This window comes from Balaenoptera borealis (assembly GCF_965194805.1).
Source record: "Balaenoptera borealis genome assembly, chromosome: 1".
Taxonomy (NCBI): domain Eukaryota; kingdom Metazoa; phylum Chordata; class Mammalia; order Artiodactyla; family Balaenopteridae; genus Balaenoptera; species Balaenoptera borealis.
This window is the reverse complement of record NC_138860.1, coordinates 48,949,493-49,911,242: the sequence shown is the minus strand read 5'-3', so window position 1 is coordinate 49,911,242 and position 961,750 is coordinate 48,949,493. Positions and strand designations below refer to the sequence as shown.

At 43.5% G+C, this 961,750-nt stretch overlaps 3 protein-coding genes, 2 long non-coding RNA genes and 1 pseudogene across 11 annotated transcripts; 5 read left to right on the top strand and 1 right to left on the bottom strand.

The window, feature by feature from the left end:
* Positions 1–5,439: 5,439 nt before the first annotated feature.
* IER5 (immediate early response 5) lies at positions 5,440–8,631 on the top strand. Its single transcript, XM_082396949.1, has one exon. It carries the CDS (start codon positions 6,688–6,690, stop codon positions 7,666–7,668), a length of 981 nt encoding a protein of 326 aa, XP_082253075.1. The 5' UTR covers positions 5,440–6,687; the 3' UTR covers positions 7,669–8,631.
* Positions 8,632–16,036: 7,405 nt separating this feature from the next.
* On the top strand, positions 16,037–41,229 carry LOC309628939. The gene is made up of 5 exons (XR_014244791.1): positions 16,037–21,915; positions 34,818–35,076; positions 36,793–36,875; positions 37,132–37,248; positions 40,692–41,229. It is a non-coding gene; the product is annotated as an uncharacterized lncRNA (long non-coding RNA).
* Positions 41,230–67,643: 26,414 nt separating this feature from the next.
* LOC309605006 lies at positions 67,644–147,549 on the top strand. 2 transcript variants are annotated; one of them, XR_014231209.1, is made up of 3 exons: positions 67,644–68,072; positions 122,482–123,636; positions 145,347–147,549. It is a non-coding gene; the product is annotated as an uncharacterized lncRNA (long non-coding RNA). The 2 variants fall into 2 exon arrangements; XR_014231210.1 differs by lacking the exon at positions 67,644–68,072 and having other exon boundaries at positions 122,086–122,621; positions 123,490–123,636.
* Positions 147,550–150,444: 2,895 nt separating this feature from the next.
* On the top strand, positions 150,445–686,508 carry CACNA1E (calcium voltage-gated channel subunit alpha1 E). Its single transcript, XM_082405753.1, has 49 exons — positions 150,445–155,229; positions 308,213–308,651; positions 375,289–375,555; positions 402,789–402,894; positions 403,749–403,888; positions 466,001–466,104; positions 467,223–467,375; positions 468,540–468,721; positions 531,043–531,146; positions 590,731–590,846; positions 595,313–595,366; positions 596,019–596,108; positions 597,057–597,266; positions 598,048–598,160; positions 599,796–599,908; positions 600,271–600,402; positions 600,880–600,952; positions 601,811–601,928; positions 603,981–604,048; positions 605,529–605,626; positions 609,743–609,799; positions 610,977–611,630; positions 612,045–612,358; positions 614,391–614,550; positions 615,721–615,850; positions 616,554–616,613; positions 617,387–617,493; positions 632,202–632,298; positions 634,716–634,876; positions 635,405–635,542; positions 636,786–636,987; positions 637,809–637,973; positions 638,587–638,697; positions 642,217–642,300; positions 643,066–643,191; positions 646,480–646,545; positions 650,821–650,912; positions 651,465–651,630; positions 656,364–656,491; positions 661,575–661,671; positions 663,742–663,847; positions 664,726–664,833; positions 666,070–666,170; positions 666,442–666,548; positions 670,547–670,658; positions 673,300–673,428; positions 674,453–674,633; positions 675,572–675,762; positions 677,304–686,508. Exons 2-49 carry the CDS (start codon positions 308,227–308,229, stop codon positions 677,844–677,846), a joined length of 7,359 nt encoding a protein of 2,452 aa, XP_082261879.1. The 5' UTR covers positions 150,445–155,229; positions 308,213–308,226; the 3' UTR covers positions 677,847–686,508.
* LOC309630064 (antizyme inhibitor 1 pseudogene) lies at positions 157,298–165,258 on the top strand (annotated as a pseudogene). Its single transcript has one exon. The product of its transcript is annotated as an antizyme inhibitor 1 pseudogene (transcript).
* Positions 686,509–908,273: 221,765 nt separating the features above from the next.
* Positions 908,274–957,513, bottom strand: ZNF648 (zinc finger protein 648). 5 transcript variants are annotated; one of them, XR_014243945.1, is made up of 4 exons: positions 953,890–957,513; positions 947,918–950,630; positions 940,804–940,962; positions 908,274–914,671 (listed from the first exon to the last, which is right to left on the bottom strand). XR_014243945.1 is itself a non-coding variant. In XM_082389945.1 (2 exons), exon 2 carries the CDS (start codon positions 950,569–950,571, stop codon positions 948,901–948,903), a length of 1,671 nt encoding a protein of 556 aa, XP_082246071.1. In that variant the 5' UTR covers positions 950,572–950,630; positions 953,890–957,513; the 3' UTR covers positions 947,418–948,900. The 5 variants fall into 5 exon arrangements, 1 of the variants encoding a protein (XP_082246071.1); XR_014243946.1 differs by having other exon boundaries at positions 908,274–914,082; XR_014243947.1 differs by lacking the exon at positions 940,804–940,962 and having other exon boundaries at positions 908,274–914,082; positions 947,970–950,630.
* Positions 957,514–961,750: the final 4,237 nt, after the last annotated feature.

The window sequence follows — 961,750 nt, the reverse complement described above, 5'->3', positions numbered from 1 at the left end:
TCAGCTAGGCCACTGGTTCTGAAACGTGGCTGCACATTGTAATCACCTACAGAGCTTTAAAAAATCCACTGCCTGGGTCTCACCCCAGAGATTCTGATTTTGAGTCATCTGGGGTGAGGTCTGGGAGACTCGATATTTAAGGCTCCCCAGGTGATTCTAATATGCAGCCATCTTCTGAGGACCACTGATTTAGTCCAACTGCCCAATTTTACAAGACAAGGACCACCTGCAAATCTGCCCATGCACAGCTGGTAAGAAGCCAGGCTCTGTTCCCCCATTCCATTCCAGGCTGTTTGTTTTTAACAATGTATGTAGTACTCTGAAGACCAGGCCAGAGGGTTGGATTTTTGCCATAAAGGTCATGGGGAACCACTGAAGGTTTTTGTGCAGGAAAATGGCCCATTGAAAACAAATGGTCCTGCAATTCCAGGTGGACTTCAGAATTGAAAAGAATCAATGCACCCTAAGAACGCCTGAGAATGAGGCTGTCCAAGTGAGTAGGCTTTCCTCTCTGAAATTTGTGTGCATGCTTGTATTTTGGATTTTAAAATAATATTGTGATAATTTATGTGTTATCACATTCAGATACGTAGAATTGGGCTTCTCTAACTTTGTGGCTACTTCTCAGTTCTAGAAAGAACTTTCTTCTGGCCAATTAGCTCTGTTTTTTACATTTTTCTTTGATTTTCTCCTCACCTCTACAACCATCTAAGTGTTTCATGTTTCACTTCCTTTTCACTCTGTCTTTCCTTTGCTCTCCCTCTTCACCAATCAAGGACATTTGTTAATTGCTCACAATATGCTCATACATATTTATATGTCCACACCTCCCTATCCCTTTATTATCCCTAGGGCAGTGCTGTCCAATAGAAATATAATTAGAGCCACATATGTAAAAAGAAACGGGTTAAATTAATTTTAATAATTTTATTTAACCCAACATATTCAAAATGTTATCATTTCAACATGTAACCATTCTTAAAAACATTAATGAGATATTTTACATTCTCTTTTTGATACTAAGTCTTTGAAATCTGCTATGTGTTTTACAACTACAGCATCAGTTTGGATGCTAACCATTCAAACCTCAAAAATATGACACAAGCTGGGTTTCAGTAAAAGGATTTTATGTTGTTTCAGTTTTTAGATTTGAATGAAATAAAATGTAAAATTCAGTTCAGTTGCACTAGCCACATTGGCCTAGGGGCTACAGTATTGAACAGTGCAGGTCTAGGGTCTTCTGTAGTGGTGTTTTTTCATTCTGTGGCTTGAGAGGGTACCATGCTCATTTTAATGAGTTTGAATGCTCTACTTATTGAGGGAATTTGTTTTTCTTCGGAGTATTAAAGGAGATGAGGTATGACAAAGATGATCATAAAAACATCCTAAGTTTCTCTGAACCAACATACAAACTTTAGGACAAGACAGAGGGTGGGGCTGTAACAGTTTTGGAAGGGAAACGGGGAGGAGAAAAAAAAGGCAGGTTTTGGTGCCCACCCCTAGTTGAACGCTATTTTTTTTTAAATTTGTTTTATTTTTTTTATTTTTGGCTGCTTTGGGTGACTTCGTTGCTGCGTGCGGGCTTTCTCTAGTTGTGGTGAGCAGGGGCTTCTGTGTGGGCTTATCATCGTGGTGGCTTCTCTTGTTGTGGAGCACGGGCTCTAGGCGCACGGGCTTCGGTAGTTATGGCACGTGGGCTCAGGAGGTGTGGCTCACGGGCTTAGTTGCTCGCTGGATGTGGCATGTGGGATCTTCCCAGACCAGGGCTCGAACCCGTGTCCCTTGCACTGGTAGGTGGATTCTTAACCACTGCGCCACCAGGGAAGCCCCAAATGCTCTTTGACGATAAAGAAATTCTATAGTTGTCAAGCCACCAAGAGAAAAAAAAAAGATGTAAAATATGGCAGAATAGCGAGAGAGAAAAATTTGAAAGGTGGATTTGCCTGTTCTCAGAAGAGCAAGAGGACTATTATTTACATAAAAGTGCTTATAATATATTTCTGTGGAGCTTTCCTCCTGAAGAACTCAGGATGCCATGCAAATGATTATTCACTTACATAAGCAACTTTGACCAAAATGAATTTCCAAATGTCCTAACATTGAAAGGTAGGACAGAACGTTATTTCACTCACCCACTTCTCACCCATGGTTACTTCTCACAGAGCTATTGTGTGCATGATCCATAGTGGGTTTGCATTGTTCTTACACAGACTAGACTCCATTTAAAGCAATATAAGCTCTGTAATCATCTGATAGTAATACTTAGTCTTCAATTCGTCATGCAAACGAGAAAGTCAACAGCAGTGGGCAGACAGGCCCTGTGTTAAAAGGAATCCTCAGGCCAGAGCCTAGACAGTGCCTGAGTGGGGACAGCCGTGGCCAGCACTCAGCGCGCTAATCTGCTCGTGCCCCAGGGGAGAAGATGGGGCGTGGAAGGGCAGGACAGACTTGATGGACATCCTCTGGCCACTTCTTCCAGAGCAGTTGCTTCCTCTGTCCTTCTGATACCCCCAGTGTGTCTCATCGTGCTACCAACTTTTTTTTTAACTGAGAGAATCCTAAAGATTGATGACGGCAAATTCTAACTCTGCTTTCTAAAGCTTAGAAGAGTACATTCTATACTTTCCCTTTTTTTTCCGATAGGTGGAGGTGAAGCTTGCTGATCATGAGAGCCTAGGTCCTCCAGAGATGAGTTCTCAAGGTTCTGTTTTGTTCTCAGGATTAGAGGAACTCCTGATAATAAGAGCAATCAGGCTCAGTTTCAAGTCAGCAAACATCTATTGACCATCTATTACTTGGTATAGTAGAAAAAGCATTCAAAATTCAACAAATGCTAACAGCACACCTACTATGTGCTTAGTACTGAGCTAGGCACTGGTATAATAATAACAGTCACGATAAATAAATGTTTTAATGGCACTAGGAACTGTACTAAACACTGTAGGTATTCTTATGATTCCCATTTTACACAATAGGTGACTGAGGCACAGAAAGATGAAATAACTTGCCCGTGTTACAAAACATAATTTTCTTTTTTTTTCCCCCCTAAAACACAGATTTTGTCTTTTTTTTTTAAATTTATTTTTGGCTGCGTTGAGTCTTTGCTGCTGCACACAGGCTTTCTCTAGTTGCAGCGAGTGGGGGCTACTCTTTGTTGCGGGTGCGGGCTTCTCATTGTGGTGGCTTCTCTTGTTGCGGAGCACAGGCTCTAGGCATGCGGGCTTCAGTACTTGCAGCACATGGGCTCAGTAGTTGTGGCTCACGGGTTCTAGAGTGCAGGCTCAGTAGTTGTGGCACACAGGCTTAGTTGCTCCGGGGCATGTGGGATCTTCCCGGACCAGGGCTCGAACCCGTGTCCCCTGCATTGGCAGGCAGATTCTTAACCACTGCGCCACCAGGGAAGCCCCATAATTTTCTTATTTCACCTAGATGTGAAATAACTTTCCAAAGGTCACACAACAGGTAAAAAGTGGAACAAGGCAATCTAGCCCCAGAACCCCACACTCGAGCTTTAGAGTTAAATAGGTTCGGAGTTGAAGCCCACCCTCTCCACCTACAGCTGTAAATTACTTAACCTTTCAGAGTCCTAGTTTCGTCACCTGTAGATGGAGATAATGACGTGGACTTTCAGAACTTTATAAGGATGATACATAATGCCTATATGTGATTAGCTCAGTGCCTGGTAGACAATATCATTATTAGGGATTCATTAGTTCAAGTGCATAACCACTCAGTATGCACCTGGTATGGCCATCCCAAGTGTTAAAACCTTGAAATGCTTCCATGCCAGCTGGCAGAATCTCTTGAGTGCCCCCCTTCCAGGCCACGCAGCCCCTCCTGTAGGAGCCTGCCCATAGCCCGCAGCACTGTAAAGGCCTCCAGGACTCTGTCCTGATGGTCAGTGCCTGTATCCTACAGTTGTTAAATATTTTCACTATCTCCTGGCTACAAATATGAGATGGGCTCCTGCCTTTGATGAGAGCACAGTTTGGGAGGGGCCCTGGGCATGACAGGAGAAAGTAATGAAGACAGTGATGAAGGAGTCTGCTTCCACCATGGAGGATGGAGCAATGCCCAGCTCAGGTGGGTCTGGAAGTCTTCCCCCGAGGCTTGCTCTATCAGTGACCTGTTTGGGTGGGTGAAGGCATCCCATATCATCACTAAAGTTCCTTTTGTCTCTCGGCTTTTTCATTCTTGCTACCTCCACCTGGTTCAGACCTTTATTACTCTTTGCCTAAACTCCCGCAAGAGCTTTATAATTAAGTGGTCCCCTTTATAATTAAGTGGTAATTAAGTGTACTGACCGTTCTAGAATGCATTCTGAGGTTCTCTTACTCAACAACTTTTAGTAGTTCCCTGTAGGAAGCCCCATCTCCTCACTGAGGCATCCACAACCCACTACCATGTAACCCCAGCTTCTATTCCCAGTCTTTTCCACTTACTATAGGTGCCTGGCATCTCTGCCAAATGAGGTGTTCCCTACAATGGACTCTGTTGCTCCTGCTGGTTGGAACTTGTGGAGCCCACCTCAGGGTTTTTCAACACCCACCTCAAATACAACTTCTTTCTCCCATCTATGTTCCTGCCTTCCCCAGCCTCTTTTTCCACCCCAAGTCATGTGAGGAGTGATGTGTTCTAATAGCTGGCGTCCATTGCTAGTTTATTATATGTCAGGCTGTTCTAAGAGCTTTGAATGTGTTACCTTGTTTTCTCCTCACAAAAGCTCTAAGAGGTAGACACTATTATTATCATCTCTATTTTAAGATAAAAAAGTCCAAGACAAGTGAAGTAATTTTCCAATTCAGAGAAGTGAAGTAATTTTCCAAAGGTCACACAGCAAGTAAAAAGTAAAGCTGGGATTCCAACTCAGGAAGCTTGTCTTCAGAGCCTGAGCTCTTAGTGTTTTATAGTGATGGCCAGCTCTCAAAGAAAGAGAAAACAGAAGAAAAAATTTCTCATGTTATTACTCAAAACACATGGCTTGCTTTTGTAATTACTTGTGTTGTTATTTTATCTCCTTCTTTACTCGAGCTGAAGATTCCTAGAGGGGAGAAATTCTGGGTCCCATGAACTGGTGTCTGTTATCGTCATTAAGTTGGGGGAATAGATAATTACTGAGCCATCACATCCTTTGGGGGCCTCCTGATTATGAATTAGCCATAATCAAGCCCACCTTTCACTAATATTTTTCCTAACTAAATACACTACTTGGCCAAACCCTGATACAAGATCAGGCCAGTGTTCCACGTGGACTCCAAGAAAACTGTGCTTAGTTTTATAACTCAGGTTGTTGCTGAGAGTTGTCATTCATCAGAAGATGCTGCATAATACAGCAGATGTGTATGTGATTTCTCCTTTTTAGAGTTGGATAAATTAAAGCATCCTAAGGTTATTTACCAGAGTCATCAGGCAGGTTTGTGGTGGAGCTTAGGTTGGACTAACTCAAACTGACTCTCCAGGAACCCAGTCTAGGACCCTGGACAACCCTGTGCTGTAAGGCTCAGTAAATAGACTAAGTTGTTGATTGACCAGAAAATTCCGGAACACTCTTCCCCTATATTTTTACCTTGACACAAAATAAAATTATGACATCATGATGGGAATACAGGACTTCTCTATTTGTATTTTTAGAACTTGTTAGATTTTTCCAAGGATGGACTGGTCAGTCCTGTTGAAGAAAAATCACTGTGGAGAACGTGTACCACCTTTCATTGTAACTGATCTGACAACTGTGTTGGTTCTAGAATCTGGAGAACAAAGTGATAGATGCTAGCTTTAGTGGAGAACCAAAAACTTTGTACATAGACACAAAGCTTTCATAAGCAGTCAGAAACTTTGGAACTTTTAGAACTCCCTTTTTCTTTCTTCGGTGTTAAAATTGACAGGTGCTAACGAGTGTATGTGACTCTAGAAGGCAAGGGATTTATCCAAAATTAATATCTGCTAAATATCTTGTAGTAACACTATTTGTTATCCAAGGGTATCCTGTGCCACGTTTTGCCATCATCTCCATTTCTGTCGGGTTGCCCCGGAGCTTACGGGTGTGTGACGCCTTGCAAACGGTGGCGGGGGAGGGGGGAGTGTTGATCAGAGAAGGATCAGGACTTTATTGCAGAGCAAAGTCCACCACCATACTCGGATGAAAGTTCGAATGGTTTAGTTCGCTTTGCTTGCGGCAAGTAGCGCACAGGCCAGCAAGTTTAAGTACAAACAACACCGTGGCCATCCGGTCCCCCGCCGCTCGGAGCACTGGCCGCGACCCGCCGGTCAGCGGTCGCGCGCGTCGCCCCCTTTAAGAGCCTGCTCCGCGGGACCAACGTTCGAATGGCCCTGGCGCCCCTCCTCGGTCTCCGATTGGCCGCGCGAGGCGCACGAGGGCGCGCCGATCGGCCCCGGAACGGTTGGCGGCCCTTCGCTATTGGCTGTCGGAAGGCCTTTATAAGGCGCCCGGAGGCCAGACTGCCCTCAGTTAGCGACCCGACCCCAACCTGGCTGCGAAGCTGAGGTGGGGAGGGCGCAAGAGCTACCGAGCGCGTCGCCGGAGCCGTTTCTATTCGGAGTCTTCAGAGATCCAGAGTCCACCGCCGGGGCGGACTCGTTGACGCCTATCGTTCCCGTCTCAGCCTCGGATCGTGGGTTGGGGCTCACTCTCTCACCTCCGCGCCAGCCCTGGGAAGGCGAGGCAGGATGGAGTTCAAACTGGAGGCTCACCGCATCGTCAGCATCTCCCTGGGCAAGATCTACAACTCGCGGGTCCAGCGCGGCGGCATCAAGCTGCACAAGAACCTCCTGGTCTCGTTGGTGCTCCGCAGCGCCCGCCAGGTCTACCTGAGCGACCCGTGCCCCGGCCTCTACCTGGCCGGTCACCCGGGGGCTCCGGCGCTGCCGCAGCAGCCTGGGGAGTCGGTGGCCGGGCCACCCGCCGGGTGGGGGGAGCCACCTCCGCCGGCCGCCTGTGCCGCCTGGCCGGAGCCCGAGCCCCAGATGGAGCTCCCTGCCGTCCCAGAAGTGCCACGGGAGGGTGACGCGGAGCCTGCGGCCACGGTGACGGGCGCCGGGGACACTCTTCAGGGCGGAGAGGCGGAGGCGGCGGAAGCTGCCTGGCGCCGCGTGGAGGGACCGCGAGAGACGGCGGTCGGAGGAGCCGGGGTTCCCGCCGGAGGCTCAGACGTCTTCCCCCAGGGACCTGGGGCAGCGCGCCGCCCCTGCGGCTGCCCCCCGGGGGACGAGGACAAGATGAGCGCATCTCCCCGCGTGGACGGCTGCCGCGCGCCGCGCCCCGCCGGGCCCGAGCCCCCTGTGCCGCCCCCCGTCTGCCCCAGGAAGCGCGGCGCGGAGGGGGTGGGCGGCGGCCCCGCGGACTGCCCGGCTCCCGGCTCGACCCCGCTCAAGAAACCCCGCCGGAACTCAGAAGAGCAGCCGGGCGGGGCGGCGGCGGGGGCGGCCGCGGAGGAGGAGGAGGAGATGGAGACCGGTAACGTGGCCAACCTCATTAGCATCTTCGGTTCCAGCTTTTCGGGACTTTTACGGAAAAGCCCCGGGGGCGGCCGGGAGGAAGCGGAGGGAGAGAAGAGCGGTCCGGAAGCCGCCGAGCCCGGGCAGATCTGCTGCGATAAGCCGGTGCTGAGAGACATCAACCCTTGGAGCACTGCCATCGTGGCCTTCTGAGCCCTCGGATCCCCGAGCGGGAAGAGGTTGAGCAGCGGGCGTCCCGACGTGAGGGCTGGGCCTCTCCGGCTGCGAGGACGCCCCAGAGGCCGTCGGCGCCGAGCGCGAGGAGGAGACCGGGTGCCGCCGGGCGGCACCGACTGCCCTCGGGCTTGGCGGCCGGCTGTGCGGAGCCTCTCGGGTCTCCTCTTGAGACTGGGGAGTGTGAGGCTTATCGGAAGAGCACGATCGTGGACTTTTGTGTCTGTGTGTGTCAGTTTGTGTCGTTGAATTAGGACTACTTTGTGTCTCTGGAGTGCATCCCCCCTTCCCCTGGGCTTGGGAGGTTGGGGGCAGACAGGGACTTTCCGCCGCCGGCAGCGCCGAGAAGGAAGCGGCGGGGAAGGCCGGGGCCGGGGAGTTCCCCGTTGGCTGGCGGGGGAGGAAGGGACTTCACACAGACCCCTCACGTGAAAGCTAGGACCGCGCCGGGGCCAGGAGCGGCGCTTCCTCGCAGGATTTCCTCGCACTAGAGGCATTTCGTCCGGACTAGGGGCTTGTGTGATTTCTCTCCCTCCCCACCTTTCTCTCTCCCTGAAGAAACGTTTATACTCGGTGATCGCTCTGGGAAAGGGGAACGTTAGCGGTCCTTGTCTTCCCGACAGGGAAGAAGCTTGATGAACTTCACGGCGGAGTTCAAGCTGGGAAATACGGAGTTTATAGATAAAAGATTTATTTTTTAAAAGCTCTAGATCAGACCTACTACACAGTGCTTTTAAAAACCGTTTAAGGAAACAAAGTTTACAGACAGCAGCCCTAAGTGGAAAGACCTTATGGGTTTGTAGATAGTGACTCCAGTCTTTGTTGTATAAAGGTTGGGGGAGCTGACAAGGTTTTTGTACAGTATTTTCTCCTTCGTTGTTTTGATTTTTGTATAAAAATGTAACTTTACGTGTCTGACACGTATTAAATATTTTGAAGCAACTTTACCGCCTCCTTGTCTGTAATCACCTGTCTGGGTTGGGAGGGAGGAAAGTGGGAGGAGGAGAAGTATGGTCCGAGTGGAAAATTGAAGGTGTGGTTCTTCATATCAGTTGTTCACAGACTGGGGACATTGTTTGCTGGCTTCACTAAGTATCCAGAGAGACACATTTAAGCTTTCTCCTGCACATCAAGAGGAGTGCTCTTAGATACTAATATCAGTGCTATGCCAGTTTCTTGAAACCTGCCACTGCAATTGCCTTTTCTAAAGTCTAGGCGATTTGATTTTTTACAGCCCAGTCTTACAGTGTCTAATATTAAATAACTTAAGTGCCAACTTCTGAAGCCCTTCCCATCCACGGAAGTGTTTTTCACTAAAATTTTTAGTTTTCTGTTAGGTAACGTGGGTCATCTTTCAACCTTGTTACTGAACAAAACCTGACATATGAAGGAAGCCTGATGAGATTGACATGCCCAGCTGATCAGGTCTACCTCTGCATTCCAGGGGATGTCAGGATGGAATTTTCAGTGCTTTAAAAAAAATCTTTTTTTAAAATTATATCTGTAGAAAGTAAATGCATCAGTGAAAGGAAATAGCTTGCGTCAAACTAGATGAGGACAGAGGCCAAGGAGGGCTAGACAAATTTATTTAGCAAAACCTCCTGATTTGCTTTTGTCACCCAAATGGTGACATCAGTGTTTGGGCCATGGTAAACACTTTGATGATGACAGCCAAGTCATCGATTGATTTTTTTTTTTAATACAATTACTGCATTTAAGAGCTTTTTGTCTAAGGCAAAATGTTCAATATTTGAAAGGTATTCAATAATCTATTTCAGAAGCAAATCAATTAGAGAATGGTGTCTTAAAATACGGTTGATAGGACTTTGAAAGATGGAATTGTTCTAAAATATCTTATGAATAAATTGGGTGTTTATGAGATGGGAGAAATTGAGGGAACATTAGACAAAGCTTTAAGAAAGGGTAATTTCCTTTGGGCAGAAGAAACATGAATGGTGCTTTGCCCTCCCTAGAGTCCTGACAGTATGAACTTCTGTCATAGCCGAGTAGGCCCATGTTTTGATATTTTTGCAAATTTATTAGTGATTCGTTAAGCCTAAGGAACTTTCTACTTTATGCTTCATCACCATAAATAATATATTCATAGAATTAAACATTCCCTAATCAGGGTCTTGTTAAAATTAGTTTGTTTTTTTTTCAGAGATTAGATAAGTTCTGTTATAGCCACAAGAGATCTGTTGAGTGCTGGCTGCTTAAACTGAAGTTGTCCAAGGCCTTAATTCTGCAAACATTTCCTGTTGCTAGAAAGTAATTATTATGCTTGAACAGCTGTCTCAGTGCATTTTTATATTTGAAAGCGGGTAACATTCGGTGTGTTTGAGTTGATGTGTTTTGGTTGAGATGAAAATCCCCATTGATCCTTGTTTTCACATTAAGATGAACCATGGGACCATGTGTCTGCTTAATTTAGAGAAGGTAAATGGACATATTTGGTAGTTAGGGAAATACAGCTTTGTAGGAAATCAGTAAAGATCATTATCTTTTTTACTATAGAAGCAGTATGTGTCATGCTTAGAGCTGGGATCTGGAGCCAGACTTCCTGGGTTCGTATCTTGGCTCTGCCCCTTATTAGCTGAGGGACCCTGGACAACTTACTTCATCTCTCTGTACCTCAGTTTTTTCGGATATGAAATTGAGATAATTGTGCCTACCTCATAGGGTTGTGAAAATTAATGTTAATGCCCCTAAAGTTTTTAGAAAAGTACCTCATACATAGTATAGTAAGCATGCAATTGTTAGTTGTTAACGTAAAAGTTCTATGTATAACTCAGATCTATTATGGTCAAAGAACTGTGTATATTTGTAAGAAAGGAGGGGAAAGGAGAGTCTGTTTTTAAATTAATCCTATCTTTGAATTCTGGGTTCTTTTATTCTTGTTTTTCTCTGGACACTTGGCAGTCCACAAAGCTTAGAATAGTTTTGCTGTTCTCTATGTCTCACACCAACCCTGTGACTTTCCTGATTGTCTCAAACAACTCTATTTTCAGGGAGGAGTAAGCTGGAGTGAAAACACTCAAGGAACAAAGATCTTGTTGACACACAAATGCTTTCTGTGGATGAGTAGAGAAAAAAATAGCCTACAGGGTTATTTTTAGCCTGAATTGCTTGAGTATAGAATGTTTCTTAGGCCCATTTATTGATAGGTCCTGGAAAAGAGCCTTCCCAGTGCCAGGATGGGGTTGTCAGATTCAGTGTGACTAGAAACCATAGTTTTAGTACCTAACCACTTCTTGGCAACTCTGGGAGGGAGTTTTTTGATCAATTTAACCTTAGGTGTGGTCCGGGAAAAAAATTTTTTCCCGATGTTTAAAGTGCTTTTTGACAAGTACTACAGGAAGATCACATCAATAGTGAATAAAGGTGATAAGTTTTAGTACAGTACTTCTCAACTGTGTCTCTTTAAGCCTGTCTTCCTTCTCAGAAACCACTGATTGTAGTTGGGGAAAGGAACTAATGATAGAAAGCTGGAAAGCTTGAACTGCCCCTTCGGAGTGACTGGCTTTGCTTTAAGGCACCTAACGGAGTAATAATAACTCTTGCGTTCCTACCATTCACCACTGATTAGATTTTGGGATGAGAAGTGGAAGGGAACGGGCCATCTAACAACTTTGGTAGAATGTGTCTCAGAATAAAGATAGAGTAAATATCGGGAACAGACTTCATGATGACAAAACTCTGTTTTATCACTGGATTAGTCTGAGCCTCTTCAACTTGCTAGGCATAACAACTCAGCTTAGAGCCTGTGAGATGAGGTCGAAAGGCTAATACCCACTGTGACATGCAGTCTGATGGACGTTTACTTCCTTATACTTTTTTAAAGTAGAGTTAGTTCAGTTCACTGAATAACCAAAGAACTTCTGATCTCTTGCCCTAAATATTTTATTCTTGTCCTATTTGTGAATTTTTTATTCTCCTAGGCTTGCTTTTATCCCAGCAGTTCCTGAAAGAAGACGAGAATGAAAAGAAACACTGATCTAACCCTCCCGTGACTATGAAAGAAGCCTTTCCGATTAGGTACAGAACTTTGGTGGGGAGTGAGGTCTGCCTCCCAGGATTCCTGGCACTCTTTCCAGTAATGAGCAGTTTGTCTCTCAGCCTTTGAACCATTGTTCAAATTTAAAACTCTACCCAGTGGAAAGCCTTGGGAGGAAAAATAGAGTAGAAGCAGAGTTGATGTTAGGAATCATTGTGATCTTAACTCATGGCCCTAGGAGTTTTTCAGTCACAATTCTTGAGGGTACACTGGAGAAGAGAATATGTAAGAACAAAAAGTGTAAAAGGATACGCACATCTAGCAGAATGCCCCCTTCCTGATCCAAGCACAGTTTTACCCAATGCCTACCACCACCCCCTGCCCCAAGTGGGAATGAGGGTTTTAAAAATAAAATCTCTGTCGAGCTGTTGCTCTCTCCCGGAGGAATATAGCCTGACTGGGATATTGCTGGACTGTATCCTGGGGTTTATCTCAGACCTTTGGAATTCTACAAGCTGGGAGGGAGAAGCCTCCAGGGACTGGATTCCTGACAGCGCCTCTCCCGCCCCCCACTCTGCTGACCAGCAGCAGTCTCCAATGCTGGATGCTGCCCGCTTCCCGGCAGGTGAGAAGGAGTCTTGGCTGTCAGCTTTGGGGAGCTGCAGAAAGAAGGGCTGGTCCCTGTCATCACCACCGAGCACCTCCAGCAGCAATTCTCTTAGGGGACTGGCATAAAATAGGCCTGTTGATATTTGTTGGTAGATCTACTTATTTTATATAATCAAGTTTTCTGGGACCTGGTCACACGAAGTCTCTGTGTGATAAGCCGCATCCCTAACTTAATAGGATGAAGGTGAGATGCAGCGTCCCCTTTTCGCCCCTTCTAGGCACCAAGTCAGCCCTGATCCCAGCCCTCTGCTTTCTCGCTGGGCTTTCTCCCTGGGCTTTCAGGACTGGGCTTCTGTCAGGCTGCTCCAGCCCAATCATTCCCCTAGATGCCAAGGCAAGGCTCCTTTCAGTTTTTCTAGAACTCAGGGCTGTGCCAAAGCTATGTGCTCCCACCTGCTTGTTCTTCAACTCATTTGATCTCTCAAGTCTTGGGGCAGGGCAGCTGCTGGCAACTTGCTTTCTCTGAGGTAGAAAACCATTCTGTTCCCTCTGCTCAACGCACTGAAGTTGTCTCTGAGGGCAGGATTTCCTTAGGCTACTCCCCACACTTGATGCCTTTCCTGAATCCGGGACACCACCCATTAAGAGTCTTTCTCCAAATTGATCCACAAGTGCATGGCTCTTTCCTTCTAGCCAATCACAGCATCATCCTGCCCTTTGTGGCATAGATACTTTCTTCAGTGCTGTAGTTGTTTTGTTTTTCTGTCTCTGCTGTGTCTTTCTAAGATTCCCCTCCCTCCATCCTCTTCCGAGGGCACTCACATTTATTGTTTGCCTGGGGAAGGGTCTGAGGCACAGGGAAGAGCTGTGATTGGGAATGCTACCACCAGCTAAGAAGGAGCAGAGTTGGATTTCTTGACCTTGAGACTTGCAGTCTCCAGAGACTCTGCCCCCCAGGGATCAAGCCACAGCTGTGATTGCTGGTGGTCCAATCCCAGTGCCTCACCAGACCCCAGATTCCAGCATAATAGCAGGGGGTGGGGTATGGGAGTATCCATCTTAGAGACAGGAGCAGCCACTGAAAACAGGCTTGGCTTGGACCAGATGGGGGAAAGGAGAGGCAAAGTCAGGGGAGTCCAAATGTGGGCCACACAGATCCCCCTTCCCTTTGCCGGAACTCCCAGTGCTGCTTTCTAGAACAGAAAATGGATCCCCAGGCCTCCTGTGATGGAGAAGTCCCAAAGTGCTTCTTTGCTTTGTCTTTCCTCTCTAGGCTTTGATTGATCAATAGAAACTTTTTACAGTCAGTTAACAGAAGTGGGAGTGGGGAGTAGTTATAACCCACTGGAATCATGCAACAGAGGTGATGGGCAGCAAGTGAGCTGGAGATCGTGAAGAGGGACGGTGGGGTGGGAACAGTCATGGGCCGGGGGGCGGGGCGGGAATCGCCGTGGAGTCACGTTCTGCCGCAGCAGGTCGGCCTTGGGCTGAGGGAATCCAGGGCAGGAGCGCCCCTCCCACTTTCTTCCCCCTGGCTTTTCTCAAGCTGCACCACAACCTCCTGTTTTCTTCAGACAATTTCCAAGTTTTTATTTTTGGCTTGGAAAAGGGTGAAAGTACCTTGACATCTGCATTTACCAGCACGAGCCTTCTCTCTCTCTCTAACTGCGTGACCTACTTTAGAGACTGGAGTTGCTTTTATTTTTATGGCCATGGGAGAAATCCCTGAACCCAAAGATTCAGTTTCAGAAGCTGAACTTAGACTACATGGGACGCTATGCTGAGGTCGTTATTACTCTGTGATTTCTGTGGTTTTCTCCCCACACGTCACTCACTCCCTCTTCAAAATGTCTTTTGAAAGGTGCTCCTAGTCTGCACTGCTGAGAGCAGCTGTAAAGATGCAGTGTGTGGACGATTCCGGAGCGTAGGCCGGCGCAGCTGTCTGCTTCTCAACCTTTTAGTCACCTCAGCATGAGGTGTCTGGCCTCCTAACATGGAGTTTGCCACTCCTTAAGGCTCCTGAGCTCCTCTATGAGAGGGGGAGACAGAGAGGGGAGGGTTTCCTACGGATCAGTCAGGAAAGAGGAAACAAGGTCCAGAGAGTGAGTGGGGCATCTTGCCTGGGCAGGTGAGAAGCCAGGCAGAGGCAGTGTTGGAATTCACCCTGGACTGAGATCTCTCTGAGCCAGGGACTTGTAGGCCAGAATCTGAAAATGTGACTCACTACTTGGAGAGTCATTCATCTTTCTTGGTTTCTATCCGTAGTAAAAAAAAAAAAAAAAAGTAGCCACTTGCCTCACGATTGTGATTTGAAGATAAGTTAGTGTTTGTAAAGCAAAGCCCGAAGATATAAACAACTCAGCCCTGGGTTCCATCAATTAAGTATTTACAGGAACACCCAGAAGGAGCTCAGAAGGAACTCATGTAGGGAATACAAAGATGCAAACAACAGGATCCTGGCCCTCAAGTTGGGTTACATTCCAGATGAGAGGCAAAAACAACACAGAACCCGCCCCCCTCCCCAGAAAATCTGACCATAGGTAGGTGTGATCTAGCCCCTTGCTCCTCAAAGTATGGTCCTTGGACCAGCAGCATGGGTCATTTGGGAGTCTACCAGAAATGCAAAATCTCAGGCCCCACCCCAGACCTAGTGAATCTGCATTTAACAAGATCCCCAGGTGATCTGCATGCACATTAAGTAAAAAGCAGTTATTTCCACTGATGGGGGGTGGTGGTGGTGGCAGGGGGTGAGGTGGTGTCTAGTGTGAGCTTCTCACCTTGAGGTCACTCAAGCCTGGCTCCCTCTGGCCATTCCTTTCCTCATACACTGCCTCCTGCCACGTGGGACTGGCTGCAGGCTTCTGCACCTTTTCATATGCTGCTCTCCAGGGGGAGCATGGCCGAGTTTAGGGATGATCCTTAAAGCTGACAGCATAAAGAAACTCTGCAGGCAAGAGAGAAGGGCAGACGCTAAGGACCTAGTGAAGGGGAAGCATGAAGTTAGGGGCTGGAGTAGGAAGAAGGCTCTGTCAGCAGGATCACAGTTTGTGGAAAGGTGGGAATCAGGCTTCTACACAGGGAGATGGGCAACATAAAAGTTACGAAAAACAGGAACATTGAACACAACATGGTCATTGGTGAATTTTGAGAGAGGTTCAGGTAGAAGATGGGAGAGAAAACTGGATCATAAAGGGACTGGAAAGAAGGATGTGGAGGCTCCGGCTGTAGCTTCCTCCCCAAGAAATTTGGCGTAAGAGGCAGAAGAGCACCAGGATGATAGCTAGAGAGGATGTTGCGTCAACTGAAAGGGCCTGTTGAAGTGAATGGGGTTTGAATATATAAACTACTAAGTAAGTGTCTCATCAGAAGGAATAAACAACTTTCGTTTCCTTCTCCTGTCAAATAAAAGGAGACTGGAGATGCTAATAAATCACTCCAGGGACCTTGTTAGTATCAGTCGCCTGCATTTTCTTCCTCACTCTCAGCCCAAGAAGACTCTTGCAGCTTCAACCCCAGCCTACCAGATGGCAAGGTAACAAAGTGCAAGAGGATCCCGGAGGATAAAGGATCGCTCCCCCAAACCCTAGCACCTGCCAGCTACTAATCTAAAGATGTATATTTCTAATGCTTCGTTCTCTTTATATTTTTGGAGTTTAAAACATCAGAATGCAGGCATGTGCTCTGAGGAAAGCAGGATTGGGGGTTTTGTCAGCAGAAAACACGCGCACACACACACACACACACACACACACACACACACACACACACACGTAGTCTGTTCTCATTTGGAAAGCCAGTTATGAATGAGCATGGTTTCCTGGGTAAGAAATTCGCCTTTCCTTCCCTCCCAAGCAAGTCTGACCTCATCTGTCATTCTCCGTGTTATGGAGGATTAGTCTGAGACTGAGAACAGGTTGAAACATGCCCAACAAAGAGGCCCTGGATGCTGAGAGGAGGGAGGGAAGCTGAGCAGTTTTAGGTCTCTTAAAGCAACTGATGAGAGGTTAAGGAGACGAGGGTAGGAGTGGGAGAGGAGAGAGGGGTGGACGGATGGTGAAGGCAGGAGCGACAGATGTCTGTGATGATTTCAAGAGAAACACAAGACTAAAATAAACTCAGTCAGAAAACAGGAAGAATGTGAGAAGGAGAAAAAAGGTAATGAACTGAGAACTGCTGTGTATTTGATATAGTGCCCTCCGGATGGAGAAACAGCATTATCCCCCAGCAAAGTCCTCTGGAACATGGGGGAAATGCAAAAGAATTAAATAGCTCTACTCGGTGTGGGATCATTTTGTGCTGAAGCTGGAGGAGAGATTTACCGAGCAGCACCATTCCTGAGCCTTCATCACAATTTTTGAAAGGACAAAAAGAAAAAAATAAAATGTAATTCCCTGGCGGTCCAGTGGTTAGGACTCCGTGCTATCACTGCTGAGGGCCCAGGGTTCAATCCCAGGTTAGGGAACTAAGATCCCACAAGCTGCGCAGCATGGCCAAAATAAATAAATAAATAAATAAAAAAGGACAAGATAAGGCCCTAGCTTGTTAGGCTTTCCATGCCTAGACCACCAAGAGACAAAAGCAACGCAGAGCTCAAAAGTCCTCCAGTCGGTTTGCTTTCTGTCCTAATTAGCTGAAGCTATTTCTAAAAACAAACAGGTCATCTCCTCTATCAGATTCCCGAGAAGCCCTCTTCCCACGGCTACCTGCATCCAGTGCCTTCTCATGACTTTGGTCTGCTTCCTGGTCTGCTTCCTCTATTCGAGTTCCTTCTCCGGCACCAGGGCTGCAGACCTTGGCCTCACCTCATCCCGCCTCCCCCTCTTAAACACATCCAAACATCTTGCTCAAGCTTCTAGCCCTACCTCCACCGTGAAGCTCATTTCCATCCCCTTTCCAGTCCCCACTGTAGCCTTCGTCATTCTCGACTTCCAGCCCTTAGTACTTCAGTCGTTCTCCCCTTTCCCTCAACCTCCCTCCCCCCAGCATTACTGAATAACTAATGGATTACTCAGCTTACAATATAGTTTTCGGGTATTATCAGCCTCTGACTCAAAAGCCTCTAATGACTTCCCATATTCTCTATGAGCTCCTCTGCCAGCTGGGCAGCCTTTCATCCAACTGTCATTTAGTGTCTACTCTGTGCCGGGCTCTAGGTACAAAGATGAGTAAGGAACTTGATGTTTACAGGGGAGAGGGATGGAAAACTCATTATAATTCAGACTTCATACTGTGGTGATAAGGGGATATTGATGAGGGTTGCTTAACTCAGAGTATCAGGGAAAGGTTCCTGGGAGGAGGAAGTTATTTCTGTGCTGAGTCCCCAAAGGCAAATTGGAGTTAGCCAAGTGGCCAGTAAGAGGAAAAGCATTCCAGGCAGATAGAGCTGCCTGTGCAAAGGCCCTGAGGCCAGAGAGACGGTAGTATCTGCACATCACAAATGCTTCATTCCTGTTGGAGTGTGAGTGTGGAGTGGGAATGGCTTCGTGGATTAGAAGAGGTCAGACTACAAAAGGCTAGGGTGCCATGTTAGGAGCTTTGGTTTCATCTTGGAAGACGTGGGGGAGCCAACAAGGACGGCTTCTAAGTAGGGGTGGGACCCAATCGGATTTGCGTTTAGCTCCATCACCAGGCTATAGTGTGGAGACAAGATGGGGAGTGGAAGAAGAGGAAAGCCTGGAGGCAGGGTGAGGCAGGGCCAGTTACAGGGCCGTTCAATAATTCAGGTGAGAAATGACGGGACTATTAGCTGCAGTGGTCCTTCTCCTAGGCACATATTATACGTTGCCTTGTATTGTTGTTTAGGTACATGTTTTTTTTTTTTAACATCCTGAAATTCATTCCTTCTCCCTTCCCCACAGGATTGTAAATTCTTTGAAGGTAAGTGCGGGACCTTAATCTTATCTATGTAGAGGCCTTTCAGTACCAGGATCTGAATTGATATCAGCTGAACCAGAGAAAGTGGGAAAAAAAAAAAAAGGGGGGGACTAGCCCAGCAGCAGTAGGCAGGGGGAAGCTCACAGCCAAACAGAGAAAGGAATGTGAGGTTTCTTTCACTCAGACCCCACACTTCCTGCAGCCCAGCTGGGCTCCCACTCCGGTTTCTGAGAAGAAAATTCTGAGTCACCTCTTTCTTCCTAAATTCTCTTCCCCCAAAGGGTTTGAAGGCTGTAGGGGTATTGGAGTAGGGAGGGTAGCAGCACCCTCTGATTCTTTCCCCTTTTCCCAATATAGACAAAGAGCAGTGATGTTGACAATGGCCAAACCAAGAAGAATGTAGCCAGAACTGAGCCCTCTGTCTCTGAGCCCTGAGCCCTGGGACCTTGCTTCCACTGAGGGTGGAATATCACTTGGAAAGTAGGCAGAGGGTGGTGAAATTAGCCTTGAGAAGCTGGGGAGGGGTGGGGTGCTTGAGGGAAGGCAGACATCCTCTCACAGAGTGAATAGAATCAAATCCTTTCGGCCGCTTCTCTGGTTACCAGTCTGTCTTGTAGGTAATTGCTTGTTTACTCACATCCAGATCTCAGAGGCCCGTCGGACCCTTGATGCTCTGGGAGTTGTGGTTTTACCGACCCCCCTTCTCCCCTCACCTTCTCCACTGTACTGAACCCACTGGGAAAGAACAAAGACCAGAGTTCAAGTTCTAATGAGATCTCCAGTGAGGCAGAGGTGATAGTCTTCATTTCGTCCCAGGCAGAGGGATGTTGAAATCCCAGAACCAGCCCTTAAATTGGCTGTTGGCCTGGTGTGCAGAATGAGCACCCTGGGGAGGTGGGCAGACCTGCGGAACCCAGTTTCTGGGAGAGGGGCTGGGAGTGCATATAGCCCTTCTGGGTTCATTTCTTCCCCAACCTACAGTCTCTCCCCCAGAGAGGGCCTTTGAGTGCTGCGATTTAATAAGTCCCTGAAAGTCAGATATCACAAGTCATACTTTTGATAAACACAAGTATGCAACTTGTAAAGAAAACAGTAGAAGGTAAGTGAATCCTCGTATCCAACTGGTAAGAACTTGGACTAATGCTCCCAAAACAGAGCAGACAGATGTTAGTCCCTTCATTAACTACGGTCCTTTTCTGCATTTCTATTGTGAGGGATGATCCTGTATTAGTTTAAGTAAGACTCTGTGCGTCTGGAAACCAGCCATTCTATATAAACATTGACACTTGCTAGTAAAAGGCATAGGTATGCAATTCATATCTTCTCTTAATTAAAGCACATTATCACTTATTTACAAATGGTTAGGGCTGTAATAAACTACCCTTAGGAGACACCCCCCAACTCAAACAATCAAACAAAGATAATTTACTATAGAATCTCAATGTGAACCTAATTGAAGAGTTTACTGCTGCATCTCCTTAGGGATATTAGGTCCCTTAAGGACTGCCTTGATCTCTGTTCAAGTTCAGTTCTCTCTTTTGGCCAGGGCCCTGGGGAGGCAATCAGAGTACTTGGGCAGGAAGAAGAGGAACAGTATCTTCAGTGGCCTGTGGAGCATCTCTGCCTCTTCCTTCCCTCCACTATACTCTGCTCTAAGCTGTACTTGTGGCTCCCCAAAAAGCCATGTTTTCCCAGGATTCCTCTGCCTGCAACGCTTTCCTCAAAAACCTGCTGGGCCAATTATCCTTGTAGACACTTTTCCTTGCTGTAATGATTTGTTTACATGTTTCTCTTCCTGACCAGACTGTGCCCTTCCCATCTCTAAATCACATTCATCTTTCTAGTCCCATAATCCAGATCAGAACCTAGCACATGGTAAGTACTTAGCGTTAGTTGACTAGATGTTGTCTGGGGAGACTCAAGTGTTGGTTTGGCCCATTCACAATCTGTGTGACTTTCAGCAAGTCACTTAATCATTCTGAGTTTTAGCTCTTTCATTTAAAAATAAATCCTGCCAATTCCAACTCACACAGTTAGGAATTAAAAATGAGACAACTGTGGAAGTGCTGAACAAAATGCCAGGTGGCAGAGGTGGTAGGAAGGGTGTTCAGCTCCAAGCAAAGACATATTTGTCTTAGTCTGCTCATGCTGCCATAACAAAATGCTACCGACTGGGTGGCTTAAACAACAGAAATTTATTTTCTCATAGTTTTGGAGGATGGAAGTCTGAGATTAGTGTGCCAGCATGGTTGGATTCCAGTGAGGGCTCTCTTCCTGGCTTGCAGACGGCTGCCTTCTCATTATATACACACTCTGGTGATGGTGATGGGGAGATCTCTCTTTTCCTTCTTCTTATAAGGCTACAATCCTTATGAACTCAATTTGAATTACCTCCTAAAGACCCTATCTCCAGATGCACATTGGGAGTTAGGGCTTCAACATATGAATGCAGGGGCTGGGAGCGCTATTCAGTCCATAGTAATATTAAAGGAGATTCAACAGCACATAGAGCCCTTCAGTCCTGCCCCCAACCCCCTCCCCCCCAGCTTGCACATCTGGCACCTCTCTGAGTCCATGCACCCTCTTGTCTTGTTCTCTGGACACAGATTGTCTTTCTGGTCCTGGGTCAACATTTATTCTTTTATAACTCCTTTGTCTTCTGGGCTGGGGTTTTGGTGCCTACACTTGGAGTGTGTAGTAGTTGAAGCTATCTTATAGGCTAAGATGTAAAAAGGGAGTCATCGGGCGTTTTGATGCCAAACGGAGCCAAAGATATAGGAGTGGCCCTGGAAAAACAACTGAATTTCTTCCCCGATTCAGAGGTGACTGGAAAGAGGTTGTCTGTGTCTTACTAGTATATCTGGAGAAATAACCAGTAAGGTCTTGGGAAAGTATTTTGCAGCTACAGTATATGAATTGTGACTTGTATACCAGTCCCAGTAACTGAAGCATTTATGTGGCATATCCTATGGCTTACGAAGAATACTTCATATTATCTCATCGTCACACTAATCATTTCTCAGACGAGGAAATTTAGGCCTAAATGGCCCAGCAAGTCTCATGCTTAGGTCCTCTGACTGTACATCCCCTAACTCTTTTGATCATACCAAGGTAACCCCACTATACCACTTCAAAGAAAACACAGGGCTTTAAGAATCAGCGAAGCTAACTTTTTATGCTCCTCCACTCTGACCATGGATAGCTGGAAACTTATTTGCCCCATATGAATCCTTTCTTCTGCTTTGGAATTTTATCCAACTTGAAGTAAAAAATATGTTTGGAATGAGGTAACATTCTTAGAGGAAAGGACTTTACAAATGCAGAGTATTAATTATTTTATTAGGTTCCTTTGATTTGGGGCCAAATTTCAAGGGACCCTGAACACTTTCTTAAGTGTATTTCCTTGGGATGCCCTGCCCCCCCGGGACAACTGAATGACGGAGGCACTACTGTATCTGGTTTTAATCATATCCCTTCATAAACGTTAATTTAGTTCAGAACCTTTTATGTGCCAGGGGCTCTGCCCTGCAGGAACTCACCTTCCAAGAAGTCAGGGGTAGACTCTGCCCCTGCAGAGGGATGGTGGAAGTGAAACTCTCTGGTCTGCCCCTTTCTTTCCTCCACGCCTCCCTCCCCCCATTTGGTCGGTCAAAGTCTCAGTTCTGACCCAATCACCCTGGGAGCTGAGACACTCTTTTGGAGATCCGCAACACTCCCTGCACACCACACCAGCAAACCAAAGCGCGAGGGTAACGCAGGGTGGAAATCTTCCTCTGGGAGGGGAGGTGTGGGGGCGTCAATCCCACCGAGGAGCTACAAGGACTTTTCACAGGGTGCAGTGCAGGGGCTTCCTGGAACGCACGACCCCGGCGCCCGAGGGCGATTCCCCCTCCAGCCCAGTGCCCCCTCGGCCCACACTTCCCGGTTTTTCCCGGCCCCCCGCCGTCGGGCGGGAGAGAGCTTTATTTTTCCGGCCCCCCCTTCCACGGGGCTGCGCAGGCCGGAGACCCTCCGCCAAGGCCTCCGCCCATCGCCGGAGGAAGGGTGGGGAGATTCGGGGAGGATTTCGAGGGGCGGGAGGTCAGGCGGGGCCGGAGGAGGCTCCGAGGAGACAACGCGGTCGGCGCGGTGCTCCCGCAGGCTCAGCCGCCACGGAGCTTCCTCCCCTGCTCCCGCCTTTCCGGGAGGGCAGGCGGCGGGGAGAGGAGATTTCCTGCGCCGGCTCCCGTGGCGCCTGAGGCCGGGCCCCTCGGCGGCCCCGCCCGAGAGCTGGCCGGGCCTGGGTTTGGGCCGCGGCGTCTGCGAGAGTCCGGGCCTAGCGCGCGGCGCCGCAGGCCGGAGGGAGGGGGCCGGCCGAGCGGCGTTCGGAGCTGCGCCCCGCCTCCTTCCTCTCCCTCCCCTCCTCTCCCTCCCCTCCCCTCTCCCCTGCCCCTCCCCTCCCTCCCCCGTTCCCTCCCACCATGCGCCGCGACCGCTGTTGCCAAGGTTACCGGGGGGGGCGCGCCCAGGTGGGAGGGAGTCGGCCTGGGCACTGGCCGGCGGACCTGCGCAGCGGGCGGGGCGGGGCGGGGAGGGCCTGGGGCGGGCGGCGGGGGCGGGAGTCGCTGCCTGGTCGCCATGGGAACGGCGCAGCTATTTCCAACCCGCGGGTGGTGCCAGTGGCGCGGTGCCAGGGTGCGAGGGTATTGCAGGACAGCGGCAATCTGCTGCGGCCTGGGACTTGACAATGCGCCCCTTCTGTAGCGCGGGGCCCGCCCCTCGCGCGTCGCGCCTCCTCCCCGGCGCTCCTCGGCGGGGAGCCCGGCCCCGGCGCTTCCCGGCTGCACGTGCTGACCCCGCCGCCGCCCTTGCCAGACAAAGCGGGACCCTCCCAGGAGAATTTCCTTGGTGCCCCCCTTCACTCGACGGACCCTTTGATTTCCTGCCACTCTCGTCGTCATCCCTCACTCGTCCCACCCCTCACAGCTGCCTCCTGGAGTGCCTTCTCTTTTGTGCTCGCCAGCTCAAGTTTGGCCCTCACTCCAGAGCTTTGCCTTAAAAAAGACTCCATTTGACCTTGCCCCTCCCGCACTCTGTCATCTCCTTTGCTAACTCAATGCTTTTGTTATGAGGGCGACTGCTCTCTTACCTTTTCTGTTGTCCGCTGGCTCCTCTACCTAACACAACCTACTTTCTGTCCTCAGCCTTTTCAAGACTTCCAGAAACCCTCTTGACATCTCTGCTTCTTTCCCAGTTTCCTTTCTGCCTTTTTCTCTCAGAGGACTGTGGACAGCAGAAGGGAGATTGCAGATGGCTACCTAGATTGAGCCCCCTTTGTATCTCGCTGACACCACCCTTTTTTCTGCGACCTGAAATCGCATTACTTGGGTACCATGGGTGACGCTCTGGTGGGATTGTGGGAGTTCTGCTGCTGCCGCCACAATTACCCGTCTCTTTGATTGTAAGCTTAAGTAAAGGAAACTTCTGGGAACTGGCCAAAGACCCTTGAAATGCAACTTGAGGAGTAAACGTCTCTGGCTTGGTCACTCTTTGCTTCAGGTCATACATCAACTGCCTCTTCCCACCTCTAGACTCCCTTCACCCCGTCCACGCCCCTGCCCCCCTCAACATAGCATTGTTCATCCTTTTGGCACCAGCCCTAGAAGAGGAAAGGGCAGGTCCTCCTCCCCAGGAAGGAAGGTGGGGCAGAGTAGCTCCTGCAGGAAGGGAAGGAAAAAGGAGGGAAGGAAGGAAGTGGCCAACAGAAGAAGGTGGAATCCGGTGGGAGGGCTTTGCATTGTTTTAACTCCTTTCCTTTTTAGCTCTGCAAAGTCAAGCCCAAGGTCATCCCAGAATCAAGGTTCTGCTGCCATCTCCCAGAACCCTAGCTGGGACTGCCTGCCTGAACCTGAAGGGGACCATCAGAAGCTTTGGGGAACATATTAAAGGGAGGTGGGCAGAGTTCAGTGTATGCTGCAGATTCTAAGCACTTACATTTTTTGTGTATCCATCTCCTTTTGTTTCTTTTCTGTCCAACAAAGTCAGCTTTTATTTTGCTTTTTGTCCCATAAAAAGCCCCAGGGTAGAACTATGCCTCAGGTGAGAAAAATGTATCTAACATTTTCTGAGGACCTTCTACCTGTGAATCTGCTCTTATAGTCTGTAATACTTCACGTTTACTATACCTGGGGCTTTATAGTTTATAAAGGTCTGCCACTTAACTCTACCTCATCTCAACCATTATTATTATCCTTACTTGGTCCCTTTCACCCACTAACTTTATAACTCAGCCTTTCAGGGCATAAATATTCATCAGTATTGCTCCCTAATATCCCCTCCTCTCCTTATCTGGCCAAGGCCCAAATTGCAGGCCCCAGGAACGCAGGTAAGGAAGAGCCTTGGTCCATTTTAGGCCTGTGGTCCAGAAACAGTTATAAACTAAAAGAGGTTTGTCATGTGACTATTATTTGCATAGTGTATCATCTTTGCATCTCCATTCACTTAACATCCAGATGCCTAGAAAACTGCCAGCCAGTTTTTTGGCTCTACAGGCATCTTGTTCTTTGAAAGCCTCAGAGTGAAAACAATTGATTTGTGTTTTGGAAGAGCTTGTCTGAAACCTAATCCAAAGTTATCCTGCTGTTTTCTTCCCATCTTCTGGATTAGTTAACAGTGTCCTGAACACTCAGCAGAAGGCAGAGGGAGTAGGTTTTGTTTTTCTCAGTCTGAGAAAGCCCATCCTTGCTCTCTCTGTTAAGCATATCCTTCTGAGAGGAAAGTGTTATCAATAACATTTCGATGTCCTGGGATGGGGCTGAGGGTCAGGAACAGAGCCTAACAACCTAGGATCCTTTTGTGTTTCTTCTGGTTTTAAGTTGCTGTCTCCTTGGTGGAGGAAACTATGAAGAGGGGTGGCGGCCTGGCTATATGGAGTTGGGACATGTATGGGCAGAGCCATGGGTCTTGGCTTCCTTTTCTTCTGTCTTACTTACCCAGTGCTCTAGAGAGAGTTTGCTACCGCCTTCAATTAGCAAGCCAATCTGCAAGCCAATCTGCCCTGGGCACTCCCTCCGGGAACTTACACTCTTGCAGAAAACACAAGCTCTGCAAACAGTTCATGTGTGGAGGGGTGTGGGACTCAGCAGTGGGGAGGGGAGATTTCTAGTAAATAGTAGAAAAGATTTTTCTCATAACTAGAGATCTCAACTATGACAGGGGCTGGGCTGCCTTAGGTATTCATGGTCATGGAGATGGTCAAGGAGTCTAGGCTAGATGTCCACCTGTCAGAAATCCTGCAGTACATATTCCTGTGCTGGGTGGAGGGTGAATGGATGACCCCTACGGGTCCCTTCTAACTCCAAGAGCCTGCCATTTTGAAATATATTAATGATCCTAGGCAGCGTTCAATGAATGACTTGAAATTTATAGGGATTCCATTCATCGATTATTTATTGAGTGTGTACTTTGTGCTGCTGCTCTGCTAGATGCCGTGGGAGATTCAGAGATATGAATGGTGGGGTTTAAGATCTTTGCAAAGGCCACTAACACTCAGAGCAAACTGAGGCAGGAAGGGTTCCAGGCCAGAGTGAGAGGTCCTGTCCCCCATTACTTCTTCTTTTTTTTTTTTTTTAATTTATTTATTTATTTATTTATTTTTGGCTGTGTTGGGTCTTCGTTTCTGTGCGAGGGCTTCCTCTAGTTGCGGCAAGCGGGGGCCACTCTTCATCGCGGTGCGCGGGCCTCTCACTATCACGGCCTCTCTTGTTGCGGAGCATAGGCTCCAGACACGCAGGCTCAGTAGTTGTGGCTCACGGGCCCAGTTGCTCCGCGGCATGTGGGATCTTCCCAGACCAGGGCTCGAACCCGTGTCCCCTGCATTGGCAGGTGGATTCTCAACCACTGCACCACCAGGGAAGCCCCCCTCATTATTTCTTAATCAAAGCCCAGAGGACAGCATCCTCTTACACCATTGCCTTGTGATTTGTTTCTTCCTGAGATGCTGGATTGAAAGATTTCCAGGGCTTTTGATCTGGAGGAGAGGGGCAGAAAAGAGAACCCGTCTTAATCCAGAGAGAAGTGCCAAGGGGGTGAGGCCATGTCTGGAAGGGTGAAAGCTGGGTGAAGATAGACAACACCCCCTGCCCCCCAGTCAGGATATGCTGGGATGGGGACAGGCATGAGAACTGGGAGGAAAATGAGGTGGAAACGAATGGGCCCCCGTAGGAGGAGGTAATGAGGTGAATCAGAAAAATCTGTCACTGAGATCCAAGAAGAGACTGGGAGCTTTCATCTCTCTCGGTCTTTTTAAAAGATGAGATGTGTCAGTGAGAGGGCCTGGATTTATGAAGACATCTGTTTTGTTGGCTCCTACCAGGAGCCTGGGGATGGAGCAGGTGGGGGCTTGCTATGGCTGTTGAGAAAGATGATGATATCCCAGCACTTGGGCAGCTTGGAATCAGCTCTGGGGTCCATCTTTCTTTTCCCTTCTTTGGCAAGAGGAGTCCTGCTAAGCCCCAAGAACTCCTTCCCTGGCCGGTGCTCAGCACCCCATCCTCCCTCTCCCTAGGCAGCCTCCTCAGGAAGAGTCCGGGCACCTGTAAGCCAGGGAGAGTGGTGGGGTGGCGGTGGAGGGGATCACTGCAGGATGGTGGATGTCTGGGGAAAGGGAAGCGTCCCTCGCAAAGATTCTGATTTGCTTCTCTATTCAGGGGAGCAACTGGGAGTCAGTTTAATTAGAGTCCTTGGCATCCTTGGGGATGGAAACCTCTGCTTTGTTGGTTTACATTTGTGTGTGTCCTAAGTAGCCTCCCTCCACCACTGCCCTGGATACTCTCAGAATCTTATGCCCAGAATGTCCTTTAGGGGGTCATGTCTTACAGCTCCAGAAGCACCTGGGTGTGTGATTACAAGGGCCTTTCCGGGGGGAAGGGGTGCAGCCTCATGCCCTTAACCACGACTCCTACTAGCCTGCAGCTTCTGTTGGAATATTGGTCTACTTTGAAGCACAAGCTTCAGTTCTCACTGAAATGCCAGTGCTGCCTCTGTGGGAATGATGTCGCCCTGGATCACCATCTGCTGTAAGGAGCAGACTGGCAAGCACAGGAGGGCCACCCAGCACGGACCAGGAACTTGCAGGAATGGGATCTAGGACCAGGGAATTTTGCCGGGGGTAGGGACAAGTCAAGGGAGAAAAAAAAAATCCCAAATACCAGCGCTACGGTTAGGAGCTGTTTTTGAGGTCTTCACTCCATCCCTGTGAGCGGAAGGACTCTGAAGCTGACCCCAGGTCCTGGCTGCAGGCTCAAGGTGTTCAACCACCTCTGAACTCTAGGTGGACCCTCGACTGTGGCCTAGGTCATCTCAGAACCTCTCTGGGTAGGAGGATGCTGGCATGGAATTTCATTCTGCTCTGAATTTGAGAACAGGAAGGCTGCTGCTGGGAGTTTTGCTCTTGTCTGCATGCAGATCATCGCAGTGTTCTTTGCTTTGAAGAATGAACGGAAACCAGGGGCTCAGTTTGACAAGGACTCTGCAGGGAGATTGCTGGATGCCGTTGTGGGCTTCAGGAAGCTCTTCTCCTGCCCAGATGATGGATGTGATGGGCCTCTGCAAAGGAGGCAGCCAGATGCTGGTTGCTTTTCTGGTTTTAGCCTTTGGTGGTGGGGTTCTGCTGGAAAGCCCTGGTAAGTATTTCATGCAAACCAAAGGAGGGCCAGAGGCACCACGCCTGAGCTCAAAGTCCTCAATGTCACAGACCTCTGGACGGCAGCCCTTGGATTTCTGCCTGCAATGGGCAAGGCTGAAGAGGGGAGAGGCTGAGTTGGCAGCTGAAAGAGATGGGGTAGAGGATGGACTCTTCAGCCCCAGAGGAACTGACCTTGAGGCTGGTGCATTCAAGGTGCACTTACGCAACGAACACTCTTCAAGTGTTGAGAGCTGAGTTGTTGACATGTAACCCAGGCAATGCAGATCAGCCATCCTCAGGTGCTCCAAGGTCACTGGGGTCTATTTCTGTGTTGACTGGTTTTATCTCCCTTTTTGGCTGAGATGTTTGAGAGCTAATTGGGCTTAGAGGACTAAAAGAAGTTTGCCTTCACTTTCAGAATTAAATCCAAATGCTTCAGGATTAGGTACTCAGGTCTTTGTGGTTCACCCCCTGCCTATCTTTTCTGCCTCATCTTTTGACACTATCCTGCATATATAGCACCGTCTAGTCACACTGAATTATTTGCAGAGCATGGCATCCTCTCATTCCTCTGTCTTTGCCCATGCTGTTCCCTCCCCCTGGAGCACACTCTTCCCTTCCCCAACTCCAGAGATGCCTGGCCTTCCAAAGAACTTGCATCTCATCTTTTTCCGGAGAGCCTTTCCTGATGCCCCCCACCCCTCCTCAGTCTGGAGTAAGATGCCCCTTCTGTGTGCTCCAGAGGGTGTGAGTAACCCTAACCCTAATCACAGCAGTTACCATATGAGATTGTGGTGCTTTGCTCCTGTGTCTCAGTGACAAGAAAACAATTTCTTCTGGGGTTTCCCAGTGCTCAGCACAGTGCCTGATATACAATCAGCACTTGTGTATTTGTTCAGTGGCTAATTGCCTGTGTCCCCTGTGCCCCCTCCCTTCCCCCACTAGAATTTAAGCTCCCTAAGAGCAAGGATCTTGCTTTCCTTGTTCACTGTTAAGCCCCTGTGTCCAGCACACAGTATGCCTGAGATAAATATTTGCTGAATGAATGGATGGGAGTCAGGGACTGTGATTCCCATTTTGGCTCTTCCCCTGAGTGCCCTGGAGATCGCGTGTAAGTTACTCAGTGTATCTAGGATGGTGTGGGGGGGATGTGCGGTGGACCAGAGCACTGCCCTTAGGCACCACTTCAAGCCTTCAGTGCCTGGGACCTTATTCCAGCCTTTGCTGCTGTGGCCAGTTCTGTGCAGAATTCCTAGCCTTGTGCATATGCAGCTCAGAAATACAGAGGAGTTAATCCTCTGTGGGACAACTCTTGGCCAATGGGGAACCATAGCCAATGGATAAATGCGCTCCCCCTTTCTTCTGGTGGATGATTTTTTTTTTAACACTTTTTGTTGGACTATAGCTGATTTACAATGTTGTGTTAGTTTCAGGTGTACAGCAAAGTGAATCAGTTATACAGATATATATATATTCACTCTTTTTTAGATTCTTTTCTCATATAGGTCATTACAGAGCACTGAGTAGAGTTCCCTATGGTATACAGTAGGTCTTTATTAGTTATCTAGTTTATGTATAGTAGTGTGTATATATCAATCCCAGTCTCCCAATTTATCCCTCCCCCCTTTCCCCCCTGGCAACCATAAGTCTGTTCTCTACACTGGTGGATGATTTTGAGATACATTTCAAAGTGTCCTTAGATGGTCCCATAGGACTGGTCAACCAGTTGACCCTTATGGACGGCTTCATAGTGTACCGTCTGTATTGGTGCTCTCTCATGCCCTGTTTCTGCCTCCTTGGATCACGTTCTCAAATATACTACTCACGTATAATCAGGCTCTGCTCTTGGGGGACCCAGGTGAAGACAGGTTCCGCTCCTGGCTCTGCTACTTACTAACTTTGTCTTTGGGTCAAACCACTTAACCTCTCTGCTTCTGTTGCCTCAGCTGAAAAATGGGTGTTGTGATGTCACCCAATGTTTGTAATATTGGATAACATATGCGAGAGTGTCTGCTTCAGTCCCTGCATATATTAGGCACTCACTACAGGTCCCTTTCTTGTCCTCCTGCCTGTGTTTGTAAAAAGGCCTCTTTGTGAAGAAATGTGGCTAAGCGTGATCCCTGCTCCAGTGGGAGCAAAGGGTGATGAGACCGGATGACCCAGGCATTTGGCAACGGGATCATTCTTCTCTGGAGCATTCTGTAAACATTGGTCAATGGAGTCTTGCAACATTCCTGACAGGTGTGAAGTGGGAAGAGGCCAGGGTGTGGAGGCAGGGAGGGGCCCAGCGTGTTGCTCACAGGGCCAGAGGTGGTGCGTCTGAGATGCTCCTCTGGCACAAGCGGAGGCCCCATGTGTGGGGTAGTGACTTTCAAGTTCTCTTTCTGTTCCCCATTTGCCTTCCTATCGACCCCCTCGCCCTCTCCCGGATGACGTCCTTCTGCTGCAGAGAAGAATCCCGGTGTTTTTCATCCTTCCTCTCTGCACCCACCCCCCATCCCATGTTTTCCCTCCAAAAGAGCTTGAGTCCCAAAGCAATGAAAACTCATTTCTGGCCCTACCATAGGTGATGGGAGTCAGTTTGGGAGACAGGAAATCTGCTTGGCTGCCCCTTAAATTATACACTATATGCCCCTTTGGCCTACAGGTGAGGCAGGTCCTGGGCACATTAAGCCCATTGGCTACTGGGAAGCTCTTTGGGAAATGACTCAGGAGGGCTGGGTCAGCCTTCTTGGCATTTAGTCCTTACCTCTTTGAGCCACAAGGCCTCTGCTTCCCACCCTCCCTGGCGCTCTTGTGCTCCGCGAGCAGCCATGTGCACTGATGTGCAGAGAGATTGTCTCCCTCCTCCCAGGCCTCCTGGCCCTAAGGGACCATGCGGGAGGGAGGCTGGGCCAGGGTGAGTGTCTGGATGTCACCCCACCACAGAGGGGGCCCCTTCCCTCAGAGCCACCCCCCACCACCTCCCAGGGGACTGGATTCCCGCTCTTCCGGAAATCTGGCACACATGCGGCTCTGGCCGGGTCCCCTGGAGGAGCCCAGGACGGGGAGGGCCAGTTGCCAGCAGAAGACAGGGGTGACTGGGGCTGCCCTGCCCCTGCCTCCTGCCTGTCCCGGACATTTGGAGCCCACTCCCAGCTGGCCAGCGAGTCCTGCCCTCTGAGCTGCTTACTGCGCGCAGCCTGTGCCCGGAGAGACCAGTGGCTCAGCTTCCTCTGCCTCCCCCCTCCCCCTTTCGCCACCCCCCCCCACCCCCCACCCCCCCGCCTATGAGTCACCAGGGAGCCGAAGCTCAGGGAACTTCCTCTGGAGGGAAGCCACTGAGAATGGAGAGGAGAGGGAGAGTGGTAACAGAGAGAGAACTGGCAACTAAGTTGCCAGGGCCTTTCACCCCTAGGCTCCCGATTCCGGAACTGCTACACTAATCCTGGCATGAGCATCTAAATCGTCACACCTGTGTACACCACTTGTATGTGCAAACTTCCAATGTAGGTAGCTGGTCCTCAGCCTAACTCCTTCCCAGCCCCAACCCTCCTTTCCGTGTTCTCCAGTCCTCTCCATACTCCAGACCCTCGTAGCTGATCAGATCGTGTGGGTCGTGACCTTTTCACGGGGGTTCTCAAAGTGTGGACCGACAGCATTGGCCTTGCTTGGGAACTTGAAATGCAAATTCCCAGGCTCACCCCAGACCTATTGAATAAGGAACTCTCGGGATGGGGCTCAGCAATCTGAATTTATCGCCCCCCCCACAAGCGATTCTGAAGTTTGAGAACCACTGATCACAATGGTGATCACAATGTCTGCAATAGTCCGAGCAGAGAAACCCTTGTCCAGAGCCGGGAGGCCAAGGCAGCAGCTGCCAACTGCTCTCACAAGCCAGGCTTCCTGGTGAACACCCTACAGCTCTCAGAAAGTGCTGGAGGCCCCCACCCACTGACAACAACCCCAGAGGCATGCAGAGATGCTGAGCAGGCACTTCTCCCTGATGTCTCTCCCGCTGGGAGTGGGAACCAAGAGAGAAGGAGACATGCTCTTCCCCCGAGGGCCTGAGGAAGCTGGGAGAGGGGCCGTGAAAGGAGCAAGGGGAGGTGGCTTCTCCTCGAGGATGACGTTTGGGGGACAGTGACTTGAGTGAGGCAGCATGTGAGCTCAGATTTAAAATACTGTGGCGGTTCTGACTGTCTCTGGAAGGGGCACCTGTGATAGTAGCGTTTGGCAAGTTTGGTGAGTTGGGTGGCAATGCCTGATTTATGGAGGAGGAGAGTATTGTGGAAGGAGCACTGGATGAAGAGTCAGGAAACATGAACCCTTCTTCCCACTTTAGATACATCTTTGTTGTAACTTAGGGTAACTCTTTCTGGCCTCAGTTTCCCAACCTAGACAACAAGAGTAATATTGTCAACTTTCATTTACCTGAAAACAATGCCTTGAGGAAAGGCTAAGAAAGACCTTTGTAAAATTTTTTTTGGAAAAAGTTCAGAGTGTTTAGTATCAAATCACACAATGCTAGGTTTAAAAAAATCTCTATTTTGTGATCTGAACCCAAAGTACAAGCAGAATCAAGGGGTAGTTTGGTATGCTGGAAAGAATAATTGTCAGGAAGCTTGGGCTCCAGTTTCAATTTTGCCATTAACCAGCTGTGTGATTGTGGGTCAGTCACTTTCTCTCTCTGGGCCTCAGTTTCCCCATCTGTAAAATGGGGATATTGGATTAGCTTATATCTATTGTCATGCCAAAATTTAACAGTCTATGAGTCCATGACTTTGATTAGTTAGTCCCCATGGTCTGGATTCCCAGGTGGGCGCCATGAGGTTCTGGCCTTTGCCTCATGGAGGGAGAAAAACCAAAGAAAAGAGGTGGGCCACATCAGGATGTCATTGCTAGAGCCAGGATTTTGGACCCAGGGCATGGAGGAAGGCAGAGTGGAAAGCTTTCTGGAAGGATGACATGTCATTCTCAGAGAGACAATTTGGTGAAAGCCTGGGTATTTTCTTTTCACCCATGAAGCCTAAGTCAGCAACTCATAAACAAGGCTTCCTGACATGGGATGGAATTTTCTTTTACTCTTCCCAACCACAGTTGACAAAGTTGACACATGGAGACCAGAAGGGGGAAGGGTGGGGGGTAGGGGGTGTGGCTTAACATCCTCAACTCTACAACTCTACAACTGTTCCTCATCTTTAGCCTGGCCTTGAGCGGGCCACTCAGAAAAGAGGGCAGAGAGCAGGCCACTGGCTTCAGGAAAGAAAAAGAGAGCCCAGCAACCCCTTAGCAAGACCAGCGCCCCTGCATCCCAAACATCACCTCTGGTTCTCTTGGCCATGGATGTTCCCTGCCCCGACCCAGGCCAAGGGGGTGTGCCCTGAGCCTCACTTCCAACTTTCCTCCTTCTTCTCTGGGGGCCACTCACAACTTTGGGGAACAGCATAAGGGGCAGGGCTGGTGTCAGAGCGCCCTGGGGCTCTCTCAGGCTATAGCTTCTACTCCTGGGAAGAGCCTGAGGCTATTTCTACTCCCTTAGTCAGCACTAGGCGGGAAGGGTGAGGGCCTGGGAAAGGCCAGTGGTGTGAGCTTCTGTGGCAATTGCTCCTCAGTAAACACAGTAATAGCAGGTTTGGGATTATGATTGTCACCCCTGATAATTATCAGCTGCAGCGCATTTCCTCCTATGCGGCCACACCAAGCTCATCACAGCATAGGGGGCTGTGGAGGAAGCTCCGGATTTCCCAGATCTCTTCCTACAGTTGCTAGGCAGCTGGGAGTCTGTGCTGGAACAGGGGGGATCTCATTTAGGAAAGTCTCCCCAGGTCTCCCAAATCTCTGAAATCTAAATCAGTTGTTCTCCAAGTGGAGACCTTGGATGACTGACTGCTCACCTGGCCAGGGGGGAGGACGTCAGAGGCTGTCAATGAATAAGAGACCCAGCCAGCCCGGGGGTAACATGGGGGAAAGGAGGCTGGTCGGGGAGCCACCCTTCTGCCGAAATGCCATAGCTGCTGTGCGGGGCATGGGGCTGAGTTCACGTGTGCTACCGCTGTAGCTAGTCGGGATGAGAAGCAGCTCTGCGGGGGCTGCCTGGTACTGGCTGGCCAGAGGGGTCTAAGAGGTGACCCAGCAGAAGAGAAGACAAAGATGGGGAGGAAGGTGGGTTCGTGTAACTTGGCTTGTTTTAGTGGCAAGTCCCTATGGGTGTGTTAGGTAGTAGGCCCTAGCGTCTTTTGCTCCATTCCAGTGCTCCATAGACCAGTTGTTTGTTTGTTTGTTTGTTTGTTTGTCCATGCCTCGCAGCATGTGGCATCTTAGTTCCCTGACCAGGGATCGAACCCGTGCCCCTTGCAGTGGAAGCACGGAGTCTTAATCACTGGACTGCCAGGGAATTCCCTCCATAGACCAGAGTCTGAGATCATAGGGGAGGAGAAAGCTCTTGGAGTTGCCTTAATTTCTTGCTAAAGGTGATGTAATTTGGTGGCCAGCCAACTGAATTTTCTATGTTAAAGGACCTAATGCATTGTCTTTGGCATGACTTAGGAATCTACCTCCGAGACCCTCAGCATCATAGGCTGAGACAGGTGCAGAGTGGGGAAGGAGGGGAAGAAGCAGCAGGGACTATTGGCTCCCAACCCCCGTAACTTTGACCCAGTGTGCATGACATTTTCCTGTTGAATTCTGTGGAGTGCGTGTAACTCTGCTTACCTGGAGGGAGCCCCTGGCTCAGAAGCAGAAACAAATCACAAAGGAATGAAAATTCAACAAACCTTCCTTGACCATGTGCTCAGATGGGAATGGTGCTGAGTACCAGGAGGAAATGGGGACCTGAGGGAGCCAGTTCCTTCCCCTCCGGGAGCTCACAGTCTAGCCAGGGAGGTGCCACTTGCAGACTGCAACTAGAGGTGATTTTTTCTTCCTGGGAATGAAACCTCCTACAGCAGCGAGAGGTTGGGGCTTTGTCCTAAGGTGGAGGTAATAAAAACCTGTTTGTCTTCCCAGGGCAAGATGTGCCTCAGGGCCCCTGCATGTCAGTTTACCTGAGTCAGACAGGAGCACCTCCCTGTCTCTGGAATCTCGTTGGGGCAGGGAGGCTGTCAGGACGCGAGAAGAGGCGAGGTGCATCCCTGGCGTGGGAGCTGATGAGGTAGATGCAAAGAGCTCCTCTCTCAGCAGCTGGTCTCCTGGAAACCCTGAACACGGTCCTCTCCACATAGCCAGAACTGCCCTGAGGAGACCATGATGAACACGTGCAGTAAAGGTATTCAAACAAAGAAACATCTATGGTCACCATCACCTCCAGGTTCAGCGAACATTCAAGGAATTCCCACTATGTGCCAGCTAGAGGGCTTGGCGCTTTCCCATGGCTATCTTATTTAGTGAACATTCTCTCAATAATTCTAGGAAGTAGGTATCAACCCCATTTTACAGATGAGAACACAGGACCTGGGAGACCTAGGAGTACTCACCAGACTCAGTGAACACAGTGTTGCTTACAAGTTCTATAGGACACCACCTAGATGTCCTTCAAGTATTTCAAACTCATTTTATCCAAAACCAAGTTCACTATTATCATCTCCTCCTGGGTTCCCTGCCTAAGTGAATTGCCACTGGTCTAGCTGCCTGAAATATGGAGGTTAGCCTAAATAACTCCCTTTCTCTCATCCCTAATGTCTGTATTCGTTTTTCTTACCATCTAAACATCTCTTGACTCCACTTCCTCTTTTTCATTCCTGGGTCCACTGTGCTCATCCAGGCTCTAATAATTCATCAGCCAGTTCATCACATTGGCCTCTGCCTGGAGCCATTCCCACCCTTTCCCGTCCAACCTTCTGCTGAAGTGTACCTCTCTGGAGCTTTCAGGATAAAGGCAAACCCATTATTTTGACTAAAAGGCCCTTTTGGACCGGACCTTGATCACCTGTGGTGCCACGTCTCCTCTCCAGGTCCCCAGGCCTGGGACCTGTTCGCAGTTCCCTCGTGTGCAACACGCTGTCCTGCCCGCAGGTTTTCTCAAGCTGGCCTTTCCCCCCGGACTGCCCTTTGTCTCTGCCATCTCCACTCACCGCCCCAACTCCCATTTACGTCTTCTGTCCTAACCCGAGCTTCCCCCGTTTTGGTTAGCGTTTCCGGATGCCCGGGGTGGAGACGGTTGCCCCTCCCTTGTGCTAACCTGTCCCCAGAATGGAGCTTGGGTCTCTGCTGCCCAGAAGCAGAACGATCTGGTGCTTGACCACTGTTATCTGACGAACGAACAGCCTTAGAAAATAATGCTTTAAGTGGGGGAGACGCTGCAACATACCAATTACACAAAGAAGTTGTATAAAACTATCTGGATAAATCGTGGAGTTCATTATTCAAAGGAACAGCGTTAGCACTTGTTGAAGCCCCCAGTGGATGGTGCCGGGCCTTTGCGTATGTCGTGTCGTCTAATCAGCCGGGCTGGGATGGGGCACGGACAGCCTAGATGGCACAGCACAGTCACTCAGCGGTTCCCTGCCAGACCTGGGGTTCAAATCCAGGCAAATACTCTGCTCCTTCCACTGCCTCCTGTGGCCTCTCCTGTTTGGAGGCAGGTTTTCCAGTGTGGGGATTGTCTTTTGGCCATTCGGGGGCCTATCAGGACTGTCGCAAGGGAGGCGATAGGGATAGCGGACCAGGGATGAGAGGATCAGCAATGCCTGAGGCCCCACCACTCAACCTTCTGATTTTTCTCGTGTGTATTCATCACACCTCACCGAGTCTCCCCAGAAGCACAGTTCCTACAGTGGGATTGTCACAGGTGGCCCTGAAGACTGAGGTTGCTGTGACTTACATGTCCGTATCAGGCACGTGGGGCACAGGCCTGAGTGGTGCATAATCAGCATGGAAAGAGGGAGAAATAGAGCGGAGCCCATGGGGGGTGGGGGGCGGGGGGAGGGCCTCCCGGAGCCCTGGGGGAGGGGCCTGCCACCCACCCCTCTCTCTTCACTCTCAGAAGAGTGCCTGGTGTCAGTGGGTGCTCAGCACAGGATTGTTGCATGAATGAAGGAATGATGGAGTGAGTTCCACGTTTGTCAGGTAGGAGGAGGAAGTATTTTCCCTCTTTCTTGGGCGTCTGCCCCTCAGCTGGGGGCATTTCTGCCATAAGCCATCCCAATGCTCCGCTGTTCTCCCCTTCTCCCCTCCCCCTCCCTCACTTCTCTCTTCTAGTCTCACTACCCGACCTGGGCGATAAGCATATTACTTTACCTTTGCTAGGCTTCAGGGTCTCCTCTAGAACAATTCCTTCAACCCTGATCCACCAGACATTCATTGTGTTCCTTCCCTTGCTCAGCAAGTGTGAGGCTCTGCCGGCGTAGAAAGGATGATGCGACGTGCCCGACCTTCTGGAACGCAGGCCGGTGCGGGGGCCGGCTGGTCAACAGGCGGTTGCAATGGAGTTTCATTAGAGGTGAGAACGGTGAGGGACATCCAAGAAGACTTGGATGATGGTGTTCAGGCAGGGCTTCTTGGGGGACGTGATATCTGAACTGAGCCAGGAATACTTGCACGACTCTGAGAGTGAGTCTCCTTAAATTTTGTACCCTAAGCCTCTATTTTGCCTTATTTTAGTCCCAGCTCCAGCCCTGAGGAGTTAGTAGGAAAGGGAAGATAGTGACTGTGAATAGAGCACCTTGCAAGTAAGGGAATCGCGCAGCAAGGGGCGGAGCCCTGAGGTGAGAGCCCCCCAGGATCCTCTCTGGAGGGGGCAGGGTATGGGGGGAAAGTTCCTGGTGCCTGCACCTCATGGGTCATGCCCAAGAGCCAGATGACTGTCCCACTCTCAATGTTGCCAGTGCTCTTGCTGGGGAGAGAAGGTACTTCGAGGTGGCATGGAATCAAGTGTCCTGGGCAGTGAAACAGCTGACACTTACCTAGTGCTTACCCTGTGCACTTCACGCACATGTCCTATGAAGTAGGTACCATTACTCTCAGCCCAGTTCCACAGATGGGGAACTGAGGCACAGAGAGGTTGAGTAACTTGTTCAAGGTCACACAGGCAGCACCTGGATGTGAACTCAGGCAGTCTGGTGCTAGAGCCTGTGCATTGAACCACTGACTGTTCTACACTTCCTAGTGATACCTCTGAACAACGGGAGAGAGTAGACACCCCTTGGGCTGTTCATAAAGATGGCTACAGGTATGACATTTTTGAAAGACTCCCATTTTATCTTAAACATTCACATACATCTTGTACCTATTGCAAAATAAAATCCCTATGTGTTTAATCAAGCAATGCCTCCCACCAAATAATCGAGTAAGATCAATGCTCCAGAGAGATGTGCCACATTTATCCCAAAGCACTGAGTATCCCCAGGGACACAGTCTGTAGTGGGAGAGGTACAGCCAGCACAAGTTTCAGAGCAGGAAGAGCTTGGCCCGGTTGGAGGAGCTGGACAAGGAGGAACTTGAGCATTTCCCAGCGGCGCTGCGCTGCTTCCCTCCCTCCACCTCTCACTGTCTGAAGTCAGGGCGCACCCTTGGACTTCCCCACGTGATCCTCACTGCCAAGGTCATCTGGGAACTGGCTACTCGCTCTTTGTGGTCACTGGGCTACCTTGTTTACAACTGCTGTTCCTCCTGTTCCTCCTCCTCCTCTTCCCCCTCCTCTTCCTCTCCCCCCCTCCTCCTCTCCCCCTCCTCCTCCTCCTCTCCCCCCTCCTGCTCCTCTTCCTCTCCCCCCTCCTCCTCCCCTCTCCTCCTCCTGCTCCTTCCTCTTCTTCTTTTTTCTTCTCTTCTGGAGGAGGCCTCCCTGAAGGTCACGTGAGCCCACGCACATGAGCACAAGCTCTGGGGAGTCTGTTCCATCTTAGCCCACAGCACTTAGTTCTCTCCATTCTCCCAGTTCCTTTCTTTTCTAGAAGTTTTCATGTTTGCTCATGGTGAACCACTGCAGGAACCCCCTTGTATGGCGTTAAAAAAAAAAATCACAGCTACCAGCACAAACCCAGCATTTCAATTCTCCTTTCTTTACCCTCCCAATTTCCAAAGAGTTCTCCCTCCTTGGCCAAACAGTTGGCTGCCTTCTTTATGTTTCGGACCTGATGTGCTTCTTGCATGGCCGACGGCGAGGCTCTGTATAGGGCCATTTCTATACTGTGGAGGAAACTGCCCCAGCCTCCTCCCCTCTGATGGCCTGCCCCGCTGCCTGTCACCTCTGTGGCCTCCTTGGCGTTCACCTACTCAACCAGTGGAGACTTACCGATGAGGACCTGCTGCTGTTCGGGCGCTGTTCCAGCATGGGGCATGCTGTGGCAACCCTTTCGAAGCTTACATTGTTGGGGAGGGTTGGGCAGTAGAGGTGGATAAAAACAAAACCAAAAATCCCCATGAAGCAAATAAATAATATACTTTCAAATAGTTATAAGTGCTATGAAGAAACTAAAATAGGATAATAGATAGAGTGACAAGAGGAGAGAGACAAGAAATGGCAAGTGCAAAGCCCCCAGGCCTTGGCAAAGGCTTGAGGACAGGAAAGGAGGCCAGTGTGGCTGGAAGGCAGAGTCCGAGGGGAAGGGGGCGGATGAGCCGGGAGCGGGTGGCAGGGCTGAGGTCACCGAGGGCCTCACGTGCCACAGTGAGGAGGTAGATTTTCTTTCACATGTGCTGGGGGAGTAACACGATCACTTCTTGAAAAGGACCACTCTACTCTGGCTGTTGTAGAAAGCGGATTTTAGGGACCAAGAATAGGAACGAGGAGACCAAGTTGGAGGCTGTTATCGTGACCCAGGTGAGCTGGGTTGGTGGGTTCAGTTGAGGGCAGCAAAGGGGGAGAAAAATCAATAGATTCAAGATAGATTGCAGAGAGGTAGCCAACAGTGGAGTGGAAGATGCTCTGATCTGGGACTCAGAAGTCCTGGAATTGAATCCTGAGCCCACTACCCACGAGCGGTGAGAGCTCATGTGAATGAGTCTCGTCTGTACAATGAGGAGAAAGGCAGCTGCCTCCCTCACTTCTCGGGTGGGAGGAGGAGAAGACGAATGCGCCCGGCCTGGCACCTGTGTGACAGGGCTCCTCCACGTGGCTTGCGATGCTGAAGGTTGGGTTGAGTAAAGTCTAGAGAGGTAGCTCGGTATCCCTGGGAGTTCTCCCCTGTTAAAAGGGTGAAAAGGACAGATTCTCACCCAGGCTGCTGGCAGTAGGCCCACCCTCAAGGTAAGTCACAGCTAGCTCAGTGTCGACAGTGAAGGGAGTATTTGGGGATCGTCGCCTTTCAAAGTGGGAAAGTGGGTCTGGGCAGGGGCTAGGAGGTGCCCAGGGCTGGCAGGAGAGAGTGGCCTGAGGGGCTGATGGTGGCAGGACAGGGTGGGAGGGCGGGACCTGGGGCGAGCCTGTCACTCTCCAGAGGGGGGCAGCCAGTGACGGTGGCTCTGGCCATATGTGCTTTGGTCGTTGAGAGAAGGAAGGCCGGGGAACACTTTGATGTTCTGACAGAAACTCTCAGCAAGGCTGGGTTTTGACCTTTCGCGGGTGGAGTAGGTCAGTTTTGAGCCCTTTCCGCGGAAGTTCTGAGAGCAGAGATCCCACCCTTGGAAATCACCTGTCCCACGCTGGCTTGTTGTCAAGACTGCCTGCGGCCCTGTGGGAGCTGGCTGACCCGGGAGCAGGGAGCACGGACCTTTATTAAGGCACAGATCAAAGGTCAGGGTAACATGAGCAATATTCATGGGCTTCGCCCCTTTCTCTTGAGCCTTCTGAAGTCTGGACTCTGGAACCTCAGGTTTCTGGAGGGAAGTGGAAGGGAGCTGACATCAACTGTTCATCTACGGTATGCCTGGCACCAGGCCAGGCACCATACGCTACTCACGAAGTGTTGGTGAAGTAAACATTATCTCTATGTTTTTTTATACCAGGAAACTGAGGCTCGGAGAGAGAAAAGCATCTTTTCCCAAAGTCACATGACTGGTAACAGGAACCCGAGGCTGCTTATTCCACAGCTCCTGCTCCTGCACAAGTGTCTCCCGGAGAGGCTGGGATCTGTCCCCGCCTCCGGAGGGGTCCTGGGATCTTGATTTTTTAAAAAAAGTCTCTTGGGCACTTGCCATGGCCAGCCAGGATTGGAAACTTCCGCCCTCCACCCCATGGCTTTCCTGAAGGCCTTAGTGGGGCAAATGGAGCAAAGAGAGAGAGTAGGTACCCATGTTTGGAACATTACCTTAGCAAGACTTACAGACTCTCAACTGGAAAAGAAACTAAGCGGTGTTAACTGGCTTTCTGGCTCTGCTTGGGAGGAGTCACTGAACTTCTCTGAGCCTCAGTTTCTTTGTCTGTAAAATGGGGATCCAAATACTTACCTTGCAGGACTACTGAAGGGCTTGGGATATTGCAGTAATGACTTAGCTTAATGCCTGGCTCAACTAACTATTGAATAAATGGTAGCCATTAACACTATTCACTGCATCATCAAAGCATTTTTGCGGGGGGCAGTGAGTTGGGGGACAGTTAGCTCCTCTGCGGCCCACTCAGCCGTCGCTGAGGCCCCTCCTTGGCACAGCCTGTTCCACAGAAAGAGCAGACTGCCAGGCTGTCTTCCTCCCTCCTGGGAAACCCCTGTGTCCCTACAGGCCATTGGGCCCTGGGCCCTGGTATTGAGGCTCAGACACGTGGGGACACTCTCTGCTTTTCAGCTGGTGAGGCTGCCCCCCTTCGCGGGCTGGCCCGGGGGCAGGCTGGGCAGAGGGAGCTGGCAGGAGGAGCTGGCCTCGTGCTGAGGAGGCTGGCCCTGGGCCCCGCTCCTCTGCCAGCTGGGTGGCTGGGCCGGGCGGCAGCTTGGACAAGCTCGCAGGCCCAGCGGGGACCTCTGTGGGGCAGCAGCTTCCCCGAGCCCCTCTGCTAGCACCAGGCCATCTGGTGCCTCTGTTTCCTTTTGTGTGCCTGGGGGGCAGGGAGGGAGGCAAAGGGGAGGAGCCAGATTTCTTTGGTCAGCTTTCTTCAGAACTGGGGAGAAATGAGCTGGCGTGGAGTGGAGGTGGAAGAAGGGGAAGAAGGGGACAGAGGGAGACAGAGGCCTGAAAGGGGGTGGGGGGAGGAGGGAAGAAGCGCGGAAGGAATGGGTGCTCTCAGGGTCTTGGTAGGAAAGCTGAAAGGGGAAGAGAGAGGAGGAGAGAGAAAACTGTGTGGAGAGGAAGACCCGAGTGGTATGGAAATGGGAATGAAAGTATGCAGAAAAGAATGAAGGCCGGGAGCAGGCAAAGGTGTACGGAATATCTCAATGTGTGAAGCTGTCGCCGTATTTCTGTTCTAGGAAAGAGGAAGTGAGAGTGTGTGGGCCGTAGGTGAAGGGAGGGGGTGGCTGAGAGAGCAGGCTGAGTTTCCGGTCACAGAAATCTGGGGTCCAGCCCAGCCCTGCCCAGCAGCTGTGAAGGTTGGGTCCCTGTCTGAACCGCCACCAACCGCAGACTTTTGGAAAGAAGTGTGATGGTTGGTCTCTAGAGCTGGGGAGAAAAGTTGTGTTGACAAATATGTGCTTTGACGTGGTGCACCTGGGGAGTACAAGTGTGCATTCCTGGGGCCATCATGGAAGTGAATTGAAAGAATCTCACGTTGGGGAATTTATAGTGGCTTTGCTAGAACTGTCCTGTGTCAGGTGGCAGAATATCCCTCCTCCTCCGTGCAGCAGGGCATAAGTAGAGCAGACAGAAATAACAGTGATGAGTGTGTGGCTTTGCGTTTCTCTGGTGTTCCTTTGGACTCACATTCTGCACTCGGTGAAGTCACGAAGGACACAGAGAATGGTCTGTTTTCTCTGCTGGGGACAATACAAGCTGGCCTTGGGTTGGAAGCATCTCTCCCCCTGGCACTTCTCCTGTCAGACTCCGTTCCGGGAGCCCTCTCAGAATTCAGCTCGCGTCCCCTCCTGGGCTTCTTCCAGGCTAACGCTGCCCCCTTCTCTGGACCCTGAGATGTGCATCCCCCGACTTGCTCTCCCAGAAATCTGTTCTGTCAGATTTCTGTGTAAGGCCTTATCAGCATCTGTCTTCCTGTCCCACCTGGAAAGTGGGACTAATTACCATTACCTCCTTGAAGTGGGAAATCTGCACGGAGCTAATTCCTGACTGAGGCACCGGGAGAGCATATTAGCTAAGTGTGATTGATTTAGTGCAAAGAGGTCCATTTAGCATCCACCAACGTGCCATGGTTTTTTTCTCCTTGCTAAAGTCACTTGAAGATCACCCGCTGGCGGCTCTGGAAGCACTTTGCAGCTCTGTGGGGGGGGGGGGGTACCCTGAGTGGATGTGTGTGTCACAGAGCTGGCCCTGCTGGGCTCCGATGGGCTCGGTGAGGGGCTGTGAGGAACAGGGAGGGAGTACTCAAGCCAGAGAGGTTGGTGCCCCTCGAGGAAGCCCCCGGCCAGGAAGTCACCGGACGCCGCCGATGGACAGCTGAAACGAGCGGAGTTCGACGGGAGATGCCTGTTCACGTGTATCTGCAGGCGGGCTCCCTCCCGCTGGCTCAGCTGAGCCCCCTGAAGAAAGAACAGAAGAGAGTTTGTATCCACTGCTATTTCCTGAGCGCTTATGATGTGCTGTCACAATTATGCTGTGCTGTCCTGGGCTCAGAGAGGCTAAGGGTCTCTCCCACCCTCACTCAGCTAGTACAGGGCAAAGCCACTGTTCAAGCTGTGGCCAGGGGACAGCAGAGGCCAAGGACCCACCCTCCCCACCGCCCCCTCGTCCCACTGCCCCCCTCTCAGGGGCAGAAGGGCTTCGTGGAGAAGGCTTTTGAAATGGCCCCAAAGAACGAGCAGGACTTGGACGTTTGGAAGGGTGATGCTTCTTCTAAATGGAGAAAATAGACAGAAGCACGCAGAAGTGTATTTGGAGATTTGGGCAGAGTGCAGACTATGGGGAGGCATTTGGAAGGACATCTGGCCAGGGAGGCAAGTTGGGGCCATGCTGTGGAGTCTTAATGCCACCGTGGAGGGTGTGTTTTCTCCAGTAGAGGGTGGAGTCCCGTGAGAGTTTTGATGGGGGGCGTCACAGTGTCAGGGTTGTCCTGGCAGTGGTCTAAGGGGGGTAACTGAGGGGAAGGGAGAGCGGCAGGGGCCAAAGTAGGAGGCCTCTGTGTGGGCAGCAGGGAGGCTGCGTCTACAGGGAGGCTGGGTGAGGGGAGGGGAGACGTGTGGGCCAGAGAGTTGTGGGCCTGGGAGGAATAAAAAATGACCGAAATGTCAGCCAGGAGGATGGTGGGGTTATTTATAGAAATGGGGAAGTCACAGAGAGAAGGCGCTTTGGGGGTTGGGGGAGCGGACCGAAAGGAGATTTCATTTTGAACCCGGTGAGGTCAGTGGTTGGCTGGACCTCCAGGTGGCCACCGTGAACAGCGGGGGGCTTCCAGATAATCAACCCTAAAACCTCATCTGGAACGTTTAGCTTCTTAATTCTCCCCGGAGGCGCTGAGCTCACAGATTGGCTTTACATTTTGTGCCCTCCCAGGGGCACCAAAACACTGATGGCCTGGGAACTGTGCAGCCCAGTTGCCAGCTGGTGCTTAGGGTCAAAGCTCTGCAGTTCCTGCCCCGGCTGTGACCCCTCAGACCTTCAAGGAAGTTACAAATGAAGAATTTCCCTGGAGGGGTGTTCCTGCAAGGCCTAATCCCTCTGTTTTTTCCAGGGAAGACCTTGCCCAGAAATACTTTTTTGCGGGAGCACGGAGCCTGGCAGCGTGGCAGGGGGCAGCACTTTGGCTCCGGGGCAATGACCCTGCCTGGATGAGGAGGGACGAGACGGCTTCCTTCTGCTGGCTTTACTTCTGCAGGAGCGGGAAAGGAGCAACCACACTGGCTGTTGACTCCTCCTTTTCCCTCATTTCAGCAATTCTTGGCCTTGTCTCAAACACTCCACCTGCGCGGGGGGCAGAAAACCTTCTGAACTCGAATTTTGGATTTGGGTTAATTCCAATTCTTAGTGAGAAGGTAGAGCTCTGCGAAGAGCAAATTATAATGTAAATAAGATCCGTTCATTCATTTTTTTTTTTTTTCATCCAATAAGTCTGTATCTAGCGTCTACTCTGAGTGAAATAAAGGATAGATGAGTTCAAGGCCCCACTCCTGAAGAGCTAAGAGTTGGGGGTATAGACGCACAAACGGGCAAGGACAGCACAGGAGGGGCCCACAACCCCGATTCAGGAGAATCAGGATGTCCTCACAGAGAAAGAACGTTTCATCTAAGACGGAGGTAAGCAGGAAACTGTCCAGTAAAGGGAGAAGGGAACCTGTTCTCTGAAATGGGAACAGCAGGAGCACCCCCAGAGTTTCTAATTTTGTGGGTCTGGAGATTGGCTTGGGCACTGGCATTTTAAAACCTCCCCAGGTGGTTCTAACTCGAAGTCAGGGCTGAAGGCCACTGACCCACCAACTGGTTTGTTTGCAGAGCAGTGTGGGAATGAGGACACCTCCTGCAACCACAGGCCTTTGCTCCTGTAGGAGAGGAAACACTCTTCTTTTTCCTCTACCTGGCTTAGGTGCATTGACTTGAGCCATGCAAATTTGACTGACAAAGACAAATTAACTAGACAAAAACAAACGGAAGCTCATTAGGCCTCCTGCAGACACAGGGAGCACTCAGTGTTGAGGAACTCAAAGGGTGGTTAGACCTTGGACTTACACAGCATTTTAACAAAAGAACAATGCCTTTGTAGAAAAGTGACAAGACAGAGGGAAGGGGTTGTAGGCTTCCCAAGATGGCAAACTGTGGGAATGTAAGTATATGGGGAAACCAATGGAAGATAAGGGCTGGTTAGTGAGTTTTTGATGGAGATTGCTCTGGTGTCTTCTCTGGGATGATAAGGGTCTAGAGTTGTCTCTGGTGATTAACTCCTGACCTTCCTGGTAGAGAGGGGAGGGGGAACATCTTTACAAATTTATGTCCTGCTTTTAGGTAAATAGGGGGAGGGCAGAGGGTTTTTCTTGTATTTTCTTCTCAGTTGCCTTCAGCTCAAAATAGTCCTTATGCTGAAGTGGCATATTTTGGGGTGGTATATTCTGCTACCCTTTACTCCCCAGGCCTAGTGGCCCCCAGCACACAGCAGGTGCTCAGAGAAGACGAAGGTGGGCCCACTGAGCAAAGTCCCGGTAAAGGTGATGGCCGTGGCCTCACAGCAGGCGGACATGCAACTTAGGTGGCTCTCCTAGTTTTAAATGAGGAAGTTGTGGTTCCCCCAGAAGATGTGAATCTTGTCAAAGGTCACTCTACACATGACAGAGTTGGCGTTTAACTCTCAGTTGGGGGAATGCTACCTCAGTGTTCTTCTGGCTTTGCATTGACAATGCTGGGCTTTCGTGGGGGAGGAACTGGGGAAGCTGCTGTGTCACCCCTGCCTTTCCTCTGCTCCTCCAAGTGTCCTTGTGCCCCCGGCTATTTTCTCCCATTTGCCTGATTTTATCAGAGATGATTTACCTTTGGCTTTCACCATCGATGGCTCCGAGGGCCCACTGCCAATTTCAGACACTCTCTGGAAAGCGCTCGCTTTATTTGCATCCGTGCCAGGAGCCAGTTTCTTCAGAGCCTTGGTCTCCCTGGCCTGGCAGCCTGGGGTTGGCACTCCTTGCGGGGGGGTTGGGGGGGGCAGCCAGGGACTGGGAAGAGCGGGGTTGCTAGTGGTGTGTATCTGCCCGTGTGTCCCTGGACCTCTGAGTTTGTGTGGCAGCAGCTCAGCCTGAGGCTGAGGGGGAGGCAGACATGCCTGGGCATGTCTGGTGGGGCAGGCTGGCCAAGAGCCCGATTGCGGGAAGACTGCAGAGATCCTAGGGAACCTAGACTGGACTCTGAGGCATGGTTAAACCAGGCCTGGAAAGAATGCCTTGGTCAGGGGAGGGGAGGGGAGATCCGCTCTTGGGGAGGAGAGATGGATACTGATGATGATGGTGTGATGATGGTGGTAGATGGAGGTGGGTGTCATTTTCTGAGCACTTCGTAGATGCTGGGTGCCGTGCTTTAGTCCTTTATAGGTATTAGATCATTTTCTCCTTAGAAATTACCTTGAGGCGAGAGTTACTCCCACTTTCAGATTTTACATTTTGCAGTTTACAGATGAGAACACCGAGGCTCAAACCTCCAGCCATCAGTGGAGCCCCCGTCTGTCTGAGCTCCTGACCACTGCCCTCCCTGGAGCCCTTCTAGAGACATCCAGGAATACTGGGTGGGGGGTCGCAGGGGAGCCCAGAGCAGGTGTGGCTCAGAACCAGCCCAATATGGGTTCCTCTTGTTCTTGCGTCTCAGACTGGCAGGGTCTGGGCAATCTTCAGTTACATTTATAGGTCTTCAAAAGCGGAATTATTTTCACCCTTGACTCTAAAATAATATACTTTCTCTAGCCTTTGCTCATAAGGAGGAATGGCTGTCTTTAAAAGACTCTTTTAAAAATGCTTCTTGCTATGACTCCTCTGGGCCATTTTACTATGAATTGGCACAAAAACTAACAGCTTAAACCCTTCTGGGCAAAACTACAGAAGAAAATAAATCCTGGAGTGTCACAGTTGGCCACAAACTGAGCATGAGTAAGCAGCAGAGATACTGATTGGTGAGAAAAACCTGATTTGTGGCAGTGTGATGTGTGTTACCCTCCCTCAGTAGGGCAACTTCCTTGTGAGCTGTGCTCCAGGGATCTATTTATAGGTCACTTTTAGGAACTCGGAACCGCTTCCCTCGCAGAACAACTGTTATGCACGGAGGCGCAGTTCTGAAGCTAGTTTAGAAAGGCCCACCTATGACTCGACACCTCCTTCTTATGATGGAACAACAGGAGAAAGCAATTTGGCTGGGACATGTAGTTGATTTTCACCATTCCTTTGTTATGACCGGTAAATACGCCATCGGATACTTTACGGGGGAAGCGATGATGTCACGGCCAGAAGCACAGCTTCTTTCAATTTTCAGGTTGTTAGTACTTGGTGCGCCTCCGCCTCTTCCTACCCCCACCCCACTGCATCTTTCTAGAAGGCTTTCAGCTCTCCCCCAAATCATTTGCAGGTGTGTGCCTGTGCACGCATGCGCGCTCACACAGGTAGCAGGCTGCCTCTCGCAGTCCGGCCAGTGATGCACGTGTGTCCCGCCTCACCACAGCCTGTGTCTCCGACTCCCAGTGTGAGATGCTTCCTCGTGCACTTTCCTAAAGTCTGACAACAACCACGTGACAAAGGTCAGTCCCGCCTCCAACACAGAGCTCCCTCCAGATTGTATCTCCATCCTTCTGTTGGCTCCATCCTCATTACCAACACCCTGGCCGTCGTTTCTCAGGGAGACAAGGGCGATGGCCCAACTGGCTTCTTTACTTCCCACTGCCTCCCCTGCCCCAATCCCCGCTTCCATTTTCCACACAGCAGCGAGAGCGATCTTTGAAAACTGTCATCAGTTCATGTCACCTCCCAGCGCGCTGAGTGAAATGCACCTCCTACCCTGACCCTGCCAGGCCTGCTGTTGCCTCCCTGCCTCTCGCCTCCTTTCTGTTTCCTCAGCCACCCCCGCCCACCCGATTGCCGGCAGACACCAGGCTTGCCCCTAGGCTCTGGGCTTTTGCTCTTGCTTTCCCCTCAGTCTGGAACGCTTTTCCTCCCCCTGCCTCTTCTCATCTGGCAGGTGTCAACATAAATATTAGCCCCCCTGCTCAGAGAAGCCTTCCTTGATCTCCCTTTCTAAAGGGCTTCCTTCTTCTGTGCTCTCTTGCTTGATTCTATTTATTTCCTTCGAATGAAGGCAGTCACAATCTGCCGTGCCCATTTGTTTATGTGTGTTCTTGTACACTGTGTGTCTCCTCAACCAGAATGTCATTTTGAAAGCCCAGCTTTGTCCAGCCTTTTGATCACCGTCGCTGCAGCACCCAGAACAGTGCCTGACAGTGAAGGTGTTCATAAATGTTTGATGAATGAATGAATGAATGAATCTAGAGTGCTTTAGAGAGGGCAAATGAAAAAATGTTCCCACAACAGGGAAATTTTACAGAAGGGATTTTGGAAGGTGGTCGCTGTGTAAACCCACAGAATCCTGCTGCTTGGGGACTGGCTCAAAGTCGAGGTCAAGGCAGAGTTGTGTGAGGCCTCAGTGGTTGGAGGGCATCTGCTGGGTTGGTGAGGATGAGGCTGAGAAGCACCGACCTGGGGTCAGTGCCGGACTGGAGTGGTATAGGGACTGATGCTTCCAGGAGGGTCATGTGGGGAGGGCGTATAGTAGCCGCTGGTTAGGACCTTGTTCCATCTATGCTTATAACAAATTGGGCTATGTGGTTACACAAACAAGCAGCCCCATCCTCCCATCCATGTTAAGTGGATTGAGAGTGATAAGGCTGGGGTGAACATAATCGCAGTTTAATTGGTTTTAAGTATGCTAATACCTGCGTTGGAAACACAGTGATGTGAGCACACCTTTGGGGGTGTGACCTTTATGCCACACAGTGGGATGACTGATGAGTGAGGCAGACACCGCATAGATAACTTAGGGATGTATTTATGAAGAGTCAAGTCCAGATTTGGGAGAAGAGAATTGGGGATGTGTGAAGAATTTGGTGGTGAGGAGAGCTGAATGTATGAATAGAGGAGGCAAAAGAAGTAAGTTCTTTTAGATATTTGTCTTGGGCCATGAGAGAGAAGTGAGATATTATTTTTGAGATATTAGAATAATGGATTGTCAGGCTCAGTAATCAAGATGCTCCTATCCACTGAATCAATGGGTTTGTGGCTTCAGGGCAGACTCACACATCCTAGGACAAAGAAGTCTTGCTCAGCTTTACATTTCTAATTAGAATATTACAAGTCCATAGGAAGCAAATAATCAATGATCTTGAAAGCCTCAGGAATTCCCTGGCAGTCCAGTGGTTTGGACTCCACACTTTCACTGCTGAGGGCCCAGGTTCAATCCCTGGTCGGGGAACTAAGATCCCACAAGCCACGAGGCACGATCAAAAGAAAAAAAAAAAAAGCCTGGTTGTTGAAAGGGAGACAGTTTTCTACTTTCCAAGAAGATGCCTTTTCTGTAACTAGAGCACCGTGTGGGACTCTAAGCATAGAGTGATGTGTTAAGCCGGGGTGCAGAGAACAGAGGGTTCAACACAAAGGAAGCTCTGGCCCCGCAGGATGGATGAGAAACCTATCTGGTGTTGGGAGAAGCTTGGAGTGAGACTCAGAGGGATGAGGACATAGGGTAAGATGCTGTGTGCCCTCCCACTACCCACAGATTCAGGGTGGAGTGGGCAAGATGGTAGAATCAGCCCAGGTTGGGTGACAGGAAGTGGGGAGGAGAGGGGCTTATGCCCACTTCACTTTTGGATCACTGGGAGGAGAATCCCTTGCAGATGTCTGTATAGGGCAGTCACAGTACGGTAGAAATACTGTCGTGTTGTGTTTCAGCAGAGGGAGGGCCTGAGACAGTGGCCCTTGCTTCCACGAGCCCTGCGTGAGGGTGTGTCCAGAACCTCCCAGATGACCCCTGGAGATACATCAGGAAGCTGGGAATTAAGAGCCAGCATGCCTGGGAATTGAGAGCCTCACCCAAGTGACTGGGTCAGTGGGACCCGTGGAGAGAGTCTTGGTGTGTACAACCAGAGCTGGGACCAGAGGGAGGATGCGGCTGAGCCCTAGTGGGTCAGTGGTGCCAGGGATTACAGAGTGGGGGTCCACGCAGCAGGAGGAGGGCCACACTGCCTGGGTACTTGTTAGGTCTAGCCTACTGGAGAGGGTAGGACATGAGCATCCCAAACCCAGCCAGTCAAGGGGCAGGAGAGGATGTGGCTTTGGGACAGCTCATGGGGAAAGCACTTACCGGTTTTCATTCATGATAAGATCAAAGTGAGTTCCCAGTGCGAAATAGTAAGACTCACGAAAAAAAATGAAGAGGTTATATAGTCTGGTCTCATTCTTCTCCCGGCTGGTCAGCTCACTTCTGGAGCACCGTAGTCACCCTGGTGTCCCACCTTGAAACTGAAGTGACAAAGCAGACCACCTTCCCAGGAGAGTGGCGAGGAACTGCCACGTGAGAGTAGGTTGAAAGGAATCAAGAATGTGTAGTTGGGAGAAAGACAATTCAGGGGTGACTCACTGCTTAGTTCCTCTGTGGTCCCAAGGGCAGCCTTGATGTGTGGACATTACAGGGAGAGAGATTCCAGCTCTAAACCCGAAACAACTGTCCAGTGATTCTCAGCTGGCATGGCCTGAATCAGGACATAATGCCTTTCCTGGAGCTGGTGTATCTAAACCAAAGCCAAGACATCATGCAGGAGATTCAGACAACTGTCTGGGTCATAGGCCTGGACAACCTTCAAAATGTCTCCCAACCTTAAGATTTTGTGGATTGCTGAATGAAATTCTAATTTTATAATTTCTGGCTCAGAAGAGGCTCTTACTTTGGGTCAGAGTATCTGAGTGGAAGGATCCCAGCTCCTTGGCGTCAGACAGACCTGGTTTCCAAGACTGGCTCTGTCACTCACTAGCTGTGTGACCCTGGAGGATTTCCTTCACCTTTCTCAATCTCAGTTTTTTCATCTATAAGATGGCGATACTTACCTGGCAGGGTTTTGTTGGCGTTAAGTGAAACAATATAGTAAAAGATGAAAATAAAAATCAAAGCAGACTGTGTGTGTACGTGCGTGCGTGCGCGTGTGTGTGTGTGTGTGTGTGTATTAGTGGGAGCAGGGAGACTATAGGACCTTTGCAGTGCTGTAAAATTGCATTACTGCCTACTGGTTAATTTTCTTCTTCATAAGACCAGCTTACAGAGCATCAGGTTTAATGCCAAGATGAAATAGACTCTGACGTGGTGTGGACAGATTCTGGCTTGAATCCTCTTAACAGGGAAGGGAAGGGTCGGCCAAGGGGAGGAGGGGAGGGCTGTGACTGCGCTGGGGGAGGGGCAAGAGAAAGTCATCCTCTGAGGGCTACAGACAGACACCCTCTGGCCCTGTTCCTGGCTTTCTGGCTACGGATGAGTCTGACTGTGTGGGTACCCACTCTCTTTTGAACAAGGAGTGGTCTTGGACAAGACCCCCTGACTGTCTGTGGTGTGGCACCATCTGTGGCAACCTTCAGCTGTGACGGGACACAGGGTTTCTTTTAACCCTCCCACCTCAGCTAGCCCCAACTCCCTCTTACTTAATCCGTCTTGATTCCTCTGTCACAGTGTTTCCCCTTCACAAGGAGCTGTAAGTGACCCACAGAGCTAAACATGCTACCTCTCCCAGGGACACTGCATTTCAGCTCTAAGCCAGGTGTGATGTTCCACTGGGGGCCCCTTTCCATGGCACGGGAGTACCGGTGGGAGTACAGCTGGCACCAGGCGGTGTGTCTTCTTGCAAAGCTGACCTCCTCTTGAGTCCCGGTGGACGGTGATGAAGGAACAGGCCCAGCTTTGCCGGGGGTGGGGGACTGCTCCCCCTCTGACTGGTTGCAGGAAGTGAGTGGTCCTGCCTGAGGCCCCAAGCTGAGTCAGCGATTCCTGGAAGGAGGTCGTCATTTCCTGGAAGGAGGTGATGTCATGGTGACATAGCGGTTCCCCTCCCCAGCAAAGGCAATAGGAGAGTGAGGGATGAGTGTGTCTCCTGGGCACCAAGGCCTGAGGCGCTCTTAGGAGTGATCATGTCCCCTCGCAGGCCACTTCATGCCGCCTACATTGGTAGGCATTTCCCTTCTCCAAACTCCCACAGCTTGGATCATCTGTCCCTACAGTGATCCCATATTCGGGGCAGTCTGGATTGATTTTAAACATTCTGCCTCTTTGTTTTCCCACGTAAACACATTCACAAATCATAGAAAATCATCCTAGGTCTGCGCATGCCTCCTGGGGCTTTGGGAACAGGAGCCACCAGGCTGGATCAAAATCAGAGCACGGGATCCTGGGTATCCTTGTGTCTTTCTCCGGTTTCACATCTGCATGTCTTTTCAACAATATTAATAGCTCCTAAGAGTCCGAGCTGTGTCCCTTTATTTCTTTTGTCTTCTCCGGACTCCCCCGGGGGGCGGAAGGTGTGGGGAACTAAAAAACGCTTGGCGGGGGAGGGGTGGTAAGCGCCCCATGTTGCCCTTGTCAGGCGCTCCCTCCCTTTACCTCATGGGGGTTGGAGGCATCCGCAGCAGGGCCCCTGTGGGTGGGTAAGAGGCCCACGTCTTGCTTCTCCGAGGTCAGACCAGCGCTAAATTGAAAGGTAACGGTACTCAGTCCTGGTGTGGGCTTGGGAAAAACCCGGCTGGATTTGTCGCGGGGCCGGGGATGCTTTCAGAAAAGCGCTGCCTGATCCCTTGTTCACCAAAGACCCGACTTTCCGGGAGGCCGCATGTCAGACCCACGTGGAATAACACGGGTCCTTTGTCAGCTGGAGTCTGAATTCAAAGCCTTCTCCGCGGTCCTTTCCCAGCATTTGACAAGGGAGCCCCCGGCGTGGCCGTACGCTGCCCGATGCTGCCCCCTGCAGGCGGTTAGGGGGCACAGCCCCTCACCACCGGGTTTGCAGGCTCTGAGCCTGTGCCGCCGGAAAGGTGGCTTTTCATCACCTAAAGTTGTCAGAGCAGCTAATAGCCCATGAACATGGAGAAAAATAGGCTTCTCTAAGTGAATTGGGTGTCGAAAGACACTGAGATAAATGGTGGCGGTAACGAGAATGATGGATGGAGTCGTGTCTACTGCAGCCATCTCATTTAAATCCAAGCTCACAACCACCCCAGAGGAGAGGCAGGTGTTCCGAGGCCCTGTCTAATGAATGACAGAATCAGTCTTAGAAAGGTTAAATGATGTGGCCAAGGTTATATATCCAGTAAGTGCTGGAACCAGGACTTGAACTCAGTGACCCCAGAGCTTCGTGACTGTCCATCACCCCATGCTAAGAGAACAGAATCCTGCCCAAGAGGAAGATCCCTTTATCTATGGTGTGAACAGGGTTCTGTGGAATGAAGGTGACATTTCAACAGCATTCTCTTCACTGAGAGTTTTAGCTGTAGCCTCTGTGATGTGATTTTAGGGATGCTGGGAAGATCTCCCTACCTGGAAATATGCCCCCAGCTTGCCCATCCCATTGCTTGGAATTTCACTATAGGAAAGCCATTCCCTTGATTAACATTGGCTAGGTGGTACTCTCTTGCTAACTAGCAATACGATTCCTAAGGGGAAGTCACATGTTTACCCTTACATTGTAATTCTACCTCAGTGGAGATGAGCTTGTTGGATTGCTTCATCCCTGTGATGGAGAATTAAGGATGTGGGGAAAGTGGCAGACTGGGGTGTCTCTGTTTGTGTTCCTGGATGTCCAGAGACTCCCCAAACTGAAACTGTCCCAAACTATATGCTTCATCTTCTCCCCCACACTGCTCTTTCTTGGACATCAAACAGGACTAGAAATCTTCAAGTTCTCCGTCACTCCTCCAGCTAATTGGTCATGAAGTCCCACCTGGCCCGCCTCTAAAGTGGTGCTTGAATCTTTCCCGTGCAAACCTCTGGTCTCTGGTCCTCTCAGGTCCTCATGAGCTGGCTTCTTTCTAACTCTGGGCCTTCACTGTTCAATCAAACCCCAGGGCAGCAGCAGAAGAAGACTTTCTAGAATGTAAACCAGATAATGCTGCATTTCCTCTTAAGATCTTCCTCATTGCTCAAGGAGTGCAGACTCCTTAGTATTTTATTACAGGTCCCTCAGGACCTCATTGCTACCCCTCTCTCTAGCTCCAACCCTGTCTCCCTCTGTACCTCCCTCCATCACCCTCCTCCATCCTATTCCCAGCCTGACTGGCAGACACTTTTCCTTTGTTATCTCAAATGTTCCTTCACATCTCCATGCCTTTGCCCATGTGTTGGTTTTGTCAGAAAAGCCCTTCCCTTCGGTGGTCAGTTGGCCACTCCTCGGTGAAGCCATTCCTGATTCCCACCTCCATCCTCCAAGGAGGAGGTAAAAATTTAAGTCTCTGTCTGCCCCGCTAAGCCTGGATGCATAAATGAATGAATGAAGGATGAGTAAATGAAGTCAGCTGATGAGTGGGCTATCTATTTCACAGGATGTGCTGCTGTTTTTTGAAATTAATGCAAACCAAACCGTGGCTGCATTTACAAATGGTGCTGTGATGCACCAAATGTGTATGTGTGTGCATTGGTGGGATATGCTGGCTCTGTTGTGATAAATAATTTGATGGGCCTTGAACTTACTCACACAAGCAGAATAGTTTTAGAATGTTGCCATGGAGACGAATGAGGAGTCAAGCAGCAGGGTACCACTTAGGCAGTGACAGATTTTACAGAAAAAGGGCTTAGACACACCCTGCTTGTCAAAAAATCCCCTAGCTAATAGGAAGAGTGCTTCAAGGCAGAATAAAACCTTGCACCCCCGATGAACAAAAAACCCTTGAAGTTAGGAAAACAGGAAGTAGCAGGTCAGGAAGAAGACAAATTCTTAGCGATGGACTGAAAGACAAAAGGAGAAAGAGGAGGCTGGAGCCCTGACATGATGTTGGATATTATCAGAAAATAAGCAGAGGATGAAGATGTTTCAAATATATCATTACATTAAATAATGTGAGGAGGGAATCCCGTTGTGTGAAGTGATGGAATATCAAAAGGAATGTTCAGGGCTGGAGGAAACTGGACCCTTGGACCTTAGCAACGTGTTCATCATTTATTGCAGAACTAGAACTAAAATTTTCCAATTCTAATCTGCAGAGAATGACCTTCCCTGCCTGCTGAAAACCTATCCTTTCAAGGGCCAGTTCAAATGGCTCCACCAAGTGAATGAAGTCTTTCTCGACTCTCCACACGGGGATAACAATTTCCCCTTCCCTCTGCTCGGTACATCAGTCAACCGATCCTGGCTGTTCTCATGTCGGCCACGGCTGCACTGTGACCCACGTGAGGCTAGCGCCCTTGTCTCGCCATCTTTAAACCTCGACACCCAGTGTGGTGTCTGGCATAGAGCATATTAGGAGCTGAGTTGTGTCTCCCAGATTCATATGTGGAAGCCCTAACCTCCAGCACCTCAGAATGTGATGGTATTAGAGACAGGCCTTTTTTTTTTTTTTTTTTTCATGGCTTGCGGGATCTTAGTTTCCCCACCAGAGATTGAACCTGGGTCCCTGGCAGTGAGAGTACTGAGTACTTACTATGGGATCGCCAGGGAATTCCTAGACAGGCCTTTTAAGAGGCGGTTAAGTTAAAAGGAGGCCGTTAGGGTGGGCCCTCATCCAACTTTACTGGTGTCCTTATAAAAAGAGGAAATCTGGACGCACGAGAGACATCAGGGATGTGCATGCACAGAGGAAAGACCCCATGAGGACTCGGTGAGGAGGTACCATCTGCAAGCCAAGGAGAGAGGCCTCAGGAGAAGCCAACCCTTCTGACACCTTGACCTGGGACTTCCAGCCTCCAGAACTGTGGGAAAATAGATGTCTGTTGTTCAAGCCTCCCAGCCTGTGGCATTTTGCTGTGACGGCCCTGGCAAACCAGTACAGCACACTTCCTCAATAACTCTGTCAGAGGAAGACAGAGACACTGATTAGGAGAAGAGGTGGGAGCAGGTTTTGGTTGAAGATGTTAGGAATAGAACCTTCAGGAAGCCAGAACAGCCATTCTCACTGCTGTAGAAAGAGCCACATGTCTGAATGGATGCCCCAGCCAGCTATAAAAGAGAGAGATGTGTGGCTTTATTATATATATTTATATATTTACATATATATATAACTTTTAATAATTTATTTTGAAATAATTTCAAACTTTTGGAAAAGTTGCAAGAACAGTATAATGAATTCCCATATCCCACACCCAAATTTCCCAATTCAACGTTTCACCGAATTTATCCTATTAACCTCTCTCTCTCAGTTTCTCTGTGTGTGCCTGCACATATATGTACATGTATATATATGTCTGAACCATTTATCTCTTTCTGAACCTTTTAAGAACAAGCTGTTGATACGATCCCCTACCATTTCTACATACTCCAGTGTATGTTTCCACCAAACAAGGGTTTATGTACCCGCCATACAACCCTCCAAATTAGGGAATGAACTTTGACACATCATTACTGCCCAGTTCACAGACCCTCCACCCCGCTTCAACATTTTCAAGACATCCCAACAATGTCTCTTTTTCCTTTCTGGTCCAAGATTATATCCAGGAATACGTGTTGCATTGTTCTCATGCTTCTTTAGTCTTCTTCAACCTGGAAGAGTTCCTTAGTCTTTCCTTGTCTTTCGTGTTCTCGGTTCTTTTTAATTAAAGAGTACAGACCCTTCATTCTGTAGGATGTTCCTGGGTCTGTCTGGTGTCTTCTCATGACCAGACTTGGGTCATGCTTTCTTGATAAGAATACCACAGAATTGTGTTTTCTCAGTGGATTATATGGGGGTGGGCTGGGGGAAACGTATGATGTCAGCCTATCCTACAACTGGTGATATTTATCTTTTTTTTTTTTTTTGGTACCTTTTGACCACCTTCACCCATTTGGTGATATTTATCTTGATTCCTAGTCATGTTGGTGTCTGTCAGGTTTCTCCCATATAAAGTTACCATTTCCCCCTTTTATACTGATTGGCATTTGAGGGGAGATATTCCTGTTCTTTATCAACCTTCCACCCATCAATCTTAGTCTCCACTGAAGTCTCCCGCTGGAAACAACCACCGCTCTGACAGTTGCCAAATGATTGTTTTCTGTTTTCATCATGCCTTCTTTTATTAGTTGGCAGGCTACTGAAATAAAGAGCTTTCCCATTTTCTGTGTTTGTTTATATATTTAGGTGGTTCCTTCAGGGTAGTCCCTGCATCCTTCTGACATGTCCCCTTCATTCTCGACCCTTTCTTACTTTCTGGCACAACAATTTGTCCCAGCTTCACCTTGTACTTTTTCTGCCCCAGCTTGGAATTAGCCCTTTCTCCAAGGAGCCCTGCTATTTTTTCAGTGGGGGATGGTATTTGGAGACCAAGATCTGGGCACTTAGTGTGTTTATTGTTGCTGGAGTTCTAGGCCCTTTCATTGGAGAGATTTAGGAAATACATATATATACACACACCCCTGCATATACACACACTTAAATCTATAACTATTTCTATATCTACTTGTGTTTATATATTTAAAAAACACATAAATTGGTACCTATAGCTCCAATCCCAATCCTCCTTCAAGGCCCATTATAGCTCTCTTCCTCTCCATATATGTAACTCCCTTCTCCAACCTGACTCTCATTATCCTCAATATATGTACCAATTTGCTCAATAAGTTTACTTATTTGTTTAATGTAACCAATTCCACTCTCCCAATCACCCCAGCTGTGCTTTTTACCTCCACTCCCTGTCCCCACCCTCCGGCGCCCTGTGTACCTGGACGCCAGCAGGTGCACCATCAAAGCACCTCCACATGGCAGCCCTCTCTCCCTGTCAGTACCCCATGAGCACCTGATGCCCACTCTTCCATGCCGGGAAGGAAAGGGAAAGAAAGAAGAAAGAAAGGGAAGAGGAAAAGAAGAAAGAAGAAGGCTGTGCAGATTGTTTTAATTAAAAGCTAAAAGGAAGGAAAAGGAGATGCCATTTCACCTAACCAGTAAGTGCTATATCAAGTATTGATTAATAAGAAAGTATAGATATATGCACACGCAGGTATGAATTGGTAATTAATATTGTTTTAATAAATTATCCAGTTATTTATGTTTAAAATATAATGCATTGTTGATGTCCCTCTCTTCGCAAATGCCATAAGGGGTAAGGTGGGAAATGTAAAATAGCAGTGATAGGGTCAAAGAAATGTCCAAAGGACAATTCACAGTTGATACATGCCTCACAATAGGGACACGTCTCAGAACTTTGCAAAGTTACAAAAAATTCATCCTTTGAAGTTGAAGCCAACAAAATCAGCCTCAAATGAATGAGATTAACCATTTGTGGGTGGAACCATCTTGAAAGATGACTTGTAATTGGCTACCGGATACAACCAGGGTGCTTTCCAGATTTCCATCAAGGCGACTGGCGAGCCTTCCAAAGCCTATCTATACAGTCATTCATTCATTCAACCCTAGTCATGTTGGTGCCTGCCAGGTTTTTCCCCAGCAAAGTTATCATTTCTCTCTTTGAAATTATGTGTTAGTCTTCTAAGCACTGGAGGGATATAATGGGGGAGAAAACACCGTCCTCATATTCAGAAAGTTCGTAGTCTGGTTGGAGGGACGGACCGGTGACCAGGCCGTTTCAATACACATGCTAAGTGCCTTCGAGTGGAGCGAGTGCCCGGCCCTGACCTGATGTAGTGTGCATGGAAAGGATTCCCAGAAGAGGTGACATCTAAGCTGAGGCCTCAAGGGCTAGTGGGAGTTAGCCAAGAGAAGAGGCATGGGAGAAAGGTAGAGAGGAGAGAATACTATAGGATGAGTGGCCACGTGTCCCAAGGTCTGGAAAAATGAGAGAGCCTGGAGCACTCAGGGAGTGGCAAGCGGCTCGGTGTGGCTGGAATGGCACATCGGAAGGGGCCTGGGAGGATATGAGACTGGAGGCCTATGCAGGCCTGGATCATCACAGGTCTTGGATGCCATATTTAGTCATTTGGACTTCATCCTAGGGAGAGTGTTTTAGGCAGATGTGTGATGTGACCACAGTCCCATTTTAGAAAACCCCTCTTGCTGTGTATAGTGAGTTAGCCAAAGTTGAGGTTAAGGGCACAGTATCCATAAGCCTGCCCTCACTTCAGACACCAGCCCCAAGTTTGGGGGTCCCCAGAATCACCCTCTCTTCAGAGCAGCTGGCTATAAATTCAGGGGTTCCCATGACTACCCTCAGACTTGATAATTTGCCAGAACAACCCATGGAATTCAGGAAAGTGTTACACTTAGGCGTAGAGTTTTATTATAATAAAAATATATAGACGGTATAAACTAGAATCAGTCAAAGATCAGTAGGGTGGAACCTGAGAAGGTTCCTAACAGGAAGCTTCTGTATCCCTAGGATGCATTTCCTCCCCAGCATCTCTATGTGACAATACACATGAGTCTTGCAACCAGGGAAGTTCATCCAAACTTCAGTGTCCAGAGTTTTTACTGAGGTTTCCTTACCCAGGCACAACTGATTGAATAACTGCCCACATGTTTGAATTCATCTCCAGGCCCCCTCCCCTCCCTGGTGGTCAGGCTGATATCATGTGGCCCAAAGCCCCAACCCCAGTCATATGTGTCGTGTTGGTCTTTTGGCATGGCAGCCCCCAGCCTGAATCATCTCATTAGCATAAGTGAAGGGCCCACCTTGAATAACAAAGGTACTCCTCTCAGTGCAGAAATTGTAAGAGTTTAGAGGTTACCCCAGGGGCCCACACAAAGGCTAGATCTCGCCCTACGTGAGGCCAAATTTCTTACTATGCACTGTGGTATAGCAATTACACTGAATGAGAGTAAGTCTGGAAGCAGGAAAACCAATTTGATCGGTGCTGCAGAAATCCAAGAAGAGAACATGGAAATGGCAGAGGGAATGGAAAGAAGTAGAGGGGTTTTAGATGCATTCAGGGTAGAAGGTCAGGACTTGGTGGTTGACTGGATAAGGGGGTTGAGGGATGGGCTGGAGTAAAGGATGATGGGCAGGTGTCTGGCCTGGACAAATAGCTGGTTTAGGCCTGCCATATGCCAGCACACATTGCTGAACTGGGGAAAATACTACAGAGTAGAAGGAGGGGCTTAAATATTTAAAACTACAAGATGTTGTCGAAATTTTTACTTTGATCTAGGCTTTAGAATTCATCGCACCTTATCCCATGGTACTGGCAGGCAATATAAGGTCTATATATCTCCAAAGAATTTGCCAGCCACTCTGGGCAGCACCCTCTCTACTGGAGGGCCACAGCCATGGAATGAGAGCCCCGTTACTAGTTACAGACAGCCTAGGTCTGTTCTGGGAGCCAGATATAAGGGAGATCTTAGCAGTGCCAGGTGATAGAAGCAAGAACGTGGACTCTGGAGCAGGTAGAACTTGGTTTGAATTCTGCCTCTGCTGTGTGACTTTAGGCATATACCTTAACCTCTCTGAGCTTCTCTGAGCCACTGTTTTCTTATCTGTAAAACAGGAATGATAACACCACACAATGCTGTGGTCAGGATCAAAGAAGATGGTGTTCTTCCACCTGTACGAGCCCACACATTGCCTTGTTGACATAACACCTGAGACCCTTTCTCAGACTATCCTGGTTGCACTGGATACTACCAGGACTGGTGCCCGCTTACCAATTATATTTATTTCCTCCACGAGGCCTGCTCTGACCTCCAGAACCCAGAGGAAACTCTCTTCCAAACTCTCTACCCTATCACCTGCATGGGCCATATCCTGCTTTGCTGAGTGAGCTTTCTATTTCTGTAACTGCAGTTTACTTCCTCAACTAGACTGTAATCTCTTTCAGAGCAGAGGCTTTCATCTTTTTTAATGTTCCATTTTGGAATCTTAGCATAGTGCCTTTTTGCACCTAGTACTTGCTCAAAAAATAGAGATCAGCTGATATTTTACCTACTTTCGTCTCCTAAAAATTGCTCCAGAGTCATAAGCTGAACTCAGCCTACGTAAGGTCATTACTACAAAGAAATATGTTTATTCATTTATCTATTTATCCAGCTGCCCTACATTGACACACATCCAAATGAGGACAGTGCCTTATAAGGGGGCTCTCTGAAGGATTCCAAGGAGCCTATCACCTCTCAAAGCATTTGTGGAATTCCTGCTTTGAGTTGGGTGGTGAATCCTCACACCTGGGAAGAGTTGTTTTTGGACACAGTGAAAGTCATTTTGGCCAAATTTGGTAGGTGTGGTCATTCAAGGGCAGGTGGGTGTGGAGCAGGAGGCATGATAATCAGTAAATATTTAACTGGGCATTTCCAGTGTATCAGGCACTTTATATTCACTGTTCTATTTTCATCTTAATATCATCTCTATGAGGCAGGTGCTATTATTATCCCCATTTTACAGACAAGGAGCCTGAGGCCCAAAGAGTGCAAAACACACTCTCTATAAGGGGCTCCCTTGCTCCTTCTTCCATTACTAAGCTACCGTTAGGGGCTGGGAAGTGCACAGGACAGACGTACCAAAGTGACCCTTCTGCACCCCAGCAGAGATGAGGGGCCTGGATGCTTTATCTAAAGACATCAAACCCAAGAACTGTGACACTTGAATTGATGGGGGTGGGGAGAGTATGAGGAACGCAGGAGCTGGGAAAACTGGTCCTTTCGTGCACCGTAGGCAAATGCAAGCACAGAGGAGGGCTCCTCCAAGAGAGACCAGAGAAGAGGGGAGGGGACTGGTCCATGATTGGGGGACCCATGAGCAGGGGAAAGATCCCCAACTGAAGGATTTCCTTCCGTGCCTCTCTGTTTTACTTTCTTTAAAATTGTATTCATATTTACTGACTATAAAAGGAGTTCAAGTTCACTGTAGAAAACTTGGAAAATAGAAGTATAAAAAAATTAAAATTGTCTATAAATGACCCTCCTCCTGAGATCCCAGGCCTTGCTAAGACAAGGCTGCTGAGCAGATCAGTAAACATGGGGTTATTTATAAGCTCCCTCATTCCCACCCAGCCACTCCCCTCTCTGCCTGGGCTAGAGAAGCCACTCCCCTCTCTGCCTGGGCTAGAGAAGGGCCTTCAGCCAGGACATTCCCTTGCAGCCTACTCAGGCTGCTATATAAAGCCCTGCCCTTCTAGGAGTCGGATCAGGCCGTTCCTTATCTCTTTGCAGCAGGGTTCTGATAATGTGCCCAGTTGGCAGGCGCTCGGACATGTGCCAGCGGGCTCTGGCTGTTGCTACCAGGGCCTCCAGCCCCCTTGGGGTCGTCTTCTCTTGTTCCCACTGAGACCTGGCCAATGACACTGAAACCTTCCCTATAGGAAATCGTTTGCTCATTTCATTAGAGGGCAGTTGCCAGACAGCTGAGGCAAACCTGATGGACCTGGCACGGTTGATGGCTGTGTGTGGCATGTGCAGGCGCCGCGGTCCGTGTTCCCCTCCTGAAGCAGCGCTGCCTGCCCCCCGCTCTCTCTGCCCCCACCCCGACTTCCCTCCCCTTTCTCTTTCTTAGCGCTTGGCTCAGTCTTCATCCATATGGCTTCAGCAGGCAAAGGCCTTCCCTGGCTGGTGGCCTGCTATGTCTCAGTTCCAGAATTCTGGGCTGGACTCCTCCTTAATCGACAGTGGACTGTAGCAGATGTATTCTCTCTGCCTGGAAAATAAGTTTTGCCAAGGGAGGCAGACCCACCTTATTGTTGCAAGTTAGGGCAGAGGAGAGACAAGAGAGGCATCCTGAAAACATGCAAAGGCTTAAATCAGGCAGAGCCACTGTGAAGTCCTAGCTCCTCCACTTAAAAAGAGGTGTGATCTTAGCAAGTTATGTAACCCCTATGAGACTTAGTTTTCTCATCTTTAAGATGTAAAGAATGATATCTCAGAACTCACGCAAAAATTACAAAAGATGAAATATGTAAAGCACTGAAAACATATTATGGTAGCTATTATAATTTTCGTTAGTAATATTATTATTTATGATCATTTGGATGGGAGAGGGATGGTAGCTTCTTTTTTCCCTCTTGGATTTGAGATTTAACAGGGGAACTCTTGACGTTGGTTGTTAAGAAGTTCGTCTAGGGAAGTAGGTGCATGTTCCATTGGTATTTAAATGCGAGGTTCTGAGAGAATCCTTTCAAAGCAACTTCTGGGCCCTGAGAAGGTCCTGGTTCACCTTCGCGTTGGCCTCAAGAGAATCAGATCAACATTATGTGAAAAGGCAACTGGTTGTACTTATTGCCTGGTCAAAATTTAGTAGTAAAACATTCCTTCTGTAAGCCACAAGGCACTTTCTAGACGGAATGATTACCTCTAAAGTAACAAAACATTTCTTATCAAAACTTAAGAGGTACGCTTAAAGCAGTGCCCAGAGAAAACAGTATAGTGAGATTTTATGTGTCAATTGGACTGGGCCACAGGGTGCCCAGATGCTTGGTCAAACATTATTCTGGGTGTGTCTGTGAAGGTGTTTCTGGACGGAATTAACATTTGGATTGGCAGACTGGGTAAAGCAGATTGCCCTCCCAGTGTGGGTGGGCCTCATCCAACCTGTTGAAGGCCTGACTAGGACAAAATCTGCGTAGGAAAGAATTCTTTCTCTCTGTCTTTGAGCTGGGACATTGGTCTTCTTCTGCCTTTGGACTTGGACTCAGACTAGAACTTACACCATTGACTCTCCTGGGTCTCCAGCCTGCTGTCTGCAGATCTTGGGGCCTCTCAGCATCCATAATCATGTGTGCCATTTCCTTATAATAAATTTCTTTTTATATCCTATTGATTCTGCTTCTCTGGAGAACCCTGACTAATATAGATAGTCTTATAATGAACTAATAAAACATTAAACAGGAATGACAGATGAGCTAAGCATCCAACTAAAGTAGTTAGAAAAAAGGTAATAAACATAAGAAAAGCAGGAGGAAGGAATTAATAAATGTTAAAGCAAAGGTGGATGACTTGTAAAACAAAAAGTTTTATAATTAATAAATTACAAGTAAATAGTAAATCTAATTCTTTGAAAACAGAATAAGATTAATAAATTGTCAACTAACCTTGTCAAGAGAAAAGAAGCAGGAGGCACAAATAAGAAATGCCAAGGGGAAAATAACCACAGATGGAGGGAATTAAGAGAATCCTTAGAGACAATTTGGTCAACTCCACGCAAATAAATTTAAAAACTTAGGTAGTAAAATAATTAACCTTACCCCAAGAGAGAGCTGGCCTTGGTCTTTGGCTCCTGGCAGGTAACTTCTAGGCCCTTGGATTTTCCTGCCTGGTAGGAGTGTCTTTGTTTACCTTGGGCAACACCCCACAGTCTAACAATATGGTTTCTGATGGGATCTTTGGGCCATACAGTATTTGCTCTATCTCTGGGGCACCTGGAGACTAAAAGTCAGCCATGTGGGCAGTCAGTGATGTCTATGTGATTGAACCCCCATAGAAACTCTGGACACTGAAGCTCAGGTGAGCTTCCCTGGTTGGCAATACTCTGTGCGTACCACTGCATATTGCTGTGGGGGATAGGAGCACTGTCTACGGCTCCACTGGGAGAGGACAAGTGAAACTCTGTGCTTGGACGCTCCCTGGACTCTGCCCTCTGCACCTCTTTCCTTGGCTGGTGCCAATCCATGTCCTTTCCCTGTAATAAACTGTAACCACAAATACAACAGCTTCTGGTGAGTTCTGTGAGTCCTTCTAGCAAATTTTTGAACCTGAGGGTGGTCTTGGGAACCCCCTAACTTTGCAAAACCTAATATATTGGATACTTCTCTGGGAAAATATAGTTCACCAAAAACTCACCCAACATCATATTCAATGTCAGCTTGCCTTAGTTAACTTCTAAAAGAAATCCCAATAAAACTAACAGCTCATATGGAAAAAGAAGCTGAAAAATGAATAGTAACTAGCCCTATAAGATGTAATGCATATTATAAAACTTGAATAATTAAAATAGTGTAGGACATCTTGTAGCTGGAATAAAATAGGAAGTCCGGAAATAGACCAAAATTTATTGGGAATTTAGCTTATGATAATGATGGCATTGCAAATCACTGGGAAAAAAGATGAACTATTCAATAAATGGTGTTGAGACAACTGGGTAGCTATCTGGAAAAAAATTAAGTTGGATCCATACCTCATTTTTTTATATCAGATACATACCAGGAGAAATAAGTGATTTAAAATTTTAAAAATGCTAGAAGAAACTATGGGAGATTAAAAACTAATCTAATGACTATTTTTTAAGGGGAAGAACTTTCAAAGATGACACAAAATACAGACACCATGAAGAAAAAAATAACTTCTATTGCATTAAAACTATGTATGGCAATGGGACTTCCCTGGTGGTCCAGCAGTTAAGACTCCATGCTCCCAATGCAGGGGGCCTGGGTTCGATCCCTGGTCAGTAGATCCCGCATGCCGCAATGAAGATCCCACATGCTGCAACTAAGACCTGGCGCAGCCAAATAAATATTTTAAAAAAAATTATGTATGGCAAAACTAGTAAAAGGAAATTCTAGAGTACCATCAAACCAGGAAAAATATGGTAATATTCCTAACAACACATAGAGACCTTTTATGGATCAACAAGAAAAATGACTATGATAAAATTGGCAAAAGATATGAACGGCGAGTTCACAAAACAGGAAACACAAATGATTTATAAACATACGAAGATGCTTCACATTGCTCATAATAAGAGAAATTGTAGAATAAAACTACAGAGAGATAGCATTTACCATTTTTCACTTACCAAATTGACAAAGATAAAAAATGTGTTTACAAACTGTTGGTAAACTATGGAGAACAGAAACTCTTACATATTGCCAATGGAGCACTGAATCTGTACAGCCTCTCTGGAGGGCAAAAAGTAACAAAGGCACATATCTGTTGACCAGCATTCTACTTCTAGGAATTTATCCTAGTCATTTTGGACAAAATATAGTATATCTGTTTGGGGAGATGTTATTTAAGGGTACAAACTTGCACCCAGTAGGTAAATAAGTCCTGGAGACCTAATGCACAGCATAGCAATCAGAGACAACAATATTGTATTATAAACTTCAAAGGTGCTAAGAGACTAGATCTTAATCATTCTTATCACAAAAAAGATAATTATGTGGCATGATAGGGGTGTAAAAATTATATAGTATGTACAAAGTTATTCATCGCAACATTGCTTGTAAAAGACTGGAAACTACCAAAATGTCTATTTAAAAAAGACTGGCTTAAATAAATTAGGTGCACTGAGGCAATGCAATACCATGCAGCTCTACAAGAGACTGAATGAGCTCCGAGATCCACTTGAAAGAGAAAGAAATTAGATGTAGAACAGTATGTGTGAAACAGTGTGATATCACTTCTATAAGACGGAAGAGAAAAGACCATCCATTACAGTGAGAGCTAATATGTGTTGTTTAGCCCTGTCCCCATCCTATGAGGTAGGTACTGTGATTATATCCTATTGTGCAGCTGGGAGGAACCGGGGCACAGAGCAATGCTCAAAGTCCCCAGCTGGAAACGGGCAGTACTGGGTCTTGAGCTCAGACAGACTGGCTCAGAGTTTGTACTCTTCCCACCATGCTGTGTTCCTTTGTTTGGTCACACATGCGTATTTGCTTGCAAATTCATAAACGATCTCTGGGTGGCTAAGGGAAAGGTATGGGAGAGCCTATTTCACTGCATTCCCTTTTGCACATTTGATTATGGACCATGTGAAGTATTATCTATTAATACATTTAAAACAAACATACATTTCTGACTGGGAGCAGGGTTCAGGAGAGGGGTATATGGCGCAGGATGCAGATTCCCTGAGGCAGGTGTAAAACTCCGTCCTGGGTACCAGGACCCAAGGGTCTCTGCCTACCATGCTGGGGAAACCGTGGCCTCACCACAGCTCTGATCCACTCATGGGGACCTTGTAAGAGTGATGGGTGGAGGTGAGCTAGGAGATGCCCAGGCCTTGCCCATTGGAGGGCTGACCCAGCCCCCTGGCTTCATGCTGACTCCGGGTCCAGGGTCAAGGAGGTGGGCATCAGGCCAGGCCCTCTGCTCGGGCCTCTGCTGTGATCTGTCTTCTCACCACGCCCCCCCCCACTGCTTCCAGTAGAAGCCTGCTTGCTCGTTGCCCCCCAGGCTATAAGCACTGTCTGTCTGGCTTGCTTGGAGCATCTCAGGGCAGTGGGATGGGCAGGGTCCATTTTGGGTGAAAGGGTTTCTGCACGGGAGAGTGTGCTTGCAAACAGAGGTTGTGCTGCGCGCAGGAGAACCTTCAGGGTTTCAAGCACTTGGACGTGGCTCCAGCTCCAGATAAGCGGCCTACGCGGCCGTGCTGGGGGGTCCCCGACAGCCAAAGAGAGAGGGCTGTGGGGCTGGGGAAGCTCGTGCGCCGTCATCTGCACCCCGGCGATGCCCCCTCTCTCTGCCTGCCCTTTGTCTGTTTGCCTGGGCACCGCCTGAGAGGACATGTGTCAGGAGGCCACCTCTCCCCAGCGGCTGGCCTGCTCCTCAGGCTGCGGTGCCGAAGGAGCTAGAATACCTGCAATCACCACACGAGCACAGCAAGCACAAGCGCAGCAACTGTAGCAACCTCATGCCCATAAAAACCACGCAATCGCAACGACCACAAACTCCACAACAAACACAGCTGTAACCACAGCAACCAGCACAGCCACAACGACCTGCAGCCGCCACAGCATCAGCTGCCCTTGATCCAACACGTGTTCTGCTCGGACCTCGTGAAACGGAGGTCTCCGAAGGCGGCGGGCACAGATCAGCCGAGGTCCGGAGGCTGGGTAACTTCTCTGGGCCGAGAGGTGGGAATGCGGGCGGGCCTTCAGATCGGGGGGGTTGGGCTCAGGACACTGCCTCCCCCTTCCCCGAGGGCAGGCGTGGTCTCTGAGGACGTGCGAGTGTCCTTGGCTCTAAGCCCCAGAGGACGGAGCGTCTTTCCAGCTTCCCTCCCGGGGGATGCCCTGTGATGCTCAGCGCGGGGCCCTGAGCCTAGATGACCCTCTCTGAGGATGGGACAGGCAGGCGGGCTTTCTTCTCATTCCAGCAGCCCACTTGCTCTGGCTCGTCTGGAAAGGGAGGCTCTGGCCCTCTGAAAACCGCTTTCCTAAAGGGGGCTGGGGGCAGCAATTTGTTGAACAGAAAACCCTAAGTACTGTCAGTACATTCCTGTAGAATAAGCCTCAGCTGCTGGCCTGTGATTTTGTTCACGTCAAAGGAAGAGAAATGTCCCCTCCTCCGCTCCGGGAGAATTATTACTTTTGCGGACAAGTACACTATGCTTCCTCTTTTCTGATTTCAGGGAAAGGGGAACCAGTTCCCAAAGCTGTCAGAACAGCTGCCTCTGAAGTTTGCCCAAGTGCTGGTGCTGGCTGTTGAGAGGGGCTACCAGGCCCCCGTCCCCAGATTCAGCCTGTTGGGGCAGAAAGAACGTTTTCCTTCATCTTACCCTGTTCTAGGACAGGGATTCTCAGCTGTGACTGAACAACAGTATTTCCCCAGGAGCTTTAAAAAATCCTGTTGCCCGGGTAGCAGCTGAGGTCAGCTGAACACAAATAGGACTGGGGGAAGGGCATCTGTGTGCTTGAAAGCTCCCCGGGAGATTCCTGGGTGAAGCTGGGCTTGGGAACCTCAGTTCATGTGTGTGGTTCCTGTAAATGCCTCTTTATTTACAGCTTGTAACCCAGTCTGGCTGAAAGCTGGGCAGGTGTTCCGGATGTTATAGTGTTTAATGCTGAGGCAAACTCAACGTGGGCCTAGGGGAAAGGTGAGTAGGGCAAAGGGTAATCACCAGCATGAACCGCTTCTGAGTAGATTGCCATCTACCTCCTCACTGTCGAACAGCTGTTTGTACCTGACATAGGCCCCCTATTCTTGTTCCCAAGGGTCAGTAAAACTCCACCCACACCTCCCTCCTTGCTTCATTGGCTCCCTATCTTGTACAGACCCAGACTACCATGCATGTGTCTTGGTTGTCTTGGGTTACTATGACTAGGTGGATTAAACAACAAATTTATTTCTCACAGTTCTGGAGGCTGGGAAGTCTGAGATTGGGGTGCCAGCATGGCGGGGTTCTGGTGAGAGCACTCTTCCTGGTTTGCAGATGGTCACCTTCTTATTATAATCTCACAGGGCAGAGAGAGGAGGCTCTGGTGGCTCTTCCTCTTCTTATAAAGGCACTAATCCCATCATGGGGGCTCCACCCTCAGAACTTCATCTAAATCTAATTATCCCTCAAAGGGCCCACCTCTCATACTATCACATTGGGGATTAGGCCTTCACCATGTGAATTTTGGGGGGACATAAACATTTAGTCCATAACAGCATGATTATCTTGTTCTACCAGAAAGTTTTCTCATCCTTACAAAAGAGTTAACAATGCCTAGGTCATAACCTGGCCTTGAGGGCTGAGAGATGTACTACTTATGAAATGTCTAATATAATTCCTGGCTTATTGCTGAAAGCAACATATCAAAGCTGTTATTGATATTACTGTTCAGATATGTTGTATTTTTGTTGCTTATTTCTTAATTTTTGTAATTTCCATTGTGATTTCACTCCTTTGTACTTTTTTTTAAAATTTATTTATTTATTTTTGGCTGCATTGGGTCTTTGTTGCTGTGCGCGGGCTTTCTCTAGTTGTGGCGAGTGGGGGCTACTCTTCATTGTGGTGCGCAGGCTTCTCATCGCAGTGGCTTCTCTTGTTTCAGAGCATGGGCTCTAGGCGTGCGGGCTTCAGTAGTTGTGGCATGCAGGCTCAGTACTTGTGGCGCATGGGCTTAGTTGCTCCATGGCATGTGGGATCTTCCCAGACTGGGGCTCGAACCTGTGTCCCCTGCATTGGCAGGCAGATTCTTAACCACTGTGCCACCAGGGAAGCCCCTTAGTACTTCTTTTACCTGGGGCCCATGGGCTGTTATTTCTTTTATTACAGCCCATGGGCCCTAGGGCTGTACTAAAAGAATTATTATTGTGTGCCTGAAAATGTACATATATATAATTTTTCTTCTCACTCTTGAATGAACAATGGTTAATCTGGGTATAGAATTCTATGTTGATTAGTAAGTTTCTCTCAGCACTTTTCAGGAGTTCCTCCCATGTCTTCTGGCATCTGTTGCTGACGTTGCTACCATCAGTTTTTCTTTCTTTTTTGTAGGTAGTCTTATTTTTTTGGTTATGAGTTATTTCTCTATCCTTACATGTGTTTCAGTTTCACTATGATGTATGGACACTTGGACACATCATTGTGAAAATACAAGTTCCTGTATATCCATATTTAGAGTTCTTAGTGAATTCTAACTTTAATACTGGAAAACTTCAGATGTTATCTCTTTGGACATCACTTTTCTCTCATTCCTTCTGTTCTTTTCTTCTAGAATCCCTATTAGCTGTATGTTGGTGCCTGTCGGTCCACCTTCCATGGCTGTTAACTGTTCTTTCATGTTTTTAAAAATACATTTTCTCTCTTTATGCTGTTTTATGGGTGATTTCTTCAGTACTGCCTTCTAATTAATCTCTCTTCCACTGTGACTTCATAGCATTTATCTACCGCTACTGAGTTTATGTATTTCAATGACTAAATTTTTCATTTTATTGGTTCTTTTTCCTAACTTGCTTTTGTTTAATTTTGCCTATTTGTTGTTTTATAATTTATGTTTTTATATATGGTTGTATGTTTATATATAGGATCTTTGAGGATCCTAAACATTTCTTCATAGCACTTGTTACTGCTTGGCATATTATGCAATTTTGAAAAATTGCCTGTCTCTTCCATTAGAATGTAGTCCATGAGGGCAGTTATTTTTTGTTTATTATTATATCTTCAACACTTAAAACAATATCTGAGAATTGTAGGTACTTAAAATATTTGCTGAATAAATAATGAATTCTTTTTTAAAAGTCAGTATCAGATTGCCCGACTATTTTCACTTCACCTGAAGTGAATTCACTTCCTGCTGTTGCATTTTTAAAAAATTTTATTGACATGTAGTTGATTTACAATGTCGTGTTAATTTCTGCTGTACAGCAAAGTGACTCAGTTATACACATATATATTCTTTTTCATATTCTTTTCCATTATGGTTTATCACAGGATATTGAATATAGTTCCCTGTGCCATATAGTAGGAGCTTGTTGTTTATCCATCCTATGTATAATAGTTTGCATCTGCTAATCCCAAACTCGCAATACTTCCCTCTTCCACTCCCCTCCTCCTTGGCAACCACAAGTCTGTTCTTTATGTCTTTGAGTCTGTTTCTGTTTCATAGATATGTTCATTTGTGTCATATTTTAGATTCCACATATAAGTGATATCATATGGTATTTGTCTTTCTCTTTCTGACTTATTTTGCTTAGTATGATATTCTCTAGGTCCCTCCATGTTGCTGCAAGTTGCATTATTTCATTCATTTTATGGCTGAGTAATATTCCATTGTATATATGTACCACATCTTCTTTAATTGCATTTTTTAATGCATTTTTTAATTGCAATTTTGGACTGCTTCTCTTAGTCTTTCTCTTGGGGGGACTTATTATTAGCAATTTTGATCTCTCTGGTGCTCACCCCTTCCCAACCTAGTGGTTTTGAAGTTACTTCCTCTTGGCCTCCATAGCCCCCAGTTCAGAACCAGATTTCTATCATCAGCTCAGATATCCATGCTGTCATGATTTGGGGATATTTCTGATCCTGTCACTGGGCCAGGGACCAGATTCCTCCTCATTTGGGGGTATGAAGCTTTGTATAAGCCTCAGCCCTGGAAGCAGTTTGTTATGTGTTTTATACCCCCGGTTGTTGGGTGTAGGAGCCCCACACAGTCCCTGATTTGGGGACCCCTCCTCATGTGGTATTCCCCGTCTCACCACAGGAGAAAAGCTCCTCACCACCTCTGCCTGCTCCCCGCCCTGGAGCCTCACAATCCCAAGCATCATCCCAGTTTACAGAGCTGTGTCTCTGCTGTAACCCTTGGAGATGCTGATCTTTTTGAATAATTCTTTGACTTATAATTTTTTGTATTTTATCTGTCATTGTTAAGTGTTTGGAGCAGAGGGGACCTTAAAGCATGAATTTACAGCACTATTGTGCCTGTGTGTAAGTCCTATAATTGCTACTCTTTTCACCAAGCCTGTGATAACACCAGGCCCACAGGGTTTACACTTGAAAGTATGGAATGAATGCTGAGGTTGGAGCTTGCCTTAAAGTTCACCTCTCTCTGCCTCCTCATTTCACAGAGGAAGAAACTGAGGCCCAATGCCTTGCTCTGGGCTCCAGACATTGTTAGTAGCAGAGCCAGGAAGGTAAACCTGACTCTACAGCTTGGGTCTTGGAACACCTGCCCTTGAACATGATTTCTCTCATACAGAATGGCTTTTCTGCTTTGCTGCTGTCTGAACCTCACTCACGGTTTAAGGGCCAACTCAAGCTCTACCCAGTCCTCTGCGGCCTCTCGCTTCTCTAGAGGTATATGGCACTTAAGAGCAAGGGAAAGAGGATCAGCTCTAATTACTGAGTGTCTCCCTTGTAATGGCTTTGCCTGCAGCGTCTTCTCAGGTAATGTTTATGCGGAAGTTCACATTTTGTATATGCTACTGCCCTCTAGTGGCCACAATGGGCATCAACTGTATAGTCTGGAACAGCAAGATTTTTTTTGTTTTTTTATAAATTTATTTATTTATTTTTGGCTGCGTTGGGTCTTCGTTGCTGCACGCGGGCCCCCTCTAGTTGTGGCGAGAGGGGGCCACTCTTCGTTGCGGTGCGCAGGCTTCTCATTGCGGTGGCCTCTCTTTGTCGCGGAGCGCGGGCCCTAGAGTGTGTGGGCTTCAGTAGTTGTGGCATGCGGGCTCAGTGGTTGTGGCTCGCAGGCTCTAGAGCGCAGGCTCAGTAGTTGTGGCGCATGGACTTAGTCGATCCGTGGCATGTGGGATCTTCCCGGACCAGGGCTCGAACCCATGTCCCCTGCATTGGCAGGTGGATTCCCAACCACTGCACCACCAGGGAAGTCCCCTGGAACAGCAAGTTTAAGTTGCCCCCAGACCAGTCAGTTCGTCTTGAACACATTAAGGTTCTCATAGTCATAACTTCCCTGCTCTGCATGGAAACATAAATTCAAGTCCTATTTATTTGGTATTTCAATGCCAAGTATATAAAATATATAAGAATATAATGAAAAGCTATAAACTACCTCGATGGCATCTAACATTTTCAGGTGGATACTGCTCATCTAAGCAGCACTGTCCAGTAGAAATACAATGTGAGTCACAAAGTAATTAAAAATTTCCTAGTAGCATCATTTTTCAAAAAGTAAAAAAACTCTTAAATTCATTTTAATGATATATTAATATATCCAGAATATTATCATTTTAACACACATTCAATATAAAAAGTACCAAGAGATATACTTTTTTTTTTTTCTTGTACCAAGTTTCTGAAATTTGGTGTGAATTTTACAATTACAGCACATCTAAGTTCAGACCAACCACATTGCAGGTGCTTAATAGCCACGTGTGACTAGTGGCCACTGAATTGGACAGCAAAGGTCTGGGGCAGTGGTTTCCACACTGTCTGTCCTTGTTATTGCACTGATGTTTGTACGTCCGTGAGGAACATTTCCACCAATGTGCAGCAGAATGAGACAAATATGAATCATGTTTTTTAATATATAAAATCAATGTCAGATTATCACCTATCTTGCTTGAGGGAATGCTTGGAGGTTGTCCTTCTGACTTTGTTGCTGTTAATATATTTATTCTTTTATGGAATGATGGTCATAGCAAATGATAGATTATTGATTAAGTGTTCCTATTTCGTAAATAAAAATTCTCAATCCTCTCCAGGAGCCCACACTTTGTGTGCACATTTTACTGGTGTGTGATGTATTAAATTCTGGGAACCACATGCCAGGCAACCCCTTACCCTGCCCTGCCCCAGCCTGGACAATTGATGGTTACAAGTGGGACACACGTCTGTGTGGCGAGGCTACTGGGCAATTCTCAGCGTGTCAACGCTACACCTTTCTCTCTGACTCACAAAAACATAAGGAAATGCAAGAGAGTGAGCGTGATGCGAATATAGGGGTGACCTTGAATTTACTCTAAAAACCACAACTAAAAGAGTAAGTCATTAGTCAAATCCGGACCTTAGCAATAATTAGCAACAGTTACTACTCAGTTGAGTCTACAGACTTGGTTGCCACACATCTGGAAGATGGCATTGCAATGTCACATGGCTGGTTTTAAATGCAGAGCAATGGAGGTAATGAAATGCTAAGAGAAGCCACTGTTTTATGGGAAAGGTCTTTAATATTCTCCCAGGCTTTCTAACAGGCAGTGTCTGAGGTGGTGCTGGGTAAATTTGTCTCACTGCGTGTGGCTGAGGGATGGAGGGGTAAGAGCTCCTTTTCCGGGAACCTGGGGCTTTACCATCTGTACACACATAAAGAGCTTCTAATTGCAGTAGCTCCAAACTGCAGTCTGGTCTCTGGGTCTCCTCTTCTCTGACTGATGTTCCCTCTTTGGTTCACCTGTCTGCCTTGTGTGTCCTAGCAGGTCAGAGCCCTATCCCAGGCTTTGAGACATCTTCAAGGTGTCCTTAAAATATGCCTTCTGGCCACCCTGTTTATAAATGCAAGTGTTTCTTTCTTGCTCAGCTGTCTCTAGGGTACTCATTAGCAATTGTGTTTCTTTTTCAAATACAGCCTCTACACTCGAGTTATAATATGGAAAAGATGCTGGCAAATTGAAAATTTGTAAATCAAAGAATTTTTATTGCTCTGGGAACTCACTATTTAAGAAATCCTATAGTGAATTCTCTTGTAAATTGAGTCATCACCCGCTGTTTTAAAAATTCAAGTTTTAATATATTATCTTGCCCGAGGGAGGTAAGTCCATTCGTATTAAAAAATTAAAAAGATGCAAAGATTAAGCCTCTAGTGCTCCTCCTCCATATTTAAATAGTGGTATGTAATCACAATCCTCCAGCTACAAGCAATTACGCTAGTATTAATGAAGGGACCCTAGTCAAAAACTGTGCCCAAGGGAAACTTCAGCCTCCAATCAGAACCCCTGGGTTTGCTTCCCACCTCTAGTGGCTGTGAGGCAAGTCACTGGGTCTTTCTGCAAGATCGGCCCCTCTAGGGCTGGTGAGGGATCCTCCGGGGCCCTCTGCCGTCCCTCATTGTGAATCCAAGTCTCTGAGCCCAGACTCTGGGCTAGACCTGCATTGACTCTACCCCTAGCGCTTCTGGGGACTCAAAATTTGCTCCCGACTTTTATTTCCTGGGCGGAATTCCCTCTTTCAGAAAGGCTGCACGAACCCTTTCTTTTTTTCTTATTTTGAGAATCTGTCTCCTAACTTAGGGGTTGGCAAACTATGGCCTGTGAGCCATGTCTGGCCCACTGCCTAGTTTGTTAATAAAGTTTTATTGGAACATAGCCATGCTCACTCATTTACCTATTGTCTGTGGCTGCTCTCCCGTGACAGTCTAAAACATTCACTATCTGGCCTTTTACTGAAAAAGTTTACTCTTCCTTGTCTGTATGGATTGAATTATGTCCTGTGAAGAAGATACGTTTAAGTCCTGACCCACAGTACCTCAGAATGTGGCCTTATTTGGAAATAGGGTCTTTATAGGTAATCAAGTTGTTAAAATGAGGTTATTAGGCTGAGCCCTAATCCAAGATAACTGTTGTCCTTATAAACGGGGGAAATTTGGACTCTGAGTATATTAACTCTATTTTCTTATTTTCTCTATTCTTTAATTTTTATTTTATATTGGAGTATAGTCGATTAACAATGTTGTGTTAGTTTCAGGTGTACAGCAAAGTGATTCAGTTATACATATACATGTATCTATTCTTTTTCAAATCCTTTTCCCATTTAGGTTATTACAGAATACTGAGCAGAGTTCCCCGTGCTATATACAGTAGGTCCTTGTTGGTTATTTATTTTCTGTATTCTTGATCCTCTGGTATCTGGGGCTTCAGTGACTGGAGTGAGACTGTCTCTCCCAGGGCTAAACGGTTCCCAGAAGTAGCAAAGGACCTGCACAGAAGCATGTCTTTTGTACGCAAACTAACCAATCCAGAGCCCACACTCCAAAGCATCTCCTCTATCTGGCTCTTCCACTCAGGAGGCAATATTCCTAATCAACGTAGGGCCACGTCCTGGACAACTAGGGACCACCCCACAGCCCAGAGCCTGCTGAAATTATTTGAACTATCCAGTCCTAAACCTACTCAGCTTGCTTACTATGCCTTCCTCATTCCTTCCCGTGAAAACCACAAGAAGGACCCCTGCCCACACTTTCTCCTCTCCTCTGCCTTCTGACCAATCCTGGTGCTTCCCTGTGTGGCCCTGTGTGATGTGGGCTGCCCCCTCCTCTTGAGAACTACGAGTAACAAACTCTCTTTTCAATGGCAATCATCTTCTGAGCTGTTGGTCTCACCATACCTGAAAAAAACGGAAATCCCAGGTGCGTTTTTTTTTTTAAACATCTTTATTGGAGTATCATTGCTTTGCATTGTTGTGTTAGTTTCTGCTGTATAACAAAGTGAATCAGCTATACGTATACATATATCCCCATATCCCCTCCCTCTTGTGTCTCCCTCCCACGATCCCTATCCCACCCCTCTAGGTAGTCACAAAGCACCAGGTGCATTTTAAAACACAGAGATAGACACACACAGAAGGAAAATAGTGTGAAGACATAGGGGAAGATGGAAGATTGGAGTGATGTATTTATAAGCCAAAGAACACCTGAGGCTACAGAAGGTAGAAGAAAGACTGGGAACAGTTCCCTCCCTGCTGACACCTCAATTTTGGACTTCGGGCTTTCAGAATGTAAGACAATAAATTTCTGTTGTTTTAAGTCACTCGGTTTGTGGGACTTTGTTATGACAGCCTAGGAAACTAATACACCACCTAGCCAATTATATTGTTTTGTTTCCTTTATTCCTCATTGTTCTTTTATGTAATGTATTTGTAGGTGTGTTCCAGTCATTTCAAGGTGACCCTCACACACATTACTGTGTTCGGGTCTCGTGAGGTAGTCAAGCCAGCGGGCAGCTCATTTAACCCGAGACTGAGGCTCAGAGACTTTGGGGGACCTGCACAAGGTCCCCCCACAAAGCAGTGAGGCGGGGGGTAGACTAGTGCTACCGAGGGCTTGTTGTGTGCTTTCCTCACATTACCTCAGGACAGCCCCCTACCCATAACTAACCTGAGGTTAGTTGCTGGACAGTTATTCTAATCAGATAACTCTGGATGTAGGAAGGACGCTCTCTTCTCACCTTTCCCTCCAGTCTTTACTTAGCTTCTCAAGGCAGAACCACATGAAGGATGTCAGACACCTACAGCTTTTCACGGCCCTGATTGGAACCAGCCTGCACTGACTGGACCGTCTGGGGAAGCTGTTTCCCCAAAGGACGAGGCTGGACTTACCGGTGTGTGGTGAAATGAGACGAGATTGCTCTAGAGACCCCTTCTGTTGCCCGTCTGGGCTGTATGGGGGCGAGGAGGGGAGGGCGGAGAGAGGCCTGGGACTGTTCAAGCATGTAGTAGTGTCACAACAGCTGGAGCCAGTTCTGGTCAAGGCTTGGCTGGACGCTGTGGATCCCCGTGACCTCTGACACCAGGTGCCTAGGGCACCTCCTGAGGTTCCTGCAGCCATGATCTCTGTTTCTTCCTTGTTCAATTGTTACAAAGATTCTTCCACATCAAGGATATTTTGTAAAGTTATGCCAGGATTTTGGGGACCACGAATGAGGGGCCATCCCAAGAGGGCTATTATACCCATTTTGTAGATGTGGACCTTGAGTGTCAGTGGGGTCAGGTCTCCCAGCCAGTCAGGGATGGCATTGGGGGCAGACCCTCCTGGTTCCATAGCTCCCGTCATCACACTGGGCTGAGGCGGGGCAGGGTCCATGCCCTTGCCTCTTTAGTCATTAAGCGTTGTTTAGAAGGTGACTCAGAATGCGATCCCTGTGTGTGAGAGAGAGACACCCAGCAAAGGCTCAGTGAACTCTCCTGGGTGCACTGAGTATGGCAGGTGTGCCTGATGCCACTGGATGTCACCAGCTGAGGTGGGAAGGATGGAGAATAAGAGGCAGAAAAGTCAGAGTGTGGCCCGGGGGAGAGAAGAAGCAGGTGAAAGAACGGAAGGAAGGAAAAGTGCAGAAGAGATGGAGGGACACCCCCCAACACACACACCCTGCCTGTCCCCTCTAGCCTCTTCTCTCCCCAAAAAACAATTCAAAGAAGGTACCACTGTCCTGGCCCCAGTGACACTGGTTCCCAGGACTGCCCGGCCTTGTTGTGCCTTTAACAGGAGAAAGCAGGCGTGACCAGGGGCCTGCAGCTAGTCAGGGACGGTGTGAAAGCCTGGGGTGGGAGTGAGGGCATCCGGTCACAGGTCCCAGAAGCTGGGCTTGGGGGAGGCTGATGGAAGGAGTCTGGGAGGCGGGGCTGCACCTCAGGGGGGTGGGGCAGGTGGCCTGGCACTGCCTACATGGCAGCCGATGGATGTCATGACAACAGATGAGGAGCAGGCCTGCCTCGCCTGCCTGTGGGAGGCTGAATAACGGCCTCCACATACGCCCCCGTCCTAGCACCCTGAGCCTGTGAACGCTGCCTTACACGCCAGAAGAGACTTCACAGAGGCGATTAAGTTAAGGATCTTGGCGATTATCCTGGCTTATCCAGGTGGGCCCCAGCTAATCACAGAGGTCCTCTCATTAGCTGCAAGTCTCCCCAAGCATGTAGTGTAGCAGAAGAAATTTCGTTCATCAGATGAAAAAAATTGTTTTTAATTTTTATTGGGGTATAATTGATTTACAATGTTGTGATAGTTTCTGCCATACAGCAAAGTGAGTCAGTTATACATATACATACATCCACTCGTTTTTAGATTCTTTTCCCATATAGGTCATTACAGAGTATTGAGTCGAGTTCCCTGTGCTATACAGTAGGTCCTTATTAGTTATCTTTTTTGCATATAGTAGTGTGTATGTGTCAATCCCAATCCTCCGATTTATCCCTCTCCACCCTCAACCCCCAGTAACCATGAGTTTATTTTTTACATCTGTAACTCGATTTCTGTTTTGTAGATAATTCCATTTGTAGCCTTTTTTAAGATTCTGCATATAAGGGATATAGCTGATGAAAACTTATTGAACGCCTAATGCCTGCCAGGGACTGCTCTGCAGACCCGGAATACAGCAGCGACTAACGCAGAACTCCCTGCCCTCATGGTGTTCATAGTCTAGCGGAGGAAGACAGGCAGGAAATAGGCCAATACTTGTGTATCAGGTGGCGGTGAGCACTGTGGGGAAAACTAGCAAAGTGAGGGCATAGAAAGTGCTGGGTGGAGTGGGGATGGGGTGCTCAGGGGGTGCCTGGTAAGATGCAGTTTGAGCCACAGAGCTCTCTGAAGGAAGGGAATAGCCAGACCCAGGCTGGGGCAGGAGCATGCCAGGCACTTTCAAGGGCAGCAAGGAGCCCAGGGTGGCAGAGGGAACAGTGGGGCAGCGACAGCACGTCGAGTGTGTGCAGAAGCAGAGGGTGGATGGTGTGGGCCCTCGGGACAAGGGAGCCCCTGGAGGATTTTCAGCAGAGGAGTGAGCTGGTGTGAGTGTTAAAAGATTCCCTCTAGGAGACCTGAGACACCTCCTTTCCCTGTTCTGCTACTGGGCCCGCTGAAGGGTTGGCCCTCAGCTACATCACTAGAAAGACAAAGAAACCACTCTTCATGGCTCCATCCTCCTCTTCCTTACCCCATTTCTCCTCATTAGTGGACCCACTGGTCCTCTCCTCTCCTCATTTGCACAACAGCTCCCTGCCCCCCAATACCTTATCAGTCATTTACACTTCAGTGAAATCAAGGATATGTATTCCGTTACCTTCTCCTAAGGCTGTGGATTGAATTGTATCCCCCAAAAGACATGTTGAAGTCCTCATCTTCGGTGCCTCAGAATGTGATGCTATTTGGAAATAAGGTCATTGCTGATGTGATTACTTAAGATGAGGTCATACTAGAGCAGGGAGGGCCCTTAGTTCAATATGACTGGTGTCATAAGAAATTGATGTGAAGATATGAGAAAAGAATGCCAAGTGAAGACAGAGGCAGAGATTGGAGGGATGCAGCTGTGAGCTAAAGACTGCCAAAGATTGCTGGAAACCACCCAAAGCTAGGAAGAGGCAAGGAAGGGTCCTTCCCTAGAAACTTCAGAGGGAGAGTGCCCCTGCCAACACCTTGATTTCAGACTTCTAGCCTACAGAATTGTGAGAGAATAAATTTCCGTTTCCACTGTTTTAAGCCACCCAGTTTGTAGTACTTTGTCATGGCAGCCCTAGGAAACCAATACAGGGGTATTATCTTTTTTAGGATCTTATTCCTAATTGTGAATTTAAGATTTTATCCTATCCAAAGAAAATTTCTTCATTCTATTAGCCTACTAATCAGACCTTCCCTGAAGGCAATAAGGCTTTGTTTTTTGGGGGGATCCCAGGGCTCCATGAGAATTCAGAAGGGCCCATTTTTCTCGACTTCCTGGAGGTGCTTATGTTTGGGGAGTGGGGCAGCTGGACCCCTGCCCCACTGCTGGGTAGAGTTTGGCTCCAGGACACTGAGAGTGTGGGTTTGGGAAGAGGAAGACATGGGGGTCTCAGTCCTGCGCTGTTGCAGAGGCTGGATGAAGGGGGCCTGTAGCCCAAGGACATTAGATATGCAAACCTTGACTACTATTTATTTGTCTGAGGATTAAACTATCCATAGCTGTTAATTACTGAGCCTTTCCCTGTGCAGGTCTGTTCACGGGCCAGAGATACAGAGTGATCAAAACAGGGTTCCCTTCAAACAAACACTCGTACGCAAATGTTCACTGCAGCATTATTCACGACAGCAAAAGGTACAAACAATCCAAATGTCCATCGGCTGACCAATGGACAAGCAAAACACGGCATATCCACACAATGGAATGTCATTCAGCCAGAAAAAAAAAAGAAGTACAGCTATCTGATGCGATGAGATGAACTGCAAAGACATCATGGTAAGTGAAAGCAGTCAGACACAAAAGGCCGCATATTGTACAATTGCATTTATATGAAACATTCAGAATAGGTAGATCCACGGTCACAGGCTGGAGGAGGGAAGAAAGGGAAGCAACTGCATAATGGGTATGGGCTTTCCTTTTGGGGTGATGTAAGTGTTCTGGAACTAGGTAGTGGTGATGGTTGCACAACATTGTGAATGTACTAAATGTCACTGAGTTGCACATTTTAAAACAGTAAATTTTGTTATTGTACTACACAGACACACAAAACCCAGAGTTCCTGCCCTTCTGCATTCAAGTGAGAGGAGACAGACAATTAACAAAGAAATATACATTTAACACAAGTGCTGTGAAGACAAGACAGGCTAAGGGGACAGAGAGTGACGGGGAGGTGTTGTTTTACAGGGTGTTCACTGTTGGCCTTTCTGAGCAGGATGTGAGGGAGAGAGCCCAGGAGATGGCTGAGAGGGGACCCTTCCAGGAAGCGGGAGCAGAAAAGACCAAGACACTGAGGCAGAAGCAGGCTGGAGTGTTGGGGAACCGGCAAGAGGCCAGCGGGATGGAGCTGCGGGAAGAGGGCCTGCAGGAGAAGAGGTCAGGGCAGAAGAGGCAGGAGGCTGCCCAGGGAGGCTCGGTGGACCAGGAGCCCTGGGAACCCCGAGGGGCGGGGCGGGGCGGAGGAGCGCAGGGGACGGGAGCATGCGCAGAGGCGCGACCAGGAGGCGGTGGTCACAGGGATTCACAGCTGCCTAATGAACAGGTCGAGGAGACTGGACAGCCCGGCTGGGGCTGTGTCAAGTAATACTAACGAGAATTATTCAGACGACTTACCTCTGGTCTCGGTTACCATGCAACACGGTCAAGATTAAGCAGATGTGTAACTAGGTGAGGATTTTTGTCTTGCTTTTTTTTTTTTTTAATTAATTAATTTATTTTTGGCTGTGTTGGGTCTTCGTTTCTGTGAGAGGGCTTTCTCTGGTTGGGGCAAGTGGGGGCCACTCTTCATCGCGGTGCGCGGGCCTCTCACTATCGCGGCCTCTCTTGTTGCGGAGCACAGGCTCCAGACGCGCAGGCTCAGTAATTGTGGCTCATGGGCCTAGTTGCTCCGCGGCATGTGGGATCTTCCCAGACCAGGGCTTGAACCCGTGTCCCCTGCATTGGCAGGCAGACTCTCAACCACTGCGCCACCAGGGAAACCCTGTCTTGCTTTTTGAGCGCAATGCCTAGGTATGTTCATTTATTTTTCATTTAGGTTGTATTGAATGACATACTGTATTTCACACAGGTGGGTCTCCTGTTGTTGTCCGCCTTCCACGGGGCTCCCTGATCCCCTCACCCTGCTTTCTTCTTTTCCATTGCGCTCACTTCTCACTACTCAGGCAGGTATATACCGCTGTGTGGTTAATTTCTGTGTCCTCTGGGCCAGGCTACAGTACCCAGTTATTCAATCACACACCAACTTTGTGCTGCTGTGAAGGTATTCTGAGGATATGGTAAACATCTACAATCAGTTGACTTTTAGGAAAGGAGCTTACTCTTGATAGCATCTAATCGGTGGAAAGGCCTTAACTGCAGAACTGAAGTTTCCCTGTGGAGGAAGAGATTCTGCCTCAAGACGGCAGCCTCGACTCCTGCCTGTTTCCAGGCTGCCTGCCAGCCCTGCAGACTTCAGACTTGCCAGTCCCCACAATCACATGCACCAATTCCTTGAAATAAATCTCTTTCTATATCTACTTCTATACATACACATATGTAGACACACACACACCCCCACCCACATATATATTTCCTACAGGTTCTGTTCGTCTATTTACCATCCCCTCCCCCAGATGCAGGATCTTGCCTGTTTCCTTCACAGCGGTGTCCCAGGGCCTAGAACAGTGCCTGGCAGTGGTAGGGGCTCAGTCAGTATTGCCCAATGGATAGTTCTTTATAATTCTTATTTATTTGTGTGGTTGTTGGCTCAGCTTGAAAATCAAGGGAAAAAAAAAAAGCCACAACAGTCTTATCTGAGCTGGGATTTCCCAGGGGAGCCCAGGGTTGTGGGTCCTACTCTTGAGTGTGTGTGTCAATTTGCAGCTGAGAAAAAGCTGTGGCAGTGAAGAAAGTTTGCAAATTTAAACTCAAGTTCAGGTTCTCCTAGCAACATGCCCAACCCCGGCTGCTGGCTCGTGTAATCCAAGCACCAAATACGCACAGCTGGGGCAGTTCGCGTTGCTAGGAGAACAGGGACTCCTGACTGCCGTGATACTACCAGGGGCATGGATTGGGCGGTGCCTTTTGTTTCCCCAGTAATTGTTTTACAGCAAGGTGTGCAGGAGGAGCCTGGTGAGTGGGAGAACGAGGGGGAAAAGCATAAACCCTGATGTTTGTTTGTTTGTTAGTATGTTTGTTTAGGAGCTAGTGGTTAGTGCAGAGCCTCTTGTTTCAGAAAATGTCCCAAATGGGTTTGCAATTAGGGACAGAGTCTGTAGGAGCTTATGAAGCAACCAATTCCCCGTGCTGGTTGGCTTTCAGCATCCGTAGGCCATCTGGATCAGAGCGGAAAGTGTGTGGGTGGATTGGGGGTGGGGTCTAAACACCAACGGATCAAACTGGCATTGGTTGGGGCCGAGAGGGATTTGGGTTTCCAGATTTTACATTCACTTAATTACATTCACAGACCATTCTGACCTCCATCTTCTATCCAGTTGTTAGGGCCGAGTCAGTCAGGTTGTCGTGGCCCTGACTCTCACTTTGTTGGCTTGGAGGAACGTTAATTAGCCTGGAGAGGATGGTGTGGTGTTGGTTGGGGGATGGGAGAACAAGAGCAGGGCCAAAGAAAATTCCACTCGTGGCCGCCCTTTATAAGTATCGTCTCCAATTGGTAACCACCCTGTGTTACCACTTCGACTTTGTAAAAAAGGAAGCTGACTCAGAGGGCTGAGCTGTCCTAGTCAGTGACAAAGCTGTGATTTAGGCCCAGCTCTGTCCCATTCTGAAGATCACCTTCTTTCTCCCATGTCTGCTGCCCAGGTGGAATAAGACATCATCTGCTATAGGATTTGAGGGGAAGCACGAAACTCAAGTTCCCTCCTAGAGAAGCCTCAGAAGGAGTAGGTAGCAGAAAAAATACTATGTGATCATTGAATTGATTTTATTTTCGTCTTGAACACATGGAAAGACTATTTCAGAGCTTCTACTACAGTAGGGTGGTGTCATGGGACTGAGCTCCTGGCTAATGGATGTGGCTAAAGGAATAAACTCCCCCACCCTGTATGGTCCCCAAACCTGCATGTGATCTCCATGTGCTTTCTTCCCACCTGCTGGTTGGATGCAGAGGACCCAGGGTGGGGGTCCATGGCCCTGCAAGATAGTGGAGCCAGTGTGAAGGAGCCTGGGTGCCTGAATGACTTTGTGGAGCAGAATATCTCCTACCCTTGATGATACTGGATCACGAGTGAGAAAAGTCTTTGTTGTGTCAAGCCCTTGGCTTTGGGGTTGTTTGTTACAGCAGTTAGGCTATGCTGACTTATACAGAGCATACATGAGGGTAGGTGATAAGATCCCTTTTGTTGGGGCTGAGAGAGGGATATTTGGCAGAGGTGTTTCCATGAGGAGGTGGGGAGGAGCCTCCTAGCGTCAGAGGGGTGAGGTTTCATTAGCCACCCTAAACTAGGAGAAAATGTGTAAAAACTGCAGTAAACACCCTCTAGTGGGGTCCTTCCTGAACTGTAGTTAAAGATAATAATAATAATGATAATAAAAATAAAAGTTAATTTTTATTGCAGACTCACTTTTCTAAGTGCTTTACATGGATTATCTCATCTACTCTTCATAATATCCCAATGAGGTAGGAACTACTAATGTCATCCTCACCTGATAGGTGAGGAAACTGAGACAAGGAAATTTCCCTGTCACCAGAAAGTCAATGGCAGAGCCGGGATTGGAGCGCAGTTATGTTGGCTATGAAGCCTGCCTCTTACCTACGATGTCTATCTCTGTGGAATGTGCATTGACCCTTTTTCATGAGGACAGGATTCAGCTCTCTTACTTTGTTGTCTGAAGCAAAGGCAGAAGTAATTTGGGTGGCTTAAATGTCCCAGATTGCTAAGGAAGCCATGCTATTTGAACTTCTCTGAAATGGTGCCAAATGTTCCTGGAAACATCCCGGAGGGAACAGGAGTGCTGGGGTGATGGGGAGGAAGACAGTGGGAAGCGGGGAGGCTGGCCTGTGTTCACTGTAGGTTTAAAGAGAGGGTCTTATGTAGACCTGTGCTCAGGCAGAGGGAGCCACAGGGGCTGGACATGTGTTCCTCTCGTCACCGAAAGTGGGGTCCAGCTGCTCGCCGTTCAAAAGCCATTAAAGAGGCAAGGTTGGTGGAAAGGAGTTTGTTTTATTTTGGATGCCGGCAACTGCGGGGGCGGGGAGGGGAGGGTGGATTCCTGTCCAAAGGCTGACTCCCCCCCTCCCCCCACTGATAATCAGTGGGCAAGAGCTTTTATAGACAGAGGGAGGGGGCTATATGCAGAAACAGCACAGTCAGCTCTGACAGTCATCTTGCAATTGGTCATGCAGTGGTCTGACCAGTGTCATCTTAATTGTTTTAGGTACAGTTAATCTTCAGTTCCAGGATCGGTTTGTTCCTGTTTCCTTGAGGCCAATTCTTGGAATTGTGGTAGCTTATGTCATGGCTACAGTCTGGTCATCATGTAGTTAACTTCTTCTACCTGGCGGGGGTTTCAGTGTCTGTAAGACAGCTCACAGGATACGGCTCAGAGTATTACCTATAGCCCTTGAGGAGGAACTAAAGGTCCTTGACTTTGCTTAATGACTAAACTATTATTTAGTCTTGTCGGACTGTTTTCTTTTGTTTCTGCATTTTCTCACTTCTCTCATTAAACTTAATCTTTGGCTAAAGTTTTTCCACAGACAAAAGGCAGGCAGAGGATGGGGGGGGGAAGGACCATAGGGTCCTGGTCCGTTTCACTCTGGCCCCGGGACCCCTCTGGAACATGCTGGCTCACCTGCAGAGGGGGCTCTTGGTGGGAAGAGCACTGGTCGCCCTTTCTACTCTGTGTCCTGAGAAGAAGGACAGGCCTGAAGGTACCTTACACAGGAGAGGTGCCTCACCAAAGTTTATCGAATCTACATAACAAATACTTATAAAGGGCCTACTGTGTGCTAGGCAATGTCCTAGACCTGGGGATGCACTAGTGAGCAGAGGGACACGGCCCTGCCCACGTGGAGCTTTCAGTCTGGATTCTAGATGATGGATGTTTCATTGGAGGACCAGCTGGAGGTCACAGGCACCACAGAGTTGGGGTGGGGTGGGGAAAAACTCAGGACGGGGAGTCCAGCAGCCTGCAAAGCTAAGTCATACAGTGTGACTGGGACAGGTTTGTTTACCTGCAAGTGTTTCCAGACAGCTAGAAGCCATTGGTAGCAGTCATTTGTCGGCAGGACTTGATACAGTGCATTTCAGAGGTAAGGGAGGGAGGGGGAAGGAGCCCTTAATGGGCTGGCTGCCCTCAGGGAGCCAGAAGGGGAGCTCTTGGGTGGCAATGTGGATAATTCTTTTTTAGGACCAGCAGAAACCATGCCCAGAACAGGCTCTTTCCATTTTTGATGGCACGTTGGGATCTACATTTGAGTTGCTCAGTGCCACAGGCATTCAGACGGAGCTGAAGGCTTGTGTCAGATGAGGAAAAACCTAATCATGGGTTGGTCTGGAGTCTGGGGACGTGACTTGCTGTCTGGGGCACTGCGCAGAGGAAGCCTCCCTTCTCCCCACTGACGCTGGCGCTTCCCTGAGTTAGGAGCATTCCACAGTGTAAGCGTTTTCTCTTTGATGGCTGTCTGGCCCTCCGGTGCAGGCGACCTCATGTCCCGCTTCCTTAAACGGGGTGAGTTCTGAGTGGGAGCAGCCTCCCTGGGCTCAAGGATGGGGCCCCTGTTAATCTAAGCTGTGTCAGGGGCGCAGAGCCTCCTCACTGTCTTCACGCTCCAGGTAAGCGCTTGGACCCCACATACTCTCCCCGTCAGGTTTAGTGAAGCTCGCGGTAACTTACAGGTGAGAGGGCAGAGCTCCAAAAATAGCCCTTTTCCGGTCATCTCTCCTGAGCTCCAGCCCCCCGCCACGCACACCCCGTTCCCAGCTGCTCTCTGGACGTCCTGCCACACTTCAAAGTCAACGTGTCTCCCTTCCCTCAACCATCATTTCCAGAGTCTTCTCTGTGCCAGGCCCACTAGGGGTGGAGATAAAGAGTCAGAGAAGAGATGACCCCCTATCACGTGGCCAGTCTCTGTTTTTTTTGTTATTTATTTATTTATTTATTTATTTATGGCTGTGTTGGGTCTTCGTTGCTGCGCGTGGGCTTTTCTTTAGTTGCGGCGAGCGGGGGCTATTCTTTGTTGCGGCACGCGGGCTTCTCATTGCAGTGGCTTCCCTTGTTGTGGAGCACGGGCTCTAGGCTCGCGGGCTTCAGTAGTTATGGCACACGGGCTCAGTAGTTGTGGCTCGCGGGCTCTAGAGCACAGGCTCAGTAGTTGTGGCGCATGGACTTGGTTGCTCCGTGGCATGTGGGATCTTCCCGGACCAGGGCTTGAACCCGTGTCCCCTGCATTGGCAGGAGGATTCTTAACCTCTGCGCCACCAGGGAAGCCCTAGTCTCTGTTGATCTGGTCTCCTTCTTCCTCCACTGGACCAAGCATTCCTTGAGAGCAGGCTCTGCTTTTGCTCCCCGGGGTGTTCTCAGCACCTGGGGGTTAGCACATAGTAGGTGCTCAATAAACATTTGTTGCCTACCTGTCGAATAAATGAAGCACCTGATGGGGGAAGCCAAGAAGGGAACCAGCAGTTGCAGTGCACCCCGCACATGTGTTAGGGTGGAGGGGAGCAGGAGGGGAGCACTTAACTATGTCCCTGGGGTGGCGCTCAGGGACAGCTTGCAGGGGGAGGCGATCTTGAGCTGAGGACTGAAGAATAAGTGGGAGAAAGGGGAAGCGGAGAGAGGAGAAGACACTGACAAAGCAGCGCAGGGCACCAGCTGATGGTATTCTGGGGCAGTGGAAGGCGGCAGGGTAGCAGGCCCGGGGCAGGCGGACAAGCTCGTCTTTCTGCACATCAGCCCCACCTGCCCTGACCTCCCAGTTTCCGTGGAGGCACCCGGAGACCTGTTCTCTCTGTTCTCCTGGAGACCTTTCCGGCAACCCTCCACAGCCCATCTTCTGTCTTCCTTGGGACTCTTGTTCTCTGGGTTCTGTGCTCGCCCTTCCCCCTGGGGCCTCCGTTCTGGTCCCACCGCCCTGCGTTTATGTTCTGCTTGCCTGGGTTACTGTGTAGGCCGCTGAACTGGTCCTCCTGCCCTTGTCTTGTTTGGCTCCAATCCACCCCCATACACTTCCGCCAAATTCTTCTTTCTAGAGCTCAGTCCTGACGGCAGTCCTCCCTGCTTAGTAGCTTTCCGTGGCTCCCAGGTGTCTACTAAATTAGGTGAAAACTTCTTGACTGAGCACGCCAGGACGCCAACCTGTAGGTCTACCTAACCTTCTAGAATCTTCTTCCATTGTCCACATTCATGCGGCCAGCACCACACTGGACTCTTTACTCTTCTCCAAATGTGCCTGAGTTCCTTCTGCCCGGACTGTCTGTCCCCACGTCCCCAAATGTCAGTGGGATCCTATACATCTTTCAAGGCCAGTCTCCAGCTCCGCTCTCCCCGTGAAGCCTTTCGTCGCTCCCCAGTAAACCTGATTGTCTAGCTCTTACCTTGTGTCACAGCACAGTTCTAAACTTCCTGCTGAACTGCTTCTCCTGGAGCGTGAGGGGTCGTCACCAAGGTTGGCAGCAGTGAGGGGCTAATACGTGCCTAATGGCCAGAGGACCCAGGGAGACCCCAAACCCTAGCAACCACTACCCACAAAGTCCCAGAGGGACAGTTAGAGGGAGAGCAGAGAAGACAGAAGAGTCAAATTGGACGCAGCTGGGTTTTGGTCCCCACGCCTCACACAGCAAACTGGGGTCAGCTGGGCTGAGCCTGGGGGCCTTGTTCTCCCCGAATCTCTGCTCCTCCTGTGCTCTGGGAAGCTGCATGGAAGGGCAGGGAGAGGGCATCAGCCTGGGCCAGTGAACTGATCTGCTGCAGGAACAGAGGAGAGGGATGGGCCAGTCACCGCCCCGCCCCAGCCCGTGTTCTGGGAACAGTGGCCACATCCACCTGCAAATATGGGCCAATCGGTGACCTGCAGTCTGACCAATCAGATGAGCATTCTCCCTCCTTGGGACAGAATGACGGGAGGTATGCAGAGATGGGGAGCCCTGAGATGTCTCCTCTTACCTCTGGAGTCCTCCCCCCCAACACCCAGCATAGCACTGGAGACAGAGTGGGAACAACAGGGACCTGTTGGATGAATTTGAAACCAGTGCTGCCAGAGTGAGTGATGGTCTGGGTCTGCCCTCCCGTCAGGGTCCAGACCTGGAATCTCTAGACAGGGTGGAACTGACATCAGAGTGAGCCCTCTCCCTGCCTCCCCACTAGTACCCATACAGTGGTGCACAATAAGTGCCAATGGCCCCCTGGGCTAGGAGGATTCAGAAGAGGTGTATGTGAAGGTTTACACCCAGAGATCCTGGCTCTCTTTGGGAGACCATCACAGAGGAAATAGATATTGCATGACAACATGGAGGCAAGAGTAAGGAAAGTCTAAGAAGCAGAACAAGTCAGGACAAAACCACTGGGCAGTGGAAATACATGGGCTGTGAGAGTGAATGTGACCCTCTCTGGTTAGGGAGAGAGGATGGAGGGGAGGAAGGGGCCATGGGGACCTGCATAGGGACCCTGTATCAGAGGGAACTTTTAAGAGGTGTGTCAACCAGGGAACTGAAATCCCAAACTCGTGTCTGCCCTGCCCGGTGCTGGGGCTCTGGTCAACTTGCCCCAATCCTCTCTCCTAAAGCAGGTCTTCCAGCTCTGCCTACTGTGTGCAGGCAGTGGGTGACGCTGGTTGGCTCACTGCTTCGCTTGCGGGTGGAATTTGGGGTCAGGGCTGCCTCTTATTTCTCTCCCTTACTCTGCTGTCCACTCCCATCCTGTCTAGAGGTTCCCAGTCCTGGACTCTGAGGTGGGAACAGCCTTGTTCTCATGATACTGGGCCAGTGGTTGGGGGGCCTGGACTCCACATCTAGGGAGATCAGAATGGGACCAGCACAAGGATTTGTTCTCCTACAAGGATGATGCGTCTGCAGGCAGACTAGTGGAGATGTTCACTCAAGTTCTGAATAGAGGTGCCTGCAGCTGCCAGGGATGTCCCAGGCCAAGGTGAAAGCCAGGGCTTCTGTGATTCTGCCTTTGTGGTGGTTCTGAGTAGGATCCTAGATAACTCTCTTGGCTGCTTCTTCATCCTCCAAATGTTTTGGGGGATCATAGTGTCTATTCCACAGGTTTCCTAAAGAGCAAGCTGCCTTCTAAATTCAATATGGAAAAATCCACCAGACATTCTTGATCATTTACATTTCCCATATGGAACTTTGTGGTTTTGGATCTCAACTGCATGCTCCTTTCCTGCACCTCCAAATAAAAATCTCTTGTTTGAGGAGTTTTTAATAGTGAGGACTTGAGGGTCTTACTTTTGAAGCAAGTGTATTTGTATTTGCCTCTCGTCACATGGCTGCTAAAGTTATTAAGGATCAGAAACTCCGAATAGTGATGGCTTTTGTTCTTCCAAATGCTTTCCCCAGTGTTCTCTTGTTTGAGTCTCACAACCCCTGTGTGAGGGAAGTTGGGTAGGCGTTTATTTTTATCATCTTCTCTCCAGGCACTGGCTGATGGGGGCCCGAAAGGAATCAGGGCAGAGCTGCGGTTGGAATCTGGACTCTCCCTGGGTCCTGTTCCCTAGATGCCACCCACAGGCCGAGGAGGCTGATCCTGGCCTCAGGGCTGCAGACGCCCTCTATCTTTGTTTCCTCATCAGCCCAGGGCAGTGCAGGGAGGTCAGCGATTTCATGGGATGGGAGCCTCCACCCCCAGCCAAATACTCTCTTATGGGAGGAGAAGCCTGGGGACCCCGGTACGGAACAGACAAGGGAGAAAAGAGCCCCTGCAGATGGCCCTGCTTTTCCAACTGAATTAATTTCCTGTGAGCTAGATCCTACCAGTCCTTTTGGTGATATTCTCTCCACCCAACAACCTTCCCTTTCTTTTGCCTTCTCTTCCCTTTGTCCCTGCAGAGGCCCAGGACAGCTAGACCCCGACGCTCTGGACCTTCAACTCCACTGGCCTCCCCACCGCCGATTCCTCAGGTCGCCACTGGGTGGCGCAGCCGCCCACGGTGTGCGGGCTCGGGTCACGGCTCTGGCTGCAGGTGGCGCATCCTGCCTTCCATCTCCTCCAACCCCAGCGGGGAACCTGGCTCCTAGGGGCCCTGGAGAGAGGAGGCAAAGGGAAGGGGGTGTCTTCCCGGAGCCTGGGCGCGGCTCCCAGGCTTTGGGGCCAGCTGGGGCTGAACAAGGCTCAGGGTCGTTTAAGGGGATGCCCAGGGCGGGGCAGGGTAGGGTAGGGAGGGGTAGGGAGAGGAGGACTTGCTGGAACTTCTTTTTCCCCAGGGAAGCCCTCTCAGGATTAGAATAGGCCAGAAAATTGCATTCCAAGAGCAGAGGAGAAAATATCAATGCACATGATTTGGGGAGGGGGGTTTCTTAACCTATTAACAAGCACACAGCACTTACTATATGCCAGGCGCTTTACAAATGTTAATGCCTTTAATTCTCAGAACAACCCCACGACCTCATTTTGCAGCTGAGGACACTGAGGCACAGCTTCCCCAGTTAGTAAGTGGCGTAACGGGGGTCCCACCCAGGCAGTCTGGCTCTCCTGCAGTCTCCTCTCAGGGCGGGGGTGGACATCAGACCCCCTTCTCCTTGCAGACTGTAAGGAGGCATGCCTGGGCTCTGTGTATAGTTTAGCTCTGATGCCCTCCTGCTTTATTAATTCATTCTTTCAACCAATGTGGATGTAGGGCTTCCTGCTTGCCAAGCGTGGTGCTTGGCACTTGGGCTACAGTGGTCAGCAAAACCAGCCACAATCCTTGTCCTCGTGGAGACCTTATCCTTGTGGAGCTAGTCGGGGAGACAGAGATTAATTAAATAATCACACCAATGACAGTTACGGAGATCAGTGTTCTAGAGAAAGCTCCTTTTTCCTCCTGGCCCCCCTCCTTGCCCTCCTACCTGAGGCCTGCTGGGCACGTCTGAGCCCCTATGTGTCTGCTCAGGAGCTAAGGGGACAGATGGTGACTAAACTTAGTTGTACAGCCCTTTGTGACTTAGACGGCAGCTCACATCCATTATCTTGTTTGGCCTTATCCAGGATTGCCTGGCGTGATTCTCTTGGGGAGCCAGGATTTTTGGAAAGGGATGCTTTAATCCAGAAAAAATTCTGGGCGAGACTGGAAAAAGTCTTTGGTTTCCGACTTGGGTTTGAATCCAGACTGTCACCTGATTTGTAGTGTTTGCCAATTTCTGTGGTCCATCTGTTAGTGGATTTCAAGTTACCAATGTGATGTCACTGAATAAGGAATTGGGAAGAGATGCACAAAACTGACTTTCACAGCCTGTGTGAGCATGCAGCAGCCCACTGGTCGTGGTGTCTCTCTCTTACTAGCTGTATGAACTGGGGCAAATGATTTAACCATTGTAACTTCAGTTTCCTCATCTGTAAAATGGGCTAGCAATACCTCTGCCAGAGTATTGGTGTGTAGATTAAGTGACTTACTGTTATCCCTACCTATCTCATCGAATCCTTATGATGCCCTTACTCATTCTACTTACTTGGGTCCATGTCTATTTTTCCAATAGACTATGAACTCCTTAAAAGTAGGGACCATGTCACACTCATTTTTTTGTTGTTGTTATTATAGTTGTTGTTTTGTCCTATTTTTTGCCTTTCAAAAAAAATCGAGGTATAATTGACTTACAATATTATATTAGTTTCAGGTGTACAACATAGTGAGTCAATAGTTTTTATGCATTACAAAATAATCACCATGATAAGTCTAGTTATCATCTATCATCATACAAGGTTATTACAATATTATTGACTATATTTCCTATGCTGTACTTTACATCCCTGTGACTTATTTATTTTGTAACTGGGAGTTTGTACTTAATCCCCTTCACCTATTTTGTCCACCCCTCCCCCCATGCCTCCCTTCTGGCAGCCACCTGTTTGTTCTATGTGTCCATGAGTCTGTTTCTGTTTTATGTTTGTTCATTTATTTTGTTTTTTAGATTCCACATGTAAGTGAAATCACGTGGTATTTGTCTTTCTTTGTCTGACTTATTTCACTTAACATAATTCCCTCTAGGTCCACCCTTGTTATTGCAAATGGCAAGATTCCATTCTTTTTTATGGTTGATTAATATTCTATTGTATATATATATACCACATTGTCTTTATCCATTTACCTATCTATGGACACTTAGGTTGCTTCCATATCTTGGCTATTGTAAATAATGCTGCAGTGAACATTGGGGTACATACATCTTTTTGACTTAGTGTTTTCATTTTCTTTGGAAAAATACCCAGAATTGGAATTGCTGAATCATATGGTAGTTCTATTTCCTTTTAATTTTATTTATTTATTTTTTTATACAGTAGGTTCTTATTAGTTACCTATTTTATACATATTAGTGTATACATGTCAATCCCAAACTCCCAATTCATACCCCCCCCCACCCCCGCCCTGCGCTTTCCCCTTTTGGTGTCCATACATTTGTTCTCTACATTTGTGTCTCTATTTCTGCCTTGCAAACCGGTTCATCTTTACCATTTTTCTAGGTTCCACATATATGCATTAATATGTGATATTTGTTTTTCTCTTTCTGACTTATTCACTCTGTATGACAGTCTCTAGGTCCATCCACGTCTCTACAAATGACCCAATTTCATTCCTTTTTATGGCTAAGTAATATTCCATTGTATATATGTACCACATCTTCTTTATCCATTTGTCTGTCGATAGGCGTTTAGGTTGCTTCTATGATCTGGCTATTGTAAATAGTGCTGCAATGAACATTGGGGTGCATGTGTCTTTTTGAATTATGGTTTTCTCTGGGTATATGCCCACTAGTGGGATTGCTGGGTCACATGGTAATTCTATTTTTAGTTTTTTAAGGAACCTCCAGACTGTTCTCCATGGTGGCTCTATCAGTTTACATTCCCACCAACAGTGCAAGAGGGTTCCCTTTTCTCTACACCCTCTCCAGCATCTGTTGTTTGTAGATTTTCTGATGATGCCCATTCTAACTGGTGTGAGATGATACCTCACTGTAGTTTTGATTTACATTTCTCTAATAATTAATGATGTTGAGCAGCTTTTCATGTGCCTCTTGGCCACCTGTATATCTTCTTTGGAGAAATGTCTATTTAGGTCTTTGGCCCATTTTTGGATTGGGTTGTTTGTTTTTTTAATATTGAGCTGCATGAGCTGTTTATATATTTTGGAGATTAATCCTTTGTCCGTTGATTCATTTGCAAATATTTTCTCCCATTCTGAGGGTTGTCTTTTCATCTTGTTTATAGTTTCCTTTGCTGTTCCAAAGCTTTTAAGTTTCATTAGGTCCCATTTGTTTATTTTTGCTTTTATTTCCATTACTCTAGGAGGTGGGTCATAAAAGACCTTGTTGTGATTTATGTCAAAGAGTGTTCTTCCTATGTTTTCCTCTAAGAGTTTTATAGTGTCTGGTCTTACATTTAGGTCTTTAATCCATTTTGAGTTTATTTTTGTGTATGGTGTTAGGGAGTGTTCTAATGTCATTCTTTTACATGTAGCTGCCCAGTTTTCCCAGCACCACTTATTGAAGAGACTGTCTTTTCCCCATTGTATATCCTTGCCTCCTTTGTTATAGATTAGTTGACTATTGGTGTGTGGGTTTATCCCTGGCCTTTCTATCCTGTTCCATTGATCTATATTTCTGTTTTTGTGCCAGTACCATATTGTCTTGATTACTGTAGCTTTGTAGTACAGTCTGAAGTCAGGGAGTCTGATTCCTCCAGCTCCATTTCTTTTCCCTCAAGATTGCTTTGGCTATTTGGGGTCTTTTGTGTCTCCATACAAATTTTAAGATTTTTTGCTTCTAGTTCTGTAAAAACTGCCATTGGTAATTTGATAGGGATTGCATTGAATCTGTAGATTGCTTTGGGTAGTATACTCATTTTCACAGTGTTGATTCTTCCAACCCAAGTACATGGTATATCTCTCCATCTGTTTGTGTCAAAGAAATCTTTGATTTCTTTCATCAGTGTCTTATAGTTTTCTGAGTACAGGTCTTTTACCTCCTTAGGTAGGTTTATTCCTAGGTATTTCATTCTTTTTGTTGCAGTGGTGAATGGGATTGTTTCCTTAATTTCTCTTTCTGATCTTTTGTTGTTAGTGTATAAGAATGCAAGAGATTTCTGTGCATTAATTTTGTATCCTGCAACTTTACCAAATTCATTGATTAGCTCTAGTAGTTTTCTGGTGGCATCTTTAGGATTATCTATGTATAGTATCATGTCATCTGCAAACAGTGACAGTCTTACTTCTTCTTTTCCAATTTGGATTCCATTTATTTCTTTTCCTTCTCTGATTGCCATGGCTAGGACTTCCAAAACTATGTTGAATAATAGTGGCGAGAGTGGACATCCTTGTCTTGTTCCTGATCTTAGAGGAGATGCTTTCAGTTTTTAAGCATTGAGAATGATGTTTGCTGTGGGTTTGTCATATATGGCCTTTATTATGTTGAGGTAGGTTCCCTCTATGCCCACATTCTGGAGAGTTTTTTATCATAAATGGGTATTGAATTTTGTCAAAAGCTTTTTATGCATCTATTGAGTTGATCATATGGTTTTTCTTCTTCAATTTGTTAATATGGTGTATCACATTGATTGATTTGTGTATATTGAAGGATCCTTGCATCCCTGGGATAAATCCCACTTGATCATGGTGTATGATCCGTTTAATGTGCTGTTGGATTCTGTTTGCTAGTATTTTGTTGAGGATTTTTGCATCTATATTCATGAGTGATATTGGTCTGTAATTTTCTTTTTTTGTAGTGTCTTTGTCTGGTTTTGGTATCAGGGTGATGGTGGCCTCATAGAATGAGTTTGGGAGTGTTCCTTCCTCTGCAATTTTTGGGAAAAGTTCGAGAAGGATGTCTGTTAGCTCTTCTCTAAATATTTCATAGAATTCACCTGTGAAGCCATCTGGTCCTGGACTTCTGTTTGTTGGAAGAGTTTTACTCTCAGTTTCAGTTTCATTACTTGTGATTGGTCTGTTCATATTTTCTATGTCTTCCTGGTTCAGTCTTGGAAGGTTATACCTTTCTAAGAATTTGTCCATTTCTTCCAGGTTGTCTATTTTATTGGCCTAGAGTTGCCTGTAGTAGTCTCTTACGATGCTTTGTATTTCTGTGGTGTCCATTGTAACTTCTCCTTTTTCATTTCTAATTTTACTGATTTGAGTCCTCTCCCTCTTTTTCTTGATGAGTCTGGCTAAAGGCTTATCAATTTTGTTTAGCTTCTCAAAGAACCAGCTTTTAGTTTTATTGATCTTTGCTATTGTTTTTTTTTGTTTCTATTTCATTTATTTCTGCTCTGATCTGTATGATTTCTTTCCTTCTGCTAACTTTGGGTTTTGTTTGTTCTTCTTTCTCGAGTTCCTTTAGTTGTAAGCTTAGGTTGTTTGAGATTTTTCTTGTTTCTTGAGGAAGGATTGTATTGCTATAAACTTCCCTCTTAGAACTGCTTTTGCCGCATCCCATAGGTTTTGGATTGTCGTGTTTTCATTGTCATTTGTCTCTAGGTATGTTCTGCTTTCTTGTTTGATTTCTTCAGTGATCTCTTGGTTATTTAGTAACGTATTGTTTAGCCTCCATATGTTTGTGTGTTTTATGTTTTTCTCCCTGTAATTTATTTCTAATCTCATAACGTGTGGTTGGAAAAGATGCTTGATATGATTTCAATTTTCTTAAATTTACTGAGGCTTGATTTGTGACCCAAGATGTGATCTATCCTGGAGAATGTTCTGTGTGCACTTGAGAAGAAAGTGTAGCCTGCTGTTTTTGGATAGAATGTCCTATAGATATCCATTAAATCTATCTGATCTGTTGTGTCATTTAATGCTTGTGTTTCCTCATAAGTTTTCTGTCTGGATGATCTGTCCATTGGTGTAAGTGAGGTGTTAAAATCCCCCACTATTATTGTGTTACTGTCGATTTCCTCTTTTATAGCTGTTAGCATTTGCCTAATGTATTGAGGTGCTCCTGTGTTGGGTACATATATATTTATAATTGTTATATCTTATTCTTGGATTGATCCCTTGATCATTATGTAGTGTCCTTTCTTGTCCCTTGTAACATTCTTTATTTTAAAGTCTATTTTATCTGTTATGAGTATTGCTACTCCAGCTTTCTTTTGATTTCCATTTGCATGGAATATCTTTTTCCATCCCCTCACTTTCAGTCTGTTGTGTCCCTAAGTCTGAAGTGGGTCTCTTGTAGACAGCATATAGATAGGTTTTGTTTTTGTATCCATTCAACCAGCCTGTGTCTTTTGTTTGGAACATTTAATTCATTCACATTTAAGGCAATTATCGATATGTATCTTCCTATTACCATTTTCTCAATTGTTTTGGGTTTGTTTTTGTAGGTCCTTTTCTTCTCTTGTGATTCCCACTTAGAGAAGTTCCTTTAGCATTTGTTGTAGAGCCAGTTTGGTGGTGCTGAATTCTCTTAGCTTTTGCTTGTCTGTAAAGCTTTTGATTTCTCCATCAAATCTGAATGAGATTCTTGCTGGGTAGAGTAATCTTGGTTGTAGGTTCTTCCTTTTCATCACTTTCAGTATATCGAGCCACTCCCTTCTGGCTTATAGAGTTTCTTTTGAGAACTCAGCTGTTAACCTTATGGGGTTCCCTTGTATGTTATTTGTCATTTTTCCCTTTTTGCTTTTAATAATTTTTCTTTGTCTTAATTTTTGTCAGTTTGATTACTATGTGTCTCGGCGTGTTTCTCCTTGGGTTTATCCTGCCTGGGACTCTCTGCGCTTCCTGGACTTGGGTGTATTTCCTTTCCCATTTTAGGGAAGTTTTCGACTATAATCTCTTCAGATATTTTCTCTGGTCCTTTCTCTCTCTCTTCTCCTTCTGAGACCCCTATAATGCGAATGTTGGTGTGTTGAATGTTGTCCCAGTGGTCTCTTAGGCTCTCTTCATTTCTTTTCATTCTTTTTTCTTTATTCTGCTCCACAGCAGTGATTTCTACCATTCTGTTTTCCAGGTCACTTATCCGTTCTTCTGCCTCAGTTATTCTGCTATTGATTCCTTCTAGTGTATTTTTTTTTAACACTTCATTTCTTTTTATTGGCAAATAATATACCATTGTATGGGTAATACCATATTTTGTTTATCTAATCATCAGTTGATGGACACTTGGGTTGTTTCTACTTTTTTCTTTTCACTGCTGAGCAGTATTCTGTGATCTAGATCAGCCACAGTTTATTTACCCATTCACTCATTGAAGGACATTGAGGTGGTTTCTAGCTATGGGCTATTACAAATAAAGCTGCAGTGAACATTTGTGTACAAGTTTCTTTGTGAAAATAAGTTTTCATTTCTCTGGGGTAAATGTCCAGTGATTCCTTCTAGTATATTTTTCATTTCAGTTATTGTATTGTTCATCTCTGTTTGTTTGTTCTTTAATTCTTCTAGGTGTTTGTTCTTTAATTCTTCTAAGTCTTTGTTAAACATTTCTTGCATCTTCTTGATCTTTGCCTCCATTCTTTTTTCTGAGGTCCTGGATCATCTTCACTATCATTATTCTGAATTCTTTTTCTGGAAGGGTGCCTATCTCCACTTCGTTTAGTTGTTTTTCTGGGGTTTTATCTTGTTCCTTCATCTGGTACATAGCCCTCTGCCTTTTCATCTTGTCTATCTTTCTGTGAATGTGGTTTTTGTTCCACAGGCTGCAGGATTGTAGTTCTTCTTGCTTCTGCTGTTTACCCTCTGGTGTATGAGGCTATCTAAGAGGCTTGTGCAAGCTTCCTGTTGGGAGTGACTGGTGGTGGGTAGAGCTGGGTGTTGCTTTGGTGGGAAGAGCTCAGTAAAACTTTACTCTGCTTGTCTGCTGATGGGTGGGGCTGAGTTCCCTCCCTATTGGTTGTTTGGCCTGAGGGGACTCAGCACTGGAGGCTACAGGGTCTTTGGTGGGGCTAAAGGCAGACTCTGGGAGGGCTCATCCCAAGGAGTATTTCCCAGAACTTCTGCTGCCATTGTCCTTGTCCCCATGGTGAAACAGAGCCACCCCCCGCCTCTGCAGGAGACCCTCCAACACTAGCAGATAGGTCTGGTCCAGTCTCCTATGGGGTCTGCTCCTTCCCCCTGGGTCCTGATGCGTACACTACTTTGTGTGTGCCCTCCAAGAGTGGAGTCACTGTTTCCCACAGTCCAGTTGAAGTTCTGCAATCAAATCCTGCTAGCCTTCAAAGTCTGATTCTGTGGGAATTCCTCCTCCTGTTGCCGGACCCCCAGGTTGGGAAGCCTGATATGGGGCTCAGAGCCTTCCTCCAGTGGGTGGACTTCTGTGGTATAATTGTTCTCCAGTTTGTGAGTCACCCACCCAGTGGTTATGGGATTTGATTTTATTGTGATTGTGCCCCTCCTACCATCTGATTGTGGCTTCTTCTTTGTCTTTGTATGTGGGGTATCTTTTTTGGTGAGTTCCAGTGTCTTCCTGTTGATGATTTTTCAGCAGTTAGTTGTGATTCTGGTGCTCTCCAGTAGTTCTAATTTTTTGAAGAATTTCCATACTCTTTTCCATCCTGGCTGCACCAATTTATATTCCTATCAACAGTGCTCCAGGGTTCCCGTTTCTCCACATCCTGACCAACACTTGTTACATGTTGTCTTCTTGGTAATAGCCATTCTGATAAGTGTCAGGTGATATCTCATTGTGGTTTTGATTTGTACTTCCCTGATTATTAGTGATGTTGAGCATCTTTTCATATACCTGTTAGCCATTTGTATGTCTTCTTTGGAGAAATGTCTATTCAGGTCCTTTGCCCATTTTTTAATCAGATATTATTTTTTGTTATTGAGATGTATGAGTTGTTTATATATTTTGGATATTAACCCCTTATTGAATATATGATTTGCAAATATCTCCTCCCATTCAGTAGGTTGCCTTTTCATTTTATTGATGGTTTCCTTCACTGTGCAAAAAATTTTTGGTTTGATTAGGTCCCATTTATTTTTGCTTTTGTTGTCCTTGCCTCAAAAGATAGATCCAAAAAAGTGTTGCTAAGACAAATGTCAAAGAGCATACTGCATTTGTTTTCTTCTAGGAGTTTTATGGTTTCAGGTCTTACATTTAAGTCTTTAGTCCAAGAAAGTAGTCTGTTTCATTCATTTGCATGTAACTGTTGAGTTTTCCTAATACCATTTTTGAGGAGACTCTCATTTCCCCATTGTATATTCTTGCCTCCTTTGTCATAGATTACCTGACCATATAAGCAAGGGTTTATTTCTGGGCTCCCTATTCTGTTCCATTGATCTATATGTCTGTTTTTGTACCAGTACCATACTCTTTTGATTACTGTAGCTTTGTAGTGTAATTTGAAACCAAAAAGTGTGATACCTCCAGCTTTTTCCTTCTTCCTCAAGATTGCTTTGGCTATTCAGGGCCTTTTGTAGTTCTGTACAAATTTTAAGATTATTTGTTCTTGTTCCATGAAAAACACCTTTGGTATTTTCATAAGGATTGCATTGAATCTGTAGATGGCTTTGTGTAGGATGGACAGTTTAAAAATATTAATTCTTCCAGTCTATGAGCATTGTATATTTTTCCATTTATTTGTGTTGTCTTCAATTTATTTTATCAGTGTCTTATGGTTTTCAGAGAATAGGTCTTTCACCTCCCTTGTTAGAGTTATTCCTAGGTATTTTATTCTTTTTGATGCAATTGTAAATGGGATTATTTTATTAATTTCTCTTTCTGATAATTCATTATTAGTGGATAGAAATGCAGTACATTTCTATATATTAATTTAGTATCCTGCAAATTTATTTTTTTTTTTATTTTTATTTTTTGGCTGCACTGCGTGGCTCAAGGGATCTTAGTTCCTGACCAGGGATTGAACCCATGCCCTTGGCAGTGAAAGCATGGAGTCCTAACCACTAGACTGCCAGGGAATTCCCTAGTGTCCTGAAATTTTATTGAATTATTCTAATTTTTTTTGATGGAGTCTTCAGGGTTTTCTTTATACAGTATCATGTCATCTGCAGATAGTGACAGTTTTACTTTTTCCTTTCCAATTTGGATGCCGTTTATTTCTTTTGCTTGTCTGATTGCTATGGCTAGGACTTTTGATATTGTACTGAATAAAAGTGGTGATAGTTGGTATCATTGTCTTGTTTCTGATCTTAGAGGAAAAGCTTTCAGCTTTTCACCACTGAGTATGAGGTTAGCTGTGGGTTTGGCATACATGGCCTTTATTATATGAGATATGCCCTCTATACCCACTGTGTTGAGAGTTTTTATCATAAATGAATGTTGAATTTTGTCAAATGCTTTTTCTGCATCTATTGAGATGATCATATGATTTCTATCTTCATTTTGTTAATGTGGTGTGTCGTGTTGATTGATTTGCAGATATTGAACAATCCTTGCATCCCTGGAATAAATTCCATTTGATCATGGTGTATGATCCTTTTAATGTGTATTGAATTCAGTTTGCTAATATTTTGTTGAGGACTTTTGCATCTATGTTCATCAGGGATATTGGGCTGTAATTTTCTTTTTTTGTAGTTGTCTGGTTTTAGTATCAGGGTAATGCTGGCCTCATAGAATGAGTTTGGAAGCGTGTCTTCCTCTTCAATTTTTTGGAATACTTTGAGAAGAGTAGGTATTAAGTCTTCTTTAAATGCTTGGTAGAATTCCCCTGTGAAGCCATCTGGTCCTGAACTTTGGTTTCTTGGGAAGTTTTTGATTACTGATTCAATTTTACTACTAGTAATAAGTCTGTTCAGATTTTCTATTTCTTCCTGATTCAGTCTTGGAAGATTGTATGTCTAGGAATTTATTTAGTCTAGGTTGTCCAATTTGTTGGCATATAATTTTCACAGTAGTCTCTTGTGAGTCTTTGTATTTCTCTGCTATTGGTCATAAGTTCTCCATTTCATTTCTGATTTTATTTATTTGGGTCTTCTCTCTTTTTTTCTTGATGATCTGGCTAAAGGTCTGTCAATTTTGTTTATCTTTTTAAAGAACCAGCTCTTAGTTAGTTTCATTGATCTTTTCAATTTTTTTTAAGTCTCTATTTCATTTATTTTTGCTCTGGTCTTTTTTATTTCCTTCTTTATGCTGACTTTGGACTTTGTTTACTTTTCTTTTTCTAATTCCTTTAGATGGTAGGTTAGATTGTTTGAGATTTTCTTTGCTTATTGAGGTAGGCCTGTATCACTATGAACTTCCCTCTTAGAATTGCTTTTACTGTGTCCCATAGATTTTGGAAAGTTGTGTTTACATTTTCATTTGTCTCAAGGTATTTTTTGATTTCCTCTTTGATTTCTTCATTCACGCATTGGTTGTTTACTAGCATGTTTTTAGCCTCCAGTGTTTGTGTGTTTTTCTTTTTTTTTCAGTTTTCTTCTTATAGTTGATTTCTAGTTGCTTGTGGTTGGAAAAGATGCTTGATATGATTTCAATCTTCTCAAATTTATTGAGACTTTTTTTGTGGCCTAGTTTGTGATCTATCCTGGAGAATGTTCCTTGTGTACTTGAGAAAAATGTGCATTCTGCAGATTTTGGTTAAAATGTTCTATACATATCTATTAAGTTCATCTCATCTAATATGTCCTTTAAGGCCAATGTTTCCTTATTGATTTTTGGTCTAGATGATCTGTCCACTGATGTTATTGAGGTATTAAAGTCCCCTATTATTGTATTACTGTCAATTTCTTCCTTTATGTCTGTTAAAATTTGCTTTATATATTTAGCTGCTCCTATGTTGGGTACATAAATATTTATGAATGTTATATCCTCTTTTTGGATTGATATCTTTATCATTATGTAATGCTCTTCTTTGTCTCTTGTTATAGTCTTTGTTTTAAAGTCTATTCTGTCTGGTATGAGTATTGCTACTCCAGCATTCTTTTTGTTTCAGTTTGCATGGAATGTGTTTTTCCATCCCTTCACTTTCAGTCTGTGTGTGTCTTTAAATCTGAAGTGATTCCCTTGTAGGCAGCATATAGATGGGACTTAAAAAAAAAAATCCATTCAGCTGCCCTGTGTCTTTTGATTAGAACATTTATTCCATTTACATTTAAAGTGATTATTCATACGTATGTACTTATTGCCATTTTATTCATTGTTTCCTGGTTGTTTTTGTAGTTCTTCTCTCTTCCTTTCTTCTTCTCTTGGTTTTTTCCCTTGTGGTTTGATAATATTCTTTAGTTTTATGTTTGGGTTCCTTTCTCTTTATTTATTGTCTATATATTATAGGGTTTTGGTTTGTGGTTATCATGAGACTCATGTATATCAATATCTATATCTATGTCTATATCTATATATATGGCAGTTTATTTTAGGCTGATAGTTACTTAAGTTTGAATGCATTCTAAAAGCACTACATTTTTACTTCCCACCCACATTTTATGTTTTTGATGTTATAATTTACATCTCTTATTTTGTGTATCCCTTAACTACTTATTGTAGTTATAGTTGAAATTTCTTATAAGTACCACACACTAATCAATTTCACCACTGGAGCTACAATAGTTGAAATTTCTATTTTTGTCTTTTAACCTTCATACTAGTTTTTCAAGTGGCTGATCCTCTGCCTTTACTATATATTAACCTTTACCAGTGAGATTTTTTTCTTTCATATATTTTCTTCTAGTTATGACATTTTCTTTTCTGCTTAAAGAAGACCATTAACATTTCTTGTAAGGCTGGTTTAGTGGTGATGAACTCCTTTAGTTTTTGCATGTCTGAAAAAGTCTTTATCTCTCCTTCACTCTAAATGTTAACCTTTCTAGGTAGAGTATACTTGGTTACAGATTTTTTCCTTTCAGAACTTTAAATATATCATGTGACTCCCTTCTGACCTGTGAAATTTCTGCTGAAAAATTAGCTGATAGTCTTATGAGAGGTCCTCTGTATGTGACTTGTTGTTTTTCTCTTGCTGCCTTTAAAATTCTCTCTTTGACTTTTGCCATTTTAGTTAGGATGTGTATTGGTGTAGATTTCTTTGGGTTCATCTAGTTTGGGATTCTGTGTTTATTGGACCTGAATATCTGTTTCCTTCTCCAGGTTAGGGAAGTTTTGAGCCATTATTTCTTCTCCCTTTCTCTCTCTCTTTTCCCTTTCTGGGACCCCTAAAATGTGAATGCTAGTATGCTTGTTGTTTTCCCAGAGGTCTCATAAACTATACTCATTTTAAAAAATTCTTTTTTATTTTTGTTGTCCTGTTTGGGTGATTTCCACTCTTCTGTCTTTCAGATCACTGATCTGTTCTTCTGTATCATCTAATCTGCTATTGATTGCCTCTAGAGTATTTTCTATTTCAGTTATTGTATTCTTCAGCTCTGATTGGTTCTTTCTTATATTTTCTAACTCTGCTGAAGTTCTCATAGTGTTCCTCCATTCTCTTCTGAGTTTGGTGAGCCTCTTTATGGCCATAACTTTGAACTCTTTATTGGGTAAATTATTTACCTCCATTTAATTTTTTTCTGGGGCTTTATGTTTTTCTTTAATTTGGAGCATGTTCCTTTGTCTCCTCATTTCATTTGACTTTCTGTCTTTGTTTCTATGAATTAGATGAAACAGCTACCTCTCTTGGTCTCGAAGACATGGCCTTGTATAGGAATGTTCCCTGTGTGGACTGCATGTACCAGCTGGCTTTGGCAGGCTGGCTGGAGCTGAAGCGGGTGTAGACCAGGGATGTCCTGAGGTATGCTGTGCTGTGGCTACCTTGGTGGGATGGCTGGAGTTGGGATGAGCACAGGCAGAGGTGGACCCAGGGCACACCATGCCAGGGCCACCTTGAGAGGACAGCTGTAGCTGGTGTGGGCCAGGGGCCTTGGGTTCAGTGGGTCAGCCCTGGCTGGCTGGCTAGAGCACCTGGACCATATTCCCACTCTTGCCATCGAGGTGGAGGGGGAATGCAAAAAATGAGCTGTGCAGCATCTTTCCCCTGGAGGGAGTTCCAGCAGTTCCCTGCCCATTTGGCATATGTGCTAAGGTTAGTAAATGGATTTCCTTCACATCTAGTCTAGGTGTTCTTTAAACTGCTGGGTTTTTTTTTTTTTTTTTGCTTCAGCACAGGGTGGGCAAATCTGCACACAGGTCCCTCAGAGATATCCCTCCATACTGCAGGTCGCCATGTTGGGAGTGGGGTTTCCATCAATACTGTGTCTCTGTCTCTACTACTCATATCTATGGGTCCTTCTATTGTTTTGTGTGTGTGTGTGTGTGTGTGTGTGTGTGTGTGTGTGTGTAGAAGCTGTTCAGTCAGCCGTCATTTCTTTAGAAGGAATTGTTCTATATATTGGTATAGCTTTGGTCTGTCTATAGGAGCAGGTGAGTTCAGAGTCTTCCTACACCACCATCTTGGACCCCAAGTAGCCACATTCACCTTTGTATCCTCAGTGTTCAGTACAGAGCCTGGAACATAGTAAGCTCAATAAATGTGTCCCTTTAAAACCCAAAGGTATGGTCCTGTGAGAGCAGATCTTATGGTGGGGATGTTTTATGAATAACAGCCATTCCTAGAGAGGACCCTTCCCTAGGGTTCATCTCTGGGCTCTTTAGCTCTTTCTGTGGATTCTGGGTGAGCCACCCACTCCTCAGCCTGGGCTTTCTCCATAAATTTGGGGAGGGCTGACCTGCTGACTCTGTGTGGATCTTTCTGGAGGAGCCAGCATTGCTGGATCAGAGTTTAGCTTTCTGAGGTTTGTGGACCACGTCTGAAAGACGGTTGTCAGAAGGATCACCCTGAATGTCTCTCTTGGGCTACCTGGAGCCTCTTGTCCAGGCCTGTAGACTTGGAGGCTGCTGGGGGCTGGGTCACAGCTATAAGAAGCTCTTTCCATGAGGCTCCCCTGGCTCCTCCCTGGCTCTCTCAAAGTTTATGGAACAGGGTGGAGGGAACATCAAGGTAATGACATTGCCACCCCAAACCTAAGAATCATGCCTATACATGGGAAAAGGAGCCACTCTGGCCTTCTCCCCAGGAAGCATCAAATCTATCATCAGTCCCGCCCACTCTAGCTCTGTTGCAGCTGGAAAGCCTCCCTGTGAACTTCCACTGGTATGAGCTGGGCTCTCCCTGAATCTCCTGTGTTCCCTGACACCTTGCTGCTGCCAGCAGTGCCCAGTTTGGCAGCACTCACTGCTGCCCACGAGCCTGAAACTCTCTTCCATCCCTGCTTCCCTTCCCACTTTGTAGCTGCCCCACTGTCTCCAGGGGTACGTTTCCAAGGTGAAGGGCTGGACAGCATGGTGATCAGGGAAAAGAGCCACAGGGAGACTGATCTCTGCATGTGGCTGCCATATAACTACATTCTTACTCTGGCTACTATGTACTTTTGCTCACCAGCTCTGGCTGCTCCCCGCACAGCAGCTTAGTGGAGCATGCAAATACTGTCCCCCAGGGTGGCCCCGGGGTGTCTTGCATCTCCAAGTCTGAAAGGTTTCTTCTCTCAGGAAGCCCATTGGGAAGAGCCCTCTCCCTCTTCTCTCTTCTTTATCAGGACACTTGGTCTGGTGGTTTTGAGGCCTCCTGCCCTTGGACACCATAGCCCATTGGTCGACAAGTCCCGTGGCGTCCGCCATCGCTGTTCACTGGCTGTGTCCTCTCCTCCCCACGCCCATCACCACTGATTTCCCTCATCAGTTCACACCTGGACTCTTGCTGTGAATTCCTAGCAGGGCCTCCTCTCTCCTCCTTCCCCATCCTCTACATACAGGTATGTTCTCCAATGTAAGTCTATTCATGTATTCATTCTTTGATTTCTTCTTGCAACAAATGTACATCAAACTCCAGCTCTGTGTACTGTTCCACGTACTGGGGGTATGGTACTCTTCCACGTACTGGGGTTATGGCCATGAGCAAGACAGACAGGTCTCCAGTGTCCTTGGGCAGCTCTGTCCTACGGCCTCCAGGGGGTTTCCAGGACCCCTGGGGTGAGGGACACACCCCTCAGTTTGGTGTTAGGAACACCTCAGTATCAGCACCAGACTATTTTGTAACCCCTTGATTTCCACCTCCTGCCTGTGCACTCAGCTCCAGCCTTGCCAGACCACTCTGCATTCTCCAAATACACCTTGCAATTTCTTTGTTCTGGAATGCCCTCCTTTGCTCCTTTGCCTTCTCCATCTACATCATAGCCCCCAGCTCCAAAGTAACAGCTTTGGCATCCTGCCCTGTGCCGCTCGTGTGGTTGGTGCTTCCTAAAATGTATGGAGTCAAATGGGATCCATCGATTGGGAAAACCAAAAAAGACCCTTTATTTGCAAAACTGAGCAGAGAGACCTTGATTTCAACCTTCTCAAACCACCTGAGGTTCTGGAGTAAATGCTTCACTTCCTTTGTCCGTGCTTTATTCTCAGTAGGATTCTGTTTACCAGAGGTTGTCTTGGTGAGTCCTGCATATGTGTTTGAAGCTTGTTAGAAGCCGACTCTGCTACATCCCAAAACCTCACAAAGGATTGAAAGTCCATGTTGTTAAAAGTATGAGATGAAAGTCCATAATTAGAAAAAATTTTTGCAATACCTCCTCTACCTACTAATTCCAATGAAAAACACAGAGAAAATAATATCAAAAACTATTATTGAAAGATAGGAACCAAAAAATTAAAAGTGAGGGAAGAAGAAAAAAATATTGGAAATGACCCATTGGCTGGGAAACTTCACCAGCTGCTCTCAGATGCCCAAGGTTAAATACCAGCTCCACCTCACTGGTGCTTGTCCTTGGGCCTGTTACTTACCCTTTATAGTTATTCTGAGAACCAAATGAGACAATTCATGTAAACTGGCTTAGAACAGTGCCCATGTGGTGAGTGCTCACCCAGCGTTGGTGAGACACAAACCAAGCTCTTCATAGCAGCTTGGGCTCCCTATTCACTACATGTCCGCAATCCCCTATCTGCCATCTGCCATCCAAAGGCTCTGAAAGCCCAAGGCCTTTCTATTTGTTTGCAAGAAACTGATTTGGTGGCGAAACCTGAGCTGAGCTGATGCTGACGTGCTCGTAGTGTTTATGTATTTACTAAATGTAAATGTTCGGTTCACATATACAGTTCTCTGCAGAACTATCAGGATGCTTGAGCATGAGGTGCCAGCCCACACCTCCAGGGGGAATCACATTGTACAAATCAGCTGCACTCTAGTATCTCTCAAAACTCTAGACATTCTCCGTTCTGAATTCATCTGTTCCAGGGGTTTCTGATATGGAATTCCAGATCTGTTTTAGGAATTTCTTGAGAAGAAATAAATTCCTTAAATTTTGAGATGAATTTATCATAGTCTTTGAATAAGGAGTCTTGAGTAATATGATAATCGATAACATTCATTCACCCAACAAACGTTTATAGCAGTTTAAGAATACGCACATCCATCTTTTTTTCAATCACTATGGAGTTTCTCCGAACTCCTGTGATAGCAAATGGTGAAACTGTGTATCGGTCTCTGAGGAAGCGAGGTCTCTGCCTTGTTTCATCACCTTTTAAAAGTTACCTAAAAAGCTATAGTTGAAAAATCTAGATCTTCCTTAAAATCTAGATCCTTACCACAACTGAAGAACGTTTGGCTAGACTTGGCTCAAATGTTCTTGCAGCCCCATGACTGAATAAAAGGGTTACCAACCATCAATATTGAAAGTGGCATGATTGGAGTAATTACAGAATAAGCATCATCTCCCTCCTTGGGCTTCTGGTTCCGCCTACAAAATGGGGATGACAATAGCAACGTTTATTGAGCACTTGCTAGGTGCTGGGCAAAGTTCCAAATGCCTTACACATTATTTTATTAACACATTTAATTCTCACAACAACCTTATGTTATAATAGCCCCATTTTACAGATGAGGAAACAGAGGCAGAGAGAGGTTAAATAACTAGCCCAAGGTTATCCAGCTAGCAAATGGTGGGTCTGAGATTTGAACCTGGGCAGTCTGGCTCTAGAGCACAGATTCTAATAATAGTAGTTCCTCCTCCTCCTGTCTCCCTTTTCTTTTTCTTGACTGCTGAAATGCTAATTACTAATCAATCTAATTCATTCTTTTAAACAGCCCCACTATTTCGTTAGGTTAACTGGGAAGTTGTGTGGTTTAGTTGCCTTTTCTTTCTGCTCTTCATCTGTGCATTCATCTGTCCATCCATCCATTTGCTTATCCATCTGTCCATCCATCTATCCATCTATCCGTCCATCCATCCATCTATCCGTCCAAGATCAACGCAATGTAAATAGTTACAGGGATACTACTCACCAGCTGTTAGCTTCTAACCTATTTGAACATCAGTTCATTCACCAGGGTAAAATGACATTATAATATTTTCAGGCCGCTTGTGAGTATTACATGAGCTGTTTTATGTCTAATGTCTAGCCTGGAGTTCATATTACTCTATGTAGTTGTAAGAGATATAATTACATTGAAAAATTGCTACAACTGGTAGAACTGAAGATTCACTAGTGCTCCCACCTTCATGTTTATTCTAAAGCAGTTATATTTTAGTTTTAAAAAATCTAATCATGCTGCACCCTGGGAGAAGGTAATCCTCCCAGTATTGAACTGATTAAGGAGCCAGGGTCCACCTTGGCCACCCATTCCCCTCCTGTGATGGTGGGAGCATCTGCCACAGCAGGGCCAGCATTTAGAAATTTCTAGTCTCCTGTGACTCTGATTCTGGATATGGTTTGGCAGTGGAAGTAGACAGTCTTTTGCCAGACAGAGCTTGGCACTCAGGCTCCTGCCATCTGGGTTGTGAATGCTGTGTGTGTGTGTGTCTTTGTGTGTTCCCATAGGCAGACTCTCTGACCAAATGTCAAAAGGTCTCAAACCAAGGGCAGGGGAGTCCTGGATTAGTTGTCTCCCCAACCATACCCCGTTCCTGCCACTTCTCGCAAGTTAAATGTAGAACAGATTACAATTCAAAGGAAGTTGAATTTTTATACATGTATTCCCTTACATATATTATCCAAGTAATAAGCTTTTAAAAGACAGTCCATATTATATAATAATCATCAATAGTAAAACAACGACACAAACCAAAACATAAGACAAACCAAGCAACCACAGGCTCAAGCTGTCTGCTCCAGGCACCTCCCTGGTGCCCTAGGAAGGAGGCTGACATTTCTGGGTCGGCCTCTGCAGTCCGGGAACAGGAGGGGATGCGGTGAGCTGCAGTGTTGGTCAAGAGTCCAGGATGCCCATATTGGGGACCACCACCCACAGCCAAGGCTGAGCTGAAATACTGTCCAGCTTTCACAGAAAGCCACGAAAGCCATACCCACGGGAGGGGTGGGAAGGAGGGGCTCAAGTTAGGAACACTGTTGGGGAAGTTTAAGGCCCTTTCAAGGACTCAGGGGCAGGGCTCTCCCAAGATTTTGTGTGGAGCCCATGTTGGAACATCTGGTCTGGACTATTAACTCAGCTGGAGGGGAGCAACCTGTTGCTTCTGGAATCAAAGAAGCAGAGAGCACACCCCAGGAATAAAAAGGCATGTGCCTACTCTTATGAACAGCAAGGCTCATGAAACCATTTGACCTTGAAAGTATAGCTGTAGGAGGAACTTGCAACTACTGAACAAGCACTTGCTGATTATCCAGGCCCCCTGCTCAACCCTAAAGATCTCATGATTCACTCATTCAACAAATACTTGTTGAGCCCTTACCTGTGGTGGGTGCTGTCTGCGTGCTGGAGTTACAGCAGTGCACCGACAGAATCAGTAACCCTGTCCTCACTGAGTCTACCTCCTGATGGGGTGACCTAGCTCATAAGTAAGTAAAATGCATGGCATGTTGGCTGGAGATAGGTGTCTGGAGAAAAACAAGGGACAGGAAAGGAATGTTGGGGGAAAGGCTGTACAGTTTTGAATGGAGTGGCAAATAAAGGCCTCACTGAGAAGCTGATAGTAAACTGAAGATTGGAAGGAGGTGAGGGAATGAGCCTTTTGGATGTGTGGAAAATGAATGGATCAGGCAGAGGGAATGGCAGATGCAAAGGCCCTGTGGCGGGGAGGCCAGTAGGGCCAGAGCAGGGGGTACAAAAGGGAGACTGGTTGGAGATGATATGGAGAGAGGGGAGGATCACACAGGACCTCGTGGGTCACTTCAGAGCCTCTGTTTTATTTTTTTATTTGTTTGTTTGAATTTCTTTATTTAATTATTTATTTTTGGCTGCGTTGGGTCTTCGTTGCTGTGCGCGGGCTTTCTCTAGTTGCAGCAAGCGGGGGCTACTCTTTGTTGTGGTGTGTGGGCTTCTCACTGCGGTGGCTTCTCTTTGTTGCAGAGCACGGTCTCTAGGTGTGCGGGCTTCAGTAGTTGTGGCATGCGGGCTCAGTGGTTGTGGCTCACAGGCTCTAGAGTGCAGGCTCAGTAGTTGTGGCACACGGGCTTAGCTGCTCCGCAGCATGTGGGATCTTCCTGGACCAGGGCTTAAACCTGTGTCCGCTGCATTGGCAGGCGGGTTCTTAACCACTGCGCCACCAGGGAAGTCCAGAGCCTTTGTTTTTATCTTGATGAGAGATGGGAAGCTGTTGGACCATTTCTAGCAGAGAAGTGACCTAGGGTTTTACAAGGTCACTTTCCCTGAGATGTTGAAGAGAGACTGAAATAGTGTTTGGCCCCAGCTGTGGGAGTGTGGTGAGATGGTTCCCCGGTGTAGGAGAGGATGCCTTCAAGTCAGATATGAGCGTGGGGACTTGCTCATATCTGAGCCTGGACGATAGGATGGGCTACTAACATTGGATACCTGGGCAGGGAGGTCAGGTGAGGAGATGGCAAGATAAACTCACAAACACACTGTGACAAAGAGAAAGAAAGAAAACTGCAGTGTGCATGAAACAGTTCCATCTATGGAAAATTGCACATGTATGTACGCAAGAAGTGTGAAAACTGCTCATTAAAAGCAGGCAGTGGTAACGTCTGAGTGGCAAGCGATCCTGACTTTGTTCCCCAACACATTTATGCACTGTTTAAATTTTTTTTTACAATAAGCAGGTATTATTTATATAACCATGAAAAAAATCCAGTAGAGCTATTTTCATCGTGGAAGAATAAAAGAGACTCAGTGTGATTACTGGAGATTCTGTGGTTTGTTCTGTTAGTACATTTTATGACTCAGGCCCTCAAAAACAGGCTGTAACTAATTGAATGGGGACAGTGACGATTTCTTCTTCAATTGATCACACGGCTAAATGCACATTGAAACCTGCAGTTGCTTTGCCCCAGGAGCATTCATGCCCGTCTGTTGCAGGTTCGGGCATTTCCTCCCTGTGCTGCAAGTTAACTAACAGCCCATCTGCATCATCCCAAGTTCATTACTGTGGAGAGGTGCAATGCTACATAAGGGGAATGAACCGGAGAGTTAGGGCCGAAATTTACCAGGCGCCTGATGGAAAGCAAAGAAGCAATAAGGAAGGAATAAACACCACTGAGAAAAATTCTGGGCCTCGGAGCAACACTTGGCCCCTTGCCCCCAGCCCCTTTCAAGGAAAAGGTATGAAGGTCTTCAAAAAGCAGAGTGAGGAGGAGAACAGGATAGACAAGGCCTACTCCTGTCTGACCCCTGGTCCCTGCAGAATCACCTTACAGGAATAATTAAACCCCCAACGAGCTGAGGAGCTGGTCTTTAGCAAGCAGAGATTTCATGAAAATTTAAAGACTGGAGCTGAGGCAGGCACTGCATGTTGTCTTCACTGTGGCTTGGACATCTTTGAAAACCCAAAGTCTCAGCGTCTCCCACGGAGGCCCCTGTGACGTCTGCATGGGTTTCCTGGATCCCGGAGCCATGGGGGCCCCATTCCCTGGGGACTCTGCACAGGGAAAGGAGGCCAGAGCCCGAATGTGAGGTTTCCCGGGTCCCTCTGCTGATACCTGTGGGCGGGTTCCAGGTGTCCCCAAAGCAGCAGATCCACGATGTGGTTACCAAGGCAACGCCCGCCCCTCCTGGGCCAGGGGAGGGAGAGAGTGCTGACAGAAGAGGATTTCATGAGATGCTTTTCCGGAGGGATCAGGGCTAAAAATACTCCCACAATTGGCACTTGCATGGTTTTGGGAGTCTCTGCCTTGTGTGTCTCGCTCCCCTACTGTGTTCTGATCCTCCGGGTGGGGGGCGGCCCTGCCTAGGGTGAGAGGGGCAGGCACCTGAGAAAACCCACAATGACCTTGCTGGCCCTGGTGCGGAGGCAGGCATGAGTTAGGGCTGGTGTGAAGAGGAGGGGGCAGCTGCTGCCCTGGCAGACACAGGGCCTGCCTTCTTTGACTGCACAAAAGTCATTAGCTTGGTCACCCCTGGGCAGCCTGCCTGGAATAATCAAACCATTGGTGGCTCCGGAGGGCACCGGAGACAGGCACAAATGCTCTGAGCCTGCCCACCCTCCCTGAGTGGCTGCCGAGGGTGGAGGAGGCCCTCCCAGTCACTGCTGGGCCTGGGCCCAGTCCAGCCTGGGATTTGCTGGCCCTGGGGCTTCCTGCTGTTTTGTTCCACGTGGCAGGGACACACACCGTAGCAGAGACATGAGCTCGAGGCCCTGCTACTCCCGGGCTTCCAGCCTGCGCTTCTGAGGGCAGCCCTGCTTCTGGGTCTACATATGGTGAAAGAGGAGGATTACTTAGGTCTGCACTGCGAACAAGGACCTCTGAGGCGGGCCACTGAGTACAACCTCTGCGCCCTGTAGGAGGGTGATGTGGAGACCTGAGGCTGTGACCAAAGGGCCACACACCTGGTGACGGGCCACCCCTGGCAGGTCTCAGACAGGAGTCTGCTTGGCTGTCAGAGGGCCTACCCGGCTCACACAGAGGCCACCTGGACGGCCTCTAGATTGGTGCTCCTCAAATGTTATGTGCCAAAGAATTCCCAGGGCATTTGTTAAAATGCAGGTTCTGACTCCACAGGGCTTCATGGGGCCTGAGACTCTGCATTTCTGACAAGCTCCTGGAAGGCTCAAGGGCAGTGGTTCTCAAACAGGGGAGTAAGTAAGAATCCCTGGGAGGCATTTTAAAACTCCAGATTCCTGGGCTCTGTCTGTAATCCCCTGAATCAGAGTCATCATATGGCCAAATGTCGTAAAAGCTAACGGGTGATTTGTAATCACCATCCTCAAGCTTTTCGTGGGTGGCTAGACACAGGGAGAAATGCTTCTCCAAGCCAGTGTGGTTCAAACGTTACTCTAGTTTTAGTAAGATTTGCCCCTTGCAAAGCTGGCCTACCATTGTTCATTCTTCAACAAATATTTATTAAGTCTCTTCTGTGTTTCCATAAGGGTCTATTCTTCCTCTTCTGGCTGGACAGACAGACGGCAGATGACTGTCCTGCTTCATGCCTCCAAGGCTGTGAAACTGAATTAGAGAAACCTCCAGTGGCTTAGGGTTCAGTGGGTTGGTTTCCTTACATGGATACAGAGCGACTAATGTGTTCTTAATGAGCTGCCATTTACTTGTGCAAATAGCAGGCTCCAGATGCCAGGGGGATGAGGGCTTAGTAGAGAGGCGTGCCTCTGCCTACCACTCATGTTTTAACACAGGAGCTGCCATCCTTTCGGACCTAACCCTGTTTTTCGTCTTTAATAGTCGCTGTGCGGCCAGCGTGTTTGTGAGTGTGGATGTGTGTGTATTTGGGGGGTCTCAGCAAGCCACCCTGTCATGAAGGCACCTATAGCAGCCAGAGGTCCTGTGGAAGTCACAGACCTCTCCCTGCCCACGTCTGCTTTGGGCCCGGCCTCACGGAGCTCTGTGAAGACCAGCCAGGGTGGGAGGCCAAGGGCTGTTGAACTACATGGTATCACAGGCTTGCTAGAGCCAAGCAATGCTGTGAATTTCATTTCTGGTGTTCATGAAAAACTTTTAGCAAAAGTTCTTTTGCATCTTGTCAAAGGACCAAAAAAAAAAAAAAAAAAAAGCAAAGCAAAGCAGTGTCTTCCTTTCTCTGCCGTTCTCGCAAGAAACTGCCCCATCAGACAAGGGAAGATTTTGCTTGGAGTGTGAGGGTGTGAGGTCTGGGTGTGTGTGGTTCTGGTATTGGCACGTTACCTTCGTTGGTGCAGAGGAGCCCCTTGCTGGGGCTGTTGACATTCAGTGCCATACCGGGCACTGTCCAAACAGAATGGAAAAGGCCTCTCTCCTCATTTCCCAGAGTTTTCAGAACGTGGATAGGAAAGCAAAAACCTGTCCAAACAGGGATGGCATTCTTGAGAGAGTCGGAGACACACTTCTGATGTGATTCCAGGCCTGTCCGCCCTGGCATCTCATTAGCACGGTTCTGCTGCCCCTCTCCTTCTCCCGCGGTAACTGGCTGGGGCTGCCGGGATGTCTGTGTGCTCACTGCTGAGAACAGCTCCCGCTGCCTCTCCAGCCTGCCCCATAACCTGGTGGGAAACACCTGCTGCTGGAGCATCACAGATGTTGCCAAGTAGATGTCACGCCTGTCAAATGCCCTTCCTGTCCAGTCTCCACCACCACCATCTCATGCCTGTCCAGGCCCCAACCCATCCCTTTCTCTCTCCGTGGCTGAGGACTTTGCTGTGAACACATATAACTTCTTGCTGGGAACCCAGACTGGCAGGAACCGCTGGGCACCATGACAGCTGGGACAATGAGGGCATTGTTTTGGTCTGTGCCCATTCCTCCAGCTCAGGAGTCAGCCCCTTTCGTGAGGGATGTGTATCTTGAGCAGGGCGAGCCGACGCCTGCTTCTCCGGTGGGGAGAGAAGGCAGTGGTGGGGCAGACGGCAGGGCTGCAGCACAGTAGATGGCAATGTGGGTTTCACCGCTGATTCTCACTTACGGCATAAATCACCTTGTCTCATGGGTCTCAGTTTCTTTATCTGCAGAATGGGGAGGTTGGTCTGAACTTCTCTGGCCTACACTGATTCCAAAAAGCAAAAACGAGAATGAAACAAACAAATGATTAAACCATTAGAGCGAACATTTGAAAGTTAGAAGTTTCATATAAAAGTATGGATTTTATTCCTTCTCTAGAAAAATTGGCATACTTGGCAACATCACTGCCTCTTGGCAGCAATTGGCTGGAACTGAGTAACTGACTGCTGCCCCATGCCGCAGGCGGTGCTCTGCAGTGGGGTCCACCTTGGGGCCCACTTCTGATTGCCACGCTGGCTCACTTCATTGCTTTATGTATTTGGTCTCTAGGTACCAGTTTAACTTCCCAGGGCTGCCGTAACACATTACCACAAACTGAGTGGTTTAGAACAACAGAAATTTATGCTCTGAACTCAGACGTCTGAAATCAAGTTGTCGGCTGGGCCACGCTCCCTCTGAAGGCTCTAAGGGAGAATCCTTCCTTGCCTCTTGCTAGCTGCTGGTGGGTGCCAGCAATCCTTGGCGGTCCTTGACTTGTAGATGCATCACTCCAATCTCCGCCTCTATTGTCACCTATTCATCCATGTGTTTCTTTATAAGGGCACTAGTCATTGGATTCGGGCCCACCCTAATCCAGTATGGCTGCATCTTAACTTGATTACATCTGCAAGGACCCTATTTCCAAATAAGTTCACAGCCTGAGGTTGCTGGTGGACATGAATCTGGGGTGGGGGGGGACACTACCCAGCCCAATGTAGCATGTGGACGGGCAACCCTGGACCAGTGGCTCTGTGTCCTAAGACTTGCTGCCTTCCTGACTTCTACCCTCAAGTTTCTTCCTCTTGGTGGCATTTCACTCCTCCTTCAGCTCTCTGGATGTGAACAGGAGGCACCACAGTTTTCTGGTCTTGGTTTGGCTACTTGAAGGGCCACTTTGGGGACAATCATTGTTCTTCTGGGTGTTTTGTTTCCATGTGTCACTGCAGGACAACTGATGCTGCCCTAGGCTGTGGTGGGCATAGGCTGCATATGGCATGCACTTTTCTTCTGGGTCTGACGCAGCCCTCAGTGGCACTGTCTCTGAGCAGCCCCTTCCCTGACTTACCCCAGAGGTCAATTGTCCTTCCTCTGGGCACCCACGGCACTTGAGACATACCTTTATTCTGTGATAGGGGGGAACAAATCTGACTCCATATTGGATCTGTTTCTTTTACTTTGACCTTTTTATTCTATTGCTTTTGCTACAAGTTAATCACTGAAGGGATGTTGTCTATAGCTTAAAGTATGCATGACGGCCCATCTCTGGGAACCCTGCTTCTCATGCCTGAATGTTAAGCTAAAATACCTTTGTTTAGCTCACAGGAAACAGCCTAACCAGGCCCACCTGTGAATGGTTGCAGGAAGGAAGAAATGAACACATCCCCCAGAGAGTCTGGCTGGAACTAGGAAATATTTGCAACAACTTACTGCCTTTTTTACTTTACCTCCTCACCTCCCCCTTTTTGTTCTATAAAGGAACTAGCATCCAAACTCAGGCAAGATGGTTCTTTGGGACACTAGTCCACCATCTTCTCGGTCTGATGGCTTTCTGAATAAAGTTGCCATTCCTTGCCCCATCAACTCGTCTCTCAGTTTATTGGCCTGTTGTGTGGGGAGCAGTATGAGCTTGGACTCGGTAACAATTCTAACGCTTAATTACTAAACTGTAGTGAAGTGTTTACAGATCTGTTTCTTCTCTAGACACAGAGCTCCATAAGGCTGTGCTTTCCATCCAGATATTCAGCGAGGAACGTGGTTGGCCCTTAGTAAATGTTTAATGAGCTGATGATGCTTGAGGGAGCCCGACCAACTTTATAACCGGGCTGGGGCTGCCCTCCTGCCTGCCTCCTCTGTGCCACTGGAGGCTCAAAGCTGCAGTTTTACTTTCTTGAATGCTACAGCTTCTGACCCTTCCTAGGTCTACTGAGCCTTAATTGGGTGGATAATTGAGAAGAAATGGAGAGCTGGGCCCTCCCTTGACAGCCATTCTCACCACTAGGCCTGATATTGTGTGTGTTTTGGAGTTTCCTTCCCTCAACTTTCAATCCTGTTCAATAGAAACATTTCACTTAATTTCAGGAGGGTATAATCCCCAGATATATCTCCAGGGGTTGGGTGATGCCCATGGCCTGCCTAATCCTGGCAGATTTCATGTCCTTGGTCAAGGGCCTTCATCTCAATGAGACTCCGTTTCCCCATCTACTGTGTCTGGGCTTCATTCATTAAAATTTTTCCCAGTAAACATCTACTGAGTTCTTATCATGTGCCAGGTGATGTTCTGGTTGCTAGGAATAAAGTAGCAACTGAATGAACACGGGCCATTGTCATGGAGTATGATTTGATTTAAATTGTGATAGGTGCTGGAAAAGCTAAACACGCAGTCCTATGACTGTGCCTGTCAGGAGGATCTGACCCAGCCACGAGGGCTGGGGAAGGCTGGTTTCCTTGGAACATGGCATTTGAGCTGAGCTTTGAAGGATAGCCAGGAATCTGGTCGGTAGAGATATGTGGGGACAGAGAATGGTGGGAACAGGACACATGGAGGCCCTGAGGTGGGAGAGATGGTAGCCTCAACAAGGAGCAGGGAGAAGGTCCGTGTGTCTGGAGGTTGGAGAGTGGAGGGGGGCGGTCGCAATGGAGAGGCCAGAAAGGCAGGCAGGTGCCTCACCAGGCCTCGTTGCCCATGTTGGTACAGTGGGAGTTACGGAAGCATTTTAAGCAGGGGAGTGACGTGTCCAAATTTGCATTTTCAAGTGCTCGTTCTGGCTGCAGTGTGGAGGAGAGATTGGAGGGCGCAAGAAGGAAAATGAGGAGAGCGGTGGGAAAATGCTGGAATCATCTCAAGCAAAACTTGATGATCGCTTGAACTGAGGTGCAGGGAGTGAGATGGGGCAAAGAAGGTGGAATGGGTAGTAGTTGGGAGGTCAGATGGCCTTGGCAGTGGATTGGATTTGGGGGGTGAGGGGAACGAGGTGTCAAGGATGACTTGAGGCTTCTGGTTTATAACATCGGGTGGTGGCATCTGTCATGTACGGGAGCCAGGTTTGGGGGAAGAGCATCGGGAGTTCAGTTTGGGATATGACTGCACCTATTTCCTGGGACTCATGGGAAGGACATTGCTCAGGAAAAACCTCGGGCTCTTTAGAGAAGCATCTGTGGTTAGATTCAGAGATGAGCCACTGTGCTTTCTTTCCTCTTTACCTTGGTCCACTTGAACCCTTGTAAGAAATGATCACTGAAAACATGCTCATTAGGGGGACTAATTGATCTGTCAGGTTAGCAGTTAGTGCCATGTGGCATTGAAAAATATGATGCTCTCGTTTCCTGGAAGAGTTAAATGTCCTTGCCACAATGAGCCACTCCCTCAGTCCTTATTACAACCATGAGTGGGCGGGAAGCAGTGGACCACAGAGCTGGGCTTCAAGCACTCATTTGCTTGGTGACCTTGAGAGATCACTTACCTTTTCTGAGCCTCTACTTTCCATGGCGAGGATCAGATAAGATGGTGTGGCTGAAAGGGCTTTAGAAAGTTAACTGCTGTATAGAAATAGATGGTGTTTTATTCTTACTGTGGCTGCAGCTTCCTCAAGTCGCTGTCTGCTGTCCCTTGCAGATCAGGAGGAGGATAACATTTGTGTCCGTGACCTTGACATCACTTGGAGGGTTTGGCTGTCAGCATCGCCCCCATCTGTGGTCCCACAGCCAGATTTTTCTTCCACGTGATGCTGTTCTTACGCAAGAATTTTGCAAATTCAGTTCCTTGAGACACTGTGCCACATCCTTCAGCAAAATTGAAATCTCCCACATCTGCTCTGTTCCTCTTAGTCACTAATTTTGGTAATTTGATTACAGGGAAAACCCTCTCTGTTGGAGCTTTTGTGCTCTTGCCGAGGAAACTGGTTCTGCTTAAGGTGCTATCTCCCCTCCTTCTGGAACAGGTTGTTTTTGCTCATGTTTTGTTCTAGAGTTTGGAAAATACAGACTTGCCATGAGCTACAGTGGGCAAACTGCCTCTAGTTCTTTTGAGAGTAGGGCAGGGAATAAACAAATAAATACATTCACATCTACATAAATACTTTGGGCAGCTGCTTCTGGAAAGGATCACTACCTGTGCATGTTTTCCTCGGGAAAAAAAGAGGGAGGGGCAGAGTGTTACAGATGACCTCACTTCTTGGCACCCGGAGCCCAGCCCGGCTGTTTGAGCTGTGAAAACGTGGGCAGGTCTTTGGTTTCTCTGGACCTCCATTTCTTCACTTGTAAAATGAAGGCATTTAAGGTGTCCTTTCCAGCTCAGAAGGTCATTCATTCATTCCACAAATATCTGTTCTAGGTGCTGGGGATGTAGCCTTGAATAAATTAGACACAAACTCCTGGTTTTGAGAAACCTAAATCCTAGTTCTGTAGTTGGATTGTTCATTCATGCAGGAATTAGTGGTTAAGCCCCTGCTATGTGCCAGGCACTGTGTGGGTACTGGGGAGACAGTGGTGGCCCATGTAGAAGTGGGTGCTGCTTTGGGGGAGCTTGCAGTCCGAGAGGGAAGAAGTGATCACTCTAAAGGGTCCTTATTGCCTTGTGATGGGGTGAAGAGCAGGAAGGCTAGGGTGCTGGAGGGCAGAGCTTGGGGGACCTGCTCCTGTCTGAGGGTCAGGGACGGTCTCCTGAGAGGAGAAGGCTGAGTTGAGAGGAAGGAGGAGGAGGAGGGAAGGAAGGGATATTCTGGGCCAGGGAAGAGCCTTTGAGAAGCTGTGAGGAACTGGGAAAGGTCTGAAGTGGCTGGAGCTGGGAAAGAGAGGGGCAGCAGGGCCGGGGATGTGGGGAAGCAGAAATCTAGGCAGGGGACAGCTTACCAGAGTCATAGGCCATGAAGTCTGGATGGGGACAGGGAGACCCAGGGCCTTTGGGACCCCTTAGAGAGTGAGGTGCCCCTCGAGCCAGACCCTAGCCTGGGGGTGGCACTCCCAAGTTCAGGGTCCTCATCAGCCAGCCCAGGTCCCCCCCTAGTTTATGCTCAGGCCCTCTTGCCTTCTGGGCCATTGGAGCACCCCTTTATATCTGGCCTCTGCTGAGAAACTGCTCACCCCTAATGTCTTTCTTTTAACCATTTTTTTCCTGAAGAGATGTTTATGGGATTTGAGGCATCTGAGGCATTTGATGATATGAACGGGGTCTTTTATAACTGCACAGTTTTATTTTCCCAGTAAGTTTGGATCTTTCCCTGCATGTTTTCTTTGGAAGTTTTGCTGAGGGTTTGGCTGGACCCTGAACTCTGGTGAGAAGGCTGTGTAGGAGCAGGGGGTACTGACCATGAACCACGTAGTGCCAACGCCAGGAAGGAGCCACAGACCCAAGAGCCGGTGCCAAACTCTAGCCACTCCGCACTGAAGCAATCTTGAAACAAAAATCTCATTTAAAAATAAAACACAGGGGCTTCCCTGGTGGCGCAGTGGTTGAGAGTCTACCTGCCAATGCAGGGGACACGGGTTCGAGCCCTGGTCTGGGAAGATCCCACATGCCGCGGAGCAACTAGGCCCATGAGCCACAACTACTGAGCCTGCGCGTCTGGAGCCTGTGCTCCACAACAGGAGAGGCCATGATAGTGAGAGGCCCGCGCACCGCGATGAAGAGAGGGCCCCGCTCACTGCAACTGGAAAAAGCCATCGCACAGAAACGAAGACCCAACACAGCCAAAACTAAATAAAACAAAAAAAAAAACACAAAAAATAAACAAACAAACAAACAAACCACATTTTTCCACATGAATTCTGTCCTCTGGGGTTGTGACACCCAGTGGCACTCCTGCCCTCTGAGCTTCAGCCACCCTGGCCACCCTGAAGCTCCTCAGACACTCCATGTTCCCTCCCTCCTTGGGGCCTTTGCACGTGCTGTGCCCTCACCCTTGGAACCCTTTTCCTTCACCTTGTACCTTTTGCCTCAGTTCCCCTTCCTCATCCTTCTTAGCTCAGCTTCAACATCACTTCGTCAGAGAAATCTTCCTTGACCCTCCCAGGCGAGATTGTATCCTACCATGGCTCCCTGTTCTCTTCCTTCAGAGCACACACTTCGGCTTACCGTCACGTTTGTGAAGTGATCTGATCGGTTCTCCACTAGACTCTAAGTTCTCTGCGAGCAGGAACCGTGTCTGTTGAGTCACTGCTATATCTCCAGCAGGGAGCACCATGCTTGGCACACAGTGAGTGTTCCATAAACATTTGTTGCATGAGCAAACTATCATGAGTCACAATTTTCTAGCCTTTTTGGATGTGCTGTTACCATGAGGGACCTCAGAAAGTAGAAGTCACGCTCTCCTTTGATGACTCTCTGGCTTGTGCTTTTGTGAAACCTGAGCTTACACAAGCCTGTCAGGACATGTGTTTTAGTCCGTGTTTGACAACAGCTCTGGCCCAAAGGGAAATGAATGGGATATTGAGGGGTAAGGAGCTCAAGGCCCTGGGTAAAAGATCAGACATTTCGGCAGAAGCTGGGAGTTCGATGTGGCTGAGATAGTTAGTGCTCATCAAATATCCATGTGTTGCCTACATGCACTGGCATCCCTTGTAATTATGCTGGGGCCATGTGCCTGGTTCTTTCCAATGGACCACATGGAAGTGATGGGAGCCATTTCCACAGGGAGGCAGTTAAGATGCATGTGACGTTTTCATCTCTCCCTTCTCTTATGTTGAAGAACATGTGTCCATAGGACATAGCTGCAAGAGGGAGAAGGGCCTCCTGACATGTGGCTGATTTTTTGTGAATGAGAAATAAATCTTTGTTATGGTAAACCTTTAGGACTGAGATTAATCTTATTAAAATTTCAGGATTTATTTGTTACTGGGGCATATCGTAGACTGTCCTGACTAATACTCTTTCACCACGTGAAAGCGTCCTCATGATTCAGTTTTCTCAAAAGCAAAATATTTATGTCGTTTTAAATTCATCCCTGTTAACCGGATGGCTTCAGACTTTCTGAAATTTGTATTAAGAATCCTAGGCATCCCACCAGTGATTTTCAGACACCATAGATCCTGTCAACATTTGGTTGCTTTGGTCTCTTGATACAGGTTCCTTCCCCTCCTCCAGGAGCAATGTATCATATTAAGTAAACATCTTCCAGCCCTTGGTGGCATTTCTGACAGCTTATGGAAGAGAGATTCTGCTTGGCCGATCCCTGGAGTGTCTTGCATACCCTTCAATCTGACCTCTTCCAGGTGAGTTGGGGCAGAAAACACGTCCCATTCAGCCCCTGATTGCCTCCAATTATTCAGAAGACTCAGAATTGAAAGGCTCAGACCCTGAGCAGACCAAAAAAAAATCCCTTAAACAGTCATTTAAAGCAGCAGTCCCCAACCTTTTTGGCACCAGGGACTAGTTTAGTGGAAGACGATTTTTCCATGGATGGCAGGGGGCAGGGGTTGGGGGATATGGGTGAAGTGGTATTGCAAGTGATGGGGAGCGATGGGGAGCGGCAGATGAAGCTTCACTCACTCGCCCGCCGCTCACCTGCTGTGTGGCCTGGCTCCTAACAGGCCGCCGACCGGCACCTGGGGCTGGGGACCCCTGATTTAAAGGGTAAAGGAGGCCCTTCTCTGTAGCAGCTGCTGAGGGGAGAGGGGCTTGTGCTGGGGTACGGGGGCTGCTGTCAAATGACAGATCCTGTTAGTGCTGAAGGGGACCTCTTGCTTTGCTCAGGGTCTGACTAGCTGGCTGACCTTGGGCAAGCCACTCCCATTTCCTCGTGTGTGAAATGAAGTGTGTGAGTGGGGGGTGGGTGATGTAACACTTAGTAGTTTTCAAACCACTGACCCTCAGGGATCATAGGGCTGGGTAATGGGGGCATAGGACACTGACTCTCTTTGCTAGAAAAGCCCTGCTTTTATTTATGTCGTTTGTGTGGTGGGATAATCCATCGATGCATTAACTACTGTATTTATTAATTCATACTTTGTTCTGGCTCTCATGAAAGATGCCAAAGAATGAGGTGAGGTTTCTTCCCCCCACCATCTGGAATTATGGTCTCCTGGCCCTAGGGGTTTGTTAACAGCATTTGAGATTCAGGACAAAAAATGTCGTGCACAAGGTGGATCACTCTTCCCCAACCTGTTTTATTTTTTTAATTTAATTAATTAATTTATTAACATCTTTATTGGAGTATAATTGTTTTACACTGGTGTGTTAGTTTCTGCTGTATAACAAAGTGAATCAGCTATACATATACATATATCCCCATATCCCCTCCCTCTTGCATCTCCCTCCCTCCCACCCTCCCTATCCCACCCCTCTAGGTGGTCACAAAGCACCGAGCTGATCTCCCTGTGCTATGTGGCTGCTTCCCACTAGCTATCTATTTTACATTTGGTATTATATATAAGTCCATGTTACTCTCTCACTTCATCCCAGCTTAACCTAAGTTTTGTTTGGAGGTGGGTTGTGTGGGAGGAGAGGAGAGGAGAGAGAGTCTGGGCTTGGGGAGGTCCTTCCTGGGAGAGCAGAGCTGGCAGGGGCCAGTGAGGGGTGGAGACCTGTCTCACCAGCCAAGGTAATGGTACTGGTGGTTGGATGGCTGCTGTGTGCTTTTGGAGGCCAGCGCTTTGGCCTTGAGAATAGCCATGGGTGGGTCTCTGTGGTCAAGTATGTCTTGATGAATGAACCTAGAAGAGAGTTGTGGAGGGTGGTCTTCTCTGTGCAAGGAGCAACGGTAGATGTGGAGATGAAGCCCCGGCTCCAGTGACCCAAGGGATGGGATGCAGGAGAGGGTGCTTCAGTAACTGGCTGTTATTCATACTGGACTCCTTGGCTACCATGATTAGACACTTGGTGCCCAATTTAGTGTACTCTAGAAGAATAAGGAATGTGAGTGATGTGGAGGGACTCCTTTGCCCTGCTTGTTTGGCCTTCTAGATAAAAGTCCTTTTAGAGAAAAGGTAACTAAACATTTACACCCCACTGTACTGAATGACCTCTGAGGTTCTTTCTAGAGCAGACAGTCTATGACACTGTACTTTTTTTTTTTTTTTTTTTTTTTGGCTGTGTTGGGTCTTCGTTTCTGTGCGAGGGCTTTCTCTAGTTGCGGCAAGTGGGGGCCACTCTTCATCGTGGTGCGCGGGCCTCTCACTATCGTGGCCTCTCTTGTTGCGGAGCATAGGCTCCAGACGCGCAGGCTCAGTAATTGTGGCTCACGGGCCTAGTTGCTCCGCAGCATGTGGGATCTTCCCAGACCAGGGCTCGAACCCGTGTCCCCTGCATTGGCAGGCAGACTCTCAACCACTGTGCCACCAGGGAAGCCTGACACTGTACTTTTAATGGTGACTTAAGGGTGGTAAGTGTCTCCAACTGGGGGAAATCCTCTTATATCCTCCCCAGCTCTGCTCTGTACCAGGGGGCACGTCTGTGGAAACTGTAGAGGTTCAGCCATGGTTGGGGAGTCTAAAAGGGTCCTCCTACAGATTTGGAACCCAGATCACAGACTGTACATGAGACTTTGGGAGCAGCAGAGCTGGATGTGTGGTTGGAGAACCTGGATCCTGGCTTGCTTGAACGAGCACTGATTCGCTGATAACTAGAAATGCTCAGGGAATTTATATGTTTGACCCGCCAGGCCAGCTGAACTCTCCAGCTTTGGTGCCTTTACTCAAAGGCACTGCTCCTGCAAATGAAATGAGCCACTGGCCCTACTGGGGGCTCAGGTGGGGTTCTTGTGAGGTCATACTCACAACATAAATGCATACGTGACCTAGAGGTGTTTATATGCCTGGTCACATCAGTGGCTGCCCTCTGTGCTTCACTGGCTGGCGGGGCACGAAGGTCTTCTCCAGGGCCTGCTCCACAGACTTGATGCTGCCTTTTCTCTCGAACTTGAATCCAAGTCAATCGCTGGCGGGTTTGCTTGTGCTCAGGGACAGATTTACCTGGAATACATGAGGCTGAGGCTCCAGGCTCTGGGAGGTACTGGGGTTTGAAGAATATTCTATGTGAGAGGGGAATTTCTATGGAAGCTTAAAGAGACTTTGGGAGAAAGGTCTTGAATCTCTAAGGCTCCAATAATAACTTGCTATTATTTCTTACCTTATTTGAAATAAATGTACTCTTTCATACCTAATTTTATATTAGTTATTGTGTGTCCTTTTTCTTGCAGAGGGCACAAAAATATTGTAAGCTTCAGATATCACAAAACCCAGATCTCTCCCTGCCTATGCTAACACACGTGTGTTTGGGATATGTTTGCAACCATCAGTGACTAGACAGGAGAGTGTACAGGATTCTCCCAAATACACCCTGTACTTTCCATTGTTGGTGCTTTGGTCCAGCCCATTCCCCCTCCGGAGTGCCTTTCCCATCCTTGTAGGGGCTCCAAAGCCCGCATCTGAGCCAGCCACACCAGGTGTGGCCAGATGTGATTTCTCCCCACCTCCAACAGTTCTGGACATTTTCTTTAAAGTCCATTTAGTGAGTTCTCATGTACAACTTTATGATATTTCTTTTGTTGTTTGTCTTGAATTGAAAGTCCAGTACCAGACTGTTATTTAATGTTCTATGTTATTTTGTCATATCTCCCCAAATCAGAGTGTAAGCTCCTTGAAGACAGGGGGCCGCCTTCACAAAAAGAACTGTATTTTCCACAGAGCTTGGCTCCGAGTAAACTTCTCAACACACACCTGTTAGTTTGTTTGAATAATAATGCCTACAATGTTTCCAAAATTTACTCTTACTTAATTAAAAGAGGCAGAATAGGTAGATATTTTCTGTTTTATATAATTGAAAAATTCAGCCGAGATACAGCTCATGTAGGAACTATTGTTCCAAGGTAAGACAATTTTAAATCATTTCAGATAGATGGTTCCATCTTATTTTTAAGTTTTTTCCAAAAAGTAGAAATTTCCAGCAAGTCCCTTTCCTGTTGGTCCTGTTTATCAGAGAGCCTTCTCTTCTGGCTACCTTAAACCTCCTCTGTTCTGATTCAGAATTTACCTGCATTTTCCCTACACCCCTGGAGAGATCTTTTCAAAACACTAACTGTGGGCTTCCCTGGTGGCACAGTGGTTGAGAATCTGCCTGCCAATGCAAGGGACATGGGTTCGAGCCCTGGTCTGGGAAGATCCCACATGCCGCGGAGCAACTGGGCCCGTGAGCCACAACTACTGAGCCTGCGCGTCTGGAGCCTGTGCTCTGCAACAAGAGAGGCCACGACAGTGAGAGGCCCGCGCACCGCGATGAAGAGTGGCCCCCGCTCGCCACAACTAGAGAAAGCCCTCGCACAGAAACGAAGACCCAACACAGCCAAAAAAAAAAAAAAAGTTAAAAAACAAAACAAAACACTAACTGTGTCAGCCCCCTGCTTAAAATCCTCCAATGAGTTGAAAGAAAACCAGCATGTAGTGGCTTTCCATCCTGAGTGAGTCAGCCTGGCCTGCCTCCCTGGCTCTTCCTGCCTCCCTTTTCCTTCTCTCTGCTCTAGTCACACGGCGCTTCTTACGCTTCCTCGGACACACCAAGAGCTTTGCACGTGCAGCCCCTCTGCCCGCTCTTCCTCCTGTTCCTTATCCTTCAGGTCTCTGCTTAAATATCAAAGGATCCTCCTTCAAAGGACCTTTTGACCACCCATCACGAAGACATCCCTGCTCTTCTAGACTCTATCACAGCACTGAATTTATTTCCTGGACAGAATTTTTCACAGTCTGAAATGATTTTGATTATTGCTTGCTTCAGCTGTTTATGATCTGTCTTTTTGTCTGTTTATGATCCCCAGGAGTGGATTCTGTGAGGGCAGGGACCCTGTCTGTTTTATTCACTGTTGCACTATCCCCAGTCCCACCTCTACTTGTCACATGGCAGGGGTTCAATATATATTTGTCAGCTGGAGGACAGAAGTATGTCATTTGTTGATCTTGGGGTAAAAGAGAGCACAGGACCCACCTCTCAGAGTTTGGTCACAGGAGGCTCAGTTGAGATCGAGAGGCCACCTGATGACAGGTGCCCATCTTTGGATGAAGGCCGTCAGTTGGCCTGGCTGGCAGGACAGTGGTCTCCTTCTCTCTCACTGCTCTAGCCCCTGTCTAGACTGAGTCATAGGCCTTCCTCTCACCCTCTCCGTGGCCTCATCCAGCAGGTCTGAGAAGGCCAGCGGGGAGTTGGTGAGCAGCAGGTGCTGCTTGTATGGCTGAAAAAAATGCGGTTCGGCACATGAAAGGATGCTCAACATCGCTAATCATTAGAGAAATGCAAATCAAAATGACAATGAGATATCACCTCACACCAGTCAGAATGGCCATCATCAAAAATCTACAAACAATAAACGCTGGAGAGGGTGTGGAGAAAAAGGACCCCTCTTGCACTGTTGGTGGGAATGTAAATTGATACAGCCACTATGGAGAACAGTATGGAGGTTCCTTAAAAACTAAAAATAGAACTACCACACGACCCAGCAATCCCACCACTGGGCATATACCCTGAGAAAACCATAATTCAAAAAGAATCACGTACCACAGTGTTCATTGCAGCTTTATTTACAATAGCCAGGACATGGAAGCAACCTAAGTGTCCATCGACAGATGAGTGGATAAAGAAGATGTGGCACATATATACAATGGAATATTACTCAGCCATAAAAAGAAACGAAATTGAGTTATTTGTAGTGAGGTGGATGGACCTAGAGTCTGTCCTACAGAGTGAAGTCAGAAAGAGAAAAACAAATACCATATGCTAACACATATATATGGAACCTGAAAAAAAAAAAAAAGTGTTCTGGAGAACCTAGGGGCAGGACAGGAATAAAGACGCAGACGTAGAGAATGGACTTGAGGACATGGGGAGGGGGATGGGTAAGCTGGGACGAATGAGAGAGTGGCATGGACATGTATACACTACCAAATGTAAAATAGATAGGTAGTGGGAAGCAGCCACATAGCACAGGGAGATCAGCTCGGTGCTTTGTGACCACCTAGAGGGGTGGGATAGGGAGGGTGGGAGGGAGACGCAAGAGGGAAGAGATATGGGAACATATGTATATGTATAGCTGACTCACTTTGTTGTAAAGCAGAAACTAACACCCCATTGTGAAGCAATTATACTCCAATAAAGATGTTAAAAAGAAAAAAGAAAGAAAGTGTGGTTTGGGAGACCCCCCCCTACTGCCCCTCGCAGCCCATCTTTTCCTGAGGCCTCCAAGTGTGAACGTTGTCACTTAGCGACAGAATGGATTTGGTGGTTTGTCGTCTTCAGGGAGGTGGGATCACTCAGGGAGATGAGTCCAGATGAGATTGTCAAAGATACTATTGTCTGAGGTGACAGAGAGCAGCCCGTTTTAGGGCCCGGGGTCTCACTTGGGAGTCCATGGATAAAAGAATGATTTAGTAGCTAGAGAAAGGGAAATCAGCTTCTGAGGCTTCCTCCAGCTGCTCAGTCATAATACCGTCCAAGAGCTGACCTTTAATGTGGGCGTGTGAGGCCAACCTGCTGGGACAGACTAGAAGAATCAAGCCAAGAGATACTGATGGCAAATCGAAACCAGCCAAGGGTGGAACAGCCAGGGGGCGCAGCCTGGTGGGGAGGGCGGCCTGAGAGCTGGGAAATAAAAAACAGCAATCAAATATTTGCAGTGGGACCAGTGAATGCAGAGGGCTTTTGCGGGGGGTTGAAACAGTGGGAGCCACACTAGGCCTGAAAGCCATGCCAGCAGAAAGAGAGCAGTGTCCAGGGAGGGGATGGAACATGTTACTCCCACCCCAGAGCTGGGTGGGCATGGATACCTAGGGCTGGTGCGGGAGGTGGGTGTCATGCGCCTTTGGAGGATATTTAGTGGTGCTTGGCAAAGTCCATTTCACGTAGACAGCCTCATTCAAGCTTAGGAGGAATGTATCATCTGCGTTTCCCAGTATATGCAAACAGGCCCTGGAGAGGCTGAATGGGTTACCTGAGGCCCCTGGCTAGTGAGTGGCAGAACCAGGATTGGAAGTTGGGTTTTCTGAGGCTGAGGTCAGGCTTTGGTCCTTTCTGCTAAGCCAGAGAGGTGTTCTGTGAGCTTTGGAGCCCCCCCTGGAGGGTATGGCCACCCTCCCTTGCTGGATCTTCCTCCTCCTCAGTTCCAAATCAAGTCCATCATCTTCATTTCCAATCAAGTCAGGTACCGAGAGGCTTCAAAGGACCCAAGCCTGAGCAGGTTCTGCTTCCCTGCTCCATCAGTCCCTGAGGTAACCCTCCTTACCCTGGACTCGGCACTCCAAGAGATCCAGACTGTGGGATTTGGGGCGGAGAAAGATGGCGGATTCTGGAGTCAAGCATTCTGTCTCAGGCTATGCCATCAGAAGGATGGAGAGCCTATATGTTTGTAAGAATTGGCTGATCCCACCAAAACCTCATTCAGGGTCAGGGTGGACCACTGACCTGACTTGGATGGCATTTCTCTTTTCCCAGAGAGGCTGTGGTCGATTGCATTAATGCTCCTATTCTTCGACTATAAGAATGGCCTCTATTCTTCCCTCTGTCTTTATCCATGCCCTTTACCATGTAACTTTGTGTATTTTATTTCCTTATTTCTTTTTTTTTTTGGCATGCTTCATTTTTTTAGAAGACAATTTTTTATAAATTTATTTATTTATTTATTTTTGGCTGTGTTGGGTCTTCGTTTCTGTGCGAGGGCTTTCTCCAGCTGCGGCGAGCGGGGGCCACTCTTCATCGCGGTACGCCGGCCTCTCACTGTCGCGGCCCCTCCCGTTGCGGAGCACAGGCTGCAGAAGCGCAGGCTCAGTAGTTGTGGCTCACGGGCCTAGTTGCTCCGCGGCGTGTGGGATCCTCCCAGACCAGGGCTCGAACCCGTGCCCCCTGCATTGACAGGTGGACTCCCAACCACTGCGCCACCAGGGAAGCCCTATTTCCTTATTTCTTGAATCTGGGATTAGTCATGTGACTTGCTTTGGCCAATAGCATAAGGCAGAAGTATAATTTCCAGCCTGGCCCTCAAGAGACCTTGCGTGTTTGGGCTTGCCCTCTCGCTCTCTCCCTGGGAAGATCATGCCTGGGCTCGTCTGCTGGTTGATGAGAGGAGGAGGATGAGAGACATGTGGAGCAGTGCTGCCCTAGCTAACGTACCAGCCAAGCATCCCGGAGAGAGCCCCCAGCAGATCTACAGACACCTGGGGAGTCAGCCTACACCAGCCACTCTGCAGCGCCATGTGAGCTAGAATTGTTTACTTTTGTGTGCCGCTGGGGTTTTGTGGCTGGTAAGCAGTAGCCTGCTGGTGGTAGCTTACAGATACAGAGGTACTTGAAGAGCTGATAAACTACCAGTACCTGAAAAACTAACTCAATATATTATGTAGAAGAAGAAAAAAAGTAAGAAATTTGGTTGAACAGACCTTTGCTCAGGAAGGGGCTCAGGGCTGCTGAGTCCCACCCCTTCGTCCTGCAGGTGAAGAATTGGAGTCCCAGAAAGGTGAAGTGACTTGTTCCAGGCCACACAGCTGTCTTGAGAATAAGAGTCCTGTTTCTCAGGCCCAGGCTCTTTCAGGCTCCTGCCTGCAGACCTGCCTGCCTCCTGGTTCAGACAGGCACACTGGGCAGGTGTGGGTCTGAGCATGTGGGTGAAGGTCAAGGGTGGGGTATGCTCCATAGCCATGCTCTTAACCTCTGAACCCTGTAGCCTCTTGGCCTCAGGGTCTGAGATTGAGTAAACAGCCTTAAAGCAGGAGGCCAGTCCCAGAGTGACCATTCCATCCTTCAGTAGGGCTCTCCTGGCTCCAGATGGCAGCTGGTTGCTGCCTTCAGCTGCTAAGCCCCAGAGGTCACTTTTGAGCTCTGTCATGCCTAATTGGTTCTGTTCCCAGAAAACTGTGACATGGCCTCAGGCAGTTGGATTACACTATAGGCACTGGCATTTCCCTGCCCTTGGAGGCCCAGAAGCGCTCCTTTGTATACCGGGCATGGTATAGAACCGTTGGCTGTGTCTTCCTATGCTGCTGCAACTGCACTCCTTCTCAGGTGGGACTCGAACCCACGATCCCTGACTAGGAGAGGCCTCCAACCCACTGTCTTTTCATTGAAACCACTCACCAGGGGTCAGGACTTACTGAAGCTCAGGTTCTTTTGTCTCATCGCAGAAGGAATTCAGTGTGAGGCAAAGCGGCAGGCAAAGAGTGAGTTTATTAGCATAGGACGCTTGTGAGAGGTACAAGCAGACAGGTGAGAAGGCTATGCCCCGAGGACTGAGAGGACTTTATTTTTATAAACAAAAGAAAAGTGGGGAGGGGGAGAAGACCATCTTCTTCCTCATTCTTGGGCAAATGTCAAGGCTTCCATCATTAGTTCCTCCTCTGACCCTATGTGGTTTAACCGGGACTGTCATGGTGCTATTTAAATCATGTGTATGTTAGCAGAAGGGTGGTAACATATACTAAAATATGGTAATTCATCTCAGGTTTCAGTATAATGTCGCTTTTCACCTATTTTTTTCCCCTTTCACTTATATTTCTGTCTTGGCTATATGCAGAAATGCTACTCTTCAAGGACTTTTAACTCCCTGACTTCATGTAACAAGATTCAGACCCCATATCTACTGTCTTGTGTTTTAACTATCAGGGTTTGTGGCTTGGGTGTGTTTGGCACTTGGATGCACCTGGTCTTCCTTCAAGGTGGTGTAGATTGTTGCTAGGTTACTGGATTCTTTTCTTGAATAGTCATTAGCTTACAACAGTCTCCCAAACACCCTTAAAATTCCCTTTGTGTCTTTAATCCCCTAGTGGGATTTTTAAACTATTTAATTACCCTACTCTAGCCCTCTCACTGCCAGCTTCATCACTTGTACACCTGTTCTCCCAGAGGTGGGCCAGGGGGCCAACCCCTGCCAGGAAGCCAGGGGTGAGTTTGCGCGTATGCGTACATGTGCGTGTGTAAATGTGGGCACTGAGACTGGGGTGGGACAGTTCCAGGGTGTATATGATCAGGGATCTGTGAAGCTCTCCTTCTTGGATAGACCACGATGGGTTTAATGATCCTTATGCTTTTCCATAATTCTTCTGTTCCGGGGTCTCCCACTGGTCTTGCCTCCTTTTCATTCCCTTCCTACTGGACGTGCATTAATTAGATCTGTGTTTGGGAGAATCAAGACTCCAGCCCAGTTCTGGGAGGAGGGCAGGTGTGGGGCTCCAGGCAGCTGGGTTGGAAAAGAACAAGTCCTACTGAGCCTCCTGCTTGGTCCCCACCTTCATCCAGGCTCTGGGGTTCTTGGGTCTGTTGATGGATCAGGACAAAGAGGCTGAGCTCAGGCTCTGAAAGGAGACCCAAGGCCGTCTTCCAGTTCCCCGAGGTATTTTGCACTGTGATTTCCAGTCTGGCTACACATTAGTATCACCTAGGAGTTTAAAAAATACCTATATGCCCAGACTTCACCTCAATAAGATCAGAATCTTTGGGGTTAGGTGAGCACCCAAGCAAGGTATTGTTTTGTTTTGTTTTGTTTTTTTAAAAGAAATTTACATTTAGATTTTCTTCCTCTTTTTAAAAAAAATTTATTTATTTATTTTTATGGCTGTGTTGGGTCTTCGTTTCTGTGCGAGGGCTTTCTCTAGTTGTGGCGAGCGGGCGCCACTCTTCATCGCGGGGTGCGGGCCTCTCACTGTCGCGGCCTCTCTTGTTGCGGAGCACAGGCTCCAGATGCGCAGGCTCAGTAGTTGTGGCTCACGGGCCCAGCTGCTCCGTGGCATGTGGGATCTTCCTGGACCAGGGCTCGAACCCGTGTCCCCTGCATTGGCAGGCAGATTCTCAACCACTGTGCCACCAGGGAAGCCCAGGTATTGTTATAAAACTCTCCAGGCGACTCTTATATGCAGCCAGAGTAGGAACCACAGTCTGGGCCTATGGATATTTTTTAAACTGAGCTCAGTAAATTCTTATTTTCATTAAAGTAATATGTATATATATATATATACACACACACACACACACACACACACACACACATATATATATATATATATACATTTACATGAATTTAAAAGTTAAAAAAAAAGTACTACAAGGATTATAATGACAATCATCAGTCCCCATCCTACTTCTTCCTATCTCAAATTCAGAGGCAACGTCTTTCAACTCTGTTAGCTATTTATTCTGGTTTTTAGCCTCCATGTTTCTAAATGACATGTGTGTACTGCTATTTCTTGATTTTTCAGTTTGAGACATTATCTATTGACTCTCCACTAAGGATAATGATTAACTTTTTTATCCCTGTCTCTATCCCTTTCAACAGACCCAGTTCTCTCCCTCCATCTTCTCCCAAGGGGGAAAGAAGGATTGGGAGTTTGGGATTAGCAGATGCAAACTATTATATATGGAATGGATAAACAACAAGGTCCTACTGTATAGTACAGGGAACTATTTTCAATATCCTGTGATAAACCATAATGGAAAAGAATCTGACAAAGAATATATATGTATAACGGAGTCACTCTGCTGTAAAGCAGAAATGAACACAACATTATAAATCAACTATTCTTCCAAAAAATAAGTGAAGGACTGATCCTGGCCCTCAAGAAGCCCACTGCCTAGTGCAGGGATGGAGCTGGGGGATGGAAATGAGGGGGGACAGGAGAAGACTTAAATCTGGGAAGCAATTATTGGGCTACATAAAAACTTCAGGATATACTTAACTGCTAAGTGAATGTTGTGGCACAGACTGTCACTGTTTTTGAAGGTCAGAGGTATATGAGATCAGTGGAGCATAGGCTTCCCGGAGAAGGTGGGATTTCCTCTAGGCCTTGAACAGTACATAATGTCCACACAACTGAGAGCATTTGGGGCTGAGAGGGGCCCAAACCCATTCATTCATTTAGCATATAAGTTCTGGGTGTTTACCATGTGGTAGGTCCTGTGCTTGGTGCCTGGGGTGCAGCAGTGAATGGAAGAGACCAGTACAGTGTTTGTCCTCATGGAGTTTAATTCTTGTGGGGAGAGATAGACAATAACAAAGAATAAATGTTTATGGTATGTTAGTAGGCATAGAGTGTTTTGAGAAGAATAAGGCAAAGAAGAGTGATATAGAGGGTCAGCAGGTGGAGTTGGTGAAAGGCTGGACTCCCTGAGAAGTGAGGTAGAGAGCCATGCAGATCTGTAGGGGAAGAACTTGTGGGCAGAAGGAACAGCAAGTGCAAAGACCCTGAGGTGCCTGTACACCTGGTCTATGCAGTTGGTTCATAGAGAACTAGGGCAAGAATAGTAGGAGATTGGGTTCAAGCTTTTTCTCTTACTCTGAGCAAGAGCGGAAGCATGGGAGGGTATATTAGTTTCCTATCGCTGTGTAACAAATGACTAGAAACCTAATGGCTTAAAGCGACATACATTTACTGTCTCACCATTTCCAAGGGTTAGGAGTCCGGCATGCTTTCACTGGGTCCCCTACTCAGGGTCTCCCCAAGCTGAATCAAGGTGTCAGCTGAAATTGCAGTCTCATTTGGGACATGGGACCCTTCTCCAAGCTCACTGAGTGTTGGCAGAACTCAGTTCTTTGCAGTTGTAGGACTGAGATTCGTGCTTTCTTGCTGGCTGTTCACCTGGCACCATTCTCAGCTCCCAGAGGCCACTATTCCCTGCCAGGTGGCCCTCTCCACAATGTGGCTGTTTTGGAGGGCATCTCTGCTGCTTCAAATCTCTCTGACTTCCTCTGTCTCTGACTTCTGGACCTTCTTTTATATAAATTTATTTATTTATTTATTTATTTTTGGCTGTGTTGGATCTTCGTTTCTGTGCAAGAGCTTTCTCCAGTTGCGGCGAGCAGGGCCCACTCTTCATCGCGGTGCGCGGGCCTCTCACTGTCGCGGCCTCTCCCGTTGCGGAGCACAGGCTCCAGACGCGCAGGCTCAGTAGTTGTGGCTCACGGGCCTAGCCGCTCCGCGGCATGTGGGATCTTCCCGGACTGGGGCACGAACCCGTGTCCCCTGCATTGGCAGGCGGATTCCTAACCACTGCGCCACCGGGGAAGCCCTGGACCTTCTTTTAAAGTGGCTCACCTGATTAAACCAGGCCCACCCATACCAGGGACAGGAATCTTGGGACCATCTTAGAATTCTGCCTACCAGAGAGGGCTTCGAGCAGGGGAGGGGTACGGTCTGGCCTACGTTTCAGCAGGATCACTCTGGTTCTGCACTGAGAATAGACTGAGGGGAGCATAAATGGACACAAGGTAACCAGTTAGGAGGCCTAGTGGGGTGTTGGGCTGGAGAGGGCTGAGAGTGCATGTTGAGACTGCCGCCTGGCCAGGGACTGCCTGGAAGCCTCGCTGGGGATCCTGGGCTTTGAAGGGGCCGTGGTAGCATCCTGAGTTGGGGAACAAGTGTAACTTTAGATTCACTAAAGCACAAGGGCTCTGATGCACATCTGCCTCATCCTGCGAAAGGATTTGCCAGGCATTAAAAGCACAGTGGTTAAGGTAAAATAGATAGCTAGTGGGAAGCAGCCGCGTAGCACAGGGAGATCAGCTCAGTGCTTTGTGACCACCTAGAGAGGTGGGATAGGGAGGGTGGGAGACGCAAGAGGGAGGGGATATGGGGATATATGTATACATATAGCTGATTCATTTTGTGATACAGCAGAAACTGACACACCATTGTAAAGCAATTATACTCCAATAAAGAGGTTAAAAAAACAAAAACAGCACAGTGGTTACCAGTGGGCAAGAGGCAGAGTGGGGGTGAGTGTGATGTGTCCGCGTTTGCTGAGGATGCTGGGGCCAGGCGGGGCAGGTGACACACCTGGAGAGCCTGCGAGCTCGGGCTTAGGCCAGCGCCTCCATTCCTCCCTCGTCTGAGCACCTCCTGTCACCCCTTCTTTCCCTGTCAAGAAAGACGTGTCACCGGCTCCCACAGAAGGGAAGGCAACAATGGCTCTGAGCCGTGGAAGACAGAAGCGGTGTGAAAAGCACAGCAGGGACGTACCTGTGAATATCCACTCATCTGTCTCTGAGGCTTGTCAGCGCTCCCTGAGGGAGACAGAAAGAGCACGAGGACGCGTGTGTGAGGCAGGGGTGGTGAGGACTAACGTGGAGCTCGGTGTGACAGCACCTAGCCCGGTGCCTGGCACGGAGCAGGCCCTCGAACCGGTGATGTTTATTGAGCGCTAGCTCTCTGTGCTGGGTGACTAGCACTCCATTTCTGCCTCAGGGAGTTCGCAGTTTTGTTGAATGTGAGTTTTCAAATAGCCCGTGTGCAACAAACACACATGTGTGCGTGTGTATGTGTGTGTGAGTGTGTGTGTGTGTGTGTACTCTCAAGTCAGACTCTCTGGGTTGAGATCTTGGCTCCAGCACTTACTTGCATGACATTGTGCAAACCACTGAACCCTCTGTGCCTGGGCTCCTTTTTGTAAATGGGGGCATAGTGAGAGTACCTGCCTCGGAAAATTGCTAGAAGGGTCGCATTAACGACACGAATTTGTGAAGTGTTTAGAGCAATGCCTGGGGTAGAGGTATGTCACGTAAGTGCTTGGCGCATGAAAAGCATGAAGCTTGAAATCTCCAATGATGTCTCCTCATCTTGTGAGGTTCTTTCTCAATTCTTGGAATCGCCTTGTACTGGGTGTGAATGGAACTGAAGGGCTGATGACCGAAGGAGAGAGGGGTCCCAAGTGCTCCTGGGGGGACACCGGTGGTCAGTGGTCATCTACACGTGGCCTCTGGCTCCACCCCAGACTTCTAAAGCCCAGTGTCTGGAGACAGGAACTGGGACTAAGCTTTTAAAAGGAGCCTGGGAGATTTTGGTATCTAACTAGCTATGGCACTCACTGCCAGTATTGACTTGTCTTTTCTGCCCGTGTTTAATTTTGACTTTTGTCTGTGGAGAGTGTGCATATGTGTATGAGGTAATCCTTTGTCATCCACCTGCTCTGACAGAGCTCTGGGAACAGCAGGCTTGGATGTGGGCTTTTGTACCAAAGCTCATTCCATTGTTAGGTTGGTGAATAAAGCTCGTTTCTGGTTCTGGTGCTCCTGTCAGGATGTAGAGAGCTTTCCTGCTCTGTGCTCCCAGGCCCCTCCGTGGGCAGCAGGTATGCGGGCCTGATGCGCCCTTCCTGACCATTGCCTGCATCCTTTTCTGAGTCACGTAGAAATATCTGAGGGCCAGCAGTACTGACAGTAGCTGCTCTGGGAGGTCAGAGAGGGAAGCAGAAAGATGAGGCCTGAGCTTGCTGTGGGGAGGGCAGGAGAGCTTCTGAGACGTGGAGAAAGGAGAGTCCCTCCTCTGAGGCCTACAACCTGCTGGTGCTGCTGAAAGGAGGGTCAAGCTGAAGAATTCAGAATCGCATCTCTAGGGGGTTCTGTTCATCACCCCCCATCCCACCCGCAGAACTAGAACAGGTCACTCGGAATGGCGCTGTCGGTCTTTCTGACCCTCCCTGATTGTTTTGTTATGGCTGATGGGCTGATTTCTAGTTACATAACCTCCTCTCTGCTAGATGAGGTCTTATTATCCCACAGCGTGGTGCACGTCAGGTTTGGGTTCCCGTGGAGCTACCTTAGGGAAGCTGGAATGTGCTGTTTCTCATCATTTCCACCCAGCAAGGGAATCGGAGAGAGAGAGAGCTACACCCAAGCCAATTATGGTGAATCCTTTGGGGCTGTTGTGTAATCTTCCACGCACAGTGGAGTGGAGCGGGCCTTGCCCCTCTGGTGGCTGCACTGGCCAAGGCACCGTCTCTTCCTTACTTGGCAGTAAGTCAGTTCTCTTTCAGACCCAGAAGTTTGTGTTTTTTGTTGGCTGTGCCCACGCCGCTTGTGGGATCTTAGTTCCCCAACAAGGGATTGAAACTGATGCCACAGCAGTGAAAGCGCCGAATCCAAACCACTGAACCACCAGAACTCCCTCAAACTGAGAAGATTTTGAAGTACCTTCATATGTGGTTTGGTGGGGACTCCTGAATTCACTTGAGATTTTCTTGCACACCAATAAACAAAAATAAGGAAATAAACAAAAGCAAAGAGAGGCCTTCCTTCCAGGCCTGGTAGCTGCTGTGTCTTAGGTCCTGAGTGAGCTTTGAACTAGGCAAATCAGGTCACCAGCACAAGAACCTTTGAATCCAAATATGAAAACCGTGACCCCCCAGGACAGGGACATGGTGCAGTGGAGAGCAGAAGCTTCGGTGAGATGCCAGGGCCTGGAGTCCTCTGAGGCAGTGAGGTGGCAGGACGGCATGGCAGGGGGAGCGCGGGGGCTTTGGGGTCAGCAGAACTGGTTTGACTCTGCTGCTTACCAGTCATGTGATCTTGGACAAGTCACTGTATCAGTCAGGGTCCAGTCAGGAAAACAGAAGTCACTCTTAATCTTTCAATAGAGGGTAACTAATTAAACAGGGAATGGAAGAGCCAAAGAGACAAGCAGTGGGTGGGGAACACGGGACCAGCACAGCAGGAAGCTGCCATTTCTGGGACCCAGGGAGCCAGTGGTCTTATCAGAGTTCAGAAGCCAAGGCTGCTGTTCCCAGGAGCTGGGACCACAGAGACAGGGAATGTCAGGGGGAGCGGGAATCATAGGGGAGGCAGAGCCGTGGTTGGACATGCCATTCATATCCAGAGAGATGATGAGGAGAGATGCCCCCATTGGCTGAGCCTGCTCGAGGGCAAAGGAACCTGCAAAATGAGTCTTCTGTGATGCAGAACAGAGCAGGGCATGGGTCTGAGAACAAACAGGTGCATGGCTCGCACGACCACTAATGTCTTTGAATAAATGGTGTCTAATATGAACCGCTACTGCTATCCTCCGGCTGAGGCTTGGAGCCGGACTGGCGGACGGACACTCTCAGTTGTCTGGGAGGGGAAGGAAATGCAGTGTCGCCCACTTAGGTACCTTCTGTGGACACAGCACCTCAGCCCTCCATGATAACCTCAATGGGGCCGAGTCAGAGTAAATGTGACCCCATGTGCTTCCATTTTACTGCTTCGTTTCTTTCTTTTAGAAGCCAGCTACCTCTTCCTTTTTTTTTTTTTTTTTTTAATTTATTTTTGGCTGTGTTGGGTCTTTGTTTCTGTGCAAGGGTTTTCTCCAGTTGCAGCGAGTGGGGGCCACTCTTCATCGCGGTGCGCGGGCCTCTCACTGTCGCGGCCTCTCTCGTTGCGGAGCACAGGCTCCAGACGCACAGGCTCAGTAGTTGTGGCTCACGGGCCCAGTTGCTCCGTGGCATGTGGGATCTTCCCGGACCGAGGCATGAACCCGTGTCTCCTGCATTGGCAGGTGGATTCCTAACCACTGCGCCACCAGGGAAGCCCCCCCTCTTCCTTTTTTTTAATGGCTAGTAATTTTTATTTAACTTTGCAAGCCTAAGGTGCCACCTACCTCTTCTAAGAAGACTTTTCAGGCAAAACCCAAATCTGCCTGAGTGACTGAAGAAAAAGAAGTTTTAGGGAGAATAGGAAGCTGATATCACATGGGATGTGGTTGGAAGCGTGTATCAGACAAACCTGCTCTGCAGTGTCCCCTCCAGCTGCTGGTTGGAAACCTCGGCCATCCTCATCCCCTCCTCCCCCTTTCTCTCCACGTGCTTTTCACCACCTGTCTTGATCAGCCCAGTTCCCAGTAGGAAAGAGATGGTTTAACTAAAGGAAGTTTAATAGAGGTTCTATTTCTGTGTGGACAGGGTTCAGGGAATCCACACGAATGGTGACCCATCAGGGACAAGTGAGATCTGGAAGCTGTTACCACCCACAGGCCTCCAAGGAGCCATAGTGCTGGAGCCCGTGGAAGAGCTGGAGCCCGGAGGAGGGATCACTGCTCAGAGGCTTATAGAAATGCAGCCGCTGCATTTCCCAAACTGTGGCAAGACGTGGAGGGAGCAGAGAAATGAATACCAAGCATCTCTCTCGCCTGCCCTCGCATCTCCTACTGGTGCCTTGTACTGGCTGAACCAGAAATGGGAGGGCAGGATGCCAAGTGTAGCAGCCCATGGAGGCCAGCCTCTGAGGTCAGAGCAGAGCAGAGACGGGGGGGAAGGGATTTGGGGGACAAATCAAGAATAATCAGCGCAGTGTAACCTGTTTGTCACTTGGCATCTTTCTTGTCCTTTATTTAGTGAAGAAATGTGTGTTTCTGCAACACAGGAAAAGCCCGAAGTCCCGTGAACCCCTCTATCATCATAGGGTGATGTTGATTCAATAACACTCCAATCTCGAAAGCTATCATGTTGGCCATTGCTCTTCATATAAAGCAGCAGGAAAAAGGTAGGGGAAAGAAACAACATAAAGCTTTTCTTTCTCCACCACTCATTTTGTGTTCCCCCAAGCCCCTGCCCGCACCTTGACTATAGGGCACCTGGTGGATGATCCAAACCTTCATTTTGGCAGGATGCACAATTGTAGTGGTCCCATCTTTACTGGGTTGCCATGGCTTCCCATTGGCCCTTATTACTGGCCGTGGGAGCACTGAGAGATGTCCCAGGGAATCCCCTCAATTGCAGTCTTAGTCCCTTTTGCCCCATGTAGCAGCAACCAACTTCCTCTTGTTTTAATTAAATCAATTCGTTAATCATCCCCTTCTCTGACCGTCCATGAAGAGCTCCAAATGGCCAAATGTAGCTCAGAGTGTGTTCTCTGGTGGCAGCCTTGCTCCAAATGCACTATCTTATTTTGGGTTCCTCCAAAAGCTGACCTTGGGACAAGGACTAGGGTGTAGGTAGTTTATCTGGGAGGTGATCTCAGAAAACATGAGTGAGGGTGTGGGGAAATGAGACAAGGAAGGGAGAAGAGCCAATGAAAGGTGAATTAATGATCAAATGACTGTGGCCACTGGGCTTGGTCCTGCTGGAGACTCTGAGAAATAGTGTGAAACACACTTCAGAGTCATCCTACCAGAGAACAGGGAGGCTGGGGCTGGGACTCCCATCCACCATTGGTAGAGGTTTCGACCTTGACTTCTAGGTGTGTCTGGGGTGGAACAAGCTCCCACAGTGCTGGAGAAAGCCCTTTGGCAGAGAAGAAGAGAGGTGTGCACCTGGCCCTTATGGCATGCTAGGATCTGCCTGCCCCACTTCGGGGTGTCTCAGGTGGGCCAAGGGAAGTGGGGCATAGCCTGAGTGGCGTGTGTCACCACCACTGAGCCCAAGGGAAGGAAAAAAATCCCTAAAGTGGGTTATTGGGCAGTAAGAGGAGTCATTCTTACCTTTGCCTCTTGGTTCAGGGACCTGGGTTATCTGACTTTAGGGGAATGAACACACATTGGCCACAGTACCTCATCTTGTAGGATAGCATCTGCACCTTGCAGAGTGTGGTCCCCCAGCTGGCACCATGGAAAAGGGACTGCCCTACTGAAGCTTTGGCCATGGATGAATACAACCTGCCAAGACCTCAGTGACATAGGGAAGAAGAGCAGGCATAGGGGGTGTGGAAAGACAGACCTCGACCTCTGTCCTCTATTTCTTCCTTCTACAGTCTCCTACTGGTGCCCCTCATTGGCTGAACTCAACTGGAAGCAGAAGGGAATGTGGCCTGGATGGTGCAGCCCACAGGGGTCAGTCTTCTGGAGAACAGCACAGGGCGAAGAGAGCCAGAGGGATGGGGGGAGGGGAGGGCAGCAATGGAGAATAACCAGTGTGCAGTCTGATCAATTGCCTCTAGAGCGCCTCCCCCCTTTCTATCCATCCCCACAGCCATCGTCTCTGTTCCAGCCTCATTATCCCAACCCTGGAATGTTGGGATAGTCTCTTAACACATCTCTGCATCTCCAATCCACCATTCCTAATGCCTGAGGCACAGACTGAGTCCCATCATTCCTCCTTTCAGAGAACTCTGGTGTTCCCCATTCTCTGGTCTTTACTGAAGATCCAGGTGCAAGGCATTTTAGGGCATAAAAAAAGATGATTCAGAGACTGCACTCCTTATTTCTAATAAGGAGGATAGGTATTAAGAAGCTAGAAATGGATAATTTCACCATAAAAGAGGTGTGGTTAAAAAGAGATGTAAATTTGGACTCTTAAATGTCTTAGCATCCTATTCAAGGCTCTTCACAGTTTAACTCCAAATTTTCCTTCCAGACTTGTTTTCTAAGACTTGTGTTCTACTGCATTCTCCCACATGCCCTGGGTCCCAGCTCTGCTGATTGCCTGGCATACTTTGCCCCACACACAGTCAGGATTCAATGCCTTAGCTCTTGCTGTACCTTCAGCCCAGAAAGCCCCTCCCGAGCTGGCCTTTGGGATGGTCTGATCAGTCACTCACAGCCGGGTGAGTCAGAGCACCAGAATTCTAGGGCCTCCTACTTGGAGTGTGGTCCTCAGAGCAGCAGCATGGCATCGCCAGGGGGCTTGTTAGAACTATGACACTCAGGCTCACCCGAACCTAGACCCAAAATCTGCACTTGGACCAGACCCCCAGGTGATTCCTATGCACTTGAAAGTCTGAGAAGCATCAGATGTTTTGTGAGCTACCTAAGTGAGGCTTGTAGTGTGAGCAGGGCAGCTTGGCCCCTTCCCAGTATTCCAGAATAAAGTGCAAGTGCTTAGTTCTAAGCTGTAAACTGTTTGTGTTCCTAGCTTTTAAGTTATGAGGATGAGAGGGGGTTAACAAAATGATTACGAGAATGGGCTCTTACATGATATAGCCACGGGTTCAAATCTCAGCTCTGCCACATATTATCTTAGGGCTTTAATAAAAACAATTAGGGAATTCCCTTGTGGTCCAGTGGTTAGGACTCCAAGCTTTCACTGCCAAGGGCACGGGTTCAAGCCCTGGTTGGGGACTAAGATCCCGCAAGCTGTGCAGCTAAAATAAATAAATAAATAAGGCAATGATCCTTTCTCAGCCTCAGTTTTCCAAAACAGAATGTATTAATGACGTCACAACACAGGTGCAAGGATCAAATGAGATAAAATATGTACATTGTTTTATAAATGTTAACTGCATTTGTTATTTTGCAAACACGTGAAGAAAAGCAAAAAGCAAGAAACCCTTGTGTGGGAAGGTCTGGGCCAGATAGCCAGTGATGCGAGGGGCAGGTCTTTGGTGCCAGAGCCCAAGGGCCTCAGAGTTACAAATCAGAGCCGACAAAGGCGCATCCTAGAGCAGCTGTGTTGACCTGGCTGAACAGATGCTCCCCCAGCAGAACAGTGTCCTTAGGCACTGTCTGGAAGGCAGGCGGTATCCTGGTGGGCTCCCTGGAGGTGGGGTTGTGACCCCTCCCCTGAGGTACGAAGTCAGCTGTGTCTGATCAGCCAGGACTAAAAAGGAGATGTGCGCCCTCTTCCTGGATGACTCGTCCCAAATAACCGCCACCATCTAACGTCTGACTAGTGTCCTACCACTTACACAACACGCATCTTCATCGTCTCGTTTCATTTGGGCAGTGACAGGGTTTAGCCTGTGGTTCAGGTCTCACACAACTGCCCACTTCTGCTGACTCACACAGGAGAAATGATCTAGTCAGGGTAAAAGACAACCTTGAACGTGTCTCCACAGACTTTGACATTTTGAGCAGGAGATAGAAGGACCTGAGGGCCCACGATGTGTTTTCATCCCTCCTTCCTGTCGAAGGTTGTGACCTTGGAAGAGAGAGGGGGCTGTGGGACGTGCGCAGCTGGCTCTGGGGAGGGTTTTGAAGTGTGAGATCCTTGGACTTAACACACTAGAGGGGTGGGTTGCTGGCAGGGACGGAGTGAAAACCCAGGAAGTGTGGGTTTTGGCCTGGATGCTTGCCAAACCCATCTCGAAGACTTTAAAGGGGTATCTGAGACTGTGGAGAAAAATGCCCAGAAAAAAACCCAGAAAGCTCAATATGATCAATGGCATATGCAGCGACATAGAAGCAGTTGATGAATTTTCAAATGAAAATCAGAAGGAAGGGGTTGGGAATGTGACTGTAGACTCTAGACCCAACTGCTCAGGGTTTGGGCCACGAACAGTTGAACTTGAATGTTAATGCAAGAAGGTAAATTCGTGTGCAGATTTATTTTCTCTATCTTGCAGGTTGATGTCAAACTGAGGACTCACCAGTGCTGTGGGTATGCTGTATACCCTGTTCCAAAGAGGCAGTTGCACAGTGGGTAAGTCTTGGCCTCAGGAGTTCAAATCCCGGCTTCTACCTCTTACTCTGTGGCTTTGGGCCAGAGCTCTGACTTTGCTTAGTGGTAGTTTTCTCATCTGTGAAGCAGAAGAATAATCAAGTCTATCTCATAAGGTTAGTCAGAGGATTCAGTGAAATGATGTAAGCCAAGAACTCCACTAGGTACACGGTAGATGTCCCATTTCACTCAGTGGAGCCTTTTCTGTTCTGGTGACGTAACCTGGCCCTTCCAGATGTTCTCTCCAGGCCCCCAACCTGGCCTGATCTGGATATCCAGAGGCACAAGGATGTCCCAAAGCCACGCAAAATACCACATGGGTAGAGAAGGAGACATCCAGGCAGGAGATGGGAGGGTGCTGACAGTCAAGTAGGAGGAAACCAGGAGCAAGTCGTGTCTCGAACGCCCCAGGAGGATGGATTTGATGAGAGAGGAGTGGTCACCAGCGTCAGGAACTAGTGTGCAGGGAGCTGTGCCATCCAGGGAGAGCAGAAGAGCACCTGTGGACCTGGGAGGTGAGCTGTGGTGGAAGGAGGGAGACCTGGAGACAGCCCCACCTGCTGTGAGGTCTTGGAGTCCGTGGACCTCTCTGTCTTGACCTTCCTAACTGTTATGATCGCCATAACAGTTAAATGCTTTAAATGATTCCATGCTTAAAGACTTGACTTTAAGCTGGACATGAAGTCTCAATACAATAAGCATTTACTGAGCACCCAGGAAACTTACTGTGTCCGAGGCACCTTTGGGAACACACACCTGGTTTGGAATCCTGGATCCGTCACCCCCTGTAGTTTGATCTGGGATGAATCATTCACCTTTCTTGAGCCTCAGTTTCCGCACCTGTTTTAACAGTTATTGAGCCCTGGCTGCCCTGTCAAAGTACCAGGTGTTTTCAATGAGATTATCTTATTAACTACTTGAAACCCTGTGAAGAGTTTGTGTGTGAATAGGACTTAGAGAAGCTGTGTAATTTACTCAGGGTCCCATGTCTGTGAGCCAGGGAGCTGGGAGGTGAGCAGAAGTCCGCCTCCCCCCACATGCTGCCTCTCGATGGCTGTTTGCCACTTTATGAGAAGGAGACGCACAGCCAGGACGATGTGTGTGTACCATAGAGCAAGCCTGGTGAATTACAGTTAGTTATTCATCCGTCTCTCCTGCAAGGTGTAAGATTCTCAAAAGCAGGGGGTGATTCTGAATGACCTTTTTGTATTCCTAGAGTCTAGTAGAACATCTGGTATATAACAGGGGCACAGGAGATGTTGGACCAGGGATTAGCACAGGTTCTGTGGACGGATTGAAATATATAGTCACTGCTCTCAAAGACTCACAATCTAATGGTGATATGGGAAATACAACTATGTAGAGACAACACAATGAGATACTTACTTTAATGGACATATGTATAATGTGCACATTTTCTTCTTATTAAATTTATCTACATGAATACATTTTTTAAATTAAAATTAAGGTAATTTTTATTATGGGATATTTCAAGCATACAAATATAAAGAATTTGATAAAGAACATCTGTGTATCTACCATCTAACTTTATCAAATCTTAACATTTGCCATGTTACCTGAAAACATACACCACAAATGCACTGCAGATCAGCTGAAAGAATCTATATATTTCTTCAGATCCCATTCCCTTGTTAATGTGAATTTGGGTTTATTATCCCCATGTATATTCTTATATACTATTGCTTTGTATACATGTATCCATAAACAATATATAATATAATTTTTTTGTTTTAACACTTTATGTAATTGTTTTCATAATGTAGGTATTATTCCTTAGCTTTGCTCTTTTGCTCAAAATTACTGTTTGAAATTTATTCATGTTGCTATAATATAGCTCTAGTTCATTCACTTTTAACTCATGTACAGTATTTCATATCATATTTTTTGTGCTTTAAAATGAGAAGTTAGGGGCTTCCCTGGTGGTGCAGTGGTTAAGAATCCACCTGCCAATGCAGGGGACACGGGTTCGAGCCCTGGCAGGAAGATCCCACATGGCGCGGAACAACTAAGCCCGTGAGCCACAACTACTGAGCCTGTGCTCTAGAGCCCGCGAGCCACAATTACTGAGCCCACGTGCCACAATTACTGAAGCCCACACGCCACAACTACTGAAGCCCACACGCCTAGAGCCCATGCTCCGCAGCAAGAGAAGCCGCTGCAATGAGAAGCCCGTGCACCACAATGAAGAGTAGGCCCCGCTCGCTGCAGCTAGAGAAAGCCCTTGTGCAGCAACAATGACCCAACACAGCCAAAAATAAAATAAATAAAATTAAAAAAATAAAATAACAAGTTAAAAGTAATACTTGCTACATTAATCTGGATAATACAGATGCACATAAAGAAAAGTTACCCTCCCCCCAGCCTGTTCTATTTCCTCAGGTAACCGAGGAGATTACCTGTTTGGTGGGTGTCCTTCCACAACTTTCTCTTGGCTCAGACAAGCATATATACAGCATATATAGATGACTTTCCTTCTTCCTTTCTTTCTTTCTCCCTCCCTCCCTCTTTCTTTCCTCCTTCCTTCCTTCCTTCCTTCCTTCCAACACATAGGATTCTACAGAGCACATTACACTGAGATGTGTTTTGTTCCACTTAATCTGTGCAGATTTATTGAATCAATGACTTACTTGCCTTTCATCCTGTGTTGGCAAAAGTGAGAGGTTAGATCGGGTCCTATGCCTGTCACCAGAGATGTCCTCTCTGTCCTTAAACTGGCAAGAGAAGGTCCCAAGAGAGGCAGGTGGGAAAGAGGCAGAAATGCTCTACTGGGGTGTGTAGGATCACCAGGCTTTGGGCAGGAAGGGCCTTAGCCATCATCTAGAACCATGGCCCTCCACAGACGTGGGTGTGTTCAAGTTGGAGTTAGGCTAGGCTACAAGAATTTTTTTCAATATTAACTGATAGAAGCTTTAGAATTTTTGGTTCGAAGTTATCCCTAGAGCAACATAATTTTTCAGGCAACCCTGGGTCATCCATGGGCTGAGTTACATATCACATACATCTGAGACTATGATCTCAAACCCAACTCCCACCTCCTGCATTACCTTTGTATCAGTTAGGATGCAGGTTTTGCTAGTCTGACAAAGACCTGAAGCTGGAGCTGGCACAAATTTTCAGAATTCTTACGAGCTGGTTGTTAAACATAGCCATCATTAAAAATTTAATTATATAAACTTAAAAAGGAATAAACTATCCTAAAAGCAAAGGCAATGAATACTCAAAATTCACCACTTCCTAATTACTTTACTCCACTTTACTATTTTCTGTGCTTTGCCAATGATATACATCTATCGCATGAGCGCGGTGGTACTGCTCTGCAGTGGTGTGGCACTGCAGCCCCACGGTTCTGACCATCCGGGCTCCTTTGATCTTGCTGCTCCGGCATCTCAACATCTGCATTCCATCCTGGGTCCAGGGAGGCTTGCCTAAGTTCTAACATCCTGCCTGTACCCCAGGCAGAGGAAAGAGGGGAAAGAGGAGGGGGAGGTTCACTCTTTTCCTTTTGAAGTCATGGTCTTAAATTTGCGTACATCACTTTTGCTGACAACCCATTAGCCACACCTCACTGCAAATGATCCTGGGAATATGGCCTTTATCTGGGCTGCCATGTGCCCAGCTAAAACTCTCTTCACTCAAGAAAGAGAGTAGATACTAGGGGGACAGCTGGCACTCTCTGTTATTACATTTCCTGGATTCTTCTCAGCTATCCCTAGGCCACTAAGCGTTCTATCCCACCTTTGCCCTACTTCTTCTGAAGGCCTGTTACAGGGCTCAGGAAAGTCTCTTGCCATGGCCACAGCTGGTATAGACGTGGCACCCTTCAGCCAATCTCACTCCTCAGCCTCCAGGCAGTGAGAAGAGACTCAGAGGCACGTGAGGCAGGACCATTTCTCCCAAAGACAGAGCTCCAACAGATGAACAATGGTGTAGGAGCCCTGCTCTGTTCAGGGCTGAGCTGGGCTCCAAGTGGGGAGGGGATAATGATACCAGGAAAAATGAGATAGTACCAGCCTCAAGGAGTTTCTAGTCCAGATGAAACGCTTATACCTGGAAGATCACTAACAATACAGGCAGTGCCTGGTAAAGACAAGGTAATTCCTCTCTAATTTTAAATTCTGGGCAGAGAACCAGTCTCCATGAGCAACCAACTCATGGATGGACTCAGCTCTTGTTTTTAGCTTTTACAGTTATAATCAAATAAAACTTCCAGGAAAGTTAGGTTGACATTAGTTAGAGATCTACATAATTGTTGTGCTGCGTGGTAATTAGGCAGAAATGGTAAGCAATTCACATAAATGAGTGTAATTAGCATTATTTTTACATAGCCAACATAGTTTTAATTTTCCCTGTTACCCTGTATAGTTTATCGGTTGTCACTCTTGGCTCCAGCAGTAACTAACACTTTGCAGTAGGTAGGCTGCCTGGCTCTCTCCAGTCTCTGGCCAGAATGGCTTCTCCTGCGCTTCCCCACCAAGCCCCCTTCATCCTGGGAAGTGGCAAAGTTGTCCCAGGCTTGGGCTCTGGAGTCAAAATGCCTTCACAACCCACTCCATGACTTAAGCCAGGTGACCTTAGCGAATTGTTTAATCTTTCGCTTCCTCAGAATCACCTAGACATCATTCCTGAGAATGTGTCTAGGACATAACTAATAATATATGTTAGTTGGGCTTCCCTGGTGGCGCAGTGGTTGAGAATCTGCCTGCCAATGCAGGGGACACGGGTTCGAGCCCTGGTCTGGGAGGATCCCACATGCCACGGAGCAACTGGGCCCGTGAGCCACAATTACTGAGCCTGCGCGTCTGGAGCCTGTGCTCCGCAACGAGAGAGGCCGCGATGGTGAGAGGCCCGCGCACCACGATGAAGAGTGGTCCCCACTTGCCGCAACTGGAGAAAGCCCTCGCACAGAAACGAAGACCCAACACAGTCATAAATAAATAAATAAATAAATAAAAGAACGTGAATTTCTTTAAAAAAAAAATAATATATGTTAGTCATTATGCGCTCGTTTATTCATTCACCTATTCGACAAAGAATTTTAGCATCTGCTGTCAACCAGGTGCTGCTCTAGGTGCTGAGAATTGGTAGCGAACCAAAGTCCTGCCCCCATGGTTTACATATGAGAGGAGGGAGATGGACAACTAATAAATACCGCAGTTTATCAGGCGGTGATCCATTGGATGAGGAAAGCAAGACAGAGGAAGGTATCATGGTGAGGCAGGTTGCTATTTCAGCAGAAGAAGTGGATCAGGATAAACTAGGTGAAAGTGCAATAACAGAACAGCTTCCAAATCTCAGGGGCTTCCTTTTGCTCATATGCTGCTTGTCTGCTGTGGGACAGCGGGGGATTCTACTCCACATCTTCATCACTCTGGAACCCAGGCTGACTGTCTTCATCCTCTGCACTGTCCCTGGTCATTATAGGAGGTGGAAGTGGGGAACATGAAGACTTATGTCTGGAAGTGACACTGGCCAAGGCAAGTTGCATGCTGTACTTGACTTCAAGGGTAGCAGGGAATGTGGGGACTTACCTTGTGCCTGGAAGGAGAGAATCCAGAAATACTGATGTGTTGAGTAACTTCATTTATCCCAGATCTGCCCTCTGTCCTTCTCTGCCCTGCTCCGTGCTCTTGTGCCTAAACTCCATGGACTGTATCACCAGGGCTCCCTGGCCCTCTGATGACCGCTTGGCTTTGGCCGAAAGGGTACACCGGCGGAGAGCTGAGGGTGGGGAAGGGCGGGCCCACGTTCTTTGTGCTCCCTGCTCTGCCAGAGCTCTGCAGTGACTGTTTTCCTATAGCCACAGCTCCACCAGGCACTCTCACACCCACGGCTCCAGCTCTCAGAAGGGCTCCGGTAGCACCATTTCCTTGCCTTGCTCCTTCAGGAGTAAGGGTGAGCAAGGGTGGTGTCAGCCTCCCAGCGTTGCTAGTCCTTGAGGCCTTAAAACCTATTCTTGGTTTCCTCTGTGAATACCATCACAAAAAGATCTTTTCAAAGATGGGTGTTCCATCTACATCTGGCTAGGACCCCTTGAGACAATAGGTAAAACTATCTATGCCACAGAAGTCCCTCTGAGGAGATGACATTTGACGGGAGGGAGAAAGTCAAGCAGGTATCCGGCAGAAGATGGTCGAGCAGACAGGGAAGACCTAGGGGAGGAGTGGAGAGTGGTGCTTGGCACATTCAGGGGAGAGGAGCCAGGCCTGTGTGGCTGGAGCCGTGAGTGTGGTGAGGTGTGGCTTGGGGGGAAGTGGGAGGAGTCCAGACCAGAGAGGTGGAGGCCCAGATTACATCAGACTCTTCTAGGGGATGGGAAGGATTTTGGATTTTATTCTGAGTGACATAGAAAACCACGGGGGGTTTTGAGCAGGTGAACGACGTGAATGACCTAACTTACAGTTTTAAAGGATCATTCTGATTTTGGGGACAAAGTGGAGGTGATGAGTTACGAGGCTAACGCAGGAGTCTCAGAGGGAGATGTGGTGGCCTGGACCAAGTTGAGAGCCGTGGAGGTGGTGAGAAGGGGCCAAATTACTGTTACATGTTTGAGGTAGAGATGATAAAAGATTTGCTGACTGCTTGAATGTTGGTGTGAGAGAAAAAGAGACCTAAAGAATGACTCCAGGTTTTGGCCTGAGAGGGAAAGATTGAGGAGGTATTTTGGGGGGAGGCGAAATTGTGATCAGTTTCCATCATATTAAGTTAAAGATACCTGTTAGGAAAGAGAGAAACAAATACCGTATGCTAACACATATATATGGAATCTTAAAAAAAAAAAAATGGTACTGATGAACCTAGTTTCAGGGCAGGAATAAAGAGGTAGACATAGAGAGTGGACCTGAGGACATGGGGTGGGAGGGCCAAGTGAGAGTAGCATCGACATGCATACACTACCGAATGTAAAATAGTTGGCTGGTGGGAAGCAGCCGCATAGCACACGGAGACCAGCTCGGTGCTTTGCGCTGACCTAGAGGGGTGGGATAGGGAGGGTGGGAGGGAGGCTCAAGAGGGAGGGGACACGGGGACATGTGTATGCATATGACTGATTCGCTTTGTTGTGCAACAGAAACTAACACGGTATTGTGAAGCAATTATACTCCAATAAAGATCTATTAAAAAAAAGAAAAAAAGGATACCTGTTAGATCATGAAGGTGAGCTGTTGAGTTAGTGGTGAGAGGGAGAGGTCAGAGCTAGAGACAAAAATTTGCTGGTCTCTAGTGGTAGGTGGTACTTAAAGCCAAGGTATGGAGGAGCTCTCCTAGGGAGTGAGAGCAGTAGAGAAGAGGAGAGGTCTCAGGATCAAGAGCAGGGCTTTCTAACATTTAAAAGTTCAGAAGATAAGGAGCCTCCAGCAAAGGAGATTCAGAAGGATTAGCTGAACAGGAGGAAAATTAAGTGAAGCAAGTGTTTCCAGTGGGAGACGGGGGTATTAAGTACATCAAATGCTGCTGAGAGACTGATTTAGATGAAGACACTCTTTCAGGTCTTAGCTTGACTGGCCCTCCTCTAAGAAGTCTGTTCTAACCCCCAGAGTGGGTTCAGGAGCTTGTGATGTGCTCTCATACACCACTGCCTGTCCTCTGCACTGTAATTACCTTCTGCCAGGTCGCTGTCCCTGACTGTACACAGTTCCTTGAGGGCTGGGCTGGTGTCTTACTCATTAATCACACTGAAGTCAATGCCAAGGACTTAGTAGAGTTAAATTAACATTAGTTCACACACAAAAAAAAACCCATGAATCAATCAAGATGATGTACACCCTCATTCCCCCAGCCGCCACCCCAAATACCTTCACTGTCCAGGGCTCCAAATTTTATTCCCAAGAGCTGAAGTTTCCTATTTTTTTCACCTTGCAGAGGACTGAAGATTTGTGGGCTCCTTTTAAGCATTTCCATTATAGTGGCTGGGGCCCCACCAATGTTCCTCCTCCTTATGACGCTGGGAACCTCTGGGACTCTTTTCACTGGTTGAGCAACCTAGGTACCCTGGGATGGAGCTGCAGAAACATGGAGATGTGGATTTACAAAGTGTCTTCCTTGGTGATAACTTACTGAATTCTAAGAGAGAGACAGAAGCGGGGAGGAGGAGGTGAGAGGAAGAGGGAGGAAGGGAGGGAGGTGGGGAGGAAAGGAGGGAGGGAGAAGGAGAGAGACCCAGGACAGGGGTAGTGGCACAGTAAGTATGAAAGAGGTGGCCTTGGGGAAATGAGCTTTTTCTCCTCTGGCATCTCAGAAATGCTTTAGCGTAACCCCCTCTTTTTACAAAAGGGAAGTTGAGGCTGAGAAGTGAATGACTTACTCAAGATTTTGGCATTGGTGGTGTGGCAGAGCTGGCCTAGACTGTGTTCCTTGTGTCTGTCAGTTCAGTGCACTTTTTATAACAGGGTGGTAACTTTAGAGACAGGAATAGTTGTCTCCTTTTCCAGGCAAGTATCTTCTACTTATTCAATGACAAATGGAGCTGCTTTAAAAGACAAGCTTCTTGCTCCACACATGAGAGGAGAAAGGCTGAAATTGCAAAGGATGGGCAGAGAACAGTGACGGGGGTGCCTCTCTGCTGAGGGATAAAGGATGGCAGTTCCTTAGGGGAGGCAGGGAAGGGGGAGCTATCCCAGTGCCTGCTGGGAAGAGAGCGCGGAAGGGATAGAAAGGAAAGGCTAGAGGTGTGGAATTCAAACTGAAATTGAATCCCTTGCCTGTTACTTGATGGGTAAGTGGAGACATCTGAAGAGCTCCTACATGAGAGGGAGGGGAACAAACTAGCTATCTAACTTCTGAGTGTGAATAGAACCATCTCACGATGGAGCAGCTAGGCTGAGCACATCGAGAAGGCGGAAGAAAGGGAGAGAGGCCCCGTTCTCAGCCAGCTAATGAGAGTGGGGTATGAGTCTTGAATCTTCTCCCATTAGGGGAACAAGTGGTCTGCTGAGGAGGGTTCTGGTTCGAGGAGTCAGGTGTGACCGAGCTGGGATGTTCTCCTTCTGGTGACGGCCTCAGTGCTCTCTTGGGTAGCATCTACCCTGTCCTGTGTACCACTGTGGGTGGGAGAGTGGGGTTGTGTTCCGGGCCTTATTGAGATCTGCAAAGCTGGGCGATCCTGGGGTTCAGCAGTGGGCTTGGTCCTCAGTCCCGTGAGCTGAGCGTTCCTGGGTTGCTGGAGTCTGGAGGCTTTGCCAGACTCTGTCTCACCTAGATCTTTCTAACAGTGCTAATTTCCAAACCCAATCATTTCCACAAAGAGCCTGGCAGCCTCACCTCCCTTCTCAGTGAAGGTTTAATAGCAGAGCGCTGAAACAGGTCTCGTTGCTAAGCCTTCATTATTTCCACAACATATACTACAGGACTCCTACTAATATACCGTGAAGTATTGTCCTAATTAAAACTAAACGACTCATGTCAAATTAAATAAGCGGAGTACATTGCGTTAGCCAGGGCTCTGGCTTGCAATTGCGTGTTTGTTTACTTGTTAATTGGCCAAGTTCAATAATCTACAGCAGCCTTTTCTTCTCATCAATACAAATTACTGATGCTTCAGACTTGGTCTGTTGGAGAGCCCTGGCCGGGGAGATGAGATACCTGACAATCTGTCCCACTATGTCATCTTGTAAAGCTGTTGAACTGAGGTTCTCCTGGAGCAAAGGGAGCACGATATTCACCAGCCTCCCACTTCTTGAGGTTGCTGCAAAGCTACTGTAAAGTGGAGACATCTGAAGAGCTCCTACGTGTGCTGCCCTTTGGAAGATCTTTGATCCAGCAGAGCTTCGAAGGTTAGTGTACCCAGAAACAGCCTCATGGGTCAGACATTTTTCCAATTCACAGATGAGAAAACTGTGGCTCAGAGAGATTGGGTATCTTGCCCAAGTTCACACAGCTAGTACTTCCCTGTGGTTTTGGTGTCCCTCCTCAAAGCACACACCCACCACCATGGCATCCGTCACAAGGTATGTCTACCGCCATTTTCCTACCTGCCTCTGGTACCAGCTCTGAGCTCTTGAGCACCTAGTGGCTTCATGGTGGGCAGATGTAGTTCATGTCATTAAATGATGGCCCTACGTGTAGATGGTCACCATGGGAGCCCACTGCTGTGAGAGCATATCCCTTGCCTGTCACTTGATGACTAAATTTCTACAATTTGGCATTTATTCTTTTGGTTTAAGGCTCATATTTTGTGTAAAAATGGTGAATACTGGTGGGCAGTGCATTTGCCAGGTGTTATCATTTTCACCTACTTGCGAATGAGTATACCAGGTTAGCACTTTCTCCAGAGATGCAGCCTTCTCTCACAGGGGAGGGAACTATGACTCAGAGAAGTCCCGCAGCTCCTAGGTGGCAACTCTTAGGTGGCAGCTCCTAGGTGGCAGAGCAGGGCTAGAACACACATCCTTTACATTCCAGCCAGGTCTTTTCCCCTTTGTGTGATGCACAGAGGGATGGCTTTGACTGGGCAGGTGAAGGAGGGCACCTGTCTTCCTGGGAGCCTGGGGTCAGGAGGATTGTAGGAAGCTCCTCGGGCAAGAACTCCCAGCCAATAGAGGAGGGGTCCCAGGGGAAGGGGCTCGGGCTATTCTGTCTGCACAGCGCACAGGGCAGGCCCTGGGGTTCCCTCCCTCACACCAAAGTGGGTTATTGTCAGAGCGAATACCCTAACCTCCTCCTGCCACTGGTGTTCAGAAAATAACCCAGGCTGTCACTAAACAGTTAGCATAATTTAGAACCAGCACGAAAAAGAGTGAAAGAAAAGGGGAGCAAGGGAGAGAGTTTACCCAGGCGGAAGACAGCACAGCTTCCAGATGGCTCTCCCTGAAGCTGTGCTGGCATCCAGGTCTGCCTGGAGCCCCAGGTTGCAGCCAGTGTTTTGGTAGCTGAGGAGACCCACGTGTGTGAGCTGGCCCTGACCTGACCACACAATGGTCAATGTGCCCTGCTCTGCACAGACCATTCGGGGAGATGTTAGCTACAATCCAGTGCACTTTGCACAAATGCAGAAAGATGTGTATGGGATCCTAGAACGTTCGTTGCTATAGCAACATCTGCCTTTATTATCACCTAAATCCATTCTCAGTATAAATATAGTAACTATTTAACTTCCCCACCCCCCGTCCACTTGGTAGAATTTTTTTAAATTGTGACAACCAAAAAAAAAAAAAAAGAGAGAAGAAAAGAAAACTCCAATAAACTGTAGTATCAGAGGTGTATGTGTAGAAGTGAATTTTGGAGGTGGTGAAAGTATGAGGACATTTGTGGTTGGGGCAAATTTTCACAGGTTGCAAGTTAGTGGAGAGACTAATCCTTATAACCAATTCAGGAAGGTGAATACCTAGAAGTAATGGGACAAATTTCCATTTGGAAAGTTGAAGAGGAATGAAGCGGTAGAGGTGCAGAAGAGGGGAATATTGTAGTGAAAAGGATGCTGATTTGTAGTCAGACAGACATGGACTCAAATCTTGACATCACTGCTTATCACCTAAGTAACACTGGGCTACTTGATCCCCTGAGCCTCAGTTTCCTCATCTGTAAAATGGGAAAACCATGCCCTGCAGCATGTTTCAGCAACTTGATCTCCTTGGGCCAGAACTTGACATCGGTTCACCAGCAGACATTTATTTCCTATGCACCAGCTCAGTCCTCTGCAGGGGAAGGTGAAAAGGGGCAGACCCAGCAGGGGTTGGGGAGAGTGATCATTGTGCCAGTTTTGGAGACCATCTGTGAAGTGAATGATGGTCCAAGGTGGAAGGGGAAATGGCATGGCAAGTACTGTGAGTACCCTTAGGATAAAACATTCTCCTTCCATCATATAATAAAGGTGACCTTAAAAATAAAGGGTAGAGGAGTTTGGGGAGGAAGGAAAGTCTAACACCTGAGCTACACGTGGATATGCCATTATTTATTTATTGAACCATTTCTCCTTTGTGAGACATTTGGTTTGTTTCAAGGTCCTTCGATTATATGACACTGCATGGACATTATTGCATATAAATCCCGGTCTGCATCTAGGATTATTTCCTTAGGATAAATTCCCAGGAGTAGAATTACTGGATCAGCAAAGGGAGGATTTTTAGGGCTCTTGACATATATTACTAACCACCTCCTAGAAAATTTGTACCAGATTATACTCTCATTAGCAGTGTACAAGATTGCTCACGTTCCCACGTGTCTGACAACATGGGGCATTTTAACTTAAAAAGAATTCTTGGTTCTCTTCTTACTTTTTCTTTGCTCTTTTTCTAGGTTATTCTTAGAAATAATTTTTTCCAGCTTTATTGAGATATTATTGACATATAACATCTGTAAGTTAAAGGTATACAATATGTTGATTTGTTACACTTATATATTGTGAAATGATTACCACGGTAGTGTTAGTTAACACCTCTAACATCTCACATAATTATCAGTTCTTTTTTTGTGGTGAGAACATTTAAGATCTGTTCTTTAATCACAATGCTGTGCATTAAGACCCCCAGAATTTACTTCTTATAACTGGAAGCTCATGTTCTTTGACCAACATCTCCCCATTTCCCCCACACTCTAGACCCTGGCCACAACCATTCTACTCTCTGTTTCTATAAGTTCAGCTTTTTAGGTTCCACATGTAAATTGGTATCATACAGTATTTGTCTTTGTCTTTCTGCCTATTTCACTTAGAATAATGCCGTCAAGATTCATCCATGTTGCTGCAGATGGCAGAATTTCCTTTGTTCTCATGTCTAAATAATATCCCATTGTGTGTATGAGTGTGTGTGCGTATGTGTGTGTGTATCTAAACTTTATCTATTCATCTGTAGGTGAGCACATAGGTTGTTTCCATATTTGGGCTGTTATGAATAGTGCTGCAATGAACATGGGAGTACAGATATACCTTCGAGATCCTGAATTCATTTCTTTTGGATATATACCCAGAAATGGGATTACTGGATCATATGGTAGTTCTTTTTTTAATATTTTGAGGAACCTCCAGACTGTTTTCCATAGTGGCTGCGCCAATTTACATTCTTACCCACAGTGTACAAGGTTTCCCTTTTCTCCACATCCTTGTCAGCACTTATCTCTTGTCTTTTTGATGATAGCCATTCTAACAGGTGTGAGGTGATAGCTCATTGTGGTTTTGATTGGCATTTTCCTGATGATCAGTGATGTTGAGCATCTTTTCATGTACGTGTTGGCCTTTTTGTGTCTTCTTTGGAAAAAGTCTCTATCCAGGTCCTCTGCCCATTTTTAAAATAGGATTGTTTGGTCTTTTGCTATTGAGTATGATTTTCTTATATATTTTGGATATTAACCTTTATCAGGTTAATTTGCAAATATTTTTCTCCCATTCTGTAGGTTGCCTTTTAATTTTATGGATTGTTTCTTCTGCAGTGCAGAACCTTTTTAGTTTGATGTAGTCCCACATATTTATTTTGGATTTTGTTGCTTGTGCTTTTGGTGTTATATCCAAAAATTGTTGCCAAGACCAATATTAAAGAGGTTTCGCCCTGTGTATTCTTTTAGGAGTTTCACATTTTCAGGTCTTATGTTTAAGTCTTTAATTCATTTGAGTTAATTTTTGTGAATAGTGTAACATAGGGGTCCAATTTCATTCTTCTACAAGTGATTATTCAATTTTCCCAGTACCATTTATTGAAGAGACTATCCTTTCCCCATTGAGTATTTTTAGCTCCCTTGTCAAATATTGGTTGACCATATACGTGAGGGTTTATTTCTGGGCTCTCAGTTCTGTTCCATTTGTCTATGTGTCTTTTTTTTAATGCCAATATCATACTATTTTGATTACTAAACATTTGTAATATAGTTTGAAATCAGGAAGCATGATGCCTCCTACTTTGTTCTTTCTCAGACTTGTGTTGGCTATTCAAGGTCTTCTGTGGTTCCAGACAAATTTTATGATCGTTTTTTCCTATTTCTGTGAAAAATTCCATTGGAATTTTGATAGAGATTGCACTGAATCTATAGATGGCTTTGGGTAGACTGGACATTTTAACTCTACTAATTCTTCCAACCCACGAACACGGGATATCTTTCTATTTAATTGTGTCTTCTTCAATTTCTTTCACAGAAGTCTTATAGGTTTTAGTGTACAGATCTTTCACCTCCTTGGTTAAATTTATTTCTAAGTATTTTGTTGTTTTTGAGGCTATTGCAAATGGGATTGTCTTCTTTATTTCTTTTTCAGATATTTTGTTGTTAGTGTATAGAAACACAACTGATTCTTAGAAAGTAACTTTTAATGGGCTAAATTAAAGAGTCGGTTTTCTCTTCAAAAAGTAAGATGGGAAATGTCACTTTGCTTTAGAAACATGACAATCAATTTTTTTCTTTTATCCATTCTCCTCAGTCAGAAGTAGAAAACTTTTAGGTTGCTAATAAAGAACAAGAAACCCCTTCTTTTTAATGGATATTGCAAATAGCAGATGGTCATATGAGATTTTCCTGAGCCTCTCCTTAGCAACGGCCCCCAATATGTCTCTGCAAGAGTCTCAAAATCTTACTTTGGAGAACTTGTCTTCAAGCTTGAACACGCCTCCTAAAATGAATTTTAAACAAGGGTTCTTGATAGAGATTTAAGTAAAGTCATGAGTTAGTTCTTTCTGTTTGTCCTTCCAATTGTTTGGATAAATTAATTATTGAATGCCAGCTAAGTGTCTTGCATTGTACAAGATGCTGTGAAGTATGGGCAAGCTTCCTTATTCATGGATTCCATATTTATGACTTTGCTTACTTGCTAAAATTTATTGTAATCGTAATCAATGGCTCTTTTATGGTTATTTGTGGACATATGTAGTACAGGGAATATTTGAGTTGCTCAAAATTCACATTCTCAGCTGAGGCAGAACAAGGTGTTGCTCTATTTTATCTCTCATACTCTAAATAAGCGTCCTTTGTGCAATGCATTTAATGCCATGTTTTTGCATTTTTCTTGGTGATTTCCCTATTTAAAATAGCCCCCAAGGGTAGTGCTGAAGTGCTGTCTAGTGTTCCAAAGCACAAGAAAGCTTTGATGTACATTAGGGAAAATATATGTGTGTTAGGTAAGCTTTATTCAGTCATGAGATATAGTGTTATTGGCTGAGTTCAGTGAATCAACAACATACATTAAATAAGGTGTCTTTAAACAGAAACACACATAAAACAAGCTTACGTATGGATTGGTTGATGAAAATGTTGTGACCAGGGTCTCACAGAAATCTAACCCTGTATTTTCCCTAGGAACAGTGCTTCGGTATTCGCTAATTCAGTGTTTACAGCAACTATGCGGAACATAGCCAGCAGGCATAACCAGAATTGACTGTATGTCAAAGGGTGACAGTTTGCCTTGGGAGATGAGAGGAACACACACAAAACAGATAATGAACAACGTAAACAGTACAAGTGGTATAAATACCAAAGAATCAAAAAAATCAGGGCAAGCTAGAGGAAGGCTTTGTGAAAGTGGTGGTCGTAAGTCTGGGCTCTGCAGAATGAAGAGGGTATATGTAGACCCAGGAAGCTAAAAGTAGGAGTGAGGAGTAGTCTTGTTTGGGGAGGAGAGGCTGAAAGCCAACTTGTTTGAATTTCAGGGTAATATTGAATCTGAGGCGTATGAGAAATAAGAGTAGAAAAGTAGTGCGGAGGGTCCTGAATATTCGTCTGAGAGAATCTGAGTTTGTTCTTTAGACCAGTTGTTTGAAAAAGAAATGAAATAACTTTACTGAAGTATAATTTGCATAAAGTAAAATGCACCCATTTTAACTGTGTAGTCTGATGAACTTTGACAAATGTAAACACCACCACAATCAAGGTATAAAACATTACTACAACCCTGAAATGTTCCCTCATATTCCTTTGCAACCAACACTCCTGTCATTCATAATACGAGGTAAAAGATCTGGCATAAATTTCCTCTTACAGAATTTTATATAAATGAAATAGTAAGTGTTCTTATGAGACTGGCTTCTTTTGCTCAGTATAATGTTTTTGAGGTTTATCCACTTTGTATATAGCATATAGTTTCTTAAAAAATGCTGAACAATATTCCATTTTATGGATATACCAAAATGTGCTTATCCATTTGCCTCTTGTTACAACATTTAGCTTGTTTCCAGTTTTGAGCTATTATAAATAAAATTGCTATGTCCATTTATGTACAACTCTTTTTGTGGAAATATGTTCTCATTTTTCTTGGATAAATATCTAAGAGTAATACTGCTGGGTCATAAGATAAGTGTATGTTTAACTTTTTAAGAAACTGCCAAACTATTTCCAAAGTGGTTGAAACATTCTATATAACCCTAGCCATGTATGAGAATTTCTGTTGCTACATATCCTAACAACTAATATAGTTGGTCTAATATAGTCAGTCTTTAAAATTTTTGCCATTCTAATGGATGTGTAGCGGTATCTCATTGTAGTTTTAAATTAAATTTTCTTTAAGATAAATGCTGTTAAATATATTTTCATGTATTTGAGATTTTATATCTTATTTTGTGAAGTATCTGTTCAAATATATTGCCATTTAAAATATTGGTTATTTGTCAGAAGACATTATTGGCCGGAAGACGTTCCTGAAATATTCTGTATATTGGCCCTTTGTCACACATATGTATTATGAATTTTTTTCTTGTGTGGCTTTTCATTTTTATGATGGTGTCTTTCGAAGAGCAGAAGTTTTGATTTTTGATGAAGGTCAGTTTATTTAATTTATTTTTTTAATGGTTCATGCTTTTTTGTTTCCTCTCTAAGAAATCTTTGCCTATCCCAAGGTCACAAAAATTCTCTCCTCTATCTTTTCCTCTAGAAGTTTCATAGTTTTAGCTCTTACATTTAAGTGTATGATCCAAATCAAGTTAGTTTTTGGTATATATGACGTGAGGGAAGGGTTGAGGTTCATTCTTTTCTGTATGGATATCCAGCTGTTTCAGTAGCACTTGTTGAAACAACTCTCTTTTCCCCACTGTATTCCCTTGACACGTCTGTCAATAGTGATAACTGACCCATGTAAGTATGGATCTATTTCTGGACCCTCAATTCCCTTCTGTTGGTTTATATGATTATCCTTATTCCCAAACCACAGTCTTGATTACTGTAGCTTTACAGTGAGTCTTGAAATCCCTTACTTTAAGTTTTCCAACCTAATTCTTTTTCCAAATTGTTTTGGATATTTTAAGTTCTCTGAAGTTACATATCAATTTTAAAGTCAACTTGTCAAGTTCTGCAAGAGAGCCTGCTGGCATTTTCATCAGAATCCCAATCTGGATCTACATATCAATTTAAGGAGAATTAACATCTTAAAAATAGTCAGTATTTTTAAGATGTTAATTCCAATCTATGGATATCTTTCCAATTATTTAGGTCTACTTTAATTTACTCAAAACTGTTTTGTATTCCCCACACTCTCTGGCTCTTTGCTCGGTTGCAGTGTTTCGTGTTTTCGCCTTCTCTGCCTTTTCTCATCCTTTCTCGCTCTCTGCTCTGCGGTGTGACGAGGCTGAATCCTCTCCGCACCCAGCCCTCGCCTTTCTTCTTCTGCCCGCGCTGTTGTTCTGTTTCTCTCCTTCGGCCGCTGCCACCACTGCTGCACAGCTGGTGTCGGTGCCGCGCTTTTCCCCCAACGTCATCCCCGCAGCCTATGGCCCAGGCCGCCTTGGGTATTTCTGCTCAAGGTAACCACATCCCCTCTTTTAAAATTCCGCCTAAAAAGAGAAGACGCTTTACCCGACTCTTTGGGCCGTTATCTCACGGCGAACTTTCTGACCAAGTATACAACTACTCAGAGGGCCTAGGAGAAGTGCTGTATAGAGAGCAGTTCGACTTCAACGCTGAGCCACCTTGGGAACCTAGATGATGATAGGGGGGTTCCATCTCCTAACTTGTCCATTTTGTTGCATATTCTAAGGACCCAGATGTAAGGCTTGGTGGCCCGTCTCTTGTTCTTCCTGGTTTATGACTTTCGGCTTTGTGGAATACGGCTGAGTTGAAAGGATTTATTGACGATGCAAGCTACTCCGTTGGCCTGTTGGATGAAGGAACAAACCTTGGAAATGTTGTTGATAACTATGTTTATGAACATACCCTGACAGGGAAAAATGCATTTTTTGTGGGAGATCTTGGAAAGATTGTGAAGAAACACAGTCAGTGGCAGAACATAGTGGCTCAGATAAAGCCATTCTACATGGTAAAGTGCAACTCCACTCCAGCTGTACTTGAGATTTTGGCAGCTCTTGGAACTGGATTTGCTTGTTCCAGTAAAACTGAAATGGCTTTAGTGCAAGAATTGGGTGTATCTCCAGAAAACATCATTTACATAAGTCCTTGCAAGCAAGTGTCTCAGATAAAGTATGCAGCAAAAGTTGGAGTGAATATCATGACATGTGACAATGAAGTCGAATTGAAGAAAATTGCACGTAATCAACCAAGTGCCAAGGTCTTACTACATATCACAACAGAAGATAATATTGGAGGTGAAGAGGGTAACATAAAGTTTGGCACTACCCTGAAGAACTGTAGGCATCTTTTGGAATGTGCTAAGGAACTTGATGTCCAAATTATTGGGGTTAAATTTCATGTTTCAAGTGCTTGCAAAGAGTCTCAAGTATATGTACATGCTCTATCTGATGCTCGATGTGTATTTGACATGGCTGGAGAATTTGGCTTCACAATGAATATGTTAGACATTGGTGGAGGCTTCACAGGAACCGAATTTCGATGGCAAGAGGTTAATCATGTTATCAGCCCTTTGTTGGATCTCTACTTTCCTGAAGGATCTGACGTTAAGATAATTTCTGAACCCGGAAGCTACTATGTGTCTTCTGCATTTACACTTGCAGTTAATATCAGTGCAAAGAAAGTTGTTGAAAATAAGTTTTCCTCTGGAGTAGGAAAAACTGGAAGTGATGAACCAACCTTCATGTATTATATGAATGATGGTGTTTATGGTTGTTTTGGAAGTAAACTGTCTGAGGACTTAAATACCATTCCAGAGGTTCACAAGAAATACAAGGAAGATGAGCCTCTGTTTACAAGCAGCCTTTGGGGTCCGTCCTGTGATGAGCTTGATCAAATTGTGGAAAACTGTCTTCTTCCTGAGCTGAATGTGGGAGATTGGCTTATCTTTGATAACATGGGAGCAGATTCTTTCCACGAACCATCTGCTTTTAATGATTTTCAGAGGCCAGCTATTTATTATATGATTTCATACGGTGATTGGTATGAGATGCAAGATTCTGGAATTACTTCAGACACAATGATGAAGAACTTCTTCTTTGTGCCTTCTTGCATTCAATTGAGCCAAGAAGACAACTTTTTCACTGAAGCTTAAGAAGGCATTAATGCTTTTTTAGATCTGAAGTTGAAGGTTAAGCTTGTCTGGTCTACATTCCAGTGTGGAAAAAATTTGAACAATCTTATTCAGTTAATTCTCTTGGAAACAAAAACTACTAGTAATAGCTATTTGGGACCAGACAAAATTAGCTCTCATCTATAATTCACTGGGGGTAATTGAGATGAAGATAATGTATCCACATTTAAACTTACCAGTTTGCCCTACCCCTTAAGCGTTTAAAATAAAATATGCAACAAAATGTATGACTTAGTGGAGATGGAAGCTCATTAATTGGATTCCTCATTAAAACATTTACATACAAGTACACAGTTTTTATACTAAGGATTCGCGTTAAAAAGTCTTGTAAAGTTAATGTCTTTCACCCAGATATATCAAATATCAGTGGAAGACCAGTGTGACTTCATTAGATATGTTTAGTGTATTTAGAATGTGTAAATTTGTGCTTTGAACTTTAGTTTAATAAATGTAAAATTGCATCATAGTATTTGTTGTATTTGACCTAATGTAACCCTTGTATGATTGCAATAAAATTTTGTGTAGATTTTGCTGTTTTTTCAGGCTAAAACTTTGGGAAAGGGGCTAGCTAGCAAAGGTAGTTTCGAAAGAGATGTGTATATGGACTGTTTAGAAGGTTATTTTCCTTTATAGCCCATTTAAGTTTAGTTTGGCTCAGTACATTTTTCAGTTATTTAATTAGTAATTTAAGTAAAATGTTTCGTAAATCATTGTGAAGTTGAGATTCATTATGGAGAGTTGATGTGCAGTAAGCATGATGTTTAACAATTTTAACACCAAAAATGTTAATCCTGCATAAACCAATTGTAATAATTAATAGCTGTTTCTGTACAGATAGAATGCATAGAGTACCTTAGTAAATCTTTGAATCACATATCTTTTGGCTGAAATGGAAGATTCTCTTAAGTACCTTGAATAAACTTCGGGGGAGGGAAATAAAATTGCAGAAAACTCTGCAGCTCACTAAATCTTAAAGAAGGGCTACATCTATGTCCAGAAACCTGATGCTCCTTTGCACGGAATATTATTTAAATTGAAAATTGTGAGATGGGGTGTGGTGAAGCACACCTATTTTCAATTTCTCAATTGCAGTGATTTCAAACTTAGGGTTTGTTTTGTTTTAGCTATTCACTTAGCTTCTTGTTATTTCCTATTTGTTCAGCTTAGTGTAGTTTTAATTCTTTTCATACTAAAATTTTATGGTGATTGGGGGAAGTGAGTCAGAGTCACTAACCTGACAGTTGTTGCCAGGAATTTGTGTTGTTCACTGCTAGTATATTAGTTATCCTAGATCTCAGAATCACCATAGTAATAAACAACAGGGGTCATTTTTTCCTAACTTACTCTATGTTCAGTTGTGGAATTTCTGTCTACCAAGAGGAAATGTGACTTCACTTTGGTGCCAATGGACAGAAAATTCTACCTGTGCTAATAGGAGAAGTTCAGAATGCACTTAATAGCTGGTTCTTACACCTTGATTTCAAGGTGGAAGGAAATTGGCCATGAATCTCTATTAAATTTTAATCTCTTAAACCAGTAGGTGCTTAATATTTTTGATTTGATTAATTCCCATTTGAATTTTGTGGGTTCTATTAATTTAAAAAGAAAAAGGACCCCAATCTGTTGTTCTAATTACCCTTGGACTTTTCCAAGGTGTAATGTGGGGTTTTATGCAAAATTCCAAGCTACCATGCAACTTTTTTTAATTGTAATAAGGAGGAGGAATTGTTCCTAACCTTCTTTACTTGTTGTGCTTTTTGGTCCAGAAATGCCACATCTTTTAAGAGATGGTACAACTTTGAGTCATTGGCCTGACTATACAACTTTGAGCCTCATGGCATGTCGATTTTGCCTTATGTATAGGAGAGCTATTCTGTGTATAACTACTCAGAGTTGCAAGTAAGATATGTAAATTACACAGTAACTTTAAGAAATATCTGCATTGCATTTGAAGACTGTTTGCCATAAATCTGAAGTTTGAACTTATGTATTTCAATTTGGTGTGCTTAAAATACTGAATTAATGTATCAATCTTTTTTTTAAAAAAAACAATATTGTAATCTCAGTTCAGAATTTAACTGAAACTATAAAACCCAAATGATTTCTATTTAGTAAATTGAACTGTAAAGGTAACTTGTGTGTGATTCTGAATACACAGATAAAATGTTTTTATTCCTCCTTAAAAAAAAAAGTTTTGTATTTTTCAGTGTACAGGTTTTGCACATATTTTGTTTAAATTCTCCCTGAATATTTCATGCTAATTGATGCTACTGCTAGTGATCTTTTAAAACAATCATTTTTTCATTGATTTTTCTCAATTTTATCCATTTTCTATGCCATTGGCTTCTGCTTTTATTTTTATTATTTCCCTTTTTTCCTTCTTAGTTTAGTTTTAATTTGCTCTTTTTCTAGCTCCTTAAGGTGAAAGTATAGATAATTTATTTTATACCTTTCTTCTTCTCTAATATGTGTTTAAAACTATGCATTTCCCAATTAGCACTGTTTTAGTTGCATGCCGTATATTTATATATGTGTTTGCATTGTCATTCATTTCAAGATATTTAAAAAATTGTTATGATTTTTATTTGATCCATGGATTATTTTCAAGCATTTTGTTTGATTTTAATACATTTTGAGATTTACTAATTAATTTTTTTTATTGTTGATTTATTCATTTTTTTGTGGTCAGAGAACATTATAAGTTCTCTGAGTACATGCTACTGAGTGGAGTGGAATGTTCTGTAAATGTCAGTTATTTCAAGTTTGTTTAAGTGTTGGTCAAGTCCTCTGTTATTTTTATTGAATTTTTTTTAGTCTACTTACTTTGTCAATTAAGACAAATTAAGAAGTTTGTCAAATTTCTTAATTTCTCAGATTAAGACAATTGAGAAACATATGTTGAAATTTCTACCTATAATTATGTGTTCATTTTTTCCTTTCAGTTCGTGTTCTGCTTCCTGTATTGTAAAACTCTGCTTTTAGGAATTGGGGCTATTATGTTTTCTTGAGAAAGTGACACTTTTATCATTATGAAATGTGGCTCTTTATCCTTCGCTATATTCCTTGTGATATTGACATAGGCATGCCAGTTTTCTTTTTGTTAGTATTTGCATCATATATCTTTTTAACATCATTTTAGTTTTAACTTATCTTTGATTGTATATTTAATGTTGCTTTCTTCTAGATGGTGTATGCTCTTTGATTATGCTTTTTTTTTTCCTAGAAACTCTTATTTTTTAATTTTTTAAAATTATTTATTTTATTTTATTTTTGGCTGCATTGGGTCTTCGTTGCTTTGGGCAGGATTTCTTTAGTTGCAGCAAGCAGGGGCTACTCTTCGTTGCGGTATGTGGGCTTCTCATTGCAGCGGCTTCCCTTGTTGCAGAGCACGGGCTCTAGGTGCATGGGCTTCAGTAGTTGTGGCATGCGGACTCAGTAGTTGTGGCGCACAGACTTAGTTGCTCCGTGGCATGTGGAATCTTCCTGGACCAGGGCTCGAACCTGTGTGCCCTGCAGATGTATTCTCAACCACAGCATCACCAGGGAAGTCCTGGGTTATGCTTTTTTATTCAGTCTGACAATCTCTGCCTTTTAATTGGACAATTTAGATCACTTGCATTTAATGTAATTATTTATATAGTTGGGTTTAAATCTACGTTTTGTTCTTTGTTTTCTCTTTATATTTTCTTTACTCTGTTCTTTTTTCATATTTTCCTCTTTCTCTACCTTTTTCTAATTGAATATTTTGTGGTATTCTCTTTTCTCCCCACTATTGGCTTACTAGCTATACCTCTTGTGTGGATGTATATGTGTGTGTGGGTGTTTGCTCTAGGGTTTACAATATGCATCTTTAACTTAACATAGTCTGCCTTTAAATAATATTATACTTCTTCATATATAAAACAAGAACTTTAGAGTAATATACTTCTGTGTTTCCCTTCCTGTCCTCCATGTTACTGTTGTCATATATTTACTTCAACATATATTATAAACTCCACAATATATTCTTGTTAGTTTTTAAAATAGTTATCTTAAAAATATGTGGAAAATGATTTTTACATTTTATCCTCATACTTATTATTTTCAACTTTCTTCATTCCTTTGGGTTGCTTAAAGTTTCTATCTGGTATTATTTTCCTTCTTCCTGAATAATTGGATTTACATTTCTTGGACTAAAGATCTCTGGCAACAAATTTTCTCAGCCTTTGTCTGAAAAATACTTACTTTCACTTCATTTTAAAATTTCATTTTGATATTTTCACTGGATTTAAAATTCTAGGCTGGCACTTTTAAAATGTCATTTTAGAGCAGAAGCAAGAAAAACTACAATCCTGCAGCCTGTGGAACAAAAACCACATTTACAGAAAGATAGACAAGATGAAAAGGCAGAGGGCTATATACCAGATGAAGGAACAAGAAAAGAACCCCAGAAAAACAACTAAATGAAGTGGAGATAGGCAACCTTCCAGAAAAAGAATTCAGAATAATGACAGTGAAGATGATCCAGGACCTCGGAATAAGAATGGAGGAAAAGATTGAGAAGATGCAAGAAATGATTAACAAAGACCTAGAAGAATTAAAGAACAAATAAACAGAGATGAACAATACAATAACTGAAATGAAAACTACACTAGAAGGAATCAATAGCAGAATAACTGAGGCAGAAGAACGGATAAGTGACCTGGAAGACAGAATGGTGGAATTCACTGCTGCAGAACAGACTAAATAAAAAAGAATGAAAAGAAATGAAGACAGCCTAAGAGACCTCTGAGACAACATTGGCATTATAGGGGTCCCAGAAGGAGAAGAGAGAGAGAAAGGACCCGAGAAAATATTTGAAGAGATTATAGTCGAAAACTTCTCTAACATGGGAAAGGAAATGGCCACCCAAGTCCAGGAAGCGCAGAGTCCCATACAGGATAAACCCAAGAAGAAACACGCCGAGACACATAGTAATCAAATTGGCAAAAATTAAGACAAAGAAAAATTATTGAAAGCAGCAAGGGAAAAACGACAAATAACATACAAGGGAACTCCCATCAGGTTAACAGCTGATTTCTCAGCAGAAACTCTACAAGCCAGAAGGGAGTGGCATGATATACTTAAAGTGATGAAAGGGAAGAACCTACAACCAAGATTACTCTACCCCGCAAAGATCTCATTTAGATTTGATGGAGAAATCAAAAGCTTTACAGACAAGCAAAAGCTAAGAGAATTCAGCACCACCAAACCAGTTCTACAACAAATGCTAAAGGAACTTCTCTAAGTGGGAAACACAAGAGAAGAAAAGGACCTACAAAAACAAACCCAAAACAATTAAGAAAATGGTCATAGGAACATACATATCGATAATTACCTTAAATGTGAATGGATTAAATGCTCCAACCAAAAGACACAGGCCTGCTGAATGGATACAAAAACAAAACTCATCTATATGCTGTCTACAAGAGACCCACTTCAGACCTAGGGACATACACAGACTGAAAGTGAGGGGATGGAAAAAGATATCCCATGCAAATGGAAATCAAAAGAAAGCTGGAGTAGCTATACTCATATCAGATAAAATAGGCTTTAAAATAAAGAATGTTACAAGAGACAAGGAAGGAGACTACATAAGGATCAAGGGATCAATCCAAGAAGAAGATATAACAATTATAAATATATATGCAGCCAACATAGGAGCACCTCAATACACAAGGCAACTGCTAACAGCTATAAAAGAGGAAATCGACAGTAACACAATAATAGTGGGGGACTTTAACACCTCACTTACACCAATGGACAGATCATCCAAAATGAAAATAAATAAGGAAACAGAAGCTTTAAATGACACAATAGACCAGATAGATTTAATTGATATTTATAGGACATTCCATCCAAAAACAGCAGATTACACTTTCTTCTCAAGTGCGCACAGAACATTCTCCAGGATAGATCACATCTTGGGTCACAAATCAAGCCTCAGTAAATTTAAGAAAATTGAAATCATATCAAACATCTTTTCTGACCACAACGCTATGAGATTAGAAAGGAACTACAGGGGAAAAAACATGAAAAGCACAAACACATGGAGGCTAAACAATACGTTACTAAATAACCAAGGGATCACTGAAGAAATCAAAGAGGAAATCAAAAAATACCTAGAGACAAATGACAATGAAAACACGACGATCCAAAACCTATGGGATGCAGCAAAAGCAGTTCTAAGAGGGAAGTTTATAGCTATACAAGCCTACCTAAACAAACAAGAAAAATCTCAAATAAACAATCTAACCTTACACCTAAAGGAACTAGAGAAAGAAGAACAAACAACACCCAAAGTTAGCAGAAGGAAAGAAATCATAAAGATCAGAGCAGAAATAAATGAAATAGAAACAAAGAAAACAATAGCAAAGATCAATAAAACTAAAAGCTGGTTCTTTGAGAAGATAAAAAAAATTGATAAGCCATTAGCCAGTCTCATCAAGAAAAAGAGGGAGAGGACTCAAATCAATAAAATTAGAAATGAAAAAGGAGAAGTTACAACAGACACTGCAGAAATACAAAGCATCCTAAGAGACTACTACAAGCAACTCTATGCCAATAAAATGGACGACCTGGAAGAAATGGACAAATTCTTAGAAAGGTATAACCTTCCAAGGCTGAACCAGGAAGAAACAGAAAATATGAACAGACCAATAACAAGTAATGAAATTGAAACTGTGATTAAACATCTTCCAACAAACAAAAGTCCAGGACCAGATGGCTTCACAGGTGAATTCTATCAAACATTTAGAGAAGAGTTAACACCTATCCTTCTCAAACTCTTCCAAAAAATTGCAGAGGAAGGAACACTCCCAAACTCATTCTATGAGGCCACCATCACCCTGATACCAAAACCAGACAAAGATACTACAAAAAAAGGAAATTACAGACCAATATCACTGATGAATATAGATGCAAAAATCCTCAACAAAATACTAGCAAACAGAATCCAACAACACATTAAAAGGATCATACACCACGATCAAGTGGGATTTATCCCAGGGATGCAAGGATTCTTCAATATATGCAAATCAATCAATGTGATACACCATATTAACAAATTGAAGAATAAAAACCATATGATCATCTCAATAGATGCAGAAAAAGCTTTTGACAAAATTCAACACTCATTTATGATAAAAACTTTCCAGAAAGTAAGAATAGAGGGAACCTACCTCAACGTTATAAAGGCCATATACGACAAACCCACAGCAAACATCATTCTCAACAGTGAAAAACTGAAAGCATTTCCTCTAAGATCAGGAATGAGACAAGGATGTCCACTCTCACCACTATTATTCAACATAGTTTTGGAAGTCTTAGCCACGGCAATCAGAGAAGAAAAAGAAATAAAAGGAATACAAATTGGAAAAGAAGAAGTAAAACTGTCACTGTTTGCAGATGACATGATACTATACATAGAGAATCCTAAAAATGCCACCAGAAAACTACTAGAGCTAATCAATGAATTTGGTAAAGTTGCAGGATACAAAATTAATGCACAGAAATCTCTTGCGTTCGTATACCCTAATGATGAAAAATCTGAAAGAGAAATTAAGGAAACACTCCCATTTACCATTGCAACAAAAAGAATAAAATACCTAGGAATAAACCTACCTAGGGAGACAAAAGACCTGTACTCAGAAAACTATAAGACACTGATGAAAGAAATTAAACATGATACCAACAGATGGAGAGATATACCATGTTCTTGGATTGGATGAATCAATATTGTGAAAATGCCTATACTACCCAAAGCAATCTACAGATTCAATGCAATCCCTATCAAATTACCAAGGGCATTTTTTATGGAACTAGATCAAATCATCTTAAAATTTGTATGGAGACACAAAAGACCCTGAATAGCCAAAGCAGTCTTGAGGGAAAAAAACGGAGCTGGAGGAATCAGACTCCCTGACTTCAGACTATACTACAAAGCTACAGTAATCAAGACAATATGGTACTGGCACAAAAACAGAAACATAGATCAGTGGAACAAGATAGAAAGTCAAGAGATAAACCCACGCACCTATGGTCAACTAATCTATGACAAAGGAGACAAAGATATACAATGGAGAAAAGACAGTCTCTTCAATAAGTGGTGCTGGGAAAACTGGACAGCTACATGTAAAAGAATGAAATTAGAATACTCCCTAACACCATACACAAAAATAAACTCAAAATGGATTCGAGACCTAAATGTAAGACCGGACACTATAAAACTCTTAGAGGAAAACATAGGAAGAACACTCTTCGACATAAATCACAGCAAGATCTTTTTTGATCCACCTTCTAGAGTAGTGGAAATAAAAACAAAAATAAACAAAGGGGATCTAATGAAACTTCAAAGCTTTTGCACAGCAAAGGAAACCATAAACAAGATGAAAAGACAACCCTCAGAATGGGAGAAAATATTTGCAAATGAATCAACGGACAAAGGATTAATCTCCAAAATATATAAACAGCTCATTCAGCTCAATATTAAAGAAACAAACAACCCAATCCAAAAATGGGCAGAAGACCTAAATAGACATTTCTCCAAAGAAGACATACAGATGGCCAAGAGGCACATGAAAAGCTGCTCAACATCACTAATTATTAGAGAAATGCAAATCAAAACTACGAGGTATCACCTCACACCAGTTAGAATGGGCATCATCAGAAAATCTACAAACAACAAATGCTGGAGAGGGTGTGGAGAAAAGGGAACCCTCTTGCACTGTTGGTGGGAATGTAAATTGATACAGCCACTATGGAGAACAGTATGGAGGTTCCTTAAAAAAGTAAAAATAGAATTACCATATGATCCAGCAATCCCACTACTGGGCATATACCCAGAGAAAACCGTAATTCAAAAAGACACATGCACCCGAATGTTCATTGCAGCACTATTTACAATAGCCAGGTCATGGAAGCAACCTAAATGCACATCAACAGACGAATGGATAAACAAGATGTGGTACATATATACAATGGAATATTGCTCAGCCATAAAAGGGAACGAAATTGAGTCATTTGTTGAGACGTGGATGGATCTAGAGACTGTCATACAGAGTGAAGTAAGTCAGAAAGAGAAAAATAAATATTGTATATTAACGCATGTATGTGGAACCTAGAAAAATGGTACAGATGAACCGGTTTGCAGGGCAGAAGATGAGACACAGATGTAGAGAACAAACGTATGGACACCAAGGGGGGAAAACCGCGGTGGGGTGGGGATGGTGATGTGCTGAATTGGGCGATTGGGATTGACATGTATACACTGATGTGTATAAAATTGATGACTGATTAAAAAAATATATATATACAAAAAAAATGTCATTTTATTGTCATCTAGCTTGCATTGTTTCTGATAAGAAGTCTGCATAGGGACTTCCCTGGCAGTCCAGTGGTTAAGACTTCACCTTCCAATGCAGGGGGTGCGGGTTCGATCCCTGGTCGGGGAGCTAAGATCCCATGTGCCTCGTGGCCAAAAAACCAAAACATAAAACAGAAGCAATATTGTAACAAATTCAATAAAGGCTTTAAAAATTGTCCACATCAAAAAAACTTAAAAAAAAAAAAGAAGTCTGCCTAAATCTTACCTTTGTTCCTCCATATGGCTTTTTTCTTTTCTCTATGCCTTTTTGAAAAGATATTCTCCTTGTCACTGGTTTTAAGAGATAGATTATGACAGTTCTCTGGTGTGTTTAGAGTGCTTTGACTATATGCTTAAACCATTTATTCAGTGTGTTTGATCTGTAGATTTATAATTTTTACAAAATTTGGAAAACATTCAGCCATTTATGTATTCAAATTTGTTTTTATTCTTCCCCTCCTCCTTTCTGGATCTCTAACTACACATATGTTAGACAGTGTGATATTGTCCTACTGGTTACTGAGGTATGGATATTTTGTTTTGTCTTATTTTTTTCTTCTTTTTGTACTTCATTAGGATAGTTTCAACTGTTACGTCTTCAAGTCCATTGATATTTTCTTTTGCAGTATTTAACCTGCTCTTAATGCCGTTCAGTGAACTTTTCATTTCAAATAATACATTTTAATCTCTAGATGATCTATGTTATTTTTAATTATATGTTCCACTCCTCTCTTCATATGTTCATGTTTTCTTTTAAATACTTATACATAGTTGTAACATTTATAATTGTTGTGTTACATCCTTGTCTGAAAATTCCCCATCAAATCTGTCATTTCTAGATCTGTGTCCATTGACTGATTTTCTTCATGGTTTTGAGTCACAATATTCTGCCTTTTTGCATTTCTTATAATTATTTTCTTTGGAAACTGAGCAGTGTGAATTTTCTTTGTTGAGTGCTTGATTTTGTTGTATTTCTTTAAAGAGTGATGGTTTTGTTTTGGCAGGCAGTTAAGTTGCTTGAAGATCAGATTGATCCTCTTGAGTTTTGTTTTAAAGGTTTTTTTAGGGCAGGTCTACAGCTCCAATATAGTAGGGTCTATTTGCCACATTACTAAGCTATGACCCTTCTAGTGACTTTACTGAATGATTCCTGAATTAAGTGAGATCTGTCCACTCTGGCTGATGCAAACTCAAATGATTTTCACATCTGTTGGAGCTGTGGGTATTTCTTGGCTTTCAGCTCTCTGCTAATTGTTCTTTCCTGGCATGTTGGAACTTGACCCTATGCGTGTACAGGTTAGTATTCAGACAAAGATTTGAGGGAACCCCTATGCAAATTTCTGGAGCTCTATCTTCATATAGCTCCCTTATTTTCAGTATTCTACTCTGCAACTTCTAGCTTCTTTGGCCTTCTCAAATTTCAATCTCTGTCACCTCAACTTGGCAAGACCAGCAAGCTTTGTTTGGATTCCCCCTCCTTGTGCTGCAATTTGGAATTTCCTTGCAGGTGGATAGTCAGGATGAATATAAAACTTTTATTATATTTAACTTCCTTTTTTCAAGGGTCATAATCTTGCATTGCTTATAGTCCAATATCTGAAAATAGTTGCTTAATATATTTTATCTAGGTTTTTATTTGTTTAAGTCAGGAGAGCAATTTCCATAGCAGTTATTTATTCATGGGTGGAACTGAAGTCTGGAACAGTATTTATCAATGTGTATTTGAGTTTGTGTAATGAGGTGTATGTGTGTATTGTGTGTGCCTTCATACAGTTAATATGGGTCATACATATTGTCTTAGTTGGCTTGGGCTACCATAACAAAATACCATAGACTAGATGCTTAAACAATATATTTTTCTCATTTCTGGAGGCTGGAAGTCCATTATCAGGGTGCCACAATGGTTGGGTTCTGTTGAGAGCTGTCTTCGTGGCTTGCAGATGGCCTCCTTTTTACTATGTTCTCACATGCGAGGGAGAGGGAGGGAGAGAGAGAGAGAGAGGGAGTGAGAGAGAGAGAGAGAGTGCTCTAGTGTCTTTCTTTATAAGGGCACTAATCCCATCATAAGGGCCTCACCCTCATGATCTCATCTAAACCTAATTGTCTCCCAGAGGCCCCATTTCCGAATACCATCTCATTGGGGGTTGGGGTTTCAACATATGAATTTGGGGGGATGCAATTCGGTCCATGGCACACATTCCTCAGAAATATGTCTCATTATTCACAATAAATTTTTCCAACTTATGTGGTAGACACTCTGCTAAGATGTGTTTTAGGATTTAAGTGACAAAACTCCCACCTTCTATTCTATTAGTGCTATGCAGATTGAGAATTACTGCATGCAATAGGGAGTCCTTACATCCAGGTTTTTGAGGAGGGAGTTGACATGATGAAATGGTGATTTAGGTGTTGAAGTATAGAGGACTAAATGTAGGAGGGTGACAGGGACAGCAGTTTATTTAATGATTATTATGGTCACCAGCTGATGAGTTCTCTCAGAGTTGGGGGTCAGCAGAATTTGTCACTAGTCATTTGCTTAGTTGGTTGTGCCCAAGCTTATCATTATCTCAGCACTAGAGCCTCAGACAGCTCTAGCAGTGAAGAAGTCTTCAAAGACTCATAAGCTGAAATGCATTATTCATTCAGTCATCTAGCATCTATTTTATTTAACTGTTGTTATCTAGCATTTTTAAGGAATACAAAATAAAGACTACTGCTCTTACCCTTAGGGAGCTTATGAACCCCCTGGGGAAGGGAGACAAACATATAAGTTAAAATATAATCATAATAATAATTCATTATTTTGGTATTACTCTTTTAAAGTGAATTCTTATACCTTCTTTGGTCAGAAGATAACCAACAGACTGTCTTACACATTGTCCATATGCTTTAGAGAAAGAAACAGGATAGTCAGTGTGGGATGGCACTAGCCAGAGAAGACTTTCAGAGGAGGTTTTTTGAGTGTTTTTCTTGAAAGATATGCTGAAGAAGAGGTGGAGATTCCTTTGGGCTACAGAAATCTCCTGGCAACCATCATAGGAGTTCAGGCTGACCCAACCATGGTAGAAGTCATATTTGGGAAATATGACTGGATAGAAGGAGGACCCCAGATAATAGAAATCTTTAAGGCCTGTCCGAGGCATGTGGACTTGATGCAACAACAATCAAAGAGAGGGTTGTGGGAGGTTCGCCTGCAGCAAAGTGATGGAAGATATTGTCCTATATATTCTGTCCCCTTCTTTTTCTTCCACTTTCATGTGAGCTTAATTTTAAATTTACTTTTGACACTAAAGAGCTTTTAAAATAAGTTTTATGCTTACATTTTATTTTTTAAACAAGCCATAAAATAGATCGTCACCACAAAAACCTGTAATAAAATTTTAAGACTGTAACCATTACACAAAGCTTCAGCATTTGTTCATTCACTTGTTCAGTCAATATCTTGTGATGCTTAACGTGTCCATGTCTTCAGTGTCTTACAATCTAGTGATCAGACAGGACTGAACTAAATAAGGCAGTATGGTACTGGCACAAAACCAGAAATATAGATTAATGGAACAGGATAGAAAGCCCAGAGATAAACCCACACACATATGGTCAACTTATCTTTGATAAAGGAGGCAAGCATATACAATGGAGAAAAGACAGCCTCTTCAACAAGTGGTGCTGGGAAAACTGGACAGCTACATGTAAAAGAATGAAATTAGAACACTCCCTAACACCATACACAAAAATAAACTCAAAATGGATTAAAGACCTAAATGTAAGGCCAGACACTATAAAACTCTTAGAGGAAAACATAGGCAGAACACTCTGACATAAATCACAGCAAGATCCTTTTGACCCACCTCCTAGAGAAGTGGAAATAAAAACAAAAATAAACAAATGGGACCTAATGAAATTTAAAAGCTTTTGCACAGCAAAGGAAACCATAAACAAGACGAAAAGACAACCCTCAGAATGCAAGAAAATATTTGCAAATGAAGCAACTGACAAAGGATTAATCTCCAAATATACAAGCAGCTCGTGCAGCTCAATATCAAAAAAAAAAACAACCCAGTCCAAAAATGGGCAGAAGACCTAAATAGACATTTCTCCAGAGAAGATATACAGATTGCCAACAAACACATGAAAGGACGCCCAACATCACTAATCATTAGAGAAATGCAAGTCAAAATTACAATGAGATATCACCTCACACAGGTCAGAATGGCCATTGTCAAAAAGTATACAAACAATAAATGCTGGAGAGGGTGTGGAGAAAAGACAACCCTCTTGCACTGTTGGTGGGAATGTAAATTGATACAGCCACTATGGAGAATAGTATGGAGGTTCCTTAAAAAACTAAAAATAGAACTACCATACGATCCAGCAATCCCACTACTGGGAATATACCCTGAGAAAACCGTAATTCAAAAAGAGACATGTACTACAATGTTCATTGCAGCACTATTTACAATAGCCAGGACGTGGAAGCAACCTGTGTCCATTGACAGATGAATGGATAAAGAAGATGTGGCACATATATACAATGGAATATTACTCAGCCAGAAAAAAGAAATGGAATTGAGTTATTTGTAGTGAGGTGGATGGACCTAGAGTCTGTCCTGCAGAGTGAAGTAAGTCAGAAAGAGAAAAACAAATACCATATGCTAACACATATATATGGAATCAAAAAAAGAAAAAAATGGTTTTGAAGAACCTAGGGGCAGGACAGGAATAAAGATGCAGATGTAGAGAATGGACTTGAGGACACAGGGAGGGGGGAGGGTAAGCTGAGACGAAGTGAGAGAGTGTCATGGACATATATGCACTACCAAATGTAAAACAGATAGCTAGTGGGAAGCAGCCGCATAGCACAGGGAGATCAGCTCAGTGCTTTGTGTCCACCTAGAGGGGTGGGATAGGGAAGGTGGGAGGGAGATGCAAGAGGGAGGAGATATGGGGATATATGTATATGTGTAGCTGATTCACTTTGTTATAAAGCAGAAACTAACACACTATTGTAAAGCAATTATACTCCAATAAAGACGTTAAAAAAAAAAAAAAAAACAACAAAAAAGAAGGGACTGAACTAAATGGCTGGTTGAATGCAGGTCCCCTCCCTTCTCCCTTGGCTATGGGAAAGGTTCACTCACGTCTCAGGGCCTCTCCTTAGGGCTTTCTGATTGGTTTAGGGACACTGGAAGGAAAGATTCAGAATGGAAATCAGGAACAGTTTTGGGGTCCTCTGAAGCTGCTGAATCTTTTATTTTCATATCTCAGAACTCCATGTTGACATCTTCCCAGGGAGATTTCTTGGGAGGAACAGTTTCTTTTCCTAGATTGTTGAAACAGTCATTTAAAATCTATAGTTGAGGGTCAAGTAGAAGGGGTGGAAAGAACATGAAAGATGTCAGTTTCTTACATAGTTTTGGGGATACCCAGCTGTGTGAGGGAGGCATAATCAATGAAAATCAATGATTTCATCCACAGGTGGGAAGCACTTGCAGCTAAAGGATTTTCGTCTACAATAAGCACATGCCATGCCATGTGACCACAACTTAGAGTTGAATGCAGTCTTAGTTTATATAAATTAGAGTATCTAAGAATCTAAAATAAAGAGTTTCCATTTTACTTTCATTGGCCAGTTTATGTCTAGAGTGTTTTATTCCTTTTTAGGGGCTAAGTTTAAAAAGAGAAATAGGCAAATTGATCTCTTAGAGTCTTAAGAAATTAAATGAGAAAATGAAAGGGTTTGAAACCAGGTGATATCTGGAATGGTTGAAGGAAGTCTCTATGTTGATCTAGTGGAAGAAAGGTCTCAAAAGGATCTGAGAGGTTTCAAATATCTGATGGGCTGTCTTGTGGAACAGGAATTAGACTGGATCTGGGTGAACCTAAGAGATGGGATTAGGAGCAACTCAAAGAAGTATCAGGGAAATTCAAGTAGGGGAGAAAAGTCAATTAGAACAGTTCCAATATGGGCTAGCTTGCCCATTGTGGATAGTAAGTTTGCTGATACACAGAGGTTTGATGTACATCTGGGGGAAATGTTGTGGAAGGACTCCAATATCTGAAAGACACTAAGATTTTTCACTTCTATGATTCTGTACTCTGTGATGAATCCCATCATACCTCAGTGCCTTCTGAATGGTGAGAGGTTGAGCTTATAGGAACCCAGGGGACTTTGGATAAGCGGGTAAAGAGGGTGACTACCAGATGCCCCAATTATGAGTCATATTTGAGCTACCTTTAGAGGCAGGGTGGAGGGAGGAAGAGAAAAAACTCCAAGAGGGAAAACACCTTCTGTTGCTCTTGGCAAACATTTGAAACAGCACCACCAGATTGATGCAGCCCTTCATCAGGGAGAATGGCCTCTGGTGCCCTGGTCCTTCTATCTGTCTGTACTTCCCAAGGCAGGAGGCTGATCTTGGACAACCTCTCTTCTGCATCTGGAGGGGGGCGTAATTAGCCCCTGGGGTGGTGGGTGAAGTGAGTATAGGTCTGTTGTGAATAACAGGAGACAGAGCTTACAGTAGCTCTGAAGCTGTATTTGATATTTCCTGATAGTCACAGTTGTTTTCTCCCCCTTTGGCTTGCGAGGACTTTCCTGGTCTCTAGAATGTAGGGCCTTATCACCAGTACAGGTGAGTTGCTTAGAGTTTGCTGCTGATGCTTTCACCCACTTGACATTAATGCAGCCCCTTTCACTGCCTTTGGTGGTTCTCTTTTCACATGTACCTGTCTTCTATCTCCAATAAATTGTAACAGTCCTGAGGTAAAGATTGGCTTATACTTATATGTGTTCCCCATGGCACCTAGCCCAGTGCCCTTGTGTAATGAAGGTGCTTACTCAAGTATTAAGGATAAATACCAATTTGTCAAAGTAGATCTTTTTGTAAAGGACAGGATGTTGGCTAGTTTTTATCTAGAGATGTTGTGGACTCTTCATTATGAACATTAATCTGTGAATATCATGTCTTTTCTTTATAAAAAATCCTTCAGGTGGCTTATATCATTTGAAAATTCTGGCCATTGGGGTAGGTATTGGACACCTTGAGGTCTCTTCTGGCCCAGCATTGGGGATCACCTTTGAGGTCTCTTTGGATCTGTTTGTTACAGTGAGTTTTGGGGATTCTACTGCTGATGACATGAGTCTACTCAAAGTCAACAATACACTACTCGCCGCCTCATGATTTGGGCTGTTACTTCTAGCACAACCAACAGAAAGTTTTCCAAGAAGCTATACATGCCTATTAAGTCCCTAAGTGTCCAAAAGGAAAAGTAGCCTAGAGGGGGGCAGCTAGAGCCATTATCAAGTGCTGGCTTTTGTGTGGGTTGCAGTGTGATGGCGACCTTGCACACTACATCCCTTTGGTCCTTTTCTTTTCCTCTTCCCATGAAGGGCAGAGAGTGTGGCACCCCTTGAAGGAGAGCCTTCTCAAGCAAAAGCAAGCCATCTCAAAGTGAGGCTGTTTTTACTGCCTGGATGAAAGTTCGTGTTTGGGGAAACCAAGGAAACCACCTTTGAAAGGCTGCATGTAGACCAAAGAATAGAATCCAAAACCATGTTGTTGTATTTTAAAAATAACAAAACTTGGCAGGTAATGGGAGCACGCCATGATTTAATTGCTTTGAGTATTAATTTAAAAAGATAGAACAGGCTTTCAGGGAGGGATTTTGATGACTGTAGGAGTGTTTGAACATTTTCTTTGTGTGTGTGTGTATATATATATATCCTATAAATCATCACGAAAACGAAAGCAGCAGCAACAGCAGCAGCAGCATGGCAAGCTCATTTTACTGCCAGAACAAAGATTGTCTGCAGTAAAGCGCCCAGGGTCCTTATGGGGGGCTGTGCTGGGCAGCATTCTCAAATGCTCAGTCTTAATTTTTCCTCTCTTGATTCAGCTTCTTCATCTCTGTTGCCCAATTATCTTCCCCTCGTGCCTCTCAAATTATTTTTCCTCCTTGATACATAACAACTGTGAAACACTGAACATTGTTTGTCCCACCTTTTTTTTTTTTAATTAATTAATTTATTTATTTTTGGCTGTGTTGGGTCTTCGTTTCTGTGCGAAGGCTTTCTCTAGTTGTGGCAAGCGGGGGCCACTCTTCATCGCGGTGCGCGGGCCCCTCACTGTCGCGGCCTCTCTTGTTGTGGGGCACAGGCTCCAGATGCGCAGGCTCAGTAGTTGTGGCTCACGGGCCTAGTTGCTCTGCGGCATGTGGGATCTTCCCAGACCAGGGCTCGAACCCGTGTCCCCTGCACTGGCAGGCAGACTCTCAACCACTGCGCCACCAGGGAAGCCCTGTCCCGCCCTTTTAAATCATGACTGACAGAGCTAACCTGGGCGATTTGATCCTGCCTTCAGTTGGCCCATGTACTCACCTAGTTATTATGGTTGTTCTTCTTTGGGAAACCTACAGGTTTTTATGGTAAAAGCTAAGATAGCTGTGAGGAAATTTCCTGTTGCTCCCAGTTCTCTCTTTCTCGGGAGTGTTGTGCAGCCTTACCTCATTTTCTTGTGTTTTTCAGATGAGAGGATGTAAAATAAAGTGCCTAATGCTGTCCCTAAGTAGCTGTGACTTTGAGAAAGTCATTTCTCAGGGTCACGATTTCTCTTCTCTTCCCTCCCTCCCTCCCTCCCTTCCTTCCTTTCCCTATACGTGTATCTATCCTTTTTCAAATTCTTTTCCCATTTAGGTTGTTACAGGATATTGAGCAGAGTTCCCTGTGCTATACAGTAGGTCTTTGTTGGTTATCTATTTTATTTATTTATTTATTTTTAATAGATCTTTACTGGAGTATAATTGCTTCACAATACTGTTAGTTTCTGTTGCACAACAAAGAGAATCAGCCATATGCATACACATGTCCCCATATCCCCTCCCTCTTGAGCCTCCCTCCCACCCTCCCTATCCCACCCCCTCTAGGTCATCGCAAAGCACGGAGCTGATCTCGCTGTGCTATGCGGCTGCTTCCCACCAGCCAACTATTTTACATTCGGTAGTGTATATATATCGATGCTACTCTCACTTCGCCCAGCTTCGCCTCCCCACCCCATGTCCTCAAGTCCATTCTCTATGTCTACCTCTTTATTCCTGCCCTGCAACTAGGTTCATCAGTACCATTTTTTTTTTTTTAGATTCCATATATGTGTGTTAGCATACGGTATTTGTTTTTCTTTTTCTGACTTACTTCACTCTGCATGACAGACTCGAGGTCCATCCACCTCACTACAAATAACTCAATTTCATTCCTTTTTATGGCTGAGTAATATTCTGTTGTATATATGTGCCACATCTTCTTTATCCATTCATCTGTTGATGGACACTTAGGTTGCTTCCACGTCCTGGCTATCGTAAATAGAGCTGCAATGAACATTGTGGTACATGACTCTTTTTGAATTATGGTTTTCTCAGGGTATATGCCCAGTAGTGGGATTGCTGGGTCATATGGTAGTTCTATTTTTAGTTTTTTAAGGAACCTCCATATTGTTTTCCATAGTAGTTGTATCAATTTACATTCCCACCAGCAGTGCAGGAGGGTTCCCTTTTCACCACACCCTTTCCAGCATTTATTGTTTCTAGATTTTTTGATAATGGCCATTCTGACCGGCCAGAATGGTTATCTGTTTTAAATATAGCAGTGTGTACATGTCAATCCCAAACTCCCAGTCTATTCCTCCCCCCCAACCCTTCCCCCCTGGTAACCATAAGTTTGTTCTCTAAGTCTGTGACTCTGTTTCTGTTTTGTAAATAAGTTCATTTGTTATCATTTTTTGGGGGTGAGGAGTGGATTGGATTGTCTCTAGAGGTTCCATCTGTGCTTCTGCTGCAGCCTGGCTTTCTCCACCCGTGCTCTGTACCACAGGGCACCCTGGGTGTGCAGTAGACAAGAAATGGTTGCATTTCAAGGGAGGGAGAACTCAGCCTGAGTGAGTGAAATGGCCTTTGCCAAGCCCTGAGAAGCTGAGCCCTGTAGCACTGAAGAAATCATACATTAATGCATGAAAATTTCTCAGTACAGTGCCCTGAGCATTTTAGAGGAAAGAAGCTACAGAAATCTAATATGGAAATGATTCTTCTCTCATTATAATTCATAGGATTTCTGTAGGCTAAAGTGAGATCTCATTGGTGTTCAAGCTTGGGGTGTAGTTTTTTCACACCCTTTTGGTTTTTGTGTTGCTCAAGGCTCCTTCTAATTGAAGTACAACAAGGAGGAGCAACTGAGGGCCAAAGCTGGTCTAGGGCTGTGTGGTGTCCCACGGGTAGGACAGTAGCCTGGCATTGGGCACACATTGCTGATGGAGCCTGCTTGCCTCACGGAAGCACCAGAGTTACCTGGGGCACCAGAGTTACCTGGGTCGCCAAAGTTACCTGGGGCGTGCAGTATTCCTCAGCCTCCACTGTAGCAATCCGGAGATGTGGAGAGGCCAAAGGAAACTTAATAAAAGCCCAGTAAGTCCTATGGTACAATGTGACATGTGACTAGGGAAACAAAGAATACTAAGAACCTTTAACTTGGAAAGGAGAAGCCTTGGGAATAGCACTGGAACAATTTCCCAATACTTAAAGGACTGTCATATGGAAGAAGAATTAGGCTTGTTTTTGTGCTTTCAGAGTACATTATTGATGGAAATTGGACCGATTTAAGTTCAATTCCAAGAAAAATATTCTCATAGCGTGTCAGAAATTGTAATAATAATATTTTACATCTTTATAGTGTTTTACATTTACAAAAGTGATTTTCCTGCCTAATTTAATGGCACCGTGAGGTAGGCAGAGCTAGTATTATTGTTTATATTATTATTAAGCATTATTACCACCAACACCATTGTTTTGAATCAGACATGAAAACAGAGAATATACTAAATGATTTATTTAAAACCATGAAACTATTAAGTGGGTAAGCCTAACTCTATATCCTAAGCTTCTCATTAAATTTACACACACACACACACACACACACACACACTCCCCAAACTACAAAATATGTGAGGAAAGAAGTTACCTGCTGCTAAATCTGTTATGATGGCCGGTGTGACCACACCGTGCTCCTCTTTAAGTGCTTCCCCAAATTCCTCTCTTGGAATATTAACTCTTGATTGCTAACTCCAGGGTCCTCTACTCATTCTCCTGGGCCTAGAAAGGTCTTTTTCTAACCTTGGCCAGGATCATCTAGAAAGGATTACCAGGTGGGTCTGGGAACCTGGGGCTCTAAATGGCTGATTCAGGGTCTAATTTGTGGGGCTCCGCAGAGCAGCTGAGCACATCCCAAGGTGCACAGCTGGTTTCTCAAAGTGTTGCTATTATAGGATTATTGGAAATGGCAAACGGACCTCAAGCATGGGGCCTCTTTTCTAGGGCTTTAAGGGAAGCTTAGCAGCAGTAGTCCACGCCCTTGACAGTCTTTGGCCTGAGGAAAGGGGAAATGAGCGGACAGTGGAGGAGAATGATACCAAACTCATTTTAGTGAGAAGACAATCCTCTTTTAAAAAGGTCTCCAAGGAATAATTCCATATTTTGCTCTAGTTCCTAGCCAATTTCTGAAGTTCTTCATTTTGCTGAATCCAAATATCTCTTGCTGGCATTTAGTGAGTTGATCAGCTGAGAGCACCTACTGAGCACTCCCTCTGGGGAGATGCAGGAGAGCACATGTGTGCATGCTGCCTGAATTCACAGTGCATTTATTTTCAATTTCCCAAAAGAACTCAGAATTATAATAGTTGATGCTATAATGGAAGTGTCAAAAGTAGGTGAAAAGAGCTATAAAAACTGGGTCACATAAACATGGTTCCATTTGCTATACAGGAATGTATGTTTTTTTAAATCATATTTTTAATATCAAGATAGAAAATAAAAACAGAAAAATTATGAGCATGTGAGAGATTGGACAGGAGGAAGGTTTGAGCAACAGGCTGGGGAGAGCCTTCCATCTCTCAGGTTTCTTATTCCTTTCCAACTCCTTTTGTAACCAAGCAGGACCCTACGGGGCCTTCCCTGGACAGACCTCTCCCTCATACCCTTTGCTTTATCTCCTCTCCGAAGCACCTAGATATTTAGTATCTGATGCACATATCCTGAGTTGTTTTTACAGATGCTAAGATCACCACCAAATGGAAGGAATTAACTACTTGGTGACCCTGAGCATGTAGCCCCCAGGCCTACTGGCGCCTAAGGATTGATAATGTTAACCCCTGTGGCTCTGCCCTGTTACCTCACCATCAACCAATCAGAGAATTGTACATGAGCTGATCACACACCCTGGGACTCCCCTCCCTCACCTGGCCTTTAAAATTGCCTTCCTGAAACCCATGGGGAGTTCGGGTATTTTGAGCACTAGCTGCCCTGAACTTCTAGCTTGGCGCCCTGCAATAAACACTGCACTTTCCTTCACCACAACCCGGTGTCAGTAGATCGGCTTTATTGTGCAGGGCGAGTGGACCCAAGTTTGGTACAGTAACACTTTTCCCCACCACAAATTGGAGTAGCCTAGCTCTCTCCTTCCTTTTTTCTTAAGTCTTCTCATATTGCTATGTTCAGAGGGCCTGTCAGTCCCAAAGCCTTCTTCTTTTCTATTTCTCTCAACTGGCTTAGGGGCCCGCAGGCAAACAGGGCACCTTGCAGCCTGCCTCAGATGTCCAGAGGCCCGAGATGGTTTTGCAGAGAAGCCCTGTCTGGACACGCCAAAACTGTGGGGAGGGCTGCTGACGTGAAGGGGTGACCAGGATGGGTAGTGTAGTCAGGGAAGGCTCCCTGGAGGAGGCGGGTTGTCAGCAATGTTCTGGAAGTGGTGCGTGTCTTGGCTTGGGGTAGAGGGGATTAGAGATAGAACCTCAGAGGGAACAGGATGGAGCCAGACTTGAGCATGAGAAGGGAGGGGCCAAAAGTGTTCTAGTGATGATTATAATAATTCAGGTATTCAGAATTTGAGTCCCTGCTTCCCATCCCCAAACTTCCTTTTCTCTTTCCTTCTCACTCACATTCAGAGTACACCGAGAGCTTTTATTACACTGTTCTCAGGGGGCAGATGGATGGAGCTAGAACAAAAAAGTCCATTGGATTTCTGATGAAACCTGAACTTGCCTGGCATGAACAAAAATCTTAAAAGCTGAGGCTTCACATTAAAAATGTTTGGTTTTGGGCTTCCCTGGTGGCGCAGTCGTTGAGAATCTGCCTGCCAATGCAGGGGACACGGGTTCGAGCCCTGGTCTGGGAAGATCCCACATGCCGCGGAGCAACTAGGCCCGTGAGCCACAACTACTGAGCCTGCGCGTCTGGAGCCTGTGCTCCGCAATGGGAGAGGCCGCGACAGTGAGAGGCCCGCGCACCGCGATGAAGAGCGGCCCCCGCTTGCCGCAACTGGAGAAAGCCCTCGCACAGAAACAAAGACCCAACACAGCCAAAAAAAAATAAAATAAATAAATTAAAATAAATAAACAAATAACAACAACAACAACAAAAATGTTTGGTTTTAAATATCAAGAGCCAAAGTCCAGAGAGGTGAAGTTTTAAAAGGCAGGATGACACAATTTATTTCCCATTCAAAAGGAGATGAAAATGTGACCAGCTGGGGGAAGGGAGGAGAATGGAAGCCAAATGGCTATTGCTGGGATGTAGATGATAGAACTTAGGAGTTTCTGTGAAGAAGGTCAGTGTCCCTGTCTCCTAGGCTGAATTATGGGAGGGATGGGCAATTTATTTTATTTTATTTTTATAAATAAATAAATAAATTTTTGGCTGCGTTGGGTCTTTGTTGCTGCATGTGGGCTTTCTTTAGTTGCGGCGAGCAGGGGCTACCCTTCATTGTGGTGTGTGGGCTTCTCATCGCGGTGGCTTCTCTTGTTGCAGAGTACGGGCTCTTGGCATGAGGGCTTCAGTAGTTGTGGCATGTGGGCTCAGTAGTTGTGGCTCATGGGCTCTAGAGCGCAGGCTCAGTTGTTATGGCACACGGGCTTAGTTGCTCCACAGCATGTGGGATCTTCCCGGACCAGGGCTCGAACCCGTGTCCCCTGCATTGGCAGGCAGATTCTTAACCACTGCGCCACCAGGGAAGCCCCAGGATGGGCAATTTAAATGGTAAATGGATTGAAAGGCGCTCCAAGAGCAGTAGACACTTGTACTCCAGAAGAAATTCTAAACAGATCAGAGATTTAAATATGAAAAATTAAACCATACAAGTATTTTTTTTAAATGGGTGAATTCCTCTATACTTTTTGGAGTAGCGAAAACCTTTCTAACAATGACTTACAACCCAGAAGCAATACAAAAAATTGATCAATTTTATTACATAAAAAATTAAAAAAACTTTTGCATGGCAAAAAATTACCATAAGAAAAATGACAAAGTAGAAAAAAATATTTGCAAGTTATTTGTAAACAAAGAGTTAAGGATATTTAACTCTTTAATATATCGAGACTTTCCCTCATCAACTTCCCTTCATCAGTTTGTATAGGAAAAGCAGAATAAATGCTTGACTCTTTCCTTTTATTACCCATTTTCAAAAGAATGAGTTGATTTACAAGTGTGATCAATAAAGGTTTATTTTTTTTAAGTATCATAATGAATTTGTGGATGTAAATTTATTTAATGTGTTTCAATTGACTGTAATTGTTCTTACTGGTAGTTGGATTGTCCCATCTTTGGCTAGTAGGAGCCTCTTCAAGTTGGCTTCTATGTCCATTTGACATGACTCTTGTAGTCTTTGACATCTTCCTCGGTTTCTGGAAATTTTGCTAGATGTTGTCAAATTCTTAACCATAGGGGTTATATTGTCTTGCCTTCCCACCAGATTTTCAACAGAATATGATGTCACACGAGATTTTTATCAACCCGACTGGTGGGAGATGGTATCTCAGTGTAGTTAAAAAACTTTTATTTTTATTTTTATTTATTTTTTTAACTGAAGTATAGTAGATTTACAATATTATATATGTTTCAGGTATACAACAGTGATTCACAATTTTTAAAGATTATACTCCATTTGTGGTTATTATAAAATATTGGCTCTATTCCCTGTGCTGTACAATATATCCTTGTACCATATTTATTTTCTACATAGTAGTTTGTACCTCTTAATCCCCTACCCCTAAATTGCCCCTCCCCACTCCCCTTTCCCCACTGGTAACCACTAATTTGTTTTCTATATCTGTGACTCTCTTTTTTGTTATACTCACTAGTTTGTTTTATTTTTTAAGTTTCCACCTATAAATGATAACATACAGCATCTGTCTTTCTCTGACTTATTTCACTAAGCATAATACCTTCCAAGTCCATCCATGTTGTTGCAAATGGCAAAATTTCATTCTTTTTTATGGCTGAGTAGTATCAGTGTAGTTTTAATTTGCTTTGCTCTTATTATGAGTGAGGGTAAACATTTTTTCATGTGGTTAGGAGCCATTTGCATTTTTTCCTATGAACTCTCAGTTCATATCTTTATCACATATTATATTTTTAAAAGTGTTGTTGGCCTCTTCTCTGTTTTTAGAAGGTCTCTAGATATTAAGGACATTAAGCCTTTGTTTATGAATAAGTTGCAAATAGTTTTTCCTACTTAGTCATTTGCCTTTGTTCTTTTCTTAGAGTAATTATTTTTACCATGCAAATGTTTTAAAAAAATTTCTTATGTAATAAAATTTATCAATATGTTTATTGCTTCTGGGTTTTAAGTCACAGTTAGAAAGGTTTTTCCTCCTCCAAGACTGTAGAGGAATTTACAAATATTTTTTTCGAATACCCACATGACAATTTTATATTTAAATCTCAGATCCATTTGGAATTTATTCTGGAATATAGAGTACGAACAATGTATCTGATGTTATCTTTTCCTATGTGGTTATACAGTAATTTTATACCATGTTTTCTCCACTTTGAAATGCTGTCATTACCATATACTTAATGTTCACGTAATAAATAAAATGTTTATATCTGGGTCATTTTTCGGATATGTATTTTCTGTTCATGTAACAATATCAAAATATTTTATTCTAGAGGTTTAGAGTAGGGTTGAATTCTGACATGACTAGCCCCTTTCCACCCACATAGGCATTGCTCTTCATTTTAATATTTTTCCTGGTGATTCTCCCTTGTTTATTCTTCCAAATGAACTTTATAATCAACTTGTCTGACTCAAGGTAAAAAAAATTATCTGATGGTATTTTTATTGAGATTGCATTACACTTACAAATTATCTTATAAAAAACTGACATCTTTAGGATGCTGAGTCATCTCATTTGTTCAAGTCTACTTTGTTTCTTTCTGATTATTTTATAGTTTTCCTCATATAGATTTTGGGCATTTCTTTTAGGTTTGTGCCTAGGTAGTTTATCTTCTTCTGTTACACTGAAATGGGTTTTTTCTCTCCCATTAGACTTCTAACTGGGTTTATTTCTATATGATAATTTTAGTACCTGCTACTTTACTAAATTTTCTTATTATGTGTAGTAGTTTTTCCATTGTTTCTTTTCAGTTTTCAAAATTATATCACATGCATATAGAGTTTTTCCTCTTTCATTCCAATTCTTATTCCTCTAGATGCTTTCTCTTATTTAATTGCATCAGTTCCAAGACAGTATTAAATAGAAGAAGAGATAGTGCTTGTCTTCTTGTGTGTGTGTGTGTTTGTGTGTGTGTGTGTGTGAAGGAAGAAGCTAGTTTGTTGTCTTAAGGTATATATCCCAGGGCTTTAGCAGGAAAGACAAGCAGGAAAGCCTTTGGTGTCTCCTCATTTGTAAAATGCTGGATTTGGAATTTTTGTCTCTTGGTTTCTTTCTCTATTGGCTCAACACTGAAATTATCTAATAATCTCTTCCTTCCCCTCCCCTTCCCTCCACTAAAGCTATTTTGAAGTACATCCTTTTACTCCCAGTTAATTCCCGTAAGGCATTCAGTGAGCTTGTTTTACTTTTCACATATTCTTTCCAGCCTCCCTCTGTTTTGTAATGGTTTTACTGCATGAGAATTGTCAGACTTCATATCACCTTACATATTCTTACATACTATCCTTTGTAACTATAATTTGGTCTAGATTTATCAATAAATATACACTTAATGTTTTTAAAAAATTCATTTTCAAATTGCTTGCTACTAGTGTATAAAAGTAGAATTTCTGTATATTAATTTTGTATCCTACAACCTTGCTATAATTCATTTATCAGTTCTAGGAGGTATTTTGTAGTTTCCCGAGGACTTTCTCTATAAACAATCACGTCTATTATAGATATTTCCTACTTTTTAACTAATTGCAAGTGAGTTTTCCTTTACCTTACTGAATATAGTTATACTAGTTGCTTTAAAGTCTTGGTCTGAGAATTCTAACATTTGGATCATCTCAGGGTTGGCATATGTTGATTATCTTTTTCTTTGAGAATGGGTCACATTTTCCTGAGTCTTCTCTTGTTGAATAAATTTGGATTGTACCCTGGACATTGTGAATGTTATATTGTAGAGACTCTGCATTCTGTTATATTTCTCCAAGGAGTGGCGATGTTTTGTTTTAGCAGACGATTAACTTGATCTAGACTCAGATGGCCAGTTGTCATGCCTGTGCTGGGTGGTGGTGCAGATCTCCAGTTCCTTAAGCCATACCTATAATCTGCTTTCGTCAGCCAGAGACTTAGGCTGGGCTTATATATAGAATTTGAGATTCTCCTTTGCTTGCTCTCTCCTTTCTAGAGCTCCCGCCTTACTTTCTGGCAGCCCTGGTTGTCCTGGCTCCTTTGCATGGTTCCTGTGGTCGGAAAGATGGGGGACTTTCCACCAGAATTTAAGCCACCCACACCAGCATTGCTGTAACCGTGGTCTCTCCCAGGGCAGAGCCACAGTAAGCAGGGAGCTCATTCCATACTGGTCACTTGCTCCAAGTTTTACTCCCCTCAAAATAGGTCTGCCTTTGCTCTGTCTTCAGAGTTTCCAGGTAGTTTTTTGTTGCACTTTTCTCCAGGGTTTAGAGCTGTTTATTTGGTTTGGTTAGTGATTACTCCTCCATACCAGAAGCAGAACTTCTTTTAGTACTTGAAAAGGCCCCGGAAATGTGAAGTTCATGGGGGAATCCAGCCTGGGGCAGGCCCAGTGGGGATTATTTTTGGTTGTAAGAGTCTTTCATCAGTGATTTCTCAACTCCATCTATGGCAAAGCTGGCCTTGTCTGGGTTGAGGCTCTGGTTGAGGCTTTCTGTTTAACAAGCATGTCCCTGAAGGAGTATTTCCTGCCCCTTTTGTTCCTTTGCATGCCACAGAGTTAGATGGAATCAGGACAGGGTCAGGTGTCACACCTCCCACCTCTGAGCACGCAGGTGTATAGCCGACATGAGCAACATCTCTTTAAATCTCCCATGTTAGAGGATGTCCCTCAGTCTGACGGTGAGATGACCACCTCATCTTCATCAGAGGAATACTGTGTCCACAAAAGCACAGAGAAGGGGGATCAGGGATGGAGTTCCATTTCTTGAATCCTGAGAAATGCAATCACTGAGTCCAACACATATCTTCTGCTTTTTGTATAACATTCGTGCTATATTATGGTGTCTTTCAATTCCGACTTTGTTCGTAAAGCCTTTTCTAAGTGTCACTAATGATATTCTCTTAAAATCTCTCGAGGAATGGAGAGTCTGTGAACTATATTGTCCCCTGTGTTGTCTTCTAATAATTTCACATGTACATGTCCGTCTTTTCTACTAGTCTGTAATCATTCTGAGGGTCTGAGTCCTATTTCTAACACGATTTATCTACCCAGCAGTGCTAGCACAAGACGTGTTGTCAAAGTAGAGTTGAGTTGAACTTGAAACCAGGAATGAATTTTGACAGCTCAGAGCTCTGGGTTTGCAGCAGAAAATAATGTCTGTAAATTTCACAGTCGGTAGTCTTAAAATCATGCTGAGGGCACACCAGAAAGGCCAGGGCAGTTTTACCAGTTCAAGGCTCCCAAGTATGCAGTGCCTGCAGTGCTGGATATTAGGAGTGAAGCTTTAAAAGAAAAAAGTAAATAATGGACCTGAGTATCTGAAGATTTCAACTTAGGTTGAAGGGCTTAAAGCCAAGATGAGAATTATTGAGAAAGTAAACATGGCTATTTCAACAGTTTAGGGATTTCACCAAGTTAAATCCTGGGGCATGATCCTGACACTTTAATTGAAATTAAAATTTAACATCAATAAAGTAAGCACACAATATTGACACTAAATGTCAACTTGACTTTTTTTTTTTTTTTACCCCAAAGGCTCTGTGACCCAAGGATTTTTCCAGCGGGGTACCTCTAACTCAGCAACTATAGTTACATTATTGTTATTTTAGTCACAAGTGGTTTTGGGACATTCTGTGTCCAAAATTTGCTTCCTGACCCAACAGGATATATTCTTTCAATTGTTTTGCCAGGAGTGCTACTGGCTGTGTTTTTCTCCATGTACTTTTTCTTCTGACCAGCTTGTGAATAAACCTCACTGATTTCTCCCTCCTCTGACATCCCAACACTTATTGTTCATACAGCCCACACACTCAAGTCATTCTGTCTTTGATGCTCACTTAGTTCAACTCACTCTCATTACTCGTGAGAAAACCAAGGTCCAGAGTGCCATAGTTAGTTTCCCAATGTCATGTAGTAATTTGATTGACAAAACCGTGATGAGAATCTGAGTCTTCACTGAAAGTTCAGTATACTTCTACCTACATGGCACTGCTCACACTTATTATTATAAACATATAATAATAACAATAACAACAACAATAATAATATGATACTTCTGTATAATGCTTTATGCTTTATTTCTATTCTTTTTAAGGCTGAATAATATTCCATTGTATGTACATACCACATTTTCTTTATCCATTCATACCTTGGAGGATTTTAAGCAGGGGTGTGACCTGGGCTGTGATTTAGAACAGTCACTCTGGGGGTGCAGTGTGGTTCTAGAATGGAGTGGAGGGCACAAAGTGGCAGCAGGGAGACCGGGGTGCAGTTGCCCAGGGAAGATGACAGTGGTCTGGCCTCAGGTGTGGCAGAGGGCTTGGATTCCAGACGTTCTAGAGGTAGAATCAGTGGGATTTGATAAAGGTGGTAAGATATTTGTCCTAACTTTAGAAATCCAGAGGTGGCTCAGGTCTTTATGCTTAGAGCTTATGCTTTATTTCTTCAATTATTATGTTTTTACTTTTACCAAGATAATACTGATTTGATTAGAGGACTAGCCCCTAAGATGGGTTATACTATGCCAATATGTGGTTCCTAGAATCGAGCTCTATTTTGGGATGGGAATACTTACAAGGATTTTCCACAGCGTGGATTAAAATGTACCAACCCTGTCCTCCTTCCTTTGTAATGATTCTGTGCTCACCAAGCAGCAGCCTCTGATGACTAATTTGGTCTTGCAGATATGCTGATAGCAAGAAGGAGGTATGCTGGCTACAGAATTTAAGTACATTACTCCAGGCCCCAGAAAGGACAACCTCCTGTGTGTAAATTAATAAACTGGCATTCCAGTTTTCCAGTCTCTAGACATTTTGGTTTATGTGACTTTCCCCCTGGTACTGGTTAATTTCAAGGAAACTAACAAAGCTGAGTTTCTGAAACTGCCCAGCTGAGGTCAGGTTCTAAAGAGCGATGACTCTCATGACTGCCTTGTGGGGTACATCTTAGGTAGCAGCCCGCCTCCCTCTTGGCCATTTATGAAGATTTCTTGAACTGCAACAGCTCCAACTAATCATAACCTTCCAAAGAGTTACCTAATCAGTGTTTTCTGTTTGGCACATTTTATGCCAAGCTAAAATTCTTTCACAGGCTGGGTTTGGTACTAACAAGGCTTGATGATAAGGTCAGGTAGAGAACAGACTAAGAAGGCCCCCAGGCAGTCCTAGAGAGCTGAGAGACAGAGGGGGTGCCTGGCTTTTAATTCAGGTTCGAGTGAATTTTAAAAAATCCTGGAGCCAATGAGATTTTGGTTTTTTTTTTTTGGCTGCCACACATAGCTTGCGAGATCTTAGTTCCCCGATCAGGAATCAAACCCGACCCACAGCAGTGAAAGCCCCGAGCCCTAACCACTGGACCGCCAGGGAATTCCCGCCAATGAGATTTTTATGCCAATTTATTTATTCTGCAGAAATTTCATTCTCACCTAGATTCAGGCTAAATAGTAAATGGGCCTGTCCCTGTACTGTCAACTGTTGCCACGATAACAGTCATAAGCCAGCCCCAAACTTAGAGGCTTAAAACAATCATCATTTCTTCTCAAGGAGAAGACCTTGACCTTCTCAAGTAGGTCAACTGGGGCAGCTTTGCTTCCAGTTGTAGTGGCCGGGCTGGTTCTGTGTCACGTGCCCCTCCTGTTTCTCCTGGGACCACCGGGCCAAGCAGGACATGTTCTCTTCATGCTGGTGGCAGAGGGACAGCCCTAATGTGTCATGTCTGTGGCGTCCCAGGGGCCAGAGCAAGTCACATGGCTGAGCCAACATCAAAGGCCTGGAAGAGTTCCCTGCCTTCTTGTGGGAGGGGCCATCAAGCTACACAGCAGAGGGCATGGGTGCAGGAGGGTGAAGGACCGAGGACATTAAGGCAATCCACCCCAGGCCCAATTTGGAATTCTTGGAAACATGGTGTTATTTATGTCCCTGGGAAGGTTCTGCAGATGAGGACTTTTTAAAAGAGAATGTGTTAACAGTTTGGTGGTTCTCAAAAAGTTAAACATAGAATTACCATATGATTCAGCAATTTCACTCCTAGGTAGACATCCAAAAGAACTGAAAGTAAACAGAAATAGACTCACAGATATGGAAAACAAATTTATGGATACCAAAGAGGAAAGGGTGGGAGGGATAAATTAGGAGTTTGGGATTAACATATACACACTACTATATATAAAATAGACAACCAACAAGGACCTACTGTATAGCACAGGGAACTATACTCAATATTTTGTAATATTGAGTAATCTATAAGGGAAAAGAATATGAAAATATATATATGTGAATATATAGATTATATATAAAACTGAATCACTTTGCTGTACACTTGAAACTAACACAACATTGTAAATTAACTATATTTCAATTAAAAAAAAGAATTGAAAGCAGGGACTCGATATTTTGTAGACCAACGTTCATAGAAGCATTTTTCATAACAAGCCAAAGGTGGGAACAACACAAATGTCCCTCAAGAGATGAATGGATAGACAAAATGTGCTATATACATACAATGGAGTGTTAGTCAATCTTAAGAAAGGATAGTCTGACACCAGCTACAAATGGATGAAGCTTGAGGACATTGTGCTAAGTTAAATGAACAGTCACAAAGGACAAATATTGTAGGACTCCACTTATATGAAGCACGTAGAGTAGTTAAATTCATAGATACAGAATGTAGAATAGAGGTTACTAGGAACCAGAGGTAGCGGGGAAGCAGAGTTATTGTTTAATGGGTACAGAGTTTCAGTTGGGGGAAGATTAAAAGTTCTGGAGATGGATAGTAGTGATGGCTTCCCAACAACATGAATGTACTTAAAGCCACTGAACTGTAGACTTAAAAATGATAAAAAGGGTTAAGTTTTAGGTTACGTATGTTTAACCACAATAAAAGAAGAGAGAGAGAGGATGCGGTTGCTAGGCTTGGTCATCAGATCTTTAGAAAGACCTGGGGGCGTCAGAGTTGCTGAGCTGATGCGGTCTCTCTGGCATGAAGTCCTCTGTATCTCAGTGACGGGGAGAGAAGGAAGCAGAAGTCTGGAATATTTGCATTTAATGTCCTAATGGAATTTTATTTGCAGAAGTAAATTCATTTGATCAGTTTAGAAGCTGGCTTACTTTGTGTAATTTGCCTCAATATTACATACAACAAGCCATGGGAACTAGAAGGATTCAGGACCAGGGGAAGTAAAGATTAGGATAATGTGGGGGCTGGTGAGAGTGTGGGTCTCTTTCCTCACTTTTTATTAAATGAACACGACAGAGCCAGCTGATGCAAGGGGGAAGGTGCTGGACACAGCAAAGCCAGTAAAGTGACACGGAAGCCCAAACAGGTGCTTTACAAGACTTGAAGAGACAGGGAGAAGCGAGGTAAAGATGCCATGGAAAGAAGTCCAAACCTTCCTATTATGATGATTGGGTTATTCCTTTTTTTTTTTTTTTTTTTTCTTGGAAGAAAAAGCTAATGGGTGCTTCAGGAACTCCCAGTTTCTAGTGGACAAGGAGCTAGAGTCACCTGTCCCAATATTTGCCCTTCCCTTTTCTTCCTTCCCCAAAAAGCTCTTTGAAAAGATGCCAATACCAGTGATATCTCAGCATGCAAGAGCAAGGTGGTGTTTGTCTTGTACACGAACAACTGAGGAGAGCTCCCCTTGCCCAAAGGTTTCATGCTTTTATTGTTTTTTCTTCCTCTCTCTCCTATTCTCAACCTCCATGGACTTGGAAAGCCACAGATTGAAAATTGTCATCTTTGCATGTAACTACATTTTAAGAGTGTCCACCTAGAAGGACAGGGTTGGCACACACTGGAGAAGCAGTGGGTTGTCTGATTAGACAGGCTCTAGGGAAGTGCATACTCTGGGCATGAGAAGAGAACATTTTAAACTCTTCCTCTGATAACACATTTGCTCTTTGCTCAAGGATGCTGGGCCTGGATAACTTGGGTACCACTGGTCTCTATGAATGGACAAACTGCCATTGTTGGCATTCCCTGGAGATGTGGAACTAAATGTTGCTTCTTTGGCCTTGGATTTCTCCATGGGCAAATATGGCTCATGGAAGTCTGTGTATTACCAGAGTCTCAAGAACTGTAGGTCTGGGTTTCCTGCCAGGGTTCCTGAGGGCAACAGAGGCTGAAGAGATTGCAGGGCAGAATCAGGAGCAACCAAATCAAAGGCCCCAAAGTGGACAACTGACTGGGCAGCCTGGGGTCTAGGTGATGGAAAGCGAGGGGGCGTTTGGTGAGTCATCGTCAGAGTGTCCATGAGACTCAGGCAGAGGCTGCTGGAAGTACCACCTACTGTTTCCTGGACCCTGTAGCTGCCATCTGTTCCCAATCAATGAAAATGAATTCCTGCTTGTGTTATTCTGGTGTCATTAGGTTAAATCCCTGGTCCTGCCTCCTCTGATTCTAATCCCACAGGGACAGAGTGGAGAACAAATCAGATCCAGTTGTCCTTGGAGTGAAGAGACCTGAGGGGCTTCCTTCAAAGAAAGATCTGTCAGGGATGATGTGGTCACAAGGGTGGAAAGTGAGAACCTGAGAAACCTCCAGTGGGCTATGGGGGAGGAACGAGAGCATCTGTGAGAAACAGTTCACAGACTGTGAAGGTTTTGAAAAATGATGGATACTCCTGGCTTACTGATCTTTTCTAAAATAATCAATATGTGTGGGATTGAAGGATGCAAATTTGCAGCTTTCCCTGAAAGGGAGCAAGGTGGTTCTCAGACATCTGCATAATTTCAGAGCCAGGTGGGTGCATGGGAAGTTATCTTACCCATTTCTTTATCGGCAGGCAGGACCAACCCAGACCCCTGACTCAATTCCAGCTGAAAAAAAAAAACTTCAATGACAAAAAAAATTGCTTGGCTTGTAATAATATTTACTGAGCATTTTCTATGTTCCAGGCACTGTTCTAAGTACTTGACAGGCATTATCTCCTTCAAGCCTCACAACTGCCCTATAAGAAAGGTACTGTTATTATCCAAATTATGCAGATTAGGAAACTGAGGCACAGAGAGCTTAAACAACTGGCCCAAGCTCACGTGTTATATAGCTGGAGGCTGAGAAGGTGGTGAACCCCAGGCAGTCTGACACCAGAGCCCACCCTCTGGGCCGCTGCATGGGTCTCACCCCTGTCTCATTTCAGGGCACCTCTTCAGTTTGCCCTCAGGCTGTGTTAGTCTGCTCAGGCTGTCATAACCAAGTACCATAGACTGGGTGGCTTAAACAACAGAAATGTATTTTCTCACAGTTCTGGGGGCTGGAACTCTGAGATCAAGGTGTTGGCAGGGTTGGTTTCTTTCTCCTGAGGCCTCTCTCCTTGGATCGTAGATGGCTGTCTTCTCCCCCTGTCTTCACATGGTCTTCCCTCTGTGTCTGTGTCCTACTCTCTTTTTATAAGGACACTGGTCATATTGGATTAGAGCCCACCCCAATGACCTCATTTAACCTGAATTGCCTCTCTAAAGACCCTATCTCCAAATACTGTCACATTCTGAGGTATTGGAGGTTATGACTTCAATATGTGAATTTTGGGAAGGGATACAATTTAGCCCATAACACAGGGTGATGGAGAATGTGGGTCCTATTGAAGTCCATAATGATTAGATTGCCTCTTGTTCTTCTCTTCTGTATGAGGAAATAGTCTCACCTCTGCTTTTTGCCTCCCAGGTCTTCTTTTCCAACTGGTCGATTATCTACATGGTTCTTTTGCCCATAGATGTGTCCAATTTCATGTTCTGCTTTGTAAATAGTTGGATCCAAATTGAAAGCACACTATGTTCATTTACATCTAATTTTTCTCTTTCCTCTTACTGGTTCATAGAAATATTGCCCATTCTGGGTTGGAGGAGAAAATTTAGTGTAGAGATTGAGGAGATAAAAGAGTAGAAAAGAGGATGAACATTTAAAAAATAATTCTGATTTCTATCTTAATCTACCATTCAGCTGCCCCCTTAGCACTTGAGCTGGTCCTTTTTGTCCTGTACCACGTGTTGAATTAACAGGCCAAAGGGTTACTCCTATATGTGGAAAACAATTTGGAACTTCTAGAAACCAAGAATCATAGAAACATAAGACGCTGAGGCTGAGGGAAGCTAAGAGTCTTGCTTGAGGCCTCCATGCTTCTATTTACTACTCAGTGCAATGAGTTTCCTTGGTCCCATCCCCTACCTGAGCCCCCAACCATATTGCTCTATTGATTCAATGAAATTATTTCATTTCTTTGCTCCTTTAGGTCAGCAAAGTGTGAAGAAGAGTCTGGCAATTACTTTCCGATAGACTCCCAGTTCTGTTTGTCTTTTTAGACTCATCAGAGGTAATGAGACATTAGCATGTAATGTGTGTTGAAGTATTTTATTTGACAAGCCAATTTGGGCAGTTTCTCATATATATAGATGGGGCTATCTCTGATGCTAACACTATCTTGAGCAATTACTTTGCTCTAAATTGATGTAAGATAACCATTTAGGGAGGCCTCCTGGGAAAGGCTGTGGAAAGGGGAGGAGACATGGGTGTTGGAGCCCTGCCCCCATCCCTGTGGTTTATGCTGGCCTGGGTCTTTAGATTTTATTCTCTTAGAGCTTTTTATGAACTAGTAAATATGATTTTTCTCACTCATTCTGGGGTGGTTGTCCTTTTTGCATAGGGGAGAAAGGGTGGGTCTATAGGACCATGGCCGCCCCCAGACCCTAGTTAGTCTGAGACTCTTCCAGGGTAATCCACATACTGAAGTCAGAGTTTTCAATACCCTCCTTCCAAGGTAAAGCCAGAGCCCTCAGAAGATTCCACTCTATTGCAGTGTACTCAACTTGAAACTGTAACTAAACACTGATGGTGATAAAATGCAGACAGAGCAAGCCAGTTAGCAAGTGAACATGCAGGAGTGAGCAAGCTGCATCTGTTGAATGGTGAACCCCAAGAGTTCAGTTACCCCAGTTCCCTCCACAGAAGGTAACCATGGAAACCTCATAATCCAAAGCATCATCAGTCTCTGAACAAAACACACACAGACACACACACACACACACACACATGCCCCGGGAGGGCAATGTGTATGTATGAGTATGTGTGCATGTGTATATGTTTCAGTTATTGTGTATGTGGGGTGTGTTTGTGTGATGCCTTGACAGTTTGTGTGTGTATGTATCAGATGGAACTAGCATGGGCGTTCACTACCACATGCTTTCTGGTTCTGCTCTCGGGGTGATGAAAGAGCGTAGGTTTGTCTTAATGTTTGGGTGCTGTACTCGGAGCCGGTTAGAGCACGTGGGAGAGGACGTGCATTTTCAATTCAGTGGAGGGTGATGTGGTGGCATGGTTTGGGCATACAAGACGGTTGTTAACTTATTTTTTCCTGTATCGGGTATCTATTGCACAAAGGTGTACAGGGGTTGGATTTCTCACCAGCTGGGAGGTATGATTCCCCAGGTTCGGGAAAAGTCAGTGTGGATCCGTACTGAGCTTCTCAAATGATCTAGTGTGGATGCAAATCAGGTTTAGGGGGTCTCATTTTTACAAAGAAGTGTCTTTTTTTTTCAGAGTATGTGCTGGTCTTTTCTTTCTTTCACTGCTAGCTTTCTGCTTTAAAGCTTTCCCTTTTTCTGAAGCCTGGGCTAGCCTGCCTGTGGCATGAGGGCTGTTGAGAATGGGGCACTTGCGGGGCGGTGGCGACAACTCATGGAAGTCTGCTGATGAGATCTGTCATTCAGTATGTGCATGATGTCAAGAAGATTGGGTGTCACTTGGCAGATCTTTGACAGTACAGCAGCTCCATCTGGATTAAGGATTACTCAGGGAAAAAACTATATGAAGGCTGGGGCTTCAGACCAGCAGGCCTAGATTTCTGGGTTATGAATGGGGACAGCACACTGGGCAGAGTCTGGCCCTGTACTTGAGTCTCAACTTAATGGGAGCTCCATGCACACGAGTACAAAGGCTTGTGTGTCTGTGTGTTTCTCAGCTCTGTTCCTCCCCCTCTGTGTAATGTATGAATAAAAGATAATTCATTAGGGAGCATCGGTAAGAAACCGTTGTCTTCCATTCATATTTATAGCTAAAGTTTCTTAAATGGGTAGATCTTGTTTGTCCATCAGAAGATGACTATCAAAAGAATATTTTCTTTTCTCTTTTTAAAGTAGCCACTTCCTGGATAACAGGAACCCACCCTGGTGTCTCCCAGCAGTGGCCTGAAACACTGCCCATATCCCCCCTGACTCCTCTGTTGCTGGCCCATGTGTCTCTGGCAGCACCATCCCAGCCTCTGTCTGCTTTCCTCATGGCCCTGCTCCCGGAAGAAAGCAGTTAGGCTAAAAGGCTGCAAGATATCTGGTGTCAGGTGGTTGCCTGAAGCTCTGACACCTTGAAGGGAGCTCCCATTTCTGCACAGGTACAGAACCTTTTGAGTTCACCCAAATGGTGCCTGAGCAACCTCAGAGATGGGCAGAAGGGAATCTCCCACTTGGAGGTGTTCACTTTCCCCATTCCCTCTGGAGTCTATTCTCAATCCCTCCAGGACCTATTTCCATTCTGGATCGTCCCACCAAAATGTCTGAAAGGGACCCTTGCTCTTGGCTCCCCATCTCATCAGAACAGTTTGGGGAGGAGGTCTCCTTCACCCCGTGCTCGTAGTATGGGGAAGGCTGGGACTCAAATGGGCTCCCACTGTGGCTTCCTCATGCCACTTCTGGGGTGCGCCTTGAGTCTTTAATGAGCAGTGATTCAGAAACCCTTGGTTTGAGGTGATTTACCCTTTCATTCAACCACTACTTCTTATGTGCCCCCCAAATGGCAGCCACTGGGGGTACAGCAATGAAGGAGGTGCTATTTTTGCCCCTAGTGAGCTCACACGGCAGCTGAGGTACCAACAATATGGTGAGAAAAGGTACAATGGGGTCAATCCAGGGCACTACGGGAGCTGATAAGGGGGGTGTGGAGGCTTCTTAGAGGAACTGATGTCTGATCTGCAACCTGAAAGATGAGGGGGAATTAGCTGGGTAAAGGGAGGTGATGGGATACTTTCCAGCAAGTGGGAATGGAATGTTATTTAAAAAAAACTGCCTCACAGGTGAAACCTGATGGCAAACGGTATTCATGAGGGGAGAGAGAGAGAGAGAGAGAGAGAGGGAGAGGGAATAAGCAGAGGAGAAGAAGATGGAGAAACCTAGGAAACAAAGAGGCAGAGAGAGAGAGAGACAGAGACAGCTGGACAGAGATGAAAGGCTGGAAGGTGGAGAGATGAGAGGAATAGAGAGAGGACCAGAGAATCGTGGATTGTCAGAGCTGGAAGAAGCCATAGAGAACATCTAAAATCCCCTCATTTTATAGATAAGGAAACGGAGACACAGAAAGGCATTGCCAGAGTCACAAATGTGTTTAGTTAAAATGCTGAGTAAGAAACCTAGATCTCATGGCTTCCAGTAGGTTTGAGAGAGAAAGAGCTAGAGATGGACAAGATGGGGAGAGAGAGGAGTCAGAAAAAAGGGACAAGAGCTAGGGAGAGGCGTAGACAGCTAGAGATTCCTGGGCGGTGCGCTGTCAGGATTACGGGCATGGAGTGAAAGCAAGGGAAGTTTAGATGAAATCTGAGCTGGGTTTCTTTCTTTTCCTTTCCCCTTTACATTTCCCTCTTTTTTCTCCCTTTCTTTCCCCCTTCTAACCACATCCTTCCTACAACTAGATGTCAGGGAACTGGTTGCCATGGCTACCAAATGGCATTCAAGCAGGCTGAATTATTAAACCAGGGTCTTTGAAGCCAGGGCCCCAGTACGAAGTCTCTCTAGGGGGCGCAGGGCGCAGTATGGAGCACAGGTCTGCGCCGGGGCAGGCCTAGGTGCTCCCTTGATGGTCTGGCTCAAGAGAGGAGAGTGGTGCCTTGAGCCCTTCCTGCCCCCCCCCCCCCCCCCCCCCCCCCCCGCTGAGTAGAGTAGAGGCCTGGGAGTGGGGAGGAGGTGCATCTGCTGGGGTGAAGAGTTGGAGAGACACAGGCCCTGTGTGCTGAACTGAATCCCTGCATCCCAGCCTACTCCCCCCACCTCCTCCAGCAAAAGGCACTGGACAACAGCCACAACTTATTCAAATGGAAGAAGAACCAAAACCAATGTTTTGTTATGTCTGAAAGGGCACCATATTGTTCGAATTAGTTGCTACTTGTAGCCAGAGAGGCAAGAAATAAAATGGCAGGTGTGTCAGTGGGGTTGTACTGGGGCATCTGGGATTGTGATGCCTCCTCGGATAGGTAAAGGGAATCTGTCGTGGGGTCATGCGGTTGGTAGGCATGGCCCGCTCCCAGCAATAAGAATGGTCTGTCAAGGAGAGTCTTGTTTGTGGGCACAATTGTTGTTTGTTTTGATGGTGGAGGGGAGTGAGTGTGGCTGCTCTTCTCTTAAGGAGATTCCAAGCCAGGAAAACCATCAGCCTTCTGGTATCCCAGCTCTTTAAACTTTTTCATTATAAAAAGAAACCCAAACATTGTAGTGTGACTGTTCCTGCTTATGGGCTGATGGAAGAAGGGCTTCAGCGGCTGGTAACTGCCTTGTGTCTGTGTGTACATATGTTGGGGTGCGGTGGGGGCATGAAGAGTCCACTTTGGGGTCAATGGAGTCATTCTCCTTCCCTCTAATAGATTCAATAGATTCTGAGGTTAGTTTTCTAAAGTGGGAAAATCTCTCCCTATGTCCTCCCCACTCTGTGTTTCTCCTCCCTTGAGGGGAGGGCTGTTAATTCCCCAGGCCCTAGGATTCTGACCCCGCTTTGTGCAGGGCCCATGATCTCCTCTATGAGAGCGGCTCCCACTGATGCTTGAACTGAAAAAAAAAAAAAAAATCTTCATAAGCGAAACCAGATCTGTAAGACTTCCCCAAAATCTGTCAGCCTCTGAAAAACTCATGTAAAGCCCTGATTTTTTTCCTCCTAATGCCCAGCTGGAGCAGTTTTCAATATCAGGGCTAAAGGCCTGGTTTTCCAAAGTCTATTTCATAGAGACCAGACTCACTTCTTTTCAGGGTTGATGATAATTTTTAGGACTTACCTGATGCTGAGGCTGAGGTTCTGGAATCTCCCAACCAGGCCTCTTGGGCGTGTGGTGAAGTAGGCACTAGCTAAGAAGGCTGCACAGCCCTTGGTCTTCACTTCCTTTCCCCATCCCAAGCTAAGAGGAAGGGGAGAGGAGCCTTTGGCCTTGTGATCATTTAGTTCCTGTCAATGCATGTTTTCTGAGATGTGCTAGGCCCTGGGTAGGTGGGTGTAGAGCGTACAAAGTTGACTAAAATCCCTGCTCTTAGCCATAGCTCACAGCTAAGTAGGAAAGGCTGAATGTTTTCAGTCAACTCTGGCAACCCCCAAAGGAAGTCTTCAGAAAACCTGCCCCATCTTTCTGTGCCAAGACCAGGCCTAAGGAACCAGAGCTACAGGGGAGAGAATGCTCTCCTTTCTCTTTCTCCTCCTTCCCTTCTTCCTTTCTGTTTCTCTTCTTGGCCCTTTCAGTCCTACTGCCTCCTCCTTTCTCTCTCTGGGGCCCTGAGTCCTCTGATTCTGAGTTTTTGGTGGAGGTTGGGCAGCTGAGTATAGCCACCTGGCAAAGCCCCTCTGGGGACCTGCTTGGATTGAAGAGATGGGCTGGTGGGACCCGAGGCCTTCACCAGCAAGGGTTCTGGGAGGCCTTTCTGCTACTATCCAGGAAAAGATATGCAAAGAGCCAGAGAAATGGGGGGAGAGGGAGCCGTCTGAGGGATTCAGGTCTAGAAAGCCTTGGAGATAGGCCAGTCCGACTGATTTTAGGGTTGTTAATTTTTTGTGCCCCTTAACTACCCCTGGGGAACAGAGTCTCGCTTCCAGCCCTCAGCTGGCCCCTGGCCACCCTCGGAGAGCCTTTACGTCCCTCCAGGGGCATCAGAGATGCTCCCCACTCGGGCTGGGGTCCCATTTCCTTGGGCAGCATCTGGCTCAGGTACTGGTCCTCCCACACTTCCCTCTCTCCCTCAACTTGATCCGTAAAGCCTCCATTCGCTTCTGTTTCCCGTCAGGGGGAATCACGCTCTTCCATCAGGGTTCCCGGGCCAGCGAGGCAAACGGCCAGGACCCTGGAGCCGGGGTGAGGTCCACCGGCGGAACCTTGGGAGGTGTCGCTCCTGCCCACAAACGGGGACGGTGTTCTCGAATGGAAGTCGCCCGTGGAAGTCTGAGGTCACTGAACTTTTCCACAGAAACCCCGACCGAAATTTCTCGCCTCCAGACCCTTTTACTACACCGAGCCCCGCCCGCCCGCGATCCAGCCCCCGGCCCCGCCCGCCGCCCGTGTGCGCGCTCCCGCCGGCGTCCCTCTCCGCACCCTCCCGCCTCGCGGTGCTGCCCGGCCCGACTGCTATTTCTTCCTCTGTTTGGATACAGCTCCAGTCTTCTCGTCTCCGTCTGACCCCTCTGGGGGGCATGTGTGCGAGTTCTCGTTCTGATTGTCAGACATTTCTTTTCCACTGTGTAGGCAGGAGACAGGTTTCCCCCCGCGAACTGTCTCCCGTCTCTTTTATTCATTTTATTCTCTGTTTCTCTCCTTTCCCTCCTCCTGCCTTCCCGCCCTCCTGCCCCCTTCTTTTTTCCTGATTCCTCCTTCTTCCCCCTTCAATTTCACCATCTCTCCTGCCCCCTCTCCCCGTGGCCCTTCCCCTACCCTTGTGCCCTTTGAAGATAATTCAGTGATGTCTCGGGAGTACTAGCACACTCTCCTCGTTCAGCCGAGCGCGGGACTCTGCGTTAATTCAAGGTAAGCCCCGGTTCCTGCTGCCCAGGAAATGGTCGTCTGCGCCCTGGCGCCCGCGGTCTTTGGGGCTGTGCTACCCTCCCCGGCGCCGGGCGCCCGGCTCCGCGTCCCCGGTGCTGCTACCTGTTGGCGGTGCATGGACCGTGGAGATTCCTAGTTTGCCCAAACCTTCCCCTGAGCCGGTTTTTCCTCTCCACGCGCTGCCCTTTTCTTTGCAACTTCCGTGTTCGTTTCCCGGGCGTGAGAAAGCCCCCGCGCGGTGGGCGTTTCGGGGTGTGAGTGGTGTGCTCCTTGCCAGGGCGCCCGGGGCTGGCACCTCGTTCGTGCTTGCGTGTTCGCTCAGCCGGCAGCGAGGGAGCCTCGTGCCGCCAGGGGAGCGCAGCCAAGCTCGGAGGAGGGGGTGCCGGCCGGCAGCCGGGGCTCTGCCACTCCCCGCCGCCGGGAAGTTCTCTGGGTTGGGCAGGGGGGGACGACCACTCCTGGGGAAGACTCGCTGAGCAGGGGCTAAGCTTCCAGCGAAGTTTCTGGGAAGGAAGCTGTGTGCGCCGTTGGAAGAGTCCCGGGATTGGTGCAGGTTAGGCTGGGGTGTTTCTGGAGCCTCGGGTCGATCAGGCGGGTGGGCGGGCGAGCGGACCCTATCCTGGGAGAGAGCTGGGAACTGGGCCTCGGAGGAGGAAGGGGAGTGCGGAGAAGAAGCCGGGCTATTTAGAGTGACTTGCTTTTTGACCGGCTTTGGGTCTCCCTGCGAGAGGGTGAGTTGCGTGTCATTTTCCAGGGATGAACACCCAGTTCTCTGAGCCTCTTTGCTTTGTGCCCGTGCCCAGGAGAGAATGATGGGGGACACTACCCCCTCCTCTGCCACATCCCCCTGAGATCGAGGCTTCCGCCGTCTCACTCTGGCGACTGAGGTGGCACTTTGGCCACTTGCCCAAGGAGGGATCCTCCCTCTCATCAGGTCTGACTCTGTGGCCGCTCCGAGCAGAGCAGGTGGTTCACGCTGCGTAGGTGGGTGAATGACCGAGATCTGGGGGATGGTAATGATTCACTCTCTCTTACCTTTGGAGGCCATGGTGTTGGAACATTAATTCTTTCTTACTCTTGGGGGCCAAGAACCACGCTGTGTCTCAGAGACATCATGGTCAGCGGAAAGGCTGGAGAAGCCAAGCAGTTTAGTCCAGACTAGAGACTGTGAGACCTGCACTCAGAGAAACGTTTTCATGAAAGGAAAGATGTTTCTGACGCTTAAATAAGAGCATCGCTTTAACTCCACTGACACCTGAGCTAGAAAAAAAGGGGGTTTTCTTTACTGGGACTGGGAGCTAGGGTAGACACTGGGGAAAACTTCCCCAGTTGACAGTTCCAAGAGGAATTACTAATGGAAAATAATAGAACTTCCCCTTCTGCAAATGTGTGGGTCTTGTCGGGTTGTGCAGCCATCTCTAGAGCCTGGAAGGAGGTGACCTTTTCTTGTTTGATTCCACTCTGCTGTTCTCTCACATGCTTTGTCTCTGACCAGCTAAGATGTATTTTTTTTTTAAATCACTTTGTAGTATTGGGTAATCATATAATTTATTGTCCAAGCTGGGACACTTTTGAGAGTAGATAGAGACATTAGTAATAATTAGACAGGGACAAGAGAGACTGTCTAGACAGATAGGGATGAATGATTGCCCTGAGAGTGACTATACAGTCAGAGAGAGGGACAGTTCATGAGGCAGCACGCGATGATTTCATGTCATTTGGATCTTGCACCTTCCTTATTGGCGTGGTTCTTCCCGACTCAAATTGCAAATGGACTTTATTTCGGTTGCCTCTGAGAAACCAGCGCTGAATACAAATCTCTTTCCTGTGACGACTCCTCTTTCCTCAATTCCACGAAACCCTTCAAAAATCCCACTTCCAGAGGGGAACTTCATGCTTTGATTGCAGGAGTTACAAGCAGAGGGTGATTTCCATGGAAATGATTTACATGTTTCTATCCCTCTGACTGCTTCCTTGTGATATTTATGAGCCTGGGCTCCCAGGAGGCCATCCTTCTGCCAGGACTTGTGAGTGTTATGGTGATGGCAGGATGATATACAGTGACCCTCAGAGTCCCACGGTTGAGTGATTGGATCACTGCTGTCATTAACTCCTCAGCTGTCCTGAGGCTGGGGGTGGGGTGTGTGTTGGGTGTGAGAGAGGAGAGGGGAGAGGAAAGAATCCTATATGTGTCTGGGTTTTGAACACATATAGGTTTCGAACATATATATGTTCAAGAAGCATCCTATTGCAGGGAAGTGCCCGGCTTTTACTTCCTGGGTTGTGTGAGGGAGCGATGAGGATTCTTAGGGGATGTGTCAGTTGCACTTCCAGCCCCCTAGGAGCCCAAGAGTCTGTCAGACATCCGAGTCCCTGCAGGGCTTCAACAGTTTAGTTATCATTTATTAAGTGCTTGTTATTTTCCAGATACTAGAGCGAAGAGTTTCCAGACTTTATCATAGTTAATCCCTATCCAATCCTATTAAGTAGGTATCCTCATTTTATAGGTGAGGCAACTGGAGCTCAGAACAGTTAAGTAACTTGCTTAAGTTCACCCAGAGGCTGGCTGACTCTCTCTATGCAATGGGTACCTTCTTGTACTGAAGTTGATGTGGTCAGTATTTGGCTCACACATGTGGTGCAACCTGTTTGGGGCCCTGGGGGCGATGGATGGTTTCAGAGTAGGGTGGATTAGACAATCCACTTGTCCGTCCCGCCTGGTTCTTGACTCACTTTGCCCCCGTTCTTTCTGTCCACATGGTCCTTTCTTGGTATCTGTGAAGTTTGTGTGCTCCACCCCCTGCCTTGCCACCTGGACCATCACTGGAGGACCCTCTCTCCTAGATCCCCCTCCAGTTTGCCTATGAATGCCTGTGGTGAGAGGATGGTCTCATGGATGCACAGAGCATGTGCCACCATCTGGTACTGAGGGGCTGTCTACACCGTAGTTATTGAAGCCTGCCTCTCTCAGGATCGCGGTTGACTGAGTCCAGTTGTCTCAGAGACTGACAATGGCCTAGACTTGGAGAAAGCCTCCCGACCCCTTGGTTTGCCCAGAAGTAACTCTATAGACTAGCAGGGGAACCTGACCGTTCCCAGCTGACAGTGTTTTGGTTCGGTCCTTTAGATCCTTTCTCTATCATTGAGGCAAAAATAGAGCCTTAAGTAGGTAATTCTAGACCTTGTTTCCACCTGCTCCTCCTTCCTATTTACCCCGTAGAATGTAATCAGACCAAGAACAGCATGCCTGGGGGAAACAGGGCGTTATCAGGTGAGGGTGGGGTGGATAAAGGAGAACTGGCCTGGGAGACTTGACTTCTAGCCCAACTGAGCCCCATTAAGGAGCCGTGTGACCCTGGGCAAGTCACGAACTGCCCTGGGCCTCATTTAACTTGCCTGAAAATGAAGATTGGGCAGATGCTCCACAGGTATTTCCCAGCTCCAGCAGTTGAAGATCCCACAGTTCAGGGTAGCTTTGGGCTCTGAGCTCTATAAATCCTAGGCAGAGCCACTCCTTGCTTCCCCTCCCTGGGTGGGGAAGCACAGGAGGCTGATAGATAGGAGTTAGGTGGAGGGACCATGAAAGAGACATCCTGGGGAGGGGCAGTGACTGCCCTTGGTCTCCTGTGGGCAGGCCTCAGCCCAGTTCTGGTCTGGAAAAATGGGGTGCCTTATCTGGCCTTCCCTCCTGTCTGCCTTGTGTTGTCTTGAATCCCCAAGAAGTTGTATTTCCTTGTACCCGCAGTAAGTGACAGAGGATTGGGAAGAGCAGGAAATACAACACTATGCTAACCAACATCTACAGTATTCTCTGAATGATGAGCTGAGCGCTGGGGGAAGGGCAGGGGTGGTAGGCAGGAGGATGGCAGAAGGTGGTCTACAAAAAGAAAAATAGAAAGGGGACATGGTCTTTGTCTTCATGGCACTTGCAGTATGGTAGGGAGCCTGGATCTAGGCCATTGTATAGTAACAAACTGTAAAGCCATTTGGAACCAAAAAGCCCATTACAAAGCTCTTTGTTGTAGTACAGAGTGGGTTACATGCAAATCAAGAAACTTCCTGGCAGAAGCAAAGAAGCGTGGTACCTCTTTCCCTGTAACCTGGAAAACGTGTTAGGGGTGTAATCCTCATCTCTGACATGAGGATCCTAAAGGGTTCTGTTGTCTGCTGTACATGTGTGGACTTGGGGGAATGGCAACGAATGAGATTCTAGAACAGAATTGGGCTTTACCAAGGAAAGGCCTTCCCTTCTGTGTTCACATAGTAGCACTTTGAAAGATACATCCTCTGGAATCACAGAGATTTTGCAACTACATTGACTTCACTTGAAAAAAAAAAAATCTTTCCCCCTATAAACGCTAGCCTGGGATTGGGGCAGAGAGAGAATGCTCCAGATTCTCACTGTAGGGTTAGGGGTGGCAGCAGCAGCTGAATGGGTGCTGGGGGAGGGCACAGAGCTGGGGCCCAAGAGGAAGGCTTGATGTTGTCTTGGATACGGGACAGGCACTGCGGCCTGTGGCGGGGCGGGGCATCCAGCCCGGTGGGCTTTTATGTAATTTCTAACCTGAGTAACAAAATCTAGGGCTACACTGATGGACGCAACTTTTAATGATGGAAATATCACTGTAGTTGCAGAAATGTAACTTGATGCAGCTTTCTGTATCTTCTCGGCAGAGGGTGTCTGTGTTTATGCCTCCTTTATGTATCTTTTGGGGTTCCCCCCATGAATCAGATGTGTGCAAGGCCTTTTGCTGGGAGAAATGGGAAAATAAAGATGAAAATGACATGGTTCTCACTCTCAAATAATTGGTTTCTAGCTCTAAGTACAGTCCTTTGAAGAAATTTTGATTTCTTTTACCAGATTATGTGTTATCTGGTCTTGCCCCAGTCCTTACTGCCTATAGACCATGGGCAAATCACTTAACCCCCTAGGCCTCAGCTACTTTATCAATACACAGGCCCGGTAGCCCATCTTGGAGAGAAGGGGCCTGGACCCAACAGTCATCTGAGACCCCTTTCCATTTTAAGAGCAATGACTGTTCTGTGATTTTGTTTTCCATCCCTTCTCTCTCTGCTTCTCTTTATTCTTTGTCTCTCCCTCTTACCTACTCATACAGTAGATTTTTTTTTTGTTTGCTATATTTACTGAATAGGAATTTTATTCTTTGTTCTCAATTTTAAAAGTACTGGAGAACATTTTATATTTCTACCTCTGAAAAGAAAGTAAATTGAATCTCTCTTGACTTCTTTGGTCCTTGATTGATGTTTTCTTGAGTGTAAGGTTCCTAAATACAGATGGAGTTCCAGGCCTTCTTTAGAGAAGGGATGTGTAATGACAGGTGAACACTTATCCCCGATTTTCTTTTTGTCAGATCTCTGACTCGGGGTTATGAGATCTTCAGTGCTGAAGTCTGAGAGTCCTGGGTACCTCTGCCTCTGTGCCCAGGCAAAGAAAGTCAGCCTGTCAACCTCAGAACCTGGGCACTGGCCCAGAGTGGCCCCCCAAGGTTCCCCAAGGATGGGAAGGAGCCTGGGCTGGGGGGGAGGGGCAGAGCCCCAGATGTGAGCCTCAGCTCTGCCACTTAGTTCTTCTCCCCTCCCTCCTCCGCTCCCACCTGCTCTCCCCACCCTCCTTCCTTCTGCACATGTGTCCTAAGTGCCTGTTCGGGCCAGGCACTGCTTTGGGTACTGGGAATACAGCAGTGACCAAGGCAGACAAATTTCCCACTTTTGTGAAATTTTTGTTCTATTGCAGGGAGAGAGAGACAATAACTAGACTAGTAAATTTATTTAAAAAAATCACACGGCGATACATGTCACTCAGAAAATTAATATAGGGTGACATGGCACTTGATTGGGTAGCTCTTTAGATTGGACGTCAGGAAGGCTTCTGAGGAGGTAATATTTAAGCTGAAGATCAGAATGGCAAAAAATGAAATAGGATCCATATCACCAGTTCTCATAATGTGGCCATTATGAGGAATAAGTACCATTGTATATGAAAGTGTTTTATACACTATGTAATAAATGTAGCACATTTTATATCTCATTAGGCAAAATTCCTTGAGGGCAAGCATTGTGATTAATTAATACTTGCAATCTCAGTGCCTAGCATGGTAGTAATTGCAGGTTGAAAAAATTATGTATCTAAAACTGGGAGTTCAGAGGGGATTTTTAAGAAATAAGATGATGTCTGTGACAGGCCTTTGTTGAAAGAAGACAATATTCCATCCACTCTTGCCACGCCACTACTGGGCTTTGCTGGTGATTTCCATCCATGATGCCCTGGGGAGAGCAGAGCAGGTTCCCTGGACATCACTAGGGCACAGAGGGATGGAGAAGAACGGGCAATACTGTGAGTGTAGACTTCCCGGGGAAATTCCAGATTGCTTTTCTTGCTTTTCAGGGTCTTCTTAACCCAGAGCAGAGGCTAACTTAACTGAAATTGTGAAGAGAGGCCATAGGCTCTCTCTCGCCCTCCACAGCTGGCTGGCAGGCTTCCCTTCCCATGCTTCCGAAACCTTTGCCTTCCTCCAGCCCCGCTGCATCTCTCCCTTCCCTCCAGTCTGGAACCTGGCCCATCGGGTGCCCAGGGGACCTCAGTCCACTCTGCTGACTGGTGGCTGTGACTCTACAGACCTGCTCCCCTCCCTGTCACCCTCCTCGGGGGTTGAGTCAATGCAGCCCACCTACTGAATCCTGTGAGTCATGGCTTTTCAAACATGCAGGTGTGAATCACTCAACTTGTAGCCCTTGAGATGTCTTGGATGACAGCTGAGGGAGAAGACTGGGTGCCTGTCCTTGTCCCTCACCTTCCCATTGCTTTGTCACGCTTCCTGCACTGAGGACCCAGAGCTCCCATCCCACAGCCCTTCTCTAGGGCCTCAAGACCAGTTTCTGAGGTACATATGAGTGGGCATTCACTCATGTGGTAGGAGTCCTTCAGGTAGAACATCCCGTCCCAAAGTGTGGTTCCTGGCCCAGCAGCATCAGCGTTATCCCAGACATCCTGAGTCAGAACCTGGGACTGGGTGAGTGTGACGCCCATTAAAGTTTGAGAACCACTGTTAGAGGCACAGATGAAGGGATGCGCCAGAAACTTGGTACATCTTATACCTTTTGAGACAGAGACATTGTTACTCCTGTTTTTATAGGAGCAAACAAAGGCCTCTAGAATCCAAGATCACAGTAGGTGGTAGAGCTCTGGATTAGAATCCAAGCATTGGCTCCAAAGCCAGAATCACTATGAAGTTTAGACTCCTAATTAAAATGCAAATATATCTGGAGACATCTATTACTAACCATTAACACCTTAGTGCTAATTGCTCCCCTGGCCATTTACAGTAGACTTCTGAGAAGAGAGCTGGAGCAGCTCAATAGGTGGTGGTATCTTGTGGGTGCTTCCACTGCTTTGGTAATCTCTCCTCTGGTTAGCTCTGGCTGGGTTCCTCCTCCAGATGGGAACTGAGTGACTGATCCTTAAATATAGGCGCTCCCTGGTCCCAGTACACTCTCCTAGAGGGACTTTAACCCCTCTCTTTGCTTCAGCCATCACCCATATGATGATGACTTCCAAATTTGTTTTCCAACCCAGGATTGTCTTTTGTGTGTTAGAATTTCTCTCCAGCTGACTATTGGGCATTTCTGTTTCAACACCTCATAGTATCTCAAACTTACCTTGTCCCAAACTAAACCCATCATCATTTACAAAATTTCATTTTCTTCTCATAGAGCCTCTTTCAGCAAGTGGTACCACCATCCAGTCAGTTGACCAGGCCAGAAATATGGATGTTATCTGTGACTCTTCTTCCTCCTTTTTTTTTTTTTCCTCCTTTTTGCCTTGTCTCCTCACCTACATCTTGTTAGTGAGGACATTCTGCTGACTGTTCCTCCTTAATGCCATGGAATTCCGGCCCTTCTCCCTTCTTCCACTACCACTGCACTCATCATTTCTCTCCTGATCTACTTCACCTGTCTTGTCTCCATATTCTGTACTGTGGCCACAACCATCTTTCTAATATGCAGATGTGAGTATGTCATTCTTCTTTTTGACACCACTCCATGGTTCCTTTTTTCAGAATAAAGTATGTATGGCATGATGTATAAAGCCTTTCATGGTCTAACCCCCTGCCTGCCTCTCCAGTCTTGTTTCTAGATATTTCCACTCATTTTCTCCCTGTACTCTGCCCCACTGGACTACTTCAGTTACCTAGACATGCCTTCCTCTGTTAAGCCTTAATACCTTCACCAATGCTAGTTCAACGTGACCTTTCCTAGCCCCTCCTCAAAGAGCCTGGCTCATCCTTGCCTATTCTACCAAACTCAGTTACTTATTTCAGGAAGGTTTCCTTGATTCTCTTCAAGCTGTGCCAGAATCTCTTCCTTTGTACTCTCTCAGTGTCTTGTGCTGTAGTGTTGTCATTGCCAGCCTCTTTCCTAGAGTGTGAAATCTTTGAGAGCAGGAATTGTTTCTTTTATCTATGTCTCCTCAAAGCTTTGCACTTAGCAGGTGACTGATAAATTTCTTGAATATATAAACAAGTAGAGAAGCCACTCTGGAACCTTCGACCAATCCTGATTCTCCTTCCCTCTGTTGTGTACCATCTTCCCTGTGATTGGGTCATTATACTCACCAACTGTGACTTTAACAGAGTCTTCATCATTTGTTGACTTTGAAATGACAGCAAGAACCCATCAACTTCTCTCAGAGAAAGTGGTGAGTTGACTGAAGGCTGTGATACCATGGAGTGTGTGTGAGTGTGTGTATGTGTGTGTGTGTGTGTGTCTGTGTGTGTGTGTGTGTTTGAACGTGGTCCCATGAAGCCTGAAGTAGAAGAATCCAGGTAGATTCTATAGTCCTGCTAACTTTGTATCCAGTAATTTTTAATATATAGAAAGTTGAAAAAGGGTTTTCTTCGGTTCCCCCATTTTTCTCCTTTAGGATAAAGAGTGTGTTTCAGTTATAACTGTATACCCCTGGCTCCTCAGTATGCTATCTGGAACATAGTAAGTGCTAAATAAACTTTCAGAAGGGACTTAGCCAATGGAAAGAGCACTATGAAAGATTTTGGATTGGGAGCCTGAGGACAGGATCCATGAGTCCATGATAGGACCAACTTATTCTCATGGCTTTGAGTACCATCTTAGGCCCCAGGCTCCTATGTAAGTTTACTTTTTCAGTATAATAAGTCATCTCCAAACTCAGTAGTCTAAAACAGCAAACATTTAGTATTTCTCACAATTCTCTGGGTTGGTTGGGTAGGTTTGTTTGTCCTGGGCCAACTTGGCTGGAGTTGGATTGTCTAGTTTGGCCTCACTTACATGTATGGGTCATCAGCTGAGGCAGTGAGACAGCTGGAATGGCTGGAGCCTCTCTCCTCTTGGTTACTGATCCTCAGAAAGGCTAGCCAAGGCTTGTTCACATGGTTGTGGAAGGGTTCCCAGAAGCAAGAGAGAAGGCAATCCCCAATGCATAAGCCTTTCTCAATACTCCGCTTGTATCACATTTGCTATCGTTTCACTGCCTAAAGCAAGTCACAGGGTCAAGGTGAGATTCATTGCGGGAAGGTCCTCCAACAAAGTAGACACCAAGATCAGATTAAATGTGCAAAGATTTTGTTGGGGGGAAACTCCTGTGAAAGGTAATGGGGAGGGAGCTGGGAAAGGCTGGAAGAACTATCAGAGCACCGTGCAAGTCTGACCCTGAGTGATGGGTAGAGGGAAGAAGGTTGGTACCAGGGTCTCAACCTGCTCTGCGATCTAAGGATGCTCGGCAAGGCTGTTGGGAAGCTCTCCAGCCCAAGTCAGCCATCAGAGGGGTCCCGTGTCTCCCAGGAGTGGGCCTGCCTTAGTGTCCCTGTCCTGCTCCCTCTGTGCAAATTCGGTGATGGATTTCAGAGCCCAGCAGCTGGGGTTTTTGGTCAATTAAGCACCCTGTAGTTAGACGTCTGCCAGGCACATTCTCACAGCCACCTACAGGGCCATTACTCAAACAATTTATTGCAAGTCTCTAATTTATGCCTCCAGCTCAGACTTCTCTTCTAATATCTGGGCCTCTAGATCCATCAGCTTTCTTAATGTCTCCACTTGGCTGTCTCAGAGCCATCTCAGACTTAATATTTTCAGACTGAACTCTTGATCTCTACAACCAAATCTACTCCTCCAGCTTGCTTGTCTTGATGAGTGGCACCTTCATCCAGTCACAAGTCCAGGGTCACTGTTGATACTTGCACCTCCACATGCCCTTAGGCAATCCATTATGAAATCCTGACAGTCTAACTGGCTGAATACCTCTTGATCCGTACTCTTATCTACACAGCACCTCCCCCGCTCCCCCACCTAGACCAAACCACCATCATCTCTTACTTCGATGACACAGCAGCCTCCTAACTCATCTCTCATTAGCCATACCTCGTCTTACGGCACTTCGCTTTATCACACTTTACAGATAGAGTGTTATTTACAATTTGAAGGTTTGTGGCAACCTTCTATGGAGCAAGTCTTTTGACACCATTTTTCCAACAGCATTTGCTTATTCGTGTCTCTGTGTCACGTTTTGGTATAATTCTTGCAATATTTCAAATTTTTCATTATTGTTAAATTTGTTATAGTGATCTGTGACCAGTGATTTTTGTTTTCTTATTAATTTTTATTGAAGTATAGTTGCTTTACAATGTTCTGTTAGTTTATACTGTACAGCAAAGTGAATTTGCCATACGTATACATATATCCCCTCTTTTTTGGATTTCCTTCCCATTTAGGTCACCACAGAGCTTTGAGTAGAGTTCCCTGTGCTATACAGTAGGTTCTTATTAGTTATCTATTTTATACAGAGTAGTGTATATATGTCAATCCCAATCTCCCAATTCATCCCACCTCCCCCCCCTTCCCTGGTATCCATATGTCCGTTCTCTACTTCTGTGTCTCTATTTCTGACCAGTGATATTTGATGTTACTGTTGCAAAAATGTTGCGATTCACTGAGGACTCAGATGATGGTTAGCATTCTTTTAGCAATAAAGTGTTTTTAAATTAAGGTGTGTACACTGTTTTTTAGACATAATGCTATTGCACACTTAATAGACTACAGTATAGTGTAAACATACCTTTTATATGCACCGGGAAACCAAAAAATTCGGGTGACTTGCTTTATTGCAAGTTGCTTTATTTTTTTCCCTTCATTTTTTAATTGAACTATAGTTGATTTACAATGTTGTGTTAGTTTCAGATGTACAGCAAAGTGATTCAGTTATACATATTATATAAATCTATTCTTTTTCAGATTCTTTTCCATTATAGGTAATTACAAGACATTGAATATAATTCCCTGTGCTATACAGTAAGCCCCTGTTGGTTGTCTATTTTATATATAGTAGTATGTATATGTTAATCCTAAACTCCTAATTTATCCCTCCCCTGCAATATTTGCTTTATTGCAGTGGTCTGGAACCAAGCCTGTAATATCTGGCTTTTGCCCGCCCCCTCTCCCTGCCATGGCCACCTCCTCCCAAGTCCTGTCCCTTTCCCTCTTCTCTGCCTGCCTCCAGCTCATTATGACTGAAATGAAAGGCGGAGGCATCTCAAACGAAATGTCACAACAGGCATTACTCATTGTGGTAAGGATGGCTGGCCAGGGAGTAAGCAGGGTGGAGTACCTGGCCAGGTCAGCCCGAGAAAGGTGCCTGGGGAACTGGGCGGACACAGCCCAAGTGTGATGCATGGCTGCAGCAGCTCTGGCCCCTGCTTCTGTCCTGCTCTCTCCCCTGTGGGGTGGGGCGGGGCTTGCTGGCATCCTAGAATTGTTGAAACTCTGCTGTTGAAACATAGAGCCGCCCAGGTCGCTGTGACAGGGTTTCCTTGTGGATGGATGAGTCCAGAGGGTGTCAGACAAGTAGTAACCAAGTGGAAGGGGACTCAGTTCTGTGGTAGAGGGCTTAGAGCACCAACCTGGGGTCAGGCAGCTTTCAGATCGGGTCCTGGCTCCCCCATTCATTCCTAAGCGGCTCTGAGCAGGTGAGTTACTTTCCCTGAATCTCAGCTTCCTTAAATGTATACAGGAGTAGTTCCCACCTCATAGGATTTGTGTGACGTTTGAATCAGTATAAGCAATCAACAAATACTAGCTAGAGATGATTGAGACTTGTTTAAGATCAGGGGATGGTGCTGAACTCTGTGGGGAGGGGAGAGAAGGCAGAACGGTAGGCAGAGATCTGGCTGGGCACTGCCAAGGTACCCGTGGCCCACCCTCTTCCTCTGCTATCCTATGGCATCTCAGAACCTCAAGCCCACTAGGCATCCATAAAAGTTGATTAAATGAGCATATAAAATATTTGAGGGAGGCAGAGAGTCAAGAGTGTCTTGGGTCCCATATCCTTTTAGTCATACCTTTGATGGGGATGTAAAGTTGTGAGGGTTTGGGGGATGCCAATTTGTAGAGGCTGTTCAAACCATTAAGACAAACACAATTCTGTGCAAAATACAAATTGCACTCCACTTTATTGTTTTACTCTGCTTTTTAAAATTTTCAGAGCAAAATTCTCAAAGTCCAAATATAAAGTACAAATGACGGGAATTCCCTAGTGGTCCAGTGGTTAGGACTTAACACTTTCACTGCCAAGGCCTGGGTTCGATCCCTAGTCAGGGAACTAAGATCCCGCATGGCGTGGCAAGTACCAATGAAATACTTGCTTTGTTTACTTGCTTTGTAAACCGTACGGCTTGAAATATGTATAATGTCAGCTATTATGTGGGAAGTAGCTCCTGATAGGGTTGCTATTTTGTTTGGCCTATAAAGGTAGAGGGTACTTGAGGTTTGCATTGCTATTAGCCTGCCATTGAAGAATTTTAATTCTTGTTTTCATTGATCCTGAAGCAATCTTCTATTTTGAGAGGTAGGAGGACCTTTGAAGGAGTCCCAACAGATGTAATTATACCTCAGACCTCACCCCAAATCTAGTACATCAAACAATTATTAAGCCTCTAGTCGTGTGATTCCTAACCTTTGGAGTCATAGAATCCCTTGAAAATTTGATGAAGGCTGTGGACTCGACCTGGTAAAATGGATACCTCAAATATTCATACAATATCAGGACCCCAGAGCCTCATGAAGCCCATCCTACTTGGAGTCTGAGTGGATCACGTCAGATGGAGAATATTCTCAGCATCATGAGTCATCCACGAGAGGACTGGGCGGAACTCAGAGGACAGAGATGCCAGGTGGAGAGGTCGGCCTGGGCCCCACCTTTGCCAGTGCATCTCTCTGGTGTCAGGACTCACCAGGGGCGTCTCCATTCTCATCGTGCAGACTTGCCGTCTCTGAGGATGCCTCCCGCCTCGCATAGGGACAGGGGCTCCCTTCCACAGCTGTGGGCCCTGATGCCCAGAAAGTTGGCTGTGGGTCACTGTGGCCCACGGGAAGTAATTCACAGGGACACATCAGAGGGCGGCGTGGAGGGTGGATGCCATCATTCCCAGTCCTTTCCAGTGTGAACTTTGTGGAAGGGGCTTCCCTTCTGGTCTCAGCCTTTGCTCGAGTTACTTTCCTTCCTAAAATGCACTGCTCTCTCCTCTTTGCCCATCTTCCAGCGTCTCATCTCCTCCAGCAAGTACTTGGCATCTTTCCCAGCCCTCGCCCCTACCCTCCTCATTCTTCTCTGAACCAGAGTACCCTTAAGGCCCTCACATCCTCTGAATTACACGTTCCCACACTCCTTGTCTTTTAGTTAACTTTTCAGCTGTAGTTAAACTTGACTGTGCAGTTAGAGGGCAGCTTCTCAAGATCAGAGACTCACCTTCTGACTGGCTACCTAGAGGCTCAGAGTGGGAAGTTGCAGAAGAAACCAAATATGTTATTTAGGAGAGCAGCCAGGGAGAGGCAAGAAAGCTCCAGTGAAAGCTGTGGGGACTGTGAAGGGAGAGGCTAGTGGAGATGACCGTGGGTTGTCTTTCTGTTTTTTGTTTTTTTATAATTGACACATAACATTTTATTAGTTTCAGGTGTACAACATAATGATTTGATATTTGTATACACTGAGAAATTACCACCACAATAAGTCTAGGAGAATTGTGTTCTTATCCCAGTCATGTCACTGTTTAAAAAAATTTTTTTTTGTCTTTATTATTTTTCCTTTTTTAAAATTGAAGTACAGTTGATTTACAGTGTTTCAGGGGTACAGTTTTATATATGTATGTGTGTGTGTGTATATATATATATATATATATATATATATATATATATACACACACACACATATATATATATTCTTTTTCAGATTCTTCACTATTAAAGATTATTACAAGATATTGAATTTAGTTCCCCGAGCTACACAGTAGGTCCTTGTTGTTTATCTATTTTACATATAATAGTATGTATCTGGCAATCCCAAATTCCCAACTTAAGGAGATGACCATGTTTTTAAAACTCTTCTTTCCTCCTCCAGAAATTGCTCCATTTTGCTTCTTAATGCAGTACAATTCCAAAAAAAAAAAAAACCAGTACAATTCCTCCAAAGAATTGCTTGTACTTGTTGGGTCCAAATTCTCTCCCTTTATTCTCTTCTTTTTAATACCTTTTTAATGTGGAAAATTTCAAACATATACTAAAGTAGAGAGAGTAGTGTAGTGAACCTACAAGTGACCACAACCCAGCTTCAATAATTATCAACTCATAACCAACTTTCTTTTACCTCAGTCTCCCTACTCTCCCTCCCCACTGGATTATTTTGAAGCAAATCCTAGTCATCATATAACTCCATCCATGAATATTTAAGTACTAGGCTCTAAAAGATAATGGATTAGAAAAAGACCATAATAGCATTACCACACTCCCCCAGATTAACAATAATTTCTTAGTATCTTCAGATACCTAGTTGGTGTTCAGATTTCTCCAACTGTATCATTTTTTAAGAAACAGTTTGTTTGTTTAAATCAGGATCCAAATAAGGGCCACACCTCATCTTTTGTTGAAAGGTTTCTTAAGTCATAATCTGTAGGTTACTTCACCCCACTTGTTTTTCAGCCTCATGGTTTATTTGTTGAAGAAACTTGGTCATATTTTCTGTAGATTTTCCCCCATTCTGGAGTTTGCTGGTTGCATCCCCATGGGGTTGTTGAATGTTTTTGTTCCCTGTAGTTCCTGTAAGCGGGCACTTAGTTCCATCTGGTTCAGATTTGCTTTTTTGTTACTTTGTAAAATTACTTCCTAGGGGGTGGTAGGTATTTCCATCAGAGGCACATAATGTCTGGTTGTTTCCCTTCACGTGACATCAGCAGTCACTGAGGATTATTGCCTGGGTTAGAGTTGGAAAACTTTCTCTATTAATGGTCAGTAAATATTTTAGTCTGTGGGCCATGCGGGCTCTATCACAACCACTCAACACTGAGATTGTAGTGTGGAAGCAGCCAGAGCCAATACATAAGTGAATGGCCACGGGTGAGTTCCAGTAAAACTTTACTTACAAAAACAAGCAGACCAGATATAGCCCAAGGGCTATAGTTTGCTGACCCCTGCCTGGATTGTTTATTTCTTTATGGGCTTGCACAATGCCGATATCCTAATCCTGTCATTCCTTCTTCATTTATTAGTTGGAATCACTTACAAAGAGAGATTTTTCCCTGCACTATTTGGCTATTCCGTTCTTTTTGATCCTTCTTTAATGAGGCTCCCTTCTGCCCCACTCCGTCAAAATTGTTCTAAGATCATCAGTGACCATTCTGTTGCTAAATCCGTTGTTCTGTTTGCAGTTCTCATCTTGAGATACTTGACCTACCGGCAGCATTTGACATAGCTGATCACTCGTTCCTCTGTGAAATGCTTCACCTGACTTCAGGACCCACCACCTCTCCTGGGTTCTTCCTTTGCCATTGGTAACTCCTTCTCAGTGGCTTTTGTTAATTTTTCCTAATCAATCAATCTGTGAGTCTTGGATCCTCTAGGCTTAGTCTTTAGACCTCTTCTCTTCTTTATCTGAATTGCTTCTCTGGGGTTCTAGACATAGATGACTTCTAAATATGTACATATTTAAGCTAAATATATATGTATATTAAATATTGTTTAATATGATATGAGATATGTAGCTCTTGCCTGGTCTTCTTTGTGAACCCTGCAAGTGTCTCTCCAAGTTGCCCATGAAACATTTCCCCGGGGATGTCTAAGAGAAATGTCAAACCTTACATGTCTAAATATGAAGGCTTGATCTTCCCCATAAAACCTGCTCCTTCTTCAGTCTTTCCTATCTCAGTTAATGGAAACTCCGTCCTTCCAGGATCTAGGCCAAAAAATCTGAGTGTCATCCTTAATACCACTTTTTCTTTCACTCCCCACGTCCAATCTGTCAGCAAATCCTCCTTCAAAATATATCTGCTTCTCACCACCTCCACTGCTACCAACCTGGTTCAAGCTATTGTCACCCCTCCCCAGGATTGTTGCAACCACCTGCTACTAACTGAAGCAGGTGGTCCTGCTGCCCTACTTGGAGTGCATTCTCAACCCAGCAGCCCAAGGAACCCTTTAAAAACCATAAATCAGGGTATCTTACTCTTCTGCTCAGAACCCTTCAATGGGCTTCCCATCTCATTTAGAGTAGAAGCCAGAATCCTTAAAGTGGCCTGCAGAACCCTACAGGGCCTGAACCCCACCTCCACCCCTTGCCTTTCTAACCTCATGTCCTATGACTCTTCCCATGTGTCTCCCTGCTCCAGTCACCCAGGCTCCCTGCTGTACCCATTATGCTAAGCACACTCACTGCCCCTGGTTCTTTGCCCTTGCTGCTTCTTCTGCCTGTGATGCTCTTCTGCAGATATCTGTGTGGCTTGCCCCTCACCACCTTCAGGTCTTTGCTCAGTGAGGCCTTCCTGATCACACTACTGTTCCCTCCACCCCTGCACTCCAGGAAAGAAGAAAGTCAAGATCTCAGCCAAGGGAAGGTGGATTGTCTTTCCTCTGAGACCCGAATAGGGAAGCTGACCAGCTGAGACCACACAGGAGCATTTCCCTGCCTGTCCTCTTCCTCCACCCCGACTCCCACTGCAGCTGGTCTGGACTGTAGGTGAAGCTCCAAGACGGTGAGGGGAGTCCTGCCTTTCCCTCTCCCTCCATGCAGGACACCCTCGAACCCCTCCACCCTCTGAGACAGACCTCTATTCCCTTTCTTTAAAAAATAAGCTCTCTGGGGGCTTCCCTGGTGGTGCAGTGGTTAAGAATCTGCCTGCCAATGCAGGGGACACGGGTTCGAGCCCTGGTCCAGGAAGATCCCACATGCTGTGGAGCAGCTAAGCCCGTGCACCACAACTACTGAGCCTGCGCTCTAGAGCCCGCGAGCCACAACTACTGAGCCGACGTGCCTAGAGCCCGTGCTCTGCAACAATAGAAGCCACCGCAATGAGAAGCCTGCGCACTGCAACGAAGACCCAATGCAGCCAAAAATAAAAAAATAAGCTGTCTGACTCCTCCGGGTTGCTAGACCAGCTGGGGTGTCTCAGAGCTGGGGGCTGGTGTGGGGACCCTCACTGGATTCTCAGCCAGCATTAGGGTGTTTTCTTCCACGTCTTCACTGATGAATCCTGCTTCAATGTTTTATTCTGGAGCTCGTGCTGGCCCAGAAAAAGGCCGCAGTGACCTCTTTGGGCCTTTCTTCCCTTCTGTCTGTCATCCGGGGATGAGCGTGCCTTGGTGCCTCTCCATTCATCTATGTGAAAATTGTGTCTGTCATTTTGAATTTGAATCCACACCTGCCATCTGGAGACTTCTGGTCCCTGCTGGGGGGGATTTGGATGATGTCATGAAGTGGTGATGTCTGCAAGGCTGATGCCCTGGGGCCTTTCCGCAGCCAGGCCACTCATCAGTCAGTCCTTGTCCTCACTTTGTAGCATCAGAGACTCTCTGAGCGAGACGGTGCCCCAGCGATCACCCAGTCTAACCCTCCAAGTCTCTTCTGCTACGTGTCTGAGAAGTGGCTATTCAGGCTGCCTCACTGCTTTTCAGGGTAGCTCATTCTACTTTCAGATAGGTCTAATTGGAACGTTCAGTCTAATTGAGTCTCTTGTTTCTCTTCTTGAAGGGTACTTCCATAGTGACTATTTCAACACTTACTCCTACAGTGAGGGCTGCGTGAAGGTAGAATCAGTTAAGGTCCCGTTTACCAAGTGGTGAAGTTCTTAAAGGCAGGAATCCATCCTATCCAGCTCTGTATTCCCTGCACTTGGCGTAATGTCTGAATCTAATAGATGCTCAATAAATGTCTAAGACAATTATGAATGAGGAACTACTGCTTGTTAAGCATTAACAGTGTGGCAGGCACTGCTCTAAGCCCTTTATGTGCCTCCAAATAGCCCAATATAGTAGGCAGTGCTTTTATTACCATGTTTTTGGATGAGGAAACTGACTCTTAGAAATGTTAAGTACCTTTCTAAGGTGACATAGCTATGAACGGAAGTAGTGAGGATTCACACCCAGAAGTGTGGACTCTAGAGTTCACTCTTCTTTGTATATTATTTAAGGTTTCTTTCTTTCTCTTTATTTTTTTATTGTGGTAAAATATGTATAACATAAAGTTTGCCATGTTAACCATTTCTTTTTTTTTTTTTTTTTTTTTTTAAGTGCTTACTGTTGCCAGACGCTGTTGAATTTGTATGTGCGTTGTCTTATCTAATCCAAACTACAACGCTGCGAACTAGGCACTTTTATTTTTTATTTTTATTTTTTTTAATATTAATTAATTTATTTATTTAGGCTGTGTTGGGTCTTCGTTTCTGTGCGAGGGCTTTCTCTAGTTGCGGCAAGTGGGGGCCACTCTTCATCACGGTGCGCGGGCCTCTCACTATCGCGGCCTCTCCCGTTGCGGAGCACAGGCTCCAGACGCGCAGGCTCAGCAGTTGTGGCTCACGGGCCTAATTGCTCCACGGCATGTGGTATCTTCCCAGACCAGGGCTCGAACCTGTGTCCCCTGCATTGGCAGGCAGATTCTCAACCACTGCGCCACCAGGGAAGCCCCATGTTAACCATTTCTAAGTGTACAGTTTAGTGGCATTAAATGCATTCATATTGTTGTTCAACCGTAATCACCTTCCATTTCTATAAATTTTTCATCTTCCCAAACTCTGGAACTCCATACCCATTAAACAATCACTCCTCATTCCTTCCTTCCCTAGCTCCTGGTAACTACCATCCTACTTTCTGTCTCTATGAATCTGACTACTTGAGGTACCTCATATAAGTGAAATCATATAATATTTGTCCTTTGGTCACTGGCTTGTTTCACTTAGCATAATTTCTTCAAGGTTCATTCATGTTAAAGCATGTGTCAGGATTTCTTTCTTTTTTAAGGCTGAATAATATTCTATTGTATGTATATATACCATATTTTGTTTATCCATTTATCCATCAATGGAAACGTGGATTGCTTACATCTTTTGGCTATTGTGAATAATACAGCTATGAACATGGGTATACAAATATCTGTTTGAGTCCCTATTTTCAGGAGTGGAATTGCTGGATCATATGGTAATTCTAAGTTTAATTTTTTTGAAGAACTTCCATACTGTTTCCCACAGTGGCTGCACCATTTTACATTCCCACCAGCAATGTACAAGGGTTCCAGTTTCTCCACATCCTTACCAGTACTTGTTATTTCCTGTTTTAAAAAATTTTTTTTATTAATAGCCATCCTAATGGGTATGAAGTGGTATCTCACTGTCGTTTTGATTCACATCTCCCTAATGATTAATGATGTTGAGCATCTTTTCATGCACTTATTCATCATTTTTGTATCTTTGGAGAAATGTCTATTCAATTACTTTGCCCATTAAAAAATGGAGTTGCTTGTTGTGTTGCTGGTGTTGAGTTGTATGTATTCTTTATATATTCTGGAGACTAAACTCTTATCAGATATATGATTTGCAAATATTTTCTACCATTTTGTAGATTGCCTTTTCACTCTGTTGACAGTGTCCCTTGATGCACAACAGTTTTAAACTTTGATGAAGTCCAATTTATCTATTTTTCTTTTGTTGCCTGTGCTTTTGGTGTCCCATTTAAGAAATCATTGCCAAATCCAATGTCATGAAGTTTTTTTCCTATGTTTTCTTCTAAGAGTTTTATGGTTTTAGCTCTTACATTTAGGTCTTTGATCCATTTTGAGTTAATATTTGTATATGGTGTAAGCTAAGGGTCCAAATTCATTTGTTGCATGTGGATATCCAGTTTTCCCTACACCATTTGTTGAAAATACTGTCTTCTCCCCATTGAATAGTCTTGGATCCCATGTTGAAAATCGTTTGACCGTATATGGGAGGGTTTATTTCTGGACTCTCTAGTCTATTTCATTGATCTATATGTCTGTCTTTATGCCAGTACCACATTGTTTTGGTTACTGTAGTTTTGTAGTATGTTTTGAAATTAGGAAGTGTGAGACCTCTAACTTTGCTTGTTTTCAAGATTGTTTGGCTATTCAAGACCTCTAGAATTTCTGTATAAATTTTAGGCTTGATTTTTCAGTTTATGCAAAAACTGTTGTTGGGATTTTGATAGGGAATGCATTAAATCTGTAGATCACTTTGGGCAGTATTGAGATCTTAAGACTCTTAAGTCTTCTAATCTATGGAATGAGATGTCTTTTCATTTATTAGTATCTTCTTTAATTTCTTTTAGTAGTGTTTTATAGTTTTCAGTGTATTTATTTAAAATTTTCTTCTTTATTTAAAATCTCCCCCAGCCACCTAGTTCCCCTCCTAGAAAGTAACCACTGTTACCATTTTCTCATGTACCCTTCCATTTCCATATATGTCTAAATAAAATTTTAACGTATAAGTTTCTCAGAACCAAATAGTAACATACATAACTTATTGTTCTGCACCTAGGTATTTTTCCACTTAAGAATTGATCTTGGAGATCCTTCCAGATCAGGACATTGAAATCTGCCTCTCTCTTTTTAAAGGGTATATACATTCCATAATTTATTGAGCTGATGCCCTTTTGAAGGACATATAGGTTTCTTTTTTTGGGTAATATTTTGCTATTAATGCTTCAATGAATAAACATATAAAGATGTCATTTGCACATATGCAAATATACATGAAGAAAATTTCCTAAAAGTAGAACTGTGGTGCCAAAGAGTGAGTTTAAAACTTTGCATTGTAGTCCCAAATTGCCTTCCATGGAAGTTGTACCAGTTTATCCATTTACCAACATGGTGCCTGTTTCCTTGCATCCTTGCCAACATAGTGTGTTATCAAACTTTTTTTGGTTCTAGACTATCTAAGATATTAGAAATGGTATCTCCTAGTTTAAATGTGTATTTCTCTTATTGTGATATTGAACATCTTTTCAAATATTAAGAGCCCTTTATATTTCCTCATTTGTGAATTGGTCATTCACATCCTTTGTACATTTTTCATGTTAATTTGTCATTATATGTTAAGAAAATTTGTCCTTTGCAGTATAGATGCAGAAAATAGTTTTCTAATTTGTCGTTTGGCTTTTGAAGTTGTTTATGTTTTTATGACAGTTTTTTTGTAGTTGAATGTATCAGCCTTTTTGTTACCGTGTTTTGGTTTTATATTGCTAACAAAGTCCTTCACAACTACAAAAATTAGACATTAAAAATGCTAGCACTTTTATGGTTTCATTTGTTACATTTAGCTCTTTGATTCATTGATAATTTATTTTGGCATAAGACTTGAGGGAAGGATCCTACTTAATTTTTTCCCATATGTCTACTCAGTTGTCTCAATACCATTTATCGACTATTCATACTTCCTCAGTGATCTGAAATATAATATTTCTCATAGATATTTGGGTCTCTTTCTACATTTTTAATTCTGTTCTGTTGAACCATTTGTCCATTCATATGCCAGAATGCATGTTTTAATTAATGCAGTTTTATAATGTGCCTCAATATGTGGGGACTAGTTATCTTTCATAACATTTCTTTGTTAGAATTTTCCTGGATATTCTTGCTTATTTATTGTTCCATGTGAACTTTAGATTAAACTTATCTAGCTGTCTCCCAAACTTATTGGTGATTATGTTGGGAATGCATTCAGTTCATAAGTGAACTTTAGGGGGAATTTACGTCTTCAGGATGTTAAATTTCTTTATCCATGAACGTGTTATGACTTTCCATTTGTTCAAGTTCTTTTTTGTCCTTAAGTAGTGTTTTAAATGAAACGTTTCTTCACACATCTTGCATATTTCTTATTAAATTTGTTCCTAGCATTTTAGTTGTGTTTTCATTTGTTATTATAAGGATCCTTCCTCTTTTACTACTAGAGATCTCATTTTGCTCTTAGAAATTTAGTCACTACAAGTTTCCCACCCTCCTGGCCTGGGGTGCTACAGTGTCCTGAAAGGAAAATATCCTCCCAGACGTTGCCACTTATTCCAAATCTGACCTATGATTTACTATCTGTTTTTACTTTCTGAGTAATGGGCCTATTTCAAGCCCATTATTATCATCTTACTAAAAAGCTCTTTTATATATGTGATTTCATTTGATCCTTACAATAACCTTGAGATGTTAACAAAGAGGGTATTTATTCATGTCCATTTTAAGGAGGAAGTAATTGTCAGTCAGGCAGATTGAGATGCTCTCCTGAGCTCACACGGGTGGGGCTGGACCTGGGCCCCCGTCCGTTCCGCCCCCCCGCCCCCTCCCCCCCGACTCCCTCCCCCCCCACCCCTGCACATTCTCATCGGGGTTCTTCCAATCCCTGTCCTTGCCTCGCAGCCCCACACTCCTGTCCCATCTCCAGGAGGAGTCTTTCTGTCTCTCCTTCAGGGTTGCTCTCCATCCCAGTCTTCCCTCCTGAAGCCCCAGACTGGCTGCTCTGGGTCTGTGCAGGGATGGACCCGAAACCACTCGGAGCATACCCCAGCGCCCAGCTGTGAGATACGGAGTCTGGTGCCGGCCTCTGGTGCTCACTGGATGTTTACTGAGGCAGTAGTTGGGAAAGTTTGTCATTTCCAGAGGTCATTCTGGCAGGTTGACAGCCCAAATCATCTCATTCTGCTGCCTTGACTTCTCAGAGAGAACAATGCAACACCCCCGCCTTCCTCTCCTGTCGTCTAGACACGGATTAAAGTCGGCCTTGCTTATTCGACTGCTTCAGCAGGGGTTGGCTTGTGCTCTGAAGGAGGTTCAGTGTTCCTTCCCTCACAGGGCATCTTTTCCTGGGCTCCAGGATCAGCGGGGCTGCAAGAGGCACGCAGCCCTCCAGCACACGTGAGACCAGGCCGCAGGGGCAAAGGGGAAGCCCTCGGCCCAGGGTGCAGAGCACAGAGTTTCAATTAGTGTTCACCTCCTGCCTCCCTTCCTTCCTTTTTTCTTCCTCCAGCGTTCTCAAAAATATTCACTCTTTTCTATCTGCCCATGTCCTTCAACTTCCACCAGACCAGTTATGCTGCCATCTTTCCTGGAGATTCATCCATTCATTTGTTCATTCAACAAGCTTTTATTGAATGCTTGCTCTGTGTCGGACACAGTTACTTACAGTTGCTGAGGACGTAGCAGCGAACAAGACAAAGTCCCTGAGCTCAGGGAAGTGGGAGGAGATAAACAATAAGCAAGCTACCAGACAGGTAAATAAGATGGCTTCCCATAGTGAAGAGTGCCATGAAGAAAACCAAACAGGGGGATGTGAAGGAGGGAGATTTGGACTCTCTCCCAAATTAGGTGGTCAAGGGAGTTGTCTAAGGAGGTGTTATTTGATTTGAAACTTAAATGATAAGAAGCTGACTATGCCAAGATCTGCAGTCTAGGGATAGGAGAGAGCAGTGCAAGGGCCCTGAGGTAGGTGTGAACATGGCATGTTCCAGCAACAGACAGACTGATGAGGTGGGAAAGTTGTGAGCAAAGGGAGGAAGATACAAGAGGAGGGATGAGAAGGAAGCAAGGGCCTTATAAGCCAAGGTAAGGAGTTTGGATTTTAAGTATGACAGGGAGATTTTGGAGAGTTTTAAGCAGAGGATAGACATGGTCTGATCCATATTTTAAGGCTATTCTGGCACCAAGAGACAAATATCAAAGGGCTCATAGCAACATTATTCATATTGGCTGAAAAACTAGAAGCAACCCAAATGCGCATCAACAGTAGAATGGACAAACAATGGACTGCCATAGAACAATCAAAATAAACAAACTAGAGCTATACACACAACACAGATGAATCCCATAAAGAAAATGCTGAGTGAAAGAAGTCCAATGTGAAATAATACATGCAGTGTGATCCCATTTATGTAGAGTTCGAATATCAGCCAAAATCAAAACAACAGCTTTTAGGGATTCGTGGTTAGGTGGTAAAATATAAGAGAAGTTGAAGAAGTGATTACCTTAAAAGCCAGGATAAGGGCTGTCTTTGGCAGGACAGGACGGGCAGTGATAGGGAGGGAGCACAAGGAGGGCTTTTGGGGTAGAACTGGGAATGTTTTACTTCTTGACATTGGGGGTGATTGCACGTATGCTCATGTTGTGACAAACCACAGAGTTACATATTTTTGTTTTTTGTACTTTTCTGCATATGTGTTACATTTTACAATAAAAATGTGTAAACACTGCACTTTGGCTGCCATGTGACAAATGGGTCGAAGGGAACCAAGAGTTGGGGGAGGACCAGCACTTTGCTGACTGCAGACATCCCGGCACTGGCAAGGGTGCTGGGGCTGTGGTGGTTTCGATGGAATGTGTTTGGGATGTGCTTTGGAGGTGAAGTCCATAGGACTTGCCAACAGGTTGGGTGATAAGTGGTGGTGATGAGGGAAATAGCCATCTGGATGCCCCCTGAGTATTTGGTTTGCATGTCTGGTACCATTTCCTGAGAAAGAAGACTTGGGGAGTGGGGTGGGCTTGAAGGGGAGATAAAGAATTCTGCATTGGTTCTGTCAAGTCTGAGATGCATATTATGTATTTAATGGAGAAATCAAGTAGGCAACAGTTTCCTAACTGGCTAGTCGACCTCCAGCCTGGTTCCCTTCATTGTATTCTTGACCCCGTGGTTCAAGCGATCTATCTAAAGAATGAATCTGGTGATGCTGCTTCTCTTCCCCAAATCCTCCCAGTGACTCTTGCCCAGTGGGTAGAGGCTAAATTCCTCATTGTCGCCGCAAGCCACCATGCCCAGTCGGGTCCTGCCTCTCCAACTTTGTCTCCAGTGGCTCCTCCATCATCCCATACTGGCCACATAAAAGGACGGCAGGCTTTTACATGTACTGTCCTCTTTGTCTCCAGCTTCTTCCCTAGCCCTCACCCTTCATCTTGTGCCCAGTCTTCAAGTCTCACCTTGGATACCTGTTCCCCCAGACAGCCTTTCCATGTTTCTTAGCCCCCAGGACCCAGTGGGGTGCCGTCCTGTGTACTCTCAAACCCCTCCTTCATTTAGCTCTCCTGTTAGCACTCACCCCACAGCCCTGAAGTAGCTCTTCATTTGCATCTCCTCTGGTCGACTGTAAGCTAGCTGAGGGCAATGGCCAGGTCCTATTCACAGCTGCACCCCACACAGCTGTGCCACACCTGTTAAGGCAAATGCTCAACTAACACCTCTTGATAAACTAGTATTTAATGCATACCCTCTCCCACACACGTTCCAGGCACTTGCTCTGTCTCTTCCACCCACAGAACTTCCTCCTGGACTCTGTCCATGCCAAGGCACACTTCGTATCGCTCCTTTCACAAGCATCCTGTCTCAGGCTACAGACGTACCCCCAAGTCTTCTGAGAGTGCAGATGCTTTTCTACCTGAGGGTTCGGCAGGTCACCAAGGAGGAGGCACAGATGTTACCGGAGCAGCTGTGAGAAAGAGAAGAGAGAACAGAAATCAGCTTTCCTGGTGCCTCCCAGACAAAATGATCCAAAAATTGCCTTGGGGGAAACACTGGGTCTAAATGGCTGCAAATGCTGTTTGTTCTACCAGACATCCGGCAAAGCCAATTGAATGACATTATGTATATCTTCCCTGCCCAGCACTCCCACTTCCATTCAGCATGAATTCTCAAGGAGTCATTAAGTGGAAGAAGAGCCCCACAAAGTGTGCGCTGGATGGTGGCCTTTGTGGGCCTAGGATAGGGGTGAGGTTTCTGCGCTGTTTGCATGGGAACCTTAAGTCTTTTTTTTTTTTTTTAGAATCTGTTGGCATACAACATTGTAAATCAACTATACTCCAATAAAAATTAATAAAAAAAGAAATGACCAAAGAATATGCAGCCAAAAATATAGGGAACAAGTATAAATGTTTGTCAAGTGGTTAATTAATAAAACTCTGTGATTTTTCTGGAAAAAAAAAAAAAATCTGTTGACGGAGCCCTGAATGCCTCTGCAGTTCACACGGGCCAGGTCAGCCTAAGGATTTAGCCACATCTGAGGTCATTCTTGCAATTTTGCTACTTCCTTCCTCCTGCTCCACTGATACCTGCCATCCCTAGGGATGACAGACTGAATTTCATCCCTGTAAGAAAAAAACGAGCCAACCCAGACCCTGGAATGAAAGACAGTGGCTTGAGGCTGGCGGAACTGGCCATAGTCCCAGCCAGCTCCCCGTTACCTGCCTCAGCAGAGGTGCCAGAGTAGGGAACCGTGTGGGTGCCCCGGCACAGACTGCAGACTCAGCCTGGGCTCCTGGTGAGCGGAGCTGGGGAGTGACCGCTTGCCATCCTGATTGAAGGCGGTCGCCTTGGAGGGCTGGTGGCTTATTTCCTTGTAAAGCCTTTTCATAAGAGCTCTGCGGACCCTGGGCTTGCGGTCTCTTGCAGTTGGTATGAGCCTGGGCAATAGAAAACACCACTGGTGGAGGGCCTGCAAGACACGCTTCATTCCTCCTCACTGTTGGGCGTGGTCCCATGCTGAGACAGCGGCCCAGGTGGCCGTACCTGGGGCGTGAGTGGGCCACTGAGAAGGTCTGAGGCCTAAAGTAGCACCTCAGGGTCTGCTGGCTACGGAGGCTCCCTAGGCATCTGGCTGTGTGCCTACAGGGCTACTGTTGGAACGTCAGCTCATGGTCTGAGAGGAGACACAAATGGACGCATGGGCAAGGCTTGTCTATCGGGAGAGCAGGGGCCTCACCAGGGGCTGGAAGAGATGTCAGAGAGGAGTTACCCAGTGTCCTCATTTAGGTCCAGGAACGTCGGATGACTTGCTCACATCTTCCTGATTCTTGAGTGGCCGAGCCAGGGCTGAGCCTAGATCTTCCTCCCAGCCAGGGGCCCTCTCATCACCTTCCGGGTTCCACTAGAGGGGAGGAGTGGGCTCTTGGGGCCACCAGGTGATACTGGGGGTGGGGGGGCGAGGTCACAGGAAGGAGGGGCTGCAGGGCTAGCTCCGCCTCCCCACACCTCACTCTTTTTTAAAAAAAAATTTTATTGGAGTGTAGTTGATTTACGATGTTGTGTTAGTTTCAGGTGTACAGCACAGTGAATCAGTTATACACATACATATATCTGTTCTTTTTCAGATTCTTTTCCCATAGAGGCCATTACAGAGTATGGAGTAGAGTTCCCTGTGCCATACAGTAGGTCCTTATTAGCTCACACCTCTCTTGAATGCAGAGCCAGGTGTTCCTGAGGGAAAGCCCATCTGACATTTTCCATGGGCGATTGGGCACGAAAGGGCTAAGCCCGGGGCTTTGCCCAAAGTAGGCAAGCTCTAGTAGGGTGTGTGATCGAGACTCCTGCATGGCTGAAGACTGAAGACTGAAGACAGCAGAGGTCGGCAAGGGCCATGAGCACCGTCACTCAGTTTACCCTGCCCTTCCCTCTGCTCCAGCCAGCGGTCTCCTGCTCTTCCCTCTCCCAGGCCTGCTCTCACCTCAGGGCACCTGCACTAGCTCTTCCCTTTGTCCGGAATGTACTTCCTCGCATATCTCCATAGTTCTATCCTCTACTCCCTTCAGAAGTTTACTCAAAAGTAACTTTCTCTGGAAGATCTTCCTTGGTCATTCTTTCTAAACTTTAGGCCACTACATCTCCCTGCCTTATTTTTCTTCCTTAGCCCTTATCACCATCTAAAATGTCATTTGTTACACCTAAAAAAATTTTTTTGATATTGTTTATATCCTCCATTAGAATGCAGATGATAGGAGGTCGGGGAGCTGTGTCTGATTTGTTACTTTATAGAAGCCCAAACTGCCTGTCAGCCTCTGGTCGAAGGGAGAGGGCCACCATGGGTGTCACCAACCTTGGCTGCTGCAGGTTGCTATTGTAGACCCTGTTCTTCCTAATTACTGCAGGTTACTTTAACTTTTTTTTTTTTTTTTGGCTGTGTGGCATGCGGGATCTCAGTTCCCCAACCAGGGATTGAACCCGTGCCCCTGCATTGAGAGCGTGGGGTCTTAACCCCTGGACCGCCAGGAAGTCTCTCCTCTAATCTTTCCTAAATCCCTTCTTGCAACTCTCCGGGCAGGGTTCCATTTGCTCAAGATGCTTCCCCCCTGGGGAGTCAGCCAGTCTGGGGTGTGCGTTAATGCCTTTACTTTCTATTGGCTTTTAATTGAAGACTCTTGGGACCATGTTCCCTCCATGCAAAGGGCTGGATCTCTAATGGTGGGAATCCCAGGCATAACAGCCAAGGATAGGGCCTTCCTGACTCCAGGCCTCCAGTGGTTGCCTCTCAGATGCCGGAAGGAAGTGGCCGCTGACCCCACCTGCCGCAGGGCCACTGCTTGGACTGTTCCATTCTGTGGAAGCAGACCTTGGGCAGTGCACTCTGAGGGCAGCCTGCCCTGCACCTGGGGTACAGAGCTCTTTACAGACTTCCTGAGAACAGAGCCGGGCACCCAAGACATGCTCGCGGACTGAATGTGGCCTAATCAAGGAGGACCACAGCTCTTAATGGGAACTTCCCAGTATTGCCTTATAGTTGAAAACAAGGAAATCTTTACTCTCCCAAATTTCTTTATTCAGTTCCCTTCTCCTCGACTTCGAAGAAAGGCCACTACGTTCCTGCACAGAAATAAGATATCCCTCAGGCTTGACTCACAGCCTTATTTATTTTAACTCTAACTTGCTTTCTCTTAGGATTGGTCTAATTATCTCTAAAGCATGCCTGTCCAGGAAGCCAGAAAGTTCCAAGCAACTTCCCAAGCTGAAGAGATACAGAATAAGGAATGAAAGAATACGAACGTATCTGAATATTCTTCCAACCCCACCTTTTCTTTCTTCCCATCCCCATATGGTTGTCTGGCACTTTGGCCCCCGAATCAACATGCGGCTTGTTTTTGTACGGGGAGGCAGACGGGTTCCTTCTCAAGAAGGCTCCCATCTAGAGAGCCTCAGAGACCTGCTTACATCTCCATCCCCAAACTAAAGACCCCACAGGTTCAGGGATGAGGGGCGGGGCTAAGAGGACCCATCGTCACCTCTGAACCTTTTCCTCCTCCATCCATGATTCCGGGTCTTTGGGCCTCAAGCCTTCATTTACTTTGCATGTTTTAGTCATTTGTGGGCTCATGAAGTCTAAACTCAGTGTGACTGTGTCCACTGTCCTGGGTGATGGAGTTGGTGACAGCAAGTGGCCGCAGCCTGCTGTGTGGGGCGGGGAGTGGCTGTTTCACCACAGGGGGCTTTCCTGGGTATTGTGCTCTGTGGGATTCTAGTCAGAAGTGTTCCATGACAGTAAATACTTCCCCTTCTTATCAAGAAACAACAAAATCCCAGCTGAAGGCAGAAAAGGCATTTTGCAGAGCGTTAATTATTGACGCTGCAGGACAGCAGCTCACCTCAGGGTGCTGGTCCAGAGAGACCTGCTCACTTTACAGCCAGGAGGAAAAAGGCAGCCCTCAGGGAGAACCTACTCAGGGCCAGGCTTGGGGCGGTGGGAATAGGAGCTTGGTTCTCACCTGCTCAGGTGACCAGCAGGTGATACTTGGCTATTATTGAGATGGGTTGACTTTTCTGCTGGACCACCTCTTTGGACTGGCACCTTCTGGTCACTGATACTTAAGTTAGTGGGGCTGGAGTGTGGGAGGGCGATGGGCAGGGTCACCTTCTCCAGGTGCCTTCCACCCCGGTGACCTGTGGCTCTAAAGTGAGCAGTGGCACTGATAGTTGCAATAATAGACTCAGTCCCACTCCTCGAAGTCATTGGTTTCGGGGAGGGAAGATGTGAACGCCAGTTGTGCCCAGCACTGAACTATCCTCTGAGCTTAGGTGAAGTCTAGATGGACAGGTCAGCCTTGCAATGGAGAGGAAGGGTCGCACTTGGGCATACTCGGACACCAGGGGAAAGAGAGGGGCATATATAACTTGGAGCTTCGGAACCCAAGGTCTGCCTATCCTGCGGGAGGTTGGATCTCATCTTCCCTGCCCCATGTCTCATCCGTCCCTCATTTACAGTTGAAGAAAACATCTGTGATCTGACTTAGAGAGTCATGTGGTTTGCTCAATGGCAGTTCTGTTTGTTATTATCTGAATGATGGGTCTTGATACAAGTTGCTGGGTCCCAGATATGCTTAACCATTGCCACGCTCCTGGGAAGCCATGCATGGTGGCAATGAGTGTGTATATGTGTCGGGTGGGTGTATTGTTGCCTCAGAGATTTTCATAGCTTCTAGCATTGACTGCACACTCTCTTCTGGGAAATACAAGTCAGATTTCCAAGAAAAGGGCTGATTTTCCTTCTTCTCCTCTTACGTGCCCAGGACATTTAAGGCCATGCTTTCAGCTGCTCTGCTTGTCGTTTGTGTATGGAAACACTGAGGTCTACTTAAAGACATCAAGAAGTACGGGGCACTGAGTCTTTAGGGAGCAGCAGTGAACCCCAGCATCCTCATTTAACAGACGTGAGCCTACAGAGAGTGGATGAGGGCATGTGGACAGGCAGTGGGTGGGGGGACAGGACCAGAACCCGGGATCCAACCCAGAGCTCCCGTCCAGTGCCTCCACCGGGTACGCGGCTCCTCCTCATCTCCCGTGCGAGTCCAGAGAGGACCCTGAAGGCGGGCAGGGAGGACAGAGCAGTTGGTGAACGTGCCCTCACAGAGTTCCGCAGACAGCAGCATCCTTTGGAGGCTTTTGGGAACCCGTGGGGAGAGCAGGGAGGTGGCAGGACTGGGCTGGATGCTGTTATGGGACAGAGAGAAGGTCAGAGAGACATCACAGTGTGGCATAAACTTGACCCTCGGTAGAGTTGATGCCCATGCTTGGGTGGGGAGGGAGGCGCAGGTGCACCGTGGGGTTTATCCAAGGCCATGAAAGTCAGCAAATCCTGGTCTGGACTTGGATCCCAGATTTCCAAGGAGTGGGGAGTGACGGAGCTCTCGCTGTGGGCTGGGCTGGGCTGGGCTGGGCTGGGGTAGGAGGCAGGGGTTACCGAGAGGAATCTGCAGGGAATTTGCAGTCTTCTTGGGAAGATGAGATCAGCACCATAGGATTCAGGGCTAAGATGTGTTGTATGAAAACTCCAAGTGCTGGAGTTGTTCAAACAAGGGAACAGAGCCCTGGCAGGTAATAGAAGAGAGGTCTTGAACTAAAGCTTCCCAGATGGGTGAAATTGGAGAGGGAGGGAAGGTGTGAGGGCTGCCGTGGGGGTGGGGGGCGCGGGGAGAGCATCTCGAACAAAAGCACAGAGTTACTGGTGACAACGAGGAGATAGGCCTGTGTAGAAAGGATGGATTCCTGTGTGTGTGCGTGTGTGTGCTTGTATACGTGTGTGTGTGTGTGTGTGTGCATATCGGTGTGTTGTGAATGAGGCTCCAAGAAATGTTTGATGGAACCAAGTTGGAAATGTATTATCCTGATATCAGGATATTGAATTCTTGATTCCACTCTTACTTACCAACAGCTGTGTGACCTCAAGCAAATCCTGTCCCTTCTCTGTTCCTCAGTTTTCTGGGGTGTAGTTAGTTGCCTTTCCAGACCTTATCCAGCCTTAACTCGTAAGAGAGGCATTTTGAGTAAAGACCCTCAACTCCTTGATTTTACTGCTTCTGAGATCTTCCCTGAGGATGACAGGCAGGGGACAGAGAGGAAGGGGGTCTTTTATGATCCTGCGCCCTGGCCGGGAGACTGCCTTGGAGCCGCCGACATTTATTTGGAGAAGAAATTCAGTGGCGCTCTCAGGCAAACCAGAGCCTGAATTAATGCCTTAATTATCCAGGCAGGCTTCCCTGAGGCCCTATTCTCCATTTTAATTTTGGGAAACTCAGGTATGTGATATTCTTCTCTTGATCTGTCATCATTCAGGCTGGAAACACTTCCCTGGAGCCTCAGTGGAGGATGTAAGTGATGGCTCCTGGTGCTGGGAGCCCCCCATCACCCGGTGCTGGGAGGGGGCGGGTCCCTGGTAGCTGCCTCCCAAGAACGGGGTGTCCTGTGGCAGAAAGAAGAGACACAGGGGAGCCCTGCTGTCTGGGGTTTTGAGCTCCCTTCTCTTTCCTCCCCCTCCTTCATCCCTCCCTTCACATCCAAGAGTGGGGGGACTCGATGTGCCCTCTGGTTCCATCTCTCTGATCTAACCTCACATGGGCTCGTAGATCTCAGCTCACCCAGGACGGAGAGAATCTAAGACCGAATGAGCCCTCACACATGTCATGTGTCTGCACTGACCCTGACCCCTGGGCATCAGAGTAGCTCTAGGACAACAGCCCTGTATAGAGGCACATTCAACCAGCTGAGGAGGAAGCAAGGATTACCATGAAGCAGTTAACCAATGAGAAGGCACAGCATTGCATCAAGTGGCCCAGAAGGTGTATGTGGAAAGAGATCAATGCAGAAGTGGCAGTGAAGTGTTAGGGGTTTTTCAGTTAAAAGACAGAAATTCAGCTCCAGCTGACTGAGAGTAAAAAAGGCAGGTTTTAGTTCAAGTAAATGGGAAGAAGAGGGATGGATCTAGATCGGGTTCAGCTGGACCAAGAGTTCAAACACTGCCGTTCTCCATTTTTCTCTTGATCGCTCACCCTCACTCATGTTTTCTCCTCTGCTTCTTTTTGGGTATTGACTTTCTTCCTCAGTATTACAAATACACTTTGAATGGGGAGCAGGATGGTATTTCCAGGCTCCTTAATCTGCGTGTAGCAAAAGAGAGAATTTTTCTCTTTCAGTACCCATAAATAAAATTTGAGGGAAGCACTCTGGCCCAGTATGAGAATGAGTGACTTTGGTTGGGCCTCCATCGCATGGCCAACCCTGTGACCCTGGTCAGGTAGGTTCTCTGATCGCCTTTCCCATCAGGATCACATGACTGAGGTGGGAGGAGCAGTGCCTCTAAAGAAGAGAGGGTGCTGGCCAGACAATAGCACCAGATGCCCACTGTGGGGTTTCACTGGCCCGGAGGTAATGATAGTGACTCAGCTCTGAGGTGCCCTGGGACCCAAGCAGAATCGGATGAGGGGAGGAGGGAAAACTGGGACTGGGTGATTTGGGCTGAAAGGAACTCCCCTGGTTCAGGTCCACATCACAGTGTCCAGAGGGGTCTGATGACCTCAATTCTGATCTGGGTCCAAGAGCATGTGATGAGTGTGCGGGCCTTGCAGCAAGAGTTTCTAGGCAGTGGCCTTGCTCCTCAGGTAGGGGGTGAGTGTGCACAGGTGCCGTGGTTCCTGTGCTCAGCTGTCTGGATTGGAGCAGGACAGGCACTAAAGTGCAAATCAGGAAATGGAGGTAGCCTTAAAAATTACACCAAAATCTAGCAAAGGAAGAGGGGACACTGCCAGTCCAGAGAGCCTGTGAGGCCAACCCTGGGTGTGTATATCCTTGGTCTTGCGATGACCCTGTTCCTTGAAGCTGCCCTGATCTTCTCTGTCATGTTGTAGTCCAGGCAGGGCTGAGACTATAGGAGACAGGCTGAAGGGGCTGGAGGAGCTGGGAGCTGATGGGCCTTGAAGGATGGTGGAGAGGATTTAGGGAAGGTGGAGAAAGGCACAGAGTTAGAACGGGCACGCAAGTGAGAGTCAGGGAGCACATACAACTTTAGCCTCCAGACTGGGTTCCTGTCTCAACAGAGGCATCCCCCGTGTCTCAGACTTGCAAATGGTCAGAAATATCTCCCCACCTCCTTTGCCTTATATGTCCCTATTTTTTCTATCCATAACCTCTACAGTTAAGGGATTAATTAATTCAACAATGTTTATTAAGTGCCTACCATTTACTAGGCACGTGTTGGTGCTGAGGATACAGGGGAGAACAAGACAAACGCAGTTCCTATACTTTGGGAGGGAAGCAACCAGACAATAAAAAAAGCAACTAAACAAACCAATAAATGAAATAACTATAATTGGTGGCAAGTCCTATGAAAAAAACAAACAAGGAGCTGGAAGAGAAAAACAGGAGGGGAATTCTTTTTTTTTTTTTAATTGAAGTACAGTTGATTTACAATATTGTGTTACTTTCAGGTGTACAGCAAAGTGATTCAGTTATTTGTATATTTTTTCACATTCTCTTCCATTATAGGTTATTACAAGATATTAAATATAGTTCCCTGTGCTATACAGTAAATCGTTGTTTATCTATTTATGGTAGTGTGCATCTGTTAATCCCATACTCCCAGTTTATCTCTCCCCACCACCCCCCCCCCCAACCTTCCCCTTTGGTAAGCGTAAGTTTGTTTTCTATGTCTGTGAGTCTGTTTCTGTTTTGTAAATAAGTTCATTTGTAGTATTTTTCAGACTTCACATATAAGTGATATTGTATGATATTTGTCTTTCTTTGTCTGACTTACTTCACTTAGTATGATAATCTCTAGGTCCATCCAGGAGGGGAACTCTTTTTGATGTTGTGTTAGGAAAGAATTCTCTAAGAGGTGACATTTAAGTTTAGATTTGAGGAGGGAGCCAGCCATTTGAAGAGCAGGACGAAGAGAATTTCAGATAGAGGGAGTGGCCGGGAACATTGGAATACCTGAAGGAGGACTGGTGTACCTGGGTTCCTCACTCATGAGCAGGGATGGAATTAAGGCAGGGTGGGTGGTTCATGCAGTAGGGAGGGAATGTACTGAGTGTCAGCCGGGACCACCTCTAGGGCTGACGTCCCAAGGCCCACAAGAAGTGCTCAGGGTCCACAGTGTATCATGGAACATGGCAGGTAAAGAATGGTCCCGTCCTGGACTCTCCAAGACTGAGGAAAATGGCCTCAGTCCTGGAGCTGCAGAACTTTGGATTTTACTATGGAGAAAAAGTGATTTGGATGTTGTGTCAGTTTTCTGCAGTGGCAGAACGCTTAGAGCAGCAGAAATCTATTGTGTCACAGTTCTGGAGGCCAGAAGTAAGAAATCGGAATCACTGAACTGAAATGAAGGTGTCCGTAGGGCTGAGCGCCCTCTGGAGGCTCTTGGTGGCGGCGGGGGGGGGGGTTCTGTTTCTTGTCTCTTCCAGCTTCTAGTGGCTGCTGGCATTCCTTGGCTTGTAGCCACTTCCCCCTCCCATCTCTGCTGCCTGGTCTCACTGTCTTCTTCTGTGTCAAATTTCCCTCCGCCTCTCTCTTATAAGGACACTTATCATTGCATTTAGGCCTACCAGGATAATCCAGGTGAATCTCCCTTTGTCACATCTGCAAAGTCCTTTTTGCCATATAAGGTAACATTCACAGGTTCTGGGATATTAGAATGTGGCCATTTTTGGAGGCTGCTATTTAGCCTACCCAAGATGTGACGGTGAAGGAGAAGGAGGAGGTTGGGGAGAGCGTGGGCAGGGTCCGTGCACCAGTGTCTGAAGTAGATATGCTTGGCGCCTTGTTTGAAGCCCCAGTGAGTACTGGTAAAAATACTTAATTATACCTCCAGCTATGATATTTTAATTTTTCATTATATCTTAATCCTGTCATTCCCAGGAGAGGATTTGGCCAGCAGGAAAGAGGGATGAGAAGTTAGGGGTGGCAGAAGCCTTGGGCCTCTCAGTTACATCAACTTTTTATGTTTTAAATAAAAAGCCTCCTGACATGGAATAAAAGGGCACAGAGCAGTGGGGAATGATGGTGTCCAGGCAAGTGGGGGTGATGAGGAGGGCGGTGGCGGGGGGGGACTTCCGCTGGCATTAACAGGGGTGTCCTTGTTGCCTTCAGTTCTGAGTTTTTATTGTTAGATTCTGAGAATTCATGGACTTGAACAATTATGTAAGATACGATTAAGTAAATAAGAACGCTGTATTTCCTAGGGCTGTCAAAGAAGCATTAAGGTCTCCTACCTAGACAGTCTTTCCAGAAATATTGAATTTCTTTTTATTATTTCTGAAGTTAAACAAGAATACATTTGAATAATTAATGCATTGGTCTCTCTCTTGGCTGCCTCCTCTGCCACTTGCTAGCATCTATATCATCTGAAGGTGCTTGAGCGGAAAGAGATAGAGACATGGCAGTGCAATTTGTAGACATCGGCTAAATTGCTCGTTTGGCTTGCAGGTCGAGGTGGTGGTTATGATTGGAGGGTGAGGGTCCTCGTCTCTAAGCTCCTGGGGGTCTGTGCCAATGTCTGCTCCCGTTAATCTGTCTCAGTGCAGGACTTAGGTTGGTGAGCCCTTTAAAATAAGGCATCTTTTCTGATTGGGAAGAAGGAGGGTGGGGTTAAGTGCAGGCTGGGGTTGTCCCCAGGCAGGACTAGTGAGCACTGCTCTGACCCGAGGGAGGGCAGGACAGGGACTTGGACTGACTCTCAATGCCCCTGTCAGAGTTGTCTCTGGGGCTTCAGTCATGCTGCCCTGGCTTCGGGACAGCAGCTTGTTACTGGCTGTGCCACTGTCTATTCTGTCTCATGCAGATCATTGCCAGCTACACATATTCGGAATTAATGGGACAGGTAGCTGTTTGGCTTCTGAAGAACTGAGGGCTTACTCTGCTAATCTAGAAGGGCCTGTAGGAGATCATCTCTCTGAGGTCCTGCGAGGGGTCTTCATTTATATACCCCACAAGCATTTAATGGCGTCTGCTCTGGGTCAGGTTCTGGCGGTACCACAAGGCATGGCACGAGCTTGGTCCCCAAGTAGCTTTTGTCTAATGGGAGAAACAGACAAGTAACAGGCAATCATAATAGAGTGGGATAAGGGCTGCTGCCGGCCTGAGTGCTGGGTGATCTGAGAGCACAGAGTCAAGGGTGGCTTTCTGGAGGCGGCCATGTCTACTGTGAAGTCTGAAAATTTGGGATTAGCCAAGTAAAAGGTGGAGGTGGACATTCCAGACAGAGGGAATAACATATGGCCAAGCTCTGGAGAGAGAGAGCATGATGTGTTTGGGGAACCATAAGCAGTTTGGCATGATTGTAGTGTTGGGTGAGGGATGGGGGTGGGAAGAGTTGAGGGTGAACCAGGTACAGACTCTTTGGATGGGGTGTTAGGGCAATGGAGCATAAAAGGGTTTAAACATGGGAGTGACATGATCAGACTCACGCTTACTATTATTTTAGAAAAATCACTCTGGCTGTAGTGTGCAGAATGGCTTGGGGAAGCGTTAGGATTCTTTAGTAGGGACACCAGTTCAGGGGCTGTTAGTCATCTGGACAAAAGACATTAGTGGGATAGAGTAAGGTCTTGGCAGGGGGGATGGTGGGAAGACAAGATATTTGAAATGTTAAAAGAGAAGGAGTGACAGGGCTTTGCAATTGTGGAGGGTGAGGGAGGAGGAATGGAGGATGGCACTCAGACTTCATTTTCTGAGCAACAGGCCTGAATGATGATCTCATTTGCTCAGAAAGGAAATACAAGAGGTGCAGCAGACTTTTAAGGAAAGATACTGGGCTTGAGATGCTTCAAGTGGAGATGACACTGGTCTCGAACACAGGAGACAGAGCAGGACATAAGAGGCAGACTCGGATCCTCAGCACGTAGATGGTAACTGAAGCCGATAGAGAGATGAGATCTTCCAGGAACAGCACTGAGTGAGAGGAGATGAGGTCATCTATTGCTGTATAAAAAAAAGAGAAACTTAAGGGCTTAACACAACAACGGTGATATCTCACTGTTTCGTGGGTCAGGAATTTGGGCAGGGCTTAGCTGGGAAGTTCTTCTGTTCCATGTGGGGTTGACACAGGTCACTGGTTGTATTCAGCTGGCAGATGGGCTGGTCTGGAGGTACAAGAGGCTTCACTCACACATCTGCCAATTTGGAGATGGCTGGAAGGTCAGGCTTGGCTGGGACTCTTCAGTAAGGGCACCTCAAGGTAGCTGAACTTCCTACATGGAAGCTCAGGATCCCCAGAGAGAGAGTATCCCATGAGAGGAATTAGAAACTGTCAGTTTCTCAAGGACTGGGCCCAAAAATTGGCAGAGAGTTTTTGCCCATGCATTTCATTGGTCAAAGCAGCCATAGAACCACCCACTGAGATTCAAGGTATGTGGTAAAAACTCTGCTTCTTGATTGGAGGAGTGTCAGATATTCAAATTTGTGGCCACCATACTGAGGATGGAAGGTGATGGCAGGGCTATCCTTATTTATGGGTAAGGAATTTGAAGAGACCGCCTGACTCCTAAAGTTGATAATTAGCTGGTAGGCACCAGTAATGCTATACTGGGTTGTTAAAAATGAAATATTTCCATACATATTTGGTAAAGAGCCACTTCCCTGAGCTCCTGAGTGCTGTCTAACTGCCCTGGCTGACTTGGTCCCACTCCGGTACACAGAAATTGCAATTTTACTTTATTTGTGTATTTGTCAAGTGTGATATTTATCTCCATATCAGACTGGAAGCTGAATAAGGACGCAAACTTTTTTTTTTTTTTTAAACCAATGTCTATTGTAATCACGTTTGCCACATAGTTGTTAATCAGTGTTGCTCAATGAAAGAAATGAGTAAGGGCTTCCCTGGTGGTGCAGTGCTTGAGAATCTGCCTGCCAATGCAGGGGACAGGGGTTCGAGCCCTGGTCCGGGAAGATCACACGTGCCATGGAGCAACTATGCCCGTGCGCCACGACTACTGAGCCTGCGCTCTAGAGCCCGTGAGCCACAACTACTGAGCCCGCGTGCCACATGTATTGAGGCCCACGCGCCTAGGGCCCGTGCTCCGCAACAAGAGAGGCCACTGCAATGAGAAGCCCGCGCACCGCAGGGAAGAGTGGCCCCTGCTCACCGCAACTAGAGAAAGCCCACACGCAGCAACAAAGACCCAACACAGCCGAAAGTAAAAATAAATAAAACAAGTTTATAAAAAAAAAAGAAAAAAGAAAAAAATGAGTGAAATCAATATCTATCATGGTAGATATACATATCTACCATGTGCCAGCCACATTATGGGCATCGAGAGAGACACATGATAGAATACATAAATAAAATCTGTAATATGTCAGATGCTGATAAGTGCTACGGAGAAAACCCAGGCAGGAGACCGGGGAGTGCCAAGGAAGAGTTGCTCTTTCAAATAGGTCCCTCAAGGAAGGCCTTGATGAGGAGGTGACTTTTGTGTGAAGATCTGAAGAAATGAATGAATGAGCTTACCTGGTTTGTTTGGGGCAGTGGGAACCCACCTCATCAAAATCCATACCTTCCTTGCCAGCTTCCCAGGGTCAGAAAAGTCACAATTAGAGATTCCCTCCTGCAGCTTGGGTTGTCTGTACCTTACCCTGTTCTTTTAGAGGGACACGGAGCTGTGATTGTGAGAGCTCAGTGTGGAAGATTCAGCCTATCCCACCCCAAGCGTAAGTTTTCCTAGAGGGAGAAGGGGCAAAGCCGCGAGGCCCTGGCTGCCCCAGAGTGTTCCGGTGAGGAGATAGCATTGCGGGCGTGACGTGGGAGGGCCGGGGGCTGAGTTCCTATGGAAAGAGGAAGGCGGGGGAGGGAGAGAAAGGAGGGTTTTGCCCACCAAGAAACCAAAACAGAAAAATTGAAACAGCCAACCCCAAGCCTAGTGAGTGGCATTAGTAAACGTGGTTCGGGATCTTAGGACCTCCTGCCCAAGACCTCCAGAAATCCCAGCTGTGTTCCATTGTGTGAGGAGATGGAAGAGGCCAGAGTCTGCTGGGACCCTGTGCCATGAGGAGAGATGAGCCCCACTTGGAGGAACCCCATAGAGGAAGGGGTGACTTTACTAAATAGAACAGTTCCTAGGGGAAATGGTCCAGCGAGGTGATTGAGCTGGGTGAGGCCGTGAGCTGATGGCCTGGGTTTGAATCCTGGCCCTGCTGTGCACTAGCTGGTGACACTGGGCAAAATCAGTATCCTTTCCACATCTGTTTCCTCACCTGGAAAATATGGAAAAATACATCACAGGTGGAGGTGAGGGTTACATGAGGCATTGTGTACCGAGTTCTTAGCCTGGGGCACCCCATGGACTAAGGGCTCATTTTACTAATAATTAGAACCCAAATCTGGAAAGGCTTCCTTTAAAAGAGAGCTCTCCCCCACCATGCTTGTTTTCAGATCAGTAACTAACTGATTGACAGTTGCTAGAGGACAGAGGATGTTAAAGCTAAGTTGACAGAAGGCATTGCCAAGTCTGGAGCATGAGAAATGAAGGTGCAGCACGTCTAAGACTGTGCGGCAAACCAGTGGGGCATTGAGGCCTGCTTCATAAGACAATTAATTTGCACACTACTTGGTGATCCAAAATTTCACATAAGATATGCCGAGTTGGTGTAAGGGGTTCATTTCCCCCCTTCCTTTTTTGCAGTACCCCTCTTTTACCTTTTTATTGGCACCATTGGGGCACCCTCCCTCCCCGTGTTTACAACCTGAAATGCATCTTTTGTGCTCTTCTCTCTGTGATGCTGTCATTTTTAAAACAGAGGCATGTGTAGATCGGGGATTGTTTTCGTCAGCATCTTATAAAAAGGTGATCATTGTATATACACTTTTCTGCTGCTCGTTTTTCTGGTTTAATAATACCTCCCACAGCTCATTTTTCAGGAACACATTTGTTGATGAACCGAGGCACCTGTGCAGGCAGGGGGTTCCTATGACATAACCGAACAGTGGTGAGGGCGAATGGGTGTTTCTCGTGAGAAGTGGGCTGAGCACCTGAGCTGACCCTACTCTGCTGAGGTCAAGGACGGCCCTAACCTGGCAACGCGCTGGCCTGTGAGCAAAAGCAGGGGCAGGCAAGCCTTCTCACCTTGTGCTCCCAGGGCTGTCGCGGCACCCGGTGGTAGCAGGCATGTTGAAAATGCGCGGAGGCTCTTGGCTCACTGACCGACCTGTGATTTCCTTCCCTCACGCAGGTGTGCACCTGCGGACAGATTTATCAAGAATGTCTGGGATGACTTGGAGGTGCTTGTGGCGGAGTTATGTTTCCTTGAACTGTTGGAAAGTGCAGCAGGAGGATGCAGGGGTGGAGGAGGCCAGCAGGACTCTCTAGTCATCTTATTCCCTGGCTGTTGCCTTCCAGTTGTGTGTGTGTGTGTGTGTGTGTGTGTGTGTGTGTCCAGGTTGATTGTGACATCACAGAAAGTGGTTCCTATATCATCTATTTGCTCTGTATCTAACCCGTAGCATCTCCCCTGCCCCTAGTTTAACGTATGACTTTGTGCCTGGTGCCTGGGGCACAAAGATGCACGATAGACTCTTGGTCTGATTTGGTCTCTTAGCGGCTGGACCCTCCCCAGAGCCCTGCTAGACCTAGAAGACATGCGTGCTCTGGCCTTTGCACCGCCTGGCACCAGGCCTTGCTGGGAGAGGATATCCAGGCCCTGCAGGCCTCAGCCTTGTTTAGACTCCTTCGCCCCTGGCTTCAGTCAGCACCGCGTTGGAGGCTATTCCAGGGTCCACCGCTGGGCTCTGTTCCTCCCAGGGCGACTCCTGCTACATCCTGGGGGTTTCCTCAACCCGGGGCTCCAGGTCGGGGGAGGCTGGCGTCTCGACCCCCTGTCCCCTCCTCCTCTCTACTCCCAAGCCCTGGTGGGAGCCCTTAGAGGCTTCTCTGGCTCCAGTGGACAGACTAACTGGTTGCTCAAATTGGTTCTAAATATAACCAGTGCAGCAAAGAGGCTCAGCTAGAGGGTATGGAGAAGTTGTACTTGGGTAAACGACTGTTTATTTCTGATTATTTTACCAATCATCGGAGCTGCCCTCTCCCAGGCTTCCTCTTTGCCTCTCTTTTAGCAGCAAATGTAATTGTTTCCACTGAAGCTGCTCCCCTCCTGCCTTCCCACCTGCTGCTGCCTCACCCGCCCACTGTTTGAAAGGAGTCTTTACTCTTGTTCTTGTTCCTGGATTAACCCCAAGAGCTCACTGAGCAGAAAGATGGGCAGGTCCCTGGGAGCCCTGGCTGACGGTGCTGGTGCCCACTCCTCCTTTGCTGGGCTCAGGGCCCCCAGGAATGGGCACGACCTCCCATTGCCATGCTCAGAAGTCCTCAGCGAGACACTCTGGGGACTTCTTAACGCCCAAACCATTATTTATTCCCATCTCCGTACGAGAAAACCAAAGGTGCATAATTCTGACTCTTCTCAGGGCCCCCGGTGATCAGAGCTTGTCCCTCCGGGGCCGTTAGCCTCTGTGGTGGGGACAGACTCCTGTTCTGGTTTTCCTATTTTTATTTGTTTCTCAATTTGAAATAAAGGACGCTGCCAGGCACCCTGTGTGAGCTCAGCTACAGTCGGCTGATGATGATAATTCACAGACAGGATTGCCTGTGTGTTACCCAGAAGACACCTCCCCCTGCTCTACTGGGAACTTCAGCCCTGCCTATCCCATCACTGTGCAATTTGAGGCAAATAAGAGGGTATTTGGTTTTTCCTGGATTTCGAAGCTATATAGATTAACCCCCAAACAGCTGAATGACATTTGCAACCTACATGCTATGAACGCCCAGCCCCTGAGGTGTCCCGGTTAGATACCATCCCTGGAATCTCTGCCCCTTGGCGTTGTCTCTCGCAGGGCAGAGAGGGTAGCAGAGAGGTCGATTGCACTCCAGTGAGGGGTATTTTCCTGCCATTCATTCATGGTGAGAGGAGGAAAGTGAGAGGTGGGCTATGGACATTTTGCCATGGAAGGGAGAGAGAGATTTGCTGGTAGAGGGCTCTCTCTGTCACAGGGTGGGAGGTCTGGTCATCTGCTGAGTGGAAGAGGAGGTGGAGTAGAGAGGGCTTGACATGACTTTCAGGAGGACAGGAAAGTGCTGGCTCTAAAAACAGACTGGACTGCATCTGTCCACAGCCGGCTCTCCATGTGGAGGGTCGGTGCCACGTCTTCTTCAGTGCATGACCCGAGCAATCTCACATTCCTCACATTTTGAGGGGACCAGGGAGAAGTAGCCTTTCTTTCATTTGGAATGGGTGAGTTCTACCCATTCCTCCTGTTCCTTGGTCAGGAGCTATTTCTTGAGATTTAGCTAAGATCTTGGAAGCATGCAAAATCATGCTAAAGGTCACACACTCAGTTTGGTTTTGCTGCAAGATGCAGCAGTGGGGTTTGTGATGATTTCTACTCTAGTGTATAAAGGGACATTTGAAAGAGTATTTGGTGAAATCTTATTCAATGTATAATCTTATGAAAGTTTACAAGGTTGCAGGGAGGATTTGTTTTAGATGTTTGAAAGAGCTTTCTTATTGTGGGCTGGTGATCCAGTGAACCAAGGAACACTAAGGCTAATCCTTCCGTGGTGGAGATTTCTTGGAAAAGCCTAGATAGTTGCTTTTTTGGAATGAGTTGAATGGCAATGTCCTGTTTTGCAAAAAGGAGTGTTGGTAAGTAGAGAATCTGGCCATTACAGAGCTGTGTGTTAGATCTGATTTATTCATAATGAGCTATCATTTCACATCAATGTAAAGTAGGCTTCTAGAAACGGTCCTCCCTCAGAGGTACACCTGGCACACTACATAATGTCCTTGTAACATTTCCCCCCATATATCTCTTCCTCAAATACCGGTCTGATGCATATGCCAGCAATGTTCCCCACTTATAACACTTCCTTACTTTTATCATTTTATCAGAAACTCAGGGAAGCAATTGTGGGACCAACCGGTATTTTGGTTGACACTAGAGTCTTTATTTGGATGCAATTTCTGGCCGTTTCCTTGGAAATCACCCTGAATGTGCTGGGTTCGAGCACTGGCTCAGCTACCCACTAACTGTTGGAATCCTTGATACGTCCCCTACCCTCCTTGGCCATAGTCCCCTATTTGTATAATAGAGGCTTGGCCTGATTAATTCACTCAACAGGTATTTATGGAACATCAGCTATGTGCTACATGCGTGGGATGCCCAGTCAAATAATACACTGCCCTTTAGCTGGGTGGGCGGGTGGTGGTGGTTGGAGGGGCTTTAGACAGAAGACAGAGACAAATGAACAAATAAATACAATGCCAAGTGTGCGACATGCTAAGGGGCATGAATGAAGGATGGATTAATTCTGCCTGAGTGGGACAGCAAATGAGTCACTGCAGGAAGTAACATTTCTACTTGGCCTTGAAGTAGGATTTTTTTTTTTTAGTATACAAGGGGGAAAGGCAGAAAGAACAGTGTGGGCAAAGACACAGAAGTTCAAACATACATCATGGATGTGGGGAACAGCGAGCAGTGCAGAGTGGTTGAAGGGGGACGTAATGCCAGACAGGAAGCTGGGTTGAATAGGCCAGTCTAAGGCATGTGGGCTTGCACTCCCACTAAGGGCCTTCTGGTTCTGATAGGCTATGGATCTGCGATTACTCTTCCCTTTTGGATAAATACCCAGAGGCTTGTGTGGTGGAGGGTTTTATAACTCCTCATGGGCTTCCCTGGCTTCCTCTCTGAGATGTTTCCAAGGTTCAGCTGTGTAGTAGTTACTTATCTCTATTCACCAATTTAGGTATGCAAGAAATGTAATTTTATTTCTCTGTAATTTAACTTAATTTCTATAATAAATTCCCATTCTGCTAGAGAGGAAAGTTAATCTTACTTAATTTGGAGCCCTCTCCTTTCTTTAGGGTTATAGCTAAATCTGGGGTGCATGGAGGGAGCTGGCATAAACATTCACCCTGGTAGTTGCTGAAATGTCAGCACTGCTGACCAGCCTTGCAAACCACTGCTGAGTGGTTTTGACTTTCCCTCTCTCAACGATAAGACCTCTTCCTGTCTGGCTCTCTCCCTTGGCAAATAGGAATCATAGTTATTTTGCTGCGTCCATGACTCATTAGGCCATGGGTAGCTCCACGGGCTGTCAAAAGCCCTATCTCTGGTGCAGCCTTTTGTGGAAAGGAGTCTTGGCAGTTCCCTGAAAAGGTAAACATAGAGCTATGACTCAGCAGTTCACTCCTAGGTATATAACCAATAGAATCTGTGTGTTTTGTGGGCACACAAAAACTTGTACATGAATGTTCATAGCAGCGTGATTCATAATAGCCGAAAAATGAAAACAACACAAATGTCAATCAGCTAATGACCATCAGCTAATGAATATATAAACAAGTGGTGGCCTATCCATACGATGGAATATTATTCAGCCGTAAAAAGGAATGAAGTACTCTTACCTGCTATAACTGGGTATAAACCTTGAAAACATTATGTTAAATGAAAGAAGCCAGGCATAAAGGTCGTATATTGTATGATTCCATTTTTATGAAATGTCCAGAATAGGCAAATCCATAGAGACAGAGAGTAGATGAGTGGTTGCTAGGGGCTGCGTGTACGGGGGGGCGGGAGGGATTGGGAGTGACTACTAACAGTATAACATTGTGAACATACTAAAAATCACTGAATTGTACATTTTTAAATGGTGAATTTTTTAAAGTGTGTGGACACATCGTTTTTACTGAGGTTATGATGAAAAAATCCCAGAGATGTTAATAACATTTTCTGATATCAGTGCATAATTGTGAGCAAAATAAATCTCTATGGAATAACAGGTAGCAATTTTTAATGGATCATTGATTGCCCTGAGCCATGTGTTTCTTGAGAAAAACCATCATTTTTAATGAAATGTCAAAACCCTTAAAGCAACTTTTTTCTACTTATTTCTTCATCCGTAACAAATGATCACAAGTCACTGCCTGAAGTCAAAAGATTTTTCTGTAGAGTCATCCTCACTTTCATTTTAACCACAGATCTCTCATATATTTCTTTTGGCCAAATAAGGTCAGGCTAAATGGTGAATCTTATGTGAATTATATCTTTATTTTGAAGATTAAAAAAAAAAGAGAGAGAGAGTGAAAAATCCACTCTCTCTGGATACCCTATGCAACTATTTCTTCTCTGAGATCTTGTAGCCTCTTTAGGACTCTACCTGGGTAAGGGGGCAAGGACCCCTGATGTTCTCAAATCCCGTAAACTCATGGGGAGGGTGGTACAAGGACCCTCAAGTGGTGGGAGCAGGGCACAGCGTTCCCCTTTCTCAGGGACCCACTGCATCTGTCCATCTTTGCTTCACCCCTGATGTCTCCCGGATCCCCCAGCATGGGAAGCTCTGAGCTGCTTCTTCGTGTAGTTCCCTTCTGTCTGTGGTCTAGCTGCTGAATCCTATCTGCTCCTTCCTGAGGGCTGGGCTTGGAAAACTCAAAAGCTGGAACTAACTCTTTCTTCCTCTGTGATTCTTCTGTTCTGTCCTTCCCGAGGCAGCGCACACGGACCGTCTCAGCGGACCCAGTGAGGGAAGGACAGAGCAGTGCAGGGAGATACGGAGCTGGGTTTGGAAACCTCGGTTGACATTTCAGAATATCATCCTACCACATGCCGCCTAGTCTTCTACTTTGTGTGAGGCCCCTGCCCGATGTAGCAGGGAAGGTCTCAGAGGTTCACAGGCCAGGCGATTCAGCTGCTAGATTTCCCCATGACCCCCCTGGAAGCCTCAAGGATTGTCATTAGGAGGGGCTGACTTGGGCAGAGGCAACATGAACAGAGGCCTTTTAATGCCCCTGAAACCAGCCCCATGGAGACAGCTGTTTACTCTCCTCCCCCCTCACCTGTAAATACATCTTCCTCAGCCACCTGCCCCCTCCTGCAGGTGTGGGCCTTGGTGGCCCACAGAGCAGCCTGTGACCGATCACTGCCCTGTACGTATCTGAGGATGTCATGGGGAAGGAAGGGGATTCGACTTGATCTTGAAGTCCTCAGGATGGCTTTGCTACCCACAAGCTGAGCTCCTTTGGGCAAATTTCTTGACAAGACTCAGTTTCCACATCTGGAAATGGTAATTCGATTACTTAATTCATTCAAGCCTCTCCAGCCTATGGATTAAGGATTATTAGAATTATTAAGTATCTTTATTACTCAGCACAGTGCCTGACACACAGCAAGTGTCAATAAATGGCTGATATGATATTGACTTATTACTAGCTGCATCATGAGCTTGAGCTACTCATTTACTCTCTCTGAGCCTGTTTCCTCATCTGTCACATGGGGCTAATATTACCTACTTCACAGGAGAGTTTTGAAGACTGGTTGCATGCCAGCATCTGGTGTTCAGTAGGTGTCAGATGAACCTTAATCCACCTTTTCCCACGTCTTCTCTAACAGCTTCTGGTCCTTTCTCATCAGAGACAGAAAGGGGAGGTTCCTTGTCCCCATCATGATCTCACAACTCTGGGTCCGTTTTACTCCAGACTCTTTTTTTCCCAGAGGCCCAGAGTCTCATGTGTTTTCCCAGTAGCTACAGAAATGGAGGAACGGACTCACTTGCTGTCCTGTCTGCCTTGGCTGACAGCAAGGCCTCCTCATTATGGGAACAATCTTTGCCTTTGTTGCTGTTCCTCACACGGTACATTCCTCACCTAGCCTTAGCTTTGTTGCTTGGTAGGTGTGCGTGGTCTTAGGTGAGGCTCCCAACCTCTCCAGACCTCAGTTTCTTTATCTGTAGAATGGGGTGATGATGCTCTTTGCCTTGCCCACCTTACAGGATTGTTACTGGCATCTAGTGGAACACTGAATGTGAAAATATTACATACTTTGTAAAATGCTGTACAGTTGTAAGGGATTATTGTTTTAGACACCCTGACTACCGAAGGTTTTGCCACCCCTCTTGAAACACAAATATCTCCCAGAGGCACCTCACCTGAAGCCTTATATCAGTAGGTTAGAGCAAGGCATGTTAGGAATAAGATTTAGAAGTGCACATCTAGGAAGGGAAACTGGGGAATTGGGAAGGACTCTTTTGACTGTATAGTTTGTCTCCGGGTGACCCAACCCCTGGCCTGAGGCCTCCTCAGGCACCCCATTATGAGTTTACCAGAGAAGCCAGGAGGAGACTGCAGGGGTTAAATCTTTTATCCCAGGTCTGGCATCAGACCTCTTACAGGCCCGCAAATGCCACAGTTTCCCTGGGGGGATGCAGCTGTATTTCTAAGACAGGTGAGCTGTGCAGATGGTCACCTCTTGCTGCTTTCTTTGAAACCAGATTGCTTCAAAGCAGCCATGAACAGGAGACAAATAGACCTGCATTCATTTCAAGTTTCATTCAGTAAGTTTCCAGGGCATATTTTGTGCCTGGTCTGGTACTGAAGGTTACAAGGAATGCTCTCAAGGCACTCACAATCTCTTTAGGAAGATAAGAGATCTATGAAAACTGTACCAAAACACACCCCTTTGTGAACACTTGCCAAAACGTGTGTGAGATGTCTATTGCTGTCATCCAGAGGGGAGAGATAGTACTGCCAGAATGGCTTAGGAAGGAAGGAGAGAATCCATGTTTGGAAGTAGTGGGAACTAAATTGGGACAGATTCTTTTTTTTTTTTTTTTTTTTTAATGCTTTTTTTTTTTTTAAAGATAGCATTCCTTTTTTTTTTGTAATTTTATTTATTTATTTATGGCTGTGTTGGGTCTTCGTTTCTGTGCGAGGGCTTTCTCTAGTTGCGGCAAGTGGGGGCCACTCTTCATCGCGGTGTGCGGGCCTCTCACTGTCGCGGCCTCTCTTGTTGCGGAGCACAGGCTCCAGACGCGCAGGCTCAGTAGTTGTGGCTCACGGGCCCAGTTGCTCCGTGGCATGTGGGATCTTCCGAGACCAGGGCTCAAACCCACGTCCCCTGCATTGGCAGGCAGATTCTCAACCACTGCGCCACCAGGGAAGCCCGGGACAGATTCTTAGGTCACTTTTACTTGTCTGGAGACAGACCCTGAGTTAAAGATTTGTACGCAAGTGACAATGAGATACCTCACACCTGTTAGAATGGCTGTCGTCAAAAAGACCACAAATAACAAGTGCTGGCAAGGATGTGGAGAAAAGGGAGCTCTCGTACACTGTTGGTGGGAATGTAAATTGGTGCATCCACTGTGAAAAACAGTATGGAGCTTCCTCAAAGAATCTAAAAATAGAGCCACCATATGATTCAGCAATCCCACTCCTGGATATATATCCAAAGAAAACGAAAACACTACTTTGAAAAGATACATGCACCCCAGTGTTCATGGCAGTATTATTTACAGTTGTCAAGATACGGAAGCAACCTCAGTGTCCGTCAACAGAGGACTGGATAAAGAAGATGTGAGATTCATACATACATATATGTGTATATGTGTGTGTGTGTGTGTGTGTGTACACACACAATGGAATACTACTCAGCCATAAAGAAGAATGAAATTTTGCCACTTGTAACAACATGGATGGACCTGGAGGGTATTATGTTTAGTGAGGAAGGTCAGATAGAGACATAAAAATACTGTACGTTATCACTTATATGTGGAATCTAAAAAATGAAACAAACTAGTGAACATAACAAAAAAGAAACAGACTTGTAGATATAGAGGACAAACTAGTGGTTACCAGTGGGGAGAGGGAAGGGGGGAGGGGCAAGGTAGGGGTAGGGGATTAAGAGGTACAAACTACTATGTATAAAATAAATAAGCTGAATACTGTATACTGCAGCACAGAGACTATATATAATATAGAGCCAATATTTTATAATAACTATAAATGGATCTTTAAAAATTGTGCATTGCTATGTTGTACACCTGAAACATATAATATTGTAAATCAACTATACCTGAATTAAAAAAAAAGTAAAAGAAAATACCTAAAAAAAAAAAAGAAAATGCTTCCAGGAGAAACTAGTAAGGGACCAGGGGGAGCAGGACAGGGCAGGGAAAGCACCAAGCAAGGATGCTATTCCAGGTGACATCCCAGCCTCTGCCTGGTCCCTCTGGGAGCTCTGGAGCATAAATGACACGGCTGACTCTGTCCAAGCTCTAGGCAGGGACCTGGCCCTTCACAGTCCCACTCAGTGTCTGTAAGCTGCTGCGGGGCAGGTGACTTGGACCCCAGGTACTTCTGACTTTCTGCGTGGTGGTGGCAGGGCTCTCCATAATATCGCAAGTAGCAGCCGTCAGAAACAAGACAAGGAGGGAGGTGCACAGTAGCAGTGACAGGAATCCGGGCAGAGCGCCAACAGCACCTACAGATAGTGGGGCGGGGCCAGGGTATGGGATGTCTTCAGAACCCGAGTAAGCAGTCCAGACCGGGTCCTCTGTTCAACTGGAAGCCCTTATAAATTCCTGAGCAGTTGGATGGCACAGGGAAACAGAAAGATTAACCCAACGGTGATGCTCAAGGAGTTGGAGGTGGCAGAGCCCAGAGGCCGGGCAAGGCCAGGCACGTGCTTCCCTTTAGGGCCTATGCACTGGCTGTTCCCCACCGCCTGGAATGTTCTTCCCCCATGGATTGGTGAATTCCCTGACCTCCTTCAGGTTTTTGTTGAGATTCCATCTTCTCACCGAGGTCTGCCTTGACCCCTCCCCTGATTTCTGCAAGGTGCTCTCCTGCACCCTATGCTCCCAGTTTCCTTTATTCTGCTCTGCAGTTGCCTTTTTCCATAGCACTTAGGAGCTTTCAACACACTTTGTAAACTTACCTATTTATCACATCTATTGTTAGTTGTCTCTCCTTGTGATGGGAGCTCTGTGTGGACAAGGACCTCTGTTTTGCTCACCAGAGGTAGGATGGAGGCTGCCAGGGAGGGAGCTAGATGGGAAGGCTTGGACCTCAGAGATATTTTGGGGAAGAAGTAACAGGGATGGAATGGGTCGACACAAGGGTTGAGTGGAAGGAGAATACGAGAAGGATCATGAAGATTTGGGCAAGGAAAGTAGAGTGATACTGTGTCATTGGTGCGTGGCTCTGCCCCGGGACAGGATTCTGGTGGAGCATGTTGGAGGAATACACAATGCAGTGACGGTCTAGGGAGCAGGTTTTCCCGGGAGTGGGCAGGGGAGTGGGGAAGGGGAAGTCTGCTCTCCGATGCACTGGGGCCTGAGTCTGACTCCTGTGCTGGGGAAAGCCAGGTGCACAGCAGGGCGGACAGAGGATTTTCCCACCCTCCTGCCTGTGGCCTCCTTCCTGCTGACAGGGCTGCTGGGATAATGAGTGGCCCCCGGGGCCTTTCCTCTGTACACAGCCCTTGGCACCGTCAGCCAAGCCCCCTGGCATGGTCGGGGAGCAGCACTGAGCATCGAGCCGGCTAGTAGCGAGTGCGTGTGAGTATGAGGGAAGGTGGGGGCAGCCCCTACTGGGACGGGGATACCCACCTGTGGAGCTACCTGGAGTTCAGAAGCCTCAAGTAAGTCTGAGGAGCTGGGGTGGGGCAGCTGCAGCCTGGTGGCACGGTTTGTTACTGTTCTCCTGAAAAATTAGCAAGGGGAGTCCTGCGCTGGGGTGGACAGTTCAGAGACTGCCTCAGTCACTGATCTTTCTTTCTACCCCAAACCCGGGACACGTGGTCTGGACAGCAGAGGGAAGGGTGCCTCAGGCAGAAGCTCCAGGAGCTGTATTTGCCTTGGTGGCAGGAGAGGGCTTTCCCCCCTGTGTCTGGGGGCCACGAGCCCCTGACATCTAGCAGGAAATGGCGCCCCAGGCACAGGGGAGAGTCTTTTGAGGCAGACACTGGAAGTGCTCGCAGCCATAAACATCGTCATGTGAGGAAGTGGTTGAGGGGGCCAGAGTGGGAGGGGAAGATCGGGACAGATGCCCTGTGGAAACTGGCTGGTGAGCATAGTCGAGATGGCTCTTGGAGCCTGTCCCCTGTGATTGGGAAGACCCTGTGAGGACCAGAGGCCTGCCAGAGCCTTTGAACTTGGGGTTATTGTTGTCACTCTGACTCCACATCCACGGGCTGGTGAGAGCTGGAGTAAAGGCTGTCACATGGAGCCTGGGATTGGTGTCCCCAGAGAATGAGCCTCCCCATTCCCTGCCCTGGACCATAGTCTCATTTGACTATCCTCTGTGGATGTTTTATTCCCGTCTTACACCTTTTGTTTTAGGGTCGGGGGAAAGGACTGATACCTTGCACATATTACAGCTGTTGTGTTGCATCTTCCCCTCCCCCTCCCCTTTTCTTACTACAGGGGCTCCGATGTTCTGTGATCCCTGTTATCAGACACTGGGCGATGCCCTGTGCTATAAGTTGATTAGATCCACTTGGGTTGCAGGTTGCATGAGACCCAGTTATCTCAAGGTAGGACTCAATATCTCCAATTGACTGATTTGACCTATGGTTCCCAGCATAATCTAGTCATTTTCTCTGCTTTCCCCAGTAATCTCCCCGCTTGTCTCCCACCTCTTGAGAGGTGAGCCACCACACTGCTGCCACAAATGTAATCCTGCAGGGACGGCATTCACGGGAGCTGCTGCAGGAGAAGAGGGCATCCTGCACATGGGTAGGCTAAGGGGCAGACTGCAAAGGCGGGGAGCAGCAGTGTGAGCCCTGACCCTGCCACCCATTTGCTGTGTGACCCCAGGCAACTTACCTCACTTCTCTGAACCGGAGACTTTTTCTCGCAAAAATGGAAGAGAAAACATAAGCCTTTAGGTTGGGTAACTGAAGAGATGATAGACTAATACTGATAATAGTAATTATATCTAACATCCCTTAAAGGCCTGTTTTGTGCCAGGTGCTTACCTGTATCCTCTATAATTCTCACAACAGCCAGTTGAAGTACTTTTAGCTCAAGTTTATAAATGAAAGGATGGTGGTTTGGAGGCTGGCATCCCTTAAAACTTCCTCCTCTTTCCATTACGTGATCCTGTGGCTGTATTGAAGGAGGTACCCCTCTGCCTAACACATCCTATTAGCTCCTTTTAGGGCTACCCCAGGGGTGAGCCCCACCTGGGCCCAGGACACCCCGACTTCCTGGGATGGATCTGCATCTCCTGCCTCCCCCATCCCTGGAGAGTTGTCGTTCAAAGGTATGGCGGTATCACCTTCAGCCTGTGGAGACCCTGTTGCTCCTCAGGATCGAAGCGGATTCATAGCAAAATTTAGAATTTGTCAAAGCTCTCTGGCCTGGTGCCCAATCCAAAGTGCTGCTTCAGAAACTCTGTTTTGAGTTGAACTGTCACCATCTCATCTCTCCTTTCACATTCTCTCTTTCCCATCTTGGGCTTCAAGAATTTTTCCCGTAGTTTGTTCCAGGGCCACCTGGACATTTGTTTTTGTTGTGCACTGCAACCTTGAAAACCATTTAGGAAGCTTGCCCCCTCAAAGGGGTACCGAATGTACAGTTGTAGAAAAATATGAATAAAAAATAAATCAAAGTTTGAAGCTCTCCAGATGAACTTGATTTGGCATAATAATTATGTTTGTACTAGTTAGAAGTGAAAATAACAGTCACTAGCTAACTACTTCAGAGATTGTTTCATAAGGGATGGGTAAGATATGGTAAATTAGCTTTTATATTTTAATTATTTTCAAATGCAACAAATATGATTCTGGTCCAGAACCATGAGAAATATGACCACTTATTTGTAATTTACTATGCTTTCCTTGAAAATGGGGCTTTATTTCTCATAGAGCTTTCAGAAATCCTTACCAGCGCTTTTGATAGACAGCCGTGTGAAGCTCTTGGCAAAGAGAAAATGCATCACAGATCTGCCAGAGTAACTGCAAAGGAGATATTTATAACTAGGTGACAAATGAAAACTATTTCCACAGACAACCTGGGGTACAAATTTTATTGTCAAAAAGATTTCTAAGAAGTTATTAAAGACATCTGAATTAGAAGTAATAAAAGCTAGCTGAAAATCACAATTAGCCTGCAATAAGAATATCAGTTTGAGCAAGAAAAAGGCGGTTCCGTTGTGTGACAGAAACAATTCAGACAACCTTATGGGGCCTTAATAAAAGCCACTTTTCAAAATTTACATCTGACGTTTTTCCTCTTGTGTCTTCTGAGGACAGAGAAAAGTCGATGGGGGCGGAGACAGGACCAGTGAGGAGAGTGGTAGTATTTTGCCCACAGTCATCATTAATACAAGAGGCTGTGAAACCAATTTTGTTTTTCTTCTTCTTTTTAAATTAATTTTTTTTCAGGTGTACAGCAAAGTGATTCAGTTATACATACACATGTATCTATTCTTTTTCTATTCTTTTTCAAATTCTTTTCCCATTTAGGTTGTTACATAATATTGAGCAGAGTTCCTTGTGCTATACAGTAGGTCCTTGTTGGTTATCCGTTTTAAATATAGCAGTGTGTACATGTCAATCCCAAACTCCCTAACTATCCCTTCCCTCCACCCTTCCCCCTTGGTATCTGTAAGTTTGCATGGAACCAATTTTGAAAAAGTTTTTGTATAAAGAAAGAAAAAAAATAGTTTTTTTGGTCGGTCTCTATTTACACTACATTTGTTTTCAACTTTCCAAGGGGGAGAGAATCGAAATATTTTGGAGGCAGTGGTGTGAATGTCATGGGCTTTGGAGTCAAATTGCTTAGTTCCACGTCCATAGAGTGGATCTCATAACACTGTCCCTGTGGATTCTTCAAGGAGTACAGATCATGTATGTAAAGTACTCAGCACACAGTAGGTTCGTTTTAAATTACCACCAGGATTTGTATTGATGCTGATTTGTCAGGATTCTGACTCTATACTAAAGGAAGCATCATGAAGACAGGTTGAAGCAGATGCTGTAGAAGAGAGTGGATCCTTTTGTCTAAGTGATTCTCTAGGTCAAGTTGTGACACTCCTCACTTAATTAGAAGGGCCTGCAAGTACACTGGTAAATAGTTGCATGTCAACATTTCAAAGCTAGTTGACTCCGAGATATTTCTAGCTTGGAGATTTCCACTAATTTAAACCTTGCACAAAATGCAGTGTGGCAGTTGAGAACTGGAGAAATTACGTGGCTTCTGACCGAGGCTTTTTAATGGCAGCATTCTCCAGTCTCTGTTTCCTGGTCTGACTGGGCCACAGGAGAAAACTGAAGCCTGTTATGTCACAAGCCTTGCTCTGACTGTCAATCAGAGATCCCCTAAGAAGAAATGGAATTCTCCACACATTAACTAAGGCATTCTGGGATGCAAAAGTCACATGAAGCTCAAAAAGCCACATCACAGAACTTTCTCTCCAGTGAATTTGTTGAATGAAAGTTGTCCTATAGTTCCAATACATAGGCCTCAAAGATGGGGCCCTCACTCCTGGAGGGACTCCCTCAGTAGCTGGTGTCAGCAGAAACATGACCCCAGAAGAGCCAAGAAGTTCCAGCTCCCCAGAGCCAGGCTGTAGCTGCCACATTGCACTGGAGACCTGTGAAGACCACGGGTCCCTTCTCTAAGGCCATCAAGATGCCTGAATGGCCTCCTCCATCTCAGACATCATCTGATCAGTAGAAATAGCCTTGGTAGGAAATTCAACTCTCAGCTGATTCAGATTTTGCCCCTAAAAGCCTGAGATAACCTGAAAGAAACGTTTTATGTCAGTGGAGTCTAACATAACTAGAAATGGCAAGTTAAAAATTTCCCCCACTATCCAAGGGGTTGGGGCTCAATAATAAAAATGAATTCAGTTTTAAAATTAAAAAGGTATATTTTTTTGCTGTGCACCTGAAACTATCACAACATTGTAATCAACTATACTCCAATATAAAATAAAGTTAAAAAAATTAAAAAGAAATACTTTTTACACATCTAGGATTTGTGTATAATTTTTGCACTTCTGGGTATATCAAGTAATAAAGGTAAAAGACATAAAAGAATGACTAGAGTGAAGGGAAAAATAATACAACATAGTTAAGACCGAACAGAAGGCTGGTACACTGCATACGCTAAATGCCTTCACAGTTAGAGAGTGGACTTCAAGTTTGGCTCTGACCTTCTCTGTAGCCGGAGTAAAAAGAGAAGCACAGTGAGTCATAGGTGTCACATTTTCATAAGGTGAAAGAAGAACAGCTGCTCTGGAGAAAGGTTTCCAAATACCAAAGATGGAGAGACCAGAAGGTGCTGAGTGATGTAGTGAATGAATAACAATATGATGGGCATTTGTTAGTTCATTCAACAAATATTTATAGGATGTGCACAACATGCTTACCATGCCAGGTGCTGGGGATGATACAAAGAATGAGAGTCAGGCCCTGCCCTCACAGAGCTCACAGTTGGATTGAGTTTCAGGGAGTTGTTTCCTATGGGTTTGTCCATGCAGACTGGGGGCACAAACCTTAAAAGCAGTTCTGGCAAAAGAGGTTTTATTAGGGGTCAAATTCATGTCGGTTGCATTTGTAGTTCTTTAATCATCTTGTCTGGTATTTAAATTTTTTTTTTTTAAAGAAACCCTGTACGAATTTTATTTTTATTTATTTATTTATTTTTTTGGCTGTGTTGGGTCTTCGTTGCTGTGCGTGGGCTTTCTCTAGTTGCGGCGAGAGGGGTTGCGGTGCGCGGGCTTCTCACTGCGGAGGCTTCTCTTGTTGCGGAGCACAGGCTCCAGACGCGCAGGCTCAGTAGTTGTGGCTCACGGGCCTAGTTGCTCCGCGGCATGTGGGATCTTCCCAGACCAGGGCTCGAACCCGTGTCCCCTGCATTGGCAGGCAGATTCTTAACCTCTGCGCCACCAGGGAAGTCCCTGGTATTTAAATTTGATAGGAGCAGCTATGAAACTGAAAAGGAATCCATTTATTCCTTAAATGTTTATGAGCCCTTATTTGTGTCATACTATGGGAGACCCTGAGAACATGAAGATAAATATCAGATGGAGTCAAGGCTTTCTAGAACCTCCCATGGCCGTGAAGGTAACACACATAGGCAAGTAAGTCAGAGTGGATTATGGTGGGTGCTGTTACAGAGGTACAAGCTGAGATTTCTGGAGATGTCTGATTCTCCCAGGGGGCGTCAAGGAGGGGTCTACCAAGAGGAGAAACTTGAACTGAAGGAACAGGAGCAACCCAAAGAACAACAGCAAACTTGGTACTTACTTTGTCAGGAACTACTCCAAACACTGTGTGCATATAAAATGTGTTGAATTAACTCACAGTCCTCACAACAGCTCTATGAAGTAAGTATGACCATGATCCCCACCCATTTCACAAATAAGGAGACCCAGGCACAGGGAAGCTAAGCAACGTGCCCTGGATTTCCTTGTTGGGAAGTGATGTCAAGCCTGGAGCCCCTCATCCTTCTTGTCTCCTCTGGGTGACTTCTCTTGAGACCCCAGGTGAGGCTGGGTTTCCTGGCTGCAGGCTCTAACTGCACTGTATACTTTTCCTTCTTAGAACTCATTACATAATTACACACTTATCCGTGAAATTATTTATTTAATGTCTGCTTCTCCCTGTAGACCACAATCTCCATTGCGGCAGAATTACTGTGTGTGCATCTTTTCTTACTATTTAATCTCTAGTGCAAGAGTTTGGCACATGTAAGGCACTCAACAAATATTCGTTGAGTGAGTGGAGCCTGGAAAGGGCCTGAGCTGCATGAAGAATGTGTGGTCAAAACCCAAGGTGGCAGGGAGGTGGGAGCAGGCTGTGCAGATACTTGGGACAAACCTACAAATCATGCCTGCCACCTATACGGATGCCTCTCTTTTTGTTGTTTGCTTTAAAATAAACCTCAGCCTGGATGACCAATCCAGGAAGGTAAGCTGTTTACTTTGCTGGGGCAGAGACGAGAAACAGGGAAGGAGCTTGGACAGGGCCAATTTGCATTCTTTGACAGCCTTGGCCTATCGGATGTTTCCTGAGCCAGGTTAGGGGTGCAGAACCTGCAGGGACAGGTTTTTGTATCTTTTATTTCTTAGATGTTTATTTAACTATAGTTGATTTACAATATTTTGTTAGTTTAAGGTGTACAGCAAAGTGATTCAGTTATATATATATATATATATATATATATATATTCAGATTATTTTCCATTATAGGTTATTACAAGATATTGAATATAGTTCCATGTGCTATACAGTAAGTCTTTATTGTTTATCTATTTTATGTATGGTGGTGTGTGTCTATCAATCCCATACTCCTAATTTATCCCTCCCCCTCCCATTTCCCCTTTGGTAACCACAAGTTTGTTTTATCTGTGAGTCTCTTTCTGTTTTGTAAATAAGTTGATTTGTATTATTTTTTTAGAATCCACATTTTGATATCTTAATTCTCTTTTCCTCCTTCAGTCTCTAGGAGACAGATGCAGAAAGGACCTCGTGCTGGGAGGTGGCTTGTGCCTTCCTTTGTTCCCTGCTTTCCCAACCTTTCGGGAAAGTCCCTCCAGCTTGAGGTGGGAGGGGATGGGGAGTGGTTTCCAGCCCTGGCTTCTCTCTTGCTGCTGCAGGGATGGCAGGAATGGGCCGGTTTCCTGTGCTGTGACACCATGTCACTTTTCCTTTGCGTCCTGAGCTTCTGCTGCCTCCTACTTTCTCTTTCCAGGGGAGGATGGCAGCAGTCTGTATTTGGTGGGATGTTCTGCTTCTCTTTGGCACATTTGACTCAGTGAGGCTGTGTTAATTAGACAAGTTCGAGAGCCGGGAAACTGGCAACTGAAGTTTTCTGGCCTTTGCTACTTCTGTACCCCCGGGGGCTGCCAGGGATAATGCGGCTATTTTGGGTTCAGTTCTTCCTGCCATTTGCATGATGAAGAGCTCAGCTTCTCTCAGGAAGAACTGGCTAAGGAAAGAATTGACTGTATAGTTCTTTGCCTTGAATGTCCCCATTAGTCCTCTGAGTCAAATTAATTTATTTGTTCAGTGAGTGGTTGTTTATTGAGTGCCTGCTAGGTGAATAGGTCTATAACAATTACTAAAAAAGGAAGTCAACAGGGGTCCTATGAAAATCATGGACAGTGTGGCCGAGGTTGTTGAGAGGACACAGAGATTGAATATTTTGAGAGTGATCAGGATAGGCTTTATAGGGAGATGGAGTTTGCGTTAGACTCTTAAGGATGGATAGGATCTCGATTAGAGTGGACTTGGGTGGAGGGAGCTATAGAATGAAATTCCAGGTGGAGGAGATTGTGTGAGCAAAGGTCAGGAGAAAGATGTATTTGGGGTCAGGCAGAAGGATCAATATTCTTGGAGCGAAGAGTTGATGTGGTAGTGGTGGTGGGGAGATGAATTTAGAGATGAGGGCTGGGGCTAGACAGTGGGAATACTTTGGGGGTTACATGGGGAGCCATAGAGGATTTTACAGCAGGGATGCATTGGAATAAAAGTTGGATTTTAGGAAGCATCTTCTATTAGAAGTATCTTCTGGAGGATAAATTAAAGGGAGGAGAAATTGAAAGCAAGGAGACCAATTCAATTCAAGTCAATAATACTAGCTAACACTTGCACAATGCTTATTGTGTACCAGGCATTGTTCTATGTATGTCACATATATTAAATCATTTAATCTTCACAACAATCCTCTGTGTTTGATTCTATTATCTTTGTGTTACAGGCAAGAACACGAATGCATAAGGAAGTTAAGTGACTTGTCTAAGGTCATATAGCTAGTGAGTTGTGGAGTCAGGATTTGAACACAGGCAGTTGGCCTCCAGTGTTATGTACTCTTAATACTGCACTATATATTCTCCCTAGATGTATTGAACCCCAACAATGTGCAAGGAGCTGCTAGCAACATATAAATGTAAATAAAATACACATACTTTTGTTCTTCATTACTTACTTAAGAGGTAAATATTTTGATAGTTCAGATGATAATTAAGTCTTAAACTATGATGACGGTAATTAAAAAAGGGAATAATTGACAGAACTTGGTGCTAGATTTGCTGGGAAGTTTAAGAACACTTAAAATTTGGAATCTTGGGCTGATCCTTTCTTCAATTTACTCATTCATAATATGGGTATAATAATAATGACAGAGATTTAGCTTCTGGTCAAGATGGAGTAAAAGGGATCATACTTAACTTACACTTGAAACACCAGAATTTAGAAACAACATATGAAATAATTATTTGTAAGAAATTAGACATCAGGCAGAAAAAGACAGTAATTCTTTTTTTTTTAAACAAGATATTGAGTACAGTTCTGTGTGTTATACAGTAGGTCCTTGTTGTTTACCTATCTTATATATAGTAGTGTGTATATGTTAACCCCAAAGTCCTAATTTATCTCTCCCCCTGTTTCCCCCACTATCCCCTTTGGTAACCATAAGTTTGTTTTCTGTGTTTGTGAGTCTATTTCTATTTTGTAAATAAATTCATTTGTATCATTTTTTTAGATTCCACATATAAGTTATATCATATGATATTTGTCTTTCTCTGTCTGACTTACTTCACCTAATGTGATAATCTCTAGGTCCATCCATGTTGCTGTAAATGGCATGATTTCATTCTTTTTTTATGACTGAGTAATATTCCATTGTGTGTGTGTGTGTGTGTGTGTGTGTGTATATACACACATATACCACATCTTCTTTATCCATTCATCTGTTGATGGACATTTACTTTGCTTCCATGAGAAAAAGACAGTAATTCCTGAGGGATGAGAAACACATGAGGTGAACTCTTATCATTGTCTAAGCTTACTGTCTTGAGAGAGTTTCCAGGCCACATACAGGGAAGGGAAACCCAGGTAGATCCCAGCTGACTCCCTGAATTGAAGAGACAAAGCTGAGAGTCCAGGGAAAGGAAGGCAGTTAGAGTTCTCACGACAGAGTAACAGAGAAGAGAAAGTTGCAAAGAGAGGACTCCAGGAGTTTGTAGAGAATCCCTTTTGAGCTTTCAGCTGAGTACTTATCAGTGCATGTGTGGGAGGAAACTACCCAAGGCTGGGGAAAGAATCACTGAAAGGATTAGAGGTAACAGTGCCCAGCACTCACACAGGTCCAGAAATAGTACCTGTTCTCAATAGCCCAGCTGGAAACCTCAAGATTCAAGGACAATTGCTCTGGTTCCTCATAACAAATTTTAAAAGCAAGACACAAAAGGATTGAACAGTTTCCAAGGTGCTGCATCCCAGGAAAAAATAATTATGGGGAAAATGTTTTCAACGTCCAATAAGGTAAAAGTGACAATATCAGCCATTCAATCAAAAATTACCAGGCATGCAAAGCAGCAGAAAAATACAACCCACAATGAGATAAATTTATGAACTGAAACTGACCCATAACTGACCCGGATGTTAGAATTAGCAAAGAAAGCCATTAAAAATAGTTATAACTGTATTCCATATGTTCAAAAATTTAATTAGAGACATGGAAGATATAAAAATCCATCTTCTAAAAATGAGAACTACAATGTGTGAGACGAAAAATACACTGGATGAAACTAATGGTAAGTTAGACTTTGCAGAAGGAAAGTTTTGTGAACTTGAAGTCCTAGCAATAGAAAATATCCGAAATGAAACACAGGAATAAGAGAGAATTTTTTAAAAAGAGCAGAGCATTCGTTAGCTGTGAACAACTTCAAGTGGCCTAATGTACACGTAACTGGAGTCCACAAAGGAGAGGAGAGGGAGAAGGGACAGAAAAAGTATTTGAAGAAATAATGGGTGAAATTTTCAAATTTGATGAAAATGATAAATTCAGAAATACAAGAAGCTCACAAACCTCAAGCACAAGGAACCTGAAGAAAACTATACCAAGGCACATCATAATCAAATGCTCAAAACCACTGGTAAAGAGAAAGTACTAAAAGGTACCAGAGGAAAAAGATATGTTATGTATAGAAGAACAAAGATAGGGATGACAGCAGATATCTTTTGGAAACAATGCAGATGAAAGGTTGTGGAACATCTTTGAAAGAAAATTATCCCTGTCAACTCAGAATTTTATGTCCAGAGAAAGTGTCTTTCAAAAATGAAGGAAAAATAAAGACTTTTTCAGACATACAAAAGCTGAAAGAATTCATCACCAGCAGAACCACACTATAGGAAGTGTTAAAGGGGGTTCTTCAGGCAGAAGGAGCAGGATACCAGGTGGAATTCTGGATCAACACGAAGGAATGAAGAACACCAGAAAAGATACCTACATTGATAAATATATAAGACTTTTTACTTATTATTTAAATCTCTTTAAAAGAAAAGAAAGTGTTTAAACAAAAGTAATAACAATGTAGTGTGACGTTTGTAATATATATAAAAATCTAAGTCATAACAACAACAAAAAAGATTGGGAGGGGAGAAATGGAAATGTACTATTGTAAGGTTCTTATATGTGAGTGGTAGCACTTGAAGGTAGACTGTCGTAAGGTAAATATGTATACTGTAAATCTTAAAGCGACCACTAGAATAACAAAACAAAGAGCTAGTAAACTAATCACAGAAGTAAAAAATCATACAAAATATTCAGTTTATCCAAAAGAAGGCAGAAAAAAAAGGAGTCAAAGAACAGATGGGATAAAAAGAAAAAGGAGTCAAAGAACAGATGGGACAAATAGAAAAAGAAAAACAAGATAATAGATTCAAACCCAGATACATCAATAAACACCCCAGTTAAAAGACAGAGACCATAAGACTGGATGAAAAGGCAAGACCTAACTCATTTTACATAGGAGAAATCCACTGAATATAAAGGCACAAACTTGATAGCCTTGAACGCCTATATGAGAAAATTAAGGTCTCAATTCAGTGACTTCAGCTTCCATCTTAAACTAGAAAAAGAAGAGCAAGGTAAACCCAAAGTAAGTAGAAGAAAATAAATCATAAAGATCAGAGCAGAAATTAATTACACAGAAAACAGGAAAATAAAGAAAAATTAATGAACCCAAACGCTAGTTCTTTGAGAAGGTCAATAAAATTGATAAACCTGTAGCCAGACTGATCAGGAAAAAAATGAGAAGGAAACAAAAATTACCAATATCAGGAATGAGAAAGGTGACATCACTACAGATTCAACAAATATTAAAAGGATAATAAGAATAATATTATGAACAACTTTCTGCCAATAAGTTCAACAACTTAGATAAAATCAACAAATTCCTTGAAAGGTAAAAACTACTAAAGCTAATTTAAAAAGAAATAGATAACCTGAATAGTTGCATAGGTATTAAAAATGTAATATTTGGTTAGAAACGTTTCCACAAAGATAACTCCAGGCCCAGATAATTTCACTGGTGAATTCTACCAAACATTTAAATAAGAATTCCATACAAACTCTTTCAGAAGATTGAGGAGGAAGGAATACTTCCCAACTAATCTTGTGAAGCCAGCATTACACTGATACCAAAACTAAAGACATCACAAGAGAAGAAAACTGTAGATCAATATCCTTCATAGACACAGTTGCAAAAATTCTGAAAGAATTTTTAGCAAACTGAATTCAAACAAGTGGCAAATGAGCACATGGAAGTATGCTGAACATCATGCATCATTGGAGAAAGGCAAATTAAAACCTCAGTGAGGCACTACTACATGTCTGTAACAATGGCTAAAATTAAAAAGACTGATGGTATGAAGCATTGGTGAGAATGGGGAAGAACTGGAATTCTAAAGTGCTGATGGTGGGAATGTAAAATGGTACGACATTAGAAAGGAGTTTAGTGTTTTTTAAAAAAACTAAACATATATCTACAATATGATACAGCCATTCCACCCCTAGTGATTTACGCAAGAGCAATGAAAGCATATATCTGTCAATGAAAATTCAACTAGCTATCAAGCTAAGAAGAAAAAAGGGGAATTTTATTCGACCCAAACTGAGGATTATAACCCAGGAAGCAGCTTCTCAGAAAACTCTGAGAACTCTTCCACCTGTTAGAAGTTGAAGGCACAGTCATATACATTTTTGAGACAGGATCGTACATCAAAGTGACATACTGATATTTTACATAAAGGTCACCAAGGATGCCTAATCCAGGTAAGCACATACAAGGTGAGTAGCAAGTCACCATGACCCCCCCTACAGAGCTGGGAAAGAACACTATTCTTTTAAGAAATTACATTGCTAGAGTACAAGAAAGGAAGAGAAATCTTTGTGGTTGAGCAGGCACTCCCGTCTTTGAGGAGCTCTGGTTAATGTGTAATGCAAATGCACATTGCACATTAGGGAGGGAGGAGGCCCAAACAAACACACAGAGAGAATTTTGTTTAATTTTTTCTTGTTGTGCCTTAAAATATACATTTTATTTCACCATATCCGTATAATGATTTGCATACAAATGTTCCTAGAAGCTTTATTTGTAATAGCCCCAAGGTGGAAACCCCAAATATTCATCAACAGATGATGGGCAAACTGGTACATCAATACAATGGAATACTACTCAGTAATAAAAAGGTAATATCGACACAAGTTACAACATGGGATGAATTTCAAAATAATCATGCTGAGTGAAAGAAGCCAGACAAAAATGAGTATATAAAGTATGATTCCATTTATGTAAAATTCTAGGAAATGAACACTAATGTAGGGACAGAAAACAGATCAGTGGTTTCCAGGAGAGGATGGAGAAGTGGGGTGGGATGAGTTAGAGATTACCAAGGGACCCAAGGCAGCATTTTGGGATAATGGATGTGTTCGTTATCTTGATTTTGGTAATGGTTTCATATTTATTCAATTCTGCTTCAATAAGCCTGTTAAAAATAATAATGACCACCTAAGTGATTAAGAAGATGACATGTGAAAGTCGTTTATATACTGTATAACACTACAGAAAAGTTAGTTTTTAATTATATATAAGGAATTAATTAAAGACGACCGTGTGATTATAAGCTTAGGAAATTGGAAGGGTGATGGTAGGAGTAGCAGAAATAAGGGAGAAAGGAATAGGAACTGGTTTGCAAACGACAGTGATTTCTGTTTTGCCAAACGTAATGTGGCGCTGCAGCTGCAGAGGTGAGTGCTGCCACATGTATGTGTAGATGGGCTCAGAGGTGAGAGCCGGAGACAGGAGAGTGGAGGAGATACCTGGAAGGACAGCAGGGAGCAAGGGAAGAGTAGAAGTCTGCGGACACTCCCAGCAAATTTTATAATAGTAATTGGGGACAGGGGCTGTTGGGATAGGGCAATTAGAGGTCGTCTGAAATGGTGACATTTGAGCTGAACCAGCCGTGTGGAGATCAAAAGGAACAGTGTCCATTCTCTACATCTGCGTCTTTATTCCTGTCCTGCCCCTAGGTTCTTCAGAACTGTTTTTTTTAGATTCCATATATATGTGTTAGCCACATAGCACAGAGAGATCAGCTCGGTGCTTTGTGACCACCTAGAGGGGTGGGATAGGGAGGGTGGGAGGGAGACACAAGAGGGAGGGGATATGGGGATATATGTATATGTATAGCTGATTCACTTTGTTATACAGCAGAAACTAACACACCGTTGTAAAGCAATTATACTCCAATAAAGGGGTTAAAAAAAAAGAAAAAAGGAACAGTGTTTCCAGGCTGAGGGGCAGCAACTGCAGAGGCCTGGAGATGGGAAAGACCTTGATGTGTTCTAGGAGCTGTTTTTGGAGACCAGTGTGGCTCACGTTGGTCAGGGAGGAGGAAGGTAGCATGACCTGGTTGGGCTGGAAGGCTGCAGTGAGTTTCGTTCAAGGACACCCCCAGGATTTATTTATCCTATGACTGGAAGTTTATACCTTTTGATCATCTTCACTCATTTTGCGCCCCTCCCAGCTCCCACCCCCTCTCCCACCTCCAGCAACCACCAATCTGTTCTCTGTATCTATGAGTGTTTTTTTGTTTTTGTTTTTTAACATTTCACATACAAGTGAGTTCATACAGTATTTGTCTTTCTGTCTTATTTCATTTAGCATAATGCTGTCAAGTTCCATCCATGTTGTTGTAAATGGCAGGATATCCTTTTTTCTGGCTGAATAATATTCCAGTGGATGTATATACCATATCCTATTTATCCATTCATCCATAGATGGACACAGGTTGTTTCCATGTCTTGACCAATGTAAATAATGCTGCAGTGAACATGGGGCTGTCCATATATTTTGGAAATAGTGATTTCATTTGCTTGGAATAAATACCCAGAAGTGGAATTGCTGGATCATATGGTAGCTCTATTTTAATTTTTTGAGGAAACTTTATATTGTTTTCCTTAGTGGCTGTACCAATTTATATTCCCACCAACAGTGTACAAGGGTTCTCTTTTTTCCACATCCTTGTCAACACTTGTTATTTATCTTTTGATTACAGCCATTTTCTAACAGATGTGAGCTGATATCTTATTGTGGTATTGATTTGCATTTCCCTGATGATTAGTGATATTGAGCACCTTTTCCTGAACCTGTTGACCATTTGTATGTTTCCTTTGAAAAAACGTCTATTCAGATCCTCTGCCTATTTTTAAATTGGATTTTGTTTTTTTTGCTATTGGTTGTATGAGTTCTTTATATATTTTGGATATTAATTCCTTATTGGATATATGATTAGCAAATATTTTCTCCCATTCAGTAGGTTGCTTTTTCATTCAGTTGATGGTTTATCTTGCTGTGCAGAATGAAGCTTCTTAGTTTGATGTAGTCTTGCTTGTTTATTTTTGAATTGTTGCCTCCCCTGTGAATGTTGATTCAAATATCTCCGTATCCAGTATAAATGGTGGGTTGGGAGTGGGGGGCACAAAGGAAATAGAGGGCACAAATGGAGCAGTTGGGAGTGCTTCGAATTAGGAAAGTATGTGTACTGAAATGCCTTTAGAGAATGACTCTGAGCATGAGCCTGACCACCAGCTTAACTCTAACTTGCTTAAAATTTAAAACAGCCTGTGGGGAGATATTCTCCTTTTAGGATCATCAGTCTGATTTTATTACAGAACCGTAGTGGGGAAGTGAGTTTTTATTTTAGGAATTTTTTAGAACGTATCTGTGGAGGAAGCTGGCAAATGCTCATTAAACCCATTTCCTCTTCCCCCTGGGCCCACAGCTTGACTGCATTTCCCTGGTCCCCTTGCAGTGATGTGTGGCAGTGTGACTGAGCTCTGGCCAGTGGAAGAGGGGCAGAAGTGCTGTGTGGCACCTTCTGGCCTGGCTGATAAAACTCCTGCATCATTATCCAAGCTCTTTTCTCTTCTTTGCCTGCTGGCTACATGCCAGGGCTCCAGTGGAGAGCAGCCCTATCCAGTGGAACCTTCTACGGTGATGAAACGTTCTAACTCTCTGCTGTCCAATGTGGTATCTGTGTGCTCACTGAGCATTTGAAATGTAGCTAGTCTGACTGAGGAACTGAATTTTTTAATTTTATTTACTTTTAATGAATTTAAATAGCCACAGAGGGCTATGGCTACCATACTGGATAGCCCAGCATTATTTAGAGGGAGTCTGGTCCTTGAGTGACTGTGTGGAGCAGAGTTCCAGCCTATCTGCATTGCCTGGTAAAGTGCATGAGAAATAAATATTTACTGTGTTAAGACACTGAGATACAGTATCTCTTCCATAAAGTGTGGGATACCTGCTGATTCAGCTACAGTAAAAACTCATATGGTTTCCATCTTTAGCTGCTCAGCAATGTGGCTGGACAAGCTCAATATCTAATATCAAACCCAGTTATCTAGTGTCATTCTTAAACGGGCAATCCCATCTCCTTTCTCCTCTCTTGAGCTCCCAATCTTGCCCCACCCTATCTTGCTGGGGGGAAAAATGGAGCTCAGGAGGCAAACACTACTTCCTTTCCCTGCACAGGGTAGCAGAGACTGCTCCATCCTGGCTCACCATGTGGGCTCGGGCAAGTCACATTTTTTCTCTGGTTTGACTTCTTCACCCATAAGATTGTGATTTCTGGGTGTGCTCACCCACCTTTTTTTTTTTTTTTTTTGTCCCTAAAATGCTTCTTTTAAATATCTGCTCTCTCATGGATGGATAAACAAAATGTGGTCCATCCAAACAACAGAACATTATTCAGCCTTAAAAAGGAAGGAAATTCTGACTCATGCTACAACATGGATGCACCCTGAAGGGTTAGGCTGCGTGAAATAAGCCTGACACGGAAGGTCAAATCCTGTGTGATTCCAGTTATGAGGTATCCCAGTTGTCCAATCATACGACAGAAAGTAGACTAGAGGTTCCCAGGGGCTGGGGAGGGGAGTTACCATTTATGTCTAGAGTTTCAGTTTGCGATGTTGGTGAAGTCTGGAAATAGACAGTATGATGGTTGCACGGCACTAAATGTACTTAATACCAATGATTTTTTTTTAAAGCCACAATTAAAAATAAACACACAGAAAGGAAAAAATGATAAGTATCTGCCCTCCTTCTGCCCCCTCTGTTTCTCCTCCTCCTTTGAAAGTGTTCTCACTCCCAGTGGCCCTGGCTCCAGCCACCCTGCGCCCACCCCACCACAGGCCCTTCCACATTCTGTTTTGTGCCCCTGTCTTCAGCCTTAGCACTTAGCCCTCTTGCCTGGTTCACTGCTTTTGTTTTCTTTACCAACGATTACGTCCATACCTGCGATCGCTACTGCCTCACGCCTTGCTCACCTTCAGCCTTTCCAGCCTAGCTTCCGCCTCAACTTCTCTGCTGAGGTGGCTTTTAGGAATATCGCTATAATGATTCTCTGTTCAGCTTCAAAAGGGTGGGCTCTGGGGACCAGGTGAGTCTCTTTTGTCTGGGCACCTTAATCCTGTCACATGGCTCTTCTTCCCCACCTCTACATTCTAGGCTGTCACCTCCTGCACTCCCTGGGTGTCAGGAGAATTAAAAGTTTGTAAATTGCCTTGAGTTCCTTGGGGATAACTAGCAAGTGTAAAGAATAGAAATCATTTCACATAAAGCTGTTGAAAAATAGGCAGTGAATTGATTCACAGTCTCCCCCACTGGGCTATGATTATGAGTGTCTTAGATGAAATATCACATTTCAGCAAGACAGGCGATGCCTGTGTTAGGCTGCTAATTGTAATAAAAAGCTTAATTTGCGGTTCTATTTCTCATTCCACTAGGTTGGGGAGTAGGGGTGGCAAGGATGGGGCTATTCAGGGAGGCTTTATAAGCCTGTCCTTTAGTCGGTGATGGGAAAATAATCGTTCCTGCATTGTATAGTCAAAGCTTAGTTGCTTGGTGCCATTAGCTTCCAGCTGTTCTGTTACTCAATAATGCCATCATTTTCCCTGTCTTCTAAGGCAGAAACTACATCCATCATTTATTCACCTACCTCTTCCTTTTGTTTTTCTTACTTTTATGTCCCTTTCTCCCTCCCTTCCTTCCTCCTCTCCATCCCTCTCTCCTTCTCTTGTTCCTTCCCTCCCTCCAGCCCTTCCTTTCTTATCAATAATTCTTTAATAATTTTGATCATTCACTATAATGAAGAGACTGGAGGTAAGGTGGTAAATGAAATAAACAAGGTCCCTTTTAATTGCAAACTACAGTGGTTGACAAACAATGAAACAAGGAATTCTAACAGAGTTATTCATTTGTTCATTCATTCAACAAATAATTACGTAGAGTTTGCTGTGAGCCAGGCAGTGTACTAGGCACTGGGATACATGCATGAACAACTGATAGTAGGGCCGTGATGAGCAAAGAACAGACTTCTCTGGGATTGCAAAGCAGGGGACTTTGTCTCATCTAAGGGTTCAGGAGGGACTCCAGAGAAAGGGTTCTTTGACTGAACCCTGCAGGTTGAGAAGAAATTAGGTTGGCAGAAGGGATCGTGGTTCAGCTAGCTGCTGCTGGAGGGAGCAGCTTGTGAGAAGGATGGAAAGGAGCTTGCTCAGCACGGCTGGTGCCTGTGGCCTGTGGGGCCAGAGTGGCAAAAATGAGTCTTGAGAGCCAGGCAGGGGCTGATCCCTAAGGGCCACCTAAGCCACGATAGTGAGTTTGGCGTTCATTCTAGGGCATCTGAAGGATGCTAGAGAGGGTCTGGGCAGTTTGGATCAGAGCTGTCCAATAGAACTTTCTCTGACGGTGGAAATTCTGCTCTGGCCAATATGGTAGCAGCTAGCCACAGTAACTGTTGCGTACTTGAAATGTGACTAGCGTGACCAAGGAACTGAGTTTTAATGTTAGTTTTATTTACATTTAAATAGCCACATGTGGCTAGAAGCTACCATATTGGACAGTACACATCTGTATTGTCTGCTCGTCATACCCAGAGATATAATGGAATTTCTTGTGCACAGGACCCCCATGCCGGCCCTTCTGCTCCTCTCAAGCCTTCCCCAGCCACTGAGGCCTGTTGTACCAGTCGAATCTCCTGGTTAACTGGGTAACCATTTTCTACCAGTTCTTATGTGTGTCTCCCTTCCTCTTCAATGAGTCTTTATATTCTCAAAGTAGGGACTGCTCTTGGCTTTTGTTTTCACCCCATGGCAGGCCACATAGCCTGTATTCACTGAATAATTTTTGTTTTACTGCTTGGCTCCTGTTTTCCTTCGTGAGCTAGTGGATAGAAAGCTCTAAGGATGCAGATACCGGCTTGTGTCCCAGCCCCAGAGGGTGCGTGGAAGACACCTGCCTTTGAACTGCAAGGCCTCTGGGACCCCCTCCGGGGAGCCCCAGACTCTCTCGCTTGCCCATCCCTGGGACACTTCAGTGCTGTGAGTACAGTGGGGTGGACGGATTCTCTGCTTCCTCAGGGAATGGCGAGGTGTCACCTCATGGGACCTTGTCGCCACCCCCCAAAGGACTGTTGGGCTGCTCTTCTGAAAGCCTTATGGTGACGGGGAGTTTGATTTCCATTCCTGCATTTTCTCTTGACAGTCAAATCACTTTCCCACTGAGATTTACAGTTTTAAAATGATTGGGAAATAGTCTCATTTCCACGCTTATGTTTTCGGCTCAGCTTGAGGCATAAAAGGAAACATTCTTGTGGTAATTGCTCTCAATCAATCTGGGGATAATCAATGATCTGCCACTTTTGTAGCCTCCCCCAACCATCAGAGCCAAAGATGGTAGAGCTCCTGCCCCAAGGGAGAGGCATTCCTGAGCGCAGGTCTCTGTGTGTCAGCAGGAGGCCCATGTGACCCGGTGGCCGGGGCTCGTCCTCCTCTCTCTGGTAGGGCAGATAGTGTCGCCCCCTTTTCAGAGTACACAGAGACTGGAGACGTGGTAATTTTAGTGATGGAACTGGGATTTTGCCCTGGCAGAGTCCTGATTCCCACTTGGGAAATTTATTTTCGTAGAATAACAGACTCTCAAATATCATTTTGTCAGTGCTTGCATTTTCTCAGGGTCCCCTCTGGTTCTTGTCACCTGCAATTGACAGAGACCTCATTACCGCACAAGGCTGCCCTCGTATCTGCAGGTCCTTCTGACGTTGGGAACACACTTCACGGGGCTGAGCTAAAATCCGCCCCTTTGTAGCTTTCACTCCTGGATCCTGACCTTCCCCAGGGGACCCTATAAACCCAGCCTGATCATCCCTCCTTCACATGAATACCGCCGGGCGTTTGATGATAGTATAAGTCTTCCTTCTCCAGATAGGCTCCCTATTTCTTGGAGGATAAGCAGTCAAGCCCCATGGTCATCTTGGCTGGCAGTCTTTCATTTCTCCCCATTCTTGGAGGATAAGCCATCAAGCCCCATGGTCATCTTGGCTGACAGTCTTTCATTTCTCCCCAGAGTGGAGCACCCAGAGCTAAAACTTCACAGACCACTGGTGGCCTCAGCAGACCATGTAGAGAAGAGCTACGTCCTCCCTTATTCTAGATGCTCTCCTTCGTTAACACACCCTGGGAGACTGTAGAACTCCAATTTCAGTCCCTCCTTGTTACCTGCAGTAGTTATGTTCTATAGAGTTGCTGAATTAGTGAATACTAGGGCACTGTTCCTAGGGGAAATACAGGGTTAGGGTTCCTGTGAGCACCTGGTCATGTGTTCATCAACCAATCAACACATAACCTTGTTCTATGTGCATTTCTACTCAAAGACACCTTATGTAATATATATTTTTGATTCATTAGCATTGAAGTGATACCCAACAGCGCTATAAAGTGATGCTTGAATACAGTTTATCTACCAAGCGTATTTCACATCACAGCCTGCTTGTGCTTAGGGACACCAGGTTACACGTCAGCATTAGGCTTGGGGGGCCATTTTAAACAGTGAAATCACCAACAGGAAGCACAGAAATGTAAAAACCATGGCCCTAAAGAGACAGTGAGGGGCTTCCCTGGTGGCGCAGTGGTTAAGAATGCACCTGCCAATGCAGGAGACATGGGTTCGAGCCCTGGTCTGGGAAGATCCCACATGCTGTAGAGCAACTAAGCCCGTGCGCCACAACTACTGAGCCTGCGCTCCAGAGCCCGTGAACTACAACTACTGAAGCCCGCGAGCCTAGAGCTCGTGCTCCACAGCAAGAGAAGCCACCGCGACGAGAGGCCCATGCACTGCAATGAAGAGTAGCCCCTGCTCTCCACAACTACAGAAAGCCCATGCACAGCAACAAAGACCCAACACAGCCGAAAATAATTAAAAGAAAATAAATTTATTAAAAAAAAAAAAGAGACAGTGAAAAGGACTTGTTTACAGTATGAGCTGAAATGAGAAGGCAGAGCCTCACCTTGTTTGACTTTGGCTGGGAAGTCTGCATTGGGTGACTCAAATTTTTTGTCAACCTGGGCATGTCTGTGGATGGTCGCCAAAGTGCCTCGAGTATTGATTTGGGGGTTACAGATAAATTTTAGTGAGTAGGTGAATTCATAAATATGGAATCTGTGAATAATGAGGATTGATTATATCGTAAACAAGAGGAGGAAGTAGAAAAATGGTTAGCTTTATGCAGAGATGTGGAGAGTGAATGCCCGGACAGAAATTGTATGACATCCTATGCAAGTGTGTATTGCAGGAAGGTCTAAAGTATTGGTCCTGACCGTATAGTGAGTGAGTCTTACTTTTTGTCCCATGTCCTTGGATGGACTCAGCTTGGGGAGAACATGCCTCTCATTTGCATCTTCACTATCTGGCCCAGAGTGGGCACTGGGTGACTCTTTGCTATGAGGGCTGTGGGGATATTGTCAGCGCTGGTTCAGAGCAGAGGGAGTGGAGGGAGAGAATGAAATGAGACAAGGGATGCACGGAGGACCCAAGGAGCTCTTAGAGTGAGTATACAAAGCTTAAGATTCATTCAGAAAATAAATGAAGAGGCAGTGGAAGGACCTGCAGGAGGAGACTAAAGTGGCTGCAGCCACAGAAGGATGATATGGGGAGAATCAGACTCTGTGTATTGGGATGGGGCTGGTGCGAGGCAGAGGCTTGTCGTTTTCCATTTCCCTGGGAGGACTTTCCTTCCTGAAAACATGAGGCCTCCCTTCCACATAAAGGATGGCTGCTCTTCGCGACAGCTCCCTGAGACGGCCGGGCTGTTATGCCCACTGTTCAGATGAGCAAAGGGCCTGGGGTGGGGAGGGGGGATTAAGCCATCTTCCCAAGGGAACAGGAACCTGGGCTTCCACCATCACTGACCTGACCATAGGGAACGGCTTCAGCTGAATTCTGTGATGGCCAGACAAGAGGACACCATTTTATTTATTTTAAATGAGAAGTTAGGAAAGTGGAGGAAGTTGAGAGCTTATAAAAGAAGACATACTGTTCGTGCTGTTCGGTGATGTCAGTTTGATTTAGTTCGGTAGTCACTTGTTGAGCCTCTGTATATCCTTCCTGCTGGAAAGGATGGAATCATAGGCTGGGCAGAGATAGAATCTGGTCAGGGACAGCTGCCCATCAACAGGGGAGTGGGCTTCATCTGTGAGTTGGGGAAGGACATCCAGGACTGTTAGCAAGGGCTCAAAGTGGTTGCTGAAATTCGTACCCTTTTGTATAGTAAGAGATGGAACTTGGGGCCTGCCGCCTAGGGGCGATTCTGTTCTGTTAGGTTGTCAGTTCAGTGCTTTGCCCTATGGCTGCACATCTGAGAGCCCTAGGTGCGAGGGAGGTCACAAAGATGAACTAGATACAGTGAGCTACAGCAAATTACAGTCTGGCAGGGGAAGGAAGTCAGATGGACATATAGCTATATAATTATAATATTTTCCCACCATCATGTGATTACAAATGAGGGAAAAATTACTCCCTACTGGAAGGGCTGTTGGATGCGTCCTGAAGAAGGAGTTGATTTGACATGGTATTCGACCCCCACGCCGCCCCTGCCCTTCTAGTCCCACCTCTGTGCTTCCCACCCATTTGGTCAAGCCAAAACTCTAGTGGATCCATCACAAATTCTTCTCTTTTCCTCATCTCCCACATCCAATCCTTCTCCAGTTTGCTTAGCGTCTATCTCTGGCATAGAGCTCGAGTCTATCCCTTGCACTCTTTATTTATTGCTACCACCGAAGCCCGGGGTACAACCACCCGTTGCTGGAGCTATTGAAAGAGCTTCCTGGGTGGTTTAAAATTCTACCCAACCTCCCCTCCTATCAGTAGTTTTTGCAGCAGCCAGAGTAATCTTTCCAAAAGATAATTCAAGACCCTGCCACTCCCCTCTTCAAAAACCTTTGTGGCTTCCTGTATTAGTCAGTGAAACAACTTTAGGTATTTCAGACAGGGAATATGAATACAAGGATTTTGTTGCATAGAAACAAACAGGATGGGAGGCAACCCAGAGCAGGAAGCCACTACCAACTCTAGGCTGGAGGGACCCAAGCCCAGAACCCAGAAGTTACTCAACTGTGGTGGGAACTGGGACCTCAGAGGGAGGGGCTGTCTGGTGGGAAGCTGCAGTGACAAAGGGGACGCTGCTGTTGCCATAAATGCCGGCCAGCGCCAAGAAGGAGAGGGAGAAATACTCTGGCTTCTCCCTTCTCGCTATCTGCGGTCTCTCTCTAGGGCCTCCCAATGGCTGAACTTTGCCAGAAGCTCGTTGTCAAAGGAGGCTGGGAAATGCTGAAGGCGAAGTGTGGAAGGGCGGAAGCAGATTGACAGCAAATAGGCAAAGACTGGCGCCCTCCCAGCTCTCTGCCTTTGCCTGTGGGGACTCGCGCCATCTGCCCCTGGCTAGCTGTCCGCCCTTGCCTCGTACCAACTTGCTTGCACGCTTCCTCCCAGCAGGCCTGCTCTGCTAGCCCTCTTTCTAGTCCTGGAGCTCCCCGGGCTCATCGTTCCCCACCCCTTTGCACAGTGCCCTCTCTTTCTGAAATATGCATCCCTTGGCTACCCTCCTGGCTGGCTCCTATCTTTGCATCCTCAGTCTTAGCTCAAATGGCACCTCCCAGAGGGGCCTTCCTGACCACCCCATGTAAAGGAGCTCCCCTCACCTTATTCTATAATATCACCCTCATATAATATCACCTACTCTTTAATATCACCCTGATAGTTCTTTTTTTTCTTTTTGATGAATTAATGTTTAGTTCTTTTGCACTGGCTTTGTGGATAAGATCTTTTTTTTCTTTTTAATTTTTTTTTAATTTTAATTTTATTTATTTATTTTTGGCTGCGTTGGGTCTTCGTTGCTGCACGCAGGCTTTCTCTAGTTGCGGCGAGTGGGGGCTACTCTTCATTGCGGTGTGTGGGCTTCTCACTGCAGTGGCTTCTCTTGCTGCGGAGCACGGGCTCTAGGTGCGCAGGCTTCAGTAGTTGTGGCACGTGGGCTCAGTAGTTGTGGCTCGCGGGCTCAGTAGTTGTGGCTCGTGGGCTTAGTTGCTCCAGGGCATGTGGGATCTTCCCAGACCAGGGATTGAACCCATGTCCCTGCATTGGCAGGCAGATTCTTATCCACTGCGCCCCCCAGGGAAGCCCACCCTGATAGTTTTTTATGGCACTTGTTTTCAGCAAAATTATTTTATTTGTTTGTTGTTTATTCTTGTCTACCCTCACTTCATTCAGGTGTCTGCTCAAATGTTGCCTCCACGGAGAGGCCTTCCACGACCACCCAAGCTAAGTATTGCCCCTCACCCATCGTGTTTTATTTCATTACACAGCTTTATTATTATTATTTTATAGAGCTAGTCATTACTTGCTGTGTGTGCACACACACACTTATTTATCTTCCCCACTAGACTATAAACTGCATGAAAGCAGCTTGCTTACCTTATTCATCTGAAAGGAAAGCTCCACGGGGGCAGGGGTTTTGTGTGCGCTGTTCAGCAGAGTGAACTGTTGTGAACATTCCCAGCACTTAGAATGATGCCAGACGTATTACACACTCAGTGAATATCTGTGGCATGAATAAATGAATAGTGCTGAAATTGAGTAGAATCTCAATAAGCAGTGATGGGAGAGAAGAAAGAACATTCTCAAACAGTGGAATAAAAATAAGAGCAGAGATATTGGAAAGTGTGTATTTCAGGAAAGATGAGAACTTTGGTTTGTTGGAGTGTAAAGAAAGTGATGGGTGGTAAGTAGGAATTAGGTCAAGAGAGGCAGATTGAGGCCAGATCATGGAGGACCTTAAAAGCTATGTTAATGGATTTATTCAGCTTGGTAATAGGGAACCATGGAAAGCTGTTGAGCAGGGTGTTCAGAACTGTACTTTGAAGGATGCATAAAAAGTGTCCAAAGAGTTACTACATTTTTAACTCCAGTGAAAATTTTGTAACTATCCTAGTCACTATTGGTTTAGACAGAGGGATACCATTAGCAATGACTAGTGAACTTAAGAGGAATTCTAGTGTGGTTAATTGATTGAATCATTTATTCATCAAGGATTGGCGTGCCTGGTAAGAACCGGGTTCTGCCAGTGTAAGGGGAGAGACATTTAAATGTAAAACAGGGTGTTAATGTAAATGTAAAAACCAGGGTCCTTTCCCTTGGGCTCACTGTCTAATATGGGAGATAAACCTGTAAACCAGTGATTACAGTGCAGTGTGATCTGTGCTAACAGAACTCTGTGCAAGGCACTGGGGCCAGAGCCGGGGATCCGCCAGCTCTTCCCAGGGTGTCACGAAGATTGCTCATATCCCATGGCCGGCTTGGAAGGTGAAGGGAAATGAAAGCCGAGGGACAGTATGCAATCCAGAGGGGTACAAGAGCATGGCTGTCTAGAGAACAGGAAGCAGTGGCTCTGGGGGCTGAGTGTATGGGGGTGGGGGGATGGGCAAGCGATCGGGACATGATGAAAGGTGAGAGGTCAATAAGCTGGGAGGGGCCAGGTGATGAAGGCACTTCCACACCACGTAAGGAGTTGTTTTTTTTTTTTTAACATCTTTATTGGAGTATAATTGCTTTACAGTGGTGTGTTAGTTTCTGCTTTATAACAAAGTGAATCAGTTATACATATACATATGTTCCCATATCTCTTCCCTCTTGCGTCTCCCTCCCTCCCACCCTCCCTATCTCACCCCTCTAGGTGGTCATAAAGCACCGGGCTGATCTCCCTGTGCTATGCGGCTGCTTCCCACTAGCTATCTATTTTACATTTGGTAGTGTATATATGTCCATGACACTCTCTCACCCTGTCACATCTTACCACTCCCCCTCCCCATATCCTCAAGTCCATTCTCTAGTAGGTCTGTGTCTTTATTCCCGTCTTGCCACTAGGTTCTTCATGACCTTTTTTTTTTTTTTTTTCCTTAGATTCCATATACATGTGTTAGCATACGGTATTTGTTTTTCTCTTTCTGACTTACTTCACTCTGTACGACAGACTCTAACTCCATCCACTCACTACAAATACCTCCATTTCATTTCTTTTTATGGCTGAGTAATATTCCATTGTATATATGTGCCACATCTTCTTTATCCATTCATCCGATGATGGACACTTAGGTTGCTTCCATGTCCTGGCTATTGTAAATAGAGCTGCAATGAACATTTTGGTACATGACCCTTTTTGAATTCTGGTTTTCTCAGGGTATATGCCCAGTAGTGGGATTGCTGGGTCATATGGTAGTTCTATTTTTAGTTTTTTAAGGAACCTCCATACTGTTCTCCATAGTGGCTGTATCAATTTACATTCCCACCAACAGTGCAAGAGTGTTCCCTTTTCTCCATACTCTCTCCAGCATTTATTGTTTCTAGATTTTTTGATGATGGCCATTCTGACTGGTGTGAGAAGATACCTCATTGTAGTTTTGATTTGCATTTCTCTAATGATTAATGATGTTGAGCATTCTTTCATGTGTCTGTTGGCCATCTGTATATCTTCTTTGGAGAAATGTCTATTTAGGTCTTCTGCCCATTTTTGGATTGGGTTGTTTGTTTTTTTGTTATTGAGCTTCATGAGCTGCTTGTAAATCTTGGAGATTAATCCTTTGTCAGTTGCTTCATTTGCAAATATTTTCTCCCATTCTGAGGGTTGTCTTTTGGTATTGTTTATGGTTTCCTTTGCTGTGCAAAAGCTTTTAAGTCTCATTAGGTCCCATTTGTTTATTTGTGTTTTTATTTCCATTTCTCTAGGAGTTGGGTCAAAAAGGATCTTGCTGTGATTTATGTCATAGAGTGTTCTGCCTATGTTTTCCTCTAAGAGTTTGATAGTGTCTGGCCTTACATTTAGGTCTTTAATCCATTTTGAGTTTATTTTTGTGTATGGTGTTAGGGAGTGTTCTAATTTCATTCTTTTACATGTACCTGTCCAGTTTTCCCAGCACCACTTATTGAAGAGGCTGTCTTTTCTCCACTGCATATGCTTGCCTCCTTTATCAAAGATAAGGTGACCATATGTGCGTGGGTTTATCTCTGGGCTTTCTATCCTGTTCCATTGATCTATGTTTCTGTTTTTGTGCCAGTACCATACTGTCTTGATTACTGTAGCTTTGTAATATAGTCTGAAGTCAGGGAGCCTGATTCCTCCAGCTCCATTTTTCGTTCTCAAGATTGCTTTGGCTATTCGGGGTCTTTTGTGTTTCCATACAAATTGTGAAATTTTTTGTTTTAGTTCTGTGAAAAATGCCAGTGGTAGTTTGATAGGGATTGCATTGAATCTGTAGATTGCTTTGGGTAGTAGAGTCATTTTCACAATGTTGATTCTTCCAATCCAAGAACATGGTCTATCTCTCCATCTATTTGTATCATCTTTAATTTCTTTCATCAGTGTCTTATAATTTTCTGCATACAGGTCTTTTGTCTCCTTAGGTAGGTTTATTCCTAGATATTTTATTCTTTTTGTTGCAATGGCAAACGGGAGTGTTTTCTTAATTTCACTTTCAGATTTTTCATCATTAGTGTATAGGAATGCAAGAGACTTCTGTGCATTAATTTTGTATCCTGCTACTTTACCAAATTCATTGATTAGCTCTAGTAGTTTTCTGGTAGCATCTTTAGGATTCTCTGTGTATAGTATCATGTCATCTGCAAACAGTGACAGCTTTACTTCTTCTTTTCCGATTTGGATTCCTTTTATTTCTTTTTCTTCTCTGATTGCTGTGGCTAACACTTCCAAAACTATGTTGAATAATAGTGGTGAGAGTGGGCAACCTTGTCTTGTTCCTGATCTTAGTGGAAATGGTTTCAATTTTTCACCATTGAGGACAATGTTGGCTGTGGGTTTGTCATATATGGCCTTTATTATGTTGAGGCAAGTTCCCTCTATGCCTACTTTCTGCAGGGCTTTTATCATAAATGGGTGTTGAATTTTGTCAAAAGCTTTCTCTGCATCTATTGAGATGATCATATGGTTTTTCTCCTTCAATTTGTTAATATGATGTATCACGTTGATTGATTTGCATATATTGAAGAATCCTTGCATTCCTGGAATAAACCCCACTTGATCATGGTGTATGATCCTTTTAATGTGCTGTTGGATTCTGTTTGCTAGTATTTTGTTGAGGATTTTTGCATCTATGTTCATCAGTGATATTGGCCTGTAGTTTTCTTTCTTTGTGAGATCTTTGTCTGGTTTTGGTATCAGGGTGATGGTGGCCTTGTAGAATGAGTTTGGGAGTGTTCCTCCCTCTGCAATATTTTGGAAGAGTTTGAGAAGGATAGGTGTTAGCTCTTCTCTAAATGTTTGATAGAATTCGCCTCTGAAGCCATCTGGTCCTGGGCTTTTGTTTGTTGGAAGATTTTTAATCAGTTTCAATTTCAGTGCTTGTGATTGGTCTGTTCATATTTTCTATTTCTTCCTGGTTCAGTCTCGGCAGGTTGTGCATTTCTAACAACGCTATGAGACTAGATATCAATTACAGGAAAAGATCTGTAAAAAATACAAACACATGGAGGCTAAACAATACACTACTTAATAACGAAGTGATCACTGAAGAAATCAAAGGGGAAATCAAAAAATACCTAGAAACAAATGACAATGGAGACACGACGACCCAAAACCTATGGGATGCAGCAAAAGCAGTGCTAAGCGGGAAGTTTATAGCAATACAAGCCTACATCAAGAAACAGGAAACATCTCGAATAAACAACCTAACCTTGCACCTAAAGCAATTAGAGAAAGAAGAACAAAAAAAACCCAAAGCTAGCAGAAGGAAAGAAATCATAAAGATCAGATCAGAAATAAATGAAAAAGAAATGAAGGAGACAGTAGCAAAGATCAATAAAACTAAAAGCTGGTTCTTTGAGAAGATAAACAAAATTGATAAACCATTAGCCAGACACATCAAGAGAAAAAGGGAGAAGACTCAAATCAATAAGATTAGAAATGAAAAAGGAGAAGTAACCACTGACACTGCAGAAATACAAACGATCATGAGAGATTACTACAAGCAACTCTATGCCAATAAAATGGACAACCTGGAAGAAATGGACAAATTCCACGTAAGGAGTTTGAAGAGGAGGACTATTTCCTACCATTCCCTGACTTCTGCTTTTAGCAGAAATGGTCTCTTTGTGGCCCTGACACACCCAATTTTCACCCATTTGTTCATTTTTTTCCAAAAAAATATTTAGTAAGATTCTATTATATGCCATACACTATTCTATGAATTGAAGATATGGTGGTAAATAAGGTAAACTCCTTGTGGAGTTTATAGTCTAGCAAGGAAGACACATGCCTGTATGTGTGTGTATATACACATATATATATATGTATACATACTATTTGTGTGTATTTATTTTTTGCCAAGTAATGATTAATTTCATGAAAACATACGTGTGTGTGTGTGTATGTGTATATATATATATATATATATATTTGTTTTTTGACAAGTTAATGATTAGTGCTATGAAAAATCAAACTTTGTAAGGAATTAAAATGTGATGCGAGAGGATTTCTATTTAGCTTAGGTAGTCATGGAAGGTCTTTCTGTGCTGTGGGAAGTGACATGTTGAAAAGACCTGAAGTGAGGAGCAAGCCATGTGAATATCGTGGGGAAGAGTGTTTTAGGCGGAGGGAACAGCAAGTGCAAAGGTCCTGAGACAGGAGATATTCCAGGAAGAGCAAGGAGGACAGGGAAGCTGGAGTACAATGTATGAAGGCAGAGGGGTGGGAATGGAGGGAGAAGTCAGGGAGCAATCATGGTAGGCTTGTAAGTAGCAGGCAAGGTTATGGATTTCATTCTAAATGTGATGAGGAGTCATTGGAGGGTTTTGAGCTGGGGATTGATGTAACGTGACCTACATTGTGTTAGAATCACGCTGACTGCTTCTGAGAAGTAGGCTCTTAATGGGCCAGGTGGCGGTCGAGGGATGAGTTGGGAGACAGTTGCTGTGGTACAGGTGAGAGATGATGGTGGCTTGGTACAGCTGAGCAGCAGTGCTGTTGGTGAGAAATGGTCCAATTCCACATATATTTTGCCTGTGGAATCAATACAATTTGTTGATGGAGTGAATGTGGGGTTTTAGGGAAAGGGAGAAGTCAAAAGTGGTTCCCAGTGTTTTTTACTTGAGTAACTGGGTGACTGGTGGTGCCATTTACTGAGACGAGAGACACTGACAGGAAAACCGAGCAGGGGGTAGAGAGCAGGGGAGTGAAGACTTTTCATCTGGAGAAGCCTGTCAGACCCCCAAGTGGAGATGCCATCTGGGCAGCTGGTTGCAGGAGCCAGGAGTTCCGGGGTGAAGTCAAAGGTGGGAGTAGACATTTGGGAGTGTCCAAATATAAATGGCAGTTAAATGCTGTCTCTGTCCTGACCACCTTTTCAGGACCAGAGTCAGTGCTACCTCTTCCATGAAGCCTTCCTTGACCATCCCAGGCCTTTCCTTTGCCTTCCTGTCATTTCCTTTAAGCTGAAGCCCTTTGTTTGGGTTGCTCGGGGAAGCTGTGGCTTTCGCCTCTGATTTAGATCTCTTGGGGCCTCGCAGGGCCTTGACTGGGTAGGTGGGCCTGGCTCTCCTTGGGGTGAGAGTGCTCACCTTCTACGTGCAGAGGCAGGTGGACCATGTTTCCCAAGGCTCTATATGGCTGGTGTCGTGGGTCCACCAGACAAGACCCTGTTCTCCTTGTCGTTAGAGCCTACTCCTACTGCTGTCCAGGTGAGAGATGATGGTGGCTTGAACTACGGTGGTAGCAGTGGTTGGTAAGAAGCAACTAGATCTTCTTATATTCTGGAAGGTAGAGTCAGTAGAGGTCACTGATGATCGGATGTGAGGACTAAGAGGAAGATAGGCATTAAGGACAGTCTGAGTAACTAGGAGGATGGAACTGCCATCAGTTCAGAAGAATGTGGAACAGGTTTGGATGGGAAAAATTATGAGTTCACGTTTGGTCATGTTGAATTTGAGCTGTGTATTAAATATCCAAATGGAGAAGTCATGTAAACAGCTGGCTACGTTCATTAGAAGTTTGGGAGAGAGATCTGGGTTGAGATATAAATTTGGGAGTTGACAATATATAGATGGTAATAATGCAAGCCATGAGACTGGATGAGGTCCCCAAGAGAGAGAGTGTAGACATACAAGAGAAGAGGACCAAGGACCAAGTTTTAGGGCCTCCAACTTTAAAAGAACCAACAGAAGAAGTTGAGGGGAAGTGAATCATGAGGTAGAAGGAAAACCAAGGGAGTGTGCTGTAATGGGAGCCAAATGAAGAAAGGTTTTCAAGGAGGAAGGAGTGATCAACTGTGTCAAATAATGTGATGGGCCAAGTATAGTAGTTATCTATCGTGTAACAGATCCCTCCAAAACTTAGTAGCTTAAAAAAACAAATGTTTATTATCCCATAAAGTTTCTGAGGGTCAGGAATCTGGGAGTGGCTAAGCTGAGTGGTTCTGACTCAAGATCTCTTGCAAGGTTACCATCAAGCTGTTAGCTGGGGCTGCAGTCATCTCAAGGCTCGACTGGGGCTGGAGAATCCTACTCCAGGCTCACACTTACAGTTCTTAGCAGTCCTCAGTTCCTCACTGGCTGTTGGCCAAACAACTCATTTCCTCACCATGTGGGCTTTTCTGTAGGCTGTCTGAGTGGCCTCATGATATGGCAGCAGCTTCTCGCAGAGCAAGTGATCCAAGGGAGAGAGAGAGAGCAAGCAAGAGAGCACCCAAGATGGTAGTCATAGCCTTTTATAACCTAATTTTGGAATGTCATACCATCACCTCTGGATGCTCTTGGTCACACAGACCAAACATGGCACAATGTGTAGGAGATTATACAAGGTGTGAATACCAGGAGGTGGGGGACATCATGGAAGTTGGCTACCACATCAAGTTTGACAAGAAGAATTGATCATTGGATTTAGCAATGTGGAGGTCATTGGTGACCTTAACAAAAGCCACAAAGAGAAATGTTTGATTACAGATGGTATAAGAAAGGATGGGAGGAGAGGAACTAAGACAATCAGTATACAGCTCTTTTTGAAGAGTTTGCTGAAGAGGGAAGCAAAGAAATGGGGTAACAGCTGGTGAAGAAAGTGTTTTTTATAAGGTGAGAGAAATAGCACTATGTTTGTATGTTGATGGGAATAGTCCAACAGAGAGTGAAAAATTGTTGATGTATTATAGAAGAGAAAGAATTACTGGAGCATTGCCCTTGAGTAGGAGAGAGAGATAAGAGCTTGTGTCAAGAAAGAGTGGACTTTAGCTAGAAGCATGCTGGGTTCAGGAAGACAAACCACATGGTAGGTGGGCAGATATGGTTATGGGAGTTTGTGGAGTTGTCTTTTTTTTTTTTAATTTAATTTTATTTATTTATTTTTATACATCAGGTTCTTATTAGTTATCTATTTTATACATATTAGTGTATATATGTCAATCCCAATCTTCCAATTCATCCCACCATGTGGAGTTGTCTTCTGATCATTCCTTTTTCTTCAGTGAAGTGGGAAGCAAGGTCATCAGCTAGGCTGGCTAGATGGTATATATTTTTAAAAATTGTGGCTTTGATACCTTTGATGACTTCGATGATGGTGGGTAACTATGGCTGCAGTTAAGGCACCTTCCTCACGATTCCTTTTGCTTGTGGTCAAAAAGTAGAACTTATGTTCTCATAACTTGTCCAGATGGTGGGGCATCTGCAAAGTCACGGTACTGTTTGCAAATTAACATAGAAACAAAGGTCTATTTAACTCCAAATAAATAGTTTATGCTAAAACAGATAAAATCACCTACACATTCTTACATAGACAAGAGGTACCAGATCTCAAGAGTTTAAGAAAAAAATTACAGGGGAGAAATCTTAATATTGAGGAAATTCTTTTCATTAACTAATTTTTTTTCTGGGAATCAGGAGAAGACTGGAGTCTCTTTATTTCAGGAGTAGAACATATCTGGTCAGCCTGCAGCCTGGTTGGAAAATCTCTGTAGTCAACCTAGCGAATGCCTGGCTGGGACTTCTAGGGTAGTTCAGAGCCCTGAAGATAGTCAGGCTTTCTGTTTCAAGATGAGGGAATTAGAGAGCTGACCAAATAGACTGCATAATGAAAAAGCACAGGGACTTGCTGGAGTTCTCAGAATGTCTCTGAAAGAAGCAGGAGCATCAACTAACCCCCACGCCCCCGCCCCAAGCTCCCAGCAGGGCTTACATTATCAGATCCTCTCCTCTTATTAGATCTCACTGGAATAAATAGTGGTTAGGACTCTGCCTTGGACCCCTAAGCAGCCCAGCCTCCGGCCTGGGCCAAGTGACTTGGTCTTCTCTTGAGTCCACTAGGAAGGCTCTAGGAAGAGGGAGGACAGTGAGAGAAGCTTTTGAATGGACCACACCCGTGATGCTTAGAATCCAGCTTTAAGACCTGGCATCCCTCCCTCTACCTTCTCCTCGTCCTCTTTTCCCCCTGCCTGGCTCCTCAGCCCTGCGACCTCCATGTGCAGACCTGAGCATGAGGTCAGTCCTTGCTCCCCTTGTCCTGTAGGCAATTCCCATGGGCGCTCTCCTGATTCCCCCAAAGCCCTCATCCCATTGGCTGGGGCAGAAAGTAACCTTGGAGATCCTGGATGCTCTCCTAGCAACCGTGCCAGAGCTGGTGGCCACCTCATTTTTGCAGAGACAGATGCTCCTGTAAGAGGAACAAATCAATTAGCCAGCCTGATGCTAATGTACTAATGCCACCTTATCAAGCTGGTACATGTCTCAGCAGAGCTGCCTCTTCCTTCTATCCCTGCTCTGGCGCTCAGTTTTCCATTGTTGCATCAACCCCCGGCTTCTGGAAGGCTCCACGGACCACAGGATTCCTGCAGTGGGCTGATTCTTGACCTCTGTCGATTCTGAGGTCAGTTGTAAAATGAAACTGCTGCCATCTCAACATCTGTGAAGACCACAGGCCCTACCCAGATGCTTCAGCTGGCAGAGGGCAGCTTAATTCCCATTTCTCATGCAGTCTTTGGAGTGTGAGGAACAGCTATTCTTTTCCTCCCTATTTCCTGAAAAATAGGACAAAGGTGTGCTGAAACTTTAAATTAGATGATAATAACAACAACATTTTCCTCCATAAGCTTAATAGCTTAGAAAGTGCTTTCTCACATTTTATCTTATTTAATCCTCATAATAAGTCTGTTGGAGGCCAGGACAATTATCTCCATTTTACAGGTGAGAAAACTGAGGCCGAAAGAGGCTGCTGACTTGCTCAGTGACATTAAGCTGGTAAATGACAAAGCTAGGAATAGAGGAAGGAGAAGATAAAAGGCCAGTAAAAGGTGATTCAAAGCAAAGGTAAACCCTGGAGGAAACCCTCCTGGCAGCTGGAGCCAGGCGGCTTGGAGAGTGCTTTCTCTCCACAGACCTCGCTGAAGGAGACTGGGGCTCCTGGAGCCCCAGCACCTCTGTGCCTCCCCCACGCCCCACCTGGATCACCTTTCACTGTGTCAGCTTTTCATTCTGTCTCATTTTCAGGAAGATGTCTTAGCAGCACTACTGGACCTACTCTAGTATGTTTCTAAGGGGTTTCACTTCATCACGCAAAACCAAGTACCTCTTTGAAATCTGTAGCCCCATCTTTAAAGATCAGCCTTTTAGCTTGATCAAAGGGCAAAAAGCAATGGAGAACCAACTAGAAACGAATCCCTTCCTCCCCTCCACGTGGTCCTGCTGTGCAAAAACAGCACTTCAGAAATTCTGTCTACACCAAGAGGACATAAATATTAGGAGAACCTCCTCTGCAGATTCTAGGTGAACCTTGATCCTTCAGTGAGCCCCCTCAGCCCACCTCCCAAATCCCTTAAAGATTCGTCCTCATATTGTGACCTTTCTGCCCTTCTGAAGTTGTGGGAGCTGACTCTTCCTGAAATAACCTGAATCAAAAAGTAATGGCTTTTTGGAAAGTTACAATTAGCTTTTCACTGGGAAGAAAGATCAAAGAGATGTATTTTTAAAGGAAAAGAAGTGGAAAAAGAAAAGAGGTGGAAAAAGAAAAAAGAAGCAACTGAAAAATCTTGTGGTCCTCTGAGTCAATTGAGAAAATTATGAATTATTTTAGTGGAGAGCTCTTCCAACAGGAGACACATTGATTTCTGGCTTCTCTTCATTGTTTTTTTTTTTTTTTAATTAATTAATTTATTTATTTGGCTGTGTTGGGTCTTCGTTTCTGTGCGAGGGCTTTCTCTAGTTGCGGCAAGCGGGGGCCACTCTTCATCGCGGTGCACGGGCCTCTCACCATCGCGGCCTCTCTTGTTGCGGAGCACAGGCTCCAGACGCGCAGGCTCAGTAGTTGTGGCGCACGGGCCTAGTTGCTCTGCAGCATGTGGGATCTTCCCAGACCAGGGCTCGAACCCGTGTCCCCTGCATTGGCAGGCGGATTCTCAACCACTGCGCCACCAGGGAAGCCCTCTTCATTGTTTTTTTGGCTGATTATATCCTCTTTTTCTAGATTGTCAGCATTGGATAGAGGTGAATGAATTACTCTTCCTCACAGTTTATTGATTTCTGTGTTGATACACATCGATTTCAGCTCAGAATAAGAGAGAGGATCCTAATAGAGCTGTCTGAAATTGGAAGAGTTGCCTTGGGAGCAGTGAGATCCCTGTCAATACAGGTGTTCAAATATAGGCTGAGTGACTGTGCAGGGAATATTTAGGGCCGTCTCAAGTGATGACTGGGAGGGTAGCTTGGGTAATCCTTAATGTCCTCTGTCTCGTGTTCAACATTAAAACCCTGGATGACAATCACTTTAGGTAGAGCCTGCATCTCGACCAGGACAATGTTTCCCACGTGGTGGTATGCTAGAGGATTTTCACTGGTGAAGAATTTACTATTAAAAACAGGAAAATATAAAACGGGATACCACTCCATTCCTATTAGAATGGCCAAAATCCAGAACACTGACAACACCAAATGCTGGCGAGGGTGTGGAGCAATAGGAACTCTTATTCACTGCAGATAGGAATACAAAATGGTACAGCCACTTTGGAAGACAGTTTGGCAGTTTCTTGCAAAACTAAACATACTATGTGAGCCCACCATCATGCTCACTGGTATTTACCCAAAGGAGTTGAAAACTTATCTCCATATAGAAACCTGCGCACAGAAGTTTCTAGCAGCTTTATTCGTAATTGCCAGAACTCGGAAGCAAGATGTCCTACAGTGGGTGAACTGATAAACTGGAACATCAGACAATGGGATATTATTCAGTACTAGAAAGAAATGAACTATCAAGGCATGAAGAGGCATGGAGGAAGCTTAAATGCATGTTACTAAGTGAAAGAAGCCAGTCTGAAAAGGCTACATACTATATGATTCCAACTATATGACATTCTGGAAAAGGCAAAACTGTGGCGACAGTAAAAAGATCCATGGTTGCCAGCGGTCAAAAGGGTAAGAAGGGGTGAATAGGCAGAGCACAGAGGATTTTTAAGGCAGCGAAAATACTCTTATGATACTATAATGCTGGATACCTGTCATTATACATTTTGTCCAAACCTATAGAATGCAGGACAACTAGAATAAATCCTAATGTAAACTCTAGACTTTGGGTGATAATGATGCATCAGTGTAGGTTCATCAGTAGTAACAAACGTACCGCTCTGGTGGGGAATGTTGACAATGAGGGAGGCGGTGCATGTGTGAGGGCGGGAGGTACATAGGAACTCTCTGTGCCTTCCTCTCAATTTTGCTTTGAACCTAAAACTGCTCTAAAAATTAAAGTCTTTTTAAAAAACTGAAAAAAAAGTAAAAATAGAATCAGCACATCAAATCAAGATTTTATGGATATCATTGCCTAGGATGAAGCAAAGACAATCAATGTCATGGTAACCCACATTAAGATTACACAAATTACAGGTGGGGTCCTAAGACATGACCTTGAACATTTAAAACCTTCATTGCTGAATTTCAGCTCTAACTAGTCCAAAGGGTGAATTGGACAGATGATCCGGATAAATAATACAGAATCATATGTACAGTATTTCTATGCTATATCTCAGTGCTCTTTTCAAGGGTACATTGTGACACGGATTTGAATTTGCACAGCCACAAAACTCAGAAATGGTTTTCATTATTTCTAGAACCTTATTTGATTTCTGAATCCCCAGTCAGTTTAATGGAGAACAACTTGAATTTTTCAAAGTCATGTTTTTCCTTGGTTCTAGCCAGAGATTTTCTAGTTAACTCAAGATTTATCATTCTTTTGATTAAATATAGAGTTAACTAATATTCTGTCTCCTACCCCTTCTTTCCTGGAGCTTACATGGCCTGACATTGGCGTGGGGTATGTGGCCTGCGGGGCTGGCTGCAGACTGGCCGTGACTGGAGTGTAGATGTCCTCTGGTGGGCGGGCACTGGTGTCACTGCATTAGCTGTTGGAGCCTCTGCGTGCCCTGCTATGCCTCTAGTCTCTTGTCTCTTCCTTGCCCGAACCTTGAGGCCCCTTCAGGACAGTGGCAAGATTCCCCCACTCCTCTCTGTGGGCAGGAGTGTGTGCTGAAGATGGGAAATCTTCAGAGATTCTCCTGCACCACTCGGAAGACACACGAGCTTTAGGGGTGGGCTGGGGCCATCCCAGGCCCTCCCTCTGCCTCTCCCCAGTCCTGCCTTGCCTCTTCTTTTCCTTGTGGCACGTTGAGCTCCTATTGATCAGGGAACTTCTAGTGGCTGTCTCTGCCCAGGGTTCGAGAGAGGAAGCAGGCACACTTACGGTATTATTGCTCTAATAGCTTCCAAGTAGTATAGTCTCCTGGTCTCTTTCCCTGCTCCCTAGAGTCTATTCTCAATACCAGCCAAGTAGGATAGTATCACAGCTCTGCTTAAGACCCTCCGATGCTTCCCATTTCACTCAGAGCAAAAGCAAAGTCCCTCCACGTTACCTCTCTGAGTTTATCTCTTGCTATTCCTGCTCTAGCCATACTGGTCTCCTTCCTGCTCCTGGAATGTTCTAGGCCTGCTCCCTCTTGAGGGCCTTTGCACTGCCTTTTCTGTCTCTTCAGAGATCTGAATTGCTCACTCTTTTCCTTCCTTCAAGTTTGCTCAAATGTCACCTCTCCCAGGAGGCCTACCCTGACCAGGCTATTGAAGTTGCAGCCCACCCCAACTCTCCCCACCCTGCACATGGCCCTCTCTTACCTAAGGTACAGTTCTCAGCTTAAATAAATATCCTGTCTTCCAAGCAGCCTCCCTGACTCCCCAGTGCCCTCTGTGGACTCCCAAAGCATGGTATTCTTTTTCTCATGTAAGCACTTACCATAGTGTTGTGTCAGAATCTATTTACTGGTCTGTTTTTATCCCTGATGCCTAGCCCAATGCTTGGCACGTACTAGGTGCTCATTATACATGTGTGGAAGAAATAAATGATTGGATGGATGAATGAATGACTCAGTTCATTAAAAAAAAAAAAAGATTGTTGCAATAACTAGAAGGCTTGTAAAGCCTTCAGCATGGTGCCTGGCTCAAAAAGAGGGAATTTATAATTTGTATGATAAGGGAGGGCTTCTTGCCATGGAACTTCTCTGTATTGTCTAGAATTCAACTAGTCCCAGAGAAAATGGCACTGATTTTTATACCGGAGAACTGTATAAAAATATCAGACTAAAATGTTTGGAAAATGTGCGTTGGATGGAAGGGGCAGTGCCACGTTTCTACAGCATCAAGTCTTTCTTACACACGACTAGCAGAGGCCCCTCTTCTTGCCTCACCTCCTGTTATCATTGACTGGCTGTCAGGCAGCCCAGCTCCCTGCAACACTGGCACCTGAGAATGTGCTAATGTATTTAAGTGATTTTCATTTTACCTCTAAGAGCCTGCTGCTGGGGGAACTCAAGTTTAAGGTGGGAAAAAGAGGTAGAAGAAAGGCAGGATAGACTATCTTGGAGCATGCGTCTGATTACTAGATGGTCCAGCCTTTCTGGTGCTTCCCAATTTTGTATAATTATATTTTTTCCAGTATAGGTAACTATATGAGATGTTTCTTATACATAATTTTTCAAGTGAAAAAATCTTTTTTTTCAGACCAGTTTTAATTTTTTGATTGAAAAGTAAGGTTGCCATAATCATAGTGGATTTTTTTGGACAAAATTATGGTGAAGACAGGAATTTGGCAACAGCCAGAGGGCAGTATAAGGACCCTGGCAGCCGGAGGATGGGGGTATAAGGTGGCAAGAGAGAGCCTTGGGACCAGGAAAGGAGGTGGGAAGATCCCAAGACTCATTTTGTCCATTTTTTCCTTGTTTCGTCCCAGAGCAGAGCTGTCACTTGATTTTTGCCAGGTGATGACACGATCACAGCTGATGACTCACTCCCTCTTTTCCGCACCTCTGGACAGTCCCAGAGCCTGCTCTGTGAAGATCCTGCCTGGTGCTGCCTGGGGAGGTCTGGGACATTTCTGCCAAGAGTGTGCTCTGCCCCCGTGCCATGCTGTGCTTACTTAGAAAGTGCCACTGCCCATAGCTCTGCTTCTTCTGCACAGTCCTGTGTAAAGACATAGAGCCAGACCCGGGTGAGGGGCCAGGGAGAATCTGGCACAAACATGCATGAAACTTAACAACCCACTACACATACATGTATATGCAGTCACTGAAACATGCAGATGGCCTAGGGATAGGACCATTTGAGGTCTCCTCCACTTGCAAAGTACAGCTTCCCAGAGAGACACTGGGGGAGGAATCTGATATTGAAGTCCAGATTCAGTGTTTACTAGTGATGTGACCTTGGGTGAGTTTCCATTATTAAATGAGAATAGTAATAATCCTTACCTTATAGGATGGTTAATAAACGTGCATTTCTGGCTCTACATAAGTGTTCAATAAGTGAAAGTTATTGTCATAAAACATTATTACTGTTGTATTATTACTGTCATTAGAGCCAGGGCAATGCAGTGGATGACGGCAGGGCATTTGGAGACAGTCAGACATGGGTTAGAGGCGGTACCACTTAATGACTATGTAACCCTAACCTTGTGGTATTACATAACCCTTTGAAGTCTCAGTTTTCTCACTTGTAAAACCGAGTTAATCATAAGAGTTGTTTCATAAGATTTTTTCAAAAATTAAATGAAATCTTAAAGGATCTATTGCATGAATGGCCCTTAATACAATATCTAGCATAAAATAAAAATCCAATAAATATTAACCATTGTATTTATTGATGATGATAATGATGACAGTGTCTGCTAGGACCAGTAAATATTTTTATACTACACTTAATTGCAATAAGTCCTTTCCATGTAATTCAGTTCCCTTCCCCACCTAAAACTTACTGCTTGCTCAGATGAATTTAACTTTATTCAGTTTAAGTTGAGTCATTTCCCCATTATACCAGGGAATCTTAGAATTAGAATCTCACTCTCAAGAATTTTATGCAAGACTGAAGTCCCAGTGTCTACGTATAAAAGATGAACCACAACCAGAAAACATGTAGAGGAGCATGAGGTGACGTTTGCCCTGCTGTGACCAAAACAATTCAGTGGTTTTGCAGGCTCGTGGAATAGTTAACGTCTTATCATTGTACAGGTGGCTATGGGGCTTCTACAGTTAGTAAGCTTTAGGATGCAAGTGACAGAAAAATCTAACTCAAACGCATGGGCTGCAGCCATCAGGCAGGAGCTGTGGTGCCTCATCTTGCTAGTGGTCTAGAGGTGGATGGCTTCCAGGCTGACAGAATCTGGTGACTCCATTCTTGTGGCCCGCCCTCCTCCATGTGGCAGCTTTGTCCTCAGTTTGGCAGTGAGGTGGTGGCAGCAGTTCCATGGTTCACATCTGTGTAGGACACTGTCCAGAGGCAATTCCGTTAAAAGCTTTCCTTAAAAGCCGGGAGAATTCTCTCCACAGTCCCAGTAAGCTTGACTTCTTCCTTCATCGGCCTTTAGTGAGTCACGTGCCCTACCCTTAACTAGTCACTGGCAAAGGGTTAGGGTTACCTTGACTGGCATAGACTAACTAGAACCCACCCTGGTGCTGGAGCCCATTGCCCAGATTGAATAGAGACTGCATGAGGGTGGGGCATGGAAGGATCTGGAAGATTAACCGTAATGCCCACTACGGTTTTTCTTTTTAGCCTGTTGCCGGTGTGCAGGCACTTTCAGCGTGGCTGTAATTGTTGGTCTAATCTGACAAGTGCTCTGTGTTCTAGTGCATAACTCCAGGGGCCACCAGTCTGAGCTGCACACCTGGTTTTGCTGACATTGTGCATTGTGCGTATGTATTGAGCATAAAATGCTTCAGGTCATGTTATCCCTGGAAATGCAAATTTTGTTCTCAATGAATTCTTTGGCTTAAAAAACAAGTTAATTATAATATCATTATTAATAATTATGTGGGAAAATATACAATAAATGACCGGAAGGAAAAAAGCATAAATGAACAGTGAGAGAGTGCAGAGATGAGGGTGGGATGAAGGAAAGAGTGTAAAAGCTCTCAGAGGCCAGATACGCTTGGAAGGCATCAGTTCATCCTTCTATTTCCGTCAGCGCCTAAGCATCCAGCTCAGAAGCCATGACTTTCCACTTGCTGGCAGGCTTCACTGCCACTTCCCATGTGTCTGATCACAGCTGAGTCGGTGGCCGGACAAAGGCTGGGTTCTGAGACAGGTCTGACGTTGGGGGGGCCTGACCCCTGGGACGGGCCCACACTGGTAGACAGGTGGGGCAGAGCTCAGCATCTGGAAGGGACGGCCACCACCACAGGGGCTCACAGCAGGCCAAAATGCAAGGCCTTGAGGGCTGTAGGCTTGTCCTTCTTCCTGGGGCCACACTGTGGAATCCTTGAATGCAGATTCGGGGCTCTGCGCTCATTTCTCTGGGTGGGTGGTGATTCAGACCGGCTCTCTCAGTGCAAACCATGCTCCCTGCTTAAATCCGCAGAGTGAGGGGCTGCTCCTGGGCTAGTGCCTCTGAGAGCCTGTAACGGAATCGGAATCCTGCTCAGAGAGGAGATGCCATTTGGCTGCACAAATAGTGCTGACTCCCACCCCAAACTCTGCTGTGGCAGTAACTTATTCCTCTTTTTTTTTTTTTTTTTTTTTTTACTTATTCCTCTTTGAAAGACAGCTTCCAGGGAAATCAGCTCAAGTCATCTTGGTCTCTGTGGGCAGGAGGGATATTATTAGGCACTAGCTGGAGACCCCCAGTGCTCCTGGGATTGACACTTGACAAGTATTTGATGGAAACAAGGGTACTGGAGGGGTTTTTGCTCACTGTGGATTCAGCTGTCCAAGCCTCATGCTGCAGTGGTTTGGCCACATACCTTTCAGGGAATACGTGTGGTCTCCTGGAAGCCCCCTAGCCCTTCTCTATCCCAGGCTAGACAACTGTGGCACCTCAACTCTGTTTCTGCAAGTCCAAGGGGTTGTGGCATTTGCTTTCTTTCCAGCTGTCATCATAACTGACTCCTTCCAGATCCTATCCAAAGAACAGTATTCTGTCCTTAGATTTCTACTTCCCTTAAAATCTTCAGAAAACGTATGCATTCCTTTTTAGCTTTGCGTGCCTGTCTGTTTATGTCTGGGTGCCTTAGGGAAGTAGAAGGAGTGACAGAAGTAACAAACCCTGGAAAAGTCACAAATGCTCAAGGAATTTCAAGATACTCTTGTGGAAGTAATTTTTGGTCTACATTCCAAAGTAGTTGTGTTTAAAAAAAAAAGTAAGAAAAAAAAAGTGCCTGTACTGGGCCTAACCCCTTGGGTTTCTTTCTGGATTCTTTCTATGGTACCGTAAAGAATTTTCAGTGCCTTTATCACTCCCCAACACATAGTAGCTGCTCAATAAATGTTTGTTGAATGAATCTATGGGCATTTCTGCACAGGAGTGTATTTAGTCTCCCCTCCCATGTTAAAGCATCTCCCTTCCCTCCTCCAAGTCAGGCAGGTCCTGTAGAGATTGTAAGCAGTTCTTAAAGCAGAACAGTAAAGGCGAATATTCAAGCAGATTGGAAAGTTGCAAGCAAAAGCCCCTTAAACCCACTCCTACACACTCAAATGTAGTTGTAAGGATCTCTGCATAAGCCAGCTCTTTAAGAGGACTAATTTACCACAATAGCAAAATTATGGTATGGGAAATTGTGGAGTATCTTTCATTCTCCCTACGTTCCTTCCCTCCTCTCCCCCCACCCCCGTTCCTTCCTTTTATAAATCTTTATTGAATGCTTACAGGGCTGGGTGCTAGGGATACAGCGGTGGATAAAGTCGTTGTGGCCTCTGCCTTCATGTAGCTTGAAGGCCAGCGTGTGTGTGAGGGGGGTGGTCATTCATCAAAGGACTGTAAAGGTAGATGTGTCTGTGGTATGAGCCCACTGCATAATTGATTAGGACCCACCAACCCTTTGCACTGTTGAGGTCTTGTTTTCCAAATCATCAGGATCCTTTGGTGAATTGATTGTCACACCACTTAGGGTTTCTCCTTTTTCTTTTGTGTAAAATATATCTGTTTATCTCTCTCTGTGCACATTATGATGTGGCTAATTTTCAGCAGTTGATTAATACTTCATTGGATTGGCCAATATTCCATGTATTTGACATATTTGTGAGTATTTGCATTTCGATTCGCTTGTGTGGTTATGTCACAATGCAAATAGCAATAGTGTGATGCAGACGATCAATACTGGTTTTCTCCTCCCTGTCCTTGGCACTCAGGTAGACAGCATTTCTGCTGTTCTTCGGTTAGGGAGGGCCAGGAGACAGTTCTGGCTAATGGAAGAGGGGAGAAGTGCTATCCATCGCTTCCAGGTCTGGCCTCAAGACCTTTTGCAATGTCCCCCAAGTGCTTTTTCTTTTTCTTTGTCTCCAGGCTGGAGAGAAAAAGTCTAGTGGAGGACTCTAAGGCTCTAGGCTCAGGTGTTAGCTGCCTGTTTTTGTAAATAAAGTTTTATTGAAACAGCCACATTCATTTGCCTATGTATCATCTATGGCTGCTTTTACACTACAAAGGCAGCAGTGAGTATTTGCAGCTGAAACTCATGACCTGCCAAGCCTAAAATATTTACTTTCCAGCCCTTTAAGAAAAAAATGCCATCCTTAGGGGATGACAGAGCCCCTGAATGAAATAAATCTGGGTCCCAGAATGACATCATGGAGCAGAGTCTCTCTTTTTCATCTTCTAGGCCAACTCGCATTATTAGACTATGACATGAGAGAGAAAGAAACCTTTACTGTATTGAACCACAGACATTTTGGTGTTGTTACTAGCATTACTTACTCTAATAAAATGTCATTTGCATAATAAAAAATGAGAGCTAACATTTATTGGGCGTTTCTGCCAGGTACTGTTCTACGTGTTTTTATATTCAGTTCTCAAACCAACCTTATGAAGTATCTACTCTTAGTGACATTTTAAAAATGAGGAAATGAAAGACTATGTCATTTTCCCAGGGATTCATTTGGTCAGAGGTGAGCTGGGATTCATACCCAGGCAGCTTGGCTTCAGCATGCTAACTCCTAGCCTCTCTTCTTTGCTCCATGTTTACATAATTCACATCTCCAAGTTCTTTCCCAGGGGCTATCTTATTTGATTCTCACCACAGACTTCTGTAAGACAGGTTATATTATTATCCATGACAATATAGTATATAATTATAGAATATATTTATTATTAAATGTTGTATAATGTAACATAAATTATATAATGATTATCATTATCATTGTTCAGGAGAGGAAACTGACCTAGAAAGGTGACTTGCCAAAGCTTGCTTGACTAGCAAATGACAGAACTATATCCCGAGCCCCGAGCTGCTGACACCAAATCAAGGCTCTTTTGCCTCCTTCACTCCAGCAGACGTAGCGATCACTCCACGTTTGAAGTCGTGTGTTTTCCTTGGGTCTTGGTTTCCATTCAAAATGCACCAGCTGTCAAATGCTGTTGGACATTAGCCCATCCTTGAACAGTCACCATAACAACACAGACATATGGAGAGGGATGTGGGAGGGGCAAAAACTGACGCCAGTCGAGGGGAGAATGGAGTTTTGCAGGGAGTGTGGGTGGGTCAAGGAACTCATCTTGGATGTTTTTTGGTACCTTCACTTCATGATGTAGATTGAAAATGGGTGAAAGGAACACTGTCCTACCTACGGGGCCTTTAACCTCCTAATTCATTACTTCTTACCAACTCAGCACAACGTCTCAGGACTATAGGCTGCTTTTAAGACACTGTTTCTCAAGACATGATTCCCGGGGGTGGAGGGGGTAGGGTGGTGCTTATTAAAATGGCAGATTCCTGAGCCCACCCAAGATCTATTGCATGAGAATCTCTGGAGGGAGGTCCCAGGAATCTTCTATTGTAAAACCAGCAATGGAGATGATTCTGAGGTTCACTAAAGCCTGAGAACCACAACCTTGGGAGGTTACAGCAAATAAACTAACCCAGCTTTCACTCCTCCTTTGTAGTCAGGTAGCAAGCTGGCTCAGATAAGAATCCCTAGATGAATATTTATCACTATACCAGGAATGTTCCTCTCTGAGCCGGTGGGTGAAGATGAAGAGTAGGGTTATTCCTTGCCTTTTCTTTCACTGGGCAGGAAGCCCATTAATTGTGTCAGTTCTCTTCTCTAGAGCATCATTTTTAGAAAAGAACTCAGAACGGTATCTCAGTTGTGTAGTATCTTATTTTTAAAAGTGTTCTCCTCTTGTGATTGTTCATTTCTTACAGTTGGGATAGGGACCTTTCTGCCCTCTTCCTGCCCAGGGCAGACAAAGGGCACATGGCTGGGATATATCAAGTCCAGCTCAGGCACATATGTGTGCCCACCACTCACCTTTTACTGCCTATCAGTCCCATTTCTTTTTTTTTTTTTAGTGCTTTTTTAAAAAAAATTAATTAATTAATTAATTAATTAATTAATTATTTTGGCTGTGTTGGGTCTTCGTTTCTGTGCGAGGGCTTTCTCTAGTTGTGGCAAGCGGGGGCCACTCTTAATCGCGGTGTGCGGGCCTCTCGCCATCGCGGCCTCTCTTGTTGCGGAGCACAGGCTTCAGACGCGCAGGCTCAGTAACTGTGGCTCACGGGCCTAGTTGCTCCGCGGCATGTGGGATCTTCCCAGACCAGGGCTCGAACCCGTGTCCCCTGCGTTGGCAGGCAGATTCTCAACCGCTGCGCCACGGGGGAAGCCCTATCAGTCCCATTTCTGTTCACTCTCTCCCAACCCATGCAGCTTGGTGGTGTATTCCATGGTGACTTCTTCCTCCTTGCTGAACTCAAAACTTTCAGGGTATAAAGGCAGTACATTCATAAGAACATTGTGACTTTGTTGACTTCCTAGTGTATCCATTTCTCAGACGGTGGCTGGAAGATGCACATGTTCTGGAAGAATTAGAAAGTGAGGGGTGAGAGTGGGATGGGCCTGAACCCAATGAGGGGAAGATGCATGTCTTCAACATGGCAGACTCACCTGCTGGGCCTGAGAGGCCAAGGGGATGCATGGGCCATTATTACTAAAGCAATCAAAAATAGATGAATAAAATTAAAACTCTTGATAGGATATAAAGGGAAAGATGGTGCAAAGAACATAATGTTCCTTTGTGGAGGAAGATCTCGACTTCGGCTCTGAGGGGAGAAGGTTTCAGAGGCGGGCCGGAGTGTGACTACTGGCTCTAGCATCTTTGGCAGTGCAGGGTACTTGGGGTACCTTGGAGTGGAAAGGAGAGCCCTTCCCTTGCTACCCCATGTGGCCTGACAAGCAAGGGAAGAGTTTTTAATGGAGCTGCTGGATTGTAAATGTGTCACTAAGCCCTCTTCCTCCTCAGGACCCCTATAATTTAAGATCCCATCCCCTACACATTAGCGAAAAAAAAGCAACAAAGAAAAAGAAGAGAGGTAAGTGGAAAGCAAAGTTAGAGGTATAAGACAGGTGCCCTCGGGGCCTTCATGAGCTCATTCTTAGGTCAGTATCTCAGAGCCGCAGGACCTGTTTTCCTTCCCCTAGGGACTGGGGGTGGGGCCCACAGGACAGCCACTTCGCCCTCAGGAAGCTTCTTACTTGGTGTGTCCACCCTTGATTCTGTTTTGTGGATCTCCATCCTCTCTTTTTGCCTGCTGCTCTGTAGAACCTGCTCCTGTGGGCACAGACTGAGTGACAATGATGGTGTCCAAGAGGTGCACTTGAAAGGGCAAAGTTTACAAAAGTTTATAAGTAAAGTTTTATCAGAACACAGTCAAACATTCATTTACATATTGTCTGGTTGCTTTCAGGCTACAACAGCAGAATTTGAGTATTTGCAACAAAGATTGCATGGCCTGTGAAGTCTAAAATATTTACTATCTGGTCCTTTACAAAGTTTGCCTGTCCCTCTAGATCTAGAGATCTCGCACTGGCTTTAAGTGCTTAGCCCTGAAGTGACATGCGCACTCCACTCACAACTCACTGGGCAGCACGATCACTTGACCCCGCTCAACCATAGGGGGCCGCAAGTGCATCCTATTATGTGCCCAGGAAGGGGATAATCAGACTCTTTGGCCAACAGTACCAGTGACCACCACAGCAATCTACTATGTGTTGAACTCAGTACTAGGGGCTGGATATAGAAAGATAAGACAAAATCCCTGATCCCAAGGAACTCAAGGAATGCCAGAATTTGGGGGCTGGGGGAAATCTAAGTATAGAGTAGATTCAAATGTCCTTCCCTGGAAGATGTAGACTCTGTCTTGTCTAAATTGCCTGAGATGAAAGATGTTTTCTCAGCTTGATGATAGCCAGACCTGGGGACTGGCCAGCTTGGCAGGCAGTGGGAGCGACAGATTCCCCTGATGAACATTTATATCAATAATAGAAGGGTTGTTTAACAGGAATTCTTAAAGGAAAGATGAGATAATTTCATGTTTTGATATTTGTAAAATTGATTCCGTTGAAGCGGGAGCGCTGTGGTGCATATTATTGCTGCTGTAATTTTGGCAAAGATGTGATTCAACTTGGCAGAGTGTCTGGGAAGGGGAAATCCAGGAGGGAGGGTGAGGGTGGGCCAGGAAGCGTAGACAAGGAGCCAGGTCCTGGTGGCCTGGTGGGAGCTGGGAGGGTGGCCCAGGAGCCTCTGCCACAGGGCGACATGAGGAAGAGGAGGCTGCAGGCAACAGAACCTGAGACTGCTTGGGTTTCTGGCGGTGCTGAAGCTTGCGGAGGGAGTGGGAGCAGCCCAGGAGGGGTGCGTGCGTGTGTGTGGTGGAGGAGAGACATTTAAACATTGTAGGAATGAAGGATAAATTTAAAATCCATCAAGCAGAGTTGAGACAGAATGACAACGTGAGGAACATGAATCACTCTTTCTAGGGACCCACCCAACTGCGTGCAGGATTGGAAATTATTTTCTCCTTCTCTCCTCCCTACCAAGCTTATCCTGGACCCTTTACCTCCCCTGGCCCTGTCCTCTTGACCCAGCTTGGTGGCTGAGTATCTAGCGCTGACCAGCACCTTCCCAGGGCCTCCAGCCCAGTATCCCCGAGATGCTTGCTGGTAGGGCTGGGACAACCAGTCCGGGTGCTAGAAATGCAGGAGGAGACAAATAAGGAAGATATCTCCCACCCTCTCTCCAGGGAGGTCAGGGTCTATTTAATGTTTGCATCAGGCTTGATCACCTATGCGCTAAGATCATCCTCCCTTTTTCTTTTCTACCTGCTTCCTTAGTGTAATGAGGAGGGGCCTGGAGAGGCATCTAGGGATTCTGCTTCATGGGGTAGAAGCAGTGTGATCAATACGGTGGAAAAACTATGAGCTAAATTTGAAACCTGGGCCCCCTCCCAGCTCTGACTTTTATTGCTAGTGTGACCCTGGGCAAGACTGTCTACCTCTTTGGACCTCAGTTCCCTCACCTGTAAAATGATATGGCTCAATCATTAAGATTCCTGCCCATTTTAATATTCTTTGTTTTTGTGACTTGTGATTTGATAGGCAGTCCAGACTGGGGAAGGTGGGGCAGGGTCTGGAGGGCAGCATTCTGGGACGGTACCTCCCCTGGGGGCCCAGCATAGCCCTCAATTCGTAGTGGGTGCTCACTAAGCCCTGTATGAGTGATTTGGATGCCAGGGCTCCTCCCAGCGTGTAGAGCAAATGGCACTTCTTGGAGCCAAGGGGGCATGTGTGTGCCACTTGTGTCACTAGGGGCGTGGTTTGGAACATGGATGGGGAGGAGGCTGGGAATTCAGGTGTTGGGCTCTTGGCTGGGAAGGAGACAGTAGGTAGAAATCTGGAAAAGGTGCTAAGTTCAGGTTCTCTCAAGTCAGGACTGTCCCCCAAGACCTCAGATTTGCTATGGGAACTCTTTCTGAATCCTTCAGTTTCCCAAAATCCTCTCTGCGCATGCTCTCCCTTTTGCCTGTAAGCCTCTCCCTTTCCTCACCGGGCAAGCTCTGCTTAAACCCAGCCTGAGGGTCCCTTCCTCCACAAAGCCTTCAAGTGGACTGGGGGCCCCTCCTATGAGCTCACGTAGCAATCAATCCTGGCACATCGCGTTGTGCGGTCAAATTCATGTTCTTCCTCTTTCTCCCACGAGGAGAATGTGGACTACATCCAGCTCATCTTGGCGTGCCCAGCGGCTGGCACGTGGTAAGCCCTCAGTCAATGCTGATTGAATGAGTACATCGTTCAGAGGCAAATCCGGCCACATCCTCCTTGGCACGGAAAAGGAGAATGAGACTCAAGGGAGCCCGCCGAGACACCTGATTCCACACATGCTCCCCAGATCCTGTGCGAATGAGCATAAGGAAAGGAGGAAGGAACCCATGTACGGGACCCAGTTCTTCCGAACAGCCTGCCTGTGGCGGTCCTGCGGGAGAGAGTGTGAGAGTTAGGGCAGCAGGTGGTGGGTAGGACTTCCCCAGAGGAGGTGGGGAGAGGGTTAGGGGGATTCTTTCACCACAGCGGGCCAGGACAGCCAGGTAGCTGTCGAGATAGGGGCTGAGAAGGACAGCCTTTGGCATTCTCCTCTCCCGATAGCAGCACCCTGAGACATTTATCACAGTAGCATACAGTTATTTCTTTAACGTCTGTCCTCTGCGCTAGACTGAAGTTCATGGGGCAAAAATCAAGTCTACGTTGTTTGACTCTAGACACCCAGCACCTACGTGGTTTGACTCTAGACACCCAGCACCTGGCACACAGCCTGGTCCACAATGGATGCTCCTGAGTTCAACGGTCATTTATTGAGTTCCTACTGTGTGCCAGTTTCTGGGCCAGGCTGGAAGCCTTGCCCTGGAGGACAAAGTCATTAACCTCTTTCTCTTCTCTATCTCCCTCGTGCCCACCCCTCCCCTCCCTGCCCTCCCACCCCTTATCTCTCGCCCACCTCCCCCGCGCAGAGCGATGTTCTGTGATGGTGCCCGAGATGCGTGGACTGAGCCCCGGCCGCAGGCTGCCCGAGCCCGCCCTCTGCCCGGCTGCGGGCGGGAGCCCTGAGCCCGGGGCCGAGGGCCGCCGCCGCCACCGCCACGTCCTGGCCCTGCCCGAGGAGGAGGCATGGCGGCCCCAGCAGTGCGCCCTGCTCGAGGCCGAAGCCTCGGACGAGGCGGCCATGCTGCCGGCCTCCCCGCGCGCCTCCGCCGCCGGCTTCGACAACTTCTTCCCGGTGCGGGAGGGCGAGGGCCCAGGCTGGGAGGGCGGCTCCAGCCCCTTCCTGCCGGTGAGCCCCGAGGTGATGAAGCGGCGGCGCGGGGGTCTCATCGAGCAGCGCGACATCATCAAGGCCCACGAGGCGCACAAGATGCAGAGCACCCCGCAGGCGCGGCGCAAGGAGTGGGAGTGAGTACCCGGCGGGCGGGATTGGGGAGCGCGGCGTCAGCCCGGCTGGTGGCCGGGGAGGAGCCGAGGGGGCGTGGGGACGGGGTCGGTGGTCCCGCGGGAACGGATGGGCCAGCGAGGCAGATGGATCCATCTCTGCTCCCGCCAAAGAGGGGCTTGACCCTGCGAGGTAGGTCCCTGAGGTCAGACCCGATTGATCTCACCGATCGGCCTTAGGCTGCATGGAACCTCACTGAGGGCTACAGCTGGTTCATTTGGAGCCCTCCCTCCCCATCCCCCCACGAAGTGCACCTAGTTTACTGAGAGCCTGGGCAGAAAGCACTGGGTTCTGATTCACACCCTGAACTTCCCTGAGAAGAGGAGCTCTATAAACCATGGAGAATCCACCAAAATGGGAAGCATCTATCTCGTTTTTCCCTCCGGAATTGCTGCTTACCCTCCTCTTTCTGGTGTCATCCTTGAGTGAATGATTACTTCTGGGGACAAGTCTTCAGTGGATAGAAGAGATTGACCAAGATTTCCCCACTGCCCCCATGGCTTTATTTCTGATCTTTTTGTGTAGAGCAAAAGGATCTCCGTTCTGTCTTGGGCCACCTTTACCCTGATTGATGCTTATTGAGGACTGGGATTTTATTCCTAGGAGTCATAAATTAAAGGAAGATAGTATTTCATTTAATTCTCAATCACTCCAGATTTACATCCCACCCAGGGACTTTGTCCTTCGGATGCCAGTGTTTATTCTGCATGTTTGCATGTCCTGTGATCTGTATGTCTTTATCGCTCTTGCCTTAGACTGAGTTGTTAGATGTTAGGCTAGCAACAGGTGTTTTTTGATGGTGCTGGTCATGGTGGAATTTACCTACCTGGTTTTGGTGGACATCCTGTATGGTGCAAATGGGGGTAGATTAACTGATCTCTGGTGGTCTGTTCCTATGGTTGTTAGTTCGTTTATTCAGTGACATGTACCAGGCTCCTGGGATTCAGAGAGGAGTTGGGCACTCAGCACTCAACAAACCTTCTCTCCTGTTGATCATCTTCTAATGCTGTTAGTTTTTAAAACCTTTCATAGCTCTTTAAGTGCCAGCAACATTCTAAGCACCTTACCTATATTAACTCATGTTACTCCTCATCATTACTATGAGGTAGGTACGATTATTGTCCGCATTTAACCAACGAGACACGGGGAAGTTAAGTGACTTTCCCAAGGTCACTCTGATAATTACTGCATTGTTAATGTGGTTTGAGGTTCGTTAGTGATTTGTATCCTGGAAGTCTGGTTCTAGAATCCATGCTTCTAACTATGAAGGCACAGTGACTTTTATTCTTGTTCTCGCGGTACTTCTTATCTCAACCACCCACTGAGATGCCATGGCAAGAGCACTGGCTTGGGGGTTGCGAGACATGGGGCTAATTCCCAGGGTGACCTTATAGGTGGTAAGTCATCTCATCATGGCTTTGAAAAATGAGTAGGAGAAAGTAGATGACCATTTGAATACGGTACAACTCTGATAGTTGGTATTTTTTCATATTCCAGAAGTACTATATTTTTATGCACCTCTGTCTTGTCTTCGTAAGAGGACGCTGAACAGCTTGAGGGCAGAGACTGTCTTGCACATTCTTCATGTCACTCAATGCCTGTCATACGACCTAACTCAAGAATTCCTCCAACGCTCACTGAAAAATTAGCTTCACCATGGCTAGCAATTTGTGAATAACTCTTAGGTCTTTCTCTAAGTTAAACTTTTGCTAGTTGGAGGATGGGGTGGCTGTGGGGATGGTGGGAGACTGTGCTTTCATCAGGGTGGGTCCATGAGGAGGTGAGCCAGGGCAGACACACCAATGGCTTGAGGTCATGTCAACCTCTAAGAGTAGCGGTAGAGGAGGAGCCCACAAAGGAGGTGAGAAGAAGTGGCTGGAGTGGTAGGAAGAAAACCAGAGGGCACAGGGACAAAGAATCAAAAAGAAGGGTGGGTCAGAAAGAACACCATCTGTGTAGGATGTTGCGGAAAGGTCAAATAAAATGAGGATGGAGAGGAATCACTGGGTTTTGGCAATATGGAGGTGACCTTAATGGGAACAATTTCAGTCGGGTGATGGGGCAAGGTCCCAGATGGAGTGGGTTGCGGAGAAAGTGGGGGTGACATGGCCACACCCTCCCTGCTCCCCAGCACTCACAGCCGTCACTACAGTCTGTTTGGAGATCTCTGTGGTCAATGCCACCAAGCCCTTTTCCTCACCACAAACTCCCTCCCCACAAGGCTCTGTGCATGCCTTAGTCTGATCTCCTTCCTCCTCCTCCCCAAATTCCCAAATTCCCTAATTCCCTGATATTGCACTGGCTAGGACTCAGGTTCCATCATCAGCAAGAGCCTTCTCTGGACAGTCCCTTCACCTCCTGTTCTAACTGGAACCTGCCTCTCCCCCAAGAATGCTGCTTGATCTGCAGCCGCGTCATGTGATGGCTGTCTTCCCTCCCCCGCTGCTTTGTACTCTTGAGCCTGAAGGCGGGGTAGGTGTCTCCTTGCTCCTCACTGTTGCTTCCAGACCATTATTCCTCATACCTGTCCTAAAATGCCAGTTTGGAGCTCATGGCATCAGACAACACCACCTGCTGTTCCTTCCTGCTGCAGCCATCTACAGACTCCCAGACCACTCTCCTTCATCCCAGGAAGATTTCAGCTTTTAGTTTACTGCCTCTCTCCCCATCTCTTCTCCTGCCAGCAGTTCTTAGTTATTTCCATATCCACTTAGATAACTCTTCTTGTACCCTGGCCTCTTGGTTCCTTAACCTCTTCTCCCCGATGAATCTGCTCCATGCTTCCAGCTGAGACCTCATTTCCTTGGCTAGCCTGGACCGTGTCGTAACTGCACTGCTCCACGGTCTCAGTTTCACTCATCCCACTGTCTGACCGTCACCTCTTTTCTGTCCAGTTCACTCCCTCTGGTGCTGCATTTCCAAGATTCTTTAATCTCACTGGCATCCACAAGACATTGATCCTATTACTTTGTCACTGCCCCCTCCCCAACCGTATCCTCACTTCCCATCTTGTCAAATTAAACTCCATTGTAAGCACCAAAAATACTTCCCAGAGAAAAATGGTGACATTTCACTTGAGGTCTCCTCCTACCCTCTCAACTCTTTCTCCTGCCACCTTCTAAGATAGAGCCAATCAGCAGCCAAGGGCCAGGATGCTGGATGACTCCCAAGTTGCTCAGTAGTCTACTTCATGCTTCACCGTCATGGTGGTCACTTCCTTGTTTTCACCCTCAACTTCCTTGCCCCTCTGGCGCTCCATTATACTGGTCTGGCAAAACTCCAACCCTGCTTAAATCCCACCTGCCCACCTGCACCTGGGCAGCTGAACATTGCTATAGCAAAATTCATAGCTGTGCTCATTGGTCTGGCTGTAACTTTGTGACCCCTACCTCAGGTCCACCCTTAGTCCTGCCCAGAAATCCCACTACTTTTCCTTTTTCATCCACCCTCACACTCTTTTAGAGATTATTTCACACACTTTTTCCTTCATTCTCAAACCCCAGCATCTCTTGCCATCCTATTCCTAGCTCATGACCACAATTGCTTTCCTACTTCACTGGGAAAATAGCAGCAATCAAAGAGGCTTGTATGAGCTCCGACCTGCATTGACCACCTGCTGCATCTGGACCCTGTTCCGGGCCATTCCTCCTGTTTCTGTGGACCAACCCCATATCACACTCCATGTGGAGGTCTGGTGGCCACGTAGAGCGTGATAAGCCTGTTTGTCTATTCGCTCTATCTCTAATTTTTCTCCTGCAATTCCCTCTGGAACCCATTCCAATCAGGCTTTTGTCCCAGTCAGACACACAACTCTCGCCATGCTTACATGGTCCTCCACTTTGCTAAATCCAGTGGATGATTCTCTGTGTCCATTTTCTTTAATGACAGTGGCGGCGGCAGCAGCAGCATTTGATCACTGCCACTCTCTCTTTCTTAAAACTCTTTTCTCTTCCCGCCCTGCCAATCACCCCTCAATCTCTTTGGCTAGTTTCCTCTTCCTTTTCCCAATTCCTAAACATTGGAGAGCCCAGGGCTCCATCCTGCCCCTCTTCTCTTCTCACCAACACTTACTTCCCAGTGATCTCATTCAGCCTCAGACCCTTAGTTACTGCAATATACTGGTGACTCCCAAACTTCTATCGCCAGCCAAGACCCCCTTCCCTGAATGTTAAGGACAACCCATTTAGTCAGCACCTTCTCTTGTGTGTCCATAAGCATCTCAAGCACAGTATGTCCAATGGCAAAATATCAACTTTCCCCTAAACCTATGGTCTTCCCTGTCTCCGTAAATGGAACTTACACTCTTTCTGTTGCTGGGGCCAGAAACGTTGGAATCATCCAGATTTCTCTCACACTGACACCCGATTCTTACCAATCCCCATTGGCTTTCCCTTCAAAATGTAGCAGATCACAATTCACCACTTCTGCCACCATCTCCCTGGTCCAAGCCACCTTTTATTTTAATTTTTTATTCCATAAACACTTATATGGTACTTACTAGATACCCAGCACTGTTCTAAACACTTTAACTCATTTAATCCTCTTAATCGAATGAGGCTGGCAATGTTATTATCCCCTGACTTGCAGTTGAGCCACAGAAAGTTTGAGTAACTCTCCCAAGACGATGACTGCAACCACCTCTTAACTAGCCTCCCTGCTGGAGCCTGTTGCCCTCACTGCAGTGAAGCGTCCTTTTTTGCCTTTCCTTTTTTTTCTTTTTTTTTTTTAAAAAAAGGATTTACAAAGGAGTTGGAAAGATAGTGCATAGAGTTTCCATGAAAGAGTCTTCAGAAACCCATCGCATCAGTCCTCTGCTCAGAACCCCCTAGTGGCGCTTACCCCACAGAACAAACCCCAGTCCTTAGCATGGTCTACAAGGCTCTGCGTGACCTCCCTCCTCGACTTTGACTGTGACTTCTCCCCCGCAAAGATGCACAGGCGTCTTCGACTTCATCTCTTTATCTTTCCCCCACTCATCTGCTCCAGCTCTGCTGGCCTCAGGCCATTCCTTGAGCCCACCTCACCGCAGGACCCTCGCCTTTGCTGTCCCCTCTGCCTGGAGTGCTCTTTCCCTCAGAGCACTCACCCCCCACTTCACTGAGGTCCCTGCTCGGAGAGACCTTCCTGACCCCTCTCTGTTGAGTAGCCTCCCCCCATTGTCACCCTGTCTCTTTATTGTGCTTTATTTTTCATCATAGCCTTACTATCATTTTCCCAACACACACATTACACACATACGTGCACATACAAACACAGAGATACATGCACACACACAGACACAGACGCAGACACACACACACGTATTTTATGTGTGTACATTTGTCTCCCTGCACTGAAATGTAAGCTTCTTGAAAGCAGGGACTTTGCTTACTTTCAGTGTATAGAATAACGTCCCATATGTAGTTGACTCGCAATAACTGTTTGTTGAATGAATGATGAAATAAACGCACTGAGGGGAATTGATACCTATTCCAATCAGCTAGCTTCCAGGGAAAGAGGTAACTGAGTTCTCTGGGTCAGCTGTGCAGTTGTGCAGGTTGCTGACTGCACAAGGCCCTCCAGTTGAACAATCAGCAGAGGAAGTGGGGAGTCTGTGTTCTGCCCTCCTTCAGGGCTGCTCAGGACCCCGTGTCTGTGGTGCACCTTGGAGAGGTGGAGCCTTCTTCTCTCTTCTGTCTTCCGCCTTCTGGCTTCTCCGAACTTACATTTTATAGACAGGCTCCTCGTGGCACTAGGACAGGGCAGCCTGGTCTTTCTGCAGAGCATGGATTTGCTGCAGTAGGAAATCAGGAAGGAGTCTCTGTCGGTGGCCCTGCCAGCTTCCTGCTCCTCCCTCAGCCCCAGCCCCTCCCTAGGCCCTGTCCACCGCCCACACAGCTGACAGCCTATGGCACACGCACACCACCCGCTTTACAAATCCTGCCTCCTTGGCACTGACTCAGGACTCTGGTGCTGCACGAAGCAGACTAGAAACCAACCTGGGCTGTTTCCAGCATTTTTGCTTTTGCCTGGGGGAGCTAAATTCTGGGAGGGGGAGTTGGGAGGGTAGAATGAGACTTCAAGGAAAGGGTCTCCGTTTTCCTGAAGACAGACTGTAGGTGATTTTGGATGAAGCAGATTTTCTTGTATGGAATGTTATTTCCCAAAGAACCTGTTAAAAGGTTTCCTCAGGCCCAATGTACTGGTTATGAGACCTTTTGTTTAACACTTAAGTTTTATAGTTCTAGCAAGTGGGCATGAAACCGTGTTTTACTAATGCTGTAATATAATTCCCTCAAGCTTCCAAAATATTTTCATATATACTATCTTATCTGACCCTCACTATGACTCTATGGACCAGCTACTATTATTTCTAATTTACAGAAAGGAAAAATGAGCTGCAAAGTTAGAGGTGGTGTTAGGTCAAAAAACCCAAGTCTTAATAACAGCTGCCGCTATCGATTGAGCACTGGCTATGTGCTAGACGCTTTGCATGTTATTTATTTTTCTAATGGATATCACAGGTACTATTATAAAGAATGGAAACATTTCATATGGGACTATTATTGCATATGGATTTGGAAGAAAGGAAAATATGTGTAACTTTAAAGTCTGCGTAGGTTGGTACAACTTACTCTATGAAGAGGGAAGCAGTATTTCCATAATCATAGTACTTATCATGCTATATTGTAATTGCCTGTTTACATGTCTGTCTCCCCCACTAGACTGTAGAGCAGAGAAGTTTGTCTGAATCACATTGTGTCTCCATCACTTAGCACAGTGCCCGGCACGTAATAGACTTTTAATAGATATTTGCAAAATGAAAAAAAAAAAAAAAAAAGATGTGATTTGACACATTAGGAAACTCAGGTTTGACGAGGTTACGTTGGTTGTCCAGAATCTCACAGCTAATGAGGATTCACACCAGGCCCTCTGACTTCAACGCCTGTCTTGTTGCACGGAGGCGTTCTGCCCACCTTAGTATCCCCTGCACTGACTACACAGCCCAGGCAAGGGACAGGAACCCAATTCAAACTAGTGGGGTTGATTCTAAACTTGTAAACTGTGGGACCTGGAGCTGATTGTAAGCTCTCTGCATTTTTAGAGTGGAGGAGAGTAATAATACTTGCCTTGCTGATCTGTTGTAAATATTGGCCATATTTATTATATCACATATGCTGGTGTGGGTCCTCAAAATGTTGGTGAGCCCCAGGGTTATTCTGGGCCTCTCCTCTGCCTACACAGTCTCCCTGGGTGACCTCAACCAGGTCCGCATATATAGAGATGACTCCAGAATGGAGATTTCCTAAGAACTCTTGACTTTTGTAGCCAAATGCTAGCCCCGCATCTCTACGCTGTGGTCTAACCAGCATCGAGAACCTAACGTGGCTAAAGCAGAACTCTTGACCCTCTTCTGACCCCACCTGCCTCCTCATTTCTGTAAGTGGCGTCACATCTGTGCATTGCCTCAAGCCAAAGATTCTCAGGATCCTTTATTGCTCTCCTGCCCTTTTCTCCCACTTCCAATCAGTTGGTAAGCCCTATCCACACATCTCCCAAACATATTCCAAGTCTGAGCACTTCTCCCTCCCCACGGCTGCCAGTCTCTTCTGTACCACTGTCACTCGGACCACTGCAATGGCCTCCCTGTTGGCCTCTCCCTCGTGTTGGCGTCTCAGTAATCAGGAATGTGTCTATTCACTCACCAGACAGGGATGTTTATAAAAGATGTAAATTTAACCGTGATTCTGTGACATAACTTTCCCTTGTACTCAGAGTAAAATCTGAGCTCCTTTCTCTGCCTCACGAAGTCCCACACCACCTGGTCTTTGGGTGGCTTCTGGCCTCATCCCGACCCCTCTCTCCCTTCCTCCCTATACTTTCGCCCACCTGCCTTCTTTCAGGCCAGGCCCGTGCCGGCTTACATCTCTGCCCTGGTTCCTCCCTCTGCCCAGAATGTTCTTTCTCCAGAACTTAACAAGATTGGTCCATTCTTGTCATTTTGACCCTCAGCTAAAATGACACCTCCTCAGAGAGGTTGCCCTTCACCACATAGTCTAAACTAGACATCTGGTAACTCTGGGTCACATCACCTAGGCAGTTGACTGCCTCCCCCCACAAGTGCCACGCAGCCTTGTCCCCTCCCTAGTGACAGTGCTGGGAGCAATGCCCGACACCCAGGCTCTTAGTGAATATATGTGAGTGAATGAATGAATGCATGATTGCTCAATGAACAGTTGATATGGTTATAATTATGGTCTCGATGCTCACCCGGCCTCTGACAGCCTCCAGACACGTTATGGGGTCCGAGGAGCTCAAGGTGCCAAGGGCTCTGAGTCTAGACCAGCGTCAGCCCTTGGGGTGTAAAGCCTCATGGGCTGTGAAGACCCAGGTTGGTTAAGTTGCAGGTCATTTGGGCACTCTCCTCCTTCACACCTTCCTTTGATCACACTGAACCATGTGTTATTTGACCTGGGGAAAAATATTCAAGCATGCAGAGTTTCATGTTCTTCCTTAGCTAGATTGTGGATGAGGACATTGACCTTTCTGAAGAACATGTCAAGTACTTAGTCCACTGTTTCGTTGTTTTCCCCCTAATGTCGGGTTCCTCACCTTCCAGGGCCGTGACTTGCCATCACTGTCTACAGCAGGGCGTAGAGGTTTGCTGAAGTCCGTGGCACAGAGGGTGCAGTCAGGGTTGGGATCAGCTGCATAAGTCAGTGGACCCCAGCAGCTCTCAGGTGATGAAACGAGGAAATGCACAGTGCCCAGCACGTGGTAAAGAGTCAGTGTGCATCAGCCATTTCCTTCTTCCCCTTCCCTTTCCCCTCCCCCTCCCCCTCCTCCTCCCCCTCCTCCTCCTCCTTCTTCTTCTTCTTATCATCATCATCATCATCATCGTCCCCCTCCTCCTCCTCATCCTTATCAACATTCCCATCTGGTCCAGCTGCCTCACTTACAGATGAGGAAACTGGGGTCCTGAGGGCTGGGTGACTGCTGCTGCTTTACATTAACCATTCTTCTGATGGCAAGGTCAGTGGACTGTGGTGAATGAAAAGGCTTGGAGGACCCAGCCCTGTAAATCCCACCCATCACTCCCACCCACAGCCCTACAGCTGTGCTATCTTGGGAGGTGGGACTGGGGCAGCCAGATTGGGAGAGACGATAACTCAAACACGCCACCAACATTCTTGCCAGCTTTCACACCACACTCAACATCCGTGACAAATTCTGTATTAAAAAAAAAAAAAAAAAAAACCCCAGACGTCTCAATCTTGAAGCTTTCTGGTTCAATTTTTAAAGCCACGTGACCAATTTTTCTCTGAACTCTTGAAAGGCAGCTACCCCCATGCAGAACGAGTCAGACTAAGTGGGGATGTCCTTCCACATGCTGTCACTTGCTGGCAAAATCAGGCTCCTCTGGGTTAGTTCTTAGAATACGAGAGTCTGTAAAAATGTCATTGCCAGAAGGGCACGGTGGGGGTGGGGGTGGGGGGTGGTGGGACAGGGTCTGCTCAGTTGAATGGAAGTGCTCTGTTGAATGATCCGGCATTTTAATACAATTTAAATTTGTATGCTTTGAGGAGGGTCAGGAAGGTCACTGCCATCCCCATCGCTCCCTACTGCCTCAGACAGGGCTGATTCATGCGTTTAGAGGACCAGCTTTGCCCTGAAGGCACTTGAGCAGGCAGCCCTGTAGAGTTCAACCCCCTCACTCACAGACAAGGCATTTCAGGCTCTTAGGGTTGTAGTATATATAACAGCCTTGCAAAAACCAGGACATGTGCCAGTGGAACACAGAAATCATGAGCCTTTAGCACACTGCGTTATCACTAGCCAACAGCACGTTTGGAAACCACGAGCCAAGCGGGGGCCTGCAGCACATGCCCTGCCTTCTTGGAGTTCTGAGCAACACAGGGCACCGCCCCCCAGCCCACCCTGGGAACCGACGCAGTTCTGGTGACCCCGAGAAACTGGCTTTATGATGGCCCTTTGGGGGAACTTCAGCACACATCCTTGAATTTTTTTTTTAACCTGTCCTCCAGGGATTTCAAAAAGATGGTCTCTTTCTAGGTCTGTTCTCTAATGACTTTCCTTTCCCTACTTTTTTTTCTCCTTCAAACCTTCTGGCAGTTCTGTGGAAGCTTCCCTCAGAGAGCAGGCTGTGGGGATACACAAGGTGGGGAGCGTGAGAAGTGGGGGTCCCTGTGCAGGTGCCCAGCCCCTCCCGCAGTGCCTGGTGACTTTCACCCCTCATACCCTCTCTGCTCCTTCGCTGAGCCACCGGCTGCCCTAAGGGAAAGCAGAATTTGTCACCTCCAGAGCATGGTGCCAGGAGCCAGCACTTAGTGGGGTCAGGTGCACTCCTGCACCTCTGTTGTCCTGGTTCGTCCCTTCAAGACCAGGTCAGGAAGGAGGAGGCAGGGGAGGAGAGTGTGTGAGCCTGCGGCCCAGCCCTCAGTCCTGATGTGCCCCAGGTGTCCAGTCCACGTCTGTGCTTCCCCTTCTGGCAGCATCAGTCTTGTCTGTTTTGAGGGACAGCTGAGCCAATCTCTCCTCCCCGCCACCCGGCCATCTCCTCTCTGCCAGCATGATCCATGCCTGGGTACCTTCAGAAGGAGACGTTCAGCCTTCTGAACACGTCAAGATAGGAAGCGATTGTATCCCCTGAGACACCTTTTTGAAGAAAATGGGAAAAGGGGCGCCCTCTACTGTCAGCCGCACAATTTGTCACACTTTCCCTGCTCCTTGAGATAATTATTCCTGTTTTATGGTGCCTCCAAGTGGTCATTTCTGTGTAGTGCAGCCATTGTCTCTCACTTGGAAGCTTTTCACAGAGTGCTGTGTAGCTGGAATGGGCTGGAGCAGCCTAGGGGTCACCCATCATATCACAGGTAAGGACACCAAAGCCAGAAGATGGAGGGCCTTGCAGAGCTGGGTGAGCACGCAGGGCTTCCGGCTTCAGTCCAGGGCTTCCCATCTCCCTCACTGCCTTGCCTTGCCCTTCCTTCGCTCACCTGGATGCATGGTTCCAGATGAGTCAGGGGTGTCTTTCTCTTGGAAGTGACAGAATGGATGAAGACACATGTAGAAAAGGAAATACTTGGTGCTGAAGATCACACACACATACAGACCACCTGCGGTATTCCAGGCATTGTGGTAAACAAGACGTTTAAAAACATTGCCTCACGTAATTTCTCTTTTAACGTTCAGATGAGAAAGCAGAGGTGGAGAGAAGGAAGTGCATCACCCTAGGCCCTGCGGCCAGTCTGTTGTGACCTTTGGCCTCTGTGCTGTTTTCAGGGGCTGCTCCCCCTCTCAGCACAGGACGCCCCTCAAGAGGTCTGCTCTCCCACCTGTACCGCCTTCCGCTTCTCTGTGCCATTGGCCCCTCTCACCACCTCTCTCTTCCTCATTTGTTCTTCAAAGCCCAATGTGGAAAGGAATGAGTAAATGTGGGGTTGGGTTCCTTTTTTGCTTCTCTCCCTTCCCTCCGTCTCTTACCTGGGAAGCCCTGTGCAGACCCCCTGCAGTGTGTCCACATCTCACTACCGGGCCACGCTGCACATCACCTGCCGATCTCAGTGATGGGAAAGCTGCATCCCTCCCCAAATTTATAAAGAATACAGGGAGGAGTTAGGTAAATTCTCTTTCTGTTCTTAGAGTACAGAAATACTTACTTGGGGGCGTGCTCTTTGGTGTGGGGTAGGGTGGCTGGACATACCTGGCCTGGGTGTGCTGAGGTCAAGTCCATCTTCATCCCCCTCCCCCCTCATCTCAGCACTCCCCAGCCATCATCCATTGTGGTGGCTCTCTTCCCCTTACTTCTATGCTGAAGCCGGGAACACTTGTCTCTCCCTTTCCTTCTGTCATGACAGTGCAATCATATTAGACATACAGGTCTGCATTTTGCTTTTAATTTTGCTTTTTAAAAGTTAACATTCTATCATGGATATCTTTCCTTGGCAGTTTCTAGAAAGATGACCACAATGTCTCTTTAAAGCTGCATAGTATTCCTTAGATGCAGTTCCCTTAGAACCACAATTTATTCACATAGTCCCTCTCCATGGGAGTTTCCGGTCGCTTGCAAATAACGAGCCGCGCTCCAGCGACCCTCTGTGATTGAGCCTCTGTGACACGCGCTTTCCTTCCTGTAGGATAGAGTTGAAGGAGGGGGTGGGTGGAGGAGGCTTTCCCACACTGTGCCCTCACACCCCCTGAGGACTGATGCTTCTTCCCAAACCCCTCCTCTCATCTTGGCTGCAGATTGAAATGTGAACTTTCGCAGTCTGTATTATCTCTCCAGCCGCACCGGAGAGGCACAATGAATTAATAATGTGCCAGCAGGAGACAGAGAGATGGAGTCATTAATTGTCAGTCAGTGTGCCCAACCTCTCCTCTCAATAATTAGCATGCTGACAGCTTCGGTTTTATCCAGAGCCAGGGCGATGCTTTGGGGACGTTTGTTGCTCAGCTTGTGGCATCCGGCGCAGAGTGGGGAGCCCTGGTGCCTTCCTGGGTGGGGTAGGGGCCTCCTTGCAAGGGGCTGGCTGAATTCAGAAGTTCCTCCAGGGAACCCCGTGTGCCTCCTTGGGTGCGGGGGGGGGGCGGAATGGAAACGGGCCGGGGGGGCGGGCAGGGTTGGGGGTTAACTGTCCAGGTGGTGCTGGCTGGTGTGTGCTGGCCCAGGTGGCAGCTTTGTGATTCTGGTTCTGCTGCAGGCGAGTGACACTTGCCAAATTGCGCTGGGTGTCGTTGTCTCAGGGAGGAGCCTTGCTTTCAAATCACAGGCTCCCTCTAGGGGGAGGTGGCCCAGGAAGATTGCCTCAACGTAAATACTGTTCTAACCCCACCGTCCTCCTTCACCACACGTACACTCCTATGCGGCGTAACATCTGGCCCGCGCATAGTGCCAGGCTTGTATAAAGTTGCTCAAGAAATGTTTCTATAAAGGAGACTGTCACCAAGAAGCTGTGTGACCCTGGCCAAGCCTCTTCACGTCTCTGGGCTCTGTTTGTAATATGGATTAGAGGTAGCCCTTGCTTGCTGTCTGAGGCAGTGTGGCCAGATGGCTCAGAGCGCCAATTACAGGTGTGACTGCCTGTTTTCAATCCGGGCTCTAGCACCTGGGAGCTGGGTGGCTTTGGGTAAGTCACTTCACCTCTCTGGGCCTCTGTTCCCTCCTCCTTTTATTATTTAGAGCTAATCTTGGTTTGATATTGACGTAAACTCCAATCTGATGAGAATAATTTTTTCCCACGTTTGTACGCTGTTTGACAGATGGACTCCAGGTAAAATTTCTTAGGCCGCCTGGCTGGGACTCGGCCCTGTTCCTTCCCCGTCTTCCCAAGTAGGCTGTGGAGCCAGTTGGGGGCCATGCGGCTAAGACAGAGCCACATCCTCTGGGCTGGGACGCAGGCATCGCCTCCTCCTGCGCTTGGCCCTGGCTTGGCTAAGGGCCAGGCTCTGTCAAGCCCATCCTTTACCCTCCGGTGCCTAGGACACCTGCCCTCCTTCCCGCATTGCTCTGGGGCCTCTGCTCCCACGCTGCTGCAGGGGTGGGAGGCTGCTTGTTGCAGACTGGGTTCCGGGAAACAGACTCTGAGACAAGGATTAATGTGCAGGATGTTTATGCAGGGTTGGGGGTGCCCTTCGGATCAGCTCTGGGGGAGAAGAAGGGAGGGAAGCAGGATTGGGCTGAGGGAGAAGTTGGGCTGCGATTCGTCTCAACAGAGGCCTCAGATGACCTCGTGGGGTGGAGGTGGAGGACTCTAGAGCTTGGATGGTCTTCCAGAGTTGTCCGGAGTTGGGGCAAAGAGGCCAGGCCTTTCTCTTCCCTCGTCGACTGGACACTGGAGGCAGCTCCGCCCCCCTCACTGGCCCCGAAGGTGTCCTGACCTTGGTCCAGGTGGGCAGCTGCAGCCAAGGCAATTCCTGAGGGGGCTGACGGTGCGGACTGTGTGCCAACAGCATCCCAGCAGCTGGGGGAAAGGACCTGCAGTCCTGAAGGGAGACAGGGCGTGTCACGGCATCCGCCACACTGCTTTAAGGACTCCTGCACCACATGGAAGGAGGGCGTCATGTCCCCCCGTCCACACAGTACAGACTTGCCTCTGAGCAGAGGCACAGGGGCTGGCCAGAACCTTCTGGAACACCAGCCAGGACCTGTTCTCCGAAGGGTGCTCCTCTGTTGTGAGCGCTTGCCTTTCTGCTCCGACGTGTCTGCACACCTATGGAGATGGTTGGAGCCTCTCGGTGGAGGGTCTGGGTCTTTCCTCACTTTCGCCAGCCAGGATCACCTGCCTGGCATCTGGGCTTGACTCTGCTGTCTCGGGCTCCTCTCAGATGCTTCTGGCAGCAGAGCTTAGTGGAGGCTGAAAATCCTTGGAATTAGGTAGACCTGAGCCTGTCACCCAGTAGCCTGACACGTCTCTTCATCTTTCTGGGATTAACAGCAGCAACATCTCAGGGTTGCTTTTGTCTATGTATTTACCTTTACCGATAAGCTTCATACTTTCTTATGCTCTCGTGATGTGTTTAATCTCATTTTCACTAATGTTTATTATTCATCTTTGGCTTGTCAGTTTGGGCTGCTGTAACAAAGTACCATAGCCTGGGTGTCTTTTAAACAACAGAAATTTATTTCTCGCAGTTCTGGAGGCTGGAAGTCGGAGATCAGGGTGCCGGCACGGTCAGGTTTTGGTGGGGCCCTTCTTCTGGGTTGCTGACGGCTGACTTCTCACTGTGTCTTCACAGGTAGAAAGAGAGCACCAAGCTCTCTGGCCTCTTCTTGTAAGGGCACTAACCCCATTCATGGGTGCTGCACCCTCATGACCTAATCACCTCCTGAAGGCCCCACCTCCAAATACCATCACATTAGGATTTCAAAGTGTGAATGTTAGCGGAACACAAACATTCAGTCCATTGCAGTCTTCCTCTGTCCCGCACTTTCCTTAAGCTGTAGCCAGGAAGCAGGACCATCATTTATACAGTGAGCTTCAGTGACCCACCTACACCATTCCCAGTTTGCTTTAAAAAATATGGGTGTCTAGATTCCAACTCTGAAAGATTCAGATGCAGATACTCTTAGGTGGAGTCTTGGCATTGATATGTGTGTATGTATGTATATGTATGTATGTATATATGTATATTGATATATATATTTTCTACAGCTCCCCAGGTGATTCTAAGGTGCAGCCAGGGTTGAGAGCTTTTGACCCAGACCTGTGGCTGCAGATGGGCAGGCACCCTGTGTCCAGCCTTTGTCAGGAGTCTGTCCCTCTATCATCTTTCCTGGGACATAGCAGATTATCTGAGGCTATCTCCTGAGACCCCCCACATTTTTTGGGGGTGTAGACCGCTCCTGTAGGCCTTTTAGAAGGCAATTAGAGCATCTCTGAGGGGTTCTGTATCTCTGTACATGTAAACTAAGGGGACAAGGCTCACTGGATGATAATTTATATCCTTTTGTCTGAGTCCTGGGATAATGGGAGGGGGAAGGCTTATCTGGATCTGAATACAGTTTGAATCCAGCAATTCTTAGTTGTCTGATCTTGGGTAAATTACTTAGTTCTCCTGCACCTCATTTTCCTCATCTGTAGGATATTATGTACCTTACAATACAACCCTACAATTCTAGGACATTATATAGTGGACAAAGCATGTTCATTATGTCATCTAATTTGAGCTTGTAATGACCTGGCCAGTTGTTATGGATAAAATGAAAGGCTTAGAGAGATTAAATGTTTTACCCAGAATCACACAGCTAGAGCTGGGATTGAACCCACATTTTCGTTTACATTACAACTCTGCTGAACATGGACCTTGCAATTTCATATGACTGTAAATAAGTAAGGTTCACAGAGGGCCCAGGGACTAACACTGTCACAAAGGAGCAAGGCCACTGACACTTAACTTTTCTATAAGTTCAGCCATTGTTAGATCTGGAACTGTGGTGACCTTTTCAGGGTTATGGGCTCCTCCAAGTATCCCAGGAAAGCTGTGGAACTCTCCCCACCCAGAAACACACTCATACACACACACCAGCCTGAACAATTTTGCCTACAAATTATTATAAGTGATTTATTTCACATACATAAAATAGAAAAATGGTATTCCAAAGGAGTATGCCTCTTCCTCAATTTTTCATGTAGAAATTAATGACCATTTGCTTAAAAAAAAATCAAACTGTACAAATAAAGCAAAAGATAAATTTAAGCTCTGCTTAAAAGTAAATTTGAATGGAAAATTGTTGTTTGCTTTGAATAAGGAGCTGAAATTGTGAAGTGATTTTTGATGTGGCAGGGGTACATCATCTTTGCTCTCCAGTTGCTTTTGACTTGGTTTTGATCACAACATACTGACCCTGAAACTCAGCAGTATGTCATTTCATCATTTTGAAGACATCATGACTCTTTTTTATAAATTGAAGTATAGTTGATTTACCATATTGTGTTAAGTTTCAAATGTATAGCAAGTGATTGTAATATATATATATTATTTTTTCAGATTACTTTCCATTATAGATTATTACTAGATACTGAATATAGTTCCCTGTGCTAGTATATCCTTGTTGCTTGTCTATTTTATATTTAGTAGTGTGTATCTGTTAATCCCATACTCCTAATTTATCCCCTCCCCCCTCTTTCCCCTTTGGTAACCATAAGTGTGTTTTCCATGTCTGTGGGTCTGTTTCTGTTTTGTAAATAGATTCATTTGTATTGTTTTTTAGATTCCACATGTAAGTGATATCATATGATATTTGTCTTTCTCTGTCTGACTTACTTCACTTAGTAAGATATTCTCTAGGTCCATCCATGTTGTTGAAAATGGCTAAATTTCATACCTTTTAATGAAGTACAGGTAGCAACCTGGGCTTGCAGTAGGCATCTGAAGTCCAAGGAGCAGGTGATGGGAACCTCCAATCTGTAGCAGGTTGGTCAGAAGCACAGGTAACAACCTGGGCTTGTGATTGGAGTCTGAAGTTGAGGCAGTGGGGGGCGGTCTTGTAGGACTGATCCCTTAACCTGTGGAATGTTAGGGTATCTCTGGGTCGATAGTGTCAGAATTGAATTGAATTGTAGGGGACACCCCACCCTGTATTGGAATTGGGTCCAGGAACCTAAAACTCTACCCTAACCTAGAACTTACCTCCCTCCGGTGTCGGGGAAGGGACCAACCCTCGAAGCCTAACCTACCCTGTCACCTTTCCTCACCATCCCCTCCCTGTCCTGTGCTTGCCTCCTTTGTGACCACTTCTTTTACTTCTGTTTCTCAGGTTAAGTACTTGAGGCCTCTCCCTGCAAGGCTTCTCTCAGCCTGGACCCGGAGAAACCATATTTGCAGTCTCCCAATCCTGCTTATCTGGGCTGTTTAACATTCTCTCAGTTTTGCATCCCATTTCCTTTAAAATCTTCAACCATTTAAAAAGAATGTAATGATATAGACTTTTTTCCTCTCATTACAAAAGACATATTCATTGGAAAACAATTGGGAAATAAGGAAGAATATAAAGAAGAATAAAAAAATCACACACAATCCAGTCACTCCAATCCAAACACTGCCAACATTTTGGTGTGTTTTTCCCTCTGGTCTTTTTCGAAGCATTTTATATACATACAAATGTGTTTTTAACTTCTAGCCCCCCCACCCCCAAATTGAGCTCCTACAGAATATATAGTTTTCTATCTTGCTTCTTTCACTTTTCATTATATTGTGAGTATTATAGTAATACCATTAAATATTATTTGAAAACCGGATTTGTAATGGCTAATGGCTGAAGTTCAGGGAGAGATTTGGGGGTTCTTATGCTGCTGTTGAGATAGAGACTCATGTAAACTTAGTTCCTGTCTTGCTTCTTATTCTTCCTCCCTAAAGAGCTCTTGCCCAAGAGAACTGCAAATGTGAAGAGCAGCAGCCAACTCTGAAATAAAAAACTATTTCAGTAATAGCTCAGCGAGCACTTGAAACTAGCACTTGGATGTTTCTGGGCTCATTGGTCTAAGTGAAGCCTCCTAACCCCCCTCCCTGGAATCTTAGATGATCTAGATAGGCCTGTGGAGCTGACTTGGGTTTGACTTACTTACTTGGCTCTGTGTAGCTTTGGGCAGATGACTTAACCTCTCTGGTTATTTCCTCATCTGTAAAATGGGGATAACAATAGTACTCACCCCATAGAGTTTTGTACATATTAAGTGAGGTGAACAAATAACATGTATCACAATACCTGGCAGATAATGATCAATAAATGTTAGTTTTACCATTTCCCTATCATTGGGCATTTATGTGTTTTAAAATTTTTTCACTATTAAAAACGAATCAATTTATCAATATTCAACAAATATTTATTGAGTACTTACTAGATGCCAAGTATTTTTCTAAATGCCAGAAATTACATGGGGTAACTAGACAGGTGTCATCTTACGGAGTTTAAATTTTACTGGAGAGACATGACCAGCAAGGTAAGTTCAGGTGGTGACAAAGACTATAAATGAAACAAGGTAATGTACTGAACTAAGAGGTGGCAACTTCAGATGGGGTGGTCAGGGAGGATCTTTCTGAATAGGAGATCCTATTGGAGAAGGACGTGGGAGAAGATGTGGGGAAAGGGCAAGCTGAAAAGCTTGAATGACAAGGAGAAGATGTGGGAAAGGGCAAGTTGAAAGGCTCTGAAGTAGGAGTGAACTTGGGGAGTTCAATCAAAATTCAGAAGCAGTACATATATGGAATCTAAAAAAAACGGTACTGATGAACCTAGTGGCAGGGCAGGAATAAAGATGCAGACGTAGAGAACGGACTTGAGGACACAGCGGGGGAAGGGGAAGCTGGGATGAAGTGAGAGAGTAGCACTGACATGTATACACTACCAAATGTAAAATGGATGGGCTAGTGGGAAGCTGCTGCATAGCACAGGGAGATCAGCTCAATGCGTTGTGATGACCTAGAGGGGTGGGTAGGGAGGGTGGGAGGGAGGCTCAAGAGGGGGGATATGGGGATATATATATACATATAGCTGATTCACTTTGTTGTACAGTAGAAACTAACACAACACTGTAAAGCAATTATACTCCAATGAAGATATAAAAAAAAAAAAATTCAGAATCCGTGAGTGACCGAAGGGGGGGTGGAGGAGGTGCCCGGGTGATGGGCAGGGGCCACTTCATCATGGAGCATTTTGGGGGACAGAGCAAGGAGTGTGGACTTTATTGCAAAATGTGAGGGACCCCCACTGGGGGGTTTTGTGCGGGGGAGAAACACACATTCAGTCATGTGAGCTGGACTTGGCTCACGTGGGCTTGTGAGAACCGATTATACCCATTTCTTCCCAACTAATTGTTTAGTGACATCATGTTGGTGACTTAAATGGCCATGGTGAGAGTGTTCACACTACAGAAATTTGTAGCAGTTGCTACAAGTCAGGGCTTTCATCCTCCAGAGTGTCCATTGTTAAGCGTTTACCAGCACACCACTGGAACACACTGATCTGGGTTTTTAAAAACACTTATTTAGCTGCTCTGTGGAGAATGAATTATATGGAGGTGATACTGTAATGAACATCCTTGAACGTATCATTTTGACTGTAGTTCTGAGTACTTCCTTAGGAGAAATTGCTAGAAGTAAAATTACTGCGTAAAATCATCTAATTGCTCCCTCCTTAAAGTTTTCACCAATTTATACTTCCACCAGCAGTAAGAGACACCTTTCCTGTAACTTTACTGATACTGATCATTAGCAAGTAAAGAAAGGGGGAAAAAAAGAAAAAACTAAATTTGTTAGATAAAAAATGGTGTCCTATTTGATTATTAATGATTGAATGTTTATCACTCATATGTTTATTTTCTTTATTGAATTATTTATTCATGTCCTACGCTCCTTTTAAAGATTGGGTGTTTGTATTTTTCTTATTGATTTGTCAGAACTCTTTATATATTAAAAGTTTTAATTTTTTGTCATTACGGTACAAATATGTTTTCTTCGTTTATTCTTTACTCTTTTAATTTTTAAAAATATATTGAAGTTTTTACATTTCTATGGAATAAGATCTATATTGTTTCTTCAGCCTGAGGAATATTCATTTATGTTTTAATTATGTTCTAAAAATACATTGTTAATCCATCTGGAATTTATTTTGGTTTAAGATTTTTAGTTACTATTCAATTTCATTTTATTCTAAATGGTTAACCAACTTTCCCAGCAGTATTTATTGAAGAAATCTTTCTCCACTGGTTTTTAATGTTATCTGTATCATCATCTACAATTTTAGGTATAGTAGAGTCTGTTTCTATTTTGCTTAGTTACATTGATCTAGTATTTCCTACTATCGTGCTGTTTTTATTTTGAGCTTTATAATATATTAGAATATCTGATAAGGTAAAGTCTTCTTTAGCATACTTTAGAATCACTTTGCAGTAATATAAAAAAGTTAGGATTTTGTTGGGAATTGCAACAGTCTTTAATTGGTTTGGATAAAAAGGACATTTATATTTTTTCCATCTTGGAATATGGTACTTATTCAAGGTTTCTCTTACCTTTTGCAGTAAAATATTATAATTTCCTTCCTTTATACAAATTCTGTTGTTAAGGTTTTTTTTTCTAGACATAGTTTTTATTGCTATTATGAACAAGATACTTTTTTCTAACATGTTATTGCTGGCATGTAAGCAAGCTGTAATTTTTTGTGTACATGTATGTTGACCGTTTATATTGGTGTCCCATTGAAATCTAAACTCCCAGGGCCTATAAAGCTCTGCCTGATCTGGCACCGCCTGCCCCTCCAGCTTCATCTCCTACACCTTCTCTCTTCTTTCTGTCCTCTGGGCCCTCTGGCTTTCTCTTACCTCCTCCAACATCCTGACCTTTTTGTTTTACCACTTTGCACAGTCTGTTCCTTTTATCTGGAACTTCCCATTCTCTTCTCTATGTAGCTGATTCCTTTTTATCCTTCAGGTCTGGGCTCACACATCCTCTCTTTCCAGAGGACTTTCCTAACCACCCTATCAATCTATAATTATTTATTTGCAAGAACCATGGCCATTTACTTATCAAGCTACGTCCACTGGCTAGGACAGTGTCTGTCACATAGCAGGCTCTTAATATATTGATATATTCTTGGAATGAACCGGTGCATCTGACTACCTTTCTGAACTCTTGAGTTAATTCTAATACAGTTGAATGAGTTCTCTTACTTGGAATGTCCAGGATTGGCTTATTCTAGTCTAATGATATTTCTGAGGTTGATGTGTCTTAAATCCAAAGAGCTCAGTGATTGATAACAAAATATTATGCAATAAAATGCAACTAAACATCTGTTACCCATTAAAACATGAACAACTAAGAACTCTCACAATGCATGATTCGAGTGAGACTGCCAGGACCTCCCTGTGTGCTCACCAACAGCGTCTCTGACTGGCTGTTGAAGGCCAGCAGACCACCCCATCACTGTGTGGCACGGGTAACCTCATACCACCACAGGCTTCCCTTCTCACCACAAGGCTGATGTGTGTAGTCTTGCTTCTGACAGTTTTACATTCTCTTTTAAAAATTTCCACATTTGCTTTCAATGTCATCTCTTCACCTTCCCACACTCTCTCTCTAGCAGATCATTTCCACCAGTGTAAATACATGCTATATAATCTCATATTAAAAAAAAAAGCAACCGTCCCTGAATGTTATACCCCTCTTTATCCTCTGTCCTGTTTTTCTGCTCTCCTTTACAGCAAAACCTCTTGAAAGAGTTGTCAATAGTCATCCCGACTTTTTCATCTGCTGTTCCCTCCTTAACCCACTCTAATAGGCTTCTGTCTGCTAAAACTGCTCTTGTAAAGTGGTGTCCTTGTTGCTGAGTCCCAAGGTTCCTTCTCTGCCTTTATTTTGTTTGACTTCTCAGAGTATTTGGTACAGCTGACGACTGTCATTCTTGAAACATTTACTTCTCTTGGCTTTTGTGATAGCATGCTCTCCTAGTTTCCTTCCTAACTCTGTGACTATTTGTTTTAGTCTCTTTGCTGGCTCTTCCTCTCTGCTGTATTCCTCATGTAGGTGTGCCTCAGGTCTGGGTTCTGGCCCTCTTCTCCTCTCTATCTATACTCATCCGCTAGGATCTCATCCATTCTTACAGGTTTCCAGAAATCCTTATGTGGATGACTTCCACATTTATAGATCCAGCCTTTATCTCTCCTCTGAGCTTCTGAGGCTTAATCCAACTGCATCCTTGACAACTTAACTCAGGGGTCTAGTAGCATCTTCAGCTTAATATGTCCAGACCAGAACTTTCAACTTACCCCATCCTCCAAGCTCCTCCTCCTCCATGTCTTCCCTGTTCTACAAAGGACACCACCATCTACACTGTGGCTCCAAACCCAGTTAATGCTGAAGAGTTAAGGAAGGTGTGTGGTGAGGTAACAGCTACATTTCCCAAGGGTGCTGTTTCCAGGACTGTCCTCTCTCTGATCTGACCTTCCTTATTTTGTAGCACATGTCCCAGAACCCAAAGTCTGTGGCCAGTTCTCCCTCCCCACTACTCCCACTTCCTGTTCCGTCTTAGGAAGTTTGGTCTTGTAATGACTCTAGAAACAGAGGTGCTGAAGGCTAGAGTGGGCAGTGGTATTCTGTCTTCTCACAAGTTATACCCAGGTAAGAGAAGGTTGGCTTACTGGTTCTCTGGGTAGTAGAACCCTTGCCTCCCTGTGATGTGGAGCAGGAATTACAGGTGAGGGATGGTGCATTTCTGGAAATTCTTTCAGGCTAGTAGGTTTGTTCTGTTCCAATTCCATTCTCAGTTGTTATTATTTTTTTTTTTTTTAATATTATTTGTTTTTGTCCATTTTTTCCTTTATCATCATGGGTATTTTGGTGGGGAGTGGGAGAGTCTAAATCAAACACTGTCAGTCAGATGGTGTTTTAAGCTAGAAATCCTCAAAGAAAGACAAATATAAACAATTAGGACAAACTTCTTTATACCCAGCAGAATGACAGAATTCAGAAAGCTGGATAATACCCACGTTGGCACTGATGTGGGGAGATGGGAACTTTCATGGACTGCTGGTGAGAGCGTAACTGGTACAACGACTCTGGAAAGTATCAATATAATAATTTGGCAGAATCTAGTGAAATGAAACATGTGTATGACCTATGACCCAGAAGTCCCACTCAGATATATAGATCCTAGAGAAATGCTTTGCATAGATCCGAAAGGCCATGTCCAAAGATTTCATTGTCGTGTTGCTTGTAATAGCAGGGAGTTAATGGCAACCTAGGTGCCCATTACAAAGGGAACAGTTAAGTCAAGTGCAGTGGAAGCAGTTACAGGACATGCAGGAGGAAAGCAAGAGCCTGCATACTGAAACACGGATAAGCTTTAAGAACAGTACTGAGTGAAAAAAACGAGGAACTGAATGAAATTCGTTAGCATAATATGACTTAGGTAAATTGAAAACATCCCTCCCTCCCGATATCTCATATTTTATAAAGATAAATGAACATTTAAGATTATATGCTAAATGTGTCAGGGAAGGTGTTGGTGCAGGGGGAGGGGTTTGAAGGTGGGAATTAGGGATGAAGATGTAAAAGCCCCGGTGCCTCCTGAGTCATTTCCGGGAGAGGGAAGAACAGCATGCATAAAATCAGACAGAAAGTTCAGATTTGAAACATTTCCCCCATGAATTTCAGAATGCTAGATTTACATTTCCCAAATGTCTTTTTTTTTTTTTTTTTAAGAACCACCTTTAAAACCCAGGTCCAGGACTAGCGTGAGTGGGTCAGGCCTTTGTCGATGGTGGTTAGGGGTGGACTTTTGCTCCTTTCTGTCCCCAAAGTGCTCCAAGTTGCAGATGATATGAAACCACTATGCACAGTCAGTCACCCTATTGTCTAGAGGATGAGCCCTAGGGACTGGGTCTGCACCACTCATCTTGGTGTCCCCAGCACCCAGTACAGTGATCGGCCATGAACAAGCTCTCAGCACTTGCTAGCTCCTTTCAATTGTATCACTTGGTTGGTGACTTTCCTGGTGTATATGCTTGCCTTGGCAAGAGGCTTATCTAGGCACTTCCCCACCAAAAAGACAGGTCTCACCCACAGAGATAGCCTGGTCTATCTACCAAGAGAATAACATGTCATCTGGTCACAGGAAATAGCATAAAAGCATGGGCTTTCCTGAATGATGGCCAAATCCATCCCTACAAGGAGACAGCATCTTCTCCGTTTAGGAAATACCCTTGTGGAGCTCTGTTCAAGTTCATCCAATCTCACAAAATGTATGTTGAATGCTAAGTGCAACAGGGTCGAAGCTTTGGGGGCAATTCCAATGAGATGACCAGAACGCTCTAGAATGAGTGGGAAATAGAGTGTGGTACATGGAGTACCATCCTTTATGCAATAATAGGAATAATAGGAAATAATAAGGACTTACATTTATAGAATGCTTTATACCTTTCAAAAGTACTTTCCTGTCAATTATCTCAGCATGGTTTGGCGACCATAGTTTCAGGCAGTCCTTGTGATCAGGTAGATGTTTTCTTTGGAAAATGGTCTCCAGCATTGGGCTACCTACTTTTTTGGGTTGCATGAGCGTGCGGGGGAAAGAGGCAATTGTGTGCTCCCATAGAAGGAGACTCAGGAGCCAAGGCTGTAAAGTTTCCCACCCCTAGCGGTGAAACCTTACATCAGTGATTCCCAACCCTGCTTAATGATTCCCCAGGGTTGTCTTGGAATTCTTCAAAGGAAATTAATTGCCATTAATTAATTAATTAATGAAATTAATTGTCATGAACTTAATTAATTGTCATAAAAACTTCAGTTTTTAAAATACATGTATGTGCTGTGTAGCACAATGCTTCTATTCAGGGGCGAACCAGGGGAGGTAGACTGGAAGTTGTATGTGTGTACAAGAAGCTGTCAATCAGCCATAGAACAATAGGCATCTGAAACTCCTCCAAATATGGGGGAGTGTTTGGTCTGTGTTCACACCTGCAGGCTAGGCAGAGGCAAAAGTGGGTGGTGTTACTGAAAAAGTTGACATAACTTGTTGGATGACTGGGTCAACTCCATACTCTCAACTCAAGATGGTCTGACTGTGGCCTCAGCTGGTAAGATGCCCAGGTCTTCCCAGAACCTGGAAAAGCTGGCTTCCTGGCCCCCAGGGCATATGTCAAATCTGCATTGCACAGTGGGTGGTGAGGCCTCAATTTATTATTTTTAATTGGCTAAGTTAATGATTCAATGCTTTTAGCATTTGTTTATTGATACCAAGGAAGTGCTGTCGGATGGCTGCTTGGTTTAAGAACACTATGGTGTTGGTCATACTTTTCCTTCCCTACCCAAGTTAGAAGTGCCGAGTTTGCTCTATCGTAGCATTTGGTTAATGCAAACACGTGGATCGCTGTGTGTTCTCAGAACTTAAAGTGCATCGTATTGGATAGGGAGGAACTCATTGCCGATGGGGCCTCAGAGGAATGTATCGAGTGCCGCCTCTGCTTTCTTCCCTCTGCCTTGCTGGGTTGCCTGGGAAGTGGGATTTGTGGGCAGCTGCGAGTGTGTCTCGGCTGGAGCCAAACTCCTGTGTGTTCTTAGCCTGTTTCTACAGAGCGCAGTAGGAAAGGAGCCATAGAGAGTGGCTGGAAGCAGGGGCACCTCGGTTTGGGGAATGTGAAGCAGCCTTGGAGAGGGTGATGGAAGACAGGATGGGGGAGAGTTAGGGAAGCCTTCGTTCACCTCATGTGACAGCTTAGGCACTGAAGTTGCCGCATCTACGCCTCACAGGTTGTGTAGTCAGTGCAGTTACAGCATTTTAGAGCCCACGTGGACCTTGGACTCTGGCATGCTCTGGAATTGGTTGTAAGAATAGCAGTGCTGTTTCCTGCTTCACTGGGGGATGTGGGAACAGGGATTGGGTTGTGAAGGGCATGGGGGTGAAGGGCATGGGTGTGAAGGGCACGGGTGTGAAGGGCACGGGTTGTGAAGCGCACAGGTGTGAAGGGCAGGGGCCTTCATCGTGGCTCCTCATTTTGTTCTTGAGCCTTCTCTTCCCAGCTGCTCCCAGAGAGCTTCCCAGTGGTCTGCCTTCCCACTTCCTCTGTTGAGAGCAGGCCAGCTGCCCATCACCCAGATGGCAGGGGTCCCCAAAGGTCTCTTCCAGCTTCCAAATGTCCTGGTTCTCTAAGATTCTAGAAAGAGTTTGAAGACATGATTATGTCCTGGTTGTTAGTCTTCAGATAGACTCAAATGCCCTTAATTCTCAGTCCTTCCACATCCTTCTGTCCCCTTGCTTTCTTCCACCCCCGGAAGGTGTTGGATGTTGGGGGCAATGGGCTCAGCGAATGATGTTTCACCCCATGGGAGAGCAAGTGTCTCAGTGCCACGGTGCCCAGCTGTCCCGTCTGAGGGTCACTCCCTCAGCGGAAGAGCTCTTCTGCAGACCCACTCTGCCCTGGGGGCACCCTCCTCAGCCTTCCCCTCTGGCTCAGGGTGACTTTGCTCCTTTCCCTCAGCCCAGAGGGGGAAGAACAGGATGTTCATAAACCAAGGAGAAGAAAAGCGCAGACAGAGATGCGCCCGCCACGCCCAAAGGGGCAGCCTGACGCGATAGGAAACACACTAGACTTGGGTCCGAGTGCTGCCTCTGGCTTTGCAAACTGTATAAGTTTGCATGAGTCACTTTGCTTTTTAAGACTTCTTTTCTTTCTTTGCAAAATGTCTCTACTTTCTTTCCCTCACAGCACTTAATATATAAAACGTGCAAAGGCTGTTTGCAAAATATTAAATACTAGATGAAAGTAAGGTTCTGGACAGGCTTGGACAGCCTGAGGATTCTCAATTGTTCTTCTATCACAGACATCATGGTGTTCGTCCCCATGGTCCTTGACCTCACACTTCAAGGTTTGTCTCTTCCCTGGATTTTCCCAATTGATGGGAAAATGCGCTCTTCTTGTTTCTAAGATACTGAAGACTACGAAAATGGCTTAAACACATTTTGAGTCCTGGCCTTTCCAGCCACAGTCAACTGCCGAGGAAAAGTACAAGGGGTGTCGCAGGTTCAAAAGGAGGCAGACAACCCATTGCAGGCAGGACCACCAGTCTTACCCTCTCACTACAAATTCATGAAGACAGCAGCTTCTGAGATGGGGTGTCCTGTAACAACTGTGCTGGCAGGATTCTTATTTCTCCGGTGGATGTGAGAAGGCTGAGGTTTTGTGAGCGGACAGAGCTACCGCAGTGGTAAGTGGTGGAGCCAGGATTTGATCCCAGGTCTGTCAAACGCCAGGATCCACCCTTTTCCCACTGCAGCACCATGTACTTGACTATGCATGAGATCTAGACATGGCAGCTCTCACCCTGCACCCACCTCAAAGCAGGACTTAGCACTTGGACGAATCTGCAGAATAAATCTAGCTTCACAGCACGTTGGTGAGAAATGGAGCTTTGACTGCAGATTTTCTGGGGCCGGATGAGGAAGACATTTTGCATTGCACATCACTTAGGAAAAGTTTCTTGAATTCCTTGAATTCTTTTTTAACATCTCTGTTCTTCTCCTTGATGCCTTTCCCTCAGCTCCATTTCAGGGTTGGTTCATTTGTTTTCTCTCACTCTCTTCCTTTAGCCCCTGGTACCCCCTCCATTGTTCCAAGCAGTTCGGCGCCCACCCTAGCAGCATACACAGGGCAACCAAGCAGAATCTCTGCAGCGCATTGAGCTGACTCCCTTTGATCACAGGCCAGTGAGCATTTGCAGTGATTCTGCCATCTCCCCACGTGGCTTATCAAAGTATTCACCCAACAGAGCTGGTGCCCTCCAAGGGTAGGGAAGATGATGCTTTAAAAAACCAGGATTTTCCTCTGTATTGTTTCATATGGGAGAGCATGAAGGAGAGAGAGTTAAAAGAGAGGGCTTAAGCTACGGAGAAGGCCACTGGGGAAAGAGAGGAGGAGATAGCTATGAGAGACCGAAAGGTGGAATTACAGGACGTGGGGATTGCCTGGAGAGACAGGGAAAGAAAAGGGAAGGATGACTCAGGATTTTGGCTACAGCAACAGGGTAGAATAAGATGGAGAATTCTGGAAGGGAAACAGACTTGAGATGGGGTTGGGGGGAAGAAGAGTTTAGGGAAGAGAATATATTTTCTGAACTCAGGGCTACCTTGCTATCTACTTGAGACACTGTCCACTAGGGCCCCACCTGTCTGGCCCTGGCAGATGTGTTCCTTGCTTTAGCCTTCGGTCATCTGCTGGGGGGCTCAGCACCAGTGGGGGAGATGGGAAGAGCTGGTCCCAGAGCTCGGAAGGCAGTTCCGCAGTTCACTACCTTCAGTACTCTTTGAAGTTGACTCCGCTTGGAGTTCCCTGGAATTGCTCCCACGTCTAGGGTCTCCTCTTTCAATTTTTCTGGCTGTGGTTCCTCTGTCTTCTCTCCCTGTCTGTTTGTACCCATGGCTTTTGATCTTTTAGAATTTTCTCACCCCTCTGGTTCACTGATGGCATTCTTGTTTTCCAGTCCTAGTTATAGATGTATTCTTTCTTTTTTTTTTTTAAATTAATTAATTTATTTATTTATTTTTGGTTGTGTTGGGTCTTCGTTTCTGTGCGAGGGCTTTCTCTAGTTGCGGCAAGCGGGGGCCACTTTTCATCGCAGTGCGCGGGCCTCTCACTATCGCGGCCTCTCTTGTTGCGGAGCACAGGCTCCAGACACGCAGGCTCAGTAGTTGTGGCTCACGGGCCTAGTTGCTCCGCGGCATGTGGGATCTTCCCAGACCAGGGCTCGAACCCGTGTCCCCTGCATTGGCAGGCAGATTCTCAACCGCTGCGCCACCAGGGAAGCCCTAGATGTATTCTTAAACAAAACAAAATGGAGGGGCTTCCCTGGTGGCGCAGTGGTTAGGAATCCGCCTGCCAATGCAGGGAACACGGGTTCGTGCCCCGGTCCGGGAAGATCCCACATGCCGCGGAGCGGCTAGGCCCGTGAGCCACAACTACTGAGCTGGCGCGTCTGGAGCCTGTGCTCCACAACGGGAGAGGCCGTGACAGTGAGAGGCCCGCGCACCGCGATGAAGAGTGGCCCCCGCTTGCCGCAACTGGAGAAAGCCCTTGCACAGAAACGAAGACCCAACACAGCCAAAAATAAATAAATAAATTTATAAACAAAAAACAAAACGAAACAAAAAAAACAAAATGGAGGGAAAGGAAAGGAGACAGGTACTTAGATTGTTCTCTTGATCAGTTCTATAATTTATATGTTTTTGCGTCCCATTCTCCTTCCTGACTTTGAATTCCTTGAGGGCAGGAAAACTGGCTTATTCATCCCTTTGTTCGTAAGCACTGAGTCTTCTTTTACATGCACTGGGGAAATTAGTGTTTGAGGAATTGTGTGTTTACTTCTTTTGTAAACTTATTAATAAAAGAAAAGATAAAAATACAATGCATCATCTTCCAACTCAAGATTTTTTCCCCTGTATTTTCATTTCAGCACTATTCCTGAGTGCCTCTTCTGTGTTTAGCATGGATTTAATCAAACATGAGGAAAATATGAACACACCAGAAGACCTGAAGCCTTGAAGCCATTTCCCCTGCTCCAGACTCTAGACTTCAGGGCTGGAGAGGATGAAGGATGGGTGTTGGGGATGAAGGATGGTGATGGGGATGAAGGGTGGTGGTGAGGATGAAGAGTGGCAGTGGTTCTCTGGCCTGGAGGAAGTTCCTGGTGTGGCTGTCTGAGTGGTGGGTGAGCTTTTCCCAGCCCACCCACATGTTTTTATTGCCTACTTGCCCTGTGCTTAGCATACACCAGGGGTGTGATGTATAATAGGCGATGCACCACACAGGGGTCCTGCCCTCAAAGCAGGGGGAAATAAGCCTGACACACAGCAGTTGGGGAACTTTCCAAGTTAGAGAGTTAAAAATTGCAGCATTTGACAAATCTGGTCCCAGCCTCACCTCACTTGCTAAATTAGTGGTTCATGCCGCCAGGATTATTCACGTTCCAAAAAGAGAGACATCGTTTTGGGGAAAGCATCTTTGCGTCTCTGTATATGGCTCCTGAGTTGGTTCAAAGAGAATCCTCAGCAACCCCACTTTTGGGAGATGATTGCTCTCTCAGCCCGCCACACTGAGCACCCAGCCCTGGCATTCATGGAAAAGGAGGAATGTAAGGATGCATGCTATTCTTCTTCCTGCAAATGACTGTCACGAAGTCATCTTGGAGCCCACCTGGCAGTTTGTTCTCAAGGTAAAATAGCATCATTTTTCTAGACTGTCTCCTTACATGCTCACCAACAGGGCTGACCTCAAAGTCTGGGGCAAGCTTATTTACTTTGCTAGACTGTGGTGTTCTTTGGAGGGACTTCCAGACCAGGAAAGGGATGTGGCAGCGGCTGCTGGACCACGGACCCGTCTGGGGTCTCCCAGCATCTGTGAGGTCGCCACACAGGTGCTATCCTGGCCTTGCAGCACAGCTTAGATTTTGCCTCTGCCTTTAATAGAGGATGAAATGAATCTCAGCCAAAGGGCCCAGGCTTGCTTGATGCCAAGCATTGCATTCTGAGCACGTCGGAATACAGTGGGCCTAATGGATGAAGCTATTATAGATGTGCTTATTAGTATGGCAGACTGCTGTTTCGTTATGCAGCTGTGGGCTCCCTCAGGACCTGTTGCTTGGAGTTACTGCCATCAGCGTCTTCTTGTTCCTGGCGTTTGGGTGGCTAATGCACTATACGAAGATTCAGAGGCATTTAATAAGATGATCAAATGCCATGCTGAATTAATGTTTACAGCTTCTTGGCTTGGGCTTTCTAAATCTAGAAGTCCTCGGGACTGAAAACTAAGAATTTATCTTGGTCTCCATGCTGTCTCTGCTCACCCCGATCATTCTTTTACAGCATGTGCCCTCGGGGACTCTTGCACACCTGTCATTTGGTTGCAGAGTGGATTGTAACCTGATGGGAGATGTGAAATGTGCCATACATGTCACCAGAAAAGCTTTTCTTGTGGCTGGTAGGGCTGTGGTTCCTCCTGGATCATTGTGTTATTTCCAGATACCATGTTTGGCATAAATGGCCAAACACACCATTGTTAAAAGTGTTCTTTAGAACTGCACCTGTTGGAGCCTTTCTTACTCCCAGAAGAATCTGGGCCATTGTGTTTTAGGCTTATGATGTAATCCTATGTCGTAGGGTGATTTGGTTAGACTATAATCCCAAGGCTCTTAAGTTCTTCCAAATGTTATGCCTCATTTTACTAGCGGACACCAGGAGGAAAGGACCTGGATGAGAGCCTCAGGGTTCAGATATCCAGAATATCCAAGCTTCTCTTAGGAGTCATTAACTGAGTAAAAGAAAACTTGACTGCTATTCCAGTTTGGGATTTTTTTTTTCCTATCAAAATAGAATTCTATTAAAAAGTTAAATCTATATATACGTAGTATAGTGCATTAGTTTTTCTACTGATGCCATAACAAATTACCATGAATTTAGCAGCTTAAAAACCCCACAGATTTATTACCTTCCAGTTCTGTGTGGAAGAAATCTGGTATGGGTCTCACTGGGCTAAAATCAAGGTGTCAGCAGAATGTTCCCTTCTGGAGGCTCTAGGTGAGTGTGTTTCCTGCTCATTCCGGTTGTTGGCAGAATTCATTTCTTTGCAGTTGTAGGATCTCGGTGTCCAGTCTCTTGCTGGCTGTAGCCTGAGGGCTGTCTCCTTCTAAAGGCTGCCGCCTTCTCTGGTTTGTGACCTTCTTCCTCTATCTTAAAAGCCAGCCAGTAGTGGGCTGAATCTTTCTCATGTCACATCTCTCTCATCCACGTTTTTTGCCTTCCTCTTCTGCTTTTAAGAGCTCGTGTAATTAGATTAGATGAGACTGTGATAATCCAGGTTAATCTCTCCATTTTAAGGTCAGCTGATTAGCAACCTTAATTCCATCTGCAGCCTTAATCCTCTTAATTTACATGTTCTGGGGATTAGGATGTGGATATCTTTGGGGGCTGGGTATTATTATGCTTATCATATATAGTTTCTTCAGAAAGCCCATAGTGCATTAAATTCTAGAGGTTACAATCAGGAGGAGGGGAACTAACATCTATTGAGCACCTATGGTATGCCAAGTACCATGCTAGACCTGCACGTGCATTATGTGCATTAATTAGGCAAGTACTATCCTCATTTGGGGGATGAGTTAACTGAGATTTGGGGAAATTAAGTAACTTGCCTAAGATCCAAAATTTAGTAAATGATAGAGCTAGGATTTGAGCCCAAGAGGTAAGACTCCAAAGTCTGAATGCTGTTCTTTCTATCATTCCATATTGTTTCTCCTGGGATCTCGACCAAGAGCTTCAGAATTAGACTTGTTTAAATATAAACGTTTCCTCTAGATTCATTAAAGTCTGTTTGAGATGTGAGCTGGAGGTGGAGTATAGATTACTCATTCTCCCAGACTCCTGTCTCTGATGAGCAGCAGAACAAATTTCATGTCACTTATATCACCTGGGACAAGAAAGACAATTGAGGAAGTGAGGAAACTCTGTCTCAGGGCCTTTGGCCAAGCTCCAAATCTTTTAAGAGTGGCTTAAAGTGGAACCAGGAATCTTATCCCTGTGGTATCCTATCCTGGGTGTTGGGAAGCTGGTTGAATTCCTTCCTCTGTTCTGCTCATCTCAGATGCCTGGGACCCTGCAGGAGGTTGGCCTTGGGCAAGCAGCGTCTGCCCTCCCCGTTGACTGAAACTGAGGGGTTGGGGTGTCTGTGCCAGCTGCATCAGAACTGGAGGAGCTCTGCAGGAATTGCAGGGACCAGAGAGACAGGGTGGGGCAGAAGGGCATGCCAGGTTTGGTGTGGCTGTCAGCGGGTCCGCACCTGGAGGCCACCAGTTCTGTAAAACACCCCAGTGTTATGATCATTGATTTCCTGCCGACGCAGTTGGTTTGGATCTGGGTAGACTGTTGATGCTGTGGCCTTTGGGAGCTCACAGTTCAAGCCAGAGATATCTGGTTTGTGCCTCAGTTAGAAAGCTCCCCAGAGACATGCAGTCCCATCCCTGAGATGCCTGCCACAGTAACAACTTGGGGAGGCTGTAGCTATTTCAGCCTCATATACACACACATACGTACACTCACGTACACACTTTAAATATGTGATTGGCTTATGTCCCGCTTCAGTGTTCTGGTTTTTACTTCCAATTTTGGTACTGCTCTGATGGGCTAGCAGGGCACCACGATTCTGTCTTTGCGTGTTGATTAAAAGGACTCTGACAGATCAGGATTGCAAGTTGCTAACTTGCTTTTGAGTTCCGACTGATGAGGAATTTCTAATGTCTATCCTAATCTCTTCTCCCTCTTAGCTTCTGCATCAAGAGTCCGGAGCATTGTAGGAAGTGGTGTTGGCACCTTTCTGTTTGCACCCAGGAGGGTGGGAGGCCCCAGGGAGGAGCCTGGGTGAGCAGACACCTGGGCTTCTTTCTGTTGATGACCAGTGCCTTCCCACAAACCACCTGTATGTGAAGGTGCTGGGCTGCGGGCTCCTCTGTTTCATTTCAGCAAACACTGATTGAACATCTACTTTGGATATTCAAAGGCAAACAATGACAAACCTCTCCCTCGATTAAAAAGGCAAATACAATAGAGTGTTGTAAATGCTGTATGGCAGGCAGGGAAGTATAGCGAGTTATGGGGACACACAGGAAGGTGCCAACCCAATCTGGGCAGCAGATGGGCAGGGAAGGCTTCCTAAAGGAACTGACATACAAGCTAGACCTAAAAGCAAACCGGAGCTTTTTTCTTCAGGTGACAGAGGATGTGTGTGTGTGTGTGTGTGTGTGTGTGTGTGTGTGTGTGTGTGTTTGTGTGTGTTTAGGGACCTCGAGACAAAGCGAAGAAGAGTTCTAGGCAGAATAAATGTCATGGGCAAAGGCCCAGAGGCCAGAGAGAATTAGGCAAATGAGAGAATTAGAAGCAGAGATGATGGGTGGGATTCAGAGTAGGATGATGGATGGAAAGTGGAGAAAGATTAGACTAGCGGGAACTGAAAAACTAGATAATCTATAGACCAAGTAAAGAAATTTGTGTTTCAACCTCAGGGAAATGGAGAGCTGCTGAACGAGTATAGAAGAGTAGTTACACAAACCAATTTGGCTTAAAGAAGATTATTTTAGCTGTGATGTGAAGAGTCGCTTGGAGGAGGCAGCACCATCAGGGAGGCTCGTTACAGGGGTCTTAAGTGGAAAAAGCAGTAGCCTGACTTAAATTTCGGGATGGAGAAAGTGGGTGAATTGGAGAAATATTTAGGAATTGCAAAGGACAGGACTTGGTCTTGATGACTGATTCAATAGGGTTCAGGGAGAGGAAGTGGTACTAAGAACTCACCTAGATTTCTGCCCTAGGCAACCGGATGGATAGTACCGCCTTCACTGCTACAAGGGCTAGAAAGGCAGAGCAGATGTAGGAGGCTGGGGTGGAGAAGATGAGTAAAGTGTGGACAGGTTCAATGTGAGGGGCTGTGGGATGGCCAAGATGGAGCTTTCATCGGTGTTGACTCATTGGGCCTGGTTGGTTACTGAAATATGAAATACTTCTGTGTTGCCAATAAAGAGCCACTGCCCAGAGCAGCCCCTCATCCCTGTTCCCCTTCCACCGCCTTGCTTGCCAGCCACTCGGACCTCCCCAAGATCTAGAAACTAAACCGATAATGTGGGTCACGTGCAGCATGACAGAAGTTCTCCTATTCTGACTCGTTAGTGCCCTTGCCAGGGCCGTTCAGTATTTTTAACATCTCTCCTTGAAGACAGCAAAGTGTCCTGAAGGCAGTTGGTTGTCAAAGGTCAAGAGCTCAGGGGAAAGAGAGGTCATGGTCAGGAATACAGTTGGCCCTCCATATCTGTGGGTTCCGCATTCTTGGATTCAACCAACTACGGGTTGAAAATATTCAAAAAATTTTTTTCCGGAAAGTCCCAAAAAGCAAAACTGGAATTTGCCTTGCTGGCAACTATTTACATAGCATTTATATTGTATTTACAAGTATTTACATAGCATTTACATTGTATTAAGTATTATAAGTAGTATAGAAATGATTTAAAGTGTACAGGTGGATGTGTGTAGGTTATATGCAAATACTATGCCATTTTTATACAAGGGATTTGAGCATCTGTGGCTTTTGGTATCCCTGGAGGTCCTGGAACCAATCTCCGCAGATACCGAGAGATGACTATACTCTATTTGAGGTCATCAGCCTAAAGGTTGAAGCCTTGGAGTGGATGAGAGTCTTCAAGAAGAGTGTACAGAATAAGAAGAGGGGCCCCCCAGGGCTAAGGAATTTGGACTCGACCCTACAGGAAGTAAGGAGCCAGTAAAGTATCTTAAGCAGAAGCATGGGGCAACTAATGGAACTCCCAGGGCCAAGAAGAGTGCCGAAGAAGTCTGATAAGATAGCTGCCCTCAAGGAGCTTATGCTCTAATTGGGGTAGGCAAGATAATACTGCCTCTTCAGAAGGAACCGGCTCACTGCATGTGATGATTAGCACCATCCTGCAGTAAGTAGTTCTGTCCCACAGCATAGTCCGGAGCCCCCAATGTGAAGGCTCTTCGTCCACCTGATGGTTAGGGTCAGCTGAGGGCTTAGTCAATCCATTTGCCTCTGCTGGAATGCTCAATAGTAGAGAGAGCGCCTCGGAACTAAACGACTTTTGAGTTCCCTTTCAAAGCCTAGATTCTTGAATAAGCGGAAAGGGTTCTTAGTAAAAGTAAAAGCCTTTGTATGCATTTAGCAGTTTACAAAACTCTTTGAGGTATATTACCTCATTTCATCCCTTCAGCAGGTAAGTTAGAGCAGGGGTCTCCAACCCCTGGGCCACCGACCAGCGCTGGCCCGTGACCTGTTAGGAACCGGGCCACACAGTAGGGGGTGAGCAGCTGGTGAGTGAGCGAAGCTTCATCTGTATTTACAGCCACTCCGCATCACTCACATTACCACCTGAGCTCCACCTCCCCGGCATTAGATTCTCATAGGAGTGTGAACTTCGCACGTGAGGGATCTAGGTTGCGTGCTCCTTATGAGAATCTAATGCCTGATGATCCGAGATGGAGCTGAGGTGGTCCCATCACCCCCAGATGGGACCATCTAGTTGCAGGAAAACAAGCTCAGGGCTCCCACTGATTCTGCATTATGGTGAGTTGTATAATTACTTCATTAGATATTACAATGTAATAATAATAGAAATAAAGTGCACAATAAATGTAATGCACTTGAATCATCCCGAAACCATCCCCCCAGTCTGTGGAAAGATTGTCTTCCATGAAACTGGTCCCTGGTGCCGAAAAGGTTGGGGACCGCTGAGTTAGAGGATATTGCAGAGATCAGGAATGGAGGCTCAGACACGTTTGAGGTTAATAAGTTACGGAGCCAGCCTGAAATCTGGGTCTTTAGATCCAAGGGTTGGCTCTTTCACACTTCTCCCATGGTTTGCAAACTGTGTTCCTTGGAGCCCTTCAGGGACTGCATTGGGTTACAGGTGTTGGGAAGCATCTAGGAGGCAGGGCTAGCTCCCAGCCTACCTCAGCCAGGCTCTCAGGCATTTGTCAGCCTTTTAGATCAGCCTTCTTTGGAAGTTTTCTCCCAGGGAAGCATTTCCCAGTGTGGGGAACCTACACCAGCCTGTCTTTAAGAGTTCTCAAGGCATGTCTATCTGCAAACCATCCCCCAAAGTTGGTGTTGGTCCTTTGTTTACCACACACAACACCTAGCAAGCCACTTGCTTTGTTCTAACCTTAACCCTTCGGCCTCAGCTCTGGCCTCTCCCCTCCGGACCTATGCTCTGTGGTGCCAGTTCTTCTCATCAGGATGTCTGTCTGCTTTCTGTCCCTCCACCTCCTCCTATAGACTCTTGGCACTCCAGACACTGGAAGAGTGAATGTAAAAATTTACCAGCTTGGATTCTTTCCTGGACATGCATTGTTCCTGACCCTGTGACCATCAGCAGGATAGTTTTAGTATCTTCAAATCTTGATGGGCTTGTGTTTGGACACTTAGTGGCAGTGTTTTCCTGAAACCACTGCATCTCACGTATATCAATTTACCAATTCCCTTGTCCTCAGAAACTGTACCTGAACTAAAACAATCCCTTTTCCATTAAAATATTTTTTTAAAAGGCTGCAGTTCGCCTTGATGCACCAGTAGGTATGCGTTAGAGGCTAACGAGAAAAGACCCAGAGGCAAAGACAATAATTTTACTTCCTGATTATACAGCAAAATTAAGAATTAGTATTTCTGTGTTTTCCATTTCTGAGGACTGCCTAGAACTAAGTGGCAACTTCCTGACTCACAATTTGTGAAATTCAGGCCTAAGCCTTTATTTTCTTCTCAAATACTTATTGAGCACCTCTTGAGGGGCAAAGCTTAGTTCTAGATTATGTAGAGGATACAAAGATGTTAAGAAATGGTTTCTGCCTTCAAGGGAGTTAATGGTCCTGGCATGGACTGAAATAATACAAGGAGGAGGTAGGGATGGATAGATGGAGTGAGTACTGAGGGTGACCTGAAAAATGGAAGTAATCAGATTATTTCAAGGTTCCGAGTGAGAACATTGGTGTTCTGACAGGTGACCCTTGTGTATCCTACTCCAGAAGTATGGGGGTTGATGGTAGAGTTTTGCTGGGGACAGAGGGCAGGAAAGGTCCAGCGAAAGAGAGCTGACACTGATAAATCAACTCCTAACTGCTGGCCTGGTTGATGGTGGAGAGTTCTGGACTCAAGTGGAATCCTCGTGCCAAGACAAACTCAAGATATTTCACTTGTGTGTTTTTGAAAATTTGATCACGAGTAGCTCTTGATTTCTTAGTCCCTGACAGGCTGGGGCTGTGGAAGACATTACCCTGGAGCAGCTCACCCACCAGATCTACCACTGGGAGAGCACAGGCTCTGGAATCAGATGCCCGGGTTCAAGTCCCTGCTGTTTTTTCCCACTCTGTTGTGTTGGTTGCTTAACTTCTCTTGGCCTCAGTTTCCTTACTGTACAAAGGAGAAATAATGCCTGCCTTGCTGGATTGTTGAGAAGACGGGGGACAGCACAAGGAAAGTGCTTGGTGTATAATAGGCACTCAAGTAAATAGTACTTCATTACTTTCACTATGATCCAAGAGCTTCATAAGGGGATCGAGGCCGCAGGTTGTGGTGGCCTAGCACAGATGTCACACGTTACTCTCACGAGTGTCAGGATAGCCATGCTGCATGGCGGAGTGAGGGTCTAGTGATCAGGTTTCCCCCCAAAGCCTCTGGGATAAGCCTCTGAACCTTCTCTGTGTGTTAGTCCTATTTGTACACTGATAAATGGAAGTGAAAAAAATCACAACGCTCAGAGTTGGAGAGGATTTTCCAATACAATGTAAAATAAAGGTATTTAACAGGAGAGGCAGCTGAGGCCTAGAAGAGGTGAAATGACACCCCAAAGGCAAAGCAGAAAGTGTGGCCCTTGCCTCCTAGTAGAATGCTCCTCCTTTACATAGTTGCTCTAAAAATTGGTGACAGCTCGGAGGCTTGGGAGGTTAGTTCATGCATCATGAACTAATGATCCCTTTGGCTGGACCACACACACTTGTCAGATTTATCATAGACAAATGCTGTTTTTATCAACATCATTCAAGGACTGGTAGCATTAAGGTAGCATAAAATGGGGGTGGAAAAGTGCTGTCTTCCCCTCTGTTTTTACAGCTTAGCTCCCTCTTTACCTTTGGTTTCTTTTTTTTTTTTTTTTTAATAAATTTATTTATTTATATATTTAGGCTGCATTGGGTCTTCGTTGCTGCACGCGGGCTTTCTCTAGTTGTGGCGAGCAGGGGCTACTCTTCGTTGCAGTGTGCGGGCTTTTCATTGTCGTGGCTTCTCTTGTTGCAGAGCACGGGCTGTAGGCACGCGGGCTTCAGTAGTTGTGGCACTCAGGCTCAGTAGTTGTGGCACGTGGGCTCTAGAGCGCAGGCTCAGTAGTTGTGGCGCACGGGCTTACTTGCTCCGCGGCATGTGGGATCTTCCCGGACCAGGGCTCGAACCCATGCCCCCTGCATTGGCAGGCGGATTCTTAACCACTGTGCCACCAGGGAAGTCCTACCTTTGGTTTCTTAAGTGTTTCCCTGCTCTGACCTGACATTCACTCACTCGGTATTTATCCCATGTGTACAAGGCTTTGTGAGTTGGTGGATACAAAGAAATATAAACAGAACTTGAGGGTCTTCCCATCTAGCATACAGATAAAACATGAACAGTTGAAAAGTTGGATAAACAATATGAGAGAAAATAAAACTAAGCAAAACTGCAATGCACTGTATGATCAAGTGTCAAATGAGACATCTCTATTTATGGTTCCAATGCTAATTTATGGGTTGGTGCCTGTTGATGACAAAACTTTCATTAGTTTGTTGTGAAATGAGAAAAACAAGGCAAGTAGTGATTATTTTATGAGGCTCAATTTACAGACGTACCTTGTATTATTGCACTTTACTTTTCTGCACTTTGCAAGTACTGCCTTTTTTATGTATTGAAGGTTTGCAGCAATCGCGCGTTGAGCAAATCTCTGGGCACCATTTTTTCCAACATTTGCTCACTTTGTGTCTCTGTGTCACATTTTGGTAGAAATTCTTGCCATATTTCAAACCCTACAGTAACAAAAAGAGTGTGACTTGCTAAGGCTCAGATGACAGTTCGCATTTTTTAGCAATAAAGTATTTTTTAAATTAAGGTATGTACATTGCTTTGTTGGACATAATGCTCTTGCACACTTAATAGACTACAGTGCAGTGTAAGCATAACTTTTATATGCACTGGGAAACCAACAAATTCGGGTGTCTTGCTTTACTGCAATATTTTTTTGCATCGCTTTGTTACGACGATCTGAAACTGAACCCACGATATCTCTGAGGTATTTGTCTTACAGGGTTTTCTGAGATTATATGCTTCTGAAATTTTAGTGTTAAAATGCTCTTTCTTTTATAAAATGATGGGGTCTAAATAGTGGTAGTTGTTTTTGAAAGCCCATACTTAGAAAAATAAAAAGTTGGCTACATAGTATGTTTCTTTTTGAAATTTTGCTCATCCTTGAAATTCAAAAGCAAGAGAATCTTTGGTATGCACACATGTCCAGAGCCAAGGGGAGGAGCAATTATTGAATACTGGAGTGTTCAGGGAAAGGACAGACATCGATTTTGTTTGACAAAGGATTTGATAAAGTGGAAGGCTGTGAGGAATCTTCCCCTTGAGGGAGTAACGTGAGAAGAACTTCGGGGGTAAGATTGGAGGGTTCATTTAGGGTAATAGGAAGAAGTTTGGAAGCCTTGTCCATTTACCTGCTGGGCCCAGAAAAAATTCACCCAGCTGTTACTACAATAACAACAGATCTCTGGCTTTCTTGAATTAACCAAGTCACTGTCTTTTTTTTTTTTTTTTAAATATTTATTTGTTTATTTACGGCTGTGTTGGGTCTTCGTTTCTGTGCGCGGGCTTTCTCTAGTTGCGGCAAGCGGGGGCCACTCTTCATCGCGGTGCGCGGGCCTCTCACCATCGCGGCCTCTCTTGTTGCGGAGCACGGGCTCCAGACGCGCAGGCTCAGTAACTGTGGCTCACGGGCCCACCTGCTCCGCGGCATGTGGGATCTTCCCAGACCAGAGCTCGAACCCGTGTTCCCTGCATTGGCAGGCAGATTCTCAACCACTGCGCCACCAGGGAAGCCCCAAGTCACTGTCTTGAACCCCTTACCCCCGTCACCGAATCAGTGACACAGTCTACCTGGTATTCTGGCTCTGGCCTGCCCTCTCACATGCTGATCTTTGACCTTGCCTTAACACTCACCTCTGGCCAGCAGTCACTCACCTCCAGTTCTGACCTCTTGCTTGCATCCCTGAGCACAATTTGGACTCGTTACTGGGTTGGACTGAACTCGTTCATTCTGGCCTTGTCCAGAGATATACACCCTAGGCCAGATATACACCCTTGAGGGTAGCACCCTTATGGAGTTAGCCCCAGCTCCTGAGGAGGGCCCAGTGAGCAGTAGTGTGTAGGATGCATCACAGGGCAGATTGAGGGAATGGAAGAAGTCTCAATAGGATACGTGACTGGGTGGAGAGGGAGGAACCAGTGGCCAAAGCCTGGGGGTCTGGGGCTGGGATGGTCACCGTTGATTAAAATAGGAAGAGAGCCTGATTGGAAGAGGAAAAGAATTTGATTTCAAAGTTGCTGAGCCCAGAAATGAGAAGGGAGATAAAGGGAGGCTGGAGGAGAAGGACAAGATCCATTTGGAGCCAAGAAGGATTCTTGATCGAGAGCTTCTAGAGAGAGAGTGCATCACTGCTGCAGGTCCGGAGAGCATGGAGGAGGAAGAAACTGGAGAGTGCAGCCTCACGTGAAGGCTGGAATTAGTGCAGGAAGGGCTGGGTAGACCATAGGGGGCTGGGTAGCCCCTGGTAGACAAGATGAGAGACTCCACTAACCAAGAGATCATATACTTGGTTTTGGCAAGAACCCATCCTTTCAGAACTAGAAGTCATCTTTCACTATAGGTGAGCAGCCTGAGGGTGAGGGAGAGGTGTGCTTGCTTTGTGAGCCTCTGTGTGATTTGAGGTATTCCCTTGACACAAACCTCCACCTCCTTTGCTTGGTGTCTTCACGCCTTTCCCTGCTTCCTACTCCTCCTCAGGGGAAAGCGGTCCTTGCTTCCAGGAACTGAGTGGCTGTAGGGTACAGAGAGGGTAGCAGCCAAGGGGGCCATCCTTCTTTAGGTCTCTGTCATGCGCTGCAAGCGGGGCATCTATTTGAGCTTATTTATGTGTGTGGAGTTGAGAGCCCATGTTTTGCTTATTCCACCAGCTTCCCACGCTGCCAAGAAAGTGCTAAGCAGCAGAAATTCACATGCCCCCTCCCCCCCCCACTCTCTTTCTGGTATTCTTCAACTCCAATGGGAGCTAATATTTACCTGCTGCATTAGCTGTGGGATGTGACAGCTGGAGATGGAGAGGACGTTTTTCTCTCTTCCTCCTCCACCTGTCTTTCCCTAGAAGTTTGAAAAGGGGAAAAATTGTAATTGTAATCTTCAGGACCGCCTAGTTGAGAATTCGGAGATAGCTGGGAAGAGTCGGGGGTCTTGTGTTAACTTCTCTACTGAAAAGCAAGGAGGGAAGATGAGTCTGCTGGGCAGATGGCTTTGGGGAGATGCCCTAAAGATTGGCTCAGCCCCTGGGTAGCCCGGAAGGGGAGTAGCTGCCAGCCAAGGGATACTTTTTTACAGGTGAGGGACTACAGAGTTGGGGACTGCAGGGCATGAATGACAGAATCTGAGGCGTTACTATGATGGTCTCAATTGGTGCTGGCCGGTGTGGACCACCCCTAAAGGGAAGGCCGAACAGATTTCCCATGGCTAGGTACATAACTGCTTCCTACCCCTGGGACTCTGCCAGATGCTGACTCAGCCTCCATATTTACCTGCTCACCTATCAGGAGTCGAACATATGTAGTAACTTGAACAAATGTCTGAGACCAGGAATAGGAGAAGTGTCTCAACTCAGCATGGCTTGTGAGTGATAGGAAGGTGAATAACTGGTGATGTTCTAAGACCTTGATACGTTCCTGCCATGGGAAAGGAGGTTTCCCAGGGATGCTGGAGGAAGGGACACGTAGGGGAGATGGAGTAGGGATGAAAAGAGGAATCTCAAAGTTGGGAGCAGGTGGGGCTGTCACCCCATATAAATTCTGGGCATGGTGTGGGTCCACCTGTGTGACTCCCCACAGCAGACCAGTGCCCCTCCTCCACTCACTCCTCTAGCTGCCTTTTCCTGCCTTTCTAGCAGTTTGCCAGAAAGCCTGTTTCTGTTCTTCAAACTGCTTTTTTGAGCTGTGTGTCATGATTTTCTCTTGCCCTAGTTTGTCCTCGCGTTGCTATGGTAGCTGGCTAGGGGTCTCCAGTGGCTGGGGGTGTCTTGCTGGCAAGACATGAAGACAGAAGACACAGGTGATCCTGGGATGGCACTTCCGGAACTCCTTGTACTACAAAGTCCCCTTTTGGCCTCCTCTGCCCCCATCGCCCTGCAGATCCCACAACCTATGCTTGCCGAAAGGCAAAAGCAAAAAAAGGAAGCAATAGTTACAGTTTTCTTTTATTCTGGCCATTTCAGAAACAGCCTGGCAAGGCATGGGCTGCCTCCTTCGGGGTAAAGCTATGGAAGAGCTGAGATGGGATGGCTGTTTGGGGGAAGAACCCCAAGGAAACACGTTGGATCTACTTGTCCCATCCACAACTAGGAAGAGAAAAGAAGGCAGTAGAGAGGGAGCCAGGATTTAGCCTGTGAAAAGCCACATCTAGGAAACATGCATAATTTGATGTGCTGTGGGCCCTTGGCCTCTGGGAGCTAAGCAGCCTCTAGCTGGGAATCTCAGAGCCCAGGAATATGCAAGTTTTTTTGAGGGCCCTGTATTTTTGGTGCATTTCATCACCACATTAGCCTTTTCATCTTTCACGTGGGTTTTCTATCACATCATGACTGTGTTTCACAAGATACATTTTAAATCACTTATTTACTCATCCATCTCTTCAACAAATATGGGAGAAATAATTATTGAGTACCTACTACAATTACTGAGTACCTATAATTACTGAGTACCTTCCAACTATGCAGATATAGCAGTGAACAAGATTGACAGTCTCTGCTCTCAAGTAGTTTACATTCTTCTGAGACAGGTCAACAATAAATAAATAAGAAAATACCAGATAGTAAAAAGTGGAAGATTAACATAGGGTGATGTCATAGAGGGTCTCTGGGTGGGTGGTCTAGGAAGGCCTCTAAGAAGGTGACATGTAAGCTGAGGTTGGAGCACCAGGAAGTAGTCACTATGGGCAGATGGGGGAAGAGCATTCCCAGCATGGAACAACTGGCTTAGATGCCCTAGCGCAGAAGCAAGCCTGTGTGCTTAGAAATGTCGAAGTCAGTGTGAGTGGATTAAGTGAAGGAGAAGGAGGTAGGAGATATGGTCAGATCTGAGGTCATCGTGTCAGACGCCTTAACATGGGCCATGTCAGAGACTCTTGGCTTCACCTGTTTCTGGGACCTTTGGCTGCTTGTTCCAGCCCAGCCACCACTGTAGTGATTGGCCAACTTTATGCATGTATAACTCGATAGCCCTTCACCTCATACTGTGCACTGCCTACCTCTTACCCTGGAGCTTCTCTGTTGATGCTGACCCATGAGACACTCGGGACTCTTCTGGGCAACTGCAAGTTGAAGAGAGAAATTAACTCTCTGAGTGATAACTTTTGACCAATAGGAGACCCAGCAGATGAATTCTTCCCCTCTGATGGACTGCCCCAATACACAGTTACCTGGGCTTTTAGCAGCAACCAGCTTGGTAATACACCCTTGTATTGGCTCTGTCTTTCCCTGCCTTCCTTCCCTGTTCCCTCACTCCTGCTTCCATGTGATTGTACCTAAATCCTTGCCTCAGGCTCTGCTTTCTGGGGAAGCTGAGACAGACAGGCAGGCATTAGCTGATGGAGGGCTTTGTAGGACATGGTAAGAAGTTTGCATTTCATTCTGAGAATTAGGAGAAGTAGTTAAAGAATATTGAACAGGGGAATGATGATCTGATTTTTTAAAAAGATGACTCTGATTGCAGTTGGGAGGATAAATTGAAGGGAGGCAGGAGTGGAAGCAGGCTGAGGAGTGTTGAGGTTATTGCCATAGTTCAGGTGAGAGATGGATGATGACCCAAACGAGAGTGGGGGCAGTGGGGGGCATGGGCATGTGTGTCTGCGATGAGGGCAATCATAAGGCAAGGCTGCACTGAGATGGGTGCTGGGTGGTGGGTCAGATTGCTTTTAGTAATGGACTCACCTCTGCACAGCAGCCTTTATGCTTGGAATTCAAATATGTGGTTCAGCAAGATGACAAATTACAAGGTCCATAGATGGACCTTCATCTATGTTGAGAGTAGAGAAGGCTCACCCTTGGGGAACACTGCTGGGGAGAACTGAAGACCTTTGCAGTCACCTCGGGATGGCATTATTCGAACTGCTCCCTGTTCAGGGGGAAGGAGTTTGGGTTTCCCACTCTTAACTGAATCAGAGTAGCCCTCCACTTTCATTTGTTTACACTTAGAGTGGTTATTTCTTTTGCAGAAAGGGATCCATGGCTAAAAGTGTAAGGAAATACTTCTTCCATTAAGGAGTAGTAATTTACCATAATAAGACCAGATTGAGTCTTAGATTCACAGAGCTCTCGGTTTCAAGTCCAGCTTGACCAGTTCCTAGTTATATGACCTCAGTCTAAGTTTCTCATCTTCAATATGGAGATTAATAACACCAACTGCCTGGAGTTGTTGTGAGGATGAAATGATTTAGGTGTATAACCTGCCTGATACATGCTCTTTTTCTCCCGTCACTGCACTCATGATAAATTAATCCCGTGGAAGATGCAGTTCAGTGGGGTTGAATTGAGATGGGTTCAGCCTTGACCCTCATCTGGCAGACCACTTTCCAGGGTTTAGTCTGGAGATTCTGGAGTTTGTGCCATTAAGGGAGGTAATAGATCCTTATAAAACATTCCTCTGGTGATATTTAGGAGGCTGGAATCTAGCCCATTCTTCTGAGAGACTCTAAGCAGAATCCATCTATGAATAACTGTGATGGTGCCCCTGTGAGATAATTTGAGACAAGTGTTTTCAATCCATTTTATAGATGGAAGATTGTAATACTTTAGGCAGTTGTGCCTTCCCAATTTGCAGTCAAACTCTAAGGCATTTCCCCCTCCATGCTCTCTTCTTCTCTTGCTCAACTAAAAATAATGCTGGCACTTGCAGGATAAATCATCAGTCACTAACAGTGGCTGATGTGAACAACTCATATGAACCTTAGACCCATCTTAGATATAATAATGTGGCTTTTTTGAAATTACAAAAGTACTTTATGTTTATTTTAGAAAGTATGGAAAAGCACAAGAAGAAAATTTAGGTTATCCACAATCCCATCGTGTACAGTTAATCACTCACATTGGATCAATATTCCTGCATATGTAATTAATCACTAACATTGGATCAGTTTCTCCCCTGCTTCCACACATTCATATGAACAGTCACATACACATACCTAAATACAGTTTATTATACTCAATGGGGATTATAGTGCATACATATTGCTTTTGTAACTTGCTTTCCTAATAATATACTGTGAGCAATTTCCTGTGTCATTAAATGTTATTTTACCATATGATTTATTTTAGCCTATGATCTTAAATAATTGGCAAATATTTCATTGTATGACTGTATCATAATATGTTAACCAGTTCCTTATTGTTATTTTGGATTGTAGCTTTTTATATTCGAATTAACAATCCCATGGGCAATTTTACAAATGCATATTTGTGTGCAAGTTCAATGATCTCATAAGGGTAAATTCTTAGAATTATTGGGGCATAGGCAATGCGTATATTTATGACGCTTGAGAAATATTGCCCAATCTCTCCCAGGAGAGTTTGTACTAATTACACCCCTGCTAGTAGTGGATAAGATTGCCCAGATCTTTGCCAGCTCTGTATTTTAATTAATTAATTAATTAATTAATTAATTAATGGCTGTGTTGGGTCTTCATTGCTGTGCGTGGGCTTTCTCTAGCTGCAACGAGCGGGGACCACTCTTCATTGTGGTGCCCGGGCTCCTCTTTGCAGTGGCTTCTCTTGTTGCGGAACACGGGCTCTAGGCACGCCAGCTTCAGTAGTTGTGGCTCGCAGGCTTTGGTAGTTGTGGCTCGCGGGCTCTAAAGTGCAGGCTCAGTAGTTGTGGCGCACGGGCTTAGTTGCTCCGCGGCATGTGGGATCCTCCTGGACCAGGGCTCGAACCCGTGTCCCTTGCAGGCGGATTCTTAACTACTGCACCACCAGGGAAGTCCCCTCTCTGTATTTTAATTAGTAAGAATATCTCCTGAACTTCTCTTAAACATTTATTTGAATTATGATATATTTCAGACATTTAGTATAGAAAATAATTAAGAAACATCCATATACTTAACACAAAGATTAAATGGATCATGGTATTTGCCATATTTACTTCCTGTCTCTCCCATTTTTAAAGAAATAAAATGTTACAGGTGCATGTATGTACCCTCATCCTTATCCATAGCTCCAGAAGTCACCACTTTTCTGAAATTGATATTTCATTACCATGTGCATTTGTGTAAGTTTACTACATATGTACGTTTTCATAAAATATGCATGTGAATTTTTGTGAGTTTTATATAAATGATGTATGGAATGTGCCCTTTTGCAGCAAAGTGAACATTTATTTTTAAGATTTACCAGTATTATTACACTTTCTGCCTACACCTGCACTGTATAAATAAATCACAGGTTGTTAATTTACTCCCCTTCTGAGGGGAGCTGGGTTGTTCTGATGCTTTTGCTATTATAAGCAATGTGAAAATGATCAACCTTGTCCATGTCTCCTTGGGCACATGTGAGATTTTTCTCTAGGGTAGGTGCCTGAAAGTTTAATTACTGAGGTTTGGAATGCACATTTCCAACTTTATCAGGTGTCACCACATTGCTTTCCAGAGTGACTGTGTCATCTACCCTCCCACCATGTGTAGGGTTCCCATTTCCATATATCTTCCACAACACTTGAGATGATCAGAATTATTAAAATTGGACAAATCTGATGGGTGTAAAATGAAATCCAATTACTGCATTAATTGCATTTCCTTCCCCCCCATTACTAATGAAATTGAGCATTTAACATATGTTTATTGGGCATTTGGATTTCTTCTTAGGTGAATTGTAGGTTCATATTCTTTTCCCATATTTCTATCATGTAGTTTGTGTTTTCTTCTTATGATTTGTGAGAGTTCTTACAAACAGATATGATTTGTGGGTTGTAAAATATCTTCTCCCTCACATGGCTTGTCTTTTTCACTTTGTTTATGGTGCTTTTTGTCACAGAGTTATTAATATTAGTGTGGTAAAATTTATCTGCTTTTTTCTTTGTGATTTTTGTTCATTTTGTCTTACTTAAAAATTCCTTCCACAAACTGAGATAAAAAGAAGTCATTTGTATTGTTTTTAAATAAATTTATTTATTTATTTATTTTTGGCTGCATTGGGTCTTCATTGCTGTGCACGTGCTTCTCATTGCAGTGGCCTCTCTTGCTGCAGAGCACGGGCTTTAGGCGTGCGGGCTTCAGTAGTTGTGGCACGTGGGCTCTAGAGTGCAGGCTCAACAGTCGTGGCACACGGACTTAGTTGCTTCACGGCATGTGGGATCCTCCTGTACCAGGGATCGAACCCGTGTCCCCTGCTTTGGCAGGTGGATTCTTTTTTTTTTAATATGTATTTATTTTATTTATTTATGGCTGCGTTGGGTTTTCGTTGCTGCGTGCAAGCTTTCTCTAGTTGCGGCGAGTGGGGGCTACTCTTTGTTGTGGTGCGCGGGCTTCTCATTGTGGTGGTTTCTCTTGTTGCAGAGCATGGGCTCTAGGTGCACGGGCTTCAGCAGTTGTGGCACGTGGGCTCAGTAGTTGTGGCTCGTGGGCTCTAGAGTGCAGGCTCAGTAGTTGTGGCACACGGGCTTAGTTGCTCCGCGGCATGTGGGATCTTCCCAGACCAGGGCTCGAACCCATGTCCCCTGCACTGGCGGGCGGATTCTTAACCACTGCACCATCAAGGAAATCCCTCATTTGTATTTTTTTAAACTACAATTTTTAGTTTTTCTTGTCACATTTGGCTCTTCTAATTCATCTGGAATTAATTTTTGTGTGTAGAGGTAGGCTCTAATTTTATCTTTAATCTCACTCCCACCCCCATGATTAGTCCTTTGTCCCATTAGTCACCATTTAGTGACTAGTCAATTTGTTTCCACTGTTTCTGGGCATCTTTTTTATTCCACTGGTCTAATGGTATGTCCCTTTCACCCCTATCTCACTAATTTAGTTTTTATAGCTTTGTGGTTTTCATATATTAGGGTAAATCCTTTCCACACCCTTGCCAAATTGTCTTGGATATTGGCCTTTATTCATTAATATGAGTTTTAGGATAAGCTTCTTGTATTTCATTTTTAAACTGGGATTCTGATTGAAACTGAATTTATAGTTTTATTTGAGGGAGGGTTGCAATCTTCAAGTTATTTTTCCAGCCCTGAACATGACATGTTTCTTCCTATGCTTGGATCTTCCTTAAAAGTCCCCCAAGAGAGTTAAAATTTTTTTCTCTACATCTTTTACTGCACATCTTGTTATTTGATTTGTTTTACAGTTTTGATGCTATTGCATGATGCCTTTTTATCATTGTATCTTCTGGTTCTTTGTTGTAGTGGTATCAGAATTTGTACTTTTGTGTGCTTATTTTATATCCAGCATTCTCGCAGAACTGTCTTATTACTTTGAATGGTTTTCCCCCTATAGGCTGTCATATTTTTTATGTAGACAGTATCAATTGTGAATAATGACAGCTTTGTTTTTTCCTTTACAATCCATATGCTGTTCTTTTCTTTTTCTTTACTTATTACACTGACAAGTACTTTAAGTACAACAATGAATAGAAACATTTTTAGTGGGTGTCCTAGTCACATACCTCACTTCAGATATATGGTTTGACTTCAAGTCTGTACTCCTTCTGAACAATACCTTACCTCTGGTCATCTTTCCTACCTTACAAGGCACTGTTGTGCCTTTGTCGTGTGTGTGTGTGTGTGTGTGTGTGTGTGTGTATTCACAAGTTAAACTATCTCTCTTATCTGTCATTTATCTGCCTATCTGTCTATCTATCTATATTTAGTTTACATTTGTCCTCATGTTTACCATTATTTTTTGCTCATCATGCCATTTTCTTGCATGGCAGTCTTTTCTTCCATTTAAATGTCCTTCTTGAGGAATATTGTTTAGTACTTATTTCACCTGAACTTGAGCGGTAAAATCTTCTTTATTATTCTGAGAAAGGCTTTATTTCAATCTCAGTTTTGAGTAACAATTTACTGAATATTTTTTGCACTTGACGGTATTATTCTATCATTTCTAGCCTCTAGTATTATAGCTGATTATCTAATTGTTGTTTCTTTAGGCAATCTGTATTTTCTCTCAGGATGCTTCTAAGATTTTTCTCTTCATAATTTTAGAACTTTTAATATTTCACTAAAATGTGTATAGGTTGGATTTATTTTTCATCCTGCTTAGAACTCATTGAAATTCTTGACTCTGAGGATTTATGTCTTTCATTAATACAGGAAAATTTAATCTTTAGTTCTTCAAATACTGTCTCCATTATCTCTCTCTAGAACTCCCATTAGATATATTTTGGATCTTTTTTATCTGTTCTCCCTTTCTCTTACCTTTAATCATATTTTCCATCTGTTTATCTCTCTGTGCCATATGCTCAGATTCCTCAAATGTGTCTACCTGTTCATTAACAGTGTCCCTAGTGTGTCTAACCTAATAATTAACTTATCTACTGCCTTTAATTTCAAAGATTAGCCTTTTCATTACAAAAAATTATATTTGTCACTTTAAACTTTTTTTCGTTGTATCCTATTAATGTTCTTCATATACCTTTTCTATTATTTCAAGCTCTAGTGCTCTAATTATCTTATTTATTATATCAACTAAATTTCCCTTATAGTAAATTGTTTCCTTGTGTGAGTGAAAAGTTTTGATTGCAAGCTCATGTCTAATGATGCTTGTTTTTCCTATGGAAATACAGTAGAATCTGGGTTGTGAGAGTAGCCTCATAGAATGGTTTTGTTTAGTTCTCTTATTTAACCCAGGAAAGTTACTAGGACTGGTTTTTACTTTGGCTTAAGGGTTCCTGAATCCTCCTGAACATGTGGTATGAATTCAGCTCATAAATTCATATAACATATACGATGTTGGGTTTTGATTTCTCAGGGTTTTGCTTTTTTCACTCACTCAGAGATAAAAGCTTCTTCACCATCTCCTTTTGCTATAGAGTTGACTTTTATGCAGTTTATTGTTTAACTGAGAGTGCAGTCCTTCAAGTGTCCCAGCTTAATGCAGAATCTTAGTTTTAACTTCTGTTCATAGGTGCTCTTAAGACCTTATCTCTTGCTCTTGAATGGGCATTAAAACCCATCCATTAAATCCTCTAGGTTACCAGGACTAATCACTGCCCATGGGACAGCTGCAGTCTCAGTTCACATGCTTAGTCCTGTGTTTTTCATTTCCTCCTAGGGAGTTCCTTTTATGTTTTGCAAGTTCAGCAATATATGTTTTAAAATATATTTGAAAATATATTTCTGTACTTCAGTTTTCTAGAAATTTTTAGCAAGAGGTTTTTCTTATTCTGCCATCTCGCTAGTACTGGATCCTTGAATGACTTTTACAAAGAGAATTCACTAAAATAGGAAAGCATAAGATATTTCCTGAGGGCATACACAGCATCCTTCAAGACTTGTAAGTGTGATGTTCCTAATGGAGAGGTTACTCAGTGCTGGACTGAGTGTAGAAGAAGATTTGAGGAAGGAAGTGGGGGAGGAACAGTAGTGCGTTAATGGACAATTACTTTCTGCCCCCTCAGATGGTACTTGAGTGTTTAGCTAATGGCAGTTCACTTAGAAAAGTGATCATTGACAAGTCCTGGTAAGCAGCTTCTAAAAATATTTTGCCTGAAGTGATTGAGTCTTTTTAGGGAATAAAAGATCAGAATCTGGAAGCAGGGAGATGGTTCTCAAGTTCTAGTGAAAGTAAATTCTAAAAGCAAAGTGGGAGCCACAGGAGGTGTTGGGGAAAGGAGAGATTGAAGGACTCAAGCTCTCCTCTAAATTTAAACATTAGAAGAGGAAGCAAACAGAAGGAGAAGCAGGGGTGAGGGTGTAAAGGACTGAGTCGAAAGCATGCGTGTAGGAGTTTTCACTGAAGACAAAGCCAATTTGTGGGGGAAAACCTATTCTCTGTGGGGCCTGGTAACCACATTTCTTAGCATCCGAAGTATTAGGAGAAATGCCACTTGCCTGAGATCCATTTGCTAAGCCTTAAGCAGATGATATTGGATTATGATCACTCTTATGCTTCAGCCTGAGTTCTCCCTTTGGTCTCTGCTAGGAATATGTCTCATATTGAGGTGTGGATCCCCATGTAGGGCTATGAGGCCATTAGAAAACCAGGTGTGCAGCTCTGAGTTCACTCTGGCCCCCAAAGGCTGTGTCTCATCAGATATGAGGGAGAGAAGTGAAAGACAGTGCTGGTGTGGCAAGAGCATTCTACTGGGAGTTACTGTGTTCCTGGTTACAATGCTGGTGAGTCGTGTGGTCTTGAGGAACTCATTTAATTATTCCATACCAGTGGTCTCAACCAGGGGCAGTTTTGCCCCTCAAGGGACATTTGGCAACTGGAAGCATTTTTGATTGTCACAACTGGGAGGTGCTTCTGGCATCTGTTGGTAAGAAGCCAGGAATACTGCTAAACATCCTACAGTGCACAGGCCCGCCCACCATGACAAAGAATTATCTGACTCAAAAATGTCGATAGTACTGTGGTTGACATGCCTGTGGTTGACAAAACCCTTCTCTACCTGCCTTTTCTCATACAAAAAGGACGGGTTAGAAGAGGAGGTTGATATGTGTGTGGCTAGACTAGGTAAGCTCTAATATTCAACTTGCACTCCTATCTAACACAGACCACTTCTATCCATGTCACGTCCATAGAAGCATGAATCAAATGAAATGGGCTAAAAACATTCCTCATTTTCTGCCAAAAGAAGAAAATTGTGTCCTCAAAATGCTGGGAGCTTTGCAGGTTCACAGCGACCACTGTGTTTGCCTCCACACTTGTCCCTGTGAAGTAAGAGCCAAGGACTGTCCTCTTTGAGCTGAACTGCTTGTCTGCAGAACAGGTTTATCACTTCTAGCTATTCCCACACAACCTTCCCAACATGGCACAGATCCTAAGAAGTCCATGTCCTGGTTGTGTCCATTTGGCTTCGCATATAGTTACCATTCATTCATTCAATCATTCAATAAAATATGTGTTTTGTACCCACCAGGCATAAGGCAGTGCATTAATTGGGTGGAAAATGAAAGGACGGATAAATGAAGCCCCTTGTAGTGTAGTGGGGAGAAGAGATCCATACACCACAGTGTCTGAGGCAGGAGGTCATAAAGTGCCCAAGGTTCTCAGAGGAGAAAGAGATCATGTTGTGTTATGATCACAAAATGCTTCGCAGAGGAGGTTTGGCACGAGCTGGGCTTTGAAGTCTAGTTTTTTGACAGGTAGGTACAAGAGAAGGGGGACAGAAGGGAGAGAGAAAATGAGAAATGATATGCAGGAGGATTTGCATTTGTGGAAGGTGTGTATTTATGTGTCTGTGGACTGGTGAGAGTCCTGCTTCATTGGAGCAGGCAGCGAGAGCTGCACAGTCGTAGGAGATATTGCTAGGAGCATAGATGTGGCAGGGCATTTTGTTCAGTTCTGGTCCTTGAAACAAGGACTTACATGGGATGACATTTAAGCTTGCTTACAACCCTAAGATTATAAGGTCTCGTGATTCCATAGTTATATTTGATAGGCACTAGAAAGTTCATCTCTTCATTCAATAAATAAATGTAATGAATTTTTTAGCAGACAGTGTGCTAGGCACGGGGGTGGGTGCAACATTGAACAAGTTCTTGGATTTTGCCGCACAGCAGGCTGGGGATAGGGTCAGAGTTGGGTTATGCAGTGAACACTTGTGGTAGAACCTGGAAGAGGAAGATGGACTGGGAGGCTCTTCCCAGGTTCTGAGAAGGAGGTATAAAAGTCTGACCTTGAGAGGTGGTGGTGCACATGGAATGAAAGGAAGCCTGTGAAAGTGGAATAGAAAAAAAAACTGACAGGACTTGGGGAAGGGTTGATGGAGGAGATGGGCAAGAGGAAGAATCAACTTTGATTCCAAAGTTTTGTGCCTGAGTTAGGGGGAGACTGTGGTGCTGCAGTCAGAATTAGAGACCCGGGAAGGGGCTGATTTGGAGGGAAAGATGATGAGTTGATTTTTTAAACCAGTTGATTCACGGCGCTTTCAGGCCATTCAGGTGGAGGAGCCTTTGAGCAGTTGTGAATGTGGTACCACACTTTAAACAGAACAGGCCAAAGGAAAAGATGTGGGAATCTTCCATATATTAGCTGTGGTTGAAGCCATCTGGATGGATGAAATCACCAAGAGAGAGGGTCTACATAGAGAAGAGGGTAGGGAACAGCCCGTGAGAGATGCGTACCTTTAGGAGGAAGAAGAAAGGGAAGAAAAGGAAGAAGAAAAGGTGAAGAAGATGAAGGGGCAGCGAGGGAGGTGGGGGGAGAACAGGAGATTGGAGATGCTCTCGGAGGGGGCGGGAAAGCAGGGAGGCGGGGAAGCCAGTTCCTGCTGAGCCCCGGATGCAGCAGAATGTGTACTCACCCTGACAGCCTCCAGGGAAACAGACTCTGGTTTTAAAAATCCCTTGGAACGTATTTAGCTGTAGAAGTGTTGAGCTACCTGATCATTTTATCACTTCTCAGGGCCTCAGCCAGAGGGGGAGGGGGGGAAAGGGGGAGGAGAAGGCTGTCCAGTGAGTCTTCCCTCCTGTGTGTGCAGAGTTGTGGTGAAGAGGTTTGCTGTGAGGGAAAAGCTGCTTGATTTGTTTTACGGTAGGTACCAGTGTGGCAACAAGGGGACTTTAGAAGCTACAGCCTTTGGCCTGAGAGGTGTCCCCCCACCGGGAAGACACAGGGGACTGTCTGTGATGGATTTGGTCCGTGCCATACTGTTCCCCACAGCCTGGATGGCTGTGTGGACATAGCTCACGCAAATCCTTCAGCTTTCCTCCAGGAACAGGGGCTTTCCATCTTTTTATTTTTGGTTGTGGAGGAGGCTACGTGCCCACTGCCTGACCCTCGCTGACTCTAGAGTGACCCTGAGCTCTTCCACTGTGGGTCCTTGAAACCATTCTTGCCCAGCCTCACCGTTCAGGCCACACTTGCTCCTTCCGTGTGGCTCTTGCAGTGAGGGGGAGGGGTGGGATGTCGTCACCTCTGGCATCAGGCAGGTCCAGCTCCAAGTCTAGCTCTGCCACATGCTCGCTGTGTGATCTTAGTTTAGGGACATCGTCTCTCTGATCTCCTCTGAAAAATGGTTGCAGCCTCTGAAGATTCTTATGCAGATCAAATGAGGTAACACATACACGCTGCTTATTAGTTAGACCTTCCACAAATGGTAGGTATCGTGAGGGCTTTGAAACTTTTTCTTTCATTTTTCTGCTTCACTCTCTTTTCGTTGAATTGTTTTCAGAATTTCTTTCCCTCTCTTCCAATGTTTTCCACTTTAGAAAAAAGCAATTAATTTGAAGAAAATTATAACCTAACACCCCTTAGCCGGCTCCTGTCTGGCTCCCTAGGTAAATGGAGGGCCTTGAATGCTTTGATTGTTCCGGTAGAATTCCCTTTTGGAAGTAGGGAGCTGTCTTTCGGCATCACCTATAACGCCTGGCCTGGTATCTGTCCTTGCAAATAGCACAGTAACACCACCTACCGTGTGAGACTCTAAGTTTACAAAGCATTTGCACACACATCATCTCAACAAGCTCAGCAGCATTTTGGGAGCTGGGTCTTTCACTCCAGAGAGCTGTGGACTGTCTTCAGTTTTTAGGGGGGTGTGTGTGTGTGTGTGTGTGTGTGTGTGTGTGTGTGTGCGCGCACACGCGTGAGCGTGAAGGATAGCTTCCTTTCTTTTAACACAAAAAGCTAAAGTTTCAAAGTAGGTGGGGTGTGGGTTAAACACTGTTCTAAATGGCAGGCCTGCTGGTTCGTGGGGAGGGAAAGTGGCCTGAAAGTTTAAAAATAACCTGAACATTATAGACTCCTGTGAATTCTACAGCCCGTAGCACCGCGAGTCTGTGGGTGTCTTACCTGCTGGAGGGTAGGCAGGGAAACAACAAGTTGAAAGGCAGGAGGATTTAAGTGTGCTGAATCCTTTAGTGGCACGCGTTGGCAGCAGAAGTATTCATAGAAAAAAAAAATTCAAGTCAAACTGAGTGATCAGGTTCCATCTTCCTGAATGCTCGGAACGGCACTAGCCTTGGATTTCCTGAACACAGAGCACTGGCTAATATTTGGGTCTGCAGTGCCGTGGACCCTCCTTCTCTGCTGCTGGGTGTCATCTCCTCTCCCTTCCTCCCTTCTCTCCCTCAGTGACCCCTCCAGAGTTGGGCTGAAAACTTTTCCAGACAGCTACCTAGAGTGACCCACCAGGGAGCTCAGGGGCTGGGGCATTTGGGGTAGATTTGGCCATTCATTGGATAACAAGTAAATGGGATAGAAAACCATGTTCATCATGAGTAAACTGTGCACACTAATATACACTTTGGATTTTGAGAAGTTTTGGAGAATTTGAACAGTTTTTGAAGGAGGACTCAGTTCTTGCATGGCTTGTGCCTGGGGACGTGGCAACGCAGAACTGAGGCAGGTCAGGCTAATAGTACCAGCATGGATTGGAATACAATGCACTTGACAGTCTGTTTTCACAGTTGGTCTGTCAATAGTCTCCTGAGATTCAGATGGCAGGCACTACTGCTGTCATTTCCGCAGGTGGGGCAATAAACCCAACCAGGACTGAGGGATAAGTCTGTCTTGTCTCACACACACATAACTCGCTTATTCTGGGGTCTATCAGAACCTGCTGTAGTGTCTGGACATTTTCTTGCCTCTTGGAATTGTAGGATCATCATGAAAGTAAGTGACCCCTCCAAATCTCTATTTATGATATCAGTGAGAGGCCGTACAGTGTGGTGGTGAAGATAATGGATTTTGGAGTCAAACAGACTTAGGGTTGATTTTCTGTGATGTCGTTCACCACCTATCTGACCTTAAGTGAAATTATTTAGTCTCTTTCAGCTTTTCTTTTCTTATGTGTAAAATGCAGATTATGATAATACCTACCACATAGAAATATTCTGAGAAATAAGGAAAGTAAAGGGCTTAGGACAGTGCCTTGCACATAATATGTATTTAATACCTATTGCAATTAGTATTATCACTAATTAGTACTTTTCTTTGTAATTATTGTTTGCTTGCTTGATGCATGTCCCTTTTTCTCTTTGTTTTTTATAGTCCTGGAATTTTTAATATGAAATTATGACTTATTGGAGAATAGAGATTATTTTAACAAGGGGAAAATAGCATCATAGGAAGCTTTGGGTGATTGTATTAATACGTGACCACTTTACATCTGGCAGAATTTCTTTGAAGAATGTGATTGAGTGATGGGGTGATTATGTGAAAAACAAAACAAAACAAAAACAAGTTTTTAATGGAAAGGGCTGTATAGTGAGTGTGTCTATGTGTGTGTGTCCAAGGGACTGGCTTGTTAAGGGTATTAGAGAGGACTATTTCACAGATTCTCTCTTTTGATTGAGAATTACATTTCCACCTTTCCCATTTTAAATGACACATTAGGAATATTTAGAAATCTTCAAAAGAACTTATAATTCTTCACCTTTGAATGTACTGTATTAGTAAGCCTGTCTGAAAGCTCTCGACAGCATAGGAAGATTCCTTGTATATGTTTGGACACGTGACTGGCAGAACTTGAGATCAGATCAGAAGCTAGTGCGTGTGTCTGCATACAGTCAAAAGTGTGTGTGTCTCTTTCACATGTCATTCTTCATAAGGGAAAGAGGTGTATGATGGTGACATTCGCCTTTTTTGTAGAGAGAAGAGATAGAACCAATTAATTCTGTAGTGGATTTTTTTTTTGAAGCAGAATTTTATTCTGCTATGTTTTATTTTCTGAGGAAAGGGATCTGAAAATATTCTCTATGTAGGGATCTGAATGTCTCTTTTTAATAACTGACGCCCCAAACCTTAATTCAACTACATTTTTAAAGAGCAGGAGCTATTCCTCATAGGGGAATGAACCCCGTAATTTATGATGGATAAAATGAGGGTGAGGCTGTAATTGTGCTGGAAAAGGTCCCTCTGAGTTAGAGTCACCTGATCTCCTACGCGAGAGGTAAGCACCCCTTCTTATTAAGGGGAGGATGAACACTCAGAAAGGCTAGCTGGAAACATCAGACAACAGAACAGAGACTCAAAGTCAGTGGCAGAATGTGTTAGGAGAAGGGCAGCCCCTCAGACAGGGACCAGCTACCTGGTTGATGCCAAAGCTCTTTTTCACCAAAAAGAGTTGCAGGAGACCCAATCATTCATTCGTTGACTGTGTATTTAGTAAAGGCCTGCTATGAGAATAACATCATGCAGGCACCTAGGTAATAATGAGGGGGAATATATGTCTTCCGTGCTTGAGAAGCTTATACCACAGTGGAGGAGACATGGCATACCTAACTGCAGACTTAAGTAGGAATGTACTGTTGAAGTTATATCCATGGCAACAATGACAGTGAGTAAACAAGGTACTACAGATGAGCAATACGAAAGCTCTGTGAGTTTATAGGAGGTAGAGATCACAGATTGACTTGGAGAGGTTATGGAAGTCTTCATGGCGGAGGCAGAATTGAACTGAACCACACACCTTGAGAGATACCTCGGAGTTGGGGAAGCAGAAAAGAGGAAGCATGTGCTTGGGTCAGTCCGAAGCAGGTGCTGTGAGTAAGAGTTTTGAGGTAGGCATGGGCACAACGTGTTATAACTATGTTAATGCTCTGGTACACGGGGGGATGGTGTTGGAAAGGTAGGTTGAATTCAGATTGTCTTGAGTTGTCAAGCTAAGGAGTTTGGCCATGTTTTAGGCAGCGAGGAGCCACTGAAGTCAAGTGATTGACAGGGAGAATGATGTCACCTGGGTAGAAAGTGGCATTTTTGGAGGGGGAGCTTGCTTTGAAGGAATTATGATGAATTCACTTTCAAATACATTGAGTTTGAGATGATGATGGGTAGCCCAGTCGGTACAGAGTTACCCATTACTTAGTTGTGCATTTGGCTATGGAAATGAGGTGAAAGGTAAGGGATAGAGGCTAGATGTGGAAGTAGAGGATAGTTGAAACTGTGGGTAAGGACATGACCCCAGAGGGAGAGAAGTCAGAGAGAGAAGGTCAAGGGGTTGAGGACAGACCCATGGGGGCTCCCACGATAAAGGGACAGGAATAAGAGGAGTTTGGAAGGACCGGGCAGGGAGGTGGGTCCTTCTCTTACTCTTATTCTGGGAGGGGCAGAGACTGGGATGCTGAGGGGCGGACCTCTGAGCAGAAGGGGAAGTCAGTGGTGCCAAACCCTGCGGGACGGTCCAGGAGAAGGAGGGGAAAACAAGGACCATACAAGGTCAGTGGGGTCTTCGTGCAATTTCTGGGGGTTGGAAGGGGCAGAAACCAGTACGGTCTGCCCGGATGCACGTTTCAAAGCTGGCCTCAAGTCCATATCATATGGGAATGCCTTATTCACTCTGATTATTTTATACCAGGTGGGTGTAACCAGCTGTTCAGCGGAGGAGAGAGTGGGAGAGAAAGGGTGTGGTGATGGGCAGGTGGTGGCTTAGTCTGCGATGATTCCAACCCGGAGTCCTGTGAGAGACAAGCCTGGTGGGCGGGGTGGGTGCGAGTTCTCTTCATTGGACCGGCAGGGCTCCTCTAGGCTCTGTTTGGGCTCTGAGCTGCTTTTTTCCCTGCTGGTGGGACATCTTCTTCAAGAGTGAAACGTGGGGAGTGAGTGGGTCAGGAGCGGCCAGTCAGTGCAGGATGCAGCCCAGCGCCCTCCGATCCTCGGCACGACGCCACGCCTGACACGTGGAAGGCTCCCATTTTCTGTCTGCTGAATGAATGCATCAGCCCAAGCCCACCCAGGCTGAGCAAGCTTTGCAATGTGTGGGCTGTATTTTGCTTTCCAAGTCAAGAGGCCAAGGGGGCAGATGAATGGGCTTGTTTCCGTCAGTTGTTCTTACCCTTAGATGGCGAGGCACCCTCGGCTCACCCCTGTCGGTCAGAGCTGGAGCTCTGCGGAGTGGTCCTGCCGTCCTCTGCCTCGGCCGGACAGCAGGGCTGGACACTGAGGGTGGGAGCTCAGGTGCACAGGGATGGGGCAGGCATCCTTGGCTGTCTGGGGCTAGACACGGAACCTCCAAAATGACTTTCCCAATAGGGGTTAATGTCTTTTAAGTTTGACTTTTGTCCAGGCCGAAAAGTGACCTCATCTTATGGAAAACAAAGGATTGAAGTGGTAATACTAGACTCGTTTATGATCCTAGATACACTGAAAGAAAATAAAGATGCTGACTGGTTAATGAATTCCCTACCTTTCATCCCCTGCACGCCCAGGCTCTTGTGTCCCCCAGCGCTTCTCCAGGTCTCCAATGCTGTCTCTTTCAGGGGGTGCCACTGATTCTTCTGTTTTCCCAGCTGCCTCCAGCCCCAGCCCGAGGGGATGCCTCCCTCCTCGGCTCTTCCTCCACCCCACACCCCGTGCTCTCTTAGGGTGCCCGCCACATTCTGCCTCCTCTTAGGGTTCTTCATAAGGACGTTTTCCCCTTCTCCTCTTTTAAACCGTAAGCTTTTAGGGGCCGTGACTGTGTCTAATTTATCCTTGACACTCAGAATCCCTGGGAACGATGCCAGGCACATTAAAAGGGGTTAGTGCTTATTTGTTCAATGGGTTTATGAATTAACGAAGAAGTAAACAAGCACGACTCTCCCAGGTATCAAGACCTTTGGGGTCTTCAGACTCTGGTCTCTAATATTTTGCTTTCTTTTCTCTTTTCCCTTGTCTTTCTAAGTCTCAGGCACTTACACGTCTCTCCACCTCCATCTATCCTGCACACACCACAGCCACCCGTGGGACGCACTTCTGAAGTCTGCTTTCAGAAGTAGAAAGCTGTCAGATGTGCGGTGTTTGTTGTGTGTACCGTGGTCACAGCTAAAACGTAGTTAACAAACACTTACGTGGCACTTATTGTGTGCCAGGTACTGATCTAAGAGCTTGATATGTATTAAGTAACTTAATCTTCATAACAGCCCTGTGGGACAGGTGATGGGCATTCTTAGAAATTTAACCCTCTGGGAGACTCTCTGGCTCAAGGTCATGGCTTACTTCTCCAAGGTCTAAGATCATGCCTGTGACCGGACTCTTAAGCAAGGAAAACATCACCCTGACATGCAGTATGTTGAGTGGTCACACATTGTAAGGAATCCTGACCTCATTACCAGGAGATGCAGCTCTGCTGTTTCCTGTGTCTGTGCACTTGGACACGTCCCTGACCTCTGGGCCCCAGGTAATAGAATGTGTCTCAACAGTCCTGCAGCAAAGATGCAGTGAGATAACATTACCACGGTTGGCACCCAGGAAATATTGAGTTGTCGTAAATGAATGGTTTAAAAAATATTTTTTAGCAAACTTTGCACATCTATAGTTAGCTGATAGAGGGTTGGAGCTGTGCGGTTTCTCAGTCATAGGTTTGAGAAATGCCAGTTCTAGGGACAGACATTACATAAGGATGTGAGGTTATGTTTTCACCCAAGTCAGGGCTGTAAGGTATTGTGGAAGCTGCCAGACTCCCAAGATGTCTGCATCACCATAATGCTCCTCTGCTCTGCTATGAATCTGCACATGGTCTCCTGCCAACTTTTCTTCTTAAAACCCAATCCCAAATCCTCTCTGCATTATGTTCCTTAGAGCAATGCTTTGCATAAGAGTCTATTTCTTGGAAAGGCTCAACAGGGGAAAAATAGAACAAAAGGGGCCCTGATCACTTAAGCATAAGCTATCTGAGTGGAACTGGCCAGGTAGGGGGAGATGAGGGAGTGGGGCTGGTGGGAGGGCACACACCTTTAGATGAGGCGAAGGTGTGCAGACACCCCAGTGGTGGGCTGAAATCTCCTGTGAAGATGGACTAAGACCTGACAGATCTGGGAAGAGCTTTATGAATGAGGGAAATAGGCTAAGTGCTTCTCCATCTTTGCCACTCACATCTCTCCATCTTGGTACAAACTCCCATGGCCTGCCTGGTCTGGGGGGAGCGTGGCAACCTTGTTTCCTTCCTTTTCCAGAGGATGCTGGAGGGAACCCCTACCAGTAAGCTTCTCTCTTGCTTGCACTTTGAATGGTGCCCTGGAGTAGAGGAGTTGCAGGGTTAATGCTTTGAAATTGAACTGTCTGCATGGGATTCATACTCCAGGAAAGTTTTTTCACTTGCTTCCTTGGATCCTTTTGGGTTTCTAGTTTGCAGGTCATTTCTTGCAGGAAAACATGTAGACCTTTTGGCTGCACCGTCTTAACTCGTGTGTGTGTGTGTGTGTGTGTGTGTGTACCTTGTACCCATGTGCCCAGTGTGTGGGGCTGCACGTTTCAAGTACTGTGAGATGGCTGATTGCATTGTTGGTGAACTTTGGGGCTTGGGCCTCAACAAAGTACCACAGGAGTAGAGGGCTGGTGACAAGAGCTCACGTCTAGGAATGTCTAGGCTCCGAGGTGTGGCGCCTGAGGTGCTAGGCTGCCAAGTACCTGAGCTCACAGGGATATGCTCACAAATGACCAGTAGATGGTGCTCTAACAACATGAAAATATGGCTGCTCTCCCTCCTGGGCTGGAAAGGGATTTTAGGAAACCGGTTTCCAATCAGAGTTATAACCAACTGCTGATTTTTTACATTTCCATTTGTGGGTCTTTAAGAGGACTCTGGAACTACGGACATGGGAAGGAGAATGCCCACCAAGTTCCCCTTACAAAGAGCATTACGGCAGTGACCTAATCTGAAGTTTTTTCTAAGGATCCTCCTGGATCTTGAGGGCAGTAGATGTGTTCCCAGTTAAGCATCTTCCCAGCGTGGTCCCAGGAGCATTTGGCCACTGATCAGATTCAATTTGAGGATGGTAAGCCCAGCATTCCCATAGGTTTAGCGTGATTGCAGAGTTTCTTCTCTTGATGTTGAACAATTTGGGATTACACTATCACTGCCCCTGAGAAATTAGCCTGGGTATTGGAAAAAGCCATCAAGTGAAAGATCTGTTAGAAGTCTAAAATCTGCCTCTTATCAGATGTGGACAAACTACTTAACATTTCTGAAACTCTAATTTGTCCACCAAATCAGGGTTGTAATACATGTGTTGCCAGGCTGACCTCAGAGGTTTGGAGTTAGATTTACATAAAGTGAAAATGATTGAAGACACATAAGATATTGTTCAGCCATTAAAATTGTAGCCCTCTGGGGACTGGCAGAATGGGGGCATCGGAAAGCAGGAAAGAAGTTCACAGATCTCAAAGGGCTCAAGAGCTGTGACAGCCAGGTGGAGGTGAATATGAGAGCGTGCCTCCTTCCCAGCATTACTGTCCTTAGGCCAAGTCCATTCCCAAAGCCATTTATGCCATCATGTTTGCCTTTGTCCTCTTGGGCTCCACCCTCTAGGAATTTCCAGTTTCTAACTCCCCTACAGAGGTGCTCACGCTCCCCAGCACACTTTACATCATCCCCAACATGTGCATTTGTGATCCCTGCCTCCTGAGAAGGTGGGAAGGTAAGCCTCAACTGCAGTGGGTCCTCACATTTCCGTGAATAATATCTTGTCTTGGGAATTCTAGGTCCCTAGAATTATAGCAGCAACAGAGAACACAGGACATTGTAGAGAGAGCAAAAGGAATTAGTACTGGATCTCTGCTTAGTAGGTGACATTGAAGACACAAGCCAAGGGTTCCTGATCTTCCAGGAACTTCTTCCAGGAGGTGATAGGTTGGTGAGCCCTGCTTCCTCTGAGAATTAACAGGCATGCCACCCTCTAGCCTGCAAAGGCCAGGACACGAAGTAGAGGGATGAAGTTGCAGCATGAGAATGAGGTCCATCCAGCATTCTAGCCAGTAAAGTTATACAATCTAATTTAACCCCAGAAGCGTATACTTTATTTTTATCATCATCTATTTTGTTCATGATTTTGCTCTCAGCTCCTAAAACAGTGCCTAGGGCTCAGAAATATTTGTCAAATGATTTGAATGAATTTTGTGCTATGGGTTATGGTCCTACCTCTGAAAGCATGGATTTGATCATTTCCAAAAGTCTTTTCTAATCCTGTATAGTTTACAGGGCTACTGAGACAGCCACTTGTGACTGGTTCTAAATGACTGACAGCTGACGGGACTTTGGGTTCATAGTATCGCCTTCCCTTTCACTCTGACTAGGTGTTCAGGCAGAAAAGGACCCTCCAATTGAGGTAGGTAGAAGGACTGAGTAAGGCAGTAATTGGAAAGCAAAATACTCTGACTCACCTCGAATAGTAATTTGGCTTAAAATGGGCCTTCCTGAATCAAAAGGTCAACACGCCATGCCCAAGGGCAGCAGTGCCTGCTGGGGGAGGACATGTTGAAACCATTCCTTTCGTTTTCCAGCACCAGACTTTCCCTTCACACAGACACACACTCACATACATTCTCACACAGCAGACCCGTGTCAGTGCTCACATGGCCTTGCCCAGCACACACACACATCCACGGAGGAACACACACTGCCTCTCACTCAGATGTCACCTCTCTTCTCACCAGTTAATCTCACACACCGACACTGCCTTCCGCACCCGCGAATCCACACTCACCCATGATTTCCAACCTCTGGTCAGTCTTTTGTTTCCTTTCTCTGTCCCCCGCCCCCTTCCATGGCTCAGGTGGGGAGGATTTGGATAGGGCTGTGCGTTCAGGCCAAAGCACGGGGGCAGCTGGTACCTATCTTCAGTGCAAACCACTGACTCACCTGTGCGTAAGGGCTTGGTTGCTAAACCCAGGGACTCGTTCTCTGGGGCGTGAAGTCCACCGTTCCCGCTTCTGCAGCTCAGACACTAATTCTATTTTTTCTTCATTATTGGGGTGGGTTTGAGGAAGTCAGTGGAGAGGACTTGGGGGTAAAAGATAGGGGTGGGAGGATCCCCCTGATTGAGAAGGTAGTTTTAGCCTAGAACTCACTACCTCGGAACTCAGTATCCCAGAGATACAGGGCTCTATTAGAGCCAAACCCAAGAGGTCGTCCCAGATCGCGTTTGGAGAGGGGCGGGGTGCAGAAGCTCCCGTCAGAGCTGGCTCCAGCACCGGAGTGGCGGAGCCCCCAGAGGTCCTAGCGCCCCTCGTGGGACCTCCAGGCTGCTAAGTGGGGACTTGGGCAGAAGAGGGTGCTGCCTTCTCTGCGGAAACCCTGGGGCAGCGCTCTCGGAGCCTGGGAGGTGCGGAGGCGCGGCGACCCGGCCCCGGCGCAGGGCGCGTAGAGCGCAAAGGCTTCGACTCCCGGTTAGGGCGGCGGCGCGCCGGTCACTGCGCGGGGCACAGCCCCGGCGGGCGCCTCTCGGCGGGGACGGGAGGCGCGAGAGCGTGCGCGCGTGCGTATGCGCCCCCGCCAGGCCTCGGCTCTCAGGCGGAGACTCCGCCGCGCCGCCAGCTGAGCCAGCCTGTTTCCTCTCTGCAGTACTTGGGGAAAGGCGATTCTTGCCTGGATCTTTGCAGAAGGGACCCGCTACCCTCTGGCTACATCGATCAGTAGCCCAAGCCAGCCTCGGGTCCCAGGAACCTCCTGCAGCGGTTGGCCGGGTCCTTCCGGCTCCATCCCCGCCCCGCCCTTGCTCGCCAGCCCCGCCCCCGCTTCTCCTGGCTCTTCAGTGCGCGCCTGGCTGCGCCTCTGCGCTCCGCTCGCTCTCCCCCTCCTGGCCTCTCCCTTCTCCTCTGCTCCTCGGAGTGGGGCTGCCAGGGTGGAAGAGGAAGACTGAGTTGGTAGTGAGCAAGTCCGGTCCTTGGATAACTCCCGTGCCAGGCTACCGCTGGGCTCGGCTGCAACCTGTTCCTCCCTCGCCCAAGTGCTCGCTCGCCCGCCCGCTCGCTCGCTCGCTCCCGCTCTCCCGCCCTCTCCCCGGCGCAGCCGCGGATCGCTGTTGCATGCTGATCCGGGGAGGCGGCGGCGGCGGCGGCGGCGAGCGCTCCGGGCGGATGCTGGCACTCGGGCTTCGCTGCTCTCTGGATGCTGCTCAACTTCTCTCCCAAGCGCAGGAGCTTTGAAGTCATTTGTCCCTCTCCGGTTGGATCGACTTCTTATTTTGATATTTTGGGCGTTGCGGTTTACGCAGCAACCTCAATACCGCTCTCCCCCCTCTCTCCCTTTCTCTCTCTCAACCTTTGGATGCGTCTGTGCTGGCAGATTTAAAGACCCAAGTCTTGGCTGTGGGATTTCTCAGATGGACTTGCGGGGGCTGGTGTTATAAAGCATGTCACCATAACCTCGTCCTTGTCTTTTTTTTTTTTTTTTTGAAAAGTTCTTTTGTTTTCATTTTTCCCCTCCCCCCACCAATAAATTACCAAACTGTTACCTAGCGGGCCGGTGCCTGCCTCTCTCCCAGAACTAGGTGGTGCGTCTGCCAGAAGAGGAGCTATGTTTGAAGAACAGCCTACTCCACCCGTCTCCTCTCCAGTCCCTGAACGCCACCACACACTGGCATTTTGAAAAAAAAAAAAAAACTTGCCTCCAGAAACTGAGCACACCCAAGCTCTTCCCCCCCTTTTTTCCTCCTTGAGGAATGGAGCTTCGCAGAGGTTGTATTTAGATTCAACAGTTCAGAGCGGCGGGGTTGCTGCTGCCGCCTTTCCGCAGAGCTCGCGAGGCTCCCCGGAGGCGGTGGTCCCCGTGTCCGTCTGGATGCGGCTCTGAGACTCCGTGTGTCTTTCTGCTTGTTGCTGTGTGCGGGTGTTCGGCCACGATCACCTTTGTGTGTATTCTGTCTGTTTAAACTTCAGGATGGCTCGCTTCGGGGAGGCGGTGGTCGGCAGGCCGGGGTCGGGAGATGGAGATTCGGACCAGAGCAGGAACCGGCAAGGAACCCCCGTGCCGGCCTCCGGGCCGGCGGCCGCCTACAAGCAGTCGAAAGCGCAGAGGGCGCGGACTATGGCTTTGTACAACCCTATTCCCGTCCGGCAGAACTGTTTCACCGTCAACAGATCCCTGTTCATCTTCGGAGAAGATAACATTGTCAGGAAATACGCCAAGAAGCTCATCGATTGGCCATATCCTTTCTTGCCCACCATCACTCCCCTCTCCCCCTTTGCATTTCTTCGGGTAAGGGGGGAAACCTAGCATGGAATTTGCACCCCCATTCCTTTCCTGGTGCCGATTTGCCTCTTTGCTGAAGTGCACTCTGTACTTTGGTGCACCTAAGAGGCAAGCTTGGTGCTGTAGAAACCGATGTGGGCACTAGTGTTTTGCAAGGTAAGACTTTTGGTTTTTGATATTTCCTACGTGGAAGTCTCCAGCATCCCTGGGTGCGTGGTGTTGTGGTGTCTGCCCCTTTCGCGGCTGGGCTTTATTCGATTCTCAGCCCCCTAGTCCCTTCACAAGCTGCATAGAATGGGTTGCCCCTAATCTCTGGGTTTTCTTTCATACTCAGCCCCCCCGTTTCCCTCCCTTTAAGCCATCCCCTTTGCCCCCATACCCACCAGCCAGGAAGACACCTACACTATCTGCTTGTAGGAAAGTCAAGACTCCATGAGGGGATTTATCAGTTCAGAAGCTTCAAGAGCTCTGAGCCAAAACCCTGTAGACAAGTTGACAAATGGATAAATAACGCAGGCGTTTGGCTTGGGACCCAGCTAACTCTGCTGGGGACTGAGTTTAAGTTCCACTGGAAGTGGAGTGAATGAGTGTGTCAGGGGAGGCAATCTCTAATGACACAGCCCAAACAACGCAGCGTTCGGGCTCTCTTCTCGGCCACGAAAGAGCAACTCATCAGGGCCCATCCTTTCCCTAGTCCTGGGTTGGGTACTCCTGCCTCTTAATGCTTCACCAGCTGAGTGCTCTCCTAGTGCCCAGGATCCAGGCAGATCTGCTGGGCCTGAATTCATCAGCAGGGTGCTGCATCAGCTGAGCCCAGAGGTGTGCAAGCAGTCTGTCTCTCCCTAGTTCCAGAGGAACTGCTCTCCACAAAGAGCTGGTGGGGGCCATCTCTGATGGTAATGGTGTCAGGGTGAACGGGCATAGAGGGAGGTTCTTTGCAGGTTTAATGAAGTGCACCAAATGCAGGCTGCTGATTAGGCATCTCACTGCCTCGTTCTTCACTAAGAATATGGGCATCTGGCAAGGTCTCTACGAATTGGGGGTTGCTGGATGGTGAGGGGGATGAGTAGGGAGCAAGCCCGTGGGATGGTGTTATATATGGGGGTAGACTTGGAGACATGGGACTTTGATGCTTGTGGAGAGAGATTTCTTGGGAGGGATGCACCTGCAAAAGAGGCCACTCCTCTTCTTCCCTATCCTCCCTCCTCCCCACCCCCACCCTCCAGGTGTGCAGCAGTGAGACAGCTGGAGCCACGTTGGGTCTCTAGTAGCAGCGAGGCTCATGGCTCACTCCCCTCGGGGCCTGGGCATCTCCCTGCTACCCCCACCCTAGTCTCTGGCCTTCCCCTCTTTCCTCCCTAGTTCCCTGCCTCAGCAGCATGGCGATTGGCTGGCTCGTGGTGCTTCTAGGCAGTACCCCTCATTAGAAACGGAGGAGCATCTCTAGGCAGATATCCTTCCTGCTGCTGCTGGAATCCTCCCACCGCCACCGCTGGCTGGGCTTCTTCTCTCCTTCTCCCTGCACTCCCCTCCTTCTCCTACCCGCACAGAGTGATCCTGGGGCCAAACAGTACCAGAGTTAAACCTACCTAGGGTGAGGGAGACTGGGGAGGGGGAAGGGTCCGGTCCCTGCAGTCCCGCCCGCCGGTGCGCTGCACAAAGCGACAGCTCTCATTGTGTTTTCGTGCTGCGGCTGCGAACACTGCTCTAATCAGGTCCCTACAGATTTCCTCAGCGGCACCCCCTTCCCCGCCCGCCCATCTTCTACAATTCTCTAAAATTTCCCACCCACCAGGTGCAGCTTTACAGTGCCCCTCTCTTAGGGGGCCTGTTTACCTAGACAGGCGCCCTCCCGTTTCCCGGCGGTAGACAAAGCCGCCCCAGCCGCCGCGCGGGTGGCAGAGTGTGCCCGCAGCCAGCGTTGGTACCTCGGACAGCGCCACCGAAACTGCCCCGCGGCCTGAGCTCCACCGTCCCCGGGGTTCAGCACCTCGGGCACTTCCGGCCGGGCCCAGGCTCCCGGGCGGGGAAATTAAGCACGTTTCCTACACCACGCGTTCGCCGCTTTTCACGTTTTCTCTTCCGCTGCAAAAACGCCGCTTTTCTAGCAGGAGTTGCGAGCGGCGCAAGGTGCGACTGTGGGTTTCACTGCGCTCTTTCCTTGTCTTCGGCCAGAATGCACCGAAGACACTCAAAGGAGAGACTAGGGAGTTGATTTCGGCATCCTACTCAGTGCCTTGGCCTTGAGCCCCGTCCCAGTGGTCTCTTCCATCCCCATAGTTGGAAGTTTCACAGTGCTTCTACAGCATGTAGGCTGTTAGTGTTTGGAGAGCATCTGCTAAGGTGTGTAGTGGAGCCCTGTTGGCAAATTTAAAATACACCGTGTTTGCTGTTTATTCCTGGCTGTACAATGTAATTGACTAATATATATTCCCTCTGGTGGTGACCATGTGGACACATTGCGCTTCTGTGGGTTCTGCATTTGCTCTAATACCGCATAGAAGTTCCTAGTCTCACGTCTCTTCCTTTCTAATTCCTTTCTGGGATTATATTCCTTTTTCTTACTGGGAGTCAGTGTGAGCACTGGTTACCAGTAAAGCTTGGGAGCTAAGCTGTCTGGGTTCAAATCTCAGTTCCTTCACCAGCTCTGTGACCTTGAAAAGTTACTTCATTTCTCTGTGACTCAGTTTCCTTATCTGTAAAATGAGGATGATAATAATGAGTTACTGGGAGAATTAAATGAATTAATATATGTCAGGTTCCTAGAACACTGCCTAATTCCCTGTAAACACTAGCTATTATTATTAATAGAGTCCTTCAGAAATTTCAGCATACCAGAAGGGAGGGATCTTAGTTCCAGGTGAACGAAGTCTTCCAGGCTTTTGTCTCCCACGGACAGCAAAGACCAGCATCACCTGGAGGCTTGTTAAAAATTCAGAATCCCAGATACAGAGAAGAAACCAGTGGTTTCCACAAGGGAGAGGGGCAGGGGGAGGGGCAAAATAGGTGAAGGGGCTTAAGAGGTCCAAACCAGCAGTTATAGTATAAATAAGTCACAGGGATGTAATGTACAGCACAGGGACTATAGTCTATGTTTTATAATAACTTTGTATGGCATGTAATCTATAAAAATATCGAATCACTATGTTGTGCACCTGAAACTAATGTAATATTGTAAATCAATTATACTTCAATTAAAAAAAATTCAGAATCCTGAGCCACACTTCAGATTTACTAAATCAGAATCTGCATTTAAATAAGATCCTCAGGTGATTAGTATGCCCGTTCAAGTCTGGCAAGTACTTCTGTGCTCTACGTAAGGGCCAGATTTTCACAGAAAGGAAGGTTCAGGACACATGTCAAGACCTGTTTTGAACTGTCATGTTCATATGCAACATGCTTGAGGATTTTGATTATTCATGTAGTACACTCTTTGAGATGTATACATCTTTTATTGGCTGCAAAAAGTCACTGTAGAACTAGGGGGATAATATGTACTTCTGTGTGCTGTGTTAGTGGTCTCTGAACACCACATAATACTGGTCTTTAATCAGATTAGCCTGAAAAGATCAGTTAAATAGAAGGAATGATTTAATTTATACTTGCCACTCTCTGACTTGGATGGGGGTGGTGATAACCTCGTCCAGTTATTAACAGGGAAGGTCTCGTTCTTATGGGAAGAAATGCATAGGATAACCTAGATTTGGCAAGAAAAATGGTGGCAAGTCAATAGCCCACTCTGAATGTGTTTCATTTTTCTTGGAAGCTACATCTGCACAGGGAGATAATTTTATTTTCTTATGGCACTCTCTTCTGCAGTGGATGCCATAACCTTTTTGAAAATGCTAATCTGATTTAAAATGTGGTATTACATTTTATATGATTCCTCTTTTTCTTTTTTGCTCATCTAATAGATCTAACAAAAGGGTTCTCTTTTTCTCAGGGAATTGGCTGCTGTGAACGTCACCCTGCATTCACTGTGTCATAAGCTTACTGGCTCTAACCCTTCTGTGCCCAGGCCCAGTTGCCCTGTGGATCTACAGGGTCTCCCTCATGGTTTGTGAGATATTCCCCACACGTTTGCACTTTTCCAGGTTAGAGGATGAAGGGAAGAAATGGCATGTCTGACTTTGTGCCATTGATGGGCAGTGGGAGATTTCTCCCCCACTGATGGTGTGGGTTATCTCAGCAGGGGAGCACATGTTTCATGTGGAAATGAACATGGTTTAAAGTCGGAAGATCAAATGTGTTTGTAGCCACTGAGCTGATGAAGCTCATTATAATGAACCTGTGGATATTCATTCGTGATTTCTTGTTGCAGAGAATTTCTTTATAGCCCCAAGGGACTCTGGCTTTGAGTCAGAGGTTATGTGCTTTATTGTGGAGAATTTCCCATTGCCAATTATCCATTATTTTTGGAGGATTTTGCTGAAGATTACTGAAAGCTTTAGTTCCCCCATCTCCCATTATGGCATATACTTTTCTCCTGTTTTGTTGCCTATAAATATATTGCACCGTGAAAGATAGTAGACTGTAATCCTGGCAAGAATTTCAGGTTTGATGTAACTCTAATGGCTCATGAGTCAGAGCACCTTGATTAGGGCAGAGGGTGGCAACTAACAAGAATGAAGTCTGTAATTATATCCTGTGATCAGATAATGCAGAAAGTCTTCACATCTTCTGTGTACCTGGGCACAGAGGCAGTGAAACAGATAGCAACTGTAACTGGTGTGGGATAAAGGTCTTCATTTTCTGAGTCTCCCAGGACAATCTCCATGTTGCCTAGTGGCTTTGCCCTTGAAATAAGGTGTGAGAAATGTTTCCTCCAGAAACCAGGCTAGGACTTGTCGTGGGGACCAGTTGTAATTGGGATGCAGCCTGGAATGCGAGTTGGAGTGAAGGAGTTTGACAGAAATGAAATGACTTGAGGATGGAGACAAAAGTATCTTGGATGTGATAGTTTTGTCTGTTGGTTTGCATGTCATTATTTCCCCACTTCTCTCCACTTGCTTTCCCTGCGCTAGGTGCAGGGCACACTATGAATTAAAGGAGGAGGAGGAAGAAAATAACGAGAACAGGCCTTCTTTTTATCTTCTTTTGCAAGATCCAGACTCTGGGATGAGTAGCTCGATCCAGAATTGCTTATCTCTTTTTCGCTGCTGCTGTACAAAATGTAGGTGTTTTTCTCTCCCCTCAAACTCTGCTGCATTTCCTCCTCTTTATAGGAACATCTGGTTTCTTTGCATTTTCATATTCTTAGTTGAAATAAAATGCAGTCAAGATGTGCAAAACTATCAGAACTCTTGCAGACTCTTTGGCTCTCTGTGTTCCATCGGTTCATCAGTAGCCTACCTCTTGTCATCCGCAGGGCTGCCTGGGAAGTTGCAGCTCCCCAAGGCCAGCATGTGGTCCAGCCCATCAGAGGCCACTGTGCTGATCTAATTTTGTTTATCACTGACCACTAAGACATAAAAGGGGGAACCTATACGTGACTGTAATTAATACCCTTTTATTCACGGAGAGAGAGACCAGGTCCTTTTCTTCACTTTCTCTTTCTGCCCAGTCCTCCGCCCTTTTCATCTTTCTATATTTCTCCCTCTCATTTTTAGGTTCAGCCTTTGTGAATAATTCATTATATGTGTGGGTTTTTCCTAGGCTTTTTAGAAAAGGAAGGTTATTCGTCTTCTTGGTTATGAGCAAGATCTCTTGCAGAGGGCCAACTTCACAAATCAACTTTTTTCTCTAAGTCCTCTGTATTTTTGCAGTGGGATTGGGACACATGAGAAAGGTAGCTGGGGGGAAAAAATCGTTTTAAATCGTTTTTTTTTTCTTGCTGCTTTTGTAATGATTGCCTCCTACCCAGTCCTGTTACATCTGGGTGCCCCATCAGTTTGCAGCCATTCCCCTCCTGTATTCAGAGAACGTGGTTAACTAGAAGATATTTATGTCCCCAAGCACTTGTCACTCTGAATCCTTTCATCCTCCTAGGTCTTCACGCTGATAAATGCTGAGCCACTGAGCTCAGAAGCAGGCTTCTGTAACGGCTTCATTTCAAATTCCAGTGTGAATTCACATAGGATTGGAGTGGGGAGCAGACACTTAAATCAGTGTATCACGCCCCCCCATCACCATGTGACTTCTAAAGCAGTCCTTTCAAAGAGGGATAAAAATGCCAGGGACCTCTATCAACGCTTCTCTTCCCAAACATTCTAAACCTACGCAGAGAGGGCCGGTGGAGGTTCACCAGCCCTGTTGCCAGCATTGGCCTTAATTAAGGACGGAAAGTACAGCACAAAGTTTTTAGGCTTCTCCGACCGAGCGGTCTCTTATGCGTTAAGCCTACTTCAGGGCGCTGTCTATGGTGTATTTTTGGTCACTGAGCACCCCAAGAATGTTTACTGAGTTTTTCATTCCCCACATCTTTGGCCAGTCTTTGGCTATAAACTCTTAACCCTATTTATGCGCCCCTATGTCCGCATCTCTGGAAAGCAAGGAGCAGCTAGAAGGTATATCCTTAAGAGGCAGAAATGGGCCAGATTAAGGAGAACGGCACTGAATGACTTTAAAAAGTGTCTGTTATCCAGTCCATCCCCCACCCTGTCCCTGGCAATGCAGTGGATTACCCTGTAGGGGTTTCTTTTCTTATTGTATTTTGAGTTCCAAGTTTGTAGGACTGAACAGTTCCACTCTCAGCCTTTTTGAATTTTTTGTTTTGTTTTGTTTTAAGGACTGCAGTGAATCCATTTGTAAAGTAGTTCATCCCAGAGGCAGGTGGGCGGGGCTTGGGGTTGTAACTAGGCTCCAGCTCTAGGCTCCTGTGGTCCAGCCAAGTGAGCGGCTTCAGGAGGGACCCTCCTGTGCCAAGTGTGGCCTTTGTGCCTGTAGGTGGCTGATTTGAATCTCTGTTGCAACTCTGCATAATTTTGAGGCTTTTTTGGGGGGCGGCTGCATTTGGTCCTGCTGCATTTCTGCTGCATCTGTTTCGCCCCATCTCTGGAGAATTTGGAAAGCCTGTTTCAGATGTATGCACTGGCTTTCTAAAGGCTTGTGTCATTAAAGCCAGAAGGTGGTGGTGGAGTGGGGTGTCTTTTTTTTTCCCTCTTCCCCTTTAGGGGAGATGAAAAGGATGTGGCCAAACAGTGGGTAACAGGTTAGAGGGGAGAAGTGCTCTGGTCAGTGTCAGGAACTGAGGTTTGCCAGTAATCAGAGTCTGGTATCATTTCCGTAGCCAAGATACAGGGGGCTGGGAGTGGCCTCAGGGACCCAGAGGAGAGCCTCTGCACACCAGCGTGAGGAAGAAGTTCATACTCTCAAGTCTTTCCCAGCCTTCAGCTCAGTTGGAGGTTTGAAGTGTTGCAAACTTTCTGTACCTCTTTCTCAATTTCCACGCCTCATGGTCATGGGGCTGGTCGGAGTCAAAAAGCATGAAATGGATTTTCAGCAGTCACTCACTGACGTCCTGGCAATTTCCAGCTGTGTGCTACTGGGAACTGTTTTGCTACTGCTCTGTCGGGGATGTTCCTTGCCAGCAGGTGATTTCTGTCAGCATCAAGGCTGATTCCTCATTTAGCTTCTTTGTGTTGAAGTCATACATATGCACTCTGTCTGTTTCATCTCTACTGTTAGTCTTCAAACTTCACTGTGTCTCAGAATCTCCTGAAGGGCTTGTTAAAATACAGATTACTGGACCTCAGTCCTGGAGTTTCTGACTTCATTGGTCTGAAGTAGAGCCTGAGAATTTGCACTTGTCACAGGTTCTCAGGGGACACTGATACTGCTGGCCCTGGAACCGTACTTTGAGAACCACTGCTATGTCTGGCAATGCCTCTAGAGAAGACCAGTCTTACAAAGCGCCCATCCTAAATCTCTCTCTCTCTCTCTCTCTCTCTCTCTCTCTCTCGCTCTCTCGCCTGGAGCCTTGCTGTTAACAGGGGTTCTTTGGGTTCAGGTAGTGAGTCTTTGAGATTTTCTTTACCAAAATACAGATGATCTTGGGAGCAGGGACATAGTAAGCTAGTATATGACATTATCAACTTAGAGTTAGTTCTTATTCTTTCTGGGCTTATAATTGAGAGCAGCCTGTTCTGAGAATAGGCAAAGGACATGCCCATTTTAGTCCAGCACCTAGCACAATGCTGGCACTTGGTGAGCATTCAGTAAACTGTTATTGAATTGATCGAATTAATCAGTTGCTATTGATTAAAACCACACGCATCAGTGAAGTGCCTGTTATGTGTCTAGTGTTGCACTGACTGGGACCTGTAGGACCAGGCATAGCCTTAGTAGGGGAAGAGAAGGATGCTGGGAGGTGGTGAGGGCACTGGATGGCTGGCAGGGGATTGAAAGGTCATTACCTGGGAATTTGGAGGTTGGAGAAGTAGCTTTACCTACTTTAGAACCTTGCTAAGGGTCGCCCTAGTTTCTGTAATATCCAACACAGGCTGTGCAGAAAGTACATGGTGTCTGCTGTTATCGGGCATTTGGTTGTACAAAACTCTTTATTAATTGGCACCCAGAGATCTATGGTTTAATGACAATTGACATTTATACCGATGGCCCCTAGGTACCACAAAATGCTGTAGTGCTTTCTGAATATGATGGCCAATGAAGCATTCGTTACATTATGTCAACCTGGTTTGAATGGTATGTGTACTTTATTGTATTCAGAGCTGCTGCAAATTATAATCCATATTGATTATATAAAGTAGCTCTTTATCACTTTTTTGTTAAATTAACCAAAATCTTCTCCAGCTATACCAGATAATAGAGGAATTGCTGCATTGTTCTAGAAATGAATCCTTTCAACTCTAATAATACTGTAGGACCTGGAGATGGATCCTGGTACAGTTGTCATAATGTCAGGTGGTGGTTAGAACAAAGTCATTATTTTTTAAAGAGCTCAGCAAGCTTTAGATTTAGTGGGCAAGTTCTCCAGCTGACAAGCTGGCATTGCATCTAACTGGGTGTGCTTGGTTCTGTGGGCTCACATTGAAAATGAACCACCAAGATTTCCAAGAGGATCTCCAATAGGCATCTCAGCAAGAGGTTGACAGGTGACACCTTCCCCAACTTGATTGAATTAGCCAACTTTTGTGCTTTGGACTGTTCCATGCTCTTTTATACTCCCATCTCATTTCTCCTTGATCAAGATCAGAGGATGTTTGGTTTGAAACTGTTCATTGCAGGGTGATGGTCTTTAGATGCTTAAGGCTATGGAACTTTAGAGTTGGGACTGACCCGAACAACTGTCTAGATGACATCTAGGTGACTGTTCTTGGAGTATGGGGACAGTTACGTCCTTCTGGTACAGTGTTTTCTTGCTTTCTATATCGGGATCACAAATCCTGTTGCAATCCAAGTGATGCTGTGGACCCCTCTTTGCTGAAAAATACATGTACAATTTTGCATTAAATTTCATGGAGGGGCGGTCCATGGATCACAATTTAAAAATGCTGACTGTGTTAGAAAATTCCCGCATTCTGGGATGTTGGGATGCTGGGCCATCAGGAATAGGGACTCCCAACCCAACAATGTATCCTTTAGGTACAAGTATGACAGGACTTCACGTGGAAGAGCTACAGATATTTGTTTGTGTGAGTGCATCAGCCATGCTACCATGATGAAGCATGAACATTCTAACCAAAGAGCATGAAGTCAATACTGGAACTCTTTCTCCATCACCCTGATAGATGGCCATCAAGCTTCTAGTGTCAGAGTGCTCTTCCATTATTAGAAAACTTGAAGTGTAGGAAGTTGAAATATTCCTCCTTATAGTTTCCACCCGTTTGTTTGTTTTTTTCCTGTTTCTGTTCTGTAAAGCAACACAGACCGAATCTACTTCTTGTTCACTTAATGGTACTGTGGTACTGAGCAGTGCTGTTGGCTAGAACTTTCTGTGATGATGGATATGTTTTTATCTGTGCTGTCCAATGCTGTAGCTGCTAGCCACATGTGACTCTTGAGCACTTGATATGTGGCTATCGTGACCGAGTGTTAAGTTTTAAATTTTATTTCATTTTAATTAATTCAAATTTAAATAGCCACATGTGGCTAGTAGCTACAGTACAGGGAGCAGAAGTAGAGAGGCTAGATAGAGTCAGAAAGTCTGAGTTCCTGTCTGGGTTCTGTCCTTCGTTTGCTTTGTAACTGGACAACGTTTCCCTAGCTTGTTGCGCAGGGCTTCTTGTGATCCCCTCTGCACATGGCACCAACCTGTCTCAACCGCCATGATGCCCTTCTTTCCAGCTGTTCCAATGGACCGCCTGAAGGGACCATCCTCTCCTAGGCCTCCATGCCTGCGTATTTGCTGCTCCCTCTGCCTGGAATGTTTTCTCTCTCCCCCCGACTTCCTGGCTTTAAGACTGTACTCAGAGGTCATTTCCTCCATGAAGCCTTCCTTGATTTATCTCAGCAGAGTAAGGCCAACTCCCTCCTTCTGGCTCCCATATGCCACCTAGTTTATTACTTTCTTATAACACTCACTTACCACATAGCTTTAGTATTGGTTTGAAATCCCTACAAGCGAAGGGCCATTATCTATAAGTTTTTAAATTACCGGAACTTAGAACAGTGCTTACTAACATTGGCATTTAACACACTTATCTATCTATCTATCTATTTATTTATTTATTTATATTATATTTTTGGCTGTGTTGGGTCTTTGTTGCTGCACTCGGGCTTTCTCTAGTTGCGGCGAGCAGGGGCTACTCTTCGTTGCGGTGTGTGGGCACTAGGCGCATGGGCTTCAGTAGTTGTGGCACATGGGCTCAGTAGTTGTGGCTCGCGGGCTCTAGAGCACAGGCTCAGTAGTTGTGGCGCACGGGCTTAGTCGCTTCGCGGCATGTGGGATCTTCCTGGACCAGGGCTCGAACCCGTGTCCCCTGCATTGGCAGGCGGACTCTTATCCACTGTGCCACCAGGGAAGTCCCCATTTATTTAAATTAAAATAATTTTTTAAAGTTTTTTTTTTTTCTGTGAAGAAATGGCATTGTGACTTGACTTGAGATTGTAGTCAGCTTAAAACCTTGGGTCTTTTACTATGAATTGATGACAGAGTTAATTTTCCCTCGAACTATTCTCATTCAATTTAATTTTTGAATGTTAATTCAGGACTGTGTGTTTATTTCAAGTACACTTTATCTCATTGCTTTTGGTCCAGCAGTCCATCCTGTAGAGATCCTGTTCAAGTGGGGACAGGGAACTAACATTCACTGAGCATCCATAAACTTCAGACTCCATACATGTTATTATCCACATTTTATATATGGGGAAACTGAGGCTAAAGAAGATTCATTTGGTTGCCCAAGGTCATCACCAGTGAACTTGAACCCTGGTGGTCTGACTCCAAAGCTTAGGTGGTTTCCATTGCACATTGTCTCTAGACCCTGCTGTTTAGTGGGCACGCTCTTTACCCTGAGGGCTACATCAACTGCAGACTGGATAGGCATGTGCTTTATGCTTTCATTTAAGTAATTGATAGAAATATGGTTAGAACTGGGGACCTCCCTTCTGCTTACTACTAGTGCATTGGTAAGTGCTCATCGACTGTTCAGCTTTTCTCACATTTCCTGAACGGTGCTTTAGCCAGGTGTTAGCCCTCTGTTTTGCCTGTAAGGATATTGTGCGAGATATCCTTGTCACATGCTTTGCTGAAATCAATACACACTTTTATGCCTATTTCACGCCTTTGTTAGGCCAGGATATAGCATCTTGCTTTCTCCAAAGTCCGCACTGTGTGTCATTTTCAGAGACTCACTTAGACAATATTTTATTTCTTTACTGGACAGTTGAAGTTGAAGTGATCGTAGGAGTTGAAGTGATATTAGACATCAGGTAGTCCAGTGCCCAGCTGATGAAAGCTTCACCTTAGGGTTTAGGATTTACCAGTCCCTGCTTGGAAGCATTAGAGTGTCATAGTTAAAACTGGCCTCTAGATTCAAATCTTGGTACCATCTCCACCACTTCCTTGCTCGTGCCTCTGGGAGTTACTTGACCCTGCTGTGCCTTAGAATCCTCAAACATAAAATGGAAATAGGAATTTTACCTATAAGGTGTATCTTATAGGATTTTTGTGATGATCAGATGAGATGACACACGTGAAATGTGAGAACGATGTCTGGCACATAGTAAGCCATGAATACATCTTAGTTGTTAGTATCTGGTTTATTTCAGTTGAATCAACATTAAATGTCTGCAGCTAAGTTTTCTCCTTCTAACAATACCATTTACTTTCTCCTGACTCTTGTCGGTTGTCTAACCCTGAGCACTGCCAGATGTTTATGTGACCTTGCGTTGGTTTTGTAACCTCTCTGAGCCTCAGTGTCTTCAGGTGTGAGGTAGAGGTCACCTGCCCTGCTTTGCCTACCTTGCAAGACTGTTGTGAGGCTAGCATCATCTAATATGTATGAAAACCCTTTGTGAACATGTGAGATATTAGCACTAGTGTCAATGTCAATAGGGTTAATAAATACCCAACATTTTATTGAGTATTTACTGTGTGCCAGATTCCTGTGCTAAGTGCGTCCCATGGATTGTTGCATTTATTCCCCATGACAGTTCTGCAGAGATGTGCATGCTTGTTTTCTACATTTCACAGCTGGGAAGATTACAGCATGGAGAGGTTAACTCATTTGCCCAAGATTACACAGCAGGTGAGACCTGGAGGCCTGGATCAGAGCCCGTGCTCTCAACCACTGCAACTAGGTGGTTCGCCCACCAGCCCTTTTTGTTTTTCTTCTCAAAGTTATTGGGTTTACATTTTTAAAGATACATTAAAAATATCTACATCCAAACCTGTCTTTCTTCATGGGTCTCTGATGCCAGTTTTACACCAACATTGTCCCTGAGGACACATTTGGATTTATAATCCAGAAAAAAAATATCTGTAGGAGCAATAATGATGCAGAATTTTTCCAGCAAACTTTTGATAAAAGCAGATGAGATATTCAAAACTATCAACCGTAGACAAAGTCACTCGATTTTGTTTTTGTTTGTACAGAAATGGTAGCCACAAGTTTCAGATGGCCTGATTGATGGTGTGTGGAAGTGTCCCTCCTAGAGCCCCAGCTTGGCCTATGGGCAGGTTTTCTTCTCAGAGGTTGCCAGCCTTCTAGCTAACTCCTCCTCATCTGTTTGGGTTTCTGGGTATTTAAAGTCTCCATCTTTGTTCTGTCAGAGAAGGGAGTCAGAATGGGATTCCATGAACTGTGGATGAAACTTCTGAAAGGGTCAGAGGCATGTGGCAGAGAGGGGGAGCCTCCATGGCTTGCAGCCCTTGGACATTTGCATAATGAGCTTAGGGAAGGTCATCTGACCAGGGTACTGGAGGGCATTTTACTTGAGGGAACTGGGCACGGATGTGGATGTGAATGGGGAACCAGGATGTACCACTTGGCTTCTGGAAACCAGGTGGAGGACTCAAAAGAAATTAGGGAGTGGGCCTAAAGAAAAATGAAAGGAACTGTCTCTTCTTTCTGCTAACTTTGGATTGTATTTGCAAGGGAGTTTGTGTTTATGAGATAAGTGAGCCATATGGATGTACAAGGATGCATGTGTTCTCTTGGTCTGCTGATATGAGGAGCAGTTGAAGGGTGTGGGCTTGTCTGGAGGTGGGGTGGGTAGGTGGATGTGGTAACATGAGGAGAGGCAGTTCTGGGGGATATGGGCCCATGTAAATTCAGAGGATCTGGGCATGTTGGCAACATGATAATCCCTTCTCATCGATAGTTATGTATTTATTTATTTTTGAGATCACCATCTGCCCCTCCTCCCCCAAAGTTCTATGGATAAAGGATGATACATCTTCTCTGGGTAACCTCTTTCCTTGGTGATGATTAGAGAGTAACAAACAAATGCCCACCCCTGAATGTGCAGGCTCAGAAAGACTGAGCTCACTTCTGTCACAAACAGCAGTAGACAGGCTCAAAGGAGCAAAGCAAGGGAATAGATTCTGGGCAGTGAGAACTGTCCAACAGCTTTCCACACTTGCACTGTGGAAGAGGCTGGGTTCAGAACAACCCTGCACAATTATAAGGTTTATCATCCCTTTCTCTTCTCTTACCTTCATTTATTTTTATTTTCATGTAATTATTTTCATTATCATTTTACCAACATGCTGTAGAGACCATGATCCAGACCTGGAGAGTCATGCATCCCTCAGTACACATCCCTGGGAGTGTTCAGAGGAACCTGACCTTTAATAAATGCCTGTTGTGTGGCAGACACTCTGCAGTGTGCTTTAGAGCCATATTATCGCTCTACCCAAAGCTGTGTGAAGTGGATATTATTGTTCTCATCTTGCAGATGATTAGCCCAGGGTCACAGGTAGATGTGGTCTGAACGACTCCGTTGGCTCCTCTCTTTCCACTGTACCACACTGCCTCAGGTCAGACCAGAAGAGTAGCAAGTACTCTTCCCTAACAGAGCATCTTTTAGGATGACACTGTGAACTGCTTGCCTGTATCAGTAGCACCCACTGGGTATGAGGCTAAACCCATGGAGGAGTAAAGGAGTGATAGATGGGAAAAGCACAAAGATCTCTTACCCATCATCATGAAATGGGTCTGAGGCAGCTTGCCCTGTGTCATTGGAATGCAAGCTTCATTTGGAACTGGGGCCCTTTGCTGTTTTGTCTTCTGTCTTCACCTGAAGCTCCGCTGTCAGACGTCATCACTCTGCAAAGGACTTTTGATTTGGAAGTGCCAATTCTCCTTTTCTTTTGAATATTAGCATATCAAGTCCATTTTCTTTTTTCCAGCCCTCAAAAGGTCTGTTCTCAGCCCTCCCTTTTCCAGGACACCCATAGTGTGAGTGGTAGTGTGGAGGAGACAACATTTATGACTTTTTTTGAACTTTCACCTTTTACTGAATGCTTCTACCTTTGCGGCTTGTTAAGGACATGGGGGCTGTGGGGACAGAGAGGCTGCAGAAAAGACTTTACTATCCCGACAGAGAGTGCAGAAAAGGCTTACAGTAGGTTTATGGAAAAGGAGCCTCAGGTTCACCTTCAGGCCACCATTTGGAGGATTCTGACTTTTTATTAACTATCTCTTAGAGGTGTTTCTAGCCAGTCCAGCTTGTCATGGAGCTCCTGCTATTGAAAATTTAGAAGTGTTTCCATTGACTTTAGACACTTGAAATGTATTCCTAGGTGTGGCAGGACTTCTGCTTTGGGTGTTATTGTTGGATGTACTCATTAGTAGCTTCGCGAAAAGTGGCTTCTCTCAGTTGTAATGATGGGCTCTCCCCCTTTCTGTCTCACTTCCCTTCCCATCATGTTGCTTATTAGCACCACAGACTAATAGAATGTTAGAGTTACGGGGACCTAAGAGAAACTCTAATCAAACCTTCCTTTATCTGTAAGAAAGCTGAGAGTCAGAGAGGTTAAGTGACTTGTCACTGGTCTCTCAGTAAGTGACAGAGTCAGGGCTGGAACCCAGGCCTCCTGACTCTCAGCCCGGGGCTCCTTTTTATCACATTTCCTCTGCGCTTTCTTCGGTACTGTTTCTCCACTCGGTCATTATCCTTCTATCCCCTCATCCTCTTTCTGGGATGTTTTCCTCCTGTTTTTCGTTAGCAGGTATATGTTTTTAGTGTTTCTCTGGGTTGGGGCATAGGTGGCTGGATCATGATTAATAAGAAAGGACTTAATTAAGAAAAAGTAGACAAGAGAAGGAATGGACAAGAGAAGGAAAATTTAAGAGACGCCAACCAGCACAGATCCAATGAGAATGGGAAGCAGTGATTCAGAACAATGGTCGATGTTTTCCTTTCCCAAAAATATTGCTGGAGAATGTTATGAAGTGGTGGTACTCAGTAGGCAATGGGCTTCTACCCAGCGTAAAACCAAGATCACATCTCAGCAGACGGGAGAATGGCTGCTGAGGCGAGCAGTCATCTCAGAATGTTTTCTGGACTCTTCAGTGGTCCTGACAAAGGTAACCTATCCACACCCTACCTTAAGAAATACGCTCTTGAGAACAGTCGAGTAGGGATGGGGCAGTAAACTCAATAAGAAGATAACTTTCTTTTAGAACTGTCCATTCAAGCCAAGAAGCTAGGGAGTTTTATTTGATTGCTCTGATAATCAGTTCCTAAGCTTTTAAGGAATCCATAGAGGTTTCTAGTCGTGGCTCTGGAAAAGTCTTATTCCTGCTCTGGTTTCAGTATCTACATCTATAAAATGAATGTGCTGGATCAGTTAAGAGAGCTCTAAGGCACCTTTCAGTTCTTACCGAGGTGCCTCTGGGATTATGTTTCCTCATTTGTTATCTCAGCTGAGTTGAGGACACCATTAGCTGTCACGGCCTCCAGCACTGAAGGCAATGTTCTTCTCCCTGGCTGCACATTGAAATCAGCCTAGGTCCTTCTAGAAATGCTGACGCCCAGATGGTAGCTGAGACAAATTAAATCAGGATTTCTACAGATGGGATACCTGTATCCTTAATTTTTAAAAGCTTCCCAGGTGATTCTACTGTGTAGCAAAGGCTGAGATCCGCTGATCTTCCAGAATAAGAGGTGAGCCTTTACCTGATTTGTTTCCTTGGATTGTGCTTTTAATCATGTGTCTTGGTAGGTTTCTCTCAGTTCTCTTATAGGCTACGGTGATATAGCAGGAGCCCTCTGGGTCTCCCAGAATTTAACCTGAGAGAATGGGATGATTAATTCTTATGTTTCATGGTGCTGGCCAACAATTCACCCGTGGCTGCTTCTGGCACACATCCCGCCACACAGGTACCAGCTTTCTGTGATACGGGTGATGCTTCAGACGTCATGAAGGCAGGTCCTGCTAAGAGAGCAACTTGAGTCTAAGGGACGGAGGGAGTCATGCTGACCCATGAGGCCCTTGAGCAAGAGACCGAAGACTCATTGACTTTCTTCCTTCCCATTTGTTAACTCCTTATGCATAGGAGGGTTGATCCAGCTCAACTGCTATCAAATACAGGAATCTCTTCCTCAGTATCCCTGATGGTCTCCCAGAGACATGGAACTTAGAGTAAGTGGTGTGTGGAACTGGCTAGTCCCAGCTTGTGGGTTTCAACTGTGTGTATCTCTTCCCAAATCCATGTGCATTGGTGTCAAGTTGGTAGCCTCAGTCGCCATGGAGACAGTCTTTACACTCCAGAAATTGACACATGCTACACATCAGGGCTTTTCTCTCTTCAGAGGGGCTGGTTGTTAAACATCTACTCGTACAACAGTTAGTTTACTACTTAACAAAATAGTCCATTCACTTGTGGAACAGTGGAACTTCTCTGTATTGCCGCAGATCTGCCTTTGGGTGGGCACTCCACCCAGTGGTCTCAGCCTTGCCCTTCGGAACAACTTAGACGACATCAAAGCCCCCCTCTGACGAGCTAGCCCTTCAGATATTTGAAAACAGCTGTGATGTCTCTCTCAAGTCTTCCCTTTCCAAGCTGAGTATCCTTAGTGTGTTCAACGTGTTCTCATGTGGTTTGGAGGCTCAGTAGGTGTCTTTGAATATTGGGGTGCAGTGGCAGGGTTTTTAGAGGAAAACGAGAACTTCTCCCAGAGATGATCTGTGGACTTCTTCACAAAAGGCTTTTCATTCTCTTTCTACATTCAGAGTACCGTCTGAGCCCCACGGAGTGAATGTGGATGTGGAGTAGGCTACAGTCTTGGGTGTGGCTGCTGATTGCAGCCCACATTCTTTCCCTAAAATGCACATTGCTGCCAGAATGCTTGATGGGCTTGAATTCATCAGAGTGTCATCAAAACACAGATTCTGGTTTCTGAAACAGGTAATTTTCCCACCGCTGTTTTGTTTTCCTTCCAGAGGCTTTTAATGTTCCCCCTTTCTTTCTTCCCTTTTCTGTAGCGTTCAATCATTTGTCTCCTGATCACCAAAACTCTGTGTCGAATGACAGCGTTTTGAGTCCAGGATTCAGTCAGACACACAAAAAGGGAAGTTGTTAAGACTTATCCAGCTGACTGTTAGTGAGACAAAAGAGAGAAGGAAGCCGGTGCTGTCTGAGTTCCACAGAATCGCCACTCCCCATCCTTTTGGAATTGGGGCTCAGCTGACTCTGGAACTGACCTCAGCACGGGTTAACCAAATTGGCAATCATGTGAACTTCCTTTTAGTCATCTTATATAGAGGGCAGGGACATGGGTGTCAGACGGGAGTTCTTTGGTCTAAAAGCAATGAAAAGTTCAATGCAGCTACACAGCCAACATTGCAAGGGTAATGCTAGGGATCTTTGTTTTGGGTAACTGAGTCCATTGACCTCCCTAGGAGAGCAGTGGGACTGTACCGGCAAACAGAAAGCCTCTTTCGGTGGGGTCGGGGGGGGGGGGGTCTCTGCCTCTTTGCTGTATTCTCAACATTGCTTCCTTTGTTTTTCATTCATTAGGATTTAAGTCTTTAGGAGTAGGTGTAATGGCATTTCCATCTTCTTGACAGAGAGAAAGGGAGAGAGGTGTGTTCAGGCCTGCCTGTCATATGGTGAATTTGAACAGAGGCAGCTGTTGTCATGGTGATGGCAGGTTGCATCCCACCACCATGGAAACCAAAGTTAAAAAACTAATGTTAGGGCTGGAAGTCACATGATACATTTTTGTTTTGTTTTGTTTTAAAAAAAGAAAAGGGGTTTGGTTTTTCAATCTGTTTTTTGTTGTTGTTTTTCTTTAAGACGAGTTGGGGTTTTTTTTGTTTTTTTAAGACGAGAAAAATTCTAGTGAGGAAAGCAATGAGATAATGAAATGGGACAACACGAAGTATGCAGAGCCTTCCACCCCATTTTTCTGCTTGTTAACAGTGCGTTTCTGCTGCCATGGGGGTGGGAAAGGAAGGAGAGATCCAGGATGGATTTCCAGATTTGCAGCCAGAATTTTGAACTGATTCTTCTGTCACATGAGGAAGCACAGGGGTTTAGCCCTCCTGCCCTTCGGTGGCAACATGTGGTCCACCCTCTGTTGACGAGCCCGGGACAGAGCCTGGAAACCTAAATATAAGGACTGAGAAAAGGGCTGGGAATGCAGTTGAGGGTGTGACTTGCCCCAGAGATGAGAGTGGTTCATACATTGATACGTTCAGATGCTTAACATTGTTTTTCAGGAAATTGAAAAATTTATCTGTAGCCCCTCAGAACCCCACAGAATACAGTGTCTCTATTTATTCCCTTTTCTGGATGAGTCTTCTTTGGACGCACTGTCCTCCTAGGTCAGCCACGGGAGCAAGTTCAGAGAAGTCCAGGAGGAGCCCATCCAGAAGCATATTAGCCACTGGGCCGAGGCTCCCTTGGACCGTGGCTAACCTCTGAACCTGGCCTCAGTGGGGCAGGGCTGCGAAGGCTTGCTGAGAGCTGTTAGAAAGCCCTCTTGGCTCAATCTTTTTATCTCATATTTCCTCCTACTTCATTCCACAATCTGGAGAAAAGGTGAAACATCCTTCCAGGAAGGAGAGCTGGCCCCAGGCCTAACAGGGCTGGTTTTAATTTTTTTTTCAGTCTGTGAGGCATTGAAGAACTGTACACACGACGTGTGTGGAAAGGCTAGGAGACAGCTATTCCTGTGAGAATGTCAGCCTCTAGGGAGGGGTGCAGACACTGCATGTGGAAACGATGGTGGTGGCTCTGGCCATGTCTGGGTTTTAGGCCTAAGTCTCATCTCTTCCCTATTACTGGTCCCTCCAGGGCAGATGTATTGTTCTCTGCAGGCCAGGCCGGGGGATATGATCTCACCAGCATGATCTCACTGCATTTCCATCAGGGTCTGTAGGAGCCAGAGCCGGACCTCTGTGGCGGTTCAACCCCTCCTGTTCTTAGCCCTGGCCTTGGGTGTGATGAATGTCCCTTCTAATCACTGTGCGAGATTGCATCAGAGCCAACAGCTTCATAAATCCTCCTCTGGGGACTGGTGTTTGGATGTGCTTTCCATATTCCCAGGAGGTTCTGGGCCACATGTCTTTGCTCTCTTCCCGGAGGCCCATTACCATAATTTTCTTTTAAATCCTTTATTGCGGTGGGTCTCTTCAATGTCAACCCGTGGCTGCAGCCAGCCAGCCCGCTTCCAGAGACTGTGACCCCTAACAGATGCTTCCCCCAAAGCTTAGAGCCAGAGCAGTGCTTAAAGATTGATTTAGTAGGAGAATAAAAACGACTGTGCATTTGTTTAGCACCTTGCAGTTTTCAAAGGGTTTTTAAAAAATTTTTATTTTATATTGGAGTATAGTTGATTTACAATGTTGTGTTAGTTTCAGGTGTACAGCAAAGTAATTCGGTTATACATATGCATGTATCTATTCTTTTTCAGATTCTTTGCCATTATAGATTATTACAGAGTATTGAGTAGAGTTTCCTGTGCTATACAGTAGGTCCTTGTTGATTATCTATTTTATATATAGTAGTGTGTACATATTCATGTATCATCTTAGACTTTGATCCTTTTGTTGTCCTCCTTTGGTTCTGGGGGAGTGGGTGGCGGTGGTTTTCTCTGACTCGAATATCATGTCAGGGTGACTTTTGCATGGAGAGCCTTGGCTCTGGTTTCCATTGCCAAGGTACGTTTTCTCCATTGCATTCCACGTCTCGAGGAAGATTCTAATTCTTCTCATATTAAAAAGGCAGCACGAAGGTCTTAGATAGCTGGATTTCACTATTGTTCATATTTAAAATATCCCTTTGGTGTTGTGTTTGAGGGAATCACAGACTGGGCAGCACCCCTCACCCCATGACTGTTTTTTTTTTTTTAAATTAATTAATTAATTAATTAATTTAGTTTTGGCTGTGTTGGGTCTTCGTTTCTGCACGAGGGCTTTTTCTAGTTGCAGTGAGCGGGGGCCACTCTTCATTGCGCTGCGCGGGCCTCTCACCATCGCGGCCTCTCTTGTTGCGGAGCACAAGCTCCAGACGCGCAGGCTCAGTAGTTGTGGCTCATGGGCCTAGTTGCTCCGCAGCATGTGGGATCTTCCCAGACCAGGGCTCGAACCCGTGTCCCCTGCATTGGTAGGCAGACTCTCAACCACTGCGCCACCAGGGAAGCCCCATGACTGTTTTTGAGTCAACAATCCACTGGTTAGAATGATATTTCTGTGCAGGTGAGGGAGGAGTGGAAGGGTGTGCACAACACTGCCCAGGCCGTCTTCTGAGACTCTTCCGTCTCTTAGAATTAGACATCCCCAAACAGGAGGCAGGGATGGACAGGAGGAAAGGAGACAGACCTGCCCTTAGGGGGCGTGCTCTCGGCCTGGGGTGAGGGGTGGCGATGGGTCCTGAGGCCTGCTGCCTCTCAGACTGTGCTGTTCTAGACTCCCCAGGAGTTTACAGGAAGTGCCTAGGTGGCCACAGGCTGCCCCCGACAAAAGCACATTCTCCATTAGGCCAGGAGTTGGAGAGAGGGCACAGAGTTCCATCTGACTGCCTGTCCCCCGTGGGCCCTCAGCCCTCTGAGCTCTTTCAGTCTCCTCCTTGGTATTCTAGCATCACAGCTCTGAGAGGAAGCAGCTGAGAGTATCAGGGTCTAGGATCAGCCTCCTGATGGTATAGAGATGCATGTTTCCCTGGGGACACCCCAGATTTGCTGCTCGGGCCCTAAGTCCTTCCCAGTCCTGTACCTGCACATCAGTCCCTGTGAGGTGTGGATGGGGAAGCCCTGCTGGGTGAGCAAAGGGAGGGCTCAGCTCCCAGGCCAGGCCCCCAGGGCTCTGTTGACAAGCAGAGCCAGTGCCACCATGGTAGCCAGTAGCTAGCTGGTAGGGCAGTCCTCTCTCTCCCCTGCCCCAGCTTTCTGGGCTTCAGGAAGGAGATGAACAAATAGCAGGTGTGCAGGCCAAGTCGTGCTGCTCAAATTAGCTGTGTTGCTAAGGAAACAAGTCAACCATTCGAAGGAAGGAGCATTGGGTAAAGGAGATAAATCAATAAGGGAACCTATTTTTATCATTTCCCTAATGATTGTCTTGAAGCTGCGAGATGGGAAAGGGAGTGTTGGAGTGACACAGGTCCTCATTAACGGGCTCAGAGCGAGAAAGGAGTGAAGGGGTGTTTGGGGAGATTGCCAAGGAAGTTTATAAAATGAGGCCCCTAGCGAGCAGACAGCGAGACTGATGCAGAGAAGAGGCGTCTTTGCAGGTTTCAAAGAATTTCCGTGGTCATTTCCTCATTCGGTCCAGTCCCTTTGTTCTCCTGTGTTTGATCCTCTCAGAAATCTTGTGCTGATTTCCATGACCCTCAGGTTGGCATGGGTTTTGGTGTTGGTTTGGTTTTTTCAGAATAGATATAGCTTTAATTGATTTTATAATTATAAATGAATACATGCTCATTATAACACAATGCGTAAAGGAGTAAAGAAGAAATCCTACTACCCCAAGACAACTCATTATCCTTCTAGCAAGACAGATTTTTTTCCTTTGCTCGTAAAAAAAAATTTGTTTTTACATTAAAGGGGTCTTTTATGCATGCTGGTTTCTTTTTCTGAAGAGCTAATGTGTGTACACGGCATACAGCATACAAAGTTCAAATGGGTGTACTGTGTAGAGAAAGTATGGGTAGCTTTTGTAAGGATAGCTCCGGCTCTGGTTTTCTTGTGCTATTCGCTTCTGAATTGATTGATTACATTATTAATTAGTTAAAAACCAGTCATGGGGTGACCACTGTGTGCTGGACACTGGGGTACAGAGGTCCCTGAGTCAAACAAAGCCCCTGCCCTCAGGCTCCCTCATTGCTCCATCAGCTCCATATGATCAAAATCTCAAGCCACAAACAGTGCAGACACCAGGGAGAGAGAGTGTTCTCCAAAATGCGTTTGGTGTCAGGCACAGGATGTCATGGGAGTCTCTGAATTCCTGGGCAGAAGGCATCAGAGTCCTGGACAGACTTCCATTCTGTTTCATGAAGGGCGTTGTTCTTTGAGGCCTTGGCAACACGGAGCTTCCTTTGACCTTTCCAAGCACGTCTTTGCCTAGCCTGCGAGGTGCATCCTTGTGCCCTGTGGGCTGTTACTTGCAGTTCAGGCTCTTCCCCTGGGAGATGTAGCAGAGCCCTTGGTAAGGGGCTTGAACTTCTGCTTCAGGAAGACGGGGAGCGGTGCCCCTGAGTCAGCTCCCAAGCTGGGGGCCCGAGCCCGTGGGAGTGACTACAACCTGGTCTTCGTGAGAGCTCCTCAGTGGGGCTACAGCTCACGGACGGGGATGCCCCCCTTTCATTCATGCCTGCGCTTAACACTGAGTGAGCCCCTACTGTGTGCCAGGAGCTCTGCCGAGAGCCACCAGTGGAGAGGTGAACAAAACACTGTCCCTGCTTTCTAGGCATAGTTTCTTGGGGGAGATCAGTATGAGGAGGGATGATAAAATTGTACCACGCAGAGAGCTGCGGGGCACAGGGAGAAGCCTTTAGAGACAAGGTGATATTTCACCTGCATCTTGATATATGACCAGAAAGGAGGAGAAAGTCCATTGCAGGAGGAAGCAAAATCACTGAGATGTAAGTGTCCATTCTTTGTGATTTCTTCAGAAAGGGAAGTGAACAAGATGTTAAAGGAAAGGGCCGTAAGGGGGGAGTGGCTGGGGCCTGGGCAGAGCTGGGTGTTCTCTCCTGCTCTCCTCTCCTAAAATTTCCCTGTCCCCCTTCTTTCTTTCACCTAGTCACAGGTACACAGAATTCCCATAGTTTCACCTTTACTTCTGCACCAAAATTTCACCTCAGATCCTTAATTGCCCCAGACGTGAATTCATCCTGAGGTCGAGATGCTTTATAAGGCCGAAAGGGACATCCCTCTCCAGGGTATGTGCATTTGAAGTTTTCAAAATTTGCCACGCGGCTTGTGGGATCTTAGTTCCCTGACCAGGGATCGAACCTGTGCCCCCTGCGGTGGAAGCTCGGAGTCCTAACCACTGGACCGCCAGGGAATTCCCTGAGGTTTTCAGAATTTCAAGCCAAAGGATCACTGCTCTGAATGGGTCCTTAGACATCAGACTGCAGGCAGAGGATTTGAGTCGGGAGGATGTGGGAATGGGGTCTTCTCAGAAACTGAATTACCAAACCCTCACTTTTAGATTTTAGCCTCCTGGGGCATAGGTGGTGCCACTTGTTGAGCCCTCATGAATTCTCGGCCATCCAGATACCTGTCTGGTCACAGGAAGTCTGGCTCGTCAGCCTTTCTCCCGCACTGAGCGCCCTTCATGGTAATGGCCAAGGAGCTAGCCCTGTGTCCCCCAGAAGCCTCATCTATCTGCACCTGGACGTTCTGGGCTAGGTGAGCTTACCGGTCCTAGCAGGGAGCTGTATGCTTAGACTGTCTGGCCAGGAGGATGCAGGTGTGGAAGTGGGCATGAGGAATGGGGCGACAGAGGGGCTGCGGCAGCCCAAGCGGGCATTGCTGGGTGGAAAGCCTTGGAGATGCACAGCCAACAGGAGCTGCCTTGCCTGAAAGTCAGCAACTAAGAGCTCCTTTACTTTTAAGTCTGTGCTTGTCCCTCGAAGGTGTTCAGGAGAAGAAGCCTGTCCCCCCAGTAGATCAATGAGAGTGCATGACATCTGCAGCTTGAATGTGAACATGCGTGTCACTGGTCCTGCTTCCCAGGTCACGTGCTGGGCCCCTTGGACCCACCGAGTAGCCTTCTGAACGTGTGTGGGGCCTTCCAGCCATGGCAAAGGGCTGGCCAAGCCTGACACTTTGTGAACATTTTTGTTAGAGACAAGGACAGGGCATGAAGTGGAAGAGGCATTAATTTCACTCCTGTCAGAGCCGCCATCCTCGCATCCCCCGGACCCTTGGGGACTGGCCATGAGCTCTGCCCTTTGTATCAGGGCTCCCCAGATGTGTTCCTATGAACAGCATCCCCAGGAGAGATGCTCTGACAGAAGGATTATATGGTGAAGAAGTTTGGGAGTGCTGTGTCCTGTTCCCAGCCCCCTTTGGGGGAGGGGGTGCATGCTGTGTACAAGAGTATTAAAGGCTCCAAGCATCCTGCTGGGAGGAAACTTGCTCACCTTGACCGAACCCAGGCTTTCCCTCATTCGTTTGATTGCAAGTTCCTGTAGCACTAGTATCCTGTGGCCTGCATCTTAGAAACATGCCCCAGGTGCCCTTCACTTCTTTTGCCATTTGTCATTGGCTTGTTGTTATGTTCTTGGTTCCCTATCTGTACCGATTCCCTGGGCTTGTTCTCAGGAAAGGGCATGGATTCCTGGGTCTCCACTTCTGCCATGTTCCCATCTTCATTTTACCATTCCGGTCTGGGGAATTCTGGGTGTCTGAACCAAGCCAAGGACAGGCTAGCCTATTCAGAGGGCTTATGGGACACCAGATCCTGGTGTGGTCCTGGTCATCCTGCACTTGTTCAGAGCTCTGGGTTAGAGCCCATGATGGGAAGGAGGAGAACTCCCCCTGTGATTTGTGGGCACTGGTACCCCTGGGTGAGCTGTGTGTGGGCACTTGTCACAAGAAAGTAGGCTTGTAAGTGCGGTGGGCATCTCTGGTGTGTATTTGCTGGCATGTTTAGCTCTCAGGGGCCATGCTCGGTGCCCAGAAGGACGGAAGGAGGAAGAGTGGCGAGGTGTGCTGGGGGGCTTTCCATGTGGTGAGGCTCCCCTCTGACTGAGAGGGTTTCAGCCAGCACAGTAGGGTATGGAGGCAGGAGGCTGGCTCTGAGGTCCTCTGAGCCCCATCCAACCAGTTTTCAGATCCGGTGGCTGGGTCCTAGAGGCCAGCAGAACTGTCCCCAGGGTGTGGGTCCTGTGTGAGTGTTGGGGTGTGTGGGAAGGGAGGATGGCCAGCTGCTGGAGAATGGGCTGTGACTCAGGGTTGCATGGGGGCAGGGGGCGGGGAGCGGTGCTGCTAAATGAGAATGAACAGTTCTGGAGGCTCGGATGCGGCCAGCCATCTCACCCCCTGCAGCCTCCCATTCCAGCTCCAGGACTAGAGCAGCCGCTGGGGCAGCTCACATCTTGCACATACCACCTCTGCCCTACCCGTCTCAGAGATGCCACGAGTGCTTCTTTGCCACTGATGTTCACCGACACACATATCCCGGTGGGGATGGGGAGGCATGGAGGCGTGTTTATGATTTGCCCTCCTTCTATACTCCCTAGGGAGGGCTCTGGGCCCTACATCCTACACAGCCAGCTTGAATGTGTGGGGAGACAAGATCCCTTCCCTTCCCTCCACTTTATCAGACTTACTACTCATCTCTCCCGCCTGGATTCCAGAAGCTGCCAGATCACAGGTTGCTCAGCAAGACCAGTGGCAACAGCTCACTTCTGTTTGTCACAACCGTAGTTATAGAATGAAATCCCACGTGCCGAGTGATCCTGGAGCCGGTGATTCCCTCTCTCTTTTCTAGAAGTGCCCCCCTCCTGCCTTCCCCTGGGCTTACAGCACAACCTTTCTGCGGGAGTCAAGGATGCTGGCACTAGAATCGTAGTCCTGTTTTTCAAAAAGTCGCAGGGAGCCCACTCACCCGTCTTCAGAAAAATGCAACAGAAAACGAAGCCTGAATTCATTATCCATTCATTTGTAGTTTGATTCCTAGAGGCCCCGACTTTGCTGCCCTGAATGCAGACTAATGATTTGTCTGTCTGTTTCCTATAGATGTAGATGCTTAGGAGAAAGTAAGGTGGGACAAAGCCAGTTTCTCCTGGCCTCATTATAGACTTTCCTGAATTGGATATTAAAATAAAAGGGAGCTCATGGAGAGAATCGTTCCTTTTCCAAGGGCTCTTCTTCTATTTATTCGAGCAGAGGTTCTAGAAGAGGGCACTACAGGTGTGATTCCCCGAGGCAGCAACGAACAGCCACAGCTGGATCCTTGCTGAAGCATCATTATACAGTCCAGTGGTTTGAAGACTGAGAAGAACGGGGAGCCTGCAACAGCATCAGTGTTTCTTCCTCCCTTCGTCCCACTTCCCTTTTTAGTCCTGGTTAATTCCTGGATATGTCACTGAATTCACTAAGTGTCTGGAGTGTCTACCATATGTCTAATATATTATTTAGTGGCTACACTCTTTCTTTTCTTGAGAAGATACTTTGTGTTCAGAGCCTAATCAGAAATGGTTACAGTTCCACATGCTAAGGACCATCCACTGTCCTACCTGCCTGTTTGCTCATATCAGTCATGCAGACTGCACAGACACAGTGTGGGTTGATAAAGTTTGTGTATTGATGTACACAGCCATCTTGGAGGCTGTGTCCCTCTCTCTTTGGTGAATCTGTTTCTTAACTCCTCCTTTCCCACGCCGTTTGAGTACATGATCTTGGCCACCATCATTGCCAACTGCATCGTCTTGGCCCTGGAGCAGCATCTTCCTGAGGATGACAAGACCCCAATGTCCCGCAGACTGGTAGGTGCCTCCCTCCTTCTCATCTTTCTTTCCCCCTGTTCTTCCTCTTGCCTGGTTCCCTTCTCCTTTGCTTCTTCACCTGGCTCCCTTCCCTTCTGTACGGTTCTGTGAGTTTGTTCTTTGCTGAGGGACAAGTTGGTAACAAGTCCCATTGGGATTCATAAAGACAAGAGGACTGACCTTTTAAATTCCTGCTCCCAGGAAGTTCTGTGTGTACACTGCATGGAAGCCAGGCAAGAAGAAAGGGAGGACACGGGGTCCACACACACTTCTCTCCTCTTTCTGAGGGACTTTGGGAGTGAGAGGAAGAGGGGGAGTAAGGGAGAGAGCATGAAGGATGCTCAAAGCCTATGTGCATTCACTGTTCCGAACTTCCTAAACGTTTGTCCGTATTCTCTATAAAGAAATCATCCATGTGTCTAAAGTATTCCCTCTAAAGAGAGCAAACAAAATGCTTAAAATCCAAATGTACGGGTAAGTGGCTCCAGCCTGATAACCCATGGATGAGAACGAACCCTTAAGCTTCCAACATAAGTGAAGGCCAGCAATGGGAAAGCTGACCCCTTCAAGGCAAAGCCAGCACCGTTGGTCATTGTCGTGGGAAGATGGCCGGTCCTGGGCATGAGACCCACATCCATCCATTTCTGCAGCTGGCTTCCCTTGTTCTTGTGCTCTCCCTGAGTCCCGCAGCACCCTCACCCGTACGTGGGGCTGGCTTAGTGCAGACGTCCAGGTGTCCTGTAGGAGAGAGGAAATGTCAGAGCAGAGAGGATAGCTAGCCAGGGTGTGCCTTGGCCTGTGTCTGATGAAGCACAGTCATTCTCTAACCAGCACCTCTGTTCTTCATCCCACAGGAGAAGACAGAACCGTATTTCATCGGGATCTTTTGCTTTGAAGCTGGGATCAAAATCGTAGCCCTGGGGTTCATCTTCCATAAGGGCTCGTACCTCCGCAATGGCTGGAATGTCATGGACTTCATCGTGGTCCTCAGTGGGTGAGTCCTCTTCCTGTCTCGTCTTTGTGTGTGGAGGGGCCTGTGGGGTAAAGAAGCGGCTGGTGCGAGGAACCTGGGGGTGGGAAGGCAGAATTCGGTGGAGGAACAAGTTCAAGGGTGAGATTCCCACGGGGCTGAGCCATAGACGAGCCGCCTGCAGGGGAGTGCGAGGACTCTGGAGATGCGCGTGACGTTCGGCAGAGGCCGTGGACCCAAGGTCTGGCGCTGCTGCTTCTGGTTTCCTATTCTGTGTTTGGCTAGGGATGCACAGACGTTTCCAAGTGAGCCTTTTCACTAAAGCAAGCGGCTTGCCCTAGCCTGAGGGCACCCCCCCCCCCGCCCCAAAATGGGCCAGAAGATGCCATTAGGTGCAGTTTTCTTCTGGAGGTTGGAAAAGACTCTAAGTATATTTTCTGAACTGATAATTGAGACTCGTGTCCTGACAACAGAATTTTTTTACGATTTACAGATTTATACCTATTTATTATCCGAGGAGGTATAAAACTGAATCACACGAAAATGTCTGATAACGCATCCCTCTGGAAATTAACATAGCAATACTGCGTTGTGTCATAAGCAGCATATATGATGGCAGTACATTTATTTAAATATTCGATAGTCGTTTTTTGTAAATGAATATAGTATACCTATACTGGGGTTGATCCAGCGCTGTTGGCAGCATATGCGATGGACCTTGGGACTGGCGATGATGGGCATTGCCTGCCTGGGCTTCTGTGGCTTCTTGTGTGTCTTTGTATCAGGTTGCTCTTGGTAACTGCAGGGGAGGGGAGCAATCCAGGCCAGGTGGGTCCTGTGTGGGTGTGGCAGCAAGGGGTGTGGCATGGAAATTCCCTTAGCCGGCTGCCCAGTTGTTCAAACCCGTGATGACAAGATGAGAGTGGAGTGGAAAAGTGAGGAGTGGGGAGATATGAGCTACCATTATGATTGACCAAAGGCAGAGGGGAGCAAAGAGGACCTTCCCCCCCACCCCAGGGAATAGCCAGAGGAGTGGGCGTAGGTAAAATCTGACAAGAGTGACAGTTTGAGACTATTTGCATCTCTTCATTATGTCTTCTGCAATAGACATAATCCTCATATGTTTAACCTTCATGTCAATTGTGATTAAGTGAAAGGGAAAAAGTTGAAGGGGCAATTGACTAGAATGTATAAATGGAAGCTCACGAGCATCGAACCCTTTAATATAGGGAACAGATGAGTAGATGGAAATGACTCTTTATGTTTTAAAACATCTGTTGCCTTACAAGAGGATTTTCTGAAGGTTATTTTTCTAAAAGAAAATTCTACTACTGCATTTAAAATGTGATTTAGTGTGTAAAGATAAACCTTCTGCATAGTGTTTCAGAAGTACATGGTCAAATACTGCAGTACACCTGGATGATGTTTTGTGGGGTTTTCTCCCCAGCTTAATTGAAGTATGATTGAAAAATAAAAATTGTATATATTTAAGGTGTACAATGTGATGATTTGATATATGTATACATTGTAAAATGATTACTGCAATCAAGCTAATTAACATATCCATCACCTCTCATAGTTACTTTTTTTGTTTGTTTTTTGGTGGTGAGAACACTTGACATCTACACTTTTAGCAAATTTCAAGTATGTTATACATTATTATTTACTATAGTCACCATGTGAATACTAGGTCTCCAGAACTTATTCATCTGTAGCTGAAAGTTTGTACCCTTTGATCAATATCTTCCCTTTTCCTGTACTCCCAGCCCCTGGTAACCACCATTCCTTCCTGTTACTATGACTTCGGCTTTTAAAAAAATTAGACCTCACATATAATTGAGATCATGCAGCATTTGTCTTTCTCTATTTCACTTCACATAATATCCTTCATGTTCATCCATGTTGTTGCAAATGGCAGGATTTACTTCTTTTCAAAGGCTGAATAATATTCCTCTGTGTGTGTGTGTGTACCTGTATCACGGTTTCTTTATCCATTCATTCATCGATGGAAATTTAGGTTGTGTCCATATCTGGCTATTGTGAATAATGCTGCAATGGACATGGGATTGTAGATATCTCTTCAAGATAATGATTTTATTGTCTTGGATATATATCCAGAAGTGAAATTGCTGGATTATATGGTAGTTCTATTTTTAATTCTTTTGAGGAAGTTCCATACAGTTTTCCGTAGTGGCTGCGCCAATTTACATTTCCACCAACAATGCGCAAGGGTTCCTTTTTCTCCACATCATCACCGATGATTGTTATCTTTTGACTTTTGCTAATAACTGGGTGATGTTTTAAATGTCCCTAAAATAAATAATATATACTATACAGGTAGTCCCCAACTTATGATGGTTTGACTTATGATTTTTTGACTTTCCGATGATGTGAAAGCAATGCGCATTCAGTAGAAACTGTACTTCGAATTTTGAATTTTGATCTCTTCCTGGGCTAGCGATAGGCAGTATGATACTCTCTTGTGATGCTGGGCAGCAGCAACTACAGCTCCCAGTCAGCCCTGAGGTCACGAGGATAAACAACCGATACACTGACAAGCATCGTGTACCCATACAACCATTGCGTTTTTCACTTTCAGTACAGTATTCAATAAATTACATGAGATATTCAACACTTTATTAAAAAATAAGCTTTGTGTTAGATGATTTTGCCTAACTGTAGGCTAATGCAAGTGTTCTAAGAACGTTTAAGGTAACTCGGCTCAGCTATGATGTTCAGTAGGTTAGGTGTATTAAATGTGTTTTCAGCTTATGATGGGTTTATCAGGGTGTAACCTCATTCTAAGTCAAGGAGGATATGTACAGTAAAAGGCCTAAATGAGTCTGCGTCATTTTAGAAATATGATTCTGTCTAAAAGAAGAGTACTGTAATGTATATGGATTATATGCTACAATTGCGTGAATTCTTGGTCTCATTGAGGCCTATACGTGTCAGTGGCCATTTGAAATTTCTCATCTAGTCTATTTATTTTTACTTTAAACTATTCTATGTTCATTAAGGAAAATTTGGAAAATACAGAAAAATCAAAAGAAAGAAAACAGTCACTGATTAAGAAAAATTCCTGATTATTTTGTGGTATTTCCTTCCAGCCCCTTTAATGCTAAGCAAGCTCTCCTTTCAATGCTTGTAATTGTGCTACCTTTTCTCAGTATAGTATGGGCATAGTACATATTACTCCATATTTTGGTAAAAATCTGTAAGGACTGATCAGCAGTTTGTTAAATAGATGTACCCAGCTTACTTTTCCAGTTTTGCAATTATCTGAGACTTAGATTGCTTTCTGGTTTTGGCTATTATAAATAATTATTAAAGATGCTCAATGTACATCTTTTGGATGTCACATTTTAAGAGACATTTTGACAGGTTGAAGTACTTCTAAAGGAGAATCTGCCTTTCTGGGGTGGGGCCTGGGAACTAGGATGGGTGAGGGAAGGTGGAGGAAATGGGCCAGCCATTTGATGGAACGAGAGAAGGCTGGTGGGAGCCATAAGCACTGCCTTCAAATGAAGGTTGCCAGGTTGTCGAAGGGGCAGATTTGTAGAGTCCTTCGTCAGCATGGCCAAGAAGGCCCTCTGTGTCCTCGCCTGCATGTGTGGGGTGCACACGAGTGGGCGCAGGTGCTGAGCCCTTGGCCAAGTCACTTGTCCTCTCCGCTCTCTCTGCCCCAAGCCTGGGCATCTCCCGTTCTTAGTGGCTCTTCAAACTTTGCTGAAAGGCAACTGCTGTCCATCTGAACCAATAGGACTTTGCCCCTGTTCTTCCTGCACCTACTCATTCTTTCTCTCCAGGGAGAGGGCTTGGCACTCTTGAGATCCGAGCTCAGGGTTGCGGTTCTACCCCGCAGGAATGGGTAACCAGATTTTGTCTTCTGTTCACATGGTGCTTTCATCTACAACATTGCATGGCTTCTAAAATGCATATTTCTTCTGCTGCAGCATCTCTAAAATCAGCCCGTGTCCTACGATAATGGCATGATACAGTTTAACTGACAGCATTTGTCTTTCATAGTGTTAAATAAAACCACGGGGCATCTTACAACTGTAATACCAGCCCAGGGAAGCCGGCAGATCAGGCTTTAGATAGGAGTCATCCAGTACTCAGAGAGGTTAAGTGCTCAGCCCAAGACCACCAGCTCCTTGACAGCAGATACAGGAGTTGGAACTGTGCCCTTTGACCCAAGGCTGGTGTTTTACCTCTGCCCAGTGCAGCCCCTCCTTTAGGCTTTCTGACACCCGCCCCTGCGGCAGCCCGTGCTGGCTGCTCTGACTTCTTACCTCAGCTCCAGGTGTCACCCCACATCTGCCTCCAGCGCACAGGAGGAGTGACAGGTACTAGAGCAGGACACTGCCTCAGGCTGAGGCTGTACAACTTCTCAGCTCTCAGTGTGTGATGGGAGGTGGAGGGGTGGGGGGCTGAGGTGCCAGACAGCTGGCTCAGCCAAAGACCTTCCATCACTGCCTTTTGCTCAGAGATGTGTGGTTGAGAGACCTGGGCCACCACATTCTGCCTGTACTCTCAACCTTGTATTCTTAGGTCTGTAAGCTGAGGAAGCTCCATGGTTCAGAAGGTTAATTTATGTACATTATTCATCTAATCCTCATAATCCCCAAAATGGGATCTCGTTATCCCTGTTTTATAGATGAAGAAACCAAGGTTTAGAGAAGGTACGTGATATATACTAGGAGGTACTAGAGCTGGGGCTTGAGCCCGTATCTTCTGGATCCAAGTTCCTTCTTCAATGCTCATTTCCCCACACCATCAGTGACCTCACAACCTCACAGGCTCCGTGGTTCTGTAGCTCTGTGATTGCATGTTCCTTTGGTCCCCTTGAAGCAATGTGGAATGGGCTCAGGGAGCGACATAATCAGGCAGATGTCCCTGACCCAGAGCTGAGGCTTCATGTATGACTTGAAGAGGACCAGAGCCCCATGTGTCCATCCTAAGACTTCTCTCTGTGGGCTTGGAATACAACCAACTCCCTGCTCTGTGGTTAAGAAGGCACGTTACTTAACTCTCATGGTTTAATACATAAAAACTAAACCCGAAGTTCCAGCTTGTTTCATTAATTGGCTTGTTCATTCATTCATTCATTCACCTATCCATCCATTCATTTATTCAACAAAACGTGTATTGTTGAATACTCAAGCAAATTCTGGGACTGAGAAACACCAAGGTTAATGTATTCTCATTTCTTCTAAAGACAGTGGAATTTGCTATTCTTTTAACAAATTATTACCTTACATAACTTGGGATCTCTCTTGTACTGGTAACAATTCAAGAGATGCTATTTCTAACCATTTGTTAGGCCACCTGGAGAATTCTAAATTACTTGAAGTCGTTATTATATATTAGTCTTAATAATAAGTCATAGTCTCAGGAATAGATGGGCAATGATAGGGGAGGATGAGAACTCAAAGGTACTCCTAACCCATGGGTAGGAACAGGGAAGTGAGGGCCAGGACTGTGTCTTTGAACCCTATTCATGTCTGTACCTGAACAGAGTAGGTACTTAATAAATGCTAGTAGAATGGAATCACTTGTTCCATCCCAGATTGCCTTGTCACCGATAGGATACAAAGGAGAGTGCTGGGGGCAGCCTGGGGCTGGCAGTGTGGAGGGGTTGCCTATTCCCAGTCCTGCCTCTTGGTCTGGCTGAGCCAGGCAGTAACGACATCTCTCTCATGTAGCTATGACTCAGCCTGGCTGCTCACATCGTGATCACTCCATTAGAGAAATGAAGGCTGGGAACTCAGCCTCTAGGTGAGTAAGATATTGAGCTTCATATCACTTGGGCCTATTTACTAGGTTTGCAGTGTTACCTTTTGGGAATTGCTTCCTGGGTGATGGGTGCAGGGTTGGGGTCAGGGCTGAATATTGAAGACCCAACTTCCTAGAGGTGGCTATGGGTTGGGGGAGGCGTATGGAGAAAGAAGCAGAAAGAGCAGAAGAATGCCTCACCTGGCATTTGCCATGTAATGAAAGCTTCCATCTATTGAGCCATATTGCAAAGACTACATTTCTCTCTATATCTGTATCTATATCTATATCTTTATCTATACCTATTGCTCAGAACATGCTTTACTATAAGTTTTGCCAGCTTTTCTGTGGGAGATGACCTGTTTTGACTGTTTTCTTAACTGCAAGAACATGGGTACATACTCTGAAGAGTGGGCAAGTGTATCTGAGCCTGGGGCTCTGCCTCCTTCCTCTACCAAGACCATTACCCCAGGGCCCAGGTGATCACCTGTGCCTCTGTCTTCCTTCAAGTCCTTCAAGGGACATTGTCTTCCTTCAAGTCCTTCAAGGGACATTGTTGACCACCCACAATGTGCCAGGCACTGTGCTAGATGTGGGTGGGGCAGGGCTGAGTGTCCCCACCAGGAGGCCACATGTCATGAAAACCAAAAAGGGCATCCAACCTAGCTCTGGAGACTGGGGCAAACTTCCTGGAGGAAGTAACATTGAAACTGGTATGTGAGGATAGGCCGTTAGGACTTAGACAAGGAAGGAGAAGAGCTTTTCTGGGAGAAAGAATGCTACACACAGATCCTTGAAGCTGAGAGAGGGCATGCAGGATGCTTCTGGGGAGTTGGCCAGTGGAATAGTGAGCGATGCTCCCAGAGAGGTCAGCGGGGGCCAGCCGAGGCCATGAGGAGGAGCTTGTACCGTAGCTAGAAGGCAGTGGGGAGCCACTGAAGGCATTGAGCAGGGGTGGAATGATTAGTTCTAACTCAGTGCTGGATGCTGCACAGGTCTTTGTCATCCTGGAATTAACTCTGAGGAAAGGGCATGGAAAGGAGAGGGAAGCCATGGCCATACCCTTAGTTGCAGTTTGGGAGGAGGTGCGTCGCCCAGCAGGGAGAGGAAGGATGAAAGGAAAAGGGAACGGGGAGGAGAAGAGCCCGAGGAGATGCTGCAGAAGAGCTGGGAGCTGCTATTGGATGTCCCCAGCTTCTCACCAGTGGCACAAGCAGAGCCTGTTGGTAGGAGGATGGTATCTGGAGCTAAATATACATCGGTAGGTATTTTTAGAGGGTTTCTGTAAGGAGGCTGCCCTAATACATGAATTTCCCAAGCAGCTAAAGATCGAGGAAAGCACAGTTTCCCTTCTCCAGTACCGTCTCTCCAGTGCTGAGAATGTGCGGGAGGTGTTGTAAACGCAGCCCTGGGGCCCCCAGCCCAATTTAAATCTCTGTGGTAATAGTATGATAACACTTGGTATTTATATAGCATGTCCGTGCCAGTGAGCCTGGTGAGATTTTACAGACCTGTCTTTTACTCATCCTCTCTGCTCTAAGTGGGCGAAGCAGGAAGGTGGGGAACAGGGAAGGGCTGGGTAGAGGGAGGAGGCATTGGAGCTTGTCCTTTCAGAGATGGGGAAACTGAGGCTGAGTGAGGTGATATGGGGGGCTGGGAGCTACTCAGAAGACCCGAGTCAGTAGAAGACCAGGTCTTCGGTGCCTTCATGCTGACGTTGGGGTGCTTCGCTAGTCCTTAAGCTCCGACTGCTTCTCAAGTTCTCTCTCCCAGCAGAGTTGGTGACTGCTTGTCTGAAAGACCTCCACCTCCTCACCAGTTCCTCGTTCATTTCTAGCTTCACTTTGGGGGAACACAGCTGCTACTTGCAGCATCTCCTTTTGTCAGAACATTAGTTCTCTTTTAATTGCACTTCCCTCCAGATGGGTGCATGATGGAAAAGATAGTTAGGATATGGAATTTGGATTCAGGGGAGAGGTAGGCAGAAGGCAAAATGTGGAGCTTGGAGGTCTCTCACTCTGTGCTAATGATAAATCCAATTCTTTCAGGGAGACCCCAGATGAGAGTCCCAGGTAGTAGTTGACAGGCAGTTGAGCTGGGGTTGCTCCTTGGGTGGGAGATCATTTCTTCTTACATATGTACTCTATCCTTATTCTGTATTGAGAGTCATCATTGATTCATTCTACAGGTATTTATTGACTACTTACTGTGTTCTGGGTGTAAGACATTGCTGTTGGGATGGTTTCTCTTTCCTGAAACATTGCTTCTTGTCACCTCCATTGACTGATAGAAGCTCAAACTGGAGAGAACTGAGTGGGGGCCTGAATTGGTCTTGGTGTCAACAAGGAGGAAGGAAAGCCAGAGAGAGTGGAGGAAGGTTCAGACCCCCCCGGGTGGTTTGGTTTCAGAGTATTTTTCTGGCTTTATATTCATTCAGGGTAACAAAGGGAAAGGAACGATGGCCAGATGCTTTCTAAGCCAGACCACCGCCCTGGGCCTGGAGCTGCCATTTGAAGGCTGTTAAGCGCATACAGTCTTAGGCACGTGCATGACTGTGTGTGGAAGAGAGCAGCAAGGGTGAAAATTCCAAGGCAGGATTGCAAAGCAGAGATGGCTATAGCATAAATGTTCATTCTCTAAATTTACAAGGGAGACTTGAGAATTAAAGGGAGTGTTTAAATTTCCATTCTGTGGGTGATATACGTTTCCTCCTTTGAATAGAGCTTTTGTGCACTTCTGTCTGTACTGTAAATATAGTCCACAGTTCAGTGTGAAACGCGAAATGCAACAGTACTATTCAATGTATGATTCCCTGAAGTCAGAAAATAGCAGACGTGAGGAGTGCAGAGTGGTTATCACAGGGAGCAGTGCAGATGCTGAAAGGAAAAAGAGGGTGTGCTGGGCTTAAGGAGAACATATAAAGGAAGGAAACCTTAAGGAAACCTTAAGTCTAAGGTTACTAAAACTTAACCACCGAATTTTAGACCTGGGGGAATGATAAATTTGTCCCACTTTCTGTATTTATTATTTTCCCAGAGGAGGAAACTGAGGCCCAAGTGGCTAAGCCACGTGTCCAGGGTCTTAGAGCTGGAACGTGGTGAGCGGGGACTTGGATACTGGTTTGTTAACTCCAAATCCAGGATTTGCTTGCAGCTATGCTCTACTCTCCCCGGCATTGAGAATCTGATGCTTCTTGATTGTGTTCAGGCCATTAAACCAGGGTGTTAAGAAATAAATGATTTCTGTAATTGGTTGGCTGGAATATATATATATATATATTGCAATATATATGTGTGTGTGTATATATATATATATATATATATATATTGCAATATATATGTGTGTGTATATATATATATATATATATATATATATATATATATATATATGCAACATATATGGAAACAGAGTTTAGTTTAGTGGACTAAATGATTTCAGGGGCCCTGAGTCCTGGTCCTGACCCTAATATACATTCTCTCTCTGATACCTCAGTGTGATACTAGGTGATACCTAAATCATCTCAGCTTTCCTGATGAAACCTCATTTATGAAATGAAGGTAGCGCCTGCACGAGCTACCTCACCAGGTCTTGTGACAAACAAATACAGTAATGATGATGCTGATACTGGTGATGATGGCTCGCATTTTACCAGCAGCTCACATGTCTTATTTTAAATGTGGAAGCCTTCATATACTATTCTCAGCACTTGCATATATCATTTTAAGTATAGAAGCATAAATCAAGGCAAATGTTATCTCCGATTTGAGGATGAGGAATTCAAAACTCAAAGAGGCTAAGTCACGTGCTCAGGGCCAAACACTAAGGGGAAGGATCGGCATTTTCATTGTATTATCAGCAGTTCTGAAGCCCATGTGGTGTCTACTGTACAACACAGCCGCCTCAGCAAAAGTGTTTGGGAAGACAATGAAGCAAAATACGAAATCAGTGAGCAGAAATACTTTCCCTCCCAGGTCAGAGATATTATGAAGATAAATGTTAAAATACACATAAAGCAGCTTGAGTGCCTTTTGAAAAAGATGTTTAAAAATATTCAAAATACTGTAGTTCTGTAGCTCATTCAGAATAGTCATTTACCTCCATAAATGTTGCAACTACAAAGACACGTTTCACTGCAACTTACTGCAAATTCCAAGGCTGTGGCTGATTTAAAAATTTCCCATTAGTTGTCATTTTGCTTCAAGGCAGAAGTTTACTCCAGACTGAACGTGAGATATATCTTATTTCCTCTTAGAAGTATCTAATTTTATCAGAACTAGTCAAATCCTTCTGCGGTTATTATCAACAACAGCAAAGAAATTCCAAGTAAAAGCGGAAACAAAGGCCTTCATTTTTAGCCTTATCATCAATGAAAATATTACATTTTTCCATATTCTTACTTGTATTTTTTTAATATTCCGTGTCTTTGTCTTCATCTTCTGGCCTCCCGCTTCACACAAACATACACAAGTCAGAAGGCTCTGAGTGCTACAGAGGAAGGCTGAAGAGAATGCCTTTTCCCCCCAAGGAGGAATGTCCCATCAGAAGGGTCGTGCACAGAACTCTAGTCCTCGCTCTGAGGAGAGTTGACAGGAAAGGCTGAGTTCTGATGTCCTTCCCCTTGTCTTTCATTTCCTTCCGTCTCGGCTGCCACTCTTCTGTCAGGAGCCTGGGCCTCGGTGCCGGAATGGTTAGGAGAGGGGCTCAAGGTCATGGCTTTTCTCCCTGGCCTCAAACTCTACAACAGTGACTGGGAGGCAGAGTGACAGGTGTGGCTGCTTCACACTTCAGATGACATTTGCGGTGAAGTCTCATGATTTACGTCACTGTGGGCAGTTCCATGCATCTCACCTCCTCCCCCATCAACCCTCTAGGGCCAAGCGGGTCCTTGAGGAGTCGTTCCTTAGTCCAGGACCACATGAGTGGCCTTGGAGAGCTGAAGCTGAAACAGAACTGGTTTGGGGTATCTTTGCTGTTGAATCTTAATCAAAACCCTGGGTGAGGGTGGGATAACCAGAATGACGTATCTTCTGGCCCCGGCCCACTCAGAGCTAAGCATCCCTAGCCCCCATATCTGAAACTTTGAATTATGGGGAAAGACATAGGAGGAGCCAGGAGAAGACAAAGGGGAGGGAAGGCTAGGGGCAGCCAGTATTAGCTGAGGACCTCTTATGTTCCAAACATCGTGCTGACTATAAGGGGTACAGCCCTGGATGGAGATAGAGTTTCTATTGTCTTAGAGCTTGCTGTCTAGCAGAGAAGACAGATAGTAAATTAAATTTAAATGCAATGGTGTATAAAGTGCTGCAAAGGAGAAGTGTTAACAGTGCCAGGAGGGTTTGAAATTGGGACTCTAACCTAATCTGAGGGGAAGGAGGTCCAGAAGTTGATGTTAACGTTGAAACCTGGAGATGGAGTAGCCTTTGGCTAGGAAAAGAAGACGAGAGGGAAGGGGGCAGGACGAGGAGGGTTTAGGTGGAGGGTAGGGCAGGTGTAAAGGGCTGGAGGTGGGAGAGGGCCTGGCAGCTCTGGGAAACAGAAAGAAGGCCAGTGGAGCCCAACGTGTAGTGTCTGAGGTGACAGTAACCTGAGGGGAGTTGGAGTTGGGGAGGAGCCACATCATTCAGGGTCTCATTGGCATCACCAAGGATGTTCAATGGGGGGCCATTGACTGGTTTGAAGCAGGGAAGTAGACATGTTTGCAGAAGATGACTGGGGATGGGTGATGTTCGCTGAGAAAATAGAACTTCCCTGTATGATTCCAAGTCTGCTCAGAACTAGGATAGAATTAATGTTTTCGAAGAGTCCCTCCCTCTCTCCTCTTGCCTCCTCCTTCCAACACTGGCCCTCAACTATAATTTTGTTTAACCTATTGGAACTGTACCAAAACCCAGTCTCTAGACCTTATAATCTAGCCCATCCTATGCTAAAAATCTGTTAACCCTGCCCAGAGTAAAGACATAGTCCTGCCTTCTGGGTTCACACTCTGAGCATCTCCTACTGATTCAAATAATGGGTAAGAATTGTTGAGTGTGTGGGCTTTTATTTTTGATGTGCAGCAGAGAAATTATTTTAAAAATGTTTTTCTGAGAACACTGCTATATGATTATTATGATTTTTATTTTTCTGATAGAACAATAGTCAAAAGATCAAGCCAACCCACATGCTTGTTTATGGGATGTTTCTCTTTTTCCTGCTTTCTAAGCCCATGACACATCATGATGCTGAATCTGGATCCAAGTTGAACTCTGGTTAATAACCACGATAAATACACCATTTTGTGATTTAGGGCCCCCTTCCGGGGGGAGCTCAAAGTGCTCTGTAATTCACCCTCTTCCCACTTCTCATTTGGAAAAAGGAAATAGAGGCCTCCCTCCCAGTTCCTTTTCTGAGTAAGTGTTGTGTTCTCTGTTTTAGAGACAGGTCACCCGGATGGAGGCTTCACAGCTGGGCTCTGGTGCTAGCGATGGGAGGTGTTCACTGCTTACCCCAGGCTTTCCCACTGAGTACTTAAATTCACATCCACTCTTCACATGAGTGCAGCCAGCTCTTTTAAAGTTCCAGCTTCCTCCTCCCTGCTCTTGCTTTGTTCTCTTCTTACTCTCCCTAACCTTTCTTTGTTTTCATTTTTCACCCTGGTTCAAAATAAAAGACTGGGTTAGTTGAGGACAGGTGCCATAGAGGGTGGTGTATTTGTGTGTGTGTGTCTGTATGTGATGCTAGTTCTGACAGACTCCTTCTTAGAGCTCTGTCTGTAGAGTGAGTCTGACGTTCAACCCCTCTTCTCCAGCAAACAAATCCATATGTGAGGAGGGTTCTCTCTACTGGGAATCTGATAGCTCAAAGTTTGAACAGCTACTACCAAAAATAAAGGAGGAGGAATTTCCATGAGTACTTCAACTCCCCCCAGCTGTGACTGATCTGAAACCAAACTAAAGCTAAGAACCTTTAAGTCACCCAGGAATTCAAATTTTAGGACCACAGGTAGAAAGTTAAAGCAGGAATATACCTTAAGAACACACCTTAAGAGACCCCTGGCATTATTGCAGTGGCCATGCAGGTCCATGGCTGCGCCTAGCATTGGCTGTTTCCTGAATAGTGTTTCCCACAAATATGTACCACAGTATCATTTTTCTAAAATGTGTGTGGGTGCCATTGTAATTTATTAGATATAAATAGATTTAGAAGCATTCTTGAAGAAATGGTGGCATTGATTTTCTCATTTAGTCAGTGTAGCATAGCGGTTAACAGTTTGGGCTCTGTAGGCAAGCAAACCTGAATTCCTGTTTCTGCTCTGCTGTTTACTAGCTCTGTGGTTGTGGGCAAATGATCCAGCTTATGTAAGTCTCAATGTCTTCATCTCTATAAAAAAGGGGAGGTGGTGATGGATAATAACATCTGTCTGACAGAGTTGTCATGGGGCTATATTAACGAAATAACTCCTCTGGGAGGGTCAAGTGGGTCTTGGACTCTTGACATTAAAAAAGGAGCCTCACACTTGAAAGGGTAAGAATGGCTGACCCAGTGTGACCCACTGTTACAGACGAAGGGGCTGAGGCCCAGAGAGGACTTTGAGAGCTTGAACTCTAGGGTATGCTAGTACTCTTGGCTCTGGTTGGGAGGTTACTTGCCTATAGCTAACACCTGATTTTGGTTAGGCTTATAATTTCTTGTATTCAGTCTGGCGGTATAGATATGGAAGGGAAGTAGGAGTGGAAGTTAGACCCAGTGCGTGCACTCATGAATGAAATGGTTTGATTGGAGTTGAATACATATATATGTATACCTGTACATAAGGCAGCTCAGCACAGTGTGATCAGGACACAGCCTAGTTCTGGTTGGGTGGTTCAGTCTCTAGGAGTGGCTAGAAGGGAAAGATGTAAGTTGGGCCAGTGATACCCAGATCTGTATCCAAGATTAGGTATTCCATAGTTAGCCTTTGGATTCTTTGTCCTTCACCGTTGATCCAAGGTAACTTGGATAGTTAAGTGTTTTTTGGTGGTTGCTTGCCCATCTTTTCTTGCCCCTGTGTGTATATACACCTTGTATTACTGTCCTAAAAGAAAATGTCTTTTTGCTCAAGCATTTTCAGGTTGACTACAGATCTTGATTTGATTACTGCTTGATAAAGGAGCACAATGTTAGCTCTTTAAATCTGTTCCCTGAAATTCACCAATGAAAATTTATGGATTCATAGCAAGGCTGAGAGAGACTTTGTGGGGAACTGAACAGGGAAAGAAGGTATAATAGAATATATAAGGACTCTCAGCATCCTTGGCTCTTGCTGCAAGAGGATGTGGGCTGGGGGGAAAGAGATTGTTAGTCCTTTTTTTCACCAGATTTCTCCTAGTGATACTTCTTCCCTACCCACCCACCCACCCATCCATCCATCCATCCATCCATCCATCCATCCATCCATCCATCCATCCATCCATCCATATATTTGTCTACCCATCCACTTACCCATCCACCCATCCATCCATCCACCCACCCACCTACCTACCCATCCACCTATGCACCTATCCATCCACTCATCCATCTAACAAACCATCATGCATTATTTATTAAGTAAATATGGAATGCCTTGCACTATATTGGATGCTGACTATATCAGTAATATAACTGTTATGGTCCATTCCCTCATGGAACTTACCTTCAATCCAGGCTTAGGGAGGAATAAGGAAGCTTAGCCTGATGTTGCCTCTACTGCACTTGGTAGTGGGGAGAAGTGGTTGTTTCGTAGATGTGTACCCATCCATTACCAACATCAAATCATACCTTAGTGGAAAGACTAAGGACTTTAGGTTTAGGTAGACCTGAACTTGAACTTCAGCTTTGCCATTCGGATGTGACTTTGGGCAAGTTATTTAGCCTGTTGGAACCTTGTTGTTGTTGTTGGTTTTTAAGTCTAAAATACCTCTGTTGCAAGATTTATTTGCTAGATTGAGTACCACTACTTGCTCTAAGAAACAACCCCCTATATTTCAGTGGATTAGCACAATAGATTTATCTCTGTCTCCTTGAATAGGTCAGTGTGTTCTTGGCTTTCACTCACTTGGTGATTTAGAGACCCAGTCTCCTTCTGTCTGGTGGCTCTGCCATCTTCCAGGTTCTCATGGTTTACATCTCAATAGAAACAGAAAGAGTATGAAGAAGGCACAGTCACTTTTTACATTCATTGGTATAGAAGAGACACACATAATTTCTACTAACACCTCATTGGCAAGGACCAGCCACGTGACTCAACCTAGGTGCAAAGGAGACTGGGAGATCTAATCTCTAACTGGGCAGCTGCTTCCTAGCAACAACGCCACACTGTGGAAAGGTGAGCATCAATTTTGGAGGACAGGTAGTGACCTCTTCATTGTCTATATGAAGGTTAAAAAGAAAATGTATGTAAATTGTTGGACAGATAGTGGTATATAATAAATGTTTTCTTCAAATTATTAGTAATACCCGTTGATTCAAGCAATATTTCCTACACATGTATAAAACATTTTACTAAGTATTCAGACGAAAAAGATAAGTAATAAGATATCTACCCTCAAGGAGTGTCAGTCTGATACAGAGATAGCATCTGTATACAGATAGTTTTAATTTGTGTTCAAACCATTTGATCAGGAGGAAAGTTTGCAAATAAATCTGTTCTGTCCATTCAGCTTTCCATCTCTCTGTCTACCCACCTTTTACTAAGTGCTTACTGTGTACACAGCATAGTTGTGAGTAGTAAGAGGGACAGTGATAGAGTTAAATCAGGAGGAGATGGAAGGTCATTGGGAATTTGGTTTCATTTTGCTCTAATGCTACTGTTGGCACCTATACTAGAAGCCGGTGTCAGCAGCCCTTGAACACTTTTTTGCCACCTCTTTTGATTAGGCTTTGAAGATAAGGATGAGAAGCAAGTAGTTTATTTCATTTTATTTTATTTCTGTGTTGTTTTTTTCTCTTCAAGATGACAAAACCCAGAGGTAGTCAGTCAGCTGAGGCTATTTATAAAATGTCCATGTTGGCCTGGATATCACTGCTGGTTAACATCTGTCAAACTCCAAACTCTGTGGCCAGTAGGACAGAGGATCAGGAGCCAGTGTCAGAGGGAAAACCAGCTTCTTAGTTTACTAATGTCTTTTCTATCCTTAGTTTGCACAAAGAAGGTTGAGAAGTCAGATGTTTACTAGTGAATTATGCATGACTACAACAAGTAAATTGGAGTCAGTATCTCACGATAGTTCTGTTTTTTTGTGTGCGTGTTGCTTTCTGATTATACAGCTGAGTTTTCCCCTTGTGAAAGAACACAAAACATTAACATTTATTATAATAAATGATGTATCTGCTTTCATTTATACAGTATTTGCTATTCATTAGACCTTATTCTTTTTCATGTTTCTTTTCCTTATTTTTTTCTGTATTGATCGGAATCTTATAATCAGTTTCTTATGATTGTCAACCAAATGATTAAGTCTTATGGTGGAGATACTACTTTTTATCTTTTTTGTTTTATTCCCTATCACTTCCCCCACTCCTTTGCAGGCTGTAAGCATGAATACACATACAGCACTAAACTTGATGCTGAGTTTATAGTTGATTTTTAAGACTTATTGTATCACTGACAATTTGACTGTCAAACTGAGTCAGTGCCGGTGAGGAATTGTTCGTTGCAGTGGAAAGCCTATCCAGGTCAAAACTGATCCGTTCCTAGTACCTGTCCTTAGTTTTGGTATGACGGTAGGGCTAGTTTGTAACCATCCTGAGTCTTAATCTTCTGCTCCACAAAGAGAGCAGTACTAGCCTTCCAGAAGTGTTGAGGAGATTAAATGCAATGACATATGTGAGAGTGTCTGGTACCTTCCTTGCTGCTGCCGCCTTTTCCTGTCTACCTTCCTCCTGACTTCCGTGCGTCAGTAGGAGGAGTCACGGAGGCCCCTTATGCGGTTTATCTATATTCAGGCCGTGGTGCTGCAGAGGAGGGAGCCCATTAAAGTTTGATGGTGCTCCTGGGCACCGCTGGACTGGAGAGGTGAAATGGAAGAGAAGAGAAGAATAAGAATAAGAATAAAACTGTACAGCTTTTGAAGAAGATAGGCACAGGCTCATGGTTTATGATCTGCCCATATGTGTGCCTGCTGACGTGTCGTATATATACTTGCCTGACATTGCATCAGAGTACATCTGCATCTGTACTTTCGTCTGTATCCACCATATCATGTATTATCCTAAGGGGAACTCTTGAATGCAAACAGCATGACAGTTGTGTTCTCTTAGTAGCTTTTTTTCTTTATCAGGGATTTTGTTAAAAGGATTTAAAAGCCTTTTCTTTCCTTTTTTAAAGAATTTATTTTTAATTGATGTAACATTGGTTTATAATATTACCATAGCTTGTTCTAGGGGTGGATTTCCCTGCCTTTCTGTAAACTGCTACAAGGCGATGTCTCTTTCCTTCTCTCCACCTCAGCAGCACCCTCAGCTCACAACCCTGACCGGTTTGGTCTTGTCTTTGCCAGGAGGACCCAAGCCTTAGAATTTCCTGGGAATAAACTCCCACAGGTCATCATTTCTGGAATGCAAATCCTAGGCTTAGATGGACATTTGAAAATGAATTTGTCACAGCAAGGACAGCGACTCAGTCTTTATTTCACTCATGATCTGCTATTTGAGGGCAGACCCATTTCCCAATGGGGTAAGCTGAGATTATCTTCCCTGTATTTATGTGAAAGGAGGGAGGAAGGAGAGCCTGTTTGATGATTTTTTTTTTTAAGCTGCTCTTTTTTTTTTTTTTAATTTTTAAAATTTATTTATTTATTTATGGCTGTGTTGGGTCTTTCGTTTCTGTGCGAGGGCTTTCTCTAGTTGTGGCAAGCGGGGGTCACTCTTCATGCGGTGCGCGGGCCTCTCACTATCGCGGCCTCTCTTGTTGCGGAGCACAGGCTCCAGACGCGCGGACTCAGTAATTGTGGCTCACGGGCCTAGTTGCTCCGCGGCATGTGGGATCTTCCCAGACCAGGGCTCGAACCCGTGTCCCCTGCATTGGCAGGCAGATTCTCAACCACTGTGCCACCAGGGAAGCCCCCTGTTTGATGATATTTGAAGGGCACATCTCCTCCAAATTTAATTGTGTATTAAAAACGAAAGCAAAAACAAACATCAAGGGATTTGAAAAAAGGGTGATTTTTTTTTTTTTTTAAACTGAGTTCGGAGACATTCCAGAAAGGTAACTTCTCACACCACAGTTTTTATTTATTTTTTTCTACCTCCTTGATTTTTCTCTTTGATTAAATTCTTTCCTACAAAATGACACTTTTTCCAACATCACCATTTCTATCAATGGTGTCAGTAGTCTGTGTGCTTACAAGGACAAAACGACCTTGACGCGTGTCAGGAATACTAGGATCTGCTCCAGGCGCCACCAGACCCTTCAGAGCCACAACCCCAGCTGCAGCCTGGAAAGTTTGGATGGATGGGCTTTAGGAAGCCTTGCATCACCTAAAATCATGTAATAAGTTAATATATATGAGCATTTTCCCCCAGGAAAAGGGTCCATAGCTTTTATCAAAGGAGCCTGTGACCCACATTTTAGGACCATTCCTTTAAATGATCTCTAAGGAACTTACAAGTTCGAGAATTTATTTGGGTTTTATTAGCCTTCCCATCATGTAGACATTTCTATTACGTTTGATGTCTTCATCAACCCAAGACCTTATTTTCCTCTTGCCTATTTCTGTCATCTCTCCCCTCATTGGGATTGTCATCAATGAGTCCCTGCCCTGCAAGGCCATCATAACTTGACTTCGGGCCACAGGTTTGCCCCAGCTCTCCTCTGTCATCACACGTGCAATTGAATCATTTCTTTCTGTATACCTCTCTCCTGATCAGGACCTTTTGACAAACTTTTCTTTCCTCTTTGGCATGGAAAAGAAGAAAAGAAACTCTTTAGCATTGCATCCCGGACACCCGTCAGCTGAATCTCCTCCCTGCCTCGTGCCCATTGCCCCTCTTGTGTCATTACTGTCACTGAAGGCTCCTTCACCCCAGCAGGGCCAGACTCGGAGGTGCCTTTCTCATCTCAAAGCTTCTTTCTGTATTCCTTCACTTGCTGTCACCCTGCTTTGTTTACATCCTGCGTACCTTTTAATAATCTGTGCCATGATGTTCTGTGGGAACCAGCTCAAGACCTGACTCCTCAGGAAGATAGACCCCCTTCTCCAGGCTCCCTAAGCACTTAGCTGCATTTTCGCTTCATCAGCAGGTGCTGTGTTTCCTCCTTCGTTATTCCTGTGGCCCTCTTGTCTGTGCATTGAGATTGAGGATGGGACATGTACTACTTCCTTCTTCCCTAGGGTGACTTGGGTTTTCTCAGACTCATAATAAATGCCCAACAAAGCTGGGATGAATAAGGAGGTGAAAAGCAAGGGTCTGTTGGTATCTGCCCATGGAGCTGAGTGGGGAGGGTGGGGAGGGAAACGGACCCAGCTTAAGCCTTGAACTCCAGTTTCATAGTCTGCCCTGGTGTGTTTTCTCTTCCTCAGCCCATGCAGCAGGGGGAATAATGCAGGCCGTGGCCGAACCTTAGGCCCAGTAGTGGTGTGTGTGGGTGCTGAGCTCCTCGTCCAGCTGCGGGTGGGGAGGCTAAAGGTGGAGAAGGGGTACCATGGGGTGGAGTGCTTTGATCGGGATTCTGGGGGGAGGGCCTCTTCTCTTTCAGCTTGTATCCCATATTAGTTATCCAGTTAACTTAGAGGAAGCTATTTTCTTTCTCTTTGTGCTTTGTTGTTGTTTCTTCTTTAAAATAAATGAAGTATTAATACTGCCAATTGTCAGATTGGCTCAGATTCCTTTTCCTTCCATCAGTCTCCCTTCCCCCTTCACCCCTCCTTCCTGGACAATTAGCAAAGTGTTTGGTCTTTGGTTTGGATGAATAATTGATTCAGAAGCTTTGTGAATGATTCATGGCCCATATGGTGGGGCAACAGGATGTGTGTGTGTGTGTGTGTGTGTGTGTGTGTGTGTGTGTGTGTGAGATCAGCACCTCCTACAAAAGGTCAGAGGCTTCTCCCTGGCTCTGTGGAGGGGATGGTATAGACCATCCCCCAGGGGCAGAACAGACTGCATGTGGTCTTCCTCTCTGTGTTCTAGCAAAGGTGAGAGGGTTGGAGCTTCTCCCGGGAAAGCAAGGTTCTCTGTGTGTGTATGCATTTCAGTCCTTCTAGATCGGTGGTTCTGGTTTTGGTCAGATTAATCAGGGAACTGGAGTTTATCCCCTTTAAATTTACCAGCTATTCACTCTTCCCAAGATGAATGGTTAATTTGATTTTCAAAGCATTTGAAAAAAGGGGGTATGTTGCCTTCCTCCCTTTGCGATACAGTATTTCAGACCTTCCTAGTCAAGGGACATTTTTTTTCTTAACCCAGAGTCTTAACCTAGTTACTTTCTGCTGCCACGCTAATTCAGTTTCCTCATATATCTCCTTCACTGAAGACAGAGAACACCTGGTTATCATTCATTTTATAGCTCTTCCTTATCTTTGAAAACTGTCATTAAATATTTGTGTGCTTGAGACAGTAGGACTGATGCCTAGCTTGTAGAAGAGCGACATTCTCTATCTACAAACCCTCTCAGTTTTAGTCATTTTATAGGGAAAAATTGGGACTTCTGAATATACCCTGATTTTTGGAAGCCAGCTAAGAAAAAATAATTTTGTTACCTAAACAGAGTTCATTTTTTTCTTAGGCAGTCAGACTCCACATTTTATTTTAGGGAGTTGAGACAGAGGCAGTGTATAAATAAAATGCAAGACTGATGAAGATATGGCAGTATGTTTATTGGTCATTTGGGCTTTTTTCAGGAAGGTTATAAAGATATTCCCCTATATTTTCTAGTATTATTTTAAAATTATGCTTGTCATATTTATGTTCTAATCCTTCTTGAATTTATTTTTGTGTTATTATGTGAAGTATGAATATACCTATATGTTTTTCCATAGGTTTCCAACTTCATTTAGTGAATAGTACATCTTTTGCCCACTGACTGCTGATGCCACTTCTGTTTATATGCCAGGTTCCTATATATGCATTGTTTGTTTTTAGGCTTTCTGTTCTAGCCCGTCAGTTATTATTTGTCTGTCCTATTAATGACTGTGTATTTATAATGCTCTTTGGTAACTGACAGTGCTAATCATCCCTTCTCCATTTGTCTTTAAAATTGGCTAATCTTGGACATTACAGTTTCATACAAATTTAGAATTAACATGTGAAAATCTTAAGATTTTGTTTGGAAATGCAGTGTATTTACTGACTAATTTGAGGAAAATTGACATTTTTATAATATTGAGTCTTACCAATATGTCTTTATTTATTTGGGATATATTTTAGGTCTTATAAGAGTTTTGGAGATTTCTCTATTTAGGACTTGTACATCTCTTATTAGAGTTATTTGTATGTACCTTATAATTTTACTGTTCTTGTGAATGAATTAATGTCTTTTTCATTCCTAATCAAACATTGCTAGTGTATAAGAATGTTACTATTTTTGTTTGTTGGTATTATACCCTCCAGTCATGTCATACCCTTTCTTTAATTGACATTCTCTTAGATTATCTATGTAGAACATTACATCAACTGCAAATAGGTGTTATTATATCTCTTTCTTTCCATTTCACGCACTCTATATATTTTTTCTTATCTTATTACACTAGCTGGAACTTCTAGGAAAATGTTGAATAATGGCAGTAATAGAAGGCTTTCATATCTTATTTCTGATATTAAAGAGAATATTTTTAAAGTTTCACCATCAAGACAGATATTTGTTATAACACTATATGTTATTGTAGATACCCTTTATAAAGTAAGTAAAGAGTAACAGTTAAATTAATTTCACCAATAGCTCAGTATTTTCATTTAATTTATAAACTCAAAGGATTTGGAAGTTCATTCTATAGAAGGTTAAACACTGAAATTATTGTGAATGCTATTGAAAATTCATTTTAAAAGTTTAGTATTAACAATAAACTTTTAGAGTACATATTGTTTTTTAAATTAATTTTTATTGGAGTATAGTAAAATGAAAAATTGCACCTTATTTTTAAATAATTAAAAAATTATAACTATTCGTCTTATTAAAAAATAATAAACATTTATTTTTGGAGTGATAATATGCATATGATTTTGGTATAATGTTGGTGTTATTGTAGAAATAAAGTTTTTACTAAATTAAGAAGCCTATGGAATGGAAATTCATGGAGTTGCGAGGTATGCATAATTCTTAATCACAGCCAGCAAGGTCTGGTATTCCCTAAGTTGAAATAGAAGCTGTAGACAAATAGAACCAGTAAAGAAAACAGGTAATAAAGAAAAGCCAGAAAGTCCATCAAGAAGCAAGAAAGGAGGGCTTCCCTGGTGGCGCAGTGGTTGAGAATCTGCCTGCCAATGCAGGGAACACGGGTTCGAGCCCTGGTCTGGGAAGATCCCACATGCCGCGGAGCAACTAGGCCCGTGAGCCACAATTACTGAGCCTGCGCGTCTGGAGCCTGTGCTCCACAACAAGAGAGGCCGCGATAATGAGAGGCCCGTGCACCGCGATGAAGAGTGGCCCCCACTTGCCACAACTAGAGAAAGCCCTCGCACAGAAACAAAAACCCAACACAGCCATAAATAAATAAATAAAATAAACCCAAAGTTTAAAAAAAAAAAAACCAAGAAAGGAGAGAAATGAAACAATAAGACAAACAGAAAATATGAATGTAGAAATAAGTCCTAGCTTAATAGCAATCAGAACAAATGTAAATAGATTAAACTTACTTTTTAAAATATAAACTCTGTGATTTAATTTAATTTTAACTTATGTTTAAAAGATTTAACTAAATAAAAATGATATTAGAAAATTGAAAATAGAAAGGGTGGTAAAAAATATGCTAGACAACGTCAAGAAAAAGAAAGTCTCAATAAAAAGAAATATAACGGTTTTTAAAAAATCATTAAGGTAAAAGCATTAAAGGGGACAGTGATGACTATTCCATTCTGATAAAAGGAAAATCATTCAAGAAGATGTAAAAGTTACATCTTTATATATCATCAGCATAAATATCTGTTAAATATTTAAATGTAGCTTAATATTAATATTAATTTAAGTGTATCCTTAATATTAAAGGGTAGCTACTAAAGAGATTTCCAACTGGTTTTGAACAAAATGCAACCAAAATTTCTTCTTTACAAAAAGGTTCAATTCCATTTCAACACACACACATACATGCATACATGCACACGCACACACACACGATTACCTTTAAAATTTTAAACCTTCCTACCATTGTCTTTTATCCCATGTAGTTGATGACAATTCTAATATCAACTTGATTATTTCTTTACACAATGTTAGCATTTTCCCCTTATTTTTGGTGGTGTAAAATTTCACTAATATGTGCTTTACATGATTGTTTTTATTTATTTATTTTTATCTTTCATGCCAGTTTTGGGGACCCTTTCAATCCAGAGATTCATATCTTTATTGTTTAATTCTGGGAAGTACTTTTGAATTGTTTTTTCCTTCCTTCAAATTGCTCCTTCCTTTTCTCTCTCTTTTTAATATTGCTTTCTCTCCATTTTATCTATTCTTTATTTCTAGCATTCATTATATATAACGTTGGGGCTTTTCTGTATATCCTCTATATCTCTTAACTTTGCTTTTTTCATCTTTTTATTGCTTTGTGTTGATTTCTGGGAACACTGCTCAGTTTTATTTTCCAGGTCTCTAATTCAACTGTCTATTTTGCCATTCAGTTTATTTAGCCACTTAAAAATTTTTCAGTCATTGAAATCTTTATTTGCCCTATCTCTAGCAATTTTTTTAAATGCTTGTAATGTTCTCACACTTTCCCCTAAGCTAGTAATTATATGTATTCATTCTCATTGAGTGTAAGTTCTTTGTTGAGTTTGTTTCCTCACTTTGTGGTATTGAATTTCCTCAAGTATTTTGTGGTTCTTGATTGTAACGTCACCTGTCATATCTGTTTGTGCAAACTGCTTGAAGGGACATTAGACTATGAGGCTAACAGGCTAACAGTCTAGTGAGAGTGTGGAGGGATGCAACCTGCTGCTGTGTGGGTCGCTCTGATGGCCAGTCGCCTGTTCCTTTCAGGCATGGAAAGGCACAAACGGCACTGCCCCACTTTCTCACCCAACTTCCATGCCCATTGCCCTGGCTTATAGGCAGACATTCTTTTATTGCTTCCTAGTCCAAGGAGGTAAGGAAGGGAAAGAAGGGTAAGGAGGAGAGAGTAAACTGTGTGCTTGATCTTACTGCTACTCTACCCACCATCACCCTGTTGGTCACCTCTGGATCCCTCCGGACTCTGGTGTCCACCATCTGCAGACAGGCGCAGTCACGGAGCGAGCCTGCATTTATGGCAGTGGCATCCTCCTCTGAGGTCTGGGAGCTGTGGTTTTCTTTTAAAAATCAAATTGCATCTATTTTCTGTCCTAAGGGCATTCATTACAATCTCTAGTTGACCAAAGGCCTATTTCCCTTCTTGCTTTGCAGTGTGGTTATTATATGTATTTGTAAAATGATTTCTAGGAATTGGAAAGAAGAAGAGGCCACAGTGTGTGCGCCGTCTGCCTGTCTGAGAGAGAGAAGCTGGGACAACTTATTCTAATCTCACCGATCCTCAGTTTTCTCATGGTCACAACCAGGTGGTGACACTTAGTTGATATTTGAAAGTATAGTATATGTCAGGCATTATTCTAAGTTCACACTTTACATGTGTAAACTCATCTACAACAACCCTATGATATATATTATTATTGCCATTTCATAGATGAAGAAACTGAGGCACAGAGAGGTTAAGTAATTTACCCAAATAAGTGGCTACCTACTTCATAGGGTTAGTGTGAGGATTATTGAATTAATACACATAAAGCACTTAACATGGTAGTTGAAATGTGTTAAATTCATAAAAAAATGGCAATTATCATTTTTGTCAGAGTTAACAACAGCTGGCTGATAACAGGCACAAAAAAATACATGGTGAATGAATGAAAAGACAGCAAAAAGTTACATTCCACTTGGTCTGCAGAAGGTCATGTAGCAATCTTTGGATAGAAACCTCTATCCTGGTGCTTTCTTTCTTTTTTTTTTTAATAAATTTATTTATTTATTTATTTATTTTTGGCTGTGTTGGGTCTTCGTTTCTGTGCGCAGGCTTTCTCTAGTTGCGGCGAGTGGGGCTACTCTTCTTCGTGGTGCGCGGGCTTCTCATTGTCGTGACCTCTCTTGTTGCGGAGCACAGGATCTACACGCGCAGGCTCAGTAGTTGTGGCTCACGGGCTTAGTTGCTTCGCGGTATGTGGGATCTTCCCAGACCAGGGCTCAAACCCGTGTCCTCTGCATTGGCAGGCAGATTCTTAACCACTGCGTCACCAGGGAAGTCCACTGGTGCTTTCTTTTGTAATTAAAAAAAATGTGGGTTTCTGGATGTTGGTCACTTGGTTCCCACCCGACCAGCTCAACATTTTAGATTTTTAGGTGTTGGTGCTCGAGACCATTTCAACTTTTTCTGCTTTGTCATAGGGTGTGATCACAAATATGTAACTTAGTTAATAAGTTTTAAAGAAAATCAGTTGTTTGTAATTTCTTATGTTCAGAGTACTGAAGAAGACATTAACTTTTGCTTTAAGGGAAGCAGTTTTTAATTTCCATATACATATACATCACAAACACATTTACATGTACTGCATGAGAAAATTTTCCTTCATTCAGTAGTACTGTATTAAAAACCAGTGTCCAGCACAGTGTTTGGCACAGAGCAAGTGTTCGATCAAGTACTGATGAGAAAACGAGCTTGTAGTATATGTAAATTAAATGCAAGTTTCTGCCTTCATGGGACCCAGAGGCTAGGAAGAGAGAGACTTGTAAGAAGTAACTGGAATGCATCAGAGCAGTCATGCTCTATAGAAGGTATCCTAGGAGCATGGAGGAAAGAGAAGATGACTGTGTTTGGGAGAAGAAAAAAATCACAGGAGAGATGATGTTTGCTTTGGGTTGTTGTTGAAGATGGATAAGGGGTTGCCATAGAGAATGTGGGGAAGGGTATTCAGTCAGGAAAGCGGAGGATATCACCCAATATAAAGCAAACTGAATTGCAAACCCCTAAGAATCTACAGAATGAAATCTGGTCAATAGTATCATGTTAATCTGAAAAGACTTCTGCTGAATTTTGAAAAAAGATCTTGCAGAAGAGGATCACCATGGATTTTCAAAATGCAATATGATTATGCAACTCTTTGCTTAAAGCCCTTCTTTAGTCGTTTGCTGTTATCTGTAGCAGAGTACAAGAGCCATTCAAGATCCTTCCTGACCTGACCATATGCAGCCTGCCCTCCAGTTATACTGGATTACTTACAGTTCCTTGAGTTTTGTGCATTTTGTGCCTCCTTCCTTTTGAACATGCTCTTTTGCCTGCTGTTACACCATGCTGGCCATGCCTTTGGCTAATTCCTCATTTCCCTCCATTCTTCCCTTCCTCCCTGGCTAGGCTCACTTGGAACTTAACTCCCACGATTGACATTAGTGTCTCCTCCACTAGATGGGTTGCTTGCTGAGGGTTTGAGGGCAGGGGTTATATCTTATCCTTCTCTGAACTCCTTGTGTCACTGGCACTTAGCAGTCATTCAGCAAATATTGCTGAAAAACAGATGAATGATGGAACAAGCTAATGAGTGAATTACTGAATGGCAGATAGGAGAGGGGGAAGAATTTAAGAAGGCAGGCAAATGTTTCAAGGATGCTCTTAAGGCCAAATGAAGAAATGCTGAGTTGATCCAATCTTTGTCCAAGGGTAACCTTCATGGGAGGAAGAATATATCATTCCCCATCTCCTTCTCCTTCTCCAATGGTCCTTTAACATTACTAATTCTGCATGAGCCGCTCAACTGCATGTGTCCTACGATGTCTGAGTCCCACTGAAGCTTTCCTTGAGCTGAATAAAAGCAACCTGAAAAAACTGTTAAGCTTTCTTCTTAGTTAACAGAAATCCTTCCTCAGGTCAATAACCTCTGAATATTAGATATAAAACCATTACATTTCTTAATGGATAAAACTCCTGTTAAAATTTACCTTTTCTCTGTAGAAGACTGATGGAGAGTCTAGACTTTGCTCTCAGTTGCCATATGTAAGAAGTGGTGTACGGTGAAGCTGTGTTATTTGACCAGGGGTCTTAAGTTCAAATAGGACAGAGGTGAAATTAGAAACCAAGATTTCTGATTTCAGGTCCCCAGTCTTACAATAAATAAAAGTGTTCTCTATTTAGTCCCTGTTTGGCCTCCATCTTCCTTATCACGACCACCAACAGATACTCACTGAATACCTGCTGTGTGGTTATGATGTGCTGGTGACACAATGCATAGTTGGAGACTGTTTATGATGAGGGAAATGGAGGATCTTCACAAAGCCCACCTTAACGTAAACACGTTTCCTACATACCTTGTGGAGTTGATCATAATTATGCACATACACACAATAAACATCAGAGGTCTTTGACTGGGTGCTCCATCATCAGGAATTTCCTGTCGCCTCATCTGATTTCCCCTATGTTCACCACCACGGTCTCCATACTCTATGGCACACGGTATGTTATATGATTTTATATAGGATTGTTTTTATTCCTTATGTGCATAGCACTTAGAAGTCATTCAGCAATATTTGATGAATATTGAACAAGCTGATGAATGAATGGCAGATATGAAAAGGGGGAGATTTTAGGAAGGCAGGCAAATATTTCAAGAATGTTTTTAAGGCCCTAGGGGTCCTAAGATTTAACATGGTTTTAGTCAAACATATTAACATTTCATTTTGAAAGGAGCTGAGGCTTTATACTCAACATTCCATTGCCATAATAGCAGTGAAAGATACAGCTAAAAAAAGACGGAGGGAATTTCTAAGAATAGGATTTTAGAAGCTAGAGGTTGTAGGAGTTATGAGTCTCCCAATTAGTCAGGTGGACAATGAAGGAGAAAAAAAGGGAGAGGGGCATGATTTCTAGTTTAGTAGTAACAGGATTGTTGCGAGCATAAACAGAAGTAAATTGATGCTCGTATCCCAGATTAGTTAAGAACAGCCTAATTAGCTAATGAACAGTTCCAGTCCTGTGTTCTGAAAAGCTCAGTTTCTGGGCAAGCTGCAGTGCTTAACAGCAGCTGCAAAAGCGTATGGACACGCTAACACCAAGCAGAGGAACCCATGCTGAGTTCTGACCTGCAAAGGCTGGTCTTTTTGAGTTACCCATTCTTAAAGGAATATCGGAGAACAGAGAGCATGTTGAGTAAGACTAACAGAGAGGCAGCAGGACACAGCATCCTGGACTCTGGAACCAGACTGCCTGGGGTCCATCTCAGCCCAGTCACTTACTAGCAGAGCGATCCTCAACTCCTGGTCCTCACCCCCTTGCGTAGTCATCTCCCACATTGTGTCGGTGTTGGTCTTCATGACCAAGAGAACATGGCAGAAGGGAGAGTGTAACTTTTGAGGCTCAGTCATAAAAGACATTGCCACTCTGCCTTGCTGTCTTGGATGACTTGCTCTGGGGAAAGCCAGCTGCCATATGATGAGGACTCTCAATGAGCCCTGTGGAAGGTCACGTGGTGAGGAACTCCTGCCAAAGCCAGGTGAGTGAGCCATCTTGGAAACCCAGAATAGTCAAGCCTCAGATAGCTGCAGCCCTTGCTGACATCTTGACTACAAGACCCTGAGAGATCCTGCTCCAGGACCAGGTACCTCAGTCACTCTCAGATTCCTGACCGCTGTGTGAGATAACACATGCTGTTGTTGTTGTAAGCCACTCTGTTTTGCTGTGCAGTGGGAGACAGCAGAAGCAAAAGACTTTGTAAAGAACTAGTTTAAAGGATACTGTTAACAGATTTTGATTTGACAAAGAAAATAGTGGCACAGGATACTTAAAAAAGAATATTTGCCCAAGTAACTTCTATGGAACACTAGTCCTGTAAGATGCTCCATATAAAAGGGGTTTGATGCTCATATAAGTTTGGGAAATGCTGTACACTGGATCTCCTTCTGTAGATTCACAATGCTCATAAACATGTTAAAGGGTCTGAGAAGTTCTGAGTAAAGAATTTTTTGTTTGGCCCAATGTTTCTCAAACTTATATTGCCAAGAAATGTCTTTATCAAACATCACTTGGTAAAATGCTGTGGAACACCCTGGAGGAAACATTATTCTATAGCATTGATTCTTAGACTTAAGCCTCCACTTAAGAGAGCTTAGAGGCACTTGGAGAGCTTGTTAAAACATAGATTGCTGAGCCCCACTTTTAGAATCTCTGATTCAGGTGACCTGGGGTAGGGCCTGAGAATTAGCATTTCTAATAAGATCTCTGGTGATGGTGATACTGCTGGTATGTGAGTGTGTGCAGGGGAGGGAAGAGACCACATTTTGAGAATCACTGTAAACAGTGGGTTCCAGGCTCCTTGGTAAAAGCTTTAAAGAAAGAGTATGGAAGTGGTCCATAAACACAGGAAAGAATGCTCAACATCATTAACCATTAAGGAAATGCAGATCACAACCACAGTGAGATACTCTTCACACCCGATAGGATGGTTATAGTAAAAAAGACAGACAGTAACAAGTGTTGGGCAGGAGTATGGAGAAATTGGCACCCTTAAACATTTGCTGGTGGGAATGTAAAATGATGCAGCCATGTTGGAAAGCAATGTGTCAGTTCCTCAAAATAAAGTTACCATATGACCCAGCTATTTCACTCCTAGATATATTCTTAAGAGAAATGAAGACATGTGCCCATACAAAAAAACTGTTCATTATTCATCATAGTCAAAAATGGTAGTCCCCAAGTGTCCAAGAGCTGATGAATGGATAGACAAAATGTGATCTACTATACAATGGAATACTATTTACCTACGAAAAGGATGTTTTGATTCATGCTACAACATGGGTGACCCTTGAAAACATATGCTAAGTGTAAGAAGTCCTTTACAAAAAGGCCATACATTGTATGATTCCATTTAGACGAAAAGTTCAGAATAGGCAAATCCATAGAAACAGAAAGTAGAATAGTGGTTACTGAAGGCTGGAGGGCAGGCTGTGGCAGAGAGGCTGCTAATGGGTCTTTTTGCAGTGAGGAAAATATCCTGGAATTAGCAGTGCAGATGGTCAGACAACTCTAAAACCACTGAATTGTACACTTTAAATGGGTGAGTTTTGTGATTGTAAATTATAACTCAAAGCAGCTGTAAAAAGGAATGTGTATAGCTTCTAAATTAACATAACAACAAAAATACAGATATCCAGTTGCGGCATACGTTGTAACTCTGTTATAATCTGTAAGGTGCCAGAGACTTGGAGGCAGTGGTGGGCTGATACAAAGGACATTTAGATATGGATGGTCCTTTAGCTCTCTTCTCTTCCTCCTTCCCCCAGGGAGATAATAAATGTTACTGTTGTTTCCTTGTGGCTTGGAGTGAGCTGAGGCAGTGATGGTGAAGCAGCAGGGTGACCTCAGACAGTTTGGAGAAAGTATAAAACCTGCCTCGGATCTGTCATTCAGATGGGGCAGTAAGTGACAGCAATTTCATACGTTACCGTTCCCGGGATTGGTTGGTTGGTTGGTTGGTTGGTTTTGGTCGTTGTTGTTTGTTTTGCACTTTAAAAAGCTTAAAGTTCTAAGCTAGAACAGTGGCTCTCAAAGCTTTGGTGTGCATTAAGATCACCTGGGGCTCTTGTTTAAAAAGCAGAACTTTGGCCTTAACCCTGAGAGGATCGAGAATCTGAAGCACCCAGGTAACCCTGATGCAGGTGGTTCCTGGACACCGTTGAAAACATCTGAGCGAGAAAAACACCTAAACTATGTTGGGAAAGTACATAATCTGTACGCGACTGATGTGAGCAACTCCACAGTAGTTACTCTAGGGAGGTGGGGGAGGAAACAGGTTGGGGTGGAGCCTGAGCTGTGTCTGAAATGTTCATCTGTTTTAAAAAAATGATTTGAAGCAAATAGCAGAAAATGGTAACCCCTGCTAAAGATGGGACCGTGTATCACTATGTACGTTTTCTTATGTCCTGAATACCTGACATATCTCATAATAAGAAATATATCAAAGGACGTTATCACCTTTGGAAGTTTAGATCGGGCTTCGTGTTTCCCATGGGGCTATAGGTGATGGCAGCCCTCAGCTTGGAAGCCCCCTGGTGAGCCCGGCCCTGCCCATCTCCTCCCACAGGCCCTCTGCCGGGAGGGTCCCCTGGTGACTACTCCTGGCTCCACACAGCCTCCATCAGGGCAGGACGCAGAAACTCTAGAAGCCCCAGGATAGAATTTCCACTGACAGAACAGGAAAGAGAGGAGGAATGAGGAAACCACAGCCTGCCTGCTTGGTCCCAGGAGACATCTGTTCTGAGAGTTTGGGGAGGATGCCGTGTTTGGATCATAATAGTTGTCACTTTTTTTTTTCTTTTCCCTCCTAGGTTTTAAGACCCCTGCCTTTTCCCCCTATCTCTAGGAGGGAGGAATTTTTGTTTCTTGGTCAAAAGCTACCTCAGCTCCCCACTGCCCCGCCCCGATCTAATTTCTCTCTTTGCTGTTTTCTTCAGGTGTATTCTTTCCTTGGTCCCCTTTACATGGCTGGGCATGGAGGTGCAGAGGAGGTCACCAAATAGACTCCAGGGTGGCCACCTGCTGGGCCGTGGGGCTCTGTCTCGGGCTGCCGGAGAGCTGGGCTGGCCAGCCTCGTGGAGAGGGAAGCTGAGGCTTTGAGTGAGGGGTACAGGTGATGGGAAGCAGCCGGCTGGCCTTTGACACTTTGGTAAACGGAGAGTCCACATCCAGCAGATGCAGAGCTTGGTTTCAAAGGGGACGAATGCCAAGTCATCAAGTTTTAAAGCAGTCTCAGGCCAGTTGAGAAGCCTGCCAGCGTGTGCCGTCCCCGAGGAGGAGGGAGGTGTGGCAGAGCGTGCTGGCCTGAGAGTTCAGAGACCTGGGCTCTTGCCAGCTTCCTCTTTCCCCGATCCTCTGCCCTCTTCTCTGAAAGCAGGCAGTGCCGCTCTCTGTCCACCGCACGGAGGTGCTGAGAACAACGTAGGGTGTTTGGAAGACGGCTGATGTATCATTTTAGAGTTGCTGCAACCGCCCTCCTTCCCTCCCTCCCTCCCAATTTCCTGCTACCCTTGGTCTCCCCACATCAGCCCCTGCTCGGGCTGGGCCCTCTCTTTTCTTTTTTCCTTTCTTTAAAAAAAATTTAATTTTATTTATTTATTTTTTATACAGCAGGTTCTTATTAGTTATCTATTTTATACATATTACTGTATACATGTCAATCCCAATCTCCCAATTCATCCCACCACCACCACCCCCCTTTGGTGTCCATATGTTTGTTCTCTACATCTGCGTCTCTATTTCTGCCTTGCAAACCAGTTCATCTGTACCATTTTTCTAGATTCCACATATATGCATTAATATATGATATTTGTTTTTCTCTTTCTGACTTACTTCACTCTGTATAACAGTCTCTAGGTCCATCCACGTCTCTACAAATGACCCAATTTTGTTCCTTTTTATGGCTGAGTAATATTCCATTGTGTATATGTACCATATCTTCTTTATCCATTTGTCTGTCGATGGGCATTTAGGTTGCTTCCACGACCTGGATATTGTAAATAGTGTGCAATGAACATTGGGGTGCATGTGTCTTCTTTTTTTTTTAACATCTTTACAATGGTGTGTTAGTTTCTGCTGTATAACAAAGTGAATCAGCTATATGTATACATATATCCCCATATCCCCTCCCTCTTGTGTCTCCCTCCCACGCTCCCTATCCCACCCCTCTAGGTGGTCACAAAGCACCAAGCTGCTCTCCCTGTGCAATGCAGCTGCTTCCCACTAGCTGTCTATTTTACATTTGGTAGTGTATATATGTCCATGCCACTCTCTCACTTTGTCCCAGCTTACCTCTCCCCCTCCCCATGTCCTTAAGTCCATTCTCTATGTCTACGTCTTTATTCCTGTCCTGCCCCTAGGTTTGTCAGAACCATTTTTTTTTTCTTAGATTCCATATATATGTGTTAGCATACGGTATTTGTTTTTCTTTTTCTGACTTACTTTACTCTGTATGACAGACTCTAGGTCCATCCACTTCACTACAAATAACTCAGTTTTGTTTCCTTTTTTGGCTGAGTGATATTCCATTGTATATATGTGCCACATCTTCTTTATCCATTGAACTGTCGATGGACACTTAGGTTGCTTCCATGTCCTGGCTATTGTAAATAGAGCTACAGTGAACATGGTGGTACATGACTCTTTTTGAATTATGGTTTTCTCAGGGTATATGCCCAGTAGTGGGATTGCTGGGTCATATGGTAGTTCTATTTTTAGTTTTTTAAGGAACCTCCATACTGTTCTCCATAGTGGCTGTATCAATTTACATTCCCACCAACAGTGCAAGAGGGTTCCCTTTTCTCCACACCCTCTCCAGCATTTGTTTTTTGTAGATTTTCTTTTCATTTTTTTTTAAAGGGGGTGTGGAGGCGGTTGTGGAAGTGGGATCAGTTTTTTGTTGTTGTTGTTTTTTGTTTATTTATTTATTTATTGCTGTGTTGGGTCTTCGTTTCTGTGCGAGGGCTTTCTCTAGTTGTGGCAAGCGGAGGCCACTCTTCATCGCGGTGCACGGGCCTCTCACTATCGCGGCCTCTCTTGTTGTGGAGCACAGGCTCCAGACGCGCAGGCTCAGTAGTTGTGGCTCATGGGCCTAGTTGCTCCGTGGCATGTGGGATCTTCCCAGACCAGGGCTCGAACCCATGTCCCCTGCATTAGCAGGCAGATTCTCAACCACTGCGCCACCAGGGAAGCCCTGTTTGTAGATTTTCTGATGTTGCCCATTCTAACCCGTGTGAGGTGATACCTCATGGTAGTTTTGATTTGCATTTCCCTAATAATTAGTGAGATTGAGCAGCTTTTCATGTGCTTCTTGTGTGCCCCCTCTTTTCTATCTCAAATGGTCCCCTCCCGGATCTGCTCTCATATAGGTTTGATGCCTCTTAATGTTTCTAAGGTTACGTGAGGGATTACTGAAGGTTCAGAGTGGCTCTCAGTGAATAAACAAGTGCTGATCGTCGTTCTGGGCCAAGCACTGTTCCAGCTGCCGTGGGAGATGCAGTGTTAAACAGGGCCTTCTTCTCCATAAGAAAGAGTCTGCGGGGTCAGTGCCCGCTCATCAATTCCTATTCTGCCTCTTCCTGTCAATGGCCCATCTTTTGGAGCATGAGATGTATAGGTGTTGGGCTATTTCAAACTGGGGGTCGGGTGTTTGCCTGGGGTCTGAAGTGGTGAGGTAGGTACTGGACTCATCCCTTTTCTGTATCCTTCATACCTGAGTTTTCCAAGTCTAACCTGTCCTTTCAAAATAAGCGATCTATTCTTCCATTCAATGTCATCCTCCCAGCCAGCAGCCCACATCCTCATCATCTCAATAACGTGGGTGATTTAATAGCTCACTCGTTGTCTCCTTGCCTTCGTTTTGTCCCCAGTTTCAGTCTGTTGACTGTTATGAGACTCTCCCTACAGGCCCTTCCACAGCAAGGCATGCCCCTGAACGGGAACCTAGGATGGCCACCTGTTTCCTATGGTCCCAGGTCTGACCTCTTCTGCATGGCTTGTGAAGCCTTCCTTGGTTGGTGATGCCGTCCCCATCCCTGCCCTGACACTGTAGCCACCTGCTCAGCCCTGTTCTTTTAAGCACACCTCCATCACTCTGTCACAGCTCTGCTCAGCATCTGCCCTCATTGGAAATCCCTTCTGTCGTCCCTCCTTCTTCATCTCCTATTCATCCTCAGTCTCTCCTCTCCTCAGCACCTTCCACCATGACGTCAGCTGGTTCCTCTGCCTTCAGAACCACACTTCACGCGAATTAGAAGGGATCTTCGAGAGCCTTGAGTCTTGCTTCTCTTCCGAGGCCTTGAGAGGGGAAATAACCTGCCTGTGATACACACCAGGCGATTCCAGGGCCAGACCTCCCGTTCCTGGTCCAGCGCTCCCATCGTAACATGCCGCCTAGAGATGTAGAGGAAGTGTTCTCACCCACAGCTAGCTGGGATGTTGTCATCACCAGCCACGGAGATGCAGTGGAAATAAATAACAATGTTTGTGGAGGATTTCTTATTCACTGCCTTCTCCATGCAGTTAGCACTTTATTATAGTCTGATCTCACTCTTGTTGTCAGTTCCACACATTGAGCCCTTTATTATATCAGAATATAACACTGCCTTGTTCACTTATTACTTTATGCCTGGTAGTCAAAACTGTCTTAACTATCTTTTGTAGCCTGGAACATCTCACACAGTTCCAGGCATGGAATGGAACTCACTCTCTATTTGGGGATTCACTGGATTTCAAGGCAATTCCAGGCAAGGCTCATGTTGGAGCTGTGAGGGGGACCCGCTCTGCCATTCCAGTGTTGGCTTTGCTTGAACTCTTCTCCTGAGGCTTCCCAGAACCACCTGGTTAGAATCAGGTAGCCCCCTCCCCTCTGTTCTCATAGCACTTGATTAGTACCTTGATTGTGGCTCAAAACATGTGGATAATTATGAACAAAGTCCTGCCTTCTCCTGGATTCTGAGTGTCCCAAGACATTAAGAAGTTGTGCCCCATGCATGGTTGTTGAATTGAATATCATGAATAATGATACAATTAACACCATCTTATCCACATGAGGTCTTTCTGCACAGCCCAGGGCCTCTTTCCACAATGCGGCCAAACCCCCAGGCTGGGATGCAGGCCAGGCTGGGAGGGTTTGGGCTGGTTTCCAGATGGGCAGAGGTAGTTGTATGTCTGTGAGCATGTCTTGAACCTCCTCTCAAAGTCAAATACACAATAAATTACTTTGGTTTTATCCATCATGGCTACTTGGCTAAGTCTCTTCCTCCCTCCGTCAGCCCAGATAATGAAGAGATGGCACTTTTATTGTTTACTCTGTGGCACAGAGAATAAAGCAAATTCCCGGTAACAGGACACAGGCAGCATTTTCCAAGCACCCAAACTGCAGTGGTCTGGGAAGGAAAGGTGTGTCTGGGGGAAACAGAAAGGGAAAGCTATGTAGAAAGAAGATTCCAACCCTGAGGGCTAGAAGGTCTAACCTCATTTTACAGATAAAGAAATGGAGGTCCAAAGAAGGGAGGCCAGCCCAAAGTCCCAGGGGAGGTGGAGAGGAGAGAGCTCAGCCTTTTGGGCCCCTGTCCTGGCTCTCAGGTATCGGTTCCCCTAATACCACAGCCCTGTCAGGTTGTTAGCAGAAATGTCACACAACTGGGTTGTTTTGTGCTTTGAGGGCATTAAGAGAGGAATAGAAGTGAATAGATTAGAATAGACTTGCAGGTGATCACGGAAGGGCCGGAGAGAAGGGAGGAGGAATAAGGAGTAAAGACAGAGGGGCGAGTGGTATTTACTTCTGATTCAGGATTCTCCCCTCCTCTGGAAAGAGGAACAAGTAAGAGAATGAGAGAAGGCAGAATCATGCCACAAGCATCAGGGCCAGGGAGGTGTAGATAAACAGCTCCCCACCAGACTGCTTCCAGATTCATCTCTTTCCCTTATAATGATATTGCCGCAACTGTAGAGCTTTCTGGAAACTTCTAGGGAGTGAATCTTTCCAAAGGGGTAGGAGGGAAGAGGAGGAATTACCCTTGGGTTCCCATCATACTTGCTGGAGCAAGGGGCATCGGCAGAAGGAGCTGTTGATGAGTGGAGCCCCACGGGGCTGGACGCGTATCTTCTGGTGGGGGAACGGAGTAGATAATAATGATTAGATTTCCCCAAATCCCTGATTAAGTAGACCCAAAGTCCTACATAAATGAAATAGAAATGGAGAATTGTAAAGTCCTGAATTAGGATTTCATAATGGAATAACTTAAGGACCAGATAGCAGAGCTATGGCTTTCCAGCAATGCATATGAGAAAGACTGGTGTTCTCCGGTTTAACTAATGTCATCTTAATTTGCATTAGTATTGTAGAAATACTGGGTCCTAAGGAAAGGCAGGAACAGTATGTGTGTTCTTTTGGCTTCACTCTCCATGTAAATGATGTGTTAATTCAAGGTACATACTGTTCAAGGTATATACTGTTTCCTGTATACTGTATAAGGGATGCAGACTGTCTGGAATCCCATCAGAGAAGTGTGGCAGCAGAGTGTGGAGCTCTGGAAACCAGAGTACCTTTCTAACAGGTGTTTTTAAGTGTTTAGTAAATGGCGAACCCTGTGATGCGTTCAGGGGACACAGGTGGAAGACACGGCCTCTTCCTGCAGGAGTCCAAGTAGCTTGGGAAGTTAGACCTGGACCCCAACCATTACCATAGGGTGGTAAGGCTGTCAGATGGGTAAGTACAAGGTGCTCGGGGAGCATGAAGGAGGGAGCATCTAGCTCTTCGTGGAAGAGTCAGGGAAAGAGGCCACACAGAAGAGCTGTTGCTTGAATGGAGACGTTCAGAAGGGGCTCCTCAGCTGCACACAGTGGGGCTGGGGAAGAAAGCCATACAGAGGGAACACAAGCAAAGGCACGGAGGCGAGAGCAAGCCTGCTGTATGTGGCGAATGGCATGCGTGGAGTGTGCAGGGGCTGGACCGTAGGGAGGTCAAGGATGGTGGTTCCAGAGGTAGACCAATAGGCAGGTGGGAACCTTAGGGTCTTGTGTTCCGTGATAACACATTTGGATTTTATTATGAAAGCAACAGAGGATCATTAAAGGGTTAAAGCAAGAGAGAAAGAATTCCTGGATAGATAAACCTTCCAACTCGCCAAGGCTTAGATTCTTGCCGTGGTACACGTGAGTGGGTGATGCTGGTTAGGGAGGAAGAAGTAAGACTCGAGCCCAGAGGACCAGTTAGGAGGCTCTCCTTTACGTGTGTTACTGTCTAGAAGAAAGTGGAGGTATGAATCTGGACTGTGTCAGTGAGACCAGAGAAGAGGGGACAGATATAATTTAGGGATCCTTCAATTGGGAGTATGAGGGAGAGGGAAGAATCAAAGATGAGTCCCAGGTTTGGCGAGGTGGGGGGTGGACTCCTTCCCTGAGAGAGAGGATGACACCCTAGATGAGGAGCACCCAGGAGTGGGGGAATGAGGACGATTCTGTCTTTGTTGGGTTGGATATGCCTTTTGGACCATTGGGTATGGCACCCTGGTCAAAAGGCTGGAGGTCAGTTCAGGGGTCTGTGTGGCCATCTGTGGTTCATCGGTGTGTGGTTGCCATATGCAACCATAGATGTGGATCAGGTTGTCCCCAGGAGAGCGGCAGAGAGAGAAGAGGCTGAGGATGGACTCCAGAGGACCCTGCATTAAACAGGTGCAGAAAACATGGGCAACCCGGAGGGGAGACTGAGAGGCAGCAGGCAGCAAGTGGGAGACAGATTAGCAGAGACCATTAGCAGGGAGGAGTTTACAGAAGAAGCAAATGGTTAACAGGGTGAAATGTGAGGAGGGAAATCACTGCTGGCATTTGCTTGAGAAACCCTGACCTTTTTCTGCTTCCTTGCTAGAGATAAGTGCCTTTTCTTTGCAGGAGGCAGTAATATACAGGGTACCTGCCCCTCTGGAATGAATTGTTATTGTTCCATGTCTTAGATTCCATAAGTAAAGTCCATTCTGGGTGTAGGCTTTCTTGAAAGAGCAGAGAAGTCACCCTTGGGAAGTTTGCACTGAGAGGCAGAGGGGGCCGGGTGCAGGGGGTTAGTGCCTTAATTTTACCAAGACTCTCTGAGCTCCTTGGAAGGCAAGCTTTATTTCTATATAAATAGAAAGTATTACTATTATTACATCCTTGTGCTGTATCAGAGCCAAACACTGGAGTCCTCAATACTGTTTATTTCTTTGGGCTTCTGGAGGGGTGGGGAAGAATGGGATGTTTAGGTTGCTACGTGATTGTGCTTCTAAAAATAATGAAATTCCCCAGTGGCTTTCTCTCCTGTTTCTTGGTTAGCGTGAGAGGATGCCAAGGTCAAGTTATAGTTGACGGGCTATGACTCAAGGTGGCCTCAGGGCAGCCTGTTGGGGGAGGACAGGAGAAACTCTCCCTCTCCAGTCCTCCTCCCTGCATCCCCTTAGGGCTCACTCTTTGGGGAACTGCAGAAAAAACTGGGCCTCCCTCTGCCTGAATTGAAATGCCTTGAGAGGTAGTCAGCCCCTGTGGTTGCTATGGTGATGGTGGGCGGTTGAGGGGAGGTAGTGATGCAGCGTTTGGCCTGTGTGGCTTAGGTCCCCAGAGCAGGCGGCTTGAAGCCCGGGCTCTGATGCTCTCCACAATTCATTTGGGATTCCAGAGGGTCACTTGCTGCAGTGTCGAAGTCTCCAGACAGGCCAGCTAAGTTCAGCCAGCTGAATCCGTCACTATTGAAAATGCATCTCGCAGGCCAAATTTTGGCAGGTGTTCATGGGATTAGGAGCTCCACAGTGACTTTGATGGAGGAAGGGGTGTGTGGAAAAGAGCTCTGAGCAGGGCAGAGGGGGTGGGGTTATAGCCTCTGAGAACTGGAAATGGCCTTTGAGATTATCTAGATTATCATTCAACAGCATCCCTGATGTCTGGTCATCAAGCCTCTGCTTGGACTCTCCCTGTGATGAAGAGCTTACTACTGGGCAAGGCACACTGTTCCATTGTTAGTTCCTAGGTACCCCTCTCCCCATCCTCCCTCCCTCCCTCCCTCCATTCCTTTCTGTCTGTCTGTCTTTCTATCTTTCTTGGCAAAATCTGGCCCCTTCTAATTTGATCCACTGGCTCAAGTAACACCAGGAAGAAAAGCAGTGTAAGTCTTCATCCAAGCGATAGCCACTTGCTACCAAACAAAACATTCATGCTTTTCTCAATTTCTTCTCACCTGACATTTCAAGGCAAGACTCCTTGTGCTACCCCACCCCCCATGTTTCCCAGTATTGCTCTTAAAATATGACACCTAGAACTGAACATCATACTCCACTGGTCTGACCCATGTGGCAAACTTGCGGATGGTACCACACATCTGTAAACACAGTCGTGGCTTACGTTTTAGTCCCCTCATCACACCATTGGCTGATTGTCTGTCATTCTCAGGTCTTTTACATATGAACAGCTGTCATTGTCCTCTAGTTTTCTACTTTTTTTTTTTGCTGTTCTCATCTAAGCTGTTGATGAATATGTTGAAATGGACAGAAATAATGATGATAGAACTCAGTGCACACCTCTGGAGACCTCCCTATAGGTTGAAATTGATAACATAATTACATTAACAGCTAATGTTTTCTGCTTATCTATCTATCTGTCTATCTATCTATCCATCCATCTAATCAACCTTCTGTGGTCTTCTGAGTTGGTTGCTATTATTTAATGATAATAATATTTTTCTGATGAGGATATGGAACCCCACAGAGAGGTTAAGTAAGTTACCTAAGGTCTCACAGGCTCTAAATAGCAAAGTCAGAATTTGAACTCCATATTTTATTCACTGATCAGTATAATTTGGGCAAGACTTTTCAAATGTCAGCAGCTCACCCAATGGTATTGTCCACAACTCTGATAGCATAAGAGATTTTGTCAGAGGGCTTACTGAAATACCGGGGTATGAAATTGTAAGCATTTTCCTGATTTATTCATGCAATAACCCTTTAAAAACAAGAAACAAGGTTAGCTTAGTTCAGTGTGTTCCAAGCAATCCCATGCTAATTCCTGGTAATAAGAAACAATGATAATAGTGATAGGAACAGTCCTCACATTTACTGAGCCCTCCTCACCTCTCCTAGAAACTGAGTTAAGCTTTCCCATGCATTATTTGATCATCTTGCTTTCTCATTGCTCACAAACTATTTACCAATGTATTGCTAAATTCCTCCGGGGTTGACTTGTTTACTTGTTACCATTCTACAATCTTCTCTTTGGCAATCAAGACATTTGTTCAGGTTTTTAAGGCCTCTGTTTTTATCGCCAATTTCTCACAAGCAGTTTGGATGTTCTTTTCAGTGCTGAGTCTAAACGAGCGTTGAACGTGGGAGCTGGAGACTGGGTTCAAGTCCAGTTCTACTGTAGCTTTTTATCTATGGGACTAATAGCAGATCACTCAATCTTCTCGAGCTCTGGTCTCCTCATCCTTAAAATGGGGACAGTAATCCTATGCAGAATATTTCTAGGGATTTTGAAATACTTGTGTTGGGAGAATGTTTATGCTTCTCAAACTTGAAAGTTCCAGACATATTTGAGCTATTGTTATTATCTAAAATGGTTAGGGATTCTCTCTTATATTATCTCCTACCTGGGTTTCACTTTTCTCTTAACAAAATTTGCCCTATCCTTTTTTATTTGTTTTATATGTTTGTAAAACACACAGAGGTATGGCTGAATATTAGTCGCCAGACCCAGAAAGAAGTACCCGCTAGCCATCTTCCCTACTGTTTTAGCTTGAGGTGCAAGAAATGGGGTTGCAGACTTAAGGAGTCCCTAACCGGCAGAAGTTCTCAAAGAAGCAAATCACATTGATCCCAGCAGGAGGGCACCATATGCATAGATTTTCATTTTTTTTTCTTTATTCTTCCACCCTCCCCGTGTCAGCAGGATAATCTGGTTACCCCTGCAGTTTCTTCTGGTGTTACTGTGGGAAGGTGGGCTGCATACAGAGAGCAACCAGCTTCTTCCCACTATGGCCAGCAGCCTCATTTTCTCATTGGGAAAACTAAGACACAAAAGAATGGGCTTACATGGTGTCATGACCTCAGCAGAGCTGCCGTGTTCTATCCCTGGTCTTAGCTCTCGGAAGATGCGCTCCATTAGATTGTAAGCCCTGATCTCGTGACCATCTTGCTTGCCCTTGCATCCTAGCTCCTCACATTGTCTGGTACCTGGTACACATGAAATGTCAGCGTACATTCACGCAGGAAGGAATGAACAAAGGAATGAAGGGAGAAATCTTTTTCATGGAAACTGTGGCTTCTGCCGTGACATGCAATCTTTCTTAAGCTTTGTGATGAGGAGTCCCAGAAAGGAGTTCATCAGAAAAGCTCCACCCATCTTTACTCTTTAAATCCTGTCCAAAAGAATGGAAATGTTCTGAGATTGTTGGAAACATGGGCCTAGATGAGCAAATGATTTTGGAGTGGTGTAGGAGTGCTTGGACCTCCAGCTGCTGTCATGGGCAAAGGGCACTGCAGGAGTAAGATGCAGGATGGATTTTCTGCTTCAAGTGTGGATATACTAGAGTTCCAGGGCATCTTCTTACTGGATGTCTTGCAGGGTGGCATCAACACCCCTCACCTCATCCCTCTGAGGCGGAAGGGGTGCGGTGTACCTTCATGCAGGGTTTGCACTAAACACTAAATTCCCAGGACGTTGCATTCTCATCCATTATCGTCCAGATATCGTCGATATCTCTGGGAGAGAGTCTTGCTTCCTCATGTCCGCATAATAGTCACCTCTAAGCAAGAATATAAATAAGAGGCAAAAAAATCAGGCTTCCTCCGTCATCACAGCAGATCCAAACTGTTGGAAGGGATGGGGTGTGGAGGGGGGCGGCGTGTGGGTGGAGTCGGCAGTTTGTCTCCCCTGGACAGCGCATCCCCAGAGAAGCCCTGCGGACACTGGTCTTCTGAATGCACTTCTTCCCGTAATAGTATCAGGACCTTCTCCCCCAAAGAGGGGTCACCCTGAAGTGCGAATCCACTTCCTGCGGATTCGCTTGGAGAGTGCATGGCCTCAGGCCACATTGTGGGGCTGATGGACAGCAGTCGGGTGGGGTGAGGAGACACTGTGGTCATATTGAGGAAACAAGACGCTAAAGCTTCCAGTTCTGACGGGCCTGCGTTCCTAATTACTGGGATGGAGATGGGAATGCGTGCAGTATCACTGCTGCAGCTGCTGCTACCAAGAGGTGTAAAACGAGACTTCGGAGGGAGAACCAGAGATAACTTGCTAGTTCACAGCCTTTCTCATAGTTCAAACAGAATTTTTAGTCCCCCTTCCCCATCCCCACGGCTTTTCTTTTAAATATGTCAGAGACAGTAGGATGAATGGGAGGAGCATCACGTGGTGTAAGGATGGGGGCTGTGGGGCCCCCCCTCAGCTCTGGGAGCAGGGGCTGTGGCGAGGGCTGGGGGTGTCAGGGATCAGCTCAGGGGGAACGTGAGGTCGGCATTCGCACAGCTCTCCTCCCTGGGACCCTGGTTCCTGGCCTCCAGAAGGCCCAGCCTGTCGGCCTTCAGCAGGGCTTCTCTTTGACAGCGTCATGGGGGCTCCTCTAGCAGTAAGGTTGCTGAGAGGAGCAAGGGGCAGGTGTGGAGGGGCCAGTAGAGAGGGATGTGCGGGAAGCCTCTGTATGTGGCTCAGGAGCACCTCCTGATTTTTCTCTAGAGCCTTCGTTTCCCCTCTGGAAAGTTACACCAGCAAGTCTAACCTTCCTGCGGTCACCCTTTGCCATACAGTGGCTGCCTCAATCCTTCTTGACAGCTTTGGGCATTTTAATAGTCCTTCTGCTGAGGACCATGTGGAGTAGGCGCGTCCTGTCAACATGCTGAGTGTCTGGGAAGATGGAGGTAATGAGCTTCCTTTTCACCCCAGTTACTGTCACCAAGTTCAGAGCCTCCTTGCTCCTCTGCCGAGGCGTCTCTCCTCTCTCTGGCCACTCTTTCAACCACTGCTGGATGACCTTCCAAAGCCTAGCTTTGCTCACATTGTCCCCCTGGTCAAGAACCATCCGTGGCTCCCCTCTCTCAGGGGAGGATGGCTTGGAGCTGGCTGAGCAATGGGTTGTGGGAAAGGACTCAGGATACCCTAAGGGAGTGAAATGGCTGCTGAGAAGGGGATAAGGCCATCCAGGCCTCTGTAGCCAGAATTTAAGGTCCCAAACAAGTGACAAAAAGGAGTGGTTACAGATAAAATTGTCCAGAATAACTAGAGTTTGGCCTAAAGAAAAGTTACAGGACATGAGAGAAGAAATAAGGATGTAAGCCTGGAGAAGACCAGGAGTGCTGACCTTTGAACACTTGAAGGACAGTCTTGCAGCTCCATTAAGAGGGGGTTCCTTTATATAACCTCAAGGTCAGGGGTGGGCTGCCTTGGAAGAACGTAGCTCCTCATCCCTGTGAGGGTCCAAACAGCGGCTGGAATGATCTTGGCCCAGGAACACTATATAGTGGCTTGGAGTTTGGGCTTGATGTTTTCCCAGATCGTTTCCAACTTGAGGTTGATCTAGTTCTCTTCCTTGCAACATACATTTATTGACTACTTACTGTGTTCCAGATACCTTGTCATAGGCAATGTTCATGTCCCCCCAAAATTCATATATTGAAACCTAATCCCCAGGTGATGATATTTGGAAGTGGGACTTTGGAGGTGATTGGTTAATGGGATTAGTGTCCTAATAAGAAGAGGCCCCAGAAAGCTCCCCTACCCCCTTCCTCCATGTGGGGACACAGCAAAAAGATGGTAGTCTATGAATCAGGAAACGTGTTTCACCAGATACCAGATAGGCCGCCACCTTGATCTTGGACTTCCCAGCCTCCAGAACTGTGAGAAGTAAATTTCTGTTGTTTTAGCCACCCAGTCTGGTATTATGTCATAGCAGCCCAAACAGACTAAGACATACTTTATTCCATATTGTACTGGAACTATGGCACAGGCCTTGCCCTCAGAGAACTCAGTCTAGTAGGGAAGACGGATAAGAAGAATGAGTTACTAGATAGAAGATGAGGGAAAGGGTGATTTGGGAAGACTTCCTAAAGGAAGTTCACGCTGAACAGACTTTTGAGGGAAATGGTTTGGAGGAGCAGGTTATACCCAGACAAGGCAAAGTACATGCAGAGGCATTGACATGTGAGAGCCTGACACCTGTAGGAAACCAAAATTAGTTCAGGTGATTGGAGGGTGGGGTGGGGGAGGTGTGGGAACAGGCTGGGCTAGATCATGGTGTTATTTGAAAGTCAACATGGAGGTATGGGAGGATTTAAAATGGGAAGTTGCATATCAGACTTGCATTTTAGAAAGATCATTCTAGTAATGGTCTGGAGATAGGATTGTGGAAGAAGAGGGCAGGAAAACAGAGAGAAACTACTAGGTAGTGACGTGAAAAATGATGAGGACATTGGCAGTGAGGATAGAGACACTAACGGAGACAAAGCTACAGGAATTACTGTAAGACAATATCTAGAGAAAGACAGAAGAGGTGACATTCCAGGTGACACCTGAATGATGAGAAGAAAGCAGCTATGTGAAAATGTGGAACGAAGAGAGTTCCAAACCAAAGGACCAGCAAAATCCTTGAAACAGAAATAAATCTGGAATGTTCGAGAAACAGAGTGGAGACTGGTATGGCTGGATCACAGAGGGTGGTGGAGAAAGTGGAGGGACACGAGGTGAGAGAGAGGCAGGGCCCAAATCATGCAGGACCTGATTCGTGGGAAGTCGTTGTTGTAAGGGTAGGGAGAAGCTAGAGCATTTTAGGCAAGTTGATGTGATCTACGCTTTAGGGAAGTTCACTCTGCCATGTGGAGAAAGCACTGTGGAGGGTGCATGTAGGCCTGAAGCCCTGTAGGAGGTGGTTGGACTGCAGAGTGGAAGTGCCCAACTGGGGACTGGAGATGCAAGGAGAGAGGTCTGCCCTGCAGATAAAGACAGGATGGGGGGTGGGGTGGGGGGGTGGGGTCATTAGTATCTAAGTGATAGAAGCCTGGTTTCACTGAGGCCACTGAGGGAGAATGTGTGAATTGAAAAAAAAGGGAGGAGGGTGCAAGTATGAAACCTTGGGAAACACTGCTTTTCAAGGAGGGTGGAGGAGGAGGAGTGGCCAGAGGAAAAAAGGTAACTCAGAAGGAAAAGGAGGAATTTCAAAGAGAGAGCACCAAAGCCTACAGATTTAGAAAGTGCTATAATAAGAATACCAACAAGTACATGTTGGATTTGGGGACGTGGAGGCCATTGATGACCTTTAATGAGAATCACTCTCATAGAGTGGTGAGGGAAGAGGCCAGAGGACAGTGGGCTGAGGAGGCAGAGCGGCTATGTTGACCAGCTTCAGAAGCTGGACAACGAAGTAAGGTGAAGAAGGGCACCTTGAGCACCCAGGGAAGAGCTGTGTCAACAGATAGAGATTAAGGAGTGGAAGAAACAGGAGAGGGGCACTCATAGCGCAGGACCCCTGAGGGTGAGGAACACAGGGCCTCAGATGAGAATTTGACGTGAGGAACAATGTCACCTCCGCCCAGTCCGTGTTGGTACTAGAAGGGTTGGATTGTTTTAAGTTAAGGATCCAATGACTATTGGAGAGTTTTTTTACATGTGTTATATTTTAGTCATATTTTCAAATTTATCAATCAAAACATGTCTTGATATGAATGTAAAAATCCCCACCCAGTTCAGTGGCCCTCCTGGATGGGGCCATGAAGAGTGCTTTTGTGGAAGCCTGTGAGTTGTTCTCTGTGATGCTGACTTCAGAAGGTTGGGGAGATACTCTAAGCAACCTTGCCTTTTTTTTTATAGTTATGTTTTTCTGATTATAGAAGGAATACATTCTCAGTAAAGAAAATTTGCAAAGTACAGATAAGCATAAAGAAAATATACGTAACCTGTAGTTCCCACCACCTAACGATGATCACTGCCCCCATTTGGGTGTATTTCCTTCCAGTCTTTTTTCTGCTCTTACACATTGCACATTGTTGAATTTATATTGTACATAAAATATTTTTCCTTTAAAATTACACTGTTTTTCCCTTTAAGACTATATGATGAATTTTCCCATATTTTTAAAAGTAATATAGAAATAGCATTTTAAAGGCTGCATACTATTTCACTGAGTGCACTATACTTTGCTCAACCATTCCCCTCTTGTTATAACACTAAAGACTCCCTGTGGAAAATGGTATGGTGGTTCCTCAAAAAATTAAACACAGAATCACTATATAACTCAGCAGTTCCACTTCTGGGTATATACCCAAAATAATTGAAAGAAGGGACTTGAACAGGTATTTGTACACCAGTGTTTGTAGCAGCATTATTTACAATTGCCAAAAGGTGGAAGCAACCCAGGTGTCCATTGACAGATGAGTGGATAAACAAAATGTGGTACAGACATACAATGGAATATCATGCAGCTTTAAAAAGAAAGAAAATCCTAATATGTGCAAAACACAGATGAATCTTGAAGACATTATGCTAAGTGAAACAAGACAGTCACAAAAGCACAAATATTGTGATTCCATTTACTTGAGGTACCTAGAGTAGTCAAATTTGTAGAAATAGAAAATAGAATGGTAGTTAGCAGGGGCTGGGAGAAGGAGAGAATGGGGACTTAGTGTTTAATGAGTACAGTTCCAGTTTTATGAGGTGAAAAGAGTTCTGAGGGTGGATGGTGGTGATGTTTGCACAGCAATATAAATGTACTTAATGACACAGAACTGTACACTTAAAAATGGTTAAGGTGGTAAATTTCATATTATGTATGTTTTACCACAATTAAAAAAAAAAACCCACTAAGGAGTCTGATATATTTTGAAGTCAAGTTTACTGAGGTATAATTTACATATAGTGAAATCCATCCTTTTTAGTATACCATTCTGTGTGTTTTGACAGATGTATATGGTCAGCTAACCACCACCACAATCAAGATATAGAATATTTCTTTCACTCTGAAAGTTCCCTCAAGCCTGTTTATTGTCCGTCCTCTCTTCCCGGCCTCAGCCCCTAGCAATTACTGCTCTGTTGTGTCCTTATGGTTTTGCCTTTTCCAGAATATCATATAAATGGAATCATTTAGCATGTCATCTTTTCACTCTTGCTTCTTGCATTTAAGATAATGCTTTTGAGATTCATCCATGTTGTTGCATATGCCAAAAATTCATTCTTTTTATTGCTGCCTAGTGTTCAATTGTATGAGTGTATCACAATTTGTTTATTCACCATTTGAGGGACATTTGTAATGTTTCCAGTTTGGGGCAATTATGAATCTAACTGTGATAAGTAACCATTCACTGCTGGGTTATATAGCAAGTGTATGTTTAACTCTAAGCAGCTGCCAAACTGTTTTCCAAAATTGCTGTACTGTTTTGTAGTCCCACTAGCAATATACAAGAGTTCCAGTTGCTCCACAATCTTACCAGCATTTGCTATTGTCAGGCTTTTTATTGTTTTGTTTCATTTCTATTTTAGCCTTCTAATAGGGGTGTAGTAATAACTATCGTGGTTTTAATTAGCATTTCCCTAGTGATTAATAATGGTGCATCTTTTCATGTGCTTATTTGCCATCCATATCTCTCTTTGGTGCAGCATCTATTCACTTCTTTTGACCATTTTTTAATTGGGTTATTTGTTTTCTTATTATTTAGTTGTGGGTAATTTTTAAATTTTTTACTATCATAAAAAGTGTTTCCATGAACAACATTATATGTAAAAGTTTGCCCTCAGTTTGGATCTTGTACTTAATATAATTTCCTAAAACCACCAGATCAAAGTGTGACCATCTTCAATGTCTTTATATACACATTGTTCAAGAATTTTTCAAAGTGGTTGTACCAATTTACTGTCTTTCTAGTGGTGGTAATTTGATAGGCAGAACAGGCTATCATGTTGTTTTAATTTGAATTTCTTTGACTCTAATGCTATGGAACTTTTTCATGTAATCACTAAACATTCTTTTTCTTCTTTTGTAAATCATCTCTAGCCTTGCTGGTTTTGATGCTAGAATAGCACAGAAATTTTTCATGGCTCTATCTTCACAGGCCCAGTTACAGAGTATGTGAAGCTCAGTGCTAGGAATGGTGGTTTACAGTATTTTCATTTTTCATAAAATATTAACCAATCTCAGCCTGCTCTCTTTCATGCTCGGAGGCCATGAGTTAATTTGCATAGCTGGCAAGGTAAAAATAACTTCAGAGCTGAAAAGAAAGAGCATTGCCATCGAGCTAAATTTGGACCCTGGGTGTCAGCACTTGTACAAGGGGCAGTAGTTCCTTCGTCTCGACTCCATTATTAATGAACACACTCCATTGTTCCTTATAAATAGAGAAAGGTGCTCTTTTAAATTCCTTTCTGAGAAAATGCCCATGATACTTAGTTCTTCAGCTGGAGGAGCAACCTCTTGATTCCTTTAACAACTCAGCATTGTATTCATTCACAATGAAAGTGCAATTAAAACCACTTACTTTGTTTGTGCTTACATACTCTATCAAATAGATTTGGGTAACAAAGGGTTCCTGTATATAAGCGCAATTCTTTTTAATCATTAAAATTGCTTGTTCTTTATTGTATTCCAAATAGGTGGTATGGGATGTGATATGACTCAGAAGTACTGGAATGAATTTTGGTTTAATGACTCTGAAAAGTAAAAAACACTTTGTTTTCTTGACAAATAGCTCTAGTTCATTTGGGTGCTCTACAGACAGTTGATATTTTAGAACAACTTTGTGTCTGCCTCTTCATCATGCACCATAATTGTAGGTTTGTCTTCTATGCAAGTCTGGGAAATTATCTAAGTATTTTTTTTTTAATACTTGTCATCCTAGAAGACAGAAAGCATATGCCTGTCATGCAAGTCAGTGTCTCAGGCATTGTAGGCAGAACTAGGAAAGTGGAACAATGGACAAATATATTTTTTTCTAACATTTATGGATCCATGATTTGTCTCAAAGAGTCATTGATTTGAGAATGTTTTATAAACTCGAACAGATTCTTTCAGCCAGGTATTTCCCAGACATCCAAAAAAAAAAGGGGGGAAGTGCTCCTTTCCTCAACATACTATGAGAAAGCAGAGTTTTATTACTTAGGCTTTTCTTTTCCTTCTACTTTTAAGGATCTCTTCAGTCAACCCTCCATCCAGGGTTAACCTGCACTCATCAGCATTTGACGTCTTGAGAAGAGGCCTCTGACTCTCCCCAGGATTATGAATGTGTGTAGTTTTTCAGTCTTTCTGAAACTGTAGAGAGACCAAAGTTTCAAATCTTAGGAATTAAGCCACTTGCTAAGGTGACATCAAGAAAAAGCTTGTACACCCTCTAATTGATATACTGGTACCATGCCAGAGTTATGTTTCTGAGTTTTTCCTTGTTTTTCATGAATCTCACTTAGCTCTTGTCTGACCATGCCAGTTATTTCAAGTTCTTCACTTTGGTTTCTTATCCAGATGGTATTATCTGGACAGAATAGGTGAGTAGGTCCTGTGAGTGACAGAAATTAAACTTGGACTAGTTTAAGCAAAGAGGGGCTTTTCAGGGTCCTGGTTTCACAGGACCACCAAGTGGCAGAAATGTTCGGAAGAGTAGGGCCTCAGGAACTGTAGGATCAGGGTGCCATCTCCAGCAGAATCCCTTCCTTCATTCTTCTTACCTCTGTGGGATCCGCTTTATTCTTCTCTTTCACTGCAGCGAGCTTTGTTCTGTGAGAGGAAACATGGACAATGACAGCCTTTTATTTTATGGCTTATATTTTATTTTATAGCTGCTTCAGAAGAGTTCAGCCAAACTCTGGTCCTAAGTCCAAACATCCCAGGGCACTCCCTGTCTCTGAACCTGTAAACTGACCAGCCATGTCACATAAGAACATTGTCATTTCTGAAAAGAACTGTAGGAGTAGAGTGGTGTTTTTGGAAGAAAGGCAGTACAAACCATAGGCGGCCACTCAGTAGGGGCGGTGCTGTACTATAAAGCTGGTGCCTGTAATCTGGTATTGGAGTTTGCTAGTGCATTCTTCTGCCGAGGCTGACATTAGGGCCTTGGCCCCCACATGGATAATTAGCTGCGTTCTGTTCCTTAGCTGGGCTCTCTCCCTGGCTAGCCGTCTCACAGATGCTTGTTCCTGGTCCTGTAGGAGACCTGGTGAGAGAAAGTGTGTGGGTGGTAGATCAACAGAAATCCCTCACCACTACTAGCAAAACAACTCAAAGAACATGTATTTATGTTAGCGAGTTCTTATAATGTGGGATTTCCCTCTCCAGCAGTTCTCCTTCTTTGCCAACTCTCTGAAGCACAGTTTTGATAACATGCATAGGATGCTGCAATCACAGGACACCATAAGGCTCTGCAAAGAGGCAGCTCTGTGGTTGTCCAAGAGAAGGCATTTGTCAAATATATGTGCCTTTGGGATATATTTGTAGCTATTAGCCATTATCTTTTGTAGCTACTGAAATCACTCCAAATTTGGAATCTAAATTTCTGGGTTTGAGTCTCAGTTTGACCATTTACTATCTCAAGTGACCTTGGGCTAGCCAATTTCTCTCTGTGAGCCTTAATTCTCACACTTATAAAATGGGGGATGATGGTATCGCTATGGAACAGGGTTATGTAAGCTGTGAAACAACATTGAGGCAGTTTTCTCTTATCATCATAGTCATCACCTGGTCCTGAATGACAGTCAGAGTTTCTACCCATTGCCTTGACATTTCTCTTTGCTGTGTCTGAGTGAATAATCAGGGACTTTCTAAAAAAAAAAAACGGAAAGAAAGGAAGGAAGGCAGGAAGGATGGAAGAAAGGGAGGGAGAGAGGAAGGAAAGAAAGAAGGAAGGAAGGAAAGAGAAAGAAAGAAACAGAAAGAAAGAAAGAAAGAAGAAAGGGAGGAAGGAAAAAAGAAAGAAGGAAGGAAAGAAAGAAAGAAGGAAGAATGGATGGAAGGAAAGAAAGAAAGAAGGAGAGGAAGGGAGGGAGGAAAGAAGGAAGGAAGGAAAGAGAGAGAGAAAGAAAGAAGGAAGGAAAGAAAGAAAGAAAGGAGGGAGGGAGGAAGGAAGGAAGGGAAGAAAGGGAAGAGAGAAAGAAACCAGGGGCCACTGGGAGGAACTTGACCTTTGTTTCCACTACACTGAGGTTAAGGAGCTAAAACCCTCCTTTACGTTTCCTTGTTCTTCACCTTGCATCATTTGGGGAAACTTTTCTTTTGGATTAAGGCTTCCTTTGGAGACACGGTGGGGTTAAGTTTTATGCATCCCCTAGGGGATGTTTAAAGAAGAAAGCAGAAGGGAATTTCATCAATGCTGGAGGTCCCTGAAAATTATGACTTGTGGCTGGGGGTCATCCTGGCAACCTCTTCATTTCTGCCTGAGAGAGGCTATGTGTACTTCTCCCAGAGTGGGTGGGGACTAGTTGTGAAGCACATTGCCTTTGGTCAGACTATTGCTCAGCTTGAGGGAATCACTGTCTGAGAGGTTCTCTTATGGCAGCGGTTCTCAACCAGGGGTGCCCTCAGAGGACATTTGATGATGTCTAGAGACATCCTTAGTTGTCATAACCTGGGGAGGGGGGAATGGAGGAGGGAACGCTATAGGCATCTAGTGGGTAGAGGCCAGGGATGCTGCTCCACATCCTACAATGCACAGCACAACTCCCTAAACATATGGTCTCAAATGTCAGTACAACTTCCTCTCCTTGGTGTGACATGGTTTGATTGTTGAACTTTTTTTTTTCATGTATATTATCCAACTTTATTATTAAATTGTCTTTACCCATTTTATTTTTTATTTTTATTTTAATTTAATTTAATTTTATTTTTTTAACATCTTTATTGGAGTATAATTGCTTTATAATGGTGTGTTAGTTTCTGCTTTATAACAGAGTGAATCAGCTATACATATACATATATCCCTATATCTCTTCCCTCTTGCGTCTCCCTCCCTCCCACCCTCCCTATCCCACCCCTCTAGGTGGTCACAAAGCACTGAGCTGATCTCCCTGTGCTATGTGGCTGCTTCCCACTAGCTATCTGTTTTACATTTGGTAGTGTATATATGTCCATGCCACTCTCTCACTTTGTCACAGCTTACCCTTCCCCCTCCCCATATCCTCAAGTCCATTCTCTAGTAGGTCTGTGTCTTTATTCCCATCTTACCCCTAGGTTCTTCATGACCTTTTTTTTTTTTTTCCTTAGATTCCATATATATGTGTTAGCATACTGTATTTGTTTTTCTCTTTCTGACTTACTTCACTCTGTATGACAGAATCTAGGTCCATCCACCTCACTACAAATAACTCAATTTTGTTTCCTTTTATGGCTGAGTAATATTCCATTGTACATATGTGCCATATCTTCTTTATCCATTCATCTGTTGATGGACAGTTAGGTTGCTTCCACGTCCTGGCTATTGTAGATAGAGCTGCAATGAACATTTTGGTACATGACTCTTTTTGAATTATGGTTTTCTCAGGGTATATGCCCAGTATTGGGATTGCTGGGTCGTATGGTAATTCTATTTTTAGTTTTTTAAGGAGCCTCCATACTCTTCTCCATAGTGGCTGTATCAATTTGCATTGAACTTTCTTTTGGTGGGAAAGGAAAGAGAGGAGTTTTAGGCTAAGATTTTACTGCTCATCAAAAGGCATATTTTGGGACTCCTTCATATCCACTAAGATTCTTATGAAACTTAATTAGAAACCCCATTTTAAAATCCAGAAAGGGTTGCCTTATCTTTATTAAATACAGAGCTACTTGTTTCCTCCTGGAAATAGATCTTCCCTATTGGAAAGGGGCAATTTGACCCTACCCTCCTCCCATCTTCCTAAGAAATATTAGGGCTTCTGGGTATGATTTATTATCTGTGGACTTATAAGAAAGTCCATATTCCACTCTTCTGACCCAAGCCAAATGCCAAAACAAACAAACAAAAACAACCAACCCCCCTCCCCCCCAAAAAAAAAAAAAAAACAGAAACAAGTGGCTGCCTCAGGATGATTTTGAAGTTAGCGTGTGTGTATGTGATCTCTTTAACATTGCCCATTCCCCGGGACAGCAAGATGCTAATGCTACTTCAGGTACCATAGGAGGGAACAGGGTCCCTCCTAGAATGCTGTGTCTGCAGTTCTTAGAAAATCACTAAACCTTTCAAGGCAGACTGTTTCATTGTTCTGGGAAAACACCAAGAATGGTACTATTAAAGCAGCAATTCATGTTGGTCCATCTCATCCTATCCTTAGAGAGAGTGAGCGTGTGTATTGGCTGGTTTCTATATCTGGGTTTTTCAAACTGTGGGCCAAACCCCATTAGAGGGTCATGAAAGCAATATAGTTGGTTGCAACCAGCATTAAACAAAAGGTAGAAAGGAAGAATTGAAGAGAAAATATGAATGTATTACACATAGAAAGAGTAGGTATTATTTTATAAAGCATTATACAATTATATATGTACATGCCCCCTGGCTTGTGATGTAAAATATGTTTTCTACTGTAGGCTGTGGTCAGAAAAGCTTTGAAAATCATTGCTGTTTATGCTTTTACGTTTGTTCTAAGAACGTGGGTCAGTTGAAGCCCCACAGCATGTTTTCCCTTACACCAAAGGCCTGAGTTCCATCCCCTGCCCATTCCTTAACCAGTCACTACTTGGGACAATGGACTTAGACTTTTGCTTAGACTAATTTGCTTAGACAATTTGCTTAGACTAATCTAGGTGCACCCTCTGGGCTGGAGAGGGGCCCAGCCTCTTTAGTTGGCATGACCAGAGGATACCTCTGTGACCTGAGAAGATTATTTCTAGTCTCTGCAGCCTCTCCACTCTCCATCCTTCCCTGGACCACTAGGTTCCAGCCACAAAAGCCCTTGTTTGGATTTTTCAAGTATGCCAATCTCCTTTCTGCCTCTGGGCCTTCTGCACGTGCCTTTTCCTGCATCTGGGATGTTCTCCCCACATTGCTTCCTCTGGCCACTCATACCTTACCTTTGAGCTCATGTGCTATTTCCACTTCCCTCACATGCCTTTCTTTCCTGACCTTCCACTTCCTATAATTGTGATCTATTTAGTGCCTGTCTTCTTCATTAAGTTTCATGAGGACAACCACCATCTCCATCTTGTTCTCCATTGTAATGCCAGCATCTCCTGCATGGCATACACTCAATACGTATCAGTAGATTATAGATGGGTTCTGGGCTCTGGGATGGAGCTAAGCCTGAATGGGATCAAGGAGCCCCCAGCATAAGGGCTGGGGAGGAAAAGGAGACAGCTTGCAGAGACTGGGGACTGGGCTGGGCCTGACCCCTGCTGTCTCTTTCCCAGCCTCACTCTCTTCCCTCAAGTATATTTTGGTCAAGTTGAATGTTGGAGAGGGGAGACTTGTCTCCATGTAAACAATTTAATATATGCTGACATTTTTGGTTTTGATTAGATGAAGTAAAGTGTTTAGAAATTGATTCCCAGATCAAATCACACTTTCAGTAATTCATTAAAAAGAAACGGAGAGCCAAACATAAGGTGTAATTCAGTAGATTTTTGATAGATCATCATTATGTGCACATGTGGTTTAAATGGATGTCCAGTTACAGGTACAGGTGCCTGTGGGCTCACTCACAGCTCCATGGACAAGTCCAGCCAATCCATCTCAATGGGGGGATGTATTAGTACTCATTTATCCCTGAGTCAAGGGTATTTCTTGGGCACCACTGTTGCATATTGTTAGGGAAGGGGCCGTGGTAGATGGAAATGTGAAAGGCAGTTCCTGCTATCAAGGAGCTGGCTTTGAACTGAGTTATGAGGATCCAGCTAATTATCATTAGTTATCAGACTTTTGTTCTAAGATGCAAGGACAGTATGCAATCAAGTGTTAAATGTTGTGCAGCCCTCTGGATGGTCAGAGAAAGGGGAGATTGGTGTGAGCTGCAGGGGTGTAGCACCATGTGGGTAGGCTTTGACTCACAGAGTTTGAGAGCGTGAAGGAGTCCAAGAGGGCTCTCTATCTGACCACCTCATTTTATAAATAAGAAAACAAATATATTCTTTCTCTTTTTCCTCCACAACACCTATTTATTACTTAATAGACATTGTTGTTTTTTTTAGTTATCCTACATCCAGCTTCTTCCATGGTCCCTGATCTCCATTTTGGGAGAATCTTTTATTGTTTGTGCTCTTGCTAGGGGTCTTGCTCTGCTTGGAAGTGGTGGAGGACTGTCCCAGTGCAGCCAGATGAGGTATAAGGGGACATGTGACTTAAGCTCAACCACATGGCTTTTTTCCACATGACTTTTAAGCTAGTGACATTATGACATTAGTTTTCATTGGCAGATATATTCCTAAGAATATCCACAGTGGCCTAAGAATCAGATGTCCTGGATTCTCTGACCTTTGCCAAGTGTATTAGTTTCCTATTGCTGCTGTAACAAATTACTGCAAACTTGGTGGCTTAAAGAAAATTAATTTTCTTACAGTTCCAGAGGTCAGAAATCCAAAATCCATTTTACTGGGCCAAAATCAAGGTGTCAGCAGGGCTGTGCTCCCACCAGAGGCTTTAGGAGAGAATTCATTCCTTTGTCTTTCTGAACTTCTCGAGCTGTATTTCCTGTGCTCTTTGACTGGTGGGCCCTTCTTCCATCTATCAAAGCCAGCAGCATAGCATCTTGCTTCACTCACCATATTGCCTTCTTTCTAGTCAAGTCTTCCTGTGCCTCCCTCCTATAAGGGCACTTGTGATTGCTTTTAGGACCTACTTAGATAATCCAGAATAATTTCCCCATCTCAAAATCCTTAATCACATCTGCAAAACTTCTTTTTGCCATATTAGGTAACATTCACAGGTTCCAGGGATTAGGACCTGGGTATCTTTAGGAAGCATTATTCAGCCAACTACACAAAGATTCCTGCTTTTCTGTTTTCCCAGCCTGGTCTTCCAATATACCTTCAGTTCTGTGAGATCCTGATATCTTCTCAATATACTTTTTTTTTGGTTTGTTTGCTTAAGAAGGCTAAAATTAGTTTCTGTCATTTTCAACCAGGAACCCTATGTGGTAAATCAGCGCTGTGTGAAGAACTTTACGAGCAACCTCTTTTAAACAACATCAACCCTCTTAGGGAGGCACTGTCCCCATTTTACAGATAAGAAAACTATAGCTCAGAGAGACAGTTGCATAAGACCACACAGCTAGTGTGAGTGATGGAACTGGTATTAAAACCAGCAGTATGACTGGAGAGCATGGGCTCAACTACTTTCTCAGAATCCTAGTTCAAGTCTCTCTTGATTGTGGACCTTTTTTCAAGGACAGGCAGGATTTCATCTGGGCCCTGAAGTCTGGATCATATTATTGAGGCAGGAGAGAGATGGCATAAGAAGGGCATTCCAGGCAAGAGCTAGGGAGGAGAGTAAAAGGTAAATCCAAGAGATGCAGTAGAGGAAAGATATGATGGACTTTGGTGCCTCACTGGAGATAAAATAGTAAAAGAGATGAAGGCGTCAACCTCCCAGGAAACAGTTTTAAGTGAACACAGCAACTCATTTCTGTTGACTACCCAAGGAAATGATATCCTGAGTCAACTCTGGGTTGGAATCCAACTTGAATTAGGTGCCTTCCTGCCTCCTCTGGGTCTCCTCATAACATGGGCTGGATAAATACCTAACACCTTTTGCTACTGTTAATCAGTCTTTTTGCACAGATATCAACAACTTGGCTTTCAAATGCTAATGAGGTTATCCCTGGGGATTTATATGGTCCGAGACAAAACAGGTCATTTCTGGAGCTCAGGAGGGAATTCTAGGCCTGATGCTAACAGTCCTGGGCTTGTGTCTCTTCTCAGAAGAAAAGTTGAATGTTCATTTAGGGCTGGGGCAACCACTGAGAGGGAGGCTCTTTACCTGGTCATTTCTGGTCACCACTGAAGTAGAGTTACCAGATTTAGCAAATTAAAATATGAGATGCCTAGTTAAGTTTGAATTTCAGATAAGCAACGAATCATTTTTAGTGTAATATTTGTACAATGCTTCCGGGCACCTTCAGCCATGGGAGTGTATAGTGAAATACATGTGTGCAAAGAGACTGTTAGATCTGGATCGACAAGGAGGTTATGGCAGAACCCCAAGGGCAGAAGGAATACAGCGCTGAAGAATTCTTTGAGTGACGACTTGGGAAGAGACCTCTGGTTATAATTGCCCAGAGCATCACTCCCATCATCTGCTGTGCCGTGCCACTGTGTGATGGTCAGGCCACACCCTCAGAATCATATCGGCCTCCATTCTCTTCTTACCTGCTGACATGACACCTACAAGCAAAAACGATAGAGGCAGGGCTGAGCCCTGACATCCATCAGGAAACGCTTTTTGAACGTTCACAGCGTATAGAACACAGTCTCTGTGCTGGTGCTGGTCAGAAGTTTGTTTGCTGTCCGACTGTCCTCTGCTTGGGGGATAAAGTAGTAATTAAGCCCCCCTCTGTGTCCAGAGCTCTCCACCAGGCTCTGTGCTCATGGTGACAAAAGGAATGGAGAACACAGCCTTCACTCCTGAAGAGCACATGCGTATGCCTCTTGGGACGGCGGAGAGCTTAGCTTTTATTAACTCAGAACTGAACTCCTCCTCAGTGGCCTCGCTCTGACCTTGTGGTGCACGTGTCCCTTCCTGTGTGTATATGTAGACACTGTGGCGGTCACCACCTGGGGTGCGAGGAGCCTCCTACCCTGCTGGTCCTGAGAATGATTGCTGTCAAGTCTGTAGGAGGTAGCAGTTTGTGGCCTTGGAATGAAGGAAGCCAAGTTCCCTGGCTTGTTTGACGACCACACTCTGCAACCTTGGTATTTTTAGCAACTCACTGGACTAAGGAAGAGTGGAGCTACCTGGGACCGAGAATACGCAGCCCGGCATCATGGCAGAGAGGGAAACGATGGGTTTTGATCTCACAGGAGAAGTAACTTTAATGCCTGTTCTTGCCATTTATTAGAAATTTAATTTTGTTCTGAGCTTCAGTTGCCTCCCCTATGAAGTGGAGTCGATAGTAATATCAGGATATTTTGGAGGATTTAATGAGATAACATACTGGAAAATGCTAGCAGATAGTAAGCTCTGTATTTGTCCACTGCGGTGTTTCCCATTCTCATAGCACTTTGTAAACACCTCTGTTCTGACACTCTTCACGGCGAATTATAATCATTTCACTTCCGTGTCTGTCTCCTTCCACTAGACTGAGGGCCAGGGCCTTTTCCTCTGGTTCACTTTCCCAGAGCCTCTCGCGCAGGCCTGCTCCGGACAAGGCTCGGAGTTGTGCTGAGCTGGGTACTCTTCAGTACTTGGGTTTTGCTAGGAGGCAAGTCTTTGAATTTTGAGTCTTCCTCTTTCCTCCCTCCCTCTCTAACTCTCCCACTGAGGGCTGGGTAGATCTTGCCCTGTGGGATCTGTTTGAGAGCAGGAGTCTTAGCGGTACATCAGAAGGTCCTCATTAGACCCTACAATGCTCGAGGCCAGATTTCCAGTGCACTCCTGTATGCTCACACAGGCGTGTGTTTGGGTAGCAAATCAGCCGTGCTATCCTAATCTTTTCATTGGTAAGTTCTAGGGTCTCTGCTTCAACACGTTTATTACTTTCATCAGTGCAGTTTCAAGCATTTATTGAGCACCTTTTACTTGCCAGACCCTGGGCTAGGTGTGGGGCCTGTCGAGATGAGGAAGACAGTGTCTCCAGGTGAGATGCTCTGGATCTCAGAGGGGAGACAGATGAGAACACAGAGACTTCCTTTGGAACGTGGTAAGGACAGTGATGGTGGTGGGCACGGAATTTTATGGGAGCTCAGAATAGGGCCCTTTTCCTTAATTATCTTTTCCTCTAAGGATCCCATTGCTCCTGTTTCTGACAGGTGGATCGGGGAGCCAAATTGTGATTCCTGCCCTCAAAGATGATTTGAATATTAGCAAGCAGCCAGTGGCCAATGTGCAGCAGCCAGAGGTTCAGTTGACAGCCCTCCTGCACTGGATGAAAGAGAAGAAAATTCTGAGGGCCAGGGGAGCACAGGGCCACAGGCGCACAGCCCTGCCTGAAGTGTGATGGGGCTTTGGAGGACTGGGGAGAGGTTGGTTTAGCTGAGGGTAAAAAGGGCCTGGACACATCTCGTGGCTGGCCACGCGAGGCCCCTGCACCATATTTTCGCTTCTCTCTTTGACGTTAACTTTACTTTTCTTCTCTTTCCCTTGTCATCATCCCTGTTTCTCTGACATTTGCTTCTCCACCAGCTTTCATTTCTTCTTATTTCCCTTATTGCTTTCATCTCCACATTTCCTTTGCTCACTGCCCATCCTCTCATTCTCCTTTCCCTCTACTGCTTTCTTTTTCTCTCTACACCTGTGCCTTCTTGCCCTTTAATGTCGTCCTTGGCCTCCTACCTCCATGTTCCGAAATGTACCTTGTTCATCTCTGGGCTGGGGAGGAGATTTTCATTTTCAACGGGCCTTCTTATGATATGAAAGAGCATCTCACGTGTATCTGGGTATCCTAGGAAACAGAACTCTGGTTTCTGAACGGGGCAGATTCTATCCACTGTGTTTGTAAGACAGCGAACCAGAGGGAAAGCAGCCTCCACACGTGCCCCTCCGAAGACTGAGAGTACAGTGCTCCTTCCCCTGTTAGCAGAATCAGGGGAGCAGTGACACCATTCTCCTGGGGTTCTGCTTCTCTATCACTGTACCTATCCTTGAAGCTTCTCTTTCTCTCTCTCTTTTTTCCTTTGTTTTTTTCTATTTCTGTCCTGTTTTTCACTCCTGTTTTCCATGTTTCTCCTTGTTCTCTCTTCTCTTCAGTTTTTTCCTACTTACTAGAAATTACATCCTTCCCCTCCCTAATGTTACTCTTTGGCCTTGGAAGATAGAGTCAAAAGCAGTGTCTCCTAAATTCCCTCCTTTTAAGATGAGAGGATGGAAGTTTGGGTTGGGAGAGACAAAGAAAACCTAGCTCCTGAGATGCTTTATGAGACTAAACTTTCTTTCTGGTTCTGATTTTGAGATTGGATCAATATAGAATTATAGAATCTTAAGGTTGAAAGAAATCTCTATTGGTCATTTAAATAACCTTCAACCCAATGTTGGAACCCTCTTACCTTCGTAAAAGAGAGTTCTTCTGTCTGTCCTTGAATACTTTGAATGTCGAGAAGTCACTACCACATAAAGCAGCCCACTTGGCTGTTGGCCAGCACTGCTTGTATCAAAGTTACTGCTCGTGATTATAATCTGGATCTGTGTAATTTGGCTCTGTTGATCCCGTATCTGCTTTCTAGAGATAATAGAGCATAAACCTTTCGTTCACGTATTAAAGGGACTTCAAGGTATCTTGAATGTCCAATGTCAGGGAAACAGGGTTGATGACATGGGAAAGAGAAGAAAAGTAAAGCTAACGTCAAAGAGGGAAGCAAAAATATGGTGCAGGGGCCTTGCGTGGCCAGCCATGAGATGTGTCCACGCCCTTTTTACCCTCAGCTGAACCAACCTCTCCCCAGTCCTCCAAAGCCCCTTAAAATAATTAAATGAAATAAATCATTCTTGCCACCCTTTGACCATATAGAAAACTCAGTTTTCTGAATGAGTCATTCCCCAATAGTTCCACATAGCTGAAATTGTCCTGGAAGTTGTAAGGAAGAAAAAGCACTACCCTACAGAAAGAAGACTAAAATTAGACAAAGTTGTAAAGGCAATATTATTAACATTTGTGTTAGATATAATGTCTGTTTTGCACGTTATAGTTTACAGAACACTCATAACATTCAATACCATGTCATTTTATTTTTGTAACTAGGCCATGGTACTCCCCCAGTTTGTAGATGAGGGTAGTGTGGCTCATAGAGGTTGACTGGCCTCAAGGCACCCAGTTCACAAGTGCATGAGTCAGGACTGAAACCCAGTTCTTCTGACTCTTAGTCTTCTGCTGTACCTGTCATAAATACTTAAGTGTCTTTGTTTCTCCAAAGTACCTGCAGTGTCATGGGATTATATGAAATAAATTGTCTCCTCAAGACAAGGTACTTGGTGTACACAATCTAATAGGATTGTTATGGATTTTTGTTGTGTGTGTGTGTGCTCCTGGATATGGCTGTGGAAGTAGACAAGTGGAAACAAAGAAACCAAATCCAGGTCACACAGTGATTTGGGGGCAATTATAAAAATACTGCATGGGGACCAGTGACGTTATTCCCTAAGTATAAGCATCAGAGTGATTGATTTTGTTTGGTAAAAATTCTAAGCGTCAAGGTAAAGAAGAGTGAGTTACTCCTTCTGCAGTTAATCCAGAGAAATTTCCTGAAGGCGATAGGAGACAGGGGAATCTAAGAAAATTTTAAAATAAAATATGTGAGGCCCTTGGTAGGTTGGAAAGAGGGGAAGGAAATTGGCAAGGGGCAGAGAGGAGGGCAGGGGACACGGTTTCGGGACAGGAATGAGACAGATGCTGGGGACCTTGTGTTTTACTAATGATTTGGAGCTAGGATTCCAATGTGATGATCAGTTTTCCTCCTTTTCGAAGTGAAACCCAGATGCGGCTAAATTTAATTCCACTCGGAATCACTGGTGATTCACCCAAGCTCAGGTGCGCCCACACGCAGCTGGCATCAGCTCTGTGTGCTTTCCAGGCTGATGATTCTTCTTTAACCCAGCTTCCCCCATGGAACAGGGGGAGAAAGGCAGACTGTGGTAACCTTGACCTTCTGTGTCTCCATCTGCAGCATCCTGGCCACTGCGGGAACCCACTTCAACACACATGTGGACCTGAGGACGCTCCGGGCTGTGCGTGTCCTAAGGCCCCTGAAGCTCGTGTCAGGGATACCTAGTGAGCACCTTTCTTCTTTCTCCTCTGCTGATAGCTTTACTGATGTGTCCTCAACCAGATCCAGGGTCGAAGAGAATTAGGGATAAACAAGAAATAATTTCTCCTGAGAGGAAGCCCCTGCAGTAATAAATAGAGGACCTGCAGCAATCTGGCATCACCTTCCACTTTAAAATTTAGCAGATTTTTTTCATATTTAAAAGATAATGAAAGATCTTTGTAAAAAATTTGGAAAGTAAAGGAAACAATACAAAATGAAAATGAAGAGCACCCATTATCCTATCACTCAGAAATAACTTTTGTTAACATTTTAGCATATTTTTTTCATTCATTTTTTCCTGTGCATTTTAATGTGATTGGGATTATGCTGTATTTTTGGTATTGGATCCCATCATAAACATTTGATATTCCTGACATTAAAAATTCTTCAGAAATATGATTTTTAAATCTGTATTATAGTCTGTCTTATACGGTCCCTGACTTGGGTAGTCATTGCTACACTGCTATTCATTTAGGTTATTTCCAGTTTTCTTTTTCTAACTAGAAATAGTGCTGCAACAAACATCTTTTTACTTAAATATTATTCAAATCTCTGATTATTTTCTTAGGCTAGAATCCTAGAAGGACAATTTCTGGGTCAAAGGATATGGTGTTTCATGAACAGTGGTTGTGCTAATCCTGCTTCCCCAACAGTGGGTGGGAGAGCTGGGTCTGAGATAGAGTTGTGGGGAAGATGAACTTTGTCCTTGTTCTTACAGATTTATAGCCTAGCAGGGCTGGGCCTAATTCCCTTTAGGAAAGAAGCGTATTCTAATAAGTTTCATTTATAAGAGGAATCCAGAAGACAGCATGGGTGCAATGAATAAGGGAAGGGTGATAGGCATGTAAATGATCAGGGAATGGTGAAGAAGAGGTAGGGATTGATCCCTAGGGGAGAGGGTGATGGCAGTCTTTGGCTTGACTTATCCTGGTTATCCCTTTGTGAATTGCTTTATCATCTCAGGATCAATGGTTCTTTTCCCTCAAAGACTTGCCCCTCTTCTCCCAGGAAGAAGTCAGCCTGCCGTATCAGGTGGTGCTAAGCGAGGGTTCCATTTATCATTCTCTTTCTTTCCTTCTAGGCTTGCAGATTGTGTTGAAGTCCATCATGAAGGCCATGGTGCCTCTTCTGCAGATTGGTCTTCTGCTCTTCTTTGCCATCCTGATGTTTGCTATCATTGGCTTGGAGTTCTATAGTGGGAAGTTGCACCGAGCTTGCTTCATGAACAATTCAGGTAGGGTCACTATTTTCTGACTTCTGCTTCTTCCTTCCTCTCTCCTCTGGTCATTGGGGTAATTTCAGGGCATTTGGAGGCTGGTTGGAAAAGTATGTCCTATCCCAACCCTAGAATTAGAATCGGAGACTTCCTAGTCAGCAGCTTTATGAGGCACAACCAGCCTAAAGATACCCATTGTGCATTGATATCGCAAAGCGAATAACCTCTTAGGTTTATAGTTTATTTCAATAGAAGGTCTCAGCTGCCCCATCCCTTGGTAGGAGGCTATCAGAATGCATGTCAAAAACCTTCTGCCTGAAGAATTACCCTTTGTATATGGCCCTTTGGCCCACAGCCAGAGAGACCAGGAGTCCAGAGTCAGATCTGGGGCCCTTCAGATCTTGGGGACATTTTCCATCCATGCTCAAGCTCATGACCTTCCCCCTCTCTGCTGTGACCCACACATAGTGTGGAAGAACTGAGGGAGTTCTGAGCATGACTTGGCAGGGGTGCTTGGGAGATTAGTAGGGTACACAGATCTGGCATTCTTGTCTCCCTGTATCTTCTTTGTTCTTTTCAAGTTCAGTAGAGTGCTTTAGGAGGAAAGGGAGCAGGGGAGAGGTTGAAGGAGCCCAATTAGGTACCATGTTTTTATGAAAAGAATCTTCAAAGGACACCTTCCACGTTGGATTTTTATTTTTTATTTTTGTCTTATTTAAGATGAGGAATTTAGGCCATAAAAACAAGGAGTTAAGATCCACGGAAAGGACTGTAGTTTATAATTGTTCCCAAGGAACCCAGAAAGAACTAAGGGTCTATCCTGGAGTCTAAAGTTAGAAAATCTGTAAGATTCTGCTTTCAGCTCAGACCTTTCTGGGTGACCCAGTGCTGTAAATTCCCGTGGGACTCAGGAGAAGGTAGAAGATGTGACCTGAGGAAAGAGCGGGGGGGGGGCATGTGGAGGAGGCTTCATTTTCACAGGAGGTTGGGAAACATTGGGTTGAACACATGGTATGTGAGCTGTGAGGTGTAGAGATGCCAGAGAAGGGTAGGAGCCAGAGACAAAGAAGGACAAACCTTTCTGTGGGAAATAGAATTGCATGCTTGTGGCCTCCTGGGATCATTTCCAGCTCATGCTAAGCATCATGTGGTTTATCCCCCACCCTCCAAATGTGTCTGCAGGTATTCTAGAAGGATTTGACCCCCCTCACCCATGTGGTGTGCAGGGCTGCCCAGCTGGTTATGAATGCCGGGACTGGATCGGCCCCAATGATGGGATCACCCAGTTTGATAACATCCTTTTTGCTGTGCTGACTGTCTTCCAGTGTATCACCATGGAAGGGTGGACCACTGTGCTGTACAATGTGAGTAGAGCTGGCGAGGGGCCGGAGCAGGAGGGAAGGATCATGGAATGGGGCTTCTGGCATGGTTTGGGCTGGTTAGTCTGAGAAAAGGGAGGGCTGGGGATGTGTGTGTGTGTGTGTGTGTGTGTGTGTGTGTAGACTCAACCATGGTTGCCCTCCCACGGGCTACCTTTACCTTTCCTTCTAACCTGATTCCGTCTGTATAAATAATGGCTGGAACACGGGGTGGCATACAAAAAGCCCCCTTTAGAAGGACTTCTGGACATAATCTATACTTAGTAGTTTATTGGCCTCTGTTTTTTGGCCTCTTGCTAAGTACACAGCTTCTTAATATAGTTAGGAAATTACATGCCATTTTGATGGGTGAACTGCTAGTTAAATCAGATCAACTCAGCCGTTGTGTTCTGCTACTGGTTCGACATGGTGGTGCGATTCAGTGGGGGGCACCAAGAGGTATAGATTTGTTGGTTGCTGTCTTCAAAGAGCTTACCACTGGTCTGGGAAGGTATTCCAGTAGTTCCCACCCCTGGCCACACATTAGAATCAGCTGGAAGGGGGCTTTAAAAATTTACACTGCCTGGGCTCTACTCCAGACAAGTTAAGTAGGAATAGCTAGGGGTAAAGAACTGTCATTTATTTTTTTTGTAAAGCTTCCTAGCTGATTCTAATATGTAGCTACCCTCAAGAACCATTGCATTACATGCACGTAAGTAACATGCTTAATTGTAAGACTCACTAGGGATGCTTGTTGAAAATTCTGATTCACAGGCCCTTGGAGATTTTGATTTCATGTGGCTTTGAATAGTTGGTGAGCTGAGCTACATTTTTTACACGTGCCCCTGGTGATTCATGTGATCAGGCACGTTGGGAAAGTTCTGAGTTGGTGTACAAGACAAGGCTATCTAACTGTCTGTGTGGGACGTTAGGGTGACCACTGAAGTGTCTTCCACCTCCCAGAGTCTGATCTCAACAAGTTATGAAAGGCATGGTGCAGAGTCTAAGTTCTAAAATGAAAGGGTGGGGAGGTGTGTGCTTTGATGCATAGGAGGCCTAGCGGGGCAAAGCAATTTGGGCAAATTGTCTTTGTAAACAGGTGCTCATAAAGGTCTGTACCCTCCTATGCATACAGCCAGCCCACCTCAAGGCAGATCCATTTGGAGCAATCATCCATCTTACTTGCCCTCCCATAGTCTACCTTTACCTTTCCTTCTAACCTGATTCCGTCTGTATAAATAATGGGTGGAACATGGGGTGGCTTACAAAAAGCCCCCTTTAGAAGGACTTCTGGACATAATCTATACTGGAAGGAAAGGAAATGCTGCCTCAGGAGAGACTCAACCAGATTGCCATGGAGGAAGAGCCAGGGTCTGCATAAAGCCTGTACAAGTAGGTACCTAGTAAATGTCCATCACTGACCTGGACCCATTCCCAAGCTCCCAGGCAGGTAGAGCTTTGCAGAAAAGAGCCACAGGCTATTATGCCGAAGCTCTACAGGGCAGTGAAGAAGTCCCAAGGACCAGCATATGCCCAGAAAGCCCAGGGGTTATGTGTGACCTAGAAAACCCTTGAGGACACTCTGGGATTCTCACCAGTTGTGGGGTGGCAGGAAGGAGGGAAGGGAGGCAAGGTTGATGAATCCAGTCGCTCCTCATTTGAGATGTGAAGGTTGTCTTGAAGCCGTGTCACTCAGATTAACCAAGCGCCTCTGGAAATGACAGCACTGACCCCACAGCGGCTGGTGTCATTTGTGGGGCTTTGGGAGGGATGTATTTCAATTATATGTGTAGACTCACCTAAGTGATGTGATAAATGCACTGAAAACCTGAAGGGAGAAGTGTTGCATTTGAAGATAAAGGCGAGATCTGTTGGTCCTCCGGAGCCAAGGCTCAGAAGGTACTGAGATAAACAGGAATCACTCATCACTTACATTAGTTCCTTTGTTCATTCATTCATCCATTCTTTCAACATATATTAGTGAGCATCTGTGATGTGTCAAGCAGTGTGCTAGGCACTGGGGAAACAGAGGGAGAAAAAAAGCGCCATGATCCCTGCTCTCCTGGTGCTCTCTTCAAATTCCAGTCTCTCTCAGGTTATCTATCCAACATAGGTATGGAGGTCACACAGAGACAGTGAACTTGCTCTCCTCTCTAGGTGTGCTCTACTGAGGAAGCAGGGAGAAGAGGTCAAGCTGCAGATCCTCTGAAACCTTTGATTGCATGGGCTCCCAGGGCCACAGACTCACAGTACCTCTGACAATGACATCAGTCATTGAACTTCAGTTTACTGAAGGCCTCCTGCTACCCCTGTGGCTGGATCCAGGCTTGAGGGAACTCATTGAGCTGTTGGGCTGGTTTCTGAAAAGTGGCTGGTTTCCAAAAAGTGGCTGCTTATGGGGCAGAATGAGCTCATGCCCACTTTGAAATGACATCACTTTCCAAAGCGTTGGATCTATGGGGAGGGCATGGAGCCAGGAGTCCACAGGCAGAGGTGATGGTCGTAGTTAGATGGATAACTACCCCTTGATTCAGGAGAAGTTGGATGAAAAAGGCATCCAATTTTCAGCCAGTGGAACAAGGACAAAGTCTGGCTCCTTAGGAAGAGAAGGAGCCATCAAAGTCTGGGCTTCCTTTGAGCAGGAAACTGGGGTGTAAAGCATGGCTCAGGCAGAGCTCTCTTGCAGGAGCTGGATGCACATCCTGGAGTTAGGGTTTTCTGCTACTGGAGGAAGGTTCAGAGCTGTAGACTCTTCAGTCTGGTGGGCGTAAGGCTTGCAATATATGGTGGAGTCACATCATACAAGCTTTTGTTAAAGAAACCAAAATTCAACTGAGTGAATTTCAAAGATGTTATTGACTTTATTCAACCATTCATGAATTGGGCAGCATCCCATCTAGCAGCTGGAAAGGAGCTCTGAGGAGCTGTACAAAAAATGAAAGACTTTTATAGGCAGAAGGGCGCTGGACCAGGAAGTTAGTAAAAAGTGGATTAGTTGTGGCAAGGTCACTTTCCTTTGGGGCGTGGCAGGGTTTTATCAGGAAGATGCTGGTGCAGATGACTCACCTGATCACTAGTGCTGAACAGGTGATTCCTGATTGACTAGTTTAAGAGCCCATTTGTGGGAGAGGCTGACACTGAAATGAAATTTTGGATTGGTGACATGGGGCTTAGCATAAGTGACTCTGTTTTGGACCTGTTCTCTTGTTTTAAACACTTTTAATTTACCCAAATTCAACCATTTAGCTTGGAAAGGAAAGAGGATCCAGGATGGGGGAAAATAACAATTTAAATAGTACAGACTGGGCTTCCCTGGTGGCGCAGTGGTTAAGAATCCGCCTGCCAATGCAGGGGACATGGGTTCGAGCTCTGGTCTGGGAAGATCCCACATGCTGCGGAGCAACTAAGCCCGTGCGCCACAACTACTGAGCCTGCGCTCTAGAGCCCGTGAGCCACAACTACTGAGCCTGTGTGCCACAACTACTGAGCCTGCGTGCTACAACTACTGAAGCCCGCGCACCTAGAGCTCATGCTCCACAACAAGAGAAGCCACTGCAATGAGAAGCCTGCACACCTCAACAAAGAGTAGCCCCCGCTCACCACAACTAGAGCAAGCCTGCACGCAGCAACGAAGACCCAACACAGCCAAAAATAAATAAATTAAAAAAAAATTTTTTTTAAATAGTACAGACTAATTCACTTACCACCCCTCTCCCGCTTATGCCCATTGAAAGTATGAGATTAGAGATGCCTAGTATCTTGGTTGAAAACGTGCAGATTCTGAAAGCCCATGTCAACGATACCTGAGTATTTATTTTTCTTCTCTTAATTTTAACTTAAGATTTTGTAATGACAAAACTTTACATATATATTAGAACTGGTTACACACCACTGAATTAACTATGAACAACTAGTCACCTGAGTACTCTAAATAGATGCATGTATATATGTATGTTTCTACATAGAGAAAAATTACCCACTGTGCCTTTTATTATTACCACTGCTAATAAGACGCAGATATAACTGTGTTGATTTCCCTTTCTACCTCTATTCCTGGAAGGCCCAATTCACCCAGCCACTGTATTTCTTCACGAAGACCACAAAGAAAAGGGAGTCCCTATTTCCCTTTCCAATGCCTCTTCTATTCAGTGGTTACAACAAATACGTAAGATTTATTGGCGCCAGTTATAACCAAACCATTAGGAGAACCTTCAGGCTTACGCTGTATGCAGAAGCTCTCTCAAACATGTGGACTCAGTTTAACCTTTTTCTATGTAACTTAAATGCTTCCTTGGTGTTTGCATCCCTTTTCTGCTGCACAGACCCTTCCTAAATGCCTCCTGTGACCTTGTATGGCTCTGCCATTGATTACCGTTGACTTCATTTGCATGTAGCTTTTCTCATGAGCATGCATGATTGTAAGGGTGGGGGAGAGTTCCCATCGTCAGGGCAACCTGGAGTCCTGCGTGCTGTGCTCAATTTAGTCTCTCCCAGAATTTCAACTCGGCTTGGTCACACTCCAACTGTATTCTTGGCTTCCCTCCCTCTTGTGGTAGAAAGATGCAAAGCAGTCTACGGTTCTGCTGGCTGCTTCTTCCTGTTTTGACTGTCTCTCCAAAGGTCTCCTCCATTTGCAGACTCTCCCCTCTTCTTACTAGTTTAATTCCTTTCATTGCTCCTAATCTGGATAGGTGTTTCTTCTCCAGGACAGCACCTTCTCCCTCAGTGCTGTTCACTCCGCAGATGCTACCGTGGCTCCGTTATTAACTTCTAACCTTCTCCACCTGGGTGAGATGTGGCTCTCAGATCTGGCTTTCTCCCGATTCTGGTCTGAGTATGATTTCCCTGTTGTCGTTCTGGTTTTATGTTCTCTGCTGTTTGTGGTACCAAGAATATAATATACAGATTGCAGGGGTTCCCAATCGCTGTCTGCAGTTCCTCCAATCTGTGCTCTTCAAGTCCAGTATTTTTGATCTGTATTTCTACATTGCATCTGTATTTTTCATCAAGCTATTTCTCTTCTCACCTGGTGTTGATAACTCATGCAGATGCGGACATTTCTTGGAAGCGTGCTGTTCTTCGGCTTTGCAGGTACGCCAGCTGTATCTGTTATGACTGCCTCGGTGCTCTGTGCTGCTGTGGGGAAGATTTTTATACTCTTTCCTGGCTTTTGGCAAGAAGAGGCCACCTGTGGTCTGATGCTTTCTGAGAGTCTTCCTCACTCTCAGAAGTCCTTTGGTCTGTGACAGTGCCTATGACGCTCCTTTAAGTTGCCTTCTCCCAGCTACACATAGTTAATATTTGCTAAATGGTTAACAGAGAATTCACTTTTTGCCTCGTTGCTGTTTTGCTTATGTATGTTGAAAGAATAATGCCATATCCGAGGGTTGGTGGAAAACTGCCATCTCCAGCTTCCTGAAGTTTCTCTGATTTTATAGTATCTGCAGGGAACGTGTTCGGTGCTGAGTTCCATGCGACTAGGGAATGTCGTCTACTCATCTCTGCTTTAGTTTTCATCACCACCTCCTCCACATGCTCTGGGAACAGAACATACTCAGAGCTCATTTGACAGATAGGGGCCAGGAACCTACCATCATCTTACGGTGTCGGAGTGATAAGGTGTACCAGCTGACCTAGGATAAGGTGTCTAGTTGGTAAAATTTGTAGACTCCTGTAACCGATCAGTCATGCTCTGGAATAGGCGGTTTTTTCCCCACATCCCTGTCTGCATGAGCCTGTTCCTGTGTCCTTGCTGTTGTCTGGGTCTCTGTAATACAGATGACACCTGGAATCTGATACCAGTGTCTGTTCACCTGTGACTTGTCTAATACACAAACGGATTGATAAGTGGATACCGGAAGTTAGTCTGCCCCTTTCCCATGAAGGCTGAGAGGTGAAGTAGATGGGGAGGAAGATAAAGAATTGAGTTTGGACATGAATGAAAAATTTGCGATGCTTATTTGATATGGTGGTGTAAGGAGAGAGTTGGGTAAATGAATTCAGGGTAGAAGCCTAGGCTGGAGATAATAAATTTGGGAGTTTTCTGTGTGTAGAATGGTATTTAAAGTCCAAAGACTGGATAAACCATCAAAGAACGGAATATCTAACTATAGAGAAGAGGTTCCAGAACTAAGTTCCAGTGTTAAGATGTGGGTGAGTTAAGGAGTTAGCAAGAAGACTGAGAAGGAGCAGTAGGGGGGCATGGTGTCCTGTAGGCCAAGGGAAGAGAGTGCTTCAGGAAGGAGGAAGTAGCAGTGATCAGCTGAGTCAAATGCTGCCTGGAGATGGGTCAAGGGAGATAAGGGTTAAGAATTAATCATCAGAGGCCAGGAGGGGAAAGTGGGAGGGGCAAAAACCCGACTGGAGAAGGTTTAAGAGAGGTTTGGAGACAGCCATACAGACCGTTGTGTTGAGTTTTGTTGAAAGAGAAGCAGAGAGAGTGGGGCAGGTAGAAGAAATACCATTTGCTTTTTGGTGAGAATGAGTCATTCAAGGTAAAAATCACTGCTGCTGGAGAGAGAGGACAGTTGGTGGAGCAGCCTTCTAAAGCAGGTGAGAGGGGGTGGGCTCCTAGCCCATAAGAGCACAGGTGGAGGGCCAGGCTTGGAGCCCAGCTTCATGGTTCATCCGTAGTCCTAGGAGGGAGGCTGCAGAGGCTGGGATGGGGGTAGACACGGTGACGGAAGCATGTAGAAATTCCCCTATTGCTTGTATTGTCTCGATGAAATAGAAGGTCAGGTCATCAGCAGAAGGTGGGAGGAGGGAAATGCTGGAAGTTTGAGGGAAGGTGGGAATAGTTTTCCAGGCGAGCGAGGGACTAAGTGCAGTGGGGATCTGCTCGCCGGGCAGCATTCAGGACCCACTCGGAGTTAATGGTGCTGGGGTGAAAGTGAGACCAGTGAATGTGTTGTGTTTTCCTGTGGTCACATTTGGCCCCTGAGGTTCGGGCAAGGAAGTAGGTGGAGAGTTGGCTTTCACCAGAGTAGTTCTAACTGGGGAGCACAATAAAATGAGAATCAAGAGAGGTGGAATTTGAGCTGGGTAGGGAAGAAAGAGGTGGGGAGGTGGGCGGAGACTGTGAAAAGGGAGTAAATGGATTATAGGCCTTTTTTCAAATGTTACTCTGGAATCTCCTGGACAAATTCAGTCTGTGGAATGAGTTTGAGAAACCTGTCTCATTGCATAGAAGAAGTAGGAAGTGAGCTTTAAAACCAGCTGTTCTGATTTCTAATTTGGCGCTTGAACTGCCCCCAGTAGAGGGAGAGTGAGTGAGTGAGGGGTGTGTGTCCCCATGAGCAGAGTAAGCTGTGACAGAAGGTGTGGCACACCTCCTGGGCCCTCCCAGACTTCACTCCTGGGCACCTCGACCTGCGTCAGCCCAATTCAGAGCACTGACTGGGGAAACTTTGGGGGACTGAAACCTACCAGGCCCGCCCACCTTCCTCACTAGCATTGTACTCTGTAATCCCGTTTTCCTCCTCGGAGTGTCTCTTTTTAAAAACACATTGAGGTGGATGGACCTAGAGTCTGTCCTACAGAGTGAAATAAGTCAGAAAGAGAAAAACAAATACCGTATGCTAACACATATATATGGAATCTAAAAAAAAAAAAATGGTTCTGAAGAACCTGGGGGCAGGACAGGAATAAAGACACAGACGTAGAGAATGGACTTGAGGACACGGGGAGGGGGAAGGGTAAGCTGAGACAAAGTGAGAGAGTGGCATGGACATATATACACTACCAAATGTAAAATCGATAGCTAGTGGGAAGCAGCTGCATAGCACAGGGAGATCAGCTCAGTGCTTTGTGACCACCTAGAGGGGTGGGATAGGGAGGGTGGGAGGGAGGGAGATGCAAGAGGGAAGAGATATGGGAACATGTGTATATGTATAGCTGATTCACTTTGTTATACAGCAGAAACTAACACACCATTATAAAGCAATTATACTCCAATAAAGATATCGGCTTTTCAGGTGGAAAAATAAAAACATTTATGTTTGTAGCTTCTGCTGCTGCCTTTGGCAGCCTGTTCTCCATGTGAATCACTTGTCCTCCCCCTAAACCCTGCAATGCCTTTCTCCTGCTCCCTGCCCGCTGGGCCGGAGCCCAGGGTCCACGTTTTCCAGTCCCTGGCTCCCTCCGTGGGATTAAAAAAAAAACTGTGGTTTGCTTTCTTTCTCCTTCCCATCCATAGCTGCTTCTACCCTGAAATTATTCCTACTCTTTCATATCCATTTTGATTTCTTAGTAACTTGTCAAACCAGAGATGTCATCGTGTTTAGGGTTGATTCCAAATATGCAAAGTTTGCCTCCTGATCAGGTGCCTGAATTTCACACCACGCACGCACCAGGCCAGTCTCCAGATCTTTCGTCTGTGCAGAACCATTAAGCTGGCTCAGGGCTCTTTGCCTTTCTTTTAGCCCACTCTAATACACAGTTTAATTTCTGATCCGTGGCCAGAGGCCTCAGGTGCCTGGTGTGTCACGCAGCCTTAGGCTATGATCTCTCTGTTCTGAGGCAACCCCAGGCCTTAGGACTAAGGGGCAGAAATTAACTGGGGGTGGTGTGTTGGTGACTCAATGGCTGTTTCAGGTGCTTTCCACTGGCTCACTCTGGAGGCCAAATCCTTACGGAATCCCAGCCAGACGGGATGGCACAGTGCCAGCCTCTGACACTAGGCAGCCAAAAGGTCTCTATTCATTTTTCCCTCAATTTATCATTCACTAGAAAAATATTTGTTGAGGACTTTCTTTCAGTGCCCCTCAGAGTGTGGGCCGGCTTAGAATTGCCTGGGGGCAATTAATGTAATTTCAGATTCCTGGGCTCTACCTGGGTCTGGCAGCTACAGAGCTAGGAAGAAGGAATCTGTATTTTTAACAAGCTCCCTTGTGATTCTGAGGCCACAGTGAAGTGTGACAGCGACAGTTCCATGTGGCTGTAATGACTGGGCTTGGGGAGGGTGAAGTGGGAGCGTACTAAAGAGAAAGCCTTCAGAAAGCCCGTCTCCCCCACTACATGGGTTTCTACGAGGTCCTACTTTAATCAAAATTTGTCTAATATAAAGTGATTGACACACAGTGAGCTCTCAGGAAAGAGGACCAGGACCAGTGGCATTTCCATCCTCCTGAGGGCACTTTGCTGGCTACCTCCCTCCCATGACTGCAGGGTCTCTTCTCCCTCTCCCATCCCGACACCTCTGCCCTTTGCCCTGGATCAGGGACTTGTCAGCTGAGATCCATAGGTGCACTTTGGTGGCTTTACAAAATTGTCTCAAAAAAAATTTTTTTTAACATCTTTATTGGAGTATAATTGCTTTACAATGGTGTGCTAGTTTCTGCTTTATAACAAAGTGAATCAGCTGTATGTATACATATATCCCCATATCCCCTCCCTCTTGCGTCTCCCTCCCACCCTCCCTATCCCACCCCTCTAGGTGGTCACAAAGCACCGAGCTGATCTCCCTGTGCTATGCGGCTGTTTCCCACTAGCTATCGATTTTACATTTGGTAGTGTATATATGTCTATGCCACTCTCTCACTTCGTCCCAGTTTACCCTTCCCCCTCCCAGTTTCCTCAAGTCCATTCTCTACATCTGCGTTGTTTTTAAAATATATCTTTTTTTTGACTTTTTGTATAATTGAAGTGTAGTTGATTTACAATATTTCAGGTGTACAGCAAAGTGATTCAGTTATATATATATATATGTATATATGTATTCTTTTTCAGATTCTTTTCCATTATAGCTTATTAGAAGATACTGAATATAGTTCCCTGTGCTGTCCAGTAGGTCCTTATCGTTTATCTGTTTTCTGTATGGTAGTGTGTATCTCTTAATCCCAAATTCCTTATTTATCCTTACCCCGCCCTTTTCCCTTTGGTAACTGTAAGTTTGTTTTCTATGTCTGTGAGTCTATTTCTGTTTTGTAAATAAGTTCATTTGTATCATTTTTCTTTTTTGATTCCACATGTAAGTGATATCATATATTTGTCTTTCTCTGTCTGACTTACTTCACTTAGTATGATAATCTCTAGCTCCATCCATGTTGCTGCAGATGGCATTATTTCATTCTTTTCTTTGGCTGAGCAATACTCCATTTTGTATATATATACATATGCACCACATCTTCTTTATCCATTCGTCTGTCGATGGACACTTAGGTTGCTTCCATGTCTTGACTATTAAATAGTGCTGCTATGAACACTGGGGTTCATGTATCTTTTCGAATTAGAGTTTTTGTCTTTTCTGGATATATGCCCTGGAGTGGAATTGCTGGATCATATGGTAACTCTATTTTTAGTTTTTTGAGCAACCTCCATACTGTTTTCCATAGTGGCTGTACCAGTTTGCATTCCCACCCACAGTGCAGAAGGGTTCCCTTTTCTCCACACCCTCTCCAGCATTTATTATTTGTAGACTTTTTGATGATGGCCATTCTGATTGGTGTGAGGTGGTACCTCACTGTAGGTTTGATTTGCATTTCTCTAATTATTATCGATGTTGAGCATCTTTTCACGTGCCTGTTGGCCATCTGTATGTCTTTTTTGAAAGAATGTCTATTTAGGTCTTTCACCCATTTTTTGACTGGGTTGTCTATAAGCTGTTTGTGTGTTTTGGAAATTAATCCCTTGTCAGTTGCATCATTTGCAAATATTTTCTCCCATCCGTGGTTTGTCTTTTCGTTTTGTTTATAGTTAAAATATATATTTTAACTGTCACACTTCCTTGAATACAAGATACATACCATTGATTATAAGATCTACTAAAAAGTTAATAATGGCATTTCGGGGGGGAAGCCCTACTACATTCTGTATGTTACATATTCGTATATTCTTAGTTCTAAAACCTTTGTCTGCAAAGAAAGGTGTATCTTAGAATTGAGGAAGTAGAAAATGATGAAAAAAAAAAACGAATTTAAAAAGCCACACGTAATCAGTATGTTTGAGACCAAATTTTCATACTTGGAGACTGCTCATGATCACCCTGGCTTATTTGTGCAGACCTTGGAGTAAAGCTCCCTTTGCCATCTCTGTGTTCGTTTGAACTTTGTGTAAATGTGCTATGAGAAGGCTGGTAGTTCTGTGTTAGTCTTTTTAAAAAATTCAGGCCTGAGCTTGTTTGCTCACAGACAGCGATATAAGTGAGCACACTACTACTTTTCTGTGTGATTCAGGATTTTCTCAGTACTATGAAACTAAAACAAAATACAGAAACAAACTGGATGTCAAAGCTGATTCAAGACTGCAGCAGTCATCCTACCCCCGGCCTCAGTGCTCATCTTCCCCAAAACCACCTTATGTTTTGGGTGATTGATTCTACATTACATACATGTTTTGTATTATAAATGCATATATATATATGTTAAATAGCAAAAATACATTTATGCCAAAGGTGTTCCTCCCTGTAAGTTTTCTGCATTGATGTTCTGATGATCTTGTTTGAAACAGTGATTTCTGTTACTAGACGTGGTATAACAGTGGTTAGGAATCCTGGTCCCACCCTTACTACCTGTGGGACCTGGACAACTTAACCTCTGTGCCTTATTGTCCTTATCTGTGATGTGAGGATAATTTTGGTACCCCCCTCACAGAGTTGTAGTAAGAATTAAATGAGATATCTTGGATAAAGCCCTTGACATGTGCCTAGCACGTAGGAAACACTAATGGTGTTAAATAATTATTTAGAACATTTTGTGAAAACCACTCATATAAGGGAGACAAGCAGAACATCTTCTTCCACTGCCCACTCGCTGTCCAGATCTTCTCCTCTCCGACGGGTCCTTTCCTGTCTCTCAGCCTAGCCACTTAGTACCTTTCCTATGCATCTTTGCCAATCTTACATTCATGTGTTTTGAATTAGTTTTTCCTCCAAAACATTGGCCACCTCCTGCACAGAGCCTTCTCCGACTATCCCTGAAAACTCAAAGGAAAAGAGATCTTTCCTCTAAGCCCTCTCCCCCGGACCTAAACGTCAGTAGCATTCATCTGGTGCTTTTCCCAGATTGCCCTATCAGGAGTTGTCTTCTAGGTGCCTCTGTCCCTTTTCCCTTTCAAAACACCATTCTGTCTTCTGGCATCAACCACAGTTTCCCAGACATGATTATGTATTCAGTAAATATCCATCAATAGGCTAATTTCACAGAGAGTCTCTGTGAACCCACCCAGGGTGCCCTGCCTTCCAGTCCGTCCGGCTGTCAGCGTATGCAGCACAGGGTCTAGGTTCAGATGAAGGAGCTGCTGTCGGGAAGGACACCGCTAATGCTGGACAGTGGGCTGTCCCCACTGTCACTGCAGTCTGCTTTCCCTGCTGTGCTCCAGCTCAGTGCCATGCTCCCTTCTCCTGTGACAGGTAGAGGCACACACAAAAAAACCCAACTAGTGAAAAGTAGGGGGACTGTAATTTATTGGAATGTTTACACAGGGTTTGTGTGTAATTAGTAGTTAATTTCTGTGACACAGTTGGCCTTCCTGGCTTGGAACCTGGCTCTGAAATGCTCTTAAAGAGACCCAGACCTAAGAGATGACAATCTGAGACATGGTTAGGGTTTGGGAACAGAACAAAGAGAAAGTATGCCCTGTTTTCTGTGATGAAACGTGACCAGGAACAGCCCCAAATTGAAGACTCCCTACACACACACACACACACACACACACACACACACACACTCTGTTTCTGGGATCACTTTCTGTGGCTGAATCCTCCTTTCACAAGTTCCATTTTTTACCTCTGTGAACATCAGCTTGGGATTTGATACTTACACTGAGGATAGGGGGACAGCCACTGGACCCCCTTCTGCCATGAGCCCTGTGATCCCAGGCAAAACACTTATGTCTCTTTGTAAGTGTCAGATGAATAAATAAACGTGCGTTAGTCTTCTCATTAGTCATACGCGGGTAATACCACCAGCTGTTCCTAACCTCAAGAGTCTTGTAGCAATTACATGAGATAAAACATATGAAAGTGCTTTGAAAAAGACCCTCATTCTTTGCTTTATGAGTGCTTTCTTTTTTTTTATTTTTTAACATCTTTATTGGAGTATAATTGCTTTACAATGGTGTGTTAGTTTCTGCTGTATAACAAAGTGAATCAGCTATACATATACATATATCCCCATATCTCCTCCCTCTTGTGCCTCCCTCCTTTTTGCTTATAAGAGCTGTGTACTTATAAACTCGATTTTGCTAAGTGAGCTTTTTTTTGTTGTTTTTTGTTTTGCTTATTCAAATAGAGTATCTGATTGCTGCTGGGGGCATGTAAGGTAAATTCTCCCATCATGTTTCCTTTTCCTTGGCTTCCATTTGCTCTATGTATTGGGAGCTCTCATGGCTTGTGCTTTTGCTTTGAAATGTAGTGTTATTTATATTATGTCCATGTTGAAAAACATACCTGTAGTTGATGCTAAAATGGCTTCTGAACACATTTTAAGTATTCATACCAGTTCTTACTAACTTGAATTACCTCTGGATAACTGGCGAAATGCTGACGTTACAGCTGCTCTCAAATTCTAACACACTTCAGGACTTTCTACACTTTGTGTTAGGGCAGACCTGACATTTATCTCCAGCAGTGTTCCTGAATGGGCCGGGACTGAGCCCTTGGTGAAGTTTTTAGCAGTCTGGCATAATGAGGAAATAATAGCAATACAGTTTTTTGGAAGCTAAATTTGTTCAACTTGAAGTTGAATTTTCAAAGTTAATATCTTTTCTTGGCAGAAGAAAAAGTTAACAACTGTATGGCAAGCCCATATTCTTTTGTATTTGTTTTGTGAAAATTCTCTGATCTGTGGAAGTTGAAAAAAAAAAACTATGGTTATATAGATTTTATCTATATAATAGATTAATCCGTTAATATAATTACATTGATGTAAATAATTTACTTGTGAATGCACAGTATTGCTATTAGCAGCTTGGCATGTGAGTTTTTTGTTTGTTTGTTTGTTTGTTTTTCCCCATTCTGGTGACAGTGAGCTTTTTACATTAATTTTAACAGGAATTAGTAGTTGCTTATGTGACTTGTCACCAAAGAACGAATATTTTAGAAAACCAGTTAGGCTGGCATAGCGAATACCATAAGGAATAGGTAGTATTCAACATTGGATTGTACTCAGAAGATCTGGGTTCAAGTTCAGGTTTTATTTTCTGTCTACTCCCCCCTCCCCCATACCATGATCTTAGGCAAGTTACATGACCTCAGTGAGACCCATCTTCCTCTTCCGTTAAATTGGAACACTTAGTTCATATTATGGTTGTAAGAATTAAATCAGAATGTATGTATGAAAGGGCTTTGTGCACCAAGATATGCTTTATAAATTTAAGGTATTGTTAAAATAGTTTAAGGTTATGAACAGTGATGTCTAGAGGATTTCTGTTTCTGAGCTTCACAATAATCGATTTTTCACGTATCATCTTTAAATGTGTTTTGACAGATATGGTCAGTGGGATCCCTAAGGAAGTAAGGCAGAATATATATTCAAAATATCGTTAGGATCTTTCTCTTTCCTTTGTGCACAAAACATGGTACCGTGACCTTTTCCAACTGTTTCCTTGATGATGTAAAACAGAGCCACCACTCCCGGAGTCTTTTGTATAAAAAGAGCAGATTTCTAGATGAAGCAGGAAAGAAAGGGAGTGTGGGAACGTGAGTCCTTTTCCGAGGGACCCCACCTTGATCTGAATGACCGAGGTGTGCCGCCACCTACCTTCGGGGGTGCTGCTAGTTGCAGCTGTGCCATTGAATCAGAGAGGCTGCCCTTCCTGATTTGGAAGGAAAGGCAGGACCGAAAGGGCAGCAGGCACGCGCACACCCAGGTGATCACGCCTCCCTCACCGCAAGTCGTGATCACATTCAAGTTCTTGGCAGCGTGTCCCCCAAACCCAGGTGGGACTAGGGTAGTTCGCCAGGCTGACGCATCTCTGTCACAGCCTCCCTTTCTCCCAGGGTTTCCAATCAGGGCTCGCTCTCTCTTTCTCTCTCTCTCTCTGCCTTCCTTCCCTTCCCCAGGTCTCCCACTCTCCTCTCTCTCTGTGACAGGTTCCTCTTCCTTAGCAGGTGGCGTTGGAGTGGCATGACACAGCCCCTCAGGGAGCGCACCACCTGAATGGGTTGGGAAGAGCAGAGAGGCACCCATGGCTAATAGCTAAGTCACCAAGGTCATGCTCCCCGAAGAGTGGGCAGCGGGGTTCCAGTCCTGGGAATTACAGACTCGGTGGCCTCGTTGGGCCAGCAGTCTTGGTCTACCCTCCAGGACCCCAGTCTACCCGGGAATGCGAACCTTGCCTGTCATCCTGCATTACTAGAAGCAGCTGTGACTGTCGGCCCACTGAGCCTGGGAAAGGTTACCGCGGAGAGTACCCGCCCCTATTTAGTCTGCGTGCACGTGTGTGACAGAGTGAGAGGGAGGACGCGTGCCTCTCTTTTGTACCCAAGTTATTTATTGCATTTGTCTTACGACTTCCATTTAGAGCTAAATAAACTGCAAAGTGGGTTATTTAGCCAGATCTCGGGTGTCTTCAGCAAGTGGGGAAGTGGGCGGTGAGGAGGAAGAAAGATGGGAGATTGGGCAGAGGAGATTCAGAGAAAGGGGCCAAGAGGAACAAGAGGTGGCTTTTCCCCTCCCTTCAGATGGGTAAGGCATGCGTGTGCTGTGGCTTTTCCAACGGGAGCCCCTTTGCTGGAGGACCTTGAAGCGCTTTCTCTGTCTCAGGCATTTGGGAAGCAGCCTCCTGTGGACATTATCTTGAGTTACAATTTATGGATAAAAAAAACGAAGGCATGCCCTGCAGACTGCATGAAGTCTGCAGTGAGCTACCCTACCTGGTAAGGCAGCTCCCCACCTCTGTGCCCACCTGACATGATCACATCTCTTCCATACATGCCCTGGTCTTAAGCAGCCTCACAGAGGGGAGACACGCAAGGGAGTATGTCCTTAGAGCATATTATAGCCACCGAATCCAAATGAGGTCTCAGGGGTCTCATCTCCACAGCACAGGGTCCCTCCCTACCACCATGTGCCTGTCTGTGTGCCTATCAAGCTCGAACTTTGTTCGTTGATCAAAATCACTCATGAATTCTCTTTTGCACAGATTTGATAAAGGGTCTTTCTTGAGTACCAGAAGTACTGTACATAATTCATAACATGAAGCAAGATGAAGTAGAAAGAGTGAGAAAAGATAATAAACACTGGGGAATTAAAAGTTTTAAGCTTTGTTACAAGCTGGGAGAATGAGTCAGCAGCACATATGTCTTGAGGGAGAGCTTTGCGCAGAGCTGGTTTTGGGGTAGGGGCCCAGGGGTTCCAAAACGGAGGAAGAAGATTGCCCAGGAGTCAGAAGTAGGGGGTGGAGAGGGAGATGGCTGAGGGGCGGGGAGGAAAGGGGCAGATTGTGAGTGGGGGTGAATTCTAGCTCGGCCCTGCCTCTTCCCCTCGCCTCTAAGGAAGGAAATATCCTGGGGCCTTAATCATCTCCCTATCTCTCATTTCTCTCCTGGTTTAATTAAATTCCTGTTCTAATTTGGAAGAGCTTGCATATCCTTTTCTGCTGTGGCAACCAATCTCTTTTTATGAGACCCACCCTGGCGCTCAGGCACTGAGACCTCAGTGGGGACTTGGGTCGTCTGTGGCTTTTGCGGTCACGGACAGTTCAGAAGTGGGCAGAGGTTGGCTCGAGAGGAAAAGGGGGTTATCTTGCTGTTGTCAGTCATCTTGTTTCCCGTAGCCTCAGTCTGCCACCTCCCCTTACACCACCTGGAGTGAAGCCTCTCCTCCCATCCATATGTCTTGATGTCTTTCTCATCGTGTTACTTCTCCTCTCGAAGGACAAAACACGCTTTGTTGGAATCTCTGGACATTCAGTAATGCCGTAAAGAGAGATGAAAGACAAGACATATATGGATAATAATACTAGCTACCATTTATCATATACCTACTGTGTGCCAGGCACTGTGCCGGGCCCTTTACCTGTGTGGCCTCTAGTTCTTACAGTAGCCTTGAAGTTGACTCTGATCATTCCTTGTTTTACAAATGAGGCAACTGAGGCACAGAGAGGTTAAGTGACCTGCCCAGGGTTGTTCAGTTATTAAGGTAGAAAGCCTGGATTGGAACCTAGTGTTGTGTCACTAGAAAAGCCCAGGCTCTTTCTACTACTCCCTGCTGCCATCAGTTAGAACAGATTGGCAGAGGAGATGGTGGACGATTGGGCCATTCAGTTCAACTTAATTTTCACAACAAACTTTAGACAGCCTCCTCACTGCCGGGATGGTAGAAGGTATTTTGTGCCTCCTTTTGAGGAGAGAAGACAGACTTGTGTTCAGTGGATGCCATGATAAAGTGTTATCATCCCTTTCCCTCGTGTGGACTGAGTGCTGTGAGGACAACCAAACGATGGCCATATTCTGTCTGAGGTTGTCAAGAAAGGCTTAGTAGAGAAACCTCACAGTGGCTTGCTTGGCACAGTGATTGTTTGGTGGGTTCAACAGCAGGAAGGCAGGAGCACTCCAGAAGGGCATGGAGGGAAGAGGGATCAGAAAGCTAGTTGGGGCCAGATCCCATTGGGCCTCATTGGGTTTTATTTCACACTTGATGGGAAGTCTTTGAAGTGTTTTGAGCAGATGGGTGGTGTGACTTGATATATGTTGAAAGATCACTCTGGCTGCTGTGTGGAGAACTGGCCATGGTGGGCAAGGATGGAGGTAATAGAAGGTGATGGTGGTGAAGTCTGGGATGGTCACGCTGGCAGTGATGAATGGTGGTCAGATTGGGCTGTATTTTGAAGGTAGAGTTGGTAGGACTTGCCGATGGATTGAATGTAGGGTGAGAGAGAAAGGTGGGGACCAATGATGGCTCCTCAGCTACATTAGTGTATTAACAGTGGTACCATTTCCCGAGACAGGGAAGCTTAGAGAAGGGGCAGGTTGATTGACCAGGGTCAAGAGTTCAGTTGGGGGTATGTTAAATTGGAGATGCCTATTTGACGCATCTTAGGTATCCAAGTTAGTGGTGTCACGATGAGTGAGTAGTTAGATATATAAGCCTGGAGCTCAGAGGAGAGGGCAGAGCAGGAGATACACATTTGAGAAGCATCAACTTATTAATGGTTTTAGAGTTATGGGCTTGATTGGCTGATGCTGCATAGGGAGAAGGTATAGATAGAAAAGAGGATTAAGGACTGAGCTCCGAGGAACTACAACTCAATGTGTATTAGCCCAGCAGTGGCCCTATTATTAAGGCCCTAAGAACTTCGGGGTTTTCTCTCAGAGCTATTTCTTTTGGAATTTAGCCCAAGTGTAATATTATTACTTCTCCTAGGACATTACCAGGATAATAACATGCTCTAGGGCCAGTTTGTCGATTATGGCAGGGACTTCTTTACTATAGGGAAGGCAAATAAGAGTTCCCACCACCAGCCAATGAGTTGGTCTAGGACAGATACAGTTTCAGGTGTGGAGAAAGCTCTTCAATCCAAGTCTGTCCTGGTTTGGTTCTTTTTCCTTTTGTCTGCTCCTCTTCTATAAAAATTATATTTTCCCTCAAGATGATGTTGCTTGTAAAGCTTGGTTTTTATTTGTGTAACTGTACTCCTTTACATTCAAGCCATTTATCGGGGGCCTACTATGTGCTAGACACTGGGCTGAGTGCTGGAATGCTCCCTTTTCCAACACAGGGCTCCTCTGACAATTTCTTTACTGCTCTCAGTCATCTGCTCTCTCCCAGCTGGTCTCAATTTGTTTGCACTCCTTGTATTATTCACCTGTACACCATTATTCATAGCTGTTACATCATTGATTTTTTAGGTACTGTAGCTACCAAACCTCAGAACCATTCTTCTGGTTTTTCTCTCATACCCCACATTTAATTCATCGCTAACTCCCGTCAGCTCTACAGTCCCTATTTATCCAGACTCTGACCACCAGTCTGACCTGCAGCACCACACCCTGGCCCAAGCCACCACATCTCTTGCCTGAGTTACTGCAGTGTCTCCCTGAGTGCATCACTGCCCCACTTCAGTCTGGCCTTTTGGGACTTCCCTGGCAGTTCAGTGGTTAAGACACCGGGCTCCCAATGCAGGGGGCGTGGGTTTGATCCCTGGTCAGGGAACCAAGATCCCACATGCCATGTGGCGCAGCCAAAAAAAAAACCAAAACAAAACAAAAAAGTCTGGCCTTGTGACCCTGGTACATGTAAGTCAGCGCGCGTCTCTCCTGCGGGGAGCCCTCCAGCGGCTCCTCCTCTCTCGCTGAGTGAAAGCCAAAGCTCTTGTAGGGAAACCACAGGACCCTGTACCATCTGCCCCTCCCCCCTTCTGCTCCTCTCCTCCTCTCCCCTCACTCATCTCCTCCAGCCACAGCGGTCTTCTTGCAGTAGACACACCAGGCACGTTCCTGCCTCGGAGCCTTGCAATTGTGCTGTCCTGCTGGAATGTGCTTCCCCAGAGATCAGAGTGGGCGCACCCTTTCCCCTCCTCGGGTCTTTACTCAGTGCATCCTTTCATGCCCACCCTATTTAAGGTTGAATTTCCCCTTCCCAGTAGTCTCTATCCCCCTTCCTGCTTTCTTTCTTTCTTTCTTTCCAGAGCACTTAACCTTTTACCACAGCGTATATTTTCCCCATTTATTTATTTGAAGACTAACTCATCCCATTACAATAAGCCTCGGAAGGCAGGAATTCTGTCTTACTCACTGCTTTGAACAGTTGCTGCTTAGATCAATAACAGGCACAAGATAAGTTTTTAATAACTATTTGCTGAATGAATAAATGACAGAATATGAGCCCACAAGGGAGGGGTTGTGGTCAATGCACCGTATCTGTTATAGTTACTGTTACTCCCCTGGCTATTGCACCAGAACCTCTGCTGATCGGTGGAGTGCATTTGTGAGATGGTTGGCTGCCATAAGGGACCTAATCTGTGCTCTCAGAACAGCATTCCCATTCGAGAAGCCAGCTGGCCGCCACGGGGGCGGGGGTGTGTGTGTGAGAGCCATTCACCCAGGTGTCCTTAGTATTATTAGCAAACTGACCATCCCAGGTATGAGGTTAGATAAATCCACACAGGGGCTCACAGAGGTCATATTCACAAAAGCAAGTCATTCTTTTGAGGGTTCACGAGATCTATTTTTATGCATGAAGATAACTGTGAGATCTCTGGCTGGGAGACAGGGAGGAGATCCAAATTCCCGAGGGAGCCCTCATGATGCCTTCATCCAGGTGTTAGGGCAAGCCTCCAGCCCCACTGAGTAGAGTTTGAATCTGTGAATGAAGTGGAGGTCAGTGAACCTTAAAACCAGGAAGGAAAACCTACTGGCCGTAAGTACTGGGAGACCTCTTGTTTATATCCTTGGGGGTATTTAGTGTTGTGAAAGGACCAGGGTGAGGCATCACAGCAAACACTTATCTAGCATATATTGTACGCCAGGCACTGTTCTATGTATTTTGTAGGTATAAATTCACTTGATAGTCTCCACAACCCTTTCAGATAGGACTGTTACACCCCCATTTTACAGTTGAGAAGACCAAGGCCATCTGCTCCCAGAGTCTGTGCCCTTAATCATTATACTACAACTGTCTCAAAAATAAGTGTGGCTAACCGGCCATTTAGGAGAATAGAGAGGTTGTTTAATATGCTTACATGTTATGTTTTGATTTGTGATATTATTGTGGGGAGTAGCTGTGTGTGAAAACTGATGTTTTTATGAGGCATGCATATATGAACACTGTAATTAGTATTTCCAAGAGAGAACAGGTATTTTTCCCCCACTGCGCCTAGCTGGAGACTTTGCTTATGACACTTTTTTTTTTTTTTTTTTGAATTTTCATAAGAGAGAATGTTAAAGTAGGGCTGTCCTTTCGATGAAAGTCCTGGAGGATTTGGGACCCTTGAAGGCTGGTTAGATGCTATTAAGCATTTTTCCCCTTTGATCCTCTGTACTAAGAAATTCTTGATTACCCAGGAAGGATTCTCTAGTGATTAGAGGAGCCAGTTTCTTGTCCTCTCCTGTTTTTGCCTCTGCCCATCTGTCTTCCATCCCTGGTGATGGACGTGTGCTGACTCACCATCAGGTGTCCAGGGCTAGGGGGTCAGGTTTGCAGCAGCCCACCTGTGGAACTCTGAGGGCCCTTCAGGCGGAGAGTGATGGTAGAAGATCAGCGACACTTGGTGGTAATGAAGCTTGTGGATTGACCTCTGCCCCACCCGCCTCTACACTTTGCCCTGCTCTGTGGGTAACAGAGCTGTGGGTAACAGAGCTGTGGGTAACAGAGCTGGCCAGCTCTTCTTACTCTATTGGGTTGGCCAAAAAGTTTGCTTGAGTTTTTCCGTAACATCTTAATAGAAGCACTGATTTTAAGAGAATAGCCAGGCTTCTTGTGTTTGCTGGACTCATCCTGATTTGAAAGGAAGGTCCTTGTGACTCCCATGAATGGTACCCTGACGTCCAGCCTTCAAGTACCATTGCCTTCTGAGGCCTGAGCAGATGCGGAGTTCCACCTTGACCCTGTCTCAGACTGGGGTCCCATCTGCCACCAGAGTGTGGGCCTTTGGGGAACCCGCCTCACCTTGGTCAGCTTTCCTTTTGGGGGAGTAATCAGGATCCTCACACCCCACTACCTTCAACACAACACAAGCACATCCCACCCATCTTGCAGGCAGCCTTGAGTAACACCTCTCTTGGAGTGGGCAGCCGTGGAATCGTTTGGGAAAAGGAGCTGAGGTTGGCTCCCCTTTCCTTGGGCTGAGACTGGGAAGGGGGAAGGGATGGACCGGTTGGGCATGGCCCTGGAGGCAGTAGCTACATCAGGACCAGTAGGTTCTGTCTGCACAGGACCAGCCTCACACTCATGTGATTAGGCTCCTGATGCCGCTTTCTACTGACAAGGGTGAGGCTGCTACCAAGTCACTGGAGATGAAATTGGGTCGCCCGTCGTGATTCCTGTGGGATGAGGTAGAACTGTGCTTACTACACACCTTGCCCTACTTTAACCTCCAGCTGGATCTGATCCCACATCCCGACTGGAGGGAGGAGAGGAGACCTCCCAGGGCCACTCTGATCTCATCGGGGTGGAGGCTTGGCCCAGGCTGCGTCCCTTCACCTAGTACAAGGGCTCTTAACAGAGGTCAGAGTGAATCTTTTCTCTTTTTCTAAGTCCGATTTGTAGAACAAGGGGAGGACAGTGCCCCTGAACCCCTCCTGGTGTGGGAGAGATGAGAATGGCCCCATTTGTCATTCCGAGCATGGAGGAAGGCACGGGCAATTATTTGTCTTCTCAGAGAAACGCAATCTCTAGAGTTCTTCTCTGAGAATGGAAATAAGGAGAGCTGTCCGGAGACTAAGCGAGCAAGGGAGGACAGGGAGAGAAAAGAACCTCATTTTGCTTGTGTGCGTGCACGCTTCAACATCGTGGATTTAAACTTAGGAGGCAATTGAGGGGGAAACAGAGAGGGAAACTAGAACAAGTTGGAAGAACACTGAGGTGGGGGAGAAGGAGGCATAACAGGGACAAGAGGATGGAGAAGAGGCTGCTGAAGAGGCAGCGAAAGGGAGAGGTAAGGGAGGGAGTGAGGAACGGGGGCAGAAGGCAGAGGGGAGCTGGGAGGTGGGGAGCCTGCACTGTTTCCCAGATGCTGACACAACTTTTCCTGGAAGCCAGACTGATGCCCCAGGCAGCACTCAAAACTCAAGCCAAAACTCATGCAAGAAAAGAACCCCTTTTATTGTGTTTTCTTTAGGTTTTGGAAACAGGAATAACCACCAAAAAAGAAACACAGGGGGAAAAAAGAGACGGGGGGCGGGGGGGAAATCTGTCATGGAGGTATGAAAATTTAATCAACACCCAGTGTTCTTAGCAGTTCGGAAGCGGGCACAGATCTTATTATCTATGCAGCTATTTCCGTCCCCTCCCAGGGGCCCTCGCTCGGAGCAACCCCTGCCAGGGCCCAGTGCCTGGGACTCATTGTCCTGGTCTCTGTCCTGGGTGGGAGAAGAGACGGTGATCTTCTTGGGAAGCTTTCAGCAGAGGAAGGTTTCAGGCTTTACCTAGTAGGTATTTATGTACGTGGAGATTTTAGCGTAGACTTTTATCCTGGGGTACTAGATATAAACATGAGGTCATTTGAGCATTTAAAAACCCAGTCATGTTACGTTTGGTGTGTGGCTCTGGACCAGTATATCCTGGTTTATGAGATGCTCCTTCCCTACAGCTTTAGAGCCATCACACTGACCTGTTTCCTTCCGTCTTTCTGGTTGCTTCTTCTCCTTGGGGCCCTCATTTCTTCTCACACACTCTTTCCCTGGAAGGTATTGTTGAAAGTCCCTTGACGATCTGCTGATGACTGGAATTTATATTTCTAGCCCAGAACTCTCTTCTGAGCTCCAGGCGTTTATATCTAATTACCTACTGCCTGCACCATCCTGAAATACTTCAGATTAACGAGCCTTAAACTAAACGCTTGATCCGCCACCATCCTTTCTCCGGTCTCCCCCGTCCCAGTACAAGAGCCCCACCACCTATTTAGTGGCACGAGCCGAAGCCTCCTGTCTCCTTGTTTCCTCCCACTCCTTCACCTTCTGTCTCCCATCAAACCCAAGTGCTATGGATTCTACCCTCAAAATGCATTCCAGTCCCCCGTCTCCATCTCCACTACAGCCCGTCTGGTCCAGCTGCCGTGTTCTTTCCCCACACTGCTGCCGTCGCCTCCTGCCTTCCCAGTTTTCTCTCTTGTGCCTCTTCAATCCATTCTCTACTCTGCAGCCGGAATGATTTTTAAACAATGCACGTCTCCCACGTCACTTCCCTTTCCCTTTATTTGGTTCCTGTTGCACTTGAAATATAGACAGAAATCTTTAACGTGATCTGTGAGGGATGTGGCCCCTGTGAGCCTTTCTAGCTTTGCTGGCCCTTGCTTTTTGTACTGTGGCCACGCTGGCCTTTGTCAGAACCACGCAGCCCCCAGCTGCACCAGCCTCAGGACCTTTGGACATGCCGTTCTGCACGTAATGGAATTTCTCCCTCGGAGCCCCTTCCCTTGCTGGTCAACTCCTGCCCGTCTTTTAGATCTCAGTTTTAAGGACATACTCTCAGGGAAATGTTCCCTTGGTACAACCCTAAACAAAGTCAGCTCTCCCCAGAAATCTCACTCGTGACTCTTTCCTGTTTCTCTTTGGAGTGCTTACCACCATTGTGCTATTCCGGTCATTTTGTAATGTTTTAAGTAATGCCATCCCTCCTAATAAGTGCAAGCTCGACGAGAGCAGGGCCCTGTCTGTCCTGTTCACTGTGGTGTCTCTGGAATACAGCACCCTACCTGGCCCATTGTAGAGGCTGAACAAATGAATGAGTCTGTCCTGAACACCTCTGTGTCTGGGGCTTTGATTCAAGCACAAGGTAGGGGTGGGGCAGGACATTCAGAAAGGGATTACCAAGAGTCCTTGGCCTAAGGCCCCTTCCCACCTGGCCCTAATCTGTTTTGTGTCATCAACTTGTGCACACACGTATGCATGTTTCCAAATAGAGGTTTGTACTCCTTGAGGACTGTGTCTTAAACTTTGCGGACACATATTCACTGGGTTTTATTTTCTTGGATGTCGTATATACACAGAGACCCTTCCAGCCCCTGTCTTCCAAGATATATCCTTCCTCCCCTTCCGCACTGGCCTTGTGTCCCTGGGATCCCAGAACGTCCTGTGACCCAAACCACCGCGTTAAGACAACCGAATAGCTGCGTGTTCTCAGCCATGGTGCTTATTCTCTAGAAGCTTCAGCTCTCTGCAAAATGCGAATGAGATTATTAATGGTAATAATACCTTGTCTATCTTTCAGGGTTGTTGTGAGGAAAAGATGAGTTCATTTATGTCAAATACTTTGAAAACCGTACAGCTCCATAAGAGTGTTGGAATTAAGTAAGGATGTTGGGGAGTGATGAGAGATGAGCCATCACTCAACTGCAGTGGAGAAGAAAGTTTCTTGGAGGGGGTGGGATTGAGATTGAGGCTGGAAAGATGGTGTTTCAGGCAGGATCCTGACAGGAAACAGAAGGCATCTTCAGCTGGGGTAGGGAGAGATTTCGTGAAGGGAGTGTTTAAGAGATGTGGTCAGAGCCAACCAGGGATGTTTAGACCCCAGGGACAGCTTCAGTGAAAGACCATTTCCACTGTTGGGTCCAGAGGAGTGAGGCAAGGATGGGAGGTGGGGTGAGCAGAGCCCAGTGAGAGCTGGGAGCAGGGAAGAGGGACTGCCACACTGCGATCACAGAGGGACCTGGTCCAACCAGAGTCCCTGCAACAAAGTCCAAGGGAGTTGGGAAACACATACCTCCAGCTCTCTCCTCCTGCTGGTGCCTCTTGGGAGAAGTGAGAAGGCTAGGGAGCCACATGATGAAGTTTGAAGGGGCTAGCTCTCAGGGCACAGAGAAGGGCAGGGAATACATGGGGGAGGGGCAGGCAAATGGAGAATAACCAGCACAGGTGGGTATAATTTGGGAAGACAGGCGCAAGGAGCGGCAAGGATGTCCAGGTGAGGATAATGGTGTAAGAAAAAAAGAAAGGCTGGAAAGTATTTAGGGAGCAGCTGAAGAAATCAACAGGAAATAGGATTTAAGAAGTAGGTAACGTCGACCAAACCAGTGTTGATTGTTATGCTTGGAAGTTGGGTTTTATCCTGCGAACAAGGGAAGTTATAGAAGATGTTTCAACAGAGGAGACCCATTAGGAAAGCTGTGTTTGGAAGAATGTTTTAGGCAGAAGTATGTGGGTGGAGGGAAGCAAGGAGTGACTGGAAGACTGTTGTCAGGGGGCCTGATGTGAGGGGACAGGGGGCCTGGACTGAATGACAGCCGAGTGCGAGTGGAAAGCGCGGGATGAACACAAGGACCGCTGGGAATGGATGAGACCTGGATGTGGAGGTTATCAGCCACCGTGTGTGTCCACAGGAGACCCAGGGGCACAGAGAGGCCCCCAGTCCTGCCATTTCTGGGCGGGATTGCTTCACTTTCCCCTGTACCTCCCTCCCCTCTCTAGTCCCATGCCAGGGGTCTTTGTGATGGGTGCTTTTCTCTTCTCTTCCTTGGGACACCTCTGCTACAGCTGCCTGCTCTCTTGTTCCTGGAGCCCTCTTCCACATTCCTGGTTCCCAATGGTGCATTCTTACTGTAAGACTCAGGAATGATGGACTGAGGCTTCTGAGCCTGTGGGGCTGGGGCAGTGGTGTCTCCTGACTGTGTTTCAGCCCTTCGGCCGCAGCCTGGACCACGCAGGCAGCTTTAGACTCCGAGGAGAGCCCCGGGCTCTGCAAAGGGCATTAATCTTGGGAAGACGAAATGAAGAGAGGGCACTTTTCCCCCTGGCTTTTTCCTTACGCCTGACTGAATGAATGCTTTACCTAGCAGGGCCACCTCCCGCCCATCTATCCAGTGCCATTTCTTTGTGTAATGCCAATTCTTATTTAACATCTGCCAAGCACAAAAGGTGCATCAGGGCCACATGGAAACAAAGCGAAATGCTAGTGGTGCTCCCTGAGCTTAGACCTGAAATAAGACAAACAAGAAAATAAAACATCACCCTAGGAGATGAGGGCCCTGGGAGAGAGAATGGCGGTGGGGCTCGCTTGCTTGCTTTCTGGTTGTCTGGCCCCCTCTTCTACTCTCCCTTCCTTTAAAACCCCTTATTTAAAAGATGTTTGTATTTTTTTTATTTCTTTATTTGCTTTTGTTTGTTTGGTCAGTGGTAAGAGAATGGAGGCGAGCTGTTTGGAAAGGATGCATTCTTAGTGGTGGTAGGGATGGGGTGGTGTCAGGTATGATGGGGAAGGAAGCGTTAGGAATAGTAGCCCCAAGTGTGGCCAAATAGAAATAGGAAGAGAAGAACAGAGCGGGCAGGTGACCGGGGCACAACAGACTCGGTGTGGTAGAAGGAGCTCTGGGTCAGGATGGGGAATCAGTGACGGATTTGCCTGGGTGCTTGTGTGCAAGTTGTAAGAAAAATTGCTAATGAGCCAATACAAATCATCATAATCATTTATTCATCATGTCATTAAGCACTGTATTTAGCTCCTTTATGCATAATCTTATTTAATTCTCACAACAGTTCTATGAGATGAACTACTATTAGCTTCAGTTTAGAGATGGCAAGGCTGAGTGTGTAGCTTGCCTAAGGTCACACAGCTGGTAAGTGGCACAGGTGGATCTCAAACTCAAAAGGGGCAAAACCAGGACTGTCGAGGGGTTGTTCTGCCTGGACGTAGGTCCTTAGCAAGAACTCTTAACTGGGTAGATGGAGTTAGGGAAGAGTTGCCAGGACAGAGCACATCTCCACCCATCCCCCATCCCCCAGCCCCCCACGTTCTGGGAGCTGGCCCAGAGACGTGCCAACACAAGCGTTCATTTGATGGATGGTCAAGAAAGGCTGGGGAAAGCTCCGTCAGTTTGGTGTGTAGTAGGCACCTTCCTGAGCTGGAGCAGATCCTCTTAGTCTAAAAGCCATGATGGTTTGTTCCCCATGTTGTACAAGAAGAGGGAACAAGCCTTTTTGCCTCCAGTACTGCAAAGAGGGTCTGTGGCCTGAGCAGACTTCCTGAAGGCCAGCCCTCTTAGAGACCCTGCATATAGTACCAATTGGATAATTTTTCCAGCCATTCCTCTTACCCCTATCTCAAATCATAGACCAGTAACCTAAACATATAGGCTTGAGAAGTCTCCTTCCAAACGTGTCTTTGTGTAACTGGGGGATTAGCAGAGCGTATATGAGGAGTTGTGTTGGGAGATACCCAAGAACCTATCTTTTTCTACAGCACTTTTCTACCTTGCTTATTCTGTAACACAGCCAGGCACAGAGTACAGTATTGTGCATCTAAGGTTTTTAGGTTTAAGATGCCAAATATTCTTTTTTTAAATAAAAGTATTTATTTATTTATTTATGGCTGTGTCAAGTCTTCGTTTCTGTGCGAGGGCTTTCTCTAGTTGTGGCAAGCGGGGGCCACTCTTCATCGCGGTGCGCGGGCCTCTCACTATCGCGGCCTCTCTTGTTGCGGAGCACAGGCTCCAGACACTCAGGCTCAGTAATTGTGGCTCACGGGCCCAGCTGCTCCACGGCACGTGGGATCTTCCCAGACCAGGGCTCGAACCCGTGTCCCCTGCATTGGCAGGCAGATTCTCAACCACTGCGCCACCAGGGAAGCCCATGCCAAATATTCTTAATCATCCTTTGTAACAGAGTGAAAAGTTCTGATCCATAGCTACTATAATCTACAGTGGCAAGTAAGATACCTCCTCATTCACTTCTTGAGTATACACAAAACTGCCAGGTTGACTGAGGAACTTTTCCAACCTCAAGGTCATGAAGATATTTTCCTGTCTTATTTTCGGGAAGTTTTATTGGTTTATTTTTCATATTTAGTTTTCATTTCACCCAGAATTGATTTTTAAGTATGTTGTGAGTGGGAGTTAAGATTCATTTCTGTGCATAATGGATATCCAATTGACCTAGCAGTATTTACTGAAAAGACTATCCTTACTTGATTACTCTCTTTGTCACCCTTATCATAAACCAAGTGACCATATGTGTATGAGTCTGCTTCTGGATTCTCTATTCTGTTCCATTGTGTCTCTTTGTCTTTGTTCCAAATACCAGTTTCTTAATAATTGTTGCTTTATAATAAATTTTGATATGTGATAATGTAATTTCTCCAAATTTGTTCTCCCTTTTCAGGTTTGTCTTAGCTATTATTTTTTTCTCCTAGCATTTCCATACATATTTTAGAATTAACTTATCAATTTTCATAAAAAATTTCTGCTGGAGTTTTGACTGAGACTGCATAAAATCTGTAGATTACTGGAAAGAATTGATATCTTTACAATACTGAGCCATCTCATTCATGAGCATAGTATTTATTATATCTAATTTTTCTCAGTAATGTTTTATAGTATGTTGTGTATAGGTCTGATGCATCTTTTATTAAACAATGTTTTTGATATTTTGTTTGTGATTGGTATTATTTTTATAGTTTGTTTTCTAATATTTTGTTGCTAGTATATCAAAGCACAAATGAATTTTGTTTATTGAACTCGTATCCAGCTATCTTGCTAAATTCACTTGTTTATTTTAATAGTGTATCTGAAGATCCTTTTGGATTTTTTTCCATACATACTCATGCCATCATGCAAATAAGAATAGTTTTATTTCTTCCTTTCTAATCCTTATACCTTTTGTTTCTTATTGCACTGGCTAGGACCTCTAGTACAAATAGAAGTGATAAAAATGGATTTTTTTTTCTTATTCACAATCTCAGTGGAAAAGCTTTCAATATTTCCTCATTAAATATGATGATTGCTGTAGGTTTCTCATATATACCACTTTTCAGGCTAGGAAAGTTCTATTCCTAAACTGCTAAAGTTTTGTTTTGTTTTTCGTTTTAGCATGAACAGAGGTTGAGCTTCCTTAAATTCATTCTCTACTTACTGCAGTGATCACATGATTTTTCTCCTATATTCTTTTCTTTTCTTTTTTTTTACATAATTCTCAACTTTTAGGTTGTGCATTTTTTTCAGTCGACAACACTGACTTTTTTTTAAAATAAATTTATTTTATTTATTTATTTTTGGCTGCATTGAGTCTTTGTTGCTGCGTGTGGGCTTTCTCTAGTTGTGGCGAGCGGGAGCTACTCTTCATTGCAGTGCACAAGCTTCTCATTGCAGTGGCTTCTCTTGTTGCAGAGCACAGGCTCTAGGTGCGCGGGCTTAGTAGTTGTGGCTCGCGGGCTCTAGAGCACAGGCTCAATAGTTGTGGCGCACGGGCTTAGTTGTTCTGTGGCATGTGGGATCTTCCCAGACCAGGGATGGAACCCGTGTCCCCTGCATTGGCAGGCGGATTCTTAACCACTGTGCCACCAGGGAAGTCCATCCTGTATTCGTTTAATATAGTGAATTACACTGATTTTCCAGTGTTAAACCTTCAGCCCTAGACTAACACCAATTTTGTTATGTATGCTTTTTTTATATTATCGAGTTTGATTTGCTATATTCTAGTTTATGATTGTATTACCTATTTTCATAATAGAGATTAGTCTGTAATTTTCCTTTTCTTAAAATGTCCTACTTAGATTTTGATATCAAGGTTAGGTTTCCCTCATGAAACCTAACCTTGATATCAAAACAATATGTTCCCTCTCTTTGTCTATTCTTTGGGAGAATTTGTAAGATTGAAGGATTGAAGTTACTTCTTTCCTTAGAATTTATCCATGAAGTCATCTGGGCCTGGCAGTTGTGGGTTTTTTAAGTTTTGTTTTGGCTTTATCCAAGTTGCAAGTTTGTTTGTTTAGCAGTGGAAAAGTCAATCAGTGTAATTCACTATATTAAAAGAATGAAAGAGAAAAATTGTGATCAATGCAAACATGACCAATATAGAAAAAGAATTTAGTAAAGTTCAAGTTTTATTTTGTTTAGTGATTTTTTTAAATTACAGATTTAATTTCTTTGCTAGACATCAGATTATAAACTTTCCTACTTATTCTTGTGTCAGTTATTTTAAGTCATGTTTTTAAAGTAATTTATTCATTGCATCTTTATTTTTTTATTTTTATTTTTTTAATTGGGGTATAGTTGTTTTACAATGTTGTGTTAGTTTCTACTGTACAGCAAAGTGAAGTAGAGTTCCCTGTGCCATATAGCAGGTTCTCATTAGTTATCTGTTTTATACATATTAGTGTATATGTGTTAGTCCCAATCTCCCAATTCATCCCAACCCCCCCCCTTCCCCCCTTGGTGTCCATACGTTTGTTCTCTACATCTGTATCTCTATTTCTGACTTGCAAACCAGTTCATCTGTACCATTTTTCTAGATTCCACAAATAATTGCATCTTAATTTTAAAATTTAGTTGCATAAAGTTGTTAATCATACATTATTATGTTATTTGATGTTCATAGGATCTGTAGTGATGTTGTCTTTTTTTTTTTTCTCATTCCCGATATTGGTAATCTCTGCTTTCTCTCTTCTATTTACTTATTTTTTGATCAGTTTTGCTAGAGGTTTATCAATTTTATTAATCTTCTCAAAGAACCAATTCTTGGTTTTGTTGATTTTCTGTATTGCAAATTTATTTTTATTTCCATTTCTGTTCTTTATTATTTTCTTCTAATTTGGAGAGTGGTTTAATATGCTATTCAGTTTCAACCTTTCTGCGCATCTTTATATCTAAGGTGTGTTTTTTTGTAAGTAATTTTTGTCTTTTAATTAGCGTCTTTAGTGTCGTTTGTTCACCATGGTAAATTGCACCTGGAATAGTACCTGGCACATTCTTAGTGTTCCACGAGAAAATGTTGAATGAATGAGTGAATAAGCACTGACTCTTTGTTAAGAGCAGGAGATTTGGACAGAGGTAGTCGGAAATCTGAGTTTGTTCAGCCACCAATGAATAGTGCAACTCCCTTGGGCACCTTTGTCTTCTGTTTAGTTGCCTCTCTGATTTAGGCAGCTCTCATGCTTATCTGTTTCCTAGCAGTCCCCCTATCAAGGACTTCTACTTCCCCTCTCCCCCACCCCCATCACTAACAATGAAAGCAGTGAGAAGTGCTACAGGCTTAAGTATATAGTGTGTTCTTTGTCACCATTCCCGACAGCCCCTCCTTTTCAGTGTTCCCCCAAGGAAGGATTGCCTCCCACCCCTCTCTGCATTACAAAAGAGCTCAAACAACTCTGGGTATTTTAAGGGGCACAGCTTTGTGACAGTGACAGAGTGATGTGGTATCAACACAGTGACTCTGTTGGAAGTGCCATTAGGGCTCTTCATGTCATCTGGATGACTGCTGCTTTGTCCACATTTAGCTGGGTGAGTCCTAGAACTGAGGGAGTTTATTTTCAGTGTGGGAAGAAAGGCTTCTTGGATCTGCATGGCAGCTCCTCTTTTTTTTTTTTTTCTCATTTAAGACTCCAAACTCGATATGGCTTGTCCCCACTGGCTTGCTTCAGAGACCCAAAGTTATAGACAGTGAGTCCCTGCATGACATTTAATTTGCCTGCAGTGGTGTTTCGAATGTTTTAGAAAAACCAACCATGAAGTGACTGTGTGTCTGTATTAATATGGATTAATTGGATATGTGAGATAGGGGGCTAGATGAACCAGAGGGAAATATTCTTGGGAAGAGTAGGAAGATATCAGAGAAGGGATGATAGTGGGCATGGCAGATTAGATTCATAATAGTAGAAGGGACATCAAAAATCATCTGGTTGAGTCTTCTGTTCTTGGGTAGGTGAAATATCCTCATCCATATTTTATAGACAACACAGTTGACATTCAGAGATGTTTCATTACTTGGTAAAGAAGTTAAAATTTGATTCTGCTAGCTTATAAATTTCAAAGGTCAAAGACTATATTTGCCTTGATCACTGTTGTATCTCCAACACCTATTTCAATACCTAGCACATGGTAGGTGCTCAATAAATGTTTGTTGAATGAACACCAAATACATAGCTGCTGCTAGTAAAAATTCCTTCAAGGCTACTCTTTAAGATATTCTTCAGAGTATCCGATTAATCTGGTCCTAAAGTATTTACCTCAAAGATTATCAAATTTTTGATTCATAGATACACAGTAGTAATGGGTAAAATAAGTGAATTTCAGTTTATTGTATTAGATTTATTAAATTATGTAGCACATTTTCATTGAGCATCTGTTATGTACCAGGCACTGGTCTAGGTAATGGGAAGATAGCAAGGAGCAAAACAATCCAAATCCCTGCCGTCATGGAACTGACATTCTAAACAATTTAAAAAGTAAAATAAATAAGTAATACTAGTCATGTTAGTATTAAGTAATACATAGTGTGATAGAAAGGGGTACACTCCGAGGAGGCCTGGGCAGTTTTGGTAGGAGGGCCTGAGGTTGTCATTTTATATAGGATAGGTAGGAAAGGCCTCAAAGAGAAGTTGGCTTTTGAATAAAGACCTGAAGAGAGCTAGGAATTAAGACACATGGATATCTGGGCAACAAGCATTCTGAGAAAAATAGTACATGTGAAAGCCCTGAGGTAGGAATAGGTCTGTAGAGGCTGAGGAAGAGTGAAGAGGACAGTGTGGGTAGAGCTTAGCAACAAGAGAGCAATCTAGGAGATGGGGTGAGATCTGGGGACCCAGGTCATGGAGGGTCCTTGTGGGTCATGATGAGGCTTTGACTTTTACCTGGAGTGAGCTCGGAAGCCTTTGGAGAGCTTAGAAGAAGCCAGTGCCATGAGTCAGCTTATGTTTTAACAGGGTCACACTGTTAAATGTTAAATGTAACATGCTGACTGCTGTGTTGAGAATAGACTGAAAGAGGCTCTAAGCCCAGTAAGACATCGTGGTGGCTTAGCCCAGGGTGGTCAGAGAATGGGAGGAGAAGGAGTAAAATTCTGGATGAGTTTTGAAGGAAAGGGCTGATGGATTTATTGATGGACCAGAAGTCGGATGTGAGAGACAGAGGGGAGGTAAGGGTGATTTGAAGGTTTTTGGCCTGAACAACTAGTAGAATGGCATTGTAACTAACTAAAATGGGGAAAATTGTAGGAGAAACAGACTTGTGAGGGGCATATCAGGAACTCCGTTTTAGACATGTGAAGTTTGAGATGGCTGTTGGACCTCCACGGAGGATCTGGAATAGACAGCTGGACATATGACTCTGGAGTTCAGAGGAGAGGTTTGTGGTGAACCTTTATATTTCTGGGTTATTATAGTATATATAAAAAAGTTTTTATTATATAGTTTTTGTTATTTTGTTTTATTGTTATTTATACATATTTTATATTTAGTATCACATTATTATTATAGCATATAGATGGCCATGAAAATTCGATGAGACCAAAGCTGATGTCATGTGTTCCATTAGTATGTGACCCAAATAGGTCTTTCTGCTGGGGGGCCATTGATTAGTTTCAGAGCCACTAGCCCAAGCTAGCTGTAGAGCGCACGTGCGCATCAAGTCGACAGGTGAGCCTGGGGAGAGTAGGGGGATGGATCAGCATCAGCCAGCCTCACTACTGGGAAAGCAGCCTCACTGGGGTGAGTCAGCGTGTCATCATCCTTGCTGTGAAGGGGAGCACGTCCTGATTGCTTTGACAGATATGCAGATACAAGTCACCTGGAGAATGTCATTTCACCATGCTGACACCCCTCATCCATATGTTGAGTCATGGGCTGACATGTGCAGTTGAATTCATTTCTGATTTTTCTTAGGGTTCATTCATCTCAGGGTGAGACTTTGAGGTAGAGTTGACAAATGGGCCAGAGATAACACGGATCAGAGCATGCTTAGGACTGGTTGACACTGGATAGCTCATGAATCTGAGAAGACAGATGCTCCCAACTTGTTGTCCTCTTCCTAGGAGTCCCAAGTGGATTGCACTACATTCATAGTAATGTGGTGGGTGCAAAGAGGTAGAAGACTTAGAGAGTTTCCTGAAGGGACTTATTATCTGGTGGACTTACATCCACTGTATAGTTCAAATAATAATACAAGATGGAGGGCGCTAGAAGGCAAGGGCATGGTGAAGGTAATATGTGTCATGAGGAATGCAGAAAAGAAAGAAACTCCTGGGTACCATGGAGTCAGAAAAGGCTCATTCTCACAGCAGGTGAGGATTGAACCGGCCTTTGAGAAATGGAGGGACTTAAATAAGTAAAAGAAAGAGGGGGAAGGCTCCTCTTTGTGGTTGTGCAGGAAATACCTACACAACTTCATACAGCACCATATATATCCTAATCATGTGCCTTATGTGCGTAATCAGTGGCCCCAAAACAGACACTCCAGGAGGGAAAAAGAGCATGGACAAAAACAAGGAGGTAGAATCAGCCATGATATGGTCATTTGTTTGATGCTAGTCAAACATCCATCTACTTATGCAGCAAATATTGTCTGTCACCAATGAACAGGCCACATTGACCATAGTGGAAGATTCATGACAAATATGTGACAAATATGTGTGATTGGTGCTACATTCTGTGAGGCTTTGACTGTTAAGCTAAAGAGTTAGAGCTTCACCATATTGGCAGTTATCAGCTGACTAGAAGTTTTTGGATAAGAGATTGAATGTTTTAAAAATGTGTTCTAGACAGATCCCTTGGTAGCAGAGTGCAGGCAGGCTGGGGTCGTGAGATGTCTGGTGGTGGTGAAGTGAAGGAAGAGAATAGGCTAGAAGGAGAATTGAGAGTGTTAAAACAATGTTGTTAGGGTTAATGGAAAGACACAGAACCATTTCCAAGCATGTACCACAGGGCTGACTGTACATTAACCAAATAGGTGCATGATAAGTACTTACCATGTCCGTAGCTTTCTAATACATGTAGATGGGAGACAGGGAAAAAAATTGAACACATGGCTTCCTCCCTCAATTGCTCAAAGTCTAACTGAATATAAAATGCATGTCACATTGCAAGTCAACTAGCCAATAAAAGAAGACAGAACTTAGATAAGCAGAAAGAGCTATGGTACGGAAATTTAATAATTGTCAGTTCAGCTAGCATTTGTGGAGCTCCATAATGGCTTAAAACATGACCATATATTATCACACCTGATTCTCACTACAACCCTGTGAGATTGATATTATCAACCCTATCTGCCAGGGAGGTAACCAAGATACTGAAAGGCTGAATGACCTACCTGTTAAGTCACCCAGCCTGGCAGTGACAGGGCATGTCTCAAACTCTTGACTGCTGATCCCAGAAATGCTTTTTCTACTCCCATAATGCCTTGTGTTGCATTTTGTGTATCTCCTTTACAGCCATGGAAGACCCTGCAGAAAGTGTAGGTAGGATTGTATACGTGTAAGGAGGGGAGGGGAACTTTCTCTACTACTAGCTCTGTTTTCTCTACTACTGGCTAGAGTTTTTGCCTGTATCAAGCTTAGTCTCCCTACAATGCATAGGTAAGGGAGTATCTACTAATAGAACCAGCTTTGTCAGCTGTGGTGTGGGTCATGCCCAGCCCCGTCATGAGTATATCCCCTCCTTAAAGGGCATATAAGACCCTGCTGAGCTAAGGCATCCAGTACAGGGCCTCTCTCACTGCCCAGAATGTCCCTGCCCGAATAGTGTCCTTGAGTAGCAGAGTCCCTACTCCTTTCTCCTGGATGAGTTAGGTCAACCAGAGCTCCACCACCTCTCCTTGGCACTGATCCATCAGAGCTGCCTCTGGCCCATTTCTATTATCAGGTAATGCGTGGCATATCCAAGGTGAGCTCCTCTGTTTCCTTCCCCTGAGAGTCTTTCACAATCATTTAGATCTTTTTGAAAGCCAGCTCTTGGCTTAGTAGAGGGCTGCTCTCTTTCAAGGAGTCAAGTTTCATTGTTGAACCTTCTCTGATTAGGAAGGCAATGTTAGAGTAGTTGGTAGGTATATTAGTTTGCTAGGGAAACCAAAATATACCACAGGCTGTGTGGCTCAAACAATAGAAATATATTTTCCCACAGCTCCGAAGGCTGAAATTCCAAGATCAAGGTGTCAGCAGGTTTGGTTTCTCCTGAGACATCTTCCTCGGCTTGTTGATGGCCACCTTCTTGCTGTGTCCTCATATGGTCTTTCCTCTGTGTGTGCATCCCTGGTGTTGCTTCATGTGTCTGTTATTTCTCCTCTTATGAGGAGATCTGTCAGATTTAATTAGGGCCCACCCTAATGGCCTAATTTTAAGGTAATCACCACTTTAAAGGCCCTATCTCCAAGTATAGTCACATGCTAGGGTACTGGGAGCTAGGACTTCCACATATGAATTTTGGAGGGCACAGAGCAGCCCATAACAGTGGGGAAGCTCTTCCTTACTCCACACTTCATCCTTCTGTTGTCTCCACTCCCCCCAACCCCTTTTCTGGGAGTCCATTTAGGCTGTTTCCAGAGGATAAAAGGGTGGGATCTGAAGTGGTTGCTTAGAAACCCTACATAATAAGTTCTTCCAGGACAAGGATCACTCCTTATGTTTTTTTTTCTGCCAGAGTTTAGCAGAGAGTAGACACAGAGCAGGTTCTCAAATGTTTGCTGGATGATTACATGATTATAGGACTTGTCTGAAGCAGCGGTATTTCTTTGGGTCCATAAACTTAGAAATTTCTGTTTAATCAAATGTAGTGCTTAATAGGCTGGTGTATAGATTTTACAAATTATGAACTTGGAAAAAATAAAATTGCAATAAAATACATTTTAAATTCAAACCATATAGATCTAATCTCATCTTTCTTAGATGGGTGACATAAAGCAAAGGACAGTAGAGGCAATTTGGAGAGTTCTGCCTCTTTCTCTGCCCCTCATGGGCTTTTGGACCTTGGGAAGTTACTCAGCCTCTCAAGACCTTTTACCATGTGCAGAATGAGTGGATGGAATCTCAGATGACAACTGGGTTTCACATTGCATGCAGTTTTCATCCAATGGATATGATTTCCTGGAGGATTCTGAGATCATGTCCAAACCCATCTTTGAAGAGTATCTTAAATGATTAACCATGTCTACCAAATGCACAGGAGGGAGGAGAGGTGGTGTTAATGGAGATGTTTTCTGAGGTCTCTCTGAGCAGTAAAGTTCTATGAATTTATGATTTGGGAGAAAGTACTTCAGAGACTTGCATCACCAAGAACATTTGCTTGCATTGTACTATTGATATGTAGGAGTGCTCATTGGCAGAGACTTCTGGTCAACCAAATGCTGGGTGAGTACATAGTATGTGACTTGATCTAAATTCAGGAAAAGATGCACAGGGCGTAGGACTTCCTTACATAAATTTGTTAAATTGAATTAATGTAAAATGTGCAATTAAGAGAGTAATGAGAGTGGTTATCTCTAGGTGGTGATTATGGGTAATTTTTGCTTTCCTCTTTCTGCTTTTTTGTACTTTTCAAATGTTCATGTATTACTTTCATAAGCAGAAGAACAAAATTTTATTTAAAAAAATCCTAGCAGGGTAAAAGAACAATGAAAAATTCAAAGTTCAGTTCATTTCAACAAACACCTGTATCATTCAATAAATATTTATTTAACCTTTATAATATTACAAGCACAGTGAGGGTTACAAATAATTATGATTCAAGATGGAGAGCTGTTCACAGGATGAATGTTTCATAGAAGAGAAAGCTGTTGAACTAGGCCTCATGGGAAGAGTTAGCAATCGACAGAATATGGAAAGTAGATCTCCCTGTCAAAGCAAACAACACCTGTATCTGGAAAATGTAGTGTGTTATCAATGAACTGTGAAAGGTCAGGTTTAGGTATGTGGGAGGGATCGTATCTGGGAGGGGGGTTATGAGTCCAACAGACAGATTGGGCCCAGCTCGTTGCACTCATGGCCTCTAGTTGGTGAACAGAGTGTAGCCAGTGCAGAGTTCTGAGCAGAGGAAGGCTGTAATAAAGCAGTGTGTTGGCTGCTGAGTGGGTTGGAGGGGAGTCATCAGGCCAGCACAGTAATTCAGCTATAAGGGAATGTTGTCTAGGGATCCTAGGTTTTGAGAAAGGCCTTTCAAGATGGTAGATACTTCTGTGAGCACCAGGCTTCTCCCCACTGTCCTTAATTATTACAAATTAGGGAGAATAAGGTTTAAGTTGTGTCACTAACATGCTTCTCCAGTGGGTGAGGCTAAAGGTTGCTAAACTTTTTGGAATTGTGATACAATAATTTCATTGTTTTAATGTCATGTCTTGTCAACCCACCTCTGCTTTCTCTGTCTAGCCTTCTTCCATCCCGTTATTGACATTTAGTTCATATTCACTTTAGTTCTCAAGTGAACTAAATTACTTCTCTATTAGGCAATTCACGTTTAGATCATTAGAAATTTTCTGTAATGCTGTAAGCTAGAATCATGGGACTGCGTAAGTCATACTTTGAAGAAAGAGAAAAACCACCAAGAAGCTAGATGGTATGATGAGGGGTTGAGATGGGCTGTGTGTCCCTTAAGTAACTGGCCAGTGTCAGCAACCTTTGAACCCCATCCTAGGTGAAAAGTTCAACTCTCTTACTGCAGATGCATGTGTCCAGCTCTGATCACTGTGGGTGTCTCAGGAGCCTTCCATTTTCTTAGGTTCTTCAGCATTCCTCAGGAATGGAAACACTCACTCTCAGGGCATACATGAGGCCAAGTCGGAGAGTAAATGTCCATAGCACTTACAGAGAGGAAGCCAGGACTCTATTTCTAAAGGAGGAATCTGTATAACCAGATTATCTTTCCTCTATTAAACATATGAAATCCTTTCTCCCAGGAGCTCATTGCTGGTGGCCTTCTTTGTAGTCTGATAGTCAATTCAAAAATGTGTCACTTGCTGCTTCTGGAAGATGCAAGCTTGATTGTGTGAACACTATCACATGAATCATTTTTTATCATAGAAAAGTCTTTAGGTGGGGTATTGATGTCAAGATTAACTCAGAATATTGGCTGCAGTTAGGGCTGAATGATAGTGATCATTCTAAAAACTCATTAAGAGTCTGACAAATGAATATTTAGACTTTATCCTTGACCAAAACCCATTCGTCCCAGAGTGAAACATGGTAGCTGGGGAATGGCAGCTCAGCAAGCCTGAAGTGTAGGCGGGCTTCTCTTTATGAACCAGGCATGTTCTTGAAATTTTGTGTGTCAATCAGCTTTTTGTAAATGGAATCTTTTTTTTTTTTTTTCATTAACTTACCCTGTAATTTCAGCAATGTTTAACATTTATTCCTGATTGATCTTGAGTTGGCAGTTAACTGCGAACCTTCAGCTTTGGATTTTAATGCTTCTTCCCAGTTTCATGCTTTTTCTTTACTCCCTTTCTTTCACCAGCTACTTAAGGAGCAAATACTGTGTGTTAGGCACAGTAATAGGTGTTGGGAATATAAATAAGAATGACAGGTAAATAATTACCAAACGAGAGGTAAGTGTAATATACCAAGGAGTGTGGGGGGGCCCATTAGATCAGAGTCCCTTGGCCTGGTGTGGTGAGGGAAGGTATAGATGTTGCCAGAGCTGAGTGCTCAAGGAGATGAAAATGTGAGGAGGAGCTTGCTTGGGTGATGGCCTCCCATCACCCCCCAAGATGACCAGGATCAGAGGCATGGTGGACTTCAGTGTTGAGTGGTTCAGGTGTCAGGACAAGCAATCAGCAGTTGATGGTCTTTGCCTAGCCTTCTACGTGGAGTGAATTTTGGTGAAAAGTTGTTCACAACGTTTGCTTCCCTAATCATCAGGAGAGGTTATTTTTACTATTTTTCTCTCAACTTTTCTGTCAAGTATACTTGTGGAGTTTGTACTATGAACTGCCTTATTTCAGTCTGTAAGTTCAGTCTATAAGACTGAAACCTTATTATTCATGAAGCAGGACACCCCCAAACAAGACTGAGAGAAAAAAGAACGTGAATGTTTTAATTTCCAGGGGGAACTCTAATATTTAACTCAGCAACCTTAAGAAATTACAAATTTTCTGTGGCAAAGGACACCTTAGGTAATGTCAAAGGACAATTGATAGATTGAGAAAAATGACACATAAAGCAAACTCTAATGTAACTGATATACAAAGAGCCCCAACAAATTTAGAAGAAAAAAGATAACCACATTAAAAAAAAAAGAACAAAGGGTATGAGTAAGCAGTTCAAAGAAAAGGCAATCTAAATGGCTACTAAACACCTGAAATGATGCTGAGACCCCTGAAAGATGAAAAATAAAGTATTAAATAAAACCCATTTTTCATCCATCAGATTGGCCAACTTATAAGGGTCATAACATCCAGTACCTGTGAGGATGTGGAGTAAGAGGCATTCATGAAATTTTGGTGGAGTATTTGGTGCATTGCTACAACCTTTAGGGGAATTAATACTGAAAATATGTATTCCCTTTGACCCTGTAAGCCCAATTGTTGAAACACGCACCTACTGAAATTAAAAGACCAGTCAATATGGATATCATATGCAAGAGAGAGTATTCAGCCTTACTTTACAGCACCCAAAGCAAAAGCAAACAAACAGCAGTAGGGAGATCTGTGGACTGTCACATAGCTGTGGTTCTGTGTATGTCTGTGCCCGTGTGGTGTGTGTATGGCGTGTTTTAATGAGTTTGATCTCTGTGTTTGTCCTGGAGGGACATTCCTAATGTGTTTTACATAATATAAGCAAGTTACAGAGTAATGTGTATAGTGTGATGCCATTAAAAGAATAAACAAATAGCAAAGTGCTATATGTCAGTTTGAATGTGCATGGAGATAGGTGGGGAGGTATACACATCAGGCCATGGACATGGTGTAAACACAGTGGGATAGGGTGGAGGTGAGGGGAAACTAAAGCTTTCTTTATACCTCTTTGTATTGTTTATTACTTATTCCTAATGCACATTGCTCTTGTAATTTAAAATTTCACAAGTACTTAAGGATTAAGAACTGATTAGGATGGTTTTTCTGTTCCCGTCTGCTCCCGTCTGGCCATACGGTTGTTCAAACCAGCTAGAAAACAGCTACATGATGCCAAGTGAGGTGAACGTCCTTCCTCCTGCCAGGGACTTTAATATCATGCCTAGAAAGAGTGGTGTAATTGACACTACCCACTACACCTGTATTATTTTAGCCTCTCCATTTTGAGGCCCTATCATTCATTCATTCATTTATCAATTTCTTACCTTAGTTATAGTTTAAAAATACACACACACACACACACACACACACACACACACACACACACACACACACACACACACACACACACACACACACACACGCGTACATGCACAATTGCCTACTATATGCCAGACTTCCCGCCTGTACTGGCTCTGAGCCTTGCTCACCTTCCAAGTGTTAGTGTTGTTTTTTCCAACTCTGACCTGATTCCTCTCAGGCCAGGCAGGCTAGCATCTTCTGGAATTGTCCTCAGGTAGCCAGAAGACCTGACTGGAAGGAACCTGGCTTGTCACCCTCAGCTGGGAGGTCCTCCTTGGAGGCCTACTCTCCAAGAGCAAACAAACCCAGCCTGACACCGCATCCCGGGGCGCTTTCTCAGGCTCGGTGCCCAGGGGCGGCCGAGTTGCCAGCCAGGTGCGTGATGCTCGGTTAATTAGGTGATTATATGCTGTCCCGGCCCGGGCTGGGTGCTAATGAGTCTGGGCTGATGTGGAGACGTCTGGCCGAGAATGGACGTCCTCTGCAGAGAGCTCTAACGTTTCAGGTCCCAGGATGACTTTTCTTTTGAGAACGTCTTATAGGACCCCTCAGGCCCTCAGACCCTATTCCCCTCTCTGAGTGTCTTTTTTTTTTTTTTTTTTTTTGGTGTATCATTTGTTTGGCCTTGATTTGTTGCACTTTCCAGTCTCCCTGACTGCATCTTAGCCTGCCTGAGGTCCAGGAGTGTCTCGAACAATTTGCTCCCCCGGCATAGCGCTTTGGGCATAGGTCGTGCTCAGTAAGCCCAGAGATACCTGGAGTGTGTGAGGATTCCGGGGAGTCCCTGGAGCTCTATTCCCGGGGACCTGTGGCCGCAGGCAGGGCAGCAGGGATGGACCTTTCATCGCAGGACCTCCTGCTGGCCCCTCATCTGGATGCTGCCGCTCAGAGTGAAGGGAACCCCCAAGCAGCTGAGGGGAAGAGGGAACACGCCCACCGACCGGCACTCCAGGGGAAGAGGAGAAGGAGAAGCTCGCTCCTTGGCTTCCAGGCAGCGTGCCGAAAGCTCACCTGTTAAAATGCCTATTTTACTGTCTCTCGTGGCAAGCTGAAGGGAAAGTTGAGGAACCCTTGGTTTGGCCACTTTTTCTGATGGATGGCTCTGGCTGGGCCCCAGGGAAGCCACACGATCGACACGGCCTTTCCGAGGGCCTCCTGTCTGGCTCCACAAGCCCAGGGAGATGAGATTCAGCCCAGGCTTCGTGTGGTGACAGGAGTACTGCTCCGTGGATCTCAAGACCCCACCCACCGGAACTCAGACAGATGTAAAAAGCAGCAAGTCTGTCTGGGAGTCCTGAGGAAAGAACTCATCCCCCTGTAGCCCCACGGACTTCAGACCGAACTAGAGTCACCTTGAACTGAATGAGCTGGTGCAATATTGGCAGCTACGCCTTCTCTGCCTGAGACGTCCTTTCGCAGCCTCTCTCCACCCTGCAGCTAAACACATAGACATCACTGAGGAATATCAACAGCAGGGGTTAACCTGTTTCACGGCACCAAAAGAGCAAGTTTGTGCATTTCCCCTTTTCTCTTATACCTACGTTTCCAGAGGAGCAAATTATAGAGGGTATAGTGTAACCCAAGAATACAGGTTTGGGAATAGGGGAACTAGTTTCTATTCCAAGCACTGTCACTGGCTTTCTGTGTCACCTTGGTAGGAGGCGGGGTAGAAGGAGACTTGTGCTGGGATCGGCTGTCCCCCAAGGAGCTTATGTCTCTCTCTCAGGGAGGCTGGAGGGTCAGGTCAGAAACACCTATCTTTACAGATGTGGGCTTTGTTTAATATTTAATATTTAATTTTTCAAGAACTAATAATAATAGTTCATATAACCTACTTCCCTTGTTTGATTTGTGTGGCCCATTTTTACAAAGTTAATCTGTCAGAGGGATTTCATTTATAACGTTCCTTACTGCTGAGACTCTGCATGCCCTGGTTATGAACCATGTATGTCAATGCTGTGGAAATGAAATTTGTACCCCCTGGACCCATGCAGATGGATTTGATTCTGGGCTGAATAGAAATATAGCCTGTATGAGTCAAATATGTTTCTAGAGGATGTGCTGTCTTGAGGGTGCTTCAAGGAAACAAAGACATTCAAGACACAGTCCTGCTCCTTAAAGAATGTACAGTCCGGCCAATCATTCTATAAAGCTTCCAGGAGTCACGTGTACAATATCATAGCCTTTTGAGTTTGAAGACTTCATAATTGCTGTTATCAGTTACTCTTTGCTGACCACTGAGATATAGATCCTATAGATTAGATTGGGGTTTCTGGAAAGCAACTCTGCACTGGAGAATTGTGTGCAGAGTGTTGATCAGGGTGTGCTTTTGGGAGATACACCTGAGGAAGTGAGGAGACCAAAGTCGGACAGAGGAGAGGCTGACCCACACCAGCTGAGCTAGGTGCCCCTTCAGAGGTACAGGGCAATGCCCAGTGAGGGATGCAGCTGTGAGCTGTCAGAGACAGATGGTCCCAGCAGCTGTGGGATGGGCTTGTGCTCTCCGAGGAGGAGAGCTGGCTAGAACTAGAACACGTGGCATCCACTTATCACATGCTTTCTGCGTGCCATGCCACGCCTGGAGCTGAGTGCTTTAGCTGCATTATTCCTAGTCCAACCATTTTAGAGATGAGGCAGTTGAGGGGCAGAGAAGCTAAGTAACGTACCTAAGATCCCACAGCTAATACATGGTGGGGTGGGGTGGGTGTTAACTAGCACACTATATTTCTCATTTAATCTTCCCAGCACTGCTTCATGAGAGAGATCATCACCCGCATTATGCAAGTTGAGAAGCTGAGGCACTAAGAGTTTAAATGATTTGCCCAGTGTCACAGAACTAATAAGAGGTGAGGCTAGTATTTTCCCATTACACCATAGCATCTCACAGGAATAACCTGTCCAGTGAGAGACACCCAGTTCTGGCTGGAATAGCACACAGCCCCTGGGTAACTTATGGACCACCAGTTCTCCCCACCTCCATTTTTGTGGACAGAATTGTGTCCTTTGTTGTGGGTAAAGGAGCATGGTCTTTGAAGTCAGGCAGAGGTAAGTTCGAACCCCAGTCTTTGTTTTATGACCTGCATGCTCCTCGACTTCTCTGGGCTCCATGTCCTCAGCCATAAAAATGGGAGTTGCAGTGATGACTTCGTTGGGTTGTTAATGCGGATTAGAAGGAATCCGATGGGAGAAACCTCTGCATATTCTCCCCTAGTCCCCCCTCTCCCCCTCCAAAAAAAGGTTCAGGGCTTCGCAGGGGTTTTCAGAGGGTGGATACCTTGAACATAGTGGTGGTTTATTGATTCAGCTTTTTCTCACCTTCTTTCTTCTCTCACGCGGAGACAAAGCGAGACTAAGTCTTCCATGCGGTTTGCTCAGAATTCTAACACTAGCCTGTTAGTCTAATCATAACACAGTTCTTCTTGGAAACAAACATAGCAACAGCAATTATATCTTACTTTTAATGTCTAATTGGCTGTAAACTCGCTTTCCCGGAGTTATTTCCATCGAACATATGGAGCACTGTGCGTTTTGCTTATCTCGGTGTCCTCCTGCAGCCCCTGTCTTGCCTTTATTAGGGAAGCCAGTCGGAGGCGCGTTTGCCTTGTGGGTGCCCTGGAAGCTCCAGCCATTCCCAGCAAAGAGCCGGGACGCTCTTGAGAGGCTTCTGCTCCTCACTACCCCTTTGCTGTCCCCCCTGAGCCCCTTGAATCTTCATGCAAGCTCCGCGCCTCTTCTCCTTCCCCATTTGGTCTCCCGCCCTGGCTTCTGGAGTAATCCATCCCTGGTCTCTGCGCCCTGTCTCCTTATGCCCTCCTCTGCTTCCACCCCTGCAGCATGGTGGGCTCTCTCCCTCTCCTCTTAAGCCACTCATCCTTTCTCACAGTGAGTTCTGCAGGGCAGCAGAGCCACCCTAGCCAGGCTGTGAGCTGGGGTGCAGAGGAGCAAACCCACATGGCTGTGTCTTCACCGCCTGTTGGGACTGGTCACTGACCTTAGGAAGAACTGACCTTTCCAGGAGCGCAGCTGGGGGCCAGAGCCTATGTGGGGAGCTACTTCTATACGCTTTCCCCTCACTGTGTTTTTCCAACTTGCTGAAGCTTAAATCTTTCTGCAGGGCTCAGGCCTCAGCGTAGGTGTGTCTAATGCCTGGTCATCCTGGGGAGGGGGTGGGGGACGTGCTGGACCTGTTGCTGTGGCAACATGCTGCTGAGATCATGAACCCATTTCATTCCCAGGAGATGAATTTCTCCTTCTCACCCACCCTCTTTCTCCTCCCTCTCCATCTCTCCCCACACCCTTCTGTCATCTTCCCTCCTCCCCACTCAACCTCAGACTTTCTCCTTCCTCAGATCTCTCTTTTGCACTCCTGGATACAACAGCATAGCAACTGAGGCTACCCATGGCAGACTTCTTTTTTTCCCTAGACCATTAGTTCTCAAGCTTTAGCAGGCATCACCTGAAGAGCTTGTTAAAACACAGGTGGCTGAGTGCCGAGCTTCATCCCGAGAGTTCTGATCCGAAGGTCTCTACTGGTACCTTCGGATCAGTGCATTTCCAACAAGGCCCCCAAAGCTGCTGATGCTGGGGGACCAGGGACCACCTTTGAGAACCACTGTTCTAGACTGTGTTTGTCCAATTTGAACTAGTTATGGCTGGAACATTCCTTTACATTTAGATTCTAAAGGATTTGATTAGCTCATTCACCCATTCGTGCAACAGATGTTAATTGAATAGTATTCAGAGAAATATAGCGGGTACGCTGCACAACAAAACACAAAACCCTGTCCTCCAAGATTTCACAGATTTGTACAGGGGACTGACAAGTAAATAATCATTGTTTGGTGTGATAAATATTACAATCACCTGCAAATGATAAGAGGCTTAGAAGTAGACACCAATCTCCTTGCACAAGGCAAGCAAAATATTTAGATGAGATGGTGAAACAATGAAATTAGAACACTTCCCAACACCATACACAAAAATAAACTCAAAATGGATTAAAGACTTAAATGTAAGGCCAGACACTATAAAACTCTTAGAGGAAAACATAGGCAAAACACTCTATGACATAAATCACAGCAAGATCCTTTTTGACCCAGCTCCTAGAGAAATGGAAATAAAAACAAAAATAAACAAATGGGACCTAATGAAGCTTAAAAGCTTTTGCACAGCAAAGGAATCCATAAACAAGACGAAAAGACAACCCTCAGAATGGGAGAAAATATTTGCAAACGGAGCAACTGACAAAGGATTAATCTCCAAAATATGCAAGCATCTCATGCAGCTCAATATCAAAAAAGCAAATAACCCAATCCAAAAATGGGCAGAAGACCTAAATAGACATTTCTCCAAAGAAGACATACAGATTGCCAACAAACACATGAAAGGATGCTCAACATCACTAATCATTGGAGAAATGCAAATCAAAACCACAATGAGGTATCACCTCACACTGGTCAGAATGGCCATCATCAAAAAACCTACACACAATAAATGCTGGAGAGGGTGTGGAGAAGAGGGAACCCTCTTGCACTGTTGGTGGGAATGTAAATTGATACAGTCACTATGGATAACAGTATGGTGGTTCCTTAAAAAACTAAAAATAGAACTACCGTATGATCCAGCAATCCCACTACTGGGCATATACCCTGAGAAAACCATAATTCAAAAAGAGACATGTACCACAATGTTCATTGCAGCACAATTTACAGTAGCCAGGACATGGAAGTGAACTAAGTGTCCACTGACAGATGAATGGATAAAGAAGATGTGGCACATATATACAATGGAATATTACTCAGCCATGAAAAGAAATGAAATTGAGTTATTTGTAGTGAGGTGGATGGACCTAGAGTCTGTCATACAGAGTGAAGTAAGTCAGAAAGAGAAAAACAAATGCCGTATGCTAACACAGTTATATGGAATCTAAAAAAGAAAAAAGAAAAGGTTCTGAAGAACCTAGGGGCAGGACAGGAATAAAGATGCAGACGTAGCGAATGGACTTGAGGACACAGGGCGGGGGAAGGGTAAGCTGGGACAAAGTGTGAGAGTAACACTGACGTATATACACTACCAAATGTAAAATAGATAGCTAGTGGGAAGCAGCTGCATAGCACAGGGAGATCAGCTCGGTGCTTTGTGACCACCTAGAGGGGTGGGATAGGGAGGGCGGGAGGGAGACACAAGAGGGAGGGGATATGGGGATATATGTATACATATAGCTGATTCACTTTGTTATACAGCAGAAACTAACACAACAATATGAAACAATTATATTCCAATAAAGATGTTAAAAAAAAAAAAGTGATTCATCCATTCTTTTTATCCCCCTTTTTCAAGCATTAAAGGGAACTGAACTTAACCTATTTAAATAATATTAATATGTAATGCGTGTGGAGCATTTTCTATATTTCATTTCTCAGATTGCTGGCTGTAGTCCTAGTCTTGTCACTTACTGTCTGTGCAACCTCAGGCAGGTTAGCTAACCACTCTGTGCCTCAGTTTCCTCATTGGAGAAAAAGGCTACAGTACTACTATCAACTTTAAAGCATTCTTGAAAAGATTAAATGTGCAAATGTGGGCAAAATGTACATAGTAATTTCTCCAAAAAGTGTTGACTTTTATTGGTATCGTGTGACCTCATGTTGAATATCAAGAGAGTTTGCCTAGAGAAGTTTATACTCTTCAGACTAAATAAATCACCAGCGTTTAGCCAAGAGAATGGTTTGGGGCTGGCTCTGAATGTGAGAGTTAGAGGATCTCCGAAGAAGTCCAAAAAGCCCCTGGGGCACCAGAGGGCCCTGGCTGGGTGATCAGGGCATCATTTCATCCAGATGGAGTATAACAAAGGCCTTGAAGGATGGCCAGGATTTTTGACAAAGCATTTCTTATTTTTGAGAGGATGAGTGGCGGTTTTAGATGGAGTGTAAAAGAATTCCCAGCTGAAAGAACATCTCTACCTCACAAAGCTTAAGAAGACAGAACACAGAGCCCTCCGGCTGGGATCTAGAAAGTTTCAAGTTTACCTTTGACATTGAGAGAATCAGGGTCACCTTCCCTGAGACATGCTTTCTTCCCCATCACCTTCGTGCCCAGAGGCCACAGCAAAGAGGCTGCATTTCCCAAAGGGGCTGCTCTCTCCCCTCTTGGTTACCTCCCCCTACTCCACCCGGCACTGTCCGCTGAGAGATGAGTTTCACTATTCTAGTTTCGAGATTAGGGAGAGTTCCTCTAATCTCTCCCTGGGGCCCTGCAGGAACCACTGTCCACTTTCGTGTTGAGAATCAAGTCTGTATTTTCTGCCTCCCTCAAACCCAGCTTTACAGCTGAAACTGTAGCTGGATGAAGTGGCAGAAGCTACCAGTTTTGTTTTTAATTCTTTCCTGAGCTCATCAGAGATGAGTGATAAAGCCTTTCTTCTTCCAGAGAGGATTAGAGGATGAAGTCCTTCGGTGGCAAGATACACCTGGGAAGGGCTTATTAAGTGATAATTCCTGATAAACCCCCTCTAATCAACCAGTGACTCTGCCCTCTTAGTGATAAAAGAAACCTCTAGGCATTTAATTAACTCTTTAAGAAATCTTTTCTCATCACCTTTTCTTTCTTTTGCTTGTCTTAGTTTTAATCAGAGCCATACATTCAGCTTATTAACTTATTCATTTATCTATTCACTCAATGAACACTTGCTGAGCGCCTATTGAGAGCTAACTTGGGTTCTGGGGCAGATAGACTGAAAAATAAAACCTCCTCCTTGTTCTTGTGGGGTGTCAAGTCTTGTAGAGAAAGACATACCAGCAAGCCATGATTACAGTAGAGTTGAGTGGCATGGTAGCCTTAAGTGCAGAGAGTGAAGCGAGCAACCAACTCTGGGAAGGCTTCCTGGCAAAAGTAACCTTTAATCAGGGCCTGCGTAGAGGCTTTCCAGGTGCAAAAGGCAGAGAAGATATTCTAGGCAGTGGGAACAACATGAGCAGAAGCATACAGCTATGAAAGAACATGGCATATGGGGGAATTGCAAGAAGTGGGGTGTGGCCACTTGACTTGGTATACGAGGAGGCGGGGGCTGTGAGGTGAGCCAGAGAGAGGTTGGGCTGGGGTCGAATGTGGTAGGGGATTTGGCAAGGGCAGCCTTTGGAGGGTTTTAAGCAGAAGAGAGACAGGGTGAGAGATGTTGGTTAGAAATGACAACTTTCCCCTGCTCTGAAGACTGAAGCCAACCGTGGCTGAGAATCACTCGTCCCACTTTACAAGATCACCCTGGCAACAGAGTGACTGTTGCAGTACTAGCCAGGAAACTTGCTGTGACAAGTTCTTCCAACCTTATCAGACATCGACATCGAGGGCAGAGAAGAAATCACTGCATTAAGATGTAGACATCAAAGGAGTTGAAACAACGTAACATTCAGATGGGATTGCAGTATGTAATTGGTCAGAAACTATTTCTTCTGCTGGCACTGCTATTGTAAATACCTGCACCCATAGCTCTGTTCTCAGATATGTTCCATGTTAAAACAACATTTTTATTTCTGTCTCTCTACCCCTTTCCCACCATACAAGAGGCAACACAATGTCATGTCTTAAGAGGAAGTCAAACATGGGTTTGGATTTGGGTTCTGTAACACACTGACTATGGGGCCTTGGGCAAGTCCTCAGGTTTTCTGAGCCTGGATTTTGTTGTTGTTTGTTTTTAACATGTGAAATTACAGTTGCACCTCTCTTACACATGGTTGTTATGCACCTGGCTCATTGTTCAGCGTAGACTAGATGCTTAACGAATGGAAGCCATGATTATTTTTCCTTCTCAATTACACCGGAGCCTTAGGGTATAAGTCAAAGGAAAATGTGGAGATAAAAATGTTTTAATCAGGTCTTCTTAGTACTTCCAGAAATAGGTCTGACTGGGTCCATGTTGGATTTGCCATCCAACAGTTTATATGCAGTCTTGTATTAGTCACCCATCGTGGTTGCTCTCAGTACATTCCACCCTAATGAACAGGAACGAAAGTTGTACAAAGAATGGGAAAGGCCAAAAGAGATTTTTCTTTCCAGTGGTTCCCAGATTGGGGAAGCAGTGAACATTATTACTTTATTATCTGTATTTTGTTTCAAATTTGTTATGTCCCCAAAGCAATGGGAGAGCTCAGTTGGGGCATGCACTCTGTGTATCTTAGGGGAAAGAAGAAGAACCAAGGTGAATTACTAGGAGGGCAGCCACAGAGTGAACAAGATAGGAGAAATCAGGAGATGAGAAAAGAGAAGGTTTCGAGGGAGTGGTAGAATTGAAACCGGAGAATTCGAGTCCATGAGATAGAGGAGAAGCACAGTGAGGAATCTGGGTCTGAGTGGGAAGGGACCCCACATCTGTTGTCTGATGTAGGCACCTACTCAAGCGAGGAATTCCCTCCTCAATGTCCCTGACAGATGGTCGTCTGGCACAGTGATTCCCATTTTTTTTCACATCATGGAACAAATAGAAAATAACATTTGTCTAACGCTGGGGTGAGTGGACAAAGCTGTTCACAAGTGGAGGTGACTGCCTTGGGGACTCTGGCTGAGCCAGGCTCTGCCAGCGGCCGCGAGAGTTGAGTGGAGTGATGTTTTGGGCACTTGTGTTTCTCCAAGCCCAGTGTGCTTAGAGAAACTCTGATCCAGCAGGACCAGAGTGAAGAGCCTCACCCAGGTACTCCCAGACCCTCAGGTGATAAATAGGCACATGGGACTGGGCATTTCATTATCACCAATTATCAGCACCAATGCAGATTAATTGAGCATGTTTTCCTGAAATCTGAAGATATAAAGACTTCAAAGCCATGGTTTCTTGCTTTCAAGCCGTTCTTACCAAGGAGTAAGAGTGGCTCCTGTGGCCACAAAATAAATGAAACTAACCAGCCTGGAGCTTCTTCAGGGAACCAGCTACACTTACCAGCCTTACCTAGCGTTTGACATGCAATCGTTAATTAAAACGGGGATGTTCAGTGATAAATTACTTCACCTGCTCTTTGTGGAGGGAATGAAAGCCAAGAAAAATGATTACCTGAAGCTCTTTTCTTGAGTGTCTGCTCTTATATGCTGTGCTGAATATTTGAGTTAGCTAAGTGTTCTTGCTATATGTCAACAGAGGTGCCATTTTACAGGTGATATATTTATTTCCAGAGAAGGAAACTCATGCAGGCCTGTGAAGCAGAAGAATGGTGGTGTTAACAATCTCCTGGTAGTCAACAACGTTACTGAGAATCTCTTGTTTGTAGAATAATATTCTAGGCATTAGTAGAGTGAACAGAGGAATAAAAGATGCAGTTCTCTCTTTAAGAACCAGTCAACCCTGATGGAAAGGAAGGACCGATGTGTGAAAGAGACAGAATACATCTAAAGAGGGCCTGTAAATAAGTACAAATAAAAACCCAAGTGCAGCACTTAATGTTTTGTTTTCAATTATAGGCATTTATACTCATGAGTTAGCCTTCTTATGGATACCAAGGCCCTTAAGGACTGTTTTCCTTTCTCATTCATCTTGTACAGAGTACACACTCAAAAATGTTAAATGACTATATATGCTGCTATGGGGTATGCCTAAGTGCTGGGAAGTTCTGGAGAGAAGCAGAGTAATGCACCTTGGGGAAGCCTTCTAGAGACTGAGCGGTGTTCTCCAGTATGAGGGAACTCATGGCTTGGCACAGAGAGGAGAGGGTAGAAGGAAGGAAGAGCTCTTGGGGAGTGAGCAAATCCAAACATTTAGACCCCCATTCAGGGTCCTCCAGGACCTGCTCCTCTTTATCTTGCCTTCCTTGCTATTGCCCACAGCCACTCTTTGTGGCCTCATCATTCCCACTTCTTTCCCTCTCTTGGACTCTCTTCCTCCATTGATGGGCCAATCTCCATCTTTCTCCTACTTCAAGTCCAGGTGAAGGCACAGCCCCAGGAAGCCTTCCAGGATATATCTAGCCTCACTCCTTTCTTTATGAAATCCGATAGCCATGTTCACAGCTCCGTGCTCCAAACCTTCAGAAGAAGTAAGACACATCGTCGTGGTCTCCACCTTCAGGTAGCTTCCAAGGGAAAGCATGAAGCTAGACTACTACATACAAAATAACCAGAGAGAGCAGGGCCATACATATTTATCAGTACTAAATGATATGGTAGAGAATACAAGGGCGATAAAGAGTAGCCTGGGGATCAGAAGTCCTAGTTCTGCTTCTGTAATCAACTAGTGTGGAGTATCTTTCAGCTATCACTTAGCGTTTGACCCTTGGTTCTTCATCCATAAAATGAGGGGTTTGTGCAAGATGCTGTGATTCCTCCTAGCTCTATATACTGCAAGATGATGAAAGTTACAGTATTCATGTTAGATGAATGGGAAATAGTGATTGGTTAGCTGGAGGGGACCGGGGACTCATGGAAATGCAGTAAATGGTGGTAACCAGAAGGATTGACCCCCAAGGACTGTAGGATAGAGCCGAGAACCAGCTGGGGACTGGCTGAAGACCTGTTGCCCTGGTGTCATCAGCACAGTCTTTCTAGAATACAGTGGACCCTACACAACGCTCTCACAGTGCAGAGGATCTGTCAAGCCTTGTGTACCCTTCGTCCCTGGGCCTCAAAGGAAGGGTCTTCTGAGACTCATGTCTTCTCTCATTCTCTGAGCTCTTTCTGGTGCTTGACTTTCTTGCAAGAATACATTCAGTCTCTGGTCAGCCCGCCGTGTAGAATGGGTAAAAGGGTGACGTGTGTTAGCTGATCATCGTAGGAAGCATCCTCTTTAAGTGGCCTACTTTGGCCAGCCTGCATATGGCGGCATCAGAACAACACACTCACCTTTTCCCAGAGCAGTGCAGCATCCTGGCCTGGATGGCTCACTTATGGTCAACTGTCCGGCTTCCCCGTGGCCCCAGGAACGTCAGCCTCCTCAGCACCCTGCTGCAGTCGCCGGGCAGGAGGACCTCCTCTTTGGCTTTTTTTTTCCCCCTATATGTTTTCTCTGACCATGAAAACAAACAAAGCAAAAACCACTTAGTTACTGCAGAAAAGTTGCAAAGTATAGGAAAAGCATAAAAAGATTTTTAAACAAAATCACTAATTTCTACCCACCCCCACCCAGTTATCATAAAATCCACATATGACCCTGAACCATATAAATAACCTATACAGTTTTATTTGGGGAAAATTTTAAACCCTCTATTGTAGAAATTTTCAAGCATACACACAAGTAGAATAGAATATTGAGCCCCTGTGTAATCCAAACCCAGCTTCAACAGTTACAAGATCTTGAAAGGATCTCTCATCTCCATTTTGGGCTTCCGGGCCAGGGCTCAGAAAAGGAGGTGACAATAAACCTCACATAACAATGATATTGGAATTATTAGGATTTAACCAAAGAGTTTTTAGGCACAGCAGGGCTCCGAGCTCTGTGCGTTTTGAGGCTCTCACTTGTGTGGACAACGTCATGGCAGCCTTCCTGGTCAGATGTGGCCCTGCTCCTCCTCCCTCACTTTGACATTTATTCTTGAGTCTTCTTCCCAGGCGTGTGGATGGATTTTCATGGACACGTCAATACCTGTCTGCCCAGCACCAGTGGTGATCACCGCCCACGTCCAAAATGAGGCAGTGCTTACTGGTCCATGATGCTGAGCAGAGCTCCCAAGGGTCTCTTTGGAATCATGCTACTGCCTGTGGACCAGGGTGGGAGAGCTGTTATTTTCTGGTTCTCCTCTTCGGCTGACTGGTCCTGCTCTGTTTTTCCACTGGTCAGAGAAGGGGAAGAATAGGTGGTGAAATGCCCAATAGGAAGTCCTCCTAGAGGTGCTTTGCATATGGGCTAAGGCACTGCTGCATCAGTGATGGTCACTGGCAGTCCAGGCAAGTGGAGAAAGTGGCCGCTGGCCATCAAGTCCGGGGGGGTTTGGGAGGACCAGAATGCGTGGAGAGTCTTGATTACTTATCACAGGCCCCTGGCTAAGCCAGATGCTGCCTTTGGAGCTTGTTTGTGTGGGGAGACTTAGCATATTCATTAGATATGCTCAGGGATCTGAGACATAATGAAATGCCCTGCCTCCAGGACTGACAGGTTCTGCCTCCTTGCTGGGTGGCAGCAGGTGGCTGTGTTTGCACTCGGGGCTCTCTGTCCTCACTCTTTTCACCTGCTCCCCCCACCTTTCTTTCTTTCCTGGGGACTGGGACTGGGAAGACAGCTTTCATGTTCTAGCTGCCAGATCCTAGTGTTGGCTTTCTTCTTTGTTGTGGTTCTCCCCTAGAAGGTGGTGACAGTATGGGTAGGATTGCTTTTAAGAGATTTGGAACCAAACGAGATATGGAGAGTCAAGTGTCCTCAAGAAGTTGACCCACTGTGGTTCTAGACTGGGACCTCTTCACTTTGCTAGCCTGGACATTGGTTTCCTCTTCTACCAACTGATGGGTTGGATAGTGTGTTCTCATAATCTTCCAAGACTGTGGCTAGCATTCCTGGTATACAAGAAACCAGATTGCATGATCCACAGGCTTTACTTGCCCAGTGGTTGTAGGGTGTGCTGGGCATTTTGTCCTTTCGCTAAAATGTGGGTGTGGTCAAAGGGCAGTGACTCTACCCTTAGAAACACCATCCACCATCTATCCGTGTGACTCAGGGGCAGAATGTTACCTGCTTTGTAAGGCTGGTCAAAACCCTGATGAGAAAGGGATTTAATGCCTTAAGTCAGATTCCCTATAAACTGTCTCTGGGACAGAGATTTTTGTGGCAGTGATTTATTTATGGACTGCTTTCAGGAGAAGCCTGTACCGATAGGAGGGAAGTAGAATAAGTCAGGAGAAAATACTAGACAAAGGTGTGGTTGCAGCCATTTTAGCCTCAGTCTGATCCCCCAGGCGGCTCCACAGTGAGTTGCACCACAGAAGTTGTCCCATGCAGAGGTGAAGGGGCTGGGCCCTTGACATCCCTGCATCAGTGAGTTATTGGTTCCAGGTCACTGCCCCCCGTGGACAGGCATAAACTCCCAGATGAAGAGGGTCTGTCAGCCAGGGGCCAACTTCTCAGGTGGATCCAGGTGTGAGCCGTTAGCAGCCAACACTCAGAGCTGCTGGGGTGGGAGGGGGGTGGGTACACCTGCTGGTAAAGGAGACCTGATGCGGGCAGCATAGAATCTGCCACATCCAGGCTGCTGAGAGCTGGACAGGGAGGGGGGCTAGGAGGCAGGGTATGAGGGGGCTATTCTGAATATAAGTCCCTGAGCAAAGAGGGAATGGGGATGGCTCAGGACATGCAGGGAAATGCTCAGATGTGATTTTCCAATTAGGCCAACGTAACTGATGGTTATAGAAGTCAGGAGAACGTTACACTTGAGGGGAGGGAGATGGTGCCTAGGAAGGGGTGTGAGGGAAGCCCTGGGATTATCTGGGTGCTGGCTGCACGGTTATGTACGCTTTGAACAAATCCGCTAAGAGTGCCCTTATGATTCATGTATGTTTCAGTACAACATCCACACGGGGGCCCGGGGGCTGCTATCGCAGGAAGGCAGGAGTTCATTCCCAGAGAGCATTCCCTGCCCTCGTTTTTCTTCTCACGTGTCCCCTACCTCTTGACACTTCTGAATCTCTTTTTTTTTAAATTGAAGTGTAGTTGATTTACAATGTTGTGTTGGTTTCAGGTGCATAGCACAGCGATTCAGTTACATATACATATATATATCCATTCTTTTTCAGATTCTTTTCCCTCACAGGCCATCACAAAACATTGAGTAGAGTTCCCTGTGCTCTACAGTAGGTCCCTGTTGGTTATCTATTTTATATATAGTAGTGTGTCTACGGTAATCCCAAACTCCTAATTTATCCCTCCCCACCCCCCTTTCCCCTTTGATAACCATAAGTTTGTTTTTTTTGTTTTTTTTTAAATTAATAGCTACTTTATTTATTTATTTTATTTATTTTTGGCTGTGTTGGGTCTTCGTTTTGTGCGAGGGCTTTCTCTAGTTGCTGCAAGCAGGGGCCACTCTTCATCGCGGTGCGGGGGCCACTCTTCATCGCGGTGCGCGGGCCTCTCACTATCGCGGCCTCTCTTGTTGCGGAGCACAGGCTCCAGACGCGCAGGCTCAGCAACTGTGGCTCACGGGCCCAGTTGCTCCGCGGCATGTGGGATCTTCCCAGACCAGGGCTCGAACCCGTGTCCCCTGCATTAGCAGGCAGATTCTCAACCACTGCGCCACCAGGGAAGCCCCATAAGTTTGTTTTTTATGACTGTGTTTTTTATGACTTCTTAATCTTAACCTTCTCCTCCTCTTTCTTTCACCTCCATGATAAACCTTTTCTCTGCCTTTCTGACCTCTGCTGCCTCCTGCCAAGGTAGTTTCTTAGGCTGTCATGTGACTCTTTACTCTGAAAGCTTCAGCAAATCCTTTCCTGACGCCCTGGACCAGATCAGACACATCTGTGGGTCAGCTCCCTGGTGGTCCCTTCATCACACTCATCTCGGTTTAAAGCCACACAGTATGTGTGAGCTCACTTATTTAATGTGGGTCTCCCCATTATACTAGGTCATGAAGGCCAGGACCTGAGACTGTTTTGTTCATCATTTATCCCCAGTACCTAGGAGAATATCTGTTGCCTAGTACATGGTCCACAAATTTGTTGAACAAAATATGGCCTTTAGACTCTGAGACATGCACTCCGAGTCCCGAGTCCCAAGTCCCTTGGGATGAAAAGGAGCTGTACCCTTGGTGCTGGAATGAAGTGAGGGGCCCAGGCCAGGCAAGTCAGCTGGGCAGTGCCTGATGCCCAGGCGTCATACCCTCAGGGAAGGTGGAAAGCAGTTGAATCATCTTTGGCCTCCTCATTGTATTTTTGTGTTAGCCTGTGAGAAGACCCACCAAAAAGGAACATTGTTAACTTTATTTCCTCCACCTCTTGCCCTCTCTGAATTTTCTGTCCCCGGGATGGTCTGCAGAGGCCTTGGACAGATGCTTTTGCTGAGACGAATGGCCTGGCCTCTTTGACAGCCCAGGGTAGCTGCTCCAGCCCTCCCTTGACCTGAGCTCACTTGGCAGTTCCAAAGCTCCCTCTTTGAGGCAGAGCCTCTAGGCCAGCAGTTCTCAACTGGAAGCCGTTTTTGCCCCCAGGCATTTTGGCAGTTCTGGAGCCACTTTTGGTTGTCACAACTAGGGGAGTGCTGTTGGCATCCAATGGGTAGAAGCCAGGGATCTGCAAATGCACCATACAGGACAGCTCCCACAGCTAAGAATTATCCTGCCCACGATGCCAATGGGCCAGGCCAGGGCTTGTCAGCAGGTGCCACCTCCAGCCTGGGAAGCAGGTGTACCTGAGAGACCATTTATTTTTCCCCTGAAAGGACCCTGGAATAAGTATCCTCATTTTTTTCCCAGTTCCAATTCACTCAGCCTCCCCACTCAGCTATATGTCATTCAGCCTCCCTGGTCAGAGCTGCTCTGTGAGAGGCGTGGACGTCCAAGAGGAGGCCCTTCAGCCTGTTTTCTGCAGAGCCTTGTGGAACCCTGATGGAGACCTGCTTCCAAGGATGGGGGCTAGCACTGCCTTTACAGCCCAGGCCAGGACTGGGCAGGGACCCCCTTGCCTCTTGTCATCTCCATCCCCATCTTTCTTTCCAATCCTGCTCCTCCCACCCCTGCCTTCCACCATCTCCCCCATCACCCGGAGATTAATGTGATAATTGCCATGTGTGCCTGTTTACGCAGGGAGTGGGTGCACTCACCACCCCCAGTCAGGCAGGTTCCCAAAGGAACACATTCCCACTGTGTCAGGCCTGGTACCCGCTGAGCACTCCCTGTGCAGGGTGGGCCGCCACCCCCGACTACTTTCTCTGTCATCAGCCCCATCCTGCGCACGTGTGCGCGTGTGTGTGTGTCACTCAGGGAATCAGCAGGTGAGAGGGATGGAGGGCAGTCTGCTTGCCAAGTCTAGGGGCTTGACTGGGTCGGTGGGAGGAGAATCAGCATCTTAAATAAGAGGACGTTGCCCCGAAGAAAAGCGCTCTTATGTACTGCCTGCCACAGAGTAGGTGTTCCATGAATGATGGGGAGGAGGAAGCTGGTACTCTGCGTGCAGCCGTCTTTGCAGGGAGGGGCTGGTTTACACTTTAGCTGCTCCACAATAGCGGTCTGGGCAGGGAAGGGTCCACTCTCCTGGGGCCAGAATCCAGTGGACCATGTTTGGAAAGCTGTAGGTCTCCTTCCCCGGGATCTTGCAAAGAGTACTTAGCACAGCTGTCTCCTGGCCCTGAAGGAAGAGTTGCTAGGGAGAATGAAGTGTGATGCCTCCGCAGGCAAGGTGCTTGGGAGAGTCACAGAAGCAGGGGGTACAGGGGAGAGAGAAGGAAAGGGAGAGGTTCTCCCTCTCACACAGGCAGCCCCTCCTCTCTCCCATCTCCTGCTGTGTCACAGACACACATGCCCCCTCACCCAGAGGGAACACAGTCACAACTCTGGGGTTGAACTGGTACCTTTCTGCTTGGCACTCCTGAGTCCCACCTCATATAGTATCAGGGCACTTGCTGCCTTCAGAGTTGTCGATTACTTTCTTCTTTTTTCATCTCAAAAGACACTTCAGTAGTTGTCTCTCCTACACTGGACAGTTTTAAGGTTTTAATAATGATGAATCAGAAGGAGATTGAAGCTCTAATCAGCATCAGAAAGAACCTTGCCATTTTGGAGGAGGGAAGCGTGAAGTCCTAGACTTGCCCACTTCCTGCTGAGGTTTGTTCCCCTGTCCTGGTGGCCTTGTCATTGATCCACTGACAGGCATGGGAGGTGAGGGTGTGAGGCCACCTGGAGAGGAGGAGCGGGAGGGGCCGAGGGAAGAGGAAGCCGGAGGGAGAGGCGGAAGGTGTAGAGGGGGTACAGCAAGTCTATTAAAAGGTTTGTGAATAATCTCGGGGAGCTGTCAAGCTGCTTTCTCCAGAAGAACCTTTTAAGCTGTCAGTCATCCTTAATAACCCCCTAGGGTTATTTACCCCCTAGCCGCTGGCCCTGGGGTCCTCCCAGATACTCTTTTTCTCCTCCTCTTCCCTTTCTCCTCTCTTCTTCTCATCCAACAGGCCCCGGTACCATGGTGGATGACTTTTTTTTTTTTTTCTTTTAAAGCAATTCAGACAAAGCTTGGGGAGAATATCAGAATGAATTTTGTTTGGCATATTTTAAACACGAGAATCATCTTACTCAAATTGTGGTCATTTATTGATTGGTTGAGCATCTATGTGTGCCAAACACTTTGTCAGGTGCCAGATACAGAAATGAGCAGACAGTGAAGGCTCTTGCCTTAATGTAGGTTAAAGTGAAACCAAAACATTCTCACAGCACACTGAGTAAAAGGACACTCTCCATCAGCAGTATTTTAGAGAATTGGGAAGCACATTCCAGACTCTGGGCCTGTGAGGGAAGTTCTTCTCTCCCTGTATTTCACAGGCTGTATTTCCTGATATGTTAATAGATTGCCGTTGAAAAGGAGGTTTTGTAATCAAGGAAGTGTAGGAAATGATGGAGGAAATAAAGTTAATAATGTTCCTTTTTGGTGGGTCTTCTCACAGGCTGACACGAAAATATAATCTGCTGATTCCCCAGTTTCTTTGGTTCCAGAAGCTCATTTTCCACAGAACACATGAACATCTTACAGATCGCTAGCAATGAGAAGAACACAATTTGGGAATTGTTCTTCACTGTACAGCATCTCTGGCAAATGGTCACCCAACTGAAATTGCTCTAGCCATCCTCAAAATGTAGCACAGTCACTCCTGGGACCAAAAACAGATTAAAAGTCACAATTTCATCATTGCCATTGCTGACACCAGCTAATGTTTATTGGCTACTGAGCCCTGATCTGGGTGCTGGGAGCAGACTCGGTTCTTGCTGCCAAAGAACGCTAAGGGTGGGGCTGACTGTCTAAGCCATGGAGTGAATGAAACTTGTTGATCTGGAGCACCACCGGTGAACCATCAGCGCTAACCAGTCTTTACAAAATGTTGCATTTATAGTCATGGATAAAGAGAGAGCTAGTTATACAAAGATCACTCAGTCCATCCTGTAGCTCACAGGAAGAACCATGTCTCAATTATCTCAGAAAAAATAGCTTCCTATGTCCATTAAAACCCCCTGTGGTCCTTGGCATCTAGTTCTTCTGCATCTTCCTTCTGATATCAGGAGAAATTTTCTCTGCGGTCTGACCCGAATCTTCCCTGCTTACATTTGACTGACCAGACCTGGTTGAACCAAAGAGCCTAGATCTTATACACTGAAATTGGCAGGTCTCTGCTTTTGTTCATACAGTTCAGAAGGTGTTTGTTTGTTTTTAACTTTTATTCTGCTTCATTTGCAAACGTATCTCTCTGAACAGCATAGGGGCAAGACAAAAAGACACGAGCTTGGTGAAAGAGGTTGCCTTAGAAGCTATTTTTTAATGGAAAAATCTACTGTACAGTGATAGCTGCCATGATCAGTGGGAGGCTATATTTTATAGACTGACATATTTGAATGGGAGGCAGAAGGAAAATGAGATAATTTGGGGCAAAACAAGATAGAATGTCATAGAAGTCCATGGGAAGCAGGAAGACAATGAATCAAAATATGTTTGCAAAGTTAGTAGTGAGAGGGAGAAAAAGGTAAATCACGAGGATAAGAAACACTTTGCAATAGAAATTCCGAGTTCAGATCTTCATTTTACTAATTTAGCATGCGAATTTTAGGCATGGCATTTGATTTGGATGGCCTTGTTTCTCCAGTGAATTGGGAATAAAATATCTTTCCAGAAACTTTTGAGTTTCAAACAGGTATTAAAGTTTGTGTGTGAGGGGTGGAGTGGGGTTGGGGGGATTTCAAAGCCCTGTATATGTAAAATGCAATTCAGGTGGACTTGTTAGGAAGATTTGGGGTTAATATCATGAGGAGAGAGAGTCAAGGCAAAGCTTAGTTGAGAGGTCCATGTGTTAGGACTTTTCAGAATTCTCCAAAACTGTTTAAAGGTCCTTAATGAGACATCCTACTGAGAGTTGCTTTATGTTTTTTTTTTTTTTGGCTAAGACATGTGGTATAATCCTCCCTCAGCCCCCTGCCATTCAAGGGCCTTGCATCTCACTTGTGGTATAAGAATCCAGAATATGGGTTTCCATGCAGTTTTTAGTTCACTGTGTGTTCACATTAGAGAGAGAGCAAGGGATCACTCTTCAAATCTAGATTTATTCCTTCTTTTACCAGAGCCTTCCCAGGGCCAAGCCTGATCTAGCTCTGTACTATTGGACTAGGATGGAAGAAGGAAAGCCAGAGCCCAGGGTCACGAGCTGAGCAAGATGTGGATGACATTAATCTCTCCCAAGCAACCTGTCAAGGTGTTTGCCAGCATCCCTGGAATAAAGTGATGGACACAGCCTGCCTCTGTCTTTTGAGAACTTTCCCAGTTTAGAGTACAGAGGCTTAGAACCCACATCACCAAACACTGTAAAACCAGTGATTATTTGCATGATCTTAGAAAAGTATTTTACCTTTCTGGGTTCAGTTACCTGCTGAGTGAGGGTGTTAGACCATTCCAATTCAGGATGTTATGTGTGCCCTTCACAGTGTACATGGAGAACATGAGTTAATCTACAACCACATTAAATTGGGAGTGAAGTGAGGCAGTGTTTAACCGTATTGCACTGTGCTTTTTCATCACCCTATATGTGCTGCAGGAATGGAGGCCTTCACCTGGCGGATGGTTCTGATGAAGTATTAAGGAACCATTTTTCTTCCTTTCAGACCAATGATGCCTTAGGAGCCACCTGGAATTGGCTGTACTTCATTCCCCTGATCATCATTGGATCCTTCTTTGTTCTCAACCTCGTCCTGGGAGTGCTTTCTGGGTAAGCCAAATGTTTCTCTCTCCTCTTCTTTCTAACGATAAACTAGTGCTCCTGACTCCTTGCAGATTCATTCATGTAACCTTCATCAACTGGGCAGCCCCTATGTGCCAAAAGCTGTTCTAGATTGTGGGAATGCAGTCGTGAACCATCGTTTTAATCATCTTTAGTATTCTTAGGAATTAAAAAATCTTTAGACTGGTACAACATTGAACATGGTAACTAATGAGAGTCTATTTATCCATCCATCCTTTCATTCTGTCACTCAACAGAGACCTTCTATGTCAAACACTGTGCTGGTTGATAGACATATAATGTTTAATAAGAAACAGGCTTTACCCTCAAAAGGTTCTTACTCCATTGTGTATTGGACATCAAATTCCATATTTGTGGCTTGAATTAGTATACATCAGTTAACAAGTACTGAATGTTCAATGCCATTGCAAAGAGGACATAAAGTGTAAGGCACGATTTCTGCCTTTAAGAAACTTACGTTTTCTGAGAAGACAACACAAACAGTTGAAACAGTTAGGGAACAGGAGTTCTTTTACTGACTAATATAAGATACAGTTCATTTGTTTTGGGGAAGGGACAAATCTATATAGTCTGAAGCTATCAGAAATGGTTTCATAAAAGATAGGGATTTTGCTTGGGATACAAAATATGTAATAGAATAAAATAGAATATATGGGAGTGAATATTCCCAGGAAGTTGAGCACCACACCATAAGCAAACATGAAGAAATGGGATTCGTCATGGAGAGTGAGGAGACTAGAATGCAACCAAATTTAACTTGAGTGGAAATTTCATTTGGGAATTGAAAGGATAAAATAGGAGGGCTAAAACAGGGCCTTAGAGAGTCTTTCATTTTTCTAAGCAAAACTGAACATAATCTCTTGTCTGAATGGCAGACATTCTTGAAATGGAAATTTATAAGGTGGTCCTTCTCTTTAAACATGGCAGATTGAACCAAGTTGAACATCTCTTATAAGTCCACTAACACAGGAAGTAAATATTGAAAAGGACACAGTGACAAAGAGAACAGGAGAGGGTATGAAAACAGATGAGAGATGTCAACAGAACTTTTGAAGACAGTAGATGGTAACTAATCTAGTGGCACGAAAGCTGAGGTTACACTGCCTCCAGCGAGGAATGCCAAGAAAAAAGCAAAATGAGAGCCCTAGAAAGGCTCAGGAATTGAGGCACCAGGTATGTCTAAAAGCTGGGGTATGGGGAGGGTTCTAGAACAAGAGGATTTTTCCCAGTTCCTAGATGCATTCTCCCCGGTACCTTAGATCTCTTCCCCCAGACACTGCTCACAGGTGCCTGTCCCACCCAACCCCCACTCCCAGCCAAAGTTAGAAGACTTCCTCTCTGAGGAGGCTGAATCAGAGAAGCGTGGAATAGTAACATCAGGGTGGGGTTGATATTCTGTACTGAAAACGGGAGTGTTACATGAAAGTCCACAAACTGAATGTCATGCTCCCAGCCCACTTCTACTGCTTGGCTCTCAAAAATATAGCAATGTGGCGGAGTTCACAGCCTTCCTCTATGGGGGATCTACCCATCTGAAGAGAAAAGACCTCTGTATCCTGATATTTGAGGGTAATCGGAGAAATGGTCCCACCCCTCACCTTCAGTGAGGCTCACTATATTAGTTTCCTGAGGCTGCCCCAACAAATTACCACAAGCTAGGTGGCTTAAAAGTGTGAGAGAAATTGTCTCATAGTTCTGGAGGCTAGAGGTCCAAAACCTGGCAGGGCCATGCTACCTCCAAGGGCTCTACAGGAGAATTTCTTTGCTTCCTCTTCCAGCCTCTGGTGGCTCCAGGCATTCCTTGGCTGTGGCTGTGTCACTCCAGTCTCTGCCTCCATGGTCAAGTTGCCTCCTTCTCTTCTGTCTAGAATCTCCCTTTGCCTCTCTCTTATGAGGGAGGACACTTGACATTGGATTTAGGGTCACCTGGATAATCCAGAATGACCTCTTCATCTCAAGATCCTTAACTTAATTACATCTGCAAAGATCCTTTTTCCAAATATGGGAACATTTACAGGTTCCAGGAATTAGGATGTGGACCTATCTTTGGGGGAGGGGGGCACCAGTCAAACCACTACACTCAGGATTCTACAAGCCCCAACCATTCATGCAGGAGTTTCCAGTAAGCCTTTTGTGCTTTGCTCTTAAATATAAACACACAGCTAGGGGTCATCTGCATTCAAAGAAAAGGTCCAACACAAAAGACAAAATCAAAATAATAAATAGGAAAAAGGAACTTGAGGGAACACGAATAATGCAGGGAGCGGAAGATAACTTTTTAAAAGTATAATTGATATCAACAGAGATAGAAGAGAAATTATTTTATCCACAAGGCAGCAGATTGCTATAAAAAAAAGAGAACATTTAGCAGTTAAAAAGAGCTCTTGGAAATTAATGTAAAATAATTAGTATAAAATGTATATTAATGTAAAAATATTAAAATGTAATAAAAATAAATAGTAAACAGTTGGATTATAAAGTTGATGAAATCACCCAGAAAGTAGAACAGAAATAAGAAAATTAGAGGATTGGTTCAACATTGAACTGATAAGAATTCCATAAAGAAAATAGGGAAATGGAGAGGAAGAAATTAACAAAGAAAAATACCAACAATGTTCTCAGAACTAATCAACTCATACTGCCAGATTAAAAGATCTGTTGAGACACGTGCAAGGATATTCTTTCTAGCATTAGTTTTTGGTGGTGGGGACTTGGAGAAAACCTGGGTATCTATAACTAGGAGAGTAGTTAGGTGTCTGTTGGATGACATACTATGTGCCAGTCAGGAGCAACAAAGACCATGTACACGTTAAAAACAGAGTTTAGTGAAAACAAGAAGGAAACAGTATAATACCATCCACATAAATTAAAAAATACATGCACACATAATATACAGTTTGTAAAAATTCATTCAAATAAAAAGTATACATTGAATATATTGTAACAGTCGTTTGTATGGCAAGGAGATGGGAGGTGGGTGTGGAGAAAAAAGGGAACAAGTGAATTAATAATAAAAATGCCAACTGAGCACTCAACACAACAGTTGAGAAGAGACTACACCAAGATAAATCATGACATTTCAGAGCATCTGAGTAAAATAATATTCTGGAAGCTTCTGGTGCTTAGTAAGGAGATGAATTTTATCTATGAAGAATCAGGAATTAGGATGGCTTTGGACATCTCCATGACACTGAAAGTTAGAAACCAATAGAGAAGTTCCTAAAAAATTTTTTGGAAAAAAATTTCCAAGATAGAATGCTTATACCTAGCCAAAATAGCAATTATTTGTGAGGATGGAATAGCAATATTTTGAGACACTTTCTCTGAAGAAGTTACTGGAGAATGTGAGTCACTAAAAATAGAGAATTAATTGAAGAAAGGGAAGGACCCGAGACTCATGAAAACAAGGGATTCATTAGAGAGAAAGAAAGGAGATTTCCAGGATGATGATGAAGGGAACTTTAGGATAATACCTGTCAGAAGGCCTAGTGAGCAGCAAGTTCAGATTTGAGTAGGATGACAGAGGGCTCTAAAAATATGTTTAAGAAAAAAATGAAATTAATGTTTCCCAATGTGTATAATTCTACCTACAAGAGTTTTAATTTTTTCTAAAACTATGTATATGAGTATATAAATATTTATATGTATTTGCACACACACACACCAATCTAAGCAATTAATTCCACAAAATACAGAAGTGTTACCACTAAAGGAATATAAGCAAAGTAAGTACTCTATACCGCTCAGCTGTCAATCAGACGTACATTGTTCACACTGGATTTTGAGATAGCCCCTATGGTGCTATAATTACCTTAAGAGGATGGGGGAAAATAAGGATGGGGGAGGAGAAGGGAATGTCAAAGACTGAAATCTTAGGTTCCACAGTGGGGAAGTCCTTAAGTGATATCTAAAACTGAAATATCAAGAAAGAACAGTTGTGTAAGTATAATATTTATAAAATTGGAAATGAATACTAGAAGAACCAGGTAAAAGAGTTATAAGTGGTTGCCTTGGGGAGTCAGATTCGGGGGTGAGAAGGGGTGAGGCAGTGGGCTGCTATTTTTTCATTACAAGCTTTAAAAAATTTTGACTTTAAAACTCAACATGCATGACTTGGAGAAAAATAGAAATTAAATTTTAAAATTACTGCACACACAAAAAAAGTGTAGGATGAAAGGAGTGTATAAGACTATTAATCTAGCATTGTGGGGGGAGGATTGGTCTGAAGAGAGACCAGATACAGGAGGATTGAGGAGGAAACAGCCATATTAGTCAACTCTGTGGTACTAAGAGCCTTGGGGGACTTGTGAAATGGTTATGAGGGAAAGACAAGAGACAGTGTGAAGAAGTCCTTAATAGTGTGTATCATGAGTGGAGAGTCATGAGACATAATGCGATTTCTTATGTATGTACTCATTCAGTGAGCATTTATTGACATCCTTTATGCTCAATAGGTAATTCTCTCCACATAGCCTATAGCTACAACTCACCTGCTCTACCTCAGTGACTGCCCAGGAAGGACCTGACCATGGACTTCTTTCTTCTTGTATTTCTACTGAGGGGATAGTCTCTTGTTTGTATAATCTTATCCGACATTCTTTGTCCTTACTTGTCCATGTTTTAGTTGAGAAAATTCAAGTCAGATTCTCACTATTGAATAACAAGTCATTGATGTTCCAGATAAGGTTCCACTGTGGGTTGAGGATGTGTCATAACAGAGCTGGAAATGGGACAGAGCACTGCCCTGAAACACAATTCCTGTCTGACCCTGTCCACTCTGATGGACTAGCTCTAGTGTGGAATTGCATCTTTGAATTCTCCTACATCCTTCTCTGGGTGGGAAAGCATGGGAGGTTGGGAGAAATGTGAGCTTGGGCATCTGACAGTCACGGGTGAGATCCTAACCCTGCCGCTTGTTAGCATTGTGCATTTGGACAAGTTACTCTGAGCCTGCTTCCTCCTCTGTGAAATGGGATAGCCATATCCCTCTCCCAGGCAGAAGCCTAGCCCAGGTCTGGCATGGAGTAGCCGTCAGCTCTTACACCCTTTGATATTATCGATGTTCGTTTTCTCTACCTGTTAGGTGCAGGTGGCTATCATCTGAGTAGCAGCCTATGATGTTGGGCTTGAACCTGCCGCGAGGCCATCAGTTCCTCTCTGACGGGGAGGCGGCCTCCTCAGGTTGGGAGATGAAACAGAACTGCATGGCATATGCCTCCTTAGCACTTCTGGAGAAGCCTAGGAAGTGACAGCAGCAGCTGGGAACAGCTGGTGTGAATAAAGTCCAACATTTAAAAGAGTGTTAACAATAGGGGCCTTACAAGCTGGGGCTGGAATATTTCTGTCCTGGTTTCTTTTTCTTGTTCTGATGCTCAACATGTATTGGGTTTCACTGGTGTCTGCGGAGGGTTCGGCAGCAGCTAGTTCTGTGTACAGGGTTGGGGGGGGAGGGGCATGGGCTCTCTCTCCTGCTTTGTCTGGTTCTCACATGCCCCTGGAGGGGATGGAGGCGTTCTCCTTCGAGTAAGAGGTTGCTTGGGAGTTACACTCATAAGCCAGGGAAAAGCTCTGAAGGTTTTATCTCTGGGATACATGTTCCCAGTGACCTGCAGGCAGTTTGAACGTTAGGTACCGAGGTTTCCTAAAGCAGGGAGAAGGCAATGGAAGGAGGAACCCCTCTGTTGGGCAAATGAAGAAGAGTCCGGTGACTTGGGGCAGGCAGCCCACACCGGTGCTTATGGCCCACCAAGTGTGGAAGTGATGGATGCACCTGTCCCAGGGGCATGGGCCTAGGTGGGAGGAGGGCTCAGAGGTATGTTTGTCAGTTTCAGTGTATTTAAACAGGAAGTGTGGATAGAAGCTTTGTCGCATTTTTACTTGTCTCAGAGGAAATGGGATTTGATGAAAACCATTAGTTTAGGCTTGAAGAGAAGCAGAGCTTCCTGTCTCCATGGAAACAAACCAGGGCTGCTTAAGCACATCCTGAAGTGCAGTTGGGGGCTACAGGGCAGAAGACTCACGCAAACAGAAAATGACCCTTATCCCATCGCCTCTACTCTCTGCTCCCAGGGCTTCTGGAGGGAGGGAGGTAGGCTTGGGGGAGCAGCTGTGCTGTCTCCAAACCAGGGCAGGGACAGCCAAGCCAGGGATTGCTTACGCATGCACACAGGGAGCATGTATGTAAAGCAGGTCATAGTTTTCAGAGCACCTTTGCTTAGGTAGACACTATCTTTATTTACAGATGGGAAGAGGGCAGTTTAGAGGTGCTAACCCCCAAGTAGTTACTGGCAGAGGTGTGGCCAGAGGTAATAATTTCCCACCTTCTGGTTAGGAACTTGTTTTAATACACCTACACCAGGTGGCCTCCATCCAGGAATACTGGCACCCAATGTGGCACAACTAGAGCAAGTTGGCCAGTGGTTAACCTAGAATATCATCCTGACCATACAGATGTTGGTACGAGTTTTAATCTGTACCTACATTGAAGCACATACTTATTCTCATACACTGGTCTTCAGCACACAATGTGACCTGGTACATACAAGGTAGAAGATGCCAAGGCCCACTCTCCAGGTCCTCTTGCCCTCAAGACTAATGGGGAGTGGTGGACTGTCCGTATAAGAGGAGGAATTCTTCTGGTTGCATCTCTTGAATGAGTGGAGTGGCTCCCATTACTGGCAAGATGACTGTGGTCTGTCTGTCTTGCCACCAACTCCTTTGCTGAGTAGGTTTGACGATTCAGTGCAATTCAGCAAAAGCTGATTGTGTGGCTACTATGCTTAAGACACCACGCTAGACTCTGAGTTTACAAAGATGAGTAAAAGAGATTGTAGATTAATTAAGGAAATCATTCAAAATACATGTAATGGTGTCTAAATTCAATAGATCCAGAATTCTAGCCCTATCAAAAGTTAAAGATTCATATGTCATGTATTTTGGGCACCTACTATCTTGTGAAGCATTGCTGAGAATACAAAGGTGAGTAGGACCTAAGTCCTGTCCACAGGGAAGAGGCTAACGAATGTACCTTCAATATTAAATGTTGGATCTCCTGAGTCACCTGCCATTGCTTCCCTCTGGATGTTAGGAAGCAGCACCTGAGCATTTCCCAGGCCTGACTTGAGATAGGAATGGCTGGTGGTCTTAAGAAGGAAATTGTTCATGCCCAGATCAGTGGTCCAGATGAGCACTCTGAGGGGTTGGTGGGTATCAGTTTGGCCTGTGTGTGATCTTCCCGAGGCAGACTGACATCGAAGGAGACTGGCTAAGATAAGCGTGTGCATGAACCACACGGTAATTCTCCTGCCAGGATTCCAACACTGGAATCAACTGGGAGAAATTCAGTGAGCAGTTCCTGAGTGCTTGCTATATGTCACTTGCTCCTAGGGCTGGGAATGAGATCAGACAGGGACAGAGAGCTGCTACCCTCAGGGAGCTTGTAATCTAGGTGGAGAGGTAGAGAGATAGCACAGGGTGAGCATTTATATTAGATGTGGGCAAGGATCAGGCAGGGCCACCTGAAGAAGGTGACATTGATGCATTCTTTTGAAGAATGAGTAATGGCCAGCAAGAAGAAGGAAAGAGGACTTTCCAGCAGGTTGGTAGTCAGGAAGATGTATAATGAGAGGCCATTCTGAGTGACTGGAGTGAAGCATGTCGGGGGCTGTAGAGGAGGTGAAACTAGAGGCAGAGGCTCGTCATGCAGGGCCCACCCTATGGGCTAAACCGGAGTTCAAACCTGACCCCTAGAGCTCGTGGGGGGGTTCTCAAACTTAGCAGGGAAGACAGCCAGTTTGCATTTGAAGATGATTACCCTGGAGAAGCGAGATTAGAGGCAGGGAGACATGTTTGGAGCAACAGATGAAGAAAAGCAGAGAAGCAGTGAGGCAGAGGGGAGTGGTGATGGAGAAGGTGGACCAGATCCAGGAGGTGTTGGTGGGATGGGATCTGCGTGACTTGGTGACTGTGTGGGTGTGTTTGAGTGTGTACTGGGGGTGGAAAAAAGAGGGAAGTGTCTTGGACTACTTCTAGATTTTTATAAAAATTTTTTTATTGAAGTATAGTTGATTTACAATATTGTGTAAGTTTCAGGTGTGCAGCACAGCATATATATATATATATACAAACACACACATGCACACATATATATTCTTTTCCAGATTCTTTTCTCTTATAGGTTATTACATAATATTGAGTATAGTTCCCTGCGTAATACAGTAGGTCCTTGTTGATTATTTTATACATAGCAGTGTGTATATGTTAACCTCAGCCTCCTAATTTATCCCTCCCCTAACCCCTCTTTCCCCCTTGGTAATCATAAGTTTGTTTTCTGTCTGAGTCTCTTTCCTTCTGAATTGAGCCACTAGGTGGCCGAGGGAGAACATAGGACAAAGAGGTTTTGAGGGAAATAGTTTAGGTTTTGTACCTATAGGGTTTGAGAAAGTGTAACGCATTTTACACCTTTGGCTAGTTCACAGCAGTAGTGTAGGGTTTGTTTTAGGTTGATTTTTTTTTTAAGCTGTAATTTATTGAGACTGTGCTATGCACCAAGCATTGTGCTAATCCCATGGCACACATTGTTTCATTTAATCCTCACCATGACCCTTGAGTTATTACTGTCTTTTATAAATAGGATAGCTGTGATGGGGAGGTTTGGTAATTTGCCTAAGCTCACAAAGCAGCAGGTTCAGAATTTGGATGGAGGTCTGGCTGGACCCAAATACATCTTGCATATAGTTTAAATGTCCTTGTTAAAAGGAATTTATCTGGGATCTAGTATGGCAGAACTCGATGGAAATGAAGGGGCCCTTGGTGGCTGGTGGGACATATAGAACTTTCCAGTCCTGCAGACAGAGATTTCATGCCAAACACCTGTAATGACCAGAATAGAGTGTTTATAGTTCCCACCTTGACTGGAAGCATGCTCCTGGATGAGTTGCGTGCCCACGAGGCTCCCACATAAAGCTATGAGGGTTTGTGGAAAGAGTCTGCATTTCCCCAAGAAGCTGTTTTGTGTATCAGTTGTCAGAGTTGTATCTTAGAGTGTGATAAAAATTATTGGAGGCAGAAGGGACTATAAGTGTAGTTTATTCCTGGCCTCCATGTTATAACCGAAGAAGTCTGACCAGAGAGTGAAGAGACTTCCTGAAGTCATGCGCAGCTATTTAGCGGCAGATCTTGACTAGAACCAAGTCCTCTGGTTCCCTGTTCAGAGTGCTTATTTCCTCTGCACAATGGGGATAGCTTAGTAGTAAAATACAGACTCTGTAGAGAGCGTACCTGGGTTTGAATCTCATGTCCATCACTTGTCATCTGCATGACCTTAGGCAAGTTGCTCCACCTTTCTATACTCTCGATTACCTGATTGCAAACAAGGATTCTAGGATCCACCATGTAGGATTGTTGGGGAAACTAAATCAGATCATTCATGTTAAGTGTTCAGTACCTGGGAGATAGTAAATACTTAATCAGCGTTAGCTCTGAGTAGCAGATTTCCTCTCTCCAGACCTTGGTTTACACCTCAGTAGGTAGGGCCGGGAAAGAGTCATTTTTACTTACCAAGTCCCCCCATTGAGTCAACTAGCATGAACTCGGATGTTTTCAGTTACCACTGGTAGGGCTGACCATCCATGGCACCCTATTCCCTAGAGGGAATAGTAATGATGGATCATTGGACCACACCCCTGTACCTCTACATGTGGCCATCACCTTGGACACTATACCTCTTGCAGTTTCTTAGCAATGCCCTCTGCCCCTGTGGTCTGGAGTAAGCCTTGCCCCCTTAGTTTTCCTTGTTGAATTCCTGCTCATCCTTCATCACCTGTTTCAGCTTTGACTTCCTTCATGCGATCTTTCCACATCCGTACGCCCACTCCCATTCTGCAGTTAGGATTCAAATCTTTCTCCCATATGCTCCTATAGCACTAGGTTACCTGTCCATTAGAACCTATTACTCAGTATAACATTACACTATTCTGTTATGTCATTTAATAATAATAATAATAATGCTAAAGAAAACAGCTAACATTTATTGAAAGCTCGTTATCTGCCTGATAGTATGCTAAATACTTTATACACATTATTTTGATTAATTTTATAACAGCCTCACGAGTAAGGTAGTATTGTTAACCCCATTTTATAATAAATGAGGAAATGGAGGCTGAGAAAGTTTGAGTCTTGAATATGACTGTTATCAGGGGCAGAACTCTCCTGTCCCGCCCAGGATGCACTGTCTTCCTTGTATTGGAGTTATGAATGTCCCTGTCACCTGTTAGGTTTTATTTCTTTTTTTTTTTTTATTGTTTCTTGCCCTTTTTTTTTTTTTTCGCTGCATTGGGTCTTTGTTGCTGCGAGTGGGGGCTACTCTTCGTTGCGGTGCATGGGCTTCTCATTGCGGTGGCTTCTCTGGTTGCAGAGCATGGGCTCTAGGCGCACGGGCTTCAGTAGTTGCAGCACGCAGGCTCAGTAGTTGTGGCACGTGGGCTTAGTTGCTCTGTGGCACGTGGGATCTTCCCAGACCAGGGATTGAACCCGTGTTCCCTGCATTGGCAGGCAGTTTCTTAACCACTGAGCCACAAGGAAGTCCAGGTTTTATTTCTTATGTTGGAGATGGCTTTCCACATAATTGGACCTCTCTTAATATCTTAGTGCCTTATCTTGTGCTCAGGACATAATTGCTGAATTGAAGGGAAACCAACTAACACCAGGCCCCTCTTAGAAGATTTCTTACCGCCTTGTGACATTCTGGAGAATAATACTGCAGAGGACTATGAAGAGGCTGGTATCTTGAAAGTCAGGAGCACAATCACTAGCATTGGAGATCCAGGGGAAAGCTCAAGAGAGGCTGTTTACTTTGCAGAGTGGTGGTCCCTGCTTGCATCTAACAGGTGTTACAAACATGAAATTGTCACATACTGAACATTTTTTCACATAGCTATTGATTTTTTTCTTTCAGTTAATTGCTCATGTCCTTTGCCCATTTTCCTCTAGCCATATTTATCTTTTTCAAATGAACTTAAAATTTCTATTTGTGTAGTGAGGATATTAATCCATATATATCACATGTGGCAAATATTTAGGGAACAATCACTTAAGGATCGTTAAAGCTGTCATCCTAGCGGGAATTGTGGGCAACTAAGTCTGTTGGAAGCACAGGAAGACTAAAGCAGTTATTCTTTTATTCTTTTCTTTTTTCTTTCTTTCTTTTTTTTTTTTTTTTTTTTTTTTTACCGTGGAGCACTTCATTTAGAAAGCATTTCATGGGTATTCATTTGTTTAATTCTCATAGTGACTCTAGGAATTGTGTTGTTATTTTACAACTAAGGAGACTGAAGTTCAAAAGTGAGCAAGCAACATGCCTTAAATCCTAAGTCTAAGGGTGTGGTGTTCTGACCCTTAGTCCAGTGCTCCTGGTTACACAAAACACTTCTTCCCATTCTGGAGTTGGGTATTGCCAGTAGAATCTTTGCTGCTCAGCTTCTACTCGAGACATAGCAGTGTGATTTACATGCATGCTCCAACAAACCACAAAATGCTCTTTTGAATTTAGTTATTAGGTTGATAAATATTTATTGAGCACTTACTATGTGCCAAACACTGTTCTAGATGCTGGAATTGAAAAATCCCTCCCCTCATGTAACTTATATTTTTGTGTTGCACATGTAATCTCTATTTTCTAGAATATTACTCCCCATTTTAAGACGAACTAATATGAAGAAGTATAATCAGTGCCAATACCCTGAAATCACCCTTGTTGATAACTTTATGGGCTGAGATTGTGAATGTGAAATGTAATGCTTTGAGAAGAAAAAGGCTCTAGGTCTCTTTTATTGTTTAAAATTTGGTTCCCTCTCAAAAGTCAAGCTCTAGTGCACTCTTTTATTTATCTGGGGGAGTATGGGCTAGACTGGGATAGATGGTTCTGAGGGCCCAGGCCAAGGTGGGAGGATCATTGTCTGAATATGTATGTGGTGGGGATGGAGCGATGAAGTCATATCTGGTAGAAGCTAACAATCTTATCAAGAAAGGTCAACTCCAAGAGGCAGGGTCAAAGTGTTAACAGAAAAGGAATAGAGAAATCACTGAGTAGGACAGTCAAGATAAATCATCAAAACAAGGTACTGTTTTACATGGACTCATACTTTTTCTAGAGCAATTTGAACAATTAGACCTGGAATTCAATAGGTGCCTTTTTGGTGATGAAGACTAAATATAAAAATGCCTCCATTCTCTGTTGAAGGATTTTTCGTGCATTAAATTTTTAGTTGGCCAAGTTCTTAGGTGGCTGAAACAATACTGTTATCTCCTCTGCCATAACCTGAATAACTAGGTTCGAGATTCATTCTCGAACACTCTGATACCTTTATTTATATATGTGTGTGTACATACATACATTTGTACACACACACACACAAATATACACACATATTTATATGCATACACACACACAAATATACACACATATTTATATGCATACACACATACACACACATATTTCCACACATGTACTTGATGCTTATATTCATGCTCAAACTTTATATACATGCTGTATTCCAGTCTTTGTTCCTCCATGAAGTACTTAAGGACCCCGTAGGTGACTATACCATTCTCTGTTTGCCTTGTACAGTGTACACTTTATTTTTGCACACTATTTTTTATAATTGCACACTTGCACACTATATTTAAGCCTCTTTCAAGACTGTTTCTGTCTTAAAATCCCATTTAAGTTATCTGTTTTTCAGAGGAGGAGCTAATTTGTGTTTAATAAAATAATATAAAGTTATATTTAAGAAAATGGCTTATTCAGGCCAGCCTGGATTTAATTTACCCATCTGCTACTAAGCTCCAAAAGGGATATTTTCACTTGGGTATCCCTTACGTGTCTCAAACTTAGGATGCTCTAAACTGAATTCATTGCCTCATTCCCCTACTCCACCACTAAAAATACCCACTACTCTTCCATACTCTCCCTCTGTTATCTTTTATTACTTTAGTTATCCAAGATAGTAACCTTAGTTAACCTTAGTCCTTTCATTTTACTTATTCTCTGCATCTAGTTGCTCATCAAGACCTACTGATTCCCCTTTTGAAAGGTTTCATGAGCTGTATCCTGGACTGTAGCAATTGCCTCTTTAAGTGCTCTGCCTACTCTAATCCAGCCTGCTCTCCATGATCAAAGCAGTCTTTCCTAACTAGACATCTAATTACACAGTTTGTGTACCTTAATTATTTATAATGGCTTTCTATTGCCTAAATAATAGACTAATTTATGTGTTCATTTGTTCAGTTTTTCAACAAATAGGTATTGTGCTTCTACTGTGCCAGAAAGTGTTCTAGAAACTAGGAATATAGCACAGAACAAAACACAAAGTCCTGCCCTTGTAGAGCTTGAATTCCAACATGGAGAGATTCTAAGTTGTTTATTCTCATTTAGGTAAATAAGAAGACAAACACTGTACTCAAAAAGGAATGCTTCAGACGACAAAGATGTCTATTTTCCCTAGTTTCATCTTTAACTTGAATATTAATAAATGCAAATAAGATTTTTACTTTACTAAATGGAAATTTATCTGAAAACTATAGTATATAAGAATATCCAAGATATTTCTTAGAACAATGAGGAACAGGGACTTTTCTCCAAGTAGTAAAATGTATTCTAAAGCTGCAGTAATTGAAACAGTGTGGCCTGATGTAGGAATAGGAGGACCAAAAGGAGATTCAAATATATATATGAATTTACAGTGTATGTAAGTGTCATTTCAAATTAGTGAAATTATTCAATGAATGGTGTTGATAACTGGCCAGTCACTTGGAAAGAAAAAGTTGAATTGGCTCCCCATCTCTTATATCTTATACCAAAGTAAATTGCAGGTGGAGCAAGTACACATGTTTTTAAAATTAAACTATAAATATTCACAAAGATTATGGACTGTTTAAAACTCTTTAAGGGGGAAAGCCTTTCTAAGCATGATACAAATCAGTAAGCCATTAAGGAAACAATTGATAAATTGAATTTGTAAAAATAAAAATGTGCTGACTACCATAAATCATTAATAAGATCAAAAGACAAAACTTGAGTTAGTTTTGAATTTTATTTATTTATTTATTTTCTTCTTATTTTTTTCCACACAAACACAAACTGTATTTTATTTTTACAAGAGATAAATAAACTGACACCAAGCATTGTAAATGGATGACCACAACAAAAGCAACAATGATTGCAATTACCAAACATGAGACACACTCATACTATGTCATAATATTGACATTCAGTCCAGTAATCCTCCACTGTAACAGCTCCTTTACTTTGCAGTGAAAATTGATTTGTATATAATTTTGCCTCTGAGTCCTTGTGGGATTTTTTTTATTCAAACACAAAGTCACAAAAATTATAATCATCGTCATTAGTTCACTCAATCCCATGTAATTAATTTTTTTTTCATCTTGATCTTTTGTTAGCACTTTTATGAATTCATCAGTTTTCCATTAGAGTTCTGAAAATGCTTATTCATTCAGTTCAGCAGTATAGTCAGTTACCAGAAACCTGTACTTGTCAGAGTCTTTTCCATGAATTCCTTGAAGATGACACCCTTTTACAGGAATATTTTTGCAAAAGCATCAGAGTATACCCAGAACTGTCTGTAAATGACAAAAGACTTAAAAATGACCATGGTTAAAGATTTGATGAAAGTTCATAATAATGCAATTGACAAGGAAATTTAGTTATTTCTGAGATATACATTTTAAAGTAATAACTAGAATTATGACTTATAACGTTATACCAGACCATATAAGATTTTTAGAAATTTCATGTAATGCGTGAAACATTTATATTAACATATTTCCATACAAATAACCCAAAGAAAGTTTAGTATTAGTTGTTTTGGGTTTTTTTTGTTTTTTGTTTTTTTATACTGCAGGTTCTTATTAGTCATCAATTTTATACACATCAGTGTATACATGTCAATCCCAATCGCCTAATTCAGCACACCACCATCCCCACCCCACCGCGGTTTTCCCCCCTTGGCATCCCTACATTTGTTCTCTACATCTGTGTCTCAACTTATGCCCTGCAACCTGGTTCATCTGTAACATTTTTCTAGGTTCCACATACATGCGTTAATATATGATATTTGTTTTTCTCTTTCTGACTTACTGCACTCTGTATGACAGTCTCTAGATCCATCCATGTCTCAACAAATGACTCAATTTCGTTCCTTTTTATGGCTGAGTAATATTCCATTGTATATATGCACCACAACTTCTTTATCCATTAGTCTGTTGGTGGGCATTTAGGTTGCTTCCATGACCTGGCTATTGTAAATAGTGCTGCAGTGAACATTGGGGTGCATGTGTCTTTTTGAATTGTGATTTTCTCTGGGTATATGCCCAGTAGTGGGATTGCTGGATCATATGGTAATTCTATTTTTCCTTTTTTAAGGAACCTCCATACTGTTCTCCATAGTGGCTGTATCAATTTACATTCCCACCAACAGTGCAAGAGGGTTCCCTTTTCTCCACACCCTCTCCAGCATTTGTTGTTTGTAGATTTTCTGATGATGCCCATTCTAACTGGTGTGAGGTGATACCTCATTGTAGTTTTGATTTGCATTTCTCTAATAATTAGTGATGTTGAGCAGCTTTTCATGTGCTTCTTGGCCATCTGTATGTCTTCTCTGGAGAAATGTCTACTTCGGTCTTCTGCCCATTTTTGGATTGGGGTATTAGTTTCTTTAATATTGAGCTGCATGAGCTGTTTATATATTTTGGAGATTAATCCTTTGTCCGTTGATTCGTTTGCAAATATTTTCTCCCATTCTGAGGGTTGTCTTTTCATCTTGTTTATGGTTTCCTTTGCTGTGCAAAAGCTTTAAAGTTTCATTAGGTCCCATTTGTTTATTTTTGTTTTTATTTCCATTAGTCTAGGAGGTGGATCAAAAAAGATCTTGCTGTGATTTATGTCAAAGAGTGTTCTTCCTATGTTTTCCTCTAAGAGTTTTATAGTGTCTGCTCTTACATTCAGGTCTCGAATCCATTTTGAGTTTATTTTTGTGTATGGTGTTAGGGAGTATTCTAATTTCATTCTTTTACATGTAGCTGTCCAGTTTTCCCAGCTCCACTTATTGAAGAGACTGTCTTTTCTCCATTGTATATCTTTGCCTCCTTTGTCATAGATTAGTTGACCATAGGTGCATGAGTTTATCTCTGGGCTTTCTATCTTGTTCCATTTATCTGTGTTTCTGTTTTTGTGCCAGTACCATATTGTCTTGATTACTGTAGCTTTGTAGTATAGTCTGAAGTCAGGGAGTCTGATTCCTCCAGCTCCGTTTTTTTCCCTCAAGACTGCTTTGGCTATTAGGGGTCTTTTTTGTCCCCATACAAATTTTAAGATGATTTGTTCTAGTTCCGTGAAAAATGCCATTGGTAATTTGATAGGGATTGCATTGAATCTGTAGATTGCTTTGGGTAGTAGAGTCATTTTCAAAATATTGATTCTTCTAATCTGAGAACATGGTATATCTCTCCATCTGTTGGTATCATCTTTAATTTCTTTCATCAGTATCTTATACTTTTCTGCATACAGATCTTTTGTCTCCCTAGATAGGTTTATTCCTAGGTATTTTATTCTTTTTGTTGCAGTGGTAAATGGGAGTGTTTCCATAATTTCTTTTTGAGATTTTTCATCATTAGTGTATAGGAATGCAAGAGATTTCTGTGCATTAATTTTGTATCCTGCAAATTTACCAAATTCACTAATTAGCTCTAGTAGTTTTGTGGTGGCATTTTTAGGATTCTCTATGTATAGTATCATGTCATCTGCAAACAATGACAGTTTTACTTCTTCTTTTCCAATTTGTATTCCTTTCATTTCTTTTTCTTCTCTGATTACTGTGGCTAGGACTTCCAGAACTATGTTGAATAATAGTGGTTAGAGTGGACATCCTTGTCTCATTCCTGATCTTAGAGGAAATGCTTTCAGTTTTTAAGCATTGAGAATGATGTTTGCTGTGGGTTTGTCGTATATGGCCTTTATTATGTTGAGGTACGTTCCCTCTATGCCCACTTTCTGGAGAGTTTTTGTCATAAATAGATGTTGAATTTTGTCAAAAGCTTTTTCTGCATCTATTGAGATCATCATACGGTTTTTATTCTTCAATTTGTTAATATGGTGTTTCACATTGATTGATTTGCATATATTGAAGAATCCTTATATCCCTGGGATAAATCCCACTTGATCGTGGTGTATGATCCTTTTAATGTGTTGTTGGATTCTGTTTGCTAGTATTTTGTTGAGGATTTTTGCATCTATATTCATCAGTGATATTGGTCTGTAATTTTCTTTTTTTGTGGTATCTTTGTCTGGTTTTTGATATCAGGGTGATGGTGGCCTCATAGAATGAGTTTGGGAGTGTTCCTTCCTCTGCAAATTTTTGGAAGAGTTTGAGAAGGATGGGTGTTAGCTCTTCTCTAAATGTTTGATAGAATTCACCTGTGAAGCCATCTGGCCCTGGACTTTTGCTTGTTGGAAGGTTTTTAATCACAGTTTCAATTTCATTACTTGTGATTGGTCTGTTCATATTTTCTGTTTCTTCCTGGTTCAGTCTTGGAAGGTTATACCTTTCTAAGAATTTGTCCATTTCTTCCAGGTTGTCCATTTTATTGGCATAGAGTTGCTTGTAGTAGTCTTTTAGGATGCTTTGTATTCTGCAGTCTCTGTTGTAACTTCTCCTTTTTCATTTCTAATTTTATTGATTTGAGTTCTCTCCCTCTTTTTCTTGATGAGTCTGGCTAATGGTTTATCAATTTTGTTTATCTTCTCAAAGAACCAGCCTTTAGTTTTATTGATCTTTGCTATTGTTTTCTTTGTTTCTATTTCATTTATTTCTGCTCTGATCTTGATGATTTCTTTTCTTCTGCTAACTTTGGCTTTTGTTTGTTCTTCTTTCTGTAGTTCCTTTAGGTGTAAGGTTAGATTGTTTATTTGAGATTTTTCTTGTTTCTTGAGGTAGGCTTGTATAGCTATAAACTTCCCTCTTAGAATTGCTTTTGCTGCATCCCATAGGTTTTGGATCATCGTGTTTTCATTGTCAGTTGTCTCTAGGTATTTTTTGATTTCCTCTTTGATTTCTTCAGTGATGTCTTGGTTATTTAGTAACATATTGTTTAGCCTCCATGTGTTTGTGTTTTTTACGTTTTTTTCCCTGTAATTCATTTCTAATCTCATAGCGTTGTGGTCAGAAAAGATGCTTGATATGATTTCAATTTTCTTAAATTTACTGAGGCTTGATTTGTGACCCAAGATGTGATCTGTCCTGGAGAATGTTCCATGCGCACTTGAGAAGAAAGTGTAATCTGATGTTTTTGGATGGAATGTCCTATAAATATCAATTAAATCTATCTGGTCAATTTTGTCATTTAAAGCTTCCGTTTCCTTATTTATTTTCATTTTGGATGATCTGTCCGTTGGTGTAAGTGAGGTGTTAAAGTCCCCCACTATTATTGTGTTACTGTCAATTTCCTCTTTTATAGCTGTTAGCAGTTGCCTTATGTATTGAGGTGCTCCTATGTTGGGTGCATATATATTTATAATTGTTATATCTTCTTCTTGGATTGATCCCTTGATCATTATGTAGTGTCCTTCCTTGTCTCTTGTAACATTCTTTATTTTAAAGTCTATTTTATCTGATATGAGTATAGCTACTCCAGCTTTCTTTTGATTTCCATTTGCATGGAATATCTTTTTCCATCCCCTGACTCTCAGTCTGTATGTGTCCCGAGGTCTGAAGTGGGTCTCTTGTAGACAGCATATATATGGGTCTTGTTTTTGTAGCCACTCAGCAAGCCTGTGTCTTTTGGTTGGAGCATTTAATCCATTCACGTTTAAGGTAATTATTGATATGTATGTTCCTATGACCATTTTATTAATTGTTTTGGGTTTGTTTTTGTAGGTCCTTTTCTTCTCTTGTGTTTCCCACTTAGAGAAGTTCCTTTAGCATTTGTTGTAGAACTGGTTTGGTGGTGCTGAATTCTCGTAGCTTTTGCCTGTCTGTAAAGCTTTTGATTTCTCCATTGAATCTGAATCAGATCCTTGCTGGGTAGAGTAATCTTGGTTGTAGGTTCTTCCCTTTCATCACTTTAAGTATATCGTGCCACTCCCTTCTGGCTCATAGGGTTTCTGCTGAGAAATCAGCTGTTAACCTTATGGGAGTTCCCTTGTATATTATCTGTCGTTTTTCCCTTGCTGCTTTCAATAATTTTTCTTTGTCTTTAATTTTTGCTAATTTTATTACTATGTGTCTCGGCGTGTTTCTCCTCGGGTTTATCCTGTATGGGACTCTCTGTGCTTCCTGGACTTGGGTGGCTATTTCCTTTCCCATGTTAGGGAAGTTTTCGACTCTAATCTCTTCAAATATTTTCTCTGGTCCTTTCTCTCTCTCTTCTCCTTCTGGGACCCCTATAATGCCAATGTTTTTGTGTTTAATGTTCTCCCATAAGTCTCTTAGGCTGTCTTCATTTCTTTTCATTCTTTTGTCTTTAGTCTGTTCCGCAGCAGTGAATTCCATCATTCTATCTTCCAGGTCACTTATCCGTTCTTCTGCCTCAGTTATTCTGCTATTGATTCCTTCTAGTGTAGTTTTCATTTCAGTTATTGTATTGGTCATCTCTGTTTGTTTGTTCTTTAATTCTTCTAGGTCTTTGTTAATCATTTCTTGCATCTTCTTGATCTTTGCCTCCATTCTTTTTCCATGGTCCTGGATCATCTTCACTATCATTATTCTGAATTCTTTTTCTGGAAGGTTTCCTATCTCCACTTCATTTAGTTGTTTTTCTGGGGTTTTATCTTGTTCCTTCGTCTGGTATATAGCCCTCTGCCTTTTCATCTTGTCTATCTTCCTGTGGATGTGGTTTTTGTTTAACCTGCTGCAGGATTGTAGTTCTTCTTGCTTCTGCTGTCTGCCCTCTGGTGGATGAGGCTGTCTAAGAGGCTTGATGGGAGGGACTGGTGGTGGGTAGAGCTGACTGTTGCTGTGGTGGGCAAAGCTCAGTAAAACTTTAATCTACTTGACTGTTGATGGGTGGGGCTGGGTTCCCTCCCTGTTGGTTGTTTGGCCTGAGGCAACCCAACACTGGAGCCTACCTGGGCTCTTTGGTGGGGCTAATGACAGACTCTGGGAGGGCTCACACCAAGGAGTACTTCCCAGAACTTCTGCTGCCACTGTCCTTGTCCCCACGGTGAAACAGAGCCACCCCCCACGTCTGCAGAAGACCTTCCAACACTAGCAGGTAGGTCTGGTTCAGTCTCCTCCAGGGTCACTGCTCCTTCCCCTGGGTCCCGATGCACACACTACTTTGTGTGTGCCCTCCAAGAGTGGAGTATGTTTCCCCCAGTCCTGTCGAAGTCCTGCAATCAATTCCCACTAGGCTTCAAAATCTGATTCTCTAGGAATTCCTCCTCCTGTTGCCGGACCCCCAGGTTGGGAAGCCTGACGTGGGGCTCAGAACCTTCACTCCAGTGGGTGGACTTCTGTGGTATAAGTGTTCGCCTGTCTGTGAGTCACCCACCCACCAGTTATGGGATTTGATTTTACTCTGATTGCGCCCCTCCTACCGTCTCATTGTGGCTTCTCCTTTGTCTTTGCATGTGGGGTATCTTTTTTGGTGAGTTCCAGTGTCTCCCTGTCGATGATTGTCCAGCAGCTAGTTGTGATTATTGTGTTCTTGCAAGAGGGAGTGAGAGCACGTCCTTCTACTCTGCCATCTTGGTTCCTCCTCTAGTTTTGAATTTTAGATTGAAGATTAGGGAAGGTGGTTTAAAAAAAAAGGTGATTGATTAGTAGTAAGACTGTGAAAAGCTCTAGTTGTGGATAGAAAGTGAGGATCTTGGGCACTGATGGCTGAAATATAAAAGGGAAAACATAGGTGAAGATTTTAGGTGGTAAAATAGTCAGGACAACGTAAATGATTGGCTGTAATGGGTGAGGGAAGGTCATTTAGGATACATCCCAAGATTCACTTGCAAATGTCTTGGAGGACTTTGGTTTTCCATTTACTGAGATGAATAACATAGGAAGAAAAACATCTCTGTTCTGGGCAGAACATACATTCAATTTCAGACAGAGTGTTTGAGGTTCAGGAGGGCCAAACAAGTAGATAGGATTAGCCAATATCTGTGTTTTGAGAACAGATGCGACACACTCTCAGAACATAGTAGAGAAGATGGCACAAATAGATAAGGTTATCTGTGGAGGGCATGTAGAGAAGAAAAAACAGAGCCAAGGATAAAGATTTCTAGAAAACTAGCTATTAAAGAATTAGAATATCAAGACTGGTCAAAAGGATATCACAAAAGCATCACATCGTAGAGGACAAAGAAATACAGGATTTCTAAAAGGAATGATAAAATCCCAAATGCTGAATGAATCATAGAGTCAATACAAAGACGACTAAAAAATAGCTGTTGAAGTTTTCAATGTGGAGGACCTGACTAGCTTTTTTTAAAAGTTTTTTTTTTTTTTTTGAAACAACTGTAGTCACAGGAAGTTGAAAAAAAAAAGTACAGGGAAGGCTTGTATCCTCTTCACCTGGTTTCCCCAATGATAGCATCTTGTATGACTATAGTACAATACCAAAACTAGGAAATTTACATTGGTGCAATCTGCAGAGCTTATTCAGATTTAACTGGTTTTACATGCACTCCTGTGTGTGTGCAAGTGTGTGTTTGTGTGTGTGTGGTTCTATGCAGTTTTATCAAGTGTAGATTTGTGTAACCACCACCATAATCAAGACGCAGAACTATTTCATTACCATGAGACTTCCTCATGCTACCCCTTTATAATCACACCCACTGTCCTCCACTCCTCAACCCCTGGTAACCACTCAATTGTTCTCCATCTCTCTAATTTTGTCATTTTAAGAATGTTATTTAAATGGAATCATACAGTATATAACCTTTTTAAATTGACTTTCTTTTCACTCAGCATAGTTTCCTTGAAATCTATCCAGATCTTTGCACGTGTCAATAGCTTATTCCTGTTTGTTTCTGAATAGCATTTCATGGTGTGGATGTACCGTGGTTTGTTTATCCATTCACCCCTTGGGAAGACATTTGAGTTGTTTTGAGTTTTGAGCTATTACAGATAAAGCTGCTCTGAACATTTGTCTACATGGTTTTGTGTGAACGTAACCATGAGATAAATGCCCAGGAGTATAATTGCTGGGTCATAGGGTAAGTGCATGTTTAGTTTTATAAGAAACTGCCTATCTGCTTTCCAGAGTGGCCGTATCATTTTACATTCCTACCAGCAAAAGTGAGAATTCTGGTTTTTCCTTGTCCTCACTGGCTGGTTTTTAAAAATTAAATAATAATATACAATGAACACTAAAAAGTATCACAATTTATTTGGAAATTTTAAGGTAATATAAGTAATGTAAACCAATGATTATTAGATAGATCACGTTTTTAAACATTATGGACCAGGAAGTTCTCAGAAAAAGAGAATAAACAACAACAACAAAACCAATATTGGATGGGTTGGAAAGATGAATATGGAGTTAATAACTTTTAATTTTAATAGTTAAAACAGGATAATCACAAACACATCTTCAACTGCTAGCTTCTTTAATCATCAATTTATTAAAAAGTCCAAAGAAACGGTCCTTGTCTTGCAAGACTTCTCAAAGCTTAGCCCAACCTACTTTTCTAGCCTCAATGCTATGTTCCCTCTCCTTTAGCCCTGCTACACACTCGCTGTTCCTGGATGCCCCAGGTACACACACCTCCATTCCTTTGTTCCCTTTGCCTAGAAAGAACCACCATATCTCCCTTCACACACCTGCCTTATTTGACTAGGAAACTCTGACTCATCTTGCAAGGTCAAATTCCCCTTAAGTACCCTCATCTGTGTTTTTCTTGCACTATAGATAATCCTCTATTAGAGCACTTGTCTTATTTTATAGCTATTTGTGGAGGTCTCTGCCCCTTTCATAGGGTTATGAAAGCAGGCACCATGTGAGCTCACCTTCCTTTCTCCAGCACTTGGCAAGTGTAATTAACAGGTGTTCAGTGGGCTCCCAGTAGATACCCTCTAGTGAACAAATCAAAGGCCGTCTTCCTGTGTATGGGTTGTCCGCATTTGTCAGAAATTTTCCTGAGATTTTGGGCACTGTTTTCAGTGGCTATAATTCCCCTGAAACCCAAGTTTAACATTAGTTGAAGAGCGGAGCACAGATGACTGTAGCAGAACTCCATTCTTTTGCTGGTGTCAAGGAACAACTCTAAGAATTGTGCTTAGACCTTCTCCATTACAGGGAGAAGGAGGGAACATTTGTCATTATCAGATTGATGGACATAAGCCACTGTATCAAATCACTGCTGTTTGAGGGGCTTTTTAACAGATTTTTTTTGCTGACAAAATTTATCCCATATGCTCATTTCACTGTGGCTTTTATGCCAAAATCTTAGTCTTTTCAACATTAGAAAAAATTTTTTTGCTTGAACCAATGTCTCTTTTTCTGGTCTGTGGAATCTCATAGTAACTGATTTCACCACATGGAAATTCGTAATAGTATTAGAGCCTCACTTCATTCTGAGCTTATAGCCCACAGTCAAGCCCCTGTAATTAGACATGTTTTCTGTGTGCTTGCAGACATGTGCACACTGAGGTGGCTGAAATAATACCTCCCAATTTCCCTGGTTGATAATCACAGTCTTTATAACTTGGTTATATACTGGGTGCTTGGCATTTCTAGCTGTTAAGTTCCAATGCCATTAGAGTTGTAGTTGAATTAAAAGTTCTTTATTTTCCCCTCGGTGTCAAGTGCATCACTACATTCTCAACACTTAATTATTGCATCCCCAAATATTCCTCATTTAGCAAAAATATTGAAATTACTCTTTCCTGGTGAAGAAACAAACTCTGTTACGCAGGGAGAACACGGAGATGGTGTGTTCCATAGAGAACCCAGGAAATGAACAGCTATTGAGAGCTTTGAGAGAACAGGAGGGACCCCAAAGCCTGTTAAAGGGGCCACATTACTCTTACCCATGTTAAACTAAACTTGATAACCAAACTGTTTACCAGCTGACAAATGCATAAGCTCAAGTTGACCAGACCAGAGGAGACCCTCACCAGAGTTGACTGAAATGGCAGTAAAATGAGACACGAATCTTCCCCACTCCTCCCACGACCTTGTGTGCTGTACACAGAGAAGTACCTCTTCCATCACCTTGCCCCCGCTTTTTCACATTATGCTCTTCCTTTAGAACAATACCCAATGGTCAGATATAACACAAGGGAGGGGTGATCTTATTAGCAGACATCAATGCCTCAGCCCGCAGGTATCTGAGACCCAGAACTGAGAGAAGGAGATATGAGATAATTTTTTTAAGTAGAGGAAGGCAAGGAGAAGAAACACCCATTTGATGATTTATGAAGATTTTTTTTTCAGCACACATTTATTAAGCACCTGTGTTTGATAGTGGACGAAAAGTGGAGTCCCTCGCCCTCATGAACTTCGTAGTCATGAAGTTCTAATGGCCAGGACAGAAAACAAGCGAGTAGCACCATATTAATGGTACATGTTATGAAGAAAATGAACAGGCTTTGAATAACAGCTCTAACTCTTGTCTTAGGATGAAAAACATCAGACTTGAGAGAACAACATGGGTCTGACCTAGGTGTCAGATCTGTAGACATACTTTTCTCAGCCTGACACAAGGGCTCCCTCACTGGAGAGATGGCATGTGTTTTTCTCTAGAAGAACAGTGTCTGTTATTCTGAAAATGTCACTTCCCAACCAATGGGGCTACAAAAAATTAACAAGCAATAGTATCTTGAATGTGTTAATTAATCTGTGTGGGGCACCCCCTGTTCTGCACTCGGTGGGGTTAAAAAGGGTGCCTCTGTGTTAACCATCAGTGAAAGAGGCCCCAGTGGATCAAGCAACTTAATATTCCTTCCAGAGATAATGAGCCGGCATCCAGGACTATGCTTTTATTCATATCTCTGCCTTCTACATTCCCTCTGCATACACCTATGAATAGGAAAAGTCTAAAACGGTCAGAGGGAACCTCAAGGCCAAGTCATGTCCCAGATTATCTACTCCCCAGAGAGGAAGGATGTTATTCATTCAGTCACTCATTTCTGGCCCCTTTTCTCAGCACTATCCTTAGAAGCAGTAACAAATAGCTATCTCTAGGTTGGTCATTTTTACAGATGAGTTAAACAAAAATTAACCTTTCTTTCTAGGAATTTCTGGTCCATGTATATAATCTTTCAACCCTGGTCAAGATTTGGTCCTGGCAAAATTTGAAAAGTAGTCATTGATACTTGAGATGACGTACCTTTGTTCTCCCCAAGTTTAATGTCACCCATTCCTTTTTCCCACCCTTTTGTCAGGGAGGAAAATGATTTGCTGGACTAACTGGCTCACAGGTAGTGTTTTGGGCTGGGTTCCTCTGAAAGAAGACCCTAAGAAAAGGATTGGGGCTAGGTAGTTTATTTGGGAAGTGATCTCTAGCTGCAAAAGGGAAAGAATGGGGAAATTGAGACAGAAGTGGAAAAGCCAAATAATATGTATTAATTGAGAGAGTTACTAGTATGGGTTGCTGAGGCTTAACCCACTGGGAACCTTCTAAGGAACCATATAGGATATATTTCAGAATTGCTCCACTGAGGACTGAGCGATTGGGATATATATTTATGTATAATCTCCCTTAACTCCTGGCCCTCCTTGAGTGATGACACTTGGGGGCTGCCCTGCTTGTGGGCTGAGCAAGCCCCTGGGGGGCTGGAGAAATCCCTCAGGCAGAGAAACAGAAAGATGTGGGCACTTGAAGGTGGGGGGGGCTGTCACATTTGTCAAAGTGCGCAGGACCCGTCCACCGCAGCTTCAGGACAACTCAAAGGGGACCTGAGGGGATATGAAGTGGGCCATCCAGAGCATACACTGCTTGCTGCCCATTCAAGGAATATTTCATTCATCCAGCATTTGTTGAGCACCTACTATGTGCCAGGAACAGTATTTCTGAGGTTAGTGTCCAGGTAAGTTAAAAGAAGCAGAGTGGGAATAGAGCCTGAGGTATGGAGTGGGCTGGAGGAGCAGGTGGTCGGTCCACTGCCCAGAATGAGAGCATCCTTCAATGGGGAGGAGACAGGTGCTCTGGGGGTAGGTGTGCTGCTTAGAAGCCAGGGGCTGGGCAGGACACCCCTGTCATATCCCACAAGGCCAACCCAAGTCCTGAAAGTTGAGGTCAACGTGACCCCACTCTTTTCCTCCTTACCCATCTCTCTCCGCCTTCTCCTCTCCCCAACACACCCACCATTCCAGTTTATCCTAACATGCGTTTGTCCTCCTCAGCCTTCCTTCCCTTTTCACCCTCCCCTCCCCTTGCTGTGAAGTACAGTATTCCCTTTATCATTATTTAGTTCCCTCGTCTACACAGCTAATCCTGTTATGGGCCAATTTAAGCAATGCTGGAGTCTGGAGCTTTTATGACTTAAGCAAGTGGGGATCTCCTTCTGTTAACAGTGATGAATGATATAATAAGTAAGCAGAGTCTCAATTAAAATACTCATCCATCACTGGTGGTGTCACAAAGTCTAATCTCAAACTCAATAGGTCCGTGAATTAAAAATATTGGGTCTCAGTAGCCAGAGGGTCATGCAGTCTTAGAGCCTCGGGACACTGTCCCATAATCTGGGTCAGGCCCCTTCTGTCAGTTTCATACCCCCCCTCCGCCTAGAATTCCTATGTTCTCTGGCCCAGTCATCCTCGCTCTCCCCAGTGGGGAGAGCAGCAGAGGCGTGGGGCTGTCAGGAGGAAGGAGTTGGTGGGTGTACTTTGTCCTGACCACCTCTCTTGGGTCACCCAGACCCCAGCCCAGAGAACCAGAGCATGAGTCCTTGGGGTGACAGCTCCTTTAGCAGCAGTGTGGCCCAAACACCCATTTCACCTACAGGTGCCCCAGTGTGCCAGAGCCCAGAGCTTCCTCCTCACAAGTGAATGAAGCAGGTGGGAGCCAGCGCCAGCCTCTCGTGATGGCTCGTGTTCAGTGTGGGAGTTCAGGCTCTCTCCTCCCCGTTTTGGTTTCCTTTCCCTCTCTGTCTCCATCTGGTTTTTATTTATTTATTTATTTATTTATTTTTGGCTGTGTTGGGTCTTCGTTTCTGTGCGAGGCTTTCTCTAGTTGCGGCGAGCGGGGGCCACTCTTCATCGCGGTGCGCGGGCCTCTCACTATCGCAGCCTCTCTTGTTGTGGAGCACAGGCTCCAGACGCGCAGGCTCAGTAGTTGTGGTTCACGGGTCTAGTTGCTCCGCAGCATGTGGGATCCTCCCAGGCCAGGGCTCGAACCCGTGTCCCCTGCATTGGCAGGCAGACCCTCAACCACTGCGCCACCAGGGAAGGGAAGCCCCCTCGGGAAGCCCCCTCGGGAAGCCCCCTCTATCTGGTTCTTGATAGGAAAGGTTAATGTTATAATTAAACAATCAATGTAGCAACTTTTCTTTGGGGCTTGCCTTTCCTTTCCTTTTGGCAACTGTAGCTCCTCTGATCTCCAGAGAGCCCACATCCAAGGTGTTTTCACTTACCTTCATGTACAGTTGTGGCTGTTTCTTTTTTTAAATGCTGTTTTCAAGGGCTAACAAATGATAAATAAGACACAGCATGTGCATGGTTTATATAAGCAGGAAGGAATAAATCTGCTTCTCTCTGCAGGAAGAGAGAAGGAGGAGAGAAGAGAGGGCCAAGCTGATGGCTGTTACCCAAGGCCTTGCTCCCAAACATCACAGGGATTTGAAGCCTAAGAATATTAATTGGATATTGTGAGAACAGGGGCAATTTCAAATACCCAGGGGGACAAGCAGTGCTGACGTAGAAAGTGTGTGAGAAAATTTACCTGGCGGTGGTATTGGTCGTATTTTCTTCCATGTTTTGTTTCATGTGCAAATCATATACACGGCAAGAGATGGCAGAGGGAAAAGGAGTTCATGGAAGGGAGAAGAGGAGGAGAAACAAACTTTGAGAATTCTAGTTGCCATAACAACAAAATGAGCTCCAAAATGGCATCTCTGAACTAGTTTTGCAGGGGAAGGCAGGGGAGCCCAGAAGGAAAGAATTAAAATAATACAAATAATAAAGCAGCGATCATGAGGCCAAGGACACCTCTGAAGAGGCTCTTAACACATCCTGCCACTCTCTGGGGACCTGGACTGTGGAGCTGCTTGCTCCTGGCCGAGCGCGGCAGAGACTGCGGGGATTGCCGGCCGCGTACAATGCTTCTCGCAACCTCCTGGGCTCTGGACAATGCGAGGCTAAGAGATTCTGACAAAGGAAACTGCATTGTGTGTGAGGCATATTGTGGGGGGAGAAGCCTCTGAAAGCCGGGCTCTCGTCCTGCTCTGCTGCCCCTTCCTCTCCTCCCACCTGCCCCCCTCTCCGCGTTCCTCCTTGCAGTGGGTTCCCTGGCACTCAAGTGACAGTGTGCGTTGTATCCCTCTCACCACAACAGTTTAGAACAGAAAGTCTCCATCACGGGGCACTCATTATAACTAGAAAGCTCTTCTCCCCAGTCCCAGAACTGTGTAGGGTTCAGACAAAAGAAGGCAGCATTGAGAAGCATAAAATGTGAGGGCTGAGAAGGATTTGTAGGTAGTGGTTTGTTTGTCTACCATACTCAAATTGGAAATGCACCCAAAGCATCTTAGAATTGTTTACTCTTAAAAAAGGTATATTTAATGAAGCAACCCCTCGGTGTTCTCTTTTCCTTGTTCAAATAGCATTCATTTTTTTTCTCATTAGAATAGCTGTGGACATTTCAATACATATCCTTCCCTCGTATAATCAGCGATTATCTTACAGCATTTTGAATCAATCAGTGAATTAACAGGCGTGTTCTTAGAACTGGGTGAAATTGGGGATCCTGCTGCCACCTTGTGCTTGCTTGACATGGGTACCCATTAATCTGTACGCTGTTATATCTCTACTGCCAAGCACAGTAGCTAGCACACTATAATTACTTAATATATGTTTGTTGAATGAATGAATGAGTGCTTGATTCTGGTTCAGGTTTCAGGCCCTTTTTATTATATGTGCTCTGGCCAGACTCTAACAAAGGGCTCTTTGGCCATAATGCACATCAAGCTCAACAGACGACATATAGGTGAGCCCCTGTACCCCTAAGAAGGACAGCAACGCCACTGAAATTAGCAAATCACACTGAGTGAGTTCTTTGGATCAGCAGAGACCCATCTACCAATCTCCCTTTCAGATATTAACCAGTTACATTGTTAGTATTGCATTACACTTCCTATATTTTAGACCCATTTATTAGTGAGGGGACCTCCTTTTTCTCTGGCTTCATGTATCCATGTGGAGGACCTTCCTCCAGAAAACACTACATTTCTCTCCCTACCCTTCATTCATTCCTCTCGACTCATAACTGGTCAGAATAAAAGAACTGGGTATGGCTCCCTCAGGTTTCTTCTCCTTTTTAGGGCCGGCCTGCCCTCCAGGTGTGGGTGTCCTCACCTCCTCTGGCTCTTGGCTTACAAGGACAGCACCCTGTAACAGGGCGGGCTTAGACTCGTAGCTTGTGCCTATGACTGGGTGGCTCAAAATGCTGAAGCAAACATTAGAGATGGAGCTGAAGCCATGTCTCCACTGGGCTGGATCCGAAATAAGGCTGATGTTTTTGTCTTCTTGTATCAGACTCCTGCATATTCTGTTGATCTCAGTTGGTTCCATAATCAGGAGGAGAAGAAATATCTTGATCCCCACAGCACTGTTAGGCTTGATTGGAAAGTCTTTTTCCCCCTTAAACGTGCAATTTAAAATGATACAGGACAGATGCGATTTTTGTCACATTCAAGGAATCCAGAAATTTCACTGTGCATCCCTTAGATATTTATATTGAAGGTCAGTCGGGAAAGCATAGTTACAGAACAGAAATTATCTTTATAGCACACTTGACTGGTGTATGACCTTCTGACCACCAAAAACAGGCGAATGAAAGAGAAGTCTGAGAACTGGTTCTTTCTCTTGGGGCTTACCTCCTCCCCAAGAAGCTTAAACTTGCCATTCTTTCATACTGGCCATTGCTGTAACAGGCGTTCTGTGACTGGAGATCAACCGTGGCTTCTATCAGAAGAGCAGCTTTGTGGAAAGAAGGGGGATTTGAGCCAGACCTTGAAGGGTGGCTAAAATTTAGGTAAGCCAGGGACGGTGTGGAGTAGGGTTGGGGGAGAGGAGCATTTCAGGCTGGAGGAATAGGATGAGCACCAGCTTTGAGGCCCTAATTTATTTGTGGGATAGAGAGGACATTGCATTTGACAGTGGTGCAAACAAGGTTGGCTTATAGTTGGGTCTGGCCAGATGATGGCAGGACTCACAAAAGAGGGGATTAGGTTTGATCCTGCAGGCAGGTGAGTCATTGTGTATACTGGATGGAGGATACAGGATGACCATGCGGGACATAGTATTTTAAGAAGATGGACTTACAGACCTGTCCTGTGGGCAAGGACTCCTGCTTATCTAGTTCCTTTGACACCTCCCCAACTCTTTCATCTTCTAGGAGCTCTGAGCTGTCTCTCAGGAGGACTATGGCTGTGTCCCTCTGTCAGCCACTCTGCACTGTGACAGACATGCCAGGCACAGAAGGTAGGCTAGGATGCTTCTGAAAGGACTGAAAGAGCATTCATTCCACCAAGACCATGGCTTTGAGATTTGCAGTTACATGTGAGGATGCACATTGTTTCAAAAGAAAGGCCTTTTTTTAAAGATAAATGAAAAATCAGAAATAGTAGTCACCATTCCCGTGTAAACACACACATCTGGGAGCTGTAGCAAAGGGCTGTACGTCATAACAGTAATAGTAATAATAAAGCCCCTGTTTATAAAGTGTTTACTGAATGTTAGAGCTTTTCTTACTGTGTTTGGGCATCTCTAACACATGTGCTTCTAACAAGGACATAATGAACAGTCATTAGGATTTTACAGTGCTGGGGGTAAATACAGACAAAAAAAGGCAACCCCTGATGGGAATGTTTTGGAAGAGTCCCTTACCAAAACTAGGAGACTGTCTAGCGTAGTGGTTTTGGAATTGGAGAGCTCAAGTTTAAATCCTAACTCTTCATTTTACTATTGTATGATGATGGGCAAATTTTCCAACCTCTGTAAGCTTCAATTTCCCAATCTTTGAAGTGGGGATCACAATACTTCATAGACTTATTTTGGTGTTGATTAAATGAGATAATAAACGCAGTGAACTTTAAACAGTGCCTGGTGCATAATGGATGTTCAATAGCGTATAACTATCATTATTAAGGGCATCTTAACTAACCTCCTGTGGAAACATAATTTTTCTATTATCCGCTGTATCTTTGAGTTGAGGCTTTGTATGAGCCTCTAAATAACTAAAACACGATATATAGTGAAAGTTACACATTTTCTCCCTCATACTCTTTCAACAGCTTTGCATGACTCATTTATTAGCATCTTAGAATAACAGAGCCCCAGAAGAGCGGTACCTAGGCAGGACAGAATCATTTTATTTATTTACTTACTTATTTTTTAAAATTTATTTATTATTTATTTATTTTTGGCTGTGTCGAGTCTTCGTTGCTCTGCGTGGGCTTTCTCTAATTGTGACAAGCTGGGACTACTCGTTGCGGTGCGCCGACTTCTCATTTGTGGTGGCTTCTCTTATGGCAGAGCACGGGCTCTAGGCACATGGGCTTCAGTAGTTGTGGCACTCAAGCTCAGTAGTTGTGGCTCGCGGGCTCTAGAGCACCAGCTCAGTAGTTGTGGTGCAGGGGCTTTGTTGCTCCGCGGCATGTGGAATCTTCCTGGACCAGGGCTCGAACCCGTGTCCCCTGCATTGGCAGGCGGATTCTTAACCACTGCGCCACCAGGGAAGTCCCAGAATCATTTTAATAGTTGGGGAATGGAGTTGTAAAAGATGAAGGAGTCTGGAAAAAGCTAAAACATCTTGTTCCAAACAAGATGTATTGAGTAACCACAATATGGTAGAAAATTTTTATATATTATCTATTGAATCCTCATAACAACTCAGTAAGGTAGGCTGTGTTCTCCTCATATTACAAATGAGGAAATGTGGACTACAGGAGATTAAGTAACTTGCCTAAGGATCCCCGGCTAGTACATGGAGGGACCAGGATTTGAACTCAGGGCTCTCTTAATCCAAAGACTGTGTGCTTTGTCCTGTACTCTGCTGGCCCTTGGGAAATGCACAGAGCGATGATGCCCATTGGAAGAAGGCAAACTCGGGGGGCCAAGGGTCCTAGGGAAGCCAAGGAGAGGCTAAGGGCATAATGCCAAAGGGCCCAATGTAAAGATGTGAAAGAGGTAGACATGTTAACAGGGAAATGGGGGAAAGTGGAGGAAAGGTATGCTTTCACAGCTTCTACTTCCTGTGTCCCTTAGGGCTGGCTTGGTTTGGGGGAGACAGAGTGAACCCCTGTCCACACTCCCAAGGCACATTACCCATCCGGACAGTGCAGCAGGGCTGGGGTTCTGAGAGGTGCTGCTCAGCATCTGTCCCCTCTCCGTGGCTGGGCAAGGAGCAGGTCTGAGTGGGCAGTGGCCGGGGGGGAGCTTAGGATAGGCAGGCCATTCGTTATTTAGCATAATAGTGTGCGGAATTGACAAACAGATCCATGCCCAGAAGGGGACCAAAGTCAGAGTGAGGGCTGATGTTCTAAATCTGGGTCCCCAATCTAAGGAGCTACAGAGAGAACAGGAGCCAAGATACAGGCTGGAGGACCCAGTGGGTAGGAGGGGTCAGTGAGCGAGGAGAATCAACCTGGGTGTGGGGAGGTGGCTCTGGAAGGATTCCCTGGGCAGAGAGTGGGCTTTTAGTGTGGTTTCTCTGTCCTTCTTATGAAGGCAGGCTGGGCACTTTTCAAGCAGCCAGGTCTGATGTGCTATAATGCATGAAACTCCAACCCCGGGGGCGGGGGGGTGGGCAGGAGAGATGTGGTTTGGGGTGAGAGCACAAGCCAAGGATGTGGCAACCCAGTGGGCTAGAGCGAATGAAAATTGCCACAGTGAGAAGTGTGTAAGCTGCCAACCAACAGGGCCAAGGCAAATCAAGGAACTGTGTGTTCTCTAATTCACATGCAAACCAGCCCAGGCCACCCTGCCTCTCAGGCTCTCTGCGTCCGGAAATGAAGAGCCAAAAGAAAGAAAACCTCCTGCTGGTGGTTTCTACAGTTTTCCAGACATCAGTCCACTTGACGGCACACTTCACCACACCCCATACCTGTCTCTAGTTATTCCCAGGGAATCCCCATTGCCGAGTCAATTGTCTCTTCAGTCATGAAACTCTTCCACGCTTTGCAGCATTTGAAAATGTTGATGACTTCATGGAGACCTTTCCTCTTCTCTTAGGTTTCTCTTTTTCACTTCCTAGATTTCTGACCACTCCCTCTCAGTATTTGTATAGATTAAGCTATGTGGCTGAAACAACCCCCAAATCTCAGTAGCTTGAAATAATAGAAGTTTATTTTTTACTCAAGCTACACGGTCAAGGTTGCATATCATAGATGCCTCTCAGAGACTCAGGCTGACAGTTCTGTATTCTGGCACAGAAGTGCCACCTAACAATTCTCACATTTCATTGGTCAGAACCTGTCACATAGCCTTGCCTAATGTCAAAGTTGGAAGATGAGCAGTCCTGCATGTGCCCAGAGGTCGAGGAGAACTATCAGTAGTGTCTCCCTCACTCTGTTTGCTGGTCTTTTTTTTCCTAGGTCCTGGTGAAACACTGGTTCCCCATAGGGAGCCATTCTGAGCCACATCGCCCTGCCCTTCCTGGGAAGTCTCATTTACTCCCCCAGCTATAAGCCTTCCATGTCCTTCTGACCCTTAGATCCACATCCCCAACTTTTGCTTCTCTCCTCTGCTGCAAAGCCGTATTCCCAATTGTGTGATAGATCTGAATGAATTACTTTAAGCTCATCATACTGCAAACCAAATGAACTTCTGACACCAAACTCCCCACCTCCTCTCTCTGCTAACACACCCACTTAGCCATCTTGGGGACCTTTGAAATTTCTGGCTCTTCCTTGTCTGGTCTACAAATTCCTTTTTATTCTGTGAAATATCTGTTGGCCTATCCATCCTCCTTTCCATTGTCAATGCCCTTGGTCACGTCAGGCCCAGATTCCCGCCATAGTCTACTAAATAGTGTTTCTTCCGCATCTTTAGTCTTTGGCAAAAACATAGCGATTTTCCTAAGAATAGATCTATCTGTGTTGCTCCCTTATGTAAAAACCTTTGAGAATTTCCTACGACCCACAGAATAAAGTAAATCACGTCAACTCTTTGGGGGGAACAGAGTTGTATTTGAACAGAGACCGACAAGAGCTTGAATCCTGGCCCACCGCCTACTAGCTGTGAGTAAGTTATTTAATCTCATTGATTCTCAGTTTTCCAACCCATAAAAAGAAGATAATAATACCTACCTCACAGGGTTGCTTTATTTTTTGCTCATGTTCATGTCCATCATCCAGCTGGCTGGGGGCTCATTATTATGATTCCTCTCAAACCCGGGCTGATGGAGCAGCCATTCTCTGACCTCGTCCCCTCCTCCTCCCCCACTGCCTACTGTACTTCAGCCACCTCCTCACACCATGACAAGGGGAAAGAGAGCTCTGGAGGCTCTAATCCTGGCAGTGAAGTGTTTGTCCTCAAACACACTTGACAGAACTGGCCGTATGGCCATATCCAGCCTCAGGGGCTAAGAAGGCAGAAAGCCAAAAACATTATGTGAGCGGCTTGAATGACTGCTCCATTACCCCATAGCAGTTGCCTCAGACCCTTGGCCTCTGGATCGCCTCCTTGCCTGATCAAGCTCTGACACAAAGACTCCATGGGACCACTAGTTAGTCAACCTTGTCAGGTTTTTCTTAGCCTCCTTCCAAAGAGGATGGGACACAATAGTTTTAAGTATGTCAAGGACTTTAAGACAAGAACTGACCATCAAAGATACTCCAACTAGAAGGAATGCAAACTGTCTTTTAGTCAGTTCTGCTCATCACAGATGAGGAAACTGAAGGACCAAGAAGGGCAAGACATCCCCACCTAGTGCTCCCTGGCGTCTTAGACTCAGCATGTCCATCCTGAGCCCTCATTATCTCTGCCAGCAAATCCCACCATTCAACCTGTGTTTTCTCAGTGGCTGGTGTTACCATTTATTCTTGACTTATCTTTCAAAACATGTCTTCTTCCCTGGACACCTTCCCTAGTTACTCCCATAGAATTGAAGCCTCTCTCTTCCCTGTTTCATCCATGTCTCATAGCATATGCCATTTTTTATTGTTTTACTTGCATGTCTTCTGGGAAGATTGGATTTACTTGAGTACTGGAATGGTATCTTATACATCTTTGTATTTTCCAATCTAACAAGCGGCACTTTATCCAGTGCCACTGGATAAGATTATGTGTCTGAATGACTGGAAACAAAAACAATTCCCACAGCCACACAAACAGGCAGAGTTGGTACCAAAACCTAAGACTCCTGATTCTTGTTCCCACTTTCTACTGAATTTTATTCAGCTTGTAATTTTTTAGTCTCTTACAGAATTGTGTCCCATGTGCTTATTCTTGGGTTTAGGAGACTGTTTCTTATCAGATTTTCTTCCTCTGTTGTTCATTAGGTTTGCCAATGTGCTTTGTTACTCATTTGGTGATAATACCACTTTCCCATTCTAGATGGCTGTTCTCCCTAAACAAAAGTTTTTGAGTTTTGGGTTTTTTTTTTTGTTTTTTGCCCTTTTAGGATCATGCTACAGGAAATAAATAGATTAATACTACTTTGCAATTTGACAGCCTGAATTAAAGGATTCTATATGGCTTTGGGGGCTTAATGTTTTGCAAAGACTGAGTTACTCTTTTTTTTAAAAATAAATTTATTTATTTATTTTTGGCTACATTGGGTCTTTGTTGCTACACGTGGGCTTTTCTCTAGTTGCGGTGAACGGGGGGCTACTCTTCGTTGCAGTGTGTGGGCTTCTCATGGCGGTGGCTTCTCTTGTTGCGGAGCACGGGCTCTAGGTGTGCGGGCTTCAGTAGTTGTGGCTTGCGGGCTCTAGAGCGCAGGCTCAGAAGTTGTGACGCACGAGCTTATTTGCTCCGAGGCATTTGGGATCTTCCCAGACCAGGGCTTGAACCCGTGTCGCCTGCATTGGCAGGCAGATTCTTAACCACTGCACCACCAGGGAAGTCCAAGACTGAGTTACTCTTGAGATACTCTGTGTGAAGGTTTTTTACAAACTGTAAAGTAACATACTGTTATAGGTAGTATACTTAATGTTATATTCTACTTATCATCCAGCATCATATCTGGTGCATAATAGATGCTGAATGAGAATTTGATGAGCAAATGAAGACTTTTCCCCCCTAGGTGCATGCTTACAAAGAAGATGTTTCCTTGCCTAACTGGGTTGCACATAGCTCACTTTTAATTTTTCAAATTGTTTTTATGTCTATTATTTCATGTTGTCCTCACTACAAGCTGTTTTGCAGCCACAAACTGTACCCCTCAAGTCAGTCAGTGCTGTGTTCTGAAGGCCTTGTTCAAGTCTCCAGGGGAACACAGCTGACCCTGTGGATGACTAACCCAACACAGTCTACTTTTTACCGACAGCAGCGCATTGTACCATCTTCCTCCTTGGGGGTCAGTCCCCTTACCCCTACTGACTCAGACTCTCTTGGCTACCTCTTTTTTACTTCTGGAAGGATCCTAAGTCTTTCCTTTAATGTTCTAAATTGCCATGTTTTGGGCAGGTGTTTCCCTCTCCAGCAGATGTTCTCCATCCTGGTCTCATTCATTCAATGCATAAATATAGTTCCTACTATGAGCCAGGTGCTATGTTCAGTTCTGTGGGAAAAGCATGACTATACCTACTTTTAAGAGACCCTCTCAAACTTTGTCTCCAAGACTGTTTAGAATAATTCACCTATATCTCATTGTTTTACTATCCCTGGTTTCTAGAGTTTACTCATTTTGTACCCTGATTGTTTTGGTTTTTATATAACTTGGACTATTTCTTCATATGCTTCACACCCTGCATCCTAGTTCTGTAAATGTCACTTCCTGGGAGCATCAGATGTAACTAACATCGGGTTTCATTTGAGTTATAATCTGAAAGTGCTCAGGCTAGCAAGGCCCTTAGAGAATGTTTCATGGCTGAGGTCATAGAGTCACCTCCACCCCACCAATTATCTTGACTAAGACCCAGAGGTGGCAAGTGTCAGAGTAAGGCTGGAATCCAGGCCCCTTGACTCCTCTTCAATGTTTATTGTCTAACTACCCTTGTCAGATGTGCCTTTTGATATTTGACTTCCATCCTTATTATCCCCAGCCCTTCACTTGGTACCGAGGACCACACTTTCATCCCATATTAAATTGATTACAGAGCCTTGGAGGTCAACAAGAACCCAGGTTTCCAAACAGTGGCTTCGTGTCTCTGAGTGTTGGCATTTCAGGCTGGTAGCAAGATGATGAGCCTCCTTTAGTCCTTATTGCTATCCAGATATTGCAGCTCGGATTGCAGCTAGTAGGAATCATAAGGCCCTCCTAATCCAGGGAGGACATGTCCAGAGGGGACGGACCAAGGTGGGGATGCTAACAGGACTTTCCTGTGGAGAGTTCTCTTGTGTGGAGGTGTTTAGGAAAGCAGGCTTGTGGGTGAGGGGCAAAGGGAATTCTAAAAAGACTCTAAAATGGACTTTCCTCTGGCTCCCCTCAAGGAGGGGTGGAGATCCTGGGTGACTTGTGATGCTAATTTTTATTGTTCTGCCTATTGCTACTATGGCTGCTGCGTGTCTTTTGCTATCTCCTTGGCAAGAGAAATGTGATTGGCTTGATTGGGAGCATTGTGGGGGGGGGGGGTTTCAACAAGCTACCCTTAATTCACAGATTTCAAGAGAGGTGGTTGGTGTGGGTACAGAAGGGCTCCCCTTGAAGGAAGAAGTATGACATCTAATCCCCAGCAGCCAGATGGGAACAGAGACCCTGGAGTTATCAGGGAACCAGGTGCCGGGGCAGGGACAACAGATGGCACTTTCGCCCCAGCCTTCACAGTCTTCCATTGGGGGTTTCCTATCTTCTGTCTTGATCTTTAATGTTCCTTTAATGAGCTCTGGAATCTATGACTGTCTGCTCTGGAAAGTCACTCAGGGTGATATGCTGGGAAATCAGGTTTGTTACTTTGGGACTTAAATGGCCTGGGGTTCCTCACAGCTCTTCCGGCTTGTCAAGCCCACCCTCAGCTGGCTGGAGCTTGGCCCTTTGAGAAGGTGGGTAACCGCAGGCTTGGGAGGAAGGCATGCCAAAGGGTCTGTTTAAGTGAACACAGGCAGCTGGGTCTGAGAGCCCAGATGCTCCCCCCTGAACTTGGTGAGGGTAAATATTAACGTGCTTTCCGACCGCCACAAACATTTTTATAAGAAGGGGCATTGGGTCAACTATAAAAGAATGCAGCTGACAGACACAGTTTCTTGAACTGGAAGAAAAATTATTTCTTGCATGTGTTTTTAGGGTCTTTTGATATATATATATTTCATATATATATATGGCTTATTACCTTTTCCAGAACACCTTTGTATATATTTTTTATTCTTTTATTTGCACCATAACTTCAAGAGAAATTATTGTCCCCATTTTGTAAGAAACAGAGACTGTTGACTTAGCCAGAATCACGCAGTTAGGCTATGTCAGAGTCGGGACTGGAAACCAGCTCTTCTCTTTCTAGTCAGTGCTATTTTTCTTATTATTCAAGGTAACTCAACACCCTCATAACCATGAAGCAATGTGTTTTCATGACTCTTGGTTCATTGACTCACAAAAACCCTTCTGTCTGAAATATTTCATATACACAAAAGAAAAAATATATATGTAATTTTATATAAGGTTTGTACCATATATGTGTTACAAACATAAATGAAATGAGTGTCTGGGTATTCACAATGAAGCTGGAGAGAGAGCATTATTACTGGTACCAGTGGAGCCCAGCGGCCTTTCTCCAACTGCTTCTCCCACCTCCCCTCAAGGGTAGCACTTATTATCCCTTTGCTTTTCATTAGTTTTACTACCTATGTATGTGTCCCTAAACAATAAATCATTGTTTGGTTATATGAATTGGAACGTACTGTGTATGTTTTTATTCATCTTGGGTCATTGCTGTGTAGAATTCCACTGTGTAAATGTACTGCAAGTTATTTATCCATTCTCCTGTTTGTGGGTCCTTCTAGTTTTTTGCTAATGCAAGTATGTTGCCATGAAGATTCTGGAAGTGGTTTTCTGGGGTTATAGGTCATATGCATTTTCAACTCTATGAGACAATGCATAGTTATTTTTTAAAGTGATTGTACCAGTTTACAATTTCACCAGCAGTTTATAAGAGGTCCTGTTGTTCGCCATCCTTGTTAACACTTAAACTTTTTGACTTTTGATTTTGTGTCAACTTAATGTGTATAAACAGCATCTTGTGGTTTTAATTTGCGTTTTCTTGATTCCTAATGAGGTTGAGCATATTTTCAAATGTTCATTGCCGATTTGTATTTTACCCATTTCCATCTTTTATCTATATATCTTTTGGATTATTTGTCTTTTTCTAGGAGTTCTTTGTATACTCTAGGTAAACATTACTTTTGTTGCTGTTAGTATTTTGTCTTGAAGTAACTCCTCACAGTTTGTAGCACATCATTATTTTGTTCTGTCATGTCCTAACTATGAACAGAAGTTTGAAGTTTTAATTTATTTGTCTTATTTTTATGGTTTATGTTTTTTAAAACTTGTTTTAAAAAAATCCTTCTCTACCTCAAGGTTATAAAGATATTCTTATATTCTATTCTAAAAATTTTATAAAATGTTGCTCTTTACATGTAAGTCTTTAACTGACTTAGATGTGTGTGTGTGTGTGTGTGTGTGTGTGTGTGTGTGTGTGTGAGAGAGAGAGAATGATTTGGGAAATGGACCCATTTTCATTTTAGGGACCCATCACTTATAAGAAAACAGCTTATTCTTTTTGGTGCTTTTCTTTTTATATGAATTCTAATATCCTTATCAGGCTCCAAGATAATATCTGTTAGGGTTTTTATTGGAATGCTTCGCATCCTCTAGTGCGATTTAGGGAGACTGATATTTACAATAAGAAGTCTATCCACGAACATATAGATATCTTCGTTTTTTTGTGCCTTCTTTAATGTCTTTCAATATAATTTCATAACTCCAGAAAGGTCTTACACATCTTTTGTTAGATTTATTCCTAGATACCTCATGATTTGTGTTGCTATTACAAATGGTACCTTTTTATTATTAATTTTCTAATTGCTCTGGTATCTAGTTTTCATTGATTTCTGGAAATTGATAATTTGTATTCATTAATATTGTTACACTCTCTTAATTCTATTAGATTATATGTAGATTCTTTGGGGTTTTCAGCGCATAGTATTATCATCCAAAGATCACATAGCTTTTTAATTCTTTTTTCCACTTAGTCTACTTTATACCTTCTATCAGATGTGAAGGTAGCATTCTATTTCTTTTCTTTTAGTGGATAAATTTTAATTTTTTCCAGGCATTCTAAATTAATGAAATTTTTGTAAACTCAATGCCTTAACCTCCTACCTCATAACATAAAAACTCAATTACTTGTATTACCTGATTTTTGGCTTATAAGCTATTATTGGTCAATATGAAGTTCTAATTTTTTAATTCAACAATTTAGATATAATCTTTACAATTTTAAACAAATATATCTGTTAGATTTACTTGCATGTCTACCACATTTTCTGCTTACCATTCTTTCTTCCATTGTAAACTATTGTTTTTAGTTTTTCAACATGTTATTTTATTTTTTTAATTTTTATTGGAGTATAATTGATTTACAATGTTGCATTAGTTTCAGGTGTACAGCAAAGTGGATATACATATATCCACTTTTTTTTTTTTTTAGATTCTTTTCCCATATACACACTACTATATATAAAATAGATAACTAATAAGAACCTGCTGTATAGCACAGGGAACTCTACTCAATACTCTGTTTTCCTTCTTTCTAAAGTACATCCTTCAGAGTTTCCTTTGGCAGAGATCTTTTGGTGCAGGTTTCTTCAGTTTTTATTTATCTGAAAAATATCTTTATTTTGACCTCATTCTTAAAAGTTTGTCAGGATTCATAATTCAAAGGTAACAATTATTTTGTCTCAGCATTCTAAACATATAATCCCTATATCTTGGCTTCCAACATTACTGATGAGACCTAACTGATAGCCCTTAATAAATGATAATTTTAAAAAATCTCTTAGGCTTCTTTAAAGACTTTGTCCTTGGTGTTGTATGGTTTTACTCTAATGGTTCTTGTTATGGGTTGCTTTTTATTTATCCTGCTTTTATATGTATTGTGCTTACTATATCTATATATTTGAGTATTTCATCAATTCTGAGAAATTCAGGCATCTTTTCAAATATTTCCTCTTCTTCTTCTATCTCCTCTATTTTTATGGAACTCTGACTTGACCTATTTAAGATCTTTATCCTATCTAACATTTGTATTAACCTCCCTTTCATCTTTCCTATCTCTTTACAGTTCACTGCCTTTTTCTTTCAATGCTGTCTGCTTTACTGTATAACTTACCTTTGAAATTTAAATCTCAAAGAAAGAGAAATAAATTATCAACATTAGGAACAAAAAGGGGATCATCACTATAGATCCTACAGACATTAGATAATAGGGATATAGTATGAATAAATTTATGCCAGCAAACTCAACAACTTAGAGAAAATGGCAAGTTCCTTGAAAACATAAATTGCCAAAACTTATACAAGAAATTGAAAATTTAATTAAACCCATATCTATTAAAGAAATCAAATTCGTAATTTAGAATTTTCCCACAAAGAAAACTCCAGTCCACATGGCTTCATCAGTTAGTTCTACCAAACATAATACCAAACCTTCACAAACTCTTTCAAATATAGAGGAGGATAGACTTCCCAACTCATTTGATGTAGACAGCATAACCCCAGTATTTAAGCCTGACAAACATATAATTAGAAAGGAAAATTGCAGAATAATATTCATCATGAACATAGATATAAAATTCCTTAACAAAATATTATCAGTCAAATTTGGCAAACTATAAAGGGTAATGTTGTTTAATCCATGAGTTCAGGGTTGGCTTTGAGAATCAATTAGTGTAATATACCACATTAACAATATTAAAGGGAAAAAGCTCATGTGACAACTCAGTAGATGCCCAAAAAGAATATAACAAAATCCAATAATCTTTTATGATTAAAAACTCACAATAAACTAATGGTAGAAGGGAACTTTCTCAGTCTGATCAAAGGGCATCTAAAAACCTACAGCTGATGCCATACTTAATGGTGAAATATGAATCCCTTTTTTCCCCTATGATCCGGAAATGGGCAAGAGCTTTCACTTTCACCAGTTCTGTTCGACATTGTTCTGTAGATCCGAGCCATTTTAATAAAGGTAGGAAACAGAAATAAAGGGTACATAGATCAGAAAGGAAAAAGTAAAACTGTAATTTTTTCACAGACAATATGATTGCATGTTTTGAAAATCTAACAGTAGAATCTACAAACTACTAGGGCTAATAAGCAAATTTAGCAAGATCATAGGACATAGGTCAAATTCAAAATTTTAATTGGGTTAATAATATTTGCAGTGTATTTCAATTTCAACTGAAAATACTTCAGTTTCAACTGAAATGAATTAAGATGAATGAAGAATTTTAAAGTAAAAAAAATCAAACATCTAGGAACAAATCTGACAAAAGATGAGACTGGGGACAATACTTGCATAATATGTATCATTTTTATCTTTTTTAACCTTAGAGATTTCTATTACTTTCCTGTAAGCTTAGGAATGTATTAATTAGCATGCGTGTTGTAATTTATCCAGCATCCAGATATTTTGTGTAAAAGGTATTTCAGAACATTAGTGCATGAGTCTGCCAGAAGTAGAAGTCAGTTTTTTCACTTTTCAGATTACCTGTGAGATACAACAGTTTCCTGAGCAACATGAGGTGGAAATACAGTTCTAGCATGATAGTGACTACCTTACTTCACACTTAGGCAAAATTGTTTAGTCAAAACCTGTCTAGTTACCCCTTCAGACATAAAGCCTGTACTTACTGCTTCCCCAGGTAGGACGCATGACTGCAAAGCAGTAGGTTAACCTCTGGAAATAATGTCGGCATGGTATGTGTTTTGAGGTGTGAGCCTTCCTATAAGTGGGGCTCTGGCTATATACGTGTTATGTATAGACCCATTGTGTGCATGTACCTTTTCTTGACTGTGTAGCCACATGTATTCACAGATAGTGTTTTCAAATAAGGTGTATTTTCTGGTAAGAATGAAGATTTGAAAATAAGTAATATTTTAACTTAAACTTAGAATTCATTGTAATATTTGGATGCAAGACATGTGAAAAAATGATTAGTGTTTATTAGCAGAGCAGGTTTAACTTACAAAAGGATGTGGCTATGATTTATGCTATTGAATATTGGTGCTTTTAATGAGAATTCGTTTCTCTGAACTACCATTTGGTAATACTTTCTGCACAGGATGAGAATGTGAATTTCATGCCTCCTTATGGCTTCAACCACTCAACCACACAGAGCAGGTAGGGCAGGGGCATCCTCTAGTGGAGTTCAGGGGCTTTTGTGACCTCAGGCTCTATCCTTTTGGTTGAGTCCATCCTCAGGGATGAGAAACAGAAGGGAAAACAGAAAAGAAAAGAATGAAAAAGAAGAAAAACAAAAAGCAGAGGAGGAGGGTGCAAAAAAAGAAAGAAGAGAAAGATACACTGAAAAGATGTGACTAAATGCTACCAATATAATCATAAGGGCATCAAGTGGCACTAGCCTCCTGGCTTCTCATCTGCCTCTCTAGAGCTGTTTGTGGTCAAAAGAATATTGGTGCCATCACTGCTTCATTTTATGACTTCAAACAGGTTTTTTAATATCCTTTGGCCTCTTTTTAAAAGTGAGATGATAGTGCGTATTTTGTGTGTTTATGAAAATTAAATGATATAGTGCTTATAAAACATTTAGCAGAGTTTCTGTTATATCATAAACACAAAATAAATGGTGATTAGTATTATGATCTCAATACCACATCTTCTAGCCGCAAAAATCACTTTTTAACATTCTCAGTCTAGTGTGTATTGATACTTTTGTGAAATGCAATTGTAACAAAAATGGATTACCATAATAAGTAAAAATACACAGAGACATAAATATAAGCCCTCAATTTTATTCTTAAATTCAATTGACATAAAATATCTATCAAATTGTTGTAGAAGTTACTAAGCACTTTTAATTTCTGAATTTATTTTATCATGAACTAGTAACAGTGTGCAGATGGGCATTGGTCCATGGACCACACTTTGAGTACCACTGCTCTGTGAGGAGCAGATCTATGATGGCTGTATATATATTAGGATAAATTTTGGTAAGGGAAGGGCTTGGAAGTTCTTAGAAGTCTATGCTAGGGTTGGGGGTTATGATCCAAGCTGGCAGCTCCCCCCGACGACTAATGCATTCATTTGCACACATGACCCTGATTGTTCCAAACTCTGGAACGTCTTCTCTAAAGGAAATTCTCATCAAAAAGTCCTATGAAGGAGTGGTTTCTTCTGAAGGTGGCAGAGTTATCCAGAAATCTATGAGGTGAGCAGTTAGAATTGAGAAGTAGCCAAATAGTTTACTAATGTTTGGTAACATAGACTTTGTCAAAAGACATACTTTTCTCCTCTCTGACCTTCACTGGTATTCCTTCCTTTCTGGTGTTGATTTATATTATCCTTGACCCAAATACCTGTTTTGAGTTAACATCCCAAGGTGATAAAATATCAACAGCGAGAGTCATCCACTCACAGTGCTTTATACTTTAAGTGAACTAGCTACTTTGGGGCTTCAGATTCAAATTCAGCTTGTGTATATTTAAGATGTACCATGCTCCACACCATGATGGGTACCTTTGCTCTTTTGAGCCCATTGACACAACAGCTCAGTGAGGTTGTTTTTATCAGTGCCATTTATTAGGAAATCAAGCCTCAGAGAGCTTGAATGACTTTCCCATGGACTATCATTCAAGCTAGGTGTACTGAGTCTAAATACAGTTCTTTTAAACTATAGTACATGTTTAATTATCTCTCAGAACATCTTGTTTCTTTGGTTGTGTATGTATTATTACAGAGTCCTCGTTGGAAGGTGCATAGCCTACATAGTCCTAAACAGTAATGTCCACCACATGCCAGCCTTTCAGGAGAACATCTTTGCTTGTACATCACCTGCTTTTGTAGCATTTGTCTCTAAGAGACACTGACATTTTCAAAGAGGTAATAATTAATTACATTTTCACAAAGAACCCCGCTTAACTGTAAGACAAGCTAAAGAAGATGGTGATTTATTAAATATCCTCAACTTGAGAAAGATTTCTGAATAAAAGATGATAACCATCAACTTAAGTGAGACTGCAGAAGGATAAAGTCTCAATTGCAGTAGAAAGTATTTAAGTAGAATACACTAAAGAATTTCCTGCCATTATTGATGCTTTACAGCTTTGGAGTGGTTTTGAAAGTTCATGTTCTAAGAAAAGGTGCAGATTTTAGTTTTAGATTTGGTTGAGAATTAATTCTTGGAGGTTGAGGAATTGATCACACTACAAGTAGATAGGATATGCAATGGTCTTGACTCATAATGTTAACGTACCTCCAGAGAAAAGAATGTATAATTCTGCATGTTCTGTTACCTTTACTCATTCATTCAACAAGTATCTGTTGATTTCCTTCTAAGTACCAGACGCTGTTCTGAGCACTGAGGATATAATGGTGAACATGGCAGAAGAGACCCCCTTTTTCCCCATAAGACATTCTTATGGGAAGACATAAAACCAAATAGTTGAACAAGGTAATCTTTTAGCAACAAATGTTATTAATAAAATCAAACAGGTAGTTGTAATAGAATATGACAGGTAGTGGGATTACTAATTTTGGTTCTGTGATCAGGGAAGGTTCCCTGAAGTCAAGGAGACAGACAAGAGTCAGACTCATGTAGGGTCTCGTAGACAACTGTGGGATGCCAGGGGAGAGTCTTAAGCAGGAGGGTAACATGACTTATTTTAAAAGTCACTCCTTATTTTTCTTCTGTGAGGGAAATAGGGGGATTGGGGCAAGGGTAGAAACAAGAAGTGAGTTAGAGAGGTTACTTCAGGCTACCGAAGGTAGGAAGCATCCAGGCAAGAGAGCAGAGTAGCTTGGACTCAGGGGACAGCAGTGGAGTTGGAGAGAGGCAGTTGGATGGCTAGGAATTGGATTGGATTGGGGTTGCAGTGAGAGGAAGGGGAGAATTGAAAGTGACTCCTAGCTTGGCTGATATTCTTTACTGAGGTGGGACAGTCTAGAGGAGGAGGGATTTGGGGGAGAAATCAAAAATTCGATTTTGGCCATGTTAAGTTTGGGATGCCTGTTTGCCATCCCAGTTGCCGATCACAAGTAGACAGTTGCATAAACGTGTTTGGAGCTCATTGGTGAGTTGGGGCTGGAGCTATAGATTTGATGATATAGAGATGAGGTTGATTCCGTGGGCCTGTACAGGATCATCTGGAGGGAGAATGGCTAGAGGAGAAGACCTAGGCCTGGATGCTGAGGCATTCCCATGTGTCAAGGAGAAGGAAAGAGATGGAGAAGAAGCAAAGCAGAGAAGCCTAAGAGAAGAAGTTTCTTTCTCCTGAAAGAATAAGCTGGAGTCACACACCCACACGTGCCCCCCACCCCTTGTTGACCCTGCACATCCAGGACCCGGGACTGAGACACGGCACAGGCCCCACTCACTCCACTGGACACAGTCTTGCCTCTTGTTCCAAAATCCGAACCTGCTCTGTGTCCGGTGGTTGCCCCTACTGTGTGGTGCCCTTCGTTCACTTAGTAAACGTCTGTTGAGCAGCCCATCTGTGCTGGCACCGTGGGTGTAACACTGAATGAGAACAGTTCGACACAGTCCCTGCCCTCAGAGAGTTTATAACATAATAATAGGGTCACCAACAAGTGGACAATTACATTGAACAGAAATGGTTGAGGTACAGCTGTTTTTGCTATAGACTGTGAGACTCGGGCAAGTGTAGCTGCTGTTCTAAGCCTTGATTTTCCATCTGAGAAATGGAACTAAGTTTGAGGAGCTTTCTGATAGACCCTGAGGATGTGAATGGATGGATGTGTGAATGAAAACTCCTGTGTAGCCCCTCATGGAACATCTAAAAGGGCAGTGAGTGGGGAGGCCTGGTCAGCCTCTCTGTGTGGCGAGCTCACGTTTGGTGGGTTAGCCTACAGCAAGTCTCTACCTTTTCCTTCAGATGTCTGCTCCTCTCCCCACCCTTCACCATTGCTGTTCTGTCAGCTCTGGGCCTTCTCTTTGGTTCTGCTTGTCCATCCCAAAGCAGAAGAAAGGGCTTATTTTAACAGAGAAGGATCCTTTGATGCTGAACCAAGAAGATTTGACCTTCCTGAGAGGCATCTTTAATGTTTAAATGCTCTGGGGAGGTGGAACAAAGGATTCTGGGAAATTCAAAGTGCCCACACAGTGTTCAGTGTATAATGGCTGAACTTGGTAATAAACTCTCAGCCACTCCCTTGAACCCAGCCGCACCCACTCCTCACGTGCCTCAGAACATTTCGGGGAGGGTACTGATTGCGGCAGCTTCTCAGAGAAATGCAGGAAGTGTCTCTGAAAAGAACACAGCCATTTGTTCTCTGTCAAGATGCCTCTTTCATACTGTAATTAGAGTGCTGTAGGGGGGTGGAAATGGGGGAGAAGGAGGAATATGAAATGCTCTTACTTCCCCTCGTGGCTTATTCTTCCTGCACCGCAGGGCTTTGAACTCACTGAAATATTGTGACTGAAACACACACTGTTATATGCACAGAGAGGGAGAAAGCGACATGTGTGCCCCTGAGTTTCTGCCTCCATGGTGTCTATGTGCTAAAGTGAGAGGGTACAGCCTGGGGGGGAATTCAACAGAGTAGGGAGATCAGAATTCTGCCTTGTAACCCTGTGCTTCTCCAAGAGTCACGTTGAACTGATTTAGCCTGTATCCCAAGTTTTAAAGAAGAATGAACACATTCTTCAACATAAATTCTGGCAATATTTCTATGTTCACATCTGGAAACGAAGATAGGAATAGTATATACCTAAAAGTGTCGTGAAAATGAATGAAATAATAGAAGTAAAGCAGTTAGAACAATGCCTGTGGCATACAACACATTAAATATGTGTTAAAAATGTGTTTCTATTATTACAATTTTTAATCTAGGGGGTTTCATTTTTACGAAGAAAGGTAGTGGTCATTGATTATATTAGACACACAGTAAAGATCTTTATTTTGACATGCTTATATATTTTGAAAAGTAGACTTTGGGAAGAATTTTTGCATTTTCTTACTATTTCTTTAGATGAAACTGAGGCACAGTATATACGTTAAACTGTTTTTCATTAAAAAAAAAAAGAGTCAGTTGATCCTTCAGGGCTTTATTTTTCCAATCGGAAAAATGGGGGTAAAAGTGTGAGGGCCCCTTAGTTTCCTTCCTGAAAAGTTGTAAGAACAAACTTGTGAGAACTCAAAACTTTTCACTGTGTTCTTAGTACCTGCTACTCCATGGTCATCTCTGATGATAGAAGGAAATGATAAAGCTAGTTGGAGTGAAATAGTGCAGCATTCAAGAATGTTTGTGGGGTTTTGTTTTGAATTGTATTTGCAGCAATAGCTAAAACAATTTCTTGATTATATCTTCCTGAAAAATCAGATAACATCTTTCTAGCACCTGCGGGCAGGGGAGGAGAAAGCAGGGTGTGGAAGGAGTCTAGGATGGCTGTTTCAGTCACAGCAGATGATTTTTGAAGCAGCTGGCTGATCTCGTGTGGATAACAGAGAATTGGTGCTATTGGGCCCAATGGTCTTTCATATAAATGTGTCAGGATATCCAGCTAACTTGATACACAGCTGAACTCCTGGTCTGCCGCCCAGAAACTGCTCTTCTCCATCTCAGTTATTTGAACTCCATCCTTCTAGTTGCTCAAGCTAAAAAACCTTGAGGGTCATCTTTGACTCATGTCTCTCTTATATTCCACATTCAATGTGCCAGCAAGTCTTCCTAGCTCTACCTCACAATGTACCCAGAATCCTGCTATTTCTCAGTGTCCCCATTCCTCCCACTCTGGCCAAGGCAGTCATGATCTGGAAATAACCTGGGAGGTCTCCTTGCTTCCGCCTTTAGCCCTCGTCAGTCTGTTCTCAACAGGGCAATCAGAGACATTCTTTGAAAACTTTAATCAGGTCACATGAGTTCTCTGCTGCAAACGCCCCCCACCCCCACCCCATGGTTTCCAAATCACACCAAGTGAAAGTCAGGTTCTTATCCATGGTCTACCTGGTCTAGCCTCCCACCTCCATGTGGCCTGTTACGCACTCTGACTTCATCTCCTTCATTTTCTATTTATTCTGTCCAGCGCGGCCACACTGGCTCCTTTCAATTCTTCGGAAGCTCCTCCAGGATATTCCTGCCCCACAGCTTTGCCCTGGCTGTTGGCTCTTCTGGAATGCCCTTCCTCAGAAATCTGCATGGCTCACTCTCTCACACTTCTCCTGTCATTTCTCAAGTCTTCTCAGCGAGGCCCTTCCCAGCCACTGTACCCCCAACCCCAGACCCTATCCCCATACTTACTATTCCTCTTCATGCTTTGTTTTTCCCTCAGCACTTATCAGTATATAACATACTTTATATGTGTACTTATCTTTGTTATTATTGTCTGTCTCCTCTACTGGAATGTAAGCTCCATGAGGCCAAGGATTATTACTTTTATGTTTGCTGCTGTATCCCCATATGCTAAAGCAATGCCAACCATGTAGTAGGAACTCAATAAATTATATTTTGGAAGCAGAATAAGTAGATAGATAGATAGATAGATAGATAGATAGATAGATAGATAGATAGATAGATAGGTAGATAGATAGATAGATAAGGACCTTGATAGTAGTTTGTGTGTATTAAGATACATTCTTAGGAATGTCAGCAGTACTTAAAATAGGCACTTGGAATACCTATTCTATTCTGGATACTATACTTTGCACTTTCCATCTATTATTTAATTTAATCCTCACAATGCTTTGAGAGAGGTACAGTGTTTATTCCTACTTTACAAACGAGGAAACTGAGACTCAGAGAGGTTAAGAACTTGCCCCAGGTCCCTGACGGAGCCGTGATTTAAACCCAGTTCAGTCACATTTCAGAACTTTTAATCATTATGCTGTAACAGTCTGGATTATACCAACTTCAAGGTTAAAAAGCAAAACAGGAAACATAGTTCCTTCATTATGTCCTTTACGTTAGTTGCCAGGCCTTCCCCTGCATCTGCTCAAACAAATAAATAAACGAGATCTCAATGTCAAGAAGAACAAGGAAAAAAAAAAAAGGACTGAGCAAATTTCCCAAGATCCTAAAAGAATCTGCCTCTTTGAGTTCTCATGACTGAAATATCACGAAGATGTGAAATGGCACTGGCTTTGGAACTTGGAGATCGAAGTGATGGGTCAGGTCAGCCTCCGAGCACCCTGTTAACCTTGGGCCAGCAAGCCCTCTGACCTCTGTGTGCCTTAGTTTCCTTGCATGTAAAAGGCGACACTTGGGGAAGTGGTCTGTGAGGTCCTTCCCACCTGATATTCTGGCCTGTGAGACTCGTGGCCTTTCTTTCATTGCTGTGGGTATAGCGTGGAAGAGTGAGGGTGGGCTATAGTACTCTGTGTAAGGCCATTTATTTACCTTCACTGCTTTAGGGAAGGACTTCTGCTCATTGGAGCCCCTGATCTCTAAGGAGAAGTGACACAGTATGATGCAGTGCCTGAGTTAATGCATCCCTCACCTTCCTCTATCCCCATCCATTCTGCTTATTAGAGTCAACACTGGATGGCATTTAGAGGACCGGGTGCTGTTTTGGCCTTTATTTTTTGACAACCTAAGTCTCCTTAAATCCTTTCTGGAACAAATCAAGGGATAAGGTGTAAATAACTGTAATACAGCTGAACTGTGTGACCTTCAGTAAGGTATTTACCTTCTCTGAGCTGTGTTTGCTCCTCTGAAAAAGGGGAGAAAATGTTCCCCAGGCTCCTAAGTACACTGAAAGACTGTTTTACAATCCCCTTCCACCCCACCACACCCATGCCGTTCTCCAATGAAATCGAAATGAAAACACTGCCAATACACAATTGCCTATCTGACCTCCCCCAATTTCTTTGTTAGTTTTAGAACAGTTAGGGTCAAAGGGTTTTTTTTTTTTTTTTTTTGATGTCTAACCCAAATTCCTCTTTCCTAAAACAAACGTGTTACAGGAAGACTGGCAAGGTTCCACTGGGGCAGTGAAACACTTTGGAAATATGGGCTTTGAAGATTAATAGAAATATGACCACGTGGCCATTTGTGAGCTTGGCAGTCTGTCCACATATGCTTCTGCGTGCCAGTGTGAGCATGTGTGCATTTGTGCCAGTGTGTGTGTGATGAAGCGTACAAGTGCGTACAGGAGTGTGGGTAAACAGATCTTTGAGTCACAGGGGCCAGCCCCTCCTGGCGGGCTTTGTCTTCCTTTTGGTTGCCGTGACAACAGCGAGGGCCTCTGCATCCATAAACAAAGCTCCCTATGTGGACTGAACCAGGAAGAGGGGTCTGGAGCTAGAAGCCAAAACTGGGAGCCATCTAATCCTCCGACAGCGTGTTTCTTGTCACAGCAGACCTACCGGAACATCTTCGCCACTAGGTAAATATAGAGATACCTGTTCAGGTGCCCTGTGATCCTGAGGTAACATAACATGGGCAGGAATTTCCAATTGGAGCAAGGCTTCAGTGAACCTCACTCCTAATCCCCAACAGTTAGTCATCTCATAATAAATTCTAGCAACGTGAGTGGTCAAAGCCCCTCCCATCACCCTCTGGACCAAAACCAATCAATCACCTTAATTTATCAATATACAGATGAGCCGCTTTGTGAATTATCTATGGCTCCTTTATAGGTTCAGAAGTTCATAAAATATAAATTAATTTTAATATTAACCTAAATATGACTTGAAAGACAACTCTGCCTCCTCCCCACCACCCGCCCCCCAGTCAAACATGATAAACACACATGGATGTTGTACCTTGTCTGAAATTATCTACATCATTCTTCCACTTTATCTAATTGTGAATAATATGGAACTGGCTATGTATGAATAGTTGATTTGTACAAGTTATGCCTCTCATGTAAACTGCTAAAAAACAAAAGCAGTCACAAATGTAAATTCACTAACTCAGACGTAAGAAGAAAATTGTACGTAACCGTGCAGTATGGGGAGATCAGCCTCATTCTTCGTTCCGGTAACTGAGGTTTAAAAACCCAAACCTTGCATACACATGAGACAACCAGAATAGAGTCTCAGCTGTGCTCATCTCCACGTCATCATCCTTCCATCTATGTGACAGCTGTGTTTTGAGGGGAACTGCCGGTTCTCCTGCCAGGAAAAAAAAAAAGACAGCCAAAAATTATGGATAACAGAATTGGGTAAGAAATATTTGAATGAAATGCAATGGATTTCCCCCCCCCAGTTTTATTGAGATATAATTGACAGATAACATTGTATTAGTTTAAGTTGTATGAGTTCAATATTTGTATGTATTGTGAAATGATCACCACAGTAGGTTAACATTTGTCACCTCACATAGTTACATTTTTTTTCTTCTGATGAGAACTTTGAAGATCTTCTCTCTCAGCAACTTCAAAATACACAGCACGATATTGTTAACTACTGTCACTATGCTATGCGTTACATCTCCAGAACTTACTTATAACTGGAAGTATGTACCTATTGACCACCTTCACCCATTTCCCCCACCCCCTAACCCCACCCCTGGCAACCACCAAAATGTTGTTTCTATGAGTTCAGTTTTTCTAAAATTCCACAAATAAGTGAGATCATACAGTACTTGGCTTTCTCTGTCTGACATATTTTACTTAGCATAATGCCTTCAAGGTTAATCCATATTGTCCCAAATGACAGGATTTCCATCTTTATTATGGCCAAATAATATTCCATTGTGTGTGTGTGTGTGTGTGTGTGTGTGTGTGTGTGTGTGTATACACACACATATACACACACCCCACATTTTTTTATCCGTTCATCTCTTGATGAGTACTTAGGTTGTTTCCATGTCTTGGCTATTGTAAATAATGCTGCAGTGAACCTGGGGGTATATAATGTCTTTGAGAGAGTAATTTCAGTTCCTTTGAATATATACCCAGAAGCGGGATTGCTAGACCATATCATAATTCTATTTTTAATTTTTTGAGGAACCTTCATACTCTTTTCCATAGTGGCTGCACCAATTTATATTCCCACCAACAGTGCAAAAGGGTTCCCTTTTCTCCACATTCTGACAGTTATCTCTTGTCTTTTTGACAGCTTTTCTAATACATGTGAAGTGATAGCTCACTGTGGTTTTGATTTGCATTCCTCTGATGATTAGTGATGTTGAGCACCTTTTCATGTACCTGTTGGTCATTTGTATGTCTTCTTTGGAAAAATGTCTATTTAGTTCCTCTGCCTATTTTATAATGGTATTTTTTTTTTTTTTTTTTTTTTTTTTTGCTATTGAGTTGTGTGAGTTCTTTATATATTTTGGATATTAACCCCTTATCAGATATATGATTTGCAAATATTTTCTTCCTTTCCATAGCCTGCCTTTTCATTCCATAGGTTGCCATTTCATTGAATTTTTATCATTTTACAATCTCTTACAAGAATCCACTCAGGACTTCCAGAATAAAACAGATTTATTCCTCCTCTGGTTATGAGCAGGGGGGTTTCGTGTCTTTCTAATGGCAACATTGGCTGAAGAGGAAACTGAGACAGAGAGGTTTACTGCCCAATTTATTAGCAGCAAAGGTTACCTGGGTACCTAGCTCTGCGAATTGACTTGATGGTATTTATGCCACATCACATGGGGATTTATTTTTGTTTTCCTGAGTGTCTAGATGCATCCCAGCTTGAGTTCTGTTACATCTAGGGGTGTGGAAACACTGGATGGAGCAAATGAAAAGGAGCTGACTACCCGTCCTCTTACCTTGAGCCACAGGCTAATGCCAAGTGCTCTTAGGGGACATGAGCACTCTTCTAATGTAAGCCAGATTTTTCTCCTTTTGAACTTCCTGTTGCTTGATCCAAGGAGACTGGATAAATTGAGATATCCATGGGGCCACTCCTTGAGGCACCTTTCATTAAGGAGTTTGGCAGTGGTCATCTAGATGGCTAAGTAAGGGAACGGCCATATGTTTTTTGGGGTTTTTTTTTTTTTTTTTTTTTATGAGTTTCTCTTTTTTCTTTTTAAACTTTTGGGTTTATTTATTTATTTATTTATTTATTTATTTATTTATGGCTGTGTTGGGTCTTCGTTTCTGTGCGAGGGCTTTCTCTAGTTGTGGCAAGCGGGGGCCACTCTTCATCGCGGTGCGCGGGCATCTCACTATCGCGGCCTCTCTTGTTGCGGAGCACAGGCTCCAGACGCGCAGGCTCAGTAGTTGTGGCTCACGGGCCCAGTTGCTCCGTGGCATGTGGGATCTTCCCAGACCAGGGCTCAAACCCGTGTCCCCTGCATTGGCAGGCAGATTCTCAACCACTGCGCCACCAGGGAAGCCCCCGGCCATATGTTTTATCTTTGCAAAAGCATCATCATCTGAATAACCCCAGGATAATCCTCTGTGAAGAGGAGAGAGTACTCAGGTCCTCAGGGAAGAGAGGGACCAGTGGGAGGAACACATTTCCCTTTCTTCCGTCTGGCTGCATATATACTCACGAGACTGGCAGACATGTTGAATCTAAGGTTAGAATAATCACTTATTTTGGGCAGGTAATAGAGCTGAATCCTGTTTGTCCCTGTGTTCTCCAGAATGCAATATGTTTATAAATAAATGGTGACTGTGATATAGACACAGAATCAAGCAGCACATCACTAGCTTGACAAATGCTACAAATTTGATACTAGGTCCTTATTAACCCAACACAGAGCAATGGATTTTTATGCTGCTCTCTCAATTAAAAAGATAGTCCTTTTAGAAAAAAACACAAAACTCTGTTTTTACGTCCTTACTTTCCTCAACCTTTGGCTGAAAAATAAATCCCTCTTGTGGATTTTAAATGTTGACTGCTACATAACATGGAAGACAGCTCAGGCCTCATAGAAACAGCACTTAATCTGGAATCAAAAGGCATTCATTTGAATTCTGGCTCTGCCTCCTGATAATTTGGTCATTTGGGGGAAGTAACCTTTCTGAATCTCCCAGGGTTTTTGCAAATCTAAATGAAATAATTTACATGAAAGTGATTTAGAAAATAAAAATTTGGCAAATGTGGCTTAAAAAGCTTAATATTTTATTTGTAATCTATGGAATCTATTATAATACTAGGCTGTGGATTAAACTTCATTGGTCCTTGATAGAATGTGATATGATTCAGCCTCTACTTGGCCTCATGGAACCTTCAGATTAGTCAGAGAGAAGCCATGGGCACAAACACTGTGATGGCAAGGGAGGGGGTTAAGAAGTGTCATGAAAGACACTGGTGCCAGACTTTCTGCCCTAGGCTCCCAACTGAAAAACAAAACAAAGCAAAACAAAACACAGAAGGCCACGTGCTATAGACAGTATGCTATGATCCAATTTTTGTAAATATAAATAAATAAATAAGAGCAAAGATAAAAAAAACAAAAAACACAGAAGGCCAAATGATAAACATAGTACAGAAGAACCCCAAACACAGCCCTTCTTCCCCCCACTGACATGCGGGAGCTGCTTAGGAAGTAGCCCCATTGGTGCATACTCTTCTCTTTATTTCTTTTAGCCAAGAGGCTTCTTAAAAAGACCAAGCCAGATTTGTTGGGCTCTGGGCCTGTAAGATGCCAGGTGGGAGGGTGGGAGGAAATGGGGGCCTGCAGTGGCAGAGGAGAGCAGGGAAGCCAGCTGGTCAGACTGGAGCCAGGAAACTTCCAAATATACAGGGAGGTTAAGCTGCGGTGTCTTGGGCTATCCCACCGGAAATCGAGCCACGCGGTCATCCTGGGGGTCAGATAGAGGTGCCACACTGCATACTTCATAGATGAATGCTACAGAGATTTTAGTGGAGCCAAACAAAGAAAAATGGTGGTGGCAGTGTCCAGGAGTTACCTGGCAACTGCTAAATTCCCGCTAGTTCACCTGGCTCCATTTGGGTCAGTGCAGAGATGCTGTGCCCCTTCTTTTAAGCCTTTGGGAATCGGGTCAGAGCTGTCAGTGTGCTCCTCAAGTCAGCCTGGGTATCTTTAATAAAAAAATCTATTGAATAAGTACTATACGCCAGACCTAATCTAGTCCTGGAGGATGCAAAGTTGAGTAAGACAAAATGTTTTCAAAAAGGTCACATAGAGGGAGAGAGACAGTCACATGTACAACTCACCATAATAGAGGTCTGGCTGTAACATGAGCTGTGAAGAGATAGAGGGAAGGTAGAAAGGAGGCCAGAAGACTGGGGGCAAGGGAGAGGGGGAGGGGAAAGCTAAACATTAGAGGTGACATTTCAACCTGGCCTTGAAGAAGAAGTTTAACAGACTCAGGCAGGTAAGAAGGGATTCTGGGCAATGTGAATTAAACCTTGAGATCCTTCACTGCTTTTTCAGGAACTGTGGGAAGTGCGCTGTGTTTCGAGCATGGCCGTGGTGGGCTGCAAGTAGGCAAGAGATAGATCGGATTGATGGGAGGTGAGGTTTGAATGAAAGGTTCAGATCCAGCTGTGAAGGCCTTTGAAGGGTCTGTTAGGTGTTTAGCAGCTGGTGGAGGAGACTGTGGAGGAGGGGAGGATAGAGTAGAGAGAAGAGGGAATTTAGAAGATCTGAGGGTCGTGGTTCCTCTTAGTGGCCGGCCACTTAACTCCCCTTAGATTCAGTTTTTGGGTTTTGTTTTTTTTGAATTTTTGAATTTTATTTTATTTATTTTTTATATAGCAGGTTCTTATTAGTTATCTATTTTATACATATTAGTGTGTATATGTCAATCGCAACCTCCCAATTCATCCCACCACCGAGATTCAGTTTTCTGAGCTGGAAAATGGAGATGTTGGTAATAATGCAGATGCTAAAAGATTATTGTGTTCCCCTGCTCATAGCTTGCTTAAATTTTCCTTGTTCAATGTCTTGCTCAAAACATTGCCTCCTGCAAAACCCTCTTGGATTTCCCTAGAGCGTAGTTGGAAAATGAAGGCACATATATATGAAAAGATAAAGAAAGCAGCATATAAATATGCCACTGGGCCGGCCGATATGTGGGGAGCCTGGGCTCTTAGAGCAGACAGGCCTGGGTTCCAAACCTGGCTCCATCTCTTACCTGAACCTGAACAAGTTGTTTAACTTTTAAATCGAGGCTGAAAATACATGTTCTACCTTCTTCTCATTTTGGTTGTAAAGATTAAATGCACAAAATGGATGAAGGTGCTTGGAAATTAGAAAGTGCTCCATAAATGTCACTCACTGTGGTTATTATTTTCAGTTTGGAAGTGGTAAAATCCAGTGCATGTTTTAGAAAGATAACTCGAATAACTGTGAAATAGATGAAATGAAGGGAAGAGAGACAGGTGGTTGAGAGACCAAGTAGGTGCTATTGCAGTTGTCCAGGCAGGAAAGGGTGAGGTTCTGGACCAAGAGGCAGTAAGGATGAAGAGGGAGGGTGGATCCAAGTGCCATTCTGAAGATAGAACCAACAGAACAATGGCATTGATCAGACAGGAAGGATAGAAAGAAGACAAAGAACCAAAGGTAAGAACTTTGGTAGATGGTGACGCCATGAACCAAGCTAGCTCTTTGTTACTTTCTAATTGCTGAAATCCAGAAGGGCAGTTGAAAAAAGGAGGTGTCCCAGGGCTTAAGTTCTGTTACCCTGACTCTCGCTGGCCCTGCTGAACTCTTCCTTCCCCCACAGCAGCCTTGGGAGAACCCACTGAGCTTGAAACCAAGCCCAGGAGAATTTCTCCTGCCCGTGTGCCTTGTCCCCATGCCCTTAGCCTGATTGTGACCATTGTAAGGTGTCTGTGCCCGAGGAATCCATCTCTGTCTTGGAAGGAGGGGCCGTATGAGACCCAAACCTGTATCCCTCTGCCTCACGGTAGACTGGCACCTCTCCTTTCCCTGCACCGGGGCTGGGGCACGGCCCTCAGCCCCTGGCTCATTTTCTCCTCCCTGGACATGAGGGAGTAGGTGGCAGGACCCACAGTGGGTACTAGACTCTCTTATCTTCAGGCCGCTGCTCTTTATTGACGGGGAACACCTTGAATAAGTGGAGCAGCTTCCAGGGCAGTAGGAGAGTGCGTGAGCCGTGGCTGGGAGGCACTACGCTAGCAAGGGGTGTTCTGGCTGGAAGGGTGTTTGGTGATGAGACGGGCATTGGTGCAGAGGTGGTATCTGGAGGGGCCTGTTAGCAAATGAATATTTCTTGATCCCCATTTGCTCACTCGTTGAATCTGATCATCTTCCTCTCTGCCAGGGAACCCTCATTCTTCTTCTGTCTTCTTTTTCCCATGGAGCTTTCATTTTTGTTTTGTTTTTTTTTAATCCTCTTGTGCCATAGAGTGGCTCTGGTCCCCTGTGCCTGTTAGTGGGCTCTATCTTATCTCTGACCCTCATGCTGGCTTTTTCCGTCTGTCTCATTTTCCCCTCCACACCGCCCCATCTTCCTACTGTCTTTCTACTGGAGCCACGTGCCCTTCCTGTGTCCTTACCTTTCTTGTTTAATCTCGACCAGCCATCTTCAAACAGCATTTCAGCCTTTCTAGGCCTCAGTGTCGTGGTCTTCCATGGCAGCCCGTACTGAGCGCCACAGGGTACAGACCACCAGAGGAAGCACAGCATAATGGGTAGAGTTCAGGTCCCAGCAAGTTACTTCCCTCCCTAAACCTTGATTTCCCCATCTATTAAATAGGAATTTTAATAGTGCTTACTTCATAGGGTGATTGTGAGGATTAAATGAGTTAATGGGTATGAAAAACTTAATATGGGCTGGCACTTAATCATCAGTCAATGTACATTAGTCACTGTTGTTATTAAGAGCAGAAAGGGTAGCTGGGCCCCTCAGAGGGTGAAGGGCTTCCGTTGTAGCCGGAGAGACATAACATAGCATTCTGGAACCTAGCTGGTCACATTACTAAGTCAATACCTTTCCAAATAGAGTAAGCAGAGAGCATTAGTGCTGACTGTAATGAAACTGATCTGCGAAGGCTTCCTGCAGGAGGCTGAACGAAGTGCATTTCTGTGCAACATTTTAAGGAGATCCCCGTTGCAGCCTGGGACAAAGGAAATGGGGTATACACAGTGCCTGTTCAAACACTCTCTCTCTCCTGCTTGTTTCACCCTTTCTTTTAGTCATGGCACTGCCCAAACCTAGTGAATCTTATCTGCCTTGTCCACAGGGAATTTGCCAAAGAGAGAGAGAGAGTGGAGAACCGGAGAGCTTTCATGAAACTGCGGCGCCAGCAGCAGATCGAGCGTGAGCTGAATGGGTACCGCGCCTGGATAGACAAAGCAGGTAAGGCCTGGGGGCTGGAGGAGGTTGGTGATGGGCTGCCCAGACATCAGGGACCTTCCCCAGTTCCCACTCCCAATACTTCCATTCAAAGGGGCAGCCTAGACCAGAGCAGAGAGAAGCTTGAGATGACTTGTTGGCTTTTTGGATTCCCCGCTGGTCCCTTTTTCTCCATCTGGAGTCTGTCCCTGTCTTCAGCCAAACGCCTTTCACGAGGCAGGCATTTTAGCAAGGTGAACTGAGTAAAAGGTAACATAACCCAATGCTAGAGCTGAGTTTGGGCTGATGACATTCTATACTACTACTGTTACTACTACTAATAACAGTCTGTTCATTCCACAAATATTTATCGAGAGCTTACTTTGTGCCAAGTCCTGTTCTAGGCACTTAGGATACAGCAATGAGCCAGAGCTCTACTCTTTTTTTTTTTTTGACCATGCCACGCGGCTTTCAGGATCTTAGTTCCCCAACCGGGGATTGAACCCGGGCCCCCCACCCCCTGCGGTGAAAGTGCTGAGTCCTAACCACTGGACTGCCGGAGAATTCCCCCAGAGCTCTACTCTTGTGGAGCTCATTACCCTGTAGCTGGGGAAGGCAGCGATGAACAAAATAATAACTTTTGATAAGGTGATAAGTACAGTGAAAACAGATCAAGGTAGGGTTAGGGGTTTAGGGTAGGTTGCAGTCTTCAACAGAGGGTCAGGGTAGACCTGTGTGAGGACAGATTCTAAAGAGATGAGGACGTGAGCCACGGGGAGCTCTGAGGGAAGAATACCCCAGTGCCCAGGCTCTAATGTGGGAGGGGCCAGGAGCCCTCCAGGAATAGCAGGAGGTGTGAGCAGGGGAAGGTGTCAGGAGTAAGGATGAGGGCAGCTGTGGTGGGAGCCGAGGCAGTAGATTGTGTATGACCTTTACGGGCCATTGTAAAGTTTGGGGCTTTCTGATGAGTAAGGCAAGAACCGCAGGAGGGTCTTGAGCAGAGAAGGGACATGCTCTGTTTGAGATTTTGAAGGAGACTTGGTTGCTGCACTGAGAACAGACAGTAGGAAGACAAGGCCAGAAGCAGGGAGACTGATTGTGAGACTACTGCAGTGAGGCAGCTAATAATGATGGTGAGAACTGGCTTTCCCTGCTCCCTGCACTGTCGTCGGCTCCTCACTCTGGTGGCTCAGCCTCGGGAAAAATTCTTGCCCAGCCCTGAGGATAGATCCAGATTGATCCCGATTTCATTAACCCACAGAGCCCCCAGAGGCAAGTTTGACTGTGGCTCTGCTGCTTATGAGGGGCATCGATCACCCCCTATCTGTCAGTAAAAAGGATGTATTTGATTTCCTTATTATTTTAAAGGTTGCGTTGCATTGGTGTTGTATATCTTCCTGAGCAAAAGAGTAAAATTTTTTTTAATAAAAAAAAAATACACATGATAGTCAGCATCTTTGCTCTATTCCTGGTAGAAAGCAGAGAACAAAGAGGTCTCTCAGGAAAAATTTGGAATAGGATTGGATACTTAGGTGCCTGACCCTTATTCTCTAAGCTTTGGAATGATGCTATGACTCTTATTCAGATCACAGCACACAAAAGCTCTCTCAGTTCAGGAGTCAACTTTTGATTATATTTCAGGGGTGAGAGGGCACGTGTGATGGAAAGTGCCATGTCAAAGCCAGATAAAAGCCACCTCTCATTTGGGACTATCTGCATTCCTTTGCTGCTTCTGGAAGCAAGAGCCATGGGAGTGGTGACTGTACTTCCATTTTGCTCTTTCTCCTCTGAGGCTCTTGTGTGGAGGTGAATGTGAATCTCCCCTCCCTCTTCCCGGAACAGTATCTCAGCAGATTTGCCTGCAGGCCAGGCCGGCAGCTTGAAGTTCCCAACTGCCCTTGGCTTCCTGGGCAGGGGAGCCATCTGACAGACCACCCTAGCGAGCAGGCTGGCAGCAGAGCTGGAAGACAGCCCTCCCTGCCCTTCCCACGGCCCTGCTCAGGGTCAGGCAGCCCCGGATGCTGCTCTTTGCGGCTCTGCTTTTCAATCGCATGCAGAATCCCAAGGCACCACTTTCTTCCAGTTGGCAAAGCCAGCAATCTTCTCCTTCTAAGAAAAAAAGACGCACCGCGACGTCAAATTGTGCTTCCTGGCCCTTCCCTTTACAAATGGAGCGTGAGTGATTCAGAGACATATGGGTTACATTTGCCTGGAAAGACATGCTCAAGTTCGAAAGCGAACTTGGCAAAAGGCATGGGGGGGGGGATGGGAGGGCCGTTCCAGCCCATCCAGAGCCCTGGAGCGCTTCCCAGAGGTACTCAGCAGCACCTTACACCCTACGTCTGCCTTGGGGGTCCTCAGATCTGCTGATCCCAAAGCCCCGATACTGCACAGAGCGAAAAAGACTCTCTGGCTGAGGTCATTCATGTGGCTATGAGGTATTTTAACAAGTACCTAATTTGAAAAGGATGCCCTCCAAAAGCAAGTGCTATTAATGACTTTAAAACCCTCTTTGTCCTCATCAAGGAGCATCCCACCAATAACATTTAACCTGTTAACTTAGTTTTGCCAGAGGACTGTACTTAAAAAAGAAAGCTAAATATTATGACTTTATAATGGCCATCCTGCATGGTACCCTCCGAGCCTCAAAATGTTCCCCTCCCTGGGAAATACATTATATACTCTCAGTTTTATATGCAGGTGGAATTATGGTAGTAACTTTACCCTCTTATGCCTGTCCTTTTACTTGTTAGAAGTGCTTAAATTAAAGCATTGCTTCATAGACCCTGCTGCAAGCTTTTCCCCAGCAGCTGGGATCTTAGGGAATGATTGCTGGGGCCTCCAGCTCCCTCGCCTGTGGCTGAGACAGGGGCGGGGATCAGAACTCATCCACGCCACTCCCAATAGTTGGGCTCAGAATCCCAGCAGACATGGGACGGAAGGGCTGTTTTGTTGGTAAGTGTGGAGGGATGTCAGTGAGGCACGTTCTAATAAGTCTCAGCAGAAAATAGTATCCTGCCAATGATGACACCACTGTGGAGTAGAGGCTGCTCCCGGGGAGGCCAAGACGGGCATCCAGGGGACTAAGTGGTTGTTTTCCAAATGCCAACAACCAAATACATCGTCCCAATGCCAACCAGGCCTTCCACTCCCTGACACCAGTTGGGGCGTCCAACAATTCAATTCAATTCTGACGCGAAGTTAGTGCAGACGCCACAGGTGAAAGGCTCGATCCCACAAGCCTGCCTCTACTTTACACACCGGCCACAGTGGGGTCCCCAGGTGACCTGCGCCTCTTCCTGGCTGACTAAAACTTCAGAGGGCTCCAGATTTGATAATTAGTTAGAATGACTTACAGAACTCAGGAAAAACTACCACCAGTTTATTATGAAGGATACAAGTCAGTAACAGCCAAATGGAAGGGATACACAGGGTAAGGTATGAGGGTGGGGTTTGGGGGGGCGTGCAGATCCTATGTGCCCTCTCCAGGCACATAACCCTCCCAGTACCCTGATGTGCTCACCAACCCATAAGTAACCCGGGCCCCGTTGTGTAGGGTTTTTAATGGAGGTTTTATGTAGACATGATTGATTAAATCATTGACCACTGGTGATTGAATAGTCTCAAGACCCTCTCCCCTCCTGTGAGGTGGGAGGGGGATGAGACTGAAAGTTACAACCTTCTAATCATGTGGTTGGTGTTTTGGGGGGACCAGCCCCCATCCTTATACTAACTAGGCCTCTCCCACAGTGAGTCATCTCATTAGTGTACAAAAGACAGTAAATTCCAAGGGTTTTGGAAGCTCTGTGCCAGGAAGGTGGACAGAAACAAAATATTTATATTTCATTATATCACAGGGTCAAATTCATGATGGTCCCAAGCCTCTTCAGCTCAAGCTCTGCTCAACTAGGCAGGATGGAAGTGGTGGCGGGGAGAGGAAGCAAGCCCGTAAGCCCTGCTCCTCTCTTTGAGGTGGCCGTGAGCGTCTTCCTCTGCCCCTTCCTTAAAGAAGTAGGCTAGAACCCAAAACATGGTCTCACCTTCAGAATGAAGGGGTAGGTGTTATGACCTAGGGGCTGGAGACAAGCAAAACTAAGGGAGTTCCTGCTGCTAGAAAAGGTTTAAGGAACCTGGGTAAAAGAAAAAACAGAAATGGAAATTTGTCATTCTTATCAGTTTAGGGGATTTTAGTTAAAAAGATCAGCTTTCGCTCTCAGGGCTATTCTCCTAAACAGTGTATCAGAGACAGAGCTGAATCTTACCACTCACCCCCCAACACCCCCTCACTGAAGACCTTCCTTTCTGTTCTGACGTTCGGGTGTTCCCTTCGTGACCCTTGATGTCTTGCTGATGCTGATGCCTGCGACCAGCTCTGAACTCTTTGCTCTCTCTCTGTTGCCCTGGAACCACAGCCGTTCCTGAGGGATTTTCATTTTGCAAAATAATTTGGCATTTACCGATAATTTACTAAACCATTTGTTTCCATATAGAGGAAGTCATGCTCGCTGAAGAAAATAAAAATGCTGGAACGTCAGCCTTAGAAGGTAAGGAAGTGCTCCAAGGCCTCATTCCTTTCGCATTTGCCCCCTCTTCTGCAGAGGCAATCTCTCTTGATCAAAAGAAGAGAAAGAAATAAAAGAGGGGTGCTCTGGGATTTGAAACGCAAGTCTCTCTGTCATAAAATCCCTCATGCTTTAAAACGAAGGGAATTGAGTCATGGATTTAAATGCTTTTTAAAGTGATGAAAATGAAATCCAAGAGTTGCTTTGTTCCAGGGCGTGTGATTGATACGGGCAATGAAAAAGCCATCATACCACCAATGGCACAGAAAGGGATCTTCTTTGACAATTTGTGGGGATCATCTTGGGACCACTTTCATTGGCAGGAAGTGACATTTGTTTGTGAAGAACCAGAACAAATAGATACGGAGTGCCTGTTACCTACTGCATTTAGATAAGCTCTAGCAAGGATTCGGGAGCCTTGTCCCATGGGATTCAAGAGCCTCGTGTGTCAGAGGTGCTGCTGAGCATGGGAGCCATGTTTCCGTAGACATCTGTGACTTCACTAACCCCGGCTCGGGTATTTAAAGGCAGGCGCCTGTGTCAGAGGGGCCTCTTGCCCACAGTCCTCAGTTCTGACCAGACTGATCCGGTTGTTCTTGTGTCCTCTCCCTGGCCTCCGCCTTTCCTGGTGTAGTGCTCCGAAGGGCAACCATCAAAAGGAGCCGGACGGAGGCCATGACGCGGGACTCCAGCGACGAGCGCTGTGTCGACATCTCCTCTGTGGGTGAGTGGAGGCCGTCAGATCTCCTTTCACTGGTCTGAACCTCATCTGAAAGGGAACATCCTGTCTTTGGAGAAACACCACCAGGAGGAAGGGAGGCCAAAGAATCCAGAACTTTGGGATGTAATTAGGAAAAGGCGTTGGAGTCTAATCTAGTTGACAATGACTTACAGAAAAAGATGGACCAGGGGATACTGTTTATGTGAAACATGGGGCTTAGGGCCAAGAATCCAACCCAGATTCTTCAAGTGTGGCAGATGTATCCCATCGGCATATATATCCTATCTCTCCTGGATGTGATAATGAGAACCCACTTTGGGAAATTGTTCAGAGGATCCTGAGGACACCCATTTGAGAACCTGCAATCATTTGCGTAATCATAGTAGCATCTACCTACTTCCATCGCCTGCTTCCATGTGATACTTAAACAAATTCCTACTGACAACCCTTTAACACGACTGGTGTTCAATCTCAGGTTCCCTTAGGGATTCTGGCTGATGGCAGATGTTTTCCTCCCCAGATAAAAGGGAAGGGTCTGACTTCATCCTCAAAAGCAGAAGAGGCGTACAGAGCTCATCGCTGCTTTAGGCTTCCAGTGGCAGAAAAATCACAAATGCGGCAGGATGATTCCAGTGCCTGAAGCATATTTAAAAAGAAAAGCCAGAGAGAAGCCCAATCTGTTACAGACATAAACACGATCCTGTTAGGATCCAAGATACCGGCTGGATGCCTGGTGTCCTGCCTGGGGAATCTTTCCGTTTCCTAGGACTGAGGGTGCCCAGAGGAAAAGCAGGGTTCCCTGCTGTGCTGTGGAAACTCTTAGCTCATGACGCGTGGCAGTACCCTAGCCCTGGGACCAAAGCTGCCCACCTTGCCCTGCGAATACCTGCTTGCCCTGGAGGGTGATCTCTTTTGCAGCCTCATTCTTCCTCCTTACTTTTCCCCACTTAGGCACACCCCTCGCCCGGGCCAGCATCAAGAGCACAAAGGTGGACGGGGCCTCCTATTTCCGGCACAAGGAGCGGCTTCTGCGTATCTCTATCCGCCACATGGTTAAATCCCAGGTGTTTTACTGGATTGTGCTGAGCCTTGTGGCTCTCAACACCGCCTGTGTGGCCATCGTCCATCACAACCAGCCCCAGTGGCTCACCCACCTCCTCTGTAAGTGAATGGTGACTACTGGCTTTCACGGCAGCAGCTCGATTGGGGTGTGAATGTCAAGAGAACAAGGTGTCACGTGGGCCTGGCAGTGGTCCTGCCCACCCAGAGTTTTGCCTCTCCACCACATTGTGACCGAGGCCAGAGCTGTCCTCAAGGGGTCGGGGTTATCACATGACCATTCTTAGCTGTCATTCATTATTGAATCAGAGCAACAAATCTTTGCTGATGAGTCAACAAGATGGTGTTACCCCTTGGGTAGTCTAAGGCCAGCTTAGTGCCTTAAGTAGGCTCAGTGATGTAGGGAGTCTTGGTCACCAAAGTCCTAGGGAAGAAGTTCCTAGGGAAATGGATACCTTCAATAGACCAGAAAGGAAACGTATATGTCAGCTCTGGGTAAGGCTGCCCCCTGGGTGCGAGTGAGGCTCCCAGAGGCTGTCACTGCCGGGAGTGTGGAGAGCGAATCCAGCTCTTTCATCAAAGTCATGCTTAAGCCCTTTCTCTCTCTCCTGAGAGCCATCTACCATTTAAAGGGCAGTGACAAAGCCACCTGTCAAGAGAGCAAAGCTGACCTGTGGAGTGTGCCTGGGACTCATTCTGGGTCTGAGCGTTTTCAGACATCATTAGGTTCTGCCTGGCACTCAGCTGGCGTGGTCACTGAAAGTCCCGCTTGTGTAGGTCCTGCTGCTGTTGAGGGTTCCTCTGTAGGTGGGGGGATTGGGCCGGGGAGGACAGAAGCCCGTGCCGTCCACGGAACCAACGCTTCTGCCTTTAATGCTTTCAGACTATGCAGAATTTTTGTTTCTGGGACTCTTCCTCCTGGAAATGTCCCTGAAGATGTACGGCATGGGGCCTCGCCTTTATTTTCACTCTTCGTTCAACTGCTTTGATTTTGGGGTAAGTGCTCTGGAACCCACCCATCCTTCTGCCAGGTGTTGCTATGCCATGGTTTGCGATAAGCAGCTTGCTCCGGGGCTCGGCGTGAAACACTGAAATCAGAATTTATAAAAGGGGAATAGATAGGATTAGCAAAAGGGAGGTCAGGACTGAGTGAATCCTTGCCGTACTAGGGTTTGTTTGGGTTTTTTAAATGCTCTTTTATTTTTAACGTTTTTACTGAATGGTAACACACATACCCTAGAGTAAACACTTCAGTAAATTTTACAAAGCTACCCATAGCCAAAGTTTTGAACCACTTATTATCTTGGGGGAAGCCTCGGGGAGAAGGACAAAAGACTTGATTCCAGAAGGTGGTTCAATCAAAAATGAGAAACTTATATATTTATTTTTTTGAGTTCAGTTTAAAATTGGGAAAATTATCTGGGCATACCCTTAAACATTCATACACACATGCACATACACGCTCGTGTATTAGCAAGTCCCCACATAGACTACTTCACCCAGTGTCCACTTTCCTAAATAATATTGATATATAAATGTGTGCGTTACTAACAGTCTTCAAGGTGCTTTCACATACATTTTTGTCCCCCACTGCTTGCAGGGGTCCGACGTCCACGATGTTAGGTGTTGGGAGTTAGGCTGCCCGTTTACACATGAGTAAATAGGAGACCTCGTGTGCAAGTTCACACAGCCAGTTAGCAGCAGAAGTAGGTTGCAAAACTTTGGGTTCCTGAACCACCTCTCTTTCTGCCAAACCTACTTCTTTTTCTGCCAAATCTCCAGTTAGGTGCTAACAACTCTGAGCCCTTGCCAATCTGCATTTTAACTTGGAACATATGCTTCTGGGTACAGGCAATTTTCAGGCATAATAACTAGTGAAAGGCCATTTTCACCTTAGCTCCCTTATGTACATACTTTTCAGCATTGCTGTGAGAATTAATTTTTGTTCTTTCTCCTAGTGCAGTGTGTGGAATATAGTAGACTTTCAATCAACATATAATTAAAGCATAAAACAAATTGGATGGTTAATTTGACATTGCTGTTTCTATAGCAGTCAGATTCTATGCCACCAAGTAGTACCATCACGTTGGGGTATGGGGTCCTGAGCGACTGAAAGATATTTCATGTACAGGTGACTGAAACATTCTTGTTAGCACTGAATTCTAGGACAATGAGAGGACGTGGATCTTCTCAGAGGTTTTTATGTTTGAATGCAACCTGTATTAATTTAAACTTGTTTTCTCATTTGAGGACCACTCTTTTGTCTGTTCAAGGTGTTATAAGAACAGTATGGCTGTCAGATGTGTGCAGAAGTGGTGAATGACTGCTGCAGTTTTCACAAAGGACAGAACAGCAGTCAGTAAAGCAATCTATAGTATGAAGGAGGAAATTTAGCAAGGGGAGTGGGTAGCAGTGGGGAGAGAGGTGGTAGAGTCTTGTTTTTCCTTGGCAGCCTTCACAAATAGGTGGTCCTGTTGCAGGTGGGCTGGGTGGGGGAGGGGAGAGTCTGAATTTCAGAATGGCCCAGTGAGCACTGTTGGTTGCGGAATACAAGATTGCTCTTCTCTCCTCCTCCTCATTCACCTCCTCCTCCTTTTCCTCTTCTCACCGTGGCTGGGTTTGGCTCTTTAGGTCACAGTGGGCAGCATCTTTGAAGTGGTCTGGGCGATCTTCAGACCTGGTACATCTTTTGGAATCAGTGTCTTGCGAGCTCTCCGGCTTCTAAGAATATTTAAAATAACCAAGTAAGTGATCAGAATCTAGACTCTTCCCAACCACCTTCGAGAGTGGATGCTTCTCTCTGCCTCATTATATTTATTTCCTTCCATCCCCACATGCCCTTACCACATGAGCCCCTTTCCGACTCCACTCCCCACTCCAGTCTTCAGTTCCTTCTTCTTCTCCGAAGATTAAACCAGAAAAATGCCCATGATGCCGTATCCTGTGCCACATTCCCAAGGGGAACCACATTATTGCTGTCATCTCTCCTTCCTACAAGTATGCAGATGCGGCTTATCTCATAGACCACCAGGCAGATGCCCAGCTGTGCATGGAGATAATTTGGTATTTAGTGTTCACTGCTGTAATGCTGTCTGGGTTTTTGTAGGTACTGGGCATCCCTACGGAATTTGGTGGTCTCCTTGATGAGTTCCATGAAGTCAATCATCAGTTTGCTCTTCCTTCTCTTCCTCTTCATCGTTGTCTTTGCTCTCCTAGGAATGCAGCTGTTTGGAGGCAGGTAAGCACCAATGAACTTTGCATCCAAAGGAGCCTCAAAACCTAGACTTCAACCTGTGAGCGCTGGGGTCACTAATTTGATTGCCATGTTAACTATCTCGTTTGTTCGTGTCTGTGGCTCAAATCAACCACGAGCATGTGTGTGGAACAAACATCTCTGTTTTTAATCCGTTCACACTGTACAGGGTTCTTATTGAGGGGACCCCTCTCTCTGGAGCTGTCCCTGAAAGGTACAGCCTGGGGCTTTGTAACTCAGGATCAGCCCAGACCCCGTCCCATTACCAGGGCCCTTCAAGTGCACAGTCCCCCAGTAGTAGTCACTAAAACTGTCTTCATAAGTTACTGGGATGAGGGAAGAGTAGGGCAGAGGGGGATGTGGAGAAAGGGGAAAAGGAGTGATGAAAACGGCATAATCTCAGGAAAGGAAAACTTGGTGTCTGAGATTTTCATTTCATTCTCTCTGAATTTCCTTCTTCAGGTTCAACTTTAATGATGGGACTCCTTCAGCAAACTTTGACACCTTCCCTGCAGCCATCATGACTGTATTCCAGGTATGAGACGTTAAGAAATGTTACTTGGGATCCCTTGGTGCACACGCTACAAAATGATGTGTTAAGTGAATCCTCCCTTTCCTCTCCAAGCTCCTGTCAGGCAGCTGGGTACTCTTGCTTATTGAGTAATCATCACCACTGTAATTCCTAGCATTTCTATAGCTATGTCCTTACCAATAATAAAAGAGCTCTATTGTGATGACCTCATTGGCTTTCTCCTTACACTTGTGAGTTTGCAAGGGATGTTAGTCAAAGTCATTCAGCAACATCACATTTCTGGTTTTATGAAATTGGAAGTATCTTCAAACCCACGTGTCCATTTAAATACGTATCTTTTCCACGCACCCCCCCCCCCCAATTTTTTTTTTTAAATCATGGGGGAAACTCAAAATCAATAATGTCTAAGAGCTAAAGGAGAACACTATTTAGCCAGAATCTGAGGCTAAACCAGAACCCAGGTTTCCAGAACTGGAGCCCATGAGGCCCCTTCCAATAATGCTGCTGTCTCATGAACTGTATCTTGGCAGCTCCTGTGGACAGTTAGGCAGTGACCAGACCACCTCATCTGTGTGATTCGCACAGGCCGGGCAAAGCTGAGGTTTGGGTCAGGGTGGGGGGACTCTATATTTTGAGGAATAGAATCTTTCCTTTTGATGTTCTCCTTCTGTTTTCAATGTCTCTTACATATCAGAAGGAAGTTGAGGATTATTCATGGGCGTGACATTTTTTTCTCTCTGGCAGGATAATCAAGCAAGGGATAGATGGAAAAGACCCAGGCCCAGAATTTTCCCCCTTCCGTTGACCCCATTTTCTCATCCAACCCAGATCTCTGATTTGCCTGTTGTTTGCTTTGTGTAGATCCTGACGGGTGAGGACTGGAATGAGGTGATGTACAATGGGATCCGCTCCCAGGGTGGGGTCAGCTCAGGCATGTGGTCAGCTATCTATTTCATTGTGCTCACCTTGTTTGGAAACTGTATCCTTTTTAAAAGGCTTCTCTTGTAGTGCCTGCATGGACCAGCATGTGAGGAGGAGGAGGTGGTGGTAGTGGTGCTGATGGTGGTGATAGTAGCGGGGGGGTGGGGGTAGTACTGGGGTGACCATTACTAGGTCTACTAAGAGACACAAGGATCCCGATCTTAAGGAACATCTGCTAGTTGGATAAAGAAGATAAATATAAACAAGATAGAGTATCATCCAAATTATCAGATATCATAATATCCAAGTTATCCGATTATCATCACAAATAAAAACATATGAGTCTGTTATAGTAAATGGTTGGAGATACTATGAGCTGGGGAAAATAAGAAAGAACAGAGATCACTATAGGCTGAAATAGTGACAAGATTATAATACTAATGAAGTTTTTTCTTTTTACTTTTTTAAAAAAGGCTTTTTTATTTAAGTATAGTTGATTTACAGTGTTGTATTAGTTTCAGGTGTACAGCAAAGTTATTCAGTTACACATATATATATATATTTCAGATTCTTTTCCCTTATAGGTTATTACAAAATATCGAGGATAGTTCCTTGTGCTATACAGAAGGTCCTTGTTGGTTATCTATTTTATATATAGTAGTGTGTATATGTTAATCCCAGACTCTTAATTTATTCCTCCTCCCCCCTTTCCCCTTTGGTAACCATAAGCTTGGTTTTCTATGTCCGTGGGTCTATTTCTGTTTTGTATATAAGTTCATTTGTATCATGGTTTTTAGATTCCACATATAAACGATATCATGTGATATTTGTCTTTCTCTGTCTGGCTTACTTCACTTAGTATGATAATCTCTAGGTCTATCCATGTTGCTGCAAATGGCAATATTTCATTCTTTTTTATGGCTGAGTAGTATTCCACTGTATATATATATCCCATATCTTCTTTATCCATTCATGTGTCAATGGACATTCAGGTTGCTTCCATGTCTTAGCTATTGTAAATAGTGTGCAATGAACATTGGGGTGCATGTATCTTTTCGAATTCTAGTTTTCTCCAGATATATGCCCAGGAGTGGGATTGCAGGATCATATGGCAACTCTATATGTTAATATAGAACAGAGCCTTCCACATAGTAAGTTCTCAAAAATATTAGTATTGTGATTAATGCTGATACTACTGAGCATAGCTAACATTTATCGTACTTGTGCTATTCATGAGACCCTGTACTAAATGCTTTTCAGGCACCATTTCATCTAATCCTTACCTTATAAGACTTAGAGGAAATAACTTAATCAAAGTCAAACAATTACTAAATTGTGAAGGGAGACTAGAAACTAAGTGCATTTAATTCCAAAATCCATGGCTGGTCATGGGCTCTAGACCAGAAAGATTTAGGTTTTAATCCCAGCAACTCTGTTTACCAGCTGTGTGGCCTTGGGAAAGTCACTTTATCTCTCTGAGCTTCTAGTTTTCACATCTGAAAGGAGGAAGCAATATCTCTCTCCTTTGATGGTTATGCATAGTAAATGAGATAATTTGCTTGAATGTTACATTATAAACTGCAAACTTCTACATGATCATTAGAAGTTTTGGGGGGTGGGACTTGCCTTGAATTGGGATTGCTAGAGTGAAAAGGGACAGCCATGTGATGCAGCTATATTTTTGCATTTTCCATAGTCTCACAGAACAGTGATATTCCTTTAAGTTTTCTGCCCTGAAAACTTCTAGGGGCCAGAGCAGACTATAAACTAAACATGAGAAACCCATAAAAAGAAAGCTAGGCAGTGAGTCACAGAAATGGAAGGCCAGTTTGTCACAAAGTAGCTCACTTTGCCCTCTGGGAGCTTTGATTCAGGTATTTCTTTGTCCTGTACAAAGAGATGACATGTGGAAGGAGAGAAGACATATTCTCCATCAAACAGAGTTGCATAACATCTCTCTCCCTCCCCCGACAGCCCCTGCGTAAGTGACTCTTTGGGGTGGTTTCTGTTCCTGCTGGTGTCCCAGGCAGGAAAGGCCTGGAGATGCCCTCTCAGCCTTGCTGGAGCCTTTTGCTTTTCTTACTTGCCCATCCTTAACTCATCACCCCAGACACGCTGCTGAATGTATTCTTGGCCATCGCTGTGGACAATCTGGCCAATGCCCAGGAGCTGACCAAGGTAAGCATTGTTCTCCGGGGATCCGATGGTTCTCTAGTGCCATTGGGTGCCTGCTGGGCTTTGGGGCTGCTTCCAGAAGTCTGCGTTGCCTGGCTCAAGCCTGCCAGGAAGGCCCCTTCTGGGAGCTTGTGGACAGTTGGAGAGCCACACATCCATGAAAGGAGCCTGGTTCACTTTCACTGAGTTTGCTGAGCCTTGGAGCAGACTGGATCTCTCATGGGATGTAGAAGATAATCACTTAGTCACTGCAAACTCCCAAAGATATCCTTTGCAGAATTATGCCCTGGAAAATAAAGAAAACACCAAAGTCCTGGATTTAAGTCCTACCTCTGCTCCTGTGACCTGTGGCTGTGTGACCTCAATCATGTGCCTTCACACTTCTGGGTTTGGGGGTGAGAGGGGCCAGGATCATCTCTGTTCCTAGACTGTGTCTGCTGGGGTATTCCAGTGGCCATGGTCATCTTGAGGGAAGTTTCAATGAAGCTAGATGCTACATTGCTCAAAGAACTGTTCCTTTCTTTCCTCTGAGTCATTTCTTCAGGGGTGGAGGCAATACTGATTGCAGTGGGATGGTCTAGGGAGCTGAGTGAAAACTTCTCCCCACATAATACAAATTTGGTTTGGGGCAGAGCCCATAGCAACCTGGTGATGTTTCCGTGACTGCTCTTCCCTACATCCTTGAGGGTCTTCTTATCTGCAGGCAGGGGAAAATACCAGCTCTAGTATCTGAAAAGCTGGCTGTGAGTCATGCATCTACCACTTACTGGCTCTTTTAGCTTGTGCTTGACCCCTGGTCTCCATTAGCATTGCTTCTTTCATCTGTAAAAAAGGAATGATATATCTGCCTTGCATACCTCACAGGAGTACTGCAAGGATCAAGTAAAATGATGTGTGTGAAACCAGAGCAGGCTGTGAAGATGTATGTATTCTTAGTAGCTCTAGTCATTTTACCTGAACTGGCTTTCCTTGGTGTCATCACGTAGAGGGACATTTATGGGCAGGAATGTGGGTGAGGGGATGAGGTCCCTGCCTGAGCCCCAGGGTGGGGTCACTTAGCTGTGCAGGGAAGAGGGCGTGATGGGAAGTGTGGCGTTTACTTCAGGGGGCTCTGCCTGGAAGGTCCCCCTCCATCACTTCCAGACACTGCAGAGCATCTGAGAAGGGTCGGCTCTGGCCTCTGACCTCCGCAGCCCCGGCCAGCTCCCCTGAGGACTGGGGTTGGGGTAGAACTGCACGACTCTCCTGAGGAGGTGGGGCAGGGTGGAGGCCGGAATTGCTGGCCGGGAGGCTGCTGTCTCAAGGGGGCTGGCTGCTGGCCACCTGCGGTCTGTGAGCCAACCTGACCTCATTCTGCCTTGTTTCACCTCTTCCCCTGCTTGTCTCGCTTCGCCTGGTCTCCAGAACGCCTTGTGGGGAGAGCCAAGGGAGCTGCTGTCCTTCACGAGGATCCCAGACAAAGTCCTCTCTGCTTTGTGTCTAGGATGAACAGGAAGAAGAGGAGGCCTTCAACCAGAAACACGCGCTGCAGAAGGCCAAGGAGGTCAGCCCGATGTCTGCGCCCAACATGCCTTCCATCGAGTGAGTCGGTGTCCCCACTTCACAGACCCCTGGGCTTCTGTGCTGACAGCCAGTTGCTCGGTTCCAAAGCTGTGAACTCTCGGAGGGCGCCTGCTCCATGCCAGGAAACGTCCTGTGAATGCAGCAGTGAGCAAGACAGGGTCTCTTTTTTTCACAGAGCTTTTATTTCAGTGAGCAAAATAGCTGATGAATACACAGAAATAATTTTAGATAGTGAGAATAGCTGTAAAATAAATAAAACAGGGTACTAAGGCAGAGGAACAGGAATTGGGTGGAGTACCTTCGGGCGATCTGGGAGGGGTTCTCTGAAGAGATGATATTTAAGCAGAGACCTAAATGTGTAGAAGATGGTCGTGTGACATTACGAAGATGAAACATCCCCAGCAAGGCCCAATGTGGCTGGTATGAAGGGAGCAAGGGGGAAGAGAAGGAGACATGGCCGGGGAGGTCCTGAAGGCCCAGGTGAAGGACTTTAGCTTTTGTTCTAATTACAACCATAGGAGGGTCTAGAGGGGAAGGATGGATAGGTTAGGATTTACCCTTTTAAAAGGTCACTGTGCTCTGTGGAGATGGACTGTAGGGGCCCACACTGGAGCCGGGAAGACAGAGGTTGGCTCTTAGAGTAAAGTAGGTGAGGGTTGGTGGTGGTTTAGACCATGGTAGCAATGGAGAAGACGAGAAGTCATCCCACTCGGTCTGTATTTTGGAGGGAGAACTGGTAGGATGAGCTGATGGAATAAATGTGATGGAGGTGGGGATGAAAAAAAAAAGAAGAAACAAACGTATCTCCCAGGTTTTTAGGTTTGAACCTAAGCAACTGGGTAGATGATGATGGTATTTACTGCTAGCCTGGAGAACAGTGGAAATCCAAGGTTCATTTTGGCCACGTTAAATTTGAGATGCTTATAAGACATGCAAGTGAAGATGTTGAATGGGCTGTTGGCCTGTGAGTCTGGAGTTTAGAAGTCGGGGTTAGAAATAAGGATTTGGGGGAGCATTTGCATTTGGATGGCATTTTAGCTGTCAGCCCGGGCGAGCTGACCCAGGGAGAGGTGGGCTGGAGAAACGAGGAGCTGAGGACAGAGGCCAGAGCACTCCGTGCCTCGAGGAAAACCCGCGAGGAGACTGACGGGGAGCAGCCCGGAGGTGGGAGAGAGAACAAGGGAGCGTGGTGTCCTGGAGACGTGGAGAAGAACACGCTTCCAGACGGAGGGAGTGGACGGCGGAGCTCAGGACCATTGAAAGATCACGTAAGATGAGAACAGAAAAGGGAGCGTTGGGTTTGGCAAAATGAACGCTCTTAGCGACCTTCCCGAGAGCCGTTTCAGTGGCCCAGTGGGAACAGAATCCAGTTGGAGCGGATTAGGGAGAGAATGGGAGGTGATAAATTAGAGTGGCGAGTGTAGACTCTCTTTGAGGATCCAGCCTGGCCCTGTGGCTGCTGGTGGAACCGGCAAGCCGTGGGCCCTGCTGGGGGGGGCTGACCGCTGTATGGTGCTGGGGGAGGGCCTTGGAGAAGGGCCTTGAGAAGTGACCACAGAACCACGGAATTCCTGTTGTGGCTTCTTGGCCCTCCTGAGGACTGAGTGAGGGGTCCTGGGGTATCACTGGGGAGGGTCTGAGACCCCTGGCAGCTGGACCTCTATCCTGGCCCCAGACCCTGTCATCTATTTCTTGAAGCTGATCAGGGAGGAGCCCTTCTCCACCCAGAGCTCGTGTGAAAGCCTATGAATGTCCTCGGCCTCGCCTGGTAGGAACATTCCAGAGTTACGTGTGGGGACCTCCCTCCCCTGCATGAGAAAAAAAACTCCCCGCCCCGGCAAATTTTTTAAAGATTGATGAAGAAAGATGAAACAACTCCTTCCTCCCTAGAGCATTCTCTGGGCCTTGAGCAGTTTCTACTCCACTTTCCCTGCACTCATGAGTCTGGGCTAAAAATATATATACACAGGTATCCAAACATGCTGGTGGGTAGGGCTGGCTGTCACTTAGGAGTGGGTGGTTCTATTTACTGAGATGAGGAAGCCTGGAGGAGGAGTGGGTTTAGAGATACGCGGGGGAAGGATGCTTGGCCCAGAGTAGAAAATCACTATTTATGGAATGAAAGAATGAATGAGATGCTGGTAGGCACATGGCAGTAGGCATTGAGCTGTGTGCGTATCCGGGCACAGTGAGGTGGGAGAGGTGCTGTGACCATCCAAGATGAGCAAAGATCCAGGCTTTGGGTGCGGTGCTTGTGCTGCGAGGTGGGTGCTGCAGGTGGAACGTTGTCAGGGTGTGTGTGCGCTGCCTGGGCTTGCAGGCCAGACCCCTGACTTCCGGACTACGGTATAACTAAGTGCGAACGTGGTGTCCATAGAGAAACACGGAAAGAACATTGTTACAAATTAAAAGGCCCAAGTGCTAGTCATAGCTCGGTCCCTCACACGCTGAGGGAACCTCTTAGCATCTCAGAATCCCTGTTTCCCCTTCTTCGAAATGAAGAATACCAACCACCCTTCCTGATCCACAGGGTCCTTGCAGGGTGTATGTGAGGTCATATATGCATGAGTTGGACAGATGCTTCTCTGTGATTGTAGGTATGAAGACATATTAATGGTTGTGATGGGATGTGAATCTGGATCTTTGTATGTATGATTGGAGAAGTGAAGTTTGAAGTGTGTATCTGATTTGTGTGGAAATTAGCGGTTGGTTCTCTCTTTTGCCTGGCGTGTGTGTGTGTGTGTGTGTGTGTGTGTGTGTGTGTGTGTGCGTGCACGTGCGTGCGTATGTGGGTATGAACACATGTGAGCATGTAAGAGAGAGAGAGAATTCTTCCATGTAATTACACTCTTACACATGTGCTTCTGGAGGGCTGGCATTTGAATATTTGAGAATTTGCAAATAGCCAGTGGAAGGTGCTTTTCCTGGTGGGAGTGCATGCTGCCCGTCTAGAGCGTGTGCTTCTCTTTCTCTGTGCTGCCCATGCTTCTTGGCATGGCCGCTCCACGTGCATTGCAGCTGTCGATGCTGAGGGGTGCATTCATTTGTGGAGCTCACAGGTGTCTCCACAGTGATAGCCACATCCATTCCATGGGTGCTCATGTGCATTGCGCCTCTTCAGGCTCAGACCAGCTGCCTCTGCTCCCTTTGCCCGCCGTGGACCACGCTTCTCTGCAGATGTGGACATGGTGTTTGAACGGCGCTAGTTTGCCTGCGTGTTCTCCATTGGTGGCTGTCAGTTTCATCAAGGAAGGAGCAGCATTTGCCAACCTCCCAGGTCCAGGCAGGGCCCACTGGGCCAGACTGGGTTTGTCAGCCCAGGAACTGGGGCAAGCTCATTCCACAGGTGTCCCAGACGTGTAATCCTCCACCTGAGCACTGACAGCTTCATTTTTCCTGTTTGCCTTTGTGGGTGATGCCTCTACCCTACCATTCTGACCTTCCTTGTGTTTGAAAGGACACAACACGTGAGTGTCTGTAGAAGAGATTTTTCCCCGTGCAAGGCCAGGAAGGTTAATACTGTGCTTTACCCAGCTGAATAGACTGAACACTCAAGGCCTCTGGTCAGGGCCACTGCATTGCACACATGCAGAGGACACTGCTTACATCCTGAAGTATGTGGACAGCAGCACACAGAGTGGTGGCCCCGCCTTCGGCCGTGGGCTGCTTGGTGGCCTCGATGGTGTGCATGGCAGTGCATTTGTTCCCTGCATGTTGTGTGAGATTGGAGGGATGAGCTGGGGAGTCACACCCTTGTGAATATCCTAGACATGATCAGGGGGAAATGCAACTCTTCGTCCAAGTTTACAGGGTTTCCAAAATAGGTCTCTGAAGGATATTTAGGTGAAAGCGTGAGTGCCAGTGGGGCTTGATGACTGAGTAGCCGAAGCTGTTACCTCTGGGAAACAATAGACCCTTTGCGTGCCTGCATGTTTGCTTCAATACTGGATCCGTGTGTTTGCACACAGCCAGGAACCAAGGTCACTCCCTCGGAGAGCTGAAGGTTGGGAGTCTACAGAGGGCAGCAGACACGTAGGGGATTCTGCACCTCTCCCTGGAGATCGGCTGGTGGCCGTGGGGCTTGCGGGTCCTAGAGGTCAGGATGAACTGAACCTGTCCATTTTTCTTCCCCAGAAGAGACAGAAGGAGACGACACCACATGTCGATGTGGGAGCCACGCAGCAGCCACCTGTATGTGTGTACCGGTTTGCGTGTTTGTGAGTGGTTACGTGTGGGTGCGGGGACACCGTGTCTTTGTCCTTGCCGTGGGCGGAGTGGCACCGGGCGTGCACGTGTCAGTGTGTGCCATGGTGTGTGCGTGGGCGTTCCGTGCACATGGTTTGTGGATCTGCCCCTCCGCACCTCTCACCATGTGCCTATCTCAGTGTGCGTCTCAGGTATGTGACCCCGTGTGCAGTTTGCTCTTCCGTGTGGCCTGTGAGTGGGCACGTGTCGGCGTGGGTCGTTAGTGCCGGTGGGGTGCCTTTCACGCAGGCACTTGTGGACAGCACGTGTGGGCCCCAGTGAGGATGCGTGTGGGCACATGTGAGCATCCCCTGCACGGGCTCTAGGCGTGCGCCCGCAGGTGTGTGTGAGTGCGGGCATAGGTGTGCACCCCACCCCCTCCCCTCCTGTGGGAGCCCACTCTCTGTGTCACGTTTGTGTGTTCCCGCTGCCACGTGAATGCTCAGCCAGGCCCCTGAGCTGGACTGTTCAACGGTTGTTTTGAGTATGAGTTGCTGGTGGTCCCTGGACATAGAGTCCCATGGATTTTATTAGTGGTTGTGGAAGAGACCCCACTGCATCACTGCAAGAGTGATGCCAAGACCTTTTATAACATGGGTCTGCTCGCCACTGTCGTCCGTCACCCTTGGATAGTACCTGCCCATTGTATTTCTCAGCCCTGGCTCTCCCGGGCTGTCCTCAGAAAGGGAAAGGAGAGGGAGAGGAGGAGGAAGAAAGGCCTCTCACCTTGAACTAAGGGCCATTGGTGGGCACAGAGCAGGTACAGGCTGATGCCCTGAAAGCAAAGGGGAGCTGGGGGAGTGGAGATCCGGTAAGCCTTCGTACTACTGTCCTGGGGACCGGGACTCAGTCCTGGGCTGACCCCACCCCTCTCAGCTCCTGCGGAGCAGGGATTAGAGCGGGAAGCCCCACGGACCGGGGTGGGCAGTGGTCCAACCACGCCCTCGGCCCCTCGCATCTTTCTGTGCACCCTGTCTGCAGGTCCTGGGCTCTCCCATTTGCTCCCCGCACTGTGTGTCCCCCCATCCCACGGCCACCGAGGGCTGGCCTCTGCCCCGTGGCCGCCCTCCCTGGCCCTTAGCCTTCAGTTCTGACCAAGCCCTCGCCCTCTCCCCTTTGCCAGGAGGGAGCGAAGGCGCCGACACCACATGTCGGTGTGGGAGCAGCGCACCAGCCAGCTGAGAAGGCACATGCAGATGTCCAGCCAGGAGGCCCTCAACAAGGAGGAGGCCCCACCCATGAACCCCCTCAATCCCCTCAACCCCCTGAGCCCCCTCAACCCGCTCAATGCCCACCCCAGCCTCTACCGGAGACCCAGGCCCATCGAGGGGCTGGCCCTGGGCCTGGGTCTGGACAAGTGTGAGGAAGAGCGCGTCAGCCGCGGGGGGTCCCTCAAGGGGGACGGAGGGGACCTGTCGAGTGCCCTGGACAACCAGAGGAGCCCCCTGTCCCTGGGCAAACGGGAGCCGCCCTGGCTGACCAGGCCCTGTCACGGGAACTGTGACCCGACCCAGCAGGAGGCCGGGGGCGGGGAGACCGTGGTGACCTTCGAGGACCGGGCCAGGCACAGGCAGAGCCAGCGGCGCAGCCGGCACCGCCGCGTCAGGACGGAGGGCAAGGAGTCCTCCTCCGCTTCCAGGAGCAGGTCTGCCAGCCAGGAGCGGAGTCTGGATGAAGCTGTGCCCGGCGACGAGGAGAGGGACCTCGAGCCCAGGGACAGCCACGGGGGCAAGGAGCCCACCATCCAGGAAGAAGAGCGATCCCAGGACTTAAGGAGGTAAATTAGACACAGGAGCATGCCGGAGGCATGTAGCGCGGCTGGCATTAGGGGTTCTTCAACGTAAGCCTTTCTAAGCCTCGGTTTCCCCTTTAGTAAAATGGAGGTGACGCTAATGCACCTTTTACGAGGCATGTGCAAGTATGACAGCAATGGCATCTACCCCTCTGAAAACCAGGGCATCTCCTGTTGGGAGTGGGTAGTGGATGAATGGATAGGAGTGAAGGCAGTGGATACTGCCCGTGGACCTTAGCTCCTCTGCCTGGCTGGGTGGGGTGGGAGGCACCGGATGCCACGTGCTCTCCGGCAGGGCTGCTTTGGCTCCCCGCACTTCTCCCTCTCGCCGGGCGTATCAGCCGTTTCGGAACAGCTTCTCGGTCTGAGCACCACCTGTGTCCCCCTCTCTCTTTACAGGACCAACAGTCTGATGGTGTCCAGAGGCTCCGGGCTGGCAGGAGCCCTCGACGAGGCCGACACACCCCTCGTCCTGCCCCAACCAGAGCTGGAAGCGGAGAAGGATGCAGCGCTGGCGGAGCAGGAGCCGGAGGGCAGCAGTGAGCAAGCCCTGCTGGGGGACGTGCAGCTGGACATGGGCCGGGTCATCAGCCAGAGTGAGCCCGACCTCTCCTGCGTCACGGCCAACACGGACAAGGCTGCCACCGCGAGCACTAGTGTCACCGTCGCCATCCCCGACGTGGGCCCCTTGGTGGACTCGACCGTGGTGCACAGTGAGAATGCAGTTCCTGTCCCCTTCACCCCCATCGCCCATCGTGCCCGGGGCTGGGGGGAGTCATGGCTCTGGAGTCATCCCCGGAAAGCTGCGTGGAAAACCCCACCAGTGGGATGAAATCACTCTTCAACATGTAAAAAAAAATAGCAGCAGTGTTATCCCAGTTTGCAAGAAAAATAAGTTAGAATTTTCTCAGTCTTAAGTTTTGCCCATAAAATGTCCTTAGGCCTTTGGCCCCTGTAACCATCCTAGAGTCTTCAGAGAGATCACATGTGATTTTTTACCCATTTGTATATTCAGCTATTTGATTTATTGTATGAATATCTGATGGCATTCTCTGGGACCCCCCCAGGTGCTCTGCCACTTGACAGTTTGGGGACCATTGCTGGAACAGAAGATGGCAGGTGGGCTCGGGCCAGCACTGGCTGTGCTCTGTGTGTAGGCTCCTAAACCCTGTGTCTCTCGAGGCCTCAGTTTATTATCTGTGAAGTGAGGGCATCGAACCAGATGACCTCTGAGATCTTTTCCCTGTGCTAACATTTTATGAATCTATTACTCTTAGCTACTCTTTTTCTCCTAGGAGCTCTTAGTCACACTTTCTCTCATAGTTCCTGAAGGCAATGGATGTTCACCTGTGAGACCTTAAATGGAAACAACCAAAAAGCACTTAACCCACACCCATCCCTGCCCTGACCCCCCACCCATCTCTGCATTAATCCCACAATCCACCTCATCGTCACTGAATCGTGACCACAGGATTCCACTCTTGCTTTTTTTCCTCTCTTTCTTTCCCCATATTCTTCTCTTTTCACAGAACAGTCCTCTCTCCCTGTTTTTCTCTCTCCCACTTCTTCACCCTCTCAAAGTGAAGAAAATGTCTCAAAGTATTCTTCAAACTGCCAGTACTACTTTAAAAAGTGAAATCTCGCATATCCGGTGCCCCTGGGGTTGACTTGGGTGGGCATGTCTCAGGATCTCAGACTCACAACCTTTTTTGCTGTCTTATTTAATTTTATGTTCTAATAATGAAGTTTTGGGGGCCCTCCTTTATGAGACACAACATTAAGAAAGTCTGACCCCCCCTCTGTTCTCTTTCTGGGGCTAGTCCCTGTCCTTGGTCGTAGGTAAGAGCGTGTCATCAGAGGGTTTTTGGACACTTTGGATGACTTACCTTTTGGAAGGACCTGGAAGGGGTCAGGACCTCAGAGGTTTGCTGCTTACACAAGGTTCCAGGGCAGAAGCATTCACTGAATGGGAATGTGGGGGAGGTTCCTTTGCCCCACTCGGATAGCCTCATCCTCTCTGCTGCTCACCCCGCGCTGGGACTTGCGTAAGGAAACAGAGAGTAGTGGTCCAGCGCCCCACTCTGTCTCTGCTTCTTCGTCCTCTCAATCCTGGGATAAAGTCATGGACCCATCTTCACGTGAATACTGCATTCTTGTTTCTACATTAATCGTGACGGGAAAAAGCACAGCCAGAAAGGCAGCCACAAACAGAGTAATGTCTTCTTAAAATCTTCCATTGCAATGTGATTTCTTTGAAAGGAGATAGAATTTTGAACTGGGAACCCATACCAGCTGTATGACCTTAGGCTAGGTCCTTGAATTCCCTGAACTTCAGTTTTTCCATCTGTAGAAGAGGAATAATAATATATGCCGTCCAGGGTGTACTGATGTGAAAAGTGCCATAAGTGAATATATACAAAGAGTCCAGATTTTAGATATAAATAAACTTTGTAAACTTTACAACAGAAACAGCCATTCTGTTTTACCCAGGGAAACATGATTATCATTTATATGGCAAAAAAAAAAAAGGCTATACCACCTGAAATCAGGGCAGGGGTAAGGCTAGGAAGAGAGCAGGGCTTAACTCAGTATAATCTAGCAAACACCCCGATGTTTTCGGGCACCTTGCCAGGCACATCCCTAGCTCCCTCTCCCATCCCCTCCATCCCATCCCCAGTGGAAAATGAAGGGCACCGTTCTGCACGTAGCAAGGTTTCTGAAGATTTCAACACGTTCCTCTTGCAGTCAGCAGCAAGACTGATGGAGAAGCCAGTCCCTTGAAAGAGGCAGAGATCAAAGAGGATGAGGAGGAGGTGGAGAAGCAGCAGCAGAAGAAGGAGAAGCGTGAGACGGGCAAAGCCATGGTGCCCCACAGCTCAATGTTCATCTTCAGCACCACCAACCCGTAAGACACCCTCCGTTGCCACCTCCCTTTGGTGCTGGAGTAAACAGCCAAGGTTTGAGCCAGGGCGGGGTGATGAGAAGGAGGGATGGGGGTCCAGTCTTCCTCCTGAGCCTTCCTGGTGGAATGTGGCCAGACATCTGAAGACTCCAGGGTGCTCACTAGTTGAGGTGAGTCATGGAATTAATGAACAGCCTCGGAACTCTGTGCCCATAGTCTAAAGAGTAATTTAAGACGGTACAGAATGAGAAATGTCATGAGGAAAGGACCCTTCACCTACTCTTTGGTTAGCAGGTTGTTGGGGGGGAGGTGGTGAGAAGGAAGGAAATCTACTTGGGATGTGTCGCCAAATATTCCAGAGGTGGACAGAGCTGAGAATAGGGAGCCTAGGATAACTAGATCATCTGTCGGCTGCCCTATGTGTGAATTTTGAAGTGGGTGTGTCCCGCAGAGCAGAAGCAAGGCATGAGATGGGGTTGGTGAAGAAAAATCTGGAAGGTTAGATTTAGGAAAGATGGAATTTTGAAAGAGAAACTGCCTTCCACCCTGGAAATGAGCAAGATGTACACGTAGACCAGCTTCTGAGTCTAGGAAGGTGAGAAGGCTTTCAGTGACCATGTGGGCAGTATTCAGGCACAGCCCTGGGAAGGAAGGAACCAGGGCTAAGAGATGTCAGGCCAACCGAGGCCAGGATGCTGTCTGTAGAATAGTCACTTTAATCAGAATACCTGAGGCTCAGGGAAGCCCGTTGCTGCTTTCATCAGGAATCTTAGGATCAAGGTCTGTTTTTACATTTATTGGTTCTTAGGATTTCCTTGCTGTGCCCGAGTTTCCGTACAGCTGGGGAGTAGACATTGAGACACAGTCGAAGGTACCTTGTAGCCACCCGAGCGTGTGTCATCTGGTGCTGGCTGCTGCTCCCCACAGCTCAGATGTGCTTGCAGATAGTGTACCTTGGCTTGCGTACCGCAGCCTCTAACCAATCTGATTACCTTCCCCCACCGGGACTTTAAGTCAGGGGTGGTGCCTGAGAAATTAAATTGCTCTCCCCCTGGCTTCCTCTGGCCAAGGCCTGGCTGTCTGGAAGAGGCTGATGTGCATGGGGGCGGGGAGGAAAGATGGGAATGGGAGGGAAGCGGGGCCGGCTCAGCGGGCTCATCCGCCGCCCCACAGGATCCGCAGGGCCTGCCACTACGTCGTGAACCTGCGCTACTTTGAGATGTGCATCCTCCTGGTGATCGCAGCCAGCAGCATCGCCCTGGCGGCCGAGGACCCCGTCCTGACCAACTCGGAGCGCAACAAAGTGGGTGCACAGGGGCCGATTGCCAGCCCCCGTCGTGCCCTGGTACCACCTCATCCCAGCCCCTGCCATCCCAACATTAGAGATGAGCTAAGGAAGGTTCCTGGAGAACGAGAAAGGCTTGAGAGATTGCCTGGTCCTATTCCTCAGGGCAAAGTGTGAACCACTTCAAGGCCAGCCCTCACCCCCAGCCCTAACCCTAACCACACTGCTTACCTTTGTGCTCAGCGGCGGGCCTTACACCCAGAGCTAGCCAGCGCTTTGGAAGGTGGTCTGCAGTCACCCATGGGTTGGATGTGGGGTCTGACCTAGGGGCATGGGTGATGTGGGTGACGTCGGGGCACTGCAGCTCCTCCCAGGGAGCTGAGGCACCTCCTGGAGGGCCAGGGTGGATGTCAGGAGGGGTCAAGGGGGTGGGGAGGATTGGAACGGACAAGGATCCCAGGGAGGGAGAGATCTGTGGGGCAATTCAGACCCAAGACATTAAGTTCTGACCACAGGGGAGGGAAGGGCCAAGGACTGGCCAGCGGGTCATGGGGCCCCAGCGGTATCCACGGCTCCTCTCTTCCCTGCGTCTGATTAACAGTTACAACTCCGAGCTTCTGTTCCAGGGTAGAAATGAGCGGGGCTTGGGGTGGGCGTGCAGGAGAGCCCGTGTTTGAGGGGTGTGTGTAGCCTGGTGGTCTCTACCTTCTGTGTCTTACAGGTGCTGAGGTATTTTGACTATGTTTTCACTGGCGTCTTCACCTTTGAGATGGTTATAAAGGTAAGAGCCTCTAGAGCAAACCTGGGCTCTGGGGCTTGGATGGGCCACCTGTCTGCCTCTCTAGTCTGGTGCCCTTCCCCAGGGCTGTCACCTCCTGATCAATGACAGAATCTCAGCGGCACCTCTGCTGACCCCTCCTCCAGCCTCAGATCCCGGTGAGGTCTGTCGTGGCAGGACGTGACTGTGGGGATCTATTTAGACTGGTGCAGACCTGTGGGCATGGCCCGGGAAGAAGGCAGGCCCCCTCTCAGGCAGGCAGTAGAGGTGCTTCAGGCATGGGGACTGTTCTCACCTCCCCAACACTCTTCCTGGTTTGAGCCTGGGTACCTGCCAAGACAGAGGGTTAGGTAGGGATGTCTTCCTGGCCTCATTGAGTCCCAACCGTACTCACTGCCCTCCACTCTCTTCCCTGCCACCATAACACCCCACGTTACCATCTTATTCCCAGTCTCATCCATCTGAGATTTTTCTCGTCTGCACATATGTGGCAATGCCTGGGGCTCTGAGCCACTAATGTAAGGAGGGATGTGGAGGCTTTCGCGGAGCCAAGGAGTCTAAGTGAACCCTGGTGGCTGTGAGAAGGGCCTTGGGCCTCACAGTTAGGTGGAGAGAGCCTGTGGGACCTGTCCTCCTGCTCCTTGGGTCCCCGTGCGGGGTTGCTTTTTAGAGGCAGTGGCAGCGGGGGCATTGCCATGGGGAGCCCAGAGCTCAGGGCACGTATGACCGGCACCTCCTGGGGCTCATCGGTGGCTGTTCACATCCTCCTCCTGCAGATGATAGACCAGGGCTTGATCCTGCAGGACGGGTCCTACTTCCGAGACCTGTGGAACATCCTCGACTTTGTGGTAGTGGTTGGTGCATTGGTGGCCTTTGCTCTGGCGTAAGTAACTCTTTTTTTCTTGTTCAATTCCCTTCCCTCCCTCCTTCCTGAGACGGCTGATTTGAGGGCTTCTCCAGGGCCAGTTCACTCAGTGGTGCCAATGAACGCTGCCCTGGGAATCTGCTTCCCAGTTGCCCCTCGACAGAGCTCCTGAGAGCCTTATAGCCTCAGCTCACACGCCCTGAGTCGTGGGACTGGTGAAGCAGGAGCAGAGCGAGTCTCTAGGGAGAAGTCAAAGGCCTTGGCATTCCTCCCTTCAAGATGAGTGAGCCTGGGCAGGCACTCACCTGTGTGCCCCCACGGGCTCAGCGCGGGACCCAGGGATAGCCGAGGTACCCTTTCATTTCTTGATTCTGTCAAACAAAGGATCAGCTTGAAAGAAAAATGCAGCGGGTAGAGCAGAGTTGGGGAATCACAGAATCCTGGGTATGGGGAGATTCTCTGCTCATGAGCGGAAGTACCCCGGAGCTATTCCAAGGACATAAGAAGCAGGTTAATGTGATGAACTCCAGAAGGAAAGACTTTCCCAACCTTCCTTGGTAACACACTTAGGAAAACAGTCTTAAAACCATTCAGGCGACTAACCATGTTCATTACATTAGGGGATTTTTTTTTTTTTTTCCGAACACTGATCCAGGGAAGGGCTTTCCTAGCCCTCCAGGGTGTAGCTAGGAAGTAGACATATTGTCAGAGCATTTTCCCTAAGCTAGTGGGTAGAGGGCCCCAGAAGATGAATGACAGCCTTCTGGGCTCTGTCTGTACCTTGTTCCACTGTCGGAGCAGCTTTACCCTTTGCCGGATGGCACAGTAGAATGCCCTCCAGCCTTCTGAGTACAAGAGAAAGCCAAGTCTTCTAGGCAAGACAAGCTACACTGTGTGATGGGGCACAAGGAAAGCATTTGGGAGCTTCTGTCATTGATGACAGCTACAAAAGGGAAGGAGCAAAACACCTCCATAGGCTTGACCTTCCCAGATCCAACTGGTCAAGTAGGGATCATCTGTCCCACCTTCTCCCCAGACACTGTCAGCTTCCGTCCCTATCCATCTGGCAGAGAAAGAAATGGGGTAAGAGTTAAGAAGGAATGTTCCTCAGGTGGCCAAGAGTGGGAGGAGAGATGAAAGGTCCCCAGCTGTGCTAAGAATTTGAGACCTCCCAGAACCTGGAAGTAGACTGTGTCCATTGCTGCCCCAGCCATGGGGGACCCTCCAAAGGAGAACCAGGCTGAATGTGACTTGTGACCCTGAGCTGGCAGTCAGGACAATTCCAGTGTCCTTTTTCCTTATGTGCACCAGTGTATTTACCCCATTAGAGTCACGTGGAGTCACCTGTGCCCCTCACAAGGAAACCTCCTATCAGACGTTTCTGAACTGTTCCCAAGGAGATTTCACAAAAATATGACATTTTTCCAAGCATCTGGTCCCTGTATGGACTCTCATAGCAAGATAAAAATAAAGGCAACTCTGCCTCTAACAAGGGGACTCCCAGCTCCTCTTCCTCCTCCTTCATGGAAAGAAGCACCAAAGTCTGCCTTTGTCCTAAGGAGGTCCACCTTTTTATGTTAGAGATAAATCTTACCCCTGAGTTTTTAAAGTCACGTTCCCTTCTCATTTTACCGGCTCATTTGTGTACATTGTTCACCATATTGTTCTTCTCCCTTACTTTGATCTCAGTAAAATACATTGTCTCTCTTTGAAGAAATAAAGGACAAGGAGAGGGGAGCATATAGGAAAGGAGCCACCTCATCTTGAGGAAGAACGGAGTTCATTGGGGTCACAGGGCAGAGTGGGAGGAAGGGGGTGGGCTGTGGAGTCAGGAAGGCCCAGCTCCTCCACTTCCCAGTTTCATGGCCTAGAGCAACATAGCAAAGTATTAACCCTCTTAACCTCCGTTCCTCATTTCTGACATGGAGACAAAATCATGTGTGTCAAGGGCTTAGCCCGGAGCCTTACCCAGTGTGAGCGATCAGTAAATGTGAATTCCCTTCCTTATGCTTCCATTCTCCATCACGTCATGAAGTCCGAATATGGAGCAAAATGTGTGTTGAGACATAACGTACACAAAAAGTTGAACACAGGCTGGTTTCCAAGACCTGGTTGTTGTGCACACACCCACCTGGCCTGTGTTGGTGCCAGTGGGAAGGAGGTGTGTGTTAAAGGAATGCCTGCCCCATGTCCACAGTCCAGCTGTGTCTCCTCAGATCCAGAGCAGTGACGACGGGCTGGAGGGTTGTCATCTGTCTTGTTCTTTCTTTGTGCCCTTTGAAACATGGCAGTGGTAGCTTTGGTGTTTGTGGCGGGGGAAGCCTTAACAGCCCCGGAGCCGAAGCCTCTCTGTTGGTCCTCAGACCAGGTACAGTGCAGGGTACCCCAGGAATCCCCTGGGTCTGGGGTCCACGCGTATTGTGATGGATTGAGTGTTCTGATCCATTGCTTGCTTTTAGTGATTTCACTTCTTGAACTTTTTATTCATTTCTCTCCAAAATGTAAATGGTACTTGCTCATCATTCTCCAACCACACTCTCTCTTTTGTTAGCATCTTTCTAAGCTTGCCATGCACATTTCCTCTCCCCTTTCTCCTGCTTATGGGACAGGCCCACACCCCCCTCCTCTGGCCTTCGTCACGTTTGCTGAGGTCCAGGTAATGCCTTCTCTTGCTCCTATGCTCATGCTTTCTAACTCTGTTCTCTCCCTTTCCTCATTAAGGGCACAGAGAATTCAGCTCTCCCGTCACTTTGGTAGGGTTAGCCAGGGTTTCCCCTGCCAGCAAAGCAAGGGCCTGGCCTGAAACGAGTTGACATCAGAATAAGGCCTATGTCCCACTGCGGGGCTGTGGTCAGGGGCTCAGGCCAAGAGAACCACGTGTGAGTTTTTCTGTAGGCTTGTCAAGGACCTCCCTCCCTGTGGATACAACGTTCATTGTCATATCCCATATTTTTGCCCCTAAGAATGTCCACCATTCACATAACCTTACTCCTGCCCTATCTCTCTCTCTCTCTCCTTGAAATTGAATCTTGTTTTACTTAGGCTTCTGCAAAGGTTATTGCTCAATTTGAGCAGAACTGATGGTGATTGTCATGGTTATACCTTTCCGTGGCTCCTCAGAAATCAGAAGTGACTTGGTATCTCTTCCACCACTGGCAGCCAGAGCCTTCTCAAAACCCAGCCCAAGTCCCAGGAGCAACACCCCAACCAAGGGGAGAAAATGGCCTCTAGCTGAATTCTCAGAGAAAGCTGAGCCCTTCTACTGAAGCGGTCTGCACCTGCCATCATGTATATATTCTAGGAGCATGTATGTTGTTTATGTATTGGCTGAAAAGGGATCTCTCTTCTTTATAGCTGCACATATGAAGTGAAGGGATTCTTTATAATGTAAACTCGACACATTCCATGTGGGCACTTTATTGACTTTTGAGGAGGAGGGGAAGGGGGTTTATTTTCTGAGTGTGGGCATAGCAAGGGATAAGAAAATAAATGGAAAGATACCTGTATTGAACCCTTCCTGTTCTTCCGAGTCCACTTTTACATTATAAAGCGTTTATAAGGACACTCAGGTCTCCCTCCATAAGCCCGATACCTGTGTAGAGGGGGGCAGAGTTTTGGCAGAGGTTGGCTACAGCTCTCCCTCATCCCACTGCCCTCACAACACCCTGCTTTCTGGGCCACGTGGGGACACGGAGTGTTTGCCAACTATAAATATCCTGACTGTGCCTTTTCCTCTCTGTGGTTTCAAGAAAAGTCTGATGAGTGACTGGGCCTGTGAAACCTTTCTCTTTTATCTTTTTCTATTTGAAAAAGAGGGATTCTTCTGTTTGATAATTATTGTCCACTGAAAGACCAGAAACTGCTTTTCCCACTTTTCTCACACCCTGTTGCCATCACTTCTGCTTCCCGGTCTGCTGGGTGGGAAAGCAGAGATGGTTCCAGCCTTGGCATTTCTGAGTATCTGCACATTGGACACACCCCCTCACTTTGGGGCACCCCCCCCAGAGTCGGCTGCCTTGTAGGGGGGTCATGTGTCCACTGTGCAGGTTGAGTACATGAACCTTATGGGATCCTGCCCAGTGATGGCGATGCTGTCTTCCCCTCAGGCTGCCTGTCTTCCATGTTTAGTGAAGGGCTTCTGACAGGCAGGTGGGCGGGGCCGGGCCAGCATCTCAGCAGGGACCGCAAGGGAGGACGGGAAGGGTGTGATCCTGCACTCCAGCCCAGGCCCCCCCCTCCTCTTCATTCCCATTGCTCTACAACATGTTACTTGACCAGCTCAAGTCAAGTCACCAGGTGAGCTGTCCCGGGTTGGATTCTAAATAGTAAATTCGCAGCTTATGATGGCTTCTCAACACAAACAGTTGAAAAGAAAAATAACTAGCAATTCAGCTCCCACCTCCTCCCCAGCATGGGTGTGTACATCAGTCAGAGTCATGCAGGCTCTCAGGCAGCTGACGCCAAAGCTTCTCGTTACCATTTTCCATCATAGCGGGGCACGAGGTAAGGTCAGGACTCCCTGGCACGCAGGGGATCTGGATCACAGCCGCACTTGGCCTTTCATTATTCAGTCCTTAGCCAGAAAAGCAAAACATGAGTCAATCGCCTCTTGATGCCAGAAGGAACCGGAATTCCCACGTTAGCTTTTAGTACATTCTTTTCATTGAAGTATGTCACTTTCCTGACACTTGACAGTCTGCCCTAGTCTCTAAGGTGGATAAGGTCTTTTGAACGCATTCAGAACCAGCCACAGCAGCAGAGCTGGTTCTGAATTCATTCAACGAGATACACAAGCACAGACAATTTTAGACTTGGAAATGGTACTCTGGTTCTGGTTTTGCATTTGAGGCTTTGTGTTTGTGAAGGTGGGAGTGTGCATACGTGAGAAAGGAGTCACTACTTAGAACTGAAATGCTGGTACGTGCTCACACTCAGCGGAGCTTGGTAATGATAGAGCTGACATTTCGCCTTACACCTGCCTGACCCTTTCTCCTGTCCTTTGCTGTCTGCCTGTGTCTGAGGCAGTCCCCTCAAACCTCAAGTTTTGCCTTTGGGGCTTCTTTCTTGACAGCCCCCATTCTTTTAAAAGTCAGAGGGGTGTCTCCCGCAGGAAGCTATGACTACTCATTAATCTTGTAGGGGGAAAAAGGGTGGACAGAGTCCTGCTTCATGCAAAGAAGACCCATTTACCACTGAGCCAAACAGTTCATCCAGTTCCACTGCTCTGTGGAAGAGAATGAAGGATTAAAATTAAATTTAGCCGTCAGGTAGCCCATTAACTCTGGATTTAGGATGCCAGCTGGCTGAGCTGGAATTGGAAATTTCCAGCTGTGAGCAGATAGAAGGATGTCGTTGCTTGAGACTCCAGCCTTAAGAGTCACCTCAAGAGTGACTTTATCTGACTTTGGACCCCAGCAGGGACACTGAAGATCATTAATGTCCATGGACTCTTGGGATTCCCACTGCTGTATTTTACACCCTAGCTGCCTTGCAAACAGGGTTTGGGAGGGAAAAAGGAGGGTCATAGTGGCAGCCATACGAAGGAAGTGTCTGAAAGAAAGACAGAAGTTCCCAGTCTACCTGTTCTTGTCTTTAAGCCCCAGCATGCATGTTTTTTGATGAACACTGGAAAATGCATTCTGTTACAAATGCCCTTGGTGCTGCTGGAGAACCCTCTGTAGAATGTGCGCTTGGGGACCTTTATCATGTGGAGACAATGAGTGTGAACATCTTAATATTTCTCTTTATTAATAAGCACAAACTGGGGAGATGGTTGGTTGTAAATAGGATCTCAGCCTGTGGCCACAGAACCAAGCAAAATGAAATGGTCCAGTCCACAGGATAACTGACAGTTTGGCTAACCAGACTCAGATGCAAAAGCACCCGGCACAGAAAGGTGAGGCTTCACAGCTGTGGGAAGAGCCCAGTTCTGCAGAATTAGTAGAAACTCATCACAGTGCCCTCCAGGTTTAAAAGTAGGTTTTAGAGTAATTTGGGTCAGAAGATTTCATGATGAGACTTGGGAAGTATCTGCTCAGATCATGTGACCTGCCAGCCGTCTGCTTAATCCACACTCACAGAGGCACAGGCTAGCATTATGAGTTAGTCTCCAGCCGGAGGAGTGTATGGGCTGGACTTCAGCTGGCATGAAGGTCTTCTTAGAAAGATCAGCAGATGAGGGGTCTTGGGGTATGTTTAGATTAGGAAGACTAAGAAGCAAGACAAATCAGGTCACTGTTCACCAGAATGAACAACAAAACTGCTAGGCGATAGATGCTTTGCTATCTCTTGCTGCTTCCCAGTGCTTGGACAAAAATATCTTCCAGTAAGAGTATAGTGCTCGAGTTTTGCCAAGGAGAAACTTTGCAGAGGCAATGGTGAGTGTGTTACAGGGAGTTCGTTGAAGTCCATATGCAAGAAGAAAAGGATCACGCACTAACCGCTTAGCATAGAGCTAGTGCTCTGGTCACAGAACAAAGAAAGATGGCAGAGTCCCGAAGGGTTTATGGCTCCTGGGTGATCCCGAGAGATGCTGAGGTATGGGTCAGGAAGAAAAATAATCCCCAAATGGCAGCAGCCAAGCAGTGACAAGGTCAAAGTGCTGCATTTAGATTCTTCGTGCAGATGAACTAGCCTTGCCTAGAGAGTTCTGTTTCCAGAGACAAGCAGGGCCAATGCAAAGGGGGAAACTTCCTCCTCACTTCCATGGGGCTTCAGAATTTATAAAGTGTTTTCACACTCTTTATTTCATTTGTCACTCTACAGTCTTATTTCACAGTTGAGAAATGGATCACCTGAGGTTTGACTAGTTTGACTCATTTGACTAGTAAGTAGCAAAGCCAGTTCTTAAACAACTGATCATTTTGATTTCAAGTTCAGGGCTTTCTCCATTACATTAAGCCCCCTTCCACCTCTGATGTTCTACTTAGTTCCAAGTCATTAACCTCTGTAAACTCAAAGTAGTGGCCTGGTATGGATTTCTCCTAATCCCACAGATCCTCTGTCTCTGCCTGGAAACAGACAAGACCTATGGACCAAATGGAGAAGACATCCCTGACCTTGTCAATCTTGCTGTTCCATCTGTATCTTTTTCTTCCCGTGAACCCTCACAGGCCCTAGACTGATGAAGAAGACTAGGATAGATGGCTCAGTATTTGAGTTTAGGAACTGCTGGTTTCTTTTGCCGTTTCCTTCTTTGGTTAAAACCCTCCATTTGTTCCCACGTGGAAAGGCATTGTAACGTCGTAAATAAGAGCCTAGGTTTCAGAGTCAGGTAAACTTAGCACTGTTAATTATTAGCTACCTTAACTCTCTGAATTTCTACTTGCTCATCTGTAAGTAGAAATTAAAAATAACTCTATTTTGGTCTTATGAGAATTAACTAAGGTAAAATATATTATGTCCAGTGTAGTGCCAAACACTTAGTAAGTACGTAATGAGTGATAGTTATTATTGACTACTAAATAATAGTCCAGACACTTTAGCAAGGTTCAAGGCTCCTCACAGCATAACCCTGCCACCCCCTTTACATTCCAGCAAGGCTGTCCATTCCTCTAATGCAAGAGATTCCTTAAAATCCCTGTGCTGTTCCCTCCTGGGCTCATGGGGAAGGGAAGAAGACGACCATTCCACTTAAAAGAGGGAAGGACTGTTCAGAAACTGATGTTCTGGCTCTGCCCCCCAGCACGCGCCTCTCACCATGGAAGGAGAGTCAGTTCCTAGCAGAAATCAATTTGAGAGCACGTCCTTTGAGAAAGGGGGGACATAGAAGATGAAAAGCAAGATTACAGGGAACGATGAGTGATTACACATGAAAGATCTGGAGGGCAGCTTGACAATTGAGCTGGAAGATTCTCATCTTTTACTGATGAGATGTAAGAGAAATGTGGCTATTTTTTTTTGGAGAGCAGCCAGGAACTTAACAAATAAGTAGGAAATAAATGGGGAAATGGGTAGCCCAATTGAGCCCCAATTAAAGTAGGGCCAGTACATATTCGCATGTGAAATTATCCTCAAATTTTAACATTAAAGTCAATTTTTTTTAATTAATTAATTTTTTAACATCTTTATTGGAGTATAATTTCTTTACAATGTTGTGTTAGTTTCTGCTTTATGACAAAGTGAATCAGCTGTACGTATATATATATCCCCATATCTCTTCCCTCCTGCGTCTCCCTCCCACCGTCCCTATCCCACCCCTCTAGGTGGTCACAAAGCACCGAGCTGATCTCCCTGTGCTATGCGGCTGCTTCCCACTAGCTATCTATTTTACATTTGGTAGTATATATAAGTCCATGGCACTCTCTCACTTTGTCCCAGCTTACCCTTCCCTCTCCCCGTGTCCTCAACTCCATTCTCTATGTCTGCGTTTTTATTCCTGTCCTGCCCCTAGGTTCTTCAGAACCTTTTTTTTTTTTAGATTCCATATATATGTGTTAGCATATGGTATTTATTTTTCTCTTTCTGACTTACTTCACTCTGTGTGACAGTCTCTAGGTCCATCCACCTCACTACAAATAACTCAATTTCATTTCTCTTTATGGCTGAATAATATTCCATTGTATATATGTGCCACATCATCTTTATCCATTCATCTGTTGATGGGCACTTAGGTTGCTTCCATGTCCTGGCTATTGTATATAGAGCTGCAATGAACATTGTGGTACATGACTCTTTTTGAATTATGGTTTTCTTAGGGTATATGCTCAGTAGTGGGCTTGCTGGGTCATATGGTACTTCTATTTTTAGTTTTTTAAGGAACCTCCATACTTTCTCCATAGTGGCTGTATCAATTTACATTCCCACCATCAGTGCAAGAGGGTTCCCTTTTCTCCACACCCTCTCCAGCATTTATTGTTTGTAGATTTTTTGATGATGGCCATTCTGACTGGAGTGAGTTGATATGTCATTGTAGTTTTGATTCACATTTCTCTAATGATTAGTGATGTTGAGCATCCTTTCATGTGTTTGTTGGCAATCTGTATGTCTTCTTTGGAGAAATGTCTATTTAGGTCTTCTGACCATTTTTGGATTGGGTTATTTGTTTTTTTGATATTGAGCTGCATGAGCTGCTTGTAAATTTTGGAGATTACTTCTTTGTCAGTTGCTTCATTTACAAATATTTTCTCCTATTCTGAGGGTTGTCTTTTCGTCTTGTTTATGGTTTCCTTTGCTGTGCAAAAGCTTTTAAGTTTCACTAGGTCCCATTTATTTATTTTTGTTTTTATTTCCATTTCTCTAGGAGGTGGGTCAAAAAGGATCTTGCTGTGATTTATGTCATAGAGTGTTCTGCCTGTATTTTCCCCTAAGAGTTTGATAGTGTTTGGCCTTACATTTAGATCTTTAATCCATTTTGAGTTTATTTTTGTGTATGGTGTTAGGGAGTGTTCTAATTTCATTCTTTTACATGTAGCTGTCCAGTTTCCCCAGCACCACTTATTGAAGAGGCTGTCTTTTCTCCATTGTATAGTCTTGCCTCCTTTATCAAAAATAAGGTGACCATGTGTGCATGGGTTTATCTCTGGGCTTTCTATCCTGTTCCATTGATCTATATTTCTGTTTTTGTACCAGTACCATACTGTGTTTATTACTGTAGCTTTGTAGTATAGTCTGAAGTCAGGGAGCCTGATTCCTCCAGCTCCATTTTTCTTTCTCAAGATTGCTTTGGCTATTTGGGGTCTTTTGTGTTTCCATACAAATTGTGAAATATTTTGTTCTAGTTCTGTGAAAAATGCCAGTGGTAGTTTGATAGGGATTGCATTGAATCTGTAGATTGCTTTGGGTAGTATAGTCACTTTCACAGTGTTGATTCTTCCAATCCAAGAACATGGTATATCTCTCCATCTGCTTGTATCTTCTTTAATTTCTTTCATCAGTGTCTTATAGTTTTCTGCATACAGGTCTTTTTGTCTCCTTAGGTAGGTTTATTCGTAGGTATTTTATTCTTTTTGTTGCAATGGTAAATGGGAGTGTTTCCTTAGTTTCTCCTTCAGATTTTTCATCATTAGTGTATAGGAATGCAAGAGATTTCTGTGCATTAATTTTGTATCCTGCTACTTTACCAAATTCATTGATTAGTTCTAGTAGTTTTCTGGTAGCATCTTTAGGATTCTCTGTGTATAGTATCATGTCATCTGCAAACAGTGACAGCTTTACTTCTTCTTTTCCGATTTGGATTCCTTTTATTTCTTTTTCTTCTCTGATTGCTGTGGCTAAAACTTCTGTAGTCAATTTTAAAACTGATAAAATTTCACCAATTAGCCAGGCAGTGTAAAAAAATTTTGCTTATACATTTAGTAGCAAAGAGTAGCAGAGTGTTATCAAATGATTATATTTAAATGATCTGTAAAAAGCTCATGAATTTTTTCTTAAACAATATGCCGCAATTGAAGTACTTGAAGAGTCTGTTCTCTCGGTTTGATGAAACCTCTCCCTTGCAATCTTGTTGACTTGGATAATGGCTTAAATGACTCTTGTATGCAGGGATTTGGGAGAGGTAGTTTATCCTAGCCCATGTGTAAATTTATGATATATTTTAATTAATGGGGACTACGTTGTTGATGCTTTTCCTGACCCTGTGGCTTTGTTAGCCAGTATTCCTTTCATTTCAAATGACAGTTTTCAAGTTCCTAATGAATGTATGTTAACAAAACTGAGAATCTAAGCGTGCTTTTTTGCAGCCACTCAAAATCCTAGTTTTTCAGTGGCTCTTCTGCAGACCTGTTTGAAAGATGTGCAGAGCAATGACTAATCTTTATTTTACTTTTGGCCTGTGTCTGATTACTATCCTTGGCTCAACTCTGTAGGAGTCAGAATGGGACTAATAGCCCAGTACTTTGGCATCCACAGTCAGCTGTTAAGATCAGAGTGTACCATCGAAGAATTCCACTTCCCAAACCAAGGGACACACACACACAGGTCAGAGATCCCCTTTGTTCCATAGCATGACATTTTACTAGGATCCTGGGACAAAATTAATTGTAGAGAGCAAATTCTGTCCTTTATCTGGTTGTGTAGGAGGAGAAAAAATTATTGAACTTTCCTTCAATATGATGGGCATCTGTGAGTGTGAACCCATTTAGACTCTACTGGATATAAAGTTCTTGGGGTTAAGGACCTGGGTTAATGGAAGGTGAAAGCCTGGACCACCTGTCCATCCATTGATCCCACTTTGTTCTCTCATTTCAAGGATTTGGAAGATTCTCCCTGAGCTTTTGCTAAAGATGAATGTAGCCTGGGGAAAAGATGGTGACCTATGTAGTAAATTTTCAATCAAATGATTCCATCTTTCCCAAGCATTTAGCGTGCAATTACACCTTCATTTGTTTGCTTGTTTATTTAAGACCTGTCTTCCCTCCTAGATTAGGTAAACTCCAAGAGGGTAGGGACCTCATTTGTTTTGTTCACAACCATGTAGTCAGTACTTAGAATAGTGCCAGACATTTATTAAGGACTCCATCAGTGCTGTTATATGAACGGATAAAGGTATATTTGGCTGACCTACCACATGCCCAGTCTCATGCATGAGAAGACACTGTTATAACTCAGGGGAAGATATTTCCTCTGCCTTCTGAGCATTTTGAGATTATCACATGAGGGATTTAAGGTTTATAAGGCCTGGGGTTTAATTCTCAAAGCACCATTCATTTGGCATTTACAGTGAAAATTAATATAATTTTGAATGTGGGATCATTCACTGAATAAAATGGTCATTGGAAATCTTTGCTTGTGGCATATGGTGGTGTAACATAGGTTTGTGGTAAGTAAAAAAAATTAAAAGAAAGGAAGAAAAAGTACCCTTCACAGCCAACTGTCAACCAAGAAGCAAAGGCTGAATTTTAGGCACTTCTTCATAGCAGCCGGCCTGTTCACCCGTGGCACTGGGGCTCACTTACTGAGATCTTATGCAAGGCACACCTTCCTCGGGCTGCAGTTTTGTTTGCAGTTAAGTGGATTTCAAGGATCTGTTCCAGCTGTAGAATTTGGTGAGCTGTTTGACAGAGCCTAGAACCAAAAACTTGCTGACGCAGAAGCTTAATGGTGCAGAGCAAGAGCTCTGAGCATCATATAGACTTGGGTTCAAATCCCAGCTCGCCCTGCCACTGCTGGGCACTCAACCTCTCGGCATCTCATCTGTGAAATGGAGATAATAATACCTTTGTCCGAAAGTTACTAGGACGTCCGAATAAAGAGTTGCACTAAAAGTGCTTAACAGAGTCTGGCCAAGAATAAATATCCAGAAAGTTAGCTTTTATTATTTCTATCTCAAATGTTTCATGTTTATGCTCTCCATCTTTATTTTTGTCATTTTTAAGCCTCACCAATAGAACTGGGATGATTTGTCTGCAAGCTACACGGTAAATAGCTCACAAAGGATGGGTGGTCATTTAATTTATCAAAAGACATCCCTTTATGTGACATCAGGACCTTGATAGACAATGCCTTCCCCCATATTTCAAGGTGGTTTTGTGGTATGGCCCATCTGTGCTTTTGAGAGATGTCAGAATAGCCCTCTCCTGGACTTTGTGTCTCCCTCTTCAAATGAACTCCTTCATAAGCATAAGTATGCCACTATGTCTTGAAACGCCTTTTCCAAGACATAGTTTCTGGCCCAGAGCAGGCATTTTTCCTCTAGCCTGGCTTCTTATGAATTCACTGGAAACAGAAGGAGTTTGTCTGAAGGCTACTAAGGAAGTGGAAGTGAAAGACTACATTTAGAAAACTCCAATTCAGCGAGGCTCCATGGGATAAAGTACACCTGGGGAATGCTATATAGTTAGAGGCAGCGTCCCTAATGCTTGCAGAGGTCCTTTGCCTTTGCAGGGTGGAGAGGTGGGTGTGGAGCGATGGTGTGCTGGCCCTTCCTTTCCTTCACAAAGTGTGCGGACTCTGCAAGTGCCAAGGCTGTAAGCGGGATCTCTAGGGTCTGGGCATCTCCAATTTCCCGTTGTCCTAAAGTTCTCTTTTCTCCCTGAATTTACTGACTCTCTCCCTTCTCTCCATTACCTCTCTTCCTTTTTTTTTTTTTTTTTTTTTTTTTTTTTACTGCTTTCTGCTTGGATCCTCCATAGGAATGCTTTGGGGTAAATATTTTTTCCTTCAGTTTTCTTTGAAGTAAAAAAATATGGGGAGTGGGTTGGAGGAGGGAGAAAGTATGGTTGAGAGGGAAGGAACTGGATCACTAAGAAAGGAGTGGTGAGTTTATGTGAGTGGTGTGTTTTCACTGATATCCAAGAGAACAAAACTAGGAGTCACCAAGCCTTCTTGGGAAATGATCATTCATATTGGTTTGGATATATATTCGGCCTATATGTTGCCTTTTTAGAAAGGTAGATAGACGAACCTACTAAAGTAAAAGAGTTTATACAATATACAAAGCCCATGGATGCAAGAGTCCATTGATATCAATGTGATACTTTTGGGTTATCTATATTCAGATCTAGAACTGAGTAAAAGCAACTTATAGATCATGGATTGTAACCGTTTAAGAGGGTCTCAAAATTCACATTCTAGGCAGTCAGCATTCCATTAAATGTCTTCCTACCGTGCCTTGTATGAAGGAATGGATGGCCTTTGATCTCCCTATTTGGAGGATGGGTATGGCAGGAAGGACAGGGTGAGAAGCAGGCAGAAGCCTTGTAATTCCCATCTGATGTTCTAGATGGATCCCATTTCCTCTGATAGTTGTTGTCATGGTGATCTGGGCCAACATGAGAAAAGAACCAGAACCTGAGCTCACTATTTAGAGTCTCATTTTCTACCATCTGCATGTTTTACAAATTGCAGTTGTTTGACTTGAATGCAAAGATCTCAGGGGATGGGCAGGGTGGAGAGAGAAATGCAGGTTGATTTATTCATTTCCTTCCTAAAAATAGAAAGATGTATTTTGTCTACTAGGAGCAAACATTTCCGAGAGGCTGAAGAGGGAGGGTCATTAGCTGTAGGGCGAGGATAAAGGTGGGCGGGGGCTGCAGTTTGGGCCTCCTCCAACTGCAGGCTCTCCGCAGCTTGTGCTAGGTGCAGAGGGCTGGAAATGGGAAGGGACTGCTGGAAGAGCCACTCGCACAGAAATAATCGGGGTGTGAGCCAAAGTCCTGGCTAGGAGCCTGCATGACATGCTCTCTCTGGAGCCAGCAGCCCAGCACAGCACGGGTGTCATGTCCCCACCAGCCTTCCTTACCCTGCTCTCCCCTGAACTCATGAACTGTGCAGAGGTGACAAACCTAGAGCTGAAGGAAGGACTAGGTTGAGTCCTCTGATGAGACTTGCTCTCAACCATGGCTCCCTATTCAATTCAGCAAATACTATTTGAGAGACTTCTACTGAAGACTCCCTAGGCTAGGCACCATGCCGGTCCACAATGGGCTATGGTCATGTTCCCCAGTCGATGGATCCTCCATTTCCATTTGGTCAGTGTGGTCATGAGCAGCATTGCTCCGGCTGTTAGGGGTAGGAAGTGTTGATTAACGTGTGTGCATGGGTGCCTCTGTGGTGTGCCTGTGTCTTCCTCTGTGAGTATGCATGAGTGTGCGTGCATATGAGTGTGTGCACACTGGGGAGTGATTGGAAAATTTTCCCGGAGAGTGTTGTTTGGGGTCTACTCTGACCCAATTTCAGGCCTCTTGCCCACCTCTTTCCCCCTTCTCCCTGTTGTTGTTAACGTAGTAGTGTGACTGTCACTTTAACTTTCCCCTGTCCTGTGATTTCCCGGGGCTTCTCCCCTGCAGAACCAACAAGGGCCGGGACATCAAGACCATCAAGTCCCTGCGGGTGCTGCGTGTGCTGAGACCGCTAAAGACCATCAAGCGCCTGCCCAAGCTCAAGGTAACGTTCGCCAGTTTCTTCCCATCAGCTCCCCTTCATCTAGAGAGAGAAGCCTAGGTGGCCTGCTTTTGGAGAATTATTTCTGGGAATATTCTTTTTGCTCACACAGAGACTGAGATTCTTTTCATCTGCTTGAACTAAGGGTCTGAGTTTCAAAGGAAAACAACCCATATCCTAAGAAATCTATCTTTAAGGACTTTTGCCCCTTGAGTCCAAACCCAGGAGGTATGTTCTACCCTCTGTGGGAGGTCATAGGAAGAACCCTGTGTGGCTTTATCCTGGAGCCTCCTGTGTCATTAAGGTGGGTCAGACACCAGAATGGAAGGAGCAGGAGCCCTGCGTGTTGTAGTCTGCACACTAGGTCAGACCAAGTCACCTGGGTTGGTTTCTTTCCTCATGATTCTAGAGAAAGAAAGAATCTTCTAGCCCTGACCCTTCATATTTTAGAGGCCAATAACTTGCCCAAAGACACACAGTCATTTTTGGCACAAGCAGAGAAGAAATGGGGAAGTGAGCTCACACAACTAAGTTCTCCCTGTTGCCAGGACCTGTGTCTTCATAGGTCTGTTATCTGCGTTCTCCTGCCCTCTGACCTGCTCACCCACCCTGAGCTCCTTCCCTGAGCCTTCCTGCCCTCAGGTTGCTGGCTTGTGGAACCCGCCTCTCCCACACACATCCGTTGCTGTTATGGAAGCTGAAGCCTCATGGGAGAAAAGTTCTTCCTTCCTGAATTCCTGTGAATGAGACCCAGCCACCTCCAGGGAGGGAACAAGGGACTCCCCTGCTCCCCAGTTCCTCTTTCCCACTGGGTTTGCATCACCTCTGATATTCCCCACCAATCCCTCCACCGCCACCCCAACTGCTTCCCTTTCAGCCCTCTGGCCCTGCAGAGAGGTGTTAAACCAACCAGGTTGATCAAAGGCTTAAGACCACAAGAAAGTCTTTTTTGGAAGACCCCTAACTGGCTCAGACATGGCTTCCTCTCAGAGCCCAGGGCCCTGACCTCCTGCGTGGATTCCCAAGGAGAGGTACTCATGCTCCAAAGGAAGTGTCCTCACTGCCTGCTCTCCTCCTCCACTGCCCTGCCTTCCCTCCTGGATCAGGCACCTCCCACGGTATCAGGAAATCCTTCACACACTGTTCATTATAACCCTCCACCTGGTGACGGGCCCCAGCACAGGGCCTGGCCAGGGTCAGTGCCTGTGAACATTCATTCCTTTCTGCCTCACCCCCAGAAAAATATGGCCGGGAGGCCTGGGCCCCTAACCAATGTTGTTAGCTGCAGCCCAGGTCCACTGGTCTCCTCCTCTGAGCTATGTTGGGGTCCTGAGAAGAGCTTGGACTGGGTGATGAGATTAGTTAACAGGCTGAAGAAAGCGACCCAACCTTGGGTAATTCCAATTAATTAGGAAGGGCTGGCTCTTCGCTCTGCAGCTCCATAACCTGAGGGAAATGTAGGTGGATCTGATAATTCCACGAGGCTGCATGTCACTCACATTCCCTGCAGTGCTGAACTAATTAAACCAGCAGCGTTCACCCAGCGCTGTGAAGAGGCAACTGCTCAAATGCAGCGCCACTGTGGGGCTAGACTCTCCAGTGAGCTAAACCTATAAACCTAGAAAATAACCTAAAAATGGTTTGAAATGTGTTGAATTCCCTTGTAACTCTTCATGGCTTAGGGCCTAGAATGGATTCTTCAGAGGGAGATTCACTTCCTTGAACTGAAATGCAAATTCCTGATTCTGTCCATCTGGTCCTCCCATCTCTAAGAGAGGGTGGCTCTTACCCCTTCCCACATCACCTGGTGAATCTTCATCCCCAGCACAGCCAGCTTTAAACTAGAGAACATTTACGTGAAGTGCGGAATGTAACTGGGGTAAATGTAGGAACTTATTATAAAATATCATTAAAATAAACAAAGATGATAGTTTATTATCACTCCCTGATCTATTTGGAAAGGCTAAGAGAAAACAATACATATTCAGTATATAAATCAAATCTAAGAATGTGCCCCAAATAGATGAAGTTACGAGTAAGCTATTTAACGCCTAAAACAGGCTAAATGATTTCAAGGATCCCTTTTCTGGAATAAATTTCTGTTTCACACTAAGTGGAATGCATGTAATACGATTCCACAAAGGACTCCCTCCACTGCCTGATACCATCTGGTCTCTACTGCTTTGGGTTTCCTTTCAGATTCAGAACATGTGTTCCCCTCCTAAATTATAGGTTCCTGCAGTCATGACCAGCTTAGAAAACAGGTCTGAATCCCATGAGTCACTTCTTACTAGGGTGATATCTCCTGGGGCACCTTCTCAGTGGGCTGGCTGGTGGTAGTGTGGGTCCAACTCAGCTGTAGGCAAATACACAGGCCATTCCAGGGACTCACACACCAGGACTCTTTTTTCTGTTCACAGGCTGTCTTCGACTGTGTGGTCACCTCCTTGAAAAATGTCTTCAACATACTAATTGTCTATAAGCTCTTCATGTTCATCTTTGCTGTCATCGCAGTTCAACTTTTCAAGGGCAAGTTCTTCTATTGCACAGACAGTTCCAAGGACACAGAGAAGGAGTGCATGTAAGCGCCCCCAGCACATACCACTCACTTTCTGCTAAAGTGTGTTCCGCCAAGGTCCACGCAACCCTTTACAGATAGGTCTTTTCTTTCTCCCTTTCTTAAATCCATTCCTCTTTTGGGAAAAAAGACAAAATAAGAAGTTGCTACATTTTGAGTGAGTACCTCTTTTGTGTCAGACATGGAACACAGCATTTTGCATCAGGTTTTAATTTTAAATCTTTCTAATGACCTTTCGAGATAGGTTTTATTTGCACATTAGAGGTGTGGAAGCCTAGGCACAGAAAGTTTAAGGAAGTTGCTCAAGGTTACACAGTGACTAGTGAAAGAATTAGGATTTAATCTTCTATGTCTGTTGGGCACCAAATCTCATTTTTATTCCATGATAATACACTGCCTTAATAAAATCCCCTTTTGCTTGCGTTTGAGTGCTGATAATTACTACTGTACATTATCGAAGTCCCTAGAATTTCTTTGCTCTTCCATGAGCTGTAGTGAAGAGGTTCTGGTTCACTTCTGCTCTGGTTTTAGAGGAAACTATGTAGATCATGAGAAAAACAAGATGGAGGTGAAAGGCCGAGAATGGAAGCGCCATGAATTCCACTATGACAACATCATCTGGGCCCTGCTGACCCTCTTCACCGTCTCCACAGGGGAAGGATGGCCTCAGTGAGTGATGGGTTTGGCTTGGCATGCTTGTCTGTGAGCTGGGCTAGGGCCATGTGTTTGCCTTGAGAAGTTGATTCGAGATAAACAAGGCTAACCCTTTGTTGTTGTACCAAGGAAAGCAAGTGGTTATGAGTAGGTGAGATGGGCAGGAGAGAGGAAGAATGAAAATCCTTCAGGCAGGAATCAGGAGGGAGCTGACGGAGTCAGGGAAATATTTGAAACACAATGTTTTAGCCGATGATCAAGGAGTTGAATAGAGCCATCTGATTCCTACAGAACAAATGAGTTTTGAACAGCTCTCCACACCATAGGAGAGTCCCTGAGGACTGTTTTAGATGGATTTATCCTCCGAGTTGGCCCTGGACATGAGGGTCAAGGGTTCAGGATGAGGTGGCAGAACCCAGAGATGCTTTCTGTGGTCATACCTCACATGTCAAAGACAACAGAATGCAGTTTTTATGCTGCTTGTAGCTGCAGGCTGATTTTTTCAGAGACTTGGCAGTAACCAAGACACCACTTTGTTGGTAGCAGCAAAATGCCAAAGGGAAATTCAGGAGTCTCTTGGTATTTTGTGACAACCTCAACTATAAAATAATGTCACTCTGATGTTTAGGAGTTGGATGCATGATGGCACTGGGGCTAGAAAGAGCAGTGGATTGGGGGTCACTGGACCTCCACCAGCTTGGTTGTGGAGCCCCAAATTCACGGAGGATCAACAAAGTTTAAAAAGTCAGATAAGAGGGCTGCCCTGGTGGCGCAGTGGTTGAGAATCTGCCTGCCAATGCAGGGGACACGGGTTCGAGCCCTGGTCTGGGAAGATCCCACATGCTGTGGAGCAACTGGGCCCGTGAGCCACAACTACTGAGCCTGCGCGTCTGGAGCCTGTGCTCTGCAACAAAAGAGGCCGCGATAGTGAGAGGGCCCGCGCACCGCGATGAAGAGTGGCCCCCGCTTGCCATAACTAGAGAAAGCCCTCGCACAGAAACGAAGACCCAACACAGCCATAAATTAATTAATTAATTAATTAATTAATTAATTAAAACACACATTTAAAAACAAAAACAAAAAACTTAACTCTCGGTATCAGAAAGCTCAAAGTGTTTATTCAGTGAACTAATTATTGAAAAAAAAAAAAAGTCAGATAAGAAAATACAGTAGATGGCACATCTGCTAATGAAGCCTTGAGTCACAGCAGCTGCCGAGATCGCCGTCCACCATGCGTGCCCTCTCATTCTGTCCCCAGAGTTTTGCAGCACTCTGTCGATGTGACAGAGGAAGACCGAGGCCCGAGCCGCAGCAACCGCATGGAGATGTCCATCTTTTACGTGGTCTACTTTGTGGTCTTTCCTTTCTTCTTCGTCAACATCTTTGTGGCTCTCATCATCATCACCTTCCAGGAGCAGGGGGACAAGATGATGGAGGAGTGCAGCCTGGAGAAGAACGAGGTGAAACGAGGGGTCTGGAGTATAGGGCAGGGGGGGCGCTCTGGAAAGGACTCTCAGACCAGCAGTGTTAGGACGAAGACAGAATGCTCTCCACTTTATTGTGAATTAGAGAGAGAATTGGGGGAAAATGTATTAGCCAGTCATTAAATAAATGTTTTTGGAGTATCCGCTCTGTTTAAAGCCCAGGTATGAGACACAGAGAACTGGGAGGGATGTAAGGTGTTTAAGATGCAGCCCCTACGTTTATACGGCGCATCATATGGAGGTGGGGGTGAAAGACGTGTGCCAACATCATAACGTTAACACGTCTGCTTCCCTTCCTGCATCCCTCAATGGTGTATATTTGCTGTAAGGGCAGGGAACCTGTCTAACTTATTACTGCTTTTGTAGTAACAAGTGTAGTTCTGGCACATTGTCGGGTCCATTGTTTTTATCCTGGACATGAACTAGAAATTGTTAGAGTCTATAAGAGAAATGCAAATAAAGTGCTATGGGAATGCGCAGGGAGATAGATTTTTACTTCTGACTGTGGGCTTCCTGCCCAAATATCTAAGTCTTGTGCTGTGTAAAAGGACATTGTTAATAACCATCAAGTCCTTACCGCATGGGACGGAACCCTTCTAGTTCTATGTATTCATTTAAGGTGACATCTCACCTGTAGCTTTGTCCAGATAATTTCTTTTGCTGCTTTTACCTCTGCTTGCCCAGCCCTAGCCTCTTCTCACACACTGTCCTCTTCTTCTAACCATCTAACAGAGAGCTCACCAGTGTGCGAGGTTTAGGGAATCTGAGCTTGGCTAATCAGTGTGACTCTTCTGCAGAGGGCGTGCATCGACTTCGCCATCAGTGCCAAACCGCTCACCCGCTACATGCCCCAGAACAGGCACACCTTCCAGTACCGCGTCTGGCACTTCGTGGTGTCTCCATCCTTTGAGTACACCATCATGGCCATGATCGCCCTGAACACCATCGTGCTGATGATGAAGGTGAGAAGGTGGTGGCTGGGAGGTACTCGAGCAGGCTGAGCCTCGGCAACTGTCCCCTCGCAGAGCACTTGTGTGTGTGCCCAAGACACAGAAAACACTCCAGCTTACCAGTCTGTTGCCTCCTTACCTACTTTTCCATCGTGGAATCTCTCTTTGATCTTGTCTCCATCAACAGCCCAGCCTTTGGGTCTTTGGGGCAAAATGCAGTGAAATATATAGTAGCAGTCCAGGAACTCTGAAAGCAAAGGTTGGTGATGGCAATCAGATGCAGACAAGGGTGGAAATGTCAGGAGATGTAGATGATCATGGGGTTCTAAAAGAGTGTTGGAAGAGGTCTTTAATACTAAATGGTAAAGTAATTAACTCTAGAAAATGTTTCTGCCCTTCTCACCTTCAACTCTAGGAAGAGTGGCCATTTTGCTAATAAGACCTGTGTTTTCCTCTGTTTTGTTTTGCTACATAGGATGTGTGCTTCTCCTCTCTAGCCCTAGATGACTGTCTCTCCTCCTGCATCATGCACCAGAATGTCCCCCAAGGGCAGGGACGTGAGATGGCCAGCCTCTCTCATGGACCCTCTCACCTTTGATTCTTTCCTCTTTTCTCTTCCTGGCAGTACTACTCTGCTCCCTGTACCTATGAACTGGCCCTGAAGTACCTGAATATCGCCTTCACCATGGTGTTTTCCCTGGAATGTGTCCTAAAGATCATTGCGTTTGGCTTCTTGGTATGTCATGGAATTTATCCCAGCATCATTCTTGTCTTCCCTTCTCTTCGGGTACATTCCCAGCCTTTGTTGGAAGGGAGGGCGGTCACCGCTATTCCAGAAATGGTTCGCACACCTGCCCACCTAATTGTGGGCTTGTTTCGACTGCTCAAAAAACTGCCATAGAGACAGGATGATGTGTGAGGGTGTTAGGAGAAAAGACAAAGAGAACCAGATCCCCAGCTCTGTACCCATCTAGCTATCAGCTCTGTTCTTGTCAAAGTCTGTCAGTTGTCAAGGGGTGACAATCATTGAGTCTTACTAGAACTTAGTAAGATTTATCTGTCAGGAAGAGCAAAACAAGGATTGGACTAATAAACCTGAGTGCTTATTTACTGGTGAAAGGTTTAAAATCTTATAACTCAAATGGGAAAATATCCCACTTAGCCTCAAACATAGCAAATAATAGATTTTACCTAGTAGTCCTCCTCCCTTTAGTTACGTGAAGAGTAATTTCTGCCACTAAAAATAAATGTTTAGTACTTAAGCTTTCAAAGGCTAATGGCCTTTAAAGTGTGTGTATGAGAGCGAGAAAGAGAGAGAGTGAGTAAGTGTGGGATCGGGGGGGCAGTTTCTGGAATTGGTTTGGGGAGGGTTGGGTTGAGTTTTTCTGGCATGAGTCCTCCTTTTCCTTCTCCTCAACTACTAATTATAGTTGTTTGGCAGATTCTCGCATCTGCCATCAAGAGTGTTAAGCAAACCTAGCCCTTCACTTCAGTGTCCTGTAAACAAAATAATCCTCTGTGCCACCCTTGGCTCAGTGTTTACAGTGAGATCAGTGGGCTGCAGATAAACCCACCCAACAGCTGTTTCACACTTATTTTGTGTGTGAGCTACCATTTCAAATTATATGTATATGGCTTTCCCTGCAAGAAGAGAAACTCAGCTTATTATCTGAATATGGGTTTGTCTGGTGGCAGCTTGAACAGGGACTCTGGCCTCGGCTTGATGGTTGTGAGTGTTGATGGTGGGGTTTGCTTCTGGTTTCCTGGTGGTTCTTTGAAGTCATTGATTTGATGGTTTGGGGAGGAGTGTTGAAGGGAACCCATTGCAGGTGGCTGTATTGTTGGTTGTTTGACTCCCTTTTGAGTCTTGGAGAAATAAAGAAAAGTAAACTACCAGCAACAAAGATGCCATTATAATACAGTCTGGCCCTGGGCAGGAGGAGCAGGGGGTGGGGGAAGCCTGTGTAAAAACAGGGAACGTTTTTCTCTGCATCTTGATTATTTGCATGTCGGACTGCCGTCGTCTGTGACTTAAGTCCCCAATTCTGTGTCAAATTATGGTGAATGCCGAATACATGCTTACAGGCTTAACTAGATGATTCGGCCCCAAAGCCTGCCTCCTTCCCACCTTCACCCCTGTATTTTCATTCAAGGTCTAGAAGCATTCTCACACTATAAAAGGCACCACTAGTCCCAAATAAGTCTTTTCATTGATATAGTACTGTAGATTTTCAGAACGCCCTAGTATATACTGTTTTTCAGATCTTCTCAATGACTCTGAAATAGGCATGGCAGAAACTGTCATTATCGTTGTTGTTGTTATTTTAAATGAGGAAATTGAAGTTCAGAAAAATTGTGTTGCTTTTTGAAGATTACAGAATAAAAGGCAGTAGAATTGGAAAGTGGAGTGGGAATAGAAAAGGAAGGAAGAGGAAAAAGAAAGAGGGAGAGAATTGACATACATTGGTTGTCTACTAAGTACCAAAAGCTTTATGTATTATTCATTTTAGCTTCATAAGAACTCTATTAGATGGCCATTATGGTTTTCTTCTTATACGGATGAGCTAGGGCTCAAGAAGATTCAGTACTTTGCACAAGGTTACTAAAAGGCAGAGCCAGTGTTCAGATCCTGGTCTCTCTGGCTTCAAAGCCCACACTTTGTCCACCATAATCTACTAGTCTGTACTATGCTATGCTGTGCTCTACCATACTGTATTGTAAGGCCTCCTCTACTGGAATCTAGGGCTTCTGTCCCCTGAGAGCTAGTTTTATATTCTAGCTCTTATATAGGGATCTAACCAAGAATTAGGAAGCTCACCCCAGGTTGGTAATAGGAGAGCACTGAGAATTGAGGAACTCAGAGACTCAACTTGACCCCACTCCTGAGGTAGTCATCCTTAAAAGCAGTGAGTTTGTGAGGCTGTGTGCTTAGTTTCTGTACATGCCTGGCAGATGCCTGTGACTTTGCAATAAGACAGGCCTTCCTAAGCCTCAGTTTTCTCATTCATAAAAGGAGGATAATAATAGCTGCCATATAGCCTTAGTTACTGTGTGTGTGTCCCATGAGGGAATAAACCTAAGGTGGCTAGTCCTGAGTAGGTGCTTATAAACGTACCTTCTCTCTCCCCAGAACATTTCTCTCTCTATCGCATATCTCTACCCATTCTTCTTGCTAGCCCTACCACTCAGTAATTTATGAGGTATTTATCACTACCTACTTATAGCATCCATGGGAGGAATAAATGAACTGAAAGAATGCCAAGGGAGGACCTGGCACAAAATCTGGCATGGATTCATGAATGCCAGTTGTGGGGATGGAAGAAGGTATATTTTGCAGTGCTCTGAGGGTCTCTTATGGGAAGTGCCACCCAAGGGCAAGTGGGTAACATTTTGGAGTCCTAAGCGTTCTGTTTCTTTTAAGGAATATAGTCCCAGGTCTGTTTTCACCAGAGCACTGGAGATGGGAGCAGAGCCCACTTTCTCTATTAAGCTTAACGTTGGCTGGCTGGTGCATTATCCAGGTCCTTTACTTCTTCATTTTCTTTAACCCACTCATTCTATTACTGCTTCCTTGTATTTTATTTAGTTACACCTCCTCGAAAGGTGTAACAGAGCAGGGAAGGAGGGGAAAGATGAGTTTGTTCATCCTATTGCCAATCAGCAGTTGGTGTGAAAAGGCTCAATGGAGTTAGGAAGAGATTTTTGACACATCTTTGATCTTTAGTCACTTAGGACGTCTCTGTGACTTTTCTTGTTAGTTGAAAGTCAGAACTGTATATTTATAGGGTCACATGATACTATATAAATAATTTAAAAGTTATAGAAAACCTTAGGTAGAATAATACTGTAAATAATTTTATTGTCTTGTAGGTGACAATTATGATCTTTCATTTTTGGACATCAAAATGTTCTAGGCCACAAATCTCTTTCTTACATATTTTCATGTAATATTACATTAAAAAATCTTACACTTTTTTTAATGTAGCTTTTTAGTGAGATCTTCAAAAACAAGGTCTCCAAATAGTGATGAAACTGCTTCCCAAATGAGAAACTCTCAAATTAGTGAAGGAGAAACAGCATTTTTGGTTAGAAATAGGAAACTAAAGCCAAAGTTAGAATGAACTTGTCCTGGAATTGACAAGTTTTAATTCCAAGTGACAAAGTTATGTCATGAAAGATGTCTTTTTTCCGTTTTCTCCCGTGTTTTCTTTTCCTTTTTTTTCCTGATGCTCCCATGGCTGAATTCACTTGGCAGAACTATTTCCGAGACACCTGGAATATCTTTGACTTCATCACCGTGATCGGCAGTATCACAGAAATTATTCTGACAGACAGCAAGGTGAATGACTCCTTGATCCTTCTCTTTAGGCTCGGCCCTGGAGTTGCATTAAAAAAAAATTCTCTGCACATTCAGTCCATTTTTAACTCCACAAACCCAATGTGCAGCCCCCTATTCACTTCCTCATTCCTGAGCTTTTGCCATAAAATGGGAACATTGGATGGCGCTGGATCTCATGGAAGGCTTGGTCCCATTTGCACGACTCAGACAGCAGCCATACAATGGGGGTGAATGGTATAGAGGGCCCAGGAGAGGCCAAGTGTACACAGTGTCCTGCTAGATTCTTTGGGAGACACAAAAGAGGCACAGGGTCTTCACCCTCAGAGTTGTTAGACCTGAACTCTTACCCTGAAATGGTTCACCCTAAGGAAGACTTGGAGAGCTCATCACAAGTCTTTGAATATTGGAGGGCCATCACGTGCAAGAGAGATTGTTAGGTCTGCCCTCTGGCATCCAAGTGCAGAGTTAGGACCACGTAGAGAAGACTGGGGAGGCCATTAGAGAAGACTGGGGAGGCCAGTTTTGTCAGTTGTATGCGGGGCATCCGTCTGTGGTACTTCCATGCCTTCCTTAGAGGGCAGTCCTGGGGAGGCTGTGAGAGATGGTCCCCACTGGCCCATCAGCTGGAAATGGGGTTAAAAACAAAAGACAGCATCCATGTTCCATTCTATGATCTGAATGAGAGATAAACACACAAATACCAGTGCTTAGATGTTCTAAATGACCATAATGTCACTAATGATATATTTCCTTTTGATCCACCAGCTGGTGAACACCAGTGGCTTCAATATGAGCTTTCTGAAGCTCTTCCGAGCCGCCCGCCTCATCAAGCTTCTGCGTCAAGGATACACCATCCGTATTTTACTTTGGACCTTCGTGCAGTCCTTTAAGGTAAAGGGCACAAGCTCCTCCCCTCTGAGGGTTGCAGCGGCCCTGTCACATCAGACAGCACACCGGGCAACGCAGCATGATTCCACAAGTCCCCTCGCCTCTGGGGATGGGCGTTTGTCAGAAGCGTTAGATAAACACAGCGGTTCTTAGTTACAACACAACTTGGCCAGGCAGCGATTAGCTTATGACTAATTGACTAGAATCTCATGCTAAAAAATCACCCCAACTTTGTAACTCAGTTACCTTCTCTGTCCACTGAGGCAGGGGGCTCGTTTTATGAGGTGTGCTCCCTCCCAAGGTATTTCAGTATGCCCTGGGCAATCCCGTCCACGGACAGAGCCAGCCACCTGTAGTCACATATCCTCTGCATTTTTCAGGGGTTCGTCCGTGGCTTTATTTCACAGAACGGTTTTTCAAAGGACTCCTTGAGTTGTGTTTTATAACAAGATGATTCATACCAGTCCCACCCATGTCATCATTAGTGTGTATTTCCTGAACCACTGAATATACGGCACGCTAATGGTCACCTCTGCGTCCCACAAACCAGTAGGGTATCTGGGCAAGGTTAATATGGTGAGCTTCTTTTGAATGATCTCATGGAGCCGTACAGAGATGTATATGTAATAAACAAGTTAAAAATTGATACCTGAGATCCACTTTAATGGAAGAGACTTCCAGTAAAAGAAGTTTTCCAAACATATTTCAATATCTTCAAGCTCTAGCAAATATAATTAGTTTGTTTTTCAGCTTTGGGGGACATCAATGCTGCTCAAAAGCCTACTATTTTCCTCCTTTAAAAAAGAGTCTTTCAGTGAATGTACTTTAAAAATATATTTGATGAAATTGATTCAAAGATGAAAAATCATGAATTTATTGAATTGCCTTCTTTATTTTAATTGTTTGTACATTTTAATTACAAATTGAGCTAAAGAAAGCTTGTCAGTGAATTCATGGTTTCTTGTCACTTGAAAGGGACTTCACGCCACACCATCATTACTGATTTACTTCTTCAGCAAAGTCCTGGGGATCTGAGATGTGAGGCCAGTTGTAAGGATGCTTAGGGTCCCACGAGCAACCTTGACATTTTTATTGTATTCAGAGTAATTGTTTGGTGCTGTGACTCCCACAGAGGTGTCACCTCAATGAAAACTATTTCTCCAAAGCTCAGTGACAGAGGAGAAATTGAAAACCTTAGCAAGAATTTACCATTTGAGTCTCGGGTGGATCTGGATTTAGAATTTGGAACACAAGATGGTCTTAAAATCTTTTTATAGAGGCCTGTGCAACAAGTTACAGTTGTTAGTGAGTCTCTTAAGAAATATGTGTCAGCCTGTCATATTCTCATGATCACTGATTCTCTGTAAAAGTGTATACCATCGAGGGCAAAGAAAAGCATGTCAAAAATTGATGACCAAATGGTTGGCTTTTTCCAGTGAATAGAGAGAGAACAGTGAAGACAGCTGAATCTGCCTCCAGGTGACACTGTGATGGATGGGTGCAGCCCTGGGACACAGTGTAGAAGTTGTTTTCTTGAAGCTGGTTTAACAAAGGCTGCCTCTGCGCATACACGGCAGAAAGTAACACCGTGTAAACAGCGTTGCCCCTGCCTCTACCTTCCCCACCCCCCACCCTGAGCATCACCCAGTTCTCCACCACTGACCCCTACTCAGTTCTTCTCTCTTTTCCTTATTTTGTGTTGGAATTTACCACATGACAAGAAGAGAGATGAGGATGACTCTTTGGTCCTCTCCTCAAAGCTGGGAGAGAAACCTGCCTCCCTACTCTTTCCTTTCAGCAGATGGTGTCTTCACATGCCCCCTCGGGATGTAGTCGCTCTTCACAGATCTTGAGAATCAGCACTCCACTGGAGAAGGGATTCTCCCACCAACTCTCTATTGCATTTTTTTTTTAAATAAATTTATTTATTTATTTATTTTTGGCTCTGTTGGGTCTTCGTTGCTGTGCAGGCTTTCTCTAGTTGCGGTGAGCGGGCCTTCTCATTGTCATGGCTTATCTTGTTGCAGAGCACGGGCTCTAGGCGCACAGGCTTCAGTAATTGTGGCACTTGGGCTCAGTAATTGTGGCTTGCGGGCTCTAGAGCTCAGGCTCAGTAGTTGTGGCACACGGGCTTAGTTGCTACGCGGCATGTGGGATCTTCCTGGGCCAGAGCTTGAACCCGTGTCCCCTGCAATGGCAGGCAGATTCTTAACCACTGCACCACCAGGGAAACCCCTCTATTGCATTTTAATGTTATTCTTTATTCAAGTTGTAAAAGTCTCCCAGGGCTCTTCATTTAGTTAGCTCTGTTGATAAGCTCTGCCTGGTTCATGCAGTCTGAAAGCCTTCAACTGCTCTCCGGGGAGTTGTGCTGTACACAATCGAGAGAGAGTGGAGACTCGGAGTTGCACGAACTGCCAGGGAGGCTTCCTGGGTGGTAAAGAAGAGGGGCTTCCATGTCAGCACTGAGATCACCCCAGAATTATAATGCCCACCCTGGCCTCCAAACCAAACTGCCCTATGTCTCCATCCTCCCCCAGCCACCAAGGGCAGTTCCCTGCCTTCTGTCTCTTCCACTCGCCCTTTCACCCCCATCAGTAAAGTGTTGTCATCCCAGAGTGGCAGTTAGCTTGCACAGGATGGAATTTTGTGCCATGTGGCTTCATGGCAGGGTTTTGTGATGGCTCACACTTTGAAATCCTTTTTGGAATTTTGCGTGACACAGAATGAAAGGTCAGGACTCTTAAACATTGGAAAAAGATGTTTCATCAGAGCTTGAAGGAGCCTGCTAGGAACTGACCAGCAACTGAGACCCCAGCCATTTCATTTTGCTTCCAAATGCTCCGTTATGAACCTCACATTGAGCGAGGGGGTGGGAAGGGTAATACAGGGATTTGGGAGCCAAAGCTAGATGCTTGCTGTGTAATTTGCATCACAACTGCCCAGGTTATTAATATTCTGCATACAGAGTGGGATGAATCCCAATCCCAAGAAGTTTTCCCAGCTCTCCCTTGGAGATATGGGCCACACACTTGTGGGTCAGGGAATATTCTCGACAGAGGGGAAATTACAAGCCTCTCTGGGGCCACCAGCTTACATATCTGTCAGAGGATGTGGACATCTGCAAAAGTATGGAATCCCAAAATAGAACATTCCCGGGGAATAGAGAGCCCCAGGCCTGTGTTTAAGTCAGTCTCAGGACAAGAGTTCCTGTACTGTCCGTGCTGCAGGTTGTTGACCTTGGAGCTGCCTGCCTTTAAATTCATGGTTGTGTCTCTGCTTTCCTTCCAGGCCCTCCCCTATGTCTGCCTTCTGATTGCCATGCTTTTCTTCATCTATGCCATCATTGGGATGCAGGTGAGAGGGTGCATCAGGGCTCTGGTGGGGGACAGTTGTTGCCCAGGTTGTCTCTGGCTTTCTAGCCTGAGCCTACAGGATTGAGGTCCTTTAAAGAATCCCTTCTTGCCCTGAGGCTCGCTCCCAAGATCTTGTTGCAATATGACCTTGGGAATTCACATGTGCAGGGTTCCCCACTCGGGTTGCCCAGATGGTCAGGGTGGTCTGATACAGGGGCTTCCTCTGAGGTTGTCAGGTCATGGTGCTGCCTCATAAGCAGCTGGACTCCAGTGAAGATGACACTGCTGTTCTTAGCCAGAGGGGTTCCCCCCCGAGACTAAGGATAGGGTGAGGCTCGTGATGATCCGTATCTCAGGACCCTCCCATATTTGAGCCAGACCTAAAAGAAGGTCAGGTGGTTGTTCTTCTGCAGACTGCGACACAAAATGTATGCGAGTTACATCCCAAATGGCTGAGATTGATGCCCTAAGACCCACCACTGGGAACAGCTGAGAGTTCCTGGCAGTGTGCCCAATCCTCAGGAAACCCAAGGGCCACATCCCAGCAGATGCCTGTCAAAGGACCACGCAGCTCGCTGGATGGTTCTCCTTGGTTACCACATCCTTTCCAGTTTCGGAATTGAGAAGTAGATGAGGTTCCCACCCTGGGTACTTATGCAGGTAACCAGAAGCCCACTGAGCAGAAGAGACCAAAAGATCTTTCAAAGGCAGCTGTCATTTGTGGTGGGTGAACTCCTACCATAAACAACCAGCAGCACATCCCATGCACCTGTCTAGTTGGATACACAGGTTCTCTGCTGGGCTCCGAGAGGCTGATTTTCTGACTTGGAGATTTGGAGACTAAACCCCAGCGTAGGACCTCAGCCAAGTGGGAGTCTCTGCATTCAGGTGGTCTGGCTGCCTTTGAACGGCCAGCTGCCTTCTCAACGGCGGCTGCCATCTGGAGCCACTGCACGCAGCCCCCAGGCTTGCCGTGTCAGCAGCCCTTTCGAGCGCTTCTCTGAAGTGTCTTCTTTTTGTTCCTCTCTCTTCCCTGCACTTCCAAATTTTGTTCATCTTCTGATCCCATTACTGGAGAGTTTTGTTCTCCAAAAATACAATAGAATGTCAAGTGTCAAAAAATGTGAGATTTGGTTGAAAAGTAATGAGTTCTCCTTCACGGAGGATATTTCGGTAGAGCTTTAATGATGATGTCAGAGGTGGGTGCAAGCTGAATCCCAGCTGAAGTGGAAGATTGGCTTGATGACTTCTATTAAGTCCATCCAAACTCTCAAATATTTGATTCTAGAATTAAAATGTTCTTGAACGGCCAAATGAAACTTGATTAAATTAGGGTTCTTTTTTTTTTTTTTGGTCCATGCTTAAAATAATTCTTATCCCCTTTTCATCTTCCAGCAAAATAAACTAGAATAACACCATCTCTAATACTAACCTGTTAGTAATACTACTGATGATGATGATAATACCGTTTACCATCACTTGAATTCCTGAGTGTTCCAGACACTGTGCTAAATAGATATTCTTACCCACTCCTGCCTCCCTTTCTCTCCCTCACTTTCTCTCTCTCCCCGCAAATATATATATTACACACACACACACACACACATACACCACACACAAGATACATGACTGATGTGTTCAGGAGTGATGTGAAAATGTTTATATGTGGGTTTCATTGTCTCCACTGTTGCTTAGCGTGGTTAAGTAACTTGTAACACACTCAAGATCTCAGATAGTAAGTGGGAGAGCTGAGTTTAAATCTCAGCTCTGTCTGCTCTGCAGCCCATGTTCCTACTGTACTGCAAGTTCTCTGCACTGTCTCTCCTCCCACCAACAAGCAAACACAAGTATTTCTCTGACCCTTTAGTGGGAAATAGGAGTTCTTCAGTTGTGAGATTGAGGTATTTACAGTAACCACAATGTGTAATAATTTATTGCCCTTAGACTTATTTCCAAAAAATAAGATCACTATTTCCATTCCACCAAGACATGAATGCCATTCCCACTGTGACTTACCTTTAGCTGGCCATCTTCATCCTGTCCCATGACAGAGACCCCACACCATGCACAAAGCAGACACCTAGCTTGTAACTAGAACGGTTGTGTCTCATACAGTCATAACAAAGCAGAGGGATCCATACAAACAGAAAAGCAAAAGGAAAGTAGACCAGCATTGGAAAGATATAAATAGCAATAGGAGGTATCTGTGAGAAGCACCATTATTCTGAACTTTCAAGGGCTTCTTAGAAGAAGAGAGCTTTGCAGAGAAATCTGAAGATGGAAGGAAAGAGTAACTTGCTGGATTTGGGGGAGTCCTGGGGCTACAGGCTTCCAGCCTCAGCTCCACCACTGACCAGCTGTGCAAACTTGGTCAAGTCACTGAACCTCTCTGGGACTTAACCCCAACACTGGTGTAGTAGAAGAGTTGGATAGATAGCTTTACAGGTCCCTTCTAGTTCTAAAGTTCTGTAATCCCAAGTGAAACAGATTTAAGCCTATACTTTCATTAAGTGTTCTGATGGGTCTCATCAAACCTTCTTTCTCTTCCATAGCCTTTCCTTTTGATGTAGGAGATCTTGGTTAATGACAAGGACTAAGTGAAAAGCTTTTTAAAAAGCTGGAAAAATTTAAACACCACCTTCATAATAAATATACATTATTGGCTTGACAGTAGTTCCTTGACTATTACACACATAACTTTTGTAAAATCACAGTGTGCCCTCCAGCTAGTTCACGATTGGGTAAGATATTCGAGAATATCGTAAAGAGGACAACTAATGATGGCTTCAGAAGTGTCACAGGGAGGAAATACACTGTAAGTTGTGTGTGTGTGATGAATCAGGGATAAATTATGGATTTTGAGTTAAGTGGGTGTAAAGAAAGACAGAAGGGGATGTGAACATGGGCAAGGATATATGACAGTTTCCTCCTGGGGCATCCAGAACTAGGTTTGATTGTTTGGGTGGGATTTTTTTCAGTGCTACTATTTGTCTGACTGGGGGCCCTCAGCCTTATCTCCCTCCTTCCCTTCCTCCCCAGCACTGCCTAGCTTGCCACCTCCATTCTCCCTGAGAGGCAAGTAGTATTTAGGTTTTGAAAATCAGCGTTGAGAACAAATTCCCCAAGCAGGTGTCAGTGGGAGCTATTTGAGCAAAATAGCAGAGACTGTTCCTCAATTGCACATTCTAGACACTGTTGGGTGGGGGGGAGAATGTGTTCCATTTAGCACATATTAGGTAAACTGAAGCATGTTAAATACAGGTTGAAAATAATCTCAAAAGGCCGGAAAAGTGACCTGTAAGCCTTCGGTTGTACAAACATTGCCTCGTGAGAGTAGATCCTGAGATCTGAATCATGGCTGGAGAGGAAAGTACACGTGTAAGGGCACCCTTCCCATCTAGAGAGACATGGGATCGACCTTGGCTCCAGACAGCACTGTGTCTGAGAGCTCATCATTATTCACTGTAGATAAAGATCTCTGACTTTTCCCTCTTTTTTTCACATGAAGTTGCACAGTGACCTCATTCTAAGCCCAGCGACCCATAGCAGATTAGTAAACTCACTCTATAGCCAGATCTGCCCAAATCCATTTTCTTTTTCCTTTTCCAAGTATCCAGTTTTCCAGACTTTCTTCATCCTATTGGCCTGGACTTGGTGTGTGTTCATTCTCATGGACTCTGGGTTATAAATGTATCACACTTCTGAGATGTGACTCTCCGGATGGGAACATACCCAAGGAAGATAGAGATACCCCTCTCTGACTTAAACTGCTTGCAAATTCCAGGGCAGCATCTGCCTGTTTATCCTTTATAAGGGATAAATCACATCTTCTGCAAATACAAATGTTCTCATCATTACCAGCTGAGACAGGAGGAGGGGGGGTAACTCGTTCCCTGCATGCCTATTATAGGGTAATGTCTTTGACAGACTGCTTGAGTACCATAGTGAATAGGTATCATAGAAATAAAAGGACCAAATCAGGTGTGGGAGGAACTACATCTAAGCAGAATGGCTTTCAAAGATCTTGCCTTCTATGGTCCTTGCAAGCATTCATCCTCCTTGCTTCACTGGAGAATATAACTCTTCCCGCATATCAGGCCAAGAACATGGGGTCTACCAGCCTTCCTGGGTTTTGAGTTGTCTGCTTCATGGTTAGGCCAGTGGGAGGAGCCACGCATGTGAATTCACCAAGCCTGCAGGTGCATCTACTATCCTGTGCTGGACACATCCCGCTACTCAATAATGCTTAGGGCTTTCTGTTGTTTTTCTCATCCAGGTCTTTGGAAACATAAAATTAGATGAGGAGAGTCACATCAACCGGCACAACAACTTCCGGAGTTTCTTTGGGTCCCTCATGCTACTCTTCAGGTACCTGGATCTGTAACTGTGGTGGCTGGAGCTCTCCTGCGAGAGAGAAACAGTCGGCCTGCCTCTTCCGCCCGTTCCCCTTTGTCTCTGCTCACTCTGCTCCTATGAGGATAGACAGTGGGATGGGGGCAGAAGTGGGGGCAGGACCTCCGAAAAACTGCTCCGATGACTTGACTTTAGAACGTTTCCTCCACATCTTTGACTCAGTAGTCGATTTGCAAAATGCAGTTTCAGCACGTCCTCCAGGGCTTTGAGAGGGGGAAGGCGAGGATGGATTGCAGGCCAGATTCCATTTAAGGGCTGAAACCACGGATGACCAGGTTTACGTGGGGTCTTAGAGAGTCCCACTGCCCTCTCTACCACTGTCAACAGAAGATGGAGAGGCAGTGGGTGAGGTGGCAGAGCCCAAGAGAGACCTCACTGGCACTCTCCATCGCACTCGAAGGAGGCTGAGCGTAAGACGAGCCTAGATGGGTGAGTTGGGGAGAGTGCTGAGGAGAGGTTAGGACACGCAGACCTGCTGCTACTAACCGAGTTGTCTTTTGGGCTCAGGAGTGCCACGGGCGAGGCCTGGCAGGAGATAATGCTGTCGTGCCTCGGGGAGAAGGGCTGTGAGCCTGACACCACCGCACCATCGGGGCAGAGCGAGAGCGAGCGCTGTGGCACCGACCTGGCCTACGTGTACTTCGTCTCCTTCATCTTCTTCTGTTCCTTCTTGGTGAGCGGCAGTGTGATCTTGGCTTGAGATGTGGCCCAGTCCCCGCCTCTGATAAATAGGCGAGAGGTTTCCCTCGGTGTACGTTCCACCACAAGCCCCAGCCCATGATGAGAAATAGGTCCTCCTCAAGGAGGCTCTTGGAAGCCAGGGTGGGTGACTTTCCAAGGCTGAGAGATATCTCTGCTGCTTCTAGGCGAGGACTGTGTGAGAAGAGCTAATTCGGGGAGTAGGTAGGGTTCAGTGAATAGAGTATTGAATGTCACGTTGAATCAGTTGTGACCCAGAGTAAATCTTTCTCTTCTGTATCTCTGGTGTTTTATCTCACAAGCAAGGCTCAGAATCTTTTCTCTCTCTTTCGGAGACCTTTGAACTGTTTGAGAAAACGTACTTTGAAACTGTAAGGGGATAGCATTAATCAGAGTAGGATGATGACAATATACAATGTAATAGATGCGGTTCTCTCTTATGTCGCTACGTTTGGTGACAGTTGGCCAGCTTGATAGACATGAAAGGATATGACTGCTTTGGGCATTAGTAAATACTGAGTAATGTACGTGGCACACACCCACCTATAAAATAGTGAGAAGCCCTAGGTGCCTTCTTAATTCTTTCTCTGGGAGAAAACATGACTCGGCACGGCAGCATCCAGAAATCTCTACCCTGCACAATCACACAAGCGGTGATAAACAGAATAACGGGCGAGGTGCTACCAGATCACTGAAAGGGTCAGTCTGGCGTTTCTGGCCACCCTGGTGTCCCTCAGCTCGGCTTCACTGTTGATGCCACCGGCTACAGAAAAAATCTAAAACTAAAGCAATGCCACTTAAAAGTGGTCAGCTTCATGGCTGGGAATCCCAAAGTGAATTGTTTGGTGTCCAGGAATTTCTACCTCTTTAAAGTGATCCCAAGGGGACTTGCCATGTGTCCAGCTGTTGGGTGTGGGGAAGTGGCTAACAAACGGACTGGTAAGGGTGGTGGGCAGGCCGATGTAGCAGGGGTTGAACTGACCGGAGACCTGGGGAGCCCACATTGGCGTTGTTGCTGTTCTAGCCTTGGCCAAGGCACCTTCCCATTTGTGGCTTCTGTAAAATGGGAAGAAAAAGTACTTGCTGATAAGAGTATTATCGGTATAGTGAGCTGATACATGTGTTCCTTCTCATGGATGTGAAAGGTTTTTTGATGAAAAAAGAACAGAAAATATTATCTTACTTAGAAATAGGGAAGTATAATCTATAATGAAAATAACTGCAAGGAAATTTAGAATGATGGTATAAATTGGAGTTTTTTTGTTTATTCATTCCTGTATTCAGCACTTTCGGCACATTTTTATTGAGTGGCCATTAAAAGGCTCACACTGAGCTAGACACTGGGGTGAAGCCGTCAGTGAGTTTCAGTGCATCCGTCACCTAGAACTGAAAGGTGAAACTCATACAGGAGTATCAGCGCTTATCATAGGGGGAAGTGGAGCATATAGAAGGCCATGCAGACATCTCCATTTTATCCTACATCATTTAAGCGTTTAATAAATATTTTAAAGGAAACCAAAGATATAACTGGAAAATTAATTAGCGACTATGAAGGTACTTTTAGAATTTTGAGATGGAGGCTACTGCATAATTCACATGAATGTTATTTTTATAGAGGCTATATTCAGTATGAGATGATCTGCTTTCAAATCTCAGCCCTGCACTGACTCTGTGACCTTGGGCAAGTCACACAGCTTCTCAACTCAAGCCAACCACTCTAGAAAGATTTACCGATGCGTTGGGATGTGCCCGGCTATGTGCTTGGAGCTAAAGAACACAGATGTGTATAGGAAGCACTTATGTCCTTGAAAGCCTGGTGGTAATTAAACCTGCTTCACAAAAGGTTAGAGCAAGCATTAAACGTATGGTAGGTGTGAATACGCACACAACGCTATAGAAGACTATGCAAATGTAAAGCAATAATAATACAAATAGTTTTTGTTAACATTAATAATAGGTATCCGGAAAGGAGTGTAAAGAAAATGTGTGGATACAGTCGGCCCTATCTGCGGGTTCTGCATCCGTGAGTTCAACCAACCTCAGATTGGAAATGTTAAAAAAAAAAAAAATTCCAGAAAGTTCCAAAATCCAAAACTTGAACTTGCGGCATACCAGCAACTATTTACGTAGCATTTACATTGTATTAGGAATTATAAGCAATCTAGAGATGATTTAAAGTATGCAGGAGGATGTGCATAGGTTATATGCAAATACTACACCATTTTTTTTTTTTTTTTGGCTGCGCCGCATGGCTTGTGGGATCTTAGTCCCCCCAGCCAGGGATCGAACCGGGGCTCCCGCAGTGAAAGCGCCAAGTCTTAACCATTGGACCACAAGAGAATTCCCAATACTATACCATTTTACATAAGGGACTTGAGCATCTGCACATTTTAGTATCTGGGAAGGTCCTGGAACTAATTCCCAGCAGATACCGAGGGATGATTGTATATGGAAACCCCTTTATAACCCAGACAGCGATTGAATAAATTCACTGTGGCTCCAGTCACGGTGACAGAAAGAAAAGTCCATGCTAGGATTAGGTTCAGCTGCTTGAAGCGGAGCTCCTCAAATAACAGTAGCTTCACCAAGAGGGATGTTTATTTTCCTGGCATGTTAGTGAAGCCTGGAAGAAGGCAGTGAGTCTGGTTACGGTGGCTCCACAGGGTGGCTGGTGCCCCAGACCCCGTCCCTCTTTTTGCTCCCGCACTTCCAAGGAGTGTCCCTCAGCCTCGTGGTAAGAGGACGGCTGGATTCCAGGCACCCACTTCCATTCTAGGCAGTAGAATGAAGGAAGGAAGGGAAGGGAGAGAGGAGGGAGGAAGGAAGAGAAGAGACGGGTTATTAGGATGCAGCCAGCAGTCTCCGTTGCAGAGAAGACTCCCAGCAACTCCATCCTGCAGACTTTCTCTTTATCCTGTGTATCCTGTCTGCATATCTGGCACCTCCACCCACCCAGCCACTTAACCTGGGAATCAGCAGCAGAGGCTCCTATTCGCTCACCTCCACAGCCAATTCATCTCTGTCAGGCAAGGTTCTTTCACTTGCAAGTGGCAGAAAGTCCAGCTGCATCCGACCTAAGCAAAAAGGGATTTTATCGGCTCGTATAAATGAAGAGTCTGGCAGGACAGGCTTAAGCAAGCTTGATCTGGGGCTCAGATGACATCCCCAGGACGAGGTTTCCGTCTTTATTGACAGATCTCTTCCTCAGGCTTCTGCATGTGAGCTCTTTTCTCCAACACCTCCAGTCCTTGGCTCCAAGACGGCTGTAGCAGCACCTGTATACCTCACTTCCCACATATTCAAGGCCAGCAAGGAAGAACAAGTCTCTTGCTCAGAAGATTCAATGCCATTTTCTTGGCCTTGATTGGCTCACCAGTCACTGTAGCCCAGGGGGATGGGATTCAATGGCTGGTTGAGGCCTGGGTCATGGTGGTGCCCCACTAAACCATATTAACTGGGAATAGGTAAGGGGTGTGTCCCCAGGAGACCAGAAGTACAGTATATGGGTGCTGGGCGGCCAAGAAACAACAAAGAAGTGCTGTTCACTGTGGTCGAGGCCTGTTGAGTCCACCTCCTTAAACTCTCTATCCAGGCTGCTGTCCTGGCACTGGCTTGGTTCAGGAGCATCGCAAAACTCTCCCCCTGGTCTCCTGCCCACCTTCCACACCTTCCACATTGCGACCAAGTGTTCTTTCTGAGTGTATATAGCCCTCGGTCTCTCTCCTAGTTTAAACCCCTTTAGGGGTTCCTGTTGCTTCCTGTATAATCTGGATAAGATTATATAGAGCTCCACAAGCTATAGCCCACAAGCCAAATCCAGTTTACCACTTGTTTTTCTATGGCCCATGAGCTAGTAATGATTTTTACATTTTTCAATAGTTGAGAAAAAAAATCAAAAGATGAATAATATTTCATGACATGAAAATTATATGAAATTCGAACCCATACTCCTTTTTGTCCCTGCTGTACATGCTTCTTTCATGGCTCTTAAAGAAATATGTAACATTTGTATGTTTCCAACACATCACAGTCTCTGCTAAATACTAAATGTCTTTAAGAATATTCAAGTAACAACATCTAGTGAACGCCTGCTGTGCCTTAAGCAACGAGCTAGTTATGGAAATGTATCTCGGACCAGACCTTTCTTAACTCCCACCCCCAGCACCTGGAGCTCTGTCTGGAACATAGTAGGTGCACAGTAAACGTTGTTGAACAAATATGCGGGAGAACAGGGTCTTGGAAGCACTTAAGAGCCGTGAACAGCTTCAAGTTGTCGCACAGTGAGCCCTTCATCCGCTCTAAGGCATCCCACCAGTTCTCTCACTGGCCGCTTTGGGGAGCAAGGGCTGGGGAGGGAGGCTGGAAGGGGGGCTTGGTGTCGGGCCTTGACTTCCTCTAGCCTTTGAGAACGTGTTGCTGCTGCTGCTCCCTCTGCTGCTGCACTAACAATGAAAGAAATTTAATAGATAACAAAAGCGACTGAGGAGTACTTTGCAAATATAAAGTGGCATAGGAAAGTGAAACCATAATGCACGCAGAATGACACGTGTAGTTCAGTCGTGAAAATGCTGCATTGCCTTCATCAGGATCAACAGTGCTTTGGTTAGGAGCTTCAGCCTTACAAACTTCTGAATTCTTTATTTGCCTTGAAGCCTGTTTTTCTGCTTTGGGTTTCTCCTAACTCCTCTTCTCCCCCTTGCCCTCCAGATGCTCAACCTGTTCGTGGCCGTCATCATGGACAACTTTGAGTACCTGACTCGGGACTCATCCATCCTGGGGCCTCACCACCTGGACGAGTTTGTCCGTGTCTGGGCAGAGTATGACAGAGCGGCATGGTGCGTAGGCCTCTCGGCGCCCCCCGTGAGGCCCATATCAAGGGCCTCTGGAGTTCTCAAGGAAGAGGTTGGAATTGGAGCCACCCATGCTTGCCTGTTAGAGAAGGAGAGGAGATTCCTCTTGGTTGTGGCCCGTGGAAGAGGCCAGGTCCTCAGACTGGCTCTGGCATCAAGCCAGTTATGGACCACTTAGCTTCTTTATCTTCCTTTCCCCTCTCTTTCCTTCTGTGACAGGCTTTTCCCTTTCTTTGCCTATCTCAGTACACAGTCTGCACCTCAGAGTGTTTGAGTCAGTCCCTAGAGGAGCTTCCAAAATGGTTAGTGGACTCCTCTGAGTCACCAGGGGGGTTGACAAGGGTTTTTGGGGCCAGCTGGACATCTGGCCACCATGGTCAATGACATTAGTCTTTTCTCTCCCTCATCCCTCTCAAAAGGTACAGTTTCAGATAACTCTGAAATTATATAAAAAAGCAAGCAGGTTATTCTTCTAACTGACTGCTTAAATACTTGTGGATTTTTATTGCATGGAACTGAGTTAAATGGCAGGAATTTGCGGGGATGACCTCCCTAGGTCTTTTTCACTTTCTGATAGTTCTCAAGTGATATTGTGCCTTCTGGACTTTAAAGCAGAGGCTGGCAAACTATAACCCATGGGCTAAATGTGGCTCACTGTCTATTTTTGCAAATAAAGTTTTATTGGAGCACAGCCATGCTCATTTATGTACTGTCTCTGGCTGCTTTCACACTACAAGGCAGAGCTGCATATTGTGACAAAGACAGCATGGCCCTCAAATTCAAAAATATTTATTATCTGACCCTTTACTTAAAAAGTTTGCTAATCCCTGATTTAGAGTTCAAAGGCAGCCTTTTGGTCCTCACAGTTGAAGACAGGGTAAGAGTGCTGTGAGCACTCACTCCATGGGAACTTTTCTGTCCGAAGTCATCTTAGTTTTAGGATCTTATCTCGCCAATCTATCCATTCTGGTCCCCCTCTGAAAATACTACAAGAAATTCCATCCTTCATGGGAATGGACCACGTTGCTTCCACCTGGAACTACTTCATAATCTAAGACTCTTCCCAAATCTGTCCTCCTATGAGGCTTGTTGAACTTGGGTCACTTCTTTAGATGTTGAAATAATGAATCAGAATTCCTCTTCCCCTCAGTAATTATTAATGACTTAGCACAGAGTTCTCTAAATCCATTTCTGTTACAATGGCTGAGCAATGGCTTTTACTTTCTGGGCCTTCTTTCTAGTAGGATAGGCTGCTTAAATGCAGTGGGCACTGTGTTACAGGGGAATGCAGCCAGGCCTGTATCTTGTCAGCTCTGTGGCCTTGGACAAGTCACTCAACCACTCTGAGCTTCCACAGTTGTTGTATAATAGTGGTAATGATCCTACCTACCTTGAAGGCTGGTTGTGAAGATTATATTAAATCATGTATGTAACTGTTGTTATAATTAATTACCACATGGGAAAGAAAATACGAAAAATTGGTGTCTGTAAAGCTGGATGGCCATGGGATCGGGAGACCAAGAAGGGACCTCTTCACTCACCTGAGAGAGGAGAAAGCAGCTGCTAGCAAAGGAGTTCATTGCTCACCTAGCCTCACTCAGGAGCCCTTGGCTCTCAGAAACCCCAGCTTTTTGGGGTTCACATTATTTTGGGACCCAAGTGCCTTGGGCATTAAACATGCTGCTCCCCAGTTCTTCCATCTGCTGGGAAGAACAATTCCACGAGAACTAATCATGAGACTCAGACACATGAGCTGTGAAAGAGCAAAAAGACCAAGGAGAACCTCTTGTGTCTACTTTGAAATTCACAGCGTAACTTGTCCTGGTTATAGTTTTACTGGCCTTCTCTATGAGATGAGAGGGGAAACAAACCAAGATAAAGTAAGCCAATGTCTTCAAAAAGGAGACAGGTTGCAGAGCACATCAGCCTGTAGACAGCAGGACCAACTCACCCACGTCCCATCCACAATAAGAAACAAAAGAACACATAGTAAAATGAACCTCCCCTCAAGAGTCAAGAGACTTGGAAGTACGGCTGAGCTGCTATTTGGAAGAAGAGGAGGAATCAACAGCAAAATCAAGAAAAGATTAGGAAGAGTGACACTGGGGCAAAGTTGTAGTCTCGACATCACTGGCGAGGATTGGATGCTTGGAGGTGGAGAATGTGTGCTTATAATTTCCGGTGGAAACCCTGGTCTGTACCAGGATGTGTCCAGACCCTCAGATCCCTGGCCGTTGCTGACTTGTTCTGGCCCCTGAGGGAGCAGATGCTTTAGCCACTGAAAATGAATCAACTGTTGAGTCTGCCCTTTACACAGGAAATCAGAATTCTCTAGCAGGCTCTGTGAAAGGGGAGTGATAAGATAGGTCACAGTGTTCCTGGAATTCTGACTGGATCTGACCAAGCTGCCTGTGGGCTGGGTTGCAGGAGCAGGGCTGGCAGGAGAGCATTTCAACTCCCTTGCAGGCTGCTTTCTGAGCACAGATCCCGGCAGGCTCCAGCCAAATTGAGAAGAGTTTGCCCAAGCAGAACTCGGGGAAAAATCTGCCACAAAGAGAAGCAAAGCCCTTTGCAAATTCCCTCATGCCAACGGTGCTCCTTGCTAATTAGCCTAACGGGAAATTTCTTTCTCGCAGTCTGTAGAAGGAGGCTGACTTTCCCACTGCCCTGACAAGCGGGTCTGAGTAACTGACTGTAATCAGTGTCTGCGAAAAGCAAAGGGTTCTGCAGTCTGCTTCACGGAAGCCTGGTGTCCGCTGTTGGTGGCAGTCAGAGGTATTTGTGAATTGGTGGGCTTCGTTCTTAGAGGCCTAGCTGGAACCAGGCTCCGTTTTCTGCATCTGGCCAGGTATAGGCCCAACAGATATCTCTGGGTGCTCGTGGCCACTAGGCATTGAATGAGCTCTGATTCCTTAGAAAATTCGAGGCAGTGCATTTTGCAGCGATGGTTCTCTGATACTTACCATGCTGTTTGCAAGGTGGTGGTTCTCTGATGCTTTTCGTCCTCAGTCTCTCCTAATCTGGCTTTGCCAGGCCCAAGGAAAGAAGCCGCCCTTCCTCTTCCAGCCATCCCCTTCATGGCTAGGCTGTCATTTCTCTCCTACCCTTCTCTGAGTGTCCTATTAACCCACCTCTGCTTCCTTTACAGCGGCAGGATCCCGTATAAGGATATGTACAAATTAGTGCGGGTGATCTCGCCACCTCTGGGCCTGGGAGAGAACTGCCCCTACAGGGTGGCTTGCAAGGTTTGCCTCCGGTCCCCAGCTGTGACCATGACCATGACTGTGACCGGCGGCGGGGTGCAGCCTCCAACCCCCCTCCTCTCCGTTCTGCTCCACCACCACTGCGCCACATGAGGGAACCTTCATGTTGCTTTCCTTTGAGTTTAAAGAGGTCCAAACCCTCCCAGAACCAGCAGCTGTTACACAAGGAAGAAGGGCACGTTTTGGGGGGAAGGCGGATAAAAAAAGAGTTAAGGACTTAATAACGGAGGCTGCTTTGACCTCTGTTTTCTTCACATGCACACACTCATTCGTGCACGTATAACACACACATTCTTCTCTCTCTCTTCCTCACTCCACCTTAATCTGTGGATTTAACCAGAAGGACCTCTCCCTCCTCCAGAGAATGCAGAAATCTTTTGAATCCAGCAAGGAGTTCTGGTTTCATTTCCCTGGAGACAGAGAGCCTCCTTTTAGCAAACTAGTAGCACCATCCCATATACGGTGTAGAAAAGTGTGATTCTAGCCATGCCTACCTCTGCCCAGCTCTGGATAGTTTGGCCACAAGCGATTATAAAAGCTGTAGGACAAAAGGGGGGTGAGAAATAATTTTAAAATGAGGACAGGAGGGGAGGATAAGTCAAGAAGGCAAAGAGGATAGAGTCGGTGGGAGAATTTACTAGCTCAGAGGGTCTGGGAAGGTCTCAGCAGAGGACGGAGGGCTCGGAGCAGATTTCTTGCCTGAGGGTCCTGCCATGTATTGTTGGAGGCACCAAGGGCTCTGTCGTAACTGCCGAGTCACTGTTTGTTGGTGAGACCAAGGACGTTGTTCAGGGGCACACAGGACCTCCCTCTCCACCCAGCCCCTGTCCAAGGCCAAGCCCACTAGATAAGGAAGTCTCTCCTGGTGTTACAGGAGGGAAGCGCGGGCTCCCGGGGGCGTAGCACAGTCTGGCAGCTGGAAGACGACTTAGGCCCAGGAAGATGCCAGGCTGGGCGATGGGAAGGAGCTGGCCTGGGCTGGTGACAAGTGATTCCCATACTCAGGAGGCCGAACAGCTGCCTCTGCAGAGACTCTTTAAACTCCACCCTGGTGAAACCTGCAGCCGCATGTGGGAGAGCCGGGGAGGGCAGCATGGCATGCGAGATGCTCTTCCTCCTCCTGGTTTTGTTTCTTCTGTGCCCAGCATGCCGTCGCCCCCGGGGCATGCCGGGGCACAAAGAGCACTCTTGCCACCAGAGCCAGGTGGAAGCAACGGGCCGACTCTGAGCAGCAGCCGTAGCGCAAGCCGCCGTCTCCTGCTGCACTCACACCACAGAGGGGGATACACGATGCTCCGCCTGCGGGTTCAGAGCAGGACAAAGGCCTGACTTCCAGGCCAGCACCCCCGTCCCCAGCCGGGGCCAGAAATCCTAACCCACGGCTGGAACACCGTCTATCTGGTTTATACCACTCTCACACAGCCCTGGGAATTGAAGACAAGCTTGTGTTGTATGCGGGATGGATGGGTGAACAGAGAGGTAGGGTGATGCTCATCCTGGAGGAGACAACTGGTCCCTGTGACAGCCGCGCAGAGAGACCAAAGGTTGCTGCCACGTTCCCGGGTCTGTGTTGGGTGTGCTATAAATCCGCACCAGGATGGAGACACGTGTACGACTTGCCTTGATTAACGGGTTTCCTGTTCTTTTCCTGTTTGTCCATTTTGTTTCGTTTTTCTTCTCCTGTTTTCTGTACTCTTTTGTTTGTGTGTTTTGGCTCCCCGGGAATGCCTGTTCTCCTCTCCTCCCTGTCTGCATCCTTGCCCTGCCACCCCCCCCATCCCCACTCACCACCCCGCCATGAGCAGTGGCCGCATCCATTACACTGAGATGTATGAAATGCTGACTCTCATGTCACCACCGCTAGGCCTCGGCAAGAGATGTCCCTCCAAGGTGGCATATAAGGTAGACCACCTCTTCCTTTGTTCTGGGCTAGTGGCCAGCAGGAAATGGGCGCCAGCTGTGGGGAGGTCAGAACGTGGGGAGGAAGCCGGGCTGGGGAGGGAGAGGAGGGAACCAAGGAAAAAAGGAATGATGAGATGAAAAGGTCATGAAGCTTCACAGAAGGATGAAGTCCTGAATCGATACACAAGGTGGTGTGTAAGACTATTCGACCTGGTTTTCTTTTTTTAATGTTATTCTGTTGCTACAAGTGTGTGGCTCCTTTTGAGTGGGTTACTAGAAAGGAAGTGTTAAGTAGCATGTTTCCTTCTAGAGAAGGCAGAGTGGTGGGCTGTGGAATAGCATATATGGGCAAGAAGAAAGCCTACAGCAAGACAGCTATCAGAGCTTATTTTAAAAAAATCTTCAATCAGATAAGCTAAGGAAATAATGCAGAAATTCCTCTAAACATGGTTCAAGAAGAAATTTTTAGGAGAGAGGAAAACTCTTAACAAATTTCTTCCTCCATGACGTAGGGAGGAATGATGGCATGGTTCCTTCTAGGTACCAGAAAAGAAAGAGGAACAACCACCTCCATCCCATGATATATGATGAAGGATGCAGCTCCCTTCCCCATTAGCCCAGCTACCCATTTTTCCTGGCAATTCAAAGGAAAGGGTAATGATGGACACAAGTTGCATTCAGCATTAGATTTGCCTTCTCGGCATGACTGAGCTATGGGTGGCTTCCCCTCAGCTTGCTTAGGACAGCATTGTACATTGGGAGTCAACTGCCATTGGCATGCTCAGAGCCTTGGGGCCTGAACTTGTTCTCCACAATGAATAATAGTTACTGTTAATTCCCCATTGCTGTTCAGACTGGCCCAGAACTCTGGAGCTCTTTCATTCACCTAGGAATACAACCTAGCAATGTCTCCACTTCTCTAGAAGCCTAAAGAAGTGGGAGAGAGATGGAAGTCAGATACAAACAAGAAACTGGCCTTACACTCCAAGACACCGTGTTTGTGACATCACATTAAGCAAGATGTTCCAGTGGAGTTTTAGAAACCCTGTCTTGGGAAGAAACACTTGCCTTCCTGCTAGGCTGGTGGTTCTGTTGGAGGACCTTCTCCTGCTGCTACCTCCAAGTTTAAAGCTCCAGAGAGCATCTCATTGGAATTGGGGGGGGGGCCCATTAGGGACCCTTATCCACCCCACTACATGGCTCCTCCTTTGCAGCTTAGGGGCTGGCATCCTTTTTGCTCATGATTCCACATCTAATGGTACCAGGTGGTGGAATGTGGCCCTAAGTTCTTTGAATTTCTGGGGTGAAGCTCAGTGGGAGAAGGGATGTGGGGATTGGAGGAAAAGTTAATTCCAAAAGCAAGATACTCTCTGGAAAGTGGATTTGGCCATTTCAGTTTGATCCCCTTCCTTTGGGTGAGGGGAACAAGGCCTGCCCACTCTGCTCCTGCCTTGGTCACCCTTCTCTTCTCTGCTCTCCCCAGCCCTCTTCCCCTAGACCTTGTTTGCACTCTCCCACTTTTCCATTCTGCTCCACTTCATCTTTTGGATAAGCTGGACTTCTGCATGTTCAACCATGTGCTGGCAAATTTCATCCTTTAAAGACTCAAAAAGGGGGCATCAGGATGCATCTTTCAAGTCAGATAAGCAAAGCAAAATCTCCCCCATGTGAGTTTTGGGGGTATTCATGGGACAAGTGGAATTGTAGAGCAGCCCTGAAACAGGGAATGGGGTCACCTCACAGAGCTGACTCCTTTCCCTGAGCCACTGCTTTTAGGAATCCCTATTAAAGACATTCTTAGGACTGTGGAGGAGTCCTACAGAATGATTAGTCCCTCTTCCCTTGGAATTTGGCATCATTCCCTAGAAATAAACAAAGCAAAACAAAACAGCAGCCAATGAGCCTTAAGTGAGAAGCAGGGAGAGGGCAGGACTGGGACAGGGGACGGGGGAATCCTTGCCCTTCTTTTTTGTCTCTGCACTTGACCTCTGCACTTCTCCTCCCTTCTCATCAAGGTTTCTCTCGATATATTTTTTTCCTCCTGCTGTGTCTTTTCTCTCTTTCACACAGAGGTTAGTCCTGATGAATATGCCAGTGGCTGAGGACATGACTGTCCACTTCACTTCCACGCTTATGGCTCTGATCCGGACAGCTCTGGACATTAAAATCGCCAAAGGTCAGTAAGCTTAGGAAGGAAAAAGATTCTGAAACAACTCACGCAGGGTGGCGCAGGATGGAAATGTTTGACCTTTCATTCATCTGATGATGCAGTGACCTGGAGATCCAATAGTAGGGTCCCTGTTTCACCTCTGAGCTACAATAACTATAATATTTGCCCTTTCTTCTTGGTGAAATGAATGGTTTGATAATCACTAAGCCTCCTTTTGACTTCAACAGTATGTGATCTTTGGTGTCTGGCACATAGTAGGCATTTTAGAAATATCTGTTGATTGAACAAACGAGTTTTAATTTAGTTCCTTTTTTTTTTTTTTTCCTTACGTGGTGCCTTTAACAACTTGGAAGGCTTCTGCGGCAGGTGCTTTCATGGCAGTATCTTGTTCCTCTTGATTTCTAATTCAGTGGTTTAGGAAAGAAAGGGTTTACTACTTCCAGATGGGCCTCCAGCTTCCTGCTCTTGCCTGACCCAAATCCTTTGTAAAATCAGGTCACTCAGACTCTGGAGTCAGATCGCTGGAAGAACTGATACACGTATAAAGGCAGAGGAGGCTGGCTCGTGGCTCTCTGCATTTCCCCTTCTGATATATTGAGCAGCTGGGAGCCTCTGCAAATGAATGAGGAGGCTGATCTTGGTCCCAGGGCCTCAGCTCTCTGTGACAGGATATCCCTGAGTCACTGAAAATGGGAGCCAAAATGTGTTCTGCTTCTTCAGCAGAAAGACCCAGTATTGCAAGATCCACTGTCACTAAGTACCAAGATCCCCTCTGAGAATATGAGGTGCCATGCTGACTCAGCTCCTGCCCCACCTCCTCCCTCCGTCCTTGTTATTTCTGTGTCTGTTCTGTTTTTGCTATTAATAAATTTATCTTCCCCTAGGTGGTGCGGACAGGCAGCAGCTAGACTCAGAGCTACAGAAGGAGACCCTGGCCATCTGGCCTCACCTGTCCCAGAAGATGTTAGATCTGCTTGTGCCCATGCCCAAAGGTGTGGGGTCTCCTCCAGGGTATCCTTGTCACTGTGGGCCCAGCACTCCAAGACCACACCTTTGGGGGGAACACAGAACGATCAAAGAGATAAGGGAAGGGTGCTCTTTTATTCTTAGGAAACAAAAATCCCTCACTTCTCAAGTTCCTTTGGTCATTAATTGAAAACAGTTTCTTTTTTTTTTACTGAAGTATAGTTGATTTACAGTGTTGTGTTAATTTCTGCTATATAGCAAAGTGACTCAATCATATACATAAATATATTCTTTTTTATATTCTTTTCCATTATGGTTTATCCCAGGATATTGAATATAGTTCCCTGTGCTATACTAACCTTGTTGTTTATCCATCCTATATGTAACAGTTTGCATCTACTAACCCCAAACTCCCAATCCTTCCCTCCTCCACCCTCCCTCCCCCTTGGCAACCACAAGTCTGTTCTTTATGTCCATGAGTCTGTTTCCATTTCGTGCCATATTTTAGAGTCCACATATAAGTGACATCATATGTTATTTGTCTTTCTCTTTCTGACTTACTTCACTTAGTATGATAATCCCTAGTTGCATCCTTGTTGCTGCAAATGGCATTATTTTGTTCTTTTTTATGGCTGAGTAGTATTCCACTGTATATATGTACCACAGCTTCTTTATCCATTCATCTGTTGATGGACATTTAGGTTGCTTCCATGTCTTGGCTATTGTGAATAGTGCTGCTACGAACACTGAGGTGTGTGTATCTTTTTGAATTAGAGTTTTGTCTGGATATATGCCCAGGAGTAGGATTGACAGATCACATGGTAGTTATAGTTTCAGTTTTCTGAGGAAACTCCACACTGGAAAACAGTTTCTTAAGATACGTCACTGTGGTTGTGGATGAAACTTCTTGGCTACATAGCTCTGTCCTTCCACATAACACAGTTCAGCAAACCTTCAAGCCGTTGGGGAAAAGGTGGTGTTACTAAGAGATGGAAACCTAGACCATTCTGGGGGTGGGGAGGTGCTTACCAATGTGTTGCACATCATTGGTAACATCACCCTCCCTGGGTGGCCGTGGAAGCTCCCTGAGGCTAGACATGGGGACCTATTCACTCTGTAGCCTCAGTGCCTGGCACAGATGGAACCCTCAATAAATGTTGGATGGGTGGGTGGCCGAAGGGGCAAACCTGCTTCCTAGGTGTCCTGACTCTCCCCCCACCGTCTTCTCCCTATTCCCCTCCATGCCACACTTGTGTCTTCAGCCTCCGACCTGACTGTGGGCAAAATCTATGCAGCAATGATGATCATGGACTACTATAAACAGAGCAAGATGAAGAAGCAGAGGCAGCAGCTGGAGGAACAGGTGAAGGTCAAGGACAGCGTGGTGGGTGGGTGGGCCCCTGAACGGACAGGCCTGTGCATCCCTGGGGCACAGTGCCCTGCAAGTGCTTAGAAGCAGAGGTCAGGCTTTGCAGGGTCCAGGAACCTCCCTAGGATCAAGGGATTAGAAACCCAGTGGGGCAGAGGTTCAGATAGTCAAACAGGGTATCAGTCATATTCCTGTTTTACTCAAATGGTATTTTGCCCCCACAGTCATTTGAGTTCCTTTTTCCTCCTTTCCACTTTTTACACAGAAAAACGCACCCATGTTCCAGCGGATGGAGCCGTCATCTCTGCCTCAGGAGATCATTGCTAACGCCAAAGCCCTGCCTTATCTCCAGCAGGACCCCGGTTCAGGCCTGTGAGTATAACCAGAGGGTCCATGACTCCCCTGCTTGCATTATCACGTGTGCCATCGGGCAGACCCAGAAACTCATTGCCTAGAAGTGCCCGAGGTAATACTAATGCTGAGGTGCATGGATGATCCCCTCTCTGAGGGTGAGAAGACAACATGTTGTATCTTAAGATGGTTATTCAGCAGGGGTAATAGAAAAGCAGACTGAGTGTGTTTGGTGCTATGGCCAGCTCGAGAGATAGGGAGCACTGTGAATGGACAAAGGAAGAAAGGGGCTGTGTTAGTATCATCACTTTAGAGTGAACTCAGAGAGGTTCACTAAGTGGCCCAAAGCCATATGGCTGGTAGGAAGCTGAATTGGAATTTAAGTCAGTTATTTCCAGGCCCAGAGTCTTCCCACTACACTGTGTTATCTGTAATGAACAAAAAGAACCTTAAATCAGGCAAAACAATTTTTTGTTAATTTTCTATATTGAAAGTGGAAACAAAACCCTAATTAAGGAATGTGCCAATTCTTCTGAGTTGTAAGCCTTAGCCCCAATGTGGTCATTAGCCATAAAGGATCTAATGTAATATACATACTTCATTTTAATGCTTTCTTTCTCTCATCACAAGTGATGTACCCAAAGGGTCCCTCTACCCAACGTAAATGGCTTGTGGTCGTTGGTTATGATTAGTGACTTTTTTCCAGTCTAGCTCTTGTGGAACCAGTAAATCACTAAATATCACAACTTCAGTCATTGTCAGAAGAGTGAAATCCCAGGCTTAGGAATGAGCCCTCAGTCCGAATACCATTTGGACTCTATCACGCCATAAATTTCTTTCTGCCTGTGGTGTGTTGGAGACCTGTTTTTGAAAAGCATTGTTTTCAAAGGTCCCAATCCAACGCATTTGGAAAAGAAGAAAAACGACCAAGGCCGTCGGTCATTTTTACAAAACATGTGAGGTGTTAAACTAGCAGGTATGGATTCTCCTGTCTACAAAAAAACAAGTGCATGTTGATCTTTGGTCTGTGCAGGCAGGTGGTCAAGAGCTATGATTAGAGTACTAGGATTACCTCCTTGGAAGAGTTTACAGTGTTTTGCAAGGGTCTTTGGCTTAGAAATAGAGGACACCCTCCACCATCTAGATCTGTTTTAGCCACAACAATTTGCTGTACAGATTAACTCCCATCATTGGACTATTCCAGCCTCTCTTCCGTATGTTTATTAATCTATTTACTCATTGATTTGACCAATATTTACTGAGAGTCGGTGTGACCCAAAAACTGGCTCAGACGCTGGGGATTCAGTCAAGATGATCACAGTCTCCATGGACACAGTTCTTAAAAAAGAAATTACAAGAGTGATAAAGGTTAAAATGTGGAAGGGTAGGCTACTGTGACTCCGTGTAAAGGAAGCAACTCACGTAGGATTTGAGGACGCTTCCCTGAGGAAGTAACATTTGAGTGAGACTCAAAAGCAAGCACTTCAAGAGGTGAAATAAAGTATGGTAAGTTTAAGGAACCTAAGAACTGTCATGATGGTTGGAGCACAGAGATATCAGGGGACATGGCAGGTGATGGATTTGGAGGGGCCAGGATGTAGGGATACAGAAGTTTACAGGCTGGATACAGAAGTTTAGTGTCATCCAAGGATAATGGGTGACACGATCATCAGAGTGACATGATCAGGTTTGGGCTTTCCAAAGATCATTCTTTAATCCAGTGTGGGCTCAGTGGCTTGGAGGGAAGCAGTTTGAGAGATAGAACACCGTTAATACGTGGCTGCAATTGTGTATATTATGAGACTGTGGTTTGGACTAACAGGATAGAAATGGGGAGAGAGAATCAGACTTGAGAGGCAATTAATACACAGAACGGATAGGATTTGGTGATGGATTTGCTACATGGTGTGAAGGACAGGGAGGAATCCAAGATGACCCTCGGGTTTCTGGTTTGAGCTTCTAGGTGGATGTCGGTCCATTTCCTGAAACGGAGATGCTGGTGGAGCAGCAGGCTGGTTCTTTGGAACCATCTGTGTTTCTAGAGCCCTGAATTGTTCAAGTAGAGATTGCTTTGCGGGTAGCGTGGTGAACATGACAGGTCTCCTCTCTCATTGAGCTTCCAGCTGGTAGAAAAACAAACATGAAACAGAATTATCAGAAAGAAAAAAACTTGTCACGTTTGATGATTTAATCGCAGTTCTGGTGAGTGCTAGGATGGGAAAAAAATGCATTATGACCTGAGTGCATGTGAGAGAGACCTCTGACGAGTTTATCAGGTAAGGTTTCCTTAAGGAAGTGACTTCTTTTAAGAAGAATTTTGAAGGATGAATTCAAAAAAGAGTTTGCAAGGGACCGGGTGTTTGAGAAGCATCCTGCACTCTGGGAACAGCCTTTATTCAAGTCCTGAGGCAGAAAGAAGCCTGGCACATTCAACCAACTGAGAGAGCCCAGCATGTTGGAATTCAGGGAATAAGGGAAAGTAATGCAAGAGGAGGGTGGCCAGGTAGGAAGTGGGTCATGAAAGAGGCCTCTGGACTCTCTCCTAATAACCATGAGAAGCCAGACAAGGTTTTCAAAGTAAGAGGTTACTCAGGGTTCAAATTCTTCAAGTCTATAAGGTTGTTCAGTGCTTTTAAGTGTCCTCTCGACCTATTGGGGATCCTGGAGTTACTCATTTTCTGTAGGACAAAAGGGGGCCCATTTCCTACAGAGCAGTGCTTATCTTGTTTCCCATGGTTCTCAGGCCAAGGCACACAGAAGAAGATGATTGACATTTAAGCAGTCGTTTAAATAGCAGACTGCTCTCTAGCAGTTGTAAAAATTCAGCTAAAGCCCTCACTAGCAGCAAGGGGACAGGTTGGGTGAAAAGTCTGCTCTTCAGATTTTCCCCTATGATCCCAGTCTAATGGATTATTTTTCAGTAACTGGCAATCCTTGCTTAGGTCTCAGATTTTCCACTGGATTCGCAGTCATTAGCAGCAGACTCTGCAGTGGCTTTCTCTGGAGCAGATGGGACGCTGGCAGAGACAGTGTCCCATCTCTCCCTCCCAATTCCACACCCACTGAGGGAGCTGCTGCCCCAGTAGCACTGACCACTTTCCTCTTCCTGTGATCAGGAAGCTGAGTCTGCATGCTGGCTTTTAGGTCAAAGAGGAACTGTTACTGTACTAGTAGCAATGAGTGGCAGCAGCAGCCAAATTCTCAGGAAAGATTGGCTGCCTCTTTTTTTTTCCTACCCAGCCCAGTGGATCCCACTGGCTGAGGGTGTCTTTCAGGTACCAAACCGTGGTTTAATAACAGGCACACTGCAACAGCTCTCCATGCTTTTCATTCAGAGGCCCCTAAACACTTGGCCAACTCTGCCCCTGTCCTTTTACCTCATCACCATTGAAGCATCCTCCTACATAGCCATCGACCCAGACGTTGTCACCTCTTTCACCTCTTCTGAAATCGTTCCATTCAGTTCATACGCCAACAGACAGTGTCTGGTACAGAGCAGTCCTTCAGTAAATGTTCATGGCATTGGATTGTTTGGTTTGGCCAGGGATGTTGGCACAATAAAACCATATTCTTACTGAGAGTGGAGGAAATTTTTTAAAAGACCATGACTGCTTAATATTTAAACAAACTGTTCACTGTTTAAACTATGGCATTTTTCTGCCGAATGGAGAAACTGAGCAGAAACAGGTTTACAATCTAGCATTGGTCTTCCATATGGCTGAGTGTGACAAATGATGTCATTTGTCATAAATATGCTAGTCGCCAGCAAAATGATGAATGGTTCCAAATGCAGGTTGAAAACAGTGGTTCCTCTTTTCCAAAGCTTTTTTTAAAAATTTTCTATTCTAGGGCTAGCCACCTGTAAGTTACCAGGCTCACAAGGCAGCCAAGGCTAAAGGGTATTGCCCTTGCTGGGAAGGAAGTCTTGTCTGGGTGGGAATTGGTAATGACAATTACGTCATGACTGTTTCTCTCTCTCTCATGCACACATTACCTCTGAACTTGGCATTGCTTTGCAGGAGTGGCCGGAGTGGATACCCTTCGATGAGTCCACTCTCCCCGCAGGAAATATTCCAGTTGGCCTGTATGGACCCAGCTGATGATGGACAATTCCAGGAACAGCAATCTCTGGTGAATGAATGAGTTACATGACCTCAAATACTTCCTTGGTTTCCCGATCCCTCCCACTCTCATTTTCAAATTTTATTCCATAGCCTTGCTCCATCAGAAAAAAAAAAAACCTTTCTGGTAGTCCAACCAATTACCCTGAAAGTTTCCTGCCATCTCCCCTTTCATAGATGAGTTTCTCATGTTCTTTGACAAATGCTCCCGCTTCAGGTTTTACAACCCCAGAGGCTCCTTACCTGCTTCAGGAACTTATAATGCTTCAGGCCAAGCCCTCTTAATTTATGCCCCTGGGCATCAAATGGAGAAGCAGAAGTCACAAATGAAATCTTGCCTTTGAGAGGGAGCCTTAGGATGAATCATCATAAGAATGAATGGCACAATGGATGACAGATGGAACTTTAGATTTTGATAATACAAAGCTAAAATGGGACTCCCAGAGATGATGGACTTTACTATTAGTTCAGGAGCCATGAGATCAAGTTCCCTCTGGAGCTTAGAATTAAAGTCCAGGTGGTTATTGGTCTGGAAAGAAAAAGGGTAAAACCCAACCTTTGCAACAGTCTATATAGACAGCTTGTATTAAGTGAGTGAGTTCCGTGTCACTTTGATTCTAATTCACCTGTGTTCTTCTCTCCCCTTCATTTTTTTCCCTGACCCCTCCCCACTGTTACTGTGTACCCCAGCGCCTTCCTGAATGGATGTGTGGGTGGAGTGTGGGTGTGGCCTGCTTGTGGAGGGCATGTCTGATGGAATGGGTACCCTTCAGAGGGGAAAAAGCACTTCAATAACTCCAGCAAATGAGTGATTCCATCTCCTGTGACTGAGGAGACAGGGAATTGTACACAGTTGTATTGGGGAGACAGCCATACTCCCCCCCTCCCAGTGTATGACTGGTGGCCTGAGGGTGTTCTTGGTAAAGTGGGTAAGAGTGCTTGGAGCAATTCCCTGCCTTCCTGAGGAGATTAGCACCAAAGCCCAGGGATTAATTGGTACAGATAGTTTAATTCTTAAAAGGGCCTCCCATCATTTTATGGCTTGCCTGGTGATGTGTCTGTCTGGTGAGAAAAATCTCAATAATGTGTCCTTTCTTTCACAGGGAGGCTTTATTACATCATCCTTTCTGCAGGTTCCCCAGGGCTGAGCTGTAGTGCCAGGACTTTTTGGATATATGTTCATCTCATTGTCAATACTGGTGTCTGTAATTCAATTCAGGTGTCAGCCCGTGCTCTACACTCACCACTGTGTACTCCTGCCCATCCTTTGGGGCCCCCTGCTCAATGTCCTGGGACATGGCCATGATTTGTGTGTGTGGGCGTGTGTTGCACGACCTCTGATACCCGTTGACTGCAGTTGTTGTTACCACATCTGTTTTGAGTCAGACCTGGGTGCTATATAAAGCACATACTGCAAACAAACACTGTAACTTCTTCAGGTGCACACATCATGTCCTTTGAAGGCAGTCCTCCCATTCATACCAGGAACCACTCAGCTAAATGGTCATTGAGGCCAAGGGGGTGTCTCAGGCCCCCTTTCCTTTAATAGTACCCTACTCATACACCCATGTTTTTAGGTGTCATTTCCTAAATGTAAAATGCTTTTTTTCTGGTATAATCTCCAGATGTCCAAGATATTCCTAGGTCTCTTTGTTGGGTAACCCATGTAAACATTTTTAAAGCAGCTCTACTCTTTATACAATGACACTAGCTGTCTATACAGAGCATGTACATTTGCCAAACTAACATTCTTTAACCAGGAAAATTAAATGATTTGGGCACAACCCTAGAGTTCTCCAATCCAACCTTCTTAAAAGCTCTCAAGTGCTCTCATAGTCCAATACAGTAGCCACTGCCCACATACGGTAATTGAGCACTTGAAATGTGACTAGTCCAAATTGAGATGTGCCATAGGTGTAAAATATATACCAATGTCAAAGACTTGGTACCAAAAAATGTAAAATATCTCATTAATTTTTTATATTGATTACATGTTGCCATGAGAATATTTGGATATATTGGGTTACATAAAATCTATTATTAAATTTCATACTTCTTTTTACTTTTTAAAATGTAATTACTAGGAAATTTTAAATTATATAAGTGGCTTGCATTGTATTTCTATTAGACTGCACTAGTCTAAAGCATTCCTGAAAGATGGCTACCCACCCCCATTATTGGATGGTTTCAATCATAAGAAAGCTCTTAAAATCATGTGTCTTAAGGTTTCAGAAGATACACTTGACACCAGAAATTGGTGACTTTCCTTAAAACAGTGGTTTCTATTTAATTGACAAATGGCTTCTTCAGATTACAAGAATAAACCCCATACTGTCAACTTGCAGAAGGTAAATTTCACAAAGCTATAAAATCTGAAGCATTGCTCAGTGATAACTAAGATGATACTTAACTAGAAAAGGTGATCCTTATCCCTCAATCCTAGTTAGAGCTTTCTGTTTGGGACATCTGGTATACCAGATATGTGCACACATAGACACAAACATATATACACATACAACTGAGACCTTAGAGATGCAAGTGCCTCTTCTGAAAGCCGTTCTTCACATGGAGGAGGCAGAATCATCCACTGGAAGTGAGAAGCAATGGGATGGAATCAAGTCCCACAAGCTTGGCTGTGTGTTTATTTCTAGGAGCCAGAGGTTAGTGAATTAAAAAGCGTGCAGCCCTCTAACCATGGCATCTACCTTCCTTCGGACACCCAGGAGCATGCGGGATCTGGGAGGGCATCCTCTATGCCACGCCTGACTGTGGATCCCCAGGTAAAACGCAACCACCACCTACCATATGCAGTGGCATCCTGGGCTGTATTGAATTGGTGGGTTATGAACAAACATCTGATATTTTCAGGTGAGCCCTTGACTTGCCCCCACCCCTTCTCTATAAGCACAACCTGGCTCATGGGCCTTCTCTACAGAGCCTGCTCCTCCACACTGTGTTTCCAGTGAAACCCTAACCACAACAGCCTAGCCAGCAAAAGGGCAGGCCCCCGATGGGCTCAACATCCTCAAGACTCAACCAGCCATGCAAGAAATATTTTCCAGAATTTCCCCTGTGTATTTTTCCTTCCTTTTCTCCTTTCCTGGTTCCTCTAGCACATACACAGTTACTTACACACACAGCTCTGTGTCAGGACTGTCTGTCCTAACCAGTGCAGGCCACGCCTCATTTCTTTGTCTGTTTTCCTGGCTTCTTTTTTCTGTCTGTCTGTCTTACATCAAGTTTTGACAGAGACAAGAAGTTTTTGTGGATCTGTTTTAACATCTGTGGCAAGTCAAAATGCCAGAGTTTAAGGTGGAGCTGGCGTGGGACTGATCGAGAGAGAGCAGTGCATTCTCAGGAGCTATTCATTTACAAGCTCTCCTAAGCTCTAGCGCTATAAGGTGGCGCCTTCTCTGAGGAGGGCAAAAGACAAAAGGCAAAGCCGTGCTTCTTTCATGGTGGAGACTTTTTGACAGTTGCCCCCGCTTATTTCAAAGTGGTTCAAGGTTCACGGCAGGTCCTGGCTGAGTCTCCAGGGTAGATGGCTCTATGGGCAGCTTGCACAGGACCCTCAGCTCCTTGCTTTCCTGAGCGTGAAGAGGAGCCCTGCACCAGCCCAGTGACTATGTTAACGTAAAGACACTTTCTGAAACAGCTTTCTCCAGCTAAGGTCTGAGCAAGAGGCATTTATGGGAGGTGACAATTTGCAATCTTCAACAATCTCAGTCCTACATCTTCCTTACTTTTAGACCATTTCAGTAATTAATCCATACCTTGTGTTCTTCTGGGGGCTCATGTTTCCAGGTGGTGACAGAACCTAGCTCCATGAGACGTTCATTTTCCACTATTCGGGAAAAGCGTTCAAATTCCTCTTGGCTGGAGGAATTCTCCATGGAGCGAAGCAGCGAAAACACCTACAAGTCGCGTCGCCGGAGTTACCACTCCTCCCTGAGGCTGTCAGCCCACCGCCTGAACTCTGACTCAGGTGAGGGAGTTTTCACCGTTTGCCTCTTTTCTGACAAGAACTGAAAATCACGGGAACAGAATCCAGATAAAGATAGGCTTGCGGAGAGTGAAGGAAGAATGCTCCTTAACAAAGGGGGTTTCCTGTCTGACTCACATCATGAAACAAAGCAACAAAACCCTCTCTAGTCATCACAAAGGCTGATGAGATTTCTTTCTTCCAGAGCAGGACTATAGAAATCATTAAAACAGAGTTTTCCCAAGGGCCTTCTACAAAACCACTCCACTGTCTTAGGGATGCATTAGAGACCCCCTGGCAAGGGCGGAGCTTTACCCACTAACTGCACTACCTGGAATTGTTTTATGCATTTGAGTTTTGTTTTTTAAGGAAAAGGGTCATATAGATAGAAACAGAAAATCACTAGTCTGGTTCAAACTATTTTACTAAGTGAAGAAACAAAGATAAAAAAGCAGTGACATGTCCCATATCATAGGGCCAGTAAGTGGCAGAGAAGGGACTAGAAGTGAAATCCTTTGACTTCAGTCCTAGGGCATTACAGTAACTGTGCTTACTTTGTTCATAGCCACTTCTTAATTCCCTTCTGCTAATGCCATTTTCCCTCTAAAAAGTTACACACCCATGTTTAGGACATAGAGGATTCTTGGGCCACATTGCTGGCAGAGATTCTACCTTAATTGTATCTAGCATAAATGGAAGCAGTAGAGAGTGATTGCATTCTTGAATTTGCAAGTCTTTCCAGTGGCGGCTTGCACACTTACCTCTTCACAAAAGGGTCATTTTCCAGTCTTTCTCTCCTTCTTCCCTTTCAGATCACCTGTTGGCATGTCTGCAGAAGCCAGGGTCCTTGAGGTGCCTGGTCCCAAGCTGTAAGACTTATCTTTGTGTTCAGCAGCCAGGATGGGCAGAGTTATGATAGTTGCTTTTGTCATCTCTCATAGGCCACAAGTCCGACACCCACCGCTCAGGGGGCAGAGAGCGGGGACGATCGAAAGAGCGAAAGCATCTTCTCTCTCCCGACGTGTCCCGCTGCAACTCCGAGGAGCGAGGGACCCAGGCCGACTGGGAGTCCCCAGAACGTCATCAGTCCCGGTCTCCCAGTGAGGGCAGGTCACAGACCCCCAACAGACCGGTGAGCATGGAGAGGAAGCTGAGCCTCTGCAGAAGACAGGGAGGGGCGGGCTGTTAACATTAGGTGCAAAATGTGGGCATCCAGCACCCACACAGACCTCAGCTTCACAGGAAACTGCATCCATTGTGCAGAGAGGTTAGCTTTTTACTTAACACTTGTGTACTCAGAAATGGTATGAATTCACAGGAAACCAAAGAGTCCCCCAAGAAAGACAATGGTGTCTAGGGGTCATTCCATCTTGGTTCTCAGAATCCAGAGTCACAAAACCACAACAAATAAGTTCATAAATATCTCAGGCAGATTTCAGAGGAAAGGATGGTTTTTTAGCCAGAAAAGTTTTGACCAGTCGCATGACCCTTAGTATTGGTTGGAATGGTGATTCCTCTCTCAACACAGGATTCAAAAGTCAGATCAATTCTAGCTTCCAGCCATCCCAAGAGGAAGAGCATCTCTCCTTCCAGCCTGTTGCTGAAACATCAGCCTAGGTCTAAGATATAACTACCAGAGCTGTGTGAAAACATTCTCTGGCCCTGTTTTCCTCCTGACTACCATCCCTCACTCCCTGCCCTACCTTGCTCCAATACTCTCGGAGTCCAGATGTGAGACCCATCAGCAGTGAGCAGTGGGGAAGAGGAAGGGCTTCCACAGCCAACTTTCAGATGCAGTTGAGAAGTTTACTTCTAGAGCAGTGGTGTCGAGTTTTAGTGCAGAACAGAGTCACCTAGGGCTTGTTATAAGTGCACATTCCTGGGACCTCAAGCCTTCTGCTTCGGTAGTGAGACCTACTGTAAAGTAGAACCCAGAAATCTTCACTTGGAAGGACCCCAGAATCTCCCAGGAGATCGTGAGCATGTGGTTCCTAGGTTACACGCACACCTTAAGCCTCAACACCGAGCTGGAGGTCCATTTACCAACCCCTGGGCTCAGAGACCCTTGGGAATAGGTGAACAGGTCAAGTCAGGCCTGAACCAGCAGATGAGTGGGGGGGTGTAGAAGCCAAGTTAGTCTTAGCACGCCACTGAAAACCCAGATGCAAAAAGAGAAGATGAGGGAAGGTATTTGCCATGGCCTTAGATCCAATTCCCAAGAACGTTCCCCAGACAGAGCAACTCTAGAGCATTCGTTTACCTTTCATGTAGTTGTCTTTCCCAAAAGCTTCAAGTCTTTCTTTCAACTTGCCACGTGCTAGAGAGAGTGAGCTTCCAGATCTTTGCTACTCAACGTGTCTGTTCCATGGACTGGCAGCACCTGTGAGCTTGTTAGAAATGCAGGATCTCAGGCCCCACCCCAGACTTCCTGAGCTGCATCTGCAGTTGAACAAGACCCCAGAGATGCATAAGCATATTGAAAGTCGACATACCCTGGTCTCAATGGTACTGGCTCCTCAGTCTCCTGTAATCTCTGTGTCCCTGAGTGGATGTGACTGGTAGCAGAGGGGACTCTGTTGGCTCTCTGTAGGAGGGGTTAGGGACCTTAACCAGGTCCCAAGTAAGAATGATGCCAAACCCAGGCTAACATGCCATGTTTTTCCTGCCACACAGGGCACAGGGTCCCTCAGTGAAAGCTCCATCCCCTCCGTCTCTGACACCAGCACCCCAAGACGAAGTCGTCGGCAGCTCCCACCCGTCCCTCCAAAGCCTCGGCCCCTCCTTTCCTACAGCTCCCTGCTCAGACACACTGGGAGCATCTCCCCACCTGCTGATGGGAGCGAGGGCGGCTCCCCACTGACTTCCCAAGCTCTGGAGGGCAATGACGCCAGCCTGCCCGAGTCTTCCAACCCCCGGTACGTACATCAGGGCCACCCCTCCTCCCCACAGCGCTACATCTCTGAGCCCTACCTGGCCCTGCACGAAGACTCCCACGCCTCGGACTGTGGCGAGGAGGAGACGCTCACCTTTGAAGCAGCTGTGGCTACCAGCCTCGGCCGGTCCAACACCATCGGCTCAGCCCCGCCCCTGCGGCACAGCTGGCAGATGCCCAATGGGCACTATCGGCGGCGGAGGCGCGGGGGGCCTGGACCAGGCGTGATGTGCGGAGCTGTCAGCGACCTTCTGAGTGATACGGAAGAAGACGACAAATGCTAGAGGCTGCTCCCCCCTCCGATGCATGCTCTTCTCTCAACACGGAGATAACCAAGACCCCAATTGGGAAGCCAGTGCGGCCCGGGGGGGGGGAGGAAGAGGGAGGAAGAAGATAGAAGGACACCGTGCATTATCAGAGAAGAGGAAGGGAAGGACAGAAGGAAAACCTGTCAAACCCACCAAATCGCTGTATTTCCCTTGGCAAGATGGGCACTGCCATAGTTCTGCCTCTTTGCTGGGGAAAGAATATACAAGAACATGGAGGGTTATTCCCAGGGGAGAAGGGACACGAGGATGGCTTTGCTTCCCCTTGCCCCTTCCCACTTTTCTATAGCCGTGGGGATGTCGGGCCAGCCTGTGGCTACGCCCGTTGCCCTGAGAAGCCTGGAAGACATTCTGGCTCTTAACTGGGGAGTCATGGAGACCCTGGGAGAGCACTCTCCTCCCTCACCAGCCCTTCCTCCTCGGCCAGCACCCCTGCCACCAGGCCAACCACGACGGCATCTCATGCGTTATCCTGTGGCTTGCGTCCCCAGAGGAAGCACAGGCTGAGTTCAGGAGCATTGGATGTCAAGGGTAGGAGGCAGAGAGGGAGGAGAAAGGGGAAGGGGTCGGGGTGCTGTGGTGGCAGCAGCGAGAGCTGGTCTGGGTGAGCAAAGCCATAGTCCGGCCGCCCTCACCGTAGCGGAGGGGGCAAAGGAGCGGAGAGCTGCTGGTGCTGGTCGCTACAGTCCCGTGTGAGGCCTGTCGCCCACTCAGTAGGTGCTGTGTTCACTTAGGATAGGCCAGGGAGGTCCCCTGAGGTCCAGGGAAGTGCCGAAGGCTCTGGTAAGGGTGATATTTTCAAAGTATTTAACAACCCGTGTGACCAGGGCACCAGCTGATGAGAGTGGAGTCTGGCCTTAGCACTGGCGCCCCATGCCATGACAGGCCTTACTTAGCCCGGGAGATGCCAGGCACGGGGGAGCCCCGAGGGTGGGCTGAGTGTGGCAGGGGGGCACTTAAGGGGCTCAGGCAGAGTCAGTTTTCCAACCAGTATAGAGGTAATTCAGTGTGTAGAACGGTGCTGCAGCCGGCCCAGCACATACCGGCTGAATGTCAGCCCAGACTCTGTGCCAGGAGCAGAAGACCTCTTTGCCAGGCAGCAAGGTCAGTGCCATGCCAAGGCCAGTGAGCCCAAGTGCCAGTGGTCTAGCCTTCCCAGCCACTCCCCAAGAGGGCAGCCCACACACATCCAAGGTGAGCTACACATCACCTGGTAGGGACTTCTTCCGTAGAGATGAGAAAGGCCAACAGATTGCAACCAGAGAAGCTTCAATGAGAGAGTCCCTCTGAGTTTACTGAGGAGCTCCCGTGAGGGAGGGACCCTTGGACGGGCAGCTTCTGCAGCTAGTTTGTGATTGAGGGTCAGTTTGTCAGGATACTTTAAGGTGATGAGTAAATATACCTCAGCTTAGACCCGGGCTGCTCCTTCTAGCAAAGCAGGCTCCAGTGGGGCCTCAGTACACAAGGTGACAGGCCTGGGGCCCCGGTGGTCCTGAATATTCCCCTGGGCTTTACCCATCCCTGAAGTAGGAGCTGAGCAGAAGACAACCTCAGGACATTGTTCCTAACCCCCAAAACTCATAAGCATTGAGAAAAAATAGAGCCCTCTCTTGGCTGATCAGTGCTCCTTCACTGTATCGATTATCCATTCGGTGGAAACGCACCACCCCCTTATGTCCTTCTCCAGTCCTCCAGCACCATCACTGTTAGGTGGAAGGATTTCCTGGAGGGGGTACCAGGCAGGGCCCTCCTCTCCCAGCCAGGAGCCTGCCTCCCGGGACCCTCCATGGGGCGACTCAGAGGCCCCCAACTGAGATCGCAGCGGATAAACTCTTTATCCTCCTCCAGCCCAGGCAGACGACTTCACGTCTTGGGTAGGAGCAGTCAGTGGCTGTTATTTTTCTTATGAACTTGGGTTATTTTGTTTTGTTGTTGTTGTTGAAATAGAAATAAGGCATCGTCGTATCAGCTCTGAAAAGCCAGATTCAACCCTGTGGCTGCAAAATCATTTGTGATGGCCCTGCCTTCTGTCCTAGACATGGATGGAGCTTCACGGCCCAGAGTCAGCCCCCAAACCAAAGCAGTCCTGGGGCAGGAGACCAGTGAGGCAGAGACGTAGGCCTCCCACTCTGAAACCCTCGTCGTCTCTTTTCCCTTTCCTCTCCCACTCAGCACACGTGTGTGCTCAGGGGTACCTGGGAGTGTGACTCTGTAACACCCTGATCCTAACAGGCGGGATCGTTACCTGAGACTCAGACGCGGGGCCTTGTACTGTCTTAAAGGTTTCCCCTGCTCGGTGTCATTTCCTGCCAAAGTGCTGCTATGGGCTGCTTCGCACAAAATTGCTTTCTTCCACCTCGGAAATGCAGCTTTCCTGAGGGAAAGGCTGACACAGGACAGCCATTCTGCACCAGCGAGTCTATTGCATTGTGTTTTGAGAATGGGTGTTGAAGTGATGTCTTACACCATTGCAACAGGAGACACTGAGGCTGGCAGAGCAATTACCAGAAGTGGGATTTGCCTGCAAACAACATTACAGACACTCAATTTGCTGTGCCAGGAAACCTTCCTGGACACCTGAACTCCTTAAACTCCCATCCACACAAGCACTTGAGTCCTGAATAAAGTGGCATACTGCACCATAGATGCAGGCCCCTGACCAACTCCTTGGGCTTTTTTAGTACCCATGAACTTATGAACTCATCTCTTTAATTCAACTCCCCCTGACCAAGAAATCAGGTTTCTAATCCCTTAGCCCGCGTTTACCCTTCTATTAAGACCAGAAAATAAAAGAAAATTTTCTATGAAGTCACGGAACGCATCAGCATAATCGTACAATGGTTTCCTTCCACCTCTGAATAAATATGAACTCTAACCTCCCCCCAATAACCAACCTGGAGATCCATTCCTAGGTGTCAGATTCTGCCTCTTTCCCTTGAAAAGAGCCCCCCCCCCTTTAAATCTCAAAACCTGCGCTTCTCTTTGGATTAAAAAGTATGGCAGCATCTTGAGAAATTCCAAGCAAAACAGAACCACCACCAGTGTTTGAGATACACAGCGTGATCAAACTCAGCACTGTAGGTTCCCTCAGAAGAATCTTTAGCTGTTTGTCCAGTTTCCCTTGCCTGAGACTTCAGGATCCCCTCAAAATAAGAAAGAGGGAGGTAGTGGGGAGAGGACGGGAAAAAGAAGGAAGGAGAGGAAAAGAAAATAAACCAAGGCAGAGAGATGTTCTAACTAGGTTTGTGTTTAGATACTCCTCTTTCCACTTAAGGTTCCAGACAGACTTCTGGTGGGGAATTCACCTCTCTTTCCGTGTACGCATATGTGTGTCCCTCTGCCTGTCTCAGTCACCAAGGGGGCAGAGTGCCAGCAGGCCTTCAGACAAGGGGGTAGAGCTCTAGGCTCTAGGCCAAGGTGCCCTGTGAGCCAGGGTCAGGATAGACTTACCTACACCGTGAAGGGACGGTACCCTTGAGGGTCCCCCAGGCTCAACATGAGCCATGAACACAGCTGCCCAATGTGGGGCTGTGTGCTTTTCTAGCTGAGGAATCTATTTCTAATCTGGGTTTCACTTCTCCCCATTCAGTGTTTCTATGAGGTACCGAAATCACTGATAGCAGTTCTCTGAAGCTGAACTCCAGATCTTCTGGTTTTGCCTTCCCTTGACTCTGGCACCACAAAGAGAAGACCCCATGTTCCACCACTCGGCCGGCACGCATCCTCCCCACACATCCTCCTTCACATAGGCTTTGTGATGAGCCTGGGCGCCCTCTGTCCTCCCATCCCAGCCCTTGTTTTGCCACATGTTAGTAATGACCCAACTCCTGAGATGGTTAAGTCCACCCAATCCAAGCTTATCTGCCGATCTGCCTGCCTCTGCTGGGCTGTCTGCCGTTAGGGCATGCTTGAGCCTCATGAAATACAGTCGGGGACTCACCTGGTGGTACAAGATGATCTGAGATAGTGTAATGTGCAGAACTCTTGCTGGTGTGTATGAAACGTCCACATACTCGATGAAAGCCCATCGTAGGGAAATCAGGTCTCTCCTGGAGTAATGGAACAAAATTGAATAACTTTGATGCTTTAAGAAAGTTCTCAATTTTTCATTACATCCTTATTTCTAAAGCCTGCTCTAGATGTCTCGTTTTTGGACAGAATATTTCTTTAGTGGGTCAAGCCAGGGATAAGTTGAGAGATTCTTTAATTTCTAAGCTCAGCTATAATACATCTTATGAGGTTGTGTTGAAAAAGGGGTACATGTATAACAGGAGGGGAGCAGAAAGTCACCTACTTTGCTGAGATTTTATGAGAAGGTTAAGGAACTTTCACTGCTATTTTTATCAGTTTCATGTCTCTTACGTTTGAGATCTTAAAGGCCCAGTGCCAGTGTATGCAGAGAATCAGGGTGAAGAGAGGCGTTTCCATGCCTTAGGGTAGATTCTTCCTCACTTGCTTCTCACCCATCCTGTCTGTCCTTCCCCCCGTGGATTCCAGAGCATTGAGTACTTCCCTGGAGTTTCAGGAGAGGACTTTATGCTGTAGGAAATGAGGACAGGGGACCCCTGCAAGTGGCCAGTCAGGGCATGATGGTTTAACTACAGACAAGAGACCCATAAGGAATCAGGTCCCGGTTTAGATAACTATATATCCACACTGAGACTCTTATTTTAACAAAAGCCAAACGAGATTAACTCAGGAGTTGCGACCTAACATTTTCATGAGGCGATCAGAGGAGATCCCACGTTGATAAACACTGCCTCTGTCAGCAGTGTTGTCTTTTTTTTTTTTAATTTATGGCTGTGTTGGGTCTTCGTTTCTGTGCGAGGGCTTTCTCTAGTTGTGGCAAGCGGGGGCCACTCTTCATCGCGGTGCGCGGGCCTCTTACTATCTCCGCCTCCCTTGTTGCGGAGCACAGGTTCCAGACGCGCAGGCTCAGTAATTGTGGCTCACGGGCTTAGTTGCTCCGCGGCATGCGGGATCCTCCCAGACCAGGGCTCGAACCCGTGTCCCCTGCATTAGCAGGCAGACTCTCAACCACTGCGCCACCAGGGAAGCCCTGAGTGTTGTCTTTTTGATTTTTGTTTTTTCCTCTCTGAACCACCCAGTCATCATAGGCAGGTCTAACCCAACAGAGCAGCAGCCAGTGGCTTCTCTGCTGGCTCTAGTGGCAGGCTCAGCTCCAGCCTGCTGGGGCGATTGTCAGCTGCCATGTGCTACAACTCACCCCGTCAGAGATATAGATGTACCACTTGGGGGCAGAAAAGACTAGGAACGGAAGGAACCATCTGGTTTCTGATGGCTGTCTTTTTCTTGAGTCCCTTCTGCTTTGAGCCTCTGAGACTTATGCATCCCAGAGAGATCACTCCAAGCCAAAGATAACTGATTCATAGATTGTTCCAACCTACCCAAGGGCCTGAAAAGCTGCTCTTAAAATTCAAGCCAGTTAGTTAAGAAGCAGGAATGGTTCTCAGAGGAGAGTCCTATCACATTGCTGGTGAGGCTGGGGTGTCCCCAAACTGCGCTTCTATTTTTATAGTCTTGCTTCTTCCTACTTCCTCCCCCCATGCTAAAAATAGGGGGGCTGGTATCTTGACCTTCTAAATGCAAGAAGAGATTTTATAATAAGTCATGCTGTGATGTAAATATATTATTGAGATTGATTTTTTTTTTTTGATGTGGACCATTTTTAAAGTCTTTATTGAATTTTTTACAAATATTGATTCTGTTTTATGTTTTGGTTTGTTGGCCCTGAGGCAGGTGGGATCTTAGCTCCCCGACCAGGGATCGAACCCACACCCCCTGCATTAGAAGGCAAAGTCTTAACCACTGGACCGCCAGGGAAGTCCCTGAATTCTTATTTCTGGGGGTTTGAAAGAGTTGAGTAGATCAGGTAAAAAGAGATAATGGGATTTATGTTTATTTTTAGTTGGATTTTTTTTTGTTTGTTTGGTTAGTTGCAGTTTTTGGTAAGAGACCTGCTCTAGAACATCAAAGAAGGGTAAATGTGTGCTCTGCATTGTTTCTGAATTAGCTTCCCTTTAGGAATTAATTTCTGTCCAATCTAATGATGTGATATTTAAGTCCAAAATCTGAGGTTACACAGTACCAGCTCTATTTTCTCTCTCTGGTTTCCTTTTTGTCTTCTTTCTCCTTCTAGGTCAGCTTCTGTCTCTCATTTCTCTGTCTCTTCTCCTTTTAGGGACTTAACATATTATCTAGAAGACTGAAAAACTCTGAAAACATAGGGAAAGCCAAGGAAATAATAGAATGGATACAGAATTTTTCTAGGACATCTTTAACCAATAAATACAAAATTTATGTCTTGATGAAAAGATAAAAAATTTTAAAAAGGGCGTAGTAATTTGGTAAATGAAAACTATGGAAAGTCAAAAACAATAAAATCTATCCCAGCCTTCTGTACTAACTTGTGCCTTCAGCAGGGTATCGCCTCATTCTACTTTCTTTCCCTTATTAGGAAAATTAAAATACTAATGCTTGGCTAGTTCATGGGTGTGTCAAGTGTTTGCAAGTAAGTTACTAACCCATCATTTAAATAAAGCACTTAGTCTCCACAAATCAGTTTAGAAAAATCTTCACTCCCTATATCCCATTTAGGACCGATGACATTCTTGGCATTGCTCTAAGCATTTAATTTTTTTTTTTTTTTGGAAGAAACTTCATGTTTAATGGATCCTGAATCCAGAATTTACTTTAATTTCACCCTCTAGTTTTCCCCTTTTCCCTTCCTCTTCCTCTCAGCTTGCTAACAATAACAACAACAACAAAAATCCAGACTTTCTTTTTTTAATCCAGGAAGGCAGTTGAGTGTTCATGCTCAGAGCTTCCCAGTCCAGTGTCTCCTTTGTGGCCACTGAGCCAGTCTTAGATCAAATGCTCACAAGCTAACACGTAGGATCCTCACTGAGACCCCTTCTCCTACTCAGCATTGGAAATCTGGGTGGGTCTTTCTCTCTCTCTCTCTTCTGCCAGTTTGTCAGAGATAAGGATGGATTATTCTCTATGTTCTGGACCAGATCCGAGAATGTGTACCAGGCAGTACCACTTCCTTCTTGGTTCACTCAGAGGGGGACCCCCAAACTGCAAGGAGACTAAATCAATCAAAACTGCCAGATTCAAATTTGACCTTATTTGGTGACTCAATTTTCCTTCCAGTACTCTAATTTCTTCTAGTGATGGCCTGTAGCACAGAAGAACCACCACTGAAAATCTATTAGAAATCTTGATAAGAGATGAGCAGGAAAAACACACTGCAAAACTTCAAAGTGCCATTAATCAATTTAAAAAAATAAAAGTAATAGGAAATGAGGGCTAAAAAAGGTAATCTAACTGCCAGTTAAAGTATACTGTAGTTCTGGTCTTAGTTACATTTGATATTGGGGCTATGTAGCATTAAGCAGATCCCAACAGATTTAGTAAAAACATAGGTATTATATTTTAATGGCTACCCATGGAGCTATATACTTAGCCTGCAGGCCAAACTTCAATCAGTGTTTTTCTACCCTGGGGTTTTGTGACCAACCAAAATTTATACAAAGCCACCCTAAGTGCTGTGATTGCAGAGGAACCTCCTTCTTGGTGACATTAGAGAGCTGTCCATCTCCACTCAAACTGAGTCCAAGATTTGGAACTCACCCAGAAAAACAAACAGAGGAGAAAAATCTAAAGCACTAAGTGTGCAAGACATTTCATAGCTGGGACGAATGGGGTAGAGGTAGGGAAAACAAGCTCTAGAACAAAGACAAGGTTAAGGTGAGAAATACCAGCTGGTCCCAGGTAGAGGAAGGCTTAGAGGTGTGTGACCTGGGATCCTCATTTATGCCAGATCACGGGTCAACTTGTTAGCATGATATCGGGGGCAGAGGGGTTCTTTCCACTCTAGGTAGTGGATTTGAAGGCCTCAGAAGATTAATAGAGGCCAGAAAAAAATTTTCCAGACTCGGGAGATGGAGAGAAAGGAGGTTCTTGCTTTCAAGCAGCCTGAAGACAATCTCGATGACTTTAACATCTCTTCAATATAGTAGTGCCAGTAGTGGAGAGATTTCATTGGTCTTCCTAGTGGCACAAGCACCATAGGAGGGGAGAGGGAGGAGGGGCAGTGAGTGGGACGGGAGATAAGCTTTATCAGGAATAGATTTCAAACTCCACATGGTGCACTAGCCTCAAAAGATAACACTGCAAGGAAGTGGACAACAGGGTGCCCGGGCCATGCCCTCTGTCCTTTGGGACCCAAGGTCAGGCCATTCCCCCTGCTTGGTTTGCTCTTAGACAATGAGCACATCAGATGGGACCAAGAGGGAAATTGGGTGATCTGCTTTAGGCTGTTAAAATGCTGCCACCTGCATTACAAAACACGTGTGAGTCAAGGCACTTGAGACACTTCCTTACAGGCAGCAACCACTGCGGTGTGCCAGCCTGATGCCCCTTCAGTGACCGTGTTGGAATGGCAGCCAGTGCTGGCCTGCCCACGGTATTGGTGCATCTCTCCCAAAGCCAGAGTTCAGCACTGCATGTTAACCAGGTGGATACCCTGTAATATAAATGCTCGTTTGGATCCAAAAGGAAAACCATTAAAAATAAAAGAAAGATGAACAACTTTGATGTTTCTTTTTTTTGGGGTGGGTGGGTGGGAGGGTCAAAGCAAATAAATAAATAAAACCTTGTTGTAAAGAATTCATCGGCCTGATTCCCTCTCTCACTCGATGTGTTTCTTTGCTCCCACTCAAAAGGGAGATCATGGAAGTGAAGCCTTGCCAGGACTCTCAAGGGGGATGGGCAGCAGCTTCTGGATGTCAACATCTGCTCAGCCCAGCTACTTATGAGGAATTCCAGAGTTTCCCAAAGTTCCAAGGACATCCTGGTCCTAGAAGATTTTCTTTTATTAATAAATGTTCTTCATCTTAGAGGAAATAACCAATAAATAAATAACCAGATAAACTAGTTGGAAAAAGTTGGGCAAATTTTTCTAATCAGAAAAATACTGTGTCCGGGGGAGGAGTTTAAGAATAGGCAGAGAATCTCTTTATGGGACACACGGCTTCTTGACTAGAAGAACTATAACCAGCCTCCCTCCCAAAAGAGGGAGAAGATTATGGGACACCAGCTTAGCTGCCAAGTTCAGGACGGAGCAGGCTCCCCAAGACTTTCGGGAAATACTGTCCATTCTTTCCTTCTGCCCATATCATTCCGTATTTAACCATCATGGATTCTTTAATAAAAAGAAAGAAATCAGTCCCCGGGTCCAGTGGTCCCTTTGAGTCTCCATTTGGAGGACAACTTTTTGTCTCATTCTCCCTGGGGAAGCATCATCATCTCCTAATCCTAGTGTTGGGTTTATTATTTTAATCTGAATAATTATTTTATCAATTAAATAAAACCAAGAATTCTAGGATAAGTCCCCCACTTCTGCAGTTCCATCAAAGATAACCTCTCAAGCCCTAAGACATATAATTTTGTTAAGTAAGAATTACTGTACCACATTTTTGGATGGTTTTGATTATAAGAAAATGGTCTAGGTCCTTGGAGGCTAGATTGGAAACTTCTGAGATCTTGTCCAACTCTCAGATTTTGTGTATTTTCCAGTCACAATTTCTTTGCCATGGCTTCCATCACCATTGGAGCTGGGAAGATGGAATGTCAGCAACAGCCTTCCTTACCTTCATTCTTTTATGGGATTACTAGTTGGTTTGTTTAGGCAAATGTTAGTCTGTAAGGAATTTTTACATGGATTGATGAGGGTTTTTTGTTTTTTTTGTTTTTTGGTTTCCTTCTAATCTAGACCATAGGTCCATAGTATTTCACAGGGTAATGGCACTGGGAAACATATGCAAAGAAAAATAGACACTATTCTGCACTTATTTCTGGTGTTTCTGTATTATGCTTCCGAGCATTTGTTGGTTACCCTAACACGTCCTTTAAATTTTCTACAATATTAAAAACTTGTTTTTACTTGTATACCAAGTTCCTTTACTAATAAGCTAGGAAAATTCCCAAAGACCAAGATGTCAGTTCCTTAAACACAAAATACTGGGACTAGTCACAGGTGTATATGACTCTAGAATACCTCAAGCATAAGAGGCAACACAGAGAAAGAGGAAAAGAGACGTTATAAAAGCAAGTGCTGGAGTCAGACCCAACTGAGTTCAAATCTGTGCACCACCATTCATTAACTGTGTGCCCTTGAGCAAGCCATTTAACCTAACACTCACTTTCTTCGTCTTTAAAATGGAACAATAGGACTTCCCTGGCGGTGCAGTGGTTGAAACTCTGCGCTTCCAATGCAAGGGGCGAGTGTTCAATCCCTGGTCGGGGAACTAAGATCCCACATGCTGCACGGCGCGGCCAGAAAAAAAAAAGTTATCAAAAAAAAATTAAAATAGAATAAAATAAAATGGAACAATAGTAGTAACTACCTCATAGGGTGGTTATATGGCACTGACAAGTTATTGCATATAAAGAGAATAGCCAGTGCCGGCCCCATAGGGACACCATCCTTGTCATCTTCATCACATAAAAGTACATTCCCCAACCCCCCTAAACCCGAGCAACTGAACCCTCAGAGACATGTTCTAACCAGAAGAGTATGCCGGGTGGGTGTCCCTCTTCTGTCAGTGAAACACAGAGGACAATCTGATCTGTAGACAGGTTTCTAACGCGAAGGGAATAAATTAAGCTTTAAAAAGCAAGCAAAACATTATTGTATATCTATTTTTAAATAATGCCTCCATTCTTGTCTCAGAAACAAGCCCTAATTTGCTTATTCTTCACTTCTAATTTCCATATTCAGTTAATAACAAAATGGGAGAAACATTAGTGGGATATAGTAATTGTAAAAGTAGGAATAAAGTTAATGGCAATATTAAAAATACTGCGCACATATAAACATAGCAATATTCAAGGCAATTTGAAATATGAAGCAACTCACAAATTAACGGCACATGTAAAAGAATCATAGCTTCAGCATCAATGGCCTGATTGTTACTCCATTAAAAGAAAGAAAAAAAATCAGAAAAATCCTTTAAAAAAACCATTGCTAGGTGGTCAATAAAAACTATTAGTTCGGGCTTCCTTGGTGGCGCAGTGGTTGAGAGTCTGCCTGCCAATGCAGGGGACACGGGTTCGAGCCCTGGTCTGGGAAGATCCCACATGCCGCGGAGCAACTGGGCCCGTGAGTCACAATTACTGAGCCTGCGCGTCTGGAGCCTGTGCTCCATAACAAGAGAGGCCGAGATAGTGAGAGGCCCGCGCACCGCGATGAAGAGTGGCCCCCGCTTGCCACAACTAGAAGAAAGCCCTTGCACAGAAACGAAGACCCAACACAGCCATAAATAAATAAATTAATTTAAAAAAACAAAACAAAACAAAAAACTATTAGTTCATAAGGCATCAGCTCTGGACATAAATAAATTGCAGTGCTTTGTAGGGAATAGAGTACCAAAAGGGCAGAGCAACGTGACTCAACAGCTACGAGTCCATCCAGGAAGGGGACCCCCATGCATCAGGGTGTATTGCTTCCAAATCTCTGGCCTCTGCTTCTGCATGCAAGACCACATGTGTGCATAAAATACCTGTAGCCTCCATGTGCTGATATTTAAATGATTCTGTAACACACAGGAATCATAGAACCAGAATATTAGAGCAGGAAGGAGCCTAGGTGTCAATTCTGGCCCAAGCTCATTCATACGTGAGGGATATGAGATTTAGAAAAACTCTAACGTGGGTTTTCCAGAGATCAAGGAGGTCTCCTGTGAATCTGGACAGCCATAGTAGGCTCCACCCACCCTAGCACAACTTCCAAAACAGAAGAGGGGAAGAAAACAGCAGGGAAATACCCAGGAGGCCCTTTTGCTCACACAGCCAGAAGACTCCTTTGGGAATCTAATGGAAGCTATGGACCCTCTCCCTTGAAAAAAAACACGAAAAAACCTGAGTCTTCACATCCCCCAGCCCTACCCCAAAGGCTGTTTATAATTCCCCCACAACAGTCCCAGGAGGTATTAGGGAAAGACCAAGCCCAAAACAGAGCTACTTGCATCAAAGGAATTCAAAGGAAGAGCTGTGACATCAAACTGTTTGGGCCTGGAAATAAAGGATGGAATCCAGGCCCAGTTCCCAGGTATGTGGGAAACACTGCTTTCCTCGGCTTCCAGATCTGATGGCTTGACTTGGATGGGATTACAGTGTGAATGGCTGGGAGGGGTTTGAGAGGGGAAAAGGGTGTTTCATTATAAATACAGCTCAGTAAATATACTGACATAAAGCAATAGATAGATTTGGCCCCAAATTCCAGTTATGCATCGAATAGTGACCCCAGCCATGTAACTTAGCCTCTAATCCTTGGTTTTCTCAACTACAGAATTAGGATAACAAGACCAACCTTGCATAGTTGTATTTAGGATTAGAGATTACAGTTGACCTTTGAGCAATGCAGGGTTTAGGGGCGCCGACCCCGAGCCATTGAAAATCTGCATACCGCTATCTCTGCCTCAAAAATAGAGGAACTGATAAGTGACTCAAACAAGGGCAAGAAGCTGAAACAGTTTGGATAGAATCAGGATTCAAACCTTAGTTCTTTTGATTCCACATATTGTGATTTCTAATTGAACACAAACTTTTCCCTATACTTACTTAATTTAAAGATCTGTAAAATGAAAATACAGGTACTATATTTATTGAAAAAATCTGCAGATAAGTGGATCCAAGCAGTTCAAACCTGTGTTGTTCAAGGGTCAGCTATACACACACACACACACAGAGCACCTGGCATGGTGCCTATCACATAGCAGGCATTCCATAAAACATGATTACTATTATTATGAATCCATTCACCCATTCATCAGATGTATTTATTAATCACACACTATGGTGCCAAGAACTAGAATTTTGATGGTGAAGAAGACAGGTGAAGTAGTGGCTTTGAATTGTCCACCGCCTAATGGAGTTACAGAAAACAAATAAACCACTGCCCCACTGTGTGATTCTTATGCGGGGGGAACTTTCAGGGAACTATGGAAGCCCCTAAGAGGGGCTTGGGAGTCAGAAACAGCTTCCTGGGAGAGCCAGTATTTGAGTTGAGGGCTGAAGGACAGCAGAGTTTAGCTGGGCCACAAGGATGGGGAAAAGGGTGCCAGGTAGAGGTGTGGGAGAACATATTAATAGCTTGCTGTGGTTCAAGGGCAGAGCTTTGAGAGGGTGTGTGAAGGGATAAGGTTGGAGCATTAAGGGGAGAGCACATAGACCGTGTTCAGAGCTTAGCCTTCATGCAACCACCGTGTTAGTCAATGGCAATGGCAAGTATTAAATTATGAGAAGACTAGACACAGACATGGCACGGGTGAGCCAGAGCGGGTTCGCTTACCGAAAGGATAAAGAAGAAAGTCACGACAGTCAGTATACACTGAAGAGAAATAACAATGTTCTCCAAGACAGTCAGAGATACAATCTTGTGACCACCAAATTTGGCACTGGGAGTACACTGCCGAAGATGATAATGTGAATGAGTGGGGTTACATCAGACCCTTTGGAGGCTTAAACATCTCCTCCAGGTGCCACTCCCAGGTGTGACACTGAAGCTGTTCTCCCTGTAGGTTAATCTGGAGAGGTGCCAGGGGATGCCTCCACTGGTGCACCTCATCAGTCTTGAAATCACACCGTGATGACAAGGCTTGTACAGGGCAGAACTGCCAGGCTGGAGGACAGCTCCCATCTATCACCCACAACTCCACCCCCTCCACAGCCTAACACAGTCCAGCCCACATAAATCCCTCAGTTTTGTGCTGTAGAACCCCAGAGGGGCCGTTTCCCAGGAGACTCTGGGAACCTCCATGACGAACCCTCTGACCTGTGACTCTGTTTATCCCCAAGACTTTATCCTGAAGTCAGTGAGCAGACGCTGAGGTGGTTAGAAGCAGAGAAATGACATGGTCTGATTTGTAAGAACAAAACAAAACAAAAACACTTCGGCTGAAACGAGGTGAATGGGGTTCAAAGAGGAGAAATCCACTGTAGGGGAAATCCATTATCCTGTGCGAGGATAATGACAGCAGAGATGGAAAGAAGTGGACAGAATTGAGAAGTCCATTTAGGGGAGGATTAGGCAGGATTTGATGATTGGCTGATGTGGCACACTGACAGACGAATCTGTAGTTTCCAATAAGTGAGCCAGCAAGTCAGTTTAAATGGTGTATTAGTTTCCTTTTGCTATTGCAACAAATTATACAAACTAGTGGCTTGAAACCATACAGATTTATTCTCTTATTGTTCTGGAGGTCAGAAGTCAGTTTCACTGGACTAAAGTCAAGGTGTTAGCAGGGCTGGTTCTTTCTGCAGCCTCTGAGGGAGAATTCCTTGCCTTGCCTTTTTCAGCTTTTAGTGGCCACCTGTATCCTTTGGCTTGTGAACCCTTGCTCCATCTTCAAAGTGTATCACTCCAAGCATCACAGTGCCTTCTCATCTAAGAAGGCAACCCCTCATCCCTCACATAAGAAACGTTGTGGTTACATCAGTCTTTATACGTCATTATATATCTATTTTTAAATAATGCCCCCACTCTTGTCTCAGAGACAAGTCCCAATTTGCTTATTCTTCATTTCTAATTTCCATATTCATTTAATGAAAAATGGGAGCTGCTCTGCCAGATAGAGGGACTAAGAGAGAGTTTTCAGGCACCATGATTGATCACCAGCAGCTAACCTTCCTTGAGAGAGAGAGAGAAAGCTAGGATAGGAGAGGGAGGAAAAGAAAGAAGAAGAAGGAGAAGCATTAACACAAGCAGAGTGCAACTTCACCATTACCAAGCATCACCATCGAGTCACCAAGCGTGGCAGAAATTTTCTTTTGTAATTAGAAAAAAATCAGTGGGTTAGTCACACGCTAATTGAGACCTATTTTTGCTTGAATTAGGTCAGTCTTCGTTAAATGCCTCTCTAGAAATAGGCAGAGGTCGGACTCCCCATGGGTGGTTTGCACTGATGCAGCAGAGATGACTCACGTTAGCTCACGCTACAAGCTGTACAGATGGATGGGAGTGGCTGATGGAAGCTGCCCTGCCAACTCCCCACGAGACTGAAGCCCACCCACCCACCATCCCCACTGCGAGCCGTGCAAATGGACTACAGAGAGAGCAACAGTTTCTGAGCTGACCCTCATGCCAAGGGGCACATCGGTTTCCTGACCCTTTGCTATCAGAGCGCCGGGAATTATAATCTCAACTAGATGTGTATTTGTGACTGACACAGAGAAGTTTCCGGCATCCTGGTGAACTGGCAGGTCTCTCTAGTGGAAGAAATAATCACTTCAGCTGGGTCCTCATGGGATGACAGACTTGTTTCAGTTTGCCTGAAAGGCTTGCATCCTGGGAATCCCCTCACTCCCGGGTAAACCAACCATTGGTCAGCCTAGGTCCCTCCATAAAGGGTAAGACGCAGGACCAAATCTTTACTTGAAAGATATTCCAGGTTCTCCGCAGTGGATGAAAAAGTATTGGAGGAGAAAATGTTCGAGATGAAAGGGATATTAATGACTATCTGACCCAATAGTTCTCCAACTGTAGTGTATATCAGAATCCCCTAGGCTGTTTATTAAAAATGCAGATTCTTGGGTTCTACCTCCAGAAATACTGATAGAGTAGATCTTGGTGGGGCTCCATATTTTCACATTTTATAAACATCCTGGATGATTCAGATTAAAGTGGTCCAAGAAGCCATGTTTGAGAAATAGGGATTTAATTCCAGCACCTCATATTAGATAAGAAATCTATCCTGAACTGAATCACTTTGCTGTTCACCTAAAACGAATAGAGCATTGTTAATCAACTATGCTCCAATATAAAATAAAAATTAGAAAAAAAAAAAAAAAAGAAATCTATCCTGTGTAAGGCTACACAATAGGCCAACTACAGCCTGATCTAAAATAAAAACTCAAATACACATTCCCTTCTGAGTCCAAAGTTATTTCCATTTATAGCATTTGGGGTAGCCATGGGGCTACATGGTCCTTTCTTCTTGCAAAAGTCTCTTTATATCTTCCCTCCAGAAAATATCATCTATCTGAGAAAATATTTAACAAAAAGGAAAACTGAGACTCACTGGATGTAACCATATTTATAAGGCTTGGAATTTCTTTTCTGTCAGTAGCTGATGTCAGCTTCAAAGGAAAAGAAGCTATAATGTTTTGTTTTCCTTCTTGAGGAGTTTCTTAGAAGCATCAGCTGCTTTGAGCCAGTCTAGTCTTATATAGAAGGTTTGATACCTCACACTGATACAGCCAGGATAAGGGATATTAATTATAAAGGTATCTGGGATTAGACAGACACAAAATCTTTAATTCAGGCTCCAAAATTTGTCCTTTGTGGAACTGGACCCAGGGCATTTCCTGTCAGTGTGATTCCTCTCTGGTTTGCCCATACCATGTAGAGCCAGTCTTTAAATATCAAAGGGTAAGCTTTTGAATGTAGTATTTTAAGGTGGATCTGACTAAATAGGTGGCAATTTGAGATGGGCCCTGTTTCATGGCGTTTTTTCCCCTCTCTGTGTAACTTTCATCTATTACTCATAGACCCGTCCTCTGGAGCTACCTAAGTCTAATTCTTCTTCCAGAAGACAGGTCATCAGATATTTGAAGACTGTTATCAAGACACCCAGGATAAACATCCCTAATTTATCCAGGTGTCCTCTTTCTAAATTCCTCCTTCTCCTTGGGGTATGATCTAGAACACTGCTGTCTTGTTAAAGTGTGTCATGCAGATCTGAACCCAGTTCCTGGGCTCCGCCCCCTTCCCTCACATCAGCACCATCATTAGAACTGGGGGAGAGATGTGAAGGGAGATGACACATCTCACTTGGAGATTTGAATGTTTCCAAGATTGAAAAGAGTTTGTGAAAAGGGACCCACCCCGGGAATGGAGGGAGAGATCACCTATGCCTCCCACCTGCCAGGTAAGGACTGGGGATTGCTTTAGCTGTGGTGACAATAAACTGAAGTCACATGGATTTGTCTTAATTAACAGCTTTAGATACAATTCACAGGTCACACAGTGCATCCACTTACAGTTACGATTCAGTATTTTTTATTATATTCAGAGTTGTGCAACTATCACCACAATTAATTTGAGAACATTTTCATCATCCCAAAAATATAATCAAATTTTAAATATTATCCTAATCAATTTATTTCCTAATTACTGATAATCATTTACAAGACCTTCACTCTATGGAGTGATACTTGAACCTAGTGAGGTGCTGGATATAAGAACTCAGTATGAAAGAAAGAGGGAAAAAAAGGGCAATGCACATCTTAGAGACTACATGACCCTGTTGTGTAACGTTAACTACCAAGTATTTCACAGTTTTCTATAGAGGCTAAGAACAAGGACTCTGGGGCCATATTGGTTGGGTTCAAATTCTGGCTTCACCACTTACTGACCTTGGGAGAGTCAGTTCTATCTGTAAAATGAGGACAGTATTTGTTCCCACCTCATATGGTTCTTATAAGGATTACACAGATTAACATAGAAAGCATTTAGAACAGAACCTGATTCTATATCACTGCTTACTAATCTAATTATTATATGTATAATTTACTGTTATGGATACTGACCTTCTACCAGGTCAGTGATATGGAATCAGCTCTGGGAAGAGTAGCTTTGTGATGCTCTGAGTCATGAGATTTTGTATTTGTACATTTAATCTGTTAGCAGTTCAGTATGTATTGAAAGTCTGTGGTTAGAATTAAAGTCCCTGTGAGATTATTGGTTATTGGGCATTTTACTTGGGAGAAAAGTTAGACAGTCTAGTCTTATTTCATGAACACAAAGAAATTTACATAGCTATGGAATGGCAGTTTCTGGCTTAACAACACAGTCTTTTAACTCTCATTCCAGCTTTCCAGTGCCCGGAAGGGGACTAGTACATAATAAGCACTGAAAATATCTTATTGAAAAAAATAAATGATTCACTTAGAATGTACTAGAGTGACCTAAGAGAGTCACCACCCTTTCTTAGGTTTCTTTATTCAGCATGCACTAAGTTTCTCGCCTCAGGAAGTAAACACACACTTTTATTTACCTAGAAAATCTTTCCCAACTACATTTTGCCTTGCTTCCTACTCAGGCTTCAGGGAGAACTGAAGCTGGGTTGAGTACCTTTCCTATATATTCCCATAGCTCCCTATAGTTTCCCTATTAGAGCAATAATCACACCAAATTAGGGGCTTCCCTGGTGGCGCAGTGGTTGAGAATCTGCCTGCCAATGCAGGGAACACGGGTGCGAGCCCTGGTCCGGGAAGATCCCACATGCCGCGGAGCAACAAAGCCCATGCATCACAACTACTGAGTCTGTGTGCCACAACTACTGAACCTGTGCTCTAGAGCTCAGGAGCCACAACAACTGCAGCCCGCGTGCCTAGAGCCCATGCTCTGCAACAAGAGAAGCCACGACAATGAGAAGCCCGTGCACCGCAACTAAGAGTAGCCCCCGCTCGCCGCAACTAGAGAAAGCCCATGCTCAGCAACGAAGACCCAACGCAGCCCCAAAATAATAATAATAAAAAAAAAATTAATTAATTAAAAAAATAATCACACCAAATTATAATGTGTCAGTTCACTCCACTAGAATGTAAGCTACGTGAGGGCAGACACCATGTTACTGTTATAACAATGTTTATCCTTGGCACAACAAGGACCTAGCATATAATAGTAGTATTTTCAGATGAACATTAGAAACTGTGGAAGACATTGATAACTGTTTCCCCATATTCATTCCCCCTGATTCTTTCAAGAATAGTATGCTCCCTCAACACTAATATTTTAAAAGGTCACGGGACCACCAAACCAGAGAAGACATCACAGCCAACCTTTCAGCCAGTGACCGAGTTGTCACCAAGGGAAAGTAAGCAGAAGTGATATGCACAAGTGTCTTGAAAGGATATGCTTGCCATCTACTTTGTCTCTTTCCCTCTTTCTTTCAGCTGGAAGGCAGTTGTGGTGCTAGTGAGTGAGACTGAAACATGTAGAGACAGAAAGCACCCTAAGATATGGTAAAACAACAAGGTACAAGGAACCTAGGTTCCTGGATGATCTTGTAGGGTGAAACTGCTTGACCTACCATGCACAGGCTGCTTGACTTTGACTGTTAAATGAGGAATATATAAACCTACAACTTGTTTGAGTCCCTCTGTTTTGGAGTCTCTTTGTTACAGCTGCTTAGGCTCTTCCTTAACTAAAATTTGAAACAGGGCATGAGAATTCTAGACAATCCTTGGGGAGGCACTAACCTTTCAGAACCTTTGAAATTCTAGGCACTTAGTAGTACATAAGTTCCACTGCTTATAAGAAATGAATGGCTGTATTCAGCAAGGTTGATCCTAGTACCAGAGGGAATTTTATACATCTGGACATAAGAATAACAGTGATCTTGACCATATACAGGTGTCAACGAAACTGGAAGAGATTCATGATACTGCAGAGTCCTGACTACTTGACAAATAGGTTACTAACTGGCCCCTTGGAAGTAGGCATCCATTCATGGCCACCCTTGTACTCTGCCCTACTAGCATGACTCAGCTACTCTTCCCAGAGCTGATTCCTTCTGGGCCTTTCCACTTCTATCTTCTGTTTCTATTGAACTCTGGCTTTTTCATATCTCTAGTTCCAAGTCTCAAGGGAAAACATCTGATTAATCCAATTTAATCAACGCCTGATTGTCCACTGGCCAGATTATAGATGGACTGCTTTTATGTGGCATGTCTTCCATGTGCAAATTAGCTGTGGCTAAATTGGAGTTAGGAGTCCTGTGGTGAAGAACATGGCCCTGTTGATGTAAGAATCTGCCTGAGATTTTACCCTCAGCAAGAGTGTTAGTTTTCTTAGCTGATTAGCAAACTTAATTCTGTCCTCTCCCTTAATTCTCCTTTGCCATGTCTGACTCTGGTCACCAATTACAATCCATGTGGGGCAGGGTTCTCCCCACATACCACCACACAATTCTCAAACACCAGCTGGTTGTTCAACACCAGTTGAATTGTCCTACAATTAATCTCAATTCTGACACTCAATTCTAATGCTATCATTTCTATCATTTCTGTTCCTATTGATTGATTTTTGCTCTAATTATGAGTCACATTTTCCTTTTCTTGGAATGTCTATTAATTTTTGCTGGATGCAGGACTTTGTGAATACTATGTTGTTGAGTGTCTGGATTGTGTTGTCTTTCCTTAAAGAGTGTTGGGCAGGCAGTTAGATAATTTACAGATCAGTTTCATCTCTAAAGCCTGTCTTTAACCTTCTCTAGAGCAGGTGTAGAGAAGAAGTCTTCACCCTATGATAGCATAGCCCTAATGCCAAGCTGTGGAGTCTACACTGAATGCCCTGGTGTGATCACCAATGGCTCTCCAATTTGGCTAGTCATAGTTTGAATACCTCCTCACAGCTTAAACATCTCATTGACTTGTATGATCTCTGGGGATTATTCTGATTACAATTCTCTTGGGTTTTCTTTACCTGGCTTTGTATGGTTTTCCTCTATGACTGTACAGCTTGTATTCAGCAAAGATTCATAAGGATTCTTTTTTAGGTTTCTGGAGTTCTTTTTCTGCACATATTTTCTGAAATTCTTTACTGTAATGTCCACCACTGTAGCTGCCTTGAGCCGAATTTCCAAGTATCTATGTCTTGAATTCATGAAGGTCACTGGGCCCTGCTTGAGTTGGCCCCCCTCCACCTACGCCCACAGCCTAGAAGTTGCCTCCAGGCAGAAATCCAAGATGATCACAAGGCTCACTTTACTTGTTTCTCTCCATTTATCTAATAGGGGACATGCTCCTGTCCTGCTTGTTGTAAAATGTTGGAAAATACTTGTTTTGTGTTACTATAGACTGAATATTTGTGTCTCTCCAAAATTCATATGTGAAATCTAATGTTCAACTTGATGATATTTGGAGGTGGAGCCTTTGGGAGGTGATTAGGTCATGACCATGAACTCTCATAAATGAAATTAATGCTCTTATAAAAGTGACCCCATAGAGCTCCATAGTCCCTTTCACCATGTAAGGACACAGTGAGAAGACTGCCATCTATGAACTAGAAACGGGCTCTCACCAGACACCAAATCTGCAGGTGTCTTGATTTTGTACTTTCCAGCCTCCAGAACTGTGAGAAATAAATTCCTGTTGCTTATAAGCCACGCAGTCTATGATAATTTGTTAAAGCATCCTGAATGAACTAAGACACATGTATATTATCTAGTTTTCTAGCTGTTTATAAGCTAAGTTTGCCCTAGTCCATGTTATTTCATCATGCTTTCAAGTAGAAGTCCAGTCAGAGACCTTTTATTTAACCCATTTTTATACGTAAAGTTTTCCTCTTAACTCATTCATGTAAATACAAATTTCAAACATAATGTAAATAGAGAAGGAAGAGGCAAAGAAAGAGAGGAGGTGAAAGAGTGAGATTGCAAAACATGAGTTTAGGCTCCTCAAGAAAGAGAGGAGGTGAAAGAGTGAGATTGCAAAACATGAGTTTAGGCTCCTCATCTTTTAACCCAAATCTTTGTTCATCTTTAGTATTTTTTTGAAACTATAAAAAAGGAAATATTAGATATTTTAGCAGGAGTTTGCTCTCATTGGCCTATAGATAAATATTGCCTATTTAAAAAATAATAAGACCAAGCTAGTAAGCTAAAGGGGCTTCATGCCTTGAGGGAGGTTTTGATATGTGCCTGTAACTGCATACATTTAAAATTAGTTACGAGCAGTAAACCCATCATGCTGTTCCCAAAGTCCTTTTTTCTCTGTGACCCTGAGAGATTAGGACAGCAAAGATCCATTGATACATCCCCAAATTTGTACAGAAGAGTAAATAAAGATAGAAACCAAAAGCTCCTATCCCGAGAGCCTCCCATCAAGCCTCTTAGATAGCCTCAAACACCAGAGGGCAGACAGCAGAAGCAAGAAAAACTACAATCCTGCAGCCTGTGGAACAAAAACCACAGTTACAGAAAGACAGACAAGATGAAAAGGCAGAGGGCTATATACCAGATGAAGGAACAAGAAAAAACCCCAGAAAAACAACTAAATGAAGTGGAGATAGGCAACCTTCCAGAAAAAGAATTCAGAATAATGATAGTGAAGATGATCCAGTACCTCGGAATAAGAATGGAGGCAAAGATTGAGAAGATGCAAGAAATGATTAACAAAGACCTAGAAGAATTAAAGAACAAACAAACAGAGATGAACAATACAATAACTGAAATGAAAACTACACTAGAAGGAATCAATAGCAGAATAACTGAGGCAGAAGAACGGATAAGTGACCTGGAAGACAGAATGGTGGAATTCACTGCTGTGGAACAGACTAAAGAAAAAAGAATGAAAAGAAATGAAGACAGCCTAAGAGACTTCTGGGACAACATTAAACGCAACAACATTTGCATTATAGGGGTCCCAGAAGGAGAAGAGAGAGAGAAAGGACCAGAGAAAATATTTGAAGAGATTATAGTCGAAAACTTCCCTAACATGGGAAAGGAAATAGCCACCCAAGTCCAGGAAGTGCAGAGAGTCCCATACAGGATAAACCCAAGGAGAAGCACGCCGAGACACATAGTAATCAAATTGGCAAAAATTAAAGACAAAGAAAAATTATTGAAAGCAGCAAGGGAAAAATGACAAATAACATACAAGGGAACTCCCATAAGGTTAACAGCTGATTTTTCAGCAGAAACCCTACGAGCCAGAAGGGAGTGGCATGATATACTTAAAGTGATGAAAGGGAAGGACCTACAACCAAGATTACTCTACCCAGCAAGGATCTCTTTAGATTTGATGGAGTAATCAAAAGCTTTACAGACAAGCAAAAGCTAAGAGAATTCAGCACCACCAAACCAGCTCTACAACAAATGCTGAAGGAACTTCTCTAAGTGGGAAACACAAGAGAAGAAAAGGACCTACAAAAACAAACCCAAAACAATTAAGAAAATGGTCATAGGAACATACATATCGATAATTACCTTAAATGTGAATGGATTAAATGCTCCAACCAAAAGACACAGGCTTGCTGAATGGATACAAAAACAAGACCCATATATATGTTGTCTACAAGAGACCCACTTTAGACCTAGGGACACATACAGACTGAAAGTGAGGGGATGGAAAAAGATATTCCATGCAAATGGAAATCAAAAGAAAGCTGGAGTAGCTATACTCATATCAGATAAAATAGACTTTAAAATAAAGAATGTTACAAGAGACAAGGAAGGACACTACATAATGATCAAGGGATCAACCCAAGAAGAAGATATAACAATTATAAATATATATGCACCCAACATAGGAGCACCTCAATACATAAGGCAACTGCTAACAGCTATAAAAGAGGAAATGGACAGTAACACAATTATAGTGGGGGACTTTAACACCTCACTTACACCAACGGACAGATCATCCAAAATGAAAATAAATAAGGAAACAGAAGCTTTAAATGACACAATAGACCAGACAGATTTAATTGATATTTATAGGACATTCCATCCAAAAACAGCAGATTACATGTTCTTCTCAAGTGCTCATGGAACATTCTCCAGCATAGATCACATCTTGGGTCACAAATCAAGCCTCAGCAAATTTAAGAAAATTGAAATCATATCAAGCATCTTTCTGACCACAACGCTATGAGATTAGAAATGAATTACAGGGAAAAAAAACGTAAAAAACACAAACACACGGAGGCTAAACAATACGTTCCTAAATAACCAAGAGATCACTGAAGAAATCAAAGAGGAAATCAAAAAATAAAAGTAAAAAAATAAAAAAAGCTCCCATCCCTGGTAAGATTTATAAAATAACTAAGTAGATAGGTCAGTAGTGCCTAAATAAAGCTGAAAATTACCTCTGCTGAAAACTTTCCTTTAAAAGCCCTCATATGTTATCATTTAGTCTGAGCTAAAAGCTATTGGGAGAAACAGGTAATATCTATATATGTCTGGACTACCCTTGCTATCTCTCAGCCTGGAGCTGTACTGCATCCACAGCAATGATTATGTCCCATAGATGTAAATGATTAGCACCATCATTCCCAAGCATAGTCCTCTTACAAATATTCATAAGAAACAAAACACTTTTTCTTCTAAATTCAACAACCAGGGCCTCTTGAGGGACTCTTGCCTTGCTTTGATCAAACTTGCAGAGACGTAACAGTTACTGCTGAGAAGGAATGACTTTTACAAAGAAAGGACTATATTGTCTCCTCAAAATTGTTTTCTGTGTGAAAGCTGCAAGTCAGTAAGTAAGGAATACACAGACAAGGTATATAATATCTATATTCTTAAAAACACAAATGCACATGTGTATTTAAAAGTTCATTCCAAATGGAAATCATTTACTGAGGTTTTTCCAGATTCTAGAAAATATGTCAAATGCTATGGGGGATATATAGATGTTAAATAAGGTATGGATTTTGAATGAAATAAGTTCACACGTCAGAAGAGAGATTGACATTATATATTGACACAAAACAAAGAGTAATAAGGTATAAAGTGCTAAAGAGAGACACAAATATACAACCCAAGGGAGTGAAGGTGTCTGGCACATAACAGGTTCTCAAATATTTATTTAGTAGATAAATGAATGATGAATAGGTTCTCAAATATTTATTTAGTAGATAAATGAATGATGAATACATTTCTCTGACCATATATCTTAAATACTATCCTCACTGAATAAACTATTTTTTGGAAGGAGACAAAGACTGGGGAGTTCAAAAACACTCATAAAATAGTCTGATCTTTCATCTATGATTCAGACCTGTGTAGTCCAGAAATATCAGAAAGAGATGTTTCTGAATAATTTTTCTAAATATTTTCTCTGGAGGTTATATTATAGTAAAATATTATTTCGGTATGTCATGAGTTATCAATATTAGGTACACTTTGCTCTCTACCAACAGTACACACCCAGGAAGAATGGTCCACAGAAAGCTGCAGCACTGCATAAAGGCAGATGGCAGATCCAGTATGGATATTAAAGAATATACTAGAAAATGAGAAACCAAATAAATATCTGATGCTGAGACATGCTAGAGGAATGTGAACTCCTCTAGGAAAGGCAGTATGACTTCTAGAATTCCATTCCTCTCCCTTGCTGCCTATGCAAAATAGTTTCTACTCTTTAAAAAAAAATGAGGCTATGGGGACTTCAGCTTCTCTGTAAAGTGGAATAATAGGGACCATATTTAACCTTTCAACTGAAACAATTAAAAAAGGACTAAATATATGAAACAAAGGTTTGCAAGACACTACATATCAGGCAATGAAGGCAAATGGTCCTTGAGAGATGGAGCATTATGATGGTCATGGTGCAGGGTGGAGGGATGTGAGGGCAATCATGTAGAGCCCAGTGAACTCCCTGAACTGAGGATAAGGAGTGGAGAGTTTGTAGGAGACTATGGCAGCTCAAGTTGCTAAAAAGAGAGTACTAGGGCTTCCCTGGTGGCGCAGTGGTTGAGGATCTGCCTGCCAATGCAGGGGACACGGGTTCGAGCCCTGGTCTGGGAAGATCCCACATGCCGCGGAGCAACTGGGCCCGTGAGCCACAACTACTGAGCCTGCGCGTCTGGAGCCTGTGCTTCCGCAACAAGAGAGGCCGCGACAGTGAGAGGCTCGCGCACCGCGATGAAGAGTGGCCCCCGCTCGCCGCAACTGGAGAAAGCCCTCGCACAGAAACGAAGACCCAACATAGCCATAAATAAATAATTTTAAAAAAAAAATAAATAAATAAAAAAATAAAAAGAGAGTACTAGAAAGGAAAGTGCTACACAGAGAGAGAACTCTGGAGATATGCAAAGATTTACCCTTGAGTATTTAGGTGAATACTGATTAGCACATGCATATGAAGAAACTACTCAAGGCTGGGGGAAAACTATTTGAAATATTATAATTAGCGGTAGCAGTGCCTGGTAATCAGACAGGGCTTGGAATGGTGTCTAGTCCCAAAAACCAGACTGAAAAACCAAAAAATTGAGGAGGATTTGGGTAGAGTATACACAAGGCTCTTACCTCAGTAATAGGGAATAATAAGCCATGGATTGATAACTGCTCCAGTCTTCTCTTATAAATCTTAACAGCAAAACTTGAAAAGATCAAAGTTTCATGTAACATAACTACAACCCATAATAAAGCTCAGGAATATTTATGGGAATATAAAAATATCCTGCATCTCAGAAAGTAAAATTCAAAACATCTGACATCCCATAAAAAATTGCCAGGATGTAAAGAAGCAGGACAATGCAACCCATAGTTAGGAGATAAACTGATCAAATGAAATTGACTCAGAACTGATACAGATGTTAGAATTAGCAGACAAAGACATTAAAGCAATTATTATACCTGAGTTCCATATGCTCAAAACTTAAGAAGAGAAGAAGAGACATGGAAAATATAAAAGTGACTAAAATTGAGCTTCTAGAAATGAAAATTACAAAGTGTGAGATAAAAATAAACCTAATGAAATTAATGGCAGATTAGGCTTGGAAGAAAAAATTAGTAAACTTCAAGATATAGTAAAAGAAAAAATTTAAAAACCATACACACAGAGAAATGAGAATCTAAAAATGTAAACAGAGAGATTAGCTTAAGATGGCAGAGTAGAAGGACATGAGCTCACACCCTTCTTACAAAGACACCAAAATCACAACTAACTGCTGAACAACCATCAACAAAAAAACACTGGAAACTACCAAAAAAGACACCCTACATCCAAAGACAAAGAAGAAGTTGCAACAAGACAGTAGAAGGGGCACGATTCTGATAAAATTAAACCCCAGACCTGCTGGGTGAGAGACCCGCAAACTGGAAAACAATTGTACCACAGAAGTTATGCAACAGGAGTGAAAGTTCTGAGCCCCACATCAGACTTCCCAGCCTGGGATTCTGGCAATGGGAGGAGGAGTTCTCAGAGAATCTGGATTTGAAGGCCAGCAGGGTTTGATCACAGGACTTCCACAGGACTGGGGGAGACAGAAACTCCACTTTTGGAGGGCACACACAAAGTCCTGTGTGCACCAGGACCCAGGGGAAAAAAAGCAGTGACTCCAGAAGAGACTGGGCCAGACTTACCTGCTAGTATTGGAGGGTCTCTGGTGGAGGCAGGGGTTGCTGTGGCTCACTGTGGGGACAGCAACATTGGCAGTAGCAGTTTTGGGAAGTCCTCATTGGCATGAGCCCTCCCAGAAGCTGCCATTAGCCCTGAACAGCCTGTAGGCTCCAGTACTGAGTTGCCTCAGGCCAAAAACCAACCAGCCCCACCCATCAGCAGACAAGTGGCTTAAAGTCTCCCTGAGCACAGCCCTGCTCACCAGAGGGACAAGACCCAGGTCCACCCAACTGGGCAGGAACCAGCCCCTCCCATCAGGAAGTCTGCACAAGCCTCGTAGACAGCCTCAGCCACCAGAGGGCAGAGAGCAGAAGCAAGAATTACAGTCCTGCAGGCTGTGGAATGGAAGCCACAATCACAGAAAGTTAGACAAAATGAGATGGTAGAGGAATATGTCCCAGATGAAGGAACAAGATGAAACCCCAGAAGAACAACTAAGTGAAGTGGGGATAACCAACCTACTGGAAAAAGAATTCAGAATAATGATAGTGAAGAAGATCCAATATCTTGGAAAAAGAATGGAAGTAAGGATCGAGAAGATGCAAGAAATGTTTAACAAAGACCTAGAAGAACTAAAGAACAAACAAAGAGATGAACAATACAATAACTGAAATGAAAAATACACTAGAAGGAATCAATAGCAGAATAAGTGAGACAGAAGAATGGATAAGTGACCTAGAAGACACAATGATGGAAATCACTGCCATGGAACAGAATAAAGAAAAAAGAATGAAAAGAAAGGAAGACAGTCTAACAGACCTCTGGGACAACATTAAACACAACAATGCTTGCAATATAGGCGTCCCAGAAGGAGAAGAGAGAGAGAAAGGACCTGAGAAAATCTTTGAAGAGATAATAGCTGAAGATTGCCCTTACATGGGAAAGGAAATAGCCACCCAAGTTCAGGAAGCACAGAGAGTCTCAGGTAAGATAAACCCAAAGAGGAACATACCAAGACACATAATAATCAAATTAACAAAAATTAAACACACAAAAAAATATTAAAAGCAACAAGGAGGGCTTCCTTGGTGGCACAGTGGTTGAGAATCTGCCTGCTAATGCAGGGGACATGGGTTTGAGCCCTGGTCTGGGAAGATCCCACATGCCGTGGAGCAACTAGGCCCGTGAGCCACAACTACTGAGCCTGCACGTCTGGAGCCTGTGCTCTGCAACAAAAGAGGCCACGATAGTGAGAAGCCCATGCACCGCAATGAAGAGTGGCCCCCGCTCGCCCCAGCTAGAGAAAGCCCTAGCACAGAAACGAAGACCCAACACAGCCAAAAATAAATAACTAAATAAATAATTTTTTAAAAAAAGCAACAAAGGAAAAGCAACAAATAACATACAAGGGGACTCTCACGAGGATATCAGCTGATTTCTCCGCAGAAGCTCTGCAGGTCAGAAGGGAACGGCATGATACATTTAAAGTGATGAAAGGGAAGAACCTACAAGCAAGAGTGCTCTAACCAGCAGGGCTCTAATTCAGATTCAACAGAGAAATCAAAAGCTTTACAGACAAGCAAAAGCTAAGAGAATTCAGCACCACCAGACCAACTTTGCTACAAATGCTAAAGGAACTTCTTTAAACAGAAAAGACCAAAACTAGAAAAAAGAAAATTATGGATGGAAAAGCTCACTGGTAAAGGCAAACATACATTAAATGTAGGAAATCATCCACACACAAATATATCAAAACCATCAATTATGAGAAGAGGAGAGCACAAATGCAGGATATTGGAAATGCATTTGAAATTAAAAGACCAGCAACTTAAAACAATCTTGTTTATATATAGACTGCTATATCAAAACCTCATGTTAATCACAAACCAAAAATCTATGATACATACACAAAAAAGAAAAAGGAATCCAAACACAACACTAAAGTTAGTCATCAAATCACAAGAGAAGAGAACAAAAGAGGAAGGGAAGAAAAAACACCTACAAAAACAAATCCAAAACAAGTAACAAAATGGCAATAAGAACATACATATGGATAAGTACCTTAAATGTAAATGGATTAAATGCTCCAACCAAAAGACATAGACTGGCCTGAATGGATACAAAAACAAGACCCATATATATGCTGTCAATAAGAGACCCACTTCAGATCTAGGGACACATACAGACTGAAAGTGAAGGGATGGGAGAATGTATTCCATGCAAATGGAAATCAAAAGAAAGCTGGAGTTGCAATACTCATATCAGACAAAATAGACTTAAAAATAAAGACTATTAGAAGAGACAAAGAAGGATACTATATAATGATCAAGGGATCAATCCAAGAAGAAGATATAACAATTGTAAATATATATGCACCCAACATAGGAGCACACTTCAATACATAAGGCAAATACTAACAATCATAAAGAGAGAAATCGACAGTAACACAATAATATTGGGGAACTTTAACACTCCACTTTCATCAATAGACAGATGATCCAGACAGAAAACCAATAAGGAAACACAGGCCTTAAATGACACATTACAGCAGATGGAGTTAATTTATATTTATAGAGCATTCCATTCAAAAGCAGCAGAATACACATTCTTCTCACTTGCACATGGAACATTCTCCAGGATTGACCACATGCTGGACCACAAAGCGAGCCTCAGTAAATTTAAGAAAATTGAAATCATATCAAGCATCTTTTCCAACCACAAAGCTATGAGATTAGAAATAAATGACAAGGAAAAAACACTTAAAAAACACAAACAGGTGGAGGCTAAACAATATGCAACCAAACAACCAATGGATCACTGAAGAAATCAAAGAGGAAATCCAAAAACACCTAGAGACAAATGAAAACGAAAGCTCAAGGATTCAAAACCTATGGGATGCAGCAAATCAATTCTAAGAGGGAAGTTTATAGCATACAATCTTACCTCAGTAAACAAAAAAAATCTCAAATAAACAACCTAACCTTACACCTAAAGCAACTAGAGAAAGAAGAACAAACAAAACCTAAAGTTAGTAGGAGGAAAGAAATAAAGATCAGAGCAAAAATAATGAAATAGAGATGAAGAAAACAACAAGATTAATGAAACTAAATGTTGGTTCTTTGAGAAGATAAGCAAAATTGATAAACTTTTAGCCAGACTCATCAAGGAAAAAAAAAAAAAAAGGAGAGGACTCAAATCAATAAAATTAGAAATGAAAGAGAAGTTACAACTGACACCACAGAAATACAAAGGATCATAAGAGACTTCTACAAGCAAACATATGTCAATAAAATGGACAACCTGGAAGAAATGGACAAATTCTTAGAAAGGTATAATCTCCCAAGATTGGACAAGGAAGGAATAGAAAATATGAACAGATCAATCACAAGTACTGAAATTGAAACTGTGATTTAAAAACTCCCAACAAACAAAAATCCAGGACCAGATGGCTTCACAGGCGAATTCTCTCAAACATTTAGAGAAGAGTTAACACTTATCCTTCTGAAAATGTTCCAAAAAGTTGCAGAGGAAGGAAAACTTCCAAACTCATTCTATGAGGCCACCATCACCCTGGTGCCAAAACCAGAAAAAGATACCCCCAAAAAAAGAAAACTATAGGGCAATATCACTGACGAACATAGATGCAAAAATCCTCAACAAAATACTAACAAACAGAATCCAACAACACATTAAAAGGATCATACACCATGATCAAGTGGGATGTATCCCAGGGATGCAAGGATTCTTCAATATCCGCAAATCAATCAGTGTGATACAGCACATCAACAAATTGAAGAATAAAAACCAAATGATCATCTCAATAGATGCAGAAAAGGCTTCTGACAAAATTCAACACCAATTTATGGCCAACACTCTCCAGAAAGTGGGTATAGAGGGAGCATACCTCAACATAATAAAGGCCATATACAAGAAACCTACAACTAACATCATACTCAACGGTGAAAAGCTGAAAGTATATTTCCTCTAAGATCAGGAAAAAGACAAGGATGTCCACTCTTGCCACTTTTATTCAACACAGTTTTGGAAGTCCTAGCTATGGCAATCAGAGAAGAAAAAGAAAGAAAAGGAACCCAGATTGGAAAAGAAGAAGTTAAATTGGCACTGTTTGCAGATGACATGATACTATACATAGAAAATCCTAAAGACATTACCAGAAAACTACTAGAGCTCATCAATGAATTTGGTAAAGTTGCAGGATACAAAATTAGTACACAGAAATCTCTTGCATTTCTATACACTAACTACGAAAGATCAGGAAGAGAAATTCAAGAAACAATCCCATTTGCCATCACATCAAAAAGAATAAAATACCTTGGAATAAACTTACCTAAGGAGGCAAAAACCTGTACTCCCAAAATTATAAGACACTGATAAAAGAAATAACAGACTAGACAAATAGATGGAAAGATATACCATGTTCTTGGATTGGCAAAACCACTATTGTCAAAATGACTATATTACTCAATGCAATCTACAGATTAAATGCAATCCCTATCAAATTACCAATGGCATTTTTCACAGAACTAGAACAAAAAATCTTAAAATTTGTATGGAGACACAAAAGACCCTGAATAGCCAAAGCAATCTTGAGAAAGAAAAACAGAGCTGGAGGGATCAGTGTCCCTGACCTCAGATTATACCACAAAGCAATAGTTATCAAAACAGTATGGTACTGGCACAAAAACAGAAATATAGATCAATGGTACAGGATAGAAGCCCAGATATAAACCCACGCCCCTATCGTCAATGAATCTATGACAAAGGAGGCAAGACTATACAATGGAGGAAAGACAGTATCTTCAATAAATGGTGCTGGGAAAACTGGACAGTTCCATGTAAAAGAATGAAATTAGAACACTCCCTAACACCATACACAAAGTAAACTCAAAATGGATTAAAGGCCTAAATGTAAGGCTGGATAATATAAAACTCTTAGAAGAAAACATAGGTAGAACACTCTCTGACATAAATCACAGCAATATCTTTTTCAATCCATCTCCCAAAGTAATGGAAATAAAAAACAAAAATAAATAAATAGGACCTAATTAAACTCAAAAGCTTTTGCACAGCAAAAGAAACCATAAACAAAACGAAAAGACAACCCACAGAATGGGAGAAAATGTTTGCAAATGATGCAACCAACAAGGGATTAGTCTCCAAAATTTACAAACAACAGCTCATGTGGCTTAATATCATAAAAACAAGCAACCCAATCAAAAAATGGGCAGAAGACCTAAATAGACATTTCTCCAAAGAAGACATACAAATGGCCAAAAGGCATGTGAAAAGATGTTCAACATTGTTAGTTATGAGGGAAATGAAAATCCAAACTACAGTGAGATATCACCTCACACCAGTCAGAATGGCCATCACCATTGTCAGAGAGAAGATGGGATTGTCGGAGAGAAGATGGCGGAAGAGTAAGACGCGGAGATCACCTTCCTTCCCACAGATACAGTAGAAATACATCTACACGTGGAACTGCTCCTCCAGAACACCCACTGAATGCTGGCAGAAAACGTCAGACCTCCCAAAAGGCAAGAAACTCCCCCTATACTTGGGTAGGGCAAAAGAAAAAAGAAATAACAGAGACAAAAGAATAGGGACAGGACCTGCACCCGTGGGAGGGAGCCGTGAAGGAGGAAAGATTTCCACGCACTAGGAAGCCCCTTCGCGGGCAGAGACTGCGGGTGGCGGAGGGGGGAAGCTTCGGAGCCACGGAGGAGAGCGCAGCAACAGGGGTGCGGAGGACAAAGCAGAGAGATTCCCACACGGAGGATCGGTGCCGACCAGCACTCACCAGCCCGAGAGGCTTGTCTGCTCACCCGCCAGGGTGGGCGGGGCTGGGAGCTGAGGCTCGGGCTTCGGTCGGATCGCGGGGAGAGGACTGGGGTTGGCGGCGTGAACACAGCCTGAAGGGGTTAGTGCACCACAGCTAGCCGGGAGGGAGTCCGGGAAAAAGTCTGCAGCTGCCAAAGAGGCAAGAGACTTTTTCTTCCCTCTTTGTTTCCTGGTGCGCGAGGAGAGGGGATTCAGAGCACCGCCTAAACGAACTCCAGAGACGGGCGAGAGCCGCGGCTATCAGTGCGGACCCCAGAGATGGGCGTGAGACGCTGGGGCTGCTGCTGCCGCCTCCAAAAATCCTGTGTGCGAGCACAGGTCACTCTCCACACCGCCCCTCCCGGGAGCCTGTGCAGCCCGCCACTGCCAGGGTCCCGTGATCCAGGGACAACTTCCCCGGGAGAACGCACGGTGCACCTCAGGCTGGTGCAACGTCACGCCGGCCTCTGACGCCGCAGGCTCGCCCCACCTACTCTGTACCCCTCCCTCCCCACGGCCTGGGTGAGCCAGAGCCCCCGAAGCAGCTGCTCCTTTAACCCCATCCTGTCTGGGCAGGGAACAGACGCCCTCAGGCGACCTACACGCAGAGGCGGGTCCAAATCCAAAGCTGATCCCCAGGAGCTGTGCGAACAGAGAAGAGAAGGGGAAATCTCTCCCAGCAGCCTCAGAAGCAGTGGATTAAAACTCCACAAGCAACTTGATGTGCCTGCATCTGTTGAATACCTGAATAGACAACGAATCATCCCAAATTCAGAAGGTCGACTTTGGGAGCAGGATATATTAATTTTTCCTCTTTTCCTTTTTTTGTGAGTGTATATGTATATGCTTCTGGGTGAGATTTTGTCTGTATAGCTTTGCTTTATAATAGCTTTATTTTACTTCACTATATTATAGCCTCTTTCTTTCTTTCTTTCTTTCTTTCTTTCTTTCTTTCTTTCTTTCTTTCTATTTTTTCTCCCTTTTACTCTGAGCCATGTGGATGAAAGGCTCCTGGTGCTCCAGCCAGGCATCAGGGCCGTACCTCTGAGGTGGGAGAGCCAACTTCAGGACACTGGTCCACAAGAGACCTCCCAGCTCCACGTAATACCAAACGGCAAAAATCTCTCAGAGATCTCCATCTCAACATCAAGACCCAGCATCACTCAATGACCAGCAAGCTACAGTGCTGAACACCCTATGCCAAACAACTAGCAAGACAGGAACACAGCCCCATCCATTAGCAGAGAGGCTGCCTAAAATCATAATAAGGCCACAGATACCCCAATATACACCACCAGACGTGGACGTGCCCACCAGAAAGACAAGATCCAGCCTCATCCACCAGAACTCAGGCACTAGTTCCCTCCACCAGGAAGCCTACACAACCCACTGAACCGACCTTAACCACTGGGGACACATACCAAAAACAATGGGAACTACGAACCTGCAGCCTGTGAAAAGGAGACCCCAAACACAGTAAGATAAGCAAAATGAGACAACAGAAAAACACACAGCAGATGAAGGAGCAGGGTCAAAACACACCAGACTTAACAAACGAAGAGGAAATAGGTAGTCTACCTGAAAAAGGATTCAGAATAATGATAGTAAGGATGATCCAAAATCTGGGAAATCGAATAGACAAAATGCAAGAAACATTTAACAAGGACGTAGAAGAACTAAAGAGGAACCAAGCAACGATGAAAAACACAATAAATGAAATTAAAAATACTCTAGATGGGATCAATAGCAGAATAACTGAGGCAGAAGAAAGGATAAGTGACCTGGAAGATAAAGTGGTGGAAATAACTACTGCAGAGCAGGATAAAGAAAAAAGAATGAAAAGAACTGAGGACAATCTCAGAGACCTCTGGGACAACATTAAACGCACCAACATTCGAATTATAGGGGTCCCAGAAGAAGAAGAGAAAAAGAAAGGGACTGAGAAAATATTTGAAGAGATTATAGTTGAAAACTTCCCTAATATGGGAAAGGAAATAGTTAATCAAGTCCTGGAAGCACAGAGTCCCATACAGGATAAACCCAAGGAGAAACACGCCAAGACACATATTAATCAAACTGTCAAAAATTAAATATAAGGAAAACATATTAAAAGCAGCAAGGGAAAAACAACAAATAACACACAAGGGAATCCCCATAAGGTTAACATCTGATCTTTCAGCAGAAACTCTGCAAGCTAGAAGGGAGTGGCAGGATATACTTAAAGTGATGAAGGAGAAAAACCTACAACCAAGATTACTCTACCCAGCAAGGATCTCATTCAGATGTGATGGAGAAATTAAAACCTTTACAGACAAGCAAAAGCTGAGAGAGTTCAGCACCACCAAACCAGCTTTACAACAAATGCTAAAGGAACTTCTCTATGCAAGAAACACAAGAGAAGGAAAACACCTACAATAACAAACCCAAAACATTTAAGAAAATGGGAATAGGAACATACATATCGATAATTACCTTGAATGTAAATGGATTAAATGCTCCCACCAAAAGACACAGACTGGCTGAATGGATACAAAAACAAGACCCATATATATGCTGTCTACAAGAGACCCACTTCAGACCTAGAGACACATACAGACTGAAACTCAGGGGATGGAAAAAGATATTCCATGCAAATGGAAATCAAAAGAAAGCTGGAGTAGCAAGTCTCATATCAGACAAAATAGACTTTAAAATAAAGACTATTACAAGAGACAAAGAAGGACACTATATAATGATCAAGGGATCGATCCAAGAGGAAGGTATAACAATTGTAAATATTTATGCACCCAACATAGGAGCACCTCAATACATAAGGCAAATACTAACAGCCATAAAAGGGGAAATCGACAGCAACACAATCATAGTAAGGGACTTTAACACCCCACTTTCACCAATGGACAGATCATCCAAAATGAAAATAAATAAGGAAACACAAGCTTTAAATGATACATTAAACAAGATGGACTTAATTGATATTTATAGGACATTCCATCCAAAAACAACAGAATACACATTTTTCTCAAGTGCTCATGGAACATTCTCCAGGATAGATCATATCTTGGGTCACAAATCAAGCCTTGGTAAATTTAAGAAAATTGAAATCGTATCAAGTATCTTTTCCGACCACAACGCTATGAGACTAGATATCAATTACAGGAAAAGATCTGTAAAAAATACAAACACATGGAGGCTACACAATACACTACTTAATAACGAAGTGATCACTGAAGAAATCAAAGGGGAAATCAAAAAATACCTAGAAACAAATGACAATGGAGATACGACGACCCAAAACCTATGGGACGCAGCAAAAGCAGTGCTAAGAGGGAAGTTTATAGCAATAAAAGCCTACCTCAAGAAACAGGAAACATCTCGAATAAACAACCTAACCTTGCACCTAAAGCAATTAGAGAAAGAAGAACAAAAAAACCCCAAAGCCAGTAGAAGGAAAGAAATCATAAAGATTAGGTCAGAAATAAATGAAAAAGAAATGAAGGAAACAATAGCAAAAATCAATGAAACTAAAAGCTAGTTCTTTGAGAAGATAAACAAAATTGATAAACCATTAGCCAGACTCATCAAGAGAAAAAGGGAGAAGACTCAAATCAATAGAATTAGAAATGAAAAAGGAGAAGTAACCACTGACACTGCAGAAATACAAAAGATCATGAGAGATTACTACAAGCAACTCTATGCCAATAAAATGGACAACCTGGAAGAAATGGACAGATTCTGAGAAATGCACAACCTGCCGAGACTGAACCAGGAAGAAATAGAAAATATGAACAGACCAATCACAAGCACTGAAATTGAAACTGTGAATAAAAACCTTCCAACAAACAAAAGCCCAGGACCAGATGGCTTCACAGACGAATTCTATCAAACATTTAGAGAAGAGCTAACACCTATCCTTCTCAAACTCTTCCAAAATATGGCAGAGGGAATAACACTCCCAAACTCATTCTACGAGGCCACCATCACCCTGATACCAAAACCAGACAAAGATGTCACAAAGAAAAAAAACTACAGGCCAATATTATCGATGAACATAGATGCAAAAATCCTCAACAAAATACTAGCAAACAGAATCCAACAGCACATTAAAAGGATCATACACCATGATCAAGTGGGGTTTATCCCAGGAATGCAAGGATTCTTCAATATACGCAAATCAATCAATGTGATACACCATATTAACAAATTGAAGGAGAAAAACCATATGATCATCTCAATAGATGCAGAGAAAGCTTTCGACAAAATTCAACACCCATTTATGATAAAAGCCCTGCAGAAAGTAGGCATAGAGGGAACTTTCCTCAACATAATAAAGTCCATATATGACAAACCCACAGCCAACATTGTCCTCAATGGTGAAAAACTGAAACCATTTCCACTAAGATCAGGAACAAGACAAGGTTGCCCACTCTCACCACTATTATTCAACATAGTTTTGGAAGTGTTAGCCACAGCAATCAGAGAAGACAAAGAAATAAAAGGAATCCAAATCGGAAAAGAAGAAGTAAAACTGTCACTATTTGCAGATGACATGATACTATACATAGAGAATCCTAAAGATGCTACCAGAAAACTCCTAGAGCTAATCAATGAATTTGGTAAAGTAGCAGGATACAAAATTAATGCACAGAAATCTCTTGCATTCCTATACACTAATGACGAAAAATCTGAAAGTGAAATTAAGAAAACACTCCCGTTTACCATTGCAACAAAAAGAATAAAATATCTAGGAATAAACTTACCTAAGGAGACAAAAGACCTGTATGCAGAAAATTATAAGACACTGATGAAAGAAATTAAAGATGATGCAAATAGATGGAGAGATATACCATGTTCTTGGATTGGAAGAATCAACATTGTGAAAATGACTCTACTACCCAAAGCAATCTACAGATTCAATGCAATCCCTATCAAACTACCACTGGCATTTTTCACAGAACTAGAACAAAAAATTTCACAATTTGTATGGAAACACAAAAGACCCTGAATAGCCAAAGCACGAACGAAAAATGGAGCTGGGGGAATCAGGCTCCCTGACTTCAGACTATATATTACAAAGCTTCAGTAATCAAGACAGTTTGGTACTGGAACAAAAACAGAAATATAGATCAATGGAACAGGATAGAAAGCCCAGAGATAAACCCACACACATATGGTCACCTTATCTTTGATAAAGGAGGCAAGCATATACAGTGGAGAAAAGACAGCCTCTTCAATAAGTGGTTCTGGGAAAATTGGACAGGTACATGTAAAAGTATGAAATTAGAACACTCCCTGACACCATGCACAAAAATAAACTCAAAATGGATTAAAGACCTAAGTGTAAGGGCAGACACTATCAAACTCTTAGAGGAAAACATAGGCAGAACACTCTATGTCATACATCACAGCAAGATTCTTTTTGACCCAGCTCCCAGAGAAATGGAAATAAGAACACAAATAAACAAATGGGACCTAATGAAACTTAAAAGCTTTTGCACAGCAAAGGAAACCATAAAGAAGACCAAAAGACAACCCTCAGAATGGGAGAAAATATTTGCAAATGAAGCAACTGACAAAGGTTTAATCTCCAAAATTTACAAGCAGCTCATGCAGCTCAATAACAAAAAAACGAACAACCCAATCCAAAAATGGGCAGAAGACCTAAATAGACATTTCTCCAAAGAAGATATACAGATGGGCTACAGACATATGAAAGAATGCTCAACATCATTAATCATTAGAGAAATGCAAATCAAAACTACTACAATGAGATATCATCTCACACCGGTCAGAATGGCCATCATCAAAAAATCTAGAAACAATAAATGCTGGAGAGGGTGTGGAGGAAAGGGAACACTCTTGCACTGTTGGTGGGAATGTAAATTGATACAGCCACTATGGAGAACAGTATGGAGGTTCCTTAAAAAACTACAAATAGAACTACCATACGACCCAGCAATCCCACTACTGGGCATATACCCTGAGAAAACCATAGGTCAAAAAGAGTCATGTACCAAAATGTTCATTGCAGCTCTATTTACAATAGCCAGGACATGGAAGCAAGCTAAATGTCCATCGACAGATGAATGGATAAAGAAGATGTGGCACATATATACAATGGAATATTACTCAGCCATAAAAAGAAATGAAATGGAGGTATTTGTAATGAGGTGGATGGAGTTAGAGTCTGTCATACAGAGTGAAGTAAGTCAGAAAGAGAAAAACAAATACAGTATGCTAACACATATATACCGAATGTAAGGAAAAAAAAAAAAAGGCCATGAAGAACCTAGTGGCAAGACGGGAATAAAGACACAGACCTACTAGAGAATGGACTTGAGGATATGGGGAGGGGGTGGGGTGAGATGTGCCAGGGTAAGAGAGTGTCATGGACATATATACACTACCAAATGTAAAATAGATAGCTAGTGGGAAGCAGCCGCATAACACAGGGAGATCAGCTCGGTGCTTTGTGACCATCTAGAGGGGTGGGATGGGGAGTGTGGGAGGGAGGGAGATGCAAGAGGGAAGAGATATGGGAACATATTGTATATGTATAACTGATTCACTTTTTTATAAAGCAGAAGCTAACACACCATTGTAAGGCAGTTGTACTTCAATAAAGATGTTAAAAAAAATCCATTTTAACTAACCCCCCCCAAAAAAAAAAAAAGAATGGCCATCATCAAAAAATCTACAAACAATAAATGGTGGAGAGAGTGTGGAGAAAAGGGAACCGTCCTACACTGTTGGTGAAAATGTAAATTGATACAGCCACTATGGAGAATACAGCCAGTATGGAGGTTCCTTAAAAAACTAAAATAGAACTACCATACGATCCTGCAATCCCACTCCTGGGCATATATCCAGAGAAAAGTATGGTCCAAAAGGATACGTGCACTCCAGTGTTCATTGAAGCACTGTTTACAACAGCCAAGACATGGCAGCAACCTGAATGTCCATCAACAGATGACGGATAAAGAAGCTGTTGTACATATATACAATGGAATATTACTCAGCCATTAAAATGAATGAAATAATGCCATTTGCAGCAACATGGATGGACCTAGAGATGATCATACTGAGTGCAGTAAGTCAGATAAAGACAAATATCGTATGATATTGTTTATATGTAGAATCTAAAAAAAAATGACAGAAATTAACTTATTTACAAAACAGAAAGAGTCACAGTCTTCGAGAATGAACTTATGGTTACCAGGGGGGAATGATGGTGGAGGGGTGGGATAATTAGGGAGTTTGGGCTTGACATGTACACACTGCTATATTTAAAATGGATAACCAACAAGTCCTACTGTATAGCACAGGGAACTCTCTTCAATATTATGTAACAACTTAAATGAGAAACGAATTTGAAATAGAATAAATACATGTGTATGTATAACTGAATCACTTTGCTGTACAACTGAAAGTAACACAACATTGTTAATCAACTATACTCCAATATAAAATACAAAGTTAAAGAAATAAAAATGTAAATAGAGCATGAGTGATCTGTGGGACAACTTTAAGCAGCCTAACAATTGCTTAATTGGAATCCCTGTGAAAGAAGCTACAGAAAAATTTGAAAAATAATGGTTGAAAAATTTCCAAAATTGATATAAACTATAAACTCATAGATCCAAAAAGCTAGTTGAGGGATCAGATCAAGATGGTGGAGGAGTAGGAAGAGGAGCTCACCTTCTCCCCACAGTAACTTCAAAAATACATCTCCACATGGAACGACTCTCACAGAACATCTACTGAATGCTGGCAGAAGACCTCAGACTTCCAAAAGGGCAAGAAAATCTCCACATAACTGGGTAGTGCAAAAGGAAAAAGAAAAAAAAAGAGAGAAAGGAATCAGGAGGGGAACTGAGCCTCTGGGAGGGAGTTGTGAAAGAGGAAAGGTTTCCACACACTGGGAAGTCCCCTTATTGTTGAGGACAGAGGGGGAACTTCAGAGACTTGGAAGAGAGCACAGCAAAAGGTGTGTGGAGGGCAAAGTGGAGAGAGACCTGCATGGAGGGACGGTGCCGACTGACACTCCCCAGCCTGAGATGCTTGTCCGCTTGCCTACTGGGGCTGGTGGAGGCTGGGTACTAAGGCTCAGGCTTTGGAGGTCAGACCCTGGGGAAAGGATGGGGTTTGGCTGCCTGAAGACAGCCTGAGGGGGTTAGAGTGTAGTGTACCACAACTGAGCATGGCCGGGAAGAAGCCTGGGCCCACTAGAGAAACAAGGGACCATTGTTGGTCGGCGCATGAGGAGAGGGGAGGGCCTGCCATAGGAGCTTCTTTCTCCATGTGCTCGCTGGTGGCACAGCACCAGCTACATGAGCTCCGGGGGGCAGGCATGAGCTGTGGCTGCCATCTCGGACTCCAGAGGTGGGTGTGCATCACTGCCACTTCCACTGCTGTAAATGGGTGCAGGTCACTGCCCCCACCTTCCCAGGAGCTGGCATGGTCCGCCACTGCCAAGGGCCCCAATGTCTGGGGCCAACTTTCCCAGCAGAGCATGTGGCCTGCCACTGCTGCTGAGGACCCTGTGACTTGGAGCCAACCACTGCCCCTACCTCCCTGGGGGTGCACGACCCACTGCCACTGCTGTCCAGGGACCCGCAATCTGGGGCCAACTTCCCCAGGGTGCACAACCCACTACCACTGCAGTGGGATGTGCAACCAGGATCCAACCACTGCCCCCACCTTCCTGGGAGCCTGTGTGAGCTGTGCACCTGGGCAACTGCACACCCCCTATCAAGGGGATAATAGCCAGTACACTCTGAGGAAAGAGACAGAAAGCATGCAAACCAAAAACAGCCCTCATGCCTCCAAAATATTAAACTCTCACAAGCTACACAGGATGCTCCTGCTTATAAATAGCCCTCCAAGACTACAGTAGATAACTGTTTCTCCTAAATTCAGAGACTAAGAGACATATAAGCAAATGAAGAAGCGGAGTAACCACTTTCAGTTAAAAGAAAAATTAACTTTCTTAATTAACCAAGAAAATTCTCCTGAAGGAACAAACAATGAAATAGACCTCTTCAGTCTAATAGACACTGATTTCAAAAAGGAGGTAATAGAAATACTGAAGGAATTAAGAAAGGCTATTGACAGAAATGCAGATTACTGTAAAAAGGAACTAGAGACTATAAGGAGGAGCCACGAAAAATTAGAAAACTCATTTGACGAGACAAAAGCTGAGCTCAAGGCAATGAATAACAGAATGAATGATGCAGAAGAAAGAATTAGTGACCTGGAAGATAGACTAATGGAAATTACCCAATCAAAACATCAGACAGAAAGCCAAATGAAAAAAAAAAAAAAGAAAGCAATATAAGAGACCTATGCGATAATATAAAGTGGGTCAATCTACACATAATAGGGATACCCAAAAGAGAAGAAAGACAGGAGGGAAATGAAAATGTATTTGAAGAAATTATGGCTGAAAATTTCCCAAACATAAAGAAGGACATAGACATCCAGATACAGGAAGCACAGAGGGTCTCAAACAAGATGGACCCAAACAGACCTACAACAAAACATATTATAATAAAAATGGCAAAAGTTAAAGATAAAGAGAGGATTCTAAAGGCAGCAAGAGAAAAACCAAGAGTTCTTTACAAGGGAACCCCTATAAGGCTATTAGCTGATTTCCCTACAGAAACACTGCAGGCCAGAAGGGAGTGGCAAAGTCTTGAAAGAGAAATATCTGCAACCTAGAATACTCTACCTAGCAAAATTATCATTTAGTATAGGAGGAGAAATAAAAAATTTTTCAGACAAGCAAAAACTAAAAAATACAGCAATACTAAACCTATCCTAAAAGAAATATTGAAAGGCCATCTCTAAATAGAAAAGAGGCAAGAAGAAATAGGAAGGAGGAATTCACAGTTGGAAAGTAAATCACTTAAATTAGCCAGTATAAAGATAAAAAGAAAAAGAAAAAAAAAACCTATTTGTGAAAGCAATGATAAACACAAGGAACAGCAAAGAATAAACATGAAGATGGAAAAAGGAACATCAAAATCAAAACATGTGGGGAAGGAGAGTAAGAAAATGCAGATTCTTTAGAATGTGTTTGAGCCTATACAACTATCAATCTAAAACAAGCAGATATAAGAGGGGGTTAAAATATTTGAAATACAGGGCAACCACAAATCAAAAACATACAATAGAGTCACAAAAGCCTAAAAGAAGAGAACACGAGCATAAAATAAAAGGAAATCATCAAACCACAAAAAGAAAAAGAAAGGAACAAAGAAGAAACAAAGAATCAACTGGAAAACAAGGTTTGAAATGGAAATAAATACATATCTATCAGTAATTACCTTAACTGTCAATGGACTGAATGCTCCAATCAAAAGACATAGAGTGGTAGACTGGATAAAAAAACAAGAGCCTACAATATGCTGTCCACAAGAGACCCATCTTAGGGCAAAGGACACACATAGATTGAAAGTGTGGGAATAGAAAAAATATTTTGTGCAAATGGAAATGACAAGAAAGTGGGAGTCGCAATACTCATATCAGACATTAAACTTTAAATCAAAGGCTATAAAGAAAGATAAAGAAGGACACTATAAAATGATAAAAGGATCAATACAAGAAGAGGATTTTACACTCATCAACATATATGCACCTAATATAGGAGGACCCAAATACATAAAACAAATATTATCAGACATAAAGGGAGAAATTGATAGGAATATAGTAATAGTAGGAGACTTTAACACCCCACTCACATCAATGGACAGATCTTCTAGACAGAGAATCAATAAGGCAACAGAGGTCCTAAATGATACAATAGAACAGTTAGACTTAATTGATATTTTCAAGACACTGCATCCAAAAAAGAGAAACAGAATATACATTCTTTTCAAGTGAACACAGAACATTCTCTAGGATTGACCACATCCTAGGGCACAAAACTAACCTCAACAAATTTAAGAGTATAGAAATTATTTCAAGCCTCTGACCACAGTGACATGAAACTAGAAATCAACCACAGGAAGAGAAATGAGAAAAAAACGATTACATGGAGACTAAATAACATGTTACTAAAAAACCAATGGGTTGGACTTCCCTGGTGGTCCAGTAGTAAAGAATCCACCTTCCAATGTAGGGGACGTGGGTTCGATCCCTTGTCAGGGAACTAAGATCCCACATGCTGTGGGGCAACTAAGTCCATGTGCCACAACTACTGAGTTCCTGTGCCTCAACTAGAGAGTCCATGTGCTGCAAACTACAGAGCCCATGCACTCTGGAGCCCGCATGCCACAACTAGAGAGAGAAAAACCACACACCACAACTAGCGAAAAGCCCACATTATGCAATGAAGAGCCCACGCACTGCAACAAAAGATCCTGCATGCCTCAATGAAGATCCTGTGTGCCGCAACTAAGACCCAATGCAGCCAAAAAATAAAATAAATAAATAAAATGTTAAAAAACCCAAAACAAAACAACTAAGTCTCATGATAAAATTTAAAAAACAGAAAAAAAAAACCCAGTGGGTCAATGAGGAAATCAAAAAGGAAATTAAAAAATACCTTGATACAAATGACAATGAAAACACAACTATACAAAATCTATGGGATGCAGCAAAAGCAGTTCTTAGAGGGAAGTTCATAGCAATACAGGCTTTCATCAGAAAAAGAGAAAAATTTCAAGTAAACAACATAACCTGCCACCTAAAAGAATTAGAAAAAGAGGAACAAACAAAACCTAAAGTCAGCAGAAGGAAGGAAATAATAAGGATCAAGGGGGAAATAAATAAAATAGAGATTTAAAAAATAGAAAAAAAAATCAACAAAACCAAGAGCTGGTTCTTTGAAATGGTAAACAAAATTGACAAACCTCTGTCCAGGCTCAACAAGAAGAAAAGAGAGAGAACCCAAATAAACAAAATAAGAAATGAAAACAGAGAAATCTCAACTGATATCATAGAAATACAAAAACCATAAAAGAATAATATGAACAATTTTATGCCAACAAATTTGACAACCTAGAAGAAATGGACAACTTTCTAGAAATATACAGCCCACCAAAACTGAATAAAGAAGAAATAGATACTTTAAACAGACTGATCACGAGAAGTGAAATAGAATCTGCAATAAAAAAACTTCCTACAAACAAAAGTCCAGGACCAGATGGCTTCATGGGCAAATTCTACCAAACTTAGAAGAACTTACACCAATTCTTCTTAAACTCTCCCAAAAGATAAGGAGGGAACACTCCCAAAGATATTCTATGAAGCCACCATCACCCTGATACCAAAACCTGAAAAAGACACCACCAAAAAAGCAAATTACAGGCCAATAGCTTTGATGAATACAGATGCAAAAGTTATCAACAAAATATTAGCAAACAGGATCTAATGACACATAAAAAAATCATACACCACGACTAAGTGGAATTCATCCCAGGTTCACAAGGATGGTTCAACATATGCAAATCAATAAATGTAATACAACACATTAACAAAAGAAAAGTCAAAAAACACATGGTCATCTCAATAGATGCAGAAAAATCATTTGACAAAATTCAACATCCATTCATGATAAAAACTCTTACCAAAGTAAGAATAGAGGGAACATATCTCAACATAATAAAAGCCATTTATAACAAACCCATAGCCAATATAATACTCAATGGTGAAAAGCTGAAAGCCTTCCCACTAAAATCTGGAAAAGGCCAAGGATGCTCACTCTCACCACTTCTCTTCAACATAATATTGGAAGTCTTAGCCACAGCAATCAGACAAGAAAAAGAAAGAAAAGTTATCCAAATTGGAAGGGAAGAGGTTAAAATTGTCACTATATGCAGATGACATGGTACTATATATAGAAAACCCTAAGGACTCCACACGAAAACTACTAGATATAATAAATGAATTCAGCAATGTAGCAGGATACAAGATTAACATTCAGAAATCAGTTGCATTACTTTACACTAACGATGAAATATCAGAAAAGGAATGTAAAAAAAAATACCTTATAAAATCCACCAAAAAAAAAAATACCTATGAATTAACCTGACCAAGGAAGTGACAGACTTATATGGTGAGAACTATAAAACATTAATGAAGGAAATAAAAGAGGATTCAAAGAAATGGAAAGATATCCCATACTCTTGCATTGGAAGAATTAATATTATTAAAATGGCAATACTACCCAAAGCAATCTACAGATTTAATGTGATCCCTAACAAATTACCCATGACATTGTTCACAGAACTAGAACAAATAATCCAAAAATTTATATGGAACCATAAAAGACCCAGAATTGCTGGAGCAATCCTGAGGGGGAAAAAACAGCGGGAGGCATAACTCTCCCAGACGTCAGACAATACTACAAAGCTACAGGAATCAAAACAGTGTGGTATTGGTATAAAAACAGGTATTCAGATCAATGGAACAGAACAGAGAGCCCAGAAATAAACCCACACACGTACAGTCAATTAATCATTGACAAAGGAGGCAAGACTATAAAATGGGAAAAAGACAGTCTCTTCAGCAAGTGGTGTTGGGAAAGTTGGACAGCTACATGTAAATCAATGAATTTAGAACATGTCCTCACACCATGCACAAAAATAAACTCAAAATGGCTTAAAGACTTAAACATAAGACATGACACCATAAAACTCCTAGAAGAGAGCATAGGCAAAACATTCTCTGACATAAATTGTACCAATGTTTTCTTAAGTCAGTCTCCCAAGGCAATAGAAATAAAAGCAGGGATAGTGGCACAGTGGATAAGACTCCATGCTCCCAATGCAGGGCGCCTGGGTTTGATCCTGGTTGGGGAACTACATCCCACATGCATGCCACAACTAAGAGTTTGCATGCCACAACTAAGGAGCCCGTGTGCTGTAACTAAGGAGCTGGTGAACCACAACTATGAAGCTCAGGAACCACAACTAAGGAGCCCGCTTGCTGCAACTAAGGAGCTCATGTGCTGCAACTAAGGAGCTGGTGAGCCACAATCAAGACCTGATGCAACCGAATAAATAAATAAATAAGTAAATAAGAAAATATTTTAAAAAATAAAAATAAAAGCAAAAATAAACAAATGGGACCTAATCAAACTTACAAACTTTTGCACAGTAAAGGAAACCATAAAAAAAAAAATGAAAAGACAACTTATGAAATGGAAGACAATATTTGCAAATGATGTAACAGAGAAGGGCTTAATCTCCAAAATATACAAACAGTTCATACAACAAACAACAAAAAAACAACCTAATAGAAAAATGGGTATAAGACCTTAATAGACATTTCTCCAAACCAGACATACAGATGGCCAGTAGGCACATGAAAAGATGCTCAACATCACTAATTATTAGAGAAATGCAAATCAAAACTACAATAAGATACCATCTTAAACCAGTCAGAATGGCCATCATTAAAAAGTTTACAAATAACAAATGCTAGAGAGGGTGTGGAGAAAAGGGAACCCTCCTACATTGTTGGTGGGAATGTAAGTTGGTACAGCCACTATGGAAAACAGTGTGGAGGTTCCTCAGAACACTAAAAATAGAATTACCATATGATCCAGTAATCCCACTTCTGGGAATATACCTGGACAAAACTATAATTTAAAAAGATACATGCATCCCTATGTTCATAGCAGCACTGTTCACAATAGCCAAAACATGGAAACAACCTAAATATCTATCGACTGATGAATGGATAAAGAAGACGTAGTACATATATATAATGGAATACTACTCAGCCATAAAAAAGAACAAAATAATGTCATTTGCAGCAACATGGATGCAACTAGAGATTATCATACTAAGTGAAGTATGTCAGAAAGAGAAAGACAAATACCATGTGATATCACTTATATGTGGAATCTAAAATATGGCACAAATGAACCTATCTACAAAACGAAAACAGACTCATAGACATAGAGAACAGATTTGTGGTTGCTAAGGGGGAGGGGGGAGGGAGAGAGATAGACTGGGAGTTTGGGATTGGTAGATGCAAACTATTACTTATTATATTTAGAATGGATAAACAACAAGGTCCTAATGTATAGCACAGAAAACTGTATTGAATATTCTGTGACAAACCATAATGGAAAAGAATATAAAAAAAGAATGTATATATGTGTATAACTGAGTCACTTTGCTGTACATCAGAGATTGTCACAACATTGTAAATCAACTATACTTCAATAAAAAATAATTATATAAAAACAAACAAACAAAACCCAAATAGCTAGATGAAATACAAACAGAAGAAACTGGAATAAAACTACGCTAAAACATATCAAAATCTAATTGCTCAAAACCAGTGATATAAGAGAATCTGAAAAGCATCCAGAGAAAAAAAGGCATGATATTGTACATACAGAATGTGGAAGGCAGAACCATGGCCTTTCAAAGATGTCCATGTCCTAATCCTCAGAACCTATGACTATTTTATGTTATATGCCTAAAGGAATTAATATAGATGATAAAATAAAATTTGCTAATCTGGTAACCCTAGACAGGAAGATTATCCTGGATTATCTGAATTGGCCCAATATAATCACAGGGGTCCTCAAAAGAGGATGAGGGAGACCATAGAGAGAACCAGAGAAATAACAGTGTGAGAACTTGGCCTGATGTTGCTGACTTCAAAAGGAAGTGGGTCATGAACCAAGGAATGCAAAATGTTTCTAGAAGCTAAATAAGGCAAGCAAACAAACTAACAAACAAAAACAGCATTCTTTCCTATAGCTTCTGGAAAGGAATACAGCAATGTCAACACCTTGATTTTAGCACAGTGAGACCCGTCTCAGACTTCTGAATATTTTTCCAGAACTATAATAAACTTGTGCTGTTTTAAGCCACTAAGGTTGTCATAACTTGATATAGCAGCAAATAGAAAACCAATACACAGAAGAACAAAGAAAAGGATAACAGCTGATTTCTTATCATAATCAAGGCAAGAGAGAAAACACTTGAACAACATTTTTAAAGTAGTAAAAAAAAAAAAATTCACTTAGAATTCTACACCCAGGGAAATTCACTCTTAAAATGAAGGTAAAATAAGGTTTCTTATAGATATACAAAATCTGAAGAGACCTACAATAAAGGAAATGATAAAGGAGGTCTTTCAGGAAGAAGGAAAATGACATCAGATTGAAATATGAATCGACACAAAGAAATAAAGAAAACAGGAAATGATAATTACATGGGTAAGTACAAAATATTTTTATTAACCATTTATTAAAAATAAATGTTTAGCCTCCGTGTGTTTGTATTTTTACAGTTTTTTCCTGTAATTGATTTCTAATCTCATAGCGTTGTGGTCAGAAAAGATGCTTGATAGGATTTCAATTTTATAGACACAGACATGGAGAACAAACATATGGATACCAAAAGGGAAATGGGGGAGTGGGATGAATTGGGAGATTGGGATTGACATATATACACTACTGATACTGTGTATAAAATAGATAACTAAGGAGAACCTACTGTATAGCACAGGGAACTATACTCAATGTTCTGTGGTGACCTAAATAGGAATAAAGTCCAAAAAGAGGGATATATGTATATGAATAGCTGATTCACTTTGCTGTACAGTAGAAACTAACACAACATTGTAAAGCAACTATACTCCAATAAAAATTAAAAATGTTTAAATAAAAGTAACAATGCATTTTGTGGTTTATAGCATCTGTGAAATTAAAATTTATGACAACAATAGGACAAAGGTCAGGAGGAGTGAAATGAAAGTATGCTGTTGTGTCTTATATTTTATGAGAAGTTGTATAATATTACTTGAAAATAGACAACCAATAAGTCATAAGTTAAAGTTGTATACTATAAACCCTAAAGCAATCCCCAAAATGACAAAACAAGGACTTATAATAAATAAACAACAAAAAAGAGATAAAATAGAACTATAAAAAGTATCCAATAAATCCAAATGAAGGCAGGAGAAAAAGATAAGAGAATGAAAAACAGATGTGACAAACAAAAAAACCCAGCAAGAGGATAAATTGAAAATAAACATATCAATAATTACACTAAAAGTAAATGGTCTAAATATCAATGATTTGTCCGATTGATTTTAAAAAGCAAGAAACTTTATGCGACTTACAAGAAACACCCCTCAAATATAAATATACAAATAGATTAAAAGTAAAAGGATAGAAAATAAACAATGCTAACAATAGTAAAAATAAAAATAAAAAACTAAAGCAGCTGTACTAGTATTAAGTGAAGTAGATTACTCAGCAAACATTATTACTAGGGATAAAGATAGTATTTCATAATGATAAAGAGATAAATTATTATGATTGTTACTTCTACTGCATAAATTTATGTACCATATAAGAGAATTTCAAGACACATGAAGCAAAAATTGACAGAACTACAAGGGTAAATAAACATATCTACAGTTATTTTTAGAGACGTCAATACCTTCTCACAATGATAGAGCAGACTTGAATAACACTTTCATTTAATTTGATCTACTTTACTAGCATAGAAGATTCTGCAAATAGTAGAATACATGTTATTTTCAAGTACACAAGCAATATTTACCAAGATAGACCATATTGTGACCATAAAACAAGTGTCAAAAGATTTTAAAGTATTCAAGTCATACAAAGTATATTCTCTGATTACTATGAAATTAAATTAAAAACTAATAACAGAAAGATCTCTGGAAAATCCCCCCAAAATTTGGAAACGAAATAACACACCTCTAAGTTATACATGAGTCAAAGAATATATCAAAGGGGAATTAAAAATTATTTCAGGGCTTCCCTGGTGGCACAGTGGTTAAGAAACCACATGCCAATGCAGGGGACATGGGTTCGAGCCCTGGTCCGGGAAGATCCCAAATGCCACGGAGCAACTAAGCCTGTGCACCACAACTACTGAGTCTGCGCTCTAGAGCCCATGAGCCACAACTACTGAAGCCTGTGCACCTAGAGCTTGTGCTCCGCAACAAGAGAAGCCACCACAGTGAGGAGCCCGTGCACCGCAACGAAGACCCAACACAGCCAAAAATAAATAAATAAATAAATAAATTATTTAAAAAAATTATTTCAAACGTAATGAAAATGAAATTACTACCTATCAAAACTTGTAGAATGTCACAATTTTATAGAATTAATGCCAATACTAGAAGAGAATAAAGTACTCAAATCAATGACCTCAACTCCCAGCTAGAAAAAGGAGAGCCAATTAAATTCAAAGGAAGTAGAATAAAGGAAAAGAAAAAGTCAGAACATAAATTAATGAAACAGGAAAATAGAGAAAAATCAACAAAATCAAAAGCTGATTCTTTGAAATTAAGGGATAAATATTTAGCTACACAGGGTAAGAAACACAAAGTACTAGTATCAGGAATTAGATCAAGGGCATTACTACAGATCATAGATATTTAAAGGCTAAAAAGTGAATATTATAAATAAATTTATGCCTGTAAATTTGACAACTTAGATGAATGTAGTTAAAAACCTTAATAAGCAAACTCCAGGCTCAGGTGGCTTCATTAGTTAATTCTACTAAATGTTTATAAATAATTAATACCAAGTATACACAAATTCTTTCAGAAAATTGAAAAGAAGAGAGTACTCTCCAAGTCATTCTATGAGTTCAACATTAAACATAAAAAAAACAAAATAAAAACATTACAAGAAACGAACTACCAATCAACATCCCTCATAAACATAGATATAAAAGCTCTAGACAAAATCTGGACAAATCAAATCCAACAATATGTAACGGAGGATAATACATCGTGGGGTTTTCCAGGGGTGCAAGCAAGGTTGGTTTAACATGCAAAATTCAATTAATGTAGGAGGATTCTGGGAAGATGGCAGAGTAGGAAGCACCAGAAATCTGTCTCCTCACTTAGACAACAATAACACTGGCAGAATCTGTGTGATGTAACTACTTTGGAACACTGTGGTATAGACTGAAGGCTTGCCACTTCCAGGAAAAGTCTTTGATGGTAAATTGCAGTTGGCCTCTTTTTCTGTGCTGGGAGACCACCCTCACAGTTTCCCTGTGCAGCCCTGCACGGTGTGGGGCCCTCTCCTCTCCAGAACTGCACAGAGTGAGGTGCTGGAAATACAACAAACAAGCAGACACTGACGGTGCCTTCACAGAGCTGATACTTTTGGTGGGAGAAAATTAAGGAAGAAGAGAAATTTGTGGCCCTGAACCAAGGTGGCGGAGTAGAAGGAAATGCTCTCACTCCCTCTTGTGAGAACAACAGAATCACAACTAGCTGCTGGACAATCATGGACAGGAAGACACTGGAACTCACCAAAAAAGATACCCCACATCCAAAGACAAAGGAGAAGCCACAATGAGACAGTAGGAGGGGCACAATCACAGTAAAATCAAATCCCATAAGTGCTGGGTGGGTGACTCACAGACTGGAGAACACTTATACCACAGAAGTCCACCCACTGGAGTGAAGGTTCTGAGCCCCACGTCAGGCTTCCCAACCTGGGGGTCTGGCAATGGCAGGAGGAATTCCTAGAGAATCAGACTTTGAAGGCTAGTGGGATTTGATTGCAGGACTTCGACAGGACTGGGGGAAACAGAGACTCCACTCTTGGAGGGCACACACAAAATAGTGTGCACATCAGGACTCAGGGGAAGAAGCAGTGACCCCAGGGGAGACTGAACCAGACCTACATGCTAGTGTTGAAAGGTCTCCTGCAGAGGCGGGGGTGGCTGTGGCTCACCATGCGGACAAGGACACTGTCAGCAGAAGTTCTGGGAAGTACTCCTTGGCATGAGTGCTCCCAGAGTCTGCCATTAGCCTCACCAAAGAGCCCAGGTAAGCTCCAGTGTTCAGTTGCCTCAGACCAAACAACCAACAGGGAGGGAACCCAGCCCCACCCATCAGCAGTTAAGCAGATTGAAGTTAACTGAGCTCTGCCCACCAGAGCAACAGTCAGCTCTACCAACCAACAGTCGCTACCATCAAGAAACTTGCACAAACCTCTTAGATAGCCTCATCCACCAGAGGGCAGACAGCAGAAGCAACAAGAACTACAATCCTGCAACAGGTGAAACAAAAACCACACCCACAGAAAGACAGACAATATAAAAATGCAGAGGGATATGTACCAGATGAAGGAACAAGATAAAACCACAGAAAAACAACTAAATGCAGTGGAGATAGGCAACCTTCCGGAAAAAGAATTCAGAATAATGATAGTGAAGATGATCCAGGACCTCGGAAAAAGAATGGAGGCAAAGATCGAGAAGATGCAAGAAATGTTTAACAAAGACCTAGAAGAATTAAAGAACAAACAAACAGAGATGAACAATACAATAACTGAAAACTACACTAGAAGGAATCAATAGCAGAATAACTAAGGCAGAAGAACGGATAAGTGACCTGGAAGAAAGAATGGTGGAATTCACTTCTGTGGAACAGACTAAAGAAAAAAGAATGAAAAGAAATGAAGACAGCCTACGACACCTCTGGGACAATATTAAACACAACAACATTTGCATTATAGGGGTCCCAGAAGGAGAAGAGAGAGAGAAAGGACCAGAGAAAATATTTGAAAAGATTATAGTCGTAAACTTCCCTAACATGGGAAAGGAAATAGCCACCCAAGTCCAGGAAGCGCAGCGAGTCCCATACAGGATAAACCCAAGGAGAAACACTCCAAGACATATAGTAATCAAATTGACAAAAATTAAAGACAAAGAAAAATTATTGAAAGCAGCAAGGGAAAAATGACAAAAAATATACAAGGGAAGTCCTATAAGGTTAACAGCTGATTTCTCAGCAGAAACTCTACAAGCCAGAAGGGAGTGGCATGATATACTTAAAGTGATGAAAGGGAAGAAACTACAACCACGATTACTCTACCCAGCAAGGATCTCATTCAGCTTTAATGGAGAAATCAAAAGCTTTACAGACAAGCAAAAGCTAAGAGAATTCAGCACCACCAAACCAGCTCTACAACAAATGCTAAAGGAACTTCTCTAAGTGGGAGACACAAGAGAAGAAAAGGACTGACAAAAACAAACCCATAACAATTAAGAATATGGTAATAGGAACATACATATAGATAATTACCTTAAACGTGAATGGATTAAATGGTCAAACCAAAAGACACAGGCTTGCTGAATGGATACAAAAACAAGACCCATATATATGCTGTCTACAGGAAACACACTTCAGGCCTAGGGACACATACAGACTGAAAGTGAGGGGATGGAAAAAGATATTCCATGCAAATGGAAATCAAAAGAAAGTTGGAGTAGCAATACTCATATCAGAAAAAATAGACTTTAAAATAAAGAATGTTACAAGAGACAAGGAGGGACACTACATAATGCTCAAGGGATCAATTCAAGAAGAAGATATAAAAATTATAAATATATATGCACCCAACACAGGAGCACGTCAATACATAAGGCAACTGCTAACAGCTATAAAAGAGGAAATCGACAGTAACACAATAATAGTGGGGGACTTTAACACCTCACTGACACCAATGGACAGATCATCCAAAATGAAAATAAATAAGGAAACAGAAGCTTTAAATGACATAATAGAACAGATAGATTTAATTGATATTTATAGGACATTCCATCCAAAAACAGCAGATTACACTTTCTTCTCAAATGCGCATGGAACATTCTGCAGGATAGATCACATCTTGGGTCACAAACCAAGACTCAGTAATTTTAAGAAAATTGAAGTCATATCAATCAGCTTTTCTGACCACAACGCTATGAGATTAGAAATGAATTACAGGGAAAAGAATGTAAAAAACACAAACACATGGAGGCTAAACAATACGTTCCTAAATAACCAAGAGATCACTGAAGAAATCAAAGAGGAAATCAAAAAATACCTAGAGACAAATGACAATGAAAATACGACAATCCAAAACCTATGGAATGCAGCAAAAGCAGTTCTAAGAAGGAAATTTATAGCTATACAAGCCTACCTCTAGAAACAAGAAAAACCTCAAATAAACAATCTAACCTTACACCTAAAGGAACTAGAGAAAGAAGAACAAACAAAACCCAAAGTTAGCAGAAGGAAAGAAATCATAAAGATCAGAGCAGAAATAAATGAAATAGAAACAAAGAAAACAATAGCAAAGATTAATAAAACTAAAAGCTGGTTCTTTGAGAGGATAAACAAAATTGATAAACCATTAGCCAGATTCGTCAAGAAAAAGAGGGAGAGGACTCAATTCAATAAAATTAGAAATGAAAAAGGAGAAGTTACAACAGACACCACAGAACTACAAAGCATCCTAAGAGACTACTACAAGCAACTCTATGCCAATAAAATGGACAACCTGGCAGAAATGGACAAATTCTTAGAAAGGTATAAACTTCCAAAACTGAACCAGGAAGAAATAGAAAATATGAACAGACCAATCAAAAGTAATGAAATTGAAACTGTGATTAAAAATCTTCTAACAGAGAGGAGAAGATGGCAGAAGAGTAAGATGCGGAGATCACCTTCCTCCCCACAGATACATCAGAAATACATCTACACGTGGAACTGCTCCTATAGAACACCCACTGAACGCTGGCAGAAGACCTCAGACTTCCCAAAAGGCAAGAAACTCCCCATGTACCTGGGTAGGGCAAAAGACAAAAGAAATAAAAGAGACAAAAGAATAGGGACGGGACCTGCACCAGTGGGAGGGAGCTGTGAAGGAGGAAAGGTTTCCACACACTAGGAAGGCCCTTCGCGGGTGGAGACTGGTGGGGGGTGGGGGGGGTAAGCTTCAGAGCCACGGAGGAGAGCGCAGCAACAGGGGTGCGGAGGGCAAAGCGGAGAGATTCCCACATGGAGGATCGGTGCTGACCAGCACTCACCAGCCCGAGAGGCTTGTCTGCTCACCTGCCGGGGCGGGCGGGGGCTGGGAGCTGAGGCTTGGGCTTTGGAGGTCGGATCCCAGGGAGAGGACTGGGGTTGGCGGTGTGAACACAGCCTGAAGGGGTTAGTGCACCACAGCTAGCCGGGAGGGAGTCTGGGAAAATGTCTGGACCTACCGAAGAGGCAAAGGACTTTTTCTTGCCTCTTTGTTTCCTGGTGTGCGAGGAGAGGGGATTCAGAGCGCCGCTTTAAGGAGCTCCACAGATGGGCATGAGCCGCGGCTATCAGCGTGGACCCAAAGATGGGCATGAGACGCTAAGGCTGCTGCTGCTGCCACCAAGAAGCCTGTGTGCGAGCACAGGTCACTATCCACACCGCCCCTCCCGGGAGCCTGTGCAGCCCGCCACTGCCAGGGTCCCATGATCCAGGGACAACTTCCCCAGGAGAACGCACGGCGCGCTTCAGGCTGGTGCAACGTCACACCAGCCTCTGCTCCCGCAGGCTCGCCCCGCATCCATACCCCACCCTCCCCCCCGCCTGAGCGAGCCAGAGCCCCCAAAGCACCTGCTCCTTTAACCCCGTCCTGTCTGAGCGAAGAACACACGCCTTCAGGCGACCTACACGTAGAGGCGGGGCAAAATCCAAAGCTGAACCCTGGGAGCTGTGGGAACAAAGAAGAGAAAGGGAAATCTCTCCCAGCAGCCTCAGAAGCAATGGATTAAATCTCCACAATCAACCTGACGTACCTGCATCTATGGAATACCTGAATAGACAACGAATCATCCCAAATTGAGGAGGTGGACTTTGGGAGCAAGATATATTACTTTTTCCCCTTTTCCTCTTTTTGTGAGTGTGTATGTGTATGCTTCTGTGTGAGATTTTGTCTGTATAGCTTTGCTTTCACCATTTCTCCTAGGGTTCTGTCCGTCCATGTTTTTTTTTTTTTACTTAAAAAAATTTTTTTTCCTAATAACTTTATTTTATTTTATCTTACTTTACTGTATTTTATTTTATTTTACCCTCTTTCTTTCTTTCTTTCTTTCTTTCTTTCTTTCTTTCTTTCTTTCTATTTTTTCTCCCTTTTATTCTGAGCCGTGTGGATGAAAGACTCTTGGTGATCCAACCAGGCATCAGGGCTGTGCCTCTGAAGTGGGAGAGCCAACTTTATGACACTGGTCCACAAGAGACCTCCCAGCTCCACGTAATACCACACGAAGAAAATCTCCCAGGGATTTCCATCTCAACACCAAGACCCAGCTTCACTCAATGACCAGCAAGCTACAGTGCTGGACACCATATGCCAAACAACAAGCAAGACAGGAACACAGCCCCATCCATTAGCACAGAGGCTGCCTAAAATCATAATAAGGCCACAGACACCAGAATACACACCACCAGATGTAGACCTGCCCACCAGAAAGACAAGATCCAGCCTCATCCACAGAACACAGGCACTAGTCCACTCCACCAGGAAGCCTACACAACACACTGAACCAACCTTAGCCACTGGGGACAGACACCAAAAACAACAGGAACGACGAATCTACAGCCTGCAAAAAGGAGACCCCAAACAGTACAATAAGCAAAATGAGAAGACAGAAAAACTCACAGCAGATGAAGGAGCAAGGTAAAAACACACCTGACCTAACAAATGAAGAGGAAATAGGCAGTCTACCTGAAAAAGAATTCAGAATACTGATAGTAAAGATGATCCAAAATCTTGGAAGTAGAAAAGACACAATGCAAGAAACATTTAACAAGCACCTAGAAGAACTAAAGAGGAAACAAACAATGATGAACAACACAATAAATGAAATTAAAAATACTCTAGAAGGGATCAATAGCAGAATAAATGAGGCAGAAGAATGGATAAGTGAACTGGAAGATAAAATAGTGGAAATTACTGCAGAGAAAAATAAAGGAAAAAGAATGAAAAGAACTGAGGACAGTCTCAGAGACCTCTGGGACAACATTAAACACACTAACATTCGAATTATAGGGGTCCCAGAAGAAGAAGAGAAAAAGAAAGGGACTGAGAAAATATTTGAAGAGATTATAGTTGAAAACTTCCCTAATATGGGAAAGGAAATAGTTAATCAAGGACTGGAAGCTCAGAGAGGTTCATACAGGATAAATCCAAGGAGAAACACGCCAAGACACATATTAATCAAACTATCAAAAATTAAATATAAAGAAAACATATTAAAAGCAGCAAGGGAAAAACAACAAATAACATACAAGGGAATCCCCATAAGGTTAAAACTGATCTTTCAGCAGAAACTCTGCAAGCCAGAAGGGAGTGGCAGGACATATTTAAAGTGATGAAGGAGAAAAATCTACAACCAAGATTACTCTACCCATCAAGGATCTCATTCAGATTTGATGGAGAAATTAAAACCTTTACAGACAAGCAAAAGCTAAGAGAATTCAGCACCAACAAACCAGCTCTACAACAAATGCTAAAGGAACTTCTCTAGGCAAGAAACACAAGAGAAGGAAAACACCTACAATAACAAACCCAAAACATTTAGGAAAATGGGAATAGGAACATACATATCGATAATTACCTTAAATGTAAATGGATTAAATGCTCCCACCAAAAGACACAGACTGGCCGGATGGATACAAAAACAAGACCCGTATATATGCTGTCTACAAGAGACTCACTTCAGACCTAGGGACACATACAGACTGAAAGTGAGGGGTTGGAAAAAGATATTCCATGCAAATGGAAATCAAAAGAAAGCTGGAGTAGCAAGTCTCATATCAGACAAAATAGACTTTAAAATAAAGACTATTACAAGAGACAAAGAAGGACACTACATAATGATCAAGGGATCGTTCCAAGAAGAAGACATAACAATTGTAAATATTTATGCACCCAACATAGGAGCACCTCAATACATAAGGCAAATACTAACAGCCATAAAAGGGGAAATCGACAGCAACAAAATCACAGTAGGGGACTTTAACACCCCACTTTCACCAATGGACAGATCATCCAAAATGAAAATAAATAAGGAAACACAAGCTTTAAATGATACATTAAACAAGATGGACTTAATTGATATTTATAGGACATTTCACCCAAAAACAACAGAATACACATTTTTCTCAAGTGCTCGTGGAACATTCTCCAGGATAGATCATATCTTGGGTCACAAATCAAGCCTTGGTAAATTTAAGAAAATTGAAATCGTATCAAGTATCTTTTCCGACCACAACGCTATGAGACTAGATATCAATTACAGGAAAAGATCTGTAAAAAATACAAACACATGGAGACTAGACAATACACTACTTAATAACCAAGTGATCATTGAAGAAATCAAACGGGAAATCAAAAAATACCTAGAAACAAATGACAACAGAGACACGACGACCCAAAACCTACGGGATGCAGCAAAAGCAGTTCTAAGAGGGAAGATTATAGCAATACAATCCTACCTTAAGAAACAGGAAACATCTCAAATAAACAGCCTAACCTTCCACCTAAAGCAATTAGAGAAAGAAGAACAAAAAAACCCCAAAGTTAGCAGAAGGAAAGAAATCATAAAGATCAGATCAGAAATAAATGAAAAAGAAATGAAGGAAACGATAGTAAAGATCAATAAAACTAAAAGCTGGTTCTCTGAGAAGATAAACAAAATTGATAAACCATTAGCCAGACTCATCAAGAAAAAAAGGGAGAAGACTCAAATCAATAGAATTAGAAATGAAAAAGGAGAAGTAACAACAGACACTGCAGAAATACAAACGATCATGAGAGATTACTACAAGCAACTCTATGCCAATAAAATGGACAACCTGGAAGAAATGGACAAATTCTTAGAAATGCACAACCTGCCGAGACTGAACCAGGAAGATATAAAAAATATGAACAGACCAATCACAAGCATTGAAATTGAAACTGTGATTAAAAATCTTCCAAAAAACAAAAGCCCAGGACGAGATGGCTTCACAGGCGAATTCTATCAAACATTTAGAGAAGAGCTAACACCTATCCTTCTCAAACTCTTCCAAAATATGGCAGAGGGAGAAACAGTCCCCAACTCATTCTACGAGGCCACCATCACCCTGATACCAAAACCAGACAAAGATGTCACAAAGAAAGAAAACTACAGGCCAATATCACTGATGAACATAGATGCAAAAATCCTCAACAAAATACTAGCAAACAGAATCCAACAGCACATTAAAAGGATCATACACCATGATCAAGTGGGGTTTATTCCAGGAATGCAAGGATTCTTCAATATACGCAAATCAATCAACATGATACACCATATTAACAAATTGAAGGAGAAAAACCATATGATCATCTCGATAGATGCAGAGAAAGCTTTGGACAAAATTCAACACCCATTTATGATAAAAGCCCTGCAGAAAGTAGGCAAAGCGGGAACTTTTCTCAACATAATAAAGTCCATATATGACAAACCCACAGCAAGCATCATACTCAATGATGAGAAACTGAAACCATTTCCAATAAGATCAGGAACAAGATAAGGTGGCCCACTCTCACCACTATTATTCAACATAGTTTTGGAAGTTTTAACCACAGCAATCAGAGAAGAAAAAGAAATAAAAGGAATCCAAATCGGAAAAGAAGAAGTAAAGCTGTCACTGTTTGCAGACGACATGATACTATACATAGAGAATCCTAAAGATGCTACCAGAAAACTACTAGAGCTAATCAATGAATTTGGTAAAGTAGCAGGATACAAAATTAATGCACAGAAATCTCTTGCATTCCTATACACTAATGATGAAAAATCTGAAAGTGAAATTAAGAAAACACTGCCATTTACCATTGCAACAAAAAGTATAAAATATCTATGAATAAACCTACCTAAGGAGACAAAAGACCTGTATGCAGAAAATTATAAGACACTGATGAAAGAAATTAAAGATGATACAAATAGATGGAGAGATATACCATGTTCTTGGATTGGAAGAATCAACATTGTGAAAATGACTCTACTACCCAAAGCAATCTACAGATTCAGTGCAATCCCTATCAAACTACCACTGGCATTTTTCACAAAACTAGAACAAAACATTTCACAATTTGTATGGAAACACAAAAGACCCCAAATAGCCAAAGCAATCTTAAGAAAGAAAAATGGAGCTGGAGGAATCAGGCTCCCAGACTTCAGACTATACTACGAAGCTACAGTAATCAAGACAGTATGGTACTGGCACAAAAAACAGAAATATAGATCAATGGAACAGGATAGAAAACCCAGAGATAAACCCATGCACATATGGTCACCTTATCTTTGATAAAGGAGGCAAGCATATACAGTGGAGAAAAGACAGCCTCTTCAATAAGTGGTGCTGGGAAAACTGGAAAGGTACATGTAAAAGTATGAAATTAGAACACTCCCTAACACCATACACAAAAATAAACTCAAAATGGATAAAGACCTAAATGTAAGGCCAGACACTATCAAACTCTTAGAGGAAAACAGAGGCAGAACACTCTATGACATAAATCACAGCAAGATCCTTTTTGACCCACCTCCTAGAGAAATGGAAACAAAAACAAACAAATGGGACCTAATGAAACTTAAAAGCTTTTGCACAGCAAAGGAAACCATAAACAAGACCACAAGACAACCCTCAGAATGGGAGAAAATATTTGCAAATGAAGCAACTGACAAATGATTAATCTCCAAGATTTACAAGCAGCTCATGCAGCTCAATAAAAAAAAAACAAACAACCCAATCCAAAAATGAGCAGAAGACCTAAACAGACATTTCTCCAAAGAAGATATACAGATTGCCAACAAACACATGAAAGAATGCTCAACATTACTAATCATTAGAGAAATGCAAATCAAAACTACAATGAGATATCATCTCACACCGGTCAGAATGGCCATCGTCAAAAAATCTACAAACAATAAATGCTGGAGAAGGTGTGGAGAAAAGGGAACACTCTTGCACTGTTGGTGGGAATGTAAATTGATACAGCCACTATGGAGATCAGTATGGAGGTTCCTTAAAAAGCTAAAAATAGAACTACCATACGACTCAGCAATCCCACTACTGGGCATATACCCTGAGAAACCATAATTAAAAAAAAGTCATGTACCAAAATGTTCATTGCAGCTCTATTTACAATAGCCAGGACATGGAAGCAAGCTAAGTGTCCATCATCGGATGAATGGATAAAGAAGATGTGGCACATATATACAATAGAATATTACTCAGCCATAAAAAGAAATGAAATGGAGTTATTTATAGTGAGGTGGCTGGAGTTAGAGTCTGTCATACAGAGTGAAGTAAGTCAGAAAGAGAAAAACAAATACAGTATGCTAACACATATATATGGAATCTAAGGGAAAAAAAAAAGGTCATGAAGAACCTAGTGGCAAGACAGGAATAAAGACACAGACCTACTAGAGAATGGACTTGGAAGGGTAAGCTGTGACAAAGTGAGAGAGTGACATGGACATATATACACTACCTAATGTAAAATAGATAGCTAGTGGGAAACAACCGCCTAGCACAGGGAGATTAGCTCAATGCTTTGTGACCACCTAGAGGGGTGGGATAGGGAGAGTGGGAGGGAGGGAGATGCAAGAGGGAAGAGATATGGGAACATATGTATATGTATAACTGATTCACTTTGTTATAAAGTGGAAACTAACACACACACACACACACACACACACACACACACACAAATCGTCTAACAAACAAAAGTCCAGGACCAGATGGCTTCACAGGTGTATTCTATCAAACATTTAGAGAAGAGCTAACACCCGTCCTTCTCAAACTCTTCCAAAAAATTGCAGAGGAAGGAACACTCCCAAACTCATTCTATGAGGCCACCATCACCCTGATACCAAAACCAGACAAAGATACTACAAAAAAAGAAAATTACAGACCAATATCACTCATGAATATAGATGCAAAAATCCTTAACAAAATACTAGCAAACAGAATCCAACGACATATTAAAAGGATCATACACCATGATCAAGTGGGATTTATCCCAGGGATGCAAGGATTCTTCAATATATGCAAATCAGTCAATGTGATACAACATATTAACAAATTGAAGAATAAAAATCACATGATCATCTCAATAGATGCAGAAAAAGCTTTTGACAAAATTCAACACTCATTTATGATAAAAATTCTCCAGAAAGTGGAAATAGAGCGAACCTACCTCAACATTATAAAGGCCATATACGACAAACCCACAGCAAGCATCATTCTCAATGGTGAAAAACGGAAAGCATTTCCTCTAGGATCAGGAACAAGACAAGGATTTCCACTCTCACCACTATTATTCAACACAGTTTTGGAAGTCCTCCTGTGGCAATAAGAGAAGAAAAAGAAATAAAAGAAATACAAATTGGAAAACAGGAAGTGAAACTGTCACTGTTTGCAGATGACATGATACTATACATAGAGAATCCTAAAGATGCTACCAGAAAACTTCTAGAGCTAATCAATGAATTTGGTAAAGTAACAGGATACAAAATTAATGCACAGAAATCTCTTGCATTCCTATACACTAATGATGAAAAATATGAAAGAGAAATTAAGGAAACACTCCCATTTACCATTGCAACAAAAAGTATAAAATATCTATGAATAAACCTACCTAAGGAGACAAAAGACCTGTATGCAGAAAATTATAAGACACTGATGAAAGAAATTAAAGATGATACCAAAAGATCAGAGATATACCATGTTCTTGGATTGGAAGACTCAATATTGTGAAAATGACTCTACTACCCAAAGCAATCTACAGATTCAATGCAATCCCTGTCAAATTACCAATGGCATTTTTTATGGAACTAGAACAAAAAATCTTAAAATTTTTATGGAGACACAGAAGACCCTGAATAGCCAAAGCAGTCTTGAGGGAAAGAAAACGGAGCTGGAGGAATCAAACTCCCTGACTTCAGACTATACTACAAAGCTACAGTAATCAAGATAGTATGGTACTGGCACAAAAACAGAAACATAGATCAATGGAACAAGATAGGAAGCCCAGAGATAAACCTACGCACCTATGGTCAACTAATCTATGACAAAGGAGGCAAGGATATACAATGGAGAAAAGACAGTCTCTTCAATAAGTGGTGCTGGGAAAACTGGACAGTTACATGTAAAAGAATGAAATTAGAACACTCCTTAACACCATACACAAAAATAAACTCAAAATGGATTAGAGACCTAAAATAAGACCGGACACTATAAAACTCTTGGAGGAAAACATAGGAAGAACACTCTATGACATAAATCACAGCAAGATCTTTTTTGATCCACCTCCTAGAGTAATGGAAATAAAAACAAAAATAAACAAATGGGACCTAATGAAACGTCAAATCTTTTGCACAGCAAAGGAAACTATAAAGACAAAAAGACAACTCTCAAAATGTGTGAAAATATTTGCAAATGAATCAACGGACAAATGATTAATCTCCAAAATACATAAACAGCTTATGCAGCTCAATATTAAAAAAACAAACAACCCAATCCAAAAATGGGCAGAAGACCTAAATAGACATTTCTCCATAGAAGACATACAGATGACCAAGAAACACATGAAAAGCTGCTCAACATCATTAATTATTAGAAAAATATAAATCAAAACTACAATGAGGTATCACCTCACACCAGTTAGAATGGGCATCATCAGAAAATCTACAAACAACAAATGCTGGAGAGGGTGTGGAGAAAAGGGAACCCTCTTGCACTGTTGGTGGGATTGTAAATTGATACAGCCACTATGGAGAACAGTATGGAGGTTCCTTAAAAAACTAAAAATAGAATTACCGTGTGATCCAGCAATCCCACTACTGGGCATATACCCAGAGAAAACCATAATTCAAAAAGACACATGCACCCCAATGTTCACTGCAGCAGTATTTACAATAGCCAGGTCATGGAAGCAACCTAAATGCCCATCGACAGACGAATGGATAAATAAGATATGGTACATATATACAATGGAATATTACTGAGCCATAAAAAGGAACCAAACTGGGTCATTTGTTGACATGTGGATGGATCTAGAGACTGTCATACGGACTGAAGTAAGTCAGAAAAAAAAAACAAATATTGTGTATTAACACATATATGTGGAACATAGAAAAATGGGACAGATGAACTGGTTTGCAGGGCAGAAATTGAGACACAGTTGTAGAGAACAAACATATGGACACCAAGGGGGGAAAGTGGCAGGGGGTGGTGGTGGTGGTGTGATGAATTGGGCAATTGGGATTGACATGTATACACTGATGTGTATAAAATTGATGACTAATAAGAACCTGCTGTATAAAAAATAAAAATATAATTCAAAAATTAAAAAAAAATTACAGTTAATTTCAGCCAATTTCAGCTCTTAGCACAGTAGCAGCTATCCATTCCCCACCTCTCCATCCCATGGCAGGCCGCTATGCATGTTTTCCTGGAGCCACTTGCATATAGTTTGCAGGAGTCAGGGTGGGCAAAAAGAACCCTGTCCTCCAAATGTGAGGGATCTGTGCTCTGACTGCAGATTCTGATTATGAAGGTGCAAATAAATAAGTGGTAGGTTAAGTTGTTGTATCTTCCCTGATTTTTGCAAGCTCCTCCCCCTCTGACTGAAGTGACTCAATGGAATTTAAAGGGACAGTGCCATTTTTCCTTCCTTTCTTTTTCTCTGTTTTTCTTTGTTTCACCCTTTGGGAGCCAGACATTGAAGACTAGAACATTCGAAAGCTACCATAGTTGCGGGGAAATTAGAAAGTCACTGTGCATGCCCAAAGGAAGGCACAGGCTCAGAAAAGACCTGAGAAGACTTTGAGTTTACACCTAAGGTGATTCTTGGCACAGAGATGGCCTAGAACAATAAAAAAAAACCAAAACAAAGAAACAAACAAACAAAAACCATGAGAAAGTGAGAGAATCAGATTTCGAGAGATACCATGTTATTATATTCAAATGACCAGTTTCCAACTAAAACATCAGAAGCATACAAAGAGACAAGCAAATATGGCCCATTCAAAGGAAAAAGTAAACCAACAGAAAGTATCTCTGAAAAGGAACTGATGGCAGATCTACTACACAAGGGCTTTTAAACAACTGTCTTAAAAATACTCAAAGAACTACATGAAGATGATAAGGTCAAGAAAATAATGAACAAAATGAAATATCAAGAAAGAGATATAAAACCTAACAAGAAACCAAAAAATTCTGGAATTGAGAAGTAAAATAACTGAAATGAAAAATTTACTAGAGGGATTAAAAGGCAGATTTGAGCAGACAGGGGAAAGAATAAATCTTAGTTGATGATAGGATAATGAAATTACTGAATCTGAGAAACAGAAAGAAAAAGATTGAAGAAAAGTGAACAGAGCCTAAGAAACCTTTGAGACACCATCAAATAAACAAACATACACATTGTGGGAGTTCCAGAAGGAGAAGGGGGCAGAGAGAATATTTGAAAAAATAGTGGCCCCAAACTTCCCAAATTTTATGAAAGACATGAATATAAACACCAGGAAGCTCAACAAACTCTAAATAGGGTGAACTCAAAGAAACCCATACAAAGATGTATTATAATCAAACTGTCAAAAGCCAAAGGCAGAGAGAATTTTTAGAGCAGCAAGAGAGAAGCAACTTGTTACATAAACGGGATCCTCAATTATATGATCAGCATAATTCTCATTGGAAACACTGGAGGCCAGAAGGCAGTGGGCTGATATAGTCAAAGTGCTAAAAGAAAAAAAGTGTCAAACAAAAATCTTATAGCTGGCTAAACTGTTCTTCAAAAGTGAAGGAGAAATAAAGACATTCCCAGATAAACAAAAGCTGAGGGAGTTTATAACTACCATATTCTTTCCTGCAAAAAATGCTAAAGGAAGTCCTATAGGCTAAAACGAAAAGACACTAAGAATATACACCAAAAAATGAGAAAGTAAATTAAACGTTTTGCTACAAAAAGTCACTTAAACACAAAAGAATACAGTAATGCAGGAAATTAGGGGAAAAAAACCTATAAGGCATATAGAAAAAATTAGCAGTAATTACTTTAAATGTAAATGGATTAAACTCTCCTATCAAAAGACAAAGATTAGCAGAATGAATAAAAAAAAATAACCCAAGTATATGCTGTCTACAAGAGACTTGCTTTAGATCCAATGAAACAAATAGGCTGAAAATAAAACACTAGAAAATGATATTCCATGCAAATAGTAATCAAAAGAAAGCAGGATTGGCTATACTAATATCAGATAAAATAGACTTTAAATCAAAAAAGTATACAAGAGGGCTTCCCTGGTCACACAGTGGTTCAGAAGCTGCCTGCTAATGCAGGGGACACTGGTTCGAGCCCTGGTCTGAGAAGATCTCACATGCCACAGAGCAACTAAGCCCATGAGCCACAACTACTGAGCCTGCAGTCTAGAGCCTGGGAGCCACAACTACTGAAGCCTGAATGCCTAGAGCCCATGCTCCACAACAAGAGAAGCCACCACAATGAGAAGCCCACACACTGCAAAGGAGAGTAGCCCTCGCTTGCCACAACTAGAAAAAAGCCTGCGCAACTAAGACCCAACGCAGACAAAAATAAATAAATTAATTAATTAAATAAATAAATAAATAAATAAATTTATTTTTAAAAAGTATACAAGAGACAAAGAAGGACATTATATATTAATCAAAGTTTCAATACAGCAAAAAATATAATGTTTATAAACATTTATAGAGTAAATAACAGGTTATCAAAATATATAATGCAAAAATTGACAGAATTAAAGGAGAAATAGACAGTTCTACAATAATAGTTGGAAACTTCACTACCCTATTCTCAATAATGGATAGAACAACCAGACAGAAGATAAGAAAATAGAGGGCTTTACAACACAGTAAACGAACTAGATCTAACAGACATATGCAAAAAGCTTCTACCCAATAACAGAATACACATTCTTCTCAAGTGCACATGGAATCTTTTCCAGGAGAGACCATAGGTCAGGCCAGAAGTTAAGTCTCAATAGATTTTAAAAGACAGACTAATACAAAATATCTTTTCTGACTACAAGATGAAGTTAGCAATCAATAACAGAAGAAAAAAAGAAAGTTCACAAATTTGTAGAAATCAAACAACACATTCCCAAACAACCAATGTATGAAAGAAGAAATCACAAGAGAAATTAGAAAATACTTAGAAGTGAATGAAGACAAAAGCAGAACAAACCCAAATGTACAGAACACATGAAAGCAGTACTAAAGGGGATATTTATAGCTATAATGTTTACACTAGAAAACAAGAAAGATCTCACATTAACAACCTAACTTTACAACTGGGGAAGTAGAAAAGGAAGAAGAAACAACCCAGAGGTAGCAGAATGAAGAAATAATAAAAATGAGAGAGGAGAGCAACTAGATTGAGAATAGAAAAATAATAGAGAAAAATCAATGAAACAAAAAGTTGGCTCTTCAAAAAGACCAACAAAATTAACAAATTTTAGCTAGATGTAATAAGAAAACAATAGTGAAGACTTAAATTACTAAAATCTGGAATGAAAGTGGGGACAATATCACCAATTCTACAGAGATAAAAATAATTATAAGAGAGTATTATGAGCAATTGTATGCCAGCAAATTGGATAACTACCTGAAATGGAATATTCATAGAAACACAAGTCCTATCAAGAATAAATCATTAACAAATAAAATACATATATAGACATATAACTAGTAAGGGGACTGAATCAGTAATCAAAATTTCTCAACCAAGAAAACTCTGGACCTGATGGCTTCACTGGTGAACTCTACCAAATATTTAAGGAAGCATTAACACCAATACTTCTAAAGTTTTCCAAAAAATTAAAGAGGAGGAAATACTCCTTAACTTATTCACTGAGGCCAGCATTAACCTGAAAGCAAAGCCAGACAAACACACTACCAAAAAAGAAAACTACAGACTAATATTCCTTATGAAAATTGGTGAAAAAATCTTCAACAAAATGTTAAGCAAATCAAATTCAGCAGCATATTAAAAGTATTATATACCATGACCAAGGGGACTTATTTCTGGACTACAAAGAGGTAAGAAAATATCAGTGTAATACATCACATTAACATAATGGAGGGTAAAAAAACTACATGACCATCTCAATTGATTCAAAAAAAGCATTTGGCAAAATTCAGCACTCTTTTTCATGATATATTAAAAAAAACACTCAACAAATTAGGAATAGAAAGAACCTAGCTCAATGCAATAAAAACATATATGAAAAATCCACAGTGAAAATCATCAATTGTGTAAAACCAAGAGCTTTTCTTCTAAGATCAGGAAAAAGGCAAGGATTCCCACTTTCTTCACTTCTATTCAACATAGTACTAGAAGTCCTAGCCAGAGCAATTAGGTGAGAAAAGGAAATAAAATGCATCTAAATTGGAAAGGAAGAAGTAAAATAAACTCTGTTGCAGAAAATATAATCTTATATGCAGAAAACCTAAAGATTCCACAAAAAACCCTGTTAGAACTAATAAAGAAATTCAGTAAAGTAGCAGGACACAAAGTCAACACACAAAAATCAGTTGTGTTTCTGTACACTAACAACAATCTGAAAGGAAATTAAGAAAATGATTCCATTTACTATAACATCAAAAAATACTTAGAAATGAACTAAGGAAGCAAAAGACTTTTACAATGAAAAAAAAATTTCTAAGAGAAATTAAACAAGACGTAAATAAATGGAAAGTCATTCCATGTTTGTAGCCTAAAAGAGTGAATATTGTTAAGATGTCAGCACTACCCAAAGTGATCTACAGATTCAATGCAATTCCTATCAAAATCCCAATGACCTTTTTTGCAGAAATAGAGAAATCCAAAAAATTCATATGGAAACTCAAGGGACACCCAAATAGCCAAAACAATCCTGAAAAAAGAACAACAAAGATAGACACTCACAGTTCCTGATTTCAAAACTTATTACAAAGCTACAGTAATCACAACAATGTGGTACTGACATAAATTCAGACATATAGACCAATGGAATGGAATAGAGAATCCAATAACAAATCCTTGTATATGTGGTCAAGTGACTTTCAACAAAGATGTCAAGACCATTCAGTGGGGGAAAGGACAGTCTTTTAAACAAATGGTTCTGGAAAAAGTGGATATCCACAGGGAAAAGAATGGAGTTAGATCCTTAACTAATATCATAAACAAAAATTAACTCAAAATGGATTAATGACCAAAACACAGACCCTAAACTATAAAATTCTTAGAAGAAAATATAGGACAAAATCTTCAAAAATTAATATGGCAGTGATTCAAAGATATGACAACAAAGGCACAGGCAACAAAAGAAAGAACAGACAAACTGAACTTCATAAAATATTAAAAATTTGTACATCAAAAGATACTACCAACAGGGTAAAAAGTCAATCTACAAAATGGGAAAAATATTTGCAAATCATATATCTGATAAGTGATCAATATCCAGGATATATAGAAAACTCCTAAAACCCAATAACAACAATCAACCAACCCAATTCAAAAATGGGCAAAGAATTTGAATAGACATTTATCCACAGAAGATATACAAATGACCAATAAGCACAATTAAAGATGTTCAACATCACTAATCATTAGGACAAAGCAAATAAAAACTACAATGTGATACCACCTCATAGTCATTAGGATGGCATATATATAAAACCAGAAAATAATAAGCAATGGTGAGCACGTGGAAGAATTGGAACACTTGGGCACTGTTCATTGGAATGTAAAATGGTGCAGTCACTGTGGAAAACAGTAAGGTGGTACCTCAAAGAGTTAAAAATAGAATTACCATAAGATCCAGCAATTCCACCATGGGGTTTACACTCAAAAGAATTAAAAGCAGAGTCTTGAAGAGATATTTGTGTACTATGTTTACAGTAGCATTATTCACAATATCTACAAAGTAGAAGCAACCTAAATGTCCATTGATAGATGAATAGATAAGCAAAAAGTGATATATACATAAAATAGAATATCACTCAGCCGTAAAAGTTAAGGAAATACTAATATATGGTCCCATACAAATGAACCTTGAATACATTATCTTAAGTGAAATAAGCCAGCCACACATACAAAAAAATACCGTATGATTTCACTTATATGAGGCTACAGAAAGTAGAATGATGGTTGCCAGAGGCTGGTGGGGCAAGGGGGAATGGAGAGTTATTGTTGAATAGGTATAGATTTTAAGTTTTGTAAGGGAAACAGTGTTCTAGATGGATGGTATCAATGGTTGTACAAGAATAGGAATGTACTTAATACCATTGGCTATAAACTTAAAAATGATTAACATAGAAAACTTTATGTATTTTACCACTAAACTGAGGAAGATTTCCCCTTAGCCTCATTGAAATAAAAAACTCATTGGATAGTTTAACAGCAGACTGGACACAGGAGAAGGTAGAATCGGTGAAGTGAAGATATATGAAGAGAAAATACTCAAATTGAAAAATTGAAGCAGAGAGAAAGAAAAAGAAGTTTTAAAAAACAGAGAAGAGAGCACTCCCTCTTGTGAGAGCACCGGAATCACAACTAACTGCTGAACAATCATCGACAGGAAGTGACCTGAAATACAGAATGGTGGAACTCACTGCCACAGAACAGAATAAACAAAAAAGAGTGTAAAGAAATGAAGAAAGCCTAAGAGACCTCTGGGACAATATTAAACGCAACAACATTCGCATTGTAGGGGTCCCAGAAGGAGAAGAGGGAGAGGAAGGACTCGAGAAAATATTTGAAGAGATTATAGATGAAAACTTCCCTAACATGGGAAAGGAAATCACCACCCAAGCCCAGGAAGCACAGAGAGTCTCAGGCAGGATAAACCCAAGGAGAAACACGCTGAGACACACAGTAATCAAATTGACAAAAATTAAAGACAAAGAAAAATTATTAAAAGCAACGAGGGAAAAATGACAAATATCATACATGGCACCTCCCATAAGGTTAACAGCTGATTTCTCAGCAGAAATTCTACAAGCCAGAAGGGAGTGGCATGATATACTTAAAGTGATGAAAGTGAAGAACCTACAACCAAGATTGCTCTACCCAGCAAGGAACTCATTCACATTCAACAGAGAAATCAAAAGCTTTACAGACAAGCAAAAGGTAAAAGAATTCAGCAACACCAAACCAGCTCTACAAAAAATGCTAAAGGAACTTCTCTAAGTGGGAAACACAAGAGAAGGAAAGGACCTACAAAAGCAAACACAAAATAATTAAGAAAATTGTAATAGGAACATACATATCGATAATTACTTTAAACGTGAATGGATTAAATGCTCCAACCAAAAGACACAGACTTGCTGAATGGATATAAAAACAAGACCCATATATATGCTGTCTACAAGAGACCCACTTCAGACCTCGGGACACATACAGACTGAAAGTGATGGGACACAAAAAGATATTCCATGCAAATGGAAATCAAAAGAAGGCTGGAGTAGCAATACTTATATCAGATAAAATAGACTTTAAAATAAAGAATGTTACAAGAGACAAGGAAGGACACTACATAATGATCAAGGGATCAATCCAAGAAGAAGATATAACAATTATAAATATATATGCACCCAACATAGGAGCACCTCAATACATAAGGCAACTGCTAACAGCTATAAAAGAGGAAATCGACAGTAACACAATAATAGTGGGGGGTTTTAACACCTCATTTACACCAATGGACAGATCATCCAAACACAAAATTAATAAGGAAACAAAAGCTTTAAATGACACAATAGACCAGATAGATTTAATTGATATTTGTAGGACATTCCATCCCAAAACAGCAGAATACACTTTCTTCTCAAGTGCACATGAAACATTCTCCAGGATAGATCACATCTTGGGTCACAAATCAAGCCTCAGTAAATTTAAGAAAATTGAAATCATATCACGCATCTTTTCTGACCACAATGCTATGAGATTAGAAATGAATTACAGGGAAAAGAACGTAAAAACCATAAACACATGGAGGCCAAACAATACGTTACTAAATAACCAAGAGATCACTGAAGAAATTGAAGAGGAAATCAAAAAATATCTAGAGACAAATGACAATGAAAACACGATGATCCAAAACTTATGGGATGCAGCAAAAGCAGTTCTAAGAGGGAAGTTTATAGCAATAAAATCCTACCTCAAGAAACAAGAAAAACCTCAAATAAATAATCTAACCTTACACTTGAAGGAAAGAGAGAAAGAAAAACAAACAAAATCCAAAGTTAGTAGAAAGAAATAAATCATAAAGTTCAGGGCAGAACTAAATGAAATAGAAACAAAGAAAACAATAGCAAAGATCAATAAAACTAAAAGCTGATTCTATGAGAAGATAAACAAAATTGATAAATCTTTAGCCAGACTCATCAAGAAAAAGAGGGAGAGAATTCAAATCAATAAAATTAGAAATGAAGAAGGAGAAAACGGACAGTGCAGAAATACAAAGCATCCTAAGAGACTACTACAAGCATCTCTATGCCAATAAAATGGACAACCTGGAAGAAATGGACAAATTCTTAGAAAGGTATAACCTTCCAAGACTGAACCAGGAAGACATAGAAAATATGAACAGACCAATCACAAGTAATGAAGTTGAGACTGTGATAAAAAATCTTCCAACAAAAAAAAGTTCAGGACCAGATGGCTTCACAGGCGAATTCTATTAAATATTTAGAGAAGAGCTAACACCCATCCTTCTCAAACTCTTCCAAAAAATTGCAGAGGAAGGAACACCTCCAAACTCATTCTACAAGGCCACAATCACCCTGATACCAAAACCAAAGATACTACAAAGAAAAAAGAAAATTATAGACCAATATCACTGATGACTATAGATGCAAAAATCCTCAACAAAATACTAGCAAACAGAATCCAATAGCACATTAAAATGATCACACAACAAGTGGGATTTACCCCAGGGATGCAAGGATTCTTCAATATATGCAAATCAATCAATGTGATACACCATAGTAACAAACTGAAGAATAAAAACCATATGATCATCTCAATAGATGCAGAAAAAGCTTTTGACAAAATTCAACATCCACTTATGATAAAAACTTTCCAGAAAGTGGGCGTAGAGGGAATCTACCTCAACATAGTATGAAAAAACCCACAGCAAACTTCATTCTCAGTGATGAAAAACTGAAAGCATTTCCTCTAAGATCAGGAACAAGACAAGCATGTCCACTCTCACCCCTATTATTCAACATAGTTTTGTAAGTCCTAGCCACAGCAATCAGAGAAGAAAAAGAAATAAAAGGAATCCAAAATGGAAAAGAAGAAGTAAAACTGTCACTGTTTGCAGATGACAAGATACTATACATGGAGAATCCTAAAGATGCCACCAGAAAACTACTAGAGCTAATCAATGAATATGTTAAAGTTGCAGGATACAAAATTAATGTACAGAAATCTCTTGCATTCCTATACACTAACAATGAAAAATCAGAAAGAGAAATTAAGGAAACAATCCCATTCACCATTGCAACAAAAAGAACAAAATACCTAGGTATAAACCTACCTAAGGAGGTAAAAGACCTGTACTCAGAAAACTATAAGACAGTGAGGAAAGAAATCAAAGATGACAGAAACAGATGGAGAGATATACCATGTTCTTGGATTGGAAGAATCAATATTGTGAAAATGACTATATTACCCAAAGCAATCTACAGATTCAATGCAATCCCTATCAAATTACCAATGGCATTTTTTACAGAACTACAAAAAAATCTTAAAATTTGTATGGAGACACAAAAGACCCCGAATAGCCAAAGCAGTCTTGAGAGGAAAAAGCAGAGCTAGAGGAATCAGACTCCCTGACTTCAGACTGTACTACAAAGCTACAGTAATCAAGACAATATGGTACTGGCACAAAACCAGAAATATAGATCAATGGAACAAGATAGAAAGCCCAGAGATAAACCCACACACTTATGGTCAATTAATCTGTGACAAAGGAGGCAAGGATATACAATGGAGAAAAGACAGTCTCTTCAATAATTGATGCTGGGAAAACTGGGCAGCTACACGTAAAAGAATGAAATTAGAACACTCCCTAACACCATACACAAAAATAAACTCAAAATGGGTTAAAGACCTAAATGTAAGACCAGACATTACAAAATTCTTAGAGGAAAACATAGGAAGAACACTCTTTGACATAAATCACAGCAAGATCTTTTTTGACCCATCTCCTAGAGTATAAAAACAAAAATAAAAAAATGGGACCTAATGAAACTTAAAAGCTTTTGCAGAGCAAAGGAAACTATAAAGACAAAAAGACAACTCTCAAAATGTGAGAAAATATTTGCAAACAAATTAATGGACAAAGGATTAATCTCCAAAATATATAAACAGCTTATGATGCTCAATATTAAAAAAAAACCCAATCAAAAAATGGGCAGAAGAACTAAATAGACATTTCTCCATAGAAGACATACAGATGGCCAAGAAGCACATGAAAAGCAGCTCAACATCATTAATTATTAGAGAAATGCAAATCAAAACTACAATGAGGTATCACCTCACACCAGTTAGAATGGGCATCATCAGAAAATCTACAAACAACAAATGCTGGAGAGGGTGTGGAGAAAAGGGAACCCTCTTGCACTGGAGGTGGGAATGTAAATTGATACAGCCACTATGGAGAACAGTACGGAAGTTCCTTAAAGAACTAAAAATAGAATTACCATATGACCCGGCAATCCCACTACTGGGCATATACACAGAGAAAAGCATAATTCAAAAAGACACATGCACCTCAATGTTCATTGTAGCACTATTTACAATAGCCAGGTCATGGAAGCAACCTAAATGCCCATCGACAGATGAATGGATAAAGAAGATGTGGCACATATATACAACGGAATATTACTGAGCCATAAAAAGGAATGAATTTGGGTCATTTGCAGAGACGTGGATGGACATAGAGACTGTCATACAGAGCGAAGTAAATCAGAAAGAGAAAAACAAATATGTATATCAATGCATATATGTGGAATCTAGAAAAAAGGTACTGATGCACCAGTTTGCAGGGCAGAAATAGAGACACAGATGTAGAGAACAAACGTATGGACACCAAGGGGGGAAAGAGGCGGGATGGTGGTAGTGGGATGAATTGGAAGATTGCGATTGACATATATACAGTAATATGTGTGAAAGGGATAACTAATAAGAACCTGCTGTATAAAAAAAATAAAAATTAAATTAAATAAGAATTATAAAAAAAAAACAGAGAAGAGATTAATAGAAGTACGGAATGTTGTTAAAAAAAAAAAAAAAAGGCTATCATAGGTATAGGTGCCAGAAGGAAAGGAGAGAGAGAGATTGGGGCAGACCTAAGAACTGAAGAGATAATGGATGAGAATCTTTTGAATGATTCAAAATGTTCAGCAATCTCCAAAGAGGATGAATACAAAGAAAGCCAACCAAAGCACATATAGTTAACCTGTTGAAAACCAAAGACAAAGATAAGAACTGCTGATTCCAGTTTTCCCCAGTAGCCAGCCGCTGCCTGGGCCATGCCTGATATCCAGTCCTTTTCCTGATTTGTAAAATGCTCCCAGGAAATAAAATGCTACCAATTTCAGCTCACATAGAAAGGGGTCTTCCTCCCTCCAGAATTTTGTGTTATCTAGTCCTTATTGCTTCCACATTTCTTTGATGTCTTAAAATAATTTTTTCAATTGTCCTATTATTTCTTACATGTTGCAGATATAGTTTTCTTTTTTTAAAAATATACATATCTTTAATTAATTTAGTTTTTTATTATTTATTTATTTATTTTTGGCTGCATTGGGTCTTCATTGTTGTGCGTGGGCTTTCTCTAGTTGTGTTGAGCAGGGGCTACTCTTTGTTGCAGTGCACAGACTTCTCATTGCAGTGTCTTCTCTTGTTGCAGAGCGTGGGCTCTAGGCATGTGGGCTTCGGTAGTTGTGGCATGTGGGTCTGTAGTTGTGACACACTGGCTTAGTTGCTTCACGGCATGTGGGATCTTCCCAGAACAGGGATCAAACCTGGGTCCTCTGCATTAGCAGGCAGATTCTTAACCACTGCGCCACCAGGGAAGTCCCAGCAGATATAGTTTTCAACTCTCTAATAAAAACTGGAGTGCCAATCTGCTGACAATCAACTGTTACAAACTATTTGATGTGGAAGTTCCCTTATATCACTTTTTATTTAAAGAAAATAGTTAAATTAACAGCAAAATTTCAGAAATTTGGAAAGGCTAATCATCCACTAATCTTAATGATATTTTATTTTAATGTCTGTGAAAAATAAAGGAGTTCAGTAAATTATTTCAACCAGTGTTAAAAGTTAATAAAATCTCAAACATTAAGAAAATATTTAATATGTCTAGGAATATGAGAGGATATGAGAGAAGAATGAGATATAAATTTTGCATGTATGCCTTGCTATATTCACAGTACATTATTATACATTTATAATTCAACAGGCTTGAATTAGTAAGCTCTTTTCAGTTCCCCATGACATGTAGGTGACTAGATCTCTATCCTTGTTATACTCTGAATTCATTGAGCTGACACGGTGCCATGACTAAATCTGGACAGTGGTTTGCTGTTAAATGTCTGGTAACTGGCTCTTCAAGGAAAAAAAAAAAGTAAAACCCTAGTTTGTAGCATTTGCCAATTCCATGTTGTAAATATTCCAACCATGTCCAACTTCAAGCTACCATTAGGAAGTTACTGAATGTGGGGTTTGGGAAGAGATATGAACAATTGGCTTGTATGAGCCCGTGCCAACCAGCCCCAGTATACCACTGGGTCCCAGGATTGACTGAGCTGAGGGCAGTGAGAGGGAATTTTTTAACAAAGCCCATTCAGTCTCTCTTAAGGTCTTACCACTGGCTACTCTCATGTGGTCTGAGTGCACAGTAGGCTGCCTTCAATGATCCTTTCTTTGTTCCTTTGCCCATTATACATTTTACACAGGCAACTCAGAAACAGCATCTCCTACAGAAACACTAAGAGAATAATAACAATAAAATGAAAAAATGTTGCTAAGTTCCATGTGTGCTATTCCAGCTGCTCCCCACCCCAACTATGACCATGGCAAGTCAGACCACACTGCTTCACTTGTGAAATAGGAGAAGGACCCCCACATGGGTCCCACGTTGAGCTGCTCTAAGGCCAGGACCCAAAGGCAGAGGCAGTGCTTGGAGATGGAAGCAGCATACACAAAACAGAAGACTGTGTCACGGGGACAGAATAAATGTTTCACATTCCCTATGTAGCAATAAAATCATCTCTAGTTAAAAATAATTTATACATTTATTAAGATATATACCCAGATTTTAAGTGAGAGCCAGCTCTCAGTGGGAAGGAAATCTTAGTGGAAGGCAGGGAGAAGTCCAGTGGTTAAAAACAAACCAACAAACCAACAAACAAAAAACCCCAGCAGCTGTCATACATCTAGTTACCCCAAGGAAGAGTGGATAAGAAGCCTAAAAAGAGCCTGGAAACTTCCAGAATGTCAGGGTTGGAAGAGCTCTTGAGGATCATCTAGCTTTACCTCCAAACCAGGTCAGTGGTCTCCCCCACAGAGGAATCTTATCCCCTGGAATTCAGAGATTTCTTTCTCACTCTTTAGTTTCTCTATCCTCTAATCAAGTAGTATCCAAAATTATTAGAAAATTATGACTCTGACAATCCTAAATATGCTGAGAGTCTATGACCTTACTAAATATGGACAAAACTTAGAGAGGGGCTTCCCTGGTGGTGCAGTGGTTGAGAATCTGCCTGCCAATGCAGGGGACACGGGTTCGAGCCCTGGTCTGGGAAGATCCCACATGCCGTGGAGCAAATGGGCCCGTAAACCACAACTGCTGAGCCTGCGCGTCTGGAGCCTGTGCTCCGCAACAAGAGAGGCCGCGGTAGTGAGAGGCCCGCGCACCGCGATGAAGAGTGGCCCCCGCTCGCCGCAACTAGAGAAAGCCCTCACACAGAAACGAAGACCCAACACAGCCAAAAACAAATAAATAAATTTATAAAAAAAACAAAAACAAAAAAACTTAGAGAGGGATAGGAATGTTTCATGTTGATTGCAAACTTCAGATGACTTGCTGAGCCACGATCCATCACTGATACCTGATAATTGATCAACACAGCATTAAGGGAGAGGAAATATGGAGAAACCTCAAAGCAGAGGGAAGTTGTTTACTTCTTTTATGCCAGGCTTTCTCTGTTATAATTCATAAGGGACACAGAATAAAAAATAAGGTGTCATCCAGAATTTGGAAAAGGGGTAAATTTCCCTCACAGAATTATGACCCAGCATATATGACTCTGGTTACAGCAAAGATTCGCAAAGCCATCTGAAAAATACAGCAAAGTTTGACTGTAATCCAAACAGATATATGAGCAGTGTTCACAAAAGCATACAGTCAGGATGGGGTTGGTCAGTAAAAGAAACTTAGAAAAAGATAATTCATAGCGGATGACTTAAGTTACATAAAAGAGGCAGAAAGTACATAGCAAGAGACCAATGTGGGCAGAACCTTTGATTCCCACTGGTAGGGCCCTCTCTGTAGTGCACGAAAGGATTCCAAGCCTTCCTATCTGGGGAGCAGAATCTCATCTAAACAAATGCCCTTGTTCTGCTTGGCTGTTCTTGGAGAATGTAGCTTTTCAGAGAGATTTGTCTGTTTATAGTGGATGTGGTCAAAGTGGAGAAAGAGAGAGGAGAATAGGAAGGTTGTCTGAGAATCCCTTAGGGAGCTTTCCAGGAAGTATGGGATCATCATGATGGATAAGGCAAGAAACCACGTGTATGCTCTCCATGAGACCCTGATATCCCCCCAACACTCATTCCTGAATATCACCAGACTTTAGAAAAAGAGCATATCACACCCACGTGAAATTCCAGCCCATGTGATGATTATACTGCTGGCCCTTGAATAACATGGGATTTAGGGGCGTTGACCCTTTGCAAATTGTTGAAAATTCATGTCTAACTTATAGTTGTCCCTCTGTATCAGTGGTTCCTCCTTACCTACATATTCAACCAACCAGGGAACACGTAGCACTGCAGTATTTACTATTGAAAAGAATCTGTGTATAAGTGGACCCTCGCAGTTCAAACCCATGTTGTTCAAGGGACAAATGTATTTCTTTTCATAAGTTAATAAGTCATTAGTGATGTACATAGCAATTCCTGTGAGTTTAGTTAATGTAAAGCTACCGCTGAGTAACCAACTCTCTCTCAGAAACCCCAAATCATTTTCTGGTCCTCGAAACTGATGACCAAAATCTGGACTGAGGTGAAATCATCTGGTTAAATGGCAACCTTCCTGATGCTACCTGACCTCATGATGGGGACTCTTAATTTTAGGCAACGAAATGTGGGAAAACTAATATCGTAAACTCTTTCTAGTTCCTGCCTATAAAATGGGGATAATACCTTCTACATAGGGTTGTTGTGAGAATTGAATCGATATCAATGATAAAGAGCCTGGAACATCCTTAGTGTGGCAGGCTAGTTTGGAAGGCTGGGTGCTCACCAATCCATTTTCTTGTGCACAGAGAAATGCTACATTTCCCAGCATCCTCTGAAATTAGATTGAGGCCACTAGATTCTGGCTAATGGGATGTGGGTAGAAAAGTCCCTACACAATTAGCTCCCCCTTTCTCTTTCTATGGTGCTTCTTAGAAGCCACATGTTTAAATAGCAGTTTCACAGGATGCAAAGGTACTGAACCCTGAGGTCACTACCAAGCCGAGAGCCCCCAAGGAGAGCCTCTGACCTGCATTAGATAAGAGTATAAGCAAGAAATAAACCTTTGTGGTTCATAGAGCAACTAGAATGAATTCCTCTAACAAAGAAATCAGTATCTTGAATTGGGATGTTACTGAAAGCAAAAGCCCAGAATTTGTGCCAGGACCTAAAAAATCAGCACTGAGTGACAGCAAACCATTATTGGAGGCTAAAAAGATTAAGATACATATTAAACAGTGCCATACATTTGATGAAACACTAGAACTTGAAATACAATGCTATAACCTGGATGTCAGATCATGTGTCTAATGACTTCATAACTTTAGGGGAAGAATTTGGAAAACAGGTTGCTACCAATGCATGTTGGATACTCTTGGTTGCATTTGATGAGGTATTAGAAGAAAGAGATAAGTTCAGGAAAGAATCAGCTTGTTTGCAAGCAGAAATAAAATGAATAGAAAGTCCAGAAATCCAGGGCTTTGCAGGATTGTAAAATCTGGCTGCTTCTAACTCTGAAGTGTTAGAGGTGGGATTTTTGAAACCTCTGAAGACAAAACCCTTATAAAACTTCTCATTTGATAAAAGTGACTAGGGAAAAGATCAGATTAAAGGTTCTAGGTGGTTTCATGATAGCCATATTTAAGTTGAGATAGAGAACAATGGGGATGAGAAAATAAAGATTTGAAAAAGCATATTTGAGAACTATGCCTCAGGAGAAGTCTGGGTATGGTTACTGGCATATGAGATGGACTGGAAATAGATAGATTAGAAGTCCACTATATTTCTGAGGGAATTATGTTACTTAAGAAACCATTAATGTGGATTTTAAGAAGGACTTTATTGTTCAAAACTTAAAACAATCCTCAAAACTTCCACAAACATAGTCTGCTTTAAAAGCTGCACAATCTCCCAAAGGGTACTTCATAGGTTTAAGAAACAAGGGGATCATCCTTGAAGAACCAGGAGCCACAGAGAACAATGAACAAGAAAACTGTTCCCAGAATCAATATAATAGAGGAACTACCCGACCCCAAGGATGTGTGCCTTTATGACATCTGCCTAACAAGTTACAGAATTGTTCCAGACAACTGTCTGTACAGTGTCTCCACTCTTCCCCTTTCTGAAGGGGTGTTTATTGTGGTTATCCCAGCCCTGTCCCATCAGTGTATTCTGTTTGTTTGCGCAGGGGAGGGGTAGGGAGATGCATATAACTTTCTTCTTATTTCATCAATTGCCAAGCTAAGAAAACCTACATGTGGAGTTGATGGAAAGGGCTGCATAACACCTGGGTTCCTGAGCTTTAAGCAGGATACAGAGACTGGGTGGGGCTTTAATTGGCCTCCTTGGTATGTATGTCCTATGCGTGAAAGCAGGAGTGAAAAAGACTTACAGATTGGCAGCCTATGGCAGAGGCCTGCTAGATGCTCACCAATCCTGTTTCCCTTTTCTTGACACAGAAGACTACATTCCCCAGTATACTTTGTAATTAGGTTGGAACAGTAAGAATGGGCTCTGGCCAGTGGGATGTGGATAGAAGTGATCATACTTAGCCCCTGTACTGTCTAATAAGGTGGTCACTAAATTTAAGTTTAAATAAAAATAAAAAATTGAATTTCTCAGTCACAGTACATGTCAAGTGCTCAATAGCCACATGTCCAGTGGGTACCATACCAGCTGGTACAGATACTGAACATTTCCCTCACCACAGATGTTCTATTCAACAGTGCTGCTTTAGCCCTTCTGCAGTGACCTTGGCAGTCATTCCCTAAATGAGATGAAGGCTCAGAAGGTCCAAATAGTGGAGAGAGGGGTGACTCTAAGGATTAGGACAAATTTTATAGATTTAAGTTTCAATTAGAAATAAAAGGTACCACTAGTTAAACAAGTGACCAGTGGAGGAAACAGTCCTATTTATGCCTGTGGCAAAGAACTGGGGACAAGGGCAATAATATCTGCTGCTTTAATAACACTGTTATCTTCCTTGACACTGAAAATGTTTGCATCCTTTAACTGCTTATGGTGTTTCTAAAATGCTACGAAAATAAGCCAACAGATTATCCTGACTTCTAGACTGATTATCCCCTCAGAAATCTTATTAGCACCCTTGAATTATGCTCTCTATGAAGGCAGAGTTTGTAAATCATACGTAAACCTCAAGGCTTGTTGAAACATATTCCTAATCAATAAAGTTCTGGGATGCCTGCAGAAGTGCTTCTGGAAAATTGAATATTATCTAAACTATGATTAGGGCCAATGACTGCATGTATGGTTGAAAGATTCCCTGTGGGCATCATAAAAATTCTTCCCACCCCTCCACCCAACAGAATCAAGTTAACAGAGCATTTTGTGAAAATATTCAGAAGGAAATAAAGTAGATTTTTTTTAACTAAAGAAAACAGAATCCACCATAATTTCCAACCTGACATATTCTCTTGTCTCATTTGATTCTCCAAAAGAATCTAATGGGTAACAATCATCCTTCATGATCTTAGCTTTCTCTCTGATGATTCTGACAAGGTCAAATGTCCCATGTTAGTCTGGAGCCACAGGTGTTGTCTATTTGTCTTTCATGCATAAATATGTGTCTATATTGTATATAGACACATACCTCTTCCTTTTTAAGATTTTGCCTTTCTGCATATCTAAATTCAAGAATGTTCCTACATACACAAACATATCACACTGGTAGCATTTTGAGGGGAAAGACAAACAGCATGATTCTACCACTATCTATGTGACCATAGGCATAGTCACTTAATTTTTCAGGACCCTGTTTCACTCTAAAATGCACACAGGAATGAAATAATCTCTAAGATCCATTCTTGTTAACTCACATTATTTATGACTTTCATGTAAAGGAAAATCAAATAAAAAATATATCAAGAAATACTCTACTTAAAATTTCATTGTCCAGCTTAACCATTTACTAGCTTTAGGCAAGAATGTTTGACTTATTTATTAATTCCCATAAACAAATTAAACTTTGTTTGAATTTCCCTTTTTTTGAATTTTATTTTATATATATTTTAATAGAGCAGGTTCTCATTAGTTATCCATTTTATACATATTAGTGTATACATGTCAATCCCAATCACCCAATTCATCACACCACCACACTCCCCCGACCCCCCCACTCCCACTTTCCACCCTTGGTGTCCATACATTTGTTCTCTACATCTGTGTCTCTATTTCTGCCCTACAAACCCGTTCATCTGTACCATTTTCCTAGGTTCCACATATATGCATTAATAGACGATATTTGTTGTTCTCTTTCTGACTTACTTCACTCCGTATGACAGTCTCTAGATCCATCCAAGTCTCTACAAATGACCCAATTTCGTTCCTTTATATGGCTGAGTAATATTCCATTGTATATACATGCCACATCTTCTTTATCCATTCGTCTGCCTGTGAACATTTATGTTGCTTCCATGACCCGGCTATTTTAAATAGTGCTGCAATGAACATTGGGGTGCATATGTCTTTTTGAATTATGGTTTTCTCTGGGTATATGCCCAGTAGTGGGATTGCCAGGTCATATGGTAATTCTATTTTTAGTTTTTTAAGGAACCTCCATACTGTTCTCCATAGTGGCTGTATCAATTTACATTCCCACCAACAGTGCAAGAGGGTTCCCTTTTCTCCATACCCTTTCCAGCATCCAGTTGTTTGTAGATTTTCTGATGATGCCCATTCTAACTGGTGTGAGGTGATAACTCATTGTAGTTTTGATTTGCATTTCTCTAATAATTAATGATGTTGAACAGCTTTTCATGTGCCTCTTGGCCACCTGTATGTCTTCTTTGGAGAAATGTCTATTTAGGTCTTCTGCTCAGTTTTTGATTGGGTTTTTTTTTTAATATTGAGCATCATAAGCTGTTTATATATTTTGGAGATTAATCATTTGTCCGTTAATTCATTTGCAAATATTTTCTCCCATTCTGAGGGTTGTCTTTTCATCTTTTTTTAAAAAATTATTTATTTATTTATTTATTTATTTATTGGCTGTGTTGGGTCTTCGTTTCTGTGTGAGGGCTTCCTCTAGTTGTGGCAAACGGGGGCCACTCTTCATCATGGTGCGCGAGCCTCTCACTATCGCGGCCTCTCTTGTTGCGGAGCACAGGCTCCAGACGCGCAGGCTCAGTAGTTGTGGCACACGGGTTTAGTTGCTCCGCGGCATGTGGGATCTTCCCAGACCAGGGCTCGAACCCGTGTCCCCTGCATTGGCAGGCAGATTCTCAACCACTGTGCCACCAGGGAAGTCCCTGTCTTTTCATCTTGTTTATAGTTTCCTTTGCTGTGTAAAAGCTTTCAAGTTTCATTAGGTCCCATTTGTTTATTTTTGCTTTTATTTCCGTTACTCTAGGAGGTGGTTCATAAAAGACCTTGCTGTGATTTATGTCAAAGAGTGTTCTTCCTATGTTTTCCTCTAAGAGTTTTATAATGTCTGGTATTACATTTAGGTCTTTAATCCATTTTGAGTTTATTTTTGTGTATGGTGTTAGGGAGTGTTCTAATGTCATTCTTTTACATGTAGCTGTCCAGTTTTCCCAGCACCACTTATTGAAGAGGCTGTCTTTTCTCCATTGTATATTCTTTCCTCTTTTACCAAAGATAAGGTGAACATAGGTGCGTGGGTTTATCTCTGGGCTTTCCATCCTGTTCCATTGATCTATATTTCTGTTTTTGTGCCAGTACCATATTATCTTGATTACTATAGCTTTGTAGTATAGTCTGAAGTCAGGGAGTCTGATTCCTCCAGTTCTGTTTGTTTCCCTCATGACTGCTTTGGCTATTTGGGGTCTTCTGTGTCTCCATACAAATTTTAAGATTTTTTGCTCTAGTTCCATAAAACATGCCATTGGTAATTTGATAGGGATTGCATTGAATCTGTAGATTGCTTTGGGAAATATAGTCATTTTCACAAAATTGATTCTTCCAATCCAAGAACATGGTATAGCTCTCCATCTGTTGGTTTCATCTTTAATTTCTTTCATCAGTGTCTTATAGTTTTCTGAATACAGGTCTTTTGTCTCCCTAGGTAGGTTTATTCCTAGGTATTTTATTCTTTATGTTACAATGGTAAATGGGAGTGTTTCCATAATTTCTCTTTCATATTTTTCATCATTGGTGTATAGAAATGCAAGAGATTTCTGTGCATTAATTTTGTATCCTGCAACTTTACCAAATTCATTGATTAGCTCTAGTAGTTTTCTGGTGGCATTTTTAGGATTCTCTATGTATAGTATCATGTCATCTGCAAACAGTGACAGTTTTACTTCTTCATTTCCAATTTGGATTCCTTATATTTCTTTTTCTTCTCTGATTGCTGTGGCTAGGACTTCCAAAACTATGTTGAATAATAGTGGTGAGAGTGGACATTCTTGTCTTGTTCCTGATCTTCGAGGAAATGCTTTCAGTTTTTCACCATTGAGAATGATGTTTGCTGTGGGTTTGTCATATATGGCCTTTATTATGTTGAGGTAGGTTCCCTCTATGCCCACTTTCTGGAGAGTTTTTATCATAAATCGGTTTTGAATTTTGTCACAAGTTTTTCTGCATCTATAGAGATGATCATATGGTTTTTATTCTACAATTTGTTAATATGGTTTATCATATTGATTGATTTGAGTATATTGAAGAATCATTGCACCCCTGGGATAAATCCCACTTGATCATGGTGCATGATCCTTTTAATCTGTTGGATCCTGTTTGCTAGTATTTTGTTGAGGATTTTTGCATCTATATTCATGAGTGATATTGGTCTGTAATTTTCTTTTTTTGTAGTATCTTTGTCTGGTTTTGGTATCAGGGTGATGGTGGCCTCATAGAATGAGTTTGGGAGTGTTCCTTCCTCTGCAATTTTTTGGAAGAGTTTGAGAAGGATGGTGTTAGCTCTTCTCTAAATGTTTGATAGAATTCACCTGTGAAGCCATCTGGTCCTGGACTTTTGTTTGTTGGAAGATTTTTAATCACAATTTCAATTTCATTACTTGTGATTGGTCTGTTCATATTTTCTGTTTCTTCCTGGTTCAGTCTTGGAAGGTTATACCTTTCTAAGAATTTGTCCATTTCTTCCAGGTTGTCCATTTTATTGGCATAAAGTTGCTTGTAGTAGTCTCTTAGGATGCTTTGTAGTTCTGTGGTGTCCATTTTCTCCTTCTTCATTTCTAATTCTATTGATTTAAGTCCTCTCCCTATTTTTCTTTATGAGTCTGGCTAAAGGTTTATCAATTTTGTTTATCTTCTCAAAGAATCAGCTTTTAGTTTTATTGATCTTTGCTACTGTTTTCTTTGTTTCTATTTCATTTATTTCTGCTCTGATCGTTATGATTTCTTTCCTTCTGCTAACTTTGGGTTTTGTTTGTTCTTCTTTCTCTAGTTCCTTTAGGTGTAAGGTTAGATTGTTTATTTGAGATTTTTCTTGTTTCTAGAGGTAGGCTTGTATAGCTATAAACTTCCCTCTTAGAACTGCTTTTGCTGCATCCCATAGGTTTTGGATCATCGTGTTTTCATTGTCATTTGTCTCTAGATATTTTTTGATTTCCTCTTCATTTTCTTCAGTGATCTCTTGGTTATTTAGTAACGTATTGTTTAGCCTCCATGTGTTTATGGTTTTTACGTTCTTTTCCCTGTAATTCATTTCAAATCTCATAGCATTGTGGTCAGAAAAGATGCGTGATATGATTTCAATTTTCTTAAATTTACTGAGGCTTGATTTGTGACCCAAGATGTGATCTATCCTGGAGAATGTTTCATGTGCACTTGAGAAGAAAGTGTATTCTGCTGTTTTGGGATGGAATGTCCTACAAATATCAATTAAATCTATCTGGTCTATTGTGTCATTTAAAGCTTTTGTTTCCTTATTAATTTTGTGTTTGGATGATCTGTCCATTGGTGTAAATGAGGTGTTAAAACCCCCCACTAGTATTGTGTTACTGTTGATTTACTCTTTTATAGCTGTTAGCAGTTGCCTTATGTATTGAGGTGCTCCTATGTTGGGTGCATATATATTTATAATTGTTATATCTTCTTCTTGGATGATCCCTTGATCATTATGTAGTGTCCTTCCTTGTCTCTTGTAACATTCTTTATTTTAAAGTCTATTTTATCTGATATGAGTATTGTTACTCCAGCCTTCTTTTGATTTCCATTTGCATGGAATATCTTTTTGTGTCCTATCACTTTCAGTCTGTATGTGTCCCGAGGTCTGAAGTGGGTCTCTTGTAGACAGCATATATATGGGTCTTGTTTTTGTATACATTCAGCAAGTCTGTGTCTTTTGGTTGGAGCATTTAATCCATTTACATTTAAGGTAATTATCGATATGTATGTTCCTATTACCATTTTTGGGGGTTTGTTTTTGTAGGTCCTTTTCTTCTCTTGTTTTTCCCACTTAGAGAATTTCCTTTAGCATTTGTTGTAGAGCTGGTTTGGTGCTGCTGAATTCTCTTAGCTTTTGTTTGTCTGTAAAGCTTTTGATTTCTCCATCGAATCTGAATGAAATCCTTGCTGGGTAGAGTAATCTTGGTTGTAGGTTCTTCCATTTCATCACTTTAAATATATCAAGCCACTCCCTTCTGGCTTGTAGAGTTTCAGCTGAGAAATCAGCTCTTAACCTTATGGGAGTACCCTTGTATGTTATTTGTCATTTTTTCCTTGTTGCTTTCAATAATTTTTCTTTGTTTTTAAATAATTTTTGTCAATTTGATTACTGTGTGTCTCAGCATGTTTCTCCTTGGGTTTATCCTGCCCAGGACTCTCTGCACGTTCTGGACTTGGGTGGCTATTTCCTTTCCCATGTTATGGAAGTTTTCAACTATAATCTCCTCAAATATTTTCCTGGGTCCTTCCTCTCTCTCTTCTCCTTCTGGGACCCGTGTAATTCGAATGTTGTTGCGTTTATTTTTGTCCCAGAGGTCTTTTAGGCTGTCTTCGTTTCTTTTCATTCTTTTTCTTTATTCTGTTCTATGGCAGTGAATTCCACCATTCTGTCTTCCAGGTGACTTATCCGTTCTTCTTCCTTAGTTATTCTGCTCTTGATTCCTTCTAGTGTAGTTTTCATTTCAGTTATTGTATTGTTCATCTCTGTTTGTTCTTTAATTCTTCTAGGTGTTTGTTCTTTTATTCTTCTAGGTCTTTTTAAAACATTTCTTGCATCTTCTCGATCTTTGCCTCCATTCTTTTTCCAAGGTCCTGGATCATCTTCACTATCATTCTGAATTCTTTTTCTGGAAGGTTTCCTATCTCCACTTCATTTAGTTGTTTTTCTGGGGTTTTATCTTGTTCCTTCATCTGGTACATAGCTCTCTGCCTTTTCATCTTGTCTATCTTTCTGTGAATGTGGTTTCTTTTTTCACAGGCTGCAATATTGTAGTTCGTCTTGTTTCTGCTCTCTGCCCTCTCATAGATGAGGCTATCTAATAGGCTTGTGCAAGTTTCCTGATGGGAGGGACTGGTGGTGGGTAACTCCCTAAGTATTCTTGAATTCAGAAGAACCTTGGCAATAAGGTCAAACTCTCACACCAGTAAATATCAGAACTGATGGGCTGATCTTGCTGGTTGGATAATCTCAGATGACATTTGCTGTGATACAGGATTTAACCAAACCAAACGTGTATTTTTGTCCTACAAATTGAAAAATTATCCTGCTGACATTTTTATCTCATGTGAGGCTTCATCCATCTAACTTTGGGTCACTCTAATCTCTCAAATATCTTTCTTTTATCAGGTACTTACTTACTTACTTACTTACTTACTTATTTATTTATTTATTTATTTATTTATTTATTTATTTATTTATTTCTGGCTGTGTTGGGTCTTCGTTTCTGTATGAGGACTTTCTCTAATTGCAGCAAGTGGAGCCCACTCTTCATTGCGGTGCGCGGGCCTCTCACCATCGCGGCCTCTCTTGCTGTGGAGCACAGTCTCCAGACACGCAGGCTCAGTAATTGTGGCTCACGGGCCCAGCCACTCCGCAGCATGTGGGATCTTCCCAGACCAGGGCTTGAACCCGTGTCCCCTGCATTGGCAGGCAGACTCCCAACCACTGTGCCACCAAGGAAGCCCTATCAGGTACTTCTTAAGTACCACAGTAATCATATGACCTCAGAGAAAATACTTGATCCTTGTCAGTGTCCCCTAACACCTCCAGAGGAAAAGAATGTTTAGTCAGGAGGCAGGAATATTCTGTGGAAATAGTGTCACATTGGGAACCAGAAAAATTAATCTGCGTCCTGGTTTCCATTTAATAAAAAATCTTTTATTGAGTAACCACTATGTCCAAAAATGTTGGGCTAGCATCTGGGGATACAGTGGGGAATAAGACAAAAAGAGCTTACTGACTTTGGGGGGAGGGGGCGGGAAATAAACATCAAACATATAATTGCAGGTGTGATAAACATTTCCAAGGGGATATAAAGGGTACTATGAGAACATGGAAGAGGAGACTTTACTAAGCCTATGGGATAAGCTAAGATCAGAAAATTAAGTGAGAAAGTTGTCCAGAGAGAGATAAAGGGGAATTAATCCAAACAGTGGGGATAGCATGTGCAGAGGCTTAGAGACAAAAGAGAGCATCATTCATATGAGGAATTAAAGGAGGATGAAATGAGCCAGAATATAGAGAACAAGGGGAAATAGCCTGAGATGAAGATGAGATACCCAGGAGCCACAGTTTGGAAGACTCTGAAATACAATTAACCAGCTGTGATCTTGGGAAGACCTCTTCACCTCTCCAGGCCATTGCAGTATGGGATGTTAGAGTAGGTGGACTGTACAGAATCTTCTAGCTAGAAGGTTGAAAGGTCTATGACATCTAATTATTCTATGCCCCAGAGGTCCATTAGCTTAAATTCAAGTGTTGAGAGAAATGCAGCTCTTTAGGGTAAATCTTAGCCTGATGTCTCAAGCAATTTTTCACTATTCCATGAATTTTATGGATGTCTCTGTATGTTGTTAGGCAACATAAAGGCACAGGACGAGGATGCTGAATTGTCATGCTGTGTAGTCTAGTCATTGAGTGGAGATCCTGAGAGTATGAGGTCTTCAGTCCTGCTTGGGGTCCATTGCTGATTCACCCAGCCTGGGATGATTATTACTTTCCACCTTATCAGTTCCCTTCATCCCTCTGAATTCTCATTGGGGGATACTGAAAATGCTTCTGTTAGAATAGTCATGATTAAATTGTATAAGATGTTCTAAGTATGTAGAATGAAATATACGGGCAATACAATTGGTTCAGTTCAGCCCAGCCAGATAAGTCATCTGAATTTCAGCAAGATGACATTTCTTGATATTCTTATGTGTTAGGTGAAATAATTTGACCTGGAACAAAGTTCTGGTAAGCAGATTCACGGAGGGCTAATAGCAACTGCCAAGACTGCATGCCTTGCAAAACCAGGAAAATGTCTTTTTTTGTTCTGCTATATTTAGAACACCTAGACAGTGTCAGAGCCATAGCTCAATAAATATTTATAGAAAATGCAAATTTATCAAGGTGTCTATTGGTATAGTTTATGTTAACTCAATTTACCTTGCTGGATATTCAGCAAAAACTCATAAAAATCATCGAGGATATTAACCCACATTTCTAAATATGATCCAGTCCCTTTTCTGTTACCCTTTTTAAAAATAATTAATTTATTTTATTTTTTGCTGCATTGGGTCTTTGTTGCCGTGCATGGGCTTTCTTTAGTTGCTGCAAGTGGGGGCTACTCTTCGTTGTGGTGCATGGGTTTCTTGTTGCGGTGGCTTCTCTTGTTGTGGAGCATGGACTCTATGCACACGGACTTCAGTAGTTGTGGCATATGGGCTCAGTAGCTGTGGCTCGTGGGCTGTAGAGTGCAGGCTCAGTAGTTGTGGTGCATGGGCTTAGTTGCCCCACGGCATGTGGGATCTTCCCGGACCAGGGCTCAAACCTGTGTCCCCCACATTAGCAGGTGGATTCTTAACCACTGCACCACCAGGGAAGCCCCTGTTACCCATTCTGATTTGCTTTGTATAGCTCTTGACTTCCTTGGTTTTTCAACCTTAGATTGGCTCAGTCACTCAATGTCAAATTTGCTCTAATCACTCCTGTCTTTGACAATCCATTTTGAGCTTACTACCCCAGCTCAACTGGCATCTTATTTTATACCAAAGACTAATATTTGACCTTTAGAATAACCTGCACTATGACAGCAACCTTTAATTTAATTCTTCTGGTGATACAGAATAAGATACTTATAAAACAAAGGTCCATACATCACTAAGAAGCCCTTCGCTGCATTATGGCAAAAGTTGTGTCCTTCAATTTTAAGTCATTTAATATAATTCTTTCCCTTGGAGAAACAGAATAATAAGTCTAGTCCTTCTTTCACATGACAGTAATCCAAATAAGTGAAAATTAATGATTATGTTCTTAAGCTTTTCTTCTCTAGAAACTCTTTCAACCATCCTATAGGACATTGTCTTGAAATCATCTACCTTTCTGATAAATTTGAGTACATAAAACAGAAATTGCATGCCAAAAGCCACAACAAGCGAAGTCAAAAGGGAACTGGTCAACCAGGAGAAAATATTTGCAGGATATATAACAGATAAAAGCTAATATTTCTAATATGTAAATGACTTATAAAAATTAAGAAGGGAGGCACAAAACTCTGATTAAAATATTGACAAGATATGAATAGACAAATAACAAAAAAATATATAAAATGACCTTCAAGTATATGAAAAAATGTTCAATCTCACTCATAATTAGATTTTATGAAAGATAAGTTTATAAAAATTAAATTACACTGAGATACCATTCTTATCCAGCATAAAGGTGAAAAAAACAACCACAAAAGACATTTTGTTGGTGATGCTATGTAGAAACAGGCACTCTCATACATTGCTGATGGGAATATAAACTAGTGCAAGCCTTTTGGAGAAGAATTTGGGCTTACATAATAAAAAATACATACGCACTTACCTATTGAAACTGAGTTCCTCTGCTGGGTTTATGATTAACCTCTCTATCCAAAATTTTATTCCCCTTCGTGTCCTGAGCCTACTCCCCTCAAGATTGAGAAGTATCAAAGAAAAGGGGATACTGAAACCACATAAAAGCCCCTGTATCCTCGTCCTTTGAAATAAAGGGCTTTTGCTTTAGTCTCCCAGGCCTCCCCTGAGTTTCAAAAGTCTGGCTCAAGAGTTAATGATTAGGAAATGTGAAGAGGTAGAAACGAAAAATACTTATTGGGCCAAGAAACTGGTAACAATTTAGACTATAAACCAGCCACATAGCTGAATCACAGAACTCCCAGTTCCCTGAAAGATATAGATAAAGGTGTGACACACATTCCTAAGTTGTTCCCACAGGAAGTGGATGGAAAACATTGACCGCAAACACTTAGACCCCAGACTGGTTGAAACCAGAAGATTGGTGATTCTTGAAACTTCACCTTGATGCCAACTGATCTGAGAATTGTGCATGAACTGATCACACACCCTACAACCCCTCCTTTACACTGCCTTTAAAAATCCTTCCCTGAAAGTCATCAGGAAGTTTGAGTCTTTTGAGCATGAGCTGCCCATTCTCCTTGCTCAGCACCCTGCAATAAATGCTGTACTTTCCTTCACGACAACCTGGCGTCAGTAGATTGGCTTTACTGCTCTCAGGCAAGCAGACCCAAATCCAGGTTCAGTAATATTATTGACCCAGACAAAGAGTCAAAGCAATTGCTATAAGTAGTGTAGAAATTTACCCTAAAGATATACCCTTAGCAATATAAAGATACACATGCACAAGATTATTCATTGCAGAATTGTTTGTAATAGTACAATATAAGAAACAATTTAAATATAGCAAAGTGATTGAATAAACTATGATACATCCACAGAATGCAGTACTACTATGTAACTGTAAAAAAAAAAATGAGGAAATTATCTATGAACTAACATGGAGTAATTTTTAGGGCATAATATTAGGTGAATAGAAGCAATCTATGCAAGAGTGTCTATCACATGTTACTTTGAGTATAAGAAGGGAAAAATAAGAAAATATACAGAGACTTCTCTGGTGGTCCAGTGGTTAAGACTTCCCCTTCCAATGCAGGGAGTGTGGGTTCAATCCCTGGTTGGGGAGCTAAGATCCCACATGCCTCGTGGCCAAAAAACCAAAACATAATACAGAAGCAATATTGTAACAAATTCAATAAAGACTTTAAAAAAATGGTCCACATCAAAAAATTTTTTTTGTTTAAATAAAAGAAAATAAAATATACATAGATGTACTTATTTATTAAAAAAATAGAAAGGATGAACTGGAAACTAATAATATTGGTCAGCCACAGGCAGTGGGTAGAAACAGGATGAAAAATGGGAATGTGGTAGGAATTGGTGGATACCACTTCTTGAGTAAAAAATAAAAATTGTATAGTTGTGACTTAGATCTATATTAATATCTAACATACTCAAAATATAGATATATAATTAAAATGTGTGGTGGTGAAGGAGACTCCAAAAGGAATATAAACAGAAAAGTATGAGCCAAACTCTATTACCAATAATATAACCACACTGATGGCATGATGGTGGCAGTGGATAACTAACCAATGTAACTTTGGAAAATAGAAGTTTGACTATATAATCTAAGAGTAAATAGAAAAGAAAAAAAGGGAAAACTACACAAATATTATACTTCAGTTGGTAGGTTTGTTTTCCACAGGGTTATGGGTTAGCAATTCTGAAACTACATTATGAGTATTCTATGAGTCGGCAAATATATTATGAATAATAAGAGCTAGGTTGCTCTTTGTCAGGGAAAGGAGTTGCAAATCAGGAAAAGGGGAAGGCTAGAATAAGCCTTGTGAAGTTGAACTAACATTGGAGGTATTAGTATAAGCTCAAGGACTTAAAAATATATACAGAACTAGGGTGCCTGCCGGCTACTGCTGGGGGACTCTGATGCCCAAGGAGACAGGAGGAACCCCAAAGTGAACCGGTAGGATGTCGGGGACTGAGGGGGGAGGAGAAGTGGAAGCCAGACAGGATCGGTGCCCCTGAGGCTGGGGAGATCAGGAGACACAGGCGGGAGGAGCCATCCAGGAGGAGCGGGAGAAGAGTGGAGGGTGATTGCCCTGCCCACTCAGGCTGGGGAGCCTGTTGAGCTCCCAGACCGATCCCCTGCCCCCCAAAACCTCCTCCAGGTTGCGTGGGTCCTTGGGGGCATAGGAAGGAAGCTGAAGGGAGATCAGGAGAGGCAGGCGGGAGGAGCCATCCAGGAGGAGTGGGAAAGGAGCAGAGGGCGACTGCCGACCTACTCAGGTACGGGAAGCCTGCTGAGCTCCTAGGCCGGTCCCCTGACCTCCAAGTCCCCCTCCAGGCCACGTGGGTCCTTGAGGGCATAACAGGGAGGCCAGGGAGATCAGGAGAGGCAGGAGGGGTGGGCCCTCTTAGACAGGAGGAGCAGGAGAGGAGAGGAGGGCATTTGCTGCACCCACTCGAGTCCAGAAAGCCTGCTGAGCTCCCAGGTGAGGTCCCCTGCCCTCTGAGACCAGGGGTGTGGGGCACGCCTGGGCCCCTTCTGTTCCTTGAGCCTTAGCCCCACCCCCCCCACAGCCCTCAGGGCCTTTTCCAGCCCTGTGGGTCCTGAGCATTGGCCCTGCCCACCACCCAAAACTCACCCTCACTTAGGCCCCACCCTCCACAGCCAAGGCCTTCTGCTCCCTTTTTTTTCTTTTCCCCCTTCCTCTTTTTAAATATTGTGGTACTGATGTACCTTCCAGTTGTTGATTCATCTATATTTTTATTTTTATATTCTTCCTAACATATCTGTTAGTTTCCTAGTCTAATTTTATTTTTTACTTTGTTATTGTTGTGTTTTTTTGTTTTTTTTGCCACCAAGGCAGCTTGCAGGATCTGGGTTCACAAGCCCAGGATCCAGCCAAAGCTCCTGCAGTGGGTGCTCCAAGTCCAAACCACTGGACTAACAGAGAACCTCAGAACCCAGGGAATATTCAACAGAGTGAGGTCTCACAGAGTTCCTCATCTCAGCACCAAGACCCAGCTCTACCCAACAGCCTACAAACTCCAGTGTTGGAAGCCTCAGGCCAAACAACCAGTAAGATAGGAATATAATCCCACTCATAAAAAAAAAAAATGAGATGGCAAAAATGTATGTCACAGATGAAGGAGCAAGGTAAAAACCTACAAGACCAAATAAATGAAGAGGAAATAGGCAATCTACTTGAAAAAGAATTCACAGTAATGATAGTAAAGATGATCTAGAATCTCAGAAATAGAATGGAGGCACAGACTGAAAAAATACAAGAAATGTTTAACAAAGATCTAGGAGAACTAAAGAACAAACAGAGATGAAAAACACAATATCTGATATGAAAAATACACCAGAAGGAATCAATAACAGAATAACTGAGGCAGAAGAATGAATCAGTGACCTGGAAGACAAAAGGGTGGAAATAACTGCCGAGGAGCAGAATAAAGAAAAAAGAATGAAAAGTATTGAAGACAATCTCAGAGACCTCTGGGACAACAATAAACACACCAACATTCACATTATAGAGGTCCCAGAAAAAGAAGAGAAAAAGAAAGGGACTGAGAAAATATTTGAAGAGATTATAGTTGAAAACTTCCCTAACATGGAAAAGGAAATAGTCACCCAAGTCCAGGAAGCACAGAGAGTCCCAAACAGGATAAACTCTAGGAAAAACACATCAAGACACATATTAATCAAACTAACAAAAATTAAATTAAAAGAAAAAAATAAAAGCAGCAAGGGAAAGACAAAAAATTACAAAGGAATCCCCATAAGGTTATCAGCTGATTTTTCAGTGGAAACTCTGCAGGCTAGAAGGGAGTGGCAGGATATACTTAAAGTGATGAAACAGAAAAACCTACAACCAAGATTACTCTACCCAGCAAGGATCTCATTCAGATTTGATGGAGAATTCAAAAGCTTTTCAGACAAGCAAAAACTAAGAGAAATCAGCACCACCAAACCAGCTTTACAACACATGCTAAAGAAACTTCTCCAAGTGGGAAACACAAGAGAAGAAAAAGACCCACAAAAACAAACCCAAAACAATTAAGAAAATGGTAATAGGAACATACATATCGATAATAACCTTAAACGTGAATGGATTAAATACCCCAACCAAAAGACACAGGCTTGCTGAATGGATACAAAAACAAGACCCACATATATGCTATTTACAAGAGACCCACTTCAGACCTAGGGACACATACAGACTGAAAAAGAAGGGATGGAGAAAGATATTCCATGCAAATAGAAATCAAAAGAAAGCTGGAGTAACAATACTTGTATCGACAAAATAGACTTTAAAATAAAGACTGCTACAAGAGATAAGGAGGGACAGTACATAATGATCAAAGATCGATCCAAGAAGAAGATATAACAATTATAAATGTTTATGCACCCAACATAGGAACACCTCAATACACGAGGCAAATGCTAACAAGCTTGAAAGGGGAAATCGACAGTAACACAATAATAGTAGGGGACTTTAACACCCCACTCACACCAATGGACAGATCATCCAAAATGAAAATAAATAAGGAAACACAAGCTTTAAATGACACAATAGACCAGATAAATCTAATTGATATTTATAGAACATTCCACCCATAAGTGGCAGAATACACTTTCTTCTCAAGTGCACATGGAACATTCTCCAGAATAGATCACATCTTGGGTCACAAATCAAGCCTCAGAAAATTTAAGAAAATTGAAATCATATCAAGCATCTTTTCTGACCACAATGCTATGAGATTGGAAATAAATTACAGGAAGAATACTGTAAAAACCACAAATACATGAAGGCTAAACAGTGTGCTACTAAATCACCAAGAGATCACTGAAGAAATCAAAGAAGAAATAAAAAAATACCTAGAAACAAATGACAATGAAAACACGACAACTCAAAACCTGTGGGATGCAGCAAAAGCAGTTCTAAGAGGGAAGTTTATAGCAATACAATCTCACCTCAAGAAACAAGAAAAATGTCAAATAAACAATCTAACCCTACTCTTAAAACAACTAGAGAAAGAAGAACAAAGAAAACTGAAAGTCAGTAGAAGGAAAGAAATCATAAAGATCAGAGCAGAAATAAATGAATAGAAATGAAGGAAACAAGAGTAAAGGTCAATAAAACTAAAAGCCGGTTCTTTGAGAAGATAAACAAAATTGATAAACCCCTAGCCAGACTCATCAAGAAAAACAGGGAGAAGATGCAAATCAATAAAATTAGAAATGAAAAAGGAGGAATCACAACTGACACTGTAGAAATACAAAGGATTATGAGACTACTACAAACAACTATAAGCCAATAAAATAGACAACCACAAAGAAATGGACAAATTCTTGGAAAGGTACAATTTTCCAATACTGAACCAGGAAGAATTAGAAAATATAAACAGACCTATCACAAGTAATGAAGTTGAAACCGTAATTAAAAATCTTCCAAGAAACGAAAACCCAGGACCAGATGGCTTCATAGGCGAATTCTATCAAACATTTAGAGAAACGCTAACACCTATCCTTCTCAAACTCTTCCAAAAATTTGCAGAGGGAGAAACACCCCCAAATTCATTCTACGAAGCCACCATCACCCTGATACCAAAACCAGAAAAAGATATCACAAAAAATGAAAATTATAGACCAATATCACTGATGAACATAGATGCAAAAATCCTGAACAAAACACTAGCAAACAGAATCCAACAGCACATTAAAAGGATCATACACCATGATCAAGTGGGATTTATCCCAGGGATGTAAGGATTCTTCAATATACGCAAATCAATCAATGTGATACACCACATTAACAAATTAAGGAATAAAAACTATATTCATCCCAATAGATGCAGAAAAAGCTTTTGACAAAATTCAGCACCAATTTATGATAAAAACTCTCCAGAAAATGGGCATAGAGGGAACCTACCTCAGCATAGTAAAGGCCATATATGACAAACCCACAGCAAGCATCATACTCAATGATGAAAAACTGAAAGCATTTCCACTAAGATCACGAACAAAACTCTCACCACTCTTATTCAACATAGTTTTGGAAGTCCTAGCCACAGAGACCAGACAAGAAAAAGAAATAAAAGGAATCCAAACTGGAAAAGAAGAAGTAAAACTGTCACTGTTTGCCAATGACATGATACTATACATAGAAAATCCTAAAAATGCCACCAGAAAACTACTAGAGCTAATCAATGAATTTGGTAAGGTTTCAGGATGCAAAATTAATGCACAGAAATCTCTGGCATTCCTATACACAAACAATGAAAAATAAGAAAGAGAAATTAAGGAAACACTTCCATTTACCACTGCAACAAAAAGAATAAAATACTTAGGAATAAACCGGCCTAAGGAGGCAAAAGACTTATACTCAGGAAACCATAAACCACTGATGAAAGAAATCAAAGATGACATAAACAGATGGAGAAATATACAATGTTCTTAGATTGGAAGAATCAATATTGTGAAAATGACTATAGTACCCAAAGCAATCTACAGATTCAATGCAATCCCTATCAAACTACCAATGGTATTCCTCACAGAATTAAAACCAAAAATATTATAATTTGTATGGAAACACAAACGACCCTGAATGGCCAAAGCAATTTTGAGAAAGAAAAAGGCAGACGGAGGAATCAGGCTCCCCAACTTCAAACTATACCACAAAGCTACAGTAATCAAGACTGTATGGTACTGGCACAAAAACAGAAATATAGATCAATGGTACAAGATAGAATGTCCAGAGATAAACCCACGTGCATATGGGCATCTAATTTATGACAAAGGAGGCAAGAACATACAATGGAGAAAAGACAGCCCCTTCAATACGTGGTTCTGGGAAAACTGGGCAGCTACATGTAAAAGAATGAAATTAGAATACTACCTAACACCATACACAAAAATAAACTCCAAATGGATTAAAGACTTAAATGTAAGACCAGACACTATATAACTCTTAGAGGAAAATATAGGAAAAACACTCTTTGACATAAACCACAGGAAGATCTTTATTGACCCACCTCCTAGAGTAATGGAAAGAAAAACAAAAATAAACAAATGTGACCTAATTAAACTTAAAAGCTTTTACACAGCAAAGGAAATCATAAACAAGACAAAAAGAGCACCCTCAGAATGGGAGAAAATATTTGCCAATGAAACAACAGGCAAAGGATTAATCTCCAAAATATACAAACAGCTCATGGTGTTCAACATCAAAAAAACCCAAACAATCTAGTTTAAAAATAGGCAGAAGACCTAAATAGACATTTCACCAAGGAAGACATACAGATGGCCAAGAGGCACATGAAAAGCTGCTCAACATCATTAATTATTAGAGAAATGCAAATCAAAACTACAATGAGGTATCACCTCATGCCAGTCAGAATGGCCATTGTCAAAAAAGCTAGAAACAATAAACGCTGGAAAGGGTGTGGTGAAAAGGCAACCCTCCTGCACTGTTGGTGGGAATGTAAATTGATACAACCACTATGGAAAACAGTATGGAGTTCCTTAAAAAACTAAAAATAGAATTACCATATGGCCCAGCAATCCCACTACTGGGCATATACCCTGAGGAAACTATAATTCAAAAAGAGGCATGTACCACAATGTTCATTGCGGCACTATTTACAATAGCCAGTACATGGAACCAACCTAAGTATCCACTGACAGATGAATGGATAAAGAAGATGTGGCACATATATACAACGGAATATTACTCAGCCAAAAAAAGAAATGAAACTGAGTTATTTGTAGTGAGGTGGAGGGACTTAGAGTCTGCCATACAGAGTGAAGTAAGTCAGAAAGAGAAAAACAAATACCGTATGCTAATGCATATATATGGAATCTAAAAAAAAAGTGGTACTGATGAACCTAAGTGTAGGGCAGGAATAAAGGGGTAGACATAGAAAATGGACTTGAGGACATGGGGTGGGAGGGCGAAGCTGGGGCAAAGTGAGAGTACCACCGACATATATTCACTACTGAATGTAAAATAGTTGGCTGGTGGGAAGCAGCAGCATAGCACAGGGAGATCGGCTCGGTGCTTTGCGATGACCTAGAGGGGTGGGATAGGGAGGATGGGAGGGAGGCTCAAGAGAGAGGGGATATGGAGACATGTGTATGCATATGGCTGATTTGCTTTCTTGTGCAACAGAAACTGACACAGTATTGTGAAGCAGTTATACTCCAGTAAAGATCTATTAAAGAAAATTAAAAGAATTCTTGTCAATCAAAAAAAATATATATATATACAGATAGATATAAAAGTAGCTGTGTGTGTGTGTGTGTGTGTGTGTGTGTGTGTGTGTGTGTGTGTGTGTCTGTGTACATTCATAGCTCTGTCTGCTGAGAAGGCCTGGAAGCAATTATACCCCTACACCAATGAGCACACCTAGTGCCTATTCTCTAGTAAAAGTAACTGCTTCAAAAGTATAATTCTCAATAAAATGAACCAGGACCCCTTGAAGAAAGGGCACATTTCAAGGATTGGGCAGGACAAATATAAGATAAGCCTGGAACATCTTGTGGGGTCAGAGATTAGGAAATGCTTGAAAAATGTTAGAGCCATATAAAAAGACACTGAAGCCAAATGAATAAGCTCCCAATGACCAAATCCAGAACAATTTGAGCAGCAAAATGAGTAACTGTACGTTATAACTCATAGGGTAAAATTAAATCCATAAGTCCACACAGATATAAATACATAATTGAATAGATACATAAATGGTGGAAAAAGGAAAGCTCTTCCTTGAATTACAATCCAATAAATGTAGAAGGATTACTAGAAAATCACCACTTAGTAAACACCAAAGTAATGGTTTTCAGCAAGAATCATCAGTGGAAACTAAAATTTGTAGACAAAAGTATGAGAAACATGATATTTACATGGTCTCAAAGTATCTCCCCATAACATATTTATTCATTACAAAGAAAAAAATACAGTGGGGGAGCCTGGCAGACACCACCCTTACCGAATAGTCAAAGATAACATCACCAGAAATGGGACAAATTAACATTATATGCCTCCTGATATCATGCACTGAGAAGGACACAATATCACTTCTGTGGCATTCTTGAAAAATGCAAAACCTAATTTAATCATGAGGAAACATACAAAGAGGGACATTGTATAAAATAACTAAACAGTACATTTCAAAATATTAAGGTCATGAAAGACAAAGAAAGATTGAAAACCTGTTTGAGACTAAAGGAGACAAAAGAGACGGGATAACTAATGCAAGGTCTGAACCTGCATTGGATCCTCATTCAGGAAAATGACATTCCTGGAACAACTGGAAAAATTTGAACCAAGACTATAGAATACATAATAGAACTGTATCAATGTTAACCTTCTGATTTTGATAACCGTTCCATGGGTGCTATGGGCTGAATTGTGCCCTGTCCTCCAAATTCATGTGTTGAAGTACTCACCCTATTACCTCTGAATGTGACAGTTTGGAGGTAGAGTCTTTAAAGAGGTGATTAAGGGAAAATGAGGTCAGCTGGGTAGAAGGGGAGATTGGCATACTGACAACAGGCAGAGAGATGACTATGTGAGGACATAGAGAGAAGGCGGCCATCTGCAAGCCAAGGAGAGAGGCCTCAAGATGAATCCAAGCCTGCAGACACTTTGATCTTGGACTTCTAAATTCCAGAGCTGTGAGAAAATAAATTTCTGTTATTTAAGCCACCTAGTCTGTAGTATTTTATTATGGCAGCCCTAGAAAACGAATACAATGTACAATGGAATATCATTCAGCCTTAAAAAGGAAGGAAATTCTAACACATGCTATAACATGAACCTTGAAGACATTATGGTAAGTGAAATAAACCAATCACAAAAGGGCAAATACTGTCTGAGTCCACTTATATGAGGTACCTAGGGTAGTCAAATTTATAGAGACAGAAAGTAGAATGGTGGCTGCCAGGGGCTGGGGAAAGAGGGGGATGGGGAGTTGGTGTTTAGTGGGTACAGAATTTCAGTGATGCAAGACGAAGAGTTCTAGAGACCGACGTAGTGATGGTTGTGCAGCAAGGTGAATGCACTTAATGTCACTGAACTGTACACTTAAAAATGGTTAAAATAAATTTTATGTTATATATATTTGGCCAGAATTAAAAATAAAGATGAGGAAAATTTCGATATAGAGAGAGAAGACACAGGGAGAACAGCATCTGATGGTGGAGGCAGAAATTGGAGTGAGGCAGCTCTAAGCCAAGAGTTACCAGGAGCTACCAGAAGCTAAGAAGAGGCAAGGAAGGATTCTCCCCGAGAGCCCCTAGAGGGAGCTTTTTCTTACTGACACACCTTGATTTCAGATGTCTAGCTTTCAGAACTGTGAGAGAATACATCTTTGTTTTTTAAAGGAAAGGTAAAAAGGAAAGAAGGGAGGAAGGAAGGGAGGGAGGGAGAAAGAGAGGGAGAGATGGAAAGAAAGGGGAAAAGAGGAAAACAAAAATAAAAAGGGAAAAAACAGAAGAAAGAAAAAGGAAATTGTGAGCCTGAGAGGGCCTGTCTGTGATACAAAACACAATGCGATATATCTAGCCAGCTTGGAATGGATTCAGGAGAGTGAACTATCATTACTTCATGTGGATTAAGTTCTTGAAATGTGCAGGTCTGAAGTGTTCGGAAGTACATCTGCCCAAACAACAGCCAAATAGCATTCTTTTCCCTGGGGGAGTACACTTACCTTTGTAAATCATTGCCTAAACACAGCATTACCAAGAAGAAAGGGTGAAGCAGATACTTTGTCTCCTATGACCCTATTTGAAGTTCCTCCCACCCTTGCTTCTCACCAAAGCAACAATGGTGATGGACAAATGTTAAAGGAGTTAGGAGACTTCTTTTTATTTCTTTTGTGTGTTCATTTGTTCACTTATTTGTTTATATCCAACAATCAATTATTAAGTATCTTATATTTATTTTCCAAGGGGTAATTTATTTAGTTGACAAATATTAAGTGTCTGCCATGTGCTAGTCTAGGTGTCTAGGTGTCAGAGGTATGGTAGTTTAACAAGACAGCATCCCTGTGGTGACTGTGAAAATACACATCTCAGGGAATGTCATTAACTGACAGCCCCAGCTGCTGTGCTCTGAAATCCATCACCATATTCCTGCCAAGGCTACACTTCCCAAGGACTGCTCCCAGATAATGAATGAACTTGGCAGAGGTACAAAGGCAGGCTAGGTCCTGGAAGATATGACTCCTCTGATGCATGATTTTGACTGACTTTTTTGGGAGACTTTTCTTAAAATGATACTGCAATCTGTGGTGTTCCTTCTTTCCCTCCTTCTTCTGCCTTCCACCCCTCTCTCCGTCACCAGGGTCAGAACTCCATCATGGTCTAACTTCTCTACCAGTTTCCTCTGGCTCTTTTTTCATATTCTGTTACTGGGATTTCCCCCAGTAAGTTTCTTGCATGTCTAATCCCATCTTGGTGTTTGCTTCTTGGAGGACCCTGACTAACAGAGTCCCCAACTCCCTGCAGAAGGGGGCAGAGAGAACATGCGTTCTGGAGTCTGACTGCCTGGGTTCGAAGCCCTGCCTTGCCACTTACTAACAAGTTATTTCATCTCCCCGCACCTCGATTTCATTATAGACTTTGACTCAGTGTCATCACTTGTGAAATAAGGGTAATAATAATAAACTAAACTCATGGGGTTGTTATGAGGATTAAACACATTATTACATGTATAAAGTTACTAGAATGATGCAAGGCACATGGTCTATATAAATGCTGGTTATTATAGAGCTTGCATTTTAATGAAGAAGAGAGAGAGAAAAAACAAATACACCAATACCAGGTGGCAATAATACTAAGGTGAAAGTCAGGAGGAGGATGTGATGTGATGATTAATGAGCCATTTTAGATCAGGAATCAGGAAAGGTCAGTAAGAAAGAGTCCACCATGTTGAGATCTGGAGAAGGGCAATTAGCTAAAGGAAACAGCCTGTGCAAAGATCTTAAGGCAAGAATGAGCAGGTCATGCTTCAAAAAGAACAAGAAAGTCAAGGAAACTGGAGGAGTGAACAAGGAGCATGGTAGGTGAGGAGACCGGGAGACAGGTTGAAGGCACATCAGGAAGGGCCGAGTAGGCCAGAAAAGGAGTTTCATTTCTTCTCTCATTAACTCATTCATTGTGTATTTGCCAGCCACCCAACTAAGCCAGCCACTGGCTCTACATTTTCTGGTTATATGATTAGGAGGCAACTTGAGGTAGTAGTTAGGCCCCGGGCAAAAGTCATACAGGAGGCAAAACCATCTTCTAAAGACCCTCTTTCCTTCTTTCTGTTTTTGCATAACTCGATCAAATTTTCTGCTCTTGGAACATTTTTTTCTACTGATAGACATTTGGGGGATAAACATACGCTTATTGTTTTACTAAGCTTTACCTTATAGATACTTCACTTTTCTTAAAGATATATGTTGCTTAATATAATATAAAACAACTAGATTCACTTTGTTATCAAAGTTCTGGTGGTTTGAAAAGAACTACCACCATCACCCAACAACTCTGTGATTGGCCATTATGCTAAGCATTGCTGAGTTTGTTTGGCTAAACTTACTGTGCTCCGATTGATCTGACCAGCAGTCAACGAGTACCTTTCACAAGCGGGCAAAGATTGATAATCACTCTAGCCATTAGACAATAGTCCTGAAATGCCCAGTAGGAGGTATGTTTATTTCACTTTATGTTGTATTCTAATGTGAAACCAGAGACTAAGTTTGGTGTTTTCAAGGTCCTAAGCACTCACTTACTTTTCCTTAACCTAGAGGTATCTCTGCACAGGCCCACGGCCATATAATTCATCAAGGTCTCAGCTTCCTCACTTATAAAAAGGGGATAATATACCATTTCTACTTGCCTTGGGAACCTGAGTGAGTGATGTTTTCTCTGGTGGATTCTTCTGAATCTGGATCCATGAGGCAATGAGGAGTCATTTGGGGGTACCCTTTTTTCCCACAAGTGCGTGAAGGTGAAAAAAATCTCTAACTGAAATTCTAGAAGGGAAAGTGATAACTAAAGTGTTGAGATAGTGAGCCAAGCTGCTGTGTTTTAATCCCAAATTAGAGTTCTGACAACAAGAATAGCATTTGCAGCAGCACCTGCCTGGGCAAAATTAAAAGGGACACCAGTCTCTAGGTCTCAGGCTGCAGACTGGCAGTTCTGGGTCCTCCCCCAAGGGCTGCCTTCTTTTCTCTGTTAAAATCTATGGACTCCCCAGGGAACCCAGAGATTTCCTTATTAGATCTGCCTCTGGTTGGGTGGTGCCCTACACCATTTGCTGGCCTTCAATTGTTCAGTCTGCAAAGTAGAACAACATATAATATAATCAACCTATCATCCTCAAAGTTTAGTTGTGAGCTTTACCAGTAAATAGGGAGGGAGAGGGCAATGTAGAGAGTCAGAGGACAGAGTGGGCAATTACATGAAGCACTTCCTGGAATCTTAACATTGAAGGAGAAGAATATAACATTGACTATGCTCTGGGTTAGACAAAGGGCCATAGCAGCAGGAAGGAAGCATCTTCTAACTTTTGCTTATGACAGAAGGAAAACAGAGATTCCCTTCATCTTATTGCTTATTTGACTGTGGAAGTTATCATTTTTCCTGAGGTTATTCTTTAGCCTAGAGCAGAAGCCCCCAAGCTTGGTTGCTTCTCAGAATCATATGTTAAGCCTAATCCAATACCTCCTGAGACAGAATATCTGGGACTTCTACTTCTGACTAAGAGTAATAGGAATCATGTTTACTCTCCCATTGGAAACAGCCAAAACATGGGCAAAATATATAAAGCAATGGTTTGCAAGACCCCAGGCATGAGCAAACAAAGGACAGTGATCTCTGAGTCCCAGGAAAGAAATGAGGTAAGTCTTGTGATTACCCCAGCTTGCAGCCAGGTTGTTGCCAGATTCTGGTACGGGGTGGAGCACTGTGAATGGAGAGGGAAAGCTGAGATTCTGGTGAAATTAAGTTGGTAGAATTCTCATGATAAAGTATCAGAGAGAAAAATGCTATAAAGAGAGAGAGTGTGTGCCTTGAATATTTGCAGAGGGTACTCCTTGAGTATTCATCTGAATATTGATCAGTGCATATGTGTACAAAAATTATCTAAAACTATGAGGAATAATCTGAAAGGATTAAAGGATTAATATGAAACACTCATATTGGGCCAAGAAGAGTGTCTATTCTCAACACCTAGACTGGAAAACCTTAAGATTCAAGGGGCAATGGGTAGATTAAACAGAAGTTTTCTTGCTTCAGTGGTGGGGAATAATTAGCCCTTAACTGATAACTGCTTCAGTCTTGCCTAACAAATCTTAAAAGCAAACAGGAAAGAATTAAAGTGTTTCCAGTTAACTTAACTATATTCCAGAACTAAGCCCAAGAATATAAGAGTACAGAAATATCCAGCACTCAACAGGGTAAAATTCAAAATGTTCGGTATCTAATAAAAAAACTACTGGGCATAAAGAGAAGGAAGAAAATGCAATCCATAATGAGGAGATAAACAATTGAAAATAACCCAGAACTGACAGATACTAGAACTAGTAGATAAGGACATTGAAATTAAATGCTGTATTCTATATAATTTAAAAGTTAACTAGAGACATGGAAGATATTTTAAAAAGAGCTAGAGAAAACTTATAGAAATAAAAACTACAATGGCTGAGATAAAAATTCAATGGTTGGGATTAATAGCAGATTAGACATGACAAAATAAAAGATCAGAAAACTATGAAGACATAGCAATATAAACTATTCAAAATGAAGCACACAAAGATAATTTTAAAAATGAACAAAGCATTAATGAGCTTTGGAATATCTTCAAGCAGCCTAATATATTTTTAATTGAAGAACTCAAAGTGCAGGAATGTTTCAGAATAAATATTTGAAGAAATAATGACCGACATGTTCCCAAATTTGATGAATATGATAAAAATAATACACATGCAAGGATTTCAACAAAACCCTAAGCACAAAAGCATTAATAAAATTGCATTAAGATACATCATAATAAAACTTCAAAACCAGTGATAAGGAAAAAATATTAAGAGCAGCCAAATGAATAAAAGACACATTATCTGCAGAAGAATAAAGGTAAGGAATAAAACAGATGTCTTATTGGAAACAATGCAAGTGAGAAGACAGTGGAATCACACTTTAAAGGACTAAAATAAAGCAACTGTCAACCTAGAATTTTAGGCCCAGAGAAAATATCTTTTAAAAATGAAGGCAAAATGCTTTTTCAGACTAAGAAACCAGAAAGATATATATATATATATATATATATATATATATATATATATATATATATATATATATTTGCCAGCAGATCTGCACTATCATAAATGTTAAAGGAAATCCTTCAGGCAGAAAGAAAGTGATACCAGATGGAAATATGGCCTATAAAAACATACTAAGAGCAGTGGAAATGGTAACTACATGGATAAATATTTATGACTTTTTCCCACTTTTTAAATCACTTTAAAAGACAATTAACTGGTTAAACACAAATGATAACAATGTGGTGTTTAGTTTATTGCAATCTTATACACATGTAGGGGTGAAATATTTGACAAATATATCGCAAAGTTGAGGAAGGAAGAAATATACTATTGTAAAGTTCTATTATACATGAAGTGGTAAAGTATCATTCAAATATGGAGTTTGGTAAGTTAAAGGAGTGTACTATATATTCTAAAGCAAACACTCAAATAACAAAGCAAAGATCTATAGCCAATAAGCTAACAAAGGCAATAAAATGGAAATGAAATCTATTTAACTATTCCCAAAAGAAGGCAGAAAAAGAAGAAAAAGGGGGTCAGGGAAGAGCACAGGGAACAAATATAAAACAAATAACATGTTAGACAAATCTAATCATATCAATAATCACAATAAATAGAATGGTCAAAATAACACAACTAACAGGCAAAGACTGTGTGATTGTATAAAAAGTGAGACTCAAGTATATCTTGATCACAAGGAATACACTTGAAATATAAAGACACAAATAGCTTATGAATGAAGGGATGGAAAAAATATACTATGCTCAAATTAATCAAAAGAAGGTTGGAAGGTCTAAACTTCATAGCAAATAATACTAACAGAGATAAAGACAATTATAAAAATAACAATTCTATATGTTTATGACTCTAATAACACAACAAATATGTGAAGCAGAAACAGATTGAACTTCAAGGAGAAAGACAAATGCACAATTATAGTGAGAGCTTCCAATACTTCTCTCTTAAAAATTGATAGGGTAATTAGACATAAACTCAGTAAGATTACAGAAGACTTGAGCACTATCAACTAACTTGAATTAATTGATATTTATAGAACATTCCACTCAACAACATCAAAATAAACATTCTTGTCAAGTGTACTGGTAATTGTTACTAAGATAGACCATACTCTGGGCTATAAAACAAGCTTCAATATATTGAAAAGGAATTAAGTCATTCAAAGCATGGTCTTTGACCACATTGGAAGTAGGTTAGAAATCAAAAACAGAAATACATCTGGAAAATCCCCAAATATTTGGAAATTAAATAACACATTTCTAGAGGACCAATGGGACAAAGAAGACATCAAAAGCAAAATTAGAAAGTATTTTGAGGGCTTCCCTGGTGGCACAGTGATTGAGAGTCTGCCTGCCAATGCAGGGGACACGGGTTCGAGCCCTGGTCTGGGAGGATCCCACATGCCGCGGAGCAACTGGGCCCGTGAGCCACAATTGCTGAGCCTGCGCGTCTGGAGCCTGTGCTCCACAGCGGGAGAGGCCACGATAGTGAGAGGCCCGCGAACCGCGATGAAGAGTGGCCCCCACTTGCCACAACTAGAGAAAGCCCTCGCACAGAAACGAAGACCCAACACAGCCATAGATAAATAAATAAATAAAAACATCTGATTGTCTTAAAAAAAATAAAAAAGAAAGTATTTTGAACTGAATGAAACACAACATATCAAAATGTGTGAGATGCCACTAAAGCAGTACATAAGGGGAAATTAAATGCCTGTATTATAAAAGAAGAATGAACTTATATCAATGACCTCAGCTTCTTACCTTAAGAAGCTACAAAAAGAAGAGCAAATTAAACCCCAAGTAAGCATGAGATAGAAAATAGTAAAGATCAGCATGGAAATTAATAAAATAGAAAATAGAAAAAAAATAGAAAAATATCAATAAAAATAGCTGATTTTTTGAGAAAATCAATAACACTGTAAGCTTCTAGCCAGACTAATAAGAAAACAAAACAAAACAAAGAAAAGACTCAAATATCCAATATTAGAAATGGGAGAGGATATATCACCACAGGTTCTACAGATATTAAAAAGAGAACAGAAGGATATTATGAACAACTTTACACCAAGAAATTCTAAAACTTAGATGAAATTGACAAGTTCCTTGAAAGACACAAACCACCAAAACTCACTCAAGAAGAATTAAATAATCTGAATAGCCCTATATCTATTAAATAAATTGAATTTATAGTTAAAACATTTTTACAAAGAAAGCTCTGTGTAGGGAAGTGACCTCAGCAAGATGGCAGACTAACAGGTCCCAAAGCTCAGCCATACACAAAAACAACGGTTAAACAATTACCCACAAACAATTATCCACCAAGAAAAAGCTCTCTAAGACAGCTCCAGAGTACGATAAAGAAGCTGTAGCAAATGAGTGGAGTGCAAAAACTCAAGACAGCTGTATAGAAAGTCATAGGAAGCATTTGATCCATATCATCCCATGTCCCAGTCCAGTACAGCTTGGCATCGAGAGGAATCCCCTTGGCTATGACCTTCCCCCATGGGGGAAAAGGAGAGCAGGAGGAACCTGGCAGCCCTTGCCACTGCTGTAGACATGTGCAGCTTTCACACAAAGTACCCGCCAGTCTTCTCTAATGTTAACCTGAGCTGATGAAGCTGCCCAGAGTCCACATCAGTGTGCACCACCCCACCAAGGCCAGAGCCTTTGCACCATCTCCAGCCTCAGTGCCACTACCCTATGCCACCGTGTGCATGCAAATACCACAACCTCTAACCCTTTCATTGTGATATGTGCATATGCATGTACATGCTGGACCCCAGAACCACCACCACCATGCACATACCTACAACCAAGAAACTGGTATCAAGAAGGACCACCTTAGCTGCAATTTCCCACTCTGGGGGAAAAAGAGAGCATTAGGACCCTAGAAGCCTTCACCACTGAGTATCCCAGCAACCTTCACCAATGAGGACCCAGACAGCCCTTGCTGCTGTTGTAGACACCCACAGCCTTGGCTGCTGAGGATTCCTATGGTCTTCACTGAATCTGACCTCAGCTGACAGAGCTGCCTGGTGTCCATGCCACTTTGCCCCTCCCCCTCACAGAGCTGGAGCCACTGCACCCCACCCAACTGACATTCTCACACCTACCCACAGGTGAAGGTTTTTCCACTGAAGCCATTACAAAAAATCTGAAAGAGGTGACTGCTCCTTCAAATGTGCAGACATCAACACAAGTCTGCAAGGACTACACACACACACACACACTGAAGAAACATGATATCACCAAAAGAACAAAATAATTTTCCCATAACCAACCCCAGAGAAATGGAGATCTATGACTTGCCTGACCAAGAATTCAAAATAACTGTTTTAAAGAGGCTTAGTGAGAGCTATATAAAAACATTGACAGATAACTCAACAAAACCAGGAAAACAATACATGAACAAAATGAGATGTTTAACAAAGAGATAGAAATCTCCAAACAAAACAAAACAGAAATTCTGGTGCTGAAAAGTTCAATAAATAAAATGAAAAAATGCAATAGAAATCTTCAATAATGAATTTGATTAAGCAGAAGAAACAATCTTGGAACTCAAAGAAAGGTCATTTGAAATCATCCAGTCAGAGGAGGAAACAAAAAATTAATATAATGGATTTATGGGATAACATTAGATGAATATATGCATTATGGGAATCCCAGAAGGAGGATAGGGAAGGAAGCAGAAGGCTTATTTAAATAAATAATAGCTGAAAACTTCCCAAATCATGGGAGGAAAATGGACATCAAGATTCAGAAAGCTCAAAAGTTTCCAAACTGGATCATTCCAAAGAAGACCACACCAAGGTGCATTATAATCAAATTATCAAATTCAAGGACAAAGAGATAATTTTGAAAGCAGCAGAGAAAAGTGACATATGAGGAAACCCCCAGAAGACTGTGAGTAGATTTCTCAGCAGAAATCTTGTAGGCCAGGATAGAATGGAATGATAAATTCAAAGTCCTGAAAGAAAAAAAAAACTGACAAAAATAATATACCCAGTAAAATTACATTTAAAAAATGAAAGAAAGATAAAGTCTTTCCCAGACAAAAACTGAGCAGTTTCTTGTAGACTTGTCTTACAAGAAATGCTTAAAGGAATTCTTCAGATTGAAACAAAAACTAGAAGCAACATGAAAGCATAAATCTCACTGGTAATAGTAAATATATAAACAAATACAGAATAATGAAACACTGTAATGGTGATACATAAATTACCTTTAACCCTAATATGAAAGTTAAAAGATAGAACTTTATTAACGGATACACAATATATAGAGAATCAAACTCTGACTACAAGAACACAAAGTGTAGAGATGAGGAGTAAAAGTGTAGAGTTTTTTTGCAATTGAAGTTGCTAGCAACTTAAAATACAGGATTATAACTACAAGATATTTTAAGCAAGTTTTAAGCTAACCACAAAGGAAAAACTATAGCAGATACAGAACAAAGTGAAAAGAATCAAAGCAAATCGCTACAAAAGATCATCAAATAACAGCAACAACAGAAAAGACAGTGAGAGAGACAAAACAACTGCAAAACAGAAAACAACTAATAAATGGCAATAGTAAGTCCTCATCTATCAATGAGTAAATGTAAATGGATTAAACTCACCAACTGAAAGGCATAGAATGGCTGAAAGGATAACAATAATAGAAAAAGATCCAGTGATATGTTGTCTACATGAAACTCAAGTTATATATAAAAACAAACATAGGTTGAAAATAAAGGGATAAAAAAGATAGTTCCTGCAAGTGGTAACCAAAGAAATCAGGGATGGTTATACTTATATCAGACAAAATATACTTTCAGTCTAAAACTGTCTCTTAAGACAAAGAAGGTCATTGTAAGGACTTCCCTGGCAGACCAGTGGTTAAGACTCCACGGTCCCAATGTAGGGGGCTGGGGTTTGATCCCTGGTCAGGGAACTAAGATACTGCATGCTGCACAGCACAGCCAAAAATAACTAAATAAATGTTTTAAAAAAAGAAGGTCATTGTATAATGTTAAGAGAATCTATTCAACAGGAAGATACGGCAATTACAAATATATATGCACATAACATCAGAGCACCCAAATATATAAAGCAAATATTGACAGATCTGAAGGGAGAGATTGACAGCAGTGCAATAATAGTAGGGAACTTCAATATTCCACTTATAATAATAGGCAGACACCCAGACAAAATATTTATAAAGTAACAACTGACCTGAACAACACTATAGACCAAATAGACCTAACAGACATGTACAGAACTTTCTACCCAACAATCAAAGAATACACATTCTTCTCAAGCATAAATGGAATATTCTCCAGGAAAGATCACATGTTAGGTAGCAAAACAAGTCTTAACAAACTTAAAAAAGATTGAGATCATTCCAAGTATCTTTTCCCAAAAGTGGAAAGAAACTAGAAATCAATACAAATAAGAAATTTGCAAAATTCACAGATAAATGAAAATTAAACAATACACTCGAATGACCACTGAATCAAAGAGGAAATCAAAAGGGAATTTTAAAAGTATCTTGAAACAACAACAACAAAAGGCACAGAACATACTAAAAGTTATGGGATGCAATGAAAGCAGTACCAAGAGTTTAGAGTAATAAATGTCTAAAATAAAGAGAAGAAAGATCTAATATAAACAACCTAACTTCACATCTCAAGAAATTAAAAAAGAAGAACAAACTAAGCTCAAAATTTGCAGAAGAAAGGAAATAATAAAGATTAGAGCAGAAATAAATCAGAGAAAAAACAGAATAAAACAAAACTAAGAGTTGGTTTATTGAAAAGATAAACAAAACTCTTAGCTAGAGTCTAAATTCCTAGACAAAATCTCTGAGAAGACTCAAAAAGTACAATCAGAATGAGAGAGGAAACATTACAGTGGATGTCTCAGAAATAAAAAAGGTTATCAAGGACTATTATGAACAAAAGCACACCAACAAATTGGATGATCTAGAAGGAATGGATAAATTCCTAGAAACATACAACCTACCAAAACTGAATCAAGAAGAAATAGAAAGCCTAAACAAAGCCATAACAAATTAGGAGATTGAATCTGTTATCAAAAACTTCTTAACAAAGAAAAGTCCAGGACCAGATGGCTTCATGGTGAATCCTACCAAACATTCAAAGAATTAATACGAATCTTTCTTAAACTCTTCCAAAAACTAGAAGAAGAGGAAACACTTCTAAACTTATCTTATGAGGCCTACTTCACCCTAATACCAAAAACAGACAAGGCACTACAAGAAAAGAAAATTACAGGCCAATATCCCTAATGAACACTGATGTAAAAACACTTAGTAAAATACTAGCAAACCGAATTCACCAGGACATTAAAAGGATCATACATGATGACCAAGAGGGATTTATCCCTGGGATGCAAGGATGGTTTGACATATGCAAATCAATCAATATGATACCACACACTGACAAAATGAAGTAAAAAAGCCACATGATCATCTCAATAGAGAAAAAGTATTTGACAGAGTTCAACATCCATTCATCATTAAAACTCTCAACAAAATAGGTATAGAAGGAACTTACTTCAACACAATAAAGCCCACATCTAATAAGCTGACAGCTAACATCATAATCAATGAAGAAAAACTGAAAACTTTCCATCTAAAATTGGGTACAAGGCTAGCACACGCATTCTCACCACTTCTTTTCTCCATAGTACTAGAAGTCCTAGATAGGGCAGTTAGATGAGAAAAACTTTAAAAAACATTCAAATTGGAAGGGAAGAAGAAAAATCAACTCTGCAGTTGAAATGATCAGATACATAGAAAACTATGAAGACTTAACTACAACAACAACAACAACAAAAACCTGTTAGAATTAACAACAACAAAACCTGTTAGAATTAACAATGAAGTCTGTAAATTGTAGGATACAAAATCAACAGGTAAAAATCAGTCACATTTCTATACAAACAACGAACTACCCAAAAAGGAAATTAAGAAAATAACCACATTCTCCACAGAAAAAAAAAGAATAAAATATTTTGGAATAAACTTAAACAAAGAAGTGAAAGATATGCACTCTGAAAATTATAAAATTAAAGACACTGATAAATGGAAAGGCACACTGTGTTCACGGATTGAGGAATTGTTTAAATGTCCATACTACCCCAAATGATCTATAGATTCAATGCAATCCTTATCAAAATCCCAATGGCATTCTTTAGAGATACAGAAAAAACTATTCTAAAATTCACATGGAATCACAAAATATCCCAAAAAGCCAAAGCACTCTTGAGCAAGAAGAACAAACTTGGAGGCATAACACTGCCTGACTTCATAATCTATCACAAAGTTACAGTAAGCAAAACAATATGGTACTGGCGTAAACACAGACATATAAACAAATGGAAAAGAGTACAGAGTCAAGAAATAAATCCATGGATCTATAGTCAACTGATGTTTTTCAATTTTTTAAATTAAAAAAGTTTTATTTAGGTATAGTTGATTTACAATTTTATTAATTTCAGTTATAAAACACAGTGATGTAAAATTTTTATAAATTCCACTTATACTTATTATAAAACATTGGTTATATTCCCTGTGCTGTACAAAATATTTTTGTAGCTTATTTATTTTATACAAAGTAGTTTGCACCATTTAATGCCCTACCCTTATTTCACCCTTCCCTCCTTTCCTCTCACCACAAACAAACCGCTAGTTTCTTCTCTATATCTGTGAGTCTGTTTCTTTTTTGTTATATTCACTAGTTTTTAAAATTTTTGTTTTATTTTTTAGATTGTTTTATTTTTATGGACACACAAAGTTTGTAATATAAGTGATACATATAGTATTTGTTTTGTCTGACTTATTTTACTAAGCATAATACCCGTCCAAGTCCATCCATGTTGTTGCAAATGGCAAAATTTCATTCTTTTTTATGGTTGAGTAGTATTCCATTCCATTATATATACACGTACGATGGAATACTACTATATATATACGTGTATATATACATATATATATATATACATATATATATACGTATATATATATGTATATATATATATATATATATATATATACACACACACACACACACATTGCACAACATCTTCTTTACTCACTCATCTGTTGATGGACACTTAGGTTCCTTCCATATCTTGGCCATTGTAAATAAAGCTGCTATGGACACTGGGGTGTGTATCTTTTCAGATTCATGTTTTCATTTTCTTGGGATGTACACTCAGGAGCAAAATTGCTGCATCATATGGTAGTACTATTTTTAGTTTTTAAAGGAAACTCCATACTGTTTTCCCAGTGGCTGCACCAATTTTCTACATTCACATCAACAGTGTACAGGATTCCCTTTTCTCCACATCCTTGGCAACATTTGTTATTTGTGGTCATTTTAATGATGGCCATTCTGTCAGCTGTGAGGTGATACCTCATTGTGGTTTTGATTTGCATTTCTCTGTTGATTTGCAATGTTGAGCATTTTTTCATGTGCCTGTTTTGTCAATCAGGTTTTTTGTCCAATTTTAACTGGGTTGTTTGGGTTTTTGTTTTGTTTTTTTTGATACTGAGTTGTATGAGCGGTATATATTTTTTGGATATTAATCCCTTAACATGTGATTTGCAAATATTTTCTCCCATTCAGTAGGTTGTCTTTTCATTTTGTTGATGGTTTCCTTTGTTGCTCAAAAGCTTTTAAGTTTAATTAGGTCCCATTTGTTTGTTTTTGCTTTTGTTTCCTTTGCTTTAGGAGAGAGATCCAAAAACATACTGCTCAATTTGTGACAAAGAGTGTTCTGCCTATGTTTTCATCTAGGAGTTTTTTGGTTTTCGATGTTACACTTAGGTCTTTAATCATTTTGAGTTTATTTTTGTATATGGTATGAGAAAATGTTCTAAATTAATTCTTTCATATGTAAGTGTCCAGGTTTCCTAGAACCACTTATTGTGTTTTCTCCATTGTATATTCTTGTCTTCTTTGTCATAGATTAATTGACCATAAGTGCATGGGTTTACTTCTGGGCTCTCTATTCTGTTCCATTGACTATGTGTCTGTTTTTGTGCTAGTACCATAAAGTTTTGTTCTATGTTTTTAACATCTTTATTGGAGTATAGTTGCTTTACAATGTTGTGTTAGTTTCTGCTGTATAACAAAGTGAATCAGCTATATGTATACATATATCCTGATATCCCCTCCCTCTGGCGTCTGCCTTCCACCCTCCCTATCCCACACCTCTAGGTGGTCACAAAGCACTGAGCTGATCTCCCTATGTGATGCAGCTGCTTCCCACTAGCTATCTAATTTACATTTGGTAGTGTATATATGTCAATGGTACTCTCTCACTTCATCCCAGCTTACCCTTCCCTCTCTCCATGTCCTCAAGTCCATCCTCTATGTCTACATTTTTATTCCTGTTCTGCCCCTAGGCTCATCAGAACCTTATTTTTTTTTTAATTTTAGATTCCATATATATGTGTTAGCATATGGTATTTTTTTTTCTCTTCCTGACTTACTTCACTCTGTATGACAGACTCTAGGCCCACCCACCCCACTACAAATAACTCAATTTTGTTTCTTTTTATGGCTGAGCAGTATTCAATTGTATATATGTGCCACATCTTTACCCATTCATCTGTCAGTGGACACATTGGTTGTTTCCATGTCCTGGCTATTGTAAATAGTGCTGCAGTGAACATTGTGGTACATGACTCTTTTTGAATTATGGTTTTCTCAGGGTATATGCCCAGCAGTGGGATTGCTGGGTCATATTGTAATTATATTTTTAGTTTTTTAAGGAACCTCCATACTGTTCTCCATAGTGGCTGTATCAATTTACATTCCCACCAACAGTGCAAGAGGGTTCCCTTTTCTCCACACCCTCTCCAGCATTTATTGTTTGTAGATTTTTTAATGATGGCCATTCTGACCAGTGTGAGGTGATACTACATTTTAGTTTTTATTTGCATTTCTTTAATGATTAGTGATGTTGAGCATCTTTTCATGTGTTTGTTGGCAATCTGTATATCTTCTATGGAGAAATGTCTATTTAGGTCTTCTGCCCATTTTTGGATTGGGTTGTTTGTTTTTTTGATATTGAGCTGCATGAGCTGCTTGTATATTTTGGAGATTAATCCTTTGTCAGTTGCTTCATTTGCAAATATTGTCTCCCATTCTGAGGGTTTTCTTTTCATCTTGTTTATGGTTTCCTTTGCTGTGCAAAAGCTTTTAAGTTTCATTAGGTCCCATTTGTTTATTTTTGTTTTTATTTCCATTTCTCTAGGAGGTGGGTCAAAGAGGATCTTGCTGTGATGTATGTCATAGAGTGTTCTGCCTATGTTTTCCTCTAAGAGTTTGATAGTGTCTGGCCTTACGTTTAGGTCTTTAATCCATTTTGAGTTTATTTTTGTGTATGGTGTTAGGAAGTGTTCTAATTTCATTCTTTTACGTGTAGCTGTCCAGTTTTCCCAGCACCACTTATTAAAGAGGCTGTCTTTTCTTCATTGTATATTCTTTCCTCTTTTATCAAAGATAAGGTGACCGTATGTGCATGGGTTTATATCTGGGCTTTCTATCCTGTTCCTTTGACCTATATTTCTGTTTCTATGCCAGGACCATATGGTCTTGATTACTGTAGCTTTGTAGTATAGTCTGAAGTCAGGGAGCCTGATTCCCCCAGCTCCACTTTTCTTTCTCAAGTTTGTGTTTCCGTACATATTGTGAAATTTTTGTTCTACTTCTGTGAAAAATGCCAACGGTAATTTGACAGGTATTGCACTGAATCTGTAGATTGCTTTCTGTGGTATAGTCATTTTCACAATGTTGATTCTTCCAATCCAAGTAAATGGTACATCTCTCCATTTGTTTGTATCATCTTTAATTTATTTCATCAGTGACTTAGAGTTTTCTGCATACAGGTCTTTTGTCTCCTTAGGTAGGTTTATCCCTAGGTATTTTATTCCTTTTGTTGCAATGGTAAATGGGAGTGTTTCCTTAATTTCTCTTTCAGATATTTCATCATTAGTGTATAGGAATGTAAGAGCTTTCTGTGCATTGATTTTGTATCCTGCTACTTTACCAAATTCATTGATTAGCTCTAGTAGTTTTCTGGTAACATCTTTGCTATTCTCTATATATAGTATCATGTCATCTGCAAACAGTGACAGTTTTATTTCTTCTTTTCCAATTTGGATTCCTTTTCTTTCTTTCTCTTCTCTGATTGCTGTGGCTAAAACTTCCAAACCTATGTTGAATAATGGTGGTGAGAGTGGGCAACCTTTTCTTGTTCCTGATCTTAGAGGAAATGGTTTCAGTTTTTCACCATTGAGAATGATGTTGGCTGTGGGTTTGTCATATATGGCCTTTATTATGTTGAGGTATGTTCCCTCTATGCCTACTTTCTGGAGAGTTTTTATCATAAGTGGGTGTTGAATTTTGCTGAAAGCTTTTTTTGCATCTATTGAGATTATCATGTGGTTTTTCTCCTTCAATTTGTTAATATGGTGCATCACATTGATTGATTTGCGTATATTGAAGAATCCTTCCATTCCTGGGATAAACCTCACTTGATCATGGTGTATGATCCTTTTAATGTGCTGTTGGATTCTGTTTGCTAGTATTTTGTTGAGGATTTTTGCATCTATGTTCATCAGCGATATTGGCCTGTAGTTTTCTTTTTTTGTGACATCATTGTCTGGTTTTGGTATCAGGGTGACGGTGGCCTTGTAGAATGAGTTTGGGAGTGTTATTCCCTCTGCCATATTTTGGAAAAGTTTGAGAAGGATAGGTGTTAGCTGCTCTCTAAATGTTTGATAGAATTCGCCTGTGAAGCCATCTGGTCCTGGGCTTTTGTTTGTTGGAAGATTTTTAATCACAGTCTCAATTTCAGTGCTTGTGATTGGTCTGTTTATATTTTCTATTTCTTCCTGGTTCAGTCTTGGAAGGTTGTGCTTTTCTAAGAATTTGTCCATTTCTTCCAGCTTGTCCATTTTATTGGCATATAGTTACTTGAAGTAATCTCTCATGATCCTTTGTATTTCTGCAGTGTCATTTGTTACTTCTCCTTTTTCGTTTCTAATTCTATTGATTTGAGTCTTCTCTCTCTTTTTCTTGATGAGTCTGGCTAATGGTTTATCAATTTTGTTTATCTTCTCCAAGAACCAGCTTTTAGTTTTATTAATCTTTGCTATTGTTTCCTTCATTTCTTTTCATTTATTTCTGATCTGATCTTTATGGTTTCTTTCCTTCTGCTAACTTTGGGGTTTTATTTTGTTCTTCTTTCTCTAATTGCTTTAGGTGTAATGTTAGGTTGTTTATTTGAGATATTTCTTGTTTCTTGCGGTAGGATTGTTTTGGTATAAACTTCCCTCTTAGAACTGCTTTGGCTGCATCCCATGGGTTTTGAGTCTTTGTGTTTTCATTGTCATTTGGTTCTATTTTTTTATTTTCTCTTTGATTTCTTCAGTGATCGCTTGGTTATTTAACAGTGTATTATTTAACCTCCATGTGTTTGTATTTTTTCCAGTTTTTTTCCGGTAATTGATATCTAGTCTCATAACATTGTGATTGGAAAAAATACTTGATATGATTTCAATTTTCTTAAATTTACCAAGGCTGATTTGTGACCCAGGATATGATCTATCCTGGAGAATGTTCCATGAGCACTTGAGAAGAAAGTGTATTCTGTTGTTTTTGGATGGAATGTCCTATAAATATCAATTAAGTACATTCGTCTAATGTGTCATTTAAAACTTGTGTCTCCTTATATATTTTCTTTTTGGATGATCTGTCCATTTGTCAGTGAGGTGTTAAAGTTCCCCACTTTTATTGTGTTACTGTCAATTTCCTGTTTTATAGCTGTTCGCATTTGCCTTATGTATTGAGGTGCTCCTATGTTGGATGCATATATATTTATAATTGTTATATCTTCTTCTTGGATTGATCCCTGGATCATTATGTAGTGTCCTTCCTTGTCTCTTGTAACATTCTTTATTTTAAAATCTATTTTCTCTGATATGAGTATTGCTACTCCAGCTTTCCTTTGATTTCCATTTGCATGGAATATCTTTTTCCATCCCCTCACTTTCAGTCTGTATGTGTCCCTAGGTCTGAAGTGGGTCTCTTGTAGACAACATATATATGGGTCTTGTTTTTGTATCCTTTCAGCCAGTCTGTGTCTTTTGGTTGGAGCATTTATTCCATTTACATTTAAGGTAATTATTGATATGTATGTTCCTATGACCATTTTCTTAATTGTTTTGGGTTAGTTTTATAGGTCTTTTCTTTCTCTTGTGTTTCCTGCCTAGAGAAGTTCCTTTAGCATTTGTTGTAAAGCTGGTTTGTTGCTGCTGAATTCTCTTAACTTTTGCTTGTCTGTAAAGTTTTTATTTTCTCTGTCAAATCTGAATGATATTCTTGCTGGGTAGAGTAATCTTCATTGTAAGTTTTCCCCTTTCATCACTTTAAATATGTCCTGCCAGTCCCTCTGGCTTTCAGATTTTCTGCTGAAAGATCAGCTCTTAACCTTATACCATACTGTTTTGATTACTGTAGCTTTGTAATATAGTCTGAAGTCAGGGAGCATGATCTTTCCAGCTCTGGTCTTCTTTCTCAAGATTGTTTTGGCTATTCATGTCTTTTTTGTTTCCATAGAAAATAGTAAATTCTTTTTTTAGTTCTGTGAAAAATATCATTGGTATTTTGATAGGGATTGCATTCAATCTATAGAGATTGCCTTGGATAGTATGGTCATTTTATTAATACTGATTCTTCCTATCCAAGAAACAGTATAAGTTTCCATCTTTTTGTGTCATCTTCAATTTCTTTCATCAGTTTCTTATAGTTTTTCAAGTACTGGTCTTTTACCTCCTAATGTAGGTTTATTCCTAGATATCTCATTCTTTTTGATGTGGTGGTAAATGGGACTGTTTCCGTAATTTCTCTTCCTGATTGTTTATTTTTAGTATGTAGAAATGCAACAGATTTCTATATATTAATTTTGTATCCTACAACTTTGCCAACTTCATTGATGAGCTCTAGTACAATAGAGCTTTTGGGTGGCATCTGCAAAAATTCTAAACACAATTTTAGCAAATTAAATCCAATGATACATAAGCAGATAATAACTCATGATCAATTGGAGTTTTCCAGGAATGCAAGATTGTTTTAACATTTCAGAATCAGTCACTGTATTTCCCCATTCACCATATTAACAGACTAATAAAGAAAACCTATGTAAGTTTTTCAATAAATGCAAACAAAGCATTGATAAAACCCATCATCTATTCCTTATTAAAAAAAAAATCAATAAACAAGGAATTCTTTCTCAAACCAGTAAAGGGCATCTACAGAAAACCTACACCTAATGGTGAAAGAATGAATATTTACCCCCAAGATTAATAACAAGGCAAGGATGTCTGCTATCATCCCTTCTATTCAACATTGTTTTGGATGTTCAACCCAGTGTAGTAAGGTAAGAAAAACAAATGGAAGGTATCCATATTGGAAAAGAAGAGTAAAACTTTTAAAATTCAGAGACAGCATGAACATCTCTGTAAAAAAACCCTATGAAATCTGTCAAAATATTACTAGGATTAATAAGTGAGTTTAGCAAATTTGCAGGATAGAAAATCAATATGTAAATATCAATTTTTATTTCTATATACAATCATTCAACAATTGGAAATTGGAGTTTAAGAAAACATGTAAATAGTAATAAAAATATAAAATACTTAGGGATAAATTTTACAAAAGCTGTGCAAGGCCTGTACATTGAAAAATATAAAGCATTGCTGAGAAAAATTAGAGTTCTAAATAAATGGAGATTTACCATGGTCATGGTGGGAAAACTTAATTTTATTAGATATCAATCCTCCCCAAATTTATTTATAGATGAAATGTTATCCAAATCAAAATTTCAGCAAGTTTCTTTGTAGACACTGACAAACTGATTCTAAAATTCATATGGAAATGCAAAAAATCTAGAATAGACAATTTGATTTCAAAATAAAAGAACAAAGTTAGAGGATAAATACTATCAGATTTCAAGATTTATTATAAAGCCACAGTAATTGAGACAACGATTTATCAGTGTCAATATAGACACATAGATCAGTGGTTCAGAACAGTGAGTCCAGAAATAGACTCCCACATCTACTGTAAACTGATTTTTGACAAATATGCAAAGGCAATTCAGTAGAGAAAATATAGTCTTTTCTACAAATTGTGCTGAATCATTCGTAATTAGATATCCATATACAAAGAAAAATAAAATTTAATCCATTTTTGCACTGTATACCAAAATTACATTAAAATGGATTATATACCTAAATGTAAAAGCTATACAACTTTTAGAATAAAACAGGAGAACAATCTTTGTGTCCTTGAGTTAGGTAAAGATTTAAAAATATGACATCAAAAGGATCATCCATTTAGTAAGAAATGAATAAATTGGACTGCATCAAAAAAAGAAGAAAAAAAAAAAGGTTCTCTTTGAGAGATACTAATAAGAAAATGAAAAGACAAGCCACAAACTGGGGGAACACACTTGTAAAGCATGTATCTGATAAAGGACTTGTATCTGGATATATAAAGAACTCTCACAACTCAATAATAAGAAAATAAACAACCCAACAAGAATACGCAAAAGATATGCCCATTTATCAAAGGCATATAGATGGCACACAAGCACATGAAGAGATGCACAACATCATTAGTTATTAGGGAAATGCAAGTTAAATCCATAATGAGATATTGTTACATACCTTTTAAAATGGCTAAAATTAAAAAAAAAAGATTTACTATATCAAGTACTGGAAAGGATGTGGAGTAGCTGGAACTCTTATAGACTGCTGGTGGGAATGTTAAATGGTGCAACCACTTCGGAAAACAGTTTGGCAGCTTCTTAAAAAGTTAAAATACAACTACCATGTGAGCTCACTATTCCACTCCCAGGTATTTACCCAAGAGAAATGGAAAGCATGTATCTATACAATCACTTATACATGAATTTTCATAGCAGTTTAATCTGCAGTAGTCCCAAACTTGAAACAACCCAAATGTCCATCAACAGATGAATGGTTAAACAAACTGCCATATATCCATACAATGAAATACTATTCAGCAATAAAAAGTAATAAACCATTGATCAAACAACATGATTGAATCTCAAAAAAAATTATGCAAGTGATAGAAGACAAAAAAGAATACATACTGATATTATTTACACAAAATTTAAGGAGACAATTCATATATTGTGACAGAAATCATATCTGTAGTTATCTGATAATGGGGGTTAGAGTAGTGGAAGGGAAGAGTTGCCCAGAGGCAGGAGGAAATTCTTGGGAGTGATGAATGTGTTCATTTTCTTTATTGTGGTGATGCTGTTATGGCAAAACTTACCAAATTGTGCATTTTAAGTAGGTTTAGCTCATCGTATGTCAACTAAACATCAGTAACTGTCTTGTCGAAAAAGAGAATCTCTGGGATGGGAGTCCAGTTATACATAGTTTTATTCTTTTTTTTATTAAAGTATAATTGATTTACAATATTATATTAGTTTCAGGTGTACAACATTGTGTATACATATTTTTAAAATGTTATATAAATGAGAGGAGATAACTACTGATTTAAGATGGGGAAGGCTGGAGAAGGAGAAATGATGACTCTCCTAGAGAGTTTACCTGAGTTCCCTTGACAACCACAGTGCAATGGCAGCCTGGCAGTGTCTTGTCACAATGCAGCTCTGATGCTCAGCTGCAGTCCCTTGCCTGGAACCCCTGGCAATGCTTTTTGGCCTTGTGACTTTTTAACATAATGTTTCTATGCTTCTTATGATTTCACTTGTAGCTCCCCAATTTTAGTCTGTCATAGAACAGTTGCTTAGGTACTTAGCTGGCTATCATCTGTCCTCTAAACATACCCACTGGAACAGACAACAATACATTTAGAATTGTGAAATTGCAAAAAAAATTTTTGTATTCTGTAAGGTCATAAGATAGGTATGTGAGGGATCCCCCCAGCCCTCACTCACAGTTTCCAGAGAAGGAAGATGGTTTGTTTGCTTCTTCAGTGGAAATCAGGAAAAGACAATTTTACTACCTCGTCGTAGAGATATAAGCTTTTTTTTTTCTTCAAAGCTGTTAAGACAAATATTTTTCCTCCAATAAGTCCTCCACAAAAATGGTTGTAGGAGGAATGTCCTATCTTTGTGAAGTGTGTTCAGGTGTGGTAAAGAGCCTGTGAGATGCACTGAACCCTCTAATAACCTCCAGCTGTGATTCATGACTGCATGAATGACTCCACTGGGAAAAACCTAGGGACCATATTTAGGTTTTGTGAAATTCTTGAGCAAGAAGCTGAAGGCCCAAGGAGCCTGTGAAGAGGGCTTTGGATAAGATGAGGTCTGAGAAGAGACTGGCCAGCTGTACCCATACTATACTGATTGGGATCTGGACTTTCTGATCTGAATCTCTGGCCCTGACTGGACCCCCAAATGCCCTTCTTCCATCCTACAACACCCCCTAACAATATATGAACTTCTGTCCTCCATCATATAGGAACTCCCTCTAATTCTCAGATCCCTCAGATCTAGAAGGGGACCTACCTTATTCATTCTTTCCTACCTTTCTCATGATACAATCGACGGGGAGGGATCTCTGGATCGTATGCCAGCTCCTTCTCAGAAATTTCCACCTGTTAGTTACTTCTTCCATCCCCTATATCTTAAACCACCCCTCTCTACTGAGTTTCTTGCTGTTCATATTTAAATGAAGTCAATTCTCTTCTATCTTAACACACAAACATAACACAATCTCCCTTTATCCCTTCTCATTAAACTATCTTCTCATCTCCCCTTCACAGTTAAACTGCTTAAAAAAATACTCTCTTATTCACTCCTTTACTCAAATATGCCTTTCTACACCAACAACTAAAACTCCTCTTACTAAGGTTGCTAATAACTGTCTTGTTAAATCTAATGCACACTTCTTAGACTCTGCAGACCTGACCTCTGCAGTGTGTGACAACACAGTAAGCAGAGTATTAAGAGCATAAACTCTTTAGTCAGAGAGTCTGAATCTGAATTATGACTCTTCCTCATGCCAGGTTTGAGCAGGTTATCTAACTTCTTGGCTTTGGTTTTGTGAATAAAAAATATTGCCTGCCATATCAGTAAACACAGGATGTTGCAGCCATCAAGCCATCACTTTACATCTGCCCTGACAGCAAGCCCTGAGGGAACTCAGGATAAAAACAGGATGCCCTCTATCTAGTGGTCAACTTCTGCAGCTACCCCCAGCAGTGTACTCTGAGGAGACTCAGGATGAGAAAGCACAGAATCCTAGCCCCCATAGCTGAGGTGCATGATTTCAATGAGCCTAGACTTTTGTATCTTCCAATATATAGAAAAGTGCTAACTTCCTTAACTTGAGATATCTGGTTTTCTTTAATTAACAGTAATCTTCAGATGTTTCAAATACTTGGTCTTTTATGCAAAAACTCCTGTATATCCTGGCTCCCCACCTTGCCTCTTCGGAGCAGTCTCTCAGAGTTATCTGAGATGTTGTGTCCCAGGCTTAAGTCCTCACATTAAAAAAAACATAACTCTCAACTTTTAGGTCTTGCGTTTTTTTTCAGTTGACAGTTTCCTATCTATAATATGAGGATGATAATAATAGTATTTATCTTGTGGAATTGTTGAGAGGATGTGATGAGCTATATATGTATAACACTTAGAACAGTGCCTATTGCATGGTGAGCACTCTCTGTTAGTTACTATTTTTGACCACTCCCTCTCTTGTTCCTGAAACACTCTTTTCTGCCATTCTGCACTCCTCGGGTTTTCCATCTACACATTTAATTGCCCCCTCTTGTCTCCTTGGTAGTTGCTCTTTCCCTGCCCATCCTTAAATTGTTGGTGTTCCCAGTGTTCGTCTTAGGTCTTCTCTCTTTACTCTCTCTGGGTGAGCTATCCTAAACCAAGCTTCATTTCCTTCCTATATTCAGTGACTCCACATCTGCCTCTACCCACTATGATTCATATCTAACTACATTAACATCTCCACTTAATGCCCCATTGGCTGCTCAAACTCTACATGCATGCCCAAAACTAAATTTACTCTCTTCCCCCTCAAACACTTGTTTCCTCTTCTGTGTTCCCTGTCCCAGTTAATGACTGCATCATCTCTTCAGATGCTCAAGTTATAACTTGAGTTGGAACCTAAATTTCTCCCTCTTACTCTTTACAACCCATCACTCATTGTCAGATGTCCTCTATAAAGAATTTTGATTCTATTTCTCTCTATCACTACTTTAAGCCCCTGGTTGAGGCTACCACCATCTCTTGCCTGGATTACTGTAAAAATGCCTAATTCATTTCCCTTTTTTCAGTCTTATTTCTTTCCACACAGCTCTTTGATTGAAGCCCTAAGACCTTGTTACAAGGCAAATCAATTCTTATCAATTCCCTGTATCAAATTGTTCAACATTTCATCCTTTTCCTAAAGTCCAAATTCCTAGACATGTTGTTCAAGGGTTTTAGGATCTTCAAATTCTTTCTGACAATTTTCTCCCTTCACTGCAGTCTATAGTCCATTAGACTAGGCTAAATTCAATTCCCCAAATGTTCCAGACTTACGTGCATTTCTCTTCCCCCTTCCTACTTTCTCTTACCAACATCTGGTTAATTCCCACCTGTCTCAGATGTCACCTCTCATGTTCAGTAAAATGCAGTTGATTATCACCCTGTTAATGTTGACTAGTTTTGCATCTATTAGTAAATCCTTTAAAAAACTTATCTTTTAACAACTATGTGGTAGGTTTACTATAATTATCCCCATTTTGCTGATGATGAAACTGAGCCCTAGTTGGTGATGAAGTTGGGGCAGGAAAAGATTAAATAACTTACTATTAAGCAGCAGAGAAGGGCTTTAAACAAAGTCCATGCTCTTAAGTACTACCCTACCCCATCTTCTGTGAGAAGTTGGGGACCTTGTCTGTTTTGACCACCATGGTATCCAGGTAAAAGTGCCTGGCACAATGCAGGTGCTCAACAGATATTTAATAACCTGTGGGCTAATTAACTGGCTGAAATCCAAGTGTCTGACAAGTTTCAAAACTTGATTTTCTGACAATTCCACCTCCAAGGAAGTAGAAAAATCTGTCACACATACTGCTACACTAGGAGCTCAGGAAAACACATGATACATGCTGTATTTGGATTTCAATATGGTATTTGACATGTCACTTCATAAGGTCTCTCATGATATTCCTTTGGGGAAGAAAACAAAATATAAATTCTATGTAATTAGATGGTCAAAGTTAGCTGAAACCCATGGATGCTGATTTCCAAATTATAGAAAGTAAGACAGAACTCTTTTTCTTAATTTGGCTTAACATTTTAATCTGCCTTACATATGGTATTTGTCTATTTTATTAACTATATACATCTAGGGCCTAGAACAGTATCTGGCATATACTAAGAGCTCAATAAATATTTGTTTTAATGAGTGAATGAATGAATGTAGTGACATATTTGAAGTTTGGATAACAGAATTGTAATAAAAAAATGAAAATACATTGGATGACCTCTCAGCAGTATTTGATATAATTGATAACTTCTTCCTTCTTGAGAGTTCCTTGCTGGTCTTCCATCTGTAACTCTGGGCATCCCCTTTCTTCCTCCTTTGCAGAGTCCTCTTCCTTTTCCAAAATTTAAATGGTTGGGTTTCTTATATCCTTGTCTCTTCTTACCACTGAACCTCTCACCCCCTCCCTGTATTCACTTCCTATCAATACACTGATGATTCCCAAATCTCTAACTCCAGCTCGAATCTGTCATTCAGATTGACATTCTTGTATTCAGTTGCCTACTTAATATCTCCATTGTCAATTGAAACCCATCATGTGCAAAACAGAACTTATTATTCACCCTGCACCCAAGCAAACAAACAACAAAGCCAAGGAAACACCTGCTCCTCTACCTAGATTCTCATTCTCAGTGAGTGTGCCCAGTGTTCATCCAGGTATTCAAGCCAAAATCTCAGGCACTATTTTTACCACCTCCCTCCTTTACACCCTCTTGGCTAATCTTTCAACAGATTATGTTATTTCTACCTCTAAATATCTTGCTCACCTTCTCTCCGTAGCCACTGCTGGTACTGTGTTTCAGACTGCTACCATGGCTCACCTGGAGTAGTGCAACAGCCTAACTGGTCTCCCTGCCTTCAACAATATGTTTCTCTTCAGTCCGTTCTTCACTCTGAAGCCAGAGTGATCTTTCTAAAGTGATGATAGGATGCTATTACTCTATTTATATCATTTAATAGCTCCTTAATTCTTTTAGGATCATGTTTAAACTCAAACTTGGCTTACCCTTACTGCCTTGTTCTCTACTGCTTCTTCCTGATCCTACACTCCTAACCTGATTCAATGTCTCAAAATCTCCATGCAGCTTCTCTTTTCTTTGATCAAGCTGTTTGTTTTTTAGGGGGGGAGGTCATTCTTCCTTTCTTTTTGCTCAACCAACACCTACATCTCTGTCACTCTTCAGCTAACATATCATTTCCTCCATGAAACCTTTCTTAATTCCCCAAACCTGGGTGAGAGACTCTGTCATAGCATCCTGTACTTCCTGTTAGAGCTCTTATCTTACTCAGTTGTACTCATTGGAATAATTGTTCCTATTCCTTATTGGACTGAAAGATTCAAGGACTGTGTCCACCATATTCAATTTATAGTCCCAGAAGAATGACTGCAGAGTAGCAGGAAATCATAAAAATTGTTTGAATGAATGAACAAGTTAATAAAGAGTTCACATCTAAAAATACCTTTCTAAATGCCAGGGCTGCCGCTTATTCCAGAAAATCATCTGCATAAGCAAGGTAGATGAGAAGGAGCTTAGCAATAGCACACGTGAGGGAGATTAGGAATTGTGTAATGAAAGGCTGAGGATGAGTCAATACTCTGAGCTGTGGTAGCCAAAAAACTGATTCAACTTTGGCAGCACTGACATGAACTATGGTATTTCAAAGATGGAAATGATGGTTTTCCTACACTCTACTAATTATAGCATAATGGGAGATTTGTAATCACTCCTGGACACTGGGTGTTGGATGTGATAAATACAAGTAGGAGACAGTAAGGAAGTGACTAGAAAGATGGAAGTTCACTGAAAACTATAAGACATTAATGAAAGAAACTAAAGACATAAATAAAGATATTCCATGTTCATGGATTGAAAGACTATTGTTAAAATGTCTATACTACCCAAAGCAATCTATAGATTCAATGCAATCCCTATCAAAATTCCAATGGCATTTTTTCATAGAAATAGAACAAGCAATACTAAAATTTGTATGGAATCACAAAAGACCCTACAATAGTCAAAGCAATCTTGAGGCACAAAAACAGAAATATAGATCAATGGAATAAGATAGAAAGCCCAGAGATAAACCCACACTCATATGGTTACTTTATCTTTGATAAAGGAGGCAAAAATATACAGTGGAGAAAAGACAGCCTCTTCAATAAGTGGTGCTGGGAAAACGGGACAGCTACATGTAAAAGAATGAAATTAGAACACTCCCTAACACCATACACAAAAATAAACTCAAAATGGATTAAAGACCTAAATGTAAGTTCAGACACTATCAAACTGTTCGAGGAAAACATAGGCAGAACACTCTATGACATAAATCACAGCAAGATCCTCTTTGACCCACCTCCTAGAGTAATGGAAATAAAAACAAAAATAAACAAATGGGACCTAATGAAACTTTAAAGCTTTTGCACAGCAAAGGAAACCATAAACAAGACGAAAAGACAACCCTCAGAATGGGAGAAAATATTTGCAAACTAATCAATGGACAAAGGATTAATCTGCAAAATTTACAAGCAGCTCATGCAGCTCAATATCAAAAAAACAAACAACCCAATCCAAAAATGGGCAGAAGACCTAAATAGACATTTCTCCAAAGAAGATATACAGATTGCCAACAAACACATGAAAGGATGCTCAACATCATTAATCATTAGAGAAATGCAAATCAAAACTACAATGAGATATCATCTCACACCAGTCAGAATGGCCATCATTAAAAAATCTACAAACAATAAATGCTGGAGAGGGTGTGGAGAAAAGGGAAACCTCTTGCACTGCTGGTGGGAATGTAAGTTGATTTAGCCACTATGGAGAACAGTATGGAGGTTTCTTAAAAAACTAAAAATAGAACTACCATACGACCCAGCAATTCCACTACTGGGCATATACCCTGAGAAAACCATAATTCAAAAAGAGTCATGTAGCACAATGTTCATTGAAGCTCTATTTACAATAGCCAGGACATGGAAGCAACCTAAGTGTCCATCAACAGATGACTGGACAAAGAAGATGTGGCACATATATACCATGGAATATTGCTCAGCCATAAAAAGAAACGAAATTGAGTTATTTGTAGTGAGGTGGATGGACCTAGAGTCTGTCATACAGAGTGAAGTAAGTCAGAAAGAGAAAAACAAATACTGTATGCTAACACATATATATGGAATCTAAAAAACAAACAAAAAAAAGGTCATGAAGAACCTAGGGGCAAGACGGGACTAAAGACGCAGACCTACTAGAGAATGGACTTGAGGATACAGGGAGGGGGAAGGGTAAGCTGGCACAAAGTGAGAGAGTGGCATGGACATATATACACTACCAAATGTAAAATAGATAGCTAGTGGGAAGCAGCTGCATAGCACAGGGAGATCAGTTTGGTGCTTTGTGACCACCTAGAGGGGTGGGATAAGGAGGGTGGGAGGGAGGGAAATGCAAGAGGGAAGAGATATGGGAATATATGTATATGTATAACTTTGTTATAAAGTGGAAACTAACACACCATTGTAAAGCAATTATACTCCAATAAAGATGTTAAAAAAAAAAAAAGCAATCTTGAGAAAGAATAACAAAGTTGGAGGCATCACATTCCCAGACTTCAAATTATATTACAAAGCAATAGTAATCAAAACAGTTTGATATTGGCATAAAAACAGACACACAGATTATGGAAGAGAATAGAGAGCCCAGAAACACACCTATGCATATATGGTCAATTAATTTATGACAGAGGAGCCAAGAATATACAATGGGGAAAGGACAGTCTCTTCAGTAAATGGTGTTGGGAGAACTGGACAGCCATATGCAAAAGAACAAAACCAGACCACTATTTACACCATACACAAAAATTAACTCAAAATGGATTAAAGACTTGAATGTAAGACCTGAAACTATAAAACTCCTAGAAGAAAACATAAGCAGTAAACTCCTTGACTTTGCTCTTGGCAATGATCTTTTGGATCTGACACCAAAAGCAAAGGCAACAAAAGCAAAAATAAACAAGTGGGACCACATCAAACTAAAAACTTTCTGCGTAGCAAAAGAAACCATCAAAAAGATGAAAAGGCAACATACAGAATGGGAGAAAATATTTGCAAGTCACATATATGGTAAGAGGTTAATATCCAAAGTACTGTAAAAGAAAACTCATACAACTCAATAGCAAAAAAGCAAACAATCCAATATGAAAATGGGCAGAAGATCTGAATACACATTTTTCCAAAGAAATACAGAAGACAAACAAGTACATGAAAAGATGCTCAATATCACTAATCATCAGGGAAATGCAAATCAAAACCACAATGAGATATTATGTCACACCTGTTAGAATGACTAGTATCCAAAAGACAAGAAGTAACAAATGGTGGTGAGGATATGGAGAAAAGGGAAACTTTGTGTACTGTTTGTGGGAATGTATATTGGTGCAACCACTACAGAAAACAGTTCAGAATTTCCTCAAAAAATTGAAAATAGAACTACCATGTGACGCAGCAATCTTACTTCTGAGTATTTATCCAAAGAACACAAAAACATTAACTTGAAAAGGTACATGCACCCCCCATGTTCATTGCAGCATTATTTACAATAACCAAGCCATGGAAACAACCTAAATGTCCATGTATGGATGCACAGATAAAGAAAAAGTGGCATATACATACAATGGAATATTATTCAGCTATTAAAAACATGAAATTTTTACATTTGTGACAACATGGATAGACCTTGAGGGCATTATGCTAAGTGAAACAAGTCAGGCAGAGAAAGACAAATGTTGTATCATCTCGTATATATGTGGAATCAAAAAAAAAAAATCCAAGCTCATAGATACAGAGAATGGATTGGTGGTTGCCAGAGGTGGGGAATAGGGCATGAGCAACATGGGTAAAGGGGGTCAAAAGGTATAAACTTCCACTTTTGAAATAAATAAGCCATGGGGATATAATTAGAACATGGTGACTATAGTTAATACTACTGTATTGCTTATTTGAAAGTTGCTAAGAGTAAATTTTAAAAGTTCTCATCACAAGAGAAAAAGTTTGTAAATATGTATGATGAAAGTTAACTATGTTAACTAGACTTATTGTAGTGATCATTTCATAATATATACAAATATTTAATCATTATTTTGTACACCTAAAATTAACATAATGTCATATGTCAATTATACCTCAATTTTAAAAAAATACATATTATTTAAAAAGTAGACCCATGTAGGAAAGGACCTCTCTTTCAATCATATTCCCCATAGTTTATTTAAAAAAGATGGAACTTAAAAACTTGAGAAGGGTGAGGCAGGAGATAGCTGGGCTCCAGGCTAGGCATTTACAACTGGCCTCCTGTTCACATTTCCTGAGGCAGGAGGCAAGTGGGCTCCAGACTAGATATTTATGACCAGCCTCCTGTCTGCACTTCGAGATAGAAATAACAACAGGGGCAGGGTAAATAGCTGGACTTTGTTTCCTGTGAACACTTTTAGATAACAGTCATGGCAGGGACAGAGAGGGGCTAAATCCTGTTTGAGCAAAAGATCAAGAAGTCACATATTTCCCATCCTTGGGGTAAGGGAGACACTGCACGTGTGCCGAAAGGCTCCTCAGGGGTAAAAAGGCAGGGGATGCCAGACCATAATAAGTCATGTCCACCCCTGAGACCCTTGCACTAAAATCCATCTTGGCTGAGAGCTGCGCACGCACATAGAGGAAGGTCCTGAGGCAAATCAGCCATGGGGGCAAAGAAAGACGATTGGCCAGAGGGAAAACAAAGACCCAGAAGACTGCCCCCTTGTAAAGGATTTAAAATTCCCTTAGGCATGACTCTTGCTGACCTCGCCTATGCTTCTGTCTGCATGTACTCTGCTTTTCTAATAAACACTCTACTTTCCTCTCTACCTTCTGTCTCTTTGTCAGAATTTTTTCTTTTCAAGGCAGACAAGGACCCGGAACCCAAACTCTAGCCACTGGCCCTTGTGCTCTAGTGGTTAGGACTTTATGTCCTCCCCACTGGATCAGGGTTTGACCCCCGGTCAGAGAGCTGTCTCGCTTCAAGCTGCTGCCCACTGTAAGCTACCACTCACTGCTGTGTGTGTCTGAAATCAAAGGGAATCAGAACATACCACCCCAAAATATACTTTGGGGTTGGCGTATTGGCATATTGATTTGGCCTATTGATTATCTGCAGGTGAAGGCAATTGAGAAACAGCAGATGCAGGAAGGGGAAGTTCTCTGACCTCCCCCTTTCTACCTAAAAGCAGGTCATAAATTTCCCATGAAAAAGGTGTCATCCTTGTATCATGAAGAGGAAAATGTTCTTGTCATCAGAGACAAGAAGTTGATGCCAAGATGAGTCTGTACAAACCTTACTAACATAACCTTTAACTTCCATTAATTTTCGCAATTAATTTCTAGTCATGTTCCCACAATATACCACCTCTAGTCCAAACACCTTTTTCCTTAGTCTTTTCATGGCTTCACAATTTATCACTCTTTGTTCAAATGGTATCTAAGCCCCTGGGTATAAACTCTTCTTTGGGGTTTTCATTTCTTTCCATGAAGCCCCCCATGCCACATAAAAATATTAACATCAAATAAAAGTTGTATACTTTTCTCCTGTTAGTCCATCTTTTTGTCAGTTCAATTTATAGGCCCCAGATACAGAACCTAAGAGGGTAAAGTCTTCCCCTACACATGTGAATTAACGAACTATTAAAGGCTCAACATAATCATGAACACCGCCTTTGAATACAGATGATTCCTTCCAATCCGGAGTTTCTACAATTGTGGCACTTAGGTTTCTTAATCTAAAATTGGAATGCCTAAGAGAGTGATGGAAAGCAACAGGCCTCAAATATATTCACTGATGGATCAAGGACTTTATCAACTGACTGAGCCTAATTTCTTAACAAAAGGCAAAGTGGTTTTCTTATTCCTGTTAATGTCAGAGTTTGGATATGGTTTTCTTATTCCTGTTAACATTGTATAGTTTGTATATAATAAATACTGATTTTCTGTTTTTCTCAATTCCTTGGAAATTTATGGTGGAACAGCGAGGATTCTCCAATTTGAGCAATTTGGCTTCTTCACTCTCCTTTGGGAAAGTAGATTAGGTGCAAGGGTGTTTAATTACCTTCTAGTCTCTCTAAATAGGTATGAGATTCCAAGCTTTATGTTCCTTGATAGCTGTAACCAGCTTATGTAAAGCTGCTCAAAGTAGCTCCTATGCCCTATTTCTTCTTTCCTTTCATTCTGAAGTTTTCTGAATGACTCTAAGAGTCAACATTTGCATGCCCAATGAGTACTGAAGTGGTCCAGAATATACTGCCCCAAAATATGCCACTTTGGCGCAAGGATTACTTTGAGTTAAAGGAAATTGAAAAATCAACAGTTGCAGGAAGAGATCTCTGCCCGCCCCCCTTATCTGCTTAAAAGCAGGGCCTACATTTCCCATTGAGGAAGTCGCCTCCCACCCCCTCCCAGAGGAGAAGAGCACTCTTATTACCAGAGATGGAAAGTTGACAATGAGATGAGTTTGCATAAACAGACCTTACTAAAATAACTCTTATCTCCCAGTAGTTCCCACAAATATTTCCTAGTCACTTCCTCACAATTTATCATCCCTTGAAGAACAAATCCCTTTTCCTTTGTCGAAATGGTAAGCCCCTGAGTCTAACCACTCCTTTGAATTTCACTTCTATTCTGTGAACTCCCGTGCACATAAATAAATAAAAAACTGTGTGCCTTTTCTCCTGTTAATCTATCTTTTGTTGGTTTAGTTCACACTCCTGAACCTAAGAGGGTAGAGGGAAAGATTTTCCACCCTGGCGGTATTCTCAATCCTATAACTGCATTGGGTGTGAAATAGTTCGCTCAAAGCATGATCTCTGCCCTTAACGTAAATTAAATGAGATAACAGAGGTAGTGGGAGATTACATTGAGTAGGTGCTCAATAATAGTCAAGTGTGAATGGAAAAGAACTATCTTGCCTTTAGGCTCCGTTATTGGGGACTACCTCTAAATATTGGCTAGTTTTCAACACGCATAGGCATGGCTAATGAAACCAATATAGACAATGAAAAACAGTATCTGTCCTCATTTCTTAATCTGGGCACTCCTCTTTTCCCCAAAACATTTTGCAGGTCTTGGGTATTCTCTAGAGAAGACAGGATCACAAAGAGTAGGCATAGTCTAGTGTAGTAAAGCTCATAGATCTTATTCATGGGGCTTTTGAGAATACGCAATCTGTCACATCTAATGCACAGACTTGAAGACAGACAACCTCACTGAACACTATTTACAAGAAAGTGGATAATTCACTTGCTCCCTGTGAAAATGTATTCCATGAAATAAGACCACAGAATCCAGATTGGTCAGTGTGATTCCATGGACACCTGACTGGTTGATTGACAGACTGATTAGTCTAAGAAGAGCCTTGCTCCTGAAGGGTTTCAGGTGTTCCTCATATAACTTAGAACAAATTAAGGCCACTTGATAAAAATATATAGATTTGGAATTGAAACTACTTGAATGTTGTGCATTCTTTAAAGGTTAATAATGTCAAAATTCACAGAATTTGTGATCATGTGCAAAGTTGCTGTCATGGATTCTTAATATGATTATACAATATGTTTATATAGTATCTGACATTCTAGCAATCAATAACAACACTCGTATTTGTTGAGGGCTTACTCTGTGCCAGGGATGGTGTTAAGAGCTTATATAGTCTAATTATTGTAACAATCATAGGGTAGAAAACTTACTTTCCCCTATTTCACGAGTAATGGTGAAAAAACATAACATTTAATGAACACTTAGTAGGCATCATTCTAAGGGCTTTATGAACGTTATTTCATTTAAGCCTTTTAAGTAAAATGATCTGAAATTTGGAAATAAGGTAAAAAGACTCCATTATGAGTTTTCAAAGTTTTACACAGTAGTGTCTAACAACCTGCCTAAAGGCCCTATGACTTTTTAGGGGAGGTAACTTTGACTTTCCATGTACTATTGTTTGGGTCCAGGACTTGCATAGGTAGTTTTTAACTGTTAGGAAAGTGACATGTTACAAATGATTTTTGCAAATTATTTTTGTCTGATAGAAAAGATAACCACAAAAGTCATGGTTGTTTTCCTTGTAGGATATTAACCAGTTTTGTATCAAATGTTGCAATCTTATTACAGCATTCTTTCTCTTTTCCAGTGACTATGTATGTTTCTTATCTTCTTTTAAACCAGTTTTGCCATCCTCCTGGTTCCATCATTGTCAAATAAACCTTTGATACAATCCTTAAAATATATATGAATGTTTTTAACTTCCAGGAAACTATAATCTGACAATACTCATAGTGATCCTGTGAAGGATTTGCTAGGGACATTATCCCTATATAAAGTTAAGGAAACTGAGACACAGAGGAGTTAATTACTTGTCCAAGGACACACAGACAGCAAGTCATAGAGTCAGGATGCAAAACCCTTAGAATTTTTTTCTAAGAAGGCCAAGACATTAGAAGAGTTAAATAACTTCACTAATAAGACCCTGCTCTAGTAAGTGTAAGAACCTGGTTATTCTGGGTCTGACTCCATGTGCTTAACATCTGTGTCCTTCTGTATATCATGTATAGGTGTTGCAAGGTCTAAAGGAGGTGATTCACAAATGGGATGAAGGGGAATTTAAATAAATCTTAATTCTTCTCATCTTCTTTGCTAGCTCCACCAGGATTACATCATAAGAAACCAAAACCAAAATAAGACACAATGCAACAAAGCAAAAGGACAGTCCAGACACCATAAAAGTGACAAAGTATTTTTCTCTTCTACATCAGCATTTTCTCCCCCGTCAAGTCAACAAAAGAGATTGCTAATTGCCCAGAGTTCCAAACTCTTGGTTTTGCATTCGTTTCGATTTGCACTTCAATGCCATTAAGGAAGATTACTGGAAAATAATTTAGAGGATCAGTCCACTGTTGGTACATATGCCAGTAACAAAGTCAAGTTTATTATTCGACCAAGTGAATCAGTGTGAGAAGTAACTTTCTGGCATTTACCAAATAGAGATTTCTAGGTAGTCAGGAAAACACATGCCTTTTAAAAATACATCTGCCAGCCTGTGAATTTTGGGGTTTTTTGGAAAGACAGTGGAGTAGAATCTTTCCATTCTCTATATGTGCTCTTCCCATGCTCTATCTGACTTAGAGAGAGGGAATACATTTTTTTTTTCATTTATAGGAATTCTTTATTATTCTGGGTACAAGTCTTTTGTTAGATTTTTGTATTTTTGAACATTTTATCCTCAGACAATGATTCTCTTTTTCATTTTTTAATGATGTTTTTAATGAGTGAAAGTTTTGAGGTATCAGCTCACACTGGTCAGAATGCCATCATCAAAAAGTCTACAAACAGTAAATGCTGGAGAGGGTGTGGAGAAAAGGGAACCTTCCTACACTGTTGGTGGGAATGTAAATTGGTACAACCACTATGGAGAACAGTATGGAGGTTCCTTAAAAAACTAAAAACAGAACTACCATATGATCCAGCAATCCCAGTCCTGGACATATATCTAGAGAAAACCATAATTTGAAAAGATACGTGCACCCCAATGTTCATTGCAGCCCTATTTACAATAGCCAATACATGGAAGCAACCTAAATGCCCACTGGCAGAGCAATGGATAAAGAAGATGTGGTACATCCATACAATGGAATATTACTCAGCCATAAAAAAGAATGAAATAATGCCATTTGCAGCAACATGGATGAACCTAGAGATTATCATACTAAGTGAAGTAAGTCAGACAGAGATGAATATCACATGATATCACTTATATGTGAAATCTAAAAAATTGATACAAATGAACTTATTTACGAAACAGAAACAGACTCACAGACTTAGAAAACAAACTTATGGTTACCCAAAGGGAAAGGGGAGGGAATAAATTAGCAGGTTGGGATTGACATATACACACTACTATATTTAAAATAGATAACCAACAAGGACCTACTATATAGCACAGGGAACTCTACTCAATATTCTGTGATAACCAAATGGGAAAACAATTTGAAAAAGAATAGATACATGTATATGTATAACTGAATCACTTTGCTGTACACCTGAAACTAATACAACAGTGTAAATCAACTATACTCCAATATAAAATAAAAAAATTTTAAAAAAAAGAGACAATACAACTTAAACCAGGTTTGCTCATGCAAATGCACACAGGAAGGTAAGTAGCATGAGGGAATCAGATGGGGATTCTGTGGCCTTCTTCTGACCAAAGCGGGCAGTCATTCCTTCATTCAGCTGATTATGGCCACAAGCTGACAAAAGCTCTGTGTTACCACAATATCCCATTTTTAAAAAGAAACCCAAACTTCCAAGTTTAATTGAAAAATTCCTGCTTGTAAATGTTGGCAATTATTTCAATTTGTTTAACACTCTGCCAACTAAACAAAACATATCTGAAGTCTAAATATGTAGCCCAGAGGTCCACAACTCCTGCTTTAAATAAACATATTATGGGAAAATCTAGATTTATGCAGATGTCAAAAAGGAAGCATACTTATTATTTTAAAAAGACTCATCATAGGTTCCTTTAGAGAGCAAGTTCTTCTCTGTATTTAAAATATTACTAGGTGCAGGAAAGCTTAATTCTACACTCATTTGGAGTAATATAAGAATTATGTAAAACACCTTATTTGCAGAGACTATCAAATCTTGCTTGACCTTATCCTCCTAGTTCTTTGAATTTAGAACTATTTTTTTTAAGATTTTTTTTTTGATATGGGCCATTTTAAAAGTGTTTATTGAATTTGGTACAATATTGTTTCTGTTTTATGGTTTGGTTTTTTGGCCAGGAGGCATGTGGGATTTTAGCTCCCTGACCAGGGATCAAACCCATGCCCCCTGCACTGGAAGGTGAAGTCTTAACCACTGGACTGCCAAAGAAGTCCCCCAGAACTATTTTAATTTAACTTAACACTTCACTCATTCAACTGATATGTACAAGATGGCCATTAGGTGACAAGAAAATTTCAAAGTGCTGAAAATACCAGCATTGATAAGACTCGGTCCTGGAAGAGCTTGTGTTCATAGGAGGGTAATATGTAATAGTGGGAAGAGTGTGGATGCCTTTGGAATTAATGAATCTGATTAGCATCCTGAAGCTGATTGTCATTAGCTCTATTGCCTGTTACTGGCTCTATTATTATTCATCAGTTTTTCTTATCTGTAAAATGAAATAATTCCACAGATCTAAGAAGATCTCATCAAAGATATGTGAAAGCAGTAGGCAAATAGTAGGTGCTCAACAGTTAACTAAACCTTCAAAATTCACATTCTCTTCCTCTCTTTTTATTAAATAGAAAATTTTGTCACAAGTGACATAAACCCAATTCGAAATGGCGAGGCAAAAAGGTGAGGTTTTGGTTTTGTTTTTTTTTTTAAGAATACAAAATAAAGCATGTAAGCAAAAGAGGACTTGAATAACCAAACCATTGTGGGGCCTGGAATGCATCAGGCAGGGAGGGCCTGGAATGCCATCAGGGCTCTCTTCTTCCACCTCTTCTGTTCTTTTACTACAGTTCAACTTCCTCTGCATGCCAGTGTAGATGCCATGGCTCATGTTTCATAGATTTTACTTCCAGAGAAGGTCCACCTCTTTCATTTTAGTGCCAGTTCGAAGAGGGCCAGGAAAGGACCCTGATAGGCTTGGCTTGGGCCAACACCCACTTGTAAAGCAATCATCCAGAGACTGTGGATGTGGAAGATGTGAACACATGGAAGTTCCCTATAACCACATGAGCACATGGAGAAGAAACAGTTCCAAGAGTAAGGGGAGATTCTGGTCTCCTGAGAAGGAAAGGCTGTTGGACAAACACAATGGTCAACAATTTCAGCCCCTTAGGACTGGGTTCAAGACACAGGCAACTGAATTCCTTTCCACCAAGTATATCTACTGTAGGGGAGAACTGGCGGCCCTAAAGAAAATGCAAGTGCTTTTAGGAAGAGGGGATGGTTTTTGGATAGTCAAAAAAGGAAAAACAACTACCACTTATTTGATCTCAAATTATGAGGTTCCACACTGATGAGTTGGGCCCAGGTGTTCTGCTCTTAGTTAGTATAATTCCCCAGCTAATGGGCCTTCTGGAGCCCTTTTCATCTCCTGTGTTCCCTGCTTACTCTGGGAGTTTCTACCTGACAATCCCACCAATCCTTAACCGTACAGTCCTCACCTCCTACCTCTCCTTGTGTGCATCTAATAATAGCTGACATTGAAGTAGTTATCAAATACTTTCCCACAATTATTTAATTATTTGATGTTTGTAAAAGGGACCTCCAAAAGGGACAGGATATATATTACCATCCTGTTTTATAAATGATGAAATAATCCCAAACCAGATCATGGTACTGAACTAAGACCTAAGCTTACTATATAATTTTTATGTTGAATCATTATATGCTGAAGCCGACTTGCTTTTTCCACTGGACTCATAAGTTCCTCTAAGGACTAGAATGTCTCCTGTTTTAAACCATGTTCCCATGAGCACTGAGCAAAGGACTAGATACATGTGTGTCAAGGAGACATGAGCTGTCAATAGATTATCCCACAGATACCTTCTTCATCTCAAAAGCAAGCCCACTAGGGGCAGGACAGGAATAAAGACACAGACATAGAGAATGGACTTGAGGACACAGGGAGGGGGTAGGGTAAGCTGGGATGAAGTGAGAGAGTGGCATGGACATATATACACTATCAAATATAAAATAGATAGCTAGTGGGAAGCAACTGCATAGCACAGGGAGATCAACTCGGTGCTTTGTGACCACCTAGAGGGGTGGGATAGGAAAGGTGGGAGGGAGACTTAAGAGGGAGGAGATATGGGGATATATGTATATGTATAGCTGATTCACTTTGTTATAAAGCAGAAACTAACACACCATTGCAAAGCAACTATACTCCAATAAAGATGTTTAAAAAAAAAAGCAATTCCAAATTACAGGTTCGGAATGCTTTGGAGATGTCCCCATGTGATGCTTCATGAATCCAGAACCCCATGAACCCAAGTGTGGAGATAACATGCTGACCATCATCATCTCTAACTGTGCACAGAAAAAGTATCCCATGGGATCCCTCTCCCAGGCATTTGTAACATTTTTATTGCGCTATAATTAATATATTATAAACTATACACATTTACAGGGCATAATTTAATGTTTTAACATTTAAACGCTACATCAAGCCATCAGCACAATCAAGAAGTGAAGCCATCTAAACAAATAAACTCAAAATGGATTAAAGACCTAAATGTAAGACCGGATACTCTAAAACTCCTAGAGGAAAACATAGGCGGAACACTTTCTGACATAAATCATAGCAATATTTTTTTGGATCCATCTCCTAGAGTAATGGAAATGAAAACAAAAATAAACAAATGGGACCTAATAAAACTTAAAAGCTTTTGCTTAGCAAAGGAAGCCATAAACAAAATGAAGACAACCTACAGAACGGGAGAAAATATTTGCAAATGAAGAGACCAAGAGATTAATTTCTATCATGTACAAACAGCTCAATATCAAAAAACCCAAACAATCCAATCAAAAAATGGGCAAGAGATGTAAATAGACATTTCTCCAAAGAAGACATACAGATGGCCAATAGGCACATGAAAAGATGCTCAACATCGTTAATTATCAGAGAAATGCAAATCGAAACTACAATGAGGTATCACCTCACACTGGCTCAGAATGACCATCATCAAAAAAGTCTACAAATAATAAATGCTGGAGAGGGTGTGGAGAAAAAGGAACCCTACTACACTGTTGGTGGGAATGTAAATTGGTGCAGTCTCTATGGAGAACAGTATAGAGGTTCCTTTAAAAAACTAAAAATAGAGTCACCATATGATCCAGTGATCCAAATCCTGGGCATATATCCAGAGAAAATCATAATTCAAAAGGATACATGTACCCCAATGTTCACTGCAGCACTATTTACAATAGCCAAGACATGGAAGCAACCTAAATGTCCATTGACAGAGGAATGGATAAAGAAGATGTGGTATATATATACAGTGAAATATTACTCATCCATAAAAAAGAATGAAATAATGCCCTTTGCAGCAACATGGATGGACCTAGAGATTATCATACTAAGTGAAGTAAGCCAGATAAAGACAAATATCGTATATCTCTTATATGTGAAATCTAAAAATAATGACACAAATGGACTTATTTACAAAACAGATATAGACCCACAGAGAAAACAAAATTATGGTTACCAAAGAAGAAAGGAGGGGAGGGATAAATTAGGAGTTTGGGATTAACATATACACACTAATAAATATAAAATAGATAACCAACAAAGACCTACTATATAACACAGGGAACTATACTCAATATCTTGTAATAATCTATAAGGTGAAAGAATCTTAAAAAGAATATATATATATATATATATATATATATATATATATATATATATATATATATACACACACACATAAACATATATATAACTGAATCACTTTGCTGTATACCAGAAACTAACACAATGTTGTAAACCAACTATACTTCAATTAAAAAAAAAAGTGAAGCCATCACCACAATCAAGATAGCAAACATATGTTTCTTTCCCCAAAGTTTCCTCCTGCCTCTTTGTAATCCTTCCCCCTTTCCCTTCTCCACATCTTTATCCCCAGTTTTATACAGGTGGAATCATACAGTATGTACACCTTTATTATTGGCTTCTGTCACTCAGCGTAGTTATTTTGAGATTCATCTGTGTTGCTATGTGTATTAGTGGTTCACTCCTTTTAATTGCTGAGTAGCATTCCATTGTATGAATATGCCACAGTTTGTTCATCCATTCACCTGTTGATGGGCAGTTGGGTTGTTTCAAGTTCAGGGCTATTGCAAATTAATCGGATATGATCAGTGAACAAGCTGTAGTATGAACATAAGCTTTTATTTCTGGGGCAAACAGGAGTAGAATAGCAGGATCATATGGCAGGTATATGTTTAGCTTTTTCAGAAACTACTGTATTGTTTTCCAAAGTGATACCATTTTACATTCCCACCAGCAGCGTCTGAGAGTTCTACTTCCTCTATATCTTCGCCAATACTTTGTATGCTCAGTCATTTTCATTTTAGCCATTGTGAAAGGCATGTAGTGGCATTTCATTTGGTTTTAATTTGCATTTCCCTAATTAATGATGTTTAGCATCTTTTCATGTGCTGAAGTGCCATCTGTATATAGTTTTTGGTGTAGTGCTGTGCAAATACTTTTCCCTTTTTAGTATTTGGTTATTTATTTTCTTACTGAGTTTTGAGAATTCTTTATATATTCTAAGACAAGTCCTCTATCAGATATGTGCTCTGCAAACATATTTCTCCAATGCTTGGCCTTTTTATTGCCTTAATAGTGTCTTTCAAAGAGCAGTTTTTAAATTTTGGTGAAGTTCAGCTCATTGTTATTTTATGGGTTGTGCTTTTGATGCCAAACATTTGAACCTTTAGAAATCTGTAACTTAAAGCAGGATACTGTGGAAAATAGAGAGAAGGGGGAGATAAGGGATAGAAATGGATTTACTAAAATTAGCCAGTGATTTGGCTGTAGCTAGCAAGCCTTGTTCTAAATGGATTATTACAATGCTTTTATTCTGTGGGACCCACACACACACACAGCTATTTAAGCACTTTCTAGAAGAGATGAAAATGTTTCCAAACAGCATTTCTAGCTAGTGTTGTCACATCTAATTGGCTGTATTGTTTGCTTGGGGTTTTTTTTGTTTGTTTTTTTTTTAATTTTCTCCTCTGCTTTCTTCTTGACACAGACATTCAAAAGGTTAGTTTGTATTCAGAACACTCATGTCCAAAATATGGTCCTTTTGGCATTCCTAAAAGCATTCAGCCAAGATTGACTTAAAATCTGTGTTGATGACTTTAAGTGATCCTGAGAAGCCCATCTCAGCAACAATGGGCAGTGTTGGGAGTGTGATAGGTTAGTTTCTTGGAGTAGCAGAACAGAGGCTCCGTTGCTGGGGTTCCCTGGTAGAATCAAGGAAGTTAAATGGTGTTAGCACTCGGGTTACCATGAGCACAGCCTGGACCAATGCAGCAAAAACTCGGGAGCCGTGTGCTGCACCTGCACCACGGGATCATGGGTGGTGTTTCCATCAGTTCCTGATGACAAGGACTACGGGCAGTGGCTCCCACTGGGGAGCACACAGATGCCTGGCAGGCACAAGGGCTGCCTGGCTGTGTTACAGTCAGTCACCCTGCCCTCCTCTGGAACCCGGAGGCAAACTCCAAAGCTCAGTGCATGCTCAGCATCTTGCAGCATCTGGCAGTGAGGTGCAGCGTCCTGGATGGGGTGCCACTGCCAATAGGCAACACCATCTCCGCCTGCCAGCAGCCTGCATAAAACTACAGACAGAATGCTCTCCAGTTAAGGTCTTCCTGCAGGGCTGCTGAGGCCTGGGATTTCCCCAGATGCCGTGACAGGAGCACGCAGTGCTGTGGGGCAGTCCATAAGGGAGTACACATCCTGTTTCAGAGTCATTTGCACTTGTACTTGATTGTCTGGAAATGCCCAGGGGCACAGTTACGTAGATTTTCTTTCTAAATTTTTATTGGAGTATAGTTGATTTACAATGTTGTGTTAGTTTCAAGTGTACGGCAAAGTGAATCAGTTAAACATATACATATATCCACTCTTTTTTAGATTCTTTACCCATATAGGTCATCACAGAGTATTGAGTTTCTCAGACCTCCATTCCTCACAGGAGCCAATTTTCCCTCGGGGGGGTGGAAAAATGATGTCTGAATGAGCAACAGTTCCTTCCCCACAGCTAGGGTTTACATCACCTGTTTTACTGGATTGCAGGTGAACAGGATGAATATATCATAGAGATTATCAGCTCGGAAAAGGGTTGGTGGAGAGGGAGAAGGAATAAAACCCATATTTCTGACTGACTGAAATAGAGAGAGTGTAAGCAGGGTGCGCTCCAGTGGAAGCAAATAACTTTTTTCTGTCCAGAAAATAGTCTTAGAGCCCAAAAGGTGTTTCAGTGGGTCCTGCTATATCTGGTAAATTTCCTCCTAATCTCTGAGGTTTCCACCACAGTATTTAACTGAATTTGAGGAGGCAGCAGGGGCACTTGGCTTTTTGGAAGAAAAAAATTTGCAGACTCTGAGAGAATCCCTGCCCAAAAACCACAAGACATGAAGTTCCAGATAATAATTCTGGGGAAAGTAGTATGGCTGGAGAGTCTAAGAAAGGTGACTTGGGTGAAATAAGGCTAATCTTTGCAGACTTGGAGGACTTAAGGAAAGATGCCCGGTTGGGCTTCAGGTCATTGGGCTGCGGACCTCCCAAGGTGACTGGGAAGGAAGACTGGAGACCCTTATGGGAAAGTCATCTCCATGAAGGGGTCCTGTGGGAAGAAAGCAAATAACCATTGATTGGAGGCCAACCTGGGCCATATAGTGAGCCCAGGGAGGAATCTGAGCTGTGATTATCCTGCACAAGCTATAGGTACCATCTCACTTCATCCACACACCAACGTTGGGAAGTTGGCATCGTTTTCCCTACTTTAAAACTGATGCTCAGAGGAGTTTCCTTACTTCATTCACTTACCCTAACATTTACTGAGCAGCTATTGTGTCAGCACTCTTGACAGCCCCTGGAGATACAAAGATGAATGAAACATAGTCCCTGACTTTGAGGAACACATGTTCCAAGCATCCAGATTCATGGGGTCAGACATGTCAGCAGCAAAATTACAACGCAGTGCTCTGTAATATATTGTTTTAGTCTCATTCAATCTGAGTGACAATGGAATGTTACAACAGAAATAAGACTAGAGAAAGGAACAGTGGATTTGGTCTGAGCCAGTTGTGGAACGCTTTTCATAGGGAGCGACCTTGAATCGCTTCTGAAGGACAAAGAAATTAACCAGGCAAAGGGAGGGAAAGTGCTTTCCAAACTGAGTTCTGAGCTACTACATCTCGGAATGTATTTTGAGCCTGGCTCTGTCTGATTGGGAAGTCTTTTTTGTTTTTCTGCTCCATCAGCTGCTAGGGTGCCAGCCCTGGAGATTCCTAAACTCCCAGGACCTCTCTGTCTCTGAGGGAGTGGGAATGGCTCCAGTCTGGATGGAAAACCACACTTCTAGGAGGCAGGTTAAGCTCTGATGATCCTGTTTTAATTATGCTCCTAAACTGGCAGATGATTATTTACTCCTTAGCTTCTGAGCTTCTGAGACTTGTGGGGCAGACCCTAAGCATCCCTGAAACTAAGATAAAGAACCCTGATTCCTTCCACCTTTCATGTGAGAGTCAAGAATAGTTTACTCCTCACAAAAATCAAATGAGTTACTTCTTAGCACCTGGTGGTTTTCTTAGTGGTTAATGAGAGCTAATATTTATTGAGCGCTTACTAAGTACTATTATTCTTAATTTTTACATACATAAACTCATTCTATATGTTTAGGTAGTTAAATATATTCCCCATTTGATATATGAGGAAATTGAGGCACAGAGAAGTCAAATTGATCTTGTATGGACTCAGGTACTTACTGAGACTATGGTGGCCCACCTTTTGAGACCCAGACCAGATTTGTTAAGTTACGAGAAGCTCTAGAAATCGAGATGAGAAACCTCGCAGCACACCATTTGAATCAGAGCTATGAAACAAATTTAGGCAAAGACTCTCATTTTTCAAATCTTGTGTGTGTGAAACCACCACAATTGCAGGTACCAAGTAGCTACAGGTAGCAACCCAGAGAGACAGTGAGCAAAGGGCAGGGTAGCATTTCCATATGACTCAGGTGCCAAGGTATTGTATCTGATCAGCACTTAAGCCACACTTAGCTAACCTTGACCCTCAAGAGAATCTGAGAAGACTTCTGGTAGTGTAACCCCACTCTCCTGCCACATACACCTTGCCAGGTGGATGGTCCTTTGGGACAGTTTCCTCTTTTTTCACACCTTCAGGGTTTCCCTTAATATCCACTGAAATCAGCAAAGAGCAATCTGCTCCAGGTGCCACGAATTCCCCTGAGGAGGGCTTTGTTATGACTGGTGTTTTGTACTCATTGGACATCCTGTCCTGGGCATATTACTTTTTGTATAAGTAAAGGCTTCTTGACTCATTGACTTACTGACTTCCATCTAGAGGGAGCAACAAAAGCTTCTGCAAGAGAGGGCAGCGTCTGTTAGGTAAACAGTCACGGATCAAATTCTGACTGTTGGAATTCTTTTCAGGGTTTAAAACTCATGTACCCCCAAGGGATTTCTCAACACCCCCCCCACCTCCAATAAAGACAAGGATGTTAATTCCTTCCTAGTTGCCCTTGGCTTCACTCCTGCTTTTCTTCTTTCCCCAGACCCAGAAAGTTATTTTAAAATGGTAAGTTTTATCATTATTCAGGTGTCAAGGCCAACAGACCAGAAAACGATTGCCATTGAAAGGATAGTTGGTTATACTCACAGACCACAAGAGAAGAGGCCCCATGGGGGGGGCCACTTGGAGAAGCACCAAGGTGAGTTAGGAGGCAGAGAGAACAGGGAACACATGGGGGTAAACAGGTGAGACAGGGAGAGCGGGCTTAGCACTGGCTAATTTCAATAATTTCAGCAGGTTCTGGGGCATAAACTGTTTCTAGTTGTCTGGTACCTGGCCCTGGGGTGATTAGAGCCCATAGAGGAGGTGGTTGGAGGTGAGGGCTGTGGACTGGTTTATTTGCATAAGAAAACCATGCTTATAGGCCAGTCTTTTACTATCTCTTGGAATTGGCTAACCCTGGGAGGGGCAGTCCCTCCAGGGTCAGCAAGGCCCCAAGATGCCAAAGCGTGAAACCCAGAAACTAGAGAACATGGTATTTACAGAAGGGAGCTGCTGGATTCTCCTCTGTCACCTCTCTCCAGGGTCCTGCCTTAGGTGGCTTTTACCAGATTGAGAGGTGTTCTGACTCATCTTGGTAACACTCCATTTTCTTTGGTTTGCATATAAAAATGAAAATATCCAAATTCAGCAGTAGATTTGGAATTCACACATCTTTGTATGTGAGGCTGGTTTCTCTGGATCAAACATAATTTCCTCTTTTGAAGAAAGATTTTTAAGTCTCTCTAAGCTGCTGAAAATGAGGTTGTGGATCCCTAGGTCATCTATGAATAGCCAACTTGTTCAACCAGTTGTGGGTCAACTGCTGAGAAATCAATCAAACCCAACAGCAGCCAGTCAACGCCAATTATTTTAATAGTTACAACAATGAGGTTAAGGCCACGTATTCTTCACAGTAGTTGTCAGTCCCAGCTGCAAATTAGAATCACCAGGGGAGCTTTTAAAACCTACCAATATTTGGGCCTTGCAGCATATTAATTAAATCAGAATCTTTGAAGTCGTGGCCTGGGTAACAATATTTTTCAGAAATCCTCTATGTGATTCTTATGTTCAGCCAGCATTGAAAACCACTGTCCTGTATCTAACTGAATTATTTAACAACTTGACAATGGGTCATTAGAATAGCTGGTTAATACTCAATGGATGTTGTAAAATTAAAACTTTGGATTAATTTGGAACCATCTTGATTTTGTGACATGGAGTTCTTGCCAGTCTCAGGCACTCAGTGTCTGCTGCTTCCTGCTTCCAGAAACTCTAAAACGTGTCTACCTTCCCCCCTATGCTGCCTTGGTGGACTAACCAGACTGGACTGAAAGAGTGTCCTATTATTCCCTTTACCCTGTAAAAACAAAAGATTATTGGAGGCTCTGGTAGACTCTAAGAGGCACGTTTTCACTTCTTGTGCCATTCCAGTGAGAAATTGAAGACCTACCCTTCAGCCAAGAAGGACCTACCTTCCATTCAAACTGATGGAGTTTGAATGCAAGGCCAAGAAGGGATTGAAGCATCTGACTTTGGGCCAGGATACCTGTTCTTCCAGATCCCTGGCAAGGCTCTTTGTACTCCAATTATTGAGAGAAGCAGTAGAGAACAATTTACCCAAATCAGTTCAGTCCTGCAGCAGTTTGTGCTTCTTTAAGTACCTGGAAGAGAAGGGTCCCCCTCAAGAATCCTCATGTTTATCATAAAATCTTGGGGAGCGGCGGATGGTCCCCAGGGAACTCTATACCTGGATGCTGAGGTGTCTTAGCAAACCTTTCTTCTAGAATCTTCTGTTTCAGTGATCCCATCACTTACAGAGTGCGAAACATTATTTTGGCTGGATGTTTAGAGACTGATTACGGCAAGCCCCTTCTGAATACTGCAATTTTCTCTTGCCTTGTTTAAGCATCTGAAATAATCATTTTATTGGGGGAACAGAAGTATCCAGGCACAACTTAAATGGGTTTTCTCAAGGTCACTGAGAGGCCGTCTTCGGATTCTCTTACATAAGATGTCATATGTATAAGTAATGATCTCAATGATCATGGAACCAAAAATATATATAGTTGAGAATCTGTAAAATAATAATGGTAGTAGCAATAGTAATTCCTTAACATATCATGATTTATAAAGCATTTTTCACAGCATTGTTAATGATAGCTAAACTTTAATGAGAGCTTACTATGTGCTAGGTGTTGAGCCATTTACATACATATTCACCTTTAATTTTCATAAAAAGTTATGGAAGTAGGTGCTATTATCCCTACTTTACAAAAGGGAGGGAGAACAGGAGGGAGGATGAGAGGGAGGACAGAACGAAAGAAAGGAAAGAAAGAGAGAGAGAGGGAGGGAGGAAAGAAGAAAAGGAAGAAAGAAAGAAAGGGAAGAAAGAAAAGAAAGGGGAGAAAGGGAAGAAAGAAAGAAAGAAAGTAGGAAAGAAAGAAAAGAAAAGAAAGAAAAAGAAAGAAAAGAAAGAAAGGAAAGAAAAGAAAGAAAGAAAGAAAGAAAGAAAGTAAGTTAGTTAATTGAAGAGAAGTTAATAACTTGGCAAAGTTTTCTCACTGATAAATGGTGGAGCTGGGTGTCTAACTTGGGTGAGTCTGACTCCAGAGCTGGTAATGTTAACCACCCAAATGCCTACAGGGGCCAGGCAGGTGATATAAAAAGGGGGAGGCCAGGTATAATATAAAACTCTCTTTAGCTGGAGCCTCTATTCTTCCAGATCTCTAAATGTAGAAGAGCTCTTGCCCTGGGATCTCTTCTCTACCCACCCTCACTCCATAAATGATATCATCTAGTCCTATCTATCTACCAAGGACTCTCCAGTTTTTAGGTCCGTCCCCAGCCTCTCCCACACATAGAGACCCATATATCCAATGCCTTTTGTACTTGGATGTCTAACTTAAATTTAACATGGACAAAACCAAACTCTTGAGTCCTCTCCCTGGAGGCCTATCTTCTCTACCCAAGCATTCCTTGTCTCAATAAATAGGCCAACATTCACACATGGGCTTAAGCCAAAATCCTTGGAGTCAGTCCCACTTACTCTCTGGCCCTATAATCAGTCCTCTAGCAAATCTCAACCACCCTACCCTCCAAGAATATCCCAAATATGACTCTCAGGAAAACAGAGTGTATGACCCTCACAAGTCCTAGATAGTGGGTTACCGCATGCCTTTCAGGGGTACAGGGGAAGAGCCAAGTTTTGGTCAGGTGACAGTAGATAGGGTAAGAGAGCTTAGGCCATGGCCTTTATTGGGGTTTCTGCAGGAAAGGCAAAGGAGGGTAAACAGTTTAGGATTGGTAGTTTGAATAATTTTGGCAGGTTTTAGGCTATTGGGGTGGTCTTTAGTTGCCTGGTGCATGGCCCTGGGATGATTAAGGTAGAGGAATATTGCCCCCTGGGGTGGACAGACCAGATAGAGGAGGCATGGCTCTGGAGTGGTTAGTTTGCAATCAAAGGCCTGCTCCTGGCTGAGCCCTTTGCTGTCTCTAAGAATTGACTAGCCCTGGGAGGGGCAGTCTCTCCCCAGTCAGAAATGTTTGTAAGATGTCAAAGCATCATAATATACGAAAAATACAAAACAAATATATAGCACAGTGCTTCAGCCCCCAACCCAGATTTCTATTTCAGGAAGCTGCCTATGCCCTCAGACCCTCCTAGGAGCAACAGGCCCTGCCTCCCCCTTGCAAGCCCCTCTTGGGGAATCAAGACCTGCCCCTGAATCCACAGGGAAGCTCCGGTCCTATTACTGAGAAACAGATGTCCCAGCTGACCTGCTTAGACTTCATCAGGCCTCCCCCTACTCATTAGGATACCAATTCTAGGCTCCTGCCCTGCCCACCACCTGCCCCAATAGCAACAATAATATTTCTAACATTTTTGGAGCACTTACTATATGCCAGACACTATACTAAGTACGTCATATTTATTACATCATTTAATCCTTCAAAACAACTATATAAATTGGGCACTATTATCCTCATGTTAAAATAAGGAAACAGAGGCTTATGGTAATTAAACAACTTGACTAAGCTCTAAGAACTTAGGTGTCTGAGCTGCCAAACCTCAGTCTATATCAAGCACAGCTGTAGGTCAGGTCTCTAAGCCATGTGCTCTACTGGCAGGGTTTCTTAATTATAGCCCTGGGAGTCTCCTACATCAGAATCACCAGAGGCACTTGTCAAACCTATAGATGCCCCAAAGTCTGGGGATGGGGGCCAAAAATCTGCATACTCAACAAAATCCCAAAGGAATTCATATGCACACTAAAGTTTGAGGAACATCGCTCTAAGCCCTATTGTCATGGCCAAGTCTGCTGAGAGTGAACTGATGCCCTCCCCTTAGAGGTAGGATTCAGATCTTTGCAATGGGTATGTCTTCCTTACTCAGCTGAATGCGGATCTTCAAGTTTGTTTCTGATATAGGCCCTTTCTCCGCTTCAGAGGGTGAACGGCCAGGTGGCTCTTCAAGCCCTACAGGGGGAGGGTGGTATCAATCATCTCGACAGGACTACATGGAGGTGGTAGCTTTGCAAATGGTTTTCCCTAGTTTGACCTTCAAGGCCAGGCCCAGAAGTGCTGGGGCAGGCTTCAGCAAGGTGCTGGGAGGTAACATAATATCCATGCTGATTTATAGAGGGCCTGTCTGCTCCCTGAGTCTGGGATGCTATGTATCACAGTAAAAACTCAATCAGCCCCCAAGGGATGGAGGCAGCCAGGTCCCTAACCATCTCAGATCAAAGTGTTCAGATGGGCACAGCTGAGCAGCTAGGGGAAAAAAGGATAAATAGTGAATAAATTTAACCTATGTCCAAGGGCCAGAAATTGACTATGTACGAAACACCCTCAGTACAGAAGAATGAAATTTTGCCATTTGCAGCAACATGGATGTACTTGGAGGGTATTAGGCTAAGTGTATGAAGTCAGACAAAGACAAATACTGTATGATATCACTTATATGTGGAATCTAAAAATATACAACAACCTAGTGAATATAACAAAAAAGAAGCAGACTCACAGGTATAGAGAACAAAGTAGTGGTTACCAGTGGGGAGAAGGAAGCAGGGAAGGGCAATATAGGGGTAGGGGATTAAGAGGTACCAACTTATGTATAAAATAAGCTACAAGGATATATTGCACAACACGGGGAATATAGCCAATATTTTATAATAACTATAAGTGGAATAGAACCTTTAAAAATTGTGAATCACTATACTGTATACCCATAATTTATATAATATTGTACGTCAACTGCACTTCAATTAAAAAAAAAAACAAAAACACCCTCAAGAAGTAACCTGATGGGGCTTCCCTGGTGGCGCAGTGGTTAAGAATCCGCCTGCCAACGCAGGGGACACGGGTCTGAGCCCTGGTCCAGGAAGATCCCACATGCCGCAGAGCAACTAAACCCATGCGTCACAACTACTGAACCTGCGCTCTAGAGCCCGTGAGCCACAACTACTGAGCCCCTGTGCCACAACTACTGAAGCCCACGTGCCTAAGCCCATGCTCTGCAACAAGAGAAGCCACAGCAATGAGAAGCCCGTGTACCACAACGAAGAGTAGACCCCACTCACCACAACTAGAGAAAGTCGTGCGCAGCAACAAAGACCCAACATTGCCAAAAATAAATAAAAATAAAATAAATAAAAATTAAAAAAAAGAAAATCCCCTTCTTTAAAAAAAAAAAAAAAAAGAAGTAACCTGATGGATTAGAGTCTGTAGGCTTCTGTCTTCATGGTACTTGTAGCCTAGGTCTCTTAAAGCACTTTGAAGAGGGTGAGTTACTTCTCAAGGCAGCATAGTAGAGCCTGCAGTGGAAGGGGCACCTGGAACTGAAGTCAGCCTCCCCTCAGATCGGGGGAATGAACTGACTGTCTGACAGTGCTGGGCTAGGAGCTCCACCCCTCTGTTCCCCAGCTCTGTAGCCTGGTGCTTTTACAGAACTTCACAAAGCACCTCCATAAACACTGTCCCATTTGACCTTCTCAAAACCCCAGTGGGCCAGGCCAGGCTGTGTATTAGTTTCCTAGAGCTTGTCATAATGAATGACCACAAAATGGGTGTCTTAAAACAACAGAAATTTAGTCTCTCACAGTTCTGGAGGCCAGCAGTCCAAAATCAAGGTGTTGGCAGGGTTGGTTCCTTCTGGAGACTGAGGGAGTATCCATCCCATGCTTTTGTCCTAGCTCCTGGTGGCTGCTGGCACCCCCCTGCCATTCCTCGGCTGATACACCTATCACTGCAATCTCTACCTCAGCCTTCACGTGGCCTCTCTGGGTTTCTCCTCTGTGTCTGTGTCTCCTTTTCTGTTTCTTATAGAATAACTACCATTGGATTTAGGGCCCACCTAATGATCTTGAGATCTTTACCTTAATTACTAGGCTTGCAAAGACCCTTATCCAAATAAAGTCACATTCTGAGGTTCCAAGTGGACATGTTTTAGGGGCCATTATTGAACTCATCACAAGCTGATATTATTCTCATTACATAGATAGGGAAATCAAGGCTCCAGGATGTTAAATTACCCAAATCACAAAGTGGTGAAAGTGCCAGAATTGAAGAGAAAGGACATGGCACACCATGTCTCTGGGGATCCTCTGAGGCATTAGGATTCTCAACTATTTGCTTTAGCTAGAAGGGGTATCCCAAGTTAGGTGCTGACTGTTAACTGTAAATGAAGGAAACATCTCTGACTAAAAATTAACAGGTAATGTCAACACCAAATCACCTTTACATACTTTTCTTTGCCTAGTTGCTTTCAACAGAATTTCCTTCTCAGTTTGTAGGTGGTTTCTTTGAAGCTACTGTCTCTGCAAATGCACCTGTTTTCAAGTTATTTACTTATATTCATGTGTCCAACATTTATCAAGTGCCTATTATGTGTCAGACACTGTTCTGGGCAGCACAGATACGAAGATGTGAAAGACATAGCCCCTGTTTTCTGTCTGGTGATGAACACAGGTAGGTGTTTAACAGACTGTTTCAGTCCAGAACAGAGATGAGGGTAACAGGGGATGTTCCAAATACCAAGAAAAGACCGAGGATGGGATGAGTAATTGTACCCAAGGACCAGAGGGCAGGGTCCAGGAAGTGAGCTTTTATGGAGTCTGGAAAGAAAAGTGGTGTTTCTTCAGGAAGACACATGGGGAAAGGATTCTAGATCAACAGAATAACATGTGCAAAGGTAATCACAAGTTAGTAAGTAGGGCTGTGGGGGGAAGGGGGAGTACCTATTAAAGGGTTGAAAAGTTAAGCAGGGGCCATATGGTTACTAACCTTGTATGGTAAACCTGGCGTTCAATTTTTATTCTAATCCACAGGAAACCACTGATGAGCTTTAAGTGGGGTGAAGTGTGTATGTAAATAATTTGCATTTTTAAAGGAGCCAGCAGCAGAATGTAAAATATATGGATAGAGGCCTAGATTGGAGACAAGGAGACCATTAAGAGGCTTTGCAATAGTCCAGTTGTTAATGGTTAGAGCCTGATGCAATATATGGCATTGGGGATGGAGAGGAGGCATGAACTAGGAAACTTTGCTGGGGCCCACCCTGACGCACCCCCTGCCCTCCCAGGCTGAGTTCCTGTCCTCTTTTTTGCCCCTACAGCACTCCTGGCATAACATATTGTTCACGTATCACATTACACCATATATTTGGTTTACAAGTCTGCTTCCATCATTAATCATGGGTTTCTTGAGACTGTGCCTTATTCATCTTTGTTTCCCAGAACTGAACAGAGATGTCCAATAAATACTTATTGACCAAATTTTTAATGAGGCAGAACCAACAAGAATTGGTGATCAATTCGATACAGGGAGTGAGGAAGAAAGGAGGAATCTAGAATGACTCCAATGGGAAAAAGATGGTGCCATTACTATTAAAGGCTGAGGAGTTTTGGCTGGCCTGGGCTTATTGTTACTATTGTTAGTTCTTCGAGGAAAGATCCCTCATCAGACTCAGCTGTACTGCATGTCATAAATACCTCATAAATTTTGTTAGCTTGAATTATCTGATGGAGGGAAACCCACCATCTAATGGCTAAACATCACTGGAGTGGGATTCAGAACTGAGTTCTACCATTGATTCTACTCTGCCACACACTAACTCTCTGAACTCAGAGAAGTGGTCTAGCCTGTCTGCCTGGATAACCATGCTCGCAAGCCCAAATGCTTCAAATACCACCTCCTCCTGGAAGTCTGCCATGACCTCCCATTTGATTAATCTCCACTTCTTCAGATATTCATAGCCTCCCCCGACTCAGCACCCTCACATATCTCATGGTACTTTCATCACTCTCCATTTTTTATTATATTTCAGGATGTGCATATCCCTTCATAGATTAAAACTACCCAGAGCAGGATTCATAGCAAATTCATTTACCAACAGTATGGAGCATGATACCATTTTAAATAATTTTGCTGAATGAATGAAACTCATTAAGTGATAGAAAATGGAGCTTGAAGACTCCTCCCAGCTTTTACATTTATTTGACAATCATTGCCTGGTCTGGGGGATGAGCCTGGTGGCACGGGAAGGAGAAGAGGGCAGATTTCTGGGGGAAAAGGACTCAGCCAAAGCGTCTTATAAGCCAAAGCATCCCACAAGAAATCACAACCATTTCCCTGATGCTCCCCCAGCTTGGAGAATAACAGAGTGAGCATCTGGCCCATTGACTCTGGAAAAAGATCAAAGAAGACACTCAGCACAGGCAGGTTGCTGGTTCCCTTAAAGCCTCTGAGAATTTTCTCTTCCGACGTGCCCCTTCTAGTCAACGAGGATGCTTTCAATTTACAGCCTACGCAAGCCTTTAGTTTGGCTTGGGTGGTCTATTCAGCGTCCAATTATCTGAACAAACTGACAAGGATTCCCTCAAAAGGTTAGGGTCCCATACCCCGCTACCCACACGGACCGTCTTGCAGAGGCCTGGCTGGAGCCTGCCCGGTCAACGAAAGACGCCCCCTAGCGCTGCTCCTAAATCAGCACCGGTGGGGGCGGTTGACGGTGCCGCAGTCTCCTCCTTGCTGGGAGGTCTCCCATTGGTAATGGACTAAAATACTCAGGTCTGCTGTGACTCATGCCCGCCTTACACTTGCCTAATTAATTCTGGCTCTTAAATTCCCGCTCTCTCGTCGGTGAAGGCGGAGGAGTGGGAGCCAGGAGCTCCAGGCGAAGTTGTGGCAGGGCCAGCAAAAGGCCAGGCAGCCGGGGAGGGGCTCCTCCGGGAGAGGGGTGGGCAGCTGGAGCCCTCTGGGCTCTCCAGGGAACGAACGTGCCGGGGACGGCTGACTCTTCTGCAGGCTTGCTGGGGAGGCCTGGGCAAGGCAGAGGTCCAGAGGGGCCTGCAGGAGGATGCCAGAGGCTGGGGCCTGCCTTCTTGCTATTGATCGGCATCAGTACAGATGCGCTCCTGGCAGCTCTGCATTGCTAGGGGAAGTTGAGGATCTGACACGTCTACGCTGGGGGCGGGACACAGAAGAGGAGGCTTCCCCTCTGCCGCATGATCTGGGTCCGACCTCTTGCTCCATTTGGAGGTGTTTTGATGGGGCTAGAGATGTAGCAGGATACTGTCGAGGGATTTTAGGCCTCAGAAAGGAGCGGTTTTAAAACTTCTGTATACATTAAAATCATGCAGGAAACTTGTGGAAATGCAAATCCCTAGACTACGCCCCTCAGAGATTCATTGCAGGTGTTATAAGCTCTACAGTGATTCTGATGTAAGCAGTCCTCACTCAGACACTCCAAGAGGGAGAGTTGGACCAAATGGCCATGGCATGACAAGAGCAGCGCTGACAGCCTCCTTTGATAACGCTGCTCATTTTCTCTCCCTTCTCTCCAAACTCATGGGGCAGAACCCCAACGCCAGATCCATTCAGTTCCCTCCACCTTGGACTCCATGCTGCTTTTGGATAAACACATTCACACCTGGGCAGGCCAGTGGTCCTCAAAGGCAGGGCCTCTAACTCACCTGAGCTATGACCCAACCATCACACTGTGTCACCTCCCTAACCTATTTCCAAGGATGAGTTTTTACATCCCTTTGCCACTTTCCCCAATTCTGCCTAGACCGCCTGGCCACCCCGCTCTTCACAAACAGCTGTAACTTCCACTTCACAGCAAAATAAAGGTCCTGAAGTCGGGCATCCATTCTCTCCCAAACCTACCTAGAAACATATCTGCACAAGCATCCACCCTTCCTTCTGGTCTCAGGGGAAGAGATCTCAGTCACTCTCCATCAGTATCATCAGGACTCCTCTTCTCTCATCTTTTCTTTATTGGCTCTTAGACGTGAATATGTGTATTCATGTCCAAGGCTCTTCATCTTAAAAAGTCTCCCTCAACCCTATGCCCTTCTTTCACCATCTAGAACTTCTCTTCACCAACTTTTTGAACAGGTGGTTTTACCTCACCTATCTCCACTTTCTACCTCCTCTGTTTGTTATACTCCAGGTCCCCCATACCCCCCACTATCTTTCTGAAATTGCTCTCAGCAAGAGAGAAAATTATTTTCCATTGCCCAGTACAATTGACACGTTTCTCTCCCTACCTCACCTGGCCTCCAGGCAGCTCTTGAACCTGTTTGGATCACCTTCCTTGAAACTGTCTTCTTCTCCACCCACACTGCCTACTGGTTTCCTTCCTGTCTCTCTGACTCCTGCCTCTCATTTTCCTTCCCAGAGTCCTTTCTTTACCTACCTCAAAAGAGCACTCTTTCCCTGGGTTCCACTCTCACTCCACACACTCTCATGGCTTCAACCACCATCCCTATCCTGATGTCTCCCAAATCAGTATTCTGAGCCCAGATCTGCTCCACAAACTCTGCTATATGTGGCTTATTGGATGTCTCTACTCAGATGCCTAACAGAGAGCATTAATACAGGTCCAAAACATTTAATATAGGTCTGAACTTACCATTTCTTCATCCCTGCCATTTTTACATCACATTCTATAACTTTTCCTATATTTTGTAACACAGTGTTTCTCTAAGTTTAACACTTATTTTTATATCCTGGCATTAATGTCACCTTTCCAGAGAAGGTTCTCCAACTACTTTACATAAAATAGCAATCCTATCCTACCTTCTGTGAAATGCCATCCCCTAATCCTGTTTTCTTCATAGGCTGTATTGCTACCTAAACATAATTGTTTATTGTACATACTTGGTTTACCCTCTCTCTATCCCACTTAAAGGCTCTACAAAGGCAGGGAGTTTGTCTCATTCACTGCCGCATCTCCAATATCTAGAATGATGCCTGGCACATAGAAAATATTTGTTGAGGGAATGAATGAGAATCCCCTGGGGTGCTTTCAAAATGAAGACGCATGGGCCCAGCTTCACCTACTAAATCAGAATCTCTAGGCATGATGTCCAGAAATTAGCATTTTAAAAAGCTCTTTCAGTTAGTTCTTGTAAGACCTATTTCCTAACAAGATGAACGTCACTACCACTGGCCCACGGAACTGCACATCCTCCCTAACTCAGCCTTCACCCTTACTTTGCAGACTTGTCATAAGCATGCCCTATTCCCCTCTCTCCTTGTCATCTTGTCCCATCTATTCTAACGCTTTTGACATCACCTAGATGTGTATCCCCCTTTTGTATTTGCCAATATCACTACCTTCACACTTTGTCAATTACCTAGGGATTTTTCTAATTGATATCTCTACCTCCAGTCTTGACCTATTGCAATCCATTTTTCTATCCTTCCCTCCAATTGAACTTTCTAAAATGCAAATATAACAACATCACTCCCCGATTAACAACCTTTGATCCATTCCTTATTGCCTCCGAAATTAGGCTCAAATTCATTACTGTGTTCCAGCTACCACATTTCTCCAGTGTCCGCCTTCCTGAGCGAACATTATCCTCTCTACTCCGATTAAGCCAGACAACGAACACAACCCCATGTTAACCATTTCCCTTCATAGTTTTGCATATTTTTAGCTGCTGCTCCTTCTGTCAGAATGTGTTTCCCCCTGCTTTTCTCCCTAGCCAAACCCCAAGTAGTCTCATCCTCATCAAGTTTGGGTCCTTGCTCAGAACCAAGTACACTTCTAGGTCACAGCTGAATTGGAGTGTTTTCTCCCACTAAACCATGGACATCCTCAGAATCTACAAGCAGTGGTGTGCTGGAGACAGCTTGCTTCAGCTTGGGAGGGTCAATTGGGTGCATCTCCTCCCAATTTCACATTTACATTGGTAGCTTGTAATCAGCCATGGTGGGAGTATTTATACCACAGAAATTGGCACATGCTACAAATCGAGAGCGTTATTAAACATTAACCAGCATGCCACTGCCTACAGGGAAACATGCCTAACACACAGTGCACACTCAGTTCAATCAATGTTTGTTGGGTGAGAGAATGAATGTATGAGTGAATAAAAGTTTTAGGAGTCAAAATATTCTTCTCGAAATTTCCAACTTTATGTTTCTTGTACAACACTTTTCTCACCTATTCTCTCTTTCATAAAGATGATCTTTATATAAATAGATGTCATAAATATCATATGATATCGCTTATATGTGGGATCTAAAAAATATGATACAAGTGGACTTATTTACAAAACAGAAACAGACTCACAGACTTAGAGAAGGAACTTATGGTTACTAGAGGGGAAGGGTGAGGGTGAGGGATAAATTGGAAGTTCGGGACTGACATGTAATACTGCTATATTTAAAATAGATAACCAGCAAGGACCTACTGTATAGGGAACTCTGCTCAATATTCTGTAATAACTTAAATGGGAAAAGAATTTGAAAAAGAATAGATACATGTAAATGTATAACTAGATCACTTTGCTGTACACCTGAAAATAACATAACATTGTTAATCAACTATACTCCAATATAAAATAAAAATTAAAACAAAACAAAACAAAACAAAAAAATAGCTGTCATGTTTTCCTTTTATTCTATTTTTCATACCAAAATTCCTTGACCCCTTGAGCCATTCCTCAGGGCACTCACCACACTGGTGATGTCCCTGGAGACATTCTGGTGTATCAGGGTTCCTTTTTAAAAACTGTAGCTCCCAGATGTGACACAATGCTCTAGGGATGGTCTGACCAGTGCTGGCTACAATAGAACCATCAATTCCAGTAATTGGTGTGTGGTGCTTCATCACAGAAGCCCAAGATGTGAGCTGTGCTCTCACACAGACACACCCATGGGTGCACACATGTACATACAGCCAACTCCATCATACATTTGGACACTAAGTGGATGTTGAGACAAGTGCCAGTTTTCACATATATCCTTAATAATTTTAGCTTATTTTTTTTTCAGTCTCAGTATTCCAACCTATTGAGATGTTATTTAATCTTGATTCTCTCATCTCTCAATGTTATTTTTCCTTCTTTGACCTCTGGGTTCTGAATAATGCATCCGCGATTCTTCAGTAGGCAATAGAAGAGAAACCACAGGAAGGAAAGAAGCCAATGTGCATCGAGGAATGCCCTCTATGCATAATGTATTAAGCAAGATATTTTGAAATACTTTGCCTCTTTACTCCTAGTAGCAACCAGCAAGGAAACTGTTGACAGTACCATTTTAACAGATGGGGACTTCCCACTGCTTCAAGGAGTTAAAGAATTTGTCCAAAGTTGAAGGGGAGGAAACAAGATGGCAGAGTAGAAGGACGTGCTCTCACTCCCTCTTGTGAGAACACCAAAATCACAACTAGCTGCTGGACAATCATCAACAGGAAGACAATGGAACTCACCAAAAAGATACCCACATCCAAAGACAAAGGAGAAGCCACAATGAGATGGTAGGAGGGGCGCAATCACAGTAAAATCAAATCCCATAACTGGTGGGTGGGTGACTCACAGACTGGCGAACACTTATACCACAGAAGTCCACCCACTGGAGTGAAGGTTCTGAGCCCCATGTCAGGCTTCCCAACCTGGGGGTCTGGCAACAGGAGGAGGAATTCATAGAGAATCAGACTTTAAAGCCTAGTGGGAATTGATTGCAGGACTTTGAGAGGACTGGGGGAAACAGAGACCTCACTCTTGGAGGGCACACACAAAATAGTGTGACCATCAGAACCCAGGGGAAGGAGCAGTGACCCTGGGGGTGACTGAACCAGACCTACCTGCTAGTGTTGGAAGGTCTTCTGCAGACGTGGGGGGTGGCTCTATTTCACTGTGGGGACAAGGACACTGGCAGCAGAAGTTCTGGGAAGTACTCCTTGACGTGAGCCCTCCCAGAGTCTGTCATTAGCCCCACCAAAGAGCCCAGGTAGGCTCCAGTGTTGGGTTGCCTCAGGCCAAACAACCAACAGGGAGGAAACCCAGCCCCACCCATCAACAGTCAAGTGGATTAAAGTTTTACTGAGCTCTGCCCACCACAGCAACAGTCAGCTCTACCCACCACCAGTCCCTCCCATCAAGCCTCTTAGATAGGCTCAACCACCAGAGGGCAGTCAGCAGAAGCAAGAAAAACTACAATCCTGCAGCCTGTGGGACAAAAACCACATTCACAGAAAGACAGACAAGATGAAAAGGCAGAGGGCTATATACCAGATGAAGGAACAAGAAAAAACCCCAGAAAAACAACTAAATGAAGTGGAGATCGGCAACCTTCCAGAAAAAGAATTCAGAATAATGATAGTGAAGATGATCCAGGACCTTGGAATAAGAATGGAGGCAAAGATCGGGAAGATGCAAGAAATGATTAACAAAGACCTAGAAGAATTAAAGAACAAACAAACAGAGATGAACAATACAATAACTGAAATGAAAACTACACTAGAAGGAATCAATAGCAGAATAACTGAGGCAGAAGAACGGATAAGTGACCTGGAAGACAGAATGGTGGAATTCACTGCTGTGGAACAGAATAAAGAAAAAAGAATGAAAAGAAATGAAGACAGCCTACGACACCTCTGGGACAACATTAAACACAACAACATTCATATTATAGGGGTCCCAGAAGGAGAAGAGAGAGAGAAAGGACCAGAGAAAATATTTGAAGAGATTATAGTCGAAAACTTCCCTAACATGGGAAAGGAAATATCCACCCAAGTCCAGGAAGCGCAGAGTCCCATACAGGATAAACCCAAGGAGAAACATGCCGAGACACATAGTAATCAAACTGGCAAAAATTAAAGACAAAGAAAAATTATTGAAAGCAGCAAGGGAAAAACGACAAATAACATACAAGGGAACTCCCATAAGGTTAACAGCTGATTTCTCAGCAGAAACTCTACAAGCCAGAAGGGAGTGGCATGATATACTTAAAGTGATGAAAGGGAAGAACCTACAACCAAGATTACTCTACCCGGCAAGGATCTCATTTAGATTTGATGGAGAAATCAAAAGCTTTACAGACAAGCAAAAGCTAAGAGAATTCAGCACCACCAAACCAGCTCTACAACAAACGCTAAAGGAACTTCTGTTCTCTAAGTGGGAAACACGAGAGAAGAAAAGGACCTACAAAAACAAACCCAAAACAATTAATAAAATGGTCATAGGAACATACATATCGATAATTACCTTAAACGTGAATGGATTAAATGCTCCAACCAAAAGACACAGGCTTGCTGAATGGATACAAAAACAAGACCCATATATATGCTGTCTACAAGAGACCCACTTCAGACCTAGGGACACATACAGACTGAAAGTGAGGGGATGGAAAAAGATATTCCATGCAAATGGAAATCAAAAGAAAGCTGGAGTAGCTATACTCATATCGGATAAAATAGACTTTAAAATAAAGAATGTTACAAGAGACAAGGAAGGACACTACATAGTGATCCAGGGATCAATCCAAGAAGAAGATATAACAATTATAAATATATATGCACCCAACATAGGAGCACCTCAATACATAAGGCAACTGCTAACAGCTATAAAAGAGGAAATCGACAGTAACACAGTAATAGTGGGGGATTTTAACACCTCACTTACACCAGTGGACAGATCATCCAAAATGAAAATAAATAAGGAAACAGAAGCTTTAAATGACACAATAGACCAGATAGATTTAATTGATATTTATAGGACATTCCATCCAAAAACAGCAGATTACACGTTCTTCTCAAGTGCGCACGGAACATTCTCCAGGATAGATCACATCTTGGGTCACAAATCAAGCCTCAGTAAATTTAAGAATATTGAAATCATATCAAGCATCTTTTCTGACCACAACGCTATGAGATTAGAAATGAATTACAGGGAAAAAAACGTAAAAAACACAAACATATGGAGGCTAAACAATACATTACTAAATAACCAAGAGATCACTGAAGAAATCAAAGAGGAAATCAAAAAATACCTAGAGACAAATGACAATGAAAACACGATGATCCAAAACCTATGGGGTGCAGCAAAAGCAGTTCTAAGAGGGAAGTTTATAGCTATACAAGCCTACCTAAAGAAACAAGGAAAATCTCAAGTAAACAATCTAACCTTACTCCTAAAGCAACTAGAGAAAGAAGAACAAACAGAACCCAAAGTTAGCAGAAGGAAAGAAATCATAAAGATCAGAGCGGAAATAAATGAAATAGAAACAAAGAAAACAATAGCAAAGATCAATAAAACTAAAAGCTGATTCTTTGAGAAGATAAACAAAATTGATAAGCCATTAGCCAGACTCATCAAGAAAAAGAGGGAGAGGACTCAAATCAATAAAATCAGAAATGAAAAAGGAGAAGTTACAACAGACACCGCAGAAGTATGAAGCATCCTAAGAGACTACTACAAGCAACTTTATGCCAATAAAATGGACAACCTGGAAGAAATGGACAAATTCTTAGAAAGGTATAACCTTCCAAAACTGAACCAGGAAGAAACAGAAAATATGAACAGACCAATCACAAGTAATGAAATTGAAACTGTGATTAAAAATCTTCCAACAAACAAAAGTCCAGGACCAGATGGCTTCACAGGCGAATTCTATCAAACATTTAGAGAAGAGCTAACACCCATCCTTCTCAAACTCTTCCAAAAAACTGCAGAGGAAGGAACACTCCCAAACTCATTCTATGAGGCCACCATCACCCTGATACCAAAACCAAACATACTACAAAAAAAGAAAATTACAGACCAATATCACTCATGAATATAGATGCAAAAATCTTCAACAAAATACTAGCAAACAGAATCCAACAACACATTAAAAGGATCATACACCACGATCAAGTGGGATTTATCCCAGGGATGCAACGATTCTTCAATATACGCAAATCAATCAATGTGATACACCATATTAACAAACTGAAGAATAAAAACCATATGATCATCTCAATAGATGCAGAAAAAGCTTTTGACAAAATTCAACACCCATTTATGATAAAAAGTCTCCAGAAAGTGGGCATAGAGGGAACCTACCTCAACATAATAAAGGCCATATATGACAAACCCACAGCAAACATCATTCTCAATGGTGAAAAACTGAAAGCATTTCCTCTAAGATCAGGAACGAGACAAGGATGTCCACTCTCACCACTATTATTCAACATAGTTCTGGAAGTCCTAGCCATGGCAATCAGAGAAGAAAAAGAAATAGAAGGAATACAAATTGGAAAAGAAGAAGTAAAACTGTCACTGTTTGCAGATGACATGATACTATACATAGAGAATCCTAAAACTGCCACCAGAAAACTGCTAGAGCTAATTAATGAATATGGTAAAGTTGCAGGATACAAAATTAATGCACAGAAATCTCTTGCATTCCTATACACTAATGATGAAAAATCTGAAAGAGAAATTATGGAAACACTCCCATTTACCATTACAACAAAAAGAATAAAATACCTAGGAATAAACCTACCTAGGGAGACAAAAGACTTGTATGCAGAAAACTATAAGACACTGATGAAAGAAATTAAAGATGATACAAACAGATGGAGAGATATACCATGTTCTTGGATTGGAAGAATCAATATTGTGAAAATGTCTATACTACCCAAAGCAATCTACAAATTCAATGCAATCCCTATCAAATTACCAATGGCATTTTTTACAGAACTAGAACAAATCATCTTAAAATTTGTATGGAGACACAAAAGACCCCTAATAGCCAAAGCAGTCTTGAGGGAAAAAAACGGAGCTGGAGGAATCAGACTCCCTGACTTCAGACTATACTACAAAGCTACAGTAATCAAGACAATATGGTACTGGCACAAAAACAGAAACATAGATCAATGGAACAAGATAGAAAGCCCAGAGATAAACCCACGGACCTATGGTCAATTAATCTATGACAAAGGAGACAAAGATATACAATGGAGAAAAGACAGTCTCTTCAATAAGTGGTGCTGGGAAAACTGGACAGCTACATGTAAAAGAATGAAATTAGAACACTCCCTAACACCATACACAAAAATAAACTCAAAATGAATTCAAGACCTAAATGTAAGACTGGACACTATAAAACTCTTAGAGGAAAACATAGGAAGAACACTCTTTGACATAAATCACAGCAAGATCTTTTTTGATCCACCTCCTAGAGTAATGGAAATAAAAACAAAAATAAACAAATGGGACCTAATGAAACTTCAAAGCTTTTGCACAGCAAAGGAAACCATAAACAAGAGGAAAAGACAACCCTCGGAATGGGAGAAAATATTTGCAAATGAATCAACGGACCAAGGATTAATCTCCAAAATATATAAACAGCTCATTCAGCTCAATATTAAAAAAACAAACAACCCAATCCAAAAAGGGGCAGAAGACCTAAATAGACATTTCTCCAAAGAAGACAGACTGATGGCCAATAAGCACATGAAAAGATGCTCAACATCACTAATTATTAGAGAAATGCAAATCAAAACTACAATGAGGTATCACCTCACACCATTTAGAATGGGCATCATCAGAAAATCTACAAACAACAATTGCTGAAGAGGGTGTGGAGAAAAGGGAACCCTCTTGCACTGGTGGTGGGAATATAAATTGATACAGCCACTACGGAGAACAATATGGAGGTTCCTTAAAAAACTAAAAAGAGAATTACCATATGACCCAGCAATCCCACTACTGGGCATATACCCAGAGAAAACCGTAATTCAAAAAGACACATGCACCCCAATGTTCATTGCAGCACTATTTACAATAGCCAGGTCATGGAAGCAACCTAAATGCCCATCGACAGACAAATGGATAAAGAAGAAGTGGTACATATATACAATGGAATATTACTCAGCCATAAAAAGGAACGAAATTGAGTCATTTGTTGAGACGTGGATGGATCTAGAGACTGTCATACAGAGTGAAGTAAGTCAGAAAGAAGAAAACAAATATCGTATATTAACGCATGTATGTTGAACCTAGAAAAATGGTACAGATGAGCCGGTTTGTAGGGCAGAAGTTGAGACACAGATGTAGAGAACAAACGTATGGACACCAAGGGGGGAAAACTGTGGTGGGTTGGGGATGGTGGTGTGCTGAATTGGGCGATTGGGATTGACATGTATACAATGATGTGTATAAAATTGATGACTGATTAAAAAAAAAAAAAAATTTGTCCAAAGTCAAGTGGAGCTGGAACTGGAATCCACGTCTGTCTGAGCCTTAAGTCTATGTTCTGAGTACACTTTTGATTCCCAGAAAATATTACTAATGACTAATATGAGCATGCATAGAATTCTTTCCTAGTTATTTCCTCTTGGGATGCTTACAACTTTATGACGCAATTTCTATTTACCTACTCTCTTTTGAAGACTTATTTCTTTGGCTGAATTTAGTTAATATTCTCCGAGTGACCAAAGAATGGTCCATGCTGCCTGACCACAAGGTAGAATGCCACCCACGTGGGCCATTGCTGCCATGTAGCCATGAGAGTGCTTACGAAACCAACGCTCTCTTTGGAGCATATGTTGGGCACTTATGTGCCAGGCTCTGTGTGAACCTTGCTAGTCACATGATCTTGAGTAACATTCACAACCAGTCTATGAGGTAGGAATGACTATTTTTCCTATTTACTAAGTGTATTAACTAAAGCCTCGAGAGGTTGATTCACCTGCCCAGCTAAGGGGTCACAGCTAAGAACAGGCAGAGTTGGGACTTGAGTCCAGAGTGCCTGACTTATGCACCCATGTATTCCTCCAAGACCCCTGAGGGCCTTCTTCACCCAGAGGAGAACAAAAGCTCAGACTGTCTCACAGGTCACTTGGAAAACTCCTGGCCTTCTCTGACATTTTCTGTAAGATCTTCTGGATTTTCTAAGGGCAACTCATATATTTGCAGTTCAGTAACATTCAGATCTATGTCCAAATTTCATTTATTGTTTTATAAATTATAAAACAGGAATATAAGCAAAGGAAAAAGAGAAAGGGTAAGAGGATTTGCTCCCTTCCATTCCAGAGTTGCAGTTTTTTCCCCCCCAATGTTGCCATTCTGGCTACGAGAGTCTAGTTCCTTCCAGCATGTGCATATCCAATGATGTCAAAACAGTCAGTCACCCAGGCTTGCAAGGCTGCCCGGCTTCTGTGTCAGCATTCCACATTGTGTCAACCCCAAACAGATTCCTGACAGGTTTATATCCCCCAGATGGATGTATAATCTCCATCCACTCCTAAGAAAATGATAACTTTTTTCCTTCACTTGTTCTCTCTTGCGTTCTCTCTCCTGCCCTGGACAGGTCCTGCCTAAACACTGTCACTACAGTGAATTGTGAGCTGTCATGCAGAGTGAAGTGTCATATTGCAGGGGGCTTTAGCTGCTAACAGGAGCCTGAGATCTTAAGAAGCAACCCTTCTGAAGCCAGAATAACTAAGCAGAGAGAAACGTTGCTAAGCTTAGGTGTTTGGTCCAGACGAGCTCCTTTAACTCCAAATCACTCCATCCTCATCTCACCTATCAGATTAGATGTACATAATTGGTCCCCAGGTGTGATTTTGGTACCTCTTATTTCTGACTGTACCGCAGAGCCTGGGACTGCCTGCTCACACTGCCTGGATTCACGCCCCTCCCACCTTCCCTTGCTTCCAAAGACCCTTCCAACTTAGTGGACCTTCCAGCGCTTTAGGCTGGTATCCTACACTGACCTTCCACAATCCAGCGTTCTCTAACTGAAAGATCACAGTTCCAACTTATTAAGGCGCTAGTGGGTGGCTTCTTGGTCACCAGTGTGAGTTGTGTTTCTTGATTTCCAATCTAGTGGGGAAGAGGCAGATTTATTGATCAACTCAGTACAAGAAGGGTGTCCTACATGATCACTGTTGGTTAGATTCCCAGCAGGGACACCTGAATCAGAACTCTGTTTATGTCCCTGAAGACTCTACAAGCCCTGCTGGAGGATCCATAGCTCAGCCCAGCTTTGGGTGGCTCTGTTTTCATCAGAACAAGCTAAGTAAGTGTGTTCTAGGGCCAAGGAATACTCAAGGCAGTTTGAGAGGATACAACACTCATTCTTTATCACATCTCATCCCCCCAAAAAGAGATGGTGGTCATAAACACCCATCCTTCCAGAACCATGACACCATGCTTACCTTGACTCATTGACAAAAACAATCCAACTTATTCCCTGTCCCAAGGCCACCCTTAGTTCCAGACCCTGCTGCCATGTTCTTGAGGGAGGGAACCAAACCCACTGCTTGTCCCAGGTTTGAAGGAAATTCCTTAAAAATGATTAATCTAATGTACATCGACAGATGAATGGATAAAGAAGATGTGGCACAAATATACAATGGAATATTCCTCCGCCATAAAAAGAAACGAAATTGAGTTATTTGTAGTGAGGTGGATGGACCTAAAGTCTGTCATACAGAGTGAAGTAAGTCAGAAAGAGAAAAACAAATACCATATGCTAACACATTTATATGGAATCTAAAAAAGAAAAAAGAAAAGGTTCTGAAGAACCTAGGGGCAGGACAGGAATAAAGATGCAGACATAGAGAATGGACTTGAGGACACGGGGAGGGAGGAAGGGTAAGCTAGGATGAAGTGAGAGAGTGGCATGGACTTATATATACTACCAAATGTAAAATAGATAGCTAGTGGGAAGCAACTGCTTCCCACTATAGCACAGGGAGATCAGCTCAGTGCTTTGTGACCACCTAGAAGGGTGGGATAGGGAGGGTGGGAGGGAGACACAAGAGGGAGGGGATATGGGGATATATGTATATGTATATGTATAGCTGATTCACTTTGTTATAAAGCAGAAACTAACACACCATTGTAAAGCAATTATACTCCAAGAAAGATGTTTAAAAAAAAAAAAGATTAATCTGCAATTCCACTGCTCACCATCCATAGGAATGATGAAATAGGATTTAGAAAAATACCCCCATTTAGGGGCTTTCTGCTGCCAGGACAATCAGGCCATTCATCTCTCCACAGTTGAGTTCACTTATGAAAAAACACCATCCAATTTCTACTCAATTCAACAAACATCCATTGAGCATCTAGGTACCTGGTTCTGTGCTAGATCTTGAGGATGTAAAAGTAGATAATAGGATTCCTTCACTCGAGCAGTTTATAATTCAGTAGGGAGATCCAAACTTCTTCCATAATCATGTTATATATACAAGAAAAGAAGTGTGTGCAAGGTTCAGATACAGAAATGCTATAAAGAAGGAAGCATTGGTTCTGTAGGTGTGGAGGCTGTCAGGGAAGGTCCTAACAGGAGGTCATATGGCATAAAGATTGGAAACATAGTTGTGTGCTTCCTGTTACAGGTATGGTAGATTCAGCATACATTATCTCTACTATCTCCTGAAGTCCTACTAAAAATGATAATATGAGGATTTTTTTAAGGAATAAATCTTTAAGGACAAAGAGAATAAGAACACCAAACATATAATTTTGAAGTGGAAAGCAGATGGGCATTTGATAACAGACTCACCAGAGCTGAGAAGGCTGAAATCTTAGCTGGCAGTGGAAGTAACTGTACTGCAGAACCCCTGAAAGTTACAAGATACCTCTAACGATGAAGGTGATGGTGAAGGTGACAGCAGAAGGAAGGGCAGAAGGTTGGTTTAAGAAGCAATAAGACTCCCAGATACCTTCCACCACTACCCTCTCCCATCAGCAGGAGACTGAAGAGGGTGGACTTGAAGGATGCTGGATCAGGGCCACGAGGTGCACCTGAAGGCAGAAGTGCTGTCCTGAAGACAGGGGGATTCAAGAAAAGTCTGCACACAGAACTGGAAGAGCCTTCTACATAGTACAACCAGGACATTAACACCGGGCTCCTCTCCTCTAGGAAAAGAGTGAAAGGTTTTTTGTTTGTTTGTTTTTCCTGGAAAAGAAAAAAAAGGACTAGCCCGAGAGACAAGACTAAAAAGATTCCACACTGGAGCAACTCAACCAGGTCACCCAACAGTGAAGCTGTTTCTGGTCAATGAACCCCACTCACAAGCAGGGAGCTTTTCAGGACACCACTCTTAAACTAGAAAGGACAGTCCAGAATTTCCAGATGTTTGAAAAAACTCTCTCATATGAAAGACAAAAACAAACAACAACAACTACAACAAAAGAGGAAAAAGGAATTTAGAAGAGAACCAAGAAAATTTATGGAAAAGAAACCCTTAAATTTATATATGTTTTTCAATATCCTGAGAGAGAAGGGAAAGAATTTTATTGGGAAAACAAAAACAAGATGCTCTACAAAGAAGAGGGGGCATTTACAGGACTAAAAAGTAAAGAAGTCTTGGAAATAAAAAGCATGAAGTCTCAAAAACATTGGGAAGGTAAGTTGAAGAAATCTCCCAGAGAACAGAACAAAAATACAAACAGATATATTAAAAAAAAAAATAGAGAGAGTTTCCTAAATGAAGAAGAAGCCAGGAAGATGCTTCAGGTGCTGGAAAGAAATGAGGAGCTACAGAGGGCAGAGAAGCACGGGATCAGCCGTGTGGATGAAAGGCTCTTGGTGCTCCAGCCAGGCATCAGGGCCATGCCTCTGAGGTGGGAGAGCCAACTTCAGGACACTGGTCCACAAGTGACCTCCCAGCTCCACGTAATACCAAACGGCAAAAATCTCTCAGAGATCTCCATCTCAACATCAAGACCCAGCTTCACTCAACGACCAGCAAGCTACAGCGCTGGACACCCTATGCCAAACAACTAGCAAGACAGGAACACAGCCCCATCCATTAGCAGAGAGGCTGCCTAAAATCATAATAAGGCCACAGACACCCCAAAATACACCACCAGACATGGACGTGCCCACCAGAAAGACAAGATCCAGCCTCATCCACCAGAACTCAGGCACTAGTTCCCTCCACCAGGAAGCCTACACAACCCACTGAAACAACCTTAGCCACTGGGGACAGATACCAAAAACAACGGGAACTACGAACCTGCAGCCTGTGAAAAGGAGACCCCAAACACAGTAAGATAAGCAAAATGAGATGACAGAAAACCACACAGCAGATGAAGGAGCAGGGTCAAAACACACCAGACCTAACAAATGAAGAGGAAATAGGTAGTCTACCTGAAAAAGAATTCAGAATAATGATAGTAAGGATGATCCAAAATCTTGGAAATAGAATAGACAAAATGCAAGAAACATTTAACAAGGATGTAGAAGAACTAAAGAGGAACCAAGCAATGATGAAAAACACAATAAATGAAATTAAAAATACTCTAGATGGGATCAATAGCAGAATAACTGAGGCAGAAGAAAGGATAAGTGACCTGGAAGATAAAATGGTAGAAATAACTACTGCAGAGCAGGATAAAGAAAAAAGAATGAAAAGAACTGAGGACAGTCTCAGAGACCTCTGGGACAACATTAAATGCACCAACATTCGAATTATAGGGGTCCCAAAAGAAGAAGAGAAAAAGAAAGGGACTGAGAAAATATTTGAAGAGATTATAGTTGAAAACTTCCCTAATATGGGAAAGGAAATAGTTAATCAAGTCCTGGAGGCACAGAGAGTCCCATACAGGATAAATCCAAGGAGAAATACACCAAGACACATATTAATCAAACTGTCAAAAATTAAATATAAAGAAAACATATTAAAAGCAGCAAGGGAAAAACAACAAATAACACACAAGGGAATCCCCATAAGGTTAACATCCGATCTGTCAGCAGAAACTCTGCAAGCCAGAAGGGAGTGGCAGGACATACTTAAAGTGATGAAGGAGAAAAACCTACAGCCAAGATTACTCTACCCAGCAAGGATCTCATTCAGATTCGATGGAGAAATTAAAACCTTTACAGACAAGCAAAAGCTGAGAGAGTTCAGCACCACCAAACCAGCTTTACAACAAATGCTAAAGGAACTTCTCTAGGCAAGAAACACAAGAGAAGGAAAACACCTACAATAACAAACCCAAAATATTTAAGAAAATGGGAATAGGAACATACATATCAATAATTACCTTAAATGTAAATGGATTAAATGCTCCCACCAAAAGACACAGACTGGCTGAATGGATACAAAAACAAGACCCATATATATGCTGTCTACAAGAGACCCACTTCAGACCTAGAGACACATCCAGACTGAAAGTGAGGGGATGGAAAAAGATATTCCATGCAAATGGAAATCAAAAGAAAGCTGGAGTAGCAATTCTCATATCAGACAAAATAGACTTTAAAATAAAGACTATTACAAGAGACAAAGAAGGACACTATATAATGATCAAGGGATCGATCCAAGAGGAAGGTATAACAATTGTAAATATTTATGCACCCAACATAGGAGCACCTCAATACATAAGGCAAATACTAACAGCCATAAAAGGGGAAATCGACAGTAACACAATCATAGTAGGGGACTTTAACACCCCACTTTCACCAATGGACAGATCATCCAAAATGAAAATAAATAAGGAAACACAAGCTTTAAATGATACATTAAACAAGATGGACTTAATCGATATTTATAGGACATTCCACCCAAAAACAACAGAATACACATTTTTCTCAAGTGCTCATGGAACATTCTCCAGGATAGATCATATTTTGGGTCACAAATCAAGCCTTGGTAAATTTAAGAAAATTGAAATCGTATCAAGTATCTTTTCCGACCACAACGCTATGAGACTAGATATCAATTACAGGAAAAGATCTGTAAAAAATACAAACACATGGAGGCTACACAATACACTACTTAATAACGAAGTGATCACTGAAGAAATCAAAGGGGAAATCAAAAAATACCTAGAAACAAATGACAATGGAGACACGACGACCCAAAACCTATGGGATGCAGCAAAAGCAGTGCTAAGAGGGAAGTTTATAGCAATACAAGCCTACCTCAAGAAACAGGAAACATCTCAAATAAACAACCTAACCTTGCACCTGAAGCAATTAGAGAAAGAAGAACAAAAAAACCCCAAAGCTAGCAGAAGGAAAGAAATCATAAAGATCAGGTCAGAAATAAATGAAAAAGAAATGAAGGAAACAATAGCAAAAATCAATGAAACTAAAAGCTAGTTCTTTGAGAAGATAAACAAAATTGATAAACCATTAGCCAGACTCATCAAGAGAAAAAGGGAGAAGACTCATATCAATAGAATTAGAAATGAAAAAGGAGAAGTAACCACTGACACTGCAGAAATACAAACGATCATGAGAGATTACTACAAGCAACTCTATGCCAATAAAATGGACAACCTGGAAGAAATGGACAGATTCTTAGAAATGCACAACCTGCCAAGACTGAACCAGGAAGAAATAGAAAATATGAACAGACCAATCACAAGCATTGAAATTGAAACTGTGATTAAAAACCTTCCAACAAACAAAAGCCCAGGACCAGATAGCTTCACAGGTGAATTCTATCAAACATTTAGAGAAGAGCTAACACCTATCCTTCTCAAACTCTTCCAAAATATTGCAAGGGAGGAACACTCCCAAACTCATTCTACGAGGCCACCATCACCCTGATACCAAAACCAGACAAAGATGTCACAAAGAAAGAAAACTACAGGCCAATATCACTGATGAACATAGATGCAAAAATCCTCAACAAAATACTAGCAAACAGAATCCAACAGCACATTAAAAGGATTATACACCATGATCAAGTGGGGTTTATCCCAGGAATGCAAGGATTCTTCAATATATGCAAATCAATCAATGTGATACACCATATTAACAAATTGAAGGAGAAAAACCATATGATCATCTCAATAGATGCAGAGAAAGCTTTCGACAAAATTCAACACCCATTTATGATAAAAGTCCTGCAGAAAGTAGGCATAGAGGGAACTTTCCTCAACATAATAAAGGCCATATATGACAAACCCACAGCCAACATTGTCCTCAATGGTGAAAAACTGAAACCATTTCCTCTAAGATCAGGAACGAGACAAGGTTGCCCACTCTCACCACTATTATTCAACATAGTTTTGGAAGTGTTAGCCACAGCAATCAGAGAAGAAAAAGAAATAAAAGGAATCCATATCGGAAAAGAAGAAGTAAAGCTGTCACTGTTTGCAGATGACATGATACTATACATAGAGAATCCTAAAGATACTACCAGAAAACTCCTAGAGCTAATCAATGAATTTGGTGAAGTAGCAGAATACAAAATTAATGCACAGAAATCTCTTGCATTTCTATACACTAATGATGAAAAATCTGAAAGTGAAATTAAGAAAACACTCCCGTTTACCATTGCAACAAAAAGAATAAAATATCTAGGAATAAATCTACCTAAGGAGACAAAAGACCTGTATGCAGAAAATTATAAGACACTGATGAAAGAAATTAAAGATGATGCAAATAGATGGAGAGATATACCATGTTCTTGGATTGGAAGAATCAACATTGTGAAAGTGACTATACTACCCAAAGCAATCTACAGATTCAATGCAATCCCTATCAAACTACCACTGGCATTTTTCACAGAACTAGAACAAAAAATTTCACAATTTGTATGGAAACACAAAAGACCCCAAATAGCCAAAGCAATCTTGAGAACGAAAAATGGAGCTGGGGGAATCAGGCTCCCTGACTTCAGGCTATACTACAAAGCTACAGTAACCAAGACAGTTTGGTACTGGCACAAAAACAGAAATTTAGATCAATGGAACAGGATAGAAAGCCCAGAGATAAACCCACGCACATATGGTCACCTTATCTTCGATAAAGGAGGCAAGCATATACAGTGGAGAAAAGACAGCCTCTTCAATAAGTGGTTCTGGGAAAATTGGACAGGTACATGTAAAAGTATGAAATTAGAACACTCCCTGACACCATGCACAAAAATAAACTCAAAATGGATTAAAGACCTAAGTGTAAGGCCAGACACTATCAAACTCTTAGAGGAAAACATAGGCAGAACACTCTATGACATACATCACAGCAAGATTCTTTTTGATCCACCTCCTAGAGAAATGGAAATAAAAACAGTAATAAACAAATGGGACCTAATGAAACTTAAAAGCTTTTGCACAGCAAAGGAAACCATAAACAAGACCAAAAGACAACCCTCAGAATGGGAGAAAATATTTGCAAATGAAGCAACTGACAAAGGATTAATCTCCAAGATTTACAAGCAGCTCATGCAGCTCAATAACAAAAAAACGAACAACCCAATGCAAAAATTGGCAGAAGACCTAAATAGACATTTCTCCAAAGAAGATATACAGATTGCCAACAGACACATGAAAGAATGCTCAACATCATTAATCATTAGAGAAATGCAAATCAAAACTACAATGAGATATCATCTCACACCGGTCAGAATGGCCATCATCAAAAAATCTAGAAACAATAAATGCTGGAGAGGGTGTGGAGGAAAGGGAACACTCTTGCACTGTTGGTGGGAATGCAAATTGATATGGAGAACAGTATGGAGGTTCCTTAAAAAACTAAAAATAGAACTACTATACGACCCAGCAATCCCACTACTGGGCATATACCCTGAGAAAACCATAGTTCAAAAAGAGTCATGTACCAAAATGTTCATTGCAGCTCTATTTACAATAGCCAGGACATGGAAGCAACCTAAATGTCCATCATCGGATGAATGGATAAAGAAGATGTGGCACATATATACAATGGAATATTACTCAGCCATAAAAAGAAATGAAATGGAGGTATTTGTAATGAGGTGGCTGGAGTTAGAGTCTGTCATACAGAGTGAAGTAAGTCAGAAAGAGAAAAACAAATACAGTATGCTAACACATATATATGGAATCTAAGGAAAAAGAAAAAAGGCCATGAAGAACCTAGTGGCAAGACGGGAATAAAGACACAGACCTACTAGAGAATGGACTTGAGGATATGGGGAGGGGGAGGGGTGAGATGTGACAGGGTGAGGAGTGTCATGGACATATATACACTACCAAATGTAAAATAGATAGCTAGTGGGAAGCAGCTGCATAGCACAGGGAGATCAGCTCGGTGCTTTGTGACCTCCTAGAGGGGTGGGATGGGGAGGGTGGGAGGGAGGGAGATGCAAGAGGGAAGAGATATGGGAACATATGTATATGTATAACTGATCCACTTTGTTATAAAGCAGAAACTAACACACCATTGTAAAGCAATTATACTTCAATAAAGATGTTTAAAAAAATAATAATAAAATAAAACAAGAACAAAATGAAAAAAAAAAATAGAAAATGAATGAAATTAGAGAGAGAACCCAGGAATACCAAGGAACTCCAAAAAGAGAGAATGGCAAAAACAGAAGTTATCAAATAACAAATTCAAGAAAATTTCTCAGACCTGAAGGACATTAATTTCTGTATTATAAAAGTGCACCAAATGGCCAGCACAAAGGAAAAACACAGACTCACGCCAAACACATTATTGTAAACAGTCAGAACATCAGGGACAGAAGACCCTAAATGCTTTCAGGAAGCCATATACAAAGGATGAAGAATCAGAATGGCATAAGACTTGCCTCATTTTCTTCTTTGCGTTTACCACTAATTCACTGGCAACAGCGTTGGCAACAGAACTAGAAAACATGAAGCAATGCCTTCAGAGTTCTAAAGGAAAATAATTTCCATCCCAGAATTCTATACATGGCCAAACTATCAATCAAATATGAGAGTAGAACAAACACATTTCCAGACATGCATATTTTCAAAAAATTAACCTCCCATAAGTGCTTTCTTAGGAAGCTACTTCAGGAAATGGCCTGGTAAAGAGAAGGAGTAATTAAAGACAAGACGACATGGGCCCATGAAACAAGCAACCCAGCCCAGGAGAGAGGGAAAAAATTCTAGGATGATGAGGATGAGGAATCAGGAAGACAGCTGCTCATCTGTTCTAAAGTATAGGTAGTACAGATGGGGGAAGAAACACGTCCAAGAAGATGAACTTGATGAAATACCTGATGTCTGTGAATATATTAAGGAGAAATTTACATCTATGGAAGAACATCTAGCTAGGAATTAGTGGTAGGTGAACAGAAAACTAGGCAAATGAAGAAACAAGACAATTATTAACTCCAGGGAAAATTAAAAGTTGTGCAAGAAAGGAAATGCAATCATGCTTTCCTACACAGTCATGCTGTGAATATAGTCATAATTATGTAAACACTGACAGCTGATCTAACTAAAAATGATGATATAAGTCTATTGGGAGACTGAGGAGAGGAAAACTGTGGAGGTGGGTGAGGGAGGTGCTAAAGAGAGCTAACTCTTCATCTTCCAGAGTGAGAATTCAATAGGTAATTCCTAAAATTGAAAATCAAGAGGTTGGGAGTAGAAATGTGTAATTTAGCAATGTGGAAGTAAATGCCCAAACAGCAACACCAAATGGTTACCTCTGGGAAGCGGGAATGAAGGAGGGAGATGGGGAAGGTCAGGAAACTGCTATTTTTTATAATAACTGTTATAACTATTTGACTTTTTAGAATATGTATAACTTAGATGAAATTTTTAAAAAAGAATAAGTGAGAGTTCCCTGAGTGGAGAGGAGGAAGATGAATTCAAGGTTGAACAAACACTACATGCAAATACACAGATATGTGATGTACTGAGAATTGCCCTGAAATGCAGAAGAGACTTAGCCGATGGGACAGGTAAGCAGAATCCAGGCCATGAAGGGCCTTGTCTGCCATGAACCCAGACAGAACGCTTCCCAGGGGGTTGGGAAAAATCGGGAATTAGACTAATGAACCGTGGATAATGGAAGAGTTGCCAAGGTCGTAAAACAAACAAATGTTAGCCTGATTTCCAGAAAGGGGAAAGAGTTTGATGCTACAGAATAATGGCTCATTGGTTAGGTTAAATTCTAGAATGGACTTTCAAATAGATGGTTTTAGAGAAGAAAAGGATAATGATAACAAATCGACATGAGTTCATGAGGAAGTCACTCCAGAATAATCTCTCATCTTTATCCAGCATGGTTATGAGATTGAGAGACCAAGAAAAAGCTGTGCACACAGGGTCTCTTAATTTCAATTAAATATCTGTCTTCCTGCTGGCCCTGTAGAGAAGGCCTGTGGGCTAGGTGACCGTACAGTGGGGTCATTAACTGCCTGATTAACCACAAGCAATGGTGTATGTCATTCACTTAAGAGCTCAGAAGAATCAAGGCCAGTCTGCAAAGATACAGAGGAGACCTGTGTCAAAATTGCAAGTAGTTATCTTTGTCCTAAATGTTTCCTGTTCCAAGTCAATATTTTCAACCATGAATTGGACGGAGGCATTTTTTAACAAGTTCTTTCATGTTAGAACCTGAGAAGTTTGATTAATAGTTGGGATGGAGGGGGCAGTCTCCTAAATGATCTTGAGATGTTTGGAAAATGGACTGAATCTAACAGTCTAAGCTTAATAGGAACAAGGTATATTCCTTCACATGGAGTACATGAGCCCAGCATCACCTGGCCACCAGTTACCTGCCCAGTTTGACTTGTAGCCAAAAGTTTCTTAGACTCCAGACAAAGGTAACTATTGATACTTGCCATTTGACATGGGCCCCCTCTGTATCTTTGCAGACTGGCCTTGCTTCTTCTGTTCAAAATGTCCTCCCACTCTCCCTTCCCCCTTCTATGCTTATTCAACACAAACTCAACTGTCAGATTCGGTTCAAGTCCTCTATAAATTTCTTTCTTACTACAATTTCTCTTTGTACCCCAATCCCAGTAGAGTTTAACATCCCCTCTTTGGTCTCCCACTGGACCCAGTTGATGTCCGTCAGAGTAGCTGTAGTACTTTAGGACCATTTGTTCCCTCTTATGAGTGGAAGTATGATGGGGTAGTTAAACAGTGGCTGGAGCCTGGCTCTGCCACTTATGGGCTGTGTGTCATTGGGGAAGTCCCTTAACTTCTGTGACCCTCAATTTTTCTCTCTAACAAGAGAGGGTGATAAGAGCTCCTACCTTATAGAATAGTTAAGAGGATTAAATGAGTTACTATTAATGACTAGCACATAGTGAGTGTTGTCTGTTTTTATATACATCTGTACATCTGTCACTCTAGTAATAGCCATTGACCACCTTGTGCTTTTCACCTCTGTATTGCAGCACTTAAGGCAGGAAGGGGCACAGAGCAGGGCACCTACTTAAAACCCCTCAGCAGCTCTCCACTGACCCCCAGGGAAAAAGCCCAATTCCCAACCTGCCTCCTGCCTCACCAGCCTCTACTCTCCACTCCACACCCCTCAGATCCTACGAGCTAGCCTGCAAAATGAACTTCTGGTGGCCAGACTATCGCAGGCACTGACCTTCTCCAGACCTTTGCTCTGTGACATTCTGTTCCCTCTGAATGGTGAAGTTCTGAACCAGAGCCACATTCACGGTGAGGCAGCTTGAAGGAGAGCAAAGATAGGTAGAGCCAGGCTCACTCTCTGTGTGGGTACATCACTGTGGACCAGGACGTATGTCACCCCCAAACTGCCATCAGGATCTTCCTTCACTTGAATGGCTTCCCACAGAGCCTACTGGCACAGTAAGGGACCCCTCACCCCATGGAGCTGTTGGTCCTCCAGGACAGTTTTTGCAGTATGTCCCTATGCCTTCTCAATGCAGACACACCCAAATAGTCCAGTTAATTTTGGACTATTGTAAAGCTGAATCAACACTGATCAGACCTGGGGATATTGGCCAAGGACATCCTGGTTTCTCTTACATTCTAAGTGAGCTCTCTGAGGTCAGAGACTCTGTCATCTCCACATTCCGGACCCCTCACATTCTTCACTCAGAGTCATGAACTTGAGAGCTACTCCCCAAACCTCACTGTTGATTTTGATAAACTGGAAGCCCCCAGTTTGGGGTGAAATGAAAAATGTCCTTTGCACTGAGAATAAATGAGATTATATGACCCTTTATGGCAACTTCTAATCACTACTTTATTTTTAAAAATTTAAAGTACCGTGTAAGTCTTTTAGCTTTCCAGGGAATTTAGGCTTCCAAAAGCTATTTCCTAATGCAGATGCTTATCTTCTGAGTGGGACAGCAGTGCCATCCAGTGGCCATCTTGTGTAACGCAGGAGCTCCTCCCTGTTCCTGTGCCCGTCCTACTGATCTTGATCGCAAAGTCTCACAAGTATAGAAACATGTCTTCCCTAAACCATTTGGATATGCTGACTTTTTCCCCCTTGGTTCAACATCTGTTAACCTTTTGAAGGATTAATGTTCCACAGAACTTCTTGGAGAAAAATTCTCTCAAAGTGTAGTCCAGGGACCCCCATAGGGGGGTTCTCAAGAGACTTTTAGGAGTTCTGCAAGGTCAAAATTATTTTTATAATACTAAGACACTAGTGGCCTTTTTATTCTTATTCTTTCATGAGTGTACACTGTAGTTTTCCGGGGGCTATATGACCTGTAACAAGCAAAGGCAGATATGAGTACTGAGCTAGAATTGAGCTGTCTATTAAGTCAGATATTAAAAGAGACTTGCAAAGTTGCAAAAGCAATGCCACTTTTTTTTTGGTTTTGTTTTAGCAGTAATTTTTCTTAAAATTATGTTATTTATATTAAGATATAACGGGTTTATTATTATTATTTTAAATTAATTTTTAAAGTTTCTGTTTTAATTCTGAAAATGGTTAAGTATTGAGAGATCTTACCCACCCATGCAAACAAAAGCTTTTTGGGGTTCTCTATAATTTTGAGTGTAAAGGGGCACTAACTAAAAAGTTTAAGAACCACTGATTTGGAGGCCTCATTGAAATGTCAAGCTGTGTTACTGTCACCATTTCTGGACTGAATGGTACACAGGGAAGATCCAGGAGGCCACTGATGGTAGGGCACAACGTATGTGGGTATATTTTTCTGGGGGGAGGTACTTAGCTTCCATTAGGTTTCAAAGATATTTGTGGCACTGTTCCCCGCCCACAAAGGTTAGGGACCACTTGAAAGTGGACATAGCCTAGACTTGGAGCTCTCATCCTAATCTGTCTGTGCTTTCAAGAAGGAAGAGGTGGATACAAGATCATTCAGAACCCCTGTAGGAACTATGGAGAAATCAGATAAATCTCCCTTTTCATTACTTTACAGTTTCACAGGTCATGAAAGATTGCTTCTTTAAGTGTGATTTATCCCTTGCCTTGTCCATAAGAGGACTTAACCAACTAATAAGAAAATCGTAACCTACATCTTGGGGTAACAATAGGAGACAAGCGTGAAATTATAATGCTTTTCTAAACGTTTCTCTATACTGTTGACCTTACAAATATCAGATTACTGGATTTATTTATCAATTCCATTGCTTTTTATTTTTCTATTTTCTAGTTCATTAATTATTTTCCTTGGTGACATGTTTTAAACATTTTATTAGTTTTTAAGAATAAATCATTTAATGCTATTCATTTTCCCTTTAGGCACAGCTTTGGCTATGTCCTGTTTTTATATTAAATGTTTTAATTTCCAGAAACTTCTAAATAATCTATGATTGGAGTTTTAATTCTTTCACCCAAAAATTGAGAGAGGTTTTTTAAATTCCTATTTTCTTTAAAAAAATACTTCATTATTAATCTCTAGTTCCATTGAATTTTTATAACAACTTTACTTAGATAAAACCATACCATAAAATTCACCCTTTGAAAGTGTACAGTTCAGTGGTTTTTAGTATGTTTAGAGTTAGATAATAATCACAACAATCTGATCGTAGAACATTTTTATCACCCCGAAAAGAATCACTGTGTCCATTCACCATCACTCCCCAAAACTCACAACTCCCCCACCTAGTCCAGCCACATTTAATCTACTTTCTAACCCTAGAGATTCTCTTGTTGAGGACACTTCATATAAATGGAATCGTACAAGTTGTGGCCTTTTGTGTCTGGTTTCTGTCACTTAGCATAATGTTTAAGACTTATCCATGTAGTACAGATCATTTCCCTGTTGACTAATGATGCTGAGCCCATTGCATTTTAGTCAGAGATTGTGACCAGATTTTAGAACATGATTTTTCTTTGCAGCTTAATATGTGATCAATGAAATGTACTATGAATTACAGAAGGGAAAAACTGTTTTTTTGTAAGATGCAATGATTAGTTTTCTCTGGAGAACCCTGACTGTTACATAATGTATATATTTTTATATTCGTATTTAATTTTTCCTTGCTTATTATTTACCTGTTTAGTTTGTTAAAGACTCAAAATGTATCAAAATCTTTTACTGCTGTTGTATTTCTGCTGCTTCTCTTATATCTAACATCTTTCCCTTAAATACACTGAGGTAGTATTATTTGTCACTTAAAGGTTTATGACAGTTTCAGCTTTGAGAACTACATCCTTGTTAGTAAAATGGTTATTTTTTGGGTAAAAATGTTTGTAAAAAATAAGTTTTGTCTGATATTGATGGTGGTCACCATCAGTATATTGAAACTATCACTGATATTGCTATTGATTGATATTGATATATTGATACTATCACTGATATTTTTTCTTGTTAGTTGCATTTGCATAAAATACTTTTGTCATGTTTGATTATAAATTTTAATGCTACTTTGCATTAAATAATTCTCTGATTTAAAAAAAAACTGCATGCTGCTTAACTCAATCTAAACGTCTTTGTCTTTTAATGGAGGAATTAATCTAATTTACATTTATTTCTATAAATTGTAAATTTGGCCTTAATTCTTTTGTGGTGGTCTTAATCCTTTAAAAAAATTTTCTTGTTATTTGTTTGCAGCCATTCGATAAACTACATTTTCTTTGCACTTATAATTTATAGTTTTTGAAGCATATAAGCAGTTCCTAATTATATCATTGGTTTCCAACAAATTTTTTGAAAGCATTCTGTTAACTTGTATTTCTTTAAAATTAGAGAGAATTCAACAGTATTTTTGAAGTCCTCTCATTTGACACGATTTTTCTCCACTCCGCCCTTCAACCAGCACCAGCTTCTAGGTTGTTGTTACAATAACCTTGGCATTTTTTGTATAGTGCTGTTATGCTATTTTATATTTTGATGTTGTTTTTTAAATAATCATTTTACATTTTCAAAAAATTTTACAATCAGACCTGGAACAGGCATTTAGACAGCTCTATTTTAACTGGATTAAGAAGTCGTTGCTGTTCCATTCCTGTCCTGATTTCCCTAATCTTGAACTTTAGTTTTGCTCCCTCATTCATTTGGGGCAAATCTCCAAGTAGCTATTAAAGAAATATACATGAGTAGGACCTTTTCTGAATGCCTAAATATGTGAGAATATCCTTATTTTGCTGACATATAAGAAAGTTTAGCTATGTACAAAATTCTCAGGTTACAAAATTTTCTAGATGTGCTCCATCGTTTTCTGGAATTTATGATTATAAAGGAAAAGTATAATGATTAATCTGTTTTATTAGACAAAGTGAAGTAAGATAATACATAAATGCTACTCAGCAGTAAACATACCTAATGCTTTGATATTACCATTTTCTGATTATCTTATGCTATGAATTGTCTTTCATTTCTCAAATGACATTGACTGTGATGTGCACTGTTAATTTAATAACAGCTTTTGGGGGAAACTGACATGGAAGGATATAAAAGTTGTCTTTATTTATTAATTTTTGCTAGCAGACAATAAAACACATTGGTCCATATAATATTTTAATATTAAAATCAGAGTTTTCATCTAAGTCCTCTCACCTAAGTTTTAAAACTTATTATAAAACATTTTAGCCATTAGCAATCATATATAAAATTATAGTAATTTTATGCTTTTTAAAACTATATTCATAACATTGGTCTTTTTGGCACCATTAAGATTAATAGCATAATTTCAAAGCACCTCAAGGGATGCCAGGATTTTGTCTACATTTCCTATTTGGAAATTTTTATTATTTTTAAAATTATATTATTTGACAGGACCTAAGTGATACTAGTTCTTCCAAACACATGAATTGGCCATACCTTACTCCTCTGGTTTTGAAAGTTCTATTTAGTACAAGGGATTTGGCAATATAATTTTTATTATATTGTCTAATATATGATATGCAGTCTTCTATTTATAAGATAACTTTTTATTTCAATGCTTTCATCATTCAAATATCTTTTTAGGACACTTTATACAACTATAGGAAAGGAAAAAATTCTCTTTTTCCTCAACACTTCTAAGCTCTTGGCTTGTAACAAAAGTTAGATTAACAAGAGAAAAGCATACAAATTTATTTAATGTAAGTTTTATGTGACACAGGAGCCTTCATAAGGAAATGAAGTCCCAAAGAAGTGGTTAAACCTGAGTGTTTTTATGCTAGGTTTGATGAAGACTAGAAAGTTGTGGGAAAATGTGCTAGGACAAAAAAAAAAAAAAAAAAAGGTATGAACTAAGTGTAATAAACTGGGGGAAATAGGAAGGCCTGCCTGTTCATTCAGATTCCTCTCCACCACATTCCTGTGTCTTAGCAAATAAGGATGCTCCTTTCCTCCAGGTATAGGGAGGTCACCTCTCACATGAGGGTCTTATGAGCTGTTTCAGAGAAAGATCAGAAAATCCTTCCTGCACCTGCACAAATCCCTTCAGCTTGAAATATTCATCATAACATATTTTAGGGTACTGTGTCCTGAAACCTGTCACACTAAAGAGGCATCCCGAATAAGCTAAAAGTTCAAGGGGCTTGACAGCATTATACCAATGGAATGGTTAGTGTTATACTGATGCAAATAACTACCTCGAATTGTCACTTCAGTTGTTAAGTTATAGTCTGTAGTTCAGCTCACACCTGGAAAAGCACTGACAACCACACCATAACTTACTATTCCACCTGACAACTGTAGGTTGTCTTTTAATATCAACTGCACATGCATTTAATTTGGAAAGATAAAGATGTCTTCACATTTAGGAAATAGATTATAAACAACCAGTTGACGTTACACTTTTGGCCATTTTTTAAAAGGTTGCTATTAGGATCTTGTATATACCTTTTTATACTTGTCTACACATTTCCTTCAGATAGAAGTCCTAAAAGATCATTGAGCAAAGAGTGAAAGGAAATTTAAAGCTTCAATACACATTGTCAAATTGCTGTCTAGAAAATTTGTCTGAATTTACTTTCCTGACCAGAAATGAGAGTGCATATTTCCCTGTGTCCTTGCCAAAATTGGTTTTATCATTTTTTTATATGGTAGATCTGCTGGGCAAAAATGAAAACTTATTGTTTTAATATGCATTTTTGATGTCTAGTAAGTTGGAACATTTTTCATAAGTTCCTTATTTTCTACTGAGCTGAAATACTATTGTATGTGTGAAGTACTAATGTGTAAAGTACTAATATTTTGTCATCTATGTTAAAAAATAGATTCCCAATGTCCTATTGACATTCTGATTTACTCATACTTTGATCACAAAAAAGTTTTCAATTTTAATGTAATAAAATCTATTAATCCTTCCCTTTATTCTTTTTCTTTGTTATGATCCAGTCTGATTTTTCCCCACACTGGTTTCTTTTAAGATTTTCTCACTGCTGTCAACTTTTGGCAAATGTTAAAGATCCTGGGTGTAATTTTCTCTGTATTTATCTTGCTTGAAGTTCATAGTTCTCCCTCAATGTGTGGCTCAAGATCTTTTCAGTCTAAGAAAATTATCAGCCATTATCTCTTCAAATATTGTGTCTGCCCTCTTTCTCCCTATCTTCTCCTTGAGATTAAAATCACAAGTATGTTAGACTTTTTTTTTTTTTTACCATAATTTAGGTGTCTCAATTTTTTTCTGTGATTTCATCATCTTCTCTTTTATTGATTCTTACCTTTTCGTCTTACCTATCTTATCTTCCATTTCAGTTATATCTAAACCTATTCAGTTTTAATTACAGTTGTGTCTTTCAATTTTAAAATTTCTATTTGATTTTTTAGGTTTTCTGCCCAAATTTTCCTTCTTGTTTAATTCCATCAACATAGTAATCATAACTATTTTAAAGTCCATAATAGCTTCCCTTTTAATTCTCTTCTCTGAATTTCCCATAAGTCTATTTCTAATGTCTGTTTTAATTAGTTTTCAGTCAAATCTTGTGTTTTCACATGCTTGAGTATATTTGACTGAGGGCTGGACATTGTTAATGAAAGACTGTATAGACATTTGAGGCTCTAGATGATATTCTCTTCCTTCAGAGACAGTTTATGTTTTCTTCTCATCGGCCGCTAGGCTAGTAGTACTAGCAATCCCAGATCATTTAATACCATCAGAAATTTAGATGATTTGAAGGTCGCTTTCTGTCCCTAGGGAACAGATCTATTCCTGATTCATGCTTATTCCTAGGGTGTAACCTTTCAGAGTCCCAGCTGAAAACCTGGACCATTCTTTCTGGTTGAGCTCCTAACTCCCTGATTTTTCCCCTAGCCCTCTGGGTCTACAGCTCTACTCAGCATTTTATTCTCTCAGCACCTGCTTTTGAACTTGACATTTGCCGTGGCAGGTACATGAAAGGTTGGGCTTTTCTCCTTTGCTTTCTTTTTCTCTCAGAATCTTAGCCCCACAGATTCTCACTGCTTTGAAACTCTCCAATGCTTCCAAACAGATGAATTTTCTAGATTTTCTTGTTGTTCTTATCAAGAGAGAAAGTAAACTAGACTATCATTGCTGAAAATGTACCCGCAGCCTGATTTAAAAAAGATTTTTCTTTGTTGTTAATTCTGGCTTTTTTGATGTCTGTAAGATTATATTTAGTTTAAAAACTTTGATCAGGCTATCTAGCTATGCGTTTCCTCTTAAAGTTATTAATTATATCTAAAGCCTGAATGCAAACACAGGGTATTTTTTTTTCAGATAATGGAAATGCTTTTATCATATTTCTTGGACAACTGCATTGGTTCCATTTACTCTGATCTTTCATCCAAGAATATCTATTATATTCATGTACTGGGCTCTCCATTTTCTACCATCCATATACATCATCTTCTTGGTCACCATTTTCCTCTATTTATCCTTTTAATCTGAATTCTGAATATCTTCCCGTTTTTTCCAACTGTTTTAATTCTCTACAATCTCGATACTGCTCTTTATGTCTGTTAATTTTTTTTCTGTGATTTCATCATTTTCTCTTTTATTGATTCTTTCCTTTTTCATGGTAAATTTTAATTTGCAATATTTGTATTGCAATTTCCCTGCAAGCTTTTTTAGGTCTATTTTTAATATCATTTTATGATTCCCATCTCAGCTTTGTCTCCCTTTGTGACTTTTTTCCTCTTAATTCATAGAATTCACATCTCTTAACTTTTTGAGGCTGTTGAATAATCTTGAAATAATCTAAATCCTGCAATAGACCATTCTCAAATATATGTTCACCCTTTGGGTCTTCCAGATGCCATTAGATAGCTTTTCTTTATGGAGACTCAATTTGCACACCTGTAACTTCTACTTGAGGAATCATCTTAAATGTACATACATAGGGAATACTTTGAGTCCCAGAGTTCATAAATAACTCTTAGGATCAGCATTAGAAAATTTGGAACTAATAAAACAAGAATAAAATTGGGTGATTACACTATATTCTTAAAGTTTCAATAATTGAATGGACTCCAAAGCTGCATTTCTATTTCTCTAAATTTTTGTAATACTCAAAACTACCTTAATGCCAGCAGCACATTTCAGTTTCTGTTACTTGTTCACCAGACACTTACTAATTTCCTGCAGTAATAATAAAGGGAACACAATATGAAAGGAAATGTATCCTAATTTCATATAGTATTAGTGAAGAAAAGAGGAAAAAAGGTATAAATGGAGAAATATATAATCTATTTGAAAGAGGTCTGAAGAGGGAATTGGGAATTATCCCACCTATTTCATCCAGAGAAACTATGTATACTGTAAAGTAAGTCAATTGATGTATCTTAACTTAATGCCAACTGTAGAAACACTAATTGTTTCAGCTCCTAAATTGCTTAATTTTTTTAAATTAATTCGTTTATTTATTTTTATTTTTGGCTGCTTTGGGTCTTCGTTGCAGCACACAGGCTTTCTCTAGTTGTGGTGAGCGGGGGCTACTCTTCATTGCGGTGCTCAGGCTTCTCATTTTGGTGGCTTCTCTTGTTGCAGAACACAGGCTCTAGGCACACGAGCTTCAGGCACATGGGCTTCAGTAGTTGTGGCTCGTGGGCTTAGTTGCTCCGCAGCATGTGGGATGTTCCTGGACCAGGGCTCGAACCTGTGCCCCCTGCTTTGGCCGGCAGAGTCTTAACCACTGGGCCACCAGAGAGGTCCCCTAAATTGCCTAAATTTTATGTGAGCATTAATGTGAAGATATATGAGGGACATCTTGCATTTGATATAAGAAAGTCCTTGTTTAACTTCAAGGTGGATTATCAATGCTATTATTTTCACTGTAATTATTATTCTCTTCTGTGCTTCTCTAGGTCAATAGTCTATCAACTTCAGAGGACCAGTGAGAAAAATTCGCAGAGAAGAATCTATAAGGATTGATGCAGAACGTAACCTGTACACAAATAGATACATTTTCCTTATACTTCTTGGTGTTTCCTTGAATGAGAAAAAAACCAGTTGATATTTGATAATTAAAACAATTTTCTCATGAATGAGATTTCTAAATTAAAGAACCTTATTATTTCTTTATGTTTACATTTCTTGCCTCACCGTCTTTTTAATTATACAAATATTTTTCCTGCATTTCTTTGATTCTCTTCTAGTCCCATCATTAGATATTATTTTGTCCATTTTAGCAAACATCAATGCCCAAGATTGCCCCTGAGAACGTATGAAGTAATTATAACTCATGTTTTGGGGGAATCCACTGGTCACATGCAAGTTCAGAAACACACATGTGAGTGTACACACACAGCAGCATTGTTGAGATGATTTGTTCCCGTAAAAGAATCTTAGAAATTTCCTTCCTTAGGTTCTATATTGTCAACCCATGAATATGTGATAATGAAACTCACTGTGAGAACTGTTATATAGCTTTTCCTTGCTTAGATGACATGCGTTTGACAGGATAGTGAAAGATCATGTGTCTTGCACTTTGCATTTCTGCTTTATAGTAATGGAGATTAGGTGGAAATTTTTCTTTTTAATTTCAAGCCCTGACCCTTCTACCCTCTTGAAAAGGTATACAAAGAACTCTCCCCATGAGCTATTAGCACAGAGTTTTATGGTTCATTTTTCAAAGCAAATTGTCTTCCATAATTGCATGTTTTGGATATTTTAACATAGAAAATAGTCTTTAGTTCAAAGACTTGAAATAATTTACCTCCTAGTCTATGACCTAGTGTTTACTAAGTTGCATACCTACTGATTAAATAAAATTGCTGAAACAGAAATACAGTATTGCAATAACTCAAAAATACGTGAGAGAAGAGAGGTCTTCCAGAAGAAGAGGCTTACTCATTTGACCACATCCTCGGCTCTTACTTTCCTCTAAAATTTGGAATAGACAATTTAGTCTATTTCTTGGATTTAAGCTACTGGTCCCTAAATTTCTACTGAGCCATGGTGATCTTTGCTCACCAAGGAATTATTTTGAGAAAGCATGATGAGTGCTAACAAAATTCACCATTGTGGCTAGACCGTCATTTCAGCAAACATCTACTGCACAAACTATATCTCAAACATCATGCCAGACAGTGCAGGATGAAAGGAATTAGAAAAACATGGTTCTTGCATCAACAGTTTTTCTCAGGACACAAAATTTTATTCAGAAAGGGGAATTCAAAGTAAAGTCTAGAAGGCAACCAAACAAGCCGAGATGTTAAGGACCCTGGGTTCACAGAGGAACAAGGTTCTTAGTAATTACATAGCAACCTGGGGCCCATGTGCTCAAGAAAACTTAGCCATAATCATAGCTGACATTTGGGTAACACTTTACAACCGATAAATATCTTGTCCCTGCATAATTATATTTTATCCATACGGCGACTCCCCCAGCTAAATTACCCTGGGAAAGACATTTAATGTCTATGAGCCTTTGTTTCCTTTTCTGTAAGAATAGGTATTATAATAGTACCTGTCTCTTAGGGTTGTTCAGTGGATTAAGTATAGCACTTTAAATACTGGCACTGAAAATACAAAATATTGCTGAGAAAAATTAAACAATACTTAAATAAATAGAGGGACATACCATATTCATGGATTGGAATGGTCAACATTGTCAAGATGTCAATTTGCCTCTAGGTGATCTATGTATTAAGTGTAATACCAATCAAATTATCAGATATTTTTTGGTAGAAATTGATAAGCTATTTTTCAAATTTGTATGGAAATATAAAGGACCTAGAATAGCAAAGAAAATCTTGAAGAAGAGTGAGGGTTCAAGGACCTATTTTTAAAGCTCCAGTAATATAAAAACTATGTGGTATTGATGAAAGAATAAAATAGAGCAATGAAGTATAATAGAGTACAGGAATAGGTCCATGTAAGTACCATCACTTGATTTATGACAAAGATACCATTATAAGCCAGTGAGGAAAGAATGGTCCTTTTAATAAATATCATTGAGTCAACTGGATTTCAATATGGAAAAAAGAAAAAAGCTGCCTCACTTCACTTTGAACCATACATAAAAGTTAACTTAAGATGGATCATAGATAGACCTAAACATAAAATGTAAAACGATAACATTTCTAGAAGAAAGCACATGAGGACATCTTCATAAATCTTGGGCTAGGCAAATATTCTTAGGGCACAAAAGTCAATAGCCATAAAAGAAATATAATAATTGGACTTCCTTAAATTTAAGAACAATTAACAGAGTAAAAAGTCAAGACATGGGGAGAAGATATTTGCCTATATATATCTGTGGCAACAGACACATATCTAGAATATATAAAGAAATCCTATAAACTAATAAAATAATACAAGCAACAAAATTAAAGAAGCAAAAGACCTGAACTTCAAAAGGGGGCTATGCAACAGGCCAACAAACATAGAAAAAGTTGCTTAGCATTGTAAGTTATCAGGAAAATGTAAATTAAAGCCACAACAAAATACCACTGTACCCTTATCAGAATGGCTGAAATTAAAAAGACTAGCAATACCAAGTGTTGGTGAGAATACAAAGCAACTGACACTCTCAAGTATTGCTGTTGGGCCTGCAAGTTAGTATAATTATGTTGGAAAACCACTTGGCAGTCTCTACTAAAGGTAAACATATATAAATCCAATATCCAGCACCTTCCATCCTGAGTATCTACCCAAAAGAAATGAAAGCATGTCCACTAAAAGACTTTCACTAGAATGGTCATAGCAGCTTTATGACAGAAAAATCTGGAAACAATCCAAATGTCTGTTATCAACAGAATCCATAAAGTTTATTGATATAGTGAAAGAGTATACAGGAATAAAAGGACAAATTACTGTTACATGCAACATGGATGAATCTCACAGACATAATGTTTAATGAAAAGAGCCAGAAAAAATAAAAGAATGCATCTTCTATGAATCCACTTATATAAAGGTCTTGAGTTGGTATAACTAATCTACTGCAACAGAGGTCAAATAGTGGGTACCTTTGGAGGTTACTGCTTGGGAGGAGGAGTGCTGATATTGTTTTATATTTTGATCTGGATAGTGGTTTCATGAGTGTATAGATACGTAAAAATTCTCTAAGCTTTACACTTAAAATTTGTGTACCTTATTGTAGGTATGAATATGTATATTTACATACACATATACATATATAAACTTACACGTATAAATATATACACATACTTAGCAGTGTCTGGTACATAGTGAGTACTAAATAAATGTTAGCCATTTTCATTATTATTATTATTAAGACACCCCATGGAGTAAAGAGCAAGCGACATTATCTCATTTCAGAGATGACAGAGGTGAAGTTTGGCCATATATTCAAGTACTCTTCTAAGCCTACAGAACTGACAAGGGGAGAAGCTGGAGCTTGAGCTGAGTCTTCTGACTCTTGATCTAAGGCATGAATGCCTTGCCTCGCCAGTGCTCTTTCAACAGTGACTGGAGCTCCCTCTGTCTGCTGCTTCCTACTTGTCAGGACATGCTTTCTACCTTCCCTGCATGGGTGCTGGGAGACTTCAAGTTCAGATTAGAAGCAGGACCCAATCAGAACAAGTACATCCAAGCTTTGGACAGACTGCCTCCCAGTAACTGGTGACAAATTAAAGATGTATTTACAACTATGTACAGATTGCTTAGAACCGTGTAGTACTATGATTATAATTATACAGTCACAATTACTACTGGGTATATTATGAGCCCAGAACACAAGGATTGAGAAATAAGGGGGTTTTGTACAGTATGTGCAAGAGATGCCCCTACTTCTGGTATTCCCAGTCCTGGAGATTGCTGTGCTCAGGCAGAGGAGAGAAACAAGCAGAGGGGAAAAAGTAACTCCATTATCAGATTGCTTCTTGATTCCTTGTCTGTGATGCCATTTTCATTTTTTAAAAGTACAAGTGTGGCTACTACTATTCACTATAATGTGAGCTGAACAAATCTCATGGGTAGTCATAGGTGTTACCAGAGTTTGCCCGGACAGCTCTCAGTGTCCAGGGGAAGAGCCTCCTGAGGACAGACAGAGGCCCTGAAGCGGGAGCAGGGCTGTTTATTAAGGAATGTCAGGGGAGCAGTGAGGCTGGGGCAGGTGATGAGGGGGAGACTCGGAGATGAGGTCGCATATGAGCCAGAGCATGCACCAAGCAGTGTATTTTAAAAAACACTAAAAGAAAGGAACTTCTGAGAACTCTCTATTTTCTGCTTTCAGAGTCCTGTAATTAAAAGGTGTTGGGGAAGGAGAGGAACTGGGGCTGGATAGATATGTACCCCTGTGGTGTGCCATTGTTTAGAAACAAAGCACCATGCTGGGAATGACTTGATGAGCTCTGAACTAAGGAATAGATTATTTAAAAATTCAATTCCCCTCCACTATCCTGCCCAAGATCCCTGGAACTCATAGCACCACTGCTGGTTGGTCAAGTTTCTGTTCTCACATAGCTTCAGCCAGAATACATTCTTTCTTATAATATTCTTTCTCTCTCATATTCTCTCTCTCCCCCCATCTCTTCCCTCCCTCCCTGAATCAGACAGAGAAGGTACAGAATATATTTTTACACTTTAGTGGCAAGGCTGAGTTATTTTTATCTTTATAAATTATTTCCCATTCTTTAAAAAATATCTTTATATTTAATGAGATGTATTTCTAAGTGACTAGGGTTATACATATTTCAATAGGCACCCTCAGGGCCATCTGAGAGCCTAGCTTGGCAGGAAGTTTTCCACGTTCTCTTTGTTCCTGTTCTGGGTGTGGCCCCAGAAGCCAGGTTGTAACTGAGCTCCAGGAGAGACAGAAAATGGAAGATTTATATAGGAGGGTGGGGAGTGGGGGTGGGAGAGAGACTCTGCCTTCCTAGTCCCATTCTAGATTGCCTTTGTTAGCTAATACCTTTGTAATAGCTGGGGTCAAATTTCAATGGAGTCTGGGGTAGAAGAGGGCAGTAAGATGCCTCTCAGTCCTCAGGCAACCATTTTTTACAGCTGCTGTGTAGAGATCTTATACTAGAATAAGTTGAAAAGGAAATCCCAGGTCTTCCCAGCCAGAGTAAACATGACATCCATATCTTCAGAGGTATTTCCAGTTATGGGTTGAAAACACTTTGATGCATTTGCAAACCTCTGGATTTTATAAAGGGAGCTGCCTTAAATAGGAAATCTGGGAAAAGCCAGCTATGGCTTTCCAAGGTAAGAAAAAGAAACAGGGAGAATAGTAAGTGTGACTAAAAAGTTAAAATGATGACAGCAATAGCTAAACAGAACAGCTAGCAATTATGATGTTCTCATTATGGTCTGAATACTGAGCTACAGTCTTTACCTATATTATCCCATTTAACCTTGCAGTCACTATGAAACAACTATTATTATCTCCATTTTTCAGAAAAGAAAACTGAATTTTAGAGAGGTCAAGTAACAAGTCCAATTCCAAACAGCTCAGGGGCATCAGAGGTCTGACTGCTCCAAGTCTTCAGAGAAAAGGGAAATAGAAGGTAAAGAAATGGGAAAGACATTGGGAGAAGCAGAGAGAACGTGACAGGTTACAGGAATACAGGAAGCAAGTTCTATATGCATGGTAAAAGAAAGAAAAATATTTGGACTTATAAAATGAATAAATGACCTCTAAGCTTTCTTCCTGCCCTAAGGTCAAATCATTCCCTCTTCTCTCATGTTTCATTTACTCTCTTGGATCCATCTACCTATTCTATCATTTACCTTCATCTCTAGAGGTGGTGCCCACACCTAAATAATTGCAACTCAGAATTGGACATTCGGGAAGCTTTAAAAATCTAAGATCAGGTAGAACAGTAGAGTATATAGTAATAATATATATACTAATACTAATAGAGTATATAATACAATTCCTGGATTCAGCACACAAGCAGGCAAGTCTGCCCCATTCCAAGTTTACTATAGGTCGATGGGCTACAAAAATGGTATCTCTATGGGCCACTTTTCCAGAGTTGGCCATAAGCTGGTGACTCTTCCTGGTGATATGACTTGTAGGAGGAGGTACATTGGCATTATAGCTCTAAGATATCCCCTCCCAGCTTTTACTTTTCTGTCTATGACTAGGTTGAGAGTCATATTTGGGGGAGGGCACATTTTTATTAGCATCTTTTGAAGACCTTCTTGATATTCTAACTTTGGTTCTTGAGAATTTCAACCCAAGAGCTAAGTCTTAGATTTGTCTATTATTGAAGGGGAAAAAATAGAAGTTATTTGCATTGGAAGTGCTGTACAGATGTCTGGAAAAATGACTTCTCTCTCATTCTACCCTTTCTATTCCCCCTTTTGCCACTTCTTCAACCTCTTCTACCCACTCCTCCAAGTAGGGTATTGTAACTCTTGAGGGCAAGAACATGTAATTTATCTTTGTATCAGGAAAGCACCTAGTTCTGTGCCTGTAACATGTAGATGTTCAGTATTTGCCTGTAGGATGGATGGACGGATGGTTGGATACACTGAGACTGGACAAAGAAAGGAGATTGAAAATTTCCTAACTTTGCCACCTACCAGCTATGTGAATTAGGCAATTTGTCATCTTTCAGACAGAATTTCGTATCTTCCGAAAGTAGAAATTGCACCCACCTCAACATTGGTTAAGAAGAGCCAATGAGATAATCTTCAAAAAGCACTTTAAACAGTGCTTAGTGTTACTAACCTGCCAATAAGCATTACCTAGTTAAAGAAAAATAGTTGAATATGGGAGAGAGAAAATTCAAGGAGCTCATGGTAGATGACAGTAAAACACAAGGTCTTTTATTCAAGTTGAAGTTTAGAAAATCTGAGAATCCTATGAGGTAGGGTCAATAAGAACCCAAAATCTGGTACCTAGTGAAGACAGGGAGAGTAAGGAGTAAGTTGGGAGGCTAGGATCTGACTGTGGGTTTGGGCAAGCACTTAATTCTTTTTTTTTTTTTTTTAACATCTTTATTGGAATATAATTGCTTAACAATGTTGTGTTAGTTTCTGCTGTATAACAAAATGAATCAACTATATGTATACATATATCCCCAAATCCCCTCCCTCTTGCATCTCCCTCCCACCTTCCCTATCCCACCCCTCTAGGTGGTCACAAAGCACCGAGCTGATCTCCCTGGGCTATGCAGCTGCTTCCCACTAGCTATCTATTTTACATTTGGTAGTGTATATGTCACTGCTACTCTCTCACTTTGTTCCGACTTAACTTTCCCCCTCCCCGTGTCCTCAAGTCCATTCTCTACGTCTGTGTCTTTATTCCTGTCCTGCCCCTAGGTTCTTTATAACTTTTTTTTTTTTTAGATTCCATATATATGTGTTAGCATATGGTATTTGTTTTTCTCTTTCTGACTTACTTCACTCTGTATGACAGAATCCAAGTCCATCCACCTCACTACAAATAACTCAGTGTTGTTTCTTTTTATGGCTGAGTAATATTCCATTATATATATGTGCCACATCTTCTTTATCCATTCATCTGTTGATGGACACTTAGTTTGCTTCCATGTCCTGGCTATTGTAAATAGTGCTGCAATGAACATTGTGGTACATGACTTTTTGAATTATGGTTTTCTCAGGGTATATGCTGAGTAGTGGGACTGCTGGGTCGTATGGTAGTTCTATTTTTAGTTTTTTAAGGAACCTCCATACTGTTCTCCATAGTGGCTGTTTCAATTTATATTCCCACCAACAGTGCAAGAGGGTTCCCTTTTCTCCACACCCTCTCCAGCATTTATTGTTTCTAGATTTTTTGATGATGGACATTCGTACTGGTGTGAGGTGATACCTCATTGTAGTTCTGATTTGCATTTCTCTAATGATTAGTGACGTTGAGCATCCTTTCATGTGTTTGTTGGCAATCTGTATATCTTCTTTGGAGAAATGTCTTTTTATGTCTTCTGCCCATTTTTGGATTGGGGTGTTTGTTTTTTTGATATTGAGGCATGAGCTGCTTATATATTTTGGAGATTAATCGTTTGTCAGTTGCTTTGTTTGAAAATATTTTCTCCCATTCTGAGTGTTGTCTTTTCGTCTTGTTTATGGTTTCCTTTGCTGTGCAAAAGCTTTTAAGTTTCATTAGGTCCCATTTGTTTATTTTTGTTTTTATTTCCATTTCTCTAGGAGGTGGGTCAAAAAGGATCTTGCTGTGATTTATGTCATAGAGTGTTCTGCCTATGTTTTCCTCTAAGAGTTTTATAGTGTCTGGCCTTACATTTAGGTCTTTAATCCGTTTTGAGTTTATTTTTGTATATGGTGTTAGGGAGAGTTCTAACTTCATTATTTTACATGTAGCTGTCCAGTTTTCCTAGCATCACTTATTGAAGGGGTTGTCTTTTCTCCATTGTATATTCTTGCCTCCTTTATCAAAGATAAGGTGACCGTATGTGTGTGGGTTTATCTCTGGGCTTTCTATCATGTTCCATTGATCTATATTTCTGTTTTTGTGCCAGTGCCATACTATCTTGATTACTGTAGCTTTGTAGTATAGTCTGAAGTCCGGGAGCCTGATTCCTCCAGCTCCGTTTTTCTTTCTCAAGATTGCTTTAGCTATTTGGGGTCTTTTGTGTTTCCATACAAACTGTGAGATTTTTTGTTCTAGTTCTGTGAAAAATGCCATTGGTAGTTTGATAGGGATTGCATGGAATCTGTAGATTGCTTTGGGTAGTATAGTCATTTTCACAATATTGATCCTTCCAATCCAAGAACATGGTATATCTCTCCATATGTTTGTATCATCTTTAATTTCTTTCATCAGTGTCTTATAGTCTTCTGCAAACAGGTCTTTTAGCTCCTTAGGTAGGTTTATTCCTAGGTATTTTATTCTTTTTGTGGCAATGGTAAATGGGAGTGTTTCCTTAATTTCTCTTTTATATTTTTCATCATTAGTGTATAGGAATGCAAGAAATTTCTGTGCATTAATTTTGTATCCTGCAACTTTACCAAATTCATTGATTAGCTCTAGTAGTTTTCTGGTAGCATCTTTAGGATTCTCTACCTATAGTATCATGTCATCTGCAAACAGTGACAGTTTTACTTCTTTTCCAATTTGGATTCCTTTTCTTTTTCTTCTCTGATTGCTGTGGCTAAAACTTTTGAAACGATGTTGAATAATAGCGGTGAGAGTGGGCAATCTTGTCTTGTTCCTGAACTTAGAGGAAATGCTTTCAGTTTTTCACCATTGAGTATGATGTTTGCTGTGGGTTTGTCATATATGGCTTTTATTATGTTGAGGTAGATTCCCTCTATGCCCTACTTTCTAGAGAGTTTTTATCATAAATGGGTGTTGAATTGTGTCAAAACCTTTTTCTGCATCTATTGAGATTATCATATGGTTTGTATCCTTCAGTGTGTTACTATGGTGTATCACATTGATTGATTTTCATATATTGAAGAATCCTTCCTTTCCTGGGATAAACCCCACTTGATCATGGTGTATGATCCTTTTAATGTGTTGGATTCTGTTTGCTAGTGTTTTGCTGAGGATTTTTACATCAATGTTCATCAATGATATTGGCCTGTAGTTTTCTTTTTTTGTGTGTGACATCTTTGTCTTGTTTTGGCATCAGGGTGATGGTAGCCTCATAGAATGAGTTTGGGAGTATTCCTCCGTCTGCTATATTTTGGAAGAGTTTGAGAAGGATGGGTGTTAGCTCTTCTCTAAATGTTTGATAGAATCACCTGTGAAGCCATCAGGTCCTGGGCTTTTGTTTGCTGGAATATTTTTAATCACAGTTTCGATTTCAGCACTTGTGATTGGTCTGTTTATATTTTCTATTTCTTCCTGGTTCAGTCTTGGAAGGTTGGGCTTTTCTTAGAATTTGTACATGTCTAAAGGGTTATCCATTTTATTGGCATATAGTTGCTTGTAGTAATCTCTCATGATCCTTTGTATTTCTGGAGTGTCAGTTGTTACTTCTCCTTTTTCATTTCAAATTCTGTTGATCTGAGTCTTCTCCCTTTTTTTCTTGATGAGTCTGGCTAATGTTTTATCAATTTTGTTTATCTTCTCAAAGAACCAGCTTTTAGTTTCATTGATCTTTGGTATTGTTTCCTTCATTTCTTTTTCATTTATTTCTGATCTGATCTTTATGATTTCTTTTCTTCTGCTAACTATGGGTTTTTTTTTGTTTGTTTGTTCTTCTTTCTCTAATTGCTTTAGGTGTAAGGTTAGGTTGTTTATTTGAGATGTTTCTTATTTCTTGAGGTAGGATTGTATTGCTATAACCTTCCCTCTTAAAACTGCTTTTCCTGCATTCCATAGGTTTTGGGTCATCGTGTTTTCATTGTCATTTGTTTCTAGGTATTTTTTTATTTTCTCTTTGATTTCTTCAGGGATCTCTTGGTTATTTAGTGGTGTATTGTTTAGCCTCCATGTGTTTGTATTTTTTACAGATCTTTTCCTGTAATTGATATCTAGTCTCATAGCATTGTGGTTGGAAAAGATACTTGTTACAATTTCAATTTTCTTAAATTTACCAAGGCTTGATTTGTGACCAAAGATATGATCTATCCTGGAGAATGTTCCATGAGCACTTAAGAAGAAAGTGTATTCTGTTGTTTTTGGATGGGATGACCTATAAATATCAATTAAGTCATCTTATTTAATGTGTCATTTAAAGCTTGTGTTTCCTTATTTATTTTCATTTTGGATGATCTGTCCATTGGTGAAAGTGGGGTGTTAAAGTTCCCTACTATTATTGTGTTACTGTCGATTTCCCCTTTTATGGCTGTTAGCATTTGCCTTATGTATTGAGGTGCTCCTATGTTGGGTGCATAAATATTTACAATTGTTATATCTTCTTCTTGGATTGATCCCTTGATCATTATGTAGTGTCCTTCTTTGTCTTTATTTTAAAGTCTGTTTTGTCTGATATGAGAATTGCTACTCCAGGTTTTGTTTGATTTCCATTTGCATGGAATATCTTTTTCCATCCCCTCACTTTCAGTCTGTATGTGTCTCTAGGTCTGAAGTGAGTCTCTTGTAGACAGCATATATATGGGTCTTATTTTTGTATCCATTCAGCCAGTCTAGGTCTTTTGGTTGGAGTATTTAATCCATTTACATTTAAGGTAATTATCGATATGTATGTTCCTATTACCATTTTCTTAATTGTTTTGGGTTTGTTACTGTAGGTCTTTTCCTCCTCTTGTGTTTCCTGCCTAGAGAAGTTCCTTTAGCATTTGTTGTAAAGCTGGTTTGTTGGTGCTGAATTCTCTTAACTTTTGCTGGTCTGTAAAGGTTTTAATTTCTCCATCGAATCTGAATGAGATCCTTGCTGGATAGAGTAATCTTCGTTGTAGGTCTTTCTCTTTCATCACTTTAAATATGTCCTGCCACTCCCTTCTGGCCTGCAGAATTTCTGCTGAAAAATCAGCTGTTAACCTTATGGGAATTCCCTTGTATGTTATTTGTTTTTCTTCCCTTGCTGCTTTTACTATTTTTTCTTTGTATTTAATTTTTGATGGTTTGATTAATATGTATCTTGGCGTGTTTCTCCTTGCATTTATCCTGTATGGGACTCTCTGCACTTCCTGGACTTGATTGACTATTTCCTTTCCCACCTTAGGGAAGTTTTCAACTCTAATCTCTTCAAATATTTTCTCAGACCCTTTTTATTTCTCTTCTTCTTCTGGGACTCCTATAATTAGAATGTTGGTGTGTTTAGTGTTGTCCCAGGGGTGTCTGAGACTGTCCTCAATTCTTTTCATTCTTTTTTCTTTATTTTGCTCTGTGGTAGTTATTTCCACTATTTTATCTTCCAGGTCACTTATGCATTCTTCTGCCTCAGTTATTCTGCTATTGATTCTTTCTAGAGAATTTAAAATTTCATTTATTGTGTTGTTCATCATTGTTTGTTTGCTCTTTAGTTCTTCTAGGTCCTTGTTAAACATTTCTTGTATTTTCTCCATTCTATCTCCAAGATTTTGGATCATCTTTACTATCATTACTGTGAATTTTTTTCAGGTAGACTGCCTATTTCCTCTTCATTTGTTTGGTCTGGTGGGTTTTTATCTTGCTCCTTCATCTGCTGCATATTTCTGTATCTTCCCATTTTGCTTAACTTACTGTGTTTGGGGTCTCCTTTTCACAGGCTGCAGGTTTGTAGTTCCCATTGTTTTTGGTGGCTGCCCCCAGTGGGTGATGTTGGTTCAGTGGCTTGTGTAGGCTTCCTGGTGGAGGGGTCTGGTGTCTTTGTTTTGGTGGGTGGGGCTGGATCTTGTCTTTCTGGTGGGCAGGGCCATGTCTGGTGGTGTGTTTTGGGGTGTCTGTGAACTTAGTATGATTTTAGGCAGAGTCTCTGCTATTGGGTGGTCTTGTGTCCCTGTCTTACTAGTTTTTTGGCATGTGGTGACCAGCACTGGAGCTTGCTGGCCATTGGGTGGAGCTGGGTCTTAGCATTGAGAAGGAGATCTCTGGGAGAGCTCTTGCCAATTGACATTACATGGGCCTGGGATGTCTATGGTGGTCCAATGTCCTGAACTCGGCTCTCCCACCTTAGAAGCTCAGGCCTGACACCTGACCAGAGCACCAAGACCCTGTCAGCCACAAGGCTCAGAAGAAAAGGGAGAAAAAAAAAGAAAGAAAAAAAGAAAGAAAAATAAATAAATAAATAAATAAAATTATTAAAATAAAGAAAAGAATAATAAAAAAAAGAAGAGAGCCACCAAACCAATAAACAAATCCACCAATGATAACAAGCACTAAAAAGTATACTGAGATAAACATAAAAATCAGAAAGAAATCAGTCTCAGACAGCCAATCCCAAGTCTACAGTTGCTCCCAAAGTTCACCTCCTCAATTCTGGGATGATTCGTTGTCTCTTCAGGTATTCCACAGATGTAGGGTACATCAAGTTAATTGTGGAGATTTAATCCACTGCTCCTGAGGCTGCAGAGAGAAATTTCCCTTTCTCTTCTTTGTTCCCACAGCTCCTGGGGTTCAGCTTTGGTTTTGTCCCCACCTCTGCATGTAGGTTGCCCTCAGGCAGGTGTTCCTGTCCAGACAGGATGGGGTTAAAGCACTGGCTGATTAGTGGGCTCTTGCTCATTCAGGCGGAGGGAGGGAGGGATACTAGTTATAATTGGAATGTGGGGCGAGCCTGCAGTGGCAGAGGCCTGCGCAAGCACTTAATCCTTAACAAAACAATATAATTTCAGTTCAAGACCAAGGAGTAAAGCTCCTCTCATAATACAGCTTGAAACAAGCTTTATATCTTTAGGGGGATGGCCCCTCATTTTCTTGTTCTTGTAGACTTTGACCTAGGAAATATTTGGATATTTGCTATTTTCTAGGCATTATGTCATTATAAAGGACTTCAGCGATGAATAGTAAGCCCACAGTTGCCAGTCTAACATAGGAAGAGCTTGGAAGTTGTCACTCCTGTCCTCATTAGAAAAAAAAACGGAAAAAACTGAAAATCAGTCACTCTTCAAACAATCAGAGAATAGAGGTCACAGGGCAAACTGCCACCCTGAAAACTGAAAAGACATGTAAATACAAAGAATCACAGCTTGCTTGGAACAGAGGCTGCTTCAAGAACCAGTTAGGAACATTTAAGAGTAAATGACTAATGGCTGAAGACTGAACAAGGACTAGAAAGATAAAACTCCTGGGGGCCCAACTTTAAGGGGAGAGGGTCCCTATACTTTCATGAGTTTTACCTCCAGGAGTCCCACCAGGTTTGGAGGTGAATAGTGAAGAAATATTCCCCCATGCTTCTCGCATGAAGAGATAAAGCAAACATCAAAACCAGACTCAGATAAGGCAGAGATTTTGGAATGATCAAACCGGGAATTTAAAACAACCATGATTAATATGTAAAAGGCCCTAATGGAAAAAGTAGACATCATGCAAGAGCAGATTGGAAATGCAAACAGAGAGATGGAAACTCTGAGAAATAATTTTAAAATGCTAGAAATATAAAGCACTATACAAGAAATGAAGAATGCCTTTGATGGTCATCAGGAGGCTAGACATGGCCAAGGAAAGAATGAGTGAGTTTGAAGATATGTCAATAAAAACTTTTCAAACTGAAAAGCAAAGAGAAAAAGATTCAAAATAGAGCAGGATTTCTAAGAACTGTGGAACAATTATGAAAGCCATAACATATACATAATAGGAATACTAGAAAGAGAAGAGAGAAAGAAACAGAAGAAATAGTTGAAGTAATAATGGCTGAGAATTTTCCAAAATTAACAACAGACACCAAACCATAGGTCTAAGCAACTCAGAGAATACCAAGCTGGATAAACAAACAAACAAAAAAACAAAAAACCGCAAAGCTCTACCTAGGTATATTATATTCAAAGTGCAGAAAATCAAAGACAGTCTGTTTTTCTGGCAGTGCTGCACAGCTTGCGGGATCTTAGCTCCCCAACCAGGAATTGAACCTGGGCCCTCAGTAGCGAAAGTGCGGAGTCCTATCCCCTGGACTGCCAAAGAATTCCTGGAAAAGTCTTGTAAGCAGCGAGAATGGTGGGGAAAACATCCTACCTATAGAGGAAGAAGGATAAAAATTATATTGGACTTCTCTTCAGAATCTGTGCAATAAGAAGAGAGTGGAGTGAAATATTTTTAGTGTTGAAAGACGCCCATAATCTAGAAAGGGAGAAAACATGTAAGCAAAGGATTATAGTGTGTGTTCAATGATAGGACAGAGGAAGAAATGTTTAGCTGTTAGTTGAAGTCAGACACATGAGAGGATAGCTACAGCAAGTAAAAGAAAGAAGAAAAGGAAATATAGGCAAAAAGACTAGCTTATTAAATGAACAGAGTTATATAAGAGTTTGATGTACCCTTTTTTATTTCCTCAAGTCTTATTTTTTTCTCCACTGGGACCACCTCCGTGGAACAACACAAAAGAACACCTTCTGCAACGGCGTGGATACTTATGGAGGAGCTTGTGACCAGCTAAGTGGGGCCCAGTGTTAACCAGACAAAACCACCAGGTTGACCCTTTCACAATCAATACCCAGTTGTCTGGGTTCTGTAATTCTGGTAATGCTGGAGAATTCAGGGAATGACTATGGTTGAGAACTGATAAAGTTGAAGGTCAAGGTCACAAGGGATCCTGGTGAACACATGGTATATAGTGAATGAACACATGGTATATAGTGAATGAACACATGGTATATAGTGAAAAGTGGAATAAGTAAGGTTGGGAGTAGGGAGGATGGGTTGTTAGAACTAGGGAGGTCAGAGAACTGAGGTCATGATGGGGCAGAGAGCAAAGGTAAATGTAGAAGAGTAAAAAAAAAAATTAGAGAGGGTGGAATAAATATGAGTGATGTAGAGTATAGAGGTGGAATAAATATGAGTGATGTAGAGTTCAATCAGCTTGTATATACTAGGCCAGGTCTCAAAGGACACAGGAAAATGAAGATGGGTATATTCCAACGCATCTGCACTACTGAATGTGTGTGTCAAATAACATGCCCTGGGGTGGAGGGCAAGTTCTGCCATTTTTATACATTTGCCTTTTATTATTGTAGAGTGATTTTTGATCCCCTGGTGCAGATACCTTCAGTTTCCATGTCTTATCTATTACGTCAACTATAGCTATTCCTTTTTTATTCTATAAGAAATTTCTTTTGGAGTACAGAAAAGAGGAAAAGAAACGATACAAATTTCCACCTTAATAAGCCACTGTGGTAGATTGTCGTGTCACTTGGCTTGAGACCTAAATGTGTCAACTCAAAAGCCAGAACATTCTGCAGCATCACCAGTTCTGAGCTGGGTAGATCATTTTGGGGAGGAATTGACCACCCAAGTGGCAGAGAAGGAGAACTTGAGACACAGTGTGTCTGGGAAATTTGCATGGTTGGCAGCAGAAAGCACAAAGCACAGGTGGCAGTGCTTGATTATTTAGGATGAAGTTTGATGCTTGGGAAATGCGAAATAATAGGCCACACTAGTCATTATGACCTAGATTAGTACTACACCCTTACTTCAGTTAAAATAGATGATTGTCTGTGTGGTATGGATTGAGGGGCATCATGAGGAAATGTCATGAAATCTTACGATAACATAACTGAGAGGAACCTTCAAGATCATCTAGCCTAGAAATTCCCTCCCTGTGTGTTGCGAGTTGCCTCAGCCCTTGGGACAACCTTGAGGAGCTTCATTTATTTCTAGGGGTGCTGCACTGCTATCATTTTCTATATCTGTTTTGATGTGAAAAGAGCTGGGAACACTCATTGGTCCAGCCTCATCCTTTCCTATGTGAAAAACCTGAAGGCAAAGAGGTGCGGTAGCTTGGTCAGTTGTTTTGGGCAAGGTCAGAACTTCCAACCAGACTTCCCGAATCTACTTCTCAACCCACCACCTCTTAGTTCTTCCTCCATCGGCTTGAAAGGTCCTCTACATATACAGAGATTCTATTAAGTTAGGGGCTGGTCTGTTAAGATTTACATTAGATCATGTCAATTCCCATCTTAAAACTCTCCTAAGGCATCCCATTACAATTACATAAATTCCAAACCTCTTATGGGTTTCAAAGTTCTCTATGACCTGACCCCAGCTCACCCCTCCAGAGCTATCTCCTCCTTTCTGTGCCCTACTCACTACACACACTCACACTGTCCATCTCTCTGTTCCCATCCAAGTTGCTCCAACATCAGGAACTCTACCCTGGCTCTTCCCTCTGCCTGGAACACCCTGCCCCAGATCTTGCTCCTTTCCTTCCTTCAGGTGAAGACTCAAATGTCATTTCCTCAATGAAAACCTCTCTGCTCACTCCAGCTCCCCAAATAACTATGTTACCTTGCTTTATTTTCCTCATAGAACTTACTGCTACCAAAAAAACATCTTATTCGTTTGTTTTCTGGCTTACTGTCTGTCTCTCCCACTAGAGTATAAGCAGGAATATTGCCTGAATTTATCCCTAGGCACTGTTCTAGGCATTCCAGTAACTCTATGAATTCATAAGTTCTCTTCTATTAAAATGTAAAGTATCCTAGGCAGGTAACATATGAAGTTATTATCACTTACTTATAGATTACTGTGAATTTGTTTATCGGCTTCTTTCCAGAGTACCAACTAGCAGGGATTCATGACTATCTCTAGCAGTTCAGTGGGGAAACAAAAGAGGATTAAATCGGATTGCAGATTGGTGACAAGGTTTTGTGAGGGGAGGTAGGGAAAAGAGTCTTGGGGGCGGGGGAGGCATGGTTTGAAAGAGGGTCCAGGCAAGTAGAGGACACCTGGAGGGGCTTCTGGAGAGGAGTTTACCATCATGACCCCTTTCATGCTCCTCACTGGCGTGCTCAAAGCTGACCCCAATTTATAGAGGCAGGCATTTATAGAGGCAGGCAGAGGGGAGCTGGAAAACATCAGGGCATTTGTTCCCACTTAAATGTGACCTTCTTTCAGTGACATCACCTGTGTAGCCTACAACACAATCCTGCCTTGACCATCAGGATGCTCTTCACTCTCTACCACTTGCTAAGAGGAGATTCAGAGAAACTGCATAAGAAACCACTGGATGTAAGCTGGAAGAAGAATCTAAAAACGTGAATTCCTAAAAACTCTTGAGGCCTGGCTTTCTGGAACCACTCACAGGGTGAGGCTAGAGAAAGGAAAGCAGGGGAGCAGAGTGACGTGCCAAGGGAATGAAGGCATGTGACAGAGATGCTCCTTTAGGAATTAAATAAGAACAATGATAAAGGCTTTTGGAAATGATGAACGACAACAGTGACAGCTTCATTCTGGGGGGGGAGATGAATACATGTTCAAATCACCCCCACAGCTTCTAGGTGGGAAGCACTTAACAGACATCACTTCCTTTAGATGGCACCACTCACAGCTGCATGGCTAGAGAAGGCAAAGGTTGGATTCTCCTGAGTTTCTTATCCTCTCAAATTCTCTTGGATTTCTCTTGGTGGTTCTTTCAAAATAGGGCTGTGCCCTTCCCATCTCATTATTCTTGAGGCCTGTGGCACAGACTTACGTAAGACATGTGCAAAGAAACAACAGGATTTCTGGGAAGCAGATCTTAAAGGCTTATTTTTTTTAAGCTGCATTGCTAAATTTAGGGAAGTGATTCAGAAGACACTCCCACTCCATCACACCCCTCTGTCTAGTGTTACATGCACGTTTAGCTGTTCTTCTTGGCATTTTATTTTTTTATCTAGTTTCAGCAAAGGACCTTGCATTTGTCCACAAATTTCTTTTTATAAGGCTCATTTGCCTTTTTTTTTTTTTTGGTTAAGTGATGACTTGGACTAACATGAATAAAATATAAAGCAGGGCATGACATCTCTTCACAAGGATCAGAAATTTGAGGTCTGCATGGTTCGTGAGGGAAAATGCATTCCTCCTCTAAGGGTCTGGGGAGGTTTGGGGTAATTCTTGACAGTCATAGGGCATTGATGTTTGAGATGTCAAGCTGAAAATAAGCACCTGACATCAGATTCATGCCACAGGCTCATTCATTTGGTTCTTTCCCTATTACCTGGGTGCAGAAGGCCATGTGGCGACACCCCCTGTGGAAAACACACAGTAAGGAGAGGTCTAGATCTTAATCCCAGGTGTGTGACTAATAAGTCAAGTGTTTCTGAGCGTGTCATTTCCTCTTTCAGCCTCATTTTCCTCATTCTTAAAATGAGAGGGTTAGGTTGCTTCACCCTCTCCCAAACTGATACACAGCACTCTAGTGGGAGAGACACAGTCACACTTTTATCCCTTCTTTCGGTCATTCACAAGGTTCAGAAGCACTTTATTTATTACAGGACATAGCTAGTCTTCAAACTTACACCACCAACAGCAAAAAAAAAAAAAACCTTGTCGATCACATATTCCAAACTAACTTGGCCATGAAACAGTCCTGGTACCCTTCTCTTCTCCTTCCCCTCCTCCCCCTCCCTCAACCATTTAACCTCTATCCTATTGAGCCCTAATGTTCTAAGGAACCCATCTTTGGAAATGCTGAGCTAGATAATCTTGTGGATGACCTTGTAGGCTCCTGTCAGCTCTGGATTCAGCTCATTTCTGCCATGAGGACCTACTTCTTGCCTAACATGTGCTAGGTGCAGTGAGGAGAGACGTGGTCCCTGCCTGCAAGCTGCGTACAGTCATGGTCTATTTTGGTCCATGTGATAGAAAAGCAGGTTGCTTTTGATGAAAAATGATGACATCACTTTGAAGGGGGAGCAGGCTGCTTCAAAAGTCAAGGGCTATTTATAGTTCATTGGCTGATAAAGAGCTTGCCCTAAGTCCATTGTTGTTTACCTGTGAGTTCATCAGAAATATGTAGATTCATGGTGAAATATTGATGGGAAACTGTCACTGGCTTCCCACCTAATCCCCTAAACACTGGGCTGACAGCACTCTCTCCTGGTTCCGGGGAGAACCATGATGAAGTGTGGTCATTATAGGATAAGAAAATGATCATTGAGGATGACGCATAAAGTGTCAGGAGCTTATGCCCATTCCTGTCATGTTTGAAATTACTTGGGGGAAACATCAATACAATTGAATTGAGAAGAGGAAGACTCCTGTTTGATGGTAGAGCAGCTTAAAATCTGTTGCAGTATGTTTTATTAAAACATTTCTCTGATTTGGGATTCTTTTCTGGGCAACTCCAAATCTGCCTCAAGCTTTACAGCTAATGGTACCACCCACCGAATCTCCATATGGCCCCATGACTAAGGACATTTGTTATCACATTAAAGTGGTCCCTAACTGTGCCATAGGCATGATAGTACATGATAGCAAGCTATTAGTGATCCGACTTAGGGGCAGAAGCTATAGAGAGAAGAAACTGGCAGGAAAGATGCTGCTTCAGGGTACACGGAGGACAGATGGCTTACGTATGGCATGTGGAACACCTCCTAAACAACAGTTCACCTTTAACGAAAGCTCAGAGACAGGCCTTCTCTGCTCATCTTCTGATACAGGGTTAACAGAGATGACATGTGATTGGAAGAGCAGTAAATGAAAATGCAAAAACTGAAACAAAGATGTGGGAAACTGTGGGAGGGGAGGAAGATGAGGAAAGCAGCTTATGAACAATAGGACCACAAGATGATAAAACGGAGCAGATGTAAATTGAGAGCATTTCAGGAGTAGAGATGTGTTAAATTTCAGGTCTAGGGAAACCAAATGCCCATTTCCCCCACCCCCATATGTGTAGCAGCAGACAAGAGAGAACAGTATTCCCTACAAAGAGAGTGGGATGTCAGGGAGAGAAGTGGGAGAGAGGAACAGCAGCTATTGTGCTTTTTCCTAGACTGGACAGCCGATTGGAGACACGTGGAGGGAGCCAGGGTGGGGGGTTCTCGATTTCCTAATTAGCCTTTCTCATCTCCATGTCGGTGAGGCTGGTGGGGTGGGCTGCTTTAGGCCACTGCAGGCTTGTCTCTCAGGCAGTCTATTGTCTTTCAGGGAGAAGATGCAAGGGCCGGGAGGCGGCGTTCTGCTGCTCAGAGCCAGCGCTGGCACACTGGGTGCTCCGATCCCCGAGAGCCAGGAGGGCCAACCAGCTGCAAAGGTGTAACTCCAGAACCCCCTTTCTGACCACTGCCTTCTCCCGTTTTGCCCTTCCTCTCACAACCCCTGTTTGTCTATCTTGTTGAACTCTGTTTTTCCTCTTACCTCTTCTTCCCCTCTGGCTCCACTTCCTCACTGCCCTCTCCCACCCACCCCGTCCCAGACCCACACCCCATCTCATCAGTGACTGTCTCGCCATCACTTTACACAACTTTGTGTTTTGTCTTTATCCCGTGATCACTCTGCAAACTTCTAACCCCAAGGAACTCCAGCCATCTTTCACCTTTTTTTTCTGCTTGGATAGGTGATTACTAGAGAAAAAAATCTAAAAGATTTCTGCTTCAGCCGAGTCTCTGTCTTCTCTGGTGTTCCTTTCCCTGCAGTGGCTACCTAATATTTTCACTCCCTTTTCAAACCCTTTCTTCCTCCTGCTCTCCCCCGCCCAACTCCCCATATCAGCAGAGGGCCTTACTTCTCTCTGCACACAGGGCAACCTAAAAATCAAAACCAGGTCTTCCCTGGTGGCGCAGTGGTTGAGAATCTGCCTGCCAATGCGGGGGACACGGGTTCGAGCCCTGGTCTGGGAAGATTCCACATGCCGCGGAGCAACTAGGCCCGTGAGCCACAACTACTGAGCCTGCGCGTCTGGAGCCTGTGGTCTGCAACAAGAGAGGTCACGACAGTGAGAGGCCCGCGCACCACGATGAAGAGTGGTCCCCGCTTGCCACAACTAGAGAAAGCCCTCGCATAGAAACGAAGACCCAACACAGCCAAAAATAAATAAATTAATTAATTAATTTTAAAAAAATTAAAAAAAAAAAATCAAAACCAGACAGCTGGATCTTGTTCCATGGAAGGCCCTTTTAATCAGGGGAGTACCTTGATGAACTTGGATTTGCAAAGGAAGGCTTAGACCAGCAGAGGGGAGTAGGGGCTCAGACAGTTGCTCGGCATAATAGAATGAGAAAATTTTAGCATTCCCAAGGCTACCACAGGAGAGAAGGAGTAAAGAAGAGAGATAAAAGGAGAGGAAAAGGAAAGCTAACACAGGAATGGCTGAAGCAGGCTGACACCCTTGGGTGAAGAAGCCAGTGAAAAACCCAGTGGGGAATACTAAAAGGCTTTTAAGGACAAGAGTGAGTTATGGTCAGTTGGAAGCTGCTTGTGTTGCTAGGATAAATCCCTCTCCTTTGCTCCCCATCAAAAGACTCTGTAAAGTCTACCACAGATAAAAGTGCTTTGTGAGAATGTAGTTTTGTAGAATTTGAGGCAGAGACATCAGAGTGCTCACAGGATGCAAGAGGATCTCTCCACTGAAACAAGTCAGGGAAAGCCATGATCACGACCCAGAGGAGCCCATGAAGAACCTGGGAATCTGCAGAGATCTGTGGAAGGCTGGAAGACCTTTACAAGGTTTGGAATGATATTGAGGCAATCTTATCTCAGTTTAGAGGGGTAGAGAGGATCCCATGAACAGATATTTGGATTAACAACAACAACAACAACAACAAAAAACAAGTCTTCAAGGGTAAATATCTTCAACTTGGTCCCCCTTCTACAAACATATCTCCAACTCTACCTATTTTACCTCAATCTCACATCTCAAGGAAGAGGTAGAAGTGTGATGTGGTAGAAAAAGAAGGAATCTCGGTGTCAAAGACTTGGCTTTGGAATCTTGACTCTAACCTTACTAGCTGTGTGGCTTTGAGCAGGTTGCTTAACCTCTCTGAGCTGTGGTCAACTTTCTCATCTGTAAAACAAGGAATACAACACTTCTGGGGTTGTTATATTTAAATGACATGATACACAGTAAGGGGCTTGAGCATTTGTGGATTTTGGCATTTGTGGGGCGGGGGGGTCCTGGAACCCCCAGACACTGAGGGACGACTGTATATGAAAGTAATTCCACAGTCCCTGGCACAAAGAAAGCACTCAGTAAATATTAGTTCTACCTCCTATCTAACTTCAACCTCAATCCCATTCCCTCATCTTCTCTTTGAGGTTGGTCCATCAATCATTCATTATTTTTGTATTTTCTTATTTTCTTTATATCTTCACTTAAATGTGCTTAAAACTTACTCTTATAAGACTCATGTTTTCTATTGCCTTGTTTCTCTTCTCCAAGATAAAAGTCTTGATATAATCATCTGAATCACATCTACTTCTTCAATGCCTCTGTCCCCAATTCCCTACCCACTGGCTCTGCCCTGTCAATCCATGCAACTTCCCTTGATTTGACCTTCAAAATGGTAGATCCAGAGGATTCTGTTCAGCCTCCTTTTACTCGACCTCAGTGATATTTGCCAATAAGATCACTCCCTCTTCTTTTTGAAACGTGGACCACCCCCACCTCCAGCTGCTAGGCCACTACTCTGTTCCTCCTCAGTGTCTTTTTTTTTTTTGCAATTTTATTTTATCTATTATTTTAATACAGCAGGTTCTTATGAGTTATCCATTTTACACATATTAGTGTATACATGTCAATCCCAATCTCCCAATTCATCACAGCACCACCACCCCCCACTGTCACTTTCCCCCCTTGGTGTCCATACGTTTGTTCTCTGCATCTGTGTCTCAATTTCTGCCCTGCAAACCAGTTCATCTGTACCATTTTTCTAGGTTCCACATATATGTGTTAATATACGATATTTGTTTTTCTCTTTCTAACTTACTTCACTCTGTATGACAGTCTCTAGATCCATCCATGTCTCTAAAAATGACCCAATTTCGTTCCTTTTCATGACTGAGTAATATTCCATTGTATATATGTACCACTTCTTCTTTATCCATTCATCTGTCGATGGGCATTTAGGTTGCTTCCATGACCTGGCTATTGTAAATAGTGCTGCAATGAACATTGGGGTGCATGTGTCTGTTTGAATGATGATTTTCTCTGGGTATATGCCCAGTAGTGGGATTGCTGGGTCATATGGTAATTTGATTTTTAGTTTTTAAAGGAACCTCCATATTGTTCTCCACAGTGGCTGTTTCAATTTACATTTCCACCAACAGTGCAAGAGGGTCCCCTTTTCTCCACACCTTCAGCATTTGATGTTGGTAGATTTTCTGATGATCCCCATTCTAACTGGTGTGAGGTGATACCTCATTGTAGTTTTGATTTGCATTTCTCTAATAATTAGTGATGTTGAGCAGCTTTTCATGTGCTTCTTGGCCATCTGTATGTCTTCTTTGGAGAAATGTCTATTTAGGTCTTCTGCCCATTTTTGGATTGGGTTTTTTAAAAATATTGAGCTGCATGAGCTGTTTATATATTTTGGAGATTAATCCTTTCTCTGTTGATTCATTTGCAAATATTTTCTCCCATTCTGAGGGTTGTCTTTTAATTTTGTTTGTAGTTTCCTTTGCTGTGCAAAAGCTTTGAAGTTTCATTAGGTCCCATTTGTTTATTTTTGTTTTTATTTCCATTACTCTAGGAGATGGACCAAAAAAGATCTTGCTGTGATTTATGTCAAAGAGTGTTCTTCCTATGTTTTCCTCTAAGAGTTTTATAGTGTCCGGTCTTACATTTAGATCTCTAATCCATTTTGAGTTTAGTTTTGTGTATGGTGTTAGGGAGTGTTCTAATTTCATTCTTTTACATGGAGCTGTCCAGTTTTCCCAGCACCACTTATTGAAGAGACTGTCTTTTCTCCATTGTATATCCTTGCCTCCTTTGTCATAGATTAGTTGACCACAGGTGCATAGGTTTATCTCTGGGCTTTTGATGCTGTTCCATTGATCTATATCTCTGTTTTTGTGCCAGTACCATATTGTCTTGATTACTGTAGCTTTGTAGTATAGTCTGAAGTCAGGGAGTCTGATTCATCAAGCTCCGATTTTTCCCTCAAGACTGCTTTGGCTTTCAGGGTCTTTTGTGTCTCCATACAAATTTTAAGATATTTTGTTCTAGTTCTGTAAAAACTGCCCTTGGTAATTTGATAGGGATTGCATTGAATCTGTAGATTGCTTTGGGTAGTATAGTCATTTTCCCAGTATTGATTGTTCCAGTCCAAGAACATGGTATAACTCTCCATCTGTTGGTATCATCTTTAATTTCTTTCATCAGTGTCTTATAGTTTTCTGCATACAGGTCTTTTGTCTCCCTAGGTAGGTTTATTCCTAGGTATTTTATTCTTTTTGTTGCAATGGTAAATGGGAGTGTTTCCATAATTTCTCTTTCAGATTTTTCATCATTAATGTATAGGAATGCAAGAGATTTCTGTGCATTAATTTTGTATACTGCAACTTTACCAAATTCATTGATTAGCTCTAGTAGTTTTCTGGTGGCATCTTTAGGATTCTCTATGTATAGTATCATGTCATCTGCAAACAGTGACAGTTTTACTTCTTCTTTTCCAATTTGGATTCCTTTTATTTCTTTTTCTTCTCTTATTGCCATGGTAGGACTTCCAAAACTATGTTGAATAACAGTGGTGAGAGTGGACATTCTTGTCTTTTTCCTGATCTTAGAGGAAATGCTTTCAGTTTTTTCACCATTGAAAGTGATGTTTGCTGTGGGTTTGTCGTATATGGCCTTTATTATGTTGAGGTAGGTTCCCTCTATGCCCACCTTCTGGAGAGTTTTTATCATAAATGGGTGTTGAATTTTGTCAAAAGTTTTTTCTGCATCTATTGAGATGATCACATGGATTTTATTCTTCAGTTTGTTAATATGGTGTATCACGTTGATTGATTTGCGTATATTGAAGAATCCTTGCATCCCTGGGATAAATCCCACTTGATTGTGGTGTATGCTCCTTTTAATGTGTTGTTGGATTCTGTTTGCTAGTATTTTGATGAGGATTTTTGCATCTATATTCATCAGTGATATTGGTCTGTAATTTTCTTTTTTTGTAGTATCTTTGTCTGGTTTTGGTATCAGGGTGATGGTGGCCTCATAGAATGAGTTTGGGAGTGTTCCTTCCTCTGTAATTTTTTGGAAGAGTTTGAGAAGGTTGGGTGTTAGCTCTTCTCTAAATGTTTGATAGAATTCACCTGTGAAGCCATCTGGTCCTGGACTTTTGTTTGTTGGAAGATTTTTAATCAGTTTCAATTTCATTACTTGTGATTGGTCTGTTCATATTTTCTATTTCTTCCTGGTTCAGTCTTGGAAGGTTATACCTTTCTAAGAATTTGTCCATTTCTTCCAGGTTGTCCATTTTATTGGCATAGAGTTGCTTGTAGTAGTCTCTTAGGATGCTTTGTACTTCTGTGGTGTCTGTTGTAACTTCTTCTTTTTCATTTCTAATTTTATTGATTTGAGTTCTCTCCCTCTTTTTCTTGATGAGTCTGGCTAATGGTTTATCAATTTTGTTTCTCTTCTCAAAGAAACTGCTTTTAGTTTTATTGATCTTTGCTATTGTATTCTTTGTTTCTATTTCATTTACTTCTGCTCTGATCTTTATGATTTCTTTCCTTCTACTAACTTTGGGTTTTGTTTGTTCTTCTTTCTCTAGTTCCTTTAGGTGTAAGGTTAGACTGTTTATTTGAGGTTTTTCTTGTTTCTTGAGGTAGGCTTGTATTGCTATAAACTTCCCTCTTAGAACTGCTTTTGCTGCATCCCATAGGTTTTGGATCATCGTGTTTTCACTGTCATTTTTCTCTAGGTATTTTTTAATTTCCTCTTTGATTTCTTCAGTGATCTCTTGGTTATTTAGTAATGTATTGTTTAGCCTCCATGTGTTTGTGTTATTTTCCGTGTAATTCATTTCTAATCTCATAGCATTGTGGTCTGAAAAGATGCTTGATAATTTCAATTTTCTTAAATTTACTGAGGCTTCGTTTGTGACCCAAGATGTGATCTATCCTGGAGAATGTTCCATACACACTTGAGAAGAAAGTGTAACCTGCTGTTTTTAGATGGAATGTCCTATAAATATCAATTAAATCTATCTGTTCTATTATGTCATTTAAAGCTTGTGTTTCCTTAGTAATTTTCTGTTTGGATCATCTGTCCATTGGTGTAAGTGAGGTGTTAAAGTCTCCCACTATTACTGTGTTACTGTCGATTTCCTCTTTTATAGCTGTTAGCAGTTGCCTTATGTATTGAGGTGCTCCTATGTTGGGTGCATATATATTTATAATTGTTATATCTTCTTCTTGGATTGATCCCTTCATCATTATGTAGTGTCCTTCCTTGTCTTTTGTAACATTCTTTATTTTAAAGTCTATTTTATCTGATATGAGTATTGCTACTCCAGCTTTCTTTTGATTTCCATTTGCATGGAATATCTTTTTCCATCCCCTCACTTTCAGTCTGTAGGTTTCCCTAGAACTGAAGTGGGTCTCTTGTAGACAGCATATATATGGGTCTTATTTTTGTATCCATTCAGCGAGCCTGTGTCTTTTGGTTGGAGCATTTAATCCATTCACGTTTAAGGTAATTATTGATATGTATGTTCCTATGACCATTTTCTTAATTGTTTTGGGTTTGTTTTTGTAGGTCTTTTCCTTCTCTTGTGTTTCCTGCCTAGAGAATTTCCTTTAGCATTTGTTGTAGAGCTAGTTTGGTGGTGCTGAATTCTCTTAGCTTTTGCTTGTCTGTAAATTTTTTATTTCTGCATCAAATCTGAATGAGATCCTTGCCGGGTAGAGTAATCTTGGTTGTAGTTTCTTCCCTTTCATCACTTTAAGTATATCATGCCACTCCCTTCTGGCTTGTAGAGATTCTGCTGAGAAATCAGTTGTTAACCTTATGGGAGTTCCTTTGTATGTTATTTGTCATTTTTCCCTTGCTGCTTTCAATAATTTTTCTTTGTCTTTAATTTTTGGCAGTTTGATTACTATGTGTCTCGGCGTGTTTTTCCTTGGGTTTATCCTGTATGGGACTCTCTGCACTTCCTGGACTTGGGTGGCTATTTCCTTTCCCATGTTAAGGAAGTTTTCGACTATAATCTCTTCAAATATTTTCTCTGGTCCTTTCTCTCTCTCTTCTCCTTCTGGGACCCCTATAATACGAATGTTGTTGTGATTAATGTTGTCCCAGAGGTCTCTTAGGCTGTCTTCATTTCTTTTCATTCTTTTTTTCTTTAGTCTGTTCCACAGCAGTGAATTCCACCATTCTGTCTTCCAGGTCACTTATCCGTTCTTCTGCCTCAGTTATTCTGCTGTTGATTCCTTCTAGTGTAGTTTTAATTTCAGTTATTGTATTGTTCATCTCTGTTTGTTCTTTAATTCTTCTAGGTCTTTGTTAAACATTTCTTGCATCTTCTCGATCTTTGCCTCCATTCTTTTTTTGAGGTCCTGGATCATCTTCACTGTCATTATTCTGAATTCTTTTTCTGGAAGGTTGCCTATCTCCACTTCATTTAGTTGTTTTTCTGGGGTTTTATCTTGTTCCTTCATCTGGCATATAGCCCTCTGCCTTTTCATCTTGTCTATCTTTCTGTGAATGTGGTTTTTGTTCCAGAGGCTACAGGACTGTAGTTCTTCTTGCTTCTGCTCTCCTCACTGTCTTTTTTAAATTGAGGTATAGTTGATTTACAATATTATATTAGTTTCAGGTGTACAGCACAGTGAGTCAGTATTTTTACAGATTTATACTCCATTAAAAGTTATTACAAGATAATGGCTATAATTCCCTGTGCCGTACAATATATCCCTTTGCTTATATATTTTATACATGGTAGTTTTTATCTCTTAATCCCATACCCCTAATTTGTCCCTCCCCCCTCTCTCTCCCCTTTGGTAATCACTAGTTTGTTCTTTATATCTGAGTCTGTTTCTGTTTTGCATATATATTCATTTCTATTATTTTTTAGATTCCACATGTGATATCATACAGTATTTTGTCTTCCTCTGTCTGACTTATTTCACTAAGCATAATATTCTCTAGGTCCATCCACGTTGCTGCAAACAGCAGAATTTCATTCTTCTTATGGCTGAGTAATATTCCATTGTGTATACATGTACCACATCTTCTTTATCCATTCATCTGTTGATGGGCACTTGGGTTGCCTCCATATGCTGGCTATTGTAAATAATGGTGCTATGAACATTTGGGTGTATGTATCTTTTCAGAGTAGTGTTTTCATTTTTTTCCAGGCATATACCCAGGAGTGGAATTGCTGGATCATATGGTAGTTCTATTTTTAGTTTTTTGAGGAACCTCTATACTGTTTTCCAGAGTGGCTGCAACAATTTACATTCACACCAATAGTGTACCATGGTTCCCTTTTCTCCACATCCTTGCCAACATTTATTTGTTTTCTTTTTGGTGATAGCCATTCTGCCAGGTATTAGGTGATGTCTCATTGTTTCCCTGATGATTAGTGATGCTGAGCATCTTTTCATGTGTCTGTTAGCCATCTGTATATATCTTCTTGGGAAAAATGTCTATTTATTCTAAAAATGTCTAACCCATTTTGATTGGGTTATTTGGGGTTTTTGATAATGAGTTATATGAGCTGTTTGTATATTAACCCTTTTCAGTCATATCATTTGCAAGTTGTAAGTTGTCTTTTTGTCTTATCAATGGTTCCTTTGCTGTGCAAAAGCTTTTAAGTTTAATTAGATCCCCTTTGTTTATTTGTGCTTTCATTTCTTTTGCCTTAGGAGACAAATCAAAAAAATATTGCTATGATTTATATCAAAGAGTGTTCTGCCTATGTTCTCTTCTAGGAGTTTTATGGTTTCATGTCTTACATTTAGGTCTTTAAGCACTTTGAGTTTATCTTTGTATATGGTGTGAGGGAATGTTCTAATCTCATTGTTTTATGTGTAGTTGTCTAGTTTTCCCAGCATCACCTGAAGAGACTGTCTTTTCTCCACTATGTATTATTGCCTCCTTTGCCATAGATTAATTGACTGTAAGTGTGTGGGTTTATTTCTCTATTCTGTTCCATTGATGTGTCTGTTTTTATTCCAGTACCACACTGTTTTGATTACTGTTGTTTTGTAGTCTGAAGTCTGGGAGGGTACTACCTCCAGCTTTGTTCCTTTTTCTCAAGAATGCTTTGGCAACTTGGGGTCTTTTGTGGTTCCATATGAATTTTAGGATTATTTGTTCTAGTTCTGTGAAAAATATCATGGATATTGTGATAGGGATTGCAATAAATCTGTAGTTTGCTTTGGGTAGTATGGTCATTTTAACAATATTAATTCTTCCAGTACAAAAGTATGGGATATTTTTCTACTTCTTTGTATCATCTTCAATTTCCTTTATCAATGCTTTATAGTTTTCAGCATATAGGTCTTTCCTTGGTTAAGTTAATTCCTAGGTATTTTATTCATTTTGATGCAATTTTAAACAGGATTGTGTTTTACTTTCTTTGATAGTTCATTATTAGTGTATAGTGTATAGTGTATAGAAAAGCAATGGATTTCTATATATTAATCTTGTATCCTGCAACTTTGCTGAATTCATTTATTAGCTCTAATAGTTTTGGCGTGGAGACTTTAGAATTTTCTATATAGTGTATCATGTCAGTGTCTTTCTTTTTATGACCTTTTAAATGTTATAAACCCCTCTCCCACCCAGAGTTCCATTGTGCCCTTTAAAGGTTCATACTCTATATTATTATCCTGGGGAACCTTATTCACCACCAAACTTTTAGCCACCACCCATGCTAATAACTTTAAAATAATTATTTCTCTGAGCAAGAACTCTTTGCTAAGCACCACATCCATTTTTTTTTTTTCGAAGCCTACCTCTTCAGGTCAATAAGCGCTTACTGGAGTGCTTACTATGTGCCAGGACTTTCACCAGGGATATGAAGGGGAATGAAACACACCTCCCTGGGAAGACAAGAGGGTCTTGCATGCTTGAATTAAGTCCCAACTTCTCCAGACACTCCAAACTCCATTAATAGGGGTAAGGGGGGAGTCCCACAATTTCAAAGCAGGATCATCTCTCCCTAAGAGAAGTAAGATTAAGCTCTGTACCTGCATTAAGAGCCCAGGCCTCTGCCAAGGACAGGTGCCATAAGAGCCCCAAACACCCACACCTCTATACCCCCAAATGCTTACAGCCAACACTCAAAGCCTCCTGTTGATATCTGCCTTGAAGGTTTAATAGTCAAAATATAGATAATTCATACAATTAACAGGAGAAAACCAAATAACCTGATTTTAATAAAAAGGCAAAGTATCTGAATAAACATTCCACAAAAGAAGACAAATGGCCAACAGTAAATGAAAAGGTGCTCAACCTCACTAATCATCAGGGAAATGCGAATCAAAAGCACAATGAGATATCACCTCACACCCATTAGGATGTCTATTATCAAAAAGAAAATATAACAAACAAGTGTTGGCAAGGATGTGGAGAAAAGTGAACATTTGTGTACTATTGGTGGGAATGTAAATTGAAAAAATCATTATGGAGAACAGGATAGAATTTCCTCAAATTAAAAACAACATTTCTATATGATTTGGCAGGCTCATTTCTTGGTATATAATCAAAGGAATGAAATCTGGATTTCAAAGAGATATGTACACTCCCATGTTCACTGCTGTATTGTTCACAGTAATCAGATATGGAAACAACCTAATGTCCATCGACAGATGGATAAAGAAAGTGTGGAATATATATATATATACACACACACACACACACATATATATATATACACACACACATACACACACACACACACATATACATACGCACACACAATGGAAAATTATCCAGCCATGAGAAAGAAGGAAATCCTGCCATCTGCAACAACATTAATGGAACTTGAGGGCATTATGCTAGGTAAAATAAACCAGACACAGAAATACTGAATGATCTCACTTGTATGTAGAATCTTAAAAATTTGAACTTATAGAAGCAGAGAGTAGAAAAGTGGTTGCCAAGGGTCTGGGGGTGAGGGGAGGAGACAGAATGAGGATAAGTCAGCCAACAAGTGTAAAATTTCAGTTATGCACGATGAATGAGTTTTGGAGGTCACCATGGTGACCAGCATGGTGATACTAGTTAACAAAACTGTATTGCATATTTGACATTTTCTAAGAGAATAGATCTTAAATCTTCTCAGCACACACACACGTAACTATGTAGAGCGATGGATAATAATTGAGCTTGATTGGGGTGATCTTTTCACAATGTTTATATATATATCAAAACATCAAGGGTGGGGGAAATTAGGAGATGTAGGTCAAAGGGTACAAACTTCCAGTAATAAGGCAAATAGGTTCTGGGAATCTAATGTACAGCATAGTGACTATAGTTAACAATACTGCATTACATACTTGAAAGTTGCTAAGAGAGTAGATCTTAAATGTTCTCTCCAAAAAAAAGATGGTAATTATGTGACATGAAGGGGGTGTTAGATAACATTATGGTGGCAATCATTTTGCAATATATAAATGTATCCAATAACACATTAAATGCCTTAAATTTACACAATGTTATAGGTCAATTATATCAATAAAACTGGAAAAAAACATCAAATTTGACCAATTAAAATTGTATATGTAAAATGTACAGGCTCTCAATAAAGTTTAAAAATTAAAAATCTACCTTCATTCCACCTGAACCGGTTTCATTATGGCTTTTATCCTGGTTTGTGTCAGTCACCGCAAAAAGCCTTAGACTCCCAGGTCACCCCTCATTTCCCATTTTCTCATCCCTATATGGCTCTGTGTAACCCCAGTTCTGTTCCTATATCCCATTCCCTCCAAGCTCCCCCAGATCACCTACTGTGCTCTCTGGAATACATGGTCTGTCATTAGCAAACATTCCTTAGGTCCCCAACTTCTTCTCTGAGCAGTCCTTTCCATTTCTTGCTCTAGGGAAAGTAGTTTCTCCCCGGAGGATACTGCCCCCAGTAGAGGAGGGGCTGTGTTTCCTCCCACAGCCCTCAGACTTCTGGGCTTGAAGGTAGATGAGGTCCTCCTTTGCTCCCCATTGCCACTTTCAGACCCTTCTCTCTCTCCTCCCAAAATACCCCAGCTTTGAATCATATGTCATCAGACTATCCCACTCATTACCCTTCATTGTAGCTATAACTTACTGACATTTGCTTCATCGTCATTCTTTCCAGTACTACTTCTGTCTTAATTTTTGGTGACTTTATATACAAGAAAGTGAAACTTCATGCATCCCGGCCCCTCACCTCACCAAATGCCCCTACTCTGATGATCTTGTCCTCCGCCCTTCCTCAAGTTCTCACCCTCATGGTGACATCCTAGACTTTGTCATAACAAATAATTGCAACTATTCCAGGAAACAGATCCCATGCCGACCTCTCCCATAAACTTCAGCTATCTCCCTCTAGAGCCCCAGATTCAAAGAATTCTGACCCTACCTGGACCTATAATCCAGGGATTCTATCATCTTTTTACTGTCCCTGCCCCCTTCCCTCCTTAGCCAGTTTACATGCCATAGTCAATCCTTAGTAACTTCTGTGTATGTATCATTTCCCATATCCCTCAATTCATTGTATTTGCTTGGCTAAACTCCAAATTTGAGCATTTCTGCCAGCCGTACTGGCCTACAAATTCAATGCAGCTCGAAGTGACTATAAACACACACACACAGCCGTGCTGACTTGTGTGCTTTAAATTCATGTCCGGAACCTCAAGGGGGCCCTTGATGCCACGCAGCAGCCACATTGGATTCCCCTGGTATATTTGCCTTCCCACTCTTTGAGATGATTAGTTCACACCTTCTCCGTTCTCCTCACAAGTCCAACGCCTCTGCCCCCATGCTCACTCTCAGCTGATGATCTTGCCTCTTATTTTCCTCACAAAATTGGAGCAATCAAAAGAGAATTTCCACAAACTCCCACTACCTCATTTACCCACCTCCAACCATCTGCACCCATATACTCTGCTTTCTTCCTGTTATAAAAGATGGACTTTTTAACGTACCTCTAAAGCCAGCCGGCTTCTCCCTTGTGCAGTTAATACCTGACTGGGGTAAGTTGTGTGTTTGAGGGATGGGTGTTAGGTTTTTTTCCTAGTTATTGTGAATAAGAACGTCATGAATATCTTAATGCCTATTTTTTTTTTTTAATTTTGGATTTTTTTCTTAGGATGGATTCCCAAAAAGTATAATGATGGGGACGAACTGCATTTATATTCTCATAGTGACATAGTTAGGGGGGGAAGGAGGATGGATGAAGGGAATAAGCAGCTTCTGACTCACTGTCAGATATGAGGGGAGAAAATATTATGAAACAAGAACTTTAATAGAACTAAGGTACAATAAAAACAAGTAACATTTGGGAAATATGTCCGAAATTATATGTTACAATACAGTCAATTCAAATGATAACTTATATCCATTCCCTTCTCCAAAAAAGTCATTTTTTATGTTTACAGTTTTGCTTGGAGAAATAACCAAAGAACAAAGCGATTGAAAGCTAAAATATTAATTCCTGCTTGCCTCATTTGTGTCAACTTGCAGAAAACAATTCTGGAAAAGGGTTTCAGTGATCTGATTTTCTCATCAATAAATATTTACGAAATTGAATTGCTAAACTTTAATATTCCAAAAACTGCACAAGCACCTACATAATTTTGTGAAACCTTTGCTGATATTGGAGGGAGGAGAATGGATAGAAGGTCAAATAAATCATGTATGCTGTCCACCTTCTTGCTGTACTTCTGCAGATTTCTGTTATCCATAGTGAGCAGTGTTGGCATTTTCCTGTCTCTTTTTCAGATTTTTCCATTACAAAAGCAATGTATCTCCAGGTAAACGAGGTGGTTTACCATTTACTTTTTAAAAGAATTTCTTCTCTGCCCCTAACCGCAATAAAGTCACAGTGAAGGAATAAAAGTATGTAAGTCCACAAGGAACAAGAGACCACAGAAGGAAGCCATCGAGAAGAAGATTTGGCAGCTTGGGAAGATCTCATTTCTACTGAGGTTAAAATACCAGGTGGAGGAGCAGTGACAGGTATGGCAGAGTAAGCTTCAGCTCATGTGCCTGCAGAGACAAGGGGAACTTGCCTAAGAGGTTCCTGGAAAGGCTTAGCATTTAGAGACCCAGGCACTATCAAAGATGAAGGTGAGATGTAGGACTGGAAATAAGGGGCTTGTTTGGAATCTATGTAACGAGCAATTGAATCCTCCCAGATCCCCTTTCTAAAATTACACAGCCACATGATGAGTCCCTGAAAAAGATCAGAAGCTGATTCTCTAGTGAAACTGAAAAAGAACATTCCAGATGTGAACCAGGCACTGAAAATGAGGGAATTTAGTGAAACAAAATTAACAAAACACTTAATTTCCTTTGCTCCCAGAACACAGTCAAGCACATGTGCCATCCCACTTCCCAGACAAGATGTTAAAGGATTTTTCTATTAGGATAACAGATAACCCCAAAGAAAGCTGTTCACATACTGACATATGTGGGTCTCCCAATGAAGAGCTAACCCTTGATTATACCATGGTGAAACCCCATAGCCTACAAGACCTGTGCAGGCATACAAAATTTCATATCAGATTTTTGTACCTTATTTTAAAACTAAATAGTCCAAAACTCTAAGATTTTTAGGAAAGCCTCCAACATGAAAGAGAGACAACAAATGGGAAAAATGAATAAGAAGAGAAACAAACACTATACAAAGAACAGAAGAATAATTACAGTATCCTGAGAGAAAAAAATTGCACTCATGAAACAAGACAGAGTACTACAGAAAAGGAACTGTGTTAGTTAAAATATAATAGTCTCTGCTATAGTAATAAACACTCAGTTTTCAATGACTTAGGACAACTAAAGTTTCTCATTTATACCAAGTCCAAAGCAATCAAAAGTTGTTCTTCTTAATCTGGGACTCAGAGATTCAGGTTCCCATTATTCTGTGATGTCACCATCTTTTCATGTGGCTTACAAGGACACAGCAGGAGGAGAGAGGGATGGACTGAGGCACAGCTTTTAACTGCTTCAGCCTGGGAGTGACATATATCATTTCTGCTCACAGACTATTGGCCAGAACTAGTCCAAATCTAACTGAGGCTGGAAAATATAGAGAAACACATGGAATATTATTGTCTAATATCCTTGCAACAGGAACTACCAGAACAAGAAAGAGCTCTTGAAAATTAATATGACAGCTGAAATTTTTATTTCTGTAGAGAATTTAGAGGATAAAGTTGAGGAAATCAGGAAAAAATTTTGTAAAAGACAGAGATTAAGTCTATAATCCATCCAATTGTTAGGAACTCCATGAAGAGTACAGAGAAAAAAAAGAATGGGAGGAATTTTTCTATGAAGTAACACCAGAAGTTACCCATGGATTATAACCTGCAACCTTCCAGATTAAAAGGGCCCACTGACACAGGCATTCATCTTTTGTGCTAAAAAGCTATGGTCAGGAGTCTTGTGATATAAGGCCCAGCAATCTGTGAGTAAAATAAAACCCCTCAGAAGCATGGCCACCACTTAGTTTGACAAAAGGGAACAGTGTGACTGGCAAGCATCTCAAGGAGCCTGCTCCATTCAATATACAGTGTTATATCTTGTGTTTATCACTTAACATTATGTAATAATTGTATTTCCATGGCACCGGATTATCTTCATGGCTGTTACATTTACTGATTACAAATATCCTATAGAAGAGATATACCATATTTTACTTAACCCTTCCACTATACTTAGACTTACGTTTCCAATCTTTCGTTGCTATAAATAAGACAATCATGAATATCTTACTGTCTAAATTTTAATTTAAATTTGGATTACTTCCCTAGGATGGATATTTCCTTAGGATTATTTCCAAAACTGTAAAGATGAGAGCAAACCTTATTTATATTTTCATGACTCTTAGTAGATTTTACAAAAATCAGCTTCCACAATTACACCAGTACATAATGCATCCAGGCATACCTGCATGTATGTGTTTATCCACACATTCACTGGCATTGTATATTTTTATTGAAAGTTTTTGCTAACTTAGGAGGAAGAAATGGCTTTGTATATGTTTTTCTGTACAATTGTTTATAACAATTTCATTTTAATAAATTAACTGTCCATAAACTTTGCTTATTTATCTATTTAGTGCTTTATTACTTTACAGGACTTCTCTAGATTAACCTTTTGCCAGTTATGCCTTTAGCTTTTTTTTTAATATACTGAAATTTAAAAAATATTTATGTAAAAAATATGTTGATTCTTTCTTTGGTGATTTATTACTTATATGAACATAGTTCTACAGAAAGTTGATAACCACTTAATTTTTTGTTGCTTTACTATGATTAACTTTTTAAGTCCCTAGTAAAAGAAGTTTAGTGTTTATTTAATGTGTGCCTATGTTCTAGGCACTAGAGGTTCAAGACCAATAGAAGAGGTCCCTGCCTTCCAACAGTTTATAGAACTGATGATTCCTACAAATTGTTAGACTGTCCTAGCACCGCCACTATGCAGAATGCTTTCTTTTTCCATTGATGTCTCATGTGTCACAAATTCTTATATGTAAATATATTCTGTCAAAATCCCAATGGTATTTTTCACAGAAATAGAACAAGCAATTCTAAAACTTGTATTGAACCACAAAAGACCTTGAATAGTCTGAACAATCTTGAGAAAGAAGAACAAAATTGGAGGCATCACACTCCCAGATTTCAAACTATATTACAAATCAATAGTAATCAAAACAGTATGGTATTGGCATAAAAACAGACACACAGGTCAATGCAACAGAAGAGAATGCCCAGAAATATACCTATTCACATATGGTCAATTAATTTATGATATGGTCAATTAATTTATGACAAAGGAGCCAAGAACGTACAATGGGGAAAGGACAGTCTCTTCAATAAATGGTGTTGGGAAAACTGGACAGCTACATGCAAAAGCATGAAACTGGACCACTATCTTACACCATACACAAATATTAACTCAAGATGGATTAAAGACTTGAACGTAAGAATGGAAACTATAAAACTCCTAGAAGAAAACAGAGGTGATAAGCTCCTTGATTTTGGTCTTGGTAATGATCTTTTGGATCTGATAACAAAAGCAAAAATAAACAAGTGAGACTAAAACTAAAAACCTTCTGCACAGCAAAGGAAACCATCAAGAAAATAAAAAGGCAACCTACAGAATGTGAGAAAATATTTGCAATTCATATATCTGATAAGGGGTTAAAATCTAAAATATATAAAGAACTCATACAATTCAATAGTAAAAATGCAAAAAATCTTATTTAAAAATGGTCAGAAGATCTAAATAGACATTTTCCCAAAGAAGATATACAGATGGCAAACAGGTATATGAAAAGATGTTCAATATCACTAATCATTAGGGAAATGCAAATCAAAACCACAATGAGACATCACCTCATACCTGTCAGAATGGCTATTACCAAAAAGACAAATAAGTGCTGGCAAGGATGTGGAGAAAAGGGAACCTTTGTGCACTCTTGTTTGCCTTGCTAAATGGAGTGACCTTGGGTTCCTCCTTAAAATTTGGTCAGCTAGTGGTTTTCTGGTCCTATAAGGCAGATGCAAGCCAGTATACTCACTTATCTGAGCTTCCTGATTCTTTCCTCCACCATTTGCAATAGCAGTTTTGCATTTTTACTTCACTCTGTGTTGGTCATTGCTTTTTCCAATCTTCTGAGAGGTATGCCACCAACAGTTTAGAGTCATCTGCTAGGCCCTTGTAGGGTATTATCTTATGGCTATGATGGAGTGCTCCCATATCCACAAACTTCCCCTTAACAAACTTTATATTCTGTTCTCCCTCAGTCAAGCACTCTCAGGGGCCTCTGTTAGACACATTCCCACAGGTTCTGCCAATAAATTCTCTCTAGGTCCTGAGGCTCCTTCAATATGTAGTATCATCTCCCTGTGGCTGGTCCAGCACTTTTCTGATTGAGCTATCCTGAGATTTGATGCTAGTTATGAGTCTGGTGGCCAGGAGCGGAAGTGGAAACATATCTTGAAGAGGACTCTGCACTATTTTATAAGGCCTCATTTGAAATCTCTTTTTAGTCTTCAAGAAGGGTGGGGGTAGGAGGCCCTATCTTCAATAGAGAAATAGACCACTTCTTCAGGATCAGAGGGTTCACAGGAATCAAAGTTCAAAGTACATCTACACAGTGATATCTTTATCCCAAGTCTCAAGGTCACATTCTTTGCCCATTAAGGCCCCAACTCTGACTTAGAAGGCTTGCCCAGGCTGAGAAGTCAGCCTTCTTAGAGTCCTGCACTATTGCAATTAAGTCCTATGCCCCATTTCAGCTGTTTCTGCTCCCACCCCATCCCAGCTGCAGGAGTTAAGCCCTTCTGACTCTCATGTTTTGCTATAAATTTTTGACCAATAAATCTGTCTGTAATTTTCTCTCTTCAGCTACTCGTCCAATTCCAGAGACCTTATAGTCATTAATTTCCCACAAATTAGTCTCAAATGCTGACTCATTGTGCCAATTAGCACATCCCCTCCCACCTGAATTCCACCGCAGTTCATTACAGATGGAAATCTTAGCAGTCACACTATGTAGCATAGCAAGGATTATCAATTCTCCACCTACCTTCAGCTCTGGGGTCCTCATTGCCATCCAGACAGCAAGTGAGCCAGCTCCAGAATCCCATCCTCATGGTAGGCTTCTTAAATTCACCTCTGGAGCCAGTGGTCTTAAGTTGGGTTCCTGAGCAGCTGGGACTGAGATGTTCTTAAGTGATTGAGAAAGTGCTCTCAGGATAAGAGGAGTGGTAAGAAGCAGAGGAGGATGGGAGTAGAAAGCTTAAACAAGACTGTGGTACCTGCTGAAGACTAGTTTCAGTTTGACTCCACAGAGAGGCCGGAGTTATATCACAACAAGGCAAGGAGGCCAGCCTTTTGTACCACGAAGTCTGCTGCCATTTGCTGAACTCTGCCCTGGGTGGGAGGGGGCGTTGCCTCCGGGGCAATGAGACTTCTTTTTGGCTGAGGACTATTTTCAAGGGTTGGGGCAGCTGTGAATTGTTATCAGTCAACAGGAGGCTGGGGATAGGTGCACTGCCTGTAAAGAGGATCCAGGTGGGGCACTAAGAGAAGCCATCACACTAACATTTAATGGGTATGTACCTTATGCTAAATTCTTTTTCATTGACTGTCTCATTTAAACTTCACAAGTCCAGAAGGGAGGTATTAAGATTGTCTCTATACTACAGATAAGGAAAATGAACGTTGAGAGTTTAAATGACTTTCTCATGGTTACAAAATGAGGGTTCACGTTTTCAGGTGTAATAAACTTGTAGATGAAAAGGAAATACCTCAGCTTGTGTATTTGTGAAATGAGAACACACAGAATCCATTTAGGATCATATCTTTGGAAGCTTAAACTAGGGACTCTAGAGTTAGCCAATGGGAATCAAATCCTGTGTGTTAGTGCTTTTCAATAATATTGCCTCTTGAATATAATTGTGATTCTTATTCCCTAAATATACTTGATCTCATGTTGATTTTGTTTATGTGTGTGTGTGTATCAACTTAGTTACTCATAATATTTAATTAGTTGAAACACCACATTTCCCAACTCCTTAGGATAATAGGTGTTAAAAATTACTAAGAAATTCTCCATTACGTGGTGGAAAAGCCGAAAAAATAGTCTAGACATGAGATTAATAATTTATTTAGCTTTGGCTGTGTTAAGCACTTTATGTCCATTTTCTCATTATGAAACAAGTATTAGCATCATGTCCCACAATATAGATAAGAAAACTGAAACTATGGGACGTTTATTAAGTTGCTCCAAATCACAGAACTAGGAAGGGATGGGTCTGGGAATTGAACCAAAACCACCATCTGACATCGAAACTACTATTGGATGTTAAGGAGAAAATGGCACATCATAGATTCACGTATATAGAGACAACTGGTGATACACATTTCAGTATAGGTGAAGGAAATTTTCCACCTTCTCAACTCTTTTTCACATGAACCAAATCTGAAGATGGAAAATTTCAGAAAACACTCATTCACTCAGCACATCACTGAGCAAGAGAACATTTCTGAGACAAGGAAGAATTGGTAATAATGACCTGTTAAAAAGTATTTTTCTAGAGGCAGTGCCCTGAACTGACACAGGATTGATTGGCTCTGATTCCACAGCTTGAGTGAAATCACCAAATCAGGTTCTCTGGCCCAGACGAGGATGAGGTTTTGTGGCTGGAGTGGCTATCTATCATCATGGAAACCATGCTAGCCACTTGCCCTGGATGGTGGCCTCTTCGGAATGCTCCTGAGGTTTTCTTTACTTCCTCTCCCCACTCGCCACCTCCCACCCCTAATTAATTAATCCCCTGCTGAATCCCTCTATTTTCTGTTTCCTGGAGTCACTCTTCAAAAGGAAACAAGGTTGTTCCACTGTTGGCAGAAGGCCACTTCTGTTGTCCTTAGACAAGTTACTCAGCCTTTCCAGGTATCAATTTCCTCATTTGTGAAAGAAGAATAACCCACTTCTTCAGATTGTTGTGGGGGATACATTCATTTTATACGTAAGTACATGGTATGTGTGTGCGAGCCTAGGACAAAACATTTCTGAATACGTTCAGATACCTTCCCTACACCTCACCCTGACATACATACACTACCATGTGTAAAATAGATAGTTAGTGGGAAGCTGCTGTATAGCACAGGGAGATCAGCTCCCAGCTCTGTGACCACCTAGAGGGGTGGGATGGGGGGTGTGGGAGGGAGGCTCAAGAGGCGGGGGGGATATGGGGATATATGTATATGTATAACTGGTTCACTTTGTTATACAGCAGAAACTAACACACCATTGTAAAGCAATTATACTCCACTAAAAAAAAAAATTGGAGGAAGGGAATATTACTTCCCTGTTCAAAACTCTTACTGGCTGTCTATGACCTATGAGATTAAAAACGAACCCTGCCTGTATTCAAAACCTTCCACAGCATGGCCCCCAATGTCCTTCCCATCCACCTTTCCCATGATACCCCACCTCTCACTAGTCACTGAACGTGATCTGCATTTGCTCACCTTTATGCTGTTCTCATGTCCCTCTCTCTACTTGTACTAGCCTCTCCCAATTTTGCCAAAATCATATCCATCACTTTAGTCTCAAACAGTGTGGAAACTCCATGCAAATCAATTTCAGTAAATTATGGAAATTGTGAGTATTCCATTCCTTCAATGTATCTTATCATTTGTCATGGGTGAAACTTGAATTTTAAAAATGTTCCTTGATGTTATCAAACCATGTATTTTAAGTGTACAACTTGATGGATTTTCATGAAGTACACACACCCATGTAACTATCTCCTGGATGAAGAAATAGAGTATTATGAATATCCAGGTAGCCTCCCTCAAGCTGTTACCTGAAAATTGGATTCGCTTCTTGGTGGGTGTCAAGCCAAGACACAACCAAGCCAAAGAGCAGGAGAAGGAAGGATTTATTACTCACAACAAGTTGGGAGAACACGAGGAAATTTCCTGAAGTAGTATTTCCCTGAACAGCAAAATTAGGGAAGTTTTAAGCTAAGGGTACTTGCATACATGAAGGGGCTTGGGCGGGATAGTATGTGCATATTCATGGAGGGGCTTGAGCCGAGGAGAATGCAGCTTAGAATTGGGGCAAAGGTTGACAGAGTCCCGGCTCTAGTTGATTGAAGTCTCAAAGGTCAGCAAAGGTCAGCAACATCATTCCTTAGGTTCCAGTTAGTCTGGTGGTTGAGTACTCAAGGGGGGTTTAGAGCTTGCAGAATAGCTCAGGAATGTGCTTCAGGCTAATCTTTACCTTCGAAACAGAAATGGGAGTCTTTACAACTGATTTATTGTCCCCAATATGGTTAAGTTATTTCCTTGGCCTGGTCAAGAGCAAGCACTTGTGGCCAGGCTGAGATCACAAAATGGCTTAGGCCTCAAACGGCTTCTCTTACGTCAAGAAAGTTATGTCTGGAGAAAGATAAATACTATGTCACTTATATGTGGAATCTAAAAAATACAATAAACTAGTTGATATAACAAGAAGCAGACTCACTGATATAGAGAACAAACTAGTGGGTACCACTGGGGAGAGGGTGGGGAGGGGCAGCATAAGGGTGGGGGAGTGGGAGGTACAAACTATTGGGTGTAAGATAGGCTACAAAGTGTTTGTATAAAACAGGGAATATAGCCAATATTTTGTAATAACTGTAAATGGAGTGTAACCTTTAAAAATTGTATTAAAAATGTTACATCTGGTTCTCTTCCTTCAGGAACCCCCTACCCTATCTGCCTACAATGCCCTGCCTAATTTCCACCCTCTTCTCCAAAGGTAGCTACTATCCTGATATCTAATATCATATATTAGCTTTTTCCTTTTTTAAAACTTTATATAAGTGGAATCACACAGTTTGTGTTTTGTGTGTGTGTGTTTGACTTCTCTTGATCACTATCGTGTTTGTGATATTTATTCATATGGTTGCATGTGGCAGTACTTCATTCTTTGTCATTTCTTTATAGCATTCAATCATGAATATGCCACTATTTTTGATCTGTTTGCCTGTTGATAGGCATTTGGGTTGTTTCTAATGACTAAGCAGGATATGTGCTGGGAAGGTCCTCATCTGAATCAGGTGCATCTGATCAATTTCTGGTCCAGACAATGTATAATGTGACTGCAGAGTTTGGTACTGTGTACTGAGATGCGGATATATACTCATTTTCTCCCTCATCTACCCTCTCTCTAAGCTTGGTCTGAGAACACTCTTGCACTTAGAGCTGCAGAATTAAAAGAGTCAGTTACCAAATGTCTCGTGAAGTTATGTTAATAGGGCCTTAAAATAGCCAAATGCCCTATCTGTTGGGGTTTTTTTCCCTCCAATATTTAATAAGGTGTTCAGGAATTATGAGTGTGGACCCCACATAAAGAAGAGATCTATTTACTTATGTTTTTCCTAAACGATGGTGATTCACAAATTACATAATTCTAGGATGTTAGACCTGGTAAGGACTTTGAAGCTCATCTATTTTAATGCCCAATTTTGAAGTGATAAAAAAAGGCATAGATACATCAATGATTTTTCCAAGGTAAAATATTTTAGTGGCAGAATGTGGTCTAAAACCTGACTAGAAGGGTCCTTTCCTCCACAAGATGGCATTGCAAGCCACTCAGAAGATTTTATCGCAGTAACATGCCAACCTCCCTTCCTAGAAACATGCAGGTTTCCCCACTGACGAGTAGACAAATATCCACTTTCCTTCTGGGGGTGGATGAGGAGTTCCACGTTGGGGTCACTTTACACATCACTTCACCAAACACCAGTGACTTTCTTTATAGAAAATCCACCAATAGAAAATCTGATTGTACTGTGCTCCAAGACCTCACTAGAGGAAGTTACCTGGGGATGCAGGAGCAGAAACTGACTGTCCTGCATCATCCCCTTGAGAAATGTTAACAGCCGAAGGGCCTTTACTGTTCATTCCTGAAGGGAGTAGAGCACCAACAACAGCTAACTTAGACTGAGTGCTTATTACGTGCCAGGTACCTTCTAAGCTCTTTACATGCATTTGTTCATTTAATTCTCACAATTCTCAAGCAGGTATTATTATTATCCCCAGTTTACTAATGAAAAAACTATGGCACAGGGAGGCTTGGTCACTTGTATATAGTCCCACTAACTCTTATGATGAAGATATGCCCCCCACCCCGGCTAAAGTTGAGAGCCCAATGAACCTTCTGGAAGTATATGTGAAAAAAATTATGAAGGGCAACAGCCACAGATTCACAAAGTAAATGTGTCCTCTGGTGGGGACAAAGGCTCTTGTCATGAAGTCTATAGCTCTGCCATATATATGTATAATTGTGTGTTTTTGTTTTTTTGTTTTTTGGTCTTTGTAGCAAGTCTTGCATTGCTCAGACCAAAAACACTTCCTGAGAAGCCGTATACTTACTTGGAACACCCGAGAAAGTGACAGGCTGAGTAAAATTCCATAAGGCTTGTAGGCAGTGATAACACTCCTTCATCACTTCTGGTAATTGAGCCAATGGTGTGGGCAGTTGATTCTGGAATACTGTTTTCCCATATATCCCATTTCCCATAAACTGAAAGCGGAGCATGCCAATGGGTAAATTAATTTTTGCCAGAGGAGCATGGAGAGTCCCTCACAACATTTAGACAAAATGTCAGCATTCTCACCCCAGCTCCTGACGGCCAACACAGTCAACTGAATGGCTACGGCCAGATTAGATTCCTCAGGACTGAGCCTGGGGTGGGCAGTTCCTTGGGAGCCAAAGGAATGAACTAGAGGAAATTCAAAGAATCAAGCCAGGACTCAATTATCAGGTAGGATATGCACAGACAGGCCTCCAGAGATAAGGTCAGGTCACTAAGCTGGGAGTTGGAGCAGGATTAGAGTGCCAGAAGGTCAGGAAAAACAAGGGCTGGGAATTCCCAGGCAATTTCCTTGAATTCAGGCTGGAATCAGTAGCTCACCCTTATAAACAAGCACGTGCATACTTAGGGTGTGGGCGCAGATGACTTGAAGTTCCAGGGAAGAGTATTTAAAATCTCATCACTGTTTCAATGTGCATGTTTTTTATTAACAGTGAGAATATTTTTGTATATGTTCCTACATGAACATTTCCTATATGTCAGTCATTTGTTTTTCAGTGGAGGCTCACTGACTAAATAATTTCAGAGGGGATCCTTGAGAAATGCAGTGGAGGCTAATATGAAATAAGCTAAAATGTCAGCCCAGGAAGGTCACCCCTCCAATACCTTCCTCCTTAGACCTCACATTGAGATAGAACAGTATAGAGAATGCACCCTGGAAAGACACTAGGTCAGACTCCCAGGTCTACACTTTATTAGCTGTAAATCTTGCTTTCTGAGCCTCAGCTTCACCATCTGTAAAATGAAGATGGCAATGCCCACTTTATAGGCTGTTGTTATTCAATAAGATAACATGGATAAGGTCCACATAAGATACCTGACCTGTGTCTTTCTCCCTGCTCTTCCTTTAGCCTTCTGAAGGAAGGCTGCCATCATGCTAAGACAGAGCAATGGGTAAGATGTTGATTTGAGGTTTGATCCAGCCAAGGACATATTCCACAGGCATTCAGGAGCCTCTTTGCATACAATGATCTCTCCAATGGCATTCGACTCAGTCCCTTTCCCAGATCTAACCCTGTTAGCATCAGAATTCCTCAAAACACTAAATAAAACAAAGCAAATCCTAGTATTATAAAGCTCTAAACTTAATGTAGTATTTCACCCAATACATAGAATCTTTATTGCCCCCCAAAAAGAAATAAGTTTTTAAAAAATAGGTGATTGTGACTATACATTGTAAATACATAATAGCAAAATAATTTTGTTTGATTAATATAGCCTTCTAAGTGTTGGCATTCACTGCCCCACACTGCAGCTGAGCGTGCTTCACACATTCCTCAAATCTTGGAAGAGCCACAGAAACCCATCTTGGTTCTTCACTTTCTGTCTACAAAGCAGGACCAGTTAGGGGAAGGAGCGTATTACTGGGAACTCTCTTCTGTTCCCTGTGCTTCATTGAGTATCTGATGGGAGACCAAGAAAGATGCGTTGCACCTCTGGTGCACCCGTTTCCATCAAGCAGAATCAAAAGAACTTAAACAGATCATAAAGGTGGTCATATGTCAAACTCACTCAAGATAAACAAAAACATTTTCCCGGGTGCCTTCTGGACCCAGGTCTTCAGAAGTATATGTAACTGCTGCCTTGGAATATTGATTTGAACTGATCATTCCACATCTTAGCCTCCAAACCCCAATTTCTTGTTCGTTGATTTGAACAATGACTGACCCTTGGGTCTTTGTATTCACCTTGTTCTGTCGAGGTCCCTCTCCTCAAGGTACTTACTTGGGATTCATGACCAGACTCTCCATTCCATTTCCTGCTTCATGAACTAGATTTCTACCCATTTCTGTTTTTAAGATCTCTCTTCTCTTCCCACCTTCTCTCCTCTCTTTTCCCTCAGGGTTTTTTCTCGATGTTTTAGCTTTGTATTTCTATCTTGGTGCTGACAGAAGTAATCCGTACAGAAAGAGCAAAATTATCTGGTATCCTCAAGTAATTGGCACTGGGGTGAACTCAGAAGCAAATAAAGATGCTTCAAACAACTGGCACCTCAGGGAAGACAGAAAAATGTGAAATATATTAGATTCCTCTAGTTGAAAAAATAAAATCTAAATTTAACAGTCATTGCTAGTAATGTTCTAAAAATCCACAAGATGAGAGTAGTTTCTCATAACAGAAAGTAGTGTCTTGTTCCAAAAGAAATTAAATTTAGCAAACGTTTATTGATTATCTACTACATGAAAAGTATTATTTCATGTAATACCTTTTCATGCAGGTAATGCACAGAAAGCAAATGATCAGCAAGCTGTAGTATCCATCCTCAAAGAGCTGGCAGTCCATGGGAGAAACAGGCAACCATACACCTGACATTCCAGCCCAGCACTGCCCAACAGAAATTTAATGCAATCCACATATGTAAATTTAGATTTTCTAGTAGTCACATTAAAAAAGTAAAAGAAACAGGTGTAAATTAATTCCATTTTATTTAGCCAATATATTTCAAGTAATATCATCTCAACATGTAATTAATATTTAAAAATATTGAGGGCTTCCCTGGTGGCACAGTGGTTAATGGTAATAAAAATACGTTTTTATTCTTTTCTTCATAAATTTCTAACAAAATTTCTATAACAAATAATAACTTCTTACACCTACTGTCTCTCCATCTAGAAGTGTGATATGTATGTGTGTGTATGTGTGTATGTGTGTGTGTGTGTGGGTGTGTGGGTGTGTGTGTGCAGGAAGTCAAGTTGTTTTATAGCTGACCAATGTTACAAGCTCAGATCCTGTTAAAAATCATTAAAAACATCTTTTGTTGGTTATTTAAATTTGATTTCAGGCAATTAATTACATTGACTTTCTTTTGACTACTGATCAATTTTATTATGTGCTTGCTGTAAATGTCTATTTTATTATCTTAAAATATTTTTTATATAATATATATATTTTTAAATTTTGCTCATCAAATTGCAATTCATTGTAAAATTTGTGTTGCCCCGCGGCATGTAGGATCTTTGTTCCCCGACAAGGGATTGAACCCACATCCCTTGCATTGAAAGGCAGATTCTTAACCACTGGACCACCAGGGAAGTTCCTCTGCCTTCATTTTTAATTTAAAAATCTGTCCATACTTATTTTTCAACCTAGAAAAATAACTTAATTGCATTATAGTGAAAATAATATGTATTTCAATTAGTTACCAATTATAATTTATATTGCTACTGTAACTCATGCTATCTGCATAAAATATTCAAATAAATGCATTATAATGTTGCACTGGGGGCTTCCCTGGTGGCACAGTGGTTAAGAATCCACCTGCCAATGCAGGGGACATGGGTTCGAGCCCTGGTTGGGGAAGATCCCACATGCCGTGGAGCAACTAAGCCCGTGTGCCACAACTACTGAGCCTGCGCTCTAGAGCCCGCGAGCCACAACTACTGAAGCCCATGCACCTAGAGCCCGTGCTCTGAAGCAAGAGAAGCCCACACACCGCAATGAAGAGTAGACCCCGTTCACCGCAACTAGAGAAAGCCCTCACGCAGCAACAAAGACCCAAAACAGCCAAAAATAAATAAATAAAATAAATATATTTATTAAAAAAAAATGTTACACTGGTTCATAGAAAAAAAATTCAAATTGAATCAATGGATTGACACCAACTAGATCCATGATGTGTTTATGTATAATACTAAAATGACACACATGCCTGACATCCACACTATAATACAATAATCATATCTGAGACAATACAGTGTTTAAAGTAAACTATGATCTTACCAAAACAATAAAGCTGTGTTTAATGGAGGAATATTTTACACTGCTGTAGCTTTAAATTTTAAATTAATTACAATTAAATAAATTTTAAAATTCAGTTTCTTAGTTGTCCTAGCCACATTTCAAGTGCTTAACAACTATATGTGACTATAGAAAAGGCAACTTCTATCTGATTCTCTCCACTCCTATTTTTTCTTTTACCACTTTTTTTTTTTAAACTCTTTAACCTTGCCCAAGAGAAAAGGTATTGTTAATCTAGTTGTGTTCAAGGTCATTGGTTGAAACATATTTCTCAGTGATTGTTTCTTCCAATTCTCAGTGCCATGTAGATGGCTGGGTAATTTGAACCCACTTCCCTGGATCTCTTCTACTTCCTGGTGACAAACTAGCTGCCTAAAACTCCAGAATTACATCCTATCCTCTTAGCAATTCACAGCGAAAAGAACCTGCATCTTTTCCAAAAGTTAAAAAAAAAAAAAAATTCTAGAATTGAATCTATTTGCCTCCAATGATCTTGACTTGGGCTATATTCCTGGCAGGGGTGGTGTCAACCTCACTGAAACCATGCGAACTCAGAGAAGGAACCAGCAATTCCCTAAGAAGAGTCAGGGCACATTTACCAGAAAAAGGGCAAGTGATTACTAGGAAAGCCAAAATGATCAATCTCTGCTACACAGATAAATTGGAAAATAAAAATAATAACCCCTAATTTCCCCATTCAAATATAACTATTGTTGGTAATTTGGCAAATTTACTCCCATTATTTTTCCTGGGTATTTTTTACGTAATTGTAACTACAGTTTACTTAAAATTTTTCTCCTGCATTTTTTTCTCTTCCCATTCTATTATATGCATTTTGCATGTCTATCATTTTTCTAACCATAATTTTAATGGTCACATATAAATGAACTCTACTTTAATCCCATGGACACCAAGGTTGCTTTCTTTTCTTTAAAAATTATAAATAAAGCTGTGATAAACATCATCATGCGTATAGCTTTTTCTACTGCTTGGACTATTTCCTTAGAATAGTTGAATTTTCTACATGTTGAATTATTGGGTCAAAAGGTATGCATACATTTAAGCTCTTTCTAAATTTTGACCATTTCCCAAAAAGGATTGTACTTATTCATAAGGCTGTCATCAATATAAAAGTAGGCATCATATATAAAATGTTCTTGTAAAGTCAAAGGACACCACTAAAGTATGGTGAAGGTAGCAATTTCTTTGAGGGTGATAAAATGCTTACGAAGAGGATTTTTCTAACCTTTGATTCTATAACAGTTTTGCAGAAATCAGTCCTATACCATTCAATTATGCAGTTGCAAGTTTTCTTTCTTGGAAAATTGTTAATCATACAAGAATGCAAATTGGTAGGATATTATTTTAAAAAGTAATATCTGGGGCTTCCCTGGTGGCGCAGTGGTTGGGAGTCTGCCTGCCAATGCAGGGGACACGGGTTCGAGCCCTGGTCTGAGAAGATCCCACATGCCGCGGAGCAACTAGGCCCGTGAGCCACAACTACTGAGCCTGCATGTCTGGAGCCTGTGCTCCGCAACAAGAGAGGCTGCCAATAGTGAGAGGCCCGCGCACCGTGATGAAGAGTGGCCCCCGCTTGCTGCAACTAGAGAAAGCCCTCACACAGAAATGAAGACCCAACACAGCCAAAAAATAATTTAAAAAATAAATTAATTTAAAAAATAAATAAATAAATAAAAAGTAATATCAATAACATGGCATGGGATTATTATAGATTTCAACTAATTCTCATTTCGCTAATATCTTCCACACTGTATAGCTAATTAGGCATCTGGACAAAAATGTCACAATGTTGTTAATAATAGCAACACAATGGAGACATATCTCCTGAGTTTTAAATGCCTTTCTCTACCTGTTTGCTAGACATTTTGAACCTGAATGTTTCAAGGCATCTCAAACACATCCAAAATGGAAATCATTCTAGGGCTTAGCACAGTGCCTAGCATGTAGAAAATGCTCAGTAAATCTGTTTCGTTGTCTGATAAATCTACTTTACTTCTTATAGTCCATTGTGCTGAATATCTTTTCATCTAAATGGGCTTTTCATCTAAAGCCCATTATCCTACAGTCTACCTCCTATGTACCTTTTTATTTGATTAATCACCAAATTCTCTTGATTCCACTTTAGAAAGGCCCATTGTCCCTACTCTGCAAACCATTTCTTTTCCCTAGTTCACTCCATTATCATCTCTCACCTGGATTATTAGCACAACTTCTTTGGTCTCCTGCCTCTAGTCTCATCCTTTCTCCACCCTCCTAACATAATGAGCTTTCTAGAATTCAGAGCCAATCATGGAACTCCTCTGCTCAGAATTCCACAATGGTTCACTATACAAGGGGCAAAATCTGAAACCATCTGCATGGCATATAAGATCCTTCATATTGTTTGACCTCTGCCTATCTGCCTGGCCTCACCTCTCGTCTCTCCTCCTACCCCTACCCCCAGCAGTTCACTGCACACTGCAGCATGACTGAACTGATGACAGCCCTCTCAATCTGTATTAATCTTTCCCCTCTTTCTTTCTGCAAATCATTTTGCAGCTGCCTCCCTGGAATACTCTCTCTCTACTTTGTGAGTCTGACAGAAAATTTCTACTTTTTCTTCAAAACTCATCTTAAGAGAAAAGTAAGTCCTTTGAAAATACTGAAGAGGAGGTCATATGAGAACAGGCTCAACTATATAGTTCTGGCGCATAGTTCTGCATAAAAGCATTGGTTGAAGTTTTCAGAGTGGAAGAATTCTCAGGACAGCATGGAATGAGAGACAAGCAGTTGGTCACATTAGAAGGCAGAAGAAGGGGGAAAAAAGGAGCGTGATGAATGCAATCTTCCAGAAACCAAAGGAGGGGAGAGTTTTAAGCAGAATGGTATGAAAAAAACTGTCAAAGGCAGCAGAGAAATGGAGTTGGATGATGACCTCAGAGCATGCATTGGTTTTGATATTGAAGTAGCTTTTGTAATCTAAGACCAGTTTCAGTGGAAGGTGGGGGCAAAGTCTGACTTCAGTGGTTTGGTTGAACAAGAAATGGAGTTGACAAATATGAATTACATCTTCCTCTCCAAGGCTGGGAATGAAGAGGTGGGAAGATGGCCATTGGGTAGTGACTTGAGGGGTAGATAGGAGGATAAAGGAAGGACGTTTTTGAGAGGGAATATTAGTGAGCAGAGAGGATGCAGCAGGGGAGGAGGGAATGATGAAAGATACAGATCTGAGACAGAGGAAGATCCCTGAAGAGACTGAAAGGCATGTGATCAAGGGCCCAGATGGAGAACTAGGTTTCATATAGGAAAAGGGACACCACAATCTCTAAGAATGTAGGAAAAGAGAAAAGGCTGTATGTGATTGTCAGTCTCCAAAATATTGCACAAGGCCTTGTTAAAGTTTGCCAAATGATCAAAAGATTAAAGGATGCTTGATAGGATTTCTACATACTTCACAATATTACTTCCCGCCAATTTTGAAAGTGAGAGGCAAGGATTTAGTGGTATATATATGAATATGGGAAATGACAACTCAAAGTAACTCCTTGGGAAGGAAATGGGGAAAGGTAGTGTTAGTTTGGAAATAATGCCACAAAGAAAGTAAGGGAAAGAGGGGAGAATGTGATGAAGGTAAAGCATGGTCTTTGAAGCCAGACAGACCTGGGGGAAATATTGGCTCTACCATATACTAGTTTTGATCTTAAATAAGTTTCTTAACTTTCTCTGAACTTGAGTTTCTTCTTTAAAAAATAGAGGGAATAATGCTTGCCTCATAGGATTGGAATGAGAATCGGAGACAGTATATTTTGAAAGGTGCAAAGCATGTACCATTTTTTTCTCACTTTCCACTCCCTCATTTCCAGGAAATATCACTTGGATATATTTATTGACTATATTTAAGAGATCTTCATTAATATGTGTGCTGGAGAAGTTTTTAAAAGAAATATGCCATGTATAGATAGATTAAGACGGTTTACTTAAAAAAGAAAACAGTAAAAAATGGATAGCATGAGGCCAGAATAGGGTGAAAGACAAAACTTGTATAGCTTTATAGCTTGTGACTATAAAGGATAGTATAAGAAACATTACTTTTAAAGGTAATATTGGTAGAGAAGTCTTGAAAGAAAGAAGGAAAAAAGGAAGGAAAGAAAGGAAGAAAGAAAGAAAATGAAAGAAAGAAAGAAGAAAAGAAAGAAAGAAAGGGGGCTTCCCTGGTGGCTCAGTGGTTAAGAATCTGCCTGCCAATGGAGGGGCCATGGGATCGAGCCCTGGTCCAGGAAGATACCACATGTCGCAGAGCAACTAAGCCTGTATGCCACAACTACTGAGCCTGTGCTCTAGGGCCCAAGAGCCACAACTACTGAAGCCTGTGCGCCTAGAGCCCGTGCTCCACAACAAGAGAAGCCACCGCAATGAGAAGCTCGCGCACCGCAACAAAGAGTAGCCCCTGCTCGCTGCAACTAGAGAAAGCCCTCGCACAGCAACGAAGACCCAACGCAGCCAAAAATAAAGAAAAAAAGAAAGGAAGGAATGAAGGAAGAAAGGAAAGAAGCAGTATTGCTCGTAGGGAATATTGTAGAGTGAGAATAGAAGAGAGGGACTCACTTTTCTAGTATGAGTCAGTATTTGATTTTACATCATTTTATCACAGTAAAGTAGAATAAAGACGGATTCAGCTCAGTGTAATCAGAAGAGCATGGGTTTGGGAGTCAGACAGCCATGGGTTTGACTATTGACTTTGTCTCACACTAGCTGGGTGATCTTGGACAAGTGACAAATTCCTTGAGTCTCAGCGTCTTAGTTTCCTAGGCCTGCCATAACAAAATAACAAAAACTAAGTGGCTTAAAACAATATAAATTTATTGTTCCATAATTCTGGAGGCTATAACTCCAAAATCAAGGTGTCAGCAGGGTGATGCTCTCTCAAAGACTAGGGGAGGATCTGTTCCATGCCTTCTTCTAACTTCTGGTAGCCCCAGGTGTTTCTTGGCTTATAGATACATCACTCCAATCCTCTGTCTTTGTAAGGCATTCTCCCTGTGTTTCTGTGTCTTCACATGGCTGTCTTCTTTCAAGGACCAGAGTCATATTGGATTAGGAACCCACCCTACTCCAGTATAACCTCATCTTAAATAATTATAGCTGCAATGACCGTTGAGTAATTATAACTGTGATGACCCTATTTCCAAGAATAAGACCACATTCTGAGGTACTGAGGGTTAAGACTTCAACGTATCATTTTTGGGGGCACATAATTCAACCAATAAGACTCAAGATCTTCATTCCTTATATGAAAATAAAAGTATATTCCTTGTGGAGCCCTCCTACATTGTTGGTGGGAATGTAAATTGGTGCAGCCACTGTGGAAAACAGTATGGAGGTTTCTCAAAAAACTAAAAATATAATTATCATATGATCCAGCAATCCCACTCCTGGGTATATATCTGTAAGAAATAAACACTAATTCAAAAAGATACATGCACCCCAATATTCATAGCAGCATTATTTACAACTGCCAAAGTATGGAAGCAACCTAAGTGTCCCTCAACAGATGAACAGATAAAGAAGATATGGTATATATATATACACAATAGAATACTACTCAGCCATAAAAAAGAGTGAAATTTTGCCATTTGTAGCAACATGAATGGACTTGGAGGGCATTATGCTAAGTGAAATAAGTCACACAGAGAAAGACAAATACTGTATGATAGCACTTACATGTAGAATCTAAAAAATGCAACAAACTAGTGAATAAAACAAAAAAGAAGCAGACTCACAGATATAGAGAACAAACTAATGGTTACCAGTGTGGAAAGGGAAGGGGGAAGGGGCAATATTAGGGTAGGGAGAAAAAAAGGGTTATTATGGGATTATATGAAATCATGTGTGTGAAAATTTGAAAATTGTAAAGCACTGTAGAATTTAAAGAATCTTTCATTCAATAAAGACATAAATAAATAAAAGTCTAATTAAATGTGAAAAAAGTACATTCCTTGCAAAGTTGTTATGAGAATCCTGTGTGAACTTATGAAATAATAACTAGCATAATATCTAACACATAGTAAATGAGAAAAGTGAAGAGGAATCAAAGCCAGTCATCAAAACTGTATTTTGGTTGTCACTATCTGATTCCCTCTGAGTTATTTGCCAAGAAATCTTGTTGGAGAGGTCTTACCAAGTTCTGTGACTCTTTAATATTGTATTCACTGGTGACCTTGATTCAACATGTACTGAGCACTTTCTGCATGTTTGGCATTATACCAGGTACAGAGGTACAGGGGAGGAGACCTGAGGCCACCTCTGTGATGTTCTGAGGTGGTTTGTACTCCAGGATCAACCCATCATCCCAGGTAGTACTCAAATCTAGAAGCCATGGTCTGGAAAAGGGGTCAGCACACCATGACCCAGGAGCCAAGTCCAGGTTACTGACTGTGTTTGTAAACAAAGTTTTATTGAAAGATAGTCATGTCCATTTGTTTATGTATTGTCTATGGCGACTTTTGTGTTACCACGGCAGATTTGAGGGATTGTGACAGAGGTAGGCCCACAAAGCCTAAAATATTTACTATCTGGTTTTTCACAGAAATGTTACCTTTTGCATAGTCCAGACCTTGACTTATACTCTTCTTTTCTTTTTTTTTTTTCCACTGTAGGAGACTTATAGTCTTCTTAGTCTATAAGCCTACCTTGAAATTTAAATTTCTTTTCTTTCTTGAATTTAAATTTCTTTCTCTTCAGCTACTGCCCTGACTTCTCTGACAACTTTGATTTGTCTAGTTTTGAGGCTCAGAACCTTGGGGTTATTCATTCATCATAATGTATCAATATTGGTTCACCACTTGTAACAGATGTACCACACCAATGCAAGAAGGTAATAACAGGGCATGCATTCCCCACAGTCCACTCCAGGCCTTTTTTTTTTTTTTTAAGACCCCCCCTTTTGTTTTTTGGCCACACAACTCGTCATGTGAGATCTTAGTTCCCCGACCAAGGATCGAACCTGCGTCCCTTGCAGTGGAAGTGCAGAGTGTTAACCACTGGACCACCAAGGAAGTCCCAAGGCCTCTCTGTCTTAAACCTGGTATTTTGCGTATTGCATTCCTTTCCTGGATCCTACTGAATAATTTGTGATTCCTTTTTAAATTTGAAAAGATATAACACAGAAAAACTCATTCTTCAGCAAATATTTGTTGAATACCTATTATATACTAATTATATAAGTATTAATACAATAATACTAAAGGACTGGAACATAGTAGTTCAAAATATTTCTGATGAAATTTGAAAGTTACATTAGTTTGTGCTAGATGGTATTTTTCCTCAAAATATTTATTGCCTCTTCCATAGGGCCCCTGCCTATGGGAGGATGACCCGTCTCTGCTCGTGGCAGGCATGGTTGTGTGACTTGCTTTGGTCATTGGACTATGACTGGAACTGACAGTCCTACCTCTGAACAGAGCTTTAAGAGCCATTTTGTGGGCTTCCCAGGTGGTGCAGTGGTTGAGAACCTGCCTGCTAATGCAGGGGACATGGGTTCGAGCCCTGGTCTGGGAAGATCCCACATGCCGCGGAGCAACTGGCCCCGTGAGCCACAACTACTGAGCCTGCGCGTCTGGAGCCTGTGCTCCGCAACAAGAGAGGCCGCGATAGTGAGAGGCCCGCGCACCGCGTTGAAGAGTGGCCCCCGCTCGCCGCAACTAGAGAAAGCCCTCGCACAGAAACGGAGACCCAACACAGCCATAAATTAATTAATTAATTAAAAATAAAAAGAAACACCTGCTTTTGACATTTAAAAAAAAAAAAAAGAGCCATTTTGTGGTTCTTCACCACCAGCTCTTTTTCATTCTGACATGGAACTCTTACATTTTAGATAGGGGCTGCTTTTTTTAGATAGGAGCTGCTTTTATCTGGAATGGAAAAGACATGGAACTGAGTCAAACTTGACCCCAGTATGGACACGGGAAATAAACCTCTGTTGTGAGCCACTAGGATTCTGAGATCTTTATTGCCACGTAGCCTAGATTCTGAGATCTTTATTGCCACGTAGCCCAGACTGATGGAAAAATCACTGATTATATTTTCTTCACATTTTTTTAAGCTCAAATAATATTTAAGAGTTATTTTTCTAACTTTAATATTATGGATGATAATTTACAACTTAGAGATAATCAAAATAAGGCCTAGAAATAAATGTCACTTGTGCATTAAATGGAAGTATGCAAAATTCTAGTTGGCAACTCAGAGTACTGTGCACATGGTGCCTAGTTATGTAAATCCTATTTGACTTAAACTGATGTGTACTATCTAACATTTTACACTACTTGCTTTATTCATATATCTGTGTATCCATCCAATGATCCATCTTATTTTCTGAAGTATTTTAGGTAAGTTTCAGGCATCAGTACACTTCACCCCTAAACACTTCAGCATGTACATCATTAACTAGATTTCAATATTTGCTTATGATTTTTTCCTTTTGAGGTAAAATTTATATATAATGTACAAATCTTGCATATATCATTAAATAGGTTTTGCTAAACAGATAACTCCTATGCAACGCAAATCTCTGTCAAGATACTGAACATGACGATCACCCCACAAAATTTTCCCTGTTTATTTTAGCTCATATATTTGCTGTGTGTATGTGCTTCTGAATCTTGCATATATTTTTATTCTGAGCTTTATATATTTAAGGAGAGATTTAAATATATTCATCGAATTCACACTACTATGTCATGTCTTTAGACCTCACGAATGATACACTTTAACAGGAATTTGTTTCTCAAAAAGAACTTTTAGCATCTGATAATCTATATATATATTTTTTCCAGGCCATTGTTTTTCTTTCTCTGCCTTTGCTTTTTGAATGATAATTTTGTTTCTGTGATAACCATCCAACAGGAATGTCCCTACCACATTAAGCAATATAATCATTTCCACATAATTGAAGCTTTGGCAATCTCATGTTCTACAAGAGACATTAGAGGGGCTGGGATGTGTTTTTCTGATACTCATCACAACACAATTATATTGGCTTAGACTGGCTAGGGTTGAGGCTGGTTAGTAAAAGTAGGATAACTGCAAATAAGAGAGAAAAAAAAGGTTTATCCTATATGTTTGTGGCTGTACACATGTGACAGACTGGAGGAATAAATAGTAACAGCATCAGTAGAGAAACTGGGCCAGCATGGAAAAGGCAAGGGCAGGTATAGGGATAAACATGGGCTGGTTTTTATACCACTTAGAATGTGGCCTTAATTTTCTTCTACTGCTTCCCTGCTCCCATGACTTTTTTGGCCTCTAAGATAACAGGTACCCATATCACACACACAAAAAATAAACATTGTAGAATAGCAGTCTGTTTACATATTATTATACAATATGGATGTAAAATGCCCATACCTAAAATCTATAGATATGAGGGATTGATTCATATTGTATTCATACAGGGAGAGGTAGCTATTACTGGAAATTAGAACAGTGAAAGATGGTTTCTATTTATTAAATTCACTCTTAAGTACCATTCCAGTTATCTTTCTCAAGACATTTGTTTTTCAGAATTTAGGCACCAAGATTTAAAGGATTGAAATCAGATTTTTCAGAAATTACAAATTAATGGAAACTAATACGCATCCTTTTTTTCCAGGGAGTCTTCAATGGAACCAAGTTTGGGAAGAACAGAATTGCTGGACAATGTATAAATCCTGCTTATCATAAGGTGAAGGAATTCATGACTGAATTGAGGTATCTCACCACATTTTAGTCTTAATAATCTTTTCATAATGATCTTTCTTACCTGTAATTTAAAAGGCCAGAAATAGAAGAATGAGCAAAGAGACGACAGACAACATGAACAATCTATAAAATCACCTAATATCCTTATCTCTATATGTCCTCTGAAGGTTCCTTTTATCCCAGCTCACTGTTTCTTCCTCTCCAGGTACCTTCCTGGCTTCCTGTTGAGATATTCCCTGGACTCCCTGAATGTGAAACTTAGCTCAGATACAAATTAGTAGGGAGGTTACTACAATCTTGAAGGCAGGGTCAAAAATCCCTTTAAAGAAGTAATTCTATTATTAAATCATTCTCCCCAGCCCCTACTTATCGCAAACCCCATCACTGAAAATTAAATGTATCCCCCGCATTTATTGAAATACAGAAATGTATTTATTTTGTAATTAGAAATAGACTTAGTGGAGACATGATTGTTCTCTTTAGATATCTGAAGAGCTGTCATTTCTAGGATGAACCTCTTTTTATATCTCCCTGAGGCACAATTAAGCCTTATAAGTAGACTTAACTATAGGCCAATTGAGGGCTACTCTAGGGAAAGCATTTCTAATAACTAGAGCAGTCAGATGGTAGGATGGAATACCTAATGAATATGAGAGATTTCTATCATTTGAACCACTCGAACTCTCAAGGAAGAGCTTAGGTGACCAACTGTATGAGTTTCCTGCATACAGTGGCCCTTTATAAAAATTTTGACTTGAAAATACTTAAACCCAAGGACTTTAAATCAGACTTTCATTGATCCAGGCAAAATTGTCTACATATTTATCATATCAGATTGGATGTCATAGTCAAGGGTTTGCAACTGATACATATATTTCTTACTGACAGTAAGCTTGCTCTGGGGACTTCCCTGGTGGTGCAGTGGTTAAGAATCTGCCTGCCAATGGAGGGGACAGGGGTTGGAGCCCTGGTCTGGGAAGATTCCACATGCCGCGGAGCAACTAAGCCCGTGTGCCACAACTACTGAGCCTGTGCTCTAGAGCCCACAAGCCACAACTACTGAGCCCGTGTGCTGCAACTACTGAAGCCTGCATGCCTAGAGCCCGTGCTCTGCAATGAGAAGCCACTGCAATGAGAAGCCTGCGCACTGCAATGAAGAGTAGCCCCAGCTCCCTGCAACTAGAGAAAGCCCACACGCAGCAATGAAGACCCAATGCAGCCAAAAATAAATAAATACAATAATAATTTTTTAAAAAATAAGCTTGCTCTGGGTTTATGAGATCCAGTAAAGATGGAGTCACATCAAACTTTGTCTCATATTATTCACCAGTTGACCATCTGTCAGACGTATATTGTAGGCACTGGTCTGAACATGTGAGATAAGAGCCTCAAAATACTCAAAATATCAGAGCAGGGTATACTTTTGGGAATTAGACAGCATACTGCTAATAAGACAACCTGTGTATGTGATTGCAAAATTCTACAGATAGTCTTAAAGAAGTTATCACTTGGTCCATATTCATATCCTACGCTTATTGCAGCTTCATATTTTCTCTTTAGCAAGGTTTGTAGGAGGACATTGTTATTCTTGCTGACATTATCTTAGAACAGGTAAGGCTATATATTGTCATACCCCTCTTTTTTCCAATAAGAAATAACCTCAAAAACGGCATGGCCCAAGATCTATGGTATGAAAATTAAGCTTCTTTAAAATTTGACTTCCAGCAAAGTTTAATATATGTGTACTATATATGTAACTCATGCTGCTTTGAAGTTGAATTTGTGGTTATTCCACTGAGTCTATATTAAAATAATTCCCTGGTTGTATTCATTATGCTCATTGGATTTGGTGATTTATTATTAAACTTCTTAGAGTTAATTATGTTTATTGCTCCAGTCCTCTCTGAAGGAAACTGGGGAATTGTCTTTCTCATCCTTAATTAGGAAATCATAAAATGCAATTCTGAGAACATGGGAACTGTTTTCCTTCACTCAGTAAGACTGACCCACCAAGTTTATTAAATAAAAATGTCTCACGATACCAGATAAAATGTTTTATCTTTAGTATTAATATGTAAAAGGATATTCTGTTAAATAGCAAATCAGCTTTTCTCAACTCCTGGTTCCTCATTTTACATTTTTAAGGGCAGAAAGGTTATTGTTTTTTTTTTTTTCCCTCTGCTAAAAACATACTTTTCTTTTTAAATGACAAAATTGTGTTGTAAGGTTATAAATGTCCTATTAGTGTGCTAGGACTTCTATAAGAAAATACCACAAATTGGGTGGCTTAAACAACAGAAATTTATTGTCTCACAGTTCTGGAAGCTGGAAGCCTGAGATCAAGGTGAGCGCAGGGTTGGTCTTTCTGAGGGTTGTGAAGGGAAATCTGTTACAGGCCTCTCTCCTTACCTTGTGTATGGCCATCTTCTCCCTATATATGTCTGACTCTGTGTCCAATTTTCCCCTTTTTATAGGGACATCAGTCTAAGAACTTCATTTGAACTGTAAGTCTTTACAGAGTAAAGCCAAGTCAAGTCACATTCTGAGGTACTAGGGGTTAGGACTCCAACATTATTTCTTTTGGGGGGACACAATACAACCCAGAACAAATGTCATCATGGAAAATATCCTACAATGTGAGTTACTTGTCCAGCAACATTTTTGATTTATTAAAAGGAGCTGGAAATATCTTTGCAACCAATTTTTCTTCTTTTTTTCCCTACATTTTAAGCAGAGAAGATAACATGGTCTCAAAATATATAAAGTAAAAATGGTCAAAACCAGAGAGAAATAGACAAGTCCATAATCGCAATGGGAGCTTTTTATACATACCTCTTTTAGCAATTTATAGAACAAGCAGTCAAAAACTCAAGGATATAATACCAGGAAAGAATAATCAAGAAAATTGACTTAATGGACAAATATAGAACATTCTACCCAAGACTTCAGAATATACTTTCTTTTCAAGCACACATAAAACATCTACAGAAACTGGCCATAAACTGGCCCATGAAGAAAGTCTCATCAACATTCAAGTGAAAGAAATCATATAGACTAGATAAAATATATTATTGACCCTAATGCAGGTAAGCTAGAAATGAATAATGAAAGGTAACCAGAAAATTCTCATACATTTGGAAATTTAGCACATATTCTAATAACCCATGGTCAAAGAAGAAATGACAACAAATTAGGAAATATTTTGAATTGAACAATATGAAAATGTACAATCCAATTTTGTACAATTTAGCTAAAGAAATCCTTAGAAGGAAATTTATAGCCTTAAAGCCATATAGTAGAAACAAAGAAAGACTGAAAATTAATGAGCAAGAATTCTACCCTTCTAAAGAGGTTATAAAAGGACTAAAAAATAAGTACAAGAAAAGTAGAAGATGAGTGAAGTCAGACAGAGAAAGACAAATATATGATATCACTTATATGTGGAATCTAAAAAAAAAGGGCACAAATGAACATATCTACAAAACAGAGTTACAGATGTAGAAAATAAACTTGTGGTTACCAGGGGGTAAGGGGGGAGGGATAAACTGGAAGATTGGGATTGACATATACACATTACTATATATAAAATAGATAACTAATGGGGACCTATGGTATAGCACAGGGAACACTACTTGATACTCTGTAATGGCCTGTATGGGAGAAGAATCTGGAAAAGAGTGGATATATGTATATGTATCACAGATTCACTTTGCTGTACACCTGAAACTAACATAACATTGTAAATCAACTATACGCCAATAAAAAAAAAAAAAAAAGCCATTTGCCAATGGGCCAGGGTGGGGGGAAGAAAAGTAGAAGCTATGAAATAGTAAAGGTAAGAGAGAAATTAATCAGATAGAAAACACATATATAGTAGAGAATCAACAAAACAAAACAAAAAATTTAAGGACTAATAAAATTAACAGGCCTCTGGTGAGACTTTTCAAAAAAAAGACAAAACAAATGTCCAATATAAGGAATGAAAAAAGAGACCACACTACAGATCCTGCACACATTAAACATATGGTAAGAGGAAAACCTAAGAAACTCCTTCAGACAGAAATTCTTAATGTCTTATTCTCTCCACTCACTAGCTCAGAGGAACTGCCCAAATTACTGCTTAAAATAGGTGGATTATTGGATAGACATTTATCCTATAGATTTCTTGGCAGCAATAATATGTGAGCCATCTCCTAATAATTAATGCAAATGAGGGCCACAGGAAGTTCCTACAATTAAATTTTGGGGGTAATCCTCAAGTCTCCTTTAAATCAATAGTGTCTGTTCTTTTTTCTCACTAAAATGTAATTAATTCTCCCAACGCATAGTAAAAGAGACCAATTTTTAGTTTCACTCTCCTTCTCTCTCATGGAGGTGGAGACAGTACAGGTGCAAACAAAAATGCCATTAAGAAGCCAAATGTTAGAAAAATCTAAATTAATTTGTCCCTGAATAATTAAAGTTCTTTTATTATACAAGCATAACTTGAAATATTGAACTAAGGGAGCCATTAGCAAGAGGCTGGTAATTTTATATAGAAGTGGTAATGAACTTTAACATACGTAACTCAGCAATATGCAACTTTTGTATTCTTAAATTACTTTTTAACCTTTGAGAGAATTTCCAGTTTTATCCTTGCATAAATCGAGATAACAGCCAATGACTTAGCACTACAGAATATTTGGGTTCAACATGGCATCACTGGTGGCTCTACATGCTCCTTACTAGACTGACATTTCCATAAAATTAGGAATACATTTATGAAAATAAGAGGCATTAGTTTTCTGTTGATAAGTATTTTTTCAGAAGCTCTGATTTAAAGTTGCTTTGGTGTGTCCAGAAGCTGAGATATATGCAGAGTTGTAGGAACAGGTTTGGCTGGTCAGGTGCTTTCTGTATGGGGCTTGTAATTCATCAGGGAAATGAAAAACTTTGGATTTTCCTTTTTGGACAAAGCAAAAGGTACAAAAAAGTTCAAAGAATAATAGAGCAAACACCCACATATCTGCTACCCAGAACTAACCAAAATTAACATTTAGTAATATTTTCTTCAGATCTCTTAATCTCTGTTTGGAGGGGAAGGGGCAAAGAAATAAAACTTTACAAATTAAGTTAAGCTCCATATAATCTCTTTTCTGGTACTTGTCTCCTCCATCCCTCCCAGAGGCAAGCACGAGGATCTTGTTGTCTAGGCAGTGCTTTTGTTTTTAGGACAGATTTAAATATCCATAAATAATAGTACTGTGTCTTTATTGTTTTCCAACCTCCATTTTTCACTCAACATTTTCTAAACCTACCCGTGTAGATACTTATAGCTCTGTTTCATTCAATTTAACTGCTATTTAGTACCCCATCATATGAATAAAAGACAGTTGATCTTTTCTCTTACTGATGGACGTTCAGGATGTTTGCAGATTTTTGCCACTACAAATCAATTTGCGGTTAACATACATATCTATACATATCCTCGTGCATATTTGAATTTCTTAAGAGCAGTGGTCTCCTACTTTCTTCATCAGGCTGCTCTATCAAGAAAATATTTAACTGCCTATCCCAAACATTTCTATATTTATCTATAAATTATATAAATGCTCTATCATACTAATATACAATATCCACTGTAAAATGTAAATTTTTTTCTTAAAAGATAAAATAAATTAAAAAAAAGTTCTATTATTTGCTTCCCACATCCCATTTGAACTGCTGGGGTACAGGATATGAACACGTTCACCTTTACTTATATTACTATCATTATTATTATATTATATTATTATTATTATGTATCTACAATATAATATAATACATTATTATTGTTACTCTCCAAAGAACTGTACTAATTTGCATCCTTTCCAGCAGAGTATGAAAATTTCCATTTTCCTACAACCTTAATAATACTTGATATGAACAGATGCTTTAAACATTTTATTTTGAAAAAATTTTCAAACCAGCAGAAAAGTTGCTAGAATGTTACAATGACCTCCTGTATAAGCTTCATGTAGATTCACCAATTATTAATACTTTGCTACTTTTACTTTCTTTCTCTACCTCTCTCTCTTCTTTCCTCCCTCCCCTCCTTCCCTTCATATGCATTTATGTTTTATTTCCATAAATTTTTCCTGAGCCATTTAAAAATAAGTTGCAGAAAGTATGACCTGTTAGCCCCAAGTACTCCCACATGTAGCTCCCAAGAACAAAGACATTCTCTTATGTAACCATGGTACAATGATCAAATTCAGGAAACTTAACATTGCTAAAGAACTATAATATTTCACCAATTCTCCCACTTAAGTCCTTTTTAGCAATTTTTTTTCTGACCCAGCACACATGTTGCCTTTGTCATTTCTCTTTAGTCTCCTTTAATCCTGAACAGTTCCTTAGATATTCTTTTTCATGATATTGATATATTTGAAGAGTACAGGCCAGTTATTTTGTTTCCTGTTCCTAAATTTGGATTTGCTTGATAATTTACACATGATTAAATGGGGTTATGTATTTTTGGCAGGAATACTATATAAGTGATATTGTGTTCTCAGTGAATCACATCAGGAGGTTGTCAGATTTTCTTAAGTTTTGCCAATCTAATGGACAAGAAATGAAACTGCATTTTATTTTGAATTTCCTTGATTACTTATAAGGTTGAGCATCTTTTCCTTGGCTATTCAAGTTACTTCTTTTAAAGTTGTTTAATAATCTTTGCCTATTTTTCTTTTGAGTTCTTTTTATTGATTCATCTGAGTTATTTATAGTCACACGAGTCATAAATGTTCTTCCAAAGTGTCACTTGTCTTTTATATTTACTTATGCTACCCTTTGTTTTACAGATCTTTAAAGTTTTAATGTAGTCTAATTCTACCAATTTTCCTTTATGATCCCTTTTGTTGTCTTGTTAAAAAAAATCTCTCTAGTGCTGTAAAGATATCTTACATTTACTTCTTACAGTTTTAACCTCTGTTTTTCACATTTAGGTATTTAATCACTTATATTGTAAGGAAGAACTTTATTTTTTTCTATATGTGTATCTGGTTATCCTAACACCATTATTGAATAAGTTGTCCTTTTGCCGCTGATTTGTAATATCCGCTCTATCGCATACTAAGAGCCTACACATGCTTGGATCTTTTTCTGGGCTCTCTGTTCTGTTTTATTAACCTATTTGTCTATCCTTATATCAATATAAAACTGACTTAATTACTCTAAAATGACTTGCTGTGTCATATGTCTTACTAACTACTCAGGCTACTTCTCCTCTTGTTTCTTTTTATCCTCCCCAAATTATTTTGGCTGTTTGTGGGCCTTTAACTCTTCCATATAAGTTTTCAAATCAGTTTTTCAAGGTCCTTAAAACATTCATATTGAGGTTTTTATTGGAAGTGCAATGACTTTACGGAGTGTTACAGATAACTTAATCTTTATGATATTGAGTCCTTCCACCCATAAGCATGAATCTGATCTATCTTGTATTAAATCAGGTCCTATGTTATACTCTTAAATAATATTTTATAATTGTCTCCATGAGTCCTGCTCATATTTTACTGGATTTTATTCCTAGAGATCACTGCTAATGTGAATGTTGTTTTTGTTACATTTTAAAATTGATTATTGCTGGTGTATAGAAATCTATTGGTTTTTACAGGCTCATCTTGTGTTTAGTTCCAATGGCTTGTCTGTCCTTTTTTTTTTTTTTTTTTACTTTTTTTAGACAGATATATCATCTACAGACAAAGACAGTTTTGTCTTTCTTTCAAACTTTTATACTTTTTTCTTAACTTATAGCATCACATGGGTCCTCAAATAGTGTTGAGTAGTAATAGTTATAATGAGAGGCATCCTTGTCTTGTTCCTGACCTTACAGAGTTTCACCATTATGATGTTGGTTGTAGCTTCTTATTAGGTAACCGTAGCAGCCATTTTTGGTACCCAGCAAAGTTCACTATAGTTCAGCTGCACCTATAGTGCACTTTGTTGACTCATGCTAACAATATCTCACCTCAAGCATATGCCATATATCTCTGGGGTTCTGTTTTCATTTTTTCATTTTTAGTTTTCCCCAATGGGCTTCTCTGCAATAGTAGGGCTTTTCAAAAACCATAGGAGTCCACTCAGTCCTTGTCTGGGGATACTACATAGAAGTGCTGGGCTAGAGGTCACCCCTGAATCAATGGTGAATGGGAGCTCAAGGATGGATGTCCTGGGCTCTAGTCGTTCCTTCCTCTGATGGACGATTTTTTCTATGCTTCTAAGGGTCTCGGTGGTATTGAGATGTTGTGGCTTATAACAGTGATATTGATAACACATTTATATTGGCTTACCCTCCTTGCTTGTTTCATTCTCTCTGTGACCTCACTGCTGCCGCCTGGAATCACCTCCCAAATAAAGAACTCAATACTATGCTACCTGTCTGAAGCTCTGTTTTCAAGGAACTCTAAAAAAGTGTCTATTTTGTAGTTTTTTCATGAATTTCTAGTGAATTTTATTGAATATGTTTTCTATCACACCTGCTGAGATGATCCTATGTTTCTTTTTCTTTAATTAATGTGGTCAATAACTTTAATAAAATTTCTTGATGTGGAAACACTTTTTCATTTTGGGGGATAAAAACCCTTCTAGTCAAACTGTGTTAGTTTTGTTTCATTGTTGGTTTCTTGGCTTTTGGATTTTCTTTTTTCCTGCTGGATTTGATTTCCTAATATTTATTTAGGATTTTTGAATTTGTATTTATAAGTGAGATTTGGACATACTTTTCTTTCTTTATGTTATTCTAATCCAGTCTTGATATAAACTTGCCTTTTCTCTTTCATTTTCTAGGATGACTTGCATTAGAAAAGGATTATGTATTCTTTGAAGATTTAGTGTAAAGTCACATTAGCCTAAAGTCTTTTTTTTTAGGTTGAAGGAAAGAGAGTAAGACTTCAAATAACAGATTAAATTTTAGTGGTTATTATTTTATTTTTTATCTTCTTGAGGCCATTTTGATGATTTATAGTCTTCTAGAAATTTTTCCATTTCATTTAAGTTTTTAAATATATGGGCATCAGTTTAATTTTTCAAAATATTTATTCTAGTCTAGTTTTTAAATTTCCTACTGAAATGTAATTTTGATTTTTTTCATTTCTAATGTTTTCGTGCTCTCCTTCCTTTTCCCTTTGCCCATCTTGCTAGTGCTTTCTCTTTTCATTTAGTTTTTTCAAAGAAGCAGCTTCTCACGGTGAGATTTTTTTTCTGTTTTCTAGATTATTAATTTTCCCCTATCTTGATCATATTCTGGGTTAGTGGCTTTATCTGCTTCTACCTACTATTCCAGGTATACAGCTTTACATCAGCCATCTCACAGGCTGTGGTCACATATTCTTCCAGCCCAGCTGCATTTTTATTTCATTTATGCTTTGAAAATTATACTCCCAGCCACTTTTGCCAATTCTCTGACCCAGAATCCAACAACTATACACCTTTAGCCCTAATCACTGCATTTTGTTTCTATTCAGATATGGTCCATGAGGATTTGTATCTTGCTTTGGAATATAGCTATATTTTAATTGTTTTCTTTTATTATATTTTATCTATCATGCACTGCCATGTATTTTGGGAGTGTTAGTTAAAGTATAAACTCACGGTACCATCTTGACTAAAAAAACAGGCAACTATAGTTCTAATTCTTTTTAGAATTTAAAACTGTTTAACTGTTTAGAAAAATAAATAACTTGGTAGTTCCCAGAGTAAATTTTAACTAATTCTATGAACAAAACTGATCTCTTTTTTCCCCTTGGAATGTTTAAAAAACTAAAATGAAGCTATATCTATTTAGAATATCTACTTAGGAAGTATGTAAGAATGAAGGACCAGAACCTCAATAAAAATCCAAACACAAATGCTTAGCCCATTGGCCCAAGGATGGGTATAGAGGTAGCATGGCAGTCAGAACATGTCCAGGTCACAGAGAAATCATCTTCAGATGAAACCAGCCTGAGCCTGGGGAAGATACATCAGAAATTCAGCCTCCAGGAACTCTCCTACACTGTTGATGGGAATGTAACTTAGTGCAGCCACTATGGAGGTTTCTTAATAAACTAAAAATAGGGACTTCCCTGGCAGTCCCGTGGTTAAGACTTTGTGATTCCACTGCAGGGGGGCATGAGTTCGATCCCTGATCAGGGAACTAAAATCCCACGTGCCACACAGCGTGGCCAAAATAAAATAAATAAACAAATAAATAAAATATATTAAAAAAACTAAAAATAGAGTTACTATATGATTTGGCAATCCCACTCTTGGCATACATCTGGAGAAAACTCCAATTCAAAAAGATACACGCACCCCGATGTTCACTGCAGCACTATTTACAATAGTCAAGACATGGAAGCAACCTAAATGCCCACTGACAGATGAATGGATAAAGAAGATGTGGTATATATACACAATAGAATACTACTCAGCCACAAAAAAGAGTGAACTAATGCCATTTGCAGCAACATAGATGGACGTAGAGATTATCATACGAAGTGAAGTGAGACAGAGAAAGACAAATATCATATGATATCACTTATATGTGGAATCTAAAAAAAATGAACTTATTTGCAAAACAGAAGCAGACTCACAGACATAGAAAACAAACTTATGGTTACCAAAGAGGAAAGGGGGGAGGGATAAATTAGGAGCTTGGGATTAACAGAAACACACTACTATGTAATAAAATAGATAAACAACAAGGTCCTACTATATAGCACAGGGAAATATATTCAAAATCTTATAATAACCTATAATGGAAAAGAATTTGAAAAATTACATAGATAGATAGATAGTATATCTGAATCACTTTGCTGTACACCTGAAACCAACACAACATTGTAAACCAACTATACTTCAATTAAAAAAAGAAAGAAATCCAGCCTCCATCCGGAAGTTCAAGAAGAGTACTTGCTACCCTCCAGAGCTGGCTATATCTTGGGTGGGGCTCTCTCAGGTAAGCAAGAGCTCCTAGTATAACTTGAGTGAGAAGATGAGGAAACCTATGAAACTTACTACCACTCACGGAGTGAAACCACCACAGGACTCTGTCACTTCTAGTACCCATCTTGACACACAGTGTGAGGAGGAAGACCTGGAAACATATTCCTCTGAGCACTCAGAAGAGCTTCAGGGAGAGCCTATTGGGGATGACGGACATATCCTTATTGCCTTACTTGATGATGAAGACCTAGAGCCATTCTCTGGAGAAGATTGCTCCGATCAACCTAAGAACTGTGGGACAGCTTTTCAGGAGCTTACAGGACTTCAGCAGTATAAGCAGAACCATTTAGCGGAATGTTTCCACTGCTGCCCCATTTGTAGTAGGGAATTCTTCCAGGCTGCCAACCTACACGTGCACAAATTGTTTCACTCTAGGGATGGGACACAGAAGTGCCCTGAATGTCATAAAGGTTTCACCTACACAGCAGATGTGTGGAGGCACCTGTGTAACAGGCACTGGATGCAGCACTCAAAAATGGTTGTAGAAATGGTACCCTGAGAATCCCTGGTCCTCTGCACTCCTGAACCGTCACAGTTCAGATGGTGGAAACAAAGAAAAGAAAGGCTCCAAACCATACACCTGTCTGTCCTGTTTGTTGTAAGGGGTTCTGCAAACCAAATCTTCTATGGAAACATAAGGTGATCTATTGGCAGGACAAGCCATACAAATGCCAAGAATGTGGCATGGCCTTTGTACCGCTGGCCAGGTTAAAAAGACACTGACAAACACACTACGGAGGGCACCCCTTCTACTGTGTTGAATGTGGAGGGACCTCCCCTGGCTGAAACCCCTGCAAGGCCATCAGCGAATTCATACAGGAGAGAAACCATACTCCTGTGCTTCCTGCAATCATGCTTTCACTGAGTCAGGTGCTCTGAGGAGGCACGATGGACTCTAAGAGCAGAAGAATCCTAGTGGCTGGGACTGTTAAGTTTATTATCACCTTTTGGTTTTGTCTCCATTAAGATTTCATATTGCCAGCTTTCTAATATAGTCATTAACTTAGTCCAGGTTTTTTCCCCAGATCCTGCTTCCTCATGGATGGCTTAAAATTAATCTAAGAATGTGGGGGGTTTTTTCCCCTTAGAAATGCCATAGTCATTTCTAGCAGGAGTAAAGAAGTAGGTATTTATAAGTACAGATAACAGTTTTTAATGACAGAACTAAATGAAGTTTTTGGTTGGCAGACTCCTTATCAAGAAGCCTCTGGCTCTTTTCATAATTTGGTGCTCTGCTTGGTCCTTTAAGGACTAGTCCTTATTGGAGTTTTCCATAGTTGTAACCCCTCTGCAGGTTTGCATGCAGTTCAGGATGCAAAGGTAGACTCTTTCCTAGAGTACACTAGTAATTTGGTTCGCCTTGTCACTGTTGCAATTTTTTCAAAAAAGTATTTGTTTTTCTTAAAAGCTATGACAATACTTTAGTGAGATGAACTTGTACTTTTTTCAAACTACATATACCATTTTATAATTACAAGAATAATTGTTACCTTTATAAGAGAGAACATGACTAATTTAACATGTTAATTTAATAACATGACTAATTATAAATTAATTTACTAACTTATACTCGTAATAAATTCATTTCAGCATTTGAAGAAATATGTTTACCCCTTTGGAGTATGAATTGCCTTAGTCATCTTCTGTGTGATTTTCCTTTTTTAAAATCCCCTAAAAGATAGTCTTTGATGAGGATTACTTTGTAAGTCTGTTGTAGCCCTTTCCTATTGTAACTGACTTAAGTTCCTGGGTTTTGGTGCTGGACACATATTTGGAAGAGGAATCTAACAGAGATTCTTAATTCCAGTCCAGTTGATGGGCTTTATAAGGTATGTGACTCTCTGAAATCATAACACAAAACATCAGTAATGTGGGTTTTTTGTATAGGATCCATAGCTTTCATTGAATTCTCCAAAAGCCTGTGATTCAAGGAAAGGTTCAGAACTGCTTTAAAGGATTTTGGGAGTGACTTCCAGACTCTTCACTCTAGTTTCATCTTTAGTTCTTTACCACTTCTCTTCAGGACTGCTGTATCATTACAAAAGAATAATCTTTAATATGCCTCTAATAAATGCTTTCTTTTACATTTGTCATAATATTGGCAGTAATCTCTTTTGCATGGTGTAAGGGTGTTTTAAGATCTTTTGAAATATGATGGAAGGAGAAGAATTTGGAAAATTGCATGCTAGGATTGAAAACTTTTTTTTTTAAATATTTTCCCAGATAATAAGTGGCGATGGTAGAAAACAAGTTATAATAAGGAGGTAATGGTGCTGGAAAGACTTGAAAGCTTAAGTAGATCATTTCATTGAGATGGAAATGGGAATTATGAATGGCTCTTAGAAGACAGAAACAGCTATAGATCGAGAATTGAAGCAATTCTAAAATTAAAGCAATGTTATTAGTATAAAAAGAAAATGTAAAAATTTTCATTTCTGATACCTAAGTATTTTATTTAAATCTACCATAACTTTTGAAATTAATAGAGCTAATTAAAGTTATGACTGTTAGTGACTTTAAAGATTAGAAATCAAACTTCACACAAAAATGAAAAAGAGGATCTGGTAGAATGAAAAGAACTCTGGACTGCCATTAAAAGCTGTGTAATTTGCAGCTTTCTGCAAATTACAGCCCGCTGTAGTTCCAAAATTTCTTTAAGTGACAGGAAAATTATACTTTCACTGACCTTTCAGCTACCTTAAGTGAAAAAAGTGTTTATCACTTAATAATCACAGTTGTAAGAAGACCCCTGATACTATTTGTTGCGCATTAGGGTAGTAAGCTGAATAATGGCCATCTAAAGATATCACATGGATAGATGTTACCTTCTCAGGAAAAAGGGTCTTTGCAGATGTGATTAAGGATTTTGAGATGCGGAGATTTCCTGGATTATCCAGGTGGGCCCTAAATGCCATCATAGTGTCCTTATAAAGAGAAGCAGACAAAGATTTGACAGAAAAGGAGGAGACATTGTGACTATGGAGACAGAGATTGGAAGGTTGCAGCCACAAGCCAAGGAAGCCAGCAGCTGCCAGAAGCCGGAAAAGAGAAGGAATGGATTCTCCCCTAAAGCCTTAAAAGGGAACTCAGCCCTAAAGACACTTTGATTTTAGCTCTAATTTCAGACTTCTGGCTTCCAGAATACTGAGAAAGTAAATTCTGTTGTTTTAAGCCACTGAGGTTGTGGTACTTTGTTACAGCAGCCACAGGAAACTAATACAAGCAGTTTAAACACACACCCACACAGACATCCAGGCATCATGATTGTGAACATCATTATATTGGGGAAAACAAGACGCACACTAACTACGCTTCTGCGTTGTCTGTTTCGAGTTATAGATGTTCCAGGCTGACATAAATAATTACATATCAATTTCCAGATGGATGTCTTATGATTCAAGGAGCACCAGGAGGGTGCCTCTCCCAAATATCTCCTTCCATTGATGCCTGCAATCCCTTTTTTTTTTTTTTCTTTTTAATTTTTAAAAAATTTTTGATTTTTTATACAACTTTTAAAGGTTACTTTCCATTTACAGGTATTACAAAATATTGGCTATATTCCCAGTGTTGTACAATACATCCTTGAGCCTATCTTACGCACAACAGTTTGTACCTCCCCCTAAAATCCCTCTTTTAAGACATACCTCCACAGTCTCCAAATGGAAAAGCTTCAGGTATCTATATATTTCATGTCACTTTCCTCCCGGAAGCATGAGCTGAGGATGACCCAACAGGAGCTTCAGTTGCCTCACAAATGTGTCCACATCACCATCTTCTTAAAGTCCCCATTAACCCCCTCATTCCTTGGAGATAGGGGTTGGAAAGTGAGAGTGGAAAAGAGAAATGGGAAAATGCTAGCTGTGGTATTTACAGAAGGCCTCGGGCAGGGGAGTGGGGACAAAAAGAAATTAGGAATAAGAGCCAGTGGTTAGAGTGGAAAGAGCACTGACTCTGCCCAGGGAGAAACCTGGGGCCAAGCCTTGGTTCCCACGCCCTCCCCCACTCCAAGGCTGAGCCAGCACAGCTCCACAGATCTGACTTGGTATTCTGGTTCTGTGCTTAGGAGCTCTGTGACCTTGGACGTGTGGCTTAATCTTTGCACTCCTTTGTTTCCTTATCTGCAAAATGGAGATAATAATACTTCCTTCACAGGATTGTGTTCTACACTCTAGAGAACTAGAGATTTCCCCCCTTTCTGGGAAGACCATGCATTGATTCACTTATCTCCATGGAGTAGGAATTGCAGTATTCCAAAAAAAAAAGGGCAAGCAAAAGGGTTTGAATTCTCAGCATTCTCTATGCTGAGAACGTGCTAGTGTCCAGATATTATGCACAATGCTTCTGCCCCCTTCCCAGAGGGTCTGTCTTGCTGGGCCCTAGAGTTAGGACAGCTCACTTGACAATGGGGCCTATGACAGAGATGTACACCAGCTGAGCTTCTGCCAACCTTAACAGTGACCTGAGAGGGGGAGGGATGACAGGAAGTGGAGATGCTTTCCAACCCCTCTGTCAATTTCCTTAGGGCAGAAATCAGGGCTCATGGTGACATCGAGTGACTGCTCTCTAATTCATTAGGGGCAAGTTGTTCTCTATGGTTTGTGACCTATTCCTGCGTCACAAATTGCCAGCCAAAACTTATCATCTTAAAACAACAAGTATTGATTATTTTACACAGTTTCCAAGAGCCAGGAATTTGGGAGCCGCTTTGCTGGATGCTTGTGGCTGCGGGTCTCTCATGAGGTTTCAGACAAGCAGTGGGCAGGTCTGCAGTCATCTGAACTCTCGACTGGGGCTAGAGGATCCCCTACGAGCTCACTGATGTGGCAGTTAGCAGCAGATTTCAGTTCCTCGCCACATGGGTTCTTCTGTAAGGCTACTCACAGCCTGGTAGCTGGTTTCCCCCAGAGTGAGTGATGAGAGGGAGAGAGAGAGAGGGAGACAGACAGAGGAGAGCTGTAGAAGCCAGAGTGCCTTTTATGATCTAGCCTTAGAAGTTGTGCACCAACATTTCCGCTTTATTCTATTCATTAGAACCGAGTCACTACGTCTAGCCCACACAAAAGAGGAAATATTAGGCTCTACTTCTTGAAGGGAGAAGTGTTAAAGAATTGTGGGCATATTTTTATTAAAATTTTTTAAAATTCTCTTTTTAAATTTCAGCTTGTGGAGGTATAATTGACATATAAAATTGTAAGATACTTGAAGTCTACAATGTGGTGATTTAATATATGCATACATTATGAAAGGATTCCCCTCATCTAGGTAATTAACATATCCGTCACCTCGCATATTTACCTTATTTTTTTTCTTTTGGTGAAAACATTTAAGTTCTACTCTCTTAGCATATTCCAATTATACAATACAGTGTTATCAACTATAGTCTCCATGTTTTACATAAATCCTCAGATCTTATTCATCTTATAGCTGAAAGTTTGTACCCTTTGACCAACATCTCCCCAATTCTCCCACCCCCGAGTCCCTTGTCATCACCATTCTACTCTGTTTCTATGAGCTCAACTTTTTTAGTTTCCACATATAAGGATATCATACAGTGTTTGGCTCTCTCTGTCTGACTTATCTCACTTAGCATAATGTTCTCAACATGTCCACCCATGTTGTTACAAATAGTAGGATTTCCTTCATTGTCATTGCTGAAATAATATTCCACTGTGTACACATACCACATATTCTTTACCCATTTACCTGTTGATGGAAACTTATGTGGATATATTTTTGAAATCACCACAAGGATGGAAAATAAAAATGTAAGCAAGCATGATTTCTAAACCAAAAGGCAGGGGATTTGCTGCACGTTCTCCTTGTTGCAGGTATGCAACCTACTTCTTGGAAGGGGTACACAGACTCTAGTGATTTAGTGACCCTTGCTTAACAATAATAGACAAAGCTAAGATCTATTAATCTCACCTGCTTTCCTGGAAAGGAAAATTGTTGCAGACCCCACATGGGAATATTTCTTAGGGGTCTCCCATAACAGACCGTTGTAAGGATTAATTGGGATAATGAATGTAGTGTCTGACCCCTAAAAATTGTTCACTAAATAGTAGCTGTTATTATCCTGTCATCAAGCCTCATTGACTCCACCTTTGAAATCTCAGGCATCTTCTCATTTAATGTATTATCCCCACTTGTCCTTGATTTCATCTGAACTATCAGACAGAATCCTTGCTTCCCTCCTGTTTTTCTTTAAATCTTAATCATAGGTTATGTCTTATAGACACTCCATTCACTCATTGAGCCAATCTACTAAGAGCCTGACATTCCTGAGATGAGTCAGTGAAACTCTGAGCCAATTTGACTGAGGAGAAAACATGGAAAAGGAAGATTTTAAAATATTATCCAACCATAGTGGAAAAATTTTAATTATACTGGCATGGTTTTATACAGAATGGAAAGAGGGCAATTGATATAAAAAATGAGCTTCCCTCTCAACTTGAAAAAGATGCCTTTTTCTCTTTTGATAAAACACTGAGTCATTCTATCTCTGGCAATATTTTCATGGGTAATTGAGTCTGTAGTTCATAGTCTAGTTCTGAGCCTAGCAATGACATCTGTTTGAGTATTTTAGCAATTAAATTGATGCTTTACACAAAATGTCCTTCCAAGTAAGATTTTTTAAGGCCTACTTGGAACTCCTGGGTGATCTATTGTGTTCATATTGGGGGTACTATAGCTGTTCAGTGTGCGTGCATTTGGTTTATAAAACGTTTTGTAAATGCTGAGTGCCAAGATTCATTGCTGCTGTATTTTTCTGTGTCCAGCATAGGCACAGAATGTTTCTTTCCTCAGTGAGATGAAGTAATGGTAGGTCTTCAGGGAACCATCATTCCTTTAGATTCAATTCCTTCCCTCTGACCAGGTTACTGACAGCTTTTCAAAGGAATTAATGATTAACAGCTGCCAACCCAGGGTCTCCCAGACCCATTCTTTTTTTTTTTTTTTTTAACATCTTTATTGGAGTATAATTGCTTTACAATGGTGTGTTAGTTTCTGCTTTATAAGAAAGTGTATCAGCTATACATATACATATATCCCCATATCTACTCCCTCTTGCATCCCCCTCCCACCCTCCCTATCCCACCCCTCTAGGTGGTCACAAAGCACCGAGCTGATCTCCCTGTGCTATGCGGCTGCTTCCCACTAGCTATGTATTTTACATTTGGTAGTATTTATTTATTTTTAAACATCTTTATTGGAGTATAATTGCTTTACAATGGTGTGTTAGTTTCTGCTTCATAACAAAGTGAATCAGTTATACATATACATATGTTCCCATATTCCTTCCCTCTTGCATCTCCCTTCCTCCCACCCTCCTTATCCCACCCCTCTAGGTGGTCACAAAGCACTGAGCTGATCTCCCTGTGCTATGTGGCTGCTTCCCACTAGCTATCGGTTTTACATTTGGTAGAGTATATATGTCCATGCCACTCTCTCACCCTGTCACATCTTACCCCTCCCCCTCCCCATATCCTCAAGTCCATTCTCTAGTAGGTCCCAGACCCATTCTTAAGTAATTCACAGGTCTCCTTCCTAGATTCACACCATGGTTTCTGCTGTGCTGTGTTTCAATCTTTATCTTCCCTTGAATTTATGATCATCCACTTTGAAAATGCATGTTATCAAGAATTTCAGGGTATTCCTCTGTACCAAACAGAAGCAGTTAGCTCTGTGGTTAAGAACACAGTCTCTGGAGTCAGGATATCAAATCATTATTATGCTACTTTCTAGCTACAATATCTTGGGCAATATAACTTTTTTGTCTCTTGATTTCTGCATCTTAAAAATAGAATGTCTCTTGTACCACAATGTTCATTGCAGCACTATTTACAATAGCCAGGACATGGAAGCAACCTAAATGTCCATCGACAGATGAATGGATAAAGAAGATGTGGCACATATATACAATGGAATATTACTCAGCCATAAAAAGAAAGGAAACTGAGTTATTTGTAGTGAGGTGGATGGACCTAGAGTGTGTCATACAAAGTGAAGTAAGTCAGAAAGAGAAAAACAAATACCGTATGCTAACACATATATATGGAATCTAAAAACAAATGGTTCTAATGAACCTAGGGGCAGGACAGGAATAAAGATGCAGACATAGAGAATGGACCTGAGATCACGGTGGGGGAGAAGAGTAAGCTGGGACGAAGTGAGAGAGTAGCATTGACATATACACACTACCAAATGTAAAATAGCTAGTGGGAAGCAGCTGCATAGCACAGGGGAATCAGCTCAGTGCTTTGTGACCATCTAGAGGGGTGGGATAGGGAGGATGGGAGGCAGACACAAGAGGGAGGGGATATGGGGATATATGTATACATATAGCTGATTCACTTTGTTATAAAGCAGAAACTAACACACCATTGTAAAGCAATTATACTCCAATAAAGATGTTAAAAAAAAATACATAGAAAAAAATAGAATGTCTCTTGATTTCTTCATCTTAAAAATAGAATAGAAAGGCTTACTTTAAAAATGAAACAGTTAATACATGAGAAACACTTAAAACAGTTCCTGGCACTGTAAGTGCCAACTCTTATCATTATTAGCCAAAGGATGTGGATCATGGTGACTGTAGACTCTGGTGAATACAGTAGGAGAATTTTTATTAAGTGAAAACTTACAAATGAACATTTTTACTGGGTATATCCAAATTAACTCTGGCAAACTAAACCGTGAAAACAGCACTAGTCCAGAGAGAAACGTTAAATTTCTTCTTTCACAAAGAGGGCCCTGCTCTGATTTTAAATTACATACTAGGGAAATAAGATTTGAGGTACAGTGGGTGTATAGAAAACCAGAAAAGTAGCTCAGCATCGCTTGGAGGCAACAATCTGAGCCAGAATAACCAGTATTCTAGCATTGATTCTTCTTCAAATAGAGGATTCAACTGCCTCTAATTTGGAAGGACAGACTATTGGGCAGAATGTGTGCCAAGCCAGCCTGCAGCTGGTTGATTTCTCTGCTGGCCACTCCATGTGTTGCTGCCTTCTACGTGCACCATGGAATGGCCCTGTGACTATGGCAACACGATTGCTTTCCCCCGCAATACCTACTCAGCATGACCCTTGCAGCTGATGTAGTGAGAAAAGACTGTTTGGGACAATTTTCCTTTAAAAAAATGTGACTTCTTTATGTAATAAGCACTGAAGGATTAATGAAGTTCTCTTCAGCATATTATATAATATTCAGTACATTATACACCCTTATATTCCAGAAACACAGTATACAGCTCCAAATGTACCCAGCACAAGCTAATCTAGTTGGCCTATTAACTCACTTTCTCCCCAAAAGTATAACCACCTGGAAGCCATACCTAGATGCTGCATCTCATCTGCAGAAATGAACTTATGGGACACTTTAAAACCTGCTTGCTAGTTTGAGTCTACCATATCCAACTCAGGAGATGTCCCAGTAGTTTGTGCCTATATTAAGTCTAGTTCTATTGTGATCTCATCCATATTGTCCACTTCTTATTCCTCTATTATTTGTTTATTAAATAATAAAATATAAGCATCACCAGTATATTAATTATACTAGTGGTCCCAACTTAGCTGTGCACCAGAACACATGGGAAGCTTTAAAAATTAGATTGCAAGGGGGCCTCCCTGGTGGCACAGTGGTTAAGAATCCTCCTGCCAATGCAGGGGACACGGGTTCGAGCCCTGGTCCGGGAAGATCCCACAGGCCACAGAGCAACTAAGCCCGTGTGCCACAACTACTGAGCCTGCGCTCCAGAGCCTGCGAGCCACAACTCCTAAAGCCCAGGCTCCTGGAGCCTGTGCTCTACAACAAGAGAAGCCACTGCAATGAGAAGCCCGCGCGCCACAACGAAGAGTAGTACCCGCTCACCACAACTAGAGAAAGCCCGCACGCAGCAACAAAGACCCAACACAGCCAAAAATAAATAAATAAAATAAATAATAATAAAATTTAAAAAAAAATAGATTGCAATATGCACTACAGACCTGTATCAATATTCAAGGCTAGGATTCAGCAAGTTTGTATGGTTAACAAACATCCCAGGTGATTTCTATACAGCCATTCTATGAACTGGTTTGGGGAACAACCACCTTAAGAAATTATAGGCCAAACCAAAAACTTTAATTAGGAAAACTCTACTAACAATCATCTTAAGAAAAATGGAACACAAAGAAAAGGAAGAGTAACTTCAGTTTTCAAATATTTCATTGACTACCCAGAACAAAATATACTATCCTTTGCTCTCTTCATAGTCATAAGGTTATGGCTGATTCTTATGACTTTTCTACCAATCTAATGCTTTTGAATTCAAAGTTCTTCTCCTGGGAGACTGATGCTCACTTTTATTACCCCGTTATTATCATTCCTATTTTGCCAATTCAGATGCAGAAGCTGAATTCAAGGTCATGTCGCTGGTGAATATGGAGATGGACTAGGAACCCAACCACTGGCTCTCCAGCCAGACCCAGAACTGGCTAACTCTGTCGTTTGGACATGCAGATGTATCTAAGTGAGTCAACACGCAAAACCTCCAGGCATGTAGTCAGAGCTCTAAGGTTACCTTTGTCAAACAAGGCATGACATGACATGTATAGCAGTTCTCTCTGGCCTCCATGTGTCAAGCATAAGAACACTATTTAGCAGTCACTCCCTGGGTCCAAATCAGCTGAAGTTCAAGTGAAATTCAGATTTGGCAGGCTTTGGTGGCGATTTTAGGAATATAGTAAAGATATCCTCAAAAGGAGAGTACAATACCTTTTTGTGGAATATCTTCTTTAACTTTGGTAAGATTAGAAGTGCTGTTTACCTCTGTGCATCAATGGAACTCTGTGAAGTCATGGATTCCTCCCGGTTGAGGTCCAGAGCTAAGAACTAAGACTTTTAAACTATACAAAATCAATGTATGTAGCAGTACATCTCTAAGAATGGCTGTTAGTAATGCAAATTTCAGTTAACCTTGTTAGAGAATAACTGTGAGTCATGTAGGTTTTCAAACCTGTTTTTAATGATGGTGAAACAAGCTGATTGCACTTGGGCAAGGGGTACTTTATTTTATTTACTTCACATTGGAGCTCTTGATCCTGGCAAGTTTAAATGAACCTAAAAGGCTTCCTGAACCATGGTCAAGCCCATAGGGAGAAATTTTGTATATGTCTCTGTAAATGGGCAGATTCCTCTGTAAATATCGCATGTGATTGAAGCTCCCAGGGTGGAAACAGGAGAAGAGGTAGCCAGAGAGGAGGCACCTGTGAATTTTTGCGGGTGAGACTCAGATTAGTTCCAGCTACTAAGCTCCACTGTGAAGAGAAGCGGGCTTCTTTTTCAGATGCTAAGGCTGTTCTGGATTTCTAGGATAACTGGGTCCCAAACATAGGACATAAACGCCCCTCTCTTTAAGATAAAGGCCTTCTCTAATTCAAAGGCGTGACTCATAAAGACAGTCCCCAGGGTAAAGTCATTTCCTTAGGAAAGTGAAATGCTGAGCCACCTGGATGGGTTTGAGTTACCCCCAGGTATAATTTGCTGCTTTGGAAGATTCCTCCATAGAAAGCACATCTGGGGATTCCTTTATTCACATAAAAACAGAAAAGTACCTTTCTCTAGATAGGACCAGCCCGGACGCCTTCTCGGTGTTTGCATATGGCTTTGAGGGCAGAACGGGCTAGTGCTTTTCCTCACTGCATCCGAGGTCGGCCGGCCGTGTCTTCACCTTCCCTGAGAGTCAGCTGATGGAGCCCTCACTCGTCCGAGGAGGAGGGGATGGGCTCCTTCTTGCAGCTGCGGTGCTTGGCTCGGTGTCGTTGGAGGTGGTTGGACCGGGTGAAGGCCTGGCCGCAGTCCTCACACTGGTAGGGCCTCTCCCCGTTGTGCACCCGAATGTGCTGGGCCAGCTCCGAGGCAATGCGGAAAGCCCTGCCGCACTCGGCGCAGAGGAAGCCCTTCTTCCCGGAGTGGATCTGTTGGTGCCGCTTCAGGGTGGAGGAGCGCGCAAAGGCCTGGCCACACTGCGCGCAAGGAAAGGGCCTCTCGCCAGTGTGGATGCGCTGGTGGCGCGCGAGGCGCGAGGGCTGCGCGAAGGCCACGCCGCAGTCGGCGCACTTGAAGGGCCTCTGGCCCGTGTGCAGCGTCTGGTGCTCGATCAGGTTGGAGGATTTGGTGAAGCACTTGCCGCAGGTGGGGCAGGGGAAGGGCCGCTCGCCCGAGTGCACGCGTTGGTGCTCCATCATCCGACTGGCCACGGCGAACTCCCGGTCGCAGGTGGGGCAGCGGAAGGGCTTCTCGCCCAGGTGCGTGCGCTGGTGGCGCAGCAGTGACAGCGGCTTGTTGAAGGTCAGGCCGCACTCGGCACACGGGAAGGGCTTGTCGTTGCTGTGCATGTTGCGCTGGTGTTTGCGCAGGTCGGAGGAGCGCACGAAGGCCTTGCCGCAGTCCGGGCACGGGTAGGGTTTCTCGCCCGTGTGCGTGCGGATGTGCTTGCGGTGGTCCGAGGACCAGGTGTAGGCTTTGTCGCAGAAGGGGCACCGGTAGGGCCGTTCGCCCGAGTGCACGCGTTGGTGCTGCTGGAGAGTGCCCCGGTGGGAGTACACCTTCCCGCACAGCTCGCACGCGTAAGGCTTGGCGCCCGGCGGCTTCTGGAAGGCCCGCCCGCCCCGCCGGCGCTTGTGGGGACACGCCTCCCTCTGCCCGCCCTCCCCGGCGCCCGCCCGGTTCTGGTCCTTAAAGCCCTTCCGCGCTTTGGCCAGCGCCTGCGCTGCCAGGTTGGCCGGGGTGGCCGACCCCTGGTCTGGTATATGTGTGTCCTGCGTGGAGGGGTCCCAACTGCCCGCCGCCTTGGGGACACACGCTGGAGAGGAGCTGTCTGGGGACTCGTCTACCCCTTTCTGTGCACAGAAACACCTTCCAGAACCAGGGAAGTTGGATGGGACACCTAGAGCAGTGTCCAGATTTGCCCTCCTGTCTCCATCATTGCCAGCAGGTAATGGGTCCCTAGGAGGTTGCATCTGACCGAACCCCTTGTGTGAGAGGCTCCTGGGGAGGGCACTGGGAGTTGTGCTTGCTCTGGGGGAGTCCTGAGTCAGGGTGATCTTTGACTCATCTCTTTCCCAGCTGGCCTTCTTCCTAGGCATTGCCATGGGTTTCTTCCCCAGGACTCCTGCACTAAAGGAGTCAGAGGATTTCTCTTCCTTTTTGCGGAACGGATGCTGCCGTGGCAAGTCAGTTTTGTCCTGAGTCCCTTGGGAGCTGAGCCTTGAATGGGCCTGCTGACCAGTGTCACCAGTGCCCCCTTTGTCTCCTGCCTGTCCATGGTCCTCATCCTCCCTCTCCAAGTTCATGCTCAGCATCCGGGGGCCATAGCTGCAGAGAGGAGACACCTCACCCTGTCCATCCTGGGGGTCCACCTGTGCCATATGTGCAGGCCCTTCTATCCCTGCTTCTCCGACACAGACCTTTACTTGGCTCAGGATACCTGCAAAAAAGAAAATCACAAAGAATGGACTTAATCACCTTCACGGCCACGGGGACTGAGTTCTCACTACAGATCTGTGTCCAGCTGGTAGCCGTGCCAGCCACATTGCTGCCCCTCACAGGCGAAGGAGGAGCTGGGCCCTGCTGAGAACTCCACAGTCACCCTTAATCCTTTGGAGGTCCCACTTGCCCGAAGCCGCAGGAGACAATGCTGTCAGGATGGCAAGCGTGGGGCATTTGTTGAGTGCCAGCTGTGCCCTGCCCTGCCCAGGGGCTCAAACACCAACTGCTAGCCAGGTGGGTTCTCTGTGAGCCTGGGGAAGAGAGAGGGCAGGAAGCAAGGTCTGGTCCTCCTCGGACCTCTTAAACTGCCGCCCTGGTCGGGAAGCTGAAAACCAGGCCGGCTCTTGCCATTTCTGGCAGGAGTGCAAGCCTGCCATCTCTTGATGGTGGCAGCTGGGACTGCCTCCCAGACACTGGACTGTGTGGGCCACCCCTTCCAAAGACAAGGACCAGCTCCTGGGAGAATGGGGGTGAGTCAGGAAGACACCAGCGTGTTCCCAAGAAGAAACCCAGCTGCCTCTCACTGCTTAAGGGGAGCTTCTCAGGCCTTTGCAGTGAAGAACCCCCTGCTGTTGGACGGGGTAAACACATGCACCCAGGGAGAAAGGGATGCCCACCAACAGCTTGAACTATCTCTGAAGTATTGCTTCATCTTAAGTGTTCATGAGAATGTAGATTCTATGTCATGTCTGTTTTAACATGAAAATAGTGTTTTAAGTTACCTTCAGTTTAAATGTTTAACTTTTCCCCAGGTGTGCTGTATTCATCCCATGGCCTCATGTATTCCTGGCACACCCCCATATGCTCCCACGGGTGTACATACCCCAACTTGAAAAGTATGGACTTAGGGTTTTGACAGCAAGGCATGAGACAAGGGAGGCTTTGAGTTGCATTTTCTGATTGATTTTATTTTAGCTCAGAGGTACAAAGAAAGCCTGCTGGGGTTGGTCAATAAGGATTGTTTGTGTGAGTTTTACAGGAGTTGCTGGAGTGAGAGACAGGCTACTGAGGGTCTCTGTGGAGGCCGGGGGGGTGGGGAGTGGGACAGGATGGGGTGTAGGTGGGGGGAGGAGCAATTTCTGACCCGAGGGCTGAGTTTGCTTTGTCCTGGAGGGAACCTTCTGAGAATCCCAGAGAGCAGTATCACTAGCAGTTCCATTTTCTGGACAAATGTTATGAGCCAGGCAATGCGCTGAGCATTTCACAAGCATGACTTCCTTTAATCCTCCCAGCAACCTTTAAGATAGATGCTATTACTATTATAGTATCCTTTCCATTTTACAGACCAGAAAACTGAGGTTTCAAGAGATTACTCACCTGCCCAAGGTCACACAGCTCATAGACAGCAGCCGTGGGGTTTCTGACTTCAAGAAGCTGCCCTAGCTCCCCGATGTGGCCTCCACACTGAGGCCCTGCCCCGGGGCTGGGCCCTGCCCAAGAGCAGCTGCAGCATCGGGGGCGGGGGAGAGCCGCTGCTTTCGGAGGCATCAAAGCCCCTTGTGTTTTCTGGGCCAAGACACCTTGGCTACGGGGCCTCACAGCTGGGCTCCTCTCTGCCCCTGTTGACCCAAATTGCCCTGCACAGGAGGGAAAGGCCAGGCCATTGCCTGAGGTGGTTAGGCGTATGAATCACTGAGTGTTTACTTTCCGAAAGCCGCTGCGCTCCTCCGCCCACCGTCCACCGCCTCTCAGAGGGATACAGGAGCGGTCTCGGCGCTTGGTGTGGCTCCAGCGTGCTCTTCTTCGGGGCGGGAGGCGCTCCATCATCCCTCAGCAAGACGGATTCATTCATTCGACGGATGTTGACCAAACAGTCAAAACCGTATGCCTGGGTGTCGACAGACATCTCTGAGTCTGGTTCTCTCCATGTGCAGGACGGAGATACTGCCCCTACTGTATAGTGTGTGGGACGCTCCTGCACACGTGGCTGGCGCTCAGTGACTGGGGCATTGTTACTCGTGCTGCTAGCTCCTCTGCACCGCAGCGGGACTCCTGGGAGGTGTCTAGGTGGATGATCTTCGCAGTTTGGTGGTCAGGGTTCACACAGTAAGGTCATGTCCTGTTACATTAGCCCCTGTCTCACCAAACTGCCCTTCCCCCAGCTCCCGCCTGATCACAATAAGCCCAGTTACTCTGTGTGTGGGGTGGAGGGAGGGGAGCAGCAGCGATGGGGAGGAATCCTCACTCTCTCCTTGGATACAGAAGCCGTAGATAAATGGAGGACACAGTGCAGTAACGACTGGAGTTCAGCATCTCGTGTCCCTTTGTACCCGAAGCCCAGGGATCACTCCCTCCCTCTGACCCGTCTGTTCTATCCCCATAACACATCAGAATTTAGCTGGCGTACCTCTTGGCAGGACACCAAGTTTGACATCTTTTCAGCATAGTGGTTCTTAGAGAGTGGCTGTGTGTGTGTGTGTGTGTGTGGAGAGGGGACACAGTGCTAACCAGCTTCCTATGGCTTACTGAGGCCAAGGTGCCTGCTCAGGGACTGTGGTCTGCCAGCAGGATGGCAAGGGCACGCTGGATTTGATTGAAGCAGGTTCCAAGGCTTCTTTCTTTCTCTGGGACAACACGCCGTGCATGCTCACAGAGAGCTGTTCACAGACCACTTATCTCACCCACTCCCCACCCCGCCTTCTACACCACATGTGTCTCATCCCTTTCCTCTGGGCCACAGGGGAGCCTCCTCAGGGTGGCACACAGCCCTCTGCTAGCTCACAGCTGACGGGGATTGCCTTTCCAGATGGGAAATCCCTCTGCCTGCAGCCACATCCCCAGTGAATATGTCCCGCTGTCTTCCTCCCGTAGCTGCCAAAGGTGCTCTCTTGACCACCAAGAAGACCGAGAGGAAGGCAAGGGCTCAGGCTGGGGTTTTCTGGCCAAGTCGACACAGATATTCCCGGTCTGGAAGAGGAACGCTGACACCCTGGTGCGGGCAGAGCACAGCCCTTTCCTGGACCTTCCTCCGTGCTTGCCAGCCAGGGGCAGCCCCAGCTCACCCGCCTCACCCGTGGACGTGGAAGCTTTGCAGAAGCCTGGCCACAGGGCTTGTTCCAGCTCCCAGCCCCTGCCCCTCTTTCCTTCCATAGACGGCACCCCGTCCACCCCAGGGAAGCCACCTCCCGCCTTCTCCCCTGCCCACCACCTTCAGGCCTTGCTCTTCACTTCTGGCTCCAACACAGATAGTCACTTACCTGGGAAATGCAGACAGCCACGTGGGCGCCCCCCCCCCCCCCCGCCGGCTTCTCTGTCATATGTAGCTTCTCAGCTACTGGAACTAGAGCTGGGTACAAATCAGCAGAGATGGTGTCTCTGTCCCTCACGCTTTTGTGTCCAGTCCAGCAGCTGTGGAGAGAGCTTCAGGAGGTGGGGCCAGTATAATACACTCAACCTTCCTTCCTGCTTCCCAGAGGGCAGCCTGGGAAGTCTACTGGGGCTGCCCTGTCTCACTGCCTGAACTATCCTGCAGCTCCCTCTGCGCCCACCTCCCCTCCTGCCAAGGCCAGCCTCCCTCGCTCCCTTCCTCCCTCTCTCCCTTCCTCCCGCCCTCAGGAAGGTTACTCAGTCCTCCTGCAGGTGGCCCTCTCCCTCCTGCTCACTTTCATCCCTTCTTCCAGCAGAGCAGGCACTCAGTCCTTCCATCCTGCCCCAATATGTCCATAAGCCTCTGGTCACATTGTGAGCTTCCTGGGGAAGCATGCTTTCCCTTCCTGGGAAGCAGGACAGGGTATTAGGTCTGTACCCCTACCTCCCCATGCTAGTACCCACCTTTTGCAGCACTGTGGTTTGAGCAGGGGTGTTCCCAGAATGTTTTGCAGTCATCATCGGCCCAAAGATGCCCATGACTGTTTAGCTGGGGGTGGAGTACAGGGAGATAATTTTCTCTCCTGACTCATATACAAACCAAGCCTCTCTCTCCATCTTTCAGCATTGCTTCCCATGCAGGTTCATTTTGAAGAGAAAATTTTTAAAGAATTTTTATTGGAGCATAGTTGATTTACAATGTTGTGTTGGTTTCTGCCGCACAGCAAAGTGAATCATATACATATACATATATCCACTCTTTTTTTTAGATTCTTTTCCCATATAGGCCATTACAGAGTATTGAGTAGAGTTCCCTGTGCTATACAGTAGGTCCTTATTAGTTAGCTATTTTATTTATAGTAGTGTGTATATGTCAATCCCAATCTCCCAATTTTATCCCTACCCCCCTCAACCCCTGGTAACCATAAGTTTGTTTTCTGCATCTGTGACTCTACTTCTGTTTTCTTTCAGCATTGCTTCCCATGCAGGTTCATTTTGAAGAGAAAATTGACCCAGGATCAAGTCTCGGTATGTTTAGAATTGGCATCCACTCGAGTATAAGGTGCTTTTATTAGGGTGAATGCTCAGGACATTAAAATAGGGGAGGGGAGTATGGTACCTGTGATGTCCCTTGGTGGCCAAAAATATACTGGTTGACAGTAGGGTTCTGGGACTGGGTTTAAATCTTAACGCACGACTTGTGTGACCTTGGACAAGTTATTTAACCCCTCTGTGCCTTAGCTTCTTATCTATGAAATGAGAATCATGGCAGTATCCCCATCATGGGGGTCTTGGGAAGGTTAAATAAGATCATGCACGTAAAGAGCTTAGCATAGTGTCTGGAACATAGTAAGTGCCCAGAAAAGTTAGCTGCCCTCCTTGTTATTATGGATGTTCTTGTTTCTAGGGAAGATATGGCTCATGGGGCTCCTTTCATATCGCCACAGCCTTGTTAGGGCTGCAACTCTGACAGCAATAGTGACACCTGACACATTTTTCTGAACAGTAAACTTCAGAATGTGATTGAGAGAAGTAGGTCTCTCTGCCCCTTGGCGTTTTGGAGGTGTGGCTTCAGAGGAAGGAGTCAAGCAGCAGACAGATGCCTCTAGGTCTTTGAGTCTGCAAGTCTAGAACAGGGTTCAAAACCTGATGTCCCTGCCCTGAAATAAAGTGCAGAATGCTACAGATATGTGGATATGCACTGTCTAGGCAAGAGGATCCTTAGCTATTACGCATTTCTCAAAGGGGCTGTGATCCAAAAAAGGATGAGAACCATTGGTGTTGTGCAGGGGGAGCGATAGGATAGGGAGAGTTGGTACTTAAAATATCTCCCATAGCAACGTATCAGATGGTGTTTGCCACCAACCCACACCCCAACACTGCTGTTCAAAATTTCCCAAGTGGCCGTGTCATACGGGATGACCTTCAGATACCTTTGGCAAGAAAGTGACTAAATTCCTCTAAGGGGCCAGAGGAGGTGAAAGCTGCAGCTGGGGTGGAAGTGTATGGGTCCCTCGCCTCTCCCAGCCTCGCAGCACCGGTGCACATGCGCTGAGCTCTTCCTTGTGCCAACACTACGCTGACGCCACATGCGGTGTCTCCCTTAATCCTCACTGCGTTCCAGTGGAGTGGCTGCTGTCAACGTTACTCCTGTCCACAGACTGAGGACGCAGAGACACAGACGGCTTAGTGCCTTTTCGAGGCTCACAGCACATGGTCACTACCGAGTGGAGCTGTGGTTCCAAGGTATCAGGGTCTGCACTTTAACCACCGAGCACAAACTGCCCAAACACTGTCACCTCAGAGCCTGTGTGTTTGGCCTGGCTCTGCCCTCCCTTCCTCCTGGAAACTCTCAGTCCTTCCACCCGAGGCTGTGTGACATGTGTGTGTGTGTGTGTGTGTGTGTGGTCCCTGCAGTCCCTCCCCCAGAAGACCTTCTTTTCCCTCAGCACAGCTGCCCAAGGAGACGATGGGTCCCATAAATGCCAACTTATTATTGTCCAGCCAACACAGCTTGTCTCTCGTCGTGCTTTATCTCTAGAAACCCTAAGGATCAACTGTATAACAAAACCCACACACCATGGAACTTCCATGTTAACTTGTCCACCTTGTCTCCCCCTTGGTTTTCAAGACACCCTGCCATGACCACCTCACTGGTGTGGGCCAGGCGACCTCACCGAGTGAGAAATGGGATAAGGAGCAGCCTGGGTACTCACGACAGCAAGACGTAACAGGAGCCCCTTATCCCGAGTCACCTACCCTGAGAGATCCCCTGAGCCTTCTCTGGCATCCTGTGTAGTCAGACCTCCCTGACTACACGTGCACAGAAAGGCTCCTTGGAGGTCAAAAATGGAGGGGGCACCACCTCATAGTAAGTGATGTCAACTACCCATAGTCCTCTTTGCTAGAATCCATCTTGGCTAAGAGATGCGCACGCACACAGGGCAGTACTCACGACAACAAGACGTAACAGGAGCCCCTTATCCCGAGTCACCTACCCTGAGAGATCCCCTGAGCCCTCTCTGACCTCACATTTTGAAGTGTCATGCACCTTTTCTGTGTATGGAACTTCTGCGCCCTAAGGAGCTGCAAGCAGGGGGCTGAACAGGCCTCAGAACTGAATCCTGGGTCTTGCTCAGGCCCCTGGTCAACCTGCTCAGACCCAAGGGGACAGGGACCTTTTTCACTTCGACAGCACAAGCACATTCACTATTTAATCTCCCCAGCAGTCACTCTGGGGACCACCGGGCATGAGAGTTGAAGGGAAGGCCACATATTTTTCCTTCTTTTAAGAGCTCTTGGAATCTATATCATTCGGCCCAATCCCTTCGGTATGGAAACAAGGGAGGCATTGTTTTTGTTTGTTATTATTTGCAAGTCTACCTTCAAAGTCTGGCATTTTCCTTGAGCTGTTCTGACTGGCAATGGTGAAAACTGGGGTCCCCTTGCCTGTCTGGGAAGGGGAGAAAAGAGAGATTGAGAGAGGCTTGCAGGGCACTGGGGAGAGAGAAGGGCACCTGGCCTCTGCCAGGCACGGTGCCAGAGCCCAGCGGTGCCTATGAACCGCACCGACTGGACAGGCAGGGCTGAGTGACATGGGTGGAGAACAGGCCAGACTGGCCCTCCGTCCTGGAGGACGCGTGGGCACCTCGCTGAGTTCATGAACCGTGGCTAAGCCTGGACGTTGGGTCCGATTATGATTCTGAGAGGACCTAAGAAACTTCCCGGTTCCTTTGCTGAGGCTCCAGGATCCCCTCCCCTGCAGGTTTGCCCCATGCTCTGGGGCAAACAGCCACCAGCTGTCATCACAGTGATCTAGTTGAGCTGCTTTCAAACAGTGGGAACCATTGCTGAGAAACCAGTCATCCAGTCTGCTTTCTTGCCCCAGGCCTGTGTCATCCTTGAGGAAGATTAATGGAGGCTCTTAAGTGGCCCATATGTGGGAGAGACTTTAAATATTTGTTGTTTTTCTCTCAGGCATCAAAATTTGTTGAGTAAGAGAATGCGTGCGGCGAGCAGAATTGTGGGTGGAACAGGAACTTGGTACATGATCTCGGGTTAGACAGACCTGGCTTTGAATCCCAGGTGTATTTGTTTGATGACCTTGACCAATTTCCTTAACTCCTCTGAGCCTTAGGCTCTCTGTCTGTAGAATGGGCATAAGAATTCATTACAACCTTCATTACAGGGTTGTTGTGAAAATACCCTGAAACAATATTTGTAAAGTTTTAGCCCAGTGTCAGCCATGTAGTGGTTTTTCAATAAATTATTAGTTTTATCCTAGAGCTGGTGGGAGCTTGCTGATGTCTTTACCCCATCCCTGTCCTTCCAGAATGCTTGTCCTTAATTACTCTGCCACCTGAAGGGCACCATCTTTCTGGCTCCTACTCTGGTCTCCTTGCCCCAAAGCATTCCCACTCAGAGGCCAGCCAAGCAGACTTTTTCAAGGCCAATGATGTTCTCAGAGCAGTGATGTCAGGGCTTTTCATTGTGTGTTGCACTCGACACACATGGCAGTCAATGCCATGGCTGGGAGGTTCGTGCTCTAGACAGGATGACAGAACGTGGCAGTGACTCCAAATGTCAGTACTTCCTAGAACTTTCTGCAGGATGGCACCAGGTAGAAGCAAGGCAGGAGATAGACGGGCCCCAGGCTGAACAGTTTCTCCCCTGTGGACAGAAACTCCATAATAGCAGAAACTCCATAAAAGCAGGATGATGGAGGAGGCTGGGCCCTGCCCAGATAAGAGATAAAAGACCACATATTCCTCATTCTCGAAGTCAAGGAGACCTCCCTGACTACACGTGCACAGAAAGGCTCCTCGGAGGTCAAAAATGGAGGGGGTGCCACCTCATAGTAAGTGATGTCAACTACCCACAGTCCTCTTTGCTAGAATCCATCTTGGCTAAGAGATGCGCACGCACACAGGGGAGGATCCTGAGAAAGACCAAATACGGACTCAGAACCAGGCAAAGCAAGATGACTGGTCAAAGGAAACCCAGAAGAAATGCCCCATAAAAGTGATTCAGACTACCACGAGGGCGCAGCTCTCTCTCTGAGCCCGCCCGTGTGTCTAGCCACACGTACTGTACTCTTTTTCCTCCTAATAAACACTTTACTTACTTCACTGTGTTCCGTCTCTATGTGGAAATTCATTTCTACATAGCTGACAGGCCAGGGCCTTGTTACTGGCCACTGGTCCCTGGTGGTCTGGTATCTAGGATTCAGTGCTCTCACGGCTGCTGCCCAACCTCAATCTCTGGCTGGGAGCCGAAATCCTGCTTCAAGCCAGTGCCGGCTGAGGCCACCCGAGATCAGAAGACCTTCGCTTGACTGATAGCACCACCTGGCCCGGGGGAAGCCTGCACAGTGTACGGACCGAGAATGCAGGCTCTGGAGTCAGTCTACTTGGGTTAGTTAATCCTGTTTCTACCACTTGCTGCATGACTGTGCGCAAGTTACTTAAGCTTCCTGTGCCTCAGTTTCTTGATCTGTACATTATGGTTAATAATAGTGTCTACCTTGCAGAGTTCTTATGGGGTTTAAGGGAGATGATGCTGTACTTGGTATCATTCTTGCTCTGCATTAAAAAAAAAAAATAGGGATCTGTTTAAATATGATGATGGTAGGACCACACTCCCAGAGATTCTTGAGGTCACGGCAGACCCTAGAATCTGCACTTTGACAAGCCCCTGCATGACTCTGAGGCATGCTGAAGGGAGCATGAAGGAGGAGAAATTGGCTCTGCCTGGGCTTCGGAGAAGTCTTTCCAAAAGAGATGCTTTTTGACATGGGCCCTGAAAGATGAACTTGAGTTTACCAAGCACAGACAGGGAGGGACAGGGCCACACTACCATCAGGGATTTCACATCACATTCATCCGCCTTGCTCTGCCTTCTCTGTACAGGGACGGGCCTCTCAGCTCTCTGGCTCCCCCTCTGGCTCACTTGAACATTGCCACCGGGATTCTGACTTCTGCCTGCAGCAACCGAGCTGCTGCCACGGGGCCCTCCTGGGCCACGCCACCTACAGCGCTGGCCAGGGGTAAAAGGGGCCTTTTCTTTCCAAGGCCCCCACTGAACACACACGCGTTTCCTCGCAGGTGTCTAGCTCAACTGCCTGAACACAGAGGTAATTCACAGGAGAGGCGTTTGAGGTTTCCAGGAAAACACACCTCCCTTTCCCTTTGTCAGCTGCTGCACTGAACATAACTGGAGAGGACCTGCCTTCAGAAAGGTTTGGCGGAGGGTGTGAAGCCAAGATTCTTGAAAGAAATTTCGTTTAGGGCTTCTGGGGTGCGATATTACTCGGTACGTTTGGATTCTCGGGGCCAGGGTGAGCTGAGGACTGGCCCCGCCCCCTAGCCCAGCAGTGCGCATGTCTGTGCTTTGGAAAGACTGTGAAATCCTTGGACAAGTCTAGTTGGAGGGTGTGGGTGGAGGACGGATGTAAAAACACAAACGAAATTGAAAGTGGTTATGAACACATACAGGAATGCTTTGCAGTTTTATGCCGTACATTTGAAAACAACAATGAGATAAGTTATGTCCTCGTACATAAAATGAATAAAAATAAAATTTAGATTAAAATCTTGCATTCAGAATAAAAAGTATCCACAATCTGCTAGTGGCTGGGCCTCACCGGGTGAAAGTGCCTTAGCTGAATCCAGTCCTCAGCCTCACAGAAACAGACACGTGATTTTGACGGGGTGATGGGGCTGCTGAGGTGACGACTCCAGGCAGGGCTGCTCTGGAAATGAGAACTCTCAGTGTCCCGGTTCGGCTTTTCAGCCAGGTTTCTTCATCGGGGAGGAACCAGAGAGGGGGAAGAGAATGAGAGATGGCAGACGCTCTCTGCACAGAGATTTGAAGTCATTCTTTGCCAGGACAAATGGGGTAGGTGAGTGTATTCCAGGCAGAAGAACAGTAAATGCCAAGGCCATGAGTTCAGATTCTGCCCAGCTTGTTTGAGGGGCAACAAAGGAACCAGTGTCGCTAAGGGAAGGGACAGCAGGAAAGGAGGTCAGAGAAGCAGCGAGGGGCCGGCTGTGTAAGGCCTTATAGATTATGTAAGGAATTGGTTTTGTTTGGAGTAAAATGGGAACTCTTCAGACGGCTTTGGGTAGATAGGAGGTATCAATTCATTAATTTGACAAATATTTAGTACCCACCATGTTCCAATTACTGTTTTAGACTTTAGGGTTTTATCAGCGAACAAAGCAGACACGAATTCCAGCCACAAGAAACTTGTAACGCTGAAGGTCTATGTTATAAAAGAAGAAAGGTCTCAAGTAATGACCTCAATTTCCCCTTTAAGAAACTAAAAAAAGAAGATCAAAGTAAAACCAAAGTTGGTAGAATACAGGAAACGATAAAGATCGGAACAGAAATAAATAAAATGGAAAAGAAATATAATACCGGGAAAAAACCCAGTGAAACCTAAAGCTGGTTCTTTGAGGAGATCAATAAAATTGATAATCCTCTAGTCAGACTGATCAGGTAAAAAAAAAAAAAGAGAGAAAACACCAATTAGTAATATCAGGAATGGGAGATATGACATCTCTACAGATGCTACAGATATTACAAGGATAAAAAGGGGATATTATGGACAATGTTATCCCAATAGATTTGACAAGTTAGAACAGAAAAATCCCTTGAAAGAAACACACTACTAAAGCTTACTCAAGAACAAATAGGTAATGATGGTAACCTTGTATCTATTAAAGTAATTGAATTTGTAATTAAAAACAA

Excerpts from the sequence above, each read along its gene's own strand:
- IER5 (XM_082396949.1), top strand. The coding sequence starts at position 6,688 with ATGGAGTTCAAACTGGAGGCTCACCGCATCGTCAGCATCTCCCTGGGC.
- ZNF648 (XM_082389945.1), bottom strand. The coding sequence starts at position 950,571 with ATGGCACAGGTGGACCCCCAGGATGGACAGGGTGAGGTGTCTCCTCTC.
- CACNA1E (XM_082405753.1), top strand. The coding sequence starts at position 308,227 with ATGGTGCCCGAGATGCGTGGACTGAGCCCCGGCCGCAGGCTGCCCGAG. Across the intron at positions 604,049-605,528 it reads ATGCCCAGGAGCTGACCAAG|GATGAACAGGAAGAAGAGGA; the intron begins GTAAGCATTGTT and ends CTTTGTGTCTAG. Across the intron at positions 611,631-612,044 it reads CGATCCCAGGACTTAAGGAG|GACCAACAGTCTGATGGTGT; the intron begins GTAAATTAGACA and ends CTCTCTTTACAG.